This window comes from Equus asinus, chromosome 9, assembly GCF_041296235.1.
Source record: "Equus asinus isolate D_3611 breed Donkey chromosome 9, EquAss-T2T_v2, whole genome shotgun sequence".
Lineage (NCBI taxonomy): Eukaryota > Metazoa > Chordata > Mammalia > Perissodactyla > Equidae > Equus > Equus asinus.
The window spans coordinates 1,566,340-2,719,772 of NC_091798.1; positions in this window are offsets into that span (position 1 = coordinate 1,566,340).

The following is a 1,153,433-nucleotide window of genomic DNA, read 5'->3' on the forward strand; positions in this document are numbered from 1 at the left end:
GCCAGCCGGAACCACCTCTCAGACGTGCCAAAACCATGTGCCTGAGATGCTGGAACCACAGCCCGAACACACCGAAACCACCTGCCAGACCCAACTGAAACACCTGCCGAGCACGCAGGAACAACCTGCTCGCCTCGCCGGAACCACCTGCCTGGCACGCCGGAGCCACCTGCTCGCCTCGCCGGAACCACCTGCCGGGCCCAGCGGAAGCACCTGCCGAGCGCGCCGGAGCCACCTGCTCGCCTCGCCGGAACCACCTGCCGGACCCAGCGGAAGCACCTGCCGAGCGCGCCGGAGCCACCTGCTCGCCTCGCCGGAACCACCTGCCGGGTCCTGCGGAAGCACTTGCCGAGCGCGCCGGAGCCACCTGCTCGCCTCGCCGGAACCACCTCCCGGGCGCAGCGGAAGCAGCTGCCGGGCGCGCCGGAGCCACCTGCTCGGCTCGCCGGAATCACCTGCCGGGCCCTAACCCTAACCCTAACCCTAACCCTATCCCCAAACCCTAACCCTAACCCTAACCCCTAACCCTAAGCCTAACCCTAAACCCTAACCCAACCGTAACCCTAACCCTAACCCTACCCCTAACCCTAACCCCTAACCCCAAACCCTAAACCCTAACCCTAACCGTAACCCTAACCCTATCCCTAACCCTAACCTGACGGACAGGCTGGAACCAGCTGCTCAACTCGCCGGAACCACCTGCCAGACATGCCAGAACCACCTGCCGAGCACGCCGGAGCCACCTGCTGGACTCACCAGAACCACCTGCCTGACAGGCCAAAATCAACAGCTGGCTATGAGAGAACCACCTGGCAGACAATCCGCAATAACCTGCCAGGCATGCAGGAACCACCTCTCAGACGTAAGAGAACCACGTGCCGTACACGCTGGAACCACGTCCTGGACAGACTGGAACCACCTGCCGGACATGCCTGGACCACCTGCCGAGCACGCCGGAACCACCTGCTCGACTCGCAGGACCCATGTTCCAGACACGCCAAAATGAACTGCCGGCTACACCAGAACCACTTACCGGACACTCCGGAATAACCTGCCCGGCATGCCAGAACCACCTCTCAGAAGTGCCAGAAGCACGTGCTGGACATGCCGGAACAACCTATCGGACAGAACGGAACAACCTGCCGGACACACCAAAATCACCTGCGGGCTACGCCAGAACCACTTGGAGGACTCTCCGGGAAAACCTGCCGGGCATGCTGGAACCACCTCTCAGACGTGCCTGAACCACGTGGCGGACACTCCGGAAACGCATGTCGGGCCGGCCGGAACCACCTCTCAGACGTGCCAGAACCTCATGCCGGACACCCCAGAACCACCTGCTGGACAGACCGGAAACACCTGCCGGACACGCCGGAACCACATGTTCGACTCGCTGGAACCACATTCTGGACATGGCAAAATCACCTGCCGCCTATGCCAGAACCGCTTGGGGAACACTCCGGAATCACCTGTCAGGCATGCCGGAACCACCTCTCAGACATGCCAGAACCACATGCCAATGACACCGGAAGCACCTGCCGAGCATGCCGGAAGCACCTGCTCGACTCGCCAGAACCACCTGTCGGACACGCCAAAATCACCTGCCGGCTACGCCACAGCCAGTTGGTGAACACTCCGGAAACACCTGCCGGGCTGGCTGGAACCACCTGCCAGTCACGCCAACATCACCTGCCAGCTACGCCAGAACCACTTGGCGGAGACTCCAGAAACACCTGTTGGGCCAGCCGGAACCACCTCTCAGACGTGCCAGAACCATGTGCCTGAGATGCTGGAACCACACCCCGAACAGACCGAAACGAACTGCCAGACCCAACCGAACCAGCTGCCGAGCACGCAGGAACAACCTGCTCGCCTCGCCGGAACCACCTGCCGGGCCCAGCGGAAGCACCTGCCGAGCGCGCCGGAGCCACCTGCTCGCCTCGCCGGAACCACCTGCCGGGCGCAGCGGAAGCAGCTGCCGGGCGCGCCGGAGCCACCTGCTCGGCTCGCCGGAATCACCTGCCGGGCCCTAACCCTAACCCTAACCCTAACCCTATCCCCAAACCCTAACCCTAACCCTAACCCCTAACCCTAAGCCTAACCCTAAACCCTAACCCAACCGTAACCCTAACCCTAACCCTACCCCTAACCCTAACCCCTAACCCCAAACCCTAAACCCTAACCCTAACCGTAACCCTAACCCTATCCCTAACCCTAACCTGACGGACAGGCTGGAACCAGCTGCTCAACTCGCCGGAACCACCTGCCAGACATGCCAGAACCACCTGCCGAGCACGCCGGAGCCACCTGCTGGACTCACCAGAACCACCTGCCTGACAGGCCAAAATCAACAGCTGGCTATGAGAGAACCACCTGGCAGACAATCCGCAATAACTTGCCAGGCATGCAGGAACCACCTCTCAGACGTAAGAGAACCACGTGCCGGACACGCTGGAACCACGTCCTGGACAGACTGGAACCACCTGCCGGACATGCCTGGACCACCTGCCGAGCACGCCGGAACCACCTGCTCGACTCGCAGGACCCATGTGCCAGACACGCCAAAATGAACTGCCGGCTACACCAGAACCACTTACCGGACACTCCGGAATAACCTGCCCGGCATGCCAGAACCACCTCTCAGAAGTGCCAGAAGCACGTGCTGGACATGCCGGAACAACCTATCGGACAGAACGGAACAACCTGCCGGACACACCAAAATCACCTGCGGGCTACGCCAGAACCACTTGGAGGACTCTCCGGGAAAACCTGCCGGGCATGCTGGAACCACCTCTCAGACGTGCCTGAACCACGTGGCGGACACTCCGGAAACGCATGTCGGGCCGGCCGGAACCACATCTCAGACGTGCCAGAACCTCATGCCGGACACCCCAGAACCACCTGCTGGACAGACCGGAAACACCTGCCGGACACGCCGGAACCACATGTTCGACTCGCTGGAACCACATTCTGGACATGGCAAAATCACCTGCCGCCTATGCCAGAACCGCTTGGCGAACACTCCGGAATCACCTGTCAGGCATGCCGGAACCACCTCTCAGACATGCCAGAACCACATGCCAATGACACCGGAAGCACCTGCCGAGCATGCCGGAAGCACCTGCTCGACTCGCCAGAACCACCTGTCGGACACGCCAAAATCACCTGCCGGCTACGCCACAGCCAGTTGGTGAACACTCCGGAAACACCTGCCGGGCTGGCTGGAACCACCTGCCAGTTACGCCAACATCACCTGCCAGCTACGCCAGAACCACTTGGCGGAGACTCCAGAAACACCTGTTGGGCCAGCCGGAACCACCTCTCAGACGTGCCAAAACCATGTGCCTGAGATGCTGGAACCACAGCCCGAACACACCGAAACCACCTGCCAGACCCAACTGAAACACCTGCCGAGCACGCAGGAACAACCTGCTCGCCTCGCCGGAACCACCTGCCTGGCACGCCGGAGCCACCTGCTCGCCTCGCCGGAACCACCTGCCGGGCCCAGCGGAAGCACCTGCCGAGCGCGCCGGAGCCACCTGCTCGCCTCGCCGGAACCACCTGCCGGACGCAGCAGAAGCACCTGCCGAGCGCGCCGGAGCCACCTGCTCGCCTCGCCGGAACCACCTGCCGGGTCCTGCGGAAGCACTTGCCGAGCGCGCCGGAGCCACCTGCTCGCCTCGCCGGAACCACCTCCCGGGCGCAGCGGAAGCAGCTGCCGGGCGCGCCGGAGCCACCTGCTCGGCTCGCCCTAATCACCTGCCGGGCCCTAACCCTAACCCTAACCCTAACCCTATCCCCAAACCCTAACCCTAACCCTAACCCCTAACCCTAAGCCTAACCCTAAACCCTAACCCAACCGTAACCCTAACCCTAACCCTACCCCTAACCCTAACCCCTAACCCCAAACCCTAAACCCTAACCCTAACCGTAACCCTAACCCTATCCCTAACCCTAACCTGACGGACAGGCTGGAACCAGCTGCTCAACTCGCCGGAACCACCTGCCAGACATGCCAGAACCACCTGCCGAGCACGCCGGAGCCACCTGCTGGACTCACCAGAACCACCTGCCTGACAGGCCAAAATCAACAGCTGGCTATGAGAGAACCACCTGGCAGACAATCCGCAATAACCTGCCAGGCATGCAGGAACCACCTCTCAGACGTAAGAGAACCACGTGCCGGACACGCTGGAACCACGTCCTGGACAGACTGGAACCACCTGCCGGACATGCCTGGACCACCTGCCGAGCACGCCGGAACCACCTGCTCGACTCGCAGGACCCATGTGCCAGACACGCCAAAATGAACTGCCGGCTACACCAGAACCACTTACCGGACACTCCGGAATAACCTGCCCGGCATGCCAGAACCACCTCTCAGAAGTGCCAGAAGCACGTGCTGGACATGCCGGAACAACCTATCGGACAGAACGGAACAACCTGCCGGACACACCAAAATCACCTGCGGGCTACGCCAGAACCACTTGGAGGACTCTCCGGGAAAACCTGCCGGGCATGCTGGAACCACCTCTCAGACGTGCCTGAACCACGTGGCGGACACTCCGGAAACGCATGTCGGGCCGGCCGGAACCACCTCTCAGACGTGCCAGAACCTCATGCCGGACACCCCAGAACCACCTGCTGGACAGACCGGAAACACCTGCCGGACACGCCGGAACCACATGTTCGACTCGCTGGAACCACATTCTGGACATGGCAAAATCACCTGCCGCCTATGCCAGAACCGCTTGGGGAACACTCCGGAATCACCTGTCAGGCATGCCGGAACCACCTCTCAGACATGCCAGAACCACATGCCAATGACACCGGAAGCACCTGCCGAGCATGCCGGAAGCACCTGCTCGACTCGCCAGAACCACCTGTCGGACACGCCAAAATCACCTGCCGGCTACGCCACAGCCAGTTGGTGAACACTCCGGAAACACCTGCCGGGCTGGCTGGAACCACCTGCCAGTCACGCCAACATCACCTGCCAGCTACGCCAGAACCACTTGGCGGAGACTCCAGAAACACCTGTTGGGCCAGCCGGAACCACCTCTCAGACGTGCCAAAACCATGTGCCTGAGATGCTGGAACCACACCCCGAACAGACCGAAACCACCTGCCAGACCCAACTGAAACACCTGCCGAGCACGCAGGAACAACCTGCTCGCCTCGCCGGAACCACCTGCCTGGCACGCCGGAGCCACCTGCTCGCCACGCCGGAACCACCTGCCGGGCTCAGCGGAAGCACCTGCCGAGCGCGCCGGAGCCACCTGCTCGCCTCGCCGGAACCACCTGCCGGGCCCAGCGGAAGCACCTTCCGAGCGCGCCGGAGCCACCTGCTCGCCTCGCCGGAACCACCTGCCGGGTCCAGCGGAAGCACTTGCCGAGCGCGCCGGAGCCACCTGCTCGCCTCGCCGGAACCACCTCCCGGGCGCAGCGGAAGCAGCTGCCGGGCACGCCGGAGCCACCTGCTCGGCTCGCCGGAATCACCTGCCGGGCCCTAACCCTAACCCTAACCCTAACCCTATCCCCAAACCCTAACCCTAACCCTAACCCCTAACCCTAAGCCTAACCCTAAACCCTAACCCAACCGTAACCCTAACCCTAACCCTACCCCTAACCCTAACCCCTAACCCCAAACCCTAAACCCTAACCCTAACCGTAACCCTAACCCTATCCCTAACCCTAACCTGACGGACAGGCTGGAACCAGCTGCTCAACTCGCCGGAACCACCTGCCAGACATGCCAGAACCACCTGCCGAGCACGCCGGAGCCACCTGCTGGACTCACCAGAACCACCTGCCTGACAGGCCAAAATCAACAGCTGGCTATGAGAGAACCACCTGGCAGACAATCCGCAATAACCTGCCAGGCATGCAGGAACCACCTCTCAGACGTAAGAGAACCACGTGCCGGACACGCTGGAACCACGTCCTGGACAGACTGGAACCACCTGCCGGACATGCCTGGACCACCTGCCGAGCACGCCGGAACCACCTGCTCGACTCGCAGGACCCATGTGCCAGACACGCCAAAATGAACTGCCGGCTACACCAGAACCACTTACCGGACACTCCGGAATAACCTGCCCGGCATGCCAGAACCACCTCTCAGAAGTGCCAGAAGCACGTGCTGGACATGCCGGAACAACCTATCGGACAGAACGGAACAACCTGCCGGACACACCAAAATCACCTGCGGGCTACGCCAGAACCACTTGGAGGACTCTCCGGGAAAACCTGCCGGGCATGCTGGAACCACCTCTCAGACGTGCCTGAACCACGTGGCGGACACTCCGGAAACGCATGTCGGGCCGGCCGGAACCACCTCTCAGACGTGCCAGAACCTCATGCCGGACACCCCAGAACCACCTGCTGGACAGACCGGAAACACCTGCCGGACACGCCGGAACCACATGTTCGACTCGCTGGAACCACATTCTGGACATGGCAAAATCACCTGCCGCCTATGCCAGAACCGCTTGGGGAACACTCCGGAATCACCTGTCAGGCATGCCGGAACCACCTCTCAGACATGCCAGAACCACATGCCAATGACACCGGAAGCACCTGCCGAGCATGCCGGAAGCACCTGCTCGACTCGCCAGAACCACCTGTCGGACACGCCAAAATCACCTGCCGGCTACGCCACAGCCAGTTGGTGAACACTCCGGAAACACCTGCCGGGCTGGCTGGAACCACCTGCCAGTCACGCCAACATCACCTGCCAGCTACGCCAGAACCACTTGGCGGAGACTCCAGAAACACCTGTTGGGCCAGCCGGAACCACCTCTCAGACGTGCCAAAACCATGTGCCTGAGATGCTGGAACCACACCCCGAACAGACCGAAACCACCTGCCAGACCCAACTGAAACACCTGCCGAGCACGCAGGAACAACCTGCTCGCCTCGCCGGAACCACCTGCCTGGCACGCCGGAGCCACCTGCTCGCCACGCCGGAACCACCTGCCGGGCTCAGCGGAAGCACCTGCCGAGCGCGCCGGAGCCACCTGCTCGCCTCGCCGGAACCACCTGCCGGGCCCAGCGGAAGCACCTTCCGAGCGCGCCGGAGCCACCTGCTCGCCTCGCCGGAACCACCTGCCGGGTCCAGCGGAAGCACTTGCCGAGCGCGCCGGAGCCACCTGCTCGCCTCGCCGGAACCACCTCCCGGGCGCAGCGGAAGCAGCTGCCGGGCACGCCGGAGCCACCTGCTCGGCTCGCCGGAATCACCTGCCGGGCCCTAACCCTAACCCTAACCCTAACCCTATCCCCAAACCCTAACCCTAACCCTAACCCCTAACCCTAAGCCTAACCCTAAACCCTAACCCAACCGTAACCCTAACCCTAACCCTACCCCTAACCCTAACCCCTAACCCCAAACCCTAAACCCTAACCCTAACCGTAACCCTAACCCTATCCCTAACCCTAACCTGACGGACAGGCTGGAACCAGCTGCTCAACTCGCCGGAACCACCTGCCAGACATGCCAGAACCACCTGCCGAGCACGCCGGAGCCACCTGCTGGACTCACCAGAACCACCTGCCTGACAGGCCAAAATCAACAGCTGGCTATGAGAGAACCACCTGGCAGACAATCCGCAATAACCTTCCAGGCATGCAGGAACCACCTCTCAGACGTAAGAGAACCACGTGCCGGACACGCTGGAACCACGTCCTGGACAGACTGGAACCACCTGCCGGACATGCCTGGACCACCTGCCGAGCACGCCGGAACCACCTGCTCGACTCGCAGGACCCATGTTCCAGACACGCCAAAATGAACTGCCGGCTACACCAGAACCACTTACCGGACACTCCGGAATAACCTGCCCGGCATGCCAGAACCACCTCTCAGAAGTGCCAGAAGCACGTGCTGGACATGCCGGAACAACCTATCGGACAGAACGGAACAACCTGCCGGACACACCAAAATCACCTGCGGGCTACGCCAGAACCACTTGGAGGACTCTCCGGGAAAACCTGCCGGGCATGCTGGAACCACCTCTCAGACGTGCCTGAACCACGTGGCGGACACTCCGGAAACGCATGTCGGGCCGGCCGGAACCACCTCTCAGACGTGCCAGAACCTCATGCCGGACACCCCAGAACCACCTGCTGGACAGACCGGAAACACCTGCCGGACACGCCGGAACCACATGTTCGACTCGCTGGAACCACATTCTGGACATGGCAAAATCACCTGCCGCCTACGCCAGAACCGCTTGGGGAACACTCCGGAATCACCTGTCAGGCATGCCGGAACCACCTCTCAGACATGCCAGAACCACATGCCAATGACACCGGAAGCACCTGCCGAGCATGCCAGAAGCACCTGCTCGACTCGCCAGAACCACCTGTCGGACACGCCAAAATCACCTGCCGGCTACGCCACAGCCAGTTGGTGAACACTCCGGAAACACCTGCCGGGCTGGCTGGAACCACCTGCCAGTCACGCCAACATCACCTGCCAGCTACGCCAGAACCACTTGGCGGAGACTCCAGAAACACCTGTTGGGCCAGCCGGAACCACCTCTCAGACGTGCCAGAACCATGTGCCTGAGATGCTGGAACCACACCCCGAACAGACCGAAACGAACTGCCAGACCCAACTGAACCACCTGCCGAGCACGCAGGAACAACCTGCTCGCCTCGCCGGAACCACCTGCCAGGCCCAGCGGAAGCACCTGTCGGGCGCGCTGGAGCCACCTGCTCGCCTCGCCGGAACCACCTGCCGGGCCCAGCGGAAGCACTTGCCGAGCGCGCCGGAGCCACCTGCTCGCCTCGCCGGAACCACCTGTCGGGCCCTAACCCTAACCCTAACCCTAACCCTATCCCCAAACCCTAACCCTAACCCTAACCCCTAACCCTAAGCCTAACCCTAAACCCTAAACCAACCGTAACCCTAACCCTAACACTACTCCTAACCCTAACCCCTAACCCCAAACCCTAAACCCTAACCCTAACCGTAACCCTAACCCTATCCCTAACCCTAACCTGACGGACAGGCTGGAACCAGCTGCTCAACTCGCCGGAACCACCTGCCAGACATGCCAGAACCACCTGCTGAGCACGCCGGAGCCACCTGCTGGACTCACCAGAACCACCTGCCTGACAGGCCAAAATCAACAGCTGGCTATGAGAGAACCACCTGGCAGACAATCCGCAATAACCTGCCAGGCATGCAGGAACCACCTCTCAGACGTAAGAGAACCACGTGCCGGACACGCTGGAACCACGTCCTGGACAGACTGGAACCACCTGCCGGACATGCCTGGACCACCTGCCGAGCACGCCGGAACCACCTGCTCGACTCGCAGGACCCATGTGCCAGACACGCCAAAATGAACTGCCGGCTACACCAGAACCACTTACCGGACACTCCGGAATAACCTGCCCGGCATGCCAGAACCACCTCTCAGAAGTGCCAGAAGCACGTGCTGGACATGCCGGAACAACCTATCGGACAGAACGGAACAACCTGCCGGACACACCAAAATCACCTGCGGGCTACGCCAGAACCACTTGGAGGACTCTCCGGGAAAACCTGCCGGGCATGCTGGAACCACCTCTCAGACGTGCCTGAACCACGTGGCGGACACTCCGGAAACGCATGTCGGGCCGGCCGGAACCACCTCTCAGACGTGCCAGAACCTCATGCCGGACACCCCAGAACCACCTGCTGGACAGACCGGAAACACCTGCCGGACACGCCGGAACCACATGTTCGACTCGCTGGAACCACATTCTGGACATGGCAAAATCACCTGCCGCCTATGCCAGAACCGCTTGGGGAACACTCCGGAATCACCTGTCAGGCATGCCGGAACCACCTCTCAGACATGCCAGAACCACATGCCAATGACACCGGAAGCACCTGCCGAGCATGCCGGAAGCACCTGCTCGACTCGCCAGAACCACCTGTCGGACACGCCAAAATCACCTGCCGGCTACGCCACAGCCAGTTGGTGAACACTCCGGAAACACCTGCCGGGCTGGCTGGAACCACCTGCCAGTCACGCCAACATCACCTGCCAGCTACACCAGAACCACTTGGCGGAGACTCCAGAAACACCTGTTGGGCCAGCCGGAACCACCTCTCAGACGTGCCAGAACCATGTGCCTGAGATGCTGGAACCACACCCCGAACAGACCGAAACGAACTGCCAGACCCAACTGAACCACCTGCCGAGCACGCAGGAACAACCTGCTCGCCTCGCCGGAACCACCTGCCAGGCCCAGCGGAAGCACCTGTCGGGCGCGCTGGAGCCACCTGCTCGCCTCGCCGGAACCACCTGCCGGGCCCAGCGGAAGCACTTGCCGAGCGCGCCGGAGCCACCTGCTCGCCTCGCCGGAACCACCTGTCGGGCCCTAACCCTAACCCTAACCCTAACCCTATCCCCAAACCCTAACCCTAACCCTAACCCCTAACCCTAAGCCTAACCCTAAACCCTAAACCAACCGTAACCCTAACCCTAACACTATTCCTAACCCTAACCCCTAACCCCAAACACTAAACCCTAACCCTAACCGTAACCCTAACCCTATCCCTAACCCTAACCTGACGGACAGGCTGGAACCAGCTGCTCAACTCGCCGGAACCACCTGCCAGACATGCCAGAACCACCTTCCGAGCACGCCGGAGCCACCTGCTGGACTCACCAGAACCACCTGCCTGACAGGCCAAAATCAACAGCTGGCTATGAGAGAACCACCTGGCAGACAATCCGCAATAACCTGCCAGGCATGCAGGAACCACCTCTCAGACGTAAGAGAACCACGTGCCGGACACGCTGGAACCACGTCCTGGACAGACTGGAACCACCTGCCGGACATGCCTGGACCACCTGCCGAGCACGCCGGAACCACCTGCTCGACTCGCAGGACCCATGTGCCAGACACGCCAAAATGAACTGCCGGCTACACCAGAACCACTTACCGGACACTCCGGAATAACCTGCCCGGCATGCCAGAACCACCTCTCAGAAGTGCCAGAAGCACGTGCTGGACATGCCGGAACAACCTATCGGACAGAACGGAACAACCTGCCGGACACACCAAAATCACCTGCGGGCTACGCCAGAACCACTTGGAGGACTCTCCGGGAAAACCTGCCGGGCATGCTGGAACCACCTCTCAGACGTGCCTGAACCACGTGGCGGACACTCCGGAAACGCATGTCGGGCCGGCCGGAACCACCTCTCAGACGTGCCAGAACCTCATGCCGGACACCCCAGAACCACCTGCTGGACAGACCGGAAACACCTGCCGGACACGCCGGAACCACATGTTCGACTCGCTGGAACCACATTCTGGACATGGTAAAATCACCTGCCGCCTACGCCAGAACCGCTTGGGGAACACTCCGGAATCACCTGTCAGGCATGCCGGAACCACCTCTCAGACATGCCACAACCACATGCCAATGACACCGGAAGCACCTGCCGAGCATGCCAGAAGCACCTGCTCGACTCGCCAGAACCACCTGTCGGACACGCCAAAATCACCTGCCGGCTACGCCACAGCCAGTTGGTGAACACTCCGGAAACACCTGCCGGGCTGGCTGGAACCACCTGCCAGTCACGCCAACATCACCTGCCAGCTACGCCAGAACCACTTGGCGGAGACTCCAGAAACACCTGTTGGGCCAGCCGGAACCACCTCTCAGACGTGCCAGAACCATGTGCCTGAGATGCTGGAACCACACCCCGAACAGACCGAAACGAACTGCCAGACCCAACTGAACCACCTGCCGAGCACGCAGGAACAACCTGCTCGCCTCGCCGGAACCACCTGCCAGGCCCAGCGGAAGCACCTGTCGGGCGCGCTGGAGCCACCTGCTCGCCTCGCCGGAACCACCTGCCGGGCCCAGCGGAAGCACTTGCCGAGCGCGCCGGAGCCACCTGCTCGCCTCGCCGGAACCACCTGTCGGGCCCTAACCCTAACCCTAACCCTAACCCTATCCCCAAACCCTAACCCTAACCCTAAACCCTAACCCTAAGCCTAACCCTAAACCCTAAACCAACCGTAACCCTAACCCTAACACTACTCCTAACCCTAACCCCTAACCCCAAACCCTAAACCCTAACCCTAACCGTAACCCTAACCCTATCCCTAACCCTAACCTGACGGACAGGCTGGAACCAGCTGCTCAACTCGCCGGAACCACCTGCCAGACATGCCAGAACCACCTGCTGAGCACGCCGGAGCCACCTGCTGGACTCACCAGAACCACCTGCCTGACAGGCCAAAATCAACAGCTGGCTATGAGAGAACCACCTGGCAGACAATCCGCAATAACCTGCCAGGCATGCAGGAACCACCTCTCAGACGTAAGAGAACCACGTGCCGGACACGCTGGAACCACGTCCTGGACAGACTGGAACCACCTGCCGGACATGCCTGGACCACCTGCCGAGCACGCCGGAACCACCTGCTCGACTCGCAGGACCCATGTGCCAGACACGCCAAAATGAACTGCCGGCTACACCAGAACCACTTACCGGACACTCCGGAATAACCTGCCCGGCATGCCAGAACCACCTCTCAGAAGTGCCAGAAGCACGTGCTGGACATGCCGGAACAACCTATCGGACAGAACGGAACAACCTGCCGGACACACCAAAATCACCTGCGGGCTACGCCAGAACCACTTGGAGGACTCTCCGGGAAAACCTGCCGGGCATGCTGGAACCACCTCTCAGACGTGCCTGAACCACGTGGCGGACACTCCGGAAACGCATGTCGGGCCGGCCGGAACCACCTCTCAGACGTGCCAGAACCTCATGCCGGACACCCCAGAACCACCTGCTGGACAGACCGGAAACACCTGCCGGACACGCCGGAACCACATGTTCGACTCGCTGGAACCACATTCTGGACATGGCAAAATCACCTGCCGCCTATGCCAGAACCGCTTGGGGAACACTCCGGAATCACCTGTCAGGCATGCCGGAACCACCTCTCAGACATGCCAGAACCACATGCCAATGACACCGGAAGCACCTGCCGAGCATGCCGGAAGCACCTGCTCGACTCGCCAGAACCACCTGTCGGACACGCCAAAATCACCTGCCGGCTACGCCACAGCCAGTTGGTGAACACTCCGGAAACACCTGCCGGGCTGGCTGGAACCACCTGCCAGTCACGCCAACATCACCTGCCAGCTACACCAGAACCACTTGGCGGAGACTCCAGAAACACCTGTTGGGCCAGCCGGAACCACCTCTCAGACGTGCCAGAACCATGTGCCTGAGATGCTGGAACCACACCCCGAACAGACCGAAACGAACTGCCAGACCCAACTGAACCACCTGCCGAGCACGCAGGAACAACCTGCTCGCCTCGCCGGAACCACCTGCCTGGCACGCCGGAGCCACCTGCTCGCCACGCCGGAACCACCTGCCGGGCTCAGCGGAAGCACCTGCCGAGCGCGCCGGAGGCACCTGCTCGCCTCGCCGGAACCACCTGCCGGGCCCAGCGGAAGCACCTTCCGAGCGCGCCGGAGCCACTTGCTCGCCTCGCCGGAACCACCTGCCGGGTCCAGCGGAAGCACTTGCCGAGCGCGCCGGAGCCACCTGCTCGCCTCGCCGGAACCACCTGTCGGGCCCTAACCCTAACCCTAACCCTAACCCTATCCCCAAACCCTAACCCTAACCCTAACCCCTAACCCTAAGCCTAACCCTAAACCCTAACCCAACCGTAACCCTAACCCTAACCCTACCCCTAACCCTAACCCCTAACTCCAAACCCTAAACCCTAACCCTAACCGTAACCCTAACCCTATCCCTAACCCTAACCTGACGGACAGGCTGGAACCAGCTGCTCAACTCGCCGGAACCACCTGCCAGACATGCCAGAACCACCTGCCGAGCACGCCGGAGCCACCTGCTGGACTCACCAGAACCACCTGCCTGACAGGCCAAAATCAACAGCTGGCTATGAGAGAACCACCTGGCAGACAATCCGCAATAACCTGCCAGGCATGCAGGAACCACCTCTCAGACGTAAGAGAACCACGTGCCGGACACGCTGGAACCACGTCCTGGACAGACTGGAACCACCTGCCGGACATGCCTGGACCACCTGCCGAGCACGCCGGAACCACCTGCTCGACTCGCAGGACCCATGTTCCAGACACGCCAAAATGAACTGCCGGCTACACCAGAACCACTTACCGGACACTCCGGAATAACCTGCCCGGCATGCCAGAACCACCTCTCAGAAGTGCCAGAAGCACGTGCTGGACATGCCGGAACAACCTATCGGACAGAACGGAACAACCTGCCGGACACACCAAAATCACCTGCGGGCTACGCCAGAACCACTTGGAGGACTCTCCGGGAAAACCTGCCGGGCATGCTGGAACCACCTCTCAGACGTGCCTGAACCACGTGGCGGACACTCCGGAAACGCATGTCGGGCCGGCCGGAACCACCTCTCAGACGTGCCAGAACCTCATGCCGGACACCCCAGAACCACCTGCTGGACAGACCGGAAACACCTGCCGGACACGCCGGAACCACATGTTCGACTCGCTGGAACCACATTCTGGACATGGCAAAATCACCTGCCGCCTATGCCAGAACCGCTTGGGGAACACTCCGGAATCACCTGTCAGGCATGCCGGAACCACCTCTCAGACATGCCAGAACCACATGCCAATGACACCGGAAGCACCTGCCGAGCATGCCGGAAGCACCTGCTCGACTCGCCAGAACCACCTGTCGGACACGCCAAAATCACCTGCCGGCTACGCCACAGCCAGTTGGTGAACACTCCGGAAACACCTGCCGGGCTGGCTGGAACCACCTGCCAGTCACGCCAACATCACCTGCCAGCTACGCCAGAACCACTTGGCGGAGACTCCAGAAACACCTGTTGGGCCAGCCGGAACCACCTCTCAGACGTGCCAGAACCATGTGCCTGAGATGCTGGAACCACACCCCGAACAGACCGAAACGAACTGCCAGACCCAACTGAACCACCTGCCGAGCACGCAGGAACAACCTGCTCGCCTCGCCGGAACCACCTGCCAGGCCCAGCGGAAGCACCTGTCGGGCGCGCTGGAGCCACCTGCTCGCCTCGCCGGAACCACCTGCCGGGCCCAGCGGAAGCACTTGCCGAGCGCGCCGGAGCCACCTGCTCGCCTCGCCGGAACCACCTGTCGGGCCCTAACCCTAACCCTAACCCTAACCCTATCCCCAAACCCTAACCCTAACCCTAACCCCTAACCCTAAGCCTAACCCTAAACCCTAAACCAACCGTAACCCTAACCCTAACACTACTCCTAACCCTAACCCCTAACCCCAAACACTAAACCCTAACCCTAACCGTAACCCTAACCCTATCCCTAACCCTAACCTGACGGACAGGCTGGAACCAGCTGCTCAACTCGCCGGAACCACCTGCCAGACATGCCAGAACCACCTTCCGAGCACGCCGGAGCCACCTGCTGGACTCACCAGAACCACCTGCCTGACAGGCCAAAATCAACAGCTGGCTATGAGAGAACCACCTGGCAGACAATCCGCAATAACCTGCCAGGCATGCAGGAACCACCTCTCAGACGTAAGAGAACCACGTGCCGGACACGCTGGAACCACGTCCTGGACAGACTGGAACCACCTGCCGGACATGCCTGGACCACCTGCCGAGCACGCCGGAACCACCTGCTCGACTCGCAGGACCCATGTGCCAGACACGCCAAAATGAACTGCCGGCTACACCAGAACCACTTACCGGACACTCCGGAATAACCTGCCCGGCATGCCAGAACCACCTCTCAGAAGTGCCAGAAGCACGTGCTGGACATGCCGGAACAACCTATCGGACAGAACGGAACAACCTGTCGGACACACCAAAATCACCTGCGGGCTACGCCAGAACCACTTGGAGGACTCTCCGGGAAAACCTGCCGGGCATGCTGGAACCACCTCTCAAACGTGCCTGAACTACGTGGCGGACACTCCGGAAACGCATGTCGGGCCGGCTGGAACCACCTCTCAGACGTGCCAGAACCTCATGCCGGACACCCCAGAACCACCTGCTGGACAGACCGGAAACACCTGCCGGACACGCCGGAACCACATGTTCGACTCGCTGGAACCACATTCTGGACATGGCAAAATCACCTGCCGCCTATGCCAGAACCGCTTGGCGAACACTCCGGAATCACCTGTCAGGCATGCCGGAACCACCTCTCAGACATGCCAGAACCACATGCCAATGACACCGGAAGCACCTGCCGAGCATGCCGGAAGCACCTGCTCGACTCGCCAGAACCACCTGTCAGACACGCCAAAATCACCTGCCGGCTACGCCACAGACAGTTGGTGAACACTCTGGAAACACCTGCAGGGCTGGCTGGAACCACCTGCCAGTCACGCCAACATCACCTGCCAGCTACGCCAGAACCACTTGGCGGAGACTCCAGAAACACCTGTTGGGCCAGCCGGAACCACCTCTCAGACGTGCCAGAACCATGTGCCTGAGATGCTGGAACCACACCCCGAACAGACCGAAACCACCTGCCAGACCCAACTGAACCACCTGCCAAGCACGCAGGAACAACCTGCTCGCCTCGCCGGAACCACCTGCCAGGCCCAGCGGAAGCACCTGTTGGGCGCGCCGGAGCCACCTGCACGCCTCGCCGAAACCACCTGCCTGGCACGCCGGAGCCACCTGCTCGCCTCGCCGGAACCACCTGCCGGGCCCAGCGGAAGCGCTTGCCGAGCGCGCCGGAGCCACCTGCTCGCCTCGCCGGAACCACCTGCCGGGCGCAGCGGAAGCAGCTGCCGGGCGCGCCGGAGCCACCTGCTCGCCTCGCCGGAACCACCTGCCTGGCACGCCGGAGCCACCTGCTCGCCACGCCGGAACCACTTGCCGGGCTCAGCGGAAGCACCTGCCGAGCGCGCCGGAGCCACCTGCTCGCCTCGCCGGAACCACCTGCCGGGCCCAGCGGAAGCACCTTCCGAGCGCGCCGGAGCCACCTGCTCGCCTCGCCGGAACCACCTGCCGGGTCCAGCGGAAGCACTTGCCGAGCGCGCCGGAGCCACCTGCTCGCCTCGCCGGAACCACCTCCCGGGCGCAGCGGAAGCAGCTGCCGGGCACGCCGGAGCCACCTGCTCGGCTCGCCGGAATCACCTGCCGGGCCCTAACCCTAACCCTAACCCTAACCCTATCCCCAAACCCTAACCCTAACCCTAACCCCTAACCCTAAGCCTAACCCTAAACCCTAACCCAACCGTAACCCTAACCCTAACCCTACCCCTAACCCTAACCCCTAACTCCAAACCCTAAACCCTAACCCTAACCGTACCCCTAACCCTATCCCTAACCCTAACCTGACGGACAGGCTGGAACCAGCTGCTCAACTCGCCGGAACCACCTGCCAGACATGCCAGAACCACCTGCCGAGCACGCCGGAGCCACCTGCTGGACTCACCAGAACCACCTGCCTGACAGGCCAAAATCAACAGCTGGCTATGAGAGAACCACCTGGCAGACAATCCGCAATAACCTGCCAGGCATGCAGGAACCACCTCTCAGACGTAAGAGAACCACGTGCCGGACACGCTGGAACCACGTCCTGGACAGACTGGAACCACCTGCCGGACATGCCTGGACCACCTGCCGAGCACGCCGGAACCACCTGCTCGACTCGCAGGACCCATGTGCCAGACACGCCAAAATGAACTGCCGGCTACACCAGAACCACTTACCGGACACTCCGGAATAACCTGCCCGGCATGCCAGAACCACCTCTCAGAAGTGCCAGAAGCACGTGCTGGACATGCCGGAACAACCTATCGGACAGAACGGAACAACCTGCCGGACACACCAAAATCACCTGCGGGCTACGCCAGAACCACTTGGAGGACTCTCCGGGAAAACCTGCCGGGCATGCTGGAACCACCTCTCAGACGTGCCTGAACCACGTGGCGGACACTCCGGAAACGCATGTCGGGCCGGCCGGAACCACCTCTCAGACGTGCCAGAACCTCATGCCGGACACCCCAGAACCACCTGCTGGACAGACCGGAAACACCTGCCGGACACGCCGGAACCACATGTTCGACTCGCTGGAACCACATTCTGGACATGGCAAAATCACCTGCCGCCTATGCCAGAACCGCTTGGGGAACACTCCGGAATCACCTGTCAGGCATGCCGGAACCACCTCTCAGACATGCCAGAACCACATGCCAATGACACCGGAAGCACCTGCCGAGCATGCCGGAAGCACCTGCTCGACTCGCCAGAACCACCTGTCGGACACGCCAAAATCACCTGCCGGCTACGCCACAGCCAGTTGGTGAACACTCCGGAAACACCTGCCGGGCTGGCTGGAACCACCTGCCAGTCACGCCAACATCACCTGCCAGCTACGCCAGAACCACTTGGCGGAGACTCCAGAAACACCTGTTGGGCCAGCCGGAACCACCTCTCAGACGTGCCAGAACCATGTGCCTGAGATGCTGGAACCACACCCCGAACAGACCGAAACGAACTGCCAGACCCAACTGAACCACCTGCCGAGCACGCAGGAACAACCTGCTTGCCTCGCCGGAACCACCTGCCAGGCCCAGCGGAAGCACCTGTCGGGCGCGCTGGAGCCACCTGCTCGCCTCGCCGGAACCACCTGCCGGGCTCAGCGGAAGCACTTGCCGAGCGCGCCGGAGCCACCTGCTCGCCTCGCCGGAACCACCTGTCGGGCCCTAACCCTAACCCTAACCCTAACCCTATCCCCAAACCCTAACCCTAACCCTAACCCCGACCCTAAGCCTAACCCTAAACCCTAACCCAACCGTAACCCTAACCCTAACCCTACCCCTAACCCTAACCCCTAACTCCAAACCCTAAACCCTAACCCTAACCGTAACCCTAACCCTATCCCTAACCCTAACCTGACGGACAGGCTGGAACCAGCTGCTCAACTCGCCGGAACCACCTGCCAGACATGCCAGAACCACCTGCCGAGCACGCCGGAGCCACCTGCTGGACTCACCAGAACCACCTGCCTGACAGGCCAAAATCAACAGCTGGCTATGAGAGAACCACCTGGCAGACAATCCGCAATAACCTTCCAGGCATGCAGGAACCACCTCTCAGACGTAAGAGAACCACGTGCCGGACACGCTGGAACCACGTCCTGGACAGACTGGAACCACCTGCCGGACATGCCTGGACCACCTGCCGAGCACGCCGGAACCACCTGCTCGACTCGCAGGACCCATGTTCCAGACACGCCAAAATGAACTGCCGGCTACACCAGAACCACTTACCGGACACTCCGGAATAACCTGCCCGGCATGCCAGAACCACCTCTCAGAAGTGCCAGAAGCACGTGCTGGACATGCCGGAACAACCTATCGGACAGAACGGAACAACCTGCCGGACACACCAAAATCACCTGCGGGCTACGCCAGAACCACTTGGAGGACTCTCCGGGAAAACCTGCCGGGCATGCTGGAACCACCTCTCAGACGTGCCTGAACCACGTGGCGGACACTCCGGAAACGCATGTCGGGCCGGCCGGAACCACCTCTCAGACGTGCCAGAACCTCATGCCGGACACCCCAGAACCACCTGCTGGACAGACCGGAAACACCTGCCGGACACGCCGGAACCACATGTTCGACTCGCTGGAACCACATTCTGGACATGGCAAAATCACCTGCCGCCTATGCCAGAACCGCTTGGGGAACACTCCGGAATCACCTGTCAGGCATGCCGGAACCACCTCTCAGACATGCCAGAACCACATGCCAATGACACCGGAAGCACCTGCCGAGCATGCCGGAAGCACCTGCTCGACTCGCCAGAACCACCTGTCGGACACGCCAAAATCACCTGCCGGCTACGCCACAGCCAGTTGGTGAACACTCCGGAAACACCTGCCGGGCTGGCTGGAACCACCTGCCAGTCACGCCAACATCACCTGCCAGCTACGCCAGAACCACTTGGCGGAGACTCCAGAAACACCTGTTGGGCCAGCCGGAACCACCTCTCAGACGTGCCAGAACCATGTGCCTGAGATGCTGGAACCACACCCCGAACAGACCGAAACGAACTGCCAGACCCAACTGAACCACCTGCCGAGCACGCAGGAACAACCTGCTCGCCTCGCCGGAACCACCTGCCTGGCACGCCGGAGCCACCTGCTCGCCACGCCGGAACCACCTGCCGGGCTCAGCGGAAGCACCTGCCGAGCGCGCCGGAGCCACCTGCTCGCCTCGCCGGAACCACCTGCCGGGCCCAGCGGAAGCACCTTCCGAGCGCGCCGGAGCCACCTGCTCGCCTCGCCGGAACCACCTGCCGGGTCCAGCGGAAGCACTTGCCGAGCGCGCCGGAGCCACCTGCTCGCCTCGCCGGAACCACCTGCCGGGCGCAGCGGAAGCAGCTGCCGGGCACGCCGGAGCCACCTGCTCGGCTCGCCGGAATCACCTGCCGGGCCCTAACCCTAACCCTAACCCTAACCCTATCCCCAAACCCTAACCCTAACCCTAACCCCTAACCCTAAGCCTAACCCTAAACCCTAACCCAACCGTAACCCTAACCCTAACCCTACCCCTAACCCTAACCCCTAACTCCAAACCCTAAACCCTAACCCTAACCGTAACCCTAACCCTATCCCTAACCCTAACCTGACGGACAGGCTGGAACCAGCTGCTCAACTCGCCGGAACCACCTGCCAGACATGCCAGAACCACCTGCCGAGCACGCCGGAGCCACCTGCTGGACTCACCAGAACCACCTGCCTGACAGGCCAAAATCAACAGCTGGCTATGAGAGAACCACCTGGCAGACAATCCGCAATAACCTGCCAGGCATGCAGGAACCACCTCTCAGACGTAAGAGAACCACGTGCCGGACACGCTGGAACCACGTCCTGGACAGACTGGAACCACCTGCCGGACATGCCTGGACCACCTGCCGAGCACGCCGGAACCACCTGCTCGACTCGCAGGACCCATGTTCCAGACACGCCAAAATGAACTGCCGGCTACACCAGAACCACTTACCGGACACTCCGGAATAACCTGCCCGGCATGCCAGAACCACCTCTCAGAAGTGCCAGAAGCACGTGCTGGACATGCCGGAACAACCTATCGGACAGAACGGAACAACCTGCCGGACACACCAAAATCACCTGCGGGCTACGCCAGAACCACTTGGAGGACTCTCCGGGAAAACCTGCCGGGCATGCTGGAACCACCTCTCAGACGTGCCTGAACCACGTGGCGGACACTCCGGAAACGCATGTCGGGCCGGCCGGAACCACCTCTCAGACGTGCCAGAACCTCATGCCGGACACCCCAGAACCACCTGCTGGACAGACCGGAAACACCTGCCGGACACGCCGGAACCACATGTTCGACTCGCTGGAACCACATTCTGGACATGGCAAAATCACCTGCCGCCTATGCCAGAACCGCTTGGGGAACACTCCGGAATCACCTGTCAGGCATGCCGGAACCACCTCTCAGACATGCCAGAACCACATGCCAATGACACCGGAAGCACCTGCCGAGCATGCCGGAAGCACCTGCTCGACTCGCCAGAACCACCTGTCGGACACGCCAAAATCACCTGCCGGCTACGCCACAGCCAGTTGGTGAACACTCCGGAAACACCTGCCGGGCTGGCTGGAACCACCTGCCAGTCACGCCAACATCACCTGCCAGCTACGCCAGAACCACTTGGCGGAGACTCCAGAAACACCTGTTGGGCCAGCCGGAACCACCTCTCAGACGTGCCAGAACCATGTGCCTGAGATGCTGGAACCACACCCCGAACAGACCGAAACGAACTGCCAGACCCAACTGAACCACCTGCCGAGCACGCAGGAACAACCTGCTCGCCTCGCCGGAACCACCTGCCAGGCCCAGCGGAAGCACCTGTCGGGCGCGCTGGAGCCACCTGCTCGCCTCGCCGGAACCACCTGCCGGGCCCAGCGGAAGCACTTGCCGAGCGCGCCGGAGCCACCTGCTCGCCTCGCCGGAACCACCTGTCGGGCCCTAACCCTAACCCTAACCCTAACCCTATCCCCAAACCCTAACCCTAACCCTAACCCCTAACCCTAAGCCTAACCCTAAACCCTAAACCAACCGTAACCCTAACCCTAACACTACTCCTAACCCTAACCCCTAACCCCAAACCCTAAACCCTAACCCTAACCGTAACCCTAACCCTATCCCTAACCCTAACCTGACGGACAGGCTGGAACCAGCTGCTCAACTCGCCGGAACCACCTGCCAGACATGCCAGAACCACCTGCTGAGCACGCCGGAGCCACCTGCTGGACTCACCAGAACCACCTGCCTGACAGGCCAAAATCAACAGCTGGCTATGAGAGAACCACCTGGCAGACAATCCGCAATAACCTGCCAGGCATGCAGGAACCACCTCTCAGACGTAAGAGAACCACGTGCCGGACACGCTGGAACCACGTCCTGGACAGACTGGAACCACCTGCCGGACATGCCTGGACCACCTGCCGAGCACGCCGGAACCACCTGCTCGACTCGCAGGACCCATGTTCCAGACACGCCAAAATGAACTGCCGGCTACACCAGAACCACTTACCGGACACTCCGGAATAACCTGCCCGGCATGCCAGAACCACCTCTCAGAAGTGCCAGAAGCACGTGCTGGACATGCCGGAACAACCTATCGGACAGAACGGAACAACCTGCCGGACACACCAAAATCACCTGCGGGCTACGCCAGAACCACTTGGAGGACTCTCCGGGAAAACCTGCCGGGCATGCTGGAACCACCTCTCAGACGTGCCTGAACCACGTGGCGGACACTCCGGAAACGCATGTCGGGCCGGCCGGAACCACCTCTCAGACGTGCCAGAACCTCATGCCGGACACCCCAGAACCACCTGCTGGACAGACCGGAAACACCTGCCGGACACGCCGGAACCACATGTTCGACTCGCTGGAACCACATTCTGGACATGGCAAAATCACCTGCCGCCTATGCCAGAACCGCTTGGGGAACACTCCGGAATCACCTGTCAGGCATGCCGGAACCACCTCTCAGACATGCCAGAACCACATGCCAATGACACCGGAAGCACCTGCCGAGCATGCCGGAAGCACCTGCTCGACTCGCCAGAACCACCTGTCGGACACGCCAAAATCACCTGCCGGCTACGCCACAGCCAGTTGGTGAACACTCCGGAAACACCTGCCGGGCTGGCTGGAACCACCTGCCAGTCACGCCAACATCACCTGCCAGCTACACCAGAACCACTTGGCGGAGACTCCAGAAACACCTGTTGGGCCAGCCGGAACCACCTCTCAGACGTGCCAGAACCATGTGCCTGAGATGCTGGAACCACACCCCGAACAGACCGAAACGAACTGCCAGACCCAACTGAACCACCTGCCGAGCACGCAGGAACAACCTGCTCGCCTCGCCGGAACCACCTGCCTGGCACGCCGGAGCCACCTGCTCGCCACGCCGGAACCACCTGCCGGGCTCAGCGGAAGCACCTGCCGAGCGCGCCGGAGCCACCTGCTCGCCTCGCCGGAACCACCTGCCGGGCCCAGCGGAAGCACCTTCCGAGCGCGCCGGAGCCACCTGCTCGCCTCGCCGGAACCACCTGCCGGGTCCAGCGGAAGCACTTGCCGAGCGCGCCGGAGCCACCTGCTCGCCTCGCCGGAACCACCTCCCGGGCGCAGCGGAAGCAGCTGCCGGGCACGCCGGAGCCACCTGCTCGGCTCGCCGGAATCACCTGCCGGGCCCTAACCCTAACCCTAACCCTAACCCTATCCCCAAACCCTAACCCTAACCCTAACCCCTAACCCTAAGCCTAACCCTAAACCCTAACCCAACCGTAACCCTAACCCTAACCCTACCCCTAACCCTAACCCCTAACTCCAAACCCTAAACCCTAACCCTAACCGTAACCCTAACCCTATCCCTAACCCTAACCTGACGGACAGGCTGGAACCAGCTGCTCAACTCGCCGGAACCACCTGCCAGACATGCCAGAACCACCTGCCGAGCACGCCGGAGCCACCTGCTGGACTCACCAGAACCACCTGCCTGACAGGCCAAAATCAACAGCTGGCTATGAGAGAACCACCTGGCAGACAATCCGCAATAACCTGCCAGGCATGCAGGAACCACCTCTCAGACGTAAGAGAACCACGTGCCGGACACGCTGGAACCACGTCCTGGACAGACTGGAACCACCTGCCGGACATGCCTGGACCACCTGCCGAGCACGCCGGAACCACCTGCTCGACTCGCAGGACCCATGTTCCAGACACGCCAAAATGAACTGCCGGCTACACCAGAACCACTTACCGGACACTCCGGAATAACCTGCCCGGCATGCCAGAACCACCTCTCAGAAGTGCCAGAAGCACGTGCTGGACATGCCGGAACAACCTATCGGACAGAACGGAACAACCTGCCGGACACACCAAAATCACCTGCGGGCTACGCCAGAACCACTTGGAGGACTCTCCGGGAAAACCTGCCGGGCATGCTGGAACCACCTCTCAGACGTGCCTGAACCACGTGGCGGACACTCCGGAAACGCATGTCGGGCCGGCCGGAACCACCTCTCAGACGTGCCAGAACCTCATGCCGGACACCCCAGAACCACCTGCTGGACAGACCGGAAACACCTCCCGGACATGCCGGAACCACATGTTCGACTCGCTGGAACCACATTCTGGACATGGCAAAATCACCTGCCGCCTATGCCAGAACCGCTTGGGGAACACTCCGGAATCACCTGTCAGGCATGCCGGAACCACCTCTCAGACATGCCAGAACCACATGCCAATGACACCGGAAGCACCTGCCGAGCATGCCGGAAGCACCTGCTCGACTCGCCAGAACCACCTGTCGGACACGCCAAAATCACCTGCCGGCTACGCCACAGCCAGTTGGTGAACACTCCGGAAACACCTGCCGGGCTGGCTGGAACCACCTGCCAGTCACGCCAACATCACCTGCCAGCTACACCAGAACCACTTGGCGGAGACTCCAGAAACACCTGTTGGGCCAGCCGGAACCACCTCTCAGACGGGCCAGAACCATGTGCCTGAGATGCTGGAACCACACCCCGAACAGACCGAAACGAACTGCCAGACCCAACTGAACCACCTGCCGAGCACGCAGGAACAACCTGCTCGCCTCGCCGGAACCACCTGCCTGGCACGCCGGAGCCACCTGCTCGCCACGCCGGAACCACCTGCCGGGCTCAGCGGAAGCACCTGCCGAGCGCGCCGGAGCCACCTGCTCGCCTCGCCGGAACCACCTGCCGGGCCCAGCGGAAGCACCTTCCGAGCGCGCCGGAGCCACCTGCTCGCCTCGCCGGAACCACCTGCCGGGTCCAGCGGAAGCACTTGCCGAGCGCGCCTTAGCCACCTGCTCGCCTCGCCGCAACCACCTCCCGGGCGCAGCGGAAGCAGCTGCCGGGCACGCCGGAGCCACCTGCTCGGCTCGCCGGAATCACCTGCCGGGCCCTAACCCTAACCCTAACCCTAACCCTATCCCCAAACCCTAACCCTAACCCTAACCCCTAACCCTAAGCCTAACCCTAAACCCTAACCCAACCGTAACCCTAACCCTAACCCTACCCCTAACCCTAACCCCTAACTCCAAACCCTAAACCCTAACCCTAACCGTAACCCTAACCCTATCCCTAACCCTAACCTGACGGACAGGCTGGAACCAGCTGCTCAACTCGCCGGAACCACCTGCCAGACATGCCAGAACCACCTGCCGAGCACGCCGGAGCCACCTGCTGGACTCACCAGAACCACCTGCCTGACAGGCCAAAATCAACAGCTGGCTATGAGAGAACCACCTGGCAGACAATCCGCAATAACCTTCCAGGCATGCAGGAACCACCTCTCAGACGTAAGAGAACCACGTGCCGGACACGCTGGAACCACGTCCTGGACAGACTGGAACCACCTGCCGGACATGCCTGGACCACCTGCCGAGCACGCCGGAACCACCTGCTCGACTCGCAGGACCCATGTGCCAGACACGCCAAAATGAACTGCCGGCTACACCAGAACCACTTACCGGACACTCCGGAATAACCTGCCCGGCATGCCAGAACCACCTCTCAGAAGTGCCAGAAGCACGTGCTGGACATGCCGGAACAACCTATCGGACAGAACGGAACAACCTGCCGGACACACCAAAATCACCTGCGGGCTACGCCAGAACCACTTGGAGGACTCTCCGGGAAAACCTGCCGGGCATGCTGGAACCACCTCTCAGACGTGCCTGAACCACGTGGCGGACACTCCGGAAACGCATGTCGGGCCGGCCGGAACCACCTCTCAGACGTGCCAGAACCTCATGCCGGACACCCCAGAACCACCTGCTGGACAGACCGGAAACACCTGCCGGACACGCCGGAACCACATGTTCGACTCGCTGGAACCACATTCTGGACATGGCAAAATCACCTGCCGCCTATGCCAGAACCGCTTGGGGAACACTCCGGAATCACCTGTCAGGCATGCCGGAACCACCTCTCAGACATGCCAGAACCACATGCCAATGACACCGGAAGCACCTGCCGAGCATGCCGGAAGCACCTGCTCGACTCGCCAGAACCACCTGTCGGACACGCCAAAATCACCTGCCGGCTACGCCACAGCCAGTTGGTGAACACTCCGGAAACACCTGCCGGGCTGGCTGGAACCACCTGCCAGTCACGCCAACATCACCTGTCAGCTACGCCAGAACCACTTGGCGGAGACTCCAGAAACACCTGTTGGGCCAGCCGGAACCACCTCTCAGACGTGCCAGAACCATGTGCCTGAGATGCTGGAACCACACCCCGAACAGACCGAAACGAACTGCCAGACCCAACTGAACCACCTGCCGAGCACGCAGGAACAACCTGCTCGCCTCGCCGGAACCACCTGCCAGGCCCAGCGGAAGCACCTGTCGGGCGCGCTGGAGCCACCTGCTCGCCTCGCCGGAACCACCTGCCGGGCCCAGCGGAAGCACTTGCCGAGCGCGCCGGAGCCACCTGCTCGCCTCGCCGGAACCACCTGTCGGGCCCTAACCCTAACCCTAACCCTAACCCTATCCCCAAACCCTAACCCTAACCCTAACCCCTAACCCTAAGCCTAACCCTAAACCCTAAACCAACCGTAACCCTAACCCTAACACTACTCCTAACCCTAACCCCTAACCCCAAACCCTAAACCCTAACCCTAACCGTAACCCTAACCCTATCCCTAACCCTAACCTGACGGACAGGCTGGAACCAGCTGCTCAACTCGCCGGAACCACCTGCCAGACATGCCAGAACCACCTGCTGAGCACGCCGGAGCCACCTGCTGGACTCACCAGAACCACCTGCCTGACAGGCCAAAATCAACAGCTGGCTATGAGAGAACCACCTGGCAGACAATCCGCAATAACCTGCCAGGCATGCAGGAACCACCTCTCAGACGTAAGAGAACCACGTGCCGGACACGCTGGAACCACGTCCTGGACAGACTGGAACCACCTGCCGGACATGCCTGGACCACCTGCCGAGCACGCCGGAACCACCTGCTCGACTCGCAGGACCCATGTGCCAGACACGCCAAAATGAACTGCCGGCTACACCAGAACCACTTACCGGACACTCCGGAATAACCTGCCCGGCATGCCAGAACCACCTCTCAGAAGTGCCAGAAGCACGTGCTGGACATGCCGGAACAACCTATCGGACAGAACGGAACAACCTGCCGGACACACCAAAATCACCTGCGGGCTACGCCAGAACCACTTGGAGGACTCTCCGGGAAAACCTGCCGGGCATGCTGGAACCACCTCTCAGACGTGCCTGAACCACGTGGCGGACACTCCGGAAACGCATGTCGGGCCGGCCGGAACCACCTCTCAGACGTGCCAGAACCTCATGCCGGACACCCCAGAACCACCTGCTGGACAGACCGGAAACACCTGCCGGACACGCCGGAACCACATGTTCGACTCGCTGGAACCACATTCTGGACATGGCAAAATCACCTGCCGCCTATGCCAGAACCGCTTGGGGAACACTCCGGAATCACCTGTCAGGCATGCCGGAACCACCTCTCAGACATGCCAGAACCACATGCCAATGACACCGGAAGCACCTGCCGAGCATGCCGGAAGCACCTGCTCGACTCGCCAGAACCACCTGTCAGACACGCCAAAATCACCTGCCGGCTACGCCACAGACAGTTGGTGAACACTCTGGAAACACCTGCAGGGCTGGCTGGAACCACCTGCCAGTCACGCCAACATCACCTGCCAGCTACGCCAGAACCACTTGGCGGAGACTCCAGAAACACCTGTTGGGCCAGCCGGAACCACCTCTCAGACGTGCCAGAACCATGTGCCTGAGATGCTGGAACCACACCCCGAACAGACCGAAACCACCTGCCAGACCCAACTGAAACACCTGCCGAGCACGCAGGAACAACCTGCTCGCCTCGCCGGAACCACCTGCCTGGCACGCCGGAGCCACCTGCTCGCCACGCCGGAACCACTTGCCGGGCTCAGCGGAAGCACCTGCCGAGCGCGCCGGAGCCACCTGCTCGCCTCGCCGGAACCACCTGCCGGGCCCAGCGGAAGCACCTTCCGAGCGCGCCGGAGCCACCTGCTCGCCTCGCCGGAACCACCTGCCGGGTCCAGCGGAAGCACTTGCCGAGCGCGCCGGAGCCACCTGCTCGCCTCGCCGGAACCACCTCCCGGGCGCAGCGGAAGCAGCTGCCGGGCACGCCGGAGCCACCTGCTCGGCTCGCCGGAATCACCTGCCGGGCCCTAACCCTAACCCTAACCCTAACCCTATCCCCAAACCCTAACCCTAACCCTAACCCCTAACCCTAAGCCTAACCCTAAACCCTAACCCAACCGTAACCCTAACCCTAACCCTACCCCTAACCCTAACCCCTAACTCCAAACCCTAAACCCTAACCCTAACCGTAACCCTAACCCTATCCCTAACCCTAACCTGACGGACAGGCTGGAACCAGCTGCTCAACTCGCCGGAACCACCTGCCAGACATGCCAGAACCACCTGCCGAGCACGCCGGAGCCACCTGCTGGACTCACCAGAACCACCTGCCTGACAGGCCAAAATCAACAGCTGGCTATGAGAGAACCACCTGGCAGACAATCCGCAATAACCTGCCAGGCATGCAGGAACCACCTCTCAGACGTAAGAGAACCACGTGCCGGACACGCTGGAACCACGTCCTGGACAGACTGGAACCACCTGCCGGACATGCCTGGACCACCTGCCGAGCACGCCGGAACCACCTGCTCGACTCGCAGGACCCATGTTCCAGACACGCCAAAATGAACTGCCGGCTACACCAGAACCACTTACCGGACACTCCGGAATAACCTGCCCGGCATGCCAGAACCACCTCTCAGAAGTGCCAGAAGCACGTGCTGGACATGCCGGAACAACCTATCGGACAGAACGGAACAACCTGCCGGACACACCAAAATCACCTGCGGGCTACGCCAGAACCACTTGGAGGACTCTCCGGGAAAACCTGCCGGGCATGCTGGAACCACCTCTCAGACGTGCCTGAACCACGTGGCGGACACTCCGGAAACGCATGTCGGGCCGGCCGGAACCACCTCTCAGACGTGCCAGAACCTCATGCCGGACACCCCAGAACCACCTGCTGGACAGACCGGAAACACCTGCCGGACACGCCGGAACCACATGTTCGACTCGCTGGAACCACATTCTGGACATGGCAAAATCACCTGCCGCCTATGCCAGAACCGCTTGGGGAACACTCCGGAATCACCTGTCAGGCATGCCGGAACCACCTCTCAGACATGCCAGAACCACATGCCAATGACACCGGAAGCACCTGCCGAGCATGCCGGAAGCACCTGCTCGACTCGCCAGAACCACCTGTCGGACACGCCAAAATCACCTGCCGGCTACGCCACAGCCAGTTGGTGAACACTCCGGAAACACCTGCCGGGCTGGCTGGAACCACCTGCCAGTCACGCCAACATCACCTGCCAGCTACACCAGAACCACTTGGCGGAGACTCCAGAAACACCTGTTGGGCCAGCCGGAACCACCTCTCAGACGTGCCAGAACCATGTGCCTGAGATGCTGGAACCACACCCCGAACAGACCGAAACGAACTGCCAGACCCAACTGAACCACCTGCCGAGCACGCAGGAACAACCTGCTCGCCTCGCCGGAACCACCTGCCTGGCACGCCGGAGCCACCTGCTCGCCACGCCGGAACCACCTGCCGGGCTCAGCGGAAGCACCTGCCGAGCGCGCCGGAGCCACCTGCTCGCCTCGCCGGAACCACCTCCCGGGCGCAGCGGAAGCAGCTGCCGGGCACGCCGGAGCCACCTGCTCGGCTCGCCGGAATCACCTGCCGGGCCCTAACCCTAACCCTAACCCTAACCCTATCCCCAAACCCTAACCCTAACCCTAACCCCTAACCCTAAGCCTAACCCTAAACCCTAACCCAACCGTAACCCTAACCCTAACCCTACCCCTAACCCTAACCCCTAACTCCAAACCCTAAACCCTAACCCTAACCGTAACCCTAACCCTATCCCTAACCCTAACCTGACGGACAGGCTGGAACCAGCTGCTCAACTCGCCGGAACCACCTGCCAGACATGCCAGAACCACCTGCCGAGCACGCCGGAGCCACCTGCTGGACTCACCAGAACCACCTGCCTGACAGGCCAAAATCAACAGCTGGCTATGAGAGAACCACCTGGCAGACAATCCGCATAACCTTCCAGGCATGCAGGAACCACCTCTCAGACGTAAGAGAACCACGTGCCGGACACGCTGGAACCACGTCCTGGACAGACTGGAACCACCTGCCGGACATGCCTGGACCACCTGCCGAGCACGCCGGAACCACCTGCTCGACTCGCAGGACCCATGTTCCAGACACGCCAAAATGAACTGCCGGCTACACCAGAACCACTTACCGGACACTCCGGAATAACCTGCCCGGCATGCCAGAACCACCTCTCAGAAGTGCCAGAAGCACGTGCTGGACATGCCGGAACAACCTATCGGACAGAACGGAACAACCTGCCGGACACACCAAAATCACCTGCGGGCTACGCCAGAACCACTTGGAGGACTCTCCGGGAAAACCTGCCGGGCATGCTGGAACCACCTCTCAGACGTGCCTGAACCACGTGGCGGACACTCCGGAAACGCATGTCGGGCCGGCCGGAACCACCTCTCAGACGTGCCAGAACCTCATGCCGGACACCCCAGAACCACCTGCTGGACAGACCGGAAACACCTGCCGGACACGCCGGAACCACATGTTCGACTCGCTGGAACCACATTCTGGACATGGCAAAATCACCTGCCGCCTATGCCAGAACCGCTTGGGGAACACTCCGGAATCACCTGTCAGGCATGCCGGAACCACCTCTCAGACATGCCAGAACCACATGCCAATGACACCGGAAGCACCTGCCGAGCATGCCGGAAGCACCTGCTCGACTCGCCAGAACCACCTGTCGGACACGCCAAAATCACCTGCCGGCTACGCCACAGCCAGTTGGTGAACACTCCGGAAACACCTGCCGGGCTGGCTGGAACCACCTGCCAGTCACGCCAACATCACCTGCCAGCTACACCAGAACCACTTGGCGGAGACTCCAGAAACACCTGTTGGGCCAGCCGGAACCACCTCTCAGACGTGCCAGAACCATGTGCCTGAGATGCTGGAACCACACCCCGAACAGACCGAAACGAACTGCCAGACCCAACTGAACCACCTGCCGAGCACGCAGGAACAACCTGCTCGCCTCGCCGGAACCACCTGCCTGGCACGCCGGAGCCACCTGCTCGCCACGCCGGAACCACCTGCCGGGCTCAGCGGAAGCACCTGCCGAGCGCGCCGGAGCCACCTGCTCGCCTCGCCGGAACCACCTCCCGGGCGCAGCGGAAGCAGCTGCCGGGCACGCCGGAGCCACCTGCTCGGCTCGCCGGAATCACCTGCCGGGCCCTAACCCTAACCCTAACCCTAACCCTATCCCCAAACCCTAACCCTAACCCTAACCCCTAACCCTAAGCCTAACCCTAAACCCTAACCCAACCGTAACCCTAACCCTAACCCTACCCCTAACCCTAACCCCTAACTCCAAACCCTAAACCCTAACCCTAACCGTAACCCTAACCCTATCCCTAACCCTAACCTGACGGACAGGCTGGAACCAGCTGCTCAACTCGCCGGAACCACCTGCCAGACATGCCAGAACCACCTGCCGAGCACGCCGGAGCCACCTGCTGGACTCACCAGAACCACCTGCCTGACAGGCCAAAATCAACAGCTGGCTATGAGAGAACCACCTGGCAGACAATCCGCAATAACCTTCCAGGCATGCAGGAACCACCTCTCAGACGTAAGAGAACCACGTGCCGGACACGCTGGAACCACGTCCTGGACAGACTGGAACCACCTGCCGGACATGCCTGGACCACCTGCCGAGCACGCCGGAACCACCTGCTCGACTCGCAGGACCCATGTGCCAGACACGCCAAAATGAACTGCCGGCTACACCAGAACCACTTACCGGACACTCCGGAATAACCTGCCCGGCATGCCAGAACCACCTCTCAGAAGTGCCAGAAGCACGTGCTGGACATGCCGGAACAACCTATCGGACAGAACGGAACAACCTGCCGGACACACCAAAATCACCTGCGGGCTACGCCAGAACCACTTGGAGGACTCTCCGGGAAAACCTGCCGGGCATGCTGGAACCACCTCTCAGACGTGCCTGAACCACGTGGCGGACACTCCGGAAACGCATGTCGGGCCGGCCGGAACCACCTCTCAGACGTGCCAGAACCTCATGCCGGACACCCCAGAACCACCTGCTGGACAGACCGGAAACACCTGCCGGACACGCCGGAACCACATGTTCGACTCGCTGGAACCACATTCTGGACATGGCAAAATCACCTGCCGCCTATGCCAGAACCGCTTGGGGAACACTCCGGAATCACCTGTCAGGCATGCCGGAACCACCTCTCAGACATGCCAGAACCACATGCCAATGACACCGGAAGCACCTGCCGAGCATGCCGGAAGCACCTGCTCGACTCGCCAGAACCACCTGTCGGACACGCCAAAATCACCTGCCGGCTACGCCACAGCCAGTTGGTGAACACTCCGGAAACACCTGCCGGGCTGGCTGGAACCACCTGCCAGTCACGCCAACATCACCTGTCAGCTACGCCAGAACCACTTGGCGGAGACTCCAGAAACACCTGTTGGGCCAGCCGGAACCACCTCTCAGACGTGCCAGAACCATGTGCCTGAGATGCTGGAACCACACCCCGAACAGACCGAAACGAACTGCCAGACCCAACTGAACCACCTGCCGAGCACGCAGGAACAACCTGCTCGCCTCGCCGGAACCACCTGCCAGGCCCAGCGGAAGCACCTGTCGGGCGCGCTGGAGCCACCTGCTCGCCTCGCCGGAACCACCTGCCGGGCCCAGCGGAAGCACTTGCCGAGCGCGCCGGAGCCACCTGCTCGCCTCGCCGGAACCACCTGTCGGGCCCTAACCCTAACCCTAACCCTAACCCTATCCCCAAACCCTAACCCTAACCCTAACCCCTAACCCTAAGCCTAACCCTAAACCCTAAACCAACCGTAACCCTAACCCTAACACTACTCCTAACCCTAACCCCTAACCCCAAACCCTAAACCCTAACCCTAACCGTAACCCTAACCCTATCCCTAACCCTAACCTGACGGACAGGCTGGAACCAGCTGCTCAACTCGCCGGAACCACCTGCCAGACATGCCAGAACCACCTGCTGAGCACGCCGGAGCCACCTGCTGGACTCACCAGAACCACCTGCCTGACAGGCCAAAATCAACAGCTGGCTATGAGAGAACCACCTGGCAGACAATCCGCAATAACCTGCCAGGCATGCAGGAACCACCTCTCAGACGTAAGAGAACCACGTGCCGGACACGCTGGAACCACGTCCTGGACAGACTGGAACCACCTGCCGGACATGCCTGGACCACCTGCCGAGCACGCCGGAACCACCTGCTCGACTCGCAGGACCCATGTGCCAGACACGCCAAAATGAACTGCCGGCTACACCAGAACCACTTACCGGACACTCCGGAATAACCTGCCCGGCATGCCAGAACCACCTCTCAGAAGTGCCAGAAGCACGTGCTGGACATGCCGGAACAACCTATCGGACAGAACGGAACAACCTGCCGGACACACCAAAATCACCTGCGGGCTACGCCAGAACCACTTGGAGGACTCTCCGGGAAAACCTGCCGGGCATGCTGGAACCACCTCTCAGACGTGCCTGAACCACGTGGCGGACACTCCGGAAACGCATGTCGGGCCGGCCGGAACCACCTCTCAGACGTGCCAGAACCTCATGCCGGACACCCCAGAACCACCTGCTGGACAGACCGGAAACACCTGCCGGACACGCCGGAACCACATGTTCGACTCGCTGGAACCACATTCTGGACATGGCAAAATCACCTGCCGCCTATGCCAGAACCGCTTGGGGAACACTCCGGAATCACCTGTCAGGCATGCCGGAACCACCTCTCAGACATGCCAGAACCACATGCCAATGACACCGGAAGCACCTGCCGAGCATGCCGGAAGCACCTGCTCGACTCGCCAGAACCACCTGTCAGACACGCCAAAATCACCTGCCGGCTACGCCACAGACAGTTGGTGAACACTCTGGAAACACCTGCAGGGCTGGCTGGAACCACCTGCCAGTCACGCCAACATCACCTGCCAGCTACGCCAGAACCACTTGGCGGAGACTCCAGAAACACCTGTTGGGCCAGCCGGAACCACCTCTCAGACGTGCCAGAACCATGTGCCTGAGATGCTGGAACCACACCCCGAACAGACCGAAACCACCTGCCAGACCCAACTGAAACACCTGCCGAGCACGCAGGAACAACCTGCTCGCCTCGCCGGAACCACCTGCCTGGCACGCCGGAGCCACCTGCTCGCCACGCCGGAACCACTTGCCGGGCTCAGCGGAAGCACCTGCCGAGCGCGCCGGAGCCACCTGCTCGCCTCGCCGGAACCACCTGCCGGGCCCAGCGGAAGCACCTTCCGAGCGCGCCGGAGCCACCTGCTCGCCTCGCCGGAACCACCTGCCGGGTCCAGCGGAAGCACTTGCCGAGCGCGCCGGAGCCACCTGCTCGCCTCGCCGGAACCACCTCCCGGGCGCAGCGGAAGCAGCTGCCGGGCACGCCGGAGCCACCTGCTCGGCTCGCCGGAATCACCTGCCGGGCCCTAACCCTAACCCTAACCCTAACCCTATCCCCAAACCCTAACCCTAACCCTAACCCCTAACCCTAAGCCTAACCCTAAACCCTAACCCAACCGTAACCCTAACCCTAACCCTACCCCTAACCCTAACCCCTAACTCCAAACCCTAAACCCTAACCCTAACCGTAACCCTAACCCTATCCCTAACCCTAACCTGACGGACAGGCTGGAACCAGCTGCTCAACTCGCCGGAACCACCTGCCAGACATGCCAGAACCACCTGCCGAGCACGCCGGAGCCACCTGCTGGACTCACCAGAACCACCTGCCTGACAGGCCAAAATCAACAGCTGGCTATGAGAGAACCACCTGGCAGACAATCCGCAATAACCTGCCAGGCATGCAGGAACCACCTCTCAGACGTAAGAGAACCACGTGCCGGACACGCTGGAACCACGTCCTGGACAGACTGGAACCACCTGCCGGACATGCCTGGACCACCTGCCGAGCACGCCGGAACCACCTGCTCGACTCGCAGGACCCATGTTCCAGACACGCCAAAATGAACTGCCGGCTACACCAGAACCACTTACCGGACACTCCGGAATAACCTGCCCGGCATGCCAGAACCACCTCTCAGAAGTGCCAGAAGCACGTGCTGGACATGCCGGAACAACCTATCGGACAGAACGGAACAACCTGCCGGACACACCAAAATCACCTGCGGGCTACGCCAGAACCACTTGGAGGACTCTCCGGGAAAACCTGCCGGGCATGCTGGAACCACCTCTCAGACGTGCCTGAACCACGTGGCGGACACTCCGGAAACGCATGTCGGGCCGGCCGGAACCACCTCTCAGACGTGCCAGAACCTCATGCCGGACACCCCAGAACCACCTGCTGGACAGACCGGAAACACCTGCCGGACACGCCGGAACCACATGTTCGACTCGCTGGAACCACATTCTGGACATGGCAAAATCACCTGCCGCCTATGCCAGAACCGCTTGGGGAACACTCCGGAATCACCTGTCAGGCATGCCGGAACCACCTCTCAGACATGCCAGAACCACATGCCAATGACACCGGAAGCACCTGCCGAGCATGCCGGAAGCACCTGCTCGACTCGCCAGAACCACCTGTCGGACACGCCAAAATCACCTGCCGGCTACGCCACAGCCAGTTGGTGAACACTCCGGAAACACCTGCCGGGCTGGCTGGAACCACCTGCCAGTCACGCCAACATCACCTGCCAGCTACACCAGAACCACTTGGCGGAGACTCCAGAAACACCTGTTGGGCCAGCCGGAACCACCTCTCAGACGTGCCAGAACCATGTGCCTGAGATGCTGGAACCACACCCCGAACAGACCGAAACGAACTGCCAGACCCAACTGAACCACCTGCCGAGCACGCAGGAACAACCTGCTCGCCTCGCCGGAACCACCTGCCTGGCACGCCGGAGCCACCTGCTCGCCACGCCGGAACCACCTGCCGGGCTCAGCGGAAGCACCTGCCGAGCGCGCCGGAGCCACCTGCTCGCCTCGCCGGAACCACCTCCCGGGCGCAGCGGAAGCAGCTGCCGGGCACGCCGGAGCCACCTGCTCGGCTCGCCGGAATCACCTGCCGGGCCCTAACCCTAACCCTAACCCTAACCCTATCCCCAAACCCTAACCCTAACCCTAACCCCTAACCCTAAGCCTAACCCTAAACCCTAACCCAACCGTAACCCTAACCCTAACCCTACCCCTAACCCTAACCCCTAACTCCAAACCCTAAACCCTAACCCTAACCGTAACCCTAACCCTATCCCTAACCCTAACCTGACGGACAGGCTGGAACCAGCTGCTCAACTCGCCGGAACCACCTGCCAGACATGCCAGAACCACCTGCCGAGCACGCCGGAGCCACCTGCTGGACTCACCAGAACCACCTGCCTGACAGGCCAAAATCAACAGCTGGCTATGAGAGAACCACCTGGCAGACAATCCGCATAACCTTCCAGGCATGCAGGAACCACCTCTCAGACGTAAGAGAACCACGTGCCGGACACGCTGGAACCACGTCCTGGACAGACTGGAACCACCTGCCGGACATGCCTGGACCACCTGCCGAGCACGCCGGAACCACCTGCTCGACTCGCAGGACCCATGTTCCAGACACGCCAAAATGAACTGCCGGCTACACCAGAACCACTTACCGGACACTCCGGAATAACCTGCCCGGCATGCCAGAACCACCTCTCAGAAGTGCCAGAAGCACGTGCTGGACATGCCGGAACAACCTATCGGACAGAACGGAACAACCTGCCGGACACACCAAAATCACCTGCGGGCTACGCCAGAACCACTTGGAGGACTCTCCGGGAAAACCTGCCGGGCATGCTGGAACCACCTCTCAGACGTGCCTGAACCACGTGGCGGACACTCCGGAAACGCATGTCGGGCCGGCCGGAACCACCTCTCAGACGTGCCAGAACCTCATGCCGGACACCCCAGAACCACCTGCTGGACAGACCGGAAACACCTGCCGGACACGCCGGAACCACATGTTCGACTCGCTGGAACCACATTCTGGACATGGCAAAATCACCTGCCGCCTATGCCAGAACCGCTTGGGGAACACTCCGGAATCACCTGTCAGGCATGCCGGAACCACCTCTCAGACATGCCAGAACCACATGCCAATGACACCGGAAGCACCTGCCGAGCATGCCGGAAGCACCTGCTCGACTCGCCAGAACCACCTGTCGGACACGCCAAAATCACCTGCCGGCTACGCCACAGCCAGTTGGTGAACACTCCGGAAACACCTGCCGGGCTGGCTGGAACCACCTGCCAGTCACGCCAACATCACCTGCCAGCTACACCAGAACCACTTGGCGGAGACTCCAGAAACACCTGTTGGGCCAGCCGGAACCACCTCTCAGACGTGCCAGAACCATGTGCCTGAGATGCTGGAACCACACCCCGAACAGACCGAAACGAACTGCCAGACCCAACTGAACCACCTGCCGAGCACGCAGGAACAACCTGCTCGCCTCGCCGGAACCACCTGCCTGGCACGCCGGAGCCACCTGCTCGCCACGCCGGAACCACCTGCCGGGCTCAGCGGAAGCACCTGCCGAGCGCGCCGGAGCCACCTGCTCGCCTCGCCGGAACCACCTCCCGGGCGCAGCGGAAGCAGCTGCCGGGCACGCCGGAGCCACCTGCTCGGCTCGCCGGAATCACCTGCCGGGCCCTAACCCTAACCCTAACCCTAACCCTATCCCCAAACCCTAACCCTAACCCTAACCCCTAACCCTAAGCCTAACCCTAAACCCTAACCCAACCGTAACCCTAACCCTAACCCTACCCCTAACCCTAACCCCTAACTCCAAACCCTAAACCCTAACCCTAACCGTAACCCTAACCCTATCCCTAACCCTAACCTGACGGACAGGCTGGAACCAGCTGCTCAACTCGCCGGAACCACCTGCCAGACATGCCAGAACCACCTGCCGAGCACGCCGGAGCCACCTGCTGGACTCACCAGAACCACCTGCCTGACAGGCCAAAATCAACAGCTGGCTATGAGAGAACCACCTGGCAGACAATCCGCAATAACCTTCCAGGCATGCAGGAACCACCTCTCAGACGTAAGAGAACCACGTGCCGGACACGCTGGAACCACGTCCTGGACAGACTGGAACCACCTGCCGGACATGCCTGGACCACCTGCCGAGCACGCCGGAACCACCTGCTCGACTCGCAGGACCCATGTTCCAGACACGCCAAAATGAACTGCCGGCTACACCAGAACCACTTACCGGACACTCCGGAATAACCTGCCCGGCATGCCAGAACCACCTCTCAGAAGTGCCAGAAGCACGTGCTGGACATGCCGGAACAACCTATCGGACAGAACGGAACAACCTGCCGGACACACCAAAATCACCTGCGGGCTACGCCAGAACCACTTGGAGGACTCTCCGGGAAAACCTGCCGGGCATGCTGGAACCACCTCTCAGACGTGCCTGAACCACGTGGCGGACACTCCGGAAACGCATGTCGGGCCGGCCGGAACCACCTCTCAGACATGCCAGAACCTCATGCCGGACACCCCAGAACCACCTGCTGGACAGACCGGAAACACCTGCCGGACACGCCGGAACCACATGTTCGACTCGCTGGAACCACATTCTGGACATGGCAAAATCACCTGCCGCCTATGCCAGAACCGCTTGGGGAACACTCCGGAATCACCTGTCAGGCATGCCGGAACCACCTCTCAGACATGCCAGAACCACATGCCAATGACACCGGAAGCACCTGCCGAGCATGCCGGAAGCACCTGCTCGACTCGCCAGAACCACCTGTCGGACACGCCAAAATCACCTGCCGGCTACGCCACAGCCAGTTGGTGAACACTCCGGAAACACCTGCCGGGCTGGCTGGAACCACCTGCCAGTCACGCCAACATCACCTGCCAGCTACACCAGAACCACTTGGCGGAGACTCCAGAAACACCTGTTGGGCCAGCCGGAACCACCTCTCAGACGTGCCAGAACCATGTGCCTGAGATGCTGGAACCACACCCCGAACAGACCGAAACGAACTGCCAGACCCAACTGAACCACCTGCCGAGCACGCAGGAACAACCTGCTCGCCTCGCCGGAACCACCTGCCAGGCCCAGCGGAAGCACCTGTCGGGCGCGCTGGAGCCACCTGCTCGCCTCGCCGGAACCACCTGCCGGGCCCAGCGGAAGCACTTGCCGAGCGCGCCGGAGCCACCTGCTCGCCTCGCCGGAACCACCTGTCGGGCCCTAACCCTAACCCTAACCCTAACCCTATCCCCAAACCCTAACCCTAACCCTAACCCCTAACCCTAAGCCTAACCCTAAACCCTAAACCAACCGTAACCCTAACCCTAACACTACTCCTAACCCTAACCCCTAACCCCAAACCCTAAACCCTAACCCTAACCGTAACCCTAACCCTATCCCTAACCCTAACCTGACGGACAGGCTGGAACCAGCTGCTCAACTCGCCGGAACCACCTGCCAGACATGCCAGAACCACCTGCTGAGCACGCCGGAGCCACCTGCTGGACTCACCAGAACCACCTGCCTGACAGGCCAAAATCAACAGCTGGCTATGAGAGAACCACCTGGCAGACAATCCGCAATAACCTGCCAGGCATGCAGGAACCACCTCTCAGACGTAAGAGAACCACGTGCCGGACACGCTGGAACCACGTCCTGGACAGACTGGAACCACCTGCCGGACATGCCTGGACCACCTGCCGAGCACGCCGGAACCACCTGCTCGACTCGCAGGACCCATGTGCCAGACACGCCAAAATGAACTGCCGGCTACACCAGAACCACTTACCGGACACTCCGGAATAACCTGCCCGGCATGCCAGAACCACCTCTCAGAAGTGCCAGAAGCACGTGCTGGACATGCCGGAACAACCTATCGGACAGAACGGAACAACCTGCCGGACACACCAAAATCACCTGCGGGCTACGCCAGAACCACTTGGAGGACTCTCCGGGAAAACCTGCCGGGCATGCTGGAACCACCTCTCAGACGTGCCTGAACCACGTGGCGGACACTCCGGAAACGCATGTCGGGCCGGCCGGAACCACCTCTCAGACGTGCCAGAACCTCATGCCGGACACCCCAGAACCACCTGCTGGACAGACCGGAAACACCTGCCGGACACGCCGGAACCACATGTTCGACTCGCTGGAACCACATTCTGGACATGGCAAAATCACCTGCCGCCTATGCCAGAACCGCTTGGGGAACACTCCGGAATCACCTGTCAGGCATGCCGGAACCACCTCTCAGACATGCCAGAACCACATGCCAATGACACCGGAAGCACCTGCCGAGCATGCCGGAAGCACCTGCTCGAATCGCCAGAACCACCTGTCGGACACGCCAAAATCACCTGCCGGCTACGCCACAGCCAGTTGGTGAACACTCCGGAAACACCTGCCGGGCTGGCTGGAACCACCTGCCAGTCACGCCAACATCACCTGCTAGCTACACCAGAACCACTTGGCGGAGACTCCAGAAACACCTGTTGGGCCAGCCGGAACCACCTCTCAGACGTGCCAGAACCATGTGCCTGAGATGCTGGAACCACACCCCGAACAGACCGAAACGAACTGCCAGACCCAACTGAACCACCTGCCGAGCACGCAGGAACAACCTGCTCGCCTCGCCGGAACCACCTGCCAGGCCCAGCGGAAGCACCTGTCGGGCGCGCTGGAGCCACCTGCTCGCCTCGCCGGAACCACCTGCCGGGCCCAGCGGAAGCACTTGCCGAGCGCGCCGGAGCCACCTGCTCGCCTCGCCGGAACCACCTGTCGGGCCCTAACCCTAACCCTAACCCTAACCCTATCCCCAAACCCTAACCCTAACCCTAACCCCTAACCCTAAGCCTAACCCTAAACCCTAAACCAACCGTAACCCTAACCCTAACACTACTCCTAACCCTAACCCCTAACCCCAAACCCTAAACCCTAACCCTAACCGTAACCCTAACCCTATCCCTAACCCTAACCTGACGGACAGGCTGGAACCAGCTGCTCAACTCGCCGGAACCACCTGCCAGACATGCCAGAACCACCTGCTGAGCACGCCGGAGCCACCTGCTGGACTCACCAGAACCACCTGCCTGACAGGCCAAAATCAACAGCTGGCTATGAGAGAACCACCTGGCAGACAATCCGCAATAACCTGCCAGGCATGCAGGAACCACCTCTCAGACGTAAGAGAACCACGTGCCGGACACGCTGGAACCACGTCCTGGACAGACTGGAACCACCTGCCGGACATGCCTGGACCACCTGCCGAGCACGCCGGAACCACCTGCTCGACTCGCAGGACCCATGTGCCAGACACGCCAAAATGAACTGCCGGCTACACCAGAACCACTTACCGGACACTCCGGAATAACCTGCCCGGCATGCCAGAACCACCTCTCAGAAGTGCCAGAAGCACGTGCTGGACATGCCGGAACAACCTATCGGACAGAACGGAACAACCTGTCGGACACACCAAAATCACCTGCGGGCTACGCCAGAACCACTTGGAGGACTCTCCGGGAAAACCTGCCGGGCATGCTGGAACCACCTCTCAAACGTGCCTGAACTACGTGGCGGACACTCCGGAAACGCATGTCGGGCCGGCTGGAACCACCTCTCAGACGTGCCAGAACCTCATGCCGGACACCCCAGAACCACCTGCTGGACAGACCGGAAACACCTGCCGGACACGCCGTAACCACATGTTCGACTCGCTGGAACCACATTCTGGACATGGCAAAATCACCTGCCGCCTATGCCAGAACCGCTTGGGGAACACTCCGGAATCACCTGTCAGGCATGCCGGAACCACCTCTCAGACATGCCAGAACCACATGCCAATGACACCGGAAGCACCTGCCGAGCATGCCGGAAGCACCTGCTCGACTCGCCAGAACCACCTGTCAGACACGCCAAAATCACCTGCCGGCTACGCCACAGACAGTTGGTGAACACTCTGGAAACACCTGCAGGGCTGGCTGGAACCACCTGCCAGTCACGCCAACATCACCTGCCAGCTACGCCAGAACCACTTGGCGGAGACTCCAGAAACACCTGTTGGGCCAGCCGGAACCACCTCTCAGACGTGCCGGAACCATGTGCCTGAGATGCTGGAACCACACCCCGAACAGACCGAAACCACCTGCCAGACCCAACTGAAACACCTGCCGAGCACGCAGGAACAACCTGCTCGCCTCGCCGGAACCACCTGCCTGGCACGCCGGAGCCACCTGCTCGCCACGCCGGAACCACTTGCCGGGCTCAGCGGAAGCACCTGCCGAGCGCGCCGGAGCCACCTGCTCGCCTCGCCGGAACCACCTGCCGGGTCCAGCGGAAGCACTTGCCGAGCGCGCCGGAGCCACCTGCTCGCCTCGCCGGAACCACCTCCCGGGCGCAGCGGAAGCAGCTGCCGGGCACGCCGGAGCCACCTGCTCGGCTCGCCGGAATCACCTGCCGGGCCCTAACCCTAACCCTAACCCTAACCCTATCCCCAAACCCTAACCCTAACCCTAACCCCTAACCCTAAGCCTAACCCTAAACCCTAACCCAACCGTAACCCTAACCCTAACCCTACCCCTAACCCTAACCCCTAACTCCAAACCCTAAACCCTAACCCTAACCGTAACCCTAACCCTATCCCTAACCCTAACCTGACGGACAGGCTGGAACCAGCTGCTCAACTCGCCGGAACCACCTGCCAGACATGCCAGAACCACCTGCCGAGCACGCCGGAGCCACCTGCTGGACTCACCAGAACCACCTGCCTGACAGGCCAAAATCAACAGCTGGCTATGAGAGAACCACCTGGCAGACAATCCGCAATAACCTTCCAGGCATGCAGGAACCACCTCTCAGACGTAAGAGAACCACGTGCCGGACACGCTGGAACCACGTCCTGGACAGACTGGAACCACCTGCCGGACATGCCTGGACCACCTGCCGAGCACGCCGGAACCACCTGCTCGACTCGCAGGACCCATGTTCCAGACACGCCAAAATGAACTGCCGGCTACACCAGAACCACTTACCGGACACTCCGGAATAACCTGCCCGGCATGCCAGAACCACCTCTCAGAAGTGCCAGAAGCACGTGCTGGACATGCCGGAACAACCTATCGGACAGAACGGAACAACCTGCCGGACACACCAAAATCACCTGCGGGCTACGCCAGAACCACTTGGAGGACTCTCCGGGAAAACCTGCCGGGCATGCTGGAACCACCTCTCAGACGTGCCTGAACCACGTGGCGGACACTCCGGAAACGCATGTCGGGCCGGCCGGAACCACCTCTCAGACGTGCCAGAACCTCATGCCGGACACCCCAGAACCACCTGCTGGACAGACCGGAAACACCTGCCGGACACGCCGGAACCACATGTTCGACTCGCTGGAACCACATTCTGGACATGGCAAAATCACCTGCCGCCTATGCCAGAACCGCTTGGGGAACACTCCGGAATCACCTGTCAGGCATGCCGGAACCACCTCTCAGACATGCCAGAACCACATGCCAATGACACCGGAAGCACCTGCCGAGCATGCCGGAAGCACCTGCTCGACTCGCCAGAACCACCTGTCGGACACGCCAAAATCACCTGCCGGCTACGCCACAGCCAGTTGGTGAACACTCCGGAAACACCTGCCGGGCTGGCTGGAACCACCTGCCAGTCACGCCAACATCACCTGCCAGCTACACCAGAACCACTTGGCGGAGACTCCAGAAACACCTGTTGGGCCAGCCGGAACCACCTCTCAGACGTGCCAGAACCATGTGCCTGAGATGCTGGAACCACACCCCGAACAGACCGAAACCACCTGCCAGACCCAACTGAACCACCTGCCAAGCACGCAGGAACAACCTGCTCGCCTCGCCGGAACCACCTGCCAGGCCCAGCGGAAGCACCTGTTGGGCGCGCCGGAGCCACCTGCTCGCCTCGCCGGAACCACCTGCCTGGCACGCCGGAGACACCTGCTCGCCTCGCCGGAACCACCTGCCGGGCACAGCGGAAGCACCTGCCGAGCGCGCCGGAGCCACCTGCTCGCCTCGCCGGAACCACCTGCCGGGCGCAGCGGAAGCAGCTGCCGGGCGCGCCGGAGCCACCTGCTCGGCTCGCCGGAATCACCTGCCGGGCCCTAACCCTAACCCTAACCCTAACCCTATCCCCAAACCCTAACCCTAACCCTAACCCCTAACCCTAAGCCTAACCCTAAACCCTAACCCAACCGTAACCCTAACCCTAACCCTACCCCTAACCCTAACCCCTAACCCCAAACCCTAAACCCTAACCCTAACCGTAACCCTAACCCTATCCCTAACCCTAACCTGACGGACAGGCTGGAACCAGCTGCTCAACTCGCCGGAACCACCTGCCAGACATGCCAGAACCACCTGCCGAGCACGCCGGAGCCACCTGCTGGACTCACCAGAACCACCTGCCTGACAGGCCAAAATCAACAGCTGGCTATGAGAGAACCACCTGGCAGACAATCCGCAATAACCTGCCAGGCATGCAGGAACCACCTCTCAGACGTAAGAGAACCACGTGCCGGACACGCTGGAACCACGTGCTGGACAGACTGGAACCACCTGCCGGACATGCCTGGACCACCTGCCGAGCACGCCGGAACCACCTGCTCGACTCGCAGGACCCATGTGCCAGACACGCCAAAATGAACTGCCGGCTACACCAGAACCACTTACCGGACACTCCGGAATAACCTGCCCGGCATGCCAGAACCACCTCTCAGAAGTGCCAGAAGCACGTGCTGGACATGCCGGAACAACCTATCGGACAGAACGGAACAACCTGCCGGACACACCAAAATCACCTGCGGGCTACGCCAGAACCACTTGGAGGACTCTTCGGGAAAACCTGCCGGGCATGCTGGAACCACCTCTCAGACGTGCCTGAACCACGTGGCGGACACTCCGGAAACGCATGTCGGGCCGGCCGGAACCACCTCTCAGACGTGCCAGAACCTCATGCCGGACACCCCAGAACCACCTGCTGGACAGACCGGAAACACCTGCCGGACACGCCGGAACCACATGTTCGACTCGCTGGAACCACATTCTGGACATGGCAAAATCACCTGCCGCCTATGCCAGAACCGCTTGGCGAACACTCCGGAATCACCTGTCAGGCATGCCGGAACCACCTCTCAGACATGCCAGAACCACATGCCAATGACACCGGAAGCACCTGCCGATCATGCCGGAAGCACCTGCTCGACTCGCCAGAACCACCTGTCGGACACGCCAAAATCACCTGCCGGCTACGCCACAGCCAGTTGGTGAACACTCCGGAAACACCTGCCGGGCTGGCTGGAACCACCTGCCAGTCACGCCAACATCACCTGCCAGCTACGCCAGAACCACTTGGCGGAGACTCCAGAAACACCTGTTGGGCCAGCCGGAACCACCTCTCAGACGTGCCAGAACCATGTGCCTGAGATGCTGGAACCACACCCCGAACAGACCGAAACCACCTGCCAGACCCAACTGAACCACCTGCCGAGCACGCAGGAACAACCTGCTCGCCTCGCCGGAACCACCTGCCGGGCGCAGCGGAAGCACCTGCCGAGCGCGCCGGAGCCACCTGCTCGCCTCGCCGGAACCACCAGCCGGGCCCAGCGGAAGCACCTGCCGAGCGCGCCGGAGCCACCTGCTCGCCTCGCCGGAACCACCTGCCCGGCGCGCCGGAGCCACCTGCTCGCCTCGCCGGAACCACCTGCCGGGCGCAGCGGAAGCACCTGCCGGGCGCGCCGGAGCCACCTGCTCGGCTCGCCGGAACCACCTGCCGGGCCCTAACCCTAACCCTAACCCTAACCCTATCCCCAAACCCTAACCCTAACCCTAACCCCTAACCCTAAGCCTAACCCTAAACCCTAACCCAACCGAAACCCTAACCCGAACCCTACCCCTAACCCTAACCCCTAACCCCAAACCCTAAACCCTAACCCTAACCGTAACCCTAACCCTATCCCTAACCCTAACCTGACGGACAGGCTGGAACCAGCTGCTCAACTCGCCGGAACCACCTGCCAGACATGCCAGAACCACCTGCCGAGCACGCCGGAGCCACCTGCTGGACTCACCAGAACCACCTGCCTGACAGGCCAAAATCAACAGCTGGCTATGAGAGAACCACCTGGCAGACAATCCGCAATAACCTGCCAGGCATGCAGGAACCACCTCTCAGACGTAAGAGAACCACGTGCCGGACACGCTGGAACCACGTCCTGGACAGACTGGAACCACCTGCCGGACATGCCTGGACCACCTGCCGAGCACGCCGGAACCACCTGCTCGACTCGCAGGACCCATGTGCCAGACACGCCAAAATGAACTGCCGGCTACACCAGAACCACTTACCGGACACTCCGGAATAACCTGCCCGGCATGCCAGAACCACCTCTCAGAAGTGCCAGAAGCACGTGCTGGACATGCCGGAACAACCTATCGGACAGAACGGAACAACCTGCCGGACACACCAAAATCACCTGCGGGCTACGCCAGAACCACTTGGAGGACTCTCCGGGAAAACCTGCCGGGCATGCTGGAACCACCTCTCAGACGTGCCTGAACCACGTGGCGGACACTCCGGAAACGCATGTCGGGCCGGCCGGAACCACCTCTCAGACGTGCCAGAACCTCATGCCGGACACCCCAGAACCACCTGATGGACAGACCGGAAACACCTGCCGGACACGCCGGAACCACATGTTCGACTCGCTGGAACCACATTCTGGACATGGCAAAATCACCTGCCGCCTATGCCAGAACCGCTTGGCGAACACTCCGGAATCACCTGTCAGGCATGCCGGAACCACCTCTCAGACATGCCAGAAGCACATGCCAATGACACTGGAAGCACCTGCCGAGCATGCCGGAAGCACCTGCTCGACTCGCCAGAACCACCTGTCGGACACGCCAAAATCACCTGCCGGCTACGCCACAGCCAGTTGGTGAACACTCCGGAAACACCTGCCGGGCTGGCTGGAACCACCTGCCAGTCACGCCAACATCACCTGCCAGCTACGCCAGAACCACTTGGCGGGGACTCCAGAAACACCTGTTGGGCCAGCCGGAACCACCTCTCAGACGTGCCAGAACCATGTGCCTGAGATGCTGGAACCACACCCCGAACAGGCCGAAACCACCTGCCAGACCCAACTGGACCACCTGCCGAGCACGCAGGAACAACCTGCTCGCCTCGCCGGAACCACCTGCCGGGCGCAGCGGAAGCACCTGCCGAGCGCGCCGGAGCCACCTGCTCGCCTCGCCGGAACCACCTGCCCGGCGCGCCGGAGCCACCTGCTCGCCTCGCCGGAACCACCTGCAAGGCCCAGCGGAAGCACCTGCCGAGCGCGCCGGAGCCACCTGCTCGCCTCACCGGAACCACCTGCCGGGTGCAGCGGAAGCACCTGCCGAGCGCGCCGGAGCCACCTGCTCGCCTCGCCGGAACCACCTGCCGGGCCCAGCGGAAGCACTTGCCGAGCGCGCCGGAGCCACCTGCTCGCCTCGCCGGAACCACCTGCCGGGCGAATCGGAAGCACCTGCCGGGCGCGCCGGAGCCACCTGCTCGGCTCGCCGGAACCACCTGCCGGGCCCTAACCCTAACCCTAACCCTAACCCTATCCCCAAACCCTAACCCTAACCCTAACCCCTAACCCTAAGCCTAACCCTAAACCCTAACCCAACCGTAACCCTAACCCGAACCCTACCCCTAACCCTAACCCCTAACCCCAAACCCTAAACCCTAACCCTAACCGTAACCCTAACCCTATCCCTAACCCTAACCTGACGGACAGGCTGGAACCAGCTGCTCAACTCGCCGGAACCACCTGCCAGACATGCCAGAACCACCTGCCGAGCACGCCGGAGCCACCTGCTGGACTCACCAGAACCACCTGCCTGACAGGCCAAAATCAACAGCTGGCTATGAGAGAACCACCTGGCAGACAATCCGCAATAACCTGCCAGGCATGCAGGAACCACCTCTCAGACGTAAGAGAACCACGTGCCGGACACGCTGGAACCACGTCCTGGACAGACTGGAACCACCTGCCGGACATGCCTGGACCACCTGCCGAGCACGCCGGAACCACCTGCTCGACTCGCAGGACCCATGTGCCAGACACGCCAAAATGAACTGCCGGCTACACCAGAACCACTTACCGGACACTCCGGAATAACCTGCCCGGCATGCCAGAACCACCTCTCAGAAGTGCCAGAAGCACGTGCTGGACATGCCGGAACAACCTATCGGACAGAACGGAACAACCTGCCGGACACACCAAAATCACCTGCGGGCTACGCCAGAACCACTTGGAGGACTCTCCGGGAAAACCTGCCGGGCATGCTGGAACCACCTCTCAGACGTGCCTGAACAACGTGGCGGACACTCCGGAAACGCATGTCGGGCCGGCCGGAATCACCTCTCAGACGAGCCAGAACCATGTGCCTGAGATGCTGGAACCACACCCCGAACAGACCGAAACCACCTGCCAGACCCAACTGAACCACCTGCCGAGCACGCTGGAACAACCTGCTCGCCTCGTCGGAACCACCTGCCGGGCCCAGCGGAAGCACCTGCCGAGCGCGCCGGAGCCAGCTGCTCGCCTCGCCGGAACCACCTGCCCGGCGCGCCGGAGCCACCTGCTCACCTCGCCGGAACCACCTGCCGGGCGCAGCGGAAGCACCTGCCGGGCGCGCCGGAGCCACCTTCTCGGCTCGCCGGAACCACCTGCCGGGCCCTAACCCTAACCCTAACCCTAACCCTATCCCCAAACCCTAACCCTAACCCTATTGCCTAACCCTAAGCCTAACCCTAAACCCTAACCCAACCGTAACCCTAACCCTAACCCTACCCGTAACCCTAACCCCTAACCCCAAACCCTAAACCCTAACCCTAACCGTAACCCTAACCCTATCCCTAACCCTAACCTGACGGACAGGCTGGAACCAGCTGCTCAACTCGCCGGAACCACCTGCCAGACATGCCAGAACCACCTGCCGAGCACGCCGGAGCCACCTGCTCGCCTCGCCGGAACCACCTGCCCGGCGCGCCGGAGCCACCTGCTCACCTCGCCGGAACCACCTGCAAGGCCCAGCGGAAGCACCTGCCGAGCGCGCCGGAGCCACCTGCTCGCCTCACCGGAACCACCTGCCGGGCGCAGCGGAAGCACCTGCCGAGCGCGCCGGAGCCACCTGCTCGCCTCGCTGGAACCACCTGCCGGGCCCAGCGGAAGCACCAGCCGAGCGCGCCGGAGCCACCTGCTCGCCTCGCCGGAACCACCAACCGGGCCCAGCGGAAGCACCTGCCGAGCGCGCCGGAGCCAGCTGCTCGCCTCGCCGGAACCACCTGCCCGGCGCGCCGGAGCCACCTGCTCACCTCGCCGGAACCACCTGCCGGGCGCAGCGGAAGCACCTGCCGGGCGCGCCGGAGCCACCTTCTCGGCTCGCCGGAACCACCTGCCGGGCCCTAACCCTAACCCTAACCCTAACCCTATCCCCAAACCCTAACCCTAACCCTATTGCCTAACCCTAAGCCTAACCCTAAACCCTAACCCAACCGTAACCCTAACCCTAACCCTACCCCTAACCCTAACCCCTAACCCCAAACCCTAAACCCTAACCCTAACCGTAACCCTAACCCTATCCCTAACCCTAACCTGACGGACAGGCTGGAACCAGCTGCTCAACTCGCCGGAACCACCTGCCAGACATGCCAGAACCACCTGCCGAGCACGCCGGAGCCACCTGCTCGCCTCGCCGGAACCACCTGCCCGGCGCGCCGGAGCCACCTGCTCGCCTCGCCGGAACCACCTGCAAGGCCCAGCGGAAGCACCTGCCGAGCGCGCCGGAGCCACCTGCTCGCCTCACCGGAACCACCTGCCGGGCGCAGCGGAAGCACCTGCCGAGCGCGCCGGAGCCACCAGCTCGCCTCGCTGGAACCACCTGCCGGGCCCAGCGGAAGCACCTGCCGAGCGCGCCGGAGCCACCTGCTCGCCTCGCCGGAACCACCTGCCGGGCGCAGCGGAAGCACCTGCCGAGCGCGCCGGAGCCACCTGCTCGCCTCGCCGGAACCACCTGCCGGGCCCAGTGGAAGCACTTGCCGAGCGCGCCGGAGCCACCTGCTCGCCTCGCCGGAACCACCTGCCGGGCGAATCGGAAGCACCTGCCGGGCGCGCCGGAGCCACCTGCTCGGCTCGCCGGAACCACCTGCCGGGCCCTAACCCTAACCCTAACCCTAACCCTATCCCCAAACCCTAACCCTAACCCTAACCCCTAACCCTAAGCCTAACCCTAAACCCTAACCCAACCGTAACCCTAACCCGAACCCTACCCCTAACCCTAACCCCTAACCCCAAACCCTAAACCCTAACCCAACCGTAACCCTAACCCTAATTCTACCCCTAACCCTAACCCCTAACCCCAAACCCTAAACCCTAACCCTAACCGTAACCCTAACCCTATCCCTAACCCTAACCTGACGGACAGGCTGGAACCAGCTGCTCAACTCGCCGGAACCACCTGCCAGACATGCCAGAACCACCTGCCGAGCACGCCGGAGCCACCTGCTGGACTCACCAGAACCACCTGCCTGACAGGCCAAAATCAACAGCTGGCTATGAGAGAACCACCTGGCAGACAATCCGCAATAACCTGCCAGGCATGCAGGAACCACCTCTCAGACGTAAGACAACCACGTGCCGGACACGCTGGAACCACGTCCTGGACAGACTGGAACCACCTGCCGGACATGCCTGGACCACCTGCCGAGCACGCCGGAACCACCTGCTCGACTCGCAGGACCCATGTGCCAGACACGCCAAAATGAACTGCCGGCTACACCAGAACCACTTACCGGACACTCCGGAATAACCTGCCCGGCATGCCAGAACCACCTCTCAGAAGTGCCAGAAGCACGTGCTGGACATGCCGGAACAACCTATCGGACAGAACGGAACAACCTGCCGGACACACCAAAATCACCTGCGGGCTACGCCAGAACCACTTGGAGGACTCTCCGGGAAAACCTGCCGGGCATGCTGGAACCACCTCTCAGACGTGCCTGAACAACGTGGCGGACACTCCGGAAACGCATGTCGGGCCGGCCAGAACCACCTCTCAGACGAGCCAGAACCATGTGCCTGAGATGCTGGAACCACACCCCGAACAGACCGAAACCACCTGACAGACCCAACTGAACCACCTGCCGAGCACGCAGGAACAACCTGCTCGCCTCGTCGGAACCACCTGCCGGGCGCAGCGGAAGCACCAGCCGAGCGCGCCGGAGCCACCTGCTCGCCTCGCCGGAACCACCAACCGGGCCCAGCGGAAGCACCTGCCGAGCGCGCCGGAGCCAGCTGCTCGCCTCGCCGGAACCACCTGCCCGGCGCGCCGGAGCCACCTGCTCACCTCGCCGGAACCACCTGCCGGGCGCAGCGGAAGCACCTGCCGGGCGCGCCGGAGCCACCTTCTCGGCTCGCCGGAACCACCTGCCGGGCCCTAACCCTAACCCTAACCCTAACCCTATCCCCAAATCCTAACCCTAACCCTATCCCCTAACCCTAAGCCTAACCCTAAACCCTAACCCAACCGTAACCCTAACCCTAACCCTACCCCTAACCCTAACCCCTAACCCCAAACCCTAAACCCTAACCCTAACCGTAACCCTAACCCTATCCCTAACCCTAACCTGACGGACAGGCTGGAACCAGCTGCTCAACTCGCCGGAACCACCTGCCAGACATGCCAGAACCACCTGCCGAGCGCGCCGGAGCCACCTGCTCGCCTCGCTGGAACCACCTGCCGGGCCCAGCGGAAGCACCTGCCGAGCGCACCGGAGCCACCTGCTCGCCTCGCCGGAACCACCTGCCGGGCGCAGCGGAAGCACCTGCCGAGCGCGCCGGAGCCACCTGCTCGCCTCGCCGGAACCACCTGCCGGGCCCAGCGGAAGCACTTGCCGAGCGCGCCGGAGCCACCTGCTCGCCTCGCCGGAACCACCTGCCGGGCCCAGCGGAAGCACTTGCCGAGCGCGCCGGAGCCACCTGCTCGCCTCGCCGGAACCACCTGCTGGGCGAATCGGAAGCACCTGCCGGGCGCGCCGGAGCCACCTGCTCGGCTCGCCGGAACCACCTGCCGGGCCCTAACCCTAACCCTAACCCTAACCCTATCCCCAAACCCTAACCCTAACCCTAACCCCTAACCCTAAGCCTAACCCTAAACCCTAACCCAACCGTAACCCTAACCCGAACCCTACCCCTAACCCTAACCCCTAACCCCAAACCCTAAACCCTAACCCTAACCGTAACCCTAACCCTATCCCTAACCCTAACCTGACGGACAGGCTGGAACCAGCTGCTCAACTCGCCGGAACCACCTGCCAGACATGCCAGAACCACCTGCCGAGCACGCCGGAGCCACCTGCTGGACTCACCAGAACCACCTGCCTGACAGGCCAAAATCAACAGCTGGCTATGAGAGAACCACCTGGCAGACAATCCGCAATAACCTGCCAGGCATGCAGGAACCACCTCTCAGACGTAAGAGAACCACGTGCCGGACACGCTGGAACCACGTCCTGGACAGACTGGAACCACCTGCCGGACATGCCTGGACCACCTGCCGAGCACGCCGGAACCACCTGCTCGACTCGCAGGACCCATGTGCCAGACACGCCAAAATGAACTGCCGGCTACACCAGAACCACTTACCGGACACTCCGGAATAACCTGCCCGGCATGCCAGAACCACCTCTCAGAAGTGCCAGAAGCACGTGCTGGACATGCCGGAACAACCTATCGGACAGAACGGAACAACCTGCCGGACACACCAAAATCACCTGCGGGCTACGCCAGAACCACTTGGAGGACTCTCCGGGAAAACCTGCCGGGCATGCTGGAACCACCTCTCAGACGTGCCTGAACCACGTGGCGGACACTCCGGAAACGCATGTCGGGCCGGCCGGAACCACCTCTCAGACGTGCCAGAACCTCATGCCGGACACCCCAGAACCACCTGATGGACAGACCGGAAACACCTGCCGGACACGCCGGAACCACATGTTCGACTCGCTGGAACCACATTCTGGACATGGCAAAATCACCTGCCGCCTATGCCAGAACCGCTTGGCGAACACTCCGGAATCACCTGTCAGGCATGCCGGAACCACCTCTCAGACATGCCAGAAGCACATGCCAATGACACTGGAAGCACCTGCCGAGCATGCCGGAAGCACCTGCTCGACTCGCCAGAACCACCTGTCGGACACGCCAAAATCACCTGCCGGCTACGCCACAGCCAGTTGGTGAACACTCCGGAAACACCTGCCGGGCTGGCTGGAACCACCTGCCAGTCACGCCAACATCACCTGCCAGCTACGCCAGAACCACTTGGCGGGGACTCCAGAAACACCTGTTGGGCCAGCCGGAACCACCTCTCAGACGTGCCAGAACCATGTGCCTGAGATGCTGGAACCACACCCCGAACAGGCCGAAACCACCTGCCAGACCCAACTGGACCACCTGCCGAGCACGCAGGAACAACCTGCTCGCCTCGCCGCAACCACCTGCCGGGCGCAGCGGAAGCACCTGCCGAGCGCGCCGGAGCCACCTGCTCGCCTCGCCGGAACCACCTGCCCGGCGCGCCGGAGCCACCTGCTCGCCTCGCCGGAACCACCTGCAAGGCCCAGCGGAAGCACCTGCCGAGCGCGCCGGAGCCACCTGCTCGCCTCACCGGAACCACCTGCCGGGTGCAGCGGAAGCACCTGCCGAGCGCGCCGGAGCCACCTGCTCGCCTCGCTGGAACCACCTGCCGGGCCCAGCGGAAGCACCTGCCGAGCGCACCGGAGCCACCTGCTCGCCTCGCCGGAACCACCTGCCGGGCGCAGCGGAAGCACCTGCCGAGCGCGCCGGAGCCACCTGCTCGCCTCGCCGGAACCACCTGCCGGGCCCAGCGGAAGCACTTGCCGAGCGCGCCGGAGCCACCTGCTCGCCTCGCCGGAACCACCTGCCGGGCGAATCGGAAGCACCTGCCGGGCGCGCCGGAGCCACCTGCTCGGCTCGCCGGAACCACCTGCCGGGCCCTAACCCTAACCCTAACCCTAACCCTATCCCCAAACCCTAACCCTAACCCTAACCCCTAACCCTAAGCCTAACCCTAAACCCTAACCCAACCGTAACCCTAACCCGAACCCTACCCCTAACCCTAACCCCTAACCCCAAACCCTAAACCCTAACCCTAACCGTAACCCTAACCCTATCCCTAACCCTAACCTGACGGACAGGCTGGAACCAGCTGCTCAACTCGCCGGAACCACCTGCCAGACATGCCAGAACCACCTGCCGAGCACGCCGGAGCCACCTGCTGGACTCACCAGAACCACCTGCCTGACAGGCCAAAATCAACAGCTGGCTATGAGAGAACCACCTGGCAGACAATCCGCAATAACCTGCCAGGCATGCAGGAACCACCTCTCAGACGTAAGAGAACCACGTGCCGGACACGCTGGAACCACGTCCTGGACAGACTGGAACCACCTGCCGGACATGCCTGGACCACCTGCCGAGCACGCCGGAACCACCTGCTCGACTCGCAGGACCCATGTGCCAGACACGCCAAAATGAACTGCCGGCTACACCAGAACCACTTACCGGACACTCCGGAATAACCTGCCCGGCATGCCAGAACCACCTCTCAGAAGTGCCAGAAGCACGTGCTGGACATGCCGGAACAACCTATCGGACAGAACGGAACAACCTGCCGGACACACCAAAATCACCTGCGGGCTACGCCAGAACCACTTGGAGGACTCTCCGGGAAAACCTGCCGGGCATGCTGGAACCACCTCTCAGACGTGCCTGAACAACGTGGCGGACACTCCGGAAACGCATGTCGGGCCGGCCGGAATCACCTCTCAGACGAGCCAGAACCATGTGCCTGAGATGCTGGAACCACACCCCGAACAGACCGAAACCACCTGCCAGACCCAACTGAACCACCTGCCGAGCACGCTGGAACAACCTGCTCGCCTCGTCGGAACCACCTGCCGGGCCCAGCGGAAGCACCTGCCGAGCGCGCCGGAGCCAGCTGCTCGCCTCGCCGGAACCACCTGCCCGGCGCGCCGGAGCCACCTGCTCACCTCGCCGGAACCACCTGCCGGGCGCAGCGGAAGCACCTGCCGGGCGCGCCGGAGCCACCTTCTCGGCTCGCCGGAACCACCTGCCGGGCCCTAACCCTAACCCTAACCCTAACCCTATCCCCAAACCCTAACCCTAACCCTATTGCCTAACCCTAAGCCTAACCCTAAACCCTAACCCAACCGTAACCCTAACCCTAACCCTACCCCTAACCCTAACCCCTAACCCCAAACCCTAAACCCTAACCCTAACCGTAACCCTAACCCTATCCCTAACCCTAACCTGACGGACAGGCTGGAACCAGCTGCTCAACTCGCCGGAACCACCTGCCAGACATGCCAGAACCACCTGCCGAGCACGCCGGAGCCACCTGCTCGCCTCGCCGGAACCACCTGCCCGGCGCGCCGGAGCCACCTGCTCACCTCGCCGGAACCACCTGCAAGGCCCAGCGGAAGCACCTGCCGAGCGCGCCGGAGCCACCTGCTCGCCTCACCGGAACCACCTGCCAGGCGCAGCGGAAGCACCTGCCGAGCGCGCCGGAGCCACCTGCTCGCCTCGCTGGAACCACCTGCCGGGCCCAGCGGAAGCACCAGCCGAGCGCGCCGGAGCCACCTGCTCGCCTCGCCGGAACCACCAACCGGGCCCAGCGGAAGCACCTGCCGAGCGCGCCGGAGCCAGCTGCTCGCCTCGCCGGAACCACCTACCCGGCGCGCCGGAGCCACCTGCTCACCTCGCCGGAACCACCTGCCGGGCGCAGCGGAAGCACCTGCCGGGCGCGCCGGAGCCACCTTCTCGGCTCGCCGGAACCACCTGCCGGGCCCTAACCCTAACCCTAACCCTAACCCTATCCCCAAACCCTAACCCTAACCCTATTGCCTAACCCTAAGCCTAACCCTAAACCCTAACCCAACCGTAACCCTAACCCTAACCCTACCCCTAACCCTAACCCCTAACCCCAAACCCTAAACCCTAACCCTAACCGTAACCCTAACCCTATCCCTAACCCTAACCTGACGGACAGGCTGGAACCAGCTGCTCAACTCGCCGGAACCACCTGCCAGACATGCCAGAACCACCTGCCGAGCACGCCGGAGCCACCTGCTCGCCTCGCCGGAACCACCTGCCCGGCGCGCCGGAGCCACCTGCTCGCCTCACCGGAACCACCTGCCGGGCGCAGCGGAAGCACCTGCCGAGCGCGCCGGAGCCACCAGCTCGCCTCGCTGGAACCACCTGCCGGGCCCAGCGGAAGCACCTGCCGAGCGCGCCGGAGCCACCTGCTCGCCTCGCCGGAACCACCTGCCGGGCGCAGCGGAAGCACCTGCCGAGCGCGCCGGAGCCACCTGCTCGCCTCGCCGGAACCACCTGCCGGGCCCAGTGGAAGCACTTGCCGAGCGCGCCGGAGCCACCTGCTCGCCTCGCCGGAACCACCTGCCGGGCGAATCGGAAGCACCTGCCGGGCGCGCCGGAGCCACCTGCTCGGCTCGCCGGAACCACCTGCCGGGCCCTAACCCTAACCCTAACCCTAACCCTATCCCCAAACCCTAACCCTAACCCTAACCCCTAACCCTAAGCCTAACCCTAAACCCTAACCCAAACGTAACCCTAACCCGAACCCTACCCCTAACCCTAACCCCTAACCCCAAACCCTAAACCCTAACCCTAACCGTAACCCTAACCCTATCCCTAACCCTAACCTGACGGACAGGCTGGAACCAGCTGCTCAACTCGCCGGAACCACCTGCCAGACATGCCAGAACCACCTGCCGAGCACGCCGGAGCCACCTGCTGGACTCACCAGAACCACCTGCCTGACAGGCCAAAATCAACAGCTGGCTATGAGAGAACCACCTGGCAGACAATCCGCAATAACCTGCCAGGCATGCAGGAACCACCTCTCAGACGTAAGAGAACCACGTGCCGGACACGCTGGAACCACGTCCTGGACAGACTGGAACCACCTGCCGGACATGCCTGGACCACCTGCCGAGCACGCCGGAACCACCTGCTCGACTCGCAGGACCCATGTGCCAGACACGCCAAAATGAACTGCCGGCTACACCAGAACCACTTACCGGACACTCCGGAATAACCTGCCCGGCATGCCAGAACCACCTCTCAGAAGTGCCAGAAGCACGTGCTGGACATGCCGGAACAACCTATCGGACAGAACGGAACAACCTGCCGGAGACACCAAAATCACCTGCGGGCTACGCCAGAACCACTTGGAGGACTCTCCGGGAAAACCTGCCGGGCATGCTGGAACCACCTCTCAGACGTGCCTGAACAACGTGGCGGACACTCCGGAAACGCATGTCGGGCCGGCCGGAACCACCTCTAAGACGAGCCAGAACCATGTGCCTGAGATGCTGGAACCACACCCCGAACAGGCCGAAACCACCTGCCAGACCCAACTGGACCACCTGCCGAGCACGCAGGAACAACCTGCTCGACTCGCCGGAACCACCAACCGGGCGCAGCGGAAGCACCTGCCGAGCGCGCCGGAGCCACCTGCTCGCCTCGCCGGAACCACCTGCCGGGCCCAGCGGAAGCACTTGCCGAGCGCGCCGGAGCCACCTGCTCGCCTCGCCGGAACCACCTGCCGGGCGAATCGGAAGCACCTGCCGGGCGCGCCGGAGCCACCTGCTCGGCTCGCCGGAACCACCTGCCGGGCCCTAACCCTAACCCTAACCCTAACCCTATCCCCAAACCCTAACCCTAACCCTAACCCCTAACCCTAAGCCTAACCCTAAACCCTAACCCAACCGTAACCCTAACCCGAACCCTACCCCTAACCCTAACCCCTAACCCCAAACCCTAAACCCTAACCCTAACCGTAACCCTAACCCTATCCCTAACCCTAACCTGACGGACAGGCTGGAACCAGCTGCTCAACTCGCCGGAACCACCTGCCAGACATGCCAGAACCACCTGCCGAGCACGCCGGAGCCACCTGCTGGACTCACCAGAACCACCTGCCTGACAGGCCAAAATCAACAGCTGGCTATGAGAGAACCACCTGGCAGACAATCCGCAATAACCTGCCAGGCATGCAGGAACCACCTCTCAGACGTAAGAGAACCACGTGCCGGACACGCTGGAACCACGTCCTGGACAGACTGGAACCACCTGCCGGACATGCCTGGACCACCTGCCGAGCACGCCGGAACCACCTGCTCGACTCGCAGGACCCATGTGCCAGACACGCCAAAATGAACTGCCGGCTACACCAGAACCACTTACCGGACACTCCGGAATAACCTGCCCGGCATGCCAGAACCACCTCTCAGAAGTGCCAGAAGCACGTGCTGGACATGCCGGAACAACCTATCGGACAGAACGGAACAACCTGCCGGACACACCAAAATCACCTGCGGGCTACGCCAGAACCACTTGGAGGACTCTCCGGGAAAACCTGCCGGGCATGCTGGAACCACCTCTCAGACGTGCCTGAACAACGTGGCGGACACTCCGGAAACGCATGTCGGGCCGGCCGGAATCACCTCTCAGACGAGCCAGAACCATGTGCCTGAGATGCTGGAACCACACCCCGAACAGACCGAAACCACCTGCCAGACCCAACTGAACCACCTGCCGAGCACGCTGGAACAACCTGCTCGCCTCGTCGGAACCACCTGCCGGGCCCAGCGGAAGCACCTGCCGAGCGCGCCGGAGCCAGCTGCTCGCCTCGCCGGAACCACCTGCCCGGCGCGCCGGAGCCACCTGCTCACCTCGCCGGAACCACCTGCCGGGCGCAGCGGAAGCACCTGCCGGGCGCGCCGGAGCCACCTTCTCGGCTCGCCGGAACCACCTGCCGGGCCCTAACCCTAACCCTAACCCTAACCCTATCCCCAAACCCTAACCCTAACCCTATTGCCTAACCCTAAGCCTAACCCTAAACCCTAACCCAACCGTAACCCTAACCCTAACCCTACCCCTAACCCTAACCCCTAACCCCAAACCCTAAACCCTAACCCTAACCGTAACCCTAACCCTATCCCTAACCCTAACCTGACGGACAGGCTGGAACCAGCTGCTCAACTCGCCGGAACCACCTGCCAGACATGCCAGAACCACCTGCCGAGCACGCCGGAGCCACCTGCTCGCCTCGCCGGAACCACCTGCCCGGCGCGCCGGAGCCACCTGCTCACCTCGCCGGAACCACCTGCAAGGCCCAGCGGAAGCACCTGCCGAGCGCGCCGGAGCCACCTGCTCGCCTCACCGGAACCACCTGCCAGGCGCAGCGGAAGCACCTGCCGAGCGCGCCGGAGCCACCTGCTCGCCTCGCTGGAACCACCTGCCGGGCCCAGCGGAAGCACCAGCCGAGCGCGCCGGAGCCACCTGCTCGCCTCGCCGGAACCACCAACCGGGCCCAGCGGAAGCACCTGCCGAGCGCGCCGGAGCCAGCTGCTCGCCTCGCCGGAACCACCTGCCCGGCGCGCCGGAGCCACCTGCTCACCTCGCCGGAACCACCTGCCGGGCGCAGCGGAAGCACCTGCCGGGCGCGCCGGAGCCACCTTCTCGGCTCGCCGGAACCACCTGCCGGGCCCTAACCCTAACCCTAACCCTAACCCTATCCCCAAACCCTAACCCTAACCCTATTGCCTAACCCTAAGCCTAACCCTAAACCCTAACCCAACCGTAACCCTAACCCTAACCCTACCCCTAACCCTAACCCCTAACCCCAAACCCTAAACCCTAACCCTAACCGTAACCCTAACCCTATCCCTAACCCTAACCTGACGGACAGGCTGGAACCAGCTGCTCAACTCGCCGGAACCACCTGCCAGACATGCCAGAACCACCTGCCGAGCACGCCGGAGCCACCTGCTCGCCTCGCCGGAACCACCTGCCCGGCGCGCCGGAGCCACCTGCTCGCCTCACCGGAACCACCTGCCGGGCGCAGCGGAAGCACCTGCCGAGCGCGCCGGAGCCACCAGCTCGCCTCGCTGGAACCACCTGCCGGGCCCAGCGGAAGCACCTGCCGAGCGCGCCGGAGCCACCTGCTCGCCTCGCCGGAACCACCTGCCGGGCGCAGCGGAAGCACCTGCCGAGCGCGCCGGAGCCACCTGCTCGCCTCGCCGGAACCACCTGCCGGGCCCAGTGGAAGCACCTGCCGAGCGCGCCGGAGCCACCTGCTCGCCTCGCCGGAACCACCTGCCGGGCGAATCGGAAGCACCTGCCGGGCGCGCCGGAGCCACCTGCTCGGCTCGCCGGAACCACCTGCCGGGCCCTAACCCTAACCCTAACCCTAACCCTATCCCCAAACCCTAACCCTAACCCTAACCCCTAACCCTAAGCCTAACCCTAAACCCTAACCCAAACGTAACCCTAACCCGAACCCTACCCCTAACCCTAACCCCTAACCCCAAACCCTAAACCCTAACCCTAACCGTAACCCTAACCCTATCCCTAACCCTAACCTGACGGACAGGCTGGAACCAGCTGCTCAACTCGCCGGAACCACCTGCCAGACATGCCAGAACCACCTGCCGAGCACGCCGGAGCCACCTGCTGGACTCACCAGAACCACCTGCCTGACAGGCCAAAATCAACAGCTGGCTATGAGAGAACCACCTGGCAGACAATCCGCAATAACCTGCCAGGCATGCAGGAACCACCTCTCAGACGTAAGAGAACCACGTGCCGGACACGCTGGAACCACGTCCTGGACAGACTGGAACCACCTGCCGGACATGCCTGGACCACCTGCCGAGCACGCCGGAACCACCTGCTCGACTCGCAGGACCCATGTGCCAGACACGCCAAAATGAACTGCCGGCTACACCAGAACCACTTACCGGACACTCCGGAATAACCTGCCCGGCATGCCAGAACCACCTCTCAGAAGTGCCAGAAGCACGTGCTGGACATGCCGGAACAACCTATCGGACAGAACGGAACAACCTGCCGGACACACCAAAATCACCTGCGGGCTACGCCAGAACCACTTGGAGGACTCTCCGGGAAAACCTGCCGGGCATGCTGGAACCACCTCTCAGACGTGCCTGAACAACGTGGCGGACACTCCGGAAACGCATGTCGGGCCGGCCGGAACCACCTCTAAGACGAGCCAGAACCATGTGCCTGAGATGCTGGAACCACACCCCGAACAGGCCGAAACCACCTGCCAGACCCAACTGGACCACCTGCCGAGCACGCAGGAACAACCTGCTCGACTCGCCGGAACCACCAACCGGGCGCAGCGGAAGCACCTGCCGAGCGCGCCGGAGCCACCTGCTCGCCTCGCCGGAACCACCAACCGGGCCCAGCGGAAGCACCTGCCGAGCGCGCCGGAGCCAGCTGCTCGCCTCGCCGGAACCACCTGCCCGGCGCGCCGGAGCCACCTGCTCGCCTCGCCGGAACCACCTGGCAGGCGCAGCAGAAGCACCTGCCGGGCGCGCCGGAGCCACCTGCTCGGCTCGCCGGAACCACCTGCCGGGCCCTAACCCTAACCCTAACCCTAACCCTATCCCCAAACCCTAACCCTAACCCTATCCCCTAACCCTAAGCCTAACCCTAAACCCTAACCCAACCGTAACCCTAACCCTAACCCTACCCCTAACCCTAACCCCTAACCCCAAACCCTAAACCCTAACCCTAACCGTAACCCTAACCCTATCCCTAACCCTAACCTGACGGACAGGCTGGAACCAGCTGCTCAACTCGCCGGAACCACCTGCCAGACATGCCAGAACCACCTGCCGAGCACGCCGGAGCCACCTGCTGGACTCACCAGAACCACCTGCCTGACAGGCCAAAATCAACAGCTGGCTATGAGAGAACCACCTGGCAGACAATCCGCAATAACCTGCCAGGCATGCAGGAACCACCTCTCAGACGTAAGAGAACCACGTGCCGGACACGCTGGAACCACGTCCTGGACAGACTGGAACCACCTGCCGGACATGCCTGGACCACCTGCCGAGCACGCCGGAACCACCTGCTCGACTCGCAGGACCCATGTGCCAGACACGCCAAAATGAACTGCCGGCTACACCAGAACCACTTACCGGACACTCCGGAATAACCTGCCCGGCATGCCAGAACCACCTCTCAGAAGTGCCAGAAGCACGTGCTGGACATGCCGGAACAACCTATCGGACAGAACGGAACAACCTGCCGGACACACCAAAATCACCTGCGGGCTACGCCAGAACCACTTGGAGGACTCTCCGGGAAAACCTGCCGGGCATGCTGGAACCACCTCTCAGACGTGCCTGAACCACGTGGCGGACACTCCGGAAACGCATGTCGGGCCGGCCGGAACCACCTCTCAGACGTGCCAGAACCTCATGCCGGACACCCCAGAACCACCTGCTGGACAGACCGGAAACACCTGCCGGACACGCCGGAACCACATGTTCGACTCGCTGGAACCACATTCTGGACATGGCAAAATCACCTGCCGCCTATGCCAGAACCGCTTGGGGAACACTCCGGAATCACCTGTCAGGCATGCCGGAACCACCTCTCAGACATGCCAGAACCACATGCCAATGACACCGGAAGCACCTGCCGAGCATGCCGGAAGCACCTGCTCGACTCGCCAGAACCACCTGTCGGACACGCCAAAATCACCTGCCGGCTACGCCACAGCCAGTTGGTGAACACTCCGGAAACACCTGCCGGGCTGGCTGGAACCACCTGCCAGTCACGCCAACATCACCTGCCAGCTACGTCAGAACCACTTGGCGGGGACTCCAGAAACACCTGTTGGGCCAGCCGGAACCACCTCTCAGACGTGCCAGAACCATGTGCCTGAGATGCTGGAACCACACCCCGAACAGGCCGAAACCACCTGCCAGACCCAACTGGACCACCTGCCGAGCACGCAGGAACAACCTGCTCGCCTCGCCGGAACCACCTGCCGGGCGCAGCGGAAGCACCTGCCGAGCGCGCCGGAGCCACCTGCTCGCCTCGCCGGAACCACCTGCCCGGCGCGCCGGAGCCACCTGCTCGCCTCGCCGGAACCACCTGCAAGGCCCAGCGGAAGCACCTGCCGAGCGCGCCGGAGCCACCTGCTCGCCTCACCGGAACCACCTGCCGGGCGCAGCGGAAGCACCTGCCGAGCGCGCCGGAGCCACCTGCTCGCCTCGCTGGAACCACCTGCCGGGCCCAGCGGAAGCACCTGCCGAGCGCACCGGAGCCACCTGCTCGCCTCGCCGGAACCACCTGCCGGGCGCAGCGGAAGCACCTGCCGAGCGCGCCGGAGCCACCTGCTCGCCTCGCCGGAACCACCTGCCGGGCCCAGCGGAAGCACTTGCCGAGCGCGCCGGAGCCACCTGCTCGCCTCGCCGGAACCACCTGCCGGGCGAATCGGAAGCACCTGCCGGGCGCGCCGGAGCCAGCTGCTCGCCTCGCCGGAACCACCTGCCCGGCGCGCCGGAGCCACCTGCTCACCTCGCCGGAACCACCTGCCGGGCGCAGCGGAAGCACCTGCCGGGCGCGCCGGAGCCACCTTCTCGGCTCGCCGGAACCACCTGCCGGGCCCTAACCCTAACCCTAACCCTAACCCTATCCCCAAACCCTAACCCTAACCCTATCCCCTAACCCTAAGCCTAACCCTAAACCCTAACCCAACCGTAACCCTAACCCTAACCCTACCCCTAACCCTAACCCCTAACCCCAAACCCTAAACCCTAACCCTAACCGTAACCCTAACCCTATCCCTAACCCTAACCTGACGGACAGGCTGGAACCAGCTGCTCAACTCGCCGGAACCACCTGCCAGACATGCCAGAACCACCTGCCGAGCACGCCGGAGCCACCTGCTGGACTCACCAGAACCACCTGCCTGACAGGCCAAAATCAACAGCTGGCTATGAGAGAACCACCTGGCAGACAATCCGCAATAACCTGCCAGGCATGCAGGAACCACCTCTCAGACGTAAGAGAACCACGTGCCGGACACGCTGGAACCACGTCCTGGACAGACTGGAACCACCTGCCGGACATGCCTGGACCACCTGCCGAGCACGCCGGAACCACCTGCTCGACTCGCAGGACCCATGTGCCAGACACGCCAAAATGAACTGCCGGCTACACCAGAACCACTTACCGGACACTCCGGAATAACCTGCCCGGCATGCCAGAACCACCTCTCAGAAGTGCCAGAAGCACGTGCTGGACATGCCGGAACAACCTATCGGACAGAACGGAACAACCTGCCGGACACACCAAAATCACCTGCGGGCTACGCCAGAACCACTTGGAGGACTCTCCGGGAAAACCTGCCGGGCATGCTGGAACCACCTCTCAGACGTGCCTGAACCACGTGGCGGACACTCCGGAAACGCATGTCGGGCCGGCCGGAACCACCTCTCAGACGTGCCAGAACCTCATGCCGGACACCCCAGAACCACCTGATGGACAGACCGGAAACACCTGCCGGACACGCCGGAACCACATGTTCGACTCGCTGGAACCACATTCTGGACATGGCAAAATCACCTGCCGCCTATGCCAGAACCGCTTGGCGAACACTCCGGAATCACCTGTCAGGCATGCCGGAACCACCTCTCAGACATGCCAGAACCACATGCCAATGACACCGGAAGCACCTGCCGAGCATGCCGGAAGCACCTGCTCGACTCGCCAGAACCACCTGTCGGACACGCCAAAATCACCTGCCGGCTACGCCACAGCCAGTTGGTGAACACTCCGGAAACACCTGCCGGGCTGGCTGGAACCACCTGCCAGTCACGCCAACATCACCTGCCAGCTACGCCAGAACCACTTGGCGGAGACTCCAGAAACACCTGTTGGGCCAGCCGGAACCACCTCTCAGACGTGCCAGAACCATGTGCCTGAGATGCTGGAACCACACCCCGAACAGACCGAAACCACCTGACAGACCCAACTGAACCACCTGCCGAGCACGCAGGAACAACCTGCTCGCCTCGTCGGAACCACCTGCCGGGCGCAGCGGAAGCACCTGCCGAGCGCGCCGGAGCCACCTGCTCGCCTCGCCGGAACCACCAACCGGGCCCAGCGGAAGCATCTGCCGAGCGCGCCGGAGCCAGCTGCTCGCTTCGCCGGAACCACCTGCCCGGCGCGCCGGAGCCACCTGCTCGCCTCGCCGGAACCACCTGCCGGGCGCAGCGGAAGCACGTGCCGGGCGCGCCGGAGCCACCTGCTCGGCTCGCCGGAACCACCTGCCGGGCCCTAACCCTGACCCTAACCCTAACCCTATCCCCAAACCCTAACCCTAACCCTATCCCCTAACCCTAAGCCTAAGCCTAAACCCTAACCCAACCGTAACCCTAACCCTAACCCTACCCCTAACCCTAACCCCTAACCCCAAACCCTAAACCCTAACCCTAACCGTAACCCTAACCCTATCCCTAACCCTAACCTGACGGACAGGCTGGAACCAGCTGCTCAACTCGCCGGAACCACCTGCCAGACATGCCAGAACCACCTGCCGAGCACGCCGGAGCCACCTGCTGGACTCACCAGAACCACCTGCCTGACAGGCCAAAATCAACAGCTGGCTATGAGAGAACCACCTGGCAGACAATCCGAAATAACCTGCCAGGCATGCAGGCACCACCTCTCAGACGTAAGGGAAACACGTGCCGGACACGCTGGAACCACGTCCTGGACAGACTGGAACCACCTGCCGGACATGCCTGGACCACCTGCCGAGCACGCCGGAACCACCTGCTCGACTCGCAGGACCCATGTGCCAGACACGCCAAAATGAACTGCCGGCTACACCAGAACCACTTACCGGACACTCCGGAATAACCTTCCCGGCATGCCAGAACCACCTCTCAGAAGTGCCAGAAGCACGTGCTGGACATGCCGGAACAACCTATCGGACAGAACGGAACAACCTGCCGGACACACCAAAATCACCTGCGGGCTACGCCAGAACCACTTGGAGGACTCTCCGGGAAAACCTGCCGGGCATGCTGGAACCACCTCTCAGACGTGCCTGAACCACGTGGCGGACACTCCGGAAACGCATGTCGGGCCGGCCGGAACCACCTCTCAGACGTGCCAGAACCTCATGCCGGACACCCCAGAACCACCTGCTGGACAGACCGGAAACACCTGCCGGACACGCCGGAACCACATGTTCGACTCGCTGGAACCACATTCTGGACATGGCAAAATCACCTGCCGCCTATGCCAGAACCGCTTGGCGAACACTCCGGAATCACCTGTCAGGCATGCCGGAACCACCTCTCAGACATGCCAGAACCACATGCCAATGACACCGGAAGCACCTGCCGAGCATGCCGGAAGCACCTGCTCGACTCGCCAGAACCACCTGTCAGACACGCCAAAATCACCTGCCGGCTACGCCACAGCCAGTTGGTGAACACTCCGGAAACACCTGCCGGGCTGGCTGGAACCACCTGCCAGTCACGCCAACATCACCTGCCAGCTACGCCAGAACCACTTGGCGGAGACTCCAGAAACACCTGTTGGGCCAGCCGGAACCACCTCTCAGACGTGCCAGAACCATGTGCCTGAGATGCTGGAACCACACCCCGAACAGACCGAAACCACCTGCCAGACCCAACTGAACCACCTGCCGAGCACGCAGGAACAACCTGCTCGCCTCGTCGGAACCACCTGCCGGGCGCAGCGGAAGCACCTGCCGAGCGCGCCGGAGCCACCTGCTCGCCTCGCCGGAACCACCAACCGGGCCCAGCGGAAGCACCTGCCGAGCGCGCCGGAGCCAGCTGCTCGCCTCGCCGGAACCACCTGCCCGGCGCGCCGGAGCCACCTGCTCGCCTCGCCGGAACCACCTGCCGGGCGCAGCGGAAGCACGTGCCGGGCGCGCCGGAGCCACCTGCTCGGCTCGCCGGAACCACCTGCCGGGCCCTACCCCTAACCCTAACCCTAACCCTATCCCCAAACCCTAACCCTAACCCTATCCCCTAACCCTAAGCCTAACCCTAAACCCTAACCCAACCGTAACCCTAACCCTAACCCTACGCCTAACCCTAACCCCTAACCCCAAACCCTAAACCCTAACCCTAACCGTAACCCTAACCCTATCCCTAACCCTAACCTGACGGACAGGCTGGAACCAGCTGCTCAACTCGCCGGAACCACCTGCCAGACATGCCAGAACCACCTGCCGAGCACGCCGGAGCCACCTGCTGGACTCACCAGAACCACCTGCCTGACAGGCCAAAATCAACAGCTGGCTATGAGAGAACCACCTGGCAGACAATCCGCAATAACCTGCCAGGCATGCAGGAACCACCTCTCAGACGTAAGAGAACCACGTGCCGGACACGCTGGAACCACGTCCTGGACAGACTGGAACCACCTGCCGGACATGCCTGGACCACCTGCCGAGCACGCCGGAACCACCTGCTCGACTCGCAGGACCCATGTGCCAGACACGCCAAAATGAACTGCCGGCTACACCAGAACCACTTACCGGACACTCCGGAATAACCTGCCCGGCATGCCAGAACCACCTCTCAGAAGTGCCAGAAGCACGTGCTGGACATGCCGGAACAACCTATCGGACAGAACGGAACAACCTGCCGGACACACCAAAATCACCTGCGGGCTACGCCAGAACCACTTGGAGGACTCTCCGGGAAAACCTGCCGGGCATGCTGGAACCACCTCTCAGACGTGCCTGAACCACGTGGCGGACACTCCGGAAACGCATGTCGGGCCGGCCGGAACCACCTCTCAGACGTGCCAGAACCTCATGCCGGACACCCCAGAACCACCTGCTGGACAGACCGGAAACACCTGCCGGACACGCCGGAACCACATGTTCGACTCGCTGGAACCACATTATGGACATGGCAAAATCACCTGCCGCCTATGCCAGAACCGCTTGGCGAACACTCCGGAATCACCTGTCAGGCATGCCGGAACCACCTCTCAGACATGCCAGAACCACATGCCAATGACACCGGAAGCACCTGCTGAGCATGCCGGAAGCACCTGCTCGACTCGCCAGAACCACCTGTCAGACATGCCAAAATCACCTGCCGGCTACGCCACAGCCAGTTGGTGAACACTCCGGAAACACCTGCCGGGCTGGCTGGAACCACCTGCCAGTCACGCCAACATCACCTGCCAGCTACGCCAGAACCACTTGGCGGAGACTCCAGAAACACCTGTTGGGCCAGCCGGAACCACCTCTCAGACGTGCCAGAACCATGTGCCTGAGATGCTGGAACCACACCCCGAACAGACCGAAACCACCTGACAGACCCAACTGAACCACCTGCCGAGCACGCAGGAACAACCTGCTCGCCTCGTCGGAACCACCTGCCGGGCGCAGCGGAAGCACCTGCCGAGCGCGCCGGAGCCACCTGCTCGCCTCGCCGGAACCACCAACCGGGCCCAGCGGAAGCATCTGCCGAGCGCGCCGGAGCCAGCTGCTCGCTTCGCCGGAACCACCTGCCCGGCGCGCCGGAGCCACCTGCTCGCCTCGCCGGAACCACCTGCCGGGCGCAGCGGAAGCACGTGCCGGGCGCGCCGGAGCCACCTGCTCGGCTCGCCGGAACCACCTGCCGGGCCCTAACCCTGACCCTAACCCTAACCCTATCCCCAAACCCTAACCCTAACCCTATCCCCTAACCCTAAGCCTAACCCTAAACCCTAACCCAACCGTAACCCTAACCCTAACCCTACCCCTAACCCTAACCCCTAACCCCAAACCCTAAACCCTAACCCTAACCGTAACCCTAACCCTATCCCTAACCCTAACCTGACGGACAGGCTGGAACCAGCTGCTCAACTCGCCGGAACCACCTGCCAGACAGGCCAAAATCAACAGCTGGCTATGAGAGAACCACCTGGCAGACAATCCGAAATAACCTGCCAGGCATGCAGGCACCACCTCTCAGACGTAATGGAAACACGTGCCGGACACGCTGGAACCACGTCCTGGACAGACTGGAACCACCTGCCGGACATGCCTGGACCACCTGCCGAGCACGCCGGAACCACCTGCTCGACTCGCAGGACCCATGTGCCAGACACGCCAAAATGAACTGCCGGCTACACCAGAACCACTTACCGGACACTCCGGAATAACCTGCCCGGCATGCCAGAACCACCTCTCAGAAGTGCCAGAAGCACGTGCTGGACATGCCGGAACAACCTATCGGACAGAACGGAACAACCTGCCGGACACACCAAAATCACCTGCGGGCTACGCCAGAACCACTTGGAGGACTCTCCGGGAAAACCTGCCGGGCATGCTGGAACCACCTCTCAGACGTGCCTGAACCACGTGGCGGACACTCCGGAAACGCATGTCGGGCCGGCCGGAACCACCTCTCAGACGTGCCAGAACCTCATGCCGGACACCCCAGAACCACCTGCTGGACAGACCGGAAACACCTGCCGGACACGCCGGAACCACATGTTCGACTCGCTGGAACCACATTATGGACATGGCAAAATCACCTGCCGCCTATGCCAGAACCGCTTGGCGAACACTCCGGAATCACCTGTCAGGCATGCCGGAACCACCTCTCAGACATGCCAGAACCACATGCCAATGACACCGGAAGCACCTGCCGAGCATGCCGGAAGCACCTGCTCGACTCGCCAGAACCACCTGTCAGACACGCCAAAATCACCTGCCGGCTACGCCACAGCCAGTTGGTGAACACTCCGGAAACACCTGCCGGGCTGGCTGGAACCACCTGCCAGTCACGCCAACATCACCTGCCAGCTACGCCAGAACCACTTGGCGGAGACTCCAGAAACACCTGTTGGGCCAGCCGGAACCACCTCTCAGACGTGCCAGAACCATGTGCCTGAGATGCTGGAACCACACCCCGAACAGACCGAAACCACCTGCCAGACCCAACTGAACCACCTGCCGAGCACGCAGGAACAACCTGCTCGCCTCGTCGGAACCACCTGCCGGGCGCAGCGGAAGCACCTGCCGAGCGCGCCGGAGCCACCTGCTCGCCTCGCCGGAACCACCAACCGGGCCCAGCGGAAGCACCTGCCGAGCGCGCCGGAGCCAGCTGCTCGCCTCGCCGGAACCACCTGCCCGGCGCGCCGGAGCCACCTGCTCGCCTCGCCGGAACCACCTGCCGGGCGCAGCGGAAGCACGTGCCGGGCGCGCCGGAGCCACCTGCTCGGCTCGCCGGAACCACCTGCCGGGCCCTAACCCTAACCCTAACCCTAACCCTATCCCCAAACCCTAACCCTAACCCTATCCCCTAACCCTAAGCCTAACCCTAAACCCTAACCCAACCGTAACCCTAACCCTAACCCTACGCCTAACCCTAACCCCTAACCCCAAACCCTAAACCCTAACCCTAACCGTAACCCTAACCCTATCCCTAACCCTAACCTGACGGACAGGCTGGAACCAGCTGCTCAACTCGCCGGAACCACCTGCCAGACAGGCCAAAATCAACAGCTGGCTATGAGAGAACCACCTGGCAGACAATCCGAAATAACCTGCCAGGCATGCAGGCACCACCTCTCAGACGTAATGGAAACACGTGCCGGACACGCTGGAACCACGTCCTGGACAGACTGGAACCACCTGCCGGACATGCCTGGACCACCTGCCGAGCACGCCGGAACCACCTGCTCGACTCGCAGGACCCATGTGCCAGACACGCCAAAATGAACTGCCGGCTACACCAGAACCACTTACCGGACACTCCGGAATAACCTGCCCGGCATGCCAGAACCACCTCTCAGAAGTGCCAGAAGCACGTGCTGGACATGCCGGAACAACCTATCGGACAGAACGGAACAACCTGCCGGACACACCAAAATCACCTGCGGGCTACGCCAGAACCACTTGGAGGACTCTCCGGGAAAACCTGCCGGGCATGCTGGAACCACCTCTCAGACGTGCCTGAACCACGTGGCGGACACTCCGGAAACGCATGTCGGGCCGGCCGGAACCACCTCTCAGACGTGCCAGAACCTCATGCCGGACACCCCAGAACCACCTGCTGGACAGACCGGAAACACCTGCCGGACACGCCGGAACCACATGTTCGACTCGCTGGAACCACATTATGGACATGGCAAAATCACCTGCCGCCTATGCCAGAACCGCTTGGCGAACACTCCGGAATCACCTGTCAGGCATGCCGGAACCACCTCTCAGACATGCCAGAACCACATGCCAATGACACCGGAAGCACCTGCCGAGCATGCCGGAAGCACCTGCTCGACTCGCCAGAACCACCTGTCTGACACGCCAAAATCACCTGCCGGCTACGCCACAGCCAGTTGGTGAACACTCCGGAAACACCTGCCGGGCTGGCTGGAACCACCTGCCAGTCACGCCAACATCACCTGCCAGCTACGCCAGAACCACTTGGCGGAGACTCCAGAAACACCTGTTGGGCCAGCCGGAACCACCTCTCAGACGTGCCAGAACCATGTGCCTGAGATGCTGGAACCACACCCCGAACAGACCGAAACCACCTGACAGACCCAACTGAACCACCTGCCGAGCACGCAGGAACAACCTGCTCGCCTCGTCGGAACCACCTGCCGGGCGCAGCGGAAGCACCTGCCGAGCGCGCCGGAGCCACCTGCTCGCCTCGCCGGAACCACCAACCGGGCCCAGCGGAAGCATCTGCCGAGCGCGCCGGAGCCAGCTGCTCGCTTCGCCGGAACCACCTGCCCGGCGCGCCGGAGCCACCTGCTCGCCTCGCCGGAACCACCTGCCGGGCGCAGCGGAAGCACGTGCCGGGCGCGCCGGAGCCACCTGCTCGGCTCGCCGGAACCACCTGCCGGGCCCTAACCCTGACCCTAACCCTAACCCTATCCCCAAACCCTAACCCTAACCCTATCCCCTAACCCTAAGCCTAACCCTAAACCCTAACCCAACCGTAACCCTAACCCTAACCCTACCCCTAACCCTAACCCCTAACCCCAAACCCTAAACCCTAACCCTAACCGTAACCCTAACCCTATCCCTAACCCTAACCTGACGGACAGGCTGGAACCAGCTGCTCAACTCGCCGGAACCACCTGCCAGACATGCCAGAACCACCTGCCGAGCACGCCGGAGCCACCTGCTGGACTCACCAGAACCACCTGCCTGACAGGCCAAAATCAACAGCTGGCTATGAGAGAACCACCTGGCAGACAATCCGAAATAACCTGCCAGGCATGCAGGCACCACCTCTCAGACGTAAGGGAAACACGTGCCGGACACGCTGGAACCACGTCCTGGACAGACTGGAACCACCTGCCGGACATGCCTGGACCACCTGCCGAGCACGCCGGAACCACCTGCTCGACTCGCAGGACCCATGTGCCAGACACGCCAAAATGAACTGCCGGCTACACCAGAACCACTTACCGGACACTCCGGAATAACCTGCCCGGCATGCCAGAACCACCTCTCAGAAGTGCCAGAAGCACGTGCTGGACATGCCGGAACAACCTATCGGACAGAACGGAACAACCTGCCGGACACACCAAAATCACCTGCGGGCTACGCCAGAACCACTTGGAGGACTCTCCGGGAAAACCTGCCGGGCATGCTGGAACCACCTCTCAGACGTGCCTGAACCACGTGGCGGACACTCCGGAAACGCATGTCGGGCCGGCCGGAACCACCTCTCAGACGTGCCAGAACCTCATGCCGGACACCCCAGAACCACCTGCTGGACAGACCGGAAACACCTGCCGGACACGCCGGAACCACATGTTCGACTCGCTGGAACCACATTCTGGACATGGCAAAATCACCTGCCGCCTATGCCAGAACCGCTTGGCGAACACTCCGGAATCACCTGTCAGGCATGCCGGAACCACCTCTCAGACATGCCAGAACCACATGCCAATGACACCGGAAGCACCTGCCGAGCATGCCGGAAGCACCTGCTCGACTCGCCAGAACCACCTGTCTGACACGCCAAAATCACCTGCCGGCTACGCCACAGCCAGTTGGTGAACACTCCGGAAACACCTGCCGGGCTGGCTGGAACCACCTGCCAGTCACGCCAACATCACCTGCCAGCTACGCCAGAACCACTTGGCGGAGACTCCAGAAACACCTGTTGGGCCAGCCGGAACCACCTCTCAGACGTGCCAGAACCATGTGCCTGAGATGCTGGAACCACACCCCGAACAGACCGAAACCACCTGACAGACCCAACTGAACCACCTGCCGAGCACGCAGGAACAACCTGCTCGCCTCGTCGGAACCACCTGCCGGGCGCAGCGGAAGCACCTGCCGAGCGCGCCGGAGCCACCTGCTCGCCTCGCCGGAACCACCAACCGGGCCCAGCGGAAGCACCTGCCGAGCGCGCCGGAGCCAGCTGCTCGCCTCGCCGGAACCACCTGCCCAGCGCGCCGGAGCCACATGCTCGCCTCGCCGGAACCACCTGCCGGGCGCAGCGGAAGCACCTGCCGGGCGCGCCGGAGCCACCTGCTCGGCTCGCCGGAACCACCTGCCGGGCCCTAACCCTAACCCTAACCCTAACCCTATCCCCAAACCCTAACCCTAACCCTAACCCCTAACCCTAAGCCTAACCCTAAACCCTAACCCAACCGTAACCCTAACCCTAACCCTACCCCTAACCCTAACCCCTAACCCCAAACCCTAAACCCTAACCCTAACCGTAACCCTAACCCTATCCCTAACCCTAACCTGACGGACAGACTGGAACCAGCTGCTCAACTCGCCGGAACCACCTGCCAGACATGCCAGAACCACCTGCCGAGCACGCCGGAGCCACCTGCTGGACTCACCAGAACCACCTGCCTGACAGGCCAAAATCAACAGCTGGCTATGAGAGAACCACCTGGCAGACAATCCGCAATAACCTGCCAGGCATGCAGGAACCACCTCTCAGACGTAAGAGAACCACGTGCCGGACACGCTGGAACCACGTCCTGGACAGACTGGAACCACCTGCCGGACATGCCTGGACCACCTGCCGAGCACGCCGGAACCACCTGCTCGACTCGCAGGACCCATGTGCCAGACACGCCAAAATGAACTGCCGGCTACACCAGAACCACTTACCGGACACTCCGGAATAACCTGCCCGGCATGCCAGAACCACCTCTCAGAAGTGCCAGAAGCACGTGCTGGACATGCCGGAACAACCTATCGGACAGAACGGAACAACCTGCCGGACACACCAAAATCACCTGCGGGCTACGCCAGAACCACTTGGAGGACTCTCCGGGAAAACCTGCCGGGCATGCTGGAACCACCTCTCAGACGTGCCTGAACCACGTGGCGGACACTCCGGAAACGCATGTCGGGCCGGCCGGAACCACCTCTCAGACGTGCCAGAACCTCATGCCGGACACCCCAGAACCACCTGCTGGACAGACCGGAAACACCTGCCGGACACGCCGGAACCACATGTTCGACTCGCTGGAACCACATTCTGGACATGGCAAAATCACCTGCCGCCTATGCCAGAACCGCTTGGCGAACACTCCGGAATCACCTGTCAGGCATGCCGGAACCACCTCTCAGACATGCCAGAACCACATGCCAATGACACCGGAAGCACCTGCCGAGCATGCCGGAAGCACCTGCTCGACTCGCCAGAACCACCTGTCTGACACGCCAAAATCACCTGCCGGCTACGCCACAGCCAGTTGGTGAACACTCCGGAAACACCTGCCGGGCTGGCTGGAACCACCTGCCAGTCACGCCAACATCACCTGCCAGCTACGCCAGAACCACTTGGCGGAGACTCCAGAAACACCTGTTGGGCCAGCCGGAACCACCTCTCAGACGTGCCAGAACCATGTGCCTGAGATGCTGGAACCACACCCCGAACAGACCGAAACCACCTGACAGACCCAACTGAACCACCTGCCGAGCACGCAGGAACAACCTGCTCGCCTCGTCGGAACCACCTGCCGGGCGCAGCGGAAGCACCTGCCGAGCGCGCCGGAGCCACCTGCTCGCCTCGCCGGAACCACCAACCGGGCCCAGCGGAAGCACCTGCCGAGCGCGCCGGAGCCAGCTGCTCGCCTCGCCGGAACCACCTGCCCGGCGCGCCGGAGCCACCTGCTCGCCTCGCCGGAACCACCTGCCGGGCGCAGCGGAAGCACCTGCCGGGCGCGCCGGAGCCACCTGCTCGGCTCGCCGGAACCACCTGCCGGGCCCTAACCCTAACCCTAACCCTAACCCTATCCCCAAACCCTAACCCTAACCCTATCCCCTAACCCTAAGCCTAACCCTAAACCCTAACCCAACCGTAACCCTAACCCTAACCCTACCCCTAACCCTAACCCCTAACCCCAAACCCTAAACCCTAACCCTAACCGTAACCCTAACCCTATCCCTAACCCTAACCTGACGGACAGGCTGGAACCAGCTGCTCAACTCGCCGGAACCACCTGCCAGACATGCCAGAACCACCTGCCGAGCACGCCGGAGCCACCTGCTGGACTCACCAGAACCACCTGCCTGACAGGCCAAAATCAACAGCTGGCTATGAGAGAACCACCTGGCAGACAATCCGCAATAACCTGCCAGGCATGCAGGAACCACCTCTCAGACGTAAGAGAACCACGTGCCGGACACGCTGGAACCACGTCCTGGACAGACTGGAACCACCTGCCGGACATGCCTGGACCACCTGCCGAGCACGCCGGAACCACCTGCTCGACTCGCAGGACCCATGTGCCAGACACGCCAAAATGAACTGCCGGCTACACCAGAACCACTTACCGGACACTCCGGAATAACCTGCCCGGCATGCCAGAACCACCTCTCAGAAGTGCCAGAAGCACGTGCTGGACATGCCGGAACAACCTATCGGACAGAACGGAACAACCTGCCGGACACACCAAAATCACCTGCGGGCTACGCCAGAACCACTTGGAGGACTCTCCGGGAAAACCTGCCGGGCATGCTGGAACCACCTCTCAGACGTGCCTGAACCACGTGGCGGACACTCCGGAAACGCATGTCGGGCCGGCCGGAACCACCTCTCAGACGTGCCAGAACCTCATGCCGGACACCCCAGAACCACCTGCTGGACAGACCGGAAACACCTGCCGGACACGCCGGAACCACATGTTCGACTCGCTGGAACCACATTCTGGACATGGCAAAATCACCTGCCGCCTATGCCAGAACCGCTTGGCGAACACTCCGGAATCACCTGTCAGGCATGCCGGAACCACCTCTCAGACATGCCAGAACCACATGCCAATGACACCGGAAGCACCTGCCGAGCATGCCGGAAGCACCTGCTCGACTCGCCAGAACCACCTGTCAGACACGCCAAAATCACCTGCCGGCTACGCCACAGCCAGTTGGTGAACACTCCGGAAACACCTGCCGGGCTGGCTGGAACCACCTGCCAGTCACGCCAACATCACCTGCCAGCTACGCCAGAACCACGTGGCGGAGACTCCAGAAACACCTGTTGGGCCAGCCGGAACCACCTCTCAGACGTGCCAGAACCATGTGCCTGAGATGCTGGAACCACACCCCGAACAGACCGAAACCACCTGACAGACCCAACTGAACCACCTGCCGAGCACGCAGGAACAACCTGCTCGCCTCGTCGGAACCACCTGCCGGGCGCAGCGGAAGCACCTGCCGAGCGCGCCGGAGCCACCTGCTCGCCTCGCCGGAACCACCAACCGGGCCCAGCGGAAGCATCTGCCGAGCGCGCCGGAGCCAGCTGCTCGCCTCGCCGGAACCACCTGCCCGGCGCGCCGGAGCCACCTGCTCGCCTCGCCGGAACCACCTGCCGGGCGCAGCGGAAGCACGTGCCGGGCGCGCCGGAGCCAACTGCTCGGCTCGCCGGAACCACCTGCCGGGCCCTAACCCTAACCCTAACCCTAACCCTATCCCCAAACCCTAACCCTAACCCTATCCCCTAACCCTAAGCCTAACCCTAAACCCTAACCCAACCGTAACCCTAACCCTAACCCTACCCCTAACCCTAACCCCTAACCCCAAACCCTAAACCCTAACCCTAACCGTAACCCTAACCCTATCCCTAACCCTAACCTGACGGACAGGCTGGAACCAGCTGCTCAACTCGCCGGAACCACCTGCCAGACATGCCAGAACCACCTGCCGAGCACGCCGGAGCCACCTGCTGGACTCACCAGAACCACCTGCCTGACAGGCCAAAATCAACAGCTGGCTATGAGAGAACCACCTGGCAGACAATCCGAAATAACCTGCCAGGCATGCAGGCACCACCTCTCAGACGTAAGGGAAACACGTGCCGGACACGCTGGAACCACGTCCTGGACAGACTGGAACCACCTGCCGGACATGCCTGGACCACCTGCCGAGCACGCCGGAACCACCTGCTCGACTCGCAGGACCCATGTGCCAGACACGCCAAAATGAACTGCCGGCTACACCAGAACCACTTACCGGACACTCCGGAATAACCTGCCCGGCATGCCAGAACCACCTCTCAGAAGTGCCAGAAGCACGTGCTGGACATGCCGGAACAACCTATCGGACAGAACGGAACAACCTGCCGGACGCACCAAAATCACCTGCGGGCTACGCCAGAACCACTTGGAGGACTCTCCGGGAAAACCTGCCGGGCATGCTGGAACCACCTCTCAGACGTGCCTGAACCACGTGGCGGACACTCCGGAAACGCATGTCGGGCCGGCCGGAACCACCTCTCAGACGTGCCAGAACCTCATGCCGGACACCCCAGAACCACCTGCTGGACAGACCGGAAACACCTGCCGGACACGCCGGAACCACATGTTCGACTCGCTGGAACCACATTCTGGACATGGCAAAATCACCTGCCGCCTATGCCAGAACCGCTTGGCGAACACTCCGGAATCACCTGTCAGGCATGCCTGAACCACCTCTCAGACATGCCAGAACCACATGCCAATGACACCGGAAGCACCTGCCGAGCATGCCGGAAGCACCTGCTCGACTCGCCAGAACCACCTGTCAGACACGCCAAAATCACCTGCCGGCTACGCCACAGCCAGTTGGTGAACACTCCGGAAACACCTGCCGGGCTGGCTGGAACCACCTGCCAGTCACGCCAACATCACCTGCCAGCTACGCCAGAACCACTTGGCGGAGACTCCAGAAACACCTGTTGGGCCAGCCGGAACCACCTCTCAGACGTGCCAGAACCATGTGCCTGAGATGCTGGAACCACACCCCGAACAGACCGAAACCACCTGACAGACCCAACTGAACCACCTGCCGAGCACGCAGGAACAACCTGCTCGCCTCGTCGGAACCACCTGCCGGGCGCAGCGGAAGCACCTGCCGAGCGCGCCGGAGCCACCTGCTCGCCTCGCCGGAACCACCAACCGGGCCCAGCGGAAGCACCTGCCGAGCGCGCCGGAGCCAGCTGCTCGCCTCGCCGGAACCACCTGCCCGGCACGCCGGAGCCACATGCTCGCCTCGCCGGAACCACCTGCCGGGCGCAGCGGAAGCACCTGCCGGGCGCGCCGGAGCCACCTGCTCGGCTCGCCGGAACCACCTGCCGGGCCCTAACCCTAACCCTAACCCTAACCCTATCCCCAAACCCTAACCCTAACCCTATCCCCTAACCCTAAGCCTAACCCTAAACCCTAACCCAACCGTAACCCTAACCCTAACCCTACCCCTAACCCTAACCCCTAACCCCAAACCCTAAACCCTAACCCTAACCGTAACCCTAACCCTATCCCTAACCCTAACCTGACGGACAGGCTGGAACCAGCTGCTCAACTCGCCGGAACCACCTGCCAGACATGCCAGAACCACCTGCCGAGCACGCCGGAGCCACCTGCTGGACTCACCAGAACCACCTGCCTGACAGGCCAAAATCAACAGCTGGCTATGAGAGAACCACCTGGCAGACAATCCGAAATAACCTGCCAGGCATGCAGGCACCACCTCTCAGACGTAAGGGAAACACGTGCCGGACACGCTGGAACCACGTCCTGGACAGACTGGAACCACCTGCCGGACATGCCTGGACCACCTGCCGAGCACGCCGGAACCACCTGCTCGACTCGCAGGACCCATGTGCCAGACACGCCAAAATGAACTGCCGGCTACACCAGAACCACTTACCGGACACTCCGGAATAACCTGCCCGGCATGCCAGAACCACCTCTCAGAAGTGCCAGAAGCACGTGCTGGACATGCCGGAACAACCTATTGGACAGAACGGAACAACCTGCCGGACACACCAAAATCACCTGCGGGCTACGCCAGAACCACTTGGAGGACTCTCCGGGAAAACCTGCCGGGCATGCTGGAACCACCTCTCAGACGTGCCTGAACCACGTGGCGGACACTCCGGAAACGCATGTCGGGCCGGCCGGAACCACCTCTCAGACGTGCCAGAACCTCATGCCGGACACCCCAGAACCACCTGCTGGACAGACCGGAAACACCTGCCGGACACGCCGGAACCACATGTTCGACTCGCTGGAACCACATTCTGGACATGGCAAAATCACCTGCCGCCTATGCCAGAACCGCTTGGCGAACACTCCGGAATCACCTGTCAGGCATGCCGGAACCACCTCTCAGACATGCCAGAACCACATGCCAATGACACCGGAAGCACCTGCCGAGCATGCCGGAAGCACCTGCTCGACTCGCCAGAACCACCTGTCTGACACGCCAAAATCACCTGCCGGCTACGCCACAGCCAGTTGGTGAACACTCCGGAAACACCTGCCGGGCTGGCTGGAACCACCTGCCAGTCACGCCAACATCACCTGCCAGCTACGCCAGAACCACTTGGCGGAGACTCCAGAAACACCTGTTGGGCCAGCCGGAACCACCTCTCAGACGTGCCAGAACCATGTGCCTGAGATGCTGGAACCACACCCCGAACAGACCGAAACCACCTGACAGACCCAACTGAACCACCTGCCGAGCACGCAGGAACAACCTGCTCGCCTCGTCGGAACCACCTGCCGGGCGCAGCGGAAGCACCTGCCGAGCGCGCCGGAGCCACCTGCTCGCCTCGCCGGAACCACCAACCGGGCCCAGCGGAAGCATCTGCCGAGCGCGCCGGAGCCAGCTGCTCGCCTCGCCGGAACCACCTGCCCGGCGCGCCGGAGCCACATGCTCGCCTCGCCGGAACCACCTGCCGGGCGCAGCGGAAGCACGTGCCGGGCGCGCCGGAGCCACCTGCTCGGCTCGCCGGAACCACCTGCCGGGCCCTAACCCTAACCCTAACCCTAACCCTATCCCCAAACCCTAACCCTAACCCTATCCCCTAACCCTAAGCCTAACCCTAAACCCTAACCCAACCGTAACCCTAACCCTAACCCTACCCCTAACCCTAACCCCTAACCCCAAACCCTAAACCCTAACCCTAACCGTAACCCTAACCCTATCCCTAACCCTAACCTGACGGACAGGCTGGAACCAGCTGCTCAACTCGCCGGAACCACCTGCCAGACATGCCAGAACCACCTGCCGAGCACGCCGGAGCCACCTGCTGGACTCACCAGAACCACCTGCCTGACAGGCCAAAATCAACAGCTGGCTATGAGAGAACCACCTGGCAGACAATCCGAAATAACCTGCCAGGCATGCAGGCACCACCTCTCAGACGTAAGGGAAACACGTGCCGGACACGCTGGAACCACGTCCTGGACAGACTGGAACCACCTGCCGGACATGCCTGGACCACCTGCCGAGCACGCCGGAACCACCTGCTCGACTCGCAGGACCCATGTGCCAGACACGCCAAAATGAACTGCCGGCTACACCAGAACCACTTACCGGACACTCCGGAATAACCTGCCCGGCATGCCAGAACCACCTCTCAGAAGTGCCAGAAGCACGTGCTGGACATGCCGGAACAACCTATCGGACAGAACGGAACAACCTGCCGGACACACCAAAATCACCTGCGGGCTACGCCAGAACCACTTGGAGGACTCTCCGGGAAAACCTGCCGGGCATGCTGGAACCACCTCTCAGACGTGCCTGAACCACGTGGCGGACACTCCGGAAACGCATGTCGGGCCGGCCGGAACCACCTCTCAGACGTGCCAGAACCTCATGCCGGACACCCCAGAACCACCTGCTGGACAGACCGGAAACACCTGCCGGACACGCCGGAACCACATGTTCGACTCGCTGGAACCACATTATGGACATGGCAAAATCACCTGCCGCCTATGCCAGAACCGCTTGGCGAACACTCCGGAATCACCTGTCAGGCATGCCGGAACCACCTCTCAGACATGCCAGAACCACATGCCAATGACACCGGAAGCACCTGCCGAGCATGCCGGAAGCACCTGCTCGACTCGCCAGAACCACCTGTCTGACACGCCAAAATCACCTGCCGGCTACGCCACAGCCAGTTGGTGAACACTCCGGAAACACCTGCCGGGCTGGCTGGAACCACCTGCCAGTCACGCCAACATCACCTGCCAGCTACGCCAGAACCACTTGGCGGAGACTCCAGAAACACCTGTTGGGCCAGCCGGAACCACCTCTCAGACGTGCCAGAACCATGTGCCTGAGATGCTGGAACCACACCCCGAACAGACCGAAACCACCTGACAGACCCAACTGAACCACCTGCCGAGCACGCAGGAACAACCTGCTCGCCTCGTCGGAACCACCTGCCGGGCGCAGCGGAAGCACCTGCCGAGCGCGCCGGAGCCACCTGCTCGCCTCGCCGGAACCACCAACCGGGCCCAGCGGAAGCACCTGCCGAGCGCGCCGGAGCCAGCTGCTCGCCTCGCCGGAACCACCTGCCCGGCGCGCCGGAGCCACATGCTCGCCTCGCCGGAACCACCTGCCGGGCGCAGCGGAAGCACCTGCCGGGCGCGCCGGAGCCACCTGCTCGGCTCGCCGGAACCACCTGCCGGGCCCTAACCCTAACCCTAACCCTAACCCTATCCCCAAACCCTAACCCTAACCCTATCCCCTAACCCTAAGCCTAACCCTAAACCCTAACCCAACCGTAACCCTAACCCTAACCCTACCCCTAACCCTAACCCCTAACCCCAAACCCTAAACCCTAACCCTAACCGTAACCCTAACCCTATCCCTAACCCTAACCTGACGGACAGGCTGGAACCAGCTGCTCAACTCGCCGGAACCACCTGCCAGACATGCCAGAACCACCTGCCGAGCACGCCGGAGCCACCTGCTGGACTCACCAGAACCACCTGCCTGACAGGCCAAAATCAACAGCTGGCTATGAGAGAACCACCTGGCAGACAATCCGAAATAACCTGCCAGGCATGCAGGCACCACCTCTCAGACGTAAGGGAAACACGTGCCGGACACGCTGGAACCACGTCCTGGACAGACTGGAACCACCTGCCGGACATGCCTGGACCACCTGCCGAGCACGCCGGAACCACCTGCTCGACTCGCAGGACCCATGTGCCAGACACGCCAAAATGAACTGCCGGCTACACCAGAACCACTTACCGGACACTCCGGAATAACCTGCCCGGCATGCCAGAACCACCTCTCAGAAGTGCCAGAAGCACGTGCTGGACATGCCGGAACAACCTATCGGACAGAACGGAACAACCTGCCGGACACACCAAAATCACCTGCGGGCTACGCCAGAACCACTTGGAGGACTCTCCGGGAAAACCTGCCGGGCATGCTGGAACCACCTCTCAGACGTGCCTGAACCACGTGGCGGACACTCCGGAAACGCATGTCGGGCCGGCCGGAACCACCTCTCAGACGTGCCAGAACCTCATGCCGGACACCCCAGAACCACCTGCTGGACAGACCGGAAACACCTGCCGGACACGCCGGAACCACATGTTCGACTCGCTGGAACCACATTCTGGACATGGCAAAATCACCTGCCGCCTATGCCAGAACCGCTTGGCGAACACTCCGGAATCACCTGTCAGGCATGCCGGAACCACCTCTCAGACATGCCAGAACCACATGCCAATGACACCGGAAGCACATGCCGAGCATGCCGGAAGCACCTGCTCGACTCGCCAGAACCACCTGTCTGACACGCCAAAATCACCTGCCGGCTACGCCACAGCCAGTTGGTGAACACTCCGGAAACACCTGCCGGGCTGGCTGGAACCACCTGCCAGTCACGCCAACATCACCTGCCAGCTACGCCAGAACCACTTGGCGGAGACTCCAGAAACACCTGTTGGGCCAGCCGGAACCACCTCTCAGACGTGCCAGAACCATGTGCCTGAGATGCTGGAACCACACCCCGAACAGACCGAAACCACCTGCCAGACCCAACTGAACCACCTGCCGAGCACGCAGGAACAACCTGCTCGCCTCGTCGGAACCACCTGCCGGGCGCAGCGGAAGCACCTGCCGAGCGCGCCGGAGCCACCTGCTCGCCTCGCCGGAACCACCAACCGGGCCCAGCGGAAGCACCTGCCGAGCGCGCCGGAGCCAGCTGCTCGCCTCGCCGGAACCACCTGCCCGGCGCGCCGGAGCCACCTGCTCGCCTCGCCGGAACCACCTGCCGGGCGCAGCGGAAGCACGTGCCGGGCGCGCCGGAGCCACCTGCTCGGCTCGCCGGAACCACCTGCCGGGCCCTAACCCTAACCCTAACCCTAACCCTATCCCCAAACCCTAACCCTAACCCTATCCCCTAACCCTAAGCCTAACCCTAAACCCTAACCCAACCGTAACCCTAACCCTAACCCTACCCCTAACCCTAACCCCTAACCCCAAACCCTAAACCCTAACCCTAACCGTAACCCTAACCCTATCCCTAACCCTAACCTGACGGACAGGCTGGAACCAGCTGCTCAACTCGCCGGAACCACCTGCCAGACATGCCAGAACCACCTGCCGAGCACGCCGGAGCCACCTGCTGGACTCACCAGAACCACCTGCCTGACAGGCCAAAATCAACAGCTGGCTATGAGAGAACCACCTGGCAGACAATCCGAAATAACCTGCCAGGCATGCAGGCACCACCTCTCAGACGTAAGGGAAACACGTGCCGGACACGCTGGAACCACGTCCTGGACAGACTGGAACCACCTGCCGGACATGCCTGGACCACCTGCCGAGCACGCCGGAACCACCTGCTCGACTCGCAGGACCCATGTGCCAGACACGCCAAAATGAACTGCCGGCTACACCAGAACCACTTACCGGACACTCCGGAATAACCTGCCCGGCATGCCAGAACCACCTCTCAGAAGTGCCAGAAGCACGTGCTGGACATGCCGGAACAACCTATCGGACAGAACGGAACAACCTGCCGGACACACCAAAATCACCTGCGGGCTACGCCAGAACCACTTGGAGGACTCTCCGGGAAAACCTGCCGGGCATGCTGGAACCACCTCTCAGACGTGCCTGAACCACGTGGCGGACACTCCGGAAACGCATGTCGGGCCGGCCGGAACCACCTCTCAGACGTGCCAGAACCTCATGCCGGACACCCCAGAACCACCTGCTGGACAGACCGGAAACACCTGCCGGACACGCCGGAACCACATGTTCAACTCGCTGGAACCACATTCTGGACATGGCAAAATCACCTGCCGCCTATGCCAGAACCGCTTGGCGAACACTCCGGAATCACCTGTCAGGCATGCCGGAACCACCTCTCAGACATGCCAGAACCACATGCCAATGACACCGGAAGCACCTGCCGAGCATGCCGGAAGCACCTGCTCGACTCGCCAGAACCACCTGTCGGACACGCCAAAATCACCTGCCGGCTACGCCACAGACAGTTGGTGAACACTCCGGAAACACCTGCAGGGCTGGCTGGAACCACCTGCCAGTCACGCCAACATCACCTGCCAGCTACGCCAGAACCACTTGGCGGAGACTCCAGAAACACCTGTTGGGCCAGCCGGAACCACCTCTCAGACGTGCCAGAACCATGTGCCTGAGATGCTGGAACCACACCCCGAACAGACCGAAACGAACTGCCAGACCCAACTGAACCACCTGCCAAGCACGCAGGAACAACCTGCTCGCCTCGCCGGAACCACCTGCCAGGCCCAGCGGAAGCACCTGTCGGGCGCGCCGGAGCCACCTGCTCGCCTCGCCGGAACCACCTGGTGGGCCCAGCGGAAGCACATGCCGAGCGCGCCGGAGCCACCTGCTCGCCTCGCCGGAAAAACGTGCCGGGCCTTTACCCTAACCCTAACCCTAACCCTATCCCCAAACCCTATCCCTAACCCTAACCCCTAACCCTAAGCCTAACCCTAAACCCTAACCCAACCGTAACCCTAACCCTAACCCTACCCCTAACCCTAACCCCTAACCCCAAACACTAAACCCTAACCCTAACCGTAACCCTAACCCTATCCCTAACCCTAACCTGACGGACAGGCTGGAACCAGCTGCTCAACTCGCCGGAACCACCTGCCAGACATGCCAGAACCACCTGCCGAGCACGCCGGAGCCACCTGCTGGACTCACCAGAACCACCTGCCTGACAGGCCAAAATCAACAGCTGGCTATGAGAGAACCACCTGGCAGACAATCCGCAATAACCTGCCAGGCATGCAGGAACCACCTCTCAGACGTAAGAGAACCACGTGCCGGACACGCTGGAACCACGTCCTGGACAGACTGAAACCACCTGCCGGACATGCCTGGACCACCTGCCGAGCACGCCGGAACCACCTGCTCGACTCGCAGGACCCATGTGCCAGACACGCCAAAATGAACTGCCGGCTACACCAGAACCACTTACCGGACACTCCGGAATAACCTGCCCGGCATGCCAGAACCACCTCTCAGAAGTGCCAGAAGCACGTGCTGGACATGCCGGAACAACCTATCGGACAGAACGGAACAACCTGCCGGACACACCAAAATCACCTGCGGGCTACGCCAGAACCACTTGGAGGACTCTCCGGGAAAACCTGCCGGGCATGCTGGAACCACCTCTCAGACGTGCCTGAACCACGTGGCGGACACTCCGGAAACGCATGTCGGGCCGGCCGGAACCACCTCTCAGACGTGCCAGAACCTCATGCCGGACACCCCAGAACCACCTGCTGGACAGACCGGAAACACCTGCCGGACACGCCGGAACCACATGTTCGACTCGCTGGAACCACATTCTGGACATGGCAAAATCACCTGCCGCCTATGCCAGAACCGCTTGGGGAACACTCCGGAATCACCTGTCAGGCATGCCGGAACCACCTCTCAGACATGCCAGAACCACATGCCAATGACACCGGAAGCACCTGCCGAGCATGCCGGAAGCACCTGCTCGACTCGCCAGAACCACCTGTCGGACACGCCAAAATCACCTGCCGGCTACGCCACAGCCAGTTGGTGAACACTCCGGAAACACCTGCCGGGCTGGCTGGAACCACCTGCCAGTCACGCCAACATCACCTGCCAGCTACGCCAGAACCACTTGGCGGAGACTCCAGAAACACCTGTTGGGCCAGCCGGAACCACCTCTCAGACGTGCCAGAACCATGTGCCTGAGATGCTGGAACCACACCCCGAACAGACCGAAACGAACTGCCAGACCCAACTGAACCACCTGCCGAGCACGCAGGAACAACCTGCTCGCCTCGCCGGAACCACCTGCCAGGCCCAGCGGAAGCACCTGTCGGGCGCGCCGGAGCCACCTGCTCGCCTCGCCGGAACCACCTGCCGGGCCCAGCGGAAGCACTTGCCGAGCGCGCCGGAGCCACCTGCTCGCCTCGCCGGAACCACCTGTCGGGCCCTAACCCTAACCCTAACCCTAACCCTATCCCCAAACCCTAACCCTAACCCTAACCCCTACCCCTAAGCCTAACCCTAAACCCTAAACCAACCGTAACCCTAACCCTAACACTACTCCTAACCCTAACCCCTAACCCCAAACCCTAAACCCTAACCCTAACCGTAACCCTAACCCTATCCCTAACCCTAACCTGACGGACAGGCTGGAACCAGCTGCTCAACTCGCCGGAACCACCTGCCAGACATGCCAGAACCACCTGCCGAGCACGCCGGAGCCACCTGCTGGACTCACCAGAACCACCTGCCTGACAGGCCAAAATCAACAGCTGGCTATGAGAGAACCACCTGGCAGACAATCCGCAATAACCTGCCAGGCATGCAGGAACCACCTCTCAGACGTAAGAGAACCACGTGCCGGACACGCTGGAACCACGTCCTGGACAGACTGGAACCACCTGCCGGACATGCCTGGACCACCTGCCGAGCACGCCGGAACCACCTGCTCGACTCGCAGGACCCATGTGCCAGACACGCCAAAATGAACTGCCGGCTACACCAGAACCACTTACCGGACACTCCGGAATAACCTGCCCGGCATGCCAGAACCACCTCTCAGAAGTGCCAGAAGCACGTGCTGGACATGCCGGAACAACCTATCGGACAGAACGGAACAACCTGCCGGACACACCAAAATCACCTGCGGGCTACGCCAGAACCACTTGGAGGACTCTCCGGGAAAACCTGCCGGGCATGCTGGAACCACCTCTCAGACGTGCCTGAACCACGTGGCGGACACTCCGGAAACGCATGTCGGGCCGGCCGGAACCACCTCTCAGACGTGCCAGAACCTCATGCCGGACACCCCAGAACCACCTGCTGGACAGACCGGAAACACCTGCCGGACACGCCGGAACCACATGTTCGACTCGCTGGAACCACATTCTGGACATGGCAAAATCACCTGCCGCCTATGCCAGAACCGCTTGGCGAACACTCCGGAATCACCTGTCAGGCATGCCGGAACCACCTCTCAGACATGCCAGAACCACATGCCAATGACACCGGAAGCACCTGCCGAGCATGCCGGAAGCACCTGCTCGACTCGCCAGAACCACCTGTCGGACACGCCAAAATCACCTGCCGGCTACGCCACAGCCAGTTGGTGAACACTCCGGAAACACCTGCCGGGCTGGCTGGAACCACCTGCCAGTCACGCCAACATCACCTGCCAGCTACGCCAGAACCACTTGGCGGAGACTCCAGAAACACCTGTTGGGCCAGCCGGAACCACCTCTCAGACGTGCCAGAACCATGTGCCTGAGATGCTGGAACCACACCCCGAACAGACCGAAACCACCTGACAGACCCAACTGAACCACCTGCCGAGCACGCAGGAACAACCTGCTCGCCTCGTCGGAACCACCTGCCGGGCGCAGCGGAAGCACCTGCCGAGCGCGCCGGAGCCACCTGCTCGCCTCGCCGGAACCACCAACCGGGCCCAGCGGAAGCATCTGCCGAGCGCGCCGGAGCCAGCTGCTCGCCTCGCCGGAACCACCTGCCCGGCGCGCCGGAGCCACCTGCTCGCCTCGCCGGAACCACCTGCCGGGCGCAGCGGAAGCACGTGCCGGGCGCGCCGGAGCCACCTGCTCGGCTCGCCGGAACCACCTGCCGGGCCCTAACCCTAACCCTAACCCTAACCCTATCCCCAAACCCTAACCCTAACCCTATCCCCTAACCCTAAGCCTAACCCTAAACCCTAACCCAACCGTAACCCTAACCCTAACCCTACCCCTAACCCTAACCCCTAACCCCAAACCCTAAACCCTAACCCTAACCGTAACCCTAACCCTATCCCTAACCCTAACCTGACGGACAGGCTGGAACCAGCTGCTCAACTCGCCGGAACCACCTGCCAGACATGCCAGAACCACCTGCCGAGCACGCCGGAGCCACCTGCTGGACTCACCAGAACCACCTGCCTGACAGGCCAAAATCAACAGCTGGCTATGAGAGAACCACCTGGCAGACAATCCGCAATAACCTGCCAGGCATGCAGGCACCACCTCTCAGACGTAAGAGAACCACGTGCCGGACACGCTGGAACCACGTCCTGGACAGACTGGAACCACCTGCCGGACATGCCTGGACCACCTGCCGAGCACGCCGGAACCACCTGCTCGACTCGCAGGACCCATGTGCCAGACACGCCAAAATGAACTGCCGGCTACACCAGAACCACTTACCGGACACTCCGGAATAACCTGCCCGGCATGCCAGAACCACCTCTCAGAAGTGCCAGAAGCACGTGCTGGACATGCCGGAACAACCTATCGGACAGAACGGAACAACCTGCCGGACACACCAAAATCACCTGCGGGCTACGCCAGAACCACTTGGAGGACTCTCCGGGAAAACCTGCCGGGCATGCTGGAACCACCTCTCAGACGTGCCTGAACCACGTGGCGGACACTCCGGAAACGCATGTCGGGCCGGCCGGAACCACCTCTCAGACGTGCCAGAACCTCATGCCGGACACCCCAGAACCACCTGCTGGACAGACCGGAAACACCTGCCGGACACGCCGGAACCACATGTTCGACTCGCTGGAACCACATTCTGGACATGGCAAAATCACCTGCCGCCTATGCCAGAACCGCTTGGCGAACACTCCGGAATCACCTGTCAGGCATGCCGGAACCACCTCTCAGACATGCCAGAACCACATGCCAATGACACCGGAAGCACCTGCCGAGCATGCCGGAAGCACCTGCTCGACTCGCCAGAACCACCTGTCAGACATGCCAAAATCACCTGCCGGCTACGCCACAGCCAGTTGGTGAACACTCCGGAAACACCTGCCGGGCTGGCTGGAACCACCTGCCAGTCACGCCAACATCACCTGCCAGCTACGCCAGAACCACTTGGCGGAGACTCCAGAAACACCTGTTGGGCCAGCCGGAACCACCTCTCAGACGTGCCAGAACCATGTGCCTGAGATGCTGGAACCACACCCCGAACAGACCGAAACCACCTGACAGACCCAACTGAACCACCTGCCGAGCACGCAGGAACAACCTGCTCGCCTCGTCGGAACCACCTGCCGGGCGCAGCGGAAGCACCTGCCGAGCGCGCCGGAGCCACCTGCTCGCCTCGCCGGAACCACCAACCGGGCCCAGCGGAAGCATCTGCCGAGCGCGCCGGAGCCAGCTGCTCGCTTCGCCGGAACCACCTGCCCGGCGCGCCGGAGCCACCTGCTCGCCTCGCCGGAACCACCTGCCGGGCGCAGCGGAAGCACGTGCCGGGCGCGCCGGAGCCACCTGCTCGGCTCGCCGGAACCACCTGCCGGGCCCTAACCCTGACCCTAACCCTAACCCTATCCCCAAACCCTAACCCTAACCCTATCCCCTAACCCTAAGCCTAACCCTAAACCCTAACCCAACCGTAACCCTAACCCTAACCCTACCCCTAACCCTAACCCCTAACCCCAAACCCTAAACCCTAACCCTAACCGTAACCCTAACCCTATCCCTAACCCTAACCTGACGGACAGGCTGGAACCAGCTGCTCAACTCGCCGGAACCACCTGCCAGACAGGCCAAAATCAACAGCTGGCTATGAGAGAACCACCTGGCAGACAATCCGAAATAACCTGCCAGGCATGCAGGCACCACCTCTCAGACGTAATGGAAACACGTGCCGGACACGCTGGAACCACGTCCTGGACAGACTGGAACCACCTGCCGGACATGCCTGGACCACCTGCCGAGCACGCCGGAACCACCTGCTCGACTCGCAGGACCCATGTGCCAGACACGCCAAAATGAACTGCCGGCTACACCAGAACCACTTACCGGACACTCCGGAATAACCTGCCCGGCATGCCAGAACCACCTCTCAGAAGTGCCAGAAGCACGTGCTGGACATGCCGGAACAACCTATCGGACAGAACGGAACAACCTGCCGGACACACCAAAATCACCTGCGGGCTACGCCAGAACCACTTGGAGGACTCTCCGGGAAAACCTGCCGGGCATGCTGGAACCACCTCTCAGACGTGCCTGAACCACGTGGCGGACACTCCGGAAACGCATGTCGGGCCGGCCGGAACCACCTCTCAGACGTGCCAGAACCTCATGCCGGACACCCCAGAACCACCTGCTGGACAGACCGGAAACACCTGCCGGACACGCCGGAACCACATGTTCGACTCGCTGGAACCACATTATGGACATGGCAAAATCACCTGCCGCCTATGCCAGAACCGCTTGGCGAACACTCCGGAATCACCTGTCAGGCATGCCGGAACCACCTCTCAGACATGCCAGAACCACATGCCAATGACACCGGAAGCACCTGCCGAGCATGCCGGAAGCACCTGCTCGACTCGCCAGAACCACCTGTCTGACACGCCAAAATCACCTGCCGGCTACGCCACAGCCAGTTGGTGAACACTCCGGAAACACCTGCCGGGCTGGCTGGAACCACCTGCCAGTCACGCCAACATCACCTGCCAGCTACGCCAGAACCACTTGGCGGAGACTCCAGAAACACCTGTTGGGCCAGCCGGAACCACCTCTCAGACGTGCCAGAACCATGTGCCTGAGATGCTGGAACCACACCCCGAACAGACCGAAACCACCTGACAGACCCAACTGAACCACCTGCCGAGCACGCAGGAACAACCTGCTCGCCTCGTCGGAACCACCTGCCGGGCGCAGCGGAAGCACCTGCCGAGCGCGCCGGAGCCACCTGCTCGCCTCGCCGGAACCACCAACCGGGCCCAGCGGAAGCATCTGCCGAGCGCGCCGGAGCCAGCTGCTCGCTTCGCCGGAACCACCTGCCCGGCGCGCCGGAGCCACCTGCTCGCCTCGCCGGAACCACCTGCCGGGCGCAGCGGAAGCACGTGCCGGGCGCGCCGGAGCCACCTGCTCGGCTCGCCGGAACCACCTGCCGGGCCCTAACCCTGACCCTAACCCTAACCCTATCCCCAAACCCTAACCCTAACCCTATCCCCTAACCCTAAGCCTAACCCTAAACCCTAACCCAACCGTAACCCTAACCCTAACCCTACCCCTAACCCTAACCCCTAACCCCAAACCCTAAACCCTAACCCTAACCGTAACCCTAACCCTATCCCTAACCCTAACCTGACGGACAGGCTGGAACCAGCTGCTCAACTCGCCGGAACCACCTGCCAGACATGCCAGAACCACCTGCCGAGCACGCCGGAGCCACCTGCTGGACTCACCAGAACCACCTGCCTGACAGGCCAAAATCAACAGCTGGCTATGAGAGAACCACCTGGCAGACAATCCGAAATAACCTGCCAGGCATGCAGGCACCACCTCTCAGACGTAAGGGAAACACGTGCCGGACACGCTGGAACCACGTCCTGGACAGACTGGAACCACCTGCCGGACATGCCTGGACCACCTGCCGAGCACGCCGGAACCACCTGCTCGACTCGCAGGACCCATGTGCCAGACACGCCAAAATGAACTGCCGGCTACACCAGAACCACTTACCGGACACTCCGGAATAACCTGCCCGGCATGCCAGAACCACCTCTCAGAAGTGCCAGAAGCACGTGCTGGACATGCCGGAACAACCTATCGGACAGAACGGAACAACCTGCCGGACACACCAAAATCACCTGCGGGCTACGCCAGAACCACTTGGAGGACTCTCCGGGAAAACCTGCCGGGCATGCTGGAACCACCTCTCAGACGTGCCTGAACCACGTGGCGGACACTCCGGAAACGCATGTCGGGCCGGCCGGAACCACCTCTCAGACGTGCCAGAACCTCATGCCGGACACCCCAGAACCACCTGCTGGACAGACCGGAAACACCTGCCGGACACGCCGGAACCACATGTTCGACTCGCTGGAACCACATTCTGGACATGGCAAAATCACCTGCCGCCTATGCCAGAACCGCTTGGCGAACACTCCGGAATCACCTGTCAGGCATGCCGGAACCACCTCTCAGACATGCCAGAACCACATGCCAATGACACCGGAAGCACCTGCCGAGCATGCCGGAAGCACCTGCTCGACTCGCCAGAACCACCTGTCGGACACGCCAAAATCACCTGCCGGCTACGCCACAGCCAGTTGGTGAACACTCCGGAAACACCTGCCGGGCTGGCTGGAACCACCTGCCAGTCACGCCAACATCACCTGCCAGCTACGCCAGAACCACTTGGCGGAGACTCCAGAAACACCTGTTGGGCCAGCCGGAACCACCTCTCAGACGTGCCAGAACCATGTGCCTGAGATGCTGGAACCACACCCCGAACAGACCGAAACCACCTGACAGACCCAACTGAACCACCTGCCGAGCACGCAGGAACAACCTGCTCGCCTCGTCGGAACCACCTGCCGGGCGCAGCGGAAGCACCTGCCGAGCGCGCCGGAGCCACCTGCTCGCCTCGCCGGAACCACCAACCGGGCCCAGCGGAAGCATCTGCCGAGCGCGCCGGAGCCAGCTGCTCGCCTCGCCGGAACCACCTGCCCGGCGCGCCGGAGCCACATGCTCGCCTCGCCGGAACCACCTGCCGGGCGCAGCGGAAGCACGTGCCGGGCGCGCCGGAGCCACCTGCTCGGCTCGCCGGAACCACCTGCCGGGCCCTAACCCTAACCCTAACCCTAACCCTATCCCCAAACCCTAACCCTAACCCTATCCCCTAACCCTAAGCCTAACCCTAAACCCTAACCCAACCGTAACCCTAACCCTAACCCTACCCCTAACCCTAACCCCTAACCCCAAACCCTAAACCCTAACCCTAACCGTAACCCTAACCCTATCCCTAACCCTAACCTGACGGACAGGCTGGAACCAGCTGCTCAACTCGCCGGAACCACCTGCCAGACATGCCAGAACCACCTGCCGAGCACGCCGGAGCCACCTGCTGGACTCACCAGAACCACCTGCCTGACAGGCCAAAATCAACAGCTGGCTATGAGAGAACCACCTGGCAGACAATCCGCAATAACCTGCCAGGCATGCAGGCACCACCTCTCAGACGTAAGAGAACCACGTGCCGGACACGCTGGAACCACGTCCTGGACAGACTGGAACCACCTGCCGGACATGCCTGGACCACCTGCCGAGCACGCCGGAACCACCTGCTCGACTCGCAGGACCCATGTGCCAGACACGCCAAAATGAACTGCCGGCTACACCAGAACCACTTACCGGACACTCCGGAATAACCTGCCCGGCATGCCAGAACCACCTCTCAGAAGTGCCAGAAGCACGTGCTGGACATGCCGGAACAACCTATCGGACAGAACGGAACAACCTGCCGGACACACCAAAATCACCTGCGGGCTACGCCAGAACCACTTGGAGGACTCTCCGGGAAAACCTGCCGGGCATGCTGGAACCACCTCTCAGACGTGCCTGAACCACGTGGCGGACACTCCGGAAACGCATGTCGGGCCGGCCGGAACCACCTCTCAGACGTGCCAGAACCTCATGCCGGACACCCCAGAACCACCTGCTGGACAGACCGGAAACACCTGCCGGACACGCCGGAACCACATGTTCGACTCGCTGGAACCACATTCTGGACATGGCAAAATCACCTGCCGCCTATGCCAGAACCGCTTGGCGAACACTCCGGAATCACCTGTCAGGCATGCCGGAACCACCTCTCAGACATGCCAGAACCACATGCCAATGACACCGGAAGCACCTGCCGAGCATGCCGGAAGCACCTGCTCGACTCGCCAGAACCACCTGTCAGACATGCCAAAATCACCTGCCGGCTACGCCACAGCCAGTTGGTGAACACTCCGGAAACACCTGCCGGGCTGGCTGGAACCACCTGCCAGTCACGCCAACATCACCTGCCAGCTACGCCAGAACCACTTGGCGGAGACTCCAGAAACACCTGTTGGGCCAGCCGGAACCACCTCTCAGACGTGCCAGAACCATGTGCCTGAGATGCTGGAACCACACCCCGAACAGACCGAAACCACCTGACAGACCCAACTGAACCACCTGCCGAGCACGCAGGAACAACCTGCTCGCCTCGTCGGAACCACCTGCCGGGCGCAGCGGAAGCACCTGCCGAGCGCGCCGGAGCCACCTGCTCGCCTCGCCGGAACCACCAACCGGGCCCAGCGGAAGCATCTGCCGAGCGCGCCGGAGCCAGCTGCTCGCTTCGCCGGAACCACCTGCCCGGCGCGCCGGAGCCACCTGCTCGCCTCGCCGGAACCACCTGCCGGGCGCAGCGGAAGCACGTGCCGGGCGCGCCGGAGCCACCTGCTCGGCTCGCCGGAACCACCTGCCGGGCCCTAACCCTGACCCTAACCCTAACCCTATCCCCAAACCCTAACCCTAACCCTATCCCCTAACCCTAAGCCTAACCCTAAACCCTAACCCAACCGTAACCCTAACCCTAACCCTACCCCTAACCCTAACCCCTAACCCCAAACCCTAAACCCTAACCCTAACCGTAACCCTAACCCTATCCCTAACCCTAACCTGACGGACAGGCTGGAACCAGCTGCTCAACTCGCCGGAACCACCTGCCAGACAGGCCAAAATCAACAGCTGGCTATGAGAGAACCACCTGGCAGACAATCCGAAATAACCTGCCAGGCATGCAGGCACCACCTCTCAGACGTAATGGAAACACGTGCCGGACACGCTGGAACCACGTCCTGGACAGACTGGAACCACCTGCCGGACATGCCTGGACCACCTGCCGAGCACGCCGGAACCACCTGCTCGACTCGCAGGACCCATGTGCCAGACACGCCAAAATGAACTGCCGGCTACACCAGAACCACTTACCGGACACTCCGGAATAACCTGCCCGGCATGCCAGAACCACCTCTCAGAAGTGCCAGAAGCACGTGCTGGACATGCCGGAACAACCTATCGGACAGAACGGAACAACCTGCCGGACACACCAAAATCACCTGCGGGCTACGCCAGAACCACTTGGAGGACTCTCCGGGAAAACCTGCCGGGCATGCTGGAACCACCTCTCAGACGTGCCTGAACCACGTGGCGGACACTCCGGAAACGCATGTCGGGCCGGCCGGAACCACCTCTCAGACGTGCCAGAACCTCATGCCGGACACCCCAGAACCACCTGCTGGACAGACCGGAAACACCTGCCGGACACGCCGGAACCACATGTTCGACTCGCTGGAACCACATTATGGACATGGCAAAATCACCTGCCGCCTATGCCAGAACCGCTTGGCGAACACTCCGGAATCACCTGTCAGGCATGCCGGAACCACCTCTCAGACATGCCAGAACCACATGCCAATGACACCGGAAGCACCTGCCGAGCATGCCGGAAGCACCTGCTCGACTCGCCAGAACCACCTGTCTGACACGCCAAAATCACCTGCCGGCTACGCCACAGCCAGTTGGTGAACACTCCGGAAACACCTGCCGGGCTGGCTGGAACCACCTGCCAGTCACGCCAACATCACCTGCCAGCTACGCCAGAACCACTTGGCGGAGACTCCAGAAACACCTGTTGGGCCAGCCGGAACCACCTCTCAGACGTGCCAGAACCATGTGCCTGAGATGCTGGAACCACACCCCGAACAGACCGAAACCACCTGACAGACCCAACTGAACCACCTGCCGAGCACGCAGGAACAACCTGCTCGCCTCGTCGGAACCACCTGCCGGGCGCAGCGGAAGCACCTGCCGAGCGCGCCGGAGCCACCTGCTCGCCTCGCCGGAACCACCAACCGGGCCCAGCGGAAGCATCTGCCGAGCGCGCCGGAGCCAGCTGCTCGCTTCGCCGGAACCACCTGCCCGGCGCGCCGGAGCCACCTGCTCGCCTCGCCGGAACCACCTGCCGGGCGCAGCGGAAGCACGTGCCGGGCGCGCCGGAGCCACCTGCTCGGCTCGCCGGAACCACCTGCCGGGCCCTAACCCTGACCCTAACCCTAACCCTATCCCCAAACCCTAACCCTAACCCTATCCCCTAACCCTAAGCCTAACCCTAAACCCTAACCCAACCGTAACCCTAACCCTAACCCTACCCCTAACCCTAACCCCTAACCCCAAACCCTAAACCCTAACCCTAACCGTAACCCTAACCCTATCCCTAACCCTAACCTGACGGACAGGCTGGAACCAGCTGCTCAACTCGCCGGAACCACCTGCCAGACATGCCAGAACCACCTGCCGAGCACGCCGGAGCCACCTGCTGGACTCACCAGAACCACCTGCCTGACAGGCCAAAATCAACAGCTGGCTATGAGAGAACCACCTGGCAGACAATCCGAAATAACCTGCCAGGCATGCAGGCACCACCTCTCAGACGTAAGGGAAACACGTGCCGGACACGCTGGAACCACGTCCTGGACAGACTGGAACCACCTGCCGGACATGCCTGGACCACCTGCCGAGCACGCCGGAACCACCTGCTCGACTCGCAGGACCCATGTGCCAGACACGCCAAAATGAACTGCCGGCTACACCAGAACCACTTACCGGACACTCCGGAATAACCTGCCCGGCATGCCAGAACCACCTCTCAGAAGTGCCAGAAGCACGTGCTGGACATGCCGGAACAACCTATCGGACAGAACGGAACAACCTGCCGGACACACCAAAATCACCTGCGGGCTACGCCAGAACCACTTGGAGGACTCTCCGGGAAAACCTGCCGGGCATGCTGGAACCACCTCTCAGACGTGCCTGAACCACGTGGCGGACACTCCGGAAACGCATGTCGGGCCGGCCGGAACCACCTCTCAGACGTGCCAGAACCTCATGCCGGACACCCCAGAACCACCTGCTGGACAGACCGGAAACACCTGCCGGACACGCCGGAACCACATGTTCGACTCGCTGGAACCACATTCTGGACATGGCAAAATCACCTGCCGCCTATGCCAGAACCGCTTGGCGAACACTCCGGAATCACCTGTCAGGCATGCCGGAACCACCTCTCAGACATGCCAGAACCACATGCCAATGACACCGGAAGCACCTGCCGAGCATGCCGGAAGCACCTGCTCGACTCGCCAGAACCACCTGTCTGACACGCCAAAATCACCTGCCGGCTACGCCACAGCCAGTTGGTGAACACTCCGGAAACACCTGCCGGGCTGGCTGGAACCACCTGCCAGTCACGCCAACATCACCTGCCAGCTACGCCAGAACCACTTGGCGGAGACTCCAGAAACACCTGTTGGGCCAGCCGGAACCACCTCTCAGACGTGCCAGAACCATGTGCCTGAGATGCTGGAACCACACCCCGAACAGACCGAAACCACCTGACAGACCCAACTGAACCACCTGCCGAGCACGCAGGAACAACCTGCTCGCCTCGTCGGAACCACCTGCCGGGCGCAGCGGAAGCACCTGCCGAGCGCGCCGGAGCCACCTGCTCGCCTCGCCGGAACCACCAACCGGGCCCAGCGGAAGCACCTGCCGAGCGCGCCGGAGCCAGCTGCTCGCCTCGCCGGAACCACCTGCCCGGCGCGCCGGAGCCACATGCTCGCCTCGCCGGAACCACCTGCCGGGCGCAGCGGAAGCACCTGCCGGGCGCGCCGGAGCCACCTGCTCGGCTCGCCGGAACCACCTGCCGGGCCCTAACCCTAACCCTAACCCTAACCCTATCCCCAAACCCTAACCCTAACCCTAACCCCTAACCCTAAGCCTAACCCTAAACCCTAACCCAACCGTAACCCTAACCCTAACCCTACCCCTAACCCTAACCCCTAACCCCAAACCCTAAACCCTAACCCTAACCGTAACCCTAACCCTATCCCTAACCCTAACCTGACGGACAGACTGGAACCAGCTGCTCAACTCGCCGGAACCACCTGCCAGACATGCCAGAACCACCTGCCGAGCACGCCGGAGCCACCTGCTGGACTCACCAGAACCACCTGCCTGACAGGCCAAAATCAACAGCTGGCTATGAGAGAACCACCTGGCAGACAATCCGCAATAACCTGCCAGGCATGCAGGAACCACCTCTCAGACGTAAGAGAACCACGTGCCGGACACGCTGGAACCACGTCCTGGACAGACTGGAACCACCTGCCGGACATGCCTGGACCACCTGCCGAGCACGCCGGAACCACCTGCTCGACTCGCAGGACCCATGTGCCAGACACGCCAAAATGAACTGCCGGCTACACCAGAACCACTTACCGGACACTCCGGAATAACCTGCCCGGCATGCCAGAACCACCTCTCAGAAGTGCCAGAAGCACGTGCTGGACATGCCGGAACAACCTATCGGACAGAACGGAACAACCTGCCGGACACACCAAAATCACCTGCGGGCTACGCCAGAACCACTTGGAGGACTCTCCGGGAAAACCTGCCGGGCATGCTGGAACCACCTCTCAGACGTGCCTGAACCACGTGGCGGACACTCCGGAAACGCATGTCGGGCCGGCCGGAACCACCTCTCAGACGTGCCAGAACCTCATGCCGGACACCCCAGAACCACCTGCTGGACAGACCGGAAACACCTGCCGGACACGCCGGAACCACATGTTCGACTCGCTGGAACCACATTCTGGACATGGCAAAATCACCTGCCGCCTATGCCAGAACCGCTTGGCGAACACTCCGGAATCACCTGTCAGGCATGCCGGAACCACCTCTCAGACATGCCAGAACCACATGCCAATGACACCGGAAGCACCTGCCGAGCATGCCGGAAGCACCTGCTCGACTCGCCAGAACCACCTGTCTGACACGCCAAAATCACCTGCCGGCTACGCCACAGCCAGTTGGTGAACACTCCGGAAACACCTGCCGGGCTGGCTGGAACCACCTGCCAGTCACGCCAACATCACCTGCCAGCTACGCCAGAACCACTTGGCGGAGACTCCAGAAACACCTGTTGGGCCAGCCGGAACCACCTCTCAGACGTGCCAGAACCATGTGCCTGAGATGCTGGAACCACACCCCGAACAGACCGAAACCACCTGACAGACCCAACTGAACCACCTGCCGAGCACGCAGGAACAACCTGCTCGCCTCGTCGGAACCACCTGCCGGGCGCAGCGGAAGCACCTGCCGAGCGCGCCGGAGCCACCTGCTCGCCTCGCCGGAACCACCAACCGGGCCCAGCGGAAGCACCTGCCGAGCGCGCCGGAGCCAGCTGCTCGCCTCGCCGGAACCACCTGCCCGGCGCGCCGGAGCCACCTGCTCGCCTCGCCGGAACCACCTGCCGGGCGCAGCGGAAGCACCTGCCGGGCGCGCCGGAGCCACCTGCTCGGCTCGCCGGAACCACCTGCCGGGCCCTAACCCTAACCCTAACCCTAACCCTATCCCCAAACCCTAACCCTAACCCTATCCCCTAACCCTAAGCCTAACCCTAAACCCTAACCCAACCGTAACCCTAACCCTAACCCTACCCCTAACCCTAACCCCTAACCCCAAACCCTAAACCCTAACCCTAACCGTAACCCTAACCCTATCCCTAACCCTAACCTGACGGACAGGCTGGAACCAGCTGCTCAACTCGCCGGAACCACCTGCCAGACATGCCAGAACCACCTGCCGAGCACGCCGGAGCCACCTGCTGGACTCACCAGAACCACCTGCCTGACAGGCCAAAATCAACAGCTGGCTATGAGAGAACCACCTGGCAGACAATCCGCAATAACCTGCCAGGCATGCAGGAACCACCTCTCAGACGTAAGAGAACCACGTGCCGGACACGCTGGAACCACGTCCTGGACAGACTGGAACCACCTGCCGGACATGCCTGGACCACCTGCCGAGCACGCCGGAACCACCTGCTCGACTCGCAGGACCCATGTGCCAGACACGCCAAAATGAACTGCCGGCTACACCAGAACCACTTACCGGACACTCCGGAATAACCTGCCCGGCATGCCAGAACCACCTCTCAGAAGTGCCAGAAGCACGTGCTGGACATGCCGGAACAACCTATCGGACAGAACGGAACAACCTGCCGGACACACCAAAATCACCTGCGGGCTACGCCAGAACCACTTGGAGGACTCTCCGGGAAAACCTGCCGGGCATGCTGGAACCACCTCTCAGACGTGCCTGAACCACGTGGCGGACACTCCGGAAACGCATGTCGGGCCGGCCGGAACCACCTCTCAGACGTGCCAGAACCTCATGCCGGACACCCCAGAACCACCTGCTGGACAGACCGGAAACACCTGCCGGACACGCCGGAACCACATGTTCGACTCGCTGGAACCACATTCTGGACATGGCAAAATCACCTGCCGCCTATGCCAGAACCGCTTGGCGAACACTCCGGAATCACCTGTCAGGCATGCCGGAACCACCTCTCAGACATGCCAGAACCACATGCCAATGACACCGGAAGCACCTGCCGAGCATGCCGGAAGCACCTGCTCGACTCGCCAGAACCACCTGTCAGACACGCCAAAATCACCTGCCGGCTACGCCACAGCCAGTTGGTGAACACTCCGGAAACACCTGCCGGGCTGGCTGGAACCACCTGCCAGTCACGCCAACATCACCTGCCAGCTACGCCAGAACCACGTGGCGGAGACTCCAGAAACACCTGTTGGGCCAGCCGGAACCACCTCTCAGACGTGCCAGAACCATGTGCCTGAGATGCTGGAACCACACCCCGAACAGACCGAAACCACCTGACAGACCCAACTGAACCACCTGCCGAGCACGCAGGAACAACCTGCTCGCCTCGTCGGAACCACCTGCCGGGCGCAGCGGAAGCACCTGCCGAGCGCGCCGGAGCCACCTGCTCGCCTCGCCGGAACCACCAACCGGGCCCAGCGGAAGCATCTGCCGAGCGCGCCGGAGCCAGCTGCTCGCCTCGCCGGAACCACCTGCCCGGCGCGCCGGAGCCACCTGCTCGCCTCGCCGGAACCACCTGCCGGGCGCAGCGGAAGCACGTGCCGGGCGCGCCGGAGCCAACTGCTCGGCTCGCCGGAACCACCTGCCGGGCCCTAACCCTAACCCTAACCCTAACCCTATCCCCAAACCCTAACCCTAACCCTATCCCCTAACCCTAAGCCTAACCCTAAACCCTAACCCAACCGTAACCCTAACCCTAACCCTACCCCTAACCCTAACCCCTAACCCCAAACCCTAAACCCTAACCCTAACCGTAACCCTAACCCTATCCCTAACCCTAACCTGACGGACAGGCTGGAACCAGCTGCTCAACTCGCCGGAACCACCTGCCAGACATGCCAGAACCACCTGCCGAGCACGCCGGAGCCACCTGCTGGACTCACCAGAACCACCTGCCTGACAGGCCAAAATCAACAGCTGGCTATGAGAGAACCACCTGGCAGACAATCCGAAATAACCTGCCAGGCATGCAGGCACCACCTCTCAGACGTAAGGGAAACACGTGCCGGACACGCTGGAACCACGTCCTGGACAGACTGGAACCACCTGCCGGACATGCCTGGACCACCTGCCGAGCACGCCGGAACCACCTGCTCGACTCGCAGGACCCATGTGCCAGACACGCCAAAATGAACTGCCGGCTACACCAGAACCACTTACCGGACACTCCGGAATAACCTGCCCGGCATGCCAGAACCACCTCTCAGAAGTGCCAGAAGCACGTGCTGGACATGCCGGAACAACCTATCGGACAGAACGGAACAACCTGCCGGACGCACCAAAATCACCTGCGGGCTACGCCAGAACCACTTGGAGGACTCTCCGGGAAAACCTGCCGGGCATGCTGGAACCACCTCTCAGACGTGCCTGAACCACGTGGCGGACACTCCGGAAACGCATGTCGGGCCGGCCGGAACCACCTCTCAGACGTGCCAGAACCTCATGCCGGACACCCCAGAACCACCTGCTGGACAGACCGGAAACACCTGCCGGACACGCCGGAACCACATGTTCGACTCGCTGGAACCACATTCTGGACATGGCAAAATCACCTGCCGCCTATGCCAGAACCGCTTGGCGAACACTCCGGAATCACCTGTCAGGCATGCCTGAACCACCTCTCAGACATGCCAGAACCACATGCCAATGACACCGGAAGCACCTGCCGAGCATGCCGGAAGCACCTGCTCGACTCGCCAGAACCACCTGTCAGACACGCCAAAATCACCTGCCGGCTACGCCACAGCCAGTTGGTGAACACTCCGGAAACACCTGCCGGGCTGGCTGGAACCACCTGCCAGTCACGCCAACATCACCTGCCAGCTACGCCAGAACCACTTGGCGGAGACTCCAGAAACACCTGTTGGGCCAGCCGGAACCACCTCTCAGACGTGCCAGAACCATGTGCCTGAGATGCTGGAACCACACCCCGAACAGACCGAAACCACCTGACAGACCCAACTGAACCACCTGCCGAGCACGCAGGAACAACCTGCTCGCCTCGTCGGAACCACCTGCCGGGCGCAGCGGAAGCACCTGCCGAGCGCGCCGGAGCCACCTGCTCGCCTCGCCGGAACCACCAACCGGGCCCAGCGGAAGCACCTGCCGAGCGCGCCGGAGCCAGCTGCTCGCCTCGCCGGAACCACCTGCCCGGCGCGCCGGAGCCACATGCTCGCCTCGCCGGAACCACCTGCCGGGCGCAGCGGAAGCACCTGCCGGGCGCGCCGGAGCCACCTGCTCGGCTCGCCGGAACCACCTGCCGGGCCCTAACCCTAACCCTAACCCTAACCCTATCCCCAAACCCTAACCCTAACCCTATCCCCTAACCCTAAGCCTAACCCTAAACCCTAACCCAACTGTAACCCTAACCCTAACCCTACCCCTAACCCTAACCCCTAACCCCAAACCCTAAACCCTAACCCTAACCGTAACCCTAACCCTATCCCTAACCCTAACCTGACGGACAGGCTGGAACCAGCTGCTCAACTCGCCGGAACCACCTGCCAGACATGCCAGAACCACCTGCCGAGCACGCCGGAGCCACCTGCTGGACTCACCAGAACCACCTGCCTGACAGGCCAAAATCAACAGCTGGCTATGAGAGAACCACCTGGCAGACAATCCGAAATAACCTGCCAGGCATGCAGGCACCACCTCTCAGACGTAAGGGAAACACGTGCCGGACACGCTGGAACCACGTCCTGGACAGACTGGAACCACCTGCCGGACATGCCTGGACCACCTGCCGAGCACGCCGGAACCACCTGCTCGACTCGCAGGACCCATGTGCCAGACACGCCAAAATGAACTGCCGGCTACACCAGAACCACTTACCGGACACTCCGGAATAACCTGCCCGGCATGCCAGAACCACCTCTCAGAAGTGCCAGAAGCACGTGCTGGACATGCCGGAACAACCTATCGGACAGAACGGAACAACCTGCCGGACGCACCAAAATCACCTGCGGGCTACGCCAGAACCACTTGGAGGACTCTCCGGGAAAACCTGCCGGGCATGCTGGAACCACCTCTCAGACGTGCCTGAACCACGTGGCGGACACTCCGGAAACGCATGTCGGGCCGGCCGGAACCACCTCTCAGACGTGCCAGAACCTCATGCCGGACACCCCAGAACCACCTGCTGGACAGACCGGAAACACCTGCCGGACACGCCGGAACCACATGTTCGACTCGCTGGAACCACATTCTGGACATGGCAAAATCACCTGCCGCCTATGCCAGAACCGCTTGGCGAACACTCCGGAATCACCTGTCAGGCATGCCGGAACCACCTCTCAGACATGCCAGAACCACATGCCAATGACACCGGAAGCACCTGCCGAGCATGCCGGAAGCACCTGCTCGACTCGCCAGAACCACCTGTCTGACACGCCAAAATCACCTGCCGGCTACGCCACAGCCAGTTGGTGAACACTCCGGAAACACCTGCCGGGCTGGCTGGAACCACCTGCCAGTCACGCCAACATCACCTGCCAGCTACGCCAGAACCACTTGGCGGAGACTCCAGAAACACCTGTTGGGCCAGCCGGAACCACCTCTCAGACGTGCCAGAACCATGTGCCTGAGATGCTGGAACCACACCCCGAACAGACCGAAACCACCTGACAGACCCAACTGAACCACCTGCCGAGCACGCAGGAACAACCTGCTCGCCTCGTCGGAACCACCTGCCGGGCGCAGCGGAAGCACCTGCCGAGCGCGCCGGAGCCACCTGCTCGCCTCGCCGGAACCACCAACCGGGCCCAGCGGAAGCATCTGCCGAGCGCGCCGGAGCCAGCTGCTCGCCTCGCCGGAACCACCTGCCCGGCGCGCCGGAGCCACATGCTCGCCTCGCCGGAACCACCTGCCGGGCGCAGCGGAAGCACGTGCCGGGCGCGCCGGAGCCACCTGCTCGGCTCGCCGGAACCACCTGCCGGGCCCTAACCCTAACCCTAACCCTAACCCTATCCCCAAACCCTAACCCTAACCCTATCCCCTAACCCTAAGCCTAACCCTAAACCCTAACCCAACCGTAACCCTAACCCTAACCCTACCCCTAACCCTAACCCCTAACCCCAAACCCTAAACCCTAACCCTAACCGTAACCCTAACCCTATCCCTAACCCTAACCTGACGGACAGGCTGGAACCAGCTGCTCAACTCGCCGGAACCACCTGCCAGACATGCCAGAACCACCTGCCGAGCACGCCGGAGCCACCTGCTGGACTCACCAGAACCACCTGCCTGACAGGCCAAAATCAACAGCTGGCTATGAGAGAACCACCTGGCAGACAATCCGAAATAACCTGCCAGGCATGCAGGCACCACCTCTCAGACGTAAGGGAAACACGTGCCGGACACGCTGGAACCACGTCCTGGACAGACTGGAACCACCTGCCGGACATGCCTGGACCACCTGCCGAGCACGCCGGAACCACCTGCTCGACTCGCAGGACCCATGTGCCAGACACGCCAAAATGAACTGCCGGCTACACCAGAACCACTTACCGGACACTCCGGAATAACCTGCCCGGCATGCCAGAACCACCTCTCAGAAGTGCCAGAAGCACGTGCTGGACATGCCGGAACAACCTATCGGACAGAACGGAACAACCTGCCGGACACACCAAAATCACCTGCGGGCTACGCCAGAACCACTTGGAGGACTCTCCGGGAAAACCTGCCGGGCATGCTGGAACCACCTCTCAGACGTGCCTGAACCACGTGGCGGACACTCCGGAAACGCATGTCGGGCCGGCCGGAACCACCTCTCAGACGTGCCAGAACCTCATGCCGGACACCCCAGAACCACCTGCTGGACAGACCGGAAACACCTGCCGGACACGCCGGAACCACATGTTCGACTCGCTGGAACCACATTCTGGACATGGCAAAATCACCTGCCGCCTATGCCAGAACCGCTTGGCGAACACTCCGGAATCACCTGTCAGGCATGCCGGAACCACCTCTCAGACATGCCAGAACCACATGCCAATGACACCGGAAGCACCTGCCGAGCATGCCGGAAGCACCTGCTCGACTCGCCAGAACCACCTGTCTGACACGCCAAAATCACCTGCCGGCTACGCCACAGCCAGTTGGTGAACACTCCGGAAACACCTGCCGGGCTGGCTGGAACCACCTGCCAGTCACGCCAACATCACCTGCCAGCTACGCCAGAACCACTTGGCGGAGACTCCAGAAACACCTGTTGGGCCAGCCGGAACCACCTCTCAGACGTGCCAGAACCATGTGCCTGAGATGCTGGAACCACACCCCGAACAGACCGAAACCACCTGACAGACCCAACTGAACCACCTGCCGAGCACGCAGGAACAACCTGCTCGCCTCGTCGGAACCACCTGCCGGGCGCAGCGGAAGCACCTGCCGAGCGCGCCGGAGCCACCTGCTCGCCTCGCCGGAACCACCAACCGGGCCCAGCGGAAGCACCTGCCGAGCGCGCCGGAGCCAGCTGCTCGCCTCGCCGGAACCACCTGCCCGGCGCGCCGGAGCCACATGCTCGCCTCGCCGGAACCACCTGCCGGGCGCAGCGGAAGCACCTGCCGGGCGCGCCGGAGCCACCTGCTCGGCTCGCCGGAACCACCTGCCGGGCCCTAACCCTAACCCTAACCCTAACCCTATCCCCAAACCCTAACCCTAACCCTATCCCCTAACCCTAAGCCTAACCCTAAACCCTAACCCAACCGTAACCCTAACCCTAACCCTACCCCTAACCCTAACCCCTAACCCCAAACCCTAAACCCTAACCCTAACCGTAACCCTAACCCTATCCCTAACCCTAACCTGACGGACAGGCTGGAACCAGCTGCTCAACTCGCCGGAACCACCTGCCAGACATGCCAGAACCACCTGCCGAGCACGCCGGAGCCACCTGCTGGACTCACCAGAACCACCTGCCTGACAGGCCAAAATCAACAGCTGGCTATGAGAGAACCACCTGGCAGACAATCCGAAATAACCTGCCAGGCATGCAGGCACCACCTCTCAGACGTAAGGGAAACACGTGCCGGACACGCTGGAACCACGTCCTGGACAGACTGGAACCACCTGCCGGACATGCCTGGACCACCTGCCGAGCACGCCGGAACCACCTGCTCGACTCGCAGGACCCATGTGCCAGACACGCCAAAATGAACTGCCGGCTACACCAGAACCACTTACCGGACACTCCGGAATAACCTGCCCGGCATGCCAGAACCACCTCTCAGAAGTGCCAGAAGCACGTGCTGGACATGCCGGAACAACCTATCGGACAGAACGGAACAACCTGCCGGACACACCAAAATCACCTGCGGGCTACGCCAGAACCACTTGGAGGACTCTCCGGGAAAACCTGCCGGGCATGCTGGAACCACCTCTCAGACGTGCCTGAACCACGTGGCGGACACTCCGGAAACGCATGTCGGGCCGGCCGGAACCACCTCTCAGACGTGCCAGAACCTCATGCCGGACACCCCAGAACCACCTGCTGGACAGACCGGAAACACCTGCCGGACACGCCGGAACCACATGTTCGACTCGCTGGAACCACATTCTGGACATGGCAAAATCACCTGCCGCCTATGCCAGAACCGCTTGGCGAACACTCCGGAATCACCTGTCAGGCATGCCGGAACCACCTCTCAGACATGCCAGAACCACATGCCAATGACACCGGAAGCACATGCCGAGCATGCCGGAAGCACCTGCTCGACTCGCCAGAACCACCTGTCTGACACGCCAAAATCACCTGCCGGCTACGCCACAGCCAGTTGGTGAACACTCCGGAAACACCTGCCGGGCTGGCTGGAACCACCTGCCAGTCACGCCAACATCACCTGCCAGCTACGCCAGAACCACTTGGCGGAGACTCCAGAAACACCTGTTGGGCCAGCCGGAACCACCTCTCAGACGTGCCAGAACCATGTGCCTGAGATGCTGGAACCACACCCCGAACAGACCGAAACCACCTGCCAGACCCAACTGAACCACCTGCCGAGCACGCAGGAACAACCTGCTCGCCTCGTCGGAACCACCTGCCGGGCGCAGCGGAAGCACCTGCCGAGCGCGCCGGAGCCACCTGCTCGCCTCGCCGGAACCACCAACCGGGCCCAGCGGAAGCACCTGCCGAGCGCGCCGGAGCCAGCTGCTCGCCTCGCCGGAACCACCTGCCCGGCGCGCCGGAGCCACCTGCTCGCCTCGCCGGAACCACCTGCCGGGCGCAGCGGAAGCACGTGCCGGGCGCGCCGGAGCCACCTGCTCGGCTCGCCGGAACCACCTGCCGGGCCCTAACCCTAACCCTAACCCTAACCCTATCCCCAAACCCTAACCCTAACCCTATCCCCTAACCCTAAGCCTAACCCTAAACCCTAACCCAACCGTAACCCTAACCCTAACCCTACCCCTAACCCTAACCCCTAACCCCAAACCCTAAACCCTAACCCTAACCGTAACCCTAACCCTATCCCTAACCCTAACCTGACGGACAGGCTGGAACCAGCTGCTCAACTCGCCGGAACCACCTGCCAGACATGCCAGAACCACCTGCCGAGCACGCCGGAGCCACCTGCTGGACTCACCAGAACCACCTGCCTGACAGGCCAAAATCAACAGCTGGCTATGAGAGAACCACCTGGCAGACAATCCGAAATAACCTGCCAGGCATGCAGGCACCACCTCTCAGACGTAAGGGAAACACGTGCCGGACACGCTGGAACCACGTCCTGGACAGACTGGAACCACCTGCCGGACATGCCTGGACCACCTGCCGAGCACGCCGGAACCACCTGCTCGACTCGCAGGACCCATGTGCCAGACACGCCAAAATGAACTGCCGGCTACACCAGAACCACTTACCGGACACTCCGGAATAACCTGCCCGGCATGCCAGAACCACCTCTCAGAAGTGCCAGAAGCACGTGCTGGACATGCCGGAACAACCTATCGGACAGAACGGAACAACCTGCCGGACACACCAAAATCACCTGCGGGCTACGCCAGAACCACTTGGAGGACTCTCCGGGAAAACCTGCCGGGCATGCTGGAACCACCTCTCAGACGTGCCTGAACCACGTGGCGGACACTCCGGAAACGCATGTCGGGCCGGCCGGAACCACCTCTCAGACGTGCCAGAACCTCATGCCGGACACCCCAGAACCACCTGCTGGACAGACCGGAAACACCTGCCGGACACGCCGGAACCACATGTTCAACTCGCTGGAACCACATTCTGGACATGGCAAAATCACCTGCCGCCTATGCCAGAACCGCTTGGCGAACACTCCGGAATCACCTGTCAGGCATGCCGGAACCACCTCTCAGACATGCCAGAACCACATGCCAATGACACCGGAAGCACCTGCCGAGCATGCCGGAAGCACCTGCTCGACTCGCCAGAACCACCTGTCGGACACGCCAAAATCACCTGCCGGCTACGCCACAGACAGTTGGTGAACACTCCGGAAACACCTGCAGGGCTGGCTGGAACCACCTGCCAGTCACGCCAACATCACCTGCCAGCTACGCCAGAACCACTTGGCGGAGTCTCCAGAAACACCTGTTGGGCCAGCCGGAACCACCTCTCAGACGTGCCAGAACCATGTGCCTGAGATGCTGGAACCACACCCCGAACAGACCGAAACCACCTGCCAGACCCAACTGAACCACCTGCCAAGCACGCAGGAACAACCTGCTCGCCTCGCCGGAACCACCTGCCAGGCCCAGCGGAAGCACCTGTCGGGCGCGCCGGAGCCACCTGCTCGCCTCGCCGGAACCACCTGGTGGGCCCAGCGGAAGCACATGCCGAGCGCGCCGGAGCCACCTGCTCGCCTCGCCGGAAAAACGTGCCGGGCCTTTACCCTAACCCTAACCCTAACCCTATCCCCAAACCCTATCCCTAACCCTAACCCCTAACCCTAAGCCTAACCCTAAACCCTAACCCAACCGTAACCCTAACCCTAACCCTACCCCTAACCCTAACCCCTAACCCCAAACACTAAACCCTAACCCTAACCGTAACCCTAACCCTATCCCTAACCCTAACCTGACGGACAGGCTGGAACCAGCTGCTCAACTCGCCGGAACCACCTGCCAGACATGCCAGAACCACCTGCCGAGCACGCCGGAGCCACCTGCTGGACTCACCAGAACCACCTGCCTGACAGGCCAAAATCAACAGCTGGCTATGAGAGAACCACCTGGCAGACAATCCGCAATAACCTGCCAGGCATGCAGGAACCACCTCTCAGACGTAAGAGAACCACGTGCCGGACACGCTGGAACCACGTCCTGGACAGACTGAAACCACCTGCCGGACATGCCTGGACCACCTGCCGAGCACGCCGGAACCACCTGCTCGACTCGCAGGACCCATGTGCCAGACACGCCAAAATGAACTGCCGGCTACACCAGAACCACTTACCGGACACTCCGGAATAACCTGCCCGGCATGCCAGAACCACCTCTCAGAAGTGCCAGAAGCACGTGCTGGACATGCCGGAACAACCTATCGGACAGAACGGAACAACCTGCCGGACACACCAAAATCACCTGCGGGCTACGCCAGAACCACTTGGAGGACTCTCCGGGAAAACCTGCCGGGCATGCTGGAACCACCTCTCAGACGTGCCTGAACCACGTGGCGGACACTCCGGAAACGCATGTCGGGCCGGCCGGAACCACCTCTCAGACGTGCCAGAACCTCATGCCGGACACCCCAGAACCACCTGCTGGACAGACCGGAAACACCTGCCGGACACGCCGGAACCACATGTTCGACTCGCTGGAACCACATTCTGGACATGGCAAAATCACCTGCCGCCTATGCCAGAACCGCTTGGGGAACACTCCGGAATCACCTGTCAGGCATGCCGGAACCACCTCTCAGACATGCCAGAACCACATGCCAATGACACCGGAAGCACCTGCCGAGCATGCCGGAAGCACCTGCTCGACTCGCCAGAACCACCTGTCGGACACGCCAAAATCACCTGCCGGCTACGCCACAGCCAGTTGGTGAACACTCCGGAAACACCTGCCGGGCTGGCTGGAACCACCTGCCAGTCACGCCAACATCACCTGCCAGCTACGCCAGAACCACTTGGCGGAGACTCCAGAAACACCTGTTGGGCCAGCCGGAACCACCTCTCAGACGTGCCAGAACCATGTGCCTGAGATGCTGGAACCACACCCCGAACAGACCGAAACGAACTGCCAGACCCAACTGAACCACCTGCCGAGCACGCAGGAACAACCTGCTCGCCTCGCCGGAACCACCTGCCAGGCCCAGCGGAAGCACCTGTCGGGCGCGCCGGAGCCACCTGCTCGCCTCGCCGGAACCACCTGCCGGGCCCAGCGGAAGCACTTGCCGAGCGCGCCGGAGCCACCTGCTCGCCTCGCCGGAACCACCTGTCGGGCCCTAACCCTAACCCTAACCCTAACCCTATCCCCAAACCCTAACCCTAACCCTAACCCCTACCCCTAAGCCTAACCCTAAACCCTAAACCAACCGTAACCCTAACCCTAACACTACTCCTAACCCTAACCCCTAACCCCAAACCCTAAACCCTAACCCTAACCGTAACCCTAACCCTATCCCTAACCCTAACCTGACGGACAGGCTGGAACCAGCTGCTCAACTCGCCGGAACCACCTGCCAGACATGCCAGAACCACCTGCCGAGCACGCCGGAGCCACCTGCTGGACTCACCAGAACCACCTGCCTGACAGGCCAAAATCAACAGCTGGCTATGAGAGAACCACCTGGCAGACAATCCGCAATAACCTGCCAGGCATGCAGGAACCACCTCTCAGACGTAAGAGAACCACGTGCCGGACACGCTGGAACCACGTCCTGGACAGACTGGAACCACCTGCCGGACATGCCTGGACCACCTGCCGAGCACGCCGGAACCACCTGCTCGACTCGCAGGACCCATGTGCCAGACACGCCAAAATGAACTGCCGGCTACACCAGAACCACTTACCGGACACTCCGGAATAACCTGCCCGGCATGCCAGAACCACCTCTCAGAAGTGCCAGAAGCACGTGCTGGACATGCCGGAACAACCTATCGGACAGAACGGAACAACCTGCCGGACACACCAAAATCACCTGCGGGCTACGCCAGAACCACTTGGAGGACTCTCCGGGAAAACCTGCCGGGCATGCTGGAACCACCTCTCAGACGTGCCTGAACCACGTGGCGGACACTCCGGAAACGCATGTCGGGCCGGCCGGAACCACCTCTCAGACGTGCCAGAACCTCATGCCGGACACCCCAGAACCACCTGCTGGACAGACCGGAAACACCTGCCGGACACGCCGGAACCACATGTTCGACTCGCTGGAACCACATTCTGGACATGGCAAAATCACCTGCCGCCTATGCCAGAACCGCTTGGCGAACACTCCGGAATCACCTGTCAGGCATGCCGGAACCACCTCTCAGACATGCCAGAACCACATGCCAATGACACCGGAAGCACCTGCCGAGCATGCCGGAAGCACCTGCTCGACTCGCCAGAACCACCTGTCGGACACGCCAAAATCACCTGCCGGCTACGCCACAGCCAGTTGGTGAACACTCCGGAAACACCTGCCGGGCTGGCTGGAACCACCTGCCAGTCACGCCAACATCACCTGCCAGCTACGCCAGAACCACTTGGCGGAGACTCCAGAAACACCTGTTGGGCCAGCCGGAACCACCTCTCAGACGTGCCAGAACCATGTGCCTGAGATGCTGGAACCACACCCCGAACAGACCGAAACCACCTGACAGACCCAACTGAACCACCTGCCGAGCACGCAGGAACAACCTGCTCGCCTCGTCGGAACCACCTGCCGGGCGCAGCGGAAGCACCTGCCGAGCGCGCCGGAGCCACCTGCTCGCCTCGCCGGAACCACCAACCGGGCCCAGCGGAAGCATCTGCCGAGCGCGCCGGAGCCAGCTGCTCGCCTCGCCGGAACCACCTGCCCGGCGCGCCGGAGCCACATGCTCGCCTCGCCGGAACCACCTGCCGGGCGCAGCGGAAGCACGTGCCGGGCGCGCCGGAGCCACCTGCTCGGCTCGCCGGAACCACCTGCCGGGCCCTAACCCTAACCCTAACCCTAACCCTATCCCCAAACCCTAACCCTAACCCTATCCCCTAACCCTAAGCCTAACCCTAAACCCTAACCCAACCGTAACCCTAACCCTAACCCTACCCCTAACCCTAACCCCTAACCCCAAACCCTAAACCCTAACCCTAACCGTAACCCTAACCCTATCCCTAACCCTAACCTGACGGACAGGCTGGAACCAGCTGCTCAACTCGCCGGAACCACCTGCCAGACATGCCAGAACCACCTGCCGAGCACGCCGGAGCCACCTGCTGGACTCACCAGAACCACCTGCCTGACAGGCCAAAATCAACAGCTGGCTATGAGAGAACCACCTGGCAGACAATCCGAAATAACCTGCCAGGCATGCAGGCACCACCTCTCAGACGTAAGGGAAACACGTGCCGGACACGCTGGAACCACGTCCTGGACAGACTGGAACCACCTGCCGGACATGCCTGGACCACCTGCCGAGCACGCCGGAACCACCTGCTCGACTCGCAGGACCCATGTGCCAGACACGCCAAAATGAACTGCCGGCTACACCAGAACCACTTACCGGACACTCCGGAATAACCTGCCCGGCATGCCAGAACCACCTCTCAGAAGTGCCAGAAGCACGTGCTGGACATGCCGGAACAACCTATCGGACAGAACGGAACAACCTGCCGGACACACCAAAATCACCTGCGGGCTACGCCAGAACCACTTGGAGGACTCTCCGGGAAAACCTGCCGGGCATGCTGGAACCACCTCTCAGACGTGCCTGAACCACGTGGCGGACACTCCGGAAACGCATGTCGGGCCGGCCGGAACCACCTCTCAGACGTGCCAGAACCTCATGCCGGACACCCCAGAACCACCTGCTGGACAGACCGGAAACACCTGCCGGACACGCCGGAACCACATGTTCGACTCGCTGGAACCACATTCTGGACATGGCAAAATCACCTGCCGCCTATGCCAGAACCGCTTGGCGAACACTCCGGAATCACCTGTCAGGCATGCCGGAACCACCTCTCAGACATGCCAGAACCACATGCCAATGACACCGGAAGCACCTGCCGAGCATGCCGGAAGCACCTGCTCGACTCGCCAGAACCACCTGTCGGACACGCCAAAATCACCTGCCGGCTACGCCACAGCCAGTTGGTGAACACTCCGGAAACACCTGCCGGGCTGGCTGGAACCACCTGCCAGTCACGCCAACATCACCTGCCAGCTACGCCAGAACCACTTGGCGGAGACTCCAGAAACACCTGTTGGGCCAGCCGGAACCACCTCTCAGACGTGCCAGAACCATGTGCCTGAGATGCTGGAACCACACCCCGAACAGACCGAAACCACCTGACAGACCCAACTGAACCACCTGCCGAGCACGCAGGAACAACCTGCTCGCCTCGTCGGAACCACCTGCCGGGCGCAGCGGAAGCACCTGCCGAGCGCGCCGGAGCCACCTGCTCGCCTCGCCGGAACCACCAACCGGGCCCAGCGGAAGCATCTGCCGAGCGCGCCGGAGCCAGCTGCTCGCCTCGCCGGAACCACCTGCCCGGCGCGCCGGAGCCACATGCTCGCCTCGCCGGAACCACCTGCCGGGCGCAGCGGAAGCACGTGCCGGGCGCGCCGGAGCCACCTGCTCGGCTCGCCGGAACCACCTGCCGGGCCCTAACCCTAACCCTAACCCTAACCCTATCCCCAAACCCTAACCCTAACCCTATCCCCTAACCCTAAGCCTAACCCTAAACCCTAACCCAACCGTAACCCTAACCCTAACCCTACCCCTAACCCTAACCCCTAACCCCAAACCCTAAACCCTAACCCTAACCGTAACCCTAACCCTATCCCTAACCCTAACCTGACGGACAGGCTGGAACCAGCTGCTCAACTCGCCGGAACCACCTGCCAGACATGCCAGAACCACCTGCCGAGCACGCCGGAGCCACCTGCTGGACTCACCAGAACCACCTGCCTGACAGGCCAAAATCAACAGCTGGCTATGAGAGAACCACCTGGCAGACAATCCGAAATAACCTGCCAGGCATGCAGGCACCACCTCTCAGACGTAAGGGAAACACGTGCCGGACACGCTGGAACCACGTCCTGGACAGACTGGAACCACCTGCCGGACATGCCTGGACCACCTGCCGAGCACGCCGGAACCACCTGCTCGACTCGCAGGACCCATGTGCCAGACACGCCAAAATGAACTGCCGGCTACACCAGAACCACTTACCGGACACTCCGGAATAACCTGCCCGGCATGCCAGAACCACCTCTCAGAAGTGCCAGAAGCACGTGCTGGACATGCCGGAACAACCTATCGGACAGAACGGAACAACCTGCCGGACACACCAAAATCACCTGCGGGCTACGCCAGAACCACTTGGAGGACTCTCCGGGAAAACCTGCCGGGCATGCTGGAACCACCTCTCAGACGTGCCTGAACCACGTGGCGGACACTCCGGAAACGCATGTCGGGCCGGCCGGAACCACCTCTCAGACGTGCCAGAACCTCATGCCGGACACCCCAGAACCACCTGCTGGACAGACCGGAAACACCTGCCGGACACGCCGGAACCACATGTTCGACTCGCTGGAACCACATTCTGGACATGGCAAAATCACCTGCCGCCTATGCCAGAACCGCTTGGCGAACACTCCGGAATCACCTGTCAGGCATGCCGGAACCACCTCTCAGACATGCCAGAACCACATGCCAATGACACCGGAAGCACCTGCCGAGCATGCCGGAAGCACCTGCTCGACTCGCCAGAACCACCTGTCGGACACGCCAAAATCACCTGCCGGCTACGCCACAGCCAGTTGGTGAACACTCCGGAAACACCTGCCGGGCTGGCTGGAACCACCTGCCAGTCACGCCAACATCACCTGCCAGCTACGCCAGAACCACTTGGCGGAGACTCCAGAAACACCTGTTGGGCCAGCCGGAACCACCTCTCAGACGTGCCAGAACCATGTGCCTGAGATGCTGGAACCACACCCCGAACAGACCGAAACCACCTGACAGACCCAACTGAACCACCTGCCGAGCACGCAGGAACAACCTGCTCGCCTCGTCGGAACCACCTGCCGGGCGCAGCGGAAGCACCTGCCGAGCGCGCCGGAGCCACCTGCTCGCCTCGCCGGAACCACCAACCGGGCCCAGCGGAAGCATCTGCCGAGCGCGCCGGAGCCAGCTGCTCGCCTCGCCGGAACCACCTGCCCGGCGCGCCGGAGCCACATGCTCGCCTCGCCGGAACCACCTGCCGGGCGCAGCGGAAGCACGTGCCGGGCGCGCCGGAGCCACCTGCTCGGCTCGCCGGAACCACCTGCCGGGCCCTAACCCTAACCCTAACCCTAACCCTATCCCCAAACCCTAACCCTAACCCTATCCCCTAACCCTAAGCCTAACCCTAAACCCTAACCCAACCGTAACCCTAACCCTAACCCTACCCCTAACCCTAACCCCTAACCCCAAACCCTAAACCCTAACCCTAACCGTAACCCTAACCCTATCCCTAACCCTAACCTGACGGACAGGCTGGAACCAGCTGCTCAACTCGCCGGAACCACCTGCCAGACATGCCAGAACCACCTGCCGAGCACGCCGGAGCCACCTGCTGGACTCACCAGAACCACCTGCCTGACAGGCCAAAATCAACAGCTGGCTATGAGAGAACCACCTGGCAGACAATCCGAAATAACCTGCCAGGCATGCAGGAACCACCTCTCAGACGTAAGGGAAACACGTGCCGGACACGCTGGAACCACGTCCTGGACAGACTGGAACCACCTGCCGGACATGCCTGGACCACCTGCCGAGCACGCCGGAACCACCTGCTCGACTCGCAGGACCCATGTGCCAGACACGCCAAAATGAACTGCCGGCTACACCAGAACCACTTACCGGACACTCCGGAATAACCTGCCCGGCATGCCAGAACCACCTCTCAGAAGTGCCAGAAGCACGTGCTGGACATGCCGGAACAACCTATCGGACAGAACGGAACAACCTGCCGGACACACCAAAATCACCTGCGGGCTACGCCAGAACCACTTGGAGGACTCTCCGGGAAAACCTGCCGGGCATGCTGGAACCACCTCTCAGACGTGCCTGAACCACGTGGCGGACACTCCGGAAACGCATGTCGGGCCGGCCGGAACCACCTCTCAGACGTGCCAGAACCTCATGCCGGACACCCCAGAACCACCTGCTGGACAGACCGGAAACACCTGCCGGACACGCCGGAACCACATGTTCGACTCGCTGGAACCACATTCTGGACATGGCAAAATCACCTGCCGCCTATGCCAGAACCGCTTGGCGAACACTCCGGAATCACCTGTCAGGCATGCCGGAACCACCTCTCAGACATGCCAGAACCACATGCCAATGACACCGGAAGCACCTGCCGAGCATGCCGGAAGCACCTGCTCGACTCGCCAGAACCACCTGTCGGACACGCCAAAATCACCTGCCGGCTACGCCACAGCCAGTTGGTGAACACTCCGGAAACACCTGCCGGGCTGGCTGGAACCACCTGCCAGTCACGCCAACATCACCTGCCAGCTACGCCAGAACCACTTGGCGGAGACTCCAGAAACACCTGTTGGGCCAGCCGGAACCACCTCTCAGACGTGCCAGAACCATGTGCCTGAGATGCTGGAACCACACCCCGAACAGACCGAAACCACCTGACAGACCCAACTGAACCACCTGCCGAGCACGCAGGAACAACCTGCTCGCCTCGTCGGAACCACCTGCCGGGCGCAGCGGAAGCACCTGCCGAGCGCGCCGGAGCCACCTGCTCGCCTCGCCGGAACCACCAACCGGGCCCAGCGGAAGCACCTGCCGAGCGCGCCGGAGCCAGCTGCTCGCCTCGCCGGAACCACCTGCCCGGCGCGCCGGAGCCACCTGCTCGCCTCGCCGGAACCACCTGCCGGGCGCAGCGGAAGCACCTGCCGGGCGCGCCGGAGCCACCTGCTCGGCTCGCCGGAACCACCTGCCGGGCCCTAACCCTAACCCTAACCCTAACCCTATCCCCAAACCCTAACCCTAACCCTATCCCCTAACCCTAAGCCTAACCCTAAACCCTAACCCAACCGTAACCCTAACCCTAACCCTACCCCTAACCCTAACCCCTAACCCCAAACCCTAAACCCTAACCCTAACCGTAACCCTAACCCTATCCCTAACCCTAACCTGACGGACAGGCTGGAACCAGCTGCTCAACTCGCCGGAACCACCTGCCAGACATGCCAGAACCACCTGCCGAGCACGCCGGAGCCACCTGCTGGACTCACCAGAACCACCTGCCTGACAGGCCAAAATCAACAGCTGGCTATGAGAGAACCACCTGGCAGACAATCCGCAATAACCTGCCAGGCATGCAGGAACCACCTCTCAGACGTAAGAGAACCACGTGCCGGACACGCTGGAACCACGTCCTGGACAGACTGGAACCACCTGCCGGACATGCCTGGACCACCTGCCGAGCACGCCGGAACCACCTGCTCGACTCGCAGGACCCATGTGCCAGACACGCCAAAATGAACTGCCGGCTACACCAGAACCACTTACCGGACACTCCGGAATAACCTGCCCGGCATGCCAGAACCACCTCTCAGAAGTGCCAGAAGCACGTGCTGGACATGCCGGAACAACCTATCGGACAGAACGGAACAACCTGCCGGACACACCAAAATCACCTGCGGGCTACGCCAGAACCACTTGGAGGACTCTCCGGGAAAACCTGCCGGGCATGCTGGAACCACCTCTCAGACGTGCCTGAACCACGTGGCGGACACTCCGGAAACGCATGTCGGGCCGGCCGGAACCACCTCTCAGACGTGCCAGAACCTCATGCCGGACACCCCAGAACCACCTGCTGGACAGACCGGAAACACCTGCCGGACACGCCGGAACCACATGTTCGACTCGCTGGAACCACATTCTGGACATGGCAAAATCACCTGCCGCCTATGCCAGAACCGCTTGGCGAACACTCCGGAATCACCTGTCAGGCATGCCGGAACCACCTCTCAGACATGCCAGAACCACATGCCAATGACACCGGAAGCACCTGCCGAGCATGCCGGAAGCACCTGCTCGACTCGCCAGAACCACCTGTCTGACACGCCAAAATCACCTGCCGGCTACGCCACAGCCAGTTGGTGAACACTCCGGAAACACCTGCCGGGCTGGCTGGAACCACCTGCCAGTCACGCCAACATCACCTGCCAGCTACGCCAGAACCACTTGGCGGAGACTCCAGAAACACCTGTTGGGCCAGCCGGAACCACCTCTCAGACGTGCCAGAACCATGTGCCTGAGATGCTGGAACCACACCCCGAACAGACCGAAACCACCTGCCAGACCCAACTGAACCACCTGCCGAGCACGCAGGAACAACCTGCTCGCCTCGTCGGAACCACCTGCCGGGCGCAGCGGAAGCACCTGCCGAGCGCGCCGGAGCCACCTGCTCGCCTCGCCGGAACCACCAACCGGGCCCAGCGGAAGCACCTGCCGAGCGCGCCGGAGCCAGCTGCTCGCCTCGCCGGAACCACCTGCCCGGCGCGCCGGAGCCACCTGCTCGCCTCGCCGGAACCACCTGCCGGGCGCAGCGGAAGCACCTGCCGGGCGCGCCGGAGCCACCTGCTCGGCTCGCCGGAACCACCTGCCGGGCCCTAACCCTAACCCTAACCCTAACCCTATCCCCAAACCCTAACCCTAACCCTATCCCCTAACCCTAAGCCTAACCCTAAACCCTAACCCAACCGTAACCCTAACCCTAACCCTACCCCTAACCCTAACCCCTAACCCCAAACCCTAAACCCTAACCCTAACCGTAACCCTAACCCTATCCCTAACCCTAACCTGACGGACAGGCTGGAACCAGCTGCTCAACTCGCCGGAACCACCTGCCAGACATGCCAGAACCACCTGCCGAGCACGCCGGAGCCACCTGCTGGACTCACCAGAACCACCTGCCTGACAGGCCAAAATCAACAGCTGGCTATGAGAGAACCACCTGGCAGACAATCCGAAATAACCTGCCAGGCATGCAGGCACCACCTCTCAGACGTAAGGGAAACACGTGCCGGACACGCTGGAACCACGTCCTGGACAGACTGGAACCACCTGCCGGACATGCCTGGACCACCTGCCGAGCACGCCGGAACCACCTGCTCGACTCGCAGGACCCATGTGCCAGACACGCCAAAATGAACTGCCGGCTACACCAGAACCACTTACCGGACACTCCGGAATAACCTGCCCGGCATGCCAGAACCACCTCTCAGAAGTGCCAGAAGCACGTGCTGGACATGCCGGAACAACCTATCGGACAGAACGGAACAACCTGCCGGACACACCAAAATCACCTGCGGGCTACGCCAGAACCACTTGGAGGACTCTCCGGGAAAACCTGCCGGGCATGCTGGAACCACCTCTCAGACGTGCCTGAACCACGTGGCGGACACTCCGGAAACGCATGTCGGGCCGGCCGGAACCACCTCTCAGACGTGCCAGAACCTCATGCCGGACACCCCAGAACCACCTGCTGGACAGACCGGAAACACCTGCCGGACACGCCGGAACCACATGTTCGACTCGCTGGAACCACATTCTGGACATGGCAAAATCACCTGCCGCCTATGCCAGAACCGCTTGGCGAACACTCCGGAATCACCTGTCAGGCATGCCGGAACCACCTCTCAGACATGCCAGAACCACATGCCAATGACACCGGAAGCACATGCCGAGCATGCCGGAAGCACCTGCTCGACTCGCCAGAACCACCTGTCTGACACGCCAAAATCACCTGCCGGCTACGCCACAGCCAGTTGGTGAACACTCCGGAAACACCTGCCGGGCTGGCTGGAACCACCTGCCAGTCACGCCAACATCACCTGCCAGCTACGCCAGAACCACTTGGCGGAGACTCCAGAAACACCTGTTGGGCCAGCCGGAACCACCTCTCAGACGTGCCAGAACCATGTGCCTGAGATGCTGGAACCACACCCCGAACAGACCGAAACCACCTGCCAGACCCAACTGAACCACCTGCCGAGCACGCAGGAACAACCTGCTCGCCTCGTCGGAACCACCTGCCGGGCGCAGCGGAAGCACCTGCCGAGCGCGCCGGAGCCACCTGCTCGCCTCGCCGGAACCACCAACCGGGCCCAGCGGAAGCACCTGCCGAGCGCGCCGGAGCCAGCTGCTCGCCTCGCCGGAACCACCTGCCCGGCGCGCCGGAGCCACCTGCTCGCCTCGCCGGAACCACCTGCCGGGCGCAGTGGAAGCACGTGCCGGGCGCGCCGGAGCCACCTGCTCGGCTCGCCGGAACCACCTGCCGGGCCCTAACCCTAACCCTAACCCTAACCCTATCCCCAAACCCTAACCCTAACCCTATCCCCTAACCCTAAGCCTAACCCTAAACCCTAACCCAACCGTAACCCTAACCCTAACCCTACCCCTAACCCTAACCCCTAACCCCAAACCCTAAACCCTAACCCTAACCGTAACCCTAACCCTATCCCTAACCCTAACCTGACGGACAGGCTGGAACCAGCTGCTCAACTCGCCGGAACCACCTGCCAGACATGCCAGAACCACCTGCCGAGCACGCCGGAGCCACCTGCTGGACTCACCAGAACCACCTGCCTGACAGGCCAAAATCAACAGCTGGCTATGAGAGAACCACCTGGCAGACAATCCGAAATAACCTGCCAGGCATGCAGGCACCACCTCTCAGACGTAAGGGAAACACGTGCCGGACACGCTGGAACCACGTCCTGGACAGACTGGAACCACCTGCCGGACATGCCTGGACCACCTGCCGAGCACGCCGGAACCACCTGCTCGACTCGCAGGACCCATGTGCCAGACACGCCAAAATGAACTGCCGGCTACACCAGAACCACTTACCGGACACTCCGGAATAACCTGCCCGGCATGCCAGAACCACCTCTCAGAAGTGCCAGAAGCACGTGCTGGACATGCCGGAACAACCTATCGGACAGAACGGAACAACCTGCCGGACACACCAAAATCACCTGCGGGCTACGCCAGAACCACTTGGAGGACTCTCCGGGAAAACCTGCCGGGCATGCTGGAACCACCTCTCAGACGTGCCTGAACCACGTGGCGGACACTCCGGAAACGCATGTCGGGCCGGCCGGAACCACCTCTCAGACGTGCCAGAACCTCATGCCGGACACCCCAGAACCACCTGCTGGACAGACCGGAAACACCTGCCGGACACGCCGGAACCACATGTTCGACTCGCTGGAACCACATTCTGGACATGGCAAAATCACCTGCCGCCTATGCCAGAACCGCTTGGCGAACACTCCGGAATCACCTGTCAGGCATGCCGGAACCACCTCTCAGACATGCCAGAACCACATGCCAATGACACCGGAAGCACATGCCGAGCATGCCGGAAGCACCTGCTCGACTCGCCAGAACCACCTGTCTGACACGCCAAAATCACCTGCCGGCTACGCCACAGCCAGTTGGTGAACACTCCGGAAACACCTGCCGGGCTGGCTGGAACCACCTGCCAGTCACGCCAACATCACCTGCCAGCTACGCCAGAACCACTTGGCGGAGACTCCAGAAACACCTGTTGGGCCAGCCGGAACCACCTCTCAGACGTGCCAGAACCATGTGCCTGAGATGCTGGAACCACACCCCGAACAGACCGAAACCACCTGCCAGACCCAACTGAACCACCTGCCGAGCACGCAGGAACAACCTGCTCGCCTCGTCGGAACCACCTGCCGGGCGCAGCGGAAGCACCTGCCGAGCGCGCCGGAGCCACCTGCTCGCCTCGCCGGAACCACCAACCGGGCCCAGCGGAAGCACCTGCCGAGCGCGCCGGAGCCAGCTGCTCGCCTCGCCGGAACCACCTGCCCGGCGCGCCGGAGCCACCTGCTCGCCTCGCCGGAACCACCTGCCGGGCGCAGTGGAAGCACGTGCCGGGCGCGCCGGAGCCACCTGCTCGGCTCGCCGGAACCACCTGCCGGGCCCTAACCCTAACCCTAACCCTAACCCTATCCCCAAACCCTAACCCTAACCCTATCCCCTAACCCTAAGCCTAACCCTAAACCCTAACCCAACCGTAACCCTAACCCTAACCCTACCCCTAACCCTAACCCCTAACCCCAAACCCTAAACCCTAACCCTAACCGTAACCCTAACCCTATCCCTAACCCTAACCTGACGGACAGGCTGGAACCAGCTGCTCAACTCGCCGGAACCACCTGCCAGACATGCCAGAACCACCTGCCGAGCACGCCGGAGCCACCTGCTGGACTCACCAGAACCACCTGCCTGACAGGCCAAAATCAACAGCTGGCTATGAGAGAACCACCTGGCAGACAATCCGAAATAACCTGCCAGGCATGCAGGCACCACCTCTCAGACGTAAGGGAAACACGTGCCGGACACGCTGGAACCACGTCCTGGACAGACTGGAACCACCTGCCGGACATGCCTGGACCACCTGCCGAGCACGCCGGAACCACCTGCTCGACTCGCAGGACCCATGTGCCAGACACGCCAAAATGAACTGCCGGCTACACCAGAACCACTTACCGGACACTCCGGAATAACCTGCCCGGCATGCCAGAACCACCTCTCAGAAGTGCCAGAAGCACGTGCTGGACATGCCGGAACAACCTATCGGACAGAACGGAACAACCTGCCGGACACACCAAAATCACCTGCGGGCTACGCCAGAACCACTTGGAGGACTCTCCGGGAAAACCTGCCGGGCATGCTGGAACCACCTCTCAGACGTGCCTGAACCACGTGGCGGACACTCCGGAAACGCATGTCGGGCCGGCCGGAACCACCTCTCAGACGTGCCAGAACCTCATGCCGGACACCCCAGAACCACCTGCTGGACAGACCGGAAACACCTGCCGGACACGCCGGAACCACATGTTCGACTCGCTGGAACCACATTCTGGACATGGCAAAATCACCTGCCGCCTATGCCAGAACCGCTTGGCGAACACTCCGGAATCACCTGTCAGGCATGCCGGAACCACCTCTCAGACATGCCAGAACCACATGCCAATGACACCGGAAGCACATGCCGAGCATGCCGGAAGCACCTGCTCGACTCGCCAGAACCACCTGTCTGACACGCCAAAATCACCTGCCGGCTACGCCACAGCCAGTTGGTGAACACTCCGGAAACACCTGCCGGGCTGGCTGGAACCACCTGCCAGTCACGCCAACATCACCTGCCAGCTACGCCAGAACCACTTGGCGGAGACTCCAGAAACACCTGTTGGGCCAGCCGGAACCACCTCTCAGACGTGCCAGAACCATGTGCCTGAGATGCTGGAACCACACCCCGAACAGACCGAAACCACCTGCCAGACCCAACTGAACCACCTGCCGAGCACGCAGGAACAACCTGCTCGCCTCGTCGGAACCACCTGCCGGGCGCAGCGGAAGCACCTGCCGAGCGCGCCGGAGCCACCTGCTCGCCTCGCCGGAACCACCAACCGGGCCCAGCGGAAGCACCTGCCGAGCGCGCCGGAGCCAGCTGCTCGCCTCGCCGGAACCACCTGCCCGGCGCGCCGGAGCCACCTGCTCGCCTCGCCGGAACCACCTGCCGGGCGCAGTGGAAGCACGTGCCGGGCGCGCCGGAGCCACCTGCTCGGCTCGCCGGAACCACCTGCCGGGCCCTAACCCTAACCCTAACCCTAACCCTATCCCCAAACCCTAACCCTAACCCTATCCCCTAACCCTAAGCCTAACCCTAAACCCTAACCCAACCGTAACCCTAACCCTAACCCTACCCCTAACCCTAACCCCTAACCCCAAACCCTAAACCCTAACCCTAACCGTAACCCTAACCCTATCCCTAACCCTAACCTGACGGACAGGCTGGAACCAGCTGCTCAACTCGCCGGAACCACCTGCCAGACATGCCAGAACCACCTGCCGAGCACGCCGGAGCCACCTGCTGGACTCACCAGAACCACCTGCCTGACAGGCCAAAATCAACAGCTGGCTATGAGAGAACCACCTGGCAGACAATCCGAAATAACCTGCCAGGCATGCAGGCACCACCTCTCAGACGTAAGGGAAACACGTGCCGGACACGCTGGAACCACGTCCTGGACAGACTGGAACCACCTGCCGGACATGCCTGGACCACCTGCCGAGCACGCCGGAACCACCTGCTCGACTCGCAGGACCCATGTGCCAGACACGCCAAAATGAACTGCCGGCTACACCAGAACCACTTACCGGACACTCCGGAATAACCTGCCCGGCATGCCAGAACCACCTCTCAGAAGTGCCAGAAGCACGTGCTGGACATGCCGGAACAACCTATCGGACAGAACGGAACAACCTGCCGGACACACCAAAATCACCTGCGGGCTACGCCAGAACCACTTGGAGGACTCTCCGGGAAAACCTGCCGGGCATGCTGGAACCACCTCTCAGACGTGCCTGAACCACGTGGCGGACACTCCGGAAACGCATGTCGGGCCGGCCGGAACCACCTCTCAGACGTGCCAGAACCTCATGCCGGACACCCCAGAACCACCTGCTGGACAGACCGGAAACACCTGCCGGACACGCCGGAACCACATGTTCAACTCGCTGGAACCACATTCTGGACATGGCAAAATCACCTGCCGCCTATGCCAGAACCGCTTGGCGAACACTCCGGAATCACCTGTCAGGCATGCCGGAACCACCTCTCAGACATGCCAGAACCACATGCCAATGACACCGGAAGCACCTGCCGAGCATGCCGGAAGCACCTGCTCGACTCGCCAGAACCACCTGTCTGACACGCCAAAATCACCTGCCGGCTACGCCACAGCCAGTTGGTGAACACTCCGGAAACACCTGCCGGGCTGGCTGGAACCACCTGCCAGTCACGCCAACATCACCTGCCAGCTACGCCAGAACCACTTGGCGGAGACTCCAGAAACACCTGTTGGGCCAGCCGGAACCACCTCTCAGACGTGCCAGAACCATGTGCCTGAGATGCTGGAACCACACCCCGAACAGACCGAAACCACCTGCCAGACCCAACTGAACCACCTGCCGAGCACGCAGGAACAACCTGCTCGCCTCGTCGGAACCACCTGCCGGGCGCAGCGGAAGCACCTGCCGAGCGCGCCGGAGCCACCTGCTCGCCTCGCCGGAACCACCAACCGGGCCCAGCGGAAGCACCTGCCGAGCGCGCCGGAGCCAGCTGCTCGCCTCGCCGGAACCACCTGCCCGGCGCGCCGGAGCCACCTGCTCGCCTCGCCGGAACCACCTGCCGGGCGCAGCGGAAGCACCTGCCGGGCGCGCCGGAGCCACCTGCTCGGCTCGCCGGAACCACCTGCCGGGCCCTAACCCTAACCCTAACCCTAACCCTATCCCCAAACCCTAACCCTAACCCTATCCCCTAACCCTAAGCCTAACCCTAAACCCTAACCCAACCGTAACCCTAACCCTAACCCTACCCCTAACCCTAACCCCTAACCCCAAACCCTAAACCCTAACCCTAACCGTAACCCTAACCCTATCCCTAACCCTAACCTGACGGACAGGCTGGAACCAGCTGCTCAACTCGCCGGAACCACCTGCCAGACATGCCAGAACCACCTGCCGAGCACGCCGGAGCCACCTGCTGGACTCACCAGAACCACCTGCCTGACAGGCCAAAATCAACAGCTGGCTATGAGAGAACCACCTGGCAGACAATCCGCAATAACCTGCCAGGCATGCAGGAACCACCTCTCAGACGTAAGAGAACCACGTGCCGGACACGCTGGAACCACGTCCTGGACAGACTGGAACCACCTGCCGGACATGCCTGGACCACCTGCCGAGCACGCCGGAACCACCTGCTCGACTCGCAGGACCCATGTGCCAGACACGCCAAAATGAACTGCCGGCTACACCAGAACCACTTACCGGACACTCCGGAATAACCTGCCCGGCATGCCAGAACCACCTCTCAGAAGTGCCAGAAGCACGTGCTGGACATGCCGGAACAACCTATCGGACAGAACGGAACAACCTGCCGGACACACCAAAATCACCTGCGGGCTACGCCAGAACCACTTGGAGGACTCTCCGGGAAAACCTGCCGGGCATGCTGGAACCACCTCTCAGACGTGCCTGAACCACGTGGCGGACACTCCGGAAACGCATGTCGGGCCGGCCGGAACCACCTCTCAGACGTGCCAGAACCTCATGCCGGACACCCCAGAACCACCTGCTGGACAGACCGGAAACACCTGCCGGACACGCCGGAACCACATGTTCGACTCGCTGGAACCACATTCTGGACATGGCAAAATCACCTGCCGCCTATGCCAGAACCGCTTGGGGAACACTCCGGAATCACCTGTCAGGCATGCCGGAACCACCTCTCAGACATGCCAGAACCACATGCCAATGACACCGGAAGCACCTGCCGAGCATGCCGGAAGCACCTGCTCGACTCGCCAGAACCACCTGTCGGACACGCCAAAATCACCTGCCGGCTACGCCACAGCCAGTTGGTGAACACTCCGGAAACACCTGCCGGGCTGGCTGGAACCACCTGCCAGTCACGCCAACATCACCTGCCAGCTACGCCAGAACCACTTGGCGGAGACTCCAGAAACACCTGTTGGGCCAGCCGGAACCACCTCTCAGACGTGCCAGAACCATGTGCCTGAGATGCTGGAACCACACCCCGAACAGACCGAAACGAACTGCCAGACCCAACTGAACCACCTGCCGAGCACGCAGGAACAACCTGCTCGCCTCGCCGGAACCACCTGCCAGGCCCAGCGGAAGCACCTGTCGGGCGCGCCGGAGCCACCTGCTCGCCTCGCCGGAACCACCTGCCGGGCCCAGCGGAAGCACTTGCCGAGCGCGCCGGAGCCACCTGCTCGCCTCGCCGGAACCACCTGTCGGGCCCTAACCCTAACCCTAACCCTAACCCTATCCCCAAACCCTAACCCTAACCCTAACCCCTACCCCTAAGCCTAACCCTAAACCCTAAACCAACCGTAACCCTAACCCTAACACTACTCCTAACCCTAACCCCTAACCCCAAACCCTAAACCCTAACCCTAACCGTAACCCTAACCCTATCCCTAACCCTAACCTGACGGACAGGCTGGAACCAGCTGCTCAACTCGCCGGAACCACCTGCCAGACATGCCAGAACCACCTGCCGAGCACGCCGGAGCCACCTGCTGGACTCACCAGAACCACCTGCCTGACAGGCCAAAATCAACAGCTGGCTATGAGAGAACCACCTGGCAGACAATCCGCAATAACCTGCCAGGCATGCAGGAACCACCTCTCAGACGTAAGAGAACCACGTGCCGGACACGCTGGAACCACGTCCTGGACAGACTGGAACCACCTGCCGGACATGCCTGGACCACCTGCCGAGCACGCCGGAACCACCTGCTCGACTCGCAGGACCCATGTGCCAGACACGCCAAAATGAACTGCCGGCTACACCAGAACCACTTACCGGACACTCCGGAATAACCTGCCCGGCATGCCAGAACCACCTCTCAGAAGTGCCAGAAGCACGTGCTGGACATGCCGGAACAACCTATCGGACAGAACGGAACAACCTGCCGGACACACCAAAATCACCTGCGGGCTACGCCAGAACCACTTGGAGGACTCTCCGGGAAAACCTGCCGGGCATGCTGGAACCACCTCTCAGACGTGCCTGAACCACGTGGCGGACACTCCGGAAACGCATGTCGGGCCGGCCGGAACCACCTCTCAGACGTGCCAGAACCTCATGCCGGACACCCCAGAACCACCTGCTGGACAGACCGGAAACACCTGCCGGACACGCCGGAACCACATGTTCGACTCGCTGGAACCACATTCTGGACATGGCAAAATCACCTGCCGCCTATGCCAGAACCGCTTGGCGAACACTCCGGAATCACCTGTCAGGCATGCCGGAACCACCTCTCAGACATGCCAGAACCACATGCCAATGACACCGGAAGCACCTGCCGAGCATGCCGGAAGCACCTGCTCGACTCGCCAGAACCACCTGTCGGACACGCCAAAATCACCTGCCGGCTACGCCACAGCCAGTTGGTGAACACTCCGGAAACACCTGCCGGGCTGGCTGGAACCACCTGCCAGTCACGCCAACATCACCTGCCAGCTACGCCAGAACCACTTGGCGGAGACTCCAGAAACACCTGTTGGGCCAGCCGGAACCACCTCTCAGACGTGCCAAAACCATGTGCCTGAGATGCTGGAACCACACCCCGAACAGACCGAAACCACCTGCCAGACCCAACTGAAACACCTGCCGAGCGTGCCGGAGCCACCTGCTCGCCTCGCCGGAACCACCTGCCCGGCGCGCCGGAGCCACCTGCTCGCCTCGCCGGAACCACCTGCCGGGCGCAGCGGAAGCACCTGCCGGGCGCGCCGGAGCCACCTGCTCGGCTCGCCGGAACCACCTGCCGGGCCCTAACCCTAACCCTAACCCTAACCCTATCCCCAAACCCTAACCCTAACCCTAACCCCTAACCCTAAGCCTAACCCTAAACCCTAACCCAACCGTAACCCTAACCCGAACCCTACCCCTAACCCTAACCCCTAACCCCAAACCCTAAACCCTAACCCTAACCGTAACCCTAACCCTATCCCTAACCCTAACCTGACGGACAGGCTGGAACCAGCTGCTCAACTCGCCGGAACCACCTGCCAGACATGCCAGAACCACCTGCCGAGCACGCCGGAGCCACCTGCTGGACTCACCAGAACCACCTGCCTGACAGGCCAAAATCAACAGCTGGCTATGAGAGAACCACCTGGCAGACAATCCGCAATAACCTGCCAGGCATGCAGGAACCACCTCTCAGACGTAAGAGAACCACGTGCCGGACACGCTGGAACCACGTCCTGGACAGACTGGAACCACCTGCCGGACATGCCTGGACCACCTGCCGAGCACGCCGGAACCACCTGCTCGACTCGCAGGACCCATGTGCCAGACACGCCAAAATGAACTGCCGGCTACACCAGAACCACTTACCGGACACTCCGGAATAACCTGCCCGGCATGCCAGAACCACCTCTCAGAAGTGCCAGAAGCACGTGCTGGACATGCCGGAACAACCTATCGGACAGAACGGAACAACCTGCCGGACACACCAAAATCACCTGCGGGCTACGCCAGAACCACTTGGAGGACTCTCCGGGAAAACCTGCCGGGCATGCTGGAACCACCTCTCAGACGTGCCTGAACCACGTGGCGGACACTCCGGAAACGCATGTCGGGCCGGCCGGAACCACCTCTCAGACGTGCCAGAACCTCATGCCGGACACCCCAGAACCACCTGCTGGACAGACCGGAAACACCTGCCGGACACGCCGGAACCACATGTTCGACTCGCTGGAACCACATTCTGGACATGGCAAAATCACCTGCCGCCTATGCCAGAACCGCTTGGCGAACACTCCGGAATCACCTGTCAGGCATGCCGGAACCACCTCTCAGACATGCCAGAACCACATGCCAATGACACCGGAAGCACCTGCCGAGCATGCCGGAAGCACCTGCTCGACTCGCCAGAACCACCTGTCGGACACGCCAAAATCACCTGCCGGCTACGCCACAGCCAGTTGGTGAACACTCCGGAAACACCTGCCGGGCTGGCTGGAACCACCTGCCAGTCACGCCAACATCACCTGCCAGCTACGCCAGAACCACTTGGCGGAGACTCCAGAAACACCTGTTGGGCCAGCCGGAACCACCTCTCAGACGTGCCAGAACCATGTGCCTGAGATGCTGGAACCACACCCCGAACAGACCGAAACGAACTGCCAGACCCAACTGAACCACCTGCCGAGCACGCAGGAACAACCTGCTCGCCTCGCCGGAACCACCTGCCGGGCCCAGCGGAAGCACCTGTCGGGCGCGCCGGAGCCACCTGCTCGCCTCGCCGGAACCACCTGCCGGGCCCAGCGGAAGCACTTGCCGAGCGCGCCGGAGCCACCTGCTCGCCTCGCCGGAACCACCTGTCGGGCCCTAACCCTAACCCTAACCCTAACCCTATCCCCAAACCCTAACCCTAACCCTAACCCCTAACCCTAAGCCTAACCCTAAACCCTAAACCAACCGTAACCCTAACCCTAACACTACTCCTAACCCTAACCCCTAACCCCAAACCCTAAACCCTAACCCTAACCGTAACCCTAACCCTATCCCTAACCCTAACCTGACGGACAGGCTGGAACCAGCTGCTCAACTCGCCAGAACCACCTGCCAGACATGCCAGAACCACCTGCCGAGCACGCCGGAGCCACCTGCTGGACTCACCAGAACCACCTGCCTGACAGGCCAAAATCAACAGCTGGCTATGAGAGAACCACCTGGCAGACAATCCGCAATAACCTGCCAGGCATGCAGGAACCACCTCTCAGACGTAAGAGAACCACGTGCCGGACACGCTGGAACCACGTCCTGGACAGACTGGAACCACCTGCCGGACATGCCTGGACCACCTGCCGAGCACGCCGGAACCACCTGCTCGACTCGCAGGACCCATGTGCCAGACACGCCAAAATGAACTGCCGGCTACACCAGAACCACTTACCGGACACTCCGGAATAACCTGCCCGGCATGCCAGAACCACCTCTCAGAAGTGCCAGAAGCACGTGCTGGACATGCCGGAACAACCTATCGGACAGAACGGAACAACCTGCCGGACACACCAAAATCACCTGCGGGCTACGCCAGAACCACTTGGAGGACTCTCCGGGAAAACCTGCCGGGCATGCTGGAACCACCTCTCAGACGTGCCTGAACCACGTGGCGGACACTCCGGAAACGCATGTCGGGCCGGCCGGAACCACCTCTCAGACGTGCCAGAACCTCATGCCGGACACCCCAGAACCACCTGCTGGACAGACCGGAAACACCTGCCGGACACGCCGGAACCACATGTTCGACTCGCTGGAACCACATTCTGGACATGGCAAAATCACCTGCCGCCTATGCCAGAACCGCTTGGGGAACACTCCGGAATCACCTGTCAGGCATGCCGGAACCACCTCTCAGACATGCCAGAACCACATGCCAATGACACCGGAAGCACCTGCCGAGCATGCCGGAAGCACCTGCTCGACTCGCCAGAACCACCTGTCGGACACGCCAAAATCACCTGCCGGCTACGCCACAGCCAGTTGGTGAACACTCCGGAAACACCTGCCGGGCTGGCTGGAACCACCTGCCAGTCACGCCAACATCACCTGCCAGCTACGCCAGAACCACTTGGCGGAGACTCCAGAAACACCTGTTGGGCCAGCCGGAACCACCTCTCAGACGTGCCAGAACCATGTGCCTGAGATGCTGGAACCACACCCCGAACAGACCGAAACCACCTGCCAGACCCAACTGAACCACCTGCCGAGCACGCAGGAACAACCTGCTCGCCTCGTCGGAACCACCTGCCGGGCGCAGCGGAAGCACCTGCCGAGCGCGCCGGAGCCACCAGCTCGCCTCGCCGGAACCACCAACCGGGCCCAGCGGAAGCACCTGCCGAGCGCGCCGGAGCCACCTGCTCGCCTCGCCGGAACCACCTGCCCGGCGCGCCGGAGCCACCTGCTCGCCTCGCCGGAACCACCTGCCGGGCGCAGCGGAAGCACGTGCCGGGCGCGCCGGAGCCACCTGCTCGGCTCGCCGGAACCACCTGCCGGGCCCTAACCCTAACCCTAACCCTAACCCTATCCCCAAACCCTAACCCTAACCCTATCCCCTAACCCTAAGCCTAACCCTAAACCCTAACCCAACCGTAACTCTAACCCTAACCCTACCCCTAACCCTAACCCCTAACCCCAAACCCTAAACCCTAACCCTAACCGTAACCCTAACCCTATCCCTAACCCTAACCTGACGGACAGGCTGGAACCAGCTGCTCAACTCGCCGGAACCACCTGCCAGACATGCCAGAACCACCTGCCGAGCACGCCGGAGCCACCTGCTGGACTCACCAGAACCACCTGCCTGACAGGCCAAAATCAACAGCTGGCTATGAGAGAACCACCTGGCAGACAATCCGAAATAACCTGCCAGGCATGCAGGCACCACCTCTCAGACGTAAGGGAAACACGTGCCGGACACGCTGGAACCACGTCCTGGACAGACTGGAACCACCTGCCGGACATGCCTGGACCACCTGCCGAGCACGCCGGAACCACCTGCTCGACTCGCAGGACCCATGTGCCAGACACGCCAAAATGAACTGCCGGCTACACCAGAACCACTTACCGGACACTCCGGAATAACCTGCCCGGCATGCCAGAACCACCTCTCAGAAGTGCCAGAAGCACGTGCTGGACATGCCGGAACAACCTATCGGACAGAACGGAACAACCTGCCGGACACACCAAAATCACCTGCGGGCTACGCCAGAACCACTTGGAGGACTCTCCGGGAAAACCTGCCGGGCATGCTGGAACCACCTCTCAGACGTGCCTGAACCACGTGGCGGACACTCCGGAAACGCATGTCGGGCCGGCCGGAACCACCTCTCAGACGTGCCAGAACCTCATGCCGGACACCCCAGAACCACCTGCTGGACAGACCGGAAACACCTGCCGGACACGCCGGAACCACATGTTCGACTCGCTGGAACCACATTCTGGACATGGCAAAATCACCTGCCGCCTATGCCAGAACCGCTTGGCGAACACTCCGGAATCACCTGTCAGGCATGCCGGAACCACCTCTCAGACATGCCAGAACCACATGCCAATGACACCGGAAGCACCTGCCGAGCATGCCGGAAGCACCTGCTCGACTCGCCAGAACCACCTGTCGGACACGCCAAAATCACCTGCCGGCTACGCCACAGCCAGTTGGTGAACACTCCGGAAACACCTGCCGGGCTGGCTGGAACCACCTGCCAGTCACGCCAACATCACCTGCCAGCTACGCCAGAACCACTTGGCGGAGACTCCAGAAACACCTGTTGGGCCAGCCGGAACCACCTCTCAGACGTGCCAGAACCATGTGCCTGAGATGCTGGAACCACACCCCGAACAGACCGAAACCACCTGCCAGACCCAACTGAACCACCTGCCGAGCACGCAGGAACAACCTGCTCGCCTCGTCAGAACCACCTGCCGGGCGCAGCGGAAGCACCTGCCGAGCGCGCCGGAGCCACCTGCTCGCCTCGCCGGAACCACCAACCGGGCCCAGCGGAAGCACCTGCCGAGCGCGCCGGAGCCAGCTGCTCGCCTCGCCGGAACCACATGCCCGGCGCGCCGGAGCCACCTGCTCGCCTCGCCGGAACCACCTGCCGGGCGCAGCGGAAGCACCTGCCGGGCGCGCCGGAGCCACCTGCTCGGCTCGCCGGAACCACCTGCCGGGCCCTAACCCTAACCCTAACCCTAACCCTATCCCCAAACCCTAACCCTAACCCTATCCCCTAACCCTAAGCCTAACCCTAAACCCTAACCCAACCGTAACCCTAACCCTAACCCTACCCCTAACCCTAACCCCTAACCCCAAACCCTAAACCCTAACCCTAACCGTAACCCTAACCCTATCCCTAACCCTAACCTGACGGACAGGCTGGAACCAGCTGCTCAACTCGCCGGAACCACCTGCCAGACATGCCAGAACCACCTGCCGAGCACGCCGGAGCCACCTGCTGGACTCACCAGAACCACCTGCCTGACAGGCCAAAATCAACAGCTGGCTATGAGAGAACCACCTGGCAGACAATCCGAAATAACCTGCCAGGCATGCAGGCACCACCTCTCAGACGTAAGGGAAACACGTGCCGGACACGCTGGAACCACGTCCTGGACAGACTGGAACCACCTGCCGGACATGCCTGGACCACCTGCCGAGCACGCCGGAACCACCTGCTCGACTCGCAGGACCCATGTGCCAGACACGCCAAAATGAACTGCCGGCTACACCAGAACCACTTACCGGACACTCCGGAATAACCTGCCCGGCATGCCAGAACCACCTCTCAGAAGTGCCAGAAGCACGTGCTGGACATGCCGGAACAACCTATCGGACAGAACGGAACAACCTGCCGGACACACCAAAATCACCTGCGGGCTACGCCAGAACCACTTGGAGGACTCTCCGGGAAAACCTGCCGGGCATGCTGGAACCACCTCTCAGACGTGCCTGAACCACGTGGCGGACACTCCGGAAACGCATGTCGGGCCGGCCGGAACCACCTCTCAGACGTGCCAGAACCTCATGCCGGACACCCCAGAACCACCTGCTGGACAGACCGGAAACACCTGCCGGACACGCCGGAACCACATGTTCGACTCGCTGGAACCACATTCTGGACATGGCAAAATCACCTGCCGCCTATGCCAGAACCGCTTGGCGAACACTCCGGAATCACCTGTCAGGCATGCCGGAATCACCTCTCAGACATGCCAGAACCACATGCCAATGACACCGGAAGCACCTGCCGAGCATGCCGGAAGCACCTGCTCGACTCGCCAGAACCACCTGTCGGACACGCCAAAATCACCTGCCGGCTACGCCACAGCCAGTTGGTGAACACTCCGGAAACACCTGCCGGGCTGGCTGGAACCACCTGCCAGTCACGCCAACATCACCTGCCAGCTACGCCAGAACCACTTGGCGGAGACTCCAGAAACACCTGTTGGGCCAGCCGGAACCACCTCTCAGACGTGCCAGAACCATGTGCCTGAGATGCTGGAACCACACCCCGAACAGACCGAAACCACCTGCCAGACCCAACTGAACCACCTGCCGAGCACGCAGGAACAACCTGCTCGCCTCGTCGGAACCACCTGCCGGGCGCAGCGGAAGCACCTGCCGAGCGCGCCGGAGCCACCTGCTCGCCTCGCCGGAACCACCAACCGGGCCCAGCGGAAGCACCTGCCGAGCGCGCCGGAGCCAGCTGCTCGCCTCGCCGGAACCACCTGCCCGGCGCGCCGGAGCCACCTGCTCGCCTCGCCGGAACCACCTGCCGGGCGCAGCGGAAGCACCTGCCGGGCGCGCCGGAGCCACCTGCTCGGCTCGCCGGAACCACCTGCCGGGCCCTAACCCTAACCCTAACCCTAACCCTATCCCCAAACCCTAACCCTAACCCTAACCCCTAACCCTAAGCCTAACCCTAAACCCTAAACCAACCGTAACCCTAACCCTAACACTACTCCTAACCCTAACCCCTAACCCCAAACCCTAAACCCTAACCCTAACCGTAACCCTAACCCTATCCCTAACCCTAACCTGACGGACAGGCTGGAACCAGCTGCTCAACTCGCCGGAACCACCTGCCAGACATGCCAGAACCACCTGCCGAGCACGCCGGAGCCACCTGCTGGACTCACCAGAACCACCTGCCTGACAGGCCAAAATCAACAGCTGGCTATGAGAGAACCACCTGGCAGACAATCCGCAATAACCTGCCAGGCATGCAGGAACCACCTCTCAGACGTAAGAGAACCACGTGCCGGACACGCTGGAACCACGTCCTGGACAGACTGGAACCACCTGCCGGACATGCCTGGACCACCTGCCGAGCACGCCGGAACCACCTGCTCGACTCGCAGGACCCATGTGCCAGACACGCCAAAATGAACTGCCGGCTACACCAGAACCACTTACCGGACACTCCGGAATAACCTGCCCGGCATGCCAGAACCACCTCTCAGAAGTGCCAGAAGCACGTGCTGGACATGCCGGAACAACCTATCGGACAGAACGGAACAACCTGCCGGACACACCAAAATCACCTGCGGGCTACGCCAGAACCACTTGGAGGACTCTCCGGGAAAACCTGCCGGGCATGCTGGAACCACCTCTCAGACGTGCCTGAACCACGTGGCGGACACTCCGGAAACGCATGTCGGGCCGGCCGGAACCACCTCTCAGACGTGCCAGAACCTCATGCCGGACACCCCAGAACCACCTGCTGGACAGACCGGAAACACCTGCCGGACACGCCGGAACCACATGTTCGACTCGCTGGAACCACATTCTGGACATGGCAAAATCACCTGCCGCCTATGCCAGAACCGCTTGGCGAACACTCCGGAATCACCTGTCAGGCATGCCGGAACCACCTCTCAGACATGCCAGAACCACATGCCAATGACACCGGAAGCACCTGCCGAGCATGCCGGAAGCACCTGCTCGACTCGCCAGAACCACCTGTCTGACACGCCAAAATCACCTGCCGGCTACGCCACAGCCAGTTGGTGAACACTCCGGAAACACCTGCCGGGCTGGCTGGAACCACCTGCCAGTCACGCCAACATCACCTGCCAGCTACGCCAGAACCACTTGGCGGAGACTCCAGAAACACCTGTTGGGCCAGCCGGAACCACCTCTCAGACGTGCCAGAACCATGTGCCTGAGATGCTGGAACCACACCCCGAACAGACCGAAACCACCTGCCAGACCCAACTGAACCACCTGCCGAGCACGCAGGAACAACCTGCTCGCCTCGTCGGAACCACCTGCCGGGCGCAGCGGAAGCACCTGCCGAGCGCGCCGGAGCCACCTGCTCGCCTCGCCGGAACCACCAACCGGGCCCAGCGGAAGCACCTGCCGAGCGCGCCGGAGCCAGCTGCTCGCCTCGCCGGAACCACCTGCCCGGCGCGCCGGAGCCACCTGCTCGCCTCGCCGGAACCACCTGCCGGGCGCAGCGGAAGCACCTGCCGGGCGCGCCGGAGCCACCTGCTCGGCTCGCCGGAACCACCTGCCGGGCCCAGCGGAAGCACTTGCCGAGCGCGCCGGAGCCACCTGCTCGCCTCGCCGGAACCACCTGTCGGGCCCTAACCCTAACCCTAACCCTAACCCTATCCCCAAACCCTAACCCTAACCCTAACCCCTAACCCTAAGCCTAACCCTAAACCCTAAACCAACCGTAACCCTAACCCTAACACTACTCCTAACCCTAACCCCTAACCCCAAACCCTAAACCCTAACCCTAACCGTAACCCTAACCCTATCCCTAACCCTAACCTGACGGACAGGCTGGAACCAGCTGCTCAACTCGCCAGAACCACCTGCCAGACATGCCAGAACCACCTGCCGAGCACGCCGGAGCCACCTGCTGGACTCACCAGAACCACCTGCCTGACAGGCCAAAATCAACAGCTGGCTATGAGAGAACCACCTGGCAGACAATCCGCAATAACCTGCCAGGCATGCAGGAACCACCTCTCAGACGTAAGAGAACCACGTGCCGGACACGCTGGAACCACGTCCTGGACAGACTGGAACCACCTGCCGGACATGCCTGGACCACCTGCCGAGCACGCCGGAACCACCTGCTCGACTCGCAGGACCCATGTGCCAGACACGCCAAAATGAACTGCCGGCTACACCAGAACCACTTACCGGACACTCCGGAATAACCTGCCCGGCATGCCAGAACCACCTCTCAGAAGTGCCAGAAGCACGTGCTGGACATGCCGGAACAACCTATCGGACAGAACGGAACAACCTGCCGGACACACCAAAATCACCTGCGGGCTACGCCAGAACCACTTGGAGGACTCTCCGGGAAAACCTGCCGGGCATGCTGGAACCACCTCTCAGACGTGCCTGAACCACGTGGCGGACACTCCGGAAACGCATGTCGGGCCGGCCGGAACCACCTCTCAGACGTGCCAGAACCTCATGCCGGACACCCCAGAACCACCTGCTGGACAGACCGGAAACACCTGCCGGACACGCCGGAACCACATGTTCGACTCGCTGGAACCACATTCTGGACATGGCAAAATCACCTGCCGCCTATGCCAGAACCGCTTGGCGAACACTCCGGAATCACCTGTCAGGCATGCCGGAACCACCTCTCAGACATGCCAGAACCACATGCCAATGACACCGGAAGCACCTGCCGAGCATGCCGGAAGCACCTGCTCGACTCGCCAGAACCACCTGTCGGACACGCCAAAATCACCTGCCGGCTACGCCACAGCCAGTTGGTGAACACTCCGGAAACACCTGCCGGGCTGGCTGGAACCACCTGCCAGTCACGCCAACATCACCTGCCAGCTACGCCAGAACCACTTGGCGGAGACTCCAGAAACACCTGTTGGGCCAGCCGGAACCACCTCTCAGACGTGCCAGAACCATGTGCCTGAGATGCTGGAACCACACCCCGAACAGACCGAAACCACCTGCCAGACCCAACTGAACCACCTGCCGAGCACGCAGGAACAACCTGCTCGCCTCGTCAGAACCACCTGCCGGGCGCAGCGGAAGCACCTGCCGAGCGCGCCGGAGCCACCTGCTCGCCTCGCCGGAACCACCAACCGGGCCCAGCGGAAGCACCTGCCGAGCGCGCCGGAGCCAGCTGCTCGCCTCGCCGGAACCACATGCCCGGCGCGCCGGAGCCACCTGCTCGCCTCGCCGGAACCACCTGCCGGGCGCAGCGGAAGCACCTGCCGGGCGCGCCGGAGCCACCTGCTCGGCTCGCCGGAACCACCTGCCGGGCCCTAACCCTAACCCTAACCCTAACCCTATCCCCAAACCCTAACCCTAACCCTATCCCCTAACCCTAAGCCTAACCCTAAACCCTAACCCAACCGTAACCCTAACCCTAACCCTACCCCTAACCCTAACCCCTAACCCCAAACCCTAAACCCTAACCCTAACCGTAACCCTAACCCTATCCCTAACCCTAACCTGACGGACAGGCTGGAACCAGCTGCTCAACTCGCCGGAACCACCTGCCAGACATGCCAGAACCACCTGCCGAGCACGCCGGAGCCACCTGCTGGACTCACCAGAACCACCTGCCTGACAGGCCAAAATCAACAGCTGGCTATGAGAGAACCACCTGGCAGACAATCCGAAATAACCTGCCAGGCATGCAGGCACCACCTCTCAGACGTAAGGGAAACACGTGCCGGACACGCTGGAACCACGTCCTGGACAGACTGGAACCACCTGCCGGACATGCCTGGACCACCTGCCGAGCACGCCGGAACCACCTGCTCGACTCGCAGGACCCATGTGCCAGACACGCCAAAATGAACTGCCGGCTACACCAGAACCACTTACCGGACACTCCGGAATAACCTGCCCGGCATGCCAGAACCACCTCTCAGAAGTGCCAGAAGCACGTGCTGGACATGCCGGAACAACCTATCGGACAGAACGGAACAACCTGCCGGACACACCAAAATCACCTGCGGGCTACGCCAGAACCACTTGGAGGACTCTCCGGGAAAACCTGCCGGGCATGCTGGAACCACCTCTCAGACGTGCCTGAACCACGTGGCGGACACTCCGGAAACGCATGTCGGGCCGGCCGGAACCACCTCTCAGACGTGCCAGAACCTCATGCCGGACACCCCAGAACCACCTGCTGGACAGACCGGAAACACCTGCCGGACACGCCGGAACCACATGTTCGACTCGCTGGAACCACATTCTGGACATGGCAAAATCACCTGCCGCCTATGCCAGAACCGCTTGGCGAACACTCCGGAATCACCTGTCAGGCATGCCGGAATCACCTCTCAGACATGCCAGAACCACATGCCAATGACACCGGAAGCACCTGCCGAGCATGCCGGAAGCACCTGCTCGACTCGCCAGAACCACCTGTCTGACACGCCAAAATCACCTGCCGGCTACGCCACAGCCAGTTGGTGAACACTCCGGAAACACCTGCCGGGCTGGCTGGAACCACCTGCCAGTCACGCCAACATCACCTGCCAGCTACGCCAGAACCACTTGGCGGAGACTCCAGAAACACCTGTTGGGCCAGCCGGAACCACCTCTCAGACGTGCCAGAACCATGTGCCTGAGATGCTGGAACCACACCCCGAACAGACCGAAACCACCTGCCAGACCCAACTGAACCACCTGCCGAGCACGCAGGAACAACCTGCTCGCCTCGTCGGAACCACCTGCCGGGCGCAGCGGAAGCACCTGCCGAGCGCGCCGGAGCCACCTGCTCGCCTCGCCGGAACCACCAACCGGGCCCAGCGGAAGCACCTGCCGAGCGCGCCGGAGCCAGCTGCTCGCCTCGCCGGAACCACCTGCCCGGCGCGCCGGAGCCACCTGCTCGCCTCGCCGGAACCACCTGCCGGGCGCAGCGGAAGCACCTGCCGGGCGCGCCGGAGCCACCTGCTCGGCTCGCCGGAACCACCTGCCGGGCCCAGCGGAAGCACTTGCCGAGCGCGCCGGAGCCACCTGCTCGCCTCGCCGGAACCACCTGTCGGGCCCTAACCCTAACCCTAACCCTAACCCTATCCCCAAACCCTAACCCTAACCCTAACCCCTAACCCTAAGCCTAACCCTAAACCCTAAACCAACCGTAACCCTAACCCTAACACTACTCCTAACCCTAACCCCTAACCCCAAACCCTAAACCCTAACCCTAACCGTAACCCTAACCCTATCCCTAACCCTAACCTGACGGACAGGCTGGAACCAGCTGCTCAACTCGCCAGAACCACCTGCCAGACATGCCAGAACCACCTGCCGAGCACGCCGGAGCCACCTGCTGGACTCACCAGAACCACCTGCCTGACAGGCCAAAATCAACAGCTGGCTATGAGAGAACCACCTGGCAGACAATCCGCAATAACCTGCCAGGCATGCAGGAACCACCTCTCAGACGTAAGAGAACCACGTGCCGGACACGCTGGAACCACGTCCTGGACAGACTGGAACCACCTGCCGGACATGCCTGGACCACCTGCCGAGCACGCCGGAACCACCTGCTCGACTCGCAGGACCCATGTGCCAGACACGCCAAAATGAACTGCCGGCTACACCAGAACCACTTACCGGACACTCCGGAATAACCTGCCCGGCATGCCAGAACCACCTCTCAGAAGTGCCAGAAGCACGTGCTGGACATGCCGGAACAACCTATCGGACAGAACGGAACAACCTGCCGGACACACCAAAATCACCTGCGGGCTACGCCAGAACCACTTGGAGGACTCTCCGGGAAAACCTGCCGGGCATGCTGGAACCACCTCTCAGACGTGCCTGAACCACGTGGCGGACACTCCGGAAACGCATGTCGGGCCGGCCGGAACCACCTCTCAGACGTGCCAGAACCTCATGCCGGACACCCCAGAACCACCTGCTGGACAGACCGGAAACACCTGCCGGACACGCCGGAACCACATGTTCGACTCGCTGGAACCACATTCTGGACATGGCAAAATCACCTGCCGCCTATGCCAGAACCGCTTGGGGAACACTCCGGAATCACCTGTCAGGCATGCCGGAACCACCTCTCAGACATGCCAGAACCACATGCCAATGACACCGGAAGCACCTGCCGAGCATGCCGGAAGCACCTGCTCGACTCGCCAGAACCACCTGTCGGACACGCCAAAATCACCTGCCGGCTACGCCACAGCCAGTTGGTGAACACTCCGGAAACACCTGCCGGGCTGGCTGGAACCACCTGCCAGTCACGCCAACATCACCTGCCAGCTACGCCAGAACCACTTGGCGGAGACTCCAGAAACACCTGTTGGGCCAGCCGGAACCACCTCTCAGACGTGCCAGAACCATGTGCCTGAGATGCTGGAACCACACCCCGAACAGACCGAAACCACCTGCCAGACCCAACTGAACCACCTGCCGAGCACGCAGGAACAACCTGCTCGCCTCGTCGGAACCACCTGCCGGGCGCAGCGGAAGCACCTGCCGAGCGCGCCGGAGCCACCTGCTCGCCTCGCCGGAACCACCAACCGGGCCCAGCGGAAGCACCTGCCGAGCGCGCCGGAGCCACCTGCTCGCCTCGCCGGAACCACCTGCCCGGCGCGCCGGAGCCACCTGCTCGCCTCGCCGGAACCACCTGCCGGGCGCAGCGGAAGCACGTGCCGGGCGCGCCGGAGCCACCTGCTCGGCTCGCCGGAACCACCTGCCGGGCCCTAACCCTAACCCTAACCCTAACCCTATCCCCAAACCCTAACCCTAACCCTATCCCCTAACCCTAAGCCTAACCCTAAACCCTAACCCAACCGTAACTCTAACCCTAACCCTACCCCTAACCCTAACCCCTAACCCCAAACCCTAAACCCTAACCCTAACCGTAACCCTAACCCTATCCCTAACCCTAACCTGACGGACAGGCTGGAACCAGCTGCTCAACTCGCCGGAACCACCTGCCAGACATGCCAGAACCACCTGCCGAGCACGCCGGAGCCACCTGCTGGACTCACCAGAACCACCTGCCTGACAGGCCAAAATCAACAGCTGGCTATGAGAGAACCACCTGGCAGACAATCCGAAATAACCTGCCAGGCATGCAGGCACCACCTCTCAGACGTAAGGGAAACACGTGCCGGACACGCTGGAACCACGTCCTGGACAGACTGGAACCACCTGCCGGACATGCCTGGACCACCTGCCGAGCACGCCGGAACCACCTGCTCGACTCGCAGGACCCATGTGCCAGACACGCCAAAATGAACTGCCGGCTACACCAGAACCACTTACCGGACACTCCGGAATAACCTGCCCGGCATGCCAGAACCACCTCTCAGAAGTGCCAGAAGCACGTGCTGGACATGCCGGAACAACCTATCGGACAGAACGGAACAACCTGCCGGACACACCAAAATCACCTGCGGGCTACGCCAGAACCACTTGGAGGACTCTCCGGGAAAACCTGCCGGGCATGCTGGAACCACCTCTCAGACGTGCCTGAACCACGTGGCGGACACTCCGGAAACGCATGTCGGGCCGGCCGGAACCACCTCTCAGACGTGCCAGAACCTCATGCCGGACACCCCAGAACCACCTGCTGGACAGACCGGAAACACCTGCCGGACACGCCGGAACCACATGTTCGACTCGCTGGAACCACATTCTGGACATGGCAAAATCACCTGCCGCCTATGCCAGAACCGCTTGGCGAACACTCCGGAATCACCTGTCAGGCATGCCGGAACCACCTCTCAGACATGCCAGAACCACATGCCAATGACACCGGAAGCACCTGCCGAGCATGCCGGAAGCACCTGCTCGACTCGCCAGAACCACCTGTCGGACACGCCAAAATCACCTGCCGGCTACGCCACAGCCAGTTGGTGAACACTCCGGAAACACCTGCCGGGCTGGCTGGAACCACCTGCCAGTCACGCCAACATCACCTGCCAGCTACGCCAGAACCACTTGGCGGAGACTCCAGAAACACCTGTTGGGCCAGCCGGAACCACCTCTCAGACGTGCCAGAACCATGTGCCTGAGATGCTGGAACCACACCCCGAACAGACCGAAACCACCTGCCAGACCCAACTGAACCACCTGCCGAGCACGCAGGAACAACCTGCTCGCCTCGTCGGAACCACCTGCCGGGCGCAGCGGAAGCACCTGCCGAGCGCGCCGGAGCCACCTGCTCGCCTCGCCGGAACCACCAACCGGGCCCAGCGGAAGCACCTGCCGAGCGCGCCGGAGCCAGCTGCTCGCCTCGCCGGAACCACATGCCCGGCGCGCCGGAGCCACCTGCTCGCCTCGCCGGAACCACCTGCCGGGCGCAGCGGAAGCACCTGCCGGGCGCGCCGGAGCCACCTGCTCGGCTCGCCGGAACCACCTGCCGGGCCCTAACCCTAACCCTAACCCTAACCCTATCCCCAAACCCTAACCCTAACCCTATCCCCTAACCCTAAGCCTAACCCTAAACCCTAACCCAACCGTAACCCTAACCCTAACCCTACCCCTAACCCTAACCCCTAACCCCAAACCCTAAACCCTAACCCTAACCGTAACCCTAACCCTATCCCTAACCCTAACCTGACGGACAGGCTGGAACCAGCTGCTCAACTCGCCGGAACCACCTGCCAGACATGCCAGAACCACCTGCCGAGCACGCCGGAGCCACCTGCTGGACTCACCAGAACCACCTGCCTGACAGGCCAAAATCAACAGCTGGCTATGAGAGAACCACCTGGCAGACAATCCGAAATAACCTGCCAGGCATGCAGGCACCACCTCTCAGACGTAAGGGAAACACGTGCCGGACACGCTGGAACCACGTCCTGGACAGACTGGAACCACCTGCCGGACATGCCTGGACCACCTGCCGAGCACGCCGGAACCACCTGCTCGACTCGCAGGACCCATGTGCCAGACACGCCAAAATGAACTGCCGGCTACACCAGAACCACTTACCGGACACTCCGGAATAACCTGCCCGGCATGCCAGAACCACCTCTCAGAAGTGCCAGAAGCACGTGCTGGACATGCCGGAACAACCTATCGGACAGAACGGAACAACCTGCCGGACACACCAAAATCACCTGCGGGCTACGCCAGAACCACTTGGAGGACTCTCCGGGAAAACCTGCCGGGCATGCTGGAACCACCTCTCAGACGTGCCTGAACCACGTGGCGGACACTCCGGAAACGCATGTCGGGCCGGCCGGAACCACCTCTCAGACGTGCCAGAACCTCATGCCGGACACCCCAGAACCACCTGCTGGACAGACCGGAAACACCTGCCGGACACGCCGGAACCACATGTTCGACTCGCTGGAACCACATTCTGGACATGGCAAAATCACCTGCCGCCTATGCCAGAACCGCTTGGCGAACACTCCGGAATCACCTGTCAGGCATGCCGGAATCACCTCTCAGACATGCCAGAACCACATGCCAATGACACCGGAAGCACCTGCCGAGCATGCCGGAAGCACCTGCTCGACTCGCCAGAACCACCTGTCTGACACGCCAAAATCACCTGCCGGCTACGCCACAGCCAGTTGGTGAACACTCCGGAAACACCTGCCGGGCTGGCTGGAACCACCTGCCAGTCACGCCAACATCACCTGCCAGCTACGCCAGAACCACTTGGCGGAGACTCCAGAAACACCTGTTGGGCCAGCCGGAACCACCTCTCAGACGTGCCAGAACCATGTGCCTGAGATGCTGGAACCACACCCCGAACAGACCGAAACCACCTGCCAGACCCAACTGAACCACCTGCCGAGCACGCAGGAACAACCTGCTCGCCTCGTCGGAACCACCTGCCGGGCGCAGCGGAAGCACCTGCCGAGCGCGCCGGAGCCACCTGCTCGCCTCGCCGGAACCACCAACCGGGCCCAGCGGAAGCACCTGCCGAGCGCGCCGGAGCCAGCTGCTCGCCTCGCCGGAACCACCTGCCCGGCGCGCCGGAGCCACCTGCTCGCCTCGCCGGAACCACCTGCCGGGCGCAGCGGAAGCACCTGCCGGGCGCGCCGGAGCCACCTGCTCGGCTCGCCGGAACCACCTGCCGGGCCCTAACCCTAACCCTAACCCTAACCCTATCCCCAAACCCTAACCCTAACCCTATCCCCTAACCCTAAGCCTAACCCTAAACCCTAACCCAACCGTAACTCTAACCCTAACCCTACCCCTAACCCTAACCCCTAACCCCAAACCCTAAACCCTAACCCTAACCGTAACCCTAACCCTATCCCTAACCCTAACCTGACGGACAGGCTGGAACCAGCTGCTCAACTCGCCGGAACCACCTGCCAGACATGCCAGAACCACCTGCCGAGCACGCCGGAGCCACCTGCTGGACTCACCAGAACCACCTGCCTGACAGGCCAAAATCAACAGCTGGCTATGAGAGAACCACCTGGCAGACAATCCGAAATAACCTGCCAGGCATGCAGGCACCACCTCTCAGACTTAAGGGAAACACGTGCCGGACACGCTGGAACCACGTCCTGGACAGACTGGAACCACCTGCCGGACATGCCTGGACCACCTGCCGAGCACGCCGGAACCACCTGCTCGACTCGCAGGACCCATGTGCCAGACACGCCAAAATGAACTGCCGGCTACACCAGAACCACTTACCGGACACTCCGGAATAACCTGCCCGGCATGCCAGAACCACCTCTCAGAAGTGCCAGAAGCACGTGCTGGACATGCCGGAACAACCTATCGGACAGAACGGAACAACCTGCCGGACACACCAAAATCACCTGCGGGCTACGCCAGAACCACTTGGAGGACTCTCCGGGAAAACCTGCCGGGCATGCTGGAACCACCTCTCAGACGTGCCTGAACCACGTGGCGGACACTCCGGAAACGCATGTCGGGCCGGCCGGAACCACCTCTCAGACGTGCCAGAACCTCATGCCGGACACCCCAGAACCACCTGCTGGACAGACCGGAAACACCTGCCGGACACGCCGGAACCACATGTTCGACTCGCTGGAACCACATTCTGGACATGGCAAAATCACCTGCCGCCTATGCCAGAACCGCTTGGCGAACACTCCGGAATCACCTGTCAGGCATGCCGGAACCACCTCTCAGACATGCCAGAACCACATGCCAATGACACCGGAAGCACCTGCCGAGCATGCCGGAAGCACCTGCTTGACTCGCCAGAACCACCTGTCTGACACGCCAAAATCACCTGCCGGCTACGCCACAGCCAGTTGGTGAACACTCCGGAAACACCTGCCGGGCTGGCTGGAACCACCTGCCAGTCACGCCAACATCACCTGCCAGCTACGCCAGAACCACTTGGCGGAGACTCCAGAAACACCTGTTGGGCCAGCCGGAACCACCTCTCAGACGTGCCAGAACCATGTGCCTGAGATGCTGGAACCACACCCCGAACAGACCGAAACCACCTGCCAGACCCAACTGAACCACCTGCCGAGCACGCAGGAACAACCTGCTCGCCTCGTCGGAACCACCTGCCGGGCGCAGCGGAAGCACCTGCCGAGCGCGCCGGAGCCACCTGCTCGCCTCGCCGGAACCACCAACCGGGCCCAGCGGAAGCACCTGCCGAGCGCGCCGGAGCCAGCTGCTCGCCTCGCCGGAACCACCTGCCCGGCGCGCCGGAGCCACCTGCTCGCCTCGCCGGAACCACCTTCCGGGCGCAGCGGAAGCACCTGCCGGGCGCGCCGGAGCCACCTGCTCGGCTCGCCGGAACCACCTGCCGGGCCCTAACCCTAACCCTAACCCTAACCCTATCCCCAAACCCTAACCCTAACCCTATCCCCTAACCCTAAGCCTAACCCTAAACCCTAACCCAACCGTAACCCTAACCCTAACCCTACCCCTAACCCTAACCCCTAACCCCAAACCCTAAACCCTAACCCTAACCGTAACCCTAACCCTATCCCTAACCCTAACCTGACGGACAGGCTGGAACCAGCTGCTCAACTCGCCGGAACCACCTGCCAGACATGCCAGAACCACCTGCCGAGCACGCCGGAGCCACCTGCTGGACTCACCAGAACCACCTGCCTGACAGGCCAAAATCAACAGCTGGCTATGAGAGAACCACCTGGCAGACAATCCGCAATAACCTGCCAGGCATGCAGGAACCACCTCTCAGACGTAAGAGAACCACGTGCCGGACACGCTGGAACCACGTCCTGGACAGACTGGAACCACCTGCCGGACATGCCTGGACCACCTGCCGAGCACGCCGGAACCACCTGCTCGACTCGCAGGACCCATGTGCCAGACACGCCAAAATGAACTGCCGGCTACACCAGAACCACTTACCGGACACTCCGGAATAACCTGCCCGGCATGCCAGAACCACCTCTCAGAAGTGCCAGAAGCACGTGCTGGACATGCCGGAACAACCTATCGGACAGAACGGAACAACCTGCCGGACACACCAAAATCACCTGCGGGCTACGCCAGAACCACTTGGAGGACTCTCCGGGAAAACCTGCCGGGCATGCTGGAACCACCTCTCAGACGTGCCTGAACCACGTGGCGGACACTCCGGAAACGCATGTCGGGCCGGCCGGAACCACCTCTCAGACGTGCCAGAACCTCATGCCGGACACCCCAGAACCACCTGCTGGACAGACCGGAAACACCTGCCGGACACGCCGGAACCACATGTTCGACTCGCTGGAACCACATTCTGGACATGGCAAAATCACCTGCCGCCTATGCCAGAACCGCTTGGGGAACACTCCGGAATCACCTGTCAGGCATGCCGGAACCACCTCTCAGACATGCCAGAACCACATGCCAATGACACCGGAAGCACCTGCCGAGCATGCCGGAAGCACCTGCTCGACTCGCCAGAACCACCTGTCGGACACGCCAAAATCACCTGCCGGCTACGCCACAGACAGTTGGTGAACACTCCGGAAACACCTGCCGGGCTGGCTGGAACCACCTGCCAGTCACGCCAACATCACCTGCCAGCTACGCCAGAACCACTCGGCGGAGACTCCAGAAACATCTGTTGGGCCAGCCGGAACCACCTCTCAGACGTGCCAGAACCATGTGCCTGAGATGCTGGAACCACACCCCGAACAGACCGAAACCACCTGCCAGACCCAACTGAACCACCTGCCAAGCACGCAGGAACAACCTGCTCGCCTCGCCGGAACCACCTGCCAGGCCCAGCGGAAGCACCTGTCGGGCGCGCCGGAGCCACCTGCTCGCCTCGCCGGAACCACCTGGCGGGCCCAGCGGAAGCACTTGCCGAGCGCGCCGGAGCCACCTGCTCGCCTCGCCGGAAAAACGTGCCGGGCCTTTACCCTAACCCTAACCCTAACCCTATCCCCAAACCCTATCCCTAACCCTAACCCCTAACCCTAAGCCTAACCCTAAACCCTAACCCAACCGTAACCCTAACCCTAACCCTACCCCTAACCCTAACCCCTAACCCCAAACCCTAAACCCTAACCCTAACCGTAACCCTAACCCTATCCCTAACCCTAACCTGACGGACAGGCTGGAACCAGCTGCTCAACTCGCCGGAACCACCTGCCAGACATGCCAGAACCACCTGCCGAGCACGCCGGAGCCACCTGCTGGACTCACCAGAACCACCTGCCTGACAGGCCAAAATCAACAGCTGGCTATGAGAGAACCACCTGGCAGACAATCCGCAATAACCTGCCAGGCATGCAGGAACCACCTCTCAGACGTAAGAGAACCACGTGCCGGACACGCTGGAACCACGTCCTGGACAGACTGAAACCACCTGCCGGACATGCCTGGACCACCTGCCGAGCACGCCGGAACCACCTGCTCGACTCGCAGGACCCATGTGCCAGACACGCCAAAATGAACTGCCGGCTACACCAGAACCACTTACCGGACACTCCGGAATAACCTGCCCGGCATGCCAGAACCACCTCTCAGAAGTGCCAGAAGCACGTGCTGGACATGCCGGAACAACCTATCGGACAGAACGGAACAACCTGCCGGACACACCAAAATCACCTGCGGGCTACGCCAGAACCACTTGGAGGACTCTCCGGGAAAACCTGCCGGGCATGCTGGAACCACCTCTCAGACGTGCCTGAACCACGTGGCGGACACTCCGGAAACGCATGTCGGGCCGGCCGGAACCACCTCTCAGACGTGCCAGAACCTCATGCCGGACACCCCAGAACCACCTGCTGGACAGACCGGAAACACCTGCCGGACACGCCGGAACCACATGTTCGACTCGCTGGAACCACATTCTGGACATGGCAAAATCACCTGCCGCCTATGCCAGAACCGCTTGGCGAACACTCCGGAATCACCTGTCAGGCATGCCGGAACCACCTCTCAGACATGCCAGAACCACATGCCAATGACACCGGAAGCACCTGCCGAGCATGCCGGAAGCACCTGCTCGACTCGCCAGAACCACCTGTCGGACACGCCAAAATCACCTGCCGGCTACGCCACAGCCAGTTGGTGAACACTCCGGAAACACCTGCCGGGCTGGCTGGAACCACCTGCCAGTCACGCCAACATCACCTGCCAGCTACGCCAGAACCACTTGGCGGAGACTCCAGAAACACCTGTTGGGCCAGCCGGAACCACCTCTCAGACGTGCCAGAACCATGTGCCTGAGATGCTGGAACCACACCCCGAACAGACCGAAACGAACTGCCAGACCCAACTGAACCACCTGCCGAGCACGCAGGAACAACCTGCTCGCCTCGCCGGAACCACCTGCCAGGCCCAGCGGAAGCACCTGTCGGGCGCGCCGGAGCCACCTGCTCGCCTCGCCGGAACCACCTGCCGGGCCCAGCGGAAGCACTTGCCGAGCGCGCCGGAGCCACCTGCTCGCCTCGCCGGAAAAACGTGCCGGGCCTTTACCCTAACCCTAACCCTAACCCTATCCCCAAACCCTATCCCTAACCCTAACCCCTAACCCTAAGCCTAACCCTAAACCCTAACCCAACCGTAACCCTAACCCTAACCCTACCCCTAACCCTAACCCCTAACCCCAAACACTAAACCCTAACCCTAACCGTAACCCTAACCCTATCCCTAACCCTAACCTGACGGACAGGCTGGAACCAGCTGCTCAACTCGCCGGAACCACCTGCCAGACATGCCAGAACCACCTGCCGAGCACGCCGGAGCCACCTGCTGGACTCACCAGAACCACCTGCCTGACAGGCCAAAATCAACAGCTGGCTATGAGAGAACCACCTGGCAGACAATCCGCAATAACCTGCCAGGCATGCAGGAACCACCTCTCAGACGTAAGAGAACCACGTGCCGGACACGCTGGAACCACGTCCTGGACAGACTGGAACCACCTGCCGGACATGCCTGGACCACCTGCCGAGCACGCCGGAACCACCTGCTCGACTCGCAGGACCCATGTGCCAGACACGCCAAAATGAACTGCCGGCTACACCAGAACCACTTACCGGACACTCCGGAATAACCTGCCCGGCATGCCAGAACCACCTCTCAGAAGTGCCAGAAGCACGTGCTGGACATGCCGGAACAACCTATCGGACAGAACGGAACAACCTGCCGGACACACCAAAATCACCTGCGGGCTACGCCAGAACCACTTGGAGGACTCTCCGGGAAAACCTGCCGGGCATGCTGGAACCACCTCTCAGACGTGCCTGAACCTCATGCCGGACACCCCAGAACCACCTGCTGGACAGACCGGAAACACCTGCCGGACACGCCGGAACCACATGTTCGACTCGCTGGAACCACATTCTGGACATGGCAAAATCACCTGCCGCCTATGCCAGAACCGCTTGGCGAACACTCCGGAATCACCTGTCAGGCATGCCGGAACCACCTCTCAGACATGCCAGAACCACATGCCAATGACACCGGAAGCACCTGCCGAGCATGCCGGAAGCACCTGCTCGACTCGCCAGAACCACCTGTCGGACACGCCAAAATCACCTGCCGGCTACGCCACAGCCAGTTGGTGAACACTCCGGAAACACCTGCCGGGCTGGCTGGAACCACCTGCCAGTCACGCCAACATCACCTGCCAGCTACGCCAGAACCACTTGGCGGAGACTCCAGAAACACCTGTTGGGCCAGCCGGAACCACCTCTCAGACGTGCCAGAACCATGTGCCTGAGATGCTGGAACCACACCCCGAACAGACCGAAACCACCTGCCAGACCCAACTGAACCACCTGCCGAGCACGCAGGAACAACCTGCTCGCCTCGTCGGAACCACCTGCCGGGCGCAGCGGAAGCACCTGCCGAGCGCGCCGGAGCCACCTGCTCGCCTCGCCGGAACCACCAACCGGGCCCAGCGGAAGCACCTGCCGAGCGCGCCGGAGCCAGCTGCTCGCCTCGCCGGAACCACCTGCCCGGCGCGCCGGAGCCACCTGCTCGCCTCGCCGGAACCACCTTCCGGGCGCAGCGGAAGCACCTGCCGGGCGCGCCGGAGCCACCTGCTCGGCTCGCCGGAACCACCTGCCGGGCCCTAACCCTAACCCTAACCCTAACCCTATCCCCAAACCCTAACCCTAACCCTATCCCCTAACCCTAAGCCTAACCCTAAACCCTAACCCAACCGTAACCCTAACCCTAACCCTACCCCTAACCCTAACCCCTAACCCCAAACCCTAAACCCTAACCCTAACCGTAACCCTAACCCTATCCCTAACCCTAACCTGACGGACAGGCTGGAACCAGCTGCTCAACTCGCCGGAACCACCTGCCAGACATGCCAGAACCACCTGCCGAGCACGCCGGAGCCACCTGCTGGACTCACCAGAACCACCTGCCTGACAGGCCAAAATCAACAGCTGGCTATGAGAGAACCACCTGGCAGACAATCCGCAATAACCTGCCAGGCATGCAGGAACCACCTCTCAGACGTAAGAGAACCACGTGCCGGACACGCTGGAACCACGTCCTGGACAGACTGGAACCACCTGCCGGACATGCCTGGACCACCTGCCGAGCACGCCGGAACCACCTGCTCGACTCGCAGGACCCATGTGCCAGACACGCCAAAATGAACTGCCGGCTACACCAGAACCACTTACCGGACACTCCGGAATAACCTGCCCGGCATGCCAGAACCACCTCTCAGAAGTGCCAGAAGCACGTGCTGGACATGCCGGAACAACCTATCGGACAGAACGGAACAACCTGCCGGACACACCAAAATCACCTGCGGGCTACGCCAGAACCACTTGGAGGACTCTCCGGGAAAACCTGCCGGGCATGCTGGAACCACCTCTCAGACGTGCCTGAACCACGTGGCGGACACTCCGGAAACGCATGTCGGGCCGGCCGGAACCACCTCTCAGACGTGCCAGAACCTCATGCCGGACACCCCAGAACCACCTGCTGGACAGACCGGAAACACCTGCCGGACACGCCGGAACCACATGTTCGACTCGCTGGAACCACATTCTGGACATGGCAAAATCACCTGCCGCCTATGCCAGAACCGCTTGGGGAACACTCCGGAATCACCTGTCAGGCATGCCGGAACCACCTCTCAGACATGCCAGAACCACATGCCAATGACACCGGAAGCACCTGCCGAGCATGCCGGAAGCACCTGCTCGACTCGCCAGAACCACCTGTCGGACACGCCAAAATCACCTGCCGGCTACGCCACAGCCAGTTGGTGAACACTCCGGAAACACCTGCCGGGCTGGCTGGAACCACCTGCCAGTCACGCCAACATCACCTGCCAGCTACGCCAGAACCACTCGGCGGAGACTCCAGAAACACCTGTTGGGCCAGCCGGAACCACCTCTCAGACGTGCCAGAACCATGTGCCTGAGATGCTGGAACCACACCCCGAACAGACCGAAACGAACTGCCAGACCCAACTGAACCACCTGCCGAGCACGCAGGAACAACCTGCTCGCCTCGCCGGAACCACCTGCCAGGCCCAGCGGAAGCACCTGTCGGGCGCGCCGGAGCCACCTGCTCGCCTCGCCGGAACCACCTGGCGGGCCCAGCGGAAGCACTTGCCGAGCGCGCCGGAGCCACCTGCTCGCCTCGCCGGAAAAACGTGCCGGGCCTTTACCCTAACCCTAACCCTAACCCTATCCCCAAACCCTATCCCTAACCCTAACCCCTAACCCTAAGCCTAACCCTAAACCCTAACCCAACCGTAACCCTAACCCTAACCCTACCCCTAACCCTAACCCCTAACCCCAAACACTAAACCCTAACCCTAACCGTAACCCTAACCCTATCCCTAACCCTAACCTGACGGACAGGCTGGAACCAGCTGCTCAACTCGCCGGAACCACCTGCCAGACATGCCAGAACCACCTGCCGAGCACGCCGGAGCCACCTGCTGGACTCACCAGAACCACCTGCCTGACAGGCCAAAATCAACAGCTGGCTATGAGAGAACCACCTGGCAGACAATCCGCAATAACCTGCCAGGCATGCAGGAACCACCTCTCAGACGTAAGAGAACCACGTGCCGGACACGCTGGAACCACGTCCTGGACAGACTGGAACCACCTGCCGGACATGCCTGGACCACCTGCCGAGCACGCCGGAACCACCTGCTCGACTCGCAGGACCCATGTGCCAGACACGCCAAAATGAACTGCCGGCTACACCAGAACCACTTACCGGACACTCCGGAATAACCTGCCCGGCATGCCAGAACCACCTCTCAGAAGTGCCAGAAGCACGTGCTGGACATGCCGGAACAACCTATCGGACAGAACGGAACAACCTGCCGGACACACCAAAATCACCTGCGGGCTACGCCAGAACCACTTGGAGGACTCTCCGGGAAAACCTGCCGGGCATGCTGGAACCACCTCTCAGACGTGCCTGAACCACGTGGCGGACACTCCGGAAACGCATGTCGGGCCGGCCGGAACCACCTCTCAGACGTGCCAGAACCTCATGCCGGACACCCCAGAACCACCTGCTGGACAGACCGGAAACACCTGCCGGACACGCCGGAACCACATGTTCGACTCGCTGGAACCACATTCTGGACATGGCAAAATCACCTGCCGCCTATGCCAGAACCGCTTGGCGAACACTCCGGAATCACCTGTCAGGCATGCCGGAACCACCTCTCAGACATGCCAGAACCACATGCCAATGACACCGGAAGCACCTGCCGAGCATGCCGGAAGCACCTGCTCGACTCGCCAGAACCACCTGTCGGACACGCCAAAATCACCTGCCGGCTACGCCACAGCCAGTTGGTGAACACTCCGGAAACACCTGCCGGGCTGGCTGGAACCACCTGCCAGTCACGCCAACATCACCTGCCAGCTACGCCAGAACCACTTGGCGGAGACTCCAGAAACACCTGTTGGGCCAGCCGGAACCACCTCTCAGACGTGCCAGAACCATGTGCCTGAGATGCTGGAACCACACCCCGAACAGACCGAAACGAACTGCCAGACCCAACTGAACCACCTGCCGAGCACGCAGGAACAACCTGCTCGCCTCGCCGGAACCACCTGCCAGGCCCAGCGGAAGCACCTGTCGGGCGCGCCGGAGCCACCTGCTCGCCTCGCCGGAACCACCTGCCGGGCCCAGCGGAAGCACTTGCCGAGCGCGCCGGAGCCACCTGCTCGCCTCGCCGGAACCACCTGTCGGTCCCTAACCCTAACCCTAACCCTAACCCTATCCCCAAACCCTAACCCTAACACTAACCCCTACCCCTAAGCCTAACCCTAAACCCTAAACCAACCATAACCCTAACCCTAACACTACTCCTAACCCTAACCCCTAACCCCAAACCCTAAACCCTAACCCTAACCGTAACCCTAACCCTATCCCTAACCCTAACCTGACGGACAGGCTGGAACCAGCTGCTCAACTCGCCGGAACCACCTGCCAGACATGCCAGAACCACCTGCCGAGCACGCCGGAGCCACCTGCTGGACTCACCAGAACCACCTGCCTGACAGGCCAAAATCAACAGCTGGCTATGAGAGAACCACCTGGCAGACAATCCGCAATAACCTGCCAGGCATGCAGGAACCACCTCTCAGACGTAAGAGAACCACGTGCCGGACACGCTGGAACCACATCCTGGACAGACTGGAACCACCTGCCGGACATGCCTGGACCACCTGCCGAGCACGCCGGAACCACCTGCTCGACTCGCAGGACCCATGTGCCAGACACGCCAAAATGAACTGCCGGCTACACCAGAACCACTTACCGGACACTCCGGAATAACCTGCCCGGCATGCCAGAACCACCTCTCAGAAGTGCCAGAAGCACGTGCTGGACATGCCGGAACAACCTATCGGACAGAACGGAACAACCTGCCGGACACACCAAAATCACCTGCGGGCTACGCCAGAACCACTTGGAGGACTCTCCGGGAAAACCTGCCGGGCATGCTGGAACCACCTCTCAGACGTGCCTGAACCACGTGGCGGACACTCCGGAAACGCATGTCGGGCCGGCCGGAACCACATCTCAGACGTGCCAGAACCTCATGCCGGACACCCCAGAACCACCTGCTGGACAGACCGGAAACACCTGCCGGACACGCCGGAACCACATGTTCGACTCGCTGGAACCACATTCTGGACATGGCAAAATCACCTGCCGCCTATGCCAGAACCGCTTGGCGAACACTCCGGAATCACCTGTCAGGCATGCCGGAACCACCTCTCAGACATGCCAGAACCACATGCCAATGACACCGGAAGCACCTGCCGAGCATGCCGGAAGCACCTGCTCGACTCGCCAGAACCACCTGTCGGACACGCCAAAATCACCTGCCGGCTACGCCACAGCCAGTTGGTGAACACTCCGGAAACACCTGCCGGGCTGGCTGGAACCACCTGCCAGTCACGCCAACATCACCTGCCAGCTACGCCAGAACCACTTGGCGGAGACTCCAGAAACACCTGTTGGGCCAGCCGGAACCACCTCTCAGACGTGCCAAAACCATGTGCCTGAGATGCTGGAACCACACCCCGAACAGACCGAAACCACCTGCCAGACCCAACTGAAACACCTGCCGAGCACGCAGGAACAACCTGCTCGCCTCGCCGGAACCACCTGCCGGGCGCAGCGGAAGCACCTGCCGAGCGTGCCGGAGCCACCTGCTCGCCTCGCCGGAACCACCTGCCCGGCGCGCCGGAGCCACCTGCTCGCCTCGCCGGAACCACCTGCCGGGCGCAGCGGAAGCACCTGCCGGGCGCGCCGGAGCCACCTGCTCGGCTCGCCGGAACCACCTGCCGGGCCCTAACCCTAACCCTAACCCTAACCCTATCCCCAAACCCTAACCCTAACCCTAACCCCTAACCCTAAGCCTAACCCTAAACCCTAACCCAACCGTAACCCTAACCCGAACCCTACCCCTAACCCTAACCCCTAACCCCAAACCCTAAACCCTAACCCTAACCGTAACCCTAACCCTATCCCTAACCCTAACCTGACGGACAGGCTGGAACCAGCTGCTCAACTCGCCGGAACCACCTGCCAGACATGCCAGAACCACCTGCCGAGCACGCCGGAGCCACCTGCTGGACTCACCAGAACCACCTGCCTGACAGGCCAAAATCAACAGCTGGCTATGAGAGAACCACCTGGCAGACAATCCGCAATAACCTGCCAGGCATGCAGGAACCACCTCTCAGACGTAAGAGAACCACGTGCCGGACACGCTGGAACCACGTCCTGGACAGACTGGAACCACCTGCCGGACATGCCTGGACCACCTGCCGAGCACGCCGGAACCACCTGCTCGACTCGCAGGACCCATGTGCCAGACACGCCAAAATGAACTGCCGGCTACACCAGAACCACTTACCGGACACTCCGGAATAACCTGCCCGGCATGCCAGAACCACCTCTCAGAAGTGCCAGAAGCACGTGCTGGACATGCCGGAACAACCTATCGGACAGAACGGAACAACCTGCCGGACACACCAAAATCACCTGCGGGCTACGCCAGAACCACTTGGAGGACTCTCCGGGAAAACCTGCCGGGCATGCTGGAACCACCTCTCAGACGTGCCTGAACCACGTGGCGGACACTCCGGAAACGCATGTCGGGCCGGCCGGAACCACCTCTCAGACGTGCCAGAACCTCATGCCGGACACCCCAGAACCACCTGCTGGACAGACCGGAAACACCTGCCGGACACGCCGGAACCACATGTTCGACTCGCTGGAACCACATTCTGGACATGGCAAAATCACCTGCCGCCTATGCCAGAACCGCTTGGGGAACACTCCGGAATCACCTGTCAGGCATGCCGGAACCACCTCTCAGACATGCCAGAACCACATGCCAATGACACCGGAAGCACCTGCCGAGCATGCCGGAAGCACCTGCTCGACTCGCCAGAACCACCTGTCGGACACGCCAAAATCACCTGCCGGCTACGCCACAGCCAGTTGGTGAACACTCCGGAAACACCTGCCGGGCTGGCTGGAACCACCTGCCAGTCACGCCAACATCACCTGCCAGCTACGCCAGAACCACTTGGCGGAGACTCCAGAAACACCTGTTGGGCCAGCCGGAACCACCTCTCAGACGTGCCAGAACCATGTGCCTGAGATGCTGGAACCACACCCCGAACAGACCGAAACGAACTGCCAGACCCAACTGAACCACCTGCCGAGCACGCAGGAACAACCTGCTCGCCTCGCCGGAACCACCTGCCGGGCCCAGCGGAAGCACCTGTCGGGCGCGCCGGAGCCACCTGCTCGCCTCGCCGGAACCACCTGCCGGGCCCAGCGGAAGCACTTGCCGAGCGCGCCGGAGCCACCTGCTCGCCTCGCCGGAACCACCTGTCGGGCCCTAACCCTAACCCTAACCCTAACCCTATCCCCAAACCCTAACCCTAACCCTAACCCCTAACCCTAAGCCTAACCCTAAACCCTAAACCAACCGAAACCCTAACCCTAACACTACTCCTAACCCTAACCCCTAACCCCAAACCCTAAACCCTAACCCTAACCGTAACCCTAACCCTATCCCTAACCCTAACCTGACGGACAGGCTGGAACCAGCTGCTCAACTCGCCGGAACCACCTGCCAGACATGCCAGAACCACCTGCCGAGCACGCCGGAGCCACCTGCTGGACTCACCAGAACCACCTGCCTGACAGGCCAAAATCAACAGCTGGCTATGAGAGAACCACCTGGCAGACAATCCGCAATAACCTGCCAGGCATGCAGGAACCACCTCTCAGACGTAAGAGAACCACGTGCCGGACACGCTGGAACCACGTCCTGGACAGACTGGAACCACCTGCCGGACATGCCTGGACCACCTGCCGAGCACGCCGGAACCACCTGCTCGACTCGCAGGACCCATGTGCCAGACACGCCAAAATGAACTGCCGGCTACACCAGAACCACTTACCGGACACTCCGGAATAACCTGCCCGGCATGCCAGAACCACCTCTCAGAAGTGCCAGAAGCACGTGCTGGACATGCCGGAACAACCTATCGGACAGAACGGAACAACCTGCCGGACACACCAAAATCACCTGCGGGCTACGCCAGAACCACTTGGAGGACTCTCCGGGAAAACCTGCCGGGCATGCTGGAACCACCTCTCAGACGTGCCTGAACCACGTGGCGGACACTCCGGAAACGCATGTCGGGCCGGCCGGAACCACATCTCAGACGTGCCAGAACCTCATGACGGACACCCCAGAACCACCTGCTGGACAGACCGGAAACACCTGCCGGACACGCCGGAACCACATGTTCGACTCGCTGGAACCACATTCTGGACATGGCAAAATCACCTGCCGCCTATGCCAGAACCGCTTGGCGAACACTCCGGAATCACCTGTCAGGCATGCCGGAACCACCTCTCAGACATGCCAGAACCACATGCCAATGACACCGGAAGCACCTGCCGAGCATGCCGGAAGCACCTGCTCGACTCGCCAGAACCACCTGTCGGACATGCCAAAATCACCTGCCGGCTACGCCACAGCCAGTTGGTGAACACTCCGGAAACACCTGCCGGGCTGGCTGGAACCACCTGCCAGTCACGCCAACATCACCTGCCAGCTACGCCAGAACCACTTGGCGGAGACTCCAGAAACACCTGTTGGGCCAGCCGGAACCACCTCTCAGACGTGCCAGAACCATGTGCCTGAGATGCTGGAACCACACCCCGAACAGACCGAAACCACCTGACAGACCCAACTGAACCACCTGCCGAGCACGCAGGAACAACCTGCTCGCCTCGTCGGAACCACCTGCCGGGCGCAGCGGAAGCACCTGCCGAGCGCGCCGGAGCCACCTGCTTGCCTCGCCGGAACCACCAACCGGGCCCAGCGGAAGCACCTGCCGAGCGCGCCGGAGCCAGCTGCTCGCCTCGCCGGAACCACCTGCCCAGCGCGCCGGAGCCACCTGCTCGCCTCGCCGGAACCACCTGCCGGGCGCAGCGGAAGCACCTGCCGGGCGCGCCGGAGCCACCTGCTCGGCTCGCCGGAACCACCTGCCGGGCCCTAACCCTAACCCTAACCCTAACCCTATCCCCAAACCCTAACCCTAACCCTAACCCCTAACCCTAAGCCTAACCCTAAACCCTAACCCAACCGTAACCCTAACCCTAACCCTACCCCTAACCCTAACCCCTAACCCCAAACCCTAAACCCTAACCCTAACCGTAACCCTAACCCTATCCCTAACCCTAACCTGACGGACAGGCTGGAACCAGCTGCTCAACTCGCCGGAACCACCTGCCAGACATGCCAGAACCACCTGCCGAGCACGCCGGAGCCACCTGCTGGACTCACCAGAACCACCTGCCTGACAGGCCAAAATCAACAGCTGGCTATGAGAGAACCACCTGGCAGACAATCCGCAATAACCTGCCAGGCATGCAGGAACCACCTCTCAGACGTAAGAGAACCACGTGCCGGACACGCTGGAACCACGTCCTGGACAGACTGGAACCACCTGCCGGACATGCCTGGACCACCTGCCGAGCACGCCGGAACCACCTGCTCGACTCGCAGGACCCATGTGCCAGACACGCCAAAATGAACTGCCGGCTACACCAGAACCACTTACCGGACACTCCGGAATAACCTGCCCGGCATGCCAGAACCACCTCTCAGAAGTGCCAGAAGCACGTGCTGGACATGCCGGAACAACCTATCGGACAGAACGGAACAACCTGCCGGACACACCAAAATCACCTGCGGGCTACGCCAGAACCACTTGGAGGACTCTCCGGGAAAACCTGCCGGGCATGCTGGAACCACCTCTCAGACGTGCCTGAACCACGTGGCGGACACTCCGGAAACGCATGTCGGGCCGGCCGGAACCACCTCTCAGACGTGCCAGAACCTCATGCCGGACACCCCTGAACCACCTGCTGGACAGACCGGAAACACCTGCCGGACACGCCGGAACCACATGTTCGACTCGCTGGAACCACATTATGGACATGGCAAAATCACCTGCCGCCTATGCCAGAACCGCTTGGCGAACACTCCGGAATCACCTGTCAGGCATGCCGGAACCACCTCTCAGACATGCCAGAACCACATGCCAATGACACCGGAAGCACCTGCTGAGCATGCCGGAAGCACCTGCTCGACTCGCCAGAACCACCTGTCAGACATGCCAAAATCACCTGCCGGCTACGCCACAGCCAGTTGGTGAACACTCCGGAAACACCTGCCGGGCTGGCTGGAACCACCTGCCAGTCACGCCAACATCACCTGCCAGCTACGCCAGAACCACTTGGCGGAGACTCCAGAAACACCTGTTGGGCCAGCCGGAACCACCTCTCAGACGTGCCAGAACCATGTGCCTGAGATGCTGGAACCACACCCCGAACAGACCGAAACCACCTGACAGACCCAACTGAACCACCTGCCGAGCACGCAGGAACAACCTGCTCGCCTCGTCGGAACCACCTGCCGGGCACAGCGGAAGCACCTGCCGAGCGCGCCGGAGCCACCTGCTCGCCTCGCCGGAACCACCAACCGGGCCCAGCGGAAGCATCTGCCGAGCGCGCCGGAGCCAGCTGCTCGCTTCGCCGGAACCACCTGCCCGGCGCGCCGGAGCCACCTGCTCGCCTCGCCGGAACCACCTGCCGGGCGCAGCGGAAGCATGTGCCGGGCGCGCCGGAGCCACCTGCTCGGCTCGCCGGAACCACCTGCCGGGCCCTAACCCTAACCCTAACCCTAACCCTATCCCCAAACCCTAACCCTAACCCTATCCCCTAACCCTAAGCCTAACCCTAAACCCTAACCCAACCGTAACCCTAACCCTAACCCTACCCCTAACCCTAACCCCTAACCCCAAACCCTAAACCCTAACCCTAACCGTAACCCTAACCCTATCCCTAACCCTAACCTGACGGACAGGCTGGAACCAGCTGCTCAACTCGCCGGAACCACCTGCCAGACATGCCAGAACCACCTGCCGAGCACGCCGGAGCCACCTGCTGGACTCACCAGAACCACCTGCCTGACAGGCCAAAATCAACAGCTGGCTATGAGAGAACCACCTGGCAGACAATCCGCAATAACCTGCCAGGCATGCAGGAACCACCTCTCAGACGTAAGAGAACCACGTGCCGGACACGCTGGAACCACGTCCTGGACAGACTGGAACCACCTGCCGGACATGCCTGGACCACCTGCCGAGCACGCCGGAACCACCTGCTCGACTCGCAGGACCCATGTGCCAGACACGCCAAAATGAACTGCCGGCTACACCAGAACCACTTACCGGACACTCCGGAATAACCTGCCCGGCATGCCAGAACCACCTCTCAGAAGTGCCAGAAGCACGTGCTGGACATGCCGGAACAACCTATCGGACAGAACGGAACAACCTGCCGGACACACCAAAATCACCTGCGGGCTACGCCAGAACCACTTGGAGGACTCTCCGGGAAAACCTGCCGGGCATGCTGGAACCACCTCTCAGACGTGCCTGAACCACGTGGCGGACACTCCGGAAACGCATGTCGGGCCGGCCGGAACCACCTCTCAGACGTGCCAGAACCTCATGCCGGACACCCCTGAACCACCTGCTGGACAGACCGGAAACACCTGCCGGACACGCCGGAACCACATGTTCGACTCGCTGGAACCACATTCTGGACATGGCAAAATCACCTGCCGCCTATGCCAGAACCGCTTGGCGAACACTCCGGAATCACCTGTCAGGCATGCCGGAACCACCTCTCAGACATGCCAGAACCACATGCCAATGACACCGGAAGCACCTGCCGAGCATGCCGGAAGCACCTGCTCGACTCGCCAGAACCACCTGTCGGACATGCCAAAATCACCTGCCGGCTACGCCACAGCCAGTTGGTGAACACTCCGGAAACACCTGCCGGGCTGGCTGGAACCACCTGCCAGTCACGCCAACATCACCTGCCAGCTACGCCAGAACCACTTGGCGGAGACTCCAGAAACACCTGTTGGGCCAGCCGGAACCACCTCTCAGACGTGCCAGAACCATGTGCCTGAGATGCTGGAACCACACCCCGAACACCGAAACCACCTGACAGACCCAACTGAACCACCTGCCGAGCACGCAGGAACAACCTGCTCGCCTCGTCGGAACCACCTGCCGGGCGCAGCGGAAGCACCTGCCGAGCGCGCCGGAGCCACCTGCTCGCCTCGCCGGAACCACCAACCGGGCCCAGCGGAAGCATCTGCCGAGCGCGCCGGAGCCAGCTGCTCGCTTCGCCGGAACCACCTGCCCGGCGCGCCGGAGCCACCTGCTCGCCTCGCCGGAACCACCTGCCGGGCGCAGCGGAAGCATGTGCCGGGCGCGCCGGAGCCACCTGCTCGGCTCGCCGGAACCACCTGCCGGGCCCTAACCCTAACCCTAACCCTAACCCTATCCCCAAACCCTAACCCTAACCCTAACCCCTAACCCTAAGCCTAACCCTAAACCCTAACCCAACCGTAACCCTAACCCGAACCCTACCCCTAACCCTAACCCCTAACCCCAAACCCTAAACCCTAACCCTAACCGTAACCCTAACCCTATCCCTAACCCTAACCTGACGGACAGGCTGGAACCAGCTGCTCAACTCGCCGGAACCACCTGCCAGACATGCCAGAACCACCTGCCGAGCACGCCGGAGCCACCTGCTGGACTCACCAGAACCACCTGCCTGACAGGCCAAAATCAACAGCTGGCTATGAGAGAACCACCTGGCAGACAATCCGCAATAACCTGCCAGGCATGCAGGAACCACCTCTCAGACGTAAGAGAACCACGTGCCGGACACGCTGGAACCACGTCCTGGACAGACTGGAACCACCTGCCGGACATGCCTGGACCACCTGCCGAGCACGCCGGAACCACCTGCTCGACTCGCAGGACCCATGTGCCAGACACGCCAAAATGAACTGCCGGCTACACCAGAACCACTTACCGGACACTCCGGAATAACCTGCCCGGCATGCCAGAACCACCTCTCAGAAGTGCCAGAAGCACGTGCTGGACATGCCGGAACAACCTATCGGACAGAACGGAACAACCTGCCGGACACACCAAAATCACCTGCGGGCTACGCCAGAACCACTTGGAGGACTCTCCGGGAAAACCTGCCGGGCATGCTGGAACCACCTCTCAGACGTGCCTGAACCACGTGGCGGACACTCCGGAAACGCATGTCGGGCCGGCCGGAACCACCTCTCAGACGTGCCAGAACCTCATGCCGGACACCCCTGAACCACCTGCTGGACAGACCGGAAACACCTGCCGGACACGCCGGAACCACATGTTCGACTCGCTGGAACCACATTATGGACATGGCAAAATCACCTGCCGCCTATGCCAGAACCGCTTGGCGAACACTCCGGAATCACCTGTCAGGCATGCCGGAACCACCTCTCAGACATGCCAGAACCACATGCCAATGACACCGGAAGCACCTGCTGAGCATGCCGGAAGCACCTGCTCGACTCGCCAGAACCACCTGTCAGACATGCCAAAATCACCTGCCGGCTACGCCACAGCCAGTTGGTGAACACTCCGGAAACACCTGCCGGGCTGGCTGGAACCACCTGCCAGTCACGCCAACATCACCTGCCAGCTACGCCAGAACCACTTGGCGGAGACTCCAGAAACACCTGTTGGGCCAGCCGGAACCACCTCTCAGACGTGCCAGAACCATGTGCCTGAGATGCTGGAACCACACCCCGAACACCGAAACCACCTGACAGACCCAACTGAACCACCTGCCGAGCACGCAGGAACAACCTGCTCGCCTCGTCGGAACCACCTGCCGGGCGCAGCGGAAGCACCTGCCGAGCGCGCCGGAGCCACCTGCTCGCCTCGCCGGAACCACCAACCGGGCCCAGCGGAAGCATCTGCCGAGCGCGCCGGAGCCAGCTGCTCGCTTCGCCGGAACCACCTGCCCGGCGCGCCGGAGCCACCTGCTCGCCTCGCCGGAACCACCTGCCGGGCGCAGCGGAAGCACGTGCCGGGCGCGCCGGAGCCACCTGCTCGGCTCGCCGGAACCACCTGCCGGGCCCTAACCCTAACCCTAACCCTAACCCTATCCCCAAACCCTAACCCTAACCCTATCCCCTAACCCTAAGCCTAACCCTAAACCCTAACCCAACCGTAACCCTAACCCTAACCCTACCCCTAACCCTAACCCCTAACCCCAAACCCTAAACCCTAACCCTAACCGTAACCCTAACCCTATCCCTAACCCTAACCTGACGGACAGGCTGGAACCAGCTGCTCAACTCGCCGGAACCACCTGCCAGACATGCCAGAACCACCTGCCGAGCACGCCGGAGCCACCTGCTGGACTCACCAGAACCACCTGCCTGACAGGCCAAAATCAACAGCTGGCTATGAGAGAACCACCTGGCAGACAATCCGCAATAACCTGCCAGGCATGCAGGAACCACCTCTCAGACGTAAGAGAACCACGTGCCGGACACGCTGGAACCACGTCCTGGACAGACTGGAACCACCTGCCGGACATGCCTGGACCACCTGCCGAGCACGCCGGAACCACCTGCTCGACTCGCAGGACCCATGTGCCAGACACGCCAAAATGAACTGCCGGCTACACCAGAACCACTTACCGGACACTCCGGAATAACCTGCCCGGCATGCCAGAACCACCTCTCAGAAGTGCCAGAAGCACGTGCTGGACATGCCGGAACAACCTATCGGACAGAACGGAACAACCTGCCGGACACACCAAAATCACCTGCGGGCTACGCCAGAACCACTTGGAGGACTCTCCGGGAAAACCTGCCGGGCATGCTGGAACCACCTCTCAGACGTGCCTGAACCACGTGGCGGACACTCCGGAAACGCATGTCGGGCCGGCCGGAACCACCTCTCAGACGTGCCAGAACCTCATGCCGGACACCCCAGAACCACCTGCTGGACAGACCGGAAACACCTGCCGGACACGCCGGAACCACATGTTCGACTCGCTGGAACCACATTCTGGACATGGCAAAATCACCTGCCGCCTATGCCAGAACCGCTTGGCGAACACTCCGGAATCACCTGTCAGGCATGCCGGAACCACCTCTCAGACATGCCAGAACCACATGCCAATGACACCGGAAGCACCTGCCGAGCATGCCGGAAGCACCTGCTCGACTCGCCAGAACCACCTGTCTGACACGCCAAAATCACCTGCCGGCTACGCCACAGCCAGTTGGTGAACACTCCGGAAACACCTGCCGGGCTGGCTGGAACCACCTGCCAGTCACGCCAACATCACCTGCCAGCTACGCCAGAACCACTTGGCGGAGACTCCAGAAACACCTGTTGGGCCAGCCGGAACCACCTCTCAGACGTGCCAGAACCATGTGCCTGAGATGCTGGAACCACACCCCGAACAGACCGAAACCACCTGACAGACCCAACTGAACCACCTGCCGAGCACGCAGGAACAACCTGCTCGCCTCGTCGGAACCACCTGCCGGGCGCAGCGGAAGCACCTGCCGAGCGCGCCGGAGCCACCTGCTCGCCTCGCCGGAACCACCAACCGGGCCCAGCGGAAGCACCTGCCGAGCGCGCCGGAGCCAGCTGCTCGCCTCGCCGGAACCACCTGCCCAGCGCGCCGGAGCCACATGCTCGCCTCGCCGGAACCACCTGCCGGGCGCAGCGGAAGCACCTGCCGGGCGCGCCGGAGCCACCTGCTCGGCTCGCCGGAACCACCTGCCGGGCCCTAACCCTAACCCTAACCCTAACCCTATCCCCAAACCCTAACCCTAACCCTATCCCCTAACCCTAAGCCTAACCCTAAACCCTAACCCAACCGTAACCCTAACCCTAACCCTACCCCTAACCCTAACCCCTAACCCCAAACACTAAACCCTAACCCTAACCGTAACCCTAACCCTATCCCTAACCCTAACCTGACGGACAGGCTGGAACCAGCTGCTCAACTCGCCGGAACCACCTGCCAGACATGCCAGAACCACCTGCCGAGCACGCCGGAGCCACCTGCTGGACTCACCAGAACCACCTGCCTGACAGGCCAAAATCAACAGCTGGCTATGAGAGAACCACCTGGCAGACAATCCGCAATAACCTGCCAGGCATGCAGGAACCACCTCTCAGACGTAAGAGAACCACGTGCCGGACACGCTGGAACCACGTCCTGGACAGACTGGAACCACCTGCCGGACATGCCTGGACCACCTGCCGAGCACGCCGGAACCACCTGCTCGACTCGCAGGACCCATGTGCCAGACACGCCAAAATGAACTGCCGGCTACACCAGAACCACTTACCGGACACTCCGGAATAACCTGCCCGGCATGCCAGAACCACCTCTCAGAAGTGCCAGAAGCACGTGCTGGACATGCCGGAACAACCTATCGGACAGAACGGAACAACCTGCCGGACACACCAAAATCACCTGCGGGCTACGCCAGAACCACTTGGAGGACTCTCCGGGAAAACCTGCCGGGCATGCTGGAACCACCTCTCAGACGTGCCTGAACCACGTGGCGGACACTCCGGAAACGCATGTCGGGCCGGCCGGAACCACCTCTCAGACGTGCCAGAACCTCATGCCGGACACCCCAGAACCACCTGCTGGACAGACCGGAAACACCTGCCGGACACGCCGGAACCACATGTTCGACTCGCTGGAACCACATTCTGGACATGGCAAAATCACCTGCCGCCTATGCCAGAACCGCTTGGCGAACACTCCGGAATCACCTGTCAGGCATGCCGGAACCACCTCTCAGACATGCCAGAACCACATGCCAATGACACCGGAAGCACCTGCCGAGCATGCCGGAAGCACCTGCTCGACTCGCCAGAACCACCTGTCTGACACGCCAAAATCACCTGCCGGCTACGCCACAGCCAGTTGGTGAACACTCCGGAAACACCTGCCGGGCTGGCTGGAACCACCTGCCAGTCACGCCAACATCACCTGCCAGCTACGCCAGAACCACTTGGCGGAGACTCCAGAAACACCTGTTGGGCCAGCCGGAACCACCTCTCAGACGTGCCAGAACCATGTGCCTGAGATGCTGGAACCACACCCCGAACAGACCGAAACCACCTGCCAGACCCAACTGAACCACCTGCCGAGCACGCAGGAACAACCTGCTCGCCTCGTCGGAACCACCTGCCGGGCGCAGCGGAAGCACCTGCCGAGCGCGCCGGAGCCACCTGCTCGCCTCGCCGGAACCACCAACCGGGCCCAGCGGAAGCACCTGCCGAGCGCGCCGGAGCCAGCTGCTCGCCTCGCCGGAACCACCTGCCCGGCGCGCCGGAGCCACCTGCTCGCCTCGCCGGAACCACCTGCCGGGCGCAGCGGAAGCACCTGCCGGGCGCTCCGGAGCCACCTGCTCGGCTCGCCGGAACCACCTGCCGGGCCCTAACCCTAACCCTAACCCTAACCCTATCCCCAAACCCTAACCCTAACCCTATCCCCTAACCCTAAGCCTAACCCTAAACCCTAACCCAACCGTAACCCTAACCCTAACCCTACCCCTAACCCTAACCCCTAACCCCAAACCCTAAACCCTAACCCTAACCGTAACCCTAACCCTATCCCTAACCCTAACCTGACGGACAGGCTGGAACCAGCTGCTCAACTAGCCGGAACCACCTGCCAGACATGCCAGAACCACCTGCCGAGCACGCCGGAGCCACCTGCTGGACTCACCAGAACCACCTGCCTGACAGGCCAAAATCAACAGCTGGCTATGAGAGAACCACCTGGCAGACAATCCGCAATAACCTGCCAGGCATGCAGGAACCACCTCTCAGACGTAAGAGAACCACGTGCCGGACACGCTGGAACCACGTCCTGGACAGACTGGAACCACCTGCCGGACATGCCTGGACCACCTGCCGAGCACGCCGGAACCACCTGCTCGACTCGCAGGACCCATGTGCCAGACACGCCAAAATGAACTGCCGGCTACACCAGAACCACTTACCGGACACTCCGGAATAACCTGCCCGGCATGCCAGAACCACCTCTCAGAAGTGCCAGAAGCACGTGCTGGACATGCCGGAACAACCTATCGGACAGAACGGAACAACCTGCCGGACACACCAAAATCACCTGCGGGCTACGCCAGAACCACTTGGAGGACTCTCCGGGAAAACCTGCCGGGCATGCTGGAACCACCTCTCAGACGTGCCTGAACCACGTGGCGGACACTCCGGAAACGCATGTCGGGCCGGCCGGAACCACCTCTCAGACGTGCCAGAACCTCATGCCGGACACCCCAGAACCACCTGCTGGACAGACCGGAAACACCTGCCGGACACGCCCGAACCACATGTTCGACTCGCTGGAACCACATTCTGGACATGGCAAAATCACCTGCCGCCTATGCCAGAACCGCTTGGCGAACACTCCGGAATCACCTGTCAGGCATGCCGGAACCACCTCTCAGACATGCCAGAACCACATGCCAATGACACCGGAAGCACCTGCCGAGCATGCCGGAAGCACCTGCTCGACTCGCCAGAACCACCTGTCGGACACGCCAAAATCACCTGCCGGCTACGCCACAGACAGTTGGTGAACACTCCGGAAACACCTGCAGGGCTGGCTGGAACCACCTGCCAGTCACGCCAACATCACCTGCCAGCTACGCCAGAACCACTTGGCGGAGACTCCAGAAACACCTGTTGGGCCAGCCGGAACCACCTCTCAGACGTGCCAGAACCATGTGCCTGAGATGCTGGAACCACACCCCGAACAGACCGAAACCACCTGCCAGACCCAACTGAACCACCTGCCGAGCACGCAGGAACAACCTGCTCGCCTCGGCGGAACCACCTGCCAGGCCCAGCGGAAGCACCTGTCGGGCGCGCCGGAGCCACCTGCTCGCCTCGCCGGAACCACCTGGCGGGCCCAGCGGAAGCACTTGCCGAGCGCGCCGGAGCCACCTGCTCGCCTCGCCGGAAAAACGTGCCGGGCCTTTACCCTAACCCTAACCCTAACCCTATCCCCAAACCCTATCCCTAACCCTAACCCCTAACCCTAAGCCTAACCCTAAACCCTAACCCAACCGTAACCCTAACCCTAACCCTACCCCTAACCCTAACCCCTAACCCCAAACACTAAACCCTAACCCTAACCGTAACCCTAACCCTATCCCTAACCCTAACCTGACGGACAGGCTGGAACCAGCTGCTCAACTCGCCGGAACCACCTGCCAGACATGCCAGAACCACCTGCCGAGCACGCCGGAGCCACCTGCTGGACTCACCAGAACCACCTGCCTGACAGGCCAAAATCAACAGCTGGCTATGAGAGAACCACCTGGCAGACAATCCGCAATAACCTGCCAGGCATGCAGGAACCACCTCTCAGACGTAAGAGAACCACGTGCCGGACACGCTGGAACCACGTCCTGGACAGACTGAAACCACCTGCCGGACATGCCTGGACCACCTGCCGAGCACGCCGGAACCACCTGCTCGACTCGCAGGACCCATGTGCCAGACACGCCAAAATGAACTGCCGGCTACACCAGAACCACTTACCGGACACTCCGGAATAACCTGCCCGGCATGCCAGAACCACCTCTCAGAAGTGCCAGAAGCACGTGCTGGACATGCCGGAACAACCTATCGGACAGAACGGAACAACCTGCCGGACACACCAAAATCACCTGCGGGCTACGCCAGAACCACTTGGAGGACTCTCCGGGAAAACCTGCCGGGCATGCTGGAACCACCTCTGAGACGTGCCTGAACCACGTGGCGGACACTCCGGAAACGCATGTCGGGCCGGCCGGAACCACCTCTCAGACGTGCCAGAACCTCATGCCGGACACCCCAGAACCACCTGCTGGACAGACCGGAAACACCTGCCGGACACGCCGGAACCACATGTTCGACTCGCTGGAACCACATTCTGGACATGGCAAAATCACCTGCCGCCTATGCCAGAACCGCTTGGCGAACACTCCGGAATCACCTGTCAGGCATGCCGGAACCACCTCTCAGACATGCCAGAACCACATGCCAATGACACCGGAAGCACCTGCCGAGCATGCCGGAAGCACCTGCTCGACTCGCCAGAACCACCTGTCGGACACGCCAAAATCACCTGCCGGCTACGCCACAGCCAGTTGGTGAACACTCCGGAAACACCTGCCGGGCTGGCTGGAACCACCTGCCAGTCACGCCAACATCACCTGCCAGCTACGCCAGAACCACTTGGCGGAGACTCCAGAAACACCTGTTGGGCCAGCCGGAACCACCTCTCAGACGTGCCAGAACCATGTGCCTGAGATGCTGGAACCACACCCCGAACAGACCGAAACGAACTGCCAGACCCAACTGAACCACCTGCCGAGCACGCAGGAACAACCTGCTCGCCTCGCCGGAACCACCTGCCAGGCCCAGCGGAAGCACCTGTCGGGCGCGCCGGAGCCACCTGCTCGCCTCGCCGGAACCACCTGCCGGGCCCAGCGGAAGCACTTGCCGAGCGCGCCGGAGCCACCTGCTCGCCTCGCCGGAAAAACGTGCCGGGCCTTTACCCTAACCCTAACCCTAACCCTATCCCCAAACCCTATCCCTAACCCTAACCCCTAACCCTAAGCCTAACCCCAAACCCTAACCCAACCGTAACCCTAACCCTAACCCTACCCCTAACCCTAACCCCTAACCCCAAACCCTAAACCCTAACCCTAACCGTAACCCTAACCCTATCCCTAACCCTAACCTGACGGACAGGCTGGAACCAGCTGCTCAACTCGCCGGAACCACCTGCCAGACATGCCAGAACCACCTGCCGAGCACGCCGGAGCCACCTGCTGGACTCACCAGAACCACCTGCCTGACAGGCCAAAATCAACAGCTGGCTATGAGAGAACCACCTGGCAGACAATCCGCAATAACCTGCCAGGCATGCAGGAACCACCTCTCAGACGTAAGAGAACCACGTGCCGGACACGCTGGAACCACGTCCTGGACAGACTGAAACCACCTGCCGGACATGCCTGGACCACCTGCCGAGCACGCCGGAACCACCTGCTCGACTCGCAGGACCCATGTGCCAGACACGCCAAAATGAACTGCCGGCTACACCAGAACCACTTACCGGACACTCCGGAATAACCTGCCCGGCATGCCAGAACCACCTCTCAGAAGTGCCAGAAGCACGTGCTGGACATGCCGGAACAACCTATCGGACAGAACGGAACAACCTGCCGGACACACCAAAATCACCTGCGGGCTACGCCAGAACCACTTGGAGGACTCTCCGGGAAAACCTGCCGGGCATGCTGGAACCACCTCTGAGACGTGCCTGAACCACGTGGCGGACACTCCGGAAACGCATGTCGGGCCGGCCGGAACCACCTCTCAGACGTGCCAGAACCTCATGCCGGACACCCCAGAACCACCTGCTGGACAGACCGGAAACACCTGCCGGACACGCCGGAACCACATGTTCGACTCGCTGGAACCACATTCTGGACATGGCAAAATCACCTGCCGCCTATGCCAGAACCGCTTGGCGAACACTCCGGAATCACCTGTCAGGCATGCCGGAACCACCTCTCAGACATGCCAGAACCACATGCCAATGACACCGGAAGCACCTGCCGAGCATGCCGGAAGCACCTGCTCGACTCGCCAGAACCACCTGTCGGACACGCCAAAATCACCTGCCGGCTACGCCACAGCCAGTTGGTGAACACTCCGGAAACACCTGCCGGGCTGGCTGGAACCACCTGCCAGTCACGCCAACATCACCTGCCAGCTACGCCAGAACCACTTGGCGGAGACTCCAGAAACACCTGTTGGGCCAGCCGGAACCACCTCTCAGACGTGCCAGAACCATGTGCCTGAGATGCTGGAACCACACCCCGAACAGACCGAAACGAACTGCCAGACCCAACTGAACCACCTGCCGAGCACGCAGGAACAACCTGCTCGCCTCGCCGGAACCACCTGCCAGGCCCAGCGGAAGCACCTGTCGGGCGCGCCGGAGCCACCTGCTCGCCTCGCCGGAACCACCTGCCGGGCCCAGCGGAAGCACCTGCCGAGCGCGCCGGAGCCACCTGCTCGCCTCGCCGGAAAAACGTGCCGGGCCTTTACCCTAACCCTAACCCTAACCCTATCCCCAAACCCTATCCCTAACCCTAACCCCTAACCCTAAGCCTAACCCTAAACCCTAACCCAACCGTAACCCTAACCCTAACCCTACCCCTAACCCTAACCCCTAACCCCAAACCCTAAACCCTAACCCTAACCGTAACCCTAACCCTATCCCTAACCCTAACCTGACGGACAGGCTGGAACCAGCTGCTCAACTCGCCGGAACCACCTGCCAGACATGCCAGAACCACCTGCCGAGCACGCCGGAGCCACCTGCTGGACTCACCAGAACCACCTGCCTGACAGGCCAAAATCAACAGCTGGCTATGAGAGAACCACCTGGCAGACAATCCGCAATAACCTGCCAGGCATGCAGGAACCACCTCTCAGACGTAAGAGAACCACGTGCCGGACACGCTGGAACCACGTCCTGGACAGACTGGAACCACCTGCCGGACATGCCTGGACCACCTGCCGAGCACGCCGGAACCACCTGCTCGACTCGCAGGACCCATGTGCCAGACACGCCAAAATGAACTGCCGGCTACACCAGAACCACTTACCGGACACTCCGGAATAACCTGCCCGGCATGCCAGAACCACCTCTCAGAAGTGCCAGAAGCACGTGCTGGACATGCCGGAACAACCTATCGGACAGAACGGAACAACCTGCCGGACACACCAAAATCACCTGCGGGCTACGCCAGAACCACTTGGAGGACTCTCCGGGAAAACCTGCCGGGCATGCTGGAACCACCTCTCAGACGTGCCTGAACCACGTGGCGGACACTCCGGAAACGCATGTCGGGCCGGCCGGAACCACCTCTCAGACGTGCCAGAACCTCATGCCGGACACCCCAGAACCACCTGCTGGACAGACCGGAAACACCTGCCGGACACGCCGGAACCACATGTTCGACTCGCTGGAACCACATTCTGGACATGGCAAAATCACCTGCCGCCTATGCCAGAACCGCTTGGGGAACACTCCGGAATCACCTGTCAGGCATGCCGGAACCACCTCTCAGACATGCCAGAACCACATGCCAATGACACCGGAAGCACCTGCCGAGCATGCCGGAAGCACCTGCTCGACTCGCCAGAACCACCTGTCGGACACGCCAAAATCACCTGCCGGCTACGCCACAGCCAGTTGGTGAACACTCCGGAAACACCTGCCGGGCTGGCTGGAACCACCTGCCAGTCACGCCAACATCACCTGCCAGCTACGCCAGAACCACTTGGCGGAGACTCCAGAAACACCTGTTGGGCCAGCCGGAACCACCTCTCAGACGTGCCAGAACCATGTGCCTGAGATGCTGGAACCACACCCCGAACAGACCGAAACCACCTGCCAGACCCAACTGAACCACCTGCCGAGCACGCAGGAACAACCTGCTCGCCTCGCCGGAACCACCTGCCAGGCCCAGCGGAAGCACCTGTCGGGCGCGCCGGAGCCACCTGCTCGCCTCGCCGGAACCACCTGCCGGGCCCAGCGGAAGCACCTGCCGAGCGCGCCGGAGCCACCTGCTCGCCTCGCCGGAACCACCAACCGGGCCCAGCGGAAGCACCTGCCGAGCGCGCCGGAGCCAGCTGCTCGCCTCGCCGGAACCACCTGCCCAGCGCGAAGGAGCCACATGCTCGCCTCGCCGGAACCACCTGCCGGGCGCAGCGGAAGCACCTGCCGGGCGCGCCGGAGCCACCTGCTCGGCTCGCCGGAACCACCTGCCGGGCCCTAACCCTAACCCTAACCCTAACCCTATCCCCAAACCCTAACCCTAACCCTATCCCCTAACCCTAAGCCTAACCCTAAACCCTAACCCAACCGTAACCCTAACCCTAACCCTACCCCTAACCCTAACCCCTAACCCCAAACCCTAAACCCTAACCCTAACCGTAACCCTAACCCTATCCCTAACCCTAACCTGACGGACAGGCTGGAACCAGCTGCTCAACTCGCCGGAACCACCTGCCAGACATGCCAGAACCACCTGCCGAGCACGCCGGAGCCACCTGCTGGACTCACCAGAACCACCTGCCTGACAGGCCAAAATCAACAGCTGGCTATGAGAGAACCACCTGGCAGACAATCCGCAATAACCTGCCAGGCATGCAGGAACCACCTCTCAGACGTAAGGGAAACACGTGCCGGACACGCTGGAACCACGTCCTGGACAGACTGGAACCACCTGCCGGACATGCCTGGACCACCTGCCGAGCACGCCGGAACCACCTGCTCGACTCGCAGGACCCATGTGCCAGACACGCCAAAATGAACTGCCGGCTACACCAGAACCACTTACCGGACACTCCGGAATAACCTGCCCGGCATGCCAGAACCACCTCTCAGAAGTGCCAGAAGCACGTGCTGGACATGCCGGAACAACCTATCGGACAGAACGGAACAACCTGCCGGACACACCAAAATCACCTGCGGGCTACGCCAGAACCACTTGGAGGACTCTCCGGGAAAACCTGCCGGGCATGCTGGAACCACCTCTCAGACGTGCCTGAACCACGTGGCGGACACTCCGGAAACGCATGTCGGGCCGGCCGGAACCACCTCTCAGACGTGCCAGAACCTCATGCCGGACACCCCAGAACCACCTGCTGGACAGACCGGAAACACCTGCCGGACACGCCGGAACCACATGTTCGACTCGCTGGAACCACATTCTGGACATGGCAAAATCACCTGCCGCCTATGCCAGAACCGCTTGGCGAACACTCCGGAATCACCTGTCAGGCATGCCGGAACCACCTCTCAGACATGCCAGAACCACATGCCAATGACACCGGAAGCACCTGCCGAGCATGCCGGAAGCACCTGCTCGACTCGCCAGAACCACCTGTCGGACACGCCAAAATCACCTGCCGGCTACGCCACAGCCAGTTGGTGAACACTCCGGAAACACCTGCCGGGCTGGCTGGAACCACCTGCCAGTCACGCCAACATCACCTGCCAGCTACGCCAGAACCACTTGGCGGAGACTCCAGAAACACCTGTTGGGCCAGCCGGAACCACCTCTCAGACGTGCCAAAACCATGTGCCTGAGATGCTGGAACCACACCCCGAACAGACCGAAACCACCTGCCAGACCCAACTGAAACACCTGCCGAGCACGCAGGAACAACCTGCTCGCCTCGCCGGAACCACCTGCCGGGCGCAGCGGAAGCACCTGCCGAGCGCGCCGGAGCCACCTGCTCGCCTCGCCGGAACCACCTGCCCGGCGCGCCGGAGCCACCTGCTCGCCTCGCCGGAACCACCTGCCGGGCGCAGCGGAAGCACCTGCCGGGCGCGCCGGAGCCACCTGCTCGGCTCGCCGGAACCACCTGCCGGGCCCTAACCCTAACCCTAACCCTAACCCTATCCCCAAACCCTAACCCTAACCCTAACCCCTAACCCTAAGCCTAACCCTAAACCCTAACCCAACCGTAACCCTAACCCGAACCCTACCCCTAACCCTAACCCCTAACCCCAAACCCTAAACCCTAACCCTAACCGTAACCCTAACCCTATCCCTAACCCTAACCTGACGGACAGGCTGGAACCAGCTGCTCAACTCGCCGGAACCACCTGCCAGACATGCCAGAACCACCTGCCGAGCACGCCGGAGCCACCTGCTGGACTCACCAGAACCACCTGCCTGACAGGCCAAAATCAACAGCTGGCTATGAGAGAACCACCTGGCAGACAATCCGCAATAACCTGCCAGGCATGCAGGAACCACCTCTCAGACGTAAGAGAACCACGTGCCGGACACGCTGGAACCACGTCCTGGACAGACTGGAACCACCTGCCGGACATGCCTGGACCACCTGCCGAGCACGCCGGAACCACCTGCTCGACTCGCAGGACCCATGTGCCAGACACGCCAAAATGAACTGCCGGCTACACCAGAACCACTTACCGGACACTCCGGAATAACCTGCCCGGCATGCCAGAACCACCTCTCAGAAGTGCCAGAAGCACGTGCTGGACATGCCGGAACAACCTATCGGACAGAACGGAACAACCTGCCGGACACACCAAAATCACCTGCGGGCTACGCCAGAACCACTTGGAGGACTCTCCGGGAAAACCTGCCGGGCATGCTGGAACCACCTCTCAGACGTGCCTGAACCACGTGGCGGACACTCCGGAAACGCATGTCGGGCCGGCCGGAACCACCTCTCAGACGTGCCAGAACCTCATGCCGGACACCCCAGAACCACCTGCTGGACAGACCGGAAACACCTGCCGGACACGCCGGAACCACATGTTCGACTCGCTGGAACCACATTCTGGACATGGCAAAATCACCTGCCGCCTATGCCAGAACCGCTTGGGGAACACTCCGGAATCACCTGTCAGGCATGCCGGAACCACCTCTCAGACATGCCAGAACCACATGCCAATGACACCGGAAGCACCTGCCGAGCATGCCGGAAGCACCTGCTCGACTCGCCAGAACCACCTGTCGGACACGCCAAAATCACCTGCCGGCTACGCCACAGACAGTTGGTGAACACTCCGGAAACACCTGCAGGGCTGGCTGGAACCACCTGCCAGTCACGCCAACATCACCTGCCAGCTACGCCAGAACCACTTGGCGGAGACTCCAGAAACACCTGTTGGGCCAGCCGGAACCACCTCTCAGACGTGCCAGAACCATGTGCCTGAGATGCTGGAACCACACCCCGAACAGACCGAAACCACCTGCCAGACCCAACTGAACCACCTGCCGAGCACGCAGGAACAACCTGCTCGCCTCGCCGGAACCACCTGCCAGGCCCAGCGGAAGCACCTGTCGGGCGCGCCGGAGCCACCTGCTCGCCTCGCCGGAACCACCTGGCGGGCCCAGCGGAAGCACTTGCCGAGCGCGCCGGAGCCACCTGCTCGCCTCGCCGGAAAAACGTGCCGGGCCTTTACCCTAACCCTAACCCTAACCCTATCCCCAAACCCTATCCCTAACCCTAACCCCTAACCCTAAGCCTAACCCTAAACCCTAACCCAACCGTAACCCTAACCCTAACCCTACCCCTAACCCTAACCCCTAACCCCAAACACTAAACCCTAACCCTAACCGTAACCCTAACCCTATCCCTAACCCTAACCTGACGGACAGGCTGGAACCAGCTGCTCAACTCGCCGGAACCACCTGCCAGACATGCCAGAACCACCTGCCGAGCACGCCGGAGCCACCTGCTGGACTCACCAGAACCACCTGCCTGACAGGCCAAAATCAACAGCTGGCTATGAGAGAACCACCTGGCAGACAATCCGCAATAACCTGCCAGGCATGCAGGAACCACCTCTCAGACGTAAGAGAACCACGTGCCGGACACGCTGGAACCACGTCCTGGACAGACTGAAACCACCTGCCGGACATGCCTGGACCACCTGCCGAGCACGCCGGAACCACCTGCTCGACTCGCAGGACCCATGTGCCAGACACGCCAAAATGAACTGCCGGCTACACCAGAACCACTTACCGGACACTCCGGAATAACCTGCCCGGCATGCCAGAACCACCTCTCAGAAGTGCCAGAAGCACGTGCTGGACATGCCGGAACAACCTATCGGACAGAACGGAACAACCTGCCGGACACACCAAAATCACCTGCGGGCTACGCCAGAACCACTTGGAGGACTCTCCGGGAAAACCTGCCGGGCATGCTGGAACCACCTCTGAGACGTGCCTGAACCACGTGGCGGACACTCCGGAAACGCATGTCGGGCCGGCCGGAACCACCTCTCAGACGTGCCAGAACCTCATGCCGGACACCCCAGAACCACCTGCTGGACAGACCGGAAACACCTGCCGGACACGCCCGAACCACATGTTCGACTCGCTGGAACCACATTCTGGACATGGCAAAATCACCTGCCGCCTATGCCAGAACCGCTTGGCGAACACTCCGGAATCACCTGTCAGGCATGCCGGAACCACCTCTCAGACATGCCAGAACCACATGCCAATGACACCGGAAGCACCTGCCGAGCATGCCGGAAGCACCTGCTCGACTCGCCAGAACCACCTGTCGGACACGCCAAAATCACCTGCCGGCTACGCCACAGCCAGTTGGTGAACACTCCGGAAACACCTGCCGGGCTGGCTGGAACCACCTGCCAGTCACGCCAACATCACCTGCCAGCTACGCCAGAACCACTTGGCGGAGACTCCAGAAACACCTGTTGGGCCAGCCGGAACCACCTCTCAGACGTGCCAGAACCATGTGCCTGAGATGCTGGAACCACACCCCGAACAGACCGAAACGAACTGCCAGACCCAACTGAACCACCTGCCGAGCACGCAGGAACAACCTGCTCGCCTCGCCGGAACCACCTGCCAGGCCCAGCGGAAGCACCTGTCGGGCGCGCCGGAGCCACCTGCTCGCCTCGCCGGAACCACCTGCCGGGCCCAGCGGAAGCACTTGCCGAGCGCGCCGGAGCCACCTGCTCGCCTCGCCGGAAAAACGTGCCGGGCCTTTACCCTAACCCTAACCCTAACCCTATCCCCAAACCCTATCCCTAACCCTAACCCCTAACCCTAAGCCTAACCCTAAACCCTAACCCAACCGTAACCCTAACCCTAACCCTACCCCTAACCCTAACCCCTAACCCCAAACCCTAAACCCTAACCCTAACCGTAACCCTAACCCTATCCCTAACCCTAACCTGACGGACAGGCTGGAACCAGCTGCTCAACTCGCCGGAACCACCTGCCAGACATGCCAGAACCACCTGCCGAGCACGCCGGAGCCACCTGCTGGACTCACCAGAACCACCTGCCTGACAGGCCAAAATCAACAGCTGGCTATGAGAGAACCACCTGGCAGACAATCCGCAATAACCTGCCAGGCATGCAGGAACCACCTCTCAGACGTAAGAGAACCACGTGCCGGACACGCTGGAACCACGTCCTGGACAGACTGGAACCACCTGCCGGACATGCCTGGACCACCTGCCGAGCACGCCGGAACCACCTGCTCGACTCGCAGGACCCATGTGCCAGACACGCCAAAATGAACTGCCGGCTACACCAGAACCACTTACCGGACACTCCGGAATAACCTGCCCGGCATGCCAGAACCACCTCTCAGAAGTGCCAGAAGCACGTGCTGGACATGCCGGAACAACCTATCGGACAGAACGGAACAACCTGCCGGACACACCAAAATCACCTGCGGGCTACGCCAGAACCACTTGGAGGACTCTCCGGGAAAACCTGCCGGGCATGCTGGAACCACCTCTCAGACGTGCCTGAACCACGTGGCGGACACTCCGGAAACGCATGTCGGGCCGGCCGGAACCACCTCTCAGACGTGCCAGAACCTCATGCCGGACACCCCAGAACCACCTGCTGGACAGACCGGAAACACCTGCCGGACACGCCGGAACCACATGTTCGACTCGCTGGAACCACATTCTGGACATGGCAAAATCACCTGCCGCCTATGCCAGAACCGCTTGGGGAACACTCCGGAATCACCTGTCAGGCATGCCGGAACCACCTCTCAGACATGCCAGAACCACATGCCAATGACACCGGAAGCACCTGCCGAGCATGCCGGAAGCACCTGCTCGACTCGCCAGAACCACCTGTCGGACACGCCAAAATCACCTGCCGGCTACGCCACAGCCAGTTGGTGAACACTCCGGAAACACCTGCCGGGCTGGCTGGAACCACCTGCCAGTCACGCCAACATCACCTGCCAGCTACGCCAGAACCACTTGGCGGAGACTCCAGAAACACCTGTTGGGCCAGCCGGAACCACCTCTCAGACGTGCCAGAACCATGTGCCTGAGATGCTGGAACCACACCCCGAACAGACCGAAACGAACTGCCAGACCCAACTGAACCACCTGCCGAGCACGCAGGAACAACCTGCTCGCCTCGCCGGAACCACCTGCCAGGCCCAGCGGAAGCACCTGTCGGGCGCGCCGGAGCCACCTGCTCGCCTCGCCGGAACCACCTGCCGGGCCCAGCGGAAGCACCTGCCGAGCGCGCCGGAGCCACCTGCTCGCCTCGCCGGAACCACCAACCGGGCCCAGCGGAAGCACCTGCCGAGCGCGCCGGAGCCAGCTGCTCGCCTCGCCGGAACCACCTGCCCAGCGCGCCGGAGCCACATGCTCGCCTCGCCGGAACCACCTGCCGGGCGCAGCGGAAGCACCTGCCGGGCGCGCCGGAGCCACCTGCTCGGCTCGCCGGAACCACCTGCCGGGCCCTAACCCTAACCCTAACCCTAACCCTATCCCCAAACCCTAACCCTAACCCTATCCCCTAACCCTAAGCCTAACCCTAAACCCTAACCCAACCGTAACCCTAACCCTAACCCTACCCCTAACCCTAACCCCTAACCCCAAACCCTAAACCCTAACCCTAACCGTAACCCTAACCCTATCCCTAACCCTAACCTGACGGACAGGCTGGAACCAGCTGCTCAACTCGCCGGAACCACCTGCCAGACATGCCAGAACCACCTGCCGAGCACGCCGGAGCCACCTGCTGGACTCACCAGAACCACCTGCCTGACAGGCCAAAATCAACAGCTGGCTATGAGAGAACCACCTGGCAGACAATCCGCAATAACCTGCCAGGCATGCAGGAACCACCTCTCAGACGTAAGGGAAACACGTGCCGGACACGCTGGAACCACGTCCTGGACAGACTGGAACCACCTGCCGGACATGCCTGGACCACCTGCCGAGCACGCCGGAACCACCTGCTCGACTCGCAGGACCCATGTGCCAGACACGCCAAAATGAACTGCCGGCTACACCAGAACCACTTACCGGACACTCCGGAATAACCTGCCCGGCATGCCAGAACCACCTCTCAGAAGTGCCAGAAGCACGTGCTGGACATGCCGGAACAACCTATCGGACAGAACGGAACAACCTGCCGGACACACCAAAATCACCTGCGGGCTACGCCAGAACCACTTGGAGGACTCTCCGGGAAAACCTGCCGGGCATGCTGGAACCACCTCTCAGACGTGCCTGAACCACGTGGCGGACACTCCGGAAACGCATGTCGGGCCGGCCGGAACCACATCTCAGACGTGCCAGAACCTCATGCCGGACACCCCAGAACCACCTGCTGGACAGACCGGAAACACCTGCCGGACACGCCGGAACCACATGTTCGACTCGCTGGAACCACATTCTGGACATGGCAAAATCACCTGCCGCCTATGCCAGAACCGCTTGGCGAACACTCCGGAATCACCTGTCAGGCATGCCGGAACCACCTCTCAGACATGCCAGAACCACATGCCAATGACACCGGAAGCACCTGCCGAGCATGCCGGAAGCACCTGCTCGACTCGCCAGAACCACCTGTCGGACACGCCAAAATCACCTGCCGGCTACGCCACAGCCAGTTGGTGAACACTCCGGAAACACCTGCCGGGCTGGCTGGAACCACCTGCCAGTCACGCCAACATCACCTGCCAGCTACGCCAGAACCACTTGGCGGAGACTCCAGAAACACCTGTTGGGCCAGCCGGAACCACCTCTCAGACGTGCCAAAACCATGTGCCTGAGATGCTGGAACCACACCCCGAACAGACCGAAACCACCTGCCAGACCCAACTGAAACACCTGCCGAGCACGCAGGAACAACCTGCTCGCCTCGCCGGAACCACCTGCCGGGCGCAGCGGAAGCACCTGCCGAGCGCGCCGGAGCCACCTGCTCGCCTCGCCGGAACCACCTGCCCGGCGCGCCGGAGCCACCTGCTCGCCTCGCCGGAACCACCTGCCGGGCGCAGCGGAAGCACCTGCCGGGCGCGCCGGAGCCACCTGCTCGGCTCGCCGGAACCACCTGCCGGGCCCTAACCCTAACCCTAACCCTAACCCTATCCCCAAACCCTAACCCTAACCCTAACCCCTAACCCTAAGCCTAACCCTAAACCCTAACCCAACCGTAACCCTAACCCTAACCCTACCCCTAACCCTAACCCCTAACCCCAAACCCTAAACCCTAACCCTAACCGTAACCCTAACCCTATCCCTAACCCTAACCTGACGGACAGGCTGGAACCAGCTGCTCAACTCGCCGGAACCACCTGCCAGACATGCCAGAACCACCTGCCGAGCACGCCGGAGCCACCTGCTGGACTCACCAGAACCACCTGCCTGACAGGCCAAAATCAACAGCTGGCTATGAGAGAACCACCTGGCAGACAATCCGCAATAACCTGCCAGGCATGCAGGAACCACCTCTCAGACGTAAGAGAACCACGTGCCGGACACGCTGGAACCACGTCCTGGACAGACTGGAACCACCTGCCGGACATGCCTGGACCACCTGCCGAGCACGCCGGAACCACCTGCTCGACTCGCAGGACCCATGTGCCAGACACGCCAAAATGAACTGCCGGCTACACCAGAACCACTTACCGGACACTCCGGAATAACCTGCCCGGCATGCCAGAACCACCTCTCAGAAGTGCCAGAAGCACGTGCTGGACATGCCGGAACAACCTATCGGACAGAACGGAACAACCTGCCGGACACACCAAAATCACCTGCGGGCTACGCCAGAACCACTTGGAGGACTCTCCGGGAAAACCTGCCGGGCATGCTGGAACCACCTCTCAGACGTGCCTGAACCACGTGGCGGACACTCCGGAAACGCATGTCGGGCCGGCCGGAACCACCTCTCAGACGTGCCAGAACCTCATGCCGGACACCCCAGAACCACCTGCTGGACAGACCGGAAACACCTGCCGGACACGCCGGAACCACATGTTCGACTCGCTGGAACCACATTCTGGACATGGCAAAATCACCTGCCGCCTATGCCAGAACCGCTTGGCGAACACTCCGGAATCACCTGTCAGGCATGCCGGAACCACCTCTCAGACATGCCAGAACCACATGCCAATGACACCGGAAGCACCTGCCGAGCATGCCGGAAGCACCTGCTCGACTCGCCAGAACCACCTGTCGGACACGCCAAAATCACCTGCCGGCTACGCCACAGCCAGTTGGTGAAAACTCCGGAAACACCTGCCGGGCTGGCTGGAACCACCTGCCAGTCACGCCAACATCACCTGCCAGCTACGCCAGAACCACTTGGCGGAGACTCCAGAAACACCTGTTGGGCCAGCCGGAACCACCTCTCAGACGTGCCAGAACCATGTGCCTGAGATGCTGGAACCACACCCCGAACAGACCGAAACGAACTGCCAGACCCAACTGAACCACCTGCCGAGCACGCAGGAACAACCTGCTCGCCTCGCCGGAACCACCTGCCAGGCCCAGCGGAAGCACCTGTAGGGCGCGCCGGAGCCACCTGCTCGCCTCGCCGGAACCACCTGCCGGGCCCAGCGGAAGCACCTGCCGAGCGCGCCGGAGCCACCTGCTCGCCTCGCCGGAACCACCAACCGGGCCCAGCGGAAGCACCTGCCGAGCGCGCCGGAGCCAGCTGCTCGCCTCGCCGGAACCACCTGCCCAGCGCGCCGGAGCCACATGCTCGCCTCGCCGGAACCACCTGCCGGGCGCAGCGGAAGCACCTGCCGGGCGCGCCGGAGCCACCTGCTCGGCTCGCCGGAACCACCTGCCGGGCCCTAACCCTAACCCTAACCCTAACCCTATCCCCAAACCCTAACCCTAACCCTATCCCCTAACCCTAAGCCTAACCCTAAACCCTAACCCAACCGTAACCCTAACCCTAACCCTACCCCTAACCCTAACCCCTAACCCCAAACCCTAAACCCTAACCCTAACCGTAACCCTAACCCTATCCCTAACCCTAACCTGACGGACAGGCTGGAACCAGCTGCTCAACTCGCCGGAACCACCTGCCAGACATGCCAGAACCACCTGCCGAGCACGCCGGAGCCACCTGCTGGACTCACCAGAACCACCTGCCTGACAGGCCAAAATCAACAGCTGGCTATGAGAGAACCACCTGGCAGACAATCCGCAATAACCTGCCAGGCATGCAGGAACCACCTCTCAGACGTAAGGGAAACACGTGCCGGACACGCTGGAACCACGTCCTGGACAGACTGGAACCACCTGCCGGACATGCCTGGACCACCTGCCGAGCACGCCGGAACCACCTGCTCGACTCGCAGGACCCATGTGCCAGACACGCCAAAATGAACTGCCGGCTACACCAGAACCACTTACCGGACACTCCGGAATAACCTGCCCGGCATGCCAGAACCACCTCTCAGAAGTGCCAGAAGCACGTGCTGGACATGCCGGAACAACCTATCGGACAGAACGGAACAACCTGCCGGACACACCAAAATCACCTGCGGGCTACGCCAGAACCACTTGGAGGACTCTCCGGGAAAACCTGCCGGGCATGCTGGAACCACCTCTCAGACGTGCCTGAACCACGTGGCGGACACTCCGGAAACGCATGTCGGGCCGGCCGGAACCACATCTCAGACGTGCCAGAACCTCATGCCGGACACCCCAGAACCACCTGCTGGACAGACCGGAAACACCTGCCGGACACGCCGGAACCACATGTTCGACTCGCTGGAACCACATTCTGGACATGGCAAAATCACCTGCCGCCTATGCCAGAACCGCTTGGCGAACACTCCGGAATCACCTGTCAGGCATGCCGGAACCACCTCTCAGACATGCCAGAACCACATGCCAATGACACCGGAAGCACCTGCCGAGCATGCCGGAAGCACCTGCTCGACTCGCCAGAACCACCTGTCGGACACGCCAAAATCACCTGCCGGCTACGCCACAGCCAGTTGGTGAACACTCCGGAAACACCTGCCGGGCTGGCTGGAACCACCTGCCAGTCACGCCAACATCACCTGCCAGCTACGCCAGAACCACTTGGCGGAGACTCCAGAAACACCTGTTGGGCCAGCCGGAACCACCTCTCAGACGTGCCAAAACCATGTGCCTGAGATGCTGGAACCACACCCCGAACAGACCGAAACCACCTGCCAGACCCAACTGAAACACCTGCCGAGCACGCAGGAACAACCTGCTCGCCTCGCCGGAACCACCTGCCGGGCGCAGCGGAAGCACCTGCCGAGCGCGCCGGAGCCACCTGCTCGCCTCGCCGGAACCACCTGCCCGGCGCGCCGGAGCCACCTGCTCGCCTCGCCGGAACCACCTGCCGGGCGCAGCGGAAGCACCTGCCGGGCGCGCCGGAGCCACCTGCTCGGCTCGCCGGAACCACCTGCCGGGCCCTAACCCTAACCCTAACCCTAACCCTATCCCCAAACCCTAACCCTAACCCTAACCCCTAACCCTAAGCCTAACCCTAAACCCTAACCCAACCGTAACCCTAACCCGAACCCTACCCCTAACCCTAACCCCTAACCCCAAACCCTAAACCCTAACCCTAACCGTAACCCTAACCCTATCCCTAACCCTAACCTGACGGACAGGCTGGAACCAGCTGCTCAACTCGCCGGAACCACCTGCCAGACATGCCAGAACCACCTGCCGAGCACGCCGGAGCCACCTGCTGGACTCACCAGAACCACCTGCCTGACAGGCCAAAATCAACAGCTGGCTATGAGAGAACCACCTGGCAGACAATCCGCAATAACCTGCCAGGCATGCAGGAACCACCTCTCAGACGTAAGAGAACCACGTGCCGGACACGCTGGAACCACGTCCTGGACAGACTGGAACCACCTGCCGGACATGCCTGGACCACCTGCCGAGCACGCCGGAACCACCTGCTCGACTCGCAGGACCCATGTGCCAGACACGCCAAAATGAACTGCCGGCTACACCAGAACCACTTACCGGACACTCCGGAATAACCTGCCCGGCATGCCAGAACCACCTCTCAGAAGTGCCAGAAGCACGTGCTGGACATGCCGGAACAACCTATCGGACAGAACGGAACAACCTGCCGGACACACCAAAATCACCTGCGGGCTACGCCAGAACCACTTGGAGGACTCTCCGGGAAAACCTGCCGGGCATGCTGGAACCACCTCTCAGACGTGCCTGAACCACGTGGCGGACACTCCGGAAACGCATGTCGGGCCGGCCGGAACCACATCTCAGACGTGCCAGAACCTCATGCCGGACACCCCAGAACCACCTGCTGGACAGACCGGAAACACCTGCCGGACACGCCGGAACCACATGTTCGACTCGCTGGAACCACATTCTGGACATGGCAAAATCACCTGCCGCCTATGCCAGAACCGCTTGGCGAACACTCCGGAATCACCTGTCAGGCATGCCGGAACCACCTCTCAGACATGCCAGAACCACATGCCAATGACACCGGAAGCACCTGCCGAGCATGCCGGAAGCACCTGCTCGACTCGCCAGAACCACCTGTCGGACACGCCAAAATCACCTGCCGGCTACGCCACAGCCAGTTGGTGAACACTCCGGAAACACCTGCCGGGCTGGCTGGAACCACCTGCCAGTCACGCCAACATCACCTGCCAGCTACGCCAGAACCACTTGGCGGAGACTCCAGAAACACCTGTTGGGCCAGCCGGAACCACCTCTCAGACGTGCCAGAACCATGTGCCTGAGATGCTGGAACCACACCCCGAACAGACCGAAACGAACTGCCAGACCCAACTGAACCACCTGCCGAGCACGCAGGAACAACCTGCTCGCCTCGCCGGAACCACCTGCCGGGCCCAGCGGAAGCACCTGTCGGGCGCGCCGGAGCCACCTGCTCGCCTCGCCGGAACCACCTGCCGGGCCCAGCGGAAGCACCTGCCGAGCGCGCCGGAGCCACCTGCTCGCCTCGCCGGAACCACCTGTCGGGCCCTAACCCTAACCCTAACCCTAACCCTATCCCCAAACCCTAACCCTAACCCTAACCCCTAACCCTAAGCCTAACCCTAAACCCTAAACCAACCGTAACCCTAACCCTAACACTACTCCTAACCCTAACCCCTAACCCCAAACCCTAAACCCTAACCCTAACCGTAACCCTAACCCTATCCCTAACCCTAACCTGACGGACAGGCTGGAACCAGCTGCTCAACTCGCCAGAACCACCTGCCAGACATGCCAGAACCACCTGCCGAGCACGCCGGAGCCACCTGCTGGACTCACCAGAACCACCTGCCTCACAGGCCAAAATCAACAGCTGGCTATGAGAGAACCACCTGGCAGACAATCCGCAATAACCTGCCAGGCATGCAGGAACCACCTCTCAGACGTAAGAGAACCACGTGCCGGACACGCTGGAACCACGTCCTGGACAGACTGGAACCACCTGCCGGACATGCCTGGACCACCTGCCGAGCACGCCGGAACCACCTGCTCGACTCGCAGGACCCATGTGCCAGACACGCCAAAATGAACTGCCGGCTACACCAGAACCACTTACCGGACACTCCGGAATAACCTGCCCGGCATGCCAGAACCACCTCTCAGAAGTGCCAGAAGCACGTGCTGGACATGCCGGAACAACCTATCGGACAGAACGGAACAACCTGCCGGACACACCAAAATCACCTGCGGGCTACGCCAGAACCACTTGGAGGACTCTCCGGGAAAACCTGCCGGGCATGCTGGAACCACCTCTCAGACGTGCCTGAACCACGTGGCGGACACTCCGGAAACGCATGTCGGGCCGGCCGGAACCACATCTCAGACGTGCCAGAACCTCATGACGGACACCCCAGAACCACCTGCTGGACAGACCGGAAACACCTGCCGGACACACCGGAACCACATGTTCGACTCGCTGGAACCACATTCTGGACATGGCAAAATCACCTGCCGCCTATGCCAGAACCGCTTGGCGAACACTCCGGAATCACCTGTCAGGCATGCCGGAACCACCTCTCAGACATGCCAGAACCACATGCCAATGACACCGGAAGCACCTGCCGAGCATGCCGGAAGCACCTGCTCGACTCGCCAGAACCACCTGTCGGACACGCCAAAATCACCTGCCGGCTACGCCACAGCCAGTTGGTGAACACTCCGGAAACACCTGCCGGGCTGGCTGGAACCACCTGCCAGTCACGCCAACATCACCTGCCAGCTACGCCAGAACCACTTGGCGGAGACTCCAGAAACACCTGTTGGGCCAGCCGGAACCACCTCTCAGACGTGCCAAAACCATGTGCCTGAGATGCTGGAACCACACCCCGAACAGACCGAAACCATCTGCCAGACCCAACTGAACCACCTGCCGAGCACGCAGGAACAACCTGCTCGCCTCGCCGGAACCACCTGCCTGGCACGCCGGAGCCACCTGCTCGCCTCGCGGGAACCACCTGCCGGGCCCAGCGGAAGCACCTGCCGAGCGCGCCAGAGCCACCTGCTCGCCTCGCCGGAACCACCTGCCGGGTCCAGCGGAAGCACTTGCCGAGCGCGCCGGAGCCACCTGCTCGCCTCGCCGGAACCACCTGCCGGGCGCAGCGGAAGCAGCTGCCGGGCGCGCCGGAGCCACCTGCTCGGCTCGCCGGAATCACCTGCCGGGCCCTAACCCTAACCCTAACCCTAACCCTATCCCCAAACCCTAACCCTAACCCTAACCCCTAACCCTAAGCCTAACCCTAAACCCTAACCCAACCGTAACCCTAACCCTAACCCTACCCCTAACCCTAACCCCTAACCCCAAACCCTAAACCCTAACCCTAACCGTAACCCTAACCCTATCCCTAACCCTAACCTGACGGACAGGCTGGAACCAGCTGCTCAACTCGCCGGAACCACCTGCCACACATGCCAGAACCACCTGCCGAGCACGCCGGAGCCACCTGCTGGACTCACCAGAACCACCTGCCTCACAGGCCAAAATCAACAGCTGGCTATGAGAGAACCACCTGGCAGACAATCCGCAATAACCTTCCAGGCATGCAGGAACCACCTCTCAGACGTAAGAGAACCACGTGCCGGACACGCTGGAACCACGTCCTGGACAGACTGGAACCACCTGCCGGACATGCCTGGACCACCTGCCGAGCACGCCGGAACCACCTGCTCGACTCGCAGGACCCATGTGCCAGACACGCCAAAATGAACTGCCGGCTACACCAGAACCACTTACCGGACACTCCGGAATAACCTGCCCGGCATGCCAGAACCACCTCTCAGAAGTGCCAGAAGCACGTGCTGGACATGCCGGAACAACCTATCGGACAGAACGGAACAACCTGCCGGACACACCAAAATCACCTGCGGGCTACGCCAGAACCACTTGGAGGACTCTCCGGGAAAACCTGCCGGGCATGCTGGAACCACCTCTCAGACGTGCCTGAACCACGTGGCGGACACTCCGGAAACGCATGTCGGGCCGGCCGGAACCACCTCTCAGACGTGCCAGAACCTCATGCCGGACACCCCTGAACCACCTGCTGGACAGACCGGAAACACCTGCCGGACACGCCGGAACCACATGTTCGACTCGCTGGAACCACATTCTGGACATGGCAAAATCACCTGCCGCCTATGCCAGAACCGCTTGGCGAACACTCCGGAATCACCTGTCAGGCATGCCGGAACCACCTCTCAGACATGCCAGAACCACATGCCAATGACACCGGAAGCACCTGCCGAGCATGCCGGAAGCACCTGCTCGACTCGCCAGAACCACCTGTCGGACACGCCAAAATCACCTGCCGGCTACGCCACAGCCAGTTGGTGAACACTCCGGAAACACCTGCCGGGCTGGCTGGAACCACCTGCCAGTCACGCCAACATCACCTGCCAGCTACGCCAGAACCACTTGGCGGAGACTCCAGAAACACCTGTTGGGCCAGCCGGAACCACCTCTCAGACGTGCCAGAACCATGTGCCTGAGATGCTGGAACCACACCCCGAACAGACCGAAACGAACTGCCAGACCCAACTGAACCACCTGCCGAGCACGCAGGAACAACCTGCTCGCCTCGCCGGAACCACCTGCCTGGCACGCCGGAGCCACCTGCTCGCCTCGCGGGAACCACCTGCCGGGCCCAGCGGAAGCACCTGCCGAGCGCGCCAGAGCCACCTGCTCGCCTCGCCGGAACCACCTGCCGGGTCCAGCGGAAGCACTTGCCGAGCGCGCCGGAGCCACCTGCTCGCCTCGCCGGAACCACCTGCCGGGCGCAGCGGAAGCAGCTGCCGGGCGCGCCGGAGCCACCTGCTCGGCTCGCCGGAATCACCTGCCGGGCCCTAACCCTAACCCTAACCCTAACCCTATCCCCAAACCCTAACCCTAACCCTAACCCCTAACCCTAAGCCTAACCCTAAACCCTAACCCAACCGTAACCCTAACCCTAACCCTACCCCTAACCCTAACCCCTAACCCCAAACCCTAAACCCTAACCCTAACCGTAACCCTAACCCTATCCCTAACCCTAACCTGACGGACAGGCTGGAACCAGCTGCTCAACTCGCCGGAACCACCTGCCACACATGCCAGAACCACCTGCCGAGCACGCCGGAGCCACCTGCTGGACTCACCAGAACCACCTGCCTCACAGGCCAAAATCAACAGCTGGCTATGAGAGAACCACCTGGCAGACAATCCGCAATAACCTTCCAGGCATGCAGGAACCACCTCTCAGACGTAAGAGAACCACGTGCCGGACACGCTGGAACCACGTCCTGGACAGACTGGAACCACCTGCCGGACATGCCTGGACCACCTGCCGAGCACGCCGGAACCACCTGCTCGACTCGCAGGACCCATGTGCCAGACACGCCAAAATGAACTGCCGGCTACACCAGAACCACTTACCGGACACTCCGGAATAACCTGCCCGGCATGCCAGAACCACCTCTCAGAAGTGCCAGAAGCACGTGCTGGACATGCCGGAACAACCTATCGGACAGAACGGAACAACCTGCCGGACACACCAAAATCACCTGCGGGCTACGCCAGAACCACTTGGAGGACTCTCCGGGAAAACCTGCCGGGCATGCTGGAACCACCTCTCAGACGTGCCTGAACCACGTGGCGGACACTCCGGAAACGCATGTCGGGCCGGCCGGAACCACCTCTCAGACGTGCCAGAACCTCATGCCGGACACCCCTGAACCACCTGCTGGACAGACCGGAAACACCTGCCGGACACGCCGGAACCACATGTTCGACTCGCTGGAACCACATTCTGGACATGGCAAAATCACCTGCCGCCTATGCCAGAACCGCTTGGCGAACACTCCGGAATCACCTGTCAGGCATGCCGGAACCACCTCTCAGACATGCCAGAACCACATGCCAATGACACCGGAAGCACCTGCCGAGCATGCCGGAAGCACCTGCTCGACTCGCCAGAACCACCTGTCGGACACGCCAAAATCACCTGCCGGCTACGCCACAGCCAGTTGGTGAACACTCCGGAAACACCTGCCGGGCTGGCTGGAACCACCTGCCAGTCACGCCAACATCACCTGCCAGCTACGCCAGAACCACTTGGCGGAGACTCCAGAAACACCTGTTGGGCCAGCCGGAACCACCTCTCAGACGTGCCAGAACCATGTGCCTGAGATGCTGGAACCACACCCCGAACAGACCGAAACGAACTGCCAGACCCAACTGAACCACCTGCCGAGCACGCAGGAACAACCTGCTCGCCTCGCCGGAACCACCTGCCTGGCACGCCGGAGCCACCTGCTCGCCTCGCGGGAACCACCTGCCGGGCCCAGCGGAAGCACCTGCCGAGCGCGCCAGAGCCACCTGCTCGCCTCGCCGGAACCACCTGCCGGGTCCAGCGGAAGCACTTGCCGAGCGCGCCGGAGCCACCTGCTCGCCTCGCCGGAACCACCTGCCGGGCGCAGCGGAAGCAGCTGCCGGGCGCGCCGGAGCCACCTGCTCGGCTCGCCGGAATCACCTGCCGGGCCCTAACCCTAACCCTAACCCTAACCCTATCCCCAAACCCTAACCCTAACCCTAACCCCTAACCCTAAGCCTAACCCTAAACCCTAACCCAACCGTAACCCTAACCCTAACCCTACCCCTAACCCTAACCCCTAACCCCAAACCCTAAACCCTAACCCTAACCGTAACCCTAACCCTATCCCTAACCCTAACCTGACGGACAGGCTGGAACCAGCTGCTCAACTCGCCGGAACCACCTGCCAGACATGCCAGAACCACCTGCCGAGCACGCCGGAGCCACCTGCTGGACTCACCAGAACCACCTGCCTGACAGGCCAAAATCAACAGCTGGCTATGAGAGAACCACCTGGCAGACAATCCGCAATAACCTGCCAGGCATGCAGGAACCACCTCTCAGACGTAAGAGAACCACGTGCCGGACACGCTGGAACCACGTCCTGGACAGACTGGAACCACCTGCCGGACATGCCTGGACCACCTGCCGAGCACGCCGGAACCACCTGCTCGACTCGCAGGACCCATGTGCCAGACACGCCAAAATGAACTGCCGGCTACACCAGAACCACTTACCGGACACTCCGGAATAACCTGCCCGGCATGCCAGAACCACCTCTCAGAAGTGCCAGAAGCACGTGCTGGACATGCCGGAACAACCTATCGGACAGAACGGAACAACCTGCCGGACACACCAAAATCACCTGCGGGCTACGCCAGAACCACTTGGAGGACTCTCCGGGAAAACCTGCCGGGCATGCTGGAACCACCTCTCAGACGTGCCTGAACCACGTGGCGGACACTCCGGAAACGCATGTCGGGCCGGCCGGAACCACCTCTCAAACGTGCCAGAACCTCATGCCGGACACCCCAGAACCACCTGCTGGACAGACCGGAAACACCTGCTGGACACGCCGGAACCACATGTTCGAATCGCTGGAACCACATTCTGGACATGGCAAAATCACCTGCCGCCTATGCCAGAACCGCTTGGCGAACACTCCGGAATCACCTGTCAGGCATGCCGGAACCACCTCTCAGACATGCCAGAACCACATGCCAATGACACCGGAAGCACCTGCCGAGCATGCCGGAAGCACCTGCTCGACTCGCCAGAACCACCTGTCGGACATGCCAAAATCACCTGCCGGCTACGCCACAGCCAGTTGGTGAACACTCCGGAAACACCTGCCGGGCTGGCTGGAACCACCTGCCAGTCACGCCAACATCACCTGCCAGCTACGCCAGAACCACTTGGCGGAGACTCCAGAAACACCTGTTGGGCCAGCCGGAACCACCTCTCAGACGTGCCAGAACCATGTGCCTGAGATGCTGGAACCACACCCCGAACAGACCGAAACCACCTGCCAGACCCAACTGAACCACCTGCCGAGCACGCAGGAACAACCTGCTCGCCTCGCCGGAACCACCTGCCGGGCGCAGCGGAAGCACCTGCCGAGCGCGCCGGAGCCACCTGCTCGCCTCGCTGGAACCACCTGCCGGGCCCAGCGGAAGCACCTGCCGAGCGCGCCGGAGCCACCTGCTCGCCTCGCCGGAACCACCTGCCGGGCGCAGCGGAAGCACCTGCCGAGCGCGCAGGAGCCACCTGCTCGCCTCGCCGGAACCACCTGTCGGGCCCTAACCCTAACCCTAACCCTAACCCTATCCCCAAACCCTAACCCTAACCCTAAGCCTAACCCTAAACCCTAACCCAACCGTAACCCTAACCCTAACCCTACCCCTAACCCTAACCCCTAACCCCAAACCCTAAACCCTAACCCTAACCGTAACCCTAACCCTATCCCTAACCCTAACCTGACGGACAGGCTGGAACCAGCTGCTCAACTCGCCGGAACCACCTGCCAGACATGCCAGAACCACCTGCCGAGCACGCCGGAGCCACCTGCTGGACTCACCAGAACCACCTGCCTGACAGGCCAAAATCAACAGCTGGCTATGAGAGAACCACCTGGCAGACAATCCGAAATAACCTGCCAGGCATGCAGGCACCACCTCTCAAACGTAAGGGAACCACGTGCCGGACACGCTGGAACCACGTCCTGGACAGACTGGAACCACCTGCCGGACATGCCTGGACCACCTGCCGAGCACGCCGGAACCACCTGCTCGACTCGCAGGACCCATGTGCCAGACACGCCAAAATGAACTGCCGGCTACACCAGAACCACTTACCGGACACTCCGGAATAACCTGCCCGGCATGCCAGAACCACCTCTCAGAAGTGCCAGAAGCACGTGCTGGACATGCCGGAACAACCTATCGGACAGAACGGAACAACCTGCCGGACACACCAAAATCACCTGCGGGCTACGCCAGAACCACTTGGAGGACTCTCCGGGAAAACCTGCCGGGCATGCTGGAACCACCTCTCAGACGTGCCTGAACCACGTGGCGGACACTCCGGAAACGCATGTCGGGCCGGCCGGAACCACCTCTCAGACGTGCCAGAACCTCATGCCGGACACCCCAGAACCACCTGCTGGACAGACCGGAAACACCTGCCGGACACGCCGGAACCACATGTTCGACTCGCTGGAACCACATTCTGGACATGGCAAAATCACCTGCCGCCTATGCCAGAACCGCTTGGCGAACACTCCGGAATCACCTGTCAGGCATGCCGGAACCACCTCTCAGACATGCCAGAACCACATGCCAATGACACCGGAAGCACCTGCCGAGCATGCCGGAAGCACCTGCTCGACTCGCCAGAACCACCTGTCTGACATGCCAAAATCACCTGCCGGCTACGCCACAGCCAGTTGGTGAACACTCCGGAAACACCTGCCGGGCTGGCTGGAACCACCTGCCAGTCACGCCAACATCACCTGCCAGCTACGCCAGAACCACTTGGCGGAGACTCCAGAAACACCTGTTGGGCCAGCCGGAACCACCTCTCAGACGTGCCAGAACCATGTGCCTGAGATGCTGGAACCACACCCCGAACAGACTGAAACCACCTGCCAGACCCAACTGAACCACCTGCCGAGCACGCAGGAACAACCTGCTCGCCTCGTCGGAACCACCTGCCGGGCGCAGGGGAAGCACCTGCCGAGCGCGCCGGAGCCACCTGCTCGCCTCGCCGGAACCACCAACCGGGCCCAGCGGAAGCACCTGCCGAGCGCGCCGGAGCCAGCTGCTCGCCTCGCCGGAACCACCTGCCCGGCGCGCCGGAGCCACCTGCTCGCCTCGCCGGAACCACCTTCCGGGCGCAGCGGAAGCACCTGCCGGGCGCGCCGGAGCCACCTGCTCGGCTCGCCGGAACCACCTGCCGGGCCCTAACCCTAACCCTAACCCTAACCCTATCCCCAAACCCTAACCCTAACCATATCCCCTAACCCTAAGCCTAACCCTAAACCCTAACCCAACCGTAACCCTAACCCTAACCCTACCCCTAACCCTAACCCCTAACCCCAAACCCTAAACCCTAACCCTAACCGTAACCCTAACCCTATCCCTAACCCTAACCTGACGGACAGGCTGGAACCAGCTGCTCAACTCGCCGGAACCACCTGCCAGACATGCCAGAACCACCTGCCGAGCACGCCGGAGCCACCTGCTGGACTCACCAGAACCACCTGCCTGACAGGCCAAAATCAACAGCTGGCTATGAGAGAACCACCTGGCAGACAATCCGCAATAACCTGCCAGGCATGCAGGAACCACCTCTCAGACGTAAGAGAACCACGTGCCGGACATGCTGGAACCACGTCCTGGACAGACTGGAACCACCTGCCGGACATGCCTGGACCACCTGCCGAGCACGCCGGAACCACCTGCTCGACTCGCAGGACCCATGTGCCAGACACGCCAAAATGAACTGCCGGCTACACCAGAACCACTTACCGGACACTCCGGAATAACCTGCCCGGCATGCCAGAACCACCTCTCAGAAGTGCCAGAAGCACGTGCTGGACATGCCGGAACAACCTATCGGACAGAACGGAACAACCTGCCGGACACACCAAAATCACCTGCGGGCTACGCCAGAACCACTTGGAGGACTCTCCGGGAAAACCTGCCGGGCATGCTGGAACCACCTCTCAGACGTGCCTGAACCACGTGGCGGACACTCCGGAAACGCATGTCGGGCCGGCCGGAACCACCTCTCAGACGTGCCAGAACCTCATGCCGGACACCCCAGAACCACCTGCTGGACAGACCGGAAACACCTGCCGGACACGCCGGAACCACATGTTCGACTCGCTGGAACCACATTCTGGACATGGCAAAATCACCTGCCGCCTATGCCAGAACCGCTTGGCGAACACTCCGGAATCACCTGTCAGGCATGCCGGAACCACCTCTCAGACATGCCAGAACCACATGCCAATGACACCGGAAGCACCTGCCGAGCATGCCGGAAGCACCTGCTCGACTCGCCAGAACCACCTGTCTGACATGCCAAAATCACCTGCCGGCTACGCCACAGCCAGTTGGTGAACACTCCGGAAACACCTGCCGGGCTGGCTGGAACCACCTGCCAGTCACGCCAACATCACCTGCCAGCTACGCCAGAACCACTTGGCGGAGACTCCAGAAACACCTGTTGGGCCAGCCGGAACCACCTCTCAGACGTGCCAGAACCATGTGCCTGAGATGCTGGAACCACACCCCGAACAGACCGAAACCACCTGCCAGACCCAACTGAACCACCTGCCAAGCACGCAGGAACAACCTGCTCGCCTCGCCGGAACCACCTGCCGGGCGCAGCGGAAGCACCTGCCGAGCGCGCCGGAGCCACCTGCTCGCCTCGCCGGAACCACCTGCCGGGCGCAGCGGAAGCACCTGCCGGGCGCGCCGGAGCCACCTGCTCGGCTCGCCGGAACCACCTGCCGGGCCCTAACCCTAACCCTAACCCTAACCCTATCCCCAAACCCTAACCCTAACCCTAACCCCTAACCCTAAGCCTAACCCTAAACCCTAACCCAACCGTAACCCTAACCCTAACCCTACCCCTAATCCTAAGCCCTAACCCCAAACCCTAAACCCTAACCCTAACCGTAACCCTAACCCTATCCCTAACCCTAACCTGACAGACAGGCTGGAACCAGCTGCTCAACTCGCCGGAACCACCTGCCAGACATGCCAGAACCACCTGCCGAGCACGCCGGAGCCACCTGCTGGACTCACCAGAACCACCTGCCTGACAGGCCAAAATCAACAGCTGGCTATGAGAGAACCACCTGGCAGACAATCCGCAATAACCTGCCAGGCATGCAGGAACCACCTCTCAGACGTAAGAGAACCACGTGCCGGACACGCTGGAACCACGTCCTGGACAGACTGGAACCACCTGCCGGACATGCCTGGACCACCTGCCGAGCACGCCGGAACCACCTGCTCGACTCGCAGGACCCATGTGCCAGACACGCCAAAATGAACTGCCGGCTACACCAGAACCACTTACCGGACACTCCGGAATAACCTGCCCGGCATGCCAGAACCACCTCTCAGAAGTGCCAGAAGCACGTGCTGGACATGCCGGAACAACCTATCGGACAGAACGGAACAACCTGCCGGACACACCAAAATCACCTGCGGGCTACGCCAGAACCACTTGGAGGACTCTCCGGGAAAACCTGCCGGGCATGCTGGAACCACCTCTCAGACGTGCCTGAACCACGTGGCGGACACTCCGGAAACGCATGTCGGGCCGGCCGGAACCACCTCTCAGACGTGCCAGAACCTCATGCCGGACACCCCAGAACCACCTGCTGGACAGACCGGAAACACCTGCCGGACACGCCGGAACCACATGTTCGACTCGCTGGAACCACATTCTGGACATGGCAAAATCACCTGCCGCCTATGCCAGAACCGCTTGGCGAACACTCCGGAATCACCTGTCAGGCATGCCGGAACCACCTCTCAGACATGCCAGAACCACATGCCAATGACACCGGAAGCACCTGCCGAGCATGCCGGAAGCACCTGCTCGACTCGCCAGAACCACCTGTCTGACACGCCAAAATCACCTGCCGGCTACGCCACAGCCAGTTGGTGAACACTCCGGAAACACCTGCCGGGCTGGCTGGAACCACCTGCCAGTCACGCCAACATCACCTGCCAGCTACGCCAGAACCACTTGGCGGAGACCCCAGAAACACCTGTTGGGCCAGCCGGAACCACCTCTCAGACGTGCCAGAACCATGTGCCTGAGATGCTGGAACCACACCCCGAACAGACCGAAACCACCTGCCAGACCCAACTGAACCACCTGCCGAGCACGCAGGAACAACCTGCTCGCCTCGTCGGAACCACCTGCCGGGCGCAGGGGAAGCACCTGCCGAGCGCGCCGGAGCCACCTGCTCGCCTCGCCGGAACCACCAACCGGGCCCAGCGGAAGCACCTGCCGAGTGCGCCGGAGCCAGCTGCTCGCCTCGCCGGAACCACCTGCCCGGCGCAACGGAGCCACCTGCTCGCCTCGCCGGAACCACCTGCCGGGCGCAGCTGAAGCACCTGCCGGGCGCGCCGGAGCCACCTGCTCGGCTCGCCGGAACCACCTGCCGGGCCCTAACCCTAACCCTAACCCTAACCCTATCCCCAAACCCTAACCCTAACCCTAACCCCTAACCCTAAGCCTAACCCTAAACGCTAACCCAACCGTAACCCTAACCCTAACCCTACCCCTAATCCTAACCCCTAACCCCAAACCCTAAACCCTAACCCTAACCGTAACCCTAACTCTATCCCTAACCCTAACCTGACGGACAGGCTGGAACCAGCTGCTCAACTCGCCGGAACCACCTGCCAGACATGCCAGAACCACCTGCCGAGCACGCCGGAGCCACCTGCTGGACTCACCAGAACCACCTGCCTGACAGGCCAAAATCAACAGCTGGCTATGAGAGAACCACCTGGCAGACAATCCGCAATAACCTGCCAGGCATGCAGGAACCACCTCTCAGACGTAAGAGAACCACGTGCTGGACACGCTGGAACCACGTCCTGGACAGACTGGAACCACCTGCCGGACATGCCTGGACCACCTGCCGAGCACGCCGGAACCACCTGCTCGACTCGCAGGACCCATGTGCCAGACACGCCAAAATGAACTGCCGGCTACACCAGAACCACTTACCGGACACTCCGGAATAACCTGCCCGGCATGCCAGAACCACCTCTCAGAAGTGCCAGAAGCACGTGCTGGACATGCCGGAACAACCTATCGGACAGAACGGAACAACCTGCCGGACACACCAAAATCACCTGCGGGCTACGCCAGAACCACTTGGAGGACTCTCCGGGAAAACCTGCCGGGCATGCTGGAACCACCTCTCAGACGTGCCTGAACCACGTGGCGGACACTCCGGAAACGCATGTCGGGCCGGCCGGAACCACCTCTCAGACGTGCCAGAACCTCATGCCGGACACCCCAGAACCACCTGCTGGACAGACCGGAAACACCTGCCGGACACGCCGGAACCACATGTTCGACTCGCTGGAACCACATTCTGGACATGGCAAAATCACCTGCCGCCTATGCCAGAACCGCTTGGCGAACACTCCGGAATCACCTGTCAGGCATGCCGGAACCACCTCTCAGACATGCCAGAACCACATGCCAATGACACCGGAAGCACCTGCCGAGCATGCCGGAAGCACCTGCTCGACTCGCCAGAACCACCTGTCTGACATGCCAAAATCACCTGCCGGCTACGCCACAGCCAGTTGGTGAACACTCCGGAAACACCTGCCGGGCTGGCTGGAACCACCTGCCAGTCACGCCAACATCACCTGCCAGCTACGCCAGAACCACTTGGCGGAGACTCCAGAAACACCTGTTGGGCCAGCCGGAACCACCTCTCAGACGTGCCAGAACCATGTGCCTGAGATGCTGGAACCACACCCCGAACAGACTGAAACCACCTGCCAGACCCAACTGAACCACCTGCCGAGCACGCAGGAACAACCTGCTCGCCTCGTCGGAACCACCTGCCGGGCGCAGGGGAAGCACCTGCCGAGCGCGCCGGAGCCACCTGCTCGCCTCGCCGGAACCACCAACCGGGCCCAGCGGAAGCACCTGCCGAGCGCGCCGGAGCCAGCTGCTCGCCTCGCCGGAACCACCTGCCCGGCGCGCCGGAGCCACCTGCTCGCCTCGCCGGAACCACCTTCCGGGCGCAGCGGAAGCACCTGCCGGGCGCGCCGGAGCCACCTGCTCGGCTCGCCGGAACCACCTGCCGGGCCCTAACCCTAACCCTAACCCTAACCCTATCCCCAAACCCTAACCCTAACCATATCCCCTAACCCTAAGCCTAACCCTAAACCCTAACCCAACCGTAACCCTAACCCTAACCCTACCCCTAACCCTAACCCCTAACCCCAAACCCTAAACCCTAACCCTAACCGTAACCCTAACCCTATCCCTAACCCTAACCTGACGGACAGGCTGGAACCAGCTGCTCAACTCGCCGGAACCACCTGCCAGACATGCCAGAACCACCTGCCGAGCACGCCGGAGCCACCTGCTGGACTCACCAGAACCACCTGCCTGACAGGCCAAAATCAACAGCTGGCTATGAGAGAACCACCTGGCAGACAATCCGCAATAACCTGCCAGGCATGCAGGAACCACCTCTCAGACGTAAGAGAACCACGTGCCGGACATGCTGGAACCACGTCCTGGACAGACTGGAACCACCTGCCGGACATGCCTGGACCACCTGCCGAGCACGCCGGAACCACCTGCTCGACTCGCAGGACCCATGTGCCAGACACGCCAAAATGAACTGCCGGCTACACCAGAACCACTTACCGGACACTCCGGAATAACCTGCCCGGCATGCCAGAACCACCTCTCAGAAGTGCCAGAAGCACGTGCTGGACATGCCGGAACAACCTATCGGACAGAACGGAACAACCTGCCGGACACACCAAAATCACCTGCGGGCTACGCCAGAACCACTTGGAGGACTCTCCGGGAAAACCTGCCGGGCATGCTGGAACCACCTCTCAGACGTGCCTGAACCACGTGGCGGACACTCCGGAAACGCATGTCGGGCCGGCCGGAACCACCTCTCAGACGTGCCAGAACCATGTGCCTGAGATGCTGGAACCACACCCCGAACAGACCGAAACGAACTGCCAGACCCAACTGAACCACCTGCCGAGCACGCAGGAACAACCTGCTCGCCTCGCCGGAACCACCTGCCTGGCACGCCGGAGCCACCTGCTCGCCTCGCGGGAACCACCTGCCGGGCCCAGCGGAAGCACCTGCCGAGCGCGCCAGAGCCACCTGCTCGCCTCGCCGGAACCACCTGCCGGGTCCAGCGGAAGCACTTGCCGAGCGCGCCGGAGCCACCTGCTCGCCTCGCCGGAACCACCTGCCGGGCGCAGCGGAAGCAGCTGCCGGGCGCGCCGGAGCCACCTGCTCGGCTCGCCGGAATCACCTGCCGGGCCCTAACCCTAACCCTAACCCTAACCCTATCCCCAAACCCTAACCCTAACCCTAACCCCTAACCCTAAGCCTAACCCTAAACCCTAACCCAACCGTAACCCTAACCCTAACCCTACCCCTAACCCTAACCCCTAACCCCAAACCCTAAACCCTAACCCTAACCGTAACCCTAACCCTATCCCTAACCCTAACCTGACGGACAGGCTGGAACCAGCTGCTCAACTCGCCGGAACCACCTGCCAGACATGCCAGAACCACCTGCCGAGCACGCCGGAGCCACCTGCTGGACTCACCAGAACCACCTGCCTGACAGGCCAAAATCAACAGCTGGCTATGAGAGAACCACCTGGCAGACAATCCGCAATAACCTGCCAGGCATGCAGGAACCACCTCTCAGACGTAAGAGAACCACGTGCCGGACACGCTGGAACCACGTCCTGGACAGACTGGAACCACCTGCCGGACATGCCTGGACCACCTGCCGAGCACGCCGGAACCACCTGCTCGACTCGCAGGACCCATGTGCCAGACACGCCAAAATGAACTGCCGGCTACACCAGAACCACTTACCGGACACTCCGGAATAACCTGCCCGGCATGCCAGAACCACCTCTCAGAAGTGCCAGAAGCACGTGCTGGACATGCCGGAACAACCTATCGGACAGAACGGAACAACCTGCCGGACACACCAAAATCACCTGCGGGCTACGCCAGAACCACTTGGAGGACTCTCCGGGAAAACCTGCCGGGCATGCTGGAACCACCTCTCAGACGTGCCTGAACCACGTGGCGGACACTCCGGAAACGCATGTCGGGCCGGCCGGAACCACCTCTCAAACGTGCCAGAACCTCATGCCGGACACCCCAGAACCACCTGCTGGACAGACCGGAAACACCTGCTGGACACGCCGGAACCACATGTTCGAATCGCTGGAACCACATTCTGGACATGGCAAAATCACCTGCCGCCTATGCCAGAACCGCTTGGCGAACACTCCGGAATCACCTGTCAGGCATGCCGGAACCACCTCTCAGACATGCCAGAACCACATGCCAATGACACCGGAAGCACCTGCCGAGCATGCCGGAAGCACCTGCTCGACTCGCCAGAACCACCTGTCGGACATGCCAAAATCACCTGCCGGCTACGCCACAGCCAGTTGGTGAACACTCCGGAAACACCTGCCGGGCTGGCTGGAACCACCTGCCAGTCACGCCAACATCACCTGCCAGCTACGCCAGAACCACTTGGCGGAGACTCCAGAAACACCTGTTGGGCCAGCCGGAACCACCTCTCAGACGTGCCAGAACCATGTGCCTGAGATGCTGGAACCACACCCCGAACAGACCGAAACCACCTGCCAGACCCAACTGAACCACCTGCCGAGCACGCAGGAACAACCTGCTCGCCTCGCCGGAACCACCTGCCGGGCGCAGCGGAAGCACCTGCCGAGCGCGCCGGAGCCACCTGCTCGCCTCGCTGGAACCACCTGCCGGGCCCAGCGGAAGCACCTGCCGAGCGCGCCGGAGCCACCTGCTCGCCTCGCCGGAACCACCTGCCGGGCGCAGCGGAAGCACCTGCCGAGCGCGCAGGAGCCACCTGCTCGCCTCGCCGGAACCACCTGTCGGGCCCTAACCCTAACCCTAACCCTAACCCTATCCCCAAACCCTAACCCTAACCCTAAGCCTAACCCTAAACCCTAACCCAACCGTAACCCTAACCCTAACCCTACCCCTAACCCTAACCCCTAACCCCAAACCCTAAACCCTAACCCTAACCGTAACCCTAACCCTATCCCTAACCCTAACCTGACGGACAGGCTGGAACCAGCTGCTCAACTCGCCGGAACCACCTGCCAGACATGCCAGAACCACCTGCCGAGCACGCCGGAGCCACCTGCTGGACTCACCAGAACCACCTGCCTGACAGGCCAAAATCAACAGCTGGCTATGAGAGAACCACCTGGCAGACAATCCGAAATAACCTGCCAGGCATGCAGGCACCACCTCTCAAACGTAAGGGAACCACGTGCCGGACACGCTGGAACCACGTCCTGGACAGACTGGAACCACCTGCCGGACATGCCTGGACCACCTGCCGAGCACGCCGGAACCACCTGCTCGACTCGCAGGACCCATGTGCCAGACACGCCAAAATGAACTGCCGGCTACACCAGAACCACTTACCGGACACTCCGGAATAACCTGCCCGGCATGCCAGAACCACCTCTCAGAAGTGCCAGAAGCACGTGCTGGACATGCCGGAACAACCTATCGGACAGAACGGAACAACCTGCCGGACACACCAAAATCACCTGCGGGCTACGCCAGAACCACTTGGAGGACTCTCCGGGAAAACCTGCCGGGCATGCTGGAACCACCTCTCAGACGTGCCTGAACCACGTGGCGGACACTCCGGAAACGCATGTCGGGCCGGCCGGAACCACCTCTCAGACGTGCCAGAACCTCATGCCGGACACCCCAGAACCACCTGCTGGACAGACCGGAAACACCTGCCGGACACGCCGGAACCACATGTTCGACTCGCTGGAACCACATTCTGGACATGGCAAAATCACCTGCCGCCTATGCCAGAACCGCTTGGCGAACACTCCGGAATCACCTGTCAGGCATGCCGGAACCACCTCTCAGACATGCCAGAACCACATGCCAATGACACCGGAAGCACCTGCCGAGCATGCCGGAAGCACCTGCTCGACTCGCCAGAACCACCTGTCGGACACGCCAAAATCACCTGCCGGCTACGCCACAGCCAGTTGGTGAACACTCCGGAAACACCTGCCGGGCTGGCTGGAACCACCTGCCAGTCACGCCAACATCACCTGCCAGCTACGCCAGAACCACTTGGCGGAGACTCCAGAAACACCTGTTGGGCCAGCCGGAACCACCTCTCAGACGTGCCAGAACCATGTGCCTGAGATGCTGGAACCACACCCCGAACAGACCGAAACCACCTGCCAGACCCAACTGAACCACCTGCCGAGCACGCAGGAACAACCTGCTCGCCTCGTCGGAACCACCTGCCTGGCACGCCGGAGCCAACTGCTCGCCTCGCCGGAACCACCTGCCGGGCCCAGCGGAAGCACCTGCCGAGCGCGGCGGAGCCACCTGCTCGCCTCGCCGGAACCACCTGCCGGGCCCAGCGGAAGCACCTGCCGAGCGCGCCGGAGCCACCTGCTCGCCTCGCCGGAACCACCTGCTGGGCGCAGCGGAAGCAGCTGCCGGGCGCGCCGGAGCCACCTGTTCGGCTCGCCGGAATCACCTGCCGGGCCCTAACCCTAACCCTAACCCTAACCCTATCCCCAAACCCTAACCCTAACCCTAACCCCTAACCCTAAGCCTAACCCTAAACCCTAACCCAACCGTAACCCTAACCCTAACCCTACCCCTAACCCTAACCCCTAACCCCAAACCCTAAACCCTAACCCTAACCGTAACCCTAACCCTATCCCTAACCCTAACCTGACGGACAGGCTGGAACCAGCTGCTCAACTCGCCGGAACCACCTGCCAGACATGCCAGAACCACCTGCCGAGCACGCCGGAGCCACCTGCTGGACTCACCAGAACCACCTGCCTGACAGGCCAAAATCAACAGCTGGCTATGAGAGAACCACCTGGCAGACAATCCGCAATAACCTGCCAGGCATGCAGGAACCACCTCTCAGACGTAAGAGAACCACGTGCCGGACACGCTGGAACCACGTCCTGGACAGACTGGAACCACCTGCCGGACATGCCTGGACCACCTGCCGAGCACGCCGGAACCACCTGCTCGACTCGCAGGACCCATGTGCCAGACACGCCAAAATGAACTGCCGGCTACACCAGAACCACTTACCGGACACTCCGGAATAACCTGCCCGGCATGCCAGAACCACCTCTCAGAAGTGCCAGAAGCACGTGCTGGACATGCCGGAACAACCTATCGGACAGAACGGAACAACCTGCCGGACACACCAAAATCACCTGCGGGCTACGCCAGAACCACTTGGAGGACTCTCCGGGAAAACCTGCCGGGCATGCTGGAACCACCTCTCAGACGTGCCTGAACCACGTGGCGGACACTCCGGAAACGCATGTCGGGCCGGCCGGAACCACCTCTCAAACGTGCCAGAACCTCATGCCGGACACCCCAGAACCACCTGCTGGACAGACCGGAAACACCTGCTGGACACGCCGGAACCACATGTTCGACTCGCTGGAACCACATTCTGGACATGGCAAAATCACCTGCCGCCTATGCCAGAACCGCTTGGCGAACACTCCGGAATCACCTGTCAGGCATGCCGGAACCACCTCTCAGACATGCCAGAACCACATGCCAATGACACCGGAAGCACCTGCCGAGCATGCCGGAAGCACCTGCTCGACTCGCCAGAACCACCTGTCGGACATGCCAAAATCACCTGCCGGCTACGCCACAGCCAGTTGGTGAACACTCCGGAAACACCTGCCGGGCTGGCTGGAACCACCTGCCAGTCACGCCAACATCACCTGCCAGCTACGCCAGAACCACTTGGCGGAGACTCCAGAAACACCTGTTGGGCCAGCCGGAACCACCTCTCAGACGTGCCAGAACCATGTGCCTGAGATGCTGGAACCACACCCCGAACAGACCGAAACCACCTGCCAGACCCAAGTGAACCACCTGCCGAGCACGCAGGAACAACCTGCTCGCCTCGCCGGAACCACCTGCCGGGCGCAGCGGAAGCACCTGCCGAGCGCGCCGGAGCCACCTGCTCGCCTCGCTGGAACCACCTGCCGGGCCCAGCGGAAGCACCTGCCGAGCGCGCCGGAGCCACCTGCTCGCCTCGCCGGAACCACCTGCCGGGCGCAGCGGAAGCACCTGCCGAGCGCGCCGGAGCCACCTGCTCGCCTCGCCGGAACCACCTGTCGGGCCCTAACCCTAACCCTAACCCTAACCCTATCCCCAAACCCTAACCCTAACCCTAACCCCTAACCCTAAGCCTAACCCTAAACCCTAACCCAACCGTAACCCTAACCCTAACCCTACCCCTAACCCTAACCCCTAACCCCAAACCCTAAACCCTAACCCTAACCGTAACCCTAACCCTATCCCTAACCCTAACCTGACGGACAGGCTGGAACCAGCTGCTCAACTCGCCGGAACCACCTGCCAGACATGCCAGAACCACCTGCCGAGCACGCCGGAGCCACCTGCTGGACTCACCAGAACCCCCTGCCTGACAGGCCAAAATCAACAGCTGGCTATGAGAGAACCACCTGGCAGACAATCCGAAATAACCTGCCAGGCATGCAGGCACCACCTCTCAAACGTAAGGGAACCACGTGCCGGACACGCTGGAACCACGTCCTGGACAGACTGGAACCACCTGCCGGACATGCCTGGACCACCTGCCGAGCACGCCGGAACCACCTGCTCGACTCGCAGGACCCATGTGCCAGACACGCCAAAATGAACTGCCGGCTACACCAGAACCACTTACCGGACACTCCGGAATAACCTGCCCGGCATGCCAGAACCACCTCTCAGAAGTGCCAGAAGCACGTGCTGGACATGCCGGAACAACCTATCGGACAGAACGGAACAACCTGCCGGACACACCAAAATCACCTGCGGGCTACGCCAGAACCACTTGGAGGACTCTCCGGGAAAACCTGCCGGGCATGCTGGAACCACCTCTCAGACGTGCCTGAACCACGTGGCGGACACTTCGGAAACGCATGTCGGGCCGGCCGGAACCACCTCTCAGACGTGCCAGAACCTCATGCCGGACACCCCAGAACCACCTGCTGGACAGACCGGAAACACCTGCCGGACACGCCGGAACCACATGTTCGACTCGCTGGAACCACATTCTGGACATGGCAAAATCACCTGCCGCCTATGCCAGAACCGCTTGGCGAACACTCCGGAATCACCTGTCAGGCATGCCGGAACCACCTCTCAGACATGCCAGAACCACATGCCAATGAGACCGGAAGCACCTGCCGAGCACGCCGGAACCACCTGCTCGACTCGCAGGACCCATGTGCCAGACACGCCAAAATGAACTGCTGGCTACACCAGAACCACTTACCGGACACTCCGGAATAACCTGCCTGGCATGCCAGAACCACCTCTCAGAAGTGCCAGAAGCACGTGCTGGACATGCCGGAACAACCTATCGGACAGAACGGAACAACCTGCCGGACACACCAAAATCACCTGCGGGCTACGCCAGAACCACTTGGAGGACTCTCCGGGAAAACCTGCCGGGCATGCTGGAACCACCTCTCAGACGTGCCTGAACCACGTGGTGGACACTCCGGAAACGCATGTCGGGCCGGCCGGAACCACCTCTCAGACGTGCCAGAACCTCATGCCAGACACCCCTGAACCACCTGCTGGACAGACCCTAAACACCTGCCGGACACGCCGGAACCACATGTTCGACTCGCTGGAACCACATTCTGGACATGGCAAAATCACCTGCCGCCTATGCCAGAACCGCTTGGCGAACACTCCGGAATCACCTGTCAGGCATGCCGGAACCACCTCTCAGACATGCCAGAACCACATGCCAATGACACCGGAAGCACCTGCCGAGCATGCCGGAAGCACCTGCTCGACTCGCCAGAACCAGCTGTCGGACACGCCAAAATCACCTGCCGGCTACGCCACAGCCAGTTGGTGAACACTCCGGAAACACCTGCCGGGCTGGCTGGAACCACCTGCCAGTCACGCCAACATCACCTGCCAGCTACGCCAGAACCACTTGGCGGAGACTCCAGAAACACCTGTTGGGCCAGCCGGAACCACCTCTCAGACGTGCCAAAACCATGTGCCTGAGATGCTGGAACCACACCCCGAACAGACCGAAACCACCTGCCAGACCCAACTGAACCACCTGCCGAGCACGCAGGAACAACCTGCTCGACTCGCCGGAACCACCTGCCTGGCACGCCGGAGCCAACTGCTCGCCTCGCCGGAACCACCTGCCGGGCCCAGCGGAAGCACCTCCCGAGCGCGGCGGAGCCACCTGCTCGCCTCGCCGGAACCACCTGCCGGGCCCAGCGGAAGCACCTGCCGAGCGCGCCGGAGCCACCTGCTCGCCTCGCCGGAACCACCTGCCGGGTCCAGCGGAAGCACTTGCCGAGCGCGCCGGAGCCACCTGCTCGCCTCGCCGGAACCACCTGCCGGGCGCAGCGGAAGCAGCTGCCGGGCGCGCCGGAGCCACCTGCTCGGCTCGCCGGAATCACCTGCCGGGCCCTAACCCTAACCCTAACCCTAACCCTATCCCCAAACCCTAACCCTAACCCTAACCCCTAACCCTAAGCCTAACCCTAAACCCTAACCCAACCGTAACCCTAACCCTAACCCTACCCCTAACCCTAACCCCTAACCCCAAACCCTAAACCCTAACCCTAACCGTAACCCTAACCCTATCCCTAACCCTAACCTGACGGACAGGCTGGAACCAGCTGCTCAACTCGCCGGAACCACCTGCCAGACATGCCAGAACCACCTGCCGAGCACGCCGGAGCCACCTGCTGGACTCACCAGAACCACCTGCCTGACAGGCCAAAATCAACAGCTGGCTATGAGAGAACCACCTGGCAGACAATCCGCAATAACCTGCCAGGCATGCAGGAACCACCTCTCAGACGTAAGAGAACCACGTGCCGGACACGCTGGAACCACGTCCTGGACAGACTGGAACCACCTGCCGGACATGCCTGGACCAACTGCCGAGCACGCCGGAACCACCTGCTCGACTCGCAGGACCCATGTGCCAGACACGCCAAAATGAACTGCCGGCTACACCAGAACCACTTACCGGACACTCCGGAATAACCTGCCCGGCATGCCAGAACCACCTCTCAGAAGTGCCAGAAGCACGTGCTGGACATGCCGGAACAACCTATCGGACAGAACGGAACAACCTGCCGGACACACCAAAATCACCTGCGGGCTACGCCAGAACCACTTTGAGGACTCTCCAGGAAAACCTGCCGGGCATGCTGGAACCACCTCACAGACGTGCCTGAACCACGTGGCGGACACTCCGGAAACGCATGTCGGGCCGGCCGGAACCACCTCTCAGACGTGCCAGAACCTCATGCCGGACACCCCAGAACCACCTGCCGGACACGCCGGAACCACATGTTCGACTCGCTGGAACCACATTCTGGACATGGCAAAATCACCTGCCGCCTATGCCAGAACCGCTTGGCGAACACTCCGGAATCACCTGTCAGGCATGCCGGAACCACCTCTCAGACATGCCAGAACCACATGCCAATGACACCGGAAGCACCTGCCGAGCATGCCGGAAGCACCTGCTCGACTCGCCAGAACCACCTGTCGGACATGCCAAAATCACCTGCCGGCTACGCCACAGCCAGTTGGTGAACACTCCGGAAACACCTGCCGGGCTGGCTGGAACCACCTGCCAGTCACGCCAACATCACCTGCCAGCTACGCCAGAACCACTTGGCGGAGACTCCAGAAACACCTGTTGGGCCAGCCGGAACCACCTCTCAGACGTGCCAGAACCATGTGCCTGAGATGCTGGAACCACACCCCGAACAGACCGAAACCACCTGCCAGACCCAACTGAACCACCTGCCGAGCACGCAGGAACAACCTGCTCAACTCGCCGGAACCACCTGCCTGGCACGCCGGAGCCAACTGCTCGCCTCGCCGGAACCACCTGCCGGGCCCAGCGGAAGCACCTGCCGAGCGCGGCGGAGCCACCTGCTCGCCTCGCCGGAACCACCTGCCGGGCCCAGCGGAAGCACCTGCCGAGCGCGCCGGAGCCACCTGCTCGCCTCGCCGGAACCACCTGCCGGGCGCAGCGGAAGCAGCTGCCGGGCGCGCCGGAGCCACCTGCTCGGCTCGCCGGAATCACCTGCCGGGCCCTAACCCTAACCCTAACCCTAACCCTATCCCCAAACCCTAACCCTAACCCTAACCCCTAACCCTAAGCCTAACCCTAAACCCTAACCCAACCGTAACCCTAACCCTAACCCTACCCCTAACCCTAACCCCTAACCCCAAACCCTAAACCCTAACCCTAACCGTAACCCTAACCCTATCCCTAACCCTAACCTGACGGACAGGCTGGAACCAGCTGCTCAACTCGCCGGAACCACCTGCCAGACATGCCAGAACCACCTGCCGAGCACGCCGGAGCCACCTGCTGGACTCACCAGAACCACCTGCCTGACAGGCCAAAATCAACAGCTGGCTATGAGAGAACCACCTGGCAGACAATCCGCAATAACCTGCCAGGCATGCAGGAACCACCTCTCAGACGTAAGAGAACCACGTGCCGGACACGCTGGAACCACGTCCTGGACAGACTGGAACCACCTGCCGGACATGCCTGGACCACCTGCCGAGCACGCCGGAACCACCTGCTCGACTCGCAGGACCCATGTGCCAGACACGCCAAAATGAACTGCCGGCTACACCAGAACCACTTACCGGACACTCCGGAATAACCTGCCCGGCATGCCAGAACCACCTCTCAGAAGTGCCAGAAGCACGTGCTGGACATGCCGGAACAACCTATCGGACAGAACGGAACAACCTGCCGGACACACCAAAATCACCTGCGGGCTACGCCAGAACCACTTGGAGGACTCTCCGGGAAAACCTGCCGGGCATGCTGGAACCACCTCTCAGACGTGCCTGAACCACGTGGCGGACACTCCGGAAACGCATGTCGGGCCGGCCGGAACCACCTCTCAGACGTGCCAGAACCTCATGCCGGACACCCCAGAACCACCTGCTGGACAGACCGGAAACACCTGCCGGACACGCCGGAACCACATGTTCGACTCGCTGGAACCACATTCTGGACATGGCAAAATCACCTGCCGCCTATGCCAGAACCGCTTGGCGAACACTCCGGAATCACCTGTCAGGCATGCCGGAACCACCTCTCAGACATGCCAGAACCACATGCCAATGACACCGGAAGCACCTGCCGAGCACGCCGGAACCACCTGCTCGACTCGCAGGACCCATGTGCCAGACACGCCAAAATGAACTGCTGGCTACACCAGAACCACTTACCGGACACTCCGGAATAACCTGCCTGGCATGCCAGAACCACCTCTCAGAAGTGCCAGAAGCACGTGCTGGACATGCCGGAACAACCTATCGGACAGAACGGAACAACCTGCCGGACACACCAAAATCAGCTGCGGGCTACGCCAGAACCACTTGGAGGACTCTCCGGGAAAACCTGCCGGGCATGCTGGAACCACCTCTCAGACGTGCCTGAACCACGTGGTGGACACTCCGGAAACGCATGTCGGGCCGGCCGGAACCACCTCTCAGACGTGCCAGAACCTCATGCCAGACACCCCTGAACCACCTGCTGGACAGACCGGAAACACCTGCCGGACACGCCGGAACCACATGTTCGACTCGCTGGAACCACATTCTGGACATGGCAAAATCACCTGCCGCCTATGCCAGAACCGCTTGGCGAACACTCCGGAATCACCTGTCAGGCATGCCGGAACCACCTCTCAGACATGCCAGAACCACATGCCAATGACACCGGAAGCACCTGCCGAGCATGCCGGAAGCACCTGCTCGACTCGCCAGAACCACCTGTCGGACACGCCAAAATCACCTGCCGGCTACGCCACAGCCAGTTGGTGAACACTCCGGAAACACCTGCCGGGCTGGCTGGAACCACCTGCCAGTCACGCCAACATCACCTGCCAGCTACGCCAGAACCACTTGGCGGAGACTCCAGAAACACCTGTTGGGCCAGCCGGAACCACCTATCAGACGTGCCAAAACCATGTGCCTGAGATGCTGGAACCACACCCCGAACAGACCGAAACCACCTGCCAGACCCAACTGAACCACCTGCCGAGCACGCAGGAACAACCTGCTCGACTCGCCGGAACCACCTGCCTGGCACGCCGGAGCCAACTGCTCGCCTCGCCGGAACCACCTGCCGGGCCCAGCGGAAGCACCTGCCGAGCGCGCCGGAGCCACCTGCTCGCCTCTCCGGAACCACCTGCCGGGTCCAGCGGAAGCACTTGCCGAGCGCGCCGGAGCCACCTGCTCGCCTCGCCGGAACCACCTGCCGGGCGCAGCGGAAGCAGCTGCCGGGCGCGCCGGAGCCACCTGCTCGGCTCGCCGGAATCACCTGCCGGGCCCTAACCCTAACCCTAACCCTAACCCTATCCCCAAACCCTAACCCTAACCCTAACCCCTAACCCTAAGCCTAACCCTAAACCCTAACCCAACCGTAACCCTAACCCTAACCCTACCCCTAACCCTAACCCCTAACCCCAAACCCTAAACCCTAACCCTAACCGTAACCCTAACCCTATCCCTAACCCTAACCTGACGGACAGGCTGGAACCAGCTGCTCAACTCGCCGGAACCACCTGCCAGACATGCCAGAACCACCTGCCGAGCACGCCGGAGCCACCTGCTGGACTCACCAGAACCACCTGCCTGACAGGCCAAAATCAACAGCTGGCTATGAGAGAACCACCTGGCAGACAATCCGCAATAACCTGCCAGGCATGCAGGAACCACCTCTCAGACGTAAGAGAACCACGTGCCGGACACGCTGGAACCACGTCCTGGACAGACTGGAACCACCTGCCGGACATGCCTGGACCACCTGCCGAGCACGCCGGAACCACCTGCTCGACTCGCAGGACCCATGTGCCAGACACGCCAAAATGAACTGCCGGCTACACCAGAACCACTTACCGGACACTCCGGAATAACCTGCCCGGCATGCCAGAACCACCTCTCAGAAGTGCCAGAAGCACGTGCTGGACATGCCGGAACAACCTATGGGACAGAACGGAACAACCTGCCGGACACACCAAAATCACCTGCGGGCTACGCCAGAACCACTTTGAGGACTCTCCAGGAAAACCTGCCGGGCATGCTGGAACCACCTCACAGACGTGCCTGAACCACGTGGCGGACACTCCGGAAACGCATGTCGGGCCGGCCGGAACCACCTCTCAGACGTGCCAGAACCTCATGCCGGACACCCCAGAACCACCTGCCGGACACGCCGGAACCACATGTTCGACTCGCTGGAACCACATTCTGGACATGGCAAAATCACCTGCCGCCTATGCCAGAACCGCTTGGCGAACACTCCGGAATCACCTGTCAGGCATGCCGGAACCACCTCTCAGACATGCCAGAACCACATGCCAATGACACCGGAAGCACCTGCCGAGCATGCCGGAAGCACCTGCTCGACTCGCCAGAACCACCTGTCGGACATGCCAAAATCACCTGCCGGCTACGCCACAGCCAGTTGGTGAACACTCCGGAAACACCTGCCGGGCTGGCTGGAACCACCTGCCAGTCACGCCAACATCACCTGCCAGCTACGCCAGAACCACTTGGCGGAGACTCCAGAAACACCTGTTGGGCCAGCCGGAACCACCTCTCAGACGTGCCAGAACCATGTGCCTGAGATGCTGGAACCACACCCCGAACAGACCGAAACCACCTGCCAGACCCAACTGAACCACCTGCCGAGCACGCAGGAACAACCTGCTCAACTCGCCGGAACCACCTGCCTGGCACGCCGGAGCCAACTGCTCGCCTCGCCGGAACCACCTGCCGGGCCCAGCGGAAGCACCTGCCGAGCGCGGCGGAGCCACCTGCTCGCCTCGCCGGAACCACCTGCCGGGCCCAGCGGAAGCACCTGCCGAGCGCGCCGGAGCCACCTGCTCGCCTCGCCGGAACCACCTGCCGGGCGCAGCGGAAGCAGCTGCCGGGCGCGCCGGAGCCACCTGCTCGGCTCGCCGGAATCACCTGCCGGGCCCTAACCCTAACCCTAACCCTAACCCTATCCCCAAACCCTAACCCTAACCCTAACCCCTAACCCTAAGCCTAACCCTAAACCCTAACCCAACCGTAACCCTAACCCTAACCCTACCCCTAACCCTAACCCCTAACCCCAAACCCTAAACCCTAACCCTAACCGTAACCCTAACCCTATCCCTAACCCTAACCTGACGGACAGGCTGGAACCAGCTGCTCAACTCGCCGGAACCACCTGCCAGACATGCCAGAACCACCTGCCGAGCACGCCGGAGCCACCTGCTGGACTCACCAGAACCACCTGCCTGACAGGCCAAAATCAACAGCTGGCTATGAGAGAACCACCTGGCAGACAATCCGCAATAACCTGCCAGGCATGCAGGAACCACCTCTCAGACGTAAGAGAACCACGTGCCGGACACGCTGGAACCACGTCCTGGACAGACTGGAACCACCTGCCGGACATGCCTGGACCACCTGCCGAGCACGCCGGAACCACCTGCTCGACTCGCAGGACCCATGTGCCAGACACGCCAAAATGAACTGCCGGCTACACCAGAACCACTTACCGGACACTCCGGAATAACCTGCCCGGCATGCCAGAACCACCTCTCAGAAGTGCCAGAAGCACGTGCTGGACATGCCGGAACAACCTATCGGACAGAACGGAACAACCTGCCGGACACACCAAAATCACCTGCGGGCTACGCCAGAACCACTTGGAGGACTCTCCGGGAAAACCTGCCGGGCATGCTGGAACCACCTCTCAGACGTGCCTGAACCACGTGGTGGACACTCCGGAAACGCATGTCGGGCCGGCCGGAACCACCTCTCAGACGTGCCAGAACCTCATGCCAGACACCCCTGAACCACCTGCTGGACAGACCGGAAACACCTGCCGGACACGCCGGAACCACATGTTCGACTCGCTGGAACCACATTCTGGACATGGCAAAATCACCTGCCGCCTATGCCAGAACCGCTTGGCGAACACTCCGGAATCACCTGTCAGGCATGCCGGAACCACCTCTCAGACATGCCAGAACCACATGCCAATGACACCGGAAGCACCTGCCGAGCATGCCGGAAGCACCTGCTCGACTCGCCAGAACCACCTGTCGGACACGCCAAAATCACCTGCCGGCTACGCCACAGCCAGTTGGTGAACACTCCGGAAACACCTGCCGGGCTGGCTGGAACCACCTGCCAGTCACGCCAACATCACCTGCCAGCTACGCCAGAACCACTTGGCGGAGACTCCAGAAACACCTGTTGGGCCAGCCGGAACCACCTATCAGACGTGCCAAAACCATGTGCCTGAGATGCTGGAACCACACCCCGAACAGACCGAAACCACCTGCCAGACCCAACTGAACCACCTGCCGAGCACGCAGGAACAACCTGCTCGCCTCGCCGGAACCACCTGCCTGGCACGCCGGAGCCAACTGCTCGCCTCGCCGGAACCACCTGCCGGGCCCAGCGGAAGCACCTGCCGAGCGCGGCGGAGCCACCTGCTCGCCTCGCCGGAACCACCTGCCGGGCCCAGCGGAAGCACCTGCCGAGCGCGCCGGAGCCACATGCTCGCCTCGCCGGAACCACCTGCCGGGTCCAGCGGAAGCACTTGCCGAGCGCGCCGGAGCCACCTGCTCGCCTCGCCGGAACCACCTGCCGGGCGCAGCGGAAGCACCTGCCGGGCGCGCCGGAGCCACCTGCTCGGCTCGCCGGAACCACCTGCCGGGCCCTAACCCTAACCCTAACCCTAACCCTATCCCCAAACCCTAACCCTAACCCTAACCCCTAACCCTAAGCCTAACCCTAAACCCTAACCCAACCGTAACCCTAACCCTAACCCTACCCCTAACCCTAACCCCTAACCCCAAACCCTAAACCCTAACCCTAACCGTAACCCTAACCCTATCCCTAACCCTAACCTGACGGACAGGCTGGAACCAGCTGCTCAACTCGCCGGAACCACCTGCCAGACATGCCAGAACCACCTGCCGAGCACGCCGGAGCCACCTGCTGGACTCACCAGAACCACCTGCCTGACAGGCCAAAATCAACAGCTGGCTATGAGAGAACCACCTGGCAGACAATCCGCAATAACCTGCCAGGCATGCAGGAACCACCTCTCAGACGTAAGAGAACCACGTGCCGGACACGCTGGAACCACGTCCTGGACAGACTGGAACCACCTGCCGGACATGCCTGGACCACCTGCCGAGCACGCCGGAACCACCTGCTCGACTCGCAGGACCCATGTGCCAGACACGCCAAAATGAACTGCCGGCTACACCAGAACCACTTACCGGACACTCCGGAATAACCTGCCCGGCATGCCAGAACCACCTCTCAGAAGTGCCAGAAGCACGTGCTGGACATGCCGGAACAACCTATCAGACAGAACGGAACAACCTGCCGGACACACCAAAATCACCTGCGGGCTACGCCAGAACCACTTGGAGGACTCTCCGGGAAAACCTGCCGGGCATGCTGGAACCACCTCTCAGACGTGCCTGAACCACGTGGCGGACACTCCGGAAACGCATGTCGGGCCGGCTGGAACCACCTCTCAGACGTGCCAGAACCTCATGCCGGACACCCCAGAACCACCTGCTGGACAGACCGGAAACACCTGCCGGACACGCCGGAACCACATGTTCGACTCGCTGGAACCACATTCTGGACATGGCAAAATCACCTGCCGCCTATGCCAGAACCGCTTGGCGAACACTCCGGAATCACCTGTCAGGCATGCCGGAACCACCTCTCAGACATGCCAGAACCACATGCCAATGAGACCGGAAGCACCTGCCGAGCACGCCGGAACCACCTGCTCGACTCGCAGGACCCATGTGCCAGACACGCCAAAATGAACTGCTGGCTACACCAGAACCACTTACCGGACACTCCGGAATAACCTGCCTGGCATGCCAGAACCACCTCTCAGAAGTGCCAGAAGCACGTGCTGGACATGCCGGAACAACCTATCGGACAAAACGGAACAACCTGCCGGACACACCAAAATCAGCTGCGGGCTACGCCAGAACCACTTGGAGGACTCTCCGGGAAAACCTGCCGGGCATGCTGGAACCACCTCTCAGACGTGCCTGAACCACGTGGTGGACACTCCGGAAACGCATGTCGGGCCGGCCGGAACCACCTCTCAGACGTGCCAGAACCTCATGCCGGACACCCCAGAACCACCTGCTGGACAGACCGGAAACACCTGCCGGACACGCCGGAACCACATGTTCGACTCGCTGGAACCACATTCTGGACATGGCAAAATCACCTGCCGCCTATGCCAGAACCGCTTGGCGAACACTCCGGAATCACCTGTCAGGCATGCCGGAACCACCTCTCAGACATGCCAGAACCACATGCCAATGAGACCGGAAGCACCTGCCGAGCATGCCGGAAGCACCTGCTCGACTCGCCAGAACCACCTGTCGGACACGCCAAAATCACCTGCCGGCTACGCCACAGCCAGTTGGTGAACACTCCGGAAACACCTGCCGGGCTGGCTGGAACCACCTGCCAGTCACGCCAACATCACCTGCCAGCTACGCCAGAACCACTTGGCGGAGACTCCAGAAACACCTGTTGGGCCAGCCGGAACCACCTATCAGACGTGCCAAAACCATGTGCCTGAGATGCTGGAACCACACCCCGAACAGACCGAAACCACCTGCCAGACCCAACTGAACCACCTGCCGAGCACGCAGGAACAACCTGCTCGCCTCGCCGGAACCACCTGCCTGGCAAGCCGGAGCCAACTGCTCGCCTCGCCGGAACCACCTGCCGGGCCCAGCGGAAGCACCTGCCGAGCGCGGCGGAGCCACCTGCTCGCCTCGCCGGAACCACCTGCCGGGCCCAGCGGAAGCACCTGCCGAGCGCACCGGAGCCACCTGCTCGCCTCGCCGGAACCACCTGCCCGGCGCGCCGGAGCCACCTGCTCGCCTCGCCGGAACCACCTGCCGGGCGCAGCGGAAGCACCTGCCGGGCGCGCCGGAGCCACCTGCTCGGCTCGCCGGAACCACCTGCCAGGCCCTAACCCTAACCCTAACCCTAACCCTATCCCCAAACCCTAACCCTAACCCTAACCCCTAACCCTAAGCCTAACCCTAAACCCTAACCCAACCGTAACCCTAACCCGAACCCTACCCCTAACCCTAACCCCTAACCCCAAACCCTAAACCCTAACCCTAACCGTAACCCTAACCCTATCCCTAACCCTAACCTGACGGACAGGCTGGAACCAGCTGCTCAACTCGCCGGAACCACCTGCCAGACATGCCAGAACCACCTGCCGAGCACGCCGGAGCCACCTGCTGGACTCACCAGAACCACCTGCCTGACAGGCCAAAATCAACAGCTGGCTATGAGAGAACCACCTGGCAGACAATCCGCAATAACCTGCCAGGCATGCAGGAACCACCTCTCAGACGTAAGAGAACCACGTGCCGGACACGCTGGAACCACGTCCTGGACAGACTGGAACCACCTGCCGGACATGCCTGGACCACCTGCCGAGCACGCCGGAACCACCTGCTCGACTCGCAGGACCCATGTGCCAGACACGCCAAAATGAACTGCCGGCTACACCAGAACCACTTACCGGACACTCCGGAATAACCTGCCCAGCATGCCAGAACCACCTCTCAGAAGTGCCAGAAGCACGTGCTGGACATGCCGGAACAACCTATCGGACAGAACGGAACAACCTGCCGGACACACCAAAATCACCTGCGGGCTACGCCAGAACCACTTGGAGGACTCTCCGGGAAAACCTGCCGGGCATGCTGGAACCACCTCTCAGACGTGCCTGAACCACGTGGCGGACACTCCGGAAACGCATGTCGGGCCGGCCGGAAACACCTCTCAGACGTGCCAGAACCTCATGCCGGACACCCCAGAACCACCTGCTGGACAGACCGGAAACACCTGCCGGACACGCCGGAACCACATGTTCGACTCGCTGGAACCACATTCTGGACATGGCAAAATCACCTGCCGCCTATGCCAGAACCGCTTGGCGAACACTCCGGAATCACCTGTCAGGCATGCCGGAACCACCTCTCAGACATGCCAGAACCACATGCCAATGACACCGGAAGCACCTGCCGAGCATGCCGGAAGCACCTGCTCGACTCGCCAGAACCACCTGTCGGACACGCCAAAATCACCTGCCGGCTACGCCACAGTCAGTTGGTGAACACTCCGGAAACACCTGCCGGGCTGGCTGGAACCACCTGCCAGTCACGCCAACATCACCTGCCAGCTACGCCAGAACCACTTGGCGGAGACTCCAGAAACACCTGTTGGGCCAGCCGGAACCACCTCTCAGACGTGCCAGAACCATGTGCCTGAGATGCTGGAACCACACCCCGAACAGACCGAAACCACCTGCCAGACCCAACTGAACCACCTGCCGAGCACGCAGGAACAACCTGCTCGACTCGCCGGAACCACCTGCCGGGCGCAGCGGAAGCACCTGCCGAGCGCGCCGGAGCCACCTGCTCGCCTCCCTGGAACCACCTGCCGGGCCCAGCGGAAGCACCTGCTGAGCGCGCCGGAGCCACCTGCTCGACTCGCCGGAACCACCTGCCGGGCGCAGCGGAAGCAGCTGCCGGGAGCGCCGGAGCCACCTGCTCGCCTCACCGGAACCACCTGCCGGGCCCAGCGGAAGCACTTGCCGAGCGCGCCGGAGCCACCTGCTCGCCTCGCCGGAACCACCTGCCGGGCGCAGCGGAAGCACCTGCCGTGCGCGCCGGAGCCACCTGCTCGGCTCGCCGGAACCACCTGCCGGGCCCTAACCCTAACCCTAACCCTAACCCTATCCCCAAACCCTAACCCTAACCCTAACCCCTAACCCTAAGCCTAACCCTAAACCCTAACCCAACCGTAACCCTAAACCTAACCCTACCCCTAACCCTAACCCCTAACCCCAAACCCTAAACCCTAACCCTAACCGTAACCCTAACCCTATCCCTAACCCTAACCTGACGGACAGGCTGGAACCAGCTGCTCAACTCGCCGGAACCACCTGCCAGACATGCCAGAACCACCTGCCGAGCACGCCGGAGCCACCTGCTGGACTCACCAGAACCACCTGCCTGACAGGCCAAAATCAACAGCTGGCTATGAGAGAACCACCTGGCAGACAATCCGCAATAACCTGCCAGGCATGCAGGAACCACCTCTCAGACGTAAGAGAACCACGTGCCGGACACGCTGGAACCACGTCCTGGACAGACTGGAACCACCTGCCGGACATGCCTGGACCACCTGCCGAGCACGCCGGAACCACCTGCTCGACTCGCAGGACCCATGTGCCAGACACGCCAAAATGAACTGCCGGCTACACCAGAACCACTTACCGGACACTCCGGAATAACCTGCCCGGCATGCCAGAACCACCTCTCAGAAGTGCCAGAAGCACGTGCTGGACATGCCGGAACAACCTATCGGACAGAACGGAACAACCTGCCGGACACACCAAAATCACCTGCGGGCTACGCCAGAACCACTTGGAGGACTCTCCGGGAAAACCTGCCGGGCATGCTGGAACCACCTCTCAGACGTGCCTGAACCACGTGGCGGACACTCCAGAAACGCATGTCGGGCCGGCCGGAACCACCTCTCAGACGTGCCAGAACCTCATGCCGGACACCCCAGAACCACCTGCTGGACAGACCGGAAACACCTGCCGGACACGCCCGAACCACATGTTCGACTCGCTGGAACCACATTCTGGACATGGCAAAATCACCTGCCGCCTATGCCAGAACCGCTTGGCGAACACTCCGGAATCACCTGTCAGGCATGCCGGAACCACCTCTCAGACATGCCAGAACCACATGCCAATGACACCGGAAGCACCTGCCGAGCATGCCGGAAGCACCTGCTCGACTCGCCAGAACCACCTGTCGGACACGCCAAAATCACCTGCCGGCTACGCCACAGCCAGTTGGTGAACACTCCGGAAACACCTGCCGGGCTGGCTGGAACCACCTGCCAGTCACGCCAACATCACCTGCCAGCTACGCCAGAACCACTTGGCGGAGACTCCAGAAACACCTGTTGGGCCAGCCGGAACCACCTCTCAGACGTGCCAGAACCATGTGCCTGAGATGCTGGAACCACACCCCGAACAGACCGAAACCACCTGCCAGACCCAACTGAACCACCTGCCGAGCACGCAGGAACAACCTGCTCGACTCGCCGGAACCACCTGCCGGGCGCAGCGGAAGCACCTGCCGAGCGCGCCGGAGCCACCTGCTCGCCTCCCTGGAACCACCTGCCGGGCCCAGCGGAAGCACCTGCCGAGCGCGCCGGAGCCACCTGCTCGACTCGCCGGAACCACCTGCCGGGCGCAGCGGAAGCAGCTGCCGGGAGCGCCGGAGCCACCTGCTCGCCTCACCGGAACCACCTGCCGGGCCCAGCGGAAGCACTTGCCGAGCGCGCCGGAGCCACCTGCTCGCCTCGCCGGAACCACCTGCCGGGCGCAGCGGAAGCACCTGCCGGGCGCGCCGGAGCCACCTGCTCGGCTCGCCGGAACCACCTGCCGGGCCCTAACCCTAACCCTAACCCTAACCCTATCCCCAAACCCTAACCCTAACCCTAACCCCTAACCCTAAGCCTAACCCTAAACCCTAACCCAACCGTAACCCTAAACCTAACCCTACCCCTAACCCTAACCCCTAACCCCAAACCCTAAACCCTAACCCTAACCGTAACCCTAACCCTATCCCTAACCCTAACCTGACGGACAGGCTGGAACCAGCTGCTCAACTCGCCGGAACCACCTGCCAGACATGCCAGAACCACCTGCCGAGCACGCCGGAGCCACCTGCTGGACTCACCAGAACCACCTGCCTGACAGGCCAAAATCAACAGCTGGCTATGAGAGAACCACCTGGCAGACAATCCGCAATAACCTGCCAGGCATGCAGGAACCACCTCTCAGACGTAAGAGAACCACGTGCCGGACACGCTGGAACCACGTCCTGGACAGACTGGAACCACCTGCCGGACATGCCTGGACCACCTGCCGAGCACGCCGGAACCACCTGCTCGACTCGCAGGACCCATGTGCCAGACACGCCAAAATGAACTGCCGGCTACACCAGAACCACTTACCGGACACTCCGGAATAACCTGCCCGGCATGCCAGAACCACCTCTCAGAAGTGCCAGAAGCACGTGCTGGACATGCCGGAACAACCTATCGGACAGAACGGAACAACCTGCCGGACACACCAAAATCACCTGCGGGCTACGCCAGAACCACTTGGAGGACTCTCCGGGAAAACCTGCCGGGCATGCTGGAACCACCTCTCAGACGTGCCTGAACCACGTGGCGGACACTCCGGAAACGCATGTCGGGCCGGCCGGAACCACCTCTCAGACGTGCCAGAACCTCATGCCGGACACCCCAGAACCACCTGCTGGACAGACCGGAAACACCTGCCGGACACGCCCGAACCACATGTTCGACTCGCTGGAACCACATTCTGGACATGGCAAAATCACCTGCCGCCTATGCCAGAACCGCTTGGCGAACACTCCGGAATCACCTGTCAGGCATGCCGGAACCACCTCTCAGACATGCCAGAACCACATGCCAATGACACCGGAAGCACCTGCCGAGCATGCCGGAAGCACCTGCTCGACTCGCCAGAACCACCTGTCGGACACGCCAAAATCACCTGCCGGCTACGCCACAGCCAGTTGGTGAACACTCCGGAAACACCTGCCGGGCTGGCTGGAACCACCTGCCAGTCACGCCAACATCACCTGCCAGCTACGCCAGAACCACTTGGCGGAGACTCCAGAAACACCTGTTGGGCCAGCCGGAACCACCTCTCAGACGTGCCAGAACCATGTGCCTGAGATGCTGGAACCACATCCTGAACAGACCGAAACCACCTGCCAGACCCAACTGAACCACCTGCCGAGCACGCAGGAACAACCTGCTCGACTCGCCGGAACCACCTGCCGGGCGCAGCGGAAGCACCTGCCGAGCGCGCCGGAGCCACCTGCTCGCCTCGCTGGAACCACCTGCCGAGCCCAGCGGAAGCACCTGCCGAGCGCGCCGGAGCCACCTGCTCGCCTCGCCGGAACCACCTGCCGGGCGCAGCGGAAGCACCTGCCGGGCGCGCCGGAGCCACCTGCTCGGCTCGCCGGAACCACCTGTCGGGCCCTAACCCTAACCCTAACCCTAACCCTATCCCCAAACCCTAACCCTAACCCTAACCCCTAACCCTAAGCCTAACCCTAAACCCTAACCCAACCGTAACCCTAACCCTAACCCTACCCCTAACCCTAACCCCTAACCCCAAACCCTAAACCCTAACCCTAACCGTAACCCTAACCCTATCCCTAACCCTAACCTGACGGACAGGCTGGAACCAGCTGCTCAACTCGCCGGAACCACCTGCCAGACATGCCAGAACCACCTGCCGAGCACGCCGGAGCCACCTGCTGGACTCACCAGAACCACCTGCCTGACAGGCCAAAATCAACAGCTGGCTATGAGAGAACCACCTGGCAGACAATCCGCAATAACCTGCCAGGCATGCAGGAACCACCTCTCAGACGTAAGAGAACCACGTGCCGGACACGCTGGAACCACGTCCTGGACAGACTGGAACCACCTGCCGGACATGCCTGGACCACCTGCCGAGCACGCCGGAACCACCTGCTCGACTCGCAGGACCCATGTGCCAGACACGCCAAAATGAACTGCCGGCTACACCAGAACCACTTACCGGACACTCCGGAATAACCTGCCCGGCATGCCAGAACCACCTCTCAGAAGTGCCAGAAGCACGTGCTGGACATGCCGGAACAACCTATGGGACAGAACGGAACAACCTGCCGGACACACCAAAATCACCTGCGGGCTACGCCAGAACCACTTTGAGGACTCTCCAGGAAAACCTGCCGGGCATGCTGGAACCACCTCACAGACGTGCCTGAACCACGTGGCGGACACTCCGGAAACGCATGTCGGGCCGGCCGGAACCACCTCTCAGACGTGCCAGAACCTCATGCCGGACACCCCAGAACCACCTGCCGGACACGCCGGAACCACATGTTCGACTCGCTGGAACCACATTCTGGACATGGCAAAATCACCTGCCGCCTATGCCAGAACCGCTTGGCGAACACTCCGGAATCACCTGTCAGGCATGCCGGAACCACCTCTCAGACATGCCAGAACCACATGCCAATGACACCGGAAGCACCTGCCGAGCATGCCGGAAGCACCTGCTCGACTCGCCAGAACCACCTGTCGGACATGCCAAAATCACCTGCCGGCTACGCCACAGCCAGTTGGTGAACACTCCGGAAACACCTGCCGGGCTGGCTGGAACCACCTGCCAGTCACGCCAACATCACCTGCCAGCTACGCCAGAACCACTTGGCGGAGACTCCAGAAACACCTGTTGGGCCAGCCGGAACCACCTCTCAGACGTGCCAGAACCATGTGCCTGAGATGCTGGAACCACACCCCGAACAGACCGAAACCACCTGCCAGACCCAACTGAACCACCTGCCGAGCACGCAGGAACAACCTGCTCAACTCGCCGGAACCACCTGCCTGGCACGCCGGAGCCAACTGCTCGCCTCGCCGGAACCACCTGCCGGGCCCAGCGGAAGCACCTGCCGAGCGCGGCGGAGCCACCTGCTCGCCTCGCCGGAACCACCTGCCGGGCCCAGCGGAAGCACCTGCCGAGCGCGCCGGAGCCACCTGCTCGCCTCGCCGGAACCACCTGCCGGGCGCAGCGGAAGCAGCTGCCGGGCGCGCCGGAGCCACCTGCTCGGCTCGCCGGAATCACCTGCCGGGCCCTAACCCTAACCCTAACCCTAACCCTATCCCCAAACCCTAACCCTAACCCTAACCCCTAACCCTAAGCCTAACCCTAAACCCTAACCCAACCGTAACCCTAACCCTAACCCTACCCCTAACCCTAACCCCTAACCCCAAACCCTAAACCCTAACCCTAACCGTAACCCTAACCCTATCCCTAACCCTAACCTGACGGACAGGCTGGAACCAGCTGCTCAACTCGCCGGAACCACCTGCCAGACATGCCAGAACCACCTGCCGAGCACGCCGGAGCCACCTGCTGGACTCACCAGAACCACCTGCCTGACAGGCCAAAATCAACAGCTGGCTATGAGAGAACCACCTGGCAGACAATCCGCAATAACCTGCCAGGCATGCAGGAACCACCTCTCAGACGTAAGAGAACCACGTGCCGGACACGCTGGAACCACGTCCTGGACAGACTGGAACCACCTGCCGGACATGCCTGGACCACCTGCCGAGCACGCCGGAACCACCTGCTCGACTCGCAGGACCCATGTGCCAGACACGCCAAAATGAACTGCCGGCTACACCAGAACCACTTACCGGACACTCCGGAATAACCTGCCCGGCATGCCAGAACCACCTCTCAGAAGTGCCAGAAGCACGTGCTGGACATGCCGGAACAACCTATCGGACAGAACGGAACAACCTGCCGGACACACCAAAATCACCTGCGGGCTACGCCAGAACCACTTGGAGGACTCTCCGGGAAAACCTGCCGGGCATGCTGGAACCACCTCTCAGACGTGCCTGAACCACGTGGCGGACACTTCGGAAACGCATGTCGGGCCGGCCGGAACCACCTCTCAGACGTGCCAGAACCTCATGCCGGACACCCCAGAACCACCTGCTGGACAGACCGGAAACACCTGCCGGACACGCCGGAACCACATGTTCGACTCGCTGGAACCACATTCTGGACATGGCAAAATCACCTGCCGCCTATGCCAGAACCGCTTGGCGAACACTCCGGAATCACCTGTCAGGCATGCCGGAACCACCTCTCAGACATGCCAGAACCACATGCCAATGAGACCGGAAGCACCTGCCGAGCACGCCGGAACCACCTGCTCGACTCGCAGGACCCATGTGCCAGACACGCCAAAATGAACTGCTGGCTACACCAGAACCACTTACCGGACACTCCGGAATAACCTGCCTGGCATGCCAGAACCACCTCTCAGAAGTGCCAGAAGCACGTGCTGGACATGCCGGAACAACCTATCGGACAGAACGGAACAACCTGCCGGACACACCAAAATCACCTGCGGGCTACGCCAGAACCACTTGGAGGACTCTCCGGGAAAACCTGCCGGGCATGCTGGAACCACCTCTCAGACGTGCCTGAACCACGTGGTGGACACTCCGGAAACGCATGTCGGGCCGGCCGGAACCACCTCTCAGACGTGCCAGAACCTCATGCCAGACACCCCTGAACCACCTGCTGGACAGACCGGAAACACCTGCCGGACACGCCGGAACCACATGTTCGACTCGCTGGAACCACATTCTGGACATGGCAAAATCACCTGCCGCCTATGCCAGAACCGCTTGGCGAACACTCCGGAATCACCTGTCAGGCATGCCGGAACCACCTCTCAGACATGCCAGAACCACATGCCAATGACACCGGAAGCACCTGCCGAGCATGCCGGAAGCACCTGCTCGACTCGCCAGAACCACCTGTCGGACACGCCAAAATCACCTGCCGGCTACGCCACAGCCAGTTGGTGAACACTCCGGAAACACCTGCCGGGCTGGCTGGAACCACCTGCCAGTCACGCCAACATCACCTGCCAGCTACGCCAGAACCACTTGGCGGAGACTCCAGAAACACCTGTTGGGCCAGCCGGAACCACCTATCAGACGTGCCAAAACCATGTGCCTGAGATGCTGGAACCACACCCCGAACAGACCGAAACCACCTGCCAGACCCAACTGAACCACCTGCCGAGCACGCAGGAACAACCTGCTCGCCTCGCCGGAACCACCTGCCTGGCACGCCGGAGCCAACTGCTCGCCTCGCCGGAACCACCTGCCGGGCCCAGCGGAAGCACCTGCCGAGCGCGGCGGAGCCACCTGCTCGCCTCGCCGGAACCACCTGCCGGGCCCAGCGGAAGCACCTGCCGAGCGCGCCGGAGCCACATGCTCGCCTCGCCGGAACCACCTGCCGGGTCCAGCGGAAGCACTTGCCGAGCGCGCCGGAGCCACCTGCTCGCCTCGCCGGAACCACCTGCCGGGCGCAGCGGAAGCACCTGCCGGGCGCGCCGGAGCCACCTGCTCGGCTCGCCGGAACCACCTGCCGGGCCCTAACCCTAACCCTAACCCTAACCCTATCCCCAAACCCTAACCCTAACCCTAACCCCTAACCCTAAGCCTAACCCTAAACCCTAACCCAACCGTAACCCTAACCCTAACCCTACCCCTAACCCTAACCCCTAACCCCAAACCCTAAACCCTAACCCTAACCGTAACCCTAACCCTATCCCTAACCCTAACCTGACGGACAGGCTGGAACCAGCTGCTCAACTCGCCGGAACCACCTGCCAGACATGCCAGAACCACCTGCCGAGCACGCCGGAGCCACCTGCTGGACTCACCAGAACCACCTGCCTGACAGGCCAAAATCAACAGCTGGCTATGAGAGAACCACCTGGCAGACAATCCGCAATAACCTGCCAGGCATGCAGGAACCACCTCTCAGACGTAAGAGAACCACGTGCCGGACACGCTGGAACCACGTCCTGGACAGACTGGAACCACCTGCCGGACATGCCTGGACCACCTGCCGAGCACGCCGGAACCACCTGCTCGACTCGCAGGACCCATGTGCCAGACACGCCAAAATGAACTGCCGGCTACACCAGAACCACTTACCGGACACTCCGGAATAACCTGCCCGGCATGCCAGAACCACCTCTCAGAAGTGCCAGAAGCACGTGCTGGACATGCCGGAACAACCTATCAGACAGAACGGAACAACCTGCCGGACACACCAAAATCACCTGCGGGCTACGCCAGAACCACTTGGAGGACTCTCCGGGAAAACCTGCCGGGCATGCTGGAACCACCTCTCAGACGTGCCTGAACCACGTGGCGGACACTCCGGAAACGCATGTCGGGCCGGCTGGAACCACCTCTCAGACGTGCCAGAACCTCATGCCGGACACCCCAGAACCACCTGCTGGACAGACCGGAAACACCTGCCGGACACGCCGGAACCACATGTTCGACTCGCTGGAACCACATTCTGGACATGGCAAAATCACCTGCCGCCTATGCCAGAACCGCTTGGCGAACACTCCGGAATCACCTGTCAGGCATGCCGGAACCACCTCTCAGACATGCCAGAACCACATGCCAATGAGACCGGAAGCACCTGCCGAGCACGCCGGAACCACCTGCTCGACTCGCAGGACCCATGTGCCAGACACGCCAAAATGAACTGCTGGCTACACCAGAACCACTTACCGGACACTCCGGAATAACCTGCCTGGCATGCCAGAACCACCTCTCAGAAGTGCCAGAAGCACGTGCTGGACATGCCGGAACAACCTATCGGACAAAACGGAACAACCTGCCGGACACACCAAAATCAGCTGCGGGCTACGCCAGAACCACTTGGAGGACTCTCCGGGAAAACCTGCCGGGCATGCTGGAACCACCTCTCAGACGTGCCTGAACCACGTGGTGGACACTCCGGAAACGCATGTCGGGCCGGCCGGAACCACCTCTCAGACGTGCCAGAACCTCATGCCGGACACCCCTGAACCACCTGCTGGACAGACCGGAAACACCTGCCGGACACGCCGGAACCACATGTTCGACTCGCTGGAACCACATTCTGGACATGGCAAAATCACCTGCCGCCTATGCCAGAACCGCTTGGCGAACACTCCGGAATCACCTGTCAGGCATGCCGGAACCACCTCTCAGACATGCCAGAACCACATGCCAATGAGACTGGAAGCACCTGCCGAGCATGCCGGAAGCACCTGCTCGACTCGCCAGAACCACCTGTCGGACACGCCAAAATCACCTGCCGGCTACGCCACAGCCAGTTGGTGAACACTCCGGAAACACCTGCCGGGCTGGCTGGAACCACCTGCCAGTCACGCCAACATCACCTGCCAGCTACGCCAGAACCACTTGGCGGAGACTCCAGAAACACCTGTTGGGCCAGCCGGAACCACCTATCAGACGTGCCAAAACCATGTGCCTGAGATGCTGGAACCACACCCCGAACAGACCGAAACCACCTGCCAGACCCAACTGAACCACCTGCCGAGCACGCAGGAACAACCTGCTCGCCTCGCCGGAACCACCTGCCTGGCAAGCCGGAGCCAACTGCTCGCCTCGCCGGAACCACCTGCCGGGCCCAGCGGAAGCACCTGCCGAGCGCGGCGGAGCCACCTGCTCGCCTCGCCGGAACCACCTGCCGGGCCCAGCGGAAGCACCTGCCGAGCGCACCGGAGCCACCTGCTCGCCTCGCCGGAACCACCTGCCCGGCGCGCCGGAGCCACCTGCTCGCCTCGCCGGAACCACCTGCCGGGCGCAGCGGAAGCACCTGCCGGGCGCGCCGGAGCCACCTGCTCGGCTCGCCGGAACCACCTGCCAGGCCCTAACCCTAACCCTAACCCTAACCCTATCCCCAAACCCTAACCCTAACCCTAACCCCTAACCCTAAGCCTAACCCTAAACCCTAACCCAACCGTAACCCTAACCCGAACCCTACCCCTAACCCTAACCCCTAACCCCAAACCCTAAACCCTAACCCTAACCGTAACCCTAACCCTATCCCTAACCCTAACCTGACGGACAGGCTGGAACCAGCTGCTCAACTCGCCGGAACCACCTGCCAGACATGCCAGAACCACCTGCCGAGCACGCCGGAGCCACCTGCTGGACTCACCAGAACCACCTGCCTGACAGGCCAAAATCAACAGCTGGCTATGAGAGAACCACCTGGCAGACAATCCGCAATAACCTGCCAGGCATGCAGGAACCACCTCTCAGACGTAAGAGAACCACGTGCCGGACACGCTGGAACCACGTCCTGGACAGACTGGAACCACCTGCCGGACATGCCTGGACCACCTGCCGAGCACGCCGGAACCACCTGCTCGACTCGCAGGACCCATGTGCCAGACACGCCAAAATGAACTGCCGGCTACACCAGAACCACTTACCGGACACTCCGGAATAACCTGCCCAGCATGCCAGAACCACCTCTCAGAAGTGCCAGAAGCACGTGCTGGACATGCCGGAACAACCTATCGGACAGAACGGAACAACCTGCCGGACACACCAAAATCACCTGCGGGCTACGCCAGAACCACTTGGAGGACTCTCCGGGAAAACCTGCCGGGCATGCTGGAACCACCTCTCAGACGTGCCTGAACCACGTGGCGGACACTCCGGAAACGCATGTCGGGCCGGCCGGAAACACCTCTCAGACGTGCCAGAACCTCATGCCGGACACCCCAGAACCACCTGCTGGACAGACCGGAAACACCTGCCGGACACGCCGGAACCACATGTTCGACTCGCTGGAACCACATTCTGGACATGGCAAAATCACCTGCCGCCTATGCCAGAACCGCTTGGCGAACACTCCGGAATCACCTGTCAGGCATGCCGGAACCACCTCTCAGACATGCCAGAACCACATGCCAATGAGACTGGAAGCACCTGCCGAGCATGCCGGAAGCACCTGCTCGACTCGCCAGAACCACCTGTCGGACACGCCAAAATCACCTGCCGGCTACGCCACAGCCAGTTGGTGAACACTCCGGAAACACCTGCCGGGCTGGCTGGAACCACCTGCCAGTCACGCCAACATCACCTGCCAGCTACGCCAGAACCACTTGGCGGAGACTCCAGAAACACCTGTTGGGCCAGCCGGAACCACCTATCAGACGTGCCAAAACCATGTGCCTGAGATGCTGGAACCACACCCCGAACAGACCGAAACCACCTGCCAGACCCAACTGAACCACCTGCCGAGCACGCAGGAACAACCTGCTCGACTCGCCGGAACCACCTGCCGGGCGCAGCGGAAGCACCTGCCGAGCGCGCCGGAGCCACCTGCTCGCCTCCCTGGAACCACCTGCCGGGCCCAGCGGAAGCACCTGCTGAGCGCGCCGGAGCCACCTGCTCGACTCGCCGGAACCACCTGCCGGGCGCAGCGGAAGCAGCTGCCGGGAGCGCCGGAGCCACCTGCTCGCCTCACCGGAACCACCTGCCGGGCCCAGCGGAAGCACTTGCCGATCGCGCCGGAGCCACCTGCTCGCCTCGCCGGAACCACCTGCCGGGCGCAGCGGAAGCACCTGCCGTGCGCGCCGGAGCCACCTGCTCGGCTCGCCGGAACCACCTGCCGGGCCCTAACCCTAACCCTAACCCTAACCCTATCCCCAAACCCTAACCCTAACCCTAACCCCTAACCCTAAGCCTAACCCTAAACCCTAACCCAACCGTAACCCTAAACCTAACCCTACCCCTAACCCTAACCCCTAACCCCAAACCCTAAACCCTAACCCTAACCGTAACCCTAACCCTATCCCTAACCCTAACCTGACGGACAGGCTGGAACCAGCTGCTCAACTCGCCGGAACCACCTGCCAGACATGCCAGAACCACCTGCCGAGCACGCCGGAGCCACCTGCTGGACTCACCAGAACCACCTGCCTGACAGGCCAAAATCAACAGCTGGCTATGAGAGAACCACCTGGCAGACAATCCGCAATAACCTGCCAGGCATGCAGGAACCACCTCTCAGACGTAAGAGAACCACGTGCCGGACACGCTGGAACCACGTCCTGGACAGACTGGAACCACCTGCCGGACATGCCTGGACCACCTGCCGAGCACGCCGGAACCACCTGCTCGACTCGCAGGACCCATGTGCCAGACACGCCAAAATGAACTGCCGGCTACACCAGAACCACTTACCGGACACTCCGGAATAACCTGCCCGGCATGCCAGAACCACCTCTCAGAAGTGCCAGAAGCACGTGCTGGACATGCCGGAACAACCTATCGGACAGAACGGAACAACCTGCCGGACACACCAAAATCACCTGCGGGCTACGCCAGAACCACTTGGAGGACTCTCCGGGAAAACCTGCCGGGCATGCTGGAACCACCTCTCAGACGTGCCTGAACCACGTGGCGGACACTCCAGAAACGCATGTCGGGCCGGCCGGAACCACCTCTCAGACGTGCCAGAACCTCATGCCGGACACCCCAGAACCACCTGCTGGACAGACCGGAAACACCTGCCGGACACGCCCGAACCACATGTTCGACTCGCTGGAACCACATTCTGGACATGGCAAAATCACCTGCCGCCTATGCCAGAACCGCTTGGCGAACACTCCGGAATCACCTGTCAGGCATGCCGGAACCACCTCTCAGACATGCCAGAACCACATGCCAATGACACCGGAAGCACCTGCCGAGCATGCCGGAAGCACCTGCTCGACTCGCCAGAACCACCTGTCGGACACGCCAAAATCACCTGCCGGCTACGCCACAGCCAGTTGGTGAACACTCCGGAAACACCTGCCGGGCTGGCTGGAACCACCTGCCAGTCACGCCAACATCACCTGCCAGCTACGCCAGAACCACTTGGCGGAGACTCCAGAAACACCTGTTGGGCCAGCCGGAACCACCTCTCAGACGTGCCAGAACCATGTGCCTGAGATGCTGGAACCACACCCCGAACAGACCGAAACCACCTGCCAGACCCAACTGAACCACCTGCCGAGCACGCAGGAACAACCTGCTCGACTCGCCGGAACCACCTGCCGGGCGCAGCGGAAGCACCTGCCGAGCGCGCCGGAGCCACCTGCTCGCCTCCCTGGAACCACCTGCCGGGCCCAGCGGAAGCACCTGCCGAGCGCGCCGGAGCCACCTGCTCGACTCGCCGGAACCACCTGCCGGGCGCAGCGGAAGCAGCTGCCGGGAGCGCCGGAGCCACCTGCTCGCCTCACCGGAACCACCTGCCGGGCCCAGCGGAAGCACTTGCCGAGCGCGCCGGAGCCACCTGCTCGCCTCGCCGGAACCACCTGCCGGGCGCAGCGGAAGCACCTGCCGGGCGCGCCGGAGCCACCTGCTCGGCTCGCCGGAACCACCTGCCGGGCCCTAACCCTAACCCTAACCCTAACCCTATCCCCAAACCCTAACCCTAACCCTAACCCCTAACCCTAAGCCTAACCCTAAACCCTAACCCAACCGTAACCCTAAACCTAACCCTACCCCTAACCCTAACCCCTAACCCCAAACCCTAAACCCTAACCCTAACCGTAACCCTAACCCTATCCCTAACCCTAACCTGACGGACAGGCTGGAACCAGCTGCTCAACTCGCCGGAACCACCTGCCAGACATGCCAGAACCACCTGCCGAGCACGCCGGAGCCACCTGCTGGACTCACCAGAACCACCTGCCTGACAGGCCAAAATCAACAGCTGGCTATGAGAGAACCACCTGGCAGACAATCCGCAATAACCTGCCAGGCATGCAGGAACCACCTCTCAGACGTAAGAGAACCACGTGCCGGACACGCTGGAACCACGTCCTGGACAGACTGGAACCACCTGCCGGACATGCCTGGACCACCTGCCGAGCACGCCGGAACCACCTGCTCGACTCGCAGGACCCATGTGCCAGACACGCCAAAATGAACTGCCGGCTACACCAGAACCACTTACCGGACACTCCGGAATAACCTGCCCGGCATGCCAGAACCACCTCTCAGAAGTGCCAGAAGCACGTGCTGGACATGCCGGAACAACCTATCGGACAGAACGGAACAACCTGCCGGACACACCAAAATCACCTGCGGGCTACGCCAGAACCACTTGGAGGACTCTCCGGGAAAACCTGCCGGGCATGCTGGAACCACCTCTCAGACGTGCCTGAACCACGTGGCGGACACTCCGGAAACGCATGTCGGGCCGGCCGGAACCACCTCTCAGACGTGCCAGAACCTCATGCCGGACACCCCAGAACCACCTGCTGGACAGACCGGAAACACCTGCCGGACACGCCCGAACCACATGTTCGACTCGCTGGAACCACATTCTGGACATGGCAAAATCACCTGCCGCCTATGCCAGAACCGCTTGGCGAACACTCCGGAATCACCTGTCAGGCATGCCGGAACCACCTCTCAGACATGCCAGAACCACATGCCAATGACACCGGAAGCACCTGCCGAGCATGCCGGAAGCACCTGCTCGACTCGCCAGAACCACCTGTCGGACACGCCAAAATCACCTGCCGGCTACGCCACAGCCAGTTGGTGAACACTCCGGAAACACCTGCCGGGCTGGCTGGAACCACCTGCCAGTCACGCCAACATCACCTGCCAGCTACGCCAGAACCACTTGGCGGAGACTCCAGAAACACCTGTTGGGCCAGCCGGAACCACCTCTCAGACGTGCCAGAACCATGTGCCTGAGATGCTGGAACCACACCCTGAACAGACCGAAACCACCTGCCAGACCCAACTGAACCACCTGCCGAGCACGCAGGAACAACCTGCTCGACTCGCCGGAACCACCTGCCGGGCGCAGCGGAAGCACCTGCCGAGCGCGCCGGAGACACCTGCTCGCCTCGCTGGAACCACCTGCCGAGCCCAGCGGAAGCACCTGCCGAGCGCGCCGGAGCCACCTGCTCGCCTCGCCGGAACCACCTGCCGGGCGCAGCGGAAGCACCTGCCGGGCGCGCCGGAGCCACCTGCTCGGCTCGCCGGAACCACCTGTCGGGCCCTAACCCTAACCCTAACCCTAACCCTATCCCCAAACCCTAACCCTAACCCTAACCCCTAACCCTAAGCCTAACCCTAAACCCTAACCCAACCGTAACCCTAACCCTAACCCTACCCCTAACCCTAACCCCTAACCCCAAACCCTAAACCCTAACCCTAACCGTAACCCTAACCCTATCCCTAACCCTAACCTGACGGACAGGCTGGAACCAGCTGCTCAACTCGCCGGAACCACCTGCCAGACATGCCAGAACCACCTGCCGAGCACGCCGGAGCCACCTGCTGGACTCACCAGAACCACCTGCCTGACAGGCCAAAATCAACAGCTGGCTATGAGAGAACCACCTGGCAGACAATCCGCAATAACCTGCCAGGCATGCAGGAACCACCTCTCAGACGTAAGAGAACCACGTGCCGGACACGCTGGAACCACGTCCTGGACAGACTGGAACCACCTGCCGGACATGCCTGGACCACCTGCCGAGCACGCCGGAACCACCTGCTCGACTCGCAGGACCCATGTGCCAGACACGCCAAAATGAACTGCCGGCTACACCAGAACCACTTACCGGACACTCCGGAATAACCTGCCCGGCATGCCAGAACCACCTCTCAGAAGTGCCAGAAGCACGTGCTGGACATGCCGGAACAACCTATCGGACAGAACGGAACAACCTGCCGGACACACCAAAATCACCTGCGGGCTACGCCAGAACCACTTGGAGGACTCTCCGGGAAAACCTGCCGGGCATGCTGGAACCACCTCTCAGACGTGCCTGAACCACGTGGCGGACACTCCGGAAACGCATGTCGGGCCGGCCGGAACCACCTCTCAGACGTGCCAGAACCTCATGCCGGACACCCCAGAACCACCTGCTGGACAGACCGGAAACACCTGCCGGACACGCCGGAACCACATGTTCGACTCGCTGGAACCACATTCTGGACATGGCAAAATCACCTGCCGCCTATGCCAGAACTGCTTGGCGAACACTCCGGAATCACCTGTCAGGCATGCCGGAACCACCTCTCAGACATGCCAGAACCACATGCCAATGACACCGGAAGCACCTGCCGAGCATGCCGGAAGCACCTGCTCGACTCGCCAGAACCACCTGTCTGACACGCCAAAATCACCTGCCGGCTACGCCACAGTCAGTTGGTGAACACTCCGGAAACACCTGCCGGGCTGGCTGGAACCACCTGCCAGTCACGCCAACATCACCTGCCAGCTACGCCAGAACCACTTGGCGGAGACTCCAGAAACACCTGTTGGGCCAGCCGGAACCACCTCTCAGACGTGCCAGAACCATGTGCCTGAGATGCTGGAACCACACCCCGAACAGACCGAAACCACCTGCCAGACCCAACTGAACCACCTGCCGAGCACGCAGGAACAACCTGCTCGACTCGCCGGAACCACCTGCCGGGCGCAGCGGAAGCACCTGCCGAGCGCGCCGGAGCCAACTGCTCGCCTCCCTGGAACCACCTGCCGGGCCCAGCGGAAGCACCTGCCGAGCGCGCCGGAGCCACCTGCTCGACTCGCCGGAACCACCTGCCGGGCGCAGCGGAAGCAGCTGCCGGGAGCGCCGGAGCCACCTGCTCGCCTCACCGGAACCACCTGCCGGGCCCAGCGGAAGCACTTGCCGAGCGCGCCGGAGCCACCTGCTCGCCTCGCCGGAACCACCTGCCGGGCGCAGCGGAAGCACCTGCCGGGCGCGCCGGAGCCACCTGCTCGGCTCGCCGGAACCACCTGCCGGGCCCTAACCCTAACCCTAACCCTAACCCTATCCCCAAACCCTAACCCTAACCCTAACCCCTAACCCTAAGCCTAACCCTAAACCCTAACCCAACCGTAACCCTAAACCTAACCCTACCCCTAACCCTAACCCCTAACCCCAAACCCTAAACCCTAACCCTAACCGTAACCCTAACCCTATCCCTAACCCTAACCTGACGGACAGGCTGGAACCAGCTGCTCAACTCGCCGGAACCACCTGCCAGACATGCCAGAACCACCTGCCGAGCACGCCGGAGCCACCTGCTGGACTCACCAGAACCACCTGCCTGACAGGCCAAAATCAACAGCTGGCTATGAGAGAACCACCTGGCAGACAATCCGCAATAACCTGCCAGGCATGCAGGAACCACCTCTCAGACGTAAGAGAACCACGTGCCGGACACGCTGGAACCACGTCCTGGACAGACTGGAACCACCTGCCGGACATGCCTGGACCACCTGCCGAGCACGCCGGAACCACCTGCTCGACTCGCAGGACCCATGTGCCAGACACGCCAAAATGAACTGCCGGCTACACCAGAACCACTTACTGGACACTCCGGAATAACCTGCCCGGCATGCCAGAACCACCTCTCAGAAGTGCCAGAAGCACGTGCTGGACATGCCGGAACAACCTATCGGACAGAACGGAACAACCTGCCGGACACACCAAAATCACCTGCGGGCTACGCCAGAACCACTTGGAGGACTCTCCGGGAAAACCTGCCGGGCATGCTGGAACCACCTCTCAGACGTGCCTGAACCACGTGGCGGACACTCCGGAAACGCATGTCGGGCCGGCCGGAACCACCTCTCAGACGTGCCAGAACCTCATGCCGGACACCCCAGAACCACCTGCTGGACAGACCGGAAACACCTGCCGGACACGCCGGAACCACATGTTCGACTCGCTGGAACCACATTCTGGACATGGCAAAATCACCTGCCGCCTATGCCAGAACCGCTTGGGGAACACTCCGGAATCACCTGTCAGGCATGCCGGAACCACCTCTCAGACATGCCAGAACCACATGCCAATGACACCGGAAGCACCTGCCGAGCATGCCGGAAGCACCTGCTCGACTCGCCAGAACCACCTGTCGGACACGCCAAAATCACCTGCCGGCTACGCCACAGCCAGTTGGTGAACACTCCGGAAACACCTGCCGGGCTGGCTGGAACCACCTGCCAGTCACGCCAACATCACCTGCCAGCTACGCCAGAACCACTTGGCGGAGACTCCAGAAACACCTGTTGGGCCAGCCGGAACCACCTCTCAGACGTGCCAGAACCATGTGCCTGAGATGCTGGAACCACACCCCGAACAGACCGAAACGAACTGCCAGACCCAACTGAACCACCTGCCGAGCACGCAGGAACAACCTGCTCGCCTCGCCGGAACCACCTGCCAGGCCCAGCGGAAGCACCTGTCGGGCGCGCCGGAGCCACCTGCTCGCCTCGCCGGAACCACCTGCCGGGCCCAGCGGAAGCACCTGCCGAGCGCGCCGGAGCCACCTGCTCGCCTCGCCGGAACCACCAACCGGGCCCAGCGGAAGCACCTGCCGAGCGCGCCGGAGCCAGCTGCTCGCCTCGCCGGAACCACCTGCCCAGCGCGCCGGAGCCACATGCTCGCCTCGCCGGAACCACCTGCCGGGCCCAGCGGAAGCACTTGCCGAGCGCGCCGGAGCCACCTGCTCGCCTCGCCGGAACCACGCGCCGGGCCCTAACCCTAACCCTAACCCTATACCCAAACCCTAACCCTAACCCTAACCCCTAACCCTAAGCCTAACCCTAAACCCTAACCCAACCGTAACCCTAACCCTAACCCTACCCCTAACCCTAACCCCTAACCCCAAACCCTAAACCCTAACCCTAACCGTAACCCTAACCCTATCCCTAACCCTAACCTGACGGACAGGCTGGAACCAGCTGCTCAACTCGCCGGAACCACCTGCCAGACATGCCAGAACCACCTGCCGAGCACGCCGGAGCCACCTGCTGGACTCACCAGAACCACCTGCCTGACAGGCCAAAATCAACAGCTGGCTATGAGAGAACCACCTGGCAGACAATCCGCAATAACCTGCCAGGCATGCAGGAACCACCTCTCAGACGTAAGAGAACCACGTGCCGGACACGCTGGAACCACGTCCTGGACAGACTGGAACCACCTGCCGGACATGCCTGGACCACCTGCCGAGCACGCCGGAACCACCTGCTCGACTCGCAGGACCCATGTGCCAGACACGCCAAAATGAACTGCCGGCTACACCAGAACCACTTACTGGACACTCCGGAATAACCTGCCCGGCATGCCAGAACCACCTCTCAGAAGTGCCAGAAGCACGTGCTGGACATGCCGGAACAACCTATCGGACAGAACGGAACAACCTGCCGGACACACCAAAATCACCTGCGGGCTACGCCAGAACCACTTGGAGGACTCTCCGGGAAAACCTGCCGGGCATGCTGGAACCACCTCTCAGACGTGCCTGAACCACGTGGCGGACACTCCGGAAACGCATGTCGGGCCGGCCGGAACCACCTCTCAGACGTGCCAGAACCTCATGCCGGACACCCCAGAACCACCTGCTGGACAGACCGGAAACACCTGCCGGACACGCCGGAACCACATGTTCGACTCGCTGGAACCACATTCTGGACATGGCAAAATCACCTGCCGCCTATGCCAGAACCGCTTGGCGAACACTCCGGAATCACCTGTCAGGCATGCCGGAACCACCTCTCAGACATGCCAGAACCACATGCCAATGACACCGGAAGCACCTGCCGAGCATGCTGGAAGCACCTGCTCGACTCGCCAGAACCACCTGTCGGACACGCCAAAATCACCTGCCGGCTACGCCACAGCCAGTTGGTGAACACTCCGGAAACACCTGCCGGGCTGGCTGGAACCACCTGCCAGTCACGCCAACATCACCTGCCAGCTACGCCAGAACCACTTGGCGGAGACTCCAGAAACACCTGTTGGGCCAGCCGGAACCACCTCTCAGACGTGCCAGAACCATGTGCCTGAGATGCTGGAACCACACCCCGAACAGACCGAAACCACCTGCCAGACCCAACTGAACCACCTGCCGAGCACGCAGGAACAACCTGCTCGACTCGCCGGAACCACCTGCCGGGCGCAGCGGAAGCACCTGCCGAGCGCGCCGGAGCCAACTGCTCGCCTCCCTGGAACCACCTGCCGGGCCCAGCGGAAGCACCTGCCGAGCGCGCCGGAGCCACCTGCTCGACTCGCCGGAACCACCTGCCGGGCGCAGCGGAAGCAGCTGCCGGGAGCGCCGGAGCCACCTGCTCGCCTCACCGGAACCACCTGCCGGGCCCAGCGGAAGCACTTGCCGAGCGCGCCGGAGCCACCTGCTCGCCTCGCCGGAACCACCTGCCGGGCGCAGCGGAAGCACCTGCCGGGCGCGCCGGAGCCACCTGCTCGGCTCGCCGGAACCACCTGCCGGGCCCTAACCCTAACCCTAACCCTAACCCTATCCCCAAACCCTAACCCTAACCCTAACCCCTAACCCTAAGCCTAACCCTAAACCCTAACCCAACCGTAACCCTAAACCTAACCCTACCCCTAACCCTAACCCCTAACCCCAAACCCTAAACCCTAACCCTAACCGTAACCCTAACCCTATCCCTAACCCTAACCTGACGGACAGGCTGGAACCAGCTGCTCAACTCGCCGGAACCACCTGCCAGACATGCCAGAACCACCTGCCGAGCACGCCGGAGCCACCTGCTGGACTCACCAGAACCACCTGCCTGACAGGCCAAAATCAACAGCTGGCTATGAGAGAACCACCTGGCAGACAATCCGCAATAACCTGCCAGGCATGCAGGAACCACCTCTCAGACGTAAGAGAACCACGTGCCGGACACGCTGGAACCACGTCCTGGACAGACTGGAACCACCTGCCGGACATGCCTGGACCACCTGCCGAGCACGCCGGAACCACCTGCTCGACTCGCAGGACCCATGTGCCAGACACGCCAAAATGAACTGCCGGCTACACCAGAACCACTTACTGGACACTCCGGAATAACCTGCCCGGCATGCCAGAACCACCTCTCAGAAGTGCCAGAAGCACGTGCTGGACATGCCGGAACAACCTATCGGACAGAACGGAACAACCTGCCGGACACACCAAAATCACCTGCGGGCTACGCCAGAACCACTTGGAGGACTCTCCGGGAAAACCTGCCGGGCATGCTGGAACCACCTCTCAGACGTGCCTGAACCACGTGGCGGACACTCCGGAAACGCATGTCGGGCCGGCCGGAACCACCTCTCAGACGTGCCAGAACCTCATGCCGGACACCCCAGAACCACCTGCTGGACAGACCGGAAACACCTGCCGGACACGCCGGAACCACATGTTCGACTCGCTGGAACCACATTCTGGACATGGCAAAATCACCTGCCGCCTATGCCAGAACCGCTTGGCGAACACTCCGGAATCACCTGTCAGGCATGCCGGAACCACCTCTCAGACATGCCAGAACCACATGCCAATGACACCGGAAGCACCTGCCGAGCATGCTGGAAGCACCTGCTCGACTCGCCAGAACCACCTGTCGGACACGCCAAAATCACCTGCCGGCTACGCCACAGCCAGTTGGTGAACACTCCGGAAACACCTGCCGGGCTGGCTGGAACCACCTGCCAGTCACGCCAACATCACCTGCCAGCTACGCCAGAACCACTTGGCGGAGACTCCAGAAACACCTGTTGGGCCAGCCGGAACCACCTCTCAGACGTGCCAGAACCATGTGCCTGAGATGCTGGAACCACACCCCGAACAGACCGAAACCACCTGCCAGACCCAACTGAACCACCTGCCGAGCACGCAGGAACAACCTGCTCGCCTCGCCGGAACCACCTGCCAGGCCCAGCGGAAGCACCTGTCGGGCGCGCCGGAGCCACCTGCTCGCCTCGCCGGAACCACCTGCCGGGCCCAGCGGAAGCACCTGCCGAGCGCGCCGGAGCCACCTGCTCGCCTCGCCGGAACCACCAACCGGGCCCAGCGGAAGCACCTGCCGAGCGCGCCGGAGCCAGCTGCTCGCCTCGCCGGAACCACCTGCCCAGCGCGCCGGAGCCACATGCTCGCCTCGCCGGAACCACCTGCCGGGCCCAGCGGAAGCACTTGCCGAGCGCGCCGGAGCCACCTGCTCGCCTCGCCGGAACCACGCGCCGGGCCCTAACCCTAACCCTAACCCTATACCCAAACCCTAACCCTAACCCTAACCCCTAACCCTAAGCCTAACCCTAAACCCTAACCCAACCGTAACCCTAAACCTAACCCTACCCCTAACCCTAACCCCTAACCCCAAACCCTAAACCCTAACCCTAACCGTAACCCTAACCCTATCCCTAACCCTAACCTGACGGACAGGCTGGAACCAGCTGCTCAACTCGCCGGAACCACCTGCCAGACATGCCAGAACCACCTGCCGAGCACGCCGGAGCCACCTGCTGGACTCACCAGAACCACCTGCCTGACAGGCCAAAATCAACAGCTGGCTATGAGAGAACCACCTGGCAGACAATCCGCAATAACCTGCCAGGCATGCAGGAACCACCTCTCAGACGTAAGAGAACCACGTGCCGGACACGCTGGAACCACGTCCTGGACAGACTGGAACCACCTGCCGGACATGCCTGGACCACCTGCCGAGCACGCCGGAACCACCTGCTCGACTCGCAGGACCCATGTGCCAGACACGCCAAAATGAACTGCCGGCTACACCAGAACCACTTACTGGACACTCCGGAATAACCTGCCCGGCATGCCAGAACCACCTCTCAGAAGTGCCAGAAGCACGTGCTGGACATGCCGGAACAACCTATCGGACAGAACGGAACAACCTGCCGGACACACCAAAATCACCTGCGGGCTACGCCAGAACCACTTGGAGGACTCTCCGGGAAAACCTGCCGGGCATGCTGGAACCACCTCTCAGACGTGCCTGAACCACGTGGCGGACACTCCGGAAACGCATGTCGGGCCGGCCGGAACCACCTCTCAGACGTGCCAGAACCTCATGCCGGACACCCCAGAACCACCTGCTGGACAGACCGGAAACACCTGCCGGACACGCCGGAACCACATGTTCGACTCGCTGGAACCACATTCTGGACATGGCAAAATCACCTGCCGCCTATGCCAGAACCGCTTGGCGAACACTCCGGAATCACCTGTCAGGCATGCCGGAACCACCTCTCAGACATGCCAGAACCACATGCCAATGACACCGGAAGCACCTGCCGAGCATGCTGGAAGCACCTGCTCGACTCGCCAGAACCACCTGTCGGACACGCCAAAATCACCTGCCGGCTACGCCACAGCCAGTTGGTGAACACTCCGGAAACACCTGCCGGGCTGGCTGGAACCACCTGCCAGTCACGCCAACATCACCTGCCAGCTACGCCAGAACCACTTGGCGGAGACTCCAGAAACACCTGTTGGGCCAGCCGGAACCACCTCTCAGACGTGCCAGAACCATGTGCCTGAGATGCTGGAACCACACCCCGAACAGACCGAAACGAACTGCCAGACCCAACTGAACCACCTGCCGAGCACGCAGGAACAACCTGCTCGCCTCGCCGGAACCACCTGCCAGGCCCAGCGGAAGCACCTGTCGGGCGCGCCGGAGCCACCTGCTCGCCTCGCCGGAACCACCTGCCGGGCCCAGCGGAAGCACCTGCCGAGCGCGCCGGAGCCACCTGCTCGCCTCGCCGGAACCACCAACCGGGCCCAGCGGAAGCACCTGCCGAGCGCGCCGGAGCCAGCTGCTCGCCTCGCCGGAACCACCTGCCCAGCGCGCCGGAGCCACATGCTCGCCTCGCCGGAACCACCTGCCGGGCCCAGCGGAAGCACTTGCCGAGCGCGCCGGAGCCACCTGCTCGCCTCGCCGGAACCACGCGCCGGGCCCTAACCCTAACCCTAACCCTATACCCAAACCCTAACCCTAACCCTAACCCCTAACCCTAAGCCTAACCCTAAACCCTAACCCAACCGTAACCCTAACCCTAACCCTACCCCTAACCCTAACCCCTAACCCCAAACCCTAAACCCTAACCCTAACCGTAACCCTAACCCTATCCCTAACCCTAACCTGACGGACAGGCTGGAACCAGCTGCTCAACTCGCCGGAACCACCTGCCAGACATGCCAGAACCACCTGCCGAGCACGCCGGAGCCACCTGCTGGACTCACCAGAACCACCTGCCTGACAGGCCAAAATCAACAGCTGGCTATGAGAGAACCACCTGGCTGACAATCCGAAATAACCTGCCAGGCATGCAGGCACCACCTCTCAGACGTAAGGGAACCACGTGCCGGACACGCTGGAACCACGTCCTGGACAGACTGGAACCACCTGCCGGACATGCCTGGACCACCTGCCGAGCACGCCGGAACCACCTGCTCGACTCGCAGGACCCATGTGCCAGACACGCCAAAATGAACTGCCGGCTACACCAGAACCACTTACCGGACACTCCGGAATAACCTGCCCGGCATGCCAGAACCACCTCTCAGAAGTGCCAGAAGCACGTGCTGGACATGCCGGAACAACCTATCGGACAGAACGGAACAACCTGCCGGACACACCAAAATCACCTGCGGGCTACGCCAGAACCACTTGGAGGACTCTCCGGGAAAACCTGCCGGGCATGCTGGAACCACCTCTCAGACGTGCCTGAACCACGTGGCGGACACTCCGGAAACGCATGTCGGGCCGGCCGGAACCACCTCTCAGACGTGCCAGAACCTCATGCCGGACACCCCAGAACCACCTGCTGGACAGACCGGAAACACCTGCCGGACACGCCGGAACCACATGTTCGACTCGCTGGAACCACATTCTGGACATGGCAAAATCACCTGCCGCCTATGCCAGAACCGCTTGGCGAACACTCCGGAATCACCTGTCAGGCATGCCGGAACCACCTCTCAGACATGCCAGAACCACATGCCAATGACACCGGAAGCACCTGCCGAGCATGCTGGAAGCACCTGCTCGACTCGCCAGAACCACCTGTCGGACACGCCAAAATCACCTGCCGGCTACGCCACAGCCAGTTGGTGAACACTCCGGAAACACCTGCCGGGCTGGCTGGAACCACCTGCCAGTCACGCCAACATCACCTGCCAGCTACGCCAGAACCACTTGGCGGAGACTCCAGAAACACGTGTTGGGCCAGCCGGAACCACCTCTCAGACGTGCCAAAACCATGTGCCTGAGATGCTGGAACCACACCCCGAACAGACCGAAACCACCTGCCAGACCCAACTGAACCACCTGCCGAGCACGCAGGAACAACCTGCTCGACTCGCCGGAACCACCAGCCGGGCGCAGCGGAAGCACCTGCCGAGCGCGCCGGAGCCACCTGCTCGCCTCGCTGGAACCACTTGCCGGGCCCAGCAGAAGCACCTGCCGAGCGCGCCGGAGCCACCTGCTCGACTCGCCGGAACCACCTGCCGGGCGCAGCGGAAGCAGCTGCCGGGAGCGCCGGAGACACCTGCTCGCCTCACCGGAACCACCTGCCGGGCCCAGCGGAAGCACTTGCCGAGCGCGCCGGAGCCACCTGCTCGCCTCGCCGGAACCACCTGCCGGGCGCAGCGGAAGCACCTGCCGGGCGCGCCGGAGCCACCTGCTCAGCTCGCCGGAACCACCTGCCGGGCCCTAACCCTAACCCTAACCCTAACCCTATCCCCAAACCCTAACCCTAACCCTAACCCCTAACCCTAAGCCTAACCCTAAACCCTAACCCAACCGTAACCCTAACCCTAACCCTACCCCTAACCCTAACCCCTAACCCCAAACCCTAAACCCTAACCCTAACCGTAACCCTAACCCTATCCCTAACCCTAACCTGACGGACAGGCTGGAACCAGCTGCTCAACTCGCCGGAACCACCTGCCAGACATGCCAGAACCACCTGCCGAGCACGCCGGAGCCACCTGCTGGACTCACCAGAACCACCTGCCTGACAGGCCAAAATCAACAGCTGGCTATGAGAGAACCACCTGGCAGACAATCCGAAATAACCTGCCAGGCATGCAGGCACCACCTCTCAGACGTAAGGGAACCACGTGCCGGACACGCTGGAACCACGTCCTGGACAGACTGGAACCACCTGCCGGACATGCCTGGACCACCTGCCGAGCACGCCGGAACCACCTGCTCGACTCGCAGGACCCATGTGCCAGACACGCCAAAATGAACTGCCGGCTACACCAGAACCACTTACCGGACACTCCGGAATAACCTGCCCGGCATGCCAGAACCACCTCTCAGAAGTGCCAGAAGCACGTGCTGGACATGCCGGAACAACCTATCGGACAGAACGGAACAACCTGCCGGACACACCAAAATCACCTGCGGGCTACGCCAGAACCACTTGGAGGACTCTCCGGGAAAACCTGCCGGGCATGCTGGAACCACCTCTCAGACGTGCCTGAACCACGTGGCGGACACTCCGGAAACGCATGTCGGGCCGGCCGGAACCACCTCTCAAACGTGCCAGAACCTCATGCCGGAAACCCCAGAACCACCTGCTGGACAGACCGGAAACACCTGCCGGACACGCCGGAACCACATGTTCGACTCGCTGGAGCCACATTCTGGACATGGCAAAATCACCTGCCGCCTATGCCAGAACCGCTTGGCGAACACTCCGGAATCACCTGTCAGGCATGCCGGAACCACCTCTCAGACATGCCAGAACCACATGCCAATGACACCGGAAGCACCTGCCGAGCATGCCGGAAGCACCTGCTCGACTCGCCAGAACCACCTGTCGGACATGCCAAAATCACCTGCCGGCTACGCCACAGCCAGTTGGTGAACACTCCGGAAACACCTGCCGGGCTGGCTGGAACCACCTGCCAGTCACGCCAACATCACCTGCCAGCTACGCCAGAACCACTTGGCGGAGACTCCAGAAACACCTGTTGGGCCAGCCGGAACCACCTCTCAGACGTGCCAGAACCATGTGCCTGAGATGCTGGAACCACACCCTGAACAGACCGAAACCACCTGCCAGACCCAACTGAACCACCTGCCGAGCACGCAGGAACAACCTGCTCGACTCGCCGGAACCACCTGCCGGGCGCAGAGGAAGCACCTGCCGAGCGCGCCGGGGCCACCTGCTCGCCTCGCTGGAACCACCTGCCGGGCCCAGCGGAAGCACCTGCTGAGCGCGCCGGAGCCACCTGCTCGCCTCGCCGGAACCACCTGCCGGGCGCAGCGGAAGCACCTGCCGCGTGCGCCGGAGCCACCTGCTCGCCTCGCCGGAACCACCTGTCGGGCCCTAACCCTAACCCTAACCCTAACCCTATCCCCAAACCCTAACCCTAACCCTAACCCCTAACCCTAAGCCTAACCCTAAACCCTAACCCAACCGTAACCCTAACCCTAACCCTACCCCTAACCCTAACCCCTAACCCCAAACCCTAAACCCTAACCCTAACCGTAACCCTAACCCTATCCCTAACCCTAACCTGACGGACAGGCTGGAACCAGCTGCTCAACTCGCCGGAACCACCTGCCAGACATGCCAGAACCACCTGCCGAGCACGCCGGAGCCACCTGCTGGACTCACCAGAACCACCTGCCTGACAGGCCAAAATCAACAGCTGGCTATGAGAGAACCACCTGGCAGACAATCCGCAATAACCTGCCAGGCATGCAGGAACCACCTCTCAGACGTAAGAGAACCACGTGCCGGACACGCTGGAACCACGTCCTGGACAGACTGGAACCACCTGCCGGACATGCCTGGACCACCTGCCGAGCACGCCGGAACCACCTGCTCGACTCGCAGGACCCATGTGCCAGACACGCCAAAATGAACTGCCGGCTACACCAGAACCACTTACCGGACACTCCGGAATAACCTGCCCGGCATGCCAGAACCACCTCTCAGAAGTGCCAGAAGCACGTGCTGGACATGCCGGAACAACCTATCGGACAGAACGGAACAACCTGCCGGACACACCAAAATCACCTGCGGGCTACGCCAGAACCACTTGGAGGACTCTCCGGGAAAACCTGCCGGGCATGCTGGAACCACCTCTCAGACGTGCCTGAACCACGTGGCGGACACTCCGGAAACGCATGTCGGGCCGGCCGGAACCACCTCTCAGACGTGCCAGAACCTCATGCCGGACACCCCAGAACCACCTGCTGGACAGACCGGAAACACCTGCCGGACACGCCGGAACCACATGTTCGACTCGCTGGAACCACATTCTGGACATGGCAAAATCACCTGCCGCCTATGCCAGAACCGCTTGGCGAACACTCCGGAATCACCTGTCAGGCATGCCGGAACCACCTCTCAGACATGCCAGAACCACATGCCAATGACACCGGAAGCACCTGCCGAGCATGCCGGAAGCACCTGCTCGACTCGCCAGAACCACCTGTCGGACACGCCAAAATCACCTGCCGGCTACGCCACAGCCAGTTGGTGAACACTCCGGAAACACCTGCCGCGCTGGCTGGAACCACCTGCCAGTCACGCCAACATCACCTGCCAGCTACGCCAGAACCACTTGGCGGAGACTCCAGAAACACCTGTTGGGCCAGCCGGAACCACCTCTCAGACGTGCCAGAACCATGTGCCTGAGATGCTGGAACCACACCCCGAACAGACCGAAACCACCTGCCAGACCCAACTGAACCACCTGCCGAGCACGCAGGAACAACCTGCTCGACTCGCCGGAACCACCTGCCGGGCGCAGCGGAAGCACCTGCCGAGCGCGCCGGAGCCACCTGCTCGCCTCCCTGGAACCACCTGCCGGGCCCAGCGGAAGCACCTGCCGAGCGCGCCGGAGCCACCTGCTCGACTCGCCGGAACCACCTGCCGGGCGCAGCGGAAGCAGCTGCCGGGAGCGCCGGAGCCACCTGCTCGCCTCACCGGAACCACCTGCCGGGCCCAGCGGAAGCACTTGCCGAGCGCGCCGGAGCCACCTGCTCGCCTCGCCGGAACCACCTGCCGGGCGCAGCGGAAGCACCTGCCGGGCGCGCCGGAGCCACCTGCTCGGCTCGCCGGAACCACCTGCCGGGCCCTAACCCTAACCCTAACCCTAACCCCTAACCCCAAACCCTAAACCCTAACCCTAACCGTAACCCTAACCCTATCCCTAACCCTAACCTGACGGACAGGCTGGAACCAGCTGCTCAACTCGCCGGAACCACCTGCCAGACATGCCAGAACCACCTGCCGAGCACGCCGGAGCCACCTGCTGGACTCACCAGAACCACCTGCCTGACAGGCCAAAATCAACAGCTGGCTATGAGAGAACCACCTGGCAGACAATCCGAAATAACCTGCCAGGCATGCAGGCACCACCTCTCAGACGTAAGGGAACCACGTGCCGGACACGCTGGAACCACGTCCTGGACAGACTGGAACCACCTGCCGGACATGCCTGGACCACCTGCCGAGCACGCCGGAACCACCTGCTCGACTCGCAGGACCCATGTGCCAGACACGCCAAAATGAACTGCCGGCTACACCAGAACCACTTACCGGACACTCCGGAATAACCTGCCCGGCATGCCAGAACCACCTCTCAGAAGTGCCAGAAGCACGTGCTGGACATGCCGGAACAACCTATCGGACAGAACGGAACAACCTGCCGGACACACCAAAATCACCTGCGGGCTACGCCAGAACCACTTGGAGGACTCTCCGGGAAAACCTGCCGGGCATGCTGGAACCACCTCTCAGACGTGCCTGAACCACGTGGCGGACACTCCGGAAACGCATGTCGGGCCGGCCGGAACCACCTCTCAAACGTGCCAGAACCTCATGCCGGAAACCCCAGAACCACCTGCTGGACAGACCGGAAACACCTGCCGGACACGCCGGAACCACATGTTCGACTCGCTGGAGCCACATTCTGGACATGGCAAAATCACCTGCCGCCTATGCCAGAACCGCTTGGCGAACACTCCGGAATCACCTGTCAGGCATGCCGGAACCACCTCTCAGACATGCCAGAACCACATGCCAATGACACCGGAAGCACCTGCCGAGCATGCCGGAAGCACCTGCTCGACTCGCCAGAACCACCTGTCGGACATGCCAAAATCACCTGCCGGCTACGCCACAGCCAGTTGGTGAACACTCCGGAAACACCTGCCGGGCTGGCTGGAACCACCTGCCAGTCACGCCAACATCACCTGCCAGCTACGCCAGAACCACTTGGCGGAGACTCCAGAAACACCTGTTGGGCCAGCCGGAACCACCTCTCAGACGTGCCAGAACCATGTGCCTGAGATGCTGGAACCACACCCTGAACAGACCGAAACCACCTGCCAGACCCAACTGAACCACCTGCCGAGCACGCAGGAACAACCTGCTCGACTCGCCGGAACCACCTGCCGGGCGCAGAGGAAGCACCTGCCGAGCGCGCCGGGGCCACCTGCTCGCCTCGCTGGAACCACCTGCCGGGCCCAGCGGAAGCACCTGCTGAGCGCGCCGGAGCCACCTGCTCGCCTCGCCGGAACCACCTGCCGGGCGCAGCGGAAGCACCTGCCGCGTGCGCCGGAGCCACCTGCTCGCCTCGCCGGAACCACCTGTCGGGCCCTAACCCTAACCCTAACCCTAACCCTATCCCCAAACCCTAACCCTAACCCTAACCCCTAACCCTAAGCCTAACCCTAAACCCTAACCCAACCGTAACCCTAACCCTAACCCTACCCCTAACCCTAACCCCTAACCCCAAACCCTAAACCCTAACCCTAACCGTAACCCTAACCCTATCCCTAACCCTAACCTGACGGACAGGCTGGAACCAGCTGCTCAACTCGCCGGAACCACCTGCCAGACATGCCAGAACCACCTGCCGAGCACGCCGGAGCCACCTGCTGGACTCACCAGAACCACCTGCCTGACAGGCCAAAATCAACAGCTGGCTATGAGAGAACCACCTGGCAGACAATCCGCAATAACCTGCCAGGCATGCAGGAACCACCTCTCAGACGTAAGAGAACCACGTGCCGGACACGCTGGAACCACGTCCTGGACAGACTGGAACCACCTGCCGGACATGCCTGGACCACCTGCCGAGCACGCCGGAACCACCTGCTCGACTCGCAGGACCCATGTGCCAGACACGCCAAAATGAACTGCCGGCTACACCAGAACCACTTACCGGACACTCCGGAATAACCTGCCCGGCATGCCAGAACCACCTCTCAGAAGTGCCAGAAGCACGTGCTGGACATGCCGGAACAACCTATCGGACAGAACGGAACAACCTGCCGGACACACCAAAATCACCTGCGGGCTACGCCAGAACCACTTGGAGGACTCTCCGGGAAAACCTGCCGGGCATGCTGGAACCACCTCTCAGACGTGCCTGAACCACGTGGCGGACACTCCGGAAACGCATGTCGGGCCGGCCGGAACCACCTCTCAGACGTGCCAGAACCTCATGCCGGACACCCCAGAACCACCTGCTGGACAGACCGGAAACACCTGCCGGACACGCCGGAACCACATGTTCGACTCGCTGGAACCACATTCTGGACATGGCAAAATCACCTGCCGCCTATGCCAGAACCGCTTGGCGAACACTCCGGAATCACCTGTCAGGCATGCCGGAACCACCTCTCAGACATGCCAGAACCACATGCCAATGACACCGGAAGCACCTGCCGAGCATGCCGGAAGCACCTGCTCGACTCGCCAGAACCACCTGTCGGACACGCCAAAATCACCTGCCGGCTACGCCACAGCCAGTTGGTGAACACTCCGGAAACACCTGCCGCGCTGGCTGGAACCACCTGCCAGTCACGCCAACATCACCTGCCAGCTACGCCAGAACCACTTGGCGGAGACTCCAGAAACACCTGTTGGGCCAGCCGGAACCACCTCTCAGACGTGCCAGAACCATGTGCCTGAGATGCTGGAACCACACCCCGAACAGACCGAAACCACCTGCCAGACCCAACTGAACCACCTGCCGAGCACGCAGGAACAACCTGCTCGACTCGCCGGAACCACCTGCCGGGCGCAGAGGAAGCACCTGCCGAGCGCGCCGGGGCCACCTGCTCGCCTCGCTGGAACCACCTGCCGGGCCCAGCGGAAGCACCTGCTGAGCGCGCCGGAGCCACCTGCTCGCCTCGCCGGAACCACCTGCCGGGCGCAGCGGAAGCACCTGCCGCGTGCGCCGGAGCCACCTGCTCGCCTCGCCGGAACCACCTGTCGGGCCCTAACCCTAACCCTAACCCTAACCCTATCCCCAAACCCTAACCCTAACCCTAACCCCTAACCCTAAGCCTAACCCTAAACCCTAACCCAACCGTAACCCTAAACCTAACCCTACCCCTAACCCTAACCCCTAACCCCAAACCCTAAACCCTAACCCTAACCGTAACCCTAACCCTATCCCTAACCCTAACCTGACGGACAGGCTGGAACCAGCTGCTCAACTCGCCGGAACCACCTGCCAGACATGCCAGAACCACCTGCCGAGCACGCCGGAGCCACCTGCTGGACTCACCAGAACCACCTGCCTGACAGGCCAAAATCAACAGCTGGCTATGAGAGAACCACCTGGCAGACAATCCGCAATAACCTGCCAGGCATGCAGGAACCACCTCTCAGACGTAAGAGAACCACGTGCCGGACACGCTGGAACCACGTCCTGGACAGACTGGAACCACCTGCCGGACATGCCTGGACCACCTGCCGAGCACGCCGGAACCACCTGCTCGACTCGCAGGACCCATGTGCCAGACACGCCAAAATGAACTGCCAGCTACACCAGAACCACTTACCGGACACTCCGGAATAACCTGCCCGGCATGCCAGAACCACCTCTCAGAAGTGCCAGAAGCACGTGCTGGACATGCCGGAACAACCTATCGGACAGAACGGAACAACCTGCCGGACACACCAAAATCACCTGCGGGCTACGCCAGAACCACTTGGAGGACTCTCCGGGAAAACCTGCCGGGCATGCTGGAACCACCTCTCAGACGTGCCTGAACCACGTGGCGGACACTCCGGAAACGCATGTCGGGCCGGCCGGAACCACCTCTCAAACGTGCCAGAACCTCATGCCGGAAACCCCAGAACCACCTGCTGGACAGACCGGAAACACCTGCCGGACACGCCGGAACCACATGTTCGACTCGCTGGAGCCACATTCTGGACATGGCAAAATCACCTGCCGCCTATGCCAGAACCGCTTGGCGAACACTCCGGAATCACCTGTCAGGCATGCCGGAACCACCTCTCAGACATGCCAGAACCACATGCCAATGACACCGGAAGCACCTGCCGAGCATGCCGGAAGCACCTGCTCGACTCGCCAGAACCACCTGTCGGACATGCCAAAATCACCTGCCGGCTACGCCACAGCCAGTTGGTGAACACTCCGGAAACACCTGCCGGGCTGGCTGGAACCACCTGCCAGTCACGCCAACATCACCTGCCAGCTACGCCAGAACCACTTGGCGGAGACTCCAGAAACACCTGTTGGGCCAGCCGGAACCACCTCTCAGACGTGCCAGAACCATGTGCCTGAGATGCTGGAACCACACCCTGAACAGACCGAAACCACCTGCCAGACCCAACTGAACCACCTGCCGAGCACGCAGGAACAACCTGCTCGACTCGCCGGAACCACCTGCCGGGCGCAGAGGAAGCACCTGCCGAGCGCGCCGGGGCCACCTGCTCGCCTCGCTGGAACCACCTGCCGGGCCCAGCGGAAGCACCTGCTGAGCGCGCCGGAGCCACCTGCTCGCCTCGCCGGAACCACCTGCCGGGCGCAGCGGAAGCACCTGCCGCGTGCGCCGGAGCCACCTGCTCGCCTCGCCGGAACCACCTGTCGGGCCCTAACCCTAACCCTAACCCTAACCCTATCCCCAAACCCTAACCCTAACCCTAACCCCTAACCCTAAGCCTAACCCTAAACCCTAACCCAACCGTAACCCTAACCCTAACCCTACCCCTAACCCTAACCCCTAACCCCAAACCCTAAACCCTAACCCTAACCGTAACCCTAACCCTATCCCTAACCCTAACCTGACGGACAGGCTGGAACCAGCTGCTCAACTCGCCGGAACCACCTGCCAGACATGCCAGAACCACCTGCCGAGCACGCCGGAGCCACCTGCTGGACTCACCAGAACCACCTGCCTGACAGGCCAAAATCAACAGCTGGCTATGAGAGAACCACCTGGCAGACAATCCGCAATAACCTGCCAGGCATGCAGGAACCACCTCTCAGACGTAAGAGAACCACGTGCCGGACACGCTGGAACCACGTCCTGGACAGACTGGAACCACCTGCCGGACATGCCTGGACCACCTGCCGAGCACGCCGGAACCACCTGCTCGACTCGCAGGACCCATGTGCCAGACACGCCAAAATGAACTGCCGGCTACACCAGAACCACTTACCGGACACTCCGGAATAACCTGCCCGGCATGCCAGAACCACCTCTCAGAAGTGCCAGAAGCACGTGCTGGACATGCCGGAACAACCTATCGGACAGAACGGAACAACCTGCCGGACACACCAAAATCACCTGCGGGCTACGCCAGAACCACTTGGAGGACTCTCCGGGAAAACCTGCCGGGCATGCTGGAACCACCTCTCAGACGTGCCTGAACCACGTGGCGGACACTCCGGAAACGCATGTCGGGCCGGCCGGAACCACCTCTCAGACGTGCCAGAACCTCATGCCGGACACCCCAGAACCACCTGCTGGACAGACCGGAAACACCTGCCGGACACGCCGGAACCACATGTTCGACTCGCTGGAACCACATTCTGGACATGGCAAAATCACCTGCCGCCTATGCCAGAACCGCTTGGCGAACACTCCGGAATCACCTGTCAGGCATGCCGGAACCACCTCTCAGACATGCCAGAACCACATGCCAATGACACCGGAAGCACCTGCCGAGCATGCCGGAAGCACCTGCTCGACTCGCCAGAACCACCTGTCGGACACGCCAAAATCACCTGCCGGCTACGCCACAGCCAGTTGGTGAACACTCCGGAAACACCTGCCGCGCTGGCTGGAACCACCTGCCAGTCACGCCAACATCACCTGCCAGCTACGCCAGAACCACTTGGCGGAGACTCCAGAAACACCTGTTGGGCCAGCCGGAACCACCTCTCAGACGTGCCAGAACCATGTGCCTGAGATGCTGGAACCACACCCCGAACAGACCGAAACCACCTGCCAGACCCAACTGAACCACCTGCCGAGCACGCAGGAACAACCTGCTCGACTCGCCGGAACCACCTGCCGGGCGCAGCGGAAGCACCTGCCGAGCGCGCCGGAGCCACCTGCTCGCCTCCCTGGAACCACCTGCCGGGCCCAGCGGAAGCACCTGCCGAGCGCGCCGGAGCCACCTGCTCGACTCGCCGGAACCACCTGCCGGGCGCAGCGGAAGCAGCTGCCGGGAGCGCCGGAGCCACCTGCTCGCCTCACCGGAACCACCTGCCGGGCCCAGCGGAAGCACTTGCCGAGCGCGCCGGAGCCACCTGCTCGCCTCGCCGGAACCACCTGCCGGGCGCAGCGGAAGCACCTGCCGGGCGCGCCGGAGCCACCTGCTCGGCTCGCCGGAACCACCTGCCGGGCCCTAACCCTAACCCTAACCCTAACCCTATCCCCAAACCCTAACCCTAACCCTAACCCCTAACCCTAAGCCTAACCCTAAACCCTAACCCAACCGTAACCCTAAACCTAACCCTACCCCTAACCCTAACCCCTAACCCCAAACCCTAAACCCTAACCCTAACCGTAACCCTAACCCTATCCCTAACCCTAACCTGACGGACAGGCTGGAACCAGCTGCTCAACTCGCCGGAACCACCTGCCAGACATGCCAGAACCACCTGCCGAGCACGCCGGAGCCACCTGCTGGACTCACCAGAACCACCTGCCTGACAGGCCAAAATCAACAGCTGGCTATGAGAGAACCACCTGGCAGACAATCCGCAATAACCTGCCAGGCATGCAGGAACCACCTCTCAGACGTAAGAGAACCACGTGCCGGACACGCTGGAACCACGTCCTGGACAGACTGGAACCACCTGCCGGACATGCCTGGACCACCTGCCGAGCACGCCGGAACCACCTGCTCGACTCGCAGGACCCATGTGCCAGACACGCCAAAATGAACTGCCGGCTACACCAGAACCACTTACCGGACACTCCGGAATAACCTGCCCGGCATGCCAGAACCACCTCTCAGAAGTGCCAGAAGCACGTGCTGGACATGCCGGAACAACCTATCGGACAGAACGGAACAACCTGCCGGACACACCAAAATCACCTGCGGGCTACGCCAGAACCACTTGGAGGACTCTCCGGGAAAACCTGCCGGGCATGCTGGAACCACCTCTCAGACGTGCCTGAACCACGTGGCGGACACTCCGGAAACGCATGTCGGGCCGGCCGGAACCACCTCTCAAACGTGCCAGAACCTCATGCCGGACACCCCAGAACCACCTGCTGGACAGACCGGAAACACCTGCTGGACACGCCGCAACCACATGTTCGACTCGCTGGAACCACATTCTGGACATGGCAAAATCACCTGCCGCCTATGCCAGAACCGCTTGGCGAACACTCCGGAATCACCTGTCAGGCATGCCGGAACCACCTCTCAGACATGCCAGAACCACATGCCAATGACACCGGAAGCACCTGCCGAGCATGCCGGAAGCACCTGCTCGACTCGCCAGAACCACCTGTCGGACATGCCAAAATCACCTGCCGGCTACGCCGCAGCCAGTTGGTGAACACTCCGGAAACACCTGCCGGGCTGGCTGGAACCACCTGCCAGTCACGCCAACATCACCTGCCAGCTACGCCAGAACCACTTGGCGGAGACTCCAGAAACACCTGTTGGGCCAGCCGGAACCACCTCTCAGACGTGCCAGAACCATGTGCCTGAGATGCTGGAACCACACCCCGAACAGACCGAAACCACCTGCCAGACCCAACTGAACCACCTGCCGAGCACGCAGGAACAACCTGCTCGACTCGCCGGAACCACCTGCCGGGCGCAGCGGAAGCACCTGCCGAGCGCGCCGGAGCCACCTGCTCGAATCGCTGGAACCACCTGCCGGGCCCAGCGGAAGCACCTGCCGAGCGCGCCGGAGCCACCTGCTCGCCTCGCCGGAACCACCTGCCGGGCGCAGCGGAAGAACCTGCCGAGCGCGCCGGAGCCACCTGCTCGCCTCGCCGGAACCACGCGCCGGTCCCTAACCCTAACCCTAACCCTATACCCAAACCCTAACCCTAACCCTAACCCCTAACCCTAAGCCTAACCCTAAACCCTAACCCAACCGTAACCCTAACCCTAACCCTACCCCTAACCCTAACCCCTAACCCCAAACCCTAAACCCTAACCCTAACCGTAACCCTAACCCTATCCCTAACCCTAACCTGACGGACAGGCTGGAACCAGCTGCTCAACTCGCCGGAACCACCTGCCAGACATGCCAGAACCACCTGCCGAGCACGCCGGAGCCACCTGCTGGACTCACCAGAACCACCTGCCTGACAGGCCAAAATCAACAGCTGGCTATGAGAGAACCACCTGGCAGACAATCCGCAATAACCTGCCAGGCATGCAGGCACCACCTCTCAGACGTAAGGGAACCACGTGCCGGACACGCTGGAACCACGTCCTGGACAGACTGGAACCACCTGCCGGACATGCCTGGACCACCTGCCGAGCACGCCGGAACCACCTGCTCGACTCGCAGGACCCATGTGCCAGACACGCCAAAATGAACTGCCGGCTACACCAGAACCACTTACCGGACACTCCGGAATAACCTGCCCGGCATGCCAGAACCACCTCTCAGAAGTGCCAGAAGCACGTGCTGGACATGCCGGAACAACCTATCGGACAGAACGGAACAACCTGCCGGACACACCAAAATCACCTGCGGGCTACGCCAGAACCACTTGGAGGACTCTCCGGGAAAACCTGCCGGGCATGCTGGAACCACCTCTCAGACGTGCCTGAACCACGTGGCGGACACTCCGGAAACGCATGTCGGGCCGGCCGGAACCACCTCTCAGACGTGCCAGAACCTCATGCCGGACACCCCAGAACCACCTGCTGGACAGACCGGAAACACCTGCCGGACACGCCCGAACCACATGTTCGACTCGCTGGAACCACATTCTGGACATGGCAAAATCACCTGCCGCCTATGCCAGAACCGCTTGGCGAACACTCCGGAATCACCTGTCAGGCATGCCGGAACCACCTCTCAGACATGCCAGAACCACATGCCAATGACACCGGAAGCACCTGCCGAGCATGCTGGAAGCACCTGCTCGACTCGCCAGAACCACCTGTCGGACACGCCAAAATCACCTGCCGGCTACGCCACAGCCAGTTGGTGAACACTCCGGAAACACCTGCCGGGCTGGCTGGAACCACCTGCCAGTCACGCCAACATCACCTGCCAGCTACGCCAGAACCACTTGGCGGAGACTCCAGAAACACGTGTTGGGCCAGCCGGAACCACCTCTCAGACGTGCCAAAACCATGTGCCTGAGATGCTGGAACCACACCCCGAACAGACCGAAACCACCTGCCAGACCCAACTGAACCACCTGCCGAGCACGCAGGAACAACCTGCTCGACTCGCCGGAACCACCTGCCGGGCGCAGCGGAAGCACCTGCCGAGCGCGCCGGAGCCACCTGCTCGCCTCGCTGGAACCACTTGCCGGGCCCAGCAGAAGCACCTGCCGAGCGCGCCGGAGCCACCTGCTCGACTCGCCGGAACCACCTGCCGGGCGCAGCGGAAGCAGCTGCCGGGAGTGCCGGAGCCACCTGCTCGCCTCACCGGAACCACCTGCCGGGCCCAGCGGAAGCACTTGCCGAGCGCGCCGGAGCCACCTGCTCGCCTCGCCGGAACCACCTGCCGGGCGCAGCGGAAGCACCTGCCGGGCGCGCCGGAGCCACCTGCTCGGCTCGCCGGAACCACCTGCCGGGCCCTAACCCTAACCCTAACCCTAACCCTATCCCCAAACCCTAACCCTAACCCTAACCCCTAACCCTAAGCCTAACCCTAAACCCTAACCCAACCGTAACCCTAACCCTAACCCTACCCCTAACCCTAACCCCTAACCCCAAACCCTAAACCCTAACCCTAACCGTAACCCTAACCCTATCCCTAACCCTAACCTGACGGACAGGCTGGAACCAGCTGCTCAACTCGCCGGAACCACCTGCCAGACATGCCAGAACCACCTGCCGAGCACGCCGGAGCCACCTGCTGGACTCACCAGAACCACCTGCCTGACAGGCCAAAATCAACAGCTGGCTATGAGAGAACCACCTGGCAGACAATCCGAAATAACCTGCCAGGCATGCAGGCACCACCTCTCAGACGTAAGGGAACCACGTGCCGGACACGCTGGAACCACGTCCTGGACAGACTGGAACCACCTGCCGGACATGCCTGGACCACCTGCCGAGCACGCCGGAACCACCTGCTCGACTCGCAGGACCCATGTGCCAGACACGCCAAAATGAACTGCCGGCTACACCAGAACCACTTACCGGACACTCCGGAATAACCTGCCCGGCATGCCAGAACCACCTCTCAGAAGTGCCAGAAGCACGTGCTGGACATGCCGGAACAACCTATCGGACAGAACGGAACAACCTGCCGGACACACCAAAATCACCTGCGGGCTACGCCAGAACCACTTGGAGGACTCTCCGGGAAAACCTGCCGGGCATGCTGGAACCACCTCTCAGACGTGCCTGAACCACGTGGCGGACACTCCGGAAACGCATGTCGGGCCGGCCGGAACCACCTCTCAAACGTGCCAGAACCTCATGCCGGAAACCCCAGAACCACCTGCTGGACAGACCGGAAACACCTGCCGGACACGCCGGAACCACATGTTCGACTCGCTGGAACCACATTCTGGACATGGCAAAATCACCTGCCGCCTATGCCAGAACCGCTTGGCGAACACTCCGGAATCACCTGTCAGGCATGCCGGAACCACCTCTCAGACATGCCAGAACCACATGCCAATGACACCGGAAGCACCTGCCGAGCATGCCGGAAGCACCTGCTCGACTCGCCAGAACCACCTGTCGGACATGCCAAAATCACCTGCCGGCTACGCCACAGCCAGTTGGTGAACACTCCGGAAACACCTGCCGGGCTGGCTGGAACCACCTGCCAGTCACGCCAACATCACCTGCCAGCTACGCCAGAACCACTTGGCGGAGACTCCAGAAACACCTGTTGGGCCAGCCGGAACCACCTCTCAGACGTGCCAGAACCATGTGCCTGAGATGCTGGAACCACACCCTGAACAGACCGAAACCACCTGCCAGACCCAACTGAACCACCTGCCGAGCACGCAGGAACAACCTGCTCGACTCGCCGGAACCACCTGCCGGGCGCAGAGGAAGCACCTGCCGAGCGCGCCGGGGCCACCTGCTCGCCTCGCTGGAACCACCTGCCGGGCCCAGCGGAAGCACCTGCTGAGCGCGCCGGAGCCACCTGCTCGCCTCGCCGGAACCACCTGCCGGGCGCAGCGGAAGCACCTGCCGCGTGCGCCGGAGCCACCTGCTCGCCTCGCCGGAACCACCTGTCGGGCCCTAACCCTAACCCTAACCCTAACCCTATCCCCAAACCCTAACCCTAACCCTAACCCCTAACCCTAAGCCTAACCCTAAACCCTAACCCAACCGTAACCCTAACCCTAACCCTACCCCTAACCCTAACCCCTAACCCCAAACCCTAAACCCTAACCCTAACCGTAACCCTAACCCTATCCCTAACCCTAACCTGACGGACAGGCTGGAACCAGCTGCTCAACTCGCCGGAACCACCTGCCAGACATGCCAGAACCACCTGCCGAGCACGCCGGAGCCACCTGCTGGACTCACCAGAACCACCTGCCTGACAGGCCAAAATCAACAGCTGGCTATGAGAGAACCACCTGGCAGACAATCCGCAATAACCTGCCAGGCATGCAGGAACCACCTCTCAGACGTAAGAGAACCACGTGCCGGACACGCTGGAACCACGTCCTGGACAGACTGGAACCACCTGCCGGACATGCCTGGACCACCTGCCGAGCACGCCGGAACCACCTGCTCGACTCGCAGGACCCATGTGCCAGACACGCCAAAATGAACTGCCGGCTACACCAGAACCACTTACCGGACACTCCGGAATAACCTGCCCGGCATGCCAGAACCACCTCTCAGAAGTGCCAGAAGCACGTGCTGGACATGCCGGAACAACCTATCGGACAGAACGGAACAACCTGCCGGACACACCAAAATCACCTGCGGGCTACGCCAGAACCACTTGGAGGACTCTCCGGGAAAACCTGCCGGGCATGCTGGAACCACCTCTCAGACGTGCCTGAACCACGTGGCGGACACTCCGGAAACGCATGTCGGGCCGGCCGGAACCACCTCTCAGACGTGCCAGAACCTCATGCCGGACACCCCAGAACCACCTGCTGGACAGACCGGAAACACCTGCCGGACACGCCGGAACCACATGTTCGACTCGCTGGAACCACATTCTGGACATGGCAAAATCACCTGCCGCCTATGCCAGAACCGCTTGGCGAACACTCCGGAATCACCTGTCAGGCATGCCGGAACCACCTCTCAGACATGCCAGAACCACATGCCAATGACACCGGAAGCACCTGCCGAGCATGCCGGAAGCACCTGCTCGACTCGCCAGAACCACCTGTCGGACACGCCAAAATCACCTGCCGGCTACGCCACAGCCAGTTGGTGAACACTCCGGAAACACCTGCCGCGCTGGCTGGAACCACCTGCCAGTCACGCCAACATCACCTGCCAGCTACGCCAGAACCACTTGGCGGAGACTCCAGAAACACCTGTTGGGCCAGCCGGAACCACCTCTCAGACGTGCCAGAACCATGTGCCTGAGATGCTGGAACCACACCCCGAACAGACCGAAACCACCTGCCAGACCCAACTGAACCACCTGCCGAGCACGCAGGAACAACCTGCTCGACTCGCCGGAACCACCTGCCGGGCGCAGCGGAAGCACCTGCCGAGCGCGCCGGAGCCACCTGCTCGCCTCCCTGGAACCACCTGCCGGGCCCAGCGGAAGCACCTGCCGAGCGCGCCGGAGCCACCTGCTCGACTCGCCGGAACCACCTGCCGGGCGCAGCGGAAGCAGCTGCCGGGAGCGCCGGAGCCACCTGCTCGCCTCACCGGAACCACCTGCCGGGCCCAGCGGAAGCACTTGCCGAGCGCGCCGGAGCCACCTGCTCGCCTCGCCGGAACCACCTGCCGGGCGCAGCGGAAGCACCTGCCGGGCGCGCCGGAGCCACCTGCTCGGCTCGCCGGAACCACCTGCCGGGCCCTAACCCTAACCCTAACCCTAACCCTATCCCCAAACCCTAACCCTAACCCTAACCCCTAACCCTAAGCCTAACCCTAAACCCTAACCCAACCGTAACCCTAAACCTAACCCTACCCCTAACCCTAACCCCTAACCCCAAACCCTAAACCCTAACCCTAACCGTAACCCTAACCCTATCCCTAACCCTAACCTGACGGACAGGCTGGAACCAGCTGCTCAACTCGCCGGAACCACCTGCCAGACATGCCAGAACCACCTGCCGAGCACGCCGGAGCCACCTGCTGGACTCACCAGAACCACCTGCCTGACAGGCCAAAATCAACAGCTGGCTATGAGAGAACCACCTGGCAGACAATCCGCAATAACCTGCCAGGCATGCAGGAACCACCTCTCAGACGTAAGAGAACCACGTGCCGGACACGCTGGAACCACGTCCTGGACAGACTGGAACCACCTGCCGGACATGCCTGGACCACCTGCCGAGCACGCCGGAACCACCTGCTCGACTCGCAGGACCCATGTGCCAGACACGCCAAAATGAACTGCCGGCTACACCAGAACCACTTACCGGACACTCCGGAATAACCTGCCCGGCATGCCAGAACCACCTCTCAGAAGTGCCAGAAGCACGTGCTGGACATGCCGGAACAACCTATCGGACAGAACGGAACAACCTGCCGGACACACCAAAATCACCTGCGGGCTACGCCAGAACCACTTGGAGGACTCTCCGGGAAAACCTGCCGGGCATGCTGGAACCACCTCTCAGACGTGCCTGAACCACGTGGCGGACACTCCGGAAACGCATGTCGGGCCGGCCAGAACCACCTCTCAAACGTGCCAGAACCTCATGCCGGACACCCCAGAACCACCTGCTGGACAGACCGGAAACACCTGCTGGACACGCCGCAACCACATGTTCGACTCGCTGGAACCACATTCTGGACATGGCAAAATCACCTGCCGCCTATGCCAGAACCGCTTGGCGAACACTCCGGAATCACCTGTCAGGCATGCCGGAACCACCTCTCAGACATGCCAGAACCACATGCCAATGACACCGGAAGCACCTGCCGAGCATGCCGGAAGCACCTGCTCGACTCGCCAGAACCACCTGTCGGACATGCCAAAATCACCTGCCGGCTACGCCGCAGCCAGTTGGTGAACACTCCGGAAACACCTGCCGGGCTGGCTGGAACCACCTGCCAGTCACGCCAACATCACCTGCCAGCTACGCCAGAACCACTTGGCGGAGACTCCAGAAACACCTGTTGGGCCAGCCGGAACCACCTCTCAGACGTGCCAGAACCATGTGCCTGAGATGCTGGAACCACACCCCGAACAGACCGAAACCACCTGCCAGACCCAACTGAACCACCTGCCGAGCACGCAGGAACAACCTGCTCGACTCGCCGGAACCACCTGCCGGGCGCAGCGGAAGCACCTGCCGAGCGCGCCGGAGCCACCTGCTCGAATCGCTGGAACCACCTGCCGGGCCCAGCGGAAGCACCTGCCGAGCGCGCCGGAGCCACCTGCTCGCCTCGCCGGAACCACCTGCCGGGCGCAGCGGAAGAACCTGCCGAGCGCGCCGGAGCCACCTGCTCGCCTCGCCGGAACCACGCGCCGGGCCCTAACCCTAACCCTAACCCTATACCCAAACCCTAACCCTAACCCTAACCCCTAACCCTAAGCCTAACCCTAAACCCTAACCCAACCGTAACCCTAACCCTAACCCTACCCCTAACCCTAACCCCTAACCCCAAACCCTAAACCCTAACCCTAACCGTAACCCTAACCCTATCCCTAACCCTAACCTGACGGACAGGCTGGAACCAGCTGCTCAACTCGCCGGAACCACCTGCCAGACATGCCAGAACCACCTGCCGAGCACGCCGGAGCCACCTGCTGGACTCACCAGAACCACCTGAATGACAGGCCAAAATCAACAGCTGGCTATGAGAGAACCACCTGGCTGACAATCCGAAATAACCTGCCAGGCATGCAGGCACCACCTCTCAGACGTAAGGGACCCACGTGCCGGACACGCTGGAACCACGTCCTGGACAGACTGGAACCACCTTCCGGACATGCCTGGACCACCTGCCGAGCACGCCGGAACCACCTGCTCGACTCGCAGGACCCATGTGCCAGACATGCCAAAATGAACTGCCGGCTACACCAGAACCACTTACCGGACACTCCGGAATAACCTGCCCGGCATGCCAGAACCACCTCTTAGAAGTGCCAGAAGCACGTGCTGGACATGCCGGAACAACCTATCGGACAGAACGGAACAACCTGCCGGACACACCAAAATCACCTGCGGGCTACGCCAGAACCACTTGGAGGACTCTCCGGGAAAACCTGCCGGGCATGCTGGAACCACCTCTCAGACGTGCCTGAACCACGTGGCGGACACTCCGGAAACGCATGTCGGGCCGGCCGGAACCACCTCTCAGACGTGCCAGAACCTCATGCCGGACACCCCAGAACCACCTGCTGGACAGACCGGAAACACCTGCCGGACACGCCCGAACCACATGTTCGACTCGCTGGAACCACATTCTGGACATGGCAAAATCACCTGCCGCCTATGCCAGAACCGCTTGGCGAACACTCCGGAATCACCTGTCAGGCATGCCGGAACCACCTCTCAGACATGCCAGAACCACATGCCAATGACACCGGAAGCACCTGCCGAGCATGCTGGAAGCACCTGCTCGACTCGCCAGAACCACCTGTCGGACACGCCAAAATCACCTGCCGGCTACGCCACAGCCAGTTGGTGAACACTCCGGAAACACCTGCCGGGCTGGCTGGAACCACCTGCCAGTCACGCCAACATCACCTGCCAGCTACGCCAGAACCACTTGGCGGAGACTCCAGAAACACGTGTTGGGCCAGCCGGAACCACCTCTCAGACGTGCCAAAACCATGTGCCTGAGATGCTGGAACCACACCCCGAACAGACCGAAACCACCTGCCAGACCCAACTGAACCACCTGCCGAGCACGCAGGAACAACCTGCTCGACTCGCCGGAACCACCTGCCGGGCGCAGCGGAAGCACCTGCCGAGCGCGCCGGAGCCACCTGCTCGCCTCGCTGGAACCACTTGCCGGGCCCAGCAGAAGCACCTGCCGAGCGCGCCGGAGCCACCTGCTCGACTCGCCGGAACCACCTGCCGGGCGCAGCGGAAGCAGCTGCCGGGAGCGCCGGAGACACCTGCTCGCCTCACCGGAACCACCTGCCGGGCCCAGCGGAAGCACTTGCCGAGCGCGCCGGAGCCACCTGCTCGCCTCGCCGGAACCACCTGCCGGGCGCAGCGGAAGCACCTGCCGGGCGCGCCGGAGCCACCTGCTCGGCTCGCCGGAACCACCTGCCGGGCCCTAACCCTAACCCTAACCCTAACCCTATCCCCAAACCCTAACCCTAACCCTAACCCCTAACCCTAAGCCTAACCCTAAACCCTAACCCAACCGTAACCCTAACCCTAACCCTACCCCTAACCCTAACCCCTAACCCCAAACCCTAAACCCTAACCCTAACCGTAACCCTAACCCTATCCCTAACCCTAACCTGACGGACAGGCTGGAACCAGCTGCTCAACTCGCCGGAACCACCTGCCAGACATGCCAGAACCACCTGCCGAGCACGCCGGAGCCACCTGCTGGACTCACCAGAACCACCTGCCTGACAGGCCAAAATCAACAGCTGGCTATGAGAGAACCACCTGGCAGACAATCCGCAATAACCTGCCAGGCATGCAGGCACCACCTCTCAGACGTAAGGGAACCACGTGCCGGACACGCTGGAACCACGTCCTGGACAGACTGGAACCACCTGCCGGACATGCCTGGACCACCTGCCGAGCACGCCGGAACCACCTGCTCGACTCGCAGGACCCATGTGCCAGACACGCCAAAATGAACTGCCGGCTACACCAGAACCACTTACCGGACACTCCGGAATAACCTGCCCGGCATGCCAGAACCACCTCTCAGAAGTGCCAGAAGCACGTGCTGGACATGCCAGAACAACCTATCGGACAGAACGGAACAACCTGCCGGACACACCAAAATCACCTGCGGGCTACGCCAGAACCACTTGGAGGACTCTCCGGGAAAACCTGCCGGGCATGCTGGAACCACCTCTCAGACGTGCCTGAACCACGTGGCGGACACTCCGGAAACGCATGTCGGGCCGGCCGGAACCACCTCTCAAACGTGCCAGAACCTCATGCCGGAAACCCCAGAACCACCTGCTGGACAGACCGGAAACACCTGCCGGACACGCCGGAACCACATGTTCGACTCGCTGGAACCACATTCTGGACATGGCAAAATCACCTGCCGCCTATGCCAGAACCGCTTGGCGAACACTCCGGAATCACCTGTCAGGCATGCCGGAACCACCTCTCAGACATGCCAGAACCACATGCCAATGACACCGGAAGCACCTGCCGAGCATGCCGGAAGCACCTGCTCGACTCGCCAGAACCACCTGTCGGACATGCCAAAATCACCTGCCGGCTACGCCACAGCCAGTTGGTGAACACTCCGGAAACACCTGCCGGGCTGGCTGGAACCACCTGCCAGTCACGCCAACATCACCTGCCAGCTACGCCAGAACCACTTGGCGGAGACTCCAGAAACACCTGTTGGGCCAGCCGGAACCACCTCTCAGACGTGCCAGAACCATGTGCCTGAGATGCTGGAACCACACCCTGAACAGACCGAAACCACCTGCCAGACCCAACTGAACCACCTGCCGAGCACGCAGGAACAACCTGCTCGACTCGCCGGAACCACCTGCCGGGCGCAGAGGAAGCACCTGCCGAGCGCGCCGGAGCCACCTGCTCGCCTCGCTGGAACCACCTGCCGGGCCCAGCGGAAGCACCTGCTGAGCGCGCCGGAGCCACCTTCTCGCCTCGCCGGAACCACCTGCCGGGCGCAGAGGAAGCACCTGCCGAGCGCGCCGGGGCCACCTGCTCGCCTCGCTGGAACCACCTGCCGGGCCCAGCGGAAGCACCTGCTGAGCGCGCCGGAGCCACCTGCTCGCCTCGCCGGAACCACCTGCCGGGCGCAGCGGAAGCACCTGCCGGGCGCGCCGGAGCCACCTGCTCGCCTCGCCGGAACCACCTGCCGGGCCCTAACCCTAACCCTAACCCTAACCCTATCCCCAAACCCTAACCCTAACCCTAACCCCTAACCCTAAGCCTAACCCTAACCCCTAACCCAACCGTAACCCTAACCCTAACCCTACCCCTAACCCTAACCCCTAACCCCAAACCCTAAACCCTAACCCTAACCGTAACCCTAACCCTATCCCTAACCCTAACCTGACGGACAGGCTGGAACCAGCTGCTCAACTCGCCGGAACCACCTGCCAGACATGCCAGAACCACCTGCCGAGCACGCCGGAGCCACCTGCTGGACTCACCAGAACCACCTGCCTGACAGGCCAAAATCAACAGCTGGCTATGAGAGAACCACCTGGCAGACAATCCGCAATAACCTGCCAGGCATGCAGGAACCACCTCTCAGACGTAAGAGAACCACGTGCCGGACACGCTGGAACCACGTCCTGGACAGACTGGAACCACCTGCCGGACATGCCTGGACCACCTGCCGAGCACGCCGGAACCACCTGCTCGACTCGCAGGACCCATGTGCCAGACACGCCAAAATGAACTGCCGGCTACACCAGAACCACTTACCGGACACTCCGGAATAACCTGCCCGGCATGCCAGAACCACCTCTCAGAAGTGCCAGAAGCACGTGCTGGACATGCCGGAACAACCTATCGGACAGAACGGAACAACCTGCCGGACACACCAAAATCACCTGCGGGCTACGCCAGAACCACTTGGAGGACTCTCCGGGAAAACCTGCCGGGCATGCTGGAACCACCTCTCAGACGTGCCTGAACCACGTGGCGGACACTCCGGAAACGCATGTCGGGCCGGCCGGAACCACCTCTCAGACGTGCCAGAACCTCATGCCGGACACCCCAGAACCACCTGCTGGACAGACCGGAAACACCTGCCGGACACGCCGGAACCACATGTTCGACTCGCTGGAACCACATTCTGGACATGGCAAAATCACCTGCCGCCTATGCCAGAACCGCTTGGCGAACACTCCGGAATCACCTGTCAGGCATGCCGGAACCACCTCTCAGACATGCCAGAACCACATGCCAATGACACCGGAAGCACCTGCCGAGCATGCCGGAAGCACCTGCTCGACTCGCCAGAACCACCTGTCGGACACGCCAAAATCACCTGCCGGCTACGCCACAGCCAGTTGGTGAACACTCCGGAAACACCTGCCGCGCTGGCTGGAACCACCTGCCAGTCACGCCAACATCACCTGCCAGCTACGCCAGAACCACTTGGCGGAGACTCCAGAAACACCTGTTGGGCCAGCCGGAACCACCTCTCAGACGTGCCAGAACCATGTGCCTGAGATGCTGGAACCACACCCCGAACAGACCGAAACCACCTGCCAGACCCAACTGAACCACCTGCCGAGCACGCAGGAACAACCTGCTCGACTCGCCGGAACCACCTGCCGGGCGCAGCGGAAGCACCTGCCGAGCGCGCCGGAGCCACCTGCTCGCCTCCCTGGAACCACCTGCCGGGCCCAGCGGAAGCACCTGCCGAGCGCGCCGGAGCCACCTGCTCGACTCGCCGGAACCACCTGCCGGGCGCAGCGGAAGCAGCTGCCGGGAGCGCCGGAGCCACCTGCTCGCCTCACCGGAACCACCTGCCGGGCCCAGCGGAAGCACTTGCCGAGCGCGCCGGAGCCACCTGCTCGCCTCGCCGGAACCACCTGCCGGGCGCAGCGGAAGCACCTGCCGGGCGCGCCGGAGCCACCTGCTCGCCTCGCCGGAACCACCTGCCGGGCCCTAACCCTAACCCTAACCCTAACCCTATCCCCAAACCCTAACCCTAACCCTAACCCCTAACCCTAAGCCTAACCCTAAACCCTAACCCAACCGTAACCCTAAACCTAACCCTACCCCTAACCCTAACCCCTAACCCCAAACCCTAAACCCTAACCCTAACCGTAACCCTAACCCTATCCCTAACCCTAACCTGACGGACAGGCTGGAACCAGCTGCTCAACTCGCCGGAACCACCTGCCAGACATGCCAGAACCACCTGCCGAGCACGCCGGAGCCACCTGCTGGACTCACCAGAACCACCTGCCTGACAGGCCAAAATCAACAGCTGGCTATGAGAGAACCACCTGGCAGACAATCCGCAATAACCTGCCAGGCATGCAGGAACCACCTCTCAGACGTAAGAGAACCACGTGCCGGACACGCTGGAACCACGTCCTGGACAGACTGGAACCACCTGCCGGACATGCCTGGACCACCTGCCGAGCACGCCGGAACCACCTGCTCGACTCGCAGGACCCATGTGCCAGACACGCCAAAATGAACTGCCGGCTACACCAGAACCACTTACCGGACACTCCGGAATAACCTGCCCGGCATGCCAGAACCACCTCTCAGAAGTGCCAGAAGCACGTGCTGGACATGCCGGAACAACCTATCGGACAGAACGGAACAACCTGCCGGACACACCAAAATCACCTGCGGGCTACGCCAGAACCACTTGGAGGACTCTCCGGGAAAACCTGCCGGGCATGCTGGAACCACCTCTCAGACGTGCCTGAACCACGTGGCGGACACTCCGGAAACGCATGTCGGGCCGGCCGGAACCACCTCTCAAACGTGCCAGAACCTCATGCCGGACACCCCAGAACCACCTGCTGGACAGACCGGAAACACCTGCTGGACACGCCGCAACCACATGTTCGACTCGCTGGAACCACATTCTGGACATGGCAAAATCACCTGCCGCCTATGCCAGAACCGCTTGGCGAACACTCCGGAATCACCTGTCAGGCATGCCGGAACCACCTCTCAGACATGCCAGAACCACATGCCAATGACACCGGAAGCACCTGCCGAGCATGCCGGAAGCACCTGCTCGACTCGCCAGAACCACCTGTCGGACATGCCAAAATCACCTGCCGGCTACGCCGCAGCCAGTTGGTGAACACTCCGGAAACACCTGCCGGGCTGGCTGGAACCACCTGCCAGTCACGCCAACATCACCTGCCAGCTACGCCAGAACCACTTGGCGGAGACTCCAGAAACACCTGTTGGGCCAGCCGGAACCACCTCTCAGACGTGCCAGAACCATGTGCCTGAGATGCTGGAACCACACCCCGAACAGACCGAAACCACCTGCCAGACCCAACTGAACCACCTGCCGAGCACGCAGGAACAACCTGCTCGACTCGCCGGAACCACCTGCCGGGCGCAGCGGAAGCACCTGCCGAGCGCGCCGGAGCCACCTGCTCGAATCGCTGGAACCACCTGCCGGGCCCAGCGGAAGCACCTGCCGAGCGCGCCGGAGCCACCTGCTCGCCTCGCCGGAACCACCTGCCGGGCGCAGCGGAAGCACCTGCCGAGCGCGCCGGAGCCACCTGCTCGCCTCGCCGGAACCACGCGCCGGGCCCTAACCCTAACCCTAACCCTATACCCAAACCCTAACCCTAACCCTAACCCCTAACCCTAAGCCTAACCCTAAACCCTAACCCAACCGTAACCCTAACCCTAACCCTACCCCTAACCCTAACCCCTAACCCCAAACCCTAAACCCTAACCCTAACCGTAACCCTAACCCTATCCCTAACCCTAACCTGACGGACAGGCTGGAACCAGCTGCTCAACTCGCCGGAACCACCTGCCAGACATGCCAGAACCACCTGCCGAGCACGCCGGAGCCACCTGCTGGACTCACCAGAACCACCTGCCTGACAGGCCAAAATCAACAGCTGGCTATGAGAGAACCACCTGGCTGACAATCCGAAATAACCTGCCAGGCATGCAGGCACCACCTCTCAGACGTAAGGGACCCACGTGCCGGACACGCTGGAACCACGTCCTGGACAGACTGGAACCACCTTCCGGACATGCCTGGACCACCTGCCGAGCACGCCGGAACCACCTGCTCGACTCGCAGGACCCATGTGCCAGACATGCCAAAATGAACTGCCGGCTACACCAGAACCACTTACCGGACACTCCGGAATAACCTGCCCGGCATGCCAGAACCACCTCTTAGAAGTGCCAGAAGCACGTGCTGGACATGCCGGAACAACCTATCGGACAGAACGGAACAACCTGCCGGACACACCAAAATCACCTGCGGGCTACGCCAGAACCACTTGGAGGACTCTCCGGGAAAACCTGCCGGGCATGCTGGAACCACCTCTCAGACGTGCCTGAACCACGTGGCGGACACTCCGGAAACGCATGTCGGGCCGGCCGGAACCACCTCTCAGACGTGCCAGAACCTCATGCCGGACACCCCAGAACCACCTGCTGGACAGACCGGAAACACCTGCCGGACACGCCGGAACCACATGTTCGACTCGCTGGAACCACATTCTGGACATGGCAAAATCACCTGCCGCCTATGCCAGAACCGCTTGGCGAACACTCCGGAATCACCTGTCAGGCATGCCGGAACCACCTCTCAGACATGCCAGAACCACATGCCAATGACACCGGAAGCACCTGCCGAGCATGCTGGAAGCACCTGCTCGACTCGCCAGAACCACCTGTCGGACACGCCAAAATCACCTGCCGGCTACGCCACAGCCAGTTGGTGAACACTCCGGAAACACCTGCCGGGCTGGCTGGAACCACCTGCCAGTCACGCCAACATCACCTGCCAGCTACGCCAGAACCACTTGGCGGAGACTCCAGAAACACGTGTTGGGCCAGCCGGAACCACCTCTCAGACGTGCCAAAACCATGTGCCTGAGATGCTGGAACCACACCCCGAACAGACCGAAACCACCTGCCAGACCCAACTGAACCACCTGCCGAGCACGCAGGAACAACCTGCTCGACTCGCCGGAACCACCTGCCGGGCGCAGCGGAAGCACCTGCCGAGCGCGCCGGAGCCACCTGCTCGCCTCGCTGGAACCACTTGCCGGGCCCAGCAGAAGCACCTGCCGAGCGCGCCGGAGCCACCTGCTCGACTCGCCGGAACCACCTGCCGGGCGCAGCGGAAGCAGCTGCCGGGAGCGCCGGAGACACCTGCTCGCCTCACCGGAACCACCTGCCGGGCCCAGCGGAAGCACTTGCCGAGCGCGCCGGAGCCACCTGCTCGCCTCGCCGGAACCACCTGCCGGGCGCAGCGGAAGCACCTGCCGGGCGCGCCGGAGCCACCTGCTCGGCTCGCCGGAACCACCTGCCGGGCCCTAACCCTAACCCTAACCCTAACCCTATCCCCAAACCCTAACCCTAACCCTAACCCCTAACCCTAAGCCTAACCCTAAACCCTAACCCAACCGTAACCCTAACCCTAACCCTACCCCTAACCCTAACCCCTAACCCCAAACCCTAAACCCTAACCCTAACCGTAACCCTAACCCTATCCCTAACCCTAACCTGACGGACAGGCTGGAACCAGCTGCTCAACTCGCCGGAACCACCTGCCAGACATGCCAGAACCACCTGCCGAGCACGCCGGAGCCACCTGCTGGACTCACCAGAACCACCTGCCTGACAGGCCAAAATCAACAGCTGGCTATGAGAGAACCACCTGGCAGACAATCCGCAATAACCTGCCAGGCATGCAGGCACCACCTCTCAGACGTAAGGGAACCACGTGCCGGACACGCTGGAACCACGTCCTGGACAGACTGGAACCACCTGCCGGACATGCCTGGACCACCTGCCGAGCACGCCGGAACCACCTGCTCGACTCGCAGGACCCATGTGCCAGACACGCCAAAATGAACTGCCGGCTACACCAGAACCACTTACCGGACACTCCGGAATAACCTGCCCGGCATGCCAGAACCACCTCTCAGAAGTGCCAGAAGCACGTGCTGGACATGCCAGAACAACCTATCGGACAGAACGGAACAACCTGCCGGACACACCAAAATCACCTGCGGGCTACGCCAGAACCACTTGGAGGACTCTCCGGGAAAACCTGCCGGGCATGCTGGAACCACCTCTCAGACGTGCCTGAACCACGTGGCGGACACTCCGGAAACGCATGTCGGGCCGGCCGGAACCACCCCTCAAACGTGCCAGAACCTCATGCCGGAAACCCCAGAACCACCTGCTGGACAGACCGGAAACACCTGCCGGACACGCCGGAACCACATGTTCGACTCGCTGGAACCACATTCTGGACATGGCAAAATCACCTGCCGCCTATGCCAGAACCGCTTGGCGAACACTCCGGAATCACCTGTCAGGCATGCCGGAACCACCTCTCAGACATGCCAGAACCACATGCCAATGACACCGGAAGCACCTGCCGAGCATGCCGGAAGCACCTGCTCGACTCGCCAGAACCACCTGTCGGACATGCCAAAATCACCTACCGGCTACGCCACAGCCAGTTGGTGAACCCTCCGGAAACACCTGCCGGGCTGGCTGGAACCACCTGCCAGTCACGCCAACATCACCTGCCAGCTACGCCAGAACCACTTGGCGGAGACTCCAGAAACACCTGTTGGGCCAGCCGGAACCACCTCTCAGACGTGCCAGAACCATGTGCCTGAGATGCTGGAACCACACCCTGAACAGACCGAAACCACCTGCCAGACCCAACTGAACCACCTGCCGAGCACGCAGGAACAACCTGCTCGACTCGCCGGAACCACCTGCCGGGCGCAGAGGAAGCACCTGCCGAGCGCGCCGGAGCCACCTGCTCGCCTCGCTGGAACCACCTGCCGGGCCCAGCGGAAGCACCTGCTGAGCGCGCCGGAGCCACCTGCTCGCCTCGCCGGAACCACCTGCCGGGCGCAGCGGAAGCACCTGCCGGGCGCGCCGGAGCCACCTGCTCGCCTCGCCGGAACCACCTGTCGGGCCCTAACCCTAACCCTAACCCTAACCCTATCCCCAAACCCTAACCCTAACCCTAACCCCTAACCCTAAGCCTAACCCTAAACCCTAACCCAACCGTAACCCTAACCCTAACCCTACCCCTAACCCTAACCCCTAACCCCAAACCCTAAACCCTAACCCTAACCGTAACCCTAACCCTATCCCTAACCCTAACCTGACGGACAGGCTGGAACCAGCTGCTCAACTCGCCGGAACCACCTGCCAGACATGCCAGAACCACCTGCCGAGCACGCCGGAGCCACCTGCTGGACTCACCAGAACCACCTGCCTGACAGGCCAAAATCAACAGCTGGCTATGAGAGAACCACCTGGCAGACAATCCGCAATAACCTGCCAGGCATGCAGGAACCACCTCTCAGACGTAAGAGAACCACGTGCCGGACACGCTGGAACCACGTCCTGGACAGACTGGAACCACCTGCCGGACATGCCTGGACCACCTGCCGAGCACGCCGGAACCACCTGCTCGACTCGCAGGACCCATGTGCCAGACACGCCAAAATGAACTGCCGGCTACACCAGAACCACTTACCGGACACTCCGGAATAACCTGCCCGGCATGCCAGAACCACCTCTCAGAAGTGCCAGAAGCACGTGCTGGACATGCCGGAACAACCTATCGGACAGAACGGAACAACCTGCCGGACACACCAAAATCACCTGCGGGCTACGCCAGAACCACTTGGAGGACTCTCCGGGAAAACCTGCCGGGCATGCTGGAACCACCTCTCAGACGTGCCTGAACCACGTGGCGGACACTCCGGAAACGCATGTCGGGCCGGCCGGAACCACCCCTCAAACGTGCCAGAACCTCATGCCGGAAACCCCAGAACCACCTGCTGGACAGACCGGAAACACCTGCCGGACACGCCGGAACCACATGTTCGACTCGCTGGAACCACATTCTGGACATGGCAAAATCACCTGCCGCCTATGCCAGAACCGCTTGGCGAACACTCCGGAATCACCTGTCAGGCATGCCGGAACCACCTCTCAGACATGCCAGAACCACATGCCAATGACACCGGAAGCACCTGCCGAGCATGCCGGAAGCACCTGCTCGACTCGCCAGAACCACCTGTCGGACATGCCAAAATCACCTACCGGCTACGCCACAGCCAGTTGGTGAACCCTCCGGAAACACCTGCCGGGCTGGCTGGAACCACCTGCCAGTCACGCCAACATCACCTGCCAGCTACGCCAGAACCACTTGGCGGAGACTCCAGAAACACCTGTTGGGCCAGCCGGAACCACCTCTCAGACGTGCCAGAACCATGTGCCTGAGATGCTGGAACCACACCCTGAACAGACCGAAACCACCTGCCAGACCCAACTGAACCACCTGCCGAGCACGCAGGAACAACCTGCTCGACTCGCCGGAACCACCTGCCGGGCGCAGAGGAAGCACCTGCCGAGCGCGCCGGAGCCACCTGCTCGCCTCGCTGGAACCACCTGCCGGGCCCAGCGGAAGCACCTGCTGAGCGCGCCGGAGCCACCTGCTCGCCTCGCCGGAACCACCTGTCGGGCCCTAACCCTAACCCTAACCCTAACCCTATCCCCAAACCCTAACCCTAACCCTAACCCCTAACCCTAAGCCTAACCCTAAACCCTAACCCAACCGTAACCCTAACCCTAACCCTACCCCTAACCCTAACCCCTAACCCCAAACCCTAAACCCTAACCCTAACCGTAACCCTAACCCTATCCCTAACCCTAACCTGACGGACAGGCTGGAACCAGCTGCTCAACTCGCCGGAACCACCTGCCAGACATGCCAGAACCACCTGCCGAGCACGCCGGAGCCACCTGCTGGACTCACCAGAACCACCTGCCTGACAGGCCAAAATCAACAGCTGGCTATGAGAGAACCACCTGGCAGACAATCCGCAATAACCTGCCAGGCATGCAGGAACCACCTCTCAGACGTAAGAGAACCACGTGCCGGACACGCTGGAACCACGTCCTGGACAGACTGGAACCACCTGCCGGACATGCCTGGACCACCTGCCGAGCACGCCGGAACCACCTGCTCGACTCGCAGGACCCATGTGCCAGACACGCCAAAATGAACTGCCGGCTACACCAGAACCACTTACCGGACACTCCGGAATAACCTGCCCGGCATGCCAGAACCACCTCTCAGAAGTGCCAGAAGCACGTGCTGGACATGCCGGAACAACCTATCGGACAGAACGGAACAACCTGCCGGACACACCAAAATCACCTGCGGGCTACGCCAGAACCACTTGGAGGACTCTCCGGGAAAACCTGCCGGGCATGCTGGAACCACCTCTCAGACGTGCCTGAACCACGTGGCGGACACTCCGGAAACGCATGTCGGGCCGGCCGGAACCACCTCTCAAACGTGCCAGAACCTCATGCCGGAAACCCCAGAACCACCTGCTGGACAGACCGGAAACACCTGCCGGACACGCCGGAACCACATGTTCGACTCGCTGGAACCACATTCTGGACATGGCAAAATCACCTGCCGCCTATGCCAGAACCGCTTGGCGAACACTCCGGAATCACCTGTCAGGCATGCCGGAACCACCTCTCAGACATGCCAGAACCACATGCCAATGACACCGGAAGCACCTGCCGAGCATGCCGGAAGCACCTGCTCGACTCGCCAGAACCACCTGTCGGACACGCCAAAATCACCTGCCGGCTACGCCACAGTCAGTTGGTGAACACTACGGAAACACCTGCCGGGCTGGCTGGAACCACCTGCCAGTCACGCCAACATCACCTGCCAGCTACGCCAGAACCACTTGGCGGAGACTCCAGAAACACCTGTTGGGCCAGCCGGAACCACCTCTCAGACGTGCCAGAACCATGTGCCTGAGATGCTGGAACCACACCCCGAACAGACCGAAACCACCTGCCAGACCCAACTGAACCACCTGCCGAGCACGCAGGAACAACCTGCTCGACTCGCCGGAACCACCTGCCGGGCGCAGCGGAAGCACCTGCCGAGCGCGCCGGAGCCACCTGCTCGCCTCGCTGGAACCACCTGCCGGGCCCAGCGGAAGCACCTGCCGAGCGCGCCGGAGCCACCTGCTCGCCTCGCCGGAACCACCTGCCGGGCGCAGCGGAAGCACCTGCCGGGCGCGCCGGAGCCACCTGCTCGGCTCGCCGGAACCACCTGTCGGGCCCTAACCCTAACCCTAACCCTAACCCTATCCCCAAACCCTAACCCTAACCCTAACCCCTAACCCTAAGCCTAACCCTAAACCCTAACCCAACCGTAACCCTAACCCTAACCCTACCCCTAACCCTAACCCCTAACCCCAAACCCTAAACCCTAACCCTAACCGTAACCCTAACCCTATCCCTAACCCTAACCTGACGGACAGGCTGGAACCAGCTGCTCAACTCGCCGGAACCACCTGCCAGACATGCCAGAACCACCTGCCGAGCACGCCGGAGCCACCTGCTGGACTCACCAGAACCACCTGCCTGACAGGCCAAAATCAACAGCTGGCTATGAGAGAACCACCTGGCAGACAATCCGAAATAACCTGCCAGGCATGCAGGCAACACCTCTCAGACGTAAAGGAACCACGTGCCGGACACGCTGGAACCACGTCCTGGACAGACTGGAACCACCTGCCGGACATGCCTGGACCACCTGCCGAGCACGCCGGAACCACCTGCTCGACTCGCAGGACCCATGTGCCAGACACGCCAAAATGAACTGCCGGCTACACCAGAACCACTTACCGGACACTCCGGAATAACCTGCCCGGCATGCCAGAACCACCTCTCAGAAGTGCCAGAAGCACGTGCTGGACATGCCGGAACAACCTATCGGACAGAACGGAACAACCTGCCGGACACACCAAAATCACCTGCGGGCTACGCCAGAACCACTTGGAGGACTCTCCGGGAAAACCTGCCGGGCATGCTGGAACCACCTCTCAGACGTGCCTGAACCACGTGGCGGACACTCCGGAAACGCATGTCGGGCCGGCCGGAACCACCTCTCAGACGTGCCAGAACCTCATGCCGGACACCCCAGAACCACCTGCTGGACAGACCGGAAACACCTGCCGGACACGCCGGAACCACATGTTCGACTCGCTGGAACCACATTCTGGACATGGCAAAATCACCTGCCGCCTATGCCAGAACCGCTTGGCGAACACTCCGGAATCACCTGTCAGGCATGCCGGAACCACCTCTCAGACCTGCCAGAACCACATGCCAATGACACCGGAAGCACCTGCCGAGCATGCCGGAAGCACCTGCTCGACTCGCCAGAACCACCTGTCGGACATGCCAAAATCACCTGCCGGCTACGCCACAGCCAGTTGGTGAACACTCCGGAAAGACCTGCCAGGCTGGCTGGAACCACCTGCCAGTCACGCCAACATCACCTGCCAGCTACGCCAGAACCACTTGGCGGAGACTCCAGAAACACCTGTTGGGCCAGCCGGAACCACCTCTCAGACGTGCCAGAACCATGTGCCTGAGATGCTGGAACCACACCCCGAACAGACCGAAACCACCTGCCAGACCCAACTGAACCACCTGCCGAGCACGCAGGAACAACCTGCTCGCCTCGCCGGAACCACCTTCCGGGCGCAGCGGAAGCACCTGCCGAGCGCGCCGGAGCCACCTGCTCGCCTCGCCGGAACCACCTGCCGGGCCCAGCGGAAGCACCTGCCGAACGCGCCGGAGCCACCTGCTCGCCTCGCCGGAACCACCTGACGGGCGCAGCGGAAGCACCTGCCGGGCGCGCCGGAGCCACCTGCTCGCCTCGCCTGAACCACCTGCCGGGCCCTAACCCTAACCCTAACCCTAACCCTATCCCCAAACCCTAACCCTAACCCTAACCCCTAACCCTAAGCCTAACCCTAAACCCTAACCCAACCGTAACCCTAACCCTAACCCTACCCCTAACCCTAACCCCTAACCCCAAACCCTAAACCCTAACCCTAACCGTAACCCTAACCCTATCCCTAACCCTAACCTGACGGACAGGCTGGAACCAGCTGCTCAACTCGCCGGAACCACCTGCCAGACATGCCAGAACCACCTGCCGAGCACGCCGGAGCCACCTGCTGGACTCACCAGAACCACCTGCCTGACAGGCCAAAATCAACAGCTGGCTATGAGAGAACCACCTGGCAGACAATCCGAAATAACCTGCCAGGCATGCAGGCAACACCTCTCAGACGGAAAGGAACCACGTGCCGGACACGCTGGAACCACGTCCTGGACAGACTGGAACCACCTGCCGGACATGCCTGGACCACCTGCCGAGCACGCCGGAACCACCTGCTCGACTCGCAGGACCCATGTGCCAGACACGCCAAAATGAACTGCCGGCTACACCAGAACCACTTACCGGACACTCCGGAATAACCTGCCCGGCATGCCAGAACCACCTCTCAGAAGTGCCAGAAGCACGTGCTGGACATGCCGGAACAACCTATCGGACAGAACGGAACAACCTGCCGGACACACCAAAATCACCTGCGGGCTACGCCAGAACCACTTGGAGGACTCTCCGGGAAAACCTGCCGGGCATGCTGGAACCACCTCTCAGACGTGCCTGAACCACGTGGCCGACACTCCGGAAACGCATGTCGGGCCGGCCGGAACCACCTCTCAGACGTGCCAGAACCTCATGCCGGACACCCCAGAACCACCTGCTGGACAGACCGGAAACACCTGCCGGACACGCCGGAACCACATGTTCGACTCGCCGGAACCACATTCTGGACATGGCAAATTCACCTGCCGCCTATGCCAGAACCGCTTGGCGAACACTCCGGAATCACCTGTCAGGCATGCCGGAACCACCTCTCAGACCTGCCAGAACCACATGCCAATGACACCGGAAGCACCTGCCGAGCATGCCGGAAGCACCTGCTCGACTCGCCAGAACCACCTGTCGGACACGCCAAAATCACCTGCCGGCTACGCCACAGCCAGTTGGTGAACACTCCGGAAACACCTGCCGGGCTGGCTGGAACCACCTGCCAGTCACGCCAACATCACCTGCCAGCTACGCCAGAACCACTTGGCGGAGACTCCAGAAACACCTGTTGGGCCAGCCGGAACCACCTCTCAGACGTGCCAGAACCATGTGCCTGAGATGCTGGAACCACACCCCGAACAGACCGAAACCACCTGCCAGACCCAACTGAACCACCTGCCGAGCACGCAGGAACAACCTGCTCGACTCGCCGGAACCACCTGCCGGGCGCAGCGGAAGCACCTGCCGAGCGCGCCGGAGCCACCCGCTCGCCTCGCTGGAACCACCTGCCGGGCCCAGCAGAAGCACCTGCCGAGCGCGCCGGAGCCACCTGCTCGACTCGCCGGAACCACCTGCCGGGCGCAGCGGAAGCAGCTGCCGGGAGCGCCGGAGACACCTGCTCGCCTCACCGGAACCACCTGCCGGGCCCAGCGGAAGCACCTGCCGAGCGCGCCGGAGCCACCGGCTCGCCTCGCCGTAACCACCTGCCGGGCGCAGCGGAAGCACCTGCCGGGCGCGCCGGAGCCACCTGCTCGGCTCGCCGGAACCACCTGCCGGGCCCTAACCCTAACCCTAACCCTAACCCTATCCCCAAACCCTAACCCTAACCCTAACCCCTAACCCTAAGCCTAACCCTAAACCCTAACCCAACCGTAACCCTAACCCTAACCCTACCCCTAACCCTAACCCCTAACCCCAAACCCTAAACCCTAACCCTAACCGTAACCCTAACCGTATCCCTAACCCTAACCTGACGGACAGGCTGGAACCAGCTGCTCAACTCGCCGGAACCACCTGCCAGACATGCCAGAACCACCTGCCGAGCACGCCGGAGCCACCTGCTGGACTCACCAGAACCACCTGCCTGACAGGCCAAAATCAACAGCTGGCTATGAGAGAACCACCTGGCAGACAATCCGAAATAACCTGCCAGGCATGCAGGCAACACCTCTCAGACGGAAAGGAACCACGTGCCGGACACGCTGGAACCACGTCCTGGACAGACTGGAACCACCTGCCGGACATGCCTGGACCACCTGCCGAGCACGCCGGAACCACCTGCTCGACTCGCAGGACCCATGTGCCAGACACGCCAAAATGAACTGCCGGCTACACCAGAACCACTTACCGGACACTCCGGAATAACCTGCCCGGCATGCCAGAACCACCTCTCAGAAGTGCCAGAAGCACGTGCTGGACATGCCGGAACAACCTATCGGACAGAACGGAACAACCTGCCGGACACACCAAAATCACCTGCGGGCTACGCCAGAACCACTTGGAGGACTCTCCGGGAAAACCTGCCGGGCATGCTGGAACCACCTCTCAGACGTGCCTGAACCACGTGGCGGACACTCCGGAAACGCATGTCGGGCCGGCCGGAACCACCTCTCAGACGTGCCAGAACCTCATGCCGGACACCCCAGAACCACCTGCTGGACAGACCGGAAACACCTGCCGGACACGCCGGAACCACATGTTCGACTCGCCGGAACCACATTCTGGACATGGCAAATTCACCTGCCGCCTATGCCAGAACCGCTTGGCGAACACTCCGGAATCACCTGTCAGGCATGCCGGAACCACCTCTCAGACCTGCCAGAACCACATGCCAATGACACCGGAAGCACCTGCCGAGCATGCCGGAAGCACCTGCTCGACTCGCCAGAACCACCTGTCGGACACGCCAAAATCACCTGCCGGCTACGCCACAGCCAGTTGGTGAACACTCCGGAAACACCTGCCGGGCTGGCTGGAACCACCTGCCAGTCACGCCAACATCACCTGCCAGCTACGCCAGAACCACTTGGTGGAGACTCCAGAAACACCTGTTGGGCCAGCCGGAACCACCTCTCAGACGTGCCAGAACCATGTGCCTGAGATGCTGGAACCACACCCCGAACAGACCGAAACCACCTGCCAGACCCAACTGAACCACCTGCCGAGCACGCAGGAACAACCTGCTCGACTCGCCGGAACCACCTGCCGGGCGCAGCGGAAGCACCTGCCGAGCGCGCCGGAGCCACCCGCTCGCCTCGCTGGAACCACCTGCCGGGCCCAGCAGAAGCACCTGCCGAGCGCGCCGGAGCCACCTGCTCGACTCGCCGGAACCACCTGCCGGGCGCAGCGGAAGCAGCTGCCGGGAGCGCCGGAGACACCTGCTCGCCTCACCGGAACCACCTGCCGGGCCCAGCGGAAGCACCTGCCGAGCGCGCCGGAGCCACCTGCTCGCCTCGCCGTAACCACCTGCCGGGCGCAGCGGAAGCACCTGCCGGGCGCGCCGGAGCCACCTGCTCGGCTCGCCGGAACCACCTGCCGGGCCCTAACCCTAACCCTAACCCTAACCCTATCCCCAAACCCTAACCCTAACCCTAACCCCTAACCCTAAGCCTAACCCTAAACCCTAACCCAACCGTAACCCTAACCCTAACCCTACCCCTAACCCTAACCCCTAACCCCAAACCCTAAACCCTAACCCTAACCGTAACCCTAACCCTATCCCTAACCCTAACCTGACGGACAGGCTGGAACCAGCTGCTCAACTCGCCGGAACCACCTGCCAGACATGCCAGAACCACCTGCCGAGCACGCCGGAGCCACCTGCTGGACTCACCAGAACCACCTGCCTGACAGGCCAAAATCAACAGCTGGCTATGAGAGAACCACCTGGCAGACAATCCGAAATAACCTGCCAGGCATGCAGGCAACACCTCTCAGACGTAAAGGAACCACGTGCCGGACACGCTGGAACCACGTCCTGGACAGACTGGAACCACCTGCCGGACATGCCTGGACCACCTGCCGAGCACGCCGGAACCACCTGCTCGACTCGCAGGACCCATGTGCCAGACACGCCAAAATGAACTGCCGGCTACACCAGAACCACTTACCGGACACTCCGGAATAACCTGCCCGGCATGCCAGAACCACCTCTCAGAAGTGCCAGAAGCACGTGCTGGACATGCCGGAACAACCTATCGGACAGAACGGAACAACCTGCCGGACACACCAAAATCACCTGCGGGCTACGCCAGAACCACTTGGAGGACTCTCCGGGAAAACCTGCCGGGCATGCTGGAACCACCTCTCAGACGTGCCTGAACCACGTGGCGGACACTCCGGAAACGCATGTCGGGCCGGCCGGAACCACCTCTCAGACGTGCCAGAACCTCATGCCGGACACCCCAGAACCACCTGCTGGACAGACCGGAAACACCTGCCGGACACGCCGGAACCACATGTTCGACTCGCTGGAACCACATTCTGGACATGGCAAAATCACCTGCCGCCTATGCCAGAACCGCTTGGCGAACACTCCGGAATCACCTGTCAGGCATGCCGGAACCACCTCTCAGACATGCCAGAACCACATGCCAATGACACCGGAAGCACCTGCCGAGCATGCCGGAAGCACCTGCTCGACTCGCCAGAACCACCTGTCGGACACGCCAAAATCACCTGCCGGCTACGCCACAGCCAGTTGGTGAACACTCCGGAAACACCTGCCGCGCTGGCTGGAACCACCTGCCAGTCACGCCAACATCACCTGCCAGCTACGCCAGAACCACTTGGCGGAGACTCCAGAAACACCTGTTGGGCCAGCCGGAACCACCTCTCAGACGTGCCAGAACCATGTGCCTGAGATGCTGGAACCACACCCCGAACAGACCGAAACCACCTGCCAGACCCAACTGAACCACCTGCCGAGCACGCAGGAACAACCTGCTCGACTCGCCGGAACCACCTGCCGGGCGCAGCGGAAGCACCTGCCGAGCGCGCCGGAGCCACCCGCTCGCCTCGCTGGAACCACCTGCCGGGCCCAGCAGAAGCACCTGCCGAGCGCGCCGGAGCCACCTGCTCGACTCGCCGGAACCACCTGCCGGGCGCAGCGGAAGCAGCTGCCGGGAGCGCCGGAGACACCTGCTCGCCTCACCGGAACCACCTGCCGGGCCCAGCGGAAGCAACTGCCGAGCGCGCCGGAGCCACCTGCTCGCCTCGCCGGAACCACCTGCCGGGCGCAGCGGAAGCACCTGCCGGGCGCGCCGGAGCCACCTGCTCGGCTCGCCGGAACCACCTGCCGGGCCCTAACCCTAACCCTAACCCTAACCCTATCCCCAAACCCTAACCATAACCCTAACCCCTAACCCTAAGCCTAACCCTAAACCCTAACCCAACCGTAACCCTAACCCGAACCCTACCCCTAACCCTAACCCCTAACCCCAAACCCTAAACCCTAACCCTAACCGTAACCCTAACCCTATCCCTAACCCTAACCTGACGGACAGGCTGGAACCAGCTGCTCAACTTGCCGGAACCACCTGCCAGACATGCCAGAACCACCTGCCGAGCACGCCGGAGCCACCTGCTGGACTCACCAGAACCACCTGCCTGACAGGCCAAAATCAACAGCTGGCTATGAGAGAACCACCTGGCAGACAATCCGCAATAACCTGCCAGGCATGCAGGCAACACCTCTCAGACGTAAAGGAACCACGTGCCGGACACGCTGGAACCACGTCCTGGACAGACTGGAACCATCTGCCGGACATGCCTGGACCACCTGCCGAGCACGCCGGAACCACCTGCTCGACTCGCAGGACCCATGTGCCAGACACGCCAAAATGAACTGCCGGCTACACCAGAACCACTTACCGGACACTCCGGAATAACCTGCCCGGCATGCCAGAACCACCTCTCAGAAGTGCCAGAAGCACGTGCTGGACATGCCAGAACAACCTATCGGACAGAACGGAACAACCTGCCGGACACACCAAAATCACCTGCGGGCTACGCCAGAACCACTTGGAGGACTCTCCGGGAAAACCTGCCGGGCATGCTGGAACCACCTCTCAGACGTGCCTGAACCACGTGGCGGACACTCCGGAAACGCATGTCGGGCCGGCCGGAACCACCTCTCAGACGTGCCAGAACCTCATGCCGGACACCCCAGAACCACCTGCTGGACAGACCGGAAACACCTGCCGGACACGCCGGAACCACATGTTCGACTCGCTGGAACCACATTCTGGACATGGCAAAATCACCTGCCGCCTATGAATGAACCGCTTGGCGAACACTCCGGAATCACCTGTCAGGCATGCCGGAACCACCTCTCAGACATGCCAGAACCACATGCCAATGACACCGGAAGCACCTGCCGAGCATGCCGGAAGCACCTGCTCGACTCGCCAGAACCACCTGTCGGACACGCCAAAATCACCTGCCGGCTACGCCACAGCCAGTTGGTGAACACTCCGGAAACACCTGCCGGGCTGGCTGGAACCACCTGCCAGTCACGCCAACATCACCTGCCAGCTACGCCAGAACCACTTGGCGGAGACTCCAGAAACACCTGTTGGGCCAGCCGGAACCACCTCTCAGACGTGCCAGAACCATGTGCCTGAGATGCTGGAACCACACCCCGAACAGACCGAAACCACCTGCCAGACCCAACTGAACCACCTGCCGAGCACGCAGGAACAACCTGCTCGACTCGCCGGAACCACCTGCCGGGCGCAGCGGAAGCACCTGCCGAGCGCGCCGGAGCCACCCGCTCGCCTCGCTGGAACCACCTGCCGGGCCCAGCAGAAGCACCTGCCGAGCGCGCCGGAGCCACCTGCTCGACTCGCCGGAACCACCTGCGGGCGCAGCGGAAGCAGCTGCCGGGAGCGCCGGAGACACCTGCTCGCCTCACCGGAACCACCTGCCGGGCCCAGCGGAAGCACCTGCCGAGCGCGCCGGAGCCACCTGCTCGCCTCGCCGGAACCACCTGCCGGGCGCAGCGGAAGCACCTGCCGGGCGCGCCGGAGCCACCTGCTCGGCTCGCCGGAACCACCTGCCGGGCCCTAACCCTAACCCTAACCCTAACCCTATCCCCAAACCCTAACCCTAACCCTAACCCCTAACCCTAAGCCTAACCCTAAACCCTAACCCAACCGTAACCCTAACCCTAACCCTACCCCTAACCCTAACCCCTAACCCCAAACCCTAAACCCTAACCCTAACCGTAACCCTAACCCTATCCCTAACCCTAACCTGACGGACAGGCTGGAACCAGCTGCTCAACTCGCCGGAACCACCTGCCAGACATGCCAGAACCACCTGCCGAGCACGCCGGAGCCACCTGCTGGACTCACCAGAACCACCTGCCTGACAGGCCAAAATCAACAGCTGGCTATGAGAGAACCACCTGGCAGACAATCCGCAATAACCTGCCAGGCATGCAGGAACCACCTCTCAGACGTAAGAGAACCACGTGCCGGACACGCTGGAACCACGTCCTGGACAGACTGGAACCACCTGCCGGACATGCCTGGACCACCTGCCGAGCACGCCGGAACCACCTGCTCGACTCGCAGGACCCATGTGCCAGACACGCCAAAATGAACTGCCGGCTACACCAGAACCACTTACCGGACACTCCGGAATAACCTGCCCGGCATGCCAGAACCACCTCTCAGAAGTGCCAGAAGCACGTGCTGGACATGCCGGAACAACCTAACGGACAGAACGGAACAACCTGCCGGACACACCAAAATCACCTGCGGGCTACGCCAGAACCACTTGGAGGACTCTCCGGGAAAACCTGCCGGGCATGCTGGAACCACCTCTCAGACGTGCCTGAACCACGTGGCGGACACTCCGGAAACGCATGTCGGGCCGGCCGGAACCACCTCTCAGACGTGCCAGAACCTCATGCCGGACACCCCAGAACCACCTGCTGGACAGACCGGAAACACCTGCCGGACACGCCGGAACCACATGTTCGACTCGCTGGAACCACATTCTGGACATGGCAAAATCACCTGCCGCCTATGCCAGAACCGCTTGGCGAACACTCCGGAATCACCTGTCAGGCATGCCGGAACCACCTCTCAGACATGCCAGAACCACATGCCAATGACACCGGAAGCACCTGCCGAGCATGCCGGAAGCACCTGCTCGACTCGCCAGAACCACCTGTCGGACACGCCAAAATCACCTGCCGGCTACGCCACAGCCAGTTGGTGAACACTCCGGAAACACCTGCCGGGCTGGCTGGAACCACCTGCCAGTCACGCCAACATCACCTGCCAGCTACGCCAGAACCACTTGGCGGAGACTCCAGAAACACCTGTTGGGCCAGCCGGAACCACCTCTCAGACGTGCCAGAACCATGTGCCTGAGATGCTGGAACCACACCCCGAACAGACCGAAACCACCTGCCAGACCCAACTGAACCACCTGCCGAGCACGCAGGAACAACCTGCTCGACTCGCCGGAACCACCTGCCGGGCGCAGCGGAAGCAGCTGCCGGGAGCGCCGGAGCCACCTGCTCGCCTCACCGGAACCACCTGCCGGGCCCAGCGGAAGCACTTGCCGAGCGCGCCGGAGCCACCTGCTCGACTCGCCGGAACCACCTGCCGGGCGCAGCGGAAGCACCTGCCGGGCGCGCCGGAGCCACCTGCTCGGCTCGCCGGAACCACCTGCCGGGCCCTAACCCTAACCCTAACCCTAACCCTATCCCCAAACCCTAACCCTAACCCTAACCCCTAACCCTAAGCCTAACCCTAAACCCTAACCCAACCGTAACCCTAACCCTAACCCTACCCCTAACCCTAACCCCTAACCCCAAACCCTAAACCCTAACCCTAACCGTAACCCTAACCCTATCCCTAACCCTAACCTGACGGACAGGCTGGAACCAGCTGCTCAACTCGCCGGAACCACCTGCCAGACATGCCAGAACCACCTGCCGAGCACGCCGGAGCCACCTGCTGGACTCACCAGAACCACCTGCCTGACAGGCCAAAATCAACAGCTGGCTATGAGAGAACCACCTGGCAGACAATCCGCAATAACCTGCCAGGCATGCAGGAACCACCTCTCAGACGTAAGAGAACCACGTGCCGGACACGCTGGAACCACGTCCTGGACAGACTGGAACCACCTGCCGGACATGCCTGGACCACCTGCCGAGCACGCCGGAACCACCTGCTCGACTCGCAGGACCCATGTGCCAGACACGCCAAAATGAACTGCCGGCTACACCAGAACCACTTACCGGACACTCCGGAATAACCTGCCCGGCATGCCAGAACCACCTCTCAGAAGTGCCAGAAGCACGTGCTGGACATGCCGGAACAACCTAACGGACAGAACGGAACAACCTGCCGGACACACCAAAATCACCTGCGGGCTACGCCAGAACCACTTGGAGGACTCTCCGGGAAAACCTGCCGGGCATGCTGGAACCACCTCTCAGACGTGCCTGAACCACGTGGCGGACACTCCGGAAACGCATGTCGGGCCGGCCGGAACCACCTCTCAGACGTGCCAGAACCTCATGCCGGACACCCCAGAACCACCTGCTGGACAGACCGGAAACACCTGCCGGACACGCCAGAACCACATGTTCGACTCGCTGGAACCACATTCTGGACATGGCAAAATCACCTGCCGCCTATGCCAGAACCGCTTGGCGAACACTCCGGAATCACCTGTCAGGCATGCCGGAACCACCTCTCAGACATGCCAGAACCACATGCCAATGACACCGGAAGCACCTGCCGAGCATGCCGGAAGCACCTGCTCGACTCGCCAGAACCACCTGTCGGACACGCCAAAATCACCTGCCGGCTATGCCACAGCCAGTTGGTGAACACTCCGGAAACACCTGCCGGGCTGGCTGGAACCACCTGCCAGTCACGCCAACATCACCTGCCAGCTACGCCAGAACCACTTGGCGGAGACTCCAGAAACACCTGTTGGGCCAGCCGGAACCACCTCTCAGACGTGCCAGAACCATGTGCCTGAGATGCTGGAACCACACCCCGAACAGACCGAAACCACCTGCCAGACCCAACTGAACCACCTGCCGAGCACGCAGGAACAACCTGCTCGACTCGCCGGAACCACCTGCCGGGCGCAGCGGAAGCAGCTGCCGGGAGCGCCGGAGCCACCTGCTCGCCTCACCGGAACCACCTGCCGGGCCCAGCGGAAGCACTTGCCGAGCGCGCCGGAGCCACCTGCTCGCCTCGCCGGAACCACCTGCCGGGCCCAGCGGAAGCACCTGCCGGGCGCGCCGGAGCCACCTGCTCGGCTCGCCGGAACCACCTGCCGGGCCCTAACCCTAACCCTAACCCTAACCCTATCCCCAAACCCTAACCCTAACCCCTAACCCTAAGCCTAACCCTAAACCCTAACCCAACCGTAACCCTAACCCTAACCCTACCCCTAACCCTAACCCCTAACCCCAAACCCTAAACCCTAACCCTAACCGTAACCCTAACCCTATCCCTAACCCTAACCTGACGGACAGGCTGGAACCAGCTGCTCAACTCGCCGGAACCACCTGCCAGACATGCCAGAACCACCTGCCGAGCACGCCGGAGCCACCTGCTGGACTCACCAGAACCACCTGCCTGACAGGCCAAAATCAACAGCTGGCTATGAGAGAACCACCTGGCAGACAATCCGCAATAACCTGCCAGGCATGCAGGAACCACCTCTCAGACGTAAGAGAACCACGTGCCGGACACGCTGGAACCACGTCCTGGACAGACTGGAACCACCTGCCGGACATGCCTGGACCACCTGCCGAGCACGCCGGAACCACCTGCTCGACTCGCAGGACCCATGTGCCAGACACGCCAAAATGAACTGCCGGCTACACCAGAACCACTTACCGGACACTCCGGAATAACCTGCCCGGCATGCCAGAACCACCTCTCAGAAGTGCCAGAAGCACGTGCTGGACATGCCGGACAACCTAACGGACAGAACGGAACAACCTGCCGGACACACCAAAATCACCTGCGGGCTACGCCAGAACCACTTGGAGGACTCTCTGGGAAAACCTGCCGGGCATGCTGGAACCACCTCTCAGACGTGCCTGAACCACGTGGCGGACACTCCGGAAACGCATGTCGGGCCGGCCGGAACCACCTCTCAGACGTGCCAGAACCTCATGCCGGACACCCCAGAACCACCTGCTGGACAGACCGGAAACACCTGCCGGACACGCCGGAACCACATGTTCGACTCGCTGGAACCACATTCTGGACATGGCAAAATCACCTGCCGCCTATGCCAGAACCGCTTGGCGAACACTCCGGAATCACCTGTCAGGCATGCCGGAACCACCTCTCAGACATGCCAGAACCACATGCCAATGACACCGGAAGCACCTGCCGAGCATGCCGGAAGCACCTGCTCGACTCGCCAGAACCACCTGTCGGACACGCCAAAATCACCTGCCGGCTACGCCACAGCCAGTTGGTGAACACTCCGGAAACACCTGCCGGGCTGGCTGGAACCACCTGCCAGTCACGCCAACATCACCTGCCAGCTACGCCAGAACCACTTGGCGGAGACTCCAGAAACACCTGTTGGGCCAGCCGGAACCACCTCTCAGACGTGCCAGAACCATGTGCCTGAGATGCTGGAACCACACCCCGAACAGACCGAAACCACCTGCCAGACCCAACTGAACCACCTGCCGAGCACGCAGGAACAACCTGCTCGACTCGCCGGAACCACCTGCCGGGCGCAGCGGAAGCAGCTGCCGGGAGCGCCGGAGCCACCTGCTCGCCTCACCGGAACCACCTGCCGGGCCCAGCGGAAGCACTTGCCGAGCGCGCCGGAGCCACCTGCTCGCCTCGCCGGAACCACCTGCCGGGCGCAGCGGAAGCACCTGCCGGGCGCGCCGGAGCCACCTGCTCGGCTCGCCGGAACCACCTGCCGGGCCCTAACCCTAACCCTAACCCTAACCCTATCCCCAAACCCTAACCCTAACCCTAACCCCTAACCCTAAGCCTAACCCTAAACCCTAACCCAACCGTAACCCTAACCCTAACCCTACCCCTAACCCTAACCCCTAACCCCAAACCCTAAACCCTAACCCTAACCGTAACCCTAACCCTATCCCTAACCCTAACCTGACGGACAGGCTGGAACCAGCTGCTCAACTCGCCGGAACCACCTGCCAGACATGCCAGAACCACCTGCCGAGCACGCCGGAGCCACCTGCTGGACTCACCAGAACCACCTGCCTGACAGGCCAAAATCAACAGCTGGCTATGAGAGAACCACCTGGCAGACAATCCGCAATAACCTGCCAGGCATGCAGGAACCACCTCTCAGACGTAAGAGAACCACGTGCCGGACACGCTGGAACCACGTCCTGGACAGACTGGAACCACCTGCCGGACATGCCTGGACCACCTGCCGAGCACGCCGGAACCACCTGCTCGACTCGCAGGACCCATGTGCCAGACACGCCAAAATGAACTGCCGGCTACACCAGAACCACTTACCGGACACTCCGGAATAACCTGCCCGGCATGCCAGAACCACCTCTCAGAAGTGCCAGAAGCACGTGCTGGACATGCCGGAACAACCTAACGGACAGAACGGAACAACCTGCCGGACACACCAAAATCACCTGCGGGCTACGCCAGAACCACTTGGAGGACTCTCCGGGAAAACCTGCCGGGCATGCTGGAACCACCTCTCAGACGTGCCTGAACCACGTGGCGGACACTCCGGAAACGCATGTCGGGCCGGCCGGAACCACCTCTCAGACGTGCCAGAACCTCATGCCGGACACCCCAGAACCACCTGCTGGACAGACCGGAAACACCTGCCGGACACGCCGGAACCACATGTTCGACTCGCTGGAACCACATTCTGGACATGGCAAAATCACCTGCCGCCTATGCCAGAACCGCTTGGCGAACACTCCGGAATCACCTGTCAGGCATGCCGGAACCACCTCTCAGACATGCCAGAACCACATGCCAATGACACCGGAAGCACCTGCCGAGCATGCCGGAAGCACCTGCTCGACTCGCCAGAACCACCTGTCGGACACGCCAAAATCACCTGCCGGCTATGCCACAGCCAGTTGGTGAACACTCCGGAAACACCTGCCGGGCTGGCTGGAACCACCTGCCAGTCACGCCAACATCACCTGCCAGCTACGCCAGAACCACTTGGCGGAGACTCCAGAAACACCTGTTGGGCCAGCCGGAACCACCTCTCAGACGTGCCAGAACCATGTGCCTGAGATGCTGGAACCACACCCCGAACAGACCGAAACCACCTGCCAGACCCAACTGAACCACCTGCCGAGCACGCAGGAACAACCTGCTCGACTCGCCGGAACCACCTGCCGGGCGCAGCGGAAGCAGCTGCCGGGAGCGCCGGAGCCACCTGCTCGCCTCACCGGAACCACCTGCCGGGCCCAGCGGAAGCACTTGCCGAGCGCGCCGGAGCCACCTGCTCGCCTCGCCGGAACCACCTGCCGGGCCCAGCGGAAGCACCTGCCGGGCGCGCCGGAGCCACCTGCTCGGCTCGCCGGAACCACCTGCCGGGCCCTAACCCTAACCCTAACCCTAACCCTATCCCCAAACCCTAACCCTAACCCTAACCCCTAACCCTAAGCCTAACCCTAAACCCTAACCCAACCGTAACCCTAACCCTAACCCTACCCCTAACCCTAACCCCTAACCCCAAACCCTAAACCCTAACCCTAACCGTAACCCTAACCCTATCCCTAACCCTAACCTGACGGACAGGCTGGAACCAGCTGCTCAACTCGCCGGAACCACCTGCCAGACATGCCAGAACCACCTGCCGAGCACGCCGGAGCCACCTGCTGGACTCACCAGAACCACCTGCCTGACAGGCCAAAATCAACAGCTGGCTATGAGAGAACCACCTGGCAGACAATCCGCAATAACCTGCCAGGCATGCAGGAACCACCTCTCAGACGTAAGAGAACCACGTGCCGGACACGCTGGAACCACGTCCTGGACAGACTGGAACCACCTGCCGGACATGCCTGGACCACCTGCCGAGCACGCCGGAACCACCTGCTCGACTCGCAGGACCCATGTGCCAGACACGCCAAAATGAACTGCCGGCTACACCAGAACCACTTACCGGACACTCCGGAATAACCTGCCCGGCATGCCAGAACCACCTCTCAGAAATGCCAGAAGCACGTGCTGGACATGCCGGACAACCTAACGGACAGAACGGAACAACCTGCCGGACACACCAAAATCACCTGCGGGCTACGCCAGAACCACTTGGAGGACTCTCCGGGAAAACCTGCCGGGCATGCTGGAACCACCTCTCAGACGTGCCTGAACCACGTGGCGGACACTCCGGAAACGCATGTCGGGCCGGCCGGAACCACCTCTCAGACGTGCCAGAACCTCATGCCGGACACCCCAGAACCACCTGCTGGACAGACCGGAAACACCTGCCGGACACGCCGGAACCACATGTTCGACTCGCTGGAACCACATTCTGGACATGGCAAAATCACCTGCCGCCTATGCCAGAACCGCTTGGCGAACACTCCGGAATCACCTGTCAGGCATGCCGGAACCACCTCTCAGACATGCCAGAACCACATGCCAATGACACCGGAAGCACCTGCCGAGCATGCCGGAAGCACCTGCTCGACTCGCCAGAACCACCTGTCGGACACGCCAAAATCACCTGCCGGCTACGCCACAGCCAGTTGGTGAACACTCCGGAAACACCTGCCGGGCTGGCTGGAACCACCTGCCAGTCACGCCAACATCACCTGCCAGCTACGCCAGAACCACTTGGCGGAGACTCCAGAAACACCTGTTGGGCCAGCCGGAACCACCTCTCAGACGTGCCAGAACCATGTGCCTGAGATGCTGGAACCACACCCCGAACAGACCGAAACCACCTGCCAGACCCAACTGAACCACCTGCCGAGCACGCAGGAACAACCTGCTCGACTCGCCGGAACCACCTGCCGGGCGCAGCGGAAGCAGCTGCCGGGAGCGCCGGAGCCACCTGCTCGCCTCACCGGAACCACCTGCCGGGCCCAGCGGAAGCACTTGCCGAGCGCGCCGGAGCCACCTGCTCGCCTCGCCGGAACCACCTGCCGGGCGCAGCGGAAGCACCTGCCGGGCGCGCCGGAGCCACCTGCTCGGCTCGCCGGAACCACCTGCCGGGCCCTAACCCTAACCCTAACCCTAACCCTATCCCCAAACCCTAACCCTAACCCTAACCCCTAACCCTAAGCCTAACCCTAAACCCTAACCCAACCGTAACCCTAACCCTAACCCTACCCCTAACCCTAACCCCTAACCCCAAACCCTAAACCCTAACCCTAACCGTAACCCTAACCCTATCCCTAACCCTAACCTGACGGACAGGCTGGAACCAGCTGCTCAACTCGCCGGAACCACCTGCCATACATGCCAGAACCACCTGCCGAGCACGCCGGAGCCACCTGCTGGACTCACCAGAACCACCTGCCTGACAGGCCAAAATCAACAGCTGGCTATGAGAGAACCACCTGGCAGACAATCCGCAATAACCTGCCAGGCATGCAGGAACCACCTCTCAGACGTAAGAGAACCACGTGCCGGACACGCTGGAACCACGTCCTGGACAGACTGGAACCACCTGCCGGACATGCCTGGACCACCTGCCGAGCACGCCGGAACCACCTGCTCGACTCGCAGGACCCATGTGCCAGACACGCCAAAATGAACTGCCAGCTACACCAGAACCACTTACCGGACACTCCGGAATAACCTGCCCGGCATGCCAGAACCACCTCTCAGAAGTGCCAGAAGCACGTGCTGGACATGCCGGAACAACCTAACGGACAGAACGGAACAACCTGCCGGACACACCAAAATCACCTGCGGGCTACGCCAGAACCACTTGGAGGACTCTCCGGGAAAACCTGCCGGGCATGCTGGAACCACCTCTCAGACGTGCCTGAACCACGTGGCGGACACTCCGGAAACGCATGTCGGGCCGGCCGGAACCACCTCTCAGACGTGCCAGAACCTCATGCCGGACACCCCAGAACCACCTGCTGGACAGACCGGAAACACCTGCCGGACACGCCGGAACCACATGTTCGACTCGCTGGAACCACATTCTGGACATGGCAAAATCACCTGCCGCCTATGCCAGAACCGCTTGGCGAACACTCCGGAATCACCTGTCAGGCATGCCGGAACCACCTCTCAGACATGCCAGAACCACATGCCAATGACACCGGAAGCACCTGCCGAGCATGCCGGAAGCACCTGCTCGACTCGCCAGAACCACCTGTCGGACACGCCAAAATCACCTGCCGGCTACGCCACAGCCAGTTGGTGAACACTCCGGAAACACCTGCCGGGCTGGCTGGAACCACCTGCCAGTCACGCCAACATCACCTGCCAGCTACGCCAGAACCACTTGGCGGAGACTCCAGAAACACCTGTTGGGCCAGCCGGAACCACCTCTCAGACGTGCCAGAACCATGTGCCTGAGATGCTGGAACCACACCCCGAACAGACCGAAACCACCTGCCAGACCCAACTGAACCACCTGCCGAGCACGCAGGAACAACCTGCTCGACTCGCCGGAACCACCTGCCGGGCGCAGCGGAAGCAGCTGCCGGGAGCGCCGGAGCCACCTGCTCGCCTCACCGGAACCACCTGCCGGGCCCAGCGGAAGCACTTGCCGAGCGCGCCGGAGCCACCTGCTCGCCTCGCCGGAACCAGCTGCCGGGCGCAGCGGAAGCACCTGCCGGGCGCGCCGGAGCCACCTGCTCGGCTCGCCGGAACCACCTGCCGGGCCCTAACCCTAACCCTAACCCTAACCCTATCCCCAAACCCTAACCCTAACCCTAACCCCTAACCCTAAGCCTAACCCTAAACCCTAACCCAACCGTAACCCTAACCCTAACCCTACCCCTAACCCTAACCCCTAACCCCAAACCCTAAACCCTAACCCTAACCGTAACCCTAACCCTATCCCTAACCCTAACCTGACGGACAGGCTGGAACCAGCTGCTCAACTCGCCGGAACCACCTGCCAGACATGCCAGAACCACCTGCCGAGCACGCCGGAGCCACCTGCTGGACTCACCAGAACCACCTGCCTGACAGGCCAAAATCAACAGCTGGCTATGAGAGAACCACCTGGCAGACAATCCGCAATAACCTGCCAGGCATGCAGGAACCACCTCTCAGACGTAAGAGAACCACGTGCCGGACACGCTGGAACCACGTCCTGGACAGACTGGAACCACCTGCCGGACATGCCTGGACCACCTGCCGAGCACGCCGGAACCACCTGCTCGACTCGCAGGACCCATGTGCCAGACACGCCAAAATGAACTGCCGGCTACACCAGAACCACTTACCGGACACTCCGGAATAACCTGCCCGGCATGCCAGAACCACCTCTCAGAAGTGCCAGAAGCACGTGCTGGACATGCCGGAACAACCTATCGGACAGAACGGAACAACCTGCCGGACACACCAAAATCACCTGCGGGCTACGCCAGAACCACTTGGAGGACTCTCCGGGAAAACCTGCCGGGCATGCTGGAACCACCTCTCAGACGTGCCTGAACCACGTGGCGGACACTCCGGAAACGCATGTCGGGCCGGCCGGAACCACCTCTCAGACGTGCCAGAACCTCATGCCGGACACCCCAGAACCACCTGCTGGACAGACCGGAAACACCTGCCGGACACGCCGGAACCACATGTTCGACTCGCTGGAACCACATTCTGGACATGGCAAAATCACCTGCCGCCTATGCCAGAACCGCTTGGCGAACACTCCGGAATCACCTGTCAGGCATGCCGGAACCACCTCTCAGACATGCCAGAACCACATGCCAATGACACCGGAAGCACCTGCCGAGCATGCCGGAAGCACCTGCTCGACTCGCCAGAACCACCTGTCGGACACGCCAAAATCACCTGCCGGCTACGCCACAGCCAGTTGGTGAACACTCCGGAAACACCTGCCGGGCTGGCTGGAACCACCTGCCAGTCACGCCAACATCACCTGCCAGCTACGCCAGAACCACTTGGCGGAGACTCCAGAAACACCTGTTGGGCCAGCCGGAACCACCTCTCAAACGTGCCAGAACCATGTGCCTGAGATGCTGGAACCGCACCCCGAACAGACCGAAACCACCTGCCAGACCCAACTGAACCACCTGCCGAGCACGCAGGAACAACCTGCTCGACTTGCCGGAACCACCTGCCGGGCGCAGCGGAAGCACCTGCCGAGCGCGCCGGAGCCACCCGCTCGCCTCGCTGGAACCACCTGCCGGGCCCAGCAGAAGCACCTGCCGAGCGCGCCGGAGCCACCTGCTCGACTCGCCGGAACCACCTGCCGGGCGCAGCGGAAGCAGCTCCCGGGAGCGCCGGAGCCACCTGCTCGCCTCACCGGAACCACCTGTCGGGCCCAGCGGAAGCACTTGCCGAGCGCGCCGGAGCCACCTGCTCGCCTCGCCGGAACCACCTGCCGGGCGCAGCGGAAGCACCTGCCGGGCGCGCCAGAGCCACCTGCTCGGCTCGCCGGAACCACCTGCCGGGCCCTAACCCTAACCCTAACCCTAACCCTATCCCCAAACCCTAACCCTAACCCTAACCCCTAACCCTAAGCCTAACCCTAAACCCTAACCCAACCGTAACCCTAACCCTAACCCTACCCCTAACCCTAACCCCTAACCCCAAACCCTAAACCCTAACCCTAACCGTAACCCTAACCCTATCCCTAACCCTAACCTGACGGACAGGCTGGAACCAGCTGCTCAACTCGCCGGAACCACCTGCCAGACATGCCAGAACCACCTGCCGAGCACGCCGGAGCCACCTGCTGGACTCACCAGAACCACCTGCCTGACAGGCCAAAATCAACAGCTGGCTATGAGAGAACCACCTGGCAGACAATCCGCAATAACCTGCCAGGCATGCAGGAACCACCTCTCAGACGTAAGAGAACCACGTGCCGGACACGCTGGAACCACGTCCTGGACAGACTGGAACCACCTGCCGGACATGCCTGGACCACCTGCCGAGCACGCCGGAACCACCTGCTCGACTCGCAGGACCCATGTGCCAGACACGCCAAAATGAACTGCCGGCTACACCAGAACCACTTACCGGACACTCCGGAATAACCTGCCCGGCATGCCAGAACCACCTCTCAGAAGTGCCAGAAGCACTTGCTGGACATGCCGGAACAACCTAACGGACAGAACGGAACAACCTGCCGGACACACCAAAATCACCTGCGGGCTACGCCAGAACCACTTGGAGGACTCTCCGGGAAAACCTGCCGGGCATGCTGGAACCACCTCTCAGACGTGCCTGAACCACGTGGCGGACACTCCGGAAACGCATGTCGGGCCGGCCGGAACCACCTCTCAGACGTGCCAGAACCTCATGCCGGACACCCCAGAACCACCTGCTGGACAGACCGGAAACACCTGCCGGACACGCCGGAACCACATGTTCGACTCGCTGGAACCACATTCTGGACATGGCAAAATCACCTGCCGCCTATGCCAGAACCGCTTGGCGAACACTCCGGAATCACCTGTCAGGCATGCCGGAACCACCTCTCAGACATGCCAGAACCACATGCCAATGACACCGGAAGCACCTGCCGAGCATGCCGGAAGCACCTGCTCGACTCGCCAGAACCACCTGTCGGACACGCCAAAATCACCTGCCGGCTACGCCACAGCCAGTTGGTGAACACTCCGGAAACACCTGCCGGGCTGGCTGGAACCACCTGCCAGTCACGCCAACATCACCTGCCAGCTACGCCAGAACCACTTGGCGGAGACTCCAGAAACACCTGTTGGGCCAGCCGGAACCACCTCTCAGACGTGCCAGAACCATGTGCCTGAGATGCTGGAACCGCACCCCGAACAGACCGAAACCACCTGCCAGACCCAACTGAACCACCTGCCGAGCACGCAGGAACAACCTGCTCGCCTCGCCGGAACCACCTGCCGGGCGCAGCGGAAGCACCTGCCGAGCGCGCCGGAGCCACCTGCTCGCCTCGCCGGAAACACCAGCCGGGCCCAGCGGAAGCACCTGCCGAGCGCGCCGGAGCCACCTGCTCGCCTCGCCGGAACCACCTGCCCGGCGCGCCGGAGCCACCTGCTCGCCTCGCCGGAACCACCTGCCGGGCGCAGCGGAAGCACCTGCCGGGCGCGCCGGAGCCACCTGCTCGGCTCGCCGGAACCACCTGCCGGGCCCTAACCCTAACCCTAACCCTAACCCTATCCCCAAACCCTAACCCTAACCCTAACCCCTAACCCTAAGCCTAACCCTAAACCCTAACCCAACCGTAACCCTAACCCTAACCCTACCCCTAACCCTAACCCCTAACCCCAAACCCTAAACCCTAACCCTAACCGTAACCCTAACCCTATCCCTAACCCTAACCTGACGGACAGGCTGGAACCAGCTGCTCAACTCGCCGGAACCACCTGCCAGACATGCCAGAACCACCTGCCGAGCACGCCGGAGCCACCTGCTGGACTCACCAGAACCACCTGCCTGACAGGCCAAAATCAACAGCTGGCTATGAGAGAACCACCTGGCAGACAATCCGCAATAACCTGCCAGGCATGCAGGAACCACCTCTCAGACGTAAGAGAACCACGTGCCGGACACGCTGGAACCACGTCCTGGACAGACTGGAACCACCTGCCGGACATGCCTGGACCACCTGCCGAGCACGCCGGAACCACCTGCTCGACTCGCAGGACCCATGTGCCAGACACGCCAAAATGAACTGCCGGCTACACCAGAACCACTTACCGGACACTCCGGAATAACCTGCCCGGCATGCCAGAACCACCTCTCAGAAGTGCCAGAAGCACGTGCTGGACATGCCGGAACAACCTATCGGACAGAACGGAACAACCTGCCGGACACACCAAAATCACCTGCGGGCTACGCCAGAACCACTTGGAGGACTCTCCGGGAAAACCTGCCGGGCATGCTGGAATCACCTCTCAGACGTGCCTGAACCACGTGGCGGACACTCCGGAAACGCATGTCGGGCCGGCCGGAACCACCTCTCAGACGTGCCAGAACCTCATGCCGGACACCCCAGAACCACCTGCTGGACAGACCGGAAACACCTGCCGGACACGCCGGAACCACATGTTCGACTCGCTGGAACCACATTCTGGACATGGCAAAATCACCTGCCGCCTATGCCAGAACCGCTTGGCGAACACTCCGGAATCACCTGTCAGGCATGCCGGAACCACCTCTCAGACATGCCAGAACCACATGCCAATGACACCGGAAGCACCTGCCGAGCATGCCGGAAGCACCTGCTCGACTCGCCAGAACCACCTGTCGGACACGCCAAAATCACCTGCCGGCTACGCCACAGCCAGTTGGTGAACACTCCGGAAACACCTGCCGGGCTGGCTGGAACCACCTGCCAGTCACGCCAACATCACCTGCCAGCTACGCCAGAACCACTTGGCGGAGACTCCAGAAACACCTGTTGGGCCAGCCGGAACCACCTCTCAGACGTGCCAGAACCATGTGCCTGAGATGCTGGAACCGCACCCCGAACAGACCGAAACCACCTGCCAGACCCAACTGAACCACCTGCCGAGCACGCAGGAACAACCTGCTCGCCTCGCCGGAACCACCTGCCGGGCGCAGCGGAAGCACCTGCCGAGCGCGCCGGAGCCACCTGCTCGCCTCGCCGGAAACACCAGCCGGGCCCAGCGGAAGCACCTGCCGAGCGCGCCGGAGCCACCTGCTCGCCTCGCCGGAACCACCTGCCCGGCGCGCCGGAGCCACCTGCTCGCCTCGCCGGAACCACCTGCCGGGCGCAGCGGAAGCACCTGCCGGGCGCGCCGGAGCCACCTGCTCGGCTCGCCGGAACCACCTGCCGGACCCTAACCCTAACCCTAACCCTAACCCTATCCCCAAACCCTAACCCTAACCCTAACCCCTAACCCTAAGCCTAACCCTAAACCCTAACCCAACCGTAACCCTAACCCTAACCCTACCCCTAACCCTAACCCCTAACCCCAAACCCTAAACCCTAACCCTAACCGTAACCCTAACCCTATCCCTAACCCTAACCTGACGGACAGGCTGGAACCAGCTGCTCAACTCGCCGGAACCACCTGCCAGACATGCCAGAACCACCTGCCGAGCACGCCGGAGCCACCTGCTGGACTCACCAGAACCACCTGCCTGACAGGCCAAAATCAACAGCTGGCTATGAGAGAACCACCTGGCAGACAATCCGCAATAACCTGCCAGGCATGCAGGAACCACCTCTCAGACGTAAGAGAACCACGTGCCGGACACGCTGGAACCACGTCCTGGACAGACTGGAACCACCTGCCGGACATGCCTGGACCACCTGCCGAGCACGCCGGAACCACCTGCTCGACTCGCAGGACCCATGTGCCAGACACGCCAAAATGAACTGCCGGCTACACCAGAACCACTTACCGGACACTCCGGAGTAACCTGCCCGGCATGCCAGAACCACCTCTCAGAAGTGCCAGAAGCACGTGCTGGACATGCCGGAACAACCTATCGGACAGAACGGAACAACCTGCCGGACACACCAAAATCACCTGCGGGCTACGCCAGAACCACTTGGAGGACTCTCCGGGAAAACCTGCCGGGCATGCTGGAACCACCTCTCAGACGTGCCTGAACCACGTGGCGGACACTCCGGAAACGCATGTCGGGCCGGCCGGAACCACCTCTCAGACGTGCCAGAACCTCATGCCGGACACCCCAGAACCACCTGCTGGACAGACCGGAAACACCTGCCGGACACGCCGGAACCACATGTTCGACTCGCTGGAACCACATTCTGGACATGGCAAAATCACCTGCCGCCTATGCCAGAACCGCTTGGCGAACACTCCGGAATCACCTGTCAGGCATGCCGGAACCACCTCTCAGACCTGCCAGAACCACATGCCAATGACACCGGAAGCACCTGCCGAGCATGCCGGAAGCACCTGCTCGACTCGCCAGAACCACCTGTCGGACACGCCAAAATCACCTGCCGGCTACGCCACAGCCAGTTGGTGAACACTCCGGAAACACCTGCCGGGCTGGCTGGAACCACCTGCCAGTCACGCCAACATCACCTGCCAGCTACGCCAGAACCACTTGGCGGAGACTCCAGAAACACCTGTTGGGCCAGCCGGAACCACCTCTCAGACGTGCCAGAACCATGTGCCTGAGATGCTGGAACCACACCCCGAACAGACCGAAACCACCTGCCAGACCCAACTGAACCACCTGCCGAGCACGCAGGAACAACCTGCTCGACTTGCCGGAACCACCTGCCGGGCGCAGCGGAAGCACCTGCCGAGCGCGCCGGAGCCACCTGCTCGACTCGCCGGAACCACCTGCCGGGCGCAGCGGAAGCAGCTCCCGGGAGCGCCGGAGCCACCTGCTCGCCTCACCGGAACCACCTGCCGGGCCCAGCGGAAGCACTTGCCGAGCGCGCCGGAGCCACCTGCTCGCCTCGCCGGAACCACCTGCCGGGCGCAGCGGAAGCACCTGCCGGGCGCGCCAGAGCCACCTGCTCGGCTCGCCGGAACCACCTGCCGGGCCCTAACCCTAACCCTAACCCTAACCCTATCCCCAAACCCTAACCCTAACCCTAACCCCTAACCCTAAGCCTAACCCTAAACCCTAACCCAACCGTAACCCTAACCCTAACCCTACCCCTAACCCTAACCCCTAACCCCAAACCCTAAACCCTAACCCTAACCGTAACCCTAACCCTATCCCTAACCCTAACCTGACGGACAGGCTGCAACCAGCTGCTCAACTCGCCGGAACCACCTGCCAGACATGCCAGAACCACCTGCCGAGCACGCCGGAGCCACCTGCTGGACTCACCAGAACCACCTGCCTGACAGGCCAAAATCAACAGCTGGCTATGAGAGAACCACCTGGCAGACAATCCGCAATAACCTGCCAGGCATGCAGGAACCACCTCTCAGACGTAAGAGAACCACGTGCCGGACACGCTGGAACCACGTCCTGGACAGACTGGAACCACCTGCCGGACATGCCTGGACCACCTGCCGAGCACGCCGGAACCACCTGCTCGACTCGCAGGACCCATGTGCCAGACACGCCAAAATGAACTGCCGGCTACACCAGAACCACTTACCGGACACTCCGGAATAACCTGCCCGGCATGCCAGAACCACCTCTCAGAAGTGCCAGAAGCACGTGCTGGACATGCCGGAACAACCTAACGGACAGAACGGAACAACCTGCCGGACACACCAAAATCACCTGCGGGCTACGCCAGAACCACTTGGAGGACTCTCCGGGAAAACCTGCCGGGCATGCTGGAACCACCTCTCAGACGTGCCTGAACCACGTGGCGGACACTCCGGAAACGCATGTCGGGCCGGCCGGAACCACCTCTCAGACGTGCCAGAACCTCATGCCGGACACCCCAGAACCACCTGCTGGACAGACCGGAAACACCTGCCGGACACGCCGGAACCACATGTTCGACTCGCTGGAACCACATTCTGGACATGGCAAAATCACCTGCCGCCTATGCCAGAACCGCTTGGCGAACACTCCGGAATCACCTGTCAGGCATGCCGGAACCACCTCTCAGACCTGCCAGAACCACATGCCAATGACACCGGAAGCACCTGCCGAGCATGCCGGAAGCACCTGCTCGACTCGCCAGAACCACCTGTCGGACACGCCAAAATCACCTGCCGGCTACGCCACAGCCAGTTGGTGAACACTCCGGAAACACCTGCCGGGCTGGCTGGAACCACCTGCCAGTCACGCCAACATCACCTGCCAGCTACGCCAGAACCACTTGGCGGAGACTCCAGAAACACCTGTTGGGCCAGCCGGAACCACCTCTCAGACGTGCCAGAACCATGTGCCTGAGATGCTGGAACCACACCCCGAACAGACCGAAACCACCTGCCAGACCCAACTGAACCACCTGCCGAGCACGCAGGAACAACCTGCTCGACTTGCCGGAACCACCTGCCGGGCGCAGCGGAAGCACCTGCCGAGCGCGCCGGAGCCACCTGCTCGACTCGCCGGAACCACCTGCCGGGCGCAGCGGAAGCAGCTCCCGGGAGCGCCGGAGCCACCTGCTCGCCTCACCGGAACCACCTGCCGGGCCCAGCGGAAGCACTTGCCGAGCGCGCCGGAGCCACCTGCTCGCCTCGCCGGAACCACCTGCCGGGCGCAGCGGAAGCACCTGCCGGGCGCGCCAGAGCCACCTGCTCGGCTCGCCGGAACCACCTGCCGGGCCCTAACCCTAACCCTAACCCTAACCCTATCCCCAAACCCTAACCCTAACCCTAACCCCTAACCCTAAGCCTAACCCTAAACCCTAACCCAACCGTAACCCTAACCCTAACCCTACCCCTAACCCTAACCCCTAACCCCAAACCCTAAACCCTAACCCTAACCGTAACCCTAACCCTATCCCTAACCCTAACCTGACGGACAGGCTGCAACCAGCTGCTCAACTCGCCGGAACCACCTGCCAGACATGCCAGAACCACCTGCCGAGCACGCCGGAGCCACCTGCTGGACTCACCAGAACCACCTGCCTGACAGGCCAAAATCAACAGCTGGCTATGAGAGAACCACCTGGCAGACAATCCGCAATAACCTGCCAGGCATGCAGGAACCACCTCTCAGACGTAAGAGAACCACGTGCCGGACACGCTGGAACCACGTCCTGGACAGACTGGAACCACCTGCCGGACATGCCTGGACCACCTGCCGAGCACGCCGGAACCACCTGCTCGACTCGCAGGACCCATGTGCCAGACACGCCAAAATGAACTGCCGGCTACACCAGAACCACTTACCGGACACTCCGGAATAACCTGCCCGGCATGCCAGAACCACCTCTCAGAAGTGCCAGAAGCACGTGCTGGACATGCCGGAACAACCTAACGGACAGAACGGAACAACCTGCCGGACACACCAAAATCACCTGCGGGCTACGCCAGAACCACTTGGAGGACTCTCCGGGAAAACCTGCCGGGCATGCTGGAACCACCTCTCAGACGTGCCTGAACCACGTGGCGGACACTCCGGAAACGCATGTCGGGCCGGCCGGAACCACCTCTCAGACGTGCCAGAACCTCATGCCGGACACCCCAGAACCACCTGCTGGACAGACCGGAAACACCTGCCGGACACGCCGGAACCACATGTTCGACTCGCTGGAACCACATTCTGGACATGGCAAAATCACCTGCCGCCTATGCCAGAACCGCTTGGCGAACACTCCGGAATCACCTGTCAGGCATGCCGGAACCACCTCTCAGACATGCCAGAACCACATGCCAATGACACCGGAAGCACCTGCCGAGCATGCCGGAAGCACCTGCTCGACTCGCCAGAACCACCTGTCGGACACGCCAAAATCACCTGCCGGCTACGCCACAGCCAGTTGGTGAACACTCCGGAAACACCTGCCGGGCTGGCTGGAACCACCTGCCAGTCACGCCAACATCACCTGCCAGCTACGCCAGAACCACTTGGCGGAGACTCCAGAAACACCTGTTGGGCCAGCCGGAACCACCTCTCAGACGTGCCAGAACCATGTGCCTGAGATGCTGGAACCGCACCCCGAACAGACCGAAACCACCTGCCAGACCCAACTGAACCACCTGCCGAGCACGCAGGAACAACCTGCTCGCCTCGCCGGAACCACCTGCCGGGCGCAGCGGAAGCACCTGCCGAGCGCGCCGGAGCCACCTGCTCGCCTCGCCGGAAACACCAGCCGGGCCCAGCGGAAGCACCTGCCGAGCGCGCCGGAGCCACCTGCTCGCCTCGCCGGAACCACCTGCCCGGCGCGCCGGAGCCACCTGCTCGCCTCGCCGGAACCACCTGCCGGGCGCAGCGGAAGCACCTGCCGGGCGCGCCGGAGCCACCTGCTCGGCTCGCCGGAACCACCTGCCGGGCCCTAACCCTAACCCTAACCCTAACCCTATCCCCAAACCCTAACCCTAACCCTAACCCCTAACCCTAAGCCTAACCCTAAACCCTAACCCAACCGTAACCCTAACCCTAACCCTACCCCTAACCCTAACCCCTAACCCCAAACCCTAAACCCTAACCCTAACCGTAACCCTAACCCTATCCCTAACCCTAACCTGACGGACAGGCTGGAACCAGCTGCTCAACTCGCCGGAACCACCTGCCAGACATGCCAGAACCACCTGCCGAGCACGCCGGAGCCACCTGCTGGACTCACCAGAACCACCTGCCTGACAGGCCAAAATCAACAGCTGGCTATGAGAGAACCACCTGGCAGACAATCCGCAATAACCTGCCAGGCATGCAGGAACCACCTCTCAGACGTAAGAGAACCACGTGCCGGACACGCTGGAACCACGTCCTGGACAGACTGGAACCACCTGCCGGACATGCCTGGACCACCTGCCGAGCACGCCGGAACCACCTGCTCGACTCGCAGGACCCATGTGCCAGACACGCCAAAATGAACTGCCGGCTACACCAGAACCACTTACCGGACACTCCGGAATAACCTGCCCGGCATGCCAGAACCACCTCTCAGAAGTGCCAGAAGCACGTGCTGGACATGCCGGAACAACCTATCGGACAGAACGGAACAACCTGCCGGACACACCAAAATCACCTGCGGGCTACGCCAGAACCACTTGGAGGACTCTCCGGGAAAACCTGCCGGGCATGCTGGAATCACCTCTCAGACGTGCCTGAACCACGTGGCGGACACTCCGGAAACGCATGTCGGGCCGGCCGGAACCACCTCTCAGACGTGCCAGAACCTCATGCCGGACACCCCAGAACCACCTGCTGGACAGACCGGAAACACCTGCCGGACACGCCGGAACCACATGTTCGACTCGCTGGAACCACATTCTGGACATGGCAAAATCACCTGCCGCCTATGCCAGAACCGCTTGGCGAACACTCCGGAATCACCTGTCAGGCATGCCGGAACCACCTCTCAGACATGCCAGAACCACATGCCAATGACACCGGAAGCACCTGCCGAGCATGCCGGAAGCACCTGCTCGACTCGCCAGAACCACCTGTCGGACACGCCAAAATCACCTGCCGGCTACGCCACAGCCAGTTGGTGAACACTCCGGAAACACCTGCCGGGCTGGCTGGAACCACCTGCCAGTCACGCCAACATCACCTGCCAGCTACGCCAGAACCACTTGGCGGAGACTCCAGAAACACCTGTTGGGCCAGCCGGAACCACCTCTCAGACGTGCCAGAACCATGTGCCTGAGATGCTGGAACCGCACCCCGAACAGACCGAAACCACCTGCCAGACCCAACTGAACCACCTGCCGAGCACGCAGGAACAACCTGCTCGCCTCGCCGGAACCACCTGCCGGGCGCAGCGGAAGCACCTGCCGAGCGCGCCGGAGCCACCTGCTCGCCTCGCCGGAAACACCAGCCGGGCCCAGCGGAAGCACCTGCCGAGCGCGCCGGAGCCACCTGCTCGCCTCGCCGGAACCACCTGCCCGGCGCGCCGGAGCCACCTGCTCGCCTCGCCGGAACCACCTGCCGGGCGCAGCGGAAGCACCTGCCGGGCGCGCCGGAGCCACCTGCTCGGCTCGCCGGAACCACCTGCCGGACCCTAACCCTAACCCTAACCCTAACCCTATCCCCAAACCCTAACCCTAACCCTAACCCCTAACCCTAAGCCTAACCCTAAACCCTAACCCAACCGTAACCCTAACCCTAACCCTACCCCTAACCCTAACCCCTAACCCCAAACCCTAAACCCTAACCCTAACCGTAACCCTAACCCTATCCCTAACCCTAACCTGACGGACAGGCTGGAACCAGCTGCTCAACTCGCCGGAACCACCTGCCAGACATGCCAGAACCACCTGCCGAGCACGCCGGAGCCACCTGCTGGACTCACCAGAACCACCTGCCTGACAGGCCAAAATCAACAGCTGGCTATGAGAGAACCACCTGGCAGACAATCCGCAATAACCTGCCAGGCATGCAGGAACCACCTCTCAGACGTAAGAGAACCACGTGCCGGACACGCTGGAACCACGTCCTGGACAGACTGGAACCACCTGCCGGACATGCCTGGACCACCTGCCGAGCACGCCGGAACCACCTGCTCGACTCGCAGGACCCATGTGCCAGACACGCCAAAATGAACTGCCGGCTACACCAGAACCACTTACCGGACACTCCGGAGTAACCTGCCCGGCATGCCAGAACCACCTCTCAGAAGTGCCAGAAGCACGTGCTGGACATGCCGGAACAACCTATCGGACAGAACGGAACAACCTGCCGGACACACCAAAATCACCTGCGGGCTACGCCAGAACCACTTGGAGGACTCTCCGGGAAAACCTGCCGGGCATGCTGGAACCACCTCTCAGACGTGCCTGAACCACGTGGCGGACACTCCGGAAACGCATGTCGGGCCGGCCGGAACCACCTCTCAGACGTGCCAGAACCTCATGCCGGACACCCCAGAACCACCTGCTGGACAGACCGGAAACACCTGCCGGACACGCCGGAACCACATGTTCGACTCGCTGGAACCACATTCTGGACATGGCAAAATCACCTGCCGCCTATGCCAGAACCGCTTGGCGAACACTCCGGAATCACCTGTCAGGCATGCCGGAACCACCTCTCAGACCTGCCAGAACCACATGCCAATGACACCGGAAGCACCTGCCGAGCATGCCGGAAGCACCTGCTCGACTCGCCAGAACCACCTGTCGGACACGCCAAAATCACCTGCCGGCTACGCCACAGCCAGTTGGTGAACACTCCGGAAACACCTGCCGGGCTGGCTGGAACCACCTGCCAGTCACGCCAACATCACCTGCCAGCTACGCCAGAACCACTTGGCGGAGACTCCAGAAACACCTGTTGGGCCAGCCGGAACCACCTCTCAGACGTGCCAGAACCATGTGCCTGAGATGCTGGAACCGCACCCCGAACAGACCGAAACCACCTGCCAGACCCAACTGAACCACCTGCCGAGCACGCAGGAACAACCTGCTCGCCTCGCCGGAACCACCTGCCGGGCGCAGCGGAAGCACCTGCCGAGCGCGCCGGAGCCACCTGCTCGCCTCGCCGGAAACACCAGCCGGGCCCAGCGGAAGCACCTGCCGAGCGCGCCGGAGCCACCTGCTCGCCTCGCCGGAACCACCTGCCCGGCGCGCCGGAGCCACCTGCTCGCCTCGCCGGAACCACCTGCCGGGCGCAGCGGAAGCACCTGCCGGGCGCGCCGGAGCCACCTGCTCGGCTCGCCGGAACCACCTGCCGGGCCCTAACCCTAACCCTAACCCTAACCCTATCCCCAAACCCTAACCCTAACCCTAACCCCTAACCCTAAGCCTAACCCTAAACCCTAACCCAACCGTAACCCTAACCCTAACCCTACCCCTAACCCTAACCCCTAACCCCAAACCCTAAACCCTAACCCTAACCGTAACCCTAACCCTATCCCTAACCCTAACCTGACGGACAGGCTGGAACCAGCTGCTCAACTCGCCGGAACCACCTGCCAGACATGCCAGAACCACCTGCCGAGCACGCCGGAGCCACCTGCTGGACTCACCAGAACCACCTGCCTGACAGGCCAAAATCAACAGCTGGCTATGAGAGAACCACCTGGCAGACAATCCGCAATAACCTGCCAGGCATGCAGGAACCACCTCTCAGACGTAAGAGAACCACGTGCCGGACACGCTGGAACCACGTCCTGGACAGACTGGAACCACCTGCCGGACATGCCTGGACCACCTGCCGAGCACGCCGGAACCACCTGCTCGACTCGCAGGACCCATGTGCCAGACACGCCAAAATGAACTGCCGGCTACACCAGAACCACTTACCGGACACTCCGGAATAACCTGCCCGGCATGCCAGAACCACCTCTCAGAAGTGCCAGAAGCACGTGCTGGACATGCCGGAACAACCTATCGGACAGAACGGAACAACCTGCCGGACACACCAAAATCACCTGCGGGCTACGCCAGAACCACTTGGAGGACTCTCCGGGAAAACCTGCCGGGCATGCTGGAACCACCTCTCAGACGTGCCTGAACCACGTGGCGGACACTCCGGAAACGCATGTCGGGCCGGCCGGAACCACCTCTCAGACGTGCCAGAACCTCATGCCGGACACCCCAGAACCACCTGCTGGACAGACCGGAAACACCTGCCGGACACGCCGGAACCACATGTTCGACTCGCTGGAACCACATTCTGGACATGGCAAAATCACCTGCCGCCTATGCCAGAACCGCTTGGCGAACACTCCGGAATCACCTGTCAGGCATGCCGGAACCACCTCTCAGACATGCCAGAACCACATGCCAATGACACCGGAAGCACCTGCCGAGCATGCCGGAAGCACCTGCTCGACTCGCCAGAACCACCTGTCGGACACGCCAAAATCACCTGCCGGCTACGCCACAGCCAGTTGGTGAACACTCCGGAAACACCTGCCGGGCTGGCTGGAACCACCTGCCAGTCACGCCAACATCACCTGCCAGCTACGCCAGAACCACTTGGCGGAGACTCCAGAAACACCTGTTGGGCCAGCCGGAACCACCTCTCAGACGTGCCAGAACCATGTGCCTGAGATGCTGGAACCGCACCCCGAACAGACCGAAACCACCTGCCAGACCCAACTGAACCACCTGCCGAGCACGCAGGAACAACCTGCTCGCCTCGCCGGAACCACCTGCCGGGCGCAGCGGAAGCACCTGCCGAGCGCGCCGGAGCCACCTGCTCGCCTCGCCGGAAACACCAGCCGGGCCCAGCGGAAGCACCTGCCGAGCGCGCCGGAGCCACCTGCTCGCCTCGCCGGAACCACCTGCCCGGCGCGCCGGAGCCACCTGCTCGCCTCGCCGGAACCACCTGCCGGGCGCAGCGGAAGCACCTGCCGGGCGCGCCGGAGCCACCTGCTCGGCTCGCCGGAACCACCTGCCGGACCCTAACCCTAACCCTAACCCTAACCCTATCCCCAAACCCTAACCCTAACCCTAACCCCTAACCCTAAGCCTAACCCTAAACCCTAACCCAACCGTAACCCTAACCCTAACCCTACCCCTAACCCTAACCCCTAACCCCAAACCCTAAACCCTAACCCTAACCGTAACCCTAACCCTATCCCTAACCCTAACCTGACGGACAGGCTGGAACCAGCTGCTCAACTCGCCGGAACCACCTGCCAGACATGCCAGAACCACCTGCCGAGCACGCCGGAGCCACCTGCTGGACTCACCAGAACCACCTGCCTGACAGGCCAAAATCAACAGCTGGCTATGAGAGAACCACCTGGCAGACAATCCGCAATAACCTGCCAGGCATGCAGGAACCACCTCTCAGACGTAAGAGAACCACGTGCCGGACACGCTGGAACCACGTCCTGGACAGACTGGAACCACCTGCCGGACATGCCTGGACCACCTGCCGAGCACGCCGGAACCACCTGCTCGACTCGCAGGACCCATGTGCCAGACACGCCAAAATGAACTGCCGGCTACACCAGAACCACTTACCGGACACTCCGGAGTAACCTGCCCGGCATGCCAGAACCACCTCTCAGAAGTGCCAGAAGCACGTGCTGGACATGCCGGAACAACCTATCGGACAGAACGGAACAACCTGCCGGACACACCAAAATCACCTGCGGGCTACGCCAGAACCACTTGGAGGACTCTCCGGGAAAACCTGCCGGGCATGCTGGAACCACCTCTCAGACGTGCCTGAACCACGTGGCGGACACTCCGGAAACGCATGTCGGGCCGGCCGGAACCACCTCTCAGACGTGCCAGAACCTCATGCCGGACACCCCAGAACCACCTGCTGGACAGACCGGAAACACCTGCCGGACACGCCGGAACCACATGTTCGACTCGCTGGAACCACATTCTGGACATGGCAAAATCACCTGCCGCCTATGCCAGAACCGCTTGGCGAACACTCCGGAATCACCTGTCAGGCATGCCGGAACCACCTCTCAGACCTGCCAGAACCACATGCCAATGACACCGGAAGCACCTGCCGAGCATGCCGGAAGCACCTGCTCGACTCGCCAGAACCACCTGTCGGACACGCCAAAATCACCTGCCGGCTACGCCACAGCCAGTTGGTGAACACTCCGGAAACACCTGCCGGGCTGGCTGGAACCACCTGCCAGTCACGCCAACATCACCTGCCAGCTACGCCAGAACCACTTGGCGGAGACTCCAGAAACACCTGTTGGGCCAGCCGGAACCACCTCTCAGACGTGCCAGAACCATGTGCCTGAGATGCTGGAACCGCACCCCGAACAGACCGAAACCACCTGCCAGACCCAACTGAACCACCTGCCGAGCACGCAGGAACAACCTGCTCGCCTCGCCGGAACCACCTGCCGGGCGCAGCGGAAGCACCTGCCGAGCGCGCCGGAGCCACCTGCTCGCCTCGCCGGAAACACCAGCCGGGCCCAGCGGAAGCACCTGCCGAGCGCGCCGGAGCCACCTGCTCGCCTCGCCGGAACCACCTGCCCGGCGCGCCGGAGCCACCTGCTCGCCTCGCCGGAACCACCTGCCGGGCGCAGCGGAAGCACCTGCCGGGCGCGCCGGAGCCACCTGCTCGGCTCGCCGGAACCACCTGCCGGGCCCTAACCCTAACCCTAACCCTAACCCTATCCCCAAACCCTAACCCTAACCCTAACCCCTAACCCTAAGCCTAACCCTAAACCCTAACCCAACCGTAACCCTAACCCTAACCCTACCCCTAACCCTAACCCCTAACCCCAAACCCTAAACCCTAACCCTAACCGTAACCCTAACCCTATCCCTAACCCTAACCTGACGGACAGGCTGGAACCAGCTGCTCAACTCGCCGGAACCACCTGCCAGACATGCCAGAACCACCTGCCGAGCACGCCGGAGCCACCTGCTGGACTCACCAGAACCACCTGCCTGACAGGCCAAAATCAACAGCTGGCTATGAGAGAACCACCTGGCAGACAATCCGCAATAACCTGCCAGGCATGCAGGAACCACCTCTCAGACGTAAGAGAACCACGTGCCGGACACGCTGGAACCACGTCCTGGACAGACTGGAACCACCTGCCGGACATGCCTGGACCACCTGCCGAGCATGCCGGAACCACCTGCTCGACTCGCAGGACCCATGTGCCAGACACGCCAAAATGAACTGCCGGCTACACCAGAACCACTTACCGGACACTCCGGAGTAACCTGCCCGGCATGCCAGAACCACCTCTCAGAAGTGCCAGAAGCACGTGCTGGACATGCCGGAACAACCTATCGGACAGAACGGAACAACCTGCCGGACACACCAAAATCACCTGCGGGCTACGCCAGAACCACTTGGAGGACTCTCCGGGAAAACCTGCCGGGCATGCTGGAACCACCTCTCAGACGTGCCTGAACCACGTGGCGGACACTCCGGAAACGCATGTCGGGCCGGCCGGAACCACCTCTCAGACGTGCCAGAACCTCATGCCGGACACCCCAGAACCACCTGCTGGACAGACCGGAAACACCTGCCGGACACGCCGGAACCACATGTTCGACTCGCTGGAACCACATTCTGGACATGGCAAAATCACCTGCCGCCTATGCCAGAACCGCTTGGCGAACACTCCGGAATCACCTGTCAGGCATGCCGGAACCACCTCTCAGACCTGCCAGAACCACATGCCAATGACACCGGAAGCACCTGCCGAGCATGCCGGAAGCACCTGCTCGACTCGCCAGAACCACCTGTCGGACACGCCAAAATCACCTGCCGGCTACGCCACAGCCAGTTGGTGAACACTCCGGAAACACCTGCCGGGCTGGCTGGAACCACCTGCCAGTCACGCCAACATCACCTGCCAGCTACGCCAGAACCACTTGGCGGAGACTCCAGAAACACCTGTTGGGCCAGCCGGAAACACCTCTCAGACGTGCCAGAACCATGTGCCTGAGATGCTGGAACCACACCCCGAACAGACCGAAACCACCTGCCAGACCCAACTGAACCACCTGCCGAGCACGGGGGAACAACCTGCTCGCCTCGCCGGAACCACCTGCTGGGCACAGCGGAAGCACCTGCCGAGCGCGCCGGAGCCACCTGCTCGCCTCGCCGGAAACACCAGCCGGGCCCAGCGGAAGCACCTGCCGAGCGCGCCGGAGCCACCTGCTCGCCTCGCCGGAACCACCTGGCCGGCGCGCCGGAGCCACCTGCTTGCCTCGCCGGAACCACCTGCCGGGCCCTAACCCTAACCCTATCCCTAACCCTATCCCCAAACCCTAACCCTAACCCTAACCCCTAACCCTAAGCCTAACCCTAAACCCTAACCCAACCGTAACCCTAACCCTAACCCTACCCCTAACCCTAACCCCTAACCCCAAACCCTAAACCCTAACCCTAACCGTAACCCTAACCCTATCCCTAACCCTAACCTGACGGACAGGCTGGAACCAGCTGCTCAACTCGCCGGAACCACCTGCCAGACATGCCAGAACCACCTGCCGAGCACGCCGGAGCCACCTGCTGGACTCACCAGAACCACCTGCCTGACAGGCCAAAATCAACAGCTGGCTATGAGAGAACCACCTGGCAGACAATCCGCAATAACCTGCCAGGCATGCAGGAACCACCTCTCAGACGTAAGAGAACCACGTGCCGGACACGCTGGAACCACGTCCTGGACAGACTGGAACCACCTGCCGGACATGCCTGGACCACCTGCCGAGCACGCCGGAACCACCTGCTCGACTCGCAGGACCCATGTGCCAGACACGCCAAAATGAACTGCCGGCTACACCAGAACCACTTACCGGACACTCCGGAATAACCTGCCCGGCATGCCAGAACCACCTCTCAGAAGTGCCAGAAGCACGTGCTGGACATGCCGGAACAACCTATCGGACAGAACGGAACAACCTGCCGGACACACCAAAATCACCTGCGGGCTACGCCAGAACCACTTGGAGGACTCTCCGGGAAAACCTGCCGGGCATGCTGGAACCACCTCTCAGACGTGCCTGAACCACGTGGCGGACACTCCGGAAACGCATGTCGGGCCGGCCGGAACCACCTCTCAGACGTGCCAGAACCTCATGCCGGACACCCCAGAACCACCTGCTGGACAGACCGGAAACACCTGCCGGACACGCCGGAACCACATGTTCGACTCGCTGGAACCACATTCTGGACATGGCAAAATCACCTGCCGCCTATGCCAGAACCGCTTGGCGAACACTCCGGAATCACCTGTCAGGCATGCCGGAACCACCTCTCAGACCTGCCAGAACCACATGCCAATGACACCGGAAGCACCTGCCGAGCATGCCGGAAGCACCTGCTCGACTCGCCAGAACCACCTGTCGGACACGCCAAAATCACCTGCCGGCTACGCCACAGCCAGTTGGTGAACACTCCGGAAACACCTGCCGGGCTGGCTGGAACCACCTGCCAGTCACGCCAACATCACCTGCCAGCTACGCCAGAACCACTTGGCGGAGACTCCAGAAACACCTGTTGGGCCAGCCGGAACCACCTCTCAGACGTGCCAGAACCATGTGCCTGAGATGCTGGAACCGCACCCCGAACAGACCGAAACCACCTGCCAGACCCAACTGAACCACCTGCCGAGCACGCAGGAACAACCTGCTCGCCTCGCCGGAACCACCTGCCGGGCGCAGCGGAAGCACCTGCCGAGCGCGCCGGAGCCACCTGCTCGCCTCGCCGGAAACACCAGCCGGGCCCAGCGGAAGCACCTGCCGAGCGCGCCGGAGCCACCTGCTCGCCTCGCCGGAACCACCTGCCCGGCGCGCCGGAGCCACCTGCTCGCCTCGCCGGAACCACCTGCCGGGCGCAGCGGAAGCACCTGCCGGGCGCGCCGGAGCCACCTGCTCGGCTCGCCGGAACCACCTGCCGGACCCTAACCCTAACCCTAACCCTAACCCTATCCCCAAACCCTAACCCTAACCCTAACCCCTAACCCTAAGCCTAACCCTAAACCCTAACCCAACCGTAACCCTAACCCTAACCCTACCCCTAACCCTAACCCCTAACCCCAAACCCTAAACCCTAACCCTAACCGTAACCCTAACCCTATCCCTAACCCTAACCTGACGGACAGGCTGGAACCAGCTGCTCAACTCGCCGGAACCACCTGCCAGACATGCCAGAACCACCTGCCGAGCACGCCGGAGCCACCTGCTGGACTCACCAGAACCACCTGCCTGACAGGCCAAAATCAACAGCTGGCTATGAGAGAACCACCTGGCAGACAATCCGCAATAACCTGCCAGGCATGCAGGAACCACCTCTCAGACGTAAGAGAACCACGTGCCGGACACGCTGGAACCACGTCCTGGACAGACTGGAACCACCTGCCGGACATGCCTGGACCACCTGCCGAGCACGCCGGAACCACCTGCTCGACTCGCAGGACCCATGTGCCAGACACGCCAAAATGAACTGCCGGCTACACCAGAACCACTTACCGGACACTCCGGAGTAACCTGCCCGGCATGCCAGAACCACCTCTCAGAAGTGCCAGAAGCACGTGCTGGACATGCCGGAACAACCTATCGGACAGAACGGAACAACCTGCCGGACACACCAAAATCACCTGCGGGCTACGCCAGAACCACTTGGAGGACTCTCCGGGAAAACCTGCCGGGCATGCTGGAACCACCTCTCAGACGTGCCTGAACCACGTGGCGGACACTCCGGAAACGCATGTCGGGCCGGCCGGAACCACCTCTCAGACGTGCCAGAACCTCATGCCGGACACCCCAGAACCACCTGCTGGACAGACCGGAAACACCTGCCGGACACGCCGGAACCACATGTTCGACTCGCTGGAACCACATTCTGGACATGGCAAAATCACCTGCCGCCTATGCCAGAACCGCTTGGCGAACACTCCGGAATCACCTGTCAGGCATGCCGGAACCACCTCTCAGACCTGCCAGAACCACATGCCAATGACACCGGAAGCACCTGCCGAGCATGCCGGAAGCACCTGCTCGACTCGCCAGAACCACCTGTCGGACACGCCAAAATCACCTGCCGGCTACGCCACAGCCAGTTGGTGAACACTCCGGAAACACCTGCCGGGCTGGCTGGAACCACCTGCCAGTCACGCCAACATCACCTGCCAGCTACGCCAGAACCACTTGGCGGAGACTCCAGAAACACCTGTTGGGCCAGCCGGAACCACCTCTCAGACGTGCCAGAACCATGTGCCTGAGATGCTGGAACCACACCCCGAACAGACCGAAACCACCTGCCAGACCCAACTGAACCACCTGCCGAGCACGCAGGAACAACCTGCTCGACTTGCCGGAACCACCTGCCGGGCGCAGCGGAAGCACCTGCCGAGCGCGCCGGAGCCACCTGCTCGACTCGCCGGAACCACCTGCCGGGCGCAGCGGAAGCAGCTCCCGGGAGCGCCGGAGCCACCTGCTCGCCTCACCGGAACCACCTGCCGGGCCCAGCGGAAGCACTTGCCGAGCGCGCCGGAGCCACCTGCTCGCCTCGCCGGAACCACCTGCCGGGCGCAGCGGAAGCACCTGCCGGGCGCGCCGGAGCCACCTGCTCGGCTCGCCGGAACCACCTGCCGGGCCCTAACCCTAACCCTAACCCTAACCCTATCCCCAAACCCTAACCCTAACCCTAACCCCTAACCCTAAGCCTAACCCTAAACCCTAACCCAACCGTAACCCTAACCCTAACCCTACCCCTAACCCTAACCCCTAACCCCAAACCCTAAACCCTAACCCTAACCGTAACCCTAACCCTATCCCTAACCCTAACCTGACGGACAGGCTGCAACCAGCTGCTCAACTCGCCGGAACCACCTGCCAGACATGCCAGAACCACCTGCCGAGCACGCCGGAGCCACCTGCTGGACTCACCAGAACCACCTGCCTGACAGGCCAAAATCAACAGCTGGCTATGAGAGAACCACCTGGCAGACAATCCGCAATAACCTGCCAGGCATGCAGGAACCACCTCTCAGACGTAAGAGAACCACGTGCCGGACACGCTGGAACCACGTCCTGGACAGACTGGAACCACCTGCCGGACATGCCTGGACCACCTGCCGAGCACGCCGGAACCACCTGCTCGACTCGCAGGACCCATGTGCCAGACACGCCAAAATGAACTGCCGGCTACACCAGAACCACTTACCGGACACTCCGGAATAACCTGCCCGGCATGCCAGAACCACCTCTCAGAAGTGCCAGAAGCACGTGCTGGACATGCCGGAACAACCTAACGGACAGAACGGAACAACCTGCCGGACACACCAAAATCACCTGCGGGCTACGCCAGAACCACTTGGAGGACTCTCCGGGAAAACCTGCCGGGCATGCTGGAACCACCTCTCAGACGTGCCTGAACCACGTGGCGGACACTCCGGAAACGCATGTCGGGCCGGCCGGAACCACCTCTCAGACGTGCCAGAACCTCATGCCGGACACCCCAGAACCACCTGCTGGACAGACCGGAAACACCTGCCGGACACGCCGGAACCACATGTTCGACTCGCTGGAACCACATTCTGGACATGGCAAAATCACCTGCCGCCTATGCCAGAACCGCTTGGCGAACACTCCGGAATCACCTGTCAGGCATGCCGGAACCACCTCTCAGACATGCCAGAACCACATGCCAATGACACCGGAAGCACCTGCCGAGCATGCCGGAAGCACCTGCTCGACTCGCCAGAACCACCTGTCGGACACGCCAAAATCACCTGCCGGCTACGCCACAGCCAGTTGGTGAACACTCCGGAAACACCTGCCGGGCTGGCTGGAACCACCTGCCAGTCACGCCAACATCACCTGCCAGCTACGCCAGAACCACTTGGCGGAGACTCCAGAAACACCTGTTGGGCCAGCCGGAACCACCTCTCAGACGTGCCAGAACCATGTGCCTGAGATGCTGGAACCGCACCCCGAACAGACCGAAACCACCTGCCAGACCCAACTGAACCACCTGCCGAGCACGCAGGAACAACCTGCTCGCCTCGCCGGAACCACCTGCCGGGCGCAGCGGAAGCACCTGCCGAGCGCGCCGGAGCCACCTGCTTGCCTCGCCGGAAACACCAGCCGGGCCCAGCGGAAGCACCTGCCGAGCGCGCCGGAGCCACCTGCTCGCCTCGCCGGAACCACCTGCCCGGCGCGCCGGAGCCACCTGCTCGCCTCGCCGGAACCACCTGCCGGGCGCAGCGGAAGCACCTGCCGGGCGCGCCGGAGCCACCTGCTCGGCTCGCCGGAACCACCTGCCGGGCCCTAACCCTAACCCTAACCCTAACCCTATCCCCAAACCCTAACCCTAACCCTAACCCCTAACCCTAAGCCTAACCCTAAACCCTAACCCAACCGTAACCCTAACCCTAACCCTACCCCTAACCCTAACCCCTAACCCCAAACCCTAAACCCTAACCCTAACCGTAACCCTAACCCTATCCCTAACCCTAACCTGACGGACAGGCTGGAACCAGCTGCTCAACTCGCCGGAACCACCTGCCAGACATGCCAGAACCACCTGCCGAGCACGCCGGAGCCACCTGCTGGACTCACCAGAACCACCTGCCTGACAGGCCAAAATCAACAGCTGGCTATGAGAGAACCACCTGGCAGACAATCCGCAATAACCTGCCAGGCATGCAGGAACCACCTCTCAGACGTAAGAGAACCACGTGCCGGACACGCTGGAACCACGTCCTGGACAGACTGGAACCACCTGCCGGACATGCCTGGACCACCTGCCGAGCACGCCGGAACCACCTGCTCGACTCGCAGGACCCATGTGCCAGACACGCCAAAATGAACTGCCGGCTACACCAGAACCACTTACCGGACACTCCGGAGTAACCTGCCCGGCATGCCAGAACCACCTCTCAGAAGTGCCAGAAGCACGTGCTGGACATGCCGGAACAACCTATCGGACAGAACGGAACAACCTGCCGGACACACCAAAATCACCTGCGGGCTACGCCAGAACCACTTGGAGGACTCTCCGGGAAAACCTGCCGGGCATGCTGGAACCACCTCTCAGACGTGCCTGAACCACGTGGCGGACACTCCGGAAACGCATGTCGGGCCGGCCGGAACCACCTCTCAGACGTGCCAGAACCTCATGCCGGACACCCCAGAACCACCTGCTGGACAGACCGGAAACACCTGCCGGACACGCCGGAACCACATGTTCGACTCGCTGGAACCACATTCTGGACATGGCAAAATCACCTGCCGCCTATGCCAGAACCGCTTGGCGAACACTCCGGAATCACCTGTCAGGCATGCCGGAACCACCTCTCAGACCTGCCAGAACCACATGCCAATGACACCGGAAGCACCTGCCGAGCATGCCGGAAGCACCTGCTCGACTCGCCAGAACCACCTGTCGGACACGCCAAAATCACCTGCCGGCTACGCCACAGCCAGTTGGTGAACACTCCGGAAACACCTGCCGGGCTGGCTGGAACCACCTGCCAGTCACGCCAACATCACCTGCCAGCTACGCCAGAACCACTTGGCGGAGACTCCAGAAACACCTGTTGGGCCAGCCGGAACCACCTCTCAGACGTGCCAGAACCATGTGCCTGAGATGCTGGAACCGCACCCCGAACAGACCGAAACCACCTGCCAGACCCAACTGAACCACCTGCCGAGCACGCAGGAACAACCTGCTCGCCTCGCCGGAACCACCTGCCGGGCGCAGCGGAAGCACCTGCCGAGCGCGCCGGAGCCACCTGCTCGCCTCGCCGGAAACACCAGCCGGGCCCAGCGGAAGCACCTGCCGAGCGCGCCGGAGCCACCTGCTCGCCTCGCCGGAACCACCTGCCCGGCGCGCCGGAGCCACCTGCTCGCCTCGCCGGAACCACCTGCCGGGCGCAGCGGAAGCACCTGCCGGGCGCGCCGGAGCCACCTGCTCGGCTCGCCGGAACCACCTGCCGGGCCCTAACCCTAACCCTAACCCTAACCCTATCCCCAAACCCTAACCCTAACCCTAACCCCTAACCCTAAGCCTAACCCTAAACCCTAACCCAACCGTAACCCTAACCCTAACCCTACCCCTAACCCTAACCCCTAACCCCAAACCCTAAACCCTAACCCTAACCGTAACCCTAACCCTATCCCTAACCCTAACCTGACGGACAGGCTGGAACCAGCTGCTCAACTCGCCGGAACCACCTGCCAGACATGCCAGAACCACCTGCCGAGCACGCCGGAGCCACCTGCTGGACTCACCAGAACCACCTGCCTGACAGGCCAAAATCAACAGCTGGCTATGAGAGAACCACCTGGCAGACAATCCGCAATAACCTGCCAGGCATGCAGGAACCACCTCTCAGACGTAAGAGAACCACGTGCCGGACACGCTGGAACCACGTCCTGGACAGACTGGAACCACCTGCCGGACATGCCTGGACCACCTGCCGAGCCCGCCGGAACCACCTGCTCGACTCGCAGGACCCATGTGCCAGACACGCCAAAATGAACTGCCGGCTACACCAGAACCACTTACCGGACACTCCGGAGTAACCTGCCCGGCATGCCAGAACCACCTCTCAGAAGTGCCAGAAGCACGTGCTGGACATGCCGGAACAACCTATCGGACAGAACGGAACAACCTGCCGGACACACCAAAATCACCTGCGGGCTACGCCAGAACCACTTGGAGGACTCTCCGGGAAAACCTGCCGGGCATGCTGGAACCACCTCTCAGACGTGCCTGAACCACGTGGCGGACACTCCGGAAACGCATGTCGGGCCGGCCGGAACCACCTCTCAGACGTGCCAGAACCTCATGCCGGACACCCCAGAACCACCTGCTGGACAGACCGGAAACACCTGCCGGACACGCCGGAACCACATGTTCGACTCGCTGGAACCACATTCTGGACATGGCAAAATCACCTGCCGCCTATGCCAGAACCGCTTGGCGAACACTCCGGAATCACCTGTCAGGCATGCCGGAACCACCTCTCAGACCTGCCAGAACCACATGCCAATGACACCGGAAGCACCTGCCGAGCATGCCGGAAGCACCTGCTCGACTCGCCAGAACCACCTGTCGGACACGCCAAAATCACCTGCCGGCTACGCCACAGCCAGTTGGTGAACACTCCGGAAACACCTGCCGGGCTGGCTGGAACCACCTGCCAGTCACGCCAACATCACCTGCCAGCTACGCCAGAACCACTTGGCGGAGACTCCAGAAACACCTGTTGGGCCAGCCGGAACCACCTCTCAGACGTGCCAGAACCATGTGCCTGAGATGCTGGAACCGCACCCCGAACAGACCGAAACCACCTGCCAGACCCAACTGAACCACCTGCCGAGCACGCAGGAACAACCTGCTCGCCTCGCCGGAACCACCTGCCGGGCGCAGCGGAAGCACCTGCCGAGCGCGCCGGAGCCACCTGCTCGCCTCGCCGGAAACACCAGCCGGGCCCAGCGGAAGCACCTGCCGAGCGCGCCGGAGCCACCTGCTCGCCTCGCCGGAACCACCTGCCCGGCGCGCCGGAGCCACCTGCTCGCCTCGCCGGAACCACCTGCCGGGCGCAGCGGAAGCACCTGCCGGGCGCGCCGGAGCCACCTGCTCGGCTCGCCGGAACCACCTGCCGGGCCCTAACCCTAACCCTAACCCTAACCCTATCCCCAAACCCTAACCCTAACCCTAACCCCTAACCCTAAGCCTAACCCTAAACCCTAACCCAACCGTAACCCTAACCCTAACCCTACCCCTAACCCTAACCCCTAACCCCAAACCCTAAACCCTAACCCTAACCGTAACCCTAACCCTATCCCTAACCCTAACCTGACGGACAGGCTGGAACCAGCTGCTCAACTCGCCGGAACCACCTGCCAGACATGCCAGAACCACCTGCCGAGCACGCCGGAGCCACCTGCTGGACTCACCAGAACCACCTGCCTGACAGGCCAAAATCAACAGCTGGCTATGAGAGAACCACCTGGCAGACAATCCGCAATAACCTGCCAGGCATGCAGGAACCACCTCTCAGACGTAAGAGAACCACGTGCCGGACACGCTGGAACCACGTCCTGGACAGACTGGAACCACCTGCCGGACATGCCTGGACCACCTGCCGAGCCCGCCGGAACCACCTGCTCGACTCGCAGGACCCATGTGCCAGACACGCCAAAATGAACTGCCGGCTACACCAGAACCACTTACCGGACACTCCGGAGTAACCTGCCCGGCATGCCAGAACCACCTCTCAGAAGTGCCAGAAGCACGTGCTGGACATGCCGGAACAACCTATCGGACAGAACGGAACAACCTGCCGGACACACCAAAATCACCTGCGGGCTACGCCAGAACCACTTGGAGGACTCTCCGGGAAAACCTGCCGGGCATGCTGGAACCACCTCTCAGACGTGCCTGAACCACGTGGCGGACACTCCGGAAACGCATGTCGGGCCGGCCGGAACCACCTCTCAGACGTGCCAGAACCTCATGCCGGACACCCCAGAACCACCTGCTGGACAGACCGGAAACACCTGCCGGACACGCCGGAACCACATGTTCGACTCGCTGGAACCACATTCTGGACATGGCAAAATCACCTGCCGCCTATGCCAGAACCGCTTGGCGAACACTCCGGAATCACCTGTCAGGCATGCCGGAACCACCTCTCAGACCTGCCAGAACCACATGCCAATGACACCGGAAGCACCTGCCGAGCATGCCGGAAGCACCTGCTCGACTCGCCAGAACCACCTGTCGGACACGCCAAAATCACCTGCCGGCTACGCCACAGCCAGTTGGTGAACACTCCGGAAACACCTGCCGGGCTGGCTGGAACCACCTGCCAGTCACGCCAACATCACCTGCCAGCTACGCCAGAACCACTTGGCGGAGACTCCAGAAACACCTGTTGGGCCAGCCGGAACCACCTCTCAGACGTGCCAGAACCATGTGCCTGAGATGCTGGAACCGCACCCCGAACAGACCGAAACCACCTGCCAGACCCAACTGAACCACCTGCCGAGCACGCAGGAACAACCTGCTCGCCTCGCCGGAACCACCTGCCGGGCGCAGCGGAAGCACCTGCCGAGCGCGCCGGAGCCACCTGCTCGCCTCGCCGGAAACACCAGCCGGGCCCAGCGGAAGCACCTGCCGAGCGCGCCGGAGCCACCTGCTCGCCTCGCCGGAACCACCTGCCCGGCGCGCCGGAGCCACCTGCTCGCCTCGCCGGAACCACCTGCCGGGCGCAGCGGAAGCACCTGCCGGGCGCGCCGGAGCCACCTGCTCGGCTCGCCGGAACCACCTGCCGGGCCCTAACCCTAACCCTAACCCTAACCCTATCCCCAAACCCTAACCCTAACCCTAACCCCTAACCCTAAGCCTAACCCTAAACCCTAACCCAACCGTAACCCTAACCCTAACCCTACCCCTAACCCTAACCCCTAACCCCAAACCCTAAACCCTAACCCTAACCGTAACCCTAACCCTATCCCTAACCCTAACCTGACGGACAGGCTGGAACCAGCTGCTCAACTCGCCGGAACCACCTGCCAGACATGCCAGAACCACCTGCCGAGCACGCCGGAGCCACCTGCTGGACTCACCAGAACCACCTGCCTGACAGGCCAAAATCAACAGCTGGCTATGAGAGAACCACCTGGCAGACAATCCGCAATAACCTGCCAGGCATGCAGGAACCACCTCTCAGACGTAAGAGAACCACGTGCCGGACACGCTGGAACCACGTCCTGGACAGACTGGAACCACCTGCCGGACATGCCTGGACCACCTGCCGAGCACGCCGGAACCACCTGCTCGACTCGCAGGACCCATGTGCCAGACACGCCAAAATGAACTGCCGGCTACACCAGAACCACTTACCGGACACTCCGGAGTAACCTGCCCGGCATGCCAGAACCACCTCTCAGAAGTGCCAGAAGCACGTGCTGGACATGCCGGAACAACCTATCGGACAGAACGGAACAACCTGCCGGACACACCAAAATCACCTGCGGGCTACGCCAGAACCACTTGGAGGACTCTCCGGGAAAACCTGCCGGGCATGCTGGAACCACCTCTCAGACGTGCCTGAACCACGTGGCGGACACTCCGGAAACGCATGTCGGGCCGGCCGGAACCACCTCTCAGACGTGCCAGAACCTCATGCCGGACACCCCAGAACCACCTGCTGGACAGACCGGAAACACCTGCCGGACACGCCGGAACCACATGTTCGACTCGCTGGAACCACATTCTGGACATGGCAAAATCACCTGCCGCCTATGCCAGAACCGCTTGGCGAACACTCCGGAATCACCTGTCAGGCATGCCGGAACCACCTCTCAGACCTGCCAGAACCACATGCCAATGACACCGGAAGCACCTGCCGAGCATGCCGGAAGCACCTGCTCGACTCGCCAGAACCACCTGTCGGACACGCCAAAATCACCTGCCGGCTACGCCACAGCCAGTTGGTGAACACTCCGGAAACACCTGCCGGGCTGGCTGGAACCACCTGCCAGTCACGCCAACATCACCTGCCAGCTACGCCAGAACCACTTGGCGGAGACTCCAGAAACACCTGTTGGGCCAGCCGGAACCACCTCTCAGACGTGCCAGAACCATGTGCCTGAGATGCTGGAACCGCACCCCGAACAGACCGAAACCACCTGCCAGACCCAACTGAACCACCTGCCGAGCACGCAGGAACAACCTGCTCGCCTCGCCGGAACCACCTGCCGGGCGCAGCGGAAGCACCTGCCGAGCGCGCCGGAGCCACCTGCTCGCCTCGCCGGAAACACCAGCCGGGCCCAGCGGAAGCACCTGCCGAGCGCGCCGGAGCCACCTGCTCGCCTCGCCGGAACCACCTGCCCGGCGCGCCGGAGCCACCTGCTCGCCTCGCCGGAACCACCTGCCGGGCGCAGCGGAAGCACCTGCCGGGCGCGCCGGAGCCACCTGCTCGGCTCGCCGGAACCACCTGCCGGGCCCTAACCCTAACCCTAACCCTAACCCTATCCCCAAACCCTAACCCTAACCCTAACCCCTAACCCTAAGCCTAACCCTAAACCCTAACCCAACCGTAACCCTAACCCTAACCCTACCCCTAACCCTAACCCCTAACCCCAAACCCTAAACCCTAACCCTAACCGTAACCCTAACCCTATCCCTAACCCTAACCTGACGGACAGGCTGGAACCAGCTGCTCAACTCGCCGGAACCACCTGCCAGACATGCCAGAACCACCTGCCGAGCACGCCGGAGCCACCTGCTGGACTCACCAGAACCACCTGCCTGACAGGCCAAAATCAACAGCTGGCTATGAGAGAACCACCTGGCAGACAATCCGCAATAACCTGCCAGGCATGCAGGAACCACCTCTCAGACGTAAGAGAACCACGTGCCGGACACGCTGGAACCACGTCCTGGACAGACTGGAACCACCTGCCGGACATGCCTGGACCACCTGCCGAGCACGCCGGAACCACCTGCTCGACTCGCAGGACCCATGTGCCAGACACGCCAAAATGAACTGCCGGCTACACCAGAACCACTTACCGGACACTCCGGAGTAACCTGCCCGGCATGCCAGAACCACCTCTCAGAAGTGCCAGAAGCACGTGCTGGACATGCCGGAACAACCTATCGGACAGAACGGAACAACCTGCCGGACACACCAAAATCACCTGCGGGCTACGCCAGAACCACTTGGAGGACTCTCCGGGAAAACCTGCCGGGCATGCTGGAACCACCTCTCAGACGTGCCTGAACCACGTGGCGGACACTCCGGAAACGCATGTCGGGCCGGCCGGAACCACCTCTCAGACGTGCCAGAACCTCATGCCGGACACCCCAGAACCACCTGCTGGACAGACCGGAAACACCTGCCGGACACGCCGGAACCACATGTTCGACTCGCTGGAACCACATTCTGGACATGGCAAAATCACCTGCCGCCTATGCCAGAACCGCTTGGCGAACACTCCGGAATCACCTGTCAGGCATGCCGGAACCACCTCTCAGACCTGCCAGAACCACATGCCAATGACACCGGAAGCACCTGCCGAGCATGCCGGAAGCACCTGCTCGACTCGCCAGAACCACCTGTCGGACACGCCAAAATCACCTGCCGGCTACGCCACAGCCAGTTGGTGAACACTCCGGAAACACCTGCCGGGCTGGCTGGAACCACCTGCCAGTCACGCCAACATCACCTGCCAGCTACGCCAGAACCACTTGGCGGAGACTCCAGAAACACCTGTTGGGCCAGCCGGAACCACCTCTCAGACGTGCCAGAACCATGTGCCTGAGATGCTGGAACCGCACCCCGAACAGACCGAAACCACCTGCCAGACCCAACTGAACCACCTGCCGAGCACGCAGGAACAACCTGCTCGCCTCGCCGGAACCACCTGCCGGGCGCAGCGGAAGCACCTGCCGAGCGCGCCGGAGCCACCTGCTCGCCTCGCCGGAAACACCAGCCGGGCCCAGCGGAAGCACCTGCCGAGCGCGCCGGAGCCACCTGCTCGCCTCGCCGGAACCACCTGCCCGGCGCGCCGGAGCCACCTGCTCGCCTCGCCGGAACCACCTGCCGGGCGCAGCGGAAGCACCTGCCGGGCGCGCCGGAGCCACCTGCTCGGCTCGCCGGAACCACCTGCCGGGCCCTAACCCTAACCCTAACCCTAACCCTATCCCCAAACCCTAACCCTAACCCTAACCCCTAACCCTAAGCCTAACCCTAAACCCTAACCCAACCGTAACCCTAACCCTAACCCTACCCCTAACCCTAACCCCTAACCCCAAACCCTAAACCCTAACCCTAACCGTAACCCTAACCCTATCCCTAACCCTAACCTGACGGACAGGCTGGAACCAGCTGCTCAACTCGCCGGAACCACCTGCCAGACATGCCAGAACCACCTGCCGAGCACGCCGGAGCCACCTGCTGGACTCACCAGAACCACCTGCCTGACAGGCCAAAATCAACAGCTGGCTATGAGAGAACCACCTGGCAGACAATCCGCAATAACCTGCCAGGCATGCAGGAACCACCTCTCAGACGTAAGAGAACCACGTGCCGGACACGCTGGAACCACGTCCTGGACAGACTGGAACCACCTGCCGGACATGCCTGGACCACCTGCCGAGCACGCCGGAACCACCTGCTCGACTCGCAGGACCCATGTGCCAGACACGCCAAAATGAACTGCCGGCTACACCAGAACCACTTACCGGACACTCCGGAGTAACCTGCCCGGCATGCCAGAACCACCTCTCAGAAGTGCCAGAAGCACGTGCTGGACATGCCGGAACAACCTATCGGACAGAACGGAACAACCTGCCGGACACACCAAAATCACCTGCGGGCTACGCCAGAACCACTTGGAGGACTCTCCGGGAAAACCTGCCGGGCATGCTGGAACCACCTCTCAGACGTGCCTGAACCACGTGGCGGACACTCCGGAAACGCATGTCGGGCCGGCCGGAACCACCTCTCAGACGTGCCAGAACCTCATGCCGGACACCCCAGAACCACCTGCTGGACAGACCGGAAACACCTGCCGGACACGCCGGAACCACATGTTCGACTCGCTGGAACCACATTCTGGACATGGCAAAATCACCTGCCGCCTATGCCAGAACCGCTTGGCGAACACTCCGGAATCACCTGTCAGGCATGCCGGAACCACCTCTCAGACCTGCCAGAACCACATGCCAATGACACCGGAAGCACCTGCCGAGCATGCCGGAAGCACCTGCTCGACTCGCCAGAACCACCTGTCGGACACGCCAAAATCACCTGCCGGCTACGCCACAGCCAGTTGGTGAACACTCCGGAAACACCTGCCGGGCTGGCTGGAACCACCTGCCAGTCACGCCAACATCACCTGCCAGCTACGCCAGAACCACTTGGCGGAGACTCCAGAAACACCTGTTGGGCCAGCCGGAAACACCTCTCAGACGTGCCAGAACCATGTGCCTGAGATGCTGGAACCACACCCCGAACAGACCGAAACCACCTGCCAGACCCAACTGAACCACCTGCCGAGCACGGGGGAACAACCTGCTCGCCTCGCCGGAACCACCTGCTGGGCACAGCGGAAGCACCTGCCGAGCGCGCCGGAGCCACCTGCTCGCCTCGCCGGAAACACCAGCCGGGCCCAGCGGAAGCACCTGCCGAGCGCGCCGGAGCCACCTGCTCGCCTCGCCGGAACCACCTGGCCGGCGCGCCGGAGCCACCTGCTTGCCTCGCCGGAACCACCTGCCGGGCCCTAACCCTAACCCTATCCCTAACCCTATCCCCAAACCCTAACCCTAACCCTAACCCCTAACCCTAAGCCTAACCCTAAACCCTAACCCAACCGTAACCCTAACCCTAACCCTACCCCTAACCCTAACCCCTAACCCCAAACCCTAAACCCTAACCCTAACCGTAACCCTAACCCTATCCCTAACCCTAACCTGACGGACAGGCTGGAACCAGCTGCTCAACTCGCCGGAACCACCTGCCAGACATGCCAGAACCACCTGCCGAGCACGCCGGAGCCACCTGCTGGACTCACCAGAACCACCTGCCTGACAGGCCAAAATCAACAGCTGGCTATGAGAGAACCACCTGGCAGACAATCCGCAATAACCTGCCAGGCATGCAGGAACCACCTCTCAGACGTAAGAGAACCACGTGCCGGACACGCTGGAACCACGTCCTGGACAGACCGAAACCACCTGCCAGACCCAACTGAACCACCTGCCGAGCACGCCGGAACCACCTGCTCGACTCGCAGGACCCATGTGCCAGACACGCCAAAATGAACTGCCGGCTACACCAGAACCACTTACCGGACACTCCGGAATAACCTGCCCGGCATGCCAGAACCACCTCTCAGAAGTGCCAGAAGCACGTGCTGGACATGCCGGAACAACCTATCGGACAGAACGGAACAACCTGCCGGACACACCAAAATCACCTGCGGGCTACGCCAGAACCACTTGGAGGACTCTCCGGGAAAACCTGCCGGGCATGCTGGAACCACCTCTCAGACGTGCCTGAACCACGTGGCGGACACTCCGGAAACGCATGTCGGGCCGGCCGGAACCACCTCTCAGACGTGCCAGAACCTCATGCCGGACACCCCAGAACCACCTGCTGGACAGACCGGAAACACCTGCCGGACACGCCGGAACCACATGTTCGACTCGCTGGAACCACATTCTGGACATGGCAAAATCACCTGCCGCCTATGCCAGAACCGCTTGGCGAACACTCCGGAATCACCTGTCAGGCATGCCGGAACCACCTCTCAGACCTGCCAGAACCACATGCCAATGACACCGGAAGCACCTGCCGAGCATGCCGGAAGCACCTGCTCGACTCGCCAGAACCACCTGTCGGACACGCCAAAATCACCTGCCGGCTACGCCACAGCCAGTTGGTGAACACTCCGGAGACACCTGCCGGGCTGGCTGGAACCACCTGCCAGTCACGCCAACATCACCTGCCAGCTACGCCAGAACCACTTGGCGGAGACTCCAGAAACACCTGTTGGGCCAGCCGGAACCACCTCTCAGACGTGCCAGAACCATGTGCCTGAGATGCTGGAACCGCACCCCGAACAGACCGAAACCACCTGCCAGACCCAACTGAACCACCTGCCGAGCACGCAGGAACAACCTGCTCGCCTCGCCGGAACCACCTGCCGGGCGCAGCGGAAGCACCTGCCGAGCGCGCCGGAGCCACCTGCTCGCCTCGCCGGAAACACCAGCCGGGCCCAGCGGAAGCACCTGCCGAGCGCGCCGGAGCCACCTGCTCGCTTCGCCGGAACCACCTGCCCGGCGCGCCGGAGCCACCTGCTCGCCTCGCCGGAACCACCTGCCGGGCGCAGCGGAAGCACCTGCCGGGCGCGCCGGAGCCACCTGCTCGGCTCGCCGGAACCACCTGCCGGGCCCAGCGGAAGCACCTGCCAGGCGCGCCGGAGCCACATGCTCGGCTCGCCGGAACCACCTGCCGGGCCCTAACCCTAACCCTAACCCTAACCCTATCCCCAAACCCTAACCCTAACCCTAACCCCTAACCCTAAGCCTAACCCTAAACCCTAACCCAACCGTAACCCTAACCCGAACCCTACCCCTAACCCTAACCCCTAACCCCAAACCCTAAACCCTAACCCTAACCGTAACCCTAACCCTATCCCTAACCCTAACCTGACGGACAGGCTGGAACCAGCTGCTCAACTCGCCGGAACCACCTGCCAGACATGCCAGAACCACCTGCCGAGCACGCCGGAGCCACCTGCTGGACTCACCAGAACCACCTGCCTGACAGGCCAAAATCAACAGCTGGCTATGAGAGAACCACCTGGCAGACAATCCGCAATAACCTGCCAGGCATGCAGGAACCACCTCTCAGACGTAAGAGAACCACGTGCCGGACACGCTGGAACCACGTCCTGGACAGACTGGAACCACCTGCCGGACATGCCTGGACCACCTGCCGAGCACGCCGGAACCACCTGCTCGACTCGCAGGACCCATGTGCCAGACACGCCAAAATGAACTGCCGGCTACACCAGAACCACTTACCGGACACTCCGGAATAACCTGCCCGGCATGCCAGAACCACCTCTCAGAAGTGCCAGAAGCACGTGCTGGACATGCCGGAACAACCTAACGGACAGAACGGAACAACCTGCCGGACACACCAAAATCACCTGCGGGCTACGCCAGAACCACTTGGAGGACTCTCCGGGAAAACCTGCCGGGCATGCTGGAACCACCTCTCAGACGTGCCTGAACCACGTGGCGGACACTCCGGAAACGCATGTCGGGCCGGCCGGAACCACCTCTCAGACGTGCCAGAACCTCATGCCGGACACCCCAGAACCACCTGCTGGACAGACCGGAAACACCTGCCGGACACGCCGGAACCACATGTTCGACTCGCTGGAACCACATTCTGGACATGGCAAAATCACCTGCCGCCTATGCCAGAACCGCTTGGCGAACACTCCGGAATCACCTGTCAGGCATGCCGGAACCACCTCTCAGACATGCCAGAACCACATGCCAATGACACCGGAAGCACCTGCCGAGCATGCCGGAAGCACCTGCTCGACTCGCCAGAACCACCTGTCGGACACGCCAAAATCACCTGCCGGCTACGCCACAGCCAGTTGGTGAACACTCCGGAAACACCTGCCGGGCTGGCTGGAACCACCTGCCAGTCACGCCAACATCACCTGCCAGCTACGCCAGAACCACTTGGCGGAGACTCCAGAAACACCTGTTGGGCCAGCCGGAACCACCTCTCAGACGTGCCAGAACCATGTGCCTGAGATGCTGGAACCGCACCCCGAACAGACCGAAACCACCTGCCAGACCCAACTGAACCACCTGCCGAGCACGCAGGAACAACCTGCTCGCCTCGCCGGAACCACCTGCCGGGCGCAGCGGAAGCACCTGCCGAGCGCGCCGGAGCCACCTGCTCGCCTCGCCGGAAACACCAGCCGGGCCCAGCGGAAGCACCTGCCGAGCGCGCCGGAGCCACCTGCTCGCCTCGCCGGAACCACCTGCCCGGCGCGCCGGAGCCACCTGCTCGCCTTGCCGGAACCACCTGCCGGGCGCAGCGGAAGCACCTGCCGGGCGCGCCGGAGCCACCTGCTCGGCTCGCCGGAACCACCTGCCGGGCCCTAACCCTAACCCTAACCCTAACCCTATCCCCAAACCCTAACCCTAACCCTAACCCCTAACCCTAAGCCTAACCCTAAACCCTAACCCAACCGTAACCCTAACCCTAACCCTACCCCTAACCCTAACCCCTAACCCCAAACCCTAAACCCTAACCCTAACCGTAACCCTAACCCTATCCCTAACCCTAACCTGACGGACAGGCTGGAACCAGCTGCTCAACTCGCCGGAACCACCTGCCAGACATGCCAGAACCACCTGCCGAGCACGCCGGAGCCACCTGCTGGACTCACCAGAACCACCTGCCTGACAGGCCAAAATCAACAGCTGGCTATGAGAGAACCACCTGGCAGACAATCCGCAATAACCTGCCAGGCATGCAGGAACCACCTCTCAGACGTAAGAGAACCACGTGCCGGACACGCTGGAACCACGTCCTGGACAGACTGGAACCACCTGCCGGACATGCCTGGACCACCTGCCGAGCACGCCGGAACCACCTGCTCGACTCGCAGGACCCATGTGCCAGACACGCCAAAATGAACTGCCGGCTACACCAGAACCACTTACCGGACACTCCGGAATAACCTGCCCGGCATGCCAGAACCACCTCTCAGAAGTGCCAGAAGCACGTGCTGGACATGCCGGAACAACCTATCGGACAGAACGGAACAACCTGCCGGACACACCAAAATCACCTGCGGGCTACGCCAGAACCACTTGGAGGACTCTCCGGGAAAACCTGCCGGGCATGCTGGAACCACCTCTCAGACGTGCCTGAACCACGTGGCGGACACTCCGGAAACGCATGTCGGGCCGGCCGGAACCACCTCTCAGACGTGCCAGAACCTCATGCCGGACACCCCAGAACCACCTGCTGGACAGACCGGAAACACCTGCCGGACACGCCGGAACCACATGTTCGACTCGCTGGAACCACATTCTGGACATGGCAAAATCACCTGCCGCCTATGCCAGAACCGCTTGGCGAACACTCCGGAATCACCTGTCAGGCATGCCGGAACCACCTCTCAGACATGCCAGAACCACATGCCAATGACACCGGAAGCACCTGCCGAGCATGCCGGAAGCACCTGCTCGACTCGCCAGAACCACCTGTCGGACACGCCAAAATCACCTGCCGGCTACGCCACAGCCAGTTGGTGAACACTCCGGAAACACCTGCCGGGCTGGCTGGAACCACCTGCCAGTCACGCCAACATCACCTGCCAGCTACGCCAGAACCACTTGGCGGAGACTCCAGAAACACCTGTTGGGCCAGCCGGAACCACCTCTCAGACGTGCCAGAACCATGTGCCTGAGATGCTGGAACCGCACCCCGAACAGACCGAAACCACCTGCCAGACCCAACTGAACCACCTGCCGAGCACGCAGGAACAACCTGCTCGCCTCGCCGGAACCACCTGCCGGGCGCAGCGGAAGCACCTGCCGAGCGCGCCGGAGCCACCTGCTCGCCTCGCCGGAAACACCAGCCGGGCCCAGCGGAAGCACCTGCCGAGCGCGCCGGAGCCACCTGCTCGCCTCGCCGGAACCACCTGCCCGGTGCGCCGGAGCCACCTGCTCGCCTCGCCGGAACCACCTGCCGGGCGCAGCGGAAGCACCTGCCGGGCGCGCCGGAGCCACCTGCTCGGCTCGCCGGAACCACCTGCCGGACCCTAACCCTAACCCTAACCCTAACCCTATCCCCAAACCCTAACCCTAACCCTAACCCCTAACCCTAAGCCTAACCCTAAACCCTAACCCAACCGTAACCCTAACCCTAACCCTACCCCTAACCCTAACCCCTAACCCCAAACCCTAAACCCTAACCCTAACCGTAACCCTAACCCTATCCCTAACCCTAACCTGACGGACAGGCTGGAACCAGCTGCTCAACTCGCCGGAACCACCTGCCAGACATGCCAGAACCACCTGCCGAGCACGCCGGAGCCACCTGCTGGACTCACCAGAACCACCTGCCTGACAGGCCAAAATCAACAGCTGGCTATGAGAGAACCACCTGGCAGACAATCCGCAATAACCTGCCAGGCATGCAGGAACCACCTCTCAGACGTAAGAGAACCACGTGCCGGACACGCTGGAACCACGTCCTGGACAGACTGGAACCACCTGCCGGACATGCCTGGACCACCTGCCGAGCACGCCGGAACCACCTGCTCGACTCGCAGGACCCATGTGCCAGACACGCCAAAATGAACTGCCGGCTACACCAGAACCACTTACCGGACACTCCGGAGTAACCTGCCCGGCATGCCAGAACCACCTCTCAGAAGTGCCAGAAGCACGTGCTGGACATGCCGGAACAACCTATCGGACAGAACGGAACAACCTGCCGGACACACCAAAATCACCTGCGGGCTACGCCAGAACCACTTGGAGGACTCTCCGGGAAAACCTGCCGGGCATGCTGGAACCACCTCTCAGACGTGCCTGAACCACGTGGCGGACACTCCGGAAACGCATGTCGGGCCGGCCGGAACCACCTCTCAGACGTGCCAGAACCTCATGCCGGACACCCCAGAACCACCTGCTGGACAGACCGGAAACACCTGCCGGACACGCCGGAACCACATGTTCGACTCGCTGGAACCACATTCTGGACATGGCAAAATCACCTGCCGCCTATGCCAGAACCGCTTGGCGAACACTCCGGAATCACCTGTCAGGCATGCCGGAACCACCTCTCAGACCTGCCAGAACCACATGCCAATGACACCGGAAGCACCTGCCGAGCATGCCGGAAGCACCTGCTCGACTCGCCAGAACCACCTGTCGGACACGCCAAAATCACCTGCCGGCTACGCCACAGCCAGTTGGTGAACACTCCGGAAACACCTGCCGGGCTGGCTGGAACCACCTGCCAGTCACGCCAACATCACCTGCCAGCTACGCCAGAACCACTTGGCGGAGACTCCAGAAACACCTGTTGGGCCAGCCGGAAACACCTCTCAGACGTGCCAGAACCATGTGCCTGAGATGCTGGAACCACACCCCGAACAGACCGAAACCACCTGCCAGACCCAACTGAACCACCTGCCGAGCACGGGGGAACAACCTGCTCGCCTCGCCGGAACCACCTGCTGGGCACAGCGGAAGCACCTGCCGAGCGCGCCGGAGCCACCTGCTCGCCTCGCCGGAAACACCAGCCGGGCCCAGCGGAAGCACCTGCCGAGCGCGCCGGAGCCACCTGCTCGCCTCGCCGGAACCACCTGGCCGGCGCGCCGGAGCCACCTGCTCGCCTCGCCGGAACCACCTGCCGGGCCCTAACCCTAACCCTATCCCTAACCCTATCCCCAAACCCTAACCCTAACCCTAACCCCTAACCCTAAGCCTAACCCTAAACCCTAACCCAACCGTAACCCTAACCCTAACCCTACCCCTAACCCTAACCCCTAACCCCAAACCCTAAACCCTAACCCTAACCGTAACCCTAACCCTATCCCTAACCCTAACCTGACGGACAGGCTGGAACCAGCTGCTCAACTCGCCGGAACCACCTGCCAGACATGCCAGAACCACCTGCCGAGCACGCCGGAGCCACCTGCTGGACTCACCAGAACCACCTGCCTGACAGGCCAAAATCAACAGCTGGCTATGAGAGAACCACCTGGCAGACAATCCGCAATAACCTGCCAGGCATGCAGGAACCACCTCTCAGACGTAAGAGAACCACGTGCCGGACACGCTGGAACCACGTCCTGGACAGACCGAAACCACCTGCCAGACCCAACTGAACCACCTGCCGAGCACGCCGGAACCACCTGCTCGACTCGCAGGACCCATGTGCCAGACACGCCAAAATGAACTGCCGGCTACACCAGAACCACTTACCGGACACTCCGGAATAACCTGCCCGGCATGCCAGAACCACCTCTCAGAAGTGCCAGAAGCACGTGCTGGACATGCCGGAACAACCTATCGGACAGAACGGAACAACCTGCCGGACACACCAAAATCACCTGCGGGCTACGCCAGAACCACTTGGAGGACTCTCCGGGAAAACCTGCCGGGCATGCTGGAACCACCTCTCAGACGTGCCTGAACCACGTGGCGGACACTCCGGAAACGCATGTCGGGCCGGCCGGAACCACCTCTCAGACGTGCCAGAACCTCATGCCGGACACCCCAGAACCACCTGCTGGACAGACCGGAAACACCTGCCGGACACGCCGGAACCACATGTTCGACTCGCTGGAACCACATTCTGGACATGGCAAAATCACCTGCCGCCTATGCCAGAACCGCTTGGCGAACACTCCGGAATCACCTGTCAGGCATGCCGGAACCACCTCTCAGACCTGCCAGAACCACATGCCAATGACACCGGAAGCACCTGCCGAGCATGCCGGAAGCACCTGCTCGACTCGCCAGAACCACCTGTCGGACACGCCAAAATCACCTGCCGGCTACGCCACAGCCAGTTGGTGAACACTCCGGAGACACCTGCCGGGCTGGCTGGAACCACCTGCCAGTCACGCCAACATCACCTGCCAGCTACGCCAGAACCACTTGGCGGAGACTCCAGAAACACCTGTTGGGCCAGCCGGAACCACCTCTCAGACGTGCCAGAACCATGTGCCTGAGATGCTGGAACCGCACCCCGAACAGACCGAAACCACCTGCCAGACCCAACTGAACCACCTGCCGAGCACGCAGGAACAACCTGCTCGCCTCGCCGGAACCACCTGCCGGGCGCAGCGGAAGCACCTGCCGAGCGCGCCGGAGCCACCTGCTCGCCTCGCCGGAAACACCAGCCGGGCCCAGCGGAAGCACCTGCCGAGCGCGCCGGAGCCACCTGCTCGCCTCGCCGGAACCACCTGCCCGGCGCGCCGGAGCCACCTGCTCGCCTCGCCGGAACCACCTGCCGGGCGCAGCGGAAGCACCTGCCGGGCGCGCCGGAGCCACCTGCTCGGCTCGCCGGAACCACCTGCCGGGCCCTAACCCTAACCCTAACCCTAACCCTATCCCCAAACCCTAACCCTAACCCTAACCCCTAACCCTAAGCCTAACCCTAAACCCTAACCCAACCGTAACCCTAACCCTAACCCTACCCCTAACCCTAACCCCTAACCCCAAACCCTAAACCCTAACCCTAACCGTAACCCTAACCCTATCCCTAACCCTAACCTGACGGACAGGCTGGAACCAGCTGCTCAACTCGCCGGAACCACCTGCCAGACATGCCAGAACCACCTGCCGAGCACGCCGGAGCCACCTGCTGGACTCACCAGAACCACCTGCCTGACAGGCCAAAATCAACAGCTGGCTATGAGAGAACCACCTGGCAGACAATCCGCAATAACCTGCCAGGCATGCAGGAACCACCTCTCAGACGTAAGAGAACCACGTGCCGGACACGCTGGAACCACGTCCTGGACAGACCGAAACCACCTGCCAGACCCAACTGAACCACCTGCCGAGCACGCCGGAACCACCTGCTCGACTCGCAGGACCCATGTGCCAGACACGCCAAAATGAACTGCCGGCTACACCAGAACCACTTACCGGACACTCCGGAATAACCTGCCCGGCATGCCAGAACCACCTCTCAGAAGTGCCAGAAGCACGTGCTGGACATGCCGGAACAACCTATCGGACAGAACGGAACAACCTGCCGGACACACCAAAATCACCTGCGGGCTACGCCAGAACCACTTGGAGGACTCTCCGGGAAAACCTGCCGGGCATGCTGGAACCACCTCTCAGACGTGCCTGAACCACGTGGCGGACACTCCGGAAACGCATGTCGGGCCGGCCGGAACCACCTCTCAGACGTGCCAGAACCTCATGCCGGACACCCCAGAACCACCTGCTGGACAGACCGGAAACACCTGCCGGACACGCCGGAACCACATGTTCGACTCGCTGGAACCACATTCTGGACATGGCAAAATCACCTGCCGCCTATGCCAGAACCGCTTGGCGAACACTCCGGAATCACCTGTCAGGCATGCCGGAACCACCTCTCAGACCTGCCAGAACCACATGCCAATGACACCGGAAGCACCTGCCGAGCATGCCGGAAGCACCTGCTCGACTCGCCAGAACCACCTGTCGGACACGCCAAAATCACCTGCCGGCTACGCCACAGCCAGTTGGTGAACACTCCGGAGACACCTGCCGGGCTGGCTGGAACCACCTGCCAGTCACGCCAACATCACCTGCCAGCTACGCCAGAACCACTTGGCGGAGACTCCAGAAACACCTGTTGGGCCAGCCGGAACCACCTCTCAGACGTGCCAGAACCATGTGCCTGAGATGCTGGAACCGCACCCCGAACAGACCGAAACCACCTGCCAGACCCAACTGAACCACCTGCCGAGCACGCAGGAACAACCTGCTCGCCTCGCCGGAACCACCTGCCGGGCGCAGCGGAAGCACCTGCCGAGCGCGCCGGAGCCACCTGCTCGCCTCGCCGGAAACACCAGCCGGGCCCAGCGGAAGCACCTGCCGAGCGCGCCGGAGCCACCTGCTCGCCTCGCCGGAACCACCTGCCCGGCGCGCCGGAGCCACCTGCTCGCCTCGCCGGAACCACCTGCCGGGCGCAGCGGAAGCACCTGCCGGGCGCGCCGGAGCCACCTGCTCGGCTCGCCGGAACCACCTGCCGGGCCCTAACCCTAACCCTAACCCTAACCCTATCCCCAAACCCTAACCCTAACCCTAACCCCTAACCCTAAGCCTAACCCTAAACCCTAACCCAACCGTAACCCTAACCCTAACCCTACCCCTAACCCTAACCCCTAACCCCAAACCCTAAACCCTAACCCTAACCGTAACCCTAACCCTATCCCTAACCCTAACCTGACGGACAGGCTGGAACCAGCTGCTCAACTCGCCGGAACCACCTGCCAGACATGCCAGAACCACCTGCCGAGCACGCCGGAGCCACCTGCTGGACTCACCAGAACCACCTGCCTGACAGGCCAAAATCAACAGCTGGCTATGAGAGAACCACCTGGCAGACAATCCGCAATAACCTGCCAGGCATGCAGGAACCACCTCTCAGACGTAAGAGAACCACGTGCCGGACACGCTGGAACCACGTCCTGGACAGACTGGAACCACCTGCCGGACATGCCTGGACCACCTGCCGAGCACGCCGGAACCACCTGCTCGACTCGCAGGACCCATGTGCCAGACACGCCAAAATGAACTGCCGGCTACACCAGAACCACTTACCGGACACTCCGGAATAACCTGCCCGGCATGCCAGAACCACCTCTCAGAAGTGCCAGAAGCACGTGCTGGACATGCCGGAACAACCTATCGGACAGAACGGAACAACCTGCCGGACACACCAAAATCACCTGCGGGCTACGCCAGAACCACTTGGAGGACTCTCCGGGAAAACCTGCCGGGCATGCTGGAACCACCTCTCAGACGTGCCTGAACCACGTGGCGGACACTCCGGAAACGCATGTCGGGCCGGCCGGAACCACCTCTCAGACGTGCCAGAACCTCATGCCGGACACCCCAGAACCACCTGCTGGACAGACCGGAAACACCTGCCGGACACGCCGGAACCACATGTTCGACTCGCTGGAACCACATTCTGGACATGGCAAAATCACCTGCCGCCTATGCCAGAACCGCTTGGCGAACACTCCGGAATCACCTGTCAGGCATGCCGGAACCACCTCTCAGACCTGCCAGAACCACATGCCAATGACACCGGAAGCACCTGCCGAGCATGCCGGAAGCACCTGCTCGACTCGCCAGAACCACCTGTCGGACACGCCAAAATCACCTGCCGGCTACGCCACAGCCAGTTGGTGAACACTCCGGAGACACCTGCCGGGCTGGCTGGAACCACCTGCCAGTCACGCCAACATCACCTGCCAGCTACGCCAGAACCACTTGGCGGAGACTCCAGAAACACCTGTTGGGCCAGCCGGAACCACCTCTCAGACGTGCCAGAACCATGTGCCTGAGATGCTGGAACCGCACCCCGAACAGACCGAAACCACCTGCCAGACCCAACTGAACCACCTGCCGAGCACGCAGGAACAACCTGCTCGCCTCGCCGGAACCACCTGCCGGGCGCAGCGGAAGCACCTGCCGAGCGCGCCGGAGCCACCTGCTCGCCTCGCCGGAAACACCAGCCGGGCCCAGCGGAAGCACCTGCCGAGCGCGCCGGAGCCACCTGCTCGCCTCGCCGGAACCACCTGCCCGGCGCGCCGGAGCCACCTGCTCGCCTCGCCGGAACCACCTGCCGGGCGCAGCGGAAGCACCTGCCGGGCGCGCCGGAGCCACCTGCTCGGCTCGCCGGAACCACCTGCCGGGCCCTAACCCTAACCCTAAACCTAACCCTATCCCCAAACCCTAACCCTAACCCTAACCCCTAACCCTAAGCCTAACCCTAAACCCTAACCCAACCGTAACCCTAACCCTAACCCTACCCCTAACCCTAACCCCTAACCCCAAACCCTAAACCCTAACCCTAACCGTAACCCTAACCCTATCCCTAACCCTAACCTGACGGACAGGCTGGAACCAGCTGCTCAACTCGCCGGAACCACCTGCCAGACATGCCAGAACCACCTGCCGAGCACGCCGGAGCCACCTGCTGGACTCACCAGAACCACCTGCCTGACAGGCCAAAATCAACAGCTGGCTATGAGAGAACCACCTGGCAGACAATCCGCAATAACCTGCCAGGCATGCAGGAACCACCTCTCAGACGTAAGAGAACCACGTGCCGGACACGCTGGAACCACGTCCTGGACAGACCGAAACCACCTGCCAGACCCAACTGAACCACCTGCCGAGCACGCCGGAACCACCTGCTCGACTCGCAGGACCCATGTGCCAGACACGCCAAAATGAACTGCCGGCTACACCAGAACCACTTACCGGACACTCCGGAATAACCTGCCCGGCATGCCAGAACCACCTCTCAGAAGTGCCAGAAGCACGTGCTGGACATGCCGGAACAACCTATCGGACAGAACGGAACAACCTGCCGGACACACCAAAATCACCTGCGGGCTACGCCAGAACCACTTGGAGGACTCTCCGGGAAAACCTGCCGGGCATGCTGGAACCACCTCTCAGACGTGCCTGAACCACGTGGCGGACACTCCGGAAACGCATGTCGGGCCGGCCGGAACCACCTCTCAGACGTGCCAGAACCTCATGCCGGACACCCCAGAACCACCTGCTGGACAGACCGGAAACACCTGCCGGACACGCCGGAACCACATGTTCGACTCGCTGGAACCACATTCTGGACATGGCAAAATCACCTGCCGCCTATGCCAGAACCGCTTGGCGAACACTCCGGAATCACCTGTCAGGCATGCCGGAACCACCTCTCAGACCTGCCAGAACCACATGCCAATGACACCGGAAGCACCTGCCGAGCATGCCGGAAGCACCTGCTCGACTCGCCAGAACCACCTGTCGGACACGCCAAAATCACCTGCCGGCTACGCCACAGCCAGTTGGTGAACACTCCGGAGACACCTGCCGGGCTGGCTGGAACCACCTGCCAGTCACGCCAACATCACCTGCCAGCTACGCCAGAACCACTTGGCGGAGACTCCAGAAACACCTGTTGGGCCAGCCGGAACCACCTCTCAGACGTGCCAGAACCATGTGCCTGAGATGCTGGAACCGCACCCCGAACAGACCGAAACCACCTGCCAGACCCAACTGAACCACCTGCCGAGCACGCAGGAACAACCTGCTCGCCTCGCCGGAACCACCTGCCGGGCGCAGCGGAAGCACCTGCCGAGCGCGCCGGAGCCACCTGCTCGCCTCGCCGGAAACACCAGCCGGGCCCAGCGGAAGCACCTGCCGAGCGCGCCGGAGCCACCTGCTCGCCTCGCCGGAACCACCTGCCCGGCGCGCCGGAGCCACCTGCTCGCCTCGCCGGAACCACCTGCCGGGCGCAGCGGAAGCACCTGCCGGGCGCGCCGGAGCCACCTGCTCGGCTCGCCGGAACCACCTGCCGGGCCCTAACCCTAACCCTAACCCTAACCCTATCCCCAAACCCTAACCCTAACCCTAACCCCTAACCCTAAGCCTAACCCTAAACCCTAACCCAACCGTAACCCTAACCCTAACCCTACCCCTAACCCTAACCCCTAACCCCAAACCCTAAACCCTAACCCTAACCGTAACCCTAACCCTATCCCTAACCCTAACCTGACGGACAGGCTGGAACCAGCTGCTCAACTCGCCGGAACCACCTGCCAGACATGCCAGAACCACCTGCCGAGCACGCCGGAGCCACCTGCTGGACTCACCAGAACCACCTGCCTGACAGGCCAAAATCAACAGCTGGCTATGAGAGAACCACCTGGCAGACAATCCGCAATAACCTGCCAGGCATGCAGGAACCACCTCTCAGACGTAAGAGAACCACGTGCCGGACACGCTGGAACCACGTCCTGGACAGACTGGAACCACCTGCCGGACATGCCTGGACCACCTGCCGAGCACGCCGGAACCACCTGCTCGACTCGCAGGACCCATGTGCCAGACACGCCAAAATGAACTGCCGGCTACACCAGAACCACTTACCGGACACTCCGGAATAACCTGCCCGGCATGCCAGAACCACCTCTCAGAAGTGCCAGAAGCACGTGCTGGACATGCCGGAACAACCTATCGGACAGAACGGAACAACCTGCCGGACACACCAAAATCACCTGCGGGCTACGCCAGAACCACTTGGAGGACTCTCCGGGAAAACCTGCCGGGCATGCTGGAACCACCTCTCAGACGTGCCTGAACCACGTGGCGGACACTCCGGAAACGCATGTCGGGCCGGCCGGAACCACCTCTCAGACGTGCCAGAACCTCATGCCGGACACCCCAGAACCACCTGCTGGACAGACCGGAAACACCTGCCGGACACGCCGGAACCACATGTTCGACTCGCTGGAACCACATTCTGGACATGGCAAAATCACCTGCCGCCTATGCCAGAACCGCTTGGCGAACACTCCGGAATCACCTGTCAGGCATGCCGGAACCACCTCTCAGACCTGCCAGAACCACATGCCAATGACACCGGAAGCACCTGCCGAGCATGCCGGAAGCACCTGCTCGACTCGCCAGAACCACCTGTCGGACACGCCAAAATCACCTGCCGGCTACGCCACAGCCAGTTGGTGAACACTCCGGAGACACCTGCCGGGCTGGCTGGAACCACCTGCCAGTCACGCCAACATCACCTGCCAGCTACGCCAGAACCACTTGGCGGAGACTCCAGAAACACCTGTTGGGCCAGCCGGAACCACCTCTCAGACGTGCCAGAACCATGTGCCTGAGATGCTGGAACCGCACCCCGAACAGACCGAAACCACCTGCCAGACCCAACTGAACCACCTGCCGAGCACGCAGGAACAACCTGCTCGCCTCGCCGGAACCACCTGCCGGGCGCAGCGGAAGCACCTGCCGAGCGCGCCGGAGCCACCTGCTCGCCTCGCCGGAAACACCAGCCGGGCCCAGCGGAAGCACCTGCCGAGCGCGCCGGAGCCACCTGCTCGCCTCGCCGGAACCACCTGCCCGGCGCGCCGGAGCCACCTGCTCGCCTCGCCGGAACCACCTGCCGGGCGCAGCGGAAGCACCTGCCGGGCGCGCCGGAGCCACCTGCTCGGCTCGCCGGAACCACCTGCCGGGCCCTAACCCTAACCCTAACCCTAACCCTATCCCCAAACCCTAACCCTAACCCTAACCCCTAACCCTAAGCCTAACCCTAAACCCTAACCCAACCGTAACCCTAACCCTAACCCTACCCCTAACCCTAACCCCTAACCCCAAACCCTAAACCCTAACCCTAACCGTAACCCTAACCCTATCCCTAACCCTAACCTGACGGACAGGCTGGAACCAGCTGCTCAACTCGCCGGAACCACCTGCCAGACATGCCAGAACCACCTGCCGAGCACGCCGGAGCCACCTGCTGGACTCACCAGAACCACCTGCCTGACAGGCCAAAATCAACAGCTGGCTATGAGAGAACCACCTGGCAGACAATCCGCAATAACCTGCCAGGCATGCAGGAACCACCTCTCAGACGTAAGAGAACCACGTGCCGGACACGCTGGAACCACGTCCTGGACAGACTGGAACCACCTGCCGGACATGCCTGGACCACCTGCCGAGCACGCCGGAACCACCTGCTCGACTCGCAGGACCCATGTGCCAGACACGCCAAAATGAACTGCCGGCTACACCAGAACCACTTACCGGACACTCCGGAATAACCTGCCCGGCATGCCAGAACCACCTCTCAGAAGTGCCAGAAGCACGTGCTGGACATGCCGGAACAACCTATCGGACAGAACGGAACAACCTGCCGGACACACCAAAATCACCTGCGGGCTACGCCAGAACCACTTGGAGGACTCTCCGGGAAAACCTGCCGGGCATGCTGGAACCACCTCTCAGACGTGCCTGAACCACGTGGCGGACACTCCGGAAACGCATGTCGGGCCGGCCGGAACCACCTCTCAGACGTGCCAGAACCTCATGCCGGACACCCCAGAACCACCTGCTGGACAGACCGGAAACACCTGCCGGACACGCCGGAACCACATGTTCGACTCGCTGGAACCACATTCTGGACATGGCAAAATCACCTGCCGCCTATGCCAGAACCGCTTGGCGAACACTCCGGAATCACCTGTCAGGCATGCCGGAACCACCTCTCAGACCTGCCAGAACCACATGCCAATGACACCGGAAGCACCTGCCGAGCATGCCGGAAGCACCTGCTCGACTCGCCAGAACCACCTGTCGGACACGCCAAAATCACCTGCCGGCTACGCCACAGCCAGTTGGTGAACACTCCGGAAACACCTGCCGGGCTGGCTGGAACCACCTGCCAGTCACGCCAACATCACCTGCCAGCTACGCCAGAACCACTTGGCGGAGACTCCAGAAACACCTGTTGGGCCAGCCGGAAACACCTCTCAGACGTGCCAGAACCATGTGCCAGAGATGCTGGAACCACACCCCGAACAGACCGAAACCACCTGCCAGACCCAACTGAACCACCTGCCGAGCACGAAGGAACAACCTGCTCGCCTCGCCGGAACCACCTGCCGGGCGCAGCGGAAGCACCTGCCGAGCGCGCCGGAGCCACCTGCTCGCCTCGCCGGAACCACCTGCCGGGCCCAGCGGAAGCACCTGCCGGGCGCGCCGGAGCCACCTGCTCGGCTCGCCGGAACCACCTGCCGGGCCCTAACCCTAACCCTAACCCTAACCCTATCCCCAAACCCTAACCCTAACCCTAACCCCTAACCCTAAGCCTAACCCTAAACCCTAACCCAACCGTAACCCTAACCCTAACCCTACCCCTAACCCTAACCCCTAACCCCAAACCCTAAACCCTAACCCTAACCGTAACCCTAACCCTATCCCTAACCCTAACCTGATGGACAGGCTGCAACCAGCTGCTCAACTCGCCGGAACCACCTGCCAGACATGCCAGAACCACCTGCCGAGCACGCCGGAGCCACCTGCTGGACTCACCAGAACCACCTGCCTGACAGGCCAAAATCAACAGCTGGCTATGAGAGAACCACCTGGCAGACAATCCGCAATAACCTGCCAGGCATGCAGGAACCACCTCTCAGACGTAAGAGAACCACGTGCCGGACACGCTGGAACCACGTCCTGGACAGACTGGAACCACCTGCCGGACATGCCTGGACCACCTGCCGAGCACGCCGGAACCACCTGCTCGACTCGCAGGACCCATGTGCCAGACACGCCAAAATGAACTGCCGGCTACACCAGAACCACTTACCGGACACTCCGGAATAACCTGCCCGGCATGCCAGAACCACCTCTCAGAAGTGCCAGAAGCACGTGCTGGACATGCCGGAACAACCTATCGGACAGAACGGAACAACCTGCCGGACACACCAAAATCACCTGCGGGCTACGCCAGAACCACTTGGAGGACTCTCCGGGAAAACCTGCCGGGCATGCTGGAATCACCTCTCAGACGTGCCTGAACCACGTGGCGGACACTCCGGAAACGCATGTCGGGCCGGCCGGAACCACCTCTCAGACGTGCCAGAACCTCATGCCGGACACCCCAGAACCACCTGCTGGACAGACCGGAAACACCTGCCGGACACGCCGGAACCACATGTTCGACTCGCTGGAACCACATTCTGGACATGGCAAAATCACCTGCCGCCTATGCCAGAACCGCTTGGCGAACACTCCGGAATCACCTGTCAGGCATGCCGGAACCACCTCTCAGACCTGCCAGAACCACATGCCAATGACACCGGAAGCACCTGCCGAGCATGCCGGAAGCACCTGCTCGACTCGCCAGAACCACCTGTCGGACACGCCAAAATCACCTGCCGGCTACGCCACAGCCAGTTGGTGAACACTCCGGAAACACCTGCCGGGCTGGCTGGAACCACCTGCCAGTCACGCCAACATCACCTGCCAGCTACGCCAGAACCACTTGGCGGAGACTCCAGAAACACCTGTTGGGCCAGCCGGAACCACCTCTCAGACGTGCCAGAACCATGTGCCTGAGATGCTGGAACCGCACCCCGAACAGACCGAAACCACCTGCCAGACCCAACTGAACCACCTGCCGAGCACGCAGGAACAACCTGCTCGCCTCGCCGGAACCACCTGCCGGGCGCAGCGGAAGCACCTGCCGAGCGCGCCGGAGCCACCTGCTCGCCTCGCCGGAAACACCAGCCGGGCCCAGCGGAAGCACCTGCCGAGCGCGCCGGAGCCACCTGCTCGCCTCGCCGGAACCACCTGCCCGGCGCGCCGGAGCCACCTGCTCGCCTCGCCGGAACCACCTGCCGGGCGCAGCGGAAGCACCTGCCGGGCGCGCCGGAGCCACCTGCTCGGCTCGCCGGAACCACCTGCCGGGCCCTAACCCTAACCCTAACCCTAACCCTATCCCCAAACCCTAACCCTAACCCTAACCCCTAACCCTAAGCCTAACCCTAAACCCTAACCCAACCGTAACCCTAACCCTAACCCTACCCCTAACCCTAACCCCTAACCCCAAACCCTAAACCCTAACCCTAACCGTAACCCTAACCCTATCCCTAACCCTAACCTGACGGACAGGCTGGAACCAGCTGCTCAACTCGCCGGAACCACCTGCCAGACATGCCAGAACCACCTGCCGAGCACGCCGGAGCCACCTGCTGGACTCACCAGAACCACCTGCCTGACAGGCCAAAATCAACAGCTGGCTATGAGAGAACCACCTGGCAGACAATCCGCAATAACCTGCCAGGCATGCAGGAACCACCTCTCAGACGTAAGAGAACCACGTGCCGGACACGCTGGAACCACGTCCTGGACAGACTGGAACCACCTGCCGGACATGCCTGGACCACCTGCCGAGCACGCCGGAACCACCTGCTCGACTCGCAGGACCCATGTGCCAGACACGCCAAAATGAACTGCCGGCTACACCAGAACCACTTACCGGACACTCCGGAATAACCTGCCCGGCATGCCAGAACCACCTCTCAGAAGTGCCAGAAGCACGTGCTGGACATGCCGGAACAACCTATCGGACAGAACGGAACAACCTGCCGGACACACCAAAATCACCTGCGGGCTACGCCAGAACCACTTGGAGGACTCTCCGGGAAAACCTGCCGGGCATGCTGGAATCACCTCTCAGACGTGCCTGAACCACGTGGCGGACACTCCGGAAACGCATGTCGGGCCGGCCGGAACCACCTCTCAGACGTGCCAGAACCTCATGCCGGACACCCCAGAACCACCTGCTGGACAGACCGGAAACACCTGCCGGACACGCCGGAACCACATGTTCGACTCGCTGGAACCACATTCTGGACATGGCAAAATCACCTGCCGCCTATGCCAGAACCGCTTGGCGAACACTCCGGAATCACCTGTCAGGCATGCCGGAACCACCTCTCAGACCTGCCAGAACCACATGCCAATGACACCGGAAGCACCTGCCGAGCATGCCGGAAGCACCTGCTCGACTCGCCAGAACCACCTGTCGGACACGCCAAAATCACCTGCCGGCTACGCCACAGCCAGTTGGTGAACACTCCGGAAACACCTGCCGGGCTGGCTGGAACCACCTGCCAGTCACGCCAACATCACCTGCCAGCTACGCCAGAACCACTTGGCGGAGACTCCAGAAACACCTGTTGGGCCAGCCGGAAACACCTCTCAGACGTGCCAGAACCATGTGCCTGAGATGCTGGAACCACACCCCGAACAGACCGAAACCACCTGCCAGACCCAACTGAACCACCTGCCGAGCACGCGGGAACAACCTGCTCGCCTCGCCGGAACCACCTGCCGGGCGCAGCGGAAGCACCTGCCGAGCGCGCCGGAGCCACCTGCTCGCCTCGCCGGAACCACCTGCCGGGCCCAGCGGAAGCACCTGCCGGGCGCGCCGGAGCCACCTGCTCGGCTCGCCGGAACCACCTGTCGGGCCCTAACCCTAACCCTAACCCTAACCCTAACCCTATCCCCAAACCCTAACCCTAACCCTAACCCCTAACCCTAAGCCTAACCCTAAACCCTAACCCAACCGTAACCCTAACCCTAACCCTACCCCTAACCCTAACCCCTAACCCCAAACCCTAAACCCTAACCCTAACCGTAACCCTAACCCTATCCCTAACCCTAACCTGACGGACAGGCTGGAACCAGCTGCTCAACTCGCCGGAACCACCTGCCAGACATGCCAGAACCACCTGCCGAGCACGCCGGAGCCACCTGCTGGACTCACCAGAACCACCTGCCTGACAGGCCAAAATCAACAGCTGGCTATGAGAGAACCACCTGGCAGACAATCCGCAATAACCTGCCAGGCATGCAGGAACCACCTCTCAGACGTAAGAGAACCACGTGCCGGACACGCTGGAACCACGTCCTGGACAGACTGGAACCACCTGCCGGACATGCCTGGACCACCTGCCGAGCACGCCGGAACCACCTGCTCGACTCGCAGGACCCATGTGCCAGACACGCCAAAATGAACTGCCGGCTACACCAGAACCACTTACCGGACACTCCGGAATAACCTGCCCGGCATGCCAGAACCACCTCTCAGAAGTGCCAGAAGCACGTGCTGGACATGCCGGAACAACCTATCGGACAGAACGGAACAACCTGCCGGACACACCAAAATCACCTGCGGGCTACGCCAGAACCACTTGGAGGACTCTCCGGGAAAACCTGCCGGGCATGCTGGAACCACCTCTCAGACGTGCCTGAACCACGTGGCGGACACTCCGGAAACGCATGTCGGGCCGGCCGGAACCACCTCTCAGACGTGCCAGAACCTCATGCCGGACACCCCAGAACCACCTGCTGGACAGACCGGAAACACCTGCCGGACACGCCGGAACCACATGTTCGACTCGCTGGAACCACATTCTGGACATGGCAAAATCACCTGCCGCCTATGCCAGAACCGCTTGGCGAACACTCCGGAATCACCTGTCAGGCATGCCGGAACCACCTCTCAGACCTGCCAGAACCACATGCCAATGACACCGGAAGCACCTGCCGAGCATGCCGGAAGCACCTGCTCGACTCGCCAGAACCACCTGTCGGACACGCCAAAATCACCTGCCGGCTACGCCACAGCCAGTTGGTGAACACTCCGGAAACACCTGCCGGGCTGGCTGGAACCACCTGCCAGTCACGCCAACATCACCTGCCAGCTACGCCAGAACCACTTGGCGGAGACTCCAGAAACACCTGTTGGGCCAGCCGGAAACACCTCTCAGACGTGCCAGAACCATGTGCCTGAGATGCTGGAACCACACCCCGAACAGACCGAAACCACCTGCCAGACCCAACTGAACCACCTGCCGAGCACGCGGGAACAACCTGCTCGCCTCGCCGGAACCACCTGCCGGGCGCAGCGGAAGCACCTGCCGAGCGCGCCGGAGCCACCTGCTCGCCTCGCCGGAACCACCTGCCGGGCCCAGCGGAAGCACCTGCCAGGCGCGCCGGAGCCACCTGCTCGGCTCGCCGGAACCACCTGCCGGGCCCTAACCCTAACCCTAACCCTAACCCTATCCCCAAACCCTAACCCTAACCCTAACCCCTAACCCTAAGCCTAACCCTAAACCCTAACCCAACCGTAACCCTAACCCTAACCCTACCCCTAACCCTAACCCCTAACCCCAAACCCTAAACCCTAACCCTAACCGTAACCCTAACCCTATCCCTAACCCTAACCTGACGGACAGGCTGGAACCAGCTGCTCAACTCGCCGGAACCACCTGCCAGACATGCCAGAACCACCTGCCGAGCACGCCGGAGCCACCTGCTGGACTCACCAGAACCACCTGCCTGACAGGCCAAAATCAACAGCTGGCTATGAGAGAACCACCTGGCAGACAATCCGCAATAACCTGCCAGGCATGCAGGAACCACCTCTCAGACGTAAGAGAACCACGTGCCGGACACGCTGGAACCACGTCCTGGACAGACTGGAACCACCTGCCGGACATGCCTGGACCACCTGCCGAGCACGCCGGAACCACCTGCTCGACTCGCAGGACCCATGTGCCAGACACGCCAAAATGAACTGCCGGCTACACCAGAACCACTTACCGGACACTCCGGAATAACCTGCCCGGCATGCCAGAACCACCTCTCAGAAGTGCCAGAAGCACGTGCTGGACATGCCGGAACAACCTATCGGACAGAACGGAACAACCTGCCGGACACACCAAAATCACCTGCGGGCTACGCCAGAACCACTTGGAGGACTCTCCGGGAAAACCTGCCGGGCATGCTGGAATCACCTCTCAGACGTGCCTGAACCACGTGGCGGACACTCCGGAAACGCATGTCGGGCCGGCCGGAACCACCTCTCAGACGTGCCAGAACCTCATGCCGGACACCCCAGAACCACCTGCTGGACAGACCGGAAACACCTGCCGGACACGCCGGAACCACATGTTCGACTCGCTGGAACCACATTCTGGACATGGCAAAATCACCTGCCGCCTATGCCAGAACCGCTTGGCGAACACTCCGGAATCACCTGTCAGGCATGCCGGAACCACCTCTCAGACCTGCCAGAACCACATGCCAATGACACCGGAAGCACCTGCCGAGCATGCCGGAAGCACCTGCTCGACTCGCCAGAACCACCTGTCGGACACGCCAAAATCACCTGCCGGCTACGCCACAGCCAGTTGGTGAACACTCCGGAAACACCTGCCGGGCTGGCTGGAACCACCTGCCAGTCACGCCAACATCACCTGCCAGCTACGCCAGAACCACTTGGCGGAGACTCCAGAAACACCTGTTGGGCCAGCCGGAACCACCTCTCAGACGTGCCAGAACCATGTGCCTGAGATGCTGGAACCGCACCCCGAACAGACCGAAACCACCTGCCAGACCCAACTGAACCACCTGCCGAGCACGCAGGAACAACCTGCTCGCCTCGCCGGAACCACCTGCCGGGCGCAGCGGAAGCACCTGCCGAGCGCGCCGGAGCCACCTGCTCGCCTCGCCGGAAACACCAGCCGGGCCCAGCGGAAGCACCTGCCGAGCGCGCCGGAGCCACCTGCTCGCCTCGCCGGAACCACCTGCCCGGCGCGCCGGAGCCACCTGCTCGCCTCGCCGGAACCACCTGCCGGGCGCAGCGGAAGCACCTGCCGGGCGCGCCGGAGCCACCTGCTCGGCTCGCCGGAACCACCTGCCGGGCCCTAACCCTAACCCTAACCCTAACCCTATCCCCAAACCCTAACCCTAACCCTAACCCCTAACCCTAAGCCTAACCCTAAACCCTAACCCAACCGTAACCCTAACCCTAACCCTACCCCTAACCCTAACCCCTAACCCCAAACCCTAAACCCTAACCCTAACCGTAACCCTAACCCTATCCCTAACCCTAACCTGACGGACAGGCTGGAACCAGCTGCTCAACTCGCCGGAACCACCTGCCAGACATGCCAGAACCACCTGCCGAGCACGCCGGAGCCACCTGCTGGACTCACCAGAACCACCTGCCTGACAGGCCAAAATCAACAGCTGGCTATGAGAGAACCACCTGGCAGACAATCCGCAATAACCTGCCAGGCATGCAGGAACCACCTCTCAGACGTAAGAGAACCACGTGCCGGACACGCTGGAACCACGTCCTGGACAGACTGGAACCACCTGCCGGACATGCCTGGACCACCTGCCGAGCACGCCGGAACCACCTGCTCGACTCGCAGGACCCATGTGCCAGACACGCCAAAATGAACTGCCGGCTACACCAGAACCACTTACCGGACACTCCGGAATAACCTGCCCGGCATGCCAGAACCACCTCTCAGAAGTGCCAGAAGCACGTGCTGGACATGCCGGAACAACCTATCGGACAGAACGGAACAACCTGCCGGACACACCAAAATCACCTGCGGGCTACGCCAGAACCACTTGGAGGACTCTCCGGGAAAACCTGCCGGGCATGCTGGAACCACCTCTCAGACGTGCCTGAACCACGTGGCGGACACTCCGGAAACGCATGTCGGGCCGGCCGGAACCACCTCTCAGACGTGCCAGAACCTCATGCCGGACACCCCAGAACCACCTGCTGGACAGACCGGAAACACCTGCCGGACACGCCGGAACCACATGTTCGACTCGCTGGAACCACATTCTGGACATGGCAAAATCACCTGCCGCCTATGCCAGAACCGCTTGGCGAACACTCCGGAATCACCTGTCAGGCATGCCGGAACCACCTCTCAGACCTGCCAGAACCACATGCCAATGACACCGGAAGCACCTGCCGAGCATGCCGGAAGCACCTGCTCGACTCGCCAGAACCACCTGTCGGACACGCCAAAATCACCTGCCGGCTACGCCACAGCCAGTTGGTGAACACTCCGGAAACACCTGCCGGGCTGGCTGGAACCACCTGCCAGTCACGCCAACATCACCTGCCAGCTACGCCAGAACCACTTGGCGGAGACTCCAGAAACACCTGTTGGGCCAGCCGGAAACACCTCTCAGACGTGCCAGAACCATGTGCCTGAGATGCTGGAACCACACCCCGAACAGACCGAAACCACCTGCCAGACCCAACTGAACCACCTGCCGAGCACGCGGGAACAACCTGCTCGCCTCGCCGGAACCACCTGCCGGGCGCAGCGGAAGCACCTGCCGAGCGCGCCGGAGCCACCTGCTCGCCTCGCCGGAACCACCTGCCGGGCCCAGCGGAAGCACCTGCCGGGCGCGCCGGAGCCACCTGCTCGGCTCGCCGGAACCACCTGTCGGGCCCTAACCCTAACCCTAACCCTAACCCTAACCCTATCCCCAAACCCTAACCCTAACCCTAACCCCTAACCCTAAGCCTAACCCTAAACCCTAACCCAACCGTAACCCTAACCCTAACCCTACCCCTAACCCTAACCCCTAACCCCAAACCCTAAACCCTAACCCTAACCGTAACCCTAACCCTATCCCTAACCCTAACCTGACGGACAGGCTGGAACCAGCTGCTCAACTCGCCGGAACCACCTGCCAGACATGCCAGAACCACCTGCCGAGCACGCCGGAGCCACCTGCTGGACTCACCAGAACCACCTGCCTGACAGGCCAAAATCAACAGCTGGCTATGAGAGAACCACCTGGCAGACAATCCGCAATAACCTGCCAGGCATGCAGGAACCACCTCTCAGACGTAAGAGAACCACGTGCCGGACACGCTGGAACCACGTCCTGGACAGACTGGAACCACCTGCCGGACATGCCTGGACCACCTGCCGAGCACGCCGGAACCACCTGCTCGACTCGCAGGACCCATGTGCCAGACACGCCAAAATGAACTGCCGGCTACACCAGAACCACTTACCGGACACTCCGGAATAACCTGCCCGGCATGCCAGAACCACCTCTCAGAAGTGCCAGAAGCACGTGCTGGACATGCCGGAACAACCTATCGGACAGAACGGAACAACCTGCCGGACACACCAAAATCACCTGCGGGCTACGCCAGAACCACTTGGAGGACTCTCCGGGAAAACCTGCCGGGCATGCTGGAACCACCTCTCAGACGTGCCTGAACCACGTGGCGGACACTCCGGAAACGCATGTCGGGCCGGCCGGAACCACCTCTCAGACGTGCCAGAACCTCATGCCGGACACCCCAGAACCACCTGCTGGACAGACCGGAAACACCTGCCGGACACGCCGGAACCACATGTTCGACTCGCTGGAACCACATTCTGGACATGGCAAAATCACCTGCCGCCTATGCCAGAACCGCTTGGCGAACACTCCGGAATCACCTGTCAGGCATGCCGGAACCACCTCTCAGACCTGCCAGAACCACATGCCAATGACACCGGAAGCACCTGCCGAGCATGCCGGAAGCACCTGCTCGACTCGCCAGAACCACCTGTCGGACACGCCAAAATCACCTGCCGGCTACGCCACAGCCAGTTGGTGAACACTCCGGAAACACCTGCCGGGCTGGCTGGAACCACCTGCCAGTCACGCCAACATCACCTGCCAGCTACGCCAGAACCACTTGGCGGAGACTCCAGAAACACCTGTTGGGCCAGCCGGAAACACCTCTCAGACGTGCCAGAACCATGTGCCTGAGATGCTGGAACCACACCCCGAACAGACCGAAACCACCTGCCAGACCCAACTGAACCACCTGCCGAGCACGCGGGAACAACCTGCTCGCCTCGCCGGAACCACCTGCCGGGCGCAGCGGAAGCACCTGCCGAGCGCGCCGGAGCCACCTGCTCGCCTCGCCGGAACCACCTGCCGGGCCCAGCGGAAGCACCTGCCAGGCGCGCCGGAGCCACCTGCTCGGCTCGCCGGAACCACCTGCCGGGCCCTAACCCTAACCCTAACCCTAACCCTATCCCCAAACCCTAACCCTAACCCTAACCCCTAACCCTAAGCCTAACCCTAAACCCTAACCCAACCGTAACCCTAACCCTAACCCTACCCCTAACCCTAACCCCTAACCCCAAACCCTAAACCCTAACCCTAACCGTAACCCTAACCCTATCCCTAACCCTAACCTGACGGACAGGCTGGAACCAGCTGCTCAACTCGCCGGAACCACCTGCCAGACATGCCAGAACCACCTGCCGAGCACGCCGGAGCCACCTGCTGGACTCACCAGAACCACCTGCCTGACAGGCCAAAATCAACAGCTGGCTATGAGAGAACCACCTGGCAGACAATCCGCAATAACCTGCCAGGCATGCAGGAACCACCTCTCAGACGTAAGAGAACCACGTGCCGGACACGCTGGAACCACGTCCTGGACAGACTGGAACCACCTGCCGGACATGCCTGGACCACCTGCCGAGCACGCCGGAACCACCTGCTCGACTCGCAGGACCCATGTGCCAGACACGCCAAAATGAACTGCCGGCTACACCAGAACCACTTACCGGACACTCCGGAATAACCTGCCCGGCATGCCAGAACCACCTCTCAGAAGTGCCAGAAGCACGTGCTGGACATGCCGGAACAACCTATCGGACAGAACGGAACAACCTGCCGGACACACCAAAATCACCTGCGGGCTACGCCAGAACCACTTGGAGGACTCTCCGGGAAAACCTGCCGGGCATGCTGGAACCACCTCTCAGACGTGCCTGAACCACGTGGCGGACACTCCGGAAACGCATGTCGGGCCGGCCGGAACCACCTCTCAGACGTGCCAGAACCTCATGCCGGACACCCCAGAACCACCTGCTGGACAGACCGGAAACACCTGCCGGACACGCCGGAACCACATGTTCGACTCGCTGGAACCACATTCTGGACATGGCAAAATCACCTGCCGCCTATGCCAGAACCGCTTGGCGAACACTCCGGAATCACCTGTCAGGCATGCCGGAACCACCTCTCAGACCTGCCAGAACCACATGCCAATGACACCGGAAGCACCTGCCGAGCATGCCGGAAGCACCTGCTCGACTCGCCAGAACCACCTGTCGGACACGCCAAAATCACCTGCCGGCTACGCCACAGCCAGTTGGTGAACACTCCGGAAACACCTGCCGGGCTGGCTGGAACCACCTGCCAGTCACGCCAACATCACCTGCCAGCTACGCCAGAACCACTTGGCGGAGACTCCAGAAACACCTGTTGGGCCAGCCGGAAACACCTCTCAGACGTGCCAGAACCATGTGCCTGAGATGCTGGAACCACACCCCGAACAGACCGAAACCACCTGCCAGACCCAACTGAACCACCTGCCGAGCACGCGGGAACAACCTGCTCGCCTCGCCGGAACCACCTGCCGGGCGCAGCGGAAGCACCTGCCGAGCGCGCCGGAGCCACCTGCTCGCCTCGCCGGAACCACCTGCCGGGCCCAGCGGAAGCACCTGCCGGGCGCGCCGGAGCCACCTGCTCGGCTCGCCGGAACCACCTGTCGGGCCCTAACCCTAACCCTAACCCTAACCCTAACCCTATCCCCAAACCCTAACCCTAACCCTAACCCCTAACCCTAAGCCTAACCCTAAACCCTAACCCAACCGTAACCCTAACCCTAACCCTACCCCTAACCCTAACCCCTAACCCCAAACCCTAAACCCTAACCCTAACCGTAACCCTAACCCTATCCCTAACCCTAACCTGACGGACAGGCTGGAACCAGCTGCTCAACTCGCCGGAACCACCTGCCAGACATGCCAGAACCACCTGCCGAGCACGCCGGAGCCACCTGCTGGACTCACCAGAACCACCTGCCTGACAGGCCAAAATCAACAGCTGGCTATGAGAGAACCACCTGGCAGACAATCCGCAATAACCTGCCAGGCATGCAGGAACCACCTCTCAGACGTAAGAGAACCACGTGCCGGACACGCTGGAACCACGTCCTGGACAGACTGGAACCACCTGCCGGACATGCCTGGACCACCTGCCGAGCACGCCGGAACCACCTGCTCGACTCGCAGGACCCATGTGCCAGACACGCCAAAATGAACTGCCGGCTACACCAGAACCACTTACCGGACACTCCGGAATAACCTGCCCGGCATGCCAGAACCACCTCTCAGAAGTGCCAGAAGCACGTGCTGGACATGCCGGAACAACCTATCGGACAGAACGGAACAACCTGCCGGACACACCAAAATCACCTGCGGGCTACGCCAGAACCACTTGGAGGACTCTCCGGGAAAACCTGCCGGGCATGCTGGAACCACCTCTCAGACGTGCCTGAACCACGTGGCGGACACTCCGGAAACGCATGTCGGGCCGGCCGGAACCACCTCTCAGACGTGCCAGAACCTCATGCCGGACACCCCAGAACCACCTGCTGGACAGACCGGAAACACCTGCCGGACACGCCGGAACCACATGTTCGACTCGCTGGAACCACATTCTGGACATGGCAAAATCACCTGCCGCCTATGCCAGAACCGCTTGGCGAACACTCCGGAATCACCTGTCAGGCATGCCGGAACCACCTCTCAGACCTGCCAGAACCACATGCCAATGACACCGGAAGCACCTGCCGAGCATGCCGGAAGCACCTGCTCGACTCGCCAGAACCACCTGTCGGACACGCCAAAATCACCTGCCGGCTACGCCACAGCCAGTTGGTGAACACTCCGGAAACACCTGCCGGGCTGGCTGGAACCACCTGCCAGTCACGCCAACATCACCTGCCAGCTACGCCAGAACCACTTGGCGGAGACTCCAGAAACACCTGTTGGGCCAGCCGGAAACACCTCTCAGACGTGCCAGAACCATGTGCCTGAGATGCTGGAACCACACCCCGAACAGACCGAAACCACCTGCCAGACCCAACTGAACCACCTGCCGAGCACGCGGGAACAACCTGCTCGCCTCGCCGGAACCACCTGCCGGGCGCAGCGGAAGCACCTGCCGAGCGCGCCGGAGCCACCTGCTCGCCTCGCCGGAACCACCTGCCGGGCCCAGCGGAAGCACCTGCCGGGCGCGCCGGAGCCACCTGCTCGGCTCGCCGGAACCACCTGTCGGGCCCTAACCCTAACCCTAACCCTAACCCTATCCCCAAACCCTAACCCTAACCCTAACCCCTAACCCTAAGCCTAACCCTAAACCCTAACCCAACCGTAACCCTAACCCTAACCCTACCCCTAACCCTAACCCCTAACCCCAAACCCTAAACCCTAACCCTAACCGTAACCCTAACCCTATCCCTAACCCTAACCTGACGGACAGGCTGGAACCAGCTGCTCAACTCGCCGGAACCACCTGCCAGACATGCCAGAACCACCTGCCGAGCACGCCGGAGCCACCTGCTGGACTCACCAGAACCACCTGCCTGACAGGCCAAAATCAACAGCTGGCTATGAGAGAACCACCTGGCAGACAATCCGCAATAACCTGCCAGGCATGCAGGAACCACCTCTCAGACGTAAGAGAACCACGTGCCGGACACGCTGGAACCACGTCCTGGACAGACTGGAACCACCTGCCGGACATGCCTGGACCACCTGCCGAGCACGCCGGAACCACCTGCTCGACTCGCAGGACCCATGTGCCAGACACGCCAAAATGAACTGCCGGCTACACCAGAACCACTTACCGGACACTCCGGAATAACCTGCCCGGCATGCCAGAACCACCTCTCAGAAGTGCCAGAAGCACGTGCTGGACATGCCGGAACAACCTATCGGACAGAACGGAACAACCTGCCGGACACACCAAAATCACCTGCGGGCTACGCCAGAACCACTTGGAGGACTCTCCGGGAAAACCTGCCGGGCATGCTGGAACCACCTCTCAGACGTGCCTGAACCACGTGGCGGACACTCCGGAAACGCATGTCGGGCCGGCCGGAACCACCTCTCAGACGTGCCAGAACCTCATGCCGGACACCCCAGAACCACCTGCTGGACAGACCGGAAACACCTGCCGGACACGCCGGAACCACATGTTCGACTCGCTGGAACCACATTCTGGACATGGCAAAATCACCTGCCGCCTATGCCAGAACCGCTTGGCGAACACTCCGGAATCACCTGTCAGGCATGCCGGAACCACCTCTCAGACCTGCCAGAACCACATGCCAATGACACCGGAAGCACCTGCCGAGCATGCCGGAAGCACCTGCTCGACTCGCCAGAACCACCTGTCGGACACGCCAAAATCACCTGCCGGCTACGCCACAGCCAGTTGGTGAACACTCCGGAAACACCTGCCGGGCTGGCTGGAACCACCTGCCAGTCACGCCAACATCACCTGCCAGCTACGCCAGAACCACTTGGCGGAGACTCCAGAAACACCTGTTGGGCCAGCCGGAAACACCTCTCAGACGTGCCAGAACCATGTGCCTGAGATGCTGGAACCACACCCCGAACAGACCGAAACCACCTGCCAGACCCAACTGAACCACCTGCCGAGCACGCGGGAACAACCTGCTCGCCTCGCCGGAACCACCTGCCGGGCGCAGCGGAAGCACCTGCCGAGCGCGCCGGAGCCACCTGCTCGCCTCGCCGGAACCACCTGCCGGGCCCAGCGGAAGCACCTGCCGGGCGCGCCGGAGCCACCTGCTCGGCTCGCCGGAACCACCTGTCGGGCCCTAACCCTAACCCTAACCCTAACCCTAACCCTATCCCCAAACCCTAACCCTAACCCTAACCCCTAACCCTAAGCCTAACCCTAAACCCTAACCCAACCGTAACCCTAACCCTAACCCTACCCCTAACCCTAACCCCTAACCCCAAACCCTAAACCCTAACCCTAACCGTAACCCTAACCCTATCCCTAACCCTAACCTGACGGACAGGCTGGAACCAGCTGCTCAACTCGCCGGAACCACCTGCCAGACATGCCAGAACCACCTGCCGAGCACGCCGGAGCCACCTGCTGGACTCACCAGAACCACCTGCCTGACAGGCCAAAATCAACAGCTGGCTATGAGAGAACCACCTGGCAGACAATCCGCAATAACCTGCCAGGCATGCAGGAACCACCTCTCAGACGTAAGAGAACCACGTGCCGGACACGCTGGAACCACGTCCTGGACAGACTGGAACCACCTGCCGGACATGCCTGGACCACCTGCCGAGCACGCCGGAACCACCTGCTCGACTCGCAGGACCCATGTGCCAGACACGCCAAAATGAACTGCCGGCTACACCAGAACCACTTACCGGACACTCCGGAATAACCTGCCCGGCATGCCAGAACCACCTCTCAGAAGTGCCAGAAGCACGTGCTGGACATGCCGGAACAACCTATCGGACAGAACGGAACAACCTGCCGGACACACCAAAATCACCTGCGGGCTACGCCAGAACCACTTGGAGGACTCTCCGGGAAAACCTGCCGGGCATGCTGGAACCACCTCTCAGACGTGCCTGAACCACGTGGCGGACACTCCGGAAACGCATGTCGGGCCGGCCGGAACCACCTCTCAGACGTGCCAGAACCTCATGCCGGACACCCCAGAACCACCTGCTGGACAGACCGGAAACACCTGCCGGACACGCCGGAACCACATGTTCGACTCGCTGGAACCACATTCTGGACATGGCAAAATCACCTGCCGCCTATGCCAGAACCGCTTGGCGAACACTCCGGAATCACCTGTCAGGCATGCCGGAACCACCTCTCAGACCTGCCAGAACCACATGCCAATGACACCGGAAGCACCTGCCGAGCATGCCGGAAGCACCTGCTCGACTCGCCAGAACCACCTGTCGGACACGCCAAAATCACCTGCCGGCTACGCCACAGCCAGTTGGTGAACACTCCGGAAACACCTGCCGGGCTGGCTGGAACCACCTGCCAGTCACGCCAACATCACCTGCCAGCTACGCCAGAACCACTTGGCGGAGACTCCAGAAACACCTGTTGGGCCAGCCGGAAACACCTCTCAGACGTGCCAGAACCATGTGCCTGAGATGCTGGAACCACACCCCGAACAGACCGAAACCACCTGCCAGACCCAACTGAACCACCTGCCGAGCACGCGGGAACAACCTGCTCGCCTCGCCGGAACCTCCTGCCGGGCGCAGCGGAAGCACCTGCCGAGCGCGCCGGAGCCACCTGCTCGCCTCGCCGGAACCACCTGCCGGGCCCAGCGGAAGCACCTGCCAGGCGCGCCGGAGCCACCTGCTCGGCTCGCCGGAACCACCTGCCGGGCCCTAACCCTAACCCTAACCCTAACCCTATCCCCAAACCCTAACCCTAACCCTAACCCCTAACCCTAAGCCTAACCCTAAACCCTAACCCAACCGTAACCCTAACCCTAACCCTACCCCTAACCCTAACCCCTAACCCCAAACCCTAAACCCTAACCCTAACCGTAACCCTAACCCTATCCCTAACCCTAACCTGACGGACAGGCTGCAACCAGCTGCTCAACTCGCCGGAACCACCTGCCAGACATGCCAGAACCACCTGCCGAGCACGCCGGAGCCACCTGCTGGACTCACCAGAACCACCTGCCTGACAGGCCAAAATCAACAGCTGGCTATGAGAGAACCACCTGGCAGACAATCCGCAATAACCTGCCAGGCATGCAGGAACCACCTCTCAGACGTAAGAGAACCACGTGCCGGACACGCTGGAACCACGTCCTGGACAGACTGGAACCACCTGCCGGACATGCCTGGACCACCTGCCGAGCACGCCGGAACCACCTGCTCGACTCGCAGGACCCATGTGCCAGACACGCCAAAATGAACTGCCGGCTACACCAGAACCACTTACCGGACACTCCGGAATAACCTGCCCGGCATGCCAGAACCACCTCTCAGAAGTGCCAGAAGCACGTGCTGGACATGCCGGAACAACCTATCGGACAGAACGGAACAACCTGCCGGACACACCAAAATCACCTGCGGGCTACGCCAGAACCACTTGGAGGACTCTCCGGGAAAACCTGCCGGGCATGCTGGAACCACCTCTCAGACGTGCCTGAACCACGTGGCGGACACTCCGGAAACGCATGTCGGGCCGGCCGGAACCACCTCTCAGACGTGCCAGAACCTCATGCCGGACACCCCAGAACCACCTGCTGGACAGACCGGAAACACCTGCCGGACACGCCGGAACCACATGTTCGACTCGCTGGAACCACATTCTGGACATGGCAAAATCACCTGCCGCCTATGCCAGAACCGCTTGGCGAACACTCCGGAATCACCTGTCAGGCATGCCGGAACCACCTCTCAGACCTGCCAGAACCACATGCCAATGACACCGGAAGCACCTGCCGAGCATGCCGGAAGCACCTGCTCGACTCGCCAGAACCACCTGTCGGACACGCCAAAATCACCTGCCGGCTACGCCACAGCCAGTTGGTGAACACTCCGGAAACACCTGCCGGGCTGGCTGGAAACACCTGCCAGTCACGCCAACATCACCTGCCAGCTACGCCAGAACCACTTGGCGGAGACTCCAGAAACACCTGTTGGGCCAGCCGGAACCACCTCTCAGACGTGCCAGAACCATGTGCCTGAGATGCTGGAACCGCACCCCGAACAGACCGAAACCACCTGCCAGACCCAACTGAACCACCTGCCGAGCACGCAGGAACAACCTGCTCGCCTCGCCGGAACCACCTGCCGGGCGCAGCGGAAGCACCTGCCGAGCGCGCCGGAGCCACCTGCTCGCCTCGCCGGAAACACCAGCCGGGCCCAGCGGAAGCACCTGCCGAGCGCGCCGGAGCCACCTGCTCGCCTCGCCGGAACCACCTGCCCGGCGCGCCGGAGCCACCTGCTCGCCTCGCCGGAACCACCTGCCGGGCGCAGCGGAAGCACATGCCGGGCGCGCCGGAGCCACCTGCTCGGCTCGCCGGAACCACCTGCCGGGCCCTAACCCTAACCCTAACCCTAACCCTATCCCCAAACCCTAACCCTAACCCTAACCCCTAACCCTAAGCCTAACCCTAAACCCTAACCCAACCGTAACCCTAACCCTAACCCTACCCCTAACCCTAACCCCTAACCCCAAACCCTAAACCCTAACCCTAACCGTAACCCTAACCCTATCCCTAACCCTAACCTGACGGACAGGCTGGAACCAGCTGCTCAACTCGCCGGAACCACCTGCCAGACATGCCAGAACCACCTGCCGAGCACGCCGGAGCCACCTGCTGGACTCACCAGAACCACCTGCCTGACAGGCCAAAATCAACAGCTGGCTATGAGAGAACCACCTGGCAGACAATCCGCAATAACCTGCCAGGCATGCAGGAACCACCTCTCAGACGTAAGAGAACCACGTGCCGGACACGCTGGAACCACGTCCTGGACAGACTGGAACCACCTGCCGGACATGCCTGGACCACCTGCCGAGCACGCCGGAACCACCTGCTCGACTCGCAGGACCCATGTGCCAGACACGCCAAAATGAACTGCCGGCTACACCAGAACCACTTACCGGACACTCCGGAATAACCTGCCCGGCATGCCAGAACCACCTCTCAGAAGTGCCAGAAGCACGTGCTGGACATGCCGGAACAACCTATCGGACAGAACGGAACAACCTGCCGGACACACCAAAATCACCTGCGGGCTACGCCAGAACCACTTGGAGGACTCTCCGGGAAAACCTGCCGGGCATGCTGGAACCACCTCTCAGACGTGCCTGAACCACGTGGCGGACACTCCGGAAACGCATGTCAGGCCGGCCGGAACCACCTCTCAGACGTGCCAGAACCTCATGCCGGACACCCCAGAACCACCTGCTGGACAGACCGGAAACACCTGCCGGACACGCCGGAACCACATGTTCGACTCGCTGGAACCACATTCTGGACATGGCAAAATCACCTGCCGCCTATGCCAGAACCGCTTGGCGAACACTCCGGAATCACCTGTCAGGCATGCCGGAACCACCTCTCAGACCTGCCAGAACCACATGCCAATGACACCGGAAGCACCTGCCGAGCATGCCGGAAGCACCTGCTCGACTCGCCAGAACCACCTGTCGGACACGCCAAAATCACCTGCCGGCTACGCCACAGCCAGTTGGTGAACACTCCGGAAACACCTGCCGGGCTGGCTGGAACCACCTGCCAGTCACGCCAACATCACCTGCCAGCTACGCCAGAACCACTTGGCGGAGACTCCAGAAACACCTGTTGGGCCAGCCGGAACCACCTCTCAGACGTGCCAGAACCATGTGCCTGAGATGCTGGAACCACACCCCGAACAGACCGAAACCACCTGCCAGACCCAACTGAACCACCTGCCGAGCACGCGGGAACAACCTGCTCGCCTCGCCGGAACCACCTGCCGGGCGCAGCGGAAGCACCTGCCGAGCGCGCCGGAGCCACCTGCTCGCCTCGCCGGAACCACCTGCCGGGCCCAGCGGAAGCACCTGCCGGGCGCGCCGGAGCCACCTGCTCGGCTCGCCGGAACCACCTGTCGGGCCCTAACCCTAACCCTAACCCTAACCCTAACCCTATCCCCAAACCCTAAACCTAACCCTAACCCCTAACCCTAAGCCTAACCCTAAACCCTAACCCAACCGTAACCCTAACCCAAACCCTACCCCTAACCCTAACCCCTAACCCCAAACCCTAAACCCTAACCCTAACCGTAACCCTAACCCTATCCCTAACCCTAACCTGACGGACAGGCTGGAACCAGCTGCTCAACTCGCCGGAACCACCTGCCAGACATGCCAGAACCACCTGCCGAGCACGCCGGAGCCACCTGCTGGACTCACCAGAACCACCTGCCTGACAGGCCAAAATCAACAGCTGGCTATGAGAGAACCACCTGGCAGACAATCCGCAATAACCTGCCAGGCATGCAGGAACCACCTCTCAGACGTAAGAGAACCACGTGCCGGACACGCTGGAACCACGTCCTGGACAGACTGGAACCACCTGCCGGACATGCCTGGACCACCTGCCGAGCACGCCGGAACCACCTGCTCGACTCGCAGGACCCATGTGCCAGACACGCCAAAATGAACTGCCGGCTACACCAGAACCACTTACCGGACACTCCGGAATAACCTGCCCGGCATGCCAGAACCACCTCTCAGAAGTGCCAGAAGCACGTGCTGGACATGCCGGAACAACCTATCGGACAGAACGGAACAACCTGCCGGACACACCAAAATCACCTGCGGGCTACGCCAGAACCACTTGGAGGACTCTCCGGGAAAACCTGCCGGGCATGCTGGAACCACCTCTCAGACGTGCCTGAACCACGTGGCGGACACTCCGGAAACGCATGTCGGGCCGGCCGGAACCACCTCTCAGACGTGCCAGAACCTCATGCCGGACACCCCAGAACCACCTGCTGGACAGACCGGAAACACCTGCCGGACACGCCGGAACCACATGTTCGACTCGCTGGAACCACATTCTGGACATGGCAAAATCACCTGCCGCCTATGCCAGAACCGCTTGGCGAACACTCCAGAATCACCTGTCAGGCATGCCGGAACCACCTCTCAGACCTGCCAGAACCACATGCCAATGACACCGGAAGCACCTGCCGAGCATGCCGGAAGCACCTGCTCGACTCGCCAGAACCACCTGTCGGACACGCCAAAATCACCTGCCGGCTACGCCACAGCCAGTTGGTGAACACTCCGGAAACACCTGCCGGGCTGGCTGGAACCACCTGCCAGTCACGCCAACATCACCTGCCAGCTACGCCAGAACCACTTGGCGGAGACTCCAGAAACACCTGTTGGGCCAGCCGGAAACACCTCTCAGACGTGCCAGAACCATGTGCCTGAGATGCTGGAACCACACCCCGAACAGACCGAAACCACCTGCCAGACCCAACTGAACCACCTGCCGAGCACGCGGGAACAACCTGCTCGCCTCGCCGGAACCACCTGCCGGGCGCAGCGGAAGCACCTGCCGAGCGCGCCGGAGCCACCTGCTCGCCTCGCCGGAACCACCTGCCGGGCCCAGCGGAAGCACCTGCCAGGCGCGCCGGAGCCACCTGCTCGGCTCGCCGGAACCACCTGCCGGGCCCTAACCCTAACCCTAACCCTAACCCTATCCCCAAACCCTAACCCTAACCCTAACCCCTAACCCTAAGCCTAACCCTAAACCCTAACCCAACCGTAACCCTAACCCTAACCCTACCCCTAACCCTAACCCCTAACCCCAAACCCTAAACCCTAACCCTAACCGTAACCCTAACCCTATCCCTAACCCTAACCTGACGGACAGGCTGCAACCAGCTGCTCAACTCGCCGGAACCACCTGCCAGACATGCCAGAACCACCTGCCGAGCACGCCGGAGCCACCTGCTGGACTCACCAGAACCACCTGCCTGACAGGCCAAAATCAACAGCTGGCTATGAGAGAACCACCTGGCAGACAATCCGCAATAACCTGCCAGGCATGCAGGAACCACCTCTCAGACGTAAGAGAACCACGTGCCGGACACGCTGGAACCACGTCCTGGACAGACTGGAACCACCTGCCGGACATGCCTGGACCACCTGCCGAGCACGCCGGAACCACCTGCTCGACTCGCAGGACCCATGTGCCAGACACGCCAAAATGAACTGCCGGCTACACCAGAACCACTTACCGGACACTCCGGAATAACCTGCCCGGCATGCCAGAACCACCTCTCAGAAGTGCCAGAAGCACGTGCTGGACATGCCGGAACAACCTATCGGACAGAACGGAACAACCTGCCGGACACACCAAAATCACCTGCGGGCTACGCCAGAACCACTTGGAGGACTCTCCGGGAAAACCTGCCGGGCATGCTGGAACCACCTCTCAGACGTGCCTGAACCACGTGGCGGACACTCCGGAAACGCATGTCGGGCCGGCCGGAACCACCTCTCAGACGTGCCAGAACCTCATGCCGGACACCCCAGAACCACCTGCTGGACAGACCGGAAACACCTGCCGGACACGCCGGAACCACATGTTCGACTCGCTGGAACCACATTCTGGACATGGCAAAATCACCTGCCGCCTATGCCAGAACCGCTTGGCGAACACTCCGGAATCACCTGTCAGGCATGCCGGAACCACCTCTCAGACCTGCCAGAACCACATGCCAATGACACCGGAAGCACCTGCCGAGCATGCCGGAAGCACCTGCTCGACTCGCCAGAACCACCTGTCGGACACGCCAAAATCACCTGCCGGCTACGCCACAGCCAGTTGGTGAACACTCCGGAAACACCTGCCGGGCTGGCTGGAACCACCTGCCAGTCACGCCAACATCACCTGCCAGCTACGCCAGAACCACTTGGCGGAGACTCCAGAAACACCTGTTGGGCCAGCCGGAACCACCTCTCAGACGTGCCAGAACCATGTGCCTGAGATGCTGGAACCGCACCCCGAACAGACCGAAACCACCTGCCAGACCCAACTGAACCACCTGCCGAGCACGCAGGAACAACCTGCTCGCCTCGCCGGAACCACCTGCCGGGCGCAGCGGAAGCACCTGCCGAGCGCGCCGGAGCCACCTGCTCGCCTCGCCGGAAACACCAGCCGGGCCCAGCGGAAGCACCTGCCGAGCGCGCCGGAGCCACCTGCTCGCCTCGCCGGAACCACCTGCCCGGCGCGCCGGAGCCACCTGCTCGCCTCGCCGGAACCACCTGCCGGGCGCAGCGGAAGCACCTGCCGGGCGCGCCGGAGCCACCTGCTCGGCTCGCCGGAACCACCTGCCGGGCCCTAACCCTAACCCTAACCCTAACCCTATCCCCAAACCCTAACCCTAACCCTAACCCCTAACCCTAAGCCTAACCCTAAACCCTAACCCAACCGTAACCCTAACCCTAACCCTACCCCTAACCCTAACCCCTAACCCCAAACCCTAAACCCTAACCCTAACCGTAACCCTAACCCTATCCCTAACCCTAACCTGACGGACAGGCTGGAACCAGCTGCTCAACTCGCCGGAACCACCTGCCAGACATGCCAGAACCACCTGCCGAGCACGCCGGAGCCACCTGCTGGACTCACCAGAACCACCTGCCTGACAGGCCAAAATCAACAGCTGGCTATGAGAGAACCACCTGGCAGACAATCCGCAATAACCTGCCAGGCATGCAGGAACCACCTCTCAGACGTAAGAGAACCACGTGCCGGACACGCTGGAACCACGTCCTGGACAGACTGGAACCACCTGCCGGACATGCCTGGACCACCTGCCGAGCACGCCGGAACCACCTGCTCGACTCGCAGGACCCATGTGCCAGACACGCCAAAATGAACTGCCGGCTACACCAGAACCACTTACCGGACACTCCGGAATAACCTGCCCGGCATGCCAGAACCACCTCTCAGAAGTGCCAGAAGCACGTGCTGGACATGCCGGAACAACCTATCGGACAGAACGGAACAACCTGCCGGACACACCAAAATCACCTGCGGGCTACGCCAGAACCACTTGGAGGACTCTCCGGGAAAACCTGCCGGGCATGCTGGAACCACCTCTCAGACGTGCCTGAACCACGTGGCGGACACTCCGGAAACGCATGTCGGGCCGGCCGGAACCACCTCTCAGACGTGCCAGAACCTCATGCCGGACACCCCAGAACCACCTGCTGGACAGACCGGAAACACCTGCCGGACACGCCGGAACCACATGTTCGACTCGCTGGAACCACATTCTGGACATGGCAAAATCACCTGCCGCCTATGCCAGAACCGCTTGGCGAACACTCCGGAATCACCTGTCAGGCATGCCGGAACCACCTCTCAGACCTGCCAGAACCACATGCCAATGACACCGGAAGCACCTGCCGAGCATGCCGGAAGCACCTGCTCGACTCGCCAGAACCACCTGTCGGACACGCCAAAATCACCTGCCGGCTACGCCACAGCCAGTTGGTGAACACTCCGGAAACACCTGCCGGGCTGGCTGGAACCACCTGCCAGTCACGCCAACATCACCTGCCAGCTACGCCAGAACCACTTGGCGGAGACTCCAGAAACACCTGTTGGGCCAGCCGGAAACACCTCTCAGACGTGCCAGAACCATGTGCCAGAGATGCTGGAACCACACCCCGAACAGACCGAAACCACCTGCCAGACCCAACTGAACCACCTGCCGAGCACGAAGGAACAACCTGCTCGCCTCGCCGGAACCACCTGCCGGGCGCAGCGGAAGCACCTGCCGAGCGCGCCGGAGCCACCTGCTCGCCTCGCCGGAACCACCTGCCGGGCCCAGCGGAAGCACCTGCCGGGCGCGCCGGAGCCACCTGCTCGGCTCGCCGGAACCACCTGCCGGGCCCTAACCCTAACCCTAACCCTAACCCTATCCCCAAACCCTAACCCTAACCCTAACCCCTAACCCTAAGCCTAACCCTAAACCCTAACCCAACCGTAACCCTAACCCTAACCCTACCCCTAACCCTAACCCCTAACCCCAAACCCTAAACCCTAACCCTAACCGTAACCCTAACCCTATCCCTAACCCTAACCTGACGGACAGGCTGCAACCAGCTGCTCAACTCGCCGGAACCACCTGCCAGACATGCCAGAACCACCTGCCGAGCACGCCGGAGCCACCTGCTGGACTCACCAGAACCACCTGCCTGACAGGCCAAAATCAACAGCTGGCTATGAGAGAACCACCTGGCAGACAATCCGCAATAACCTGCCAGGCATGCAGGAACCACCTCTCAGACGTAAGAGAACCACGTGCCGGACACGCTGGAACCACGTCCTGGACAGACTGGAACCACCTGCCGGACATGCCTGGACCACCTGCCGAGCACGCCGGAACCACCTGCTCGACTCGCAGGACCCATGTGCCAGACACGCCAAAATGAACTGCCGGCTACACCAGAACCACTTACCGGACACTCCGGAATAACCTGCCCGGCATGCCAGAACCACCTCTCAGAAGTGCCAGAAGCACGTGCTGGACATGCCGGAACAACCTATCGGACAGAACGGAACAACCTGCCGGACACACCAAAATCACCTGCGGGCTACGCCAGAACCACTTGGAGGACTCTCCGGGAAAACCTGCCGGGCATGCTGGAATCACCTCTCAGACGTGCCTGAACCACGTGGCGGACACTCCGGAAACGCATGTCGGGCCGGCCGGAACCACCTCTCAGACGTGCCAGAACCTCATGCCGGACACCCCAGAACCACCTGCTGGACAGACCGGAAACACCTGCCGGACACGCCGGAACCACATGTTCGACTCGCTGGAACCACATTCTGGACATGGCAAAATCACCTGCCGCCTATGCCAGAACCGCTTGGCGAACACTCCGGAATCACCTGTCAGGCATGCCGGAACCACCTCTCAGACCTGCCAGAACCACATGCCAATGACACCGGAAGCACCTGCCGAGCATGCCGGAAGCACCTGCTCGACTCGCCAGAACCACCTGTCGGACACGCCAAAATCACCTGCCGGCTACGCCACAGCCAGTTGGTGAACACTCCGGAAACACCTGCCGGGCTGGCTGGAACCACCTGCCAGTCACGCCAACATCACCTGCCAGCTACGCCAGAACCACTTGGCGGAGACTCCAGAAACACCTGTTGGGCCAGCCGGAACCACCTCTCAGACGTGCCAGAACCATGTGCCTGAGATGCTGGAACCGCACCCCGAACAGACCGAAACCACCTGCCAGACCCAACTGAACCACCTGCCGAGCACGCAGGAACAACCTGCTCGCCTCGCCGGAACCACCTGCCGGGCGCAGCGGAAGCACCTGCCGAGCGCGCCGGAGCCACCTGCTCGCCTCGCCGGAAACACCAGCCGGGCCCAGCGGAAGCACCTGCCGAGCGCGCCGGAGCCACCTGCTCGCCTCGCCGGAACCACCTGCCCGGCGCGCCGGAGCCACCTGCTCGCCTCGCCGGAACCACCTGCCGGGCGCAGCGGAAGCACCTGCCGGGCGCGCCGGAGCCACCTGCTCGGCTCGCCGGAACCACCTGCCGGGCCCTAACCCTAACCCTAACCCTAACCCTATCCCCAAACCCTAACCCTAACCCTAACCCCTAACCCTAAGCCTAACCCTAAACCCTAACCCAACCGTAACCCTAACCCTAACCCTACCCCTAACCCTAACCCCTAACCCCAAACCCTAAACCCTAACCCTAACCGTAACCCTAACCCTATCCCTAACCCTAACCTGACGGACAGGCTGGAACCAGCTGCTCAACTCGCCGGAACCACCTGCCAGACATGCCAGAACCACCTGCCGAGCACGCCGGAGCCACCTGCTGGACTCACCAGAACCACCTGCCTGACAGGCCAAAATCAACAGCTGGCTATGAGAGAACCACCTGGCAGACAATCCGCAATAACCTGCCAGGCATGCAGGAACCACCTCTCAGACGTAAGAGAACCACGTGCCGGACACGCTGGAACCACGTCCTGGACAGACTGGAACCACCTGCCGGACATGCCTGGACCACCTGCCGAGCACGCCGGAACCACCTGCTCGACTCGCAGGACCCATGTGCCAGACACGCCAAAATGAACTGCCGGCTACACCAGAACCACTTACCGGACACTCCGGAATAACCTGCCCGGCATGCCAGAACCACCTCTCAGAAGTGCCAGAAGCACGTGCTGGACATGCCGGAACAACCTATCGGACAGAACGGAACAACCTGCCGGACACACCAAAATCACCTGCGGGCTACGCCAGAACCACTTGGAGGACTCTCCGGGAAAACCTGCCGGGCATGCTGGAACCACCTCTCAGACGTGCCTGAACCACGTGGCGGACACTCCGGAAACGCATGTCGGGCCGGCCGGAACCACCTCTCAGACGTGCCAGAACCTCATGCCGGACACCCCAGAACCACCTGCTGGACAGACCGGAAACACCTGCCGGACACGCCGGAACCACATGTTCGACTCGCTGGAACCACATTCTGGACATGGCAAAATCACCTGCCGCCTATGCCAGAACCGCTTGGCGAACACTCCGGAATCACCTGTCAGGCATGCCGGAACCACCTCTCAGACCTGCCAGAACCACATGCCAATGACACCGGAAGCACCTGCCGAGCATGCCGGAAGCACCTGCTCGACTCGCCAGAACCACCTGTCGGACACGCCAAAATCACCTGCCGGCTACGCCACAGCCAGTTGGTGAACACTCCGGAAACACCTGCCGGGCTGGCTGGAACCACCTGCCAGTCACGCCAACATCACCTGCCAGCTACGCCAGAACCACTTGGCGGAGACTCCAGAAACACCTGTTGGGCCAGCCGGAAACACCTCTCAGACGTGCCAGAACCATGTGCCTGAGATGCTGGAACCACACCCCGAACAGACCGAAACCACCTGCCAGACCCAACTGAACCACCTGCCGAGCACGCGGGAACAACCTGCTCGCCTCGCCGGAACCACCTGCCGGGCGCAGCGGAAGCACCTGCCGAGCGCGCCGGAGCCACCTGCTCGCCTCGCCGGAACCACCTGCCGGGCCCAGCGGAAGCACCTGCCGGGCGCGCCGGAGCCACCTGCTCGGCTCGCCGGAACCACCTGTCGGGCCCTAACCCTAACCCTAACCCTAACCCTAACCCTATCCCCAAACCCTAACCCTAACCCTAACCCCTAACCCTAAGCCTAACCCTAAACCCTAACCCAACCGTAACCCTAACCCTAACCCTACCCCTAACCCTAACCCCTAACCCCAAACCCTAAACCCTAACCCTAACCGTAACCCTAACCCTATCCCTAACCCTAACCTGACGGACAGGCTGGAACCAGCTGCTCAACTCGCCGGAACCACCTGCCAGACATGCCAGAACCACCTGCCGAGCACGCCGGAGCCACCTGCTGGACTCACCAGAACCACCTGCCTGACAGGCCAAAATCAACAGCTGGCTATGAGAGAACCACCTGGCAGACAATCCGCAATAACCTGCCAGGCATGCAGGAACCACCTCTCAGACGTAAGAGAACCACGTGCCGGACACGCTGGAACCACGTCCTGGACAGACTGGAACCACCTGCCGGACATGCCTGGACCACCTGCCGAGCACGCCGGAACCACCTGCTCGACTCGCAGGACCCATGTGCCAGACACGCCAAAATGAACTGCCGGCTACACCAGAACCACTTACCGGACACTCCGGAATAACCTGCCCGGCATGCCAGAACCACCTCTCAGAAGTGCCAGAAGCACGTGCTGGACATGCCGGAACAACCTATCGGACAGAACGGAACAACCTGCCGGACACACCAAAATCACCTGCGGGCTACGCCAGAACCACTTGGAGGACTCTCCGGGAAAACCTGCCGGGCATGCTGGAACCACCTCTCAGACGTGCCTGAACCACGTGGCGGACACTCCGGAAACGCATGTCGGGCCGGCCGGAACCACCTCTCAGACGTGCCAGAACCTCATGCCGGACACCCCAGAACCACCTGCTGGACAGACCGGAAACACCTGCCGGACACGCCGGAACCACATGTTCGACTCGCTGGAACCACATTCTGGACATGGCAAAATCACCTGCCGCCTATGCCAGAACCGCTTGGCGAACACTCCGGAATCACCTGTCAGGCATGCCGGAACCACCTCTCAGACCTGCCAGAACCACATGCCAATGACACCGGAAGCACCTGCCGAGCATGCCGGAAGCACCTGCTCGACTCGCCAGAACCACCTGTCGGACACGCCAAAATCACCTGCCGGCTACGCCACAGCCAGTTGGTGAACACTCCGGAAACACCTGCCGGGCTGGCTGGAACCACCTGCCAGTCACGCCAACATCACCTGCCAGCTACGCCAGAACCACTTGGCGGAGACTCCAGAAACACCTGTTGGGCCAGCCGGAAACACCTCTCAGACGTGCCAGAACCATGTGCCTGAGATGCTGGAACCACACCCCGAACAGACCGAAACCACCTGCCAGACCCAACTGAACCACCTGCCGAGCACGCGGGAACAACCTGCTCGCCTCGCCGGAACCACCTGCCGGGCGCAGCGGAAGCACCTGCCGAGCGCGCCGGAGCCACCTGCTCGCCTCGCCGGAACCACCTGCCGGGCCCAGCGGAAGCACCTGCCAGGCGCGCCGGAGCCACCTGCTCGGCTCGCCGGAACCACCTGCCGGGCCCTAACCCTAACCCTAACCCTAACCCTATCCCCAAACCCTAACCCTAACCCTAACCCCTAACCCTAAGCCTAACCCTAAACCCTAACCCAACCGTAACCCTAACCCTAACCCTACCCCTAACCCTAACCCCTAACCCCAAACCCTAAACCCTAACCCTAACCGTAACCCTAACCCTATCCCTAACCCTAACCTGACGGACAGGCTGGAACCAGCTGCTCAACTCGCCGGAACCACCTGCCAGACATGCCAGAACCACCTGCCGAGCACGCCGGAGCCACCTGCTGGACTCACCAGAACCACCTGCCTGACAGGCCAAAATCAACAGCTGGCTATGAGAGAACCACCTGGCAGACAATCCGCAATAACCTGCCAGGCATGCAGGAACCACCTCTCAGACGTAAGAGAACCACGTGCCGGACACGCTGGAACCACGTCCTGGACAGACTGGAACCACCTGCCGGACATGCCTGGACCACCTGCCGAGCACGCCGGAACCACCTGCTCGACTCGCAGGACCCATGTGCCAGACACGCCAAAATGAACTGCCGGCTACACCAGAACCACTTACCGGACACTCCGGAATAACCTGCCCGGCATGCCAGAACCACCTCTCAGAAGTGCCAGAAGCACGTGCTGGACATGCCGGAACAACCTATCGGACAGAACGGAACAACCTGCCGGACACACCAAAATCACCTGCGGGCTACGCCAGAACCACTTGGAGGACTCTCCGGGAAAACCTGCCGGGCATGCTGGAACCACCTCTCAGACGTGCCTGAACCACGTGGCGGACACTCCGGAAACGCATGTCGGGCCGGCCGGAACCACCTCTCAGACGTGCCAGAACCTCATGCCGGACACCCCAGAACCACCTGCTGGACAGACCGGAAACACCTGCCGGACACGCCGGAACCACATGTTCGACTCGCTGGAACCACATTCTGGACATGGCAAAATCACCTGCCGCCTATGCCAGAACCGCTTGGCGAACACTCCGGAATCACCTGTCAGGCATGCCGGAACCACCTCTCAGACCTGCCAGAACCACATGCCAATGACACCGGAAGCACCTGCCGAGCATGCCGGAAGCACCTGCTCGACTCGCCAGAACCACCTGTCGGACACGCCAAAATCACCTGCCGGCTACGCCACAGCCAGTTGGTGAACACTCCGGAAACACCTGCCGGGCTGGCTGGAACCACCTGCCAGTCACGCCAACATCACCTGCCAGCTACGCCAGAACCACTTGGCGGAGACTCCAGAAACACCTGTTGGGCCAGCCGGAAACACCTCTCAGACGTGCCAGAACCATGTGCCTGAGATGCTGGAACCACACCCCGAACAGACCGAAACCACCTGCCAGACCCAACTGAACCACCTGCCGAGCACGCGGGAACAACCTGCTCGCCTCGCCGGAACCACCTGCCGGGCGCAGCGGAAGCACCTGCCGAGCGCGCCGGAGCCACCTGCTCGCCTCGCCGGAACCACCTGCCGGGCCCAGCGGAAGCACCTGCCAGGCGCGCCGGAGCCACCTGCTCGGCTCGCCGGAACCACCTGCCGGGCCCTAACCCTAACCCTAACCCTAACCCTATCCCCAAACCCTAACCCTAACCCTAACCCCTAACCCTAAGCCTAACCCTAAACCCTAACCCAACCGTAACCCTAACCCTAACCCTACCCCTAACCCTAACCCCTAACCCCAAACCCTAAACCCTAACCCTAACCGTAACCCTAACCCTATCCCTAACCCTAACCTGACGGACAGGCTGCAACCAGCTGCTCAACTCGCCGGAACCACCTGCCAGACATGCCAGAACCACCTGCCGAGCACGCCGGAGCCACCTGCTGGACTCACCAGAACCACCTGCCTGACAGGCCAAAATCAACAGCTGGCTATGAGAGAACCACCTGGCAGACAATCCGCAATAACCTGCCAGGCATGCAGGAACCACCTCTCAGACGTAAGAGAACCACGTGCCGGACACGCTGGAACCACGTCCTGGACAGACTGGAACCACCTGCCGGACATGCCTGGACCACCTGCCGAGCACGCCGGAACCACCTGCTCGACTCGCAGGACCCATGTGCCAGACACGCCAAAATGAACTGCCGGCTACACCAGAACCACTTACCGGACACTCCGGAATAACCTGCCCGGCATGCCAGAACCACCTCTCAGAAGTGCCAGAAGCACGTGCTGGACATGCCGGAACAACCTATCGGACAGAACGGAACAACCTGCCGGACACACCAAAATCACCTGCGGGCTACGCCAGAACCACTTGGAGGACTCTCCGGGAAAACCTGCCGGGCATGCTGGAACCACCTCTCAGACGTGCCTGAACCACGTGGCGGACACTCCGGAAACGCATGTCGGGCCGGCCGGAACCACCTCTCAGACGTGCCAGAACCTCATGCCGGACACCCCAGAACCACCTGCTGGACAGACCGGAAACACCTGCCGGACACGCCGGAACCACATGTTCGACTCGCTGGAACCACATTCTGGACATGGCAAAATCACCTGCCGCCTATGCCAGAACCGCTTGGCGAACACTCCGGAATCACCTGTCAGGCATGCCGGAACCACCTCTCAGACCTGCCAGAACCACATGCCAATGACACCGGAAGCACCTGCCGAGCATGCCGGAAGCACCTGCTCGACTCGCCAGAACCACCTGTCGGACACGCCAAAATCACCTGCCGGCTACGCCACAGCCAGTTGGTGAACACTCCGGAAACACCTGCCGGGCTGGCTGGAACCACCTGCCAGTCACGCCAACATCACCTGCCAGCTACGCCAGAACCACTTGGCGGAGACTCCAGAAACACCTGTTGGGCCAGCCGGAAACACCTCTCAGACGTGCCAGAACCATGTGCCTGAGATGCTGGAACCACACCCCGAACAGACCGAAACCACCTGCCAGACCCAACTGAACCACCTGCCGAGCACGCGGGAACAACCTGCTCGCCTCGCCGGAACCACCTGCCGGGCGCAGCGGAAGCACCTGCCGAGCGCGCCGGAGCCACCTGCTCGCCTCGCCGGAACCACCTGCCGGGCCCAGCGGAAGCACCTGCCGGGCGCGCCGGAGCCACCTGCTCGGCTCGCCGGAACCACCTGTCGGGCCCTAACCCTAACCCTAACCCTAACCCTAACCCTATCCCCAAACCCTAACCCTAACCCTAACCCCTAACCCTAAGCCTAACCCTAAACCCTAACCCAACCGTAACCCTAACCCTAACCCTACCCCTAACCCTAACCCCTAACCCCAAACCCTAAACCCTAACCCTAACCGTAACCCTAACCCTATCCCTAACCCTAACCTGACGGACAGGCTGGAACCAGCTGCTCAACTCGCCGGAACCACCTGCCAGACATGCCAGAACCACCTGCCGAGCACGCCGGAGCCACCTGCTGGACTCACCAGAACCACCTGCCTGACAGGCCAAAATCAACAGCTGGCTATGAGAGAACCACCTGGCAGACAATCCGCAATAACCTGCCAGGCATGCAGGAACCACCTCTCAGACGTAAGAGAACCACGTGCCGGACACGCTGGAACCACGTCCTGGACAGACTGGAACCACCTGCCGGACATGCCTGGACCACCTGCCGAGCACGCCGGAACCACCTGCTCGACTCGCAGGACCCATGTGCCAGACACGCCAAAATGAACTGCCGGCTACACCAGAACCACTTACCGGACACTCCGGAATAACCTGCCCGGCATGCCAGAACCACCTCTCAGAAGTGCCAGAAGCACGTGCTGGACATGCCGGAACAACCTATCGGACAGAACGGAACAACCTGCCGGACACACCAAAATCACCTGCGGGCTACGCCAGAACCACTTGGAGGACTCTCCGGGAAAACCTGCCGGGCATGCTGGAACCACCTCTCAGACGTGCCTGAACCACGTGGCGGACACTCCGGAAACGCATGTCGGGCCGGCCGGAACCACCTCTCAGACGTGCCAGAACCTCATGCCGGACACCCCAGAACCACCTGCTGGACAGACCGGAAACACCTGCCGGACACGCCGGAACCACATGTTCGACTCGCTGGAACCACATTCTGGACATGGCAAAATCACCTGCCGCCTATGCCAGAACCGCTTGGCGAACACTCCGGAATCACCTGTCAGGCATGCCGGAACCACCTCTCAGACCTGCCAGAACCACATGCCAATGACACCGGAAGCACCTGCCGAGCATGCCGGAAGCACCTGCTCGACTCGCCAGAACCACCTGTCGGACACGCCAAAATCACCTGCCGGCTACGCCACAGCCAGTTGGTGAACACTCCGGAAACACCTGCCGGGCTGGCTGGAACCACCTGCCAGTCACGCCAACATCACCTGCCAGCTACGCCAGAACCACTTGGCGGAGACTCCAGAAACACCTGTTGGGCCAGCCGGAAACACCTCTCAGACGTGCCAGAACCATGTGCCTGAGATGCTGGAACCACACCCCGAACAGACCGAAACCACCTGCCAGACCCAACTGAACCACTTGCCGAGCACGCGGGAACAACCTGCTCGCCTCGCCGGAACCACCTGCCGGGCGCAGCGGAAGCACCTGCCGAGCGCGCCGGAGCCACCTGCTCGCCTCGCCGGAACCACCTGCCGGGCCCAGCGGAAGCACCTGCCGGGCGCGCCGGAGCCACCTGCTCGGCTCGCCGGAACCACCTGTCGGGCCCTAACCCTAACCCTAACCCTAACCCTAACCCTATCCCCAAACCCTAAACCTAACCCTAACCCCTAACCCTAAGCCTAACCCTAAACCCTAACCCAACCGTAACCCTAACCCAAACCCTACCCCTAACCCTAACCCCCAACCCCAAACCCTAAACCCTAACCCTAACCGTAACCCTAACCCTATCCCTAACCCTAACCTGACGGACAGGCTGGAACCAGCTGCTCAACTCGCCGGAACCACCTGCCAGACATGCCAGAACCACCTGCCGAGCACGCCGGAGCCACCTGCTGGACTCACCAGAACCACCTGCCTGACAGGCCAAAATCAACAGCTGGCTATGAGAGAACCACCTGGCAGACAATCCGCAATAACCTGCCAGGCATGCAGGAACCACCTCTCAGACGTAAGAGAACCACGTGCCGGACACGCTGGAACCACGTCCTGGACAGACTGGAACCACCTGCCGGACATGCCTGGACCACCTGCCGAGCACGCCGGAACCACCTGCTCGACTCGCAGGACCCATGTGCCAGACACGCCAAAATGAACTGCCGGCTACACCAGAACCACTTACCGGACACTCCGGAATAACCTGCCCGGCATGCCAGAACCACCTCTCAGAAGTGCCAGAAGCACGTGCTGGACATGCCGGAACAACCTATCGGACAGAACGGAACAACCTGCCGGACACACCAAAATCACCTGCGGGCTACGCCAGAACCACTTGGAGGACTCTCCGGGAAAACCTGCCGGGCATGCTGGAACCACCTCTCAGACGTGCCTGAACCACGTGGCGGACACTCCGGAAACGCATGTCGGGCCGGCCGGAACCACCTCTCAGACGTGCCAGAACCTCATGCCGGACACCCCAGAACCACCTGCTGGACAGACCGGAAACACCTGCCGGACACGCCGGAACCACATGTTCGACTCGCTGGAACCACATTCTGGACATGGCAAAATCACCTGCCGCCTATGCCAGAACCGCTTGGCGAACACTCCGGAATCACCTGTCAGGCATGCCGGAACCACCTCTCAGACCTGCCAGAACCACATGCCAATGACACCGGAAGCACCTGCCGAGCATGCCGGAAGCACCTGCTCGACTCGCCAGAACCACCTGTCGGACACGCCAAAATCACCTGCCGGCTACGCCACAGCCAGTTGGTGAACACTCCGGAAACACCTGCCGGGCTGGCTGGAACCACCTGCCAGTCACGCCAACATCACCTGCCAGCTACGCCAGAACCACTTGGCGGAGACTCCAGAAACACCTGTTGGGCCAGCCGGAAACACCTCTCAGACGTGCCAGAACCATGTGCCTGAGATGCTGGAACCACACCCCGAACAGACCGAAACCACCTGCCAGACCCAACTGAACCACCTGCCGAGCACGCGGGAACAACCTGCTCGCCTCGCCGGAACCACCTGCCGGGCGCAGCGGAAGCACCTGCCGAGCGCGCCGGAGCCACCTGCTCGCCTCGCCGGAACCACCTGCCGGGCCCAGCGGAAGCACCTGCCAGGCGCGCCGGAGCCACCTGCTCGGCTCGCCGGAACCACCTGCCGGGCCCTAACCCTAACCCTAACCCTAACCCTATCCCCAAACCCTAACCCTAACCCTAACCCCTAACCCTAAGCCTAACCCTAAACCCTAACCCAACCGTAACCCTAACCCTAACCCTACCCCTAACCCTAACCCCTAACCCCAAACCCTAAACCCTAACCCTAACCGTAACCCTAACCCTATCCCTAACCCTAACCTGACGGACAGGCTGCAACCAGCTGCTCAACTCGCCGGAACCACCTGCCAGACATGCCAGAACCACCTGCCGAGCACGCCGGAGCCACCTGCTGGACTCACCAGAACCACCTGCCTGACAGGCCAAAATCAACAGCTGGCTATGAGAGAACCACCTGGCAGACAATCCGCAATAACCTGCCAGGCATGCAGGAACCACCTCTCAGACGTAAGAGAACCACGTGCCGGACACGCTGGAACCACGTCCTGGACAGACTGGAACCACCTGCCGGACATGCCTGGACCACCTGCCGAGCACGCCGGAACCACCTGCTCGACTCGCAGGACCCATGTGCCAGACACGCCAAAATGAACTGCCGGCTACACCAGAACCACTTACCGGACACTCCGGAATAACCTGCCCGGCATGCCAGAACCACCTCTCAGAAGTGCCAGAAGCACGTGCTGGACATGCCGGAACAACCTATCGGACAGAACGGAACAACCTGCCGGACACACCAAAATCACCTGCGGGCTACGCCAGAACCACTTGGAGGACTCTCCGGGAAAACCTGCCGGGCATGCTGGAATCACCTCTCAGACGTGCCTGAACCACGTGGCGGACACTCCGGAAACGCATGTCGGGCCGGCCGGAACCACCTCTCAGACGTGCCAGAACCTCATGCCGGACACCCCAGAACCACCTGCTGGACAGACCGGAAACACCTGCCGGACACGCCGGAACCACATGTTCGACTCGCTGGAACCACATTCTGGACATGGCAAAATCACCTGCCGCCTATGCCAGAACCGCTTGGCGAACACTCCGGAATCACCTGTCAGGCATGCCGGAACCACCTCTCAGACCTGCCAGAACCACATGCCAATGACACCGGAAGCACCTGCCGAGCATGCCGGAAGCACCTGCTCGACTCGCCAGAACCACCTGTCGGACACGCCAAAATCACCTGCCGGCTACGCCACAGCCAGTTGGTGAACACTCCGGAAACACCTGCCGGGCTGGCTGGAACCACCTGCCAGTCACGCCAACATCACCTGCCAGCTACGCCAGAACCACTTGGCGGAGACTCCAGAAACACCTGTTGGGCCAGCCGGAACCACCTCTCAGACGTGCCAGAACCATGTGCCTGAGATGCTGGAACCGCACCCCGAACAGACCGAAACCACCTGCCAGACCCAACTGAACCACCTGCCGAGCACGCAGGAACAACCTGCTCGCCTCGCCGGAACCACCTGCCGGGCGCAGCGGAAGCACCTGCCGAGCGCGCCGGAGCCACCTGCTCGCCTCGCCGGAAACACCAGCCGGGCCCAGCGGAAGCACCTGTCGAGCGCGCCGGAGCCACCTGCTCGCCTCGCCGGAACCACCTGCCCGGCGCGCCGGAGCCACCTGCTCGCCTCGCCGGAACCACCTGCCGGGCGCAGCGGAAGCACATGCCGGGCGCGCCGGAGCCACCTGCTCGGCTCGCCGGAACCACCTGCCGGGCCCTAACCCTAACCCTAACCCTAACCCTATCCCCAAACCCTAACCCTAACCCTAACCCCTAACCCTAAGCCTAACCCTAAACCCTAACCCAACCGTAACCCTAACCCTAACCCTACCCCTAACCCTAACCCCTAACCCCAAACCCTAAACCCTAACCCTAACCGTAACCCTAACCCTATCCCTAACCCTAACCTGACGGACAGGCTGGAACCAGCTGCTCAACTCGCCGGAACCACCTGCCAGACATGCCAGAACCACCTGCCGAGCACGCCGGAGCCACCTGCTGGACTCACCAGAACCACCTGCCTGACAGGCCAAAATCAACAGCTGGCTATGAGAGAACCACCTGGCAGACAATCCGCAATAACCTGCCAGGCATGCAGGAACCACCTCTCAGACGTAAGAGAACCACGTGCCGGACACGCTGGAACCACGTCCTGGACAGACTGGAACCACCTGCCGGACATGCCTGGACCACCTGCCGAGCACGCCGGAACCACCTGCTCGACTCGCAGGACCCATGTGCCAGACACGCCAAAATGAACTGCCGGCTACACCAGAACCACTTACCGGACACTCCGGAATAACCTGCCCGGCATGCCAGAACCACCTCTCAGAAGTGCCAGAAGCACGTGCTGGACATGCCGGAACAACCTATCGGACAGAACGGAACAACCTGCCGGACACACCAAAATCACCTGCGGGCTACGCCAGAACCACTTGGAGGACTCTCCGGGAAAACCTGCCGGGCATGCTGGAACCACCTCTCAGACGTGCCTGAACCACGTGGCGGACACTCCGGAAACGCATGTCGGGCCGGCCGGAACCACCTCTCAGACGTGCCAGAACCTCATGCCGGACACCCCAGAACCACCTGCTGGACAGACCGGAAACACCTGCCGGACACGCCGGAACCACATGTTCGACTCGCTGGAACCACATTCTGGACATGGCAAAATCACCTGCCGCCTATGCCAGAACCGCTTGGCGAACACTCCGGAATCACCTGTCAGGCATGCCGGAACCACCTCTCAGACCTGCCAGAACCACATGCCAATGACACCGGAAGCACCTGCCGAGCATGCCGGAAGCACCTGCTCGACTCGCCAGAACCACCTGTCGGACACGCCAAAATCACCTGCCGGCTACGCCACAGCCAGTTGGTGAACACTCCGGAAACACCTGCCGGGCTGGCTGGAACCACCTGCCAGTCACGCCAACATCACCTGCCAGCTACGCCAGAACCACTTGGCGGAGACTCCAGAAACACCTGTTGGGCCAGCCGGAACCACCTCTCAGACGTGCCAGAACCATGTGCCTGAGATGCTGGAACCACACCCCGAACAGACCGAAACCACCTGCCAGACCCAACTGAACCACCTGCCGAGCACGCAGGAACAACCTGCTCGCCTCACCGGAACCACCTGCCGGGCGCAGCGGAAGCACCTGCCGAGCGCGCCGGAGCCACCTGCTCGCCTCGCCGGAACCACCTGTCGGGCCCTAACCCTAACCCTAACCCTAACCCTAACCCTATCCCCAAACCCTAAACCTAACCCTAACCCCTAACCCTAAGCCTAACCCTAAACCCTAACCCAACCGTAACCCTAACCCAAACCCTACCCCTAACCCTAACCCCTAACCCCAAACCCTAAACCCTAACCCTAACCGTAACCCTAACCCTATCCCTAACCCTAACCTGACGGACAGGCTGGAACCAGCTGCTCAACTCGCCGGAACCACCTGCCAGACATGCCAGAACCACCTGCCGAGCACGCCGGAGCCACCTGCTGGACTCACCAGAACCACCTGCCTGACAGGCCAAAATCAACAGCTGGCTATGAGAGAACCACCTGGCAGACAATCCGCAATAACCTGCCAGGCATGCAGGAACCACCTCTCAGACGTAAGAGAACCACGTGCCGGACACGCTGGAACCACGTCCTGGACAGACTGGAACCACCTGCCGGACATGCCTGGACCACCTGCCGAGCACGCCGGAACCACCTGCTCGACTCGCAGGACCCATGTGCCAGACACGCCAAAATGAACTGCCGGCTACACCAGAACCACTTACCGGACACTCCGGAATAACCTGCCCGGCATGCCAGAACCACCTCTCAGAAGTGCCAGAAGCACGTGCTGGACATGCCGGAACAACCTATCGGACAGAACGGAACAACCTGCCGGACACACCAAAATCACCTGCGGGCTACGCCAGAACCACTTGGAGGACTCTCCGGGAAAACCTGCCGGGCATGCTGGAACCACCTCTCAGACGTGCCTGAACCACGTGGCGGACACTCCGGAAACGCATGTCGGGCCGGCCGGAACCACCTCTCAGACGTGCCAGAACCTCATGCCGGACACCCCAGAACCACCTGCTGGACAGACCGGAAACACCTGCCGGACACGCCGGAACCACATGTTCGACTCGCTGGAACCACATTCTGGACATGGCAAAATCACCTGCCGCCTATGCCAGAACCGCTTGGCGAACACTCCGGAATCACCTGTCAGGCATGCCGGAACCACCTCTCAGACCTGCCAGAACCACATGCCAATGACACCGGAAGCACCTGCCGAGCATGCCGGAAGCACCTGCTCGACTCGCCAGAACCACCTGTCGGACACGCCAAAATCACCTGCCGGCTACGCCACAGCCAGTTGGTGAACACTCCGGAAACACCTGCCGGGCTGGCTGGAACCACCTGCCAGTCACGCCAACATCACCTGCCAGCTACGCCAGAACCACTTGGCGGAGACTCCAGAAACACCTGTTGGGCCAGCCGGAAACACCTCTCAGACGTGCCAGAACCATGTGCCAGAGATGCTGGAACCACACCCCGAACAGACCGAAACCACCTGCCAGACCCAACTGAACCACCTGCCGAGCACGAAGGAACAACCTGCTCGCCTCGCCGGAACCACCTGCCGGGCGCAGCGGAAGCACCTGCCGAGCGCGCCGGAGCCACCTGCTCGCCTCGCCGGAACCACCTGCCGGGCCCAGCGGAAGCACCTGCCGGGCGCGCCGGAGCCACCTGCTCGGCTCGCCGGAACCACCTGCCGGGCCCTAACCCTAACCCTAACCCTAACCCTATCCCCAAACCCTAACCCTAACCCTAACCCCTAACCCTAAGCCTAACCCTAAACCCTAACCCAACCGTAACCCTAACCCTAACCCTACCCCTAACCCTAACCCCTAACCCCAAACCCTAAACCCTAACCCTAACCGTAACCCTAACCCTATCCCTAACCCTAACCTGACGGACAGGCTGGAACCAGCTGCTCAACTCGCCGGAACCACCTGCCAGACATGCCAGAACCACCTGCCGAGCACGCCGGAGCCACCTGCTGGACTCACCAGAACCACCTGCCTGACAGGCCAAAATCAACAGCTGGCTATGAGAGAACCACCTGGCAGACAATCCGCAATAACCTGCCAGGCATGCAGGAACCACCTCTCAGACGTAAGAGAACCACGTGCCGGACACGCTGGAACCACGTCCTGGACAGACTGGAACCACCTGCCGGACATGCCTGGACCACCTGCCGAGCACGCCGGAACCACCTGCTCGACTCGCAGGACCCATGTGCCAGACACGCCAAAATGAACTGCCGGCTACACCAGAACCACTTACCGGACACTCCGGAATAACCTGCCCGGCATGCCAGAACCACCTCTCAGAAGTGCCAGAAGCACGTGCTGGACATGCCGGAACAACCTATCGGACAGAACGGAACAACCTGCCGGACACACCAAAATCACCTGCGGGCTACGCCAGAACCACTTGGAGGACTCTCCGGGAAAACCTGCCGGGCATGCTGGAACCACCTCTCAGACGTGCCTGAACCACGTGGCGGACACTCCGGAAACGCATGTCGGGCCGGCCGGAACCACCTCTCAGACGTGCCAGAACCTCATGCCGGACACCCCAGAACCACCTGCTGGACAGACCGGAAACACCTGCCGGACACGCCGGAACCACATGTTCGACTCGCTGGAACCACATTCTGGACATGGCAAAATCACCTGCCGCCTATGCCAGAACCGCTTGGCGAACACTCCGGAATCACCTGTCAGGCATGCCGGAACCACCTCTCAGACCTGCCAGAACCACATGCCAATGACACCGGAAGCACCTGCCAAGCATGCCGGAAGCACCTGCTCGACTCGCCAGAACCACCTGTCGGACACGCCAAAATCACCTGCCGGCTACGCCACAGCCAGTTGGTGAACACTCCGGAAACACCTGCCGGGCTGGCTGGAACCACCTGCCAGTCACGCCAACATCACCTGCCAGCTACGCCAGAACCACTTGGCGGAGACTCCAGAAACACCTGTTGGGCCAGCCGGAAACACCTCTCAGACGTGCCAGAACCATGTGCCAGAGATGCTGGAACCACACCCCGAACAGACCGAAACCACCTGCCAGACCCAACTGAACCACCTGCCGAGCACGCAGGAACAACCTGCTCGCCTCGCCGGAACCACCTGCCGGGCGCAGCGGAAGCACCTGCCGAGCGCGCCGGAGCCACCTGCTCGCCTCGCCGGAACCACCTGCCGGGCCCTAACCCTAACCCTAACCCTAACCCTATCCCCAAACCCTAACCCTAACCCTAACCCCTAACCCTAAGCCTAACCCTAAACCCTAACCCAACCGTAACCCTAACCCTAACCCTACCCCTAACCCTAACCCCTAACCCCAAACCCTAAACCCTAACCCTAACCGTAACCCTAACCCTATCCCTAACCCTAACCTGACGGACAGGCTGGAACCAGCTGCTCAACTCGCCGGAACCACCTGCCAGACATGCCAGAACCACCTGCCGAGCACGCCGGAGCCACCTGCTGGACTCACCAGAACCACCTGCCTGACAGGCCAAAATCAACAGCTGGCTATGAGAGAACCACCTGGCAGACAATCCGCAATAACCTGCCAGGCATGCAGGAACCACCTCTCAGACGTAAGAGAACCACGTGCCGGACACGCTGGAACCACGTCCTGGACAGACTGGAACCACCTGCCGGACATGCCTGGACCACCTGCCGAGCACGCCGGAACCACCTGCTCGACTCGCAGGACCCATGTGCCAGACACGCCAAAATGAACTGCCGGCTACACCAGAACCACTTACCGGACACTCCGGAATAACCTGCCCGGCATGCCAGAACCACCTCTCAGAAGTGCCAGAAGCACGTGCTGGACATGCCGGAACAACCTATCGGACAGAACGGAACAACCTGCCGGACACACCAAAATCACCTGCGGGCTACGCCAGAACCACTTGGAGGACTCTCCGGGAAAACCTGCCGGGCATGCTGGAACCACCTCTCAGACGTGCCTGAACCACGTGGCGGACACTCCGGAAACGCATGTCGGGCCGGCCGGAACCACCTCTCAGACGTGCCAGAACCTCATGCCGGACACCCCAGAACCACCTGCTGGACAGACCGGAAACACCTGCCGGACACGCCGGAACCACATGTTCGACTCGCTGGAACCACATTCTGGACATGGCAAAATCACCTGCCGCCTATGCCAGAACCGCTTGGCGAACACTCCGGAATCACCTGTCAGGCATGCCGGAACCACCTCTCAGACCTGCCAGAACCACATGCCAATGACACCGGAAGCACCTGCCGAGCATGCCGGAAGAACCTGCTCGACTCGCCAGAACCACCTGTCGGACACGCCAAAATCACCTGCCGGCTACGCCACAGCCAGTTGGTGAACACTCCGGAAACACCTGCCGGGCTGGCTGGAACCACCTGCCAGTCACGCCAACATCACCTGCCAGCTACGCCAGAACCACTTGGCGGAGACTCCAGAAACACCTGTTGGGCCAGCCGGAAACACCTCTCAGACGTGCCAGAACCATGTGCCTGAGATGCTGGAACCACACCCCGAACAGACCGAAACCACCTGCCAGACCCAACTGAACCACCTGCCGAGCACGCAGGAACAACCTGCTCGCCTCGCCGGAACCACCTGCCGGGCGCAGCGGAAGCACCTGCCGAGCGCGCCGGAGCCACCTGCTCGCCTCGCCGGAACCACCTGCCGGGCCCAGCGGAAGCACCTGCCGGGCGCGCCGGAGCCACCTGCTCGGCTCGCCGGAACCACCTGCCGGGCCCTAACCCTAACCCTAACCCTAACCCTATCCCCAAACCCTAACCCTAACCCTAACCCCTAACCCTAAGCCTAACCCTAAACCCTAACCCAACCGTAACCCTAACCCTAACCCTACCCCTAACCCTAACCCCTAACCCCAAACCCTAAACCCTAACCCTAACCGTAACCCTAACCCTATCCCTAACCCTAACCTGACGGACAGGCTGGAACCAGCTGCTCAACTCGCCGGAACCACCTGCCAGACATGCCAGAACCACCTGCCGAGCACGCCAGAGCCACCTGCTGGACTCACCAGAACCACCTGCCTGACAGGCCAAAATCAACAGCTGGCTATGAGAGAACCACCTGGCAGACAATCCGCAATAACCTGCCAGGCATGCAGGAACCACCTCTCAGACGTAAGAGAACCACGTGCCGGACACGCTGGAACCACGTCCTGGACAGACTGGAACCACCTGCCGGACATGCCTGGACCACCTGCCGAGCACGCCGGAACCACCTGCTCGACTCGCAGGACCCATGTGCCAGACACGCCAAAATGAACTGCCGGCTACACCAGAACCACTTACCGGACACTCCGGAATAACCTGCCCGGCATGCCAGAACCACCTCTCAGAAGTGCCAGAAGCACGTGCTGGACATGCCGGAACAACCTATCGGACAGAACGGAACAACCTGCCGGACACACCAAAATCACCTGCGGGCTACGCCAGAACCACTTGGAGGACTCTCCGGGAAAACCTGCCGGGCATGCTGGAACCACCTCTCAGACGTGCCTGAACCACGTGGCGGACACTCCGGAAACGCATGTCGGGCCGGCCGGAACCACCTCTCAGACGTGCCAGAACCTCATGCCGGACACCCCAGAACCACCTGCTGGACAGACCGGAAACACCTGCCGGACACGCCGGAACCACATGTTCGACTCGCTGGAACCACATTCTGGACATGGCAAAATCACCTGCCGCCTATGCCAGAACCGCTTGGCGAACACTCCGGAATCACCTGTCAGGCATGCCGGAACCACCTCTCAGACCTGCCAGAACCACATGCCAATGACACCGGAAGCACCTGCCGAGCATGCCGGAAGCACCTGCTCGACTCGCCAGAACCACCTGTCGGACACGCCAAAATCACCTGCCGGCTACGCCACAGCCAGTTGGTGAACACTCCGGAAACACCTGCCGGGCTGGCTGGAACCACCTGCCAGTCACGCCAACATCACCTGCCAGCTACGCCAGAACCACTTGGCGGAGACTCCAGAAACACCTGTTGGGCCAGCCGGAAACACCTCTCAGACGTGCCAGAACCATGTGCCTGAGATGCTGGAACCACACCCCGAACAGACCGAAACCACCTGCCAGACCCAACTGAACCACCTGCCGAGCACGCAGGAACAACCTGCTCGCCTCGCCGGAACCACCTGCCGGGCGCAGCGGAAGCACCTGCCGAGCGCGCCGGAGCCACCTGCTCGCCTCGCCGGAACCACCTGCCGGGCCCAGCGGAAGCACCTGCCGGGCGCGCCGGAGCCACCTGCTCGGCTCGCCGGAACCACCTGCCGGGCCCTAACCCTAACCCTAACCCTAACCCTATCCCCAAACCCTAACCCTAACCCTAACCCCTAACCCTAAGCCTAACCCTAAACCCTAACCCAACCGTAACCCTAACCCTAACCCTACCCCTAACCCTAACCCCTAACCCCAAACCCTAAACCCTAACCCTAACCGTAACCCTAACCCTATCCCTAACCCTAACCTGACGGACAGGCTGGAACCAGCTGCTCAACTCGCCGGAACCACCTGCCAGACATGCCAGAACCACCTGCCGAGCACGCCGGAGCCACCTGCTGGACTCACCAGAACCACCTGCCTGACAGGCCAAAATCAACAGCTGGCTATGAGAGAACCACCTGGCAGACAATCCGCAATAACCTGCCAGGCATGCAGGAACCACCTCTCAGACGTAAGAGAACCACGTGCCGGACACGCTGGAACCACGTCCTGGACAGACTGGAACCACCTGCCGGACATGCCTGGACCACCTGCCGAGCACGCCGGAACCACCTGCTCGACTCGCAGGACCCATGTGCCAGACACGCCAAAATGAACTGCCGGCTACACCAGAACCACTTACCGGACACTCCGGAATAACCTGCCCGGCATGCCAGAACCACCTCTCAGAAGTGCCAGAAGCACGTGCTGGACATGCCGGAACAACCTATCGGACAGAACGGAACAACCTGCCGGACACACCAAAATCACCTGCGGGCTACGCCAGAACCACTTGGAGGACTCTCCGGGAAAACCTGCCGGGCATGCTGGAACCACCTCTCAGACGTGCCTGAACCACGTGGCGGACACTCCGGAAACGCATGTCGGGCCGGCCGGAACCACCTCTCAGACGTGCCAGAACCTCATGCCGGACACCCCAGAACCACCTGCTGGACAGACCGGAAACACCTGCCGGACACGCCGGAACCACATGTTCGACTCGCTGGAACCACATTCTGGACATGGCAAAATCACCTGCCGCCTATGCCAGAACCGCTTGGCGAACACTCCGGAATCACCTGTCAGGCATGCCGGAACCACCTCTCAGACCTGCCAGAACCACATGCCAATGACACCGGAAGCACCTGCCGAGCATGCCGGAAGAACCTGCTCGACTCGCCAGAACCACCTGTCGGACACGCCAAAATCACCTGCCGGCTACGCCACAGCCAGTTGGTGAACACTCCGGAAACACCTGCCGGGCTGGCTGGAACCACCTGCCAGTCACGCCAACATCACCTGCCAGCTACGCCAGAACCACTTGGCGGAGACTCCAGAAACACCTGTTGGGCCAGCCGGAAACACCTCTCAGACGTGCCAGAACCATGTGCCTGAGATGCTGGAACCACACCCCGAACAGACCGAAACCACCTGCCAGACCCAACTGAACCACCTGCCGAGCACGCAGGAACAACCTGCTCGCCTCGCCGGAACCACCTGCCGGGCGCAGCGGAAGCACCTGCCGAGCGCGCCGGAGCCACCTGCTCGCCTCGCCGGAACCACCTGCCGGGCCCAGCGGAAGCACCTGCCGGGCGCGCCGGAGCCACCTGCTCGGCTCGCCGGAACCACCTGCCGGGCCCTAACCCTAACCCTAACCCTAACCCTATCCCCAAACCCTAACCCTAACCCTAACCCCTAACCCTAAGCCTAACCCTAAACCCTAACCCAACCGTAACCCTAACCCTAACCCTACCCCTAACCCTAACCCCTAACCCCAAACCCTAAACCCTAACCCTAACCGTAACCCTAACCCTATCCCTAACCCTAACCTGACGGACAGGCTGGAACCAGCTGCTCAACTCGCCGGAACCACCTGCCAGACATGCCAGAACCACCTGCCGAGCACGCCGGAGCCACCTGCTGGACTCACCAGAACCACCTGCCTGACAGGCCAAAATCAACAGCTGGCTATGAGAGAACCACCTGGCAGACAATCCGCAATAACCTGCCAGGCATGCAGGAACCACCTCTCAGACGTAAGAGAACCACGTGCCGGACACGCTGGAACCACGTCCTGGACAGACTGGAACCACCTGCCGGACATGCCTGGACCACCTGCCGAGCACGCCGGAACCACCTGCTCGACTCGCAGGACCCATGTGCCAGACACGCCAAAATGAACTGCCGGCTACACCAGAACCACTTACCGGACACTCCGGAATAACCTGCCCGGCATGCCAGAACCACCTCTCAGAAGTGCCAGAAGCACGTGCTGGACATGCCGGAACAACCTATCGGACAGAACGGAACAACCTGCCGGACACACCAAAATCACCTGCGGGCTACGCCAGAACCACTTGGAGGACTCTCCGGGAAAACCTGCCGGGCATGCTGGAACCACCTCTCAGACGTGCCTGAACCACGTGGCGGACACTCCGGAAACGCATGTCGGGCCGGCCGGAACCACCTCTCAGACGTGCCAGAACCTCATGCCGGACACCCCAGAACCACCTGCTGGACAGACCGGAAACACCTGCCGGACACGCCGGAACCACATGTTCGACTCGCTGGAACCACATTCTGGACATGGCAAAATCACCTGCCGCCTATGCCAGAACCGCTTGGCGAACACTCCGGAATCACCTGTCAGGCATGCCGGAACCACCTCTCAGACCTGCCAGAACCACATGCCAATGACACCGGAAGCACCTGCCGAGCATGCCGGAAGCACCTGCTCGACTCGCCAGAACCACCTGTCGGACACGCCAAAATCACCTGCCGGCTACGCCACAGCCAGTTGGTGAACACTCCGGAAACACCTGCCGGGCTGGCTGGAACCACCTGCCAGTCACGCCAACATCACCTGCCAGCTACGCCAGAACCACTTGGCGGAGACTCCAGAAACACCTGTTGGGCCAGCCGGAAACACCTCTCAGACGTGCCAGAAAAATGTGCCAGAGATGCTGGAACCACACCCCGAACAGACCGAAACCACCTGCCAGACCCAACTGAACCACCTGCCGAGCACGAAGGAACAACCTGCTCGCCTCGCCGGAACCACCTGCCGGGCGCAGCGGAAGCACCTGCCGAGCGCGCCGGAGCCACCTGCTCGCCTCGCCGGAACCACCTGCCGGGCCCAGCGGAAGCACCTGCCGGGCGCGCCGGAGCCACCTGCTCGGCTCGCCGGAACCACCTGCCGGGCCCTAACCCTAACCCTAACCCTAACCCTATCCCCAAACCCTAACCCTAACCCTAACCCCTAACCCTAAGCCTAACCCTAAACCCTAACCCAACCGTAACCCTAACCCTAACCCTACCCCTAACCCTAACCCCTAACCCCAAACCCTAAACCCTAACCCTAACCGTAACCCTAACCCTATCCCTAACCCTAACCTGACGGACAGGCTGGAACCAGCTGCTCAACTCGCCGGAACCACCTGCCAGACATGCCAGAACCACCTGCCGAGCACGCCGGAGCCACCTGCTGGACTCACCAGAACCACCTGCCTGACAGGCCAAAATCAACAGCTGGCTATGAGAGAACCACCTGGCAGACAATCCGCAATAACCTGCCAGGCATGCAGGAACCACCTCTCAGACGTAAGAGAACCACGTGCCGGACACGCTGGAACCACGTCCTGGACAGACTGGAACCACCTGCCGGACATGCCTGGACCACCTGCCGAGCACGCCGGAACCACCTGCTCGACTCGCAGGACCCATGTGCCAGACACGCCAAAATGAACTGCCGGCTACACCAGAACCACTTACCGGACACTCCGGAATAACCTGCCCGGCATGCCAGAACCACCTCTCAGAAGTGCCAGAAGCACGTGCTGGACATGCCGGAACAACCTATCGGACAGAACGGAACAACCTGCCGGACACACCAAAATCACCTGCGGGCTACGCCAGAACCACTTGGAGGACTCTCCGGGAAAACCTGCCGGGCATGCTGGAACCACCTCTCAGACGTGCCTGAACCACGTGGCGGACACTCCGGAAACGCATGTCGGGCCGGCCGGAACCACCTCTCAGACGTGCCAGAACCTCATGCCGGACACCCCAGAACCACCTGCTGGACAGACCGGAAACACCTGCCGGACACGCCGGAACCACATGTTCGACTCGCTGGAACCACATTCTGGACATGGCAAAATCACCTGCCGCCTATGCCAGAACCGCTTGGCGAACACTCCGGAATCACCTGTCAGGCATGCCGGAACCACCTCTCAGACCTGCCAGAACCACATGCCAATGACACCGGAAGCACCTGCCGAGCATGCCGGAAGCACCTGCTCGACTCGCCAGAACCACCTGTCGGACACGCCAAAATCACCTGCCGGCTACGCCACAGCCAGTTGGTGAACACTCCGGAAACACCTGCCGGGCTGGCTGGAACCACCTGCCAGTCACGCCAACATCACCTGCCAGCTACGCCAGAACCACTTGGCGGAGACTCCAGAAACACCTGTTGGGCCAGCCGGAAACACCTCTCAGACGTGCCAGAAAAATGTGCCAGAGATGCTGGAACCACACCCCGAACAGACCGAAACCACCTGCCAGACCCAACTGAACCACCTGCCGAGCACGAAGGAACAACCTGCTCGCCTCGCCGGAACCACCTGCCGGGCGCAGCGGAAGCACCTGCCGAGCGCGCCGGAGCCACCTGCTCGCCTCGCCGGAACCACCTGCCGGGCCCAGCGGAAGCACCTGCCGGGCGCGCCGGAGCCACCTGCTCGGCTCGCCGGAACCACCTGCCGGGCCCTAACCCTAACCCTAACCCTAACCCTATCCCCAAACCCTAACCCTAACCCTAACCCCTAACCCTAAGCCTAACCCTAAACCCTAACCCAACCGTAACCCTAACCCTAACCCTACCCCTAACCCTAACCCCTAACCCCAAACCCTAAACCCTAACCCTAACCGTAACCCTAACCCTATCCCTAACCCTAACCTGACGGACAGGCTGGAACCAGCTGCTCAACTCGCCGGAACCACCTGCCAGACATGCCAGAACCACCTGCCGAGCACGCCGGAGCCACCTGCTGGACTCACCAGAACCACCTGCCTGACAGGCCAAAATCAACAGCTGGCTATGAGAGAACCACCTGGCAGACAATCCGCAATAACCTGCCAGGCATGCAGGAACCACCTCTCAGACGTAAGAGAACCACGTGCCGGACACGCTGGAACCACGTCCTGGACAGACTGGAACCACCTGCCGGACATGCCTGGACCACCTGCCGAGCACGCCGGAACCACCTGCTCGACTCGCAGGACCCATGTGCCAGACACGCCAAAATGAACTGCCGGCTACACCAGAACCACTTACCGGACACTCCGGAATAACCTGCCCGGCATGCCAGAACCACCTCTCAGAAGTGCCAGAAGCACGTGCTGGACATGCCGGAACAACCTATCGGACAGAACGGAACAACCTGCCGGACACACCAAAATCACCTGCGGGCTACGCCAGAACCACTTGGAGGACTCTCCGGGAAAACCTGCCGGGCATGCTGGAACCACCTCTCAGACGTGCCTGAACCACGTGGCGGACACTCCGGAAACGCATGTCGGGCCGGCCGGAACCACCTCTCAGACGTGCCAGAACCTCATGCCGGACACCCCAGAACCACCTGCTGGACAGACCGGAAACACCTGCCGGACACGCCGGAACCACATGTTCGACTCGCTGGAACCACATTCTGGACATGGCAAAATCACCTGCCGCCTATGCCAGAACCGCTTGGCGAACACTCCGGAATCACCTGTCAGGCATGCCGGAACCACCTCTCAGACCTGCCAGAACCACATGCCAATGACACCGGAAGCACCTGCCGAGCATGCCGGAAGCACCTGCTCGACTCGCCAGAACCACCTGTCGGACACGCCAAAATCACCTGCCGGCTACGCCACAGCCAGTTGGTGAACACTCCGGAAACACCTGCCGGGCTGGCTGGAACCACCTGCCAGTCACGCCAACATCACCTGCCAGCTACGCCAGAACCACTTGGCGGAGACTCCAGAAACACCTGTTGGGCCAGCCGGAAACACCTCTCAGACGTGCCAGAACCATGTGCCAGAGATGCTGGAACCACACCCCGAACAGACCGAAACCACCTGCCAGACCCAACTGAACCACCTGCCGAGCACGAAGGAACAACCTGCTCGCCTCGCCGGAACCACCTGCCGGGCGCAGCGGAAGCACCTGCCGAGCGCGCCGGAGCCACCTGCTCGCCTCGCCGGAACCACCTGCCGGGCCCAGCGGCAGCACCTGCCGGGCGCGCCGGAGCCACCTGCTCGGCTCGCCGGAACCACCTGCCGGGCCCTAACCCTAACCCTAACCCTAACCCTATCCCCAAACCCTAACCCTAACCCTAACCCCTAACCCTAAGCCTAACCCTAAACCCTAACCCAACCGTAACCCTAACCCTAACCCTACCCCTAACCCTAACCCCTAACCCCAAACCCTAAACCCTAACCCTAACCGTAACCCTAACCCTATCCCTAACCCTAACCTGACGGACAGGCTGGAACCAGCTGCTCAACTCGCCGGAACCACCTGCCAGACATGCCAGAACCACCTGCCGAGCACGCCGGAGCCACCTGCTGGACTCACCAGAACCACCTGCCTGACAGGCCAAAATCAACAGCTGGCTATGAGAGAACCACCTGGCAGACAATCCGCAATAACCTGCCAGGCATGCAGGAACCACCTCTCAGACGTAAGAGAACCACGTGCCGGACACGCTGGAACCACGTCCTGGACAGACTGGAACCACCTGCCGGACATGCCTGGACCACCTGCCGAGCACGCCGGAACCACCTGCTCGACTCGCAGGACCCATGTGCCAGACACGCCAAAATGAACTGCCGGCTACACCAGAACCACTTACCGGACACTCCGGAATAACCTGCCCGGCATGCCAGAACCACCTCTCAGAAGTGCCAGAAGCACGTGCTGGACATGCCGGAACAACCTATCGGACAGAACGGAACAACCTGCCGGACACACCAAAATCACCTGCGGGCTACGCCAGAACCACTTGGAGGACTCTCCGGGAAAACCTGCCGGGCATGCTGGAACCACCTCTCAGACGTGCCTGAACCACGTGGCGGACACTCCGGAAACGCATGTCGGGCCGGCCGGAACCACCTCTCAGACGTGCCAGAACCTCATGCCGGACACCCCAGAACCACCTGCTGGACAGACCGGAAACACCTGCCGGACACGCCGGAACCACATGTTCGACTCGCTGGAACCACATTCTGGACATGGCAAAATCACCTGCCGCCTATGCCAGAACCGCTTGGCGAACACTCCGGAATCACCTGTCAGGCATGCCGGAACCACCTCTCAGACCTGCCAGAACCACATGCCAATGACACCGGAAGCACCTGCCGAGCATGCCGGAAGCACCTGCTCGACTCGCCAGAACCACCTGTCGGACACGCCAAAATCACCTGCCGGCTACGCCACAGCCAGTTGGTGAACACTCCGGAAACACCTGCCGGGCTGGCTGGAACCACCTGCCAGTCACGCCAACATCACCTGCCAGCTACGCCAGAACCACTTGGCGGAGACTCCAGAAACACCTGTTGGGCCAGCCGGAAACACCTCTCAGACGTGCCAGAACCATGTGCCAGAGATGCTGGAACCACACCCCGAACAGACCGAAACCACCTGCCAGACCCAACTGAACCACCTGCCGAGCACGAAGGAACAACCTGCTCGCCTCGCCGGAACCACCTGCCGGGCGCAGCGGAAGCACCTGCCGAGCGCGCCGGAGCCACCTGCTCGCCTCGCCGGAACCACCTGCCGGGCCCAGCGGCAGCACCTGCCGGGCGCGCCGGAGCCACCTGCTCGGCTCGCCGGAACCACCTGCCGGGCCCTAACCCTAACCCTAACCCTAACCCTATCCCCAAACCCTAACCCTAACCCTAACCCCTAACCCTAAGCCTAACCCTAAACCCTAACCCAACCGTAACCCTAACCCTAACCCTACCCCTAACCCTAACCCCTAACCCCAAACCCTAAACCCTAACCCTAACCGTAACCCTAACCCTATCCCTAACCCTAACCTGACGGACAGGCTGGAACCAGCTGCTCAACTCGCCGGAACCACCTGCCAGACATGCCAGAACCACCTGCCGAGCACGCCGGAGCCACCTGCTGGACTCACCAGAACCACCTGCCTGACAGGCCAAAATCAACAGCTGGCTATGAGAGAACCACCTGGCAGACAATCCGCAATAACCTGCCAGGCATGCAGGAACCACCTCTCAGACGTAAGAGAACCACGTGCCGGACACGCTGGAACCACGTCCTGGACAGACTGGAACCACCTGCCGGACATGCCTGGACCACCTGCCGAGCACGCCGGAACCACCTGCTCGACTCGCAGGACCCATGTGCCAGACACGCCAAAATGAACTGCCGGCTACACCAGAACCACTTACCGGACACTCCGGAATAACCTGCCCGGCATGCCAGAACCACCTCTCAGAAGTGCCAGAAGCACGTGCTGGACATGCCGGAACAACCTATCGGACAGAACGGAACAACCTGCCGGACACACCAAAATCACCTGCGGGCTACGCCAGAACCACTTGGAGGACTCTCCGGGAAAACCTGCCGGGCATGCTGGAACCACCTCTCAGACGTGCCTGAACCACGTGGCGGACACTCCGGAAACGCATGTCGGGCCGGCCGGAACCACCTCTCAGACGTGCCAGAACCTCATGCCGGACACCCCAGAACCACCTGCTGGACAGACCGGAAACACCTGCCGGACACGCCGGAACCACATGTTCGACTCGCTGGAACCACATTCTGGACATGGCAAAATCACCTGCCGCCTATGCCAGAACCGCTTGGCGAACACTCCGGAATCACCTGTCAGGCATGCCGGAACCACCTCTCAGACCTGCCAGAACCACATGCCAATGACACCGGAAGCACCTGCCGAGCATGCCGGAAGCACCTGCTCGACTCGCCAGAACCACCTGTCGGACACGCCAAAATCACCTGCCGGCTACGCCACAGCCAGTTGGTGAACACTCCGGAAACACCTGCCGGGCTGGCTGGAACCACCTGCCAGTCACGCCAACATCACCTGCCAGCTACGCCAGAACCACTTGGCGGAGACTCCAGAAACACCTGTTGGGCCAGCCGGAAACACCTCTCAGACGTGCCAGAACCATGTGCCAGAGATGCTGGAACCACACCCCGAACAGACCGAAACCACCTGCCAGACCCAACTGAACCACCTGCCGAGCACGAAGGAACAACCTGCTCGCCTCGCCGGAACCACCTGCCGGGCGCAGCGGAAGCACCTGCCGAGCGCGCCGGAGCCACCTGCTCGCCTCGCCGGAACCACCTGCCGGGCCCAGCGGCAGCACCTGCCGGGCGCGCCGGAGCCACCTGCTCGGCTCGCCGGAACCACCTGCCGGGCCCTAACCCTAACCCTAACCCTAACCCTATCCCCAAACCCTAACCCTAACCCTAACCCCTAACCCTAAGCCTAACCCTAAACCCTAACCCAACCGTAACCCTAACCCTAACCCTACCCCTAACCCTAACCCCTAACCCCAAACCCTAAACCCTAACCCTAACCGTAACCCTAACCCTATCCCTAACCCTAACCTGACGGACAGGCTGGAACCAGCTGCTCAACTCGCCGGAACCACCTGCCAGACATGCCAGAACCACCTGCCGAGCACGCCGGAGCCACCTGCTGGACTCACCAGAACCACCTGCCTGACAGGCCAAAATCAACAGCTGGCTATGAGAGAACCACCTGGCAGACAATCCGCAATAACCTGCCAGGCATGCAGGAACCACCTCTCAGACGTAAGAGAACCACGTGCCGGACACGCTGGAACCACGTCCTGGACAGACTGGAACCACCTGCCGGACATGCCTGGACCACCTGCCGAGCACGCCGGAACCACCTGCTCGACTCGCAGGACCCATGTGCCAGACACGCCAAAATGAACTGCCGGCTACACCAGAACCACTTACCGGACACTCCGGAATAACCTGCCCGGCATGCCAGAACCACCTCTCAGAAGTGCCAGAAGCACGTGCTGGACATGCCGGAACAACCTATCGGACAGAACGGAACAACCTGCCGGACACACCAAAATCACCTGCGGGCTACGCCAGAACCACTTGGAGGACTCTCCGGGAAAACCTGCCGGGCATGCTGGAACCACCTCTCAGACGTGCCTGAACCACGTGGCGGACACTCCGGAAACGCATGTCGGGCCGGCCGGAACCACCTCTCAGACGTGCCAGAACCTCATGCCGGACACCCCAGAACCACCTGCTGGACAGACCGGAAACACCTGCCGGACACGCCGGAACCACATGTTCGACTCGCTGGAACCACATTCTGGACATGGCAAAATCACCTGCCGCCTATGCCAGAACCGCTTGGCGAACACTCCGGAATCACCTGTCAGGCATGCCGGAACCACCTCTCAGACCTGCCAGAACCACATGCCAATGACACCGGAAGCACCTGCCGAGCATGCCGGAAGCACCTGCTCGACTCGCCAGAACCACCTGTCGGACACGCCAAAATCACCTGCCGGCTACGCCACAGCCAGTTGGTGAACACTCCGGAAACACCTGCCGGGCTGGCTGGAACCACCTGCCAGTCACGCCAACATCACCTGCCAGCTACGCCAGAACCACTTGGCGGAGACTCCAGAAACACCTGTTGGGCCAGCCGGAAACACCTCTCAGACGTGCCAGAACCATGTGCCAGAGATGCTGGAACCACACCCCGAACAGACCGAAACCACCTGCCAGACCCAACTGAACCACCTGCCGAGCACGCAGGAACAACCTGCTCGCCTCGCCGGAACCACCTGCCGGGCGCAGCGGAAGCACCTGCCGAGCGCGCCGGAGCCACCTGCTCGCCTCGCCGGAACCACCTGCCGGGCCCAGCGGCAGCACCTGCCGGGCGCGCCGGAGCCACCTGCTCGGCTCGCCGGAACCACCTGCCGGGCCCTAACCCTAACCCTAACCCTAACCCTATCCCCAAACCCTAACCCTAACCCTAACCCCTAACCCTAAGCCTAACCCTAAACCCTAACCCAACCGTAACCCTAACCCTAACCCTACCCCTAACCCTAACCCCTAACCCCAAACCCTAAACCCTAACCCTAACCGTAACCCTAACCCTATCCCTAACCCTAACCTGACGGACAGGCTGGAACCAGCTGCTCAACTCGCCGGAACCACCTGCCAGACATGCCAGAACCACCTGCCGAGCACGCCGGAGCCACCTGCTGGACTCACCAGAACCACCTGCCTGACAGGCCAAAATCAACAGCTGGCTATGAGAGAACCACCTGGCAGACAATCCGCAATAACCTGCCAGGCATGCAGGAACCACCTCTCAGACGTAAGAGAACCACGTGCCGGACACGCTGGAACCACGTCCTGGACAGACTGGAACCACCTGCCGGACATGCCTGGACCACCTGCCGAGCACGCCGGAACCACCTGCTCGACTCGCAGGACCCATGTGCCAGACACGCCAAAATGAACTGCCGGCTACACCAGAACCACTTACCGGACACTCCGGAATAACCTGCCCGGCATGCCAGAACCACCTCTCAGAAGTGCCAGAAGCACGTGCTGGACATGCCGGAACAACCTATCGGACAGAACGGAACAACCTGCCGGACACACCAAAATCACCTGCGGGCTACGCCAGAACCACTTGGAGGACTCTCCGGGAAAACCTGCCGGGCATGCTGGAACCACCTCTCAGACGTGCCTGAACCACGTGGCGGACACTCCGGAAACGCATGTCGGGCCGGCCGGAACCACCTCTCAGACGTGCCAGAACCTCATGCCGGACACCCCAGAACCACCTGCTGGACAGACCGGAAACACCTGCCGGACACGCCGGAACCACATGTTCGACTCGCTGGAACCACATTCTGGACATGGCAAAATCACCTGCCGCCTATGCCAGAACCGCTTGGCGAACACTCCGGAATCACCTGTCAGGCATGCCGGAACCACCTCTCAGACCTGCCAGAACCACATGCCAATGACACCGGAAGCACCTGCCGAGCATGCCGGAAGCACCTGCTCGACTCGCCAGAACCACCTGTCGGACACGCCAAAATCACCTGCCGGCTACGCCACAGCCAGTTGGTGAACACTCCGGAAACACCTGCCGGGCTGGCTGGAACCACCTGCCAGTCACGCCAACATCACCTGCCAGCTACGCCAGAACCACTTGGCGGAGACTCCAGAAACACCTGTTGGGCCAGCCGGAAACACCTCTCAGACGTGCCAGAACCATGTGCCAGAGATGCTGGAACCACACCCCGAACAGACCGAAACCACCTGCCAGACCCAACTGAACCACCTGCCGAGCACGCAGGAACAACCTGCTCGCCTCGCCGGAACCACCTGCCGGGCGCAGCGGAAGCACCTGCCGAGCGCGCCGGAGCCACCTGCTCGCCTCGCCGGAACCACCTGCCGGGCCCAGCGGCAGCACCTGCCGGGCGCGCCGGAGCCACCTGCTCGGCTCGCCGGAACCACCTGCCGGGCCCTAACCCTAACCCTAACCCTAACCCTATCCCCAAACCCTAACCCTAACCCTAACCCCTAACCCTAAGCCTAACCCTAAACCCTAACCCAACCGTAACCCTAACCCTAACCCTACCCCTAACCCTAACCCCTAACCCCAAACCCTAAACCCTAACCCTAACCGTAACCCTAACCCTATCCCTAACCCTAACCTGACGGACAGGCTGGAACCAGCTGCTCAACTCGCCGGAACCACCTGCCAGACATGCCAGAACCACCTGCCGAGCACGCCGGAGCCACCTGCTGGACTCACCAGAACCACCTGCCTGACAGGCCAAAATCAACAGCTGGCTATGAGAGAACCACCTGGCAGACAATCCGCAATAACCTGCCAGGCATGCAGGAACCACCTCTCAGACGTAAGAGAACCACGTGCCGGACACGCTGGAACCACGTCCTGGACAGACTGGAACCACCTGCCGGACATGCCTGGACCACCTGCCGAGCACGCCGGAACCACCTGCTCGACTCGCAGGACCCATGTGCCAGACACGCCAAAATGAACTGCCGGCTACACCAGAACCACTTACCGGACACTCCGGAATAACCTGCCCGGCATGCCAGAACCACCTCTCAGAAGTGCCAGAAGCACGTGCTGGACATGCCGGAACAACCTATCGGACAGAACGGAACAACCTGCCGGACACACCAAAATCACCTGCGGGCTACGCCAGAACCACTTGGAGGACTCTCCGGGAAAACCTGCCGGGCATGCTGGAACCACCTCTCAGACGTGCCTGAACCACGTGGCGGACACTCCGGAAACGCATGTCGGGCCGGCCGGAACCACCTCTCAGACGTGCCAGAACCTCATGCCGGACACCCCAGAACCACCTGCTGGACAGACCGGAAACACCTGCCGGACACGCCGGAACCACATGTTCGACTCGCTGGAACCACATTCTGGACATGGCAAAATCACCTGCCGCCTATGCCAGAACCGCTTGGCGAACACTCCGGAATCACCTGTCAGGCATGCCGGAACCACCTCTCAGACCTGCCAGAACCACATGCCAATGACACCGGAAGCACCTGCCGAGCATGCCGGAAGCACCTGCTCGACTCGCCAGAACCACCTGTCGGACACGCCAAAATCACCTGCCGGCTACGCCACAGCCAGTTGGTGAACACTCCGGAAACACCTGCCGGGCTGGCTGGAACCACCTGCCAGTCACGCCAACATCACCTGCCAGCTACGCCAGAACCACTTGGCGGAGACTCCAGAAACACCTGTTGGGCCAGCCGGAAACACCTCTCAGACGTGCCAGAACCATGTGCCAGAGATGCTGGAACCACACCCCGAACAGACCGAAACCACCTGCCAGACCCAACTGAACCACCTGCCGAGCACGCAGGAACAACCTGCTCGCCTCGCCGGAACCACCTGCCGGGCGCAGCGGAAGCACCTGCCGAGCGCGCCGGAGCCACCTGCTCGCCTCGCCGGAACCACCTGCCGGGCCCAGCGGAAGCACCTGCCGGGCGCGCCGGAGCCACCTGCTCGGCTCGCCGGAACCACCTGCCGGGCCCTAACCCTAACCCTAACCCTAACCCTATCCCCAAACCCTAACCCTAACCCTAACCCCTAACCCTAAGCCTAACCCTAAACCCTAACCCAACCGTAACCCTAACCCTAACCCTACCCCTAACCCTAACCCCTAACCCCAAACCCTAAACCCTAACCCTAACCGTAACCCTAACCCTATCCCTAACCCTAACCTGACGGACAGGCTGGAACCAGCTGCTCAACTCGCCGGAACCACCTGCCAGACATGCCAGAACCACCTGCCGAGCACGCCGGAGCCACCTGCTGGACTCACCAGAACCACCTGCCTGACAGGCCAAAATCAACAGCTGGCTATGAGAGAACCACCTGGCAGACAATCCGCAATAACCTGCCAGGCATGCAGGAACCACCTCTCAGAAGTAAGAGAACCACGTGCCGGACACGCTGGAACCACGTCCTGGACAGACTGGAACCACCTGCCGGACATGCCTGGACCACCTGCCGAGCACGCCGGAACCACCTGCTCGACTCGCAGGACCCATGTGCCAGACACGCCAAAATGAACTGCCGGCTACACCAGAACCACTTACCGGACACTCCGGAATAACCTGCCCGGCATGCCAGAACCACCTCTCAGAAGTGCCAGAAGCACGTGCTGGACATGCCGGAACAACCTATCGGACAGAACGGAACAACCTGCCGGACACACCAAAATCACCTGCGGGCTACGCCAGAACCACTTGGAGGACTCTCCGGGAAAACCTGCCGGGCATGCTGGAACCACCTCTCAGACGTGCCTGAACCACGTGGCGGACACTCCGGAAACGCATGTCGGGCCGGCCAGAACCACCTCTCAGACGTGCCAGAACCTCATGCCGGACACCCCAGAACCACCTGCTGGACAGACCGGAAACACCTGCCGGACACGCCGGAACCACATGTTCGACTCGCTGGAACCACATTCTGGACATGGCAAAATCACCTGCCGCCTATGCCAGAACCGCTTGGCGAACACTCCGGAATCACCTGTCAGGCATGCCGGAACCACCTCTCAGACCTGCCAGAACCACATGCCAATGACACCGGAAGCACCTGCCGAGCATGCCGGAAGCACCTGCTCGACTCGCCAGAACCACCTGTCGGACACGCCAAAATCACCTGCCGGCTACGCCACAGCCAGTTGGTGAACACTCCGGAAACACCTGCCGGGCTGGCTGGAACCACCTGCCAGTCACGCCAACATCACCTGCCAGCTACGCCAGAACCACTTGGCGGAGACTCCAGAAACACCTGTTGGGCCAGCCGGAACCACCTCTCAGACGTGCCAGAACCATGTGCCTGAGATGCTGGAACCACACCCCGAACAGACCGAAACCACCTGCCAGACCCAACTGAACCACCTGCCAAGCACGCAGGAACAACCTGCTCGCCTCGCCGGAACCACATGCCGGGCGCAGCGGAAGCACCTGCCGAGCGCGCCGGAGCCACCTGCTCGCCTCGCTGGAACCACCTGCCAGGCGGGCCGGAGCCACCTGCTCGCCTCGCCGGAACCACCTGCCGGGCCCAGCGGAAGCACCTGCCGGGCGCGCCGGAGCCACCTGCTCGGCTCGCCGGAACCACCTGCCGGGCCCTAACCCTAACCCTAACCCTAACCCTATCCCCAAACCCTAACCCTAACCCTAACCCCTAACCCTAAGCCTAACCCTAAACCCTAACCCAACCGTAACCCTAACCCTAACCCTACCCCTAACCCTAACCCCTAACCCCAAACCCTAAACCCTAACCCTAACCGTAACCCTAACCCTATCCCTAACCCTAACCTGACGGACAGGCTGGAACCAGCTGCTCAACTCGCCGGAACCACCTGCCAGACATGCCAGAACCACCTGCCGAGCACGCCGGAGCCACCTGCTGGACTCACCAGAACCACCTGCCTGACAGGCCAAAATCAACAGCTGGCTATGAGAGAACCACCTGGCAGACAATCCGCAATAACCTGCCAGGCATGCAGGAACCACCTCTCAGACGTAAGAGAACCACGTGCCGGACACGCTGGAACCACGTCCTGGACAGACTGGAACCACCTGCCGGACATGCCTGGACCACCTGCCGAGCACGCCGGAACCACCTGCTCGACTCGCAGGACCCATGTGCCAGACACGCCAAAATGAACTGCCGGCTACACCAGAACCACTTACCGGACACTCCGGAATAACCTGCCCGGCATGCCAGAACCACCTCTCAGAAGTGCCAGAAGCACGTGCTGGACATGCCGGAACAACCTATCGGACAGAACGGAACAACCTGCCGGACACACCAAAATCACCTGCGGGCTACGCCAGAACCACTTGGAGGACTCTCCGGGAAAACCTGCCGGGCATGCTGGAACCACCTCTCAGACGTGCCTGAACCACGTGGCGGACACTCCGGAAACGCATGTCGGGCCGGCCGGAACCACCTCTCAGACGTGCCAGAACCTCATGCCGGACACCCCAGAACCACCTGCTGGACAGACCGGAAACACCTGCCGGACACGCCGGAACCACATGTTCGACTCGCTGGAACCACATTCTGGACATGGCAAAATCACCTGCCGCCTATGCCAGAACCGCTTGGCGAACACTCCGGAATCACCTGTCAGGCATGCCGGAACCACCTCTCAGACCTGCCAGAACCACATGCCAATGACACCGGAAGCACCTGCCGAGCATGCCGGAAGCACCTGCTCGACTCGCCAGAACCACCTGTCGGACACGCCAAAATCACCTGCCGGCTACGCCACAGCCAGTTGGTGAACACTCCGGAAACACCTGCCGGGCTGGCTGGAACCACCTGCCAGTCACGCCAACATCACCTGCCAGCTACGCCAGAACCACTTGGCGGAGACTCCAGAAACACCTGTTGGGCCAGCCGGAACCACCTCTCAGACGTGCCAGAACCATGTGCCTGAGATGCTGGAACCCCACCCCGAACAGACCGAAACCACCTGCCAGACCCAACTGAACCACCTGCCGAGCACGCGGGAACAACCTGCTCGCCTCGCCGGAACCACCTGCCGGGCGCAGCGGAAGCACCTGCCGAGCGCGCCGGAGCCACCTGCTCGCCTCGCCGGAACCACCTGCCGGGCCCAGCGGAAGCACCTGCCGGGCGCGCCGGAGCCACCTGCTCGGCTCGCCGGAACCACCTGCCGGGCCCTAACCCTAACCCTAACCCTAACCCTATCCCCAAACCCTAACCCTAACCCTAACCCCTAACCCTAAGCCTAACCCTAAACCCTAACCCAACCGTAACCCTAACCCTAACCCTACCCCTAACCCTAACCCCTAACCCCAAACCCTAAACCCTAACCCTAGCCGTAACCCCAACCCTATCCCTAACCCTAACCTGACGGACAGGCTGGAACCAGCTGCTCAACTCGCCGGAACCACCTGCCAGACATGCCAGAACCACCTGCCGAGCACGCCGGAGCCACCTGCTGGACTCACCAGAACCACCTGCCTGACAGGCCAAAATCAACAGCTGGCTATGAGAGAACCACCTGGCAGACAATCCGCAATAACCTGCCAGGCATGCAGGAACCACCTCTCAGACGTAAGAGAACCACGTGCCGGACACGCTGGAACCACGTCCTGGACAGACTGGAACCACCTGCCGGACATGCCTGGACCACCTGCCGAGCACGCCGGAACCACCTGCTCGACTCGCAGGACCCATGTGCCAGACACGCCAAAATGAACTGCCGGCTACACCAGAACCACTTACCGGACACTCCGGAATAACCTGCCCGGCATGCCAGAACCACCTCTCAGAAGTGCCAGAAGCACGTGCTGGACATGCCGGAACAACCTATCGGACAGAACGGAACAACCTGCCGGACACACCAAAATCACCTGCGGGCTACGCCAGAACCACTTGGAGGACTCTCCGGGAAAACCTGCCGGGCATGCTGGAACCACCTCTCAGACGTGCCTGAACCACGTGGCGGACACTCCGGAAACGCATGTCGGGCCGGCCGGAACCACCTCTCAGACGTGCCAGAACCTCATGCCGGACACCCCAGAACCACCTGCTGGACAGACCGGAAACACCTGCCGGACACGCCGGAACCACATGTTCGACTCGCTGGAACCACATTCTGGACATGGCAAAATCACCTGCCGCCTATGCCAGAACCGCTTGGCGAACACTCCGGAATCACCTGTCAGGCATGCCGGAACCACCTCTCAGACCTGCCAGAACCACATGCCAATGACACCGGAAGCACCTGCCGAGCATGCCGGAAGCACCTGCTCGACTCGCCAGAACCACCTGTCGGACACGCCAAAATCACCTGCCGGCTACGCCACAGCCAGTTGGTGAACACTCCGGAAACACCTGCCGGGCTGGCTGGAACCACCTGCCAGTCACGCCAACATCACCTGCCAGCTACGCCAGAACCACTTGGCGGAGACTCCAGAAACACCTGTTGGGCCAGCCGGAACCACCTCTCAGACGTGCCAGAACCATGTGCCTGAGATGCTGGAACCACACCCCGAACAGACCGAAACCACCTGCCAGACCCAACTGAACCACCTGCCAAGCACGCAGGAACAACCTGCTCGCCTCGCCGGAACCACATGCCGGGCGCAGCGGAAGCACCTGCCGAGCGCGCCGGAGCCACCTGCTCGCCTCGCTGGAACCACCTGCCAGGCGGGCCGGAGCCACCTGCTCGCCTCGCCGGAACCACCTGCCGGGCCCAGCGGAAGCACCTGCCGGGCGCGCCGGAGCCACCTGCTCGGCTCGCCGGAACCACCTGCCGGGCCCTAACCCTAACCCTAACCCTAACCCTATCCCCAAACCCTAACCCTAACCCTAACCCCTAACCCTAAGCCTAACCCTAAACCCTAACCCAACCGTAACCCTAACCCTAACCCTACCCCTAACCCTAACCCCTAACCCCAAACCCTAAACCCTAACCCTAACCGTAACCCTAACCCTATCCCTAACCCTAACCTGACGGACAGGCTGGAACCAGCTGCTCAACTCGCCGGAACCACCTGCCAGACATGCCAGAACCACCTGCCGAGCACGCCGGAGCCACCTGCTGGACTCACCAGAACCACCTGCCTGACAGGCCAAAATCAACAGCTGGCTATGAGAGAACCACCTGGCAGACAATCCGCAATAACCTGCCAGGCATGCAGGAACCACCTCTCAGACGTAAGAGAACCACGTGCCGGACACGCTGGAACCACGTCCTGGACAGACTGGAACCACCTGCCGGACATGCCTGGACCACCTGCCGAGCACGCCGGAACCACCTGCTCGACTCGCAGGACCCATGTGCCAGACACGCCAAAATGAACTGCCGGCTACACCAGAACCACTTACCGGACACTCCGGAATAACCTGCCCGGCATGCCAGAACCACCTCTCAGAAGTGCCAGAAGCACGTGCTGGACATGCCGGAACAACCTATCGGACAGAACGGAACAACCTGCCGGACACACCAAAATCACCTGCGGGCTACGCCAGAACCACTTGGAGGACTCTCCGGGAAAACCTGCCGGGCATGCTGGAACCACCTCTCAGACGTGCCTGAACCACGTGGCGGACACTCCGGAAACGCATGTCGGGCCGGCCGGAACCACCTCTCAGACGTGCCAGAACCTCATGCCGGACACCCCAGAACCACCTGCTGGACAGACCGGAAACACCTGCCGGACACGCCGGAACCACATGTTCGACTCGCTGGAACCACATTCTGGACATGGCAAAATCACCTGCCGCCTATGCCAGAACCGCTTGGCGAACACTCCGGAATCACCTGTCAGGCATGCCGGAACCACCTCTCAGACCTGCCAGAACCACATGCCAATGACACCGGAAGCACCTGCCGAGCATGCCGGAAGCACCTGCTCGACTCGCCAGAACCACCTGTCGGACACGCCAAAATCACCTGCCGGCTACGCCACAGCCAGTTGGTGAACACTCCGGAAACACCTGCCGGGCTGGCTGGAACCACCTGCCAGTCACGCCAACATCACCTGCCAGCTACGCCAGAACCACTTGGCGGAGACTCCAGAAACACCTGTTGGGCCAGCCGGAACCACCTCTCAGACGTGCCAGAACCATGTGCCTGAGATGCTGGAACCGCACCCCGAACAGACCGAAACCACCTGCCAGACCCAACTGAACCACCTGCCGAGCACGCAGGAACAACCTGCTCGCCTCGCCGGAACCACCTGCCGGGCGCAGCGGAAGCACCTGCCGAGCGCGCCGGAGCCACCTGCTCGCCTCGCCGGAAACACCAGCCGGGCCCAGCGGAAGCACCTGCCGAGCGCGCCGGAGCCACCTGCTCGCCTCGCCGGAACCACCTGCCCGGCGCGCCGGAGCCACCTGCTCGCCTCGCCGGAACCACCTGCCGGGCGCAGCGGAAGCACCTGCCGGGCGCGCCGGAGCCACCTGCTCGGCTCGCCGGAACCACCTGCCGGGCCCTAACCCTAACCCTAACCCTAACCCTATCCCCAAACCCTAACCCTAACCCTAACCCCTAACCCTAAGCCTAACCCTAAACCCTAACCCAACCGTAACCCTAACCCTAACCCTACCCCTAACCCTAACCCCTAACCCCAAACCCTAAACCCTAACCCTAACCGTAACCCTAACCCTATCCCTAACCCTAACCTGACGGACAGGCTGGAACCAGCTGCTCAACTCGCCGGAACCACCTGCCAGACATGCCAGAACCACCTGCCGAGCACGCCGGAGCCACCTGCTGGACTCACCAGAACCACCTGCCTGACAGGCCAAAATCAACAGCTGGCTATGAGAGAACCACCTGGCAGACAATCCGCAATAACCTGCCAGGCATGCAGGAACCACCTCTCAGACGTAAGAGAACCACGTGCCGGACACGCTGGAACCACGTCCTGGACAGACTGGAACCACCTGCCGGACATGCCTGGACCACCTGCCGAGCACGCCGGAACCACCTGCTCGACTCGCAGGACCCATGTGCCAGACACGCCAAAATGAACTGCCGGCTACACCAGAACCACTTACCGGACACTCCGGAATAACCTGCCCGGCATGCCAGAACCACCTCTCAGAAGTGCCAGAAGCACGTGCTGGACATGCCGGAACAACCTATCGGACAGAACGGAACAACCTGCCGGACACACCAAAATCACCTGCGGGCTACGCCAGAACCACTTGGAGGACTCTCCGGGAAAACCTGCCGGGCATGCTGGAACCACCTCTCAGACGTGCCTGAACCACGTGGCGGACACTCCGGAAACGCATGTCGGGCCGGCCGGAACCACCTCTCAGACGTGCCAGAACCTCATGCCGGACACCCCAGAACCACCTGCTGGACAGACCGGAAACACCTGCCGGACACGCCGGAACCACATGTTCGACTCGCTGGAACCACATTCTGGACATGGCAAAATCACCTGCCGCCTATGCCAGAACCGCTTGGCGAACACTCCGGAATCACCTGTCAGGCATGCCGGAACCACCTCTCAGACCTGCCAGAACCACATGCCAATGACACCGGAAGCACCTGCCGAGCATGCCGGAAGCACCTGCTCGACTCGCCAGAACCACCTGTCGGACACGCCAAAATCACCTGCCGGCTACGCCACAGCCAGTTGGTGAACACTCCGGAAACACCTGCCGGGCTGGCTGGAACCACCTGCCAGTCACGCCAACATCACCTGCCAGCTACGCCAGAACCACTTGGCGGAGACTCCAGAAACACCTGTTGGGCCAGCCGGAACCACCTCTCAGACGTGCCAGAACCATGTGCCTGAGATGCTGGAACCCCACCCCGAACAGACCGAAACCACCTGCCAGACCCAACTGAACCACCTGCCGAGCACGCGGGAACAACCTGCTCGCCTCGCCGGAACCACCTGCCGGGCGCAGCGGAAGCACCTGCCGAGCGCGCCGGAGCCACCTGCTCGCCTCGCCGGAACCACCTGCCGGGCCCAGCGGAAGCACCTGCCGGGCGCGCCGGAGCCACCTGCTCGGCTCGCCGGAACCACCTGCCGGGCCCTAACCCTAACCCTAACCCTAACCCTATCCCCAAACCCTAACCCTAACCCTAACCCCTAACCCTAAGCCTAACCCTAAACCCTAACCCAACCGTAACCCTAACCCTAACCCTACCCCTAACCCTAACCCCTAACCCCAAACCCTAAACCCTAACCCTAACCGTAACCCCAACCCTATCCCTAACCCTAACCTGACGGACAGGCTGGAACCAGCTGCTCAACTCGCCGGAACCACCTGCCAGACATGCCAGAACCACCTGCCGAGCACGCCGGAGCCACCTGCTGGACTCACCAGAACCACCTGCCTGACAGGCCAAAATCAACAGCTGGCTATGAGAGAACCACCTGGCAGACAATCCGCAATAACCTGCCAGGCATGCAGGAACCACCTCTCAGACGTAAGAGAACCACGTGCCGGACACGCTGGAACCACGTCCTGGACAGACTGGAACCACCTGCCGGACATGCCTGGACCACCTGCCGAGCACGCCGGAACCACCTGCTCGACTCGCAGGACCCATGTGCCAGACACGCCAAAATGAACTGCCGGCTACACCAGAACCACTTACCGGACACTCCGGAATAACCTGCCCGGCATGCCAGAACCACCTCTCAGAAGTGCCAGAAGCACGTGCTGGACATGCCGGAACAACCTATCGGACAGAACGGAACAACCTGCCGGACACACCAAAATCACCTGCGGGCTACGCCAGAACCACTTGGAGGACTCTCCGGGAAAACCTGCCGGGCATGCTGGAACCACCTCTCAGACGTGCCTGAACCACGTGGCGGACACTCCGGAAACGCATGTCGGGCCGGCCGGAACCACCTCTCAGACGTGCCAGAACCTCATGCCGGACACCCCAGAACCACCTGCTGGACAGACCGGAAACACCTGCCGGACACGCCGGAACCACATGTTCGACTCGCTGGAACCACATTCTGGACATGGCAAAATCACCTGCCGCCTATGCCAGAACCGCTTGGCGAACACTCCGGAATCACCTGTCAGGCATGCCGGAACCACCTCTCAGACCTGCCAGAACCACATGCCAATGACACCGGAAGCACCTGCCGAGCATGCCGGAAGCACCTGCTCGACTCGCCAGAACCACCTATCGGACACGCCAAAATCACCTGCCGGCTACGCCACAGCCAGTTGGTGAACACTCCGGAAACACCTGCCGGGCTGGCTGGAACCACCTGCCAGTCACGCCAACATCACCTGCCAGCTACGCCAGAACCACTTGGCGGAGACTCCAGAAAAACCTGTTGGGCCAGCCGGAAACACCTCTCAGACGTGCCAGAACCATGTGCCTGAGATGCTGGAACCACACCCCGAACAGACCGAAACCACCTGCCAGACCCAACTGAACCACCTGCCGAGCACGCAGGAACAACCTGCTCGCCTCGCCGGAACCACCTGCCGGGCGCAGCGGAAGCACCTGCCGGGCGCGCCGGAGCCACCTGCTCGCCTCGCCGGAACCACCTGCCGGGCCCAGCGGAAGCACCTGCCGGGCGCGCCGGAGCCACCTGCTCGGCTCGCCGGAACCACCTGCCGGGCCCTAACCCTAACCCTAACCCTAACCCTATCCCCAAACCCTAACCCTAACCCTAACCCCTAACCCTAAGCCTAACCCTAAACCCTAACCCAACCGTAACCCTAACCCTAACCCTACCCCTAACCCTAACCCCTAACCCCAAACCCTAAACCCTAACCCTAACCGTAACCCCAACCCTATCCCTAACCCTAACCTGACGGACAGGCTGGAACCAGCTGCTCAACTCGCCGGAACCACCTGCCAGACATGCCAGAACCACCTGCCGAGCACGCCGGAGCCACCTGCTGGACTCACCAGAACCACCTGCCTGACAGGCCAAAATCAACAGCTGGCTATGAGAGAACCACCTGGCAGACAATCCGCAATAACCTGCCAGGCATGCAGGAACCACCTCTCAGACGTAAGAGAACCACGTGCCGGACACGCTGGAACCACGTCCTGGACAGACTGGAACCACCTGCCGGACATGCCTGGACCACCTGCCGAGCACGCCGGAACCACCTGCTCGACTCGCAGGACCCATGTGCCAGACACGCCAAAATGAACTGCCGGCTACACCAGAACCACTTACCGGACACTCCGGAATAACCTGCCCGGCATGCCAGAACCACCTCTCAGAAGTGCCAGAAGCACGTGCTGGACATGCCGGAACAACCTATCGGACAGAACGGAACAACCTGCCGGACACACCAAAATCACCTGCGGGCTACGCCAGAACCACTTGGAGGACTCTCCGGGAAAACCTGCCGGGCATGCTGGAACCACCTCTCAGACGTGCCTGAACCACGTGGCGGACACTCCGGAAACGCATGTCGGGCCGGCCGGAACCACCTCTCAGACGTGCCAGAACCTCATGCCGGACACCCCAGAACCACCTGCTGGACAGACCGGAAACACCTGCCGGACACGCCGGAACCACATGTTCGACTCGCTGGAACCACATTCTGGACATGGCAAAATCACCTGCCGCCTATGCCAGAACCGCTTGGCGAACACTCCGGAATCACCTGTCAGGCATGCCGGAACCACCTCTCAGACCTGCCAGAACCACATGCCAATGACACCGGAAGCACCTGCCGAGCATGCCGGAAGCACCTGCTCGACTCGCCAGAACCACCTGTCGGACACGCCAAAATCACCTGCCGGCTACGCCACAGCCAGTTGGTGAACACTCCGGAGACACCTGCCGGGCTGGCTGGAACCACCTGCCAGTCACGCCAACATCACCTGCCAGCTACGCCAGAACCACTTGGCGGAGACTCCAGAAACACCTGTTGGGCCAGCCGGAACCACCTCTCAGACGTGCCAAAACCATGTGCCTGAGATGCTGGAACCACACCCCAAAAAGACCGAAACCACCTGCCAGACCCAACTGAACCACCTGCCAAGCACGCAGGAACAACCTGCTCGCCTCGCCGGAACCACATGCCGGGCGCAGCGGAAGCACCTGCCGAGCGCGCCGGAGCCACCTGCTCGCCTCGCCGGAACCACCTGCCAGGCGCGCCGGAGCCACCTGCTCGCCTCGCCGGAACCATCTGCCAGGCCCAGCAGAAGCACCTGCCGGGCGCGCCGGAGCCACCTGCTCGCCTCGCCGGAACCACCTGCCGGGTGCAGTGGAAGCACCTGCCGAGCGCGCCGGAGCCACCTGCTAGCCTCGCCGGAACCACCTGCCGGGCCCAGCGGAAGCACGTGCCAAGCACGCCGGAGCCACCTGCTCGCCTCGCCGGAACCACCTGCCGGGCGCAGCGGAAGCACCTGCCGGGCGCGCCGGAGCCACCTGCTCGGCTCGCCGGAACCACCTGCCGGGCCCTAACCCTAACCCTAACCCTAACCCTATCCCCAAACCCTAACCCTAACCCTAACCCCTAACCCTAAGCCTAACCCTAAACCCTAACCCAACCGTAACCCTAACCCTAACCCTACCCCTAACCCTAACCCCTAACCCCAAACCCTAAACCCTAACCCTAACCGTAACCCCAACCCTATCCCTAACCCTAACCTGACGGACAGGCTGGAACCAGCTGCTCAACTCGCCGGAACCACCTGCCAGACATGCCAGAACCACCTGCCGAGCACGCCGGAGCCACCTGCTGGACTCACCAGAACCACCTGCCTGACAGGCCAAAATCAACAGCTGGCTATGAGAGAACCACCTGGCAGACAATCCGCAATAACCTGCCAGGCATGCAGGAACCACCTCTCAGACGTAAGAGAACCACGTGCCGGACACGCTGGAACCACGTCCTGGACAGACTGGAACCACCTGCCGGACATGCCTGGACCACCTGCCGAGCACGCCGGAACCACCTGCTCGACTCGCAGGACCCATGTGCCAGACACGCCAAAATGAACTGCCGGCTACACCAGAACCACTTACCGGACACTCCGGAATAACCTGCCCGGCATGCCAGAACCACCTCTCAGAAGTGCCAGAAGCACGTGCTGGACATGCCGGAACAACCTATCGGACAGAACGGAACAACCTGCCGGACACACCAAAATCACCTGCGGGCTACGCCAGAACCACTTGGAGGACTCTCCGGGAAAACCTGCCGGGCATGCTGGAACCACCTCTCAGACGTGCCTGAACCACGTGGCGGACACTCCGGAAACGCATGTCGGGCCGGCCGGAACCACCTCTCAGACGTGCCAGAACCTCATGCCGGACACCCCAGAACCACCTGCTGGACAGACCGGAAACACCTGCCGGACACGCCGGAACCACATGTTCGACTCGCTGGAACCACATTCTGGACATGGCAAAATCACCTGCCGCCTATGCCAGAACCGCTTGGCGAACACTCCGGAATCACCTGTCAGGCATGCCGGAACCACCTCTCAGACCTGCCAGAACCACATGCCAATGACACCGGAAGCACCTGCCGAGCATGCCGGAAGCACCTGCTCGACTCGCCAGAACCACCTATCGGACACGCCAAAATCACCTGCCGGCTACGCCACAGCCAGTTGGTGAACACTCCGGAAACACCTGCCGGGCTGGCTGGAACCACCTGCCAGTCACGCCAACATCACCTGCCAGCTACGCCAGAACCACTTGGCGGAGACTCCAGAAACACCTGTTGGGCCAGCCGGAAACACCTCTCAGACGTGCCAGAACCATGTGCCTGAGATGCTGGAACCACACCCCGAACAGACCGAAACCACCTGCCAGACCCAACTGAACCACCTGCCGAGCACGCAGGAACAACCTGCTCGCCTCGCCGGAACCACCTGCCGGGCGCAGCGGAAGCACCTGCCGAGCGCGCCGGAGCCACCTGCTCGCCTCGCCGGAACCACCTGCCGGGCCCAGCGGAAGCACCTGCCGGGCGCGCCGGAGCCACCGGCTCGGCTCGCCGGAACCACCTGCCGGGCCCTAACCCTAACCCTAACCCTAACCCTATCCCCAAACCCTAACCCTAACCCTAACCCCTAACCCTAAGCCTAACCCTAAACCCTAACCCAACCGTAACCCTAACCCTAACCCTACCCCTAACCCTAACCCCTAACCCCAAACCCTAAACCCTAACCCTAACCGTAACCCTAACCCTATCCCTAACCCTAACCTGACGGACAGGCTGGAACCAGCTGCTCAACTCGCCGGAACCACCTGCCAGACACGCCAGAACCACCTGCCGAGCACGCCGGAGCCACCTGCTGGACTCACCAGAACCACCTGCCTGACAGGCCAAAATCAACAGCTGGCTATGAGAGAACCACCTGGCAGACAATCCGCAATAACCTGCCAGGCATGCAGGAACCACCTCTCAGACGTAAGAGAACCACGTGCCGGACACGCTGGAACCACGTCCTGGACAGACTGGAACCACCTGCCGGACATGCCTGGACCACCTGCCGAGCACGCCGGAACCACCTGCTCGACTCGCAGGACCCATGTGCCAGACACGCCAAAATGAACTGCCGGCTACACCAGAACCACTTACCGGACACTCCGGAATAACCTGCCCGGCATGCCAGAACCACCTCTCAGAAGTGCCAGAAGCACGTGCTGGACATGCCGGAACAACCTATCGGACAGAACGGAACAACCTGCCGGACACACCAAAATCACCTGCGGGCTACGCCAGAACCACTTGGAGGACTCTCCGGGAAAACCTGCCGGGCATGCTGGAACCACCTCTCAGACGTGCCTGAACCACGTGGCGGACACTCCGGAAACGCATGTCGGGCCGGCCGGAACCACCTCTCAGACGTGCCAGAACCTCATGCCGGACACCCCAGAACCACCTGCTGGACAGACCGGAAACACCTGCCGGACACGCCGGAACCACATGTTCGACTCGCTGGAACCACATTCTGGACATGGCAAAATCACCTGCCGCCTATGCCAGAACCGCTTGGCGAACACTCCGGAATCACCTGTCAGGCATGCCGGAACCACCTCTCAGACCTGCCAGAACCACATGCCAATGACACCGGAAGCACCTGCCGAGCATGCCGGAAGCACCTGCTCGACTCGCCAGAACCACCTGTCGGACACGCCAAAATCACCTGCCGGCTACGCCACAGCCAGTTGGTGAACACTCCGGAAACACCTGCCGGGCTGGCTGGAACCACCTGCCAGTCACGCCAACATCACCTGCCAGCTACGCCAGAACCACTTGGCGGAGACTCCAGAAACACCTGTTGGGCCAGCTGGAACCACCTCTCAGACGTGCCAAAACCATGTGCCTGAGATGCTGGAACCACACCCCAAAAAGACCGAAACCACCTGCCAGACCCAACTGAACCACCTGCCAAGCACGCAGGAACAACCTGCTCGCCTCGCCGGAACCACATGCCGGGCGCAGCGGAAGCACCTGCCGAGCGCGCCGGAGCCACCTGCTCGCCTCGCCGGAACCACCTGCCAGGCGCGCCGGAGCCACCTGCTCGCCTCGCCGGAACCATCTGCCAGGCCCAGCAGAAGCACCTGCCGGGCGCGCCGGAGCCACCTGCTCGCCTCGCCGGAACCACCTGCCGGGTGCAGTGGAAGCACCTGCCGAGCGCGCCGGAGCAACCTGCTAGCCTCGCCGGAACCACCTGCCGGGCCCAGCGGAAGCACGTGCCAAGCACGCCGGAGCCACCTGCTCGCCTCGCCGGAACCACCTGCCGGGCGCAGCGGAAGCACCTGCCGGGCGCGCCGGAGCCACCTGCTCGGCTCGCCGGAACCACCTGCCGGGCCCTAACCCTAACCCTAACCCTAACCCTATCCCCAAACCCTAACCCTAACCCTAACCCCTAACCCTAAGCCTAACCCTAAACCCTAACCCAACCGTAACCCTAACCCTAACCCTACCCCTAACCCTAACCCCTAACCCCAAACCCTAAACCCTAACCCTAACCGTAACCCCAACCCTATCCCTAACCCTAACCTGACGGACAGGCTGGAACCAGCTGCTCAACTCGCCGGAACCACCTGCCAGACATGCCAGAACCACCTGCCGAGCACGCCGGAGCCACCTGCTGGACTCACCAGAACCACCTGCCTGACAGGCCAAAATCAACAGCTGGCTATGAGAGAACCACCTGGCAGACAATCCGCAATAACCTGCCAGGCATGCAGGAACCACCTCTCAGACGTAAGAGAACCACGTGCCGGACACGCTGGAACCACGTCCTGGACAGACTGGAACCACCTGCCGGACATGCCTGGACCACCTGCCGAGCACGCCGGAACCACCTGCTCGACTCGCAGGACCCATGTGCCAGACACGCCAAAATGAACTGCCGGCTACACCAGAACCACTTACCGGACACTCCGGAATAACCTGCCCGGCATGCCAGAACCACCTCTCAGAAGTGCCAGAAGCACGTGCTGGACATGCCGGAACAACCTATCGGACAGAACGGAACAACCTGCCGGACACACCAAAATCACCTGCGGGCTACGCCAGAACCACTTGGAGGACTCTCCGGGAAAACCTGCCGGGCATGCTGGAACCACCTCTCAGACGTGCCTGAACCACGTGGCGGACACTCCGGAAACGCATGTCGGGCCGGCCGGAACCACCTCTCAGACGTGCCAGAACCTCATGCCGGACACCCCAGAACCACCTGCTGGACAGACCGGAAACACCTGCCGGACACGCCGGAACCACATGTTCGACTCGCTGGAACCACATTCTGGACATGGCAAAATCACCTGCCGCCTATGCCAGAACCGCTTGGCGAACACTCCGGAATCACCTGTCAGGCATGCCGGAACCACCTCTCAGACCTGCCAGAACCACATGCCAATGACACCGGAAGCACCTGCCGAGCATGCCGGAAGCACCTGCTCGACTCGCCAGAACCACCTATCGGACACGCCAAAATCACCTGCCGGCTACGCCACAGCCAGTTGGTGAACACTCCGGAAACACCTGCCGGGCTGGCTGGAACCACCTGCCAGTCACGCCAACATCACCTGCCAGCTACGCCAGAACCACTTGGCGGAGACTCCAGAAACACCTGTTGGGCCAGCCGGAAACACCTCTCAGACGTGCCAGAACCATGTGCCTGAGATGCTGGAACCACACCCCGAACAGACCGAAACCACCTGCCAGACCCAACTGAACCACCTGCCGAGCACGCAGGAACAACCTGCTCGCCTCGCCGGAACCACCTGCCGGGCGCAGCGGAAGCACCTGCCGGGCGCGCCGGAGCCACCTGCTCGCCTCGCCGGAACCACCTGCCGGGCCCAGCGGAAGCACCTGCCGGGCGCGCCGGAGCCACCTGCTCGGCTCGCCGGAACCACCTGCCGGGCCCTAACCCTAACCCTAACCCTAACCCTATCCCCAAACCCTAACCCTAACCCTAACCCCTAACCCTAAGCCTAACCCTAAACCCTAACCCAACCGTAACCCTAACCCTAACCCTACCCCTAACCCTAACCCCTAACCCCAAACCCTAAACCCTAACCCTAACCGTAACCCTAACCCTATCCCTAACCCTAACCTGACGGACAGGCTGGAACCAGCTGCTCAACTCGCCGGAACCACCTGCCAGACACGCCAGAACCACCTGCCGAGCACGCCGGAGCCACCTGCTGGACTCACCAGAACCACCTGCCTGACAGGCCAAAATCAACAGCTGGCTATGAGAGAACCACCTGGCAGACAATCCGCAATAACCTGCCAGGCATGCAGGAACCACCTCTCAGACGTAAGAGAACCACGTGCCGGACACGCTGGAACCACGTCCTGGACAGACTGGAACCACCTGCCGGACATGCCTGGACCACCTGCCGAGCACGCCGGAACCACCTGCTCGACTCGCAGGACCCATGTGCCAGACACGCCAAAATGAACTGCCGGCTACACCAGAACCACTTACCGGACACTCCGGAATAACCTGCCCGGCATGCCAGAACCACCTCTCAGAAGTGCCAGAAGCACGTGCTGGACATGCCGGAACAACCTATCGGACAGAACGGAACAACCTGCCGGACACACCAAAATCACCTGCGGGCTACGCCAGAACCACTTGGAGGACTCTCCGGGAAAACCTGCCGGGCATGCTGGAACCACCTCTCAGACGTGCCTGAACCACGTGGCGGACACTCCGGAAACGCATGTCGGGCCGGCCGGAACCACCTCTCAGACGTGCCAGAACCTCATGCCGGACACCCCAGAACCACCTGCTGGACAGACCGGAAACACCTGCCGGACACGCCGGAACCACATGTTCGACTCGCTGGAACCACATTCTGGACATGGCAAAATCACCTGCCGCCTATGCCAGAACCGCTTGGCGAACACTCCGGAATCACCTGTCAGGCATGCCGGAACCACCTCTCAGACCTGCCAGAACCACATGCCAATGACACCGGAAGCACCTGCCGAGCATGCCGGAAGCACCTGCTCGACTCGCCAGAACCACCTATCGGACACGCCAAAATCACCTGCCGGCTACGCCACAGCCAGTTGGTGAACACTCCGGAAACACCTGCCGGGCTGGCTGGAACCACCTGCCAGTCACGCCAACATCACCTGCCAGCTACGCCAGAACCACTTGGCGGAGACTCCAGAAACACCTGTTGGGCCAGCCGGAAACACCTCTCAGACGTGCCAGAACCATGTGCCTGAGATGCTGGAACCACACCCCGAACAGACCGAAACCACCTGCCAGACCCAACTGAACCACCTGCCGAGCACGCAGGAACAACCTGCTCGCCTCGCCGGAACCACCTGCCGGGCGCAGCGGAAGCACCTGCCGAGCGCGCCGGAGCCACCTGCTCGCCTCGCCGGAACCACCTGCCGGGCCCAGCGGAAGCACCTGCCGGGCGCGCCGGAGCCACCGGCTCGGCTCGCCGGAACCACCTGCCGGGCCCTAACCCTAACCCTAACCCTAACCCTATCCCCAAACCCTAACCCTAACCCTAACCCCTAACCCTAAGCCTAACCCTAAACCCTAACCCAACCGTAACCCTAACCCTAACCCTACCCCTAACCCTAACCCCTAACCCCAAACCCTAAACCCTAACCCTAACCGTAACCCTAACCCTATCCCTAACCCTAACCTGACGGACAGGCTGGAACCAGCTGCTCAACTCGCCGGAACCACCTGCCAGACACGCCAGAACCACCTGCCGAGCACGCCGGAGCCACCTGCTGGACTCACCAGAACCACCTGCCTGACAGGCCAAAATCAACAGCTGGCTATGAGAGAACCACCTGGCAGACAATCCGCAATAACCTGCCAGGCATGCAGGAACCACCTCTCAGACGTAAGAGAACCACGTGCCGGACACGCTGGAACCACGTCCTGGACAGACTGGAACCACCTGCCGGACATTCCTGGACCACCTGCCGAGCACGCCGGAACCACCTGCTCGACTCGCAGGACCCATGTGCCAGACACGCCAAAATGAACTGCCGGCTACACCAGAACCACTTACCGGACACTCCGGAATAACCTGCCCGGCATGCCAGAACCACCTCTCAGAAGTGCCAGAAGCACGTGCTGGACATGCCGGAACAACCTATCGGACAGAACGGAACAACCTGCCGGACACACCAAAATCACCTGCGGGCTACGCCAGAACCACTTGGAGGACTCTCCGGGAAAACCTGCCGGGCATGCTGGAACCACCTCTCAGACGTGCCTGAACCACGTGGCGGACACTCCGGAAACGCATGTCGGGCCGGCCGGAACCACCTCTCAGACGTGCCAGAACCTCATGCCGGACACCCCAGAACCACCTGCTGGACAGACCGGAAACACCTGCCGGACACGCCGGAACCACATGTTCGACTCGCTGGAACCACATTCTGGACATGGCAAAATCACCTGCCGCCTATGCCAGAACCGCATGGCGAACACTCCGGAATCACCTGTCAGGCATGCCGGAACCACCTCTCAGACCTGCCAGAACCACATGCCAATGACACCGGAAGCACCTGCCGAGCATGCCGGAAGCACCTGCTCGACTCGCCAGAACCACCTGTCGGACACGCCAAAATCACCTGCCGGCTACGCCACAGCCAGTTGGTGAACACTCCGGAAACACCTGCCGGGCTGGCTGGAACCACCTGCCAGTCACGCCAACATCACCTGCCAGCTACGCCAGAACCACTTGGCGGAGACTCCAGAAACACCTGTTGGGCCAGCCGGAACCACCTCTCAGACGTGCCAAAACCATGTGCCTGAGATGCTGGAACCACACCCCAAAAAGACCGAAACCACCTGCCAGACCCAACTGAACCACCTGCCAAGCACGCAGGAACAACCTGCTCGCCTCGCCGGAACCACATGCCGGGCGCAGCGGAAGCACCTGCCGAGCGCGCCGGAGCCACCTGCTCGCCTCGCCGGAACCACCTGCCAGGCGCGCCGGAGCCACCTGCTCGCCTCGCCGGAACCATCTGCCAGGCCCAGCAGAAGCACCTGCCGGGCGCGCCGGAGCCACCTGCTCGCCTCGCCGGAACCACCTGCCGGGTGCAGTGGAAGCACCTGCCGAGCGCGCCGGAGCCACCTGCTAGCCTCGCCGGAACCACCTGCCGGGCCCAGCGGAAGCACGTGCCAAGCACGCCGGAGCCACCTGCTCGCCTCGCCGGAACCACCTGCCGGGCGCAGCGGAAGCACCTGCCGGGCGCGCCGGAGCCACCTGCTCGGCTCGCCGGAACCACCTGCCGGGCCCTAACCCTAACCCTAACCCTAACCCTATCCCCAAACCCTAACCCTAACCCTAACCCCTAACCCTAAGCCTAACCCTAAACCCTAACCCAACCGTAACCCTAACCCTAACCCTACCCCTAACCCTAACCCCTAACCCCAAACCCTAAACCCTAACCCTAACCGTAACCCCAACCCTATCCCTAACCCTAACCTGACGGACAGGCTGGAACCAGCTGCTCAACTCGCCGGAACCACCTGCCAGACATGCCAGAACCACCTGCCGAGCACGCCGGAGCCACCTGCTGGACTCACCAGAACCACCTGCCTGACAGGCCAAAATCAACAGCTGGCTATGAGAGAACCACCTGGCAGACAATCCGCAATAACCTGCCAGGCATGCAGGAACCACCTCTCAGACGTAAGAGAACCACGTGCCGGACACGCTGGAACCACGTCCTGGACAGACTGGAACCACCTGCCGGACATGCCTGGACCACCTGCCGAGCACGCCGGAACCACCTGCTCGACTCGCAGGACCCATGTGCCAGACACGCCAAAATGAACTGCCGGCTACACCAGAACCACTTACCGGACACTCCGGAATAACCTGCCCGGCATGCCAGAACCACCTCTCAGAAGTGCCAGAAGCACGTGCTGGACATGCCGGAACAACCTATCGGACAGAACGGAACAACCTGCCGGACACACCAAAATCACCTGCGGGCTACGCCAGAACCACTTGGAGGACTCTCCGGGAAAACCTGCCGGGCATGCTGGAACCACCTCTCAGACGTGCCTGAACCACGTGGCGGACACTCCGGAAACGCATGTCGGGCCGGCCGGAACCACCTCTCAGACGTGCCAGAACCTCATGCCGGACACCCCAGAACCACCTGCTGGACAGACCGGAAACACCTGCCGGACACGCCGGAACCACATGTTCGACTCGCTGGAACCACATTCTGGACATGGCAAAATCACCTGCCGCCTATGCCAGAACCGCTTGGCGAACACTCCGGAATCACCTGTCAGGCATGCCGGAACCACCTCTCAGACCTGCCAGAACCACATGCCAATGACACCGGAAGCACCTGCCGAGCATGCCGGAAGCACCTGCTCGACTCGCCAGAACCACCTATCGGACACGCCAAAATCACCTGCCGGCTACGCCACAGCCAGTTGGTGAACACTCCGGAAACACCTGCCGGGCTGGCTGGAACCACCTGCCAGTCACGCCAACATCACCTGCCAGCTACGCCAGAACCACTTGGCGGAGACTCCAGAAACACCTGTTGGGCCAGCCGGAAACACCTCTCAGACGTGCCAGAACCATGTGCCTGAGATGCTGGAACCACACCCCGAACAGACCGAAACCACCTGCCAGACCCAACTGAACCACCTGCCGAGCACGCAGGAACAACCTGCTCGCCTCGCCGGAACCACCTGCCGGGCGCAGCGGAAGCACCTGCCGGGCGCGCCGGAGCCACCTGCTCGCCTCGCCGGAACCACCTGCCGGGCCCAGCGGAAGCACCTGCCGGGCGCGCCGGAGCCACCTGCTCGGCTCGCCGGAACCACCTGCCGGGCCCTAACCCTAACCCTAACCCTAACCCTATCCCCAAACCCTAACCCTAACCCTAACCCCTAACCCTAAGCCTAACCCTAAACCCTAACCCAACCGTAACCCTAACCCTAACCCTACCCCTAACCCTAACCCCTAACCCCAAACCCTAAACCCTAACCCTAACCGTAACCCTAACCCTATCCCTAACCCTAACCTGACGGACAGGCTGGAACCAGCTGCTCAACTCGCCGGAACCACCTGCCAGACACGCCAGAACCACCTGCCGAGCACGCCGGAGCCACCTGCTGGACTCACCAGAACCACCTGCCTGACAGGCCAAAATCAACAGCTGGCTATGAGAGAACCACCTGGCAGACAATCCGCAATAACCTGCCAGGCATGCAGGAACCACCTCTCAGACGTAAGAGAACCACGTGCCGGACACGCTGGAACCACGTCCTGGACAGACTGGAACCACCTGCCGGACATGCCTGGACCACCTGCCGAGCACGCCGGAACCACCTGCTCGACTCGCAGGACCCATGTGCCAGACACGCCAAAATGAACTGCCGGCTACACCAGAACCACTTACCGGACACTCCGGAATAACCTGCCCGGCATGCCAGAACCACCTCTCAGAAGTGCCAGAAGCACGTGCTGGACATGCCGGAACAACCTATCGGACAGAACGGAACAACCTGCCGGACACACCAAAATCACCTGCGGGCTACGCCAGAACCACTTGGAGGACTCTCCGGGAAAACCTGCCGGGCATGCTGGAACCACCTCTCAGACGTGCCTGAACCACGTGGCGGACACTCCGGAAACGCATGTCGGGCCGGCCGGAACCACCTCTCAGACGTGCCAGAACCTCATGCCGGACACCCCAGAACCACCTGCTGGACAGACCGGAAACACCTGCCGGACACGCCGGAACCACATGTTCGACTCGCTGGAACCACATTCTGGACATGGCAAAATCACCTGCCGCCTATGCCAGAACCGCTTGGCGAACACTCCGGAATCACCTGTCAGGCATGCCGGAACCACCTCTCAGACCTGCCAGAACCACATGCCAATGACACCGGAAGCACCTGCCGAGCATGCCGGAAGCACCTGCTCGACTCGCCAGAACCACCTGTCGGACACGCCAAAATCACCTGCCGGCTACGCCACAGCCAGTTGGTGAACACTCCGGAAACACCTGCCGGGCTGGCTGGAACCACCTGCCAGTCACGCCAACATCACCTGCCAGCTACGCCAGAACCACTTGGCGGAGACTCCAGAAACACCTGTTGGGCCAGCCGGAACCACCTCTCAGACGTGCCAAAACCATGTGCCTGAGATGCTGGAACCACACCCCAAAAAGACCGAAACCACCTGCCAGACCCAACTGAACCACCTGCCAAGCACGCAGGAACAACCTGCTCGCCTCGCCGGAACCACATGCCGGGCGCAGCGGAAGCACCTGCCGAGCGCGCCGGAGCCACCTGCTCGCCTCGCCGGAACCACCTGCCAGGCGCGCCGGAGCCACCTGCTCGCCTCGCCGGAACCATCTGCCAGGCCCAGCAGAAGCACCTGCCGGGCGCGCCGGAGCCACCTGCTCGCCTCGCCGGAACCACCTGCCGGGTGCAGTGGAAGCACCTGCCGAGCGCGCCGGAGCCACCTGCTAGCCTCGCCGGAACCACCTGCCGGGCCCAGCGGAAGCACGTGCCAAGCACGCCGGAGCCACCTGCTCGGCTCGCCGGAACCACCTGCCGGGCCCTAACCCTAACCCTAACCCTAACCCTATCCCCAAACCCTAACCCTAACCCTAACCCCTAACCCTAAGCCTAACCCTAAACCCTAACCCAACCGTAACCCTAACCCTAACCCTACCCCTAACCCTAACCCCTAACCCCAAACCCTAAACCCTAACCCTAACCGTAACCCCAACCCTATCCCTAACCCTAACCTGACGGACAGGCTGGAACCAGCTGCTCAACTCGCCGGAACCACCTGCCAGACATGCCAGAACCACCTGCCGAGCACGCCGGAGCCACCTGCTGGACTCACCAGAACCACCTGCCTGACAGGCCAAAATCAACAGCTGGCTATGAGAGAACCACCTGGCAGACAATCCGCAATAACCTGCCAGGCATGCAGGAACCACCTCTCAGACGTAAGAGAACCACGTGCCGGACACGCTGGAACCACGTCCTGGACAGACTGGAACCACCTGCCGGACATGCCTGGACCACCTGCCGAGCACGCCGGAACCACCTGCTCGACTCGCAGGACCCATGTGCCAGACACGCCAAAATGAACTGCCGGCTACACCAGAACCACTTACCGGACACTCCGGAATAACCTGCCCGGCATGCCAGAACCACCTCTCAGAAGTGCCAGAAGCACGTGCTGGACATGCCGGAACAACCTATCGGACAGAACGGAACAACCTGCCGGACACACCAAAATCACCTGCGGGCTACGCCAGAACCACTTGGAGGACTCTCCGGGAAAACCTGCCGGGCATGCTGGAACCACCTCTCAGACGTGCCTGAACCACGTGGCGGACACTCCGGAAACGCATGTCGGGCCGGCCGGAACCACCTCTCAGACGTGCCAGAACCTCATGCCGGACACCCCAGAACCACCTGCTGGACAGACCGGAAACACCTGCCGGACACGCCGGAACCACATGTTCGACTCGCTGGAACCACATTCTGGACATGGCAAAATCACCTGCCGCCTATGCCAGAACCGCTTGGCGAACACTCCGGAATCACCTGTCAGGCATGCCGGAACCACCTCTCAGACCTGCCAGAACCACATGCCAATGACACCGGAAGCACCTGCCGAGCATGCCGGAAGCACCTGCTCGACTCGCCAGAACCACCTGTCGGACACGCCAAAATCACCTGCCGGCTACGCCACAGCCAGTTGGTGAACACTCCGGAAACACCTGCCGGGCTGGCTGGAACCACCTGCCAGTCACGCCAACATCACCTGCCAGCTACGCCAGAACCACTTGGCGGAGACTCCAGAAACACCTGTTGGGCCAGCCGGAAACACCTCTCAGACGTGCCAGAACCATGTGCCTGAGATGCTGGAACCACACCCCGAACAGACCGAAACCACCTGCCAGACCCAACTGAACCACCTGCCGAGCACGCAGGAACAACCTGCTCGCCTCGCCGGAACCACCTGCCGGGCGCAGCGGAAGCACCTGCCGGGCGCGCCGGAGCCACCTGCTCGCCTCGCCGGAACCACCTGCCGGGCCCAGCGGAAGCACCTGCCGGGCGCGCCGGAGCCACCTGCTCGGCTCGCCGGAACCACCTGCGGGGCCCTAACCCTAACCCTAACCCTAACCCTATCCCCAAACCCTAACCCTAACCCTAACCCCTAACCCTAAGCCTAACCCTAAACCCTAACCCAACCGTAACCCTAACCCTAACCCTACCCCTAACCCTAACCCCTAACCCCAAACCCTAAACCCTAACCCTAACCGTAACCCTAACCCTATCCCTAACCCTAACCTGACGGACAGGCTGGAACCAGCTGCTCAACTCGCCGGAACCACCTGCCAGACACGCCAGAACCACCTGCCGAGCACGCCGGAGCCACCTGCTGGACTCACCAGAACCACCTGCCTGACAGGCCAAAATCAACAGCTGGCTATGAGAGAACCACCTGGCAGACAATCCGCAATAACCTGCCAGGCATGCAGGAACCACCTCTCAGACGTAAGAGAACCACGTGCCGGACACGCTGGAACCACGTCCTGGACAGACTGGAACCACCTGCCGGACATGCCTGGACCACCTGCCGAGCACGCCGGAACCACCTGCTCGACTCGCAGGACCCATGTGCCAGACACGCCAAAATGAACTGCCGGCTACACCAGAACCACTTACCGGACACTCCGGAATAACCTGCCCGGCATGCCAGAACCACCTCTCAGAAGTGCCAGAAGCACGTGCTGGACATGCCGGAACAACCTATCGGACAGAACGGAACAACCTGCCGGACACACCAAAATCACCTGCGGGCTACGCCAGAACCACTTGGAGGACTCTCCGGGAAAACCTGCCGGGCATGCTGGAACCACCTCTCAGACGTGCCTGAACCACGTGGCGGACACTCCGGAAACGCATGTCGGGCCGGCCGGAACCACCTCTCAGACGTGCCAGAACCTCATGCCGGACACCCCAGAACCACCTGCTGGACAGACCGGAAACACCTGCCGGACACGCCGGAACCACATGTTCGACTCGCTGGAACCACATTCTGGACATGGCAAAATCACCTGCCGCCTATGCCAGAACCGCTTGGCGAACACTCCGGAATCACCTGTCAGGCATGCCGGAACCACCTCTCAGACCTGCCAGAACCACATGCCAATGACACCGGAAGCACCTGCCGAGCATGCCGGAAGCACCTGCTCGACTCGCCAGAACCACCTGTCGGACACGCCAAAATCACCTGCCGGCTACGCCACAGCCAGTTGGTGAACACTCCGGAAACACCTGCCGGGCTGGCTGGAACCACCTGCCAGTCACGCCAACATCACCTGCCAGCTACGCCAGAACCACTTGGCGGAGACTCCAGAAACACCTGTTGGGCCAGCCGGAACCACCTCTCAGACGTGCCAAAACCATGTGCCTGAGATGCTGGAACCACACCCCAAAAAGACCGAAACCACCTGCCAGACCCAACTGAACCACCTGCCAAGCACGCAGGAACAACCTGCTCGCCTCGCCGGAACCACATGCCGGGCGCAGCGGAAGCACCTGCCGAGCGCGCCGGAGCCACCTGCTCGCCTCGCCGGAACCACCTGCCAGGCGCGCCGGAGCCACCTGCTCGCCTCGCCGGAACCATCTGCCAGGCCCAGCAGAAGCACCTGCCGGGTGCAGTGGAAGCACCTGCCGAGCGCGCCGGAGCCACCTGCTAGCCTCGCCGGAACCACCTGCCGGGCCCAGCGGAAGCACGTGCCAAGCACGCCGGAGCCACCTGCTCGCCTCGCCGGAACCACCTGCCGGACGCAGCGGAAGCACCTGCCGGGCGCGCCGGAGCCACCTGCTCGGCTCGCCGGAACCACCTGCCGGGCCCTAACCCTAACCCTAACCCTAACCCTATCCCCAAACCCTAACCCTAACCCTAACCCCTAACCCTAAGCCTAACCCTAAACCCTAACCCAACCGTAACCCTAACCCTAACCCTACCCCTAACCCTAACCCCTAACCCCAAACCCTAAACCCTAACCCTAACCGTAACCCCAACCCTATCCCTAACCCTAACCTGACGGACAGGCTGGAACCAGCTGCTCAACTCGCCGGAACCACCTGCCAGACATGCCAGAACCACCTGCCGAGCACGCCGGAGCCACCTGCTGGACTCACCAGAACCACCTGCCTGACAGGCCAAAATCAACAGCTGGCTATGAGAGAACCACCTGGCAGACAATCCGCAATAACCTGCCAGGCATGCAGGAACCACCTCTCAGACGTAAGAGAACCACGTGCCGGACACGCTGGAACCACGTCCTGGACAGACTGGAACCACCTGCCGGACATGCCTGGACCACCTGCCGAGCACGCCGGAACCACCTGCTCGACTCGCAGGACCCATGTGCCAGACACGCCAAAATGAACTGCCGGCTACACCAGAACCACTTACCGGACACTCCGGAATAACCTGCCCGGCATGCCAGAACCACCTCTCAGAAGTGCCAGAAGCACGTGCTGGACATGCCGGAACAACCTATCGGACAGAACGGAACAACCTGCCGGACACACCAAAATCACCTGCGGGCTACGCCAGAACCACTTGGAGGACTCTCCGGGAAAACCTGCCGGGCATGCTGGAACCACCTCTCAGACGTGCCTGAACCACGTGGCGGACACTCCGGAAACGCATGTCGGGCCGGCCGGAACCACCTCTCAGACGTGCCAGAACCTCATGCCGGACACCCCAGAACCACCTGCTGGACAGACCGGAAACACCTGCCGGACACGCCGGAACCACATGTTCGACTCGCTGGAACCACATTCTGGACATGGCAAAATCACCTGCCGCCTATGCCAGAACCGCTTGGCGAACACTCCGGAATCACCTGTCAGGCATGCCGGAACCACCTCTCAGACCTGCCAGAACCACATGCCAATGACACCGGAAGCACCTGCCGAGCATGCCGGAAGCACCTGCTCGACTCGCCAGAACCACCTGTCGGACACGCCAAAATCACCTGCCGGCTACGCCACAGCCAGTTGGTGAACACTCCGGAAACACCTGCCGGGCTGGCTGGAACCACCTGCCAGTCACGCCAACATCACCTGCCAGCTACGCCAGAACCACTTGGCGGAGACTCCAGAAACACCTGTTGGGCCAGCCGGAACCACCTCTCAGACGTGCCAGAACCATGTGCCTGAGATGCTGGAACCCCACCCCGAACAGACCGAAACCACCTGCCAGACCCAACTGAACCACCTGCCGAGCACGCGGGAACAACCTGCTCGCCTCGCCGGAACCACCTGCCGGGCGCAGCGGAAGCACCTGCCGAGCGCGCCGGAGCCACCTGCTCGCCTCGCCGGAACCACCTGCCGGGCCCAGCGGAAGCACCTGCCGGGCGCGCCGGAGCCACCTGCTCGGCTCGCCGGAACCACCTGCCGGGCCCTAACCCTAACCCTAACCCTAACCCTATCCCCAAACCCTAACCCTAACCCTAACCCCTAACCCTAAGCCTAACCCTAAACCCTAACCCAACCGTAACCCTAACCCTAACCCTACCCCTAACCCTAACCCCTAACCCCAAACCCTAAACCCTAACCCTAACCGTAACCCTAACCCTATCCCTAACCCTAACCTGACGGACAGGCTGGAACCAGCTGCTCAACTCGCCGGAACCACCTGCCAGACACGCCAGAACCACCTGCCGAGCACGCCGGAGCCACCTGCTGGACTCACCAGAACCACCTGCCTGACAGGCCAAAATCAACAGCTGGCTATGAGAGAACCACCTGGCAGACAATCCGCAATAACCTGCCAGGCATGCAGGAACCACCTCTCAGACGTAAGAGAACCACGTGCCGGACACGCTGGAACCACGTCCTGGACAGACTGGAACCACCTGCCGGACATGCCTGGACCACCTGCCGAGCACGCCGGAACCACCTGCTCGACTCGCAGGACCCATGTGCCAGACACGCCAAAATGAACTGCCGGCTACACCAGAACCACTTACCGGACACTCCGGAATAACCTGCCCGGCATGCCAGAACCACCTCTCAGAAGTGCCAGAAGCACGTGCTGGACATGCCGGAACAACCTATCGGACAGAACGGAACAACCTGCCGGACACACCAAAATCACCTGCGGGCTACGCCAGAACCACTTGGAGGACTCTCCGGGAAAACCTGCCGGGCATGCTGGAACCACCTCTCAGACGTGCCTGAACCACGTGGCGGACACTCCGGAAACGCATGTCGGGCCGGCCGGAACCACCTCTCAGACGTGCCAGAACCTCATGCCGGACACCCCAGAACCACCTGCTGGACAGACCGGAAACACCTGCCGGACACGCCGGAACCACATGTTCGACTCGCTGGAACCACATTCTGGACATGGCAAAATCACCTGCCGCCTATGCCAGAACCGCTTGGCGAACACTCCGGAATCACCTGTCAGGCATGCCGGAACCACCTCTCAGACCTGCCAGAACCACATGCCAATGACACCGGAAGCACCTGCCGAGCATGCCGGAAGCACCTGCTCGACTCGCCAGAACCACCTATCGGACACGCCAAAATCACCTGCCGGCTACGCCACAGCCAGTTGGTGAACACTCCGGAAACACCTGCCGGGCTGGCTGGAACCACCTGCCAGTCACGCCAACATCACCTGCCAGCTACGCCAGAACCACTTGGCGGAGACTCCAGAAACACCTGTTGGGCCAGCCGGAAACACCTCTCAGACGTGCCAGAACCATGTGCCTGAGATGCTGGAACCACACCCCGAACAGACCGAAACCACCTGCCAGACCCAACTGAACCACCTGCCGAGCACGCAGGAACAACCTGCTCGCCTCGCCGGAACCACCTGCCGGGCGCAGCGGAAGCACCTGCCGGGCGCGCCGGAGCCACCTGCTCGCCTCGCCGGAACCACCTGCCGGGCCCAGCGGAAGCACCTGCCGGGCGCGCCGGAGCCACCGGCTCGGCTCGCCGGAACCACCTGCCGGGCCCTAACCCTAACCCTAACCCTAACCCTATCCCCAAACCCTAACCCTAACCCTAACCCCTAACCCTAAGCCTAACCCTAAACCCTAACCCAACCGTAACCCTAACCCTAACCCTACCCCTAACCCTAACCCCTAACCCCAAACCCTAAACCCTAACCCTAACCGTAACCCCAACCCTATCCCTAACCCTAACCTGACGGACAGGCTGGAACCAGCTGCTCAACTCGCCGGAACCACCTGCCAGACATGCCAGAACCACCTGCCGAGCACGCCGGAGCCACCTGCTGGACTCACCAGAACCACCTGCCTGACAGGCCAAAATCAACAGCTGGCTATGAGAGAACCACCTGGCAGACAATCCGCAATAACCTGCCAGGCATGCAGGAACCACCTCTCAGACGTAAGAGAACCACGTGCCGGACACGCTGGAACCACGTCCTGGACAGACTGGAACCACCTGCCGGACATGCCTGGACCACCTGCCGAGCACGCCGGAACCACCTGCTCGACTCGCAGGACCCATGTGCCAGACACGCCAAAATGAACTGCCGGCTACACCAGAACCACTTACCGGACACTCCGGAATAACCTGCCCGGCATGCCAGAACCACCTCTCAGAAGTGCCAGAAGCACGTGCTGGACATGCCGGAACAACCTATCGGACAGAACGGAACAACCTGCCGGACACACCAAAATCACCTGCGGGCTACGCCAGAACCACTTGGAGGACTCTCCGGGAAAACCTGCCGGGCATGCTGGAACCACCTCTCAGACGTGCCTGAACCACGTGGCGGACACTCCGGAAACGCATGTCGGGCCGGCCGGAACCACCTCTCAGACGTGCCAGAACCTCATGCCGGACACCCCAGAACCACCTGCTGGACAGACCGGAAACACCTGCCGGACACGCCGGAACCACATGTTCGACTCACTGGAACCACATTCTGGACATGGCAAAATCACCTGCCGCCTATGCCAGAACCGCTTGGCGAACACTCCGGAATCACCTGTCAGGCATGCCGGAACCACCTCTCAGACCTGCCAGAACCACATGCCAATGACACCGGAAGCACCTGCCGAGCATGCCGGAAGCACCTGCTCGACTCGCCAGAACCACCTATCGGACACGCCAAAATCACCTGCCGGCTACGCCACAGCCAGTTGGTGAACACTCCGGAAACACCTGCCGGGCTGGCTGGAACCACCTGCCAGTCACGCCAACATCACCTGCCAGCTACGCCAGAACCACTTGGCGGAGACTCCAGAAACACCTGTTGGGCCAGCCGGAAACACCTCTCAGACGTGCCAGAACCATGTGCCTGAGATGCTGGAACCACACCCCGAACAGACCGAAACCACCTGCCAGACCCAACTGAACCACCTGCCGAGCACGCAGGAACAACCTGCTCGCCTCGCCGGAACCACCTGCCGGGCGCAGCGGAAGCACCTGCCGGGCGCGCCGGAGCCACCTGCTCGCCTCGCCGGAACCACCTGCCGGGCCCAGCGGAAGCACCTGCCGGGCGCGCCGGAGCCACCGGCTCGGCTCGCCGGAACCACCTGCCGGGCCCTAACCCTAACCCTAACCCTAACCCTATCCCCAAACCCTAACCCTAACCCTAACCCCTAACCCTAAGCCTAACCCTAAACCCTAACCCAACCGTAACCCTAACCCTAACCCTACCCCTAACCCTAACCCCTAACCCCAAACCCTAAACCCTAACCCTAACCGTAACCCCAACCCTATCCCTAACCCTAACCTGACGGACAGGCTGGAACCAGCTGCTCAACTCGCCGGAACCACCTGCCAGACATGCCAGAACCACCTGCCGAGCACGCCGGAGCCACCTGCTGGACTCACCAGAACCACCTGCCTGACAGGCCAAAATCAACAGCTGGCTATGAGAGAACCACCTGGCAGACAATCCGCAATAACCTGCCAGGCATGCAGGAACCACCTCTCAGACGTAAGAGAACCACGTGCCGGACACGCTGGAACCACGTCCTGGACAGACTGGAACCACCTGCCGGACATGCCTGGACCACCTGCCGAGCACGCCGGAACCACCTGCTCGACTCGCAGGACCCATGTGCCAGACACGCCAAAATGAACTGCCGGCTACACCAGAACCACTTACCGGACACTCCGGAATAACCTGCCCGGCATGCCAGAACCACCTCTCAGAAGTGCCAGAAGCACGTGCTGGACATGCCGGAACAACCTATCGGACAGAACGGAACAACCTGCCGGACACACCAAAATCACCTGCGGGCTACGCCAGAACCACTTGGAGGACTCTCCGGGAAAACCTGCCGGGCATGCTGGAACCACCTCTCAGACGTGCCTGAACCACGTGGCGGACACTCCGGAAACGCATGTCGGGCCGGCCGGAACCACCTCTCAGACGTGCCAGAACCTCATGCCGGACACCCCAGAACCACCTGCTGGACAGACCGGAAACACCTGCCGGACACGCCGGAACCACATGTTCGACTCACTGGAACCACATTCTGGACATGGCAAAATCACCTGCCGCCTATGCCAGAACCGCTTGGCGAACACTCCGGAATCACCTGTCAGGCATGCCGGAACCACCTCTCAGACCTGCCAGAACCACATGCCAATGACACCGGAAGCACCTGCCGAGCATGCCGGAAGCACCTGCTCGACTCGCCAGAACCACCTATCGGACACGCCAAAATCACCTGCCGGCTACGCCACAGCCAGTTGGTGAACACTCCGGAAACACCTGCCGGGCTGGCTGGAACCACCTGCCAGTCACGCCAACATCACCTGCCAGCTACGCCAGAACCACTTGGCGGAGACTCCAGAAACACCTGTTGGGCCAGCCGGAAACACCTCTCAGACGTGCCAGAACCATGTGCCTGAGATGCTGGAACCACACCCCGAACAGACCGAAACCACCTGCCAGACCCAACTGAACCACCTGCCGAGCACGCAGGAACAACCTGCTCGCCTCGCCGGAACCACCTGCCGGGCGCAGCGGAAGCACCTGCCGGGCGCGCCAGAGCCACCTGCTCGCCTCGCCGGAACCACCTGCCGGGCCCAGCGGAAGCACCTGCCGGGCGCGCCGGAGCCACCGGCTCGGCTCGCCGGAACCACCTGCCGGGCCCTAACCCTAACCCTAACCCTAACCCTATCCCCAAACCCTAACCCTAACCCTAACCCCTAACCCTAAGCCTAACCCTAAACCCTAACCCAACCGTAACCCTAACCCTAACCCTACCCCTAACCCTAACCCCTAACCCCAAACCCTAAACCCTAACCCTAACCGTAACCCTAACCCTATCCCTAACCCTACCCTGACGGACAGGCTGGAACCAGCTGCTCAACTCGCCGGAACCACCTGCCAGACACGCCAGAACCACCTGCCGAGCACGCCGGAGCCACCTGCTGGACTCACCAGAACCACCTGCCTGACAGGCCAAAATCAACAGCTGGCTATGAGAGAACCACCTGGCAGACAATCCGCAATAACCTGCCAGGCATGCAGGAACCACCTCTCAGACGTAAGAGAACCACGTGCCGGACACGCTGGAACCACGTCCTGGACAGACTGGAACCACCTGCCGGACATGCCTGGACCACCTGCCGAGCACGCCGGAACCACCTGCTCGACTCGCAGGACCCATGTGCCAGACACGCCAAAATGAACTGCCGGCTACACCAGAACCACTTACCGGACACTCCGGAATAACCTGCCCGGCATGCCAGAACCACCTCTCAGAAGTGCCAGAAGCACGTGCTGGACATGCCGGAACAACCTATCGGACAGAACGGAACAACCTGCCGGACACACCAAAATCACCTGCGGGCTACGCCAGAACCACTTGGAGGACTCTCCGGGAAAACCTGCCGGGCATGCTGGAACCACCTCTCAGACGTGCCTGAACCACGTGGCGGACACTCCGGAAACGCATGTCGGGCCGGCCGGAACCACCTCTCAGACGTGCCAGAACCTCATGCCGGACACCCCAGAACCACCTGCTGGACAGACCGGAAACACCTGCCGGACACGCCGGAACCACATGTTCGACTCGCTGGAACCACATTCTGGACATGGCAAAATCACCTGCCGCCTATGCCAGAACCGCTTGGCGAACACTCCGGAATCACCTGTCAGGCATGCCGGAACCACCTCTCAGACCTGCCAGAACCACATGCCAATGACACCGGAAGCACCTGCCGAGCATGCCGGAAGCACCTGCTCGACTCGCCAGAACCACCTGTCGGACACGCCAAAATCACCTGCCGGCTACGCCACAGCCAGTTGGTGAACACTCCGGAAACACCTGCCGGGCTGGCTGGAACCACCTGCCAGTCACGCCAACATCACCTGCCAGCTACGCCAGAACCACTTGGCGGAGACTCCAGAAACACCTGTTGGGCCAGCCGGAACCACCTCTCAGACGTGCCAAAACCATGTGCCTGAGATGCTGGAACCACACCCCAAAAAGACCGAAACCACCTGCCAGACCCAACTGAACCACCTGCCAAGCACGCAGGAACAACCTGCTCGCCTCGCCGGAACCACATGCCGGGCGCAGCGGAAGCACCTGCCGAGCGCGCCGGAGCCACCTGCTCGCCTCGCCGGAACCACCTGCCAGGCGCGCCGGAGCCACCTGCTCGCCTCGCCGGAACCACCTGCCAGGCCCAGCAGAAGCACCTGCCGGGCGCGCCGGAGCCACCTGCTCGCCTCGCCGGAACCACCTGCCGGGTGCAGTGGAAGCACCTGCCGAGCGCGCCGGAGCCACCTGCTAGCCTCGCCGGAACCACCTGCCGGGCCCAGCGGAAGCACGTGCCAAGCACGCCGGAGCCACCTGCTCGCCTCGCCGGAACCACCTGCCGGGCGCAGCGGAAGCACCTGCCGGGCGCGCCGGAGCCACCTGCTCGGCTCGCCGGAACCACCTGCCGGGCCCTAACCCTAACCCTAACCCTAACCCTATCCCCAAACCCTAACCCTAACCCTAACCCCTAACCCTAAGCCTAACCCTAAACCCTAACCCAACCGTAACCCTAACCCTAACCCTACCCCTAACCCTAACCCCTAACCCCAAACCCTAAACCCTAACCCTAACCGTAACCCCAACCCTATCCCTAACCCTAACCTGACGGACAGGCTGGAACCAGCTGCTCAACTCGCCGGAACCACCTGCCAGACATGCCAGAACCACCTGCCGAGCACGCCGGAGCCACCTGCTGGACTCACCAGAACCACCTGCCTGACAGGCCAAAATCAACAGCTGGCTATGAGAGAACCACCTGGCAGACAATCCGCAATAACCTGCCAGGCATGCAGGAACCACCTCTCAGACGTAAGAGAACCACGTGCCGGACACGCTGGAACCACGTCCTGGACAGACTGGAACCACCTGCCGGACATGCCTGGACCACCTGCCGAGCACGCCGGAACCACCTGCTCGACTCGCAGGACCCATGTGCCAGACACGCCAAAATGAACTGCCGGCTACACCAGAACCACTTACCGGACACTCCGGAATAACCTGCCCGGCATGCCAGAACCACCTCTCAGAAGTGCCAGAAGCACGTGCTGGACATGCCGGAACAACCTATCGGACAGAACGGAACAACCTGCCGGACACACCAAAATCACCTGCGGGCTACGCCAGAACCACTTGGAGGACTCTCCGGGAAAACCTGCCGGGCATGCTGGAACCACCTCTCAGACGTGCCTGAACCACGTGGCGGACACTCCGGAAACGCATGTCGGGCCGGCCGGAACCACCTCTCAGACGTGCCAGAACCTCATGCCGGACACCCCAGAACCACCTGCTGGACAGACCGGAAACACCTGCCGGACACGCCGGAACCACATGTTCGACTCGCTGGAACCACATTCTGGACATGGCAAAATCACCTGCCGCCTATGCCAGAACCGCTTGGCGAACACTCCGGAATCACCTGTCAGGCATGCCGGAACCACCTCTCAGACCTGCCAGAACCACATGCCAATGACACCGGAAGCACCTGCCGAGCATGCCGGAAGCACCTGCTCGACTCGCCAGAACCACCTATCGGACACGCCAAAATCACCTGCCGGCTACGCCACAGCCAGTTGGTGAACACTCCGGAAACACCTGCCGGGCTGGCTGGAACCACCTGCCAGTCACGCCAACATCACCTGCCAGCTACGCCAGAACCACTTGGCGGAGACTCCAGAAACACCTGTTGGGCCAGCCGGAAACACCTCTCAGACGTGCCAGAACCATGTGCCTGAGATGCTGGAACCACACCCCGAACAGACCGAAACCACCTGCCAGACCCAACTGAACCACCTGCCGAGCACGCAGGAACAACCTGCTCGCCTCGCCGGAACCACCTGCCGGGCGCAGCGGAAGCACCTGCCGGGCGCGCCGGAGCCACCTGCTCGCCTCGCCGGAACCACCTGCCGGGCCCAGCGGAAGCACCTGCCGGGCGCGCCGGAGCCACCTGCTCGGCTCGCCGGAACCACCTGCCGGGCCCTAACCCTAACCCTAACCCTAACCCTATCCCCAAACCCTAACCCTAACCCTAACCCCTAACCCTAAGCCTAACCCTAAACCCTAACCCAACCGTAACCCTAACCCTAACCCTACCCCTAACCCTAACCCCTAACCCCAAACCCTAAACCCTAACCCTAACCGTAACCCTAACCCTATCCCTAACCCTAACCTGACGGACAGGCTGGAACCAGCTGCTCAACTCGCCGGAACCACCTGCCAGACACGCCAGAACCACCTGCCGAGCACGCCGGAGCCACCTGCTGGACTCACCAGAACCACCTGCCTGACAGGCCAAAATCAACAGCTGGCTATGAGAGAACCACCTGGCAGACAATCCGCAATAACCTTCCAGGCATGCAGGAACCACCTCTCAGACGTAAGAGAACCACGTGCCGGACACGCTGGAACCACGTCCTGGACAGACTGGAACCACCTGCCGGACATGCCTGGACCACCTGCCGAGCACGCCGGAACCACCTGCTCGACTCGCAGGACCCATGTTCCAGACACGCCAAAATGAACTGCCGGCTACACCAGAACCACTTACCGGACACTCCGGAATAACCTGCCCGGCATGCCAGAACCACCTCTCAGAAGTGCCAGAAGCACGTGCTGGACATGCCGGAACAACCTATCGGACAGAACGGAACAACCTGCCGGACACACCAAAATCACCTGCGGGCTACGCCAGAACCACTTGGAGGACTCTCCGGGAAAACCTGCCGGGCATGCTGGAACCACCTCTCAGACGTGCCTGAACCACGTGGCGGACACTCCGGAAACGCATGTCGGGCCGGCCGGAACCACCTCTCAGACGTGCCAGAACCTCATGCCGGACACCCCAGAACCACCTGCTGGACAGACCGGAAACACCTGCCGGACACGCCGGAACCACATGTTCGACTCGCTGGAACCACATTCTGGACATGGCAAAATCACCTGCCGCCTATGCCAGAACCGCTTGGGGAACACTCCGGAATCACCTGTCAGGCATGCCGGAACCACCTCTCAGACATGCCAGAACCACATGCCAATGACACCGGAAGCACCTGCCGAGCATGCCGGAAGCACCTGCTCGACTCGCCAGAACCACCTGTCGGACACGCCAAAATCACCTGCCGGCTACGCCACAGCCAGTTGGTGAACACTCCGGAAACACCTGCCGGGCTGGCTGGAACCACCTGCCAGTCACGCCAACATCACCTGCCAGCTACACCAGAACCACTTGGCGGAGACTCCAGAAACACCTGTTGGGCCAGCCGGAACCACCTCTCAGACGTGCCAGAACCATGTGCCTGAGATGCTGGAACCACACCCCGAACAGACCGAAACGAACTGCCAGACCCAACTGAACCACCTGCCGAGCACGCAGGAACAACCTGCTCGCCTCGCCGGAACCACCTGCCAGGCCCAGCGGAAGCACCTGTCGGGCGCGCTGGAGCCACCTGCTCGCCTCGCCGGAACCACCTGCCGGGCCCAGCGGAAGCACTTGCCGAGCGCGCCGGAGCCACCTGCTCGCCTCGCCGGAACCACCTGTCGGGCCCTAACCCTAACCCTAACCCTAACCCTATCCCCAAACCCTAACCCTAACCCTAACCCCTAACCCTAAGCCTAACCCTAAACCCTAAACCAACCGTAACCCTAACCCTAACACTACTCCTAACCCTAACCCCTAACCCCAAACACTAAACCCTAACCCTAACCGTAACCCTAACCCTATCCCTAACCCTAACCTGACGGACAGGCTGGAACCAGCTGCTCAACTCGCCGGAACCACCTGCCAGACATGCCAGAACCACCTGCCGAGCACGCCGGAGCCACCTGCTGGACTCACCAGAACCACCTGCCTGACAGGCCAAAATCAACAGCTGGCTATGAGAGAACCACCTGGCAGACAATCCGCAATAACCTGCCAGGCATGCAGGAACCACCTCTCAGACGTAAGAGAACCACGTGCCGGACACGCTGGAACCACGTCCTGGACAGACTGGAACCACCTGCCGGACATGCCTGGACCACCTGCCGAGCACGCCGGAACCACCTGCTCGACTCGCAGGACCCATGTGCCAGACACGCCAAAATGAACTGCCGGCTACACCAGAACCACTTACCGGACACTCCGGAATAACCTGCCCGGCATGCCAGAACCACCTCTCAGAAGTGCCAGAAGCACGTGCTGGACATGCCGGAACAACCTATCGGACAGAACGGAACAACCTGTCGGACACACCAAAATCACCTGCGGGCTACGCCAGAACCACTTGGAGGACTCTCCGGGAAAACCTGCCGGGCATGCTGGAACCACCTCTCAAACGTGCCTGAACTACGTGGCGGACACTCCGGAAACGCATGTCGGGCCGGCTGGAACCACCTCTCAGACGTGCCAGAACCTCATGCCGGACACCCCAGAACCACCTGCTGGACAGACCGGAAACACCTGCCGGACACGCCGGAACCACATGTTCGACTCGCTGGAACCACATTCTGGACATGGCAAAATCACCTGCCGCCTATGCCAGAACCGCTTGGCGAACACTCCGGAATCACCTGTCAGGCATGCCGGAACCACCTCTCAGACATGCCAGAACCACATGCCAATGACACCGGAAGCACCTGCCGAGCATGCCGGAAGCACCTGCTCGACTCGCCAGAACCACCTGTCAGACACGCCAAAATCACCTGCCGGCTACGCCACAGACAGTTGGTGAACACTCTGGAAACACCTGCAGGGCTGGCTGGAACCACCTGCCAGTCACGCCAACATCACCTGCCAGCTACGCCAGAACCACTTGGCGGAGACTCCAGAAACACCTGTTGGGCCAGCCGGAACCACCTCTCAGACGTGCCAGAACCATGTGCCTGAGATGCTGGAACCACACCCCGAACAGACCGAAACCACCTGCCAGACCCAACTGAACCACCTGCCAAGCACGCAGGAACAACCTGCTCGCCTCGCCGGAACCACCTGCCAGGCCCAGCGGAAGCACATGTTGGGCGCGCCGGAGCCACCTGCACGCCTCGCCGGAACCACCTGCCTGGCACGCCGGAGCCACCTGCTCGCCTCGCCGGAACCACCTGCCGGGCCCAGCGGAAGCGCTTGCCGAGCGCGCCGGAGCCACCTGCTCGCCTCGCCGGAACCACCTGCCGGGCGCAGCGGAAGCAGCTGCCGGGCGCGCCGGAGCCACCTGCTCGCCTCGCCGGAACCACCTGCCTGGCACGCCGGAGCCACCTGCTCGCCACGCCGGAACCACTTGCCGGGCTCAGCGGAAGCACCTGCCGAGCGCGCCGGAGCCACCTGCTCGCCTCGCCGGAACCACCTGCCGGGCCCAGCGGAAGCACCTTCCGAGCGCGCCGGAGCCACCTGCTCGCCTCGCCGGAACCACCTGCCGGGTCCAGCGGAAGCACTTGCCGAGCGCGCCGGAGCCACCTGCTCGCCTCGCCGGAACCACCTCCCGGGCGCAGCGGAAGCAGCTGCCGGGCACGCCGGAGCCACCTGCTCGGCTCGCCGGAATCACCTGCCGGGCCCTAACCCTAACCCTAACCCTAACCCTATCCCCAAACCCTAACCCTAACCCTAACCCCTAACCCTAAGCCTAACCCTAAACCCTAACCCAACCGTAACCCTAACCCTAACCCTACCCCTAACCCTAACCCCTAACTCCAAACCCTAAACCCTAACCCTAACCGTAACCCTAACCCTATCCCTAACCCTAACCTGACGGACAGGCTGGAACCAGCTGCTCAACTCGCCGGAACCACCTGCCAGACATGCCAGAACCACCTGCCGAGCACGCCGGAGCCACCTGCTGGACTCACCAGAACCACCTGCCTGACAGGCCAAAATCAACAGCTGGCTATGAGAGAACCACCTGGCAGACAATCCGCAATAACCTGCCAGGCATGCAGGAACCACCTCTCAGACGTAAGAGAACCACGTGCCGGACACGCTGGAACCACGTCCTGGACAGACTGGAACCACCTGCCGGACATGCCTGGACCACCTGCCGAGCACGCCGGAACCACCTGCTCGACTCGCAGGACCCATGTACCAGACACGCCAAAATGAACTGCCGGCTACACCAGAACCACTTACCGGACACTCCGGAATAACCTGCCCGGCATGCCAGAACCACCTCTCAGAAGTGCCAGAAGCACGTGCTGGACATGCCGGAACAACCTATCGGACAGAACGGAACAACCTGCCGGACACACCAAAATCACCTGCGGGCTACGCCAGAACCACTTGGAGGACTCTCCGGGAAAACCTGCCGGGCATGCTGGAACCACCTCTCAGACGTGCCTGAACCACGTGGCGGACACTCCGGAAACGCATGTCGGGCCGGCCGGAACCACCTCTCAGACGTGCCAGAACCTCATGCCGGACACCCCAGAACCACCTGCTGGACAGACCGGAAACACCTGCCGGACACGCCGGAACCACATGTTCGACTCGCTGGAACCACATTCTGGACATGGCAAAATCACCTGCCGCCTATGCCAGAACCGCTTGGCGAACACTCCGGAATCACCTGTCAGGCATGCCGGAACCACCTCTCAGACATGCCAGAACCACATGCCAATGACACCGGAAGCACCTGCCGAGCATGCCGGAAGCACCTGCTCGACTCGCCAGAACCACCTGTCGGACACGCCAAAATCACCTGCCGGCTACGCCACAGCCAGTTGGTGAACACTCCGGAAACACCTGCCGGGCTGGCTGGAACCACCTGCCAGTCACGCCAACATCACCTGCCAGCTACGCCAGAACCACTTGGCGGAGACTCCAGAAACACCTGTTGGGCCAGCCGGAACCACCTCTCAGACGTGCCAGAACCATGTGCCTGAGATGCTGGAACCACACCCCGAACAGACCGAAACGAACTGCCAGACCCAACTGAACCACCTGCCGAGCACGCAGGAACAACCTGCTCGCCTCGCCGGAACCACCTGCCAGGCCCAGCGGAAGCACCTGTCGGGCGCGCTGGAGCCACCTGCTCGCCTCGCCGGAACCACCTGCCGGGCCCAGCGGAAGCACTTGCCGAGCGCGCCGGAGCCACCTGCTCGCCTCGCCGGAACCACCTGTCGGTCCCTAACCCTAACCCTAACCCTAACCCTATCCCCAAACCCTAACCCTAACCCTAACCCCTAACCCTAAGCCTAACCCTAAACCCTAAACCAACCGTAACCCTAACCCTAACACTACTCCTAACCCTAACCCCTAACCCCAAACCCTAAACCCTAACCCTAACCGTAACCCTAACCCTATCCCTAACCCTAACCTGACGGACAGGCTGGAACCAGCTGCTCAACTCGCCGGAACCACCTGCCAGACATGCCAGAACCACCTGCTGAGCACGCCGGAGCCACCTGCTGGACTCACCAGAACCACCTGCCTGACAGGCCAAAATCAACAGCTGGCTATGAGAGAACCACCTGGCAGACAATCCGCAATAACCTGCCAGGCATGCAGGAACCACCTCTCAGACGTAAGAGAACCACGTGCCGGACACGCTGGAACCACGTCCTGGACAGACTGGAACCACCTGCCGGACATGCCTGGACCACCTGCCGAGCACGCCGGAACCACCTGCTCGACTCGCAGGACCCATGTTCCAGACACGCCAAAATGAACTGCCGGCTACACCAGAACCACTTACCGGACACTCCGGAATAACCTGCCCGGCATGCCAGAACCACCTCTCAGAAGTGCCAGAAGCACGTGCTGGACATGCCGGAACAACCTATCGGACAGAACGGAACAACCTGCCGGACACACCAAAATCACCTGCGGGCTACGCCAGAACCACTTGGAGGACTCTCCGGGAAAACCTGCCGGGCATGCTGGAACCACCTCTCAGACGTGCCTGAACCACGTGGCGGACACTCCGGAAACGCATGTCGGGCCGGCCGGAACCACCTCTCAGACGTGCCAGAACCTCATGCCGGACACCCCAGAACCACCTGCTGGACAGACCGGAAACACCTGCCGGACACGCCGGAACCACATGTTCGACTCGCTGGAACCACATTCTGGACATGGCAAAATCACCTGCCGCCTATGCCAGAACCGCTTGGGGAACACTCCGGAATCACCTGTCAGGCATGCCGGAACCACCTCTCAGACATGCCAGAACCACATGCCAATGACACCGGAAGCACCTGCCGAGCATGCCGGAAGCACCTGCTCGACTCGCCAGAACCACCTGTCGGACACGCCAAAATCACCTGCCGGCTACGCCACAGCCAGTTGGTGAACACTCCGGAAACACCTGCCGGGCTGGCTGGAACCACCTGCCAGTCACGCCAACATCACCTGCCAGCTACACCAGAACCACTTGGCAGAGACTCCAGAAACACCTGTTGGGCCAGCCGGAACCACCTCTGAGACGTGCCTGAACCATGTGCCTGAGATGCTGGAACCACACCCCGAACAGACCGAAACGAACTGCCAGACCCAACTGAACCACCTGCCGAGCACGCAGGAACAACCTGCTCGCCTCGCCGGAACCACCTGCCTGGCACGCCGGAGCCACCTGCTCGCCACGCCGGAACCACCTGCCGGGCTCAGCGGAAGCACCTGCCGAGCGCGCCGGAGCCACCTGCTCGCCTCGCCGGAACCACCTGCCGGGCCCAGCGGAAGCACCTTCCGAGCGCGCCGGAGCCACCTGCTCGCCTCGCCGGAACCACCTGCCGGGTCCAGCGGAAGCACTTGCCGAGCGCGCCGGAGCCACCTGCTCGCCTCGCCGGAACCACCTCCCGGGCGCAGCGGAAGCAGCTGCCGGGCACGCCGGAGCCACCTGCTCGGCTCGCCGGAATCACCTGCCGGGCCCTAACCCTAACCCTAACCCTAAGCCTATCCCCAAACCCTAACCCTAACCCTAACCCCTAACCCTAAGCCTAACCCTAAACCCTAACCCAACCGTAACCCTAACCCTAACCCTACCCCTAACCCTAACCCCTAACTCCAAACCCTAAACCCTAACCCTAACCGTAACCCTAACCCTATCCCTAACCCTAACCTGACGGACAGGCTGGAACCAGCTGCTCAACTCGCCGGAACCACCTGCCAGACATGCCAGAACCACCTGCCGAGCACGCCGGAGCCACCTGCTGGACTCACCAGAACCACCTGCCTGACAGGCCAAAATCAACAGCTGGCTATGAGAGAACCACCTGGCAGACAATCCGCAATAACCTTCCAGGCATGCAGGAACCACCTCTCAGACGTAAGAGAACCACGTGCCGGACACGCTGGAACCACGTCCTGGACAGACTGGAACCACCTGCCGGACATGCCTGGACCACCTGCCGAGCACGCCGGAACCACCTGCTCGACTCGCAGGACCCATGTTCCAGACACGCCAAAATGAACTGCCGGCTACACCAGAACCACTTACCGGACACTCCGGAATAACCTGCCCGGCATGCCAGAACCACCTCTCAGAAGTGCCAGAAGCACGTGCTGGACATGCCGGAACAACCTATCGGACAGAACGGAACAACCTGCCGGACACACCAAAATCACCTGCGGGCTACGCCAGAACCACTTGGAGGACTCTCCGGGAAAACCTGCCGGGCATGCTGGAACCACCTCTCAGACGTGCCTGAACCACGTGGCAGACACTCCGGAAACGCATGTCGGGCCGGCCGGAACCACCTCTCAGACGTGCCAGAACCTCATGCCGGACACCCCAGAACCACCTGCTGGACAGACCGGAAACACCTGCCGGACACGCCGGAACCACATGTTCGACTCGCTGGAACCACATTCTGGACATGGCAAAATCACCTGCCGCCTATGCCAGAACCGCTTGGGGAACACTCCGGAATCACCTGTCAGGCATGCCGGAACCACCTCTCAGACATGCCAGAACCACATGCCAATGACACCGGAAGCACCTGCCGAGCATGCCGGAAGCACCTGCTCGACTCGCCAGAACCACCTGTCGGACACGCCAAAATCACCTGCCGGCTACGCCACAGCCAGTTGGTGAACACTCCGGAAACACCTGCCGGCCTGGCTGGAACCACCTGCCAGTCACGCCAACATCACCTGCCAGCTACGCCAGAACCACTTGGCGGAGACTCCAGAAACACCTGTTGGGCCAGCCGGAACCACCTCTCAGACGTGCCAGAACCATGTGCCTGAGATGCTGGAACCACACCCCGAACAGACCGAAACGAACTGCCAGACCCAACTGAACCACCTGCCGAGCACGCAGGAACAACCTGCTCGCCTCGCCGGAACCACCTGCCTGGCACGCCGGAGCCACCTGCTCGCCACGCCGGAACCACCTGCCGGGCTCAGCGGAAGCACCTGCCGAGCGCGCCGGAGCCACCTGCTCGCCTCGCCGGAACCACCTCCCGGGTGCAGCGGAAGCAGCTGCCGGGCACGCCGGAGCCACCTGCTCGGCTCGCCGGAATCACCTGCCGGGCCCTAACCCTAACCCTAACCCTAACCCTATCCCCAAACCCTAACCCTAACCCTAACCCCTAACCCTAAGCCTAACCCTAAACCCTAACCCAACCGTAACCCTAACCCTAACCCTACCCCTAACCGTAACCCCTAACTCCAAACCCTAAACCCTAACCCTAACCGTAACCCTAACCCTATCCCTAACCCTAACCTGACGGACAGGCTGGAACCAGCTGCTCAACTCGCCGGAACCACCTGCCAGACATGCCAGAACCACCTGCCGAGCACGCCGGAGCCACCTGCTGGACTCACCAGAACCACCTGCCTGACAGGCCAAAATCAACAGCTGGCTATGAGAGAACCACCTGGCAGACAATCCGCAATAACCTTCCAGGCATGCAGGAACCACCTCTCAGACGTAAGAGAACCACGTGCCGGACACGCTGGAACCACGTCCTGGACAGACTGGAACCACCTGCCGGACATGCCTGGACCACCTGCCGAGCACGCCGGAACCACCTGCTCGACTCGCAGGACCCATGTTCCAGACACGCCAAAATGAACTGCCGGCTACACCAGAACCACTTACCGGACACTCCGGAATAACCTGCCCGGCATGCCAGAACCACCTCTCAGAAGTGCCAGAAGCACGTGCTGGACATGCCGGAACAACCTATCGGACAGAACGGAACAACCTGCCGGACACACCAAAATCACCTGCGGGCTACGCCAGAACCACTTGGAGGACTCTCCGGGAAAACCTGCCGGGCATGCTGGAACCACCTCTCAGACGTGCCTGAACCACGTGGCGGACACTCCGGAAACGCATGTCGGGCCGGCCGGAACCACCTCTCAGACGTGCCAGAACCTCATGCCGGACACCCCAGAACCACCTGCTGGACAGACCGGAAACACCTGCCGGACACGCCGGAACCACATGTTCGACTCGCTGGAACCACATTCTGGACATGGCAAAATCACCTGCCGCCTATGCCAGAACCGCTTGGGGAACACTCCGGAATCACCTGTCAGGCATGCCGGAACCACCTCTCAGACATGCCAGAACCACATGCCAATGACACCGGAAGCACCTGCCGAGCATGCCGGAAGCACCTGCTCGACTCGCCAGAACCACCTGTCGGACACGCCAAAATCACCTGCCGGCTACGCCACAGCCAGTTGGTGAACACTCCGGAAACACCTGCCGGGCTGGCTGGAACCACCTGCCAGTCACGCCAACATCACCTGCCAGCTACGCCAGAACCACTTGGCGGAGACTCCAGAAACACCTGTTGGGCCAGCCGGAACCACCTCTCAGACGTGCCAGAACCATGTGCCTGAGATGCTGGAACCACACCCCGAACAGACCGAAACGAACTGCCAGACCCAACTGAACCACCTGCCGAGCACGCAGGAACAACCTGCTCGCCTCGCCGGAACCACCTGCCAGGCCCAGCGGAAGCACCTGTCGGGCGCGCTGGAGCCACCTGCTCGCCTCGCCGGAACCACCTGCCGGGCCCAGCGGAAGCACTTGCCGAGCGCGCCGGAGCCACCTGCTCGCCTCGCCGGAACCACCTGTCGGGCCCTAACCCTAACCCTAACCCTAACCCTATCCCCAAACCCTAACCCTAACCCTAACCCCTAACCCTAAGCCTAACCCTAAACCCTAAACCAACCGTAACCCTAACCCTAACACTACTCCTAACCCTAACCCCTAACCCCAAACCCTAAACCCTAACCCTAACCGTAACCCTAACCCTATCCCTAACCCTAACCTGACGGACAGGCTGGAACCAGCTGCTCAACTCGCCGGAACCACCTGCCAGACATGCCAGAACCACCTGCTGAGCACGCCGGAGCCACCTGCTGGACTCACCAGAACCACCTGCCTGACAGGCCAAAATCAACAGCTGGCTATGAGAGAACCACCTGGCAGACAATCCGCAATAACCTGCCAGGCATGCAGGAACCACCTCTCAGACGTAAGACAACCACGTGCCGGACACGCTGGAACCACGTCCTGGACAGACTGGAACCACCTGCCGGACATGCCTGGACCACCTGCCGAGCACGCCGGAACCACCTGCTCGACTCGCAGGACCCATGTGCCAGACACGCCAAAATGAACTGCCGGCTACACCAGAACCACTTACCGGACACTCCGGAATAACCTGCCCGGCATGCCAGAACCACCTCTCAGAAGTGCCAGAAGCACGTGCTGGACATGCCGGAACAACCTATCGGACAGAACGGAACAACCTGCCGGACACACCAAAATCACCTGCGGGCTACGCCAGAACCACTTGGAGGACTCTCCGGGAAAACCTGCCGGGCATGCTGGAACCACCTCTCAGACGTGCCTGAACCACGTGGCGGACACTCCGGAAACGCATGTCGGGCCGGCCGGAACCACCTCTCAGACGTGCCAGAACCTCATGCCGGACACCCCAGAACCACCTGCTGGACAGACCGGAAACACCTGCCGGACACGCCGGAACCACATGTTCGACTCGCTGGAACCACATTCTGGACATGGCAAAATCACCTGCCGCCTATGCCAGAACCGCTTGGGGAACACTCCGGAATCACCTGTCAGGCATGCCGGAACCACCTCTCAGACATGCCAGAACCACATGCCAATGACACCGGAAGCACCTGCCGAGCATGCCGGAAGCACCTGCTCGACTCGCCAGAACCACCTGTCGGACACGCCAAAATCACCTGCCGGCTACGCCACAGCCAGTTGGTGAACACTCCGGAAACACCTGCCGGGCTGGCTGGAACCACCTGCCAGTCACGCCAACATCACCTGCCAGCTACACCAGAACCACTTGGCGGAGACTCCAGAAACACCTGTTGGGCCAGCCGGAACCACCTCTCAGACGTGCCAGAACCATGTGCCTGAGATGCTGGAACCACACCCCGAACAGACCGAAACGAACTGCCAGACCCAACTGAACCACCTGCCGAGCACGCAGGAACAACCTGCTCGCCTCGCCGGAACCACCTGCCAGGCCCAGCGGAAGCACCTGTCGGGCGCGCTGGAGCCACCTGCTCGCCTCGCCGGAACCACCTGCCGGGCCCAGCGGAAGCACTTGCCGAGCGCGCCGGAGCCACCTGCTCGCCTCGCCGGAACCACCTGTCGGGCCCTAACCCTAACCCTAACCCTAACCCTATCCCCAAACCCTAACCCTAACCCTAACCCCTAACCCTAAGCCTAACCCTAAACCCTAAACCAACCGTAACCCTAACCCTAACACTACTCCTAACCCTAACCCCTAACCCCAAACCCTAAACCCTAACCCTAACCGTAACCCTAACCCTATCCCTAACCCTAACCTGACGGACAGGCTGGAACCAGCTGCTCAACTCGCCGGAACCACCTGCCAGACATGCCAGAACCACCTGCTGAGCACGCCGGAGCCACCTGCTGGACTCACCAGAACCACCTGCCTGACAGGCCAAAATCAACAGCTGGCTATGAGAGAACCACCTGGCAGACAATCCGCAATAACCTGCCAGGCATGCAGGAACCACCTCTCAGACGTAAGAGAACCACGTGCCGGACACGCTGGAACCACGTCCTGGACAGACTGGAACCACCTGCCGGACATGCCTGGACCACCTGCCGAGCACGCCGGAACCACCTGCTCGACTCGCAGGACCCATGTGCCAGACACGCCAAAATGAACTGCCGGCTACACCAGAACCACTTACCGGACACTCCGGAATAACCTGCCCGGCATGCCAGAACCACCTCTCAGAAGTGCCAGAAGCACGTGCTGGACATGCCGGAACAACCTATCGGACAGAACGGAACAACCTGTCGGACACACCAAAATCACCTGCGGGCTACGCCAGAACCACTTGGAGGACTCTCCGGGAAAACCTGCCGGGCATGCTGGAACCACCTCTCAAACGTGCCTGAACTACGTGGCGGACACTCCGGAAACGCATGTCGGGCCGGCTGGAACCACCTCTCAGACGTGCCAGAACCTCATGCCGGACACCCCAGAACCACCTGCTGGACAGACCGGAAACACCTGCCGGACACGCCGTAACCACATGTTCGACTCGCTGGAACCACATTCTGGACATGGCAAAATCACCTGCCGCCTATGCCAGAACCGCTTGGGGAACACTCCGGAATCACCTGTCAGGCATGCCGGAACCACCTCTCAGACATGCCAGAACCACATGCCAATGACACCGGAAGCACCTGCCGAGCATGCCGGAAGCACCTGCTCGACTCGCCAGAACCACCTGTCAGACACGCCAAAATCACCTGCCGGCTACGCCACAGACAGTTGGTGAACACTCTGGAAACACCTGCAGGGCTGGCTGGAACCACCTGCCAGTCACGCCAACATCACCTGCCAGCTACGCCAGAACCACTTGGCGGAGACTCCAGAAACACCTGTTGGGCCAGCCGGAACCACCTCTCAGACGTGCCAGAACCATGTGCCTGAGATGCTGGAACCACACCCCGAACAGACCGAAACCACCTGCCAGACCCAACTGAAACACCTGCCGAGCACGCAGGAACAACCTGCTCGCCTCGCCGGAACCACCTGCCTGGCACGCCGGAGCCACCTGCTCGCCACGCCGGAACCACTTGCCGGGCTCAGCGGAAGCACCTGCCGAGCGCGCCGGAGCCACCTGCTCGCCTCGCCGGAACCACCTGCCGGGCCCAGCGGAAGCACCTTCCGAGCGCGCCGGAGCCACCTGCTCGCCTCGCCGGAACCACCTGCCGGGTCCAGCGGAAGCACTTGCCGAGCGCGCCGGAGCCACCTGCTCGCCTCGCCGGAACCACCTCCCGGGCGCAGCGGAAGCAGCTGCCGGGCACGCCGGAGCCACCTGTTCGGCTCGCCGGAATCACCTGCCGGGCCCTAACCCTAACCCTAACCCTAACCCTATCCCCAAACCCTAACCCTAACCCTAACCCCTAACCCTAAGCCTAACCCTAAACCCTAACCCAACCGTAACCCTAACCCTAACCCTACCCCTAACCCTAACCCCTAACTCCAAACCCTAAACCCTAACCCTAACCGTAACCCTAACCCTATCCCTAACCCTAACCTGACGGACAGGCTGGAACCAGCTGCTCAACTCGCCGGAACCACCTGCCAGACATGCCAGAACCACCTGCCGAGCACGCCGGAGCCACCTGCTGGACTCACCAGAACCACCTGCCTGACAGGCCAAAATCAACAGCTGGCTATGAGAGAACCACCTGGCAGACAATCCGCAATAACCTTCCAGGCATGCAGGAACCACCTCTCAGACGTAAGAGAACCACGTGCCGGACACGCTGGAACCACGTCCTGGACAGACTGGAACCACCTGCCGGACATGCCTGGACCACCTGCCGAGCACGCCGGAACCACCTGCTCGACTCGCAGGACCCATGTTCCAGACACGCCAAAATGAACTGCCGGCTACACCAGAACCACTTACCGGACACTCCGGAATAACCTGCCCGGCATGCCAGAACCACCTCTCAGAAGTGCCAGAAGCACGTGCTGGACATGCCGGAACAACCTATCGGACAGAACGGAACAACCTGCCGGACACACCAAAATCACCTGCGGGCTACGCCAGAACCACTTGGAGGACTCTCCGGGAAAACCTGCCGGGCATGCTGGAACCACCTCTCAGACGTGCCTGAACCACGTGGCGGACACTCCGGAAACGCATGTCGGGCCGGCCGGAACCACCTCTCAGACGTGCCAGAACCTCATGCCGGACACCCCAGAACCACCTGCTGGACAGACCGGAAACACCTGCCGGACACGCCGGAACCACATGTTCGACTCGCTGGAACCACATTCTGGACATGGCAAAATCACCTGCCGCCTATGCCAGAACCGCTTGGGGAACACTCCGGAATCACCTGTCAGGCATGCCGGAACCACCTCTCAGACATGCCAGAACCACATGCCAATGACACCGGAAGCACCTGCCGAGCATGCCGGAAGCACCTGCTCGACTCGCCAGAACCACCTGTCGGACACGCCAAAATCACCTGCCGGCTACGCCACAGCCAGTTGGTGAACACTCCGGAAACACCTGCCGGGCTGGCTGGAACCACCTGCCAGTCACGCCAACATCACCTGCCAGCTACACCAGAACCACTTGGCGGAGACTCCAGAAACACCTGTTGGGCCAGCCGGAACCACCTCTCAGACGTGCCAGAACCATGTGCCTGAGATGCTGGAACCACACCCCGAACAGACCGAAACCACCTGCCAGACCCAACTGAACCACCTGCCAAGCACGCAGGAACAACCTGCTCGCCTCGCCGGAACCACCTGCCAGGCCCAGCGGAAGCACCTGTTGGGCGCGCCGGAGCCACCTGCTCGCCTCGCCGGAACCACCTGCCTGGCACGCCGGAGACACCTGCTCGCCTCGCCGGAACCACCTGCCGGGCCCAGCGGAAGCACCTGCCGAGCGCGCCGGAGCCACCTGCTCGCCTCGCCGGAACCACCTGCCGGGCGCAGCGGAAGCAGCTGCCGGGCGCGCCGGAGCCACCTGCTCGGCTCGCCGGAATCACCTGCCGGGCCCTAACCCTAACCCTAACCCTAACCCTATCCCCAAACCCTAACCCTAACCCTAACCCCTAACCCTAAGCCTAACCCTAAACCCTAACCCAACCGTAACCCTAACCCTAACCCTAACCCTACCCCTAACCCTAACCCCTAACCCCAAACCCTAAACCCTAACCCTAACCGTAACCCTAACCCTATCCCTAACCCTAACCTGACGGACAGGCTGGAACCAGCTGCTCAACTCGCCGGAACCACCTGCCAGACATGCCAGAACCACCTGCCGAGCACGCCGGAGCCACCTGCTGGACTCACCAGAACCACCTGCCTGACAGGCCAAAATCAACAGCTGGCTATGAGAGAACCACCTGGCAGACAATCCGCAATAACCTGCCAGGCATGCAGGAACCACCTCTCAGACGTAAGAGAACCACGTGCCGGACACGCTGGAACCACGTGCTGGACAGACTGGAACCACCTGCCGGACATGCCTGGACCACCTGCCGAGCACGCCGGAACCACCTGCTCGACTCGCAGGACCCATGTGCCAGACACGCCAAAATGAACTGCCGGCTACACCAGAACCACTTACCGGACACTCCGGAATAACCTGCCCGGCATGCCAGAACCACCTCTCAGAAGTGCCAGAAGCACGTGCTGGACATGCCGGAACAACCTATCGGACAGAACGGAACAACCTGCCGGACACACCAAAATCACCTGCGGGCTACGCCAGAACCACTTGGAGGACTCTCCGGGAAAACCTGCCGGGCATGCTGGAACCACCTCTCAGACGTGCCTGAACCACGTGGCGGACACTCCGGAAACGCATGTCGGGCCGGCCGGAACCACCTCTCAGACGTGCCAGAACCTCATGCCGGACACCCCAGAACCACCTGCTGGACAGACCGGAAACACCTGCCGGACACGCCGGAACCACATGTTCGACTCGCTGGAACCACATTCTGGACATGGCAAAATCACCTGCCGCCTATGCCAGAACCGCTTGGCGAACACTCCGGAATCACCTGTCAGGCATGCCGGAACCACCTCTCAGACATGCCAGAACCACATGCCAATGACACCGGAAGCACCTGCCGAGCATGCCGGAAGCACCTGCTCGACTCGCCAGAACCACCTGTCGGACACGCCAAAATCACCTGCCGGCTACGCCACAGCCAGTTGGTGAACACTCCGGAAACACCTGCCGGGCTGGCTGGAACCACCTGCCAGTCACGCCAACATCACCTGCCAGCTACGCCAGAACCACTTGGCGGAGACTCCAGAAACACCTGTTGGGCCAGCCGGAACCACCTCTCAGACGTGCCAGAACCATGTGCCTGAGATGCTGGAACCACACCCCGAACAGACCGAAACCACCTGCCAGACCCAACTGAACCACCTGCCGAGCACGCAGGAACAACCTGCTCGCCTCGCCGGAACCACCTGCCGGGCGCAGCGGAAGCACCTGCCGAGCGCGCCGGAGCCACCTGCTCGCCTCGCCGGAACCACCAGCCGGGCCCAGCGGAAGCACCTGCCGAGCGCGCCGGAGCCACCTGCTCGCCTCGCCGGAACCACCTGCCGGGCCCTAACCCTAACCCTAACCCTAACCCTATCCCCAAACCCTAACCCTAACCCTAACCCCTAACCCTAAGCCTAACCCTAAACCCTAACCCAACCGAAACCCTAACCCGAACCCTACCCCTAACCCTAACCCCTAACCCCAAACCCTAAACCCTAACCCTAACCGTAACCCTAACCCTATCCCTAACCCTAACCTGACGGACAGGCTGGAACCAGCTGCTCAACTCGCCGGAACCACCTGCCAGACATGCCAGAACCACCTGCCGAGCACGCCGGAGCCACCTGCTGGACTCACCAGAACCACCTGCCTGACAGGCCAAAATCAACAGCTGGCTATGAGAGAACCACCTGGCAGACAATCCGCAATAACCTGCCAGGCATGCAGGAACCACCTCTCAGACGTAAGAGAACCACGTGCCGGACACGCTGGAACCACGTCCTGGACAGACTGGAACCACCTGCCGGACATGCCTGGACCACCTGCCGAGCACGCCGGAACCACCTGCTCGACTCGCAGGACCCATGTGCCAGACACGCCAAAATGAACTGCCGGCTACACCAGAACCACTTACCGGACACTCCGGAATAACCTGCCCGGCACGCCAGAACCACCTCTCAGAAGTGCCAGAAGCACGTGCTGGACATGCCGGAACAACCTATCGGACAGAACGGAACAACCTGCCGGACACACCAAAATCACCTGCGGGCTACGCCAGAACCACTTGGAGGACTCTCCGGGAAAACCTGCCGGGCATGCTGGAACCACCTCTCAGACGTGCCTGAACCACGTGGCGGACACTCCGGAAACGCATGTCGGGCCGGCCGGAACCACCTCTCAGACGTGCCAGAACCATGTGCCTGAGATGCTGGAACCACACCCCGAACAGACCGAAACCACCTGCCAGACCCAACTGAACCACCTGCCGAGCACGCAGGAACAACCTGCTCGCCTCGTCGGAACCACCTGCCGGGCGCAGCGGAAGCACCAGCCGAGCGCGCCGGAGCCACCTGCTCGCCTCGCCGGAACCACCAACCGGGCCCAGCGGAAGCACCTGCCGAGCGCGCCGGAGCCAGCTGCTCGCCTCGCCGGAACCACCTGCCCGGCGCGCCGGAGCCACCTGCTCACCTCGCCGGAACCACCTGCCGGGCGCAGCGGAAGCACCTGCCGGGCGCGCCGGAGCCACCTTCTCGGCTCGCCGGAACCACCTGCCGGGCCCTAACCCTAACCCTAACCCTAACCCTATCGCCAAACCCTAACCCTAACCCTATCCCCTAACCCTAAGCCTAACCCTAAACCCTAACCCAACCGTAACCCTAACCCTAACCCTACCCCTAACCCTAACCCCTAACCCCAAACCCTAAACCCTAACCCTAACCGTAACCCTAACCCTATCCCTAACCCTAACCTGACGGACAGGCTGGAACCAGCTGCTCAACTCGCCGGAACCACCTGCCAGACATGCCAGAACCACCTGCCGAGCGCGCCGGAGCCACCTGCTCGCCTCGCTGGAACCACCTGCCGGGCCCAGCGGAAGCACCTGCCGAGCGCACCGGAGCCACCTGCTCGCCTCGCCGGAACCACCTGCCGGGCGCAGCGGAAGCACCTGCCGAGCGCGCCGGAGCCACCTGCTCGCCTCGCCGGAACCACCTGCCGGGCCCAGCGGAAGCACTTGCCGAGCGCGCCGGAGCCACCTGCTCGCCTCGCCGGAACCACCTGCCGGGCGAATCGGAAGCACCTGCCGGGCGTGCCGGAGCCACCTGCTCGGCTCGCCGGAACCACCTGCCGGGCCCTAACCCTAACCCTAACCCTAACCCTATCCCCAAACCCTAACCCTAACCCTAACCCCTAACCCTAAGCCTAACCCTAAACCCTAACCCAACCGTAACCCTAACCCGAACCCTACCCCTAACCCTAACCCCTAACCCCAAACCCTAAACCCTAACCCTAACCGTAACCCTAACCCTATCCCTAACCCTAACCTGACGGACAGGCTGGAACCAGCTGCTCAACTCGCCGGAACCACCTGCCAGACATGCCAGAACCACCTGCCGAGCACGCCGGAGCCACCTGCTGGACTCACCAGAACCACCTGCCTGACAGGCCAAAATCAACAGCTGGCTATGAGAGAACCACCTGGCAGACAATCCGCAATAACCTGCCAGGCATGCAGGAACCACCTCTCAGACGTAAGAGAACCACGTGCCGGACACGCTGGAACCACGTCCTGGACAGACTGGAACCACCTGCCGGACATGCCTGGACCACCTGCCGAGCACGCCGGAACCACCTGCTCGACTCGCAGGACCCATGTGCCAGACACGCCAAAATGAACTGCCGGCTACACCAGAACCACTTACCGGACACTCCGGAATAACCTGCCCGGCATGCCAGAACCACCTCTCAGAAGTGCCAGAAGCACGTGCTGGACATGCCGGAACAACCTATCGGACAGAACGGAACAACCTGCCGGACACACCAAAATCACCTGCGGGCTACGCCAGAACCACTTGGAGGACTCTCCGGGAAAACCTGCCGGGCATGCTGGAACCACCTCTCAGACGTGCCTGAACCACGTGGCGGACACTCCGGAAACGCATGTCGGGCCGGCCGGAACCACCTCTCAGACGTGCCAGAACCTCATGCCGGACACCCCAGAACCACCTGCTGGACAGACCGGAAACACCTGCCGGACACGCCGGAACCACATGTTCGACTCGCTGGAACCACATTCTGGACATGGCAAAATCACCTGCCGCCTATGCCAGAACCGCTTGGCGAACACTCCGGAATCACCTGTCAGGCATGCCGGAACCACCTCTCAGACATGCCAGAACCACATGCCAATGACACCGGAAGCACCTGCCGAGCATGCCGGAAGCACCTGCTCGACTCGCCAGAACCACCTGTCGGACACGCCAAAATCACCTGCCGGCTACGCCACAGCCAGTTGGTGAACACTCCGGAAACACCTGCCGGGCTGGCTGGAACCACCTGCCAGTCACGCCAACATCACCTGCCAGCTACGCCAGAACCACTTGGCGGAGACTCCAGAAACACCTGTTGGGCCAGCCGGAACCACCTCTCAGACGTGCCAGAACCATGTGCCTGAGATGCTGGAACCACACCCCGAACAGACCGAAACCACCTGCCAGACCCAACTGAACCACCTGCCGAGCACGCAGGAACAACCTGCTCGCCTCGCCGGAACCACCTGCCGGGCCCTAACCCTAACCCTAACCCTAACCCTATCCCCAAACCCTAACCCTAACCCTAACCCCTAACCCTAAGCCTAACCCTAAACCCTAACCCAACCGAAACCCTAACCCGAACCCTACCCCTAACCCTAACCCCTAACCCCAAACCCTAAACCCTAACCCTAACCGTAACCCTAACCCTATCCCTAACCCTAACCTGACGGACAGGCTGGAACCAGCTGCTCAACTCGCCGGAACCACCTGCCAGACATGCCAGAACCACCTGCCGAGCACGCCGGAGCCACCTGCTGGACTCACCAGAACCACCTGCCTGACAGGCCAAAATCAACAGCTGGCTATGAGAGAACCACCTGGCAGACAATCCGCAATAACCTGCCAGGCATGCAGGAACCACCTCTCAGACGTAAGAGAACCACGTGCCGGACACGCTGGAACCACGTCCTGGACAGACTGGAACCACCTGCCGGACATGCCTGGACCACCTGCCGAGCACGCCGGAACCACCTGCTCGACTCGCAGGACCCATGTGCCAGACACGCCAAAATGAACTGCCGGCTACACCAGAACCACTTACCGGACACTCCGGAATAACCTGCCCGGCACGCCAGAACCACCTCTCAGAAGTGCCAGAAGCACGTGCTGGACATGCCGGAACAACCTATCGGACAGAACGGAACAACCTGCCGGACACACCAAAATCACCTGCGGGCTACGCCAGAACCACTTGGAGGACTCTCCGGGAAAACCTGCCGGGCATGCTGGAACCACCTCTCAGACGTGCCTGAACAACGTGGCGGACACTCCGGAAACGCATGTCGGGCCGGCCGGAACCACCTCTCAGACGAGCCAGAACCATGTGCCTGAGATGCTGGAACCACACCCCGAACAGACCGAAACCACCTGCCAGACCCAACTGAACCACCTGCCGAGCACGCAGGAACAACCTGCTCGCCTCGTCGGAACCACCTGCCGGGCGCAGCGGAAGCACCAGCCGAGCGCGCCGGAGCCACCTGCTCGCCTCGCCGGAACCACCAACCGGGCCCAGCGGAAGCACCTGCCGAGCGCGCCGGAGCCAGCTGCTCGCCTCGCCGGAACCACCTGCCCGGCGCGCCGGAGCCACCTGCTCACCTCGCCGGAACCACCTGCCGGGCGCAGCGGAAGCACCTGCCGGGCGCGCCGGAGCCACCTTCTCGGCTCGCCGGAACCACCTGCCGGGCCCTAACCCTAACCCTAACCCTAACCCTATCGCCAAACCCTAACCCTAACCCTATCCCCTAACCCTAAGCCTAACCCTAAACCCTAACCCAACCGTAACCCTAACCCTAACCCTACCCCTAACCCTAACCCCTAACCCCAAACCCTAAACCCTAACCCTAACCGTAACCCTAACCCTATCCCTAACCCTAACCTGACGGACAGGCTGGAACCAGCTGCTCAACTCGCCGGAACCACCTGCCAGACATGCCAGAACCACCTGCCGAGCGCGCCGGAGCCACCTGCTCGCCTCGCTGGAACCACCTGCCGGGCCCAGCGGAAGCACCTGCCGAGCGCACCGGAGCCACCTGCTCGCCTCGCCGGAACCACCTGCCGGGCGCAGCGGAAGCACCTGCCGAGCGCGCCGGAGCCACCTGCTCGCCTCGCCGGAACCACCTGCCGGGCCCAGCGGAAGCACTTGCCGAGCGCGCCGGAGCCACCTGCTCGCCTCGCCGGAACCACCTGCCGGGCGAATCGGAAGCACCTGCCGGGCGTGCCGGAGCCACCTGCTCGGCTCGCCGGAACCACCTGCCGGGCCCTAACCCTAACCCTAACCCTAACCCTATCCCCAAACCCTAACCCTAACCCTAACCCCTAACCCTAAGCCTAACCCTAAACCCTAACCCAACCGTAACCCTAACCCTAACCCTACCCCTAACCCTAACCCCTAACCCCAAACCCTAAACCCTAACCCTAACCGTAACCCTAACCCTAACCCTAACCCTAACCTGACGGACAGGCTGGAACCAGCTGCTCAACTCGCCGGAACCACCTGCCAGACATGCCAGAACCACCTGCCGAGCACGCCGGAGCCACCTGCTGGACTCACCAGAACCACCTGCCTGACAGGCCAAAATCAACAGCTGGCTATGAGAGAACCACCTGGCAGACAATCCGCAATAACCTGCCAGGCATGCAGGAACCACCTCTCAGACGTAAGAGAACCACGTGCCGGACACGCTGGAACCACGTCCTGGACAGACTGGAACCACCTGCCGGACATGCCTGGACCACCTGCCGAGCACGCCGGAACCACCTGCTCGACTCGCAGGACCCATGTGCCAGACACGCCAAAATGAACTGCCGGCTACACCAGAACCACTTACCGGACACTCCGGAATAACCTGCCCGGCATGCCAGAACCACCTCTCAGAAGTGCCAGAAGCACGTGCTGGACATGCCGGAACAACCTATCGGACAGAACGGAACAACCTGCCGGACACACCAAAATCACCTGCGGGCTACGCCAGAACCACTTGGAGGACTCTCCGGGAAAACCTGCCGGGCATGCTGGAACCACCTCTCAGACGTGCCTGAACAACGTGGCGGACACTCCGGAAACGCATGTCGGGCCGGCCGGAACCACCTCTCAGACGAGCCAGAACCATGTGCCTGAGATGCTGGAACCACACCCCGAATAGACCGAAACCACCTGCCAGACCCAACTGAACCACCTGCCGAGCACGCAGGAACAACCTGCTCGCCTCGTCGGAACCACCTGCCGGGCGCAGCGGAAGCACCAGCCGAGCGCGCCGGAGCCACCTGCTCGCCTCGCCGGAACCACCAACCGGGCCCAGCGGAAGCACCTGCCGAGCGCGCCGGAGCCAGCTGCTCGCCTCGCCGGAACCACCTGCCCGGCGCGCCGGAGCCACCTGCTCACCTCGCCGGAACCACGTGCCGGGCGCAGCGGAAGCACCTGCCGGGCGCACCGGAGCCACCTTCTCGGCTCGCCGGAACCACCTGCCGGGCCCTAACCCTAACCCTAACCCTAACCCTATCCCCAAACCCTAACCCTAACCCTATCCCCTAACCCTAAGCCTAACCCTAAACCCTAACCCAACCGTAACCCTAACCCTAACCCTACCCCTAACCCTAACCCCTAACCCCAAACCCTAAACCCTAACCCTAACCGTAACCCTAACCCTATCCCTAACCCTAACCTGACGGACAGGCTGGAACCAGCTGCTCAACTCGCCGGAACCACCTGCCAGACATGCCAGAACCACCTGCCGAGCACGCCGGAGCCACCTGCTGGACTCACCAGAACCACCTGCCTGACAGGCCAAAATCAACAGCTGGCTATGAGAGAACCACCTGGCAGACAATCCGCAATAACCTGCCAGGCATGCAGGAACCACCTCTCAGACGTAAGAGAACCACGTGCCGGACACGCTGGAACCACGTGCTGGACAGACTGGAACCACCTGCCGGACATGCCTGGACCACCTGCCGAGCACGCCGGAACCACCTGCTCGACTCGCAGGACCCATGTGCCAGACACGCCAAAATGAACTGCCGGCTACACCAGAACCACTTACCGGACACTCCGGAATAACCTGCCCGGCATGCCAGAACCACCTCTCAGAAGTGCCAGAAGCACGTGCTGGACATGCCGGAACAACCTATCGGACAGAACGGAACAACCTGCCGGACACACCAAAATCACCTGCGGGCTACGCCAGAACCACTTGGAGGACTCTCCGGGAAAACCTGCCGGGCATGCTGGAACCACCTCTCAGACGTGCCTGAACCACGTGGCGGACACTCCGGAAACGCATGTCGGGCCGGCCGGAACCACCTCTCAGACGTGCCAGAACCTCATGCCGGACACCCCAGAACCACCTGATGGACAGACCGGAAACACCTGCCGGACACGCCGGAACCACATGTTCGACTCGCTGGAACCACATTCTGGACATGGCAAAATCACCTGCCGCCTATGCCAGAACCGCTTGGCGAACACTCCGGAATCACCTGTCAGGCATGCCGGAACCACCTCTCAGACATGCCAGAAGCACATGCCAATGACACTGGAAGCACCTGCCGAGCATGCCGGAAGCACCTGCTCGACTCGCCAGAACCACCTGTCGGACACGCCAAAATCACCTGCCGGCTACGCCACAGCCAGTTGGTGAACACTCCGGAAACACCTGCCGGGCTGGCTGGAACCACCTGCCAGTCACGCCAACATCACCTGCCAGCTACGCCAGAACCACTTGGCGGGGACTCCAGAAACACCTGTTGGGCCAGCCGGAACCACCTCTCAGACGTGCCAGAACCATGTGCCTGAGATGCTGGAACCACACCCCGAACAGGCCGAAACCACCTGCCAGACCCAACTGGACCACCTGCCGAGCACGCAGGAACAACCTGCTCGCCTCGCCGCAACCACCTGCCGGGCGCAGCGGAAGCACCTGCCGAGCGCGCCGGAGCAACCTGCTCGCCTCGCCGGAACCACCTGCCCGGCGCGCCGGAGCCACCTGCTCGCCTCGCCGGAACCACCTGCAAGGCCCAGCGGAAGCACCTGCCGAGCGCGCCGGAGCCACCTGCTCGCCTCACCGGAACCACCTGCCGGGTGCAGCGGAAGCACCTGCCGAGCGCGCCGGAGCCACCTGCTCGCCTCGCTGGAACCACCTGCCGGGCCCAGCGGAAGCACCTGCCGAGCGCACCGGAGCCACCTGCTCGCCTCGCCGGAACCACCTGCCGGGCGCAGCGGAAGCACCTGCCGAGCGCGCCGGAGCCACCTGCTCGCCTCGCCGGAACCACCTGCCGGGCCCAGCGGAAGCACTTGCCGAGCGCGCCGGAGCCACCTGCTCGCCTCGCCGGAACCACCTGCCGGGCGAATCGGAAGCACCTGCCGGGCGCGCCGGAGCCACCTGCTCGGCTCGCCGGAACCACCTGCCGGGCCCTAACCCTAACCCTAACCCTAACCCTATCCCCAAACCCTAACCCTAACCCTAACCCCTAACCCTAAGCCTAACCCTAAACCCTAACCCAACCGTAACCCTAACCCGAACCCTACCCCTAACCCTAACCCCTAACCCCAAACCCTAAACCCTAACCCTAACCGTAACCCTAACCCTATCCCTAACCCTAACCTGACGGACAGGCTGGAACCAGCTGCTCAACTCGCCGGAACCACCTGCCAGACACGCCAGAACCACCTGCCGAGCACGCCGGAGCCACCTGCTGGACTCACCAGAACCACCTGCCTGACAGGCCAAAATCAACAGCTGGCTATGAGAGAACCACCTGGCAGACAATCCGCAATAACCTGCCAGGCATGCAGGAACCACCTCTCAGACGTAAGAGAACCACGTGCCGGACACGCTGGAACCACGTCCTGGACAGACTGGAACCACCTGCCGGACATGCCTGGACCACCTGCCGAGCACGCCGGAACCACCTGCTCGACTCGCAGGACCCATGTGCCAGACACGCCAAAATGAACTGCCGGCTACACCAGAACCACTTACCGGACACTCCGGAATAACCTGCCCGGCATGCCAGAACCACCTCTCAGAAGTGCCAGAAGCACGTGCTGGACATGCCGGAACAACCTATCGGACAGAACGGAACAACCTGCCGGACACACCAAAATCACCTGCGGGCTACGCCAGAACCACTTGGAGGACTCTCCGGGAAAACCTGCCGGGCATGCTGGAACCACCTCTCAGACGTGCCTGAACAACGTGGCGGACACTCCGGAAACGCATGTCAGGCCGGCCGGAATCACCTCTCAGACGAGCCAGAACCATGTGCCTGAGATGCTGGAACCACACCCCGAACAGACCGAAACCACCTGCCAGACCCAACTGAACCACCTGCCGAGCACGCAGGAACAACCTGCTCGCCTCGTCGGAACCACCTGCCGGGCGCAGCGGAAGCACCAGCCGAGCGCGCCGGAGCCACCTGCTCGCCTCGCCGGAACCACCAACCGGGCCCAGCGGAAGCACCTGCCGAGCGCGCCGGAGCCAGCTGCTCGCCTCGCCGGAACCACCTGCCCGGCGCGCCGGAGCCACCTGCTCACCTCGCCGGAACCACCTGCCGGGCGCAGCGGAAGCACCTGCCGGGCGCGCCGGAGCCACCTTCTCGGCTCGCCGGAACCACCTGCCGGGCCCTAACCCTAACACTAACCCTAACCCTATCCCCAAAGCCTAACCCTAACCCTATTGCCTAACCCTAAGCCTAACCCTAAACCCTAACCCAACCGTAACCCTAACCCTAACCCTACCCCTAACCCTAACCCCTAACCCCAAACCCTAAACCCTAACCCTAACCGTAACCCTAACCCTATCCCTAACCCTAACCTGACGGACAGGCTGGAACCAGCTGCTCAACTCGCCGGAACCACCTGCCAGACATGCCAGAACCACCTGCCGAGCACGCCGGAGCCACCTGCTGGACTCACCAGAACCACCTGCCTGACAGGCCAAAATCAACAGCTGGCTATGAGAGAACCACCTGGCAGACAATCCGCAATAACCTGCCAGGCATGCAGGAACCACCTCTCAGACGTAAGAGAACCACGTGCCGGACACGCTGGAACCACGTCCTGGACAGACTGGAACCACCTGCCGGACATGCCTGGACCACCTGCCGAGCACGCCGGAACCACCTGCTCGACTCGCAGGACCCATGTGCCAGACACGCCAAAATGAACTGCCGGCTACACCAGAACCACTTACCGGACACTCCGGAATAACCTGCCCGGCATGCCAGAACCACCTCTCAGAAGTGCCAGAAGCACGTGCTGGACATGCCGGAACAACCTATCGGACAGAACGGAACAACCTGCCGGACACACCAAAATCACCTGCGGGCTACGCCAGAACCACTTGGAGGACTCTCCGGGAAAACCTGCCGGGCATGCTGGAACCACCTCTCAGACGTGCCTGAACCACGTGGCGGACACTCCGGAAACGCATGTCGGGCCGGCCGGAACCACCTCTCAGACGTGCCAGAACCTCATGCCGGACACCCCAGAACCACCTGCTGGACAGACCGGAAACACCTGCCGGACACGCCGGAACCACATGTTCGACTCGCTGGAACCACATTCTGGACATGGCAAAATCACCTGCCGCCTATGCCAGAACCGCTTGGCGAACACTCCGGAATCACCTGTCAGGCATGCCGGAACCACCTCTCAGACATGCCAGAACCACATGCCAATGACACCGGAAGCACCTGCCGAGCATGCCGGAAGCACCTGCTCGACTCGCCAGAACCACCTGTCGGACACGCCAAAATCACCTGCCGGCTACGCCACAGCCAGTTGGTGAACACTCCGGAAACACCTGCCGGGCTGGCTGGAACCACCAGCCAGTCACGCCAACATCACCTGCCAGCTACGCCAGAACCACTTGGCGGGGACTCCAGAAACACCTGTTGGGCCAGCCGGAACCACCTCTCAGACGTGCCAGAACCATGTGCCTGAGATGCTGGAACCACACCCCGAACAGGCCGAAACCACCTGCCAGACCCAACTGGACCACCTGCCGAGCACGCAGGAACAACCTGCTCGCCTCGCCGGAACCACCTGCCGGGCGCAGCGGAAGCACCTGCCGAGCGCGCCGGAGCCACCTGCTCGCCTCGCCGGAACCACCTGCCCGGCGCGCCGGAGCCACCTGCTCGCCTCGCCGGAACCACCTGCAAGGCCCAGCGGAAGCACCTGCCGAGCGCGCCGGAGCCACCTGCTCGCCTCACCGGAACCACCTGCCGGGCGCAGCGGAAGCACCTGCCGAGCGCGCCGGAGCCACCTGCTCGCCTCGCTGGAACCACCTGCCGGGCCCAGCGGAAGCACCTGCCGAGCGCACCGGAGCCACCTGCTCGCCTCGCCGGAACCACCTGCCGGGCGCAGCGGAAGCACCTGCCGAGCGCGCCGGAGCCACCTGCTCGCCTCGCCGGAACCACCTGCCGGGCCCAGCGGAAGCACTTGCCGAGCGCGCCGGAGCCACCTGCTCGCCTCGCCGGAACCACCTGCCGGGCGAATCGGAAGCACCTGCCGGGCGCGCCGGAGCCACCTGCTCGGCTCGCCGGAACCACCTGCCGGGCCCTAACCCTAACCCTAACCCTAACCCTATCCCCAAACCCTAACCCTAACCCTAACCCCTAACCCTAAGCCTAACCCTAAACCCTAACCCAACCGTAACCCTAACCCGAACCCTACCCCTAACCCTAACCCCTAACCCCAAACCCTAAACCCTAACCCTAACCGTAACCCTAACCCTATCCCTAACCCTAACCTGACGGACAGGCTGGAACCAGCTGCTCAACTCGCCGGAACCACCTGCCAGACATGCCAGAACCACCTGCCGAGCACGCCGGAGCCACCTGCTGGACTCACCAGAACCACCTGCCTGACAGGCCAAAATCAACAGCTGGCTATGAGAGAACCACCTGGCAGACAATCCGCAATAACCTGCCAGGCATGCAGGAACCACCTCTCAGACGTAAGAGAACCACGTGCCGGACACGCTGGAACCACGTCCTGGACAGACTGGAACCACCTGCCGGACATGCCTGGACCACCTGCCGAGCACGCCGGAACCACCTGCTCGACTCGCAGGACCCATGTGCCAGACACGCCAAAATGAACTGCCGGCTACACCAGAACCACTTACCGGACACTCCGGAATAACCTGCCCGGCATGCCAGAACCACCTCTCAGAAGTGCCAGAAGCACGTGCTGGACATGCCGGAACAACCTATCGGACAGAACGGAACAACCTGCCGGACACACCAAAATCACCTGCGGGCTACGCCAGAACCACTTGGAGGACTCTCCGGGAAAACCTGCCGGGCATGCTGGAACCACCTCTCAGACGTGCCTGAACCACGTCCCGGACACTCCGGAAACGCATGTCGGGCCGGCCGGAACCACCTCTCAGACGTGCCAGAACCTCATGCCGGACACCCCAGAACCACCTGATGGACAGACCGGAAACACCTGCCGGACACGCCGGAACCACATGTTCGACTCGCTGGAACCACATTCTGGACATGGCAAAATCACCTGCCGCCTATGCCAGAACCGCTTGGCGAACACTCCGGAATCACCTGTCAGGCATGCCGGAACCACCTCTCAGACCTGCCAGAACCACATGCCAATGACACCGGAAGCACCTGCCGAGCACGCCGGAGCCACCTGCTGGACTCACCAGAACCACCTGCCTGACAGGCCAAAATCAACAGCTGGCTATGAGAGAACCACCTGGCAGACAATCCGCAATAACCTGCCAGGCATGCAGGAACCACCTCTCAGACGTAAGAGAACCACGTGCCGGACACGCTGGAACCACGTCCTGGACAGACTGGAACCACCTGCCGGACATGCCTGGACCACCTGCCGAGCACGCCGGAACCACCTGCTCGACTCGCAGGACCCATGTGCCAGACACGCCAAAATGAACTGCCGGCTACACCAGAACCACTTACCGGACACTCCGGAATAACCTGCCCGGCATGCCAGAACCACCTCTCAGAAGTGCCAGAAGCACGTGCTGGACATGCCGGAACAACCTATCGGACAGAACGGAACAACCTGCCGGACACACCAAAATCACCTGCGGGCTACGCCAGAACCACTTGGAGGACTCTCCGGGAAAACCTGCCGGGCATGCTGGAACCACCTCTCAGACGTGCCTGAACAACGTGGCGGACACTCCGGAAACGCATGTCGGGCCGGCCGGAACCACCTCTCAGACGAGCCAGAACCATGTGCCTGAGATGCTGGAACCACACCCCGAACAGACCGAAACCACCTGCCAGACCCAACTGAACCACCTGCCGAGCATGCAGGAACAACCTGCTCGCCTCGTCGGAACCACCTGCCGGGCGCAGCGGAAGCACCAGCCGAGCGCGCCGGAGCCACCTGCTCGCCTCGCCGGAACCACCAACCGGGCCCAGCGGAAGCACCTGCCGAGCGCGCCGGAGCCAGCTGCTCGCCTCGCCGGAACCACCTGCCCGGCGCGCCGGAGCCACCTGCTCACGTCGCCGGAACCACGTGCCGGGCGCAGCGGAAGCACCTGCCGGGCGCACCGGAGCCACCTTCTCGGCTCGCCGGAACCACCTGCCGGGCCCTAACCCTAACCCTAACCCTAACCCTATCCCCAAACCCTAACCCTAACCCTATCCCCTAACCCTAAGCCTAACCCTAAACCCTAACCCAACCGTAACCCTAACCCTAACCCTACCCCTAACCCTAACCCCTAACCCCAAACCCTAAACCCTAACCCTAACCGTAACCCTAACCCTATCCCTAACCCTAACCTGACGGACAGGCTGGAACCAGCTGCTCAACTCGCCGGAACCACCTGCCAGACATGCCAGAACCACCTGCCGAGCACGCCGGAGCCACCTGCTGGACTCACCAGAACCACCTGCCTGACAGGCCAAAATCAACAGCTGGCTATGAGAGAACCACCTGGCAGACAATCCGCAATAACCTGCCAGGCATGCAGGAACCACCTCTCAGACGTAAGAGAACCACGTGCCGGACACGCTGGAACCACGTCCTGGACAGACTGGAACCACCTGCCGGACATGCCTGGACCACCTGCCGAGCACGCCGGAACCACCTGCTCGACTCGCAGGACCCATGTGCCAGACACGCCAAAATGAACTGCCGGCTACACCAGAACCACTTACCGGACACTCCGGAATAACCTGCCCGGCATGCCAGAACCACCTCTCAGAAGTGCCAGAAGCACGTGCTGGACATGCCGGAACAACCTATCGGACAGAACGGAACAACCTGCCGGACACACCAAAATCACCTGCGGGCTACGCCAGAACCACTTGGAGGACGCTCCGGGAAAACCTGCCGGGCATGCTGGAACCACCTCTCAGACGTGCCTGAACCACGTGGCGGACACTCCGGAAACGCATGTCGGGCCGGCCGGAACCACCTCTCAGACGTGCCAGAACCTCATGCCGGACACCCCAGAACCACCTGATGGACAGACCGGAAACACCTGCCGGACACGCCGGAACCACATGTTCGACTCGCTGGAACCACATTCTGGACATGGCAAAATCACCTGCCGCCTATGCCAGAACCGCTTGGCGAACACTCCGGAATCACCTGTCAGGCATGCCGGAACCACCTCTCAGACATGCCAGAACCACATGCCAATGACACCGGAAGCACCTGCCGAGCATGCCGGAAGCACCTGCTCGACTCGCCAGAACCACCTGTCGGACACGCCAAAATCACCTGCCGGCTACGCCACAGCCAGTTGGTGAACACTCCGGAAACACCTGCCGGGCTGGCTGGAACCACCTGCCAGTCACGCCAACATCACCTGCCAGCTACGCCAGAACCACTTGGCGGGGACTCCAGAAACACCTGTTGGGCCAGCCGGAACCACCTCTCAGACGTGCCAGAACCATGTGCCTGAGATGCTGGAACCACACCCCGAACAGGCCGAAACCACCTGCCAGACCCAACTGGACCACCTGCCGAGCACGCAGGAACAACCTGCTCGACTCGCCGGAACCACCTGCCGGGCGCAGCGGAAGCACCTGCCGAGCGCGCCGGAGCCACCTGCTCGCCTCGCCGGAACCACCTGCCCGGCGCGCCGGAGCCACCTGCTCGCCTCGCCGGAACCACCTGCAAGGCCCAGCGGAAGCACCTGCTGAGCGCGCCGGAGCCACCTGCTCGCCTCACCGGAACCACCTGCCGGGCGCAGCGGAAGCACCTGCCGAGCGCGCCGGAGCCACCTGCTCGCCTCGCTGGAACCACCTGCCGGGCCCAGCGGAAGCACCTGCCGAGCGCACCGGAGCCACCTGCTCGCCTCGCCGGAACCACCTGCCGGGCGCAGCGGAAGCACCTGCCGAGCGCGCCGGAGCCACCTGCTCGCCTCGCCGGAACCACCTGCCGGGCCCAGCGGAAGCACTTGCCGAGCGCGCCGGAGCCACCTGCTCGCCTCGCCGGAACCACCTGCCGGGCGAATCGGAAGCACCTGCCGGGCGCGCCGGAGCCACCTGCTCGGCTCGCCGGAACCACCTGCCGGGCCCTAACCCTAACCCTAACCCTAACCCTATCCCCAAACCCTAACCCTAACCCTAACCCCTAACCCTAAGCCTAACCCTAAACCCTAACCCAACCGTAACCCTAACCCGAACCCTACCCCTAACCCTAACCCCTAACCCCAAACCCTAAACCCTAACCCTAACCGTAACCCTAACCCTATCCCTAACCCTAACCTGACGGACAGGCTGGAACCAGCTGCTCAACTCGCCGGAACCACCTGCCAGACATGCCAGAACCACCTGCCGAGCACGCCGGAGCCACCTGCTGGACTCACCAGAACCACCTGCCTGACAGGCCAAAATCAACAGCTGGCTATGAGAGAACCACCTGGCAGACAATCCGAAATAACCTGCCAGGCATGCAGGAACCACCTCTCAGACGTAAGAGAACCACGTGCCGGACACGCTGGAACCACGTCCTGGACAGACTGGAACCACCTGCCGGACATGCCTGGACCACCTGCCGAGCACGCCGGAACCACCTGCTCGACTCGCAGGACCCATGTGCCAGACACGCCAAAATGAACTGCCGGCTACACCAGAACCACTTACCGGACACTCCGGAATAACCTGCCCGGCATGCCAGAACCACCTCTCAGAAGTGCCAGAAGCACGTGCTGGACATGCCGGAACAACCTATCGGACAGAACGGAACAACCTGCCGGACACACCAAAATCACCTGCGGGCTACGCCAGAACCACTTGGAGGACTCTCCGGGAAAACCTGCCGGGCATGCTGGAACCACCTCTCAGACGTGCCTGAACAACGTGGCGGACACTCCGGAAACGCATGTCGGGCCGGACGGAACCACCTCTCAGACGAGCCAGAACCATGTGCCTGAGATGCTGGAACCACACCCCGAACAGACCGAAACCACCTGACATACCCAACTGAACCACCTGCCGAGCACGCAGGAACAACCTGCTCGCCTCGTCGGAACCACCTGCCCGGCGCGCCGGAGCCACCTGCTCGCCTCGCCGGAACCACCAACCGGGCGCAGCGGAAGCACCTGCCGAGCGCGCCGGAGCCACCTGCTCGCCTCGCCGGAACCACCAACCGGGCCCAGCGGAAGCACCTGCCGAGCGCGCCGGAGCCAGCTGCTCGCCTCGCCGGAACCACCTGCCCGGCGCGCCGAAGCCACCTGCTCGCCTCGCCGGAACCACCTGGCAGGCGCAGCAGAAGCACCTGCCGGGCGCGCCGGAGCCACCTGCTCGGCTCGCCGGAACCACCTGCCGGGCCCTAACCCTAACCCTAACCCTAACCCTATCCCCAAACCCTAACCCTAACCCTATCCCCTAACCCTAAGCCTAACCCTAAACCCTAACCCAACCGTAACCCTAACCCTAACCCTACCCCTAACCCTAACCCCTAACCCCAAACCCTAAACCCTAACCCTAACCGTAACCCTAACCCTATCCCTAACCCTAACCTGACGGACAGGCTGGAACCAGCTGCTCAACTCGCCGGAACCACCTGCCAGACATGCCAGAACCACCTGCCGAGCACGCCGGAGCCACCTGCTGGACTCACCAGAACCACCTGCCTGACAGGCCAAAATCAACAGCTGGCTATGAGAGAACCACCTGGCAGACAATCCGCAATAACCTGCCAGGCATGCAGGAACCACCTCTCAGACGTAAGAGAACCACGTGCCGGACACGCTGGAACCACGTCCTGGACAGACTGGAACCACCTGCCGGACATGCCTGGACCACCTGCCGAGCACGCCGGAACCACCTGCTCGACTCGCAGGACCCATGTGCCAGACACGCCAAAATGAACTGCCGGCTACACCAGAACCACTTACCGGACACTCCGGAATAACCTGCCCGGCATGCCAGAACCACCTCTCAGAAGTGCCAGAAGCACGTGCTGGACATGCCGGAACAACCTATCGGACAGAACGGAACAACCTGCCGGACACACCAAAATCACCTGCGGGCTACGCCAGAACCACTTGGAGGACTCTCCGGGAAAACCTGCCGGGCATGCTGGAACCACCTCTCAGACGTGCCTGAACCACGTGGCGGACACTCCGGAAACGCATGTCGGGCCGGCCGGAACCACCTCTCAGACGTGCCAGAACCTCATGCCGGACACCCCAGAACCACCTGCTGGACAGACCGGAAACACCTGCCGGACACGCCGGAACCACATGTTCGACTCGCTGGAACCACATTCTGGACATGGCAAAATCACCTGCCGCCTATGCCAGAACCGCTTGGCGAACACTCCGGAATCACCTGTCAGGCATGCCGGAACCACCTCTCAGACCTGCCAGAACCACATGCCAATGACACCGGAAGCACCTGCCGAGCATGCCGGAAGCACCTGCTCGACTCGCCAGAACCACCTGTCGGACACGCCAAAATCACCTGCCGGCTACGCCACAGCCAGTTGGTGAACACTCCGGAAACACCTGCCGGGCTGGCTGGAACCACCTGCCAGTCACGCCAACATCACCTGCCAGCTACGCCAGAACCACTTGGCGGAGACTCCAGAAACACCTGTTGGGCCAGCCGGAACCACCTCTCAGACGTGCCAGAACCATGTGCCTGAGATGCTGGAACCGCACCCCGAACAGACCGAAACCACCTGCCAGACCCAACTGAACCACCTGCCGAGCACGCAGGAACAACCTGCTCGCCTCGCCGGAACCACCTGCCGGGCGCAGCGGAAGCACCTGCCGAGCGCGCCGGAGCCACATGCTCGCCTCGCCGGAAACACCAGCCGGGCCCAGCGGAAGCACATGCCGAGCGCGCCGGAGCCACCTGCTCGCCTCGCCGGAACCACCTGCCCGGCGCGCCGGAGCCACCTGCTCGCCTCGCCGGAACCACCTGCCGGGCGCAGCGGAAGCACCTGCCGGGCGCGCCGGAGCCACCTGCTCGGCTCGCCGGAACCACCTGCCGGGCCCTAACCCTAACCCTAACCCTAACCCTATCCCCAAACCCTAACCCTAACCCTAACCCCTAACCCTAAGCCTAACCCTAAACCCTAACCCAACCGTAACCCTAACCCTAACCCTACCCCTAACCCTAACCCCTAACCCCAAACCCTAAACCCTAACCCTAACCGTAACCCTAACCCTATCCCTAACCCTAACCTGACGGACAGGCTGGAACCAGCTGCTCAACTCGCCGGAACCACCTGCCAGACATGCCAGAACCACCTGCCGAGCACGCCGGAGCCACCTGCTGGACTCACCACAACCACCTGCCTGACAGGCCAAAATCAACAGCTGGCTATGAGAGAACCACCTGGCAGACAATCCGCAATAACCTGCCAGGCATGCAGGAACCACCTCTCAGACGTAAGAGAACCACGTGCCGGACACGCTGGAACCACGTCCTGGACAGACTGGAACCACCTGCCGGACATGCCTGGACCACCTGCCGAGCACGCCGGAACCACCTGCTCGACTCGCAGGACCCATGTGCCAGACACGCCAAAATGAACTGCCGGCTACACCAGAACCACTTACCGGACACTCCGGAATAACCTGCCCGGCATGCCAGAACCACCTCTCAGAAGTGCCAGAAGCACGTGCTGGACATGCCGGAACAACCTATCGGACAGAACGGAACAACCTGCCGGACACACCAAAATCACCTGCGGGCTACGCCACAACCACTTGGAGGACTCTCCGGGAAAACCTGCCGGGCATGCTGGAACCACCTCTCAGACGTGCCTGAACCACGTGGCGGACACTCCGGAAACGCATGTCGGGCCGGCCGGAACCACCTCTCAGACGTGCCAGAACCTCATGCCGGACACCCCAGAACCACCTGCTGGACAGACCGGAAACACCTGCCGGACACGCCGGAACCACATGTTCGACTCGCTGGAACCACATTATGGACATGGCAAAATCACCTGCCGCCTATGCCAGAACCGCTTGGCGAACACTCCGGAATCACCTGTCAGGCATGCCGGAACCACCTCTCAGACATGCCAGAACCACATGCCAATGACACCGCAAGCACCTGCTGAGCATGCCGGAAGCACCTGCTCGACTCGCCAGAACCACCTGTCAGACATGCCAAAATCACCTGCCGGCTACGCCACAGCCAGTTGGTGAACACTCCGGAAACACCTGCCGGGCTGGCTGGAACCACCTGCCAGTCACGCCAACATCACCTGCCAGCTACGCCAGAACCACTTGGCGGAGACTCCAGAAACACCTGTTGGGCCAGCCGGAACCACCTCTCAGACGTGCCAGAACCATGTGCCTGAGATGCTGGAACCACACCCCGAACAGACCGAAACCACCTGACAGACCCAACTGAACCACCTGCCGAGCACGCAGGAACAACCTGCTCGCCTCGTCGGAACCACCTGCCGGGCGCAGCGGAAGCACCTGCCGAGCGCGCCGGAGCCACCTGCTCGCCTCGCCGGAACCACCAACCGGGCCCAGCGGAAGCATCTGCCGAGCGCGCCGGAGCCAGCTGCTCGCTTCGCCGGAACCACCTGCCCGGCGCGCCGGAGCCACCTGCTCGCCTCGCCGGAACCACCTGCCGGGCGCAGCGGAAGCACGTGCCGGGCGCGCCGGAGCCACCTGCTCGGCTCGCCGGAACCACCTGCCGGGCCCTAACCCTGACCCTAACCCTAACCCTATCCCCAAACCCTAACCCTAACCCTATCCCCTAACCCTAAGCCTAAGCCTAAACCCTAACCCAACCGTAACCCTAACCCTAACCCTACCCCTAACCCTAACCCCTAACCCCAAACCCTAAACCCTAACCCTAACCGTAACCCTAACCCTATCCCTAACCCTAACCTGACGGACAGGCTGGAACCAGCTGCTCAACTCGCCGGAACCACCTGCCAGACATGCCAGAACCACCTGCCGAGCACGCCGGAGCCACCTGCTGGACTCACCAGAACCACCTGCCTGACAGGCCAAAATCAACAGCTGGCTATGAGAGAACCACCTGGCAGACAATCCGCAATAACCTGCCAGGCATGCAGGAACCACCTCTCAGACGTAAGAGAACCACGTGCCGGACACGCTGGAACCACGTCCTGGACAGACTGAAACCACCTGCCGGACATGCCTGGACCACCTGCCGAGCACGCCGGAACCACCTGCTCGACTCGCAGGACCCATGTGCCAGACACGCCAAAATGAACTGCCGGCTACACCAGAACCACTTACCGGACACTCCGGAATAACCTGCCCGGCATGCCAGAACCACCTCTCAGAAGTGCCAGAAGCACGTGCTGGACATGCCGGAACAACCTATCGGACAGAACGGAACAACCTGCCGGACACACCAAAATCACCTGCGGGCTACGCCAGAACCACTTGGAGGACTCTCCGGGAAAACCTGCCGGGCATGCTGGAACCACCTCTGAGACGTGCCTGAACCACGTGGCGGACACTCCGGAAACGCATGTCGGGCCGGCCGGAACCACCTCTCAGACGTGCCAGAACCTCATGCCGGACACCCCAGAACCACCTGCTGGACAGACCGGAAACACCTGCCGGACACGCCGGAACCACATGTTCGACTCGCTGGAACCACATTCTGGACATGGCAAAATCACCTGCCGCCTATGCCAGAACCGCTTGGCGAACACTCCGGAATCACCTGTCAGGCATGCCGGAACCACCTCTCAGACATGCCAGAACCACATGCCAATGACACCGGAAGCACCTGCCGAGCATGCCGGAAGCACCTGCTCGACTCGCCAGAACCACCTGTCGGACACGCCAAAATCACCTGCCGGCTACGCCACAGCCAGTTGGTGAACACTCCGGAAACACCTGCCGGGCTGGCTGGAACCACCTGCCAGTCACGCCAACATCACCTGCCAGCTACGCCAGAACCACTTGGCGGAGACTCCAGAAACACCTGTTGGGCCAGCCGGAACCACCTCTCAGACGTGCCAGAACCATGTGCCTGAGATGCTGGAACCACACCCCGAACAGACCGAAACGAACTGCCAGACCCAACTGAACCACCTGCCGAGCACGCAGGAACAACCTGCTCGCCTCGCCGGAACCACCTGCCAGGCCCAGCGGAAGCACCTGTCGGGCGCGCCGGAGCCACCTGCTCGCCTCGCCGGAACCACCTGCCGGGCCCAGCGGAAGCACTTGCCGAGCGCGCCGGAGCCACCTGCTCGCCTCGCCGGAAAAACGTGCCGGGCCTTTACCCTAACCCTAACCCTAACCCTATCCCCAAACCCTATCCCTAACCCTAACCCCTAACCCTAAGCCTAACCCTAAACCCTAACCCAACCGTAACCCTAACCCTAACCCTACCCCTAACCCTAACCCCTAACCCCAAACCCTAAACCCTAACCCTAACCGTAACCCTAACCCTATCCCTAACCCTAACCTGACGGACAGGCTGGAACCAGCTGCTCAACTCGCCGGAACCACCTGCCAGACATGCCAGAACCACCTGCCGAGCACGCCGGAGCCACCTGCTGGACTCACCAGAACCACCTGCCTGACAGGCCAAAATCAACAGCTGGCTATGAGAGAACCACCTGGCAGACAATCCGCAATAACCTGCCAGGCATGCAGGAACCACCTCTCAGACGTAAGAGAACCACGTGCCGGACACGCTGGAACCACGTCCTGGACAGACTGGAACCACCTGCCGGACATGCCTGGACCACCTGCCGAGCACGCCGGAACCACCTGCTCGACTCGCAGGACCCATGTGCCAGACACGCCAAAATGAACTGCCGGCTACACCAGAACCACTTACCGGACACTCCGGAATAACCTGCCCGGCATGCCAGAACCACCTCTCAGAAGTGCCAGAAGCACGTGCTGGACATGCCGGAACAACCTATTGGACAGAACGGAACAACCTGCCTGACACACCAAAATCACCTGCGGGCTACGCCAGAACCACTTGGAGGACTCTCCGGGAAAACCTGCCGGGCATGCTGGAACCACCTCTCAGACGTGCCTGAACCACGTGGCGGACACCCCAGAACCACCTGCTGGACAGACCGGAAACACCTGCCGGACACGCCGGAACCACATGTTCGACTCGCTGGAACCACATTCTGGACATGGCAAAATCACCTGCCGCCTATGCCAGAACCGCTTGGCGAACACTCCGGAATCACCTGTCAGGCATGCCGGAACCACCTCTCAGACATGCCAGAACCACATGCCAATGACACCGGAAGCACCTGCCGAGCATGCCGGAAGCACCTGCTCGACTCGCCAGAACCACCTGTCGGACACGCCAAAATCACCTGCCGGCTACGCCACAGCCAGTTGGTGAACACTCCGGAAACACCTGCCGGGCTGGCTGGAACCACCTGCCAGTCACGCCAACATCACCTGCCAGCTACGCCAGAACCACTTGGCGGAGACTCCAGAAACACCTGTTGGGCCAGCCGGAACCACCTCTCAGACGTGCCAGAACCATGTGCCTGAGATGCTGGAACCACACCCCGAACAGACCGAAACGAACTGCCAGACCCAACTGAACCACCTGCCGAGCACGCAGGAACAACCTGCTCGCCTCGCCGGAACCACCTGCCAGGCCCAGCGGAAGCACCTGTCGGGCGCGCCGGAGCCACCTGCTCGCCTCGCCGGAACCACCTGCCGGGCCCAGCGGAAGCACCTGCCGAGCGCGCCGGAGCCACCTGCTCGCCTCGCCGGAACCACCAACCGGGCCCAGCGGAAGCACCTGCCGAGCGCGCCGGAGCCAGCTGCTCGCCTCGCCGGAACCACCTGCCCAGCGCGCCGGAGCCACATGCTCGCCTCGCCGGAACCACCTGCCGGGCGCAGCGGAAGCACCTGCCGGGCGCGCCGGAGCCACCTGCTCGGCTCGCCGGAACCACCTGCCGGGCCCTAACCCTAACCCTAACCCTAACCCTATCCCCAAACCCTAACCCTAACCCTATCCCCTAACCCTAAGCCTAACCCTAAACCCTAACCCAACCGTAACCCTAACCCTAACCCTACCCCTAACCCTAACCCCTAACCCCAAACCCTAAACCCTAACCCTAACCGTAACCCTAACCCTATCCCTAACCCTAACCTGACGGACAGGCTGGAACCAGCTGCTCAACTCGCCGGAACCACCTGCCAGACATGCCAGAACCACCTGCCGAGCACGCCGGAGCCACCTGCTGGACTCACCAGAACCACCTGCCTGACAGGCCAAAATCAACAGCTGGCTATGAGAGAACCACCTGGCAGACAATCCGCAATAACCTGCCAGGCATGCAGGAACCACCTCTCAGACGTAAGGGAAACACGTGCCGGACACGCTGGAACCACGTCCTGGACAGACTGGAACCACCTGCCGGACATGCCTGGACCACCTGCCGAGCACGCCGGAACCACCTGCTCGACTCGCAGGACCCATGTGCCAGACACGCCAAAATGAACTGCCGGCTACACCAGAACCACTTACCGGACACTCCGGAATAACCTGCCCGGCATGCCAGAACCACCTCTCAGAAGTGCCAGAAGCACGTGCTGGACATGCCGGAACAACCTATCGGACAGAACGGAACAACCTGCCGGACACACCAAAATCACCTGCGGGCTACGCCAGAACCACTTGGAGGACTCTCCGGGAAAACCTGCCGGGCATGCTGGAACCACCTCTCAGACGTGCCTGAACCACGTGGCGGACACTCCGGAAACGCATGTCGGGCCGGCCGGAACCACATCTCAGACGTGCCAGAACCTCATGCCGGACACCCCAGAACCACCTGCTGGACAGACCGGAAACACCTGCCGGACACGCCGGAACCACATGTTCGACTCGCTGGAACCACATTCTGGACATGGCAAAATCACCTGCCGCCTATGCCAGAACCGCTTGGCGAACACTCCGGAATCACCTGTCAGGCATGCCGGAACCACCTCTCAGACATGCCAGAACCACATGCCAATGACACCGGAAGCACCTGCCGAGCATGCCGGAAGCACCTGCTCGACTCGCCAGAACCACCTGTCGGACACGCCAAAATCACCTGCCGGCTACGCCACAGCCAGTTGGTGAACACTCCGGAAACACCTGCCGGGCTGGCTGGAACCACCTGCCAGTCACGCCAACATCACCTGCCAGCTACGCCAGAACCACTTGGCGGAGACTCCAGAAACACCTGTTGGGCCAGCCGGAACCACCTCTCAGACGTGCCAAAACCATGTGCCTGAGATGCTGGAACCACACCCCGAACAGACCGAAACCACCTGCCAGACCCAACTGAAACACCTGCCGAGCACGCAGGAACAACCTGCTCGCCTCGCCGGAACCACCTGCCGGGCGCAGCGGAAGCACCTGCCGAGCGCGCCGGAGCCACCTGCTCGCCTCGCCGGAACCACCTGCCCGGCGCGCCGGAGCCACCTGCTCGCCTCGCCGGAACCACCTGCCGGGCGCAGCGGAAGCACCTGCCGGGCGCGCCGGAGCCACATGCTCGGCTCGCCGGAACCACCTGCCGGGCCCTAACCCTAACCCTAACCCTAACCCTATCCCCAAACCCTAACCCTAACCCTAACCCCTAACCCTAAGCCTAACCCTAAACCCTAACCCAACCGTAACCCTAACCCGAACCCTACCCCTAACCCTAACCCCTAACCCCAAACCCTAAACCCTAACCCTAACCGTAACCCTAACCCTATCCCTAACCCTAACCTGACGGACAGGCTGGAACCAGCTGCTCAACTCGCCGGAACCACCTGCCAGACATGCCAGAACCACCTGCCGAGCACGCCGGAGCCACCTGCTGGACTCACCAGAACCACCTGCCTGACAGGCCAAAATCAACAGCTGGCTATGAGAGAACCACCTGGCAGACAATCCGCAATAACCTGCCAGGCATGCAGGAACCACCTCTCAGACGTAAGAGAACCACGTGCCGGACACGCTGGAACCACGTCCTGGACAGACTGGAACCACCTGCCGGACATGCCTGGACCACCTGCCGAGCACGCCGGAACCACCTGCTCGACTCGCAGGACCCATGTGCCAGACACGCCAAAATGAACTGCCGGCTACACCAGAACCACTTACCGGACACTCCGGAATAACCTGCCCGGCATGCCAGAACCACCTCTCAGAAGTGCCAGAAGCACGTGCTGGACATGCCGGAACAACCTATCGGACAGAACGGAACAACCTGCCGGACACACCAAAATCACCTGCGGGCTACGCCAGAACCACTTGGAGGACTCTCCGGGAAAACCTGCCGGGCATGCTGGAACCACCTCTCAGACGTGCCTGAACCACGTGGCGGACACTCCGGAAACGCATGTCGGGCCGGCCGGAACCACCTCTCAGACGTGCCAGAACCTCATGCCGGACACCCCAGAACCACCTGCTGGACAGACCGGAAACACCTGCCGGACACGCCGGAACCACATGTTCGACTCGCTGGAACCACATTCTGGACATGGCAAAATCACCTGCCGCCTATGCCAGAACCGCTTGGCGAACACTCCGGAATCACCTGTCAGGCATGCCTGAACCACCTCTCAGACATGCCAGAACCACATGCCAATGACACCGGAAGCACCTGCCGAGCATGCCGGAAGCACCTGCTCGACTCGCCAGAACCACCTGTCAGACACGCCAAAATCACCTGCCGGCTACGCCACAGCCAGTTGGTGAACACTCCGGAAACACCTGCCGGGCTGGCTGGAACCACCTGCCAGTCACGCCAACATCACCTGCCAGCTACGCCAGAACCACTTGGCGGAGACTCCAGAAACACCTGTTGGGCCAGCCGGAACCACCTCTCAGACGTGCCAGAACCATGTGCCTGAGATGCTGGAACCACACCCCGAACAGACCGAAACGAACTGCCAGACCCAACTGAACCACCTGCCGAGCACGCAGGAACAACCTGCTCGCCTCGCCGGAACCACCTGCCAGGCCCAGCGGAAGCACCTGTCGGGCGCGCCGGAGCCACCTGCTCGCCTCGCCGGAACCACCTGCCGGGCCCAGCGGAAGCACTTGCCGAGCGCGCCGGAGCCACCTGCTCGCCTCGCCGGAAAAACGTGCCGGGCCTTTACCCTAACCCTAACCCTAACCCTATCCCCAAACCCTATCCCTAACCCTAACCCCTAACCCTAAGCCTAACCCTAAACCCTAACCCAACCGTAACCCTAACCCTAACCCTACCCCTAACCCTAACCCCTAACCCCAAACCCTAAACCCTAACCCTAACCGTAACCCTAACCCTATCCCTAACCCTAACCTGACGGACAGGCTGGAACCAGCTGCTCAACTCGCCGGAACCACCTGCCAGACATGCCAGAACCACCTGCCGAGCACGCCGGAGCCACCTGCTGGACTCACCAGAACCACCTGCCTGACAGGCCAAAATCAACAGCTGGCTATGAGAGAACCACCTGGCAGACAATCCGCAATAACCTGCCAGGCATGCAGGAACCACCTCTCAGACGTAAGAGAACCACGTGCCGGACACGCTGGAACCACGTCCTGGACAGACTGGAACCACCTGCCGGACATGCCTGGACCACCTGCCGAGCACGCCGGAACCACCTGCTCGACTCGCAGGACCCATGTGCCAGACACGCCAAAATGAACTGCCGGCTACACCAGAACCACTTACCGGACACTCCGGAATAACCTGCCCGGCATGCCAGAACCACCTCTCAGAAGTGCCAGAAGCACGTGCTGGACATGCCGGAACAACCTATCGGACAGAACGGAACAACCTGCCGGACACACCAAAATCACCTGCGGGCTACGCCAGAACCACTTGGAGGACTCTCCGGGAAAACCTGCCGGGCATGCTGGAACCACCTCTCAGACGTGCCTGAACCACGTGGCGGACACTCCGGAAACGCATGTCGGGCCGGCCGGAACCACCTCTCAGACGTGCCAGAACCTCATGCCGGACACCCCAGAACCACCTGCTGGACAGACCGGAAACACCTGCCGGACACGCCGGAACCACATGTTCGACTCGCTGGAACCACATTCTGGACATGGCAAAATCACCTGCCGCCTATGCCAGAACCGCTTGGGGAACACTCCGGAATCACCTGTCAGGCATGCCGGAACCACCTCTCAGACATGCCAGAACCACATGCCAATGACACCGGAAGCACCTGCCGAGCATGCCGGAAGCACCTGCTCGACTCGCCAGAACCACCTGTCGGACACGCCAAAATCACCTGCCGGCTACGCCACAGCCAGTTGGTGAACACTCCGGAAACACCTGCCGGGCTGGCTGGAACCACCTGCCAGTCACGCCAACATCACCTGCCAGCTACGCCAGAACCACTTGGCGGAGACTCCAGAAACACCTGTTGGGCCAGCCGGAACCACCTCTCAGACGTGCCAAAACCATGTGCCTGAGATGCTGGAACCACACCCCGAACAGACCGAAACCACCTGCCAGACCCAACTGAAACACCTGCCGAGCACGCAGGAACAACCTGCTCGCCTCGCCGGAACCACCTGCCGGGCGCAGCGGAAGCACCTGCCGAGCGCGCCGGAGCCACCTGCTCGCCTCGCCGGAACCACCTGCCCGGCGCGCCGGAGCCACCTGCTCGCCTCGCCGGAACCACCTGCCGGGCGCAGCGGAAGCACCTGCCGGGCGCGCCGGAGCCACCTGCTCGGCTCGCCGGAACCACCTGCCGGGCCCTAACCCTAACCCTAACCCTAACCCTATCCCCAAACCCTAACCCTAACCCTAACCCCTAACCCTAAGCCTAACCCTAAACCCTAACCCAACCGTAACCCTAACCCGAACCCTACCCCTAACCCTAACCCCTAACCCCAAACCCTAAACCCTAACCCTAACCGTAACCCTAACCCTATCCCTAACCCTAACCTGACGGACAGGCTGGAACCAGCTGCTCAACTCGCCGGAACCACCTGCCAGACATGCCAGAACCACCTGCCGAGCACGCCGGAGCCACCTGCTGGACTCACCAGAACCACCTGCCTGACAGGCCAAAATCAACAGCTGGCTATGAGAGAACCACCTGGCAGACAATCCGCAATAACCTGCCAGGCATGCAGGAACCACCTCTCAGACGTAAGAGAACCACGTGCCGGACACGCTGGAACCACGTCCTGGACAGACTGGAACCACCTGCCGGACATGCCTGGACCACCTGCCGAGCACGCCGGAACCACCTGCTCGACTCGCAGGACCCATGTGCCAGACACGCCAAAATGAACTGCCGGCTACACCAGAACCACTTACCGGACACTCCGGAATAACCTGCCCGGCATGCCAGAACCACCTCTCAGAAGTGCCAGAAGCACGTGCTGGACATGCCGGAACAACCTATCGGACAGAACGGAACAACCTGCCGGACACACCAAAATCACCTGCGGGCTACGCCAGAACCACTTGGAGGACTCTCCGGGAAAACCTGCCGGGCATGCTGGAACCACCTCTCAGACGTGCCTGAACCACGTGGCGGACACTCCGGAAACGCATGTCGGGCCGGCCGGAACCACCTCTCAGACGTGCCAGAACCTCATGCCGGACACCCCAGAACCACCTGCTGGACAGACCGGAAACACCTGCCGGACACGCCGGAACCACATGTTCGACTCGCTGGAACCACATTCTGGACATGGCAAAATCACCTGCCGCCTATGCCAGAACCGCTTGGCGAACACTCCGGAATCACCTGTCAGGCATGCCTGAACCACCTCTCAGACATGCCAGAACCACATGCCAATGACACCGGAAGCACCTGCCGAGCATGCCGGAAGCACCTGCTCGACTCGCCAGAACCACCTGTCAGACACGCCAAAATCACCTGCCGGCTACGCCACAGCCAGTTGGTGAACACTCCGGAAACACCTGCCGGGCTGGCTGGAACCACCTGCCAGTCACGCCAACATCACCTGCCAGCTACGCCAGAACCACTTGGCGGAGACTCCAGAAACACCTGTTGGGCCAGCCGGAACCACCTCTCAGACGTGCCAGAACCATGTGCCTGAGATGCTGGAACCACACCCCGAACAGACCGAAACGAACTGCCAGACCCAACTGAACCACCTGCCGAGCACGCAGGAACAACCTGCTCGCCTCGCCGGAACCACCTGCCAGGCCCAGCGGAAGCACCTGTCGGGCGCGCCGGAGCCACCTGCTCGCCTCGCCGGAACCACCTGCCGGGCCCAGCGGAAGCACTTGCCGAGCGCGCCGGAGCCACCTGCTCGCCTCGCCGGAAAAACGTGCCGGGCCTTTACCCTAACCCTAACCCTAACCCTATCCCCAAACCCTATCCCTAACCCTAACCCCTAACCCTAAGCCTAACCCTAAACCCTAACCCAACCGTAACCCTAACCCTAACCCTACCCCTAACCCTAACCCCTAACCCCAAACCCTAAACCCTAACCCTAACCGTAACCCTAACCCTATCCCTAACCCTAACCTGACGGACAGGCTGGAACCAGCTGCTCAACTCGCCGGAACCACCTGCCAGACATGCCAGAACCACCTGCCGAGCACGCCGGAGCCACCTGCTGGACTCACCAGAACCACCTGCCTGACAGGCCAAAATCAACAGCTGGCTATGAGAGAACCACCTGGCAGACAATCCGCAATAACCTGCCAGGCATGCAGGAACCACCTCTCAGACGTAAGAGAACCACGTGCCGGACACGCTGGAACCACGTCCTGGACAGACTGGAACCACCTGCCGGACATGCCTGGACCACCTGCCGAGCACGCCGGAACCACCTGCTCGACTCGCAGGACCCATGTGCCAGACACGCCAAAATGAACTGCCGGCTACACCAGAACCACTTACCGGACACTCCGGAATAACCTGCCCGGCATGCCAGAACCACCTCTCAGAAGTGCCAGAAGCACGTGCTGGACATGCCGGAACAACCTATCGGACAGAACGGAACAACCTGCCGGACACACCAAAATCACCTGCGGGCTACGCCAGAACCACTTGGAGGACTCTCCGGGAAAACCTGCCGGGCATGCTGGAACCACCTCTCAGACGTGCCTGAACCACGTGGCGGACACTCCGGAAACGCATGTCGGGCCGGCCGGAACCACCTCTCAGACGTGCCAGAACCTCATGCCGGACACCCCAGAACCACCTGCTGGACAGACCGGAAACACCTGCCGGACACGCCGGAACCACATGTTCGACTCGCTGGAACCACATTCTGGACATGGCAAAATCACCTGCCGCCTATGCCAGAACCGCTTGGGGAACACTCCGGAATCACCTGTCAGGCATGCCGGAACCACCTCTCAGACATGCCAGAACCACATGCCAATGACACCGGAAGCACCTGCCGAGCATGCCGGAAGCACCTGCTCGACTCGCCAGAACCACCTGTCGGACACGCCAAAATCACCTGCCGGCTACGCCACAGCCAGTTGGTGAACACTCCGGAAACACCTGCCGGGCTGGCTGGAACCACCTGCCAGTCACGCCAACATCACCTGCCAGCTACGCCAGAACCACTTGGCGGAGACTCCAGAAACACCTGTTGGGCCAGCCGGAACCACCTCTCAGACGTGCCAAAACCATGTGCCTGAGATGCTGGAACCACACCCCGAACAGACCGAAACCACCTGCCAGACCCAACTGAAACACCTGCCGAGCACGCAGGAACAACCTGCTCGCCTCGCCGGAACCACCTGCCGGGCGCAGCGGAAGCACCTGCCGAGCGCGCCGGAGCCACCTGCTCGCCTCGCCGGAACCACCTGCCCGGCGCGCCGGAGCCACCTGCTCGCCTCGCCGGAACCACCTGCCGGGCGCAGCGGAAGCACCTGCCGGGCGCGCCGGAGCCACCTGCTCGGCTCGCCGGAACCACCTGCCGGGCCCTAACCCTAACCCTAACCCTAACCCTATCCCCAAACCCTAACCCTAACCCTAACCCCTAACCCTAAGCCTAACCCTAAACCCTAACCCAACCGTAACCCTAACCCGAACCCTACCCCTAACCCTAACCCCTAACCCCAAACCCTAAACCCTAACCCTAACCGTAACCCTAACCCTATCCCTAACCCTAACCTGACGGACAGGCTGGAACCAGCTGCTCAACTCGCCGGAACCACCTGCCAGACATGCCAGAACCACCTGCCGAGCACGCCGGAGCCACCTGCTGGACTCACCAGAACCACCTGCCTGACAGGCCAAAATCAACAGCTGGCTATGAGAGAACCACCTGGCAGACAATCCGCAATAACCTGCCAGGCATGCAGGAACCACCTCTCAGACGTAAGAGAACCACGTGCCGGACACGCTGGAACCACGTCCTGGACAGACTGGAACCACCTGCCGGACATGCCTGGACCACCTGCCGAGCACGCCGGAACCACCTGCTCGACTCGCAGGACCCATGTGCCAGACACGCCAAAATGAACTGCCGGCTACACCAGAACCACTTACCGGACACTCCGGAATAACCTGCCCGGCATGCCAGAACCACCTCTCAGAAGTGCCAGAAGCACGTGCTGGACATGCCGGAACAACCTATCGGACAGAACGGAACAACCTGCCGGACACACCAAAATCACCTGCGGGCTACGCCAGAACCACTTGGAGGACTCTCCGGGAAAACCTGCCGGGCATGCTGGAACCACCTCTCAGACGTGCCTGAACCACGTGGCGGACACTCCGGAAACGCATGTCGGGCCGGCCGGAACCACCTCTCAGACGTGCCAGAACCTCATGCCGGACACCCCAGAACCACCTGCTGGACAGACCGGAAACACCTGCCGGACACGCCGGAACCACATGTTCGACTCGCTGGAACCACATTCTGGACATGGCAAAATCACCTGCCGCCTATGCCAGAACCGCTTGGCGAACACTCCGGAATCACCTGTCAGGCATGCCTGAACCACCTCTCAGACATGCCAGAACCACATGCCAATGACACCGGAAGCACCTGCCGAGCATGCCGGAAGCACCTGCTCGACTCGCCAGAACCACCTGTCAGACACGCCAAAATCACCTGCCGGCTACGCCACAGCCAGTTGGTGAACACTCCGGAAACACCTGCCGGGCTGGCTGGAACCACCTGCCAGTCACGCCAACATCACCTGCCAGCTACGCCAGAACCACTTGGCGGAGACTCCAGAAACACCTGTTGGGCCAGCCGGAACCACCTCTCAGACGTGCCAGAACCATGTGCCTGAGATGCTGGAACCACACCCCGAACAGACCGAAACGAACTGCCAGACCCAACTGAACCACCTGCCGAGCACGCAGGAACAACCTGCTCGCCTCGCCGGAACCACCTGCCAGGCCCAGCGGAAGCACCTGTCGGGCGCGCCGGAGCCACCTGCTCGCCTCGCCGGAACCACCTGCCGGGCCCAGCGGAAGCACTTGCCGAGCGCGCCGGAGCCACCTGCTCGCCTCGCCGGAAAAACGTGCCGGGCCTTTACCCTAACCCTAACCCTAACCCTATCCCCAAACCCTATCCCTAACCCTAACCCCTAACCCTAAGCCTAACCCTAAACCCTAACCCAACCGTAACCCTAACCCTAACCCTACCCCTAACCCTAACCCCTAACCCCAAACCCTAAACCCTAACCCTAACCGTAACCCTAACCCTATCCCTAACCCTAACCTGACGGACAGGCTGGAACCAGCTGCTCAACTCGCCGGAACCACCTGCCAGACATGCCAGAACCACCTGCCGAGCACGCCGGAGCCACCTGCTGGACTCACCAGAACCACCTGCCTGACAGGCCAAAATCAACAGCTGGCTATGAGAGAACCACCTGGCAGACAATCCGCAATAACCTGCCAGGCATGCAGGAACCACCTCTCAGACGTAAGAGAACCACGTGCCGGACACGCTGGAACCACGTCCTGGACAGACTGGAACCACCTGCCGGACATGCCTGGACCACCTGCCGAGCACGCCGGAACCACCTGCTCGACTCGCAGGACCCATGTGCCAGACACGCCAAAATGAACTGCCGGCTACACCAGAACCACTTACCGGACACTCCGGAATAACCTGCCCGGCATGCCAGAACCACCTCTCAGAAGTGCCAGAAGCACGTGCTGGACATGCCGGAACAACCTATCGGACAGAACGGAACAACCTGCCGGACACACCAAAATCACCTGCGGGCTACGCCAGAACCACTTGGAGGACTCTCCGGGAAAACCTGCCGGGCATGCTGGAACCACCTCTCAGACGTGCCTGAACCACGTGGCGGACACTCCGGAAACGCATGTCGGGCCGGCCGGAACCACCTCTCAGACGTGCCAGAACCTCATGCCGGACACCCCAGAACCACCTGCTGGACAGACCGGAAACACCTGCCGGACACGCCGGAACCACATGTTCGACTCGCTGGAACCACATTCTGGACATGGCAAAATCACCTGCCGCCTATGCCAGAACCGCTTGGGGAACACTCCGGAATCACCTGTCAGGCATGCCGGAACCACCTCTCAGACATGCCAGAACCACATGCCAATGACACCGGAAGCACCTGCCGAGCATGCCGGAAGCACCTGCTCGACTCGCCAGAACCACCTGTCGGACACGCCAAAATCACCTGCCGGCTACGCCACAGCCAGTTGGTGAAAACTCCGGAAACACCTGCCGGGCTGGCTGGAACCACCTGCCAGTCACGCCAACATCACCTGCCAGCTACGCCAGAACCACTTGGCGGAGACTCCAGAAACACCTGTTGGGCCAGCCGGAACCACCTCTCAGACGTTCCAGAACCATGTGCCTGAGATGCTGGAACCACACCCCGAACAGACCGAAACGAACTGCCAGACCCAACTGAACCACCTGCCGAGCACGCAGGAACAACCTGCTCGCCTCGCCGGAACCACATGCCAGGCCCAGCGGAAGCACCTGTCGGGCGCGCCGGAGCCACCTGCTCGCCTCGCCGGAACCACCTGCCGGGCCCAGCGGAAGCACCTGCCGAGCGCGCCGGAGCCACCTGCTCGCCTCGCCGGAACCACCAACCGGGCCCAGCGGAAGCACCTGCCGAGCGCGCCGGAGCCAGCTGCTCGCCTCGCCGGAACCACCTGCCCAGCGCGCCGGAGCCACATGCTCGCCTCGCCGCAACCACCTGCCGGGCGCAGCGCAAGCACCTGCCGGGCGCGCCGGAGCCACCTGCTCGGCTCGCCGGAACCACCTGCCGGGCCCTAACCCTAACCCTAACCCTAACCCTATCCCCAAACCCTAACCCTAACCCTAACCCCTAACCCTAAGCCTAACCCTAAACCCTAACCCAACCGTAACCCTAACCCGAACCCTACCCCTAACCCTAACCCCTAACCCCAAACCCTAAACCCTAACCCTAACCGTAACCCTAACCCTATCCCTAACCCTAACCTGACGGACAGGCTGGAACCAGCTGCTCAACTCGCCGGAACCACCTGCCAGACATGCCAGAACCACCTGCCGAGCACGCCGGAGCCACCTGCTGGACTCACCAGAACCACCTGCCTGACAGGCCAAAATCAACAGCTGGCTATGAGAGAACCACCTGGCAGACAATCCGCAATAACCTGCCAGGCATGCAGGAACCACCTCTCAGACGTAAGACAACCACGTGCCGGACACGCTGGAACCACGTCCTGGACAGACTGGAACCACCTGCCGGACATGCCTGGACCACCTGCCGAGCACGCCGGAACCACCTGCTCGACTCGCAGGACCCATGTGCCAGACACGCCAAAATGAACTGCCGGCTACACCAGAACCACTTACCGGACACTCCGGAATAACCTGCCCGGCATGCCAGAACCACCTCTCAGAAGTGCCAGAAGCACGTGCTGGACATGCCGGAACAACCTATCGGACAGAACGGAACAACCTGCCGGACACACCAAAATCACCTGCGGGCTACGCCAGAACCACTTGGAGGACTCTCCGGGAAAACCTGCCGGGCATGCTGGAACCACCTCTCAGACGTGCCTGAACCACGTGGCGGACACTCCGGAAACGCATGTCGGGCCGGCCGGAACCACCTCTCAGACGTGCCAGAACCTCATGCCGGACACCCCAGAACCACCTGCTGGACAGACCGGAAACACCTGCCGGACACGCCGGAACCACATGTTCGACTCGCTGGAACCACATTCTGGACATGGCAAAATCACCTGCCGCCTATGCCAGAACCGCTTGGCGAACACTCCGGAATCACCTGTCAGGCATGCCGGAACCACCTCTCAGACATGCCAGAACCACATGCCAATGACACCGGAAGCACCTGCCGAGCATGCCGGAAGCACCTGCTCGACTCGCCAGAACCACCTGTCGGACACGCCAAAATCACCTGCCGGCTACGCCACAGCCAGTTGGTGAACACTCCGGAAACACCTGCCGGGCTGGCTGGAACCACCTGCCAGTCACGCCAACATCACCTGCCAGCTACGCCAGAACCACTTGGCGGAGACTCCAGAAACACCTGTTGGGCCAGCCGGAACCACCTCTCAGACGTGCCAGAACCATGTGCCTGAGATGCTGGAACCACACCCCGAACAGACCGAAACGAACTGCCAGACCCAACTGAACCACCTGCCGAGCACGCAGGAACAACCTGCTCGCCTCGCCGGAACCACCTGCCGGGCCCAGCGGAAGCACCTGTCGGGCGCGCCGGAGCCACCTGCTCGCCTCGCCGGAACCACCTGCCGGGCCCAGCGGAAGCACTTGCCGAGCGCGCCGGAGCCACCTGCTCGCCTCGCCGGAACCACCTGTCGGGCCCTAACCCTAACCCTAACCCTAACCCTATCCCCAAACCCTAACCCTAACCCTAACCCCTAACCCTAAGCCTAACCCTAAACCCTAAACCAACCGTAACCCTAACCCTAACACTACTCCTAACCCTAACCCCTAACCCCAAACCCTAAACCCTAACCCTAACCGTAACCCTAACCCTATCCCTAACCCTAACCTGACGGACAGGCTGGAACCAGCTGCTCAACTCGCCAGAACCACCTGCCAGACATGCCAGAACCACCTCCCGAGCACGCCGGAGCCACCTGCTGGACTCACCAGAACCACCTGCCTGACAGGCCAAAATCAACAGCTGGCTATGAGAGAACCACCTGGCAGACAATCCGCAATAACCTGCCAGGCATGCAGGAACCACCTCTCAGACGTAAGAGAACCACGTGCCGGACACGCTGGAACCACGTCCTGGACAGACTGGAACCACCTGCCGGACATGCCTGGACCACCTGCCGAGCACGCCGGAACCACCTGCTCGACTCGCAGGACCCATGTGCCAGACACGCCAAAATGAACTGCCGGCTACACCAGAACCACTTACCGGACACTCCGGAATAACCTGCCCGGCATGCCAGAACCACCTCTCAGAAGTGCCAGAAGCACGTGCTGGACATGCCGGAACAACCTATCGGACAGAACGGAACAACCTGCCGGACACACCAAAATCACCTGCGGGCTACGCCAGAACCACTTGGAGGACTCTCCGGGAAAACCTGCCGGGCATGCTGGAACCACCTCTCAGACGTGCCTGAACCACGTGGCGGACACTCCGGAAACGCATGTCGGGCCGGCCGGAACCACCTCTCAGACGTGCCAGAACCTCATGACGGACACCCCAGAACCACCTGCTGGACAGACCGGAAACACCTGCCGGACACACCGGAACCACATGTTCGACTCGCTGGAACCACATTCTGGACATGGCAAAATCACCTGCCGCCTATGCCAGAACCGCTTGGCGAACACTCCGGAATCACCTGTCAGGCATGCCGGAACCACCTCTCAGACATGCCAGAACCACATGCCAATGACACCGGAAGCACCTGCCGAGCATGCCGGAAGCACCTGCTCGACTCGCCAGAACCACCTGTCGGACACGCCAAAATCACCTGCCGGCTACGCCACAGCCAGTTGGTGAACACTCCGGAAACACCTGCCGGGCTGGCTGGAACCACCTGCCAGTCACGCCAACATCACCTGCCAGCTACGCCAGAACCACTTGGCGGAGACTCCAGAAACACCTGTTGGGCCAGCCGGAACCACCTCTCAGACGTGCCAAAACCATGTGCCTGAGATGCTGGAACCACACCCCGAACAGACCGAAACCATCTGCCAGACCCAACTGAACCACCTGCCGAGCACGCAGGAACAACCTGCTCGCCTCGCCGGAACCACCTGCCTGGCACGCCGGAGCCACCTGCTCGCCTCGCGGGAACCACCTGCCGGGCCCAGCGGAAGCACCTGCCAAGCGCGCCAGAGCCACCTGCTCGCCTCGCCGGAACCACCTGCCGGGTCCAGCGGAAGCACTTGCCGAGCGCGCCGGAGCCACCTGCTCGCCTCGCCGGAACCACCTGCCGGGCGCAGCGGAAGCAGCTGCCGGGCGCGCCGGAGCCACCTGCTCGGCTCGCCGGAATCACCTGCCGGGCCCTAACCCTAACCCTAACCCTAACCCTATCCCCAAACCCTAACCCTAACCCTAACCCCTAACCCTAAGCCTAACCCTAAACCCTAACCCAACCGTAACCCTAACCCTAACCCTACCCCTAACCCTAACCCCTAACCCCAAACCCTAAACCCTAACCCTAACCGTAACCCTAACCCTATCCCTAACCCTAACCTGACGGACAGGCTGGAACCAGCTGCTCAACTCGCCGGAACCACCTGCCAGACATGCCAGAACCACCTGCCGAGCACGCCGGAGCCACCTGCTGGACTCACCAGAACCACCTGCCTGACAGGCCAAAATCAACAGCTGGCTATGAGAGAACCACCTGGCAGACAATCCGCAATAACCTGCCAGGCATGCAGGAACCACCTCTCAGACGTAAGAGAACCACGTGCCGGACACGCTGGAACCACGTCCTGGACAGACTGGAACCACCTGCCGGACATGCCTGGACCACCTGCCGAGCACGCCGGAACCACCTGCTCGACTCGCAGGACCCATGTGCCAGACACGCCAAAATGAACTGCCGGCTACACCAGAACCACTTACCGGACACTCCGGAATAACCTGCCCGGCATGACAGAACCACCTCTCAGAAGTGCCAGAAGCACGTGCTGGACATGCCGGAACAACCTATCGGACAGAACGGAACAACCTGCCGGACACACCAAAATCACCTGCGGGCTACGCCAGAACCACTTGGAGGACTCTCCGGGAAAACCTGCCGGGCATGCTGGAACCACCTCTCAGACGTGCCTGAACCACGTGGCGGACACTCCGGAAACGCATGTCGGGCCGGCCGGAACCACCTCTCAGACGTGCCAGAACCTCATGCCGGACACCCCTGAACCACCTGCTGGACAGACCGGAAACACCTGCCGGACACGCCGGAACCACATGTTCGACTCGCTGGAACCACATTCTGGACATGGCAAAATCACCTGCCGCCTATGCCAGAACCGATTGGCGAACACTCCGGAATCACCTGTCAGGCATGCCGGAACCACCTCTCAGACATGCCAGAACCACATGCCAATGACACCGGAAGCACCTGCCGAGCATGCCGGAAGCACCTGCTCGACTCGCCAGAACCACCTGTCGGACACGCCAAAATCACCTGCCGGCTACGGCACAGCCAGTTGGTGAACACTCCGGAAACACCTGCCGGGCTGGCTGGAACCACCTGCCAGTCACGCCAACATCACCTGCCAGCTACGCCAGAACCACTTGGCGGAGACTCCAGAAACACCTGTTGGGCCAGCCGGAACCACCTCTCAGACGTGCCAAAACCATGTGCCTGAGATGCTGGAACCACACCCCGAACAGACCGAAACCACCTGCCAGACCCAACTGAACCACCTGCCGAGCACGCAGGAACAACCTGCTCGCCTCGCCGGAACCACCTGCCTGGCACGCCGGAGCCAACTGCTCGCCTCGCCGGAACCACCTGCCGGGCCCAGCGGAAGCACCTGCCGAGCGCGGCAGAGCCACCTGCTCGCCTCGCCGGAACCACCTGCCGGGCCCAGGGGAAGCACCTGCCGAGCACGCCGGAGCCACCTGCTCGCCTCGCCGGAACCACCTGCCGGGTCCAGCGGAAGCACTTGCCGAGCGCGCCGGAGCCACCTGCTCGCCTCGCCGGAACCACCTGCCGGGCGCAGCGGAAGCAGCTGCCTGGCGCGCCGGAGCCACCTGCTCGGCTCGCCGGAATCACCTGCCGGGCCCTAACCCTAACCCTAACCCTAACCCTATCCCCAAACCCTAACCCTAACCCTAACCCCTAACCCTAAGCCTAACCCTAAACCCTAACCCAACCGTAACCCTAACCCTAACCATACCCCTAACCCTAACCCCTAACCCCAAACCCTAAACCCTAACCCTAACCGTAACCCTAACCCTATCCCTAACCCTAACCTGACGGACAGGCTGGAACCAGCTGCTCAACTCGCCGGAACCACCTGCCAGACATGCCAGAACCACCTGCCGAGCACGCCGGAGCCACCTGCTGGACTCACCAGAACCACCTGCCTCACAGGCCAAAATCAACAGCTGGCTATGAGAGAACCACCTGGCAGACAATCCGCAATAACCTGCCAGGCATGCAGGAACCACCTCTCAGACGTAAGAGAACCACGTGCCGGACACGCTGGAACCACGTCCTGGACAGACTGGAACCACCTGCCGGACATGCCTGGACCACCTGCCGAGCACGCCGGAACCACCTGCTCGACTCGCAGGACCCATGTGCCAGACACGCCAAAATGAACTGCCGGCTACACCAGAACCACTTACCGGACACTCCGGAATAACCTGCCCGGCATGCCAGAACCACCTCTCAGAAGTGCCAGAAGCACGTGCTGGACATGCCGGAACAACCTATCGGACAGAACGGAACAACCTGCCGGACACACCAAAATCACCTGCGGGCTACGCCAGAACCACTTGGAGGACTCTCCGGGAAAACCTGCCGGGCATGCTGGAACCACCTCTCAGACGTGCCTGAACCACGTGGCGGACACTCCGGAAACGCATGTCGGGCCGGCCGGAACCACCTCTCAGACGTGCCAGAACCTCATGCCGGACACCCCAGAACCACCTGCTGGACAGACCGGAAACACCTGCCGGACACGCCGGAACCACATGTTCGACTCGCTGGAACCACATTCTGGACATGGCAAAATCACCTGCCGCCTATGCCAGAACCGCTTGGCGAACACTCCGGAATCACCTGTCAGGCATGCCGGAACCACCTCTCAGACATGCCAGAACCACATGCCAATGACACCGGAAGCACCTGCCGAGCATGCCGGAAGCACCTGCTCGACTCGCCAGAACCACCTGTCGGACACGCCAAAATCACCTGCCGGCTACGCCACAGCCAGTTGGTGAACACTCCGGAAACACCTGCCGGGCTGGCTGGAACCACCTGCCAGTCACGCCAACATCACCTGCCAGCTACGCCAGAACCACTTGGCGGAGACTCCAGAAACACCTGTTGGGCCAGCCGGAACCACCTCTCAGACGTGCCATAACCATGTGCCTGAGATGCTGGAACCACACCCCGAACAGACCGAAACCACCTGCCAGACCCAACTGAACCACCTGCCGAGCACGCAGGAACAACCTGCTCGACTCGCCGGAACCACCTGCCGGGCGCAGCGAAAGCACCTGCCGAGCGCGCCGGAGCCACCTGCTCGCCTCGCTGGAACCACCTGCCGGGCCCAGCGGAAGCACCTGCCGAGCGCGCCGGAGCCACCTGCTCGACTCGCCGGAACCACCTGCCGGGCGCAGCGGAAGCAGCTGCCGGGAGCGCCGGAGCCACCTGCTCGCCTCCCCGGAACCACCTGCCGGGCCCAGCGGAAGCACTTGCCGAGCGTGCCGGAGCCACCTGCTCGCCTCGCCGGAACCACCTGCCGGGCGAAGCGGAAGCAGCTGCCGGGCGCGCCGGAGCCACCTGGTCGGCTCGCCGGAACCACCTGCCAGGCCCTAACCCTAACCCTAAACCTAACCCTATCCCCAAACCCTAACCCTAACCCTAACCCCTAACCCTAAGCCTAACCCTAAACCCTAACCCAACCGTAACCCTAACCCTAACCCTACCCCTAACCCTAACCCCTAACCCCAAACCCTAAACCCTAACCCTAACCGTAACCCTAACCCTATCCCTAACCCTAACCTGACGGACAGGCTGGAACCAGCTGCTCAACTCGCCGGAACCACCTGCCACACATGCCAGAACCACCTGCCGAGCACGCCGGAGCCACCTGCTGGACTCACCAGAACCACCTGCCTCACAGGCCAAAATCAACAGCTGGCTATGAGAGAACCACCTGGCAGACAATCCGCAATAACCTGCCAGGCATGCAGGAACCACCTCTCAGACGTAAGAGAACCACGTGCCGGACACGCTGGAACCACGTCCTGGACAGACTGGAACCACCTGCCGGACATGCCTGGACCACCTGCAGAGCACGCCGGAACCACCTGCTCGACTCGCAGGACCCATGTGCCAGACACGCCAAAATGAACTGCCGGCTACACCAGAACCACTTACCGGACACTCCGGAATAACCTGCCCGGCATGCCAGAACCACCTCTCAGAAGTGCCAGAAGCACGTGCTGGACATGCCGGAACAACCTATCGGACAGAACGGAACAACCTGCCGGACACACCAAAATCACCTGCGGGCTACGCCAGAACCACTTGGAGGACTCTCCGGGAAAACCTGCCGGGCATGCTGGAACCACCTCTCAGACGTGCCTGAACCACGTGGCGGACACTCCGGAAACGCATGTCGGGCCGGCCGGAACCACCTCTCAGACGTGCCAGAACCTCATGCCGGACACCCCAGAACCACCTGCTGGACAGACCGGAAACACCTGCTGGACACGCCGGAACCACATGTTCGAATCGCTGGAACCACATTCTGGACATGGCAAAATCACCTGCCGCCTATGCCAGAACCGCTTGGCGAACACTCCGGAATCACCTGTCAGGCATGCCGGAACCACCTCTCAGACATGCCAGAACCACATGCCAATGACACCGGAAGCACCTGCCGAGCATGCCGGAAGCACCTGCTCGACTCGCCAGAACCACCTGTCGGACATGCCAAAATCACCTGCCGGCTACGCCACAGCCAGTTGGTGAACACTCCGGAAACACCTGCCGGGCTGGCTGGAACCACCTGACAGTCACGCCAACATCACCTGCCAGCTACGCCAGAACCACTTGGCGGAGACTCCAGAAACACCTGTTGGGCCAGCCGGAACCACCTCTCAGACGTGCCAGAACCATGTGCCTGAGATGCTGGAACCACACCCCGAACAGACCGAAACCACCTGCCAGACCCAACTGAACCACCTGCCGAGCACGCAGGAACAACCTGCTCGCCTCGCCGGAACCACCTGCCGGGCGCAGCGGAAGCACCTGCCGAGCGCGCAGGAGCCACCTGCTCGCCTCGCCGGAACCACCTGTCGGGCCCTAACCCTAACCCTAACCCTAACCCTATCCCCAAACCCTAACCCTAACCCTAAGCCTAACCCTAAACCCTAACCCAACCGTAACCCTAACCCTAACCCTACCCCTAACCCTAACCCCTAACCCCAAACCCTAAACCCTAACCCTAACCGTAACCCTAACCCTATCCCTAACCCTAACCTGACGGACAGGCTGGAACCAGCTGCTCAACTCGCCGGAACCACCTGCCAGACATGCCAGAACCACCTGCCGAGCACGCCGGAGCCACCTGCTGGACTCACCAGAACCACCTGCCTGACAGGCCAAAATCAACAGCTGGCTATGAGAGAACCACCTGGCAGACAATCCGAAATAACCTGCCAGGCATGCAGGCACCACCTCTCAAACGTAAGGGAACCACGTGCCGGACACGCTGGAACCACGTCCTGGACAGACTGGAACCACCTGCCGGACATGCCTGGACCACCTGCCGAGCACGCCGGAACCACCTGCTCGACTCGCAGGACCCATGTGCCAGACACGCCAAAATGAACTGCCGGCTACACCAGAACCACTTACCGGACACTCCGGAATAACCTGCCCGGCATGCCAGAACCACCTCTCAGAAGTGCCAGAAGCACGTGCTGGACATGCCGGAACAACCTATCGGACAGAACGGAACAACCTGCCGGACACACCAAAATCACCTGCGGGCTACGCCAGAACCACTTGGAGGACTCTCCGGGAAAACCTGCCGGGCATGCTGGAACCACCTCTCAGACGTGCCTGAACCACGTGGCGGACACTCCGGAAACGCATGTCGGGCCGGCCAGAACCACCTCTCAGACGTGCCAGAACCTCATGCCGGACACCCCAGAACCACCTGCTGGACAGACCGGAAACACCTGCCGGACACGCCGGAACCACATGTTCGACTCGCTGGAACCACATTCTGGACATGGCAAAATCACCTGCCGCCTATGCCAGAACCGCTTGGCGAACACTCCGGAATCACCTGTCAGGCATGCCGGAACCACCTCTCAGACATGCCAGAACCACATGCCAATGACACCGGAAGCACCTGCCGAGCATGCCGGAAGCACCTGCTCGACTCGCCAGAACCACCTGTCGGACACGCCAAAATCACCTGCCGGCTACGCCACAGCCAGTTGGTGAACACTCCGGAAACACCTGCCGGGCTGGCTGGAACCACCTGCCAGTCACGCCAACATCACCTGCCAGCTACGCCAGAACCACTTGGCGGAGACTCCAGAAACACCTGTTGGGCCAGCCGGAACCACCTCTCAGACGTGCCAGAACCATGTGCCTGAGATGCTGGAACCACACCCCGAACAGACCGAAACCACCTGACAGACCCAACTGAACCACCTGCCGAGCACGCAGGAACAACCTGCTCGCCTCGTCGGAACCACCTGCCTGGCACGCCGGAGCCAACTGCTCGCCTCGCCGGAACCACCTGCCGGGCCCAGCGGAAGCACCTGCCGAGCGCGGCGGAGCCACCTGCTCGCCTCGCCGGAACCACCTGCCGGGCCCAGCGGAAGCACCTGCCGAGCGCGCCGGAGCCACCTGCTCGCCTCGCCGGAACCACCTGCCGGGTCCAGCGGAAGCACTTGCCGAGCACGCCGGAGCCACCTGCTCGCCTCGCCGGAACCACCTGCCGGGCGCAGCGGAAGCAGCTGCCGGGCGCGCCGGAGCCACCTGTTCGGCTCGCCGGAATCACCTGCCGGGCCCTAACCCTAACCCTAACCCTAACCCTATCCCCAAACCCTAACCCTAACCCTAACCCCTAACCCTAAGCCTAACCCTAAACCCTAACCCAACCGTAACCCTAACCCTAACCCTACCCCTAACCCTAACCCCTAACCCCAAACCCTAAACCCTAACCCTAACCGTAACCCTAACCCTATCCCTAACCCTAACCTGACGGACAGGCTGGAACCAGCTGCTCAACTCGCCGGAACCACCTGCCAGACATGCCAGAACCACCTGCCGAGCACGCCGGAGCCACCTGCTGGACTCACCAGAACCACCTGCCTGACAGGCCAAAATCAACAGCTGGCTATGAGAGAACCACCTGGCAGACAATCCGCAATAACCTGCCAGGCATGCAGGAACCACCTCTCAGACGTAAGAGAACCACGTGCCGGACACGCTGGAACCACGTCCTGGACAGACTGGAACCACCTGCCGGACATGCCTGGACCACCTGCCGAGCACGCCGGAACCACCTGCTCGACTCGCAGGACCCATGTGCCAGACACGCCAAAATGAACTGCCGGCTACACCAGAACCACTTACCGGACACTCCGGAATAACCTGCCCGGCATGCCAGAACCACCTCTCAGAAGTGCCAGAAGCACGTGCTGGACATGCCGGAACAACCTATCGGACAGAACGGAACAACCTGCCGGACACACCAAAATCACCTGCGGGCTACGCCAGAACCACTTGGAGGACTCTCCGGGAAAACCTGCCGGGCATGCTGGAACCACCTCTCAGACGTGCCTGAACCACGTGGCGGACACTCCGGAAACGCATGTCGGGCCGGCCGGAACCACCTCTCAAACGTGCCAGAACCTCATGCCGGACACCCCAGAACCACCTGCTGGACAGACCGGAAACACCTGCTGGACACGCCGGAACCACATGTTCGAATCGCTGGAACCACATTCTGGACATGGCAAAATCACCTGCCGCCTATGCCAGAACCGCTTGGCGAACACTCCGGAATCACCTGTCAGGCATGCCGGAACCACCTCTCAGACATGCCAGAACCACATGCCAATGACACCGGAAGCACCTGCCGAGCATGCCGGAAGCACCTGCTCGACTCGCCAGAACCACCTGTCGGACATGCCAAAATCACCTGCCGGCTACGCCACAGCCAGTTGGTGAACACTCCGGAAACACCTGCCGGGCTGGCTGGAACCACCTGCCAGTCACGCCAACATCACCTGCCAGCTACGCCAGAACCACTTGGCGGAGACTCCAGAAACACCTGTTGGGCCAGCCGGAACCACCTCTCAGACGTGCCAGAACCATGTGCCTGAGATGCTGGAACCACACCCCGAACAGACCGAAACCACCTGCCAGACCCAAGTGAACCACCTGCCGAGCACGCAGGAACAACCTGCTCGCCTCGCCGGAACCACCTGCCGGGCGCAGCGGAAGCACCTGCCGAGCGCGCCGGAGCCACCTGCTCGCCTCGCTGGAACCACCTGCCGGGCCCAGCGGAAGCACCTGCCGAGCGCGCCGGAGCCACCTGCTCGCCTCGCCGGAACCACCTGCCGGGCGCAGCGGAAGCACCTGCCGAGCGCGCCGGAGCCACCTGCTCGCCTCGCCGGAACCACCTGTCGGGCCCTAACCCTAACCCTAACCCTAACCCTATCCCCAAACCCTAACCCTAACCCTAACCCCTAACCCTAAGCCTAACCCTAAACCCTAACCCAACCGTAACCCTAACCCTAACCCTACCCCTAACCCTAACCCCTAACCCCAAACCCTAAACCCTAACCCTAACCGTAACCCTAACCCTATCCCTAACCCTAACCTGACGGACAGGCTGGAACCAGCTGCTCAACTCGCCGGAACCACCTGCCAGACATGCCAGAACCACCTGCCGAGCACGCCGGAGCCACCTGCTGGACTCACCAGAACCCCCTGCCTGACAGGCCAAAATCAACAGCTGGCTATGAGAGAACCACCTGGCAGACAATCCGAAATAACCTGCCAGGCATGCAGGCACCACCTCTCAAACGTAAGGGAACCACGTGCCGGACACGCTGGAACCACGTCCTGGACAGACTGGAACCACCTGCCGGACATGCCTGGACCACCTGCCGAGCACGCCGGAACCACCTGCTCGACTCGCAGGACCCATGTGCCAGACACGCCAAAATGAACTGCCGGCTACACCAGAACCACTTACCGGACACTCCGGAATAACCTGCCCGGCATGCCAGAACCACCTCTCAGAAGTGCCAGAAGCACGTGCTGGACATGCCGGAACAACCTATCGGACAGAACGGAACAACCTGCCGGACACACCAAAATCACCTGCGGGCTACGCCAGAACCACTTGGAGGACTCTCCGGGAAAACCTGCCGGGCATGCTGGAACCACCTCTCAGACGTGCCTGAACCACGTGGCGGACACTCCGGAAACGCATGTCGGGCCGGCCGGAACCACCTCTCAGACGTGCCAGAACCTCATGCCGGACACCCCAGAACCACCTGCTGGACAGACCGGAAACACCTGCCGGACACGCCGGAACCACATGTTCGACTCGCTGGAACCACATTCTGGACATGGCAAAATCACCTGCCGCCTATGCCAGAACCGCTTGGCGAACACTCCGGAATCACCTGTCAGGCATGCCGGAACCACCTCTCAGACATGCCAGAACCACATGCCAATGAGACCGGAAGCACCTGCCGAGCACGCCGGAACCACCTGCTCGACTCGCAGGACCCATGTGCCAGACACGCCAAAATGAACTGCTGGCTACACCAGAACCACTTACCGGACACTCCGGAATAACCTGCCTGGCATGCCAGAACCACCTCTCAGAAGTGCCAGAAGCACGTGCTGGACATGCCGGAACAACCTATCGGACAGAACGGAACAACCTGCCGGACACACCAAAATCAGCTGCGGGCTACGCCAGAACCACTTGGAGGACTCTCCGGGAAAACCTGCCGGGCATGCTGGAACCACCTCTCAGACGTGCCTGAACCACGTGGTGGACACTCCGGGAACGCATGTCGGGCCGGCCGGAACCACCTCTCAGACGTGCCAGAACCTCATGCCAGACACCCCTGAACCACCTGCTGGACAGACCGGAAACACCTGCCGGACACGCCGGAACCACATGTTCGACTCGCTGGAACCACATTCTGGACATGGCAAAATCACCTGCCGCCTATGCCAGAACCGCTTGGCGAACACTCCGGAATCACCTGTCAGGCATGCCAGAACCACCTCTCAGACATGCCAGAACCACATGCCAATGACACCGGAAGCACCTGCCGAGCATGCCGGAAGCACCTGCTCGACTCGCCAGAACCACCTGTCGGACACGCCAAAATCACCTGCCGGCTACGCCACAGCCAGTTGGTGAACACTCCGGAAACACCTGCCGGGCTGGCTGGAACCACCTGCCAGTCACGCCAACATCACCTGCCAGCTACGCCAGAACCACTTGGCGGAGACTCCAGAAACACCTGTTGGGCCAGCCGGAACCACCTCTCAGACGTGCCAAAACCATGTGCCTGAGATGCTGGAACCACACCCCGAACAGACCGAAACCACCTGCCAGACCCAACTGAACCACCTGCCGAGCACGCAGGAACAACCTGCTCGACTCGCCGGAACCACCTGCCTGGCACGCCGGAGCCAACTGCTCGCCTCGCCGGAACCACCTGCCGGGCCCAGCGGAAGCACCTCCCGAGCGCGGCGGAGCCACCTGCTCGCCTCGCCGGAACCACCTGCCGGGCCCAGCGGAAGCACCTGCCGAGCGCGCCGGAGCCACCTGCTCGCCTCGCCGGAACCACCTGCCGGGTCCAGCGGAAGCACTTGCCGAGCGCGCCGGAGCCACCTGCTCGCCTCGCCGGAACCACCTGCCGGGCGCAGCGGAAGCAGCTGCCGGGCGCGCCGGAGCCACCTGCTCGGCTCGCCGGAATCACCTGCCGGGCCCTAACCCTAACCCTAACCCTAACCCTATCCCCAAACCCTAACCCTAACCCTAACCCCTAACCCTAAGCCTAACCCTAAACCCTAACCCAACCGTAACCCTAACCCTAACCCTACCCCTAACCCTAACCCCTAACCCCAAACCCTAAACCCTAACCCTAACCGTAACCCTAACCCTATCCCTAACCCTAACCTGACGGACAGGCTGGAACCAGCTGCTCAACTCGCCGGAACCACCTGCCAGACATGCCAGAACCACCTGCCGAGCACGCCGGAGCCACCTGCTGGACTCACCAGAACCACCTGCCTGACAGGCCAAAATCAACAGCTGGCTATGAGAGAACCACCTGGCAGACAATCCGCAATAACCTGCCAGGCATGCAGGAACCACCTCTCAGACGTAAGAGAACCACGTGCCGGACACGCTGGAACCACGTCCTGGACAGACTGGAACCACCTGCCGGACATGCCTGGACCACCTGCCGAGCACGCCGGAACCACCTGCTCGACTCGCAGGACCCATGTGCCAGACACGCCAAAATGAACTGCCGGCTACACCAGAACCACTTACCGGACACTCCGGAATAACCTGCCCGGCATGCCAGAACCACCTCTCAGAAGTGCCAGAAGCACGTGCTGGACATGCCGGAACAACCTATGGGACAGAACGGAACAACCTGCCGGACACACCAAAATCACCTGCGGGCTACGCCAGAACCACTTGGAGGACTCTCCGGGAAAACCTGCCGGGCATGCTGGAACCACCTCACAGACGTGCCTGAACCACGTGGCAGACACTCCGGAAACGCATGTCGGGCCGGCCGGAACCACCTCTCAGACGTGCCAGAACCTCATGCCGGACACCCCAGAACCACCTGCCGGACACGCCGGAACCACATGTTCGACTCGCTGGAACCACATTCTGGACATGGCAAAATCACCTGCCGCCTATGCCAGAACCGCTTGGCGAACACTCCGGAATCACCTGTCAGGCATGCCGGAACCACCTCTCAGACATGCCAGAACCACATGCCAATGACACCGGAAGCACCTGCCGAGCATGCCGGAAGCACCTGCTCGACTCGCCAGAACCACCTGTCGGACATGCCAAAATCACCTGCCGGCTACGCCACAGCCAGTTGGTGAACACTCCGGAAACACCTGCCGGGCTGGCTGGAACCACCTGCCAGTCACGCCAACATCACCTGCCAGCTACGCCAGAACCACTTGGCGGAGACTCCAGAAACACCTGTTGGGCCAGCCGGAACCACCTCTCAGACGTGCCAGAACCATGTGCCTGAGATGCTGGAACCACACCCCGAACAGACCGAAACCACCTGCCAGACCCAACTGAACCACCTGCCGAGCACGCAGGAACAACCTGCTCGACTCGCCGGAACCACCTGCCGGGCGCAGCGGAAGCACCTGCCGAGCGCGCCGGAGCCACCTGCTCGCCTCGCTGGAACCACCTGCCGGGCCCAGCGGAAGCACCTGCCGAGCGCGCCGGAGCCACCTGCTCGCCTCGCCGGAACCACCTGCCGGGCGCAGCGGAAGCACCTGCCGAGCGCGCCGGAGCCACCTGCTCGCCTCGCCGGAACCACCTGTCGGGCCCTAACCCTAACCCTAACCCTAACCCTATCCCCAAACCCTAACCCTAACCCTAACCCCTAACCCTAAGCCTAACCCTAAACCCTAACCCAACCGTAACCCTAACCCTAACCCTACCCCTAACCCTAACCCCTAACCCCAAACCCTAAACCCTAACCCTAACCGTAACCCTAACCCTATCCCTAACCCTAACCTGACGGACAGGCTGGAACCAGCTGCTCAACTCGCCGGAACCACCTGCCAGACATGCCAGAACCACCTGCCGAGCACGCCGGAGCCACCTGCTGGACTCACCAGAACCCCCTGCCTGACAGGCCAAAATCAACAGCTGGCTATGAGAGAACCACCTGGCAGACAATCCGAAATAACCTGCCAGGCATGCAGGCACCACCTCTCAAACGTAAGGGAACCACGTGCCGGACACGCTGGAACCACGTCCTGGACAGACTGGAACCACCTGCCGGACATGCCTGGACCACCTGCCGAGCACGCCGGAACCACCTGCTCGACTCGCAGGACCCATGTGCCAGACACGCCAAAATGAACTGCCGGCTACACCAGAACCACTTACCGGACACTCCGGAATAACCTGCCCGGCATGCCAGAACCACCTCTCAGAAGTGCCAGAAGCACGTGCTGGACATGCCGGAACAACCTATCGGACAGAACGGAACAACCTGCCGGACACACCAAAATCACCTGCGGGCTACGCCAGAACCACTTGGAGGACTCTCCGGGAAAACCTGCCGGGCATGCTGGAACCACCTCTCAGACGTGCCTGAACCACGTGGCGGACACTCCGGAAACGCATGTCGGGCCGGCCGGAACCACCTCTCAGACGTGCCAGAACCTCATGCCGGACACCCCAGAACCACCTGCTGGACAGACCGGAAACACCTGCCGGACACGCCGGAACCACATGTTCGACTCGCTGGAACCACATTCTGGACATGGCAAAATCACCTGCCGCCTATGCCAGAACCGCTTGGCGAACACTCCGGAATCACCTGTCAGGCATGCCTGAACCACCTCTCAGACATGCCAGAACCACATGCCAATGACACCGGAAGCACCTGCCGAGCATGCCGGAAGCACCTGCTCGACTCGCCAGAACCACCTGTCAGACACGCCAAAATCACCTGCCGGCTACGCCACAGCCAGTTGGTGAACACTCCGGAAACACCTGCCGGGCTGGCTGGAACCACCTGCCAGTCACGCCAACATCACCTGCCAGCTACGCCAGAACCACTTGGCGGAGACTCCAGAAACACCTGTTGGGCCAGCCGGAACCACCTCTCAGACGTGCCAAAACCATGTGCCTGAGATGCTGGAACCACACCCCGAACAGACCGAAACCACCTGCCAGACCCAACTGAACCACCTGCCGAGCACGCAGGAACAACCTGCTCGCCTCGCCGGAACCACCTGCCTGGCACGCCGGAGCCAACTGCTCGCCTCGCCGGAACCACCTGCCGGGCCCAGCGGAAGCACCTGCCGAGCGCGGCAGAGCCACCTGCTCGCCTCGCCGGAACCACCTGCCGGGCCCAGGGGAAGCACCTGCCGAGCACGCCGGAGCCACCTGCTCGCCTCGCCGGAACCACCTGCCGGGTCCAGCGGAAGCACTTGCCGAGCGCGCCGGAGCCACCTGCTCGCCTCGCCGGAACCACCTGCCGGGCGCAGCGGAAGCAGCTGCCTGGCGCGCCGGAGCCACCTGCTCGGCTCGCCGGAATCACCTGCCGGGCCCTAACCCTAACCCTAACCCTAACCCTATCCCCAAACCCTAACCCTAACCCTAACCCCTAACCCTAAGCCTAACCCTAAACCCTAACCCAACCGTAACCCTAACCCTAACCATACCCCTAACCCTAACCCCTAACCCCAAACCCTAAACCCTAACCCTAACCGTAACCCTAACCCTATCCCTAACCCTAACCTGACGGACAGGCTGGAACCAGCTGCTCAACTCGCCGGAACCACCTGCCAGACATGCCAGAACCACCTGCCGAGCACGCCGGAGCCACCTGCTGGACTCACCAGAACCACCTGCCTCACAGGCCAAAATCAACAGCTGGCTATGAGAGAACCACCTGGCAGACAATCCGCAATAACCTGCCAGGCATGCAGGAACCACCTCTCAGACGTAAGAGAACCACGTGCCGGACACGCTGGAACCACGTCCTGGACAGACTGGAACCACCTGCCGGACATGCCTGGACCACCTGCCGAGCACGCCGGAACCACCTGCTCGACTCGCAGGACCCATGTGCCAGACACGCCAAAATGAACTGCCGGCTACACCAGAACCACTTACCGGACACTCCGGAATAACCTGCCCGGCATGCCAGAACCACCTCTCAGAAGTGCCAGAAGCACGTGCTGGACATGCCGGAACAACCTATCGGACAGAACGGAACAACCTGCCGGACACACCAAAATCACCTGCGGGCTACGCCAGAACCACTTGGAGGACTCTCCGGGAAAACCTGCCGGGCATGCTGGAACCACCTCTCAGACGTGCCTGAACCACGTGGCGGACACTCCGGAAACGCATGTCGGGCCGGCCGGAACCACCTCTCAGACGTGCCAGAACCTCATGCCGGACACCCCAGAACCACCTGCTGGACAGACCGGAAACACCTGCCGGACACGCCGGAACCACATGTTCGACTCGCTGGAACCACATTCTGGACATGGCAAAATCACCTGCCGCCTATGCCAGAACCGCTTGGCGAACACTCCGGAATCACCTGTCAGGCATGCCGGAACCACCTCTCAGACATGCCAGAACCACATGCCAATGACACCGGAAGCACCTGCCGAGCATGCCGGAAGCACCTGCTCGACTCGCCAGAACCACCTGTCGGACACGCCAAAATCACCTGCCGGCTACGCCACAGCCAGTTGGTGAACACTCCGGAAACACCTGCCGGGCTGGCTGGAACCACCTGCCAGTCACGCCAACATCACCTGCCAGCTACGCCAGAACCACTTGGCGGAGACTCCAGAAACACCTGTTGGGCCAGCCGGAACCACCTCTCAGACGTGCCATAACCATGTGCCTGAGATGCTGGAACCACACCCCGAACAGACCGAAACCACCTGCCAGACCCAACTGAACCACCTGCCGAGCACGCAGGAACAACCTGCTCGACTCGCCGGAACCACCTGCCGGGCGCAGCGAAAGCACCTGCCGAGCGCGCCGGAGCCACCTGCTCGCCTCGCTGGAACCACCTGCCGGGCCCAGCGGAAGCACCTGCCGAGCGCGCCGGAGCCACCTGCTCGACTCGCCGGAACCACCTGCCGGGCGCAGCGGAAGCAGCTGCCGGGAGCGCCGGAGCCACCTGCTCGCCTCCCCGGAACCACCTGCCGGGCCCAGCGGAAGCACTTGCCGAGCGTGCCGGAGCCACCTGCTCGCCTCGCCGGAACCACCTGCCGGGCGAAGCGGAAGCAGCTGCCGGGCGCGCCGGAGCCACCTGGTCGGCTCGCCGGAACCACCTGCCAGGCCCTAACCCTAACCCTAAACCTAACCCTATCCCCAAACCCTAACCCTAACCCTAACCCCTAACCCTAAGCCTAACCCTAAACCCTAACCCAACCGTAACCCTAACCCTAACCCTACCCCTAACCCTAACCCCTAACCCCAAACCCTAAACCCTAACCCTAACCGTAACCCTAACCCTATCCCTAACCCTAACCTGACGGACAGGCTGGAACCAGCTGCTCAACTCGCCGGAACCACCTGCCACACATGCCAGAACCACCTGCCGAGCACGCCGGAGCCACCTGCTGGACTCACCAGAACCACCTGCCTCACAGGCCAAAATCAACAGCTGGCTATGAGAGAACCACCTGGCAGACAATCCGCAATAACCTGCCAGGCATGCAGGAACCACCTCTCAGACGTAAGAGAACCACGTGCCGGACACGCTGGAACCACGTCCTGGACAGACTGGAACCACCTGCCGGACATGCCTGGACCACCTGCAGAGCACGCCGGAACCACCTGCTCGACTCGCAGGACCCATGTGCCAGACACGCCAAAATGAACTGCCGGCTACACCAGAACCACTTACCGGACACTCCGGAATAACCTGCCCGGCATGCCAGAACCACCTCTCAGAAGTGCCAGAAGCACGTGCTGGACATGCCGGAACAACCTATCGGACAGAACGGAACAACCTGCCGGACACACCAAAATCACCTGCGGGCTACGCCAGAACCACTTGGAGGACTCTCCGGGAAAACCTGCCGGGCATGCTGGAACCACCTCTCAGACGTGCCTGAACCACGTGGCGGACACTCCGGAAACGCATGTCGGGCCGGCCGGAACCACCTCTCAGACGTGCCAGAACCTCATGCCGGACACCCCAGAACCACCTGCTGGACAGACCGGAAACACCTGCTGGACACGCCGGAACCACATGTTCGAATCGCTGGAACCACATTCTGGACATGGCAAAATCACCTGCCGCCTATGCCAGAACCGCTTGGCGAACACTCCGGAATCACCTGTCAGGCATGCCGGAACCACCTCTCAGACATGCCAGAACCACATGCCAATGACACCGGAAGCACCTGCCGAGCATGCCGGAAGCACCTGCTCGACTCGCCAGAACCACCTGTCGGACACGCCAAAATCACCTGCCGGCTACGCCACAGCCAGTTGGTGAACACTCCGGAAACACCTGCCGGGCTGGCTGGAACCACCTGCCAGTCACGCCAACATCACCTGCCAGCTACGCCAGAACCACTTGGCGGAGACTCCAGAAACACCTGTTGGGCCAGCCGGAACCACCTCTCAGACGTGCCAGAACCATGTGCCTGAGATGCTGGAACCACACCCCGAACAGACCGAAACCACCTGCCAGACCCAACTGAACCACCTGCCGAGCACGCAGGAACAACCTGCTCGCCTCGCCGGAACCACCTGCCGGGCGCAGCGGAAGCACCTGCCGAGCGCGCAGGAGCCACCTGCTCGCCTCGCCGGAACCACCTGTCGGGCCCTAACCCTAACCCTAACCCTAACCCTATCCCCAAACCCTAACCCTAACCCTAAGCCTAACCCTAAACCCTAACCCAACCGTAACCCTAACCCTAACCCTACCCCTAACCCTAACCCCTAACCCCAAACCCTAAACCCTAACCCTAACCGTAACCCTAACCCTATCCCTAACCCTAACCTGACGGACAGGCTGGAACCAGCTGCTCAACTCGCCGGAACCACCTGCCAGACATGCCAGAACCACCTGCCGAGCACGCCGGAGCCACCTGCTGGACTCACCAGAACCACCTGCCTGACAGGCCAAAATCAACAGCTGGCTATGAGAGAACCACCTGGCAGACAATCCGAAATAACCTGCCAGGCATGCAGGCACCACCTCTCAAACGTAAGGGAACCACGTGCCGGACACGCTGGAACCACGTCCTGGACAGACTGGAACCACCTGCCGGACATGCCTGGACCACCTGCCGAGCACGCCGGAACCACCTGCTCGACTCGCAGGACCCATGTGCCAGACACGCCAAAATGAACTGCCGGCTACACCAGAACCACTTACCGGACACTCCGGAATAACCTGCCCGGCATGCCAGAACCACCTCTCAGAAGTGCCAGAAGCACGTGCTGGACATGCCGGAACAACCTATCGGACAGAACGGAACAACCTGCCGGACACACCAAAATCACCTGCGGGCTACGCCAGAACCACTTGGAGGACTCTCCGGGAAAACCTGCCGGGCATGCTGGAACCACCTCTCAGACGTGCCTGAACCACGTGGCGGACACTCCGGAAACGCATGTCGGGCCGGCCAGAACCACCTCTCAGACGTGCCAGAACCTCATGCCGGACACCCCAGAACCACCTGCTGGACAGACCGGAAACACCTGCCGGACACGCCGGAACCACATGTTCGACTCGCTGGAACCACATTCTGGACATGGCAAAATCACCTGCCGCCTATGCCAGAACCGCTTGGCGAACACTCCGGAATCACCTGTCAGGCATGCCGGAACCACCTCTCAGACATGCCAGAACCACATGCCAATGACACCGGAAGCACCTGCCGAGCATGCCGGAAGCACCTGCTCGACTCGCCAGAACCACCTGTCGGACACGCCAAAATCACCTGCCGGCTACGCCACAGCCAGTTGGTGAACACTCCGGAAACACCTGCCGGGCTGGCTGGAACCACCTGCCAGTCACGCCAACATCACCTGCCAGCTACGCCAGAACCACTTGGCGGAGACTCCAGAAACACCTGTTGGGCCAGCCGGAACCACCTCTCAGACGTGCCAGAACCATGTGCCTGAGATGCTGGAACCACACCCCGAACAGACCGAAACCACCTGACAGACCCAACTGAACCACCTGCCGAGCACGCAGGAACAACCTGCTCGCCTCGTCGGAACCACCTGCCTGGCACGCCGGAGCCAACTGCTCGCCTCGCCGGAACCACCTGCCGGGCCCAGCGGAAGCACCTGCCGAGCGCGGCGGAGCCACCTGCTCGCCTCGCCGGAACCACCTGCCGGGCCCAGCGGAAGCACCTGCCGAGCGCGCCGGAGCCACCTGCTCGCCTCGCCGGAACCACCTGCCGGGTCCAGCGGAAGCACTTGCCGAGCACGCCGGAGCCACCTGCTCGCCTCGCCGGAACCACCTGCCGGGCGCAGCGGAAGCAGCTGCCGGGCGCGCCGGAGCCACCTGTTCGGCTCGCCGGAATCACCTGCCGGGCCCTAACCCTAACCCTAACCCTAACCCTATCCCCAAACCCTAACCCTAACCCTAACCCCTAACCCTAAGCCTAACCCTAAACCCTAACCCAACCGTAACCCTAACCCTAACCCTACCCCTAACCCTAACCCCTAACCCCAAACCCTAAACCCTAACCCTAACCGTAACCCTAACCCTATCCCTAACCCTAACCTGACGGACAGGCTGGAACCAGCTGCTCAACTCGCCGGAACCACCTGCCAGACATGCCAGAACCACCTGCCGAGCACGCCGGAGCCACCTGCTGGACTCACCAGAACCACCTGCCTGACAGGCCAAAATCAACAGCTGGCTATGAGAGAACCACCTGGCAGACAATCCGCAATAACCTGCCAGGCATGCAGGAACCACCTCTCAGACGTAAGAGAACCACGTGCCGGACACGCTGGAACCACGTCCTGGACAGACTGGAACCACCTGCCGGACATGCCTGGACCACCTGCCGAGCACGCCGGAACCACCTGCTCGACTCGCAGGACCCATGTGCCAGACACGCCAAAATGAACTGCCGGCTACACCAGAACCACTTACCGGACACTCCGGAATAACCTGCCCGGCATGCCAGAACCACCTCTCAGAAGTGCCAGAAGCACGTGCTGGACATGCCGGAACAACCTATCGGACAGAACGGAACAACCTGCCGGACACACCAAAATCACCTGCGGGCTACGCCAGAACCACTTGGAGGACTCTCCGGGAAAACCTGCCGGGCATGCTGGAACCACCTCTCAGACGTGCCTGAACCACGTGGCGGACACTCCGGAAACGCATGTCGGGCCGGCCGGAACCACCTCTCAAACGTGCCAGAACCTCATGCCGGACACCCCAGAACCACCTGCTGGACAGACCGGAAACACCTGCTGGACACGCCGGAACCACATGTTCGAATCGCTGGAACCACATTCTGGACATGGCAAAATCACCTGCCGCCTATGCCAGAACCGCTTGGCGAACACTCCGGAATCACCTGTCAGGCATGCCGGAACCACCTCTCAGACATGCCAGAACCACATGCCAATGACACCGGAAGCACCTGCCGAGCATGCCGGAAGCACCTGCTCGACTCGCCAGAACCACCTGTCGGACATGCCAAAATCACCTGCCGGCTACGCCACAGCCAGTTGGTGAACACTCCGGAAACACCTGCCGGGCTGGCTGGAACCACCTGCCAGTCACGCCAACATCACCTGCCAGCTACGCCAGAACCACTTGGCGGAGACTCCAGAAACACCTGTTGGGCCAGCCGGAACCACCTCTCAGACGTGCCAGAACCATGTGCCTGAGATGCTGGAACCACACCCCGAACAGACCGAAACCACCTGCCAGACCCAAGTGAACCACCTGCCGAGCACGCAGGAACAACCTGCTCGCCTCGCCGGAACCACCTGCCGGGCGCAGCGGAAGCACCTGCCGAGCGCGCCGGAGCCACCTGCTCGCCTCGCTGGAACCACCTGCCGGGCCCAGCGGAAGCACCTGCCGAGCGCGCCGGAGCCACCTGCTCGCCTCGCCGGAACCACCTGCCGGGCGCAGCGGAAGCACCTGCCGAGCGCGCCGGAGCCACCTGCTCGCCTCGCCGGAACCACCTGTCGGGCCCTAACCCTAACCCTAACCCTAACCCTATCCCCAAACCCTAACCCTAACCCTAACCCCTAACCCTAAGCCTAACCCTAAACCCTAACCCAACCGTAACCCTAACCCTAACCCTACCCCTAACCCTAACCCCTAACCCCAAACCCTAAACCCTAACCCTAACCGTAACCCTAACCCTATCCCTAACCCTAACCTGACGGACAGGCTGGAACCAGCTGCTCAACTCGCCGGAACCACCTGCCAGACATGCCAGAACCACCTGCCGAGCACGCCGGAGCCACCTGCTGGACTCACCAGAACCCCCTGCCTGACAGGCCAAAATCAACAGCTGGCTATGAGAGAACCACCTGGCAGACAATCCGAAATAACCTGCCAGGCATGCAGGCACCACCTCTCAAACGTAAGGGAACCACGTGCCGGACACGCTGGAACCACGTCCTGGACAGACTGGAACCACCTGCCGGACATGCCTGGACCACCTGCCGAGCACGCCGGAACCACCTGCTCGACTCGCAGGACCCATGTGCCAGACACGCCAAAATGAACTGCCGGCTACACCAGAACCACTTACCGGACACTCCGGAATAACCTGCCCGGCATGCCAGAACCACCTCTCAGAAGTGCCAGAAGCACGTGCTGGACATGCCGGAACAACCTATCGGACAGAACGGAACAACCTGCCGGACACACCAAAATCACCTGCGGGCTACGCCAGAACCACTTGGAGGACTCTCCGGGAAAACCTGCCGGGCATGCTGGAACCACCTCTCAGACGTGCCTGAACCACGTGGCGGACACTCCGGAAACGCATGTCGGGCCGGCCGGAACCACCTCTCAGACGTGCCAGAACCTCATGCCGGACACCCCAGAACCACCTGCTGGACAGACCGGAAACACCTGCCGGACACGCCGGAACCACATGTTCGACTCGCTGGAACCACATTCTGGACATGGCAAAATCACCTGCCGCCTATGCCAGAACCGCTTGGCGAACACTCCGGAATCACCTGTCAGGCATGCCGGAACCACCTCTCAGACATGCCAGAACCACATGCCAATGAGACCGGAAGCACCTGCCGAGCACGCCGGAACCACCTGCTCGACTCGCAGGACCCATGTGCCAGACACGCCAAAATGAACTGCTGGCTACACCAGAACCACTTACCGGACACTCCGGAATAACCTGCCTGGCATGCCAGAACCACCTCTCAGAAGTGCCAGAAGCACGTGCTGGACATGCCGGAACAACCTATCGGACAGAACGGAACAACCTGCCGGACACACCAAAATCAGCTGCGGGCTACGCCAGAACCACTTGGAGGACTCTCCGGGAAAACCTGCCGGGCATGCTGGAACCACCTCTCAGACGTGCCTGAACCACGTGGTGGACACTCCGGGAACGCATGTCGGGCCGGCCGGAACCACCTCTCAGACGTGCCAGAACCTCATGCCAGACACCCCTGAACCACCTGCTGGACAGACCGGAAACACCTGCCGGACACGCCGGAACCACATGTTCGACTCGCTGGAACCACATTCTGGACATGGCAAAATCACCTGCCGCCTATGCCAGAACCGCTTGGCGAACACTCCGGAATCACCTGTCAGGCATGCCAGAACCACCTCTCAGACATGCCAGAACCACATGCCAATGACACCGGAAGCACCTGCCGAGCATGCCGGAAGCACCTGCTCGACTCGCCAGAACCACCTGTCGGACACGCCAAAATCACCTGCCGGCTACGCCACAGCCAGTTGGTGAACACTCCGGAAACACCTGCCGGGCTGGCTGGAACCACCTGCCAGTCACGCCAACATCACCTGCCAGCTACGCCAGAACCACTTGGCGGAGACTCCAGAAACACCTGTTGGGCCAGCCGGAACCACCTCTCAGACGTGCCAAAACCATGTGCCTGAGATGCTGGAACCACACCCCGAACAGACCGAAACCACCTGCCAGACCCAACTGAACCACCTGCCGAGCACGCAGGAACAACCTGCTCGACTCGCCGGAACCACCTGCCTGGCACGCCGGAGCCAACTGCTCGCCTCGCCGGAACCACCTGCCGGGCCCAGCGGAAGCACCTCCCGAGCGCGGCGGAGCCACCTGCTCGCCTCGCCGGAACCACCTGCCGGGCCCAGCGGAAGCACCTGCCGAGCGCGCCGGAGCCACCTGCTCGCCTCGCCGGAACCACCTGCCGGGTCCAGCGGAAGCACTTGCCGAGCGCGCCGGAGCCACCTGCTCGCCTCGCCGGAACCACCTGCCGGGCGCAGCGGAAGCAGCTGCCGGGCGCGCCGGAGCCACCTGCTCGGCTCGCCGGAATCACCTGCCGGGCCCTAACCCTAACCCTAACCCTAACCCTATCCCCAAACCCTAACCCTAACCCTAACCCCTAACCCTAAGCCTAACCCTAAACCCTAACCCAACCGTAACCCTAACCCTAACCCTACCCCTAACCCTAACCCCTAACCCCAAACCCTAAACCCTAACCCTAACCGTAACCCTAACCCTATCCCTAACCCTAACCTGACGGACAGGCTGGAACCAGCTGCTCAACTCGCCGGAACCACCTGCCAGACATGCCAGAACCACCTGCCGAGCACGCCGGAGCCACCTGCTGGACTCACCAGAACCACCTGCCTGACAGGCCAAAATCAACAGCTGGCTATGAGAGAACCACCTGGCAGACAATCCGCAATAACCTGCCAGGCATGCAGGAACCACCTCTCAGACGTAAGAGAACCACGTGCCGGACACGCTGGAACCACGTCCTGGACAGACTGGAACCACCTGCCGGACATGCCTGGACCACCTGCCGAGCACGCCGGAACCACCTGCTCGACTCGCAGGACCCATGTGCCAGACACGCCAAAATGAACTGCCGGCTACACCAGAACCACTTACCGGACACTCCGGAATAACCTGCCCGGCATGCCAGAACCACCTCTCAGAAGTGCCAGAAGCACGTGCTGGACATGCCGGAACAACCTATGGGACAGAACGGAACAACCTGCCGGACACACCAAAATCACCTGCGGGCTACGCCAGAACCACTTGGAGGACTCTCCGGGAAAACCTGCCGGGCATGCTGGAACCACCTCACAGACGTGCCTGAACCACGTGGCAGACACTCCGGAAACGCATGTCGGGCCGGCCGGAACCACCTCTCAGACGTGCCAGAACCTCATGCCGGACACCCCAGAACCACCTGCCGGACACGCCGGAACCACATGTTCGACTCGCTGGAACCACATTCTGGACATGGCAAAATCACCTGCCGCCTATGCCAGAACCGCTTGGCGAACACTCCGGAATCACCTGTCAGGCATGCCGGAACCACCTCTCAGACATGCCAGAACCACATGCCAATGACACCGGAAGCACCTGCCGAGCATGCCGGAAGCACCTGCTCGACTCGCCAGAACCACCTGTCGGACATGCCAAAATCACCTGCCGGCTACGCCACAGCCAGTTGGTGAACACTCCGGAAACACCTGCCGGGCTGGCTGGAACCACCTGCCAGTCACGCCAACATCACCTGCCAGCTACGCCAGAACCACTTGGCGGAGACTCCAGAAACACCTGTTGGGCCAGCCGGAACCACCTCTCAGACGTGCCAGAACCATGTGCCTGAGATGCTGGAACCACACCCCGAACAGACCGAAACCACCTGCCAGACCCAACTGAACCACCTGCCGAGCACGCAGGAACAACCTGCTCGACTCGCCGGAACCACCTGCCTGGCACGCCGGAGCCAACTGCTCGCCTCGCCGGAACCACCTGCCGGGCCCAGCGGAAGCACCTGCCGAGCGCGGCGGAGCCACCTGCTCGCCTCGCCGGAACCACCTGCCGGGCCCAGCGGAAGCACCTGCCGAGCGCGCCGGAGCCACCTGCTCGCCTCGCCGGAACCACCTGCCGGGCGCAGCGGAAGCAGCTGCCGGGCGCGCCGGAGCCACCTGCTCGGCTCGCCGGAATCACCTGCCGGGCCCTAACCCTAACCCTAACCCTAACCCTATCCCCAAACCCTAACCCTAACCCTAACCCCTAACCCTAAGCCTAACCCTAAACCCTAACCCAACCGTAACCCTAACCCTAACCCTACCCCTAACCCTAACCCCTAACCCCAAACCCTAAACCCTAACCCTAACCGTAACCCTAACCCTATCCCTAACCCTAACCTGACGGACAGGCTGGAACCAGCTGCTCAACTCGCCGGAACCACCTGCCAGACATGCCAGAACCACCTGCCGAGCACGCCGGAGCCACCTGCTGGACTCACCAGAACCACCTGCCTGACAGGCCAAAATCAACAGCTGGCTATGAGAGAACCACCTGGCAGACAATCCGCAATAACCTGCCAGGCATGCAGGAACCACCTCTCAGACGTAAGAGAACCACGTGCCGGACACGCTGGAACCACGTCCTGGACAGACTGGAACCACCTGCCGGACATGCCTGGACCACCTGCCGAGCACGCCGGAACCACCTGCTCGACTCGCAGGACCCATGTGCCAGACACGCCAAAATGAACTGCCGGCTACACCAGAACCACTTACCGGACACTCCGGAATAACCTGCCCGGCATGCCAGAACCACCTCTCAGAAGTGCCAGAAGCACGTGCTGGACATGCCGGAACAACCTATCGGAAAGAACGGAACAACCTGCCGGACACACCAAAATCACCTGCGGGCTACGCCAGAACCACTTGGAGGACTCTCCGGGAAAACCTGCCGGGCATGCTGGAACCACCTCTCAGACGTGCCTGAACCACGTGGTGGACACTCCGGAAACGCATGTCGGGCCGGCCGGAACCACCTCTCAGACGTGCCAGAACCTCATGCCAGACACCCCTGAACCACCTGCTGGACAGACCGGAAACACCTGCCGGACACGCCGGAACCACATGTTCGACTCGCTGGAACCACATTCTGGACATGGCAAAATCACCTGCCGCCTATGCCAGAACCGCTTGGCGAACACTCCGGAATCACCTGTCAGGCATGCCGGAACCACCTCTCAGACATGCCAGAACCACATGCCAATGACACCGGAAGCACCTGCCGAGCATGCCGGAAGCACCTGCTCGACTCGCCAGAACCACCTGTCGGACACGCCAAAATCACCTGCCGGCTACGCCACAGCCAGTTGGTGAACACTCCGGAAACACCTGCCGGGCTGGCTGGAACCACCTGCCAGTCACGCCAACATCACCTGCCAGCTACGCCAGAACCACTTGGCGGAGACTCCAGAAACACCTGTTGGGCCAGCCGGAACCACCTATCAGACGTGCCAAAACCATGTGCCTGAGATGCTGGAACCACACCCCGAACAGACCGAAACCACCTGCCAGACCCAACTGAACCACCTGCCGAGCACGCAGGAACAACCTGCTCGACTCGCCGGAACCACCTGCCTGGCACGCCGGAGCCAACTGCTCGCCTCGCCGGAACCACCTGCCGGGCCCAGCGGAAGCACCTCCCGAGCGCGGCGGAGCCACCTGCTCGCCTCGCCGGAACCACCTGCCGGGCCCAGCGGAAGCACCTGCCGAGCGCGCCGGAGCCACCTGCTCGCCTCGCCGGAACCACCTGCCGGGTCCAGCGGAAGCACTTGCCGAGCGCGCCGGAGCCACCTGCTCGCCTCGCCGGAACCACCTGCCGGGCGCAGCGGAAGCAGCTGCCGGGCGCGCCGGAGCCACCTGCTCGGCTCGCCGGAATCACCTGCCGGGCCCTAACCCTAACCCTAACCCTAACCCTATCCCCAAACCCTAACCCTAACCCTAACCCCTAACCCTAAGCCTAACCCTAAACCCTAACCCAACCGTAACCCTAACCCTAACCCTACCCCTAACCCTAACCCCTAACCCCAAACCCTAAACCCTAACCCTAACCGTAACCCTAACCCTATCCCTAACCCTAACCTGACGGACAGGCTGGAACCAGCTGCTCAACTCGCCGGAACCACCTGCCAGACATGCCAGAACCACCTGCCGAGCACGCCGGAGCCACCTGCTGGACTCACCAGAACCACCTGCCTGACAGGCCAAAATCAACAGCTGGCTATGAGAGAACCACCTGGCAGACAATCCGCAATAACCTGCCAGGCATGCAGGAACCACCTCTCAGACGTAAGAGAACCACGTGCCGGACACGCTGGAACCACGTCCTGGACAGACTGGAACCACCTGCCGGACATGCCTGGACCACCTGCCGAGCACGCCGGAACCACCTGCTCGACTCGCAGGACCCATGTGCCAGACACGCCAAAATGAACTGCCGGCTACACCAGAACCACTTACCGGACACTCCGGAATAACCTGCCCGGCATGCCAGAACCACCTCTCAGAAGTGCCAGAAGCACGTGCTGGACATGCCGGAACAACCTATCGGACAGAACGGAACAACCTGCCGGACACACCAAAATCACCTGCGGGCTACGCCAGAACCACTTGGAGGACTCTCCGGGAAAACCTGCCGGGCATGCTGGAACCACCTCTCAGACGTGCCTGAACCACGTGGCGGACACTCCGGAAACGCATGTCGGGCCGGCTGGAACCACCTCTCAAACGTGCGAGAACCTCATGCCGGACACCCCAGAACCACCTGCTGGACAGACCGGAAACACCTGCTGGACACGCCGGAACCACATGTTCGACTCGCTGGAACCACATTCTGGACATGGCAAAATCACCTGCCGCCTATGCCAGAACCGCTTGGCGAACACTCCGGAATCACCTGTCAGGCATGCCGGAACCACCTCTCAGACATGCCAGAACCACATGCCAATGACACCGGAAGCACCTGCCGAGCATGCCGGAAGCACCTGCTCGACTCGCCAGAACCACCTGTCGGACATGCCAAAATCACCTGCCGGCTACGCCACAGCCAGTTGGTGAACACTCCGGAAACACCTGCCGGGCTGGCTGGAACCACCTGCCAGTCACGCCAACATCACCTGCCAGCTACGCCAGAACCACTTGGCGGAGACTCCAGAAACACCTGTTGGGCCAGCCGGAACCACCTCTCAGACGTGCCAGAACCATGTGCCTGAGATGCTGGAACCACACCCCGAACAGACCGAAACCACCTGCCAGACCCAAGTGAACCACCTGCCGAGCACGCAGGAACAACCTGCTCGCCTCGCCGGAACCACCTGCCGGGCGCAGCGGAAGCACCTGCCGAGCGCGCCGGAGCCACCTGCTCGCCTCGCTGGAACCACCTGCCGGGCCCAGCGGAAGCACCTGCCGAGCGCGCCGGAGCCACCTGCTCGCCTCGCCGGAACCACCTGCCGGGCGCAGCGGAAGCACCTGCCGAGCGCGCCGGAGCCACCTGCTCGCCTCGCCGGAACCACCTGTCGGGCCCTAACCCTAACCCTAACCCTAACCCTATCCCCAAACCCTAACCCTAACCCTAACCCCTAACCCTAAGCCTAACCCTAAACCCTAACCCAACCGTAACCCTAACCCTAACCCTACCCCTAACCCTAACCCCTAACCCCAAACCCTAAACCCTAACCCTAACCGTAACCCTAACCCTATCCCTAACCCTAACCTGACGGACAGGCTGGAACCAGCTGCTCAACTCGCCGGAACCACCTGCCAGACATGCCAGAACCACCTGCCGAGCACGCCGGAGCCACCTGCTGGACTCACCAGAACCCCCTGCCTGACAGGCCAAAATCAACAGCTGGCTATGAGAGAACCACCTGGCAGACAATCCGAAATAACCTGCCAGGCATGCAGGCACCACCTCTCAAACGTAAGGGAACCACGTGCCGGACACGCTGGAACCACGTCCTGGACAGACTGGAACCACCTGCCGGACATGCCTGGACCACCTGCCGAGCACGCCGGAACCACCTGCTCGACTCGCAGGACCCATGTGCCAGACACGCCAAAATGAACTGCCGGCTACACCAGAACCACTTACCGGACACTCCGGAATAACCTGCCCGGCATGCCAGAACCACCTCTCAGAAGTGCCAGAAGCACGTGCTGGACATGCCGGAACAACCTATCGGAAAGAACGGAACAACCTGCCGGACACACCAAAATCACCTGCGGGCTACGCCAGAACCACTTGGAGGACTCTCCGGGAAAACCTGCCGGGCATGCTGGAACCACCTCTCAGACGTGCCTGAACCACGTGGTGGACACTCCGGAAACGCATGTCGGGCCGGCCGGAACCACCTCTCAGACGTGCCAGAACCTCATGCCAGACACCCCTGAACCACCTGCTGGACAGACCGGAAACACCTGCCGGACACGCCGGAACCACATGTTCGACTCGCTGGAACCACATTCTGGACATGGCAAAATCACCTGCCGCCTATGCCAGAACCGCTTGGCGAACACTCCGGAATCACCTGTCAGGCATGCCGGAACCACCTCTCAGACATGCCAGAACCACATGCCAATGAGACCGGAAGCACCTGCCGAGCATGCCGGAAGCACCTGCTCGACTCGCCAGAACCACCTGTCGGACACGCCAAAATCACCTGCCGGCTACGCCACAGCCAGTTGGTGAACACTCCGGAAACACCTGCCGGGCTGGCTGGAACCACCTGCCAGTCACGCCAACATCACCTGCCAGCTACGCCAGAACCACTTGGCGGAGACTCCAGAAACACCTGTTGGGCCAGCCGGAACCACCTATCAGACGTGCCAAAACCATGTGCCTGAGATGCTGGAACCACACCCCGAACAGACCGAAACCACCTGCCAGACCCAACTGAACCACCTGCCGAGCACGCAGGAACAACCTGCTCGACTCGCCGGAACCACCTGCCTGGCACGCCGGAGCCAACTGCTCGCCTCGCCGGAACCACCTGCCGGGCCCAGCGGAAGCACCTCCCGAGCGCGGCGGAGCCACCTGCTCGCCTCGCCGGAACCACCTGCCGGGCCCAGCGGAAGCACCTGCCGAGCGCGCCGGAGCCACCTGCTCGCCTCGCCGGAACCACCTGCCGGGTCCAGCGGAAGCACTTGCCGAGCGCGCCGGAGCCACCTGCTCGCCTCGCCGGAACCACCTGCCGGGCGCAGCGGAAGCAGCTGCCGGGCGCGCCGGAGCCACCTGCTCGGCTCGCCGGAATCACCTGCCGGGCCCTAACCCTAACCCTAACCCTAACCCTATCCCCAAACCCTAACCCTAACCCTAACCCCTAACCCTAAGCCTAACCCTAAACCCTAACCCAACCGTAACCCTAACCCTAACCCTACCCCTAACCCTAACCCCTAACCCCAAACCCTAAACCCTAACCCTAACCGTAACCCTAACCCTATCCCTAACCCTAACCTGACGGACAGGCTGGAACCAGCTGCTCAACTCGCCGGAACCACCTGCCAGACATGCCAGAACCACCTGCCGAGCACGCCGGAGCCACCTGCTGGACTCACCAGAACCACCTGCCTGACAGGCCAAAATCAACAGCTGGCTATGAGAGAACCACCTGGCAGACAATCCGCAATAACCTGCCAGGCATGCAGGAACCACCTCTCAGACGTAAGAGAACCACGTGCCGGACACGCTGGAACCACGTCCTGGACAGACTGGAACCACCTGCCGGACATGCCTGGACCACCTGCCGAGCACGCCGGAACCACCTGCTCGACTCGCAGGACCCATGTGCCAGACACGCCAAAATGAACTGCCGGCTACACCAGAACCACTTACCGGACACTCCGGAATAACCTGCCCGGCATGCCAGAACCACCTCTCAGAAGTGCCAGAAGCACGTGCTGGACATGCCGGAACAACCTATCGGACAGAACGGAACAACCTGCCGGACACACCAAAATCACCTGCGGGCTACGCCAGAACCACTTGGAGGACTCTCCGGGAAAACCTGCCGGGCATGCTGGAACCACCTCTCAGACGTGCCTGAACCACGTGGCGGACACTTCGGAAACGCATGTCGGGCCGGCCGGAACCACCTCTCAGACGTGCCAGAACCTCATGCCGGACACCCCAGAACCACCTGCTGGACAGACCGGAAACACCTGCCGGACACGCCGGAACCACATGTTCGACTCGCTGGAACCACATTCTGGACATGGCAAAATCACCTGCCGCCTATGCCAGAACCGCTTGGCGAACACTCCGGAATCACCTGTCAGGCATGCCGGAACCACCTCTCAGACATGCCAGAACCACATGCCAATGAGACCGGAAGCACCTGCCGAGCACGCCGGAACCACCTGCTCGACTCGCAGGACCCATGTGCCAGACACGCCAAAATGAACTGCTGGCTACACCAGAACCACTTACCGGACACTCCGGAATAACCTGCCTGGCATGCCAGAACCACCTCTCAGAAGTGCCAGAAGCACGTGCTGGACATGCCGGAACAACCTATCGGACAGAACGGAACAACCTGCCGGACACACCAAAATCAGCTGCGGGCTACGCCAGAACCACTTGGAGGACTCTCCGGGAAAACCTGCCGGGCATGCTGGAACCACCTCTCAGACGTGCCTGAACCACGTGGTGGACACTCCGGAAACGCATGTCGGGCCGGCCGGAACCACCTCTCAGACGTGCCAGAACCTCATGCCAGACACCCCTGAACCACCTGCTGGACAGACCGGAAACACCTGCCGGACACGCCGGAACCACATGTTCGACTCGCTGGAACCACATTCTGGACATGGCAAAATCACCTGCCGCCTATGCCAGAACCGCTTGGCGAACACTCCGGAATCACCTGTCAGGCATGCCGGAACCACCTCTCAGACATGCCAGAACCACATGCCAATGACACCGGAAGCACCTGCCGAGCATGCCGGAAGCACCTGCTCGACTCGCCAGAACCACCTGTCGGACACGCCAAAATCACCTGCCGGCTACGCCACAGCCAGTTGGTGAACACTCCGGAAACACCTGCCGGGCTGGCTGGAACCACCTGCCAGTCACGCCAACATCACCTGCCAGCTACGCCAGAACCACTTGGCGGAGACTCCAGAAACACCTGTTGGGCCAGCCGGAACCACCTATCAGACGTGCCAAAACCATGTGCCTGAGATGCTGGAACCACACCCCGAACAGACCGAAACCACCTGCCAGACCCAACTCAACCACCTGCCGAGCACGCAGGAACAACCTGCTCGCCTCGCCGGAACCACCTGCCTGGCACGCCGGAGCCAACTGCTCGCCTCGCCGGAACCACCTGCCGGGCCCAGCGGAAGCACCTGCCGAGCGCGGCGGAGCCACCTGCTCGCCTCGCCGGAACCACCTGCCGGGCCCAGCGGAAGCACCTGCCGAGCGCGCCGGAGCCACATGCTCGCCTCGCCGGATCCACCTGCCGGGTCCAGCGGAAGCACTTGCCGAGCGCGCCGGAGCCACCTGCTCGCCTCGCCGGAACCACCTGCCGGGCGCAGCGGAAGCAGCTGCCGGGCGCGCCGGAGCCACCTGCTCGGCTCGCCGGAATCACCTGCCGGGCCCTAACCCTAACCCTAACCCTAACCCTATCCCCAAACCCTAACCCTAACCCTAACCCCTAACCCTAAGCCTAACCCTAAACCCTAACCCAACCGTAACCCTAACCCTAACCCTACCCCTAACCCTAACCCCTAACCCCAAACCCTAAACCCTAACCCTAACCGTAACCCTAACCCTATCCCTAACCCTAACCTGACGGACAGGCTGGAACCAGCTGCTCAACTCGCCGGAACCACCTGCCAGACATGCCAGAACCACCTGCCGAGCACGCCGGAGCCACCTGCTGGACTCACCAGAACCACCTGCCTGACAGGCCAAAATCAACAGCTGGCTATGAGAGAACCACCTGGCAGACAATCCGCAATAACCTGCCAGGCATGCAGGAACCACCTCTCAGACGTAAGAGAACCACGTGCCGGACACGCTGGAACCACGTCCTGGACAGACTGGAACCACCTGCCGGACATGCCTGGACCACCTGCCGAGCACGCCGGAACCACCTGCTCGACTCGCAGGACCCATGTGCCAGACACGCCAAAATGAACTGCCGGCTACACCAGAACCACTTACCGGACACTCCGGAATAACCTGCCCGGCATGCCAGAACCACCTCTCAGAAGTGCCAGAAGCACGTGCTGGACATGCCGGAACAACCTATCAGACAGAACGGAACAACCTGCCGGACACACCAAAATCACCTGCGGGCTACGCCAGAACCACTTGGAGGACTCTCCGGGAAAACCTGCCGGGCATGCTGGAACCACCTCTCAGACGTGCCTGAACCACGTGGCGGACACTCCGGAAACGCATGTCGGGCCGGCTGGAACCACCTCTCAGACGTGCCAGAACCTCATGCCGGACACCCCAGAACCACCTGCTGGACAGACCGGAAACACCTGCCGGACACGCCGGAACCACATGTTCGACTCGCTGGAACCACATTCTGGACATGGCAAAATCACCTGCCGCCTATGCCAGAACCGCTTGGCGAACACTCCGGAATCACCTGTCAGGCATGCCGGAACCACCTCTCAGACATGCCAGAACCACATGCCAATGAGACCGGAAGCACCTGCCGAGCACGCCGGAACCACCTGCTCGACTCGCAGGACCCATGTGCCAGACACGCCAAAATGAACTGCTGGCTACACCAGAACCACTTACCGGACACTCCGGAATAACCTGCCTGGCATGCCAGAACCACCTCTCAGAAGTGCCAGAAGCACGTGCTGGACATGCCGGAACAACCTATCGGACAAAACGGAACAACCTGCCGGACACACCAAAATCAGCTGCGGGCTACGCCAGAACCACTTGGAGGACTCTCCGGGAAAACCTGCCGGGCATGCTGGAACCACCTCTCAGACGTGCCTGAACCACGTGGTGGACACTCCGGAAACGCATGTCGGGCCGGCCGGAACCACCTCTCAGACGTGCCAGAACCTCATGCCGGACACCCCTGAACCACCTGCTGGACAGACCGGAAACACCTGCCGGACACGCCGGAACCACATGTTCGACTCGCTGGAACCACATTCTGGACATGGCAAAATCACCTGCCGCCTATGCCAGAACCGCTTGGCGAACACTCCGGAATCACCTGTCAGGCATGCCGGAACCACCTCTCAGACATGCCAGAACCACATGCCAATGAGACCGGAAGCACCTGCCGAGCATGCCGGAAGCACCTGCTCGACTCGCCAGAACCACCTGTCGGACACGCCAAAATCACCTGCCGGCTACGCCACAGCCAGTTGGTGAACACTCCGGAAACACCTGCCGGGCTGGCTGGAACCACCTGCCAGTCACGCCAACATCACCTGCCAGCTACGCCAGAACCACTTGGCGGAGACTCCAGAAACACCTGTTGGGCCAGCCGGAACCACCTATCAGACGTGCCAAAACCATGTGCCTGAGATGCTGGAACCACACCCCGAACAGACCGAAACCACCTGCCAGACCCAACTGAACCACCTGCCGAGCACGCAGGAACAACCTGCTCGCCTCGCCGGAACCACCTGCCTGGCAAGCCGGAGCCAACTGCTCGCCTCGCCGGAACCACCTGCCGGGCCCAGCGGAAGCACCTGCCGAGCGCGGCGGAGCCACCTGCTCGCCTCGCCGGAACCACCTGCCGGGCCCAGCGGAAGCACCTGCCGAGCGCACCGGAGCCACCTGCTCGCCTCGCCGGAACCACCTGCCCGGCGCGCCGGAGCCACCTGCTCGCCTCGCCGGAACCACCTGCCGGGCGCAGCGGAAGCACCTGCCGGGCGCGCCGGAGCCACCTGCTCGGCTCGCCGGAACCACCTGCCGGGCCCTAACCCTAACCCTAACCCTAACCCTATCCCCAAACCCTAACCCTAACCCTAACCCCTAACCCTAAGCCTAACCCTAAACCCTAACCCAACCGAAACCCTAACCCGAACCCTACCCCTAACCCTAACCCCTAACCCCAAACCCTAAACCCTAACCCTAACCGTAACCCTAACCCTATCCCTAACCCTAACCTGACGGACAGGCTGGAACCAGCTGCTCAACTCGCCGGAACCACCTGCCAGACATGCCAGAACCACCTGCCGAGCACGCCGGAGCCACCTGCTGGACTCACCAGAACCACCTGCCTGACAGGCCAAAATCAACAGCTGGCTATGAGAGAACCACCTGGCAGACAATCCGCAATAACCTGCCAGGCATGCAGGAACCACCTCTCAGACGTTAGAGAACCACGTGCCGGACACGCTGGAACCACGTCCTGGACAGACTGGAACCACCTGCCGGACATGCCTGGACCACCTGCCGAGCACGCCGGAACCACCTGCTCGACTCGCAGGACCCATGTGCCAGACACGCCAAAATGAACTGCCGGCTACACCAGAACCACTTACCGGACACTCCGGAATAACCTGCCCGGCATGCCAGAACCACCTCTCAGAAGTGCCAGAAGCACGTGCTGGACATGCCGGAACAACCTATCGGACAGAACGGAACAACCTGCCGGACACACCAAAATCACCTGCGGGCTACGCCAGAACCACTTGGAGGACTCTCCGGGAAAACCTGCCGGGCATGCTGGAACCACCTCTCAGACGTGCCTGAACCACGTGGCGGACACTCCGGAAACGCATGTCGGGCCGGCCGGAACCACCTCTCAGACGTGCCAGAACCTCATGCCGGACACCCCAGAACCACCTGATGGACAGACCGGAAACACCTGCTGGACACGCCGCAACCACATGTTCGACTCGCTGGAACCACATTCTGGACATGGCAAAATCACCTGCCGCCTATGCCAGAACCGCTTGGCGAACACTCCGGAATCACCTGTCAGGCATGCCGGAACCACCTCTCAGACATGCCAGAACCACATGCCAATGACACTGGAAGCACCTGCCGAGCATGCCGGAAGCACCTGCTCGACTCGCCAGAACCACCTGTCGGACACGCCAAAATCACCTGCCGGCTACGCCACAGCCAGTTGGTGAACACTCCGGAAACACCTGCCGGGCTGGCTGGAACCACCTGCCAGTCACGCCAACATCACCTGCCAGCTACGGCAGAACCACTTGGCGGGGACTCCAGAAACACCTGTTGGGCCAGCCGGAACCACCTCTCAGACGTGCCAGAACCATGTGCCTGAGATGCTGGAACCACACCCCGAACAGGCCGAAACCACCTGCCAGACCCAACTGGACCACCTGCCGAGCACGCAGGAACAACCTGCTCGCCTCGCCGGAACCACCTACCGGGCGCAGCGGAAGCACCTGCCGAGCGCGCCGGAGCCACCTGCTCGCCTCGCCGGAACCACCTGCCCGGCGCACCGGAGCCACCTGCTCGCCTCGCCGGAACCACCTGCCGGGCCCAGCGGAAGCACCTGCCGAGCGCGCCGGAGCCACCTGCTCGCCTCGCCGGAACCACCTGCCGGGCCCAGCGGAAGCACTTGCCGAGCGCGCCGGAGCCACCTGCTCGCCTCGCCGGAACCACCTGCCTGGCGAAGCGGAAGCACCTGCCGGGCGCGCCGGAGCCACATGCTCGGCTCGCCGGAACCACCTGCCGGGCCCTAACCCTAACCCTAACCCTAACCCTATCCCCAAACCCTAACCCTAACCCTAACCCGTAACCCTAAGACTAACCCTAAACCCTAACCCAACCGTAACCCTAACCCGAACCCTACCCCTAACCCTAACCCCTAACCCCAAACCCTAAACCCTAACCCTAACCGTAACCCTAACCCTATCCCTAACCCTAACCTGACGGACAGGCTGGAACCAGCTGCTCAACTCGCCGGAACCACCTGCCAGACATGCCAGAACCACCTGCCGAGCACGCCGGAGCCACCTGCTGGACTCACCAGAACCACCTGCCTGACAGGCCAAAATCAACAGCTGGCTATGAGAGAACCACCTGGCAGACAATCCGCAATAACCTGCCAGGCATGCAGGAACCACCTCTCAGACGTAAGAGAACCACGTGCCGGACACGCTGGAACCACGTCCTGGACAGACTGGAACCACCTGCCGGACATGCCTGGACCACCTGCCGAGCACGCCGGAACCACCTGCTCGACTCGCAGGACCCATGTGCCAGACACGCCAAAATGAACTGCCGGCTACACCAGAACCACTTACCGGACACTCCGGAATAACCTGCCCGGCATGCCAGAACCACCTCTCAGAAGTGCCAGAAGCACGTGCTGGACATGCCGGAACAACCTATCGGACAGAACGGAACAACCTGCCGGACACACCAAAATCACCTGCGGGCTACGCCAGAACCACTTGGAGGACTCTCCGGGAAAACCTGCCGGGCATGCTGGAACCACCTCTCAGACGTGCCTGAACCATGTGGCAGACACTCCGGAAACGCATGTCGGGCCGGCCGGAACCACCTCTCAGACGTGCCAGAACCTCATGCCGGACACCCCAGAACCACCTGCTGGACAGACCGGAAACACCTGCCGGACACGCCGGAACCACATGTTCGACTCGCTGGAACCACATTCTGGACATGGCAAAATCACCTGCCGCCTATGCCAGAACCGCTTGGCGAACACTCCGGAATCACCTGTCAGGCATGCCGGAACCACCTCTCAGACATGCCAGAACCACATGCCAATGACACCGGAAGCACCTGCCGAGCATGCCGGAAGCACCTGCTCGACTCGCCAGAACCACCTGTCGGACACGCCAAAATCACCTGCCGGCTACGCCACAGCCAGTTGGTGAACACTCCGGAAACACCTGCCGGGCTGGCTGGAACCACCTGCAAGTCACGCCAACATCACCTGCCAGCTACGCCAGAACCACTTGGCGGGGACTCCAGAAACACCTGTTGGGCCAGCCGGAACCACCTCTCAGACGTGCCAGAACCATGTGCCTGAGATGCTGGAACCACACCCCGAACAGGCCGAAACCACCTGCCAGACCCAACTGGACCACCTGCCGAGCACGCAGGAACAACCTGCTCGCCTCGCCGGAACCACCTACCGGGCGCAGCGGAAGCACCTGCCGAGCGCGCCGGAGCCACCTGCTCGCCTCGCCGGAACCACCTGCCCGGCGCACCGGAGCCACCTGCTCGCCTCGCCGGAACCACCTGCCGGGCCCAGCGGAAGCACCTGCCGAGCGCGCCGGAGCCACCTGCTCGCCTCGCCGGAACCACCTGCCGGGCCCAGCGGAAGCACTTGCCGAGCGCGCCGGAGCCACCTGCTCGCCTCGCCGGAACCACCTGCCTGGCGAAGCGGAAGCACCTGCCGGGCGCGCCGGAGCCACATGCTCGGCTCGCCGGAACCACCTGCCGGGCCCTAACCCTAACCCTAACCCTAACCCTATCCCCAAACCCTAACCCTAACCCTAACCCGTAACCCTAAGACTAACCCTAAACCCTAACCCAACCGTAACCCTAACCCGAACCCTACCCCTAACCCTAACCCCTAACCCCAAACCCTAAACCCTAACCCTAACCGTAACCCTAACCCTATCCCTAACCCTAACCTGACGGACAGGCTGGAACCAGCTGCTCAACTCGCCGGAACCACCTGCCAGACATGCCAGAACCACCTGCCGAGCACGCCGGAGCCACCTGCTGGACTCACCCGAACCACCTGCCTGACAGGCCAAAATCAACAGCTGGCTATGAGAGAACCACCTGGCAGACAATCCGCAATAACCTGCCAGGCATGCAGGAACCACCTCTCAGACGTAAGAGAACCACGTGCCGGACACGCTGGAACCACGTCCTGGACAGACTGGAACCACCTGCCGGACATGCCTGGACCACCTGCCGAGCACGCCGGAACCACCTGCTCGACTCGCAGGACCCATGTGCCAGACACGCCAAAATGAACTGCCGGCTACACCAGAACCACTTACCGGACACTCCGGAATAACCTGCCCGGCATGCCAGAACCACCTCTCAGAAGTGCCAGAAGCACGTGCTGGACATGCCGGAACAACCTATCGGACAGAACGGAACAACCTGCCGGACACACCAAAATCACCTGCGGGCTACGCCAGAACCACTTGGAGGACTCTCTGGGAAAACCTGCCGGGCATGCTGGAACCACCTCTCAGACGTGCCTGAACCATGTGGCAGACACTCCGGAAACGCATGTCGGGCCGGCCGGAACCACCTCTCAGACGTGCCAGAACCTCATGCCGGACACCCCAGAACCACCTGCTGGACAGACCGGAAACACCTGCCGGACACGCCGGAACCACATGTTCGACTCGCTGGAACCACATTCTGGACATGGCAAAATCACCTGCCGCCTATGCCAGAACCGCTTGGCGAACACTCCGGAATCACCTGTCAGGCATGCCGGAACCACCTCTCAGACATGCCAGAACCACATGCCAATGACACCGGAAGCACCTGCCGAGCATGCCGGAAGCACCTGCTCGACTCGCCAGAACCACCTGTCGGACACGCCAAAATCACCTGCCGGCTACGCCACAGCCAGTTGGTGAACACTCCGGAAACACCTGCCGGGCTGGCTGGAACCACCTGCAAGTCACGCCAACATCACCTGCCAGCTACGCCAGAACCACTTGGCGGGGACTCCAGAAACACCTGTTGGGCCAGCCGGAACCACCTCTCAGACGTGCCAGAACCATGTGCCTGAGATGCTGGAACCACACCCCGAACAGGCCGAAACCACCTGCCAGACCCAACTGGACCACCTGCCGAGCACGCAGGAACAACCTGCTCGCCTCGTCGGAACCACCTGCCGGGCGCAGCGGAAGCACCTGCCGAGCGCGCCGGAGCCACCTGCTCGCCTCGCCGGAACCACCTGCCCGGCGCGCCGGAGCCACCTGCTCGCCTCGCCGGAACCACCTGCCGGGCCCAGCGGAAGCACCTGCCGAGCGCACCAGAGCCACCTGCTCGCCTCGCCGGAACCACCTGCCGGGCGCAGCGGAAGCACCTGCCGAGCGCGCCGGAGCCACCTGCTCGCCTCGCCGGAACCACCTGCCGGGCCCAGCGGAAGCACTTGCCGAGCGCGCCGGAGCCACCTGCTCGCCTCGCCGGAACCACCTGCCGGGCGAAGCGGAAGCACCTGCCGGGCGGGCCGGAGCCACCTGCTCGGCTCGCCGGAACCACCTGCCAGGCCCTAACCCTAACCCTAACCCTAACCCTATCCCCAAACCCTAACCCTAACCCTAACCCGTAACCCTAAGCCTAACCCTAAACCCTAACCCAACCGTAACCCTAACCCGAACCCTACCCCTAACCCTAACCCCTAACCCCAAACCCTAAACCCTAACCCTAACCGTAACCCTAACCCTATCCCTAACCCTAACCTGACGGACAGGCTGGAACCAGCTGCTCAACTCGCCGGAACCACCTGCCAGACATGCCAGAACCACCTGCCGAGCACGCCGGAACCACCTGCTGGACTCACCAGAACCACCTGCCTGACAGGCCAAAATCAACAGCTGGCTATGAGAGAACCACCTGGCAGACAATCCGCAATAACCTGCCAGGCATGCAGGAACCACCTCTCAGACGTAAGAGAACCACGTGCCGGACACGCTGGAACCACGTCCTGGACAGACTGGAACCACCTGCCGGACATGCCTGGACCACCTGCCGAGCACGCCGGAACCACCTGCTCGACTCGCAGGACCCATGTGCCAGACACGCCAAAATGAACTGCCGGCTACACCAGAACCACTTACCGGACACTCCGGAATAACCTGCCCGGCATGCCAGAACCACCTCTCAGAAGTGCCAGAAGCACGTGCTGGACATGCCGGAACAACCTATCGGACAGAACGGAACAACCTGCCGGACACACCAAAATCACCTGCGGGCTACGCCAGAACCACTTGGAGGACTCTCCGGGAAAACCTGCCGGGCATGCTGGAACCACCTCTCAGACGTGCCTGAACCACGTGGCGGACACTCCGGAAACGCATGTCGGGCCGGCCGGAAACACCTCTCAGACGTGCCAGAACCTCATGCCGGACACCCCAGAACCACCTGCTGGACAGACCGGAAACACCTGCCGGACACGCCGGAACCACATGTTCGACTCGCTGGAACCACATTCTGGACATGGCAAAATCACCTGCCGCCTATGCCAGAACCGCTTGGCGAACACTCCGGAATCACCTGTCAGGCATGCCGGAACCACCTCTCAGACATGCCAGAACCACATGCCAATGACACCGGAAGCACCTGCCGAGCATGCCGGAAGCACCTGCTCGACTCGCCAGAACCACCTGTCTGACACGCCAAAATCACCTGCCGGCTACGCCACAGGCAGTTGGTGAACACTCCGGAAACACCTGCCGGGCTGGCTGGAACCACCTGCCAGTCACGCCAACATCACCTGCCAGCTACGCCAGAACCACTTGGCGGAGACTCCAGAAACACCTGTTGGGCCAGCCGGAACCACCTCTCAGACGTGCCAGAACCATGTGCCTGAGATGCTGGAACCACACCCCGAACAGACCGAAACCACCTGCCAGACCCAACTGAACCACCTGCCGAGCACGCAGGAACAACCTGCTCGCCTCGCCGGAACCACCTGCCGGGCGCAGCGGAAGCACCTGCCGAGCGCGCCGGAGCCACCTGCTCGCCTCGCCGGAACCACCTGCCCGGCGCGCCGGAGCCACCTGCTCGCCTCGCCGGAACCACCTGCCGGGCCCAGCGGAAGCACCTGCCGAGCGCACCGGAGCCACCTGCTCGACTCGCCGGAACCACCTGCCGGGCGCAGCGGAAGCACCTGCCGAGCGCGCCGGAGCCACCTGCTCGCCTCGCCGGAACCACCTGCCGGGCCCAGCGGAAGCACTTGCCGAGCGCGCCGGAGCCACCTGCTCGCCTCGCCGGAACCACCTGCCGGGCGAAGCGGAAGCACCTGCCGGGCGCGCCGGAGCCACCTGCTCGGCTCGCCGGAACCACCTGCCAGGCCCTAACCCTAACCCTAACCCTAACCCTATCCCCAAACCCTAACCCTAACCCTAACCCCTAACCCTAAGCCTAACCCTAAACCCTAACCCAACCGTAACCCTAACCCGAACCCTACCCCTAACCCTAACCCCTAACCCCAAACCCTAAACCCTAACTCTAACCGTAACCCTAACCCTATCCCTAACCCTAACCTGACGGACAGGCTGGAACCAGCTGCTCAACTCGCCGGAACCACCTGCCAGACATGCCAGAACCACCTGCCGAGCACGCCGGAGCCACCTGCTGGACTCACCAGAACCACCTGCCTGACAGGCCAAAATCAACAGCTGGCTATGAGAGAACCACCTGGCAGACAATCCGCAATAACCTGCCAGGCATGCAGGAACCACCTCTCAGACGTAAGAGAACCACGTGCCGGACACGCTGGAACCACGTCCTGGACAGACTGGAACCACCTGCCGGACATGCCTGGACCACCTGCCGAGCACGCCGGAACCACCTGCTCGACTCGCAGGACCCATGTGCCAGACACGCCAAAATGAACTGCCGGCTACACCAGAACCACTTACCGGACACTCCGGAATAACCTGCCCAGCATGCCAGAACCACCTCTCAGAAGTGCCAGAAGCACGTGCTGGACATGCCGGAACAACCTATCGGACAGAACGGAACAACCTGCCGGACACACCAAAATCACCTGCGGGCTACGCCAGAACCACTTGGAGGACTCTCCGGGAAAACCTGCCGGGCATGCTGGAACCACCTCTCAGACGTGCCTGAACCACGTGGCGGACACTCCGGAAACGCATGTCGGGCCGGCCGGAAACACCTCTCAGACGTGCCAGAACCTCATGCCGGACACCCCAGAACCACCTGCTGGACAGACCGGAAACACCTGCCGGACACGCCGGAACCACATGTTCGACTCGCTGGAACCACATTCTGGACATGGCAAAATCACCTGCCGCCTATGCCAGAACCGCTTGGCGAACACTCCGGAATCACCTGTCAGGCATGCCGGAACCACCTCTCAGACATGCCAGAACCACATGCCAATGACACCGGAAGCACCTGCCGAGCATGCCGGAAGCACCTGCTCGACTCGCCAGAACCACCTGTCGGACACGCCAAAATCACCTGCCGGCTACGACACAGTCAGTTGGTGAACACTCCGGAAACACCTGCCGGGCTGGCTGGAACCACCTGCCAGTCACGCCAACATCACCTGCCAGCTACGCCAGAACCACTTGGCGGAGACTCCAGAAACACCTGTTGGGCCAGCCGGAACCACCTCTCAGACGTGCCAGAACCATGTGCCTGAGATGCTGGAACCACACCCCGAACAGACCGAAACCACCTGCCAGACCCAACTGAACCACCTGCCGAGCACGCAGGAACAACCTGCTCGACTCGCCGGAACCACCTGCCGGGCGCAGCGGAAGCACCTGCCAAGCGCGCCGGAGCCACCTGCTCGCCTCCCTGGAACCACCTGCCGGGCCCAGCGGAAGCACCTGCTGAGCGCGCCGGAGCCACCTGCTCGACTCGCCGGAACCACCTGCCGGGCGCAGCGGAAGCAGCTGCCGGGAGCGCCGGAGCCACCTGCTCGCCTCACCGGAAACACCTGCCGGGCCCAGCGGAAGCACTTGCCGAGCGCGCCGGAGCCACCTGCTCGCCTCGCCGGAACCACCTGCCGGGCGCAGCGGAAGCACCTGCCGGGCGCGCCGGAGCCACCTGCTCGGCTCGCCGGAACCACCTGCCGGGCCCTAACCCTAACCCTAACCCTAACCCTATCCCCAAACCCTAACCCTAACCCTAACCCCTAACCCTAAGCCTAACCCTAAACCCTAACCCAACCGTAACCCTAAACCTAACCCTACCCCTAACCCTAACCCCTAACCCCAAACCCTAAACCCTAACCCTAACCGTAACCCTAACCCTATCCCTAACCCTAACCTGACGATCAGGCTGGAACCAGCTGCTCAACTCGCCGGAACCACCTGCCAGACATGCCAGAACCACCTGCCGAGCACGCCGGAGCCACCTGCTGGACTCACCAGAACCACCTGCCTGACAGGCCAAAATCAACAGCTGGCTATGAGAGAACCACCTGGCAGACAATCCGCAATAACCTGCCAGGCATGCAGGAACCACCTCTCAGACGTAAGAGAACCACGTGCCGGACACGCTGGAACCACGTCCTGGACAGACTGGAACCACCTGCCGGACATGCCTGGACCACCTGCCGAGCACGCCGGAACCACCTGCTCGACTCGCAGGACCCATGTGCCAGACACGCCAAAATGAACTGCCGGCTACACCAGAACCACTTACCGGACACTCCGGAATAACCTGCCCGGCATGCCAGAACCACCTCTCAGAAGTGCCAGAAGCACGTGCTGGACATGCCGGAACAACCTATCGGACAGAACGGAACAACCTGCCGGACACACCAAAATCACCTGCGGGCTACGCCAGAACCACTTGGAGGACTCTCCGGGAAAACCTGCCGGGCATGCTGGAACCACCTCTCAGACGTGCCTGAACCACGTGGCGGACACTCCGGAAACGCATGTCGGGCCGGCCGGAACCACCTCTCAGACGTGCCAGAACCTCATGCCGGACACCCCAGAACCACCTGCTGGACAGACCGGAAACACCTGCCGGACACGCCCGAACCACATGTTCGACTCGCTGGAACCACATTCTGGACATGGCAAAATCACCTGCCGCCTATGCCAGAACCGCTTGGCGAACACTCCGGAATCACCTGTCAGGCATGCCGGAACCACCTCTCAGACATGCCAGAACCACATGCCAATGACACCGGAAGCACCTGCCGAGCATGCCGGAAGCACCTGCTCGACTCGCCAGAACCACCTGTCGGACACGCCAAAATCACCTGCCGGCTACGCCACAGCCAGTTGGTGAACACTCCGGAAACACCTGCCGGGCTGGCTGGAACCACCTGCCAGTCACGCCAACATCACCTGCCAGCTACGCCAGAACCACTTGGCGGAGACTCCAGAAACACCTGTTGGGCCAGCCGGAACCACCTCTCAGACGTGCCAGAACCATGTGCCTGAGATGCTGGAACCACACCCCGAACAGACCGAAACCACCTGCCAGACCCAACTGAACCACCTGCCGAGCACGCAGGAACAACCTGCTCGACTCGCCGGAACCACCTGCCGGGCGCAGCGGAAGCACCTGCCGAGCGCGCCGGAGCCACCTGCTCGCCTCGCTGGAACCACCTGCCGAGCCCAGCGGAAGCACCTGCCGAGCGCGCCGGAGCCACCTGCTCGCCTCGCCGGAACCACCTGCCGGGCGCAGCGGAAGCACCTGCCGGGCGCGCCGGAGCCACCTGCTCGGCTCGCCGGAACCACCTGTCGGGCCCTAACCCTAACCCTAACCCTAACCCTATCCCCAAACCCTAACCCTAACCCTAACCCCTAACCCTAAGCCTAACCCTAAACCCTAACCCAACCGTAACCCTAACCCTAACCCTACCCCTAACCCTAACCCCTAACCCCAAACCCTAAACCCTAACCCTAACCGTAACCCTAACCCTATCCCTAACCCTAACCTGACGGACAGGCTGGAACCAGCTGCTCAACTCGCCGGAACCACCTGCCAGACATGCCAGAACCACCTGCCGAGCACGCCGGAGCCACCTGCTGGACTCACCAGAACCACCTGCCTGACAGGCCAAAATCAACAGCTGGCTATGAGAGAACCACCTGGCAGACAATCCGCAATAACCTGCCAGGCATGCAGGAACCACCTCTCAGACGTAAGAGAACCACGTGCCGGACACGCTGGAACCACGTCCTGGACAGACTGGAACCACCTGCCGGACATGCCTGGACCACCTGCCGAGCACGCCGGAACCACCTGCTCGACTCGCAGGACCCATGTGCCAGACACGCCAAAATGAACTGCCGGCTACACCAGAACCACTTACCGGACACTCCGGAATAACCTGCCCGGCATGCCAGAACCACCTCTCAGAAGTGCCAGAAGCACGTGCTGGACATGCCGGAACAACCTATCGGACAGAACGGAACAACCTGCCGGACACACCAAAATCACCTGCGGGCTACGCCAGAACCACTTGGAGGACTCTCCGGGAAAACCTGCCGGGCATGCTGGAACCACCTCTCAGACGTGCCTGAACCACGTGGCGGACACTCCGGAAACGCATGTCGGGCCGGCCGGAACCACCTCTCAGACGTGCCAGAACCTCATGCCGGACACCCCAGAACCACCTGCTGGACAGACCGGAAACACCTGCCGGACACGCCGGAACCACATGTTCGACTCGCTGGAACCACATTCTGGACATGGCAAAATCACCTGCCGCCTATGCCAGAACCGCTTGGCGAACACTCCGGAATCACCTGTCAGGCATGCCGGAACCACCTCTCAGACATGCCAGAACCACATGCCAATGACACCGGAAGCACCTGCCGAGCATGCCGGAAGCACCTGCTCGACTCGCCAGAACCACCTGTCGGACACGCCAAAATCACCTGCCGGCTACGCCACAGCCAGTTGGTGAACATTCCGGAAACACCTGCCGGGCTGGCTGGAACCACCTGCCAGTCACGCCAACATCACCTGCCAGCTACGCCAGAACCACTTGGCGGAGACTCCAGAAACACCTGTTGGGCCAGCCGGAACCACCTCTCAGACGTGCCAGAACCATGTGCCTGAGATGCTGGAACCACACCCCGAACAGACCGAAACCACCTGCCAGACCCAACTGAACCACCTGCCGAGCACGCAGGAACAACCTGCTCGACTCGCCGGAACCACCTGCCGGGCGCAGCGGAAGCACCTGCCGAGCGCGCCGGAGCCACCTGCTCGCCTCGCTGGAACCACCTGCCGAGCCCAGCGGAAGCACCTGCCGAGCGCGCCGGAGCCACCTGCTCGCCTCGCCGGAACCACCTGCCGGGCGCAGCGGAAGCACCTGCCGGGCGCGCCGGAGCCACCTGCTCGGCTCGCCGGAACCACCTGTCGGGCCCTAACCCTAACCCTAACCCTAACCCTATCCCCAAACCCTAACCCTAACCCTAACCCCTAACCCTAAGCCTAACCCTAAACCCTAACCCAACCGTAACCCTAACCCTAACCCTACCCCTAACCCTAACCCCTAACCCCAAACCCTAAACCCTAACCCTAACCGTAACCCTAACCCTATCCCTAACCCTAACCTGACGGACAGGCTGGAACCAGCTGCTCAACTCGCCGGAACCACCTGCCAGACATGCCAGAACCACCTGCCGAGCACGCCGGAGCCACCTGCTGGACTCACCAGAACCACCTGCCTGACAGGCCAAAATCAACAGCTGGCTATGAGAGAACCACCTGGCAGACAATCCGCAATAACCTGCCAGGCATGCAGGAACCACCTCTCAGACGTAAGAGAACCACGTGCCGGACACGCTGGAACCACGTCCTGGACAGACTGGAACCACCTGCCGGACATGCCTGGACCACCTGCCGAGCATGCCGGAACCACCTGCTCGACTCGCAGGACCCATGTGCCAGACACGCCAAAATGAACTGCCGGCTACACCAGAACCACTTACCGGACACTCCGGAATAACCTGCCCGGCATGCCAGAACCACCTCTCAGAAGTGCCAGAAGCACGTGCTGGACATGCCGGAACAACCTATCGGACAGAACGGAACAACCTGCCGGACACACCAAAATCACCTGCGGGCTACGCCAGAACCACTTGGAGGACTCTCCGGGAAAACCTGCCGGGCATGCTGGAACCACCTCTCAGACGTGCCTGAACCACGTGGCGGACACTCCGGAAACGCATGTCGGGCCGGCCGGAACCACCTCTCAGACGTGCCAGAACCTCATGCCGGACACCCCAGAACCACCTGCTGGACAGACCGGAAACACCTGCCGGACACGCCGGAACCACATGTTCGACTCGCTGGAACCACATTCTGGACATGGCAAAATCACCTGCCGCCTATGCCAGAACCGCTTGGCGAACACTCCGGAATCACCTGTCAGGCATGCCGGAACCACCTCTCAGACATGCCAGAACCACATGCCAATGACACCGGAAGCACCTGCCGAGCATGCCGGAAGCACCTGCTCGACTCGCCAGAACCACCTGTCTGACACGCCAAAATCACCTGCCGGCTACGCCACAGTCAGTTGGTGAACACTCCGGAAACACCTGCCGGGCTGGCTGGAACCACCTGCCAGTCACGCCAACATCACCTGCCAGCTACGCCAGAACCACTTGGCGGAGACTCCAGAAACACCTGTTGGGCCAGCCGGAACCACCTCTCAGACGTGCCAGAACCATGTGCCTGAGATGCTGGAACCACACCCCGAACAGACCGAAACCACCTGCCAGACCCAACTGAACCACCTGCCGAGCACGCAGGAACAACCTGCTCGACTCGCCGGAACCACCTGCCGGGCGCAGCGGAAGCACCTGCCGAGCGCGCCGGAGCCACCTGCTCGCCTCCCTGGAACCACCTGCCGGGCCCAGCGGAAGCACCTGCCGAGCGCGCCGGAGCCACCTGCTCGACTCGCCGGAACCACCTGCCGGGCTCAGCGGAAGCAGCTGCCGGGAGCGCCGGAGCCACCTGCTCGCCTCACCGGAACCACCTGCCGGGCCCAGCGGAAGCACTTGCCGAGCGCGCCGGAGCCACCTGCTCGCCTCGCCGGAACCACCTGCCGGGCGCAGCGGAAGCACCTGCCGGGCGCGCCGGAGCCACCTGCTCGGCTCGCCGGAACCACCTGCCGGGCCCTAACCCTAACCCTAACCCTAACCCTATCCCCAAACCCTAACCCTAACCCTAACCCCTAACCCTAAGCCTAACCCTAAACCCTAACCCAACCGTAACCCTAAACCTAACCCTACCCCTAACCCTAACCCCTAACCCCAAACCCTAAACCCTAACCCTAACCGTAACCCTAACCCTATCCCTAACCCTAACCTGACGGACAGGCTGGAACCAGCTGCTCAACTCGCCGGAACCACCTGCCAGACATGCCAGAACCACCTGCCGAGCACGCCGGAGCCACCTGCTGGACTCACCAGAACCACCTGCCTGACAGGCCAAAATCAACAGCTGGCTATGAGAGAACCACCTGGCAGACAATCCGCAATAACCTGCCAGGCATGCAGGAACCACCTCTCAGACGTAAGAGAACCACGTGCCGGACACGCTGGAACCACGTCCTGGACAGACTGGAACCACCTGCCGGACATGCCTGGACCACCTGCCGAGCACGCCGGAACCACCTGCTCGACTCGCAGGACCCATGTGCCAGACACGCCAAAATGAACTGCCGGCTACACCAGAACCACTTACCGGACACTCCGGAATAACCTGCCCGGCATGCCAGAACCACCTCTCAGAAGTGCCAGAAGCACGTGCTGGACATGCCGGAACAACCTATCGGACAGAACGGAACAACCTGCCGGACACACCAAAATCACCTGCGGGCTACGCCAGAACCACTTGGAGGACTCTCCGGGAAAACCTGCCGGGCATGCTGGAACCACCTCTCAGACGTGCCTGAACCACGTGGCGGACACTCCGGAAACGCATGTCGGGCCGGCCGGAACCACCTCTCAGACGTGCCAGAACCTCATGCCGGACACCCCAGAACCACCTGCTGGACAGACCGGAAACACCTGCCGGACACGCCCGAACCACATGTTCGACTCGCTGGAACCACATTCTGGACATGGCAAAATCACCTGCCGCCTATGCCAGAACCGCTTGGCGAACACTCCGGAATCACCTGTCAGGCATGCCGGAACCACCTCTCAGACATGCCAGAACCACATGCCAATGACACCGGAAGCACCTGCCGAGCATGCCGGAAGCACCTGCTCGACTCGCCAGAACCACCTGTCGGACACGCCAAAATCACCTGCCGGCTACGCCACAGTCAGTTGGTGAACACTCCGGAAACACCTGCCGGGCTGGCTGGAACCACCTGCCAGTCACGCCAACATCACCTGCCAGCTACGCCAGAACCACTTGGCGGAGACTCCAGAAACACCTGTTGGGCCAGCCGGAACCACCTCTCAGACGTGCCAGAACCATGTGCCTGAGATGCTGGAACCACACCCCGAACAGACCGAAACCACCTGCCAGACCCAACTGAACCACCTGCCGAGCACGCAGGAACAACCTGCTCGACTCGCCGGAACCACCTGCCGGGCGCAGCGGAAGCACCTGCCGAGCGCGCCGGAGCCACCTGCTCGCCTCGCTGGAACCACCTGCCGAGCCCAGCGGAAGCACCTGCCGAGCGCGCCGGAGCCACCTGCTCGCCTCGCCGGAACCACCTGCCGGGCGCAGCGGAAGCACCTGCAGGGCGCGCCGGAGCCACCTGCTCGGCTCGCCGGAACCACCTGTCGGGCCCTAACCCTAACCCTAACCCTAACCCTATCCCCAAACCCTAACCCTAACCCTAACCCCTAACCCTAAGCCTAACCCTAAACCCTAACCCAACCGTAACCCTAACCCTAACCCTACCCCTAACCCTAACCCCTAACCCCAAACCCTAAACCCTAACCCTAACCGTAACCCTAACCCTATCCCTAACCCTAACCTGACGGACAGGCTGGAACCAGCTGCTCAACTCGCCGGAACCACCTGCCAGACATGCCAGAACCACCTGCCGAGCACGCCGGAGCCACCTGCTGGACTCACCAGAACCACCTGCCTGACAGGCCAAAATCAACAGCTGGCTATGAGAGAACCACCTGGCAGACAATCCGCAATAACCTGCCAGGCATGCAGGAACCACCTCTCAGACGTAAGAGAACCACGTGCCGGACACGCTGGAACCACGTCCTGGACAGACTGGAACCACCTGCCGGACATGCCTGGACCACCTGCCGAGCACGCCGGAACCACCTGCTCGACTCGCAGGACCCATGTGCCAGACACGCCAAAATGAACTGCCGGCTACACCAGAACCACTTACCGGACACTCCGGAATAACCTGCCCGGCATGCCAGAACCACCTCTCAGAAGTGCCAGAAGCACGTGCTGGACATGCCGGAACAACCTATCGGACAGAACGGAACAACCTGCCGGACACACCAAAATCACCTGCGGGCTACGCCAGAACCACTTGGAGGACTCTCCGGGAAAACCTGCCGGGCATGCTGGAACCACCTCTCAGACGTGCCTGAACCACGTGGCGGACACTCCGGAAACGCATGTCGGGCCGGCCGGAACCACCTCTCAGACGTGCCAGAACCTCATGCCGGACACCCCAGAACCACCTGCTGGACAGACCGGAAACACCTGCCGGACACGCCCGAACCACATGTTCGACTCGCTGGAACCACATTCTGGACATGGCAAAATCACCTGCCGCCTATGCCAGAACCGCTTGGCGAACACTCCGGAATCACCTGTCAGGCATGCCGGAACCACCTCTCAGACATGCCAGAACCACATGCCAATGACACCGGAAGCACCTGCCGAGCATGCCGGAAGCACCTGCTCGACTCGCCAGAACCACCTGTCGGACACGCCAAAATCACCTGCCGGCTACGCCACAGTCAGTTGGTGAACACTCCGGAAACACCTGCCGGGCTGGCTGGAACCACCTGCCAGTCACGCCAACATCACCTGCCAGCTACGCCAGAACCACTTGGCGGAGACTCCAGAAACACCTGTTGGGCCAGCCGGAACCACCTCTCAGACGTGCCAGAACCATGTGCCTGAGATGCTGGAACCACACCCCGAACAGACCGAAACCACCTGCCAGACCCAACTGAACCACCTGCCGAGCACGCAGGAACAACCTGCTCGACTCGCCGGAACCACCTGCCGGGCGCAGCGGAAGCACCTGCCGAGCGCGCCGGAGCCACCTGCTCGCCTCGCTGGAACCACCTGCCGAGCCCAGCGGAAGCACCTGCCGAGCGCGCCGGAGCCACCTGCTCGCCTCGCCGGAACCACCTGCCGGGCGCAGCGGAAGCACCTGCAGGGCGCGCCGGAGCCACCTGCTCGGCTCGCCGGAACCACCTGTCGGGCCCTAACCCTAACCCTAACCCTAACCCTATCCCCAAACCCTAACCCTAACCCTAACCCCTAACCCTAAGCCTAACCCTAAACCCTAACCCAACCGTAACCCTAACCCTAACCCTACCCCTAACCCTAACCCCTAACCCCAAACCCTAAACCCTAACCCTAACCGTAACCCTAACCCTATCCCTAACCCTAACCTGACGGACAGGCTGGAACCAGCTGCTCAACTCGCCGGAACCACCTGCCAGACATGCCAGAACCACCTGCCGAGCACGCCGGAGCCACCTGCTGGACTCACCAGAACCACCTGCCTGACAGGCCAAAATCAACAGCTGGCTATGAGAGAACCACCTGGCAGACAATCCGCAATAACCTGCCAGGCATGCAGGAACCACCTCTCAGACGTAAGAGAACCACGTGCCGGACACGCTGGAACCACGTCCTGGACAGACTGGAACCACCTGCCGGACATGCCTGGACCACCTGCCGAGCACGCCGGAACCACCTGCTCGACTCGCAGGACCCATGTGCCAGACACGCCAAAATGAACTGCCGGCTACACCAGAACCACTTACCGGACACTCCGGAATAACCTGCCCGGCATGCCAGAACCACCTCTCAGAAGTGCCAGAAGCACGTGCTGGACATGCCGGAACAACCTATCGGACAGAACGGAACAACCTGCCGGACACACCAAAATCACCTGCGGGCTACGCCAGAACCACTTGGAGGACTCTCCGGGAAAACCTGCCGGGCATGCTGGAACCACCTCTCAGACGTGCCTGAACCACGTGGCGGACACTCCGGAAACGCATGTCGGGCCGGCCGGAACCACCTCTCAGACGTGCCAGAACCTCATGCCGGACACCCCAGAACCACCTGCTGGACAGACCGGAAACACCTGCCGGACACGCCGGAACCACATGTTCGACTCGCTGGAACCACATTCTGGACATGGCAAAATCACCTGCCGCCTATGCCAGAACTGCTTGGCGAACACTCCGGAATCACCTGTCAGGCATGCCGGAACCACCTCTCAGACATGCCAGAACCACATGCCAATGACACCGGAAGCACCTGCCGAGCATGCCGGAAGCACCTGCTCGACTCGCCAGAACCACCTGTCTGACACGCCAAAATCACCTGCCGGCTACGCCACAGTCAGTTGGTGAACACTCCGGAAACACCTGCCGGGCTGGCTGGAACCACCTGCCAGTCACGCCAACATCACCTGCCAGCTACGCCAGAACCACTTGGCGGAGACTCCAGAAACACCTGTTGGGCCAGCCGGAACCACCTCTCAGACGTGCCAGAACCATGTGCCTGAGATGCTGGAACCACACCCCGAACAGACCGAAACCACCTGCCAGACCCAACTGAACCACCTGCCGAGCACGCAGGAACAACCTGCTCGACTCGCCGGAACCACCTGCCGGGCGCAGCGGAAGCACCTGCCGAGCGCGCCGGAGCCACCTGCTCGCCTCCCTGGAACCACCTGCCGGGCCCAGCGGAAGCACCTGCCGAGCGCGCCGGAGCCACCTGCTCGACTCGCCGGAACCACCTGCCGGGCGCAGCGGAAGCAGCTGCCGGGAGCGCCGGAGCCACCTGCTCGCCTCACCGGAACCACCTGCCGGGCCCAGCGGAAGCACTTGCCGAGCGCGCCGGAGCCACCTGCTCGCCTCGCCGGAACCACCTGCCGGGCGCAGCGGAAGCACCTGCCGGGCGCGCCGGAGCCACCTGCTCGGCTCGCCGGAACCACCTGCCGGGCCCTAACCCTAACCCTAACCCTAACCCTATCCCCAAACCCTAACCCTAACCCTAACCCCTAACCCTAAGCCTAACCCTAAACCCTAACCCAACCGTAACCCTAAACCTAACCCTACCCCTAACCCTAACCCCTAACCCCAAACCCTAAACCCTAACCCTAACCGTAACCCTAACCCTATCCCTAACCCTAACCTGACGGACAGGCTGGAACCAGCTGCTCAACTCGCCGGAACCACCTGCCAGACATGCCAGAACCACCTGCCGAGCACGCCGGAGCCACCTGCTGGACTCACCAGAACCACCTGCCTGACAGGCCAAAATCAACAGCTGGCTATGAGAGAACCACCTGGCAGACAATCCGCAATAACCTGCCAGGCATGCAGGAACCACCTCTCAGACGTAAGAGAACCACGTGCCGGACACGCTGGAACCACGTCCTGGACAGACTGGAACCACCTGCCGGACATGCCTGGACCACCTGCCGAGCATGCCGGAACCACCTGCTCGACTCGCAGGACCCATGTGCCAGACACGCCAAAATGAACTGCCGGCTACACCAGAACCACTTACCGGACACTCCGGAATAACCTGCCCGGCATGCCAGAACCACCTCTCAGAAGTGCCAGAAGCACGTGCTGGACATGCCGGAACAACCTATCGGACAGAACGGAACAACCTGCCGGACACACCAAAATCACCTGCGGGCTACGCCAGAACCACTTGGAGGACTCTCCGGGAAAACCTGCCGGGCATGCTGGAACCACCTCTCAGACGTGCCTGAACCACGTGGCGGACACTCCGGAAACGCATGTCGGGCCGGCCGGAACCACCTCTCAGACGTGCCAGAACCTCATGCCGGACACCCCAGAACCACCTGCTGGACAGACCGGAAACACCTGCCGGACACGCCGGAACCACATGTTCGACTCGCTGGAACCACATTCTGGACATGGCAAAATCACCTGCCGCCTATGCCAGAACCGCTTGGGGAACACTCCGGAATCACCTGTCAGGCATGCCGGAACCACCTCTCAGACATGCCAGAACCACATGCCAATGACACCGGAAGCACCTGCCGAGCATGCCGGAAGCACCTGCTCGACTCGCCAGAACCACCTGTCGGACACGCCAAAATCACCTGCCGGCTACGCCACAGCCAGTTGGTGAACACTCCGGAAACACCTGCCGGGCTGGCTGGAACCACCTGCCAGTCACGCCAACATCACCTGCCAGCTACGCCAGAACCACTTGGCGGAGACTCCAGAAACACCTGTTGGGCCAGCCGGAACCACCTCTCAGACGTGCCAGAACCATGTGCCTGAGATGCTGGAACCACACCCCGAACAGACCGAAACGAACTGCCAGACCCAACTGAACCACCTGCCGAGCACGCAGGAACAACCTGCTCGCCTCGCCGGAACCACCTGCCAGGCCCAGCGGAAGCACCTGTCGGGCGCGCCGGAGCCACCTGCTCGCCTCGCCGGAACCACCTGCCGGGCCCAGCGGAAGCACCTGCCGAGCGCGCCGGAGCCACCTGCTCGCCTCGCCGGAACCACCAACCGGGCCCAGCGGAAGCACCTGCCGAGCGCGCCGGAGCCAGCTGCTCGCCTCGCCGGAACCACCTGCCCAGCGCGCCGGAGCCACATGCTCGCCTCGCCGGAACCACCTGCCGGGCCCAGCGGAAGCACTTGCCGAGCGCGCCGGAGCCACCTGCTCGCCTCGCCGGAACCACGCGCCGGGCCCTAACCCTAACCCTAACCCTATACCCAAACCCTAACCCTAACCCTAACCCCTAACCCTAAGCCTAACCCTAAACCCTAACCCAACCGTAACCCTAACCCTAACCCTACCCCTAACCCTAACCCCTAACCCCAAACCCTAAACCCTAACCCTAACCGTAACCCTAACCCTATCCCTAACCCTAACCTGACGGACAGGCTGGAACCAGCTGCTCAACTCGCCGGAACCACCTGCCAGACATGCCAGAACCACCTGCCGAGCACGCCGGAGCCACCTGCTGGACTCACCAGAACCACCTGCCTGACAGGCCAAAATCAACAGCTGGCTATGAGAGAACCACCTGGCAGACAATCCGCAATAACCTGCCAGGCATGCAGGAACCACCTCTCAGACGTAAGAGAACCACGTGCCGGACACGCTGGAACCACGTCCTGGACAGACTGGAACCACCTGCCGGACATGCCTGGACCACCTGCCGAGCACGCCGGAACCACCTGCTCGACTCGCAGGACCCATGTGCCAGACACGCCAAAATGAACTGCCGGCTACACCAGAACCACTTACCGGACACTCCGGAATAACCTGCCCGGCATGCCAGAACCACCTCTCAGAAGTGCCAGAAGCACGTGCTGGACATGCCGGAACAACCTATCGGACAGAACGGAACAACCTGCCGGACACACCAAAATCACCTGCGGGCTACGCCAGAACCACTTGGAGGACTCTCCGGGAAAACCTGCCGGGCATGCTGGAACCACCTCTCAGACGTGCCTGAACCACGTGGCGGACACTCCGGAAACGCATGTCGGGCCGGCCGGAACCACCTCTCAGACGTGCCAGAACCTCATGCCGGACACCCCAGAACCACCTGCTGGACAGACCGGAAACACCTGCCGGACACGCCGGAACCACATGTTCGACTCGCTGGAACCACATTCTGGACATGGCAAAATCACCTGCCGCCTATGCCAGAACCGCTTGGCGAACACTCCGGAATCACCTGTCAGGCATGCCGGAACCACCTCTCAGACATGCCAGAACCACATGCCAATGACACCGGAAGCACCTGCCGAGCATGCCGGAAGCACCTGCTCGACTCGCCAGAACCACCTGTCGGACACGCCAAAATCACCTGCCGGCTACGCCACAGCCAGTTGGTGAACACTCCGGAAACACCTGCCGGGCTGGCTGGAACCACCTGCCAGTCACGCCAACATCACCTGCCAGCTACGCCAGAACCACTTGGCGGAGACTCCAGAAACACCTGTTGGGCCAGCCGGAACCACCTCTCAGACGTGCCAGAACCATGTGCCTGAGATGCTGGAACCACACCCCGAACAGACCGAAACGAACTGCCAGACCCAACTGAACCACCTGCCGAGCACGCAGGAACAACCTGCTCGCCTCGCCGGAACCACCTGCCAGGCCCAGCGGAAGCACCTGTCGGGCGCGCCGGAGCCACCTGCTCGCCTCGCCGGAACCACCTGCCGGGCCCAGCGGAAGCACCTGCCGAGCGCGCCGGAGCCACCTGCTCGCCTCGCCGGAACCACCAACCGGGCCCAGCGGAAGCACCTGCCGAGCGCGCCGGAGCCAGCTGCTCGCCTCGCCGGAACCACCTGCCCAGCGCGCCGGAGCCACATGCTCGCCTCGCCGGAACCACCTGCCGGGCCCAGCGGAAGCACTTGCCGAGCGCGCCGGAGCCACCTGCTCGCCTCGCCGGAACCACGCGCCGGGCCCTAACCCTAACCCTAACCCTATACCCAAACCCTAACCCTAACCCTAACCCCTAACCCTAAGCCTAACCCTAAACCCTAACCCAACCGTAACCCTAACCCTAACCCTACCCCTAACCCTAACCCCTAACCCCAAACCCTAAACCCTAACCCTAACCGTAACCCTAACCCTATCCCTAACCCTAACCTGACGGACAGGCTGGAACCAGCTGCTCAACTCGCCGGAACCACCTGCCAGACATGCCAGAACCACCTGCCGAGCACGCCGGAGCCACCTGCTGGACTCACCAGAACCACCTGCCTGACAGGCCAAAATCAACAGCTGGCTATGAGAGAACCACCTGGCAGACAATCCGCAATAACCTGCCAGGCATGCAGGAACCACCTCTCAGACGTAAGAGAACCACGTGCCGGACACGCTGGAACCACGTCCTGGACAGACTGGAACCACCTGCCGGACATGCCTGGACCACCTGCCGAGCACGCCGGAACCACCTGCTCGACTCGCAGGACCCATGTGCCAGACACGCCAAAATGAACTGCCGGCTACACCAGAACCACTTACCGGACACTCCGGAATAACCTGCCCGGCATGCCAGAACCACCTCTCAGAAGTGCCAGAAGCACGTGCTGGACATGCCGGAACAACCTATCGGACAGAACGGAACAACCTGCCGGACACACCAAAATCACCTGCGGGCTACGCCAGAACCACTTGGAGGACTCTCCGGGAAAACCTGCCGGGCATGCTGGAACCACCTCTCAGACGTGCCTGAACCACGTGGCGGACACTCCGGAAACGCATGTCGGGCCGGCCGGAACCACCTCTCAGACGTGCCAGAACCTCATGCCGGACACCCCAGAACCACCTGCTGGACAGACCGGAAACACCTGCCGGACACGCCGGAACCACATGTTCGACTCGCTGGAACCACATTCTGGACATGGCAAAATCACCTGCCGCCTATGCCAGAACCGCTTGGCGAACACTCCGGAATCACCTGTCAGGCATGCCGGAACCACCTCTCAGACATGCCAGAACCACATGCCAATGACACCGGAAGCACCTGCCGAGCATGCCGGAAGCACCTGCTCGACTCGCCAGAACCACCTGTCGGACACGCCAAAATCACCTGCCGGCTACGCCACAGTCAGTTGGTGAACACTCCGGAAACACCTGCCGGGCTGGCTGGAACCACCTGCCAGTCACGCCAACATCACCTGCCAGCTACGCCAGAACCACTTGGCGGAGACTCCAGAAACACCTGTTGGGCCAGCCGGAACCACCTCTCAGACGTGCCAGAACCATGTGCCTGAGATGCTGGAACCACACCCCGAACAGACCGAAACCACCTGCCAGACCCAACTGAACCACCTGCCGAGCACGCAGGAACAACCTGCTCGACTCGCCGGAACCACCTGCCGGGCGCAGCGGAAGCACCTGCCGAGCGCGCCGGAGCCACCTGCTCGCCTCCCTGGAACCACCTGCCGGGCCCAGCGGAAGCACCTGCCGAGCGCGCCGGAGCCACCTGCTCGACTCGCCGGAACCACCTGCCGGGCTCAGCGGAAGCAGCTGCCGGGAGCGCCGGAGCCACCTGCTCGCCTCACCGGAACCACCTGCCGGGCCCAGCGGAAGCACTTGCCGAGCGCGCCGGAGCCACCTGCTCGCCTCGCCGGAACCACCTGCCGGGCGCAGCGGAAGCACCTGCCGGGCGCGCCGGAGCCACCTGCTCGGCTCGCCGGAACCACCTGCCGGGCCCTAACCCTAACCCTAACCCTAACCCTATCCCCAAACCCTAACCCTAACCCTAACCCCTAACCCTAAGCCTAACCCTAAACCCTAACCCAACCGTAACCCTAAACCTAACCCTACCCCTAACCCTAACCCCTAACCCCAAACCCTAAACCCTAACCCTAACCGTAACCCTAACCCTATCCCTAACCCTAACCTGACGGACAGGCTGGAACCAGCTGCTCAACTCGCCGGAACCACCTGCCAGACATGCCAGAACCACCTGCCGAGCACGCCGGAGCCACCTGCTGGACTCACCAGAACCACCTGCCTGACAGGCCAAAATCAACAGCTGGCTATGAGAGAACCACCTGGCAGACAATCCGCAATAACCTGCCAGGCATGCAGGAACCACCTCTCAGACGTAAGAGAACCACGTGCCGGACACGCTGGAACCACGTCCTGGACAGACTGGAACCACCTGCCGGACATGCCTGGACCACCTGCCGAGCACGCCGGAACCACCTGCTCGACTCGCAGGACCCATGTGCCAGACACGCCAAAATGAACTGCCGGCTACACCAGAACCACTTACCGGACACTCCGGAATAACCTGCCCGGCATGCCAGAACCACCTCTCAGAAGTGCCAGAAGCACGTGCTGGACATGCCGGAACAACCTATCGGACAGAACGGAACAACCTGCCGGACACACCAAAATCACCTGCGGGCTACGCCAGAACCACTTGGAGGACTCTCCGGGAAAACCTGCCGGGCATGCTGGAACCACCTCTCAGACGTGCCTGAACCACGTGGCGGACACTCCGGAAACGCATGTCGGGCCGGCTGGAACCACCTCTCAGACGTGCCAGAACCTCATGCCGGACACCCCAGAACCACCTGCTGGACAGACCGGAAACACCTGCCGGACACGCCCGAACCACATGTTCGACTCGCTGGAACCACATTCTGGACATGGCAAAATCACCTGCCGCCTATGCCAGAACCGCTTGGCGAACACTCCGGAATCACCTGTCAGGCATGCCGGAACCACCTCTCAGACATGCCAGAACCACATGCCAATGACACCGGAAGCACCTGCCGAGCATGCCGGAAGCACCTGCTCGACTCGCCAGAACCACCTGTCGGACACGCCAAAATCACCTGCCGGCTACGCCACAGCCAGTTGGTGAACACTCCGGAAACACCTGCCGGGCTGGCTGGAACCACCTGCCAGTCACGCCAACATCACCTGCCAGCTACGCCAGAACCACTTGGCGGAGACTCCAGAAACACCTGTTGGGCCAGCCGGAACCACCTCTCAGACGTGCCAGAACCATGTGCCTGAGATGCTGGAACCACACCCCGAACAGACCGAAACCACCTGCCAGACCCAACTGAACCACCTGCCGAGCACGCAGGAACAACCTGCTCGACTCGCCGGAACCACCTGCCGGGCGCAGCGGAAGCACCTGCCGAGCGCGCCGGAGCCACCTGCTCGCCTCGCTGGAACCACCTGCCGAGCCCAGCGGAAGCACCTGCCGAGCGCGCCGGAGCCACCTGCTCGCCTCGCCGGAACCACCTGCCGGGCGCAGCGGAAGCACCTGCAGGGCGCGCCGGAGCCACCTGCTCGGCTCGCCGGAACCACCTGTCGGGCCCTAACCCTAACCCTAACCCTAACCCTATCCCCAAACCCTAACCCTAACCCTAACCCCTAACCCTAAGCCTAACCCTAAACCCTAACCCAACCGTAACCCTAACCCTAACCCTACCCCTAACCCTAACCCCTAACCCCAAACCCTAAACCCTAACCCTAACCGTAACCCTAACCCTATCCCTAACCCTAACCTGACGGACAGGCTGGAACCAGCTGCTCAACTCGCCGGAACCACCTGCCAGACATGCCAGAACCACCTGCCGAGCACGCCGGAGCCACCTGCTGGACTCACCAGAACCACCTGCCTGACAGGCCAAAATCAACAGCTGGCTATGAGAGAACCACCTGGCAGACAATCCGCAATAACCTGCCAGGCATGCAGGAACCACCTCTCAGACGTAAGAGAACCACGTGCCGGACACGCTGGAACCACGTCCTGGACAGACTGGAACCACCTGCCGGACATGCCTGGACCACCTGCCGAGCACGCCGGAACCACCTGCTCGACTCGCAGGACCCATGTGCCAGACACGCCAAAATGAACTGCCGGCTACACCAGAACCACTTACCGGACACTCCGGAATAACCTGCCCGGCATGCCAGAACCACCTCTCAGAAGTGCCAGAAGCACGTGCTGGACATGCCGGAACAACCTATCGGACAGAACGGAACAACCTGCCGGACACACCAAAATCACCTGCGGGCTACGCCAGAACCACTTGGAGGACTCTCCGGGAAAACCTGCCGGGCATGCTGGAACCACCTCTCAGACGTGCCTGAACCACGTGGCGGACACTCCGGAAACGCATGTCGGGCCGGCCGGAACCACCTCTCAGACGTGCCAGAACCTCATGCCGGACACCCCAGAACCACCTGCTGGACAGACCGGAAACACCTGCCGGACACGCCGGAACCACATGTTCGACTCGCTGGAACCACATTCTGGACATGGCAAAATCACCTGCCGCCTATGCCAGAACTGCTTGGCGAACACTCCGGAATCACCTGTCAGGCATGCCGGAACCACCTCTCAGACATGCCAGAACCACATGCCAATGACACCGGAAGCACCTGCCGAGCATGCCGGAAGCACCTGCTCGACTCGCCAGAACCACCTGTCTGACACGCCAAAATCACCTGCCGGCTACGCCACAGTCAGTTGGTGAACACTCCGGAAACACCTGCCGGGCTGGCTGGAACCACCTGCCAGTCACGCCAACATCACCTGCCAGCTACGCCAGAACCACTTGGCGGAGACTCCAGAAACACCTGTTGGGCCAGCCGGAACCACCTCTCAGACGTGCCAGAACCATGTGCCTGAGATGCTGGAACCACACCCCGAACAGACCGAAACCACCTGCCAGACCCAACTGAACCACCTGCCGAGCACGCAGGAACAACCTGCTCGACTCGCCGGAACCACCTGCCGGGCGCAGCGGAAGCACCTGCCGAGCGCGCCGGAGCCACCTGCTCGCCTCGCTGGAACCACCTGCCGGGCCCAGCGGAAGCACCTGCCGAGCGCGCCGGAGCCACCTGCTCGACTCGCCGGAACCACCTGCCGGGCGCAGCGGAAGCAGCTGCCGGGAGCGCCGGAGCCACCTGCTCGCCTCGCCGGAACCACCTGCCGGGCGCAGCGGAAGCACCTGCCGGGCGCGCCGGAGCCACCTGCTCGGCTCGCCGGAACCACCTGCCGGGCCCTAACCCTAACCCTAACCCTAACCCTATCCCCAAACCCTAACCCTAACCCTAACCCCTAACCCTAAGCCTAACCCTAAACCCTAACCCAACCGTAACCCTAAACCTAACCCTACCCCTAACCCTAACCCCTAACCCCAAACCCTAAACCCTAACCCTAACCGTAACCCTAACCCTATCCCTAACCCTAACCTGACGGACAGGCTGGAACCAGCTGCTCAACTCGCCGGAACCACCTGCCAGACATGCCAGAACCACCTGCCGAGCACGCCGGAGCCACCTGCTGGACTCACCAGAACCACCTGCCTGACAGGCCAAAATCAACAGCAGGCTATGAGAGAACCACCTGGCAGACAATCCGCAATAACCTGCCAGGCATGCAGGAACCACCTCTCAGACGTAAGAGAACCACGTGCCGGACACGCTGGAACCACGTCCTGGACAGACTGGAACCACCTGCCGGACATGCCTGGACCACCTGCCGAGCACGCCGGAACCACCTGCTCGACTCGCAGGACCCATGTGCCAGACACGCCAAAATGAACTGCCGGCTACACCAGAACCACTTACCGGACACTCCGGAATAACCTGCCCGGCATGCCAGAACCACCTCTCAGAAGTGCCAGAAGCACGTGCTGGACATGCCGGAACAACCTATCGGACAGAACGGAACAACCTGCCGGACACACCAAAATCACCTGCGGGCTACGCCAGAACCACTTGGAGGACTCTCCGGGAAAACCTGCCGGGCATGCTGGAACCACCTCTCAGACGTGCCTGAACCACGTGGCGGACACTCCGGAAACGCATGTCGGGCCGGCCGGAACCACCTCTCAGACGTGCCAGAACCTCATGCCGGACACCCCAGAACCACCTGCTGGACAGACCGGAAACACCTGCCGGACACGCCGGAACCACATGTTCGACTCGCTGGAACCACATTCTGGACATGGCAAAATCACCTGCCGCCTATGCCAGAACCGCTTGGGGAACACTCCGGAATCACCTGTCAGGCATGCCGGAACCACCTCTCAGACATGCCAGAACCACATGCCAATGACACCGGAAGCACCTGCCGAGCATGCCGGAAGCACCTGCTCGACTCGCCAGAACCACCTGTCGGACACGCCAAAATCACCTGCCGGCTACGCCACAGCCAGTTGGTGAACACTCCGGAAACACCTGCCGGGCTGGCTGGAACCACCTGCCAGTCACGCCAACATCACCTGCCAGCTACGCCAGAACCACTTGGCGGAGACTCCAGAAACACGTGTTGGGCCAGCCGGAACCACCTCTCAGACGTGCCAAAACCATGTGCCTGAGATGCTGGAACCACACCCCGAACAGACCGAAACGAACTGCCAGACCCAACTGAACCACCTGCCGAGCACGCAGGAACAACCTGCTCGCCTCGCCGGAACCACCTGCCAGGCCCAGCGGAAGCACCTGTCGGGCGCGCCGGAGCCACCTGCTCGCCTCGCCGGAACCACCTGCCGGGCCCAGCGGAAGCACCTGCCGAGCGCGCCGGAGCCACCTGCTCGACTCGCCGGAACCACCTGCCGGGCGCAGCGGAAGCAGCTGCGGGGAGCGCCGGAGCCACCTGCTCGCCTCGCCGGAACCACCTGCCGGGCGCAGCGGAAGCACCTGCCGGGCGCGCCGGAGCCTCCTGCTCGGCTCGCCGGAACCACCTGCCGGGCCCTAACCCTAACCCTAACCCTAACCCTATCCCCAAACCCTAACCCTAACCCTAACCCCTAACCCTAAGCCTAACCCTAAACCCTAACCCAACCGTAACCCTAACCCTAACCCTACCCCTAACCCTATCCCCTAACCCCAAACCCTAAACCCTAACCCTAACCGTAACCCTAACCCTATCCCTAACCCTAACCTGACGGACAGGCTGGAACCAGCTGCTCAACTCGCCGGAACCACCTGCCAGACATGCCAGAACCACCTGCCGAGCACGCCGGAGCCACCTGCTGGACTCACCAGAACCACCTGCCTGACAGGCCAAAATCAACAGCAGGCTATGAGAGAACCACCTGGCAGACAATCCGCAATAACCTGCCAGGCATGCAGGAACCACCTCTCAGACGTAAGAGAACCACGTGCCGGACACGCTGGAACCACGTCCTGGACAGACTGGAACCACCTGCCGGACATGCCTGGACCACCTGCCGAGCACGCCGGAACCACCTGCTCGACTCGCAGGACCCATGTGCCAGACACGCCAAAATGAACTGCCGGCTACACCAGAACCACTTACCGGACACTCCGGAATAACCTGCCCGGCATGCCAGAACCACCTCTCAGAAGTGCCAGAAGCACGTGCTGGACATGCCGGAACAACCTATCGGACAGAACGGAACAACCTGCCGGACACACCAAAATCACCTGCGGGCTACGCCAGAACCACTTGGAGGACTCTCCGGGAAAACCTGCCGGGCATGCTGGAACCACCTCTCAGACGTGCCTGAACCACGTGGCGGACACTCCGGAAACGCATGTCGGGCCGGCCGGAACCACCTCTCAGACGTGCCAGAACCTCATGCCGGACACCCCAGAACCACCTGCTGGACAGACCGGAAACACCTGCCGGACACGCCGGAACCACATGTTCGACTCGCTGGAACCACATTCTGGACATGGCAAAATCACCTGCCGCCTATGCCAGAACCGCTTGGCGAACACTCCGGAATCACCTGTCAGGCATGCCGGAACCACCTCTCAGACATGCCAGAACCACATGCCAATGACACCGGAAGCACCTGCCGAGCATGCTGGAAGCACCTGCTCGACTCGCCAGAACCACCTGTCGGACACGCCAAAATCACCTGCCGGCTACGCCACAGCCAGTTGGTGAACACTCCGGAAACACCTGCCGGGCTGGCTGGAACCACCTGCCAGTCACGCCAACATCACCTGCCAGCTACGCCAGAACCACTTGGCGGAGACTCCAGAAACACGTGTTGGGCCAGCCGGAACCACCTCTCAGACGTGCCAAAACCATGTGCCTGAGATGCTGGAACCACACCCCGAACAGACCGAAACCACCTGCCAGACCCAACTGAACCACCTGCCGAGCACGCAGGAACAACCTGCTCGACTCGCCGGAACCACCTGCCGGGCGCAGCGGAAGCACCTGCCGAGCGCGCCGGAGCCACCTGCTCGCCTCGCTGGAACCACTTGCCGGGCCCAGCAGAAGCACCTGCCGAGCGCGCCGGAGCCACCTGCTCGACTCGCCGGAACCACCTGCCGGGCGCAGCGGAAGCAGCTGCCGGGAGCGCCGGAGACACCTGCTCGCCTCACCGGAACCACCTGCCGGGCCCAGCGGAAGCACTTGCCGAGCGCGCCGGAGCCACCTGCTCGCCTCGCCGGAACCACCTGCCGGGCGCAGCGGAAGCACCTGCCGGGCGCGCCGGAGCCACCTGCTCGGCTCGCCGGAACCACCTGCCGGGCCCTAACCCTAACCCTAACCCTAACCCTATCCCCAAACCCTAACCCTAACCCTAACCCCTAACCCTAAGCCTAACCCTAAACCCTAACCCAACCGTAACCCTAACCCTAACCCTACCCCTAACCCTAACCCCTAACCCCAAACCCTAAACCCTAACCCTAACCGTAACCCTAACCCTATCCCTAACCCTAACCTGACGGACAGGCTGGAACCAGCTGCTCAACTCGCCGGAACCACCTGCCAGACATGCCAGAACCACCTGCCGAGCACGCCGGAGCCACCTGCTGGACTCACCAGAACCACCTGCCTGACAGGCCAAAATCAACAGCTGGCTATGAGAGAACCACCTGGCAGACAATCCGAAATAACCTGCCAGGCATGCAGGCACCACCTCTCAGACGTAAGGGAACCACGTGCCGGACACGCTGGAACCACGTCCTGGACAGACTGGAACCACCTGCCGGACATGCCTGGACCACCTGCCGAGCACGCCGGAACCACCTGCTCGACTCGCAGGACCCATGTGCCAGACACGCCAAAATGAACTGCCGGCTACACCAGAACCACTTACCGGACACTCCGGAATAACCTGCCCGGCATGCCAGAACCACCTCTCAGAAGTGCCAGAAGCACGTGCTGGACATGCCGGAACAACCTATCGGACAGAACGGAACAACCTGCCGGACACACCAAAATCACCTGCGGGCTACGCCAGAACCACTTGGAGGACTCTCCGGGAAAACCTGCCGGGCATGCTGGAACCACCTCTCAGACGTGCCTGAACCACGTGGCGGACACTCCGGAAACGCATGTCGGGCCGGCCGGAACCACCTCTCAAACGTGCCAGAACCTCATGCCGGAAACCCCAGAACCACCTGCTGGACAGACCGGAAACACCTGCCGGACACGCCGGAACCACATGTTCGACTCGCTGGAACCACATTCTGGACATGGCAAAATCACCTGCCGCCTATGCCAGAACCGCTTGGCGAACACTCCGGAATCACCTGTCAGGCATGCCGGAACCACCTCTCAGACATGCCAGAACCACATGCCAATGACACCGGAAGCACCTGCCGAGCATGCCGGAAGCACCTGCTCGACTCGCCAGAACCACCTGTCGGACACGCCAAAATCACCTGCCGGCTACGCCACAGCCAGTTGGTGAACACTCCGGAAACACCTGCCGCGCTGGCTGGAACCACCTGCCAGTCACGCCAACATCACCTGCCAGCTACGCCAGAACCACTTGGCGGAGACTCCAGAAACACCTGTTGGGCCAGCCGGAACCACCTCTCAGACGTGCCAGAACCATGTGCCTGAGATGCTGGAACCACACCCCGAACAGACCGAAACCACCTGCCAGACCCAACTGAACCACCTGCCGAGCACGCAGGAACAACCTGCTCGACTCGCCGGAACCACCTGCCGGGCGCAGCGGAAGCACCTGCCGAGCGCGCCGGAGCCACCTGCTCGCCTCCCTGGAACCACCTGCCGGGCCCAGCGGAAGCACCTGCCGAGCGCGCCGGAGCCACCTGCTCGACTCGCCGGAACCACCTGCCGGGCGCAGCGGAAGCAGCTGCCGGGAGCGCCGGAGCCACCTGCTCGCCTCACCGGAACCACCTGCCGGGCCCAGCGGAAGCACTTGCCGAGCGCGCCGGAGCCACCTGCTCGCCTCGCCGGAACCACCTGCCGGGCGCAGCGGAAGCACCTGCCGGGCGCGCCGGAGCCACCTGCTCGGCTCGCCGGAACCACCTGCCGGGCCCTAACCCTAACCCTAACCCTAACCCTATCCCCAAACCCTAACCCTAACCCTAACCCCTAACCCTAAGCCTAACCCTAAACCCTAACCCAACCGTAACCCTAAACCTAACCCTACCCCTAACCCTAACCCCTAACCCCAAACCCTAAACCCTAACCCTAACCGTAACCCTAACCCTATCCCTAACCCTAACCTGACGGACAGGCTGGAACCAGCTGCTCAACTCGCCGGAACCACCTGCCAGACATGCCAGAACCACCTGCCGAGCACGCCGGAGCCACCTGCTGGACTCACCAGAACCACCTGCCTGACAGGCCAAAATCAACAGCTGGCTATGAGAGAACCACCTGGCAGACAATCCGCAATAACCTGCCAGGCATGCAGGAACCACCTCTCAGACGTAAGAGAACCACGTGCCGGACACGCTGGAACCACGTCCTGGACAGACTGGAACCACCTGCCGGACATGCCTGGACCACCTGCCGAGCACGCCGGAACCACCTGCTCGACTCGCAGGACCCATGTGCCAGACACGCCAAAATGAACTGCCGGCTACACCAGAACCACTTACCGGACACTCCGGAATAACCTGCCCGGCATGCCAGAACCACCTCTCAGAAGTGCCAGAAGCACGTGCTGGACATGCCGGAACAACCTATCGGACAGAACGGAACAACCTGCCGGACACACCAAAATCACCTGCGGGCTACGCCAGAACCACTTGGAGGACTCTCCAGGAAAACCTGCCGGGCATGCTGGAACCACCTCTCAGACGTGCCTGAACCACGTGGCGGACACTCCGGAAACGCATGTCGGGCCGGCCGGAACCACCTCTCAAACGTGCCAGAACCTCATGCCGGACACCCCAGAACCACCTGCTGGACAGACCGGAAACACCTGCCGGACACGCCGCAACCACATGTTCGACTCGCTGGAACCACATTCTGGACATGGCAAAATCACCTGCCGCCTATGCCAGAACCGCTTGGCGAACACTCCGGAATCACCTGTCAGGCATGCCGGAACCACCTCTCAGACATGCCAGAACCACATGCCAATGACACCGGAAGCACCTGCCGAGCATGCCGGAAGCACCTGCTCGACTCGCCAGAACCACCTGTCGGACATGCCAAAATCACCTGCCGGCTACGCCGCAGCCAGTTGGTGAACACTCCGGAAACACCTGCCGGGCTGGCTGGAACCACCTGCCAGTCACGCCAACATCACCTGCCAGCTACGCCAGAACCACTTGGCGGAGACTCCAGAAACACCTGTTGGGCCAGCCGGAACCACCTCTCAGACGTGCCAGAACCATGTGCCTGAGATGCTGGAACCACACCCCGAACAGACCGAAACCACCTGCCAGACCCAACTGAACCACCTGCCGAGCACGCAGGAACAACCTGCTCGACTCGCCGGAACCACCTGCCGGGCGCAGCGGAAGCACCTGCCGAGCGCGCCGGAGCCACCTGCTCGCCTCGCTGGAACCACCTGCCGGGCCCAGCGGAAGCACCTGCTGAGCGCGCCGGAGCCACCTGCTCGCCTCGCCGGAACCACCTGCCGGGCGCAGCGGAAGCACCTGCCGGGCGCGCCGGAGCCACCTGCTCGCCTCGCCGGAACCACCTGTCGGGCCCTAACCCTAACCCTAAGCCTAACCCTATCCCCAAACCCTAACCCTAACCCTAACCCCTAACCCTAAGCCTAACCCTAAACCCTAACCCAACCGTAACCCTAACCCTAACCCTACCCCTAACCCTAACCCCTAACCCCAAACCCTAAACCCTAACCCTAACCGTAACCCTAACCCTATCCCTAACCCTAACCTGACGGACAGGCTGGAACCAGCTGCTCAACTCGCCGGAACCACCTGCCAGACATGCCAGAACCACCTGCCGAGCACGCCGGAGCCACCTGCTGGACTCACCAGAACCACCTGCCTGACAGGCCAAAATCAACAGCTGGCTATGAGAGAACCACCTGGCAGACAATCCGCAATAACCTGCCAGGCATGCAGGAACCACCTCTCAGACGTAAGAGAACCACGTGCCGGACACGCTGGAACCACGTCCTGGACAGACTGGAACCACCTGCCGGACATGCCTGGACCACCTGCCGAGCACGCCGGAACCACCTGCTCGACTCGCAGGACCCATGTGCCAGACACGCCAAAATGAACTGCCGGCTACACCAGAACCACTTACCGGACACTCCGGAATAACCTGCCCGGCATGCCAGAACCACCTCTCAGAAGTGCCAGAAGCACGTGCTGGACATGCCGGAACAACCTATCGGACAGAACGGAACAACCTGCCGGACACACCAAAATCACCTGCGGGCTACGCCAGAACCACTTGGAGGACTCTCCGGGAAAACCTGCCGGGCATGCTGGAACCACCTCTCAGACGTGCCTGAACCACGTGGCGGACACTCCGGAAACGCATGTCGGGCCGGCCGGAACCACCTCTCAGACGTGCCAGAACCTCATGCCGGAAACCCCAGAACCACCTGCTGGACAGACCGGAAACACCTGCCGGACACGCCGGAACCACATGTTCGACTCGCTGGAACCACATTCTGGACATGGCAAAATCACCTGCCGCCTATGCCAGAACCGCTTGGCGAACACTCCGGAATCACCTGTCAGGCATGCCGGAACCACCTCTCAGACATGCCAGAACCACATGCCAATGACACCGGAAGCACCTGCCGAGCATGCCGGAAGCACCTGCTCGACTCGCCAGAACCACCTGTCGGACACGCCAAAATCACCTGCCGGCTACGCCACAGCCAGTTGGTGAACACTCCGGAAACACCTGCCGGGCTGGCTGGAACCACCTGCCAGTCACGCCAACATCACCTGCCAGCTACGCCAGAACCACTTGGCGGAGACTCCAGAAACACCTGTTGGGCCAGCCGGAACCACCTCTCAGACGTGCCAAAACCATGTGCCTGAGATGCTGGAACCACACCCCGAACAGACCGAAACCACCTGCCAGACCCAACTGAACCACCTGCCGAGCACGCAGGAACAACCTGCTCGACTCGCCGGAACCACCTGCCGGGCGCAGCGGAAGCACCTGCCGAGCGCGCCGGAGCCACCTGCTCTCCTCGCTGGAACCACTTGCCGGGCCCAGCAGAAGCACCTGCCGAGCGCGCCGGAGCCACCTGCTCGACTCGCCGGAACCACCTGCCGGGCGCAGCGGAAGCAGCTGCCGGGAGCGCCGGAGACACCTGCTCGCCTCACCGGAACCACCTGCCGGGCCCAGCGGAAGCACTTGCCGAGCGCGCCGGAGCCACCTGCTCGCCTCGCCGGAACCACCTGCCGGGCGCAGCGGAAGCACCTGCCGGGCGCGCCGGAGCCACCTGCTCGGCTCGCCGGAACCACCTGCCGGGCCCTAACCCTAACCCTAACCCTAACCCTATCCCCAAACCCTAACCCTAACCCTAACCCCTAACCCTAAGCCTAACCCTAAACCCTAACCCAACCGTAACCCTAACCCTAACCCTACCCCTAACCCTAACCCCTAACCCCAAACCCTAAACCCTAACCCTAACCGTAACCCTAACCCTATCCCTAACCCTAACCTGACGGACAGGCTGGAACCAGCTGCTCAACTCGCCGGAACCACCTGCCAGACATGCCAGAACCACCTGCCGAGCACGCCGGAGCCACCTGCTGGACTCACCAGAACCACCTGCCTGACAGGCCAAAATCAACAGCTGGCTATGAGAGAACCACCTGGCAGACAATCCGAAATAACCTGCCAGGCATGCAGGCACCACCTCTCAGACGTAAGGGAACCACGTGCCGGACACGCTGGAACCACGTCCTGGACAGACTGGAACCACCTGCCGGACATGCCTGGACCACCTGCCGAGCACGCCGGAACCACCTGCTCGACTCGCAGGACCCATGTGCCAGACACGCCAAAATGAACTGCCGGCTACACCAGAACCACTTACCGGACACTCCGGAATAACCTGCCCGGCATGCCAGAACCACCTCTCAGAAGTGCCAGAAGCACGTGCTGGACATGCCGGAACAACCTATCGGACAGAACGGAACAACCTGCCGGACACACCAAAATCACCTGCGGGCTACGCCAGAACCACTTGGAGGACTCTCCGGGAAAACCTGCCGGGCATGCTGGAACCACCTCTCAGACGTGCCTGAACCACGTGGCGGACACTCCGGAAACGCATGTCGGGCCGGCCGGAACCACCTCTCAAACGTGCCAGAACCTCATGCCGGAAACCCCAGAACCACCTGCTGGACAGACCGGAAACACCTGCCGGACACGCCGGAACCACATGTTCGACTCGCTGGAACCACATTCTGGACATGGCAAAATCACCTGCCGCCTATGCCAGAACCGCTTGGCGAACACTCCGGAATCACCTGTCAGGCATGCCGGAACCACCTCTCAGACATGCCAGAACCACATGCCAATGACACCGGAAGCACCTGCCGAGCATGCCGGAAGCACCTGCTCGACTCGCCAGAACCACCTGTCGGACATGCCAAAATCACCTGCCGGCTACGCCACAGCCAGTTGGTGAACACTCCGGAAACACCTGCCGGGCTGGCTGGAACCACCTGCCAGTCACGCCAACATCACCTGCCAGCTACGCCAGAACCACTTGGCGGAGACTCCAGAAACACCTGTTGGGCCAGCCGGAACCACCTCTCAGACGTGCCAGAACCATGTGCCTGAGATGCTGGAACCACACCCCGAACAGACCGAAACCACCTGCCAGACCCAACTGAACCACCTGCCGAGCACGCAGGAACAACCTGCTCGACTCGCCGGAACCACCTGCCGGGCGCAGCGGAAGCACCTGCCGAGCGCGCCGGAGCCACCTGCTCGCCTCCCTGGAACCACCTGCCGGGCCCAGCGGAAGCACCTGCCGAGCGCGCCGGAGCCACCTGCTCGACTCGCCGGAACCACCTGCCGGGCGCAGCGGAAGCAGCTGCCGGGAGCGCCGGAGCCACCTGCTCGCCTCACCGGAACCACCTGCCGGGCCCAGCGGAAGCACTTGCCTAGCGCGCCGGAGCCACCTGCTCGCCTCGCCGGAACCACCTGCCGGGCGCAGCGGAAGCACCTGCCGGGCGCGCCGGAGCCACCTGCTCGGCTCGCCGGAACCACCTGCCGGGCCCTAACCCTAACCCTAACCCTAACCCTATCCCCAAACCCTAACCCTAACCCTAACCCCTAACCCTAAGCCTAACCCTAAACCCTAACCCAACCGTAACCCTAAACCTAACCCTACCCCTAACCCTAACCCCTAACCCCAAACCCTAAACCCTAACCCTAACCGTAACCCTAACCCTATCCCTAACCCTAACCTGACGGACAGGCTGGAACCAGCTGCTCAACTCGCCGGAACCACCTGCCAGACATGCCAGAACCACCTGCCGAGCACGCCGGAGCCACCTGCTGGACTCACCAGAACCACCTGCCTGACAGGCCAAAATCAACAGCTGGCTATGAGAGAACCACCTGGCAGACAATCCGCAATAACCTGCCAGGCATGCAGGAACCACCTCTCAGACGTAAGAGAACCACGTGCCGGACACGCTGGAACCACGTCCTGGACAGACTGGAACCACCTGCCGGGCATGCCTGGACCACCTGCCGAGCACGCCGGAACCACCTGCTCGACTCGCAGGACCCATGTGCCAGACACGCCAAAATGAACTGCCGGCTACACCAGAACCACTTACCGGACACTCCGGAATAACCTGCCCGGCATGCCAGAACCACCTCTCAGAAGTGCCAGAAGCACGTGCTGGACATGCCGGAACAACCTATCGGACAGAACGGAACAACCTGCCGGACACACCAAAATCACCTGCGGGCTACGCCAGAACCACTTGGAGGACTCTCCGGGAAAACCTGCCGGGCATGCTGGAACCACCTCTCAGACGTGCCTGAACCACGTGGCGGACACTCCGGAAACGCATGTCGGGCCGGCCGGAACCACCTCTCAAACGTGCCAGAACCTCATGCCGGACACCCCAGAACCACCTGCTGGACAGACCGGAAACACCTGCTGGACACGCCGCAACCACATGTTCGACTCGCTGGAACCACATTCTGGACATGGCAAAATCACCTGCCGCCTATGCCAGAACCGCTTGGCGAACACTCCGGAATCACCTGTCAGGCATGCCGGAACCACCTCTCAGACATGCCAGAACCACATGCCAATGACACCGGAAGCACCTGCCGAGCATGCCGGAAGCACCTGCTCGACTCGCCAGAACCACCTGTCGGACATGCCAAAATCACCTGCCGGCTACGCCGCAGCCAGTTGGTGAACACTCCGGAAACACCTGCCGGGCTGGCTGGAACCACCTGCCAGTCACGCCAACATCACCTGCCAGCTACGCCAGAACCACTTGGCGGAGACTCCAGAAACACCTGTTGGGCCAGCCGGAACCACCTCTCAGACGTGCCAGAACCATGTGCCTGAGATGCTGGAACCACACCCCGAACAGACCGAAACCACCTGCCAGACCCAACTGAACCACCTGCCGAGCACGCAGGAACAACCTGCTCGACTCGCCGGAACCACCTGCCGGGCGCAGCGGAAGCACCTGCCGAGCGCGCCGGAGCCACCTGCTCGAATCGCTGGAACCACCTGCCGGGCCCAGCGGAAGCACCTGCCGAGCGCGCCGGAGCCACCTGCTCGCCTCGCCGGAACCACCTGCCGGGCGCAGCGGAAGCACCTGCCGAGCGCGCCGGAGCCACCTGCTCGCCTCGCCGGAACCACGCGCCGGGCCCTAACCCTAACCCTAACCCTATACCCAAACCCTAACCCTAACCCTAACCCCTAACCCTAAGCCTAACCCTAAACCCTAACCCAACCGTAACCCTAACCCTAACCCTACCCCTAACCCTAACCCCTAACCCCAAACCCTAAACCCTAACCCTAACCGTAACCCTAACCCTATCCCTAACCCTAACCTGACGGACAGGCTGGAACCAGCTGCTCAACTCGCCGGAACCACCTGCCAGACATGCAAGAACCACCTGCCGAGCACGCCGGAGCCACCTGCTGGACTCACCAGAACCACCTGCCTGACAGGCCAAAATCAACAGCTGGCTATGAGAGAACCACCTGGCTGACAATCCGAAATAACCTGCCAGGCATGCAGGCACCACCTCTCAGACGTAAGGGACCCACGTGCCGGACACGCTGGAACCACGTCCTGGACAGACTGGAACCACCTGCCGGACATGCCTGGACCACCTGCCGAGCACGCCGGAACCACCTGCTCGACTCGCAGGACCCATGTGCCAGACATGCCAAAATGAACTGCCGGCTACACCAGAACCACTTACCGGACACTCCGGAATAACCTGCCCGGCATGCCAGAACCACCTCTCAGAAGTGCCAGAAGCACGTGCTGGACATGCCGGAACAACCTATCGGACAGAACGGAACAACCTGCCGGACACACCAAAATCACCTGCGGGCTACGCCAGAACCACTTGGAGGACTCTCCGGGAAAACCTGCCGGGCATGCTGGAACCACCTCTCAGACGTGCCTGAACCACGTGGCGGACACTCCGGAAACGCATGTCGGGCCGGCCGGAACCACCTCTCAGACGTGCCAGAACCTCATGCCGGACACCCCAGAACCACCTGCTGGACAGACCGGAAACACCTGCCGGACACGCCGGAACCACATGTTCGACTCGCTGGAACCACATTCTGGACATGGCAAAATCACCTGCCGCCTATGCCAGAACCGCTTGGCGAACACTCCGGAATCACCTGTCAGGCATGCCGGAACCACCTCTCAGACATGCCAGAACCACATGCCAATGACACCGGAAGCACCTGCCGAGCATGCTGGAAGCACCTGCTCGACTCGCCAGAACCACCTGTCGGACACGCCAAAATCACCTGCCGGCTACGCCACAGCCAGTTGGTGAACACTCCGGAAACACCTGCCGGGCTGGCTGGAACCACCTGCCAGTCACGCCAACATCACCTGCCAGCTACGCCAGAACCACTTGGCGGAGACTCCAGAAACACGTGTTGGGCCAGCCGGAACCACCTCTCAGGCGTGCCAAAACCATGTGCCTGAGATGCTGGAACCACACCCCGAACAGACCGAAACCACCTGCCAGACCCAACTGAACCACCTGCCGAGCACGCAGGAACAACCTGCTCGACTCGCTGGAACCACTTGCCGGGCCCAGCAGAAGCACCTGCCGAGCGCGCCGGAGCCACCTGCTCAACTCGCCGGAACCACCTGCCGGGCGCAGCGGAAGCAGCTGCCGGGAGCGCCGGAGACACCTGCTCGCCTCACCGGAACCACCTGCCGGGCCCAGCGGAAGCACTTGCCGAGCGCGCCGGAGCCACCTGCTCGCCTCGCCGGAACCACCTGTCGGGCCCTAACCCTAACCCTAACCCTAACCCTATCCCCAAACCCTAACCCTAACCCTAACCCCTAACCCTAAGCCTAACCCTAAACCCTAACCCAACCGTAACCCTAACCCTAACCCTACCCCTAACCCTAACCCCTAACCCCAAACCCTAAACCCTAACCCTAACCGTAACCCTAACCCTATCCCTAACCCTAACCTGACGGACAGGCTGGAACCAGCTGCTCAACTCGCCGGAACCACCTGCCAGACATGCCAGAACCACCTGCCGAGCACGCCGGAGCCACCTGCTGGACTCACCAGAACCACCTGCCTGACAGGCCAAAATCAACAGCTGGCTATGAGAGAACCACCTGGCAGACAATCCGCAATAACCTGCCAGGCATGCAGGAACCACCTCTCAGACGTAAGAGAACCACGTGCCGGACACGCTGGAACCACGTCCTGGACAGACTGGAACCACCTGCCGGACATGCCTGGACCACCTGCCGAGCACGCCGGAACCACCTGCTCGACTCGCAGGACCCATGTGCCAGACACGCCAAAATGAACTGCCGGCTACACCAGAACCACTGACCGGACACTCCGGAATAACCTGCCCGGCATGCCAGAACCACCTCTCAGAAGTGCCAGAAGCACGTGCTGGACATGCCGGAACAACCTATCGGACAGAACGGAACAACCTGCCGGACACACCAAAATCACCTGCGGGCTACGCCAGAACCACTTGGAGGACTCTCCGGGAAAACCTGCCGGGCATGCTGGAACCACCTCTCAGACGTGCCTGAACCACGTGGCGGACACTCCGGAAACGCATGTCGGGCCGGCCGGAACCACCTCTCAGACGTGCCAGAACCTCATGCCGGACACCCCAGAACCACCTGCTGGACAGACCGGAAACACCTGCCGGACACGCCGGAACCACATGTTCGACTCGCTGGAACCACATTCTGGACATGGCAAAATCACCTGCCGCCTATGCCAGAACCGCTTGGCGAACACTCCGGAATCACCTGTCAGGCATGCCGGAACCAACTCTCAGACATGCCAGAACCACATGCCAATGACACCGGAAGCACCTGCCGAGCATGCTGGAAGCACCTGCTCGACTCGCCAGAACCACCTGTCGGACACGCCAAAATCACCTGCCGGCTACGCCACAGCCAGTTGGTGAACACTCCGGAAACACCTGCCGGGCTGGCTGGAACCACCTGCCAGTCACGCCAACATCACCTGCCAGCTACGCCAGAACCACTTGGCGGAGACTCCAGAAACACGTGTTGGGCCAGCCGGAACCACCTCTCAGACGTGCCAAAACCATGTGCCTGAGATGCTGGAACCACACCCCGAACAGACCGAAACCACCTGCCAGACCCAACTGAACCACCTGCCGAGCACGCAGGAACAACCTGCTCGACTCGCCGGAACCACCTGCCGGGCGCAGCGGAAGCACCTGCCGAGCACGCCGGAGCCACCTGCTCGCCTCGCTGGAACCACTTGCCGGGCCCAGCAGAAGCACCTGCCGAGCGCGCCGGAGCCACCTGCTCGACTCGCCGGAACCACCTGCCGGGCGCAGCGGAAGCAGCTGCCGGGAGCGCCGGAGACACCTGCTCGCCTCACCGGAACCACCTGCCGGGCCCAGCGGAAGCACTTGCCGAGCGCGCCGGAGCCACCTGCTCGCCTCGCCGGAACCACCTGCCGGGCGCAGCGGAAGCACCTGCCGGGCGCGCCGGAGCCACCTGCTCGGCTCGCCGGAACCACCTGCCGGGCCCTAACCCTAACCCTAACCCTAACCCTATCCCCAAACCCTAACCCTAACCCTAACCCCTAACCCTAAGCCTAACCCTAAACCCTAACCCAACCGTAACCCTAACCCTAACCCTACCCCTAACCCTAACCCCTAACCCCAAACCCTAAACCCTAACCCTAACCGTAACCCTAACCCTATCCCTAACCCTAACCTGACGGACAGGCTGGAACCAGCTGCTCAACTCGCCGGAACCACCTGCCAGACATGCCAGAACCACCTGCCGAGCACGCCGGAGCCACCTGCTGGACTCACCAGAACCACCTGCCTGACAGGCCAAAATCAACAGCTGGCTATGAGAGAACCACCTGGCAGACAATCCGCAATAACCTGCCAGGCATGCAGGCACCACCTCTCAGACGTAAGGGAACCACGTGCCGGACACGCTGGAACCACGTCCTGGACAGACTGGAACCACCTGCCGGACATGCCTGGACCACCTGCCGAGCACGCCGGAACCACCTGCTCGACTCGCAGGACCCATGTGCCAGACACGCCAAAATGAACTGCCGGCTACACCAGAACCACTTACCGGACACTCCGGAATAACCTGCCCGGCATGCCAGAACCACCTCTCAGAAGTGCCAGAAGCACGTGCTGGACATGCCAGAACAACCTATCGGACAGAACGGAACAACCTGCCGGACACACCAAAATCACCTGCGGGCTACGCCAGAACCACTTGGAGGACTCTCCGGGAAAACCTGCCGGGCATGCTGGAACCACCTCTCAGACGTGCCTGAACCACGTGGCGGACACTCCGGAAACGCATGTCGGGCCGGCCGGAACCACCCCTCAAACGTGCCAGAACCTCATGCCGGAAACCCCAGAACCACCTGCTGGACAGACCGGAAACACCTGCCGGACACGCCGGAACCACATGTTCGACTCGCTGGAACCACATTCTGGACATGGCAAAATCACCTGCCGCCTATGCCAGAACCGCTTGGCGAACACTCCGGAATCACCTGTCAGGCATGCCGGAACCACCTCTCAGACATGCCAGAACCACATGCCAATGACACCGGAAGCACCTGCCGAGCATGCCGGAAGCACCTGCTCGACTCGCCAGAACCACCTGTCGGACATGCCAAAATCACCTACCGGCTACGCCACAGCCAGTTGGTGAACCCTCCGGAAACACCTGCCGGGCTGGCTGGAACCACCTGCCAGTCACGCCAACATCACCTGCCAGCTACGCCAGAACCACTTGGCGGAGACTCCAGAAACACCTGTTGGGCCAGCCGGAACCACCTCTCAGACGTGCCAGAACCATGTGCCTGAGATGCTGGAACCACACCCTGAACAGACCGAAACCACCTGCCAGACCCAACTGAACCACCTGCCGAGCACGCAGGAACAACCTGCTCGACTCGCCGGAACCACCTGCCGGGCGCAGAGGAAGCACCTGCCGAGCGCGCCGGAGCCACCTGCTCGCCTCGCTGGAACCACCTGCCGGGCCCAGCGGAAGCACCTGCTGAGCGCGCCGGAGCCACCTGCTCGCCTCGCCGGAACCACCTGCCGGGCGCAGCGGAAGCACCTGCCGGGCGCGCCGGAGCCACCTGCTCGCCTCGCCGGAACCACCTGTCGGGCCCTAACCCTAACCCTAACCCTAACCCTATCCCCAAACCCTAACCCTAACCCTAACCCCTAACCCTAAGCCTAACCCTAAACCCTAACCCAACCGTAACCCTAACCCTAACCCTACCCCTAACCCTAACCCCTAACCCCAAACCCTAAACCCTAACCCTAACCGTAACCCTAACCCTATCCCTAACCCTAACCTGACGGACAGGCTGGAACCAGCTGCTCAACTCGCCGGAACCACCTGCCAGACATGCCAGAACCACCTGCCGAGCACGCCGGAGCCACCTGCTGGACTCACCAGAACCACCTGCCTGACAGGCCAAAATCAACAGCTGGCTATGAGAGAACCACCTGGCAGACAATCCGCAATAACCTGCCAGGCATGCAGGAACCACCTCTCAGACGTAAGAGAACCACGTGCCGGACACGCTGGAACCACGTCCTGGACAGACTGGAACCACCTGCCGGACATGCCTGGACCACCTGCCGAGCACGCCGGAACCACCTGCTCGACTCGCAGGACCCATGTGCCAGACACGCCAAAATGAACTGCCGGCTACACCAGAACCACTTACCGGACACTCCGGAATAACCTGCCCGGCATGCCAGAACCACCTCTCAGAAGTGCCAGAAGCACGTGCTGGACATGCCGGAACAACCTATCGGACAGAACGGAACAACCTGCCGGACACACCAAAATCACCTGCGGGCTACGCCAGAACCACTTGGAGGACTCTCCGGGAAAACCTGCCGGGCATGCTGGAACCACCTCTCAGACGTGCCTGAACCACGTGGCGGACACTCCGGAAACGCATGTCGGGCCGGCCGGAACCACCTCTCAAACGTGCCAGAACCTCATGCCGGAAACCCCAGAACCACCTGCTGGACAGACCGGAAACACCTGCCGGACACGCCGGAACCACATGTTCGACTCGCTGGAACCACATTCTGGACATGGCAAAATCACCTGCCGCCTATGCCAGAACCGCTTGGCGAACACTCCGGAATCACCTGTCAGGCATGCCGGAACCACCTCTCAGACATGCCAGAACCACATGCCAATGACACCGGAAGCACCTGCCGAGCATGCCGGAAGCACCTGCTCGACTCGCCAGAACCACCTGTCTGACACGCCAAAATCACCTGCCGGCTACGCCACAGTCAGTTGGTGAACACTCCGGAAACACCTGCCGGGCTGGCTGGAACCACCTGCCAGTCACGCCAACATCACCTGCCAGCTACGCCAGAACCACTTGGCGGAGACTCCAGAAACACCTGTTGGGCCAGCCGGAACCACCTCTCAGACGTGCCAGAACCATGTGCCTGAGATGCTGGAACCACACCCCGAACAGACCGAAACCACCTGCCAGACCCAACTGAACCACCTGCCGAGCACGCAGGAACAACCTGCTCGACTCGCCGGAACCACCTGCCGGGCGCAGCGGAAGCACCTGCCGAGCGCGCCGGAGCCACCTGCTCGCCTCGCTGGAACCACCTGCCGGGCCCAGCGGAAGCACCTGCCGAGCGCGCCGGAGCCACCTGCTCGCCTCGCCGGAACCACCTGCCGGGCGCAGCGGAAGCACCTGCCGGGCGCGCCGGAGCCACCTGCTCGGCTCGCCGGAACCACCTGTCGGGCCCTAACCCTAACCCTAACCCTAACCCTATCCCCAAACCCTAACCCTAACCCTAACCCCTAACCCTAAGCCTAACCCTAAACCCTAACCCAACCGTAACCCTAACCCTAACCCTACCCCTAACCCTAACCCCTAACCCCAAACCCTAAACCCTAACCCTAACCGTAACCCTAACCCTATCCCTAACCCTAACCTGACGGACAGGCTGGAACCAGCTGCTCAACTCGCCGGAACCACCTGCCAGACATGCCAGAACCACCTGCCGAGCACGCCGGAGCCACCTGCTGGACTCACCAGAACCACCTGCCTGACAGGCCAAAATCAACAGCTGGCTATGAGAGAACCACCTGGCAGACAATCCGAAATAACCTGCCAGGCATGCAGGCAACACCTCTCAGACGTAAAGGAACCACGTGCCGGACACGCTGGAACCACGTCCTGGACAGACTGGAACCACCTGCCGGACATGCCTGGACCACCTGCCGAGCACGCCGGAACCACCTGCTCGACTCGCAGGACCCATGTGCCAGACACGCCAAAATGAACTGCCGGCTACACCAGAACCACTTACCGGACACTCCGGAATAACCTGCCCGGCATGCCAGAACCACCTCTCAGAAGTGCCAGAAGCACGTGCTGGACATGCCGGAACAACCTATCGGACAGAACGGAACAACCTGCCGGACACACCAAAATCACCTGCGGGCTACGCCAGAACCACTTGGAGGACTCTCCGGGAAAACCTGCCGGGCATGCTGGAACCACCTCTCAGACGTGCCTGAACCACGTGGCGGACACTCCGGAAACGCATGTCGGGCCGGCCGGAACCACCTCTCAGACGTGCCAGAACCTCATGCCGGACACCCCAGAACCACCTGCTGGACAGACCGGAAACACCTGCCGGACACGCCGGAACCACATGTTCGACTCGCTGGAACCACATTCTGGACATGGCAAAATCACCTGCCGCCTATGCCAGAACCGCTTGGCGAACACTCCGGAATCACCTGTCAGGCATGCCGGAACCACCTCTCAGACCTGCCAGAACCACATGCCAATGACACCGGAAGCACCTGCCGAGCATGCCGGAAGCACCTGCTCGACTCGCCAGAACCACCTGTCGGACATGCCAAAATCACCTGCCGGCTACGCCACAGCCAGTTGGTGAACACTCCGGAAAGACCTGCCAGGCTGGCTGGAACCACCTGCCAGTCACGCCAACATCACCTGCCAGCTACGCCAGAACCACTTGGCGGAGACTCCAGAAACACCTGTTGGGCCAGCCGGAACCACCTCTCAGACGTGCCAGAACCATGTGCCTGAGATGCTGGAACCACACCCCGAACAGACCGAAACCACCTGCCAGACCCAACTGAACCACCTGCCGAGCACGCAGGAACAACCTGCTCGCCTCGCCGGAACCACCTTCCGGGCGCAGCGGAAGCACCTGCCGAGCGCGCCGGAGCCACCTGCTCGCCTCGCCGGAACCACCTGCCGGGCCCAGCGGAAGCACCTGCCGAACGCGCCGGAGCCACCTGCTCGCCTCGCCGGAACCACCTGCCGGGCGCAGCGGAAGCACCTGCCGGGCGCGCCGGAGCCACCTGCTCGCCTCGCCTGAACCACCTGCCGGGCCCTAACCCTAACCCTAACCCTAACCCTATCCCCAAACCCTAACCCTAACCCTAACCCCTAACCCTAAGCCTAACCCTAAACCCTAACCCAACCGTAACCCTAACCCTAACCCTACCCCTAACCCTAACCCCTAACCCCAAACCCTAAACCCTAACCCTAACCGTAACCCTAACCGTATCCCTAACCCTAACCTGACGGACAGGCTGGAACCAGCTGCTCAACTCGCCGGAACCACCTGCCAGACATGCCAGAACCACCTGCCGAGCACGCCGGAGCCACCTGCTGGACTCACCAGAACCACCTGCCTGACAGGCCAAAATCAACAGCTGGCTATGAGAGAACCACCTGGCAGACAATCCGAAATAACCTGCCAGGCATGCAGGCAACACCTCTCAGACGGAAAGGAACCACGTGCCGGACACGCTGGAACCACGTCCTGGACAGACTGGAACCACCTGCCGGACATGCCTGGACCACCTGCCGAGCACGCCGGAACCACCTGCTCGACTCGCAGGACCCATGTGCCAGACACGCCAAAATGAACTGCCGGCTACACCAGAACCACTTACCGGACACTCCGGAATAACCTGCCCGGCATGCCAGAACCACCTCTCAGAAGTGCCAGAAGCACGTGCTGGACATGCCGGAACAACCTATCGGACAGAACGGAACAACCTGCCGGACACACCAAAATCACCTGCGGGCTACGCCAGAACCACTTGGAGGACTCTCCGGGAAAACCTGCCGGGCATGCTGGAACCACCTCTCAGACGTGCCTGAACCACGTGGCGGACACTCCGGAAACGCATGTCGGGCCGGCCGGAACCACCTCTCAGACGTGCCAGAACCTCATGCCGGACACCCCAGAACCACCTGCTGGACAGACCGGAAACACCTGCCGGACACGCCGGAACCACATGTTCGACTCGCTGGAACCACATTCTGGACATGGCAAAATCACCTGCCGCCTATGCCAGAACCGCTTGGCGAACACTCCGGAATCACCTGTCAGGCATGCCGGAACCACCTCTCAGACATGCCAGAACCACATGCCAATGACACCGGAAGCACCTGCCGAGCATGCCGGAAGCACCTGCTCGACTCGCCAGAACCACCTGTCGGACACGCCAAAATCACCTGCCGGCTACGCCACAGCCAGTTGGTGAACACTCCGGAAACACCTGCCGGGCTGGCTGGAACCACCTGCCAGTCACGCCAACATCACCTGCCAGCTACGCCAGAACCACTTGGCGGAGACTCCAGAAACACCTGTTGGGCCAGCCGGAACCACCTCTCAGACGTGCCAGAACCATGTGCCTGAGATGCTGGAACCACACCCCGAACAGACCGAAACCACCTGCCAGACCCAACTGAACCACCTGCCGAGCACGCAGGAACAACCTGCTCGACTCGCCGGAACCACCTGCCGGGCGCAGCGGAAGCACCTGCCGAGCGCGCCGGAGCCACCCGCTCGCCTCGCTGGAACCACCTGCCGGGCCCAGCAGAAGCACCTGCCGAGCGCGCCGGAGCCACCTGCTCGACTCGCCGGAACCACCTGCCGGGCGCAGCGGAAGCAGCTGCCGGGAGCGCCGGAGACACCTGCTCGCCTCACCGGAACCACCTGCCGGGCCCAGCGGAAGCACCTGCCGAGCGCGCCGGAGCCACCTGCTCGCCTCGCCGGAACCACCTGCCGGGCGCAGCGGAAGCACCTGCCGGGCGCGCCGGAGCCACCTGCTCGGCTCGCCGGAACCACCTGCCGGGCCCTAACCCTAACCCTAACCCTAACCCTATTCCCAAACCCTAACCCTAACCCTAACCCCTAACCCTAAGCCTAACCCTAAACCCTAACCCAACCGTAACCCTAACCCTAACCCTACCCCTAACCCTAACCCCTAACCCCAAACCCTAAACCCTAACCCTAACCGTAACCCTAACCGTATCCCTAACCCTAACCTGACGGACAGGCTGGAACCAGCTGCTCAACTCGCCGGAACCACCTGCCAGACATGCCAGAACCACCTGCCGAGCACGCCGGAGCCACCTGCTGGACTCACCAGAACCACCTGCCTGACAGGCCAAAATCAACAGCTGGCTATGAGAGAACCACCTGGCAGACAATCCGCAATAACCTGCCAGGCATGCAGGCAACACCTCTCAGACGGAAAGGAACCACGTGCCGGACACGCTGGAACCACGTCCTGGACAGACTGGAACCACCTGCCGGACATGCCTGGACCACCTGCCGAGCACGCCGGAACCACCTGCTCGACTCGCAGGACCCATGTGCCAGACACGCCAAAATGAACTGCCGGCTACACCAGAACCACTTACCGGACACTCCGGAATAACCTGCCCGGCATGCCAGAACCACCTCTCAGAAGTGCCAGAAGCACGTGCTGGACATGCCGGAACAACCTATCGGACAGAACGGAACAACCTGCCGGACACACCAAAATCACCTGCGGGCTACGCCAGAACCACTTGGAGGACTCTCCGGGAAAACCTGCCGGGCATGCTGGAACCACCTCTCAGACGTGCCTGAACCACGTGGCGGACACTCCGGAAACGCATGTCGGGCCGGCCGGAACCACCTCTCAGACGTGCCAGAACCTCATGCCGGACACCCCAGAACCACCTGCTGGACAGACCGGAAACACCTGCCGGACACGCCGGAACCACATGTTCGACTCGCCGGAACCACATTCTGGACATGGCAAAATCACCTGCCGCCTATGCCAGAACCGCTTGGCGAACACTCCGGAATCACCTGTCAGGCATGCCGGAACCACCTCTCAGACATGCCAGAACCACATGCCAATGACACCGGAAGCACCTGCCGAGCATGCCGGAAGCACCTGCTCGACTCGCCAGAACCACCTGTCGGACACGCCAAAATCACCTGCCGGCTACGCCACAGCCAGTTGGTGAACACTCCGGAAACACCTGCCGGGCTGGCTGGAACCACCTGCCAGTCACGCCAACATCACCTGCCAGCTACGCCAGAACCACTTGGCGGAGACTCCAGAAACACCTGTTGGGCCAGCCGGAACCACCTCTCAGACGTGCCAGAACCATGTGCCTGAGATGCTGGAACCACACCCCGAACAGACCGAAACCACCTGCCAGACCCAACTGAACCACCTGCCGAGCACGCAGGAACAACCTGCTCGACTCGCCGGAACCACCTGCCGGGCGCAGCGGAAGCACCTGCCGAGCGCGCCGGAGCCACCCGCTCGCCTCGCTGGAACCACCTGCCGGGCCCAGCAGAAGCACCTGCCGAGCGCGCCGGAGCCACCTGCTCGACTCGCCGGAACCACCTGCCGGGCGCAGCGGAAGCAGCTGCCGGGAGCGCCGGAGACACCTGCTCGCCTCACCGGAACCACCTGCCGGGCCCAGCGGAAGCACCTGCCGAGCGCGCCGGAGCCACCTGCTCGCCTCGCCGGAACCACCTGCCGGGCGCAGCGGAAGCACCTGCCGGGCGCGCCGGAGCCACCTGCTCGGCTCGCCGGAACCACCTGCCGGGCCCTAACCCTAACCCTAACCCTAACCCTATTCCCAAACCCTAACCCTAACCCTAACCCCTAACCCTAAGCCTAACCCTAAACCCTAACCCAACCGTAACCCTAACCCTAACCCTACCCCTAACCCTAACCCCTAACCCCAAACCCTAAACCCTAACCCTAACCGTAACCCTAACCCTATCCCTAACCCTAACCTGACGGACAGGCTGGAACCAGCTGCTCAACTTGCCGGAACCACCTGCCAGACATGCCAGAACCACCTGCCGAGCACGCCGGAGCCACCTGCTGGACTCACCAGAACCACCTGCCTGACAGGCCAAAATCAACAGCTGGCTATGAGAGAACCACCTGGCAGACAATCCGAAATAACCTGCCAGGCATGCAGGCAACACCTCTCAGACGGAAAGGAACCACGTGCCGGACACGCTGGAACCACGTCCTGGACATACTGGAACCACCTGCCGGACATGCCTGGACCACCTGCCGAGCACGCCGGAACCACCTGCTCGACTCGCAGGACCCATGTGCCAGACACGCCAAAATGAACTGCCGGCTACACCAGAACCACTTACCGGACACTCCGGAATAACCTGCCCGGCATGCCAGAACCACCTCTCAGAAGTGCCAGAAGCACGTGCTGGACATGCCGGAACAACCTATCGGACAGAACGGAACAACCTGCCGGACACACCAAAATCACCTGCGGGCTACGCCAGAACCACTTGGAGGACTCTCCGGGAAAACCTGCCGGGCATGCTGGAACCACCTCTCAGACGTGCCTGAACCACGTGGCGGACACTCCGGAAACGCATGTCGGGCCGGCCGGAACCACCTCTCAGACGTGCCAGAACCTCATGCCGGACACCCCAGAACCACCTGCTGGACAGACCGGAAACACCTGCCGGACACGCCGGAACCACATGTTCGACTCGCCGGAACCACATTCTGGACATGGCAAATTCACCTGCCGCCTATGCCAGAACCGCTTGGCGAACACTCCGGAATCACCTGTCAGGCATGCCGGAACCACCTCTCAGACCTGCCAGAACCACATGCCAATGACACCGGAAGCACCTGCCGAGCATGCCGGAAGCACCTGCTCGACTCGCCAGAACCACCTGTCGGACACGCCAAAATCACCTGCCGGCTACGCCACAGCCACTTGGTGAACACTCCGGAAACACCTGCCGGGCTGGCTGGAACCACCTGCCAGTCACGCCAACATCACCTGCCAGCTACGCCAGAACCACTTGGCGGAGACTCCAGAAACACCTGTTGGGCCAGCCGGAACCACCTCTCAGACGTGCCAGAACCATGTGCCTGAGATGCTGGAACCACACCCCGAACAGACCGAAACCACCTGCCAGACCCAACTGAACCACCTGCCGAGCACGCAGGAACAACCTGCTCGACTCGCCGGAACCACCTGCCGGGCGCAGCGGAAGCACCTGCCGAGCGCGCCGGAGCCACCCGCTCGCCTCGCTGGAACCACCTGCCGGGCCCAGCAGAAGCACCTGCCGAGCGCGCCGGAGCCACCTGCTCGACTCGCCGGAACCACCTGCCGGGCGCAGCGGAAGCAGCTGCCGGGAGCGCGGGAGACACCTGCTCGCCTCACCGGAACCACCTGCCGGGCCCAGCGGAAGCACCTGCCGAGCGCGCCGGAGCCACCTGCTCGCCTCGCCGGAACCACCTGCCGGGCGCAGCGGAAGCACCTGCCGGGCGCGCCGGAGCCACCTGCTCGGCTCGCCGGAACCACCTGCCGGGCCCTAACCCTAACCCTAACCCTAACCCTATTCCCAAACCCTAACCCTAACCCTAACCCCTAACCCTAAGCCTAACCCTAAACCCTAACCCAACCGTAACCCTAACCCTAACCCTACCCCTAACCCTAACCCCTAACCCCAAACCCTAAACCCTAACCCTAACCGTAACCCTAACCCTATCCCTAACCCTAACCTGACGGACAGGCTGGAACCAGCTGCTCAACTTGCCGGAACCACCTGCCAGACATGCCAGAACCACCTGCCGAGCACGCCGGAGCCACCTGCTGGACTCACCAGAACCACCTGCCTGACAGGCCAAAATCAACAGCTGGCTATGAGAGAACCACCTGGCAGACAATCCGAAATAACCTGCCAGGCATGCAGGCAACACCTCTCAGACGGAAAGGAACCACGTGCCGGACACGCTGGAACCACGTCCTGGACATACTGGAACCACCTGCCGGACATGCCTGGACCACCTGCCGAGCACGCCGGAACCACCTGCTCGACTCGCAGGACCCATGTGCCAGACACGCCAAAATGAACTGCCGGCTACACCAGAACCACTTACCGGACACTCCGGAACAACCTGCCCGGCATGCCAGAACCACCTCTCAGAAGTGCCAGAAGCACGTGCTGGACATGCCGGAACAACCTATCGGACAGAACGGAACAACCTGCCGGACACACCAAAATCACCTGCGGGCTACGCCAGAACCACTTGGAGGACTCTCCGGGAAAACCTGCCGGGCATGCTGGAACCACCTCTCAGACGTGCCTGAACCACGTGGCGGACACTCCGGAAACGCATGTCGGGCCGGCCGGAACCACCTCTCAGACGTGCCAGAACCTCATGCCGGACACCCCAGAACCACCTGCTGGACAGACCGGAAACACCTGCCGGACACGCCGGAACCACATGTTCGACTCGCCGGAACCACATTCTGGACATGGCAAATTCACCTGCCGCCTATGCCAGAACCGCTTGGCGAACACTCCGGAATCACCTGTCAGGCATGCCGGAACCACCTCTCAGACCTGCCAGAACCACATGCCAATGACACCGGAAGCACCTGCCGAGCATGCCGGAAGCACCTGCTCGACTCGCCAGAACCACCTGTCGGACACGCCAAAATCACCTGCCGGCTACGCCACAGCCACTTGGTGAACACTCCGGAAACACCTGCCGGGCTGGCTGGAACCACCTGCCAGTCACGCCAACATCACCTGCCAGCTACGCCAGAACCACTTGGCGGAGACTCCAGAAACACCTGTTGGGCCAGCCGGAACCACCTCTCAGACGTGCCAGAACCATGTGCCTGAGATGCTGGAACCACACCCCGAACAGACCGAAACCACCTGCCAGACCCAACTGAACCACCTGCCGAGCACGCAGGAACAACCTGCTCGACTCGCCGGAACCACCTGCCGGGCGCAGCGGAAGCACCTGCCGAGCGCGCCGGAGCCACCCGCTCGCCTCGCTGGAACCACCTGCCGGGCCCAGCAGAAGCACCTGCCGAGCGCGCCGGAGCCACCTGCTCGACTCGCCGGAACCACCTGCCGGGCGCAGCGGAAGCAGCTGCCGGGAGCGCCGGAGACACCTGCTCGCCTCACCGGAACCACCTGCCGGGCCCAGCGGAAGCACCTGCCGAGCGCGCCGGAGCCACCTGCTCGCCTCGCCGGAACCACCTGCCGGGCGCAGCGGAAGCACCTGCCGGGCGCGCCGGAGCCACCTGCTCGGCTCGCCGGAACCACCTGCCGGGCCCTAACCCTAACCCTAACCCTAACCCTATCCCCAAACCCTAACCCTAACCCTAACCCCTAACCCTAAGCCTAACCCTAAACCCTAACCCAACCGTAACCCTAACCCTAACCCTACCCCTAACCCTAACCCCTAACCCCAAACCCTAAACCCTAACCCTAACCGTAACCCTAACCCTATCCCTAACCCTAACCTGACGGACAGGCTGGAACCAGCTGCTCAACTCGCCGGAACCACCTGCCAGACATGCCAGAACCACCTGCCGAGCACGCCGGAGCCACCTGCTGGACTCACCAGAACCACCTGCCTGACAGGCCAAAATCAACAGCTGGCTATGAGAGAACCACCTGGCAGACAATCCGCAATAACCTGCCAGGCATGCAGGAACCACCTCTCAGACGTAAGAGAACCACGTGCCGGACACGCTGGAACCACGTCCTGGACAGACTGGAACCACCTGCCGGACATGCCTGGACCACCTGCCGAGCACGCCGGAACCACCTGCTCGACTCGCAGGACCCATGTGCCAGACACGCCAAAATGAACTGCCGGCTACACCAGAACCACTTACCGGACACTCCGGAATAACCTGCCCGGCATGCCAGAACCACCTCTCAGAAGTGCCAGAAGCACGTGCTGGACATGCCGGAACAACCTAACGGACAGAACGGAACAACCTGCCGGACACACCAAAATCACCTGCGGGCTACGCCAGAACCACTTGGAGGACTCTCCGGGAAAACCTGCCGGGCATGCTGGAACCACCTCTCAGACGTGCCTGAACCACGTGGCGGACACTCCGGAAACGCATGTCGGGCCGGCCGGAACCACCTCTCAGACGTGCCAGAACCTCATGCCGGACACCCCAGAACCACCTGCTGGACAGACCGGAAACACCTGCCGGACACGCCGGAACCACATGTTCGACTCGCTGGAACCACATTCTGGACATGGCAAAATCACCTGCCGCCTATGCCAGAACCGCTTGGCGAACACTCCGGAATCACCTGTCAGGCATGCCGGAACCACCTCTCAGACATGCCAGAACCACATGCCAATGACACCGGAAGCACCTGCCGAGCATGCCGGAAGCACCTGCTCGACTCGCCAGAACCACCTGTCGGACACGCCAAAATCACCTGCCGGCTACGCCACAGCCAGTTGGTGAACACTCCGGAAACACCTGCCGGGCTGGCTGGAACCACCTGCCAGTCACGCCAACATCACCTGCCAGCTACGCCAGAACCACTTGGCGGAGACTCCAGAAACACCTGTTGGGCCAGCCGGAACCACCTCTCAGACGTGCCAGAACCATGTGCCTGAGATGCTGGAACCACACCCCGAACAGACCGAAACCACCTGCCAGACCCAACTGAACCACCTGCCGAGCACGCAGGAACAACCTGCTCGCCTCGCCGGAACCACCTGCCGGGCGCAGCGGAAGCACCTGCCGAGCGCGCCGGAGCCACCCGCTCGCCTCGCTGGAACCACCTGCCGGGCCCAGCAGAAGCACCTGCCGAGCGCGCCGGAGCCACCTGCTCGACTCGCCGGAACCACCTGCCGGGCGCAGCGGAAGCAGCTGCCGGGAGCGCCGGAGACACCTGCTCGCCTCACCGGAACCACCTGCTGGGCCCAGCGGAAGCACCTGCCGAGCGCGCCGGAGCCACCTGCTCGCCTCGCCGGAACCACCTGCCGGGCGCAGCGGAAGCACCTGCCGGGCGCGCCGGAGCCACCTGCTCGGCTCGCCGGAACCACCTGCCGGGCCCTAACCCTAACCCTAACCCTAACCCTATCCCCAAACCCTAACCATAACCCTAACCCCTAACCCTAAGCCTAACCCTAAACCCTAACCCAACCGTAACCCTAACCCGAACCCTACCCCTAACCCTAACCCCTAACCCCAAACCCTAAACCCTAACCCTAACCGTAACCCTAACCCTATCCCTAACCCTAACCTGACGGACAGGCTGGAACCAGCTGCTCAACTTGCCGGAACCACCTGCCAGACATGCCAGAACCACCTGCCGAGCACGCCGGAGCCACCTGCTGGACTCACCAGAACCACCTGCCTGACAGGCCAAAATCAACAGCTGGCTATGAGAGAACCACCTGGCAGACAATCCGCAATAACCTGCCAGGCATGCAGGCAACACCTCTCAGACGTAAAGGAACCACGTGCCGGACACGCTGGAACCACGTCCTGGACAGACTGGAACCACCTGCCGGACATGCCTGGACCACCTGCCGAGCACGCCGGAACCACCTGCTCGACTCGCAGGACCCATGTGCCAGACACGCCAAAATGAACTGCCGGCTACACCAGAACCACTTACCGGACACTCCGGAATAACCTGCCCGGCATGCCAGAACCACCTCTCAGAAGTGCCAGAAGCACGTGCTGGACATGCCAGAACAACCTATCGGACAGAACGGAACAACCTGCCGGACACACCAAAATCACCTGCGGGCTACGCCAGAACCACTTGGAGGACTCTCCGGGAAAACCTGCCGGGCATGCTGGAACCACCTCTCAGACGTGCCTGAACCACGTGGCGGACACTCCGGAAACGCATGTCGGGCCGGCCGGAACCACCTCTCAGACGTGCCAGAACCTCATGCCGGACACCCCAGAACCACCTGCTGGACAGACCGGAAACACCTGCCGGACACGCCGGAACCACATGTTCGACTCGCTGGAACCACATTCTGGACATGGCAAAATCACCTGCCGCCTATGCCAGAACCGCTTGGCGAACACTCCGGAATCACCTGTCAGGCATGCCGGAACCACCTCTCAGACATGCCAGAACCACATGCCAATGACACCGGAAGCACCTGCCGAGCATGCCGGAAGCACCTGCTCGACTCGCCAGAACCACCTGTCGGACACGCCAAAATCACCTGCCGGCTACGCCACAGCCAGTTGGTGAACACTCCGGAAACACCTGCCGGGCTGGCTGGAACCACCTGCCAGTCACGCCAACATCACCTGCCAGCTACGCCAGAACCACTTGGCGGAGACTCCAGAAACACCTGTTGGGCCAGCCGGAACCACCTCTCAGACGTGCCAGAACCATGTGCCTGAGATGCTGGAACCACACCCCGAACAGACCGAAACCACCTGCCAGACCCAACTGAACCACCTGCCGAGCACGCAGGAACAACCTGCTCGACTCGCCGGAACCACCTGCCGGGCGCAGCGGAAGCACCTGCCGAGCGCGCCGGAGCCACCCGCTCGCCTCGCTGGAACCACCTGCCGGGCCCAGCAGAAGCACCTGCCGAGCGCGCCGGAGCCACCTGCTCGACTCGCCAGAACCACCTGCGGGCGCAGCGGAAGCAGCTGCCGGGAGCGCCGGAGACACCTGCTCGCCTCACCGGAACCACCTGCCGGGCCCAGCGGAAGCACCTGCCGAGCGCGCCGGAGCCACCTGCTCGCCTCGCCGGAACCACCTGCCGGGCGCAGCGGAAGCACCTGCCGGGCGCGCCGGAGCCACCTGCTCGGCTCGCCGGAACCACCTGCCGGGCCCTAACCCTAACCCTAACCCTAACCCTATCCCCAAACCCTAACCCTAACCCTAACCCCTAACCCTAAGCCTAACCCTAAACCCTAACCCAACCGTAACCCTAACCCTAACCCTACCCCTAACCCTAACCCCTAACCCCAAACCCTAAACCCTAACCCTAACCGTAACCCTAACCCTATCCCTAACCCTAACCTGACGGACAGGCTGGAACCAGCTGCTCAACTCGCCGGAACCACCTGCCAGACATGCCAGAACCACCTGCCGAGCACGCCGGAGCCACCTGCTGGACTCACCAGAACCACCTGCCTGACAGGCCAAAATCAACAGCTGGCTATGAGAGAACCACCTGGCAGACAATCCGCAATAACCTGCCAGGCATGCAGGAACCACCTCTCAGACGTAAGAGAACCACGTGCCGGACACGCTGGAACCACGTCCTGGACAGACTGGAACCACCTGCCGGACATGCCTGGACCACCTGCCGAGCACGCCGGAACCACCTGCTCGACTCGCAGGACCCATGTGCCAGACACGCCAAAATGAACTGCCGGCTACACCAGAACCACTTACCGGACACTCCGGAATAACCTGCCCGGCATGCCAGAACCACCTCTCAGAAGTGCCAGAAGCACGTGCTGGACATGCCGGAACAACCTAACGGACAGAACGGAACAACCTGCCGGACACACCAAAATCACCTGCGGGCTACGCCAGAACCACTTGGAGGACTCTCCGGGAAAACCTGCCGGGCATGCTGGAACCACCTCTCAGACGTGCCTGAACCACGTGGCGGACACTCCGGAAACGCATGTCGGGCCGGCCGGAACCACCTCTCAGACGTGCCAGAACCTCATGCCGGACACCCCAGAACCACCTGCTGGACAGACCGGAAACACCTGCCGGACACGCCGGAACCACATGTTCGACTCGCTGGAACCACATTCTGGACATGGCAAAATCACCTGCCGCCTATGCCAGAACCGCTTGGCGAACACTCCGGAATCACCTGTCAGGCATGCCGGAACCACCTCTCAGACATGCCAGAACCACATGCCAATGACACCGGAAGCACCTGCCGAGCATGCCGGAAGCACCTGCTCGACTCGCCAGAACCACCTGTCGGACACGCCAAAATCACCTGCCGGCTACGCCACAGCCAGTTGGTGAACACTCCGGAAACACCTGCCGGGCTGGCTGGAACCACCTGCCAGTCACGCCAACATCACCTGCCAGCTACGCCAGAACCACTTGGCGGAGACTCCAGAAACACCTGTTGGGCCAGCCGGAACCACCTCTCAGACGTGCCAGAACCATGTGCCTGAGATGCTGGAACCACACCCCGAACAGACCGAAACCACCTGCCAGACCCAACTGAACCACCTGCCGAGCACGCAGGAACAACCTGCTCGACTCGCCGGAACCACCTGCCGGGCGCAGCGGAAGCACCTGCCGAGCGCGCCGGAGCCACCCGCTCGCCTCGCTGGAACCACCTGCCGGGCCCAGCAGAAGCACCTGCCGAGCGCGCCGGAGCCACCTGCTCGACTCGCCGGAACCACCTGCCGGGCGCAGCGGAAGCAGCTGCCGGGAGCGCCGGAGACACCTGCTCGCCTCACCGGAACCACCTGCCGGGCCCAGCGGAAGCACCTGCCGAGCGCGCCGGAGCCACCTGCTCGCCTCGCCGGAACCACCTGCCGGGCGCAGCGGAAGCACATGCCGGGCGCGCCGGAGCCACCTGCTCGGCTCGCCGGAACCACCTGCCGGGCCCTAACCCTAACCCTAACCCTAACCCTATTCCCAAACCCTAACCCTAACCCTAACCCCTAACCCTAAGCCTAACCCTAAACCCTAACCCAACCGTAACCCTAACCCTAACCCTACCCCTAACCCTAACCCCTAACCCCAAACCCTAAACCCTAACCCTAACCGTAACCCTAACCCTATCCCTAACCCTAACCTGACGGACAGGCTGGAACCAGCTGCTCAACTCGCCGGAACCACCTGCCAGACATGCCAGAACCACCTGCCGAGCACGCCGGAGCCACCTGCTGGACTCACCAGAACCACCTGCCTGACAGGCCAAAATCAACAGCTGGCTATGAGAGAACCACCTGGCAGACAATCCGAAATAACCTGCCAGGCATGCAGGAACCACCTCTCAGACGTAAGAGAACCACGTGCCGGACACGCTGGAACCACGTCCTGGACAGACTGGAACCACCTGCCGGACATGCCTGGACCACCTGCCGAGCACGCCGGAACCACCTGCTCGACTCGCAGGACCCATGTGCCAGACACGCCAAAATGAACTGCCGGCTACACCAGAACCACTTACCGGACACTCCGGAATAACCTGCCCGGCATGCCAGAACCACCTCTCAGAAGTGCCAGAAGCACGTGCTGGACATGCCGGAACAACCTAACGGACAGAACGGAACAACCTGCCGGACACACCAAAATCACCTGCGGGCTACGCCAGAACCACTTGGAGGACTCTCTGGGAAAACCTGCCGGGCATGCTGGAACCACCTCTCAGACGTGCCTGAACCACGTGGCGGACACTCCGGAAACGCATGTCGGGCCGGCCGGAACCACCTCTCAGACGTGCCAGAACCTCATGCCGGACACCCCAGAACCACCTGCTGGACAGACCGGAAACACCTGCCGGACACGCCGGAACCACATGTTCGACTCGCTGGAACCACATTCTGGACATGGCAAAATCACCTGCCGCCTATGCCAGAACCGCTTGGCGAACACTCCGGAATCACCTGTCAGGCATGCCGGAACCACCTCTCAGACATGCCAGAACCACATGCCAATGACACCGGAAGCACCTGCCGAGCATGCCGGAAGCACCTGCTCGACTCGCCAGAACCACCTGTCGGACACGCCAAAATCACCTGCCGGCTACGCCACAGCCAGTTGGTGAACACTCCGGAAACACCTGCCGGGCTGGCTGGAACCACCTGCCAGTCACGCCAACATCACCTGCCAGCTACGCCAGAACCACTTGGCGGAGACTCCAGAAACACCTGTTGGGCCAGCCAGAACCACCTCTCAGACGTGCCAGAACCATGTGCCTGAGATGCTGGAACCACACCCCGAACAGACCGAAACCACCTGCCAGACCCAACTGAACCACCTGCCGAGCACGCAGGAACAACCTGCTCGACTCGCCGGAACCACCTGACGGGCGCAGCGGAAGCAGCTGCCGGGAGCGCCGGAGCCACCTGCTCGCCTCACCGGAACCACCTGCCGGGCCCAGCGGAAGCACTTGCCGAGTGCGCCGGAGCCACCTGCTCGACTCGCCGGAACCACCTGCCGGGCGCAGCGGAAGCACCTGCCGGGCGCGCCGGAGCCACCTGCTCGGCTCGCCGGAACCACCTGCCGGGCCCTAACCCTAACCCTAACCCTAACCCTATCCCCAAACCCTAACCCTAACCCTAACCCCTAACCCTAAGCCTAACCCTAAACCCTAACCCAACCGTAACCCTAACCCTAACCCTACCCCTAACCCTAACCCCTAACCCCAAACCCTAAACCCTAACCCTAACCGTAACCCTAACCCTATCCCTAACCCTAACCTGACGGACAGGCTGGAACCAGCTGCTCAACTCGCCGGAACCACCTGCCAGACATGCCAGAACCACCTGCCGAGCACGCCGGAGCCACCTGCTGGACTCACCAGAACCACCTGCCTGACAGGCCAAAATCAACAGCTGGCTATGAGAGAACCACCTGGCAGACAATCCGCAATAACCTGCCAGGCATGCAGGAACCACCTCTCAGACGTAAGAGAACCACGTGCCGGACACGCTGGAACCACGTCCTGGACAGACTGGAACCACCTGCCGGACATGCCTGGACCACCTGCCGAGCACGCCGGAACCACCTGCTCGACTCGCAGGACCCATGTGCCAGACACGCCAAAATGAACTGCCGGCTACACCAGAACCACTTACCGGACACTCCGGAATAACCTGCCCGGCATGCCAGAACCACCTCTCAGAAGTGCCAGAAGCACGTGCTGGACATGCCGGACAACCTAACGGACAGAACGGAACAACCTGCCGGACACACCAAAATCACCTGCGGGCTACGCCAGAACCACTTGGAGGACTCTCCGGGAAAACCTGCCGGGCATGCTGGAACCACCTCTCAGACGTGCCTGAACCACGTGGCGGACACTCCGGAAACGCATGTCGGGCCGGCCGGAACCACCTCTCAGACGTGCCAGAACCTCATGCCGGACACCCCAGAACCACCTGCTGGACAGACCGGAAACACCTGCCGGACACGCCGGAACCACATGTTCGACTCGCTGGAACCACATTCTGGACATGGCAAAATCACCTGCCGCCTATGCCAGAACCGCTTGGCGAACACTCCGGAATCACCTGTCAGGCATGCCGGAACCACCTCTCAGACATGTCAGAACCACATGCCAATGACACCGGAAGCACCTGCCGAGCATGCCGGAAGCACCTGCTCGACTCGCCAGAACCACCTGTCGGACACGCCAAAATCACCTGCCGGCTACGCCACAGCCAGTTGGTGAACACTCCGGAAACACCTGCCGGGCTGGCTGGAACCACCTGCCAGTCACGCCAACATCACCTGCCAGCTACGCCAGAACCACTTGGCGGAGACTCCAGAAACACCTGTTGGGCCAGCCGGAACCACCTCTCAGACGTGCCAGAACCATGTGCCTGAGATGCTGGAACCACACCCCGAACAGACCGAAACCACCTGCCAGACCCAACTGAACCACCTGCCGAGCACGCAGGAACAACCTGCTCGACTCGCCGGAACCACCTGCCGGGCGCAGCGGAAGCAGCTGCCGGGAGCGCCGGAGCCACCTGCTCGCCTCACCGGAACCACCTGCCGGGCCCAGCGGAAGCACTTGCCGAGCGCGCCGGAGCCACCTGCTCGCCTCGCCGGAACCACCTGCCGGGCGCAGCGGAAGCACCTGCCGGGCGCGCCGGAGCCACCTGCTCGGCTCGCCGGAACCACCTGCCGGGCCCTAACCCTAACCCTAACCCTAACCCTATCCCCAAACCCTAACCCTAACCCTAACCCCTAACCCTAAGCCTAACCCTAAACCCTAACCCAACCGTAACCCTAACCCTAACCCTACCCCTAACCCTAACCCCTAACCCCAAACCCTAAACCCTAACCCTAACCGTAACCCTAACCCTATCCCTAACCCTAACCTGACGGACAGGCTGGAACCAGCTGCTCAACTCGCCGGAACCACCTGCCAGACATGCCAGAACCACCTGCCGAGCACGCCGGAGCCACCTGCTGGACTCACCAGAACCACCTGCCTGACAGGCCAAAATCAACAGCTGGCTATGAGAGAACCACCTGGCAGACAATCCGCAATAACCTGCCAGGCATGCAGGAACCACCTCTCAGACGTAAGAGAACCACGTGCCGGACACGCTGGAACCACGTCCTGGACAGACTGGAACCACCTGCCGGACATGCCTGGACCACCTGCCGAGCACGCCGGAACCACCTGCTCGACTCGCAGGACCCATGTGCCAGACACGCCAAAATGAACTGCCGGCTACACCAGAACCACTTACCGGACACTCCGGAATAACCTGCCCGGCATGCCAGAACCACCTCTCAGAAGTGCCAGAAGCACGTGCTGGACATGCCGGAACAACCTAACGGACAGAACGGAACAACCTGCCGGACACACCAAAATCACCTGCGGGCTACGCCAGAACCACTTGGAGGACTCTCCGGGAAAACCTGCCGGGCATGCTGGAACCACCTCTCAGACGTGCCTGAACCACGTGGCGGACACTCCGGAAACGCATGTCGGGCCGGCCGGAACCACCTCTCAGACGTGCCAGAACCTCATGCCGGACACCCCAGAACCACCTGCTGGACAGACCGGAAACACCTGCCGGACACGCCGGAACCACATGTTCGACTCGCTGGAACCACATTCTGGACATGGCAAAATCACCTGCCGCCTATGCCAGAACCGCTTGGCGAACACTCCGGAATCACCTGTCAGGCATGCCGGAACCACCTCTCAGACATGCCAGAACCACATGCCAATGACACCGGAAGCACCTGCCGAGCATGCCGGAAGCACCTGCTCGACTCGCCAGAACCACCTGTCGGACACGCCAAAATCACCTGCCGGCTACGCCACAGCCAGTTGGTGAACACTCCGGAAACACCTGCCGGGCTGGCTGGAACCACCTGCCAGTCACGCCAACATCACCTGCCAGCTACGCCAGAACCACTTGGCGGAGACTCCAGAAACACCTGTTGGGCCAGCCGGAACCACCTCTCAGACGTGCCAGAACCGTGTGCCTGAGATGCTGGAACCACACCCCGAACAGACCGAAACCACCTGCCAGACCCAACTGAACCACCTGCCGAGCACGCAGGAACAACCTGCTCGACTCGCCGGAACCACCTGCCGGGCGCAGCGGAAGCACCTGCCGAGCGCGCCGGAGCCACCCGCTCGCCTCGCTGGAACCACCTGCCGGGCCCAGCAGAAGCACCTGCCGAGCGCGCCGGAGCCACCTGCTCGACTCGCCGGAACCACCTGCCGGGCGCAGCGGAAGCAGCTGCCGGGAGCGCCGGAGACACCTGCTCGCCTCACCGGAACCACCTGCCGGGCCCAGCGGAAGCACCTGCCGAGCGCGCCGGAGCCACCTGCTCGCCTCGCCGGAACCACCTGCCGGGCGCAGCGGAAGCACATGCCGGGCGCGCCGGAGCCACCTGCTCGGCTCGCCGGAACCACCTGCCGGGCCCTAACCCTAACCCTAACCCTAACCCTATTCCCAAACCCTAACCCTAACCCTAACCCCTAACCCTAAGCCTAACCCTAAACCCTAACCCAACCGTAACCCTAACCCTAACCCTACCCCTAACCCTAACCCCTAACCCCAAACCCTAAACCCTAACCCTAACCGTAACCCTAACCCTATCCCTAACCCTAACCTGACGGACAGGCTGGAACCAGCTGCTCAACTCGCCGGAACCACCTGCCAGACATGCCAGAACCACCTGCCGAGCACGCCGGAGCCACCTGCTGGACTCACCAGAACCACCTGCCTGACAGGCCAAAATCAACAGCTGGCTATGAGAGAACCACCTGGCAGACAATCCGAAATAACCTGCCAGGCATGCAGGAACCACCTCTCAGACGTAAGAGAACGACGTGCCGGACACGCTGGAACCACGTCCTGGACAGACTGGAACCACCTGCCGGACATGCCTGGACCACCTGCCGAGCACGCCGGAACCACCTGCTCGACTCGCAGGACCCATGTGCCAGACACGCCAAAATGAACTGCCGGCTACACCAGAACCACTTACCGGACACTCCGGAATAACCTGCCCGGCATGCCAGAACCACCTCTCAGAAGTGCCAGAAGCACGTGCTGGACATGCCGGAACAACCTAACGGACAGAACGGAACAACCTGCCGGACACACCAAAATCACCTGCGGGCTACGCCAGAACCACTTGGAGGACTCTCTGGGAAAACCTGCCGGGCATGCTGGAACCACCTCTCAGACGTGCCTGAACCACGTGGCGGACACTCCGGAAACGCATGTCGGGCCGGCCGGAACCACCTCTCAGACGTGCCAGAACCTCATGCCGGACACCCCAGAACCACCTGCTGGACAGACCGGAAACACCTGCCGGACACGCCGGAACCACATGTTCGACTCGCTGGAACCACATTCTGGACATGGCAAAATCACCTGCCGCCTATGCCAGAACCGCTTGGCGAACACTCCGGAATCACCTGTCAGGCATGCCGGAACCACCTCTCAGACATGCCAGAACCACATGCCAATGACACCGGAAGCACCTGCCGAGCATGCCGGAAGCACCTGCTCGACTCGCCAGAACCACCTGTCGGACACGCCAAAATCACCTGCCGGCTACGCCACAGCCAGTTGGTGAACACTCCGGAAACACCTGCCGGGCTGGCTGGAACCACCTGCCAGTCACGCCAACATCACCTGCCAGCTACGCCAGAACCACTTGGCGGAGACTCCAGAAACACCTGTTGGGCCAGCCAGAACCACCTCTCAGACGTGCCAGAACCATGTGCCTGAGATGCTGGAACCACACCCCGAACAGACCGAAACCACCTGCCAGACCCAACTGAACCACCTGCCGAGCACGCAGGAACAACCTGCTCGACTCGCCGGAACCACCTGCCGGGCGCAGCGGAAGCAGCTGCCGGGAGCGCCGGAGCCACCTGCTCGCCTCACCGGAACCACCTGCCGGGCCCAGCGGAAGCACCTGCCGAGCGCGCCGGAGCCACCTGCTCGCCTCGCCGGAACCACCTGCCGGGCGCAGCGGAAGCACATGCCGGGCGCGCCGGAGCCACCTGCTCGGCTCGCCGGAACCACCTGCCGGGCCCTAACCCTAACCCTAACCCTAACCCTATCCCCAAACCCTAACCCTAACCCTAACCCCTAACCCTAAGCCTAACCCTAAACCCTAACCCAACCGTAACCCTAACCCTAACCCTACCCCTAACCCTAACCCCTAACCCCAAACCCTAAACCCTAACCCTAACCGTAACCCTAACCCTATCCCTAACCCTAACCTGACGGACAGGCTGGAACCAGCTGCTCAACTCGCCGGAACCACCTGCCAGACATGCCAGAACCACCTGCCGAGCACGCCGGAGCCACCTGCTGGACTCACCAGAACCACCTGCCTGACAGGCCAAAATCAACAGCTGGCTATGAGAGAACCACCTGGCAGACAATCCGAAATAACCTGCCAGGCATGCAGGAACCACCTCTCAGACGTAAGAGAACGACGTGCCGGACACGCTGGAACCACGTCCTGGACAGACTGGAACCACCTGCCGGACATGCCTGGACCACCTGCCGAGCACGCCGGAACCACCTGCTCGACTCGCAGGACCCATGTGCCAGACACGCCAAAATGAACTGCCGGCTACACCAGAACCACTTACCGGACACTCCGGAATAACCTGCCCGGCATGCCAGAACCACCTCTCAGAAGTGCCAGAAGCACGTGCTGGACATGCCGGACAACCTAACGGACAGAACGGAACAACCTGCCGGACACACCAAAATCACCTGCGGGCTACGCCAGAACCACTTGGAGGACTCTCCGGGAAAACCTGCCGGGCATGCTGGAACCACCTCTCAGACGTGCCTGAACCACGTGGCGGACACTCCGGAAACGCATGTCGGGCCGGCCGGAACCACCTCTCAGACGTGCCAGAACCTCATGCCGGACACCCCAGAACCACCTGCTGGACAGACCGGAAACACCTGCCGGACACGCCGGAACCACATGTTCGACTCGCTGGAACCACATTCTGGACATGGCAAAATCACCTGCCGCCTATGCCAGAACCGCTTGGCGAACACTCCGGAATCACCTGTCAGGCATGCCGGAACCACCTCTCAGACATGTCAGAACCACATGCCAATGACACCGGAAGCACCTGCCGAGCATGCCGGAAGCACCTGCTCGACTCGCCAGAACCACCTGTCGGACACGCCAAAATCACCTGCCGGCTACGCCACAGCCAGTTGGTGAACACTCCGGAAACACCTGCCGGGCTGGCTGGAACCACCTGCCAGTCACGCCAACATCACCTGCCAGCTACGCCAGAACCACTTGGCGGAGACTCCAGAAACACCTGTTGGGCCAGCCGGAACCACCTCTCAGACGTGCCAGAACCATGTGCCTGAGATGCTGGAACCACACCCCGAACAGACCGAAACCACCTGCCAGACCCAACTGAACCACCTGCCGAGCACGCAGGAACAACCTGCTCGACTCGCCGGAACCACCTGCCGGGCGCAGCGGAAGCAGCTGCCGGGAGCGCCGGAGCCACCTGCTCGCCTCACCGGAACCACCTGCCGGGCCCAGCGGAAGCACTTGCCGAGCGCGCCGGAGCCACCTGCTCGCCTCGCCGGAACCACCTGCCGGGCGCAGCGGAAGCACCTGCCGGGCGCGCCGGAGCCACCTGCTCGGCTCGCCGGAACCACCTGCCGGGCCCTAACCCTAACCCTAACCCTAACCCTATCCCCAAACCCTAACCCTAACCCTAACCCCTAACCCTAAGCCTAACCCTAAACCCTAACCCAACCGTAACCCTAACCCTAACCCTACCCCTAACCCTAACCCCTAACCCCAAACCCTAAACCCTAACCCTAACCGTAACCCTAACCCTATCCCTAACCCTAACCTGACGGACAGGCTGGAACCAGCTGCTCAACTCGCCGGAACCACCTGCCAGACATGCCAGAACCACCTGCCGAGCACGCCGGAGCCACCTGCTGGACTCACCAGAACCACCTGCCTGACAGGCCAAAATCAACAGCTGGCTATGAGAGAACCACCTGGCAGACAATCCGCAATAACCTGCCAGGCATGCAGGAACCACCTCTCAGACGTAAGAGAACCACGTGCCGGACACGCTGGAACCACGTCCTGGACAGACTGGAACCACCTGCCGGACATGCCTGGACCACCTGCCGAGCACGCCGGAACCACCTGCTCGACTCGCAGGACCCATGTGCCAGACACGCCAAAATGAACTGCCGGCTACACCAGAACCACTTACCGGACACTCCGGAATAACCTGCCCGGCATGCCAGAACCACCTCTCAGAAGTGCCAGAAGCACGTGCTGGACATGCCGGAACAACCTAACGGACAGAACGGAACAACCTGCCGGACACACCAAAATCACCTGCGGGCTACGCCAGAACCACTTGGAGGACTCTCCGGGAAAACCTGCCGGGCATGCTGGAACCACCTCTCAGACGTGCCTGAACCACGTGGCGGACACTCCGGAAACGCATGTCGGGCCGGCCGGAACCACCTCTCAGACGTGCCAGAACCTCATGCCGGACACCCCAGAACCACCTGCTGGACAGACCGGAAACACCTGCCGGACACGCCGGAACCACATGTTCGACTCGCTGGAACCACATTCTGGACATGGCAAAATCACCTGCCGCCTATGCCAGAACCGCTTGGCGAACACTCCGGAATCACCTGTCAGGCATGCCGGAACCACCTCTCAGACATGCCAGAACCACATGCCAATGACACCGGAAGCACCTGCCGAGCATGCCGGAAGCACCTGCTCGACTCGCCAGAACCACCTGTCGGACACGCCAAAATCACCTGCCGGCTACGCCACAGCCAGTTGGTGAACACTCCGGAAACACCTGCCGGGCTGGCTGGAACCACCTGCCAGTCACGCCAACATCACCTGCCAGCTACGCCAGAACCACTTGGCGGAGACTCCAGAAACACCTGTTGGGCCAGCCGGAACCACCTCTCAGACGTGCCAGAACCATGTGCCTGAGATGCTGGAACCACACCCCGAACAGACCGAAACCACCTGCCAGACCCAACTGAACCACCTGCCGAGCACGCAGGAACAACCTGCTCGACTCGCCGGAACCACCTGCCGGGCGCAGCGGAAGCAGCTGCCGGGAGCGCCGGAGCCACCTGCTCGCCTCACCGGAACCACCTGCCGGGCCCAGCGGAAGCACTTGCCGAGCGCGCCGGAGCCACCTGCTCGCCTCGCCGGAACCACCTGCCGGGCGCAGCGGAAGCACCTGCCGGGCGCGCCGGAGCCACCTGCTCGGCTCGCCGGAACCACCTGCCGGGCCCTAACCCTAACCCTAACCCTAACCCTATCCCCAAACCCTAACCCTAACCCTAACCCCTAACCCTAAGCCTAACCCTAAACCCTAACCCAACCGTAACCCTAACCCTAACCCTACCCCTAACCCTAACCCCTAACCCCAAACCCTAAACCCTAACCCTAACCGTAACCCTAACCCTATCCCTAACCCTAACCTGACGGACAGGCTGGAACCAGCTGCTCAACTCGCCGGAACCACCTGCCAGACATGCCAGAACCACCTGCCGAGCACGCCGGAGCCACCTGCTGGACTCACCAGAACCACCTGCCTGACAGGCCAAAATCAACAGCTGGCTATGAGAGAACCACCTGGCAGACAATCCGCAATAACCTGCCAGGCATGCAGGAACCACCTCTCAGACGTAAGAGAACCACGTGCCGGACACGCTGGAACCACGTCCTGGACAGACTGGAACCACCTGCCGGACATGCCTGGACCACCTGCCGAGCACGCCGGAACCACCTGCTCGACTCGCAGGACCCATGTGCCAGACACGCCAAAATGAACTGCCGGCTACACCAGAACCACTTACCGGACACTCCGGAATAACCTGCCCGGCATGCCAGAACCACCTCTCAGAAGTGCCAGAAGCACGTGCTGGACATGCCGGAACAACCTAACGGACAGAACGGAACAACCTGCCGGACACACCAAAATCACCTGCGGGCTACGCCAGAACCACTTGGAGGACTCTCCGGGAAAACCTGCCGGGCATGCTGGAACCACCTCTCAGACGTGCCTGAACCACGTGGCGGACACTCCGGAAACGCATGTCGGGCCGGCCGGAACCACCTCTCAGACGTGCCAGAACCTCATGCCGGACACCCCAGAACCACCTGCTGGACAGACCGGAAACACCTGCCGGACACGCCGGAACCACATGTTCGACTCGCTGGAACCACATTCTGGACATGGCAAAATCACCTGCCGCCTATGCCAGAACCGCTTGGCGAACACTCCGGAATCACCTGTCAGGCATGCCGGAACCACCTCTCAGACATGCCAGAACCACATGCCAATGACACCGGAAGCACCTGCCGAGCATGCCGGAAGCACCTGCTCGACTCGCCAGAACCACCTGTCGGACACGCCAAAATCACCTGCCGGCTATGCCACAGCCAGTTGGTGAACACTCCGGAAACACCTGCCGGGCTGGCTGGAACCACCTGCCAGTCACGCCAACATCACCTGCCAGCTACGCCAGAACCACTTGGCGGAGACTCCAGAAACACCTGTTGGGCCAGCCGGAACCACCTCTCAGACGTGCCAGAACCATGTGCCTGAGATGCTGGAACCACACCCCGAACAGACCGAAACCACCTGCCAGACCCAACTGAACCACCTGCCGAGCACGCAGGAACAACCTGCTCGACTCGCCGGAACCACCTGCCGGGCGCAGCGGAAGCAGCTGCCGGGAGCGCCGGAGCCACCTGCTCGCCTCACCGGAACCACCTGCCGGGCCCAGCGGAAGCACTTGCCGAGCGCGCCGGAGCCACCTGCTCGCCTCGCCGGAACCACCTGCCGGGCCCAGCGGAAGCACCTGCCGGGCGCGCCGGAGCCACCTGCTCGGCTCGCCGGAACCACCTGCCGGGCCCTAACCCTAACCCTAACCCTAACCCTATCCCCAAACCCTAACCCTAACCCTAACCCCTAACCCTAAGCCTAACCCTAAACCCTAACCCAACCGTAACCCTAACCCTAACCCTACCCCTAACCCTAACCCCTAACCCCAAACCCTAAACCCTAACCCTAACCGTAACCCTAACCCTATCCCTAACCCTAACCTGACGGACAGGCTGGAACCAGCTGCTCAACTCGCCGGAACCACCTGCCAGACATGCCAGAACCACCTGCCGAGCACGCCGGAGCCACCTGCTGGACTCACCAGAACCACCTGCCTGACAGGCCAAAATCAACAGCTGGCTATGAGAGAACCACCTGGCAGACAATCCGCAATAACCTGCCAGGCATGCAGGAACCACCTCTCAGACGTAAGAGAACCACGTGCCGGACACGCTGGAACCACGTCCTGGACAGACTGGAACCACCTGCCGGACATGCCTGGACCACCTGCCGAGCACGCCGGAACCACCTGCTCGACTCGCAGGACCCATGTGCCAGACACGCCAAAATGAACTGCCGGCTACACCAGAACCACTTACCGGACACTCCGGAATAACCTGCCCGGCATGCCAGAACCACCTCTCAGAAGTGCCAGAAGCACGTGCTGGACATGCCGGACAACCTAACGGACAGAACGGAACAACCTGCCGGACACACCAAAATCACCTGCGGGCTACGCCAGAACCACTTGGAGGACTCTCCGGGAAAACCTGCCGGGCATGCTGGAACCACCTCTCAGACGTGCCTGAACCACGTGGCGGACACTCCGGAAACGCATGTCGGGCCGGCCGGAACCACCTCTCAGACGTGCCAGAACCTCATGCCGGACACCCCAGAACCACCTGCTGGACAGACCGGAAACACCTGCCGGACACGCCGGAACCACATGTTCGACTCGCTGGAACCACATTCTGGACATGGCAAAATCACCTGCCGCCTATGCCAGAACCGCTTGGCGAACACTCCGGAATCACCTGTCAGGCATGCCGGAACCACCTCTCAGACATGCCAGAACCACATGCCAATGACACCGGAAGCACCTGCCGAGCATGCCGGAAGCACCTGCTCGACTCGCCAGAACCACCTGTCGGACACGCCAAAATCACCTGCCGGCTACGCCACAGCCAGTTGGTGAACACTCCGGAAACACCTGCCGGGCTGGCTGGAACCACCTGCCAGTCACGCCAACATCACCTGCCAGCTACGCCAGAACCACTTGGCGGAGACTCCAGAAACACCTGTTGGGCCAGCCGGAACCACCTCTCAGACGTGCCAGAACCATGTGCCTGAGATGCTGGAACCACACCCCGAACAGACCGAAACCACCTGCCAGACCCAACTGAACCACCTGCCGAGCACGCAGGAACAACCTGCTCGACTCGCCGGAACCACCTGCCGGGCGCAGCGGAAGCAGCTGCCGGGAGCGCCGGAGCCACCTGCTCGCCTCACCGGAACCACCTGCCGGGCCCAGCGGAAGCACTTGCCGAGCGCGCCGGAGCCACCTGCTCGCCTCGCCGGAACCACCTGCCGGGCGCAGCGGAAGCACCTGCCGGGCGCGCCGGAGCCACCTGCTCGGCTCGCCGGAACCACCTGCCGGGCCCTAACCCTAACCCTAACCCTAACCCTATCCCCAAACCCTAACCCTAACCCTAACCCCTAACCCTAAGCCTAACCCTAAACCCTAACCCAACCGTAACCCTAACCCTAACCCTACCCCTAACCCTAACCCCTAACCCCAAACCCTAAACCCTAACCCTAACCGTAACCCTAACCCTATCCCTAACCCTAACCTGACGGACAGGCTGGAACCAGCTGCTCAACTCGCCGGAACCACCTGCCAGACATGCCAGAACCACCTGCCGAGCACGCCGGAGCCACCTGCTGGACTCACCAGAACCACCTGCCTGACAGGCCAAAATCAACAGCTGGCTATGAGAGAACCACCTGGCAGACAATCCGCAATAACCTGCCAGGCATGCAGGAACCACCTCTCAGACGTAAGAGAACCACGTGCCGGACACGCTGGAACCACGTCCTGGACAGACTGGAACCACCTGCCGGACATGCCTGGACCACCTGCCGAGCACGCCGGAACCACCTGCTCGACTCGCAGGACCCATGTGCCAGACACGCCAAAATGAACTGCCAGCTACACCAGAACCACTTACCGGACACTCCGGAATAACCTGCCCGGCATGCCAGAACCACCTCTCAGAAGTGCCAGAAGCACGTGCTGGACATGCCGGAACAACCTAACGGACAGAACGGAACAACCTGCCGGACACACCAAAATCACCTGCGGGCTACGCCAGAACCACTTGGAGGACTCTCCGGGAAAACCTGCCGGGCATGCTGGAACCACCTCTCAGACGTGCCTGAACCACGTGGCGGACACTCCGGAAACGCATGTCGGGCCGGCCGGAACCACCTCTCAGACGTGCCAGAACCTCATGCCGGACACCCCAGAACCACCTGCTGGACAGACCGGAAACACCTGCCGGACACGCCGGAACCACATGTTCGACTCGCTGGAACCACATTCTGGACATGGCAAAATCACCTGCCGCCTATGCCAGAACCGCTTGGCGAACACTCCGGAATCACCTGTCAGGCATGCCGGAACCACCTCTCAGACATGCCAGAACCACATGCCAATGACACCGGAAGCACCTGCCGAGCATGCCGGAAGCACCTGCTCGACTCGCCAGAACCACCTGTCGGACACGCCAAAATCACCTGCCGGCTACGCCACAGCCAGTTGGTGAACACTCCGGAAACACCTGCCGGGCTGGCTGGAACCACCTGCCAGTCACGCCAACATCACCTGCCAGCTACGCCAGAACCACTTGGCGGAGACTCCAGAAACACCTGTTGGGCCAGCCGGAACCACCTCTCAGACGTGCCAGAACCATGTGCCTGAGATGCTGGAACCACACCCCGAACAGACCGAAACCACCTGCCAGACCCAACTGAACCACCTGCCGAGCACGCAGGAACAACCTGCTCGACTCGCCGGAACCACCTGCCGGGCGCAGCGGAAGCAGCTGCCGGGAGCGCCGGAGCCACCTGCTCGCCTCACCGGAACCACCTGCCGGGCCCAGCGGAAGCACTTGCCGAGCGCGCCGGAGCCACCTGCTCGCCTCGCCGGAACCACCTGCCGGGCGCAGCGGAAGCACCTGCCGGGCGCGCCGGAGCCACCTGCTCGGCTCGCCGGAACCACCTGCCGGGCCCTAACCCTAACCCTAACCCTAACCCTATCCCCAAACCCTAACCCTAACCCTAACCCCTAACCCTAAGCCTAACCCTAAACCCTAACCCAACCGTAACCCTAACCCTAACCCTACCCCTAACCCTAACCCCTAACCCCAAACCCTAAACCCTAACCCTAACCGTAACCCTAACCCTATCCCTAACCCTAACCTGACGGACAGGCTGGAACCAGCTGCTCAACTCGCCGGAACCACCTGCCAGACATGCCAGAACCACCTGCCGAGCACGCCGGAGCCACCTGCTGGACTCACCAGAACCACCTGCCTGACAGGCCAAAATCAACAGCTGGCTATGAGAGAACCACCTGGCAGACAATCCGCAATAACCTGCCAGGCATGCAGGAACCACCTCTCAGACGTAAGAGAACCACGTGCCGGACACGCTGGAACCACGTCCTGGACAGACTGGAACCACCTGCCGGACATGCCTGGACCACCTGCCGAGCACGCCGGAACCACCTGCTCGACTCGCAGGACCCATGTGCCAGACACGCCAAAATGAACTGCCGGCTACACCAGAACCACTTACCGGACACTCCGGAATAACCTGCCCGGCATGCCAGAACCACCTCTCAGAAGTGCCAGAAGCACGTGCTGGACATGCCGGAACAACCTAACGGACAGAACGGAACAACCTGCCGGACACACCAAAATCACCTGCGGGCTACGCCAGAACCACTTGGAGGACTCTCCGGGAAAACCTGCCGGGCATGCTGGAACCACCTCTCAGACGTGCCTGAACCACGTGGCGGACACTCCGGAAACGCATGTCGGGCCGGCCGGAACCACCTCTCAGACGTGCCAGAACCTCATGCCGGACACCCCAGAACCACCTGCTGGACAGACCGGAAACACCTGCCGGACACGCCGGAACCACATGTTCGACTCGCTGGAACCACATTCTGGACATGGCAAAATCACCTGCCGCCTATGCCAGAACCGCTTGGCGAACACTCCGGAATCACCTGTCAGGCATGCCGGAACCACCTCTCAGACATGCCAGAACCACATGCCAATGACACCGGAAGCACCTGCCGAGCATGCCGGAAGCACCTGCTCGACTCGCCAGAACCACCTGTCGGACACGCCAAAATCACCTGCCGGCTACGCCACAGCCAGTTGGTGAACACTCCGGAAACACCTGCCGGGCTGGCTGGAACCACCTGCCAGTCACGCCAACATCACCTGCCAGCTACGCCAGAACCACTTGGCGGAGACTCCAGAAACACCTGTTGGGCCAGCCGGAACCACCTCTCAGACGTGCCAGAACCATGTGCCTGAGATGCTGGAACCGCACCCCGAACAGACCGAAACCACCTGCCAGACCCAACTGAACCACCTGCCGAGCACGCAGGAACAACCTGCTCGCCTCGCCGGAACCACCTGCCGGGCGCAGCGGAAGCACCTGCCGAGCGCGCCGGAGCCACCTGCTCGCCTCGCCGGAAACACCAGCCGGGCCCAGCGGAAGCACCTGCCGAGCGCGCCGGAGCCACCTGCTCGCCTCGCCGGAACCACCTGCCCGGCGCGCCGGAGCCACCTGCTCGCCTCGCCGGAACCACCTGCCGGGCGCAGCGGAAGCACCTGCCGGGCGCGCCGGAGCCACCTGCTCGGCTCGCCGGAACCACCTGCCGGGCCCTAACCCTAACCCTAACCCTAACCCTATCCCCAAACCCTAACCCTAACCCTAACCCCTAACCCTAAGCCTAACCCTAAACCCTAACCCAACCGTAACCCTAACCCTAACCCTACCCCTAACCCTAACCCCTAACCCCAAACCCTAAACCCTAACCCTAACCGTAACCCTAACCCTATCCCTAACCCTAACCTGACGGACAGGCTGGAACCAGCTGCTCAACTCGCCGGAACCACCTGCCAGACATGCCAGAACCACCTGCCGAGCACGCCGGAGCCACCTGCTGGACTCACCAGAACCACCTGCCTGACAGGCCAAAATCAACAGCTGGCTATGAGAGAACCACCTGGCAGACAATCCGCAATAACCTGCCAGGCATGCAGGAACCACCTCTCAGACGTAAGAGAACCACGTGCCGGACACGCTGGAACCACGTCCTGGACAGACTGGAACCACCTGCCGGACATGCCTGGACCACCTGCCGAGCACGCCGGAACCACCTGCTCGACTCGCAGGACCCATGTGCCAGACACGCCAAAATGAACTGCCGGCTACACCAGAACCACTTACCGGACACTCCGGAATAACCTGCCCGGCATGCCAGAACCACCTCTCAGAAGTGCCAGAAGCACGTGCTGGACATGCCGGAACAACCTATCGGACAGAACGGAACAACCTGCCGGACACACCAAAATCACCTGCGGGCTACGCCAGAACCACTTGGAGGACTCTCCGGGAAAACCTGCCGGGCATGCTGGAACCACCTCTCAGACGTGCCTGAACCACGTGGCGGACACTCCGGAAACGCATGTCGGGCCGGCCGGAACCACCTCTCAGACGTGCCAGAACCTCATGCCGGACACCCCAGAACCACCTGCTGGACAGACCGGAAACACCTGCCGGACACGCCGGAACCACATGTTCGACTCGCTGGAACCACATTCTGGACATGGCAAAATCACCTGCCGCCTATGCCAGAACCGCTTGGCGAACACTCCGGAATCACCTGTCAGGCATGCCGGAACCACCTCTCAGACATGCCAGAACCACATGCCAATGACACCGGAAGCACCTGCCGAGCATGCCGGAAGCACCTGCTCGACTCGCCAGAACCACCTGTCGGACACGCCAAAATCACCTGCCGGCTACGCCACAGCCAGTTGGTGAACACTCCGGAAACACCTGCCGGGCTGGCTGGAACCACCTGCCAGTCACGCCAACATCACCTGCCAGCTACGCCAGAACCACTTGGCGGAGACTCCAGAAACACCTGTTGGGCCAGCCGGAACCACCTCTCAGACGTGCCAGAACCATGTGCCTGAGATGCTGGAACCGCACCCCGAACAGACCGAAACCACCTGCCAGACCCAACTGAACCACCTGCCGAGCACGCAGGAACAACCTGCTCGACTTGCCGGAACCACCTGCCGGGCGCAGCGGAAGCACCTGCCGAGCGCGCCGGAGCCACCCGCTCGCCTCGCTGGAACCACCTGCCGGGCCCAGCAGAAGCACCTGCCGAGCGCGCCGGAGCCACCTGCTCGACTCGCCGGAACCACCTGCCGGGCGCAGCGGAAGCAGCTCCCGGGAGCGCCGGAGCCACCTGCTCGCCTCACCGGAACCACCTGCCGGGCCCAGCGGAAGCACTTGCCGAGCGCGCCGGAGCCACCTGCTCGCCTCGCCGGAACCACCTGCCGGGCGCAGCGGAAGCACCTGCCGGGCGCGCCAGAGCCACCTGCTCGGCTCGCCGGAACCACCTGCCGGGCCCTAACCCTAACCCTAACCCTAACCCTATCCCCAAACCCTAACCCTAACCCTAACCCCTAACCCTAAGCCTAACCCTAAACCCTAACCCAACCGTAACCCTAACCCGAACCCTACCCCTAACCCTAACCCCTAACCCCAAACCCTAAACCCTAACCCTAACCGTAACCCTAACCCTATCCCTAACCCTAACCTGACGGACAGGCTGGAACCAGCTGCTCAACTCGCCGGAACCACCTGCCAGACATGCCAGAACCACCTGCCGAGCACGCCGGAGCCACCTGCTGGACTCACCAGAACCACCTGCCTGACAGGCCAAAATCAACAGCTGGCTATGAGAGAACCACCTGGCAGACAATCCGCAATAACCTGCCAGGCATGCAGGAACCACCTCTCAGACGTAAGAGAACCACGTGCCGGACACGCTGGAACCACGTCCTGGACAGACTGGAACCACCTGCCGGACATGCCTGGACCACCTGCCGAGCACGCCGGAACCACCTGCTCGACTCGCAGGACCCATGTGCCAGACACGCCAAAATGAACTGCCGGCTACACCAGAACCACTTACCGGACACTCCGGAATAACCTGCCCGGCATGCCAGAACCACCTCTCAGAAGTGCCAGAAGCACGTGCTGGACATGCCGGAACAACCTAACGGACAGAACGGAACAACCTGCCGGACACACCAAAATCACCTGCGGGCTACGCCAGAACCACTTGGAGGACTCTCCGGGAAAACCTGCCGGGCATGCTGGAACCACCTCTCAGACGTGCCTGAACCACGTGGCGGACACTCCGGAAACGCATGTCGGGCCGGCCGGAACCACCTCTCAGACGTGCCAGAACCTCATGCCGGACACCCCAGAACCACCTGCTGGACAGACCGGAAACACCTGCCGGACACGCCGGAACCACATGTTCGACTCGCTGGAACCACATTCTGGACATGGCAAAATCACCTGCCGCCTATGCCAGAACCGCTTGGCGAACACTCCGGAATCACCTGTCAGGCATGCCGGAACCACCTCTCAGACATGCCAGAACCACATGCCAATGACACCGGAAGCACCTGCCGAGCATGCCGGAAGCACCTGCTCGACTCGCCAGAACCACCTGTCGGACACGCCAAAATCACCTGCCGGCTACGCCACAGCCAGTTGGTGAACACTCCGGAAACACCTGCCGGGCTGGCTGGAACCACCTGCCAGTCACGCCAACATCACCTGCCAGCTACGCCAGAACCACTTGGCGGAGACTCCAGAAACACCTGTTGGGCCAGCCGGAACCACCTCTCAGACGTGCCAGAACCATGTGCCTGAGATGCTGGAACCGCACCCCGAACAGACCGAAACCACCTGCCAGACCCAACTGAACCACCTGCCGAGCACGCAGGAACAACCTGCTCGCCTCGCCGGAACCACCTGCCGGGCGCAGCGGAAGCACCTGCCGAGCGCGCCGGAGCCACCTGCTCGCCTCGCCGGAAACACCAGCCGGGCCCAGCGGAAGCACCTGCCGAGCGCGCCGGAGCCACCTGCTCGCCTCGCCGGAACCACCTGCCCGGCGCGCCGGAGCCACCTGCTCGCCTCGCCGGAACCACCTGCCGGGCGCAGCGGAAGCACCTGCCGGGCGCGCCGGAGCCACCTGCTCGGCTCGCCGGAACCACCTGCCGGGCCCTAACCCTAACCCTAACCCTAACCCTATCCCCAAACCCTAACCCTAACCCTAACCCCTAACCCTAAGCCTAACCCTAAACCCTAACCCAACCGTAACCCTAACCCTAACCCTACCCCTAACCCTAACCCCTAACCCCAAACCCTAAACCCTAACCCTAACCGTAACCCTAACCCTATCCCTAACCCTAACCTGACGGACAGGCTGGAACCAGCTGCTCAACTCGCCGGAACCACCTGCCAGACATGCCAGAACCACCTGCCGAGCACGCCGGAGCCACCTGCTGGACTCACCAGAACCACCTGCCTGACAGGCCAAAATCAACAGCTGGCTATGAGAGAACCACCTGGCAGACAATCCGCAATAACCTGCCAGGCATGCAGGAACCACCTCTCAGACGTAAGAGAACCACGTGCCGGACACGCTGGAACCACGTCCTGGACAGACTGGAACCACCTGCCGGACATGCCTGGACCACCTGCCGAGCACGCCGGAACCACCTGCTCGACTCGCAGGACCCATGTGCCAGACACGCCAAAATGAACTGCCGGCTACACCAGAACCACTTACCGGACACTCCGGAATAACCTGCCCGGCATGCCAGAACCACCTCTCAGAAGTGCCAGAAGCACGTGCTGGACATGCCGGAACAACCTATCGGACAGAACGGAACAACCTGCCGGACACACCAAAATCACCTGCGGGCTACGCCAGAACCACTTGGAGGACTCTCCGGGAAAACCTGCCGGGCATGCTGGAACCACCTCTCAGACGTGCCTGAACCACGTGGCGGACACTCCGGAAACGCATGTCGGGCCGGCCGGAACCACCTCTCAGACGTGCCAGAACCTCATGCCGGACACCCCAGAACCACCTGCTGGACAGACCGGAAACACCTGCCGGACACGCCGGAACCACATGTTCGACTCGCTGGAACCACATTCTGGACATGGCAAAATCACCTGCCGCCTATGCCAGAACCGCTTGGCGAACACTCCGGAATCACCTGTCAGGCATGCCGGAACCACCTCTCAGACATGCCAGAACCACATGCCAATGACACCGGAAGCACCTGCCGAGCATGCCGGAAGCACCTGCTCGACTCGCCAGAACCACCTGTCGGACACGCCAAAATCACCTGCCGGCTACGCCACAGCCAGTTGGTGAACACTCCGGAAACACCTGCCGGGCTGGCTGGAACCACCTGCCAGTCACGCCAACATCACCTGCCAGCTACGCCAGAACCACTTGGCGGAGACTCCAGAAACACCTGTTGGGCCAGCCGGAACCACCTCTCAGACGTGCCAGAACCATGTGCCTGAGATGCTGGAACCGCACCCCGAACAGACCGAAACCACCTGCCAGACCCAACTGAACCACCTGCCGAGCACGCAGGAACAACCTGCTCGACTTGCCGGAACCACCTGCCGGGCGCAGCGGAAGCACCTGCCGAGCGCGCCGGAGCCACCCGCTCGCCTCGCTGGAACCACCTGCCGGGCCCAGCAGAAGCACCTGCCGAGCGCGCCGGAGCCACCTGCTCGCCTCACCGGAACCACCTGCCGGGCCCAGCGGAAGCACTTGCCGAGCGCGCCGGAGCCACCTGCTCGCCTCGCCGGAACCACCTGCCGGGCGCAGCGGAAGCACCTGCCGGGCGCGCCAGAGCCACCTGCTCGGCTCGCCGGAACCACCTGCCGGGCCCTAACCCTAACCCTAACCCTAACCCTATCCCCAAACCCTAACCCTAACCCTAACCCCTAACCCTAAGCCTAACCCTAAACCCTAACCCAACCGTAACCCTAACCCGAACCCTACCCCTAACCCTAACCCCTAACCCCAAACCCTAAACCCTAACCCTAACCGTAACCCTAACCCTATCCCTAACCCTAACCTGACGGACAGGCTGGAACCAGCTGCTCAACTCGCCGGAACCACCTGCCAGACATGCCAGAACCACCTGCCGAGCACGCCGGAGCCACCTGCTGGACTCACCAGAACCACCTGCCTGACAGGCCAAAATCAACAGCTGGCTATGAGAGAACCACCTGGCAGACAATCCGCAATAACCTGCCAGGCATGCAGGAACCACCTCTCAGACGTAAGAGAACCACGTGCCGGACACGCTGGAACCACGTCCTGGACAGACTGGAACCACCTGCCGGACATGCCTGGACCACCTGCCGAGCACGCCGGAACCACCTGCTCGACTCGCAGGACCCATGTGCCAGACACGCCAAAATGAACTGCCGGCTACACCAGAACCACTTACCGGACACTCCGGAATAACCTGCCCGGCATGCCAGAACCACCTCTCAGAAGTGCCAGAAGCACGTGCTGGACATGCCGGAACAACCTAACGGACAGAACGGAACAACCTGCCGGACACACCAAAATCACCTGCGGGCTACGCCAGAACCACTTGGAGGACTCTCCGGGAAAACCTGCCGGGCATGCTGGAACCACCTCTCAGACGTGCCTGAACCACGTGGCGGACACTCCGGAAACGCATGTCGGGCCGGCCGGAACCACCTCTCAGACGTGCCAGAACCTCATGCCGGACACCCCAGAACCACCTGCTGGACAGACCGGAAACACCTGCCGGACACGCCGGAACCACATGTTCGACTCGCTGGAACCACATTCTGGACATGGCAAAATCACCTGCCGCCTATGCCAGAACCGCTTGGCGAACACTCCGGAATCACCTGTCAGGCATGCCGGAACCACCTCTCAGACATGCCAGAACCACATGCCAATGACACCGGAAGCACCTGCCGAGCATGCCGGAAGCACCTGCTCGACTCGCCAGAACCACCTGTCGGACACGCCAAAATCACCTGCCGGCTACGCCACAGCCAGTTGGTGAACACTCCGGAAACACCTGCCGGGCTGGCTGGAACCACCTGCCAGTCACGCCAACATCACCTGCCAGCTACGCCAGAACCACTTGGCGGAGACTCCAGAAACACCTGTTGGGCCAGCCGGAACCACCTCTCAGACGTGCCAGAACCATGTGCCTGAGATGCTGGAACCGCACCCCGAACAGACCGAAACCACCTGCCAGACCCAACTGAACCACCTGCCGAGCACGCAGGAACAACCTGCTCGACTCGCCGGAACCACCTGCCGGGCGCAGCGGAAGCACCTGCCGAGCGCGCCGGAGCCACCTGCTCGCCTCGCCGGAAACACCAGCCGGGCCCAGCGGAAGCACCTGCCGAGCGCGCCGGAGCCACCTGCTCGCCTCGCCGGAACCACCTGCCCGGCGCGCCGGAGCCACCTGCTCGCCTCGCCGGAACCACCTGCCGGGCGCAGCGGAAGCACCTGCCGGGCGCGCCGGAGCCACCTGCTCGGCTCGCCGGAACCACCTGCCGGGCCCTAACCCTAACCCTAACCCTAACCCTATCCCCAAACCCTAACCCTAACCCTAACCCCTAACCCTAAGCCTAACCCTAAACCCTAACCCAACCGTAACCCTAACCCTAACCCTACCCCTAACCCTAACCCCTAACCCCAAACCCTAAACCCTAACCCTAACCGTAACCCTAACCCTATCCCTAACCCTAACCTGACGGACAGGCTGGAACCAGCTGCTCAACTCGCCGGAACCACCTGCCAGACATGCCAGAACCACCTGCCGAGCACGCCGGAGCCACCTGCTGGACTCACCAGAACCACCTGCCTGACAGGCCAAAATCAACAGCTGGCTATGAGAGAACCACCTGGCAGACAATCCGCAATAACCTGCCAGGCATGCAGGAACCACCTCTCAGACGTAAGAGAACCACGTGCCGGACACGCTGGAACCACGTCCTGGACAGACTGGAACCACCTGCCGGACATGCCTGGACCACCTGCCGAGCACGCCGGAACCACCTGCTCGACTCGCAGGACCCATGTGCCAGACACGCCAAAATGAACTGCCGGCTACACCAGAACCACTTACCGGACACTCCGGAATAACCTGCCCGGCATGCCAGAACCACCTCTCAGAAGTGCCAGAAGCACGTGCTGGACATGCCGGAACAACCTATCGGACAGAACGGAACAACCTGCCGGACACACCAAAATCACCTGCGGGCTACGCCAGAACCACTTGGAGGACTCTCCGGGAAAACCTGCCGGGCATGCTGGAATCACCTCTCAGACGTGCCTGAACCACGTGGCGGACACTCCGGAAACGCATGTCGGGCCGGCCGGAACCACCTCTCAGACGTGCCAGAACCTCATGCCGGACACCCCAGAACCACCTGCTGGACAGACCGGAAACACCTGCCGGACACGCCGGAACCACATGTTCGACTCGCTGGAACCACATTCTGGACATGGCAAAATCACCTGCCGCCTATGCCAGAACCGCTTGGCGAACACTCCGGAATCACCTGTCAGGCATGCCGGAACCACCTCTCAGACATGCCAGAACCACATGCCAATGACACCGGAAGCACCTGCCGAGCATGCCGGAAGCACCTGCTCGACTCGCCAGAACCACCTGTCGGACACGCCAAAATCACCTGCCGGCTACGCCACAGCCAGTTGGTGAACACTCCGGAAACACCTGCCGGGCTGGCTGGAACCACCTGCCAGTCACGCCAACATCACCTGCCAGCTACGCCAGAACCACTTGGCGGAGACTCCAGAAACACCTGTTGGGCCAGCCGGAACCACCTCTCAGACGTGCCAGAACCATGTGCCTGAGATGCTGGAACCGCACCCCGAACAGACCGAAACCACCTGCCAGACCCAACTGAACCACCTGCCGAGCACGCAGGAACAACCTGCTCGCCTCGCCGGAACCACCTGCCGGGCGCAGCGGAAGCACCTGCCGAGCGCGCCGGAGCCACCTGCTCGCCTCGCCGGAAACACCAGCCGGGCCCAGCGGAAGCACCTGCCGAGCGCGCCGGAGCCACCTGCTCGCCTCGCCGGAACCACCTGCCCGGCGCGCCGGAGCCACCTGCTCGCCTCGCCGGAACCACCTGCCGGGCGCAGCGGAAGCACCTGCCGGGCGCGCCGGAGCCACCTGCTCGGCTCGCCGGAACCACCTGCCGGACCCTAACCCTAACCCTAACCCTAACCCTATCCCCAAACCCTAACCCTAACCCTAACCCCTAACCCTAAGCCTAACCCTAAACCCTAACCCAACCGTAACCCTAACCCTAACCCTACCCCTAACCCTAACCCCTAACCCCAAACCCTAAACCCTAACCCTAACCGTAACCCTAACCCTATCCCTAACCCTAACCTGACGGACAGGCTGGAACCAGCTGCTCAACTCGCCGGAACCACCTGCCAGACATGCCAGAACCACCTGCCGAGCACGCCGGAGCCACCTGCTGGACTCACCAGAACCACCTGCCTGACAGGCCAAAATCAACAGCTGGCTATGAGAGAACCACCTGGCAGACAATCCGCAATAACCTGCCAGGCATGCAGGAACCACCTCTCAGACGTAAGAGAACCACGTGCCGGACACGCTGGAACCACGTCCTGGACAGACTGGAACCACCTGCCGGACATGCCTGGACCACCTGCCGAGCACGCCGGAACCACCTGCTCGACTCGCAGGACCCATGTGCCAGACACGCCAAAATGAACTGCCGGCTACACCAGAACCACTTACCGGACACTCCGGAGTAACCTGCCCGGCATGCCAGAACCACCTCTCAGAAGTGCCAGAAGCACGTGCTGGACATGCCGGAACAACCTATCGGACAGAACGGAACAACCTGCCGGACACACCAAAATCACCTGCGGGCTACGCCAGAACCACTTGGAGGACTCTCCGGGAAAACCTGCCGGGCATGCTGGAACCACCTCTCAGACGTGCCTGAACCACGTGGCGGACACTCCGGAAACGCATGTCGGGCCGGCCGGAACCACCTCTCAGACGTGCCAGAACCTCATGCCGGACACCCCAGAACCACCTGCTGGACAGACCGGAAACACCTGCCGGACACGCCGGAACCACATGTTCGACTCGCTGGAACCACATTCTGGACATGGCAAAATCACCTGCCGCCTATGCCAGAACCGCTTGGCGAACACTCCGGAATCACCTGTCAGGCATGCCGGAACCACCTCTCAGACCTGCCAGAACCACATGCCAATGACACCGGAAGCACCTGCCGAGCATGCCGGAAGCACCTGCTCGACTCGCCAGAACCACCTGTCGGACACGCCAAAATCACCTGCCGGCTACGCCACAGCCAGTTGGTGAACACTCCGGAAACACCTGCCGGGCTGGCTGGAACCACCTGCCAGTCACGCCAACATCACCTGCCAGCTACGCCAGAACCACTTGGCGGAGACTCCAGAAACACCTGTTGGGCCAGCCGGAACCACCTCTCAGACGTGCCAGAACCATGTGCCTGAGATGCTGGAACCACACCCCGAACAGACCGAAACCACCTGCCAGACCCAACTGAACCACCTGCCGAGCACGCAGGAACAACCTGCTCGACTTGCCGGAACCACCTGCCGGGCGCAGCGGAAGCACCTGCCGAGCGCGCCGGAGCCACCCGCTCGCCTCGCTGGAACCACCTGCCGGGCCCAGCAGAAGCACCTGCCGAGCGCGCCGGAGCCACCTGCTCGACTCGCCGGAACCACCTGCCGGGCGCAGCGGAAGCAGCTCCCGGGAGCGCCGGAGCCACCTGCTCGCCTCACCGGAACCACCTGCCGGGCCCAGCGGAAGCACTTGCCGAGCGCGCCGGAGCCACCTGCTCGCCTCGCCGGAACCACCTGCCGGGCGCAGCGGAAGCACCTGCCGGGCGCGCCAGAGCCACCTGCTCGGCTCGCCGGAACCACCTGCCGGGCCCTAACCCTAACCCTAACCCTAACCCTATCCCCAAACCCTAACCCTAACCCTAACCCCTAACCCTAAGCCTAACCCTAAACCCTAACCCAACCGTAACCCTAACCCTAACCCTACCCCTAACCCTAACCCCTAACCCCAAACCCTAAACCCTAACCCTAACCGTAACCCTAACCCTATCCCTAACCCTAACCTGACGGACAGGCTGCAACCAGCTGCTCAACTCGCCGGAACCACCTGCCAGACATGCCAGAACCACCTGCCGAGCACGCCGGAGCCACCTGCTGGACTCACCAGAACCACCTGCCTGACAGGCCAAAATAAACAGCTGGCTATGAGAGAACCACCTGGCAGACAATCCGCAATAACCTGCCAGGCATGCAGGAACCACCTCTCAGACGTAAGAGAACCACGTGCCGGACACGCTGGAACCACGTCCTGGACAGACTGGAACCACCTGCCGGACATGCCTGGACCACCTGCCGAGCACGCCGGAACCACCTGCTCGACTCGCAGGACCCATGTGCCAGACACGCCAAAATGAACTGCCGGCTACACCAGAACCACTTACCGGACACTCCGGAGTAACCTGCCCGGCATGCCAGAACCACCTCTCAGAAGTGCCAGAAGCACGTGCTGGACATGCCGGAACAACCTATCGGACAGAACGGAACAACCTGCCGGACACACCAAAATCACCTGCGGGCTACGCCAGAACCACTTGGAGGACTCTCCGGGAAAACCTGCCGGGCATGCTGGAACCACCTCTCAGACGTGCCTGAACCACGTGGCGGACACTCCGGAAACGCATGTCGGGCCGGCCGGAACCACCTCTCAGACGTGCCAGAACCTCATGCCGGACACCCCAGAACCACCTGCTGGACAGACCGGAAACACCTGCCGGACACGCCGGAACCACATGTTCGACTCGCTGGAACCACATTCTGGACATGGCAAAATCACCTGCCGCCTATGCCAGAACCGCTTGGCGAACACTCCGGAATCACCTGTCAGGCATGCCGGAACCACCTCTCAGACCTGCCAGAACCACATGCCAATGACACCGGAAGCACCTGCCGAGCATGCCGGAAGCACCTGCTCGACTCGCCAGAACCACCTGTCGGACACGCCAAAATCACCTGCCGGCTACGCCACAGCCAGTTGGTGAACACTCCGGAAACACCTGCCGGGCTGGCTGGAACCACCTGCCAGTCACGCCAACATCACCTGCCAGCTACGCCAGAACCACTTGGCGGAGACTCCAGAAACACCTGTTGGGCCAGCCGGAACCACCTCTCAGACGTGCCAGAACCATGTGCCTGAGATGCTGGAACCACACCCCGAACAGACCGAAACCACCTGCCAGACCCAACTGAACCACCTGCCGAGCACGCAGGAACAACCTGCTCGACTTGCCGGAACCACCTGCCGGGCGCAGCGGAAGCACCTGCCGAGCGCGCCGGAGCCACCCGCTCGCCTCGCTGGAACCACCTGCCGGGCCCAGCAGAAGCACCTGCCGAGCGCGCCGGAGCCACCTGCTCGACTCGCCGGAACCACCTGCCGGGCGCAGCGGAAGCAGCTCCCGGGAGCGCCGGAGCCACCTGCTCGCCTCACCGGAACCACCTGCCGGGCCCAGCGGAAGCACTTGCCGAGCGCGCCGGAGCCACCTGCTCGCCTCGCCGGAACCACCTGCCGGGCGCAGCGGAAGCACCTGCCGGGCGCGCCAGAGCCACCTGCTCGGCTCGCCGGAACCACCTGCCGGGCCCTAACCCTAACCCTAACCCTAACCCTATCCCCAAACCCTAACCCTAACCCTAACCCCTAACCCTAAGCCTAACCCTAAACCCTAACCCAACCGTAACCCTAACCCTAACCCTACCCCTAACCCTAACCCCTAACCCCAAACCCTAAACCCTAACCCTAACCGTAACCCTAACCCTATCCCTAACCCTAACCTGACGGACAGGCTGCAACCAGCTGCTCAACTCGCCGGAACCACCTGCCAGACATGCCAGAACCACCTGCCGAGCACGCCGGAGCCACCTGCTGGACTCACCAGAACCACCTGCCTGACAGGCCAAAATCAACAGCTGGCTATGAGAGAACCACCTGGCAGACAATCCGCAATAACCTGCCAGGCATGCAGGAACCACCTCTCAGACGTAAGAGAACCACGTGCCGGACACGCTGGAACCACGTCCTGGACAGACTGGAACCACCTGCCGGACATGCCTGGACCACCTGCCGAGCACGCCGGAACCACCTGCTCGACTCGCAGGACCCATGTGCCAGACACGCCAAAATGAACTGCCGGCTACACCAGAACCACTTACCGGACACTCCGGAATAACCTGCCCGGCATGCCAGAACCACCTCTCAGAAGTGCCAGAAGCACGTGCTGGACATGCCGGAACAACCTAACGGACAGAACGGAACAACCTGCCGGACACACCAAAATCACCTGCGGGCTACGCCAGAACCACTTGGAGGACTCTCCGGGAAAACCTGCCGGGCATGCTGGAACCACCTCTCAGACGTGCCTGAACCACGTGGCGGACACTCCGGAAACGCATGTCGGGCCGGCCGGAACCACCTCTCAGACGTGCCAGAACCTCATGCCGGACACCCCAGAACCACCTGCTGGACAGACCGGAAACACCTGCCGGACACGCCGGAACCACATGTTCGACTCGCTGGAACCACATTCTGGACATGGCAAAATCACCTGCCGCCTATGCCAGAACCGCTTGGCGAACACTCCGGAATCACCTGTCAGGCATGCCGGAACCACCTCTCAGACATGCCAGAACCACATGCCAATGACACCGGAAGCACCTGCCGAGCATGCCGGAAGCACCTGCTCGACTCGCCAGAACCACCTGTCGGACACGCCAAAATCACCTGCCGGCTACGCCACAGCCAGTTGGTGAACACTCCGGAAACACCTGCCGGGCTGGCTGGAACCACCTGCCAGTCACGCCAACATCACCTGCCAGCTACGCCAGAACCACTTGGCGGAGACTCCAGAAACACCTGTTGGGCCAGCCGGAACCACCTCTCAGACGTGCCAGAACCATGTGCCTGAGATGCTGGAACCACACCCCGAACAGACCGAAACCACCTGCCAGACCCAACTGAACCACCTGCCGAGCACGCAGGAACAACCTGCTCGCCTCGCCGGAACCACCTGCCGGGCGCAGCGGAAGCACCTGCCGAGCGCGCCGGAGCCACCTGCTCGCCTCGCCGGAAACACCAGCCGGGCCCAGCGGAAGCACCTGCCGAGCGCGCCGGAGCCACCTGCTCGCCTCGCCGGAACCACCTGCCCGGCGCGCCGGAGCCACCTGCTCGCCTCGCCGGAACCACCTGCCGGGCGCAGCGGAAGCACCTGCCGGGCGCGCCGGAGCCACCTGCTCGGCTCGCCGGAACCACCTGCCGGACCCTAACCCTAACCCTAACCCTAACCCTATCCCCAAACCCTAACCCTAACCCTAACCCCTAACCCTAAGCCTAACCCTAAACCCTAACCCAACCGTAACCCTAACCCTAACCCTACCCCTAACCCTAACCCCTAACCCCAAACCCTAAACCCTAACCCTAACCGTAACCCTAACCCTATCCCTAACCCTAACCTGACGGACAGGCTGGAACCAGCTGCTCAACTCGCCGGAACCACCTGCCAGACATGCCAGAACCACCTGCCGAGCACGCCGGAGCCACCTGCTGGACTCACCAGAACCACCTGCCTGACAGGCCAAAATCAACAGCTGGCTATGAGAGAACCACCTGGCAGACAATCCGCAATAACCTGCCAGGCATGCAGGAACCACCTCTCAGACGTAAGAGAACCACGTGCCGGACACGCTGGAACCACGTCCTGGACAGACTGGAACCACCTGCCGGACATGCCTGGACCACCTGCCGAGCACGCCGGAACCACCTGCTCGACTCGCAGGACCCATGTGCCAGACACGCCAAAATGAACTGCCGGCTACACCAGAACCACTTACCGGACACTCCGGAGTAACCTGCCCGGCATGCCAGAACCACCTCTCAGAAGTGCCAGAAGCACGTGCTGGACATGCCGGAACAACCTATCGGACAGAACGGAACAACCTGCCGGACACACCAAAATCACCTGCGGGCTACGCCAGAACCACTTGGAGGACTCTCCGGGAAAACCTGCCGGGCATGCTGGAACCACCTCTCAGACGTGCCTGAACCACGTGGCGGACACTCCGGAAACGCATGTCGGGCCGGCCGGAACCACCTCTCAGACGTGCCAGAACCTCATGCCGGACACCCCAGAACCACCTGCTGGACAGACCGGAAACACCTGCCGGACACGCCGGAACCACATGTTCGACTCGCTGGAACCACATTCTGGACATGGCAAAATCACCTGCCGCCTATGCCAGAACCGCTTGGCGAACACTCCGGAATCACCTGTCAGGCATGCCGGAACCACCTCTCAGACCTGCCAGAACCACATGCCAATGACACCGGAAGCACCTGCCGAGCATGCCGGAAGCACCTGCTCGACTCGCCAGAACCACCTGTCGGACACGCCAAAATCACCTGCCGGCTACGCCACAGCCAGTTGGTGAACACTCCGGAAACACCTGCCGGGCTGGCTGGAACCACCTGCCAGTCACGCCAACATCACCTGCCAGCTACGCCAGAACCACTTGGCGGAGACTCCAGAAACACCTGTTGGGCCAGCCGGAACCACCTCTCAGACGTGCCAGAACCATGTGCCTGAGATGCTGGAACCGCACCCCGAACAGACCGAAACCACCTGCCAGACCCAACTGAACCACCTGCCGAGCACGCAGGAACAACCTGCTCGCCTCGCCGGAACCACCTGCCGGGCGCAGCGGAAGCACCTGCCGAGCGCGCCGGAGCCACCTGCTCGCCTCGCCGGAAACACCAGCCGGGCCCAGCGGAAGCACCTGCCGAGCGCGCCGGAGCCACCTGCTCGCCTCGCCGGAACCACCTGGCCGGCGCGCCGGAGCCACCTGCTCGCCTCGCCGGAACCACCTGCCGGGCCCTAACCCTAACCCTATCCCTAACCCTATCCCCAAACCCTAACCCTAACCCTAACCCCTAACCCTAAGCCTAACCCTAAACCCTAACCCAACCGTAACCCTAACCCTAACCCTACCCCTAACCCTAACCCCTAACCCCAAACCCTAAACCCTAACCCTAACCGTAACCCTAACCCTATCCCTAACCCTAACCTGACGGACAGGCTGGAACCAGCTGCTCAACTCGCCGGAACCACCTGCCAGACATGCCAGAACCACCTGCCGAGCACGCCGGAGCCACCTGCTGGACTCACCAGAACCACCTGCCTGACAGGCCAAAATCAACAGCTGGCTATGAGAGAACCACCTGGCAGACAATCCGCAATAACCTGCCAGGCATGCAGGAACCACCTCTCAGACGTAAGAGAACCACGTGCCGGACACGCTGGAACCACGTCCTGGACAGACCGAAACCACCTGCCAGACCCAACTGAACCACCTGCCGAGCACGCCGGAACCACCTGCTCGACTCGCAGGACCCATGTGCCAGACACGCCAAAATGAACTGCCGGCTACACCAGAACCACTTACCGGACACTCCGGAATAACCTGCCCGGCATGCCAGAACCACCTCTCAGAAGTGCCAGAAGCACGTGCTGGACATGCCGGAACAACCTATCGGACAGAACGGAACAACCTGCCGGACACACCAAAATCACCTGCGGGCTACGCCAGAACCACTTGGAGGACTCTCCGGGAAAACCTGCCGGGCATGCTGGAACCACCTCTCAGACGTGCCTGAACCACGTGGCGGACACTCCGGAAACGCATGTCGGGCCGGCCGGAACCACCTCTCAGACGTGCCAGAACCTCATGCCGGACACCCCAGAACCACCTGCTGGACAGACCGGAAACACCTGCCGGACACGCCGGAACCACATGTTCGACTCGCTGGAACCACATTCTGGACATGGCAAAATCACCTGCCGCCTATGCCAGAACCGCTTGGCGAACACTCCGGAATCACCTGTCAGGCATGCCGGAACCACCTCTCAGACATGCCAGAACCACATGCCAATGACACCGGAAGCACCTGCCGAGCATGCCGGAAGCACCTGCTCGACTCGCCAGAACCACCTGTCGGACACGCCAAAATCACCTGCCGGCTACGCCACAGCCAGTTGGTGAACACTCCGGAAACACCTGCCGGGCTGGCTGGAACCACCTGCCAGTCACGCCAACATCACCTGCCAGCTACGCCAGAACCACTTGGCGGAGACTCCAGAAACACCTGTTGGGCCAGCCGGAACCACCTCTCAGACGTGCCAGAACCATGTGCCTGAGATGCTGGAACCGCACCCCGAACAGACCGAAACCACCTGCCAGACCCAACTGAACCACCTGCCGAGCACGCAGGAACAACCTGCTCGCCTCGCCGGAACCACCTGCCGGGCGCAGCGGAAGCACCTGCCGAGCGCGCCGGAGCCACCTGCTCGCCTCGCCGGAAACACCAGCCGGGCCCAGCGGAAGCACCTGCCGAGCGCGCCGGAGCCACCTGCTCGCCTCGCCGGAACCACCTGCCCGGCGCGCCGGAGCCACCTGCTCGCCTCGCCGGAACCACCTGCCGGGCGCAGCGGAAGCACCTGCCGGGCGCGCCGGAGCCACCTGCTCGGCTCGCCGGAACCACCTGCCGGGCCCTAACCCTAACCCTAACCCTAACCCTATCCCCAAACCCTAACCCTAACCCTAACCCCTAACCCTAAGCCTAACCCTAAACCCTAACCCAACCGTAACCCTAACCCTAACCCTACCCCTAACCCTAACCCCTAACCCCAAACCCTAAACCCTAACCCTAACCGTAACCCTAACCCTATCCCTAACCCTAACCTGACGGACAGGCTGGAACCAGCTGCTCAACTCGCCGGAACCACCTGCCAGTCATGCCAGAACCACCTGCCGAGCACGCCGGAGCCACCTGCTGGACTCACCAGAACCACCTGCCTGACAGGCCAAAATCAACAGCTGGCTATGAGAGAACCACCTGGCAGACAATCCGCAATAACCTGCCAGGCATGCAGGAACCACCTCTCAGACGTAAGAGAACCACGTGCCGGACACGCTGGAACCACGTCCTGGACAGACTGGAACCACCTGCCGGACATGCCTGGACCACCTGCCGAGCACGCCGGAACCACCTGCTCGACTCGCAGGACCCATGTGCCAGACACGCCAAAATGAACTGCCGGCTACACCAGAACCACTTACCGGACACTCCGGAATAACCTGCCCGGCATGCCAGAACCACCTCTCAGAAGTGCCAGAAGCACGTGCTGGACATGCCGGAACAACCTATCGGACAGAACGGAACAACCTGCCGGACACACCAAAATCACCTGCGGGCTACGCCAGAACCACTTGGAGGACTCTCCGGGAAAACCTGCCGGGCATGCTGGAACCACCTCTCAGACGTGCCTGAACCACGTGGCGGACACTCCGGAAACGCATGTCGGGCCGGCCGGAACCACCTCTCAGACGTGCCAGAACCTCATGCCGGACACCCCAGAACCACCTGCTGGACAGACCGGAAACACCTGCTGGACACGCCGGAACCACATGTTCGACTCGCTGGAACCACATTCTGGACATGGCAAAATCACCTGCCGCCTATGCCAGAACCGCTTGGCGAACACTCCGGAATCACCTGTCAGGCATGCCGGAACCACCTCTCAGACATGCCAGAACCACATGCCAATGACACCGGAAGCACCTGCCGAGCATGCCGGAAGCACCTGCTCGACTCGCCAGAACCACCTGTCGGACACGCCAAAATCACCTGCCGGCTACGCCACAGCCAGTTGGTGAACACTCCGGAAACACCTGCCGGGCTGGCTGGAACCACCTGCCAGTCACGCCAACATCACCTGCCAGCTACGCCAGAACCACTTGGCGGAGACTCCAGAAACACCTGTTGGGCCAGCCGGAACCACCTCTCAGACGTGCCAGAACCATGTGCCTGAGATGCTGGAACCGCACCCCGAACAGACCGAAACCACCTGCCAGACCCAACTGAACCACCTGCCGAGCACGCAGGAACAACCTGCTCGCCTCGCCGGAACCACCTGCCGGGCGCAGCGGAAGCACCTGCCGAGCGCGCCGGAGCCACCTGCTCGCCTCGCCGGAAACACCAGCCGGGCCCAGCGGAAGCACCTGCCGAGCGCGCCGGAGCCACCTGCTCGCCTCGCCGGAACCACCTGCCCGGCGCGCCGGAGCCACCTGCTCGCCTCGCCGGAACCACCTGCCGGGCGCAGCGGAAGCACCTGCCGGGCGCGCCGGAGCCACCTGCTCGGCTCGCCGGATCCACCTGCCGGGCCCTAACCCTAACCCTAACCCTAACCCTATCCCCAAACCCTAACCCTAACCCTAACCCCTAACCCTAAGCCTAACCCTAAACCCTAACCCAACCGTAACCCTAACCCTAACCCTACCCCTAACCCTAACCCCTAACCCCAAACCCTAAACCCTAACCCTAACCGTAACCCTAACCCTATCCCTAACCCTAACCTGACGGACAGGCTGGAACCAGCTGCTCAACTCGCCGGAACCACCTGCCAGACATGCCAGAACCACCTGCCGAGCACGCCGGAGCCACCTGCTGGACTCACCAGAACCACCTGCCTGACAGGCCAAAATCAACAGCTGGCTATGAGAGAACCACCTGGCAGACAATCCGCAATAACCTGCCAGGCATGCAGGAACCACCTCTCAGACGTAAGAGAACCACGTGCCGGACACGCTGGAACCACGTCCTGGACAGACCGAAACCACCTGCCAGACCCAACTGAACCACCTGCCGAGCACGCCGGAACCACCTGCTCGACTCGCAGGACCCATGTGCCAGACACGCCAAAATGAACTGCCGGCTACACCAGAACCACTTACCGGACACTCCGGAATAACCTGCCCGGCATGCCAGAACCACCTCTCAGAAGTGCCAGAAGCACGTGCTGGACATGCCGGAACAACCTATCGGACAGAACGGAACAACCTGCCGGACACACCAAAATCACCTGCGGGCTACGCCAGAACCACTTGGAGGACTCTCCGGGAAAACCTGCCGGGCATGCTGGAACCACCTCTCAGACGTGCCTGAACCACGTGGCGGACACTCCGGAAACGCATGTCGGGCCGGCCGGAACCACCTCTCAGACGTGCCAGAACCTCATGCCGGACACCCCAGAACCACCTGCTGGACAGACCGGAAACACCTGCCGGACACGCCGGAACCACATGTTCGACTCGCTGGAACCACATTCTGGACATGGCAAAATCACCTGCCGCCTATGCCAGAACCGCTTGGCGAACACTCCGGAATCACCTGTCAGGCATGCCGGAACCACCTCTCAGACCTGCCAGAACCACATGCCAATGACACCGGAAGCACCTGCCGAGCATGCCGGAAGCACCTGCTCGACTCGCCAGAACCACCTGTCGGACACGCCAAAATCACCTGCCGGCTACGCCACAGCCAGTTGGTGAACACTCCGGAGACACCTGCCGGGCTGGCTGGAACCACCTGCCAGTCACGCCAACATCACCTGCCAGCTACGCCAGAACCACTTGGCGGAGACTCCAGAAACACCTGTTGGGCCAGCCGGAACCACCTCTCAGACGTGCCAGAACCATGTGCCTGAGATGCTGGAACCGCACCCCGAACAGACCGAAACCACCTGCCAGACCCAACTGAACCACCTGCCGAGCACGCAGGAACAACCTGCTCGCCTCGCCGGAACCACCTGCCGGGCGCAGCGGAAGCACCTGCCGAGCGCGCCGGAGCCACCTGCTCGCCTCGCCGGAAACACCAGCCGGGCCCAGCGGAAGCACCTGCCGAGCGCGCCGGAGCCACCTGCTCGCCTCGCCGGAACCACCTGCCCGGCGCGCCGGAGCCACCTGCTCGCCTCGCCGGAACCACCTGCCGGGCGCAGCGGAAGCACCTGCCGGGCGCGCCGGAGCCACCTGCTCGGCTCGCCGGAACCACCTGCCGGGCCCTAACCCTAACCCTAACCCTAACCCTATCCCCAAACCCTAACCCTAACCCTAACCCCTAACCCTAAGCCTAACCCTAAACCCTAACCCAACCGTAACCCTAACCCTAACCCTACCCCTAACCCTAACCCCTAACCCCAAACCCTAAACCCTAACCCTAACCGTAACCCTAACCCTATCCCTAACCCTAACCTGACGGACAGGCTGGAACCAGCTGCTCAACTCGCCGGAACCACCTGCCAGACATGCCAGAACCACCTGCCGAGCACGCCGGAGCCACCTGCTGGACTCACCAGAACCACCTGCCTGACAGGCCAAAATCAACAGCTGGCTATGAGAGAACCACCTGGCAGACAATCCGCAATAACCTGCCAGGCATGCAGGAACCACCTCTCAGACGTAAGAGAACCACGTGCCGGACACGCTGGAACCACGTCCTGGACAGACTGGAACCACCTGCCGGACATGCCTGGACCACCTGCCGAGCACGCCGGAACCACCTGCTCGACTCGCAGGACCCATGTGCCAGACACGCCAAAATGAACTGCCGGCTACACCAGAACCACTTACCGGACACTCCGGAATAACCTGCCCGGCATGCCAGAACCACCTCTCAGAAGTGCCAGAAGCACGTGCTGGACATGCCGGAACAACCTATCGGACAGAACGGAACAACCTGCCGGACACACCAAAATCACCTGCGGGCTACGCCAGAACCACTTGGAGGACTCTCCGGGAAAACCTGCCGGGCATGCTGGAACCACCTCTCAGACGTGCCTGAACCACGTGGCGGACACTCCGGAAACGCATGTCGGGCCGGCCGGAACCACCTCTCAGACGTGCCAGAACCTCATGCCGGACACCCCAGAACCACCTGCTGGACAGACCGGAAACACCTGCCGGACACGCCGGAACCACATGTTCGACTCGCTGGAACCACATTCTGGACATGGCAAAATCACCTGCCGCCTATGCCAGAACCGCTTGGCGAACACTCCGGAATCACCTGTCAGGCATGCCGGAACCACCTCTCAGACCTGCCAGAACCACATGCCAATGACACCGGAAGCACCTGCCGAGCATGCCGGAAGCACCTGCTCGACTCGCCAGAACCACCTGTCGGACACGCCAAAATCACCTGCCGGCTACGCCACAGCCAGTTGGTGAACACTCCGGAAACACCTGCCGGGCTGGCTGGAACCACCTGCCAGTCACGCCAACATCACCTGCCAGCTACGCCAGAACCACTTGGCGGAGACTCCAGAAACACCTGTTGGGCCAGCCGGAAACACCTCTCAGACGTGCCAGAACCATGTGCCTGAGATGCTGGAACCACACCCCGAACAGACCGAAACCACCTGCCAGACCCAACTGAACCACCTGCCGAGCACGCGGGAACAACCTGCTCGCCTCGCCGGAACCACCTGCCGGGCCCAGCGGAAGCACCTGCCGAGCGCGCCGGAGCCACCTGCTCGCCTCGCCGGAACCACCTGCCGGGCCCAGCGGAAGCACCTGCCAGGCGCGCCGGAGCCACCTGCTCGGCTCGCCGGAACCACCTGCCGGGCCCTAACCCTAACCCTAACCCTAACCCTATCCCCAAACCCTAACCCTAACCCTAACCCCTAACCCTAAGCCTAACCCTAAACCCTAACCCAACCGTAACCCTAACCCTAACCCTACCCCTAACCCTAACCCCTAACCCCAAACCCTAAACCCTAACCCTAACCGTAACCCTAACCCTATCCCTAACCCTAACCTGACGGACAGGCTGGAACCAGCTGCTCAACTCGCCGGAACCACCTGCCAGACATGCCAGAACCACCTGCCGAGCACGCCGGAGCCACCTGCTGGACTCACCAGAACCACCTGCCTGACAGGCCAAAATCAACAGCTGGCTATGAGAGAACCACCTGGCAGACAATCCGCAATAACCTGCCAGGCATGCAGGAACCACCTCTCAGACGTAAGAGAACCACGTGCCGGACACGCTGGAACCACGTCCTGGACAGACTGGAACCACCTGCCGGACATGCCTGGACCACCTGCCGAGCACGCCGGAACCACCTGCTCGACTCGCAGGACCCATGTGCCAGACACGCCAAAATGAACTGCCGGCTACACCAGAACCACTTACCGGACACTCCGGAATAACCTGCCCGGCATGCCAGAACCACCTCTCAGAAGTGCCAGAAGCACGTGCTGGACATGCCGGAACAACCTAACGGACAGAACGGAACAACCTGCCGGACACACCAAAATCACCTGCGGGCTACGCCAGAACCACTTGGAGGACTCTCCGGGAAAACCTGCCGGGCATGCTGGAACCACCTCTCAGACGTGCCTGAACCACGTGGCGGACACTCCGGAAACGCATGTCGGGCCGGCCGGAACCACCTCTCAGACGTGCCAGAACCTCATGCCGGACACCCCAGAACCACCTGCTGGACAGACCGGAAACACCTGCCGGACACGCCGGAACCACATGTTCGACTCGCTGGAACCACATTCTGGACATGGCAAAATCACCTGCCGCCTATGCCAGAACCGCTTGGCGAACACTCCGGAATCACCTGTCAGGCATGCCGGAACCACCTCTCAGACATGCCAGAACCACATGCCAATGACACCGGAAGCACCTGCCGAGCATGCCGGAAGCACCTGCTCGACTCGCCAGAACCACCTGTCGGACACGCCAAAATCACCTGCCGGCTACGCCACAGCCAGTTGGTGAACACTCCGGAAACACCTGCCGGGCTGGCTGGAACCACCTGCCAGTCACGCCAACATCACCTGCCAGCTACGCCAGAACCACTTGGCGGAGACTCCAGAAACACCTGTTGGGCCAGCCGGAACCACCTCTCAGACGTGCCAGAACCATGTGCCTGAGATGCTGGAACCGCACCCCGAACAGACCGAAACCACCTGCCAGACCCAACTGAACCACCTGCCGAGCACGCAGGAACAACCTGCTCGCCTCGCCGGAACCACCTGCCGGGCGCAGCGGAAGCACCTGCCGAGCGCGCCGGAGCCACCTGCTCGCCTCGCCGGAAACACCAGCCGGGCCCAGCGGAAGCACCTGCCGAGCGCGCCGGAGCCACCTGCTCGCCTCGCCGGAACCACCTGCCCGGCGCGCCGGAGCCACCTGCTCGCCTCGCCGGAACCACCTGCCGGGCGCAGCGGAAGCACCTGCCGGGCGCGCCGGAGCCACCTGCTCGGCTCGCCGGAACCACCTGCCGGGCCCTAACCCTAACCCTAACCCTAACCCTATCCCCAAACCCTAACCCTAACCCTAACCCCTAACCCTAAGCCTAACCCTAAACCCTAACCCAACCGTAACCCTAACCCTAACCCTACCCCTAACCCTAACCCCTAACCCCAAACCCTAAACCCTAACCCTAACCGTAACCCTAACCCTATCCCTAACCCTAACCTGACGGACAGGCTGGAACCAGCTGCTCAACTCGCCGGAACCACCTGCCAGACATGCCAGAACCACCTGCCGAGCACGCCGGAGCCACCTGCTGGACTCACCAGAACCACCTGCCTGACAGGCCAAAATCAACAGCTGGCTATGAGAGAACCACCTGGCAGACAATCCGCAATAACCTGCCAGGCATGCAGGAACCACCTCTCAGACGTAAGAGAACCACGTGCCGGACACGCTGGAACCACGTCCTGGACAGACTGGAACCACCTGCCGGACATGCCTGGACCACCTGCCGAGCACGCCGGAACCACCTGCTCGACTCGCAGGACCCATGTGCCAGACACGCCAAAATGAACTGCCGGCTACACCAGAACCACTTACCGGACACTCCGGAATAACCTGCCCGGCATGCCAGAACCACCTCTCAGAAGTGCCAGAAGCACGTGCTGGACATGCCGGAACAACCTATCGGACAGAACGGAACAACCTGCCGGACACACCAAAATCACCTGCGGGCTACGCCAGAACCACTTGGAGGACTCTCCGGGAAAACCTGCCGGGCATGCTGGAATCACCTCTCAGACGTGCCTGAACCACGTGGCGGACACTCCGGAAACGCATGTCGGGCCGGCCGGAACCACCTCTCAGACGTGCCAGAACCTCATGCCGGACACCCCAGAACCACCTGCTGGACAGACCGGAAACACCTGCCGGACACGCCGGAACCACATGTTCGACTCGCTGGAACCACATTCTGGACATGGCAAAATCACCTGCCGCCTATGCCAGAACCGCTTGGCGAACACTCCGGAATCACCTGTCAGGCATGCCGGAACCACCTCTCAGACATGCCAGAACCACATGCCAATGACACCGGAAGCACCTGCCGAGCATGCCGGAAGCACCTGCTCGACTCGCCAGAACCACCTGTCGGACACGCCAAAATCACCTGCCGGCTACGCCACAGCCAGTTGGTGAACACTCCGGAAACACCTGCCGGGCTGGCTGGAACCACCTGCCAGTCACGCCAACATCACCTGCCAGCTACGCCAGAACCACTTGGCGGAGACTCCAGAAACACCTGTTGGGCCAGCCGGAACCACCTCTCAGACGTGCCAGAACCATGTGCCTGAGATGCTGGAACCGCACCCCGAACAGACCGAAACCACCTGCCAGACCCAACTGAACCACCTGCCGAGCACGCAGGAACAACCTGCTCGCCTCGCCGGAACCACCTGCCGGGCGCAGCGGAAGCACCTGCCGAGCGCGCCGGAGCCACCTGCTCGCCTCGCCGGAAACACCAGCCGGGCCCAGCGGAAGCACCTGCCGAGCGCGCCGGAGCCACCTGCTCGCCTCGCCGGAACCACCTGCCCGGCGCGCCGGAGCCACCTGCTCGCCTCGCCGGAACCACCTGCCGGGCGCAGCGGAAGCACCTGCCGGGCGCGCCGGAGCCACCTGCTCGGCTCGCCGGAACCACCTGCCGGACCCTAACCCTAACCCTAACCCTAACCCTATCCCCAAACCCTAACCCTAACCCTAACCCCTAACCCTAAGCCTAACCCTAAACCCTAACCCAACCGTAACCCTAACCCTAACCCTACCCCTAACCCTAACCCCTAACCCCAAACCCTAAACCCTAACCCTAACCGTAACCCTAACCCTATCCCTAACCCTAACCTGACGGACAGGCTGGAACCAGCTGCTCAACTCGCCGGAACCACCTGCCAGACATGCCAGAACCACCTGCCGAGCACGCCGGAGCCACCTGCTGGACTCACCAGAACCACCTGCCTGACAGGCCAAAATCAACAGCTGGCTATGAGAGAACCACCTGGCAGACAATCCGCAATAACCTGCCAGGCATGCAGGAACCACCTCTCAGACGTAAGAGAACCACGTGCCGGACACGCTGGAACCACGTCCTGGACAGACTGGAACCACCTGCCGGACATGCCTGGACCACCTGCCGAGCACGCCGGAACCACCTGCTCGACTCGCAGGACCCATGTGCCAGACACGCCAAAATGAACTGCCGGCTACACCAGAACCACTTACCGGACACTCCGGAGTACCCTGCCCGGCATGCCAGAACCACCTCTCAGAAGTGCCAGAAGCACGTGCTGGACATGCCGGAACAACCTATCGGACAGAACGGAACAACCTGCCGGACACACCAAAATCACCTGCGGGCTACGCCAGAACCACTTGGAGGACTCTCCGGGAAAACCTGCCGGGCATGCTGGAACCACCTCTCAGACGTGCCTGAACCACGTGGCGGACACTCCGGAAACGCATGTCGGGCCGGCCGGAACCACCTCTCAGACGTGCCAGAACCTCATGCCGGACACCCCAGAACCACCTGCTGGACAGACCGGAAACACCTGCCGGACACGCCGGAACCACATGTTCGACTCGCTGGAACCACATTCTGGACATGGCAAAATCACCTGCCGCCTATGCCAGAACCGCTTGGCGAACACTCCGGAATCACCTGTCAGGCATGCCGGAACCACCTCTCAGACCTGCCAGAACCACATGCCAATGACACCGGAAGCACCTGCCGAGCATGCCGGAAGCACCTGCTCGACTCGCCAGAACCACCTGTCGGACACGCCAAAATCACCTGCCGGCTACGCCACAGCCAGTTGGTGAACACTCCGGAAACACCTGCCGGGCTGGCTGGAACCACCTGCCAGTCACGCCAACATCACCTGCCAGCTACGCCAGAACCACTTGGCGGAGACTCCAGAAACACCTGTTGGGCCAGCCGGAACCACCTCTCAGACGTGCCAGAACCATGTGCCTGAGATGCTGGAACCGCACCCCGAACAGACCGAAACCACCTGCCAGACCCAACTGAACCACCTGCCGAGCACGCAGGAACAACCTGCTCGCCTCGCCGGAACCACCTGCCGGGCGCAGCGGAAGCACCTGCCGAGCGCGCCGGAGCCACCTGCTCGCCTCGCCGGAAACACCAGCCGGGCCCAGCGGAAGCACCTGCCGAGCGCGCCGGAGCCACCTGCTCGCCTCGCCGGAACCACCTGGCCGGCGCGCCGGAGCCACCTGCTCGCCTCGCCGGAACCACCTGCCGGGCCCTAACACTAACCCTATCCCTAACCCTATCCCCAAACCCTAACCCTAACCCTAACCCCTAACCCTAAGCCTAACCCTAAACCCTAACCCAACCGTAACCCTAACCCTAACCCTACCCCTAACCCTAACCCCTAACCCCAAACCCTAAACCCTAACCCTAACCGTAACCCTAACCCTATCCCTAACCCTAACCTGACGGACAGGCTGGAACCAGCTGCTCAACTCGCCGGAACCACCTGCCAGACATGCCAGAACCACCTGCCGAGCACGCCGGAGCCACCTGCTGGACTCACCAGAACCACCTGCCTGACAGGCCAAAATCAACAGCTGGCTATGAGAGAACCACCTGGCAGACAATCCGCAATAACCTGCCAGGCATGCAGGAACCACCTCTCAGACGTAAGAGAACCACGTGCCGGACACGCTGGAACCACGTCCTGGACAGACCGAAACCACCTGCCAGACCCAACTGAACCACCTGCCGAGCACGCCGGAACCACCTGCTCGACTCGCAGGACCCATGTGCCAGACACGCCAAAATGAACTGCCGGCTACACCAGAACCACTTACCGGACACTCCGGAATAACCTGCCCGGCATGCCAGAACCACCTCTCAGAAGTGCCAGAAGCACGTGCTGGACATGCCGGAACAACCTATCGGACAGAACGGAACAACCTGCCGGACACACCAAAATCACCTGCGGGCTACGCCAGAACCACTTGGAGGACTCTCCGGGAAAACCTGCCGGGCATGCTGGAACCACCTCTCAGACGTGCCTGAACCACGTGGCGGACACTCCGGAAACGCATGTCGGGCCGGCCGGAACCACCTCTCAGACGTGCCAGAACCTCATGCCGGACACCCCAGAACCACCTGCTGGACAGACCGGAAACACCTGCCGGACACGCCGGAACCACATGTTCGACTCGCTGGAACCACATTCTGGACATGGCAAAATCACCTGCCGCCTATGCCAGAACCGCTTGGCGAACACTCCGGAATCACCTGTCAGGCATGCCGGAACCACCTCTCAGACCTGCCAGAACCACATGCCAATGACACCGGAAGCACCTGCCGAGCATGCCGGAAGCACCTGCTCGACTCGCCAGAACCACCTGTCGGACACGCCAAAATCACCTGCCGGCTACGCCACAGCCAGTTGGTGAACACTCCGGAGACACCTGCCGGGCTGGCTGGAACCACCTGCCAGTCACGCCAACATCACCTGCCAGCTACGCCAGAACCACTTGGCGGAGACTCCAGAAACACCTGTTGGGCCAGCCGGAACCACCTCTCAGACGTGCCAGAACCATGTGCCTGAGATGCTGGAACCGCACCCCGAACAGACCGAAACCACCTGCCAGACCCAACTGAACCACCTGCCGAGCACGCAGGAACAACCTGCTCGCCTCGCCGGAACCACCTGCCGGGCGCAGCGGAAGCACCTGCCGAGCGCGCCGGAGCCACCTGCTCGCCTCGCCGGAAACACCAGCCGGGCCCAGCGGAAGCACCTGCCGAGCGCGCCGGAGCCACCTGCTCGCCTCGCCGGAACCACCTGCCCGGCGCGCCGGAGCCACCTGCTCGCCTCGCCGGAACCACCTGCCGGGCGCAGCGGAAGCACCTGCCGGGCGCGCCGGAGCCACCTGCTCGGCTCGCCGGAACCACCTGCCGGGCCCTAACCCTAACCCTAACCCTAACCCTATCCCCAAACCCTAACCCTAACCCTAACCCCTAACCCTAAGCCTAACCCTAAACCCTAACCCAACCGTAACCCTAACCCTAACCCTACCCCTAACCCTAACCCCTAACCCCAAACCCTAAACCCTAACCCTAACCGTAACCCTAACCCTATCCCTAACCCTAACCTGACGGACAGGCTGGAACCAGCTGCTCAACTCGCCGGAACCACCTGCCAGACATGCCAGAACCACCTGCCGAGCACGCCGGAGCCACCTGCTGGACTCACCAGAACCACCTGCCTGACAGGCCAAAATCAACAGCTGGCTATGAGAGAACCACCTGGCAGACAATCCGCAATAACCTGCCAGGCATGCAGGAACCACCTCTCAGACGTAAGAGAACCACGTGCCGGACACGCTGGAACCACGTCCTGGACAGACCGAAACCACCTGCCAGACCCAACTGAACCACCTGCCGAGCACGCCGGAACCACCTGCTCGACTCGCAGGACCCATGTGCCAGACACGCCAAAATGAACTGCCGGCTACACCAGAACCACTTACCGGACACTCCGGAATAACCTGCCCGGCATGCCAGAACCACCTCTCAGAAGTGCCAGAAGCACGTGCTGGACATGCCGGAACAACCTATCGGACAGAACGGAACAACCTGCCGGACACACCAAAATCACCTGCGGGCTACGCCAGAACCACTTGGAGGACTCTCCGGGAAAACCTGCCGGGCATGCTGGAACCACCTCTCAGACGTGCCTGAACCACGTGGCGGACACTCCGGAAACGCATGTCGGGCCGGCCGGAACCACCTCTCAGACGTGCCAGAACCTCATGCCGGACACCCCAGAACCACCTGCTGGACAGACCGGAAACACCTGCCGGACACGCCGGAACCACATGTTCGACTCGCTGGAACCACATTCTGGACATGGCAAAATCACCTGCCGCCTATGCCAGAACCGCTTGGCGAACACTCCGGAATCACCTGTCAGGCATGCCGGAACCACCTCTCAGACCTGCCAGAACCACATGCCAATGACACCGGAAGCACCTGCCGAGCATGCCGGAAGCACCTGCTCGACTCGCCAGAACCACCTGTCGGACACGCCAAAATCACCTGCCGGCTACGCCACAGCCAGTTGGTGAACACTCCGGAGACACCTGCCGGGCTGGCTGGAACCACCTGCCAGTCACGCCAACATCACCTGCCAGCTACGCCAGAACCACTTGGCGGAGACTCCAGAAACACCTGTTGGGCCAGCCGGAACCACCTCTCAGACGTGCCAGAACCATGTGCCTGAGATGCTGGAACCGCACCCCGAACAGACCGAAACCACCTGCCAGACCCAACTGAACCACCTGCCGAGCACGCAGGAACAACCTGCTCGCCTCGCCGGAACCACCTGCCGGGCGCAGCGGAAGCACCTGCCGAGCGCGCCGGAGCCACCTGCTCGCCTCGCCGGAAACACCAGCCGGGCCCAGCGGAAGCACCTGCCGAGCGCGCCGGAGCCACCGGCTCGCCTCGCCGGAACCACCTGCCCGGCGCGCCGGAGCCACCTGCTCGCCTCGCCGGAACCACCTGCCGGGCGCAGCGGAAGCACCTGCCGGGCGCGCCGGAGCCACCTGCTCGGCTCGCCGGAACCACCTGCCGGGCCCTAACCCTAACCCTAACCCTAACCCTATCCCCAAACCCTAACCCTAACCCTAACCCCTAACCCTAAGCCTAACCCTAAACCCTAACCCAACCGTAACCCTAACCCTAACCCTACCCCTAACCCTAACCCCTAACCCCAAACCCTAAACCCTAACCCTAACCGTAACCCTAACCCTATCCCTAACCCTAACCTGACGGACAGGCTGGAACCAGCTGCTCAACTCGCCGGAACCACCTGCCAGACATGCCAGAACCACCTGCCGAGCACGCCGGAGCCACCTGCTGGACTCACCAGAACCACCTGCCTGACAGGCCAAAATCAACAGCTGGCTATGAGAGAACCACCTGGCAGACAATCCGCAATAACCTGCCAGGCATGCAGGAACCACCTCTCAGACGTAAGAGAACCACGTGCCGGACACGCTGGAACCACGTCCTGGACAGACTGGAACCACCTGCCGGACATGCCTGGACCACCTGCCGAGCACGCCGGAACCACCTGCTCGACTCGCAGGACCCATGTGCCAGACACGCCAAAATGAACTGCCGGCTACACCAGAACCACTTACCGGACACTCCGGAATAACCTGCCCGGCATGCCAGAACCACCTCTCAGAAGTGCCAGAAGCACGTGCTGGACATGCCGGAACAACCTATCGGACAGAACGGAACAACCTGCCGGACACACCAAAATCACCTGCGGGCTACGCCAGAACCACTTGGAGGACTCTCCGGGAAAACCTGCCGGGCATGCTGGAACCACCTCTCAGACGTGCCTGAACCACGTGGCGGACACTCCGGAAACGCATGTCGGGCCGGCCGGAACCACCTCTCAGACGTGCCAGAACCTCATGCCGGACACCCCAGAACCACCTGCTGGACAGACCGGAAACACCTGCCGGACACGCCGGAACCACATGTTCGACTCGCTGGAACCACATTCTGGACATGGCAAAATCACCTGCCGCCTATGCCAGAACCGCTTGGCGAACACTCCGGAATCACCTGTCAGGCATGCCGGAACCACCTCTCAGACCTGCCAGAACCACATGCCAATGACACCGGAAGCACCTGCCGAGCATGCCGGAAGCACCTGCTCGACTCGCCAGAACCACCTGTCGGACACGCCAAAATCACCTGCCGGCTACGCCACAGCCAGTTGGTGAACACTCCGGAAACACCTGCCGGGCTGGCTGGAACCACCTGCCAGTCACGCCAACATCACCTGCCAGCTACGCCAGAACCACTTGGCGGAGACTCCAGAAACACCTGTTGGGCCAGCCGGAAACACCTCTCAGACGTGCCAGAACCATGTGCCTGAGATGCTGGAACCACACCCCGAACAGACCGAAACCACCTGCCAGACCCAACTGAACCACCTGCCGAGCACGCGGGAACAACCTGCTCGCCTCGCCGGAACCACCTGCCGGGCGCAGCGGAAGCACCTGCCGAGCGCGCCGGAGCCACCTGCTCGCCTCGCCGGAACCACCTGCCGGGCCCAGCGGAAGCACCTGCCAGGCGCGCCGGAGCCACCTGCTCGGCTCGCCGGAACCACCTGCCGGGCCCTAACCCTAACCCTAACCCTAACCCTATCCCCAAACCCTAACCCTAACCCTAACCCCTAACCCTAAGCCTAACCCTAAACCCTAACCCAACCGTAACCCTATCCCTAACCCTACCCCTAACCCTAACCCCTAACCCCAAACCCTAAACCCTAACCCTAACCGTAACCCTAACCCTATCCCTAACCCTAACCTGACGGACAGGCTGCAACCAGCTGCTCAACTCGCCGGAACCACCTGCCAGACATGCCAGAACCACCTGCCGAGCACGCCGGAGCCACCTGCTGGACTCACCAGAACCACCTGCCTGACAGGCCAAAATCAACAGCTGGCTATGAGAGAACCACCTGGCAGACAATCCGCAATAACCTGCCAGGCATGCAGGAACCACCTCTCAGACGTAAGAGAACCACGTGCCGGACACGCTGGAACCACGTCCTGGACAGACTGGAACCACCTGCCGGACATGCCTGGACCACCTGCCGAGCACGCCGGAACCACCTGCTCGACTCGCAGGACCCATGTGCCAGACACGCCAAAATGAACTGCCGGCTACACCAGAACCACTTACCGGACACTCCGGAATAACCTGCCCGGCATGCCAGAACCACCTCTCAGAAGTGCCAGAAGCACGTGCTGGACATGCCGGAACAACCTATCGGACAGAACGGAACAACCTGCCGGACACACCAAAATCACCTGCGGGCTACGCCAGAACCACTTGGAGGACTCTCCGGGAAAACCTGCCGGGCATGCTGGAACCACCTCTCAGACGTGCCTGAACCACGTGGCGGACACTCCGGAAACGCATGTCGGGCCGGCCGGAACCACCTCTCAGACGTGCCAGAACCTCATGCCGGACACCCCAGAACCACCTGCTGGACAGACCGGAAACACCTGCCGGACACGCCGGAACCACATGTTCGACTCGCTGGAACCACATTCTGGACATGGCAAAATCACCTGCCGCCTATGCCAGAACCGCTTGGCGAACACTCCGGAATCACCTGTCAGGCATGCCGGAACCACCTCTCAGACCTGCCAGAACCACATGCCAATGACACCGGAAGCACCTGCCGAGCATGCCGGAAGCACCTGCTCGACTCGCCAGAACCACCTGTCGGACACGCCAAAATCACCTGCCGGCTACGCCACAGCCAGTTGGTGAACACTCCGGAAACACCTGCCGGGCTGGCTGGAACCACCTGCCAGTCACGCCAACATCACCTGCCAGCTACGCCAGAACCACTTGGCGGAGACTCCAGAAACACCTGTTGGGCCAGCCGGAACCACCTCTCAGACGTGCCAGAACCATGTGCCTGAGATGCTGGAACCGCACCCCGAACAGACCGAAACCACCTGCCAGACCCAACTGAACCACCTGCCGAGCACGCAGGAACAACCTGCTCGCCTCGCCGGAACCACCTGCCGGGCGCAGCGGAAGCACCTGCCGAGCGCGCCGGAGCCACCTGCTCGCCTCGCCGGAAACACCAGCCGGGCCCAGCGGAAGCACCTGCCGAGCGCGCCGGAGCCACCTGCTCGCCTCGCCGGAACCACCTGCCCGGCGCGCCGGAGCCACCTGCTCGCCTCGCCGGAACCACCTGCCGGGCGCAGCGGAAGCACCTGCCGGGCGCGCCGGAGCCACCTGCTCGGCTCGCCGGAACCACCTGCCGGGCCCTAACCCTAACCCTAACCCTAACCCTATCCCCAAACCCTAACCCTAACCCTAACCCCTAACCCTAAGCCTAACCCTAAACCCTAACCCAACCGTAACCCTAACCCTAACCCTACCCCTAACCCTAACCCCTAACCCCAAACCCTAAACCCTAACCCTAACCGTAACCCTAACCCTATCCCTAACCCTAACCTGACGGACAGGCTGGAACCAGCTGCTCAACTCGCCGGAACCACCTGCCAGACATGCCAGAACCACCTGCCGAGCACGCCGGAGCCACCTGCTGGACTCACCAGAACCACCTGCCTGACAGGCCAAAATCAACAGCTGGCTATGAGAGAACCACCTGGCAGACAATCCGCAATAACCTGCCAGGCATGCAGGAACCACCTCTCAGACGTAAGAGAACCACGTGCCGGACACGCTGGAACCACGTCCTGGACAGACTGGAACCACCTGCCGGACATGCCTGGACCACCTGCCGAGCACGCCGGAACCACCTGCTCGACTCGCAGGACCCATGTGCCAGACACGCCAAAATGAACTGCCGGCTACACCAGAACCACTTACCGGACACTCCGGAATAACCTGCCCGGCATGCCAGAACCACCTCTCAGAAGTGCCAGAAGCACGTGCTGGACATGCCGGAACAACCTATCGGACAGAACGGAACAACCTGCCGGACACACCAAAATCACCTGCGGGCTACGCCAGAACCACTTGGAGGACTCTCCGGGAAAACCTGCCGGGCATGCTGGAACCACCTCTCAGACGTGCCTGAACCACGTGGCGGACACTCCGGAAACGCATGTCGGGCCGGCCGGAACCACCTCTCAGACGTGCCAGAACCTCATGCCGGACACCCCAGAACCACCTGCTGGACAGACCGGAAACACCTGCCGGACACGCCGGAACCACATGTTCGACTCGCTGGAACCACATTCTGGACATGGCAAAATCACCTGCCGCCTATGCCAGAACCGCTTGGCGAACACTCCGGAATCACCTGTCAGGCATGCCGGAACCACCTCTCACACCTGCCAGAACCACATGCCAATGACACCGGAAGCACCTGCCGAGCATGCCGGAAGCACCTGCTCGACTCGCCAGAACCACCTGTCGGACACGCCAAAATCACCTGCCGGCTACGCCACAGCCAGTTGGTGAACACTCCGGAGACACCTGCCGGGCTGGCTGGAACCACCTGCCAGTCACGCCAACATCACCTGCCAGCTACGCCAGAACCACTTGGCGGAGACTCCAGAAACACCTGTTGGGCCAGCCGGAACCACCTCTCAGACGTGCCAGAACCATGTGCCTGAGATGCTGGAACCGCACCCCGAACAGACCGAAACCACCTGCCAGACCCAACTGAACCACCTGCCGAGCACGCAGGAACAACCTGCTCGCCTCGCCGGAACCACCTGCCGGGCGCAGCGGAAGCACCTGCCGAGCGCGCCGGAGCCACCTGCTCGCCTCGCCGGAAACACCAGCCGGGCCCAGCGGAAGCACCTGCCGAGCGCGCCGGAGCCACCTGCTCGCCTCGCCGGAACCACCTGCCCGGCGCGCCGGAGCCACCTGCTCGCCTCGCCGGAACCACCTGCCGGGCGCAGCGGAAGCACCTGCTGGGCGCGCCGGAGCCACCTGCTCGGCTCGCCGGAACCACCTGCCGGGCCCTAACCCTAACCCTAACCCTAACCCTATCCCCAAACCCTAACCCTAACCCTAACCCCTAACCCTAAGCCTAACCCTAAACCCTAACCCAACCGTAACCCTAACCCTAACCCTACCCCTAACCCTAACCCCTAACCCCAAACCCTAAACCCTAACCCTAACCGTAACCCTAACCCTATCCCTAACCCTAACCTGACGGACAGGCTGGAACCAGCTGCTCAACTCGCCGGAACCACCTGCCAGACATGCCAGAACCACCTGCCGAGCAGGCCGGAGCCACCTGCTGGACTCACCAGAACCACCTGCCTGACAGGCCAAAATCAACAGCTGGCTATGAGAGAACCACCTGGCAGACAATCCGCAATAACCTGCCAGGCATGCAGGAACCACCTCTCAGACGTAAGAGAACCACGTGCCGGACACGCTGGAACCACGTCCTGGACAGACTGGAACCACCTGCCGGACATGCCTGGACCACCTGCCGAGCACGCCGGAACCACCTGCTCGACTCGCAGGACCCATGTGCCAGACACGCCAAAATGAACTGCCGGCTACACCAGAACCACTTACCGGACACTCCGGAATAACCTGCCCGGCATGCCAGAACCACCTCTCAGAAGTGCCAGAAGCACGTGCTGGACATGCCGGAACAACCTATCGGACAGAACGGAACAACCTGCCGGACACACCAAAATCACCTGCGGGCTACGCCAGAACCACTTGGAGGACTCTCCGGGAAAACCTGCCGGGCATGCTGGAACCACCTCTCAGACGTGCCTGAACCACGTGGCGGACACTCCGGAAACGCATGTCGGGCCGGCCGGAACCACCTCTCAGACGTGCCAGAACCTCATGCCGGACACCCCAGAACCACCTGCTGGACAGACCGGAAACACCTGCCGGACACGCCGGAACCACATGTTCGACTCGCTGGAACCACATTCTGGACATGGCAAAATCACCTGCCGCCTATGCCAGAACCGCTTGGCGAACACTCCGGAATCACCTGTCAGGCATGCCGGAACCACCTCTCACACCTGCCAGAACCACATGCCAATGACACCGGAAGCACCTGCCGAGCATGCCGGAAGCACCTGCTCGACTCGCCAGAACCACCTGTCGGACACGCCAAAATCACCTGCCGGCTACGCCACAGCCAGTTGGTGAACACTCCGGAGACACCTGCCGGGCTGGCTGGAACCACCTGCCAGTCACGCCAACATCACCTGCCAGCTACGCCAGAACCACTTGGCGGAGACTCCAGAAACACCTGTTGGGCCAGCCGGAACCACCTCTCAGACGTGCCAGAACCATGTGCCTGAGATGCTGGAACCGCACCCCGAACAGACCGAAACCACCTGCCAGACCCAACTGAACCACCTGCCGAGCACGCAGGAACAACCTGCTCGCCTCGCCGGAACCACCTGCCGGGCGCAGCGGAAGCACCTGCCGAGCGCGCCGGAGCCACCTGCTCGCCTCGCCGGAAACACCAGCCGGGCCCAGCGGAAGCACCTGCCGAGCGCGCCGGAGCCACCTGCTCGCCTCGCCGGAACCACCTGCCCGGCGCGCCGGAGCCACCTGCTCGCCTCGCCGGAACCACCTGCCGGGCGCAGCGGAAGCACCTGCCGGGCGCGCCGGAGCCACCTGCTCGGCTCGCCGGAACCACCTGCCGGGCCCTAACCCTAACCCTAACCCTAACCCTATCCCCAAACCCTAACCCTAACCCTAACCCCTAACCCTAAGCCTAACCCTAAACCCTAACCCAACCGTAACCCTAACCCTAACCCTACCCCTAACCCTAACCCCTAACCCCAAACCCTAAACCCTAACCCTAACCGTAACCCTAACCCTATCCCTAACCCTAACCTGACGGACAGGCTGGAACCAGCTGCTCAACTCGCCGGAACCACCTGCCAGACATGCCAGAACCACCTGCCGAGCAGGCCGGAGCCACCTGCTGGACTCACCAGAACCACCTGCCTGACAGGCCAAAATCAACAGCTGGCTATGAGAGAACCACCTGGCAGACAATCCGCAATAACCTGCCAGGCATGCAGGAACCACCTCTCAGACGTAAGAGAACCACGTGCCGGACACGCTGGAACCACGTCCTGGACAGACTGGAACCACCTGCCGGACATGCCTGGACCACGTGCCGAGCACGCCGGAACCACCTGCTCGACTCGCAGGACCCATGTGCCAGACACGCCAAAATGAACTGCCAGCTACACCAGAACCACTTACCGGACACTCCGGAATAACCTGCCCGGCATGCCAGAACCACCTCTCAGAAGTGCCAGAAGCACGTGCTGGACATGCCGGAACAACCTATCGGACAGAACGGAACAACCTGCCGGACACACCAAAATCACCTGCGGGCTACGCCAGAACCACTTGGAGGACTCTCCGGGAAAACCTGCCGGGCATGCTGGAACCACCTCTCAGACGTGCCTGAACCACGTGGCGGACACTCCGGAAACGCATGTCGGGCCGGCCGGAACCACCTCTCAGACGTGCCAGAACCTCATGCCGGACACCCCAGAACCACCTGCTGGACAGACCGGAAACACCTGCCGGACACGCCGGAACCACATGTTCGACTCGCTGGAACCACATTCTGGACATGGCAAAATCACCTGCCGCCTATGCCAGAACCGCTTGGCGAACACTCCGGAATCACCTGTCAGGCATGCCGGAACCACCTCTCAGACCTGCCAGAACCACATGCCAATGACACCGGAAGCACCTGCCGAGCATGCCGGAAGCACCTGCTCGACTCGCCAGAACCACCTGTCGGACACGCCAAAATCACCTGCCGGCTACGCCACAGCCAGTTGGTGAACACTCCGGAAACACCTGCCGGGCTGGCTGGAACCACCTGCCAGTCACGCCAACATCACCTGCCAGCTACGCCAGAACCACTTGGCGGAGACTCCAGAAACACCTGTTGGGCCAGCCGGAAACACCTCTCAGACGTGCCAGAACCATGTGCCTGAGATGCTGGAACCACACCCCGAACAGACCGAAACCACCTGCCAGACCCAACTGAACCACCTGCCGAGCACGCGGGAACAACCTGCTCGCCTCGCCGGAACCACCTGCCGGGCGCAGCGGAAGCACCTGCCGAGCGCGCCGGAGCCACCTGCTCGCCTCGCCGGAACCACCTGCCGGGCCCAGCGGAAGCACCTGCCAGGCGCGCCGGAGCCACCTGCTCGGCTCGCCGGAACCACCTGCCGGGCCCTAACCCTAACCCTAACCCTAACCCTATCCCCAAACCCTAACCCTAACCCTAACCCCTAACCCTAAGCCTAACCCTAAACCCTAACCCAACCGTAACCCTAACCCTAACCCTACCCCTAACCCTAACCCCTAACCCCAAACCCTAAACCCTAACCCTAACCGTAACCCTAACCCTATCCCTAACCCTAACCTGACGGACAGGCTGCAACCAGCTGCTCAACTCGCCGGAACCACCTGCCAGACATGCCAGAACCACCTGCCGAGCACGCCGGAGCCACCTGCTGGACTCACCAGAACCACCTGCCTGACAGGCCAAAATCAACAGCTGGCTATGAGAGAACCACCTGGCAGACAATCCGCAATAACCTGCCAGGCATGCAGGAACCACCTCTCAGACGTAAGAGAACCACGTGCCGGACACGCTGGAACCACGTCCTGGACAGACTGGAACCACCTGCCGGACATGCCTGGACCACCTGCCGAGCACGCCGGAACCACCTGCTCGACTCGCAGGACCCATGTGCCAGACACGCCAAAATGAACTGCCGGCTACACCAGAACCACTTACCGGACACTCCGGAATAACCTGCCCGGCATGCCAGAACCACCTCTCAGAAGTGCCAGAAGCACGTGCTGGACATGCCGGAACAACCTATCGGACAGAACGGAACAACCTGCCGGACACACCAAAATCACCTGCGGGCTACGCCAGAACCACTTGGAGGACTCTCCGGGAAAACCTGCCGGGCATGCTGGAATCACCTCTCAGACGTGCCTGAACCACGTGGCGGACACTCCGGAAACGCATGTCGGGCCGGCCGGAACCACCTCTCAGACGTGCCAGAACCTCATGCCGGACACCCCAGAACCACCTGCTGGACAGACCGGAAACACCTGCCGGACACGCCGGAACCACATGTTCGACTCGCTGGAACCACATTCTGGACATGGCAAAATCACCTGCCGCCTATGCCAGAACCGCTTGGCGAACACTCCGGAATCACCTGTCAGGCATGCCGGAACCACCTCTCAGACCTGCCAGAACCACATGCCAATGACACCGGAAGCACCTGCCGAGCATGCCGGAAGCACCTGCTCGACTCGCCAGAACCACCTGTCGGACACGCCAAAATCACCTGCCGGCTACGCCACAGCCAGTTGGTGAACACTCCGGAAACACCTGCCGGGCTGGCTGGAACCACCTGCCAGTCACGCCAACATCACCTGCCAGCTACGCCAGAACCACTTGGCGGAGACTCCAGAAACACCTGTTGGGCCAGCCGGAACCACCTCTCAGACGTGCCAGAACCATGTGCATGAGATGCTGGAACCGCACCCCGAACAGACCGAAACCACCTGCCAGACCCAACTGAACCACCTGCCGAGCACGCAGGAACAACCTGCTCGCCTCGCCGGAACCACCTGCCGGGCGCAGCGGAAGCACCTGCCGAGCGCGCCGGAGCCACCTGCTCGCCTCGCCGGAAACACCAGCCGGGCCCAGCGGAAGCACCTGCCGAGCGCGCCGGAGCCACCTGCTCGCCTCGCCGGAACCACCTGCCCGGCGCGCCGGAGCCACCTGCTCGCCTCGCCGGAACCACCTGCCGGGCGCAGCGGAAGCACCTGCCGGGCGCGCCGGAGCCACCTGCTCGGCTCGCCGGAACCACCTGCCGGGCCCTAACCCTAACCCTAACCCTAACCCTATCCCCAAACCCTAACCCTAACCCTAACCCCTAACCCTAAGCCTAACCCTAAACCCTAACCCAACCGTAACCCTAACCCTAACCCTACCCCTAACCCTAACCCCTAACCCCAAACCCTAAACCCTAACCCTAACCGTAACCCTAACCCTATCCCTAACCCTAACCTGACGGACAGGCTGGAACCAGCTGCTCAACTCGCCGGAACCACCTGCCAGACATGCCAGAACCACCTGCCGAGCACGCCGGAGCCACCTGCTGGACTCACCAGAACCACCTGCCTGACAGGCCAAAATCAACAGCTGGCTATGAGAGAACCACCTGGCAGACAATCCGCAATAACCTGCCAGGCATGCAGGAACCACCTCTCAGACGTAAGAGAACCACGTGCCGGACACGCTGGAACCACGTCCTGGACAGACTGGAACCACCTGCCGGACATGCCTGGACCACCTGCCGAGCACGCCGGAACCACCTGCTCGACTCGCAGGACCCATGTGCCAGACACGCCAAAATGAACTGCCGGCTACACCAGAACCACTTACCGGACACTCCGGAATAACCTGCCCGGCATGCCAGAACCACCTCTCAGAAGTGCCAGAAGCACGTGCTGGACATGCCGGAACAACCTATCGGACAGAACGGAACAACCTGCCGGACACACCAAAATCACCTGCGGGCTACGCCAGAACCACTTGGAGGACTCTCCGGGAAAACCTGCCGGGCATGCTGGAACCACCTCTCAGACGTGCCTGAACCACGTGGCGGACACTCCGGAAACGCATGTCGGGCCGGCCGGAACCACCTCTCAGACGTGCCAGAACCTCATGCCGGACACCCCAGAACCACCTGCTGGACAGACCGGAAACACCTGCCGGACACGCCGGAACCACATGTTCGACTCGCTGGAACCACATTCTGGACATGGCAAAATCACCTGCCGCCTATGCCAGAACCGCTTGGCGAACACTCCGGAATCACCTGTCAGGCATGCCGGAACCACCTCTCAGACCTGCCAGAACCACATGCCAATGACACCGGAAGCACCTGCCGAGCATGCCGGAAGCACCTGCTCGACTCGCCAGAACCACCTGTCGGACACGCCAAAATCACCTGCCGGCTACGCCACAGCCAGTTGGTGAACACTCCGGAAACACCTGCCGGGCTGGCTGGAACCACCTGCCAGTCACGCCAACATCACCTGCCAGCTACGCCAGAACCACTTGGCGGAGACTCCAGAAACACCTGTTGGGCCAGCCGGAAACACCTCTCAGACGTGCCAGAACCATGTGCCTGAGATGCTGGAACCACACCCCGAACAGACCGAAACCACCTGCCAGACCCAACTGAACCACCTGCCGAGCACGCGGGAACAACCTGCTCGCCTCGCCGGAACCACCTGCCGGGCGCAGCGGAAGCACCTGCCGAGCGCGCCGGAGCCACCTGCTCGCCTCGCCGGAACCACCTGCCGGGCCCAGCGGAAGCACCTGCCGGGCGCGCCGGAGCCACCTGCTCGGCTCGCCGGAACCACCTGCCGGGCCCTAACCCTAACCCTAACCCTAACCCTAACCCTATCCCCAAACCCTAAACCTAACCCTAACCCCTAACCCTAAGCCTAACCCTAAACCCTAACCCAACCGTAACCCTAACCCAAACCCTACCCCTAACCCTAACCCCTAACCCCAAACCCTAAACCCTAACCCTAACCGTAACCCTAACCCTATCCCTAACCCTAACCTGACGGACAGGCTGGAACCAGCTGCTCAACTCGCCGGAACCACCTGCCAGACATGCCAGAACCACCTGCCGAGCACGCCGGAGCCACCTGCTGGACTCACCAGAACCACCTGCCTGACAGGCCAAAATCAACAGCTGGCTATGAGAGAACCACCTGGCAGACAATCCGCAATAACCTGCCAGGCATGCAGGAACCACCTCTCAGACGTAAGAGAACCACGTGCCGGACACGCTGGAACCACGTCCTGGACAGACTGGAACCACCTGCCGGACATGCCTGGACCACCTGCCGAGCACGCCGGAACCACCTGCTCGACTCGCAGGACCCATGTGCCAGACACGCCAAAATGAACTGCCGGCTACACCAGAACCACTTACCGGACACTCCGGAATAACCTGCCCGGCATGCCAGAACCACCTCTCAGAAGTGCCAGAAGCACGTGCTGGACATGCCGGAACAACCTATCGGACAGAACGGAACAACCTGCCGGACACACCAAAATCACCTGCGGGCTACGCCAGAACCACTTGGAGGACTCTCCGGGAAAACCTGCCGGGCATGCTGGAACCACCTCTCAGACGTGCCTGAACCACGTGGCGGACACTCCGGAAACGCATGTCGGGCCGGCCGGAACCACCTCTCAGACGTGCCAGAACCTCATGCCGGACACCCCAGAACCACCTGCTGGACAGACCGGAAACACCTGCCGGACACGCCGGAACCACATGTTCGACTCGCTGGAACCACATTCTGGACATGGCAAAATCACCTGCCGCCTATGCCAGAACCGCTTGGCGAACACTCCGGAATCACCTGTCAGGCATGCCGGAACCACCTCTCAGACCTGCCAGAACCACATGCCAATGACACCGGAAGCACCTGCCGAGCATGCCGGAAGCACCTGCTCGACTCGCCAGAACCACCTGTCGGACACGCCAAAATCACCTGCCGGCTACGCCACAGCCAGTTGGTGAACACTCCGGAAACACCTGCCGGGCTGGCTGGAACCACCTGCCAGTCACGCCAACATCACCTGCCAGCTACGCCAGAACCACTTGGCGGAGACTCCAGAAACACCTGTTGGGCCAGCCGGAACCACCTCTCAGACGTGCCAGAACCATGTGCCTGAGATGCTGGAACCGCACCCCGAACAGACCGAAACCACCTGCCAGACCCAACTGAACCACCTGCCGAGCACGCAGGAACAACCTGCTCGCCTCGCCGGAACCACCTGCCGGGCGCAGCGGAAGCACCTGCCGAGCGCGCCGGAGCCACCTGCTCGCCTCGCCGGAAACACCAGCCGGGCCCAGCGGAAGCACCTGCCGAGCGCGCCGGAGCCACCTGCTCGCCTCGCCGGAACCACCTGCCCGGCGCGCCGGAGCCACCTGCTCGCCTCGCCGGAACCACCTGCCGGGCGCAGCGGAAGCACATGCCGGGCGCGCCGGAGCCACCTGCTCGGCTCGCCGGAACCACCTGCCGGGCCCTAACCCTAACCCTAACCCTAACCCTATCCCCAAACCCTAACCCTAACCCTAACCCCTAACCCTAAGCCTAACCCTAAACCCTAACCCAACCGTAACCCTAACCCTAACCCTACCCCTAACCCTAACCCCTAACCCCAAACCCTAAACCCTAACCCTAACCGTAACCCTAACCCTATCCCTAACCCTAACCTGACGGACAGGCTGGAACCAGCTGCTCAACTCGCCGGAACCACCTGCCAGACATGCCAGAACCACCTGCCGAGCACGCCGGAGCCACCTGCTGGACTCACCAGAACCACCTGCCTGACAGGCCAAAATCAACAGCTGGCTATGAGAGAACCACCTGGCAGACAATCCGCAATAACCTGCCAGGCATGCAGGAACCACCTCTCAGACGTAAGAGAACCACGTGCCGGACACGCTGGAACCACGTCCTGGACAGACTGGAACCACCTGCCGGACATGCCTGGACCACCTGCCGAGCACGCCGGAACCACCTGCTCGACTCGCAGGACCCATGTGCCAGACACGCCAAAATGAACTGCCGGCTACACCAGAACCACTTACCGGACACTCCGGAATAACCTGCCCGGCATGCCAGAACCACCTCTCAGAAGTGCCAGAAGCACGTGCTGGACATGCCGGAACAACCTATCGGACAGAACGGAACAACCTGCCGGACACACCAAAATCACCTGCGGGCTACGCCAGAACCACTTGGAGGACTCTCCGGGAAAACCTGCCGGGCATGCTGGAACCACCTCTCAGACGTGCCTGAACCACGTGGCGGACACTCCGGAAACGCATGTCGGGCCGGCCGGAACCACCTCTCAGACGTGCCAGAACCTCATGCCGGACACCCCAGAACCACCTGCTGGACAGACCGGAAACACCTGCCGGACACGCCGGAACCACATGTTCGACTCGCTGGAACCACATTCTGGACATGGCAAAATCACCTGCCGCCTATGCCAGAACCGCTTGGCGAACACTCCGGAATCACCTGTCAGGCATGCCGGAACCACCTCTCAGACCTGCCAGAACCACATGCCAATGACACCGGAAGCACCTGCCGAGCATGCCGGAAGCACCTGCTCGACTCGCCAGAACCACCTGTCGGACACGCCAAAATCACCTGCCGGCTACGCCACAGCCAGTTGGTGAACACTCCGGAAACACCTGCCGGGCTGGCTGGAACCACCTGCCAGTCACGCCAACATCACCTGCCAGCTACGCCAGAACCACTTGGCGGAGACTCCAGAAACACCTGTTGGGCCAGCCGGAACCACCTCTCAGACGTGCCAGAACCATGTGCCTGAGATGCTGGAACCACACCCCGAACAGACCGAAACCACCTGCCAGACCCAACTGAACCACCTGCCGAGCACGCGGGAACAACCTGCTCGCCTCGCCGGAACCACCTGCCGGGCGCAGCGGAAGCACCTGCCGAGCGCGCCGGAGCCACCTGCTCGCCTCGCCGGAACCACCTGCCGGGCCCAGCGGAAGCACCTGCCGGGCGCGCCGGAGCCACCTGCTCGGCTCGCCGGAACCACCTGTCGGGCCCTAACCCTAACCCTAACCCTAACCCTAACCCTATCCCCAAACCCTAAACCTAACCCTAACCCCTAACCCTAAGCCTAACCCTAAACCCTAACCCAACCGTAACCCTAACCCAAACCCTACCCCTAACCCTAACCCCTAACCCCAAACCCTAAACCCTAACCCTAACCGTAACCCTAACCCTATCCCTAACCCTAACCTGACGGACAGGCTGGAACCAGCTGCTCAACTCGCCGGAACCACCTGCCAGACATGCCAGAACCACCTGCCGAGCACGCCGGAGCCACCTGCTGGACTCACCAGAACCACCTGCCTGACAGGCCAAAATCAACAGCTGGCTATGAGAGAACCACCTGGCAGACAATCCGCAATAACCTGCCAGGCATGCAGGAACCACCTCTCAGACGTAAGAGAACCACGTGCCGGACACGCTGGAACCACGTCCTGGACAGACTGGAACCACCTGCCGGACATGCCTGGACCACCTGCCGAGCACGCCGGAACCACCTGCTCGACTCGCAGGACCCATGTGCCAGACACGCCAAAATGAACTGCCGGCTACACCAGAACCACTTACCGGACACTCCGGAATAACCTGCCCGGCATGCCAGAACCACCTCTCAGAAGTGCCAGAAGCACGTGCTGGACATGCCGGAACAACCTATCGGACAGAACGGAACAACCTGCCGGACACACCAAAATCACCTGCGGGCTACGCCAGAACCACTTGGAGGACTCTCCGGGAAAACCTGCCGGGCATGCTGGAACCACCTCTCAGACGTGCCTGAACCACGTGGCGGACACTCCGGAAACGCATGTCGGGCCGGCCGGAACCACCTCTCAGACGTGCCAGAACCTCATGCCGGACACCCCAGAACCACCTGCTGGACAGACCGGAAACACCTGCCGGACACGCCGGAACCACATGTTCGACTCGCTGGAACCACATTCTGGACATGGCAAAATCACCTGCCGCCTATGCCAGAACCGCTTGGCGAACACTCCGGAATCACCTGTCAGGCATGCCGGAACCACCTCTCAGACCTGCCAGAACCACATGCCAATGACACCGGAAGCACCTGCCGAGCATGCCGGAAGCACCTGCTCGACTCGCCAGAACCACCTGTCGGACACGCCAAAATCACCTGCCGGCTACGCCACAGCCAGTTGGTGAACACTCCGGAAACACCTGCCGGGCTGGCTGGAACCACCTGCCAGTCACGCCAACATCACCTGCCAGCTACGCCAGAACCACTTGGCGGAGACTCCAGAAACACCTGTTGGGCCAGCCGGAAACACCTCTCAGACGTGCCAGAACCATGTGCCAGAGATGCTGGAACCACACCCCGAACAGACCGAAACCACCTGCCAGACCCAACTGAACCACCTGCCGAGCACGCAGGAACAACCTGCTCGCCTCGCCGGAACCACCTGCCGGGCGCAGCGGAAGCACCTGCCGAGCGCGCCGGAGCCACCTGCTCGCCTCGCCGGAACCACCTGCCGGGCCCAGCGGAAGCACCTGCCGGGCGCGCCGGAGCCACCTGCTCGGCTCGCCGGAACCACCTGCCGGGCCCTAACCCTAACCCTAACCCTAACCCTATCCCCAAACCCTAACCCTAACCCTAACCCCTAACCCTAAGCCTAACCCTAAACCCTAACCCAACCGTAACCCTAACCCTAACCCTACCCCTAACCCTAACCCCTAACCCCAAACCCTAAACCCTAACCCTAACCGTAACCCTAACCCTATCCCTAACCCTAACCTGACGGACAGGCTGGAACCAGCTGCTCAACTCGCCGGAACCACCTGCCAGACATGCCAGAACCACCTGCCGAGCACGCCGGAGCCACCTGCTGGACTCACCAGAACCACCTGCCTGACAGGCCAAAATCAACAGCTGGCTATGAGAGAACCACCTGGCAGACAATCCGCAATAACCTGCCAGGCATGCAGGAACCACCTCTCAGACGTAAGAGAACCACGTGCCGGACACGCTGGAACCACGTCCTGGACAGACTGGAACCACCTGCCGGACATGCCTGGACCACCTGCCGAGCACGCCGGAACCACCTGCTCGACTCGCAGGACCCATGTGCCAGACACGCCAAAATGAACTGCCGGCTACACCAGAACCACTTACCGGACACTCCGGAATAACCTGCCCGGCATGCCAGAACCACCTCTCAGAAGTGCCAGAAGCACGTGCTGGACATGCCGGAACAACCTAACGGACAGAACGGAACAACCTGCCGGACACACCAAAATCACCTGCGGGCTACGCCAGAACCACTTGGAGGACTCTCCGGGAAAACCTGCCGGGCATGCTGGAACCACCTCTCAGACGTGCCTGAACCACGTGGCGGACACTCCGGAAACGCATGTCGGGCCGGCCGGAACCACCTCTCAGACGTGCCAGAACCTCATGCCGGACACCCCAGAACCACCTGCTGGACAGACCGGAAACACCTGCCGGACACGCCGGAACCACATGTTCGACTCGCTGGAACCACATTCTGGACATGGCAAAATCACCTGCCGCCTATGCCAGAACCGCTTGGCGAACACTCCGGAATCACCTGTCAGGCATGCCGGAACCACCTCTCAGACCTGCCAGAACCACATGCCAATGACACCGGAAGCACCTGCCGAGCATGCCGGAAGCACCTGCTCGACTCGCCAGAACCACCTGTCGGACACGCCAAAATCACCTGCCGGCTACGCCACAGCCAGTTGGTGAACACTCCGGAAACACCTGCCGGGCTGGCTGGAACCACCTGCCAGTCACGCCAACATCACCTGCCAGCTACGCCAGAACCACTTGGCGGAGACTCCAGAAACACCTGTTGGGCCAGCCGGAAACACCTCTCAGACGTGCCAGAACCATGTGCCTGAGATGCTGGAACCACACCCCGAACAGACCGAAACCACCTGCCAGACCCAACTGAACCACCTGCCGAGCACGCAGGAACAACCTGCTCGCCTCGCCGGAACCACCTGCCGGGCGCAGCGGAAGCACCTGCCGAGCGCGCCGGAGCCACCTGCTCGCCTCGCCGGAACCACCTGCCGGGCCCAGCGGAAGCACCTGCCGGGCGCGCCGGAGCCACCTGCTCGGCTCGCCGGAACCACCTGCCGGGCCCTAACCCTAACCCTAACCCTAACCCTATCCCCAAACCCTAACCCTAACCCTAACCCCTAACCCTAAGCCTAACCCTAAACCCTAACCCAACCGTAACCCTAACCCTAACCCTACCCCTAACCCTAACCCCTAACCCCAAACCCTAAACCCTAACCCTAACCGTAACCCTAACCCTATCCCTAACCCTAACCTGACGGACAGGCTGGAACCAGCTGCTCAACTCGCCGGAACCACCTGCCAGACATGCCAGAACCACCTGCCGAGCACGCCGGAGCCACCTGCTGGACTCACCAGAACCACCTGCCTGACAGGCCAAAATCAACAGCTGGCTATGAGAGAACCACCTGGCAGACAATCCGCAATAACCTGCCAGGCATGCAGGAACCACCTCTCAGACGTAAGAGAACCACGTGCCGGACACGCTGGAACCACGTCCTGGACAGACTGGAACCACCTGCCGGACATGCCTGGACCACCTGCCGAGCACGCCGGAACCACCTGCTCGACTCGCAGGACCCATGTGCCAGACACGCCAAAATGAACTGCCGGCTACACCAGAACCACTTACCGGACACTCCGGAATAACCTGCCCGGCATGCCAGAACCACCTCTCAGAAGTGCCAGAAGCACGTGCTGGACATGCCGGAACAACCTATCGGACAGAACGGAACAACCTGCCGGACACACCAAAATCACCTGCGGGCTACGCCAGAACCACTTGGAGGACTCTCCGGGAAAACCTGCCGGGCATGCTGGAACCACCTCTCAGACGTGCCTGAACCACGTGGCGGACACTCCGGAAACGCATGTCGGGCCGGCCGGAACCACCTCTCAGACGTGCCAGAACCTCATGCCGGACACCCCAGAACCACCTGCTGGACAGACCGGAAACACCTGCCGGACACGCCGGAACCACATGTTCGACTCGCTGGAACCACATTCTGGACATGGCAAAATCACCTGCCGCCTATGCCAGAACCGCTTGGCGAACACTCCGGAATCACCTGTCAGGCATGCCGGAACCACCTCTCAGACCTGCCAGAACCACATGCCAATGACACCGGAAGCACCTGCCGAGCATGCCGGAAGCACCTGCTCGACTCGCCAGAACCACCTGTCGGACACGCCAAAATCACCTGCCGGCTACGCCACAGCCAGTTGGTGAACACTCCGGAAACACCTGCCGGGCTGGCTGGAACCACCTGCCAGTCACGCCAACATCACCTGCCAGCTACGCCAGAACCACTTGGCGGAGACTCCAGAAACACCTGTTGGGCCAGCCGGAAACACCTCTCAGACGTGCCAGAACCATGTGCCTGAGATGCTGGAACCACACCCCGAACAGACCGAAACCACCTGCCAGACCCAACTGAACCACCTGCCGAGCACGCAGGAACAACCTGCTCGCCTCGCCGGAACCACCTGCCGGGCGCAGCGGAAGCACCTGCCGAGCGCGCCGGAGCCACCTGCTCGCCTCGCCGGAACCACCTGCCGGGCCCAGCGGAAGCACCTGCCGGGCGCGCCGGAGCCACCTGCTCGGCTCGCCGGAACCACCTGCCGGGCCCTAACCCTAACCCTAACCCTAACCCTATCCCCAAACCCTAACCCTAACCCTAACCCCTAACCCTAAGCCTAACCCTAAACCCTAACCCAACCGTAACCCTAACCCTAACCCTACCCCTAACCCTAACCCCTAACCCCAAACCCTAAACCCTAACCCTAACCGTAACCCTAACCCTATCCCTAACCCTAACCTGACGGACAGGCTGGAACCAGCTGCTCAACTCGCCGGAACCACCTGCCAGACGTGCCAGAACCACCTGCCGAGCACGCCGGAGCCACCTGCTGGACTCACCAGAACCACCTGCCTGACAGGCCAAAATCAACAGCTGGCTATGAGAGAACCACCTGGCAGACAATCCGCAATAACCTGCCAGGCATGCAGGAACCACCTCTCAGACGTAAGAGAACCACGTGCCGGACACGCTGGAACCACGTCCTGGACAGACTGGAACCACCTGCCGGACATGCCTGGACCACCTGCCGAGCACGCCGGAACCACCTGCTCGACTCGCAGGACCCATGTGCCAGACACGCCAAAATGAACTGCCGGCTACACCAGAACCACTTACCGGACACTCCGGAATAACCTGCCCGGCATGCCAGAACCACCTCTCAGAAGTGCCAGAAGCACGTGCTGGACATGCCGGAACAACCTATCGGACAGAACGGAACAACCTGCCGGACACACCAAAATCACCTGCGGGCTACGCCAGAACCACTTGGAGGACTCTCCGGGAAAACCTGCCGGGCATGCTGGAACCACCTCTCAGACGTGCCTGAACCACGTGGCGGACACTCCGGAAACGCATGTCGGGCCGGCCGGAACCACCTCTCAGACGTGCCAGAACCTCATGCCGGACACCCCAGAACCACCTGCTGGACAGACCGGAAACACCTGCCGGACACGCCGGAACCACATGTTCGACTCGCTGGAACCACATTCTGGACATGGCAAAATCACCTGCCGCCTATGCCAGAACCGCTTGGCGAACACTCCGGAATCACCTGTCAGGCATGCCGGAACCACCTCTCAGACCTGCCAGAACCACATGCCAATGACACCGGAAGCACCTGCCGAGCATGCCGGAAGCACCTGCTCGACTCGCCAGAACCACCTGTCGGACACGCCAAAATCACCTGCCGGCTACGCCACAGCCAGTTGGTGAACACTCCGGAAACACCTGCCGGGCTGGCTGGAACCACCTGCCAGTCACGCCAACATCACCTGCCAGCTACGCCAGAACCACTTGGCGGAGACTCCAGAAACACCTGTTGGGCCAGCCGGAAACACCTCTCAGACGTGCCAGAACCATGTGCCTGAGATGCTGGAACCACACCCCGAACAGACCGAAACCACCTGCCAGACCCAACTGAACCACCTGCCGAGCACGCAGGAACAACCTGCTCGCCTCGCCGGAACCACCTGCCGGGCGCAGCGGAAGCACCTGCCGAGCGCGCCGGAGCCACCTGCTCGCCTCGCCGGAACCACCTGCCGGGCCCAGCGGAAGCACCTGCCGGGCGCGCCGGAGCCACCTGCTCGGCTCGCCAGAACCACCTGCCGGGCCCTAACCCTAACCCTAACCCTAACCCTATCCCCAAACCCTAACCCTAACCCTAACCCCTAACCCTAAGCCTAACCCTAAACCCTAACCCAACCGTAACCCTAACCCTAACCCTACCCCTAACCCTAACCCCTAACCCCAAACCCTAAACCCTAACCCTAACCGTAACCCTAACCCTATCCCTAACCCTAACCTGACGGACAGGCTGGAACCAGCTGCTCAACTCGCCGGAACCACCTGCCAGACATGCCAGAACCACCTGCCGAGCACGCCGGAGCCACCTGCTGGACTCACCAGAACCACCTGCCTGACAGGCCAAAATCAACAGCTGGCTATGAGAGAACCACCTGGCAGACAATCCGCAATAACCTGCCAGGCATGCAGGAACCACCTCTCAGACGTAAGAGAACCACGTGCCGGACACGCTGGAACCACGTCCTGGACAGACTGGAACCACCTGCCGGACATGCCTGGACCACCTGCCGAGCACGCCGGAACCACCTGCTCGACTCGCAGGACCCATGTGCCAGACACGCCAAAATGAACTGCCGGCTACACCAGAACCACTTACCGGACACTCCGGAATAACCTGCCCGGCATGCCAGAACCACCTCTCAGAAGTGCCAGAAGCACGTGCTGGACATGCCGGAACAACCTATCGGACAGAACGGAACAACCTGCCGGACACACCAAAATCACCTGCGGGCTACGCCAGAACCACTTGGAGGACTCTCCGGGAAAACCTGCCGGGCATGCTGGAACCACCTCTCAGACGTGCCTGAACCACGTGGCGGACACTCCGGAAACGCATGTCGGGCCGGCCGGAACCACCTCTCAGACGTGCCAGAACCTCATGCCGGACACCCCAGAACCACCTGCTGGACAGACCGGAAACACCTGCCGGACACGCCGGAACCACATGTTCGACTCGCTGGAACCACATTCTGGACATGGCAAAATCACCTGCCGCCTATGCCAGAACCGCTTGGCGAACACTCCGGAATCACCTGTCAGGCATGCCGGAACCACCTCTCAGACCTGCCAGAACCACATGCCAATGACACCGGAAGCACCTGCCGAGCATGCCGGAAGCACCTGCTCGACTCGCCAGAACCACCTGTCGGACACGCCAAAATCACCTGCCGGCTACGCCACAGCCAGTTGGTGAACACTCCGGAAACACCTGCCGGGCTGGCTGGAACCACCTGCCAGTCACGCCAACATCACCTGCCAGCTACGCCAGAACCACTTGGCGGAGACTCCAGAAACACCTGTTGGGCCAGCCGGAAACACATCTCAGACGTGCCAGAACCATGTGCCAGAGATGCTGGAACCACACCCCGAACAGACCGAAACCACCTGCCAGACCCAACTGAACCACCTGCCGAGCACGCAGGAACAACCTGCTCGCCTCGCCGGAACCACCTGCCGGGCGCAGCGGAAGCACCTGCCGAGCGCGCCGGAGCCACCTGCTCGCCTCGCCGGAACCACCTGCCGGGCCCAGCGGAAGCACCTGCCGGGCGCGCCGGAGCCACCTGCTCGGCTCGCCGGAACCACCTGCCGGGCCCTAACCCTAACCCTAACCCTAACCCTATCCCCAAACCCTAACCCTAACCCTAACCCCTAACCCTAAGCCTAACCCTAAACCCTAACCCAACCGTAACCCTAACCCTAACCCTACCCCTAACCCTAACCCCTAACCCCAAACCCTAAACCCTAACCCTAACCGTAACCCTAACCCTATCCCTAACCCTAACCTGACGGACAGGCTGGAACCAGCTGCTCAACTCGCCGGAACCACCTGCCAGACATGCCAGAACCACCTGCCGAGCACGCCGGAGCCACCTGCTGGACTCACCAGAACCACCTGCCTGACAGGCCAAAATCAACAGCTGGCTATGAGAGAACCACCTGGCAGACAATCCGCAATAACCTGCCAGGCATGCAGGAACCACCTCTCAGACGTAAGAGAACCACGTGCCGGACACGCTGGAACCACGTCCTGGACAGACTGGAACCACCTGCCGGACATGCCTGGACCACCTGCCGAGCACGCCGGAACCACCTGCTCGACTCGCAGGACCCATGTGCCAGACACGCCAAAATGAACTGCCGGCTACACCAGAACCACTTACCGGACACTCCGGAATAACCTGCCCGGCATGCCAGAACCACCTCTCAGAAGTGCCAGAAGCACGTGCTGGACATGCCGGAACAACCTATCGGACAGAACGGAACAACCTGCCGGACACACCAAAATCACCTGCGGGCTACGCCAGAACCACTTGGAGGACTCTCCGGGAAAACCTGCCGGGCATGCTGGAACCACCTCTCAGACGTGCCTGAACCACGTGGCGGACACTCCGGAAACGCATGTCGGGCCGGCCGGAACCACCTCTCAGACGTGCCAGAACCTCATGCCGGACACCCCAGAACCACCTGCTGGACAGACCGGAAACACCTGCCGGACACGCCGGAACCACATGTTCGACTCGCTGGAACCACATTCTGGACATGGCAAAATCACCTGCCGCCTATGCCAGAACCGCTTGGCGAACACTCCGGAATCACCTGTCAGGCATGCCGGAACCACCTCTCAGACCTGCCAGAACCACATGCCAATGACACCGGAAGCACCTGCCAAGCATGCCGGAAGCACCTGCTCGACTCGCCAGAACCACCTGTCGGACACGCCAAAATCACCTGCCGGCTACGCCACAGCCAGTTGGTGAACACTCCGGAAACACCTGCCGGGCTGGCTGGAACCACCTGCCAGTCACGCCAACATCACCTGCCAGCTACGCCAGAACCACTTGGCGGAGACTCCAGAAACAACTGTTGGGCCAGCCGGAAACACCTCTCAGACGTGCCAGAACCATGTGCCTGAGATGCTGGAACCACACCCCGAACAGACCGAAACCACCTGCCAGACCCAACTGAACCACCTGCCGAGCACGCAGGAACAACCTGCTCGCCTCGCCGGAACCACCTGCCGGGCGCAGCGGAAGCACCTGCCGAGCGCGCCGGAGCCACCTGCTCGCCTCGCCGGAACCACCTGCCGGGCCCAGCGGAAGCACCTGCCGGGCGCGCCGGAGCCACCTGCTCGGCTCGCCGGAACCACCTGCCGGGCCCTAACCCTAACCCTAACCCTAACCCTATCCCCAAACCCTAACCCTAACCCTAACCCCTAACCCTAAGCCTAACCCTAAACCCTAACCCAACCGTAACCCTAACCCTAACCCTACCCCTAACCCTAACCCCTAACCCCAAACCCTAAACCCTAACCCTAACCGTAACCCTAACCCTATCCCTAACCCTAACCTGACGGACAGGCTGGAACCAGCTGCTCAACTCGCCGGAACCACCTGCCAGACATGCCAGAACCACCTGCCGAGCACGCCGGAGCCACCTGCTGGACTCACCAGAACCACCTGCCTGACAGGCCAAAATCAACAGCTGGCTATGAGAGAACCACCTGGCAGACAATCCGCAATAACCTGCCAGGCATGCAGGAACCACCTCTCAGACGTAAGAGAACCACGTGCCGGACACGCTGGAACCACGTCCTGGACAGACTGGAACCACCTGCCGGACATGCCTGGACCACCTGCCGAGCACGCCGGAACCACCTGCTCGACTCGCAGGACCCATGTGCCAGACACGCCAAAATGAACTGCCGGCTACACCAGAACCACTTACCGGACACTCCGGAATAACCTGCCCGGCATGCCAGAACCACCTCTCAGAAAGTGCCAGAAGCACGTGCTGGACATGCCGGAACAACCTATCGGACAGAACGGAACAACCTGCCGGACACACCAAAATCACCTGCGGGCTACGCCAGAACCACTTGGAGGACTCTCCGGGAAAACCTGCCGGGCATGCTGGAACCACCTCTCAGACGTGCCTGAACCACGTGGCGGACACTCCGGAAACGCATGTCGGGCCGGCCGGAACCACCTCTCAGACGTGCCAGAACCTCATGCCGGACACCCCAGAACCACCTGCTGGACAGACCGGAAACACCTGCCGGACACGCCGGAACCACATGTTCGACTCGCTGGAACCACATTCTGGACATGGCAAAATCACCTGCCGCCTATGCCAGAACCGCTTGGCGAACACTCCGGAATCACCTGTCAGGCATGCCGGAACCACCTCTCAGACCTGCCAGAACCACATGCCAATGACACCGGAAGCACCTGCCGAGCATGCCGGAAGCACCTGCTCGACTCGCCAGAACCACCTGTCGGACACGCCAAAATCACCTGCCGGCTACGCCACAGCCAGTTGGTGAACACTCCGGAAACACCTGCCGGGCTGGCTGGAACCACCTGCCAGTCACGCCAACATCACCTGCCAGCTACGCCAGAACCACTTGGCGGAGACTCCAGAAACACCTGTTGGGCCAGCCGGAAACACCTCTCAGACGTGCCAGAACCATGTGCCAGAGATGCTGGAACCACACCCCGAACAGACCGAAACCACCTGCCAGACCCAACTGAACCACCTGCCGAGCACGCAGGAACAACCTGCTCGCCTCGCCGGAACCACCTGCCGGGCCCTAACCCTAACCCTAACCCTAACCCTATCCCCAAACCCTAACCCTAACCCTAACCCCTAACCCTAAGCCTAACCCTAAACCCTAACCCAACCGTAACCCTAACCCTAACCCTACCCCTAACCCTAACCCCTAACCCCAAACCCTAAACCCTAACCCTAACCGTAACCCTAACCCTATCCCTAACCCTAACCTGACGGACAGGCTGGAACCAGCTGCTCAACTCGCCGGAACCACCTGCCAGACATGCCAGAACCACCTGCCGAGCACGCCGGAGCCACCTGCTGGACTCACCAGAACCACCTGCCTGACAGGCCAAAATCAACAGCTGGCTATGAGAGAACCACCTGGCAGACAATCCGCAATAACCTGCCAGGCATGCAGGAACCACCTCTCAGACGTAAGAGAACCACGTGCCGGACACGCTGGAACCACGTCCTGGACAGACTGGAACCACCTGCCGGACATGCCTGGACCACCTGCCGAGCACGCCGGAACCACCTGCTCGACTCGCAGGACCCATGTGCCAGACACGCCAAAATGAACTGCCGGCTACACCAGAACCACTTACCGGACACTCCGGAATAACCTGCCCGGCATGCCAGAACCACCTCTCAGAAGTGCCAGAAGCACGTGCTGGACATGCCGGAACAACCTATCGGACAGAACGGAACAACCTGCCGGACACACCAAAATCACCTGCGGGCTACGCCAGAACCACTTGGAGGACTCTCCGGGAAAACCTGCCGGGCATGCTGGAACCACCTCTCAGACGTGCCTGAACCACGTGGCGGACACTCCGGAAACGCATGTCGGGCCGGCCGGAACCACCTCTCAGACGTGCCAGAACCTCATGCCGGACACCCCAGAACCACCTGCTGGACAGACCGGAAACACCTGCCGGACACGCCGGAACCACATGTTCGACTCGCTGGAACCACATTCTGGACATGGCAAAATCACCTGCCGCCTATGCCAGAACCGCTTGGCGAACACTCCGGAATCACCTGTCAGGCATGCCGGAACCACCTCTCAGACCTGCCAGAACCACATGCCAATGACACCGGAAGCACCTGCCGAGCATGCCGGAAGCACCTGCTCGACTCGCCAGAACCACCTGTCGGACACGCCAAAATCACCTGCCGGCTACGCCACAGCCAGTTGGTGAACACTCCGGAAACACCTGCCGGGCTGGCTGGAACCACCTGCCAGTCACGCCAACATCACCTGCCAGCTACGCCAGAACCACTTGGCGGAGACTCCAGAAACACCTGTTGGGCCAGCCGGAAACACCTCTCAGACGTGCCAGAACCATGTGCCAGAGATGCTGGAACCACACCCCGAACAGACCGAAACCACCTGCCAGACCCAACTGAACCACCTGCCGAGCACGCAGGAACAACCTGCTCGCCTCGCCGGAACCACCTGCCGGGCGCAGCGGAAGCACCTGCCGAGCGCGCCGGAGCCACCTGCTCGCCTCGCCGGAACCACCTGCCGGGCCCAGCGGAAGCACCTGCCGGGCGCGCCGGAGCCACCTGCTCGGCTCGCCGGAACCACCTGCCGGGCCCTAACCCTAACCCTAACCCTAACCCTATCCCCAAACCCTAACCCTAACCCTAACCCCTAACCCTAAGCCTAACCCTAAACCCTAACCCAACCGTAACCCTAACCCTAACCCTACCCCTAACCCTAACCCCTAACCCCAAACCCTAAACCCTAACCCTAACCGTAACCCTAACCCTATCCCTAACCCTAACCTGACGGACAGGCTGGAACCAGCTGCTCAACTCGCCGGAACCACCTGCCAGACATGCCAGAACCACCTGCCGAGCACGCCGGAGCCACCTGCTGGACTCACCAGAACCACCTGCCTGACAGGCCAAAATCAACAGCTGGCTATGAGAGAACCACCTGGCAGACAATCCGCAATAACCTGCCAGGCATGCAGGAACCACCTCTCAGACGTAAGAGAACCACGTGCCGGACACGCTGGAACCACGTCCTGGACAGACTGGAACCACCTGCCGGACATGCCTGGACCACCTGCCGAGCACGCCGGAACCACCTGCTCGACTCGCAGGACCCATGTGCCAGACACGCCAAAATGAACTGCCGGCTACACCAGAACCACTTACCGGACACTCCGGAATAACCTGCCCGGCATGCCAGAACCACCTCTCAGAAGTGCCAGAAGCACGTGCTGGACATGCCGGAACAACCTATCGGACAGAACGGAACAACCTGCCGGACACACCAAAATCACCTGCGGGCTACGCCAGAACCACTTGGAGGACTCTCCGGGAAAACCTGCCGGGCATGCTGGAACCACCTCTCAGACGTGCCTGAACCACGTGGCGGACACTCCGGAAACGCATGTCGGGCCGGCCGGAACCACCTCTCAGACGTGCCAGAACCTCATGCCGGACACCCCAGAACCACCTGCTGGACAGACCGGAAACACCTGCCGGACACGCCGGAACCACATGTTCGACTCGCTGGAACCACATTCTGGACATGGCAAAATCACCTGCCGCCTATGCCAGAACCGCTTGGCGAACACTCCGGAATCACCTGTCAGGCATGCCGGAACCACCTCTCAGACCTGCCAGAACCACATGCCAATGACACCGGAAGCACCTGCCGAGCATGCCGGAAGCACCTGCTCGACTCGCCAGAACCACCTGTCGGACACGCCAAAATCACCTGCCGGCTACGCCACAGCCAGTTGGTGAACACTCCGGAAACACCTGCCGGGCTGGCTGGAACCACCTGCCAGTCACGCCAACATCACCTGCCAGCTACGCCAGAACCACTTGGCGGAGACTCCAGAAACACCTGTTGGGCCAGCCGGAAACACCTCTCAGACGTGCCAGAACCATGTGCCAGAGATGCTGGAACCACACCCCGAACAGACCGAAACCACCTGCCAGACCCAACTGAACCACCTGCCGAGCACGAAGGAACAACCTGCTCGCCTCGCCGGAACCACCTGCCGGGCGCAGCGGAAGCACCTGCCGAGCGCGCCGGAGCCACCTGCTCGCCTCGCCGGAACCACCTGCCGGGCCCAGCGGAAGCACCTGCCGGGCGCGCCGGAGCCACCTGCTCGGCTCGCCGGAACCACCTGCCGGGCCCTAACCCTAACCCTAACCCTAACCCTATCCCCAAACCCTAACCCTAACCCTAACCCCTAACCCTAAGCCTAACCCTAAACCCTAACCCAACCGTAACCCTAACCCTAACCCTACCCCTAACCCTAACCCCTAACCCCAAACCCTAAACCCTAACCCTAACCGTAACCCTAACCCTATCCCTAACCCTAACCTGACGGACAGGCTGGAACCAGCTGCTCAACTCGCCGGAACCACCTGCCAGACATGCCAGAACCACCTGCCGAGCACGCCGGAGCCACCTGCTGGACTCACCAGAACCACCTGCCTGACAGGCCAAAATCAACAGCTGGCTATGAGAGAACCACCTGGCAGACAATCCGCAATAACCTGCCAGGCATGCAGGAACCACCTCTCAGACGTAAGAGAACCACGTGCCGGACACGCTGGAACCACGTCCTGGACAGACTGGAACCACCTGCCGGACATGCCTGGACCACCTGCCGAGCACGCCGGAACCACCTGCTCGACTCGCAGGACCCATGTGCCAGACACGCCAAAATGAACTGCCGGCTACACCAGAACCACTTACCGGACACTCCGGAATAACCTGCCCGGCATGCCAGAACCACCTCTCAGAAGTGCCAGAAGCACGTGCTGGACATGCCGGAACAACCTATCGGACAGAACGGAACAACCTGCCGGACACACCAAAATCACCTGCGGGCTACGCCAGAACCACTTGGAGGACTCTCCGGGAAAACCTGCCGGGCATGCTGGAACCACCTCTCAGACGTGCCTGAACCACGTGGCGGACACTCCGGAAACGCATGTCGGGCCGGCCGGAACCACCTCTCAGACGTGCCAGAACCTCATGCCGGACACCCCAGAACCACCTGCTGGACAGACCGGAAACACCTGCCGGACACGCCGGAACCACATGTTCGACTCGCTGGAACCACATTCTGGACATGGCAAAATCACCTGCCGCCTATGCCAGAACCGCTTGGCGAACACTCCGGAATCACCTGTCAGGCATGCCGGAACCACCTCTCAGACCTGCCAGAACCACATGCCAATGACACCGGAAGCACCTGCCAAGCATGCCGGAAGCACCTGCTCGACTCGCCAGAACCACCTGTCGGACACGCCAAAATCACCTGCCGGCTACGCCACAGCCAGTTGGTGAACACTCCGGAAACACCTGCCGGGCTGGCTGGAACCACCTGCCAGTCACGCCAACATCACCTGCCAGCTACGCCAGAACCACTTGGCGGAGACTCCAGAAACAACTGTTGGGCCAGCCGGAAACACCTCTCAGACGTGCCAGAACCATGTGCCTGAGATGCTGGAACCACACCCCGAACAGACCGAAACCACCTGCCAGACCCAACTGAACCACCTGCCGAGCACGCAGGAACAACCTGCTCGCCTCGCCGGAACCACCTGCCGGGCGCAGCGGAAGCACCTGCCGAGCGCGCCGGAGCCACCTGCTCGCCTCGCCGGAACCACCTGCCGGGCCCAGCGGAAGCACCTGCCGGGCGCGCCGGAGCCACCTGCTCGGCTCGCCGGAACCACCTGCCGGGCCCTAACCCTAACCCTAACCCTAACCCTATCCCCAAACCCTAACCCTAACCCTAACCCCTAACCCTAAGCCTAACCCTAAACCCTAACCCAACCGTAACCCTAACCCTAACCCTACCCCTAACCCTAACCCCTAACCCCAAACCCTAAACCCTAACCCTAACCGTAACCCTAACCCTATCCCTAACCCTAACCTGACGGACAGGCTGGAACCAGCTGCTCAACTCGCCGGAACCACCTGCCAGACATGCCAGAACCACCTGCCGAGCACGCCGGAGCCACCTGCTGGACTCACCAGAACCACCTGCCTGACAGGCCAAAATCAACAGCTGGCTATGAGAGAACCACCTGGCAGACAATCCGCAATAACCTGCCAGGCATGCAGGAACCACCTCTCAGACGTAAGAGAACCACGTGCCGGACACGCTGGAACCACGTCCTGGACAGACTGGAACCACCTGCCGGACATGCCTGGACCACCTGCCGAGCACGCCGGAACCACCTGCTCGACTCGCAGGACCCATGTGCCAGACACGCCAAAATGAACTGCCGGCTACACCAGAACCACTTACCGGACACTCCGGAATAACCTGCCCGGCATGCCAGAACCACCTCTCAGAAGTGCCAGAAGCACGTGCTGGACATGCCGGAACAACCTATCGGACAGAACGGAACAACCTGCCGGACACACCAAAATCACCTGCGGGCTACGCCAGAACCACTTGGAGGACTCTCCGGGAAAACCTGCCGGGCATGCTGGAACCACCTCTCAGACGTGCCTGAACCACGTGGCGGACACTCCGGAAACGCATGTCGGGCCGGCCGGAACCACCTCTCAGACGTGCCAGAACCTCATGCCGGACACCCCAGAACCACCTGCTGGACAGACCGGAAACACCTGCCGGACACGCCGGAACCACATGTTCGACTCGCTGGAACCACATTCTGGACATGGCAAAATCACCTGCCGCCTATGCCAGAACCGCTTGGCGAACACTCCGGAATCACCTGTCAGGCATGCCGGAACCACCTCTCAGACCTGCCAGAACCACATGCCAATGACACCGGAAGCACCTGCCGAGCATGCCGGAAGCACCTGCTCGACTCGCCAGAACCACCTGTCGGACACGCCAAAATCACCTGCCGGCTACGCCACAGCCAGTTGGTGAACACTCCGGAAACACCTGCCGGGCTGGCTGGAACCACCTGCCAGTCACGCCAACATCACCTGCCAGCTACGCCAGAACCACTTGGCGGAGACTCCAGAAACACCTGTTGGGCCAGCCGGAACCACCTCTCAGACGTGCCAGAACCATGTGCCTGAGATGCTGGAACCCCACCCCGAACAGACCGAAACCACCTGCCAGACCCAACTGAACCACCTGCCGAGCACGCGGGAACAACCTGCTCGCCTCGCCGGAACCACCTGCCGGGCGCAGCGGAAGCACCTGCCGAGCGCGCCGGAGCCACCTGCTCGCCTCGCCGGAACCACCTGCCGGGCCCAGCGGAAGCACCTGCCGGGCGCGCCGGAGCCACCTGCTCGGCTCGCCGGAACCACCTGCCGGGCCCTAACCCTAACCCTAACCCTAACCCTATCCCCAAACCCTAACCCTAACCCTAACCCCTAACCCTAAGCCTAACCCTAAACCCTAACCCAACCGTAACCCTAAACCTAACCCTACCCCTAACCCTAACCCCTAACCCCAAACCCTAAACCCTAACCCTAACCGTAACCCTAACCCTATCCCTAACCCTAACCTGACGGACAGGCTGGAACCAGCTGCTCAACTCGCCGGAACCACCTGCCAGACATGCCAGAACCACCTGCCGAGCACGCCGGAGCCACCTGCTGGACTCACCAGAACCACCTGCCTGACAGGCCAAAATCAACAGCTGGCTATGAGAGAACCACCTGGCAGACAATCCGCAATAACCTGCCAGGCATGCAGGAACCACCTCTCAGACGTAAGAGAACCACGTGCCGGACACGCTGGAACCACGTCCTGGACAGACTGGAACCACCTGCCGGACATGCCTGGACCACCTGCCGAGCACGCCGGAACCACCTGCTCGACTCGCAGGACCCATGTGCCAGACACGCCAAAATGAACTGCCGGCTACACCAGAACCACTTACCGGACACTCCGGAATAACCTGCCCGGCATGCCAGAACCACCTCTCAGAAGTGCCAGAAGCACGTGCTGGACATGCCGGAACAACCTATCGGACAGAACGGAACAACCTGCCGGACACACCAAAATCACCTGCGGGCTACGCCAGAACCACTTGGAGGACTCTCCGGGAAAACCTGCCGGGCATGCTGGAACCACCTCTCAGACGTGCCTGAACCACGTGGCGGACACTCCGGAAACGCATGTCGGGCCGGCCGGAACCACCTCTCAGACGTGCCAGAACCTCATGCCGGACACCCCAGAACCACCTGCTGGACAGACCGGAAACACCTGCCGGACACGCCGGAACCACATGTTCGACTCGCTGGAACCACATTCTGGACATGGCAAAATCACCTGCCGCCTATGCCAGAACCGCTTGGCGAACACTCCGGAATCACCTGTCAGGCATGCCGGAACCACCTCTCAGACCTGCCAGAACCACATGCCAATGACACCGGAAGCACCTGCCGAGCATGCCGGAAGCACCTGCTCGACTCGCCAGAACCACCTGTCGGACACGCCAAAATCACCTGCCGGCTACGCCACAGCCAGTTGGTGAACACTCCGGAAACACCTGCCGGGCTGGCTGGAACCACCTGCCAGTCACGCCAACATCACCTGCCAGCTACGCCAGAACCACTTGGCGGAGACTCCAGAAACACCTGTTGGGCCAGCCGGAAACACCTCTCAGACGTGCCAGAACCATGTGCCAGAGATGCTGGAACCACACCCCGAACAGACCGAAACCACCTGCCAGACCCAACTGAACCACCTGCCGAGCACGAAGGAACAACCTGCTCGCCTCGCCGGAACCACCTGCCGGGCGCAGCGGAAGCACCTGCCGAGCGCGCCGGAGCCACCTGCTCGCCTCGCCGGAACCACCTGCCGGGCCCAGCGGAAGCACCTGCCGGGCGCGCCGGAGCCACCTGCTCGGCTCGCCGGAACCACCTGCCGGGCCCTAACCCTAACCCTAACCCTAACCCTATCCCCAAACCCTAACCCTAACCCTAACCCCTAACCCTAAGCCTAACCCTAAACCCTAACCCAACCGTAACCCTAACCCTAACCCTACCCCTAACCCTAACCCCTAACCCCAAACCCTAAACCCTAACCCTAACCGTAACCCTAACCCTATCCCTAACCCTAACCTGACGGACAGGCTGGAACCAGCTGCTCAACTCGCCGGAACCACCTGCCAGACATGCCAGAACCACCTGCCGAGCACGCCGGAGCCACCTGCTGGACTCACCAGAACCACCTGCCTGACAGGCCAAAATCAACAGCTGGCTATGAGAGAACCACCTGGCAGACAATCCGCAATAACCTGCCAGGCATGCAGGAACCACCTCTCAGACGTAAGAGAACCACGTGCCGGACACGCTGGAACCACGTCCTGGACAGACTGGAACCACCTGCCGGACATGCCTGGACCACCTGCCGAGCACGCCGGAACCACCTGCTCGACTCGCAGGACCCATGTGCCAGACACGCCAAAATGAACTGCCGGCTACACCAGAACCACTTACCGGACACTCCGGAATAACCTGCCCGGCATGCCAGAACCACCTCTCAGAAGTGCCAGAAGCACGTGCTGGACATGCCGGAACAACCTATCGGACAGAACGGAACAACCTGCCGGACACACCAAAATCACCTGCGGGCTACGCCAGAACCACTTGGAGGACTCTCCGGGAAAACCTGCCGGGCATGCTGGAACCACCTCTCAGACGTGCCTGAACCACGTGGCGGACACTCCGGAAACGCATGTCGGGCCGGCCGGAACCACCTCTCAGACGTGCCAGAACCTCATGCCGGACACCCCAGAACCACCTGCTGGACAGACCGGAAACACCTGCCGGACACGCCGGAACCACATGTTCGACTCGCTGGAACCACATTCTGGACATGGCAAAATCACCTGCCGCCTATGCCAGAACCGCTTGGCGAACACTCCGGAATCACCTGTCAGGCATGCCGGAACCACCTCTCAGACCTGCCAGAACCACATGCCAATGACACCGGAAGCACCTGCCAAGCATGCCGGAAGCACCTGCTCGACTCGCCAGAACCACCTGTCGGACACGCCAAAATCACCTGCCGGCTACGCCACAGCCAGTTGGTGAACACTCCGGAAACACCTGCCGGGCTGGCTGGAACCACCTGCCAGTCACGCCAAAATCACCTGCCAGCTACGCCAGAACCACTTGGCGGAGACTCCAGAAACAACTGTTGGGCCAGCCGGAAACACCTCTCAGACGTGCCAGAACCATGTGCCTGAGATGCTGGAACCACACCCCGAACAGACCGAAACCACCTGCCAGACCCAACTGAACCACCTGCCGAGCACGCAGGAACAACCTGCTCGCCTCGCCGGAACCACCTGCCGGGCGCAGCGGAAGCACCTGCCGAGCGCGCCGGAGCCACCTGCTCGCCTCGCCGGAACCACCTGCCGGGCCCAGCGGAAGCACCTGCCGGGCGCGCCGGAGCCACCTGCTCGGCTCGCCGGAACCACCTGCCGGGCCCTAACCCTAACCCTAACCCTAACCCTATCCCCAAACCCTAACCCTAACCCTAACCCCTAACCCTAAGCCTAACCCTAAACCCTAACCCAACCGTAACCCTAACCCTAACCCTACCCCTAACCCTAACCCCTAACCCCAAACCCTAAACCCTAACCCTAACCGTAACCCTAACCCTATCCCTAACCCTAACCTGACGGACAGGCTGGAACCAGCTGCTCAACTCGCCGGAACCACCTGCCAGACATGCCAGAACCACCTGCCGAGCACGCCGGAGCCACCTGCTGGACTCACCAGAACCACCTGCCTGACAGGCCAAAATCAACAGCTGGCTATGAGAGAACCACCTGGCAGACAATCCGCAATAACCTGCCAGGCATGCAGGAACCACCTCTCAGACGTAAGAGAACCACGTGCCGGACACGCTGGAACCACGTCCTGGACAGACTGGAACCACCTGCCGGACATGCCTGGACCACCTGCCGAGCACGCCGGAACCACCTGCTCGACTCGCAGGACCCATGTGCCAGACACGCCAAAATGAACTGCCGGCTACACCAGAACCACTTACCGGACACTCCGGAATAACCTGCCCGGCATGCCAGAACCACCTCTCAGAAGTGCCAGAAGCACGTGCTGGACATGCCGGAACAACCTATCGGACAGAACGGAACAACCTGCCGGACACACCAAAATCACCTGCGGGCTACGCCAGAACCACTTGGAGGACTCTCCGGGAAAACCTGCCGGGCATGCTGGAACCACCTCTCAGACGTGCCTGAACCACGTGGCGGACACTCCGGAAACGCATGTCGGGCCGGCCGGAACCACCTCTCAGACGTGCCAGAACCTCATGCCGGACACCCCAGAACCACCTGCTGGACAGACCGGAAACACCTGCCGGACACGCCGGAACCACATGTTCGACTCGCTGGAACCACATTCTGGACATGGCAAAATCACCTGCCGCCTATGCCAGAACCGCTTGGCGAACACTCCGGAATCACCTGTCAGGCATGCCGGAACCACCTCTCAGACCTGCCAGAACCACATGCCAATGACACCGGAAGCACCTGCCGAGCATGCCGGAAGCACCTGCTCGACTCGCCAGAACCACCTGTCGGACACGCCAAAATCACCTGCCGGCTACGCCACAGCCAGTTGGTGAACACTCCGGAAACACCTGCCGGGCTGGCTGGAACCACCTGCCAGTCACGCCAACATCACCTGCCAGCTACGCCAGAACCACTTGGCGGAGACTCCAGAAACACCTGTTGGGCCAGCCGGAACCACCTCTCAGACGTGCCAGAACCATGTGCCTGAGATGCTGGAACCCCACCCCGAACAGACCGAAACCACCTGCCAGACCCAACTGAACCACCTGCCGAGCACGCGGGAACAACCTGCTCGCCTCGCCGGAACCACCTGCCGGGCGCAGCGGAAGCACCTGCCGAGCGCGCCGGAGCCACCTGCTCGCCTCGCCGGAACCACCTGCCGGGCCCAGCGGAAGCACCTGCCGGGCGCGCCGGAGCCACCTGCTCGGCTCGCCGGAACCACCTGCCGGGCCCTAACCCTAACCCTAACCCTAACCCTATCCCCAAACCCTAACCCTAACCCTAACCCCTAACCCTAAGCCTAACCCTAAACCCTAACCCAACCGTAACCCTAAACCTAACCCTACCCCTAACCCTAACCCCTAACCCCAAACCCTAAACCCTAACCCTAACCGTAACCCTAACCCTATCCCTAACCCTAACCTGACGGACAGGCTGGAACCAGCTGCTCAACTCGCCGGAACCACCTGCCAGACATGCCAGAACCACCTGCCGAGCACGCCGGAGCCACCTGCTGGACTCACCAGAACCACCTGCCTGACAGGCCAAAATCAACAGCTGGCTATGAGAGAACCACCTGGCAGACAATCCGCAATAACCTGCCAGGCATGCAGGAACCACCTCTCAGACGTAAGAGAACCACGTGCCGGACACGCTGGAACCACGTCCTGGACAGACTGGAACCACCTGCCGGACATGCCTGGACCACCTGCCGAGCACGCCGGAACCACCTGCTCGACTCGCAGGACCCATGTGCCAGACACGCCAAAATGAACTGCCGGCTACACCAGAACCACTTACCGGACACTCCGGAATAACCTGCCCGGCATGCCAGAACCACCTCTCAGAAGTGCCAGAAGCACGTGCTGGACATGCCGGAACAACCTATCGGACAGAACGGAACAACCTGCCGGACACACCAAAATCACCTGCGGGCTACGCCAGAACCACTTGGAGGACTCTCCGGGAAAACCTGCCGGGCATGCTGGAACCACCTCTCAGACGTGCCTGAACCACGTGGCGGACACTCCGGAAACGCATGTCAGGCCGGCCGGAACCACCTCTCAGACGTGCCAGAACCTCATGCCGGACACCCCAGAACCACCTGCTGGACAGACCGGAAACACCTGCCGGACACGCCGGAACCACATGTTCGACTCGCTGGAACCACATTCTGGACATGGCAAAATCACCTGCCGCCTATGCCAGAACCGCTTGGCGAACACTCCGGAATCACCTGTCAGGCATGCCGGAACCACCTCTCAGACCTGCCAGAACCACATGCCAATGACACCGGAAGCACCTGCCGAGCATGCCGGAAGCACCTGCTCGACTCGCCAGAACCACCTGTCGGACACGCCAAAATCACCTGCCGGCTACGCCACAGCCAGTTGGTGAACACTCCGGAAACACCTGCCGGGCTGGCTGGAACCACCTGCCAGTCACGCCAACATCACCTGCCAGCTACGCCAGAACCACTTGGCGGAGACTCCAGAAACACCTGTTGGGCCAGCCGGAAACACCTCTCAGACGTGCCAGAACCATGTGCCAGAGATGCTGGAACCACACCCCGAACAGACCGAAACCACCTGCCAGACCCAACTGAACCACCTGCCGAGCACGCAGGAACAACCTGCTCGCCTCGCCGGAACCACCTGCCGGCGCAGCGGAAGCACCTGCCGAGCGCGCCGGAGCCACCTGCTCGCCTCGCCGGAACCACCTGCCGGGCCCAGCGGAAGCACCTGCCGGGCGCGCCGGAGCCACCTGCTCGGCTCGCCGGAACCACCTGCCGGGCCCTAACCCTAACCCTAACCCTAACCCTATCCCCAAACCCTAACCCTAACCCTAACCCCTAACCCTAAGCCTAACCCTAAACCCTAACCCAACCGTAACCCTAACCCTAACCCTACCCCTAACCCTAACCCCTAACCCCAAACCCTAAACCCTAACCCTAACCGTAACCCTAACCCTATCCCCAACCCTAACCTGACGGACAGGCTGGAACCAGCTGCTCAACTCGCCGGAACCACCTGCCAGACATGCCAGAACCACCTGCCGAGCACGCCGGAGCCACCTGCTGGACTCACCAGAACCACCTGCCTGACAGGCCAAAATCAACAGCTGGCTATGAGAGAACCACCTGGCAGACAATCCGCAATAACCTGCCAGGCATGCAGGAACCACCTCTCAGAAGTAAGAGAACCACGTGCCGGACACGCTGGAACCACGTCCTGGACAGACTGGAACCACCTGCCGGACATGCCTGGACCACCTGCCGAGCACGCCGGAACCACCTGCTCGACTCGCAGGACCCATGTGCCAGACACGCCAAAATGAACTGCCGGCTACACCAGAACCACTTACCGGACACTCCGGAATAACCTGCCCGGCATGCCAGAACCACCTCTCAGAAGTGCCAGAAGCACGTGCTGGACATGCCGGAACAACCTATCGGACAGAACGGAACAACCTGCCGGACACACCAAAATCACCTGCGGGCTACGCCAGAACCACTTGGAGGACTCTCCGGGAAAACCTGCCGGGCATGCTGGAACCACCTCTCAGACGTGCCTGAACCACGTGGCGGACACTCCGGAAACGCATGTCGGGCCGGCCAGAACCACCTCTCAGACGTGCCAGAACCTCATGCCGGACACCCCAGAACCACCTGCTGGACAGACCGGAAACACCTGCCGGACACGCCGGAACCACATGTTCGACTCGCTGGAACCACATTCTGGACATGGCAAAATCACCTGCCGCCTATGCCAGAACCGCTTGGCGAACACTCCGGAATCACCTGTCAGGCATGCCGGAACCACCTCTCAGACCTGCCAGAACCACATGCCAATGACACCGGAAGCACCTGCCGAGCATGCCGGAAGCACCTGCTCGACTCGCCAGAACCACCTGTCGGACACGCCAAAATCACCTGCCGGCTACGCCACAGCCAGTTGGTGAACACTCCGGAAACACCTGCCGGGCTGGCTGGAACCACCTGCCAGTCACGCCAACATCACCTGCCAGCTACGCCAGAACCACTTGGCGGAGACTCCAGAAACACCTGTTGGGCCAGCCGGAACCACCTCTCAGACGTGCCAGAACCATGTGCCTGAGATGCTGGAACCACACCCCGAACAGACCGAAACCACCTGCCAGACCCAACTGAACCACCTGCCAAGCACGCAGGAACAACCTGCTCGCCTCGCCGGAACCACATGCCGGGCGCAGCGGAAGCACCTGCCGAGCGCGCCGGAGCCACCTGCTCGCCTCGCTTGAACCACCTGCCAGGCGGGCCGGAGCCACCTGCTCGCCTCGCCGGAACCACCTGACGGGCCCAGCGGAAGCACCTGCCGGGCGCGCCGGAGCCACCTGCTCGGCTCGCCGGAACCACCTTCCGGGCCCTAACCCTAACCCTAACCCTAACCCTATCCCCAAACCCTAACCCTAACCCTAACCCCTAACCCTAAGCCTAACCCTAAACCCTAACCCAACCGTAACCCTAACCCTAACCCTACCCCTAACCCTAACCCCTAACCCCAAACCCTAAACCCTAACCCTAACCGTAACCCTAACCCTATCCCTAACCCTAACCTGACGGACAGGCTGGAACCAGCTGCTCAACTCGCCGGAACCACCTGCCAGACATGCCAGAACCACCTGCCGAGCACGCCGGAGCCACCTGCTGGACTCACCAGAACCACCTGCCTGACAGGCCAAAATCAACAGCTGGCTATGAGAGAACCACCTGGCAGACAATCCGCAATAACCTGCCAGGCATGCAGGAACCACCTCTCAGACGTAAGAGAACCACGTGCCGGACACGCTGGAACCACGTCCTGGACAGACTGGAACCACCTGCCGGACATGCCTGGACCACCTGCCGAGCACGCCGGAACCACCTGCTCGACTCGCAGGACCCATGTGCCAGACACGCCAAAATGAACTGCCGGCTACACCAGAACCACTTACCGGACACTCCGGAATAACCTGCCCGGCATGCCAGAACCACCTCTCAGAAGTGCCAGAAGCACGTGCTGGACATGCCGGAACAACCTATCGGACAGAACGGAACAACCTGCCGGACACACCAAAATCACCTGCGGGCTACGCCAGAACCACTTGGAGGACTCTCCGGGAAAACCTGCCGGGCATGCTGGAACCACCTCTCAGACGTGCCTGAACCACGTGGCGGACACTCCGGAAACGCATGTCGGGCCGGCCGGAACCACCTCTCAGACGTGCCAGAACCTCATGCCGGACACCCCAGAACCACCTGCTGGACAGACCGGAAACACCTGCCGGACACGCCGGAACCACATGTTCGACTCGCTGGAACCACATTCTGGACATGGCAAAATCACCTGCCGCCTATGCCAGAACCGCTTGGCGAACACTCCGGAATCACCTGTCAGGCATGCCGGAACCACCTCTCAGACCTGCCAGAACCACATGCCAATGACACCGGAAGCACCTGCCGAGCATGCCGGAAGCACCTGCTCGACTCGCCAGAACCACCTGTCGGACACGCCAAAATCACCTGCCGGCTACGCCACAGCCAGTTGGTGAACACTCCGGAAACACCTGCCGGGCTGGCTGGAACCACCTGCCAGTCACGCCAACATCACCTGCCAGCTACGCCAGAACCACTTGGCGGAGACTCCAGAAACACCTGTTGGGCCAGCCGGAACCACCTCTCAGACGTGCCAGAACCATGTGCCTGAGATGCTGGAACCCCACCCCGAACAGACCGAAACCACCTGCCAGACCCAACTGAACCACCTGCCGAGCACGCAGGAACAACCTGCTCGCCTCGCCGGAACCACCTGCCGGGCGCAGCGGAAGCACCTGCCGAGCGCGCCGGAGCCACCTGCTCGCCTCGCCGGAAACACCAGCCGGGCCCAGCGGAAGCACCTGCCGAGCGCGCCGGAGCCACCTGCTCGCCTCGCCGGAACCACCTGCCCGGCGCGCCGGAGCCACCTGCTCGCCTCGCCGGAACCACCTGCCGGGCGCAGCGGAAGCACCTGCCGGGCGCGCCGGAGCCACCTGCTCGGCTCGCCGGAACCACCTGCCGGGCCCTAACCCTAACCCTAACCCTAACCCTATCCCCAAACCCTAACCCTAACCCTAACCCCTAACCCTAAGCCTAACCCTAAACCCTAACCCAACCGTAACCCTAACCCTAACCCTACCCCTAACCCTAACCCCTAACCCCAAACCCTAAACCCTAACCCTAACCGTAACCCTAACCCTATCCCTAACCCTAACCTGACGGACAGGCTGGAACCAGCTGCTCAACTCGCCGGAACCACCTGCCAGACATGCCAGAACCACCTGCCGAGCACGCCGGAGCCACCTGCTGGACTCACCAGAACCACCTGCCTGACAGGCCAAAATCAACAGCTGGCTATGAGAGAACCACCTGGCAGACAATCCGCAATAACCTGCCAGGCATGCAGGAACCACCTCTCAGACGTAAGAGAACCACGTGCCGGACACGCTGGAACCACGTCCTGGACAGACTGGAACCACCTGCCGGACATGCCTGGACCACCTGCCGAGCACGCCGGAACCACCTGCTCGACTCGCAGGACCCATGTGCCAGACACGCCAAAATGAACTGCCGGCTACACCAGAACCACTTACCGGACACTCCGGAATAACCTGCCCGGCATGCCAGAACCACCTCTCAGAAGTGCCAGAAGCACGTGCTGGACATGCCGGAACAACCTATCGGACAGAACGGAACAACCTGCCGGACACACCAAAATCACCTGCGGGCTACGCCAGAACCACTTGGAGGACTCTCCGGGAAAACCTGCCGGGCATGCTGGAACCACCTCTCAGACGTGCCTGAACCACGTGGCGGACACTCCGGAAACGCATGTCGGGCCGGCCGGAACCACCTCTCAGACGTGCCAGAACCTCATGCCGGACACCCCAGAACCACCTGCTGGACAGACCGGAAACACCTGCCGGACACGCCGGAACCACATGTTCGACTCGCTGGAACCACATTCTGGACATGGCAAAATCACCTGCCGCCTATGCCAGAACCGCTTGGCGAACACTCCGGAATCACCTGTCAGGCATGCCGGAACCACCTCTCAGACCTGCCAGAACCACATGCCAATGACACCGGAAGCACCTGCCGAGCATGCCGGAAGCACCTGCTCGACTCGCCAGAACCACCTGTCGGACACGCCAAAATCACCTGCCGGCTACGCCACAGCCAGTTGGTGAACACTCCGGAAACACCTGCCGGGCTGGCTGGAACCACCTGCCAGTCACGCCAACATCACCTGCCAGCTACGCCAGAACCACTTGGCGGAGACTCCAGAAACACCTGTTGGGCCAGCCGGAACCACCTCTCAGACGTGCCAGAACCATGTGCCTGAGATGCTGGAACCCCACCCCGAACAGACCGAAACCACCTGCCAGACCCAACTGAACCACCTGCCGAGCACGCGGGAACAACCTGCTCGCCTCGCCGGAACCACCTGCCGGGCGCAGCGGAAGCACCTGCCGAGCGCGCCGGAGCCACCTGCTCGCCTCGCCGGAACCACCTGCCGGGCCCAGCGGAAGCACCTGCCGGGCGCGCCGGAGCCACCTGCTCGGCTCGCCGGAACCACCTGCCGGGCCCTAACCCTAACCCTAACCCTAACCCTATCCCCAAACCCTAACCCTAACCCTAACCCCTAACCCTAAGCCTAACCCTAAACCCTAACCCAACCGTAACCCTAACCCTAACCCTACCCCTAACCCTAACCCCTAACCCCAAACCCTAAACCCTAACCCTAACCGTAACCCCAACCCTATCCCTAACCCTAACCTGACGGACAGGCTGGAACCAGCTGCTCAACTCGCCGGAACCACCTGCCAGACATGCCAGAACCACCTGCCGAGCACGCCGGAGCCACCTGCTGGACTCACCAGAACCACCTGCCTGACAGGCCAAAATCAACAGCTGGCTATGAGAGAACCACCTGGCAGACAATCCGCAATAACCTGCCAGGCATGCAGGAACCACCTCTCAGACGTAAGAGAACCACGTGCCGGACACGCTGGAACCACGTCCTGGACAGACTGGAACCACCTGCCGGACATGCCTGGACCACCTGCCGAGCACGCCGGAACCACCTGCTCGACTCGCAGGACCCATGTGCCAGACACGCCAAAATGAACTGCCGGCTACACCAGAACCACTTACCGGACACTCCGGAATAACCTGCCCGGCATGCCAGAACCACCTCTCAGAAGTGCCAGAAGCACGTGCTGGACATGCCGGAACAACCTATCGGACAGAACGGAACAACCTGCCGGACACACCAAAATCACCTGCGGGCTACGCCAGAACCACTTGGAGGACTCTCCGGGAAAACCTGCCGGGCATGCTGGAACCACCTCTCAGACGTGCCTGAACCACGTGGCGGACACTCCGGAAACGCATGTCGGGCCGGCCGGAACCACCTCTCAGACGTGCCAGAACCTCATGCCGGACACCCCAGAACCACCTGCTGGACAGACCGGAAACACCTGCCGGACACGCCGGAACCACATGTTCGACTCGCTGGAACCACATTCTGGACATGGCAAAATCACCTGCCGCCTATGCCAGAACCGCTTGGCGAACACTCCGGAATCACCTGTCAGGCATGCCGGAACCACCTCTCAGACCTGCCAGAACCACATGCCAATGACACCGGAAGCACCTGCCGAGCATGCCGGAAGCACCTGCTCGACTCGCCAGAACCACCTGTCGGACACGCCAAAATCACCTGCCGGCTACGCCACAGCCAGTTGGTGAACACTCCGGAAACACCTGCCGGGCTGGCTGGAACCACCTGCCAGTCACGCCAACATCACCTGCCAGCTACGCCAGAACCACTTGGCGGAGACTCCAGAAACACCTGTTGGGCCAGCCGGAACCACCTCTCAGACGTGCCAGAACCATGTGCCTGAGATGCTGGAACCGCACCCCGAACAGACCGAAACCACCTGCCAGACCCAACTGAACCACCTGCCGAGCACGCAGGAACAACCTGCTCGCCTCGCCGGAACCACCTGCCGGGCGCAGCGGAAGCACCTGCCGAGCGCGCCGGAGCCACCTGCTCGCCTCGCCGGAAACACCAGCCGGGCCCAGCGGAAGCACCTGCCGAGCGCGCCGGAGCCACCTGCTCGCCTCGCCGGAACCACCTGCCCGGCGCGCCGGAGCCACCTGCTCGCCTCGCCGGAACCACCTGCCGGGCGCAGCGGAAGCACCTGCCGGGCGCGCCGGAGCCACCTGCTCGGCTCGCCGGAACCACCTGCCGGGCCCTAACCCTAACCCTAACCCTAACCCTATCCCCAAACCCTAACCCTAACCCTAACCCCTAACCCTAAGCCTAACCCTAAACCCTAACCCAACCGTAACCCTAACCCTAACCCTACCCCTAACCCTAACCCCTAACCCCAAACCCTAAACCCTAACCCTAACCGTAACCCTAACCCTATCCCTAACCCTAACCTGACGGACAGGCTGGAACCAGCTGCTCAACTCGCCGGAACCACCTGCCAGACATGCCAGAACCACCTGCCGAGCACGCCGGAGCCACCTGCTGGACTCACCAGAACCACCTGCCTGACAGGCCAAAATCAACAGCTGGCTATGAGAGAACCACCTGGCAGACAATCCGCAATAACCTGCCAGGCATGCAGGAACCACCTCTCAGACGTAAGAGAACCACGTGCCGGACACGCTGGAACCACGTCCTGGACAGACTGGAACCACCTGCCGGACATGCCTGGACCACCTGCCGAGCACGCCGGAACCACCTGCTCGACTCGCAGGACCCATGTGCCAGACACGCCAAAATGAACTGCCGGCTACACCAGAACCACTTACCGGACACTCCGGAATAACCTGCCCGGCATGCCAGAACCACCTCTCAGAAGTGCCAGAAGCACGTGCTGGACATGCCGGAACAACCTATCGGACAGAACGGAACAACCTGCCGGACACACCAAAATCACCTGCGGGCTACGCCAGAACCACTTGGAGGACTCTCCGGGAAAACCTGCCGGGCATGCTGGAACCACCTCTCAGACGTGCCTGAACCACGTGGCGGACACTCCGGAAACGCATGTCGGGCCGGCCGGAACCACCTCTCAGACGTGCCAGAACCTCATGCCGGACACCCCAGAACCACCTGCTGGACAGACCGGAAACACCTGCCGGACACGCCGGAACCACATGTTCGACTCGCTGGAACCACATTCTGGACATGGCAAAATCACCTGCCGCCTATGCCAGAACCGCTTGGCGAACACTCCGGAATCACCTGTCAGGCATGCCGGAACCACCTCTCAGACCTGCCAGAACCACATGCCAATGACACCGGAAGCACCTGCCGAGCATGCCGGAAGCACCTGCTCGACTCGCCAGAACCACCTGTCGGACACGCCAAAATCACCTGCCGGCTACGCCACAGCCAGTTGGTGAACACTCCGGAAACACCTGCCGGGCTGGCTGGAACCACCTGCCAGTCACGCCAACATCACCTGCCAGCTACGCCAGAACCACTTGGCGGAGACTCCAGAAACACCTGTTGGGCCAGCCGGAAACACCTCTCAGACGTGCCAGAACCATGTGCCTGAGATGCTGGAACCACACCCCGAACAGACCGAAACCACCTGCCAGACCCAACTGAACCACCTGCCGAGCACGCAGGAACAACCTGCTCGCCTCGCCGGAACCACCTGCCGGGCGCAGCGGAAGCACCTGCCGGGCGCGCCGGAGCCACCTGCTCGCCTCGCCGGAACCACATGCCGGGCCCAGCGGAAGCACCTGCCGGGCGCGCCGGAGCCACCTGCTCGGCTCGCCGGAACCACCTGCCGGGCCCTAACCCTAACCCTAACCCTAACCCTATCCCCAAACCCTAACCCTAACCCTAACCCCTAACCCTAAGCCTAACCCTAAACCCTAACCCAACCGTAACCCTAACCCTAACCCTACCCCTAACCCTAACCCCTAACCCCAAACCCTAAACCCTAACCCTAACCGTAACCCTAACCCTATCCCTAACCCTAACCTGACGGACAGGCTGGAACCAGCTGCTCAACTCGCCGGAACCACCTGCCAGACACGCCAGAACCACCTGCCGAGCACGCCGGAGCCACCTGCTGGACTCACCAGAACCACCTGCCTGACAGGCCAAAATCAACAGCTGGCTATGAGAGAACCACCTGGCAGACAATCCGCAATAACCTGCCAGGCATGCAGGAACCACCTCTCAGACGTAAGAGAACCACGTGCCGGACACGCTGGAACCACGTCCTGGACAGACTGGAACCACCTGCCGGACATGCCTGGACCACCTGCCGAGCACGCCGGAACCACCTGCTCGACTCGCAGGACCCATGTGCCAGACACGCCAAAATGAACTGCCGGCTACACCAGAACCACTTACCGGACACTCCGGAATAACCTGCCCGGCATGCCAGAACCACCTCTCAGAAGTGCCAGAAGCACGTGCTGGACATGCCGGAACAACCTATCGGACAGAACGGAACAACCTGCCGGACACACCAAAATCACCTGCGGGCTACGCCAGAACCACTTGGAGGACTCTCCGGGAAAACCTGCCGGGCATGCTGGAACCACCTCTCAGACGTGCCTGAACCACGTGGCGGACACTCCGGAAACGCATGTCGGGCCGGCCGGAACCACCTCTCAGACGTGCCAGAACCTCATGCCGGACACCCCAGAACCACCTGCTGGACAGACCGGAAACACCTGCCGGACACGCCGGAACCACATGTTCGACTCGCTGGAACCACATTCTGGACATGGCAAAATCACCTGCCGCCTATGCCAGAACCGCTTGGCGAACACTCCGGAATCACCTGTCAGGCATGCCGGAACCACCTCTCAGACCTGCCAGAACCACATGCCAATGACACCGGAAGCACCTGCCGAGCATGCCGGAAGCACCTGCTCGACTCGCCAGAACCACCTGTCGGACACGCCAAAATCACCTGCCGGCTACGCCACAGCCAGTTGGTGAACACTCCGGAAACACCTGCCGGGCTGGCTGGAACCACCTGCCAGTCACGCCAACATCACCTGCCAGCTACGCCAGAACCACTTGGCGGAGACTCCAGAAACACCTGTTGGGCCAGCCGGAACCACCTCTCAGACGTGCCAGAACCATGTGCCTGAGATGCTGGAAACCCACCCCGAACAGACCGAAACCACCTGCCAGACCCAACTGAACCACCTGCCGAGCACGCGGGAACAACCTGCTCGCCTCGCCGGAACCACCTGCCGGGCGCAGCGGAAGCACCTGCCGAGCGCGCCGGAGCCACCTGCTCGCCTCGCCGGAACCACCTGCCGGGCCCAGCGGAAGCACCTGCCGGGCGCGCCGGAGCCACCTGCTCGGCTCGCCGGAACCACCTGCCGGGCCCTAACCCTAACCCTAACCCTAACCCTATCCCCAAACCCTAACCCTAACCCTAACCCCTAACCCTAAGCCTAACCCTAAACCCTAACCCAACCGTAACCCTAACCCTAACCCTACCCCTAACCCTAACCCCTAACCCCAAACCCTAAACCCTAACCCTAACCGTAACCCCAACCCTATCCCTAACCCTAACCTGACGGACAGGCTGGAACCAGCTGCTCAACTCGCCGGAACCACCTGCCAGACATGCCAGAACCACCTGCCGAGCACGCCGGAGCCACCTGCTGGACTCACCAGAACCACCTGCCTGACAGGCCAAAATCAACAGCTGGCTATGAGAGAACCACCTGGCAGACAATCCGCAATAACCTGCCAGGCATGCAGGAACCACCTCTCAGACGTAAGAGAACCACGTGCCGGACACGCTGGAACCACGTCCTGGACAGACTGGAACCACCTGCCGGACATGCCTGGACCACCTGCCGAGCACGCCGGAACCACCTGCTCGACTCGCAGGACCCATGTGCCAGACACGCCAAAATGAACTGCCGGCTACACCAGAACCACTTACCGGACACTCCGGAATAACCTGCCCGGCATGCCAGAACCACCTCTCAGAAGTGCCAGAAGCACGTGCTGGACATGCCGGAACAACCTATCGGACAGAACGGAACAACCTGCCGGACACACCAAAATCACCTGCGGGCTACGCCAGAACCACTTGGAGGACTCTCCGGGAAAACCTGCCGGGCATGCTGGAACCACCTCTCAGACGTGCCTGAACCACGTGGCGGACACTCCGGAAACGCATGTCGGGCCGGCCGGAACCACCTCTCAGACGTGCCAGAACCTCATGCCGGACACCCCAGAACCACCTGCTGGACAGACCGGAAACACCTGCCGGACACGCCGGAACCACATGTTCGACTCGCTGGAACCACATTCTGGACATGGCAAAATCACCTGCCGCCTATGCCAGAACCGCTTGGCGAACACTCCGGAATCACCTGTCAGGCATGCCGGAACCACCTCTCAGACCTGCCAGAACCACATGCCAATGACACCGGAAGCACCTGCCGAGCATGCCGGAAGCACCTGCTCGACTCGCCAGAACCACCTATCGGACACGCCAAAATCACCTGCCGGCTACGCCACAGCCAGTTGGTGAACACTCCGGAAACACCTGCCGGGCTGGCTGGAACCACCTGCCAGTCACGCCAACATCACCTGCCAGCTACGCCAGAACCACTTGGCGGAGACTCCAGAAACACCTGTTGGGCCAGCCGGAAACACCTCTCAGACGTGCCAGAACCATGTGCCTGAGATGCTGGAACCACACCCCGAACAGACCGAAACCACCTGCCAGACCCAACTGAACCACCTGCCGAGCACGCAGGAACAACCTGCTCGCCTCGCCGGAACCACCTGCCGGGCGCAGCGGAAGCACCTGCCGGGCGCGCCGGAGCCACCTGCTCGCCTCGCCGGAACCACATGCCGGGCCCAGCGGAAGCACCTGCCGGGCGCGCCGGAGCCACCTGCTCGGCTCGCCGGAACCACCTGCCGGGCCCTAACCCTAACCCTAACCCTAACCCTATCCCCAAACCCTAACCCTAACCCTAACCCCTAACCCTAAGCCTAACCCTAAACCCTAACCCAACCGTAACCCTAACCCTAACCCTACCCCTAACCCTAACCCCTAACCCCAAACCCTAAACCCTAACCCTAACCGTAACCCTAACCCTATCCCTAACCCTAACCTGACGGACAGGCTGGAACCAGCTGCTCAACTCGCCGGAACCACCTGCCAGACACGCCAGAACCACCTGCCGAGCACGCCGGAGCCACCTGCTGGACTCACCAGAACCACCTGCCTGACAGGCCAAAATCAACAGCTGGCTATGAGAGAACCACCTGGCAGACAATCCGCAATAACCTGCCAGGCATGCAGGAACCACCTCTCAGACGTAAGAGAACCACGTGCCGGACACGCTGGAACCACGTCCTGGACAGACTGGAACCACCTGCCGGACATGCCTGGACCACCTGCCGAGCACGCCGGAACCACCTGCTCGACTCGCAGGACCCATGTGCCAGACACGCCAAAATGAACTGCCGGCTACACCAGAACCACTTACCGGACACTCCGGAATAACCTGCCCGGCATGCCAGAACCACCTCTCAGAAGTGCCAGAAGCACGTGCTGGACATGCCGGAACAACCTATCGGACAGAACGGAACAACCTGCCGGACACACCAAAATCACCTGCGGGCTACGCCAGAACCACTTGGAGGACTCTCCGGGAAAACCTGCCGGGCATGCTGGAACCACCTCTCAGACGTGCCTGAACCACGTGGCGGACACTCCGGAAACGCATGTCGGGCCGGCCGGAACCACCTCTCAGACGTGCCAGAACCTCATGCCGGACACCCCAGAACCACCTGCTGGACAGACCGGAAACACCTGCCGGACACGCCGGAACCACATGTTCGACTCGCTGGAACCACATTCTGGACATGGCAAAATCACCTGCCGCCTATGCCAGAACCGCTTGGCGAACACTCCGGAATCACCTGTCAGGCATGCCGGAACCACCTCTCAGACCTGCCAGAACCACATGCCAATGACACCGGAAGCACCTGCCGAGCATGCCGGAAGCACCTGCTCGACTCGCCAGAACCACCTGTCGGACACGCCAAAATCACCTGCCGGCTACGCCACAGCCAGTTGGTGAACACTCCGGAAACACCTGCCGGGCTGGCTGGAACCACCTGCCAGTCACGCCAACATCACCTGCCAGCTACGCCAGAACCACTTGGCGGAGACTCCAGAAACACCTGTTGGGCCAGCCGGAACCACCTCTCAGACGTGCCAAAACCATGTGCCTGAGATGCTGGAACCACACCCCAAAAAGACCGAAACCACCTGCCAGACCCAACTGAACCACCTGCCAAGCACGCAGGAACAACCTGCTCGCCTCGCCGGAACCACATGCCGGGCGCAGCGGAAGCACCTGCCGAGCGCGCCGGAGCCACCTGCTCGCCTCGCCGGAACCACCTGCCAGGCGCGCCGGAGCCACCTGCTCGCCTCGCCGGAACCATCTGCCAGGCCCAGCAGAAGCACCTGCCGGGCGCGCCGGAGCCACCTGCTCGCCTCGCCGGAACCACCTGCCGGGTGCAGTGGAAGCACCTGCCGAGCGCGCCGGAGCCACCTGCTAGCCTCGCCGGAACCACCTGCCGGGCCCAGCGGAAGCACGTGCCAAGCACGCCGGAGCCACCTGCTCGCCTCGCCGGAACCACCTGCCGGGCGCAGCGGAAGCACCTGCCGGGCGCGCCGGAGCCACCTGCTCGGCTCGCCGGAACCACCTGCCGGGCCCTAACCCTAACCCTAACCCTAACCCTATCCCCAAACCCTAACCCTAACCCTAACCCCTAACCCTAAGCCTAACCCTAAACCCTAACCCAACCGTAACCCTAACCCTAACCCTACCCCTAACCCTAACCCCTAACCCCAAACCCTAAACCCTAACCCTAACCGTAACCCCAACCCTATCCCTAACCCTAACCTGACGGACAGGCTGGAACCAGCTGCTCAACTCGCCGGAACCACCTGCCAGACATGCCAGAACCACCTGCCGAGCACGCCGGAGCCACCTGCTGGACTCACCAGAACCACCTGCCTGACAGGCCAAAATCAACAGCTGGCTATGAGAGAACCACCTGGCAGACAATCCGCAATAACCTGCCAGGCATGCAGGAACCACCTCTCAGACGTAAGAGAACCACGTGCCGGACACGCTGGAACCACGTCCTGGACAGACTGGAACCACCTGCCGGACATGCCTGGACCACCTGCCGAGCACGCCGGAACCACCTGCTCGACTCGCAGGACCCATGTGCCAGACACGCCAAAATGAACTGCCGGCTACACCAGAACCACTTACCGGACACTCCGGAATAACCTGCCCGGCATGCCAGAACCACCTCTCAGAAGTGCCAGAAGCACGAGCTGGACATGCCGGAACAACCTATCGGACAGAACGGAACAACCTGCCGGACACACCAAAATCACCTGCGGGCTACGCCAGAACCACTTGGAGGACTCTCCGGGAAAACCTGCCGGGCATGCTGGAACCACCTCTCAGACGTGCCTGAACCACGTGGCGGACACTCCGGAAACGCATGTCGGGCCGGCCGGAACCACCTCTCAGACGTGCCAGAACCTCATGCCGGACACCCCAGAACCACCTGCTGGACAGACCGGAAACACCTGCCGGACACGCCGGAACCACATGTTCGACTCGCTGGAACCACATTCTGGACATGGCAAAATCACCTGCCGCCTATGCCAGAACCGCTTGGCGAACACTCCGGAATCACCTGTCAGGCATGCCGGAACCACCTCTCAGACCTGCCAGAACCACATGCCAATGACACCGGAAGCACCTGCCGAGCATGCCGGAAGCACCTGCTCGACTCGCCAGAACCACCTATCGGACACGCCAAAATCACCTGCCGGCTACGCCACAGCCAGTTGGTGAACACTCCGGAAACACCTGCCGGGCTGGCTGGAACCACCTGCCAGTCACGCCAACATCACCTGCCAGCTACGCCAGAACCACTTGGCGGAGACTCCAGAAACACCTGTTGGGCCAGCCGGAAACACCTCTCAGACGTGCCAGAACCATGTGCCTGAGATGCTGGAACCACACCCCGAACAGACCGAAACCACCTGCCAGACCCAACTGAACCACCTGCCGAGCACGCAGGAACAACCTGCTCGCCTCGCCGGAACCACCTGCCGGGCGCAGCGGAAGCACGTGCCGGGCGCGCCGGAGCCACCTGCTCGCCTCGCCGGAACCACCTGCCGGGCCCAGCGGAAGCACCTGCCGGGCGCGCCGGAGCCACCGGCTCGGCTCGCCGGAACCACCTGCCGGGCCCTAACCCTAACCCTAACCCTAACCCTATCCCCAAACCCTAACCCTAACCCTAACCCCTAACCCTAAGCCTAACCCTAAACCCTAACCCAACCGTAACCCTAACCCTAACCCTACCCCTAACCCTAACCCCTAACCCCAAACCCTAAACCCTAACCCTAACCGTAACCCTAACCCTATCCCTAACCCTAACCTGACGGACAGGCTGGAACCAGCTGCTCAACTCGCCGGAACCACCTGCCAGACACGCCAGAACCACCTGCCGAGCACGCCGGAGCCACCTGCTGGACTCACCAGAACCACCTGCCTGACAGGCCAAAATCAACAGCTGGCTATGAGAGAACCACCTGGCAGACAATCCGCAATAACCTGCCAGGCATGCAGGAACCACCTCTCAGACGTAAGAGAACCACGTGCCGGACACGCTGGAACCACGTCCTGGACAGACTGGAACCACCTGCCGGACATGCCTGGACCACCTGCCGAGCACGCCGGAACCACCTGCTCGACTCGCAGGACCCATGTGCCAGACACGCCAAAATGAACTGCCGGCTACACCAGAACCACTTACCGGACACTCCGGAATAACCTGCCCGGCATGCCAGAACCACCTCTCAGAAGTGCCAGAAGCACGTGCTGGACATGCCGGAACAACCTATCGGACAGAACGGAACAACCTGCCGGACACACCAAAATCACCTGCGGGCTACGCCAGAACCACTTGGAGGACTCTCCAGGAAAACCTGCCGGGCATGCTGGAACCACCTCTCAGACGTGCCTGAACCACGTGGCGGACACTCCGGAAACGCATGTCGGGCCGGCCGGAACCACCTCTCAGACGTGCCAGAACCTCATGCCGGACACCCCAGAACCACCTGCTGGACAGACCGGAAACACCTGCCGGACACGCCGGAACCACATGTTCGACTCGCTGGAACCACATTCTGGACATGGCAAAATCACCTGCCGCCTATGCCAGAACCGCTTGGCGAACACTCCGGAATCACCTGTCAGGCATGCCGGAACCACCTCTCAGACCTGCCAGAACCACATGCCAATGACACCGGAAGCACCTGCCGAGCATGCCGGAAGCACCTGCTCGACTCGCCAGAACCACCTGTCGGACACGCCAAAATCACCTGCCGGCTACGCCACAGCCAGTTGGTGAACACTCCGGAAACACCTGCCGGGCTGGCTGGAACCACCTGCCAGTCACGCCAACATCACCTGCCAGCTACGCCAGAACCACTTGGCGGAGACTCCAGAAACACCTGTTGGGCCAGCCGGAACCACCTCTCAGACGTGCCAAAACCATGTGCCTGAGATGCTGGAACCACACCCCAAAAAGACCGAAACCACCTGCCAGACCCAACTGAACCACCTGCCAAGCACGCAGGAACAACCTGCTCGCCTCGCCGGAACCACATGCCGGGCGCAGCGGAAGCACCTGCCGAGCGCGCCGGAGCCACCTGCTCGCCTCGCCGGAACCACCTGCCAGGCCCAGCAGAAGCACCTGCCGGGCGCGCCGGAGCCACCTGCTCGCCTCGCCGGAACCACCTGCCGGGTGCAGTGGAAGCACCTGCCGAGCGCGCCGGAGCCACCTGCTAGCCTCGCCGGAACCACCTGCCGGGCCCAGCGGAAGCACGTGCCAAGCACGCCGGAGCCACCTGCTCGCCTCGCCGGAACCACCTGCCGGGCGCAGCGGAAGCACCTGCCGGGCGCGCCGGAGCCACCTGCTCGGCTCGCCGGAACCACCTGCCGGGCCCTAACCCTAACCCTAACCCTAACCCTATCCCCAAACCCTAACCCTAACCCTAACCCCTAACCCTAAGCCTAACCCTAAACCCTAACCCAACCGTAACCCTAACCCTAACCCTACCCCTAACCCTAACCCCTAACCCCAAACCCTAAACCCTAACCCTAACCGTAACCCCAACCCTATCCCTAACCCTAACCTGACGGACAGGCTGGAACCAGCTGCTCAACTCGCCGGAACCACCTGCCAGACATGCCAGAACCACCTGCCGAGCACGCCGGAGCCACCTGCTGGACTCACCAGAACCACCTGCCTGACAGGCCAAAATCAACAGCTGGCTATGAGAGAACCACCTGGCAGACAATCCGCAATAACCTGCCAGGCATGCAGGAACCACCTCTCAGACGTAAGAGAACCACGTGCCGGACACGCTGGAACCACGTCCTGGACAGACTGGAACCACCTGCCGGACATGCCTGGACCACCTGCCGAGCACGCCGGAACCACCTGCTCGACTCGCAGGACCCATGTGCCAGACACGCCAAAATGAACTGCCGGCTACACCAGAACCACTTACCGGACACTCCGGAATAACCTGCCCGGCATGCCAGAACCACCTCTCAGAAGTGCCAGAAGCACGTGCTGGACATGCCGGAACAACCTATCGGACAGAACGGAACAACCTGCCGGACACACCAAAATCACCTGCGGGCTACGCCAGAACCACTTGGAGGACTCTCCGGGAAAACCTGCCGGGCATGCTGGAACCACCTCTCAGACGTGCCTGAACCACGTGGCGGACACTCCGGAAACGCATGTCGGGCCGGCCGGAACCACCTCTCAGACGTGCCAGAACCTCATGCCGGACACCCCAGAACCACCTGCTGGACAGACCGGAAACACCTGCCGGACACGCCGGAACCACATGTTCGACTCGCTGGAACCACATTCTGGACATGGCAAAATCACCTGCCGCCTATGCCAGAACCGCTTGGCGAACACTCCGGAATCACCTGTCAGGCATGCCGGAACCACCTCTCAGACCTGCCAGAACCACATGCCAATGACACCGGAAGCACCTGCCGAGCATGCCGGAAGCACCTGCTCGACTCGCCAGAACCACCTGTCGGACACGCCAAAATCACCTGCCGGCTACGCCACAGCCAGTTGGTGAACACTCCGGAAACACCTGCCGGGCTGGCTGGAACCACCTGCCAGTCACGCCAACATCACCTGCCAGCTACGCCAGAACCACTTGGCGGAGACTCCAGAAACACCTGTTGGGCCAGCCGGAAACACCTCTCAGACGTGCCAGAACCATGTGCCTGAGATGCTGGAACCACACCCCGAACAGACCGAAACCACCTGCCAGACCCAACTGAACCACCTGCCGAGCACGCAGGAACAACCTGCTCGCCTCGCCGGAACCACCTGCCGGGCGCAGCGGAAGCACCTGCCGGGCGCGCCGGAGCCACCTGCTCGCCTCGCCGGAACCACCTGCCGGGCCCAGCGGAAGCACCTGCCGGGCGCGCCGGAGCCACCTGCTCGGCTCGCCGGAACCACCTGCCGGGCCCTAACCCTAACCCTAACCCTAACCCTATCCCCAAACCCTAACCCTAACCCTAACCCCTAACCCTAAGCCTAACCCTAAACCCTAACCCAACCGTAACCCTAACCCTAACCCTACCCCTAACCCTAACCCCTAACCCCAAACCCTAAACCCTAACCCTAACCGTAACCCTAACCCTATCCCTAACCCTAACCTGACGGACAGGCTGGAACCAGCTGCTCAACTCGCCGGAACCACCTGCCAGACACGCCAGAACCACCTGCCGAGCACGCCGGAGCCACCTGCTGGACTCACCAGAACCACCTGCCTGACAGGCCAAAATCAACAGCTGGCTATGAGAGAACCACCTGGCAGACAATCCGCAATAACCTGCCAGGCATGCAGGAACCACCTCTCAGACGTAAGAGAACCACGTGCCGGACACGCTGGAACCACGTCCTGGACAGACTGGAACCACCTGCCGGACATGCCTGGACCACCTGCCGAGCACGCCGGAACCACCTGCTCGACTCGCAGGACCCATGTGCCAGACACGCCAAAATGAACTGCCGGCTACACCAGAACCACTTACCGGACACTCCGGAATAACCTGCCCGGCATGCCAGAACCACCTCTCAGAAGTGCCAGAAGCACGTGCTGGACATGCCGGAACAACCTATCGGACAGAACGGAACAACCTGCCGGACACACCAAAATCACCTGCGGGCTACGCCAGAACCACTTGGAGGACTCTCCGGGAAAACCTGCCGGGCATGCTGGAACCACCTCTCAGACGTGCCTGAACCACGTGGCGGACACTCCGGAAACGCATGTCGGGCCGGCCGGAACCACCTCTCAGACGTGCCAGAACCTCATGCCGGACACCCCAGAACCACCTGCTGGACAGACCGGAAACACCTGCCGGACACGCCGGAACCACATGTTCGACTCGCTGGAACCACATTCTGGACATGGCAAAATCACCTGCCGCCTATGCCAGAACCGCTTGGCGAACACTCCGGAATCACCTGTCAGGCATGCCGGAACCACCTCTCAGACCTGCCAGAACCACATGCCAATGACACCGGAAGCACCTGCCGAGCATGCCGGAAGCACCTGCTCGACTCGCCAGAACCACCTGTCGGACACGCCAAAATCACCTGCCGGCTACGCCACAGCCAGTTGGTGAACACTCCGGAAACACCTGCCGGGCTGGCTGGAACCACCTGCCAGTCACGCCAACATCACCTGCCAGCTACGCCAGAACCACTTGGCGGAGACTCCAGAAACACCTGTTGGGCCAGCCGGAACCACCTCTCAGACGTGCCAAAACCATGTGCCTGAGATGCTGGAACCACACCCCAAAAAGACCGAAACCACCTGCCAGACCCAACTGAACCACCTGCCAAGCACGCAGGAACAACCTGCTCGCCTCGCCGGAACCACATGCCGGGCGCAGCGGAAGCACCTGCCGAGCGCGCCGGAGCCACCTGCTCGCCTCGCCGGAACCACCTGCCAGGCGCGCCGGAGCCACCTGCTCGCCTCGCCGGAACCATCTGCCAGGCCCAGCAGAAGCACCTGCCGGGCGCGCCGGAGCCACCTGCTCGCCTCGCCGGAACCACCTGCCGGGTGCAGTGGAAGCACCTGCCGAGCGCGCCGGAGCCACCTGCTAGCCTCGCCGGAACCACCTGCCGGGCCCAGCGGAAGCACGTGCCAAGCACGCCGGAGCCACCTGCTCGCCTCGCCGGAACCACCTGCCGGGCGCAGCGGAAGCACCTGCCGGGCGCGCCGGAGCCACCTGCTCGGCTCGCCGGAACCACCTGCCGGGCCCTAACCCTAACCCTAACCCTAACCCTATCCCCAAACCCTAACCCTAACCCTAACCCCTAACCCTAAGCCTAACCCTAAACCCTAACCCAACCGTAACCCTAACCCTAACCCTACCCCTAACCCTAACCCCTAACCCCAAACCCTAAACCCTAACCCTAACCGTAAACCCAACCCTATCCCTAACCCTAACCTGACGGACAGGCTGGAACCAGCTGCTCAACTCGCCGGAACCACCTGCCAGACATGCCAGAACCACCTGCCGAGCACGCCGGAGCCACCTGCTGGACTCACCAGAACCACCTGCCTGACAGGCCAAAATCAACAGCTGGCTATGAGAGAACCACCTGGCAGACAATCCGCAATAACCTGCCAGGCATGCAGGAACCACCTCTCAGACGTAAGAGAACCACGTGCCGGACACGCTGGAACCACGTCCTGGACAGACTGGAACCACCTGCCGGACATGCCTGGACCACCTGCCGAGCACGCCGGAACCACCTGCTCGACTCGCAGGACCCATGTGCCAGACACGCCAAAATGAACTGCCGGCTACACCAGAACCACTTACCGGACACTCCGGAATAACCTGCCCGGCATGCCAGAACCACCTCTCAGAAGTGCCAGAAGCACGTGCTGGACATGCCGGAACAACCTATCGGACAGAACGGAACAACCTGCCGGACACACCAAAATCACCTGCGGGCTACGCCAGAACCACTTGGAGGACTCTCCGGGAAAACCTGCCGGGCATGCTGGAACCACCTCTCAGACGTGCCTGAACCACGTGGCGGACACTCCGGAAACGCATGTCGGGCCGGCCGGAACCACCTCTCAGACGTGCCAGAACCTCATGCCGGACACCCCAGAACCACCTGCTGGACAGACCGGAAACACCTGCCGGACACGCCGGAACCACATGTTCGACTCGCTGGAACCACATTCTGGACATGGCAAAATCACCTGCCGCCTATGCCAGAACCGCTTGGCGAACACTCCGGAATCACCTGTCAGGCATGCCGGAACCACCTCTCAGACCTGCCAGAACCACATGCCAATGACACCGGAAGCACCTGCCGAGCATGCCGGAAGCACCTGCTCGACTCGCCAGAACCACCTGTCGGACACGCCAAAATCACCTGCCGGCTACGCCACAGCCAGTTGGTGAACACTCCGGAAACACCTGCCGGGCTGGCTGGAACCACCTGCCAGTCACGCCAACATCACCTGCCAGCTACGCCAGAACCACTTGGCGGAGACTCCAGAAACACCTGTTGGGCCAGCCGGAAACACCTCTCAGACGTGCCAGAACCATGTGCCTGAGATGCTGGAACCACACCCCGAACAGACCGAAACCACCTGCCAGACCCAACTGAACCACCTGCCGAGCACGCAGGAACAACCTGCTCGCCTCGCCGGAACCACCTGCCGGGCGCAGCGGAAGCACCTGCCGGGCGCGCCGGAGCCACCTGCTCGCCTCGCCGGAACCACCTGCCGGGCCCAGCGGAAGCACCTGCCGGGCGCGCCGGAGCCACCTGCTCGGCTCGCCGGAACCACCTGCCGGGCCCTAACCCTAACCCTAACCCTAACCCTATCCCCAAACCCTAACCCTAACCCTAACCCCTAACCCTAAGCCTAACCCTAAACCCTAACCCAACCGTAACCCTAACCCTAACCCTACCCCTAACCCTAACCCCTAACCCCAAACCCTAAACCCTAACCCTAACCGTAACCCTAACCCTATCCCTAACCCTAACCTGACGGACAGGCTGGAACCAGCTGCTCAACTCGCCGGAACCACCTGCCAGACACGCCAGAACCACCTGCCGAGCACGCCGGAGCCACCTGCTGGACTCACCAGAACCACCTGCCTGACAGGCCAAAATCAACAGCTGGCTATGAGAGAACCACCTGGCAGACAATCCGCAATAACCTGCCAGGCATGCAGGAACCACCTCTCAGACGTAAGAGAACCACGTGCCGGACACGCTGGAACCACGTCCTGGACAGACTGGAACCACCTGCCGGACATGCCTGGACCACCTGCCGAGCACGCCGGAACCACCTGCTCGACTCGCAGGACCCATGTGCCAGACACGCCAAAATGAACTGCCGGCTACACCAGAACCACTTACCGGACACTCCGGAATAACCTGCCCGGCATGCCAGAACCACCTCTCAGAAGTGCCAGAAGCACGTGCTGGACATGCCGGAACAACCTATCGGACAGAACGGAACAACCTGCCGGACACACCAAAATCACCTGCGGGCTACGCCAGAACCACTTGGAGGACTCTCCGGGAAAACCTGCCGGGCATGCTGGAACCACCTCTCAGACGTGCCTGAACCACGTGGCGGACACTCCGGAAACGCATGTCGGGCCGGCCGGAACCACCTCTCAGACGTGCCAGAACCTCATGCCGGACACCCCAGAACCACCTGCTGGACAGACCGGAAACACCTGCCGGACACGCCGGAACCACATGTTCGACTCGCTGGAACCACATTCTGGACATGGCAAAATCACCTGCCGCCTATGCCAGAACCGCTTGGCGAACACTCCGGAATCACCTGTCAGGCATGCCGGAACCACCTCTCAGACCTGCCAGAACCACATGCCAATGACACCGGAAGCACCTGCCGAGCATGCCGGAAGCACCTGCTCGACTCGCCAGAACCACCTGTCGGACACGCCAAAATCACCTGCCGGCTACGCCACAGCCAGTTGGTGAACACTCCGGAAACACCTGCCGGGCTGGCTGGAACCACCTGCCAGTCACGCCAACATCACCTGCCAGCTACGCCAGAACCACTTGGCGGAGACTCCAGAAACACCTGTTGGGCCAGCCGGAACCACCTCTCAGACGTGCCAAAACCATGTGCCTGAGATGCTGGAACCACACCCCAAAAAGACCGAAACCACCTGCCAGACCCAACTGAACCACCTGCCAAGCACGCAGGAACAACCTGCTCGCCTCGCCGGAACCACATGCCGGGCGCAGCGGAAGCACCTGCCGGGCGCGCCGGAGCCACCTGCTCGCCTCGCCGGAACCACCTGCCAGGCGCGCCGGAGCCACCTGCTCGCCTCGCCGGAACCATCTGCCAGGCCCAGCAGAAGCACCTGCCGGGCGCGCCTGAGCCACCTGCTCGCCTCGCCGGAACCACCTGCCGGGTGCAGTGGAAGCACCTGCCGAGCGCGCCGGAGCCACCTGCTCGCCTCGCCGGAACCACCTGCCGGGCCCAGCGGAAGCACGTGCCAAGCACGCCGGAGCCACCTGCTCGCCTCGCCGGAACCACCTGCCGGGCGCAGCGGAAGCACCTGCCGGGCGCGCCGGAGCCACCTGCTCGGCTCGCCGGAACCACCTGCCGGGCCCTAACCCTAACCCTAACCCTAACCCTATCCCCAAACCCTAACCCTAACCCTAACCCCTAACCCTAAGCCTAACCCTAAACCCTAACCCAACCGTAACCCTAACCCTAACCCTACCCCTAACCCTAACCCCTAACCCCAAACCCTAAACCCTAACCCTAACCGTAAACCCAACCCTATCCCTAACCCTAACCTGACGGACAGGCTGGAACCAGCTGCTCAACTCGCCGGAACCACCTGCCAGACATGCCAGAACCACCTGCCGAGCACGCCGGAGCCACCTGCTGGACTCACCAGAACCACCTGCCTGACAGGCCAAAATCAACAGCTGGCTATGAGAGAACCACCTGGCAGACAATCCGCAATAACCTGCCAGGCATGCAGGAACCACCTCTCAGACGTAAGAGAACCACGTGCCGGACACGCTGGAACCACGTCCTGGACAGACTGGAACCACCTGCCGGACATGCCTGGACCACCTGCCGAGCACGCCGGAACCACCTGCTCGACTCGCAGGACCCATGTGCCAGACACGCCAAAATGAACTGCCGGCTACACCAGAACCACTTACCGGACACTCCGGAATAACCTGCCCGGCATGCCAGAACCACCTCTCAGAAGTGCCAGAAGCACGTGCTGGACATGCCGGAACAACCTATCGGACAGAACGGAACAACCTGCCGGACACACCAAAATCACCTGCGGGCTACGCCAGAACCACTTGGAGGACTCTCCGGGAAAACCTGCCGGGCATGCTGGAACCACCTCTCAGACGTGCCTGAACCACGTGGCGGACACTCCGGAAACGCATGTCGGGCCGGCCGGAACCACCTCTCAGACGTGCCAGAACCTCATGCCGGACACCCCAGAACCACCTGCTGGACAGACCGGAAACACCTGCCGGACACGCCGGAACCACATGTTCGACTCGCTGGAACCACATTCTGGACATGGCAAAATCACCTGCCGCCTATGCCAGAACCGCTTGGCGAACACTCCGGAATCACCTGTCAGGCATGCCGGAACCACCTCTCAGACCTGCCAGAACCACATGCCAATGACACCGGAAGCACCTGCCGAGCATGCCGGAAGCACCTGCTCGACTCGCCAGAACCACCTGTCGGACACGCCAAAATCACCTGCCGGCTACGCCACAGCCAGTTGGTGAACACTCCGGAAACACCTGCCGGGCTGGCTGGAACCACCTGCCAGTCACGCCAACATCACCTGCCAGCTACGCCAGAACCACTTGGCGGAGACTCCAGAAACACCTGTTGGGCCAGCCGGAACCACCTCTCAGACGTGCCAGAACCATGTGCCTGAGATGCTGGAACCCCACCCCGAACAGACCGAAACCACCTGCCAGACCCAACTGAACCACCTGCCGAGCACGCGGGAACAACCTGCTCGCCTCGCCGGAACCACCTGCCGGGCGCAGCGGAAGCACCTGCCGAGCGCGCCGGAGCCACCTGCTCGCCTCGCCGGAACCACCTGCCGGGCCCAGCGGAAGCACCTGCCGGGCGCGCCGGAGCCACCTGCTCGGCTCGCCGGAACCACCTGCCGGGCCCTAACCCTAACCCTAACCCTAACCCTATCCCCAAACCCTAACCCTAACCCTAACCCCTAACCCTAAGCCTAACCCTAAACCCTAACCCAACCGTAACCCTAACCCTAACCCTACCCCTAACCCTAACCCCTAACCCCAAACCCTAAACCCTAACCCTAACCGTAACCCTAACCCTATCCCTAACCCTAACCTGACGGACAGGCTGGAACCAGCTGCTCAACTCGCCGGAACCACCTGCCAGACATGCCAGAACCACCTGCCGAGCACGCCGGAGCCACCTGCTGGACTCACCAGAACCACCTGCCTGACAGGCCAAAATCAACAGCTGGCTATGAGAGAACCACCTGGCAGACAATCCGCAATAACCTGCCAGGCATGCAGGAACCACCTCTCAGACGTAAGAGAACCACGTGCCGGACACGCTGGAACCACGTCCTGGACAGACTGGAACCACCTGCCGGACATGCCTGGACCACCTGCCGAGCACGCCGGAACCACCTGCTCGACTCGCAGGACCCATGTGCCAGACACGCCAAAATGAACTGCCGGCTACACCAGAACCACTTACCGGACACTCCGGAATAACCTGCCCGGCATGCCAGAACCACCTCTCAGAAGTGCCAGAAGCACGTGCTGGACATGCCGGAACAACCTATCGGACAGAACGGAACAACCTGCCGGACACACCAAAATCACCTGCGGGCTACGCCAGAACCACTTGGAGGACTCTCCGGGAAAACCTGCCGGGCATGCTGGAACCACCTCTCAGACGTGCCTGAACCACGTGGCGGACACTCCGGAAACGCATGTCGGGCCGGCCGGAACCACCTCTCAGACGTGCCAGAACCTCATGCCGGACACCCCAGAACCACCTGCTGGACAGACCGGAAACACCTGCCGGACACGCCGGAACCACATGTTCGACTCGCTGGAACCACATTCTGGACATGGCAAAATCACCTGCCGCCTATGCCAGAACCGCTTGGCGAACACTCCGGAATCACCTGTCAGGCATGCCGGAACCACCTCTCAGACCTGCCAGAACCACATGCCAATGACACCGGAAGCACCTGCCGAGCATGCCGGAAGCACCTGCTCGACTCGCCAGAACCACCTGTCGGACACGCCAAAATCACCTGCCGGCTACGCCACAGCCAGTTGGTGAACACTCCGGAAACACCTGCCGGGCTGGCTGGAACCACCTGCCAGTCACGCCAACATCACCTGCCAGCTACGCCAGAACCACTTGGCGGAGACTCCAGAAACACCTGTTGGGCCAGCCGGAACCACCTCTCAGACGTGCCAAAACCATGTGCCTGAGATGCTGGAACCACACCCCAAAAAGACCGAAACCACCTGCCAGACCCAACTGAACCACCTGCCAAGCACGCAGGAACAACCTGCTCGCCTCGCCGGAACCACATGCCGGGCGCAGCGGAAGCACCTGCCGGGCGCGCCGGAGCCACCTGCTCGCCTCGCCGGAACCACCTGCCAGGCGCGCCGGAGCCACCTGCTCGCCTCGCCGGAACCATCTGCCAGGCCCAGCAGAAGCACCTGCCGGGCGCGCCTGAGCCACCTGCTCGCCTCGCCGGAACCACCTGCCGGGTGCAGTGGAAGCACCTGCCGAGCGCGCCGGAGCCACCTGCTCGCCTCGCCGGAACCACCTGCCGGGCCCAGCGGAAGCACGTGCCAAGCACGCCGGAGCCACCTGCTCGCCTCGCCGGAACCACCTGCCGGGCGCAGCGGAAGCACCTGCCGGGCGCGCCGGAGCCACCTGCTCGGCTCGCCGGAACCACCTGCCGGGCCCTAACCCTAACCCTAACCCTAACCCTATCCCCAAACCCTAACCCTAACCCTAACCCCTAACCCTAAGCCTAACCCTAAACCCTAACCCAACCGTAACCCTAACCCTAACCCTACCCCTAACCCTAACCCCTAACCCCAAACCCTAAACCCTAACCCTAACCGTAAACCCAACCCTATCCCTAACCCTAACCTGACGGACAGGCTGGAACCAGCTGCTCAACTCGCCGGAACCACCTGCCAGACATGCCAGAACCACCTGCCGAGCACGCCGGAGCCACCTGCTGGACTCACCAGAACCACCTGCCTGACAGGCCAAAATCAACAGCTGGCTATGAGAGAACCACCTGGCAGACAATCCGCAATAACCTGCCAGGCATGCAGGAACCACCTCTCAGACGTAAGAGAACCACGTGCCGGACACGCTGGAACCACGTCCTGGACAGACTGGAACCACCTGCCGGACATGCCTGGACCACCTGCCGAGCACGCCGGAACCACCTGCTCGACTCGCAGGACCCATGTGCCAGACACGCCAAAATGAACTGCCGGCTACACCAGAACCACTTACCGGACACTCCGGAATAACCTGCCCGGCATGCCAGAACCACCTCTCAGAAGTGCCAGAAGCACGTGCTGGACATGCCGGAACAACCTATCGGACAGAACGGAACAACCTGCCGGACACACCAAAATCACCTGCGGGCTACGCCAGAACCACTTGGAGGACTCTCCGGGAAAACCTGCCGGGCATGCTGGAACCACCTCTCAGACGTGCCTGAACCACGTGGCGGACACTCCGGAAACGCATGTCGGGCCGGCCGGAACCACCTCTCAGACGTGCCAGAACCTCATGCCGGACACCCCAGAACCACCTGCTGGACAGACCGGAAACACCTGCCGGACACGCCGGAACCACATGTTCGACTCGCTGGAACCACATTCTGGACATGGCAAAATCACCTGCCGCCTATGCCAGAACCGCTTGGCGAACACTCCGGAATCACCTGTCAGGCATGCCGGAACCACCTCTCAGACCTGCCAGAACCACATGCCAATGACACCGGAAGCACCTGCCGAGCATGCCGGAAGCACCTGCTCGACTCGCCAGAACCACCTGTCGGACACGCCAAAATCACCTGCCGGCTACGCCACAGCCAGTTGGTGAACACTCCGGAAACACCTGCCGGGCTGGCTGGAACCACCTGCCAGTCACGCCAACATCACCTGCCAGCTACGCCAGAACCACTTGGCGGAGACTCCAGAAACACCTGTTGGGCCAGCCGGAACCACCTCTCAGACGTGCCAGAACCATGTGCCTGAGATGCTGGAACCCCACCCCGAACAGACCGAAACCACCTGCCAGACCCAACTGAACCACCTGCCGAGCACGCGGGAACAACCTGCTCGCCTCGCCGGAACCACCTGCCGGGCGCAGCGGAAGCACCTGCCGAGCGCGCCGGAGCCACCTGCTCGCCTCGCCGGAACCACCTGCCGGGCCCAGCGGAAGCACCTGCCGGGCGCGCCGGAGCCACCTGCTCGGCTCGCCGGAACCACCTGCCGGGCCCTAACCCTAACCCTAACCCTAACCCTATCCCCAAACCCTAACCCTAACCCTAACCCCTAACCCTAAGCCTAACCCTAAACCCTAACCCAACCGTAACCCTAACCCTAACCCTACCCCTAACCCTAACCCCTAACCCCAAACCCTAAACCCTAACCCTAACCGTAACCCTAACCCTATCCCTAACCCTAACCTGACGGACAGGCTGGAACCAGCTGCTCAACTCGCCGGAACCACCTGCCAGACATGCCAGAACCACCTGCCGAGCACGCCGGAGCCACCTGCTGGACTCACCAGAACCACCTGCCTGACAGGCCAAAATCAACAGCTGGCTATGAGAGAACCACCTGGCAGACAATCCGCAATAACCTGCCAGGCATGCAGGAACCACCTCTCAGACGTAAGAGAACCACGTGCCGGACACGCTGGAACCACGTCCTGGACAGACTGGAACCACCTGCCGGACATGCCTGGACCACCTGCCGAGCACGCCGGAACCACCTGCTCGACTCGCAGGACCCATGTGCCAGACACGCCAAAATGAACTGCCGGCTACACCAGAACCACTTACCGGACACTCCGGAATAACCTGCCCGGCATGCCAGAACCACCTCTCAGAAGTGCCAGAAGCACGTGCTGGACATGCCGGAACAACCTATCGGACAGAACGGAACAACCTGCCGGACACACCAAAATCACCTGCGGGCTACGCCAGAACCACTTGGAGGACTCTCCGGGAAAACCTGCCGGGCATGCTGGAACCACCTCTCAGACGTGCCTGAACCACGTGGCGGACACTCCGGAAACGCATGTCGGGCCGGCCGGAACCACCTCTCAGACGTGCCAGAACCTCATGCCGGACACCCCAGAACCACCTGCTGGACAGACCGGAAACACCTGCCGGACACGCCGGAACCACATGTTCGACTCGCTGGAACCACATTCTGGACATGGCAAAATCACCTGCCGCCTATGCCAGAACCGCTTGGCGAACACTCCGGAATCACCTGTCAGGCATGCCGGAACCACCTCTCAGACCTGCCAGAACCACATGCCAATGACACCGGAAGCACCTGCCGAGCATGCCGGAAGCACCTGCTCGACTCGCCAGAACCACCTATCGGACACGCCAAAATCACCTGCCGGCTACGCCACAGCCAGTTGGTGAACACTCCGGAAACACCTGCCGGGCTGGCTGGAACCACCTGCCAGTCACGCCAACATCACCTGCCAGCTACGCCAGAACCACTTGGCGGAGACTCCAGAAACACCTGTTGGGCCAGCCAGAAACACCTCTCAGACGTGCCAGAACCATGTGCCTGAGATGCTGGAACCACACCCCGAACAGACCGAAACCACCTGCCAGACCCAACTGAACCACCTGCCGAGCACGCAGGAACAACCTGCTCGCCTCGCCGGAACCACCTGCCGGGCGCAGCGGAAGCACCTGCCGGGCGCGCCGGAGCCACCTGCTCGGCTCGCCGGAACCACCTGCCGGGCCCTAACCCTAACCCTAACCCTAACCCTATCCCCAAACCCTAACCCTAACCCTAACCCCTAACCCTAAGCCTAACCCTAAACCCTAACCCAACCGTAACCCTAACCCTAACCCTACCCCTAACCCTAACCCCTAACCCCAAACCCTAAACCCTAACCCTAACCGTAACCCTAACCCTATCCCTAACCCTAACCTGACGGACAGGCTGGAACCAGCTGCTCAACTCGCCGGAACCACCTGCCAGACATGCCAGAACCACCTGCCGAGCACGCCGGAGCCACCTGCTGGACTCACCAGAACCACCTGCCTGACAGGCCAAAATCAACAGCTGGCTATGAGAGAACCACCTGGCAGACAATCCGCAATAACCTGCCAGGCATGCAGGAACCACCTCTCAGACGTAAGAGAACCACGTGCCGGACACGCTGGAACCACGTCCTGGACAGACTGGAACCACCTGCCGGACATGCCTGGACCACCTGCCGAGCACGCCGGAACCACCTGCTCGACTCGCAGGACCCATGTGCCAGACACGCCAAAATGAACTGCCGGCTACACCAGAACCACTTACCGGACACTCCGGAATAACCTGCCCGGCATGCCAGAACCACCTCTCAGAAGTGCCAGAAGCACGTGCTGGACATGCCGGAACAACCTATCGGACAGAACGGAACAACCTGCCGGACACACCAAAATCACCTGCGGGCTACGCCAGAACCACTTGGAGGACTCTCCGGGAAAACCTGCCGGGCATGCTGGAACCACCTCTCAGACGTGCCTGAACCACGTGGCGGACACTCCGGAAACGCATGTCGGGCCGGCCGGAACCACCTCTCAGACGTGCCAGAACCTCATGCCGGACACCCCAGAACCACCTGCTGGACAGACCGGAAACACCTGCCGGACACGCCGGAACCACATGTTCGACTCGCTGGAACCACATTCTGGACATGGCAAAATCACCTGCCGCCTATGCCAGAACCGCTTGGCGAACACTCCGGAATCACCTGTCAGGCATGCCGGAACCACCTCTCAGACCTGCCAGAACCACATGCCAATGACACCGGAAGCACCTGCCGAGCATGCCGGAAGCACCTGCTCGACTCGCCAGAACCACCTATCGGACACGCCAAAATCACCTGCCGGCTACGCCACAGCCAGTTGGTGAACACTCCGGAAACACCTGCCGGGCTGGCTGGAACCACCTGCCAGTCACGCCAACATCACCTGCCAGCTACGCCAGAACCACTTGGCGGAGACTCCAGAAACACCTGTTGGGCCAGCCAGAAACACCTCTCAGACGTGCCAGAACCATGTGCCTGAGATGCTGGAACCACACCCCGAACAGACCGAAACCACCTGCCAGACCCAACTGAACCACCTGCCGAGCACGCAGGAACAACCTGCTCGCCTCGCCGGAACCACCTGCCGGGCGCAGCGGAAGCACCTGCCGGGCGCGCCGGAGCCACCTGCTCGCCTCGCCGGAACCACCTGCCGGGCCCAGCGGAAGCACCTGCCGGGCGCGCCGGAGCCACCGGCTCGGCTCGCCGGAACCACCTGCCGGGCCCTAACCCTAACCCTAACCCTAACCCTATCCCCAAACCCTAACCCTAACCCTAACCCCTAACCCTAAGCCTAACCCTAAACCCTAACCCAACCGTAACCCTAACCCTAACCCTACCCCTAACCCTAACCCCTAACCCCAAACCCTAAACCCTAACCCTAACCGTAACCCCAACCCTATCCCTAACCCTAACCTGACGGACAGGCTGGAACCAGCTGCTCAACTCGCCGGAACCACCTGCCAGACATGCCAGAACCACCTGCCGAGCACGCCGGAGCCACCTGCTGGACTCACCAGAACCACCTGCCTGACAGGCCAAAATCAACAGCTGGCTATGAGAGAACCACCTGGCAGACAATCCGCAATAACCTGCCAGGCATGCAGGAACCACCTCTCAGACGTAAGAGAACCACGTGCCGGACACGCTGGAACCACGTCCTGGACAGACTGGAACCACCTGCCGGACATGCCTGGACCACCTGCCGAGCACGCCGGAACCACCTGCTCGACTCGCAGGACCCATGTGCCAGACACGCCAAAATGAACTGCCGGCTACACCAGAACCACTTACCGGACACTCCGGAATAACCTGCCCGGCATGCCAGAACCACCTCTCAGAAGTGCCAGAAGCACGTGCTGGACATGCCGGAACAACCTATCGGACAGAACGGAACAACCTGCCGGACACACCAAAATCACCTGCGGGCTACGCCAGAACCACTTGGAGGACTCTCCGGGAAAACCTGCCGGGCATGCTGGAACCACCTCTCAGACGTGCCTGAACCACGTGGCGGACACTCCGGAAACGCATGTCGGGCCGGCCGGAACCACCTCTCAGACGTGCCAGAACCTCATGCCGGACACCCCAGAACCACCTGCTGGACAGACCGGAAACACCTGCCGGACACGCCGGAACCACATGTTCGACTCGCTGGAACCACATTCTGGACATGGCAAAATCACCTGCCGCCTATGCCAGAACCGCTTGGCGAACACTCCGGAATCACCTGTCAGGCATGCCGGAACCACCTCTCAGACCTGCCAGAACCACATGCCAATGACACCGGAAGCACCTGCCGAGCATGCCGGAAGCACCTGCTCGACTCGCCAGAACCACCTGTCGGACACGCCAAAATCACCTGCCGGCTACGCCACAGCCAGTTGGTGAACACTCCGGAAACACCTGCCGGGCTGGCTGGAACCACCTGCCAGTCACGCCAACATCACCTGCCAGCTACGCCAGAACCACTTGGCGGAGACTCCAGAAACACCTGTTGGGCCAGCCGGAACCACCTCTCAGACGTGCCAGAACCATGTGCCTGAGATGCTGGAACCCCACCCCGAACAGACCGAAACCACCTGCCAGACCCAACTGAACCACCTGCCGAGCACGCGGGAACAACCTGCTCGCCTCGCCGGAACCACCTGCCGGGCGCAGCGGAAGCACCTGCCGAGCGCGCCGGAGCCACCTGCTCGCCTCGCCGGAACCACCTGCCGGGCCCAGCGGAAGCACCTGCCGGGCGCGCCGGAGCCACCTGCTCGGCTCGCCGGAACCACCTGCCGGGCCCTAACCCTAACCCTAACCCTAACCCTATCCCCAAACCCTAACCCTAACCCTAACCCCTAACCCTAAGCCTAACCCTAAACCCTAACCCAACCGTAACCCTAACCCTAACCCTACCCCTAACCCTAACCCCTAACCCCAAACCCTAAACCCTAACCCTAACCGTAACCCCAACCCTATCCCTAACCCTAACCTGACGGACAGGCTGGAACCAGCTGCTCAACTCGCCGGAACCACCTGCCAGACATGCCAGAACCACCTGCCGAGCACGCCGGAGCCACCTGCTGGACTCACCAGAACCACCTGCCTGACAGGCCAAAATCAACAGCTGGCTATGAGAGAACCACCTGGCAGACAATCCGCAATAACCTGCCAGGCATGCAGGAACCACCTCTCAGACGTAAGAGAACCACGTGCCGGACACGCTGGAACCACGTCCTGGACAGACTGGAACCACCTGCCGGACATGCCTGGACCACCTGCCGAGCACGCCGGAACCACCTGCTCGACTCGCAGGACCCATGTGCCAGACACGCCAAAATGAACTGCCGGCTACACCAGAACCACTTACCGGACACTCCGGAATAACCTGCCCGGCATGCCAGAACCACCTCTCAGAAGTGCCAGAAGCACGTGCTGGACATGCCGGAACAACCTATCGGACAGAACGGAACAACCTGCCGGACACACCAAAATCACCTGCGGGCTACGCCAGAACCACTTGGAGGACTCTCCGGGAAAACCTGCCGGGCATGCTGGAACCACCTCTCAGACGTGCCTGAACCACGTGGCGGACACTCCGGAAACGCATGTCGGGCCGGCCGGAACCACCTCTCAGACGTGCCAGAACCTCATGCCGGACACCCCAGAACCACCTGCTGGACAGACCGGAAACACCTGCCGGACACGCCGGAACCACATGTTCGACTCGCTGGAACCACATTCTGGACATGGCAAAATCACCTGCCGCCTATGCCAGAACCGCTTGGCGAACACTCCGGAATCACCTGTCAGGCATGCCGGAACCACCTCTCAGACCTGCCAGAACCACATGCCAATGACACCGGAAGCACCTGCCGAGCATGCCGGAAGCACCTGCTCGACTCGCCAGAACCACCTATCGGACACGCCAAAATCACCTGCCGGCTACGCCACAGCCAGTTGGTGAACACTCCGGAAACACCTGCCGGGCTGGCTGGAACCACCTGCCAGTCACGCCAACATCACCTGCCAGCTACGCCAGAACCACTTGGCGGAGACTCCAGAAACACCTGTTGGGCCAGCCAGAAACACCTCTCAGACGTGCCAGAACCATGTGCCTGAGATGCTGGAACCACACCCCGAACAGACCGAAACCACCTGCCAGACCCAACTGAACCACCTGCCGAGCACGCAGGAACAACCTGCTCGCCTCGCCGGAACCACCTGCCGGGCGCAGCGGAAGCACCTGCCGGGCGCGCCGGAGCCACCTGCTCGCCTCGCCGGAACCACCTGCCGGGCCCAGCGGAAGCACCTGCCGGGCGCGCCGGAGCCACCGGCTCGGCTCGCCGGAACCACCTGCCGGGCCCTAACCCTAACCCTAACCCTAACCCTATCCCCAAACCCTAACCCTAACCCTAACCCCTAACCCTAAGCCTAACCCTAAACCCTAACCCAACCGTAACCCTAACCCTAACCCTACCCCTAACCCTAACCCCTAACCCCAAACCCTAAACCCTAACCCTAACCGTAACCCCAACCCTATCCCTAACCCTAACCTGACGGACAGGCTGGAACCAGCTGCTCAACTCGCCGGAACCACCTGCCAGACATGCCAGAACCACCTGCCGAGCACGCCGGAGCCACCTGCTGGACTCACCAGAACCACCTGCCTGACAGGCCAAAATCAACAGCTGGCTATGAGAGAACCACCTGGCAGACAATCCGCAATAACCTGCCAGGCATGCAGGAACCACCTCTCAGACGTAAGAGAACCACGTGCCGGACACGCTGGAACCACGTCCTGGACAGACTGGAACCACCTGCCGGACATGCCTGGACCACCTGCCGAGCACGCCGGAACCACCTGCTCGACTCGCAGGACCCATGTGCCAGACACGCCAAAATGAACTGCCGGCTACACCAGAACCACTTACCGGACACTCCGGAATAACCTGCCCGGCATGCCAGAACCACCTCTCAGAAGTGCCAGAAGCACGTGCTGGACATGCCGGAACAACCTATCGGACAGAACGGAACAACCTGCCGGACACACCAAAATCACCTGCGGGCTACGCCAGAACCACTTGGAGGACTCTCCGGGAAAACCTGCCGGGCATGCTGGAACCACCTCTCAGACGTGCCTGAACCACGTGGCGGACACTCCGGAAACGCATGTCGGGCCGGCCGGAACCACCTCTCAGACGTGCCAGAACCTCATGCCGGACACCCCAGAACCACCTGCTGGACAGACCGGAAACACCTGCCGGACACGCCGGAACCACATGTTCGACTCGCTGGAACCACATTCTGGACATGGCAAAATCACCTGCCGCCTATGCCAGAACCGCTTGGCGAACACTCCGGAATCACCTGTCAGGCATGCCGGAACCACCTCTCAGACCTGCCAGAACCACATGCCAATGACACCGGAAGCACCTGCCGAGCATGCCGGAAGCACCTGCTCGACTCGCCAGAACCACCTATCGGACACGCCAAAATCACCTGCCGGCTACGCCACAGCCAGTTGGTGAACACTCCGGAAACACCTGCCGGGCTGGCTGGAACCACCTGCCAGTCACGCCAACATCACCTGCCAGCTACGCCAGAACCACTTGGCGGAGACTCCAGAAACACCTGTTGGGCCAGCCAGAAACACCTCTCAGACGTGCCAGAACCATGTGCCTGAGATGCTGGAACCACACCCCGAACAGACCGAAACCACCTGCCAGACCCAACTGAACCACCTGCCGAGCACGCAGGAACAACCTGCTCGCCTCGCCGGAACCACCTGCCGGGCGCAGCGGAAGCACCTGCCGGGCGCGCCAGAGCCACCTGCTCGCCTCGCCGGAACCACCTGCCGGGCCCAGCGGAAGCACCTGCCGGGCGCGCCGGAGCCACCGGCTCGGCTCGCCGGAACCACCTGCCGGGCCCTAACCCTAACCCTAACCCTAACCCTATCCCCAAACCCTAACCCTAACCCTAACCCCTAACCCTAAGCCTAACCCTAAACCCTAACCCAACCGTAACCCTAACCCTAACCCTACCCCTAACCCTAACCCCTAACCCCAAACCCTAAACCCTAACCCTAACCGTAACCCCAACCCTATCCCTAACCCTAACCTGACGGACAGGCTGGAACCAGCTGCTCAACTCGCCGGAACCACCTGCCAGACATGCCAGAACCACCTGCCGAGCACGCCGGAGCCACCTGCTGGACTCACCAGAACCACCTGCCTGACAGGCCAAAATCAACAGCTGGCTATGAGAGAACCACCTGGCAGACAATCCGCAATAACCTGCCAGGCATGCAGGAACCACCTCTCAGACGTAAGAGAACCACGTGCCGGACACGCTGGAACCACGTCCTGGACAGACTGGAACCACCTGCCGGACATGCCTGGACCACCTGCCGAGCACGCCGGAACCACCTGCTCGACTCGCAGGACCCATGTGCCAGACACGCCAAAATGAACTGCCGGCTACACCAGAACCACTTACCGGACACTCCGGAATAACCTGCCCGGCATGCCAGAACCACCTCTCAGAAGTGCCAGAAGCACGTGCTGGACATGCCGGAACAACCTATCGGACAGAACGGAACAACCTGCCGGACACACCAAAATCACCTGCGGGCTACGCCAGAACCACTTGGAGGACTCTCCGGGAAAACCTGCCGGGCATGCTGGAACCACCTCTCAGACGTGCCTGAACCACGTGGCGGACACTCCGGAAACGCATGTCGGGCCGGCCGGAACCACCTCTCAGACGTGCCAGAACCTCATGCCGGACACCCCAGAACCACCTGCTGGACAGACCGGAAACACCTGCCGGACACGCCGGAACCACATGTTCGACTCGCTGGAACCACATTCTGGACATGGCAAAATCACCTGCCGCCTATGCCAGAACCGCTTGGCGAACACTCCGGAATCACCTGTCAGGCATGCCGGAACCACCTCTCAGACCTGCCAGAACCACATGCCAATGACACCGGAAGCACCTGCCGAGCATGCCGGAAGCACCTGCTCGACTCGCCAGAACCACCTATCGGACACGCCAAAATCACCTGCCGGCTACGCCACAGCCAGTTGGTGAACACTCCGGAAACACCTGCCGGGCTGGCTGGAACCACCTGCCAGTCACGCCAACATCACCTGCCAGCTACGCCAGAACCACTTGGCGGAGACTCCAGAAACACCTGTTGGGCCAGCCGGAAACACCTCTCAGACGTGCCAGAACCATGTGCCTGAGATGCTGGAACCACACCCCGAACAGACCGAAACCACCTGCCAGACCCAACTGAACCACCTGCCGAGCACGCAGGAACAACCTGCTCGCCTCGCCGGAACCACCTGCCGGGCGCAGCGGAAGCACCTGCCGGGCGCGCCGGAGCCACCTGCTCGCCTCGCCGGAACCACCTGCCGGGCCCAGCGGAAGCACCTGCCGGGCGCGCCGGAGCCACCGGCTCGGCTCGCCGGAACCACCTGCCGGGCCCTAACCCTAACCCTAACCCTAACCCTATCCCCAAACCCTAACCCTAACCCTAACCCCTAACCCTAAGCCTAACCCTAAACCCTAACCCAACCGTAACCCTAACCCTAACCCTACCCCTAACCCTAACCCCTAACCCCAAACCCTAAACCCTAACCCTAACCGTAACCCCAACCCTATCCCTAACCCTAACCTGACGGACAGGCTGGAACCAGCTGCTCAACTCGCCGGAACCACCTGCCAGACATGCCAGAACCACCTGCCGAGCACGCCGGAGCCACCTGCTGGACTCACCAGAACCACCTGCCTGACAGGCCAAAATCAACAGCTGGCTATGAGAGAACCACCTGGCAGACAATCCGCAATAACCTGCCAGGCATGCAGGAACCACCTCTCAGACGTAAGAGAACCACGTGCCGGACACGCTGGAACCACGTCCTGGACAGACTGGAACCACCTGCCGGACATGCCTGGACCACCTGCCGAGCACGCCGGAACCACCTGCTCGACTCGCAGGACCCATGTGCCAGACACGCCAAAATGAACTGCCGGCTACACCAGAACCACTTACCGGACACTCCGGAATAACCTGCCCGGCATGCCAGAACCACCTCTCAGAAGTGCCAGAAGCACGTGCTGGACATGCCGGAACAACCTATCGGACAGAACGGAACAACCTGCCGGACACACCAAAATCACCTGCGGGCTACGCCAGAACCACTTGGAGGACTCTCCGGGAAAACCTGCCGGGCATGCTGGAACCACCTCTCAGACGTGCCTGAACCACGTGGCGGACACTCCGGAAACGCATGTCGGGCCGGCCGGAACCACCTCTCAGACGTGCCAGAACCTCATGCCGGACACCCCAGAACCACCTGCTGGACAGACCGGAAACACCTGCCGGACACGCCGGAACCACATGTTCGACTCGCTGGAACCACATTCTGGACATGGCAAAATCACCTGCCGCCTATGCCAGAACCGCTTGGCGAACACTCCGGAATCACCTGTCAGGCATGCCGGAACCACCTCTCAGACCTGCCAGAACCACATGCCAATGACACCGGAAGCACCTGCCGAGCATGCCGGAAGCACCTGCTCGACTCGCCAGAACCACCTATCGGACACGCCAAAATCACATGCCGGCTACGCCACAGCCAGTTGGTGAACACTCCGGAAACACCTGCCGGGCTGGCTGGAACCACCTGCCAGTCACGCCAACATCACCTGCCAGCTACGCCAGAACCACTTGGCGGAGACTCCAGAAACACCTGTTGGGCCAGCCGGAAACACCTCTCAGACGTGCCAGAACCATGTGCCTGAGATGCTGGAACCACACCCCGAACAGACCGAAACCACCTGCCAGACCCAACTGAACCACCTGCCGAGCACGCAGGAACAACCTGCTCGCCTCGCCGGAACCACCTGCCGGGCGCAGCGGAAGCACCTGCCGGGCGCGCCGGAGCCACCTGCTCGCCTCGCCGGAACCACCTGCCGGGCCCAGCGGAAGCACCTGCCGGGCGCGCCGGAGCCACCTGCTCGGCTCGCCGGAACCACCTGCCGGGCCCTAACCCTAACCCTAACCCTAACCCTATCCCCAAACCCTAACCCTAACCCTAACCCCTAACCCTAAGCCTAACCCTAAACCCTAACCCAACCGTAACCCTAACCCTAACCCTACCCCTAACCCTAACCCCTAACCCCAAACCCTAAACCCTAACCCTAACCGTAACCCTAACCCTATCCCTAACCCTAACCTGACGGACAGGCTGGAACCAGCTGCTCAACTCGCCGGAACCACCTGCCAGACACGCCAGAACCACCTGCCGAGCACGCCGGAGCCACCTGCTGGACTCACCAGAACCACCTGCCTGACAGGCCAAAATCAACAGCTGGCTATGAGAGAACCACCTGGCAGACAATCCGCAATAACCTGCCAGGCATGCAGGAACCACCTCTCAGACGTAAGAGAACCACGTGCCGGACACGCTGGAACCACGTCCTGGACAGACTGGAACCACCTGCCGGACATGCCTGGACCACCTGCCGAGCACGCCGGAACCACCTGCTCGACTCGCAGGACCCATGTGCCAGACACGCCAAAATGAACTGCCGGCTACACCAGAACCACTTACCGGACACTCCGGAATAACCTGCCCGGCATGCCAGAACCACCTCTCAGAAGTGCCAGAAGCACGTGCTGGACATGCCGGAACAACCTATCGGACAGAACGGAACAACCTGCCGGACACACCAAAATCACCTGCGGGCTACGCCAGAACCACTTGGAGGACTCTCCGGGAAAACCTGCCGGGCATGCTGGAACCACCTCTCAGACGTGCCTGAACCACGTGGCGGACACTCCGGAAACGCATGTCGGGCCGGCCGGAACCACCTCTCAGACGTGCCAGAACCTCATGCCGGACACCCCAGAACCACCTGCTGGACAGACCGGAAACACCTGCCGGACACGCCGGAACCACATGTTCGACTCGCTGGAACCACATTCTGGACATGGCAAAATCACCTGCCGCCTATGCCAGAACCGCTTGGCGAACACTCCGGAATCACCTGTCAGGCATGCCGGAACCACCTCTCAGACCTGCCAGAACCACATGCCAATGACACCGGAAGCACCTGCCGAGCATGCCGGAAGCACCTGCTCGACTCGCCAGAACCACCTGTCGGACACGCCAAAATCACCTGCCGGCTACGCCACAGCCAGTTGGTGAACACTCCGGAAACACCTGCCGGGCTGGCTGGAACCACCTGCCAGTCACGCCAACATCACCTGCCAGCTACGCCAGAACCACTTGGCGGAGACTCCAGAAACACCTGTTGGGCCAGCCGGAACCACCTCTCTGACGTGCCAAAACCATGTGCCTGAGATGCTGGAACCACACCCCAAAAAGACCGAAACCACCTGCCAGACCCAACTGAACCACCTGCCAAGCACGCAGGAACAACCTGCTCGCCTCGCCGGAACCACATGCCGGGCGCAGCGGAAGCACCTGCCGAGCGCGCCGGAGCCACCTGCTCGCCTCGCCGGAACCACCTGCCAGGCGCGCCGGAGCCACCTGCTCGCCTCGCCGGAACCATCTGCCAGGCCCAGCAGAAGCACCTGCCGGGCGCGCCGGAGCCACCTGCTCGCCTCGCCGGAACCACCTGCCGGGTGCAGTGGAAGCACCTGCCGAGCGCGCCGGAGCCACCTGCTAGCCTCGCCGGAACCACCTGCCGGGCCCAGCGGAAGCACGTGCCAAGCACGCCGGAGCCACCTGCTCGCCTCGCCGGAACCACCTGCCGGGCGCAGCGGAAGCACCTGCCGGGCGCGCCGGAGCCACCTGCTCGGCTCGCCGGAACCACCTGCCGGGCCCTAACCCTAACCCTAACCCTAACCCTATCCCCAAACCCTAACCCTAACCCTAACCCCTAACCCTAAGCCTAACCCTAAACCCTAACCCAACCGTAACCCTAACCCTAACCCTACCCCTAACCCTAACCCCTAACCCCAAACCCTAAACCCTAACCCTAACCGTAACCCCAACCCTATCCCTAACCCTAACCTGACGGACAGGCTGGAACCAGCTGCTCAACTCGCCGGAACCACCTGCCAGACATGCCAGAACCACCTGCCGAGCACGCCGGAGCCACCTGCTGGACTCACCAGAACCACCTGCCTGACCGGCCAAAATCAACAGCTGGCTATGAGAGAACCACCTGGCAGACAATCCGCAATAACCTGCCAGGCATGCAGGAACCACCTCTCAGACGTAAGAGAACCACGTGCCGGACACGCTGGAACCACGTCCTGGACAGACTGGAACCACCTGCCGGACATGCCTGGACCACCTGCCGAGCACGCCGGAACCACCTGCTCGACTCGCAGGACCCATGTGCCAGACACGCCAAAATGAACTGCCGGCTACACCAGAACCACTTACCGGACACTCCGGAATAACCTGCCCGGCATGCCAGAACCACCTCTCAGAAGTGCCAGAAGCACGTGCTGGACATGCCGGAACAACCTATCGGACAGAACGGAACAACCTGCCGGACACACCAAAATCACCTGCGGGCTACGCCAGAACCACTTGGAGGACTCTCCGGGAAAACCTGCCGGGCATGCTGGAACCACCTCTCAGACGTGCCTGAACCACGTGGCGGACACTCCGGAAACGCATGTCGGGCCGGCCGGAACCACCTCTCAGACGTGCCAGAACCTCATGCCGGACACCCCAGAACCACCTGCTGGACAGACCGGAAACACCTGCCGGACACGCCGGAACCACATGTTCGACTCGCTGGAACCACATTCTGGACATGGCAAAATCACCTGCCGCCTATGCCAGAACCGCTTGGCGAACACTCCGGAATCACCTGTCAGGCATGCCGGAACCACCTCTCAGACCTGCCAGAACCACATGCCAATGACACCGGAAGCACCTGCCGAGCATGCCGGAAGCACCTGCTCGACTCGCCAGAACCACCTATCGGACACGCCAAAATCACCTGCCGGCTACGCCACAGCCAGTTGGTGAACACTCCGGAAACACCTGCCGGGCTGGCTGGAACCACCTGCCAGTCACGCCAACATCACCTGCCAGCTACGCCAGAACCACTTGGCGGAGACTCCAGAAACACCTGTTGGGCCAGCCAGAAACACCTCTCAGACGTGCCAGAACCATGTGCCTGAGATGCTGGAACCACACCCCGAACAGACCGAAACCACCTGCCAGACCCAACTGAACCACCTGCCGAGCATGCAGGAACAACCTGCTCGCCTCGCCGGAACCACCTGCCGGGCGCAGCGGAAGCACCTGCCGGGCGCGCCGGAGCCACCTGCTCGCCTCGCCGGAACCACCTGCCGGGCCCAGCGGAAGCACCTGCCGGGCGCGCCGGAGCCACCGGCTCGGCTCGCCGGAACCACCTGCCGGGCCCTAACCCTAACCCTAACCCTAACCCTATCCCCAAACCCTAACCCTAACCCTAACCCCTAACCCTAAGCCTAACCCTAAACCCTAACCCAACCGTAACCCTAACCCTAACCCTACCCCTAACCCTAACCCCTAACCCCAAACCCTAAACCCTAACCCTAACCGTAACCCCAACCCTATCCCTAACCCTAACCTGACGGACAGGCTGGAACCAGCTGCTCAACTCACCGGAACCACCTGCCAGACATGCCAGAACCACCTGCCGAGCACGCCGGAGCCACCTGCTGGACTCACCAGAACCACCTGCCTGACAGGCCAAAATCAACAGCTGGCTATGAGAGAACCACCTGGCAGACAATCCGCAATAACCTGCCAGGCATGCAGGAACCACCTCTCAGACGTAAGAGAACCACGTGCCGGACACGCTGGAACCACGTCCTGGACAGACTGGAACCACCTGCCGGACATGCCTGGACCACCTGCCGAGCACGCCGGAACCACCTGCTCGACTCGCAGGACCCATGTGCCAGACACGCCAAAATGAACTGCCGGCTACACCAGAACCACTTACCGGACACTCCGGAATAACCTGCCCGGCATGCCAGAACCACCTCTCAGAAGTGCCAGAAGCACGTGCTGGACATGCCGGAACAACCTATCGGACAGAACGGAACAACCTGCCGGACACACCAAAATCACCTGCGGGCTACGCCAGAACCACTTGGAGGACTCTCCGGGAAAACCTGCCGGGCATGCTGGAACCACCTCTCAGACGTGCCTGAACCACGTGGCGGACACTCCGGAAACGCATGTCGGGCCGGCCGGAACCACCTCTCAGACGTGCCAGAACCTCATGCCGGACACCCCAGAACCACCTGCTGGACAGACCGGAAACACCTGCCGGACACGCCGGAACCACATGTTCGACTCGCTGGAACCACATTCTGGACATGGCAAAATCACCTGCCGCCTATGCCAGAACCGCTTGGCGAACACTCCGGAATCACCTGTCAGGCATGCCGGAACCACCTCTCAGACCTGCCAGAACCACATGCCAATGACACCGGAAGCACCTGCCGAGCATGCCGGAAGCACCTGCTCGACTCGCCAGAACCACCTATCGGACACGCCAAAATCACCTGCCGGCTACGCCACAGCCAGTTGGTGAACACTCCGGAAACACCTGCCGGGCTGGCTGGAACCACCTGCCAGTCACGCCAACATCACCTGCCAGCTACGCCAGAACCACTTGGCGGAGACTCCAGAAACACCTGTTGGGCCAGCCAGAAACACCTCTCAGACGTGCCAGAACCATGTGCCTGAGATGCTGGAACCACACCCCGAACAGACCGAAACCACCTGCCAGACCCAACTGAACCACCTGCCGAGCACGCAGGAACAACCTGCTCGCCTCGCCGGAACCACCTGCCGGGCGCAGCGGAAGCACCTGCCGGGCGCGCCGGAGCCACCTGCTCGCCTCGCCGGAACCACCTGCCGGGCCCAGCGGAAGCACCTGCCGGGCGCGCCGGAGCCACCGGCTCGGCTCGCCGGAACCACCTGCCGGGCCCTAACCCTAACCCTAACCCTAACCCTATCCCCAAACCCTAACCCTAACCCTAACCCCTAACCCTAAGCCTAACCCTAAACCCTAACCCAACCGTAACCCTAACCCTAACCCTACCCCTAACCCTAACCCCTAACCCCAAACCCTAAACCCTAACCCTAACCGTAACCCCAACCCTATCCCTAACCCTAACCTGACGGACAGGCTGGAACCAGCTGCTCAACTCGCCGGAACCACCTGCCAGACATGCCAGAACCACCTGCCGAGCACGCCGGAGCCACCTGCTGGACTCACCAGAACCACCTGCCTGACAGGCCAAAATCAACAGCTGGCTATGAGAGAACCACCTGGCAGACAATCCGCAATAACCTGCCAGGCATGCAGGAACCACCTCTCAGACGTAAGAGAACCACGTGCCGGACACGCTGGAACCACGTCCTGGACAGACTGGAACCACCTGCCGGACATGCCTGGACCACCTGCCGAGCACGCCGGAACCACCTGCTCGACTCGCAGGACCCATGTGCCAGACACGCCAAAATGAACTGCCGGCTACACCAGAACCACTTACCGGACACTCCGGAATAACCTGCCCGGCATGCCAGAACCACCTCTCAGAAGTGCCAGAAGCACGTGCTGGACATGCCGGAACAACCTATCGGACAGAACGGAACAACCTGCCGGACACACCAAAATCACCTGCGGGCTACGCCAGAACCACTTGGAGGACTCTCCGGGAAAACCTGCCGGGCATGCTGGAACCACCTCTCAGACGTGCCTGAACCACGTGGCGGACACTCCGGAAACGCATGTCGGGCCGGCCGGAACCACCTCTCAGACGTGCCAGAACCTCATGCCGGACACCCCAGAACCACCTGCTGGACAGACCGGAAACACCTGCCGGACACGCCGGAACCACATGTTCGACTCGCTGGAACCACATTCTGGACATGGCAAAATCACCTGCCGCCTATGCCAGAACCGCTTGGCGAACACTCCGGAATCACCTGTCAGGCATGCCGGAACCACCTCTCAGACCTGCCAGAACCACATGCCAATGACACCGGAAGCACCTGCCGAGCATGCCGGAAGCACCTGCTCGACTCGCCAGAACCACCTATCGGACACGCCAAAATCACCTGCCGGCTACGCCACAGCCAGTTGGTGAACACTCCGGAAACACCTGCCGGGCTGGCTGGAACCACCTGCCAGTCACGCCAACATCACCTGCCAGCTACGCCAGAACCACTTGGCGGAGACTCCAGAAACACCTGTTGGGCCAGCCGGAAACACCTCTCAGACGTGCCAGAACCATGTGCCTGAGATGCTGGAACCACACCCCGAACAGACCGAAACCACCTGCCAGACCCAACTGAACCACCTGCCGAGCACGCAGGAACAACCTGCTCGCCTCGCCGGAACCACCTGCCGGGCGCAGCGGAAGCACCTGCCGGGCGCGCCGGAGCCACCTGCTCGCCTCGCCGGAACCACCTGCCGGGCCCAGCGGAAGCACCTGCCGGGCGCGCCGGAGCCACCTGCTCGGCTCGCCGGAACCACCTGCCGGGCCCTAACCCTAACCCTAACCCTAACCCTATCCCCAAACCCTAACCCTAACCCTAACCCCTAACCCTAAGCCTAACCCTAAACCCTAACCCAACCGTAACCCTAACCCTAACCCTACCCCTAACCCTAACCCCTAACCCCAAACCCTAAACCCTAACCCTAACCGTAACCCTAACCCTATCCCTAACCCTAACCTGACGGACAGGCTGGAACCAGCTGCTCAACTCGCCGGAACCACCTGCCAGACACGCCAGAACCACCTGCCGAGCACGCCGGAGCCACCTGCTGGACTCACCAGAACCACCTGCCTGACAGGCCAAAATCAACAGCTGGCTATGAGAGAACCACCTGGCAGACAATCCGCAATAACCTGCCAGGCATGCAGGAACCACCTCTCAGACGTAAGAGAACCACGTGCCGGACACGCTGGAACCACGTCCTGGACAGACTGGAACCACCTGCCGGACATGCCTGGACCACCTGCCGAGCACGCCGGAACCACCTGCTCGACTCGCAGGACCCATGTGCCAGACACGCCAAAATGAACTGCCGGCTACACCAGAACCACTTACCGGACACTCCGGAATAACCTGCCCGGCATGCCAGAACCACCTCTCAGAAGTGCCAGAAGCACGTGCTGGACATGCCGGAACAACCTATCGGACAGAACGGAACAACCTGCCGGACACACCAAAATCACCTGCGGGCTACGCCAGAACCACTTGGAGGACTCTCCGGGAAAACCTGCCGGGCATGCTGGAACCACCTCTCAGACGTGCCTGAACCACGTGGCGGACACTCCGGAAACGCATGTCGGGCCGGCCGGAACCACCTCTCAGACGTGCCAGAACCTCATGCCGGACACCCCAGAACCACCTGCTGGACAGACCGGAAACACCTGCCGGACACGCCGGAACCACATGTTCGACTCGCTGGAACCACATTCTGGACATGGCAAAATCACCTGCCGCCTATGCCAGAACCGCTTGGCGAACACTCCGGAATCACCTGTCAGGCATGCCGGAACCACCTCTCAGACCTGCCAGAACCACATGCCAATGACACCGGAAGCACCTGCCGAGCATGCCGGAAGCACCTGCTCGACTCGCCAGAACCACCTGTCGGACACGCCAAAATCACCTGCCGGCTACGCCACAGCCAGTTGGTGAACACTCCGGAAACACCTGCCGGGCTGGCTGGAACCACCTGCCAGTCACGCCAACATCACCTGCCAGCTACGCCAGAACCACTTGGCGGAGACTCCAGAAACACCTGTTGGGCCAGCCGGAACCACCTCTCTGACGTGCCAAAACCATGTGCCTGAGATGCTGGAACCACACCCCAAAAAGACCGAAACCACCTGCCAGACCCAACTGAACCACCTGCCAAGCACGCAGGAACAACCTGCTCGCCTCGCCGGAACCACATGCCGGGCGCAGCGGAAGCACCTGCCGAGCGCGCCGGAGCCACCTGCTCGCCTCGCCGGAACCACCTGCCAGGCGCGCCGGAGCCACCTGCTCGCCTCGCCGGAACCATCTGCCAGGCCCAGCAGAAGCACCTGCCGGGCGCGCCGGAGCCACCTGCTCGCCTCGCCGGAACCACCTGCCGGGTGCAGTGGAAGCACCTGCCGAGCGCGCCGGAGCCACCTGCTAGCCTCGCCGGAACCACCTGCCGGGCCCAGCGGAAGCACGTGCCAAGCACGCCGGAGCCACCTGCTCGCCTCGCCGGAACCACCTGCCGGGCGCAGCGGAAGCACCTGCCGGGCGCGCCGGAGCCACCTGCTCGGCTCGCCGGAACCACCTGCCGGGCCCTAACCCTAACCCTAACCCTAACCCTATCCCCAAACCCTAACCCTAACCCTAACCCCTAACCCTAAGCCTAACCCTAAACCCTAACCCAACCGTAACCCTAACCCTAACCCTACCCCTAACCCTAACCCCTAACCCCAAACCCTAAACCCTAACCCTAACCGTAACCCCAACCCTATCCCTAACCCTAACCTGACGGACAGGCTGGAACCAGCTGCTCAACTCGCCGGAACCACCTGCCAGACATGCCAGAACCACCTGCCGAGCACGCCGGAGCCACCTGCTGGACTCACCAGAACCACCTGCCTGACCGGCCAAAATCAACAGCTGGCTATGAGAGAACCACCTGGCAGACAATCCGCAATAACCTGCCAGGCATGCAGGAACCACCTCTCAGACGTAAGAGAACCACGTGCCGGACACGCTGGAACCACGTCCTGGACAGACTGGAACCACCTGCCGGACATGCCTGGACCACCTGCCGAGCACGCCGGAACCACCTGCTCGACTCGCAGGACCCATGTGCCAGACACGCCAAAATGAACTGCCGGCTACACCAGAACCACTTACCGGACACTCCGGAATAACCTGCCCGGCATGCCAGAACCACCTCTCAGAAGTGCCAGAAGCACGTGCTGGACATGCCGGAACAACCTATCGGACAGAACGGAACAACCTGCCGGACACACCAAAATCACCTGCGGGCTACGCCAGAACCACTTGGAGGACTCTCCGGGAAAACCTGCCGGGCATGCTGGAACCACCTCTCAGACGTGCCTGAACCACGTGGCGGACACTCCGGAAACGCATGTCGGGCCGGCCGGAACCACCTCTCAGACGTGCCAGAACCTCATGCCGGACACCCCAGAACCACCTGCTGGACAGACCGGAAACACCTGCCGGACACGCCGGAACCACATGTTCGACTCGCTGGAACCACATTCTGGACATGGCAAAATCACCTGCCGCCTATGCCAGAACCGCTTGGCGAACACTCCGGAATCACCTGTCAGGCATGCCGGAACCACCTCTCAGACCTGCCAGAACCACATGCCAATGACACCGGAAGCACCTGCCGAGCATGCCGGAAGCACCTGCTCGACTCGCCAGAACCACCTATCGGACACGCCAAAATCACCTGCCGGCTACGCCACAGCCAGTTGGTGAACACTCCGGAAACACCTGCCGGGCTGGCTGGAACCACCTGCCAGTCACGCCAACATCACCTGCCAGCTACGCCAGAACCACTTGGCGGAGACTCCAGAAACACCTGTTGGGCCAGCCGGAAACACCTCTCAGACGTGCCAGAACCATGTGCCTGAGATGCTGGAACCACACCCCGAACAGACCGAAACCACCTGCCAGACCCAACTGAACCACCTGCCGAGCACGCAGGAACAACCTGCTCGCCTCGCCGGAACCACCTGCCGGGCGCAGCGGAAGCACCTGCCGGGCGCGCCGGAGCCACCTGCTCGCCTCGCCGGAACCACATGCCGGGCCCAGCGGAAGCACCTGCCGGGCGCGCCGGAGCCACCTGCTCGGCTCGCCGGAACCACCTGCCGGACCCTAACCCTAACCCTAACCCTAACCCTATCCCCAAACCCTAACCCTAACCCTAACCCCTAACCCTAAGCCTAACCCTAAACCCTAACCCAACCGTAACCCTAACCCTAACCGTACCCCTAACCCTAACCCCTAACCCCAAACCCTAAACCCTAACCCTAACCGTAACCCTAACCCTATCCCTAACCCTAACCTGACGGACAGGCTGGAACCAGCTGCTCAACTCGCCGGAACCACCTGCCAGACACGCCAGAACCACCTGCCGAGCACGCCGGAGCCACCTGCTGGACTCACCAGAACCACCTGCCTGACAGGCCAAAATCAACAGCTGGCTATGAGAGAACCACCTGGCAGACAATCCGCAATAACCTGCCAGGCATGCAGGAACCACCTCTCAGACGTAAGAGAACCACGTGCCGGACACGCTGGAACCACGTCCTGGACAGACTGGAACCACCTGCCGGACATGCCTGGACCACCTGCCGAGCACGCCGGAACCACCTGCTCGACTCGCAGGACCCATGTGCCAGACACGCCAAAATGAACTGCCGGCTACACCAGAACCACTTACCGGACACTCCGGAATAACCTGCCCGGCATGCCAGAACCACCTCTCAGAAGTGCCAGAAGCACGTGCTGGACATGCCGGAACAACCTATCGGACAGAACGGAACAACCTGCCGGACACACCAAAATCACCTGCGGGCTACGCCAGAACCACTTGGAGGACTCTCCGGGAAAACCTGCCGGGCATGCTGGAACCACCTCTCAGACGTGCCTGAACCACGTGGCGGACACTCCGGAAACGCATGTCGGGCCGGCCGGAACCACCTCTCAGACGTGCCAGAACCTCATGCCGGACACCCCAGAACCACCTGCTGGACAGACCGGAAACACCTGCCGGACACGCCGGAACCACATGTTCGACTCGCTGGAACCACATTCTGGACATGGCAAAATCACCTGCCGCCTATGCCAGAACCGCTTGGCGAACACTCCGGAATCACCTGTCAGGCATGCCGGAACCACCTCTCAGACCTGCCAGAACCACATGCCAATGACACCGGAAGCACCTGCCGAGCATGCCGGAAGCACCTGCTCGACTCGCCAGAACCACCTGTCGGACACGCCAAAATCACCTGCCGGCTACGCCACAGCCAGTTGGTGAACACTCCGGAAACACCTGCCGGGCTGGCTGGAACCACCTGCCAGTCACGCCAACATCACCTGCCAGCTACGCCAGAACCACTTGGCGGAGACTCCAGAAACACCTGTTGGGCCAGCCGGAACCACCTCTCAGACGTGCCAAAACCATGTGCCTGAGATGCTGGAACCACACCCCAAAAAGACCGAAACCACCTGCCAGACCCAACTGAACCACCTGCCAAGCACGCAGGAACAACCTGCTCGCCTCGCCGGAACCACCTGCCAGGCGCGCCGGAGCCACCTGCTCGCCTCGCCGGAACCATCTGCCAGGCCCAGCAGAAGCACCTGCCGGGCGCGCCGGAGCCACCTGCTCGCCTCGCCGGAACCACCTGCCGGGTGCAGTGGAAGCACCTGCCGAGCGCGCCGGAGCCACCTGCTAGCCTCGCCGGAACCACCTGCCGGGCCCAGCGGAAGCACGTGCCAAGCACGCCGGAGCCACCTGCTCGCCTCGCCGGAACCACCTGCCGGGCGCAGCGGAAGCACCTGCCGGGCGCGCCGGAGCCACCTGCTCGGCTCGCCGGAACCACCTGCCGGGCCCTAACCCTAACCCTAACCCTAACCCTATCCCCAAACCCTAACCCTAACCCTAACCCCTAACCCTAAGCCTAACCCTAAACCCTAACCCAACCGTAACCCTAACCCTAACCCTACCCCTAACCCTAACCCCTAACCCCAAACCCTAAACCCTAACCCTAACCGTAACCCCAACCCTATCCCTAACCCTAACCTGACGGACAGGCTGGAACCAGCTGCTCAACTCGCCGGAACCACCTGCCAGACATGCCAGAACCACCTGCCGAGCACGCCGGAGCCACCTGCTGGACTCACCAGAACCACCTGCCTGACCGGCCAAAATCAACAGCTGGCTATGAGAGAACCACCTGGCAGACAATCCGCAATAACCTGCCAGGCATGCAGGAACCACCTCTCAGACGTAAGAGAACCACGTGCCGGACACGCTGGAACCACGTCCTGGACAGACTGGAACCACCTGCCGGACATGCCTGGACCACCTGCCGAGCACGCCGGAACCACCTGCTCGACTCGCAGGACCCATGTGCCAGACACGCCAAAATGAACTGCCGGCTACACCAGAACCACTTACCGGACACTCCGGAATAACCTGCCCGGCATGCCAGAACCACCTCTCAGAAGTGCCAGAAGCACGTGCTGGACATGCCGGAACAACCTATCGGACAGAACGGAACAACCTGCCGGACACACCAAAATCACCTGCGGGCTACGCCAGAACCACTTGGAGGACTCTCCGGGAAAACCTGCCGGGCATGCTGGAACCACCTCTCAGACGTGCCTGAACCACGTGGCGGACACTCCGGAAACGCATGTCGGGCCGGCCGGAACCACCTCTCAGACGTGCCAGAACCTCATGCCGGACACCCCAGAACCACCTGCTGGACAGACCGGAAACACCTGCCGGACACGCCGGAACCACATGTTCGACTCGCTGGAACCACATTCTGGACATGGCAAAATCACCTGCCGCCTATGCCAGAACCGCTTGGCGAACATCCGGAATCACCTGTCAGGCATGCCGGAACCACCTCTCAGACCTGCCAGAACCACATGCCAATGACACCGGAAGCACCTGCCGAGCATGCCGGAAGCACCTGCTCGACTCGCCAGAACCACCTGTCGGACACGCCAAAATCACCTGCCGGCTACGCCACAGCCAGTTGGTGAACACTCCGGAAACACCTGCCGGGCTGGCTGGAACCACCTGCCAGTCACGCCAACATCACCTGCCAGCTACGCCAGAACCACTTGGCGGAGACTCCAGAAACACCTGTTGGGCCAGCCGGAACCACCTCTCAGACGTGCCAAAACCATGTGCCTGAGATGCTGGAACCACACCCCAAAAAGACCGAAACCACCTGCCAGACCCAACTGAACCACCTGCCAAGCACGCAGGAACAACCTGCTCGCCTCGCCGGAACCACATGCCGGGCGCAGCGGAAGCACCTGCCGAGCGCGCCGGAGCCACCTGCTCGCCTCGCCGGAACCACCTGCCAGGCGCGCCGGAGCCACCTGCTCGCCTCGCCGGAACCATCTGCCAGGCCCAGCAGAAGCACCTGCCGGGCGCGCCGGAGCCACCTGCTCGCCTCGCAGGAACCACCTGCCGGGTGCAGTGGAAGCACCTGCCGAGCGCGCCGGAGCCACCTGCTAGCCTCGCCGGAACCACCTTCCGGGCCCAGCGGAAGCACGTGCCAAGCACGCAGGAGCCACCTGCTCGCCTCGCCGGAACCACCTGCCGGGCCCAGCGGAAGCACCTGCCGGGCGCGCCGGAGCCACCTGCTCGGCTCGCCGGAACCACCTGCCGGGCCCTAACCCTAACCCTAACCCTAACCCTATCCCCAAACCCTAACCCTAACCCTAACCCCTAACCCTAAGCCTAACCCTAAACCCTAACCCAACCGTAACCCTAACCCTAACCCTACCCCTAACCCTAACCCCTAACCCCAAACCCTAAGCCCTAACCCTAACCGTAACCCCAACCCTATCCCTAACCCTAACCTGACGGACAGGCTGGAACCAGCTGCTCAACTCGCCGGAACCACCTGCCAGACATGCCAGAACCACCTGCCGAGCACGCCGGAGCCACCTGCTGGACTCACCAGAACCACCTGCCTGACCGGCCAAAATCAACAGCTGGCTATGAGAGAACCACCTGGCAGACAATCCGCAATAACCTGCCAGGCATGCAGGAACCACCTCTCAGACGTAAGAGAACCACGTGCCGGACACGCTGGAACCACGTCCTGGACAGACTGGAACCACCTGCCGGACATGCCTGGACCACCTGCCGAGCACGCCGGAACCACCTGCTCGACTCACAGGACCCATGTGCCAGACACGCCAAAATGAACTGCCGGCTACACCAGAACCACTTACCGGACACTCCGGAATAACCTGCCCGGCATGCCAGAACCACCTCTCAGAAGTGCCAGAAGCACGTGCTGGACATGCCGGAACAACCTATCGGACAGAACGGAACAACCTGCCGGACACACCAAAATCACCTGCGGGCTACGCCAGAACCACTTGGAGGACTCTCCGGGAAAACCTGCCGGGCATGCTGGAACCACCTCTCAGACGTGCCTGAACCACGTGGCGGACACTCCGGAAACGCATGTCGGGCCGGCCGGAACCACCTCTCAGACGTGCCAGAACCTCATGCCGGACACCCCAGAACCACCTGCTGGACAGACCGGAAACACCTGCCGGACACGCCGGAACCACATGTTCGACTCGCTGGAACCACATTCTGGACATGGCAAAATCACCTGCCGCCTATGCCAGAACCGCTTGGCGAACACTCCGGAATCACCTGTCAGGCATGCCGGAACCACCTCTCAGACCTGCCAGAACCACATGCCAATGACACCGGAAGCACCTGCCGAGCATGCCGGAAGCACCTGCTCGACTCGCCAGAACCACCTATCGGACACGCCAAAATCACCTGCCGGCTACGCCACAGCCAGTTGGTGAACACTCCGGAAACACCTGCCGGGCTGGCTGGAACCACCTGCCAGTCACGCCAACATCACCTGCCAGCTACGCCAGAACCACTTGGCGGAGACTCCAGAAACACCTGTTGGGCCAGCCGGAAACACCTCTCAGACGTGCCAGAACCATGTGCCTGAGATGCTGGAACCACACCCCGAACAGACCGAAATCACCTGCCAGACCCAACTGAACCACCTGCCGAGCACGCAGGAACAACCTGCTCGCCTCGCCGGAACCACCTGCCGGGCGCAGCGGAAGCACCTGCCGGGCGCGCCGGAGCCACCTGCTCGCCTCGCCGGAACCACCTGCCGGGCCCAGCGGAAGCACCTGCCGGGCGCGCCGGAGCCACCTGCTCGGCTCGCCGGAACCACCTGCCGGACCCTAACCCTAACCCTAACCCTAACCCTATCCCCAAACCCTAACCCTAACCCTAACCCCTAACCCTAAGCCTAACCCTAAACCCTAACCCAACCGTAACCCTAACCCTAACCGTACCCCTAACCCTAACCCCTAACCCCAAACCCTAAACCCTAACCCTAACCGTAACCCTAACCCTATCCCTAACCCTAACCTGACGGACAGGCTGGAACCAGCTGCTCAACTCGCCGGAACCACCTGCCAGACACGCCAGAACCACCTGCCGAGCACGCCGGAGCCACCTGCTGGACTCACCAGAACCACCTGCCTGACAGGCCAAAATCAACAGCTGGCTATGAGAGAACCACCTGGCAGACAATCCGCAATAACCTGCCAGGCATGCAGGAACCACCTCTCAGACGTAAGAGAACCACGTGCCGGACACGCTGGAACCACGTCCTGGACAGACTGGAACCACCTGCCGGACATGCCTGGACCACCTGCCGAGCACGCCGGAACCACCTGCTCGACTCGCAGGACCCATGTGCCAGACACGCCAAAATGAACTGCCGGCTACACCAGAACCACTTACCGGACACTCCGGAATAACCTGCCCGGCATGCCAGAACCACCTCTCAGAAGTGCCAGAAGCACGTGCTGGACATGCCGGAACAACCTATCGGACAGAACGGAACAACCTGCCGGACACACCAAAATCACCTGCGGGCTACGCCAGAACCACTTGGAGGACTCTCCGGGAAAACCTGCCGGGCATGCTGGAACCACCTCTCAGACGTGCCTGAACCACGTGGCGGACACTCCGGAAACGCATGTCGGGCCGGCCGGAACCACCTCTCAGACGTGCCAGAACCTCATGCCGGACACCCCAGAACCACCTGCTGGACAGACCGGAAACACCTGCCGGACACGCCGGAACCACATGTTCGACTCGCTGGAACCACATTCTGGACATGGCAAAATCACCTGCCGCCTATGCCAGAACCGCTTGGCGAACACTCCGGAATCACCTGTCAGGCATGCCGGAACCACCTCTCAGACCTGCCAGAACCACATGCCAATGACACCGGAAGCACCTGCCGAGCATGCCGGAAGCACCTGCTCGACTCGCCAGAACCACCTGTCGGACACGCCAAAATCACCTGCCGGCTACGCCACAGCCAGTTGGTGAACACTCCGGAAACACCTGCCGGGCTGGCTGGAACCACCTGCCAGTCACGCCAACATCACCTGCCAGCTACGCCAGAACCACTTGGCGGAGACTCCAGAAACACCTGTTGGGCCAGCCGGAACCACCTCTCAGACGTGCCAAAACCATGTGCCTGAGATGCTGGAACCACACCCCAAAAAGACCGAAACCACCTGCCAGACCCAACTGAACCACCTGCCAAGCACGCAGGAACAACCTGCTCGCCTCGCCGGAACCACATGCCGGGCGCAGCGGAAGCACCTGCCGAGCGCGCCGGAGCCACCTGCTCGCCTCGCCGGAACCACCTGCCAGGCGCGCCGGAGCCACCTGCTCGCCTCGCCGGAACCATCTGCCAGGCCCAGCAGAAGCACCTGCCGGGCGCGCCGGAGCCACCTGCTCGCCTCGCCGGAACCACCTGCCGGGTGCAGTGGAAGCACCTGCCGAGCGCGCCGGAGCCACCTGCTAGCCTCGCCGGAACCACCTGCCGGGCCCAGCGGAAGCACGTGCCAAGCACGCCGGAGCCACCTGCTCGCCTCGCCGGAACCACCTGCCGGGCGCAGCGGAAGCACCTGCCGGGCGCGCCGGAGCCACCTGCTCGGCTCGCCGGAACCACCTGCCGGGCCCTAACCCTAACCCTAACCCTAACCCTATCCCCAAACCCTAACCCTAACCCTAACCCCTAACCCTAAGCCTAACCCTAAACCCTAACCCAACCGTAACCCTAACCCTAACCCTACCCCTAACCCTAACCCCTAACCCCAAACCCTAAACCCTAACCCTAACCGTAACCCCAACCCTATCCCTAACCCTAACCTGACGGACAGGCTGGAACCAGCTGCTCAACTCGCCGGAACCACCTGCCAGACATGCCAGAACCACCTGCCGAGCACGCCGGAGCCACCTGCTGGACTCACCAGAACCACCTGCCTGACCGGCCAAAATCAACAGCTGGCTATGAGAGAACCACCTGGCAGACAATCCGCAATAACCTGCCAGGCATGCAGGAACCACCTCTCAGACGTAAGAGAACCACGTGCCGGACACGCTGGAACCACGTCCTGGACAGACTGGAACCACCTGCCGGACATGCCTGGACCACCTGCCGAGCACGCCGGAACCACCTGCTCGACTCGCAGGACCCATGTGCCAGACACGCCAAAATGAACTGCCGGCTACACCAGAACCACTTACCGGACACTCCGGAATAACCTGCCCGGCATGCCAGAACCACCTCTCAGAAGTGCCAGAAGCACGTGCTGGACATGCCGGAACAACCTATCGGACAGAACGGAACAACCTGCCGGACACACCAAAATCACCTGCGGGCTACGCCAGAACCACTTGGAGGACTCTCCGGGAAAACCTGCCGGGCATGCTGGAACCACCTCTCAGACGTGCCTGAACCACGTGGCGGACACTCCGGAAACGCATGTCGGGCCGGCCGGAACCACCTCTCAGACGTGCCAGAACCTCATGCCGGACACCCCAGAACCACCTGCTGGACAGACCGGAAACACCTGCCGGACACGCCGGAACCACATGTTCGACTCGCTGGAACCACATTCTGGACATGGCAAAATCACCTGCCGCCTATGCCAGAACCGCTTGGCGAACATCCGGAATCACCTGTCAGGCATGCCGGAACCACCTCTCAGACCTGCCAGAACCACATGCCAATGACACCGGAAGCACCTGCCGAGCATGCCGGAAGCACCTGCTCGACTCGCCAGAACCACCTGTCGGACACGCCAAAATCACCTGCCGGCTACGCCACAGCCAGTTGGTGAACACTCCGGAAACACCTGCCGGGCTGGCTGGAACCACCTGCCAGTCACGCCAACATCACCTGCCAGCTACGCCAGAACCACTTGGCGGAGACTCCAGAAACACCTGTTGGGCCAGCCGGAACCACCTCTCAGACGTGCCAAAACCATGTGCCTGAGATGCTGGAACCACACCCCAAAAAGACCGAAACCACCTGCCAGACCCAACTGAACCACCTGCCAAGCACGCAGGAACAACCTGCTCGCCTCGCCGGAACCACATGCCGGGCGCAGCGGATGCACCTGCCGAGCGCGCCGGAGCCACCTGCTCGCCTCGCCGGAACCACCTGCCAGGCGCGCCGGAGCCACCTGCTCGCCTCGCCGGAACCATCTGCCAGGCCCAGCAGAAGCACCTGCCGGGCGCGCCGGAGCCACCTGCTCGCCTCGCAGGAACCACCTGCCGGGTGCAGTGGAAGCACCTGCCGAGCGCGCCGGAGCCACCTGCTAGCCTCGCCGGAACCACCTTCCGGGCCCAGCGGAAGCACGTGCCAAGCACGCAGGAGCCACCTGCTCGCCTCGCCGGAACCACCTGCCGGGCGCAGCGGAAGCACCTGCCGGGCGCGCCGGAGCCACCTGCTCGGCTCGCCGGAACCACCTGCCGGGCCCTAACCCTAACCCTAACCCTAACCCTATCCCCAAACCCTAACCCTAACCCTAACCCCTAACCCTAAGCCTAACCCTAAACCCTAACCCAACCGTAACCCTAACCCTAACCCTACCCCTAACCCTAACCCCTAACCCCAAACCCTAAACCCTAACCCTAACCGTAACCCCAACCCTATCCCTAACCCTAACCTGACGGACAGGCTGGAACCAGCTGCTCAACTCGCCGGAACCACCTGCCAGACATGCCAGAACCACCTGCCGAGCACGCCGGAGCCACCTGCTGGACTCACCAGAACCACCTGCCTGACCGGCCAAAATCAACAGCTGGCTATGAGAGAACCACCTGGCAGACAATCCGCAATAACCTGCCAGGCATGCAGGAACCACCTCTCAGACGTAAGAGAACCACGTGCCGGACACGCTGGAACCACGTCCTGGACAGACTGGAACCACCTGCCGGACATGCCTGGACCACCTGCCGAGCACGCCGGAACCACCTGCTCGACTCGCAGGACCCATGTGCCAGACACGCCAAAATGAACTGCCGGCTACACCAGAACCACTTACCGGACACTCCGGAATAACCTGCCCGGCATGCCAGAACCACCTCTCAGAAGTGCCAGAAGCACGTGCTGGACATGCCGGAACAACCTATCGGACAGAACGGAACAACCTGCCGGACACACCAAAATCACCTGCGGGCTACGCCAGAACCACTTGGAGGACTCTCCGGGAAAACCTGCCGGGCATGCTGGAACCACCTCTCAGACGTGCCTGAACCACGTGGCGGACACTCCGGAAACGCATGTCGGGCCGGCCGGAACCACCTCTCAGACGTGCCAGAACCTCATGCCGGACACCCCAGAACCACCTGCTGGACAGACCGGAAACACCTGCCGGACACGCCGGAACCACATGTTCGACTCGCTGGAACCACATTCTGGACATGGCAAAATCACCTGCCGCCTATGCCAGAACCGCTTGGCGAACATCCGGAATCACCTGTCAGGCATGCCGGAACCACCTCTCAGACCTGCCAGAACCACATGCCAATGACACCGGAAGCACCTGCCGAGCATGCCGGAAGCACCTGCTCGACTCGCCAGAACCACCTGTCGGACACGCCAAAATCACCTGCCGGCTACGCCACAGCCAGTTGGTGAACACTCCGGAAACACCTGCCGGGCTGGCTGGAACCACCTGCCAGTCACGCCAACATCACCTGCCAGCTACGCCAGAACCACTTGGCGGAGACTCCAGAAACACCTGTTGGGCCAGCCGGAACCACCTCTCAGACGTGCCAGAACCATGTGCCTGAGATGCTGGAACCCCACCCCGAACAGACCGAAACCACCTGCCAGACCCAACTGAACCACCTGCCGAGCACGCGGGAACAACCTGCTCGCCTCGCCGGAACCACCTGCCGGGCGCAGCGGAAGCACCTGCCGAGCGCGCCGGAGCCACCTGCTCGCCTCGCCGGAACCACCTGCCGGGCCCAGCGGAAGCACCTGCCGGGCGCGCCGGAGCCACCTGCTCGGCTCGCCGGAACCACCTGCCGGGCCCTAACCCTAACCCTAACCCTAACCCTATCCCCAAACCCTAACCCTAACCCTAACCCCTAACCCTAAGCCTAACCCTAAACCCTAACCCAACCGTAACCCTAACCCTAACCCTACCCCTAACCCTAACCCCTAACCCCAAACCCTAAACCCTAACCCTAACCGTAACCCCAACCCTATCCCTAACCCTAACCTGACGGACAGGCTGGAACCAGCTGCTCAACTCGCCGGAACCACCTGCCAGACATGCCAGAACCACCTGCCGAGCACGCCGGAGCCACCTGCTGGACTCACCAGAACCACCTGCCTGACAGGCCAAAATCAACAGCTGGCTATGAGAGAACCACCTGGCAGACAATCCGCAATAACCTGCCAGGCATGCAGGAACCACCTCTCAGACGTAAGAGAACCACGTGCCGGACACGCTGGAACCACGTCCTGGACAGACTGGAACCACCTGCCGGACATGCCTGGACCACCTGCCGAGCACGCCGGAACCACCTGCTCGACTCGCAGGACCCATGTGCCAGACACGCCAAAATGAACTGCCGGCTACACCAGAACCACTTACCGGACACTCCGGAATAACCTGCCCGGCATGCCAGAACCACCTCTCAGAAGTGCCAGAAGCACGTGCTGGACATGCCGGAACAACCTATCGGACAGAACGGAACAACCTGCCGGACATACCAAAATCACCTGCGGGCTACGCCAGAACCACTTGGAGGACTCTCCGGGAAAACCTGCCGGGCATGCTGGAACCACCTCTCAGACGTGCCTGAACCACGTGGCGGACACTCCGGAAACGCATGTCGGGCCGGCCGGAACCACCTCTCAGACGTGCCAGAACCTCATGCCGGACACCCCAGAACCACCTGCTGGACAGACCGGAAACACCTGCCGGACACGCCGGAACCACATGTTCGACTCGCTGGAACCACATTCTGGACATGGCAAAATCACCTGCCGCCTATGCCAGAACCGCTTGGCGAACACTCCGGAATCACCTGTCAGGCATGCCGGAACCACCTCTCAGACCTGCCAGAACCACATGCCAATGACACCGGAAGCACCTGCCGAGCATGCCGGAAGCACCTGCTCGACTCGCCAGAACCACCTATCGGACATGCCAAAATCACCTGCCGGCTACGCCACAGCCAGTTGGTGAACACTCCGGAAACACCTGCCGGGCTGGCTGGAACCACCTGCCAGTCACGCCAACATCACCTGCCAGCTACGCCAGAACCACTTGGCGGAGACTCCAGAAACACCTGTTGGGCCAGCCGGAAACACCTCTCAGACGTGCCAGAACCATGTGCCTGAGATGCTGGAACCACACCCCGAACAGACCGAAACCACCTGCCAGACCCAACTGAACCACCTGCCGAGCACGCAGGAACAACCTGCTCGCCTCGCCGGAACCACCTGCCGGGCGCAGCGGAAGCACCTGCCGGGCGCGCCGGAGCCACCTGCTCGCCTCGCCGGAACCACATGCCGGGCCCAGCGGAAGCACCTGCCGGGCGCGCCGGAGCCACCTGCTCGGCTCGCCGGAACCACCTGCCGGGCCCTAACCCTAACCCTAACCCTAACCCTATCCCCAAACCCTAACCCTAACCCTAACCCCTAACCCTAAGCCTAACCCTAAACCCTAACCCAACCGTAACCCTAACCCTAACCCTACCCCTAACCCTAACCCCTAACCCCAAACCCTAAACCCTAACCCTAACCGTAACCCTAACCCTATCCCTAACCCTAACCTGACGGACAGGCTGGAACCAGCTGCTCAACTCGCCGGAACCACCTGCCAGACATGCCAGAACCACCTGCCGAGCACGCCGGAGCCACCTGCTGGACTCACCAGAACCACCTGCCTGACAGGCCAAAATCAACAGCTATCTATGAGAGAACCACCTGGCAGACAATCCGCAATAACCTGCCAGGCATGCAGGAACCACCTCTCAGACGTAAGAGAACCACGTGCCGGACACGCTGGAACCACGTCCTGGACAGACTGGAACCACCTGCCGGACATGCCTGGACCACCTGCCGAGCACGCCGGAACCACCTGCTCGACTCGCAGGACCCATGTGCCAGACACGCCAAAATGAACTGCCGGCTACACCAGAACCACTTACCGGACACTCCGGAATAACCTGCCCGGCATGCCAGAACCACCTCTCAGAAGTGCCAGAAGCACGTGCTGGACATGCCGGAACAACCTATCGGACAGAACGGAACAACCTGCCGGACACACCAAAATCACCTGCGGGCTACGCCAGAACCACTTGGAGGACTCTCCGGGAAAACCTGCCGGGCATGCTGGAACCACCTCTCAGACGTGCCTGAACCACGTGGCGGACACTCCGGAAACGCATGTCGGGCCGGCCGGAACCACCTCTCAGACGTGCCAGAACCTCATGCCGGACACCCCAGAACCACCTGCTGGACAGACCGGAAACACCTGCCGGAAACGCCGGAACCACATGTTCGACTCGCTGGAACCACATTCTGGACATGGCAAAATCACCTGCCGCCTATGCCAGAACCGCTTGGCGAACACTCCGGAATCACCTGTCAGGCATGCCGGAACCACCTCTCAGACCTGCCAGAACCACATGCCAATGACACCGGAAGCACCTGCCGAGCATGCCGGAAGCACCTGCTCGACTCGCCAGAACCACCTGTCGGACACGCCAAAATCACCTGCCGGCTACGCCACAGCCAGTTGGTGAACACTCCGGAAACACCTGCCGGGCTGGCTGGAACCACCTGCCAGTCACGCCAACATCACCTGCCAGCTACGCCAGAACCACTTGGCGGAGACTCCAGAAACACCTGTTGGGCCAGCCGGAACCACCTCTCAGACGTGCCAGAACCATGTGCCTGAGATGCTGGAACCGCACCCCGAACAGACCGAAACCACCTGCCAGACCCAACTGAACCACCTGCCGAGCACGCGGGAACAACCTGCTCGCCTCGCCGGAACCACCTGCCGGGCGCAGCGGAAGCACCTGCCGAGCGCGCCGGAGCCACCTGCTCGCCTCGCCGGAACCACCTGCCGGGCCCAGCGGAAGCACCTGCCGGGCGCGCCGGAGCCACCTGCTCGGCTCGCCGGAACCACCTGCCGGGCCCTAACCCTAACCCTAACCCTAACCCTATCCCCAAACCCTAACCCTAACCCTAACCCCTAACCCTAAGCCTAACCCTAAACCCTAACCCAACCGTAACCCTAACCCTAACCCTACCCCTAACCCTAACCCCTAACCCCAAACCCTAAACCCTAACCCTAACCGTAACCCTAACCCTATCCCTAACCCTAACCTGACGGACAGGCTGGAACCAGCTGCTCAACTCGCCGGAACCACCTGCCAGACATGCCAGAACCACCTGCCGAGCACGCCGGAGCCACCTGCTGGACTCACCAGAACCACCTGCCTGACAGGCCAAAATCAACAGCTGGCTATGAGAGAACCACCTGGCAGACAATCCGCAATAACCTGCCAGGCATGCAGGAACCACCTCTCAGACGTAAGAGAACCACGTGCCGGACACGCTGGAACCACGTCCTGGACAGACTGGAACCACCTGCCGGACATGCCTGGACCACCTGCCGAGCACGCCGGAACCACCTGCTCGACTCGCAGGACCCATGTGCCAGACACGCCAAAATGAACTGCCGGCTACACCAGAACCACTTACCGGACACTCCGGAATAACCTGCCCGGCATGCCAGAACCACCTCTCAGAAGTGCCAGAAGCACGTGCTGGACATGCCGGAACAACCTATCGGACAGAACGGAACAACCTGCCGGACACACCAAAATCACCTGCGGGCTACGCCAGAACCACTTGGAGGACTCTCCGGGAAAACCTGCCGGGCATGCTGGAACCACCTCTCAGACGTGCCTGAACCACGTGGCGGACACTCCGGAAACGCATGTCGGGCCGGCCAGAACCACCTCTCAGACGTGCCAGAACCTCATGCCGGACACCCCAGAACCACCTGCTGGACAGACCGGAAACACCTGCCGGACACGCCGGAACCACATGTTCGACTCGCTGGAACCACATTCTGGACATGGCAAAATCACCTGCCGCCTATGCCAGAACCGCTTGGCGAACACTCCGGAATCACCTGTCAGGCATGCCGGAACCACCTCTCAGACCTGCCAGAACCACATGCCAATGACACCGGAAGCACCTGCCGAGCATGCCGGAAGCACCTGCTCGACTCGCCAGAACCACCTGTCGGACACGCCAAAATCACCTGCCGGCTACGCCACAGCCAGTTGGTGAACACTCCGGAAACACCTGCCGGGCTGGCTGGAACCACCTGCCAGTCACGCCAACATCACCTGCCAGCTACGCCAGAACCACTTGGCGGAGACTCCAGAAACACCTGTTGGGCCAGCCGGAAACACCTCTCAGACGTGCCAGAACCATGTGCCTGAGATGCTGGAACCACACCCCGAACAGACCGAAACCACCTGCCAGACGCAACTGAACCACCTGCCGAGCACGCAGGAACAACCTGCTCGCCTCGCCGGAACCACCTGCCGGGCGCAGCGGAAGCACCTGCCGGGCGCGCCGGAGCCACCTGCTCGCCTCGCCGGAACCACCTGCCGGGCCCAGCGGAAGCACCTGCCGGGCGCGCCGGAGCCACCTGCTCGGCTCGCCGGACCCACCTGCCGGGCCCTAACCCTAACCCTAACCCTAACCCTATCCCCAAACCCTAACCCTAACCCTAACCCCTAACCCTAAGCCTAACCCTAAACCCTAACCCAACCGTAACCCTAACCCTAACCCTACCCCTAACCCTAACCCCTAACCCCAAACCCTAAACCCTAACCCTAACCGTAACCCTAACCCTATCCCTAACCCTAACCTGACGGACAGGCTGGAACCAGCTGCTCAACTCGCCGGAACCACCTGCCAGACATGCCAGAACCACCTGCCGAGCACGCCGGAGCCACCTGCTGGACTCACCAGAACCACCTGCCTGACAGGCCAAAATCAACAGCTGGCTATGAGAGAACCACCTGGCAGACAATCCGCAATAACCTGCCAGGCATGCAGGAACCACCTCTCAGACGTAAGAGAACCACGTGCCGGACACGCTGGAACCACGTCCTGGACAGACTGGAACCACCTGCCGGACATGCCTGGACCACCTGCCGAGCACGCCGGAACCACCTGCTCGACTCGCAGGACCCATGTGCCAGACACGCCAAAATGAACTGCCGGCTACACCAGAACCACTTACCGGACACTCCGGAATAACCTGCCCGGCATGCCAGAACCACCTCTCAGAAGTGCCAGAAGCACGTGCTGGACATGCCGGAACAACCTATCGGACAGAACGGAACAACCTGCCGGACACACCAAAATCACCTGCGGGCTACGCCAGAACCACTTGGAGGACTCTCCGGGAAAACCTGCCGGGCATGCTGGAACCACCTCTCAGACGTGCCTGAACCACGTGGCGGACACTCCGGAAACGCATGTCGGGCCGGCCGGAACCACCTCTCAGACGTGCCAGAACCTCATGCCGGACACCCCAGAACCACCTGCTGGACAGACCGGAAACACCTGCCGGACACGCCGGAACCACATGTTCGACTCGCTGGAACCACATTCTGGACATGGCAAAATCACCTGCCGCCTATGCCAGAACCGCTTGGCGAACACTCCGGAATCACCTGTCAGGCATGCCGGAACCACCTCTCAGACCTGCCAGAACCACATGCCAATGACACCGGAAGCACCTGCCGAGCATGCCGGAAGCACCTGCTCGACTCGCCAGAACCACCTGTCGGACACGCCAAAATCACCTGCCGGCTACGCCACAGCCAGTTGGTGAACACTCCGGAAACACCTGCCGGGCTGGCTGGAACCACCTGCCAGTCACGCCAACATCACCTGCCAGCTACGCCAGAACCACTTGGCGGAGACTCCAGAAACACCTGTTGGGCCAGCCGGAACCACCTCTCAGACGTGCCAAAACCATGTGCCTGAGATGCTGGAACCACACCCCAAAAAGACCGAAACCACCTGCCAGACCCAACTGAACCACCTGCCAAGCACGCAGGAACAACCTGCTCGCCCCGCCGGAACCACATGCCGGGCGCAGCGGAAGCACCTGCCGAGCGCGCCGGAGCCACCTGCTCGCCTCGCCGGAACCATCTGCCAGGCCCAGCAGAAGCACCTGCCGGGCGCGCCGGAGCCACCTGCTCGCCTCGCCGGAACCACCTGCCGGGTGCAGTGGAAGCACCTGCCGAGCGCGCCGGAGCCACCTGCTAGCCTCGCCGGAACCACCTGCCGGGCCCAGCGGAAGCACGTGCCAAGCACGCCGGAGCCACCTGCTCGCCTCGCCGGAACCACCTGCCGGGCGCAGCGGAAGCACCTGCCGGGCGCGCCGGAGCCACCTGCTCGGCTCGCCGGAACCACCTGCCGGGCCCTAACCCTAACCCTAACCCTAACCCTATCCCCAAACCCTAACCCTAACCCTAACCCCTAACCCTAAGCCTAACCCTAAACCCTAACCCAACCGTAACCCTAACCCTAACCCTACCCCTAACCCTAACCCCTAACCCCAAACCCTAAACCCTAACCCTAACCGTAACCCCAACCCTATCCCTAACCCTAACCTGACGGACAGGCTGGAACCAGCTGCTCAACTCGCCGGAACCACCTGCCAGACATGCCAGAACCACCTGCCGAGCACGCCGGAGCCACCTGCTGGACTCACCAGAACCACCTGCCTGACAGGCCAAAATCAACAGCTGGCTATGAGAGAACCACCTGGCAGACAATCCGCAATAACCTGCCAGGCATGCAGGAACCACCTCTCAGACGTAAGAGAACCACGTGCCGGACACGCTGGAACCACGTCCTGGACAGACTGGAACCACCTGCCGGACATGCCTGGACCACCTGCCGAGCACGCCGGAACCACCTGCTCGACTCGCAGGACCCATGTGCCAGACACGCCAAAATGAACTGCCGGCTACACCAGAACCACTTACCGGACACTCCGGAATAACCTGCCCGGCATGCCAGAACCACCTCTCAGAAGTGCCAGAAGCACGTGCTGGACATGCCGGAACAACCTATCGGACAGAACGGAACAACCTGCCGGACACACCAAAATCACCTGCGGGCTACGCCAGAACCACTTGGAGGACTCTCCGGGAAAACCTGCCGGGCATGCTGGAACCACCTCTCAGACGTGCCTGAACCACGTGGCGGACACTCCGGAAACGCATGTCGGGCCGGCCGGAACCACCTCTCAGACGTGCCAGAACCTCATGCCAGACACCCCAGAACCACCTGCTGGACAGACCGGAAACACCTGCCGGACACGCCGGAACCACATGTTCGACTCGCTGGAACCACATTCTGGACATGGCAAAATCACCTGCCGCCTATGCCAGAACCGCTTGGCGAACACTCCGGAATCACCTGTCAGGCATGCCGGAACCACCTCTCAGACCTGCCAGAACCACATGCCAATGACACCGGAAGCACCTGCCGAGCATGCCGGAAGCACCTGCTCGACTCGCCAGAACCACCTGTCGGACACGCCAAAATCACCTGCCGGCTACGCCACAGCCAGTTGGTGAACACTCCGGAAACACCTGCCGGGCTGGCTGGAACCACCTGCCAGTCACGCCAACATCACCTGCCAGCTACGCCAGAACCACTTGGCGGAGACTCCAGAAACACCTGTTGGGCCAGCCGGAACCACCTCTCAGACGTGCCAAAACCATGTGCCTGAGATGCTGGAACCACACCCCAAAAAGACCGAAACCACCTGCCAGACCCAACTGAACCACCTGCCAAGCACGCAGGAACAACCTGCTCGCCTCGCCGGAACCACATGCCGGGCGCAGCGGAAGCACCTGCCGAGCGCGCCGGAGCCACCTGCTCGCCTCGCCGGAACCATCTGCCAGGCCCAGCAGAAGCACCTGCCGGGCGCGCCGGAGCCACCTGCTCGCCTCGCCGGAACCACCTGCCGGGTGCAGTGGAAGCACCTGCCGAGCGCGCCGGAGCCACCTGCTAGCCTCGCCGGAACCACCTGCCGGGCCCAGCGGAAGCACGTGCCAAGCACGCCGGAGCCACCTGCTCGCCTCGCCGGAACCACCTGCCGGGCGCAGCGGAAGCACCTGCCGGGCGCGCCGGAGCCACCTGCTCGGCTCGCCGGAACCACCTGCCGGGCCCTAACCCTAACCCTAACCCTAACCCTATCCCCAAACCCTAACCCTAACCCTAACCCCTAACCCTAAGCCTAACCCTAAACCCTAACCCAACCGTAACCCTAACCCTAACCCTACCCCTAACCCTAACCCCTAACCCCAAACCCTAAACCCTAACCCTAACCGTAACCCCAACCCTATCCCTAACCCTAACCTGACGGACAGGCTGGAACCAGCTGCTCAACTCGCCGGAACCACCTGCCAGACATGCCAGAACCACCTGCCGAGCACGCCGGAGCCACCTGCTGGACTCACCAGAACCACCTGCCTGACAGGCCAAAATCAACAGCTGGCTATGAGAGAACCACCTGGCAGACAATCCGCAATAACCTGCCAGGCATGCAGGAACCACCTCTCAGACGTAAGAGAACCACGTGCCGGACACGCTGGAACCACGTCCTGGACAGACTGGAACCACCTGCCGGACATGCCTGGACCACCTGCCGAGCACGCCGGAACCACCTGCTCGACTCGCAGGACCCATGTGCCAGACACGCCAAAATGAACTGCCGGCTACACCAGAACCACTTACCGGACACTCCGGAATAACCTGCCCGGCATGCCAGAACCACCTCTCAGAAGTGCCAGAAGCACGTGCTGGACATGCCGGAACAACCTATCGGACAGAACGGAACAACCTGCCGGACACACCAAAATCACCTGCGGGCTACGCCAGAACCACTTGGAGGACTCTCCGGGAAAACCTGCCGGGCATGCTGGAACCACCTCTCAGACGTGCCTGAACCACGTGGCGGACATTCCGGAAACGCATGTCGGGCCGGCCGGAACCACCTCTCAGACGTGCCAGAACCTCATGCCGGACACCCCAGAACCACCTGCTGGACAGACCGGAAACACCTGCCGGACACGCCGGAACCACATGTTCGACTCGCTGGAACCACATTCTGGACATGGCAAAATCACCTGCCGCCTATGCCAGAACCGCTTGGCGAACACTCCGGAATCACCTGTCAGGCATGCCGGAACCACCTCTCAGACCTGCCAGAACCACATGCCAATGACACCGGAAGCACCTGCCGAGCATGCCGGAAGCACCTGCTCGACTCGCCAGAACCACCTGTCGGACACGCCAAAATCACCTGCCGGCTACGCCACAGCCAGTTGGTGAACACTCCGGAAACACCTGCCGGGCTGGCTGGAACCACCTGCCAGTCACGCCAACATCACCTGCCAGCTACGCCAGAACCACTTGGCGGAGACTCCAGAAACACCTGTTGGGCCAGCCGGAACCACCTCTCAGACGTGCCAGAACCATGTGCCTGAGATGCTGGAACCGCACCCCGAACAGACCGAAACCACCTGCCAGACCCAACTGAACCACCTGCCGAGCACGCAGGAACAACCTGCTCGCCTCGCCGGAACCACCTGCCGGGCGCAGCGGAAGCACCTGCTGAGCGCGCCGGAGCCACCTGCTCGCCTCGCCGGAAACACCAGCCGGGCCCAGCGGAAGCACCTGCCGAGCGCGCCGGAGCCACCTGCTCGCCTCGCCGGAACCACCTGCCCGGCGCGCCGGAGCCACCAGCTCGCCTCGCCGGAACCACCTGCCGGGCGCAGCGGAAGCACCTGCCGGGCGCGCCGGAGCCACCTGCTCGGCTCGCCGGAACCACCTGCCGGGCCCTAACCCTAACCCTAACCCTAACCCTATCCCCAAACCCTAACCCTAACCCTAACCCCTAACCCTAAGCCTAACCCTAAACCCTAACCCAACCGTAACCCTAACCCTAACCCTACCCCTAACCCTAACCCCTAACCCCAAACCCTAAACCCTAACCCTAACCGTAACCCTAACCCTATCCCTAACCCTAACCTGACGGACAGGCTGGAACCAGCTGCTCAACTCGCCGGAACCACCTGCCAGACATGCCAGAACCACCTGCCGAGCACGCCGGAGCCACCTGCTGGACTCACCAGAACCACCTGCCTGACAGGCCAAAATCAACAGCTGGCTATGAGAGAACCACCTGGCAGACAATCCGCAATAACCTGCCAGGCATGCAGGAACCACCTCTCAGACGTAAGAGAACCACGTGCCGGACACGCTGGAACCACGTCCTGGACAGACTGGAACCACCTGCCGGACATGCCTGGACCACCTGCCGAGCACGCCGGAACCACCTGCTCGACTCGCAGGACCCATGTGCCAGACACGCCAAAATGAACTGCCGGCTACACCAGAACCACTTACCGGACACTCCGGAATAACCTGCCCGGCATGCCAGAACCACCTCTCAGAAGTGCCAGAAGCACGTGCTGGACATGCCGGAACAACCTATCGGACAGAACGGAACAACCTGCCGGACACACCAAAATCACCTGCGGGCTACGCCAGAACCACTTGGAGGACTCTCCGGGAAAACCTGCCGGGCATGCTGGAACCACCTCTCAGACGTGCCTGAACCACGTGGCGGACACTCCGGAAACGCATGTCGGGCCGGCCGGAACCACCTCTCAGACGTGCCAGAACCTCATGCCGGACACCCCAGAACCACCTGCTGGACAGACCGGAAACACCTGCCGGACACGCCGGAACCACATGTTCGACTCGCTGGAACCACATTCTGGACATGGCAAAATCACCTGCCGCCTATGCCAGAACCGCTTGGCGAACACTCCGGAATCACCTGTCAGGCATGCCGGAACCACCTCTCAGACCTGCCAGAACCACATGCCAATGACACCGGAAGCACCTGCCGAGCATGCCGGAAGCACCTGCTCGACTCGCCAGAACCACCTGTCGGACACGCCAAAATCACCTGCCGGCTACGCCACAGCCAGTTGGTGAACACTCCGGAAACACCTGCCGGGCTGGCTGGAACCACCTGCCAGTCACGCCAACATCACCTGCCAGCTACGCCAGAACCACTTGGCGGAGACTCCAGAAACACCTGTTGGGCCAGCCGGAACCACCTCTCAGACGTGCCAGAACCATGTGCCTGAGATGCTGGAACCGCACCCCGAACAGACCGAAACCACCTGCCAGACCCAACTGAACCACCTGCCGAGCACGCAGGAACAACCTGCTCGCCTCGTCGGAACCACCTGCCGGGCGCAGCGGAAGCACCTGCCGAGCGCGCCGGAGCCACCTGCTCGCCTCGCCAGAAACACCAGCCGGGCCCAGCGGAAGCACCTGCCGGGCGCGCCGGAGCCACCTGCTCGGCTCGCCGGAACCACCTGCCGGGCCCTAACCCTAACCCTAACCCTAACCCTATCCCCAAACCCTAACCCTAACCCTAACCCCTAACCCTAAGCCTAACCCTAAACCCTAACCCAACTGTAACCCTAACCCTAACCCTACCCCTAACCCTAACCCCTAACCCCAAACCCTAAACCCTAACCCTAACCGTAACCCTAACCCTATCCCTAACCCTAACCTGACGGACAGGCTGGAACCAGCTGCTCAACTCGCCGGAACCACCTGCCAGACATGCCAGAACCACCTGCCGAGCACGCCGGAGCCACCTGCTGGACTCACCAGAACCACCTGCCTGACAGGCCAAAATCAACAGCTGGCTATGAGAGAACCACCTGGCAGACAATCCGCAATAACCTGCCAGGCATGCAGGAACCACCTCTCAGACGTAAGAGAACCACGTGCCGGACACGCTGGAACCACGTCCTGGACAGACTGGAACCACCTGCCGGACATGCCTGGACCACCTGCCGAGCACGCCGGAACCACCTGCTCGACTCGCAGGACCCATGTGCCAGACACGCCAAAATGAACTGCCGGCTACAGCAGAACCACTTACTGGACACTCCGGAATAACCTGCCCGGCATGCCAGAACCACCTCTCAGAAGTGCCAGAAGCACGTGCTGGACATGCCGGAACAACCTATCGGACAGAACGGAACAACCTGCCGGACACACCAAAATCACCTGCGGGCTACGCCAGAACCACTTGGAGGACTCTCCGGGAAAACCTGCCGGGCATGCTGGAACCACCTCTCAGACGTGCCTGAACCACGTGGCGGACACTCCGGAAACGCATGTCGGGCCGGCCGGAACCACCTCTCAGACGTGCCAGAACCTCATGCCGGACACCCCAGAACCACCTGCTGGACAGACCGGAAACACCTGCCGGACACGCCGGAACCACATGTTCGACTCGCTGGAACCACATTCTGGACATGGCAAAATCACCTGCCGCCTATGCCAGAACCGCTTGGCGAACACTCCGGAATCACCTGTCAGGCATGCCGGAACCACCTCTCAGACCTGCCAGAACCACATGCCAATGACACCGGAAGCACCTGCCGAGCATGCCGGAAGCACCTGCTCGACTCGCCAGAACCACCTGTCGGACACGCCAAAATCACCTGCCGGCTACGCCACAGCCAGTTGGTGAACACTCCGGAAACACCTGCCGGGCTGGCTGGAACCACCTGCCAGTCACGCCAACATCACCTGACAGCTACGCCAGAACCACTTGGCGGAGACTCCAGAAACACCTGTTGGGCCAGCCGGAAACACCTCTCAGACGTGCCAGAACCATGTGCCTGAGATGCTGGAACCACACCCCGAACAGACCGAAATCACCTGCCAGACCCAACTGAACCACCTGCCGAGCACGCAGGAACAACCTGCTCGCCTCGCCGGAACCACCTGCCGGGCGCAGCGGAAGCACCTGCCGAGCGCGCCGGAGCCACCTGCTCGCCTCGCCGGAACCACCTGCCGGGCCCAGCGGAAGCACCTGCCGGGCGCGCCGGAGCCACCTGCTCGGCTCGCCGGAACCACCTGCCGGGCCCTAACCCTAACCCTAACCCTAACCCTATCCCCAAACCCTAACCCTAATCCTAACCCCTAACCCTAAGCCTAACCCTAAACCCTAACCCAACCGTAACCCTAACCCTAACCCTACCCCTAACCCTAACCGCTAACCCCAAACCCTAAACCCTAACCCTAACCGTAACCCTAACCCTATCCCTAAGCCTAACCTGACGGACAGGCTGGAACCAGCTGCTCAACTCGCCGGAACCACCTGCCAGACATGCCAGAACCACCTGCCGAGCACGCCGGAGCCACCTGCTGGACTCACCAGAACCACCTGCCTGACAGGCCAAAATCAACAGCTGGCTATGAGAGAACCACCTGGCAGACAATCCGCAATAACCTGCCAGGCATGCAGGAACCACCTCTCAGACGTAAGAGAACCACGTGCCGGACACGCTGGAACCACGTCCTGGACAGACTGGAACCACCTGCCGGACATGCCTGGACCACCTGCCGAGCACGCCGGAACCACCTGCTCGACTCGCAGGACCCATGTGCCAGACACGCCAAAATGAACTGCCGGCTACACCAGAACCACTTACCGGACACTCCGGAATAACCTGCCCGGCATGCCAGAACCACCTCTCAGAAGTGCCAGAAGCACGTGCTGGACATGCCGGAACAACCTATCGGACAGAACGGAACAACCTGCCGGACACACCAAAATCACCTGCGGGCTACGCCAGAACCACTTGGAGGACTCTCCGGGAAAACCTGCCGGGCATGCTGGAACCACCTCTCAGACGTGCCTGAACCACGTGGCGGACACTCCGGAAACGCATGTCGGGCCGGCCGGAACCACCTCTCAGACGTGCCAGAACCTCATGCCGGACACCCCAGAACCACCTGCTGGACAGACCGGAAACACCTGCCGGACACGCCGGAACCACATGTTCGACTCGCTGGAACCACATTCTGGACATGGCAAAATCACCTGCCGCCTATGCCAGAACCGCTTGGCGAACACTCCGGAATCACCTGTCAGGCATGCCGGAACCACCTCTCAGACCTGCCAGAACCACATGCCAATGACACCGGAAGCACCTGCCGAGCATGCCGGAAGCACCTGCTCGACTCGCCAGAACCACCTGTCGGACACGCCAAAATCACCTGCCGGCTACGCCACAGCCAGTTGGTGAACACTCCGGAAACACCTGCCGGGCTGGCTGGAACCACCTGCCAGTCACGCCAACATCACCTGCCAGCTACGCCAGAACCACTTGGCGGAGACTCCAGAAACACCTGTTGGGCCAGCCGGAACCCCCTCTCAGACGTGCCAAAACCATGTGCCTGAGATGCTGGAACCAGACCCCAAACAGACCGAAACCACCTGCCAGACCCAACTGAACCACCAGCCAAGCACGCAGGAACAACCTGCTCGCCTCGCCGGAACCACATGCCGGGCGCAGCGGAAGCACCTGCCGAGCGCGCCGGAGCCACCTGCTCGCCTCGCCGGAACCACCTGCCAGGCGCGCCGGAGCCACCTGCTCGCCTCGCCGGAACCACCTGCCAGGCCCAGCTGAAGCACCTGCCGGGCGCGCCGGAGCCACCTGCTCGCCTCGCCGGAACCACCTGCCGGGCCCAGCGGAAGCACGTGCCAAGCACGCCGGAGCCACCTGCTCGCCTCGCCGGAACCACCTGCCGGGCCCAGCGGAAGCACCTGCCGAGCGCGCCGGAGCCACCTGCTCGCCTCGCCGGAACCACGTGCCGGGCCCTAACCCTAACCCTAACCCTAACCCTATCCCCAAACCCTAACCCTAACCCTAACCCCTAACCCTAAGCCTAACCCTAAACCCTAACCCAAACGTAACCCTAACCCTAACCCTACCCCTAACCCTAACCGCTAACCCCAAACCCTAAACCCTAACCCTAACCGTAACCCTAACCCTATCCCTAAGCCTAACCTGACGGACAGGCTGGAACCAGCTGCTCAACTCGCCGGAACCACCTGCCAGACATGCCAGAACCACCTGCCGAGCACGCCGGAGCCACCTGCTGGACTCACCAGAACCACCTGCCTGACAGGCCAAAATCAACAGCTGGCTATGAGAGAACCACCTGGCAGACAATCCGCAATAACCTGCCAGGCATGCAGGAACCACCTCTCAGACGTAAGAGAACCACGTGCCGGACACGCTGGAACCACGTCCTGGACAGACTGGAACCACCTGCCGGACATGCCTGGACCACCTGCCGAGCACGCCGGAACCACCTGCTCGACTCGCAGGACCCATGTGCCAGACACGCCAAAATGAACTGCCGGCTACACCAGAACCACTTACCGGACACTCCGGAATAACCTGCCCGGCATGCCAGAACCACCTCTCAGAAGTGCCAGAAGCACGTGCTGGACATGCCGGAACAACCTATCGGACAGAACGGAACAACCTGCCGGACACACCAAAATCACCTGCGGGCTACGCCAGAACCACTTGGAGGACTCTCCGGGAAAACCTGCCGGGCATGCTGGAACCACCTCTCAGACGTGCCTGAACCACGTGGCGGACATTCCGGAAACGCATGTCGGGCCGGCCGGAACCACCTCTCAGACGTGCCAGAACCTCATGCCGGACACCCCAGAACCACCTGCTGGACAGACCGGAAACACCTGCCGGACACGCCGGAACCACATGTTTGACTCGCTGGAACCACATTCTGGACATGGCAAAATCACCTGCCGCCTATGCCAGAACCGCTTGGCGAACACTCCGGAATCACCTGTCAGGCATGCCGGAACCACCTCTCAGACCTGCCAGAACCACATGCCAATGACACCGGAAGCACCTGCCGAGCATGCCGGAAGCACCTGCTCGACTCGCCAGAACCACCTGTCGGACACGCCAAAATCACCTGCCGGCTACGCCACAGCCAGTTGGTGAACACTCCGGAAACACCTGCCGGGCTGGCTGGAACCACCTGCCAGTCACGCCAACATCACCTGCCAGCTACGCCAGAACCACTTGGCGGAGACTCCAGAAACACCTGTTGGGCCAGCCGGAACCACCTCTCAGACGTGCCAGAACCATGTGCCTGAGATGCTGGAACCGCACCCCGAACAGACCGAAACCACCTGCCAGACCCAACTGAACCACCTGCCGAGCACGCGGGAACAACCTGCTCGCCTCGCCGGAACCACCTGCCGGGCGCAGCGGAAGCACCTGCCGAACGCGCCGGAGCCACCTGCTCGCCTCGCCGGAACCACCTGCCGGGCCCAGCGGAAGCACCTGCCGGGCGCGCCGGAGCCACCTGCTCGGCTCGCCGGAACCACCTGCCGGGCCCTAACCCTAACCCTAACCCTAACCCTATCCCCAAACCCTAACCCTAACCCTAACCCCTAACCCTAAGCCTAACCCTAAACCCTAACCCAACCGTAACCCTAACCCTAACCCTACCCCTAACCCTAACCCCTAACCCCAAACCCTAAACCCTAACCCTAACCGTAACCCTAACCCTATCCCTAAGCCTAACCTGACGGACAGGCTGGAACCAGCTGCTCAACTCGCCGGAACCACCTGCCAGACATGCCAGAACCACCTGCCGAGCACGCCGGAGCCACCTGCTGGACTCACCAGAACCACCTGCCTGACAGGCCAAAATCAACAGCTGGCTATGAGAGAACCACCTGGCAGACAATCCGCAATAACCTGCCAGGCATGCAGGAACCACCTCTCAGACGTAAGAGAACCACGTGCCGGACACGCTGGAACCACGTCCTGGACAGACTGGAACCACCTGCCGGACATGCCTGGACCACCTGCCGAGCACGCCGGAACCACCTGCTCGACTCGCAGGACCCATGTGCCAGACACGCCAAAATGAACTGCCGGCTACACCAGAACCACTTACCGGACACTCCGGAATAACCTGCCCGGCATGCCAGAACCACCTCTCAGAAGTGCCAGAAGCACGTGCTGGACATGCCGGAACAACCTATCGGACAGAACGGAACAACCTGCCGGACACACCAAAATCACCTGCGGGCTACGCCAGAACCACTTGGAGGACTCTCCGGGAAAACCTGCCGGGCATGCTGGAACCACCTCTCAGACGTGCCTGAACCACGTGGCGGACACTCCGGAAACGCATGTCGGGCCGGCCAGAACCACCTCTCAGACGTGCCAGAACCTCATGCCGGACACCCCAGAACCACCTGCTGGACAGACCGGAAACACCTGCCGGACACGCCGGAACCACATGTTCGACTCGCTGGAACCACATTCTGGACATGGCAAAATCACCTGCCGCCTATGCCAGAACCGCTTGGCGAACACTCCGGAATCACCTGTCAGGCATGCCGGAACCACCTCTCAGACCTGCCAGAACCACATGCCAATGACACCGGAAGCACCTGCCGAGCATGCCGGAAGCACCTGCTCGACTCGCCAGAACCACCTGTCGGACACGCCAAAATCACCTGCCGGCTACGCCACAGCCAGTTGGTGAACACTCCGGAAACACCTGCCGGGCTGGCTGGAACCACCTGCCAGTCACGCCAACATCACCTGCCAGCTACGCCAGAACCACTTGGCGGAGACTCCAGAAACACCTGTTGGGCCAGCCGGAACCACCTCTCAGACGTGCCAGAACCATGTGCCTGAGATGCTGGAACCGCACCCCGAACAGACCGAAACCACCTGCCAGACCCAACTGAACCACCTGCCGAGCACGCGGGAACAACCTGCTCGCCTCGCCGGAACCACCTGCCGGGCGCAGCGGAAGCACCTGCCGAACGCGCCGGAGCCACCTGCTCGCCTCGCCGGAACCACCTGCCGGGCCCAGCGGAAGCACCTGCCGGGCGCGCCGGAGCCACCTGCTCGGCTCGCCGGAACCACCTGCCGGGCCCTAACCCTAACCCTAACCCTAACCCTATCCCCAAACCCTAACCCTAACCCTAACCCCTAACCCTAAGCCTAACCCTAAACCCTAACCCAACCGTAACCCTAACCCTAACCCTACCCCTAACCCTAACCCCTAACCCCAAACCCTAAACCCTAACCCTAACCGTAACCCTAACCCTATCCCTAACCCTAACCTGACGGACAGGCTGGAACCAGCTGCTCAACTCGCCGGAACCACCTGCCAGACATGCCAGAACCACCTGCCGAGCACGCCGGAGCCACCTGCTGGACTCACCAGAACCACCTGCCTGACAGGCCAAAATCAACAGCTGGCTATGAGAGAACCACCTGGCAGACAATCCGCAATAACCTGCCAGGCATGCAGGAACCACCTCTCAGACGTAAGAGAACCACGTGCCGGACACGCTGGAACCACGTCCTGGACAGACTGGAACCACCTGCCGGACATGCCTGGACCACCTGCCGAGCACGCCGGAACCACCTGCTCGACTCGCAGGACCCATGTGCCAGACACGCCAAAATGAACTGCCGGCTACACCAGAACCACTTACCGGACACTCCGGAATAACCTGCCCGGCATGCCAGAACCACCTCTCAGAAGTGCCAGAAGCACGTGCTGGACATGCCGGAACAACCTATCGGACAGAACGGAACAACCTGCCGGACACACCAAAATCACCTGCGGGCTACGCCAGAACCACTTGGAGGACTCTCCGGGAAAACCTGCCGGGCATGCTGGAACCACCTCTCAGACGTGCCTGAACCACGTGGCGGACACTCCGGAAACGCATGTCGGGCCGGCCAGAACCACCTCTCAGACGTGCCAGAACCTCATGCCGGACACCCCAGAACCACCTGCTGGACAGACCGGAAACACCTGCCGGACACGCCGGAACCACATGTTCGACTCGCTGGAACCACATTCTGGACATGGCAAAATCACCTGCCGCCTATGCCAGAACCGCTTGGCGAACACTCCGGAATCACCTGTCAGGCATGCCGGAACCACCTCTCAGACCTGCCAGAACCACATGCCAATGACACCGGAAGCACCTGCCGAGCATGCCGGAAGCACCTGCTCGACTCGCCAGAACCACCTGTCGGACACGCCAAAATCACCTGCCGGCTACGCCACAGCCAGTTGGTGAACACTCCGGAAACACCTGCCGGGCTGGCTGGAACCACCTGCCAGTCACGCCAACATCACCTGCCAGCTACGCCAGAACCACTTGGCGGAGACTCCAGAAACACCTGTTGGGCCAGCCGGAACCACCTCTCAGACGTGCCAGAACCATGTGCCTGAGATGCTGGAACCGCACCCCGAACAGACCGAAACCACCTGCCAGACCCAACTGAACCACCTGCCGAGCACGCGGGAACAACCTGCTCGCCTCGCCGGAACCACCTGCCGGGCGCAGCGGAAGCACCTGCCGAGCGCGCCGGAGCCACCTGCTTGCCTCGCCGGAACCACCTGCCGGGCCCAGCGGAAGCACCTGCCGGGCGCGCCGGAGCCACCTGCTCGGCTCGCCGGAACCACCTGCCGGGCCCTAACCCTAACCCTAACCCTAACCCTATCCCCAAACCCTAACCCTAACCCTAACCCCTAACCCTAAGCCTAACCCTAAACCCTAACCCAACCGTAACCCTAACCCTAACCCTACCCCTAACCCTAACCCCTAACCCCAAACCCTAAACCCTAACCCTAACCGTAACCCTAACCCTATCCCTAACCCTAACCTGACGGACAGGCTGGAACCAGCTGCTCAACTCGCCGGAACCACCTGCCAGACATGCCAGAACCACCTGCCGAGCACGCCGGAGCCACCTGCTGGACTCACCAGAACCACCTGCCTGACAGGCCAAAATCAACAGCTGGCTATGAGAGAACCACCTGGCAGACAATCCGCAATAACCTGCCAGGCATGCAGGAACCACCTCTCAGACGTAAGAGAACCACGTGCCGGACACGCTGGAACCACGTCCTGGACAGACTGGAACCACCTGCCGGACATGCCTGGACCACCTGCCGAGCACGCCGGAACCACCTGCTCGACTCGCAGGACCCATGTGCCAGACACGCCAAAATGAACTGCCGGCTACACCAGAACCACTTACCGGACACTCCGGAATAACCTGCCCGGCATGCCAGAACCACCTCTCAGAAGTGCCAGAAGCACGTGCTGGACATGCCGGAACAACCTATCGGACAGAACGGAACAACCTGCCGGACACACCAAAATCACCTGCGGGCTACGCCAGAACCACTTGGAGGACTCTCCGGGAAAACCTGCCGGGCATGCTGGAACCACCTCTCAGACGTGCCAGAACCTCATGCCGGACACCCCAGAACCACCTGCTGGACAGACCGGAAACACCTGCCGGACACGCCGGAACCACATGTTCGACTCGCTGGAACCACATTCTGGACATGGCAAAATCACCTGCCGCCTATGCCAGAACCGCTTGGCGAACACTCCGGAATCACCTGTCAGGCATGCCGGAACCACCTCTCAGACCTGCCAGAACCACATGCCAATGACACCGGAAGCACCTGCCGAGCATGCCGGAAGCACCTGCTCGACTCGCCAGAACCACCTGTCGGACACGCCAAAATCACCTGCCGGCTACGCCACAGCCAGTTGGTGAACACTCCGGAAACACCTGCCGGGCTGGCTGGAACCACCTGCCAGTCACGCCAACATCACCTGCCAGCTACGCCAGAACCACTTGGCGGAGACTCCAGAAACACCTGTTGGGCCAGCCGGAACCACCTCTCAGACGTGCCAGAACCATGTGCCTGAGATGCTGGAACCGCACCCCGAACAGACCGAAACCACCTGCCAGACCCAACTGAACCACCTGCCGAGCACGCAGGAACAACCTGCTCGCCTCGCCGGAACCACCTGCCGGGCGCAGCGGAAGCACCTGCCGAGCGCGCCGGAGCCACCTGCTCGCCTCGCCGGAACCACCTGCCGGGCCCAGCGGAAGCACCTGCCGGGCGCGCCGGAGCCACCTGCTCGGCTCGCCGGAACCACCTGCCGGGCCCTAACCCTAACCCTAACCCTAACCCTATCCCCAAACCCTAACCCTAACCCTAACCCCTAACCCTAAGCCTAACCCTAAACCCTAACCCAACCGTAACCCTAACCCTAACCCTACCCCTAACCCTAACCCCTAACCCCAAACCCTAAACCCTAACCCTAACCGTAACCCTAACCCTATCCCTAACCCTAACCTGACGGACAGGCTGGAACCAGCTGCTCAACTCGCCGGAACCACCTGCCAGACATGCCAGAACCACCTGCCGAGCACGCCGGAGCCACCTGCTGGACTCACCAGAACCACCTGCCTGACAGGCCAAAATCAACAGCTGGCTATGAGAGAACCACCTGGCAGACAATCCGCAATAACCTGCCAGGCATGCAGGAACCACCTCTCAGACGTAAGAGAACCACGTGCCGGACACGCTGGAACCACGTCCTGGACAGACTGGAACCACCTGCCGGACATGCCTGGACCACCTGCCGAGCACGCCGGAACCACCTGCTCGACTCGCAGGACCCATGTGCCAGACACGCCAAAATGAACTGCCGGCTACACCAGAACCACTTACCGGACACTCCGGAATAACCTGCCCGGCATGCCAGAACCACCTCTCAGAAGTGCCAGAAGCACGTGCTGGACATGCCGGAACAACCTATCGGACAGAACGGAACAACCTGCCGGACACACCAAAATCACCTGCGGGCTACGCCAGAACCACTTGGAGGACTCTCCGGGAAAACCTGCCGGGCATGCTGGAACCACCTCTCAGACGTGCCTGAACCACGTGGCGGACACTCCGGAAACGCATGTCGGGCCGGCCAGAACCACCTCTCAGACGTGCCAGAACCTCATGCCGGACACCCCAGAACCACCTGCTGGACAGACCGGAAACACCTGCCGGACACGCCGGAACCACATGTTCGACTCGCTGGAACCACATTCTGGACATGGCAAAATCACCTGCCGCCTATGCCAGAACCGCTTGGCGAACACTCCGGAATCACCTGTCAGGCATGCCGGAACCACCTCTCAGACCTGCCAGAACCACATGCCAATGACACCGGAAGCACCTGCCGAGCATGCCGGAAGCACCTGCTCGACTCGCCAGAACCACCTGTCGGACACGCCAAAATCACCTGCCGGCTACGCCACAGCCAGTTGGTGAACACTCCGGAAACACCTGCCGGGCTGGCTGGAACCACCTGCCAGTCACGCCAACATCACCTGCCAGCTACGCCAGAACCACTTGGCGGAGACTCCAGAAACACCTGTTGGGCCAGCCGGAACCACCTCTCAGACGTGCCAGAACCATGTGCCTGAGATGCTGGAACCGCACCCCGAACAGACCGAAACCACCTGCCAGACCCAACTGAACCACCTGCCGAGCACGCAGGAACAACCTGCTCGCCTCGCCGGAACCACCTGCCGGGCGCAGCGGAAGCACCTGCCGAGCGCGCCGGAGCCACCTGCTCGCCTCGCCGGAACCACCTGCCGGGCCCAGCGGAAGCACCTGCCGGGCGCGCCGGAGCCACCTGCTCGGCTCGCCGGAACCACCTGCCGGGCCCTAACCCTAACCCTAACCCTAACCCTATCCCCAAACCCTAACCCTAACCCTAACCCCTAACCCTAAGCCTAACCCTAAACCCTAACCCAACCGTAACCCTAACCCTAACCCTACCCCTAACCCTAACCCCTAACCCCAAACCCTAAACCCTAACCCTAACCGTAACCCTAACCCTATCCCTAACCCTAACCTGACGGACAGGCTGGAACCAGCTGCTCAACTCGCCGGAACCACCTGCCAGACATGCCAGAACCACCTGCCGAGCACGCCGGAGCCACCTGCTGGACTCACCAGAACCACCTGCCTGACAGGCCAAAATCAACAGCTGGCTATGAGAGAACCACCTGGCAGACAATCCGCAATAACCTGCCAGGCATGCAGGAACCACCTCTCAGACGTAAGAGAACCACGTGCCGGACACGCTGGAACCACGTCCTGGACAGACTGGAACCACCTGCCGGACATGCCTGGACCACCTGCCGAGCACGCCGGAACCACCTGCTCGACTCGCAGGACCCATGTGCCAGACACGCCAAAATGAACTGCCGGCTACACCAGAACCACTTACCGGACACTCCGGAATAACCTGCCCGGCATGCCAGAACCACCTCTCAGAAGTGCCAGAAGCACGTGCTGGACATGCCGGAACAACCTATCGGACAGAACGGAACAACCTGCCGGACACACCAAAATCACCTGCGGGCTACGCCAGAACCACTTGGAGGACTCTCCGGGAAAACCTGCCGGGCATGCTGGAACCACCTCTCAGACGTGCCTGAACCACGTGGCGGACACTCCGGAAACGCATGTCGGGCCGGCCAGAACCACCTCTCAGACGTGCCAGAACCTCATGCCGGACACCCCAGAACCACCTGCTGGACAGACCGGAAACACCTGCCGGACACGCCGGAACCACATGTTCGACTCGCTGGAACCACATTCTGGACATGGCAAAATCACCTGCCGCCTATGCCAGAACCGCTTGGCGAACACTCCGGAATCACCTGTCAGGCATGCCGGAACCACCTCTCAGACCTGCCAGAACCACATGCCAATGACACCGGAAGCACCTGCCGAGCATGCCGGAAGCACCTGCTCGACTCGCCAGAACCACCTGTCGGACACGCCAAAATCACCTGCCGGCTACGCCACAGCCAGTTGGTGAACACTCCGGAAACACCTGCCGGGCTGGCTGGAACCACCTGCCAGTCACGCCAACATCACCTGCCAGCTACGCCAGAACCACTTGGCGGAGACTCCAGAAACACCTGTTGGGCCAGCCGGAAACACCTCTCAGACGTGCCAGAACCATGTGCCTGAGATGCTGGAACCGCACCCCGAACAGACCGAAACCACCTGCCAGACCCAACTGAACCACCTGCCGAGCACGCAGGAACAACCTGCTCGCCTCGCCGGAACCACCTGCCGGGCGCAGCGGAAGCACCTGCCGAGCGCGCCGGAGCCACCTGCTTGCCTCGCCGGAACCACCTGCCGGGCCCAGCGGAAGCACCTGCCGGGCGCGCCGGAGCCACCTGCTCGGCTCGCCGGAACCACCTGCCGGGCCCTAACCCTAACCCTAACCCTAACCCTATCCCCAAACCCTAACCCTAACCCTAACCCCTAACCCTAAGCCTAACCCTAAACCCTAACCCAACCGTAACCCTAACCCTAACCCTACCCCTAACCCTAACCCCTAACCCCAAACCCTAAACCCTAACCCTAACCGTAACCCTAACCCTATCCCTAACCCTAACCTGACGGACAGGCTGGAACCAGCTGCTCAACTCGCCGGAACCACCTGCCAGACATGCCAGAACCACCTGCCGAGCACGCCGGAGCCACCTGCTGGACTCACCAGAACCACCTGCCTGACAGGCCAAAATCAACAGCTGGCTATGAGAGAACCACCTGGCAGACAATCCGCAATAACCTGCCAGGCATGCAGGAACCACCTCTCAGACGTAAGAGAACCACGTGCCGGACACGCTGGAACCACGTCCTGGACAGACTGGAACCACCTGCCGGACATGCCTGGACCACCTGCCGAGCACGCCGGAACCACCTGCTCGACTCGCAGGACCCATGTGCCAGACACGCCAAAATGAACTGCCGGCTACACCAGAACCACTTACCGGACACTCCGGAATAACCTGCCCGGCATGCCAGAACCACCTCTCAGAAGTGCCAGAAGCACGTGCTGGACATGCCGGAACAACCTATCGGACAGAACGGAACAACCTGCCGGACACACCAAAATCACCTGCGGGCTACGCCAGAACCACTTGGAGGACTCTCCGGGAAAACCTGCCGGGCATGCTGGAACCACCTCTCAGACGTGCCTGAACCACGTGGCGGACACTCCGGAAACGCATGTCGGGCCGGCCGGAACCACCTCTCAGACGTGCCAGAACCTCATGCCGGACACCCCAGAACCACCTGCTGGACAGACCGGAAACACCTGCCGGACACGCCGGAACCACATGTTCGACTCGCTGGAACCACATTCTGGACATGGCAAAATCACCTGCCGCCTATGCCAGAACCGCTTGGCGAACACTCCGGAATCACCTGTCAGGCATGCCGGAACCACCTCTCAGACCTGCCAGAACCACATGCCAATGACACCGGAAGCACCTGCCGAGCATGCCGGAAGCACCTGCTCGACTCGCCAGAACCACCTGTCGGACACGCCAAAATCACCTGCCGGCTACGCCACAGCCAGTTGGTGAACACTCCGGAAACACCTGCCGGGCTGGCTGGAACCACCTGCCAGTCACGCCAACATCACCTGCCAGCTACGCCAGAACCACTTGGCGGAGACTCCAGAAACACCTGTTGGGCCAGCCGGAAACACCTCTCAGACGTGCCAGAACCATGTGCCTGAGATGCTGGAACCACACCCCGAACAGACCGAAACCACCTGCCAGACCCAACTGAACCACCTGCCGAGCACGCAGGAACAACCTGCTCGCCTCGCCGGAACCACCTGCCGGGCGCAGCGGAAGCACCTGCCGAGCGCGCCGGAGCCACCTGCTCGCCTCGCCGGAACCACCTGCCGGGCCCAGCGGAAGCACCTGCCGGGCGCGCCGGAGCCACCTGCTCGGCTCGCCGGAACCACCTGCCGGGCCCTAACCCTAACCCTAACCCTAACCCTATCCCCAAACCCTAACCCTAACCCTAACCCCTAACCCTAAGCCTAACCCTAAACCCTAACCCAACCGTAACCCTAACCCTAACCCTACCCCTAACCCTAACCCCTAACCCCAAACCCTAAACCCTAACCCTAACCGTAACCCTAACCCTATCCCTAACCCTAACCTGACGGACAGGCTGGAACCAGCTGCTCAACTCGCCGGAACCACCTGCCAGACATGCCAGAACCACCTGCCGAGCACGCCGGAGCCACCTGCTGGACTCACCAGAACCACCTGCCTGACAGGCCAAAATCAACAGCTGGCTATGAGAGAACCACCTGGCAGACAATCCGCAATAACCTGCCAGGCATGCAGGAACCACCTCTCAGACGTAAGAGAACCACGTGCCGGACACGCTGGAACCACGTCCTGGACAGACTGGAACCACCTGCCGGACATGCCTGGACCACCTGCCGAGCACGCCGGAACCACCTGCTCGACTCGCAGGACCCATGTGCCAGACACGCCAAAATGAACTGCCGGCTACACCAGAACCACTTACCGGACACTCCGGAATAACCTGCCCGGCATGCCAGAACCACCTCTCAGAAGTGCCAGAAGCACGTGCTGGACATGCCGGAACAACCTATCGGACAGAACGGAACAACCTGCCGGACACACCAAAATCACCTGCGGGCTACGCCAGAACCACTTGGAGGACTCTCCGGGAAAACCTGCCGGGCATGCTGGAACCACCTCTCAGACGTGCCTGAACCACGTGGCGGACACTCCGGAAACGCATGTCGGGCCGGCCGGAACCACCTCTCAGACGTGCCAGAACCTCATGCCGGACACCCCAGAACCACCTGCTGGACAGACCGGAAACACCTGCCGGACACGCCGGAACCACATGTTCGACTCGCTGGAACCACATTCTGGACATGGCAAAATCACCTGCCGCCTATGCCAGAACCGCTTGGCGAACACTCCGGAATCACCTGTCAGGCATGCCGGAACCACCTCTCAGACCTGCCAGAACCACATGCCAATGACACCGGAAGCACCTGCCGAGCATGCCGGAAGCACCTGCTCGACTCGCCAGAACCACCTGTCGGACACGCCAAAATCACCTGCCGGCTACGCCACAGCCAGTTGGTGAACACTCCGGAAACACCTGCCGGGCTGGCTGGAACCACCTGCCAGTCACGCCAACATCACCTGCCAGCTACGCCAGAACCACTGGGCGGAGACTCCAGAAACACCTGTTGGGCCAGCCGGAACCACCTCTCAGACGTGCCAGAACCATGTGCCTGAGATGCTGGAACCGCACCCCGAACAGACCGAAACCACCTGCCAGACCCAACTGAACCACCTGCCGAGCACGCAGGAACAACCTGCTCGCCTCGCCGGAACCACCTGCCGGGCGCAGCGGAAGCACCTGCCGGGCGCGCCGGAGCCACCTGCTCGGCTCGCCGGAACCACCTGCCGGGCCCTAACCCTAACCCTAACCCTAACCCTATCCCCAAACCCTAACCCTAACCCTAACCCCTAACCCTAAGCCTAACCCTAAACCCTAACCCAACCGTAACCCTAACCCTAACCCTACCCCTAACCCTAACCCCTAACCCCAAACCCTAAACCCTAACCCTAACCGTAACCCTAACCCTATCCCTAACCCTAACCTGACGGACAGGCTGGAACCAGCTGCTCAACTCGCCGGAACCACCTGCCAGACATGCCAGAACCACCTGCCGAGCACGCCGGAGCCACCTGCTGGACTCACCAGAACCACCTGCCTGACAGGCCAAAATCAACAGCTGGCTATGAGAGAACCACCTGGCAGACAATCCGCAATAACCTGCCAGGCATGCAGGAACCACCTCTCAGACGTAAGAGAACCACGTGCCGGACACGCTGGAACCACGTCCTGGACAGACTGGAACCACCTGCCGGACATGCCTGGACCACCTGCCGAGCACGCCGGAACCACCTGCTCGACTCGCAGGACCCATGTGCCAGACACGCCAAAATGAACTGCCGGCTACACCAGAACCACTTACCGGACACTCCGGAATAACCTGCCCGGCATGCCAGAACCACCTCTCAGAAGTGCCAGAAGCACGTGCTGGACATGCCGGAACAACCTATCGGACAGAACGGAACAACCTGCCGGACACACCAAAATCACCTGCGGGCTACGCCAGAACCACTTGGAGGACTCTCCTGGAAAACCTGCCGGGCATGCTGGAACCACCTCTCAGACGTGCCTGAACCACGTGGCGGACACTCCGGAAACGCATGTCGGGCCGGCCGGAACCACCTCTCAGACGTGCCAGAACCTCATGCCGGACACCCCAGAACCACCTGCTGGACAGACCGGAAACACCTGCCGGACACGCCGGAACCACATGTTCGACTCGCTGGAACCACATTCTGGACATGGCAAAATCACCTGCCGCCTATGCCAGAACCGCTTGGCGAACACTCCGGAATCACCTGTCAGGCATGCCGGAACCACCTCTCAGACCTGCCAGAACCACATGCCAATGACACCGGAAGCACCTGCCGAGCATGCCGGAAGCACCTGCTCGACTCGCCAGAACCACCTGTCGGACACGCCAAAATCACCTGCCGGCTACGCCACAGCCAGTTGGTGAACACTCCGGAAACACCTGCCGGGCTGGCTGGAACCACCTGCCAGTCACGCCAACATCACCTGCCAGCTACGCCAGAACCACTTGGCGGAGACTCCAGAAACACCTGTTGGGCCAGCCGGAACCACCTCTCAGACGTGCCAGAACCATGTGCCTGAGATGCTGGAACCGCACCCCGAACAGACCGAAACCACCTGCCAGACCCAACTGAACCACCTGCCGAGCACGCAGGAACAACCTGCTCGCCTCGCCGGAACCACCTGCCGGGCGCAGCGGAAGCACCTGCCGAGCGCGCCGGAGCCACCTGCTCGCCTCGCCGGAACCACCTGCCGGGCCCAGCGGAAGCACCTGCCGGGCGCGCCGGAGCCACCTGCTCGGCTCGCCGGAACCACCTGCCGGGCCCTAACCCTAACCCTAACCCTAACCCTATCCCCAAACCCTAACCCTAACCCTAACCCCTAACCCTAAGCCTAACCCTAAACCCTAACCCAACCGTAACCCTAACCCTAACCCTACCCCTAACCCTAACCCCTAACCCCAAACCCTAAACCCTAACCCTAACCGTAACCCTAACCCTATCCCTAACCCTAACCTGACGGACAGGCTGGAACCAGCTGCTCAACTCGCCGGAACCACCTGCCAGACATGCCAGAACCACCTGCCGAGCACGCCGGAGCCACCTGCTGGACTCACCAGAACCACCTGCCTGACAGGCCAAAATCAACAGCTGGCTATGAGAGAACCACCTGGCAGACAATCCGCAATAACCTGCCAGGCATGCAGGAACCACCTCTCAGACGTAAGAGAACCACGTGCCGGACACGCTGGAACCACGTCCTGGACAGACTGGAACCACCTGCCGGACATGCCTGGACCACCTGCCGAGCACGCCGGAACCACCTGCTCGACTCGCAGGACCCATGTGCCAGACACGCCAAAATGAACTGCCGGCTACACCAGAACCACTTACCGGACACTCCGGAATAACCTGCCCGGCATGCCAGAACCACCTCTCAGAAGTGCCAGAAGCACGTGCTGGACATGCCGGAACAACCTATCGGACAGAACGGAACAACCTGCCGGACACACCAAAATCACCTGCGGGCTACGCCAGAACCACTTGGAGGACTCTCCGGGAAAACCTGCCGGGCATGCTGGAACCACCTCTCAGACGTGCCTGAACCACGTGGCGGACACTCCGGAAACGCATGTCGGGCCGGCCAGAACCACCTCTCAGACGTGCCAGAACCTCATGCCGGACACCCCAGAACCACCTGCTGGACAGACCGGAAACACCTGCCGGACACGCCGGAACCACATGTTCGACTCGCTGGAACCACATTCTGGACATGGCAAAATCACCTGCCGCCTATGCCAGAACCGCTTGGCGAACACTCCGGAATCACCTGTCAGGCATGCCGGAACCACCTCTCAGACCTGCCAGAACCACATGCCAATGACACCGGAAGCACCTGCCGAGCATGCCGGAAGCACCTGCTCGACTCGCCAGAACCACCTGTCGGACACGCCAAAATCACCTGCCGGCTACGCCACAGCCAGTTGGTGAACACTCCGGAAACACCTGCCGGGCTGGCTGGAACCACCTGCCAGTCACGCCAACATCACCTGCCAGCTACGCCAGAACCACTTGGCGGAGACTCCAGAAACACCTGTTGGGCCAGCCGGAAACACCTCTCAGACGTGCCAGAACCATGTGCCTGAGATGCTGGAACCGCACCCCGAACAGACCGAAACCACCTGCCAGACCCAACTGAACCACCTGCCGAGCACGCAGGAACAACCTGCTCGCCTCGCCGGAACCACCTGCCGGGCGCAGCGGAAGCACCTGCCGAGCGCGCCGGAGCCACCTGCTCGCCTCGCCGGAAACACCAGCCGGGCCCAGCGGAAGCACCTGCCGAGCGCGCCGGAGCCACCTGCTCGCCTCGCCGGAACCACCTGCCCGGCGCGCCGGAGCCACCTGCTCGCCTCGCCGGAACCACCTGCCGGGCGCAGCGGAAGCACCTGCCGGGCGCGCCGGAGCCACCTGCTCGGCTCGCCGGAACCACCTGCCGGGCCCTAACCCTAACCCTAACCCTAACCCTATCCCCAAACCCTAACCCTAACCCTAACCCCTAACCCTAAGCCTAACCCTAAACCCTAACCCAACCGTAACCCTAACCCTAACCCTACCCCTAACCCTAACCCCTAACCCCAAACCCTAAACCCTAACCCTAACCGTAACCCTAACCCTATCCCTAACCCTAACCTGACGGACAGGCTGGAACCAGCTGCTCAACTCGCCGGAACCACCTGCCAGACATGCCAGAACCACCTGCCGAGCACGCCGGAGCCACCTGCTGGACTCACCAGAACCACCTGCCTGACAGGCCAAAATCAACAGCTGGCTATGAGAGAACCACCTGGCAGACAATCCGCAATAACCTGCCAGGCATGCAGGAACCACCTCTCAGACGTAAGAGAACCACGTGCCGGACACGCTGGAACCACGTCCTGGACAGACTGGAACCACCTGCCGGACATGCCTGGACCACCTGCCGAGCACGCCGGAACCACCTGCTCGACTCGCAGGACCCATGTGCCAGACACGCCAAAATGAACTGCCGGCTACACCAGAACCACTTACCGGACACTCCGGAATAACCTGCCCGGCATGCCAGAACCACCTCTCAGAAGTGCCAGAAGCACGTGCTGGACATGCCGGAACAACCTATCGGACAGAACGGAACAACCTGCCGGACACACCAAAATCACCTGCGGGCTACGCCAGAACCACTTGGAGGACTCTCCGGGAAAACCTGCCGGGCATGCTGGAACCACCTCTCAGACGTGCCTGAACCACGTGGCGGACACTCCGGAAACGCATGTCGGGCCGGCCGGAACCACCTCTCAGACGTGCCAGAACCTCATGCCGGACACCCCAGAACCACCTGCTGGACAGACCGGAAACACCTGCCGGACACGCCGGAACCACATGTTCGACTCGCTGGAACCACATTCTGGACATGGCAAAATCACCTGCCGCCTATGCCAGAACCGCTTGGCGAACACTCCGGAATCACCTGTCAGGCATGCCGGAACCACCTCTCAGACCTGCCAGAACCACATGCCAATGACACCGGAAGCACCTGCCGAGCATGCCGGAAGCACCTGCTCGACTCGCCAGAACCACCTGTCGGACACGCCAAAATCACCTGCCGGCTACGCCACAGCCAGTTGGTGAACACTCCGGAAACACCTGCCGGGCTGGCTGGAACCACCTGCCAGTCACGCCAACATCACCTGCCAGCTACGCCAGAACCACTTGGCGGAGACTCCAGAAACACCTGTTGGGCCAGCCGGAACCACCTCTCAGACGTGCCAGAACCATGTGCCTGAGATGCTGGAACCGCACCCCGAACAGACCGAAACCACCTGCCAGACCCAACTGAACCACCTGCCGAGCAAGCAGGAACAACCTGCTCGCCTCGCCGGAACCACCTGCCGGGCGCAGCGGAAGCACCTGCCGAGCGCGCCGGAGCCACCTGCTCGCCTCGCCGGAACCACCTGCCGGGCGCAGCGGAAGCACCTGCCGAGCGCGCCGGAGCCACCTGCTCGCCTCGCCGGAACCACCTGCCGGGCCCAGCGGAAGCACCTGCCGGGCGCGCCGGAGCCACCTGCTCGGCTCGCCGGAACCACCTGCCGGGCCCTAACCCTAACCCTAACCCTAACCCTATCCCCAAACCCTAACCCTAACCCTAACCCCTAACCCTAAGCCTAACCCTAAACCCTAACCCAACCGTAACCCTAACCCTAACCCTACCCCTAACCCTAACCCCTAACCCCAAACCCTAAACCCTAACCCTAACCGTAACCCTAACCCTATCCCTAACCCTAACCTGACGGACAGGCTGGAACCAGCTGCTCAACTCGCCGGAACCACCTGCCAGACATGCCAGAACCACCTGCCGAGCACGCCGGAGCCACCTGCTGGACTCACCAGAACCACCTGCCTGACAGGCCAAAATCAACAGCTGGCTATGAGAGAACCACCTGGCAGACAATCCGCAATAACCTGCCAGGCATGCAGGAACCACCTCTCAGACGTAAGAGAACCACGTGCCGGACACGCTGGAACCACGTCCTGGACAGACTGGAACCACCTGCCGGACATGCCTGGACCACCTGCCGAGCACGCCGGAACCACCTGCTCGACTCGCAGGACCCATGTGCCAGACACGCCAAAATGAACTGCCGGCTACACCAGAACCACTTACCGGACACTCCGGAATAACCTGCCCGGCATGCCAGAACCACCTCTCAGAAGTGCCAGAAGCACGTGCTGGACATGCCGGAACAACCTATCGGACAGAACGGAACAACCTGCCGGACACACCAAAATCACCTGCGGGCTACGCCAGAACCACTTGGAGGACTCTCCGGGAAAACCTGCCGGGCATGCTGGAACCACCTCTCAGACGTGCCTGAACCACGTGGCGGACACTCCGGAAACGCATGTCGGGCCGGCCGGAACCACCTCTCAGACGTGCCAGAACCTCATGCCGGACACCCCAGAACCACCTGCTGGACAGACCGGAAACACCTGCCGGACACGCCGGAACCACATGTTCGACTCGCTGGAACCACATTCTGGACATGGCAAAATCACCTGCCGCCTATGCCAGAACCGCTTGGCGAACACTCCGGAATCACCTGTCAGGCATGCCGGAACCACCTCTCAGACCTGCCAGAACCACATGCCAATGACACCGGAAGCACCTGCCGAGCATGCCGGAAGCACCTGCTCGACTCGCCAGAACCACCTGTCGGACACGCCAAAATCACCTGCCGGCTACGCCACAGCCAGTTGGTGAACACTCCGGAAACACCTGCCGGGCTGGCTGGAACCACCTGCCAGTCACGCCAACATCACCTGCCAGCTACGCCAGAACCACTTGGCGGAGACTCCAGAAACACCTGTTGGGCCAGCCGGAAACACCTCTCAGACGTGCCAGAACCATGTGCCTGAGATGCTGGAACCACACCCCGAACAGACCGAAACCACCTGCCAGACCCAACTGAACCACCTGCCGAGCACGCAGGAACAACCTGCTCGCCTCGCCGGAACCACCTGCCGGGCGCAGCGGAAGCACCTGCCGAGCGCGCCGGAGCCACCTGCTCGCCTCGCCGGAACCACCTGCCGGGCCCAGCGGAAGCACCTGCCGGGCGCGCCGGAGCCACCTGCTCGGCTCGCCGGAACCACCTGCCGGGCCCTAACCCTAACCCTAACCCTAACCCTATCCCCAAACCCTAACCCTAACCCTAACCCCTAACCCTAAGCCTAACCCTAAACCCTAACCCAACCGTAACCCTAACCCTAACCCTACCCCTAACCCTAACCCCTAACCCCAAACCCTAAACCCTAACCCTAACCGTAACCCTAACCCTATCCCTAACCCTAACCTGACGGACAGGCTGGAACCAGCTGCTCAACTCGCCGGAACCACCTGCCAGACATGCCAGAACCACCTGCCGAGCACGCCGGAGCCACCTGCTGGACTCACCAGAACCACCTGCCTGACAGGCCAAAATCAACAGCTGGCTATGAGAGAACCACCTGGCAGACAATCCGCAATAACCTGCCAGGCATGCAGGAACCACCTCTCAGACGTAAGAGAACCACGTGCCGGACACGCTGGAACCACGTCCTGGACAGACTGGAACCACCTGCCGGACATGCCTGGACCACCTGCCGAGCACGCCGGAACCACCTGCTCGACTCGCAGGACCCATGTGCCAGACACGCCAAAATGAACTGCCGGCTACACCAGAACCACTTACCGGACACTCCGGAATAACCTGCCCGGCATGCCAGAACCACCTCTCAGAAGTGCCAGAAGCACGTGCTGGACATGCCGGAACAACCTATCGGACAGAACGGAACAACCTGCCGGACACACCAAAATCACCTGCGGGCTACGCCAGAACCACTTGGAGGACTCTCCGGGAAAACCTGCCGGGCATGCTGGAACCACCTCTCAGACGTGCCTGAACCACGTGGCGGACACTCCGGAAACGCATGTCGGGCCGGCCAGAACCACCTCTCAGACGTGCCAGAACCTCATGCCGGACACCCCAGAACCACCTGCTGGACAGACCGGAAACACCTGCCGGACACGCCGGAACCACATGTTCGACTCGCTGGAACCACATTCTGGACATGGCAAAATCACCTGCCGCCTATGCCAGAACCGCTTGGCGAACACTCCGGAATCACCTGTCAGGCATGCCGGAACCACCTCTCAGACCTGCCAGAACCACATGCCAATGACACCGGAAGCACCTGCCGAGCATGCCGGAAGCACCTGCTCGACTCGCCAGAACCACCTGTCGGACACGCCAAAATCACCTGCCGGCTACGCCACAGCCAGTTGGTGAACACTCCGGAAACACCTGCCGGGCTGGCTGGAACCACCTGCCAGTCACGCCAACATCACCTGCCAGCTACGCCAGAACCACTTGGCGGAGACTCCAGAAACACCTGTTGGGCCAGCCGGAAACACCTCTCAGACGTGCCAGAACCATGTGCCTGAGATGCTGGAACCACACCCCGAACAGACCGAAACCACCTGCCAGACCCAACTGAACCACCTGCCGAGCACGCAGGAACAACCTGCTCGCCTCGCCGGAACCACCTGCCGGGCCCAGCGGAAGCACCTGCCGGGCGCGCCGGAGCCACCTGCTCGGCTCGCCGGAACCACCTGCCGGGCCCTAACCCTAACCCTAACCCTAACCCTATCCCCAAACCCTAACCCTAACCCTAACCCTAACCCTAAGCCTAACCCTAAACCCTAACCCAACCGTAACCCTAACCCTAACCCTACCCCTAACCCTAACCCCTAACCCCAAACCCTAAACCCTAACCCTAACCGTAACCCTAACCCTATCCCTAACCCTAACCTGACGGACAGGCTGGAACCAGCTGCTCAACTCGCCGGAACCACCTGCCAGACATGCCAGAACCACCTGCCGAGCACGCCGGAGCCACCTGCTGGACTCACCAGAACCACCTGCCTGACAGGCCAAAATCAACAGCTGGCTATGAGAGAACCACCTGGCAGACAATCCGCAATAACCTGCCAGGCATGCAGGAACCACCTCTCAGACGTAAGAGAACCACGTGCCGGACACGCTGGAACCACGTCCTGGACAGACTGGAACCACCTGCCGGACATGCCTGGACCACCTGCCGAGCACGCCGGAACCACCTGCTCGACTCGCAGGACCCATGTGCCAGACACGCCAAAATGAACTGCCGGCTACACCAGAACCACTTACCGGACACTCCGGAATAACCTGCCCGGCATGCCAGAACCACCTCTCAGAAGTGCCAGAAGCACGTGCTGGACATGCCGGAACAACCTATCGGACAGAACGGAACAACCTGCCGGACACACCAAAATCACCTGCGGGCTACGCCAGAACCACTTGGAGGACTCTCCGGGAAAACCTGCCGGGCATGCTGGAACCACCTCTCAGACGTGCCTGAACCACGTGGCGGACACTCCGGAAACGCATGTCGGGCCGGCCGGAACCACCTCTCAGACGTGCCAGAACCTCATCCGGACACCCCAGAACCACCTGCTGGACAGACCGGAAACACCTGCCGGACACGCCGGAACCACATGTTCGACTCGCTGGAACCACATTCTGGACATGGCAAAATCACCTGCCGCCTATGCCAGAACCGCTTGGCGAACACTCCGGAATCACCTGTCAGGCATGCCGGAACCACCTCTCAGACCTGCCAGAACCACATGCCAATGACACCGGAAGCACCTGCCGAGCATGCCGGAAGCACCTGCTCGACTCGCCAGAACCACCTGTCGGACACGCCAAAATCACCTGCCGGCTACGCCACAGCCAGTTGGTGAACACTCCGGAAACACCTGCCGGGCTGGCTGGAACCACCTGCCAGTCACGCCAACATCACCTGCCAGCTACGCCAGAACCACTTGGCGGAGACTCCAGAAACACCTGTTGGGCCAGCCGGAAACACCTCTCAGACGTGCCAGAACCATGTGCCTGAGATGCTGGAACCACACCCCGAACAGACCGAAACCACCTGCCAGACCCAACTGAACCACCTGCCGAGCACGCAGGAACAACCTGCTCGCCTCGCCGGAACCACCTGCCGGGCGCAGCGGAAGCACCTGCCGAGCGCGCCGGAGCCACCTGCTCGCCTCGCCGGAACCACCTGCCGGGCCCAGCGGAAGCACCTGCCGGGCGCGCCGGAGCCACCTGCTCGGCTCGCCGGAACCACCTGCCGGGCCCTAACCCTAACCCTAACCCTAACCCTATCCCCAAACCCTAACCCTAACCCTAACCCCTAACCCTAAGCCTAACCCTAAACCCTAACCCAACCGTAACCCTAACCCTAACCCTACCCCTAACCCTAACCCCTAACCCCAAACCCTAAACCCTAACCCTAACCGTAACCCTAACCCTATCCCTAACCCTAACCTGACGGACAGGCTGGAACCAGCTGCTCAACTCGCCGGAACCACCTGCCAGACATGCCAGAACCACCTGCCGAGCACGCCGGAGCCACCTGCTGGACTCACCAGAACCACCTGCCTGACAGGCCAAAATCAACAGCTGGCTATGAGAGAACCACCTGGCAGACAATCCGCAATAACCTGCCAGGCATGCAGGAACCACCTCTCAGACGTAAGAGAACCACGTGCCGGACACGCTGGAACCACGTCCTGGACAGACTGGAACCACCTGCCGGACATGCCTGGACCACCTGCCGAGCACGCCGGAACCACCTGCTCGACTCGCAGGACCCATGTGCCAGACACGCCAAAATGAACTGCCGGCTACACCAGAACCACTTACCGGACACTCCGGAATAACCTGCCCGGCATGCCAGAACCACCTCTCAGAAGTGCCAGAAGCACGTGCTGGACATGCCGGAACAACCTATCGGACAGAACGGAACAACCTGCCGGACACACCAAAATCACCTGCGGGCTACGCCAGAACCACTTGGAGGACTCTCCGGGAAAACCTGCCGGGCATGCTGGAACCACCTCTCAGACGTGCCTGAACCACGTGGCGGACACTCCGGAAACGCATGTCGGGCCGGCCGGAACCACCTCTCAGACGTGCCAGAACCTCATCCGGACACCCCAGAACCACCTGCTGGACAGACCGGAAACACCTGCCGGACACGCCGGAACCACATGTTCGACTCGCTGGAACCACATTCTGGACATGGCAAAATCACCTGCCGCCTATGCCAGAACCGCTTGGCGAACACTCCGGAATCACCTGTCAGGCATGCCGGAACCACCTCTCAGACCTGCCAGAACCACATGCCAATGACACCGGAAGCACCTGCCGAGCATGCCGGAAGCACCTGCTCGACTCGCCAGAACCACCTGTCGGACACGCCAAAATCACCTGCCGGCTACGCCACAGCCAGTTGGTGAACACTCCGGAAACACCTGCCGGGCTGGCTGGAACCACCTGCCAGTCACGCCAACATCACCTGCCAGCTACGCCAGAACCACTTGGCGGAGACTCCAGAAACACCTGTTGGGCCAGCCGGAAACACCTCTCAGACGTGCCAGAACCATGTGCCTGAGATGCTGGAACCACACCCCGAACAGACCGAAACCACCTGCCAGACCCAACTGAACCACCTGCCGAGCACGCAGGAACAACCTGCTCGCCTCGCCGGAACCACCTGCCGGGCGCAGCGGAAGCACCTGCCGAGCGCGCCGGAGCCACCTGCTCGCCTCGCCGGAACCACCTGCCGGGCCCAGCGGAAGCACCTGCCGGGCGCGCCGGAGCCACCTGCTCGGCTCGCCGGAACCACCTGCCGGGCCCTAACCCTAACCCTAACCCTAACCCTATCCCCAAACCCTAACCCTAACCCTAACCCCTAACCCTAAGCCTAACCCTAAACCCTAACCCAACCGTAACCCTAACCCTAACCCTACCCCTAACCCTAACCCCTAACCCCAAACCCTAAACCCTAACCCTAACCGTAACCCTAACCCTATCCCTAACCCTAACCTGACGGACAGGCTGGAACCAGCTGCTCAACTCGCCGGAACCACCTGCCAGACATGCCAGAACCACCTGCCGAGCACGCCGGAGCCACCTGCTGGACTCACCAGAACCACCTGCCTGACAGGCCAAAATCAACAGCTGGCTATGAGAGAACCACCTGGCAGACAATCCGCAATAACCTGCCAGGCATGCAGGAACCACCTCTCAGACGTAAGAGAACCACGTGCCGGACACGCTGGAACCACGTCCTGGACAGACTGGAACCACCTGCCGGACATGCCTGGACCACCTGCCGAGCACGCCGGAACCACCTGCTCGACTCGCAGGACCCATGTGCCAGACACGCCAAAATGAACTGCCGGCTACACCAGAACCACTTACCGGACACTCCGGAATAACCTGCCCGGCATGCCAGAACCACCTCTCAGAAGTGCCAGAAGCACGTGCTGGACATGCCGGAACAACCTATCGGACAGAACGGAACAACCTGCCGGACACACCAAAATCACCTGCGGGCTACGCCAGAACCACTTGGAGGACTCTCCGGGAAAACCTGCCGGGCATGCTGGAACCACCTCTCAGACGTGCCTGAACCACGTGGCGGACACTCCGGAAACGCATGTCGGGCCGGCCAGAACCACCTCTCAGACGTGCCAGAACCTCATGCCGGACACCCCAGAACCACCTGCTGGACAGACCGGAAACACCTGCCGGACACGCCGGAACCACATGTTCGACTCGCTGGAACCACATTCTGGACATGGCAAAATCACCTGCCGCCTATGCCAGAACCGCTTGGCGAACACTCCGGAATCACCTGTCAGGCATGCCGGAACCACCTCTCAGACCTGCCAGAACCACATGCCAATGACACCGGAAGCACCTGCCGAGCATGCCGGAAGCACCTGCTCGACTCGCCAGAACCACCTGTCGGACACGCCAAAATCACCTGCCGGCTACGCCACAGCCAGTTGGTGAACACTCCGGAAACACCTGCCGGGCTGGCTGGAACCACCTGCCAGTCACGCCAACATCACCTGCCAGCTACGCCAGAACCACTTGGCGGAGACTCCAGAAACACCTGTTGGGCCAGCCGGAAACACCTCTCAGACGTGCCAGAACCATGTGCCTGAGATGCTGGAACCACACCCCGAACAGACCGAAACCACCTGCCAGACCCAACTGAACCACCTGCCGAGCACGCAGGAACAACCTGCTCGCCTCGCCGGAACCACCTGCCGGGCCCAGCGGAAGCACCTGCCGGGCGCGCCGGAGCCACCTGCTCGGCTCGCCGGAACCACCTGCCGGGCCCTAACCCTAACCCTAACCCTAACCCTATCCCCAAACCCTAACCCTAACCCTAACCCCTAACCCTAAGCCTAACCCTAAACCCTAACCCAACCGTAACCCTAACCCTAACCCTACCCCTAACCCTAACCCCTAACCCCAAACCCTAAACCCTAACCCTAACCGTAACCCTAACCCTATCCCTAACCCTAACCTGACGGACAGGCTGGAACCAGCTGCTCAACTCGCCGGAACCACCTGCCAGACATGCCAGAACCACCTGCCGAGCACGCCGGAGCCACCTGCTGGACTCACCAGAACCACCTGCCTGACAGGCCAAAATCAACAGCTGGCTATGAGAGAACCACCTGGCAGACAATCCGCAATAACCTGCCAGGCATGCAGGAACCACCTCTCAGACGTAAGAGAACCACGTGCCGGACACGCTGGAACCACGTCCTGGACAGACTGGAACCACCTGCCGGACATGCCTGGACCACCTGCCGAGCACGCCGGAACCACCTGCTCGACTCGCAGGACCCATGTGCCAGACACGCCAAAATGAACTGCCGGCTACACCAGAACCACTTACCGGACACTCCGGAATAACCTGCCCGGCATGCCAGAACCACCTCTCAGAAGTGCCAGAAGCACGTGCTGGACATGCCGGAACAACCTATCGGACAGAACGGAACAACCTGCCGGACACACCAAAATCACCTGCGGGCTACGCCAGAACCACTTGGAGGACTCTCCGGGAAAACCTGCCGGGCATGCTGGAACCACCTCTCAGACGTGCCTGAACCACGTGGCGGACACTCCGGAAACGCATGTCGGGCCGGCCGGAACCACCTCTCAGACGTGCCAGAACCTCATCCGGACACCCCAGAACCACCTGCTGGACAGACCGGAAACACCTGCCGGACACGCCGGAACCACATGTTCGACTCGCTGGAACCACATTCTGGACATGGCAAAATCACCTGCCGCCTATGCCAGAACCGCTTGGCGAACACTCCGGAATCACCTGTCAGGCATGCCGGAACCACCTCTCAGACCTGCCAGAACCACATGCCAATGACACCGGAAGCACCTGCCGAGCATGCCGGAAGCACCTGCTCGACTCGCCAGAACCACCTGTCGGACACGCCAAAATCACCTGCCGGCTACGCCACAGCCAGTTGGTGAACACTCCGGAAACACCTGCCGGGCTGGCTGGAACCACCTGCCAGTCACGCCAACATCACCTGCCAGCTACGCCAGAACCACTTGGCGGAGACTCCAGAAACACCTGTTGGGCCAGCCGGAAACACCTCTCAGACGTGCCAGAACCATGTGCCTGAGATGCTGGAACCACACCCCGAACAGACCGAAACCACCTGCCAGACCCAACTGAACCACCTGCCGAGCACGCAGGAACAACCTGCTCGCCTCGCCGGAACCACCTGCCGGGCGCAGCGGAAGCACCTGCCGAGCGCGCCGGAGCCACCTGCTCGCCTCGCCGGAACCACCTGCCGGGCCCAGCGGAAGCACCTGCCGGGCGCGCCGGAGCCACCTGCTCGGCTCGCCGGAACCACCTGCCGGGCCCTAACCCTAACCCTAACCCTAACCCTATCCCCAAACCCTAACCCTAACCCTAACCCCTAACCCTAAGCCTAACCCTAAACCCTAACCCAACCGTAACCCTAACCCTAACCCTACCCCTAACCCTAACCCCTAACCCCAAACCCTAAACCCTAACCCTAACCGTAACCCTAACCCTATCCCTAACCCTAACCTGACGGACAGGCTGGAACCAGCTGCTCAACTCGCCGGAACCACCTGCCAGACATGCCAGAACCACCTGCCGAGCACGCCGAAGCCACCTGCTGGACTCACCAGAACCACCTGCCTGACAGGCCAAAATCAACAGCTGGCTATGAGAGAACCACCTGGCAGACAATCCGCAATAACCTGCCAGGCATGCAGGAACCACCTCTCAGACGTAAGAGAACCACGTGCCGGACACGCTGGAACCACGTCCTGGACAGACTGGAACCACCTGCCGGACATGCCTGGACCACCTGCCGAGCACGCCGGAACCACCTGCTCGACTTGCAGGACCCATGTGCCAGACACGCCAAAATGAACTGCCGGCTACACCAGAACCACTTACCGGACACTCCGGAATAACCTGCCCGGCATGCCAGAACCACCTCTCAGAAGTGCCAGAAGCACGTGCTGGACATGCCGGAACAACCTATCGGACAGAACGGAACAACCTGCCGGACACACCAAAATCACCTGCGGGCTACGCCAGAACCACTTGGAGGACTCTCCGGGAAAACCTGCCGGGCATGCTGGAACCACCTCTCAGACGTGCCTGAACCACGTGGCGGACACTCCGGAAACGCATGTCGGGCCGGCCGGAACCACCTCTCAGACGTGCCAGAACCTCATGCCGGACACCCCAGAACCACCTGCTGGACAGACCGGAAACACCTGCCGGACACGCCGGAACCACATGTTCGACTCGCTGGAACCACATTCTGGACATGGCAAAATCACCTGCCGCCTATGCCAGAACCGCTTGGCGAACACTCCGGAATCACCTGTCAGGCATGCCGGAACCACCTCTCAGACCTGCCAGAACCACATGCCAATGACACCGGAAGCACCTGCCGAGCATGCCGGAAGCACCTGCTCGACTCGCCAGAACCACCTGTCGGACACGCCAAAATCACCTGCCGGCTACGCCACAGCCAGTTGGTGAACACTCCGGAAACACCTGCCGGGCTGGCTGGAACCACCTGCCAGTCACGCCAACATCACCTGCCAGCTACGCCAGAACCACTTGGCGGAGACTCCAGAAACACCTGTTGGGCCAGCCGGAAACACCTCTCAGACGTGCCAGAACCATGTGCCTGAGATGCTGGAACCACACCCCGAACAGACCGAAACCACCTGCCAGACCCAACTGAACCACCTGCCGAGCACGCAGGAACAACCTGCTCGCCTCGCCGGAACCACCTGCCGGGCGCAGCGGAAGCACCTGCCGAGCGCGCCGGAGCCACCTGCTCGCCTCGCCGGAACCACCTGCCGGGCCCAGCGGAAGCACCTGCCGGGCGCGCCGGAGCCACCTGCTCGGCTCGCCGGAACCACCTGCCGGGCCCTAACCCTAACCCTAACCCTAACCCTATCCCCAAACCCTAACCCTAACCCTAACCCCTAACCCTAAGCCTAACCCTAAACCCTAACCCAACCGTAACCCTAACCCTAACCCTACCCCTAACCCTAACCCCTAACCCCAAACCCTAAACCCTAACCCTAACCGTAACCCTAACCCTATCCCTAACCCTAACCTGACGGACAGGCTGGAACCAGCTGCTCAACTCGCCGGAACCACCTGCCAGACATGCCAGAACCACCTGCCGAGCACGCCGGAGCCACCTGCTGGACTCACCAGAACCACCTGCCTGACAGGCCAAAATCAACAGCTGGCTATGAGAGAACCACCTGGCAGACAATCCGCAATAACCTGCCAGGCATGCAGGAACCACCTCTCAGACGTAAGAGAACCACGTGCCGGACACGCTGGAACCACGTCCTGGACAGACTGGAACCACCTGCCGGACATGCCTGGACCACCTGCCGAGCACGCCGGAACCACCTGCTCGACTCGCAGGACCCATGTGCCAGACACGCCAAAATGAACTGCCGGCTACACCAGAACCACTTACCGGACACTCCGGAATAACCTGCCCGGCATGCCAGAACCACCTCTCAGAAGTGCCAGAAGCACGTGCTGGACATGCCGGAACAACCTATCGGACAGAACGGAACAACCTGCCGGACACACCAAAATCACCTGCGGGCTACGCCAGAACCACTTGGAGGACTCTCCGGGAAAACCTGCCGGGCATGCTGGAACCACCTCTCAGACGTGCCTGAACCACGTGGCGGACACTCCGGAAACGCATGTCGGGCCGGCCAGAACCACCTCTCAGACGTGCCAGAACCTCATGCCGGACACCCCAGAACCACCTGCTGGACAGACCGGAAACACCTGCCGGACACGCCGGAACCACATGTTCGACTCGCTGGAACCACATTCTGGACATGGCAAAATCACCTGCCGCCTATGCCAGAACCGCTTGGCGAACACTCCGGAATCACCTGTCAGGCATGCCGGAACCACCTCTCAGACCTGCCAGAACCACATGCCAATGACACCGGAAGCACCTGCCGAGCATGCCGGAAGCACCTGCTCGACTCGCCAGAACCACCTGTCGGACACGCCAAAATCACCTGCCGGCTACGCCACAGCCAGTTGGTGAACACTCCGGAAACACCTGCCGGGCTGGCTGGAACCACCTGCCAGTCACGCCAACATCACCTGCCAGCTACGCCAGAACCACTTGGCGGAGACTCCAGAAACACCTGTTGGGCCAGCCGGAAACACCTCTCAGACGTGCCAGAACCATGTGCCTGAGATGCTGGAACCACACCCCGAACAGACCGAAACCACCTGCCAGACCCAACTGAACCACCTGCCGAGCACGCAGGAACAACCTGCTCGCCTCGCCGGAACCACCTGCCGGGCGCAGCGGAAGCACCTGCCGAGCGCGCCGGAGCCACCTGCTCGCCTCGCCGGAACCACCTGCCGGGCCCAGCGGAAGCACCTGCCGGGCGCGCCGGAGCCACCTGCTCGGCTCGCCGGAACCACCTGCCGGGCCCTAACCCTAACCCTAACCCTAACCCTATCCCCAAACCCTAACCCTAACCCTAACCCCTAACCCTAAGCCTAACCCTAAACCCTAACCCAACCGTAACCCTAACCCTAACCCTACCCCTAACCCTAACCCCTAACCCCAAACCCTAAACCCTAACCCTAACCGTAACCCTAACCCTATCCCTAACCCTAACCTGACGGACAGGCTGGAACCAGCTGCTCAACTCGCCGGAACCACCTGCCAGACATGCCAGAACCACCTGCCGAGCACGCCGGAGCCACCTGCTGGACTCACCAGAACCACCTGCCTGACAGGCCAAAATCAACAGCTGGCTATGAGAGAACCACCTGGCAGACAATCCGCAATAACCTGCCAGGCATGCAGGAACCACCTCTCAGACGTAAGAGAACCACGTGCCGGACACGCTGGAACCACGTCCTGGACAGACTGGAACCACCTGCCGGACATGCCTGGACCACCTGCCGAGCACGCCGGAACCACCTGCTCGACTCGCAGGACCCATGTGCCAGACACGCCAAAATGAACTGCCGGCTACACCAGAACCACTTACCGGACACTCCGGAATAACCTGCCCGGCATGCCAGAACCACCTCTCAGAAGTGCCAGAAGCACGTGCTGGACATGCCGGAACAACCTATCGGACAGAACGGAACAACCTGCCGGACACACCAAAATCACCTGCGGGCTACGCCAGAACCACTTGGAGGACTCTCCGGGAAAACCTGCCGGGCATGCTGGAACCACCTCTCAGACGTGCCTGAACCACGTGGCGGACACTCCGGAAACGCATGTCGGGCCGGCCAGAACCACCTCTCAGACGTGCCAGAACCTCATGCCGGACACCCCAGAACCACCTGCTGGACAGACCGGAAACACCTGCCGGACACGCCGGAACCACATGTTCGACTCGCTGGAACCACATTCTGGACATGGCAAAATCACCTGCCGCCTATGCCAGAACCGCTTGGCGAACACTCCGGAATCACCTGTCAGGCATGCCGGAACCACCTCTCAGACCTGCCAGAACCACATGCCAATGACACCGGAAGCACCTGCCGAGCATGCCGGAAGCACCTGCTCGACTCGCCAGAACCACCTGTCGGACACGCCAAAATCACCTGCCGGCTACGCCACAGCCAGTTGGTGAACACTCCGGAAACACCTGCCGGGCTGGCTGGAACCACCTGCCAGTCACGCCAACATCACCTGCCAGCTACGCCAGAACCACTTGGCGGAGACTCCAGAAACACCTGTTGGGCCAGCCGGAAACACCTCTCAGACGTGCCAGAACCATGTGCCTGAGATGCTGGAACCACACCCCGAACAGACCGAAACCACCTGCCAGACCCAACTGAACCACCTGCCGAGCACGCAGGAACAACCTGCTCGCCTCGCCGGAACCACCTGCCGGGCGCAGCGGAAGCACCTGCCGAGCGCGCCGGAGCCACCTGCTCGCCTCGCCGGAACCACCTGCCGGGCCCAGCGGAAGCACCTGCCGGGCGCGCCGGAGCCACCTGCTCGGCTCGCCGGAACCACCTGCCGGGCCCTAACCCTAACCCTAACCCTAACCCTATCCCCAAACCCTAACCCTAACCCTAACCCCTAACCCTAAGCCTAACCCTAAACCCTAACCCAACCGTAACCCTAACCCTAACCCTACCCCTAACCCTAACCCCTAACCCCAAACCCTAAACCCTAACCCTAACCGTAACCCTAACCCTATCCCTAACCCTAACCTGACGGACAGGCTGGAACCAGCTGCTCAACTCGCCGGAACCACCTGCCAGACATGCCAGAACCACCTGCCGAGCACGCCGGAGCCACCTGCTGGACTCACCAGAACCACCTGCCTGACAGGCCAAAATCAACAGCTGGCTATGAGAGAACCACCTGGCAGACAATCCGCAATAACCTGCCAGGCATGCAGGAACCACCTCTCAGACGTAAGAGAACCACGTGCCGGACACGCTGGAACCACGTCCTGGACAGACTGGAACCACCTGCCGGACATGCCTGGACCACCTGCCGAGCACGCCGGAACCACCTGCTCGACTCGCAGGACCCATGTGCCAGACACGCCAAAATGAACTGCCGGCTACACCAGAACCACTTACCGGACACTCCGGAATAACCTGCCCGGCATGCCAGAACCACCTCTCAGAAGTGCCAGAAGCACGTGCTGGACATGCCGGAACAACCTATCGGACAGAACGGAACAACCTGCCGGACACACCAAAATCACCTGCGGGCTACGCCAGAACCACTTGGAGGACTCTCCGGGAAAACCTGCCGGGCATGCTGGAACCACCTCTCAGACGTGCCTGAACCACGTGGCGGACACTCCGGAAACGCATGTCGGGCCGGCCGGAACCACCTCTCAGACGTGCCAGAACCTCATGCCGGACACCCCAGAACCACCTGCTGGACAGACCGGAAACACCTGCCGGACACGCCGGAACCACATGTTCGACTCGCTGGAACCACATTCTGGACATGGCAAAATCACCTGCCGCCTATGCCAGAACCGCTTGGCGAACACTCCGGAATCACCTGTCAGGCATGCCGGAACCACCTCTCAGACCTGCCAGAACCACATGCCAATGACACCGGAAGCACCTGCCGAGCATGCCGGAAGCACCTGCTCGACTCGCCAGAACCACCTGTCGGACACGCCAAAATCACCTGCCGGCTACGCCACAGCCAGTTGGTGAACACTCCGGAAACACCTGCCGGGCTGGCTGGAACCACCTGCCAGTCACGCCAACATCACCTGCCAGCTACGCCAGAACCACTTGGCGGAGACTCCAGAAACACCTGTTGGGCCAGCCGGAACCACCTCTCAGACGTGCCAGAACCATGTGCCTGAGATGCTGGAACCGCACCCCGAACAGACCGAAACCACCTGCCAGACCCAACTGAACCACCTGCCGAGCACGCAGGAACAACCTGCTCGCCTCGCCGGAACCACCTGCCGGGCGCAGCGGAAGCACCTGCCGAGCGCGCCGGAGCCACCTGCTCGCCTCGCCGGAAACACCAGCCGGGCCCAGCGGAAGCACCTGCCGAGCGCGCCGGAGCCACCTGCTCGCCTCGCCGGAACCACCTGCCCGGCGCGCCGGAGCCACCTGCTCGCCTCGCCGGAACCACCTGCCGGGCGCAGCGGGAGCACCTGCCGGGCGCGCCGGAGCCACCTGCTCGGCTCGCCGGAACCACCTGCCGGGCCCTAACCCTAACCCTAACCCTAACCCTATCCCCAAACCCTAACCCTAACCCTAACCCCTAACCCTAAGCCTAACCCTAAACCCTAACCCAACCGTAACCCTAACCCTAACCCTACCCCTAACCCTAACCCCTAACCCCAAACCCTAAACCCTAACCCTAACCGTAACCCTAACCCTATCCCTAACCCTAACCTGACGGACAGGCTGGAACCAGCTGCTCAACTCGCCGGAACCACCTGCCAGACATGCCAGAACCACCTGCCGAGCACGCCGGAGCCACCTGCTGGACTCACCAGAACCACCTGCCTGACAGGCCAAAATCAACAGCTGGCTATGAGAGAACCACCTGGCAGACAATCCGCAATAACCTGCCAGGCATGCAGGAACCACCTCTCAGACGTAAGAGAACCACGTGCCGGACACGCTGGAACCACGTCCTGGACAGACTGGAACCACCTGCCGGACATGCCTGGACCACCTGCCGAGCACGCCGGAACCACCTGCTCGACTCGCAGGACCCATGTGCCAGACACGCCAAAATGAACTGCCGGCTACACCAGAACCACTTACCGGACACTCCGGAATAACCTGCCCGGCATGCCAGAACCACCTCTCAGAAGTGCCAGAAGCACGTGCTGGACATGCCGGAACAACCTATCGGACAGAACGGAACAACCTGCCGGACACACCAAAATCACCTGCGGGCTACGCCAGAACCACTTGGAGGACTCTCCGGGAAAACCTGCCGGGCATGCTGGAACCACCTCTCAGACGTGCCTGAACCACGTGGCGGACACTCCGGAAACGCATGTCGGGCCGGCCGGAACCACCTCTCAGACGTGCCAGAACCTCATGCCGGACACCCCAGAACCACCTGCTGGACAGACCGGAAACACCTGCCGGACACGCCGGAACCACATGTTCGACTCGCTGGAACCACATTCTGGACATGGCAAAATCACCTGCCGCCTATGCCAGAACCGCTTGGCGAACACTCCGGAATCACCTGTCAGGCATGCCGGAACCACCTCTCAGACCTGCCAGAACCACATGCCAATGACACCGGAAGCACCTGCCGAGCATGCCGGAAGCACCTGCTCGACTCGCCAGAACCACCTGTCGGACACGCCAAAATCACCTGCCGGCTACGCCACAGCCAGTTGGTGAACACTCCGGAAACACCTGCCGGGCTGGCTGGAACCACCTGCCAGTCACGCCAACATCACCTGCCAGCTACGCCAGAACCACTTGGCGGAGACTCCAGAAACACCTGTTGGGCCAGCCGGAAACACCTCTCAGACGTGCCAGAACCATGTGCCTGAGATGCTGGAACCACACCCCGAACAGACCGAAACCACCTGCCAGACCCAACTGAACCACCTGCCGAGCACGCAGGAACAACCTGCTCGCCTCGCCGGAACCACCTGCCGGGCGCAGCGGAAGCACCTGCCGAGCGCGCCGGAGCCACCTGCTCGCCTCGCCGGAACCACCTGCCGGGCCCAGCGGAAGCACCTGCCGGGCGCGCCGGAGCCACCTGCTCGGCTCGCCGGAACCACCTGCCGGGCCCTAACCCTAACCCTAACCCTAACCCTATCCCCAAACCCTAACCCTAACCCTAACCCCTAACCCTAAGCCTAACCCTAAACCCTAACCCAACCGTAACCCTAACCCTAACCCTACCCCTAACCCTAACCCCTAACCCCAAACCCTAAACCCTAACCCTAACCGTAACCCTAACCCTATCCCTAACCCTAACCTGACGGACAGGCTGGAACCAGCTGCTCAACTCGCCGGAACCACCTGCCAGACATGCCAGAACCACCTGCCGAGCACGCCGGAGCCACCTGCTGGACTCACCAGAACCACCTGCCTGACAGGCCAAAATCAACAGCTGGCTATGAGAGAACCACCTGGCAGACAATCCGCAATAACCTGCCAGGCATGCAGGAACCACCTCTCAGACGTAAGAGAACCACGTGCCGGACACGCTGGAACCACGTCCTGGACAGACTGGAACCACCTGCCGGACATGCCTGGACCACCTGCCGAGCACGCCGGAACCACCTGCTCGACTCGCAGGACCCATGTGCCAGACACGCCAAAATGAACTGCCGGCTACACCAGAACCACTTACCGGACACTCCGGAATAACCTGCCCGGCATGCCAGAACCACCTCTCAGAAGTGCCAGAAGCACGTGCTGGACATGCCGGAACAACCTATCGGACAGAACGGAACAACCTGCCGGACACACCAAAATCACCTGCGGGCTACGCCAGAACCACTTGGAGGACTCTCCGGGAAAACCTGCCGGGCATGCTGGAACCACCTCTCAGACGTGCCTGAACCACGTGGCGGACACTCCGGAAACGCATGTCGGGCCGGCCGGAACCACCTCTCAGACGTGCCAGAACCTCATGCCGGACACCCCAGAACCACCTGCTGGACAGACCGGAAACACCTGCCGGACACGCCGGAACCACATGTTCGACTCGCTGGAACCACATTCTGGACATGGCAAAATCACCTGCCGCCTATGCCAGAACCGCTTGGCGAACACTCCGGAATCACCTGTCAGGCATGCCGGAACCACCTCTCAGACCTGCCAGAACCACATGCCAATGACACCGGAAGCACCTGCCGAGCATGCCGGAAGCACCTGCTCGACTCGCCAGAACCACCTGTCGGACACGCCAAAATCACCTGCCGGCTACGCCACAGCCAGTTGGTGAACACTCCGGAAACACCTGCCGGGCTGGCTGGAACCACCTGCCAGTCACGCCAACATCACCTGCCAGCTACGCCAGAACCACTTGGCGGAGACTCCAGAAACACCTGTTGGGCCAGCCGGAACCACCTCTCAGACGTGCCAGAACCATGTGCCTGAGATGCTGGAACCGCACCCCGAACAGACCGAAACCACCTGCCAGACCCAACTGAACCACCTGCCGAGCACGCAGGAACAACCTGCTCGCCTCGCCGGAACGACCTGCCGGGCGCAGCGGAAGCACCTGCCGAGCGCGCCGGAGCCACCTGCTCGCCTCGCCGGAAACACCAGCCGGGCCCAGCGGAAGCACCTGCCGAGCGCGCCGGAGCCACCTGCTCGCCTCGCCGGAACCACCTGCCCGGCGCGCCGGAGCCACCTGCTCGCCTCGCCGGAACCACCTGCCGGGCGCAGCGGAAGCACCTGCCGGGCGCGCCGGAGCCACCTGCTCGGCTCGCCGGAACCACCTGCCGGGCCCTAACCCTAACCCTAACCCTAACCCTATCCCCAAACCCTAACCCTAACCCTAACCCCTAACCCTAAGCCTAACCCTAAACCCTAACCCAACCGTAACCCTAACCCTAACCCTACCCCTAACCCTAACCCCTAACCCCAAACCCTAAACCCTAACCCTAACCGTAACCCTAACCCTATCCCTAACCCTAACCTGACGGACAGGCTGGAACCAGCTGCTCAACTCGCCGGAACCACCTGCCAGACATGCCAGAACCACCTGCCGAGCACGCCGGAGCCACCTGCTGGACTCACCAGAACCACCTGCCTGACAGGCCAAAATCAACAGCTGGCTATGAGAGAACCACCTGGCAGACAATCCGCAATAACCTGCCAGGCATGCAGGAACCACCTCTCAGACGTAAGAGAACCACGTGCCGGACACGCTGGAACCACGTCCTGGACAGACTGGAACCACCTGCCGGACATGCCTGGACCACCTGCCGAGCACGCCGGAACCACCTGCTCGACTCGCAGGACCCATGTGCCAGACACGCCAAAATGAACTGCCGGCTACACCAGAACCACTTACCGGACACTCCGGAATAACCTGCCCGGCATGCCAGAACCACCTCTCAGAAGTGCCAGAAGCACGTGCTGGACATGCCGGAACAACCTATCGGACAGAACGGAACAACCTGCCGGACACACCAAAATCACCTGCGGGCTACGCCAGAACCACTTGGAGGACTCTCCGGGAAAACCTGCCGGGCATGCTGGAACCACCTCTCAGACGTGCCTGAACCACGTGGCGGACATTCCGGAAACGCATGTCGGGCCGGCCGGAACCACCTCTCAGACGTGCCAGAACCTCATGCCGGACACCCCAGAACCACCTGCTGGACAGACCGGAAACACCTGCCGGACACGCCGGAACCACATGTTCGACTCGCTGGAACCACATTCTGGACATGGCAAAATCACCTGCCGCCTATGCCAGAACCGCTTGGCGAACACTCCGGAATCACCTGTCAGGCATGCCGGAACCACCTCTCAGACCTGCCAGAACCACATGCCAATGACACCGGAAGCACCTGCCGAGCATGCCGGAAGCACCTGCTCGACTCGCCAGAACCACCTGTCGGACACGCCAAAATCACCTGCCGGCTACGCCACAGCCAGTTGGTGAACACTCCGGAAACACCTGCCGGGCTGGCTGGAACCACCTGCCAGTCACGCCAACATCACCTGCCAGCTACGCCAGAACCACTTGGCGGAGACTCCAGAAACACCTGTTGGGCCAGCCGGAACCACCTCTCAGACGTGCCAGAACCATGTGCCTGAGATGCTGGAACCGCACCCCGAACAGACCGAAACCACCTGCCAGACCCAACTGAACCACCTGCCGAGCACGCAGGAACAACCTGCTCGCCGCGCCGGAACCACCTGCCGGGCGCAGCGGAAGCACCTGCCGAGCGCGCCGGAGCCACCTGCTCGCCTCGCCGGAAACACCAGCCGGGCCCAGCGGAAGCACCTGCCGAGCGCGCCGGAGCCACCTGCTCGCCTCGCCGGAACCACCTGCCCGGCGCGCCGGAGCCACCTGCTCGCCTCGCCGGAACCACCTGCCGGGCGCAGCGGGAGCACCTGCCGGGCGCGCCGGAGCCACCTGCTCGGCTCGCCGGAACCACCTGCCGGGCCCTAACCCTAACCCTAACCCTAACCCTATCCCCAAACCCTAACCCTAACCCTAACCCCTAACCCTAAGCCTAACCCTAAACCCTAACCCAACCGTAACCCTAACCCTAACCCTACCCCTAACCCTAACCCCTAACCCCAAACCCTAAACCCTAACCCTAACCGTAACCCTAACCCTATCCCTAACCCTAACCTGACGGACAGGCTGGAACCAGCTGCTCAACTCGCCGGAACCACCTGCCAGACATGCCAGAACCACCTGCCGAGCACGCCGGAGCCACCTGCTGGACTCACCAGAACCACCTGCCTGACAGGCCAAAATCAACAGCTGGCTATGAGAGAACCACCTGGCAGACAATCCGCAATAACCTGCCAGGCATGCAGGAACCACCTCTCAGACGTAAGACAACCACGTGCCGGACACGCTGGAACCACGTCCTGGACAGACTGGAACCACCTGCCGGACATGCCTGGACCACCTGCCGAGCACGCCGGAACCACCTGCTCGACTCGCAGGACCCATGTGCCAGACACGCCAAAATGAACTGCCGGCTACACCAGAACCACTTACCGGACACTCCGGAATAACCTGCCCGGCATGCCAGAACCACCTCTCAGAAGTGCCAGAAGCACGTGCTGGACATGCCGGAACAACCTATCGGACAGAACGGAACAACCTGCCGGACACACCAAAATCACCTGCGGGCTACGCCAGAACCACTTGGAGGACTCTCCGGGAAAACCTGCCGGGCATGCTGGAACCACCTCTCAGACGTGCCTGAACCACGTGGCGGACACTCCGGAAACGCATGTCGGGCCGGCCAGAACCACCTCTCAGACGTGCCAGAACCTCATGCCGGACACCCCAGAACCACCTGCTGGACAGACCGGAAACACCTGCCGGACACGCCGGAACCACATGTTCGACTCGCTGGAACCACATTCTGGACATGGCAAAATCACCTGCCGCCTATGCCAGAACCGCTTGGCGAACACTCCGGAATCACCTGTCAGGCATGCCGGAACCACCTCTCAGACCTGCCAGAACCACATGCCAATGACACCGGAAGCACCTGCCGAGCATGCCGGAAGCACCTGCTCGACTCGCCAGAACCACCTGTCGGACACGCCAAAATCACCTGCCGGCTACGCCACAGCCAGTTGGTGAACACTCCGGAAACACCTGCCGGGCTGGCTGGAACCACCTGCCAGTCACGCCAACATCACCTGCCAGCTACGCCAGAACCACTTGGCGGAGACTCCAGAAACACCTGTTGGGCCAGCCGGAACCACCTCTCAGACGTGCCAGAACCATGTGCCTGAGATGCTGGAACCGCACCCCGAACAGACCGAAACCACCTGCCAGACCCAACTGAACCACCTGCCGAGCACGCAGGAACAACCTGCTCGCCTCGCCGGAACCACCTGCCGGGCGCAGCGGAAGCACCTGCCGAGCGCGCCGGAGCCACCTGCTCGCCTCGCCGGAAACACCAGCCGGGCCCAGCGGAAGCACCTGCCGAGCGCGCCGGAGCCACCTGCTCGCCTCGCCGGAACCACCTGCTCGGCGCGCCGGAGCCACCTGCTCGCCTCGCCGGAACCACCTGCCGGGCCCTAACCCTAACCCTAACCCTAACCCTATCCCCAAACCCTAACCCTAACCCTAACCCCTAACCCTAAGCCTAACCCTAAACCCTAACCCAACCGTAACCCTAACCCTAACCCTACCCCTAACCCTAACCCCTAACCCCAAACCCTAAACCCTAACCCTAAACGTAACCCTAACCCTATCCCTAACCCTAACCTGACGGACAGGCTGGAACCAGCTGCTCAACTCGCCGGAACCACCTGCCAGACATGCCAGAACCACCTGCCGAGCACGCCGGAGCCACCTGCTGGACTCAGCAGAACCACCTGCCTGACAGGCCAAAATCAACAGCTGGCTATGAGAGAACCACCTGGCAGACAATCCGCAATAACCTGCCAGGCATGCAGGAACCACCTCTCAGACGTAAGAGAACCACGTGCCGGACACGCTGGAACCACGTCCTGGACAGACTGGAACCACCTGCCGGACATGCCTGGACCACCTGCCGAGCACGCCGGAACCACCTGCTCGACTCGCAGGACCCATGTGCCAGACACGCCAAAATGAACTGCCGGCTACACCAGAACCACTTACCGGACACTCCGGAATAACCTGCCCGGCATGCCAGAACCACCTCTCAGAAGTGCCAGAAGCACGTGCTGGACATGCCGGAACAACCTATCGGACAGAACGGAACAACCTGCCGGACACACCAAAATCACCTGCGGGCTACGCCAGAACCACTTGGAGGACTCTCCAGGAAAACCTGCCGGGCATGCTGGAACCACCTCTCAGACGTGCCTGAACCACGTGGCGGACACTCCGGAAACGCATGTCGGGCCGGCCGGAACCACCTCTCAGACGTGCCAGAACCTCATGCCGGACACCCCAGAACCACCTGCTGGACAGACCGGAAACACCTGCCGGACACGCCGGAACCACATGTTCGACTCGCTGGAACCACATTCTGGACATGGCAAAATCACCTGCCGCCTATGCCAGAACCGCTTGGCGAACACTCCGGAATCACCTGTCAGGCATGCCGGAACCACCTCTCAGACCTGCCAGAACCACATGCCAATGACACCGGAAGCACCTGCCGAGCATGCCGGAAGCACCTGCTCGACTCGCCAGAACCACCTGTCGGACACGCCAAAATCACCTGCCGGCTACGCCACAGCCAGTTGGTGAACACTCCGGAAACACCTGCCGGGCTGGCTGGAACCACCTGCCAGTCACGCCAACATCACCTGCCAGCTACGCCAGAACCACTTGGCGGAGACTCCAGAAACACCTGTTGGGCCAGCCGGAACCACCTCTCAGACGTGCCAGAACCATGTGCCTGAGATGCTGGAACCACACCCCGAACAGACCGAAACCACCTGCCAGACCCAACTGAACCACCTGCCGAGCACGCAGGAACAACCTGCTCGCCTCGCCGGAACCACCTGCCGGGCGCAGCGGAAGCACCTGCCGAGCGCGCCGGAGCCACCTGCTCGCCTCGCCGGAACCACCTGCCGGGCCCAGCGGAAGCACCTGCCGGGCGCGCCGGAGCCACCTGCTCGGCTCGCCGGAACCACCTGCCGGGCCCTAACCCTAACCCTAACCCTAACCCTATCCCCAAACCCTAACCCTAACCCTAACCCCTAACCCTAAGCCTAACCCTAAACCCTAACCCAACCGTAACCCTAACCCTAACCCTACCCCTAACCCTAACCCCTAACCCCAAACCCTAAACCCTAACCCTAACCGTAACCCTAACCCTATCCCTAACCCTAACCTGACGGACAGGCTGGAACCAGCTGCTCAACTCGCCGGAACCACCTGCCAGACATGCCAGAACCACCTGCCGAGCACGCCGGAGCCACCTGCTGGACTCACCAGAACCACCTGCCTGACAGGCCAAAATCAACAGCTGGCTATGAGAGAACCACCTGGCAGACAATCCGCAATAACCTGCCAGGCATGCAGGAACCACCTCTCAGACGTAAGAGAACCACGTGCCGGACACGCTGGAACCACGTCCTGGACAGACTGGAACCACCTGCCGGACATGCCTGGACCACCTGCCGAGCACGCCGGAACCACCTGCTCGACTCGCAGGACCCATGTGCCAGACACGCCAAAATGAACTGCCGGCTACACCAGAACCACTTACCGGACACTCCGGAATAACCTGCCCGGCATGCCAGAACCACCTCTCAGAAGTGCCAGAAGCACGTGCTGGACATGCCGGAACAACCTATCGGACAGAACGGAACAACCTGCCGGACACACCAAAATCACCTGCGGGCTACGCCAGAACCACTTGGAGGACTCTCCGGGAAAACCTGCCGGGCATGCTGGAACCACCTCTCAGACGTGCCTGAACCACGTGGCGGACACTCCGGAAACGCATGTCGGGCCGGCCGGAACCACCTCTCAGACGTGCCAGAACCTCATGCCGGACACCCCAGAACCACCTGCTGGACAGACCGGAAACACCTGCCGGACACGCCGGAACCAAATGTTCGACTCGCTGGAACCACATTCTGGACATGGCAAAATCACCTGCCGCCTATGCCAGAACCGCTTGGCGAACACTCCGGAATCACCTGTCAGGCATGCCGGAACCACCTCTCAGACCTGCCAGAACCACATGCCAATGACACCGGAAGCACCTGCCGAGCATGCCGGAAGCACCTGCACGACTCGCCAGAACCACCTGTCGGACACGCCAAAATCACCTGCCGGCTACGCCACAGCCAGTTGGTGAACACTCCGGAAACACCTGCCGGGCTGGCTGGAACCACCTGCCAGTCACGCCAACATCACCTGCCAGCTACGCCAGAACCACTTGGCGGAGACTCCAGAAACACCTGTTGGGCCAGCCGGAAACACCTCTCAGACGTGCCAGAACCATGTGCCTGAGATGCTGGAACCGCACCCCGAACAGACCGAAACCACCTGCCAGACCCAACTGAACCACCTGCCGAGCACGCAGGAACAACCTGCTCGCCTCGCCGGAACCACCTGCCGGGCGCAGCGGAAGCACCTGCCGAGCGCGCCGGAGCCACCTGCTCGCCTCGCCGGAACCACCTGCCGGGCCCTAACCCTAACCCTAACCCTCTCCTATCCCCAAACCCTAACCCTAACCCTAACCCCTAACCCTAAGCCTAACCCTAAACCCTAACCCAACCGTAACCCTAACCCTAACCCTACCCCTAACCCTAACCCCTAACCCCAAACCCTAAACCCTAACCCTAACCGTAACCCTAACCCTATCCCTAACCCTAACCTGACGGACAGGCTGGAACCAGCTGCTCAACTCGCCGGAACCACCTGCCAGACATGCCAGAACCACCTGCCGAGCACGCCGGAGCCACCTGCTGGACTCACCAGAACCACCTGCCTGACAGGCCAAAATCAACAGCTGGCTATGAGAGAACCACCTGGCAGACAATCCGCAATAACCTGCCAGGCATGCAGGAACCACCTCTCAGACGTAAGAGAACCACGTGCCGGACACGCTGGAACCACGTCCTGGACAGACTGGAACCACCTGCCGGACATGCCTGGACCACCTGCCGAGCACGCCGGAACCACCTGCTCGACTCGCAGGACCCATGTGCCAGACACGCCAAAATGAACTGCCGGCTACACCAGAACCACTTACCGGACACTCCGGAATAACCTGCCCGGCATGCCAGAACCACCTCTCAGAAGTGCCAGAAGCACGTGCTGGACATGCCGGAACAACCTATCGGACAGAACGGAACAACCTGCCGGACACACCAAAATCACCTGCGGGCTACGCCAGAACCACTTGGAGGACTCTCCGGGAAAACCTGCCGGGCATGCTGGAACCACCTCTCAGACGTGCCTGAACCACGTGGCGGACACTCCGGAAACGCATGTCGGGCCGGCCGGAACCACCTCTCAGACGTGCCAGAACCTCATGCCGGACACCCCAGAACCACCTGCTGGACAGACCGGAAACACCTGCCGGACACGCCGGAACCACATGTTCGACTCGCTGGAACCACATTCTGGACATGGCAAAATCACCTGCCGCCTATGCCAGAACCGCTTGGCGAACACTCCGGAATCACCTGTCAGGCATGCCGGAACCACCTCTCAGACCTGCCAGAACCACATGCCAGTGACACCGGAAGCACCTGCCGAGCATGCCGGAAGCACCTGCTCGACTCGCCAGAACCACCTGTCGGACACGCCAAAATCACCTGCCGGCTACGCCACAGCCAGTTGGTGAACACTCCGGAAACACCTGCCGGGCTGGCTGGAACCACCTGCCAGTCACGCCAACATCACCTGCCAGCTACGCCAGAACCACTTGGCGGAGACTCCAGAAACACCTGTTGGGCCAGCCGGAACCACCTCTCAGACGTGCCAGAACCATGTGCCTGAGATGCTGGAACCGCACCCCGAACAGACCGAAACCACCTGCCAGACCCAACTGAACCACCTGCCGAGCACGCAGGAACAACCTGCTCGCCTCGCCGGAACCACCTGCCGGGTGCAGCGGAAGCACCTGCCGAGCGCGCCGGAGCCACCTGCTCGCCTCGCCGGAAACACCAGCCGGGCCCAGCGGAAGCACCTGCCGAGCGCGCCGGAGCCACCTGCTCGCCTCGCCGGAACCACCTGCCCGGCGCGCCGGAGCCACCTGCTCGCCTCGCCGGAACCACCTGCCGGGCGCAGCGGGAGCACCTGCCGGGCGCGCCGGAGCCACCTGCTCGGCTCGCCGGAACCACCTGCCGGGCCCTAACCCTAACCCTAACCCTAACCCTATCCCCAAACCCTAACCCTAACCCTAACCCCTAACCCTAAGCCTAACCCTAAACCCTAACCCAACCGTAACCCTAACCCTAACCCTACCCCTAACCCTAACCCCTAACCCCAAACCCTAAACCCTAACCCTAACCGTAACCCTAACCCTATCCCTAACCCTAACCTGACGGACAGGCTGGAACCAGCTGCTCAACTCGCCGGAACCACCTGCCAGACATGCCAGAACCACCTGCCGAGCACGCCGGAGCCACCTGCTGGACTCACCAGAACCACCTGCCTGACAGGCCAAAATCAACAGCTGGCTATGAGAGAACCACCTGGCAGACAATCCGCAATAACCTGCCAGGCATGCAGGAACCACCTCTCAGACGTAAGAGAACCACGTGCCGGACACGCTGGAACCACGTCCTGGACAGACTGGAACCACCTGCCGGACATGCCTGGACCACCTGCCGAGCACGCCGGAACCACCTGCTCGACTCGCAGGACCCATGTGCCAGACACGCCAAAATGAACTGCCGGCTACACCAGAACCACTTACCGGACACTCCGGAATAACCTGCCCGGCATGCCAGAACCACCTCTCAGAAGTGCCAGAAGCACGTGCTGGACATGCCGGAACAACCTATCGGACAGAACGGAACAACCTGCCGGACACACCAAAATCACCTGCGGGCTACGCCAGAACCACTTGGAGGACTCTCCGGGAAAACCTGCCGGGCATGCTGGAACCACCTCTCAGACGTGCCTGAACCACGTGGCGGACACTCCGGAAACGCATGTCGGGCCGGCCGGAACCACCTCTCAGACGTGCCAGAACCTCATGCCGGACACCCCAGAACCACCTGCTGGACAGACCGGAAACACCTGCCGGACACGCCGGAACCACATGTTCGACTCGCTGGAACCACATTCTGGACATGGCAAAATCACCTGCCGCCTATGCCAGAACCACTTGGCGAACACTCCGGAATCACCTGTCAGGCATGCCGGAACCACCTCTCAGACCTGCCAGAACCACATGCCAATGACACCGGAAGCACCTGCCGAGCATGCCGGAAGCACCTGCTCGACTCGCCAGAACCACCTGTCGGACACGCCAAAATCACCTGCCGGCTACGCCACAGCCAGTTGGTGAACACTCCGGAAACACCTGCCGGGCTGGCTGGAACCACCTGCCAGTCACGCCAACATCACCTGCCAGCTACGCCAGAACCACTTGGCGGAGACTCCAGAAACACCTGTTGGGCCAGCCGGAACCACCTCTCAGACGTGCCAGAACCATGTGCCTGAGATGCTGGAACCGCACCCCGAACAGACCGAAACCACCTGCCAGACCCAACTGAACCACCTGCCGAGCACGCAGGAACAACCTGCTCGCCTCGCCGGAACCACCTGCCGGGCGCAGCGGAAGCACCTGCCGAGCGCGCCGGAGCCACCTGCTCGGCTCGCCGGAACCACCTGCCGGGCCCAGCGGAAGCACCTGCCGGGCGCGCCGGAGCCACCTGCTCGGCTCGCCGGAACCACCTGCCGGGCCCTAACCCTAACCCTAACCCTAACCCTATCCCCAAACCCTAACCCTAACCCTAACCCCTAACCCTAAGCCTAACCCTAAACCCTAACCCAACCGTAACCCTAACCCTAACCCTACCCCTAACCCTAACCCCTAACCCCAAACCCTAAACCCTAACCCTAACCGTAACCCTAACCCTATCCCTAACCCTAACCTGACGGACAGGCTGGAACCAGCTGCTCAACTCGCCGGAACCACCTGCCAGACATGCCAGAACCACCTGCCGAGCACGCCGGAGCCACCTGCTGGACTCACCAGAACCACCTGCCTGACAGGCCAAAATCAACAGCTGGCTATGAGAGAACCACCTGGCAGACAATCCGCAATAACCTGCCAGGCATGCAGGAACCACCTCTCAGACGTAAGAGAACCACGTGCCGGACACGCTGGAACCACGTCCTGGACAGACTGGAACCACCTGCCGGACATGCCTGGACCACCTGCCGAGCACGCCGGAACCACCTGCTCGACTCGCAGGACCCATGTGCCAGACACGCCAAAACGAACTGCCGGCTACACCAGAACCACTTACCGGACACTCCGGAATAACCTGCCCGGCATGCCAGAACCACCTCTCAGAAGTGCCAGAAGCACGTGCTGGACATGCCGGAACAACCTATCGGACAGAACGGAACAACCTGCCGGACACACCAAAATCACCTGCGGGCTACGCCAGAACCACTTGGAGGACTCTCCGGGAAAACCTGCCGGGCATGCTGGAACCACCTCTCAGACGTGCCTGAACCACGTGGCGGACACTCCGGAAACGCATGTCGGGCCGGCCAGAACCACCTCTCAGACGTGCCAGAACCTCATGCCGGACACCCCAGAACCACCTGCTGGACAGACCGGAAACACCTGCCGGACACGCCGGAACCACATGTTCGACTCGCTGGAACCACATTCTGGACATGGCAAAATCACCTGCCGCCTATGCCAGAACCGCTTGGCGAACACTCCGGAATCACCTGTCAGGCATGCCGGAACCACCTCTCAGACCTGCCAGAACCACATGCCAATGACACCGGAAGCACCTGCCGAGCATGCCGGAAGCACCTGCTCGACTCGCCAGAACCACCTGTCTGACACGCCAAAATCACCTGCCGGCTACGCCACAGCCAGTTGGTGAACACTCCGGAAACACCTGCCGGGCTGGCTGGAACCACCTGCCAGTCACGCCAACATCACCTGCCAGCTACGCCAGAACCACTTGGCGGAGACTCCAGAAACACCTGTTGGGCCAGCCGGAACCACCTCTCAGACGTGCCAGAACCATGTGCCTGAGATGCTGGAACCGCACCCCGAACAGACCGAAACCACCTGCCAGACCCAACTGAACCACCTGCCGAGCACGCAGGAACAACCTGCTCGCCTCGCCGGAACCACCTGCCGGGCGCAGCGGAAGCACCTGCCGAGCGCGCCGGAGCCACCTGCTCGCCTCGCCGGAAACACCAGCCGGGCCCAGCGGAAGCACCTGCCGAGCGCGCCGGAGCCACCTGCTCGCCTCGCCGGAACCACCTGCTCGGCGCGCCGGAGCCACCTGCTCGCCTCGCCGGAACCACCTGCCGGGCGCAGCGGAAGCACCTGCCGGGCGCGCCGGAGCCACCTGCTCGGCTCGCCGGAACCACCTGCCGGGCCCTAACCCTAACCCTAACCCTAACCCTATCCCCAAACCCTAACCCTAACCCTAACCCCTAACCCTAAGCCTAACCCTAAACCCTAACCCAACCGTAACCCTAACCCTAACCCTACCCCTAACCCTAACCCCTAACCCCAAACCCTAAACCCTAACCCTAAACGTAACCCTAACCCTATCCCTAACCCTAACCTGACGGACAGGCTGGAACCAGCTGCTCAACTCGCCGGAACCACCTGCCAGACATGCCAGAACCACCTGCCGAGCACGCCGGAGCCACCTGCTGGACTCACCAGAACCACCTGCCTGACAGGCCAAAATCAACAGCTGGCTATGAGAGAACCACCTGGCAGACAATCCGCAATAACCTGCCAGGCATGCAGGAACCACCTCTCAGACGTAAGAGAACCACGTGCCGGACACGCTGGAACCACGTCCTGGACAGACTGGAACCACCTGCCGGACATGCCTGGACCACCTGCCGAGCACGCCGGAACCACCTGCTCGACTCGCAGGACCCATGTGCCAGACACGCCAAAATGAACTGCCGGCTACACCAGAACCACTTACCGGACACTCCGGAATAACCTGCCCGGCATGCCAGAACCACCTCTCAGAAGTGCCAGAAGCACGTGCTGGACATGCCGGAACAACCTATCGGACAGAACGGAACAACCTGCCGGACACACCAAAATCACCTGCGGGCTACGCCAGAACCACTTGGAGGACTCTCCGGGAAAACCTGCCGGGCATGCTGGAACCACCTCTCAGACGTGCCTGAACCACGTGGCGGACACTCCGGAAACGCATGTCGGGCCGGCCGGAACCACCTCTCAGACGTGCCAGAACCTCATGCCGGACACCCCAGAACCACCTGCTGGACAGACCGGAAACACCTGCCGGACACGCCGGAACCACATGTTCGACTCGCTGGAACCACATTCTGGACATGGCAAAATCACCTGCCGCCTATGCCAGAACCGCTTGGCGAACACTCCGGAATCACCTGTCAGGCATGCCGGAACCACCTCTCAGACCTGCCAGAACCACATGCCAATGACACCGGAAGCACCTGCCGAGCATGCCGGAAGCACCTGCTCGACTCGCCAGAACCACCTGTCGGACACGCCAAAATCACCTGCCGGCTACGCCACAGCCAGTTGGTGAACACTCCGGAAACACCTGCCGGGCTGGCTGGAACCACCTGCCAGTCACGCCAACATCACCTGCCAGCTACGCCAGAACCACTTGGCGGAGACTCCAGAAACACCTGTTGGGCCAGCCGGAACCACCTCTCAGACGTGCCAGAACCATGTGCCTGAGATGCTGGAACCACACCCCGAACAGACCGAAACCACCTGCCAGACCCAACTGAACCACCTGCCGAGCACGCCGGAACAACCTGCTCGCCTCGCCGGAACCACCTGCCGGGCGCAGCGGAAGCACCTGCCGAGCGCGCCGGAGCCACCTGCTCGCCTCGCCGGAACCACCTGCCGGGCCCAGCGGAAGCACCTGCCGGGCGCGCCGGAGCCACCTGCTCGGCTCGCCGGAACCACCTGCCGGGCCCTAACCCTAACCCTAACCCTAACCCTATCCCCAAACCCTAACCCTAACCCTAACCCCTAACCCTAAGCCTAACCCTAAACCCTAACCCAACCGTAACCCTAACCCTAACCCTACCCCTAACCCTAACCCCTAACCCCAAACCCTAAACCCTAACCCTAACCGTAACCCTAACCCTATCCCTAACCCTAACCTGACGGACAGGCTGGAACCAGCTGCTCAACTCGCCGGAACCACCTGCCAGACATGCCAGAACCACCTGCCGAGCACGCCGGAGCCACCTGCTGGACTCACCAGAACCACCTGCCTGACAGGCCAAAATCAACAGCTGGCTATGAGAGAACCACCTGGCAGACAATCCGCAATAACCTGCCAGGCATGCAGGAACCACCTCTCAGACGTAAGAGAACCACGTGCCGGACACGCTGGAACCACGTCCTGGACAGACTGGAACCACCTGCCGGACATGCCTGGACCACCTGCCGAGCACGCCGGAACCACCTGCTCGACTCGCAGGACCCATGTGCCAGACACGCCAAAATGAACTGCCGGCTACACCAGAACCACTTACCGGACACTCCGGAATAACCTGCCCGGCATGCCAGAACCACCTCTCAGAAGTGCCAGAAGCACGTGCTGGACATGCCGGAACAACCTATCGGACAGAACGGAACAACCTGCCGGACACACCAAAATCACCTGCGGGCTACGCCAGAACCACTTGGAGGACTCTCCGGGAAAACCTGCCGGGCATGCTGGAACCACCTCTCAGACGTGCCTGAACCACGTGGCGGACACTCCGGAAACGCATGTCGGGCCGGCCGGAACCACCTCTCAGACGTGCCAGAACCTCATGCCGGACACCCCAGAACCACCTGCTGGACAGACCGGAAACACCTGCCGGACACGCCGGAACCACATGTTCGACTCGCTGGAACCACATTCTGGACATGGCAAAATCACCTGCCGCCTATGCCAGAACCGCTTGGCGAACACTCCGGAATCACCTGTCAGGCATGCCGGAACCACCTCTCAGACCTGCCAGAACCACATGCCAATGACACCGGAAGCACCTGCCGAGCATGCCGGAAGCACCTGCTCGACTCGCCAGAACCACCTGTCGGACACGCCAAAATCACCTGCCGGCTACGCCACAGCCAGTTGGTGAACACTCCGGAAACACCTGCCGGGCTGGCTGGAACCACCTGCCAGTCACGCCAACATCACCTGCCAGCTACGCCAGAACCACTTGGCGGAGACTCCAGAAACACCTGTTGGGCCAGCCGGAAACACCTCTCAGACGTGCCAGAACCATGTGCCTGAGATGCTGGAACCGCACCCCGAACAGACCGAAACCACCTGCCAGACCCAACTGAACCACCTGCCGAGCACGCAGGAACAACCTGCTCGCCTCGCCGGAACCACCTGCCGGGCCCTAACCCTAACCCTAACCCTCTCCTATCCCCAAACCCTAACCCTAACCCTAACCCCTAACCCTAAGCCTAACCCTAAACCCTAACCCAACCGTAACCCTAACCCTAACCCTACCCCTAACCCTAACCCCTAACCCCAAACCCTAAACCCTAACCCTAACCGTAACCCTAACCCTATCCCTAACCCTAACCTGACGGACAGGCTGGAACCAGCTGCTCAACTCGCCGGAACCACCTGCCAGACATGCCAGAACCACCTGCCGAGCACGCCGGAGCCACCTGCTGGACTCAGCAGAACCACCTGCCTGACAGGCCAAAATCAACAGCTGGCTATGAGAGAACCACCTGGCAGACAATCCGCAATAACCTGCCAGGCATGCAGGAACCACCTCTCAGACGTAAGAGAACCACGTGCCGGACACGCTGGAACCACGTCCTGGACAGACTGGAACCACCTGCCGGACATGCCTGGACCACCTGCCGAGCACGCCGGAACCACCTGCTCGACTCGCAGGACCCATGTGCCAGACACGCCAAAATGAACTGCCGGCTACACCAGAACCACTTACCGGACACTCCGGAATAACCTGCCCGGCATGCCAGAACCACCTCTCAGAAGTGCCAGAAGCACGTGCTGGACATGCCGGAACAACCTATCGGACAGAACGGAACAACCTGCCGGACACACCAAAATCACCTGCGGGCTACGCCAGAACCACTTGGAGGACTCTCCGGGAAAACCTGCCGGGCATGCTGGAACCACCTCTCAGACGTGCCTGAACCACGTGGCGGACACTCCGGAAACGCATGTCGGGCCGGCCGGAACCACCTCTCAGACGTGCCAGAACCTCATGCCGGACACCCCAGAACCACCTGCTGGACAGACCGGAAACACCTGCCGGACACGCCGGAACCACATGTTCGACTCGCTGGAACCACATTCTGGACATGGCAAAATCACCTGCCGCCTATGCCAGAACCGCTTGGCGAACACTCCGGAATCACCTGTCAGGCATGCCGGAACCACCTCTCAGACCTGCCAGAACCACATGCCAATGACACCGGAAGCACCTGCCGAGCATGCCGGAAGCACCTGCTCGACTCGCCAGAACCACCTGTCGGACACGCCAAAATCACCTGCCGGCTACGCCACAGCCAGTTGGTGAACACTCCGGAAACACCTGCCGGGCTGGCTGGAACCACCTGCCAGTCACGCCAACATCACCTGCCAGCTACGCCAGAACCACTTGGCGGAGACTCCAGAAACACCTGTTGGGCCAGCCGGAACCACCTCTCAGACGTGCCAGAACCATGTGCCTGAGATGCTGGAACCACACCCCAAACAGACCGAAACCACCTGCCAGACCCAACTGAACCACCTGCCGAGCACGCAGGAACAACCTGCTCGCCTCGCCGGAACCACATGCCGGGCGCAGCGGAAGCACCTGCCGAGCGCGCCGGAGCCACCTGCTCGCCTCGCCGGAACCACCTGCCAGGCGCGCCGGAGCCAGCTGCTCGCCTCGCCGGAATCACCTGCCAGGCCCAGCAGAAGCACCTGCCGGGCGCGCCGGAGCCACCTGCTCGCCTCGCCGGAACCACCTGCCGGGTGCAGTGGAAGCACCTGCCGAGCGCGCCGGAGCCACCTGCTCGCCTCGCCGGAACCACCTGCCCGGCGCGCCGGAGCCACCTGCTCGCCTCGCCGGAACCACCTGCCGGGCGCAGCGGAAGCACCTGCCGGGCGCGCCGGAGCCACCTGCTCGGCTCGCCGGAACCACCTGCCGGGCCCTAACCCTAACCCTAACCCTAACCCTATCCCCAAACCCTAACCCTAACCCTAACCCCTAACCCTAAGCCTAACCCTAAACCCTAACCCAACCGTAACCCTAACCCTAACCCTACCCCTAACCCTAACCCCTAACCCCAAACCCTAAACCCTAACCCTAACCGTAACCCTAACCCTATCCCTAACCCTAACCTGACGGACAGGCTGGAACCAGCTGCTCAACTCGCCGGAACCACCTGCCAGACATGCCAGAACCACCTGCCGAGCACGCCAGAGCCACCTGCTGGACTCACCAGAACCACCTGCCTGACAGGCCAAAATCAACAGCTGGCTATGAGAGAACCACCTGGCAGACAATCCGCAATAACCTGCCAGGCATGCAGGAACCACCTCTCAGACGTAAGAGAACCACGTGCCGGACACGCTGGAACCACGTCCTGGACAGACTGGAACCACCTGCCGGACATGCCTGGACCACCTGCCGAGCACGCCGGAACCACCTGCTCGACTCGCAGGACCCATGTGCCAGACACGCCAAAATGAACTGCCGGCTACACCAGAACCACTTACCGGACACTCCGGAATAACCTGCCCGGCATGCCAGAACCACCTCTCAGAAGTGCCAGAAGCACGTGCTGGACATGCCGGAACAACCTATCGGACAGAACGGAACAACCTGCCGGACACACCAAAATCACCTGCGGGCTACGCCAGAACCACTTGGAGGACTCTCCGGGAAAACCTGCCGGGCATGCTGGAACCACCTCTCAGACGTGCCTGAACCACGTGGCGGACACTCCGGAAACGCATGTCGGGCCGGCCGGAACCACCTCTCAGACGTGCCAGAACCTCATGCCGGACACCCCAGAACCACCTGCTGGACAGACCGGAAACACCTGCCGGACACGCCGGAACCACATGTTCGACTCGCTGGAACCACATTCTGGACATGGCAAAATCACCTGCCGCCTATGCCAGAACCGCTTGGCGAACACTCCGGAATCACCTGTCAGGCATGCCGGAACCACCTCTCAGACCTGCCAGAACCACATGCCAATGACACCGGAAGCACCTGCCGAGCATGCCGGAAGCACCTGCTCGACTCGCCAGAACCACCTGTCGGACACGCCAAAATCACCTGCCGGCTACGCCACAGCCAGTTGGTGAACACTCCGGAAACACCTGCCGGGCTGGCTGGAACCACCTGCCAGTCACGCCAACATCACCTGCCAGCTACGCCAGAACCACTTGGCGGAGACTCCAGAAACACCTGTTGGGCCAGCCGGAACCACCTCTCAGACGTGCCAGAACCATGTGCCTGAGATGCTGGAACCGCACCCCGAACAGACCGAAACCACCTGCCAGACCCAACTGAACCACCTGCCGAGCACGCAGGAACAACCTGCTCGCCTCGCCGGAACCACCTGCCGGGCGCAGCGGAAGCACCTGCCGAGCACGCCGGAGCCACCTGCTCGCCTCGCCGGAACCACCTGCCGGGACCAGCGGAAGCACCTGACGGGCGCGCCGGAGCCACCTGCTCGGCTCGCCGGAACCACCTGCCGGGCCCTAACCCTAACCCTAACCCTAACCCTATCCCCAAACCCTAACCCTAACCCTAACCCCTAACCCTAAGCCTAACCCTAAACCCTAACCCAACCGTAACCCTAACCCTAACCTTACCCCTAACCCTAACCCCTAACCCCAAACCCTAAACCCTAACCCTAACCGTAACCCTAACCCTATCCCTAACCCTAACCTGACGGACAGGCTGGAACCAGCTGCTCAACTCGCCGGAACCACCTGCCAGACATGCCAGAACCACCTGCCGAGCATGCCGGAGCCACCTGCTGGACTCACCAGAACCACCTGCCTGACAGGCCAAAATCAACAGCTGGCTATGAGAGAACCACCTGGCAGACAATCCGCAATAACCTGCCAGGCATGCAGGAACCACCTCTCAGACGTAAGAGAACCACGTGCCGGACACGCTGGAACCACGTCCTGGACAGACTGGAACCACCTGCCGGACATGCCTGGACCACCTGCCGAGCACGCCGGAACCACCTGCTCGACTCGCAGGACCCATGTGCCAGACACGCCAAAATGAACTGCCGGCTACACCAGAACCACTTACCGGACACTCCGGAATAACCTGCCCGGCATGCCAGAACCACCTCTCAGAAGTGCCAGAAGCACGTGCTGGACATGCCGGAACAACCTATCGGACAGAACGGAACAACCTGCCGGACACACCAAAATCACCTGCGGGCTATGCCAGAACCACTTGGAGGACTCTCCGGGAAAACCTGCCGGGCATGCTGGAACCACCTCTCAGACATGCCTGAACCACGTGGCGGACACTCCGGAAACGCATGTCGGGCCGGCCGGAACCACCTCTCAGACGTGCCAGAACCTCATGCCGGACACCCCAGAACCACCTGCTGGACAGACCGGAAACACCTGCCGGACACGCCGGAACCACATGTTCGACTCGCTGGAACCACATTCTGGACATGGCAAAATCACCTGCCGCCTATGCCAGAACCGCTTGGCGAACACTCCGGAATCACCTGTCAGGCATGCCGGAACCACCTCTCAGACCTGCCAGAACCACATGCCAATGACACCGGAAGCACCTGCCGAGCATGCCGGAAGCACCTGCTCGACTCGCCAGAACCACCTGTCGGACACGCCAAAATCACCTGCCGGCTACGCCACAGCCAGTTGGTGAACACTCCGGAAACACCTGCCGGGCTGGCTGGAACCACCTGCCAGTCACGCCAACATCACCTGCCAGCTACGCCAGAACCACTTGGCGGAGACTCCAGAAACACCTGTTGGGCCAGCCGGAAACACCTCTCAGACGTGCCAGAACCATGTGCCTGAGATGCTGGAACCGCACCCCGAACAGACCGAAACCACCTGCCAGACCCAACTGAACCACCTGCCGAGCACGCAGGAACAACCTGCTCGCCTCGCCGGAACCACATGCCGGGCGCAGCGGAAGCACCTGCCGAGCGCGCCGGAGCCACCTGCTCGCCTCGCCGGAACCACCTGCCAGGCGCGCCGGAGCCAGCTGCTCGCCTCGCCGGAATCACCTGCCAGGCCCAGCAGAAGCACCTGCCGGGCGCGCCGGAGCCACCTGCTCGCCTCGCCGGAACCACCTGCCGGGTGCAGTGGAAGCACCTGCCGAGCGCGCCGGAGCCACCTGCTCGCCTCGCCGGAACCACCTGCCCGGCGCGCCGGAGCCACCTGCTCGCCTCGCCGGAACCACCTGCCGGGCGCAGCGGAAGCACCTGCCGGGCGCGCCGGAGCCACCTGCTCGGCTCGCCGGAACCACCTGCCGGGCCCTAACCCTAACCCTAACCCTAACCCTATCCCCAAACCCTAACCCTAACCCTAACCCCTAACCCTAAGCCTAACCCTAAACCCTAACCCAACCGTAACCCTAACCCTAACCCTACCCCTAACCCTAACCCCTAACCCCAAACCCTAAACCCTAACCCTAACCGTAACCCTAACCCTATCCCTAACCCTAACCTGACGGACAGGCTGGAACCAGCTGCTCAACTCGCCGGAACCACCTGCCAGACATGCCAGAACCACCTGCCGAGCACGCCAGAGCCACCTGCTGGACTCACCAGAACCACCTGCCTGACAGGCCAAAATCAACAGCTGGCTATGAGAGAACCACCTGGCAGACAATCCGCAATAACCTGCCAGGCATGCAGGAACCACCTCTCAGACGTAAGAGAACCACGTGCCGGACACGCTGGAACCACGTCCTGGACAGACTGGAACCACCTGCCGGACATGCCTGGACCACCTGCCGAGCACGCCGGAACCACCTGCTCGACTCGCAGGACCCATGTGCCAGACACGCCAAAATGAACTGCCGGCTACACCAGAACCACTTACCGGACACTCCGGAATAACCTGCCCGGCATGCCAGAACCACCTCTCAGAAGTGCCAGAAGCACGTGCTGGACATGCCGGAACAACCTATCGGACAGAACGGAACAACCTGCCGGACACACCAAAATCACCTGCGGGCTACGCCAGAACCACTTGGAGGACTCTCCGGGAAAACCTGCCGGGCATGCTGGAACCACCTCTCAGACGTGCCTGAACCACGTGGCGGACACTCCGGAAACGCATGTCGGGCCGGCCGGAACCACCTCTCAGACGTGCCAGAACCTCATGCCGGACACCCCAGAACCACCTGCTGGACAGACCGGAAACACCTGCCGGACACGCCGGAACCACATGTTCGACTCGCTGGAACCACATTCTGGACATGGCAAAATCACCTGCCGCCTATGCCAGAACCGCTTGGCGAACACTCCGGAATCACCTGTCAGGCATGCCGGAACCACCTCTCAGACCTGCCAGAACCACATGCCAATGACACCGGAAGCACCTGCCGAGCATGCCGGAAGCACCTGCTCGACTCGCCAGAACCACCTGTCGGACACGCCAAAATCACCTGCCGGCTACGCCACAGCCAGTTGGTGAACACTCCGGAAACACCTGCCGGGCTGGCTGGAACCACCTGCCAGTCACGCCAACATCACCTGCCAGCTACGCCAGAACCACTTGGCGGAGACTCCAGAAACACCTGTTGGGCCAGCCGGAACCACCTCTCAGACGTGCCAGAACCATGTGCCTGAGATGCTGGAACCGCACCCCGAACAGACCGAAACCACCTGCCAGACCCAACTGAACCACCTGCCGAGCACGCAGGAACAACCTGCTCGCCTCGCCGGAACCACCTGCCGGGCGCAGCGGAAGCACCTGCCGAGCACGCCGGAGCCACCTGCTCGCCTCGCCGGAACCACCTGCCGGGACCAGCGGAAGCACCTGACGGGCGCGCCGGAGCCACCTGCTCGGCTCGCCGGAACCACCTGCCGGGCCCTAACCCTAACCCTAACCCTAACCCTATCCCCAAACCCTAACCCTAACCCTAACCCCTAACCCTAAGCCTAACCCTAAACCCTAACCCAACCGTAACCCTAACCCTAACCTTACCCCTAACCCTAACCCCTAACCCCAAACCCTAAACCCTAACCCTAACCGTAACCCTAACCCTATCCCTAACCCTAACCTGACGGACAGGCTGGAACCAGCTGCTCAACTCGCCGGAACCACCTGCCAGACATGCCAGAACCACCTGCCGAGCATGCCGGAGCCACCTGCTGGACTCACCAGAACCACCTGCCTGACAGGCCAAAATCAACAGCTGGCTATGAGAGAACCACCTGGCAGACAATCCGCAATAACCTGCCAGGCATGCAGGAACCACCTCTCAGACGTAAGAGAACCACGTGCCGGACACGCTGGAACCACGTCCTGGACAGACTGGAACCACCTGCCGGACATGCCTGGACCACCTGCCGAGCACGCCGGAACCACCTGCTCGACTCGCAGGACCCATGTGCCAGACACGCCAAAATGAACTGCCGGCTACACCAGAACCACTTACCGGACACTCCGGAATAACCTGCCCGGCATGCCAGAACCACCTCTCAGAAGTGCCAGAAGCACGTGCTGGACATGCCGGAACAACCTATCGGACAGAACGGAACAACCTGCCGGACACACCAAAATCACCTGCGGGCTATGCCAGAACCACTTGGAGGACTCTCCGGGAAAACCTGCCGGGCATGCTGGAACCACCTCTCAGACATGCCTGAACCACGTGGCGGACACTCCGGAAACGCATGTCGGGCCGGCCGGAACCACCTCTCAGACGTGCCAGAACCTCATGCCGGACACCCCAGAACCACCTGCTGGACAGACCGGAAACACCTGCCGGACACGCCGGAACCACATGTTCGACTCGCTGGAACCACATTCTGGACATGGCAAAATCACCTGCCGCCTATGCCAGAACCGCTTGGCGAACACTCCGGAATCACCTGTCAGGCATGCCGGAACCACCTCTCAGACCTGCCAGAACCACATGCCAATGACACCGGAAGCACCTGCCGAGCATGCCGGAAGCACCTGCTCGACTCGCCAGAACCACCTGTCGGACACGCCAAAATCACCTGCCGGCTACGCCACAGCCAGTTGGTGAACACTCCGGAAACACCTGCCGGGCTGGCTGGAACCACCTGCCAGTCACGCCAACATCACCTGCCAGCTACGCCAGAACCACTTGGCGGAGACTCCAGAAACACCTGTTGGGCCAGCCGGAACCACCTCTCAGACGTGCCAGAACCATGTGCCTGAGATGCTGGAACCGCACCCCGAACAGACCGAAACCACCTGCCAGACCCAACTGAACCACCTGCCGAGCACGCAGGAACAACCTGCTCGCCTCGCCGGAACCACCTGCCGGGCGCAGCGGAAGCACCTGCCGAGCGCGCCGGAGCCACCTGCTCGCCTCGCCGGAAACACCAGCCGGGCCCAGCGGAAGCACCTGCCGAGCGCGCCGGAGCCACCTGCTCGCCTCGCCGGAACCACCTGCCCGGCGCGCCGGAGCCACCTGCTCGCCTCGCCGGAACCACCTGCCGGGCGCAGCGGAAGCACCTGCCGGGGGCGCCGGAGCCACCTGCTCGGATCGCTGGAACCACCTGCCGGGCCCTAACCCTAACCCTAACCCTAACCCTATCCCCAAACCCTAACCCTAACACTAACCCCTAACCCTAAGCCTAACCCTAAACCCTAACCCAACCGTAACCCTAACCCTAACCCTACCCCTAACCCTAACCCCTAACCCCAAACCCTAAACCCTAACCCTAACCGTAACCCTAACCCTATCCCTAACCCTAACCTGACGGACAGGCTGGAACCAGCTGCTCAACTCGCCGGAACCACCTGCCAGACATGCCAGAACCACCTGCCGAGCACGCCGGAGCCACCTGCTGGACTCACCACAACCACCTGCCTGACAGGCCAAAATCAACAGCTGGCTATGAGAGAACCACCTGGCACACAATCCGCAATAACCTGCCAGGCATGCAGGAACCACCTCTCAGACGTAAGAGAACCACGTGCCGGACACGCTGGAACCACGTCCTGGACAGACTGGAACCACCTGCCGGACATGCCTGGACCACCTGCCGAGCACGCCGGAACCACCTGCTCGACTCGCAGGACCCATGTGCCAGACACGCCAAAATGAACTGCCGGCTACACCAGAACCACTTACCGGACACTCCGGAATAACCTGCCCGGCATGCCAGAACCACCTCTCAGAAGTGCCAGAAGCACGTGCTGGACATGCCGGAACAACCTATCGGACAGAACGGAACAACCTGCCGGACACACCAAAATCACCTGCGGGCTACGCCAGAACCACTTGGAGGACTCTCCGGGAAAACCTGCCGGGCATGCTGGAACCACCTCTCAGACGTGCCTGAACCACGTGGCGGACACTCCGGAAACGCATGTCGGGCCGGCCGGAACCACCTCTCAGACGTGCCAGAACCTCATGCCGGACACCCCAGAACCACCTGCTGGACAGACCGGAAACACCTGCCGGACACGCCGGAACCACATGTTCGACTCGCTGGAACCACATTCTGGACATGGCAAAATCACCTGCCGCCTATGCCAGAACCGCTTGGCGAACACTCCGGAATCACCTGTCAGGCATGCCGGAACCACCTCTCAGACCTGCCAGAACCACATGCCAATGACACCGGAAGCACCTGCCGAGCATGCCGGAAGCACCTGCTCGACTCGCCAGAACCACCTGTCGGACACGCCAAAATCACCTGCCGGCTACGCCACAGCCAGTTGGTGAACACTCCGGAAACACCTGCCGGGCTGGCTGGAACCACCTGCCAGTCACGCCAACATCACCTGCCAGCTACGCCAGAACCACTTGGCGGAGACTCCAGAAACACCTGTTGGGCCAGCCGGAACCACCTCTCAGACGTGCCAGAACCATGTGCCTGAGATGCTGGAACCGCACCCCGAACAGACCGAAACCACCTGCCAGACCCAACTGAACCACCTGCCGAGCACGCAGGAACAACCTGCTCGCCTCGCCGGAACCACCTGCCGGGCGCAGCGGAAGCACCTGCCGAGCGCGCCGGAGCCACCTGCTCGCCTCGCCGGAAACACCAGCCGGGCCCAGCGGAAGCACCTGCCGAGCGCGCCGGAGCCACCTGCTCGCCTCGCCGGAACCACCTGCCCGGCGCGCCGGAGCCACCTGCTCGCCTCGCCGGAACCACCTGCCGGGCGCAGCGGAAGCACCTGCCGGGCGCGCCGGAGCCACCTGCTCGGCTCGCCGGAACCACCTCCGGGCCCTAACCCTAACCCTAACCCTAACCCTATCCCCAAACCCTAACCCTAACCCTAACCCCTAACCCTAAGCCTAACCCTAAACCCTAACCCAACCGTAACCCTAACCCTAACCCTACCCCTAACCCTAACCCCTAACCCCAAACCCTAAACCCTAACCCTAACCGTAACCCTAACCCTATCCCTAACCCTAACCTGACGGACAGGCTGGAACCAGCTGCTCAACTCGCCGGAACCACCTGCCAGACATGCCAGAACCACCTGCCGAGCACGCCGGAGCCACCTGCTGGACTCACCACAACCACCTGCCTGACAGGCCAAAATCAACAGCTGGCTATGAGAGAACCACCTGGCAGACAATCCGCAATAACCTGCCAGGCATGCAGGAACCACCTCTCAGACGTAAGAGAACCACGTGCCGGACACGCTGGAACCACGTCCTGGACAGACTGGAACCACCTGCCGGACATGCCTGGACCACCTGCCGAGCACGCCGGAACCACCTGCTCGACTCGCAGGACCCATGTGCCAGACACGCCAAAATGAACTGCCGGCTACACCAGAACCACTTACCGGACACTCCGGAATAACCTGCCCGGCATGCCAGAACCACCTCTCAGAAGTGCCAGAAGCACGTGCTGGACATGCCGGAACAACCTATCGGACAGAATGGAACAACCTGCCGGACACACCAAAATCACCTGCGGGCTACGCCAGAACCACTTGGAGGACTCTCCGGGAAAACCTGCCGGGCATGCTGGAACCACCTCTCAGACGTGCCTGAACCACGTGGCGGACACTCCGGAAACGCATGTCGGGCCGGCCGGAACCACCTCTCAGACGTGCCAGAACCTCATGCCGGACACCCCAGAACCACCTGCTGGACAGACCGGAAACACCTGCCGGACACGCCGGAACCACATGTTCGACTCGCTGGAACCACATTCTGGACATGGCAAAATCACCTGCCGCCTATGCCAGAACCGCTTGGCGAACACTCCGGAATCACCTGTCAGGCATGCCGGAACCACCTCTCAGACCTGCCAGAACCACATGCCAATGACACCGGAAGCACCTGCCGAGCATGCCGGAAGCACCTGCTCGACTCGCCAGAACCACCTGTCGGACACGCCAAAATCACCTGCCGGCTACGCCACAGCCAGTTGGTGAACACTCCGGAAACACCTGCCGGGCTGGCTGGAACCACCTGCCAGTCACGCCAACATCACCTGCCAGCTACGCCAGAACCACTTGGCGGAGACTCCAGAAACACCTGTTGGGCCAGCCGGAACCACCTCTCAGACGTGCCAGAACCATGTGCCAGAGATGCTGGAACCACACCCCAAACAGACCGAAACCAGCTGCCACACCCAACTGAACCACCTGCCAAGCACGCAGGAACAACCTGCTCGCCTCGCCGGAACGACCTGCCGGGCGCAGCGGAAGCACCTGCCGAGCGCGCCGGAGCCTCCTGCTCGCCTCGCCGGAACCACCTGCCGGGCCCAGCGGAAGCAGCTGCCGGGCGCGCCGGAGCCACCTGCTCGGCTCGCCGGAACCACCTGCCCGGCCCTAACCCTAACCCTAACCCTAACCCTATCCCCAAACCCTAACCCTAACCCTAACCCCTAACCCTAAGCCTAACCCTAAACCCTAACCCAACCGTAACCCTAACCCTAACCCTACCCCTAACCCTAACCCCTAACCCCAAACCCTAAACCCTAACCCTAACCGTAACCCTAACCCTATCCCTAACCCTAACCTGACGGACAGGCTGGAACCAGCTGCTCAACTCGCCGGAACCACCTGCCAGACATGCCAGAACCACCTGCCGAGCACGCCGGAGCCACCTGCTGGACTCACCACAACCACCTGCCTGACAGGCCAAAATCAACAGCTGGCTATGAGAGAACCACCTGGCAGACAATCCGCAATAACCTGCCAGGCATGCAGGAACCACCTCTCAGACGTAAGAGAACCACGTGCCGGACACGCTGGAACCACGTCCTGGACAGACTGGAACCACCTGCCGGACATGCCTGGACCACCTGCCGAGCACGCCGGAACCACCTGCTCGACTCGCAGGACCCATGTGCCAGACACGCCAAAATGAACTGCCGGCTACACCAGAACCACTTACCGGACACTCCAGAATAACCTGCCCGGCATGCCAGAACCACCTCTCAGAAGTGCCAGAAGCACGTGCTGGACATGCCGGAACAACCTATCGGACAGAACGGAACAACCTGCCGGACACACCAAAATCACCTGCGGGCTACGCCAGAACCACTTGGAGGACTCTCCGGGAAAACCTGCCGGGCATGCTGGAACCACCTCTCAGACGTGCCTGAACCACGTGGCGGACACTCCGGAAACGCATGTCGGGCCGGCCGGAACCACCTCTCAGACGTGCCAGAACCTCATGCCGGACACCCCAGAACCACCTGCTGGACAGACCGGAAACACCTGCCGGACACGCCGGAACCACATGTTCGACTCGCTGGAACCACATTCTGGACATGGCAAAATCACCTGCCGCCTATGCCAGAACCGCTTGGCGAACACTCCGGAATCACCTGTCAGGCATGCCGGAACCACCTCTCAGACCTGCCAGAACCACATGCCAATGACACCGGAAGCACCTGCCGAGCATGCCGGAAGCACCTGCTCGACTCGCCAGAACCACCTGTCGGACACGCCAAAATCACCTGCCGGCTACGCCACAGCCAGTTGGTGAACACTCCGGAAACACCTGCCGGGCTGGCTGGAACCACCTGCCAGTCACGCCAACATCACCTGCCAGCTACGCCAGAACCACTTGGCGGAGACTCCAGAAACACCTGTTGGGCCAGCCGGAACCACCTCTCAGACGTGCCAGAACCATGTGCCTGAGATGCTGGAACCGCACCCCGAACAGACCGAAACCACCTGCCAGACCCAACTGAACCACCTGCCGAGCACGCAGGAACAACCTGCTCGCCTCGCCGGAACCACCTGCCGGGCGCAGCGGAAGCACCTGCCGAGCGCGCCGGAGCCACCTGCTCGCCTCGCCGGAACCACCTGCCGGGCCCAGCGGAAGCACCTGACGGGCGCGCCGGAGCCACCTGCTCGGCTCGCCGGAACCACCTGCCGGGCCCTAACCCTAACCCTAACCCTAACCCTATCCCCAAACCCTAACCCTAACCCTAACCCCTAACCCTAAGCCTAACCCTAAACCCTAACCCAACCGTAACCCTAACCCTAACCTTACCCCTAACCCTAACCCCTAACCCCAAACCCTAAACCCTAACCCTAACCGTAACCCTAACCCTATCCCTAACCCTAACCTGACGGACAGGCTGGAACCAGCTGCTCAACTCGCCGGAACCACCTGCCAGACATGCCAGAACCACCTGCCGAGCATGCCGGAGCCACCTGCTGGACTCACCAGAACCACCTGCCTGACAGGCCAAAATCAACAGCTGGCTATGAGAGAACCACCTGGCAGACAATCCGCAATAACCTGCCAGGCATGCAGGAACCACCTCTCAGACGTAAGAGAACCACGTGCCGGACACGCTGGAACCACGTCCTGGACAGACTGGAACCACCTGCCGGACATGCCTGGACCACCTGCCGAGCACGCCGGAACCACCTGCTCGACTCGCAGGACCCATGTGCCAGACACGCCAAAATGAACTGCCGGCTACACCAGAACCACTTACCGGACACTCCGGAATAACCTGCCCGGCATGCCAGAACCACCTCTCAGAAGTGCCAGAAGCACGTGCTGGACATGCCGGAACAACCTATCGGACAGAACGGAACAACCTGCCGGACACACCAAAATCACCTGCGGGCTACGCCAGAACCACTTGGAGGACTCTCCGGGAAAACCTGCCGGGCATGCTGGAACCACCTCTCAGACGTGCCTGAACCACGTGGCGGACATTCCGGAAACGCATGTCGGGCCGGCCGGAACCACCTCTCAGACGTGCCAGAACCTCATGCCGGACACCCCAGAACCACCTGCTGGACAGACCGGAAACACCTGCCGGACACGACGGAACCACATGTTCGACTCGCTGGAACCACATTCTGGACATGGCAAAATCACCTGCCGCCTATGCCAGAACCGCTTGGCGAACACTCCGGAATCACCTGTCAGGCATGCCGGAACCACCTCTCAGACCTGCCAGAACCACATGCCAATGACACCGGAAGCACCTGCCGAGCATGCCGGAAGCACCTGCTCGACTCGCCAGAACCACCTGTCGGACACGCCAAAATCACCTGCCGGCTACGCCACAGCCAGTTGGTGAACACTCCGGAAACACCTGCCGGGCTGGCTGGAACCACCTGCCAGTCACGCCAACATCACCTGCCAGCTACGCCAGAACCACTTGGCGGAGACTCCAGAAACACCTGTTGGGCCAGCCGGAACCACCTCTCAGACGTGCCAGAACCATGTGCCTGAGATGCTGGAACCACACCCCGAACAGACCGAAACCACCTGCCAGACCCAACTGAACCACCTGCCGAGCACGCAGGAACAACCTGCTCGCCTCGCCGGAACCACCTGCCGGGCGCAGCGGAAGCACCTGCCGAGCGCGCCGGAGCCACCTGCTCGCCTCGCCGGAAACACCAGCCGGGCCCAGCGGAAGCACCTGCCGAGCGCGCCGGAGCCACCTGCTCGCCTCGCCGGAACCACCTGCCCGGCGCGCCGGAGCCACCTGCTCGCCTCGCCGGAACCACCTGCCGGGCGCAGCGGAAGCACCTGCCGGGGGCGCCGGAGCCACCTGCTCGGCTCGCCGGAACCACCTGCCGGGCCCTAACCCTAACCCTAACCCTAACCCTATCCCCAAACCCTAACCCTAACACTAACCCCTAACCCTAAGCCTAACCCTAAACCCTAACCCAACCGTAACCCTAACCCTAACCCTACCCCTAACCCTAACCCCTAACCCCAAACCCTAAACCCTAACCCTAACCGTAACCCTAACCCTATCCCTAACCCTAACCTGACGGACAGGCTGGAACCAGCTGCTCAACTCGCCGGAACCACCTGCCAGACATGCCAGAACCACCTGCCGAGCACGCCGGAGCCACCTGCTGGACTCACCAGAACCACCTGCCTGACAGGCCAAAATCAACAGCTGGCTATGAGAGAACCACCTGGCAGACAATCCGCAATAACCTGCCAGGCATGCAGGAACCACCTCTCAGACGTAAGAGAACCACGTGCCGGACACGCTGGAACCACGTCCTGGACAGACTGGAACCACCTGCCGGACATGCCTGGACCACCTGCCGAGCACGCCGGAACCACCTGCTCGACTCGCAGGACCCATGTGCCAGACACGCCAAAATGAACTGCCGGCTACACCAGAACCACTTACCGGACACTCCGGAATAACCTGCCCGGCATGCCAGAACCACCTCTCAGAAGTGCCAGAAGCACGTGCTGGACATGCCGGAACAACCTATCGGACAGAACGGAACAACCTGCCGGACACACCAAAATCACCTGCGGGCTACGCCAGAACCACTTGGAGGACTCTCCGGGAAAACCTGCCGGGCATGCTGGAACCACCTCTCAGACGTGCCTGAACCACGTGGCGGACATTCCGGAAACGCATGTCGGGCCGGCCGGAACCACCTCTCAGACGTGCCAGAACCTCATGCCGGACACCCCAGAACCACCTGCTGGACAGACCGGAAACACCTGCCGGACACGCCGGAACCACATGTTCGACTCGCTGGAACCACATTCTGGACATGGCAAAATCACCTGCCGCCTATGCCAGAACCGCTTGGCGAACACTCCGGAATCACCTGTCAGGCATGCCGGAACCACCTCTCAGACCTGCCAGAACCACATGCCAATGACACCGGAAGCACCTGCCGAGCATGCCGGAAGCACCTGCTCGACTCGCCAGAACCACCTGTCGGACACGCCAAAATCACCTGCCGGCTACGCCACAGCCAGTTGGTGAACACTCCGGAAACACCTGCCGGGCTGGCTGGAACCACCTGCCAGTCACGCCAACATCACCTGCCAGCTACGCCAGAACCACTTGGCGGAGACTCCAGAAACACCTGTTGGGCCAGCCGGAACCACCTCTCAGACGTGCCAGAACCATGTGCCTGAGATGCTGGAACCGCACCCCGAACAGACCGAAACCACCTGCCAGACCCAACTGAACCACCTGCCGAGCACGCAGGAACAACCTGCTCGCCTCGCCGGAACCACCTGCCGGGCGCAGCGGAAGCACCTGCCGAGCGCGCCGGAGCCACCTGCTCGCCTCGCCGGAAACACCAGCCGGGCCCAGCGGAAGCACCTGCCGAGCGCGCCGGAGCCACCTGCTCGCCTCGCCGGAACCACCTGCCCGGCGCGCCGGAGCCACCTGCTCGCCTCGCCGGAACCACCTGCCGGGCGCAGCGGAAGCACCTGCCGGGCGCGCCGGAGCCACCTGCTCGGCTCGCCGGAACCACCTGCCGGGCCCTAACCCTAACCCTAACCCTAACCCTATCCCCAAACCCTAACCCTAACCCTAACCCCTAACCCTAAGCCTAACCCTAAACCCTAACCCAACCGTAACCCTAACCCTAACCCTACCCCTAACCCTAACCCCTAACCCCAAACCCTAAACCCTAACCCTAACCGTAACCCTAACCCTATCCCTAACCCTAACCTGACGGACAGGCTGGAACCAGCTGCTCAACTCGCCGGAACCACCTGCCAGACATGCCAGAACCACCTGCCGAGCACGCCGGAGCCACCTGCTGGACTCACCACAACCACCTGCCTGACAGGCCAAAATCAACAGCTGGCTATGAGAGAACCACCTGGCAGACAATCCGCAATAACCTGCCAGGCATGCAGGAACCACCTCTCAGACGTAAGAGAACCACGTGCCGGACACGCTGGAACCACGTCCTGGACAGACTGGAACCACCTGCCGGACATGCCTGGACCACCTGCCGAGCACGCCGGAACCACCTGCTCGACTCGCAGGACCCATGTGCCAGACACGCCAAAATGAACTGCCGGCTACACCAGAACCACTTACCGGACACTCCGGAATAACCTGCCCGGCATGCCAGAACCACCTCTCAGAAGTGCCAGAAGCACGTGCTGGACATGCCGGAACAACCTATCGGACAGAACGGAACAACCTGCCGGACACACCAAAATCACCTGCGGGCTACGCCAGAACCACTTGGAGGACTCTCCGGGAAAACCTGCCGGGCATGCTGGAACCACCTCTCAGACGTGCCTGAACCACGTGGCGGACACTCCGGAAACGCATGTCGGGCCGGCCGGAACCACCTCTCAGACGTGCCAGAACCTCATGCCGGACACCCCAGAACCACCTGCTGGACAGACCGGAAACACCTGCCGGACACGCCGGAACCACATGTTCGACTCGCTGGAACCACATTCTGGACATGGCAAAATCACCTGCCGCCTATGCCAGAACCGCTTGGCGAACACTCCGGAATCACCTGTCAGGCATGCCGGAACCACCTCTCAGACCTGCCAGAACCACATGCCAATGACACCGGAAGCACCTGCCGAGCATGCCGGAAGCACCTGCTCGACTCGCCAGAACCACCTGTCGGACACGCCAAAATCACCTGCCGGCTACGCCACAGCCAGTTGGTGAACACTCCGGAAACACCTGCCGGGCTGGCTGGAACCACCTGCCAGTCACGCCAACATCACCTGCCAGCTACGCCAGAACCACTTGGCGGAGACTCCAGAAACACCTGTTGGGCCAGCCGGAACCACCTCTCAGACGTGCCAGAACCATGTGCCAGAGATGCTGGAACCACACCCCAAACAGACCGAAACCAGCTGCCACACCCAACTGAACCACCTGCCAAGCACGCAGGAACAACCTGCTCGCCTCGCCGGAACGACCTGCCGGGCGCAGCGGAAGCACCTGCCGAGCGCGCCGGAGCCTCCTGCTCGCCTCGCCGGAACCACCTGCCGGGCCAGCGGAAGCAGCTGCCGGGCGCGCCGGAGCCACCTGCTCGGCTCGCCGGAACCACCTGCCCGGCCCTAACCCTAACCCTAACCGTAACCCTATCCCCAAACCCTAACCCTAACCCTAACCCCTAACCCTAAGCCTAACCCTAAACCCTAACCCAACCGTAACCCTAACCCTAACCCTACCCCTAACCCTAACCCCTAACCCCAAACCCTAAACCCTAACCCTAACCGTAACCCTAACCCTATCCCTAACCCTAACCTGACGGACAGGCTGGAACCAGCTGCTCAACTCGCCGGAACCACCTGCCAGACATGCCAGAACCACCTGCCGAGCACGCCGGAGCCACCTGCTGGACTCACCAGAACCACCTGCCTGACAGGCCAAAATCAACAGCTGGCTATGAGAGAACCACCTGGCAGACAATCCGCAATAACCTGCCAGGCATGCAGGAACCACCTCTCAGACGTAAGAGAACCACGTGCCGGACACGCTGGAACCACGTCCTGGACAGACTGGAACCACCTGCCGGACATGCCTGGACCACCTGCCGAGCACGCCGGAACCACCTGCTCGACTCGCAGGACCCATGTGCCAGACACGCCAAAATGAACTGCCGGCTACACCAGAACCACTTACCGGACACTCCGGAATAACCTGCCCGGCATGCCAGAACCACCTCTCAGAAGTGCCAGAAGCACGTGCTGGACATGCCGGAACAACCTATCGGACAGAACGGAACAACCTGCCGGACACACCAAAATCACCTGCGGGCTACGCCAGAACCACTTGGAGGACTCTCCGGGAAAACCTGCCGGGCATGCTGGAACCACCTCTCAGACGTGCCTGAACCACGTGGCGGACACTCCGGAAACGCATGTCGGGCTGGCCGGAACCACCTCTCAGACGTGCCAGAACCTCATGCCGGACACCCCAGAACCACCTGCTGGACAGACCGGAAACACCTGCCGGACACGCCGGAACCACATGTTCGACTCGCTGGAACCACATTCTGGACATGGCAAAATCACCTGCCGCCTATGCCAGAACCGCTTGGCGAACACTCCGGAATCACCTGTCAGGCATGCCGGAACCACCTCTCAGACCTGCCAGAACCACATGCCAATGACACCGGAAGCACCTGCCGAGCATGCCGGAAGCACCTGCTCGACTCGCCAGAACCACCTGTCGGACACGCCAAAATCACCTGCCGGCTACGCCACAGCCAGTTGGTGAACACTCCGGAAACACCTGCCGGGCTGGCTGGAACCACCTGCCAGTCACGCCAACATCACCTGCCAGCTACGCCAGAACCACTTGGCGGAGACTCCAGAAACACCTGTTGGGCCAGCCGGAAACACCTCTCAGACGTGCCAGAACCATGTGCCTGAGATGCTGGAACCACACACCGAACAGACCGAAACCACCTGCCAGACCCAACTGAACCACCTGCCGAGCACGCAGGAACAACCTGCTCGCCTCGCCGGAACCACCTGCCGGGCGCAGCGGAAGCACCTGCCGAGCGCGCCGGAGCCACCTGCTCGCCTCGCCGGAAACACCAGCCGGGCCCAGCGGAAGCACCTGCCGAGCGCACCGGAGCCACCTGCTCGCCTCGCCGGAATCATCTGCCCGGCGCGCCGGAGCCACCTGCTCGCCTCTCCGGAACCACCTGCCGGGCCCAGCGGAAGCACCTGCCGGGCGCGCCGGAGCCCCCTGCTCGGCTCGCCAGAACCACCTGCCGGGCCCTAACCCTAACCCTAACCCTAACCCTATCCCCAAACCCTAACCCTAACCCTAACCCCTAACCCTAAGCCTAACCCTAAACCCTAACCCAACCGTAACCCTAACCCTAACCCTACCCCTAACCCTAACCCCTAACCCCAAACCCTAAACCCTAACCCTAACCGTAACCCTAACCCTATCCCTAACCCTAACCTGACGGACAGGCTGGAACCAGCTGCTCAACTCGCCGGAACCACCTGCCACACATGCCAGAACCACCTGCCGAGCACGCCGGAGCCACCTGCTGGACTCACCACAACCACCTGCCTGACAGGCCAAAATCAACAGCTGGCTATGAGAGAACCACCTGGCAGACAATCCGCAATAACCTGCCAGGCATGCAGGAACCACCTCTCAGACGTAAGAGAACCACGTGCCGGACACGCTGGAACCACGTCCTGGACAGACTGGAACCACCTGCCGGACATGCCTGGACCACCTGCCGAGCACGCCGGAACCACCTGCTCGACTCGCAGGACCCATGTGCCAGACACGCCAAAATGAACTGCCGGCTACACCAGAACCACTTACCGGACACTCCGGAATAACCTGCCCGGCATGCCAGAACCACCTCTCAGAAGTGCCAGAAGCACGTGCTGGACATGCCGGAACAACCTATCGGACAGAACGGAACAACCTGCCGGACACACCAAAATCACCTGCGGGCTACGCCAGAACCACTTGGAGGACTCTCCGGGAAAACCTGCCGGGCATGCTGGAACCACCTCTCAGACGTGCCTGAACCACGTGGCGGACACTCCGGAAACGCATGTCGGGCCGGCCGGAACCACCTCTCAGACGTGCCAGAACCTCATGCCGGACACCCCAGAACCACCTGCTGGACAGACCGGAAACACCTGCCGGACACGCCGGAACCACATGTTCGACTCGCTGGAACCACATTCTGGACATGGCAAAATCACCTGCCGCCTATGCCAGAACCGCTTGGCGAACACTCCGGAATCACCTGTCAGGCATGCCGGAACCACCTCTCAGACCTGCCAGAACCACATGCCAATGACACCGGAAACACCTGCCGAGCATGCCGGAAGCACCTGCTCGACTCGCCAGAACCACCTGTCGGACACGCCAAAATCACCTGCCGGCTACGCCACAGCCAGTTGGTGAACACTCCGGAAACACCTGCCGGGCTGGCTGGAACCACCTGCCAGTCACGCCAACATCACCTGCCAGCTACGCCAGAACCACTTGGCGGAGACTCCAGAAACACCTGTTGGGCCAGCCGGAACCACCTCTCAGACGTGCCAGAACCATGTGCCTGAGATGCTGGAACCGCACCCCGAACAGACCGAAACCACCTGCCAGACCCAACTGAACCACCTGCCGAGCACGCAGGAACAACCTGCTCGCCTCGTCGGAACCACCTGCCGGGCGCAGCGGAAGCACCTGCCGAGCGCGCCGGAGCCACCTGCTCGCCTCGCCGGAAACACAAGCCGGGCTCAGCGGAAGCACCTGCCGAGCGCACCGGAGCCACCTGCTCGCCTCGCCGGAACCATCTGCCCGGCGCGCCGGAGCCACCTGCTCGCCTCTCCGGAACCACCTGCCGGGCCCAGCGGAAGCACCTGCCGGGCGCGCCGGAGCCACCTGCTCGGCTCGCCAGAACCACCTGCCGGGCCCTAACCCTAACCCTAACCCTAACCCTATCCCCAAACCCTAACCCTAACCCTAACCCCTAACCCTAAGCCTAACCCTAAACCCTAACCCAACCGTAACCCTAACCCTAACCCTACCCCTAACCCTAACCCCTAACCCCAAACCCTAAACCCTAACCCTAACCGTAACCCTAACCCTATCCCTAACCCTAACCTGACGGACAGGCTGGAACCAGCTGCTCAACTCGCCGGAACCACCTGCCAGACATGCCAGAACCACCTGCCGAGCACGCCGGAGCCACCTGCTGGACTCACCACAACCACCTGCCTGACAGGTCAAAATCAACAGCTGGCTATGAGAGAACCACCTGGCAGACAATCCGCAATAACCTGCCAGGCATGCAGGAACCACCTCTCAGACGTAAGAGAACCACGTGCCGGACACGCTGGAACCACGTCCTGGACAGACTGGAACCACCTGCCGGACATGCCTGGACCACCTGCCGAGCACGCCGGAACCACCTGCTCGACTCGCAGGACCCATGTGCCAGACACGCCAAAATGAACTGCCGGCTACACCAGAACCACTTACCGGACACTCCGGAATAACCTGCCCGGCATGCCAGAACCACCTCTCAGAAGTGCCAGAAGCACGTGCTGGACATGCCGGAACAACCTATCGGACAGAACGGAACAACCTGCCGGACACACCAAAATCACCTGCGGGCTACGCCAGAACCACTTGGAGGACTCTCCGGGAAAACCTGCCGGGCATGCTGGAACCACCTCTCAGACGTGCCTGAACCACGTGGCGGACACTCCGGAAACGCATGTCGGGCCGGCCGGAACCACCTCTCAGACGTGCCAGAACCTCATGCCGGACACCCCAGAACCACCTGCTGGACAGACCGGAAACACCTGCCGGACACGCCGGAACCACATGTTCGACTCGCTGGAACCAAATTCTGGACATGGCAAAATCACCTGCCGCCTATGCCAGAACCGCTTGGCGAACACTCCGGAATCACCTGTCAGGCATGCCGGAACCACCTCTCAGACCTGCCAGAACCACATGCCAATGACACCGGAAGCACCTGCCGAGCATGCCGGAAGCACCTGCTCGACTCGCCAGAACCACCTGTCGGACACGCCAAAATCACCTGCCGGCTATGCCACAGCCAGTTGGTGAACACTCCGGAAACACCTGCCGGGCTGGCTGGAACCACCTGCCAGTCACGCCAACATCACCTGCCAGCTACGCCAGAACCACTTGGCGGAGACTCCAGAAACACCTGTTGGGCCAGCCGGAACCACCTCTCAGACGTGCCAGAACCATGTGCCTGAGATGCTGGAACCACACCCCGAACAGACCGAAACCAGCTGCCACACCCAACTGAACCACCTGCCAAGCACGCAGGAACAACCTGCTCGCCTCGCCGGAACCACCTGCCGGGCGCAGCGGAAGCACCTGCCGAGCGCGCCGGAGCCACCTGCTCGCCTCGCCGGAAACACCAGCCGGGCCCAGCGGAAGCACCTGCCGAGCGCACCGGAGCCACCTGCTCGCCTCGCCGGAACCATCTGCCCGGCGCGCCGGAGCCACCTGCTCGCCTCTCCGGAACCACCTGCCGGGCCCAGCGGAAGCACCTGCCGGGCGCGCCGGAGCCACCTGCTCGGCTCGCCAGAACCACCTGCCGGGCCCTAACCCTAACCCTAACCCTAACCCTATCCCCAAACCCTAACCCTAACCCTAACCCCTAACCCTAAGCCTAACCCTAAACCCTAACCCAACCGTAACCCTAACCCTAACCCTACCCCTAACCCTAACCCCTAACCCCAAACCCTAAACCCTAACCCTAACCGTAACCCTAACCCTATCCCTAAGCCTAACCTGACGGACAGGCTGGAACCAGCTGCTCAACTCGCCGGAACCACCTGCCAGACATGCCAGAACCACCTGCCGAGCACGCCGGAGCCACCTGCTGGACTCACCAGAACCACCTGCCTGACAGGCCAAAATCAACAGCTGGCTATGAGAGAACCACCTGGCAGACAATCCGCAATAACCTGCCAGGCATGCAGGAACCACCTCTCAGACGTAAGAGAACCACGTGCCGGACACGCTGGAACCACGTCCTGGACAGACTGGAACCACCTGCCGGACATGCCTGGACCACCTGCCGAGCACGCCGGAACCACCTGCTCGACTCGCAGGACCCATGTGCCAGACACGCCAAAATGAACTGCCGGCTACACCAGAACCACTTACCGGACACTCCGGAATAACCTGCCCGGCATGCCAGAACCACCTCTCAGAAGTGCCAGAAGCACGTGCTGGACATGCCGGAACAACCTATCGGACAGAACGGAACAACCTGCCGGACACACCAAAATCACCTGCGGGCTACGCCAGAACCACTTGGAGGACTCTCCGGGAAAACCTGCCGGGCATGCTGGAACCACCTCTCAGACGTGCCTGAACCACGTGGCGGACACTCCGGAAACGCATGTCGGGCCGGCCGGAACCACCTCTCAGACGTGCCAGAACCTCATGCCGGACACCCCAGAACCACCTGCTGGACAGACCGGAAACACCTGCCGGACACGCCGGAACCACATGTTCGACTCGCTGGAACCAAATTCTGGACATGGCAAAATCACCTGCCGCCTATGCCAGAACCGCTTGGCGAACACTCCGGAATCACCTGTCAGGCATGCCGGAACCACCTCTCAGACCTGCCAGAACCACATGCCAATGACACCGGAAGCACCTGCCGAGCATGCCGGAAGCACCTGCTCGACTCGCCAGAACCACCTGTCGGACACGCCAAAATCACCTGCCGGCTACGCCACAGCCAGTTGGTGAACACTCCGGAAACACCTGCCGGGCTGGCTGGAACCACCTGCCAGTCACGCCAACATCACCTGCCAGCTACGCCAGAACCACTTGGCGGAGACTCCAGAAACACCTGTTGGGCCAGCCGGAACCACCTCTCAGACGTGCCAGAACCATGTGCCTGAGATGCTGGAACCACACCCCGAACAGACCGAAACCACCTGCCAGACCCAACTGAACCACCTGCCGAGCACGCAGGAACAACCTGCTCGCCTCGCCGGAACCACCTGCCGGGCGCAGCGGAAGCACCTGCCGAGCGCGCCGGAGCCACCTGCTCGCCTCGCCGGAAACACCAGCCGGGCCCAGCGGAAGCACCTGCCGAGCGCGCCGGAGCCACCTGCTCGCCTCGCCGGAACCACCTGCCCGGCGCGCCGGAGCCACCTGCTCGCCTCGCCGGAACCACCTGCCGGGCGCAGCGGAAGCACCTGCCGAGCGCGCCGGAGCCACCTGCTCGGCTCGCCGGAACCACCTGCCGGGCCCTAACCCTAACCCTAACCCTAACCCTATCCCCAAACCCTAACCCTAACCCTAACCCCTAACCCTAAGCCTAACCCTAAACCCTAACCCAACCGTAACCCTAACCCTAACCCTACCCCTAACCCTAACCCCTAACCCCAAACCCTAAACCCTAACCCTAACCGTAACCCTAACCCTATCCCTAACCCTAACCTGACGGACAGGCTGGAACCAGCTGCTCAACTCGCCGGAACCACCTGCCACACATGCCAGAACCACCTGCCGAGCACGCCGGAGCCACCTGCTGGACTCACCAGAACCACCTGCCTGACAGGCCAAAATCAACAGCTGGCTATGAGAGAACCACCTGGCAGACAATCCGCAATAACCTGCCAGGCATGCAGGAACCACCTCTCAGACGTAAGAGAACCACGTGCCGGACACGCTGGAACCACGTCCTGGACAGACTGGAACCACCTGCCGGACATGCCTGGACCACCTGCCGAGCACGCCGGAACCACCTGCTCGACTCGCAGGACCCATGTGCCAGACACGCCAAAATGAACTGCCGGCTACACCAGAACCACTTACCGGACACTCCGGAATAACCTGCCCGGCATGCCAGAACCACCTCTCAGAAGTGCCAGAAGCACGTGCTGGACATGCCGGAACAACCTATCGGACAGAACGGAACAACCTGCCGGACACACCAAAATCACCTGCGGGCTACGCCAGAACCACTTGGAGGACTCTCCGGGAAAACCTGCCGGGCATGCTGGAACCACCTCTCAGACGTGCCTGAACCACGTGGCGGACACTCCGGAAACGCATGTCGGGCCGGCCGGAACCACCTCTCAGACGTGCCAGAACCTCATGCCGGACACCCCAGAACCACCTGCTGGACAGACCGGAAACACCTGCCGGACACGACGGAACCACATGTTCGACTCGCTGGAACCACATTCTGGACATGGCAAAATCACCTGCCGCCTATGCCAGAACCGCTTGGCGAACACTCCGGAATCACCTGTCAGGCATGCCGGAACCACCTCTCAGACCTGCCAGAACCACATGCCAATGACACCGGAAGCACCTGCCGAGCATGCCGGAAGCACCTGCTCGACTCGCCAGAACCACCTGTCGGACACGCCAAAATCACCTGCCGGCTACGCCACAGCCAGTTGGTGAACACTCCGGAAACACCTGCCGGGCTGGCTGGAACCACCTGCCAGTCACGCCAACATCACCTGCCAGCTACGCCAGAACCACTTGGCGGACACTCCAGAAACACCTGTTGGGCCAGCCGGAACCACCTCTCAGACGTGCCAGAACCATGTGCCTGAGATGCTGGAACCGCACCCCGAACAGACCGAAACCACCTGCCAGACCCAACTGAACCACCTGCCGAGCACGCAGGAACAACCTGCTCGCCTCGCCGGAACCACCTGCCAGGCGCGCCGGAGCCACCTGCTCGCCTCGCCGGAACCACCTGCCAGGCCCAGCAGAAGCACCTGCCGGGCGCGCCGGAGCCACCTGCTCGCCTCGCCGGAACCACCTGCCGGGTGCAGTGGAAGCACCTGCCGAGCGCGCCGGAGCCACCTGCTCGCCTCGCCGGAACCACCTGCCGGGCCCAGCGGAAGCACGTGCCAAGCACGCCGGAGCCACCTGCTCGCCTCGCCGGAACCACCTGCCGGGCCCAGCGACAGCATCTGCCGAGCGCGCCGGAGCCACCTGCTCGCCTCGCCGGAACCACGTGCCGGGCCCTAACCCTAACCCTAACCCTAACCCTATCCCCAAACCCTAACCCTAACCCTAACCCCTAACCCTAAGCCTAACCCTAAACCCTAACCCAACCGTAACCCTAACCCTAACCCTACCCCTAACCCTAACCCCTAACCCCAAACCCTAAACCCTAACCCTAACCGTAACCCTAACCCTATCCCTAACCCTAACCTGACGGACAGGCTGGAACCAGCTGCTCAACTCGCCGGAACCACCTGCCAGACATGCCAGAACCACCTGCCGAGCACGCCGGAGCCACCTGCTGGACTCACCAGAACCACCTGCCTGACAGGCCAAAATCAACAGCTGGCTATGAGAGAACCACCTGGCAGACAATCCGCAATAACCTGCCAGGCATGCAGGAACCACCTCTCAGACGTAAGAGAACCACGTGCCGGACACGCTGGAACCACGTCCTGGACAGACTGGAACCACCTGCCGGACATGCCTGGACCACCTGCCGAGCACGCCGGAACCACCTGCTCGACTCGCAGGACCCATGTGCCAGACACGCCAAAATGAACTGCCGGCTACACCAGAACCACTTACCGGACACTCCGGAATAACCTGCCCGGCATGCCAGAACCACCTCTCAGAAGTGCCAGAAGCACGTGCTGGACATGCCGGAACAACCTATCGGACAGAACGGAACAACCTGCCGGACACACCAAAATCACCTGCGGGCTACGCCAGAACCACTTGGAGGACTCTCCGGGAAAACCTGCCGGGCATGCTGGAACCACCTCTCAGACGTGCCTGAACCACGTGGCGGACACTCCGGAAACGCATGTCGGGCCGGCCGGAACCACCTCTCAGACGTGCCAGAACCTCATGCCGGACACCCCAGAACCACCTGCTGGACAGACCGGAAACACCTGCCGGACACGCCGGAACCACATGTTCGACTCGCTGGAACCACATTCTGGACATGGCAAAATCACCTGCCGCCTATGCCAGAACCGCTTGGCGAACACTCCGGAATCACCTGTCAGGCATGCCGGAACCACCTCTCAGACCTGCCAGAACCACATGCCAATGACACCGGAAGCACCTGCCGAGCATGCCGGAAGCACCTGCTCGACTCGCCAGAACCACCTGTCGGACACGCCAAAATCACCTGCCGGCTACGCCACAGCCAGTTGGTGAACACTCCGGAAACACCTGCCGGGCTGGCTGGAACCACCTGCCAGTCACGCCAACATCACCTGCCAGCTACGCCAGAACCACTTGGCGGAGACTCCAGAAACACCTGTTGGGCCAGCCGGAACCACCTCTCAGACGTGCCAGAACCATGTGCCTGAGATGCTGGAACCGCACCCCGAACAGACCGAAACCACCTGCCAGACCCAACTGAACCACCTGCCGAGCACGCAGGAACAACCTGCTCGCCTCGCCGGAACCACCTGCCGGGCGCAGCGAAAGCACCTGCCGAGCGCGCCGGAGCCACCTGCTCGCCTCGCCGGAAACACCAGCCGGGCCCAGCGGAAGCACCTGCCGAGCGCGCCGGAGCCACCTGCTCGCCTCGCCGGAACCACCTGCCTGGCGCGCCGGAGCCACCTGCTCGCCTCTCCGGAACCACCTGCCGGGCGCAGCGGAAGCACCTGCCGGGCGCGCCGGAGCCACCTGCTCGGCTCGCCGGAACCACCTGCCGGGCCCTAACCCTAACCCTAACCCTAACCCTATCCCCAAACCCTAACCCTAACCCTAACCCCTAACCCTAAGCCTAACCCTAAACCCTAACCCAACCGTAACCCTAACCCTAACCCTACCCCTAACCCTAACCCCTAACCCCAAACCCTAAACCCTAACCCTAACCGTAACCCTAACCCTATCCCTAACCCTAACCTGACGGACAGGCTGGAACCAGCTGCTCAACTCGCCGGAACCACCTGCCAGACATGCCAGAACCACCTGCCGAGCACGCCGGAGCCACCTGCTGGACTCACCAGAACCACCTGCCTGACAGGCCAAAATCAACAGCTGGCTATGAGAGAACCACCTGGCAGACAATCCGCAATAACCTGCCAGGCATGCAGGAACCACCTCTCAGACGTAAGAGAACCACGTGCCGGACACGCTGGAACCACGTCCTGGACAGACTGGAACCACCTGCCGGACATGCCTGGACCACCTGCCGAGCACGCCGGAACCACCTGCTCGACTCGCAGGACCCATGTGCCAGACACGCCAAAATGAACTGCCGGCTACACCAGAACCACTTACCGGACACTCCGGAATAACCTGCCCGGCATGCCAGAACCACCTCTCAGAAGTGCCAGAAGCACGTGCTGGACATGCCGGAACAACCTATCGGACAGAACGGAACAACCTGCCGGACACACCAAAATCACCTGCGGGCTACGCCAGAACCACTTGGAGGACTCTCCGGGAAAACCTGCCGGGCATGCTGGAACCACCTCTCAGACGTGCCTGAACCACGTGGCGGACACTCCGGAAACGCATGTCGGGCCGGCCGGAACCACCTCTCAGACGTGCCAGAACCTCATGCCGGACACCCCAGAACCACCTGCTGGACAGACCGGAAACACCTGCCGGACACGCCGGAACCACATGTTCGACTCGCTGGAACCACATTCTGGACATGGCAAAATCACCTGCCGCCTATGCCAGAACCGCTTGGCGAACACTCCGGAATCACCTGTCAGGCATGCCGGAACCACCTCTCAGACCTGCCAGAACCACATGCCAATGACACCGGAAGCACCTGCCGAGCATGCCGGAAGCACCTGCTCGACTCGCCAGAACCACCTGTCGGACACGCCAAAATCACCTGCCGGCTACGCCACAGCCAGTTGGTGAACACTCCGGAAACACCTGCCGGGCTGGCTGGAACCACCTGCCAGTCACGCCAACATCACCTGCCAGCTACGCCAGAACCACTTGGCGGAGACTCCAGAAACACCTGTTGGGCCAGCCGGAACCACCTCTCAGACGTGCCAGAACCATGTGCCTGAGATGCTGGAACCGCACCCCGAACAGACCGAAACCACCTGCCAGACCCAACTGAACCACCTGCCGAGCACGCAGGAACAACCTGCTCGCCTCGCCGGAACCACCTGCCGGGCGCAGCGGAAGCACCTGCCGAGCGCGCCGGAGCCACCTGCTCGCCTCGCCGGAAACACCAGCCGGGCCCAGCGGAAGCACCTGCCGAGCGCGCCGGAGCCACCTGCTCGCCTCGCCGGAACCACTTGCCCGGCGCGCCGGAGCCACCTGCTCGCCTCGCCGGAACCACCTGCCGGGCGCAGCGGAAGCACCTGCCGGGTGCGCCGGAGCCACCTGCTCGGCTCGCCGGAACCACCTGCCGGGCCCTAACCCTAACCCTAACCCTAACCCTATCCCCAAACCCTAACCCTAACCCTAACCCCTAACCCTAAGCCTAACCCTAAACCCTAACCCAACCGTAACCCTAACCCTAACCCTACCCCTAACCCTAACCCCTAACCCCAAACCCTAAACCCTAACCCTAACCGTAACCCTAACCCTATCCCTAACCCTAACCTGACGGACAGGCTGGAACCAGCTGCTCAACTCGCCGGAACCACCTGCCAGACATGCCAGAACCACCTGCCGAGCACGCCGGAGCCACCTGCTGGACTCACCAGAACCACCTGCCTGACAGGCCAAAATCAACAGCTGGCTATGAGAGAACCACCTGGCAGACAATCCGCAATAACCTGCCAGGCATGCAGGAACCACCTCTCAGACGTAAGAGAACCATGTGCCGGACACGCTGGAACCACGTCCTGGACAGACTGGAACCACCTGCCGGACATGCCTGGACCACCTGCCGAGCACGCCGGAACCACCTGCTCGACTCGCAGGACCCATGTGCCAGACACGCCAAAATGAACTGCCGGCTACACCAGAACCACTTACCGGACACTCCGGAATAACCTGCCCGGCATGCCAGAACCACCTCTCAGAAGTGCCAGAAGCACGTGCTGGACATGCCGGAACAACCTATCGGACAGAACGGAACAACCTGCCGGACACACCAAAATCACCTGCGGGCTACGCCAGAACCACTTGGAGGACTCTCCGGGAAAACCTGCCGGGCATGCTGGAACCACCTCTCAGACGTGCCTGAACCACGTGGCGGACACTCCGGAAACGCATGTCGGGCCGGCCGGAACCACCTCTCAGACGTGCCAGAACCTCATGCCGGACACCCCAGAACCACCTGCTGGACAGACCGGAAACACCTGCCGGACACGCCGGAACCACATGTTCGACTCGCTGGAACCACATTCTGGACATGGCAAAATCACCTGCCGCCTATGCCAGAACCGCTTGGCGAACACTCCGGAATCACCTGTCAGGCATGCCGGAACCACCTCTCAGACCTGCCAGAACCACATGCCAATGACACCGGAAGCACCTGCCGAGCATGCCGGAAGCACCTGCTCGACTCGCCAGAACCACCTGTCGGACACGCCAAAATCACCTGCCGGCTACGCCACAGCCAGTTGGTGAACACTCCGGAAACACCTGCCGGGCTGGCTGGAACCACCTGCCAGTCACGCCAACATCACCTGCCAGCTACGCCAGAACCACTTGGCGGAGACTCCAGAAACACCTGTTGGGCCAGCCGGAACCACCTCTCAGACGTGCCAGAACCATGTGCCTGAGATGCTGGAACCGCACCCCGAACAGACCGAAACCACCTGCCAGACCCAACTGAACCACCTGCCGAGCACGCAGGAACAACCTGCTCGCCTCGCCGGAACCACCTGCCGGGCGCAGCGAAAGCACCTGCCGAGCGCGCCGGAGCCACCTGCTCGCCTCGCCGGAAACACCAGCCGGGCCCAGCGGAAGCACCTGCCGAGCGCGCCGGAGCCACCTGCTCGCCTCGCCGGAACCACCTGCCTGGCGCGCCGGAGCCACCTGCTCGCCTCTCCGGAACCACCTGCCGGGCGCAGCGGAAGCACCTGCCGGGCGCGCCGGAGCCACCTGCTCGGCTCGCCGGAACCACCTGCCGGGCCCTAACCCTAACCCTAACCCTAACCCTATCCCCAAACCCTAACCCTAACCCTAACCCCTAACCCTAAGCCTAACCCTAAACCCTAACCCAACCGTAACCCTAACCCTAACCCTACCCCTAACCCTAACCCCTAACCCCAAACCCTAAACCCTAACCCTAACCGTAACCCTAACCCTATCCCTAACCCTAACCTGACGGACAGGCTGGAACCAGCTGCTCAACTCGCCGGAACCACCTGCCAGACATGCCAGAACCACCTGCCGAGCACGCCGGAGCCACCTGCTGGACTCACCAGAACCACCTGCCTGACAGGCCAAAATCAACAGCTGGCTATGAGAGAACCACCTGGCAGACAATCCGCAATAACCTGCCAGGCATGCAGGAACCACCTCTCAGACGTAAGAGAACCACGTGCCGGACACGCTGGAACCACGTCCTGGACAGACTGGAACCACCTGCCGGACATGCCTGGACCACCTGCCGAGCACGCCGGAACCACCTGCTCGACTCGCAGGACCCATGTGCCAGACACGCCAAAATGAACTGCCGGCTACACCAGAACCACTTACCGGACACTCCGGAATAACCTGCCCGGCATGCCAGAACCACCTCTCAGAAGTGCCAGAAGCACGTGCTGGACATGCCGGAACAACCTATCGGACAGAACGGAACAACCTGCCGGACACACCAAAATCACCTGCGGGCTACGCCAGAACCACTTGGAGGACTCTCCGGGAAAACCTGCCGGGCATGCTGGAACCACCTCTCAGACGTGCCTGAACCACGTGGCGGACACTCCGGAAACGCATGTCGGGCCGGCCGGAACCACCTCTCAGACGTGCCAGAACCTCATGCCGGACACCCCAGAACCACCTGCTGGACAGACCGGAAACACCTGCCGGACACGCCGGAACCACATGTTCGACTCGCTGGAACCACATTCTGGACATGGCAAAATCACCTGCCGCCTATGCCAGAACCGCTTGGCGAACACTCCGGAATCACCTGTCAGGCATGCCGGAACCACCTCTCAGACCTGCCAGAACCACATGCCAATGACACCGGAAGCACCTGCCGAGCATGCCGGAAGCACCTGCTCGACTCGCCAGAACCACCTGTCGGACACGCCAAAATCACCTGCCGGCTACGCCACAGCCAGTTGGTGTACACTCCGGAAACACCTGCCGGGCTGGCTGGAACCACCTGCCAGTCACGCCAACATCACCTGCCAGCTACGCCAGAACCACTTGGCGGAGACTCCAGAAACACCTGTTGGGCCAGCCGGAACCACCTCTCAGACGTGCCAGAACCATGTGCCTGAGATGCTGGAACCGCACCCCGAACAGACCGAAACCACCTGCCAGACCCAACTGAACCACCTGCCGAGCACGCAGGAACAACCTGCTCGCCTCGCCGGAACCACCTGCCGGGCGCAGCGGAAGCACCTGCCGAGCGCGCCGGAGCCACCTGCTCGCCTCGCCGGAAACACCAGCCGGGCCCAGCGGAAGCACCTGCCGAGCGCGCCGGAGCCACCTGCTCGCCTCGCCGGAACCACTTGCCCGGCGCGCCGGAGCCACCTGCTCGCCTCGCCGGAACCACCTGCCGGGCGCAGCGGAAGCACCTGCCGGGTGCGCCGGAGCCACCTGCTCGGCTCGCCGGAACCACCTGCCGGGCCCTAACCCTAACCCTAACCCTAACCCTATCCCCAAACCCTAACCCTAACCCTAACCCCTAACCCTAAGCCTAACCCTAAACCCTAACCCAACCGTAACCCTAACCCTAACCCTACCCCTAACCCTAACCCCTAACCCCAAACCCTAAACCCTAACCCTAACCGTAACCCTAACCCTATCCCTAACCCTAACCTGACGGACAGGCTGGAACCAGCTGCTCAACTCGCCGGAACCACCTGCCAGACATGCCAGAACCACCTGCCGAGCACGCCGGAGCCACCTGCTGGACTCACCAGAACCACCTGCCTGACAGGCCAAAATCAACAGCTGGCTATGAGAGAACCACCTGGCAGACAATCCGCAATAACCTGCCAGGCATGCAGGAACCACCTCTCAGACGTAAGAGAACCATGTGCCGGACACGCTGGAACCACGTCCTGGACAGACTGGAACCACCTGCCGGACATGCCTGGACCACCTGCCGAGCACGCCGGAACCACCTGCTCGACTCGCAGGACCCATGTGCCAGACACGCCAAAATGAACTGCCGGCTACACCAGAACCACTTACCGGACACTCCGGAATAACCTGCCCGGCATGCCAGAACCACCTCTCAGAAGTGCCAGAAGCACGTGCTGGACATGCCGGAACAACCTATCGGACAGAACGGAACAACCTGCCGGACACACCAAAATCACCTGCGGGCTACGCCAGAACCACTTGGAGGACTCTCCGGGAAAACCTGCCGGGCATGCTGGAACCACCTCTCAGACGTGCCTGAACCACGTGGCGGACACTCCGGAAACGCATGTCGGGCCGGCCGGAACCACCTCTCAGACGTGCCAGAACCTCATGCCGGACACCCCAGAACCACCTGCTGGACAGACCGGAAACACCTGCCGGACACGCCGGAACCACATGTTCGACTCGCTGGAACCACATTCTGGACATGGCAAAATCACCTGCCGCCTATGCCAGAACCGCTTGGCGAACACTCCGGAATCACCTGTCAGGCATGCCGGAACCACCTCTCAGACCTGCCAGAACCACATGCCAATGACACCGGAAGCACCTGCCGAGCATGCCGGAAGCACCTGCTCGACTCGCCAGAACCACCTGTCGGACACGCCAAAATCACCTGCCGGCTACGCCACAGCCAGTTGGTGAACACTCCGGAAACACCTGCCGGGCTGGCTGGAACCACCTGCCAGTCACGCCAACATCACCTGCCAGCTACGCCAGAACCACTTGGCGGAGACTCCAGAAACACCTGTTGGGCCAGCCGGAACCACCTCTCAGACGTGCCAGAACCATGTGCCTGAGATGCTGGAACCGCACCCCGAACAGACCGAAACCACCTGCCAGACCCAACTGAACCACCTGCCGAGCACGCAGGAACAACCTGCTCGCCTCGCCGGAACCACCTGCCGGGCGCAGCGAAAGCACCTGCCGAGCGCGCCGGAGCCACCTGCTCGCCTCGCCGGAAACACCAGCCGGGCCCAGCGGAAGCACCTGCCGAGCGCGCCGGAGCCACCTGCTCGCCTCGCCGGAACCACCTGCCCAGCGCGCCGGAGCCACCTGCTCGCCTCGCCGGAACCACCTGCCGGGCGCAGCGGAAGCACCTGCCGGGCGCGCCGGAGCCACCTGCTCGGCTCGCCGGAACCACCTGCCGGGCCCTAACCCTAACCCTAACCCTAACCCTATCCCCAAACCCTAACCCTAACCCTAACCCCTAACCCTAAGCCTAACCCTAAACCCTAACCCAACCGTAACCCTAACCCTAACCCTACCCCTAACCCTAACCCCTAACCCCAAACCCTAAACCCTAACCCTAACCGTAACCCTAACCCTATCCCTAACCCTAACCTGATGGACAGGCTGGAACCAGCTGCTCAACTCGCCGGAACCACCTGCCAGACATGCCAGAACCACCTGCCGAGCACGCCGGAGCCACCTGCTGGACTCACCAGAACCACCTGCCTGACAGGCCAAAATCAACAGCTGGCTATGAGAGAACCACCTGGCAGACAATCCGCAATAACCTGCCAGGCATGCAGGAACCACCTCTCAGACGTAAGAGAACCATGTGCCGGACACGCTGGAACCACGTCCTGGACAGACTGGAACCACCTGCCGGACATGCCTGGACCACCTGCCGAGCACGCCGGAACCACCTGCTCGACTCGCAGGACCCATGTGCCAGACACGCCAAAATGAACTGCCGGCTACACCAGAACCACTTACCGGACACTCCGGAATAACCTGCCCGGCATGCCAGAACCACCTCTCAGAAGTGCCAGAAGCACGTGCTGGACATGCCGGAACAACCTATCGGACAGAACGGAACAACCTGCCGGACACACCAAAATCACCTGCGGGCTACGCCAGAACCACTTGGAGGACTCTCCGGGAAAACCTGCCGGGCATGCTGGAACCACCTCTCAGACGTGCCTGAACCACGTGGCGGACACTCCGGAAACGCATGTCGGGCCGGCCGGAACCACCTCTCAGACGTGCCAGAACCTCATGCCGGACACCCCAGAACCACCTGCTGGACAGACCGGAAACACCTGCCGGACACGCCGGAACCACATGTTCGACTCGCTGGAACCACATTCTGGACATGGCAAAATCACCTGCCGCCTATGCCAGAACCGCTTGGCGAACACTCCGGAATCACCTGTCAGGCATGCCGGAACCACCTCTCAGACCTGCCAGAACCACATGCCAATGACACCGGAAGCACCTGCCGAGCATGCCGGAAGCACCTGCTCGACTCGCCAGAACCACCTGTCGGACACGCCAAAATCACCTGCCGGCTACGCCACAGCCAGTTGGTGAACACTCCGGAAACACCTGCCGGGCTGGCTGGAACCACCTGCCAGTCACGCCAACATCACCTGCCAGCTACGCCAGAACCACTTGGCGGAGACTCCAGAAACACCTGTTGGGCCAGCCGGAACCACCTCTCAGACGTGCCAGAACCATGTGCCTGAGATGCTGGAACCGCACCCCGAACAGACCGAAACCACCTGCCAGACCCAACTGAACCACCTGCCGAGCACGCAGGAACAACCTGCTCGCCTCGCCGGAACCACCTGCCGGGCGCAGCGAAAGCACCTGCCGAGCGCGCCGGAGCCACCTGCTCGCCTCGCCGGAAACACCAGCCGGGCCCAGCGGAAGCACCTGCCGAGCGCGCCGGAGCCACCTGCTCGCCTCGCCGGAACCACCTGCCTGGCGCGCCGGAGCCACCTGCTCGCCTCTCCGGAACCACCTGCCGGGCGCAGCGGAAGCACCTGCCGGGCGCGCCGGAGCCACCTGCTCGGCTCGCCGGAACCACCTGCCGGGCCCTAACCCTAACCCTAACCCTAACCCTATCCCCAAACCCTAACCCTAACCCTAACCCCTAACCCTAAGCCTAACCCTAAACCCTAACCCAACCGTAACCCTAACCCTAACCCTACCCCTAACCCTAACCCCTAACCCCAAACCCTAAACCCTAACCCTAACCGTAACCCTAACCCTATCCCTAACCCTAACCTGACGGACAGGCTGGAACCAGCTGCTCAACTCGCCGGAACCACCTGCCAGACATGCCAGAACCACCTGCCGAGCACGCCGGAGCCACCTGCTGGACTCACCAGAACCACCTGCCTGACAGGCCAAAATCAACAGCTGGCTATGAGAGAACCACCTGGCAGACAATCCGCAATAACCTGCCAGGCATGCAGGAACCACCTCTCAGACGTAAGAGAACCACGTGCCGGACACGCTGGAACCACGTCCTGGACAGACTGGAACCACCTGCCGGACATGCCTGGACCACCTGCCGAGCACGCCGGAACCACCTGCTCGACTCGCAGGACCCATGTGCCAGACACGCCAAAATGAACTGCCGGCTACACCAGAACCACTTACCGGACACTCCGGAATAACCTGCCCGGCATGCCAGAACCACCTCTCAGAAGTGCCAGAAGCACGTGCTGGACATGCCGGAACAACCTATCGGACAGAACGGAACAACCTGCCGGACACACCAAAATCACCTGCGGGCTACGCCAGAACCACTTGGAGGACTCTCCGGGAAAACCTGCCGGGCATGCTGGAACCACCTCTCAGACGTGCCTGAACCACGTGGCGGACACTCCGGAAACGCATGTCGGGCCGGCCGGAACCACCTCTCAGACGTGCCAGAACCTCATGCCGGACACCCCAGAACCACCTGCTGGACAGACCGGAAACACCTGCCGGACACGCCGGAACCACATGTTCGACTCGCTGGAACCACATTCTGGACATGGCAAAATCACCTGCCGCCTATGCCAGAACCGCTTGGCGAACACTCCGGAATCACCTGTCAGGCATGCCGGAACCACCTCTCAGACCTGCCAGAACCACATGCCAATGACACCGGAAGCACCTGCCGAGCATGCCGGAAGCACCTGCTCGACTCGCCAGAACCACCTGTCGGACACGCCAAAATCACCTGCCGGCTACGCCACAGCCAGTTGGTGAACACTCCGGAAACACCTGCCGGGCTGGCTGGAACCACCTGCCAGTCACGCCAACATCACCTGCCAGCTACGCCAGAACCACTTGGCGGAGACTCCAGAAACACCTGTTGGGCCAGCCGGAACCACCTCTCAGACGTGCCAGAACCATGTGCCTGAGATGCTGGAACCGCACCCCGAACAGACCGAAACCACCTGCCAGACCCAACTGAACCACCTGCCGAGCACGCAGGAACAACCTGCTCGCCTCGCCGGAACCACCTGCCGGGCGCAGCGGAAGCACCTGCCGAGCGCGCCGGAGCCACCTGCTCGCCTCGCCGGAAACACCAGCCGGGCCCAGCGGAAGCACCTGCCGAGCGCGCCGGAGCCACCTGCTCGCCTCGCCGGAACCACTTGCCCGGCGCGCCGGAGCCACCTGCTCGCCTCGCCGGAACCACCTGCCGGGCGCAGCGGAAGCACCTGCCGGGTGCGCCGGAGCCACCTGCTCGGCTCGCCGGAACCACCTGCCGGGCCCTAACCCTAACCCTAACCCTAACCCTATCCCCAAACCCTAACCCTAACCCTAACCCCTAACCCTAAGCCTAACCCTAAACCCTAACCCAACCGTAACCCTAACCCTAACCCTACCCCTAACCCTAACCCCTAACCCCAAACCCTAAACCCTAACCCTAACCGTAACCCTAACCCTATCCCTAACCCTAACCTGACGGACAGGCTGGAACCAGCTGCTCAACTCGCCGGAACCACCTGCCAGACATGCCAGAACCACCTGCCGAGCACGCCGGAGCCACCTGCTGGACTCACCAGAACCACCTGCCTGACAGGCCAAAATCAACAGCTGGCTATGAGAGAACCACCTGGCAGACAATCCGCAATAACCTGCCAGGCATGCAGGAACCACCTCTCAGACGTAAGAGAACCATGTGCCGGACACGCTGGAACCACGTCCTGGACAGACTGGAACCACCTGCCGGACATGCCTGGACCACCTGCCGAGCACGCCGGAACCACCTGCTCGACTCGCAGGACCCATGTGCCAGACACGCCAAAATGAACTGCCGGCTACACCAGAACCACTTACCGGACACTCCGGAATAACCTGCCCGGCATGCCAGAACCACCTCTCAGAAGTGCCAGAAGCACGTGCTGGACATGCCGGAACAACCTATCGGACAGAACGGAACAACCTGCCGGACACACCAAAATCACCTGCGGGCTACGCCAGAACCACTTGGAGGACTCTCCGGGAAAACCTGCCGGGCATGCTGGAACCACCTCTCAGACGTGCCTGAACCACGTGGCGGACACTCCGGAAACGCATGTCGGGCCGGCCGGAACCACCTCTCAGACGTGCCAGAACCTCATGCCGGACACCCCAGAACCACCTGCTGGACAGACCGGAAACACCTGCCGGACACGCCGGAACCACATGTTCGACTCGCTGGAACCACATTCTGGACATGGCAAAATCACCTGCCGCCTATGCCAGAACCGCTTGGCGAACACTCCGGAATCACCTGTCAGGCATGCCGGAACCACCTCTCAGACCTGCCAGAACCACATGCCAATGACACCGGAAGCACCTGCCGAGCATGCCGGAAGCACCTGCTCGACTCGCCAGAACCACCTGTCGGACACGCCAAAATCACCTGCCGGCTACGCCACAGCCAGTTGGTGAACACTCCGGAAACACCTGCCGGGCTGGCTGGAACCACCTGCCAGTCACGCCAACATCACCTGCCAGCTACGCCAGAACCACTTGGCGGAGACTCCAGAAACACCTGTTGGGCCAGCCGGAACCACCTCTCAGACGTGCCAGAACCATGTGCCTGAGATGCTGGAACCGCACCCCGAACAGACCGAAACCACCTGCCAGACCCAACTGAACCACCTGCCGAGCACGCAGGAACAACCTGCTCGCCTCGCCGGAACCACCTGCCGGGCGCAGCGAAAGCACCTGCCGAGCGCGCCGGAGCCACCTGCTCGCCTCGCCGGAAACACCAGCCGGGCCCAGCGGAAGCACCTGCCGAGCGCGCCGGAGCCACCTGCTCGCCTCGCCGGAACCACCTGCCCAGCGCGCCGGAGCCACCTGCTCGCCTCGCCGGAACCACCTGCCGGGCGCAGCGGAAGCACCTGCCGGGCGCGCCGGAGCCACCTGCTCGGCTCGCCGGAACCACCTGCCGGGCCCTAACCCTAACCCTAACCCTAACCCTATCCCCAAACCCTAACCCTAACCCTAACCCCTAACCCTAAGCCTAACCCTAAACCCTAACCCAACCGTAACCCTAACCCTAACCCTACCCCTAACCCTAACCCCTAACCCCAAACCCTAAACCCTAACCCTAACCGTAACCCTAACCCTATCCCTAACCCTAACCTGATGGACAGGCTGGAACCAGCTGCTCAACTCGCCGGAACCACCTGCCAGACATGCCAGAACCACCTGCCGAGCACGCCGGAGCCACCTGCTGGACTCACCAGAACCACCTGCCTGACAGGCCAAAATCAACAGCTGGCTATGAGAGAACCACCTGGCAGACAATCCGCAATAACCTGCCAGGCATGCAGGAACCACCTCTCAGACGTAAGAGAACCATGTGCCGGACACGCTGGAACCACGTCCTGGACAGACTGGAACCACCTGCCGGACATGCCTGGACCACCTGCCGAGCACGCCGGAACCACCTGCTCGACTCGCAGGACCCATGTGCCAGACACGCCAAAATGAACTGCCGGCTACACCAGAACCACTTACCGGACACTCCGGAATAACCTGCCCGGCATGCCAGAACCACCTCTCAGAAGTGCCAGAAGCACGTGCTGGACATGCCGGAACAACCTATCGGACAGAACGGAACAACCTGCCGGACACACCAAAATCACCTGCGGGCTACGCCAGAACCACTTGGAGGACTCTCCGGGAAAACCTGCCGGGCATGCTGGAACCACCTCTCAGACGTGCCTGAACCACGTGGCGGACACTCCGGAAACGCATGTCGGGCCGGCCGGAACCACCTCTCAGACGTGCCAGAACCTCATGCCGGACACCCCAGAACCACCTGCTGGACAGACCGGAAACACCTGCCGGACACGCCGGAACCACATGTTCGACTCGCTGGAACCACATTCTGGACATGGCAAAATCACCTGCCGCCTATGCCAGAACCGCTTGGCGAACACTCCGGAATCACCTGTCAGGCATGCCGGAACCACCTCTCAGACCTGCCAGAACCACATGCCAATGACACCGGAAGCACCTGCCGAGCATGCCGGAAGCACCTGCTCGACTCGCCAGAACCACCTGTCGGACACGCCAAAATCACCTGCCGGCTACGCCACAGCCAGTTGGTGAACACTCCGGAAACACCTGCCGGGCTGGCTGGAACCACCTGCCAGTCACGCCAACATCACCTGCCAGCTACGCCAGAACCACTTGGCGGAGACTCCAGAAACACCTGTTGGGCCAGCCGGAACCACCTCTCAGACGTGCCAGAACCATGTGCCTGAGATGCTGGAACCGCACCCCGAACAGACCGAAACCACCTGCCAGACCCAACTGAACCACCTGCCGAGCACGCAGGAACAACCTGCTCGCCTCGCCGGAACCACCTGCCGGGCGCAGCGAAAGCACCTGCCGAGCGCGCCGGAGCCACCTGCTCGCCTCGCCGGAAACACCAGCCGGGCCCAGCGGAAGCACCTGCCGAGCGCGCCGGAGCCACCTGCTCGCCTCGCCGGAACCACCTGCCCAGCGCGCCGGAGCCACCTGCTCGCCTCGCCGGAACCACCTGCCGGGCGCAGCGGAAGCACCTGCCGGGCGCGCCGGAGCCACCTGCTCGGCTCGCCGGAACCACCTGCCGGGCCCTAACCCTAACCCTAACCCTAACCCTATCCCCAAACCCTAACCCTAACCCTAACCCCTAACCCTAAGCCTAACCCTAAACCCTAACCCAACCGTAACCCTAACCCTAACCCTACCCCTAACCCTAACCCCTAACCCCAAACCCTAAACCCTAACCCTAACCGTAACCCTAACCCTATCCCTAACCCTAACCTGACGGACAGGCTGGAACCAGCTGCTCAACTCGCCGGAACCACCTGCCAGACATGCCAGAACCACCTGCCGAGCACGCCGGAGCCACCTGCTGGACTCACCAGAACCACCTGCCTGACAGGCCAAAATCAACAGCTGGCTATGAGAGAACCACCTGGCAGACAATCCGCAATAACCTGCCAGGCATGCAGGAACCACCTCTCAGACGTAAGAGAACCACGTGCCGGACACGCTGGAACCACGTCCTGGACAGACTGGAACCACCTGCCGGACATGCCTGGACCACCTGCCGAGCACGCCGGAACCACCTGCTCGACTCGCAGGACCCATGTGCCAGACACGCCAAAATGAACTGCCGGCTACACCAGAACCACTTACCGGACACTCCGGAATAACCTGCCCGGCATGCCAGAACCACCTCTCAGAAGTGCCAGAAGCACGTGCTGGACATGCCGGAACAACCTATCGGACAGAACGGAACAACCTGCCGGACACACCAAAATCACCTGCGGGCTACGCCAGAACCACTTGGAGGACTCTCCGGGAAAACCTGCCGGGCATGCTGGAACCACCTCTCAGACGTGCCTGAACCACGTGGCGGACATTCCGGAAACGCATGTCGGGCCGGCCGGAACCACCTCTCAGACGTGCCAGAACCTCATGCCGGACACCCCAGAACCACCTGCTGGACAGACCGGAAACACCTGCCGGACACGACGGAACCACATGTTCGACTCGCTGGAACCACATTCTGGACATGGCAAAATCACCTGCCGCCTATGCCAGAACCGCTTGGCGAACACTCCGGAATCACCTGTCAGGCATGCCGGAACCACCTCTCAGACCTGCCAGAACCACATGCCAATGACACCGGAAGCACCTGCCGAGCATGCCGGAAGCACCTGCTCGACTCGCCAGAACCACCTGTCGGACACGCCAAAATCACCTGCCGGCTACGCCACAGCCAGTTGGTGAACACTCCGGAAACACCTGCCGGGCTGGCTGGAACCACCTGCCAGTCACGCCAACATCACCTGCCAGCTACGCCAGAACCACTTGGCGGAGACTCCAGAAACACCTGTTGGGCCAGCCGGAACCACCTCTCAGACGTGCCAGAACCATGTGCCTGAGATGCTGGAACCGCACCCCGAACAGACCGAAACCACCTGCCAGACCCAACTGAACCACCTGCCGAGCACGCAGGAACAACCTGCTCGCCTCGCCGGAACCACCTGCCGGGCGCAGCGGAAGCACCTGCCGAGCGCGCCGGAGCCACCTGCTCGCCTCGCCGGAAACACCAGCCGGGCCCAGCGGAAGCACCTGCCGAGCGCGCCGGAGCCACCTGCTCGCCTCGCCGGAACCACTTGCCCGGCGCGCCGGAGCCACCTGCTCGCCTCGCCGGAACCACCTGCCGGGCGCAGCGGAAGCACCTGCCGGGCGCGCCGGAGCCACCTGCTCGGCTCGCCGGAACCACCTGCCCGGCGCGCCGGAGCCACCTGCTCGCCTCGCCGGAACCACCTGCCGGGCGCGCCGGAGCCACCTGCTCGGCTCGCCGGAACCACCTGCCGGGCCCTAACCCTAACCCTAACCCTAACCCTATCCCCAAACCCTAACCCTAACCCTAACCCCTAACCCTAAGCCTAACCCTAAACCCTAACCCAACCGTAACCCTAACCCTAACCCTACCCCTAACCCTAACCCCTAACCCCAAACCCTAAACCCTAACCCTAACCGTAACCCTAACCCTATCCCTAACCCTAACCTGACGGACAGGCTGGAACCAGCTGCTCAACTCGCCGGAACCACCTGCCACACATGCCAGAACCACCTGCCGAGCACGCCGGAGCCACCTGCTGGACTCACCAGAACCACCTGCCTGACAGGCCAAAATCAACAGCTGGCTATGAGAGAACCACCTGGCAGACAATCCGCAATAACCTGCCAGGCATGCAGGAACCACCTCTCAGACGTAAGAGAACCACGTGCCGGACACGCTGGAACCACGTCCTGGACAGACTGGAACCACCTGCCGGACATGCCTGGACCACCTGCCGAGCACGCCGGAACCACCTGCTCGACTCGCAGGACCCATGTGCCAGACACGCCAAAATGAACTGCCGGCTACACCAGAACCACTTACCGGACACTCCGGAATAACCTGCCCGGCATGCCAGAACCACCTCTCAGAAGTGCCAGAAGCACGTGCTGGACATGCCGGAACAACCTATCGGACAGAATGGAACAACCTGCCGGACACACCAAAATCACCTGCGGGCTACGCCAGAACCACTTGGAGGACTCTCCGGGAAAACCTGCCGGGCATGCTGGAACCACCTCTCAGACGTGCCTGAACCACGTGGCGGACACTCCGGAAACGCATGTCGGGCCGGCCGGAACCACCTCTCAGACGTGCCAGAACCTCATGCCGGACACCCCAGAACCACCTGCTGGACAGACCGGAAACACCTGCCGGACACGCCGGAACCACATGTTCGACTCGCTGGAACCACATTCTGGACATGGCAAAATCACCTGCCGCCTATGCCAGAACCGCTTGGCGAACACTCCGGAATCACCTGTCAGGCATGCCGGAACCACCTCTCAGACCTGCCAGAACCACATGCCAATGACACCGGAAGCACCTGCCGAGCATGCCGGAAGCACCTGCTCGACTCGCCAGAACCACCTGTCGGACACGCCAAAATCACCTGCCGGCTACGCCACAGCCAGTTGGTGAACACTCCGGAAACACCTGCCGGGCTGGCTGGAACCACCTGCCAGTCACGCCAACATCACCTGCCAGCTACGCCAGAACCACTTGGGGGAGACTCCAGAAACACCTGTTGGGCCAGCCGGAAACACCTCTCAGACGTGCCAGAACCATGTGCCTGAGATGCTGGAACCACACCCCGAACAGACCGAAACCACCTGCCAGACCCAACTGAACCACCTGCCGAGCACGCAGGAACAACCTGCTCGCCTCGCCGGAACCACCTGCCGGGCGCAGCGGAAGCACCTGCCGAGCGCGCCGGAGCCACCTGCTCGCCTCGCCGGAAACACCAGCCGGGCCCAGCGGAAGCACCTGCCGAGCGCGCCGGAGCCACCTGCTCGCCTCGCCGGAACCACCTGCCCGGCGCGCCGGAGCCACCTGCTCGCCTCGCCGGAACCACCTGCCGGGCGCGCCGGAGCCACCTGCTCGGCTCGCCGGAACCACCTGCCGGGCCCTAATCCTAACCCTCACACTAACCCTATCCCCAAACCCTAACCCTAACCCTAACCCCTAACCCTAAGCCTAACCCTAAACCCTAACCCAACCGTAACCCTAACCCTAACCCTACCCCTAACCCTAACCCCTAACCCCAAACCCTAAACCCTAACCCTAACCGTAACCCTAACCCTATCCCTAACCCTAACCTGACGGACAGGCTGGAACCAGCTGCTCAACTCGCCGGAACCACCTGCCAGACATGCCAGAACCACCTGCCGAGCACGCCGGAGCCACCTGCTGGACTCACCAGAACCACCTGCCTGACAGGCCAAAATCAACAGCTGGCTATGAGAGAACCACCTGGCAGACAATCCGCAATAACCTGCCAGGCATGCAGGAACCACCTCTCAGACGTAAGAGAACCACGTGCCGGACACGCTGGAACCACGTCCTGGACAGACTGGAACCACCTGCCGGACATGCCTGGACCACCTGCCGAGCACGCCGGAACCACCTGCTCGACTCGCAGGACCCATGTGCCAGACACGCCAAAATGAACTGCCGGCTACACCAGAACCACTTACCGGACACTCCGGAATAACCTGCCCGGCATGCCAGAACCACCTCTCAGAAGTGCCAGAAGCACGTGCTGGACATGCCGGAACAACCTATCGGACAGAATGGAACAACCTGCCGGACACACCAAAATCACCTGCGGGCTACGCCAGAACCACTTGGAGGACTCTCCGGGAAAACCTGCCGGGCATGCTGGAACCACCTCTCAGACGTGCCTGAACCACGTGGCGGACACTCCGGAAACGCATGTCGGGCCGGCCGGAACCACCTCTCAGACGTGCCAGAACCTCATGCCGGACACCCCAGAACCACCTGCTGGACAGACCGGAAACACCTGCCGGACACGCCGGAACCACATGTTCGACTCGCTGGAACCACATTCTGGACATGGCAAAATCACCTGCCGCCTATGCCAGAACCGCTTGGCGAACACTCCGGAATCACCTGTCAGGCATGCCGGAACCACCTCTCAGACCTGCCAGAACCACATGCCAATGACACCGGAAGCACCTGCCGAGCATGCCGGAAGCACCTGCTCGACTCGCCAGAACCACCTGTCGGACACGCCAAAATCACCTGCCGGCTACGCCACAGCCAGTTGGTGAACACTCCGGAAACACCTGCCGGGCTGGCTGGAACCACCTGCCAGTCACGCCAACATCACCTGCCAGCTACGCCAGAACCACTTGGGGGAGACTCCAGAAACACCTGTTGGGCCAGCCGGAAACACCTCTCAGACGTGCCAGAACCATGTGCCTGAGATGCTGGAACCACACCCCGAACAGACCGAAACCACCTGCCAGACCCAACTGAACCACCTGCCGAGCACGCAGGAACAACCTGCTCGCCTCGCCGGAACCACCTGCCGGGCGCAGCGGAAGCACCTGCCGAGCGCGCCGGAGCCACCTGCTCGCCTCGCCGGAAACACCAGCCGGGCCCAGCGGAAGCACCTGCCGAGCGCGCCGGAGCCACCTGCTCGCCTCGCCGGAACCACCTGCCCGGCGCGCCGGAGCCACCTGCTCGCCTCGCCGGAACCACCTGCCCGGTGCGCCGGAGCCACCTGCTCGCCTCTCCGGAACCACCTGCCGGGCCCAGCGGAAGCACCTGCCGGGCGCGCCGGAGCCACCTGCTCGCCTCGCCGGAACCACGTGCCGGGCCCTAACCCTAACCCTAACCCTAACCCTATCCCCAAACCCTAACCCTAACCCTAACCCCTAACCCTAAGCCTAACCCTAAACCCTAACCCAACCGTAACCCTAACCCTAACCCTACCCCTAACCCTAACCCCTAACCCCAAACCCTAAACCCTAACCCTAACCGTAACCCTAACCCTATCCCTAACCCTAACCTGACGGACAGGCTGGAACCAGCTGCTCAACTCGCCGGAACCACCTGCCAGACATGCCAGAACCACCTGCCGAGCACGCCGGAGCCACCTGCTGGACTCACCAGAACCACCTGCCTGACAGGCCAAAATCAACAGCTGGCTATGAGAGAACCACCTGGCAGACAATCCGCAATAACCTGCCAGGCATGCAGGAACCACCTCTCAGACGTAAGAGAACCACGTGCCGGACACGCTGGAACCACGTCCTGGACAGACTGGAACCACCTGCCGGACATGCCTGGACCACCTGCCGAGCACTCCGGAACCACCTGCTCGACTCGCAGGACCCATGTGCCAGACACGCCAAAATGAACTGCCGGCTACACCAGAACCACTTACCGGACACTCCGGAATAACCTGCCCGGCATGCCAGAACCACCTCTCAGAAGTGCCAGAAGCACGTGCTGGACATGCCGGAACAACCTATCGGACAGAACGGAACAACCTGCCGGACACACCAAAATCACCTGCGGGCTACGCCAGAACCACTTGGAGGACTCTCCGGGAAAACCTGCCGGGCATGCTGGAACCACCTCTCAGACGTGCCTGAACCACGTGGCGGACACTCCGGAAACGCATGTCGGGCCGGCCGGAACCACCTCTCAGACGTGCCAGAACCTCATGCCGGACACCCCAGAACCACCTGCTGGACAGACTGGAAACACCTGCCGGACACGCCGGAACCACATGTTCGACTCGCTGGAACCACATTCTGGACATGGCAAAATCACCTGCCGCCTATGCCAGAACCGCTTGGCGAACACTCCGGAATCACCTGTCAGGCATGCCGGAACCACCTCTCAGACCTGCCAGAACCACATGCCAATGACACCGGAAGCACCTGCCGAGCATGCCGGAAGCACCTGCTCGACTCGCCAGAACCACCTGTCGGACACGCCAAAATCACCTGCCGGCTACGCCACAGCCAGTTGGTGAACACTCCGGAAACACCTGCCGGGCTGGCTGGAACCACCTGCCAGTCACGCCAACATCACCTGCCAGCTACGCCAGAACCACTTGGCGGAGACTCCAGAAACACCTGTTGGGCCAGCCGGAACCACCTCTCAGACGTGCCAGAACCATGTGCCTGAGATGCTGGAACCACACCCCAAACAGACCGAAACCACCTGCCGGACCCAACTGAACCACCTGCCAAGCACGCAGGAACAACCTGCTCGCCTCGCCGGAACCACCTGCCCAGCGCGCCGGAGCCACCTGCTCGCCTCGCCGGAACCACCTGCCAGGCCCAGCAGAAGCACCTGCCGGGCACGCCGGAGCCACCTGCTCGCCTCGCCGGAACCACCTGCCGGGCCCAGCGGAAGCACGTGCCAAGCACGCCGGAGCCACCTCCTCGCCTCGCCGGAACCACCTGCCGGGCCCAGCGGAAGCACCTGCCGAGCGCGCCGGAGCCACCTGCTCGCCTCGCCGGAACCACGTGCCGGGCCCTAACCCTAACCCTAACCCTAACCCTATCCCCAAACCCTAACCCTAACCCTAACCCCTAACCCTAAGCCTAACCCTAAACCCTAACCCAACCGTAACCCTAACCCTAACCCTACCCCTAACCCTAACCCCTAACCCCAAACCCTAAACCCTAACCCTAACCGTAACCCTAACCCTATCCCTAACCCTAACCTGACGGACAGGCTGGAACCAGCTGCTCAACTCGCCGGAACCACCTGCCAGACATGCCAGAACCACCTGCCGAGCACGCCGGAGCCACCTGCTGGACTCAGCAGAACCACCTGCCTGACAGGCCAAAATCAACAGCTGGCTATGAGAGAACCACCTGGCAGACAATCCGCAATAACCTGCCAGGCATGCAGGAACCACCTCTCAGACGTAAGAGAACCACGTGCCGGACACGCTGGAACCACGTCCTGGACAGACTGGAACCACCTGCCGGACATGCCTGGACCACCTGCCGAGCACGCCGGAACCACCTGCTCGACTCGCAGGACCCATGTGCCAGACACGCCAAAATGAACTGCCGGCTACACCAGAACCACTTACCGGACACTCCGGAATAACCTGCCCGGCATGCCAGAACCACCTCTCAGAAGTGCCAGAAGCACGTGCTGGACATGCCGGAACAACCTATCGGACAGAACGGAACAACCTGCCGGACACACCAAAATCACCTGCGGGCTACGCCAGAACCACTTGGAGGACTCTCCGGGAAAACCTGCCGGGCATGCTGGAACCACCTCTCAGACGTGCCTGAACCACGTGGCGGACACTCCGGAAACGCATGTCGGGCCGGCCGGAACCACCTCTCAGACGTGCCAGAACCTCATGCCGGACACCCCAGAACCACCTGCTGGACAGACCGGAAACACCTGCCAGACACGCCGGAACCACATGTTCGACTCGCTGGAACCACATTCTGGACATGGCAAAATCACCTGCCGCCTATGCCAGAACCGCTTGGCGAACACTCTGGAATCACCTGTCAGGCATGCCGGAACCACCTCTCAGACCTGCCAGAACCACATGCCAGTGACACCGGAAGCACCTGCCGAGCATGCCGGAAGCACCTGCTCGACTCGCCAGAACCACCTGTCGGACACGCCAAAATCACCTGCCGGCTACGCCACAGCCAGTTGGTGTACACTCCGGAAACACCTGCCGGGCTGGCTGGAACCACCTGCCAGTCACGCCAACATCACCTGCCAGCTACGCCAGAATCACTTGGCGGAGACTCCAGAAACACCTGTTGGGCCAGCCGGAACCACCTCTCAGACGTGCCAGAACCATGTGCCTGAGATGCTGGAACCACACCCCGAACAGACCGAAACCACCTGCCAGACCCAACTGAACCACCTGCCGAGCACGCAGGAACAACCTGCTCGCCTCGCCGGAACCACCTGCCGGGCGCAGCGGAAGCACCTGCCGAGCGCGCCGGAGCCACCTGCTCGCCTCGCCGGAACCACCTGCCAGGCCCAGCAGAAGCACCTGCCGGGCACGCCGGAGCCACCTGCTCGCCTCGCCGGAACCACCTGCCGGGCCCAGCGGAAGCACGTGCCAAGCACGCCGGAGCCACCTCCTCGCCTCGCCGGAACCACCTGCCGGGCCCAGCGGAAGCACCTGCCGAGCGCGCCGGAGCCACCTGCTCGCCTCGCCGGAACCACGTGCCGGGCCCTAACCCTAACCCTAACCCTAACCCTATCCCCAAACCCTAACCCTAACCCTAACCCCTAACCCTAAGCCTAACCCTAAACCCTAACCCAACCGTAACCCTAACCCTAACCCTACCCCTAACCCTAACCCCTAACCCCAAACCCTAAACCCTAACCCTAACCGTAACCCTAACCCTATCCCTAACCCTAACCTGACGGACAGGCTGGAACCAGCTGCTCAACTCGCCGGAACCACCTGCCAGACATGCCAGAACCACCTGCCGAGCACGCCGGAGCCACCTGCTGGACTCAGCAGAACCACCTGCCTGACAGGCCAAAATCAACAGCTGGCTATGAGAGAACCACCTGGCAGACAATCCGCAATAACCTGCCAGGCATGCAGGAACCACCTCTCAGACGTAAGAGAACCACGTGCCGGACACGCTGGAACCACGTCCTGGACAGACTGGAACCACCTGCCGGACATGCCTGGACCACCTGCCGAGCACGCCGGAACCACCTGCTCGACTCGCAGGACCCATGTGCCAGACACGCCAAAATGAACTGCCGGCTACACCAGAACCACTTACCGGACACTCCGGAATAACCTGCCCGGCATGCCAGAACCACCTCTCAGAAGTGCCAGAAGCACGTGCTGGACATGCCGGAACAACCTATCGGACAGAACGGAACAACCTGCCGGACACACCAAAATCACCTGCGGGCTACGCCAGAACCACTTGGAGGACTCTCCGGGAAAACCTGCCGGGCATGCTGGAACCACCTCTCAGACGTGCCTGAACCACGTGGCGGACACTCCGGAAACGCATGTCGGGCCGGCCGGAACCACCTCTCAGACGTGCCAGAACCTCATGCCGGACACCCCAGAACCACCTGCTGGACAGACCGGAAACACCTGCCAGACACGCCGGAACCACATGTTCGACTCGCTGGAACCACATTCTGGACATGGCAAAATCACCTGCCGCCTATGCCAGAACCGCTTGGCGAACACTCTGGAATCACCTGTCAGGCATGCCGGAACCACCTCTCAGACCTGCCAGAACCACATGCCAGTGACACCGGAAGCACCTGCCGAGCATGCCGGAAGCACCTGCTCGACTCGCCAGAACCACCTGTCGGACACGCCAAAATCACCTGCCGGCTACGCCACAGCCAGTTGGTGTACACTCCGGAAACACCTGCCGGGCTGGCTGGAACCACCTGCCAGTCACGCCAACATCACCTGCCAGCTACGCCAGAACCACTTGGCGGAGACTCCAGAAACACCTGTTGGGCCAGCCGGAACCACCTCTCAGACGTGCCAGAACCATGTGCCTGAGATGCTGGAACCACACCCCGAACAGACCGAAACCACCTGCCAGACCCAACTGAACCACCTGCCGAGCACGCAGGAACAACCTGCTCGCCTCGCCGGAACCACCTGCCGGGCGCAGCGGAAGCACCTGCCGAGCGCGCCGGAGCCACCTGCTCCCCTCGCCGGAACCACCTGCCCGGCGCGCCGGAGCCACCTGCTCGCCTCGCCGGAACCACCAGCCGGGCCCAGCGGAAGCACCTGCCGAGCGCACCGGAGCCACCTGCTCGCCTCGCCGGAACCACCTGCCCGGCGCGCCGGAGCCACCTGCTCGCCTCTCCGGAACCACCTGCCGGGCCCAGCGGAAGCACCTGCCGGGCGCGCCGGAGCCACCTGCTCGCCTCGCCGGAACCACGTGCCGGGCCCTAACCCTAACCCTAACCCTAACCCTATCCCCAAACCCTAACCCTAACCCTAACCCCTAACCCTAAGCCTAACCCTAAACCCTAACCCAACCGTAACCCTAACCCTAACCCTACCCCTAACCCTAACCCCTAACCCCAAACCCTAAACCCTAACCCTAACCGTAACCCTAACCCTATCCCTAACCCTAACCTGACGGACAGGCTGGAACCAGCTGCTCAACTCGCCGGAACCACCTGCCAGACATGCCAGAACCACCTGCCGAGCACGCCGGAGCCACCTGCTGGACTCACCAGAACCACCTGCCTGACAGGCCAAAATCAACAGCTGGCTATGAGAGAACCACCTGGCAGACAATCCGCAATAACCTGCCAGGCATGCAGGAACCACCTCTCAGACGTAAGAGAACCACGTGCCGGACACGCTGGAACCACGTCCTGGACAGACTGGAACCACCTGCCGGACATGCCTGGACCACCTGCCGAGCACGCCGGAACCACCTGCTCGACTCGCAGGACCCATGTGCCAGACACGCCAAAATGAACTGCCGGCTACACCAGAACCACTTACCGGACACTCCGGAATAACCTGCCCGGCATGCCAGAACCACCTCTCAGAAGTGCCAGAAGCACGTGCTGGACATGCCGGAACAACCTATCGGACAGAACGGAACAACCTGCCGGACACACCAAAATCACCTGCGGGCTACGCCAGAACCACTTGGAGGACTCTCCGGGAAAACCTGCCGGGCATGCTGGAACCACCTCTCAGACGTGCCTGAACCACGTGGCGGACACTCCGGAAACGCATGTCAGGCCGGCCGGAACCACCTCTCAGACGTGCCAGAACCTCATGCCGGACACCCCAGAACCACCTGCTGGACAGACCGGAAACACCTGCCGGACACGCCGGAACCACATGTTCGACTCGCTGGAACCACATTCTGGACATGGCAAAATCACCTGCCGCCTATGCCAGAACCGCTTGGCGAACACTCCGGAATCACCTGTCAGGCATGCCGGAACCACCTCTCAGACCTGCCAGAACCACATGCCAATGACACCGGAAGCACCTGCCGAGCATGCCGGAAGCACCTGCTCGACTCGCCAGAACCACCTGTCGGACACGCCAAAATCACCTGCCGGCTACGCCACAGCCAGTTGGTGAACACTCCGGAAACACCTGCCGGGCTGGCTGGAACCACCTGCCAGTCACGCCAACATCACCTGCCAGCTACGCCAGAACCACTTGGCGGAGACTCCAGAAACACCTGTTGGGCCAGCCGGAAACACCTCTCAGACGTGCCAGAACCATGTGCCTGAGATGCTGGAACCACACCCCGAACAGACCGAAACCACCTGCCAGACCCAACTGAACCACCTGCCGAGCACGCAGGAACAACCTGCTCGCCTCGCCGGAACCACCTGCCGGGCGCAGCGGAAGCACCTGCCGAGCGCGCCGGAGCCACCTGCTCCCCTCGCCGGAACCACCTGCCCGGCGCGCCGGAGCCACCTGCTCGCCTCGCCGGAACCACCAGCCGGGCCCAGCGGAAGCACCTGCCGAGCGCACCGGAGCCACCTGCTCGCCTCGCCGGAACCACCTGCCCGGCGCGCCGGAGCCACCTGCTCGCCTCTCCGGAACCACCTGCCGGGCCCAGCGGAAGCACCTGCCGGGCGCGCCGGAGCCACCTGCTCGCCTCGCCGGAACCACGTGCCGGGCCCTAACCCTAACCCTAACCCTAACCCTATCCCCAAACCCTAACCCTAACCCTAACCCCTAACCCTAAGCCTAACCCTAAACCCTAACCCAACCGTAACCCTAACCCTAACCCTACCCCTAACCCTAACCCCTAACCCCAAACCCTAAACCCTAACCCTAACCGTAACCCTAACCCTATCCCTAACCCTAACCTGACGGACAGGCTGGAACCAGCTGCTCAACTCGCCGGAACCACCTGCCAGACATGCCAGAACCACCTGCCGAGCACGCCGGAGCCACCTGCTGGACTCACCAGAACCACCTGCCTGACAGGCCAAAATCAACAGCTGGCTATGAGAGAACCACCTGGCAGACAATCCGCAATAACCTGCCAGGCATGCAGGAACCACCTCTCAGACGTAAGAGAACCACGTGCCGGACACGCTGGAACCACGTCCTGGACAGACTGGAACCACCTGCCGGACATGCCTGGACCACCTGCCGAGCACGCCGGAACCACCTGCTCGACTCGCAGGACCCATGTGCCAGACACGCCAAAATGAACTGCCGGCTACACCAGAACCACTTACCGGACACTCCGGAATAACCTGCCCGGCATGCCAGAACCACCTCTCAGAAGTGCCAGAAGCACGTGCTGGACATGCCGGAACAACCTATCGGACAGAACGGAACAACCTGCCGGACACACCAAAATCACCTGCGGGCTACGCCAGAACCACTTGGAGGACTCTCCGGGAAAACCTGCCGGGCATGCTGGAACCACCTCTCAGACGTGCCTGAACCACGTGGCGGACACTCCGGAAACGCATGTCAGGCCGGCCGGAACCACCTCTCAGACGTGCCAGAACCTCATGCCGGACACCCCAGAACCACCTGCTGGACAGACTGGTAACACCTGCCGGACACGCCGGAACCACATGTTCGACTCGCTGGAACCACATTCTGGACATGGGAAAATCACCTGCCGCCTATGCCAGAACTGCTTGGCGAACACTCCGGAATCACCTGTCAGGCATGCCGGAACCACCTCTCAGACCTGCCAGAACCACATGCCAATGACACTGGAAGCACCTGCCGAGCATGCCGGAAGCACCTGCTCGACTCGCCAGAACCACCTGTCGGACACGCCAAAATCACCTGCCGGCTACGCCACAGCCAGTTGGTGAACACTCCGGAAACACCTGCCGGGCTGGCTGGAACCACCTGCCAGTCACGCCAACATCACCTGCCAGCTACGCCAGAACCACTTGGCGGAGACTCCAGAAACACCTGCTGGGCCAGCCGGAACCACCTCTCAGACGTGCCAGAACCATGTGCCTGAGATGCTGGAACCACACCCCGAACAGACCGAAACCACCTGCCAGACCCAACTGAACCACCTGCCGAGCACGCAGGAACAACCTGCTCGCCTCGCCGGAACCACCTGCCGGGCGCAGCGGAAGCACCTGCCGAGCGCGCCGGAGCCACCTGCTCGCCTCGCCGGAACCACCTGCCCGGCGCGCCGGAGCCACCTGCTCGCCTCGCCGGAACCACCAGCCGGGCCCAGCGGAAGCACCTGCCGAGCGCACCGGAGCCACCTGCTCGCCTCGCCGGAACCACCTGCCCGGCGCGCCGGAGCCACCTGCTCGCCTCTCCGGAACCACCTGCCGGGCCCAGCGGAAGCACCTGCCGGGCGCGCCGGAGCCACCTGCTCGCCTCGCCGGAACCACGTGCCGGGCCCTAACCCTAACCCTAACCCTAACCCTATCCCCAAACCCTAACCCTAACCCTAACCCCTAACCCTAAGCCTAACCCTAAACCCTAACCCAACCGTAACCCTAACCCTAACCCTACCCCTAACCCTAACCCCTAACCCCAAACCCTAAACCCTAACCCTAACCGTAACCCTAACCCTATCCCTAACCCTAACCTGACGGACAGGCTGGAACCAGCTGCTCAACTCGCCGGAACCACCTGCCAGACATGCCAGAACCACCTGCCGAGCACGCCGGAGCCACCTGCTGGACTCACCAGAACCACCTGCCTGACAGGCCAAAATCAACAGCTGGCTATGAGAGAACCACCTGGCAGACAATCCGCAATAACCTGCCAGGCATGCAGGAACCACCTCTCAGACGTAAGAGAACCACGTGCCGGACACGCTGGAACCACGTCCTGGACAGACTGGAACCACCTGCCGGACATGCCTGGACCACCTGCCGAGCACGCCGGAACCACCTGCTCGACTCGCAGGACCCATGTGCCAGACACGCCAAAATGAACTGCCGGCTACACCAGAACCACTTACCGGACACTCCGGAATAACCTGCCCGGCATGCCAGAACCACCTCTCAGAAGTGCCAGAAGCACGTGCTGGACATGCCGGAACAACCTATCGGACAGAACGGAACAACCTGCCGGACACACCAAAATCACCTGCGGGCTACGCCAGAACCACTTGGAGGACTCTCCGGGAAAACCTGCCGGGCATGCTGGAACCACCTCTCAGACGTGCCTGAACCACGTGGCGGACACTCCGGAAACGCATGTCGGGCCGGCCGGAACCACCTCTCAGACGTGCCAGAACCTCATGCCGGACACCCCAGAACCACCTGCTGGACAGACTGGTAACACCTGCCGGACACGCCGGAACCACATGTTCGACTCGCTGGAACCACATTCTGGACATGGCAAAATCACCTGCCGCCTATGCCAGAACCGCTTGGCGAACACTCCGGAATCACCTGTCAGGCATGCCGGAACCACCTCTCAGACCTGCCAGAACCACATGCCAATGACACCGGAAGCACCTGCCGAGCATGCCGGAAGCACCTGCTCGACTCGCCAGAACCACCTGTCGGACACGCCAAAATCACCTGCCGGCTACGCCACAGCCAGTTGGTGAACACTCCGGAAACACCTGCCGGGCTGGCTGGAACCACCTGCCAGTCACGCCAACATCACCTGCCAGCTACGCCAGAACCACTTGGCGGAGACTCCAGAAACACCTGTTGGGCCAGCCGGAACCACCTCTCAGACGTGCCAGAACCATGTGCCTGAGATGCTGGAACCACACCCCAAACAGACCGAAACCACCTGCCAGACCCAACTGAACCACCTGCCAAGCACGCAGGAACAACCTGCTCGCCTCGCCGGAACCACCTGCCGGGCGCAGCGGAAGCACCTGCCGAGCGCGCCGGAGCCACCTGCTCGCCTCGCCGGAACCACCTGCCTGGCCCAGCGGAAGCACCTGCCGAGCGCGCCGGAGCCACCTGCTCGCCTCGCCGGAACCACCTGCCCGGCGCGCCGGAGCCACCTGCTCGCCTCGCCGGAAGCACCTGCCGGGCGCAGCGGAAGCACCTGCCGGGCGCGCCGGAGCCACCTGCTCGGCTCGCCGGAACCACCTGCCGGGCCCTAACCCTAACCCTAACCCTAACCCTATCCCCAAACCCTAACCCTAACCCTAACCCCTAACCCTAAGCCTAACCCTAAACCCTAACCCAACCGTAACCCTAACCCTAACCCTACCCCTAATCCTAACCCCTAACCCCAAACCCTAAACCCTAACCCTAACCGTAACCCTAACCCTATCCCTAACCCTAACCTGACGGACAGGCTGGAACCAGCTGCTCAACTCGCCGGAACCACCTGCCAGACATGCCAGAACCACCTGCCGAGCACGCCGGAGCCACCTGCTGGACTCACCAGAACCACCTGCCTGACAGGCCAAAATCAACAGCTGGCTATGAGAGAACCACCTGGCAGACAATCCGCAATAACCTGCCAGGCATGCAGGAACCACCTCTCAGACGTAAGAGAACCACGTGCCGGACACGCTGGAACCACGTCCTGGACAGACTGGAACCACCTGCCGGACATGCCTGGACCACCTGCCGAGCACGCCGGAACCACCTGCTCGACTCGCAGGACCCATGTGCCAGACACGCCAAAATGAACTGCCGGCTACACCAGAACCACTTACCGGACACTCCGGAATAACCTGCCCGGCATGCCAGAACCACCTCTCAGAAGTGCCAGAAGCACGTGCTGGACATGCCGGAACAACCTATCGGACAGAACGGAACAACCTGCCGGACACACCAAAATCACCTGCGGGCTACGCCAGAACCACTTGGAGGACTCTCCGGGAAAACCTGCCGGGCATGCTGGAACCACCTCTCAGACGTGCCTGAACCACGTGGCGGACACTCCGGAAACGCATGTCGGGCCGGCCGGAACCACCTCTCAGACGTGCCAGAACCTCATGCCGGACACCCCAGAACCACCTGCTGGACAGACTGGTAACACCTGCCGGACACGCCGGAACCACATGTTCGACTCGCTGGAACCACATTCTGGACATGGCAAAATCACCTGCCGCCTATGCCAGAACCGCTTGGCGAACACTCCGGAATCACCTGTCAGGCATGCCGGAACCACCTCTCAGACATGCCAGAACCACATGCCAATGACACCGGAAGCACCTGCCGAGCATGCCGGAAGCACCTGCTCGACTCGCCAGAACCACCTGTCTGACACGCCAAAATCACCTGCCGGCTACGCCACAGCCAGTTGGTGAACACTCCGGAAACACCTGCCGGGCTGGCTGGAACCACCTGCCAGTCACGCCAACATCACCTGCCAGCTACGCCAGAACCACTTGGCGGAGACCCCAGAAACACCTGTTGGGCCAGCCGGAACCACCTCTCAGACGTGCCAGAACCATGTGCCTGAGATGCTGGAACCACACCCCGAACAGACCGAAACCACCTGCCAGACCCAACTGAACCACCTGCCGAGCACGCAGGAACAACCTGCTCGCCTCGTCGGAACCACCTGCCGGGCGCAGGGGAAGCACCTGCCGAGCGCGCCGGAGCCACCTGCTCGCCTCGCCGGAACCACCAACCGGGCCCAGCGGAAGCACCTGCCGAGCGCGCCGGAGCCAGCTGCTCGCCTCGCCGGAACCACCTGCCCGGCGCGCCGGAGCCACCTGCTCGCCTCGCCGGAACCACCTTCCGGGCGCAGCGGAAGCACCTGCCGGGCGCGCCGGAGCCACCTGCTCGGCTCGCCGGAACCACCTGCCGGGCCCTAACCCTAACCCTAACCCTAACCCTATCCCCAAACCCTAACCCTAACCCTATCCCCTAACCCTAAGCCTAACCCTAAACCCTAACCCAACCGTAACCCTAACCCTAACCCTACCCCTAACCCTAACCCCTAACCCCAAACCCTAAACCCTAACCCTAACCGTAACCCTAACCCTATCCCTAACCCTAACCTGACGGACAGGCTGGAACCAGCTGCTCAACTCGCCGGAACCACCTGCCAGACATGCCAGAACCACCTGCCGAGCACGCCGGAGCCACCTGCTGGACTCACCAGAACCACCTGCCTGACAGGCCAAAATCAACAGCTGGCTATGAGAGAACCACCTGGCAGACAATCCGCAATAACCTGCCAGGCATGCAGGAACCACCTCTCAGACGTAAGAGAACCACGTGCCGGACACGCTGGAACCACGTCCTGGACAGACTGGAACCACCTGCCGGACATGCCTGGACCACCTGCCGAGCACGCCGGAACCACCTGCTCGACTCGCAGGACCCATGTGCCAGACACGCCAAAATGAACTGCCGGCTACACCAGAACCACTTACCGGACACTCCGGAATAACCTGCCCGGCATGCCAGAACCACCTCTCAGAAGTGCCAGAAGCACGTGCTGGACATGCCGGAACAACCTATCGGACAGAACGGAACAACCTGCCGGACACACCAAAATCACCTGCGGGCTACGCCAGAACCACTTGGAGGACTCTCCGGGAAAACCTGCCGGGCATTCTGGAACCACCTCTCAGACGTGCCTGAACCACGTGGCGGACACTCCGGAAACGCATGTCGGGCCGGCCGGAACCACCTCTCAGACGTGCCAGAACCTCATGCCGGACACCCCAGAACCACCTGCTGGACAGACTGGTAACACCTGCCGGACACGCCGGAACCACATGTTCGACTCGCTGGAACCACATTCTGGACATGGCAAAATCACCTGCCGCCTATGCCAGAACCGCTTGGCGAACACTCCGGAATCACCTGTCAGGCATGCCGGAACCACCTCTCAGACCTGCCAGAACCACATGCCAATGACACCGGAAGCACCTGCCGAGCATGCCGGAAGCACCTGCTCGACTCGCCAGAACCACCTGTCGGACACGCCAAAATCACCTGCCGGCTACGCCACAGCCAGTTGGTGAACACTCCGGAAACACCTGCCGGGCTGGCTGGAACCACCTGCCAGTCACGCCAACATCACCTGCCAGCTACGCCAGAACCACTTGGCGGAGACTCCAGAAACACCTGTTGGGCCAGCCGGAACCACCTCTCAGACGTGCCAGAACCATGTGCCTGAGATGCTGGAACCACACCCCAAACAGACCGAAACCACCTGCCAGACCCAACTGAACCACCTGCCAAGCACGCAGGAACAACCTGCTCGCCTCGCCGGAACCACCTGCCGGGCGCAGCGGAAGCACCTGCCGAGCGCGCCGGAGCCACCTGCTCGCCTCGCCGGAACCACCTGCCTGGCCCAGCGGAAGCACCTGCCGAGCGCGCCGGAGCCACCTGCTCGCCTCGCCGGAACCACCTGCCCGGCGCGCCGGAGCCACCTGCTCGCCTCGCCGGAAGCACCTGCCGGGCGCAGCGGAAGCACCTGCCGGGCGCGCCGGAGCCACCTGCTCGGCTCGCCGGAACCACCTGCCGGGCCCTAACCCTAACCCTAACCCTAACCCTATCCCCAAACCCTAACCCTAACCCTAACCCCTAACCCTAAGCCTAACCCTAAACCCTAACCCAACCGTAACCCTAACCCTAACCCTACCCCTAATCCTAACCCCTAACCCCAAACCCTAAACCCTAACCCTAACCGTAACCCTAACCCTATCCCTAACCCTAACCTGACGGACAGGCTGGAACCAGCTGCTCAACTCGCCGGAACCACCTGCCAGACATGCCAGAACCACCTGCCGAGCACGCCGGAGCCACCTGCTGGACTCACCAGAACCACCTGCCTGACAGGCCAAAATCAACAGCTGGCTATGAGAGAACCACCTGGCAGACAATCCGCAATAACCTGCCAGGCATGCAGGAACCACCTCTCAGACGTAAGAGAACCACGTGCCGGACACGCTGGAACCACGTCTTGGACACACTGGAACCACCTGCCGGACATGCCTGGACCACCTGCCGAGCACGCCGGAACCACCTGCTCGACTCGCAGGACCCATGTGCCAGACACGCCAAAATGAACTGCCGGCTACACCAGAACCACTTACCGGACACTCCGGAATAACCTGCCCGGCATGCCAGAACCACCTCTCAGAAGTGCCAGAAGCACGTGCTGGACATGCCGGAACAACCTATCGGACAGAACGGAACAACCTGCCGGACACACCAAAATCACCTGCGGGCTACGCCAGAACCACTTGGAGGACTCTCCGGGAAAACCTGCCGGGCATGCTGGAACCACCTCGCAGACGTGCCTGAACCACGTGGCGGACACTCCGGAAACGCATGTCGGGCCGGCCGGAACCACCTCTCAGACGTGCCAGAACCTCATGCCGGACACCCCAGAACCACCTGCTGGACAGACCGGAAACACCTGCCGGACACGCCGGAACCACATGTTCGACTCGCTGGAACCACATTCTGGACATGGCAAAATCACCTGCCGCCTATGCCAGAACCGCTTGGCGAACACTCCGGAATCACCTGTCAGGCATGCCGGAACCACCTCTCAGACATGCCAGAACCACATGCCAATGACACCGGAAGCACCTGCCGAGCATGCCGGAAGCACCTGCTCGACTCGCCAGAACCACCTGTCTGACACGCCAAAATCACCTGCCGGCTACGCCACAGCCAGTTGGTGAACACTCCGGAAACACCTGCCGGGCTGGCTGGAACCACCTGCCAGTCACGCCAACATCACCTGCCAGCTACGCCAGAACCACTTGGCGGAGACCCCAGAAACACCTGTTGGGCCAGCCGGAACCACCTCTCAGACGTGCCAGAACCATGTGCCTGAGATGCTGGAACCACACCCCGAACAGACCGAAACCACCTGCCAGACCCAACTGAACCACCTGCCGAGCACGCAGGAACAACCTGCTCGCCTCGTCGGAACCACCTGCCGGGCGCAGGGGAAGCACCTGCCGAGCGCGCCGGAGCCACCTGCTCGCCTCGCCGGAACCACCAACCGGGCCCAGCGGAAGCACCTGCCGAGCGCGCCGGAGCCAGCTGCTCGCCTCGCCGGAACCACCTGCCCGGCGCGCCGGAGCCACCTGCTCGCCTCGCCGGAACCACCTTCCGGGCGCAGCAGAAGCACCTGCCGGGCGCGCCGGAGCCACCTGCTCGGCTCGCCGGAACCACCTGCCGGGCCCTAACCCTAACCCTAACCCTAACCCTATCCCCAAACCCTAACCCTAACCCTATCCCCTAACCCTAAGCCTAACCCTAAACCCTAACCCAACCGTAACCCTAACCCTAACCCTACCCCTAACCCTAACCCCTAACCCCAAACCCTAAACCCTAACCCTAACCGTAACCCTAACCCTATCCCTAACCCTAACCTGACGGACAGGCTGGAACCAGCTGCTCAACTCGCCGGAACCACCTGCCAGACATGCCAGAACCACCTGCCGAGCACGCCGGAGCCACCTGCTGGACTCACCAGAACCACCTGCCTGACAGGCCAAAATCAACAGCTGGCTATGAGAGAACCACCTGGCAGACAATCCGCAATAACCTGCCAGGCATGCAGGAACCACCTCTCAGACGTAAGAGAACCACGTGCCGGACACGCTGGAACCACGTCCTGGACAGACTGGAACCACCTGCCGGACATGCCTGGACCACCTGCCGAGCACGCCGGAACCACCTGCTCGACTCGCAGGACCCATGTGCCAGACACGCCAAAATGAACTGCCGGCTACACCAGAACCACTTACCGGACACTCCGGAATAACCTGCCCGGCATGCCAGAACCACCTCTCAGAAGTGCCAGAAGCACGTGCTGGACATGCCGGAACAACCTATCGGACAGAACGGAACAACCTGCCGGACACACCAAAATCACCTGCGGGCTACACCAGAACCAGTTGGAGGACTCTCCGGGAAAACCTGCCGGGCATGCTGGAACCACCTCTCAGACGTGCCTGAACCACGTGGCGGACACTCCGGAAACGCATGTCAGGCCGGCCGGAACCACCTCTCAGACGTGCCAGAACCTCATGCCGGACACCCCAGAACCACCTGCTGGACAGACCGGAAACACCTGCCGGACACGCCGGAACCACATGTTCGACTCGCTGGAACCACATTCTGGACATGGCAAAATCACCTGCCACCTATGCCAGAACCGCTTGGCGAACACTCCGGAATCACCTGTCAGGCATGCCGGAACCACCTCTCAGACCTGCCAGAACCACATGCCAATGACACCGGAAGCACCTGCCGAGCATGCCGGAAGCACCTGCTCGACTCGCCAGAACCACCTGTCGGACACGCCAAAATCACCTGCCGGCTACGCCACAGCCAGTTGGTGAACACTCCGGAAACACCTGCCGGGCTGGCTGGAACCACCTGCCAGTCACGCCAACATCACCTGCCAGCTACGCCAGAACCACTTGGCGGAGACTCCAGAAACACCTGTTGGGCCAGCCGGAACCACCTCTCAGACGTGCCAGAACCATGTGCCTGAGATGCTGGAACCACACCCCGAACAGACCGAAACCACCTGCCAGACCCAACTGAACCACCTGCCGAGCACGCAGGAACAACCTGCTCGCCTCGCCGGAACCACCTGCCGGGCGCAGCGGAAGCACCTGCCGAGCGCGCCGGAGCCACCTGCTCGCCTCACCGGAACCACCTGCCCGGCGCGCCGGAGCCACCTGCTCGCCTCGCCGGAACCACCAGCCGGGCCCAGCGGAAGCACCTGCCGAGCGCACCGGAGCCACCTGCTCGCCTCGCCGGAACCACCTGCCCGGCGCGCCGGAGCCACCTGCTCGCCTCTCCGGAACCACCTGCCGGGCCCAGCGGAAGCACCTGCCGGGCGCGCCGGAGACACCTGCTCGCATCGCCGGAACCACGTGCCGGGCCCTAACCCTAACCCTAACCCTAACCCTATCCCCAAACCCTAACCCTAACCCTAACCCCTAACCCTAAGCCTAACCCTAAACCCTAACCCAACCGTAACCCTAACCCTAACCCTACCCCTAACCCTAACCCCTAACCCCAAACCCTAAACCCTAACCCTAACCGTAACCCTAACCCTATCCCTAACCCTAACCTGACGGACAGGCTGGAACCAGCTGCTCAACTCGCCGGAACCACCTGCCAGACATGCCAGAACCACCTGCCGAGCACGCCGGAGCCACCTGCTGGACTCACCAGAACCACCTGCCTGACAGGCCAAAATCAACAGCTGGCTATGAGAGAACCACCTGGCAGACAATCCGCAATAACCTGCCAGGCATGCAGGAACCACCTCTCAGACGTAAGAGAACCACGTGCCGGACACGCTGGAACCACGTCCTGGACAGACTGGAACCACCTGCCGGACATGCCTGGACCACCTGCCGAGCACGCCGGAACCACCTGCTCGACTCGCAGGACCCATGTGCCAGACACGCCAAAATGAACTGCCGGCTACACCAGAACCACTTACCGGACACTCCGGAATAACCTGCCCGGCATGCCAGAACCACCTCTCAGAAGTGCCAGAAGCACGTGCTGGACATGCCGGAACAACCTATCGGACAGAACGGAACAACCTGCCGGACACACCAAAATCACCTGCGGGCTACGCCAGAACCACTTGGAGGACTCTCCGGGAAAACCTGCCGGGCATGCTGGAACCACCTCTCAGACGTGCCTGAACCACGTGGCGGACACTCCGGAAACGCATGTCGGACCGGCCGGAACCACCTCTCAGACGTGCCAGAACCTCATGCCGGACACCCCAGAACCACCTGCTGGACAGACTGGTAACACCTGCCGGACACGCCGGAACCACATGTTCGACTCGCTGGAACCACATTCTGGACATGGCAAAATCACCTGCCGCCTATGCCAGAACTGCTTGGCAAACACTCCGGAATCACCTGTCAGGCATGCCGGAACCACCTCTCAGACCTGCCAGAACCACATGCCAATGACACCGGAAGCACCTGCCGAGCATGCCGGAAGCACCTGCTCGACTCGCCAGAACCACCTGTCGGACACGCCAAAATCACCTGCCGGCTACGCCACAGCCAGTTGGTGAACACTCCGGAAACACCTGCCGGGCTGGCTGGAACCACCTGCCAGTCACGCCAACATCACCTGCCAGCTACGCCAGAACCACTTGGCGGAGACTCCAGAAACACCTGTTGGGCCAGCCGGAACCACCTCTCAGACGTGCCAGAACCATGTGCCTGAGATGCTGGAACCACACCCCGAACAGACCGAAACCACCTGCCAGACCCAACTGAACCACCTGCCGAGCACGCAGGAACAACCTGCTCACCTCGCCGGAACCACCTGCCGGGCGCAGCGGAAGCACGTGCCGAGCGCGCCGGAGCCATCTGCTCGCCTCGCCGGAACCACCTGCCCGGCGCGCCGGAGCCACCTGCTCGCCTCGCCGGAACCACCAGCCGGGCCCAGCGGAAGCACCTGCCGAGCGCACCGGAGCCACCTGCTCGCCTCGCCGGAACCACCTGCCCGGCGCGCCGGAGCCACCTGGTCGCCTCTCCGGAACCACCTGCCGGGCCCAGCGGAAGCACCTGCCGGGCGCGCCGGAGCCACCTGCTCGCCTCGCCGGAACCACGTGCCGGGCCCTAACCCTAACCCTAACCCTAACCCTATCCCCAAACCCTAACCCTAACCCTAACCCCTAACCCTAAGCCTAACCCTAAACCCTAACCCAACCGTAACCCTAACCCTAACCCTACCCCTAACCCTAACCCCTAACCCCAAACCCTAAACCCTAACCCTAACCGTAACCCTAACCCTATCCCTAACCCTAACCTGACGGACAGGCTGGAACCAGCTGCTCAACTCGCCGGAACCACCTGCCAGACATGCCAGAACCACCTGCCGAGCACGCCGGAGCCACCTGCTGGACTCACCAGAACCACCTGCCTGACAGGCCAAAATCAACAGCTGGCTATGAGAGAACCACCTGGCAGACAATCCGCAATAACCTGCCAGGCATGCAGGAACCACCTCTCAGACGTAAGAGAACCACGTGCCGGACACGCTGGAACCACGTCCTGGACAGACTGGAACCACCTGCCGGACATGCCTGGACCACCTGCCGAGCACGCCGGAACCACCTGCTCGACTCGCAGGACCCATGTGCCAGACACGCCAAAATGAACTGCCGGCTACACCAGAACCACTTACCGGACACTCCGGAATAACCTGCCCGGCATGCCAGAACCACCTCTCAGAAGTGCCAGAAGCACGTGCTGGACATGCCGGAACAACCTATCGGACAGAACGGAACAACCTGCCGGACACACCAAAATCACCTGCGGGCTACGCCAGAACCACTTGGAGGACTCTCCGGGAAAACCTGCCGGGCATGCTGGAACCACCTCTCAGACGTGCCTGAACCACGTGGCGGACACTCCGGAAACGCATGTCGGGCCGGCCGGAACCACCTCTCAGACGTGCCAGAACCTCATGCCGGACACCCCAGAACCACCTGCTGGACAGACTGGTAACACCTGCCGGACACGCCGGAACCACATGTTCGACTCGCTGGAACCACATTCTGGACATGGCAAAATCACCTGCCGCCTATGCCAGAACCGCTTGGCGAACACTCCGGAATCACCTGTCAGGCATGCCGGAACCACCTCTCAGACCTGCCAGAACCACATGCCAATGACACCGGAAGCACCTGCCGAGCATGCCGGAAGCACCTGCTCGACTCGCCAGAACCACCTGTCGGACACGCCAAAATCACCTGCCGGCTACGCCACAGCCAGTTGGTGAACACTCCGGAAACACCTGCCGGGCTGGCTGGAACCACCTGCCAGTCACGCCAACATCACCTGCCAGCTACGCCAGAACCACTTGGCGGAGACTCCAGAAACACCTGTTGGGCCAGCCGGAACCACCTCTCAGACGTGCCAGAACCATGTGCCTGAGATGCTGGAACCACACCCCAAACAGACCGAAACCACCTGCCAGACCCAACTGAACCACCTGCCAAGCACGCAGGAACAACCTGCTCGCCTCGCCGGAACCACCTGCCGGGCGCAGCGGAAGCACCTGCCGAGCGCGCCGGAGCCACCTGCTCGCCTCGCCGGAACCACCTGCCTGGCCCAGCGGAAGCACCTGCCGAGCGCGCCGGAGCCACCTGCTCGCCTCGCCGGAACCACCTGCCCGGCGCGCCGGAGCCACCTGCTCGCCTCGCCGGAAGCACCTGCCGGGCGCAGCGGAAGCACCTGCCGGGCGCGCCGGAGCCACCTGCTCGGCTCGCCGGAACCACCTGCCGGGCCCTAACCCTAACCCTAACCCTAACCCTATCCCCAAACCCTAACCCTAACCCTAACCCCTAACCCTAAGCCTAACCCTAAACCCTAACCCAACCGTAACCCTAACCCTAACCCTACCCCTAATCCGAACCCCTAACCCCAAACCCTAAACCCTAACCCTAACCGTAACCCTAACCCTATCCCTAACCCTAACCTGACGGACAGGCTGGAACCAGCTGCTCAACTCGCCGGAACCACCTGCCAGACATGCCAGAACCACCTGCCGAGCACGCCGGAGCCACCTGCTGGACTCACCAGAACCACCTGCCTGACAGGCCAAAATCAACAGCTGGCTATGAGAGAACCACCTGGCAGACAATCCGCAATAACCTGCCAGGCATGCAGGAACCACCTCTCAGACGTAAGAGAACCACGTGCCGGACACGCTGGAACCACGTCCTGGACACACTGGAACCACCTGCCGAGCACGCCGGAACCACCTGCTCGACTCGCAGGACCCATGTGCCAGACACGCCAAAATGAACTGCCGGCTACACCAGAACCACTTACCGGACACTCCGGAATAACCTGCCCGGCATGCCAGAACCACCTCTCAGAAGTGCCAGAAGCACGTGCTGGACATGCCGGAACAACCTATCGGACAGAACGGAACAACCTGCCGGACACACCAAAATCACCTGCGGGCTACGCCAGAACCACTTGGAGGACTCTCCGGGAAAAACTGCCGGGCATGCTGGAACCACCTCTCAGACGTGCCTGAACCACGTGGCGGACACTCCGGAAACGCATGTCGGGCCGGCCGGAACCACCTCTCAGACGTGCCAGAACCTCATGCCAGACACCCCAGAACCACCTGCTGGACAGACTGGAAACACCTGCCGGACACGCCGGAACCACATGTTCGACTCGCTGGAACCACATTCTGGACATGGCAAAATCACCTGCCGCCTATGCCAGAACCGCTTGGCGAACACTCCGGAATCACCTGTCAGGCATGCCGGAACCACCTCTCAGACATGCCAGAACCACATGCCAATGACACCGGAAGCACCTGCCGAGCATGGCGGAAGCACCTGCTCGACTCGCCAGAACCACCTGTCTGACACGCCAAAATCACCTGCCGGCTACGCCACAGCCAGTTGGTGAACACTCCGGAAACACCTGCCGGGCTGGCTGGAACCACCTGCCAGTCACGCCAACATCACCTGCCAGCTACGCCAGAACCACTTGGCGGAGACCCCAGAAACACCTGTTGGGCCAGCCGGAACCACCTCTCAGACGTGCCAGAACCATGTGCCTGAGATGCTGGAACCACACCCCGAACAGACCGAAACCACCTGCCAGACCCAACTGAACCACCTGCCGAGCACGCAGGAACAACCTGCTCGCCTCGTCGGAACCACCTGCCGGGCGCAGGGGAAGCACCTGCCGAGCGCGCCGGAGCCACCTGCTCGCCTCGCCGGAACCACCAACCGGGCCCAGCGGAAGCACCTGCCGAGCGCGCCGGAGCCAGCTGCTCGCCTCGCCGGAACCACCTGCCCGGCGCGCCGGAGCCACCTGCTCGCCTCGCCGGAACCACCTTCCGGGCGCAGCGGAAGCACCTGCCGGGCGCGCCGGAGCCACCTGCTCGGCTCGCCGGAACCACCTGCCGGGCCCTAACCCTAACCCTAACCCTAACCCTATCCCCAAACCCTAACCCTAACCCTATCCCCTAACCCTAAGCCTAACCCTAAACCCTAACCCAACCGTAACCCTAACCCTAACCCTACCCCTAACCCTAACCCCTAACCCCAAACCCTAAACCCTAACCCTAACCGTAACCCTAACCCTATCCCTAACCCTAACCTGACGGACAGGCTGGAACCAGCTGCTCAACTCGCCGGAACCACCTGCCAGACATGCCAGAACCACCTGCCGAGCACGCCGGAGCCACCTGCTGGACTCACCAGAACCACCTGCCTGACAGGCCAAAATCAACAGCTGGCTATGAGAGAACCACCTGGCAGACAATCCGCAATAACCTGCCAGGCATGCAGGAACCACCTCTCAGACGTAAGAGAACCACGTGCCGGACATGCTGGAACCACGTCCTGGACAGACTGGAACCACCTGCCGGACATGCCTGGACCACCTGCCGAGCACGCCGGAACCACCTGCTCGACTCGCAGGACCCATGTGCCAGACACGCCAAAATGAACTGCCGGCTACACCAGAACCACTTACCGGACACTCCGGAATAACCTGCCCGGCATGCCAGAACCACCTCTCAGAAGTGCCAGAAGCACGTGCTGGACATGCCGGAACAACCTATCGGACAGAACGGAACAACCTGCCGGACACACCAAAATCACCTGCGGGCTACGCCAGAACCACTTGGAGGACTCTCCGGGAAAACCTGCCGGGCATGCTGGAACCACCTCTCAGACGTGCCTGAACCACGTGGCGGACACTCCGGAAACGCATGTCGGGCCGGCCGGAACCACCTCTCAGACGTGCCAGAACCTCATGCCGGACACCCCAGAACCACCTGCTGGACAGACCGGAAACACCTGCCGGACACGCCGGAACCACATGTTCGACTCGCTGGAACCACATTCTGGACATGGCAAAATCACCTGCCGCCTATGCCAGAACCGCTTGGCGAACACTCCGGAATCACCTGTCAGGCATGCCGGAACCACCTCTCAGACATGCCAGAACCACATGCCAATGACACCGGAAGCACCTGCCGAGCATGCCGGAAGCACCTGCTCGACTCGCCAGAACCACCTGTCTGACATGCCAAAATCACCTGCCGGCTACGCCACAGCCAGTTGGTGAACACTCCGGAAACACCTGCCGGGCTGGCTGGAACCACCTGCCAGTCACGCCAACATCACCTGCCAGCTACGCCAGAACCACTTGGCGGAGACTCCAGAAACACCTGTTGGGCCAGCCGGAACCACCTCTCAGACGTGCCAGAACCATGTGCCTGAGATGCTGGAACCACACCCCGAACAGACCGAAACCACCTGCCAGACCCAAATGAACCACCTGCCGAGCACGCAGGAACAACCTGCTCGCCTCGCCGGAACCACCTGCCGGGCGCAGCGGAAGCACCTGCCGAGCGCGCCGGAGCCACCTGCTCGCCTCGCCGGAACCACCTGCCTGGCCCAGCGGAAGCACCTGCCGAGCGCGCCGGAGCCAGCTGCTCGCCTCGCCGGAACCACCTGCCCGGCGCGCCGGAGCCACCTGCTCGCCTCGCCGGAACCACCTGCCGGGCGCAGCGGAAGCACCTGCCGGGCGCGCCGGAGCCACCTGCTCGGCTCGCCGGAACCACCTGCCGGGCCCTAACCCTAACCCTAACCCTAACCCTATCCCCAAACCCTAACCCTAACCCTAACCCCTAACCCTAAGCCTAACCCTAAACGCTAACCCAACCGTAACCCTAACCCTAACCCTACCCCTAATCCTAACCCCTAACCCCAAACCCTAAACCCTAACCCTATCCGTAACCCTAACCCTATCCCTAACCCTAACCTGACGGACAGGCTGGAACCAGCTGCTCAACTCGCCGGAACCACCTGCCAGACATGCCAGAACCACCTGCCGAGCACGCCGGAGCCACCTGCTGGACTCACCAGAACCACCTGCCTGACAGGCCAAAATCAACAGCTGGCTATGAGAGAACCACCTGGCAGACAATCCGCAATAACCTGCCAGGCATGCAGGAACCACCTCTCAGACGTAAGAGAACCACGTGCCGGACACGCTGGAACCACGTCCTGGACACACTGGAACCACCTGCCGGACATGCCTGGACCACCTGCCGAGCACGCCGGAACCACCTGCTCGACTCGCAGGACCCATGTGCCAGACACGCCAAAATGAACTGCCGGCTACACCAGAACCACTTACCGGACACTCCGGAATAACCTGCCCGGCATGCCAGAACCACCTCTCAGAAGTGCCAGAAGCACGTGCTGGACATGCCGGAACAACCTATCGGACAGAACGGAACAACCTGCCGGACACACCAAAATCACCTGCGGGCTACGCCAGAACCACTTGGAGGACTCTCCGGGAAAACCTGCCGGGCATGCTGGAACCACCTCTCAGACGTGCCTGAACCACGTGGCGGACACTCCGGAAACGCATGTCGGGCCGGCCGGAACCACCTCTCAGACGTGCCAGAACCTCATGCCGGACACCCCAGAACCACCTGCTGGACAGACTGGAAACACCTGCCGGACACGCCGGAACCACATGTTCGACTCGCTGGAACCACATTCTGGACATGGCAAAATCACCTGCCGCCTATGCCAGAACCGCTTGGCGAACACTCCGGAATCACCTGTCAGGCATGCCGGAACCACCTCTCAGACCTGCCAGAACCACATGCCAATGACACCGGAAGCACCTGCCGAGCATGCCGGAAGCACCTGCTCGACTCGCCAGAACCACCTGTCGGACACGCCAAAATCACCTGCCGGCTACGCCACAGCCAGTTGGTGAACACTCCGGAAACACCTGCCGGGCTGGCTGGAACCACCTGCCAGTCACGCCAACATCACCTGCCAGCTACGCCAGAACCACTTGGCGGAGACTCCAGAAACACCTGTTGGGGCAGCCGGAACCACCTCTCAGACGTGCCAGAACCATGTGCCTGAGATGCTGGAACCACACCCCAAACAGACCGAAACCACCTGCCAGACCCAACTGAACCACCTGCCAAGCACGCAGGAACAACCTGCTCGCCTCGCCGGAACCACCTGCCTGGCCCAGCGGAAGCACCTGCCGAGCGCGCCGGAGCCACCTGCTCGCCTCGCCGGAACCACCTGCCGGGCGCAGCGGAAGCACCTGCCGGGCGCGCCGGAGCCACCTGCTCGGCTCGCCGGAACCACCTGCCGGGCCCTAACCCTAACCCTAACCCTAACCCTATCCCCAAACCCTAACCCTAACCCTAACCCCTAACCCTAAGCCTAACCCTAAACCCTAACCCAACCGTAACCCTAACCCTAACCCTACCCCTAATCCTAACCCCTAACCCCAAACCCTAAACCCTAACCCTCACCGTAACCCTAACCCTATCCCTAACCCTAACCTGACAGACAGGCTGGAACCAGCTGCTCAACTCGCCGGAACCACCTGCCAGACATGCCAGAACCACCTGCCGAGCACGCCGGAGCCACCTGCTGGACTCACCAGAACCACCTGCCTGACAGGCCAAAATCAACAGCTGGCTATGAGAGAACCACCTGGCAGACAATCCGCAATAACCTGCCAGGCATGCAGGAACCACCTCTCAGACGTAAGAGAACCACGTGCCGGACACGCTGGAACCACGTCCTGGACAGACTGGAACCACCTGCCGGACATGCCTGGACCACCTGCCGAGCACGCCGGAACCACCTGCTCGACTCGCAGGACCCATGTGCCAGACACGCCAAAATGAACTGCCGGCTACACCAGAACCACTTACCGGACACTCCGGAATAACCTGCCCGGCATGCCAGAACCACCTCTCAGAAGTGCCAGAAGCACGTGCTGGACATGCCGGAACAACCTATCGGACAGAACGGAACAACCTGCCGGACACACCAAAATCACCTGCGGGCTACGCCAGAACCACTTGGAGGACTCTCCGGGAAAACCTGCCGGGCATGCTGGAACCACCTCTCAGACGTGCCTGAACCACGTGGCGGACACTCCGGAAACGCATGTCGGGCCGGCCGGAACCACCTCTCAGACGTGCCAGAACCTCATGCCGGACACCCCAGAACCACCTGCTGGACAGACCGGAAACACCTGCCGGACACGCCGGAACCACATGTTCGACTCGCTGGAACCACATTCTGGACATGGCAAAATCACCTGCCGCCTATGCCAGAACCGCTTGGCGAACACTCCGGAATCACCTGTCAGGCATGCCGGAACCACCTCTCAGACATGCCAGAACCACATGCCAATGACACCGGAAGCACCTGCCGAGCATGCCGGAAGCACCTGCTCGACTCGCCAGAACCACCTGTCTGACACGCCAAAATCACCTGCCGGCTACGCCACAGCCAGTTGGTGAACACTCCGGAAACACCTGCCGGGCTGGCTGGAACCACCTGCCAGTCACGCCAACATCACCTGCCAGCTACGCCAGAACCACTTGGCGGAGACCCCAGAAACACCTGTTGGGCCAGCCGGAACCACCTCTCAGACGTGCCAGAACCATGTGCCTGAGATGCTGGAACCACACCCCGAACAGACCGAAACCACCTGCCAGACCCAACTGAACCACCTGCCGAGCACGCAGGAACAACCTGCTCGCCTCGTCGGAACCACCTGCCGGGCGCAGGGGAAGCACCTGCCGAGCGCGCCGGAGCCACCTGCTCGCCTCGCCGGAACCACCAACCGGGCCCAGCGGAAGCACCTGCCGAGCGCGCCGGAGCCAGCTGCTCGCCTCGCCGGAACCACCTGCCCGGCGCGCAGGAGCCACCTGCTCGCCTCGCCGGAACCACCTGCCGGGCGCAGCGGAAGCACCTGCCGGGCGCGCCGGAGCCACCTGCTCGGCTCGCCGGAACCACCTGCCGGGCCCTAACCCTAACCCTAACCCTAACCCTATCCCCAAACCCTAACCCTAACCCTAACCCCTAACCCTAAGCCTAACCCTAAACCCTAACCCAACCGTAACCCTAACCCTAACCCTACCCCTAATCCTAACCCCTAACCCCAAACCCTAAACCCTAACCCTCACCGTAACCCTAACCCTATCCCTAACCCTAACCTGACAGACAGGCTGGAACCAGCTGCTCAACTCGCCGGAACCACCTGCCAGACATGCCAGAACCACCTGCCGAGCACGCCGGAGCCACCTGCTGGACTCACCAGAACCACCTGCCTGACAGGCCAAAATCAACAGCTGGCTATGAGAGAACCACCTGGCAGACAATCCGCAATAACCTGCCAGGCATGCAGGAACCACCTCTCAGACGTAAGAGAACCACGTGCCGGACACGCTGGAACCACGTCCTGGACAGACTGGAACCACCTGCCGGACATGCCTGGACCACCTGCCGAGCACGCCGGAACCACCTGCTCGACTCGCAGGACCCATGTGCCAGACACGCCAAAATGAACTGCCGGCTACACCAGAACCACTTACCGGACACTCCGGAATAACCTGCCCGGCATGCCAGAACCACCTCTCAGAAGTGCCAGAAGCACGTACTGGACATGCCGGAACAACCTATCGGACAGAACGGAACAACCTGCCGGACACACCAAAATCACCTGCGGGCTACGCCAGAACCACTTGGAGGACTCTCCGGGAAAACCTGCCGGGCATGCTGGAACCACCTCTCAGACGTGCCTGAACCACGTGGCGGACACTCCGGAAACGCATGTCGGGCCGGCCGGAACCACCTCTCAGACGTGCCAGAACCTCATGCCGGACACCCCAGAACCACCTGCTGGACAGACCGGAAACACCTGCCGGACACGCCGGAACCACATGTTCGACTCGCTGGAACCACATTCTGGACATGGCAAAATCACCTGCCGCCTATGCCAGAACCGCTTGGCGAACACTCCGGAATCACCTGTCAGGCATGCCGGAACCACCTCTCAGACATGCCAGAACCACATGCCAATGACACCGGAAGCACCTGCCGAGCATGCCGGAAGCACCTGCTCGACTCGCCAGAACCACCTGTCTGACACGCCAAAATCACCTGCCGGCTACGCCACAGCCAGTTGGTGAACACTCCGGAAACACCTGCCGGGCTGGCTGGAACCACCTGCCAGTCACGCCAACATCACCTGCCAGCTACGCCAGAACCACTTGGCGGAGACCCCAGAAACACCTGTTGGGCCAGCCGGAACCACCTCTCAGACGTGCCAGAACCATGTGCCTGAGATGCTGGAACCACACCCCGAACAGACCGAAACCACCTGACAGACCCAACTGAACCACCTGCCGAGCACGCAGGAACAACCTGCTCGCCTCGCCGGAACCACCAACCGGGCCCAGCGGAAGCACCTGCCGAGCGCGCCGGAGCCAGCTGCTCGCCTCGCCGGAACCACCTGCCCGGCGCGCCGGAGCCACCTGCTCGCCTCGCCGGAACCACCTGCCAGACATGCCAGAACCACCTGCCGAGCACGCCGGAGCCACCTGCTGGACTCACCAGAACCACCTGCCTGACAGGCCAAAATCAACAGCTGGCTATGAGAGAACCACCTGGCAGACAATCCGCAATAACCTGCCAGGCATGCAGGAACCACCTCTCAGACGTAAGAGAACCACGTGCCGGACATGCTGGAACCACGTCCTGGACAGACTGGAACCACCTGCCGGACATGCCTGGACCACCTGCCGAGCACGCCGGAACCACCTGCTCGACTCGCAGGACCCATGTGCCAGACACGCCAAAATGAACTGCCGGCTACACCAGAACCACTTACCGGACACTCCGGAATAACCTGCCCGGCATGCCAGAACCACCTCTCAGAAGTGCCAGAAGCACGTGCTGGACATGCCGGAACAACCTATCGGACAGAACGGAACAACCTGCCGGACACACCAAAATCACCTGCGGGCTACGCCAGAACCACTTGGAGGACTCTCCGGGAAAACCTGCCGGGCATGCTGGAACCACCTCTCAGACGTGCCTGAACCACGTGGCGGACACTCCGGAAACGCATGTCGGGCCGGCCGGAACCACCTCTCAGACGTGCCAGAACCTCATGCCGGACACCCCAGAACCACCTGCTGGACAGACCGGAAACACCTGCCGGACACGCCGGAACCACATGTTCGACTCGCTGGAACCACATTCTGGACATGGCAAAATCACCTGCCGCCTATGCCAGAACCTCTTGGCGAACACTCCGGAATCACCTGTCAGGCATGCCGGAACCACCTCTCAGACCTGCCAGAACCACATGCCAATGACACCGGAAGCACCTGCCGAGCATGCCGGAAGCACCTGCTCGACTCGCCAGAACCACCTGTCGGACACGCCAAAATCACCTGCCGGCTACGCCACAGCCAGTTGGTGAACACTCCGGAAACACCTGCCGGGCTGGCTGGAACCACCTGCCAGTCACGCCAACATCACCTGCCAGCTACGCCAGAACCACTTGGCGGAGACTCCAGAAACACCTGTTGGGCCAGCCGGAACCACCTCTCAGACGTGCCAGAACCATGTGCCTGAGATGCTGGAACCACACCCCGAACAGACCGAAACCACCTGCCAGACCCAACTGAACCACCTGCCGAGCACGCAGGAACAACCTGCTCGCCTCGCCGGAACCACCTGCCGGGCGCAGCAGAAGCACCTGCCGAGCGCGCCGGAGCCACCTGCTCGCCTCGCCGGAACCACCTGCCTGGCCCAGCGGAAGCACCTGCCGAGCGCGCCGGAGCCACCTGCTCGCCTCGCCGGAACCACCTGCCCGGCGCGCCGGAGCCACCTGCTCGCCTCGCCGGAACCACCTGCCGGGCGCAGCGGAAGCACCTGCCGGGCGCACCGGAGCCACCTGCTCGGCTCGCCGGAACCACCTGCCGGGCCCTAACCCTAACCCTAACCCTAACCCTATCCCCAAACCCTAACCCTAACCCTAACCCCTAACCCTAAGCCTAACCCTAAACGCTAACCCAACCGTAACCCTAACCCTAACCCTACCCCTAATCCTAACCCCTAACCCCAAACCCTAAACCCTAACCCTAACCGTAACCCTAACCCTATCCCTAACCCTAACCTGACGGACAGGCTGGAACCAGCTGCTCAACTCGCCGGAACCACCTGCCAGACATGCCAGAACCACCTGCCGAGCACGCCGGAGCCACCTGCTGGACTCACCAGAACCACCTGCCTGACAGGCCAAAATCAACAGCTGGCTATGAGAGAACCACCTGGCAGACAATCCGCAATAACCTGCCAGGCATGCAGGAACCACCTCTCAGACGTAAGAGAACCACGTGCCGGACACGCTGGAACCACGTCCTGGACAGACTGGAACCACCTGCCGGACATGCCTGGACCACCTGCCGAGCACGCCGGAACCACCTGCTCGACTCGCAGGACCCATGTGCCAGACACGCCAAAATGAACTGCCGGCTACACCAGAACCACTTACCGGACACTCCGGAATAACCTGCCCGGCATGCCAGAACCACCTCTCAGAAGTGCCAGAAGCACGTGCTGGACATGCCGGAACAACCTATCGGACAGAACGGAACAACCTGCCGGACACACCAAAATCACCTGCGGGCTACGCCAGAACCACTTGGAGGACTCTCCGGGAAAACCTGCCGGGCATGCTGGAACCACCTCTCAGACGTGCCTGAACCACGTGGCGGACACTCCGGAAACGCATGTCGGGCCGGCCGGAACCACCTCTCAGACGTGCCAGAACCTCATGCCGGACACCCCAGAACCACCTGCTGGACAGACCGGAAACACCTGCCGGACACGCCGGAACCACATGTTCGACTCGCTGGAACCACATTCTGGACATGGCAAAATCACCTGCCGCCTATGCCAGAACCGCTTGGCGAACACTCCGGAATCACCTGTCAGGCATGCCGGAACCACCTCTCAGACATGCCAGAACCACATGCCAATGACACCGGAAGCACCTGCCGAGCATGCCGGAAGCACCTGCTCGACTCGCCAGAACCACCTGTCTGACATGCCAAAATCACCTGCCGGCTACGCCACAGCCAGTTGGTGAACACTCCGGAAACACCTGCCGGGCTGGCTGGAACCACCTGCCAGTCACGCCAACATCACCTGCCAGCTACGCCAGAACCACTTGGCGGAGAGCCCAGAAACACCTGTTGGGCCAGCCGGAACAACCTCTCAGACGTGCCAGAACCATGTGCCTGAGATGCTGGAACCAAACCCCGAACAGACCGAAACCACCTGACAGACCCAACTGAACCACCTGCCGAGCACGCAGGAACAACCTGCTCGCCTCGTCGGAACCACCTGCCGGGCGCAGCGGAAGCACCTGCCGAGCGCGCCGGAGCCACCTGCTCGCCTCGCCGGAACCACCAACCGGGCCCAGCGGAAGCACCTGCCGAGCGCGCCGGAGCCAGCTGCTCGCCTCGCCGGAACCACCTGCCCGGCGCGCCGGAGCCACCTGCTCGCCTCGCCGGAACCACCTTCCGGGCGCAGCGGAAGCACCTGCCGGGCGCGCCGGAGCCACCCGCTCGGCTCGCCGGAACCACCTGCCGGGCCCTAACCCTAACCCTAACCCTAACCCTATCCCCAAACCCTAACCCTAACCCTATCCCCTAACCCTAAGCCTAACCCTAAACCCTAACCCAACCGTAACCCTAACCCTAACCCTACCCCTAACCCTAACCCCTAACCCCAAACCCTAAACCCTAACCCTAACCGTAACCCTAACCCTATCCCTAACCCTAACCTGACGGACAGGCTGGAACCAGCTGCTCAACTCGCCGGAACCACCTGCCAGACATGCCAGAACCACCTGCCGAGCACGCCGGAGCCACCTGCTGGACTCACCAGAACCACCTGCCTGACAGGCCAAAATCAACAGCTGGCTATGAGAGAACCACCTGGCAGACAATCCGCAATAACCTGCCAGGCATGCAGGAACCACCTCTCAGACGTAAGAGAACCACGTGCCGGACACGCTGGAACCACGTCCTGGACAGACTGGAACCACCTGCCGGACATGCCTGGACCACCTGCCGAGCACGCCGGAACCACCTGCTCGACTCGCAGGACCCATGTGCCAGACACGCCAAAATGAACTGCCGGCTACACCAGAACCACTTACCGGACACTCCGGAATAACCTGCCCGGCATGCCAGAACCACCTCTCAGAAGTGCCAGAAGCACGTGCTGGACATGCCGGAACAACCTATCGGACAGAACGGAACAACCTGCCGGACACACCAAAATCACCTGCGGGCTACGCCAGAACCACTTGGAGGACTCTCCGGGAAAACCTGCCGGGCATGCTGGAACCACCTCTCAGACGTGCCTGAACCACGTGGCGGACACTCCGGAAACGCATGTCGGGCCGGCCGGAACCACCTCTCAGACGTGCCAGAACCTCATGCCGGACACCCCAGAACCACCTGCTGGACAGACCGGAAACACCTGCCGGACACGCCGGAACCACATGTTCGACTCGCTGGAACCACATTCTGGACATGGCAAAATCACCTGCCGCCTATGCCAGAACCGCTTGGCGAACACTCCGGAATCACCTGTCAGGCATGCCGGAACCACCTCTCAGACCTGCCAGAACCACATGCCAATGACACCGGAAGCACCTGCCGAGCATGCCGGAAGCACCTGCTCGACTCGCCAGAACCACCTGTCGGACACGCCAAAATCACCTGCCGGCTACGCCACAGCCAGTTGGTGAACACTCCGGAAACACCTGCCGGGCTGGCTGGAACCACCTGCCAGTCACGCCAACATCACCTGCCAGCTACGCCAGAACCACTTGGCGGAGACTCCAGAAACACCTGTTGGGCCAGCCGGAACCACCTCTCAGACGTGCCAGAACCATGTGCCTGAGATGCTGGAACCGCACCCCGAACAGACCGAAACCACCTGCCAGACCCAACTGAACCACCTGCCGAGCACGCAGGAACAACCTGCTCGCCTCGCCGGAACCACCTGCCGGGCGCAGCGGAAGCACCTGCCGGGCGCGCCGGAGCCACCTGCTCGGCTCGCCGGAACCACCTGCCGGGCCCTAACCCTAACCCTAACCCTAACCCTATCCCCAAACCCTAACCCTAACCCTAACCCCTAACCCTAAGCCTAACCCTAAACCCTAACCCAACCGTAACCCTAACCCTAACCCTACCCCTAACCCTAACCCCTAACCCCAAACCCTAAACCCTAACCCTAACCGTAACCCTAACCCTATCCCTAACCCTAACCTGACGGACAGGCTGGAACCAGCTGCTCAACTCGCCGGAACCACCTGCCACACATGCCAGAACCACCTGCCGAGCACGCCGGAGCCACCTGCTGGACTCACCAGAACCACCTGCCTGACAGGCCAAAATCAACAGCTGGCTATGAGAGAACCACCTGGCAGACAATCCGCAATAACCTGCCAGGCATGCAGGAACCACCTCTCAGACGTAAGAGAACCACGTGCCGGACACGCTGGAACCACGTCCTGGACAGACTGGAACCACCTGCCGGACATGCCTGGACCACCTGCCGAGCACGCCGGAACCACCTGCTCGACTCGCAGGACCCATGTGCCAGACACGCCAAAATGAACTGCCGGCTACACCAGAACCACTTACCGGACACTCCGGAATAACCTGCCCGGCATGCCAGAACCACCTCTCAGAAGTGCCAGAAGCACGTGCTGGACATGCCGGAACAACCTATCGGACAGAACGGAACAACCTGCCGGACACACCAAAATCACCTGCGGGCTACGCCAGAACCACTTGGAGGACTCTCCGGGAAAACCTGCCGGGCATGCTGGAACCACCTCTCAGACGTGCCTGAACCACGTGGCGGACACTCCGGAAACGCATGTCGGGCCGGCCGGAACCACCTCTCAGACGTGCCAGAACCTCATGCCGGACACCCCAGAACCACCTGCTGGACAGACCGGAAACACCTGCCGGACACGCCGGAACCACATGTTCGACTCGCTGGAACCACATTCTGGACATGGCAAAATCACCTGCCGCCTATGCCAGAACCGCTTGGCGAACACTCCGGAATCACCTGTCAGGCATGCCGGAACCACCTCTCAGACATGCCAGAACCACATGCCAATGACACCGGAAGCACCTGCCGAGCATGCCGGAAGCACCTGCTCGACTCGCCAGAACCACCTGTCGGACACGCCAAAATCACCTGCCGGCTACGCCACAGCCAGTTGGTGAACACTCCGGAAACACCTGCCGGGCTGGCTGGAACCACCTGCCAGTCACGCCAACATCACCTGCCAGCTACGCCAGAACCACTTGGCGGAGACTCCAGAAACACCTGTTGGGCCAGCCGGAACCACCTCTCAGACGTGCCAGAACCATGTGCCTGAGATGCTGGAACCGCACCCCGAACAGACTGAAACCACCTGCCAGACCCAACTGAACCACCTGCCGAGCACGCAGGAACAACCTGCTCGCCTCGCCGGAACCACCTGCCGGGCGCAGCGGAAGCACCTGCCGGGCGCGCCGGAGCCACCTGCTCGGCTCGCCGGAACCACCTGCCGGGCCCTAACCCTAACCCTAACCCTAACCCTATCCCCAAACCCTAACCCTAACCCTAACCCCTAACCCTAAGCCTAACCCTAAACCCTAACCCAACCGTAACCCTAACCCTAACCCTACCCCTAACCCTAACCCCTAACCCCAAACCCTAAACCCTAACCCTAACCGTAACCCTAACCCTATCCCTAACCCTAACCTGACGGACAGGCTGGAACCAGCTGCTCAACTCGCCGGAACCACCTGCCAGACATGCCAGAACCACCTGCCGAGCACGCCGGAGCCACCTGCTGGACTCACCAGAACCACCTGCCTGACAGGCCAAAATCAACAGCTGGCTATGAGAGAACCACCTGGCAGACAATCCGCAATAACCTGCCAGGCATGCAGGAACCACCTCTCAGACGTAAGAGAACCACGTGCCGGACACGCTGGAACCACGTCCTGGACAGACTGGAACCACCTGCCGGACATGCCTGGACCACCTGCCGAGCACGCCGGAACCACCTGCTCGACTCGCAGGACCCATGTGCCAGACACGCCAAAATGAACTGCCGGCTACACCAGAACCACTTACCGGACACTCCGGAATAACCTGCCCGGCATGCCAGAACCACCTCTCAGAAGTGCCAGAAGCACGTGCTGGACATGCCGGAACAACCTATCGGACAGAACGGAACAACCTGCCGGACACACCAAAATCACCTGCGGGCTACGCCAGAACCACTTGGAGGACTCTCCGGGAAAACCTGCCGGGCATGCTGGAACCACCTCTCAGACGTGCCTGAACCACGTGGCGGACACTCCGGAAACGCATGTCGGGCCGGCCGGAACCACCTCTCAGACGTGCCAGAACCTCATGCCGGACACCCCAGAACCACCTGCTGGACAGACCGGAAACACCTGCCGGACACGCCGGAACCACATGTTCGACTCGCTGGAACCACATTCTGGACATGGCAAAATCACCTGCCGCCTATGCCAGAACCGCTTGGCGAACACTCCGGAATCACCTGTCAGGCATGCCGGAACCACCTCTCAGACCTGCCAGAACCACATGCCAATGACACCGGAAGCACCTGCCGAGCATGCCGGAAGCACCTGCTCGACTCGCCAGAACCACCTGTCGGACACGCCAAAATCACCTGCCGGCTACGCCACAGCCAGTTGGTGAACACTCCGGAAACACCTGCCGGGCTGGCTGGAACCACCTGCCAGTCACGCCAACATCACCTGCCAGCTACGCCAGAACCACTTGGCGGAGACTCCAGAAACACCTGTTGGGCCAGCCGGAACCACCTCTCAGACGTGCCAGAACCATGTGCCTGAGATGCTGGAACCGCACCCCGAACAGACCGAAACCACCTGCCAGACACAACTGAACCACCTGCCGAGCACGCAGGAACAACCTGCTCGCCTCGCCGGAACCACCTGCCGGGCGCAGCGGAAGCACCTGCGGAGCGCGCCGGAGCCACCTGCTCGCCTCGCCGGAACCACCTGCCGGGCGCAGCGGAAGCACCTGCCGGGCGCGCCGGAGCCACCTGCTCGGCTCGCCGGAACCACCTGCCGGGCCCTAACCCTAACCCTAACCCTAACCCTATCCCCAAACCCTAACCCTAACCCTAACCCCTAACCCTAAGCCTAACCCTAAACCCTAACCCAACCGTAACCCTAACCCTAACCCTACCCCTAACCCTAACCCCTAACCCCAAACCCTAAACCCTAACCCTAACCGTAACCCTAACCCTATCCCTAACCCTAACCTGACGGACAGGCTGGAACCAGCTGCTCAACTCGCCGGAACCACCTGCCAGACATGCCAGAACCACCTGCCGAGCACGCCGGAGCCACCTGCTGGACTCACCAGAACCACCTGCCTGACAGGCCAAAATCAACAGCTGGCTATGAGAGAACCACCTGGCAGACAATCCGCAATAACCTGCCAGGCATGCAGGAACCACCTCTCAGACGTAAGAGAACCACGTGCCGGACACGCTGGAACCACGTCCTGGACAGACTGGAACCACCTGCCGGACATGCCTGGACCACCTGCCGAGCACGCCGGAACCACCTGCTCGACTCGCAGGACCCATGTGCCAGACACGCCAAAATGAACTGCCGGCTACACCAGAACCACTTACCGGACACTCCGGAATAACCTGCCCGGCATGCCAGAACCACCTCTCAGAAGTGCCAGAAGCACGTGCTGGACATGCCGGAACAACCTATCGGACAGAACGGAACAACCTGCCGGACACACCAAAATCACCTGCAGGCTACGCCAGAACCACTTGGAGGACTCTCCGGGAAAACCTGCCGGGCATGCTGGAACCACCTCTCAGACGTGCCTGAACCACGTGGCGGACACTCCGGAAACGCATGTCGGGCCGGCCGGAACCACCTCTCAGACGTGCCAGAACCTCATGCCGGACACCCCAGAACCACCTGCTGGACAGACCGGAAACACCTGCCAGACACGCCGGAACCACATGTTCGACTCGCTGGAACCACATTCTGGACATGGCAAAATCACCTGCCGCCTATGCCAGAACCGCTTGGCGAACACTCCGGAATCACCTGTCAGGCATGCCGGAACCACCTCTCAGACCTGCCAGAACCACATGCCAATGACACCGGAAGCACCTGCCGAGCATGCCGGAAGCACCTGCTCGACTCGCCAGAACCACCTGTCGGACACGCCAAAATCACCTGCCGGCTACGCCACAGCCAGTTGGTGAACACTCCAGAAACACCTGCCGGGCTGGCTGGAACCACCTGCCAGTCACGCCAACATCACCTGCCAGCTACGCCAGAACCACTTGGCGGAGACTCCAGAAACACCTGTTGGGCCAGCCGGAACCACCTCTCAGACGTGCCAGAACCATGTGCCTGAGATGCTGGAACCGCACCCCGAACAGACCGAAACCACCTGCCAGACCCAACTGAACCACCTGCCGAGCACGCAGGAACAACCTGCTCGCCTCGCCGGAACCACCTGCCGGGCGCAGCGGAAGCACCTGCGGAGCGCGCCGGAGCCACCTGCTCGCCTCGCCGGAACCACCTGCCGGGCGCAGCGGAAGCACCTGCCGGGCGCGCCGGAGCCACCTGCTCGGCTCGCCGGAACCACCTGCCGGGCCCTAACCCTAACCCTAACCCTAACCCTATCCCCAAACCCTAACCCTAACCCTAACCCCTAACCCTAAGCCTAACCCTAAACCCTAACCCAACCGTAACCCTAACCCTAACCCTACCCCTAACCCTAACCCCTAACCCCAAACCCTAAACCCTAACCCTAACCGTAACCCTAACCCTATCCCTAACCCTAACCTGACGGACAGGCTGGAACCAGCTGCTCAACTCGCCGGAACCACCTGCCAGACTTGCCAGAACCACCTGCCGAGCACGCCGGAGCCACCTGCTGGACTCACCAAAACCACCTGCCTGACAGGCCAAAATCAACAGCTGGCTATGAGAGAACCACCTGGCAGACAATCCGCAATAACCTGCCAGGCATGCAGGAACCACCTCTCAGACGTAAGAGAACCACGTGCCGGACACGCTGGAACCACGTCCTGGACAGACTGGAACCACCTGCCGGACATGCCTGGACCACCTGCCGAGCACGCCGGAACCACCTGCTCGACTCGCAGGACCCATGTGCCAGACACGCCAAAATGAACTGCCGGCTACACCAGAACCACTTACCGGACACTCCGGAATAACCTGCCCGGCATGCCAGAACCACCTCTCAGAAGTGCCAGAAGCACGTGCTGGACATGCCGGAACAACCTATCGGACAGAACGGAACAACCTGCCGGACACACCAAAATCACCTGCGGGCTACGCCAGAACCACTTGGAGGACTCTCCGGGAAAACCTGCCGGGCATGCTGGAACCACCTCTCAGACGTGCCTGAACCACGTGGCGGACACTCCGGAAACGCATGTCGGGCCGGCCGGAACCACCTCTCAGACGTGCCAGAACCTCATGCCGGACACCCCAGAACCACCTGCTGGACAGACCGGAAACACCTGCCGGACACGCCGGAACCACATGTTCGACTCGCTGGAACCACATTCTGGACATGGCAAAATCACCTGCCGCCTATGCCAGAACCGCTTGGCGAACACTCCGGAATCACCTGTCAGGCATGCCGGAACCACCTCTCAGACCTGCCAGAACCACATGCCAATGACACCGGAAGCACCTGCCGAGCATGCCGGAAGCACCTGCTCGACTCGCCAGAACCACCTGTCGGACACGCCAAAATCACCTGCCGGCTACGCCACAGCCAGTTGGTGAACACTCCGGAAACACCTGCCGGGCTGGCTGGAACCACCTGCCAGTCACGCCAACATCACCTGCCAGCTACGCCAGAACCACTTGGCGGAGACTCCAGAAACACCTGTTGGGCCAGCCGGAACCACCTCTCAGACGTGCCAGAACCATGTGCCTGAGATGCTGGAACCGCACCCCGAACAGACCGAAACCACCTGCCAGACCCAACTGAACCACCTGCCAAGCACGCAGGAACAACCTGCTCGCCTCGCCGGAACCACATGTCGGGCACAGCGGAAGCAACTGCCGAGCGCGCCGGAGCCACCTGCTCGCCTCGCCGGAACCACCTGCCGGGCCCAGCGGAAGCACCTGCCGAGCGCGCCGGAGCCACCTGCTCGCCTCGCCGGAACCACGTGCCGGGCCCTAACCCTAACCCTAACCCTAACCCTATCCCCAAACCCTAACCCTAACCCTAACCCCTAACCCTAAGCCTAACCCTAAACCCTAACCCAACCGTAACCCTAACCCTAACCCTACCCCTAACCCTAACCCCTAACCCCAAACCCTAAACCCTAACCCTAACCGTAACCCTAACCCTATCCCTAACCCTAACCTGACGGACAGGCTGGAACCAGCTGCTCAACTCGCCGGAACCACCTGCCAGACATGCCAGAACCACCTGCCGAGCACGCCGGAGCCACCTGCTGGACTCACCAGAACCACCTGCCTGACAGGCCAAAATCAACAGCTGGCTATGAGAGAACCACCTGGCAGACAATCCGCAATAACCTGCCAGGCATGCAGGAACCACCTCTCAGACGTAAGAGAACCACGTGCCGGACACGCTGGAACCACGTCCTGGACAGACTGGAACCACCTGCCGGACATGCCTGGACCACCTGCCGAGCACGCCGGAACCACCTGCTCGACTCGCAGGACCCATGTGCCAGACACGCCAAAATGAACTGCCGGCTACACCAGAACCACTTACCGGACACTCCGGAATAACCTGCCCGGCATGCCAGAACCACCTCTCAGAAGTGCCAGAAGCACGTGCTGGACATGCCGGAACAACCTATCGGACAGAACGGAACAACCTGCCGGACACACCAAAATCACCTGCGGGCTACGCCAGAACCACTTGGAGGACTCTCCGGGAAAACCTGCCGGGCATGCTGGAACCACCTCTCAGACGTGCCTGAACCACGTGGCGGACACTCCGGAAACGCATGTCGGGCCGGCCGGAACCACCTCTCAGACGTGCCAGAACCTCATGCCGGACACCCCAGAACCACCTGCTGGACAGACCGGAAACACCTGCCGGACACGCCGGAACCACATGTTCGACTCGCTGGAACCACATTCTGGACATGGCAAAATCACCTGCCGCCTATGCCAGAACCGCTTGGCGAACACTCCGGAATCACCTGTCAGGCATGCCGGAACCACCTCTCAGACCTGCCAGAACCACATGCCAATGACACCGGAAGCACCTGCCGAGCATGCCGGAAGCACCTGCTCGACTCGCCAGAACCACCTGTCGGACACGCCAAAATCACCTGCCGGCTACGCCACAGCCAGTTGGTGAACACTCCGGAAACACCTGCCGGGCTGGCTGGAACCACCTGCCAGTCACGCCAACATCACCTGCCAGCTACGCCAGAACCACTTGGCGGAGACTCCAGAAACACCTGTTGGGCCAGCCGGAACCACCTCTCAGACGTGCCAGAACCATGTGCCTGAGATGCTGGAACCGCACCCCGAACAGACCGAAACCACCTGCCAGACCCAACTGAACCACCTGCCGAGCACGCAGGAACAACCTGCTCGCCTCGCCGGAACCACCTGCCGGGCGCAGCGGAAGCACCTGCGGAGCGCGCCGGAGCCACCTGCTCGCCTCGCCGGAACCACCTGCCGGGCGCAGCGGAAGCACCTGCCGGGCGCGCCGGAGCCACCTGCTCGGCTCGCCGGAACCACCTGCCGGGCCCTAACCCTAACCCTAACCCTAACCCTATCCCCAAACCCTAACCCTAACCCTAACCCCTAACCCTAAGCCTAACCCTAAACCCTAACCCAACCGTAACCCTAACCCTAACCCTACCCCTAACCCTAACCCCTAACCCCAAACCCTAAACCCTAACCCTAACCGTAACCCTAACCCTATCCCTAACCCTAACCTGACGGACAGGCTGGAACCAGCTGCTCAACTCGCCGGAACCACCTGCCAGACATGCCAGAACCACCTGCCGAGCACGCCGGAGCCACCTGCTGGACTCACCAGAACCACCTGCCTGACAGGCCAAAATCAACAGCTGGCTATGAGAGAACCACCTGGCAGACAATCCGCAATAACCTGCCAGGCATGCAGGAACCACCTCTCAGACGTAAGAGAACCACGTGCCGGACACGCTGGAACCACGTCCTGGACAGACTGGAACCACCTGCCGGACATGCCTGGACCACCTGCCGAGCACGCCGGAACCACCTGCTCGACTCGCAGGACCCATGTGCCAGACACGCCAAAATGAACTGCCGGCTACACCAGAACCACTTACCGGACACTCCGGAATAACCTGCCCGGCATGCCAGAACCACCTCTCAGAAGTGCCAGAAGCACGTGCTGGACATGCCGGAACAACCTATCGGACAGAACGGAACAACCTGCCGGACACACCAAAATCACCTGCGGGCTACACCACAACCACTTGGAGGACTCTCCGGGAAAACCTGCCGGGCATGCTGGAACCACCTCTCAGACGTGCCTGAACCACGTGGTGGACACTCCGGAAACGCATGTCGGGCCGGCCGGAACCACCTCTCAGACGTGCCAGAACCTCATGCCGGACACCCCAGAACCACCTGCTGGACAGACCGGAAACACCTGCCGGACACGCCGGAACCACATGTTCGACTCGCTGGAACCACATTCTGGACATGGCAAAATCAGCAGCCGCCTATGCCAGAACCGCTTGGCGAACACTCCGGAATCACCTGTCAGGCATGCCGGAACCACCTCTCAGACCTGCCAGAACCACATGCCAATGACACCGGAAGCACCTGCCGAGCATGCCGGAAGCACCTGCTCGACTCGCCAGAACCACCTGTCGGACACGCCAAAATCACCTGCCGGCTACGCCACAGCCAGTTGGTGAACACTCCGGAAACACCTGCCGGGCTGGCTGGAACCACCTGCCAGTCACGCCAACATCACCTGCCAGCTACGCCAGAACCACTTGGCGGAGACTCCAGAAACACCTGTTGGGCCAGCCGGAACCACCTCTCAGACGTGCCAGAACCATGTGCCTGAGATGCTGGAACCGCACCCCGAACAGACCGAAACCACCTGCCAGACCCAACTGAACCACCTGCCAAGCACGCAGGAACAACCTGCTCGCCTCGCCGGAACCACATGCCGGGCGCAGCGGAAGCACCTGCCGAGCGCGCCGGAGCCACCTGCTCGCCTCGCCGGAACCACCAGCAGGGCCCAGCGGAAGCACGTGCCAAGCACGCCGGAGCCACCTGCTCGCCTCGCCGGAACCACCTGCCGGGCCCAGCGGAATCACCTGCCGAGCGCGCCGGAGCCACCTGCTCGCCTCGCCGGAACCACGTGCCGGTCCCTAACCCTAACCCTAACCCTAACCCTATCCCCAAACCCTAACCCTAACCCTAACCCCTAACCCTAAGCCTAACCCTAAACCCTAACCCAACCGTAACCCTAACCCTAACCCTACCCCTAACCCTAACCCCTAACCCCAAACCCTAAACCCTAACCCTAACCGTACCCCTAACCCTATCCCTAACCCTAACCTGACGGACAGGCTGGAACCAGCTGCTCAACTCGCCGGAACCACCTGCCAGACATGCCAGAACCACCTGCCGAGCACGCCGGAGCCACCTGCTGGACTCACCAGAACCACCTGCCTGACAGGCCAAAATCAACAGCTGGCTATGAGAGAACCACCTGGCAGACAATCCGCAATAACCTGCCAGGCATGCAGGAACCACCTCTCAGACGTAAGAGAACCACGTGCCGGACACGCTGGAACCACGTCCTGGACAGACTGGAACCACCTGCCGGACATGCCTGGACCACCTGCCGAGCACGCCGGAACCACCTGCTCGACTCGCAGGACCCATGTGCCAGACACGCCAAAATGAACTGCCGGCTACACCAGAACCACTTACCGGACACTCCGGAATAACCTGCCCGGCATGCCAGAACCACCTCTCAGAAGTGCCAGAAGCACGTGCTGGACATGCCGGAACAACCTATCGGACAGAACGGAACAACCTGCCGGACACACCAAAATCACCTGCGGGCTACGCCAGAACCACTTGGAGGACTCTCCGGGAAAACCTGCCGGGCATGCTGGAACCACCTCTCAGACGTGCCTGAACCACGTGGCGGACACTCCGGAAACGCATGTCGGGCCGGCCGGAACCACCTCTCAGACGTGCCAGAACCTCATGCCGGACACCCCAGAACCACCTGCTGGACAGACCGGAAACACCTGCCGGACACGCCGGAACCACATGTTCGACTCGCTGGAACCACATTCTGGACATGGCAAAATCACCTGCCGCCTATGCCAGAACCGCTTGGCGAACACTCCGGAATCACCTGTCAGGCATGCCGGAACCACCTCTCAGACCTGCCAGAACCACATGCCAATGACACCGGAAGCACCTGCCGAGCATGCCGGAAGCACCTGCTCGACTCGCCAGAACCACCTGTCGGACACGCCAAAATCACCTGCCGGCTACGCCACAGCCAGTTGGTGAACACTCCGGAAACACCTGCCGGGCTGGCTGGAACCACCTGCCAGTCACGCCAACATCACCTGCCAGCTACGCCAGAACCACTTGGCGGAGACTCCAGAAACACCTGTTGGGCCAGCCGGAACCACCTCTCAGACGTGCCAGAACCATGTGCCTGAGATGCTGGAACCGCACCCCGAACAGACCGAAACCACCTGCCAGACCCAACTGAACCACCTGCCAAGCACGCAGGAACAACCTGCTCGCCTCGCCGGAACCACATGCCGGGCGCAGCGGAAGCACCTGCCGAGCGCGCCGGAGCCACCTGCTCGCCTCGCCGGAACCACCAGCCGGGCCCAGCGGAAGCACGTGCCAAGCACGCCGGAGCCACCTGCTCGCCTCGCCGGAACCACCTGCCGGGCCCAGCGGAAGCACCTGCCGAGCGCGCCGGAGCCACCTGCTCGCCTCGCCGGAACCACGTGCCGGTCCCTAACCCTAACCCTAACCCTAACCCTATCCCCAAACCCTAACCCTAACCCTAACCCCTAACCCTAAGCCTAACCCTAAACCCTAACCCAACCGTAACCCTAACCCTAACCCTACCCCTAACCCTAACCCCTAACCCCAAACCCTAAACCCTAACCCTAACCGTACCCCTAACCCTATCCCTAACCCTAACCTGACGGACAGGCTGGAACCAGCTGCTCAACTCGCCGGAACCACCTGCCAGACATGCCAGAACCACCTGCCGAGCACGCCGGAGCCACCTGCTGGACTCACCAGAACCACCTGCCTGACAGGCCAAAATCAACAGCTGGCTATGAGAGAACCACCTGGCAGACAATCCGCAATAACCTGCCAGGCATGCAGGAACCACCTCTCAGACGTAAGAGAACCACGTGCCGGACACGCTGGAACCACGTCCTGGACAGACTGGAACCACCTGCCGGACATGCCTGGACCACCTGCCGAGCACGCCGGAACCACCTGCTCGACTCGCAGGACCCATGTGCCAGACACGCCAAAATGAACTGCCGGCTACACCAGAACCACTTACCGGACACTCCGGAATAACCTGCCCGGCATGCCAGAACCACCTCTCAGAAGTGCCAGAAGCACGTGCTGGACATGCCGGAACAACCTATCGGACAGAACGGAACAACCTGCCGGACACACCAAAATCACCTGCGGGCTACGCCAGAACCACTTGGAGGACTCTCCGGGAAAACCTGCCGGGCATGCTGGAACCACCTCTCAGACGTGCCTGAACCACGTGGCGGACACTCCGGAAACGCATGTCGGGCCGGCCGGAACCACCTCTCAGACGTGCCAGAACCTCATGCCGGACACCCCAGAACCACCTGCTGGACAGACCGGAAACACCTGCCGGACACGCCGGAACCACATGTTCGACTCACTGGAACCACATTCTGGACATGGCAAAATCACCTGCCGCCTATGCCAGAACCGCTTGGCGAACACTCCGGAATCACCTGTCAGGCATGCCGGAACCACCTCTCAGACATGCCAGAACCACATGCCAATGACACCGGAAGCACCTGCCGAGCATGCCGGAAGCACCTGCTCGACTCGCCAGAACCACCTGTCAGACACGCCAAAATCACCTGCCGGCTACGCCACAGCCAGTTGGTGAACACTCCGGAAACACCTGCCGGGCTGGCTGGAGCCACCTGCCAGTCACGCCAACATCACCTGCCAGCTACGCCAGAACCACTTGGCGGAGACTCCAGAAACACCTGTTGCGCCAGCCGGAACCACCTCTCAGACGTGCCAGAACCATGTGCCTGAGATGCTGGAACCACACCCCGAACAGACCGAAACCACCTGCCAGACCCAACTGAACCACCTGCCGAGCACGCAGGAACAACCTGCTCGCCTCGCCGGAACCACCTGCCGGGCGCAGCGGAAGCACCAGCCGAGCGCGCCGGAGCCACCAGCTCGCCTCGCCGGAACCACCTGCCAGGCCCAGTGGAAGCACCTGCCGGGCGCCCCGGAGCCACCTGCTCGCCTCGCCGGAACCACCTGACGGGCCCAGCGGAAGCACCTTCCGAGCGCGCCGGAGCCACCTGCTCGCCTCGCCGGAACCACGTGCCGGTCCCTAACCCTAACCCTAACCCTAACCCTATCCCCAAACCCTAACCCTAACCCTAACCCCTAACCCTAAGCCTAACCCTAAACCCTAACCCAACCGTAACCCTAACCCTAACCCTACCCCTAACCCTAACCCCTAACCCCAAACCCTAAACCCTAACCCTAACCGTACCCCTAACCCTATCCCTAACCCTAACCTGACGGACAGGCTGGAACCAGCTGCTCAACTCGCCGGAACCACCTGCCAGACATGCCAGAACCACCTGCCGAGCACGCCGGAGCCACCTGCTGGACTCACCAGAACCACCTGCCTGACAGGCCAAAATCAACAGCTGGCTATGAGAGAACCACCTGGCAGACAATCCGCAATAACCTGCCAGGCATGCAGGAACCACCTCTCAGACGTAAGAGAACCACGTGCCGGACACGCTGGAACCACGTCCTGGACAGACTGGAACCACCTGCCGGACATGCCTGGACCACCTGCCGAGCACGCCGGAACCACCTGCTCGACTCGCAGGACCCATGTGCCAGACACGCCAAAATGAACTGCCGGCTACACCAGAACCACTTACCGGACACTCCGGAATAACCTGCCCGGCATGCCAGAACCACCTCTCAGAAGTGCCAGAAGCACGTGCTGGACATGCCGGAACAACCTATCGGACAGAACGGAACAACCTGCCGGACACACCAAAATCACCTGCGGGCTACGCCAGAACCACTTGGAGGACTCTCCGGGAAAACCTGCCGGGCATGCTGGAACCACCTCTCAGACGTGCCTGAACCACGTGGCGGACACTCCGGAAACGCAGGTCGGGCCGGCCGGAACCACCTCTCAGACGTGCCAGAACCTCATGCCGGACACCCCAGAACCACCTGCTGGACAGACCGGAAACACCTGCCGGACACGCCGGAACCACATGTTCGACTCACTGGAACCACATTCTGGACATGGCAAAATCACCTGCCGCCTATGCCAGAACCGCTTGGCGAACACTCCGGAATCACCTGTCAGGCATGCCGGAACCACCTCTCAGACATGCCAGAACCACATGCCAATGACACCGGAAGCACCTGCCGAGCATGCCGGAAGCACCTGCTCGACTTGCCAGAACCACCTGTCAGACACGCCAAAATCACCTGCCGGCTACGCCACAGCCAGTTGGTGAACACTCCGGAAACACCTGCCGGGCTGGCTGGAGCCACCTGCCAGTCACGCCAACATCACCTGCCAGCTACGCCAGAACCACTTGGCGGAGACTCCAGAAACACCTGTTGCGCCAGCCGGAACCACCTCTCAGACGTGCCAGAACCATGTGCCTGAGATGCTGGAACCACACCCCGAACAGACCGAAACCACCTGCCAGACCCAACTGAACCACCTGCCGAGCACGCAGGAACAACCTGCTCGCCTCGCCGGAACCACCTGCCGGGCGCAGCGGAAGCACCAGCCGAGCGCGCCGGAGCCACCAGCTCGCCTCGCCGGAACCACCTGCCAGGCCCAGTGGAAGCACCTGCCGGGCGCCCCGGAGCCACCTGCTCGCCTCGCCGGAACCACCTGACGGGCCCAGCGGAAGCACCTTCCGAGCGCGCCGGAGCCACCTGCTCGCCTCGCCGGAACCACCTGCCGGGTGCAGCGGAAGCACCTGCCGAGCGCGCCGGAGCCACCTGCTCGCCTCGCCGGAACCACCTGCCGGGCCCAGCGGAAGCACCTGCCGAGCGCGCCGGAGCCACCTGCTCGCCTCGCCGGAACCACCTGCCGGGCGCAGCGGAAGCACCTGCCGAGCGTGCCGGAGCCACCTGCTCGCCTCGCCGGAACCACCTGCCGGGCCCTAACCCTAACCCTAACCCTAACCCTATCCCCAAACCCTAACCCTAACCCTAACCCCTAACCCTAAGCCTAACCCAAACCCTAACCCAACCGTAACCCTAACCCTAACCCTACCCCTAACCCTAACCCCTAACCCCAAACCCTAAACCCTAACCCTAACCGTAACCCTAACCCTATCCCTAACCCTAACCTGACGGACAGGCTGGAACCAGCTGCTCAACTCGCCGGAACCACCTGCCAGACATGCCAGAACCACCTGCCGAGCACGCCGGAGCCACCTGCTGGACTCACCAGAACCACCTGCCTGACAGGCCAAAATCAACAGCTGGCTATGAGAGAACCACCTGGCAGACAATCCGCAATAACCTGCCAGGCATGCAGGAACCACCTCTCAGACGTAAGAGAACCACGTGCCGGACACGCTGGAACCACGTCCTGGACAGACTGGAACCACCTGCCGGACATGCCTGGACCACCTGCCGAGCACGCCGGAACCACCTGCTCGACTCGCAGGACCCATGTGCCAGACACGCCAAAATGAACTGCCGGCTACACCAGAACCACTTACCGGACACTCCGGAATAACCTGCCCGGCATGCCAGAACAACCTCTCAGAAGTGCCAGAAGCACGTGCTGGACATGCCGGAACAACCTATCGGACAGAACGGAACAACCTGCCGGACACACCAAAATCACCTGCGGGCTACGCCAGAACCACTTGGAGGACTCTCCGGGAAAACCTGCCGGGCATGCTGGAACCACCTCTCAGACGTGCCTGAACCACGTGGCGGACACTCCGGAAACGCATGTCGGGCCGGCCGGAACCACCTCTCAGACGTGCCAGAACCTCATGCCGGACACCCCAGAACCACCTGCTGGACAGACCGGAAACACCTGCCGGACACGCCGGAACCACATGTTCGACTCGCTGGAACCACATTCTGGACATGGCAAAATCACCTGCCGCCTATGCCAGAACCGCTTGGCGAACACTCCGGAATCACCTGTCAGGCATGCCGGAACCACCTCTCAGACCTGCCAGAACCACATGCCAATGACACCGGAAGCACCTGCCGAGCATGCCGGAAGCACCTGCTCGACTCGCCAGAACCACCTGTCGGACACGCCAAAATCACCTGCCGGCTACGCCACAGCCAGTTGGTGAACACTCCGGAAACACCTGCCGGGCTGGCTGGAACCACCTGCCAGTCACGCCAACATCACCTGCCAGCTACGCCAGAACCACTTGGCGGAGACTCCAGAAACACCTGTTGGGCCAGCCGGAACCACCTCTCAGACGTGCCAGAACCATGTGCCTGAGATGCTGGAACCGCACCCCGAACAGACCGAAACCACCTGCCAGACCCAACTGAACCACCTGCCAAGCACGCAGGAACAACCTGCTCGCCTCGCCGGAACCACATGCCGGGCGCAGCGGAAGCACCTGCCGAGCGCGCCGGAGCCACCTGCTCGCCTCGCCGGAACCACCAGCCGGGCCCAGCGGAAGCACGTGCCAAGCACGCCGGAGCCACCTGCTCGCCTCGCCGGAACCACCTGCCGGGCCCAGCGGAAGCACCTGCCGAGCGCGCCGGAGCCACCTGCTCGCCTCGCCGGAACCACGTGCCGGGCCCTAACCCTAACCCTAACCCTAACCCTATCCCCAAACCCTAACCCTAACCCTAACCCCTAACCCTAAGCCTAACCCTAAACCCTAACCCAACCGTAACCCTAACCCTAACCCTACCCCTAACCCTAACCCCTAACCCCAAACCCTAAACCCTAACCCTAACCGTACCCCTAACCCTATCCCTAACCCTAACCTGACGGACAGGCTGGAACCAGCTGCTCAACTCGCCGGAACCACCTGCCAGACATGCCAGAACCACCTGCCGAGCACGCCGGAGCCACCTGCTGGACTCACCAGAACCACCTGCCTGACAGGCCAAAATCAACAGCTGGCTATGAGAGAACCACCTGGCAGACAATCCGCAATAACCTGCCAGGCATGCAGGAACCACCTCTCAGACGTAAGAGAACCACGTGCCGGACACGCTGGAACCACGTCCTGGACAGACTGGAACCACCTGCCGGACATGCCTGGACCACCTGCCGAGCACGCCGGAACCACCTGCTCGACTCGCAGGACCCATGTGCCAGACACGCCAAAATGAACTGCCGGCTACACCAGAACCACTTACCGGACACTCCGGAATAACCTGCCCGGCATGCCAGAACCACCTCTCAGAAGTGCCAGAAGCACGTGCTGGACATGCCGGAACAACCTATCGGACAGAACGGAACAACCTGCCGGACACACCAAAATCACCTGCGGGCTACGCCAGAACCACTTGGAGGACTCTCCGGGAAAACCTGCCGGGCATGCTGGAACCACCTCTCAGACGTGCCTGAACCACGTGGCGGACACTCCGGAAACGCATGTCGGGCCGGCCGGAACCACCTCTCAGACGTGCCAGAACCTCATGCCGGACACCCCAGAACCACCTGCTGGACAGACCGGAAACACCTGCCGGACACGCCGGAACCACATGTTCGACTCACTGGAACCACATTCTGGACATGGCAAAATCACCTGCCGCCTATGCCAGAACCGCTTGGCGAACACTCCGGAATCACCTGTCAGGCATGCCGGAACCACCTCTCAGACCTGCCAGAACCACATGCCAATGACACCGGAAGCACCTGCCGAGCATGCCGGAAGCACCTGCTCGACTTGCCAGAACCACCTGTCAGACACGCCAAAATCACCTGCCGGCTACGCCACAGCCAGTTGGTGAACACTCCGGAAACACCTGCCGGGCTGGCTGGAGCCACCTGCCAGTCACGCCAACATCACCTGCCAGCTACGCCAGAACCACTTGGCGGAGACTCCAGAAACACCTGTTGCGCCAGCCGGAACCACCTCTCAGACGTGCCAGAACCATGTGCCTGAGATGCTGGAACCACACCCCGAACAGACCGAAACCACCTGCCAGACCCAACTGAACCACCTGCCGAGCACGCAGGAACAACCTGCTCGCCTCGCCGGAACCACCTGCCGGGCGCAGCGGAAGCACCTGCCGAGCGCGCCGGAGCCACCTGCTCGCCTCGCCGGAACCACCTGCCGGGCCCTAACCCTAACCCTAACCCTAACCCTATCCCCAAACCCTAACCCTAACCCTAACCCCTAACCCTAAGCCTAACCCAAACCCTAACCCAACCGTAACCCTAACCCTAACCCTACCCCTAACCCTAACCCCTAACCCCAAACCCTAAACCCTAACCCTAACCGTAACCCTAACCCTATCCCTAACCCTAACCTGACGGACAGGCTGGAACCAGCTGCTCAACTCGCCGGAACCACCTGCCAGACATGCCAGAACCACCTGCCGAGCACGCCGGAGCCACCTGCTGGACTCACCAGAACCACCTGCCTGACAGGCCAAAATCAACAGCTGGCTATGAGAGAACCACCTGGCAGACAATCCGCAATAACCTGCCAGGCATGCAGGAACCACCTCTCAGACGTAAGAGAACCACGTGCCGGACACGCTGGAACCACGTCCTGGACAGACTGGAACCACCTGCCGGACATGCCTGGACCACCTGCCGAGCACGCCGGAACCACCTGCTCGACTCGCAGGACCCATGTGCCAGACACGCCAAAATGAACTGCCGGCTACACCAGAACCACTTACCGGACACTCCGGAATAACCTGCCCGGCATGCCAGAACCACCTCTCAGAAGTGCCAGAAGCACGTGCTGGACATGCCGGAACAACCTATCGGACAGAACGGAACAACCTGCCGGACACACCAAAATCACCTGCGGGCTACGCCAGAACCACTTGGAGGACTCTCCGGGAAAACCTGCCGGGCATGCTGGAACCACCTCTCAGACGTGCCTGAACCACGTGGCGGACACTCCGGAAACGCATGTCGGGCCGGCCGGAACCACCTCTCAGACGTGCCAGAACCTCATGCCGGACACCCCAGAACCACCTGCTGGACAGACCGGAAACACCTGCCGGACACGCCGGAACCACATGTTCGACTCGCTGGAACCACATTCTGGACATGGCAAAATCACCTGCCGCCTATGCCAGAACCGCTTGGCGAACACTCCGGAATCACCTGTCAGGCATGCCGGAACCACCTCTCAGACCTGCCAGAACCACATGCCAATGACACCGGAAGCACCTGCCGAGCATGCCGGAAGCACCTGCTCGACTCGCCAGAACCACCTGTCGGACACGCCAAAATCACCTGCCGGCTACGCCACAGCCAGTTGGTGAACACTCCGGAAACACCTGCCGGGCTGGCTGGAACCACCTGCCAGTCACGCCAACATCACCTGCCAGCTACGCCAGAACCACTTGGCGGAGACTCCAGAAACACCTGTTGGGCCAGCCGGAACCACCTCTCAGACGTGCCAGAACCATGTGCCTGAGATGCTGGAACCGCACCCCGAACAGACCGAAACCACCTGCCAGACCCAACTGAACCACCTGCCGAGCACGCAGGAACAACCTGCTCGCCTCGCCGGAACCACCTGCCGGGCGCAGCGGAAGCACCAGCCGAGCGCGCCGGAGCCACCAGCTCGCCTCGCCGGAACCACCTGCCCGGCGCGCTGGAGCCACCTGCTCGCCTCGCCGGAACCACCTGCCAGGCCCAGTGGAAGCACCTGCCGGGCGCCCCGGAGCCACCTGCTCGCCTCGCCGGAACCACCTGACGGGCCCTAACCCTAACCCTAACCCTAACCCTATCCCCAAACCCTAACCCTAACCCTAACCCCTAACCCTAAGCCTAACCCAAACCCTAACCCAACCGTAACCCTAACCCTAACCCTACCCCTAACCCTAACCCCTAACCCCAAACCCTAAACCCTAACCCTAACCGTACCCCTAACCCTATCCCTAACCCTAACCTGACGGACAGGCTGGAACCAGCTGCTCAACTCGCCGGAACCACCTGCCAGACATGCCAGAACCACCTGCCGAGCACGCCGGAGCCACCTGCTGGACTCACCAGAACCACCTGCCTGACAGGCCAAAATCAACAGCTGGCTATGAGAGAACCACCTGGCAGACAATCCGCAATAACCTGCCAGGCATGCAGGAACCACCTCTCAGACGTAAGAGAACCACGTGCCGGACACGCTGGAACCACGTCCTGGACAGACTGGAACCACCTGCCGGACATGCCTGGACCACCTGCCGAGCACGCCGGAACCACCTGCTCGACTCGCAGGACCCATGTGCCAGACACGCCAAAATGAACTGCCGGCTACACCAGAACCACTTACCGGACACTCCGGAATAACCTGCCCGGCATGCCAGAACCACCTCTCAGAAGTGCCAGAAGCACGTGCTGGACATGCCGGAACAACCTATCGGACAGAACGGAACAACCTGCCGGACACACCAAAATCACCTGCGGGCTACGCCAGAACCACTTGGAGGACTCTCCGGGAAAACCTGCCGGGCATGCTGGAACCACCTCTCAGACGTGCCTGAACCACGTGGCGGACACTCCGGAAACGCATGTCGGGCCGGCCGGAACCACCTCTCAGACGTGCCAGAACCTCATGCCGGACACCCCAGAACCACCTGCTGGACAGACCGGAAACACCTGCTGGACACGCCGGAACCACATGTTCGACTCGCTGGAACCACATTCTGGACATGGCAAAATCACCTGCCGCCTATGCCAGAACCGCTTGGCGAACACTCCGGAATCACCTGTCAGGCATGCCGGAACCACCTCTCAGACCTGCCAGAACCACATGCCAATGACACCGGAAGCACCTGCCGAGCATGCCGGAAGCACCTGCTCGACTTGCCAGAACCACCTGTCAGACACGCCAAAATCACCTGCCGGCTACGCCACAGCCAGTTGGTGAACACTCCGGAAACACCTGCCGGGCTGGCTGGAGCCACCTGCCAGTCACGCCAACATCACCTGCCAGCTACGCCAGAACCACTTGGCGGAGACTCCAGAAACACCTGTTGCGCCAGCCGGAACCACCTCTCAGACGTGCCAGAACCATGTGCCTGAGATGCTGGAACCACACCCCGAACAGACCGAAACCACCTGCCAGACCCAACTGAACCACCTGCCGAGCACGCAGGAACAACCTGCTCGCCTCGCCGGAACCACCTGCCGGGCGCAGCGGAAGCACCTGCCGAGCGCGCCGGAGCCACCTGCTCGCCTCGCCGGAACCACCTGCCGGGCGCAGCGGAAGCACCTGCCGAGCGCGCCGGAGCCACCTGCTCGCCTCGCCGGAACCACCTGCCGGGCCCTAACCCTAACCCTAACCCTAACCCTATCCCCAAACCCTAACCCTAACCCTAACCCCTAACCCTAAGCCTAACCCAAACCCTAACCCAACCGTAACCCTAACCCTAACCCTACCCCTAACCCTAACCCCTAACCCCAAACCCTAAACCCTAACCCTAACCGTAACCCTAACCCTATCCCTAACCCTAACCTGACGGACAGGCTGGAACCAGCTGCTCAACTCGCCGGAACCACCTGCCAGACATGCCAGAACCACCTGCCGAGCACGCCGGAGCCACCTGCTGGACTCACCAGAACCACCTGCCTGACAGGCCAAAATCAACAGCTGGCTATGAGAGAACCACCTGGCAGACAATCCGCAATAACCTGCCAGGCATGCAGGAACCACCTCTCAGACGTAAGAGAACCACGTGCCGGACACGCTGGAACCACGTCCTGGACAGACTGGAACCACCTGCCGGACATGCCTGGACCACCTGCCGAGCACGCCGGAACCACCTGCTCGACTCGCAGGACCCATGTGCCAGACACGCCAAAATGAACTGCCGGCTACACCAGAACCACTTACCGGACACTCCGGAATAACCTGCCCGGCATGCCAGAACCACCTCTCAGAAGTGCCAGAAGCACGTGCTGGACATGCCGGAACAACCTATCGGACAGAACGGAACAACCTGCCGGACACACCAAAATCACCTGCGGGCTACGCCAGAACCACTTGGAGGACTCTCCGGGAAAACCTGCCGGGCATGCTGGAACCACCTCTCAGACGTGCCTGAACCACGTGGCGGACACTCCGGAAACGCATGTCGGGCCGGCCGGAACCACCTCTCAGACGTGCCAGAACCTCATGCCGGACACCCCAGAACCACCTGCTGGACAGACCGGAAACACCTGCCGGACACGCCGGAACCACATGTTCGACTCGCTGGAACCACATTCTGGACATGGCAAAATCACCTGCCGCCTATGCCAGAACCGCTTGGCGAACACTCCGGAATCACCTGTCAGGCATGCCGGAACCACCTCTCAGACCTGCCAGAACCACATGCCAATGACACCGGAAGCACCTGCCGAGCATGCCGGAAGCACCTGCTCGACTCGCCAGAACCACCTGTCGGACACGCCAAAATCACCTGCCGGCTACGCCACAGCCAGTTGGTGAACACTCCGGAAACACCTGCCGGGCTGGCTGGAACCACCTGCCAGTCACGCCAACATCACCTGCCAGCTACGCCAGAACCACTTGGCGGAGACTCCAGAAACACCTGTTGGGCCAGCCGGAACCACCTCTCAGACGTGCCAGAACCATGTGCCTGAGATGCTGGAACCGCACCCCGAACAGACCGAAACCACCTGCCAGACCCAACTGAACCACCTGCCGAGCACGCAGGAACAACCTGCTCGCCTCGCCGGAACCACCTGCCGGGCGCAGCGGAAGCACCAGCCGAGCGCGCCGGAGCCACCAGCTCGCCTCGCCGGAACCACCTGCCCGGCGCGCTGGAGCCACCTGCTCGCCTCGCCGGAACCACCTGCCAGGCCCAGTGGAAGCACCTGCCGGGCGCCCCGGAGCCACCTGCTCGCCTCGCCGGAACCACCTGACGGGCCCTAACCCTAACCCTAACCCTAACCCTATCCCCAAACCCTAACCCTAACCCTAACCCCTAACCCTAAGCCTAACCCAAACCCTAACCCAACCGTAACCCTAACCCTAACCCTACCCCTAACCCTAACCCCTAACCCCAAACCCTAAACCCTAACCCTAACCGTACCCCTAACCCTATCCCTAACCCTAACCTGACGGACAGGCTGGAACCAGCTGCTCAACTCGCCGGAACCACCTGCCAGACATGCCAGAACCACCTGCCGAGCACGCCGGAGCCACCTGCTGGACTCACCAGAACCACCTGCCTGACAGGCCAAAATCAACAGCTGGCTATGAGAGAACCACCTGGCAGACAATCCGCAATAACCTGCCAGGCATGCAGGAACCACCTCTCAGACGTAAGAGAACCACGTGCCGGACACGCTGGAACCACGTCCTGGACAGACTGGAACCACCTGCCGGACATGCCTGGACCACCTGCCGAGCACGCCGGAACCACCTGCTCGACTCGCAGGACCCATGTGCCAGACACGCCAAAATGAACTGCCGGCTACACCAGAACCACTTACCGGACACTCCGGAATAACCTGCCCGGCATGCCAGAACCACCTCTCAGAAGTGCCAGAAGCACGTGCTGGACATGCCGGAACAACCTATCGGACAGAACGGAACAACCTGCCGGACACACCAAAATCACCTGCGGGCTACGCCAGAACCACTTGGAGGACTCTCCGGGAAAACCTGCCGGGCATGCTGGAACCACCTCTCAGACGTGCCTGAACCACGTGGCGGACACTCCGGAAACGCATGTCGGGCCGGCCGGAACCACCTCTCAGACGTGCCAGAACCTCATGCCGGACACCCCAGAACCACCTGCTGGACAGACCGGAAACACCTGCCGGACACGCCGGAACCACATGTTCGACTCGCTGGAACCACATTCTGGACATGGCAAAATCACCTGCCGCCTATGCCAGAACCGCTTGGCGAACACTCCGGAATCACCTGTCAGGCATGCCGGAACCACCTCTCAGACATGCCAGAACCACATGCCAATGACACCGGAAGCACCTGCCGAGCATGCCGGAAGCACCTGCTCGACTTGCCAGAACCACCTGTCAGACACGCCAAAATCACCTGCCGGCTACGCCACAGCCAGTTGGTGAACACTCCGGAAACACCTGCCGGGCTGGCTGGAGCCACCTGCCAGTCACGCCAACATCACCTGCCAGCTACGCCAGAACCACTTGGCGGAGACTCCAGAAACACCTGTTGCGCCAGCCGGAACCACCTCTCAGACGTGCCAGAACCATGTGCCTGAGATGCTGGAACCACACCCCGAACAGACCGAAACCACCTGCCAGACCCAACTGAACCACCTGCCGAGCACGCAGGAACAACCTGCTCGCCTCGCCGGAACCACCTGCCGGGCGCAGCGGAAGCACCAGCCGAGCGCGCCGGAGCCACCAGCTCGCCTCGCCGGAACCACCTGCCCCCCGCGCTGGAGCCACATGCTCGCCTCGCCGGAACCACCTGCCAGGCCCAGTGGAAGCACCTGCCGGGCGCCCCGGAGCCACCTGCTCGCCTCGCCGGAACCACCTGACGGGCCCAGCGGAAGCACCTGCCGAGCGCGCCGGAGCCACCTGCTCGCCTCGCCGGAACCACCTGCCGGGCGCAGCGGAAGCACCTGCCGAGCGCGCCGGAGCCACATGCTCGCCTCGCCGGAACCACCTGCCGGGCCCAGCGGAAGCACCTGCCGAGCGCGCCGGAGCCACCTGCTCGCCTCGCCGGAACCACCTGCCGGGCCCAGCGGAAGCACCTGCCGAGCGCGCCGGAGCCACCTGCTCGCCTCGCCGGAACCACCTGCCGGGCCCTAACCCTAACCCTAACCCTAACCCTATCCCCAAACCCTAACCCTAACCCTAACCCCTAACCCTAAGCCTAACCCAAACCCTAACCCAACCGTAACCCTAACCCTAACCCTACCCCTAACCCTAACCCCTAACCCCAAACCCTAAACCCTAACCCTAACCGTAACCCTAACCCTATCCCTAACCCTAACCTGACGGACAGGCTGGAACCAGCTGCTCAACTCGCCGGAACCACCTGCCAGACATGCCAGAACCACCTGCCGAGCACGCCGGAGCCACCTGCTGGACTCACCAGAACCACCTGCCTGACAGGCCAAAATCAACAGCTGGCTATGAGAGAACCACCTGGCAGACAATCCGCAATAACCTGCCAGGCATGCAGGAACCACCTCTCAGACGTAAGAGAACCACGTGCCGGACACGCTGGAACCACGTCCTGGACAGACTGGAACCACCTGCCGGACATGCCTGGACCACCTGCCGAGCACGCCGGAACCACCTGCTCGACTCGCAGGACCCATGTGCCAGACACGCCAAAATGAACTGCCGGCTACACCAGAACCACTTACCGGACACTCCGGAATAACCTGCCCGGCATGCCAGAACCACCTCTCAGAAGTGCCAGAAGCACGTGCTGGACATGCCGGAACAACCTATCGGACAGAACGGAACAACCTGCCGGACACACCAAAATCACCTGCGGGCTACGCCAGAACCACTTGGAGGACTCTCCGGGAAAACCTGCCGGGCATGCTGGAACCACCTCTCAGACGTGCCTGAACCACGTGGCGGACACTCCGGAAACGCATGTCGGGCCGGCCGGAACCACCTCTCAGACGTGCCAGAACCTCATGCCGGACACCCCAGAACCACCTGCTGGACAGACCGGAAACACCTGCCGGACACGCCGGAACCACATGTTCGACTCGCTGGAACCACATTCTGGACATGGCAAAATCACCTGCCGCCTATGCCAGAACCGCTTGGCGAACACTCCGGAATCACCTGTCAGGCATGCCGGAACCACCTCTCAGACCTGCCAGAACCACATGCCAATGACACCGGAAGCACCTGCCGAGCATGCCGGAAGCACCTGCTCGACTCGCCAGAACCACCTGTCGGACACGCCAAAATCACCTGCCGGCTACGCCACAGCCAGTTGGTGAACACTCCGGAAACACCTGCCGGGCTGGCTGGAACCACCTGCCAGTCACGCCAACATCACCTGCCAGCTACGCCAGAACCACTTGGCGGAGACTCCAGAAACACCTGTTGGGCCAGCCGGAACCACCTCTCAGACGTGCCAGAACCATGTGCCTGAGATGCTGGAACCGCACCCCGAACAGACCGAAACCACCTGCCAGACCCAACTGAACCACCTGCCGAGCACGCAGGAACAACCTGCTCGCCTCGCCGGAACCACCTGCCAGGCGCAGCGGAAGCACCTGCCGAGCGCGCCGGAGCCACCTGCTCGCCTCGCCGGAAACACCAGCCGGGCCCAGCGGAAGCACCTGCCGAGCGCGCCGGAGCCACCTGCTCGCCTCGCCGGAACCAGCTGCCCGGCGCGCCGGAGCCACCTGCTCGCCTCGCCGGAACCACCTGCCGGGCGCAGCGGAAGCACCTGCCGGGCGCGCCGGAGCCACCTGCTCGGCTCGCCGGAACCACCTGCCGGGCCCTAACCCTAACCCTAACCCTAACCCTATCCCCAAACCCTAACCCTAACCCTAACCCCTAACCCTAAGCCTAACCCTAAACCCTAACCCAACCGTAACCCTAACCCTAACCCTACCCCTAACCCTAACCCCTAACCCCAAACCCTAAACCCTAACCCTAACCGTAACCCTAACCCTATCCCTAACCCTAACCTGACGGACAGGCTGGAACCAGCTGCTCAACTCGCCGGAACCACCTGCCAGACATGCCAGAACCACCTGCCGAGCACGCCGGAGCCACCTGCTGGACTCACCAGAACCACCTGCCTGACAGGCCAAAATCAACAGCTGGCTATGAGAGAACCACCTGGCAGACAATCCGCAATAACCTGCCAGGCATGCAGGAACCACCTCTCAGACGTAAGAGAACCACGTGCCGGACACGCTGGAACCACGTCCTGGACAGACTGGAACCACCTGCCGGACATGCCTGGACCACCTGCCGAGCACGCCGGAACCACCTGCTCGACTCGCAGGACCCATGTGCCAGACACGCCAAAATGAACTGCCGGCTACACCAGAACCACTTACCGGACACTCCGGAATAACCTGCCCGGCATGCCAGAACCACCTCTCAGAAGTGCCAGAAGCACGTGCTGGACATGCCGGAACAACCTATCGGACAGAACGGAACAACCTGCCGGACACACCAAAATCACCTGCGGGCTACGCCAGAACCACTTGGAGGACTCTCCGGGAAAACCTGCCGGGCATGCTGGAACCACCTCTCAGACGTGCCTGAACCACGTGGCGGACACTCCGGAAACGCAGGTCGGGCCGGCCGGAACCACCTCTCAGACGTGCCAGAACCTCATGCCGGACACCCCAGAACCACCTGCTGGACAGACCGGAAACACCTGCCGGACACGCCGGAACCACATGTTCGACTCACTGGAACCACATTCTGGACATGGCAAAATCACCTGCCGCCTATGCCAGAACCGCTTGGCGAACACTCCGGAATCACCTGTCAGGCATGCCGGAACCACCTCTCAGACATGCCAGAACCACATGCCAATGACACCGGAAGCACCTGTCGAACATGCCGGAAGCACCTGCTCGACTTGCCAGAACCACCTGTCAGACACGCCAAAATCACCTGCCGGCTACGCCACAGCCAGTTGGTGAACACTCCGGAAACACCTGCCGGGCTGGCTGGAGCCACCTGCCAGTCACGCCAACATCACCTGCCAGCTACGCCAGAACCACTTGGCGGAGACTCCAGAAACACCTGTTGCGCCAGCCGGAACCACCTCTCAGACGTGCCAGAACCATGTGCCTGAGATGCTGGAAACACACCCCGAACAGACCGAAACCACCTGCCAGACCCAACTGAACCACCTGCCGAGCACGCAGGAACAACCTGCTCGCCTCGCCGGAACCACCTGCCGGGCGCAGCGGAAGCACCAGCCGAGCGCGCCGGAGCCACCAGCTCGCCTCGCCGGAACCACCTGCCCGGCGCGCTGGAGCCACCTGCTCGCCTCGCCGGAACCACCTGCCAGGCCCAGTGGAAGCACCTGCCGGGCGCCTCGGAGCCACCTGCTCGCCTCGCCGGAACCACCTGACGGGCCCAGCGGAAGCACCTGCCGAGCGCGCCGGAGCCACCTGCTCGCCTCGCCGGAACCACCTGCCGGGCGCAGCGGAAGCACCTGCCGAGCGCGCCGGAGCCACCTGCTCGCCTCGCCGGAACCACCTGCCGGGCCCTAACCCTAACCCTAACCCTAACCCTATCCCCAAACCCTAACCCTAACCCTAACCCCTAACCCTAAGCCTAAACCAAACCCTAACCCAACCGTAACCCTAACCCTAACCCTACCCCTAACCCTAACCCCTAACCCCAAACCCTAAACCCTAACCCTAACCGTAACCCTAACCCTATCCCTAACCCTAACCTGACGGACAGGCTGGAACCAGCTGCTCAACTCGCCAGAACCACCTGCCAGACATGCCAGAACCACCTGCCGAGCACGCCGGAGCCACCTGCTGGACTCACCAGAACCACCTGCCTGACAGGCCAAAATCAACAGCTGGCTATGAGAGAACCACCTGGCAGACAATCCGCAATAACCTGCCAGGCATGCAGGAACCACCTCTCAGACGTAAGAGAACCATGTGCCGGACACGCTGGAACCACGTCCTGGACAGACTGGAACCACCTGCCGGACATGCCTGGACCACCTGCCGAGCACGCCGGAACCACCTGCTCGACTCGCAGGACCCATGTGCCAGACACGCCAAAATGAACTGCCGGCTACACCAGAACCACTTACCGGACACTCCGGAATAACCTGCCCGGCATGCCAGAACCACCTCTCAGAAGTGCCAGAAGCACGTGCTGGACATGCCAGAACAACCTATCGGACAGAACGGAACAACCTGCCGGACACACCAAAATCACCTGCGGGCTACGCCAGAACCACTTGGAGGACTCTCCGGGAAAACCTGCCGGGCATGCTGGAACCACCTCTCAGACGTGCCTGAACCACGTGGCGGACACTCCGGAAACGCATGTCGGGCCGGCCGGAACCACCTCTCAGACGTGCCAGAACCTCATGCCGGACACCCCAGAACCACCTGCTGGACAGACCGGAAACACCTGCCGGACACGCCGGAACCACATGTTCGACTCGCTGGAACCACATTCTGGACATGGCAAAATCACCTGCCGCCTATGCCAGAACCTCTTGGCGAACACTCCGGAATCACCTGTCAGGCATGCCGGAACCACCTCTCAGACCTGCCAGAACCACATGCCAATGACACCGGAAGCACCTGCCGAGCATGCCGGAAGCACCTGCTCGACTCGCCAGAACCACCTGTCGGACACGCCAAAATCACCTGCCGGCTACGCCACAGCCAGTTGGTGAACACTCCGGAAACACCTGCCGGGCTGGCTGGAACCACCTGCCAGTCACGCCAACATCACCTGCCAGCTACGCCAGAACCACTTGGCGGAGACTCCAGAAACACCTGTTGGGCCAGCCGGAACCACCTCTCAGACGTGCCAGAACCATGTGCCTGAGATGCTGGAACCACACCCCAAACAGACCGAAACCACCTGCCAGACCCAACTGAACCACCTGCCGAGCACGCAGGAACAACCTGCTCGCCTCGCCGGAACCACCTGCCGGGCGCAGCGGAAGCACCTGCGGAGCGCGCCGGAGCCACCTGCTCGCCTCGCCGGAACCACCTGCCGGGCGCAGCGGAAGCACCTGCCGGGCGCGCCGGAGCCACCTGCTCGGCTCGCCGGAACCACCTGCCGGGCCCTAACCCTAACCCTAACCCTAACCCTATCCCCAAACCCTAACCCTAACCCTAACCCCTAACCCTAAGCCTAACCCTAAACCCTAACCCAACCGTAACCCTAACCCTAACCCTACCCCTAACCCTAACCCCTAACCCCAAACCCTAAACCCTAACCCTAACCGTAACCCTAACCCTATCCCTAACCCTAACCTGACGGACAGGCTGGAACCAGCTGCTCAACTCGCCAGAACCACCTGCCAGACATGCCAGAACCACCTGCCGAGCACGCCGGAGCCACCTGCTGGACTCACCAGAACCACCTGCCTGACAGGCCAAAATCAACAGCTGGCTATGAGAGAACCACCTGGCAGACAATCCGCAATAACCTGCCAGGCATGCAGGAACCACCTCTCAGACGTAAGAGAACCACGTGCCGGACACGCTGGAACCACGTCCTGGACAGACTGGAACCACCTGCCGGACATGCCTGGACCACCTGCCGAGCACGCCGGAACCACCTGTTCGACTCGCAGGACCCATGTGCCAGACACGCCAAAATGAACTGCCGGCTACACCAGAACCACTTACCGGACACTCCGGAATAACCTGCCCGGCATGCCAGAACCACCTCTCAGAAGTGCCAGAAGCACGTGCTGGACATGCCAGAACAACCTATCGGACAGAACGGAACAACCTGCCGGACACACCAAAATCACCTGCGGGCTACGCCAGAACCACTTGGAGGACTCTCCGGGAAAACCTGCCGGGCATGCTGGAACCACCTCTCAGACGTGCCTGAACCACGTGGCGGACACTCCGGAAACGCATGTCGGGCCGGCCGGAACCACCTCTCAGACGTGCCAGAACCTCATGCCGGACACCCCAGAACCACCTGCTGGACAGACCGGAAACACCTGCCGGACACGCCGGAACCACATGTTCGACTCGCTGGAACCACATTCTGGACATGGCAAAATCACCTGCCGCCTATGCCAGAACCGCTTGGCGAACACTCCGGAATCACCTGTCAGGCATGCCGGAACCACCTCTCAGACCTGCCAGAACCACATGCCAATGACACCGGAAGCACCTGCCGAGCATGCCGGAAGCACCTGCTCGACTCGCCAGAACCACCTGTCGGACACGCAAAAATCACCTGCCGGCTACGCCACAGCCAGTTGGTGAACACTCCGGAAACACCTGCCGGGCTGGCTGGAACCACCTGCCAGTCACGCCAACATCACCTGCCAGCTACGCCAGAACCAATTGGCGGAGACTCCAGAAACACCTGTTGGGCCAGCCGGAACCACCTCTCAGACGTGCCAGAACCATGTGCCTGAGATGCTGGAACCACACCCCGAACAGACCGAAACCACCTGCCAGACCCAACTGAACCACCTGCCGAGCACGCAGGAACAACCTGCTCGCCTCGCCGGAACCACCTGCTGGGCGCAGCGGAAGCACCTGCCGAGCGCGCCGAAGCCACCAGCTCGCCTCGCCGGAACCACCTGCCCGGCGCGCTGGAGCCACCTGCTCGCCTCGCCGGAACCACCTGCCAGGCCCAGTGGAAGCACCTGCCGGGCGCCCCGGAGCCACCTGCTCGCCTCGCCGGAACCACCTGACGGGCCCAGCGGAAGCACCTGCCGAGCGCGCCGGAGCCACCTGCTCGCCTCGCCGGAACCACCTGCCGGGTGCAGCGGAAGCACCTGCCGAGCGCGCCGGAGCCACCTGCTCGCCTCGCCGGAACCACCTGCCGGGCCCAGCGGAAGCACCTGCCGAGCGCGCCGGAGCCACCTGCTCGCCTCGCCGGAACCACCTGCCGGGCCCAGCGGAAGCACCTGCCGAGCGCGCCGGAGCCACCTGCTCGCCTCGCCGGAACCACGTGCCGGGCCCTAACCCTAACCCTAACCCTAACCCTATCCCCAAACCCTAACCCTAACCCTAACCCCTAACCCTAAGCCTAACCCTAAACCCTAACCCAACCGTAACCCTAACCCTAACCCTACCCCTAACCCTAACCCCTAACCCCAAACCCTAAACCCTAACCCTAACCGTAACCCTAACCCTATCCCTAACCCTAACCTGACGGACAGGCTGGAACCAGCTGCTCAACTCGCCGGAACCACCTGCCAGACATGCCAGAACCACCTGCCGAGCACGCCGGAGCCACCTGCTGGACTCACCAGAACCACCTGCCTGACAGGCCAAAATCAACAGCTGGCTATGAGAGAACCACCTGGCAGACAATCCGCAATAACCTGCCAGGCATGCAGGAACCACCTCTCAGACGTAAGAGAACCACGTGCCGGACACGCTGGAACCACGTCCTGGACAGACTGGAACCACCTGCCGGACATGCCTGGACCACCTGCCGAGCACGCCGGAACCACCTGCTCGACTCGCAGGACCCATGTGCCAGACACGCCAAAATGAACTGCCGGCTACACCAGAACCACTTACCGGACACTCCGGAATAACCTGCCCGGCATGCCAGAACCACCTCTCAGAAGTGCCAGAAGCACGTGCTGGACATGCCGGAACAACCTATCGGACAGAACGGAACAACCTGCCGGACACACCAAAATCACCTGCGGGCTACGCCAGAACCACTTGGAGGACTCTCCGGGAAAACCTGCCGGGCATGCTGGAACCACCTCTCAGACGTGCCTGAACCACGTGGCGGACACTCCGGAAACGCATGTCGGGCCGGCCGGAACCACCTCTCAGACGTGCCAGAACCTCATGCCGGACACCCCAGAACCACCTGCTGGACAGACCGGAAACACCTGCCGGACACGCCGGAACCACATGTTCGACTCGCTGGAACCACATTCTGGACATGGCAAAATCACCTGCCGCCTATGCCAGAACCGCTTGGCGAACACTCCGGAATCACCTGTCAGGCATGCCGGAACCACCTCTCAGACCTGCCAGAACCACATGCCAATGACACCGGAAGCACCTGCCGAGCATGCCGGAAGCACCTGCTCGACTCGCCAGAACCACCTGTCGGACACGCCAAAATCACCTGCCGGCTACGCCACAGCCAGTTGGTGAACACTCCGGAAACACCTGCCGGGCTGGCTGGAACCACCTGCCAGTCACGCCAACATCACCTGCCAGCTACGCCAGAACCACTTGGCGGAGACTCCAGAAACACCTGTTGGGCCAGCCGGAACCACCTCTCAGACGTGCCAGAACCATGTGCCAGAGATGCTGGAACCACACCCCAAACAGACCGAAACCACCTGCCAGACCCAACTGAACCACCTGCCGAGCACGCAGGAACAACCTGCTCGCCTCGCCGGAACCACCTGCCGGGCGCAGCGGAAGCACCTGCGGAGCGCGCCGGAGCCACCTGCTCGCCTCGCCGGAACCACCTGCCGGGCGCAGCGGAAGCACCTGCCGGGCGCGCCGGAGCCACCTGCTCGGCTCGCCGGAACCACCTGCCGGGCCCTAACCCTAACCCTAACCCTAACCCTATCCCCAAACCCTAACCCTAACCCTAACCCCTAACCCTAAGCCTAACCCTAAACCCTAACCCAACCGTAACCCTAACCCTAACCCTACCCCTAACCCTAACCCCTAACCCCAAACCCTAAACCCTAACCCTAACCGTAACCCTAACCCTATCCCTAACCCTAACCTGACGGACAGGCTGGAACCAGCTGCCCAACTCGCCGGAACCACCTGCCAGACATGCCAGAACCACCTGCCGAGCACGCCGGAGCCACCTGCTGGACTCACCAGAACCACCTGCCTGACAGGCCAAAATCAACAGCTGGCTATGAGAGAACCACCTGGCAGACAATCCGCAATAACCTGCCAGGCATGCAGGAACCCCCTCTCAGACGTAAGAGAACCACGTGCCGGACACGCTGGAACCACGTCCTGGACAGACTGGAACCACCTGCCGGACATGCCTGGACCACCTGCCGAGCACGCCGGAACCACCTGCTCGACTCGCAGGACCCATGTGCCAGACACGCCAAAATGAACTGCCGGCTACACCAGAACCACTTACCGGACACTCCGGAATAACCTGCCCGGCATGCCAGAACCACCTCTCAGAAGTGCCAGAAGCACGTGCTGGACATGCCGGAACAACCTATCGGACAGAACGGAACAACCTGCCGGACACACCAAAATCACCTGCGGGCTACGCCAGAACCACTTGGAGGACTCTCCGGGAAAACCTGCCGGGCATGCTGGAACCACCTCTCAGACGTGCCTGAACCACGTGGCGGACACTCCGGAAACGCATGTCGGGCCGGCCGGAACCACCTCTCAGACGTGCCAGAACCTCATGCCGGACACCCCAGAACCACCTGCTGGACAGACCAGAAACACCTGCCGGACACGCCGGAACCACATGTTCGACACGCTGGAACCACATTCTGGACATGGCAAAATCACCTGCCGCCTATGCCAGAACCGCTTGGCGAACACTCCGGAATCACCTGTCAGGCATGCCGGAACCACCTCTCAGACCTGCCAGAACCACATGCCAATGACACCGGAAGCACCTGCCGAGCATGCCGGAAGCACCTGCTCGACTCGCCAGAACCACCTGTCGGACACGCCAAAATCACCTGCCGGCTACGCCACAGCCAGTTGGTGAACACTCCGGAAACACCTGCCGGGCTGGCTGGAACCACCTGCCAGTCACGCCAACATCACCTGCCAGCTACGCCAGAACCACTTGGCGGAGACTCCAGAAACACCTGTTGGGCCAGCCGGAACCACCTCTCAGCCGTGCCAGAACCATGTGCCTGAGATGCTGGAACCGCACCCCGAACAGACCGAAACCACCTGCCAGACCCAACTGAACCACCTGCCGAGCACGCAGGAACAACCTGCTCGCCTCGCCGGAACCACCAGCCAGGCGCAGCGGAAGCACCTGCCGAGCGCGCCGGAGCCACCTGCTCGCCTCGCCGGAAACACCAGCCGGGCCCAGCGGAAGCACCTGCCGAGCGCGCCGGAGCCACCTGCTCGCCTCGCCGGAACCAGCTGCCCGGCGCGCCGGAGCCACCTGCTCGCCTCGCCGGAACCACCTGCCGGGCGCAGCGGAAGCACCTGCCGGGCGCGCCGGAGCCACCTGCTCGGCTCGCCGGAACCACCTGCCGGGCCCTAACCCTAACCCTAACCCTAACCCTATCCCCAAACCCTAACCCTAACCCTAACCCCTAACCCTAAGCCTAACCCTAAACCCTAACCCAACCGTAACCCTAACCCTAACCCTACCCCTAACCCTAACCCCTAACCCCAAACCCTAAACCCTAACCCTAACCGTAACCCTAACCCTATCCCTAACCCTAACCTGACGGACAGGCTGGAACCAGCTGCTCAACTCGCCGGAACCCTGCCAGACATGCCAGAACCACCTGCCGAGCACGCCGGAGCCACCTGCTGGACTCACCAGAAACACCTGCCTGACAGGCCAAAATCAACAGCTGGCTATGAGAGAACCACCTGGCAGACAATCCGCAATAACCTGCCAGGCATGCAGGAACCACCTCTCAGACGTAAGAGAACCACGTGCCGGACACGCTGGAACCACGTCCTGGACAGACTGGAACCACCTGCCGGACATGCCTGGACCACCTGCCGAGCACGCCGGAACCACCTGCTCGACTCGCAGGACCCATGTGCCAGACACGCCAAAATGAACTGCCGGCTACACCAGAACCACTTACCGGACACTCCGGAATAACCTGCCCGGCATGCCAGAACCACCTCTCAGAAGTGCCAGAAGCACGTGCTGGACATGCCGGAACAACCTATCGGACAGAACGGAACAACCTGCCGGACACACCAAAATCACCTGCGGGCTACGCCAGAACCACTTGGAGGACTCTCCAGGAAAACCTGCCGGGCATGCTGGAACCACCTCTCAGACGTGCCTGAACCACGTGGCGGACACTCCGGAAACGCATGTCGGGCCGGCCGGAACCACCTCTCAGACATGCCAGAACCTCATGCCGGACACCCCAGAACCACCTGCTGGACAGACCGGAAACACCTGCCGGACACGCCGGAACCACATGTTCGACTCGCTGGAACCACATTCTGGACATGGCAAAATCACCTGCCGCCTATGCCAGAACCGCTTGGCGAACACTCCGGAATCACCTGTCAGGCATGCCGGAACCACCTCTCAGACCTGCCAGAACCACATGCCAATGACACCGGAAGCACCTGCCGAGCATGCCGGAAGCACCTGCTCGACTCGCCAGAACCACCTGTCGGACACGCCAAAATCACCTGCCGGCTACGCCACAGCCAGTTGGTGAACACTCCGGAAACACCTGCCGGGCTGGCTGGAACCACCTGCCAGTCACGCCAACATCACCTGCCAGCTACGCCAGAACCACTTGGCGGAGACTCCAGAAACACCTGTTGGGCCAGCCGGAACCACCTCTCAGACGTGCCAGAACCATGTGCCTGAGATGCTGGAACCACACCCCAAACAGACCGAAACCACCTGCCAGACCCAACTGAACCACCTGCCAAGCACGCAGGAACAACCTGCTCGCCTCGCCGGAACCACATGCCGGGCGCAGCGGAAGCACCTGCCGAGCGCGCCGGAGCCACCTTCTCGCCTCGCCGGAACCACCAGCCGGGCCCAGCGGAAGCACGTGCCAAGCACGCCGGAGCCACCTGCTCGCCTCGCCGGAACCACCTGCCGGGCCCAGCGGAAGCACCTGCCGGGCGCCCCGGAGCCACCTGCTCGCCTCGCCGGAACCACCTGCCCGGCGCGCTGGAGCCACCTGCTCGCCTCGCCGGAACCACCTGCCAGGCCCAGTGGAAGCACCTGCCGGGCGCCCCGGAGCCACCTGCTCGCCTCGCCGGAACCACCTGACGGGCCCAGCGGAAGCACCTGCCGAGCGCGCGGGAGCCACCTGCTCGCCTCGCCGGAACCACCTGCCGGGTGCAGCGGAAGCACCTGCCGAGCGCGCCGGAGCCACCTGCTCGCCTCGCCGGAACCACCTGCCGGGCCCAGCGGAAGCACCTGCCGAGCGCGCCGGAGCCACCTGCTCGCCTCGCCGGAACCACCTGCCGGGCCCAGCGGAAGCACCTGCCGAGCGCGCCGGAGCCACCTGCTCGCCTCGCCGGAACCACCTGCCGGGCCCTAACCCTAACCCTAACCCTAACCCTATCCCCAAACCCTAACCCTAACCCTAACCCCTAACCCTAAGCCTAACCCAAACCCTAACCCAACCGTAACCCTAACCCTAACCCTACCCCTAACCCTAACCCCTAACCCCAAACCCTAAACCCTAACCCTAACCGTAACCCTAACCCTATCCCTAACCCTAACCTGACGGACAGGCTGGAACCAGCTGCTCAACTCGCCGGAACCCTGCCAGACATGCCAGAACCACCTGCCGAGCACGCCGGAGCCACCTGCTGGACTCACCAGAAACACCTGCCTGACAGGCCAAAATCAACAGCTGGCTATGAGAGAACCACCTGGCAGACAATCCGCAATAACCTGCCAGGCATGCAGGAACCACCTCTCAGACGTAAGAGAACCACGTGCCGGACACGCTGGAACCACGTCCTGGACAGACTGGAACCACCTGCCGGACATGCCTGGACCACCTGCCGAGCACGCCGGAACCACCTGCTCGACTCGCAGGACCCATGTGCCAGACACGCCAAAATGAACTGCCGGCTACACCAGAACCACTTACCGGACACTCCGGAATAACCTGCCCGGCATGCCAGAACCACCTCTCAGAAGTGCCAGAAGCACGTGCTGGACATGCCGGAACAACCTATCGGACAGAACGGAACAACCTGCCGGACACACCAAAATCACCTGCGGGCTACGCCAGAACCACTTGGAGGACTCTCCGGGAAAACCTGCCGGGCATGCTGGAACCACCTCTCAGACGTGCCTGAACCACGTGGCGGACACTCCGGAAACGCATGTCGGGCCGGCCGGAACCACCTCTCAGACGTGCCAGAACCTCATGCCGGACACCCCAGAACCACCTGCTGGACAGACCAGAACTACCTGCCGGACACGCCGGAACCACATGTTCGACACGCTGGAACCACATTCTGGACATGGCAAAATCACCTGCCGCCTATGCCAGAACCGCTTGGCGAACACTCCGGAATCACCTGTCAGGCATGCCGGAACCACCTCTCAGACCTGCCAGAACCACATGCCAATGACACCGGAAGCACCTGCCGAGCATGCCGGAAGCACCTGCTCGACTCGCCAGAACCACCTGTCGGACACGCCAAAATCACCTGCCGGCTACGCCACAGCCAGTTGGTGAACACTCCGGAAACACCTGCCGGGCTGGCTGGAACCACCTGCCAGTCACGCCAACATCACCTGCCAGCTACGCCAGAACCACTTGGCGGAGACTCCAGAAACACCTGTTGGGCCAGCCGGAACCACCTCTCAGCCGTGCCAGAACCATGTGCCTGAGATGCTGGAACCGCACCCCGAACAGACCGAAACCACCTGCCAGACCCAACTGAACCACCTGCCGAGCACGCAGGAACAACCTGCTCGCCTCGCCGGAACCACCAGCCAGGCGCAGCGGAAGCACCTGCCGAGCGCGCCGGAGCCACCTGCTCGCCTCGCCGGAAACACCAGCCGGGCCCAGCGGAAGCACCTGCCGAGCGCGCCGGAGCCACCTGCTCGCCTCGCCGGAACCAGCTGCCCGGCGCGCCGGAGCCACCTGCTCGCCTCGCCGGAACCACCTGCCGGGCGCAGCGGAAGCACCTGCCGGGCGCGCCGGAGCCACCTGCTCGGCTCGCCGGAACCACCTGCCGGGCCCTAACCCTAACCCTAACCCTAACCCTATCCCCAAACCCTAACCCTAACCCTAACCCCTAACCCTAAGCCTAACCCTAAACCCTAACCCAACCGTAACCCTAACCCTAACCCTACCCCTAACCCTAACCCCTAACCCCAAACCCTAAACCCTAACCCTAACCGTAACCCTAACCCTATCCCTAACCCTAACCTGACGGACAGGCTGGAACCAGCTGCTCAACTCGCCGGAACCCTGCCAGACATGCCAGAACCACCTGCCGAGCACGCCGGAGCCACCTGCTGGACTCACCAGAAACACCTGCCTGACAGGCCAAAATCAACAGCTGGCTATGAGAGAACCACCTGGCAGACAATCCGCAATAACCTGCCAGGCATGCAGGAACCACCTCTCAGACGTAAGAGAACCACGTGCCGGACACGCTGGAACCACGTCCTGGACAGACTGGAACCACCTGCCGGACATGCCTGGACCACCTGCCGAGCACGCCGGAACCACCTGCTCGACTCGCAGGACCCATGTGCCAGACACGCCAAAATGAACTGCCGGCTACACCAGAACCACTTACCGGACACTCCGGAATAACCTGCCCGGCATGCCAGAACCACCTCTCAGAAGTGCCAGAAGCACGTGCTGGACATGCCGGAACAACCTATCGGACAGAACGGAACAACCTGCCGGACACACCAAAATCACCTGCGGGCTACGCCAGAACCACTTGGAGGACTCTCCAGGAAAACCTGCCGGGCATGCTGGAACCACCTCTCAGACGTGCCTGAACCACGTGGCGGACACTCCGGAAACGCATGTCGGGCCGGCCGGAACCACCTCTCAGACATGCCAGAACCTCATGCCGGACACCCCAGAACCACCTGCTGGACAGACCGGAAACACCTGCCGGACACGCCGGAACCACATGTTCGACTCGCTGGAACCACATTCTGGACATGGCAAAATCACCTGCCGCCTATGCCAGAACCGCTTGGCGAACACTCCGGAATCACCTGTCAGGCATGCCGGAACCACCTCTCAGACCTGCCAGAACCACATGCCAATGACACCGGAAGCACCTGCCGAGCATGCCGGAAGCACCTGCTCGACTCGCCAGAACCACCTGTCGGACACGCCAAAATCACCTGCCGGCTACGCCACAGCCAGTTGGTGAACACTCCGGAAACACCTGCCGGGCTGGCTGGAACCACCTGCCAGTCACGCCAACATCACCTGCCAGCTACGCCAGAACCACTTGGCGGAGACTCCAGAAACACCTGTTGGGCCAGCCGGAACCACCTCTCAGACGTGCCAGAACCATGTGCCTGAGATGCTGGAACCACACCCCAAACAGACCGAAACCACCTGCCAGACCCAACTGAACCACCTGCCAAGCACGCAGGAACAACCTGCTCGCCTCGCCGGAACCACATGCCGGGCGCAGCGGAAGCACCTGCCGAGCGCGCCGGAGCCACCTTCTCGCCTCGCCGGAACCACCAGCCGGGCCCAGCGGAAGCACGTGCCAAGCACGCCGGAGCCACCTGCTCGCCTCGCCGGAACCACCTGCCGGGCCCAGCGGAAGCACCTGCCGAGCGCGCCGGAGCCACCTGCTCGCCTCGCCGGAACCACGTGCCGGGCCCTAACCCTAACCCTAACACTAACCCTATCCCCAAACCCTAACCCTAACCCTAACCCCTAACCCTAAGCCTAACCCTAAACCCTAACCCAACCGTAACCCTAACCCTAACCCTACCCCTAACCCTAACCCCTAACCCCAAACCCTAAACCCTAACCCTAACCGTAACCCTAACCCTATCCCTAACCCTAACCTGACGGACAGGCTGGAACCAGCTGCTCAACTCGCCGGAACCACCTGCCAGACATGCCAGAACCACCTGCCGAGCACGCCGGAGCCACCTGCTGGACTCACCAGAACCACCTGCCTGACAGGCCAAAATCAACAGCTGGCTATGAGAGAACCACCTGGCAGACAATCCGCAATAACCTGCCAGGCATGCAGGAACCCCCTCTCAGACGTAAGAGAACCACGTGCCGGACACGCTGGAACCACGTCCTGGACAGACTGGAACCACCTGCCGGACATGCCTGGACCACCTGCCGAGCACGCCGGAACCACCTGCTCGACTCGCAGGACCCATGTGCCAGACACGCCAAAATGAACTGCCGGCTACACCAGAACCACTTACCGGACACTCCGGAATAACCTGCCCGGCATGCCAGAACCACCTCTCAGAAGTGCCAGAAGCACGTGCTGGACATGCCGGAACAACCTATCGGACAGAACGGAACAACCTGCCGGACACACCAAAATCACCTGCGGGCTACGCCAGAACCACTTGGAGGACTCTCCGGGAAAACCTGCCGGGCATGCTGGAACCACCTCTCAGACGTGCCTGAACCACGTGGCGGACACTCCGGAAACGCATGTCGGGCCGGCCGGAACCACCTCTCAGACGTGCCAGAACCTCATGCCGGACACCCCAGAACCACCTGCTGGACAGACCGGAAACACCTGCCGGACACGCCGGAACCACATGTTCGACTCGCTGGAACCACATTCTGGACATGGCAAAATCACCTGCCGCCTATGCCAGAACCTCTTGGCGAACACTCCGGAATCACCTGTCAGGCATGCCGGAACCACCTCTCAGACCTGCCAGAACCACATGCCAATGACACCGGAAGCACCTGCCGAGCATGCCGGAAGCACCTGCTCGACTCGCCAGAACCACCTGTCGGACACGCCAAAATCACCTGCCGGCTACGCCACAGCCAGTTGGTGAACACTCCGGAAACACCTGCCGGGCTGGCTGGAGCCACCTGCCAGTCACGCCAACATCACCTGCCAGCTACGCCAGAACCACTTGGCGGAGACTCCAGAAACACCTGTTGCGCCAGCCGGAACCACCTCTCAGACGTGCCAGAACCATGTGCCTGAGATGCTGGAACCACACCCCGAACAGACCGAAACCACCTGCCAGACCCAACTGAACCACCTGCCGAGCACGCAGGAACAACCTGCTCGCCTCGCCGGAACCACCTGCCGGGCGCAGCGGAAGCACCTGCCGAGCGCGCCGGAGCCACCAGCTCGCCTCGCCGGAACCACCTGCCCGGCGCGCTGGAGCCACCTGCTCGCCTCGCCGGAACCACCTGCCAGGCCCAGTGGAAGCACCTGCCGGGCGCCCCGGAGCCACCTGCTCGCCTCGCCGGAACCACCTGACGGGCCCAGCGGAAGCACCTGCCGAGCGCGCGGGAGCCACCTGCTCGCCTCGCCGGAACCACCTGCCGGGTGCAGCGGAAGCACCTGCCGAGCGCGCCGGAGCCACCTGCTCGCCTCGCCGGAACCACCTGCCGGGCCCAGCGGAAGCACCTGCCGAGCGCGCCGGAGCCACCTGCTCGCCTCGCCGGAACCACCTGCCGGGCCCAGCGGAAGCACCTGCCGAGCGCGCCGGAGCCACCTGCTCGCCTCGCCGGAACCACCTGCCGGGCCCTAACCCTAACCCTAACCCTAACCCTATCCCCAAACCCTAACCCTAACCCTAACCCCTAACCCTAAGCCTAACCCAAACCCTAACCCAACCGTAACCCTAACCCTAACCCTACCCCTAACCCTAACCCCTAACCCCAAACCCTAAACCCTAACCCTAACCGTAACCCTAACCCTATCCCTAACCCTAACCTGACGGACAGGCTGGAACCAGCTGCTCAACTCGCCGGAACCACCTGCCAGACATGCCAGAACCACCTGCCGAGCACGCCGGAGCCACCTGCTGGACTCACCAGAACCACCTGCCTGACAGGCCAAAATCAACAGCTGGCTATGAGAGAACCACCTGGCAGACAATCCGCAATAACCTGCCAGGCATGCAGGAACCACCTCTCAGACGTAAGAGAACCACGTGCCGGACACGCTGGAACCACGTCCTGGACAGACTGGAACCACCTGCCGGACATGCCTGGACCACCTGCCGAGCACGCCGGAACCACCTGCTCGACTCGCAGGACCCATGTGCCAGACACGCCAAAATGAACTGCCGGCTACACCAGAACCACTTACCGGACACTCCGGAATAACCTGCCCGGCATGCCAGAACCACCTCTCAGAAGTGCCAGAAGCACGTGCTGGACATGCCGGAACAACCTATCGGACAGAACGGAACAACCTGCCGGACACACCAAAATCACCTGCGGGCTACGCCAGAACCACTTGGAGGACTCTCCGGGAAAACCTGCCGGGCATGCTGGAACCACCTCTCAGACGTGCCTGAACCACGTGGCGGACACTCCGGAAACGCATGTCGGGCCGGCCGGAACCACCTCTCAGACGTGCCAGAACCTCATGCCGGACACCCCAGAACCACCTGCTGGACAGACCAGAAACACCTGCCGGACACGCCGGAACCACATGTTCGACACGCTGGAACCACATTCTGGACATGGCAAAATCACCTGCCGCCTATGCCAGAACCGCTTGGCGAACACTCCGGAATCACCTGTCAGGCATGCCGGAACCACCTCTCAGACCTGCCAGAACCACATGCCAATGACACCGGAAGCACCTGCCGAGCATGCCGGAAGCACCTGCTCGACTCGCCAGAACCACCTGTCGGACACGCCAAAATCACCTGCCGGCTACGCCACAGCCAGTTGGTGAACACTCCGGAAACACCTGCCGGGCTGGCTGGAACCACCTGCCAGTCACGCCAACATCACCTGCCAGCTACGCCAGAACCACTTGGCGGAGACTCCAGAAACACCTGTTGGGCCAGCCGGAACCACCTCTCAGCCGTGCCAGAACCATGTGCCTGAGATGCTGGAACCGCACCCCGAACAGACCGAAACCACCTGCCAGACCCAACTGAACCACCTGCCGAGCACGCAGGAACAACCTGCTCGCCTCGCCGGAACCACCAGCCAGGCGCAGCGGAAGCACCTGCCGAGCGCGCCGGAGCCACCTGCTCGCCTCGCCGGAAACACCAGCCGGGCCCAGCGGAAGCACCTGCCGAGCGCGCCGGAGCCACCTGCTCGCCTCGCCGGAACCAGCTGCCCGGCGCGCCGGAGCCACCTGCTCGCCTCGCCGGAACCACCTGCCGGGCGCAGCGGAAGCACCTGCCGGGCGCGCCGGAGCCACCTGCTCGGCTCGCCGGAACCACCTGCCGGGCCCTAACCCTAACCCTAACCCTAACCCTATCCCCAAACCCTAACCCTAACCCTAACCCCTAACCCTAAGCCTAACCCTAAACCCTAACCCAACCGTAACCCTAACCCTAACCCTACCCCTAACCCTAACCCCTAACCCCAAACCCTAAACCCTAACCCTAACCGTAACCCTAACCCTATCCCTAACCCTAACCTGACGGACAGGCTGGAACCAGCTGCTCAACTCGCCGGAACCCTGCCAGACATGCCAGAACCACCTGCCGAGCACGCCGGAGCCACCTGCTGGACTCACCAGAAACACCTGCCTGACAGGCCAAAATCAACAGCTGGCTATGAGAGAACCACCTGGCAGACAATCCGCAATAACCTGCCAGGCATGCAGGAACCACCTCTCAGACGTAAGAGAACCACGTGCCGGACACGCTGGAACCACGTCCTGGACAGACTGGAACCACCTGCCGGACATGCCTGGACCACCTGCCGAGCACGCCGGAACCACCTGCTCGACTCGCAGGACCCATGTGCCAGACACGCCAAAATGAACTGCCGGCTACACCAGAACCACTTACCGGACACTCCGGAATAACCTGCCCGGCATGCCAGAACCACCTCTCAGAAGTGCCAGAAGCACGTGCTGGACATGCCGGAACAACCTATCGGACAGAACGGAACAACCTGCCGGACACACCAAAATCACCTGCGGGCTACGCCAGAACCACTTGGAGGACTCTCCAGGAAAACCTGCCGGGCATGCTGGAACCACCTCTCAGACGTGCCTGAACCACGTGGCGGACACTCCGGAAACGCATGTCGGGCCGGCCGGAACCACCTCTCAGACATGCCAGAACCTCATGCCGGACACCCCAGAACCACCTGCTGGACAGACCGGAAACACCTGCCGGACACGCCGGAACCACATGTTCGACTCGCTGGAACCACATTCTGGACATGGCAAAATCACCTGCCGCCTATGCCAGAACCGCTTGGCGAACACTCCGGAATCACCTGTCAGGCATGCCGGAACCACCTCTCAGACCTGCCAGAACCACATGCCAATGACACCGGAAGCACCTGCCGAGCATGCCGGAAGCACCTGCTCGACTCGCCAGAACCACCTGTCGGACACGCCAAAATCACCTGCCGGCTACGCCACAGCCAGTTGGTGAACACTCCGGAAACACCTGCCGGGCTGGCTGGAACCACCTGCCAGTCACGCCAACATCACCTGCCAGCTACGCCAGAACCACTTGGCGGAGACTCCAGAAACACCTGTTGGGCCAGCCGGAACCACCTCTCAGACGTGCCAGAACCATGTGCCTGAGATGCTGGAACCACACCCCAAACAGACCGAAACCACCTGCCAGACCCAACTGAACCACCTGCCAAGCACGCAGGAACAACCTGCTCGCCTCGCCGGAACCACATGCCGGGCGCAGCGGAAGCACCTGCCGAGCGCGCCGGAGCCACCTTCTCGCCTCGCCGGAACCACCAGCCGGGCCCAGCGGAAGCACGTGCCAAGCACGCCGGAGCCACCTGCTCGCCTCGCCGGAACCACCTGCCGGGCCCAGCGGAAGCACCTGCCGAGCGCGCCGGAGCCACCTGCTCGCCTCGCCGGAACCACGTGCCGGGCCCTAACCCTAACCCTAACACTAACCCTATCCCCAAACCCTAACCCTAACCCTAACCCCTAACCCTAAGCCTAACCCTAAACCCTAACCCAACCGTAACCCTAACCCTAACCCTACCCCTAACCCTAACCCCTAACCCCAAACCCTAAACCCTAACCCTAACCGTAACCCTAACCCTATCCCTAACCCTAACCTGACGGACAGGCTGGAACCAGCTGCTCAACTCGCCGGAACCACCTGCCAGACATGCCAGAACCACCTGCCGAGCACGCCGGAGCCACCTGCTGGACTCACCAGAACCACCTGCCTGACAGGCCAAAATCAACAGCTGGCTATGAGAGAACCACCTGGCAGACAATCCGCAATAACCTGCCAGGCATGCAGGAACCACCTCTCAGACGTAAGAGAACCACGTGCCGGACACGCTGGAACCACGTCCTGGACAGACTGGAACCACCTGCCGGACATGCCTGGACCACCTGCCGAGCACGCCGGAACCACCTGCTCGACTCGCAGGACCCATGTGCCAGACACGCCAAAATGAACTGCCGGCTACACCAGAACCACTTACCGGACACTCCGGAATAACCTGCCCGGCATGCCAGAACCACCTCTCAGAAGTGCCAGAAGCACGTGCTGGACATGCCGGAACAACCTATCGGACAGAACGGAACAACCTGCCGGACACACCAAAATCACCTGCGGGCTACGCCAGAACCACTTGGAGGACTCTCCGGGAAAACCTGCCGGGCATGCTGGAACCACCTCTCAGACGTGCCTGAACCACGTGGCGGACACTCCGGAAACGCATGTCGGGCCGGCCGGAACCACCTCTCAGACGTGCCAGAACCTCATGCCGGACACCCCAGAACCACCTGCTGGACAGACCGGAAACACCTGCCGGACACGCCGGAACCACATGTTCGACTCGCTGGAACCACATTCTGGACATGGCAAAATCACCTGCCGCCTATGCCAGAACCGCTTGGCGAACACTCCGGAATCACCTGTCAGGCATGCCGGAACCACCTCTCAGACCTGCCAGAACCACATGCCAATGACACCGGAAGCACCTGCCGAGCATGCCGGAAGCACCTGCTCGACTCGCCAGAACCACCTGTCGGACACGCCAAAATCACCTGCCGGCTACGCCACAGCCAGTTGGTGAACACTCCGGAAACACCTGCCGGGCTGGCTGGAGCCACCTGCCAGTCACGCCAACATCACCTGCCAGCTACGCCAGAACCACTTGGCGGAGACTCCAGAAACACCTGTTGGGCCAGCCGGAACCACCTCTCAGACGTGCCAGAACCATGTGCCTGAGATGCTGGAACCACACCCCAAACAGACCGAAACCACCTGCCAGACCCAACTGAACCACCTGCCAAGCACGCAGGAACAACCTGCTCGCCTCGCCGGAACCACATGCCGGGCGCAGCGGAAGCACCTGCCGAGCGCGCCGGAGCCACCTTCTCGCCTCGCCGGAACCACCAGCCGGGCCCAGCGGAAGCACGTGCCAAGCACGCCGGAGCCACCTGCTCGCCTCGCCGGAACCACCTGCCGGGCCCAGCGGAAGCACCTGCCGAGCGCGCCGGAGCCACCTGCTCGCCTCGCCGGAACCACGTGCCGGGCCCTAACCCTAACCCTAACCCTAACCCTATCCCCAAACCCTAACCCTAACCCTAACCCCTAACCCTAAGCCTAACCCTAAACCCTAACCCAACCGTAACCCTAACCCTAACCCTACCCCTAACCCTAACCCCTAACCCCAAATCCTAAACCCTAACCCTAACCGTAACCCTAACCCTATCCCTAACCCTAACCTGACGGACAGGCTGGAACCAGCTGCTCAACTCGCCGGAACCACCTGCCAGACATGCCAGAACCACCTGCCGAGCACGCCGGAGCCACCTGCTGGACTCACCAGAACCACCTGCCTGACAGGCCAAAATCAACAGCTGGCTATGAGAGAACCACCTGGCAGACAATCCGCAATAACCTGCCAGGCATGCAGGAACCACCTCTCAGACGTAAGAGAACCACGTGCCGGACACGCTGGAACCACGTCCTGGACAGACTGGAACCACCTGCCGGACATGCCTGGACCACCTGCCGAGCACGCCGGAACCACCTGCTCGACTCGCAGGACCCATGTGCCAGACACGCCAAAATGAACTGCCGGCTACACCAGAACCACTTACCGGACACTCCGGAATAACCTGCCCGGCATGCCAGAACCACCTCTCAGAAGTGCCAGAAGCACGTGCTGGACATGCCGGAACAACCTATCGGACAGAACGGAACAACCTGCCGGACACACCAAAATCACCTGCGGGCTACGCCAGAACCACTTGGAGGACTCTCCGGGAAAACCTGCCGGGCATGCTGGAACCACCTCTCAGACGTGCCTGAACCACGTGGCGGACACTCCGGAAACGCATGTCGGGCCGGCCGGAACCACCTCTCAGACGTGCCAGAACCTCATGCCGGACACCCCAGAACCACCTGCTGGACAGACCGGAAACACCTGCCGGACACGCCGGAACCACATGTTCGACTCGCTGGAACCACATTCTGGACATGGCAAAATCACCTGCCGCCTATGCCAGAACCGCTTGGCGAACACTCCGGAATCACCTGTCAGGCATGCCGGAACCACCTCTCAGACCTGCCAGAACCACATGCCAATGACACCGGAAGCACCTGCCGAGCATGCCGGAAGCACCTGCTCGACTCGCCAGAACCACCTGTCGGACACGCCAAAATCACCTGCCGGCTACGCCACAGCCAGTTGGTGAACACTCCGGAAACACCTGCCGGGCTGGCTGGAGCCACCTGCCAGTCACGCCAACATCACCTGCCAGCTACGCCAGAACCACTTGGCGGAGACTCCAGAAACACCTGTTGCGCCAGCCGGAACCACCTCTCAGACGTGCCAGAACCATGTGCCTGAGATGCTGGAACCACACCCCGAACAGACCGAAACCACCTGCCAGACCCAACTGAACCACCTGCCGAGCACGCAGGAACAACCTGCTCGCCTCGCCGGAACCACCTGCCGGGCGCAGCGGAAGCACCTGCCGAGCGCGCCGGAGCCACCAGCTCGCCTCGCCGGAACCACCTGCCCGGCGCGCTGGAGCCACCTGCTCGCCTCGCCGGAACCACCTGCCAGGCCCAGTGGAAGCACCTGCTGGGCGCCCCTGAGCCACCTGCTCGCCTCGCCGGAACCACCTGACGGGCCCAGCGGAAGCACCTGCCGAGCGCGCCGGAGCCACCTGCTCGCCTCGCCGGAACCACCTGCCGGGTGCAGCGGAAGCACCTGCCGAGCGCGCCGGAGCCACCTGCTCGCCTCGCCGGAACCACCTGCCGGGCCCAGCGGAAGCACCTGCCGAGCGCGCCGGAGCCACCTGCTCGCCTCGCCGGAACCACCTGCCGGGCCCAGCGGAAGCACCTGCCGAGCGCGCCGGAGCCACCTGCTCGCCTCGCCGGAACCACCTGCCGGGCCCTAACCCTAACCCTAACCCTAACCCTATCCCCAAACCCTAACCCTAACCCTAACCCCTAACCCTAAGCCTAACCCAAACCCTAACCCAACCGTAACCCTAACCCTAACCCTACCCCTAACCCTAACCCCTAACCCCAAACCCTAAACCCTAACCCTAACCGTAACCCTAACCCTATCCCTAACCCTAACCTGACGGACAGGCTGGAACCAGCTGCTCAACTCGCCGGAACCACCTGCCAGACATGCCAGAACCACCTGCCGAGCACGCCGGAGCCACCTGCTGGACTCACCAGAACCACCTGCCTGACAGGCCAAAATCAACAGCTGGCTATGAGAGAACCACCTGGCAGACAATCCGCAATAACCTGCCAGGCATGCAGGAACCACCTCTCAGACGTAAGAGAACCACGTGCCGGACACGCTGGAACCACGTCCTGGACAGACTGGAACCACCTGCCGGACATGCCTGGACCACCTGCCGAGCACGCCGGAACCACCTGCTCGACTCGCAGGACCCATGTGCCAGACACGCCAAAATGAACTGCCGGCTACACCAGAACCACTTACCGGACACTCCGGAATAACCTGCCCGGCATGCCAGAACCACCTCTCAGAAGTGCCAGAAGCACGTGCTGGACATGCCGGAACAACCTATCGGACAGAACGGAACAACCTGCCGGACACACCAAAATCACCTGCGGGCTACGCCAGAACCACTTGGAGGACTCTCCGGGAAAACCTGCCGGGCATGCTGGAACCACCTCTCAGACGTGCCTGAACCACGTGGCGGACACTCCGGAAACGCATGTCGGGCCGGCCGGAACCACCTCTCAGACGTGCCAGAACCTCATGCCGGACACCCCAGAACCACCTGCTGGACAGACCGGAAACACCTGCCGGACACGCCGGAACCACATGTTCGACTCGCTGGAACCACATTCTGGACATGGCAAAATCACCTGCCGCCAATGCCAGAACCGCTTGGCGAACACTCCGGAATCACCTGTCAGGCATGCCGGAACCACCTCTCAGACCTGCCAGAACCACATGCCAATGACACCGGAAGCACCTGCCGAGCATGCCGGAAGCACCTGCTCGACTCGCCAGAACCACCTGTCGGACACGCCAAAATCACCTGCCGGCTACGCCACAGCCAGTTGGTGAACACTCCGGAAACACCTGCCGGGCTGGCTGGAACCACCTGCCAGTCACGCCAACATCACCTGCCAGCTACGCCAGAACCACTTGGCGGAGACTGCAGAAACACCTGTTGGGCCAGCCGGAACCACCTCTCAGACGTGCCAGAACCATGTGCCTGAGATGCTGGAACCACACCCCGAACAGACCGAAACCACCTGCCAGACCCAACTGAACCACCTGCCAAGCACGCAGGAACAACCTGCTCGCCTCGCCGGAACCACATGCCGGGCGCAGCGGAAGCACCTGCCGAGCGCGCCGGAGCCACCTGCTCGCCTCGCCGGAACCACCAGCCGGGCCCAGCTTAAGCACGTGCCAAGCACGCCGGAGCCACCTGCTCGCCTCGCCGGAACCACCTGCCGGGCCCAGCGGAAGCACCTGCCGAGCGCGCCGGAGCCACCTGCTCGCCTCGCCGGAACCACGTGCCGGGCCCTAACCCTAACCCTATCCCCAAACCCTAACCCTAACCCTAACCCCTAACCCTAAGCCTAACCCTAAACCCTAACCCAACCGTAACCCTAACCCTAACCCTACCCCTAACCCTAACCCCTAACCCCAAACCCTAAACCCTAACCCTAACCGTAACCCTAACCCTATCCCTAACCCTAACCTGACGGACAGGCTGGAACCAGCTGCTCAACTCGCCGGAACCACCTGCCAGACATGCCAGAACCACCTGCCGAGCACGCCGGAGCCACCTGCTGGACTCACCAGAACCACCTGCCTGACAGGCCAAAATCAACAGCTGGCTATGAGAGAACCACCTGGCAGACAATCCGCAATAACCTGCCAGGCATGCAGGAACCACCTCTCAGACGTAAGAGAACCACGTGCCGGACACGCTGGAACCACGTCCTGGACAGACTGGAACCACCTGCCGGACATGCCTGGACCACCTGCCGAGCACGCCGGAACCACCTGCTCGACTCGCAGGACCCATGTGCCAGACACGCCAAAATGAACTGCCGGCTACACCAGAACCACTTACCGGACACTCCGGAATAACCTGCCCGGCATGCCAGAACCACCTCTCAGAAGTGCCAGAAGCACGTGCTGGACATGCTGGAACAACCTATCGGACAGAACGGAACAACCTGCCGGACACACCAAAATCACCTGCGGGCTACGCCAGAACCACTTGGAGGACTCTCCGGGAAAACCTGCCGGGCATGCTGGAACCACCTCTCAGACGTGCCTGAACCACGTGGCGGACACTCCGGAAACGCATGTCGGGCCGGCCGGAACCACCTCTCAGACGTGCCAGAACCTCATGCCGGACACCCCAGAACCACCTGCTGGACAGACCGGAAACACCTGCCGGACACGCCGGAACCACATGTTCGACTCGCTGGAACCACATTCTGGACATGGCAAAATCACCTGCCGCCTATGCCAGAACCGCTTGGCGAACACTCCGGAATCACCTGTCAGGCATGCCGGAACCACCTCTCAGACCTGCCAGAACCACATGCCAATGACACCGGAAGCACCTGCCGAGCATGCCGGAAGCACCTGCTCGACTCGCCAGAACCACCTGTCGGACACGCCAAAATCACCTGCCGGCTACGCCACAGCCAGTTGGTGAACACTCCGGAAACACCTGCCGGGCTGGCTGGAGCCACCTGCCAGTCACGCCAACATCACCTGCCAGCTACGCCAGAACCACTTGGCGGAGACTCCAGAAACACCTGTTGCGCCAGCCGGAACCACCTCTCAGACGTGCCAGAACCATGTGCCTGAGATGCTGGAACCACACCCCGAACAGACCGAAACCACCTGCCAGACCCAACTGAACCACCTGCCGAGCACGCAGGAACAACCTGCTCGCCTCGCCGGAACCACCTGCCGGGCGCAGCGGAAGCACCTGCCGAGCGCGCCGGAGCCACCAGCTCGCCTCGCCGGAACCACCTGCCCGGCGCGCTGGAGCCACATGCTCGCCTCGCCGGAACCACCTGCCAGGCCCAGTGGAAGCACCTGCCGGGCGCCCCGGAGCCACCTGCTCGCCTCGCCGGAACCACCTGACGGGCCCAGCGGAAGCACCTGCCGAGCGCGCCGGAGCCACCTGCTCGCCTCGCCGGAACCACCTGCCGGGTGCAGCGGAAGCACCTGCCGAGCGCGCCGGAGCCACCTGCTCGCCTCGCCGGAACCACCTGCCGGGCCCAGCGGAAGCACCTGCCGAGCGCGCCGGAGCCACCTGCTCGCCTCGCCGGAACCACCTGCCGGGCCCAGCGGAAGCACCTGCCGAGCGCGCCGGAGCCACCTGCTCGCCTCGCCGGAACCACCTGCCGGGCCCTAACCCTAACCCTAACCCTAACCCTATCCCCAAACCCTAACCCTAACCCTAACCCCTAACACTAAGCCTAACCCAAACCCTAACCCAACCGTAACCCTAACCCTAACCCTACCCCTAACCCTAACCCCTAACCCCAAACCCTAAACCCTAACCCTAACCGTAACCCTAACCCTATCCCTAACCCTAACCTGACGGACAGGCTGGAACCAGCTGCTCAACTCGCCGGAACCACCTTCCAGACATGCCAGAACCACCTGCCGAGCACGCCGGAGCCACCTGCTGGACTCACCAGAACCACCTGCCTGACAGGCCAAAATCAACAGCTGGCTATGAGAGAACCACCTGGCAGACAATCCGCAATAACCTGCCAGGCATGCAGGAACCACCTCTCAGACGTAAGAGAACCACGTGCCGGACACGCTGGAACCACGTCCTGGACAGACTGGAACCACCTGCCGGACATGCCTGGACCACCTGCCGAGCACGCCGGAACCACCTGCTCGACTCGCAGGACCCATGTGCCAGACACGCCAAAATGAACTGCCGGCTACACCAGAACCACTTACCGGACACTCCGGAATAACCTGCCCGGCATGCCAGAACCACCTCTCAGAAGTGCCAGAAGCACGTGCTGGACATGCCGGAACAACCTATCGGACAGAACGGAACAACCTGCCGGACACACCAAAATCACCTGCGGGCTACGCCAGAACCACTTGGAGGACTCTCCGGGAAAACCTGCCGGGCATGCTGGAACCACCTCTCAGACGTGCCTGAACCACGTGGCGGACACTCCGGAAACGCATGTCGGGCCGGCCGGAACCACCTCTCAGACGTGCCAGAACCTCATGCCGGACACCCCAGAACCACCTGCTGGACAGACCAGAAACACCTGCCGGACACGCCGGAACCACATGTTCGACTCGCTGGAACCACATTCTGGACATGGCAAAATCACCTGCCGCCTATGCCAGAACCGCTTGGCGAACACTCCGGAATCACCTGTCAGGCATGCCGGAACCACCTCTCAGACCTGCCAGAACCACATGCCAATGACACCGGAAGCACATGCCGAGCATGCCGGAAGCACCTGCTCGACTCGCCAGAACCACCTGTCGGACACGCCAAAATCACCTGCCGGCTACGCCACAGCCAGTTGGTGAACACTCCGGAAACACCTGCCGGGCTGGCTGGAACCACCTGCCAGTCACGCCAACATCACCTGCCAGCTACGCCAGAACCACTTGGCGGAGACTCCAGAAACACCTGTTGGGCCAGCCGGAACCACCTCTCAGACGTGCCAGAACCATGTGCCTGAGATGCTGGAACCGCACCCCGAACAGACCGAAACCACCTGCCAGACCCAACTGAACCACCTGCCGAGCACGCAGGAACAACCTGCTCGCCTCGCCGGAACCACCTGCCAGGCGCAGCGGAAGCACCTGCCGAGCGCGCCGGAGCCACCTGCTCGCCTCGCCGGAAACACCAGCCGGGCCCAGCGGAAGCACCTGCCGAGCGCGCCGGAGCCACCTGCTCGCCTCGCCGGAACCAGCTGCCCGGCGCGCCGGAGCCACCTGCTCGCCTCGCCGGAACCACCTGCCGGGCGCAGCGGAAGCACCTGCCGGGCGCGCCGGAGCCACCTGCTCGGCTCGCCGGAACCACCTGCCGGGCCCTAACCCTAACCCTAACCCTAACCCTATCCCCAAACCCTAACCCTAACCCTAACCCCTAACCCTAAGCCTAACCCTAAACCCTAACCCAACCGTAACCCTAACCCTAACCCTACCCCTAACCCTAACCCCTAACCCCAAACCCTAAACCCTAACCCTAACCGTAACCCTAACCCTATCCCTAACCCTAACCTGACGGACAGGCTGGAACCAGCTGCTCAACTCGCCGGAACCACCTGCCAGACATGCCAGAACCACCTGCCGAGCACGCCGGAGCCACCTGCTGGACTCACCAGAACCACCTGCCTGACAGGCCAAAATCAACAGCTGGCTATGAGAGAACCACCTGGCAGACAATCCGCAATAACCTGCCAGGCATGCAGGAACCACCTCTCAGACGTAAGAGAACCACGTGCCGGACACGCTGGAACCACGTCCTGGACAGACTGGAACCACCTGCCGGACATGCCTGGACCACCTGCCGAGCACGCCGGAACCACCTGCTCGACTCGCAGGACCCATGTGCCAGACACGCCAAAATGAACTGCCGGCTACACCAGAACCACTTACCGGACACTCCGGAATAACCTGCCCGGCATGCCAGAACCACCTCTCAGAAGTGCCAGAAGCACGTGCTGGACATGCCGGAACAACCTATCGGACAGAACGGAACAACCTGCCGGACACACCAAAATCACCTGCGGGCTACGCCAGAACCACTTGGAGGACTCTCCGGGAAAACCTGCCGGGCATGCTGGAACCACCTCTCAGACGTGCCTGAACCACGTGGCGGACACTCCGGAAACGCAGGTCGGGCCGGCCGGAACCACCTCTCAGACGTGCCAGAACCTCATGCCGGACACCCCAGAACCACCTGCTGGACAGACCGGAAACACCTGCCGGACACGCCGGAACCACATGTTCGACTCGCTGGAACCACATTCTGGACATGGCAAAATCACCTGCCGCCTATGCCAGAACCGCTTGGCGAACACTCCGGAATCACCTGTCAGGCATGCCGGAACCACCTCTCAGACCTGCCAGAACCACATGCCAATGACACCGGAAGCACCTGCCGAGCATGCCGGAAGCACCTGCTCGACTCGCCAGAACCACCTGTCGGACACGCCAAAATCACCTGCCGGCTACGCCACAGCCAGTTGGTGAACACTCCGGAAACACCTGCCGGGCTGGCTGGAACCACCTGCCAGTCACGCCAACATCACCTGCCAGCTACGCCAGAACCACTTGGCGGAGACTGCAGAAACACCTGTTGGGCCAGCCGGAACCACCTCTCAGACGTGCCAGAACCATGTGCCTGAGATGCTGGAACCACACCCCAAACAGACCGAAACCACCTGCCAGACCCAACTGAACCACCTGCCAAGCACGCAGGAACAACCTGCTCGCCTCGCCGGAACCACATGCCGGGCGCAGCGGAAGCACCTGCCGAGCGCGCCGGAGCCACCTTCTCGCCTCGCCGGAACCACCAGCCGGGCCCAGCGGAAGCACGTGCCAAGCACGCCGGAGCCACCTGCTCGCCTCGCCGGAACCACCTGCCGGGCCCAGCGGAAGCACCTGCCGAGCGCGCCGGAACCACCTGCTCGCCTCGCCGGAACCACGTGCCGGGCCCTAACCCTAACCCTAACCCTAACCCTATCCCCAAACCCTAACCCTAACCCTAACCCCTAACCCTAAGCCTAACCCTAAACCCTAACCCAACCGTAACCCTAACCCTAACCCTACCCCTAACCCTAACCCCTAACCCCAAACCCTAAACCCTAACCCTAACCGTAACCCTAACCCTATCCCTAACCCTAACCTGACGGACAGGCTGGAACCAGCTGCTCAACTCGCCGGAACCACCTGCCAGACATGCCAGAACCACCTGCCGAGCACGCCGGAGCCACCTGCTGGACTCACCAGAACCACCTGCCTGACAGGCCAAAATCAACAGCTGGCTATGAGAGAACCACCTGGCAGACAATCCGCAATAACCTGCCAGGCATGCAGGAACCACCTCTCAGACGTAAGAGAACCACGTGCCGGACACGCTGGAACCACGTCCTGGACAGACTGGAACCACCTGCCGGACATGCCTGGACCACCTGCCGAGCACGCCGGAACCACCTGCTCGACTCGCAGGACCCATGTGCCAGACACGCCAAAATGAACTGCCGGCTACACCAGAACCACTTACCGGACACTCCGGAATAACCTGCCCGGCATGCCAGAACCACCTCTCAGAAGTGCCAGAAGCACGTGCTGGACATGCCGGAACAACCTATCGGACAGAACGGAACAACCTGCCGGACACACCAAAATCACCTGCGGGCTACGCCAGAACCACTTGGAGGACTCTCCGGGAAAACCTGCCGGGCATGCTGGAACCACCTCTCAGACGTGCCTGAACCACGTGGCGGACACTCCGGAAACGCAGGTCGGGCCGGCCGGAACCACCTCTCAGACGTGCCAGAACCTCATGCCGGACACCCCAGAACCACCTGCTGGACAGACCGGAAACACCTGCCGGACACGCCGGAACCACATGTTCGACTCGCTGGAACCACATTCTGGACATGGCAAAATCACCTGCCGCCTATGCCAGAACCGCTTGGCGAACACTCCGGAATCACCTGTCAGGCATGCCGGAACCACCTCTCAGACCTGCCAGAACCACATGCCAATGACACCGGAAGCACCTGCCGAGCATGCCGGAAGCACCTGCTCGACTCGCCAGAACCACCTGTCGGACACGCCAAAATCACCTGCCGGCTACGCCACAGCCAGTTGGTGAACACTCCGGAAACACCTGCCGGGCTGGCTGGAACCACCTGCCAGTCACGCCAACATCACCTGCCAGCTACGCCAGAACCACTTGGCGGAGACTGCAGAAACACCTGTTGGGCCAGCCGGAACCACCTCTCAGACGTGCCAGAACCATGTGCCTGAGATGCTGGAACCACACCCCAAACAGACCGAAACCACCTGCCAGACCCAACTGAACCACCTGCCAAGCACGCAGGAACAACCTGCTCGCCTCGCCGGAACCACATGCCGGGCGCAGCGGAAGCACCTGCCGAGCGCGCCGGAGCCACCTTCTCGCCTCGCCGGAACCACCAGCCGGGCCCAGCGGAAGCACGTGCCAAGCACGCCGGAGCCACCTGCTCGCCTCGCCGGAACCACCTGCCGGGCCCAGCGGAAGCACCTGCCGAGCGCGCCGGAGCCACCTGCTCGCCTCGCCGGAACCACGTGCCGGGCCCTAACCCTAACCCTAACCCTAACCCTATCCCCAAACCCTAACCCTAACCCTAACCCCTAACCCTAAGCCTAACCCTAAACCCTAACCCAACCGTAACCCTAACCCTAACCCTACCCCTAACCCTAACCCCTAACCCCAAACCCTAAACCCTAACCCTAACCGTAACCCTAACCCTATCCCTAACCCTAACCTGACGGACAGGCTGGAACCAGCTGCTCAACTCGCCGGAACCACCTGCCAGACATGCCAGAACCACCTGCCGAGCACGCCGGAGCCACCTGCTGGACTCACCAGAACCACCTGCCTGACAGGCCAAAATCAACAGCTGGCTATGAGAGAACCACCTGGCAGACAATCCGCAATAACCTGCCAGGCATGCAGGAACCACCTCTCAGACGTAAGAGAACCACGTGCCGGACACGCTGGAACCACGTCCTGGACAGACTGGAACCACCTGCCGGACATGCCTGGACCACCTGCCGAGCACGCCGGAACCACCTGCTCGACTCGCAGGACCCATGTGCCAGACACGCCAAAATGAACTGCCGGCTACACCAGAACCACTTACCGGACACTCCGGAATAACCTGCCCGGCATGCCAGAACCACCTCTCAGAAGTGCCAGAAGCACGTGCTGGACATGCCGGAACAACCTATCGGACAGAACGGAACAACCTGCCGGACACACCAAAATCACCTGCGGGCTACGCCAGAACCACTTGGAGGACTCTCCGGGAAAACCTGCCGGGCATGCTGGAACCACCTCTCAGACGTGCCTGAACCACGTGGCGGACACTCCGGAAACGCAGGTCGGGCCGGCCGGAACCACCTCTCAGACGTGCCAGAACCTCATGCCGGACACCCCAGAACCACCTGCTGGACAGACCGGAAACACCTGCCGGACACGCCGGAACCACATGTTCGACTCGCTGGAACCACATTCTGGACATGGCAAAATCACCTGCCGCCTATGCCAGAACCGCTTGGCGAACACTCCGGAATCACCTGTCAGGCATGCCGGAACCACCTCTCAGACCTGCCAGAACCACATGCCAATGACACCGGAAGCACCTGCCGAGCATGCCGGAAGCACCTGCTCGACTCGCCAGAACCACCTGTCGGACACGCCAAAATCACCTGCCGGCTACGCCACAGCCAGTTGGTGAACACTCCGGAAACACCTGCCGGGCTGGCTGGAACCACCTGCCAGTCACGCCAACATCACCTGCCAGCTACGCCAGAACCACTTGGCGGAGACTGCAGAAACACCTGTTGGGCCAGCCGGAACCACCTCTCAGACGTGCCAGAACCATGTGCCTGAGATGCTGGAACCACACCCCAAACAGACCGAAACCACCTGCCAGACCCAACTGAACCACCTGCCAAGCACGCAGGAACAACCTGCTCGCCTCGCCGGAACCACATGCCGGGCGCAGCGGAAGCACCTGCCGAGCGCGCCGGAGCCACCTTCTCGCCTCGCCGGAACCACCAGCCGGGCCCAGCGGAAGCACGTGCCAAGCACGCCGGAGCCACCTGCTCGCCTCGCCGGAACCACCTGCCGGGCCCAGCGGAAGCACCTGCCGAGCGCGCCGGAACCACCTGCTCGCCTCGCCGGAACCACGTGCCGGGCCCTAACCCTAACCCTAACCCTAACCCTATCCCCAAACCCTAACCCTAACCCTAACCCCTAACCCTAAGCCTAACCCTAAACCCTAACCCAACCGTAACCCTAACCCTAACCCTACCCCTAACCCTAACCCCTAACCCCAAACCCTAAACCCTAACCCTAACCGTAACCCTAACCCTATCCCTAACCCTAACCTGACGGACAGGCTGGAACCAGCTGCTCAACTCGCCGGAACCACCTGCCAGACATGCCAGAACCACCTGCCGAGCACGCCGGAGCCACCTGCTGGACTCACCAGAACCACCTGCCTGACAGGCCAAAATCAACAGCTGGCTATGAGAGAACCACCTGGCAGACAATCCGCAATAACCTGCCAGGCATGCAGGAACCACCTCTCAGACGTAAGAGAACCACGTGCCGGACACGCTGGAACCACGTCCTGGACAGACTGGAACCACCTGCCGGACATGCCTGGACCACCTGCCGAGCACGCCGGAACCACCTGCTCGACTCGCAGGACCCATGTGCCAGACACGCCAAAATGAACTGCCGGCTACACCAGAACCACTTACCGGACACTCCGGAATAACCTGCCCGGCATGCCAGAACCACCTCTCAGAAGTGCCAGAAGCACGTGCTGGACATGCCGGAACAACCTATCGGACAGAACGGAACAACCTGCCGGACACACCAAAATCACCTGCGGGCTACGCCAGAACCACTTGGAGGACTCTCCGGGAAAACCTGCCGGGCATGCTGGAACCACCTCTCAGACGTGCCTGAACCACGTGGCGGACACTCCGGAAACGCAGGTCGGGCCGGCCGGAACCACCTCTCAGACGTGCCAGAACCTCATGCCGGACACCCCAGAACCACCTGCTGGACAGACCGGAAACACCTGCCGGACACGCCGGAACCACATGTTCGACTCGCTGGAACCACATTCTGGACATGGCAAAATCACCTGCCGCCTATGCCAGAACCGCTTGGCGAACACTCCGGAATCACCTGTCAGGCATGCCGGAACCACCTCTCAGACCTGCCAGAACCACATGCCAATGACACCGGAAGCACCTGCCGAGCATGCCGGAAGCACCTGCTCGACTCGCCAGAACCACCTGTCGGACACGCCAAAATCACCTGCCGGCTACGCCACAGCCAGTTGGTGAACACTCCGGAAACACCTGCCGGGCTGGCTGGAACCACCTGCCAGTCACGCCAACATCACCTGCCAGCTACGCCAGAACCACTTGGCGGAGACTGCAGAAACACCTGTTGGGCCAGCCGGAACCACCTCTCAGACGTGCCAGAACCATGTGCCTGAGATGCTGGAACCACACCCCAAACAGACCGAAACCACCTGCCAGACCCAACTGAACCACCTGCCAAGCACGCAGGAACAACCTGCTCGCCTCGCCGGAACCACATGCCGGGCGCAGCGGAAGCACCTGCCGAGCGCGCCGGAGCCACCTTCTCGCCTCGCCGGAACCACCAGCCGGGCCCAGCGGAAGCACGTGCCAAGCACGCCGGAGCCACCTGCTCGCCTCGCCGGAACCACCTGCCGGGCCCAGCGGAAGCACCTGCCGAGCGCGCCGGAACCACCTGCTCGCCTCGCCGGAACCACGTGCCGGGCCCTAACCCTAACCCTAACCCTAACCCTATCCCCAAACCCTAACCCTAACCCTAACCCCTAACCCTAAGCCTAACCCTAAACCCTAACCCAACCGTAACCCTAACCCTAACCCTACCCCTAACCCTAACCCCTAACCCCAAACCCTAAACCCTAACCCTAACCGTAACCCTAACCCTATCCCTAACCCTAACCTGACGGACAGGCTGGAACCAGCTGCTCAACTCGCCGGAACCACCTGCCAGACATGCCAGAACCACCTGCCGAGCACGCCGGAGCCACCTGCTGGACTCACCAGAACCACCTGCCTGACAGGCCAAAATCAACAGCTGGCTATGAGAGAACCACCTGGCAGACAATCCGCAATAACCTGCCAGGCATGCAGGAACCACCTCTCAGACGTAAGAGAACCACGTGCCGGACACGCTGGAACCACGTCCTGGACAGACTGGAACCACCTGCCGGACATGCCTGGACCACCTGCCGAGCACGCCGGAACCACCTGCTCGACTCGCAGGACCCATGTGCCAGACACGCCAAAATGAACTGCCGGCTACACCAGAACCACTTACCGGACACTCCGGAATAACCTGCCCGGCATGCCAGAACCACCTCTCAGAAGTGCCAGAAGCACGTGCTGGACATGCCGGAACAACCTATCGGACAGAACGGAACAACCTGCCGGACACACCAAAATCACCTGCGGGCTACGCCAGAACCACTTGGAGGACTCTCCGGGAAAACCTGCCGGGCATGCTGGAACCACCTCTCAGACGTGCCTGAACCACGTGGCGGACACTCCGGAAACGCATGTCGGGCCGGCCGGAACCACCTCTCAGACGTGCCAGAACCTCATGCCGGACACCCCAGAACCACCTGCTGGACAGACCGGAAACACCTGCCGGACACGCCGGAACCACATGTTCGACTCGCTGGAACCACATTCTGGACATGGCAAAATCACCTGCCGCCTATGCCAGAACCTCTTGGCGAACACTCCGGAATCACCTGTCAGGCATGCCGGAACCACCTCTCAGACCTGCCAGAACCACATGCCAATGACACCGGAAGCACCTGCCGAGCATGCCGGAAGCACCTGCTCGACTCGCCAGAACCACCAGTCGGACACGCCAAAATCACCTGCCGGCTACGCCACAGCCAGTTGGTGAACACTCCGGAAACACCTGCCGGGCTGGCTGGAACCACCTGCCAGTCACGCCAACATCACCTGCCAGCTACGCCAGAACCACTTGGCGGAGACTCCAGAAACACCTGTTGGGCCAGCCGGAACCACCTCTCAGACGTGCCAGAAACATGTGCCTGAGATGCTGGAACCACACCCCGAACAGACCGAAACCACCTGCCAGACCCAACTGAACCACCTGCCGAGCACGCAGGAACAACCTGCTCGCCTCGCCGGAACCACCTGCTGGGCGCAGCGGAAGCACCTGCCGAGCGCGCCGGAGCCACCAGCTCGCCTCGCCGGAACCACCTGCCCGGCGCGCCGGAGCCACCTGCTCGCCTCGCCGGAACCACCTGCCGGGCCCAGCGGAAGCACCTGCCGAGCGCGCCGGAGCCACCTGCTCGCCTCGCCGGAACCACGTGCCGGGCCCTAACCCTAACCCTAACCCTAACCCTATCCCCAAACCCTAACCCTAACCCTAACCCCTAACCCTAAGCCTAACCCTAAACCCTAACCCAACCGTAACCCTAACCCTAACCCTACCCCTAACCCTAACCCCTAACCCCAAACCCTAAACCCTAACCCTAACCGTAACCCTAACCCTATCCCTAACCCTAACCTGACGGACAGGCTGGAACCAGCTGCTCAACTCGCCGGAACCACCTGCCAGACATGCCAGAACCACCTGCCGAGCACGCCGGAGCCACCTGCTGGACTCACCAGAACCACCTGCCTGACAGGCCAAAATCAACAGCTGGCTATGAGAGAACCACCTGGCAGACAATCCGCAATAACCTGCCAGGCATGCAGGAACCACCTCTCAGACGTAAGAGAACCACGTGCCGGACACGCTGGAACCACGTCCTGGACAGACTGGAACCACCTGCCGGACATGCCTGGACCACCTGCCGAGCACGCCGGAACCACCTGCTCGACTCGCAGGACCCATGTGCCAGACACGCCAAAATGAACTGCCGGCTACACCAGAACCACTTACCGGACACTCCGGAATAACCTGCCCGGCATGCCAGAACCACCTCTCAGAAGTGCCAGAAGCACGTGCTGGACATGCCGGAACAACCTATCGGACAGAACGGAACAACCTGCCGGACACACCAAAATCACCTGCGGGCTACGCCAGAACCACTTGGAGGACTCTCCGGGAAAACCTGCCGGGCATGCTGGAACCACCTCTCAGACGTGCCTGAACCACGTGGCGGACACTCCGGAAACGCAGGTCGGGCCGGCCGGAACCACCTCTCAGACGTGCCAGAACCTCATGCCGGACACCCCAGAACCACCTGCTGGACAGACCGGAAACACCTGCCGGACACGCCGGAACCACATGTTCGACTCGCTGGAACCACATTCTGGACATGGCAAAATCACCTGCCGCCTATGCCAGAACCGCTTGGCGAACACTCCGGAATCACCTGTCAGGCATGCCGGAACCACCTCTCAGACCTGCCAGAACCACATGCCAATGACACCGGAAGCACCTGCCGAGCATGCCGGAAGCACCTGCTCGACTCGCCAGAACCACCTGTCGGACACGCCAAAATCACCTGCCGGCTACGCCACAGCCAGTTGGTGAACACTCCGGAAACACCTGCCGGGCTGGCTGGAACCACCTGCCAGTCACGCCAACATCACCTGCCAGCTACGCCAGAACCACTTGGCGGAGACTGCAGAAACACCTGTTGGGCCAGCCGGAACCACCTCTCAGACGTGCCAGAACCATGTGCCTGAGATGCTGGAACCACACCCCAAACAGACCGAAACCACCTGCCAGACCCAACTGAACCACCTGCCAAGCACGCAGGAACAACCTGCTCGCCTCGCCGGAACCACATGCCGGGCGCAGCGGAAGCACCTGCCGAGCGCGCCGGAGCCACCTTCTCGCCTCGCCGGAACCACCAGCCGGGCCCAGCGGAAGCACGTGCCAAGCACGCCGGAGCCACCTGCTCGCCTCGCCGGAACCACCTGCCGGGCCCAGCGGAAGCACCTGCCGAGCGCGCCGGAGCCACCTGCTCGCCTCGCCGGAACCACGTGCCGGGCCCTAACCCTAACCCTAACCCTAACCCTATCCCCAAACCCTAACCCTAACCCTAACCCCTAACCCTAAGCCTAACCCTAAACCCTAACCCAACCGTAACCCTAACCCTAACCCTACCCCTAACCCTAACCCCTAACCCCAAACCCTAAACCCTAACCCTAACCGTAACCCTAACCCTATCCCTAACCCTAACCTGACGGACAGGCTGGAACCAGCTGCTCAACTCGCCGGAACCACCTGCCAGACATGCCAGAACCACCTGCCGAGCACGCCGGAGCCACCTGCTGGACTCACCAGAACCACCTGCCTGACAGGCCAAAATCAACAGCTGGCTATGAGAGAACCACCTGGCAGACAATCCGCAATAACCTGCCAGGCATGCAGGAACCACCTCTCAGACGTAAGAGAACCACGTGCCGGACACGCTGGAACCACGTCCTGGACAGACTGGAACCACCTGCCGGACATGCCTGGACCACCTGCCGAGCACGCCGGAACCACCTGCTCGACTCGCAGGACCCATGTGCCAGACACGCCAAAATGAACTGCCGGCTACACCAGAACCACTTACCGGACACTCCGGAATAACCTGCCCGGCATGCCAGAACCACCTCTCAGAAGTGCCAGAAGCACGTGCTGGACATGCCGGAACAACCTATCGGACAGAACGGAACAACCTGCCGGACACACCAAAATCACCTGCGGGCTACGCCAGAACCACTTGGAGGACTCTCCGGGAAAACCTGCCGGGCATGCTGGAACCACCTCTCAGACGTGCCTGAACCACGTGGCGGACACTCCGGAAACGCAGGTCGGGCCGGCCGGAACCACCTCTCAGACGTGCCAGAACCTCATGCCGGACACCCCAGAACCACCTGCTGGACAGACCGGAAACACCTGCCGGACACGCCGGAACCACATGTTCGACTCGCTGGAACCACATTCTGGACATGGCAAAATCACCTGCCGCCTATGCCAGAACCTCTTGGCGAACACTCCGGAATCACCTGTCAGGCATGCCGGAACCACCTCTCAGACCTGCCAGAACCACATGCCAATGACACCGGAAGCACCTGCCGAGCATGCCGGAAGCACCTGCTCGACTCGCCAGAACCACCAGTCGGACACGCCAAAATCACCTGCCGGCTACGCCACAGCCAGTTGGTGAACACTCCGGAAACACCTGCCGGGCTGGCTGGAACCACCTGCCAGTCACGCCAACATCACCTGCCAGCTACGCCAGAACCACTTGGCGGAGACTCCAGAAACACCTGTTGGGCCAGCCGGAACCACCTCTCAGACGTGCCAGAACCATGTGCCTGAGATGCTGGAACCACACCCCGAACAGACCGAAACCACCTGCCAGACCCAACTGAACCACCTGCCGAGCACGCAGGAACAACCTGCTCGCCTCGCCGGAACCACCTGCTGGGCGCAGCGGAAGCACCTGCCGAGCGCGCCGGAGCCACCAGCTCGCCTCGCCGGAACCACCTGCCCGGCGCGCCGGAGCCACCTGCTCGCCTCGCCGGAACCACGTCCCGGGCCCTAACCCTAACCCTAACCCTAACCCTATCCCCAAACCCTAACCCTAACCCTAACCCCTAACCCTAAGCCTAACCCTAAACCCTAACCCAACCGTAACCCTAACCCTAACCCTACCCCTAACCCTAACCCCTAACCCCAAACCCTAAACCCTAACCCTAACCGTAACCCTAACCCTATCCCTAACCCTAACCTGACGGACAGGCTGGAACCAGCTGCTCAACTCGCCGGAACCACCTGCCAGACATGCCAGAACCACCTGCCGAGCACGCCGGAGCCACCTGCTGGACTCACCAGAACCACCTGCCTGACAGGCCAAAATCAACAGCTGGCTATGAGAGAACCACCTGGCAGACAATCCGCAATAACCTGCCAGGCATGCAGGAACCACCTCTCAGACGTAAGAGAACCACGTGCCGGACACGCTGGAACCACGTCCTGGACAGACTGGAACCACCTGCCGGACATGCCTGGACCACCTGCCGAGCACGCCGGAACCACCTGCTCGACTCGCAGGACCCATGTGCCAGACACGCCAAAATGAACTGCCGGCTACACCAGAACCACTTACCGGACACTCCGGAATAACCTGCCCGGCATGCCAGAACCACCTCTCAGAAGTGCCAGAAGCACGTGCTGGACATGCCGGAACAACCTATCGGACAGAACGGAACAACCTGCCGGACACACCAAAATCACCTGCGGGCTACGCCAGAACCACTTGGAGGACTCTCCGGGAAAACCTGCCGGGCATGCTGGAACCACCTCTCAGACGTGCCTGAACCACGTGGCGGACACTCCGGAAACGCAGGTCGGGCCGGCCGGAACCACCTCTCAGACGTGCCAGAACCTCATGCCGGACACCCCAGAACCACCTGCTGGACAGACCGGAAACACCTGCCGGACACGCCGGAACCACATGTTCGACTCGCTGGAACCACATTCTGGACATGGCAAAATCACCTGCCGCCTATGCCAGAACCTCTTGGCGAACACTCCGGAATCACCTGTCAGGCATGCCGGAACCACCTCTCAGACCTGCCAGAACCACATGCCAATGACACCGGAAGCACCTGCCGAGCATGCCGGAAGCACCTGCTCGACTCGCCAGAACCACCAGTCGGACACGCCAAAATCACCTGCCGGCTACGCCACAGCCAGTTGGTGAACACTCCGGAAACACCTGCCGGGCTGGCTGGAACCACCTGCCAGTCACGCCAACATCACCTGCCAGCTACGCCAGAACCACTTGGCGGAGACTCCAGAAACACCTGTTGGGCCAGCCGGAACCACCTCTCAGACGTGCCAGAAACATGTGCCTGAGATGCTGGAACCACACCCCGAACAGACCGAAACCACCTGCCAGACCCAACTGAACCACCTGCCGAGCACGCAGGAACAACCTGCTCGCCTCGCCGGAACCACCTGCTGGGCGCAGCGGAAGCACCTGCCGAGCGCGCCGGAGCCACCAGCTCGCCTCGCCGGAACCACCTGCCCGGCGCGCCGGAGCCACCTGCTCGCCTCGCCGGAACCACGTCCCGGGCCCTAACCCTAACCCTAACCCTAACCCTATCCCCAAACCCTAACCCTAACCCTAACCCCTAACCCTAAGCCTAACCCTAAACCCTAACCCAACCGTAACCCTAACCCTAACCCTACCCCTAACCCTAACCCCTAACCCCAAACCCTAAACCCTAACCCTAACCGTAACCCTAACCCTATCCCTAACCCTAACCTGACGGACAGGCTGGAACCAGCTGCTCAACTCGCCGGAACCACCTGCCAGACATGCCAGAACCACCTGCCGAGCACGCCGGAGCCACCTGCTGGACTCACCAGAACCACCTGCCTGACAGGCCAAAATCAACAGCTGGCTATGAGAGAACCACCTGGCAGACAATCCGCAATAACCTGCCAGGCATGCAGGAACCACCTCTCAGACGTAAGAGAACCATGTGCCGGACACGCTGGAACCACGTCCTGGACAGACTGGAACCACCTGCCGGACATGCCTGGACCACCTGCCGAGCACGCCGGAACCACCTGCTCGACTCGCAGGACCCATGTGCCAGACACGCCAAAATGAACTGCCGGCTACACCAGAACCACTTACCGGACACTCCGGAATAACCTGCCCGGCATGCCAGAACCACCTCTCAGAAGTGCCAGAAGCACGTGCTGGACATGCCGGAACAACCTATCGGACAGAACGGAACAACCTGCCGGACACACCAAAATCACCTGCGGGCTACGCCAGAACCACTTGGAGGACTCTCCGGGAAAACCTGCCGGGCATGCTGGAACCACCTCTCAGACGTGCCTGAACCACGTGGCGGACACTCCGGAAACGCAGGTCGGGCCGGCCGGAACCACCTCTCAGACGTGCCAGAACCTCATGCCGGACACCCCAGAACCACCTGCTGGACAGACCGGAAACACCTGCCGGACACGCCGGAACCACATGTTCGACTCGCTGGAACCACATTCTGGACATGGCAAAATCACCTGCCGCCTATGCCAGAACCTCTTGGCGAACACTCCGGAATCACCTGTCAGGCATGCCGGAACCACCTCTCAGACCTGCCAGAACCACATGCCAATGACACCGGAAGCACCTGCCGAGCATGCCGGAAGCACCTGCTCGACTCGCCAGAACCACCAGTCGGACACGCCAAAATCACCTGCCGGCTACGCCACAGCCAGTTGGTGAACACTCCGGAAACACCTGCCGGGCTGGCTGGAACCACCTGCCAGTCACGCCAACATCACCTGCCAGCTACGCCAGAACCACTTGGCGGAGACTCCAGAAACACCTGTTGGGCCAGCCGGAACCACCTCTCAGACGTGCCAGAAACATGTGCCTGAGATGCTGGAACCACACCCCGAACAGACCGAAACCACCTGCCAGACCCAACTGAACCACCTGCCGAGCACGCAGGAACAACCTGCTCGCCTCGCCGGAACCACCTGCCGGGCGCAGCGGAAGCACCTGCCGAGCGCGCCGGAGCCACCAGCTCGCCTCGCCGGAACCACCTGCCCGGCGCGCCGGAGCCACCTGCTCGCCTCGCCGGAACCACGTCCCGGGCCCTAACCCTAACCCTAACCCTAACCCTATCCCCAAACCCTAACCCTAACCCTAACCCCTAACCCTAAGCCTAACCCTAAACCCTAACCCAACCGTAACCCTAACCCTAACCCTACCCCTAACCCTAACCCCTAACCCCAAACCCTAAACCCTAACCCTAACCGTAACCCTAACCCTATCCCTAACCCTAACCTGACGGACAGGCTGGAACCAGCTGCTCAACTCGCCGGAACCACCTGCCAGACATGCCAGAACCACCTGCCGAGCACGCCGGAGCCACCTGCTGGACTCACCAGAACCACCTGCCTGACAGGCCAAAATCAACAGCTGGCTATGAGAGAACCACCTGGCAGACAATCCGCAATAACCTGCCAGGCATGCAGGAACCACCTCTCAGACGTAAGAGAACCACGTGCCGGACACGCTGGAACCACGTCCTGGACAGACTGGAACCACCTGCCGGACATGCCTGGACCACCTGCCGAGCACGCCGGAACCACCTGCTCAACTCGCAGGACCCATGTGCCAGACACGCCAAAATGAACTGCCGGCTACACCAGAACCACTTACCGGACACTCCGGAATAACCTGCCCGGCATGCCAGAACCACCTCTCAGAAGTGCCAGAAGCACGTGCTGGACATGCCGGAACAACCTATCGGACAGAACGGAACAACCTGCCGGACACACCAAAATCACCTGCGGGCTACGCCAGAACCACTTGGAGGACTCTCCGGGAAAACCTGCCGGGCATGCTGGAACCACCTCTCAGACGTGCCTGAACCACGTGGCGGACACTCCGGAAACGCAGGTCGGGCCGGCCGGAACCACCTCTCAGACGTGCCAGAACCTCATGCCGGACACCCCAGAACCACCTGCTGGACAGACCGGAAACACCTGCCGGACACGCCGGAACCACATGTTCGACTCGCTGGAACCACATTCTGGACATGGCAAAATCACCTGCCGCCAATGCCAGAACCGCTTGGCGAACACTCCGGAATCACCTGTCAGGCATGCCGGAACCACCTCTCAGACATGCCAGAACCACATGCCAATGACACCGGAAGCACCTGCCGAGCATGCCGGAAGCACCTGCTCGACTCGCCAGAACCACCTGTCGGACACGCCAAAATCACCTGCCGGCTACGCCACAGCCAGTTGGTGAACACTCCGGAAACACCTGCCGGGCTGGCTGGAACCACCTGCCAGTCACGCCAACATCACCTGCCAGCTACGCCAGAACCACTTGGCGGAGACTCCAGAAACACCTGTTGGGCCAGCCGGAACCACCTCTCAGACGTGCCAGAACCATGTGCCTGAGATGCTGGAACCACACCCCAAACAGACCGAAACCACCTGCCAGACCCAACTGAACCACCTGCCGAGCACGCAGGAACAACCTGCTCGCCTCGCCGGAACCACCTGCTGGGCGCAGCGGAAGCACCTGCCGAGCGCGCCGGAGCCACCAGCTCGCCTCGCCGGAACCACCTGCCCGGCGCGCCGGAGCCACCTGCTCGCCTCGCCGGAACCACGTCCCGGGCCCTAACCCTAACCCTAACCCTAACCCTATCCCCAAACCCTAACCCTAACCCTAACCCCTAACCCTAAGCCTAACCCTAAACCCTAACCCAACCGTAACCCTAACCCTAACCCTACCCCTAACCCTAACCCCTAACCCCAAACCCTAAACCCTAACCCTAACCGTAACCCTAACCCTATCCCTAACCCTAACCTGACGGACAGGCTGGAACCAGCTGCTCAACTCGCCGGAACCACCTGCCAGACATGCCAGAACCACCTGCCGAGCACGCCGGAGCCACCTGCTGGACTCACCAGAACCACCTGCCTGACAGGCCAAAATCAACAGCTGGCTATGAGAGAACCACCTGCTAGACAATCCGCAATAACCTGCCAGGCATGCAGGAACCACCTCTCAGACGTAAGAGAACCACGTGCCGGACACGCTGGAACCACGTCCTGGACAGACTGGAACCACCTGCCGGACATGCCTGGACCACCTGCCGAGCACGCCGGAACCACCTGCTCGACTCGCAGGACCCATGTGCCAGACACGCCAAAATGAACTGCCGGCTACACCAGAACCACTTACCGGACACTCCGGAATAACCTGCCCGGCATGCCAGAACCACCTCTCAGAAGTGCCAGAAGCACGTGCTGGACATGCCGGAACAACCTATCGGACAGAACGGAACAACCTGCCGGACACACCAAAATCACCTGCGGGCTACGCCAGAACCACTTGGAGGACTCTCCGGGAAAACCTGCCGGGCATGCTGGAACCACCTCTCAGACGTGCCTGAACCACGTGGCGGACACTCCGGAAACGCAGGTCGGGCCGGCCGGAACCACCTCTCAGACGTGCCAGAACCTCATGCCGGACACCCCAGAACCACCTGCTGGACAGACCGGAAACACCTGCCGGACACGCCGGAACCACATGTTCGACTCGCTGGAACCACATTCTGGACATGGCAAAATCACCTGCCGCCAATGCCAGAACCGCTTGGCGAACACTCCGGAATCACCTGTCAGGCATGCCGGAACCACCTCTCAGACATGCCAGAACCACATGCCAATGACACCGGAAGCACCTGCCGAGCATGCCGGAAGCACCTGCTCAACTCGCCAGAACCACCTGTCGGACACGCCAAAATCACCTGCCGGCTACGCCACAGCCAGTTGGTGAACACTCCGGAAACACCTGCCGGGCTGGCTGGAACCACCTGCCAGTCACGCCAACATCACCTGCCAGCTACGCCAGAACCACTTGGCGGAGACTCCAGAAACACCTGTTGGGCCAGCCGGAACCACCTCTCAGACGTGCCAGAACCATGTGCCTGAGATGCTGGAACCACACCCCAAACAGACCGAAACCACCTGCCAGACCCAACTGAACCACCTGCCGAGCACGCAGGAACAACCTGCTCGCCTCGCCGGAACCAAATGCCGGGCGCAGCGGAAGCACCTGCCGAGCGCGCCGGAGCCACCTGCTCGCCTCGCCGGAACCACCTGCCCGGCGCGCCGGAGTCACCTGCTCGCCTCGCCGGAACCACCTGCCAGGCCCAGCAGAAGCACCTGCCGGGCGCGCCGGAGCCACCTGCTCGCCTCGCCGGAACCACCTGCCGGGTGCCGCGGAAGCACCTGCCGAGCGCGCCAGAGCCACCTGCTCGCCTCGCCGGAACCACCTGCCGGGCCCAGCGGAAGCACGTGCCAAGCACGCCGGAGCCACCTGCTCGCCTCGCCGGAACCACCTGCCCGGCGCGCCGGAGCCACCTGCTCGCCTCGCCGGAACCACCTGCCGGGCGCAGCGATAGCACCTGCCGGGCGCGCCGGAGCCACCTGCTCGGCTCGCCGGAACCACCTGCCGGGCCCTAACCCTAACCCTAACCCTAACCCTATCCCCAAAACCTAAACCTAACCCTAACCCCTAACCCTAAGCCTAACCCTAAACCCTAACCCAACCGTAACCCTAACCCTAACCCTACCCCTAACCCTAACCCCTAACCCCAAACCCTAAACCCTAACCCTAACCGTAACCCTAACCCTATCCCTAACCCTAACCTGACGGACAGGCTGGAACCAGCTGCTCAACTCGCCGGAACCACCTGCCAGACATGCCAGAACCACCTGCCGAGCACGCCGGAGCCACCTGCTGGACTCACCAGAACCACCTGCCTGACAGGCCAAAATCAACAGCTGGCTATGAGAGAACCACCTGGCAGACAATCCGCAATAACCTGCCAGGCATGCAGGAACCACCTCTCAGACGTAAGAGAACCACGTGCCGGACACGCTGGAACCACGTCCTGGACAGACTGGAACCACCTGCCGGACATGCCTGGACCACCTGCCGAGCACGCCGGAACCACCTGCTCGACTCGCAGGACCCATGTGCCAGACACGCCAAAATGAACTGCCGGCTACACCAGAACCACTTACCGGACACTCCGGAATAACCTGCCCGGCATGCCAGAACCACCTCTCAGAAGTGCCAGAAGCACGTGCTGGACATGCCGGAACAACCTATCGGACAGAACGGAACAACCTGCCGGACACACCAAAATCACCTGCGGGCTACGCCAGAACCACTTGGAGGACTCTCCGGGAAAACCTGCCGGGCATGCTGGAACCACCTCTCAGACGTGCCTGAACCACGTGGCGGACACTCCGGAAACGCATGTCGGGCCGGCCGGAACCACCTCTCAGACCTGCCAGAACCACATGCCAATGACACCGGAAGCACCTGCCGAGCATGCCGGAAGCACCTGCTCGACTCGCCAGAACCACCTGTCGGACACGCCAAAATCACCTGCCGGCTACGCCACAGCCAGTTGGTGAACACTCCGGAAACACCTGCCGGGCTGGCTGGAACCACCTGCCAGTCACGCCAACATCACCTGCCAGCTACGCCAGAACCACTTGGCGGAGACTCCAGAAACACCTGTTGGGCCAGCCGGAACCACCTCTCAGACGTGCCAGAAACATGTGCCTGAGATGCTGGAACCACACCCCGAACAGACCGAAACCACCTTCCAGACCCAACTGAACCACCTGCCAAGCACGCAGGAACAACCTGCTCGCCTCACCGGAACCACATGCCGGGCGCAGCGGAAGCCCCCGCCGAGCGCGCCGGAGCCACCTGCTCGCCTCGCCGGAACCACCTGCCCGGCGCGCCGGAGTCACCTGCTCGCCTCGCCGGAACCACCTGCCAGGCCCAGCAGAAGCACCTGCCGGGCGCGCCGGAGCCACCTGCTCGCCTCGCCGGAACCACCTGCCGGGTGCCGTGGAAGCACCTGCCGAGCGCGCCAGAGCCACCTGCTCGCCTCACCGGAACCACCTGCCGGGCCCAGCGGAAGCACGTGCCAAGCACGCCGGAGCCACCTGCTCGCCTCGCCGGAACCACCTGCCCGGCGCGCCGGAGCCACCTGCTCGCCTCGCCGGAACCACCTGCCGGGCGCAGCGGAAGCACCTGCCGGGCGCGCCGGAGCCACCTGCTCGGCTCGCCGGAACCACCTGCCGGGCCCTAACCCTAACCCTAACCCTAACCCTATCCCCAAACCCTAACCCTAACCCTAACCCCTAACCCTAAGCCTAACCCTAAACCCTAACCCAACCGTAACCCTAACCCTAACCCTACCCCTAACCCTAACCCCTAACCCCAAACCCTAAACCCTAACCCTAACCGTAACCCTAACCCTATCCCTAACCCTAACCTGACGGACAGGCTGGAACCAGCTGCTCTACTCGCCGGAACCACCTGCCAGACATGCCAGAACCACCTGCCGAGCACGCCGGAGCCACCTGCTGGACTCACCAGAACCACCTGCCTGACAGGCCAAAATCAACAGCTGGCTATGAGAGAACCACCTGGCAGACAATCCGCAATAACCTGCCAGGCATGCAGGAACCACCTCTCAGACGTAAGAGAACCACGTGCCGGACACGCTGGAACCACGTCCTGGACAGACTGGAACCACCTGCCGGACATGCCTGGACCACCTGCCGAGCACGCCGGAACCACCTGCTCGACTCGCAGGACCCATGTGCCAGACACGCCAAAATGAACTGCCGGCTACACCAGAACCACTTACCGGACACTCCGGAATAACCTGCCCGGCATGCCAGAACCACCTCTCAGAAGTGCCAGAAGCACGTGCTGGACATGCCGGAACAACCTATCGGACAGAACGGAACAACCTGCCGGACACACCAAAATCACCTGCGGGCTACGCCAGAACCACTTGGAGGACTCTCCGGGAAAACCTGCCGGGCATGCTGGAACCACCTCTCAGACGTGCCTGAACCACGTGGCGGACACTCCGGAAACGCATGTCGGGCCGGCCGGAACCACCTCTCAGACCTGCCAGAACCACATGCCAATGACACCGGAAGCACCTGCCGAGCATGCCGGAAGCACCTGCTCGACTCGCCAGAACCACCTGTCGGACACGCCAAAATCACCTGCAGGCTACGCCACAGCCAGTTGGTGAACACTCCGGAAACACCTGCCGGGCTGGCTGGAACCACCAGCCAGTCATGCCAACATCACCTGCCAGCTACGCCAGAACCACTTGGCGGAGACTCCGGAAACACCTGTTGGGTCAGCCGGAACCACCTCTCAGACGTGCCAGAACCATGTGCCTGAGATGCTGGAACCACACCCCGAACAGACCGAAACCACCTGCCAGACCCAACTGAACCACCTGCCGAGCACGCAGGAACAACCTGCTCGCCTCGCCGGAACCACCGGCCCGGCGCGCCGGAGCCACCTGCTCGCCTCGCCGGAACCACCTGCCAGGACCAGCAGAAGCACCTGCCGGGCGCGCCGGAGCCACCTGCTCGCCTCGCCGGAACCACGTGCCGGGTGCAGCGGAAGCACCTGCCGAGCGCGCCGGAGCCACCTGCTCGCCTCTCCGGAACCACCTGCCGGGTGCAGCGGAAGCACCTGCCGAGCGCGCCGGAGCCACCTGCTCGCCTCGCCGGAACCACCTGCCGGGCCCAGCGGAAGCACGTGCCAAGCACGCCGGAGCCACCTGCTCGCCTCGCCGGAACCACCTGCCGGGCCCAGCGGAAGCACCTGCCGAGTGCGCCGGAGCCACCTGCTCGCCTCGCCGGAACCACGTGCCGGGCCCTAACCCTAACCCTAACCCTAACCCTATCCCCAAACCCTAACCCTAACCCTAACCCCTAACCCTAAGCCTAACCCTAAACCCTAACCCAACCGTAACCCTAACCCTAACCCTACCCCTAACCCTAACCCCTAACCCCAAACCCTAAACCCTAACCCTAACCGTAACCCTAACCCTATCCCTAACCCTAACCTGACGGACAGGCTGGAACCAGCTGCTCAACTCGCCGGAACCACCTGCCAGACATGCCAGAACCACCTGCCGAGCACGCCGGAGCCACCTGCTGGACTCACCAGAACCACCTGCCTGACAGGCCAAAATCAACAGCTGGCTATGAGAGAACCACCTGGCAGACAATCCGCAATAACCTGCCAGGCATGCAGGAACCACCTCTCAGACGTAAGAGAACCACGTGCCGGACACGCTGGAACCACGTCCTGGACAGACTGGAACCACCTGCCGGACATGCCTGGACCACCTGCCGAGCACGCCGGAACCACCTGCTCGACTCGCAGGACCCATGTGCCAGACACGCCAAAATGAACTGCCGGCTACACCAGAACCACTTACCGGACACTCCGGAATAACCTGCCCGGCATGCCAGAACCACCTCTCAGAAGTGCCAGAAGCACGTGCTGGACATGCCGGAACAACCTATCGGACAGAACGGAACAACCTGCCGGACACACCAAAATCACCTGCGGGCTACGCCAGAACCACTTGGAGGACTCTCCGGGAAAACCTGCCGGGCATGCTGGAACCACCTCTCAGACGTGCCTGAACCACGTGGCGGACACTCCGGAAACGCATGTCGGGCCGGCCGGAACCACCTCTCAGACGTGCCAGAACCTCATGCCGGACACCCCAGAACCACCTGCTGGACAGACCGGAAACACCTGCCGGACACGCCGGAACCACATGTTCGACTCGCTGGAACCACATTCTGGACATGGCAAAATCACCTGCCGCCTATGCCAGAACCGCTTGGCGAACACTCCGGAATCACCTGTCAGGCATGCCGGAACCACCTCTCAGACCTGCCAGAACCACATGCCAATGACACCGGAAGCACCTGCCGAGCATGCCGGAAGCACCTGCTCGACTCGCCAGAACCACCTGTCGGACACGCCAAAATCACCTGCCGGCTACGCCACAGCCAGTTGGTGAACACTCCGGAAACACCTGCCGGGCTGGCTGGAACCACCTGCCAGCTACGCCAGAACCACTTGGCGGAGACTCCAGAAACACCTGTTGGGCCAGCCGGAACCACCTCTCAGACGTGCCAGAACCATGTGCCTGAGATGCTGGAACCACACCCCGAACAGACCGAAACCACCTGCCAGACCCAACTGAACCACCTGCCGAGCACGCAGGAACAACCTGCTCGCCTCGCCGAAACCACCTGCCGGGCGCAGCAGAAGCACCTGCCGAGCGCGCCGGAGCCACCTGCTCGCCTCGCCGGAACCACCTGCCGGGCCCAGCGGAAGCACCTGCCGAGCGCGCCGGAGCCACCTGCTCGCCTCGCCGGAACCACGTGCCGGGCCCTAACCCTAACCCTAACCCTAACCCTATCCCCAAACCCTAACCCTAACCCTAACCCCTAACCCTAAGCCTAACCCTAAACCCTAACCCAACCGTAACCCTAACCCTAACCCTACCCCTAACCCTAACCCCTAACCCCAAACCCTAAACCCTAACCCTAACCGTAACCCTAACCCTATCCCTAACCCTAACCTGACGGACAGGCTGGAACCAGCTGCTCAACTCGCCGGAACCACCTGCCAGACATGCCAGAACCACCTGCCGAGCACGCCGGAGCCACCTGCTGGACTCACCAGAACCACCTGCCTGACAGGCCAAAATCAACAGCTGGCTATGAGAGAACCACCTGGCAGACAATCCGCAATAACCTGCCAGGCATGCAGGAACCACCTCTCAGACGTAAGAGAACCACGTGCCGGACACGCTGGAACCACGTCCTGGACAGACTGGAACCACCTGCCGGACATGCCTGGACCACCTGCCGAGCACGCCGGAACCACCTGCTCGACTCGCAGGACCCATGTGCCAGACACGCCAAAATGAACTGCCGGCTACACCAGAACCACTTACCGGACACTCCGGAATAACCTGCCCGGCATGCCAGAACCACCTCTCAGAAGTGCCAGAAGCACGTGCTGGACATGCCGGAACAACCTATCGGACAGAACGGAACAACCTGCCGGACACACCAAAATCACCTGCGGGCTACGCCAGAACCACTTGGAGGACTCTCCGGGAAAACCTGCCGGGCATGCTGGAACCACCACGTGCCTGAACCACGTGGCGGACACTCCGGAAACGCATGTCGGGCCGGCTGGAACCACCTCTCAGACGTGCCAGAACCTCATGCCGGACACCCCAGAACCACCTGCTGGACAGACCGGAAACACCTGCCGGACACGCCAGAACCACATGTTCGACTCGCTGGAACCACATTCTGGACATGGCAAAATCACCTGCCGCCAATGCCAGAACCGCTTGGCGAACACTCCGGAATCACCTGTCAGGCATGCCGGAACCACCTCTCAGACCTGCCAGAACCACATGCCAATGACACCGGAAGCACCTGCCGAGCATGCCGAAAGCACCTGCTCGACTCGCCAGAACCACCAGTCGGACACGCCAAAATCACCTGCCGGCTACGCCACAGCCAGTTGGTGAACACTCCGGAAACACCTGCCGGGCTGGCTGGAACCACCTGCCAGTCACGCCAACATCACCTGCCAGCTACGCCAGAACCACTTGGCGGAGACTCCAGAAACACCTGTTGGGCCAGCCGGAACCACCTCTCAGACGTGCCAGAAACATGTGCCTGAGATGCTGGAACCACACCCCGAACAGACCAAAACCACCTGCCAGACCCAACTGAACCACCTGCCGAGCACGCAGGAACAACCTGCTCGCCTCGCCGGAACCACCTGCTGGGCGCAGCGGAAGCACCTGCCGAGCGCGCCGGAGCCACCAGCTCGCCTCGCCGGAACCACCTGCCCGGCGCGCCGGAGCCACCTGCTCGCCTCGCCGGAACCACGTCCCGGGCCCTAACCCTAACCCTAACCCTATCCCCAAACCCTAACCCTAACCCTAACCCCTAACCCTAAGCCTAACCCTAAACCCTAACCCAACCGTAACCCTAACCCTATCCCTAACCCTAACCTGACGGACAGGGTGGAACCAGCTGCTCAACTCGCCGGAACCACCTGCCAGACATGCCAGAACCACCTGCCGAGCACGCCGGAGCCACCTGCTGGACTCACCAGAACCACCTGCCTGACAGGCCAAAATCAACAGCTGGCTATGAGAGAACCACCTGGCAGACAATCCGCAATAACCTGCCAGGCATGCAGGAACCACCTCTCAGACGTAAGAGAACCACGTGCCGGACACGCTGGAACCACGTCCTGGACAGACTGGAACCACCTGCCGGACATGCCTGGACCACCTGCTGAGCACGCCGGAACCACCTGCTCGACTCGCAGGACCCATGTGCCAGACACGCCAAAATGAACTGCCGGCTACACCAGAACCACTTACCGGACACTCCGGAATAACCTGCCCGGCATGCCAGAACCACCTCTCAGAAGTGCCAGAAGCACGTGCTGGACATGCCGGAACAACCTATCGGACAGAACGGAACAACCTGCCGGACACACCAAAATCACCTGCGGGCTACGCCAGAACCACTTGGAGGACTCTCCGGGAAAACCTGCCGGGCATGCTGGAACCACCACGTGCCTGAACCACGTGGCGGACACTCCGGAAACGCATGTCGGGCCGGCTGGAACCACCTCTCAGACGTGCCAGAACCTCATGCCGGACACCCCAGAACCACCTGCTGGACAGACCGGAAACACCTGCCGGACACGCCAGAACCACATGTTCGACTCGCTGGAACCACATTCTGGACATGGCAAAATCACCTGCCGCCAATGCCAGAACCGCTTCGCGAACACTCCGGAATCACCTGTCAGGCATGCCGGAACCACCTCTCAGACATGCCAGAACCACATGCCAATGACACCGGAAGCACCTGCCGAGCATGCCGGAAGCACCTGCTCGACTCGCCAGAACCACCTGTCGGACACGCCAAAATCACCTGCCGGCTACGCCACAGCCAGTTGGTGAACACTCCGGAAACACCTGCCGGGCTGGCTGGAACCACCTGCCAGTCACGCCAACATCACCTGCCAGCTACGCCAGAACCACTTGGCGGAGACTCCAGAAACACCTGTTGGGCCAGCCGGAACCACCTCTCAGACGTGCCAGAACCATGTGCCTGAGATGCTGGAACCACACCCCAAACAGACCGAAACCACCTGCCAGACCCAACTGAACCACCTGCCAAGCACGCAGGAACAACCTGCTCGCCTCACCGGAACCACATGCCGGGCGCAGCGGAAGCCCCCGCCGAGCGCGCCGGAGCCACCTGCTCGCCTCGCCGGAACCACCTGCCCGGCGCGCCGGAGTCACCTGCTCGCCTCGCCGGAACCACCTGCCAGGCCCAGCAGAAGCACCTGCCGGGCGCGCCGGAGCCACCTGCTCGCCTCGCCGGAACCACCTGCCGGGTGCAGCGGAAGCACCTGCCGAGCGCGCCAGAGCCACCTGCTCGCCTCGCCGGAACCACCTGCCGGGCCCAGCGGAAGCACGTGCCAAGCACGCCGGAGCCACCTGCTCGCCTCGCCGGAACCACCTGCCCGGCGCAGCGGAAGCACCTGCCGGGCGCGCCGGAGCCACCTGCTCGGCTCGCCGGAACCACCTGCCGGGCCCTAACCCTAACCCTAACCCTAACCCTATCCCCAAAACCTAAACCTAACCCTAACCCCTAACCCTAAGCCTAACCCTAAACCCTAACCCAACCGTAACCCTAACCCTAACCCTACCCCTAACCCTAACCCCTAACCCCAAACCCTAAACCCTAACCCTAACCGTAACCCTAACCCTATCCCTAACCCTAACCTGACGGACAGGCTGGAACCAGCTGCTCAACTCGCCGGAACCACCTGCCAGACATGCCAGAACCACCTGCCGAGCACGCCGGAGCCACCTGCTGGACTCACCAGAACCACCTGCCTGACAGGCCAAAATCAACAGCTGGCTATGAGAGAACCACCTGGCAGACAATCCGCAATAACCTGCCAGGCATGCAGGAACCACCTCTCAGACGTAAGAGAACCACGTGCCGGACACGCTGGAACCACGTCCTGGACAGACTGGAACCACCTGCCGGACATGCCTGGACCACCTGCCGAGCACGCCGGAACCACCTGCTCGACTCGCAGGACCCATGTGCCAGACACGCCAAAATGAACTGCCGGCTACACCAGAACCACTTACCGGACACTCCGGAATAACCTGCCCGGCATGCCAGAACCACCTCTCAGAAGTGCCAGAAGCACGTGCTGGACATGCCGGAACAACCTATCGGACAGAACGGAACAACCTGCCGGACACACCAAAATCACCTGCGGGCTACGCCAGAACCACTTGGAGGACTCTCCGGGAAAACCTGCCGGGCATGCTGGAACCACCTCTCAGACGTGCCTGAACCACGTGGCGGACACTCCGGAAACGCAGGTCGGGCCGGCTGGAACCACCTCTCAGACGTGCCAGAACCTCATGCCGGACACCCCAGAACCACCTGCTGGACAGACCGGAAACACCTGCCGGACACGCCGGAACCACATGTTCGACTCGCTGGAACCACATTCTGGACATGGCAAAATCACCTGCCGCCTATGCCAGAAACGCTTGGCGAACACTCCGGAATCACCTGTCAGGCATGCCGGAACCACCTCTCAGACATGCCAGAACCACATGCCAATGACACCGGAAGCACATGCCGAGCATGCCGGAAGCACCTGCTCGACTCGCCAGAACCACCAGTCGGACACGCCAAAATCACCTGCCGGCTACGCCACAGCCAGTTGGTGAACACTCCGGAAACACCTGCCGGGCTGGCTGGAACCACCTGCCAGTCACGCCAACATCACCTGCCAGCTACGCCAGAACCACTTGGCGGAGACTCCAGAAACACCTGTTGGGCCAGCCGGAACCACCTCTCAGACGTGCCAGAAACATGTGCCTGAGATGCTGGAACCACACCCCGAACAGACCGAAACCACCTGCCAGACCCAACTGAACCACCTGCCAAGCACGCAGGAACAACCTGCTCGCCTCACCGGAACCACATGCCGGGCGCAGCGGAAGCCCCCGCCGAGCGCGCCGGAGCCACCTGCTCGCCTCGCCGGAACCACCTGCCCGGCGCGCCGGAGTCACCTGCTCGCCTCGCCGGAACCACCTGCCAGGCCCAGCAGAAGCACCTGCCGGGCGCGCCGGAGCCACCTGCTCGCCTCGCCGGAACCACCTGCCGGGTGCCGCGGAAGCACCTGCCGAGCGCGCCAGAGCCACCTGCTCGCCTCGCCGGAACCACCTGCCGGGCCCAGCGGAAGCACGTGCCAAGCACGCCGGAGCCACCTGCTCGCCTCGCCGGAACCACCTGCCCGGCGCAGCGGAAGCACCTGCCGGGCGCGCCGGAGCCACCTGCTCGGCTCGCCGGAACCACCTGCCGGGCCCTAACCCTAACCCTAACCCTAACCCTATCCCCAAAACCTAAACCTAACCCTAACCCCTAACCCTAAGCCTAACCCTAAACCCTAACCCAACCGTAACCCTAACCCTAACCCTACCCCTAACCCTAACCCCTAACCCCAAACCCTAAACCCTAACCCTAACCGTAACCCTAACCCTATCCCTAACCCTAACCTGACGGACAGGCTGGAACCAGCTGCTCAACTCGCCGGAACCACCTGCCAGACATGCCAGAACCACCTGCCGAGCACGCCGGAGCCACCTGCTGGACTCACCAGAACCACCTGCCTGACAGGCCAAAATCAACAGCTGGCTATGAGAGAACCACCTGGCAGACAATCCGCAATAACCTGCCAGGCATGCAGGAACCACCTCTCAGACGTAAGAGAACCACGTGCCGGACACGCTGGAACCACGTCCTGGACAGACTGGAACCACCTGCCGGACATGCCTGGACCACCTGCCGAGCACGCCGGAACCACCTGCTCGACTCGCAGGACCCATGTGCCAGACACGCCAAAATGAACTGCCGGCTACACCAGAACCACTTACCGGACACTCCGGAATAACCTGCCCGGCATGCCAGAACCACCTCTCAGAAGTGCCAGAAGCACGTGCTGGACATGCCGGAACAACCTATCGGACAGAACGGAACAACCTGCCGGACACACCAAAATCACCTGCGGGCTACGCCAGAACCACTTGGAGGACTCTCCGGGAAAACCTGCCGGGCATGCTGGAACCACCTCTCAGACGTGCCTGAACCACGTGGCGGACACTCCGGAAACGCAGGTCGGGCCGGCCGGAACCACCTCTCAGACGGGCCAGAACCTCATGCCGGACACCCCAGAACCACCTGCTGGACAGACCGGAAACACCTGCCGGACACGCCGGAACCACATGTTCGACTCGCTGGAACCACATTCTGGACATGGCAAAATCACCTGCCGCCTATGCCAGAACCGCTTGGCGAACACTCCGGAATCACCTGTCAGGCATGCCGGAACCACCTCTCAGACATGCCAGAACCACATGCCAATGACACCGGAAGCACCTGCCGAGCATGCCGGAAGCACCTGCTCGACTCGCCAGAACCACCAGTCGGACACGCCAAAATCACCTGCCGGCTACGCCACAGCCAGTTGGTGAACACTCCGGAAACACCTGCCGGGCTGGCTGGAACCACCTGCCAGTCACGCCAACATCACCTGCCAGCTACGCCAGAACCACTTGGCGGAGACTCCAGAAACACCTGTTGGGCCAGCCGGAACCACCTCTCAGACGTGCCAGAACCATGTGCCTGAGATGCTGGAACCACACCCCGAACAGACCGAAACCACCTGCCAGACCCAACTGAACCACCTGCCGAGCACGCAGGAACAACCTGCTCGCCTCGCCGGAACCACCGGCCCGGCGCGCCGGAGCCACCTGCTCGCCTCGCCGGAACCACCTGCCAGGACCAGCAGAAGCACCTGCCGGGCGCGCCGGAGCCACCTGCTCGCCTCGCCGGAACCACGTGCCGGGTGCAGCGGAAGCACCTGCCGAGCGCGCCGGAGCCACCTGCTCGCCTCGCCGGAACCACCTGCCGGGTGCAGCGGAAGCACCTGCCGAGCGCGCCGGAGCCACCTGCTCGCCTCGCCGGAACCACCTGCCGGGCCCAGCGGAAGCACGTGCCAAGCACGCCGGAGCCACCTGCTCGCCTCGCCGGAACCACCTGCCGGGCCCAGCGGAAGCACCTGCCGAGCGCGCCGGAGCCACCTGCTCGCCTCGCCGGAACCACGTGCCGGGCCCTAACCCTAACCCTAACCCTAACCCTATCCCCAAACCCTAACCCTAACCCTAACCCCTAACCCTAAGCCTAACCCTAAACCCTAACCCAACCGTAACCCTAACCCTAACCCTACCCCTAACCCTAACCCCTAACCCCAAACCCTAAACCCTAACCCTAACCGTAACCCTAACCCTATCCCTAACCCTAACCTGACGGACAGGCTGGAACCAGCTGCTCAACTCGCCGGAACCACCTGCCAGACATGCCAGAACCACCTGCCGAGCACGCCGGAGCCACCTGCTGGACTCACCAGAACCACCTGCCTGACAGGCCAAAATCAACAGCTGGCTATGAGAGAACCACCTGGCAGACAATCCGCAATAACCTGCCAGGCATGCAGGAACCACCTCTCAGACGTAAGAGAACCACGTGCCGGACACGCTGGAACCACGTCCTGGACAGACTGGAACCACCTGCCGGACATGCCTGGACCACCTGCCGAGCACGCCGGAACCACCTGCTCGACTCGCAGGACCCATGTGCCAGACACGCCAAAATGAACTGCCGGCTACACCAGAACCACTTACCGGACACTCCGGAATAACCTGCCCGGCATGCCAGAACAACCTCTCAGAAGTGCCAGAAGCACGTGCTGGACATGCCGGAACAACCTATCGGACAGAACGGAACAACCTGCCGGACACACCAAAATCACCTGCGGGCTACGCCAGAACCACTTGGAGGACTCTCCGGGAAAACCTGCCGGGCATGCTGGAACCACCTCTCAGACGTGCCTGAACCACGTGGCGGACACTCCGGAAACGCATGTCGGGCCGGCCGGAACCACCTCTCAGACGTGCCAGAACCTCATGCCGGACACCCCAGAACCACCTGCTGGACAGACCGGAAACACCTGCCGGACACGCCGGAACCACATGTTCGACTCGCTGGAACCACATTCTGGACATGGCAAAATCACCTGCCGCCTATGCCAGAACCGCTTGGCGAACACTCCGGAATCACCTGTCAGGCATGCCGGAACCACCTCTCAGACCTGCCAGAACCACATGCCAATGACACCGGAAGCACCTGCCGAGCATGCCGGAAGCACCTGCTCGACTCGCCAGAACCACCTGTCGGACACGCCAAAATCACCTGCCGGCTACGCCACAGCCAGTTGGTGAACACTCCGGAAACACCTGCCGGGCTGGCTGGAACCACCTGCCAGCTACGCCAGAACCACTTGGCGGAGACTCCAGAAACACCTGTTGGGCCAGCCGGAACCACCTCTCAGACGTGCCAGAACCATGTGCCTGAGATGCTGGAACCACACCCCGAACAGACCGAAACCACCTGCCAGACCCAACTGAACCACCTGCCGAGCACGCAGGAACAACCTGCTCGCCTCGCCGAAACCACCTGCCGGGCGCAGCAGAAGCACCTGCCGAGCGCGCCGGAGCCACCTGCTCGCCTCGCCGGAACCACCTGCCGGGCCCAGCGGAAGCACCTGCCGAGCGCGCCGGAGCCACCTGCTCGCCTCGCCGGAACCACGTGCCGGGCCCTAACCCTAACCCTAACCCTAACCCTATCCCCAAACCCTAACCCTAACCCTAACCCCTAACCCTAAGCCTAACCCTAAACCCTAACCCAACCGTAACCCTAACCCTAACCCTACCCCTAACCCTAACCCCTAACCCCAAACCCTAAACCCTAACCCTAACCGTAACCCTAACCCTATCCCTAACCCTAACCTGACGGACAGGCTGGAACCAGCTGCTCAACTCGCCGGAACCACCTGCCAGACATGCCAGAACCACCTGCCGAGCACGCCGGAGCCACCTGCTGGACTCACCAGAACCACCTGCCTGACAGGCCAAAATCAACAGCTGGCTATGAGAGAACCACCTGGCAGACAATCCGCAATAACCTGCCAGGCATGCAGGAACCACCTCTCAGACGTAAGAGAACCACGTGCCGGACACGCTGGAACCACGTCCTGGACAGACTGGAACCACCTGCCGGACATGCCTGGACCACCTGCCGAGCACGCCGGAACCACCTGCTCGACTCGCAGGACCCATGTGCCAGACACGCCAAAATGAACTGCCGGCTACACCAGAACCACTTACCGGACACTCCGGAATAACCTGCCCGGCATGCCAGAACAACCTCTCAGAAGTGCCAGAAGCACGTGCTGGACATGCCGGAACAACCTATCGGACAGAACGGAACAACCTGCCGGACACACCAAAATCACCTGCGGGCTACGCCAGAACCACTTGGAGGACTCTCCGGGAAAACCTGCCGGGCATGCTGGAACCACCTCTCAGACGTGCCTGAACCACGTGGCGGACACTCCGGAAACGCATGTCGGGCCGGCCGGAACCACCTCTCAGACGTGCCAGAACCTCATGCCGGACACCCCAGAACCACCTGCTGGACAGACCGGAAACACCTGCCGGACACGCCGGAACCACATGTTCGACTCGCTGGAACCACATTCTGGACATGGCAAAATCACCTGCCGCCTATGCCAGAACCGCTTGGCGAACACTCCGGAATCACCTGTCAGGCATGCCGGAACCACCTCTCAGACCTGCCAGAACCACATGCCAATGACACCGGAAGCACCTGCCGAGCATGCCGGAAGCACCTGCTCGACTCGCCAGAACCACCTGTCGGACACGCCAAAATCACCTGCTGGCTACGCCACAGCCAGTTGGTGAACACTCCGGAAACACCTGCCGGGCTGGCTGGAACCACCTGCCAGTCACGCCAACATCACCTGCCAGCTACGCCAGAACCACTTGGCGGAGACTCCAGAAACACCTGTTGGGCCAGCCGGAACCACCTCTCAGACGTGCCAGAACCATGTGCCTGAGATGCTGGAACCGCACCCCGAACAGACCGAAACCACCTGCCAGACCCAACTGAACCACCTGCCAAGCACGCAGGAACAACCTGCTTGCCTTGCCGGAACCACCTGCCGGGCGCAGCGGAAGCACCTGCCGAGCGCGCCGAAGCCACCTGCTCGCCACGCCGGAACCACCTGCCCGGCGCGCCGGAGCCACCTGCTCGCCTCGCCGGAACCACCTGCCAGGCCCAGCAGAAGCACCTGCCGGGCGCGCCGGAGCCACCTGCTCGCCTCGCCGGAACCACCTGCCGGGTGCAGCAGAAGCACCTGCCCGGCGCGCCGGAGCCACCTGCTCGCCTCGCCGGAACCACGTCCCGGGCCCTAACCCTAACCCTAACCCTAACCCTATCCCCAAACCCTAACCCTAACCCTAACCCCTAACCCTAAGCCTAACCCTAAACCCTAACCCAACCGTAACCCTAACCCTATCCCTAACCCTAACCTGACGGACAGGCTGGAACCAGCTGCTCAACTCGCCGGAACCACCTGCCAGACATGCCAGAACCACCTGCCGAGCACGCCGGAGCCACCTGCTCGCCTCGCCGGAACCACCTGCCTGGCGCGCCGGAGTCACCTGCTCGCCTCGCCGGAACCACCTGCCAGGCCCAGCAGAAGCACCTGCCGGGCGCGCCGGAGCCACCTGCTCGCCTCGCCGGAACCACCTGCCGGGTGCAGCGGAAGCACCTGCCGAGCGCGCCAGAGCCACCTGCTCGCCTCGCCGGAACCACCTGCCGGGCCCAGCGGAAGCACGTGCCAAGCACGCCGGAGCCACCTGCTCGCCTCGCCGGAACCACCTGCCCGGCGCGCCGGAGCCACCTGCTCGCCTCGCCGGAACCACCTGCCGGGCCCAGCGGAAGCACGTGCCAAGCACGCCGGAGCCACCTGCTCGCCTCGCCGGAACCACCTGCCCGGCGCGCCGGAGCCACCTGCTCGCCTCGCCGGAACCACCTGCCGGGTGCAGCGGAAGCACCTGCCGAGCGCGCCAGAGCCACCTGCTCGCCTCGCCGGAACCACCTGCCGGGCCCAGCGGAAGCACGTGCCAAGCACGCCGGAGCCACCTGCTCGCCTCGCCGGAACCACCTGCCCGGCGCGCCGGAGCCACCTGCTCGCCTCGCCGGAACCACCTGCCGGGCGCAGCGGAAGCACCTGCCGGGCGCGCCGGAGCCACCTGCTCGGCTCGCCGGAACCACCTGCCGGGCCCTAACCCTAACCCTAACCCTAACCCTATCCCCAAAACCTAACCCTAACCCTAACCCCTAACCCTAAGCCTAACCCTAAACCCTAACCCAACCGTAACCCTAACCCTAACCCTACCCCTAACCCTAACCCCTAACCCCAAACCCTAAACCCTAACCCTAACCGTAACCCTAACCCTATCCCTAACCCTAACCTGACGGACAGGCTGGAACCAGCTGCTCAACTCGCCGGAACCACCTGCCAGACATGCCAGAACCACCTGCCGAGCACGCCGGAGCCACCTGCTGGACTCACCAGAACCACCTGCCTGACAGGCCAAAATCAACAGCTGGCTATGAGAGAACCACCTGGCAGACAATCCGCCATAACCTGCCAGGCATGCAGGAACCACCTCTCAGACGTAAGAGAACCACGTGCCGGACACGCTGGAACCACGTCCTGGACAGACTGGAACCACCTGCCGGACATGCCTGGACCACCTGCCGAGCACGCCGGAACCACCTGCTCGACTCGCAGGACCCATGTGCCAGACACGCCAAAATGAACTGCCGGCTACACCAGAACCACTTACCGGACACTCCGGAATAACCTGCCCGGCATGCCAGAACCACCTCTCAGAAGTGCCAGAAGCACGTGCTGGACATGCCGGAACAACCTATCGGACAGAACGGAACAACCTGCCGGACACACCAAAATCACCTGCGGGCTACGCCAGAACCACTTGGAGGACTCTCCGGGAAAACCTGCCGGGCATGCTGGAACCACCTCTCAGACGTGCCTGAACCACGTGGCGGACACTCCGGAAACGCATGTCGGGCCGGCCGGAACCACCTCTCAGACGTGCCAGAACCTCATGCCGGACACCCCAGAACCACCTGCTGGACAGACCGGAAACACCTGCCGGACACGCCGGAACCACATGTTCGACTCGCTGGAACCACATTCTGGACATGGCAAAATCACCTGCCGCCTATGCCAGAACCGCTTGGCGAACACTCCGGAATCACCTGTCAGGCATGCCGGAACCACCTCTCAGACCTGCCAGAACCACATGCCAATGACACCGGAAGCACCTGCCGAGCATGCCGGAAGCACCTGCTCGACTCGCCAGAACCACCTGTCGGACACGCCAAAATCACCTGCCGGCTACGCCACAGCCAGTTGGTGAACACTCCGGAAACACCTGCCGGGCTGGCTGGAACCACCTGCCAGCTACGCCAGAACCACTTGGCGGAGACTCCAGAAACACCTGTTGGGCCAGCCGGAACCACCTCTCAGACGTGCCAGAACCATGTGCCTGAGATGCTGGAACCACACCCCGAACAGACCGAAACCACCTGCCAGACCCAACTGAACCACCTGCCGAGCACGCAGGAACAACCTGCTCGCCTCGCCGGAACCACCGGCCCGGCGCGCCGGAGCCACCTGCTCGCCTCGCCGGAACCACCTGCCAGGACCAGCAGAAGCACCTGCCGGGCGCGCCGGAGCCACCTGCTCGCCTCGCCGGAACCACGTGCCGGGTGCAGCGGAAGCACCTGCCGAGCGCGCCGGAGCCACCTGCTCGCCTCGCCGGAACCACCTGCCGGGTGCAGCGGAAGCACCTGCCGAGCGCGCCGGAGCCACCTGCTCGCCTCGCCGGAACCACCTGCCGGGCCCAGCGGAAGCACGTGCCAAGCACGCCGGAGCCACCTGCTCGCCTCGCCGGAACCACCTGCCGGGCCCAGCGGAAGCACCTGCCGAGCGCGCCGGAGCCACCTGCTCGCCTCGCCGGAACCACGTGCCGGGCCCTAACCCTAACCCTAACCCTAACCCTATCCCCAAACCCTAACCCTAACCCTAACCCCTAACCCTAAGCCTAACCCTAAACCCTAACCCAACCGTAACCCTAACCCTAACCCTACCCCTAACCCTAACCCCTAACCCCAAACCCTAAACCCTAACCCTAACCGTAACCCTAACCCTATCCCTAACCCTAACCTGACGGACAGGCTGGAACCAGCTGCTCAACTCGCCGGAACCACCTGCCAGACATGCCAGAACCACCTGCCGAGCACGCCGGAGCCACCTGCTGGACTCACCAGAACCACCTGCCTGACAGGCCAAAATCAACAGCTGGCTATGAGAGAACCACCTGGCAGACAATCCGCAATAACCTGCCAGGCATGCAGGAACCACCTCTCAGACGTAAGAGAACCACGTGCCGGACACGCTGGAACCACGTCCTGGACAGACTGGAACCACCTGCCGGACATGCCTGGACCACCTGCCGAGCACGCCGGAACCACCTGCTCGACTCGCAGGACCCATGTGCCAGACACGCCAAAATGAACTGCCGGCTACACCAGAACCACTTACCGGACACTCCGGAATAACCTGCCCGGCATGCCAGAACCACCTCTCAGAAGTGCCAGAAGCACGTGCTGGACATGCCGGAACAACCTATCGGACAGAACGGAACAACCTGCCGGACACACCAAAATCACCTGCGGGCTACGCCAGAACCACTTGGAGGACTCTCCGGGAAAACCTGCCGGGCATGCTGGAACCACCTCTCAGACGTGCCTGAACCACGTGGCGGACACTCCGGAAACGCAGGTCGGGCCGGCCGGAACCACCTCTCAGACGTGCCAGAACCTCATGCCGGACACCCCAGAACCACCTGCTGGACAGACCGGAAACACCTGCCGGACACGCCGGAACCACATGTTCGACTCGCTGGAACCACATTCTGGACATGGCAAAATCACCTGCCGCCTATGCCAGAACCGCTTGGCGAACACTCCGGAATCACCTGTCAGGCATGCCGGAACCACCTCTCAGACCTGCCAGAACCACATGCCAATGACACCGGAAGCACCTGCCGAGCATGCCGGAAGCACCTGCTCGACTCGCCAGAACCACCTGTCGGACACGCCAAAATCACCTGCCGGCTACGCCACAGCCAGTTGGTGAACACTCCGGAAACACCTGCCGGGCTGGCTGGAACCACCTGCCAGCTACGCCAGAACCACTTGGCGGAGACTCCAGAAACACCTGTTGGGCCAGCCGGAACCACCTCTCAGACGTGCCAGAACCATGTGCCTGAGATGCTGGAACCACACCCCGAACAGACCGAAACCACCTGCCAGACCCAACTGAACCACCTGCCGAGCACGCAGGAACAACCTGCTCGCCTCGCCGAAACCACCTGCCGGGCGCAGCAGAAGCACCTGCCGAGCGCGCCGGAGCCACCTGCTCGCCTCGCCGGAACCACCTGCCGGGCCCAGCGGAAGCACCTGCCGAGCGCGCCGGAGCCACCTGCTCGCCTCGCCGGAACCACGTGCCGGGCCCTAACCCTAACCCTAACCCTAACCCTATCCCCAAACCCTAACCCTAACCCTAACCCCTAACCCTAAGCCTAACCCTAAACCCTAACCCAACCGTAACCCTAACCCTAACCCTACCCCTAACCCTAACCCCTAACCCCAAACCCTAAACCCTAACCCTAACCGTAACCCTAACCCTATCCCTAACCCTAACCTGACGGACAGGCTGGAACCAGCTGCTCAACTCGCCGGAACCACCTGCCAGACATGCCAGAACCACCTGCCGAGCACGCCGGAGCCACCTGCTGGACTCACCAGAACCACCTGCCTGACAGGCCAAAATCAACAGCTGGCTATGAGAGAACCACCTGGCAGACAATCCGCAATAACCTGCCAGGCATGCAGGAACCACCTCTCAGACGTAAGAGAACCACGTGCCGGACACGCTGGAACCACGTCCTGGACAGACTGGAACCACCTGCCGGACATGCCTGGACCACCTGCCGAGCACGCCGGAACCACCTGCTCGACTCGCAGGACCCATGTGCCAGACACGCCAAAATGAACTGCCGGCTACACCAGAACCACTTACCGGACACTCCGGAATAACCTGCCCGGCATGCCAGAACAACCTCTCAGAAGTGCCAGAAGCACGTGCTGGACATGCCGGAACAACCTATCGGACAGAACGGAACAACCTGCCGGACACACCAAAATCACCTGCGGGCTACGCCAGAACCACTTGGAGGACTCTCCGGGAAAACCTGCCGGGCATGCTGGAACCACCTCTCAGACGTGCCTGAACCACGTGGCGGACACTCCGGAAACGCATGTCGGGCCGGCCGGAACCACCTCTCAGACGTGCCAGAACCTCATGCCGGACACCCCAGAACCACCTGCTGGACAGACCGGAAACACCTGCCGGACACGCCGGAACCACATGTTCGACTCGCTGGAACCACATTCTGGACATGGCAAAATCACCTGCCGCCTATGCCAGAACCGCTTGGCGAACACTCCGGAATCACCTGTCAGGCATGCCGGAACCACCTCTCAGACCTGCCAGAACCACATGCCAATGACACCGGAAGCACCTGCCGAGCATGCCGGAAGCACCTGCTCGACTCGCCAGAACCACCTGTCGGACACGCCAAAATCACCTGCTGGCTACGCCACAGCCAGTTGGTGAACACTCCGGAAACACCTGCCGGGCTGGCTGGAACCACCTGCCAGTCACGCCAACATCACCTGCCAGCTACGCCAGAACCACTTGGCGGAGACTCCAGAAACACCTGTTGGGCCAGCCGGAACCACCTCTCAGACGTGCCAGAACCATGTGCCTGAGATGCTGGAACCGCACCCCGAACAGACCGAAACCACCTGCCAGACCCAACTGAACCACCTGCCAAGCACGCAGGAACAACCTGCTTGCCTTGCCGGAACCACCTGCCGGGCGCAGCGGAAGCACCTGCCGAGCGCGCCGAAGCCACCTGCTCGCCACGCCGGAACCACCTGCCCGGCGCGCCGGAGCCACCTGCTCGCCTCGCCGGAACCACCTGCCAGGCCCAGCAGAAGCACCTGCCGGGCGCGCCGGAGCCACCTGCTCGCCTCGCCGGAACCACCTGCCGGGTGCAGCGGAAGCACCTGCCGAGCGCGCCGGAGCCACCTGCTCGCCTCGCCGGAACCACCTGTCGGGTGCAGCGGAAGCACCTGCCGAGCGCGCCGGAGCCACCTGCTCGCCTCGCCGGAACCACCTGCCGGGCCCAGCGGAAGCACGTGCCAAGCACGCCGGAGCCACCTGCTCGCCTCGCCGGAACCACCTGCCGGGCCCAGCGGAAGCACCTGCCGAGCGCGCCGGAGCCACCTGCTCGCCTCGCCGGAACCACGTGCCGGGCCCTAACCCTAACCCTAACCCTAACCCTATCCCCAAACCCTAACCCTAACCCTAACCCCTAACCCTAAGCCTAACCCTAAACCCTAACCCAACCGTAACCCTAACCCTAACCCTACCCCTAACCCTAACCCCTAACCCCAAACCCTAAACCCTAACCCTAACCGTAACCCTAACCCTATCCCTAACCCTAACCTGACGGACAGGCTGGAACCAGCTGCTCAACTCGCCGGAACCACCTGCCAGACATGCCAGAACCACCTGCCGAGCACGCCGGAGCCACCTGCTGGACTCACCAGAACCACCTGCCTGACAGGCCAAAATCAACAGCTGGCTATGAGAGAACCACCTGGCAGACAATCCGCAATAACCTGCCAGGCATGCAGGAACCACCTCTCAGACGTAAGAGAACCACGTGCCGGACACGCTGGAACCACGTCCTGGACAGACTGGAACCACCTGCCGGACATGCCTGGACCACCTGCCGAGCACGCCGGAACCACCTGCTCGACTCGCAGGACCCATGTGCCAGACACGCCAAAATGAACTGCCGGCTACACCAGAACCACTTACCGGACACTCCGGAATAACCTGCCCGGCATGCCAGAACCACCTCTCAGAAGTGCCAGAAGCACGTGCTGGACATGCCGGAACAACCTATCGGACAGAACGGAACAACCTGCCGGACACACCAAAATCACCTGCGGGCTACGCCAGAACCACTTGGAGGACTCTCCGGGAAAACCTGCCGGGCATGCTGGAACCACCTCTCAGACGTGCCTGAACCACGTGGCGGACACTCCGGAAACGCATGTCGGGCCGGCCGGAACCACCTCTCAGACGTGCCAGAACCTCATGCCGGACACCCCAGAACCACCTGCTGGACAGACCGGAAACACCTGCCGGACACGCCGGAACCACATGTTCGACTCGCTGGAACCACATTCTGGACATGGCAAAATCACCTGCCGCCTATGCCAGAACCGCTTGGCGAACACTCCGGAATCACCTGTCAGGCATGCCGGAACCACCTCTCAGACCTGCCAGAACCACATGCCAATGACACCGGAAGCACCTGCCGAGCATGCCGGAAGCACCTGCTCGACTCGCCAGAACCACCTGTCGGACACGCCAAAATCACCTGCCGGCTACGCCACAGCCAGTTGGTGAACACTCCGGAAACACCTGCCGGGCTGGCTGGAACCACCTGCCAGCTACGCCAGAACCACTTGGCGGAGACTCCAGAAACACCTGTTGGGCCAGCCGGAACCACCTCTCAGACGTGCCAGAACCATGTGCCTGAGATGCTGGAACCACACCCCGAACAGACCGAAACCACCTGCCAGACCCAACTGAACCACCTGCCGAGCACGCAGGAACAACCTGCTCGCCTCGCCGGAACCACCTGCCGGGCGCAGCGGAAGCACCTGCCGAGCGCGCCGGAGCCACCTGCTCGCCTCGCCGGAACCACCTGCCGGGCCCAGCGGAAGCACCTGCCGAGCGCGCCGGAGTCACCTGCTCGCCTCGCCGGAACCACGTGCCGGGCCCTAACCCTAACCCTAACCCTAACCCTATCCCCAAACCCTAACCCTAACCCTAACCCCTAACCCTAAGCCTAACCCTAAACCCTAACCCAACCGTAACCCTAACCCTAACCCTACCCCTAACCCTAACCCCTAACCCCAAACCCTAAACCCTAACCCTAACCGTAACCCTAACCCTATCCCTAACCCTAACCTGACGGACAGGCTGGAACCAGCTGCTCAACTCGCCGGAACCACCTGCCAGACATGCCAGAACCACCTGCCGAGCACGCCGGAGCCACCTGCTGGACTCACCAGAACCACCTGCCTGACAGGCCAAAATCAACAGCTGGCTATGAGAGAACCACCTGGCAGACAATCCGCAATAACCTGCCAGGCATGCAGGAACCACCTCTCAGACGTAAGAGAACCACGTGCCGGACACGCTGGAACCACGTCCTGGACAGACTGGAACCACCTGCCGGACATGCGTGGACCACCTGCCGAGCACGCCGGAACCACCTGCTCGACTCGCAGGACCCATGTGCCAGACACGCCAAAATGAACTGCCGGCTACACCAGAACCACTTACCGGACACTCCGGAATAACCTGCCCGGCATGCCAGAACCACCTCTCAGAAGTGCCAGAAGCACGTGCTGGACATGCCGGAACAACCTATCGGACAGAACGGAACAACCTGCCGGACACACCAAAATCACCTGCGGGCTACGCCAGAACCACTTGGAGGACTCTCCAGGAAAACCTGCCGGGCATGCTGGAACCACCTCTCAGACGTGCCTGAACCACGTGGCGGACACTCCGGAAACGCATGTCGGGCCGGCCGGAACCACCTCTCAGACGTGCCAGAACCTCATGCTGGACACCCCAGAACCACCTGCTGGACAGACCGGAAACACCTGCCGGACACGCCGGAACCACATGTTCGACTCGCTGGAACCACATTCTGGACATGGCAAAATCACCTGCCGCCTATGCCAGAACCGCTTGGCGAACACTCCGGAATCACCTGTCAGGCATGCCGGAACCACCTCTCAGACCTGCCAGAACCACATGCCAATGACACCGGAAGCACCTGCCGAGCATGCCGGAAGCACCTGCTCGACTCGCCAGAACCACCTGTCGGACACGCCAAAATCACCTGCCGGCTACGCCACAGCCAGTTGGTGAACACTCCGGAAACACCTGCCGGGCTGGCTGGAACCACCTGCCAGTCACGCCAACATCACCTGCCAGCTACGCCAGAAGCACTTGGCGGAGACTCCAGAAACACCTGTTGGGCCAGCCGGAACCACCTCTCAGACGTGCCAGAACCATGTGCCTGAGATGCTGGAACCGCACCCCGAACAGACCGAAACCACCTGCCAGACCCAACTGAACCACCTGCCAAGCACGCAGGAACAACCTGCTTGCCTTGCCGGAACCACCTGCCGGGCGCAGCGGAAGCACCTGCCGAGCGCGCCGAAGCCACCTGCTCGCCACGCCGGAACCAACTGCCCGGCGCGCCGGAGCCACCTGCTCGCCTCGCCGGAACCACCTGCCAGGCCCAGCAGAAGCACCTGCCGGGCGCGCCGGAGCCACCTGCTCGCCTCGCCGGAACCACCTGCCGGGTGCAGCGGAAGCACCTGCCGAGCGCGCCGGAGCCACCTGCTCGCCTCGCCGGAACCACCTGCCGGGTGCAGCGGAAGCACCTGCCGAGCGCGCCAGAGCCACCTGCTCGCCTCGCCGGAACCACCTGCCGGGCCCAGCGGAAGCACGTGCCAAGCACGCCGGAGCCACCTGCTCGCCTCGTCGGAACCACCTGCCGGGCCCAGCGGAAGCACCTGCCGAGCGCGCCGGAGCCACCTGCTCGCCTCGCCGGAACCACGTGCCGGGCCCTAACCCTAACCCTAACCCTATCCCCAAACCCTAACCCTAACCCTAACCCCTAACCCTAAGCCTAACCCTAAACCCTAACCCAACCGTAACCCTAACCCTAACCCTACCCCTAACCCTAACCCCTAACCCCAAACCCTAAACCCTAACCCTAACCGTAACCCTAACCCTATCCCTAACCCTAACCTGACGGACAGGCTGGAACCAGCTGCTCAACTCGCCGGAACCACCTGCCAGACATGCCAGAACCACCTGCCGAGCACGCCGGAGCCACCTGCTGGACTCACCAGAACCACCTGCCTGACAGGCCAAAATCAACAGCTGGCTATGAGAGAACCACCTGGCAGACAATCCGCAATAACCTGCCAGGCATGCAGGAACCACCTCTCAGACGTAAGAGAACCACGTGCCGGACACGCTGGAACCACGTCCTGGACAGACTGGAACCACCTGCCGGACATGCCTGGACCACCTGCCGAGCACGCCGGAACCACCTGCTCGACTCGCAGGACCCATGTGCCAGACACGCCAAAATGAACTGCCGGCTACACCAGAACCACTTACCGGACACTCCGGAATAACCTGCCCGGCATGCCAGAACCACCTCTCAGAAGTGCCAGAAGCACGTGCTGGACATGCCGGAACAACCTATCGGACAGAACGGAACAACCTGCCGGACACACCAAAATCACCTGTGGGCTACGCCAGAACCACTTGGAGGACTCTCCGGGAAAACCTGCCGGGCATGCTGGAACCACCTCTCAGACGTGCCTGAACCACGTGGCGGACACTCCGGAAACGCATGTCGGGCCGGCCGGAACCACCTCTCAGACGTGCCAGAACCTCATGCCGGACACCCCAGAACCACCTGCTGGACAGACCGGAAACACCTGCCGGACACGCCGGAACCACATGTTCGACTCGCTGGAACCACATTCTGGACATGGCAAAATCACCTGCCGCCTATGCCAGAACCGCTTGGCGAACACTCCGGAATCACCTGTCAGGCATGCCGGAACCACCTCTCAGACCTGCCAGAACCACATGCCAATGACACCGGAAGCACCTGCCGAGCATGCCGGAAGCACCTGCTCGACTCGCCAGAACCACCTGTCGGACACGCCAAAATCACCTGCCGGCTACGCCACAGCCAGTTGGTGAACACTCCGGAAACACCTGCCGGGCTGGCTGGAACCACCTGCCAGCTACGCCAGAACCACTTGGCGGAGACTCCAGAAACACCTGTTGGGCCAGCCGGAACCACCTCTCAGACGTGCCAGAACCATGTGCCTGAGATGCTGGAACCACACCCCGAACAGACCGAAACCACCTGCCAGACCCAACTGAACCACCTGCCGAGCACGCAGGAACAACCTGCTCGCCTCGCCGGAACCACCTGCCGGGCGCAGCGGAAGCACCTGCCGAGCGCGCCGGAGCCACCTGCTCGCCTCGCCGGAACCACCTGCCGGGCCCAGCGGAAGCACCTGCCGAGCGCGCCGGAGCCACCTGCTCGCCTCGCCGGAACCACCTGCCGGGTGCAGCGGAAGCACCTGCCGAGCGCGCCGGAGCCACCTGCTCGCCTCGCCGGAACCACCTGCCGGGCCCAGCGGAAGCACGTGCCAAGCACGCCGGAGCCACCTGCTCGCCTCGCCGGAACCACCTGCCGGGCCCAGCGGAAGCACCTGCCGAGCGCGCCGGAGCCACCTGCTCGCCTCGCCGGAACCACGTGCCGGGCCCTAACCCTAACCCTAACCCTATCCCCAAACCCTAACCCTAACCCTAACCCCTAACCCTAAGCCTAACCCTAAACCCTAACCCAACCGTAACCCTAACCCTAACCCTACCCCTAACCCTAACCCCTAACCCCAAACCCTAAACCCTAACCCTAACCGTAACCCTAACCCTATCCCTAACCCTAACCTGACGGACAGGCTGGAACCAGCTGCTCAACTCGCCGGAACCACCTGCCAGACATGCCAGAACCACCTGCCGAGCACGCCGGAGCCACCTGCTGGACTCACCAGAACCACCTGCCTGACAGGCCAAAATCAACAGCTGGCTATGAGAGAACCACCTGGCAGACAATCCGCAATAACCTGCCAGGCATGCAGGAACCACCTCTCAGACGTAAGAGAACCACGTGCCGGACACGCTGGAACCACGTCCTGGACAGACTGGAACCACCTGCCGGACATGCCTGGACCACCTGCCGAGCACGCCGGAACCACCTGCTCGACTCGCAGGACCCATGTGCCAGACACGCCAAAATGAACTGCCGGCTACACCAGAACCACTTACCGGACACTCCGGAATAACCTGCCCGGCATGCCAGAACCACCTCTCAGAAGTGCCAGAAGCACGTGCTGGACATGCCGGAACAACCTATCGGACAGAACGGAACAACCTGCCGGACACACCAAAATCACCTGCGGGCTACGCCAGAACCACTTGGAGGACTCTCCGGGAAAACCTGCCGGGCATGCTGGAACCACCTCTCAGACGTGCCTGAACCACGTGGCGGACACTCCGGAAACGCAGGTCGGGCCGGCCGGAACCACCTCTCAGACGTGCCAGAACCTCATGCCGGACACCCCAGAACCACCTGCTGGACAGACCGGAAACACCTGCCGGACACGCCGGAACCACATGTTCGACTCGCTGGAACCACATTCTGGACATGGCAAAATCACCTGCCGCCTATGCCAGAACCGCTTGGCGAACACTCCGGAATCACCTGTCAGGCATGCCGGAACCACCTCTCAGACCTGCCAGAACCACATGCCAATGACACCGGAAGCACCTGCCGAGCATGCCGGAAGCACCTGCTCGACTCGCCAGAACCACCTGTCGGACACGCCAAAATCACCTGCCGGCTACGCCACAGCCAGTTGGTGAACACTCCGGAAACACCTGCCGGGCTGGCTGGAACCACCTGCCAGCTACGCCAGAACCACTTGGCGGAGACTCCAGAAACACCTGTTGGGCCAGCCGGAACCACCTCTCAGACGTGCCAGAACCATGTGCCTGAGATGCTGGAACCACACCCCGAACAGACCGAAACCACCTGCCAGACCCAACTGAACCACCTGCCGAGCACGCAGGAACAACCTGCTCGCCTCGCCGGAACCACCTGCCGGGCGCAGCGGAAGCACCTGCCGAGCGCGCCGGAGCCACCTGCTCGCCTCGCCGGAACCACCTGCCGGGCCCAGCGGAAGCACCTGCCGAGCGCGCCGGAGCCACCTGCTCGCCTCGCCGGAACCACCTGCCGGGTGCAGCGGAAGCACCTGCCGAGCGCGCCGGAGCCACCTGCTCGCCTCGCCGGAACCACCTGCCGGGCCCAGCGGAAGCACGTGCCAAGCACGCCGGAGCCACCTGCTCGCCTCGCCGGAACCACCTGCCGGGCCCAGCGGAAGCACCTGCCGAGCGCGCCGGAGCCACCTGCTCGCCTCGCCGGAACCACGTGCCGGGCCCTAACCCTAACCCTAACCCTATCCCCAAACCCTAACCCTAACCCTAACCCCTAACCCTAAGCCTAACCCTAAACCCTAACCCAACCGTAACCCTAACCCTAACCCTACCCCTAACCCTAACCCCTAACCCCAAACCCTAAACCCTAACCCTAACCGTAACCCTAACCCTATCCCTAACCCTAACCTGACGGACAGGCTGGAACCAGCTGCTCAACTCGCCGGAACCACCTGCCAGACATGCCAGAACCACCTGCCGAGCACGCCGGAGCCACCTGCTGGACTCACCAGAACCACCTGCCTGACAGGCCAAAATCAACAGCTGGCTATGAGAGAACCACCTGGCAGACAATCCGCAATAACCTGCCAGGCATGCAGGAACCACCTCTCAGACGTAAGAGAACCACGTGCCGGACACGCTGGAACCACGTCCTGGACAGACTGGAACCACCTGCCGGACATGCCTGGACCACCTGCCGAGCACGCCGGAACCACCTGCTCGACTCGCAGGACCCATGTGCCAGACACGCCAAAATGAACTGCCGGCTACACCAGAACCACTTACCGGACACTCCGGAATAACCTGCCCGGCATGCCAGAACCACCTCTCAGAAGTGCCAGAAGCACGTGCTGGACATGCCGGAACAACCTATCGGACAGAACGGAACAACCTGCCGGACACACCAAAATCACCTGCGGGCTACGCCAGAACCACTTGGAGGACTCTCCGGGAAAACCTGCCGGGCATGCTGGAACCACCTCTCAGACGTGCCTGAACCACGTGGCGGACACTCCGGAAACGCAGGTCGGGCCGGCCGGAACCACCTCTCAGACGTGCCAGAACCTCATGCCGGACACCCCAGAACCACCTGCTGGACAGACCGGAAACACCTGCCGGACACGCCGGAACCACATGTTCGACTCGCTGGAACCACATTCTGGACATGGCAAAATCACCTGCCGCCTATGCCAGAACCGCTTGGCGAACACTCCGGAATCACCTGTCAGGCATGCCGGAACCACCTCTCAGACCTGCCAGAACCACATGCCAATGACACCGGAAGCACCTGCCGAGCATGCCGGAAGCACCTGCTCGACTCGCCAGAACCACCTGTCGGACACGCCAAAATCACCTGCCGGCTACGCCACAGCCAGTTGGTGAACACTCCAGAAACACCTGCCGGGCTGGCTGGAACCACCTGCCAGTCACGCCAACATCACCTGCCAGCTACGCCAGAACCACTTGGCGGAGACTCCAGAAACACCTGTTGGGCCAGCCGGAACCACCTCTCAGACGTGCCAGAACCATGTGCCTGAGATGCTGGAACCGCACCCCGAACAGACCGAAACCACCTGCCAGACCCAACTGAACCACCTGCCGAGCACGCAGGAACAACCTGCTCGCCTCGCCGGAACCACCTGCCAGGCGCAGCGGAAGCACCTGCCGAGCGCGCCGGAGCCACCTGCTCGCCTCGCCGGAAACACCAGCCGGGCCCAGCGGAAGCACCTGCCGAGCGCGCCGGAGCCACCTGCTCGCCTCGCCGGAACCAGCTGCCCGGCGCGCCGGAGCCACCTGCTCGCCTCGCCGGAACCACCTGCCGGGCGCAGCGGAAGCACCTGCCGGGCGCGCCGGAGCCACCTGCTCGGCTCGCCGGAACCACCTGCCGGGCCCTAACCCTAACCCTAACCCTAACCCTATCCCCAAACCCTAACCCTAACCCTAACCCCTAACCCTAAGCCTAACCCTAAACCCTAACCCAACCGTAACCCTAACCCTAACCCTACCCCTAACCCTAACCCCTAACCCCAAACCCTAAACCCTAACCCTAACCGTAACCCTAACCCTATCCCTAACCCTAACCTGACGGACAGGCTGGAACCAGCTGCTCAACTCGCCGGAACCACCTGCCAGACATGCCAGAATCACCTGCCGAGCACGCCGGAGCCACCTGCTGTACTCACCAGAACCACCTGCCTGACAGGCCAAAATCAACAGCTGGCTATGAGAGAACCACCTGGCAGACAATCCGCAATAACCTGCCAGGCATGCAGGAACCACCTCTCAGACGTAAGAGAACCACGTGCCGGACACGCTGGAACCACGTCCTGGACAGACTGGAACCACCTGCCGGACATGCCTGGACCACCTGCCGAGCACGCCGGAACCACCTGCTCGACTCGCAGGACCCATGTGCCAGACACGCCAAAATGAACTGCCGGCTACACCAGAACCACTTACCGGACACTCCGGAATAACCTGCCCGGCATGCCAGAACCACCTCTCAGAAGTGCCAGAAGCACGTGCTGGACATGCCGGAACAACCTATCGGACAGAACGGAACAACCTGCCGGACACACCAAAATCACCTGCGGGCTACGCCAGAACCACTTGGAGGACTCTCCGGGAAAACCTGCCGGGCATGCTGGAACCACCTCTCAGACGTGCCTGAACCACGTGGCGGACACTCCGGAAACGCATGTCGGGCCGGCCGGAACCACCTCTCAGACGTGCCAGAACCTCATGCCGGACACCCCAGAACCACCTGCTGGACAGACCGGAAACACCTGCCGGACACGCCGGAACCACATGTTCGACTCGCTGGAACCACATTCTGGACATGGCAAAATCACCTGCCGCCTATGCCAGAACCGCTTGGCGAACACTCCGGAATCACCTGTCAGGCATGCCGGAACCACCTCTCAGACCTGCCAGAACCACATGCCAATGACACCGGAAGCACCTGCCGAGCATGCCGGAAGCACCTGCTCGACTCGCCAGAACCACCTGTCGGACACGCCAAAATCACCTGCCGGCTACGCCACAGCCAGTTGGTGAACACTCCGGAAACACCTGCCGGGCTGGCTGGAACCACCTGCCAGTCACGCCAACATCACCTGCCAGCTACGCCAGAACCACTTGGCGGAGACTCCAGAAACACCTGTTGGGCCAGCCGGAACCACCTCTCAGACGTGCCAGAACCATGTGCCTGAGATGCTGGAACCGCACCCCGAACAGACCGAAACCACCTGCCAGACCCAACTGAACCACCTGCCGAGCACGCAGGAACAACCTGCTCGCCTCGCCGGAACCACCTGCCAGGCGCAGCGGAAGCACCTGCCGAGCGCGCCGGAGCCACCTGCTCGCCTCGCCGGAAACACCAGCCGGGCCCAGCGGAAGCACCTGCCGAGCGCGCCGGAGCCACCTGCTCGCCTCGCCGGAACCAGCTGCCCGGCGCGCCGGAGCCACCTGCTCGCCTCGCCGGAACCACCTGCCGGGCGCAGCGGAAGCACCTGCCGGGCGCGCCGGAGCCACCTGCTCGGCTCGCCGGAACCACCTGCCGGGCCCTAACCCTAACCCTAACCCTAACCCTATCCCCAAACCCTAACCCTAACCCTAACCCCTAACCCTAAGCCTAACCCTAAACCCTAACCCAACCGTAACCCTAACCCTAACCCTACCCCTAACCCTAACCCCTAACCCCAAACCCTAAACCCTAACCCTAACCGTAACCCTAACCCTATCCCTAACCCTAACCTGACGGACAGGCTGGAACCAGCTGCTCAACTCGCCGGAACCACCTGCCAGACATGCCAGAATCACCTGCCGAGCACGCCGGAGCCACCTGCTGTACTCACCAGAACCACCTGCCTGACAGGCCAAAATCAACAGCTGGCTATGAGAGAACCACCTGGCAGACAATCCGCAATAACCTGCCAGGCATGCAGGAACCACCTCTCAGACGTAAGAGAACCACGTGCCGGACACGCTGGAACCACGTCCTGGACAGACTGGAACCACCTGCCGGACATGCCTGGACCACCTGCCGAGCACGCCGGAACCACCTGCTCGACTCGCAGGACCCATGTGCCAGACACGCCAAAATGAACTGCCGGCTACACCAGAACCACTTACCGGACACTCCGGAATAACCTGCCCGGCATGCCAGAACCACCTCTCAGAAGTGCCAGAAGCACGTGCTGGACATGCCGGAACAACCTATCGGACAGAACGGAACAACCTGCCGGACACACCAAAATCACCTGCGGGCTACGCCAGAACCACTTGGAGGACTCTCCGGGAAAACCTGCCGGGCATGCTGGAACCACCTCTCAGACGTGCCTGAACCACGTGGCGGACACTCCGGAAACGCATGTCGGGCCGGCCGGAACCACCTCTCAGACGTGCCAGAACCTCATGCCGGACACCCCAGAACCACCTGCTGGACAGACCGGAAACACCTGCCGGACACGCCGGAACCACATGTTCGACTCGCTGGAACCACATTCTGGACATGGCAAAATCACCTGCCGCCTATGCCAGAACCGCTTGGCGAACACTCCGGAATCACCTGTCAGGCATGCCGGAACCACCTCTCAGACCTGCCAGAACCACATGCCAATGACACCGGAAGCACCTGCCGAGCATGCCGGAAGCACCTGCTCGACTCGCCAGAACCACCTGTCGGACACGCCAAAATCACCTGCCGGCTACGCCACAGCCAGTTGGTGAACACTCCGGAAACACCTGCCGGGCTGGCTGGAACCACCTGCCAGTCACGCCAACATCACCTGCCAGCTACGCCAGAACCACTTGGCGGAGACTCCAGAAACACCTGTTGGGCCAGCCGGAACCACCTCTCAGACGTGCCAGAACCATGTGCCTGAGATGCTGGAACCGCACCCCGAACAGACCGAAACCACCTGCCAGACCCAACTGAACCACCTGCCAAGCACGCAGGAACAACCTGCTCGCCTTGCCGGAACCACCTGCCGGGCGCAGCGGAAGCACCTGCCGAGCGCGCCGGAGCCACCTGCTTGCCTCGCCGGAACCACCTGCCCGGCGCGCCGGAACCACCTGCTCGCCTCGCCGGAACCACCTGCCAGGCCCAGCAGAAGCACCTGCCGGGCGCGCCGGAGCCACCTGCTCGCCTCGCCGGAACCACCTGCCGGGTGCAGCGGAAGCACCTGCCGAGCGCGCCGGAGCCACCTGCTCGCCTCGCCGGAACCACGTGCCGGGCCCTTACCCTAACCCTAACCCTAACCCTATCCCCAAACCCTAACCCTATCCCTAACCCCTAACCCTAAGCCTAACCCTAAACCCTAACCCAACCGTAACCCTAACCCTAACCCTACCCCTAACCCTAACCCCTAACCCCAAACCCTAAACCCTAACCCTAACCGTAACCCTAACCCTATCCCTAACCCTAACCTGACGGACAGGCTGGAACCAGCTGCTCAACTCGCCGGAACCACCTGCCAGACATGCCAGAACCACCTGCCGAGCACGCCGGAGCCACCTGCTGGACTCACCAGAACCACCTGCCTGACAGGCCAAAATCAACAGCTGGCTATGAGAGAACCACCTGGCAGACAATCCGCAATAACCTGCCAGGCATGCAGGAACCACCTCTCAGACGTAAGAGAACCACGTGCCGGACACGCTGGAACCACGTCCTGGACAGACTGGAACCACCTGCCGGACATGCCTGGACCACCTGCCGAGCACGCCGGAACCAACTGCTCGACTCGCAGGACCCATGTGCCAGACACGCCAAAATGAACTGCCGGCTACACCAGAACCACTTACCGGACACTCCGGAATAACCTGCCCGGCATGCCAGAACCACCTCTCAGAAGTGCCAGAAGCACGTGCTGGACATGCCGGAACAACCTATCGGACAGAACGGAACAACCTGCCGGACACACCAAAATCACCTGCGGGCTACGCCAGAACCACTTGGAGGACTCTCCGGGAAAACCTGCCGGGCATGCTGGAACCACCTCTCAGACGTGCCTGAACCACGTGGCGGACACTCCGGAAACGCATGTCGGGCCGGCCGGAACCACCTCTCAGACGTGCCAGAACCTCATGCCGGACACCCCAGAACCACCTGCTGGACAGACCGGAAACACCTGCCGGACACGCCGGAACCACATGTTCGACTCGCTGGAACCACATTCTGGACATGGCAAAATCACCTGCCGCCTATGCCAGAACCGCTTGGCGAACACTCCGGAATCACCTGTCAGGCATGCCGGAACCACCTCTCAGACCTGCCAGAACCACATGCCAATGACACCGGAAGCACCTGCCGAGCATGCCGGAAGCACCTGCTCGACTCGCCAGAACCACCTGTCGGACACGCCAAAATCACCTGCCGGCTACGCCACAGCCAGTTGGTGAACACTCCGGAAACACCTGCCGGGCTGGCTGGAACCACCTGCCAGCTACGCCAGAACCACTTGGCGGAGACTCCAGAAACACCTGTTGGGCCAGCCGGAACCACCTCTCAGACGTGCCAGAACCATGTGCCTGAGATGCTGGAACCACACCCCGAACAGACCGAAACCACCTGCCAGACCCAACTGAACAACCTGCCGAGCACGCAGGAACAACCTGCTCGCCTCGCCGGAACCACCTGCCGGGCGCAGCGGAAGCACCTGCCGAGTGCGCCGGAGCCACCTGCTCGCCTCGCCGGAACCACCTGCCGGGCCCAGCGGAAGCACCTGCCGAGCGCGCCGGAGCCACCTGCTCGCCTCGCCGGAACCACGTGCCGGGCCCTAACCCTAACCCTAACCCTAACCCTATCCCCAAACCCTAACCCTAACCCTAACCCCTAACCCTAAGCCTAACCCTAAACCCTAACCCAACCGTAACCCTAACCCTAACCCTACCCCTAACCCTAACCCCTAACCCCAAACCCTAAACCCTAACCCTAACCGTAACCCTAACCCTATCCCTAACCCTAACCTGACGGACAGGCTGGAACCAGCTGCTCAACTCGCCGGAACCACCTGCCAGACATGCCAGAACCACCTGCCGAGCACGCCGGAGCCACCTGCTGGACTCACCAGAACCACCTGCCTGACAGGCCAAAATCAACAGCTGGCTATGAGAGAACCACCTGGCAGACAATCCGCAATAACCTGCCAGGCATGCAGGAACCACCTCTCAGACGTAAGAGAACCACGTGCCGGACACGCTGGAACCACGTCCTGGACAGACTGGAACCACCTGCCGGACATGCCTGGACCACCTGCCGAGCACGCCGGAACCACCTGCTCGACTCGCAGGACCCATGTGCCAGACACGCCAAAATGAACTGCCGGCTACACCAGAACCACTTACCGGACACTCCGGAATAACCTGCCCGGCATGCCAGAACCACCTCTCAGAAGTGCCAGAAGCACGTGCTGGACATGCCGGAACAACCTATCGGACAGAACGGAACAACCTGCCGGACACACCAAAATCACCTGCGGGCTACGCCAGAACCACTTGGAGGACTCTCCGGGAAAACCTGCCGGGCATGCTGGAACCACCTCTCAGACGTGCCTGAACCACGTGGCGGACACTCCGGAAACGCAGGTCGGGCCGGCCGGAACCACCTCTCAGACGTGCCAGAACCTCATGCCGGACACCCCAGAACCACCTGCTGGACAGACCGGAAACACCTGCCGGACACGCCGGAACCACATGTTCGACTCGCTGGAACCACATTCTGGACATGGCAAAATCACCTGCCGCCTATGCCAGAACCGCTTGGCGAACACTCCGGAATCACCTGTCAGGCATGCCGGAACCACCTCTCAGACCTGCCAGAACCACATGCCAATGACACCGGAAGCACCTGCCGAGCATGCCGGAAGCACCTGCTCGACTCGCCAGAACCACCTGTCGGACACGCCAAAATCACCTGCCGGCTACGCCACAGCCAGTTGGTGAACACTCCGGAAACACCTGCCGGGCTGGCTGGAACCACCTGCCAGTCACGCCAACATCACCTGCCAGCTACGCCAGAACCACTTGGCGGAGACTCCAGAAACACCTGTTGGGCCAGCCGGAACCACCTCTCAGACGTGCCAGAACCATGTGCCTGAGATGCTGGAACCGCACCCCGAACAGACCGAAACCACCTGCCAGACCCAACTGAACCACCTGCCAAGCACGCAGGAACAACCTGCTCGCCTTGCCGGAACCACCTGCCGGGCGCAGCGGAAGCACCTGCCGAGCGCGCCGGAGCCACCTGCTTGCCTCGCCGGAACCACCTGCCCGGCGCGCCGGAACCACCTGCTCGCCTCGCCGGAACCACCTGCCAGGCCCAGCAGAAGCACCTGCCGGGCGCGCCGGAGCCACCTGCTCGCCTCGCCGGAACCACCTGCCGGGTGCAGCGGAAGCACCTGCCGAGCGCGCCGGAGCCACCTGCTCGCCTCGCCGGAACCACGTGCCGGGCCCTTACCCTAACCCTAACCCTAACCCTATCCCCAAACCCTAACCCTAACCCTAACCCCTAACCCTAAGCCTAACCCTAAACCCTAACCCAACCGTAACCCTAACCCTAACCCTACCCCTAACCCTAACCCCTAACCCCAAACCCTAAACCCTAACCCTAACCGTAACCCTAACCCTATCCCTAACCCTAACCTGACGGACAGGCTGGAACCAGCTGCTCAACTCGCCGGAACCACCTGCCAGACATGCCAGAACCACCTGCCGAGCACGCCGGAGCCACCTGCTGGACTCACCAGAACCACCTGCCTGACAGGCCAAAATCAACAGCTGGCTATGAGAGAACCACCTGGCAGACAATCCGCAATAACCTGCCAGGCATGCAGGAACCACCTCTCAGACGTAAGAGAACCACGTGCCGGACACGCTGGAACCACGTCCTGGACAGACTGGAACCACCTGCCGGACATGCCTGGACCACCTGCCGAGCACGCCGGAACCAACTGCTCGACTCGCAGGACCCATGTGCCAGACACGCCAAAATGAACTGCCGGCTACACCAGAACCACTTACCGGACACTCCGGAATAACCTGCCCGGCATGCCAGAACCACCTCTCAGAAGTGCCAGAAGCACGTGCTGGACATGCCGGAACAACCTATCGGACAGAACGGAACAACCTGCCGGACACACCAAAATCACCTGCGGGCTACGCCAGAACCACTTGGAGGACTCTCCGGGAAAACCTGCCGGGCATGCTGGAACCACCTCTCAGACGTGCCTGAACCACGTGGCGGACACTCCGGAAACGCATGTCGGGCCGGCCGGAACCACCTCTCAGACGTGCCAGAACCTCATGCCGGACACCCCAGAACCACCTGCTGGACAGACCGGAAACACCTGCCGGACACGCCGGAACCACATGTTCGACTCGCTGGAACCACATTCTGGACATGGCAAAATCACCTGCCGCCTATGCCAGAACCGCTTGGCGAACACTCCGGAATCACCTGTCAGGCATGCCGGAACCACCTCTCAGACCTGCCAGAACCACATGCCAATGACACCGGAAGCACCTGCCGAGCATGCCGGAAGCACCTGCTCGACTCGCCAGAACCACCTGTCGGACACGCCAAAATCACCTGCCGGCTACGCCACAGCCAGTTGGTGAACACTCCGGAAACACCTGCCGGGCTGGCTGGAACCACCTGCCAGCTACGCCAGAACCACTTGGCGGAGACTCCAGAAACACCTGTTGGGCCAGCCGGAACCACCTCTCAGACGTGCCAGAACCATGTGCCTGAGATGCTGGAACCACACCCCGAACAGACCGAAACCACCTGCCAGACCCAACTGAACAACCTGCCGAGCACGCAGGAACAACCTGCTCGCCTCGCCGGAACCACCTGCCGGGCGCAGCGGAAGCACCTGCCGAGTGCGCCGGAGCCACCTGCTCGCCTCGCCGGAACCACCTGCCGGGCCCAGCGGAAGCACCTGCCGAGCGCGCCGGAGCCACCTGCTCGCCTCGCCGGAACCACGTGCCGGGCCCCAACCCTAACCCTAACCCTAACCCTAACCCTATCCACAAACCCTAACCCTAACCCTAACCCCTAACCCTAAGCCTAACCCTAAACCCTAACCCAACCGTAACCCTAACCCTAACCCTACCCCTAACCCTAACCCCTAACCCCAAACCCTAAACCCTAACCCTAACCGTAACCCTAACCCTATCCCTAACCCTAACCTGACGGACAGGCTGGAACCAGCTGCTCAACTCGCCGGAACCACCTGCCAGACATGCCAGAACCACCTGCCGAGCACGCCGGAGCCACCTGCTGTACTCACCAGAACCACCTGCCTGACAGGCCAAAATCAACAGCTGGCTATGAGAGAACCACCTGGCAGACAATCCGCAATAACCTGCCAGGCATGCAGGAACCACCTCTCAGACGTAAGAGAACCACGTGCCGGACACGCTGGAACCACGTCCTGGACAGACTGGAACCACCTGCCGGACATGCCTGGACCACCTGCCGAGCACGCCGGAACCACCTGCTCGACTCGCAGGACCCATGTGCCAGACACGCCAAAATGAACTGCCGGCTACACCAGAACCACTTACCGGACACTCCGGAATAACCTGCCCGGCATGCCAGAACCACCTCTCAGAAGTGCCAGAAGCACGTGCTGGACATGCCGGAACAACCTATCGGACAGAACGGAACAACCTGCCGGACACACCAAAATCACCTGCGGGCTACGCCAGAACCACTTGGAGGACTCTCCGGGAAAACCTGCCGGGCATGCTGGAACCACCTCTCAGACGTGCCTGAACCACGTGGCGGACACTCCGGAAACGCATGTCGGGCCGGCCGGAACCACCTCTCAGACGTGCCAGAACCTCATGCCGGACACCCCAGAACCACCTGCTGGACAGACCGGAAACACCTGCCGGACACGCCGGAACCACATGTTCGACTCGCTGGAACCACATTCTGGACATGGCAAAATCACCTGCCGCCTATGCCAGAACCGCTTGGCGAACACTCCGGAATCACCTGTCAGGCATGCCGGAACCACCTCTCAGACCTGCCAGAACCACATGCCAATGACACCGGAAGCACCTGCCGAGCATGCCGGAAGCACCTGCTCGACTCGCCAGAACCACCTGTCGGACACGCCAAAATCACCTGCCGGCTACGCCACAGCCAGTTGGTGAACACTCCGGAAACACCTGCCGGGCTGGCTGGAACCACCTGCCAGCTACGCCAGAACCACTTGGCGGAGACTCCAGAAACACCTGTTGGGCCAGCCGGAACCACCTCTCAGACGTGCCAGAACCATGTGCCTGAGATGCTGGAACCACACCCCGAACAGACCGAAACCACCTGCCAGACCCAACTGAACAACCTGCCGAGCACGCAGGAACAACCTGCTCGCCTCGCCGGAACCACCTGCCGGGCGCAGCGGAAGCACCTGCCGAGCGCGCCGGAGCCACCTGCTCGCCTCGCCGGAACCACCTGCCGGGCCCAGCGGAAGCACCTGCCGAGCGCGCCGGAGCCACCTGCTCGCCTCGCCGGAACCACGTGCCGGGCCCTAACCCTAACCCTAACCCTAACCCTATCCACAAACCCTAACCCTAACCCTAACCCCTAACCCTAAGCCTAACCCTAAACCCTAACCCAACCGTAACCCTAACCCTAACCCTACCCCTAACCCTAACCCCTAACCCCAAACCCTAAACCCTAACCCTAACCGTAACCCTAACCCTATCCCTAACCCTAACCTGACGGACAGGCTGGAACCAGCTGCTCAACTCGCCGGAACCACCTGCCAGACATGCCAGAACCACCTGCCGAGCACGCCGGAGCCACCTGCTGGACTCACCAGAACCACCTGCCTGACAGGCCAAAATCAACAGCTGGCTATGAGAGAACCACCTGGCAGACAATCCGCAATAACCTGCCAGGCATGCAGGAACCACCTCTCAGACGTAAGAGAACCACGTGCCGGACACGCTGGAACCACGTCCTGGACAGACTGGAACCACCTGCCGGACATGCCTGGACCACCTGCCGAGCACGCCGGAACCACCTGCTCGACTCGCAGGACCCATGTGCCAGACACGCCAAAATGAACTGCCGGCTACACCAGAACCACTTACCGGACACTCCGGAATAACCTGCCCGGCATGCCAGAACCACCTCTCAGAAGTGCCAGAAGCACGTGCTGGACATGCCGGAACAACCTATCGGACAGAACGGAACAACCTGCCGGACACACCAAAATCACCTGCGGGCTACGCCAGAACCACTTGGAGGACTCTCCAGGAAAACCTGCCGGGCATGCTGGAACCACCTCTCAGACGTGCCTGAACCACGTGGCGGACACTCCGGAAACGCATGTCGGGCCGGCCGGAACCACCTCTCAGACGTGCCAGAACCTCATGCCGGACACCCCAGAACCACCTGCTGGACAGACCGGAAACACCTGCCGGACACGCCGGAACCACATGTTCGACTCGCTGGAACCACATTCTGGACATGGCAAAATCACCTGCCGCCTATGCCAGAACCGCTTGGCGAACACTCCGGAATCACCTGTCAGGCATGCCGGAACCACCTCTCAGACCTGCCAGAACCACATGCCAATGACACCGGAAGCACCTGCCGAGCATGCCGGAAGCACCTGCTCGACTCGCCAGAACCACCTGTCGGACACGCCAAAATCACCTGCCGGCTACGCCACAGCCAGTTGGTGAACACTCCGGAAACACCTGCCGGGCTGGCTGGAACCACCTGCCAGTCACGCCAACATCACCTGCCAGCTACGCCAGAAGCACTTGGCGGAGACTCCAGAAACACCTGTTGGGCCAGCCGGAACCACCTCTCAGACGTGCCAGAACCATGTGCCTGAGATGCTGGAACCGCACCCCGAACAGACCGAAACCACCTGCCAGACCCAACTGAACCACCTGCCAAGCACGCAGGAACAACCTGCTTGCCTTGCCGGAACCACCTGCCGGGCGCAGCGGAAGCACCTGCCGAGCGCGCCGAAGCCACCTGCTCGCCACGCCGGAACCACCTGCCCGGCGTGCCGGAACCACCTGCTCGCCTCGCCGGAACCACCTGCCAGGCCCAGCAGAAGCACCTGCCGGGCGCGCCGGAGCCACCTACTCGCCTCGCCGGAACCACCTGCCGGGTGCAGCGGAAGCACCTGCCGAGCGCGCCGGAGCCACCTGCTCGCCTCGCCGGAACCACCTGCCGGGTGCAGCGGAAGCACCTGCCGAGCGCGCCGGAGCCACCTGCTCGCCTCGCCGGAACCACCTGCCGGGCGCAGCGGAAGCACCTGCCGGGCGCGCCGGAGCCACCTGCTCGCCTCGCCGGAACCACGTGCCGGGCCCTAACCCTAACCCTAACCCTATCCCCAAACCCTAACCCTAACCCTAACCCCTAACCCTAAGCCTAACCCTAAACCCTAACCCAACCGTAACCCTAACCCTAACCCTACCCCTAACCCTAACCCCTAACCCCAAACCCTAAACCCTAACCCTAACCGTAACCCTAACCCTATCCCTAACCCTAACCTGACGGACAGGCTGGAACCAGCTGCTCAACTCGCCGGAACCACCTGCCAGACATGCCAGAACCACCTGCCGAGCACGCCGGAGCCACCTGCTGGACTCACCAGAACCACCTGCCTGACAGGCCAAAATCAACAGCTGGCTATGAGAGAACCACCTGGCAGACAATCCGCAATAACCTGCCAGGCATGCAGGAACCACCTCTCAGACGTAAGAGAACCACGTGCCGGACACGCTGGAACCACGTCCTGGACAGACTGGAACCACCTGCCGGACATGCCTGGACCACCTGCCGAGCACGCCGGAACCACCTGCTCGACTCGCAGGACCCATGTGCCAGACACGCCAAAATGAACTGCCGGCTACACCAGAACCACTTACCGGACACTCCGGAATAACCTGCCCGGCATGCCAGAACCACCTCTCAGAAGTGCCAGAAGCACGTGCTGGACATGCCGGAACAACCTATCGGACAGAACGGAACAACCTGCCGGACACACCAAAATCACCTGCGGGCTACGCCAGAACCACTTGGAGGACTCTCCAGGAAAACCTGCCGGGCATGCTGGAACCACCTCTCAGACGTGCCTGAACCACGTGGCGGACACTCCGGAAACGCATGTCGGGCCGGCCGGAACCACCTCTCAGACGTGCCAGAACCTCATGCCGGACACCCCAGAACCACCTGCTGGACAGACCGGAAACACCTGCCGGACACGCCGGAACCACATGTTCGACTCGCTGGAACCACATTCTGGACATGGCAAAATCACCTGCCGCCTATGCCAGAACCGCTTGGCGAACACTCCGGAATCACCTGTCAGGCATGCCGGAACCACCTCTCAGACCTGCCAGAACCACATGCCAATGACACCGGAAGCACCTGCCGAGCATGCCGGAAGCACCTGCTCGACTCGCCAGAACCACCTGTCGGACACGCCAAAATCACCTGCCGGCTACGCCACAGCCAGTTGGTGAACACTCCGGAAACACCTGCCGGGCTGGCTGGAACCACCTGCCAGTCACGCCAACATCACCTGCCAGCTACGCCAGAAGCACTTGGCGGAGACTCCAGAAACACCTGTTGGGCCAGCCGGAACCACCTCTCAGACGTGCCAGAACCATGTGCCTGAGATGCTGGAACCGCACCCCGAACAGACCGAAACCACCTGCCAGACCCAACTGAACCACCTGCCAAGCACGCAGGAACAACCTGCTTGCCTTGCCGGAACCACCTGCCGGGCGCAGCGGAAGCACCTGCCGAGCGCGCCGAAGCCACCTGCTCGCCACGCCGGAACCACCTGCCCGGCGTGCCGGAACCACCTGCTCGCCTCGCCGGAACCACCTGCCAGGCCCAGCAGAAGCACCTGCCGGGCGCGCCGGAGCCACCTACTCGCCTCGCCGGAACCACCTGCCGGGTGCAGCGGAAGCACCTGCCGAGCGCGCCGGAGCCACCTGCTCGCCTCGCCGGAACCACCTGCCGGGTGCAGCGGAAGCACCTGCCGAGCGCGCCGGAGCCACCTGCTCGCCTCGCCGGAACCACCTGCCGGGCGCAGCGGAAGCACCTGCCGGGCGCGCCGGAGCCACCTGCTCGCCTCGCCGGAACCACGTGCCGGGCCCTAACCCTAACCCTAACCCTATCCCCAAACCCTAACCCTAACCCTAACCCCTAACCCTAAGCCTAACCCTAAACCCTAACCCAACCGTAACCCTAACCCTAACCCTACCCCTAACCCTAACCCCTAACCCCAAACCCTAAACCCTAACCCTAACCGTAACCCTAACCCTATCCCTAACCCTAACCTGACGGACAGGCTGGAACCAGCTGCTCAACTCGCCGGAACCACCTGCCAGACATGCCAGAACCACCTGCCGAGCACGCCGGAGCCACCTGCTGGACTCACCAGAACCACCTGCCTGACAGGCCAAAATCAACAGCTGGCTATGAGAGAACCACCTGGCAGACAATCCGCAATAACCTGCCAGGCATGCAGGAACCACCTCTCAGACGTAAGAGAACCACGTGCCGGACACGCTGGAACCACGTCCTGGACAGACTGGAACCACCTGCCGGACATGCCTGGACCACCTGCCGAGCACGCCGGAACCACCTGCTCGACTCGCAGGACCCATGTGCCAGACACGCCAAAATGAACTGCCGGCTACACCAGAACCACTTACCGGACACTCCGGAATAACCTGCCCGGCATGCCAGAACCACCTCTCAGAAGTGCCAGAAGCACGTGCTGGACATGCCGGAACAACCTATCGGACAGAACGGAACAACCTGCCGGACACACCAAAATCACCTGCGGGCTACGCCAGAACCACTTGGAGGACTCTCCAGGAAAACCTGCCGGGCATGCTGGAACCACCTCTCAGACGTGCCTGAACCACGTGGCGGACACTCCGGAAACGCATGTCGGGCCGGCCGGAACCACCTCTCAGACGTGCCAGAACCTCATGCCGGACACCCCAGAACCACCTGCTGGACAGACCGGAAACACCTGCCGGACACGCCGGAACCACATGTTCGACTCGCTGGAACCACATTCTGGACATGGCAAAATCACCTGCCGCCTATGCCAGAACCGCTTGGCGAACACTCCGGAATCACCTGTCAGGCATGCCGGAACCACCTCTCAGACCTGCCAGAACCACATGCCAATGACACCGGAAGCACCTGCCGAGCATGCCGGAAGCACCTGCTCGACTCGCCAGAACCACCTGTCGGACACGCCAAAATCACCTGCCGGCTACGCCACAGCCAGTTGGTGAACACTCCGGAAACACCTGCCGGGCTGGCTGGAACCACCTGCCAGTCACGCCAACATCACCTGCCAGCTACGCCAGAAGCACTTGGCGGAGACTCCAGAAACACCTGTTGGGCCAGCCGGAACCACCTCTCAGACGTGCCAGAACCATGTGCCTGAGATGCTGGAACCGCACCCCGAACAGACCGAAACCACCTGCCAGACCCAACTGAACCACCTGCCAAGCACGCAGGAACAACCTGCTTGCCTTGCCGGAACCACCTGCCGGGCGCAGCGGAAGCACCTGCCGAGCGCGCCGAAGCCACCTGCTCGCCACGCCGGAACCACCTGCCCGGCGTGCCGGAACCACCTGCTCGCCTCGCCGGAACCACCTGCCAGGCCCAGCAGAAGCACCTGCCGGGCGCGCCGGAGCCACCTACTCGCCTCGCCGGAACCACCTGCCGGGTGCAGCGGAAGCACCTGCCGAGCGCGCCGGAGCCACCTGCTCGCCTCGCCGGAACCACCTGCCGGGTGCAGCGGAAGCACCTGCCGAGCGCGCCGGAGCCACCTGCTCGCCTCGCCGGAACCACCTGCCGGGCGCAGCGGAAGCACCTGCCGGGCGCGCCGGAGCCACCTGCTCGCCTCGCCGGAACCACGTGCCGGGCCCTAACCCTAACCCTAACCCTATCCCCAAACCCTAACCCTAACCCTAACCCCTAACCCTAAGCCTAACCCTAAACCCTAACCCAACCGTAACCCTAACCCTAACCCTACCCCTAACCCTAACCCCTAACCCCAAACCCTAAACCCTAACCCTAACCGTAACCCTAACCCTATCCCTAACCCTAACCTGACGGACAGGCTGGAACCAGCTGCTCAACTCGCCGGAACCACCTGCCAGACATGCCAGAACCACCTGCCGAGCACGCCGGAGCCACCTGCTGGACTCACCAGAACCACCTGCCTGACAGGCCAAAATCAACAGCTGGCTATGAGAGAACCACCTGGCAGACAATCCGCAATAACCTGCCAGGCATGCAGGAACCACCTCTCAGACGTAAGAGAACCACGTGCCGGACACGCTGGAACCACGTCCTGGACAGACTGGAACCACCTGCCGGACATGCCTGGACCACCTGCCGAGCACGCCGGAACCACCTGCTCGACTCGCAGGACCCATGTGCCAGACACGCCAAAATGAACTGCCGGCTACACCAGAACCACTTACCGGACACTCCGGAATAACCTGCCCGGCATGCCAGAACCACCTCTCAGAAGTGCCAGAAGCACGTGCTGGACATGCTGGAACAACCTATCGGACAGAACGGAACAACCTGCCGGACACACCAAAATCACCTGCGGGCTACGCCAGAACCACTTGGAGGACTCTCCAGGAAAACCTGCCGGGCATGCTGGAACCACCTCTCAGACGTGCCTGAACCACGTGGCGGACACTCCGGAAACGCATGTCGGGCCGGCCGGAACCACCTCTCAGACGTGCCAGAACCTCATGCCGGACACCCCAGAACCACCTGCTGGACAGACCGGAAACACCGCCGGACACGCCGGAACCACATGTTCGACTCGCTGGAACCACATTCTGGACATGGCAAAATCACCTGCCGCCTATGCCAGAACCGCTTGGCGAACACTCCGGAATCACCTGTCAGGCATGCCGGAACCACCTCTCAGACCTGCCAGAACCACATGCCAATGACACCGGAAGCACCTGCCGAGCATGCCGGAAGCACCTGCTCGACTCGCCAGAACCACCTGTCGGACACGCCAAAATCACCTGCCGGCTACGCCACAGCCAGTTGGTGAACACTCCGGAAACACCTGCCGGGCTGGCTGGAACCACCTGCCAGTCACGCCAACATCACCTGCCAGCTACGCCAGAAGCACTTGGCGGAGACTCCAGAAACACCTGTTGGGCCAGCCGGAACCACCTCTCAGACGTGCCAGAACCATGTGCCTGAGATGCTGGAACCGCACCCCGAACAGACCGAAACCACCTGCCAGACCCAACTGAACCACCTGCCAAGCACGCAGGAACAACCTGCTTGCCTTGCCGGAACCACCTGCCGGGCGCAGCGGAAGCACCTGCCGAGCGCGCCGAAGCCACCTGCTCGCCACGCCGGAACCACCTGCCCGGCGCGCCGGAACCACCTGCTCGCCTCGCCGGAACCACCTGCCAGGCCCAGCAGAAGCACCTGCCGGGCGCGCCGGAGCCACCTACTCGCCTCGCCGGAACCACCTGCCGGGTGCAGCGGAAGCACCTGCCGAGCGCGCCGGAGCCACCTGCTCGCCTCGCCGGAACCACCTGCCGGGTGCAGCGGAAGCACCTGCCGAGCGCGCCGGAGCCACCTGCTCGCCTCGCCGGAACCACCTGCCGGGCGCAGCGGAAGCACCTGCCGGGCGCGCCGGAGCCACCTGCTCGCCTCGCCGGAACCACGTGCCGGGCCCTAACCCTAACCCTAACCCTATCCCCAAACCCTAACCCTAACCCTAACCCCTAACCCTAAGCCTAACCCTAAACCCTAACCCAACCGTAACCCTAACCCTAACCCTACCCCTAACCCTAACCCCTAACCCCAAACCCTAAACCCTAACCCTAACCGTAACCCTAACCCTATCCCTAACCCTAACCTGACGGACAGGCTGGAACCAGCTGCTCAACTCGCCGGAACCACCTGCCAGACATGCCAGAACCACCTGCCGAGCACGCCGGAGCCACCTGCTGGACTCACCAGAACCACCTGCCTGACAGGCCAAAATCAACAGCTGGCTATGAGAGAACCACCTGGCAGACAATCCGCAATAACCTGCCAGGCATGCAGGAACCACCTCTCAGACGTAAGAGAACCACGTGCCGGACACGCTGGAACCACGTCCTGGACAGACTGGAACCACCTGCCGGACATGCCTGGACCACCTGCCGAGCACGCCGGAACCACCTGCTCGACTCGCAGGACCCATGTGCCAGACACGCCAAAATGAACTGCCGGCTACACCAGAACCACTTACCGGACACTCCGGAATAACCTGCCCGGCATGCCAGAACCACCTCTCAGAAGTGCCAGAAGCACGTGCTGGACATGCCGGAACAACCTATCGGACAGAACGGAACAACCTGCCGGACACACCAAAATCACCTGCGGGCTACGCCAGAACCACTTGGAGGACTCTCCGGGAAAACCTGCCGGGCATGCTGGAACCACCTCTCAGACGTGCCTGAACCACGTGGCGGACACTCCGGAAACGCATGTCGGGCCGGCCGGAACCACCTCTCAGACGTGCCAGAACCTCATGCCGGACACCCCAGAACCACCTGCTGGACAGACCGGAAACACCTGCCGGACACGCCGGAACCACATGTTCGACTCGCTGGAACCACATTCTGGACATGGCAAAATCACCTGCCGCCTATGCCAGAACCGCTTGGCGAACACTCCGGAATCACCTGTCAGGCATGCCGGAACCACCTCTCAGACCTGCCAGAACCACATGCCAATGACACCGGAAGCACCTGCCGAGCATGCCGGAAGCACCTGCTCGACTCGCCAGAACCACCTGTCGGACACGCCAAAATCACCTGCCGGCTACGCCACAGCCAGTTGGTGAACACTCCGGAAACACCTGCCGGGCTGGCTGGAACCACCTGCCAGTCACGCCAACATCACCTGCCAGCTACGCCAGAACCACTTGGCGGAGACTCCAGAAACACCTGTTGGGCCAGCCGGAACCACCTCTCAGACGTGCCAGAACCATGTGCCTGAGATGCTGGAACCGCACCCCGAACAGACCGAAACCACCTGCCAGACCCAACTGAACCACCTGCCAAGCACGCAGGAACAACCTGCTCGCCTTGCCGGAACCACCTGCCGGGCGCAGCGGAAGCAGCTGCCGAGCGCGCCGAAGCCACCTGCTCGCCACGCCGGAACCAACTGCCCGGCGCGCTGGAACCACCTGCTCGCCTCGCCGGAACCACCTGCCAGGCCCAGCAGAAGCACCTGCCGGGCGCGCCGGAGCCACCTGCTCGCCTCGCCGGAACCACCTGCCGGGTGCAGCGGAAGCACCTGCCGAGCGCGCCGGAGCCACCTGCTCGCCTCGCCGGAACCACCTGCCGGGTGCAGCGGAAGCACCTGCCGAGCGCGCCGGAGCCACCTGCTCGCCTCGCCGGAACCACCTGCCGGGCCCAGCGGAAGCACGTGCCAAGCACGCCGGAGCCACCTGCTCGCCTCGCCGGAACCACCTGCCGGGCCCAGCGGAAGCACCTGCCGAGCGCGCCGGAGCCACCTGCTCGCCTCGCCGGAACCACGTGCCGGGCCCTAACCCTAACCCTAACCCTAACCCTATCCCCAAACCCTAACCCTAACCCTAACCCCTAACCCTAAGCCTAACCCTAAACCCTAACCCAACCGTAACCCTAACCCTAACCCTACCCCTAACCCTAACCCCTAACCCCAAACCCTAAACCCTAACCCTAACCGTAACCCTAACCCTATCCCTAACCCTAACCTGACGGACAGGCTGGAACCAGCTGCTCAACTCGCCGGAACCACCTGCCAGACATGCCAGAACCACCTGCCGAGCACGCCGGAGCCACCTGCTGGACTCACCAGAACCACCTGCCTGACAGGCCAAAATCAACAGCTGGCTATGAGAGAACCACCTGGCAGACAATCCGCAATAACCTGCCAGGCATGCAGGAACCACCTCTCAGACGTAAGAGAACCACGTGCCGGACACGCTGGAACCACGTCCTGGACAGACTGGAACCACCTGCCGGACATGCCTGGACCACCTGCCGAGCACGCCGGAACCACCTGCTCGACTCGCAGGACCCATGTGCCAGACACGCCAAAATGAACTGCCGGCTACACCAGAACCACTTACCGGACACTCCGGAATAACCTGCCCGGCATGCCAGAACCACCTCTCAGAAGTGCCAGAAGCACGTGCTGGACATGCCGGAACAACCTATCGGACAGAACGGAACAACCTGCCGGACACACCAAAATCACCTGCGGGCTACGCCAGAACCACTTGGAGGACTCTCCGGGAAAACCTGCCGGGCATGCTGGAACCACCTCTCAGACGTGCCTGAACCACGTGGCGGACACTCCGGAAACGCATGTCGGGCCGGCCGGAACCACCTCTCAGACGTGCCAGAACCTCATGCCGGACACCCCAGAACCACCTGCTGGACAGACCGGAAACACCTGCCGGACACGCCGGAACCACATGTTCGACTCGCTGGAACCACATTCTGGACATGGCAAAATCACCTGCCGCCTATGCCAGAACCGCTTGGCGAACACTCCGGAATCACCTGTCAGGCATGCCGGAACCACCTCTCAGACCTGCCAGAACCACATGCCAATGACACCGGAAGCACCTGCCGAGCATGCCGGAAGCACCTGCTCGACTCGCCAGAACCACCTGTCGGACACGCCAAAATCACCTGCCGGCTACGCCACAGCCAGTTGGTGAACACTCCGGAAACACCTGCCGGGCTGGCTGGAACCACCTGCCAGTCACGCCAACATCACCTGCCAGCTACGCCAGAACCACTTGGCGGAGACTCCAGAAACACCTGTTGGGCCAGCCGGAACCACCTCTCAGACGTGCCAGAACCATGTGCCTGAGATGCTGGAACCGCACCCCGAACAGACCGAAACCACCTGCCAGACCCAACTGAACCACCTGCCAAGCACGCAGGAACAACCTGCTTGCCTTGCCGGAACCACCTGCCGGGCGCAGCGGAAGCAGCTGCCGAGCGCGCCGAAGCCACCTGCTCGCCACGCCGGAACCACCTGCCCGGCGCGCTGGAACCACCTTCTCGCCTCGCCGGAACCACCTGCCAGGCCCAGCAGAAGCACCTGCCGGGCGCGCCGGAGCCACCTGCTCGCCTCGCCGGAACCACCTGCCGGGTGCAGCGGAAGCACCTGCCGAGCGCGCCGGAGCCACCTGCTCGCCTCGCCGGAACCACCTGCAGGGTGCAGCGGAAGCACCTGCCGAGCGCGCCGGAGCCACCTGCTCGCCTCGCCGGAACCACCTGCCGGGCCCAGCGGAAGCACGTGCCAAGCACGCCGGAGCCACCTGCTCGCCTCGCCGGAACCACCTGCCGGGCCCAGCGGAAGCACCTGCCGAGCGCGCCGGAGCCACCTGCTCGCCTCGCCGGAACCACGTGCCGGGCCCTAACCCTAACCCTAACCCTATCCCCAAACCCTAACCCTAACCCTAACCCCTAACCCTAAGCCTAACCCTAAACCCTAACCCAACCGTAACCCTAACCCTAACCCTACCCCTAACCCTAACCCCTAACCCCAAACCCTAAACCCTAACCCTAACCGTAACCCTAACCCTATCCCTAACCCTAACCTGACGGACAGGCTGGAACCAGCTGCTCAACTCGCCGGAACCACCTGCCAGACATGCCAGAACCACCTGCCGAGCACGCCGGAGCCACCTGCTGGACTCACCAGAACCACCTGCCTGACAGGCCAAAATCAACAGCTGGCTATGAGAGAACCACCTGGCAGACAATCCGCAATAACCTGCCAGGCATGCAGGAACCACCTCTCAGACGTAAGAGAACCACGTGCCGGACACGCTGGAACCACGTCCTGGACAGACTGGAACCACCTGCCGGACATGCCTGGACCACCTGCCGAGCACGCCGGAACCACCTGCTCGACTCGCAGGACCCATGTGCCAGACACGCCAAAATGAACTGCCGGCTACACCAGAACCACTTACCGGACACTCCGGAATAACCTGCCCGGCATGCCAGAACCACCTCTCAGAAGTGCCAGAAGCACGTGCTGGACATGCCGGAACAACCTATCGGACAGAACGGAACAACCTGCCGGACACACCAAAATCACCTGCGGGCTACGCCAGAACCACTTGGAGGACTCTCCGGGAAAACCTGCCGGGCATGCTGGAACCACCTCTCAGACGTGCCTGAACCACGTGGCGGACACTCCGGAAACGCATGTCGGGCCGGCCGGAACCACCTCTCAGACGTGCCAGAACCTCATGCCGGACACCCCAGAACCACCTGCTGGACAGACCGGAAACACCTGCCGGACACGCCGGAACCACATGTTCGACTCGCTGGAACCACATTCTGGACATGGCAAAATCACCTGCCGCCTATGCCAGAACCGCTTGGCGAACACTCCGGAATCACCTGTCAGGCATGCCGGAACCACCTCTCAGACCTGCCAGAACCACATGCCAATGACACCGGAAGCACCTGCCGAGCATGCCGGAAGCACCTGCTCGACTCGCCAGAACCACCTGTCGGACACGCCAAAATCACCTGCCGGCTACGCCACAGCCAGTTGGTGAACACTCCGGAAACACCTGCCGGGCTGGCTGGAACCACCTGCCAGTCACGCCAACATCACCTGCCAGCTACGCCAGAACCACTTGGCGGAGACTCCAGAAACACCTGTTGGGCCAGCCGGAACCACCTCTCAGACGTGCCTGAACCACGTGGCGGACACTCTGGAAACGCATGTCGGGCCGGCCGGAACCACCTCTCAGACGTGCCAGAACCATGTGCCTGAGATGCTGGAACCACACCCCGAACAGACCGAAACCACCTGCCAGACCCAACTGAACCACCTGCCAAGCACGCAGGAACAACCTGCTCGCCTTGCCGGAACCACCTGCCGGGCGCAGCGGAAGCACCTGCCGAGCGCGCCGGAGCCACCTGCTCGCCTCGCCGGAACCACCTGCCCGGCGCGCCGGAACCACCTGCTCGCCTCGCCGGAACCACCTGCCAGGCCCAGCAGAAGCACCTGCCGGGCGCGCCGGAGCCACCTGCTCGCCTCGCCGGAACCACCTGCCGGGTGCAGCGGAAGCACCTGCCGAGCGCGCCGGAGCCACCTGCTCGCCTCGCCGGAACCACCTGCCGGGTGCAGCGGAAGCACCTGCCGAGCGCGCCGGAGCCACCTGCTCGCCTCGCCGGAACCACCTGCCGGGCCCAGCGGAAGCACGTGCCAAGCACGCCGGAGCCACCTGCTCGCCTCGCCGGAACCACCTGCCGGGCCCAGCGGAAGCACCTGCCGAGCGCGCCGGAGCCACCTGCTCGCCTCGCCGGAACCACGTGCCGGGCCCTAACCCTAACCCTAACCCTATCCCCAAACCCTAACCCTAACCCTAACCCCTAACCCTAAGCCTAACCCTAAACCCTAACCCAACCGTAACCCTAACCCTAACCCTACCCCTAACCCTAACCCCTAACCCCAAACCCTAAACCCTAACCCTAACCGTAACCCTAACCCTATCCCTAACCCTAACCTGACGGACAGGCTGGAACCAGCTGCTCAACTCGCCGGAACCACCTGCCAGACATGCCAGAACCACCTGCCGAGCACGCCGGAGCCACCTGCTGGACTCACCAGAACCACCTGCCTGACAGGCCAAAATCAACAGCTGGCTATGAGAGAACCACCTGGCAGACAATCCACAATAACCTGCCAGGCATGCAGGAACCACCTCTCAGACGTAAGAGAACCACGTGCCGGACACGCTGGAACCACGTCCTGGACAGACTGGAACCACCTGCCGGACATGCCTGGACCACCTGCCGAGCACGCCGGAACCACCTGCTCGACTCGCAGGACCCATGTGCCAGACACGCCAAAATGAACTGCCGGCTACACCAGAACCACTTACCGGACACTCCGGAATAACCTGCCCGGCATGCCAGAACCACCTCTCAGAAGTGCCAGAAGCACGTGCTGGACATGCCGGAACAACCTATCGGACAGAACGGAACAACCTGCCGGACACACCAAAATCACCTGCGGGCTACGCCAGAACCACTTGGAGGACTCTCCGGGAAAACCTGCCGGGCATGCTGGAACCACCTCTCAGACGTGCCTGAACCACGTGGCGGACACTCCGGAAACGCATGTCGGGCCGGCCGGAACCACCTCTCAGACGTGCCAGAACCTCATGCCGGACACCCCAGAACCACCTGCTGGACAGACCGGAAACACCTGCCGGACACGCCGGAACCACATGTTCGACTCGCTGGAACCACATTCTGGACATGGCAAAATCACCTGCCGCCTATGCCAGAACCGCTTGGCGAACACTCCGGAATCACCTGTCAGGCATGCCGGAACCACCTCTCAGACCTGCCAGAACCACATGCCAATGACACCGGAAGCACCTGCCGAGCATGCCGGAAGCACCTGCTCGACTCGCCAGAACCACCTGTCGGACACGCCAAAATCACCTGCCGGCTACGCCACAGCCAGTTGGTGAACACTCCGGAAACACCTGCCGGGCTGGCTGGAACCACCTGCCAGCTACGCCAGAACCACTTGGCGGAGACTCCAGAAACACCTGTTGGGCCAGCCGGAACCACCTCTCAGACGTGCCAGAACCATGTGCCTGAGATGCTGGAACCACACCCCGAACAGACCGGAACCACCTGCCAGACCCAACTGAACCACCTGCCGAGCACGCAGGAACAACCTGCTCGCCTCGCCGGAACCACCTGCCGGGCCCAGCGGAAGCACCTGCCGAGCGCGCCGGAGCCACCTGCTCGCCTCGCCGGAACCAAGTGCCGGGCCCTAACCCTAACCCTAACCCTAACCCTATCCCCAAACCCTAACCCTAACCCTAACCCCTAACCCTAAGCCTAACCCTAAACCCTAACCCAACCGTAACCCTAACCCTAACCCTACCCCTAACCCTAACCCCTAACCCCAAACCCTAAACCCTAACCCTAACCGTAACCCTAACCCTATCCCTAACCCTAACCTGACGGACAGGCTGGAACCAGCTGCTCAACTCGCCGGAACCACCTGCCAGACATGCCAGAACCACCTGCCGAGCACGCCGGAGCCACCTGCTGGACTCACCAGAACCACCTGCCTGACAGGCCAAAATCAACAGCTGGCTATGAGAGAACCACCTGGCAGACAATCCGCAATAACCTGCCAGGCATGCAGGAACCACCTCTCAGACGTAAGAGAACCACGTGCCGGACACGCTGGAACCACGTCCTGGACAGACTGGAACCACCTGCCGGACATGCCTGGACCACCTGCCGAGCACGCCGGAACCACCTGCTCGACTCGCAGGACCCATGTGCCAGACACGCCAAAATGAACTGCCGGCTACACCAGAACCACTTACCGGACACTCCGGAATAACCTGCCCGGCATGCCAGAACCACCTCTCAGAAGTGCCAGAAGCACGTGCTGGACATGCCGGAACAACCTATCGGACAGAACGGAACAACCTGCCGGACACACCAAAATCACCTGCGGGCTACGCCAGAACCACTTGGAGGACTCTCCGGGAAAACCTGCCGGGCATGCTGGAACCACCTCTCAGACGTGCCTGAACCACGTGGCGGACACTCCGGAAACGCATGTCGGGCCGGCCGGAACCACCTCTCAGACGTGCCAGAACCTCATGCCGGACACCCCAGAACCACCTGCTGGACAGACCGGAAACACCTGCCGGACACGCCGGAACCACATGTTCGACTCGCTGGAACCACATTCTGGACATGGCAAAATCACCTGCCGCCTATGCCAGAACCGCTTGGCGAACACTCCGGAATCACCTGTCAGGCATGCCGGAACCACCTCTCAGACCTGCCAGAACCACATGCCAATGACACCGGAAGCACCTGCCGAGCATGCCGGAAGCACCTGCTCGACTCGCCAGAACCACCTGTCGGACACGCCAAAATCACCTGCCGGCTACGCCACAGCCAGTTGGTGAACACTCCGGAAACACCTGCCGGGCTGGCTGGAACCACCTGCCAGTCACGCCAACATCACCTGCCAGCTACGCCAGAACCACTTGGCGGAGACTCCAGAAACACCTGTTGGGCCAGCCGGAACCACCTCTCAGACGTGCCAGAACCATGTGCCTGAGATGCTGGAACCACACCCCGAACAGACCGAAACCACCTGCCAGACCCAACTGAACCACCTGCCAAGCACGCAGGAACAACCTGCTCGCCTCGCCGGAACCACATGCCGGGCGCAGCGGAAGCACCTGCCGAGCACGCCGGAGCCACCTGCTCGCCTCGCCGGAACCACCTGCCGGGTGCAGCGGAAGCACCTGCCGAGCGCGCCGGAGCCACCTGCTCGCCTCGCCGGAACCACGTGCCAGGCCCTAACCCTAACCCTAACCCTAACCCTATCCCCAAACCCTAACCCTAACCCTAACCCCTAACCCTAAGCCTAACCCTAAACCCTAACCCAACCGTAACCCTAACCCTAACCCTACCCCTAACCCTAACCCCTAACCCCAAACCCTAAACCCTAACCCTAACCGTAACCCTAACCCTATCCCTAACCCTAACCTGATGGACAGGCTGGAACCAGCTGCTCAACTCGCCGGAACCACCTGCCAGACATGCCAGAACCACCTGCCGAGCACGCCGGAGCCACCTGCTCGCCTCGCCGGAACCACCTGCCGGGCCCAGCGGAAGCACGTGCCAAGCACGCCGGAGCCACCTGCTCGCCTCGCCGGAACCACCTGCCGGGCCCAGCGGAAGCACCTGCCGAGCGCGCCGGAGCCACCTGCTCGCCTCGCCGGAACCACGTGCCGGGCCCTAACCCTAACCCTAACCCTAACCCTATCCCCAAACCCTAACCCTAACCCTAACCCCTAACCCTAAGCCTAACCCTAAACCCTAACCCAACCGTAACCCTAACCCTAACCCTACCCCTAACCCTAACCCCTAACCCCAAACCCTAAACCCTAACCCTAACCGTAACCCTAACCCTATCCCTAACCCTAACCTGACGGACAGGCTGGAACCAGCTGCTCAACTCGCCGGAACCACCTGCCAGACATGCCAGAACCACCTGCCGAGCAGGCCGGAGCCACCTGCTGGACTCACCAGAACCACCTGCCTGACAGGCCAAAATCAACAGCTGGCTATGAGAGAACCACCTGGCAGACAATCCGCAATAACCTGCCAGGCATGCAGGAACCACCTCTCAGACGTAAGAGAACCACGTGCCGGACACGCTGGAACCACGTCCTGGACAGACTGGAACCACCTGCCGGACATGCCTGGACCACCTGCCGAGCACGCCGGAACCACCTGCTCGACTCGCAGGACCCATGTGCCAGACACGCCAAAATGAACTGCCGGCTACACCAGAACCACTTACCGGACACTCCGGAATAACCTGCCCGGCATGCCAGAACCACCTCTCAGAAGTGCCAGAAGCACGTGCTGGACATGCCGGAACAACCTATCGGACAGAACGGAACAACCTGCCGGACACACCAAAATCACCTGCGGGCTACGCCAGAACCACTTGGAGGACTCTCCGGGAAAACCTGCCGGGCATGCTGGAACCACCTCTCAGACGTGCCTGAACCACGTGGCGGACACTCCGGAAACGCATGTCGGGCCGGCCGGAACCACCTCTCAGACGTGCCAGAACCTCATGCCGGACACCCCAGAACCACCTGCTGGACAGACCGGAAACACCTGCCGGACACGCCGGAACCACATGTTCGACTCGCTGGAACCACATTCTGGACATGGCAAAATCACCTGCCGCCTATGCCAGAACCGCTTGGCGAACACTCCGGAATCACCTGTCAGGCATGCCGGAACCACCTCTCAGACCTGCCAGAACCACATGCCAATGACACCGGAAGCACCTGCCGAGCATGCCGGAAGCACCTGCTCGACTCGCCAGAACCACCTGTCGGACACGCCAAAATCACCTGCCGGCTACGCCACAGCCAGTTGTTGAACACTCCGGAAACACCTGCCGGGCTGGCTGGAACCACCTGCCAGTCACGCCAACATCACCTGCCAGCTACGCCAGAACCACTTGGCGGAGACTCCAGAAACACCTGTTGGGCCAGCCGGAACCACCTCTCAGACGTGCCAGAACCATGTGCCTGAGATGCTGGAACCACACCCCGAACAGACCGAAACCACCTGCCAGACCCAACTGAACCACCTGCCGAGCACGCAGGAACAACCTGCTCGCCTCGCCGGAACCACCTGCCGGGCGCAGCGGAAGCACCTGCCGAGCGCGCCGGAGCCACCTGCTCGCCTCGCCGGAACCACCTGCCGGGCGCAGCGGAAGCACCTGCCGGGCGCGCCGGAGCCACCTGCTCGCCTCGCCGGAACCACGTGCCGGGCCCTAACCCTAACCCTAACCCTATCCCCAAACCCTAACCCTAACCCTAACCCCTAACCCTAAGCCTAACCCTAAACCCTAACCCAACCGTAACCCTAACCCTAACCCTACCCCTAACCCTAACCCCTAACCCCAAACCCTAAACCCTAACCCTAACCGTAACCCTAACCCTATCCCTAACCCTAACCTGACGGACAGGCTGGAACCAGCTGCTCAACTCGCCGGAACCACCTGCCAGACATGCCAGAACCACCTGCCGAGCACGCCGGAGCCACCTGCTCGACTCGCCGGAACCACCTGCCGGGCCCAGCGGAAGCACGTGCCAAGCACGCCGGAGCCACCTGCTCGCCTCGCCGGAACCACCTGCCGGGCCCAGCGGAAGCACCTGCCGAGCGCGCCGGAGCCACCTGCTCGCCTCGCCGGAACCACGTGCCGGGCCCTAACCCTAACCCTAACCCTAACCCTATCCCCAAACCCTAACCCTAACCCTAACCCCTAACCCTAAGCCTAACCCTAAACCCTAACCCAACCGTAACCCTAACCCTAACCCTACCCCTAACCCTAACCCCTAACCCCAAACCCTAAACCCTAACCCTAACCGTAACCCTAACCCTATCCCTAACCCTAACCTGACGGACAGGCTGGAACCAGCTGCTCAACTCGCCGGAACCACCTGCCAGACATGCCAGAACCCCCTGCCGAGCACGCCGGAGCCACCTGCTGGACTCACCAGAACCACCTGCCTGACAGGCCAAAATCAACAGCTGGCTATGAGAGAACCACCTGGCAGACAATCCGCAATAACCTGCCAGGCATGCAGGAACCACCTCTCAGACGTAAGAGAACCACGTGCCGGACACGCTGGAACCACGTCCTGGACAGACTGGAACCACCTGCCGGACATGCCTGGACCACCTGCCGAGCACGCCGGAACCACCTGCTCGACTCGCAGGACCCATGTGCCAGACACGCCAAAATGAACTGCCGGCTACACCAGAACCACTTACCGGACACTCCGGAATAACCTGCCCGGCATGCCAGAACCACCTCTCAGAAGTGCCAGAAGCACGTGCTGGACATGCCGGAACAACCTATCGGACAGAACGGAACAACCTGCCGGACACACCAAAATCACCTGCGGGCTACGCCAGAACCACTTGGAGGACTCTCCGGGAAAACCTGCCGGGCATGCTGGAACCACCTCTCAGACGTGCCTGAACCACGTGGCGGACACTCCGGAAACGCATGTCGGGCCGGCCGGAACCACCTCTCAGACGTGCCAGAACCTCATGCCGGACACCCCAGAACCACCTGCTGGACAGACCGGAAACACCTGCCGGACACGCCGGAACCACATGTTCGACTCGCTGGAACCACATTCTGGACATGGCAAAATCACCTGCCGCCTATGCCAGAACCGCTTGGCGAACACTCCGGAATCACCTGTCAGGCATGCCGGAACCACCTCTCAGACCTGCCAGAACCACATGCCAATGACACCGGAAGCACCTGCCGAGCATGCCGGAAGCACCTGCTCGACTCGCCAGAACCACCTGTCGGACACGCCAAAATCACCTGCCGGCTACGCCACAGCCAGTTGTTGAACACTCCGGAAACACCTGCCGGGCTGGCTGGAACCACCTGCCAGTCACGCCAACATCACCTGCCAGCTACGCCAGAACCACTTGGCGGAGACTCCAGAAACACCTGTTGGGCCAGCCGGAACCACCTCTCAGACGTGCCAGAACCATGTGCCTGAGATGCTGGAACCACACCCCGAACAGACCGAAACCACCTGCCAGACCCAACTGAACCACCTGCCGAGCACGCAGGAACAACCTGCTCGCCTCGCCGGAACCACCTGCCGGGCGCAGCGGAAGCACCTGCCGAGCGCGCCGGAGCCAACTGCTCGCCTCGCCGGAACCACCTGCCGGGCGCAGCGGAAGCACCTGCCGGGCGCGCCGGAGCCACCTGCTCGCCTCGCCGGAACCACGTGCCGGGCCCTAACCCTAACCCTAACCCTATCCCCAAACCCTAACCCTAACCCTAACCCCTAACCCTAAGCCTAACCCTAAACCCTAACCCAACCGTAACCCTAACCCTAACCCTACCCCTAACCCTAACCCCTAACCCCAAACCCTAAACCCTAACCCTAACCGTAACCCTAACCCTATCCCTAACCCTAACCTGACGGACAGGCTGGAACCAGCTGCTCAACTCGCCGGAACCACCTGCCAGACATGCCTGAACCACCTGCCGAGCACGCCGGAGCCACCTGCTCGCCTCGCCGGAACCACCTGCCGGGCCCAGCGGAAGCACGTGCCAAGCACGCCGGAGCCACCTGCTCGCCTCGCCGGAACCACCTGCCGGGCCCAGCGGAAGCACCTGCCGAGCGCGCCGGAGCCACCTGCTCGCCTCGCCGGAACCACGTGCCGGGCCCTAACCCTAACCCTAACCCTAACCCTATCCCCAAACCCTAACCCTAACCCTAACCCCTAACCCTAAGCCTAACCCTAAACCCTAACCCAACCGTAACCCTAACCCTAACCCTACCCCTAACCCTAACCCCTAACCCCAAACCCTAAACCCTAACCCTAACCGTAACCCTAACCCTATCCCTAACCCTAACCTGACGGACAGGCTGGAACCAGCTGCTCAACTCGCCGGAACCACCTGCCAGACATGCCAGAACCACCTGCCGAGCACGCCGGAGCCACCTGCTGGACTCACCAGAACCACCTGCCTGACAGGCCAAAATCAACAGCTGGCTATGAGAGAACCACCTGGCAGACAATCCGCAATAACCTGCCAGGCATGCAGGAACCACCTCTCAGACGTAAGAGAACCACGTGCCGGACACGCTGGAACCACGTCCTGGACAGACTGGAACCACCTGCCGGACATGCCTGGACCACCTGCCGAGCACGCCGGAACCACCTGCTCGACTCGCAGGACCCATGTGCCAGACACGCCAAAATGAACTGCCGGCTACACCAGAACCACTTACCGGACACTCCGGAATAACCTGCCCGGCATGCCAGAACCACCTCTCAGAAGTGCCAGAAGCACGTGCTGGACATGCCGGAACAACCTATCGGACAGAACGGAACAACCTGCCGGACACACCAAAATCACCTGCGGGCTACGCCAGAACCACTTGGAGGACTCTCCGGGAAAACCTGCCGGGCATGCTGGAACCACCTCTCAGACGTGCCTGAACCACGTGGCGGACACTCCGGAAACGCATGTCGGGCCGGCCGGAACCACCTCTCAGACGTGCCAGAACCTCATGCCGGACACCCCAGAACCACCTGCTGGACAGACCGGAAACACCTGCCGGACACGCCGGAACCACATGTTCGACTCGCTGGAACCACATTCTGGACATGGCAAAATCACCTGCCGCCTATGCCAGAACCGCTTGGCGAACACTCCGGAATCACCTGTCAGGCATGCCGGAACCACCTCTCAGACCTGCCAGAACCACATGCCAATGACACCGGAAGCACCTGCCGAGCATGCCGGAAGCACCTGCTCGACTCGCCAGAACCACCTGTCGGACACGCCAAAATCACCTGCCGGCTACGCCACAGCCAGTTGGTGAACACTCCGGAAACACCTGCCGGGCTGGCTGGAACCACCTGCCAGTCACGCCAACATCACCTGCCAGCTACGCCAGAACCACTTGGCGGAGACTCCAGAAACACCTGTTGGGCCAGCCGGAACCACCTCTCAGACGTGCCAGAACCATGTGCCTGAGATGCTGGAACCACACCCCGAACAGACCGAAACCACCTGCCAGACCCAACTGAACCACCTGCCGAGCACGCAGGAACAACCTGCTCGCCTCGCCGGAACCACCTGCCGGGCGCAGCGGAAGCACCTGCCGAGCGCGCCGGAGCCACCTGCTCGCCTCGCCGGAACCACCTGCCGGGCGCAGCGGAAGCACCTGCCGGGCGCGCCGGAGCCACCTGCTCGCCTCGCCGGAACCACGTGCCGGGCCCTAACCCTAACCCTAACCCTATCCCCAAACCCTAACCCTAACCCTAACCCTTAACCCTAAGCCTAACCCTAAACCCTAACCCAACCGTAACCCTAACCCTAACCCTACCCCTAACCCTAACCCCTAACCCCAAACCCTAAACCCTAACCCTAACCGTAACCCTAACCCTATCCCTAACCCTAACCTGACGGACAGGCTGGAACCAGCTGCTCAACTCGCCGGAACCACCTGCCAGACATGCCAGAACCACCTGCCGAGCACGCCGGAGCCACCTGCTCGCCTCGCCGGAACCACCTGCCGGGCCCAGCGGAAGCACGTGCCAAGCACGCCGGAGCCACCTGCTCGCCTCGCCGGAACCACCTGCCGGGCCCAGCGGAAGCACCTGCCGAGCGCGCCGGAGCCACCTGCTCGCCTCGCCGGAACCACGTGCCGGGCCCTAACCCTAACCCTAACCCTAACCCTATCCCCAAACCCTAACCCTAACCCTAACCCCTAACCCTAAGCCTAACCCTAAACCCTAACCCAACCGTAACCCTAACCCTAACCCTACCCCTAACCCTAACCCCTAACCCCAAACCCTAAACCCTAACCCTAACCGTAACCCTAACCCTATCCCTAACCCTAACCTGACGGACAGGCTGGAACCAGCTGCTCAACTCGCCGGAACCACCTGCCAGACATGCCAGAACCACCTGCCGAGCACGCCGGAGCCACCTGCTGGACTCACCAGAACCACCTGCCTGACAGGCCAAAATCAACAGCTGGCTATGAGAGAACCACCTGGCAGACAATCCGCAATAACCTGCCAGGCATGCAGGAACCACCTCTCAGACGTAAGAGAACCACGTGCCGGACACGCTGGAACCACGTCCTGGACAGACTGGAACCACCTGCCGGACATGCCTGGACCACCTGCCGAGCACGCCGGAACCACCTGCTCGACTCGCAGGACCCATGTGCCAGACACGCCAAAATGAACTGCCGGCTACACCAGAACCACTTACCGGACACTCCGGAATAACCTGCCCGGCATGCCAGAACCACCTCTCAGAAGTGCCAGAAGCACGTGCTGGACATGCCGGAACAACCTATCGGACAGAACGGAACAACCTGCCGGACACACCAAAATCACCTGCGGGCTACGCCAGAACCACTTGGAGGACTCTCCGGGAAAACCTGCCGGGCATGCTGGAACCACCTCTCAGACGTGCCTGAACCACGTGGCGGACACTCCGGAAACGCATGTCGGGCCGGCCGGAACCACCTCTCAGACGTGCCAGAACCTCATGCCGGACACCCCAGAACCACCTGCTGGACAGACCGGAAACACCTGCCGGACACGCCGGAACCACATGTTCGACTCGCTGGAACCACATTCTGGACATGGCAAAATCACCTGCCGCCAATGCCAGAACCGCTTGGCGAACACTCCGGAATCACCTGTCAGGCATGCCGGAACCACCTCTCAGACCTGCCAGAACCACATGCCAATGACACCGGAAGCACCTGCCGAGCATGCCGGAAGCACCTGCTCGACTCGCCAGAACCACCTGTCGGACACGCCAAAATCACCTGCCGGCTACGCCACAGCCAGTTGGTGAACACTCCGGAAACACCTGCCGGGCTGGCTGGAACCACCTGCCAGCTACGCCAGAACCACTTGGCGGAGACTCCAGAAACACCTGTTGGGCCAGCCGGAACCACCTCTCAGACGTGCCAGAACCATGTGCCTGAGATGCTGGAACCACACCCCGAACAGACCGAAACCACCTGCCAGACCCAACTGAACCACCTGCCGAGCACGCAGGAACAACCTGCTCGCCTCGCCGGAACCACCTGCCGGGCGCAGCGGAAGCACCTGCCGAGCGCGCCGGAGCCACCTGCTCGCCTCGCCGGAAACACCAGCCGGGCCCAGCGGAAGCACCTGCCGAGCGCGCCGGAGCCACCTGCTCGCCTCGCCGGAACCACCTGCCGGGCGCAGCGGAAGCACCTGCCGGGCGCGCCGGAGCCACCTGCTCGCCTCGCCGGAACCACGTGCCGGGCCCTTACCCTAACCGTAACCCTAACCCTATCCCCAAACCCTAACCCTAACCCTAACCCCTAACCCTAAGCCTAACCCTAAACCCTAACCCAACCATAACCCTAACCCTAACCCTACCCCTAACCCTAACCCCTAACCCCAAACCCTAAACCCTAACCCTAACCGTAACCCTAACCCTATCCCTAACCCTAACCTGACGGACAGGCTGGAACCAGCTGCTCAACTCGCCGGAACCACCTGCCAGACATGCCAGAACCACGTGCCGAGCACGCCGGAGCCACCTGCTGGACTCACCAGAACCACCTGCCTGACAGGCCAAAATCAACAGCTGGCTATGAGAGAACCACTTGGCAGACAATCCGCAATAACCTGCCAGGCATGCAGGAACCACCTCTCAGACGTAAGAGAACCACGTGCCGGACACGCTGGAACCACGTCCTGGACAGACTGGAACCACCTGCCGGACATGCCTGGACCACCTGCCGAGCACGCCGGAACCACCTGCTCGACTCGCAGGACCCATGTGCCAGGCACGCCAAAATGAACTGCCGGCTACACCAGAACCACTTACCGGACACTCCGGAATAACCTGCCCGGCATGCCAGAACCACCTCTCAGAAGTGCCAGAAGCACGTGCTGGACATGCCGGAACAACCTATCGGACAGAACGGAACAACCTGCCGGACACACCAAAATCACCTGCGGGCTACGCCAGAACCACTTGGAGGACTCTCCGGGAAAACCTGCCGGGCATGCTGGAACCACCTCTCAGACGTGCCTGAACCACGTGGCGGACACTCCGGAAACGCATGTCGGGCCGGCCGGAACCACCTCTCAGACGTGCCAGAACCTCATGCCGGACACCCCAGAACCACCTGCTGGACAGACCGGAAACACCTGCCGGACACGCCGGAACCACAAGTTCGACTCGCTGGAACCACATTCTGGACATGGCAAAATCACCTGCCGCCTATGCCAGAACCGCTTGGCGAACACTCCGGAATCACCTGTCAGGCATGCCGGAACCACCTCTCAGACCTGCCAGAACCACATGCCAATGACACCGGAAGCACCTGCCGAGCATGCCGGAAGCACCTGCTCGACTCGCCAGAACCACCTGTCGGACACGCCAAAATCACCTGCCGGCTACGCCACAGCCAGTTGGTGAACACTCCGGAAACACCTGCCGGGCTGGCTGGAACCACCTGCCAGTCACGCCAACATCACCTGCCAGCTACGCCAGAACCACTTGGCGGAGACTCCAGAAACACCTGTTGGGCCAGCCGGAACCACCTCTCAGACGTGCCAGAACCATGTGCCTGAGATGCTGGAACCACACCCCGAACAGACCGAAACCACCTGCCAGACCCAACTGAACCACCTGCCAAGCACGCAGGAACAACCTGCTCGCCTCGCCGGAACCACCTGCCGGGCGCAGCGGAAGCACCTGCCGAGCGCGCCGGAGCCATCTGCTCGCCTCGCCGGAACCACCTGCCCGGCGCGCTGGAGCCACCTGCTCGCCTCGCCGGAACCACCTGCCAGGCCCAGCGGAAGCAGCTGCCGGGCGCGCCGGAGCCACCTGCTCGCCTCGCCGGAACCACCTGCCGGGTGCAGCGGAAGCACCTGCCGAGCGCGCCGGAGCCACCTGCTCGCCTCGCCGGAACCACCTGCCGGGCCCAGCGGAAGCACGTGCCAAGCACGCCGGAGCCACCTGCTCGCCTCGCCGGAACCCCCTGCCGGGCCCAGCGGAAGCACCTGCCGAGCGCGCCGGAGCCACCTGCTCGCCTCGCCGGAACCACGCGCCGGGCCCTAACCCTAACCCTAACCCTAACCCTATCCCCAAACCCTAACCCTAACGCTATCCCCTAACCCTAAGCCTAACCCTAAACCCTAACCCAACCGTAACCCTAATCCTAACCCTACCCCTAACCCTAACCCCTAACCCCAAACCCTAAACCCTAACCCTAACCGTAACCCTAACCCTATCCCTAACCCTAACCTGACGGACAGGCTGGAACCAGCTGCTCAACTCGCCGGAACCACCTGCCAGACATGCCAGAACCACCTGCCGAGCACGCCGGAGCCACCTGCTGGACTCACCACAACCACCTGCCTGACAGGCCAAAATCAACAGCTGGCTATGAGAGAACCACCTGGCAGACAATCCGCAATAACCTGCCAGGCATGCAGGAACCACCTCTCAGACGTAAGAGAACCACGTGCCGGACACGCTGGAACCACGTCCTGGACAGACTGGAACCACCTGCCGGACATGCCTGGACCACCTGCCGAGCACGCCGGAACCACCTGCTCGACTCGCAGGACCCATGTGCCAGACACGCCAAAATGAACTGCCGGCTACACCAGAACCACTTACCGGACACTCCGGAATAACCTGCCCGGCATGCCAGAACCACCTCTCAGAAGTGCCAGAAGCACGTGCTGGACATGCCGGAACAACCTATCGGACAGAACGGAACAACCTGCCGGACACACCAAAATCACCTGCGGGCTACGCCAGAACCACTTGGAGGACTCTCCGGGAAAACCTGCCGGGCATGCTGGAACCACCTCTCAGACGTGCCTGAACCACGTGGCGGACACTCCGGAAACGCATGTCGGGCCGGCCGGAACCACCTCTCAGACGTGCCAGAACCTCATGCCGGACAACCCAGAACCACCTGCTGGACAGACCGGAAACACCTGCCGGACACGCCGGAACCACATGTTCGACTCGCTGGAACCACATTATGGACATGGCAAAATCACCTGCCGCCTATGCCAGAACCGCTTGGCGAACACTCCGGAATCACCTGTCAGGCATGCCGGAACCACCTCTCAGACATGCCAGAACCGCATGCCAATGACACCGGAAGCACCTGCCGAGCATGCCGGAAGCACCTGCTCGACTCGCCAGAACCACCTGTCGGACACGCCAAAATCACCTGCCGGCTACGCCACAGCCAGTTGGTGAACACTCCGGAAACACCTGCCGGGCTGGCTGGAACCACCTGCCAGTCACGCCAACATCACCTGCCAGCTACGCCAGAACCACTAGGCGGAGACTCCAGAAACACCTGCTGGGCCAGCCGGAACCACCTCTCAGACGTGCCAGAACCATGTGCCTGAGATGCTGGAACCACACCCCAACAGACCGAAACCACCTGCCAGACCCAACTGAACCACCTGCCGAGCACGCAGGAACAACCTGCTCGCCTCACCGGAACCACCTGCCGGGCGCAGCGGAAGCACCTGCCGAGCGCGCCGGAGCCACCTGCTCGCCTCGCCGGAACCACGCGCCGGGCCCTAACCCTAACCCTAACCCTAACCCTATCCCCAAACCCTAACCCTAACGCTATCCCCTAACCCTAAGCCTAACCCTAAACCCTAACCCAACCGTAACCCTAACCCTAACCCTACCCCTAACCCTAACCCCTAACCCCAAACCCTAAACCCTAAACCTAACTGTAACCCTAACCCTATCCCTAACCCTAACCTGACGGACAGGCTGGAACCAGCTGCTCAACTCGCCGGAACCACCTGCCAGACATGCCAGAACCACCTGCCGAGCACGCCGGAGCCACCTGCTGGACTCACCAGAACCACCTGCCTGACAGGCCAAAATCAACAGCTGGCTATGAGAGAACCACCTGGCAGACAATCCGCAATAACCTGCCAGGCATGCAGGAACCACCTCTCAGACGTAAGAGAACCACGTGCCGGACACGCTGGAACCACGTCCTGGACAGACTGGAACCACCTGCCGGACATGCCTGGACCACCTGCCGAGCACGCCGGAACCACCTGCTCGACTCGCAGGACCCATGTGCCAGACACGCCAAAATGAACTGCCGGCTACACCAGAACCACTTACCGGACACTCCGGAATAACCTGCCCGGCATGCCAGAACCACCTCTCAGAAGTGCCAGAAGCACGTGCTGGACATGCCGGAACAACCTATCGGACAGAACGGAACAACCTGCCGGACACACCAAAATCACCTGCGGGCTACGCCAGAACCACTTGGAGGACTCTCCGGGAAAACCTGCCGGGCATGCTGGAACCACCTCTCAGACGTGCCTGAACCACGTGGCGGACACTCCGGAAACGCATGTCGGGCCGGCCGGAACCACCTCTCAGACGTGCCAGAACCTCATGCCGGACACCCCAGAACCACCTGCTGGACAGACCGGAAACACCTGCCGGACACGCCGGAACCACATGTTCGACTCGCTGGAACCACATTCTGGACATGGCAAAATCACCTGCCGCCTATGCCAGAACCGCTTGGCGAACACTCCGGAATCACCTGTCAGGCATGCCGGAACCACCTCTCAGACCTGCCAGAACCACACGCCAATGACACCGGAAGCACCTGCCGAGCATGCCGGAAGCACCTGCTCGACTCGCCAGAACTACCTGTCGGACACGCCAAAATCACCTGCCGGCTACGCCACAGCCAGTTGTTGAACACTCCGGAAACACCTGCCGGGCTGGCTGGAACCACCTGCCAGTCACGCCAACATCACCTGCCAGCTACGCCAGAACCACTTGGCGGAGACTCCGGAAACACCTGTTGGGCCAGCCGGAACCACCTCTCAGACGTGCCAGAACCATGTGCCTGAGATGCTGGAACCACACCCCGAACAGACCGAAACCACCTGCCAGACCCAACTGAACCACCTGCCGAGCACGCAGGAACAACCTGCTCGCCTCGCCGGAACCACCTGCCGGGCGCAGCGGAAGCACCTGCCGAGCGCGCCGGAGCCACCTGCTCGCCTCGCCGGAAACACCAGCCGGGCCCAGCGGAAGCACCTGCCGAGCGCGCCGGAGCCACCTGCTCGCCTCGCCGGAACCACCTGCCCGGCGCGCCGGAGCCACCTGCTCGCCTCGCCGGAAACACCTGCCGGGCGCAGCGGAAGCACCTGCCGGGCGCGCCGGAGCCACCTGCTCGCCTCGCCGGAACCACGTGCCAGGCCCTTACCCTAACCCTAACCCTAACCCTATCCCCAAACCCTAACCCTAACCCTAACCCCTAACCCTAAGCCTAACCGTAAACCCTAACCCAACCGTAACCCTAACCCTAACCCTACCCCTAACCCTAACCCCTAACCCCAAACCCTAAACCCTAACCCTAACCGTAACCCTAACCCTATCCCTAACCCTAACCTGACGGACAGGCTGGAACCAGCTGCTCAACTCGCCGGAACCACCTGCCAGACATGCCAGAACCACCTGCCGAGCACGCCGGAGCCACCTGCTGGACTCACCAGAACCACCTGCCTGACAGGCCAAAATCAACAGCTGGCTATGAGAGAACCACCTGGCAGACAATCCGCAATAACCTGCCAGGCATGCAGGAACCACCTCTCAGACGTAAGAGAACCACGTGCCGGACACGCTGGAACCACGTCCTGGACAGACTGGAACCACCTGCCGGACATGCCTGGACCACCTGCCGAGCACGCCGGAACCACCTGCTCGACTCGCAGGACCCATGTGCCAGACACGCCAAAATGAACTGCCGGCTACACCAGAACCACTTACCGGACACTCCGGAATAACCTGCCCGGCATGCCAGAACCACCTCTCAGAAGTGCCAGAAGCACGTGCTGGACATGCCGGAACAACCTATCGGACAGAACGGAACAACCTGCCGGACACACCAAAATCACCTGCGGGCTACGCCAGAACCACTTGGAGGACTCTCCGGGAAAACCTGCCGGGCATGCTGGAACCACCTCTCAGACGTGCCTGAACCACGTGGCGGACACTCCGGAAACGCATGTCGGGCCGGCCGGAACCACCTCTCAGACGTGCCAGAACCTCATGCCGGACACCCCAGAACCACCTGCTGGACAGACTGGAAAAACCTGCCGGACACGCCGGAACCACATGTTCGACTCACTGGAACCACATTCTGGACATGGCAAAATCACCTGCCGCCTATGCCAGAACCGCTTGGCGAACACTCCGGAATCACCTGTCAGGCATGCCGGAACCACCTCTCAGACCTGCCAGAACCACATGCCAATGACACCGGAAGCACCTGCCGAGCATGCCGGAAGCACCTGCTCGACTCGCCAGAACCACCTGTCGGACACGCCAAAATCACCTGCCGGCTACGCCACAGCCAGTTGTTGAACACTCCGGAAACACCTGCCGGGCTGGCTGGAACCACCTGCCAGTCACGCCAACATCACCTGCCAGCTACGCCAGAACCACTTGGCGGAGACTCCAGAAACACCTGTTGGGCCAGCCGGAACCACCTCTCAGACGTGCCAGAACCATGTGCCTGAGATGCTGGAACCACACCCCGAACAGACCGAAACCACCTGCCAGACCCAACTGAACCACCTGCCGAGCACGCAGGAACAACCTGCTCGCCTCGCCGGAACCACCTGCCGGGCGCAGCGGAAGCACCTGCCGAGCGCGCCGGAGCCACCTGCTCGCCTCGCCGGAAACACCAGCCGGGCCCAGCGGAAGCACCTGCCGAGCGCGCCGGAGCCACCTGCTCGCCTCGCCGGAACCACCTGCCCGGCGCGCCGGAGCCACCTGCTCGCCTCGCCGGAAACACCTGCCGGGCGCAGCGGAAGCACCTGCCGGGCGCGCCGGAGCCACCTGCTCGCCTCGCCGGAACCACGTGCCGGGCCCTTACCCTAAACCTAACCCTAACCCTATCCCCAAACCCTAACCCTAACCCTAACCCCTAACCCTAAGCCTAACCCTAAACCCTAACCCAACCGTAACCCTAACCCTAACCCTACCCCTAACCCTAACCCCTAACCCCAAACCCTAAACCCTAACCCTAACCGTAACCCTAACCCTATCCCTAACCCTAACCTGACGGACAGGCTGGAACCAGCTGCTCAACTCGCCGGAACCACCTGCCAGACATGCCAGAACCACCTGCCGAGCACGCCGGAGCCACCTGCTGGACTCACCAGAACCACCTGCCTGACAGGCCAAAATCAACAGCTGGCTATGAGAGAACCACCTGGCAGACAATCCGCAATAACCTGCCAGGCATGCAGGAACCACCTCTCAGACGTAAGAGAACCACGTGCCGGACACGCTGGAACCACGTCCTGGACAGACTGGAACCACCTGCCGGACATGCCTGGACCACCTGCCGAGCACGCCGGAACCACCTGCTCGACTCGCAGGACCCATGTGCCAGACACGCCAAAATGAACTGCCGGCTACACCAGAACCACTTACCGGACACTCCGGAATAACCTGCCCGGCATGCCAGAACCACCTCTCAGAAGTGCCAGAAGCACGTGCTGGACATGCCGGAACAACCTATCGGACAGAACGGAACAACCTGCCGGACACACCAAAATCACCTGCGGGCTACGCCAGAACCACTTGGAGGACTCTCCGGGAAAACCTGCCGGGCATGCTGGAACCACCTCTCAGACGTGCCTGAACCACGTGGCGGACACTCCGGAAACGCATGTCGGGCCGGCCGGAACCACCTCTCAGACGTGCCAGAACCTCATGCCGGACACCCCAGAACCACCTGCTGGACAGACCGGAAACACCTGCCGGACACGCCGGAACCACATGTTCGACTCGCTGGAACCACATTCTGGACATGGCAAAATCACCTGCCGCCTATGCCAGAACCGCTTGGCGAACACTCCGGAATCACCTGTCAGGCATGCCGGAACCACCTCTCAGACCTGCCAGAACCACATGCCAATGACACCGGAAGCACCTGCCGAGCATGCCGGAAGCACCTGCTCGACTCGCCAGAACCACCTGTCGGACACGCCAAAATCACCTGCCGGCTACGCCACAGCCAGTTGGTGAACACTCCGGAAACACCTGCCGGGCTGGCTGGAACCACCTGCCAGTCACGCCAACATCACCTGCCAGCTACGCCAGAAGCACTTGGCGGAGACTCCAGAAACACCTGTTGGGCCAGCCGGAACCACCTCTCAGACGTGCCAGAACCATGTGCCTGAGATGCTGGAACCGCACCCCGAACAGACCGAAACCACCTGCCAGACCCAACTGAACCACCTGCCAAGCACGCAGGAACAACCTGCTCGCCTTGCCGGAACCACCTGCCGGGCGCAGCGGAAGCACCTGCCGAGCGCGCCGGAGCCACCTGCTTGCCTCGCCGGAACCACCTGCCCGGCGCGCCGGAACCACCTGCTCGCCTCGCCGGAACCACCTGCCAGGCCCAGCAGAAGCACCTGCCGGGCGCGCCGGAGCCACCTGCTCGCCTCGCCGGAACCACCTGCCGGGTGCAGCGGAAGCACCTGCCGAGCGCGCCGGAGCCACCTGCTCGCCTCGCCGGAACCACCTGCCGGGTGCAGCGGAAGCACCTGCCGAGCGCGCCGGAGCCACCTGCTCGCCTCGCCGGAACCACCTGCCGGGCCCAGCGGAAGCACCTGCCGAGCGCGCCGGAGCCACCTGCTCGCCTCGCCGGAACCACGTGCCGGGCCCTAACCCTAACCCTAACCCTAACCCTATCCCCAAACCCTAACCCTAACCCTAACCCCTAACCCTAAGCCTAACCCTAAACCCTAACCCAACCGTAACCCTAACCCTAACCCTACCCCTAACCCTAACCCCTAACCCCAAACCCTAAACCCTAACCCTAACCGTAACCCTAACCCTATCCCTAACCCTAACCTGACGGACAGGCTGGAACCAGCTGCTCAACTCGCCGGAACCACCTGCCAGACATGCCAGAACCACCTGCCGAGCACGCCGGAGCCACCTGCTGGACTCACCAGAACCACCTGCCTGACAGGCCAAAATCAACAGCTGGCTATGAGAGAACCACCTGGCAGACAATCCGCAATAACCTGCCAGGCATGCAGGAACCACCTCTCAGACGTAAGAGAACCACGTGCCGGACACGCTGGAACCACGTCCTGGACAGACTGGAACCACCTGCCGGACATGCCTGGACCACCTGCCGAGCACGCCGGAACCACCTGCTCGACTCGCAGGACCCATGTGCCAGACACGCCAAAATGAACTGCCGGCTACACCAGAACCACTTACCGGACACTCCGGAATAACCTGCCCGGCATGCCAGAACAACCTCTCAGAAGTGCCAGAAGCACGTGCTGGACATGCCGGAACAACCTATCGGACAGAACGGAACAACCTGCCGGACACACCAAAATCACCTGCGGGCTACGCCAGAACCACTTGGAGGACTCTCCGGGAAAACCTGCCGGGCATGCTGGAACCACCTCTCAGACGTGCCTGAACCACGTGGCGGACACTCCGGAAACGCATGTCGGGCCGGCCGGAACCACCTCTCAGACGTGCCAGAACCTCATGCCGGACACCCCAGAACCACCTGCTGGACAGACCGGAAACACCTGCCGGACACGCCGGAACCACATGTTCGACTCGCTGGAACCACATTCTGGACATGGCAAAATCACCTGCCGCCTATGCCAGAACCGCTTGGCGAACACTCCGGAATCACCTGTCAGGCATGCCGGAACCACCTCTCAGACCTGCCAGAACCACATGCCAATGACACCGGAAGCACCTGCCGAGCATGCCGGAAGCACCTGCTCGACTCGCCAGAACCACCTGTCGGACACGCCAAAATCACCTGCCGGCTACGCCACAGCCAGTTGGTGAACACTCCGGAAACACCTGCCGGGCTGGCTGGAACCACCTGCCAGTCACGCCAACATCACCTGCCAGCTACGCCAGAACCACTTGGCGGAGACTCCAGAAACACCTGTTGGGCCAGACGGAACCACCTCTCAGACGTGCCAGAACCATGTGCCTGAGATGCTGGAACCGCACCCCGAACAGACCGAAACCACCTGCCAGACCCAACTGAACCACCTGCCAAGCACGCAGGAACAACCTGCTTGCCTTGCCAGAACCACCTGCCGGGCGCAGCGGAAGCACCTGCCGAGCGCGCCGAAGCCACCTGCTCGCCACGCCGGAACCACCTGCCCGGCGTGCCGGAACCACCTGCTCGCCTCGCCGGAACCACCTGCCAGGCCCAGCAGAAGCACCTGCCGGGCGCGCCGGAGCCACCTGCTCGCCTCGCCGGAACCACCTGCCGGGTGCAGCGGAAGCACCTGCCGAGCGCGCCGGAGCCACCTACTCGCCTCGCCGGAACCACCTGCCGGGTGCAGCGGAAGCACCTGCCGAGCGCGCCGGAGCCACCTGCTCGCCTCGCCGGAACCACCTGCCGGGCCCAGCGGAAGCACGTGCCAAGCACGCCGGAGCCACCTGCTCGCCTCGCCGGAACCACCTGCCGGGCCCAGCGGAAGCACCTGCCGAGCGCGCCGGAGCCACCTGCTCGCCTCGCCGGAACCACGTGCCGGGCCCTAACCCTAACCCTAACCCTATCCCCAAACCCTAACCCTAACCCTAACCCCTAACCCTAAGCCTAACCCTAAACCCTAACCCAACCGTAACCCTAACCCTAACCCTACCCCTAACCCTAACCCCTAACCCCAAACCCTAAACCCTAACCCTAACCGTAACCCTAACCCTATCCCTAACCCTAACCTGACGGACAGGCTGGAACCAGCTGCTCAACTCGCCGGAACCACCTGCCAGACATGCCAGAACCACCTGCCGAGCACGCCGGAGCCACCTGCTGGACTCACCAGAACCACCTGCCTGACAGGCCAAAATCAACAGCTGGCTATGAGAGAACCACCTGGCAGACAATCCGCAATAACCTGCCAGGCATGCAGGAACCACCTCTCAGACGTAAGAGAACCACGTGCCGGACACGCTGGAACCACGTCCTGGACAGACTGGAACCACCTGCCGGACATGCCTGGACCACCTGCCGAGCACGCCGGAACCACCTGCTCGACTCGCAGGACCCATGTGCCAGACACGCCAAAATGAACTGCCGGCTACACCAGAACCACTTACCGGACACTCCGGAATAACCTGCCCGGCATGCCAGAACCACCTCTCAGAAGTGCCAGAAGCACGTGCTGGACATGCCGGAACAACCTATCGGACAGAACGGAACAACCTGCCGGACACACCAAAATCACCTGCGGGCTACGCCAGAACCACTTGGAGGACTCTCCGGGAAAACCTGCCGGGCATGCTGGAACCACCTCTCAGACGTGCCTGAACCACGTGGCGGACACTCCGGAAACGCATGTCGGGCCGGCCGGAACCACCTCTCAGACGTGCCAGAACCTCATGCCGGACACCCCAGAACCACCTGCTGGACAGACCGGAAACACCTGCCGGACACGCCGGAACCACATGTTCGACTCGCTGGAACCACATTCTGGACATGGCAAAATCACCTGCCGCCTATGCCAGAACCGCTTGGCGAACACTCCGGAATCACCTGTCAGGCATGCCGGAACCACCTCTCAGACCTGCCAGAACCACATGCCAATGACACCGGAAGCACCTGCCGAGCATGCCGGAAGCACCTGCTCGACTCGCCAGAACCACCTGTCGGACACGCCAAAATCACCTGCCGGCTACGCCACAGCCAGTTGGTGAACACTCCGGAAACACCTGCCGGGCTGGCTGGAACCACCTGCCAGTCACGCCAACATCACCTGCCAGCTACGCCAGAACCACTTGGCGGAGACTCCAGAAACACCTGTTGGGCCAGCCGGAACCACCTCTCAGACGTGCCAGAACCATGTGCCTGAGATGCTGGAACCACACCCCGAACAGACCGAAACCACCTGCCAGACCCAACTGAACCACCTGCCAAGCACGCAGGAACAACCTGCTCGCCTTGCCGGAACCACCTGCCGGGCGCAGCGGAAGCACCTGCCGAGCGCGCCGGAGCCACCTGCTTGCCTCGCCGGAACCACCTGCCCGGCGCGCCGGAACCACCTGCTCGCCTCGCCGGAACCACCTGCCAGGCCCAGCAGAAGCACCTGCCGGGCGCGCCGGAGCCACCTGCTCGCCTCGCCGGAACCACCTGCCGGGTGCAGCGGAAGCACCTGCCGAGCGCGCCGGAGCCACCTGCTCGCCTCGCCGGAACCACCTGCCGGGTGCAGCGGAAGCACCTGCCGAGCGCGCCGGAGCCACCTGCTCGCCTCGCCGGAACCACCTGCCGGGCCCAGCGGAAGCACCTGCCGAGCGCGCCGGAGCCACCTGCTCGCCTCGCCGGAACCACGTGCCGGGCCCTAACCCTAACCCTAACCCTAACCCTATCCACAAACCCTAACCCTAACCCTAACCCCTAACCCTAAGCCTAACCCTAAACCCTAACCCAACCGTAACCCTAACCCTAACCCTACCCCTAACCCTAACCCCTAACCCCAAACCCTAAACCCTAACCCTAACCGTAACCCTAACCCTATCCCTAACCCTAACCTGACGGACAGGCTGGAACCAGCTGCTCAACTCGCCGGAACCACCTGCCAGACATGCCAGAACCACCTGCCGAGCACGCCGGAGCCACCTGCTGGACTCACCAGAACCACCTGCCTGACAGGCCAAAATCAACAGCTGGCTATGAGAGAACCACCTGGCAGACAATCCGCAATAACCTGCCAGGCATGCAGGAACCACCTCTCAGACGTAAGAGAACCACGTGCCGGACACGCTGGAACCACGTCCTGGACAGACTGGAACCACCTGCCGGACATGCCTGGACCACCTGCCGAGCACGCCGGAACCACCTGCTCGACTCGCAGGACCCATGTGCCAGACACGCCAAAATGAACTGCCGGCTACACCAGAACCACTTACCGGACACTCCGGAATAACCTGCCCGGCATGCCAGAACAACCTCTCAGAAGTGCCAGAAGCACGTGCTGGACATGCCGGAACAACCTATCGGACAGAACGGAACAACCTGCCGGACACACCAAAATCACCTGCGGGCTACGCCAGAACCACTTGGAGGACTCTCCAGGAAAACCTGCCGGGCATGCGGGAACCACCTCTCAGACGTGCCTGAACCACGTGGCGGACACTCCGGAAACGCATGTCGGGCCGGCCGGAACCACCTCTCAGACGTGCCAGAACCTCATGCCGGACACCCCAGAACCACCTGCTGGACAGACCGGAAACACCTGCCGGACACGCCGGAACCACATGTTCGACTCGCTGGAACCACATTCTGGACATGGCAAAATCACCTGCCGCCTATGCCAGAACCGCTTGGCGAACACTCCGGAATCACCTGTCAGGCATGCCGGAACCACCTCTCAGACCTGCCAGAACCACATGCCAATGACACCGGAAGCACCTGCCGAGCATGCCGGAAGCACCTGCTCGACTCGCCAGAACCACCTGTCGGACACGCCAAAATCACCTGCCGGCTACGCCACAGCCAGTTGGTGAACACTCCGGAAACACCTGCCGGGCTGGCTGGAACCACCTGCCAGTCACGCCAACATCACCTGCCAGCTACGCCAGAAGCACTTGGCGGAGACTCCAGAAACACCTGTTGGGCCAGCCGGAACCACCTCTCAGACGTGCCAGAACCATGTGCCTGAGATGCTGGAACCGCACCCCGAACAGACCGAAACCACCTGCCAGACCCAACTGAACCACCTGCCAAGCACGCAGGAACAACCTGCTTGCCTTGCCGGAACCACCTTCCGGGCGCAGCGGAAGCACCTGCCGAGCGCGCCGAAGCCACCTGCTCGCCACCCCGGAACCACCTGCCCGGCGCGCCGGAACCACCTGCTCGCCTCGCCGGAACCACCTGCCAGGCCCAGCAGAAGCACCTGCCGGGCGCGCCGGAGCCACCTGCTCGAATCGCCGGAACCACCTGCCGGGTGCAGCGGAAGCACCTGCCGAGCGCGCCGGAGCCACCTGCTCGCCTCGCCGGAACCACCTGCCGGGTGCAGCGGAAGCACCTGCCGAGCGCGCCGGAGCCACCTGCTCGCCTCGCCGGAACCACCTGCCGGCCCCAGCGGAAGCACGTGCCAAGCACGCCGGAGCCACCTGCTCGCCTCGCCGGAACCACCTGCCGGGCCCAGCGGAAGCACCTGCCGAGCGCGCCGGAGCCACCTGCTCGCCTCGCCGGAACCACGTGCCGGGCCCTAACCCTAACCCTAACCCTATCCCCAAACCCTAACCCTAACCCTAACCCCTAACCCTAAGCCTAACCCTAAACCCTAACCCAACCGTAACCCTAACCCTAACCCTACCCCTAACCCTAACCCCTAACCCCAAACCCTAAACCCTAACCCTAACCGTAACCCTAACCCTATCCCTAACCCTAACCTGACGGACAGGCTGGAACCAGCTGCTCAACTCGCCGGAACCACCTGCCAGACATGCCAGAACCACCTGCCGAGCACGCCGGAGCCACCTGCTGGACTCACCAGAACCACCTGCCTGACAGGCCAAAATCAACAGCTGGCTATGAGAGAACCACCTGGCAGACAATCCGCAATAACCTGCCAGGCATGCAGGAACCACCTCTCAGACGTAAGAGAACCACGTGCCGGACACGCTGGAACCACGTCCTGGACAGACTGGAACCACCTGCCGGACATGCCTGGACCACCTGCCGAGCACGCCGGAACCACCTGCTCGACTCGCAGGACCCATGTGCCAGACACGCCAAAATGAACTGCCGGCTACACCAGAACCACTTACCGGACACTCCGGAATAACCTGCCCGGCATGCCAGAACCACCTCTCAGAAGTGCCAGAAGCACGTGCTGGACATGCCGGAACAACCTATCGGACAGAACGGAACAACCTGCCGGACACACCAAAATCACCTGCGGGCTACGCCAGAACCACTTGGAGGACTCTCCGGGAAAACCTGCCGGGCATGCTGGAACCACCTCTCAGACGTGCCTGAACCACGTGGCGGACACTCCGGAAACGCATGTCGGGCCGGCCGGAACCACCTCTCAGACGTGCCAGAACCTCATGCCGGACACCCCAGAACCACCTGCTGGACAGACCGGAAACACCTGCCGGACACGCCGGAACCACATGTTCGACTCGCTGGAACCACATTCTGGACATGGCAAAATCACCTGCCGCCTATGCCAGAACCGCTTGGCGAACACTCCGGAATCACCTGTCAGGCATGCCGGAACCACCTCTCAGACCTGCCAGAACCACATGCCAATGACACCGGAAGCACCTGCCGAGCATGCCGGAAGCACCTGCTCGACTCGCCAGAACCACCTGTCGGACACGCCAAAATCACCTGCCGGCTACGCCACAGCCAGTTGGTGAACACTCCGGAAACACCTGCCGGGCTGGCTGGAACCACCTGCCAGTCACGCCAACATCACCTGCCAGCTACGCCAGAAGCACTTGGCGGAGACTCCAGAAACACCTGTTGGGCCAGCCGGAACCACCTCTCAGACGTGCCAGAACCATGTGCCTGAGATGCTGGAACCGCACCCCGAACAGACCGAAACCACCTGCCAGACCCAACTGAACCACCTGCCAAGCACGCAGGAACAACCTGCTTGCCTTGCCGGAACCACCTTCCGGGCGCAGCGGAAGCACCTGCCGAGCGCGCCGAAGCCACCTGCTCGCCACCCCGGAACCACCTGCCCGGCGCGCCGGAACCACCTGCTCGCCTCGCCGGAACCACCTGCCAGGCCCAGCAGAAGCACCTGCCGGGCGCGCCGGAGCCACCTGCTCGAATCGCCGGAACCACCTGCCGGGTGCAGCGGAAGCACCTGCCGAGCGCGCCGGAGCCACCTGCTCGCCTCGCCGGAACCACCTGCCGGGTGCAGCGGAAGCACCTGCCGAGCGCGCCGGAGCCACCTGCTCGCCTCGCCGGAACCACCTGCCGGCCCCAGCGGAAGCACGTGCCAAGCACGCCGGAGCCACCTGCTCGCCTCGCCGGAACCACCTGCCGGGCCCAGCGGAAGCACCTGCCGAGCGCGCCGGAGCCACCTGCTCGCCTCGCCGGAACCACGTGCCGGGCCCTAACCCTAACCCTAACCCTATCCCCAAACCCTAACCCTAACCCTAACCCCTAACCCTAAGCCTAACCCTAAACCCTAACCCAACCGTAACCCTAACCCTAACCCTACCCCTAACCCTAACCCCTAACCCCAAACCCTAAACCCTAACCCTAACCGTAACCCTAACCCTATCCCTAACCCTAACCTGACGGACAGGCTGGAACCAGCTGCTCAACTCGCCGGAACCACCTGCCAGACATGCCAGAACCACCTGCCGAGCACGCCGGAGCCACCTGCTGGACTCACCAGAACCACCTGCCTGACAGGCCAAAATCAACAGCTGGCTATGAGAGAACCACCTGGCAGACAATCCGCAATAACCTGCCAGGCATGCAGGAACCACCTCTCAGACGTAAGAGAACCACGTGCCGGACACGCTGGAACCACGTCCTGGACAGACTGGAACCACCTGCCGGACATGCCTGGACCACCTGCCGAGCACGCCGGAACCACCTGCTCGACTCGCAGGACCCATGTGCCAGACACGCCAAAATGAACTGCCGGCTACACCAGAACCACTTACCGGACACTCCGGAATAACCTGCCCGGCATGCCAGAACCACCTCTCAGAAGTGCCAGAAGCACGTGCTGGACATGCCGGAACAACCTATCGGACAGAACGGAACAACCTGCCGGACACACCAAAATCACCTGCGGGCTACGCCAGAACCACTTGGAGGACTCTCCGGGAAAACCTGCCGGGCATGCTGGAACCACCTCTCAGACGTGCCTGAACCACGTGGCGGACACTCCGGAAACGCATGTCGGGCCGGCCGGAACCACCTCTCAGACGTGCCAGAACCTCATGCCGGACACCCCAGAACCACCTGCTGGACAGACCGGAAACACCTGCCGGACACGCCGGAACCACATGTTCGACTCGCTGGAACCACATTCTGGACATGGCAAAATCACCTGCCGCCTATGCCAGAACCGCTTGGCGAACACTCCGGAATCACCTGTCAGGCATGCCGGAACCACCTCTCAGACCTGCCAGAACCACATGCCAATGACACCGGAAGCACCTGCCGAGCATGCCGGAAGCACCTGCTCGACTCGCCAGAACCACCTGTCGGACACGCCAAAATCACCTGCCGGCTACGCCACAGCCAGTTGGTGAACACTCCGGAAACACCTGCCGGGCTGGCTGGAACCACCTGCCAGTCACGCCAACATCACCTGCCAGCTACGCCAGAAGCACTTGGCGGAGACTCCAGAAACACCTGTTGGGCCAGCCGGAACCACCTCTCAGACGTGCCAGAACCATGTGCCTGAGATGCTGGAACCGCACCCCGAACAGACCGAAACCACCTGCCAGACCCAACTGAACCACCTGCCAAGCACGCAGGAACAACCTGCTTGCCTTGCCGGAACCACCTTCCGGGCGCAGCGGAAGCACCTGCCGAGCGCGCCGAAGCCACCTGCTCGCCACCCCGGAACCACCTGCCCGGCGCGCCGGAACCACCTGCTCGCCTCGCCGGAACCACCTGCCAGGCCCAGCAGAAGCACCTGCCGGGCGCGCCGGAGCCACCTGCTCGAATCGCCGGAACCACCTGCCGGGTGCAGCGGAAGCACCTGCCGAGCGCGCCGGAGCCACCTGCTCGCCTCGCCGGAACCACCTGCCGGGTGCAGCGGAAGCACCTGCCGAGCGCGCCGGAGCCACCTGCTCGCCTCGCCGGAACCACCTGCCGGCCCCAGCGGAAGCACGTGCCAAGCACGCCGGAGCCACCTGCTCGCCTCGCCGGAACCACCTGCCGGGCCCAGCGGAAGCACCTGCCGAGCGCGCCGGAGCCACCTGCTCGCCTCGCCGGAACCACGTGCCGGGCCCTAACCCTAACCCTAACCCTATCCCCAAACCCTAACCCTAACCCTAACCCCTAACCCTAAGCCTAACCCTAAACCCTAACCCAACCGTAACCCTAACCCTAACCCTACCCCTAACCCTAACCCCTAACCCCAAACCCTAAACCCTAACCCTAACCGTAACCCTAACCCTATCCCTAACCCTAACCTGACGGACAGGCTGGAACCAGCTGCTCAACTCGCCGGAACCACCTGCCAGACATGCCAGAACCACCTGCCGAGCACGCCGGAGCCACCTGCTGGACTCACCAGAACCACCTGCCTGACAGGCCAAAATCAACAGCTGGCTATGAGAGAACCACCTGGCAGACAATCCGCAATAACCTGCCAGGCATGCAGGAACCACCTCTCAGACGTAAGAGAACCACGTGCCGGACACGCTGGAACCACGTCCTGGACAGACTGGAACCACCTGCCGGACATGCCTGGACCACCTGCCGAGCACGCCGGAACCACCTGCTCGACTCGCAGGACCCATGTGCCAGACACGCCAAAATGAACTGCCGGCTACACCAGAACCACTTACCGGACACTCCGGAATAACCTGCCCGGCATGCCAGAACCACCTCTCAGAAGTGCCAGAAGCACGTGCTGGACATGCCGGAACAACCTATCGGACAGAACGGAACAACCTGCCGGACACACCAAAATCACCTGCGGGCTACGCCAGAACCACTTGGAGGACTCTCCGGGAAAACCTGCCGGGCATGCTGGAACCACCTCTCAGACGTGCCTGAACCACGTGGCGGACACTCCGGAAACGCATGTCGGGCCGGCCGGAACCACCTCTCAGACGTGCCAGAACCTCATGCCGGACACCCCAGAACCACCTGCTGGACAGACCGGAAACACCTGCCGGACACGCCGGAACCACATGTTCGACTCGCTGGAACCACATTCTGGACATGGCAAAATCACCTGCCGCCTATGCCAGAACCGCTTGGCGAACACTCCGGAATCACCTGTCAGGCATGCCGGAACCACCTCTCAGACCTGCCAGAACCACATGCCAATGACACCGGAAGCACCTGCCGAGCATGCCGGAAGCACCTGCTCGACTCGCCAGAACCACCTGTCGGACACGCCAAAATCACCTGCCGGCTACGCCACAGCCAGTTGGTGAACACTCCGGAAACACCTGCCGGGCTGGCTGGAACCACCTGCCAGTCACGCCAACATCACCTGCCAGCTACGCCAGAAGCACTTGGCGGAGACTCCAGAAACACCTGTTGGGCCAGCCGGAACCACCTCTCAGACGTGCCAGAACCATGTGCCTGAGATGCTGGAACCGCACCCCGAACAGACCGAAACCACCTGCCAGACCCAACTGAACCACCTGCCAAGCACGCAGGAACAACCTGCTTGCCTTGCCGGAACCACCTTCCGGGCGCAGCGGAAGCACCTGCCGAGCGCGCCGAAGCCACCTGCTCGCCACCCCGGAACCACCTGCCCGGCGCGCCGGAACCACCTGCTCGCCTCGCCGGAACCACCTGCCAGGCCCAGCAGAAGCACCTGCCGGGCGCGCCGGAGCCACCTGCTCGAATCGCCGGAACCACCTGCCGGGTGCAGCGGAAGCACCTGCCGAGCGCGCCGGAGCCACCTGCTCGCCTCGCCGGAACCACCTGCCGGGTGCAGCGGAAGCACCTGCCGAGCGCGCCGGAGCCACCTGCTCGCCTCGCCGGAACCACCTGCCGGCCCCAGCGGAAGCACGTGCCAAGCACGCCGGAGCCACCTGCTCGCCTCGCCGGAACCACCTGCCGGGCCCAGCGGAAGCACCTGCCGAGCGCGCCGGAGCCACCTGCTCGCCTCGCCGGAACCACGTGCCGGGCCCTAACCCTAACCCTAACCCTATCCCCAAACCCTAACCCTAACCCTAACCCCTAACCCTAAGCCTAACCCTAAACCCTAACCCAACCGTAACCCTAACCCTAACCCTACCCCTAACCCTAACCCCTAACCCCAAACCCTAAACCCTAACCCTAACCGTAACCCTAACCCTATCCCTAACCCTAACCTGACGGACAGGCTGGAACCAGCTGCTCAACTCGCCGGAACCACCTGCCAGACATGCCAGAACCACCTGCCGAGCACGCCGGAGCCACCTGCTGGACTCACCAGAACCACCTGCCTGACAGGCCAAAATCAACAGCTGGCTATGAGAGAACCACCTGGCAGACAATCCGCAATAACCTGCCAGGCATGCAGGAACCACCTCTCAGACGTAAGAGAACCACGTGCCGGACACGCTGGAACCACGTCCTGGACAGACTGGAACCACCTGCCGGACATGCCTGGACCACCTGCCGAGCACGCCGGAACCACCTGCTCGACTCGCAGGACCCATGTGCCAGACACGCCAAAATGAACTGCCGGCTACACCAGAACCACTTACCGGACACTCCGGAATAACCTGCCCGGCATGCCAGAACCACCTCTCAGAAGTGCCAGAAGCACGTGCTGGACATGCCGGAACAACCTATCGGACAGAACGGAACAACCTGCCGGACACACCAAAATCACCTGCGGGCTACGCCAGAACCACTTGGAGGACTCTCCGGGAAAACCTGCCGGGCATGCTGGAACCACCTCTCAGACGTGCCTGAACCACGTGGCGGACACTCCGGAAACGCATGTCGGGCCGGCCGGAACCACCTCTCAGACGTGCCAGAACCTCATGCCGGACACCCCAGAACCACCTGCTGGACAGACCGGAAACACCTGCCGGACACGCCGGAACCACATGTTCGACTCGCTGGAACCACATTCTGGACATGGCAAAATCACCTGCCGCCTATGCCAGAACCGCTTGGCGAACACTCCGGAATCACCTGTCAGGCATGCCGGAACCACCTCTCAGACCTGCCAGAACCACATGCCAATGACACCGGAAGCACCTGCCGAGCATGCCGGAAGCACCTGCTCGACTCGCCAGAACCACCTGTCGGACACGCCAAAATCACCTGCCGGCTACGCCACAGCCAGTTGGTGAACACTCCGGAAACACCTGCCGGGCTGGCTGGAACCACCTGCCAGTCACGCCAACATCACCTGCCAGCTACGCCAGAAGCACTTGGCGGAGACTCCAGAAACACCTGTTGGGCCAGCCGGAACCACCTCTCAGACGTGCCAGAACCATGTGCCTGAGATGCTGGAACCGCACCCCGAACAGACCGAAACCACCTGCCAGACCCAACTGAACCACCTGCCAAGCACGCAGGAACAACCTGCTTGCCTTGCCGGAACCACCTGCCGGGCGCAGCGGAAGCACCTGCCGAGCGCGCCGGAGCCACCTGCTTGCCTCGCCGGAACCACCTGCCCGGCGCGCCGGAACCACCTGCTCGCCTCGCCGGAACCACCTGCCAGGCCCAGCAGAAGCACCTGCCGGGCGCGCCGGAGCCACCTGCTCGCCTCGCCGGAACCACCTGCCGGGTGCAGCGGAAGCACCTGCCGAGCGCGCCGGAGCCACCTGCTCGCCTCGCCGGAACCACCTGCCGGGCGCAGCGGAAGCACCTGCCGAGCGCGCCGGAGCCACCTGCTCGCCTCGCCGGAACCACCTGCCGGGCCCAGCGGAAGCACCTGCCGAGCGCGCCGGAGCCACCTGCTCGCCTCGCCGGAACCACGTGCCGGGCCCTAACCCTAACCCTAACCCTAACCCTATCCCCAAACCCTAACCCTAACCCTAACCCCTAACCCTAAGCCTAACCCTAAACCCTAACCCAACCGTAACCCTAACCCTAACCCTACCCCTAACCCTAACCCCTAACCCCAAACCCTAAACCCTAACCCTAACCGTAACCCTAACCCTATCCCTAACCCTAACCTGACGGACAGGCTGGAACCAGCTGCTCAACTCGCCGGAACCACCTGCCAGACATGCCAGAACCACCTGCCGAGCACGCCGGAGCCACCTGCTGGACTCACCAGAACCACCTGCCTGACAGGCCAAAATCAACAGCTGGCTATGAGAGAACCACCTGGCAGACAATCCGCAATAACCTGCCAGGCATGCAGGAACCACCTCTCAGACGTAAGAGAACCACGTGCCGGACACGCTGGAACCACGTCCTGGACAGACTGGAACCACCTGCCGGACATGCCTGGACCACCTGCCGAGCACGCCGGAACCACCTGCTCGACTCGCAGGACCCATGTGCCAGACACGCCAAAATGAACTGCCGGCTACACCAGAACCACTTACCGGACACTCCGGAATAACCTGCCCGGCATGCCAGAACCACCTCTCAGAAGTGCCAGAAGCACGTGCTGGACATGCCGGAACAACCTATCGGACAGAACGGAACAACCTGCCGGACACACCAAAATCACCTGCGGGCTACGCCAGAACCACTTGGAGGACTCTCCGGGAAAACCTGCCGGGCATGCTGGAACCACCTCTCAGACGTGCCTGAACCACGTGGCGGACACTCCGGAAACGCATGTCGGGCCGGCCGGAACCACCTCTCAGACGTGCCAGAACCTCATGCCGGACACCCCAGAACCACCTGCTGGACAGACCGGAAACACCTGCCGGACACGCCGGAACCACATGTTCGACTCGCTGGAACCACATTCTGGACATGGCAAAATCACCTGCCGCCTATGCCAGAACCGCTTGGCGAACACTCCGGAATCACCTGTCAGGCATGCCGGAACCACCTCTCAGACCTGCCAGAACCACATGCCAATGACACCGGAAGCACCTGCCGAGCATGCCGGAAGCACCTGCTCGACTCGCCAGAACCACCTGTCGGACACGCCAAAATCACCTGCCGGCTACGCCACAGCCAGTTGGTGAACACTCCGGAAACACCTGCCGGGCTGGCTGGAACCACCTGCCAGCTACGCCAGAACCACTTGGCGGAGACTCCAGAAACACCTGTTGGGCCAGCCGGAACCACCTCTCAGACGTGCCAGAACCATGTGCCTGAGATGCTGGAACCACACCCCGAACAGACCGAAACCACCTGCCAGACCCAACTGAACCACCTGCCGAGCACGCAGGAACAACCTGCTCGCCTCGCCGGAACCACCTGCCGGGCGCAGCGGAAGCACCTGCCGAGCGCGCCGGAGCCACCTGCTCGCCTCGCCGGAACCACCTGCCGGGCGCAGCGGAAGCACCTGCCGAGCGCGCCGGAGCCACCTGCTCGCCTCGCCGGAAGCACGTGCCAGGCCCTAACCCTAACCCTAACCCTAACCCTATCCCCAAACCCTAACCCTAACCCTAACCCCTAACCCTAAGCCTAACCCTAAACCCTAACCCAACCGTAACCCTAACCCTAACCCTACCCCTAACCCTAACCCCTAACCCCAAACCCTAAACCCTAACCCTAACCGTAACCCTAACCCTATCCCTAACCCTAACCTGACGGACAGGCTGGAACCAGCTGCTCAACTCGCCGGAACCACCTGCCAGACATGCCAGAACCACCTGCCGAGCACGCCGGAGCCACCTGCTCGCCTCACCGGAACCACCTGCCGGGCCCAGCGGAAGCACGTGCCAAGCACGCCGGAGCCACCTGCTCGCCTCGCCGGAACCACCTGCCGGGCCCAGCGGAAGCACCTGCCGAGCGCGCCGGAGCCACCTGCTCGCCTCGCCGGAACCACGTGCCGGGCCCTAACCCTAACCCTAACCCTATCCCCAAACCCTAACCCTAACCCTAACCCCTAACCCTAAGCCTAACCCTAAACCCTAACCCAACCGTAACCCTAACCCTAACCCTACCCCTAACCCTAACCCCTAACCCCAAACCCTAAACCCTAACCCTAACCGTAACCCTAACCCTATCCCTAACCCTAACCTGACGGACAGGCTGGAACCAGCTGCTCAACTCGCCGGAACCACCTGCCAGACATGCCAGAACCACCTGCCGAGCACGCCGGAGCCACCTGCTGGACTCACCAGAACCACCTGCCTGACAGGCCAAAATCAACAGCTGGCTATGAGAGAACCACCTGGCAGACAATCCGCAATAACCTGCCAGGCATGCAGGAACCACCTCTCAGACGTAAGAGAACCACGTGCCGGACACGCTGGAACCACGTCCTGGACAGACTGGAACCACCTGCCGGACATGCCTGGACCACCTGCCGAGCACGCCGGAACCACCTGCTCGACTCGCAGGACCCATGTGCCAGACACGCCAAAATGAACTGCCGGCTACACCAGAACCACTTACCGGACACTCCGGAATAACCTGCCCGGCATGCCAGAACCACCTCTCAGAAGTGCCAGAAGCACGTGCTGGACATGCCGGAACAACCTATCGGACAGAACGGAACAACCTGCCGGACACACCAAAATCACCTGCGGGCTACGCCAGAACCACTTGGAGGACTCTCCGGGAAAACCTGCCGGGCATGCTGGAACCACCTCTCAGACGTGCCTGAACCACGTGGCGGACACTCCGGAAACGCATGTCGGGCCGGCCGGAACCACCTCTCAGACGTGCCAGAACCTCATGCCGGACACCCCAGAACCACCTGCTGGACAGACCGGAAACACCTGCCGGACACGCCGGAACCACATGTTCGACTCGCTGGAACCACATTCTGGACATGGCAAAATCACCTGCCGCCTATGCCAGAACCGCTTGGCGAACACTCCGGAATCACCTGTCAGGCATGCCGGAACCACCTCTCAGACCTGCCAGAACCACATGCCAATGACACCGGAAGCACCTGCCGAGCATGCCGGAAGCACCTGCTCGACTCGCCAGAACCACCTGTCGGACACGCCAAAATCACCTGCCGGCTACGCCACAGCCAGTTGGTGAACACTCCGGAAACACCTGCCGGGCTGGCTGGAACCACCTGCCAGTCACGCCAACATCACCTGCCAGCTACGCCAGAACCACTTGGCGGAGACTCCAGAAACACCTGTTGGGCCAGACGGAACCACCTCTCAGACGTGCCAGAACCATGTGCCTGAGATGCTGGAACCGCACCCCGAACAGACCGAAACCACCTGCCAGACCCAACTGAACCACCTGCCAAGCACGCAGGAACAACCTGCTCGCCTTGCCGGAACCACCTGCCGGGCGCAGCGGAAGCACCTGCCGAGCGCGCCGGAGCCACCTGCTTGCCTCGCCGGAACCACCTGCCCGGCGCGCCGGAACCACCTGCTCGCCTCGCCGGAACCACCTGCCAGGCCCAGCAGAAGCACCTGCCGGGCGCGCCGGAGCCACCTGCTCGCCTCGCCGGAACCACCTGCCGGGTGCAGCGGAAGCACCTGCCGAGCGCGCCGGAGCCACCTGCTCGCCTCGCCGGAACCACCTGCCGGGTGCAGCGGAAGCACCTGCCGAGCGCGCCGGAGCCACCTGCTCGCCTCGCCGGAACCACCTGCCGGGCCCAGCGGAAGCACCTGCCGAGCGCGCCGGAGCCACCTGCTCGCCTCGCCGGAACCACGTGCCGGGCCCTAACCCTAACCCTAACCCTAACCCTATCCCCAAACCCTAACCCTAACCCTAACCCCTAACCCTAAGCCTAACCCTAAACCCTAACCCAACCGTAACCCTAACCCTAACCCTACCCCTAACCCTAACCCCTAACCCCAAACCCTAAACCCTAACCCTAACCGTAACCCTAACCCTATCCCTAACCCTAACCTGACGGACAGGCTGGAACCAGCTGCTCAACTCGCCGGAACCACCTGCCAGACATGCCAGAACCACCTGCCGAGCACGCCGGAGCCACCTGCTCGCCTCACCGGAACCACCTGCCGGGCCCAGCGGAAGCACGTGCCAAGCACGCCGGAGCCACCTGCTCGCCTCGCCGGAACCACCTGCCGGGCCCAGCGGAAGCACCTGCCGAGCGCGCCGGAGCCACCTGCTCGCCTCGCCGGAACCACCTGCCGGGTGCAGCGGAAGCACCTGCCGAGCGCGCCGGAGCCACCTGCTCGCCTCGCCGGAACCACCTGCCGGGTGCAGCGGAAGCACCTGCCGAGCGCGCCGGAGCCACCTGCTCGCCTCGCCGGAACCACCTGCCGGGCCCAGCGGAAGCACCTGCCGAGCGCGCCGGAGCCACCTGCTCGCCTCGCCGGAACCACGTGCCGGGCCCTAACCCTAACCCTAACCCTAACCCTATCCCCAAACCCTAACCCTAACCCTAACCCCTAACCCTAAGCCTAACCCTAAACCCTAACCCAACCGTAACCCTAACCCTAACCCTACCCCTAACCCTAACCCCTAACCCCAAACCCTAAACCCTAACCCTAACCGTAACCCTAACCCTATCCCTAACCCTAACCTGACGGACAGGCTGGAACCAGCTGCTCAACTCGCCGGAACCACCTGCCAGACATGCCAGAACCACCTGCCGAGCACGCCGGAGCCACCTGCTGGACTCACCAGAACCACCTGCCTGACAGGCCAAAATCAACAGCTGGCTATGAGAGAACCACCTGGCAGACAATCCGCAATAACCTGCCAGGCATGCAGGAACCACCTCTCAGACGTAAGAGAACCACGTGCCGGACACGCTGGAACCACGTCCTGGACAGACTGGAACCACCTGCCGGACATGCCTGGACCACCTGCCGAGCACGCCGGAACCACCTGCTCGACTCGCAGGACCCATGTGCCAGACACGCCAAAATGAACTGCCGGCTACACCAGAACCACTTACCGGACACTCCGGAATAACCTGCCCGGCATGCCAGAACCACCTCTCAGAAGTGCCAGAAGCACGTGCTGGACATGCCGGAACAACCTATCGGACAGAACGGAACAACCTGCCGGACACACCAAAATCACCTGCGGGCTACGCCAGAACCACTTGGAGGACTCTCCGGGAAAACCTGCCGGGCATGCTGGAACCACCTCTCAGACGTGCCTGAACCACGTGGCGGACACTCCGGAAACGCATGTCGGGCCGGCCGGAACCACCTCTCAGACGTGCCAGAACCTCATGCCGGACACCCCAGAACCACCTGCTGGACAGACCGGAAACACCTGCCGGACACGCCGGAACCACATGTTCGACTCGCTGGAACCACATTCTGGACATGGCAAAATCACCTGCCGCCTATGCCAGAACCGCTTGGCGAACACTCCGGAATCACCTGTCAGGCATGCCGGAACCACCTCTCAGACCTGCCAGAACCACATGCCAATGACACCGGAAGCACCTGCCGAGCATGCCGGAAGCACCTGCTCGACTCGCCAGAACCACCTGTCGGACACGCCAAAATCACCTGCCGGCTACGCCACAGCCAGTTGGTGAACACTCCGGAAACACCTGCCGGGCTGGCTGGAACCACCTGCCAGCTACGCCAGAACCACTTGGCGGAGACTCCAGAAACACCTGTTGGGCCAGCCGGAACCACCTCTCAGACGTGCCAGAACCATGTGCCTGAGATGCTGGAACCACACCCCGAACAGACCGAAACCACCTGCCAGACCCAACTGAACCACCTGCCGAGCACGCAGGAACAACCTGCTCGCCTCGCCGGAACCACCTGCCGGGCGCAGCGGAAGCACCTGCCGAGCGCGCCGGAGCCACCTGCTCGCCTCGCCGGAACCACCTGCCGGGCGCAGCGGAAGCACCTGCCGAGCGCGCCGGAGCCACCTGCTCGCCTCGCCGGAACCACGTGCCAGGCCCTAACCCTAACCCTAACCCTAACCCTATCCCCAAACCCTAACCCTAACCCTAACCCCTAACCCTAAGCCTAACCCTAAACCCTAACCCAACCGTAACCCTAACCCTAACCCTACCCCTAACCCTAACCCCTAACCCCAAACCCTAAACCCTAACCCTAACCGTAACCCTAACCCTATCCCTAACCCTAACCTGACGGACAGGCTGGAACCAGCTGCTCAACTCGCCGGAACCACCTGCCAGACATGCCAGAACCACCTGCCGAGCACGCCGGAGCCACCTGCTCGCCTCACCGGAACCACCTGCCGGGCCCAGCGGAAGCACGTGCCAAGCACGCCGGAGCCACCTGCTCGCCTCGCCGGAACCACCTGCCGGGCCCAGCGGAAGCACCTGCCGAGCGCGCCGGAGCCACCTGCTCGCCTCGCCGGAACCACGTGCCGGGCCCTAACCCTAACCCTAACCCTATCCCCAAACCCTAACCCTAACCCTAACCCCTAACCCTAAGCCTAACCCTAAACCCTAACCCAACCGTAACCCTAACCCTAACCCTACCCCTAACCCTAACCCCTAACCCCAAACCCTAAACCCTAACCCTAACCGTAACCCTAACCCTATCCCTAACCCTAACCTGACGGACAGGCTGGAACCAGCTGCTCAACTCGCTGGAACCACCTGCCAGACATGCCAGAACCACCTGCCGAGCACGCCGGAGCCACCTGCTGGACTCACCAGAACCACCTGCCTGACAGGCCAAAATCAACAGCTGGCTATGAGAGAACCACCTGGCAGACAATCCGCAATAACCTGCCAGGCATGCAGGAACCACCTCTCAGACGTAAGAGAACCACGTGCCGGACACGCTGGAACCACGTCCTGGACAGACTGGAACCACCTGCCGGACATGCCTGGACCACCTGCCGAGCACGCCGGAACCACCTGCTCGACTCGCAGGACCCATGTGCCAGACACGCCAAAATGAACTGCCGGCTACACCAGAACCACTTACCGGACACTCCGGAATAACCTGCCCGGCATGCCAGAACCACCTCTCAGAAGTGCCAGAAGCACGTGCTGGACATGCCGGAACAACCTATCGGACAGAACGGAACAACCTGCCGGACACACCAAAATCACCTGCGGGCTACGCCAGAACCACTTGGAGGACTCTCCGGGAAAACCTGCCGGGCATGCTGGAACCACCTCTCAGACGTGCCTGAACCACGTGGCGGACACTCCGGAAACGCATGTCGGGCCGGCCGGAACCACCTCTCAGACGTGCCAGAACCTCATGCCGGACACCCCAGAACCACCTGCTGGACAGACCGGAAACACCTGCCGGACACGCCGGAACCACATGTTCGACTCGCTGGAACCACATTCTGGACATGGCAAAATCACCTGCCGCCTATGCCAGAACCGCTTGGCGAACACTCCGGAATCACCTGTCAGGCATGCCGGAACCACCTCTCAGACCTGCCAGAACCACATGCCAATGACACCGGAAGCACCTGCCGAGCATGCCGGAAGCACCTGCTCGACTCGCCAGAACCACCTGTCGGACACGCCAAAATCACCTGCCGGCTACGCCACAGCCAGTTGGTGAACACTCCGGAAACACCTGCCGGGCTGGCTGGAACCACCTGCCAGTCACGCCAACATCACCTGCCAGCTACGCCAGAAGCACTTGGCGGAGACTCCAGAAACACCTGTTGGGCCAGCCGGAACCACCTCTCAGACGTGCCAGAACCATGTGCCTGAGATGCTGGAACCGCACCCCGAACAGACCGAAACCACCTGCCAGACCCAACTGAACCACCTGCCAAGCACGCAGGAACAACCTGCTCGCCTTGCCGGAACCACCTGCCGGGCGCAGCGGAAGCACCTGCCGAGCGCGCCGGAGCCACCTGCTTGCCTCGCCGGAACCACCTGCCCGGCGCGCCGGAACCACCTGCTCGCCTCGCCGGAACCACCTGCCAGGCCCAGCAGAAGCACCTGCCGGGCGCGCCGGAGCCACCTGCTCGCCTCGCCGGAACCACCTGCCGGGTGCAGCGGAAGCACCTGCCGAGCGCGCCGGAGCCACCTGCTCGCCTCGCCGGAACCACCTGCCGGGTGCAGCGGAAGCACCTGCCGAGCGCGCCGGAGCCACCTGCTCGCCTCGCCGGAACCACCTGCCGGGCCCAGCGGAAGCACCTGCCGAGCGCGCCGGAGCCACCTGCTCGCCTCGCCGGAACCACGTGCCGGGCCCTAACCCTAACCCTAACCCTAACCCTATCCCCAAACCCTAACCCTAACCCTAACCCCTAACCCTAAGCCTAACCCTAAACCCTAACCCAACCGTAACCCTAACCCTAACCCTACCCCTAACCCTAACCCCTAACCCCAAACCCTAAACCCTAACCCTAACCGTAACCCTAACCCTATCCCTAACCCTAACCTGACGGACAGGCTGGAACCAGCTGCTCAACTCGCCGGAACCACCTGCCAGACATGCCAGAACCACCTGCCGAGCACGCCGGAGCCACCTGCTCGCCTCACCGGAACCACCTGCCGGGCCCAGCGGAAGCACGTGCCAAGCACGCCGGAGCCACCTGCTCGCCTCGCCGGAACCACCTGCCGGGCCCAGCGGAAGCACCTGCCGAGCGCGCCGGAGCCACCTGCTCGCCTCGCCGGAACCACCTGCCGGGTGCAGCGGAAGCACCTGCCGAGCGCGCCGGAGCCACCTGCTCGCCTCGCCGGAACCACCTGCCGGGTGCAGCGGAAGCACCTGCCGAGCGCGCCGGAGCCACCTGCTCGCCTCGCCGGAACCACCTGCCGGGCCCAGCGGAAGCACCTGCCGAGCGCGCCGGAGCCACCTGCTCGCCTCGCCGGAACCACGTGCCGGGCCCTAACCCTAACCCTAACCCTAACCCTATCCCCAAACCCTAACCCTAACCCTAACCCCTAACCCTAAGCCTAACCCTAAACCCTAACCCAACCGTAACCCTAACCCTAACCCTACCCCTAACCCTAACCCCTAACCCCAAACCCTAAACCCTAACCCTAACCGTAACCCTAACCCTATCCCTAACCCTAACCTGACGGACAGGCTGGAACCAGCTGCTCAACTCGCCGGAACCACCTGCCAGACATGCCAGAACCACCTGCCGAGCACGCCGGAGCCACCTGCTGGACTCACCAGAACCACCTGCCTGACAGGCCAAAATCAACAGCTGGCTATGAGAGAACCACCTGGCAGACAATCCGCAATAACCTGCCAGGCATGCAGGAACCACCTCTCAGACGTAAGAGAACCACGTGCCGGACACGCTGGAACCACGTCCTGGACAGACTGGAACCACCTGCCGGACATGCCTGGACCACCTGCCGAGCACGCCGGAACCACCTGCTCGACTCGCAGGACCCATGTGCCAGACACGCCAAAATGAACTGCCGGCTACACCAGAACCACTTACCGGACACTCCGGAATAACCTGCCCGGCATGCCAGAACCACCTCTCAGAAGTGCCAGAAGCACGTGCTGGACATGCCGGAACAACCTATCGGACAGAACGGAACAACCTGCCGGACACACCAAAATCACCTGCGGGCTACGCCAGAACCACTTGGAGGACTCTCCGGGAAAACATGCCGGGCATGCTGGAACCACCTCTCAGACGTGCCTGAACCACGTGGCGGACACTCCGGAAACGCATGTCGGGCCGGCCGGAACCACCTCTCAGACGTGCCAGAACCTCATGCCGGACACCCCAGAACCACCTGCTGGACAGACCGGAAACACCTGCCGGACACGCCGGAACCACATGTTCGACTCGCTGGAACCACATTCTGGACATGGCAAAATCACCTGCCGCCTATGCCAGAACCGCTTGGCGAACACTCCGGAATCACCTGTCAGGCATGCCGGAACCACCTCTCAGACCTGCCAGAACCACATGCCAATGACACCGGAAGCACCTGCCGAGCATGCCGGAAGCACCTGCTCGACTCGCCAGAACCACCTGTCGGACACGCCAAAATCACCTGCCGGCTACGCCACAGCCAGTTGGTGAACACTCCGGAAACACCTGCCGGGCTGGCTGGAACCACCTGCCAGCTACGCCAGAACCACTTGGCGGAGACTCCAGAAACACCTGTTGGGCCAGCCGGAACCACCTCTCAGACGTGCCAGAACCATGTGCCTGAGATGCTGGAACCACACCCCGAACAGACCGAAACCACCTGCCAGACCCAACTGAACCACCTGCCGAGCACGCAGGAACAACCTGCTCGCCTCGCCGGAACCACCTGCCGGGCGCAGCGGAAGCACCTGCCGAGCGCGCCGGAGCCACCTGCTCGCCTCGCCGGAACCACCTGCCGGGCGCAGCGGAAGCACCTGCCGAGCGCGCCGGAGCCACCTGCTCGCCTCGCCGGAACCACGTGCCAGGCCCTAACCCTAACCCTAACCCTAACCCTATCCCCAAACCCTAACCCTAACCCTAACCCCTAACCCTAAGCCTAACCCTAAACCCTAACCCAACCGTAACCCTAACCCTAACCCTACCCCTAACCCTAACCCCTAACCCCAAACCCTAAACCCTAACCCTAACCGTAACCCTAACCCTATCCCTAACCCTAACCTGACGGACAGGCTGGAACCAGCTGCTCAACTCGCCGGAACCACCTGAGAGACATGCCAGAACCACCTGCCGAGCACGCCGGAGCCACCTGCTCGCCTCACCGGAACCACCTGCCGGGCCCAGCGGAAGCACGTGCCAAGCACGCCGGAGCCACCTGCTCGCCTCGCCGGAACCACCTGCCGGGCCCAGCGGAAGCACCTGCCGAGCGCGCCGGAGCCACCTGCTCGCCTCGCCGGAACCACGTGCCGGGCCCTAACCCTAACCCTAACCCTATCCCCAAACCCTAACCCTAACCCTAACCCCTAACCCTAAGCCTAACCCTAAACCCTAACCCAACCGTAACCCTAACCCTAACCCTACCCCTAACCCTAACCCCTAACCCCAAACCCTAAACCCTAACCCTAACCGTAACCCTAACCCTATCCCTAACCCTAACCTGACGGACAGGCTGGAACCAGCTGCTCAACTCGCCGGAACCACCTGCCAGACATGCCAGAACCACCTGCCGAGCACGCCGGAGCCACCTGCTGGACTCACCAGAACCACCTGCCTGACAGGCCAAAATCAACAGCTGGCTATGAGAGAACCACCTGGCAGACAATCCGCAATAACCTGCCAGGCATGCAGGAACCACCTCTCAGACGTAAGAGAACCACGTGCCGGACACGCTGGAACCACGTCCTGGACAGACTGGAACCACCTGCCGGACATGCCTGGACCACCTGCCGAGCACGCCGGAACCACCTGCTCGACTCGCAGGACCCATGTGCCAGACACGCCAAAATGAACTGCCGGCTACACCAGAACCACTTACCGGACACTCCGGAATAACCTGCCCGGCATGCCAGAACAACCTCTCAGAAGTGCCAGAAGCACGTGCTGGACATGCCGGAACAACCTATCGGACAGAACGGAACAACCTGCCGGACACACCAAAATCACCTGCGGGCTACGCCAGAACCACTTGGAGGACTCTCCAGGAAAACCTGCCGGGCATGCTGGAACCACCTCTCAGACGTGCCTGAACCACGTGGCGGACACTCCGGAAACGCATGTCGGGCCGGCCGGAACCACCTCTCAGACGTGCCAGAACCTCATGCCGGACACCCCAGAACCACCTGCTGGACAGACCGGAAACACCTGCCGGACACGCCGGAACCACATGTTCGACTCGCTGGAACCACATTCTGGACATGGCAAAATCACCTGCCGCCTATGCCAGAACCGCTTGGCGAACACTCCGGAATCACCTGTCAGGCATGCCGGAACCACCTCTCAGACCTGCCAGAACCACATGCCAATGACACCGGAAGCACCTGCCGAGCATGCCGGAAGCACCTGCTCGACTCGCCAGAACCACCTGTCGGACACGCCAAAATCACCTGCCGGCTACGCCACAGCCAGTTGGTGAACACTCCGGAAACACCTGCCGGGCTGGCTGGAGCCACCTGCCAGTCACGCCAACATCACCTGCCAGCTACGCCAGAAGCACTTGGCGGAGACTCCAGAAACACCTGTTGGGCCAGCCGGAACCACCTCTCAGACGTGCCAGAACCATGTGCCTGAGATGCTGGAACCGCACCCCGAACAGACCGAAACCACCTGCCAGACCCAACTGAACCACCTGCCAAGCACGCAGGAACAACCTGCTCGCCTTGCCGGAACCACCTGCCGGGCGCAGCGGAAGCACCTGCCGAGCGCGCCGGAGCCACCTGCTTGCCTCGCCGGAACCACCTGCCCGGCGCGCCGGAACCACCTGCTCGCCTCGCCGGAACCACCTGCCAGGCCCAGCAGAAGCACCTGCCGGGCGCGCCGGAGCCACCTGCTCGCCTCGCCGGAACCACCTGCCGGGTGCAGCGGAAGCACCTGCCGAGCGCGCCGGAGCCACCTGCTCGCCTCGCCGGAACCACCTGCCGGGTGCAGCGGAAGCACGTGCCGAGCGCGCCGGAGCCACCTGCTCGCCTCGCCGGAACCACCTGCCGGGCCCAGCGGAAGCACCTGCCGAGCGCGCCGGAGCCACCTGCTCGCCTCGCCGGAACCACGTGCCGGGCCCTAACCCTAACCCTAACCCTAACCCTATCCCCAAACCCTAACCCTAACCCTAACCCCTAACCCTAAGCCTAACCCTAAACCCTAACCCAACCGTAACCCTAACCCTAACCCTTCCCCTAACCCTAACCCCTAACCCCAAACCCTAAATCCTAACCCTAACCGTAACCCTAACCCTATCCCTAACCCTAACCTGACGGACAGGCTGGAACCAGCTGCTCAACTCGCCGGAACCACCTGCCAGACATGCCAGAACCACCTGCCGAGCACGCCGGAGCCACCTGCTGGACTCACCAGAACCACCTGCCTGACAGGCCAAAATCAACAGCTGGCTATGAGAGAACCACCTGGCAGACAATCCGCAATAACCTGCCAGGCATGCAGGAACCACCTCTCAGACGTAAGACAACCACGTGCCGGACACGCTGGAACCACGTCCTGGACAGACTGGAACCACCTGCCGGACATGCCTGGACCACCTGCCGAGCACGCCGGAACCACCTGCTCGACTCGCAGGACCCATGTGCCAGACACGCCAAAATGAACTGCCGGCTACACCAGAACCACTTACCGGACACTCCGGAATAACCTGCCCGGCATGCCAGAACAACCTCTCAGAAGTGCCAGAAGCACGTGCTGGACATGCCGGAACAACCTATCGGACAGAACGGAACAACCTGCCGGACACACCAAAATCACCTGCGGGCTACGCCAGAACCACTTGGAGGACTCTCCAGGAAAACCTGCCGGGCATGCTGGAACCACCTCTCAGACGTGCCTGAACCACGTGGCGGACACTCCGGAAACGCATGTCGGGCCGGCCGGAACCACCTCTCAGACGTGCCAGAACCTCATGCCGGACACCCCAGAACCACCTGCTGGACAGACCGGAAACACCTGCCGGACACGCCGGAACCACATGTTCGACTCGCTGGAACCACATTCTGGACATGGCAAAATCACCTGCCGCCTATGCCAGAACCGCTTGGCGAACACTCCGGAATCACCTGTCAGGCATGCCGGAACCACCTCTCAGACCTGCCAGAACCACATGCCAATGACACCGGAAGCACCTGCCGAGCATGCCGGAAGCACCTGCTCGACTCGCCAGAACCACCTGTCGGACACGCCAAAATCACCTGCCGGCTACGCCACAGCCAGTTGGTGAACACTCCGGAAACACCTGCCGGGCTGGCTGGAACCACCTGCCAGTCACGCCAACATCACCTGCCAGCTACGCCAGAACCACTTGGCGGAGACTCCAGAAACACCTGTTGGGCCAGCCGGAACCACCTCTCAGACGTGCCAGAACCATGTGCCTGAGATGCTGGAACCGCACCCCGAACAGACCGAAACCACCTGCCAGACCCAACTGAACCACCTGCCAAGCACGCAGGAACAACCTGCTCGCCTTGCCGGAACCACCTGCCGGGCGCAGCGGAAGCACCTGCCGAGCGCGCCGGAGCCACCTGCTTGCCTCGCCGGAACCACCTGCCCGGCGCGCCGGAACCACCTGCTCGCCTCGCCGGAACCACCTGCCAGGCCCAGCAGAAGCACCTGCCGGGCGCGCCGGAGCCACCTGCTCGCCTCGCCGGAACCACCTGCCGGGTGCAGCGGAAGCACCTGCCGAGCGCGCCGGAGCCACCTGCTCGCCTCGCCGGAACCACCTGCCGGGTGCAGCGGAAGCACGTGCCGAGCGCGCCAGAGCCACCTGCTCGCCTCGCCGGAACCACCTGCCGGGCCCAGCGGAAGCACCTGCCGAGCGCGCCGGAGCCACCTGCTCGCCTCGCCGGAACCACGTGCCGGGCCCTAACCCTAACCCTAACCCTAACCCTATCCACAAACCCTAACCCTAACCCTAACCCCTAACCCTAAGCCTAACCCTAAACCCTAACCCAACCGTAACCCTAACCCTAACCCTTCCCCTAACCCTAACCCCTAACCCCAAACCCTAAATCCTAACCCTAACCGTAACCCTAACCCTATCCCTAACCCTAACCTGACGGACAGGCTGGAACCAGCTGCTCAACTCGCCGGAACCACCTGCCAGACATGCCAGAACCACCTGCCGAGCACGCCGGAGCCACCTGCTGGACTCACCAGAACCACCTGCCTGACAGGCCAAAATCAACAGCTGGCTATGAGAGAACCACCTGGCAGACAATCCGCAATAACCTGCCAGGCATGCAGGAACCACCTCTCAGACGTAAGACAACCACGTGCCGGACACGCTGGAACCACGTCCTGGACAGACTGGAACCACCTGCCGGACATGCCTGGACCACCTGCCGAGCACGCCGGAACCACCTGCTCGACTCGCAGGACCCATGTGCCAGACACGCCAAAATGAACTGCCGGCTACACCAGAACCACTTACCGGACACTCCGGAATAACCTGCCCGGCATGCCAGAACCACCTCTCAGAAGTGCCAGAAGCACGTGCTGGACATGCCGGAACAACCTATCGGACAGAACGGAACAACCTGCCGGACACACCAAAATCACCTGCGGGCTACGCCAGAACCACTTGGAGGACTCTCCGGGAAAACCTGCCGGGCATGCTGGAACCACCTCTCAGACGTGCCTGAACCACGTGGCGGACACTCTGGAAACGCATGTCGGGCCGGCCGGAACCACCTCTCAGACGTGCCAGAACCATGTGCCTGAGATGCTGGAACCACACCCCGAACAGACCGAAACCACCTGCCAGACCCAACTGAACCACCTGCCAAGCACGCAGGAACAACCTGCTCGCCTTGCCGGAACCACCTGCCGGGCGCAGCGGAAGCACCTGCCGAGCGCGCCGGAGCCACCTGCTCGCCTCGCCGGAACCACCTGCCCGGCGCGCCGGAACCACCTGCTCGCCTCGCCGGACCCACCTGCCAGGCACAGCAGAAGCACCTGCCGGGCGCGCCGGAGCCACCTGCTCGCCTCGCCGGAACCACCTGCCGGGTGCAGCGGAAGCACCTGCCGAGCGCGCCGGAGCCACCTGCTCGCCTCGCCGGAACCACCTGCCGGGTGCAGCGGAAGCACCTGCCGAGCGCGCCGGAGCCACCTGCTCGCCTCGCCGGAACCACCTGCCGGGCCCAGCGGAAGCACGTGCCAAGCACGCCGGAGCCACCTGCTCGCCTCGCCGGAACCACCTGCCGGGCCCAGCGGAAGCACCTGCCGAGCGCGCCGGAGCCACCTGCTCGCCTCGCCGGAACCACGTGCCGGGCCCTAACCCTAACCCTAACCCTATCCCCAAACCCTAACCCTAACCCTAACCTCTAACCCTAAGCCTAACCCTAAACCCTAACCCAACCGTAACCCTAACCCTAACCCTACCCCTAACCCTAACCCCTAACCCCAAACCCTAAACCCTAACCCTAACCGTAACCCTAACCCTATCCCTAACCCTAACCTGACGGACAGGCTGGAACCAGCTGCTCAACTCGCCGGAACCACCTGCCAGACATGCCAGAACCACCTGCCGAGCACGCCGGAGCCACCTGCTGGACTCACCAGAACCACCTGCCTGACAGGCCAAAATCAACAGCTGGCTATGAGAGAACCACCTGGCAGACAATCCGCAATAACCTGCCAGGCATGCAGGAACCACCTCTCAGACGTAAGAGAACCACGTGCCGGACACGCTGGAACCACGTCCTGGACAGACTGGAACCACCTGCCGGACATGCCTGGACCACCTGCCGAGCACGCCGGAACCACCTGCTCGACTCGCAGGACCCATGTGCCAGACACGCCAAAATGAACTGCCGGCTACACCAGAACCACTTACCGGACACTCCGGAATAACCTGCCCGGCATGCCAGAACCACCTCTCAGAAGTGCCAGAAGCACGTGCTGGACATGCCGGAACAACCTATCGGACAGAACGGAACAACCTGCCGGACACACCAAAATCACCTGCGGGCTACGCCAGAACCACTTGGAGGACTCTCCGGGAAAACCTGCCGGGCATGCTGGAACCACCTCTCAGACGTGCCTGAACCACGTGGCGGACACTCCGGAAACGCATGTCGGGCCGGCCGGAACCACCTCTCAGACGTGCCAGAACCTCATGCCGGACACCCCAGAACCACCTGCTGGACAGACCGGAAACACCTGCTGGACACGCCGGAACCACATGTTCGACTCGCTGGAACCACATTCTGGACATGGCAAAATCACCTGCCGCCTATGCCAGAACCGCTTGGCGAACACTCCGGAATCACCTGTCAGGCATGCCGGAACCACCTCTCAGACCTGCCAGAACCACATGCCAATGACACCGGAAGCACCTGCCGAGCATGCCGGAAGCACCTGCTCGACTCGCCAGAACCACCTGTCGGACACGCCAAAATCACCTGCCGGCTACGCCACAGCCAGTTGGTGAACACTCCGGAAACACCTGCCGGGCTGGCTGGAACCACCTGCCAGCTACGCCAGAACCACTTGGCGGAGACTCCAGAAACACCTGTTGGGCCAGCCGGAACCACCTCTCAGACGTGACAGAACCATGTGCCTGAGATGCTGGAACCACACCCCGAACAGACCGAAACCACCTGCCAGACCCAACTGAACCACCTGCCGAGCACGCAGGAACAACCTGCTCGCCTCGCCGGAACCACCTGCCGGGCGCAGCGGAAGCACCTGCCGAGCGCGCCGGAGCCACCTGCTCGCCTCGCCGGAACCACCTGCCGGGCGCAGCGGAAGCACCTGCCGAGCGCGCCGGAGCCACCTGCTCGCCTCGCCGGAACCACGTGCCGGGCCCTAACCCTAACCCTAACCCTAACCCTATCCCCAAACCCTAACCCTAACCCTAACCCCTAACCCTAAGCCTAACCCTAAACCCTAACCCAACCGTAACCCTAACCCTAACCCTACCCCTAACCCTAACCCCTAACCCCAAACCCTAAACCCTAACCCTAACCGTAACCCTAACCCTATCCCTAACCCTAACCTGACGGACAGGCTGGAACCAGCTGCTCAACTCGCCGGAACCACCTGCCAGACATGCCAGAACCACCTGCCGAGCACGCCGGAGCCAACTGCTGGACTCACCAGAACCACCTGCCTGACAGGCCAAAATCAACAGCTGGCTATGAGAGAACCACCTGGCAGACAATCCGCAATAACCTGCCAGGCATGCAGGAACCACCTCTCAGACGTAAGAGAACCACGTGCCGGACACGCTGGAACCACGTCCTGGACAGATTGGAACCACCTGCCGGACATGCCTGGACCACCTGCCGAGCACGCCAGAACCACCTGCTCGACTCGCAGGACCCATGTGCCAGACACGCCAAAATGAACTGCCGGCTACACCAGAACCACTTACCGGACACTCCGGAATAACCTGCCCGGCATGCCAGAACCACCTCTCAGAAGTGCCAGAAGCACGTGCTGGACATGCCGGAACAACCTATCGGACAGAACGGAACAACCTGCCGGACACACCAAAATCACCTGCGGGCTACGCCAGAACCACTTGGAGGACTCTCCGGGAAAACCTGCCGGGCATGCTGGAACCACCTCTCAGACGTGCCTGAACCACGTGGCGGACACTCCGGAAACGCATGTCGGGCCGGCCGGAACCACCTCTCAGACGTGCCAGAACCTCATGCCGGACACCCCAGAACCACCTGCTGGACAGACCGGAAACACCTGCCGGACACGCCGGAACCACATGTTCGACTCGCTGGAACCACATTCTGGACATGGCAAAATCACCTGCCGCCTATGCCAGAACCGCTTGGCGAACACTCCGGAATCACCTGTCAGGCATGCCGGAACCACCTCTCAGACCTGCCAGAACCACATGCCAATGACACCGGAAGCACCTGCCGAGCATGCCGGAAGCACCTGCTCGACTCGCCAGAACCACCTGTCGGACACGCCAAAATCACCTGCCGGCTACGCCACAGCCAGTTGGTGAACACTCCGGAAACACCTGCCGGGCTGGCTGGAACCACCTGCCAGTCACGCCAACATCACCTGCCAGCTACGCCAGAACCACTTGGCGGAGACTCCAGAAACACCTGTTGGGCCAGCCGGAACCACCTCTCAGACGTGCCAGAACCATGTGCCTGAGATGCTGGAACCGCACCCCGAACAGACCGAAACCACCTGCCAGACCCAACTGAACCACCTGCCAAGCACGCAGGAACAACCTGCTTGCCTTGCCGGAACCACCTGCCGGGCGCAGCGGAAGCACCTGCCGAGCGCGCCGAAGCCACCTGCTCGCCACGCCGGAACCACCTGCCCGGCGCGCCGGAACCACCTGCTCGCCTCGCCGGAACCACCTGCCAGGCCCAGCAGAAGCACCTGCCGGGCGCGCCGGAGCCACCTGCTCGCCTCGCCGGAACCACCTGCCGGGTGCAGCGGAAGCACCTGCCGAGCGCGCCGGAGCCACCTGCTCGCCTCGCCGGAACCACCTGCCGGGTGCAGCGGAAGCACCTGCCGAGCGCGCCGGAGCCACCTGCTCGCCTCGCCGGAACCACCTGCCGGGCCCAGCGGAAGCACGTGCCAAGCACGCCGGAGCCACCTGCTCGCCTCGCCGGAACCACCTGCCGGGCCCAGCGGAAGCACCTGCCGAGCGCGCCGGAGCCACCTGCTCGCCTCGCCGGAACCACGTGCCGGGCCCTAACCCTAACCCTAACCCTATCCCCAAACCCTAACCCTAACCCTAACCCTTAACCCTAAGCCTAACCCTAAACCCTAACCCAACCGTAACCCTAACCCTAACCCTACCCCTAACCCTAACCCCTAACCCCAAACCCTAAACCCTAACCCTAACCGTAACCCTAACCCTATCCCTAACCCTAACCTGACGGACAGGCTGGAACCAGCTGCTCAACTCGCCGGAACCACCTGCCAGACATGCCAGAACCACCTGCCGAGCACGCCGGAGCCACCTGCTGGACTCACCAGAACCACCTGCCTGACAGGCCAAAATCAACAGCTGGCTATGAGAGAACCACCTGGCAGACAATCCGCAATAACCTGCCAGGCATGCAGGAACCACCTCTCAGACGTAAGAGAACCACGTGCCGGACACGCTGGAACCACGTCCTGGACAGACTGGAACCACCTGCCGGACATGCCTGGACCACCTGCCGAGCACGCCGGAACCACCTGCTCGACTCGCAGGACCCATGTGCCAGACACGCCAAAATGAACTGCCGGCTACACCAGAACCACTTACCGGACACTCCGGAATAACCTGCCCGGCATGCCAGAACCACCTCTCAGAAGTGCCAGAAGCACGTGCTGGACATGCCGGAACAACCTATCGGACAGAACGGAACAACCTGCCGGACACACCAAAATCACCTGCGGGCTACGCCAGAACCACTTGGAGGACTCTCCGGGAAAACCTGCCGGGCATGCTGGAACCACCTCTCAGACGTGCCTGAACCACGTGGCGGACACTCCGGAAACGCATGTCGGGCCGGCCGGAACCACCTCTCAGACGTGCCAGAACCTCATGCCGGACACCCCAGAACCACCTGCTGGACAGACCGGAAACACCTGCCGGACACGCCGGAACCACATGTTCGACTCGCTGGAACCACATTCTGGACATGGCAAAATCACCTGCCGCCTATGCCAGAACCGCTTGGCGAACACTCCGGAATCACCTGTCAGGCATGCCGGAACCACCTCTCAGACCTGCCAGAACCACATGCCAATGACACCGGAAGCACCTGCCGAGCATGCCGGAAGCACCTGCTCGACTCGCCAGAACCACCTGTCGGACACGCCAAAATCACCTGCCGGCTACGCCACAGCCAGTTGGTGAACACTCCGGAAACACCTGCCGGGCTGGCTGGAACCACCTGCCAGTCACGCCAACATCAGCTGCCAGCTACGCCAGAACCACTTGGCGGAGACTCCAGAAACACCTGTTGGGCCAGCCGGAACCACCTCTCAGACGTGCCAGAACCATGTGCCTGAGATGCTGGAACCGCACCCCGAACAGACCGAAACCACCTGCCAGACCCAACTGAACCACCTGCCAAGCACGCAGGAACAACCTGCTCGCCTTGCCGGAACCACCTGCCGGGCGCAGCGGAAGCACCTGCCGAGCGCGCCGGAGCCACCTGTTTGCCTCGCCGGAACCACCTGCCCGGCGCGCCGGAACCACCTGCTCGCCTCGCCGGAACCACCTGCCAGGCCCAGCAGAAGCACCTGCCGGGCGCGCCGGAGCCACCTGCTCGCCTCGCCGGAACCACCTGCGGGGTGCAGCGGAAGCACCTGCCAAGCGCGCCGGAGCCACCTGCTCGCCTCGCCGGAACCACCTGCCGGGTGCAGCGGAAGCACCTGCCGAGCGCGCCGGAGCCACCTGCTCGCCTCGCCGGAACCACCTGCCGGGCCCAGCGGAAGCACGTGCCAAGCACGCCGGAGCCACCTGCTCGCCTCGCCGGAACCACCTGCCGGGCCCAGCGGAAGCACCTGCCGAGCGCGCCGGAGCCACCTGCTCGCCTCGCCGGAACCACGTGCCGGGCCCTAACCCTAACCCTAACCCTATCCCCAAACCCTAACCCTAACCCTAACCTCTAACCCTAAGCCTAACCCTAAACCCTAACCCAACCGTAACCCTAACCCTAACCCTACCCCTAACCCTAACCCCTAACCCCAAACCCTAAACCCTAACCCTAACCGTAACCCTAACCCTATCCCTAACCCTAACCTGACGGACAGGCTGGAACCAGCTGCTCAACTCGCCGGAACCACCTGCCAGACATGCCAGAACCACCTGCCGAGCACGCCGGAGCCACCTGCTGGACTCACCAGAACCACCTGCCTGACAGGCCAAAATCAACAGCTGGCTATGAGAGAACCACCTGGCAGACAATCCGCAATAACCTGCCAGGCATGCAGGAACCACCTCTCAGACGTAAGAGAACCACGTGCCGGACACGCTGGAACCACGTCCTGGACAGACTGGAACCACCTGCCGGACATGCCTGGACCACCTGCCGAGCACGCCGGAACCACCTGCTCGACTCGCAGGACCCATGTGCCAGACACGCCAAAATGAACTGCCGGCTACACCAGAACCACTTACCGGACACTCCGGAATAACCTGCCCGGCATGCCAGAACCACCTCTCAGAAGTGCCAGAAGCACGTGCTGGACATGCCGGAACAACCTATCGGACAGAACGGAACAACCTGCCGGACACACCAAAATCACCTGCGGGCTACGCCAGAACCACTTGGAGGACTCTCCGGGAAAACATGCCGGGCATGCTGGAACCACCTCTCAGACGTGCCTGAACCACGTGGCGGACACTCCGGAAACGCATGTCGGGCCGGCCGGAACCACCTCTCAGACGTGCCAGAACCTCATGCCGGACACCCCAGAACCACCTGCTGGACAGACCGGAAACACCTGCTGGACACGCCGGAACCACATGTTCGACTCGCTGGAACCACATTCTGGACATGGCAAAATCACCTGCCGCCTATGCCAGAACCGCTTGGCGAACACTCCGGAATCACCTGTCAGGCATGCCGGAACCACCTCTCAGACCTGCCAGAACCACATGCCAATGACACCGGAAGCACCTGCCGAGCATGCCGGAAGCACCTGCTCGACTCGCCAGAACCACCTGTCGGACACGCCAAAATCACCTGCCGGCTACGCCACAGCCAGTTGGTGAACACTCCGGAAACACCTGCCGGGCTGGCTGGAACCACCTGCCAGCTACGCCAGAACCACTTGGCGGAGACTCCAGAAACACCTGTTGGGCCAGCCGGAACCACCTCTCAGACGTGACAGAACCATGTGCCTGAGATGCTGGAACCACACCCCGAACAGACCGAAACCACCTGCCAGACCCAACTGAACCACCTGCCGAGCACGCAGGAACAACCTGCTCGCCTCGCCGGAACCACCTGCCGGGCGCAGCGGAAGCACCTGCCGAGCGCGCCGGAGCCACCTGCTCGCCTCGCCGGAACCACCTGCCGGGCGCAGCGGAAGCACCTGCCGAGCGCGCCGGAGCCACCTGCTCGCCTCGCCGGAACCACGTGCCGGGCCCTAACCCTAACCCTAACCCTAACCCTATCCCCAAACCCTAACCCTAACCCTAACCCCTAACCCTAAGCCTAACCCTAAACCCTAACCCAACCGTAACCCTAACCCTAACCCTACCCCTAACCCTAACCCCTAACCCCAAACCCTAAACCCTAACCCTAACCGTAACCCTAACCCTATCCCTAACCCTAACCTGACGGACAGGCTGGAACCAGCTGCTCAACTCGCCGGAACCACCTGCCAGACATGCCAGAACCACCTGCCGAGCACGCCGGAGCCAACTGCTGGACTCACCAGAACCACCTGCCTGACAGGCCAAAATCAACAGCTGGCTATGAGAGAACCACCTGGCAGACAATCCGCAATAACCTGCCAGGCATGCAGGAACCACCTCTCAGACGTAAGAGAACCACGTGCCGGACACGCTGGAACCACGTCCTGGACAGATTGGAACCACCTGCCGGACATGCCTGGACCACCTGCCGAGCACGCCAGAACCACCTGCTCGACTCGCAGGACCCATGTGCCAGACACGCCAAAATGAACTGCCGGCTACACCAGAACCACTTACCGGACACTCCGGAATAACCTGCCCGGCATGCCAGAACCACCTCTCAGAAGTGCCAGAAGCACGTGCTGGACATGCCGGAACAACCTATCGGACAGAACGGAACAACCTGCCGGACACACCAAAATCACCTGCGGGCTACGCCAGAACCACTTGGAGGACTCTCCGGGAAAACCTGCCGGGCATGCTGGAACCACCTCTCAGACGTGCCTGAACCACGTGGCGGACACTCCGGAAACGCATGTCGGGCCGGCCGGAACCACCTCTCAGACGTGCCAGAACCTCATGCCGGACACCCCAGAACCACCTGCTGGACAGACCGGAAACACCTGCCGGACACGCCGGAACCACATGTTCGACTCGCTGGAACCACATTCTGGACATGGCAAAATCACCTGCCGCCTATGCCAGAACCGCTTGGCGAACACTCCGGAATCACCTGTCAGGCATGCCGGAACCACCTCTCAGACCTGCCAGAACCACATGCCAATGACACCGGAAGCACCTGCCGAGCATGCCGGAAGCACCTGCTCGACTCGCCAGAACCACCTGTCGGACACGCCAAAATCACCTGCCGGCTACGCCACAGCCAGTTGGTGAACACTCCGGAAACACCTGCCGGGCTGGCTGGAACCACCTGCCAGTCACGCCAACATCACCTGCCAGCTACGCCAGAACCACTTGGCGGAGACTCCAGAAACACCTGTTGGGCCAGCCGGAACCACCTCTCAGACGTGCCAGAACCATGTGCCTGAGATGCTGGAACCGCACCCCGAACAGACCGAAACCACCTGCCAGACCCAACTGAACCACCTGCCAAGCACGCAGGAACAACCTGCTTGCCTTGCCGGAACCACCTGCCGGGCGCAGCGGAAGCACCTGCCGAGCGCGCCGAAGCCACCTGCTCGCCACGCCGGAACCACCTGCCCGGCGCGCCGGAACCACCTGCTCGCCTCGCCGGAACCACCTGCCAGGCCCAGCAGAAGCACCTGCCGGGCGCGCCGGAGCCACCTGCTCGCCTCGCCGGAACCACCTGCCGGGTGCAGCGGAAGCACCTGCCGAGCGCGCCGGAGCCACCTGCTCGCCTCGCCGGAACCACCTGCCGGGTGCAGCGGAAGCACCTGCCGAGCGCGCCGGAGCCACCTGCTCGCCTCGCCGGAACCACCTGCCGGGCCCAGCGGAAGCACGTGCCAAGCACGCCGGAGCCACCTGCTCGCCTCGCCGGAACCACCTGCCGGGCCCAGCGGAAGCACCTGCCGAGCGCGCCGGAGCCACCTGCTCGCCTCGCCGGAACCACGTGCCGGGCCCTAACCCTAACCCTAACCCTATCCCCAAACCCTAACCCTAACCCTAACCCTTAACCCTAAGCCTAACCCTAAACCCTAACCCAACCGTAACCCTAACCCTAACCCTACCCCTAACCCTAACCCCTAACCCCAAACCCTAAACCCTAACCCTAACCGTAACCCTAACCCTATCCCTAACCCTAACCTGACGGACAGGCTGGAACCAGCTGCTCAACTCGCCGGAACCACCTGCCAGACATGCCAGAACCACCTGCCGAGCACGCCGGAGCCACCTGCTGGACTCACCAGAACCACCTGCCTGACAGGCCAAAATCAACAGCTGGCTATGAGAGAACCACCTGGCAGACAATCCGCAATAACCTGCCAGGCATGCAGGAACCACCTCTCAGACGTAAGAGAACCACGTGCCGGACACGCTGGAACCACGTCCTGGACAGACTGGAACCACCTGCCGGACATGCCTGGACCACCTGCCGAGCACGCCGGAACCACCTGCTCGACTCGCAGGACCCATGTGCCAGACACGCCAAAATGAACTGCCGGCTACACCAGAACCACTTACCGGACACTCCGGAATAACCTGCCCGGCATGCCAGAACCACCTCTCAGAAGTGCCAGAAGCACGTGCTGGACATGCCGGAACAACCTATCGGACAGAACGGAACAACCTGCCGGACACACCAAAATCACCTGCGGGCTACGCCAGAACCACTTGGAGGACTCTCCGGGAAAACATGCCGGGCATGCTGGAACCACCTCTCAGACGTGCCTGAACCACGTGGCGGACACTCCGGAAACGCATGTCGGGCCGGCCGGAACCACCTCTCAGACGTGCCAGAACCTCATGCCGGACACCCCAGAACCACCTGCTGGACAGACCGGAAACACCTGCCGGACACGCCGGAACCACATGTTCGACTCGCTGGAACCACATTCTGGACATGGCAAAATCACCTGCCGCCTATGCCAGAACCGCTTGGCGAACACTCCGGAATCACCTGTCAGGCATGCCGGAACCACCTCTCAGACCTGCCAGAACCACATGCCAATGACACCGGAAGCACCTGCCGAGCATGCCGGAAGCACCTGCTCGACTCGCCAGAACCACCTGTCGGACACGCCAAAATCACCTGCCGGCTACGCCACAGCCAGTTGGTGAACACTCCGGAAACACCTGCCGGGCTGGCTGGAACCACCTGCCAGTCACGCCAACATCAGCTGCCAGCTACGCCAGAACCACTTGGCGGAGACTCCAGAAACACCTGTTGGGCCAGCCGGAACCACCTCTCAGACGTGCCAGAACCATGTGCCTGAGATGCTGGAACCGCACCCCGAACAGACCGAAACCACCTGCCAGACCCAACTGAACCACCTGCCAAGCACGCAGGAACAACCTGCTCGCCTTGCCGGAACCACCTGCCGGGCGCAGCGGAAGCACCTGCCGAGCGCGCCGGAGCCACCTGTTTGCCTCGCCGGAACCACCTGCCCGGCGCGCCGGAACCACCTGCTCGCCTCGCCGGAACCACCTGCCAGGCCCAGCAGAAGCACCTGCCGGGCGCGCCGGAGCCACCTGCTCGCCTCGCCGGAACCACCTGCGGGGTGCAGCGGAAGCACCTGCCAAGCGCGCCGGAGCCACCTGCTCGCCTCGCCGGAACCACCTGCCGGGTGCAGCGGAAGCACCTGCCGAGCGCGCCGGAGCCACCTGCTCGCCTCGCCGGAACCACCTGCCGGGCCCAGCGGAAGCACGTGCCAAGCACGCCGGAGCCACCTGCTCGCCTCGCCGGAACCACCTGCCGGGCCCAGCGGAAGCACCTGCCGAGCGCGCCGGAGCCACCTGCTCGCCTCGCCGGAACCACGTGCCGGGCCCTAACCCTAACCCTAACCCTATCCCCAAACCCTAACCCTAACCCTAACCTCTAACCCTAAGCCTAACCCTAAACCCTAACCCAACCGTAACCCTAACCCTAACCCTACCCCTAACCCTAACCCCTAACCCCAAACCCTAAACCCTAACCCTAACCGTAACCCTAACCCTATCCCTAACCCTAACCTGACGGACAGGCTGGAACCAGCTGCTCAACTCGCCGGAACCACCTGCCAGACATGCCAGAACCACCTGCCGAGCACGCCGGAGCCACCTGCTGGACTCACCAGAACCACCTGCCTGACAGGCCAAAATCAACAGCTGGCTATGAGAGAACCACCTGGCAGACAATCCGCAATAACCTGCCAGGCATGCAGGAACCACCTCTCAGACGTAAGAGAACCACGTGCCGGACACGCTGGAACCACGTCCTGGACAGACTGGAACCACCTGCCGGACATGCCTGGACCACCTGCCGAGCACGCCGGAACCACCTGCTCGACTCGCAGGACCCATGTGCCAGACACGCCAAAATGAACTGCCGGCTACACCAGAACCACTTACCGGACACTCCGGAATAACCTGCCCGGCATGCCAGAACCACCTCTCAGAAGTGCCAGAAGCACGTGCTGGACATGCCGGAACAACCTATCGGACAGAACGGAACAACCTGCCGGACACACCAAAATCACCTGCGGGCTACGCCAGAACCACTTGGAGGACTCTCCGGGAAAACCTGCCGGGCATGCTGGAACCACCTCTCAGACGTGCCTGAACCACGTGGCGGACACTCCGGAAACGCATGTCGGGCCGGCCGGAACCACCTCTCAGACGTGCCAGAACCTCATGCCGGACACCCCAGAACCACCTGCTGGACAGACCGGAAACACCTGCCGGACACGCCGGAACCACATGTTCGACTCGCTGGAACCACATTCTGGACATGGCAAAATCACCTGCCGCCTATGCCAGAACCGCTTGGCGAACACTCCGGAATCACCTGTCAGGCATGCCGGAACCACCTCTCAGACCTGCCAGAACCACATGCCAATGACACCGGAAGCACCTGCCGAGCATGCCGGAAGCACCTGCTCGACTCGCCAGAACCACCTGTCGGACACGCCAAAATCACCTGCCGGCTACGCCACAGCCAGTTGGTGAACACTCCGGAAACACCTGCCGGGCTGGCTGGAACCACCTGCCAGTCACGCCAACATCACCTGCCAGCTACGCCAGAAGCACTTGGCGGAGACTCCAGAAACACCTGTTGGGCCAGCCGGAACCACCTCTCAGACGTGCCAGAACCATGTGCCTGAGATGCTGGAACCGCACCCCGAACAGACCGAAACCACCTGCCAGACCCAACTGAACCACCTGCCAAGCACGCAGGAACAACCTGCTTGCCTTGCCGGAACCACCTGCCGGGCGCAGCGGAAGCACCTGCCGAGCGCGCCGGAGCCACCTGCTTGCCTCGCCGGAACCACCTGCCCGGCGCACCGGAACCACCTGCTCGCCTCGCCGGAACCACCTGCCAGGCCCAGCAGAAGCACCTGCCGGGCGCGCCGGAGCCACCTGCTCGCCTCGCCGGAACCACCTGCCGGGTGCAGCGGAAGCACCTGCCGAGCGCGCCGGAGCCACCTGCTCGCCTCGCCGGAACCACCTGCCGGGTGCAGCGGAAGCACCTGCCGAGCGCGCCGGAGCCACCTGCTCGCCTCGCCGGAACCACCTGCCGGGCCCAGCGGAAGCACCTGCCGAGCGCGCCGGAGCCACCTGCTCGCCTCGCCGGAACCACGTGCCGGGCCCTAACCCTAACCCTAACCCTAACCCTATCCCCAAACCCTAACCCTAACCCTAACCCCTAACCCTAAGCCTAACCCTAAACCCTAACCCAACCGTAACCCTAACCCTAACCCTACCCCTAACCCTAACCCCTAACCCCAAACCCTAAACCCTAACCCTAACCGTAACCCTAACCCTATCCCTAACCCTAACCTGACGGACAGGCTGGAACCAGCTGCTCAACTCGCCGGAACCACCTGCCAGACATGCCAGAACCACCTGCCGAGCACGCCGGAGCCACCTGCTGGACTCACCAGAACCACCTGCCTGACAGGCCAAAATCAACAGCTGGCTATGAGAGAACCACCTGGCAGACAATCCGCAATAACCTGCCAGGCATGCAGGAACCACCTCTCAGACGTAAGAGAACCACGTGCCGGACACGCTGGAACCACGTCCTGGACAGACTGGAACCACCTGCCGGACATGCCTGGACCACCTGCCGAGCACGCCGGAACCACCTGCTCGACTCGCAGGACCCATGTGCCAGACACGCCAAAATGAACTGCCGGCTACACCAGAACCACTTACCGGACACTCCGGAATAACCTGCCCGGCATGCCAGAACCACCTCTCAGAAGTGCCAGAAGCACGTGCTGGACATGCCGGAACAACCTATCGGACAGAACGGAACAACCTGCCGGACACACCAAAATCACCTGCGGGCTACGCCAGAACCACTTGGAGGACTCTCCGGGAAAACCTGCCGGGCATGCTGGAACCACCTCTCAGACGTGCCTGAACCACGTGGCGGACACTCCGGAAACGCATGTCGGGCCGGCCGGAACCACCTCTCAGACGTGCCAGAACCTCATGCCGGACACCCCAGAACCACCTGCTGGACAGACCGGAAACACCTGCCGGACACGCCGGAACCACATGTTCGACTCGCTGGAACCACATTCTGGACATGGCAAAATCACCTGCCGCCTATGCCAGAACCGCTTGGCGAACACTCCGGAATCACCTGTCAGGCATGCCGGAACCACCTCTCAGACCTGCCAGAACCACATGCCAATGACACCGGAAGCACCTGCCGAGCATGCCGGAAGCACCTGCTCGACTCGCCAGAACCACCTGTCGGACACGCCAAAATCACCTGCCGGCTACGCCACAGCCAGTTGGTGAACACTCCGGAAACACCTGCCGGGCTGGCTGGAACCACCTGCCAGTCACGCCAACATCACCTGCCAGCTACGCCAGAAGCACTTGGCGGAGACTCCAGAAACACCTGTTGGGCCAGCCGGAACCACCTCTCAGACGTGCCAGAACCATGTGCCTGAGATGCTGGAACCGCACCCCGAACAGACCGAAACCACCTGCCAGACCCAACTGAACCACCTGCCAAGCACGCAGGAACAACCTGCTCGCCTTGCCGGAACCACCTGCCGGGCGCAGCGGAAGCACCTGCCGAGCGCGCCGAAGCCACCTGCTCGCCACGCCGGAACCACCTGCCCGGCGCGCCGGAACCACCTGCTCGCCTCGCCGGAACCACCTGCCAGGCCCAGCAGAAGCACCTGCCGGGCGCGCCGGAGCCACCTGCTCGCCTCGCCGGAACCACCTGCCGGGTGCAGCGGAAGCACCTGCCGAGCGCGCCGGAGCCACCTGCTCGCCTCGCCGGAACCACCTGCCGGGTGCAGCGGAAGCACCTGCCGAGCGCGCCGGAGCCACCTGCTCGCCTCGCCGGAACCACCTGCCGGGCCCAGCGGAAGCACGTGCCAAGCACGCCGGAGCCACCTGCTCGCCTCGCCGGAACCACCTGCCGGGCCCAGCGGAAGCACCTGCCGAGCGCGCCGGAGCCACCTGCTCGCCTCGCCGGAACCACGTGCCGGGCCCTAACCCTAACCCTAACCCTATCCCCAAACCCTAACCCTAACCCTAACCCTTAACCCTAAGCCTAACCCTAAACCCTAACCCAACCGTAACCCTAACCCTAACCCTACCCCTAACCCTAACCCCTAACCCCAAACCCTAAACCCTAACCCTAACCGTAACCCTAACCCTATCCCTAACCCTAACCTGACGGACAGGCTGGAACCAGCTGCTCAACTCGCCGGAACCACCTGCCAGACATGCCAGAACCACCTGCCGAGCACACCGGAGCCACCTGCTGGACTCACCAGAACCACCTGCCTGACAGGCCAAAATCAACAGCTGGCTATGAGAGAACCACCTGGCAGACAATCCGCAATAACCTGCCAGGCATGCAGGAACCACCTCTCAGACGTAAGAGAACCACGTGCCGGACACGCTGGAACCACGTCCTGGACAGACTGGAACCACCTGCCGGACATGCCTGGACCACCTGCCGAGCACGCCGGAACCACCTGCTCGACTCGCAGGACCCATGTGCCAGACACGCCAAAATGAACTGCCGGCTACACCAGAACCACTTACCGGACACTCCGGAATAACCTGCCCGGCATGCCAGAACCACCTCTCAGAAGTGCCAGAAGCACGTGCTGGACATGCCGGAACAACCTATCGGACAGAACGGAACAACCTGCCGGACACACCAAAATCACCTGCGGGCTACGCCAGAACCACTTGGAGGACTCTCCGGGAAAACCTGCCGGGCATGCTGGAACCACCTCTCAGACGTGCCTGAACCACGTGGCGGACACTCCGGAAACGCATGTCGGGCCGGCCGGAACCACCTCTCAGACGTGCCAGAACCTCATGCCGGACACCCCAGAACCACCTGCTGGACAGACCGGAAACACCTGCCGGACACGCCGGAACCACATGTTCGACTCGCTGGAACCACATTCTGGACATGGCAAAATCACCTGCCGCCTATGCCAGAACCGCTTGGCGAACACTCCGGAATCACCTGTCAGGCATGCCGGAACCACCTCTCAGACCTGCCAGAACCACATGCCAATGACACCGGAAGCACCTGCCGAGCATGCCAGAAGCACCTGCTCGACTCGCCAGAACCACCTGTCGGACACGCCAAAATCACCTGCCGGCTACGCCACAGCCAGTTGGTGAACACTCCGGAAACACCTGCCGGGCTGGCTGGAACCACCTGCCAGTCACGCCAACATCAGCTGCCAGCTACGCCAGAACCACTTGGCGGAGACTCCAGAAACACCTGTTGGGCCAGCCGGAACCACCTCTCAGACGTGCCAGAACCATGTGCCTGAGATGCTGGAACCGCACCCCGAACAGACCGAAACCACCTGCCAGACCCAACTGAACCACCTGCCAAGCACGCAGGAACAACCTGCTCGCCTTGCCGGAACCACCTGCCGGGCGCAGCGGAAGCACCTGCCGAGCGCGCCGGAGCCACCTGCTTGCCTCGCCGGAACCACCTGCCCGGCGCGCCGGAACCACCTGCTCGCCTCGCCGGAACCACCTGCCAGGCCCAGCAGAAGCACCTGCCGGGCGCGCCGGAGCCACCTGCTCGCCTCCCCGGAACCACCTGCGGGGTGCAGCGGAAGCACCTGCCGAGCGCGCCGGAGCCACCTGCTCGCCTCGCCGGAACCACCTGCCGGGTGCAGCGGAAGCACCTGCCGAGCGCGCCGGAGCCACCTGCTCGCCTCGCCGGAACCACCTGCCGGGCCCAGCGGAAGCACGTGCCAAGCACGCCGGAGCCACCTGCTCGCCTCGCCGGAACCACCTGCCGGGCCCAGCGGAAGCACCTGCCGAGCGCGCCGGAGCCACCTGCTCGCCTCGCCGGAACCACGTGCCGGGCCCTAACCCTAACCCTAACCCTATCCCCAAACCCTAACCCTAACCCTAACCCCTAACCCTAAGCCTAACCCTAAACCCTAACCCAACCGTAACCCTAACCCTAACCCTACCCCTAACCCTAACCCCTAACCCCAAACCCTAAACCCTAACCCTAACCGTAACCCTAACCCTATCCCTAACCCTAACCTGACGGACAGGCTGGAACCAGCTGCTCAACTCGCCGGAACCACCTGCCAGACATGCCAGAACCACCTGCCGAGCACGCCGGAGCCACCTGCTGGACTCACCAGAACCACCTGCCTGACAGGCCAAAATCAACAGCTGGCTATGAGAGAACCACCTGGCAGACAATCCGCAATAACCTGCCAGGCATGCAGGAACCACCTCTCAGACGTAAGAGAACCACGTGCCGGACACGCTGGAACCACGTCCTGGACAGACTGGAACCACCTGCCGGACATGCCTGGACCACCTGCCGAGCACGCCGGAACCACCTGCTCGACTCGCAGGACCCATGTGCCAGACACGCCAAAATGAACTGCCGGCTACACCAGAACCACTTACCGGACACTCCGGAATAACCTGCCCGGCATGCCAGAACCACCTCTCAGAAGTGCCAGAAGCACGTGCTGGACATGCCGGAACAACCTATCGGACAGAACGGAACAACCTGCCGGACACACCAAAATCACCTGCGGGCTACGCCAGAACCACTTGGAGGACTCTCCGGGAAAACCTGCCGGGCATGCTGGAACCACCTCTCAGACGTGCCTGAACCACGTGGCGGACACTCCGGAAACGCATGTCGGGCCGGCCGGAACCACCTCTCAGACGTGCCAGAACCTCATGCCGGACACCCCAGAACCACCTGCTGGACAGACCGGAAACACCTGCCGGACACGCCGGAACCACATGTTCGACTCGCTGGAACCACATTCTGGACATGGCAAAATCACCTGCCGCCTATGCCAGAACCGCTTGGCGAACACTCCGGAATCACCTGTCAGGCATGCCGGAACCACCTCTCAGACCTGCCAGAACCACATGCCAATGACACCGGAAGCACCTGCCGAGCATGCCGGAAGCACCTGCTCGACTCGCCAGAACCACCTGTCGGACACGCCAAAATCACCTGCCGGCTACGCCACAGCCAGTTGGTGAACACTCCGGAAACACCTGCCGGGCTGGCTGGAACCACCTGCCAGTCACGCCAACATCACCTGCCAGCTACGCCAGAAGCACTTGGCGGAGACTCCAGAAACACCTGTTGGGCCAGCCGGAACCACCTCTCAGACGTGCCAGAACCATGTGCCTGAGATGCTGGAACCGCACCCCGAACAGACCGAAACCACCTGCCAGACCCAACTGAACCACCTGCCAAGCACGCAGGAACAACCTGCTTGCCTTGCCGGAACCACCTGCCGGGCGCAGCGGAAGCACCTGCCGAGCGCGCCGGAGCCACCTGCTTGCCTCGCCGGAACCACCTGCCCGGCGCGCCGGAACCACCTGCTCGCCTCGCCGGAACCACCTGCCAGGCCCAGCAGAAGCACCTGCCGGGCGCGCCGGAGCCACCTGCTCGCCTCGCCGGAACCACCTGCCGGGTGCAGCGGAAGCACCTGCCGAGCGCGCCGGAGCCACCTGCTCGCCTCGCCGGAACCACCTGCCGGGTGCAGCGGAAGCACCTGCCGAGCGCGCCGGAGCCACCTGCTCGCCTCGCCGGAACCACCTGCCGGGCCCAGCGGAAGCACCTGCCGAGCGCGCCGGAGCCACCTGCTCGCCTCGCCGGAACCACGTGCCGGGCCCTAACCCTAACCCTAACCCTAACCCTATCCCCAAACCCTAACCCTAACCCTAACCCCTAACCCTAAGCCTAACCCTAAACCCTAACCCAACCGTAACCCTAACCCTAACCCTACCCCTAACCCTAACCCCTAACCCCAAACCCTAAACCCTAACCCTAACCGTAACCCTAACCCTATCCCTAACCCTAACCTGACGGACAGGCTGGAACCAGCTGCTCAACTCGCCGGAACCACCTGCCAGACATGCCAGAACCACCTGCCGAGCACGCCGGAGCCACCTGCTGGACTCACCAGAACCACCTGCCTGACAGGCCAAAATCAACAGCTGGCTATGAGAGAACCACCTGGCAGACAATCCGCAATAACCTGCCAGGCATGCAGGAACCACCTCTCAGACGTAAGAGAACCACGTGCCGGACACGCTGGAACCACGTCCTGGACAGACTGGAACCACCTGCCGGACATGCCTGGACCACCTGCCGAGCACGCCGGAACCACCTGCTCGACTCGCAGGACCCATGTGCCAGACACGCCAAAATGAACTGCCGGCTACACCAGAACCACTTACCGGACACTCCGGAATAACCTGCCCGGCATGCCAGAACCACCTCTCAGAAGTGCCAGAAGCACGTGCTGGACATGCCGGAACAACCTATCGGACAGAACGGAACAACCTGCCGGACACACCAAAATCACCTGCGGGCTACGCCAGAACCACTTGGAGGACTCTCCGGGAAAACCTGCCGGGCATGCTGGAACCACCTCTCAGACGTGCCTGAACCACGTGGCGGACACTCCGGAAACGCATGTCGGGCCGGCCGGAACCACCTCTCAGACGTGCCAGAACCTCATGCCGGACACCCCAGAACCACCTGCTGGACAGACCGGAAACACCTGCCGGACACGCCGGAACCACATGTTCGACTCGCTGGAACCACATTCTGGACATGGCAAAATCACCTGCCGCCTATGCCAGAACCGCTTGGCGAACACTCCGGAATCACCTGTCAGGCATGCCGGAACCACCTCTCAGACCTGCCAGAACCACATGCCAATGACACCGGAAGCACCTGCCGAGCATGCCGGAAGCACCTGCTCGACTCGCCAGAACCACCTGTCGGACACGCCAAAATCACCTGCCGGCTACGCCACAGCCAGTTGGTGAACACTCCGGAAACACCTGCCGGGCTGGCTGGAACCACCTGCCAGCTACGCCAGAACCACTTGGCGGAGACTCCAGAAACACCTGTTGGGCCAGCCGGAACCACCTCTCAGACGTGCCAGAACCATGTGCCTGAGATGCTGGAACCACACCCCGAACAGACCGAAACCACCTGCCAGACCCAACTGAACCACCTGCCGAGCACGCAGGAACAACCTGCTCGCCTCGCCGGAACCACCTGCCGGGCGCAGCGGAAGCACCTGCCGAGCGCGCCGGAGCCACCTGCTCGCCTCGCCGGAACCACCTGCCGGGCGCAGCGGAAGCACCTGCCGAGCGCGCCGGAGCCACCTGCTCGCCTCGCCGGAACCACGTGCCAGGCCCTAACCCTAACCCTAACCCTAACCCTATCCCCAAACCCTAACCCTAACCCTAACCCCTAACCCTAAGCCTAACCCTAAACCCTAACCCAACCGTAACCCTAACCCTAACCCTACCCCTAACCCTAACCCCTAACCCCAAACCCTAAACCCTAACCCTAACCGTAACCCTAACCCTATCCCTAACCCTAACCTGACGGACAGGCTGGAACCAGCTGCTCAACTCGCCGGAACCACCTGAGAGACATGCCAGAACCACCTGCCGAGCACGCCGGAGCCACCTGCTCGCCTCACCGGAACCACCTGCCGGGCCCAGCGGAAGCACGTGCCAAGCACGCCGGAGCCACCTGCTCGCCTCGCCGGAACCACCTGCCGGGCCCAGCGGAAGCACCTGCCGAGCGCGCCGGAGCCACCTGCTCGCCTCGCCGGAACCACGTGCCGGGCCCTAACCCTAACCCTAACCCTATCCCCAAACCCTAACCCTAACCCTAACCCCTAACCCTAAGCCTAACCCTAAACCCTAACCCAACCGTAACCCTAACCCTAACCCTACCCCTAACCCTAACCCCTAACCCCAAACCCTAAACCCTAACCCTAACCGTAACCCTAACCCTATCCCTAACCCTAACCTGACGGACAGGCTGGAACCAGCTGCTCAACTCGCCGGAACCACCTGCCAGACATGCCAGAACCACCTGCCGAGCACGCCGGAGCCACCTGCTGGACTCACCAGAACCACCTGCCTGACAGGCCAAAATCAACAGCTGGCTATGAGAGAACCACCTGGCAGACAATCCGCAATAACCTGCCAGGCATGCAGGAACCACCTCTCAGACGTAAGAGAACCACGTGCCGGACACGCTGGAACCACGTCCTGGACAGACTGGAACCACCTGCCGGACATGCCTGGACCACCTGCCGAGCACGCCGGAACCACCTGCTCGACTCGCAGGACCCATGTGCCAGACACGCCAAAATGAACTGCCGGCTACACCAGAACCACTTACCGGACACTCCGGAATAACCTGCCCGGCATGCCAGAACCACCTCTCAGAAGTGCCAGAAGCACGTGCTGGACATGCCGGAACAACCTATCGGACAGAACGGAACAACCTGCCGGACACACCAAAATCACCTGCGGGCTACGCCAGAACCACTTGGAGGACTCTCCGGGAAAACCTGCCGGGCATGCTGGAACCACCTCTCAGACGTGCCTGAACCACGTGGCGGACACTCCGGAAACGCATGTCGGGCCGGCCGGAACCACCTCTCAGACGTGCCAGAACCTCATGCCGGACACCCCAGAACCACCTGCTGGACAGACCGGAAACACCTGCCGGACACGCCGGAACCACATGTTCGACTCGCTGGAACCACATTCTGGACATGGCAAAATCACCTGCCGCCTATGCCAGAACCGCTTGGCGAACACTCCGGAATCACCTGTCAGGCATGCCGGAACCACCTCTCAGACCTGCCAGAACCACATGCCAATGACACCGGAAGCACCTGCCGAGCATGCCGGAAGCACCTGCTCGACTCGCCAGAACCACCTGTCGGACACGCCAAAATCACCTGCCGGCTACGCCACAGCCAGTTGGTGAACACTCCGGAAACACCTGCCGGGCTGGCTGGAACCACCTGCCAGCTACGCCAGAACCACTTGGCGGAGACTCCAGAAACACCTGTTGGGCCAGCCGGAACCACCTCTCAGACGTGCCAGAACCATGTGCCTGAGATGCTGGAACCACACCCCGAACAGACCGAAACCACCTGCCAGACCCAACTGAACCACCTGCCGAGCACGCAGGAACAACCTGCTCGCCTCGCCGGAACCACCTGCCGGGCGCAGCGGAAGCACCTGCCGAGCGCGCCGGAGCCACCTGCTCGCCTCGCCGGAACCACCTGCCGGGCGCAGCGGAAGCACCTGCCGAGCGCGCCGGAGCCACCTGCTCGCCTCGCCGGAACCACGTGCCAGGCCCTAACCCTAACCCTAACCCTAACCCTATCCCCAAACCCTAACCCTAACCCTAACCCCTAACCCTAAGCCTAACCCTAAACCCTAACCCAACCGTAACCCTAACCCTAACCCTACCCCTAACCCTAACCCCTAACCCCAAACCCTAAACCCTAACCCTAACCGTAACCCTAACCCTATCCCTAACCCTAACCTGACGGACAGGCTGGAACCAGCTGCTCAACTCGCCGGAACCACCTGAGAGACATGCCAGAACCACCTGCCGAGCACGCCGGAGCCACCTGCTCGCCTCACCAGAACCACCTGCCGGGCCCAGCGGAAGCACGTGCCAAGCACGCCGGAGCCACCTGCTCGCCTCGCCGGAACCACCTGCCGGGCCCAGCGGAAGCACCTGCCGAGCGCGCCGGAGCCACCTGCTCGCCTCGCCGGAACCACGTGCCGGGCCCTAACCCTAACCCTAACCCTATCCCCAAACCCTAACCCTAACCCTAACCCCTAACCCTAAGCCTAACCCTAAACCCTAACCCAACCGTAACCCTAACCCTAACCCTACCCCTAACCCTAACCCCTAACCCCAAACCCTAAACCCTAACCCTAACCGTAACCCTAACCCTATCCCTAACCCTAACCTGACGGACAGGCTGGAACCAGCTGCTCAACTCGCCGGAACCACCTGCCAGACATGCCAGAACCACCTGCCGAGCACGCCGGAGCCACCTGCTGGACTCACCAGAACCACCTGCCTGACAGGCCAAAATCAACAGCTGGCTATGAGAGAACCACCTGGCAGACAATCCGCAATAACCTGCCAGGCATGCAGGAACCACCTCTCAGACGTAAGAGAACCACGTGCCGGACACGCTGGAACCACGTCCTGGACAGACTGGAACCACCTGCCGGACATGCCTGGACCACCTGCCGAGCACGCCGGAACCACCTGCTCGACTCGCAGGACCCATGTGCCAGACACGCCAAAATGAACTGCCGGCTACACCAGAACCACTTACCGGACACTCCGGAATAACCTGCCCGGCATGCCAGAACCACCTCTCAGAAGTGCCAGAAGCACGTGCTGGACATGCCGGAACAACCTATCGGACAGAACGGAACAACCTGCCGGACACACCAAAATCACCTGCGGGCTACGCCAGAACCACTTGGAGGACTCTCCGGGAAAACCTGCCGGGCATGCTGGAACCACCTCTCAGACGTGCCTGAACCACGTGGCGGACACTCCGGAAACGCATGTCGGGCCGGCCGGAACCACCTCTCAGACGTGCCAGAACCTCATGCCGGACACCCCAGAACCACCTGCTGGACAGACCGGAAACACCTGCCGGACACGCCGGAACCACATGTTCGACTCGCTGGAACCACATTCTGGACATGGCAAAATCACCTGCCGCCTATGCCAGAACCGCTTGGCGAACACTCCGGAATCACCTGTCAGGCATGCCGGAACCACCTCTCAGACCTGCCAGAACCACATGCCAATGACACCGGAAGCACCTGCCGAGCATGCCGGAAGCACCTGCTCGACTCGCCAGAACCACCTGTCGGACACGCCAAAATCACCTGCCGGCTACGCCACAGCCAGTTGGTGAACACTCCGGAAACACCTGCCGGGCTGGCTGGAACCACCTGCCAGTCACGCCAACATCACCTGCCAGCTACGCCAGAAGCACTTGGCGGAGACTCCAGAAACACCTGTTGGGCCAGCCGGAACCACCTCTCAGACGTGCCAGAACCATGTGCCTGAGATGCTGGAACCGCACCCCGAACAGACCGAAACCACCTGCCAGACCCAACTGAACCACCTGCCAAGCACGCAGGAACAACCTGCTTGCCTTGCCGGAACCACCTGCCGGGCGCAGCGGAAGCACCTGCCGAGCGCGCCGGAGCCACCTGCTTGCCTCGCCGGAACCACCTGCCCGGCGCGCCGGAACCACCTGCTCGCCTCGCCGGAACCACCTGCCAGGCCCAGCAGAAGCACCTGCCGGGCGCGCCGGAGCCACCTGCTCGCCTCGCCGGAACCACCTGCCGGGTGCAGCGGAAGCACCTGCCGAGCGCGCCGGAGCCACCTGCTCGCCTCGCCGGAACCACCTGCCGGGTGCAGCGGAAGCACCTGCCGAGCGCGCCGGAGCCACCTGCTCGCCTCGCCGGAACCACCTGCCGGGCCCAGCGGAAGCACCTGCCGAGCGCGCCGGAGCCACCTGCTCGCCTCGCCGGAACCACGTGCCGGGCCCTAACCCTAACCCTAACCCTAACCCTATCCCCAAACCCTAACCCTAACCCTAACCCCTAACCCTAAGCCTAACCCTAAACCCTAACCCAACCGTAACCCTAACCCTAACCCTACCCCTAACCCTAACCCCTAACCCCAAACCCTAAACCCTAACCCTAACCGTAACCCTAACCCTATCCCTAACCCTAACCTGACGGACAGGCTGGAACCAGCTGCTCAACTCGCCGGAACCACCTGCCAGACATGCCAGAACCACCTGCCGAGCACGCCGGAGCCACCTGCTGGACTCACCAGAACCACCTGCCTGACAGGCCAAAATCAACAGCTGGCTATGAGAGAACCACCTGGCAGACAATCCGCAATAACCTGCCAGGCATGCAGGAACCACCTCTCAGACGTAAGAGAACCACGTGCCGGACACGCTGGAACCACGTCCTGGACAGACTGGAACCACCTGCCGGACATGCCTGGACCACCTGCCGAGCACGCCGGAACCACCTGCTCGACTCGCAGGACCCATGTGCCAGACACGCCAAAATGAACTGCCGGCTACACCAGAACCACTTACCGGACACTCCGGAATAACCTGCCCGGCATGCCAGAACCACCTCTCAGAAGTGCCAGAAGCACGTGCTGGACATGCCGGAACAACCTATCGGACAGAACGGAACAACCTGCCGGACACACCAAAATCACCTGCGGGCTACGCCAGAACCACTTGGAGGACTCTCCGGGAAAACCTGCCGGGCATGCTGGAACCACCTCTCAGACGTGCCTGAACCACGTGGCGGACACTCCGGAAACGCATGTCGGGCCGGCCGGAACCACCTCTCAGACGTGCCAGAACCTCATGCCGGACACCCCAGAACCACCTGCTGGACAGACCGGAAACACCTGCCGGACACGCCGGAACCACATGTTCGACTCGCTGGAACCACATTCTGGACATGGCAAAATCACCTGCCGCCTATGCCAGAACCGCTTGGCGAACACTCCGGAATCACCTGTCAGGCATGCCGGAACCACCTCTCAGACCTGCCAGAACCACATGCCAATGACACCGGAAGCACCTGCCGAGCATGCCGGAAGCACCTGCTCGACTCGCCAGAACCACCTGTCGGACACGCCAAAATCACCTGCCGGCTACGCCACAGCCAGTTGGTGAACACTCCGGAAACACCTGCCGGGCTGGCTGGAACCACCTGCCAGCTACGCCAGAACCACTTGGCGGAGACTCCAGAAACACCTGTTGGGCCAGCCGGAACCACCTCTCAGACGTGCCAGAACCATGTGCCTGAGATGCTGGAACCACACCCCGAACAGACCGAAACCACCTGCCAGACCCAACTGAACCACCTGCCGAGCACGCAGGAACAACCTGCTCGCCTCGCCGGAACCACCTGCCGGGCGCAGCGGAAGCACCTGCCGAGCGCGCCGGAGCCACCTGCTCGCCTCGCCGGAACCACCTGCCGGGCACAGCGGAAGCACCTGCCGAGCGCGCCGGAGCCACCTGCTCGCCTCGCCGGAACCACGTGCCAGGCCCTAACCCTAACCCTAACCCTAACCCTATCCCCAAACCCTAACCCTAACCCTAACCCCTAACCCTAAGCCTAACCCTAAACCCTAACCCAACCGTAACCCTAACCCTAACCCTACCCCTAACCCTAACCCCTAACCCCAAACCCTAAACCCTAACCCTAACCGTAACCCTAACCCTATCCCTAACCCTAACCTGACGGACAGGCTGGAACCAGCTGCTCAACTCGCCGGAACCACCTGAGAGACATGCCAGAACCACCTGCCGAGCACGCCGGAGCCACCTGCTCGCCTCACCAGAACCACCTGCCGGGCCCAGCGGAAGCACGTGCCAAGCACGCCGGAGCCACCTGCTCGCCTCGCCGGAACCACCTGCCGGGCCCAGCGGAAGCACCTGCCGAGCGCGCCGGAGCCACCTGCTCGCCTCGCCGGAACCACGTGCCGGGCCCTAACCCTAACCCTAACCCTATCCCCAAACCCTAACCCTAACCCTAACCCCTAACCCTAAGCCTAACCCTAAACCCTAACCCAACCGTAACCCTAACCCTAACCCTACCCCTAACCCTAACCCCTAACCCCAAACCCTAAACCCTAACCCTAACCGTAACCCTAACCCTATCCCTAACCCTAACCTGACGGACAGGCTGGAACCAGCTGCTCAACTCGCCGGAACCACCTGCCAGACATGCCAGAACCACCTGCCGAGCACGCCGGAGCCACCTGCTGGACTCACCAGAACCACCTGCCTGACAGGCCAAAATCAACAGCTGGCTATGAGAGAACCACCTGGCAGACAATCCGCAATAACCTGCCAGGCATGCAGGAACCACCTCTCAGACGTAAGAGAACCACGTGCCGGACACGCTGGAACCACGTCCTGGACAGACTGGAACCACCTGCCGGACATGCCTGGACCACCTGCCGAGCACGCCGGAACCACCTGCTCGACTCGCAGGACCCATGTGCCAGACACGCCAAAATGAACTGCCGGCTACACCAGAACCACTTACCGGACACTCCGGAATAACCTGCCCGGCATGCCAGAACCACCTCTCAGAAGTGCCAGAAGCACGTGCTGGACATGCCGGAACAACCTATCGGACAGAACGGAACAACCTGCCGGACACACCAAAATCACCTGCGGGCTACGCCAGAACCACTTGGAGGACTCTCCGGGAAAACCTGCCGGGCATGCTGGAACCACCTCTCAGACGTGCCTGAACCACGTGGCGGACACTCCGGAAACGCATGTCGGGCCGGCCGGAACCACCTCTCAGACGTGCCAGAACCTCATGCCGGACACCCCAGAACCACCTGCTGGACAGACCGGAAACACCTGCCGGACACGCCGGAACCACATGTTCGACTCGCTGGAACCACATTCTGGACATGGCAAAATCACCTGCCGCCTATGCCAGAACCGCTTGGCGAACACTCCGGAATCACCTGTCAGGCATGCCGGAACCACCTCTCAGACCTGCCAGAACCACATGCCAATGACACCGGAAGCACCTGCCGAGCATGCCGGAAGCACCTGCTCGACTCGCCAGAACCACCTGTCGGACACGCCAAAATCACCTGCCGGCTACGCCACAGCCAGTTGGTGAACACTCCGGAAACACCTGCCGGGCTGGCTGGAGCCACCTGCCAGTCACGCCAACATCACCTGCCAGCTACGCCAGAAGCACTTGGCGGAGACTCCAGAAACACCTGTTGGGCCAGCCGGAACCACCTCTCAGACGTGCCAGAACCATGTGCCTGAGATGCTGGAACCGCACCCCGAACAGACCGAAACCACCTGCCAGACCCAACTGAACCACCTGCCAAGCATGCAGGAACAACCTGCTTGCCTTGCCGGAACCACCTGCCGGGCGCAGCGGAAGCACCTGCCGAGCGCGCCGAAGCCACCTGCTCGCCACGCCAGAACCACCTGCCCGGCGCGCCGGAACCACCTGCTCGCCTCGCCGGAACCACCTGCCAGGCCCAGCAGAAGCACCTGCCGGGCGCGCCGGAGCCACCTGCTCGCCTCGCCGGAACCACCTGCCGGGTGCAGCGGAAGCACCTGCCGAGCGCGCCGGAGCCACCTGCTCGCCTCGCCGGAACCACCTGCCGGGTGCAGCGGAAGCACCTGCCGAGCGCGCCGGAGCCACCTGCTCGCCTCGCCGGAACCACCTGCCGGGCCCAGCGGAAGCACGTGCCAAGCACGCCGGAGCCACCTGCTCGCCTCGCCGGAACCACCTGCCGGGCCCAGCGGAAGCACCTGCCGAGCGCGCCGGAGCCACCTGCTCGCCTCGCCGGAACCACGTGCCGGGCCCTAACCCTAACCCTAACCCTATCCCCAAACCCTAACCCTAACCCTAACCCCTAACCCTAAGCCTAACGCTAAACCCTAACCCAACCGTAACCCTAACCCTAACCCTACCCCTAACCCTAACCCCTAACCCCAAACCCTAAACCCTAACCCTAACCGTAACCCTAACCCTATCCCTAACCCTAACCTGACGGACAGGCTGGAACCAGCTGCTCAACTCGCCGGAACCACCTGCCAGACATGCCAGAACCACCTGCCGAGCACGCCGGAGCCACCTGCTGGACTCACCAGAACCACCTGCCTGACAGGCCAAAATCAACAGCTGGCTATGAGAGAACCACCTGGCAGACAATCCGCAATAACCTGCCAGGCATGCAGGAACCACCTCTCAGACGTAAGAGAACCACGTGCCGGACACGCTGGAACCACGTCCTGGACAGACTGGAACCACCTGCCGGACATGCCTGGACCACCTGCCGAGCACGCCGGAACCACCTGCTCGACTCGCAGGACCCATGTGCCAGACACGCCAAAATGAACTGCCGGCTACACCAGAACCACTTACCGGACACTCCGGAATAACCTGCCCGGCATGCCAGAACCACCTCTCAGAAGTGCCAGAAGCACGTGCTGGACATGCCGGAACAACCTATCGGACAGAACGGAACAACCTGCCGGACACACCAAAATCACCTGCGGGCTACGCCAGAACCACTTGGAGGACTCTCCGGGAAAACCTGCCGGGCATGCTGGAACCACCTCTCAGACGTGCCTGAACCACGTGGCGGACACTCCGGAAACGCATGTCGGGCCGGCCGGAACCACCTCTCAGACGTGCCAGAACCTCATGCCGGACACCCCAGAACCACCTGCTGGACAGACCGGAAACACCTGCCGGACACGCCGGAACCACATGTTCGACTCGCTGGAACCACATTCTGGACATGGCAAAATCACCTGCCGCCTATGCCAGAACCGCTTGGCGAACACTCCGGAATCACCTGTCAGGCATGCCGGAACCACCTCTCAGACCTGCCAGAACCACATGCCAATGACACCGGAAGCACCTGCCGAGCATGCCGGAAGCACCTGCTCGACTCGCCAGAACCACCTGTCGGACACGCCAAAATCACCTGCCGGCTACGCCACAGCCAGTTGGTGAACACTCCGGAAACACCTGCCGGGCTGGCTGGAACCACCTGCCAGTCACGCCAACATCACCTGCCAGCTACGCCAGAACCACTTGGCGGAGACTCCAGAAACACCTGTTGGGCCAGCCGGAACCACCTCTCAGACGTGCCAGAACCATGTGCCTGAGATGCTGGAACCGCACCCCGAACAGACCGAAACCACCTGCCAGACCCAACTGAACCACCTGCCAAGCACGCAGGAACAACCTGCTCGCCTTGCCGGAACCACCTGCCGGGCGCAGCGGAAGCACCTGCCGAGCGCGCCGGAGCCACCTGCTTGCCTCGCCGGAACCACCTGCCCGGCGCGCCGGAGCCACCTGCTCGCCTCGCCGGAACCACCTGCCGGGTGCAGCGGAAGCACCTGCCGAGCGCGCCGGAGCCACCTGCTCGCCTCGCCGGAACCACCTGCCGGGTGCAGCGGAAGCACCTGCCGAGCGCGCCGGAGCCACCTGCTCGCCTCGCCGGAACCACCTGCCGGGCCCAGCGGAAGCACCTGCCGAGCGCGCCGGAGCCACCTGCTCGCCTCGCCGGAACCACGTGCCGGGCCCTAACCCTAACCCTAACCCTAACCCTATCCCCAAACCCTAACCCTAACCCTAACCCCTAACCCTAAGCCTAACCCTAAACCCTAACCCAACCGTAACCCTAACCCTAACCCTACCCCTAACCCTAACCCCTAACCCCAAACCCTAAACCCTAACCCTAACCGTAACCCTAACCCTATCCCTAACCCTAACCTGACGGACAGGCTGGAACCAGCTGCTCAACTCGCCGGAACCACCTGCCAGACATGCCAGAACCACCTGCCGAGCACGCCGGAGCCACCTGCTGGACTCACCAGAACCACCTGCCTGACAGGCCAAAATCAACAGCTGGCTATGAGAGAACCACCTGGCAGACAATCCGCAATAACCTGCCAGGCATGCAGGAACCACCTCTCAGACGTAAGAGAACCACGTGCCGGACACGCTGGAACCACGTCCTGGACAGACTGGAACCACCTGCCGGACATGCCTGGACCACCTGCCGAGCACGCCGGAACCACCTGCTCGACTCGCAGGACCCATGTGCCAGACACGCCAAAATGAACTGCCGGCTACACCAGAACCACTTACCGGACACTCCGGAATAACCTGCCCGGCATGCCAGAACCACCTCTCAGAAGTGCCAGAAGCACGTGCTGGACATGCCGGAACAACCTATCGGACAGAACGGAACAACCTGCCGGACACACCAAAATCACCTGCGGGCTACGCCAGAACCACTTGGAGGACTCTCCGGGAAAACCTGCCGGGCATGCTGGAACCACCTCTCAGACGTGCCTGAACCACGTGGCGGACACTCCGGAAACGCATGTCGGGCCGGCCGGAACCACCTCTCAGACGTGCCAGAACCTCATGCCGGACACCCCAGAACCACCTGCTGGACAGACCGGAAACACCTGCCGGACACGCCGGAACCACATGTTCGACTCGCTGGAACCACATTCTGGACATGGCAAAATCACCTGCCGCCTATGCCAGAACCGCTTGGCGAACACTCCGGAATCACCTGTCAGGCATGCCGGAACCACCTCTCAGACCTGCCAGAACCACATGCCAATGACACCGGAAGCACCTGCCGAGCATGCCGGAAGCACCTGCTCGACTCGCCAGAACCACCTGTCGGACACGCCAAAATCACCTGCCGGCTACGCCACAGCCAGTTGGTGAACACTCCGGAAACACCTGCCGGGCTGGCTGGAACCACCTGCCAGTCACGCCAACATCACCTGCCAGCTACGCCAGAACCACTTGGCGGAGACTCCAGAAACACCTGTTGGGCCAGCCGGAACCACCTCTCAGACGTGCCAGAACCATGTGCCTGAGATGCTGGAACCACACCCCGAACAGACCGAAACCACCTGCCAGACCCAACTGAACCACCTGCCGAGCACGCAGGAACAACCTGCTCGCCTCGCCGGAACCACCTGCCGGGCGCAGCGGAAGCACCTGCCGAGCGCGCCGAAGCCACCTGCTCGCCACGCCGGAACCACCTGCCCGGCGCGCTGGAACCACCTGCTCGCCTCGCCGGAACCACCTGCCAGGCCCAGCAGAAGCACCTGCCGGGCGCGCCGGAGCCACCTGCTCGCCTCGCCGGAACCACCTGCCGGGTGCAGCGGAAGCACCTGCCGAGCGCGCCGGAGCCACCTGCTCGCCTCGCCGGAACCACCTGCCGGGTGCAGCGGAAGCACCTGCCGAGCGCGCCGGAGCCACCTGCTCGCCTCGCCGGAACCACCTGCCGGGCCCAGCGGAAGCACGTGCCAAGCACGCCGGAGCCACCTGCTCGCCTCGCCGGAACCACCTGCCGGGCCCAGCGGAAGCACCTGCCGAGCGCGCCGGAGCCACCTGCTCGCCTCGCCGGAACCACGTGCCGGGCCCTAACCCTAACCCTAACCCTATCCCCAAACCCTAACCCTAACCCTAACCCCTAACCCTAAGCCTAACCCTAAACCCTAACCCAACCGTAACCCTAACCCTAACCCTACCCCTAACCCTAACCCCTAACCCCAAACCCTAAACCCTAACCCTAACCGTAACCCTAACCCTATCCCTAACCCTAACCTGACGGACAGGCTGGAACCAGCTGCTCAACTCGCCGGAACCACCTGCCAGACATGCCAGAACCACCTGCCGAGCACGCCGGAGCCACCTGCTGGACTCACCAGAACCACCTGCCTGACAGGCCAAAATCAACAGCTGGCTATGAGAGAACCACCTGGCAGACAATCCGCAATAACCTGCCAGGCATGCAGGAACCACCTCTCAGACGTAAGAGAACCACGTGCCGGACACGCTGGAACCACGTCCTGGACAGACTGGAACCACCTGCCGGACATGCCTGGACCACCTGCCGAGCACGCCGGAACCACCTGCTCGACTCGCAGGACCCATGTGCCAGACACGCCAAAATGAACTGCCGGCTACACCAGAACCACTTACCGGACACTCCGGAATAACCTGCCCGGCATGCCAGAACCACCTCTCAGAAGTGCCAGAAGCACGTGCTGGACATGCCGGAACAACCTATCGGACAGAACGGAACAACCTGCCGGACACACCAAAATCACCTGCGGGCTACGCCAGAACCACTTGGAGGACTCTCCGGGAAAACCTGCCGGGCATGCTGGAACCACCTCTCAGACGTGCCTGAACCACGTGGCGGACACTCCGGAAACGCATGTCGGGCCGGCCGGAACCACCTCTCAGACGTGCCAGAACCTCATGCCGGACACCCCAGAACCACCTGCTGGACAGACCGGAAACACCTGCCGGACACGCCGGAACCACATGTTCGACTCGCTGGAACCACATTCTGGACATGGCAAAATCACCTGCCGCCTATGCCAGAACCGCTTGGCGAACACTCCGGAATCACCTGTCAGGCATGCCGGAACCACCTCTCAGACCTGCCAGAACCACATGCCAATGACACCGGAAGCACCTGCCGAGCATGCCGGAAGCACCTGCTCGACTCGCCAGAACCACCTGTCGGACACGCCAAAATCACCTGCCGGCTACGCCACAGCCAGTTGGTGAACACTCCGGAAACACCTGCCGGGCTGGCTGGAACCACCTGCCAGTCACGCCAACATCACCTGCCAGCTACGCCAGAACCACTTGGCGGAGACTCCAGAAACACCTGTTGGGCCAGCCGGAACCACCTCTCAGACGTGCCAGAACCATGTGCCTGAGATGCTGGAACCGCACCCCGAACAGACCGAAACCACCTGCCAGACCCAACTGAACCACCTGCCAAGCACGCAGGAACAACCTGCTCGCCTTGCCGGAACCACCTGCCGGGCGCAGCGGAAGCACCTGCCGAGCGCGCCGGAGCCACCTGCTTGCCTCGCCGGAACCACCTGCCCGGCGCGCCGGAACCACCTGCTCGCCTCGCCGGAACCACCTGCCAGGCCCAGCAGAAGCACCTGCCGGGCGCGCCGGAGCCACCTGCTCGCCTCGCCGGAACCACCTGCCGGGTGCAGCGGAAGCACCTGCCGAGCGCGCCGGAGCCACCTGCTCGCCTCGCCGGAACCACCTGCCGGGTGCAGCGGAAGCACGTGCCGAGCGCGCCAGAGCCACCTGCTCGCCTCGCCGGAACCACCTGCCGGGCCCAGCGGAAGCACCTGCCGAGCGCGCCGGAGCCACCTGCTCGCCTCGCCGGAACCACGTGCCGGGCCCTAACCCTAACCCTAACCCTAACCCTATCCACAAACCCTAACCCTAACCCTAACCCCTAACCCTAAGCCTAACCCTAAACCCTAACCCAACCGTAACCCTAACCCTAACCCTTCCCCTAACCCTAACCCCTAACCCCAAACCCTAAATCCTAACCCTAACCGTAACCCTAACCCTATCCCTAACCCTAACCTGACGGACAGGCTGGAACCAGCTGCTCAACTCGCCGGAACCACCTGCCAGACATGCCAGAACCACCTGCCGAGCACGCCGGAGCCACCTGCTGGACTCACCAGAACCACCTGCCTGACAGGCCAAAATCAACAGCTGGCTATGAGAGAACCACCTGGCAGACAATCCGCAATAACCTGCCAGGCATGCAGGAACCACCTCTCAGACGTAAGAGAACCACGTGCCGGACACGCTGGAACCACGTCCTGGACAGACTGGAACCACCTGCCGGACATGCCTGGACCACCTGCCGAGCACGCCGGAACCACCTGCTCGACTCGCAGGACCCATGTGTCAGACACGCCAAAATGAACTGCCGGCTACACCAGAACCACTTACCGGACACTCCGGAATAACCTGCCCGGCATGCCAGAACCACCTCTCAGAAGTGCCAGAAGCACGTGCTGGACATGCCGGAACAACCTATCGGACAGAACGGAACAACCTGCCGGACACACCAAAATCACCTGCGGGCTACGCCAGAACCACTTGGAGGACTCTCCGGGAAAACCTGCCGGGCATGCTGGAACCACCTCTCAGACGTGCCTGAACCACGTGGCGGACACTCTGGAAACGCATGTCGGGCCGGCCGGAACCACCTCTCAGACGTGCCAGAACCATGTGCCTGAGATGCTGGAACCACACCCCGAACAGACCGAAACCACCTGCCAGACCCAACTGAACCACCTGCCAAGCACGCAGGAACAACCTGCTCGCCTTGCCGGAACCACCTGCCGGGCGCAGCGGAAGCACCTGCCGAGCGCGCCGGAGCCACCTGCTCGCCTCGCCGGAACCACCTGCCCGGCGCGCCGGAACCACCTGCTCGCCTCGCCGGACCCACCTGCCAGGCCCAGCAGAAGCACCTGCCGGGCGCGCCGGAGCCACCTGCTCGCCTCGCCGGAACCACCTGCCGGGTGCAGCGGAAGCACCTGCCGAGCGCGCCGGAGCCACCTGCTCGCCTCGCCGGAACCACCTGCCGGGTGCAGCGGAAGCACCTGCCGAGCGCGCCGGAGCCACCTGCTCGCCTCGCCGGAACCACCTGCCGGGCCCAGCGGAAGCACGTGCCAAGCACGCCGGAGCCACCTGCTCGCCTCGCCGGAACCACCTGCCGGGCCCAGCGGAAGCACCTGCCGAGCGCGCCGGAGCCACCTGCTCGCCTCGCCGGAACCACGTGCCGGGCCCTAACCCTAACCCTAACCCTATCCCCAAACCCTAACCCTAACCCTAACCTCTAACCCTAAGCCTAACCCTAAACCCTAACCCAACCGTAACCCTAACCCTAACCCTACCCCTAACCCTAACCCCTAACCCCAAACCCTAAACCCTAACCCTAACCGTAACCCTAACCCTATCCCTAACCCTAACCTGACGGACAGGCTGGAACCAGCTGCTCAACTCGCCGGAACCACCTGCCAGACATGCCAGAACCACCTGCCGAGCACGCCGGAGCCACCTGCTGGACTCACCAGAACCACCTGCCTGACAGGCCAAAATCAACAGCTGGCTATGAGAGAACCACCTGGCAGACAATCCGCAATAACCTGCCAGGCATGCAGGAACCACCTCTCAGACGTAAGAGAACCACGTGCCGGACACGCTGGAACCACGTCCTGGACAGACTGGAACCACCTGCCGGACATGCCTGGACCACCTGCCGAGCACGCCGGAACCACCTGCTCGACTCGCAGGACCCATGTGCCAGACACGCCAAAATGAACTGCCGGCTACACCAGAACCACTTACCGGACACTCCGGAATAACCTGCCCGGCATGCCAGAACCACCTCTCAGAAGTGCCAGAAGCACGTGCTGGACATGCCGGAACAACCTATCGGACAGAACGGAACAACCTGCCGGACACACCAAAATCACCTGCGGGCTACGCCAGAACCACTTGGAGGACTCTCCGGGAAAACCTGCCGGGCATGCTGGAACCACCTCTCAGACGTGCCTGAACCACGTGGCGGACACTCCGGAAACGCATGTCGGGCCGGCCGGAACCACCTCTCAGACGTGCCAGAACCTCATGCCGGACACCCCAGAACCACCTGCTGGACAGACCGGAAACACCTGCTGGACACGCCGGAACCACATGTTCGACTCGCTGGAACCACATTCTGGACATGGCAAAATCACCTGCCGCCTATGCCAGAACCGCTTGGCGAACACTCCGGAATCACCTGTCAGGCATGCCGGAACCACCTCTCAGACCTGCCAGAACCACATGCCAATGACACCGGAAGCACCTGCCGAGCATGCCGGAAGCACCTGCTCGACTCGCCAGAACCACCTGTCGGACACGCCAAAATCACCTGCCGGCTACGCCACAGCCAGTTGGTGAACACTCCGGAAACACCTGCCGGGCTGGCTGGAACCACCTGCCAGCTACGCCAGAACCACTTGGCGGAGACTCCAGAAACACCTGTTGGGCCAGCCGGAACCACCTCTCAGACGTGACAGAACCATGTGCCTGAGATGCTGGAACCACACCCCGAACAGACCGAAACCACCTGCCAGACCCAACTGAACCACCTGCCGAGCACGCAGGAACAACCTGCTCGCCTCGCCGGAACCACCTGCCGGGCGCAGCGGAAGCACCTGCCGAGCGCGCCGGAGCCACCTGCTCGCCTCGCCGGAACCACCTGCCGGGCGCAGCGGAAGCACCTGCCGAGCGCGCCGGAGCCACCTGCTCGCCTCGCCGGAACCACGTGCCGGGCCCTAACCCTAACCCTAACCCTAACCCTATCCCCAAACCCTAACCCTAACCCTAACCCCTAACCCTAAGCCTAACCCTAAACCCTAACCCAACCGTAACCCTAACCCTAACCCTACCCCTAACCCTAACCCCTAACCCCAAACCCTAAACCCTAACCCTAACCGTAACCCTAACCCTATCCCTAACCCTAACCTGACGGACAGGCTGGAACCAGCTGCTCAACTCGCCGGAACCACCTGCCAGACCTGCCAGAACCACCTGCCGAGCACGCCGGAGCCACCTGCTGGACTCACCAGAACCACCTGCCTGACAGGCCAAAATCAACAGCTGGCTATGAGAGAACCACCTGGCAGACAATCCGCAATAACCTGCCAGGCATGCAGGAACCACCTCTCAGACGTAAGAGAACCACGTGCCGGACACGCTGGAACCACGTCCTGGACAGATTGGAACCACCTGCCGGACATGCCTGGACCACCTGCCGAGCACGCCAGAACCACCTGCTCGACTCGCAGGACCCATGTGCCAGACACGCCAAAATGAACTGCCGGCTACACCAGAACCACTTACCGGACACTCCGGAATAACCTGCCCGGCATGCCAGAACCACCTCTCAGAAGTGCCAGAAGCACGTGCTGGACATGCCGGAACAACCTATCGGACAGAACGGAACAACCTGCCGGACACACCAAAATCACCTGCGGGCTACGCCAGAACCACTTGGAGGACTCTCCGGGAAAACCTGCCGGGCATGCTGGAACCACCTCTCAGACGTGCCTGAACCACGTGGCGGACACTCCGGAAACGCATGTCGGGCCGGCCGGAACCACCTCTCAGACGTGCCAGAACCTCATGCCGGACACCCCAGAACCACCTGCTGGACAGACCGGAAACACCTGCCGGACACGCCGGAACCACATGTTCGACTCGCTGGAACCACATTCTGGACATGGCAAAATCACCTGCCGCCTATGCCAGAACCGCTTGGCGAACACTCCGGAATCACCTGTCAGGCATGCCGGAACCACCTCTCAGACCTGCCAGAACCACATGCCAATGACACCGGAAGCACCTGCCGAGCATGCCGGAAGCACCTGCTCGACTCGCCAGAACCACCTGTCGGACACGCCAAAATCACCTGCCGGCTACGCCACAGCCAGTTGGTGAACACTCCGGAAACACCTGCCGGGCTGGCTGGAACCACCTGCCAGTCACGCCAACATCACCTGCCAGCTACGCCAGAACCACTTGGCGGAGACTCCAGAAACACCTGTTGGGCCAGCCGGAACCACCTCTCAGACGTGCCAGAACCATGTGCCTGAGATGCTGGAACCGCACCCCGAACAGACCGAAACCACCTGCCAGACCCAACTGAACCACCTGCCAAGCACGCAGGAACAACCTGCTTGCCTTGCCGGAACCACCTGCCGGGCGCAGCGGAAGCACCTGCCGAGCGCGCCGAAGCCACCTGCTCGCCACGCCGGAACCACCTGCCCGGCGCGCCGGAACCACCTGCTCGCCTCGCCGGAACCACCTGCCAGGCCCAGCAGAAGCACCTGCCGGGCGCGCCGGAGCCACCTGCTCGCCTCGCCGGAACCACCTGCCGGGTGCAGCGGAAGCACCTGCCGAGCGCGCCGGAGCCACCTGCTCGCCTCGCCGGAACCACCTGCCGGGTGCAGCGGAAGCACCTGCCGAGCGCGCCGGAGCCACCTGCTCGCCTCGCCGGAACCACCTGCCGGGCCCAGCGGAAGCACGTGCCAAGCACGCCGGAGCCACCTGCTCGCCTCGCCGGAACCACCTGCCGGGCCCAGCGGAAGCACCTGCCGAGCGCGCCGGAGCCACCTGCTCGCCTCGCCGGAACCACGTGCCGGGCCCTAACCCTAACCCTAACCCTATCCCCAAACCCTAACCCTAACCCTAAACCTTAACCCTAAGCCTAACCCTAAACCCTAACCCAACCGTAACCCTAACCCTAACCCTACCCCTAACCCTAACCCCTAACCCCAAACCCTAAACCCTAACCCTAACCGTAACCCTAACCCTATCCCTAACCCTAACCTGACGGACAGGCTGGAACCAGCTGCTCAACTCGCCGGAACCACCTGCCAGACATGCCAGAACCACCTGCCGAGCACACCGGAGCCACCTGCTGGACTCACCAGAACCACCTGCCTGACAGGCCAAAATCAACAGCTGGCTATGAGAGAACCACCTGGCAGACAATCCGCAATAACCTGCCAGGCATGCAGGAACCACCTCTCAGACGTAAGAGAACCACGTGCCGGACACGCTGGAACCACGTCCTGGACAGACTGGAACCACCTGCCGGACATGCCTGGACCACCTGCCGAGCACGCCGGAACCACCTGCTCGACTCGCAGGACCCATGTGCCAGACACGCCAAAATGAACTGCCGGCTACACCAGAACCACTTACCGGACACTCCGGAATAACCTGCCCGGCATGCCAGAACCACCTCTCAGAAGTGCCAGAAGCACGTGCTGGACATGCCGGAACAACCTATCGGACAGAACGGAACAACCTGCCGGACACACCAAAATCACCTGCGGGCTACGCCAGAACCACTTGGAGGACTCTCCGGGAAAACATGCCGGGCATGCTGGAACCACCTCTCAGACGTGCCTGAACCACGTGGCGGACACTCCGGAAACGCATGTCGGGCCGGCCGGAACCACCTCTCAGACGTGCCAGAACCTCATGCCGGACACCCCAGAACCACCTGCTGGACAGACTGGAAACACCTGCCGGACACGCCGGAACCACATGTTCGACTCGCTGGAACCACATTCTGGACATGGCAAAATCACCTGCCGCCTATGCCAGAACCGCTTGGCGAACACTCCGGAATCACCTGTCAGGCATGCCGGAACCACCTCTCAGACCTGCCAGAACCACATGCCAATGACACCGGAAGCACCTGCCGAGCATGCCGGAAGCACCTGCTCGACTCGCCAGAACCACCTGTCGGACACGCCAAAATCACCTGCCGGCTACGCCACAGCCAGTTGGTGAACACTCCGGAAACACCTGCCGGGCTGGCTGGAACCACCTGCCAGTCACGCCAACATCAGCTGCCAGCTACGCCAGAACCACTTGGCGGAGACTCCAGAAACACCTGTTGGGCCAGCCGGAACCACCTCTCAGACGTGCCAGAACCATGTGCCTGAGATGCTGGAACCGCACCCCGAACAGACCGAAACCACCTGCCAGACCCAACTGAACCACCTGCCAAGCACGCAGGAACAACCTGCTCGCCTTGCCGGAACCACCTGCCGGGCGCAGCGGAAGCACCTGCCGAGCGCGCCGGAGCCACCTGCTTGCCTCGCCGGAACCACCTGCCCGGCGCGCCGGAACCACCTGCTCGCCTCGCCGGAACCACCTGCCAGGCCCAGCAGAAGCACCTGCCGGGCGCGCCGGAGCCACCTGCTCGCCTCGCCGGAACCACCTGCGGGGTGCAGCGGAAGCACCTGCCGAGCGCGCCGGAGCCACCTGCTCGCCTCGCCGGAACCACCTGCCGGGTGCAGCGGAAGCACCTGCCGAGCGCGCCGGAGCCACCTGCTCGCCTCGCCGGAACCACCTGCCGGGCCCAGCGGAAGCACGTGCCAAGCACGCCGGAGCCACCTGCTCGCCTCGCCGGAACCACCTGCCGGGCCCAGCGGAAGCACCTGCCGAGCGCGCCGGAGCCACCTGCTCGCCTCGCTGGAACCACGTGCCGGGCCCTAACCCTAACCCTAACCCTATCCCCAAACCCTAACCCTAACCCTAACCTCTAACCCTAAGCCTAACCCTAAACCCTAACCCAACCGTAACCCTAACCCTAACCCTACCCCTAACCCTAACCCCTAACCCCAAACCCTAAACCCTAACCCTAACCGTAACCCTAACCCTATCCCTAACCCTAACCTGACGGACAGGCTGGAACCAGCTGCTCAACTCGCCGGAACCACCTGCCAGACATGCCAGAACCACCTGCCGAGCACGCCGGAGCCACCTGCTGGACTCACCAGAACCACCTGCCTGACAGGCCAAAATCAACAGCTGGCTATGAGAGAACCACCTGGCAGACAATCCGCAATAACCTGCCAGGCATGCAGGAACCACCTCTCAGACGTAAGAGAACCACGTGCCGGACACGCTGGAACCACGTCCTGGACAGACTGGAACCACCTGCCGGACATGCCTGGACCACCTGCCGAGCACGCCGGAACCACCTGCTCGACTCGCAGGACCCATGTGCCAGACACGCCAAAATGAACTGCCGGCTACACCAGAACCACTTACCGGACACTCCGGAATACCCTGCCCGGCATGCCAGAACCACCTCTCAGAAGTGCCAGAAGCACGTGCTGGACATGCCGGAACAACCTATCGGACAGAACGGAACAACCTGCCGGACACACCAAAATCACCTGCGGGCTACGCCAGAACCACTTGGAGGACTCTCCGGGAAAACCTGCCGGGCATGCTGGAACCACCTCTCAGACGTGCCTGAACCACGTGGCGGACACTCCGGAAACGCATGTCGGGCCGGCCGGAACCACCTCTCAGACGTGCCAGAACCTCATGCCGGACACCCCAGAACCACCTGCTGGACAGACCGGAAACACCTGCCGGACACGCCGGAACCACATGTTCGACTCGCTGGAACCACATTCTGGACATGGCAAAATCACCTGCCGCCTATGCCAGAACCGCTTGGCGAACACTCCGGAATCACCTGTCAGGCATGCCGGAACCACCTCTCAGACCTGCCAGAACCACATGCCAATGACACCGGAAGCACCTGCCGAGCATGCCGGAAGCACCTGCTCGACTCGCCAGAACCACCTGTCGGACACGCCAAAATCACCTGCCGGCTACGCCACAGCCAGTTGGTGAACACTCCGGAAACACCTGCCGGGCTGGCTGGAACCACCTGCCAGTCACGCCAACATCACCTGCCAGCTACGCCAGAACCACTTGGCGGAGACTCCAGAAACACCTGTTGGGCCAGCCGGAACCACCTCTCAGACGTGCCAGAACCATGTGCCTGAGATGCTGGAACCACACCCCGAACAGACCGAAACCACCTGCCAGACCCAACTGAACCACCTGCCAAGCACGCAGGAACAACCTGCTCGCCTCGCCGGAACCACATGCCGGGCGCAGCGGAAGCACCTGCCGAGCACGCCGGAGCCACCTGCTCGCCTCGCCGGAACCACCTGCCCGGCGCGCCGGAGCCACCTGCTCGCCTCGCCGGAAGCACCTGCCTGGTGCAGCGGAAGCACCTGCCGAGCGCGCCGGAGCCACCTGCTCGCCTCGCCGGAACCACCTGCCGGGTGCAGGGGAAGCACCTGCCGAGCGCGCCGGAGCCACCTGCTCGCCTCGCCGGAACCACCTGCCGGGCCCAGCGGAAGCACCTGCCGAGCGCGCCGGAGCCACCTGCTCGCCTCGCCGGAACCACGTGCCAGGCCCTAACCCTAACCCTAACCCTAACCCTATCCCCAAACCCTAACCCTAACCCTAACCCCTAACCCTAAGCCTAACCCTAAACCCTAACCCAACCGTAACCCTAACCCTAACCCTACCCCTAACCCTAACCCCTAACCCCAAACCCTAAACCCTAACCCTAACCGTAACCCTAACCCTATCCCTAACCCTAACCTGACGGACAGGCTGGAACGAGCTGCTCAACTCGCCGGAACCACCTGCCAGACATGCCAGAACCACCTGCCGAGCACGCCGGAGCCACCTGCTCGCCTCGCCGGAACCACCTGCCGGGCCCAGCGGAAGCACGTGCCAAGCACGCCGGAGCCACCTGCTCGCCTCGCCGGAACCACCTGCCGGGCCCAGCGGAAGCACCTGCCGAGCGCGCCGGAGCCACCTGCTCGCCTCGCCGGAACCACGTGCCGGGCCCTAACCCTAACCCTAACCCTAACCCTATCCCCAAACCCTAACCCTAACCCTAACCCCTAACCCTAAGCCTAACCCTAAACCCTAACCCAACCGTAACCCTAACCCTAACCCTACCCCTAACCCTAACCCCTAACCCCAAACCCTAAACCCTAACCCTAACCGTAACCCTAACCCTATCCCTAACCCTAACCTGACGGACAGGCTGGAACCAGCTGCTCAACTCGCCGGAACCACCTGCCAGACATGCCAGAACCACCTGCCGAGCACGCCGGAGCCACCTGCTGGACTCACCAGAACCACCTGCCTGACAGGCCAAAATCAACAGCTGGCTATGAGAGAACCACCTGGCAGACAATCCGCAATAACCTGCCAGGCATGCAGGAACCACCTCTCAGACGTAAGAGAACCACGTGCCGGACACGCTGGAACCACGTCCTGGACAGACTGGAACCACCTGCCGGACATGCCTGGACCACCTGCCGAGCACGCCGGAACCACCTGCTCGACTCGCAGGACCCATGTGCCAGACACGCCAAAATGAACTGCCGGCTACACCAGAACCACTTACCGGACACTCCGGAATAACCTGCCCGGCATGCCAGAACCACCTCTCAGAAGTGCCAGAAGCACGTGCTGGACATGCCGGAACAACCTATCGGACAGAACGGAACAACCTGCCGGACACACCAAAATCACCTGCGGGCTACGCCAGAACCACTTGGAGGACTCTCCGGGAAAACCTGCCGGGCATGCTGGAACCACCTCTCAGACGTGCCTGAACCACGTGGCGGACACTCCGGAAACGCATGTCGGGCCGGCCGGAACCACCTCTCAGACGTGCCAGAACCTCATGCCGGACACCCCAGAACCACCTGCTGGACAGACCGGAAACACCTGCCGGACACGCCGGAACCACATGTTCGACTCGCTGGAACCACATTCTGGACATGGCAAAATCACCTGCCGCCTATGCCAGAACCGCTTGGCGAACACTCCGGAATCACCTGTCAGGCATGCCGGAACCACCTCTCAGACCTGCCAGAACCACATGCCAATGACACCGGAAGCACCTGCCGAGCATGCCGGAAGCACCTGCTCGACTCGCCAGAACCACCTGTCGGACACGCCAAAATCACCTGCCGGCTACGCCACAGCCAGTTGGTGAACACTCCGGAAACACCTGCCGGGCTGGCTGGAACCACCTGCCAGTCACGCCAACATCACCTGCCAGCTACGCCAGAACCACTTGGCGGAGACTCCAGAAACACCTGTTGGGCCAGCCGGAACCACCTCTCAGACGTGCCAGAACCATGTGCCTGAGATGCTGGAACCGCACCCCGAACAGACCGAAACCACCTGCCAGACCCAACTGAACCACCTGCCAAGCACGCAGGAACAACCTGCTCGCCTTGCCGGAACCACCTGCCGGGCGCAGCGGAAGCACCTGCCGAGCGCGCCGGAGCCACCTGCTTGCCTCGCCGGAACCACCTGCCCGGCGCGCCGGAACCACCTGCTCGCCTCGCCGGAACCACCTGCCAGGCCCAGCAGAAGCACCTGCCGGGCGCGCCGGAGCCACCTGCTCGCCTCGCCGGAACCACCTGCCGGGTGCAGCGGAAGCACCTGCCGAGCGCGCCGGAGCCACCTGCTCGCCTCGCCGGAACCACCTGCCGGGTGCAGCGGAAGCACCTGCCGAGCGCGCCGGAGCCACCTGCTCGCCTCGCCAGAACCACCTGCCGGGCCCAGCGGAAGCACGTGCCAAGCACGCCGGAGCCACCTGCTCGCCTCGCCGGAACCACCTGCCGGGCCCAGCGGAAGCACCTGCCGAGCGCGCCGGAGCCACCTGCTCGCCTCGCCGGAACCACGTGCCGGGCCCTAACCCTAACCCTAACCCTATCCCCAAACCCTAACCCTAACCCTAACCCCTAACCCTAAGCCTAACCCTAAACCCTAACCCAACCGTAACCCTAACCCTAACCCTACCCCTAACCCTAACCCCTAACCCCAAACCCTAAACCCTAACCCTAACCGTAACCCTAACCCTATCCCTAACCCTAACCTGACGGACAGGCTGGAACCAGCTGCTCAACTCGCTGGAACCACCTGCCAGACATGCCAGAACCACCTGCCGAGCACGCCGGAGCCACCTGCTGGACTCACCAGAACCACCTGCCTGACAGGCCAAAATCAACAGCTGGCTATGAGAGAACCACCTGGCAGACAATCCGCAATAACCTGCCAGGCATGCAGGAACCACCTCTCAGACGTAAGAGAACCACGTGCCGGACACGCTGGAACCACGTCCTGGACAGACTGGAACCACCTGCCGGACATGCCTGGACCACCTGCCGAGCACGCCGGAACCACCTGCTCGACTCGCAGGACCCATGTGCCAGACACGCCAAAATGAACTGCCGGCTACACCAGAACCACTTACCGGACACTCCGGAATAACCTGCCCGGCATGCCAGAACCACCTCTCAGAAGTGCCAGAAGCACGTGCTGGACATGCCGGAACAACCTATCGGACAGAACGGAACAACCTGCCGGACACACCAAAATCACCTGCGGGCTACGCCAGAACCACTTGGAGGACTCTCCGGGAAAACCTGCCGGGCATGCTGGAACCACCTCTCAGACGTGCCTGAACCACGTGGCGGACACTCCGGAAACGCATGTCGGGCCGGCCGGAACCACCTCTCAGACGTGCCAGAACCTCATGCCGGACACCCCAGAACCACCTGCTGGACAGACCGGAAACACCTGCCGGACACGCCGGAACCACATGTTCGACTCGCTGGAACCACATTCTGGACATGGCAAAATCACCTGCCGCCTATGCCAGAACCGCTTGGCGAACACTCCGGAATCACCTGTCAGGCATGCCGGAACCACCTCTCAGACCTGCCAGAACCACATGCCAATGACACCGGAAGCACCTGCCGAGCATGCCGGAAGCACCTGCTCGACTCGCCAGAACCACCTGTCGGACACGCCAAAATCACCTGCCGGCTACGCCACAGCCAGTTGGTGAACACTCCGGAAACACCTGCCGGGCTGGCTGGAACCACCTGCCAGTCACGCCAACATCACCTGCCAGCTACGCCAGAACCACTTGGCGGAGACTCCAGAAACACCTGTTGGGCCAGCCGGAACCACCTCTCAGACGTGCCAGAACCATGTGCCTGAGATGCTGGAACCACACCCCGAACAGACCGAAACCACCTGCCAGACCCAACTGAACCACCTGCCAAGCACGCAGGAACAACCTGCTCGCCTCGCCGGAACCACATGCCGGGCGCAGCGGAAGCACCTGCCGAGCACGCCGGAGCCACCTGCTCGCCTCGCCGGAACCACCTGCCCGGCGCGCCGGAGCCACCTGCTCGCCTCGCCGGAACCACCTGCCTGGTGCAGCGGAAGCACCTGCCGAGCGCGCCGGAGCCACCTGCTCGCCTCGCCGGAACCACCTGCCGGGTGCAGCGGAAGCACCTGCCGAGCGCGCCGGAGCCACCTGCTCGCCTCGCCGGAACCACCTGCCGGGCCCAGCGGAAGCACCTGCCGAGCGCGCCGGAGCCACCTGCTCGCCTCGCCGGAACCACGTGCCAGGCCCTAACCCTAACCCTAACCCTAACCCTATCCCCAAACCCTAACCCTAACCCTAACCCCTAACCCTAAGCCTAACCCTAAACCCTAACCCAACCGTAACCCTAACCCTAACCCTACCCCTAACCCTAACCCCTAACCCCAAACCCTAAACCCTAACCCTAACCGTAACCCTAACCCTATCCCTAACCCTAACCTGACGGACAGGCTGGAACCAGCTGCTCAACTCGCCGGAACCACCTGCCAGACATGCCAGAACCACCTGCCGAGCACGCCGGAGCCACCTGCTCGCCTCGCCGGAACCACCTGCCGGGCCCAGCGGAAGCACGTGCCAAGCACGCCGGAGCCACCTGCTCGCCTCGCCGGAACCACCTGCCGGGCCCAGCGGAAGCACCTGCCGAGCGCGCCGGAGCCACCTGCTCGCCTCGCCGGAACCACGTGCCGGGCCCTAACCCTAACCCTAACCCTAACCCTATCCCCAAACCCTAACCCTAACCCTAACCCCTAACCCTAAGCCTAACCCTAAACCCTAACCCAACCGTAACCCTAACCCTAACCCTACCCCTAACCCTAACCCCTAACCCCAAACCCTAAACCCTAACCCTAACCGTAACCCTAACCCTATCCCTAACCCTAACCTGACGGACAGGCTGGAACCAGCTGCTCAACTCGCCGGAACCACCTGCCAGACATGCCAGAACCACCTGCCGAGCACGCCGGAGCCACCTGCTGGACTCACCAGAACCACCTGCCTGACAGGCCAAAATCAACAGCTGGCTATGAGAGAACCACCTGGCAGACAATCCGCAATAACCTGTAGGCATGCAGGAACCACCTCTCAGACGTAAGAGAACCACGTGCCGGACACGCTGGAACCACGTCCTGGACAGACTGGAACCACCTGCCGGACATGCCTGGACCACCTGCCGAGCACGCCGGAACCACCTGCTCGACTCGCAGGACCCATGTGCCAGACACGCCAAAATGAACTGCCGGCTACACCAGAACCACTTACCGGACACTCCGGAATAACCTGCCCGGCATGCCAGAACCACCTCTCAGAAGTGCCAGAAGCACGTGCTGGACATGCCGGAACAACCTATCGGACAGAACGGAACAACCTGCCGGACACACCAAAATCACCTGCGGGCTACGCCAGAACCACTTGGAGGACTCTCCGGGAAAACCTGCCGGGCATGCTGGAACCACCTCTCAGACGTGCCTGAACCACGTGGCGGACACTCCGGAAACGCATGTCGGGCCGGCCGGAACCACCTCTCAGACGTGCCAGAACCTCATGCCGGACACCCCAGAACCATCTGCTGGACAGACCGGAAACACCTGCCGGACACGCCGGAACCACATGTTCGACTCGCTGGAACCACATTCTGGACATGGCAAAATCACCTGCCGCCTATGCCAGAACCGCTTGGCGAACACTCCGGAATCACCTGTCAGGCATGCCGGAACCACCTCTCAGACCTGCCAGAACCACATGCCAATGACACCGGAAGCACCTGCCGAGCATGCCGGAAGCACCTGCTCGACTCGCCAGAACCACCTGTCGGACACGCCAAAATCACCTGCCGGCTACGCCACAGCCAGTTGGTGAACACTCCGGAAACACCTGCCGGGCTGGCTGGAACCACCTGCCAGTCACGCCAACATCACCTGCCAGCTACGCCAGAACCACTTGGCGGAGACTCCAGAAACACCTGTTGGGCCAGCCGGAACCACCTCTCAGACGTGCCAGAACCATGTGCCTGAGATGCTGGAACCACACCCCGAACAGACCGAAACCACCTGCCAGACCCAACTGAACCACCTGCCGAGCACGCAGGAACAACCTGCTCGCCTCGCCGGAACCACCTGCCGGGCGCAGCGGAAGCACCTGCCGAGCGCGCCGGAGCCACCTGCTCGCCTCGCCGGAAACACCAGCCGGGCCCAGCGGAAGCACCTGCCGAGCGCGCCGGAGCCACCTGCTCGCCTCGCCGGAACCACCTGCCGGGCGCAGCGGAAGCACCTGCCGGGCGCGCCGGAGCCACCTGCTCGCCTCGCCGGAACCACGTGCCGGGCCCTTACCCTAACCCTAACCCTAACCCTATCCCCAAACCCTAACCCTAACCCTAACCCCTAACCCTAAGCCTAACCCTAAACCCTAACCCAACCATAACCCTAACCCTAACCCTACCCCTAACCCTAACCCCTAACCCCAAACCCTAAACCCTAACCCTAACCGTAACCCTAACCCTATCCCTAACCCTAACCTGACGGACAGGCTGGAACCAGCTGCTCAACTCGCCGGAACCACCTGCCAGACATGCCAGAACCACCTGCCGAGCACGCCGGAGCCACCTGCTGGACTCACCAGAACCACCTGCCTGACAGGCCAAAATCAACAGCTGGCTATGAGAGAACCACCTGGCAGACAATCCGCAATAACCTGCCAGGCATGCAGGAACCACCTCTCAGACGTAAGAGAACCACGTGCCGGACACGCTGGAACCACGTCCTGGACAGACTGGAACCACCTGCCGGACATGCCTGGACCACCTGCCGAGCACGCCGGAACCACCTGCTCGACTCGCAGGACCCATGTGCCAGACACGCCAAAATGAACTGCCGGCTACACCAGAACCACTTACCGGACACTCCGGAATAACCTGCCCGGCATGCCAGAACCACCTCTCAGAAGTGCCAGAAGCACGTGCTGGACATGCCGGAACAACCTATCGGACAGAACGGAACAACCTGCCGGACACACCAAAATCACCTGCGGGCTACGCCAGAACCACTTGGAGGACTCTCCGGGAAAACCTGCCGGGCATGCTGGAACCACCTCTCAGACGTGCCTGAACCACGTGGCGGACACTCCGGAAACGCATGTCGGGCCGGCCGGAACCACCTCTCAGACGTGCCAGAACCTCATGCCGGACACCCCAGAACCACCTGCTGGACAGACCGGAAACACCTGCCGGACACGCCGGAACCACAAGTTCGACTCGCTGGAACCACATTCTGGACATGGCAAAATCACCTGCCGCCTATGCCAGAACCGCTTGGCGAACACTCCGGAATCACCTGTCAGGCATGCCGGAACCAGCTCTCAGACATGCCAGAACCACATGCCAATGACACCGGAAGCACCTGCCGAGCATGCCGGAAGCACCTGCTCGACTCGCCAGAACCACCTGTCGGACACGCCAAAATCACCTGCCGGCTACGCCACAGCCAGTTGGTGAACACTCCGGAAACACCTGCCGGGCTGGCTGGAACCACCTGCCAGTCACGCCAACATCACCTGCCAGCTACGCCAGAACCACTTGGCGGAGACTCCAGAAACACCTGTTGGGCCAGCCGGAACCACCTCTCAGACGTGCCAGAACCATGTGCCTGAGATGCTGGAACCACACCCCGAACAGACCGAAACCACCTGCCAGACCCAACTGAACCACCTGCCGAGCACGCAGGAACAACCTGCTCGCCTCACCGGAACCACCTGCCGGGCGCAGCGGAAGCACCTGCCGAGCGCGCCGGAGCCAGATGCTCGCCTCGCCGGAACCAACTGCCCGGCGCGCCGGAGCCACCTGCTCGCCCCGCCGGAACCACCTGCCAGGCCCAGCGGAAGCACCTGCCGGGCGCGCCGGAGCCACCTGCTCGCCTCGCCGGAACCACCTGCCGGGTGCAGCGGAAGCACCTGCAGAGCTCGCCAGAGCCACCTGCTCGCCTCGCCGGAACCACCTGCCGGGCCCAGCGGAAGCACGTGCCAAGCACGCCGGAGCCACCTGCTCGCCTCGCCTTCACCACCTGCCGGGCCCAGCGGAAGCACCTGCCGAGCGCGCCGGAGCCACCTGCTCGCCTCGCCGGAACCACGCGCCGGGCCCTAACCCTAACCCTAACCCTAACCCTATCCCCAAACCCTATCCCTAACCCTAACCCCTAACCCTAAGCCTAACCCTAAACCCTAACCCAACCGTAACCCTAACCCTAACCCTACCCCTAACCCTAACCCCTAACCCCAAACCCTAAACCCTAAACCTAACTGTAACCCTAACCCTATCCCTAACCCTAACCTGACGGACAGGCTGGAACCAGCTGCTCAACTCGCCGGAACCACCTGCCAGACATGCCAGAACCACCTGCCGAGCACGCCGGAGCCACCTGCTGGACTCACCAGAACCACCTGCCTGACAGGCCAAAATCAACAGCTGGCTATGAGAGAACCACCTGGCAGACAATCCGCAATAACCTGCCAGGCATGCAGGAACCACCTCTCAGATGTAAGAGAACCACGTGCCGGACACGCTGGAACCACGTCCTGGACAGACTGGAACCACCTGCCGGACATGCCTGGACCACCTGCCGAGCACGCCGGAACCACCTGCTCGACTCGCAGGACCCATGTGCCAGACACGCCAAAATGAACTGCCGGCTACACCAGAACCACTTACCGGACACTCCGGAATAACCTGCCCGGCATGCCAGAACCACCTCTCAGAAGTGCCAGAAGCACGTGCTGGACATGCCGGAACAACCTATCGGACAGAACGGAACAACCTGCCGGACACACCAAAATCACCTGCGGGCTACGCCAGATCCACTTGGAGGACTCTCCGGGAAAACCTGCCGGGCATGCTGGAACCACCTCTCAGACGTGCCTGAACCACGTGGCGGACACTCCGGAAACGCATGTCGGGCCGGCCGGAACCACCTCTCAGACGTGCCAGAACCTCATGCCGGACACCCCAGAACCACCTGCTGGACAGACCGGAAACACCTGCCGGACACGCCGGAACCACATGTTCGACTCGCTGGAACCACATTCTGGACATGGCAAAATCACCTGCCGCCTATGCCAGAACCGCTTGGCGAACACTCCGGAATCACCTGTCAGGCATGCCGGAACCACCTCTCAGACCTGCCAGAACCACACGCCAATGACACCGGTAGCACCTGCCGAGCATGCCGGAAGCAACTGCTCGACTCGCCAGAACTACCTGTCGGACACGCCAAAATCACCTGCCGGCTACGCCACAGCCAGTTGTTGAACACTCCGGAAACACCTGCCGGGCTGGCTGGAACCACCTGCCAGTCACGCCAACATCACCTGCCAGCTACGTCAGAACCACTTGGCGGAGACTCCGGAAACACCTGTTGGGCCAGCCGGAACCACCTCTCAGACGTGCCAGAACCATGTGCCTGAGATGCTGGAACCACACCCCGAACAGACCGAAACCACCTGCCAGACCCAACTGAACCACCTGCCGAGCACGCAGGAACAACCTGCTCGCCTCGCCGGAACCACCTGCCGGGCGCAGCGGAAGCACCTGCCGAGCGCGCCGGAGCCACCTGCTCGCCTCGCCGGAAACACCAGCCGGGCCCAGCGGAAGCACCTGCCGAGCGCGCCGGAGCCACCTGCTCGCCTCGCCGGAACCACCTGCCCGGCGCGCCGGAGCCACCTGCTCGCCTCGCCGGAAACACCTGCCGGGCGCAGCGGAAGCACCTGCCGGGCGCGCCGGAGCCACCTGCTCGCCTCGCCGGAACCACGTGCCGGGCCCTTACCCTAACCCTAACCCTAACCCTATCCCCAAACCCTAACCCTAACCCTAACCCCTAACCCTAAGCCTAACCCTAAACCCTAACCCAACCGTAACCCTAACCCTAACCCTACCCCTAACCCTAACCCCTAACCCCAAACCCTAAACCCTAACCCTAACCGTAACCCTAACCCTATCCCTAACCCTAACCTGACGGACAGGCTGGAACCAGCTGCTCAACTCGCCGGAACCACCTGCCAGACATGCCAGAACCACCTGCCGAGCACGCCGGAGCCACCTGCTGGACTCACCAGAACCACCTGCCTGACAGGCCAAAATCAACAGCTGGCTATGAGAGAACCACCTGGCAGACAATCCGCAATAACCTGCCAGGCATGCAGGAACCACCTCTCAGACGTAAGAGAACCACGTGCCGGACACGCTGGAACCACGTCCTGGACAGACTGGAACCACCTGCCGGACATGCCTGGACCACCTGCCGAGCACGCCGGAACCACCTGCTCGACTCGCAGGACCCATGTGCCAGACACGCCAAAATGAACTGCCGGCTACACCAGAACCACTTACCGGACACTCCGGAATAACCTGCCCGGCATGCCAGAACCACCTCTCAGAAGTGCCAGAAGCACGTGCTGGACATGCCGGAACAACCTATCGGACAGAACGGAACAACCTGCCGGACACACCAAAATCACCTGCGGGCTACGCCAGAACCACTTGGAGGACTCTCCGGGAAAACCTGCCGGGCATGCTGGAACCACCTCTCAGACGTGCCTGAACCACGTGGCGGACACTCCGGAAACGCATGTCGGGCCGGCCGGAACCACCTCTCAGACGTGCCAGAACCTCATGCCGGACACCCCAGAACCACCTGCTGGACAGACCGGAAACACCTGCCGGACACGCCGGAACCACATGTTCGACTCGCTGGAACCACATTCTGGACATGGCAAAATCACCTGCCGCCTATGCCAGAACCGCTTGGCGAACACTCCGGAATCACCTGTCAGGCATGCCGGAACCACCTCTCAGACCTGCCAGAACCACACGCCAATGACACCGGAAGCACCTGCCGAGCATGCCGGAAGCACCTGCTCGACTCGCCAGAACCACCTGTCGGACACGCCAAAATCACCTGCCGGCTACGCCACAGCCAGTTGTTGAACACTCCGGAAACACCTGCCGGGCTGGCTGGAACCACCTGCCAGTCACGCCAACATCACCTGCCAGCTACGCCAGAACCACTTGGCGGAGACTCCGGAAACACCTGTTGGGCCAGCCGGAACCACCTCTCAGACGTGCCAGAACCATGTGCCTGAGATGCTGGAACCACACCCCGAACAGACCGAAACCACCTGCCAGACCCAACTGAACCACCTGCCGAGCACGCAGGAACAACCTGCTCGCCTCGCCGGAACCACCTGCCGGGCGCAGCGGAAGCACCTGCCGAGCGCGCCGGAGCCACCTGCTCGCCTCGCCGGAAACACCAGCCGGGCCCAGCGGAAGCACCTGCCGAGCGCGCCGGAGCCACCTGCTCGCCTCGCCGGAACCACCTGCCCGGCGCGCCGGAGCCACCTGCTCGCCTCGCCGGAAACACCTGCCGGGCGCAGCGGAAGCACCTGCCGGGCGCGCCGGAGCCACCTGCTCGCCTCGCCGGAACCACGTGCCGGGCCCTTACCCTAACCCTAACCCTAACCCTATCCCCAAACCCTAACCCTAACCCTAACCCCTAACCCTAAGCCTAACCCTAAACCCTAACCCAACCGTAACCCTAACCCTAACCCTACCCCTAACCCTAACCCCTAACCCCAAACCCTAAACCCTAACCCTAACCGTAACCCTAACCCTATCCCTAACCCTAACCTGACGGACAGGCTGGAACCAGCTGCTCAACTCGCCGGAACCACCTGCCAGACATGCCAGAACCACCTGCCGAGCACGCCGGAGCCACCTGCTGGACTCACCAGAACCACCTGCCTGACAGGCCAAAATCAACAGCTGGCTATGAGAGAACCACCTGGCAGACAATCCGCAATAACCTGCCAGGCATGCAGGAACCACCTCTCAGACGTAAGAGAACCACGTGCCGGACACGCTGGAACCACGTCCTGGACAGACTGGAACCACCTGCCGGACATGCCTGGACCACCTGCCGAGCACGCCGGAACCACCTGCTCGACTCGCAGGACCCATGTGCCAGACACGCCAAAATGAACTGCCGGCTACACCAGAACCACTTACCGGACACTCCGGAATAACCTGCCCGGCATGCCAGAACCACCTCTCAGAAGTGCCAGAAGCACGTGCTGGACATGCCGGAACAACCTATCGGACAGAACGGAACAACCTGCCGGACACACCAAAATCACCTGCGGGCTACGCCAGAACCACTTGGAGGACTCTCCGGGAAAACCTGCCGGGCATGCTGGAACCACCTCTCAGACGTGCCTGAACCACGTGGCGGACACTCCGGAAACGCATGTCGGGCCGGCCGGAACCACCTCTCAGACGTGCCAGAACCTCATGCCGGACACCCCAGAACCACCTGCTGGACAGACCGGAAACACCTGCCGGACACGCCGGAACCACATGTTCGACTCGCTGGAACCACATTCTGGACATGGCAAAATCACCTGCCGCCTATGCCAGAACCGCTTGGCGAACACTCCGGAATCACCTGTCAGGCATGCCGGAACCACCTCTCAGACCTGCCAGAACCACACGCCAATGACACCGGAAGCACCTGCCGAGCATGCCGGAAGCACCTGCTCGACTCGCCAGAACCACCTGTCGGACACGCCAAAATCACCTGCCGGCTACGCCACAGCCAGTTGTTGAACACTCCGGAAACACCTGCCGGGCTGGCTGGAACCACCTGCCAGTCACGCCAACATCACCTGCCAGCTACGCCAGAACCACTTGGCGGAGACTCCGGAAACACCTGTTGGGCCAGCCGGAACCACCTCTCAGACGTGCCAGAACCATGTGCCTGAGATGCTGGAACCACACCCCGAACAGACCGAAACCACCTGCCAGACCCAACTGAACCACCTGCCGAGCACGCAGGAACAACCTGCTCGCCTCGCCGGAACCACCTGCCGGGCGCAGCGGAAGCACCTGCCGAGTGCGCCGGAGCCACCTGCTCGCCTCGCCGGAAACACCAGCCGGGCCCAGCGGAAGCACCTGCCGAGCGCGCCGGAGCCACCTGCTCGCCTCGCCGGAACCACCTGCCCGGCGCGCCGGAGCCACCTGCTCGCCTCGCCGGAACCACGTGCCGGGCCCTAACCCTAACCCTAACCCTAACCCTATCCCCAAACCCTAACCCTAACCCTAACCCCTAACCCTAAGCCTAACCCTAAACCCTAACCCAACCGTAACCCTAACCCTATCCCTAACCCTAACCTGACGGACAGGCTGGAACCAGCTGCTCAACTCGCCGGAACCGCCTGCAACACATGCCAGAACCACCTGCCGAGCACGCCGGAGCCACCTGCTGGACTCACCAGAACCACCTGCCTGACAGGCCAAAATCAACAGCTGGCTATGAGAGAACCACCTGGCAGACAATCCGCAATAACCTGCCAGGCATGCAGGAACCACCTCTCAGACGTAAGAGAACCACGTGCCGGACACGCTGGAACCACGTCCTGGACAGACTGGAACCACCTGCCGGACATGCCTGGACCACCTGCCGAGCACGCCGGAACCACCTGCTCGACTCGCAGGACCCATGTGCCAGACACGCCAAAATGAACTGCCGGCTACACCAGAACCACTTACCGGACACTCCGGAATAACCTGCCCGGCATGCCAGAACCACCTCTCAGAAGTGCCAGAAGCACGTGCTGGACATGCCGGAACAACCTATCGGACAGAACGGAACAACCTGCCGGACACACCAAAATCACCTGCGGGCTACGCCAGAACCACTTGGAGGACTCTCCGGGAAAACCTGCCGGGCATGCTGGAACCACCTCTCAGACGTGCCTGAACCACGTGGCGGACACTCCGGAAACGCATGTCGGGCCGGCCGGAACCACCTCTCAGACGTGCCAGAACCTCATGCCGGACACCCCAGAACCACCTGCTGGACAGACCGGAAACACCTGCCGGACACGCCGGAACCACATGTTCGACTCGCTGGAACCACATTCTGGACATGGCAAAATCACCTGCCGCCTATGCCAGAACCGCTTGGCGAACACTCCGGAATCACCTGTCAGGCATGCCGGAACCACCTCTCAGACATGCCAGAACCGCATGCCAATGACACCGGAAGCACCTGCCGAGCATGCCGGAAGCACCTGCTCGACTCTCCAGAACCACCTGTCGGACACGCCAAAATCACCTGCCGGCTACACCACAGCCAGTTGGTGAACACTCCGGAAACACCTGCCGGGCTGGCTGGAACCACCTGCCAGTCACGCCAACATCACCTGCCAGCTACGCCAGAACCACTTGGCGGAGACTCCAGAAACACCTGCTGGGCCAGCCGGAACCACATCTCAGACGTGCCAGAACCATGTGCCTGAGATGCTGGAACCACACCCCGAACAGACCGAAACCACCTGCCAGACCCAACTGAACCACCTGCCGAGCACGCAGGAACAACCTGCTCGCCTCACCGGAACCACCTGCCGGGCGCAGCGGAAGCACCTGCCGAGCGCGCCGGAGCCACATGCTCGCCTCGCCGGAACCAACTGCCCGGCTCGCCGGAGCCACCTGCTCGCCTCGCCGGAACCACCTGCCAGGCCCAGCGGAAGCACCTGCCGGGCGCGCCGCAGCCACCTGCTCGCCTCGCCGGAACCACCTGCCGGGCGCAGCGGAAGCACCTGCCGAGCGCGCCGGAGCCACCTGCTCGCCTCGCCGGAACCACCTGCCGGGCCCAGCGGAAGCACCTGCCGAGCGCGCCGGAGCCACCTGCTCGCGTCGCCGGAACCACGTGCCGGGCCCTAACCCTAACCCTAACCCTAACCCTAACCCTATCCCCAAACCCTAACCCTAACCCTAACCCCTAACCCTAAGCCTAACCCTAAACCCTAACCCAACTGTAACCCTAAACCTAACCCTACCCCTAACCCTAACCCCTAACCCCAAACCCTAAACCCTAACCCTAACTGTAACCCTAACCCTATCCCTAACCGTAACCTGACGGACAGGCTGGAACCAGCTGCTCAACTCGCCGGAACCACCTGCCAGACATGCCAGAACCACCTGCCGAGCACGCCGGAGCCACCTGCTGGACTCACCAGAACCACCTGCCTGACAGGCCAAAATCAACAGCTGGCTATGAGAGAACCACCTGGCAGACAATCCGCAATAACCTGCCAGGCATGCAGGAACCACCTCTCAGACGTAAGAGAACCACGTGCCGGACACGCTGGAACCACGTCCTGGACAGACTGGAACCACCTGCCGGACATGCCTGGACCACCTGCCGAGCACGCCGGAACCACCTGCTCGACTCGCAGGACCCATGTGCCAGACACGCCAAAATGAACTGCCGGCTACACCAGAACCACTTACCGGACACTCCGGAATAACCTGCCCGGCATGCCAGAACCACCTCTCAGAAGTGCCAGAAGCACGTGCTGGACACGCCGGAACAACCTATCGGACAGAACGGAACAACCTGCCAGACACACCAAAATCACCTGGGGGCTACGCCAGAACCACTTGGAGGACTCTCCGGGAAAACCTGCCGGGCATGCTGGAACCACCTCTCAGACGTGCCTGAACCACGTGGCGGACACTCCGGAAACGCATGTCAGGCCGGCCGGAACCACCTCTCAGACGTGCCAGAACCTTATGCCGGACACCCCAGAACCACCTGCTGGACAGACCGGAAACACCTGCCGGACACGCCGGAACCACATGTTCATCTCGCTGGAACCACATTCTGGACATGGCAAAATCACCTGCCGCCTATGCCAGAACCGCTTGGCGAACACTCCGGAATCACCTGTCAGGCATGCCGGAACCACCTCTCAGACCTGCCAGAACCACACGCCAATGACACCGGAAGCACCTGCCGAGCATGCCGGAAGCACCTGCTCGACTCGCCAGAACCACCTGTCGGACACGCCAAAATCACCTGCCGGCTACGCCACAGCCAGTTGTTGAACACTCCGGAAACACCTGCCGGGTTGGCTGGAACCACCTGCCAGTCACGCCAACATCACCTGCCAGCTACGCCAGAACCACTTGGCGGAGACTCCGGAAACACCTGTTGGGCCAGCCGGAACCACCTCTCAGACGTGCCAGAACCATGTGCCTGAGATGCTGGAACCACACCCCGAACAGACCGAAACCACCTGCCAGACCCAACTGAACCACCTGCCGAGCACGCAGGAACAACCTGCTCGCCTCGCCGGAACCACCTGCCGGGCGCAGCGGAAGCACCTGCCGAGTGCGCCGGAGCCACCTGCTCGCCTCGCCGGAAACACCAGCCGGGCCCAGTGGAAGCACCTGCCGAGCGCGCCGGAGCCACCTGCTCGCCTCGCCGGAACCACGTGCCGGGCCCTAACCCTAACCCTAACCCTAAGCCTATCCCCAAACCCTAACCCTAACCCTAACCCCTAACCCTAAGCCTAACCCTAAACCCTAACCCAACCGTAACCCTAACCCTAACCCTACCCCTAACCCTAACCCCTAACCCCAAACCCTAAACCCTAACCCTAACCGTAACCCTAACCCTATCCCTAACCCTAACCTGACGGACAGGCTGGAACCAGCTGCTCAACTCGCCGGAACCACCTGCCAGACATGCCAGAACCACCTGCCGAGCACGCCGGAGCCACCTGCTGGACTCACCAGAACCACCTGCCTGACAGGCCAAAATCAACAGCTGGCTATGAGAGAACCACCTGGCAGACAATCCGCAATAACCTGCCAGGCATGCAGGAACCACCTCTCAGACGTAAGACAACCACGTGCCGGACACGCTGGAACCACGTCCTGGACAGACTGGAACCACCTGCCGGACATGCCTGGACCACCTGCCGAGCACGCCGGAACCACCTGCTCGACTCGCAGGACCCATGTGCCAGACACGCCAAAATGAACTGCCGGCTACACCAGAACCACTTACCGGACACTCCGGAATAACCTGCCCGGCATGCCAGAACCACCTCTCAGAAGTGCCAGAAGCACGTGCTGGACATGCCGGAACAACCTATCGGACAGAACGGAACAACCTGCCGGACACACCAAAATCACCTGCGGGCTACGCCAGAACCACTTGGAGGACTCTCCGGGAAAACCTGCCGGGCATGCTGGAACCACCTCTCAGACGTGCCTGAACCACGTGGCGGACACTCCGGAAACGCATGTCGGGCCGGCCGGAACCACCTCTCAGACGTGCCAGAACCTCATGTCGGACACCCCAGAACCACCTGCTGGACAGACCGGAAACACCTGCCGGACACGCCGGAACCACATGTTCGACTCGCTGGAACCACATTCTGGACATGGCAAAATCACCTGCCGCCTATGCCAGAACCGCTTGGCGAACACTCCGGAATCACCTGTCAGGCATGCCGGAACCATCTCTCAGACCTGCCAGAACCACATGCCAATGACACCGGAAGCACCTGCCGAGCATGCCGGAAGCACCTGCTCGACTCGCCAGAACCACCTGTCGGACACGCCAAAATCACCTGCCGGCTACGCCACAGCCAGTTGGTGAACACTCCGGAAACACCTGCCGGGCTGGCTGGAACCACCTGCCAGTCACGCCAACATCACCTGCCAGCTACGCCAGAACCACTTGGCGGAGACTCCAGAAACACCTGTTGGGCCAGCCGGAACCACCTCTCAGACGTGCCAGAACCATGTGCCTGAGATGCTGGAACCACACCCCAAACAGACCGAAACCACCTGCCAGACCCAACTGAACCACCTGCTAAGCACGCAGGAACAACCTGCTCGCCTCGCCGGAACCACATGCCGGGCGCAGCGGAAGCACCTGCCGAGCGCGCCGGAGCCACCTGCTCGCCTCGCCGGAACCACCTGCCCGGCGCGCCGGAGCCACCTGCTCGCCTCGCCGGAACCACCTGCCAGGCCCAGCAGAAGCACCTGCCGGGCGCGCCGGAGCCACCTGCTCGCCTCGCCGGAACCACCTGCCGGGCCCAGCGGAAGCACGTGCCAAGCACGCCGGAGCCACCTGCTCGCCTCGCCGGAACCACCTGCCGGGCCCAGCGGAAGCACCTGCCAAGCGCGCCGGAGCCACCTGCTCGCCTCGCCGGAACCACGTGCCGTGCCCTAACCCTAACCCTAACCCTAACCCTATCCCCAAACCCTAACCCTAACCCTAACCCCTAACCCTAAGCCTAACCCTAAACCCTAACCCAACCGTAACCCTAACCCTAACCCTACCCCTAACCCTAACCCCTAACCCCAAACCCTAAACCCTAACCCTAACCGTAACCCTAACCCTATCCCTAACCCTAACCTGACGGACAGGCTGGAACCAGCTGCTCAACTCGCCGGAACCACCTGCCAGACATGCCAGAACCACCTGCCGAGCACGCCGGAGCCACCTGCTGGACTCACCAGAACCACCTGCCTGACAGGCCAAAATCAACAGCTGGCTATGAGAGAACCACCTGGCAGACAATCCGCAATAACCTGCCAGGCATGCAGGAACCACCTCTCAGACGTAAGAGAACCACGTGCCGGACACGCTGGAACCACGTCCTGGACAGACTGGAACCACCTGCCGGACATGCCTGGACCACCTGCCGAGCACGCCGGAACCACCTGCTCGACTCGCAGGACCCATGTGCCAGACACGCCAAAATGAACTGCCGGCTACACCAGAACCACTTACCGGACACTCCGGAATAACCTGCCCGGCATGCCAGAACCACCTCTCAGAAGTGCCAGAAGCACGTGCTGGACATGCCGGAACAACCTATCGGACAGAACGGAACAACCTGCCGGACACACCAAAATCACCTGCGGGCTACGCCAGAACCACTTGGAGGACTCTCCGGGAAAACCTGCCGGGCATGCTGGAACCACCTCTCAGACGTGCCTGAACCACGTGGCGGACACTCCGGAAACGCATGTCGGGCCGGCCGGAACCACCTCTCAGACGTGCCAGAACCTCATGCCGGACACCCCAGAACCACCTGCTGGACAGACCGGAAACACCTGCCGGACACGCCGGAACCACATGTTCGACTCGCTGGAACCACATTCTGGACATGGCAAAATCACCTGCCGCCTATGCCAGAACCGCTTGGCGAACACTCCGGAATCACCTGTCAGGCATGCCGGAACCACCTCTCAGACCTGCCAGAACCACATGCCAATGACACCGGAAGCACCTGCCGAGCATGCCGGAAGCACCTGCTCGACTCGCCAGAACCACCTGTCGGACACGCCAAAATCACCTGCCGGCTACGCCACAGCCAGTTGGTGAACACTCCGGAAACACCTGCCGGGCTGGCTGGAACCACCTGCCAGTCACGCCAACATCACCTGCCAGCTACGCCAGAACCACTTGGCGGAGACTCCAGAAACACCTGTTGGGCCAGCCGGAACCACCTCTCAGACGTGCCAGAACCATGTGCCTGAGATGCTGGAACCACACCCCGAACAGACCGAAACCACCTGCCAGACCCAACTGAACCACCTGCCAAGCACGCAGGAACAACCTGCTCGCCTCGCCGGAACCACCTGCCGGGCGCAGCGGAAGCACCTGCCGAGCGCGCCGGAGCCACCTGCTCGCCTCGCCGGAACCACCTGCCGGGCCCAGCGGAAGCACCTGCCGAGCGCGCCGGAGCCACCTGCTCGCCTCGCCGGAACCACGTGCCGGGCCCTAACCCTAACACTAACCCTAACCCTATCCCCAAACCCTAACCCTAACCCTAACCCCTAACCCTAAGCCTAACCCTAAACCCTAACCCAACCGTAACCCTAACCCTAACCCTACCCCTAACCCTAACCCCTAACCCCAAACCCTAAACCCTAACCCTAACCGTAACCCTAACCCTATCCCTAACCCTAACCTGACGGACAGGCTGGAACCAGCTGCTCAACTCGCCAGAACCACCTGCCAGACATGCCAGAACCACCTGCCGAGCACGCCGGAGCCACCTGCTGGACTCACCAGAACCACCTGCCTGACAGGCCAAAATCAACAGCTGGCTATGAGAGAACCACCTGGCAGACAATCCGCAATAACCTGCCAGGCATGCAGGAACCACCTCTCAGACGTAAGAGAACCACGTGCCGGACACGCTGGAACCACGTCCTGGACAGACTGGAACCACCTGCCGGACATGCCTGGACCACCTGCCGAGCACGCCGGAACCACCTGCTCGACTCGCAGGACCCATGTGCCAGACACGCCAAAATGAACTGCCGGCTACACCAGAACCACTTACCGGACACTCCGGAATAACCTGCCCGGCATGCCAGAACCACCTCTCAGAAGTGCCAGAAGCACGTGCTGGACATGCCGGAACAACCTATCGGACAGAACGGAACAACCTGCCGGACACACCAAAATCACCTGCGGGCTACGCCAGAACCACTTGGAGGACTCTCCGGGAAAACCTGCCGGGCATGCTGGAACCACCTCTCAGACGTGCCTGAACCACGTGGCGGACACTCCGGAAACGCATGTCGGGCCGGCCGGAACCACCTCTCAGACGTGCCAGAACCTCATGCCGGACACCCCAGAACCACCTGCTGGACAGACCGGAAACACCTGCCGGACACGCCGGAACCACATGTTCGACTCGCTGGAACCACATTCTGGACATGGCAAAATCACCTGCCGCCTATGCCAGAACCGCTTGGCGAACACTCCGGAATCACCTGTCAGGCATGCCGGAACCACCTCTCAGACCTGCCAGAACCACATGCCAATGACACCGGAAGCACCTGCCGAGCATGCCGGAAGCACCTGCTCGACTCGCCAGAACCACCTGTCGGACACGCCAAAATCACCTGCCGGCTACGCCACAGCCAGTTGGTGAACACTCCGGAAACACCTGCCGGGCTGGCTGGAACCACCTGCCAGTCACGCCAACATCACCTGCCAGCTACGCCAGAACCACTTGGCGGAGACTCCAGAAACACCTGTTGGGCCAGCCGGAACCACCTCTCAGACGTGCCAGAACCATGTGCCTGAGATGCTGGAACCACACCCCGAACAGACCGAAACCACCTGCCAGACCCAACTGAACCACCTGCCAAGCACGCAGGAACAACCTGCTCGCCTCGCCGGAACCACCTGCCGGGCGCAGCGGAAGCACCTGCCGAGCGCGCCGGAGCCACCTGCTCGCCTCGCCGGAACCACCTGCCGGGCCCAGCGGAAGCACCTGCCGAGCGCGCCGGAGCCACCTGCTCGCCTCGCCGGAACCACGTGCCGGGCCCTAACCCTAACACTAACCCTAACCCTATCCCCAAACCCTAACCCTAACCCTAACCCCTAACCCTAAGCCTAACCCTAAACCCTAACCCAACCGTAACCCTAACCCTAACCCTACCCCTAACCCTAACCCCTAACCCCAAACCCTAAACCCTAACCCTAACCGTAACCCTAACCCTATCCCTAACCCTAACCTGACGGACAGGCTGGAACCAGCTGCTCAACTCGCCAGAACCACCTGCCAGACATGCCAGAACCACCTGCCGAGCACGCCGGAGCCACCTGCTGGACTCACCAGAACCACCTGCCTGACAGGCCAAAATCAACAGCTGGCTATGAGAGAACCACCTGGCAGACAATCCGCAATAACCTGCCAGGCATGCAGGAACCACCTCTCAGACGTAAGAGAACCACGTGCCGGACACGCTGGAACCACGTCCTGGACAGACTGGAACCACCTGCCGGACATGCCTGGACCACCTGCCGAGCACGCCGGAACCACCTGCTCGACTCGCAGGACCCATGTGCCAGACACGCCAAAATGAACTGCCGGCTACACCAGAACCACTTACCGGACACTCCGGAATAACCTGCCCGGCATGCCAGAACCACCTCTCAGAAGTGCCAGAAGCACGTGCTGGACATGCCGGAACAACCTATCGGACAGAACGGAACAACCTGCCGGACACACCAAAATCACCTGCGGGCTACGCCAGAACCACTTGGAGGACTCTCCGGGAAAACCTGCCGGGCATGCTGGAACCACCTCTCAGACGTGCCTGAACCACGTGGCGGACACTCCGGAAACGCATGTCGGGCCGGCCGGAACCACCTCTCAGACGTGCCAGAACCTCATGCCGGACACCCCAGAACCACCTGCTGGACAGACCGGAAACACCTGCCGGACACGCCGGAACCACATGTTCGACTCGCTGGAACCACATTCTGGACATGGCAAAATCACCTGCCGCCTATGCCAGAACCGCTTGGCGAACACTCCGGAATCACCTGTCAGGCATGCCGGAACCACCTCTCAGACCTGCCAGAACCACATGCCAATGACACCGGAAGCACCTGCCGAGCATGCCGGAAGCACCTGCTCGACTCGCCAGAACCACCTGTCGGACACGCCAAAATCACCTGCCAGCTACGCCACAGCCAGTTGGTGAACACTCCGGAAACACCTGCCGGGCTGGCTGGAACCACCTGCCAGTCACGCCAACATCACCTGCCAGCTACGCCAGAACCACTTGGCGGAGACTCCAGAAACACCTGTTGGGCCAGCCGGAACCACCTCTCAGACATGCCAGAACCATGTGCCTGAGATGCTGGAACCACACCCCGAACAGACCGAAACCACCTGCCAGACCCAACTGAACCACCTGCCGAGCACGCAGGAACAACCTGCTCGCCTCGCCGGAACCACCTGCCGGGCGCAGCGGAAGCACCTGCCGAGCGCGCCGGAGCCACCTGCTCGCCTCGCCGGAACCACCTGCCGGGCCCAGCGGAAGCACCTGCCGAGCGCGCCGGAGCCACCTGCTCGCCTCGCCGGAACCACGTGCCGGGCCCTAACCCTAACCCTAACCCTAACCCTATCCCCAAACCCTAACCCTAACCCTAACCCCTAACCCTAAGCCTAACCCTAAACCCTAACCCAACCGTAACCCTAACCCTAACCCTACCCCTAACCCTAACCCCTAACCCCAAACCCTAAACCCTAACCCTAACCGTAACCCTAACCCTATCCCTAACCCTAACCTGACGGACAGGCTGGAACCAGCTGCTCAACTCGCCGGAACCACCTGCCAGACATGCCAGAACCACCTGCCGAGCACGCCGGAGCCACCTGCTGGACTCACCAGAACCACCTGCCTGACAGGCCAAAATCAACAGCTGGCTATGAGAGAACCACCTGGCAGACAATCCGCAATAACCTGCCAGGCATGCAGGAACCACCTCTCAGACGTAAGAGAACCACGTGCCGGACACGCTGGAACCACGTCCTGGACAGACTGGAACCACCTGCTGGACATGCCTGGACCACCTGCCGAGCACGCCGGAACCACCTGCTCGACTCGCAGGACCCATGTGCCAGACACGCCAAAATGAACTGCCGGCTACACCAGAACCACTTACCGGACACTCCGGAATAACCTGCCCGGCATGCCAGAACCACCTCTCAGAAGTGCCAGAAGCACGTGCTGGACATGCCGGAACAACCTATCGGACAGAACGGAACAACCTGCCGGACACACCAAAATCACCTGCGGGCTACGCCAGAACCACTTGGAGGACTCTCCGGGAAAACCTGCCGGGCATGCTGGAACCACCTCTCAGACGTGCCTGAACCACGTGGCGGACACTCCGGAAACGCATGTCGGGCCGGCCGGAACCACCTCTCAGACGTGCCAGAACCTCATGCCGGACACCCCAGAACCACCTGCTGGACAGACCGGAAACACCTGCCGGACACGCCGGAACCACATGTTCGACTCGCTGGAACCACATTCTGGACATGGCAAAATCACCTGCCGCCTATGCCAGAACCGCTTGGCGAACACTCCGGAATCACCTGTCAGGCATGCCGGAACCACCTCTCAGACCTGCCAGAACCACATGCCAATGACACCGGAAGCACCTGCCGAGCATGCCGGAAGCACCTGCTCGACTCGCCAGAACCACCTGTCGGACACGCCAAAATCACCTGCCGGCTACGCCACAGCCAGTTGGTGAACACTCCGGAAACACCTGCCGGGCTGGCTGGAACCACCTGCCAGCTACGCCAGAACCACTTGGTGGAGACTCCAGAAACACCTGTTGGGCCAGCTGGAACCACCTCTCAGACGTGCCAGAACCATGTGCCTGAGATGCTGGAACCACACCCCGAACAGACCGAAACCACCTGCCAGACCCAACTGAACCACCTGCCGAGCACGCAGGAACAACCTGCTCGCCTCGCCGGAACCACCTGCCGGGCACAGCGGAAGCACCTGCCGAGCGCGCCGGAGCCACATGCTCGCCTCGCCGGAACCACCTGCCCGGCGGGCCGGAGAGACCTGCTCGCCTCGCCGCAACCACCTGCCAGGCCCAGCGGAAGCACCTGCCGGGCGCGCCGGAGCCACCTGCTCGCCTCGCCGGAACCACCTGCCGGGTGCAGCGGAAGCACCTGCCGAGCGCGCCGGAGCCACCTGCTCGCCTCGCCGGAACCACCTGCCGGGCCAAGCGGAAGCACGTGCCAAGCACGCCGGAGCCACCTGCTCGCCTCGCCGGAACCACCTGCTGGGCCCAGAGGAAGCACCTGCCGAGCGCGCCGGAGCCACCTGCTCGCCTCGCCGGAGCCACGCGCCGGGCCCTAACCCTAACCCTAACCCTAACGCTATCCCCAAACCCTAACCCTAACCCTAACCCCTAACCCTAAGCCTAACCCTAAACCCTAACCCAACCGTAACCCTAACCCTAACCCTACCCCTAACCCTAACCCCTAACCCCAAACCCTAAACCCTAACCCTAACCATAACCCTAACCCTATCCCTAACCCTAACCTGACGAACAGGCTGGAACCAGCTGCTCAACTCGCCGGAACCACCTGCCAGACATGCCAGAACCACCTGCCGAGCACGCCGGAGCCACCTGCTCGCCTCGCCGGAACCACCTGCCGGGTGCAGCGGAAGCACCTGCCGAGCGCTCCGGAGCCACCTGCTCGCCTCGCTGGAACCACCTGCCGGGTGCAGCAGAAGCACCTGCCGAGCGCGCCGGAGCCACCTGCTCGCCTCGCCGGAACCACCTGCCGGGCCCAGCGGAAGCACGTGCCAAGCACGCCGGAGCCACCTGCTCGCCTCGCCGGAACCACCTGCCGGGCCCAGCGGAAGCACCTGCCGGGCGCGCCGGAGCCACCTGCTCGCCTCGCCGGAACCACGTGCCGGGCCCTAACCCTAACCCTAACCCTTACCCTATCCCCAAACCCTAACCCTAACCCTAACCCCTAACCCTAAGCCTAACCCTAAACCCTAACCCAACCGTAACCCTAACCCTAACCCTACCCCTAACCCTAACCCCTAACCCCAAACCCTAAACCCTAACCCTAACCGTAACCCTAACCCTATCCCTAACCCTAACCTGACGAACAGGCTGGAACCAGCTGCTCAACTCGCCGGAACCACCTGCCAGACATGCCAGAACCACCTGCCGAGCACGCCGGAGCCACCTGCTGGACTCACCAGAACCACCTGCCTGACAGGCCAAAATCAACAGCTGGCTATGAGAGAACCACCTGGCAGACAATCCGCAATAACCTGCCAGGCATGCAGGAACCACCTCTCAGACGTAAGAGAACCACGTGCCGGACACGCTGGAACCACGTCCTGGACAGACTGGAACCACCTGCCGGACATGCCTGGACCACCTGCCGAGCACGCCGGAACCACCTGCTCGACTCGCAGGACCCATGTGCCAGACACGCCAAAATGAACTGCCGGCTACACCAGAACCACTTACCGGACACTCCGGAATAACCTGCCCGGCATGCCAGAACCACCTCTCAGAAGTGCCAGAAGCACGTGCTGGACATGCCGGAACAACCTATCGGACAGAACGGAACAACCTGCCGGACACACCAAAATCACCTGCGGGCTACGCCAGAACCACTTGGAGGACTCTCCGGGAAAACCTGCCGGGCATGCTGGAACCACCTCTCAGATGTGCCTGAACCACGTGGCGGACACTCCGGAAACGCATGTCGGGCCGGCCGGAACCACCTCTCAGACGTGCCAGAACCTCATGCCGGACACCCCAGAACCACCTGCTGGACAGACCGGAAACACCTGCCGGACACGCCGGAACCACATGTTCGACTCGCTGGAACCATATTCTGGACATGGCAAAATCACCTGCCGCCTATGCCAGAACCGCTTGGCGAACACTCCGGAATCACCTGTCAGGCATGCCGGAACCACCTCTCAGACCTGCCAGAACCACATGCCAATGACACCGGAAGCACCTGCCGAGCATGCCGGAAGCACCTGCTCGACTCGCCAGAACCACCTGTCGGACACGCCAAAATCACCTGCCGGCTACGCCACAGCCAGTTGGTGAACACTCCGGAAACACCTGCCGGGCTGGCTGGAACCACCTGCCAGTCACGCCAACATCACCTGCCAGCTACGCCAGAACCACTTGGCGGAGACTCCAGAAACACCTGTTGGGCCAGCTGGAACCACCTCTCAGACGTGCCAGAACCATGTGCCTGAGATGCTGGAACCACACCCCGAACAGACCGAAACCACCTGCCAGACCCAACTGAACCACCTGCCGAGCACGCAGGAACAACCTGCTCGACTCGCCGGAACCACCTGCCGGGTGCAGCGGAAGCACCTGCCGAGCGCGCCGGAGCCAACTGCTCGCCTCGCCGGAACCACCTGCCGGGCCCAGCGGAAGCACCTGCCGAGCGCGCCGGAGCCACCTGCTCGCCTCGCCGGAACCACGTGCCGGGCCCTAACCCTAACCCTAACCCTAACCCTATCCCCAAACCCTAACCCTAACCCTAACCCCTAACCCTAAGCCTAACCCTAAACCCTAACCCAACCGTAACCCTAACCCTAACCCTACCCCTAACCCTAACCCCTAACCCCAAACCCTAAACCCTAACCCTAACCGTAACCCTAACCCTATCCCTAACCCTAACCTGACGGACAGGCTGGAACCAGCTGCTCAACTCGCCGGAACCACCTGCCAGACATGCCAGAACCACCTGCCGAGCACGCCGGAGCCACCTGCTGGACTCACCAGAACCACCTGCCTGACAGGCCAAAATCAACAGCTGGCTATGAGAGAACCACCTGGCAGACAATCCGCAATAACCTGCCAGGCATGCAGGAACCACCTCTCAGACGTAAGAGAACCACGTGCCGGACACGCTGGAACCACGTCCTGGACAGACTGGAACCACCTGCCGGACATGCCTGGACCACCTGCCGAGCACGCCGGAACCACCTGCTCGACTCGCAGGACCCATGTGCCAGACACGCCAAAATGAACTGCCGGCTACACCAGAACCACTTACCGGACACTCCGGAATAACCTGCCCGGCATGCCAGAACCACCTCTCAGAAGTGCCAGAAGCACGTGCTGGACATGCCGGAACAACCTATCGGACAGAACGGAACAACCTGCCGGACACACCAAAATCACCTGCGGGCTACGCCAGAACCACTTGGAGGACTCTCCGGGAAAACCTGCCGGGCATGCTGGAACCACCTCTCAGACGTGCCTGAACCACGTGGCGGACACTCCGGAAACGCATGTCGGGCCGGCCGGAACCACCTCTCAGACGTGCCAGAACCTCATGCCGGACACCCCAGAACCACCTGCTGGACAGACCGGAAACACCTGCCGGACACGCCGGAACCACATGTTCGACTCGCTGGAACCACATTCTGGACATGGCAAAATCACCTGCTGCCTATGCCAGAACCGCTTGGCGAACACTCCGGAATCACCTGTCAGGCATGCCGGAACCACCTCTCAGACCTGCCAGAACCACATGCCAATGACACCGGAAGCACCTGCCGAGCATGCCGGAAGCACCTGCTCGACTCGCCAGAACCACCTGTCGGACACGCCAAAATCACCTGCCGGCTACGCCACAGCCAGTTGGTGAACACTCCGGAAACACCTGCCGGGCTGGCTGGAACCACCTGCCAGCTACGCCAGAACCACTTGGTGGAGACTCCAGAAACACCTGTTGGGCCAGCTGGAACCACCTCTCAGACGTGCCAGAACCATGTGCCTGAGATGCTGGAACCACACCCCGAACAGACCGAAACCACCTGCCAGACCCAACTGAACCACCTGCCGAGCACGCAGGAACAACCTGCTCGCCTCGCCGGAGCCACGCGCCGGGCCCTAACCCTAACCCTAACCCTAACCCTATCCCCAAACCCTAACCCTAACCCTAACCCCTAACCCTAAGCCTAACCCTAAACCCTAACCCAACCGTAACCCTAACCCTAACCCTACCCCTAACCCTAACCCCTAACCCCAAACCCTAAACCCTAACCCTAACCATAACCCTAACCCTATCCCTAACCCTAACCTGACGAACAGGCTGGAACCAGCTGCTCAACTCGCCGGAACCACCTGCCAGACATGCCAGAACCACCTGCCGAGCACGCCGGAGCCACCTGCTCGCCTCGCCGGAACCACCTGCCGGGTGCAGCGGAAGCACCTGCCGAGCGCTCCGGAGCCACCTGCTCGCCTCGCTGGAACCACCTGCCGGGTGCAGCAGAAGCACCTGCCGAGCGCGCCGGAGCCACCTGCTCGCCTCGCCGGAACCACCTGCCGGGCCCAGCGGAAGCACGTGCCAAGCACGCCGGAGCCACCTGCTCGCCTCGCCGGAACCACCTGCCGGGCCCAGCGGAAGCACCTGCCGGGCGCGCCGGAGCCACCTGCTCGCCTCGCCGGAACCACGTGCCGGGCCCTAACCCTAACCCTAACCCTTACCCTATCCCCAAACCCTAACCCTAACCCTAACCCCTAACCCTAAGCCTAACCCTAAACCCTAACCCAACCGTAACCCTAACCCTAACCCTACCCCTAACCCTAACCCCTAACCCCAAACCCTAAACCCTAACCCTAACCGTAACCCTAACCCTATCCCTAACCCTAACCTGACGAACAGGCTGGAACCAGCTGCTCAACTCGCCGGAACCACCTGCCAGACATGCCAGAACCACCTGCCGAGCACGCCGGAGCCACCTGCTGGACTCACCAGAACCACCTGCCTGACAGGCCAAAATCAACAGCTGGCTATGAGAGAACCACCTGGCAGACAATCCGCAATAACCTGCCAGGCATGCAGGAACCACCTCTCAGACGTAAGAGAACCACGTGCCGGACACGCTGGAACCACGTCCTGGACAGACTGGAACCACCTGCCGGACATGCCTGGACCACCTGCCGAGCACGCCGGAACCACCTGCTCGACTCGCAGGACCCATGTGCCAGACACGCCAAAATGAACTGCCGGCTACACCAGAACCACTTACCGGACACTCCGGAATAACCTGCCCGGCATGCCAGAACCACCTCTCAGAAGTGCCAGAAGCACGTGCTGGACATGCCGGAACAACCTATCGGACAGAACGGAACAACCTGCCGGACACACCAAAATCACCTGCGGGCTACGCCAGAACCACTTGGAGGACTCTCCGGGAAAACCTGCCGGGCATGCTGGAACCACCTCTCAGACGTGCCTGAACCACGTGGCGGACACTCCGGAAACGCATGTCGGGCCGGCCGGAACCACCTCTCAGACGTGCCAGAACCTCATGCCGGACACCCCAGAACCACCTGCTGGACAGACCGGAAACACCTGCCGGACACGCCGGAACCACATGTTCGACTCGCTGGAACCATATTCTGGACATGGCAAAATCACCTGCCGCCTATGCCAGAACCGCTTGGCGAACACTCCGGAATCACCTGTCAGGCATGCCGGAACCACCTCTCAGACCTGCCAGAACCACATGCCAATGACACCGGAAGCACCTGCCGAGCATGCCGGAAGCACCTGCTCGACTCGCCAGAACCACCTGTCGGACACGCCAAAATCACCTGCCGGCTACGCCACAGCCAGTTGGTGAACACTCCGGAAACACCTGCCGGGCTGGCTGGAACCACCTGCCAGTCACGCCAACATCACCTGCCAGCTACGCCAGAACCACTTGGCGGAGACTCCAGAAACACCTGTTGGGCCAGCCGGAACCACCTCTCAGACGTGCCAGAACCATGTGCCTGAGATGCTGGAACCACACCCCAAACAGACCGAAACCACCTGCCAGACCCAACTGAACCACCTGCCAAGCACGCAGGAACAACCTGCTCGCCTCGCCGGAACCACATGCCGGGCGCAGCGGAAGCACCTGCCGAGCGCGCCGGAGCCACCTGCTCGCCTCGCCGGAACCACCTGCCCGGCGCGCCGGAGCCACCTGCTCGCCTCGCCGCAACCACCTGCCAGGCCCAGCAGAAGCACCTGCCGGGCGCGCCGGAGCCACCTGCTCGCCTCGCCGGAACCACCTGCCGGGCCCAGCGGAAGCTCCTGCCGAGCGCGCCGGAGCCACCTGCTCGCCTCGCCGGAACCACGTGCCGGGCCCTAACCCTAACCCTAACCCTAACCCTATCCCCAAACCCTAACCCTAACCCTAACCCCTAACCCTAAGCCTAACCCTAAACCCTAACCCAACCGTAACCCTAACCCTAACCCTACCCCTAACCCTAACCCCTAACCCCAAACCCTAAACCCTAACCCTAACCGTAACCCTAACCCTATCCCTAACCCTAACCTGACGAACAGGCTGGAACCAGCTGCTCAACTCGCCGGAACCACCTGCCAGACATGCCAGAACCACCTGCCGAGCACGCCGGAGCCACCTGCTGGACTCACCAGAACCACCTGCCTGACAGGCCAAAATCAACAGCTGGCTATGAGAGAACCACCTGGCAGACAATCCGCAATAACCTGCCAGGCATGCAGGAACCACCTCTCAGACGTAAGAGAACCACGTGCCGGACACGCTGGAACCACGTCCTGGACAGACTGGAACCACCTGCCGGACATGCCTGGACCACCTGCCGAGCACGCCGGAACCACCTGCTCGACTCGCAGGACCCATGTGCCAGACACGCCAAAATGAACTGCCGGCTACACCAGAACCACTTACCGGACACTCCGGAATAACCTGCCCGGCATGCCAGAACCACCTCTCAGAAGTGCCAGAAGCACGTGCTGGACATGCCGGAACAACCTATCGGACAGAACGGAACAACCTGCCGGACACACCAAAATCACCTGCGGGCTACGCCAGAACCACTTGGAGGACTCTCCGGGAAAACCTGCCGGGCATGCTGGAACCACCTCTCAGACGTGCCTGAACCACGTGGCGGACACTCCGGAAACGCATGTCGGGCCGGCCGGAACCACCTCTCAGACGTGCCAGAACCTCATGCCGGACACCCCAGAACCACCTGCTGGACAGACCGGAAACACCTGCCGGACACGCCGGAACCACATGTTCGACTCGCTGGAACCACATTCTGGACATGGCAAAATCACCTGCCGCCTATGCCAGAACCGCTTGGCGAACACTCCGGAATCACCTGTCAGGCATGCCGGAACCACCTCTCAGACCTGCCAGAACCACATGCCAATGACACCGGAAGCACCTGCCGAGCATGCCGGAAGCACCTGCTCGACTCGCCAGAACCACCTGTCGGACACGCCAAAATCACCTGCCGGCTACGCCACAGCCAGATGGTGAACACTCCGGAAACACCTGCCGGGCTGGCTGGAACCACCTGCCAGTCACGCCAACATCACCTGCCAGCTACGCCAGAACCACTTGGCGGAGACTCCAGAAACACCTGTTGGGCCAGCCGGAACCACCTCTCAGACGTGCCAGAACCATGTGCCTGAGATGCTGGAACCACACCCCAAACAGACCGAAACCACCTGCCAGACCCAACTGAACCACCTGCCAAGCACGCAGGAACAACCTGCTCGCCTCGCCGGAACCACATGCCGGGCGCAGCGGAAGCACCTGCCGAGCGCGCCGGAGCCACCTGCTCGCCTCGCCGGAACCACCTGCCCGGCGCGCCGGAGCCACCTGCTCGCCTCGCCGCAACCACCTGCCAGGCCCAGCAGAAGCACCTGCCGGGCGCGCCGGAGCCACCTGCTCGCCTCGCCGGAACCACCTGCCGGGCCCAGCGGAAGCACCTGCCGAGCGCGCCGGAGCCACCTGCTCGCCTCGCCGGAACCACGTGCCGGGCCCTAACCCTAACCCTAACCCTAACCCTATCCCCAAACCCTAACCCTAACCCTAACCCCTAACCCTAAGCCTAACCCTAAACCCTAACCCAACCGTAACCCTAACCCTAACCCTACCCCTAACCCTAACCCCTAACCCCAAACCCTAAACCCTAACCCTAACCGTAACCCTAACCCTATCCCTAACCCTAACCTGACGGACAGGCTGGAACCAGCTGCTCAACTCGCCGGAACCACCTGCCAGACATGCCAGAACCACCTGCCGAGCACGCCGGAGCCACCTGCTGGACTCACCAGAACCACCTGCCTGACAGGCCAAAATCAACAGCTGGCTATGAGAGAACCACCTGGCAGACAATCCGCAATAACCTGCCAGGCATGCAGGAACCACCTCTCAGACGTAAGAGAACCACGTGCCGGACACGCTGGAACCACGTCCTGGACAGACTGGAACCACCTGCCGGACATGCCTGGACCACCTGCCGAGCACGCCGGAACCACCTGCTCGACTCGCAGGACCCATGTGCCAGACACGCCAAAATGAACTGCCGGCTACACCAGAACCACTTACCGGACACTCCGGAATAACCTGCCCGGCATGCCAGAACCACCTCTCAGAAGTGCCAGAAGCACGTGCTGGACATGCCGGAACAACCTATCGGACAGAACGGAACAACCTGCCGGACACACCAAAATCACCTGCGGGCTACGCCAGAACCACTTGGAGGACTCTCCGGGAAAACCTGCCGGGCATGCTGGAACCACCTCTCAGACGTGCCTGAACCACGTGGCGGACACTCCGGAAACGCATGTCGGGCCGGCCGGAACCACCTCTCAGACGTGCCAGAACCTCATGCCGGACACCCCAGAACCACCTGCTGGACAGACCGGAAACACCTGCCGGACACGCCGGAACCACATGTTCGACTTGCTGGAACCACATTCTGGACATGGCAAAATCACCTGCCGCCTATGCCAGAACCGCTTGGCGAACACTCCGGAATCACCTGTCAGGCATGCCGGAACCACCTCTCAGACCTGCCAGAACCACATGCCAATGACACCGGAAGCACCTGCCGAGCATGCCGGAAGCACCTGCTCGACTCGCCAGAACCACCTGTCGGACACGCCAAAATCACCTGCCGGCTACGCCACAGCCAGATGGTGAACACTCCGGAAACACCTGCCGGGCTGGCTGGAACCACCTGCCAGTCACGCCAACATCACCTGCCAGCTACGCCAGAACCACTTGGCGGAGACTCCAGAAACACCTGTTGGGCCAGCCGGAACCACCTCTCAGACGTGCCAGAACCATGTGCCTGAGATGCTGGAACCACACCCCAAACAGACCGAAACCACCTGCCAGACCCAACTGAACCACCTGCCAAGCACGCAGGAACAACCTGCTCGCCTCGCCGGAACCACATGCCGGGCGCAGCGGAAGCACCTGCCGAGCGCGCCGGAGCCACCTGCTCGCCTCGCCGGAACCACCTGCCAGGCCCAGCAGAAGCACCTGCCGGGCGCGCCGGAGCCACCTGCTCGCCTCGCCGGAACCACCTGCCGGGCCCAGAGGAAGCACCTGCCGAGCGCGCCGGAGCCACCTGCTCGCCTCGCCGGAGCCACGCGCCGGGCCCTAACCCTAACCCTAACCCTAACCCTATCCCCAAACCCTAACCCTAACCCTAACCCCTAACCCTAAGCCTAACCCTAAACCCTAACCCAACCGTAACCCTAACCCTAACCCTACCCCTAACCCTAACCCCTAACCCCAAACCCTAAACCCTAACCCTAACCATAACCCTAACCCTATCCCTAACCCTAACCTGACGAACAGGCTGGAACCAGCTGCTCAACTCGCTGGAACCACCTGCCAGACATGCCAGAACCACCTGCCGAGCACGCCGGAGCCACCTGCTCGCCTCGCCGGAACCACCTGCCGGGTGCAGCGGAAGCACCTGCCGAGCGCTCCGGAGCCACCTGCTCGCCTCGCTGGAACCACCTGCCGGGTGCAGCAGAAGCACCTGCCGAGCGCGCCGGAGCCACCTGCTCGCCTCGCCGGAACCACCTGCCGGGCCCAGCGGAAGCACGTGCCAAGCACGCCGGAGCCACCTGCTCGACTCGCAGGACCCATGTGCCAGACACGCCAAAATGAACTGCCGGCTACACCAGAACCACTTACCGGACACTCCGGAATAACCTGCCCGGCATGCCAGAACCACCTCTCAGAAGTGCCAGAAGCACGTGCTGGACATGCCGGAACAACCTATCGGACAGAACGGAACAACCTGCCGGACACACCAAAATCACCTGCGGGCTACGCCAGAACCACTTGGAGGACTCTCCGGGAAAACCTGCCGGGCATGCTGGAACCACCTCTCAGACGTGCCTGAACCACGTGGCGGACACTCCGGAAACGCATGTCGGGCCGGCCGGAACCACCTCTCAGACGTGCCAGAACCTCATGCCGGACACCCCAGAACCATCTGCTGGACAGACCGGAAACACCTGCCGGACACGCCGGAACCACATGTTCGACTCGCTGGAACCACATTCTGGACATGGCAAAATCACCTGCCGCCTATGCCAGAACCGCTTGGCGAACACTCCGGAATCACCTGTCAGGCATGCCGGAACCACCTCTCAGACCTGCCAGAACCACATGCCAATGACACCGGAAGCACCTGCCGAGCATGCCGGAAGCACCTGCTCGACTCGCCAGAACCACCTGTCGGACACGCCAAAATCACCTGCCGGCTACGCCACAGCCAGTTGGTGAACACTCCGGAAACACCTGCCGGGCTGGCTGGAAACACCTGCCAGCTACGCCAGAACCACTTGGCGGAGACTCCAGAAACACCTGTTGGGCCAGCTGGAACCACCTCTCAGACGTGCCAGAACCATGTGCCTGAGATGCTGGAACCACACCCCGAACAGACCGAAACCACCTGCCAGACCCAACTGAACCACCTGCCGAGCACGCAGGAACAACCTGCTCGCCTCGCCGGAACCACCTGCCGGGCGCAGCGGAAGCACCTGCCGAGCGCGCCGGAGCCAACTGCTCGCCTCGCCGGAACCACCTGCCGGGCCCAGCGGAAGCACCTGCCGGGCGCACCGGAGCCACCTGCTCGCCTCGCCGGAACCACGTGCCGGGCCCTAACCCTAACCCTAACCCTAACCCTATCCCCAAACCCTAACCCTAACCCTAACCCCTAACCCTAAGCCTAACCCTAAACCCTAACCCAACCGTAACCCTAACCCTAACCCTACCCCTAACCCTAACCCCTAACCCCAAACCCTAAACCCTAACCCTAACCGTAACCCTAACCCTATCCCTAACCCTAACCTGACGGACAGGCTGGAACCAGCTGCTCAACTCGCCGGAACCACCTGCCAGACATGCCAGAACCACCTGCCGAGCACGCCGGAGCCACCTGCTGGACTCACCAGAACCACCTGCCTGACAGGCCAAAATCAACAGCTGGCTATGAGAGAACCACCTGGCAGACAATCCGCAATAACCTGCCAGGCATGCAGGAACCACCTCTCAGACGTAAGAGAACCACGTGCCGGACACGCTGGAACCACGTCCTGGACAGACTGGAACCACCTGCCGGACATGCCTGGACCACCTGCCGAGCACGCCGGAACCACCTGCTCGACTCGCAGGACCCATGTGCCAGACACGCCAAAATGAACTGCCGGCTACACCAGAACCACTTACCGGACACTCCGGAATAACCTGCCCGGCATGCCAGAACCACCTCTCAGAAGTGCCAGAAGCACGTGCTGGACATGCCGGAACAACCTATCGGACAGAACGGAACAACCTGCCGGACACACCAAAATCACCTGCGGGCTACGCCAGAACCACTTGGAGGACTCTCCGGGAAAACCTGCCGGGCATGCTGGAACCACCTCTCAGACGTGCCTGAACCACGTGGCGGACACTCCGGAAACGCATGTCGGGCCGGCCGGAACCACCTCTCAGACGTGCCAGAACCTCATGCCGGACACCCCAGAACCACCTGCTGGACAGACCGGAAACACCTGCCGGACACGCCGGAACCACATGTTCGACTCGCTGGAACCACATTCTGGACATGGCAAAATCACCTGCCGCCTATGCCAGAACCGCTTGGCGAACACTCCGGAATCACCTGTCAGGCATGCCGGAACCACCTCTCAGACCTGCCAGAACCACATGCCAATGACACCGGAAGCACCTGCCGAGCATGCCGGAAGCACCTGCTCGACTCGCCAGAACCACCTGTCGGACACGCCAAAATCACCTGCCGGCTACGCCACAGCCAGTTGGTGAACACTCCGGAAACACCTGCCGGGCTGGCTGGAACCACCTGCCAGCTACGCCAGAACCACTTGGCGGAGACTCCAGAAACACCTGTTGGGCCAGCTGGAACCACCTCTCAGACGTGCCAGAACCATGTGCCTGAGATGCTGGAACCACACCCCGAACAGACCGAAACCACCTGCCAGACCCAACTGAACCACCTGCCGAGCACGCAGGAACAACCTGCTCGCCTCGCCGGAACCACCTGCCGGGCGCAGCGGAAGCACCTGCCGAGCGCGCCGGAGCCAACTGCTCGCCTCGCCGGAACCACCTGCCGGGCCCAGCGGAAGCACCTGCCGGGCGCGCCGGAGCCACCTGCTCGCCTCGCCGGAACCACGTGCCGGGCCCTAACCCTAACCCTAACCCTAACCCTATCCCCAAACCCTAACCCTAACCCTAACCCCTAACCCTAAGCCTAACCCTAAACCCTAACCCAACCGTAACCCTAACCCTAACCCTACCCCTAACCCTAACCCCTAACCCCAAACCCTAAACCCTAACCCTAACCGTAACCCTAACCCTATCCCTAACCCTAACCTGACGGACAGGCTGGAACCAGCTGCTCAACTCGCCGGAACCACCTGCCAGACATGCCAGAACCACCTGCCGAGCACGCCGGAGCCACCTGCTGGACTCACCAGAACCACCTGCCTGACAGGCCAAAATCAACAGCTGGCTATGAGAGAACCACCTGGCAGACAATCCGCAATAACCTGCCAGGCATGCAGGAACCACCTCTCAGACGTAAGAGAACCACGTGCCGGACACGCTGGAACCACGTCCTGGACAGACTGGAACCACCTGCCGGACATGCCTGGACCACCTGCCGAGCACGCCGGAACCACCTGCTCGACTCGCAGGACCCATGTGCCAGACACGCCAAAATGAACTGCCGGCTACACCAGAACCACTTACCGGACACTCCGGAATAACCTGCCCGGCATGCCAGAACCACCTCTCAGAAGTGCCAGAAGCACGTGCTGGACATGCCGGAACAACCTATCGGACAGAACGGAACAACCTGCCGGACACACCAAAATCACCTGCGGGCTACGCCAGAACCACTTGGAGGACTCTCCGGGAAAACCTGCCGGGCATGCTGGAACCACCTCTCAGACGTGCCTGAACCACGTGGCGGACACTCCGGAAACGCATGTCGGGCCGGCCGGAACCACCTCTCAGACGTGCCAGAACCTCATGCCGGACACCCCAGAACCACCTGCTGGACAGACCGGAAACACCTGCCGGACACGCCGGAACCACATGTTCGACTCGCTGGAACCACATTCTGGACATGGCAAAATCACCTGCCGCCTATGCCAGAACCGCTTGGCGAACACTCCGGAATCACCTGTCAGGCATGCCGGAACCACCTCTCAGACCTGCCAGAACCACATGCCAATGACACCGGAAGCACCTGCCGAGCATGCCGGAAGCACCTGCTCGACTCGCCAGAACCACCTGTCGGACACGCCAAAATCACCTGCCGGCTACGCCACAGCCAGTTGGTGAACACTCCGGAAACACCTGCCGGGCTGGCTGGAACCACCTGCCAGCTACGCCAGAACCACTTGGCGGAGACTCCAGAAACACCTGTTGGGCCAGCTGGAACCACCTCTCAGACGTGCCAGAACCATGTGCCTGAGATGCTGGAACCACACCCCGAACAGACCGAAACCACCTGCCAGACCCAACTGAACCACCTGCCGAGCACGCAGGAACAACCTGCTCGCCTCGCCGGAACCACCTGCCGGGCGCAGCGGAAGCACCTGCCGAGCGCGCCGGAGCCAACTGCTCGCCTCGCCGGAACCACCTGCCGGGCCCAGCGGAAGCACCTGCCGGGCGCGCCGGAGCCACCTGCTCGCCTCGCCGGAACCACGTGCCGGGCCCTAACCCTAACCCTAACCCTAACCCTATCCCCAAACCCTAACCCTAACCCTAACCCCTAACCCTAAGCCTAACCCTAAACCCTAACCCAACCGTAACCCTAACCCTAACCCTACCCCTAACCCTAACCCCTAACCCCAAACCCTAAACCCTAACCCTAACCGTAACCCTAACCCTATCCCTAACCCTAACCTGACGGACAGGCTGGAACCAGCTGCTCAACTCGCCGGAACCACCTGCCAGACATGCCAGAACCACCTGCCGAGCACGCCGGAGCCACCTGCTGGACTCACCAGAACCACCTGCCTGACAGGCCAAAATCAACAGCTGGCTATGAGAGAACCACCTGGCAGACAATCCGCAATAACCTGCCAGGCATGCAGGAACCACCTCTCAGACGTAAGAGAACCACGTGCCGGACACGCTGGAACCACGTCCTGGACAGACTGGAACCACCTGCCGGACATGCCTGGACCACCTGCCGAGCACGCCGGAACCACCTGCTCGACTCGCAGGACCCATGTGCCAGACACGCCAAAATGAACTGCCGGCTACACCAGAACCACTTACCGGACACTCCGGAATAACCTGCCCGGCATGCCAGAACCACCTCTCAGAAGTGCCAGAAGCACGTGCTGGACATGCCGGAACAACCTATCGGACAGAACGGAACAACCTGCCGGACACACCAAAATCACCTGCGGGCTACGCCAGAACCACTTGGAGAACTCTCCGGGAAAACCTGCCGGGCATGCTGGAACCACCTCTCAGACGTGCCTGAACCACGTGGCGGACACTCCGGAAACGCATGTCGGGCCGGCCGGAACCACCTCTCAGACGTGCCAGAACCTCATGCCGGACACCCCAGAACCACCTGCTGGACAGACCGGAAACACCTGCCGGACACGCCGGAACCACATGTTCGACTCGCTGGAACCACATTCTGGACATGGCAAAATCACCTGCCGCCTATGCCAGAACCGCTTGGCGAACACTCCGGAATCACCTGTCAGGCATGCCGGAACCACCTCTCAGACCTGCCAGAACCACATGCCAATGACACCGGAAGCACCTGCCGAGCATGCCGGAAGCACCTGCTCGACTCGCCAGAACCACCTGTCGGACACGCCAAAATCACCTGCCGGCTACGCCACAGCCAGTTGGTGAACACTCCGGAAACACCTGCCGGGCTGGCTGGAACCACCTGCCAGCTACGCCAGAACCACTTGGCGGAGACTCCAGAAACACCTGTTGGGCCAGCTGGAACCACCTCTCAGACGTGCCAGAACCATGTGCCTGAGATGCTGGAACCACACCCCGAACAGACCGAAACCACCTGCCAGACCCAACTGAACCACCTGCCGAGCACGCAGGAACAACCTGCTCGCCTCGCCGGAACCACCTGCCGGGCGCAGCGGAAGCACCTGCCGAGCGCGCCGGAGCCAACTGCTCGCCTCGCCGGAACCACCTGCCGGGCCCAGCGGAAGCACCTGCCGGGCGCGCCGGAGCCACCTGCTCGCCTCGCCGGAACCACGTGCCGGGCCCTAACCCTAACCCTAACCCTAACCCTATCCCCAAACCCTAACCCTAACCCTAACCCCTAACCCTAAGCCTAACCCTAAACCCTAACCCAACCGTAACCCTAACCCTAACCCTACCCCTAACCCTAACCCCTAACCCCAAACCCTAAACCCTAACCCTAACCGTAACCCTAACCCTATCCCTAACCCTAACCTGACGGACAGGCTGGAACCAGCTGCTCAACTCGCCGGAACCACCTGCCAGACATGCCAGAACCACCTGCCGAGCACGCCGGAGCCACCTGCTGGACTCACCAGAACCACCTGCCTGACAGGCCAAAATCAACAGCTGGCTATGAGAGAACCACCTGGCAGACAATCCGCAATAACCTGCCAGGCATGCAGGAACCACCTCTCAGACGTAAGAGAACCACGTGCCGGACACGCTGGAACCACGTCCTGGACAGACTGGAACCACCTGCCGGACATGCCTGGACCACCTGCCGAGCACGCCGGAACCACCTGCTCGACTCGCAGGACCCATGTGCCAGACACGCCAAAATGAACTGCCGGCTACACCAGAACCACTTACCGGACACTCCGGAATAACCTGCCCGGCATGCCAGAACCACCTCTCAGAAGTGCCAGAAGCACGTGCTGGACATGCCGGAACAACCTATCGGACAGAACGGAACAACCTGCCGGACACACCAAAATCACCTGCGGGCTACGCCAGAACCACTTGGAGGACTCTCCGGGAAAACCTGCCGGGCATGCTGGAACCACCTCTCAGACGTGCCTGAACCACGTGGCGGACACTCCGGAAACGCATGTCGGGCCGGCCGGAACCACCTCTCAGACGTGCCAGAACCTCATGCCGGACACCCCAGAACCACCTGCTGGACAGACCGGAAACACCTGCCGGACACGCCGGAACCACATGTTCGACTCGCTGGAACCACATTCTGGACATGGCAAAATCACCTGCCGCCTATGCCAGAACCGCTTGGCGAACACTCCGGAATCACCTGTCAGGCATGCCGGAACCACCTCTCAGACCTGCCAGAACCACATGCCAATGACACCGGAAGCACCTGCCGAGCATGCCGGAAGCACCTGCTCGACTCGCCAGAACCACCTGTCGGACACGCCAAAATCACCTGCCGGCTACGCCACAGCCAGTTGGTGAACACTCCGGAAACACCTGCCGGGCTGGCTGGAACCACCTGCCAGCTACGCCAGAACCACTTGGCGGAGACTCCAGAAACACCTGTTGGGCCAGCCGGAACCACCTCTCAGACGTGCCAGAACCATGTGCCTGAGATGCTGGAACCACACCCCGAACAGACCGAAACCACCTGCCAGACCCAACTGAACCACCTGCCGAGCACGCAGGAACAACCTGCTCGCCTCGCCGGAACCACCTGCCGGGCGCAGCGGAAGCACCTGCCGAGCGCGCCGGAGCCACCTGCTCGCCTCGCCGGAACCACCTGCCGGGCCCAGCGGAAGCACCTGCCGGGCGCGCCGGAGCCACCTGCTCGCGTCGCCGGAACCACGTGCCGGGCCCTAACCCTAACCCTAACCCTAACCCTATCCCCAAACCCTAACCCTAACCCTAACCCCTAACCCTAAGCCTAACCCTAAACCCTAACCCAACCGTAACCCTAACCCTAACCCTACCCCTAACCCTAACCCCTAACCCCAAACCCTAAACCCTAACCCTAACCCTAACCGTAACCCTAACCCTATCCCTAACCCTAACCTGACGGACAGGCTGGAACCAGCTGCTCAACTCGCCGGAACCACCTGCCAGACATGCCAGAACCACCTGCCGAGCACGCCGGAGCCACCTGCTGGACTCACCAGAACCACCTGCCTGACAGGCCAAAATCAACAGCTGGCTATGAGAGAACCACCTGGCAGACAATCCGCAATAACCTGCCAGGCATGCAGGAACCACCTCTCAGACGTAAGAGAACCACGTGCCGGACACGCTGGAACCACGTCCTGGACAGACTGGAACCACCTGCCGGACATGCCTGGACCACCTGCCGAGCACGCCGGAACCACCTGCTCGACTCGCAGGACCCATGTGCCAGACACGCCAAAATGAACTGCCGGCTACACCAGAACCACTTACCGGACACTCCGGAATAACCTGCCCGGCATGCCAGAACCACCTCTCAGAAGTGCCAGAAGCACGTGCTGGACATGCCGGATCAACCTATCGGACAGAACGGAACAACCTGCCGGACACACCAAAATCACCTGCGGGCTACGCCAGAACCACTTGGAGGACTCTCCGGGAAAACCTGCCGGGCATGCTGGAACCACCTCTCAGACGTGCCTGAACCACGTGGCGGACACTCCGGAAACGCATGTCGGGCCGGCCGGAACCACCTCTCAGACGTGCCAGAACCTCATGCCGGACACCCCAGAACCACCTGCTGGACAGACCGGAAACACCTGCCGGACACGCCGGAACCACATGTTCGACTCGCTGGAACCACATTCTGGACATGGCAAAATCACCTGCCGCCTATGCCAGAACCGCTTGGCGAACACTCCGGAATCACCTGTCAGGCATGCCGGAACCACCTCTCAGACCTGCCAGAACCACATGCCAATGACACCGGAAGCACCTGCCGAGCATGCCGGAAGCACCTGCTCGACTCGCCAGAACCACCTGTCGGACACGCCAAAATCACCTGCCGGCTACGCCACAGCCAGTTGGTGAACACTCCGGAAACACCTGCCGGGCTGGCTGGAACCACCTGCCAGCTACGCCAGAACCACTTGGCGGAGACTCCAGAAACACCTGTTGGGCCAGCTGGAACCACCTCTCAGACGTGCCAGAACCATGTGCCTGAGATGCTGGAACCACACCCCGAACAGACCGAAACCACCTGCCAGACCCAACTGAACCACCTGCCGAGCACGCAGGAACAACCTGCTCGCCTCGCCGGAACCACCTGCCGGGCGCAGCGGAAGCACCTGCCGAGCGCGCCGGAGCCAACTGCTCGCCTCGCCGGAACCACCTGCCGGGTGCAGCGGAAGCACATGCCGAGCGCGCCGGAGCCACCTGCTCGCCTCGCCGGAACCACGTGCCGGGCCCTAACCCTAACCCTAACCCTAACCCTATCCCCAAACCCTAACCCTAACCCTAACCCCTAACCCTAAGCCTAACCCTAAACCCTAACCCAACCGTAACCCTAACCCTAACCCTACCCCTAACCCTAACCCCTAACCCCAAACCCTAAACCCTAACCCTAACCGTAACCCTAACCCTATCCCTAACCCTAACCTGACGGACAGGCTGGAACCAGCTGCTCAACTCGCCGGAACCACCTGCCAGACATGCCAGAACCACCTGCCGAGCACGCCGGAGCCACCTGCTGGACTCACCAGAACCACCTGCCTGACAGGCCAAAATCAACAGCTGGCTATGAGAGAACCACCTGGCAGACAATCCGCAATAACCTGCCAGGCATGCAGGAACCACCTCTCAGACGTAAGAGAACCACGTGCCGGACACGCTGGAACCACGTCCTGGACAGACTGGAACCACCTGCCGGACATGCCTGGACCACCTGCCGAGCACGCCGGAACCACCTGCTCGACTCGCAGGACCCATGTGCCAGACACGCCAAAATGAACTGCCGGCTACACCAGAACCACTTACCGGACACTCCGGAATAACCTGCCCGGCATGCCAGAACCACCTCTCAGAAGTGCCAGAAGCACGTGCTGGACATGCCGGAACAACCTATCGGACAGAACGGAACAACCTGCCGGACACACCAAAATCACCTGCGGGCTACGCCAGAACCACTTGGAGGACTCTCCGGGAAAACCTGCCGGGCATGCTGGAACCACCTCTCAGACGTGCCTGAACCACGTGGCGGACACTCCGGAAACGCATGTCGGGCCGGCCGGAACCACCTCTCAGACGTGCCAGAACCTCATGCCGGACACCCCAGAACCACCTGCTGGACAGACCGGAAACACCTGCCGGACACGCCGGAACCACATGTTCGACTCGCTGGAACCACATTCTGGACATGGCAAAATCACCTGCCGCCTATGCCAGAACCGCTTGGCGAACACTCCGGAATCACCTGTCAGGCATGCCGGAACCACCTCTCAGACCTGCCAGAACCACATGCCAATGACACCGGAAGCACCTGCCGAGCATGCCGGAAGCACCTGCTCGACTCGCCAGAACCACCTGTCGGACACGCCAAAATCACCTGCCGGCTACGCCACAGCCAGTTGGTGAACACTCCGGAAACACCTGCCGGGCTGGCTGGAACCACCTGCCAGCTACGCCAGAACCACTTGGCGGAGACTCCAGAAACACCTGTTGGGCCAGCTGGAACCACCTCTCAGACGTGCCAGAACCATGTGCCTGAGATGCTGGAACCACACCCCGAACAGACCGAAACCACCTGCCAGACCCAACTGAACCACCTGCCGAGCACGCAGGAACAACCTGCTCGCCTCGCCGGAACCACCTGCCGGGCGCAGCGGAAGCACCTGCCGAGCGCGCCGGAGCCAACTGCTCGCCTCGCCGGAACCACCTGCCGGGCCCAGCGGAAGCACCTGCCGAGCGCGCCGGAGCCACCTGCTCGCCTCGCCGGAACCACGTGCCGGGCCCTAACCCTAACCCTAACCCTAACCCTATCCCCAAACCCTAACCCTAACCCTAACCCCTAACCCTAAGCCTAACCCTAAACCCTAACCCAACCGTAACCCTAACCCTAACCCTACCCCTAACCCTAACCCCTAACCCCAAACCCTAAACCCTAACCCTAACCGTAACCCTAACCCTATCCCTAACCCTAACCTGACGGACAGGCTGGAACCAGCTGCTCAACTCGCCGGAACCACCTGCCAGACATGCCAGAACCACCTGCCGAGCACGCCGGAGCCACCTGCTGGACTCACCAGAACCACCTGCCTGACAGGCCAAAATCAACAGCTGGCTATGAGAGAACCACCTGGCAGACAATCCGCAATAACCTGCCAGGCATGCAGGAACCACCTCTCAGACGTAAGAGAACCACGTGCCGGACACGCTGGAACCACGTCCTGGACAGACTGGAACCACCTGCCGGACATGCCTGGACCACCTGCCGAGCACGCCGGAACCACCTGCTCGACTCGCAGGACCCATGTGCCAGACACGCCAAAATGAACTGCCGGCTACACCAGAACCACTTACCGGACACTCCGGAATAACCTGCCCGGCATGCCAGAACCACCTCTCAGAAGTGCCAGAAGCACGTGCTGGACATGCCGGAACAACCTATCGGACAGAACGGAACAACCTGCCGGACACACCAAAATCACCTGCGGGCTACGCCAGAACCACTTGGAGGACTCTCCGGGAAAACCTGCCGGGCATGCTGGAACCACCTCTCAGACGTGCCTGAACCACGTGGCGGACACTCCGGAAACGCATGTCGGGCCGGCCGGAACCACCTCTCAGACGTGCCAGAACCTCATGCCGGACACCCCAGAACCACCTGCTGGACAGACCGGAAACACCTGCCGGACACGCCGGAACCACATGTTCGACTCGCTGGAACCACATTCTGGACATGGCAAAATCACCTGCCGCCTATGCCAGAACCGCTTGGCGAACACTCCGGAATCACCTGTCAGGCATGCCGGAACCACCTCTCAGACCTGCCAGAACCACATGCCAATGACACCGGAAGCACCTGCCGAGCATGCCGGAAGCACCTGCTCGACTCGCCAGAACCACCTGTCGGACACGCCAAAATCACCTGCCGGCTACGCCACAGCCAGTTGGTGAACACTCCGGAAACACCTGCCGGGCTGGCTGGAACCACCTGCCAGCTACGCCAGAACCACTTGGCGGAGACTCCAGAAACACCTGTTGGGCCAGCTGGAACCACCTCTCAGACGTGCCAGAACCATGTGCCTGAGATGCTGGAACCACACCCCGAACAGACCGAAACCACCTGCCAGACCCAACTGAACCACCTGCCGAGCACGCAGGAACAACCTGCTCGCCTCGCCGGAACCACCTGCCGGGCGCAGCGGAAGCACCTGCCGAGCGCGCCGGAGCCAACTGCTCGCCTCGCCGGAACCACCTGCCGGGTGCAGCGGAAGCACATGCCGAGCGCGCCGGAGCCACCTGCTCGCCTCGCCGGAACCACGTGCCGGGCCCTAACCCTAACCCTAACCCTAACCCTATCCCCAAACCCTAACCCTAACCCTAACCCCTAACCCTAAGCCTAACCCTAAACCCTAACCCAACCGTAACCCTAACCCTAACCCTACCCCTAACCCTAACCCCTAACCCCAAACTCTAAACCCTAACCCTAACCGTAACCCTAACCCTATCCCTAACCCTAACCTGACGGACAGGCTGGAACCAGCTGCTCAACTCGCCGGAACCACCTGCCAGACATGCCAGAACCACCTGCCGAGCACGCCGGAGCCACCTGCTGGACTCACCAGAACCACCTGCCTGACAGGCCAAAATCAACAGCTGGCTATGAGAGAACCACCTGGCAGACAATCCGCAATAACCTGCCAGGCATGCAGGAACCACCTCTCAGACGTAAGAGAACCACGTGCCGGACACGCTGGAACCACGTCCTGGACAGACTGGAACCACCTGCCGGACATGCCTGGACCACCTGCCGAGCACGCCGGAACCACCTGCTCGACTCGCAGGACCCATGTGCCAGACACGCCAAAATGAACTGCCGGCTACACCAGAACCACTTACCGGACACTCCGGAATAACCTGCCCGGCATGCCAGAACCACCTCTCAGAAGTGCCAGAAGCACGTGCTGGACATGCCGGAACAACCTATCGGACAGAACGGAACAACCTGCCGGACACACCAAAATCACCTGCGGGCTACGCCAGAACCACTTGGAGGACTCTCCGGGAAAACCTGCCGGGCATGCTGGAACCACCTCTCAGACGTGCCTGAACCACGTGGCGGACACTCCGGAAACGCATGTCGGGCCGGCCGGAACCACCTCTCAGACGTGCCAGAACCTCATGCCGGACACCCCAGAACCACCTGCTGGACAGACCGGAAACACCTGCCGGACACGCCGGAACCACATGTTCGACTCGCTGGAACCACATTCTGGACATGGCAAAATCACCTGCCGCCTATGCCAGAACCGCTTGGCGAACACTCCGGAATCACCTGTCAGGCATGCCGGAACCACCTCTCAGACCTGCCAGAACCACATGCCAATGACACCGGAAGCACCTGCCGAGCATGCCGGAAGCACCTGCTCGACTCGCCAGAACCACCTGTCGGACACGCCAAAATCACCTGCCGGCTACGCCACAGCCAGTTGGTGAACACTCCGGAAACACCTGCCGGGCTGGCTGGAACCACCTGCCAGCTACGCCAGAACCACTTGGCGGAGACTCCAGAAACACCTGTTGGGCCAGCTGGAACCACCTCTCAGACGTGCCAGAACCATGTGCCTGAGATGCTGGAACCACACCCCGAACAGACCGAAACCACCTGCCAGACCCAACTGAACCACCTGCCGAGCACGCAGGAACAACCTGCTCGCCTCGCCGGAACCACCTGCCGGGCGCAGCGGAAGCACCTGCCGAGCGCGCCGGAGCCAACTGCTCGCCTCGCCGGAACCACCTGCCGGGCCCAGCGGAAGCACCTGCCGAGCGCGCCGGAGCCACCTGCTCGCCTCGCCGGAACCACGTGCCGGGCCCTAACCCTAACCCTAACCCTAACCCTATCCCCAAACCCTAACCCTAACCCTAACCCCTAACCCTAAGCCTAACCCTAAACCCTAACCCAACCGTAACCCTAACCCTAACCCTACCCCTAACCCTAACCCCTAACCCCAAACCCTAAACCCTAACCCTAACCGTAACCCTAACCCTATCCCTAACCCTAACCTGACGGACAGGCTGGAACCAGCTGCTCAACTCGCCGGAATCACCTGCCAGACATGCCAGAACCACCTGCCGAGCACGCCGGAGCCACCTGCTGGACTCACCAGAACCACCTGCCTGACAGGCCAAAATCAACAGCTGGCTATGAGAGAACCACCTGGCAGACAATCCGCAATAACCTGCCAGGCATGCAGGAACCACCTCTCAGACGTAAGAGAACCACGTGCCGGACACGCTGGAACCACGTCCTGGACAGACTGGAACCACCTGCCGGACATGCCTGGACCACCTGCCGAGCACGCCGGAACCACCTGCTCGACTCGCAGGACCCATGTGCCAGACACGCCAAAATGAACTGCCGGCTACACCAGAACCACTTACCGGACACTCCGGAATAACCTGCCCGGCATGCCAGAACCACCTCTCAGAAGTGCCAGAAGCACGTGCTGGACATGCCGGAACAACCTATCGGACAGAACGGAACAACCTGCCGGACACACCAAAATCACCTGCGGGCTACGCCAGAACCACTTGGAGGACTCTCCGGGAAAACCTGCCGGGCATGCTGGAACCACCTCTCAGACGTGCCTGAACCACGTGGCGGACACTCCGGAAACGCATGTCGGGCCGGCCGGAACCACCTCTCAGACGTGCCAGAACCTCATGCCGGACACCCCAGAACCATCTGCTGGACAGACCGGAAACACCTGCCGGACACGCCGGAACCACATGTTCGACTCGCTGGAACCACATTCTGGACATGGCAAAATCACCTGCCGCCTATGCCAGAACCGCTTGGCGAACACTCCGGAATCACCTGTCAGGCATGCCGGAACCACCTCTCAGACCTGCCAGAACCACATGCCAATGACACCGGAAGCACCTGCCGAGCATGCCGGAAGCACCTGCTCGACTCGCCAGAACCACCTGTTGGACACGCCAAAATCACCTGCCGGCTACGCCACAGCCAGTTGGTGAACACTCCGGAAACACCTGCCGGGCTGGCTGGAACCACCTGCCAGTCACGCCAACATCACCTGCCAGCTACGCCAGAACCACTTGGCGGAGACTCCAGAAACACCTGTTGGGCCAGCCGGAACCACCTCTCAGACGTGCCAGAACCATGTGCCTGAGATGCTGGAACCACACCCCAAACAGACCGAAACCACCTGCCAGACCCAACTGAACCACCTGCCAAGCACGCAGGAACAACCTGCTCGCCTCGCCGGAACCACATGCCGGGCGCAGCGGAAGCACCTGCCGAGCGCGCCGGAGCCACCTGCTCGCCTCGCCGGAACCACCTGCCCGGCGCGCCGGAGCCACCTGCTCGCCTCGCCGGAACCACCTGCCAGGCCCAGCAGAAGCACCTGCCGGGCGCGCCGGAGCCACCTGCTCGCCTCGCCGGAACCACCTGCCGGGTGCAGCGGAAGCACCTGCCGAGCGCGCCGGAGCCACCTGCTCGCCTCGCCGGAACCACCTGCCGGGCCCAGCGGAAGCACGTGCCAAGCACGCCGGAGCCACATGCTCGCCTCGCCGGAACCACCTGCCGGGCCCAGCGGAAGCACCTGCCGAGCGCGCCGGAGCCACCTGCTCGCCTCGCCGGAACCACGTGCCGGGCCCTAACCCTAACCCTAACCCTAACCCTATCCCCAAACCCTAACCCTAACCCTAACCCCTAACCCTAAGCCTAACCCTAAACCCTAACCCAACCGTAACCCTAACCCTAACCCTACCCCTAACCCTAACCCCTAACCCCAAACCCTAAACCCTAACCCTAACCGTAACCCTAACCCTATCCCTAACCCTAACCTGACGGACAGGCTGGAACCAGCTGCTCAACTCGCCGGAACCACCTGCCAGACATGCCAGAACCACCTGCCGAGCACGCCGGAGCCACCTGCTGGACTCACCAGAACCACCTGCCTGACAGGCCAAAATCAACAGCTGGCTATGAGAGAACCACCTGGCAGACAATCCGCAATAACCTGCCAGGCATGCAGGAACCACCTCTCAGACGTAAGAGAACCACGTGCCGGACACGCTGGAACCACGTCCTGGACAGACTGGAACCACCTGCCGGACATGCCTGGACCACCTGCCGAGCACGCCGGAACCACCTGCTCGACTCGCAGGACCCATGTGCCAGACACGCCAAAATGAACTGCCGGCTACACCAGAACCACTTACCGGACACTCCGGAATAACCTGCCCGGCATGCCAGAACCACCTCTCAGAAGTGCCAGAAGCACGTGCTGGACATGCCGGAACAACCTATCGGACAGAACGGAACAACCTGCCGGACACACCAAAATCACCTGCGGGCTACGCCAGAACCACTTGGAGGACTCTCCGGGAAAACCTGCCGGGCATGCTGGAACCACCTCTCAGACGTGCCTGAACCACGTGGCGGACACTCCGGAAACGCATGTCGGGCCGGCCGGAACCACCTCTCAGACGTGCCAGAACCTCATGCCGGACACCCCAGAACCACCTGCTGGACAGACCGGAAACACCTGCCGGACACGCCGGAACCACATGTTCGACTTGCTGGAACCACATTCTGGACATGGCAAAATCACCTGCCGCCTATGCCAGAACCGCTTGGCGAACACTCCGGAATCACCTGTCAGGCATGCCGGAACCACCTCTCAGACCTGCCAGAACCACATGCCAATGACACCGGAAGCACCTGCCGAGCATGCCGGAAGCACCTGCTCGACTCGCCAGAACCACCTGTCGGACACGCCAAAATCACCTGCCGGCTACGCCACAGCCAGTTGGTGAACACTCCGGAAACACCTGCCGGGCTGGCTGGAACCACCTGCCAGTCACGCCAACATCACCTGCCAGCTACGCCAGAACCACTTGGCGGAGACTCCAGAAACACCTGTTGGGCCAGCCGGAACCACCTCTCAGACGTGCCAGAACCATGTGCCTGAGATGCTGGAACCACACCCCAAACAGACCGAAACCACCTGCCAGACCCAACTGAACCACCTGCCAAGCACGCAGGAACAACCTGCTCGCCTCGCCGGAACCACATGCCGGGCGCAGCGGAAGCACCTGCCGAGCGCGCCGGAGCCACCTGCTCGCCTCGCCGGAACCACCTGCCCGGCGCGCCGGAGCCACCTGCTCGCCTCGCCGGAACCACCTGCCAGGCCCAGCAGAAGCACCTGCCGGGCGCGCCGGAGCCACCTGCTCGCCTCGCCGGAACCACCTGCCGGGTGCAGCGGAAGCACCTGCCGAGCGCGCCGGAGCCACCTGCTCGCCTCGCCGGAACCACCTGCCGGGCCCAGCGGAAGCACGTGCCAAGCACGCCGGAGCCACATGCTCGCCTCGCCGGAACCACCTGCCGGGCCCAGCGGAAGCACCTGCCGAGCGCGCCGGAGCCACCTGCTCGCCTCGCCGGAACCACGTGCCGGGCCCTAACCCTAACCCTAACCCTAACCCTATCCCCAAACCCTAACCCTAACCCTAACCCCTAACCCTAAGCCTAACCCTAAACCCTAACCCAACCGTAACCCTAACCCTAACCCTACCCCTAACCCTAACCCCTAACCCCAAACCCTAAACCCTAACCCTAACCGTAACCCTAACCCTATCCCTAACCCTAACCTGACGGACAGGCTGGAACCAGCTGCTCAACTCGCCGGAACCACCTGCCAGACATGCCAGAACCACCTGCCGAGCACGCCGGAGCCACCTGCTGGACTCACCAGAACCACCTGCCTGACAGGCCAAAATCAACAGCTGGCTATGAGAGAACCACCTGGCAGACAATCCGCAATAACCTGCCAGGCATGCAGGAACCACCTCTCAGACGTAAGAGAACCACGTGCCGGACACGCTGGAACCACGTCCTGGACAGACTGGAACCACCTGCCGGACATGCCTGGACCACCTGCCGAGCACGCCGGAACCACCTGCTCGACTCGCAGGACCCATGTGCCAGACACGCCAAAATGAACTGCCGGCTACACCAGAACCACTTACCGGACACTCCGGAATAACCTGCCCGGCATGCCAGAACCACCTCTCAGAAGTGCCAGAAGCACGTGCTGGACATGCCGGAACAACCTATCGGACAGAACGGAACAACCTGCCGGACACACCAAAATCACCTGCGGGCTACGCCAGAACCACTTGGAGGACTCTCCGGGAAAACCTGCCGGGCATGCTGGAACCACCTCTCAGACGTGCCTGAACCACGTGGCGGACACTCCGGAAACGCATGTCGGGCCGGCCGGAACCACCTCTCAGACGTGCCAGAACCTCATGCCGGACACCCCAGAACCACCTGCTGGACAGACCGGAAACACCTGCCGGACACGCCGGAACCACATGTTCGACTTGCTGGAACCACATTCTGGACATGGCAAAATCACCTGCCGCCTATGCCAGAACCGCTTGGCGAACACTCCGGAATCACCTGTCAGGCATGCCGGAACCACCTCTCAGACCTGCCAGAACCACATGCCAATGACACCGGAAGCACCTGCCGAGCATGCCGGAAGCACCTGCTTGACTCGCCAGAACCACCTGTCGGACACGCCAAAATCACCTGCCGGCTACGCCACAGCCAGTTGGTGAACACTCCGGAAACACCTGCCGGGCTGGCTGGAACCACCTGCCAGTCACGCCAACATCACCTGCCAGCTACGCCAGAACCACTTGGCGGAGACTCCAGAAACACCTGTTGGGCCAGCCGGAACCACCTCTCAGACGTGCCAGAACCATGTGCCTGAGATGCTGGAACCACACCCCAAACAGACCGAAACCACCTGCCAGACCCAACTGAACCACCTGCCAAGCACGCAGGAACAACCTGCTCGCCTCGCCGGAACCACATGCCGGGCGCAGCGGAAGCACCTGCCGAGCGCGCCGGAGCCACCTGCTCGCCTCGCCGGAACCACCTGCCCGGCGCGCCGGAGCCACCTGCTCGCCTCGCCGGAACCACCTGCCAGGCCCAGCAGAAGCACCTGCCGGGCGCGCCGGAGCCACCTGCTCGCCTCGCCGGAACCACCTGCCGGGTGCAGCGGAAGCACCTGCCGAGCGCGCCGGAGCCACCTGCTCGCCTCGCCGGAAACACCAGCCGGGCCCAGCGGAAGCACGTGCCAAGCACGCCGGAGCCACCTGCTCGCCTCGCCGGAACCACCTGCCGGGCCCAGCGGAAGCACCTGCCAAGCGCGCCGGAGCCACCTGCTCGCCTCGCCGGAACCACGTGCCGGGCCCTAACCCTAACCCTAACCCTAACCCTATCCCCAAACCCTAACCCTAACCCTAACCCCTAACCCTAAGCCTAACCCTAAACCCTAACCCAACCGTAACCCTAACCCTAACCCTACCCCTAACCCTAACCCCTAACCCCAAACCCTAAACCCTAACCCTAACCGTAACCCTAACCCTATCCCTAACCCTAACCTGACGGACAGGCTGGAACCAGCTGCTCAACTCGCCGGAACCACCTGCCAGACATGCCAGAACCACCTGCCGAGCACGCCGGAGCCACCTGCTGGACTCACCAGAACCACCTGCCTGACAGGCCAAAATCAACAGCTGGCTATGAGAGAACCACCTGGCAGACAATCCGCAATAACCTGCCAGGCATGCAGGAACCACCTCTCAGACGTAAGAGAACCACGTGCCGGACACGCTGGAACCACGTCCTGGACAGACTGGAACCACCTGCCGGACATGCCTGGACCACCTGCCGAGCACGCCGGAACCACCTGCTCGACTCGCAGGACCCATGTGCCAGACACGCCAAAATGAACTGCCGGCTACACCAGAACCACTTACCGGACACTCCGGAATAACCTGCCCGGCATGCCAGAACCACCTCTCAGAAGTGCCAGAAGCACGTGCTGGACATGCCGGAACAACCTATCGGACAGAACGGAACAACCTGCCGGACACACCAAAATCACCTGCGGGCTACGCCAGAACCACTTGGAGGACTCTCCGGGAAAACCTGCCGGGCATGCTGGAACCACCTCTCAGACGTGCCTGAACCACGTGGCGGACACTCCGGAAACGCATGTCGGGCCGGCCGGAACCACCTCTCAGACGTGCCAGAACCTCATGCCGGACACCCCAGAACCACCTGCTGGACAGACCGGAAACACCTGCCGGACACGCCGGAACCACATGTTCGACTTGCTGGAACCACATTCTGGACATGGCAAAATCACCTGCCGCCTATGCCAGAACCGCTTGGCGAACACTCCGGAATCACCTGTCAGGCATGCCGGAACCACCTCTCAGACCTGCCAGAACCACATGCCAATGACACCGGAAGCACCTGCCGAGCATGCCGGAAGCACCTGCTCGACTCGCCAGAACCACCTGTCGGACACGCCAAAATCACCTGCCGGCTACGCCACAGCCAGTTGGTGAACACTCCGGAAACACCTGCCGGGCTGGCTGGAACCACCTGCCAGTCACGCCAACATCACCTGCCAGCTACGCCAGAACCACTTGGCGGAGACTCCAGAAACACCTGTTGGGCCAGCCGGAACCACCTCTCAGACGTGCCAGAACCATGTGCCTGAGATGCTGGAACCACACCCCAAACAGACCGAAACCACCTGCCAGACCCAACTGAACCACCTGCCAAGCACGCAGGAACAACCTGCTCGCCTCGCCGGAACCACATGCCGGGCGCAGCGGAAGCACCTGCCGAGCGCGCCGGAGCCACCTGCTCGCCTCGCCGGAACCACCTGCCCGGCGCGCCGGAGCCACCTGCTCGCCTCGCCGGAACCACCTGCCAGGCCCAGCAGAAGCACCTGCCGGGCGCGCCGGAGCCACCTGCTCGCCTCGCCGGAACCACCTGCCGGGTGCAGCGGAAGCACCTGCCGAGCGCGCCGGAGCCACCTGCTCGCCTCGCCGGAAACACCAGCCGGGCCCAGCGGAAGCACGTGCCAAGCACGCCGGAGCCACCTGCTCGCCTCGCCGGAACCACCTGCCGGGCCCAGCGGAAGCACCTGCCAAGCGCGCCGGAGCCACCTGCTCGCCTCGCCGGAACCACGTGCCGGGCCCTAACCCTAACCCTAACCCTAACCCTATCCCCAAACCCTAACCCTAACCCTAACCCCTAACCCTAAGCCTAACCCTAAACCCTAACCCAACCGTAACCCTAACCCTAACCCTACCCCTAACCCTAACCCCTAACCCCAAACCCTAAACCCTAACCCTAACCGTAACCCTAACCCTATCCCTAACCCTAACCTGACGGACAGGCTGGAACCAGCTGCTCAACTCGCCGGAACCACCTGCCAGACATGCCAGAACCACCTGCCGAGCACGCCGGAGCCACCTGCTGGACTCACCAGAACCACCTGCCTGACAGGCCAAAATCAACAGCTGGCTATGAGAGAACCACCTGGCAGACAATCCGCAATAACCTGCCAGGCATGCAGGAACCACCTCTCAGACGTAAGAGAACCACGTGCCGGACACGCTGGAACCACGTCCTGGACAGACTGGAACCACCTGCCGGACATGCCTGGACCACCTGCCGAGCACGCCGGAACCACCTGCTCGACTCGCAGGACCCATGTGCCAGACACGCCAAAATGAACTGCCGGCTACACCAGAACCACTTACCGGACACTCCGGAATAACCTGCCCGGCATGCCAGAACCACCTCTCAGAAGTGCCAGAAGCACGTGCTGGACATGCCGGAACAACCTATCGGACAGAACGGAACAACGTGCCGGACACACCAAAATCACCTGCGGGCTACGCCAGAACCACTTGGAGGACTCTCCGGGAAAACCTGCCGGGCATGCTGGAACCACCTCTCAGACGTGCCTGAACCACGTGGCGGACACTCCGGAAACGCACGTCGGGCCGGCCGGAACCACCTCTCAGACGTGCCAGAACCTCATGCCGGACACCCCAGAACCACCTGCTGGACAGACCGGAAACACCTGCCGGACACGCCGGAACCACATGTTCGACTCGCTGGAACCACATTCTGGACATGGCAAAATCACCTGCCGCCTATGCCAGAACCGCTTGGCGAACACTCCGGAATCACCTGTCAGGCATGCCGGAACCACCTCTCAGACCTGCCAGAACCACATGCCAATGACACCGGAAGCACCTGCCGAGCATGCCGGAAGCACCTGCTCGACTCGCCAGAACCACCTGTCGGACACGCCAAAATCACCTGCCGGCTACGCCACAGCCAGTTGGTGAACACTCCGGAAACACCTGCCGGGCTGGCTGGAACCACCTGCCAGTCACGCCAACATCACCTGCCAGCTACGCCAGAACCACTTGGCGGAGACTCCAGAAACACCTGTTGGGCCAGCCGGAACCACCTCTCAGACGTGCCAGAACCATGTGCCTGAGATGCTGGAACCACACCCCGAACAGACCGAAACCACCTGCCAGACCCAACTGAAACACCTGCCAAGCACGCAGGAACAACCTGCTCGCCTCGCCGGAACCACATGCCGGGCGCAGCGGAAGCACCTGCCGAGCGCGCCGGAGCCACCTGCTCGCCTCACCGGAACCACCTGCCCGGCGCGCCGGAGCCACCTGCTCGCCTCGCCGGAACCACCTGCCAGGCCCAGCAGAAGCAACTGCCGGGCGCGCCGGAGCCACCTGCTCGCCTCGCCGGAACCACGTGCCGGGCCCTAACCCTAACCCTAACCCTAACCCTATCCCCAAACCCTAACCCTAACCCTAACCCCTAACCCTAAGCCTAACCCTAAACCCTAACCCAACCGTAACCCTAACCCTAACCCTACCCCTAACCCTAACCCCTAACCCCAAACCCTAAACCCTAACCCTAACCGTAACCCTAACCCTATCCCTAACCCTAACCTGACGGACAGGCTGGAACCAGCTGCTCAACTCGCCGGAACCACCTGCCAGACTTGCCAGAACCACCTGCCGAGCACGCCGGAGCCACCTGCTGGACTCACCAGAACCACCTGCCTGACAGGCCAAAATCAACAGCTGGCTATGAGAGAACCACCTGGCAGACAATCCGCAATAACCTGCCAGGCATGCAGGAACCACCTCTCAGACGTAAGAGAACCACGTGCCGGACACGCTGGAACCACGTCCTGGACAGACTGGAACCACCTGCCGGACATGCCTGGACCACCTGCCGAGCACGCCGGAACCACCTGCTCGACTCGCAGGACCCATGTGCCAGACACGCCGAAATGAACTGCCGGCTACACCAGAACCACTTACCGGACACTCCGGAATAACCTGCCCGGCATGCCAGAACCACCTCTCAGAAGTGCCAGAAGCACGTGCTGGACATGCTGGAACAACCTATCGGACAGAACGGAACAACCTGCCGGACACACCAAAATCACCTGCGGGCTACGCCAGAACCACTTGGAGGACTCTCCGGGAAAACCTGCCGGGCATGCTGGAACCACCTCTCAGACGTGCCTGAACCACGTGGCGGACACTCCGGAAACGCATGTCGGGCCGGCCGGAACCACCTCTCAGACGTGCCAGAACCTCATGCCGGACACCCCAGAACCACCTGCTGGACAGACCGGAAACACCTGCCGGACACGCCGGAACCACATGTTCGACTCGCTGGAACCACATTCTGGACATGGCAAAATCACCTGCCGCCTATGCCAGAACCGCTTGGCGAACACTCCGGAATCACCTGTCAGGCATGCCGGAACCACCTCTCAGACCTGCCAGAACCACATGCCAATGACACCGGAAGCACCTGCCGAGCATGCCGGAAGCACCTGCTCGACTCGCCAGAACCACCTGTCGGACACGCCAAAATCACCTGCCGGCTACGCCACAGCCAGTTGGTGAACACTCCGGAAACACCTGCCGGGCTGGCTGGAACCACCTGCCAGTCACGCCAACATCACCTGCCAGCTACGCCAGAACCACTTGGCGGAGACTCCAGAAACACCTGTTGGGCCAGCCGGAACCACCTCTCAGACGTGCCAGAACCATGTGCCTGAGATGCTGGAACCACACCCCGAACAGACCGAAACCACCTGCCAGACCCAACTGAACCACCTGCCAAGCACGCAGGAACAACCTGCTCGCCTCGCCGGAACCACATGCCGGGCGCAGCGGAAGCACCTGCCGAGCGCGCCGGAGCCACCTGCTCGCCTCACCGGAACCACCTGCCCGGCGCGCCGGAGCCACCTGCTCGCCTCGCCGGAACCACCTGCCAGGCCCAGCAGAAGCAACTGCCGGGCGCGCCGGAGCCACCTGCTCGCCTCGCCGGAACCACGTGCCGGGCCCTAACCCTAACCCTAACCCTAACCCTATCCCCAAACCCTAACCCTAACCCTAACCCCTAACCCTAAGCCTAACCCTAAACCCTAACCCAACCGTAACCCTAACCCTAACCCTACCCCTTACCCTAACCCCTAACCCCAAACCCTAAACCCTAACCCTAACCGTAACCCTAACCCTATCCCTAACCCTAACCTGACGGACAGGCTGGAACCAGCTGCTCAACTCGCCGGAACCACCTGCCAGACATGCCAGAACCACCTGCCGAGCACGCCGGAGCCACCTGCTGGACTCACCAGAACCACCTGCCTGACAGGCCAAAATCAACAGCTGGCTATGAGAGAACCACCTGGCAGACAATCCGCAATAACCTGCCAGGCATGCAGGAACCACCTCTCAGACGTAAGAGAACCACGTGCCGGACACGCTGGAACCACGTCCTGGACAGACTGGAACCACCTGCCGGACATGCCTGGACCACCTGCCGAGCACGCCGGAACCACCTGCTCGACTCGCAGGACCCATGTGCCAGACACGCCGAAATGAACTGCCGGCTACACCAGAACCACTTACCGGACACTCCGGAATAACCTGCCCGGCATGCCAGAACCACCTCTCAGAAGTGCCAGAAGCACGTGCTGGACATGCTGGAACAACCTATCGGACAGAACGGAACAACCTGCCGGACACACCAAAATCACCTGCGGGCTACGCCAGAACCACTTGGAGGACTCTCCGGGAAAACCTGCCGGGCATGCTGGAACCACCTCTCAGACGTGCCTGAACCACGTGGCGGACACTCCGGAAACGCATGTCGGGCCGGCCGGAACCACCTCTCAGACGTGCCAGAACCTCATGCCGGACACCCCAGAACCACCTGCTGGACAGACCGGAAACACCTGCCGGACACGCCGGAACCACATGTTCGACTCGCTGGAACCACATTCTGGACATGGCAAAATCACCTGCCGCCTATGCCAGAACCGCTTGGCGAACACTCCGGAATCACCTGTCAGGCATGCCGGAACCACCTCTCAGACCTGCCAGAACCACATGCCAATGACACCGGAAGCACCTGCCGAGCATGCCGGAAGCACCTGCTCGACTCGCCAGAACCACCTGTCGGACACGCCAAAATCACCTGCCGGCTACGCCACAGCCAGTTGGTGAACACTCCGGAAACACCTGCCGGGCTGGCTGGAACCACCTGCCAGTCACGCCAACATCACCTGCCAGCTACGCCAGAACCACTTGGCGGAGACTCCAGAAACACCTGTTGGGCCAGCCGGAACCACCTCTCAGACGTGCCAGAACCATGTGCCTGAGATGCTGGAACCACACCCCGAACAGACCGAAACCACCTGCCAGACCCAACTGAACCACCTGCCAAGCACGCAGGAACAACCTGCTCGCCTCGCCGGAACCACATGCCGGGCGCAGCGGAAGCACCTGCCGAGCGCGCCGGAGCCACCTGCTCGCCTCGCCGGAACCACCTGCCCGGCGCGCCGGAGCCACCTGCTCGCCTCGCCGGAACCACCTTCCAGGCCCAGCAGAAGCACCTGCCGGGCGCGCCGGAGCCACCTGCTCGCCTCGCCGGAACCACCTGCCGGGTGCAGCGGAAGCACCTGCCGAGCGCGCCGGAGCCACCTGCTCGCCTCGCCGGAAACACCAGCCGGGCCCAGCGGAAGCACGTGCCAAGCACGCCGGAGCCACCTGCTCGCCTCGCCGGAACCACCTGCCGGGCCCAGCGGAAGCACCTGCCAAGCGCGCCGGAGCCACCTGCTCGCCTCGCCGGAACCACGTGCCGGGCCCTAACCCTAACCCTAACCCTAACCCTATCCCCAAACCCTAACCCTAACCCTAACCCCTAACCCTAAGCCTAACCCTAAACCCTAACCCAACCGTAACCCTAACCCTAACCCTACCCCTTACCCTAACCCCTAACCCCAAACCCTAAACCCTAACCCTAACCGTAACCCTAACCCTATCCCTAACCCTAACCTGACGGACAGGCTGGAACCAGCTGCTCAACTCGCCGGAACCACCTGCCAGACATGCCAGAACCACCTGCCGAGCACGCCGGAGCCACCTGCTGGACTCACCAGAACCACCTGCCTGACAGGCCAAAATCAACAGCTGGCTATGAGAGAACCACCTGGCAGACAATCCGCAATAACCTGCCAGGCATGCAGGAACCACCTCTCAGACGTAAGAGAACCACGTGCCGGACACGCTGGAACCACGTCCTGGACAGACTGGAACCACCTGCCGGACATGCCTGGACCACCTGCCGAGCACGCCGGAACCACCTGCTCGACTCGCAGGACCCATGTGCCAGACACGCCAAAATGAACTGCCGGCTACACCAGAACCACTTACCGGACACTCCGGAATAACCTGCCCGGCATGCCAGAACCACCTCTCAGAAGTGCCAGAAGCACGTGCTGGACATGCCGGAACAACCTATCGGACAGAACGGAACAACGTGCCGGACACACCAAAATCACCTGCGGGCTACGCCAGAACCACTTGGAGGACTCTCCGGGAAAACCTGCCGGGCATGCTGGAACCACCTCTCAGACGTGCCTGAACCACGTGGCGGACACTCCGGAAACGCACGTCGGGCCGGCCGGAACCACCTCTCAGACGTGCCAGAACCTCATGCCGGACACCCCAGAACCACCTGCTGGACAGACCGGAAACACCTGCCGGACACGCCGGAACCACATGTTCGACTCGCTGGAACCACATTCTGGACATGGCAAAATCACCTGCCGCCTATGCCAGAACCGCTTGGCGAACACTCCGGAATCACCTGTCAGGCATGCCGGAACCACCTCTCAGACCTGCCAGAACCACATGCCAATGACACCGG